Genomic DNA, 1,097,239 nt, shown 5'->3' with positions numbered 1-1,097,239 from the left:
CCATTATGTCACTGACTGTGGATTAAGGTCTCCAGAATCCTCAGGAAGATTTACCTAGAGTCAACACAGCACCCGAGGAGTACCTCTGTGAGCATTCACGTTGCTGGATGCTGCAACGCTCTTAGCAGTACCCTATGCACTCTATGCTGTGACAAAGTCTTCTCATCTCTTCGGAAGGGATCAGACCCTTGCCTCAGGGGATGAGTCCTGGCAGGAAATGCAGCCTGGAGCTCCGAGAAGATGCTGTTGCTGGTCCTCTCTCCATCCGACCACCCCCGTCTTCCTCTGGCAGCTCTGATGGGCTCAGGACTCTACTTCCCCCTCCCGCCCTCCTCCCCACCCATCCACTCCTTCCTCATCTTTCTGTGACTCAGGTGAGAATGGCTCTAACCTCAGGTTCAAGGGTGAATCGTAAATGGCCTGAGCCTGTCCTCCTGGCTGTGGTTGGTTTCAGAATGGGCTGTTGACCAAGTTTCCCCCAGTATTGTGAGAGGAGGTTTGTTCAGGAGATTCTTAGAAACATTCTTTAGGAAGTGACTCCCCAAGTCACCGCCTCTGGTGCTGCCTCGGGATGTGGGTGTGCAGTCCGGAACTGCTGCTGCTCTCCCGTGACCATGAGGGCCGAGCCTCAGGCAAAGGCAATAGTACACCAAAATGCGGCGAGAGTGGAAAGAGCCTGGGTCCTTGATGGGCCCAGAGCTGCTGAATGGTCAAACCCTAAAATTGGTTCCAATCTTACATTTCCTGTCCTCTAACACATCTGAGACTGTCTGAGGGTGTTCATTGTTTATCGTGTTGAGTGGCCAAAAACAACCTACACGATACATTAGCCAAGTTTGCTGTTGTTGTTCATAGCCAGTTAGATCAATAGTTGGCTCACCCATTGTTTGAATGCGGAGAGTCTCCTCTACAGGTTGCCCAAGAGCTGGGAGCATGGGTCTTCACCTCTTTGTACCTTGTTTTCTTCCCTATTTGCTATGATGAAACCAAAGGGCATGCAAGTGGCGATCACTATGCTTGGCATTGAGGAGAATGGAGCCCTGCTCCAGAGAGATTTCCAGAAGGTGGACTTGAAGTGAGAGCATCTCATACACTTCAAAGATGTTGTGCGCTGTGTCTGTTTTACTTTTATATCTAGTAGCTAAGACCCCCAGAGTCCTCAGTAAGTTTTGCCTTGTGGGAAAAGACATGGGTATCAGTTTGGAGAGGTAAGAAGCTGAGGATTAAAAACAACAGTCAGAATTTTAATCATAGGTCCATCACTAACTTACTATGTGACTTGATGCAAGGCCCCTTTTAAGTCTCAATTTCCCCTTGGTGAGATTGGGAGTAGGTTACTAAGTCCTCTTGCCCACGAGACTAAACAAATCCAAATGATGAAGCTTGGAGCAGAGAAAGGTTTATCACAGGGGCAAAGCATTTTTAAGAGTCTCATGCTCTACCGACTGAGCTAGCCGGGCTCACGCAAAGCATTTTTAAAAGCCAGGTGGTGGCAGGTGGTGGTGGGAGGGTAGCAGGGTGTGTGATCAACTTGTACCCAGTTCTCTGATTGGCTGATGGTGAGTTAACAGGGCGGGGTCACAGGGTTAACTTTATCAACTTTTAGGCTTCAGGAGGCTTGGAGTTCTGTGCTCAGGGTCATCAAGTAGTTAATATCTTCCATTTGGTGGTGGGGGCGGGGGGAGGGGGGGAGCAGGTTTCACATCTGCAAAACAACTCAGGAAATTTGCATCAAATACTATTATCTATTCAATAGGTTCTTCCCCAGGGGCTCAGTGGTAAAGAATCCACTGGCCAATGAAGGAAAGCCAGGTTTGATCCCTGGGCCGGGGAAGACCCCCTGCAGAAGGAAATGGCAACCCACACCAGTTTTCATGCCTGGGAAATCCCCTGGACAGAGGAGCCTGGCAGGCTACAGTCCATGGGGTCACAAAAGAGTTGGACACGACTTAGTGACTAAACAACAACAATAATACAACAGGTACTTCAGAAAGGAGCTAAAGCAGAGGATACAAGGAAAGCCTAGTCCTGGGAAAGTCCCATAGGGTCCTGCTCTGTTACAAGAGGATGAAATCCCTGATGTAGAGTATTCATGAATAATACAGTGCTATTTCAAGTGGAATGACATTTCAGCCAATTGGTATCTTCAGTCTGTTGGAAGGTTTCACTGTGGTCGTTAATAGAAACAGGTGATCACCAGAAAGCACGTAGATACTAGGAATTCACGTGTGGAGTCGAGAGGGCAGGGCTCCTTCAAAGTTGTGTGTCTGTGTGTTAGTTGCTCATTTTCAACCCCATGGACTGAGGCTCACCAGGATCCCCTGTCCACGGGATTCTCCAGGCAAGGATACTGAAGCGGGTTGCCATTCCCTTCTCTAGGGGATCTTTTCAACCCAGGGATCAAACCTGGGTCTCCCACATTGCAGGCAGATTCTTTACCATTTGAGCCACCAGGGAAATTTCAGGCTATCCTGGAGTTCATATCCATACCAGTCTCCTATCTTTCTTATCTATATTGAATGAAATCTACTTCTAAATGCAGAGTAAATTCCTGTGGGCCCTGCAATTAGTTTCATTGGGCTGCATTTATTTACCCAGAAAGTAAAGCAGACTGAAGTTTTGAAAAGACTTTCAATATAAAGTACAGAAATTTTTTAAAGTTTGAGCTTAACCCATCTTTAACTCGAATATCTCAATATCCCAAGCCTTCAAATCAGTGAATTTGTTATAGGACTTGGAGTCTAGATCACATAAGATGCATAATACAAATGTAATAGAGACAAGTGTAAAATCAAGTCCTGGTCCACCTGGGGCTTGGTTTATGCCATTTTGTAGCTACTTGAAATTGTTCCCTGTGTGTCAATCACTCCTTGTAGCTCCCACTGTAAAACTAAGCTCTTTCAGGGACTGGAACATAAGTTATTCAATTTTTATGCCATGCCTCTCCTGTCCAGCACTCAGAAAATATTAGATGTGCCAAAAAATCAACTATACTCCAATAAATTTTTTAAAAAATTTATCAGTGGTTGATTGGAGACTCATGAGACATATTCTAGACTTCTGGTTCACCTTGGATCTTTTCAATTTCTTGGAACCCTGACCCCTCACTTTATCATCCTTCTGAAAATGGAGTGATAACAGAGTCTAGGTCAGAAATGCCTGTCTGTGTTTGTTAAAATATGCTTTCAATATACATCTGAAAAATGGATCCTTCTAATACAGTCTGTATAGCAATACTCTGTCTGAAAAGATTAAAAGTTGTCTAATGCATATTGAATTGCATGGTTGTGATTAGATAGTGATTTAGCCATTTTCTCAAGTTGGCAACAAAATTCTGCCTTGACTTGGTGTTATGTTTAGAAATATATTAGAAGCTTTGCCATGAAGACAATACTGGATACTATAGCCATCAATTACCTGGCTTAATATGAGTTAAACATATACTTTTTTCTGAGTATATGTTCATTGATAAAATTTAGAAAATACAGATAAACAAAATAAAAGAAGCTAGAAGAACACCTATAACCCCTCCACCCAGAGACAACCACCTTTAGTTTATATGTAATTATCTTCCTAGACTTTTTCTAGTGAGATTGAAACATAAATATGAATAACATTTCTAACAAAAAGAGAGCTGCTATTGACAGCTGAAACTAATGTACTTTCTTGTCTCTAGGATAAACAATTATGGGTACAACATATTTTCCTGTTTCTGTGCCAAACCATACTGGAACTAGGCAAAAATAAACTGCTATTTGCTCCAGAAACTACTGGCTTACTTATCAAGATCAACAGTTTGCTCAACAATGTGTGCTTCAAGAACTTACTGTGCCCATCAATCCAAAGCTGTTATAAATCATTCAATCCCCACCAGCTCTCTACCTGGTAAGACCCATCTTGTAATCAATCACTCAGCTCTGACTTAAAGCACTTAAATTTCCTTCTCTAGCTTCCCCTTCCTGCTATATTACCAAGACTCTGTGTTCATCTTTATTGAAATAAATCTAATAAACTTAGCTTTTCCTACTCAACAAGTTTTTCCAGTGTTTGTTTTGGCTTGCTTTTTAGCATATATCAATAACCTCAGATATGCAGATGACACCACCCTTATGGCAGAAAGTGAAGAGGAACTAAAAAGCCTCTTGATGAAAGTGAAAGAGGAGAGTGAAAAAGTTGGCTTAAAGCTCAACATTCAGAAAACTAAGATCATGGCATCTGGTCCCATCACTTCATGGGAAATAGACGGGGAAACAGTGGAAACAGTGTCAGACTTTATTTTTTTGGGCTCCAAAATCACTGCAGATGGTGATTGCAGCCATGAAATTAAAAGATGCTTACTCTTTGGAAGGAAAGTTATGACCAACCTAGACAGCATATTAAAAAGCAGAGACATTACTTTGCCAACAAAGGTCTGTCTAGTCAAGGCTATGGTTTTTCCAGTGGTCATGCATGGATGTGAGAGTTGGACTGTGAAGAAAGCTGAGCGCCGAAAAATTGATGCTTTTGAACTGTGGTGTTGGAGAAGACTCTTGAGAGTCCCTTGGACTGCAAGGAGATCAACCAGTCCATCCTAAAGGAGATCAGTCCTGGGTGTTCATTGGAAGGACGGATGCTGAAGCTGAAACTCCAATACTTTGGCCACCTCATGCAAAGAGTTGACTTGTTGGAAAAGACCCTGATGCTGGGAGGGACTGAGGGCAGGAGGAGAAGGGGACGACAGAGGATGAGATGGCTGGATGGCATCACCGACTCAATGGACGTGAGTTTGAGTAAACTCCGGGAATTGGTGATGGACAGGGAGGCCTGGCATGCTGCGATTCATGGGGTTGCAAAGAGTCGGACACAACTGAGTGACTGAACCGAACTGAACTGATGGACTATAGCCTACCAGGCTCCTCTGTCCAAGTGATTCTCCAGGCAACAATACTGGAGTGGGTTGCCATGCCTTCCTCTAGGGGATCTTTCCGACCCAGGGATTGAACCCACATCTCTTTCATCTGTTGCATTGGCAGGCGAGTTCTTTACCACTAACACTACCTGGAAAGGACTTTGCTTTTTTTTTTCCGGAGGGTGGGGATGGGGATTGTGATAATTGTCAGCTAATACTCTTTATACAGTTTCTTTCAGTGTTTTTCTTATATATCAAGAACATCTTTCTAAGCCCCTTTTCATCTACCGCATCATTCTTACGTATCATAATCCATTTAACCAGTTTCCTATTATTTGGTCTCTAAGGTATCACTGATTTTTTTACTCATACTCAATGCTATCATGAAGTCCCAAAAGGGGAGATTCTCTGTTAGCTCTATTTCTTTTTTCTTAAAATAGATTTCTGAAGGTGAAATTGCTAAATCAAAAGTTTCAGTTGCAGATCTTTTTTCTTTTTCAGTTGCAGATCTTAAGGCTTCTGATATATACTATTGGTAACCTTGCCTTCAGAGTGTTTCACCTTACTCTCTCATGGGAAGAATATGGGTGCTTCTAATTTTACACCGTTGCCAGTATTGAGTTGTAGCATTTTTCAATTTCTCAGTTTGAGAGGTGAAATATACCTGACGGCTGTTTATTCACTTGTTGAAGATCTCTCCTAAGTGCACAATTCCACTTTCTTTACTGACATTAGGTTTCCTCTCTTTCAGAGGGAAATGTTTTTATTTCCTCCTCTGCAATTCATCTGCTGTGTACCCCTGAGGCTGCCCCTTCATGAAATGAGTTGAGTTTAAGCTAGTTCTTGGGGAAGTTGTTGATCCCCTTGGGACTTCTTGGTATATTTTTAAAGTAGAAAGAAAAAAAGGGTGTGTCATTCCTCCTTTAAATAAAGCACACAAAAAATTTTTAAAAATCTTTACTTTAGGCCCCATAAGATTAAGCCTTATGTGTACACCCTGCCAGAATAGTCTTAAAGGTATTGGGAACATAACATGGAAAAGTGTGTGTGTATGTTGATGGTGGGTAAAGACAGGGTCCTCTCTTATAGCTTCAGAAACATTAATATTGGACATGTGAAGTGCTATTTTCTATTAGGAATATTCCACCAGAAATTCTCACTATTCATTGAACTTCAGAATAAGGTTGGGGCCATCCTTAAGGAAGATGAGTGTGGATAAAGTGAAGAGAGAAAAAGGCAAGTTGGCAGGTCCCCCACTGAGATTTATAAAAGTTTGATAGGAAAGTGGCAAGAGAGAACCTGAAATCCAAGTCTGTATTTCCATAATGCGTGCATGCTCTGTCACTAAGTCGTGTCCAGCTCTTTGCAACCCTGGTGGACTGTAGCCCACCAGGCTCCTCTGTCCATGGGATTTTCCAGTTAAGAGTACTGGAGTGAGTTGCCATTTTCTCCTCCAGGGGATCTTCATGATCCAGTGATTGAACTTGTGTCTCCTGCATTGGCAGGCAAATTCTTTACCACTGAGCCACCTAGAAACCCATATTTCTAGGGCAATGATCTCCAAAGTATTGTGACCTCTAAAATAAAACCCAAGAGGTAGACAAAGCTTTAGTCTTAAATCCTAGATTAGTTAATGGAGACTTTCCTTTCACTCCTCCCACATTCTCACGACTCCTTGAGCACAGCCCCTTACCACAGTGTCAGTGATTCTCAGAGGAATACACACACAAAAAAGAAAAAAAAGACCAAGATGACACTATCTGGCCCTTGATTTGTCAAGATGCCATATAACCTGAAAACACAAACTAGGAGAAAGATGAGAATGAAGAATGGGAACCATCATGAAACTCTAACTGAATCACTATATAAATAAAGACCAAAACAGGGCCAAGTTCAACATCTAAAAGAGACAAGGAGCCCAAAAGCTATCATGTGGTTATTTAATTCTAGAAAAGGGAACTATATGAGAGTGTTGAGGGGGGTAATGAAAGGAGTAGTTAAAATGTAAATTGCCCTCTAGAGACTATTTTAAAATGCTTTTTTGGAGTACCTTACAAGGAGCTCCAAAGTCAATAATAAAAGACCCTATAAAGGCATCAAGGCAGAAAGCCAACTAGATAATCAGTGAGACCAACTGACCCAGAGCTGCCCTGGGAGATGAAATGGAGAGAACATGGAGAGGCAGTTCTTTTTCTTTTTAAGACGGGAAAAGTGAAGAAAGACATGGGCATCCTCACTTCCTCTTTTAAAGATATTGTTATAAATAGAGATAATCATAAATAAGCCTAGTGGACTGAGGGCAACAGCTGGCAACAAGAGGCATCTTGATGGGGAGAGGGGGAGTCATTAGATACAATTTATGCTTAAAAATGAGAATAAGCTTCGCTAAGAGGAGCTGAACCCAGAGAATATTGAATTCTGAACTATTGTTAGTAGCTGCTTCTCTGAAATATAGACCCAAGGCTATTGTAGCCCCAAAGACCAGCCAAACGCTGGACTTCACCATGGAAGTCTTGGGTCCTTGGAACAGCCTTGGCCATGACACAACAAAGCCTTGCTTCTCCTGGTGCAAAACCAGGGTGTGGTTCCTCCTGTCTACAGTTCCCATTGCCAATATAATAATGGACTATTAATGATGGTAACAGCCACCATCTTGAAAAATGCCTACTCTTGGGTCCTCATGTGCTGTTTATTTCATCACTTACAGCATCACTGTAATGAGTTCAATTTTTCTTTTATGGATGGGGAATCTGTGGGCCAAAACAGTTAAGTCACTCATGTTCACAAGCCAGTAGGAGTTAGGATTTCAACCCAAAAGACTAATATCAAGTCTTAGAGGTGGGGAAAGAAAGTCGTGTCTGACTCTTTGTGACCCCAGAAACTGTAGCCTTCCAGGCTTCTCTGTCCATGGGATTTTCCAGGCAAGAACACTGGACTGGCTTGCCATTTCCTTCTCCAGGGGATATTCCCAACCCAGGGGTTGAACCCAGGTCTCCCACATTGCAGGTGGATTCTTTTACCAGCTGAGCCACAAGGGAAGATGGGGGAAGACAGAACAGAACAAAAAACAGTCATCCTTGATTTGAAAGGCAGGGATGTGACATGTTCAAACCCAAAGTAATGAAAATTGGTATGGATTGATCACCAAGTAGAAGTGATAGGTAACACAAAGTATGGGAAACCCTGAAGCAGTTAAAATTAAAACTACATGGTGTAACAATGTATCTTGGAAACTTTGATATAAGTACATAAAAAGCTATCTTAGTGCAGTGTTTTTGTATAAATATACTTTTATTTGTATTGTATACTAATATTGTAAAATATTAAATATTTTAATTAAAAAAATGCACATAGTAGAAGTCATGTACTTCAAAAGTCATTACAATGAAAAACAGACCACCTTGCTTCTTCAAATATTCTCACCCCCTTCCCAGAAGCCACTACGGTGACCAATTTCTTATATTTCTGCTTCCAGAAATTTTCCATGTGTATACACACATACTCACACACAACATAGAATATCAAGTTCTTTTTAATAAAAAATACAGGATACCTGGGAGGATGTGTGTATATCAAATTTATTTTACCTAAAATTGGAGCACAATGCTTTTTTATATCACATTTTTACTTTATATATCTTGGAGAGTTTTCCATATCAATAAATATTTCACATCTCTGGAATATCTGCATAATGTTTCATTATTTGAATGTAACTTAATTCACTTAACCAGTTTACATTTAATAGCCATTTAGGTCATTTCCAGCTTTTTGCTGTTGAAATTATCCTATAGTGAACTTCTTCGTGTGTATCTTTGAACATGTGTGAGAAATATTTGTAGGGTAATTCCTTGTAGTATAATTATCAGATGCTGGGGATGTGCATCTAATTAATTTATTTTAATTGTATTTCTTATTTTAAAGAGAAAACACATTTGCATGATTCAAAAATTAAAATACTGTAACAATAAATATTGAGAAGTTTTATCCCCTTCCCCTTCTCTATCATTATACTTCCTTCAACATCTGTGAGTAAAGACTTTATTAGTTTCTAGTGAATCCTTCCAGATTGTTTTTTATTCTGATGCAAAAATTCAAATATTATCATTTTTGTCTCCTTTTTTCTTACCCTGAATACATACTACATATATTGTTTGTATCTTATTTACTTAATATATCTTATAAATCTTTCTATGTAAATACATTGGTTTTTTTTTTTTTTTACAACTATGTATTACTTCATAGTGGAGATATTCCATCATTTTAACTATTTCCCATTTGATGGACACTGGAGTTATTTACAAATTTTTGCTTTTGCAAACAACACCGTAATGAATAAGCATGCATATATCCTACTTTGCCAAGTCACTTTAGTCGTGTCTGACTCTGCCACCCTATGGACCATAGCCTACGAGGCTTCTCTCCTGGGGTTCTCCAAGCAAGAATACTGGAGAGGTTTGCCATGCCTTTCTCTAGGGGATCTTCCTGACCCAGGGATTGAACCCACGTCTCTTAATGTTTCTTGTATCAGCAGGTGGTTTCTTTATCACTAGAGTCACCTGGGATATCCCAGGAACCCCATTTTATACCCATACAAATGGTTGTAGGAAGAAGCATATAGCATGCTATGTGGTGTGTTAGTCATGTCTGACTCTTTGCAACCTCATGGACTGTAGCCCGCCAGGCACCTCTGTCCATGATTCTCCAGGCAAGAATACTAGAGTGAGTAGCCATTCCCTTCTCCAGGGGATCTTCCCAACCCAGGAACTGAACCCAGGTCTCCTGCATTGCAGAGATTCTTTACGGTTTGAGCCATGGGAAGCCCATATAGCATGCTACTTTGATGTAAAAAAATAAAGGAAAATAGAATTGTGTATCTGCATTAGCTGGAAAATTTATAATAATTCCATGGAAGAATAAATAAAAAACTACTAATAATGTTCCTTGCTGGGAAGGATAAGAATTGACCAGAAAGGGAAAAGGTAGGAAGGAGATTTTTTTCTCTGTACAGCTTTTCATATGTTTTATTAATTGAATTATGTGACTATGCTACGGTGCTGCATACCAATTTTGAAAATTATGTCATCTGTGTCAAAATCTGTTTATGGCAGGTTCAGATGAGGTCACAGGGTTTATTTTTGAAAGCAGACCATTCACAGCATCTTTAGGCTCCTGAAGCAAGCTTATAGATAGCCATCATACTTCTCTTCCAGATTCATCCCTTATTGCTCAACCTGGCTTGTAGCATAGCCATCTGTATTGATTTCCATGTGCTTTCTCCTCCAGGTGGTTATTTCAATATTGCTAGCATTAGCCCCTTTTCCTAAAACCCTAGGAACATTACAAATGCCAGCTAAGAGAGCCTTCTACAGAATTCAGTGAAGAACTGTAATCGACAGGTAATACCCTTTATCACATGTAGACCAGATCCAAGGGCAGGTGAAGAGAGGATGCATGGCTGTGATGAATCCCTGGGCAACCTGGTTTACATGGTCCTGCCCCCTCAGCCCGTGTGTGACGTGCAACCGGGCACTACTTTGTACTTCACGCTCCATGGGTGCCCCTGGGGAGAATGCCACCTCCCTCAATCCTCTTCTCAGCATCCCTACTTTTGTAAGCACCCAGTATTCTCCCACCACAAGGATCGTCTGGAAATGTGGGGACCACACACTATAAACTGGCTCAGATGGTAAAGAATCCACCAGCAATGCAGGAGATGTGGGGTCGATCCCTGGGAAGATCCCCTGGAGAAGGGAATGGCTACCCACTCCAGAGTTCTTGCCTGGAGAATTCCACTGACAGAACAGCCTGGAGAGCTACTGTCCATGGGGTTGCCAAGAGTCAGACACTACTGAGTGATGACGTATGCATACACTATAAACTGGTGCTGCTTTGATAGTTTTTCTCCAACCATGCTGTCTCATCAACAAGTCATGCTACGATCTGCCCAAGGTATTGGGGGATTTCAATTCATTAAGCTTCACTGATCAATTTTCTCCCTCTTCCTAATCCTCCCCCACTTCTCAGAACACTTCCTGTGACAATTAGGTCCTCAGTAGCTTCCCTGCCCCTTAGACAGACAGCCCTCTTCTAAACTCGTATTACAATTCATTATGCCCTGAGTTTACTATACGTTATATTACATTATACCAGATTATCTCCTTTTAGAATTAAAGCCGAAAATAAAAAAGTCATTGCCGCTCTTAGAAGATGAATCCAAACTTGAAATGACAATAGATTCAATAAATCATATGAATACCAACTTTGCTTTTTCACAAATCCATGAGGTATGGGTTGAAGTATGCTCCCCCAAGAGACGTGCTGGAGTCCTAACCCAGTACCCATGAGTGTGACTTTGTTTGGAAACGGGGTCTTTGCAGATGTAATCAGGCTAAGGTGAGGTCATACTGGATTAAGATGGGCCCTAAGGCAAGGTGACCAGCAACCTTATAAGAAGATGAAAATGTGAACACAGACCAACATACTGGGAACACGGCCACGGAAAGACAGAGGCAGAAGCTGGAGAGATGCTGCCACAAGCCGAGGAACATCTGGAGCCGGAAGAGGCAAGAACGATTCTCTCCTACAAGCTCTGGAGGAGTAAGGTCCTGCCAAGGCTTTGATTTTGGACTTCTGGTCCCCAGAACTTTGAGGGAATAAACTTCTGTTGTTTGAAGTCACCCAGACTGTGGTACTTTATTACAGAAGCCCCAGAAAATGAAGAGATCATGTATTTGTTCATTTCTAAACACTTACTATGTGTGCCCCTTTCTGTTTCCACAAATTCCAGCCAAAACAGGATGCCACGTAAGCATCTCAAGCATCAGCTAAGAGCATTCTCAAGCATCACTCAAGCATCTTCTGAGAGGCTGTCTGCTGCATCAAAGATGGGATGTTTGCATCTGGTGCCCTGAAGTCTGAGACCAGGAGGCTTGTTCGCACCACCTCGCTGGAACCCACCTTATAAGCCGTGGAAGGTGTCTGCACTAAACGGGGCACTAGTAATGCCCCAGGAAGTCTCAGGAGGTCAGAGGTCTGGCTCCATGCAGTTATTTCACGCATCATGCCACATCCAAAGGGTTTCCCAACCTGTTGGTGCCCTGACTCCAGGCAATTTGGAAAACATGTCTTCCTTTGCTTCCCTCAAACTCCTCCCATGAGGATGCACCCCGCAGCTTTGTCCACCCCAAATACCTTTGAGCTCTGCAGTGACAAAGGGCAGAAAAAACCCATTTGAAATCCATTTGCCTGCAGAGCACCTGGAAGATTTATTTGGCAGGTTCTTCCTTAGATTTCCTTTCAGGGGATCACAGATTTAGCCCTTGTGGGGCCCTTGGCGAATCCTCAAAGACAAATCAAGATGTGCCATTCTCCTGCCCCATAATTATGTTATCCAATCACTCCCTGGGAGCTGCTGATAAAAGGAAATCTACTTAGTAGGTGCTTGACAGGTGGCTTTAAAAGGTTTAAATTGCCACCTGAAGCTTGGCTGATGAAAGGGGTCTGTGCAGGTGTGACTTGGGCAGAAGAGGACGGGACACAGTTATCAGGGTGGGGCCTCTCAGAGCACACCCAGCCATGGAGGGGATGGACAAGTGTCCTCACTGGGTTTGCCTTCGTTACTGACCTGGATGCTGAGGCTAAAGCCCGGGCGGCACCTGGGAGAGGCGCTGGGGACTCTGCTTCCTTTGGTCATGTGGTACCACCTCGAACCACAGATGAATCCATGTCAGGACTTCTCCTGATGAGACCCCAAAGAGCCCTTAACGATGGCTTTAGAATGTCAAAAGGCTCAGCTCACGAGGGACTTAATCTTTTGGATTCCAGCCAGCTGGTCCTCCTCCTAAGCAGCCATCTTCAGTAACGTTCTCCTACTTTCATTGTGTGGAAATCTGTAGACATTCTTGTGCTCTGTTGGTTTCTTTAGGTGAGGACTTTTTATCCCTCACAAACCTCATGTTTTTATTACGTTTTCAGAATTTCGAGGCTCTCTCATCCCTCTTGGGCTATCTCCACATTAGAATTTTCTTGACACAGCATCCTATTTGTTTTTCTCTGATCTCCTCTACTCTATCTTCCTAACGTCTGCTGCCAACTTCCAAGAATCCAGTGTTCCCTTGGTTTTCAGGGACTCTGGAGTGGGAGTGTGAAATGTGAAACCCAAATGACTCCATTTTAGGATAGCACTGCCATTTTTAGTAAAACCCCCTCCCAAGGAGAGAAACTCAACGAGCCAATCAGGGGAGGACAGGAAAGCCCCTCACCCCCCCCCCCCCTTACTCTAACCCACCAATCAGTAGCTAACAAGACATCCTTAGTTGAAGAATTAACCAATCCCCTTAAGCTTCCCTTCCCGCTTCCCCTGCTATACAGTGTAAAAAAGATTCGCTGCTTTCACTTGGGGCTCCTTCGCCGTTGTGTGAAGAGAGTCCCTGCTGGAGCTTGTAATAAAGTTCCTCACTGTTTTTGCATCGATCCGCGGCTCCTGTGGTGTTTGGTGGGATTCCGCGATCCGGGTACAACAGGAGAGACCCTTTCTCCCTGAGTTTTCATGAATTTCATTTTATCAGCCTTCCTTTGGTATGAAATTAGTTTCTGGGGATGTCTAGAGAGTGGCAGTTCCCCACCTTTTCATGTTTTCTTTGTCAAGTTTGTATCCCCAGTGGAATATCTTCCACACGTGTCCATTTTGGGGGGCTGAATACCCCCCAGCCTTTCAATCAGCTGTTTCTTGGAGAAAAATGATCTTCTGTTGACCTCCTGGGTATAACATGAGTGAAATATTTAGGGGAGGGTGATTATTCTTGGTAGTGGGCAGGGGTGGGGTGGGAAGTCTCTCAATAAATCTTTCAAGTGAATTGTCTTTTTTTCCCACCCTTGATGAAAATTTTGAGGGTTTTTTTTTTTAAAAACTTATTTCATGAGACACAGCATTTTTCGTGTACTTTTGACAGTTTATCACATATGAGCAGTTACAAGTCATTATTAAACTCTGGAGAGATGAAAGACTGAGTTTCACCAGTAATGGCCAATACGCCCTCTTTTCCAAAAATTGCCATGGTTGAGCCTTAAATCTCATTTCTCACCCATGAGGCCGTTTTGTCTTCCCTAGTTACTGGGCACTGGGATCCACGTGTACCAGAAAAGGGATCCAACTGTGACCGTCAAAAACCAGTATATCTCCGGGCTCAGTGACATAAATGACTAATATTCCATTGAGGACACAGCCTAGCTAAAGTGGCTAAATCCTGAGTAGCTTCATGACTATTGCATTCTCCTTTGCCAGACACTCAGTTTCTCTGCCTTCCTTGTGCTGGGGGCGGCCATGTGACTAAATTTACAACTAGAAGGAAGGCAATTCTTTGGGGGCTGCCTGGGAGAATTGTCTTCCATGAAAAACGGAATGCATTTTTTTCAAGAGCTTCTTTCTTCCAAGTTTTGCTAGGAATCTGGTGTCAGTGTGCAATGCTTGTCTAGATAATTTCAATTCTAGACCATCTGCTGCCTCTGTCTCACTTATCCCACTCTTGCCTTTATGTTGCAGTCAGTGACCTTAGAAAAAATACCTATGTGATCATATCACTTCTTTCTGTGAAAAAAAAAAAAAAAGTCTGGCTTCCATTGCCTGTTGGATATCTCCAAATGCCTGTATTAAAGGATAAGGCATATCACCTGTGAGAAATATGCCTGGTTCATGGATACCAACTACTGACATGAAGCAATAGCTTAAGGATGAGAAGCCAGCATGACGAGGAATAGCGAAGTGGAGGAACAGAAGGCGTCGACTTCTTATTACGAGAGATAATTAAGTCACCTCTTTCTATTGCTGTTGCTACTGCTGAGTTAGACCCTTCAGGGTCTGGTCCCAACCTCACTCATCAGTCTTCCTCCCGACGCATCTTGCCCTCTAGCCGCTACAAGCTGCTTACGCAGTCCCGCGCTGTTTTCTCTTTATTCATGCTCCTTTTCCTTTCCAGACTGCTCGCCTCTGCTTCTGGTGCAGACACTTAGATACTCACACCTCTCCTTCAAGATCTGTTTCCGATGGTTCCTGTATGGGAAGCCTTCAATGCCATGCACAATCTCCTTGGGGTACTTTTTTTCTACCTCAGTGGCCAGCCGTTTAACTGCATCTATTTGTTAACACCCAGTCTTCTCTGTAGGTCTTCCCAGTAGCTCAAATGGTAGATCCCCCGGAAAAGGGACAGGCTACCCACTCCAGTATTCTTGGGCGTCCCTGGTGGCTCAGATGGTCAAGAAACTGCCTGCAATGCGGGAGACCTGGCTCCAATCCCTGGGTTGGGAAGATCGCCTGGAGGAGGACATGGCAACCCACTCCAGAATTCTTGCCTGGAGAATCCCATGGACAGAGCAGCCTGGCAGGCTAGAGTCCACAAAGTCGCAAGAGAGTCGGATGCGACTTAGCGACTAAGCAACAACATAGCCGATTAACAATGTTGTGATAGTTTCAGGTTGTGATAGTTTCGGCAAAGGGACTCAGCCACACATATACAAGGATCCATTCTCCCTCAAACTCCCCTCCCATCCAGGCTACCGCATAACTTTGAGCAGAGTTCCCTGCGGTGTACAGTAGGTCCTGGTTGGTTACCCGTTTTAAATAAACAGCGGTCTGTACATGTCGATTCCAAACTCCCTATCTCTTCCCCCTATTCCTACCCGCTGGCAACCAGAAGTTTGTTCTATAAGTCTGTGAGTCTGTCTCTGCAGTGAACTAATATTACATTAGCCTAGGATATTCTAAGCTGTGTTAGGCATCTTTGAGAAAGGAATATAGTGACATTTCTCAATGCCCTGCTTCCCATTCCACCCCCTACTGTGGAAGCCTTTTCTCTTGAAGCTTCCCCTTGGACTCGGTTCTGTGGAGCACCCCATGGCTCACTCTGATCCACCACAGGCCCCTTACGCTGCAAGCAGGAATGCACTTCCTCGGGTCATAGCACCAAACCAGCAATGAGGCTGTCTGCCTCCCGGCTCTGTTCCTCCCTTCCACTTCATGGCTCCATCTTGATTTTCTCCACCACTTCTGGCCACACCACTAATTTAGCACTTTGCATGGTTGGTCGTGTATGCACTTATGTCTGGAACTAAATTATAACTTTCCAAAAAGGAGGGGCCATCTCCACACTCTTCTCATCTCCTCCCGATTGTGTGGAGAATCAAGCATGAGGCCCAGATGCTCTTACTGAAGAATGAATGGTGGGGAAAGGAGTGAGAGAGGTGAAAGTTTATCACAGTATTTTGAAAAGTGAGCATATGTTCCTCTGGGGACTAGGATAGATGCACTAGTATTCTTTTTTCTTTTTCTTTTAGCCACACGTAGAGGTTTGCAGGGTGTTAGTTCCCCAACCAGGGATTGAACCCGGGTCCTCTGCAGTGAAAGCAAGTCCTAACCACTAGACTGCCAGGAAATTCCTAATGCACCATTATTCTATGTACCACTGAAAAGGGAAGTGCTTTCTGTCGCTTCACCATATTACTTTACTGTTATAGATTGTAAGGAGTATCCTAATTTCAGGGATGTTAAAAACAAACCTGTATCTTAAAATTAACAAAAAAAGGACTTCCCAGATTTCACCTTCCAGTGCAGGGGATGTGCTTTCGTTCCCTGCTTGGGGAGCTAATATTCCACATGCCTCGTGGCTCAAAAAAGGCAAAACATAAAACAGAAATAATATTGTATCAAATTCAATAAAGACTTTAAAAATGGTCCACATCAAAAATTTTGTTTAAATTAATGAGCAATGACATTTCCTCAAGGCAAAACTCAGTTCTACAGATAACCTCACTCCACTGTAAACACATTTCAAAATTTCCTGAAGCCTCAGAGTGGGAGAGGAGTGGGCAGGGAGTGGGAGAAGGGAAGATCTGGAGTCACAAGGCTAAAGAAGGACGGTGGAGGGAATTCTGCCAGAGGCCAAGGTTGTGAGTGCCTTGAGGTTTCAAGGGTGGTGGCCATCACCATTGGGTGGGCTCCAGCTGAAACCCAACAGTCAGGGCACACAAATGGCATCAATTAATCTGAGATCGGTAATGACATGTTTGCTTTGGATGGAAGGGATGCTATTGTGGCTTCCATGCAGTGGTTGAGTTGCTGTGGACAGAGGGAGGGGAAATGTGTGTTTTATGAACAGCTGTGCCGTGGCCCTTGGATGCTAACCAAGAGGGTTGAAGTGAAGAAGTGAAGTGAAAGTCACTCAGTCGTGTCCCATCTTTGCAACCCCATGGATAGCCCATGGAATTCTCCAGGCCAGAATACTGGAGGGGGTAGCTATTCTCTTCTCCAGGGTCTCTTCTCAACCCAGGGATTGAACCTAGGTCTCCCGCATTCCAGGTAGATTCTTTACCAGCTGAGCCACAAGGGAAGCCCAAGAATACTGGAGTGGGTAGCCTATCCCTTCCTGCTCCAGTGGGTCTTCCTGACCCAGCAATCAAACCAGAGTCTCCTGCATTGCACTCGGATTCTTTAGTGGCCAAAAGGGTTACTGGGTGTTTTTTTTTGGTAGTTGGGAATCTCTGGGTTAAAAGTATTTTCTCAAAGAACCTCAAAAAACAAACAAGCAAAAAAGCCTACAAGTAGTAATCGCTCATTCTAAACCTGTGAATCGGAAGATAAGGCTGACATGCCAGTGGCCACAAGGTAATACCCTAGAGTTGATCTGAACATCTTCACTTTTTTTTTTTTTTTAATGGAAGTCTTCTTTCTCTGGCTGTATAAACACTGGGACCGGGAGAAGTCATTTCCCCATTGGCAGAACACTGTTCAAATTCACGAGTTTGACATTTCAAACCAGACCCATGCCCTCAGTGGTCAGATTGGTTTTCCTTTGGCCAAACACGACCTTCTGCACTTGGACGGGGCAGCCTGGGGTAGAAGGGCACTGACAGGGCTTCTTAAAAAGGGCACCAGAACAAGCTAGGAGAGAAAAGAACTCGTTCCAGAGGGGTATTCATGATTAAGTGCAAATGAATCTGAAACACATGGATCAAATTTCCCTGAAATTACACAGTTTTAAAAATTAAAGGGGGGAAAGGGAATGGTTTTCCCAGTAACCCCAAAACATCTGAAGAAGCAGCACACACACTCGGGCACAGAAGACAAACCCAGCGATGGTGTCTGAGGCCTCCTATAAATGCAGGCTCCGGCTGAACTCACACTTCCTTGGTGAGTGAGGCTCATCGGCTCAGAGGGAGACCCTGGGGCTGGGAGCCCGTCTGCCGCTGAAATGCCCTGCAGTTTTGAAGAGGCAGGCAGGGCAGCCTGGGCAAAAGCCCATTTTCTGTCGGTTAAGCCTCTCCATTAGTTACCTTTACCTTTATGAATGCTGCTAAGATTCGGGCTTTAACATACATAACTTTAAATCAGTAATATCCTTCATGGTCCCATGATTTGTTGACTCCATATGTAACCTCTTGGCCCGTTCAATTGGCTCCAACTCAAACCCTGTAGTTCCTTTACTTTCAGCTCTTTCTGTGTTGGGAAGGGGCATGGAACAGAGAAAGGAGCCGGCAGGAGAAAGGAGAAGGAGCTAGAGAAAGAAGGGCAAAACGGAATTCTTTCTACTGAAATTTCTCAATGTGGAACTCATTGTCTGTACTGGCTTTGAGGCAGAAGAAAAAAAAAAAGCTAAGAGTTTAAATATTTGGTGAAGTCTAGGTTTCTCCCTGTACCCGTCCCCACACCCCCCTGCCAGTCCCTCTTGTAAAATTAAAGCTGAAGCTAGCAGTTCACATCTCGCTCTTGAAATGTCATCAGCAACACTGCTATTATTCTGATGTTCTGGGCAACGCCCGTCGGTTCCCGGCTGCAGCTCAATTAAGCGGACTCCACTTCTCTCGGATCTAGCCTGACAGCTGCATTGAATTTGGGTTCTTGGGGTGATTTATCGGGCCTGTTGATGTACAGCCGCCTGATTTAGGAGTGCAAAAAGCCCTGGAATGCACCAAAAAGCAATATATGCATTAATAATAATAATAATAATAAAGATAAATGTCAGCCCCAAGTGACTCTGGTGGCCCTTGCCACTCCATTTAACATTTTAACGGTGGCATGTGGCCCCTGCGTGGCACTTGGTTCTGTCTGGTGCCTTCAAGGAGACTCAGGAAAGGTTATTTGTCAAATGCTGGGTCAGAGCTAGGAGGCGGGGTGGGTATTTTTAAAGCTCTAGGTCAGCCCAGCCCAGCTGCATTCCTGTCCCTGTCATTGAAGGAGCTGAACTTTGTCACATTATTAAGCTGTCAGCAACACCAGGGCGTTGTTTAGATTTCTGGTGGGAACTCCTCACACATGCTCCAGGGCTCCATGGGGATTTTATCAACACTATTGTAAAACATGCACAAATGAGCTGTGCTGGAATTGCCCTGGGAAGACCAGGCTCCCTTGGCCTCGTCAGGCAGCAGTACTAGAGCCAGGCTCTCCTGCCACCCACTGCACCCTCCCCGGTGCCCTCGGCAAACACTCACACATGGTGGGTCCCTCGATTCATCTGGGTCCTTCCTCCCTGAGGGCTGATGGCCGAGAGCCCTGCTGTGGCCTCGACCAGACTGGAGGCCGAGAAGCTCTGAGTTCAGATTCGTGCAGATGGCTGAATTCCACCATATTCATCCAATATGGCTGTGGTTCAAGTCCATGTTCAGCCTCCCCGTTTATCCCTCTTTCCCCACCATGGGTCAGGTCCCCCCCTCACCTCTGAGAGCCAAACGTTCCCATATAGTCCATCTTCCAGACTGGGAGCTGGGAAACCTCTGGATACAAACTAGGGAGGCTGAACGGTCAAGAATTATGGGGTGCACTCTCTCGGTAAGGAAGGGATGCATTCACAGGGGGCTGGAATCCAGAGCCGGGCTTCACATTTTAGCTTTCAGCCGTAAGACCCCAGGGAGGAGACTCAGGGCTGGGGGTTTCCAGCAGCCCTCAAATCACATCACTGCACGCAGCCCACACTTCATGTCTGCATGGAGCTGCCTCCAAAGGGTGCATCAGGGGGTGAGGAGAGGGGCATGGGAAAATCTGAGCAGTGATGGGGACCCCTGTGAGGATGCTCCAGGATCCCTGAGGTCTTTATAAAGCTAGGAAAAAGCATTGCCCCACCACAGTCAACCCCACTACTGGAAAAGAAGAGGGGAGGATAGCCCAGGACTCTTGCGATCCATTCATGTAGCAGACTAGTCTTGCGTGCATGCTCAGTGGGTCAGTCGTGTCCTACTCTTTGTGAGCCCATGGACTGTAGCCCACCAGGCTCCTCTGTCCATGGGATTCTCCAGACAAGAATACTGGAGTGGGTTGCCATGACTTCCTCCAGGGGACCTTCCTGACCCAGGGATTGAACTTGAGTCTCCTGCCTCTCCTGCACTGGCAGGCGAATTCTTTACCACTGAATCACCTGGGAAGTCCCCACGCTAGTCTCGAGCAGGGTGAAAAAACCCTGTTCCCCACTGCCTCTGTGACTTTGGGTCACCACCATCTATACAGTGGATATAGCAGCAGCAAGTGCCTTGTGGGCTGATGTGAGGACCAGATGAGATAATGCAAATCATAATGCTGATTGCTCTCCAGAACATAACAGGCAGCTCTGCCAGGCTGATTTTTCTAAAGAAAGCAGAACCCGCTCCCTGGTGTTCCTTGGTGAGTCTGTTTATTTCTGCTCTGACTTGCGGTTGCTGCAAATCCTGGGCCTGCCTATGTTGCTATCCGGCTGCGTGAACTTGGGAAGTGACCCTCTGGTCAGTAAGTTAGGTGCACTCATGACTCAGTCCTCCTGCGATTCTTTCTCAACTTACATGATCAAAACCAGAGCGAGGGAGCCAGAGCCACTGTTCAGAACCCCGGGGCCACATGGGGCTGAAACCGTGTAGGCAGTGACACTTGCACAACCAAGCACCTCACACCTAAGTGAAAACACATGGCCGCTTCCCCGCCTGTTTCCAGGGCACACACCACGTGGGTGGTCCTCACAAGGAAGTGGAAAAGATCGTGTACCTGCTCAGATGATGTTTTTTTTTCCCCCATATAAAAGGAGCCCTAGATTTTTCTCTTGACCGCCCACTGCTGGCAACGTGGTCCATCACCTGGCAAAGAGTTCCCCAGGGATGGGAAATTTCTCCTAACAAGGTCCCTTGTGACCACTGTGGGGAGCTGGTTAACAACCTCATTAGACTGGGTTTGACCAGGCTTTCAGACGGATGCTCTGGGCACATCAGAAGCCACAGGCCTCTCCCGAGACACGGAAGGCATTGCGATTTCCCCTCCTTCTGAGTCTGCGGTGGTGGATGTTGTTAATGACAATCACAGATGGTACCACATTCACTAACAAGCAAGGCCAGCAAAAGACAAATTGTCACCTGTGGACACCCCAGATGCTGGGATGGGTCATTGACACGTCACGATTCAGACTTAAGATATATTTATCTATATTTGGCTGCGCTGGGTCTCCCTCGCTGTGCGTGGTCTCCCTCTAGTTGTGGCGAGTAGGGGTTGCTCTCTAGTTGCAGTGCATGGGCTTCTCATTTGGTGGCTTCTCGTGTTGCGTAGCACATGCTCTAGAACAAGCGGGCTCAGGAGCCGTGGCTCATGGGCATAGTTGCCCCAGTGCATGTGGAATTCTCCTGGACCAGGGATCAAACCTGTGTCCCCTGCATTGGCAGGTGGATTCTTAACCACTGGACTACCAGGGAAGTCTCAGATCTAGGATTCAGATGGAGGGACACAGAGCTACTCCTGGTTCTGCCATCACATAACCCTCAGTAAGCTACTTCTCACCACGCCACCTCCTCAATCCAGAGTGGAAAGAATGAAGATGTACCTGCCCTCCTTAAAGGGCTCAGGAGATGAGGAATAACTAGAAGTGAGCTTTTAACAATACCCATCTCCAAGAGGATGTAATAAAACAATACACCTAAAGTTCTTAATACAGAGGTGGGCATGCTGTAGGAATTCAGTAATTATTGGCCATTGTTACCATCATTAATCTGTCTCCTTTCTAGATGTAGTTAGTGTTGGATGCTGAGCTGGATACCATGAAAATACTACTTCACTTCATCCTCATACCTGACCATGCCAGTATTCTTTTGCTTATTTTACAAGTGAGGAAGCTGAGGCTCAAGAAGATGCTTCCCTTCCCTGCCTCAGGGCTTCTAGATGGGGCAGGAACTCATACCTAGGCCCTCTAACTCCAAAGCTGGTGCTTTTTCATTTCTAACTAAATGAAATAACCTAACACTAACTGATATTTTCAAGGTCACAAGAGCAATTACATACTGCTGGCAGGTAATTGACACATAGACATTTTTGTGCCAAGGGTGCTCTTTGGGAAACTTTGTAAAATGTTTTGGAACCTATGGACCTGGGTTTCTCAAAGCCTGGAACTTCACCACTTCCAAAATCTGCATCAGAATCTCCTGGGTGCTTACTAAAAGTTATGATTCCTGGACCCCATTTCGGATTCCCTGAATAAGAATTTCCCTGAGGTAGGACAACATCTGCTATTTGAACAAACTGTCCAGGTGTTTTATGAACCATAGATTGGTACCTGCTGCCAGAGGGGTTGGCATTTCCTCCAGAGAAGGCTCACATGGACAAGCTCTAGGGCAGGGAGAAGGATTCACTAAGGACCCAGGCAGACCTCCATGAAGACAGGAGAACAGACAGGAAGCACAGGGTAAGAACCTCTTGGATCTATTTAATCACTGTCAGTCAGAGCTCTGTAGGAATGTAGAGGTTGAGAAATTTGTTCAATGATGTGAATTTTCTCAAAGGAGTCATGTTGGGGAAGGAGATAAAGTGGGAAGGAACAACTTTTCTGAGACTTGGCTTATACTCATCTCTCAGTCTTAGGCTTTGTTTTCAGTATTAATTCCACTGAAAATGTCACTGGGGAAGTCTGACAACTTGGAGGACAAACGGGCTAAAGACCCTTTATTTGTTTTCATTGATGTGTAATAGATTACCACAAAGTGTGGAGCTTAAAAAATCAAACATTTAGTATTTCATGGCTCCGGTGGGTTGGGAGGCTGGTCACAGCTCAGCTGGATCCTCTGCTTCAGAATTTCTCACAAGGCTGCAAGTAAGATGTCATCTGGGGCTGTGGTCTAATCTGAAGGTTTAACTGAGGAAGAATCTGCTTCCAAGCTTATGTCACTGTTGACAACATTTAGTTCCTTACAAGTTGATGGTTGAGGATCTTGGTTTCTTGTCAGCTGTTAGCGGAAGACTTACAAGAGTTTCTGATCAAATGAGGAACTTCCTTCAGCAAAGTCCACAAAGGGGTCTGCTACCAGGAAGTGACAATCTTTGTAATCTAATCATAGAAATATACTGAGATCATATAATCGAATCAACATTGCTGTATTCTGTTGACCTGAAGCAGTTCACTCAAGGGAAGGGGATTATGGAAGGCAGTGACTATCAAGACGTGAGGATCATTGGAACCACCATATTGAAAATTTCCTCTCTCAACCAAAGTGGGTGAAACCCACTGTAGAAAATCATGGATAACGCAAATCATGATGTGGGCAGGATTATATGAATCCCTATATATATCATCTCTCAAGTTACTTACTACATTAGCTAGTCACCTCATACTTATTCATGAAATATTATTGATGACAGTCTAGAGGTAGGTGTTTCCAGACAAACTTGATGTATAAAACAGGGGCCTTCCCCCAAGAGGACTTTAATCCAGGAGGAGAGATAAATTATTATAATACTTGTTGTTAAAATTCTTCTTGCTGAAATCCTCACTCTGAAGCCACTTCTGGGAGTGAGAACACAGGACCTTCTAAAGGTTCCTATTAAATGCAAATATATTATCCCCAGACAGAGAACACAAGTGATATATTTCAACGAGATTTGGCTGACAGTCACAGAACAGGTGGAAGCAGAAACACCAGCTCAGACATGGTGACAGACTGATGGGGGTCAGGCCTTGGGGGCTACAGAAGGGCCCCCTTCTTGACTGGGGAAGGGGCTGTGGTAGCAAACCCTGGAAAGGTATAGGCAAGCACTACCAAAGGGACATTCTTCACTGACAGTTCTGTTAGCAGTGGACTCCAGTCTCAGCCAACAAAAAGTTAGCAAAGAAAGATGCTTGGTAAAATGTAAAATCGTTTAACCAATACTCTCCACTTCCAAGTATTATTAATGTGAAAGGAAGGATAAAAATAGGGTCATTCATTGCTTTCATGCACCTAACATTTTATTTTATTTATTTTTGGCTGTGTGGAATCTTTGCTCCTGAGTGTGGAATTTCTCTAGTTTCGAGCGGGGGCTGCTCATCATTGTGGTGCGTGGGTTTCTCATTGCAGTGGCTTCTCTTACTGTGGAGCATGGGCTCTCAGGTGCTTCGGCTTCAGTAGTTGTGGCCTACAGGCTTAGTTGCTCTGAAGCATACGGGATCTTCCCAGACCAGGGATCAAACTCGTGTTCCCTGCATTGGCAGGTGGATTCTTAACCACTGGACCACCAGGGAAGTCCTACACCCAACATCATTGTATTGAATTCTTTCTCTGGGCAAAGCATGGGGCCTTGTCTCTGCTCCCATGCAACTTTTTCTGGCACCACAAGTTAGATAATTCCATGCTTCATGGTAATAGACAGGGAGAGTTACCCTATGGCTCCCATGGGAGTCCTGCCAAGCAGGATAAAATATGGCCTCAGCCCTCCTTTCATGAAGCTGTCCAGGAGAGAATGATGAGAGAAGCCAGCCTGACATTTATAAGGTGGGAGCCTCAAGTGAAAAGCGCGTCCTGGAAAGATAGCAGGAAGAGAGAGGTACAGAGGTTTGGAGACAGTGGTTGACAACAATGGCAAGAGGGCAGCTCTTTTGAGGGATTTTCACATGTGCACTCAACTCTAGTGGTGGGGGGAGATACTGGGATGAAGACGTGAATGAACTATCTATTGGAAGGAAGCCCAATGTCAGGCCAGACAGGGTATCATGCTCACTCCAGGCCAGAGTGTCAAGAGGGACAGGTCTCCAGCTAAGGCTGCTGAGGAGAGCCCACTGCTTTGTGATCTCCAAAAATCACTGTTGGAGGAAAAGAGGAGAATGTTTGCAATGCAAACACCTGACGCTTGTTCTATTATAAGTCTGAATTTGTTAACTTTACGAGATACATACCACACACCTAATCATGTTTCTGTTTTGCTTTTACTTTTAAGGACCTTTTTAAAAATTAAATGTGGACAATTTTTTTTAAAGTCCTTATTTAATTTGTTACAATATTGTTTCTGTTTCATGTTTTGGTTTTATGGCCCTGAGATATGTGGGATCTTAGCTTCCCAACCAGGGATCGAACTTACACCTCCTGCACTGGAAGGTGAAAGTTTAACCACTGGACTGTCAGGGTAGTCCCCAGTCATGTTTTAACCTTACCTATCCTGGTCCCATCACATCATGGGAAATAGATGGGGAGACAGTGGAAACAGTGTCAGACTATTTTTTTGAGCTCCAAAATCACTGCAGATGGTGATTGCAGCCATGAAATTAAAAGATGCTTACTCCTTGGAAGGAAAGTTATGACCAACCTAGACAGCATATTAAAAAGCAGAGACATTTCTTTGCCAACAAAGGTCTGTCTAGTCAAGGCTATGGTTTTTCCAGTGGTCATGCATGGATGTGAGAGTTGGACTGTGAAGAAAGCTGAGTGCCGAAAAATTGATGCTTTTGAACTGTGGTGTTGGAGAAGACTCTTGAGAGTCCCTTGGACTGCAAGGAGATCCAACCAGTCCATCCTAAAGGAGATCAGTCCTGGGTGTTCATTGGAAGGACTGATGCTGAAGCTGAAACTCCAATACTTTGGCCACCTCATGCGAAGAGCTGACTCATTGGAAAAGACCCTGATGCTGGGAGGGACTGAGGGCAGGAGGAGAAGGGGACGACAGAGGATGAGATGGCTGGATGACATCACTGACTCGATGGGCATGAATTTGAGTAAGCTCCGGGAGTTGGTGATGGACAGGGAGGCCTGGCGTGCTGTGATTCATGGGGTCGCAAAGAGTCGGATACGACTGAGCGACTGAACTGAACTGATCCTGGGCCCTCAAGTTCATGACAGCTCATGGAAACCCCTCATGTGAAGGAAGAGTGCTGGAACCAATGTCTCTGACCTAGTCTAGCCTTACGATGTTGGGGCCATTGTCCCAGTGTTCAAGGGATCTTGACATTCAGCTCATTCTGTGCAGCAGGCATAGGGGAGCTCCTCAAAGATGGACATTAGAAGCTCTGACTTCTAGAATGAACATCTAAGTCCAAGGGCTCTAAAGGGAAGAATTGGAAACTTCAACAGCTCTTAGAAACCTTGAGACTCTAATCATAAAACAAAACTAGGGGCCAAATGAGGTAAGAAGGTGTTTCTCTGTTAGCAACAGAATAACTTGTCTCTTTTAGAACACATCTTACCATCTTCCATAGATGCTGAGTGAGAAAAATGCATGGCATCTGGAGAGGACAGACCATCTAAATTGGTGGTGGATCTTTCCTGAGACTGGGCTCATGGCCTTCCTTTATATTTTAGTTTCTCTCCTGATTTTAATATTTGTGATCTTTATACTGTCAGAGGACAGAGAAGTACATAAAATCATCACAATCTACTATGTTGAGTTTATATAATATTATGATTTTCTTTCTTTTGCATTTCTAACATTTACTCCTTTCCTCCCAACTGTTTTTCTTCTAGCGCATGAGGACAATACATGAAGAATCTCCAGGGTAACACATATCAGAACAAAATTATAATTCAAAAAGATACACATACCATTATTTTTCATAGCAACATTATTCACAATAGCCAAGACATGGAAGCAACTTAAATATTCACTGACAGACAAATGGATAATGAAGATGTGATATGTGTGTGTGTGTGTGTGTGTGTGTGTGTGTGTGTGTGTCTATACTCAGTCGGTAAAGAATCTGCCTGCAATGCAGGAGACCTGGGTTTGAGTCCTGGCTCGGGAAGATCCCCTGGAGAAGGAAACAGCAACCCACTCCAGTATTCTTACCTGGGAATCCCACGGACAGAGGAGCCTGGAGGACTATAGTCCACAGGGTCGCAAGAGTCAAACGCGACTGAGTGACTGCAGACACACACACCACCACCAAACATATATATGCATATATTTACTTATATACACTTATACATGTATTTACTTAAACACACAGTGGAATCCTACTCAGCCATACAAAAGAATGAAATAATTTCATCTGGAGCAACATGAATGGACCTAGAGATGACCATACTAGATGAAGTTAAGTCAGACAGAGAAAGACAAATACCATATGATATCACTTATGTGTGGAATCTAAAATATGGTACAAATGAACTTATTTATGCAGCAGAAACAGAGTCACAGACATAGAGAACAGACTTGTGGTTACCCAGGGGGCAGAGAGGGTGGGAGAGGGATGGGCTGGGAGTTTGGGATTAGCAGGTGCAAACTATTATATAGAGGATGGATAAACAACAAGATCCCACTGTACGGTACAGGGAAGTATACTCTATCCTGTGATTAAAACATAATGGAAAGGAATATGAAAAAGAATATGTATATGTGTAATTCAATCACTGTGCTGTACAGTAGAAATTAACATAACATTGTAAATCAAATATACTTCAATAAAATAAATTTTAAAAAAAAGAATCACCAGGGTGGTAAGCTATGATATGTGAGTACTGGGAGGGAGAACAAGGAAGCGAAGATGGAGAGGGATTCTCACTCATATCAAGTCTCTCCTGCTCCCTTGAAGCGGACAAGCTGGAGACCCTGGGCTGGGTAGCTCTGCCCACCAGGCCTGGGCTAGAATGGGTTTACCTTCAAATGGTTGGGAAAAAAAGTACCCAAACAGTAATACTTTATGCCACATGAAAATCACAAGAGTTGCATCACGCTTCTGAAACTGATCTGGGAGCAGCCTTCAGCCCCTGGAGGGTGCTGGTCCTCCAGCGATGCGGGCAGGGTTGGTCCTACTTATGAGCTGGAGCAAATCTATCAGACTGCTGGAAAAGTTATTAGAAAATGAGGACTCTCTGAATTTTAACAGAAGGAGCCACTTGGAGGATCCTCTGCTACAATCCATTCTCAGAAGTCAAGAAAGAATAGGGAATGTGCTCAGGTCACAACAAAGAGCAATACTGGGATGCCAGGCCAGGTGTGTCTGGCTCCCAAGCCTGGATGCTCTCTCTGCTCAGCCACCCAGGAGAAGCTTGGACGCTGACCACAGATGGATTCGGCCATCAGACCTGCTTATCGTTAGGCCATTTGCATTGGCCGCTTTCTACTTGAGAACATAAATCTCTGTCCTTCCCTACAGTGGATAGGAAACACATATAATCTTATCTCCTTCTTTCTTATCCAAATTCTTGTTGTGTCTCTTCCCTGGTGTTTGCCCCCCCAACCCCCGCCCCATATATCCAGTCATTCTCTGGGCCCCAGTAGACAAGAAGAGGCTTGTCCAGTTGAATTGAACACCGTGGTAGCCAAGGATCTACCCACCTCTCTTTTGTAAATTCCCTGAGGCTAATCTTATAAGATCTTCCCTGGTGGCTCAGTGGTAAGGAATCCGCCTGCCAATGCAGGAGACGTAGGTTTGATCCCTGGATTGGGAAGACCCCTTGGAGAAGAAGGCAACAACCCACTCCAATATTCTTGGCCTGGCAAATCCCGTGGACAGAGAAGCCTGGCAGACTAGGGTCCATAGTGTCGCAAAGAGTCAGACACCATAACTAAACACTCCACACACACAACCTTAGTGCTATTTACACAGGAAATGAACAACGATTAACATGCGGAATCTCAGTCAAGGGATAAGTGAATATTTAAAAAGCAAAGAATACCTTTCAGCTCATAGAGCAGGGCTGTTCTGGAAATAATCTGGTTTCGATATGCCTGTCGTGTAACCCTTAAAAAATATAAGACCCTTGCAGAACCCCCTATCTTTAATTTCTTTTGTTGCAATTTTCCAATAAAATCTGGCCAGGGCCCAAGTTCTCAGAGGACTAATAAGGATAAGAATGTCCCTGATTTTCCTTCAAAATGAGAAATCATTTCAACGTGAGGAGTCCAGCCGCAACTGGCACAATCCCCCTGGGTCTCTGGATTTCAGGAAAATGGACCTGGGCCTCTTTCTCTCTGGTCATCCCAGCAACCTTCCAGACTTATAATTATTCAGTCAGCAGCCCAGAATTGTGGCCTACTTAGTTTTCTCTGAAAGCACTTAAGGACAGTTTAATGAAAGGAAGGAGCAGCAAAGAAGGAGGGGGGGGGATGCTTTTTTTAGGAACAGGACAAAATATCATGTTTTCTTCTCTCTCTGTCTTTTTTTCCCCCCCTTTTTGCAATATTTCTCCTCAGAGAAAATTATAGTCTTGAAAGCCAGCAATGTGCTCTGTATGTTTTGCTTATTACAGTGGTTAAAACGAGAACCATGGGTGATGGAGTATCATTATAACATTCTTGATACCCCTGATATATTTGTGCAAACATAGCTGTGGGAGAAGCCTGCCCAGGGATGAGCCCGTGTTGTCCAGAGAAGTCTTCCCTCCCCGCCTTTGTTCATTCACACAGCCTTCCGCCTGTCTCTGGAAGCCATCCTTTGTATTCATTTTTTCAGTTTCTGCCCCTTTGAACTCCCCTTTTCTCGACCTTACCTTCTTTCCCACCTCCCTTGAGGGACATCGCACTGTTTCAGTACCAAACAATTTGCAAAGGAAATGGTTCAAGTTAGAAATGGAGTGAAATGGAGGCTGCAATCACCAATGTAGGATTTCGGGTGGTTGGTTACCCCTTCATTTCCTTTAGGTTGTATCTGTATCTTTCTTGATTTTCTGTTTCTGTCAGTAGGATCCCAGCAGGATGCCCCCTCTCCCAGCCAGGGGCGGGGTCTAAAAGTCAAAACATAGAAAAATCAAATCATAATACTATTCAAAGGCAGTATTACAGAGCACTGTGTGTATGTGTGTGTGTGTGTGTGGAGTCACTCAGTCATATCTGACTCTTTGTGACCCTATGGACTATAGCTCACCAGGCTCCTCTGCCCATGGAATTTTCCAGACAAGAATACTGGAGTGGGTTGCCAGTTCCTTCTCCAGGGGATCTTTCTGACCCAGGAATTGAACCCAGGTCTCCTGTATTGGCAGGCAGATGGATTCTTTATCACTAGTGCTAACTGGGAAGCTGAACACTGAGACAAATGCTATTGGGGCAATGAGGAATAATACCCTCCTCTATTCCATTCCTTGTTCTAAAAGTATTTACAGTGCACAGAAATGAAAGATATGAACCCTTAATAAGGCCAGACAGGTCAAGGGCCATAAGCGTTCAGAATATGAGGGCCCTCTGAGGGCTGGAGGATTCCAGGAGGGCTCCATGGAAGAGCTGAGCCCTGAAGGATGGATGGGGAAAGTGGTGAGAAGTTAGGAGAACTTTGCAAACAGGAGAGGCTGTAAACTTTAAAGTCAGCCACTCATGGTTGTCCCGTGGGTCAATCCAACTTGGGAAGGCTGGTGGGGCGTTTCATAAGAACACTTTATAAATTACGTATGTTCTAGATGGACTAATGTGCTCACTTTGTTGGACTCTGGTGCTAATAATGCAAATTTTATGAGTTTCAGTCTCTTCTTAAAATCTAGTGTCAGCTTAGTTATTCAATTCTGGCTGTTTGGGACACAAGCACTTTGGGATTCTGACAAAAGTTATGGATTGTCTCCTTAGAAAAATTCACATAAACACCAAATGATGCTTGTAATTGTAGAGGTTTCCAGAAGCCTCTTTATAAAACCCAGGTTAAGATGCCTTGACTAAACCATCCCTGAGATAGAGACTGACTTTAATTTATCATGCTGGAAGCCCAATGAGAGGAGCTGGAAGCCCAGTGAGATTTTTTTTTTTGAACAGACTTTGAAGAAAAAAAAAAAGGAAAGAAAGATGATCCAAAATTTGGAAATAACACAAAAGACAACTGAGTTCCTTTTTGGAGTCATATCAGAACACTTCTCCACAAGCCTTTTTAAGAGTGAGCTGATTTTGTCCTGGGGATCAGGACTTATTATTTAATATTGACTTATTTAATATTAAGAGCCAGGCTTTTTAAAGTTAGATGTTAACTTATAGAAGATTGATAAATGACATATAATTTTTACCTGGTAAAGTTGTAAGTAAAGTCTAATAGAAAAGATAACTTCAGGGGATATGGTTTTATGGTCCTGTAGGACATTACCTAATTTTGTATTTAAAGTTTCTATCTTATTCCATCAATCTGTCTTTCATTGACTATATACTGCAGTCTCTTTCATTCTCTTGTAAACTAGTTTTAGCATCCTATAGTTTTCTTGATTAATGAGTTCAGTGAATCTATGAACTTACTCTATAGTTGTATGGGAATTCATAGTTTAATTTTTTGTAGACTATCTTCTCAATAACCTCAGATACGCGATGACACCACCCTTATGGCAGAAAGAGAAGAACTAAAAAGTCTCTTGATGAAAGTGAAAGAAGAGAGTGAAAAAGCTGGCTTAAAACTCAACATTCAAACAACAAAGATCATGGCATCTGGCCCCATCACTTCATGGCAAATAGATGGGGAAACAATGGAAAGAGTGACAGACTTTGTTTTCTTGGGCTCCAAAATCACTGCAGATGGTGACTGCAGCCATGAAGTTAAAAGACGCTTGCTCCTTGGAAGCAAAGCTATGATCAACCTAGACAGCATATTAAAAAGCAGAGATATTACTTTGCCAACAAAGGTCCATCTAGTCAAAGCTATGGTTTTCACAGTAGTCATGTATGGATGTGAGAGTTGGACTATAAAGAAAGCTGAATGCTGAAGAATTGATACTTTTGGACTGTGGTGTTGGAAAAGACGCTTGAGAGTCCCTTGGACAGCAAGGAGATCCAACCAATCAATCGTATAGGAGATCAGCTCTGAATACTCATTGGAAGGACTGATGATGAAGCTGAAACTCCAGTACTTTGGCCACCCAATGCGAATAACTGACTCATTTGAAAAGACCCTGATGCTGGGAGTGATTGAAGACGGGAGAAGAAGGGGATGACAGAGGATGAGATGGTTGGATGGCATCACCGACTCAATGGACATGAGTTGGAGCAAGCTCTGGGAGTTGGTGATGAACAGAGAAGCCTGGCGTGCTGCAGTCCATAGGGTTGCAAAGAGTCAGACACAACTGAGTGACTGAACTGAACTGAACTGATCTGCTACATTTCAGCTGTGGGCAGAGGCAATGTCAGAGGCATTTTAAGACCCAGAGAGCTGTAAGGTAGCACTTCTCAGACTCTATTGGACACATAAATCACCTGAGAACCTTTTAAGATGCAGATTCTGATTTGATGGTTCAGGAGTCGGGCACTTCTTACAAGCCTCCCAGCGATGCCTGCTATGCTGGTCCATGGACAATACATCAGTGAGGCTGTAGAGTGTAAGCAGTCTTCACTAATGACTAGCTGGATCTGTAAATCTGTGGCCAAACCTCCCCCAACCGCCCCCCCCCAACCGCTGCCTCTGCCCTGTGAAAGTCATAGCAGAACCAATCAAGACACAGTCCCAACTGCAAAGACCTGGGCCTGGTGGAGGGTTTCTGGAAACTTTGGGGGGATATCCAAGTGTTGTGTAGAGGGGAGTGGGTAGGAGGGTGGGGCCACCAAAAGGAAATGAAGTGATTCATGTTCAACTTCGATTGCATGAGCATTAAATGCAATCAGAGGGAAACCCAATCTCCCCACTGCAAAGGGCAACGTCCAACTTGGAGTACGGCTCTCCAAGCATTACAGCCTCCTCCCTCTCCTGACAGACCCACCCAGCCTTTTCCCCAAGGAGCCCCGAGGCAGTACTCAGGCTGTGTTTTCCGTGGCAGTTGAGCTCTTTGCACCTCCCTTGGGAAGAGGAGAGGTGGGTCCCTTTTGTTTTCAGTGGGCACATTCAGTTCGTTGGTGGCCTGCCTCCACTCTGCTACACACTCTTACATCATGGAGCACTCATATTTTTAATCCTGCACATTTCTTGGAAACGCAAGGATCTCAGAGACTCCAAGAAACACACAACTGGTTTAGTTCACTCTTACCCCAGGGCCTCTACCAAACCAAAGAAGGATCTGTTCCCAGAGAAAATGGAAAGCTTCATTTCTGGAGCTCAAAGACCTGCTTGTGGACTGCAGTGCACTGTGATGAGAAGGAGAGAGAGACAAGAGAGGAGGAGGAGGAGGAAGGGGAGAGAAGGAAGGAAGCCAGGGAGGAAAGGAGGGAGGGAATTGATCACAAACCTAGATTTATTCTTCTTTCCTAGAATGAAGGAAAGAGCTGTCCTTCATTCTGAGAGTATGTTTGCCCTATCTTTTTGCAGGTCATGTTAGATATTTTCACTGAGATGATACTCGTAGTAGATGACAGATTTGGGGTTGTTCTGTGTTTACTTTTGTTTTTTATGTCCATGTTCAGTAAAATTTAAATGTTGGCAATCCCATGTTAGTCCTCCAATTTGGGGGGAAATTACCCTGCTCTGCCAGGTTCTTTGGCCCACCAAAGAACCACTCAACTGGTGTTCTCACACTACAGATGGGAGACCCTTGGATAATTGAGTCCCTTCTTCCATCTTTCTGGAAAATCAGCCTTTGATTCCCGGGAGCTGGCAGCGTGGGAGTGGATACCCTTTTTCCAGACATGGGAGCCTTCTGTTCCTCATGTCACCTGTCTGCGCAGAGGGCAGAAACACTGGACAAAGCGGACCATGGATTATCTTCGACAGTGGTTTAACATGAAGTGTGGGGACTGGATATGAGTTGGAGTTTGAATACCTGGGAGTGAGTCTTGATTCCTCCACTTGAAAGCTGTGAACTTCTCCAAGTGGTGTAATAATTCTGAAGCTGAAAAAACTTTCAGAGTTGCCAAGAGAATAAAATCTGTAACATATATGAAGAGCTCTTTAAAACATAATAAAAAAGAGCTGTGAAAATATAATCTATTGTTACAAGACACCTCCCTTCTACCAAATTTCCCCATACAAATGAAACATTGTTGAGTTGATAGCTAAGATTTCTGGCTCCCTTGTGCCCACTTTTGGTGTGGGGACAATTAAATGATCTCAGAGACAAGCAGTCTGATTTTCAATTATTTATTAGATTTTTATTATCTAGGGTTTGTCGAGGCATCAAGAGCTATCTGGGTAATTCAAACATGTATCCAAGGTCAATAACCACTGTTTACAGAAACTGGGGAAGAGAAAAAAAGATAACCTAACCTAACTAAGGACTTGATGGAGATGAGTTTGAGTAAGCTCTGGGAGTATGTGATGGACAGGGAAGCCTGGTGTGCTGCAGTCCATAGGGTCGCAAAGAGTTGGACACGACTGAGCGACTGAAGTGAACTGAACCTAAGTTGCAGTGTATCAAATGCTCTGACATAACCATCTCATATAAGTCTAAAAAAGATGAATTTTACTGTTCCCAATCACACGTGAAATAGAGGTTCTAGTGACTAAATTTTTGCCCAAATTCACACTATCAGAGTGGCAAGGACAGGATGCTAATATATTTCAGGCTGACTCAGAAACTCTGCTCTTTACCCATCACTACCCCATGCTATCAGAAAGTCAACATTGAAGCCTAACTCACTCACCATGGGGGAATATTTTGGACAGGGTACCAACTTGGATAAATAATCCCAACTTGACCATTTATCAGGATTCCTTGGTGGCTCAGACACTAAAGAATCTGCCTGTAATGTGGGAGACCTGGGTTTGATCCCTGGGTCGGGACAATCACTTGGAGGAGAAAATGGCAACCCACTCCAGTATTCTTGCCCTGAAAATCCTATGGACAGAGGTGCCTGCCAAGTTACAGTCCATGGAGTCTCAAAGACTCAGACATGACTGAGTGACTAACACAACACTGATCATTTATCAAAAGTGTAACTGTGGACCCATTTCTTCTGATAGATCCTGTACCATTCAAATAAGAAAATAATATATTCTCAAATAATTTCCAGAAAGTGATTTCCAAAAAAGAAAAACAAAAAAACAAAATCAAAGTACTTTGCAATTGTAAAAGTTATCATCCTTAACTTTCTCTAATGAGCTAATTTTCCATTAGTCAAGACTTGCTGTTTTTGCCATAAATGAAATATAAATGAAATGTCATTCATTTTTCTTGGTGGGGCTGGTAAGCAGAACCACTCATATCTGAAGGGTTAAATAAAATATTTTATACTATTTACACTGAAAATTAGTTAACTCTCTGGGCTAATATTGGATATTATCCCATAAATGTATGTTATGTGTAGCATAGCCATCTGTTACTGATGCTAAACATCTAATTGGGGGAGTGGAAATATAATATAATAAGGAGAATGTATATATGAGGAAAACTGAAATCCAAAATGCTTTAAATTACAACATGATGTCTTCCACTTTATTTAATCAAGTCCTTTCTTATAACTCGGTTAAAATGAGAGGGAAGAGAAGAAAGCGGGAAAGTAATACTAAAATTTATTCCTAATTTTAACTCTGAAGTATACAATAATCATAGTGATTTGGTGAAATAGTTTGAAGTTTCTAAAGCAAGAAAAAAAAAAGAAGAAGAAAAATAGTTCTGTGTTTTTCCTTTAAAGAGCCTCCTCAAGAAGATAATTACAGAAACTTTACCTCAATCATTCTAATATTCTGATCAGGTAAATTTAGATGTTGGTAATGTTAACACAGGGGCTTCCCTCACTTGCACCGGGGTTTAGATCATAAAAAAAAAAATCTGCCTGCAATGCAGGAGACTGGGGTTCAATCCTTGGGTTGGGAAGATCCCCTGAAGGAGATCATGACAACCCACTCCAGTATTTTTGCCTGGAGAATTCCATGGACAGAGGAGCCTGGTGGGCTATAGTCCATGGGGTCGCACAGAGTCAGACACGACTGAGCAGCTAGCACACACCCACACAGTGTTAACACAGCTGCTGTGGAAATAGACATGGACCAACAGTGCTGGGTCTGGGTGATAAGGGTCAGTGCCAGAAGGTTCCTGGGGTCCTTTAAATCTCAACAAATAGACAAAACCAAATTTGACCACATATTTCAGTTGAATCTGGAGAGGCGACACAGGTTAGCCTTGAGAACTACAAGTCTGGTTCTATGAGTTAAGAGTATGTTTGACTTTAAAATGGCAGGAGGAAGCAGAAAATCAAATCTGTGTCCCTAAAATGTGCTTAATCTTGTCCCTCTAACAAGTCATCTCTCTTCTTTCCAATCCTTCCTGTCCTAGTCACCAGAAGATGGCGAACACCAATAAAGACATAGTAGCAGGGTAAGGCATACTCCCCGCTTTAAGGGTGCTGCCCTACTAAGGATCAGCAAACTGCTCCTTTTTTTTTTTTTTTTTTTTTAAATAAAGTTGTATTGGAACAAAACCATACTGGACTGCTTTTACGCTAGGAAGACAGAGTTAAGTTGTTGCCATTGAGATTGCATGGCCCACAAAGGGTAAAATGTTTACTACCCTTACAGAAAAGGTTAGACAACTCTTGTACTAAAAAGAGCACCAGCTACAGAACACCAAGATTGGTATTTCATCAATTCCCAAACTCTAGCTCTCAATCTTTCTGTAACCTTAGCACACCTTAGGGGAAAAAGCATATATCCATCAGTAATACCATTCTCTCCTCTACGGAGGAAAGATTTTCCATGCAGCTAGTGCCATTTAAGCTTCATGTCAGTCACTTGCACAAGACCTTGGGAGGGACCCTAGTGGTATGTTCATATGGCTAGATGTTTTTATAACATCTCTAAAAATAAGAGATAGAAGCTATTGTGTCTTTCCATTCCAGCTTTCCTTCTTTCTAATCTCCATATCTTGGGTAGTGATGGAAGGCAAGGGGGCATCTCATGGATCATATTAAGTAGAAGCTGAGACAGAGGATTGGGGATATACTTAGTTTTGTTTAATGAGAACGTGGATAGAGAGACAGACAGAGGCAACCTCATAGCCGCTCCTCTTTAGGTTAAGTGTTTGCCAGTCAGTCCTCCCAAGATAGGAATAACTCTCAGGATTCTTCCAACTGCCCACGGCATCAGCTCACTGTTGGTGTGACATAAAAGTGCCGCCTTAGCTATTCTAGCGCAGTACAGATGTGTCCTATGGCCCCCATCATTGAAGGTGTGTGGTTGTGGGGGAGAAAAAGTTTTGAAATGAGTGAAGCCAGAAGCTAGTCTATGGGAAATTCTACCCAGGCTTACAGTACATATATGAAAAAAACTTGATAGATTTTCCCCCCAAATATGAAAACAGTCTTAATATCAAATGACAATTTGATCAAATATCAAATAACAGTTACAAGTTGTGATGCTGCAAAAAAACTTTTCTGTCAATATTAAATTTTTTTTAACCAACCACACTAAAAAAGGTCAAAATATCTATTTCTCTTATAATAACCTATAATGGAAAGTAATTTGAAAATAGTATATGTATATATAACTGAATCACTTTGCTGCACACTTGAAATTTATGTGTGTGTGTGTGCCCAGTCGTGTTCCACTCTTTGGGACCTCATGGACTGTAACCCACCAGGCTTCCCTGTCCACTGAATTTTCCAGGCAGGAAAACTAGAGTGGGTTGCTATTTCCTTCTCCAGGGGATCTTCCTGATCCAGGGATCAAACCTGCATTTCTTGTGTCTCCTGCATTGGCAGGCAGATTCTTTACCACTGTGCCACCTGCGAAGCCTGTTGAAGCTTATACAATGTTGTAAATTATGCTTCAAAAGAAAGAAAATATCTCTTTCTGTAGGAAGTGATATTACAACAAAGCAATTATATAAAGAAATGATCAAAGAGTATGCAGCCAACACATATAGGAAAAATAGCATTAAAAAGTGCATCAAACAATTAATTAGCAAAAATACCATGTTGTCTTCTAGATTTTGTGATGTTTATGGTCTGCCTTTTAAAATTAGTAATTTATAATAAACTGTATATCCTTATAGGCCTCTAAATCAATTCCATTTTAGGCCCATAAATGCAAACTTACACACACTCGTGTGTAATTAAAACACAGATTTTCTTTCATTTCTCTTTTAATGCCAACCATTATAACACACTACATTAATGCCATGACCTAGTAATACATTATGACTCTCAGCTGAAAAATCTTTCCTCAAAAATCTATTACAAATGATCACTTCAAGTGAATCCATAACTGTTACATTATGGATGTCTCATGTCTCATCTCAAGCTGCCTTGCTACAACGGTCTAAGTGGGATGAAAGTGAAAGTTGCTCATTCGAGTCTGACTCTGCAATACATGGACTACGAAGTCCATGGATTTCTTTAGGCCAGAATACTGGAGTGGGGAGCCTTTCCCTTCACCAGGGGATCTTCCTAACCCAGGGATCAAACCCAGGTCTCTAGCATTGTGAGCAGATTCTTTACCAGCTGAGCCACAAGGGAAGCCCAAGAATACTGGAGTGGGCAGCCTATCCCTTCTCCAGGGGATCTTCCCAACCCAGGAATTGAACCAGGGTCTCCTGCATTGCAGGAAGATTCTTTACCAACTGAGCTATGGATGGAAGGACATGAATTGCAGAGCTTGCTTGACCCGGATCTGAATCCCGACATCACTTTTTTTGCCCTATGTGCTCCTGAACATAATACTGAATGTCCCTGAGATTCAGTTTTGTGTGCTTTTTTTTTAATCTGTCAAACAGGGAAATTGGTGCCAACTTCATAGGGTCCTCATGAAGGTGAAATGAAGGAACCAGTATTAAAGATGCAGCTCAAAACCCGGCCAACAGCAGGTCCTCCACTCAGCGGTTCCTTCCCTTCACCATCAACATCTCTCTGGAAGCCCCCAGTGGCTCCCGAGCAGAGAACACAGCTGGCAAAGAGACACACAGAGGAAAGCCTCTGTAATTAATGTCATATTCACTCAATTTCAGGTCTAGACAATATTTTTCTAAAACAATTGCTTCCAAGGACCAGTAATAAAAACAGAACAATGTCAGTCATCAGAACTCAGAAAGGGGAGGATAAATACTGCCTGACGGGTCCATTCTAACTTTGATCCGAAGTTTTGCATTCCTCTGGGAGACTTGTAGTAAATGATTTCCACACTTCTCCACGGCTGTTGGTCCTTGCTGCACACGGCACTGTGTCTCAGGAACAAAAGACAGGAATGCAGAGAGAAGACGGCTTTGAGACCCTTTTAAGGGATTCAGAAGGCTCAGCGACTGGGGTGGCAGATGCTAATTGTCCTCCAGAGATCACTGTCCTAAATATAGTGTAAGAGAGGTCCCCCCAAAACTATGAGTGTGTTAGTTGCTCAGTTGTATCTGACTCTTTGTGACTCCATGGACTGTAGACCACCAGGCTCCTCTGTCCACAGGATTTTCCAGCCAAGAATACTGGAGTGGATAGCCATTTCCTTCTCCAGGGGATCTTCCTGACCCAGGGATAGAATCTTTATCCCAGGCAGATTCTTTGCATCTAAGCCACCAGGGAAGCCATGGGTAACCCCAAATCTTTGACCTCGAGTATTTCCCCAACCGGCATGCCAGGGTCTGAAATCCTGTCTGCTATTTTGAAGAGCTGCCTGTTGCCCTGAAGAAGCAGAAAATGAGATGAAAGGGAACTGGAACTGTCCCTGGTATTGGACCTATTGAAGGGGGTCTCTACTCTTCCTTGGCCCACCCCTACGCTCACCCCATCCTCATTCTCCCTAGCTAGTTAGGTGCAGGGACTCTGGAAGGCTCTGACCAGAGTCCCCATGGTATCTAGACTCTGAGAAGGCGCCATTTTGGTGGAATTCTCTGCAACTGGGGCCTCTTGGAAATGGGCCCGGTTGTAGTCCAGGTGCTGGCAATTTAGATCTTCAGTCCAGAGACGTTTCTTCACATATCCCTTCGTGAAGAGAGAGACCAAGAGACTAGAAACAGAGAGAAAGGGAGAGGAGGACAAGAGGAAAAAGAGGAGATTCAGAGCGAGGAAACTGGAGACGGAGGCTGAGTGGCCTTTGTTATAGTCCAAGGGAATAAAGCCAAGGCTCTTCAGTAAATAGAATTCAGCAAAGCCAGCAGACATCCCCACGAACACAGGGCACAGACCACCCAGTGCTCAGAGCCCTTCACCAGATCCTGGGGTGTTGCTCTGGAAAAGTGTCTTGCTCTGCAAGTGCTCTAGGAGTCAATCCTGTCTACCCCTAGAGCGTAGACTCCCGTATTTGAATGAGGACAAGCCTTTGTGATTAAAGAGGAAAATCTGCATCTCTCCCCCTCCTCCCCCAACCCAGGTTCAGTAACTCCTCATTGCAAGAAGGAGCATGCTGAGTCACTTCAGTTGAGTCTGACTCTTTTCAGCCTTCTGGACTGTTGCCTGCCAGGCTCCTCTGTCCATGGGACTCTCCAGACAAGAATACTGGAGTGGGTTGCCATGCCCTCTTCCAAGAAGGAACAGCTCAGCCCAAACTACACATGGCCTGCACATGGCACATGGCTTGGCGCACCAAGCAGGCATCAGCAGCCCATTTTAAAGTTCACCTTCTGCCTTTAGAAATAGGTCTTCCTCCTGTAATGTCTCCAAACCAATAAAAAATCCCCTTTCTCTGATGAAAGTATTCCCCACCAAGTCAAAGGGGAGCCTGATTTAATTAAACCTTATGTCTGAGTGACTGATGATCTTCCTCAATCTTTCCTGGAGTATTTACAATATCAAAAAGCAATTTATGACAAGAAGAAGCAAAGAACCATGGTGATGAATCTCCCATTGGTAGGGTTGAAGGGGAGAGTGAAGAGAAGGGATGAAGTTCAGGAAGAGTGGAGTCTTTGTGGATGGATGAGCTGGTCTGCCAGGGTCCCCTAAGCCATAAGTCACAAGGGCAAGTGTTTGCTCTACCTAAGTTGAAAGCTGCTTCAGCATCCAGAAAGCCACACCTCTGCTCGGATGAGAAAGCAGATACATCTAACACAGCCAGGGAGTATGAACTAGAGGTTCTTCAAGTGAGATCCCCACACCAACAACGTGGGCATCACCTGGGATCCCATTAGAAATGCAAATTATCAGACCCCTCCCTAGACCTACCGAATCAAAAACTCAGGGGTGGGACCTAGGAATCTGTTTCTACAAGCCCTCCAGGGAAAGCTGATATTCCTCAAGGTTGAGAGCAATCTATTCAGTGTGATAAACCAGGAGGCTATGTCTTCCTCCAGCCAGTCTGAAGCCCTAAGTAACTCAGTGAACTTCTGGAAACCTCAGTTTCCTCAAATATAAAATAATATGATGGGTTTTATTAAGTGTCCTAGGGAAAAAAGCTACGACAAACCTAGATAGTATATTGAAAAGCAGTGACATCACTTTGTGTACAAAGGTCAAAGCTATGGTTTTTCCAGTAGTCAAGTATGGATATGAGAGTTGGAGCTTAAGGAAGGCTGAGCCCCAAAGAAGTGATGCTTTCAAACTGTGGTGCTGGAAAAGACTCTTGAGGAAAAGACTATATTGAAAAGCAGTGACATCACTTTGTGTACAAAGGTCAAAGCTATGGTTTTTCCAGTAGTCAAGTATGGATATGAGAGTTGGACCATAAGGAAGGCTGAGCCCCAAAGAAGTGATGCTTTCAAACTGTGGTGCTGGAAAAGACTCTTGAGGGTCTCTTGAGCTGCAAAGAGATCAAACCAATCAGTCCTAAAGGAAATCAACCCTGAATATTCATTGGAAGGACTGATGCTAACGTGTCAATACTTTGGCCACCTGAGGGGAGGAGCCTACTCATTGGAAAAGACTCTGATGCTGGGTAAGATTGATGGCAGGAGGAGAAAAGGGCGACAGAGGGTGAGATGGTGGGATGGCATCACCAGCTCAGGGGTCATGAGTTTGAGCAAAGTCTGGGAAATAGTGAAGGACAGGGAAGCCTGGCCTGTTGCAGTCGGTGAAGTCAGAGTAGGACATGACTTAGCGACTGAACAGCAGCAACAACGAGGGAAAACTGGTTTCATCAAATGCTCCATAAAAAAAAAAAGTATAGCCAGCTTATTCTGGGAAATCACACCTTAGACATCCATAATATGTATTAGTCTATTAAAGACTTCAAAAGCCCAACCATGAATAAAGAAGCTTGTTTACCTCCATGTTTGAGGACCATATTTGGGTATGGATTGAATGTGAAGCAGCAGATGCTAGGTAGCATTTTGGGCTTCCCTGATGATTCAGTGGTAAAGAATCTGCCTGCCAATGCAGAAGATGAAGGTTCGATCCCTGGGTTGGGAAGATCTCCTGGAGAAAGAAATGGCAACCCACTTCAGAATTCTTGCCAGGGAAATCCCAAGAACAGAGGAACATGATAGGCTGCAGTCCATGGGGTCACAAAAGAGTCAGACATGACTTATTGGCTAAACAAATCTCTTTCTTAGTCACGTCCATTAACATTGGGAATATGAGGGTTAGGTGATTGCCAGGGTCTTTTCCAAATACAGTATATTGTGGGTCTATATCATCCTGCTCCAGGGAGGCTGACTCTCTCTGGTCTGGCCCACGTCTGCTGCAGCACACATAAAATCAGCTCCAATAAGCAAAAGCTTGGCTTATACAGGACCTGGGCCATCTACAGCAGTTTATCTACATTATGATTTACGTGCATTCAGCAATTTTGTTAGTGTCATTTGCAATCTTACCCGTCTCTGCCACCTACTTGAAAAACCACATGATGGAGAGGGGCATTAAATAATTCTGAGGGCAAGAGGTGAGGCATGTGGGGAACAGCAGGAGAGGTGTGGAAGACATCCCAGGAGAATGGGAGGGGTGGTAAAGGGTGACTTCTTACAGAGAATAGCACAGCCCTAGGGAAAGATGAAGCTGACTGTCCCCAGCTATCTGCAAGACTGTAGCACTCCACAGTTCTCTTTTTTCCCACATTGTTTTATTTTAGGGCTTCCCAGGAGACCATAGTGGTAAAGAATCTGCCTGCCAATGCAGGAGATGTGGGTTTGATCCTCAGTTCTGGAAGATCTCCTGGAGTAGGAAGTGGCAACCCACTCCAGTGTTCTTGCTTTGGGTAATCCCATAGACAGAAGAGCCTGACGTGTCCCTGCCAGTCTCCTCTGTCCATGGGGTCACAAAGAGTCAGACACAACTGAGTGACTAAGCAGGCACACATATTTTACCTTTTTACTTTATATTGGAGTATTGCTAGTTAACAATGTTGTGATAGTTTTAGGTGGACAGCAAAGGGACTCAACCATACATATCACAGTTCTCATCTCTTAACACCCTATCCATCTCGAGGGTAGTGATGAGTTATGTGCATGGAATACCCTGCTCTCTGAAAGCAGGTGATGCCAAGAGTCATGATGATTACTAACCAATAATCATCAGAATGTTCTATAATTTACAGAGTATTTCTGTTTAGATTCTTCCTTAATCTTGGCAATAACAAAGTTGTGATGTAGGAATTACTTTTTATTCCCATTTTGCCAATAAGAAAACTGAGGCTCAGTTGGAATTTTTTCCCCCAAGGTCTAATACTCTGTAAGTGGGAGTAAGTGGATTAGATGCAGGGACTCTTCCACCGTCCCCAGTGACAGTGATCTCCAAGAGCATGTGACCTACCCTTCTAAGTCAATTTCCATTCACAAGTTCTCTCTGGTTTGTGCGGTCTTGAATTAACTTCATACCAGCCCTCTGAAGCCTTGACAATAGACAGTCCCTTCCCTGGAAGTGTAATGACTGAAAACATGATTCTAGGACTGATTGGTCAGGATCAAGCCTCAGTTCCTCACACTGGTTGTATGATTTTGTGAGACCAGCAGAGTAAGGTTTTTAGCACAGTGCCTGACACAGTAAGTGTTCTCTGAATGTTGGTTGCTCATCCATCATTGTGAGAAGACAAATCTTACCTGAGTTCAGGCACCAGGAAAGGTAGTAGTAAGCACTAGAGGGATGAAAATTCATGGACTATCTCAAGACCAAGGAAACCAGTAATGCAAAGAACAATAGATTTGGGACTGAAGACTTTGGCTGGAATCTTAACTTTGCCATTTCATTCCGAGTATCTTGATCAAAGAACTAAAATGTTCAATTTTCTATTCTGTTTGTTGGGGATTGTCATGCCTAGCTTTCTCTTTTCTTAATTAATTAAATTTAGCTGTGCTGTGTCTTAGTTGTGGCACACGGGATCTTTCCTCACAGCATGTAAGATCTAGTTCCCTCACCAGGGATCAAATCCAGGCCTCTTGCATTGGGAGTGCAGGGTCTTCGCCACTGGACCACCAGGGAAGTCCCATGTCATGCCTTGCTTTCTACACAAGGCTGTTGAAGGTCAGACAGAGCAGCCATGACCCTTCTAGCAGACACTCTTTGTTGCCTAACTAACAGCCACTCACCCAAACTTCTTGATAATAAAACCCCAACTCTGTTCAGGTTTTGCCTCTTCCCCACAGTCCTGCCCTTGAGGGGATGTGCTCTGATTGGTCTGAGCTCACAAAGGCAGCTCCATTCCTCCTGCCTGTGACTGGTGGAAGTCAGGACCTGTAACACAATGCCTGACTGGTTAGGGCATGTAACAGAATCCGGACCTCTGGGATGTGAGATCAGGTCCTCTGGGGACTTGGGGAAAAGATTGGCTTGATTTTACAAAGAGGCATAAGGAAAAACTAATATTTTCTATCCCTGGACATGGCGTGTTGGGATATGATATGGGTCCTACCCCTGAAAATACCTTGCTATCATAGGGGGATATGCTTGAACATGATGCTAACTCTTGTGGGATGGCAGAGCAGAGAGATGGGAAGCACGTGGCTTTCTGCTGGTGTCTCTGAACCACTTAATTAGCCGGTCCTAAGAGGTCTCATCTCTGAAATTCTTTAAGGGCAGTGGAGTCAGAGTGCTGGGCTGCTGGCACTGAGACAGCCTGAGCGTCTCCCAGGTTATAGATCACTATAAGATTCTGTTTTATGTATTGATGGAACTATTACTTGCACTGAATGCTCCAAACTCTCTGCATAAAGAGGAGAATAACAACAAATGACCCAGAAAAACCTCAGCGGGTCATAGCACTCAGGTAACAAAGTGTAGATCAGTGATGTAGAATAGAATCTTGGTACAAAATCAGCCTAAATGAGTTTCACAGCTTATTTCCCTATAAGGATGTTCAGGAATACACTCTGACATGTTTTTGTGCTCAACAAATGGGTGTCTTGGAACTTCCCGGTGGTTCAGTGGTTGGAGCTCACCACTTCCACTACCTAGGCCTTGGGTTCAATCCCTCAGGGCACTAAGATCCTGCAGGTCAAATAATAAAACTAAAATGAGCAAGTGGGTGTCCTAGACAAATCACATAAGATAAAGGAGCCAATCTGCTACTTTATAAACTTCACATGCCCTCTCCTTTGCCATCCAGATTTCCAATGCTGACAGTTACTGTGAATCAGGACATAGGCAAACCAACCGCATGAAATTGTCCAGAAGTCACAAGTTCATTGCTTCAGCTTTTTTAAAAAGTGAAATAGAGAGATGCTGGCTGCAGCAAGTGTTCCATTTTCTAAATAGAATGCTTTATTTGGCCAGACCAGCTATGACCTAATGACAGAGATTCAGTTGCATCTGAAAGGAACATAAATTAAGATATAAGTGGTAAAATTGCATATTCCTACTAAACTGAACCTATCACAGGATTTCTCTTCTTCTAATAACTGTTCATTTTCCCTGGGTTGACAGTAAGTGGTCAATATCTTCTGAATTATTTGAAATCCTGTGGAATTTTGTTTGTTTTAAATTTGGTATGGGAAGGCTGGAAACTTCCTGGTAAAGACCCAGGATAATGTCACAGGGACAATGTCTTGCTTGGATTTGTGACTCTGTGTAATGACAAAGCCCATGTTCATTCCCGGTGCATAGTAAGTGGTCAACAAATATATTTTTCAAGCCCAATACCCTGTTTATTCTAAGCAGGAGACTCTGAGCGTCCTCTCAAGGAGGCAGTTTAATATTCTACAAACAGGTCTGAGATGTAAATTGTCATAGAGTACTAGAATAAATGTTGTCTTTATTTGAAAACCTATGATTTTCCAAAAATATATGACAATGGTCATTGATGAACATGATGAACCACTGGGATTCTTAACCTCTGAGTACCTTAAGGGGGAGCATTATCATAAAGATGATGGAATTTAGAGTTCACAGAACTAGGATTCTGTGCCTGACTTCTCCATGTAGTAGCTGCATAACCACAGGCAAGAAACCCAACATCTGCATCATAGCTTCTTCTTTTTCCAAAACAAACAACTTTTTATTCAAGTAAGTATAGTTGATTTATAGCCTTGTATTAGTTTCAGGTTTGCAGCAAAATGATTCAGGTATATATATGTATATACATATGTATATTTCAAATTCTTTTCCATTATAGATTATTACAAGATATTGAATATAATTCCTTGTGTTATACAGTAGGACCTTGCAATCTCACACTCCTAATTTATTGCTTCTCCACCTTTCCCCTTTGGTTGCCAAAAATTTGTTTTCTATATTTGTGAGTGTTTCTGTTTTGTAAATAAGTTCATTTGTATCATTTTTTTAAGAGTCCCCATGTAGGCAATATCACATAATATTTGTCTTTCTCTGTCTGTATAATCATCTCTAGGTTCATCCATGTTGCTGCAAATGGCAGTATTTCATTCTTTTTTATGGCTGACATAGTCTACTGGGGCTTCCCTAGTGGCTCAGATGGTAAAGAATCTGCCTGCAATGCAGGAGACCTGAGTTTGATCCCTGGGTCAGGAAGATCCCCTGGAGAAGGGAATGACTACCCACTCCAGTATACTTGCCTGAAGAATTCCATGGACAGTGGAGCCTAGCAGGTTACAGTCCATGGGGTTGCAAAGAGTTGGATATGACTGAGCAACTAACAGTTTCACTTTCAATATTCCACTGGGGCTTCCCTGGTGGTTCAACAGTAGAGAATCCATCTGTAATGCAGCAAACATGGGTTGGGTCCCTAGGTCGGGAAGATCCACTGGAGAAGGAAATGGCAAACCGTGGACTTCATAGCTTCAACTTTTTAAAAAGTGATGGGGTGGGCTAGAGTCCAGGGGGTCACAAAAGAGGCAGACACAGCTTAGTGACTAAACAAAAACAATATTCCATTACATTTGTATATATATGTACATATGCAAATAGGTATACATATATATATATACATACCACAACTTTATCCATTCGTCAATGCACATTTAGATTGAACTTTGGGGTGTATGGATTTTTCCAAATCAGATTCTCATCTTGTCTAGACATATGCCCAGAGGTAGGACTGTAGGATCATATGGTAACTCTATTTTTCATTTTTTAAGGAACTTCCATACTGTTCTCCATAGTGGCTGCACCATAGTTTCTTTATTGGCCAAATGGATGATGAAAACAGTCTACCTTATTATGTGGTTTTGAGGATTAACTGAGCTAATGTGTGAAAATTACTCACAAGGTGTCTGGTGTATTTGTCTTTGTCAGAATCACGCAAAATATAACAAATCAATGAGTGAAGGAAGGAAGGCAAAATGAGCTATGTTGGTGATAACTTTCAAATCCAATCTATGATACCAAAGCCTACTTCTGTATGACCAATTCAAGATGACACATAACAAGAACTCAACTAACCAGATTCTTTGATTAATCAGTGTGCACGTTTATTACTGTGCTTTCCTTATAGTGTCTTCACTATTTGTTTGCAATTATCTGTATAGCTCTTTCGTCTTTTCAATGCCAATACGTAGCCCAGAGTTTGGCACACAGTAAGTACTTAATAAACATTTGTCAAATAAGTGAGTGACTGAATGAAGAATTTTCCCTGGGGTCAGAACTCTTTTCTATAAAATATTAAGTGATTGACAGGGAATCCATTGGTAGCTGCTAAGACAAGTCAAGATGAAGCCACAAGCGAGAGCCCTCTCTGAGGGCTAAAAACTACACGTCCCCACTGCTGGCCCTGCTGACAGATGAAAACCACATCATGTGGCAATTTACATTGTGTTCTCCTAACATGGAGAGATTCAAGACAGCCTGGCTTCTGCCATCTTAGGAACAATTCGGCCCCAACACACTGGCTACTGTTCTCTCTATTGAATTGCAGCTTCTTTTTTTCCCTGGGTATCGATAAACAGCTGCAGCGTCAAATTAGTACTGTTTACTGTCAAATTAAGATGGAAACCGATCCTTTCTGTTCTCTGTTTACAGTGCCTGTACGGCTTGTCCCAAACCTCCTGAGTAACTAAATACAAACGGACGGCTTCTGACGGTGGATGCTGTCCCAGATCAAACAGAAGGCAGATTTTGTTTGTCTTCTAAAATAAACTATCTTTTCAGGTTCATGGGCTCAGAATAACAGCTATCATATTTCGCCAGCTGTTTTTTATTCCTTTGCTAATTTTACAGCTTGGTCTTTTAGAAGGAGTGCTCTGTCTTTGTTCCATTCCTATGGGGCTGGTTCTGTGCCAGGGGAAGAGAATATTCATAGACGTTTAGGAAGCAGAGAGAGAAGAGTGTGTTTGTAATTTGGACGCATGGATAATACTGTTCTGAAAGCTCATCATGAAATAAACAGTGTTTATTGTCAAAATAAACTTAATACTGTAGCAGTCTCTAAACAATAGAGTTTTAAAAAATTCTAAGTCTTATTACTTAACATTTATATTCCTTCCAGGGCCTTTTCTCTTTGCGTATTTGATAAGCAAACCTTTTGTATGTTCTTCTAAGTTCTTTTCTGAAAGTGTTGAGCTCAATGGGTAGCATGGCACTTAGGAACCATCTGCAGTTTGACATCACTTTGATGGATTTCATCACTTTGGAGGGCCTGTTTCCAAACCAGCCAGTGTGCACTCCTCCTCACCCCTTCAATCTTCTTCGTCAGCCTATTATGAAGAAGAATCTTGCAAAGTTGCCTCACTGAAATTCTGATATGCTACTTCCGCTGCATTTTCTGAGAACCCTCACACCGAAGGGAATGGTATTGTGCCTGCATGAAGGTTGCTCAGGGAACCCAAGCTGCTTCCTGGACATGACAACTTCTTTATTTCATGCTTGTAAACCACAAACCAAGTTCTCAATCGTTTGATCTAGAATCTCACCCAAGAACCCTACCGTGTTGATTCCAATAATTTGCCAAATTCATCTACCATTCACATGTCACAGAGTTGTTTCACATATGCTATGTAATTTAATCTGCATGATGATTTTATAGGAAATATCTCCACTTTATTAAAAAAAAAATTGCACAGGTTAAATTCTAGAGCAAGAGTTGATCCTCCTGTTTGCATCTCTAGTTCAAACCCTCCCACCACCATGCCCTGCCTTCCCCTGCCTGGAATTCATAGCCTAAAACCTGGCTTTGAAGCCCTCTTTACTGTGACCTCACTCTTCCATTTCAAATTTCCACTATTCTTCCACCTGAAGCTCCAATCAACTTGGATTGCTCCCTGAGCCTAAACATGTCTGTATAATCCCGCTCCATGTTCATGCCATTCCTGTCCTCTTCACACAGCCAGGTTCCAGTCAAAAGATCTCAGTTTCCACCATCCTTCACACAAGCACATAGAGAACATACTCCCTCAGAGCTGTTGCAATGGTTGCTCAATCATGTGACAATGAATAGGAAGAGCATCTTGCTGGGAAGACCATGGGCTTCTTAGTGTTTAAAGTCAGTGAGCTGAAGACTCCAAGTGACAAAAATACTTCAAAGTTCCCCCTGGGGCCAGGGCAGGTCATCCAGGAAAATGTGGTTGCATCAGTGGGTTGCATCACTTTTCTTCTCTCACCATATTATACTTGGGGATGCGGATCCTTCTGCCATTTTTAGTGCATCAAATACAGGAGGAAACATCAAACTCATATAGTCTTTGGGAGAAATGCAGTCTTCTCCTGCTAGGAAACTGCAGAGGAAAAACTCCAGTTGGAATCCTTATTATTAATACAGTATGCACAGGTAGTCTCCCCGATCTGTGAGAAGCTGGAATTTTTTTCCAATCCACATTTTATTCCTTCAGTAGGAAAATATTAACCACGACTACTGAAAAATACTCAAGAGGACGAAAAGACGGATACGAAATAGTCTTGCACATCAAGGTTACTGTTTGGTGTGAAAAATAATCTCAAAGACCACAAATCAAGGCAGCAGAAGGACATACAGGTTTTATGAAGTGTACCAAAACAAGACACAGTCCAAGTTCAGAAGGGGAGCCATTCCTACTGGTTGTAGACACAGGCTGAAAATGGAAGCATGGGAAAGGGGAAGGAAGTAGGGATAAATGTGTGAAGACGGAAGTTGCCAGATGAGTTCAGAGGATGGCAAACGGAATCTAGGCGTTCAGATCATAGGGACCAATCACGGTGAGGCTGATGTCACCTGTGAGCACCAGGCTAATGAACGGGTATTCTTTGTTCGCTCCTGAGTGGGTGATAGCAAGCCCTTGAAGGTTTTTGGGCAGAGGCGTGACGTGGCAAACACAACGTTTAGAGAGGTTAATCTGATCACTCTGTGGGAAAGGGAACTGTACAGGTCACAGGCTTTAACTTCATCACAGTTGGAAATCCTGAATGTTCTGTGAAGCTCATTTTTTACTCTTCTACACTCATCACAAATTGTAAGGAAGCCCAAGATGGAGTCCCAACATATTTTTTAAAATGCTTTAATGAACAATATATCTGTATTAGCTCTAGTTATGAAAAACAATGACTATGGTCTGGTCACACAAGGTATTAAAAATTGGAAGAAACCTCAAGCTGAGGACCTTGATCTGGTACAGTATAAAGTTTGTCATCATTGTCATCGTTATCCATCATCATTTTCACCACTAACAATTATTGAGCACTCCACCAAGTATTTGCTATAGACTCCTTTATTCCTTGTCACACTATAAGCTAGAGGGAAGTGGCTGACTTTTACCCTTGATCATAACAACATTTTGATTCCAGATTCTGTTTGCTGTGTCCCTTGTCCAGGCCCAGAATAGAATTTTCAACCTACATCCTGGGAACCAGCTCAAGGCCCAAGCTGGTTATAATCTGGAAATCTTGTTTCTTTCAGTCTTTGGTCCTGATCAATATTCAGATCTGAGTTTCTTTCTTTTATTCTTCAAATATTTCTTGAGCATCTACTAGGTGCCCAACACTTTAGTGACCAAGACAGATGTGTTTCCTGCAAGTCGGGTGAGTTTTGCTCAGAATGAGTGAAGGTAGACACCTTCACACCCCTCTCATGATAACAAAGAAGCCTGGATATAAGACTTCCCCCAGAGGCTAATTATTCTGGGACCTGAGCGAACATCTACACCTCCCTGAGCCTCAGTTTCTCCACCTGGAGACTCTCAGATCTTCATCAGAGTCTGGTTTTCAGGGTTTAAAAAGTGAAGTTATGCTGCCATCAGATGACTTTCCATCTCCCCGTCTCAGCCTTTCTGCTCTCCAGGGCTGAACAGCCTGGCCACCAGTGGCTCAAACCTGTCCCATTGTAAGCCCTTCCCCAGTGAGGTTAATTGGAATCATTCTCACCGCCCCCGACTCTGCATCCCACAAGAGTCTGAGAGGCCCAGCCGGGCTCTTTGCTCAGTGTCACTCCTAATCCAAACTTGCTCATTTTGAACATGACATTGTGCCTCTGTTTACTTTACCTAATAAGCAAATCATTTCCCTCATAAAAAGCTCATTTTGGGGATGGAGTGGTGTTCATAAAAAGGCAATACTGGTCATTTTTCCTGACCTCTTCCATTAGCTAAATTACTTGCTGAGAGGTGATGTCATCCCCTGAGACACAGGCTAGACATACAGGGATAAACAAAGTCACTCTTCTCCTCCCACTGGAAGAGACCATGCCAGTGGAGTTATACTGAGTTCTTCAGAAAAGGGCACCCAGGAACTCAATACCGTTCTCATTACATAGACCCCACAAAGTCTCTTCGAGCGTAGGGCTCTGTTGACTTAGAACATGCTGTTAAATTGGAAACAGGATTAAGCAAGGCAGTTGAAAATCACAAGGCACTTGAACTGTCATTTATTTTCACCTTTCTCTCCTTCCAAATGAGCATGCAATTTCCTTTGTTCAATGGCATTTGGAATCTGCCAACCCAGAGGCATTTTGATTTTTCATATTCACTGTGGTTTCAGCCATCCATTAGAGGCCTATATTTTGCCTTTATGCCCACATAAAAAAATTCGTAATAGAACACAAAGTTGATGAGAAGACTGGAACTGTTTCACTGAGAGCCAAGAGGAGAAGTATAAAGTATTCAAAGAAGTTATTTAACACTTTTGGCCAACCATGATGTTCTCTGAGCCTCAGTCTCCTCCTTTAGAAAAGAGGAATTGGTAGCAGCAACCAGAAAGCAGAGGGATTTCAAGTAAAACATATGTTTATCCATTCAACAGTTAATAAGTGCCTACTTTGTTCTTTGGGGCTTCCTTGGTGGTTCATATGGTGAAGAACCCACCTGCAATGCAGGGGACCTGGGTTTGATCCCTGGGTTGGGAGGATCCCCCGGAGAAGGGAATAACTACCCACTCCAGTGTTCTTGCCTGGGAAATCCCATGGACAGAGAAGCCTGGTGGGCTACAGTTCACGAGGCTGCAAAGAGATACAACTGTGCAACTAACACACACACACACACACACACACACACACACACACTTTGTTCTATACCAGGATAACTTTTAACTCCCTCAGAAATATGAGAATGCAGACCAAACTACCAATCCTATTAAAAAAAAAAAAAAAAGATGCAAAAATCACTGCATTGCATAACCTTTTCCTCTTTATCTTCTTTTCTCCTCTCCTGGCCCAAACTTCAGTGTAGAGAAAAACTTCTTCCTTCAACGACCCCAACTTAACTCCCTTCTCCATAAATCTTTCCTTGAATCCAGGAAATCAGACCTGCAGAACATGTCTTGGAGAACAGACACCTATGAGAAAAAAAATGAGTGATTTTTGATTGATTTGGTTTCCAGTGAAAACTTGAAGGGTAACTTCATTCAATCCCACAAACATTTAGTAAGTGCCTGTTAGACACACTGCCATGCCATGTGCTAGCTCAGAATGAGCTGGGTTCTAGTTGGCATTCCATCACTAATTGATTCCTGACACTGGTCAATTTCAATGCCATTGCCTCTCTGGACGTCTTTCTCTATAAGAGGGGCTGGAAAAGATGGTCGTTAGTGACCTTTCCAGCACTAACATTTTATGATGCTGGTGAGTGCAGGGAAAGTAACCGAAAACTAGCTCTTGCAAAAATGGAACAGCTTTGCCATTCCTGTTCTTTTTTTAACCGCAGTTACTTAAATTATTTAGAACATATTTCCATGTTGAGGTCTAATTACAGAATTTCCTAATTTTTTTTTTTTTTTTTTTACTGTTGTTGCTGCTGCTTGAATCCAACTTGTTTTGTTCGTTGCCTCGGGTGGAAACTTTTAATGCTGGGTATATTTTTATGAGTGTCTTTAGAAGAGTGATTTAGATTCAGCCCTTCTGCCTTGATCCGGAGTTCCCTGAAATTTACAGGGAAAAAAAAAAAATATCTAGTCACTTCAAATCTAGGTCAAACCAAATTTTAATATCCAAAGAATTTAATCAGAAAGCTGGAGTCTACATTACTGTTTTAAGATACCAGATTTGGCAAGGATTCTATTTTGTTATGAAGGACACTACCCATCCCAAGGCTAATGCAGTACATATTAGCATACAAGACCTCAGGAAATCTCATTTTGTTTTAAATTTAACTCTATATATCCCAGCATTTGCTAGATAAGGGGATCTCTGCTTCAGATGTAGTCTCCTACATCATATCAGATTTATTTCCCTCATTTATGATGTTCCAAGAGTTAGTTAATTGATTCAACACATTCCAAAAGTAAACCTTGATAATATTTCATTAATTCAGACCTCACTAGTTTAGAATTTATGCACCTTGGAGGTGCAGATAGGCAAACCAAAGCCAGTTAGTGTAAATGACATTTAGGAAAATTTTAACATTCTTACAAAGGCACTGTTTTAAGTGCATTAAAAGAATGCTTGCATTAAAATAAAAAAGATGCTTATGGGAACTCTGCTCAATGTTATGTGTCAGCCTGGATGGGAGAGGGGTTTGGGGGAGAATGGATACATGTATATGTATGACTGAGTCCCTTCACTGTCCACCTGAAACTTATCACAACATTGTTAATTGGCTATACACCAATACAAAATGTTTTCTAGTATTAAAAAAATAAAAATTGAATTAAAAAAATTAAAAAGGTGCTACATACAAATGATCCTAAGTTAATCTCCAGAGCTAACACAGTAGCCCCTCTTTGCACAATACATTTTTAGCTGTTATTTGTAATACAGTTTAGAGTAGAAGTCATTTTTTAAAATCCATTCTGCAACTCTTGCTTTTTCCTTTTTGGTTTGGGTGTACTGGAGCCACAACTTAGTAGAAATTAATAACATAGTTGCTACAGAATATGCCATGTTGGAAAATGTGATGTGTTTGATCACAGTGTGAAATTTGCTTTCTATGACTCACCCCGGGGTAATGCTGAAAGCATTTGTGGTGGCAAGAATATTTGATTTGAGTTTGGGTAAACACAGAAGGAAAGCCTGTCATCAAAGAATTGACCCAATCACCTCGTGATGAGAAAGGGAGGCCCAGAGAAAGAAACCGTTTTGCCTGAGTTTCTTCAGTTTAGCAAGGAGTGGAGCAAGACATAGAAAGCATGACTCTTGACTTTGAGTTCAGGCTTTTTCACTACCCGTTCTTCATTTGACAAAAGGGGGGAACCTCACTGGTGCCAGCATGCTCTGCCATAAATGCTTTTATGCTGATCCAGCGCCTTCACACCAAAACAGCCACAGAACCCCTTGTTGGAGGTACACCGAGAGCCTGCCTACAAAATTGTTCAATTTCCCCCCTAAACCATTTACTTAGCCTCTAGGATTTGTTTTGTTCCAAGGCATCTGATTCAGTGGCCGCCCCCTAGAGACACATTGTTGTTTGGGTGGAGGTGGGGAGGGTAGAGGAGACAGATACTTATAAAGAGATCCTGCCACATTATCGAGCCTGACCCTTCTGCCTGTTTTCACCCCTTGCTTACTGGTAAACCAAGGGTAAGTGGGTATTTTAAGGAGAATGTTCTGACTGATCACCCAAGCAATGGGAACTCAAGTTGAGCAGAGAGCCACAGGCCACCGTAACCTGATTCTCAAAATGTTCACCACTGACCTTGGCAGCTGTTTGCTCTCTGGTTTGTGATTTTCAATAAGATCTCAAACAACCAAAAGGAAGAAGAGAAAAAAAAAAAAAAGAGCAAGCAAAAGGAGAAAAATCCCTAACCTTCCCAAACCAACCATTTATCACAGTCATTCACACAACGACCTCAAGGGAGGTCACCCGCTACTTAAGAACTGGCGACGGTGCTGTGGTGAGCACCGAAGGGCATTTTTGGCCTAACAGACCAATTAGCCAATGATCATATCCACTTCCTTGCTCCTTCCTGAATTTCTTAAACATGTGTTTCTTGGAATCCACCTCTATTGCCACATAGACCCAAGCGACAAATCATCAGCCCCCAAGAGCCAGCGCTCTGTAGCAAACCCACAGCACACGCCGCAGCTGCCAGAGGGCAGGAGGGAGTGATAAGCCAGACTACCAAATTTGGTTACAGGAAAAAAAAGGAAAGGAAAGGCCTGTTTGCCTTGGCTGAGCGGTATATTCCAAAGGCCAGTGGTGGCACTAACTTCTTTGCAAAATGTTCTGAAATCCGTTACCCCGAAGAAGAAGTTTGGTGAGAGGGAGGGTGTCATTAGGGGCAGGCTGGCCGGCTCCCAGGGAAGCAGTAGCTAGATGAAGCTCCCGCAGTCCACACACTGGTCCTCACCCTTGTAGCCGCAGCAGTTAGCGTTAGCCCGCACGGACCCGGAGACGAAAGATGAAATTTCTTACAGGCAGGTGTTTGATAACCAAACACACAGGAGGCTGATGCTCGTATGCATCTAGATGGATCTGGGCTAGTGTGCATCTGGCATTGCTATCTCCCCTCCCATCCCTGTCTGGAATGATCCTCCAGAGATGAGATATCTAAGTCTTCCACTTACAGTTTTAGACACGTGATGTTGGGAAGAACTTTCCAGATATTGGTTTCTGGCTCCACACCTTTATACTTGGCTTCTCCTCCACAGTCTCACCCTCCCAGGGTCAGGTGCTTTAGGACACAGTCAAAATGAGATGATTTTGATTTTGACCCTGTGCCTTTAGGCCAGGGTGGAGATCGAGGCCACCCACCAGGTAGTAGGATTACTCCTGCCGCTCCTACACCAGGAGGGTTTGCAATAACTTAATCGTGCATGAGTATGATGACAACGCATAACTAACATACCCCAAGAAACCTGAACTTATGTATCCCCACCTCAACTGCCCTTTATCCAGATCACCGAAGTGCCCACACCACTCCAATGTCACCTAACAGGAAGGGGGTATTGGAGGGAAGGTGCGGGAGAAAAGACAGAAGTCTTGACTACCTTAAAATAGCTTGTGTTTGCCAATTTTACAAAGACTTATGAGCACCAGGGCCTCTTGCATGCAAGCAGGGGAGGGAGGTCCTGAAACTTAAGCCTCATCAGCTTCACAGTAAATCCAGGCCTTAAATCTGGACATGCCAGACCTGTTGATAAAGCTCAGTTCACCCCTTCTCCCCCCAGATGGCTCACCTGATGTCTGGGCCGAGGAACTGATCTTCTAGGTCTGCAGCTAGTGCATGGGGTGGGGGGCATCCCAGATAATCCTTAAAATGAATCCATATGTGGCTGGATTTTTCAGATGAGTGGGGAGGAGGGTGAAGAACCAAGACCAGCAAACATCTATATTCATGGGTTGATTAGCATCGTGAGGGAAGGAGACCAGGGAGCAGGCTGGCTGGAGTGTGGGAAGCTGGGGCTGAGGGAGGGGGACAATGTGGAGTCTCTCTCTCTCACACACACACACTCACACTCATACCTGCCAGTCCAAATGTGCAGGGCCAAGGGCTGGGGGAGAGGGCTGCTGAAGGACTTGGCGGGTTATGGGCACTCTGATCATCACTTGCTCAAGCCCTGGGTGGACTGAGTGTGTGATGCAGAGTCAGGGAGCAGTGCTTCCCCATTCAAAGAGAACCCAGCAGGGCTCTAGTACCTTTAGCACCAGCCACTTCTGAGAAGATGGCCCCGAACGTGGACAGCGACACTACCGTGGGGTTGCAGGCAGCCAGGGGAGGTGGCTCCAGAGGCCAAGGCACAGTGGGCGCTTCATCAGGAGGACCTCAAGTGGGAGAGGAGGGAGCTGGAGGATGCCATGTTCTGATCACCCCTGGCACACGTGACATGTCCTCCCAGGATCCCCATAGCAATTGGGTGGGCTCTGCAGGCCCTGGTGAGCAGGTAGGGGCAAAACCACACTCAGATTGCATGGTTGTTCTTGAGGCCTGGCAAGATGGGAGTTCTGTGTCATGGACACTAGCATCTCAGCCTTTTTTTTATGAATTTTTTTTTAATGGATGGGCTATTTATTTATTTATTAAGATTTTTGGTGTGGACCATTTTTTAAAGTTTTTATTGAATTTGTTACAATATTGTTTCTGTTTTATGTTTTTGGCCATGAGGCGTGTGGGATGTTAGCTCCCTGACCAGGGATCAAACCTCCACCCCTCACAATGGAAGGCAAAGTCTTAACCACTGGACTGCCAGGGAGGTCCCTGTTCATTTATTTTTATTGTGTTTTTATTTATTTGGCCACACCGTGCAGCACGTGGGATCTTAGTTTCCTGCGTGACGATGCGTCAGGGCTCAGTCGTGTCTGACTCTTTGTGACCCCATGAACTGTAGCCTGCCAGGCTCTCTGTCCATGGGGTTATTTCAGGCAAGAATACTAGAGTGGGTTGCCATTTCCTCCTCCAGGGCATCTTCCCAAACCAGGGATTGAACTTGCAGTTCTTTAGCCTTCTGAATTGGCAAATAGATTCTTTATCATTGTGCCACCTGAGAAACCCCTTAGTTCTCAGACCAGGAATCAAACCCACACCCTTACATTGCAAGTGTGGAGTCTTAACCTCTGGACCACCAGGGAAGTCCCTCAGCCTACTTTTTATAAGAAACCATATCTAGGCAATACTATTGCTCTGATTTTGAAGGTTGAGGAACCATATGGCAACCTCAGGTCCATCAGTTAGGAGTGAGAGGGTCAGATGAGCATAAAATTCTGCTTGTGCATTTATTCCTTCATTCATTTCCTCTTTGTTGAGCTTCTACAAGCTGCCAGGCATGATATGAGGTAACATCTAGAATTCCAGCTGATAGACTGCTGAGGGCACTGGCCATCTCTGAGTTAAGGCAACTCCATCTCACGGGAGCTGGTGTGCAGACCAAGTTGGAGGCCACATTCCCTGAAGGTCAAGGTCGTGGACCCTGGAGCCAAATGACCCGGGTTTAAAGTCATAGCCACTCTTTACCAGCTGCGATGACTCAAGCCAGCTGCCTCATCTCCCTGAGCCTCTGCTGTTGTGGTCCCTACCTGTAAAATGGGAATAATAACTTTATTCGCCTCCAGGGTAATTTTGAGGATTAAAATGTAGAATCCACAGTAGAAGTGTCTGGCTTCGTGTCTGGTGGCGCAGGAAAAGCAAGGAGAGTGGACGTGCTTCAAGGTCTATTCGTAAGAGTGTGATTCTCTCCTTGTCCCCCACTGGGTCTTATTCTGTCTGAAGCATGGAGCTGTGAGCCAGACCGGCACCCATTAAGATGCAGGACAGAAAGCACAGGCTTCTGCAGGTAGGAGCAGAGGACAGGACTGGGGTCGTTCTCACCCCAGAGCATGCTGACAGCAGCTGGGGGACCCAGCAGCCCACTCCCCCTCATCAGAGAAAGGAGCTGACAAGTGCCACGAGGGAAGGGACCACTGCACACACAAGCACACGGATGACATCTTCTGAAGACTTTCAGAAGGTTTGGAAGGACCAAAGCTCCCCTCCTCCAGCGCCTCCCCAACCCTTCTGTCTCCTCGCTTCCCCAGACACAGCTTGCTCCTTCTTGCTGCCACATCATGCCTTCCACCCTCAGTGACAATGGAACTGCCCTCTGGCTCCGACTTCCTCAATCCTTCCATCCAAGATCCAGAGCACTCTCCTTTTCTTCCACTGGTCTCCCCTAGTCAAGCCAGTCATCATCCCAAATGACAATAGCAGTAAGGACAGTCCCATGCTGAGGCCCGCCAGCCAGACACTGTGAGTGCTGGCCTCAGCTGAGCACTCCCTCATTCTGTAAAAAATAAGGAGCCCCTCTGACAGGCCAGGGACCAACCAGGAGCAGGCACTTGGCAGTGCATGAGACAGACCCTGTCCTCCTTGGGCCCTGTGGGGCTAGCATCACAGGGATCCTGGGAATAAGTAGGCTGTCCTGCACACACAGGGGGCTTCCCAAGTGGGGCTAGTGGTAAAGAACTCGTCTACCAGTGCAGGAGGTGTAAGAGACACCAGTTCAATCTCTGAGTCAGGAAGATTCCCTGGAGGAGGCCATGGTAACCCACTCCAGTTTTCTTGCCTGGAGAATCTCATGGACAGAGGAGCCTGGCAGGCTACAGTCCATGGTGTCGCAAAGAGTTGGATACAACTGAAGTGACTTAGCATGCACACACACACACACACACACACACACACATCCTGGGATGATTGTCAAGGAACTCCTGTATTCAAGAACTGCTAGTTGCCAAGTTCTGCCTTTTAGAGTCAGTGAGCCTATAAAAACTTGCCGGTTGTGTGTAAGAGCACTTATTTGATATTAACATGGTAGATTTATTCTCTGTCACTCAGAAGCATGGAACTAAAACTGAAAGGGGGACATACAGGAGGCAGATAGTGGCTCAATAGAGGCTACGTAATAAGAAAAAAGAATTGCTGTGGTAGGTAATGAGCTCCCCGTCAGCAGAAGTGTTACAGCTCAGGCAGCTGCAAGCCAGATGGTCTATGCCCTGGGGACAAGGTGGGAAGAGACCAGCATTAAAGCCCCTTGCCCCTCGCCCCCAAGCCCTGTTAGTCAATCTCAACAGGTTTCTCCAGATTTGCCATTTCCAAGAAAGGCACTCAATCAGCAGGAGGCGGCAGATGAATCAGACCCGCCTCAGCCTCCCAAGAGTTTGTAGTGCAATCCTCAGATTTTCAAACATCATCTTCATAAAGTTTCTGGGAGGAATTTAATAAAAACAGCGAATGTTCATTCCTTTTGTCTCCTAAGAATAAGTCCCTTCTGACCTGCCCAGTCACTCTCTCTGTTCTCTGTCTGATTCCTGAGAACCCTATGGGGATCCAGGTTTATTTTGTAAAAAAACAAACAACCGAAACACATGTATCATATGTTCTATGTCGCTGCCTCCACAGAGGAAATTCTCTGTGTTACTGTAAATAATAATTTGCAGGTCAGTGAAGGTTGTTAAATGTCCCTGATGCTTTTGCTCACTTCCCTCTAGACTTTCGTAATTACTACCACTCTGAACACAGCTGGCAGAGAGGCCTATTTCTCTGTCCAGGAAATGACGGCCGTGTGGTCCCCTCTTAGCGCGGTGAAAGCCTTTATGTCTGTGGATTGGGCCTGTCCTGAACCCGCATCAGAGCCACTCACATCTCTGCATGAAAATAGCCATATGAGAACTCATGCATTGTGGCCGCAAAGAGCCAAAGATGCAGGTCATAATAGCTGGGTCCTAAAGCTGACCATGCCACTATGCGTGACTTCAGACCAGTCACGGAACCTCCTGGGCTTCTGTGTCTTCACCTGCAAAGCTGAGAACACAGTAATTACCCTGACCAATAAATATCATTGCTAGGAGAATTCATGCTTTTACCCAATATTTCATTCTAAATCCTTATATATCATCGCTAATGTCCGGGGGGCCAGGCACCTTTGTGGTCCCTGGGGAGAGGAAGATGCAATCATGAAAACTGCTATGCTTAGTCATTCAGTCATGTCCAACTCTTTGCGATCCCATAGACTGCAGCCCACCAGGCTCCTCTGTCCATAGGGATTCTCCAGGCAAGAATACTGGAGTGGATTGCCATGCCCTCCTCCAGGGGATCTTCCCAACCCAGGGATCAAACCCTGGTCTCCTACATTTCAAGCAGATTCTTTACCATCTGAGCCACCAGGGAAGCCCAAGAATACTGAAGCGGGTAGCCTATCTCTTCTCCAGGAGACCTTCCAGACCCAGGAATTCAAGTGGGGTCTCCTGCACTGCAGGCAGATGCTTTACTAGCTGAGCTACCAGGGAAGCCCTTAATCATGGAAAAGGTGAACCATAATCTCTCTTCTCCTGCAGCTCCACTGGGGAAAACATAGAAATAAGGGAATAAGCCAAACATACAGAATTTCTAGTGGTGCTAAGCGCTTTGACAAAAGGTAACGCAGAAGAGGGAGGTGGGAAGTGCCAGGCGGTGATCGGGAGGGAATCTCTAAGAGGCTGCAACTAGGACTGGGACCCAGAGGAGGTAAGGAAGTGAGCCCAGAGAACATTTGGGGGAAAAACATTACAGGTAGTGGAACAGCAGGTACAAAGGCCCTGGAGCAAGGGGTAAAGATGATGTTCAAAGATGGGGAGGCCAGCATGGCTGAAGCAGAGTGCCTGGGATGAGTGGTCACTCTGAGTTTCCAGGGAAGCGGGACCAGACAGGGCAGGGCCTTGGGAGACTTTTGACTTGGACTCTGAGCGAGATGGGAGTCACTGGAGGGCTGGGAACAGAGGAGCGACATAATCTGACTTAAGTTTGAAAAGAATCTCTCTGGCTGCTGTGTTTAGAAAAGAGAGTGCAATGAGAAAACATTTGCAAGTGTTTTCCAAAGCACAAAGCATGACAGGAAGGTGAAGTACAGGGGAACCTCAGCTGTCTATAGTTCTGGAGACCTGGTGTGGATGAGATATAACCACACAAAATCACTGTCACTTTCCCTTTTGAGAAGGGGAGAACATGCCTCTTCCTTTCAGTCTCGTTGGTCCTGCAATGACTTATCAAATAAGATGCAGTGGGATTGATGCCAGGTATTTTTTAAAGGACCAGCAATACAGAAGCAGGACGCAGGGCTCTACCTTCCAGGCCATTGTTCCATCATCAGCTTCTCTGACCATAATCCTCCACTGTGATCTGTAAGCCCCCAGTGAGGCCAGGGAGCCCCAGAAACACCTTCCTATGAGGGATGGTGACGTTCTAGGGGAAATGTTTTACTTGGCCCCACTACTCATCAGCCTTATGAGATTGCATGACTCGCTTAGGCTGTCCAAGCCTAGTTAATTCAGAATAAAAATTCCACTATCCAGGATCGCTATGAAAAATCAATGAGAATACATCCGTACCTAGTGTGGGAACTGGCATTCATTTAATTACCATCATTCCTCACAAATGTGGAAAACAAACATGGTTACCAAGAGGGAAAGAGGCAGGCAGGAACACACAGGGAGATGGGGATTGACGTACACACTTGGTGTGTGCTCGTCATTGGTCGTGTCCGACTCTTTGAGACCCCATGGACTGTAGCTGGCCAGGCTCTTCTGCCCACGGAGTTTTCCAGGCAAGAATACCGGAGTGGGTTGCCATTTCCTACTCCAGGGAATCTTCCTGATCCAGGGATCGAACCCGTGTCTCCTGCACTGGCCTGCAGATTCTTTACCACTGAGCCCCCTGGGAAGCCTCACTACTATGTATGAAAGAGATGACTAATGAGAACTCTCTCTACAGCACAGAGAACTCCACTCAGGACCCGGTAATGATCTCTATGGGGAACGAATCTAAAGAAGAGCGGATATATGTGTATGTATGACGATGTCATCTTGCTGTGCTGCAGAAACCAACACAAGAGTGTAAATAAACTGCACTCCAGTAGAAATTAACTTAAAAACTACCATCATCTCTTTGTCATGTCCTGTGTTAGGCTTAGCCCTAACACGGCGTGTGAGGCTTCCTAGATGGCTAGATTAAAGCTTTTCTTTCTTCTTGTGACTTTACCTACTTGATTGGACAATTCCATCTCTAGACCCTCCCATCTGGGAAAGGATCGCAGAAGGCAGGAGACTGTCCAGGAAAGGCGTCTGCTGAGATGTGTATACACAGTGGGAGGCATTAGGGAGAGAGCCCAGCCAGAACAGAATCCAGTTTTGCTGAGTCCTGTTTATAGGACCCTCTGCTGGGCAAGGGCTTCCCTGGGGATGGGGAAGAAGCCTGGTGTGCCAGAAAGTGGATGTTTAAAGAGGGGCTACAGCCTAGGAGCCAGCGATGAGATGTAAATGCCTCCCATCGCACACCTCCCCCATCAGTTCCCGAGGATGGTGAGGCCCCCAATACTTGTTTTGGAGAGAATTTTAGTCTGTGCTCAGAGGAAAGAGAGAGAGAAAGCCAGTAAATCAATAGCAGATTTTCCTTCCCATCAGTTGGTTTCAAGGTTTGAGCCAATGTCAACCAATCTAGAATTTCGAAGTTGTAAATAAAAAATTGAATGGTAAGATTTTTTATCTGAGTCGCCTCATGAAAGGCACTATTCAGAGTCCTGGTTTATCACACTCCTCACGTAGTCCGAGCTAAGCTATGGTGCCACACTGCACGCCGATCTAGGAAATGCCGTGTGAACGTTTTCACTTCTGTTCATCTTGGGCTGCCCGTGCTCAGATGTGGTCCTATTACTGGGTCTTCTTGTTTCCCTTCCATTAATTTCTTGCCCCCTGAACTAATCATACAGAAATGGTCAAAGCCAAAAAAGGACATTAACAGGACACAACCTCAATGTTCAGGATTAAATAGGCATTCAACTTACCCATCACTGTACCAGGTACTGTGGAAATTAACAACAACAGTAATAGCAGCGATGGCGGCTTACTTACTAAGCTGGCCACTCTTCCTATCTTATTTCTGATGCTTCTGAAAAAAGTGGATCAAGTGGGTGTCATTGCATGTTTTATGTGCTTGTCAATTGGAAATTGGCACTTGCCACTGGCGCATGCCACCTACCTCCATAAGGATTAAATCACGTGTTGTTGCAGCTGCTGATTTTCAACACCCCCTGAAAGGAGTTTAGGGCGGAGAGTAGAAACGAGGCACTCTCTGTGCTCTGGGAAAACCAGCAGAACAGGTCTTCACATAGTTAGATATTTTCAGGAACTGATTTTATGAGCCCAATTCTTGTATTTCCTCATATCTAGAAAAGCACTAAAATCCTTCATGGTGGCAACTGTTCCTTGTGGCTTTTGCCAAAAATATGTTTTTGATTGCATGCACTCTCCCTTCACCAAAATCATATCTATACTGACCTTGACTCTTACCTCTCTGGAGCAGTTTCGCAGAGCTATATGAAGTGCTATCTCCCAGGCTATAGTCCTTATTTTGCCCCATATAAAACTTAACTTGAAACTCTAAGATTTTGCATTTTTTCAGTTGGCATACTGACAAACTGAGACTTTGAGAACTTAGGTAAGTTGCTCAAGGTTGCCCAACTAGTGAGAATAAAGAAACCATATGATCAATTTCTTGCTCCCAAAGAGTTTTAAGAAAACCATCTTTTCATCAATCACCCAGAATTTTTCTCTCCTTCTAGTCATTTGCTGACATGCCTTCAGCAATAAATATGCATAAAGCACTTATGTGTATCTGTGAACACAGCACTGGCAAAAAAGAAAAAAAAATACAAGAAATGATTATTTTTTTCAATGTGGTAGAATATAATGGAAGGCCAGAGTAATAGGACAGTGTGGGCCAGAGACACCAAGGAACATTTTACAGAGAAAATGAGACTCAAGTTGAGTCTTAAACAGTGGGAAAAAAGTATTCAAAGGGCCTTCCTTGTCAGGGGAACTGAATGCGATAGGCAAAAGCACTGAGGCTTGGAAAGCATGACAGGATGAGGAAGCATCCTGGAAGGAAGTCTGAAGTGAAAGAATGACATGTTTCCCACTCCCTTCAAGGACTGAGCTGGGGGTGGGGAGGAGGGCGTTTGACTACAAATTGAGCTATAAAGGTTGCAAATGGTAATTCCCATGCGTCACATTTCTTATCCTCAGAAGGTTTGAGAGTCCTTTTAAAAGTCAAAGAAGAATGAAAAAAACAACCAACCAACCAACACTGATCATTGTTAATACTTGAATCACTAACTCTACTATGAGAGCTGCAGTCTACCAAACATGGGGTCACTGAGAAGTGTTTCTGGGGATTTCCCTGGTGGTCGAGGGGTTAAGACTCATGCTTCCACTGCAGGGTTCATGGGTTTGATCCCGGGTGGGGGAATTAAGATCCCACATGCCTGCAGGGCAACTAAGCCCAAAAGCCACAACTAGAGAGAGCCCATGAGCAAAAACACAGTCCAGCCAAAAAAAAAAAAGAAAAACTAATTACTCTAAAAGTCAAAAATTAAAAAAAAAGTGGAAAACAGACCTGATCCCTGCCCTCAAAAACTCTAAAGAAGGTTTTTTCTTGCATCATCAACAATCCTAGTAAAGAAGAGAAACCAGGGGCCCTGTGTTAATTTCCGCCTAAACCACCAAAGGTGACTTTAAGACCCTTCTCAATCCAAGACTTTTAGTAGCATCAGATAGAGTTTCAGTTCTGAGCCATCATCCATGGGGGCTCTATACACACAAAAAAATTGGCAAAGACCCATGGTCTGTGTGGAAATATGGCTGAGAGGAACTCACCACACATTTATGGCATGGAGAATAATTTTTGCTAAAAAAAAAAAAATTGTTTAGAATGAAACACAAGACAGAGTGGAACAAATTCCTCTAAAAATTTATTTTTAAAAATGTTTTTTTTTTGCTCAGTCACTTCTATTGAAAAGTCATTCAGCAGGATTTAAGTAGCGGACCCTACTCAAGATGATGTTTCACTTTAACAAGGGAAAGAATTTGAAGCTGAAAAGCCAACTGCTACTTCATTACTTGAATGGAAATCCCCTTGAATTCTATGAGCTACTCAATCCTAGGCTCCTAGGTTGAGTCACAAAAAGGTAACCAGTGGTCAGGAAGAAAGGCACTGAATGTGAAAATCATTTCCATTTGGCTTTAGCGCCTTTGAACATGTTATTGTAATGGTTCTGGTGGAGGTGGGGTGGGGGTGGAATTAAACATCACTCCTTCATTCAACAAATATGTATTGTGCTGCTACATGCCAGGTGTTTTTAAAAATGGATGTCAATTAGGGAAAGAAGTACTTCTCTGACATGTGTATCCTGCGTGTCCTTGTCCTTGGTGTGTGGGGGATCCAATTTACTTTATTAGAAAAATTGTTCCATGGGGTGCAGAAGACCTGAGTGCAAGATCCACTTCTGGGTCTAGTTGTGTGGACCTCAATCAGTTACTTAACATCTCTGGGACTTGATTTCTCCATCCTCAAAAATGAGGGAAGGTCATGTTACTGGTTCTCAATAATGGCTTTCACCTGGCGAGTTTCAAGGATATATCAATTCTTGTAATCCTATTCGAGACCAGCGGTCTCAGGATCTCTGGAGCTGGGGCTTGGGAGCAGGTTTTTCTTGGAAAGCTCTCCCTGCCTACCCACAGTGGTTCTTCTGGTTCTATCCTCTTTGCTAAAGACTAAAGACAAAATGCCAGAACGTGGGGTCCCCCTAAAAACAAGGTGGCAGCTCTGACTTCCTGACCACCACATTTCGTAATGAAGAGGTCAAGGCTTAACTTTTCTCCTTCCACTTCTGGTTTTCGCACATTTATGCTTTCCTTCCTCCTTTCCACCCCTATTACCACCTGTTTCCTGACTCTCTTTCTCCCCTGAGCCACTTGTTACGGCCTAGTGCCTGCTGTACTTTCCTTCTGCTGTTGGTAAACTGTACAGTAGTATCTGGGGCTTCCCAAGTGGCTCAGTGGTAAAGAATCTGCCTGCCAATACAGGGGATGTAAAAGACACAGTTTCAATCCCTGGGTCAGGAAGATCCTTTGGAGGAGGATATGGCAACCCACACCAGCATCCTTGCCTAAAAAAATCCCATGGACAGAGGAGCCTGGCGGACTATAGTCCATGGGGTCGCAAAGAGTCAGGCATGACTGAGCACCGTATGCACACACAGTAGTATTCATTTGAAGCTAAGAAAGAATTCATCTCAAGAGTTCTTGCTCTCAGGAAGGGTGACCTGTAACAGGAAAATGAAAGGTCCTCTAACCCTGAGAATACAATTATAGTTCTCAAGAAAATAGGACAGGACACTTCTAAGAGTCAGGAGCAAAGCTAAAATCAAACCCTGTAAAATAGTACCTTCCCTGATTATGCATAAGAGCATATGACTTTCAACCAGTGGAAAATTAGACACAACTGGACTTCCCTGGCAGTCTAGGGGTTAGAACTCTGCACTTACAATGCAGGAGGTGTGGGTTCAATCCCTGGTCAGGGAACTAAGAGCCTACATGCTGCTCAGTACAGTCAAAAAAATAAAATAAATTAAAAGAAAAGAAAATTAGATGGAATTTCTCCAGGATTTTACCCAAAAGGCTAAAAAAATTGAAAGTGAATTGAGAAGTCTTTGGGTAAAACATTTCAGCCCCATGCTCAGGCTTTCAAGCCCATGAAAGAGACTTCACTAGATATGTTTCAATTTGTGGGTGTTCCCCCTTTAAAAATGAAAGTACCATTAAATTAAAACATGTTTTTAAAGATATCTATACACTGAAAGCCCGAAGGGGCCCCTGTAAAGTGCAGTTGTTTTATGTGCTTGAAGACAAGCAATGGGTTGAACATAGAGGGTATTCAACAGGTGTTCCCTTCTTTTTATGAAAAAAGTAAAATTTATACTATTAAAGTTAACAAGGGACCTTTTTGCTCAATGCCTTTCTTTTGAACCCCAAACCAAAACCCTTTGGAGGGATGAGACGAGCACTCCTAATTCAATTTTTATCACTTCACAGAGGTTTTGGTACCAGGATGAATGAATGAATGAACAACTCCCTCAATAGAAACTTCTCCTGCAATTTTTCTCTTGTATAAACCATTCTCCTTTGCTTATTCTGCAAATGGCACTATTTGCCATCACAAGATTTAGACTGATTATTCCAAGATGAAGTGACAATGCCTAAACGCTGACCACACCACACCATCTGTACGGTGACCAAACGTCACCTTCACCGCCCTTCTCAAGTACCTCAGGAAGCTGTTGCCCACAGTGGTGGCGTGGCATCACTCAGACACTCAGAAAGAACTTTCTACTCCGGGTGTTCCATCTGGCCCCATGAAGCCGCCTTGAAGTTTCAGCGGAGAGGTTATTTATTCATTCATATCCCATGTAATAATCTATTATTAGCTTTGTATTTTGAAATACTTGTATGGTCATAGGAAGTTGCAAAAAAAATGTACAGATAGGGCCCCAGATACTCTTCACCAAATTTATCTAATTCACCAAACTAATATGCAGTTTGTCAGAATCACTTTTATCAGGCCTTTTTACATGAGGGAATGGGAAATAGAGTGACTGGCCTTCCTGGCTTGCCCAGTATGTGGGTGGAGGGGGGGTTTCCCAGAATATGGGGTCTTTAGATTTAAAACAAGGACAGCCCCAAGCCAACAGGGACAAATGAGTCACCCTAAAAATATCCATATTAATCTGCTAAGCAAGCAATGTTCGGGATCCCCATTGCTCTTTCTGTTCTTCTAGAACTGGTTTCCGTCACCCGCTCTGGGCTCTCCACTTCTCTGTGCCACTCCATTTCTCCTGTTTGCAGGCTCTCACCTCTCACTAACTGGGTCTGTTTCTCTTTCCTCTGCTTTAGAACTAACCCCTCACACTGTCCTGAGCCCCCCACTAGCTATCAAAATTTCCATTTTCTCGGCTCACACCGCTGATTTCCACAAGGTATTCAGAAAAAAGTTTTTCATTCCAGTGCAGTGAAAAAAGCCCTGGACTCAGAATCAAGAATCAAGGGTTCACATCCCACTCCTGCTGTTGGTTGAGTGACTTGATGTAAATGATTTTCCAACTCTGGACAGTTAGTCTGAAAACAGGGTAACTGGTCAAAAACAGACTTTCTCATCTACTGACACTATTGATTTCTGGCCCTGATTATTCTTTGTTGTTAAGGTCTATCCTGTGTCTCATATTAATAGGATGGTTAGAGGCATCCTTGGCATCTGCTCTCTAGATGTCAGGAGAAGCCCAAAGTTGTAACCAGACATGTTTTCAGACACTCCCTTGGGGAGTGAAATCACCCCAGGTTGAAGACTGCTCTAAAATATTTTCCAAGTCACTTTCAGTTCTCAAAGCACTTGCTATCATTGAGTGAGTGAGTGATAGTCAATCAATGGTGTCCAATTCTTTATGACCACATGGACTATAGCCCACCATTCTCCTCTGTCCATAGGATTTTCTAGGCAAGAATTACAGGAGTGGGTTGCCATGTCCTCCTCCAGGGAATCTTCCCAAACCAGGGATCGAACCTGGGTCTTCTGCATTGCGGATGGACTCTTTACCATCTGAGCCACTAGGGAAGCCCTTTCACTATCATTAATCCCCTGTAAATTAGAAGTGATTAATAGTTTTCACTTCACCTCCCTAGAATATTTGCATTTTCAAAGTATTACCTGTTTGGAAAAAAGTCTAGAAGCATCTTCACCAAAACATTAAAAACAGCTCTCTCTAGGCTGTGTTTGTAAAGGTTTAATTTTTTTTTCTTTTCTTCTTTTCCTTCTCTTCCTACCCCTATTCTTCCTCTTCATTTTTATTTTTTTTATTTTTTGGAGGGGTGGTTAATATCAACATAATCTTGTGTTATCTGAGTTATTTTTCAATTGGATGTTTTAAAATCCAGATGAAATCAGTAGGTTTTCAAGCCAACACTATGAGTGAAACAGGAGAGATTACAGGAAAAATAGGGCCTCACTAAGTCACCTCATTCTGAGTTCTCATACCTTTTCATTTAACTGTATTTACTTTGAAATTTTTATGATATATTATCTGAATCAGATTATTTTGGCAAGCAAACAAGATTTCTCAAAGTACTCCTCATACCAAAAGCATCCTTCCAGTTCAGGGTCCCTCAGCTAGAATGAACAAAACCTCATTAACTCTCCCCTCTCAGAAGCATGTGTGTGCGTGCTAAGTTGCTTCAATGGTGTCTGACTCTTTGTGAACCCAGGGACTGTAGCCCATCAGGCTCTTCTGTCATGGGATTCTCCAGGCAAGAATACTGGGGTGGGTTGCCATGCCCTCCTCCAGGGGATCTTCCTGACCCAGGGATCGAACCTGAGTCTTTTATGTCTCCTGCATTGGTAGGCAGGTTCTTTACCATTAGGGCCACCTGGAAAGCCCCTCTCAGGAGCACAGTCCACCCCAAACCCTCAACCTCTGATACTGGAACTGTCCGGCTGAGGGAGGGTTCTAAAAAAACAGACTTCCAAACCTCATGGATTATCCACTTCATACAAATGTGCTAAATATTTGATTGAATCATGTAAACTTACTGATAGCTGGCAGTTTCTGACGTCCAAAAACTGCAATCTTATATGCTGCTGCTGAGTTTCCCTTAATAATATTCAGGAAGTGTCAAATAGATGAATCTCGCTTATCAGAACCGGTCCTCCAGTCAAGTGTCTTGACATGCGAAGTGGGTAGAAAGGGTAGGTGGTAGAGTGAAAGCCTGGAAGGAGAAGACAGAGGAAGCTAGGCCTCTCATGAGTGATGGAGGACCCCTGGGGATGATGGTGGTCCCCCAACTGACCTGATCCACGATTTCACCAAGACAGGTTGAGAATCATGGTTCTGTCCTGTGCAGAGTGTAAGCTCCCTGGGGACAGAAACCATCTGCCAGTATGTGCATCTGTATGTCCCATTCTGTGCCTCTCACTCTGTTACACACGGCAAGGACCTGGTAATCACCACTGGATGGTCATGTGCATAGGAATATCCAAATCATATTGTGCTCCGAAATGATTCATTCAGGCCTTCACTCATGTAAGGGTTCCTCCAGCCACTGTATTTATTACCTAAACTTGCAAAGAAAAATGTTATTTCATGTGGTCTGATCAAAAATCTTGCCCCAGCTCTCAAGATATTTCTAGCCCATGCAAATTAGGCCTAAAAAAGAAGTGGTTTCCATGTTAGAATCCAAGTTCAGTGTGTTCCATCTGAATGGTTTCATCATTAAAGCAAGTGAACCCGGGGAACTCCCTTGAAGTTACATTTATGACCCCAGTCTCTCTGACAAATGACAGTACCCAGTTAAAGCAAAGGAAAAAGTCTACTTGGAAGAGAGAGAAAAAAAAAAATGTTTACTTCATTAATGATCAAATCTTCTCATGCTCACCAACTCATTTTTGGATTCTCAAAACCCAGGAGTTTTCCTGTGTCATCAAAAATACACAAAGGCTCCGAAAAGATTCCAATATGCAAAAGTCAGATTGAAGCAATGATGAGGAACTCATTCAAAATCTTTCCGATTATTTTTGAGGTGCTTTTTCCCCTCTAGAGCATTTATAGTTTATGAACAGAATTGACTAGGATCAGGCCTTCTGAGTCATAGAAAACCAACTAGATTTATTCCAAATGATTAGGGCTACTAGCTCTGACTTGAGGTCAGTAGAATAAATGAATCATTCATTCAGGGATGAATGTTCTCACATTTTTTATAAGAAGTTCAACAAAGTCCTCAAAATCTGACAAACTCCTATGTTTGGATCATTTTCCTGTTTTGCCTTGATATTTGCACAACTAACAGCTCCTTCCAACATGGCTTTGACTGGTGTGAACTGACTGCCAGAATTTGGACAGGACCATCCGTAGAAGGTCCAGCCACCTATCAGCAGCGTGTGACTGCCCCCCAAAACCCACTGACTCTCTTGGTTACCATGATGGAAAGACTGGCAATTTCAGATTAGTCCAGGTATTTCTTCCCAGGAGCACCTGACCCATCAAATCTTGCTTTCCTGACCTCTGATTTAGGAACGCAGGATTTCCAATGGAAAAGGAAACTACCAGAGGACAGAAGAAATTTCAGCACAGGGCAAAGGTCAACAGGAGTTGTGAACCCAGGGACTGTAGCCCATCAGGTTCCTCTGTTCATGGGATTCTCCAGGCAGGAATACTGGGGTGGGTTGCCATGCCCTCTTCCAGGGGATCTTCCTGACCCAGGGATCGAACCTGAGTCTCTTATGTCTCCTGCATCCCCCATTTCTGCTTCCTATGGTACACAGAGTCACTCACGCATCCATTACAGAGATGAATTAAACTGGAAATTGCTTCAGGGTCTAATTCTCTATAATTCTATGGCCACTTAGGAAAATAAGTGTTCCCCTCTTCTGCCCTTGCTCCTTCCCTTTCTCCCCCTCCTTCCTCAATCCATCTCTCTCTGTCTTTCTCCCTCTACCTCCCACCCCCTTCCCTCCTTCCTTCCTCCTTCCCTCTCTCCCTCTTTCTTCCTCTCCCCCTCTCTCTTTTTTCCATAGGGCTTCTAAGGCCTGGCAAATGCTTCCCGGCAGCCAAATAGAAGTCATTACCAGAAGCACCGCAGCTAAACAGAGGGAAATGTTTAGGTAAGCATTATAATGGGCATGGAAATAAAGAGACCACAATTCAAAGCATAAGTCATCGTAGATGAGAACGCACACGTCTGGGGCTTAGGTTTATGAGAAATGAACGGGATGAGGCTGGGCTGGCGAATCCCTGGGCTGGTGTTTTCTTAATGCCAGGAGTGATTTATTTTCTGGTAAACAGTTTTGCTCAAGTAGGGCATCCAATTACTACAAACCTTGTTTGGTATAAAAACTAACTGCATAGAAAAATATTGCCTTAGCAAGGTTTAACTGGTTGTTAATCCAAACATGTGGCAGAGCCCGAATTCCAGGGCTCAAAATATCCTCCCGATTCTTAGCAGCATCCGAACGTCCAGAGGAGGTCATAATCATCACTCTTAATGAGGCGTGACGCGGAGGTAGCCTATGGAAAGAGGACATTTCCATAAAAACCATGGTATGGAAACCGAGCCCGCCGGGGGAGGCAAGCGGTCCCTTAGGTAGAAGTTCTGCTCAGCTCTTTTGAAGTAAGAGGCTGGGCTGCTTCGGGAAGATGAAAAAAAGTTTCAAAAACCCTCCTTTCCACACAAATCTCGTCACATACAGCTCAGTTCCCGGGGATGTTTCATCACCTAAAGAAATATATTTAAAACAGACACGAGTAAAAGTATCCTTTTATAAGGAAAGCAAAGCTCTGAGCTTTTATTTTTTAAACAACAACAAAAAAATGTAATTGCCTCCTTCAAATTCTCTGGGTTTGCCTCTCAGCATCCATGAAACTTAATTGTCATACTTTAAATACTTTGTTTTTAAGTTAAAAAAAAAAATCTTGAAAGAACTCAAGAAAGGAAAATCAAAGAGAGAAAGAGAGAGAGGGATCTGGTCATCAAGAACATTTAGCTTCTATGTTAAAAAAAAAAAAAAGTTTTAAAAAGAGAAAGAAAGATAAGTTAATATCCAAATCTTCCCAGCTTCCCACATCTCATTTCCACGGGGTTTCCTGCTGCGCTAATAGCTTACAGTTGCCTCTGCGAGGTGTCCGGTGACCGTGTATTCTGAGCATGGCAAATACACCCCTCCGCCTGCACGTCCTGGAGGGTTTGTTTAAAATACTTTTCCTATTTCAAGGTGGCAGTTGGCAGTCAGAACGGTCCTAAATGACTCTGGAGCCATTCGAGTCGAAAGGATCGCGAAGTGTCGGCTTACTCGGCACACAGACCAGCAGCTTCGCCACGAGGCAGCAGGCTCTGGCTCCACGCACTGGGTTCGCTGCCACATGCAATACACTCAAGACAGCGGAGTCGGGGCGCCCCAGGGGGACTTGGCCCACAGAAGGCCCTCGGCTCAGCCATCCCGGGCAGATAACTAAACCAATCCACCACGCTGATGCACGCCGATCACATTCATTTAAGAATTCGAAAGATGGGGATTTCATAATCTCCCCTGGTTATTCGTTCCAATGTCTTACAACCCTTCAACCAGGACCTGCTCCTCCATCTCCAGCCCTAATCTCCCCTGATGCAATTCCAGCCCCTCCAGGTTTTTTTTTTTTTTTTTTTCCCTGTCTTCACTAGAAATGAAAAACAGCTGGACACCATCTTCTGCATAAAAACCCTCCATAAACTAGGAGACCATTACTAAATCAACCGGGTCTTTGTCTTCTCCAGGTTACGCGATGGATGCCACTGCCTTCAGAGTTTCCTCTTCATGCTGGTTTCTTATTATTTTCCTGACTTTCTGTGTCACTCAAATCATCAAGGCCCAGGCTAGACATTTTGTGAGAATTTGTCTCATTATAAACGCGTTCGTGTGTGCATGCATGTATAGGAGGAAAGTTAATTCACAGTGCCAATGAGTTAATTTTGCAAACTCTTCTGTTGTGAAAAATAGTAAAAAGAGTTTACATAACATACACGCACAATTTAAAAAACAAACACAGTCAGAACTCACACACCCAGCACAAGTTATTTCTTCTATTAACAGTGACCTTGTGTTGGATTTGCCTTATTTTAGAGAGGAGGCTGAGAGTTATTTCGCCATTGTTTGTATTTTAAGTTATATTTACATTGAAATAACACTTTGTTTTAAACCCAATGATGCTATTTTACCACCTTCACACACGTTTGTTATAGCGTCTTTCAAACCTGACAATATTCAGCTAAGGCTTCAGAAGCTTTATAAGATGGCCCATTCTAAAAAAAAAAAAAAAAAAAAAAAAAGCTGAATCCAAATTAAAAAAAATCTTTAAACTGGAATGTTTTCAATGAGCCAAGTTTACTAACAGTCTAATTCTCTATTATTGAAATACTCATGTCTGATCTAAAATACAATGTTTTCGTCAGTAAATGTCAGGAAACAGGCTATTTAATCATGTTTCTAGCAGATGATATTTGATTGTATTGTTTCCACCATCCTAGCAAACTGCTGAGAATCAGATGTGCCCAGCTTTTGACTGAGTTAGATATGCAAGCCCCTGTAGATGTAACATCGTGGCTTTTCTACTTCGTATCAGTCAAAGATGTTGCTTCATGAAACCAATTGAGATGAAGCAACATGAACAAACCACTATCATTTTGTATATTTAAGGGGAAAAAAATGTGTGAATCAGATCTTCCTTTATGGTCATCCTGAATCTCTGCTTGAGTCAAAAGCCAGAAGGCTTCCTGGACATTAAGCCACAATTCTCAGCTCAGCAGTTGTGAAACCAAGTGCGTGTTCTTGTTCTCCAGAGGTAGCTGTAATCCCCTCTCCCACCCATAGGTGGCCCCTCTTCTTTATTTTTTTATAGAAGTATAGTTGATTTACAATGTTGTGTTATTTATTGCAGTACAGCAAAGTGATACATTTATATATATATACACACACTCTTTTATGTTCTTTTCTATTATGGTTTATCATAGGATATAAATATAGTTCTCTGCTATACTGTAGGACTTTGCTGTTTATCCATTCTGCATATAAAAGCTTGCATCTGCTAACCCCAAACTCCCACTCCATCCCTTCCCCAAGGCCCTCCTCCTTGGCAACCACCAATCTGTTCTCTATGTGTGTGATTCTGTTTCTGTTTCATAGATAAGTTCACTGTGTCATATTTTAGATTCCACATATAGGTGATATCATATGGTGTTTGTCTTTTTCTGATTTACTTCCCTTAGTGTGATAATCTCTAGGTCCATCTATGTTGCTGCAAATGGCATTATTTTATTCTTTTTTTATGACTGAGTAATACTCCATTGTATATACGTACCACATCTTTTTTTGTATATTCATCTGTCAATGAACATTTAGGTTGCTTCCGTGTCTTGGCTACTGTAAATAGTGCTGCTATGAGCATTAGGGTACATCTATCTTTTTGAATTATAGTTTTTTCCAGATGGAAAAAGGAAACCCTTCTACACTGTTGGTGGGAATGCAAATTGGTTCAGTCACTGTGGAAAACAGTCTGGAGGCCTTTCAGAAAACTAAAAAATAGAACTACCTGCAATATATGTCCTGCAATCCACTGCTAGACATATATCTATCTCTTCTTAATCATGGAAGATACCTTGGTTTTTCCACCTTGGCTCTGCTTTTTTCAGAGTTCTCCATTGTGAACTTTTCCTGTCCTAGAAAAGGAGCAGAAGTCAAAGCTCTGTTCTCACCGCTTTCATATCGATTTTACCTCAAGCAGATCAAAGAAAGCATTTCTTGCTTTTTGTTATTTTTATTGTTGCTATTGGGTTTTTTTTTTTAATTGACCTCTGCTGCCCACTGATTCACTACAATGGTTTGGACTATATCATCTCACTTGTTTTGTGTTTACAGGTCCTCCTTTCATGACTAGATCAAGGTTTGTGACTTGGCAACAAACTTATTTTTGTTTCTTTCAAGATTCCGGATCCGTTTTGAACGCAGACCTCGGTTGGCTTCAGAGCACATTCCCACAAAGCTGTGTGGAGGCTGGTTTCCTGCATCCAGTCTCTTTATCCAACACCAACCTTCCCTTGGCTTCAGGTTAAATAGTTTTAAACCATCGCCACGCTCGCTGAGAATTTATAAAGACTGTTCGCTTCCATTTTTTTTTCCCGAGCTAATGCCCATGTTTTATTCTAATTCCCTTTGCTAAAGGTGAGAAACATGCAGGGTGTTTGATTTCTCTTTGGTAGCAACTTCACTGTGGACACCTCTTGCAAAGATTTTTCTCCACCTGTCAGAACCATGGCCAGGCTATTTCCCATCCTAACGGTTGCTCCAGGTTCCAGAACAAGGCTAGACCCACCTGGCAGATTCTGTGTGAGATCCAAGGTTGGGATGAGCCAGGATACCTGTCTTGGAAGAGAGAAACTTCACCATTAGGACCACCCACCTGATACCATCCTGGAGCTTTGGGCTGGTCTTTAAAGAGGGAAAGGGGGAAAAAGAGAAAAAATAACATAGCAAAATTGATCTCAGCACTACCCGTGGAGTCATTAATGTGGTTTCTTGCAAACTGCTCATAAAATTCATGGCAGCAGCTAATTGCCACCATGTTCTTCCTCATATACTCTCATATTAAATTTGAAAGAAAGAAAGAAAAGCCCTTTCAAAGCCATATTAATCCAGGCACGGCAGTGGAATGCGTGATCTAAAGCGAGGCTCTCTCATCGCCACAGCTATGTAGACTGGCTGGCAAGCGGTAGATTGCATGTCACTCACAATACAATGAACAATGCCTTTGCCAGCTGCTGGCTCTGCCTGGACCCGGCTCCCCTGAACCCCAACAGGCCCAGCCAGCATGGAGCGCCGTGTGAGCGCCCACACGTGAGCACTGGCACATGTGCCTGAGTGTGTGTATCAGCCTCCGAGCCGACTCAGTGGAATTCAAGCTAAACTTAGCATCTGTCTTTCTGCCTCCACCCCCCACACATGCTTGCTTGAAAGTTCTCAACAAAAGAGAGGTGGCCCGTGGCCAAGCTCGGGCTGCCGCTTTGCCCTCACAGAGAAGTTTCACTGCGTTTGCCATGCAATGTGCTAAGAAGACCAGCCTTGCCTCGAGGCACCTCTTGCAAGAATTCAAAGAACCGCAAACTCCCCAAGCCACTCGTGCTTTCTGAAATTCTCACTCGTAGAAGGCTCCTGTTGGAATTCATTATTCCAAGCTCTCCTGGGAACCGGGCTGCCCCTCAGCTGGTCTGCACAGGTGTGATGCTATCAGTTTTGATGGGTCGTGGCATCCCTTCTGATTGGGTGTGGCATCCATCCAGCTGGTTCTGGCACCTCTTCTGTTTGCTTGAGCCAGTGCTGAACTGATTTGTCCATATTTTAAGTGTATTAAATGCCATAAATCTAGCCAGGAAACCAATATGTTCAAACAATATATCACAATAGCTGGGTGAAAACTCACCAAAGACATGAGCAGTTCATCTGAAAATTTCCTGCTGCTGTGTGAAAATATGGCCGTCTCCCAGGTCTATCAGAGATGGCACTGCAGAATTGCTACAGATGAATTTCTTTTCCCAATCCTGCCTGAACAGTAAAGCTCAAAGAGGACTAATGTGGGTCTCCATGGTCAAGAAAGATCAATCCTGTAGCATCTTATGAATGACCCTTTGATCCCCGTCTTCTCCCAACCTCTCATCTGATAGGAACTGAACTCTTTTCATTACCATTCCAGACCCATTGTGGCCCCAAGTCAGCCCTAACCAAGCCAGTCAGCAAGCCAGAAGCCCCATTCCAATCAATGGGTATGTTTGGTACTAGTCAACAATTAGTCTTGGAAGCTGATAGAAATGAAGCAACTGTTCTGTGTCCTGTCCACAGGTCTCTAACCTTAGCCTCATCTTCACAGGCATCCTCTCCCTGTATCCCATTATTTCCATGGCGATGGATGCCCTGCTCTTCATCACATCCACTGATGTTGAATCTCCACACTAACATAATAATAGTGACACCCTCTGGCCTCTACAAGTAGCCCAAAGCCTCCTGCTTCTCTCCAGGTGGCTTCCCCAATCCTCTCATCCTTCAGCCACTTCCAAGAGGAAGAGTTCTGAAATCACGGAGTCTTGGAACAATTAGATCTCCACTCTGGGTAGTGAGCTCAGAGATGGGAAGAGATGACATGGGCCTGAACTTGGCCAGCGTTCTTTTTATTTTGAGTTCATAATTTTATGTGCATCCTCACTAAAGAAAGGATGAGAGTAGAACCGGACATAGACTCATGTATATAAAGGTGGAAGAGGCCACAGAGATACGACCCTGGTCTTGGATTAGAGGGAAAAAAAAATGAGTCCTTACAGTTCACATATGACCCACCCCAGGGCCTCAGGCAAGACATCAGGTAAGGATTCGGGGCCTAAGTATATGCCAGAAATAAAGGATGTGCCCTTTGTCCCTCTCCCTTAGGGATGTGTGGCAATAACAAGCAGCTGATCAGGTACTAGAGAGTCATAATTTTAGATTCATTTCAATACATATATGGTTTTATCCAGGCATCTTTCTCGAGGTTCGAAGCTTGTTTGCAAAACTCTCCGCTGCTGCCTGGGTCCTGCTTCTCACAAACAGAAGTCGCTGGATGGGATGTCTCGGGAAGTCCAGTGGTTAAGACTGCACTTTCCAGCGCAGGGAGCATCAGTTTCGTCCCCAGTCAGGGAGCTGAGATCCCACTTGCCTTGCAGCCAAAAAAGCAAAACATAAAGTGGAAGCAATATTGTAACAAGTTCAATGAAGACTTTTAAAAGTTTTTTTTAAATTTTTTAAAAAGGAGCTCCTTGATACACAAGGCAGCTACCTCCAGACAAAAAATATCACCCCTGCCCAAACACTCTTGCTGTTAAGTCCTACCCACAACATTGGCATCCTAGGATGTTTTCATTACCACACATGCAACCCAAGTTCAAGCATTGATTCTTTTTTTTTAAATTTATTTTTTTATTTAAGATTGTTTTGATGGGGACCATTTTTTTAAAGTCTTTATTGAATTTGTTACACTATTGCTTCTGTTTTATGTTTTTGTTTTTTTGGCCCCATGGAATGTGGAATCATAGCAGGGATCAAACTCACATCACCTGCATTAGGAGGCGATGTTTTAACCACTGGACCCTCAGAAGAAGTCCCCAGGCACTGATTCTGTGATGCAAATACAGCTCTCCTTCTTCAGGACCAGTCTTGAGTCCGTTGCACACTTTCTGACACACTCCCCTCTCCTGTAGTTCTATCTCAGAAGTTTCAGATCACCTTGCAGCTATAATAATAGAAGTGCCTGGTGCATGTCCGAAAGTTTAACTGTTGACTCTGAACACCGCTACCTATCTGTGACTGTGTCAGAAGAAAGTAGCAAAACATGAGAAAATTGTTACGCAAGTTTACTTCTCAGTGGATGAGAGTCCAAGCAATAGGGTTTCTGTTGAGAGACTTGATATCTTCCCGGACGATTTCAGACTCTCTGCTATTCAAAGAGAAGGATTCTCATACATAATATAACCCAACTGACCACAGATCTATAGGCTTTGGGTATTATCTTCTGTCTAATATTCATATAAAATAATTCGTCTTTATCTTCTATAACTGTGGGGAATCCAGTGCTTTCCCAGTATTTCTCAGAATTTTGATAAGATATTTGCAATCTTTAGAAGCTAGTTTCTACCCGCCAGCTCTAAACACTTGTTCCTGGTTCCCCCAATCATCTCTGATTTCAGCTAATGCTCCTCTCCCCCTCATCACTACCCCCAGGGGCAAATAAGCCTCCTTTTATTCCTCAAGACAAAACCAACACTTGCCGTGTGGAATAGACTTTGAAAGATTACAGCAGAGGACAGGAAACAACGTAAAATTTGATATCCAATACAAATGCTATTGTTTTTGTATTCAAAAGTTGGTTATTGTAGCCCTTCATGAGGGCTTAGATATCTACCATCCAAAATGGTGACTCCAGATCCTTCACAACCAGAGGAAAGTAGCAAATTGGGTTAACTTTCTGATCACCTTTCTTCCCCAAGCTGCTGCTTGCCATTACCTCTTTTCCCCAATGGTGAACACTTAGACTAATCCAAAGGACACAGAAATTTTCATAAAAATTATGGAAAGTCATTTTAGCCCTCTTTTTGACTCAAAGGCATCCATATAAAACATGATATGTAATCAAAAGCTCATTAAAATACTTTCTTTTTTAAAAAGCACAGCTCCCTGTTTAATACAAGGTCTGTCTTCCTCACACCCTCTGCATTGGAAGTTGAAGTCTCAATCACTGGACTGTCAGGGAAGTCTCATGAGTGCTTAAGGTTTTCTTAAATTTTTCCAGGTGGAGTTTAAAGGCGTCCTTGAGAGGAGACAAGAACTTACCTGCGAACCAGCATTTGGTCTGATGCATAAATGAAGAGAAGTTAAGATGGTCTCGTGGACTGTGTTCTCCCAGGCATCCCCACGTCTTAGTGGGATGAATCTTAAAACTGGAATTCAAAAAAAGAGGACATTTTTTGGAAAGGGAAGCTGTAAAGTCTTCCCCAGTGGCGCAGTTGGTAAAAAATCTGCATGCCAAAGCAGGAGACTCAAAAGATGTGGGTTTGATCCCTGGGTCGGGAAGATCCCCTGGAGTAGGAAATGACAACCCACTCCAGTATTCTTGCCAGGAAAACTCCATGGACAGAGGAGCCTGGTGAGCTGCAGTTCATGGGATCGCAAAGAGTCGGACATGACTGGGCGATTGAGTATGCATGCATGCTGAGTCACACAAGTCAAGGAGATAGACATCTATGTTAAAATTCCCAGACCTGCTGTGGAAAGATTTCTGGAAAGCATGTGAGTGAGGGGACGAGGACAGGGGAGAGGATGTGCTGTGGTCAGAGAAGACTGTGGTCGGTTAGAGGGCATTGACAGCGCTACCCAGAGCAGATATGGGAGATGCTGAGAGCAGGGTACCTGACTAATGCTAGAATGTGAAGGCGTTATTCCATGGCCTTCTGAGTCAGACCGGGAACTTGTCTCTCAAACATTGAAAAGATCTTAAAAAGGAGTGGAGAGCAGTTTTTCCTCTGGTGGAAAACTGAGATCTTTTGATTTCAAGTGCAAGGAAAGAGGGAAATGCCTCAAGTTCGGTGGAATGGTTTAATTTGGGGATTTTACTTCCTTTAGCTCATGGTACTGATTCCTACATCTCTTTTTAATAGCAGGGAACTTGATGTAACTTTCAAGAAAATTAAAAGTTGGTCTGGCTTGATGTCATTTTTGAGAACTTTAGTATCCATTTAAAGCCAAAGAATCACAAAAGAGACAGTACAATGTCCCAAGCTGGTTGCAAACGTGTGCCTTCTGACTAAGACTAATACAGATCTCAAGAAATCCCCTCTCTTAACTCAATACGACACAGCCTTCTTGTGGTTTCAGCTCCTTCCCTAAATAACATTCAGTTCAGTTCAGTTCAGTCGCTCAGTCGTGTCTGACTATTTGCGACCCCATGAATCGCAGCATGCCAGGCTTCCCTATCCATCACCAACTCCCGGAGCTTACTCAAATTCATGTCGATTGGGTCGGTGATGCCATCCAGCCATCTCATCCTCTGTCGTCCCCTTCTCCTCCTGCCCCCAATCCCTCCCAGCATCAGGGTCTTTTCCATTGAGTCAACTCTTCGCATGAGGTGGCCAAAGTACTGGAGTTTCAGCTTCAGCATCAGTCCTTCCAATGAACACCCAGGACTGATCTCCTTTAGGATGGACTGGTTGGATCTCCTTGCAGTCCAAGGGACTCTCAAGAGTTTTGTCCAACACCACAGTTCAAAAGCATCAAATAACATTAGAACCACTCAAGTCAGAGGGTGGAAGCAAGCTGTGTAAGAAGTGGGATATTAGCAGGAGGCATGGGGTCAGCTTGGAGATTCTTGGGCATCCTTGTGAGCCCTTGGTTGCTTGTTAAGCTATAGGAATTGGCTGTGCTGTAGCCTCCTGTCTTTCTGTATTGAGTGACAGGTCACCCGGCTTGCTTTCCTTTATCTATGAAGTAAGATCAGCCTCTTGGTGTTTCAGATCCTTGGTGTCATTCTCTTAGTCAAGTGTAGGATGGTTTAGAATTCACCTGAAAGTCAGGAAAAAAACCCAGGTAGCAAGCCAATTCCTGGAGCAGCTCTGGTGCCACACCCAGGATGCTGATGTGGAAAGTCCCAAGTAGCAGTTTATTCAATAGAAGTCAAAGGATATCTCTACCTGGCTTAAAAAAAAAAGATAATGCAATAGAAATAAATCAGTATTCTCATACAACTCAGAATTGTATTTAAGAAACAGGGACAAAAGATGAACAGTCAATTAAACATGAATATAATGTGAATATATGTACAGGTTTGGTTTACATAGAAAAAGAGTCTTAAGGAGGTCATAGTTCCGACAGGGTGACCAGCTGTTCTGGTTCTCCTGACAATGAAAGAGTTCCCAGTATATGGAGAGTTCAGTGCTAAAACTAAGGGAGTTCTAAATAAATCAGAACACTTGGTCACCTTGGTCTACAATGAGTGAGGTTAGTGATGATGCAAGGGTCAAAAGTGATTTCTTTTTTGTGGCCAGCATGGACTAACTACAGAATCAGAGAGCAGTCCAGGGGCCAATCTCAATGCTGCAGATTTGGAGGATGATACAATGAGAGCAGAGCACTCAGACTCCTGCTTTGCTTGTTCTCTCTGAAAAGAAGAAAAATCTTCAGGCCACAAAGAATAAAAGCAAGATTGGTGAAGGGTCCATCAATACTCAAGATGAATGTAGAGCTAATAAGAGTTCATCCAGCTGCTTGAAATGAAATCATGAGTACTAACTCAGGGACTTTGAACCTGAAAGAAACAGCCATAACAACTACCAAACCTCTATGGACAGTATTTAGAGTTCTCAAACATAAGTGTGCTTGATGTCCTCCTGGGAAGCTTGTTAAAGTTGCAGGATCCAGGGCCCCACCTTCAGATAGTCTTATTCGATGGGTCTCAAAAGTGGGGGTCTGCAGTCTCAATGAACACATCAAGTCATTCCCTTAAAAGTGGGCTTTTATGGTCTACTCTTTGAAAAACATTTTTTAAAAGAACATGGGTGAGCAACCAATTACTGAGCAAACAATTGGTCAACCCCAACAATTGGTGAATGAACAAGTTAGATTAGAGATTTAAATGAATGAACAGATTAGAGATTTAAAAAAAGAACAAATGCATACATGGATATCTATATGCCTGTGTATGCACATAGACATGTTTAAGTTTCAAGTCAGAAGTTTCCAAGATGGGTTTCACAATATGTAGTTTAATGAGCTATTTGCCAGATCCTGTCAGATGCAGGCGATGGCGATGCCTCTTGGGAGGACAATGCAGTTGGTGATCGCAGAAGCTATACTCGATCCTCTCATGTCCAGACTCTCTAGAGACCTCTGAGCTGAGCACTCTTTAGAAATATCTGTTTGGAGTCAATGCCTCCACCCAAAGGAATGAGCTTCAGGTTAAAAACTGAAGACACCCTGACCAGTCAAAGCTTAATATTTATCATTTGGGTGTATTTTTGCCATCAGTGGGCTAGACAGTTACAGGTATGCAAATTAGGCATCACTGAAGACGCCAGGGCTGGAACCTCTCCTCCACCCAGACAGCCTATATTCTAATAATGGCATTTCCTGCCTGTCTGGTCACTAATTCTCTGAGACGCAAACAAAGGAGAAATGAGAAAAAAAAAAAAAAAAGAAATAATCTGCCAGCTAGCTCTATGGAAAAATTCCTGCTACTAAGTGAAATAAGTTACACAGAGAAAGATAAATACTGTATGATATCACTTATATACAGAATCTAGAAAATACAACAAACTAAATTAGTGAATATAACAAAAAAGAAAGAGACTTATTGATATAGAGAACAAACTAGTAGTTACCTGTGGAAGAGGGAAGTGGAGAGGGATAAGATGGGGTGGGGGAATAAGAGGTACAAACTATTATATAAAATAAGCTACAAGGATATATTGTACAACACAGGGAACATAAGCGATAGTTTACAAAGCTATGAATGGAGTATAAAAATTAAATTAAAAATTGTGAGTCGCTATATTGTACACATGTAACATATGTAATATTGTGCATCAACTCTACATCAATTATAAAAAGAAATTTCCCCGCAAATTAAGATTTGTATCTCTTCTTAACTTTGGTTTCTGAAATAATAACTAATATGTGTATCCCAGGGTACACAGTGGTAAAGAATCTACTTGTCAGTGCAGGAGGCACAAGAGATGTGGGTTAAATCCCTGGGAGGGGAAGAACCCCTGGAGTAGGAAATGGCAACCTGCTCTAGTATTCTTGCCTGGAAAATTCAGTGGACGGAGCAGCCTGGCAGGCTACAGTCCATGGAGTCACAAAGAGTTCGACATGACTAAGTGAGCACATGTACACATACATACACACACACACACACACGTGCATCATGCTTTATTCCTTAACAAAGTCCTTTTGAATTAATATATTGTATGTGATATCATCTCTTGATCCTCCCATCAGCCCCTTGAGGTAGGTCAGACAGAGGGTTTAGTAACACCTGGGTCCTCCAGCTGAGAAGGGGCAGAGCTCCAATAATCAGAACTGAGACTCTACTCAGCCTCCTGATTGCAAATCTGAAACCACAGCTCTCTGAACCAGACAATCACCCCCTTAAATCCTTCAGGGAAAAAGGGAGGGGTGCAGATTACTTAATGAGCTAATTCTTCCATTGATGAAACGGCTCAGACAGTCATGGCTACTCTCAGGCTCACCATTACATTTGTGTTTGCTTTTCCTTAAAATTAACTTCATTATGTTCCTGAGTGGTGGATGCCAACACGTTTATCTGCAGGGAATTACAATTCTGGGCTGGAAGGAAGCTCCCTCTTGGATGCCTTGCAAGACCCATCAAAGAACCTGATGGAAATTGAGCCTGTCATTAATGAGACAGGGCAATTTGGCGCAGAGAAAACAATCTTCTAAAATGACTATGTCAGCAACCTCATTGGATTCCCCCCCTGAAACAGAGCAGGGACCAGTTCCCAGAGGGCAGAGGCCATGTGGTTACACATTTATATGCTCCCTGGTACTGAACAAGGTGCGATAGACTGAGTGGTTGCCCAGAGATGTCTATGAAATGGACTCTTCAGGATGGATATGTGATTTGTGAGCTAGAAAGAGGTGCAGAGAACAGAGCCAAAGAATAATAAATTAAGGTCTGAGGGTTTTCATCCCAGCTCCAGCCTGTAAGAGCATTTTATTCTTATTTCTCATGGGTAAAGTTCTTTAGTGAAGAATAGGACAAGTTAAGCATCTTGCTTTTTGATAATCGATATAAAACCTGCCAGAGGTGGGTAAGCAAGCAAAGCAATTAAATCAATTTAGCAACAGAAGGGAGGTAGTCCAAATTCAAAACTGAGCATCCTAGCTAGCAGTAAGAAAAAAAAAAAATAGATCACTTCCCTTTGTAAAACGATCCCCTGGCTAACACAAGATTGACTATGCTTAAGGGTTAAATGCATTATCAGCTAGCAAAAGACCTTCTGGAGAGAGAAAGGGGAAGCAAGAGAGGCCAATGCTTCAGAAGTAACTTATTTAATAAAAATCATCTCCCTCTCACATTTCTGACACCACCGACCAGTCACACCATCCTGCCTCGGGTCACCAGACATGACTCCGTGAAGTCAGAGGAAATTATTGAAATCCATCATGGCTGAGTTTTCTGAACTGGTTATTACTTGCTGCTTTTTATCTTCCAAACAGTTCCTAAATTTAATTGCTTCGTTGTAATGGATTAACCTCTGAGGTCCACAGTAGCATTTATATTGTGTTCAAAGGGAAAGTTGCAGGTTCTGAGCTCATTTGTGGAGTAGGTTTCATCAGACCAAAACGTCCCTGCTCAGTGCCGGGTGACTCTGACTGTTGCTTATCTGCAGAGGTCACACAGAAGTCCAGGCAAGGAGTAACCCCAAAAGACTTTTATTTGGCCTGGAGAAATCAATGTACATCCCCGAAGCTGATTTCAAGATGAAAGAGGAGTGGGCAATGACTATGGAGAGTGTCACTCTGCAAATAGATGTTAAAGTACTGGTTTTCAGGGAAGATTAAACACAGGTCTTACTCTCCTGCCTCATTTATTCTTCTGGACCATTCCCATCAGTAGGCAAACAAGCTCTATTATCTCCCATCTATAAAAAGGTGCCTCTCTTGGCCCCAGAATCTTTGCTATACTTTTACAACAAAATTCTTAACGGTATCACCTATCCTCCCCTCTCTTTCTGCTCAAACATCACTTATCAGTGACCAACAGTCTTCATGGAGTCAGATTCTATAGACACTTTTTTGGGTTCATCTTCGTCACTTTGGTAGTGGCATCTGATACAGCACACAGGTCTCTGAGTCTTAAAATATTGCTACCTCCTAGATCCTATGAAACCCACTCTCCCCTGCTTTCCTTCCACCTCTCTGGCCATTCCTTCCCCAAGTCCCTTCACTGGTTCCACTCACCCTACTAAATTCTCAACATCAGGTTATTTTTTTCTCCCTGAGCACTCTTCTCATTTCTATTCTTCTTTCCTAGAATTTCTCACCTGGGCCCTATGGCCCTAAATGCCATCTATACACTGATGACTCTAACATGTACATCTCTAGATTCTGACTTCTTTATTGAACTTCAGACTAACATATTCATAGTTTATCTGACCCACATTGAAATCCTTGCGCATTCACCATCTCAAGAAATGACTCCTACCCCTCTCTACTTCCAAATCACTGGCCTGGAATGTTGAATCTACCTCCAAAGTATATCTTACTGGTTTCTGATCCAGGGATTTGAGCAGATGTCATTATTCTGGGAGAACTCTTCTTGGGGTATCTGGAAGTCATGTTCAGTTTTCATATATGTGTTGGAATTGGAAAGGCAGAATCAAGAGAGGCAGATGTGGAGCAGATGTATCTGTCTTGACTTCACGGCCTGTGAGTACAAAGTCTGGGAGACAGGCTTGGAGAGATCGGAAAGTTGCAGTGGTCACTGTCCATGGCCCATCCTCCCTCCTTCCTTCATTCAATTGATTTTCCCCACAAATAGTCACACAACATCTCCTGTATGTGCCAGGCCCAGTCCTGGCAGCTGGAGACCTCAGATGGAGAGCCAAGGGGTCATAGCCTCTGCCCAGATGGCACTACAAGTGGAAGAAATAGACATTAACAAACACAGAAAAATGCCGTATTTCCTTGTCTTTATGATATTATCGGTTGTAAGAAAAGTCTTCATCATATGCATACATGGGCTGCAAGATGCAGCCCAGTGCCTTAAAATATTGGAAAGGTGGAGACATTTCTCGGAATGGAAGAGACATGGCACATAATTGTTTAATTGTGAGATGTGTTATGAAGAAAATGCACAAAGCACCATGGGAGAGGATCAAGGGGTGTAGGGAGGACTAATTTAGACTATAGGAGGCATGGGATCCTTCTTGAAGGAGTAATAGGCAAGGTATCTCCTTCCTTGAAATTCCCTTTGTCTCCCATGTGACTTTGGGAGCCATAGGCGGTAGTTAGTTTTGACCTGGGAACATCTCCATCATATCTTTTACAAATTTCTTTTTAAACAATGTAAGGACTTTTGAACAGATTCTCTTCTCATATATTTGAAGAGATAGAGCATCATTTGATGATAAAGTAAGTGTAAGTTCTGTGTCCCAAGTCCAGTCCTGCCATTAGTCTTCATCATGTTGGGCGGTTCCCTTCATAGGGATGGTCTAAGGAACAAGCGTGAGAGAGAAAAAAGACTACAAAATGTAAATGCCCACATACACAATCAATAATCCTAAGAACAACAACAATGACAACAACTCATGTCACACCAACCACATCCTTCTGGTGTTGGCGGGTGATGACCCCTCAAACCCATTTCTCACTCACATAATGATCAGGAAAAACCCCAAGTGTGACTCTGCCTAAGCTTTTTTCTCCATTCCCTTCAAACCCACATGGACTTTGAGGTAAATCTAATCCACATGTTTCTGATTCATTTACACTTAACTCATCAAAATGTTGTTTTCGAACAGCTATTTGATGGCCAAGAAGTCATTCTTAAAGCTCCTTTCTTAGAAATAGGATGTTGTGGTTTGCCAAGAGAAAAAAAGGCTGAGCCCCCAAAGGTTTAAATTTGACTTGAAACTAGAAATGGTAAAGTTTGGGCCAAATTTGGCCTGATGTTTTCTCATTATTCCTAAGAACCTTTCTCCCCTAGGTGATTTTTCAACTCTTGCTTTAGTGTTGGACAAAGGGAAAATGCGTGGATTAGGCAGGATTGCTGGTCCAGGATCGCCTTTGAGATGAATCTGAACTAGAAAATAGGATGCTTTCAGAAAGGATGTTTCTCTGTCGGCTCATTTTCCCTCTCTTGAAATTCCCGTTACCTCCATGGTTTACAGTAAGCCTCTTGTCAGCTAAATGGCAGATCCTTGACTCACCCTGGGATGCTCCCCTCTAGAGTCCAGCTACTCATGGTACTTGGAACCACTGCCTCTTTCTGCATTTCCCCCTCTCAATGAAAGCTCTGTGTCAAAGGTTTCAGTAAAACAAAAATCCTGGAGCATGAAGAATTTCATGGCCCTGCAAAGAAACAGAAGATACGTTAGATCAGATTTAGGCTGATAAACTTACCGACTCCCTTTAACTTAAGACTTTAATTGAAATGACCCTTGTAAGGAGGATGAAAAATAAATACTCATTCATGGTTTTGCTCTGGAATCCCATAAAATCTACACAAATACACTACTTCTGGTTTACTGTAGCTTCCCAAGACACCCTACCCAGATGGATTTGATTCCTGCCATTTGGAATTAAGACAAATCTTGGGAAGCCCTCACAAGCATAGAGACTCTGATCTTCCCCCATGTTTGTTTCTCTTTGGGCAGCTTCCAGACATGGGCCATTGGACACATGGTACACTAGCGAGATGAGTTTATGAATTCTCTCTGGTGAAGGAGCAAACTGTGTAGTCTGGCAGCAGTAACTAGGACACAATAAATGTCCAAATATATATATATATGTTGAATTGATGTCTATCAACAAAACTCAGTGGGCCCACAGACCTAAAGGAATAGGGAAGAAGAACCATATTCATACTTTATAAAGCAAAAGAAGGAATTGACAAAGCAAGAAGAAAATGAAATGAGGAGAAAGGCACATAGAAGGTACCTAGTGAAGTCATTTTGCAACTCCAACTATTATCTCTTCTCTTGACATCGTGTGTGTGTGTGTACTCAATCTGAGTGTGTGAACTCAGTCAGTCTCTTAGTCATGTCTGACTCTTTGTGACCCAATGGACTGTAGCCTGCCAGGCTCCTCTGTCCATGGGATCTTTCCAGGCAAGAATACTGGAGTGGGTTGCCATTTCCTTTTCTAGGGGATCTTCCCAATCCAGGAATCGAACCCGCATCTCTTTCATCTCCTTCATTGGCAGATGGATTCTTTACCACTGTGCCACCTGGGAAGAAGCCTGTGTGTATATAAAAGCTCAAAAATCCTTTGATCTTCATTTGGAGAAAGATGCCATTTTAAAAAAGAAATTAAAAGAGTTATTATATTAAACTTAAAAAATGTACACACACTTATATATGTACACACACACACACACACACACACACACACACACACACACACACAATGAAGTACTAATTAGCCCTAAAAAAGAAAACCCTGCCATTTGTGACAACATGAATGGAACTTGAGGGCATTATGTTCAGTAAAATGAGTGAGACAGGGAAAAACAAACATGGTCTGATGTTATTTATATGTGGGATCTAAAACAAACAAACTCCACCAAACTCATAGAAAAAGAGATCAGATTTGTCGTACCAGAGGTGGGAGGTAGCAGGTGGGGGAATCGGATGAAGGTGGTCAAAAGGTACACACCAGCAGTTATAAGATACGGAGTACCGGAGATGTGATGTACAATGCGATTACTACAGGAGTACCACTCTGTGGTGTCCTGGAAAGCTGCTGAGTGACTAGATCCTGGAAGTTCTCATCACAAGAAAAGCTTTCTTCCTTCTTTTTGTATCTACATGAGATGATAGATGTTAACTAAATTTATTGTGGTAATCATTTTGCAATATATGTAAGTCGAGACATTACACTGTACAGTTTAAGCTTATACAGTGCCATATGTTAATGGTATCTCAATAAAACTAAAATATAAATAAATGCCAACAGTTAGAAAATTTTAAATAGGCTTTTTTTAAAAAAAATTGAAGTATAGTTGATTTATAATGTTGTGTTAGTTTCGGGTATACAATGATTCAGTTTTATACATATATATTTTTTTCAGATTCTTTTCTTGTATCAGCTCAGTTCAGTTCAGTCTATCAGTCATGTCCGACTCTTTGTGATCCCATGCACTGCAGCCCACCATGCTTGCCTGTCTATCACCAATTCCGAGAGCTTGCTCAAACTCATGTCCATCAAGTCGGTGATGCCATCCAACAATCTCATCCTCTGTTGTCCCCTTTTCTTCCTGCCTTTAATCTTTCCCAGCTTCGGGGTCTTTTCCAATGAGTCAGTTCTTTGCATCAGGTGGCCAAATTATCGGAGCTTCAGCTTCAGCATCAGTCCTTTCAATAAATATTTAGGACCGATTTCTTTTAGGATGGACTGGTTTGATCTCCTTGCAGTCCAAGGGACTCTCAAGAGTCTTCTCCAACACCACAGTTCAAAAGCATCAATTCTTCAGTGCTTAGCCTTCTTTATGGTCCAACTCTCACAACCATACGTGACTACTGGAAAAACCATAGCTTTGACTAGATGGACCTTTGTCAGCAAAGTAGTATCTCTGCCTTTTAATATGCTGTCTAGGTTGGTCATAGCTTTCCTTCCAAGGAGCAAGAATCTCTTAATTTAATGGCTGCAGACACCATCTGCAGTGATTTTGGAGCCCAATAAAATAAAGTCTGTCACCATTTCAGTTGTTTCCCCATCTATTTGCCATGAGTGATGGGACCAGATGCCATGATCTTAGTTTTTTGAATGTTGAGTTTTAAGCCAGATTCTTCACTCTCCTCTTTCACTTTCATCAAGAGGCTCTTCAGTTCTCCTTTGCTTTCTGGCACAAGGGTGGTGTCATTTGCATATCTGAGGTTATTGATATTTCTCCCGGCAATCTTGATTCCAGCTTGTGTTTCATCCTGCCTGGCATTTTGCATGATGTACTCTGCATATAAGCTAAATAAGCAGGCTAACAATATACAGCCTTGATGTATTCCTTTTCCAATTTGGGACCAGTCTGTTGTTCCTTGTCTGGTTCTAACTGTTGCTTCTTGACCTGCATACAGATTTCTCAGGAGGCAGGTAAGGTGGTCTGGTATTCCCATCTCTTGAAGAATTTCCCACAGTTTGTTGTGATCCACACAGTCAAAGGCTCTGGCCTAGTCAATAAGGCAGAAATAGATGTTTTTCTGGAACTCTCTTGCTTTTTCTGTTATCCAATGGATGTTGGAAATTTGATCTCTGGTTCCTCTGCCTTTTCTAAATCCAGCTTGAACATCTGGAATTCCTCAATTCACATACTGTTGAAGCCTGGCTTGGAGAATTTTGAGCATTACTTTGCTAGCGTGGGAGATGAGTGCAATTTTGTGGTAGTTTGAACATTCTTTGGCATTGCCTTTCTTTGGGATTGGAATGAAAACTGATCTTTTCCAGTCCTATGGCCACTGCCGAGTTTTCCAGTTTTGCTGGCATATTGAGTGCATCATTTTAACATCATTGTCTTGAAATAGCTCAGCTGGAACTCCATCACCTGCACTAGCTTTGTTTATCGTGATGCTTCCTAAGGCCCACTTGACTTCAGACTTCAGGATGTCTGGCTCTAGGTGAGTGATCACACCATTGTGGTTATCTGGGTCATGAAGATCTGCTTTCTATAGTTATTCTGTGTATTCTTGCCACCTTTTCTTAATATCTTATGCTTCTGTAGGTCCATACCTTTTCTTGTATAGTTTTTACAAATATTGAATAGAGTTCCCTGTGTTATACAGTAGGTACTTGCTGGTTATCTGTTTTATAAATAGCAGTGTGTATATAAACATACATGTATTTTTGTGCAAGATAAGACTTTTTGTCTTTTACTGATATTGATAAGCAGAGATGGGGCAAAATAAACAAAGCTTAACTTAGTGATAAAAGTGTGAAATAAATATCAGTTCTTGAAATGGGACAAAAAGTTGAATAAAAATTTATCAATAAACTCTCATGAATTTTTATAAATTTGTGAATTCTTTATGGAATGTGACTAATATGATCAGAGCACATTCCTTATGAAATGTGGCTAATATAATCCCTTTTAAAAATATATGAATACACATTGTTGTATAGCAGAAACCTAGACAACCCTGTAAAGAAATTATCCTCTAATTAAAGATAAATTTTTAAAATATATGTGCATATATGTACATACAAAAATGTACTTATATACACATATATGCACACATTTACATACACACACACACAAGTCCACCGCCACTGAAGAAATACAATGATTTATACTATATATCTGTTTATATAACAATATTTACTTGTGCTAATGGTATTAAAGAAGGAACATGTAGTTGGACATTTAATTAGAGGCATGCATTCATGTCTGCTCACTGTTTGAATCATATATTTTGGATAGTAATGATCCAACTAGTCCATCCTAAAGAAAATCATCCCTGAATATTCATTCGATGGACTGATGCCAAAGCTGGAACTCCAATACTTTGGATACCCGATGGGAAGAACTGACTTAATTAAAAAAACCCTGATGCTGGGAAAAATTGAAGGTGGGAGGAGAAGGGAATGACAGAAAATGAGATGGTTGGATGACATCACTGACTCAATGGACATGAGTTTGAGTAAGCTCTGGGAGTTGGTGATGGACAGGGAAACCTGGCATGCTGCAGTCCATGGGGTTGCAAAGAGTTGGACACGACTGAACTGAACAGAATGATTCCATAGTTTAAATCACTTTATAGATTTATTTCTTAAAAGATACTCTTAAAATCACATTGACAAGTAGTCATACTCACGTTAAAAATTTCGTAAAAGAACTTTAAATAATGCATGTGCAATCTGACTATAAAAAGCATAGGGCCTAGAGCCTCTGTCCACATTTCCTATTCCTTCGGAATTAATTGCTCACAGCATGTAGCTCAGAGCTCAGTGCCTTAACAGGTAGTTGAAGAAAAGACTTGACTGTTAACCAATTTAAGTTAAGCCAAGTTAAGACTTTACCTGAGTTTCTTTCATGTACACTCACTCACACACACACACACACACACACACACACACACACACCACAGAGACACTCACATCTGTAGTTAAATTAAAGCCTCATTTATCTGACATTGTTAGTACATTTCCCAAATAAATAAAGCTCACCCATTGGAAGTTATATATTTTAATTGGGATCAAAAAACTCTGGAAGAAAATATGCACTACTCAAACATCTTAAACATGAAATTCTTAACATAATATAAACTGTAAACAATGAGTCACGATGGGTGTAATCATGAACATCAGTCATTCGCTGGGCCCTCAGACTCTGTTGAGGACCTTGTAGCAATCTTCATGTTATTTATTATTTTTAAACTGCGTTCTAAACAGCTGAGACAGGGAGACCGCTCCACCTTTTCAGTGCCATACATCTGGTGGCAGATTTTGCCTCCTGAATAAAACCTGAGCATTGATCTCTGAAGACAATAGATGTTCTGCTTGGGAAGGATTCGGGTGTGGGGTTGAATTTGAGATTGTATTAAAGTAAATCATTTGGTGACACTAGCCGTCTCTCCCATTTGATTCTTTCTTTGGTGGGGGGTGGCGGTGCAGCGCTATGCTGGGTCTTTGTCAAGGGCTTTCTCTAGTTGCAGAGAGTGGGGACTACTGTCTCGTTGTGGTGCGCCTGCTTCTCATTGCTGTGACTTCTCTTGTTGTGGAGCATGGGCTCTAGGGTGCTTGGGCTCAGAAGCTGTGGCTCCTGGGCTCTAGAGCACAGGTTCAATAGTTGCAGTGCACAGCCTTTGTTGCTCTGTGGCATGTGGGATCTTCCCGGACCGAGGATCGAACCAGTGACCCCTGCATTGGCAAGCGGACCTCTGGACCACCAGGGAAGACCCGCATTCAATTCTTAGGGAAATAAAAAAGCAGCTCTACCCAGGAGTGAAACACACTGAAAGTTAATAGCCCCAAACAGAAGTCCTCTTTATTTTGCTCTTCTGTGGGCTGTCCAGCCTGCTCCATGCAGGGTACCCCATATGGAAGCGCATGCCATGCCCAAGTAAGCAGAGTAAGAAGGTTGTTCTCTGATTTATGGGAGAGGACTGTTACGCAAACAGTCCTGTGCAAAAGCAGGGGAACCCTAAAACCGAAGATCATCCAATATGGAGGAAAAGTTGATTCCATAACAAGGAAGGATCAGGTGAATAAAGAGATCTATTGTTATTCACAGAGCAGAAGTGACTTTTTTTTAAAAAAGCCTACTTAGTATTTGCAGAGAATTTTAAGATGATGATGCATTCGGAAATGGAAAACAGAGTGCAGCAAAAAAGAAGCCTTCAAAGAACAAGAAGGAAGAAAGAACAACAAAGTTCTTGGAAATTTTAAAAAAATTTTTTCAAAATAAGGCAGTCATATGAATAACAGAGCAGGGGAGGTTAAAAACCAAGGTGGTTGCCTGGAGTTTGTAACTGGCAAACATTCCATAATATAGGGCAATACGACAGAGATGTAAAATGTGATAGGAAAATTAAGAGACATGAAAGAAAAATCGACTAAATCCACTCTATGTCCAGCAAGGGTCTTAGAAGGAGAGAACAGAGACAAGGGAAAAGAGAAACCAATCAAAGACAGGAGGGAGGGATAAATGCTCCCTGAGCAGAGGAATGATAAGAATCTCCAGATGGAAGGTGCCCTTAAAATCTGAGAAGAATGTCTAAAGAGATCCTACCTAAGGGTACGAGAGATTTGGGGATTTTGAAAAATAAAGAGAAAGGCTTAAAAGCTTGTGAGAGCAAAAGTAGCTTTTATAAGGGGATTTGAATCAGAGTGACATCAGGCTACATTTACAGTAGATGCTCTAAGTCAATAAAGCAGTACAAACACACAGTTTGGAGACAAGAGGGGACCCAGGAAATGACCCCGTGTATTATCAAGTAGTCTGGTGGCTGACACTTAGTTTCCCGCCTAACATTAGTGGTATCTTCTTTGCTGACAGAAATCCATTTTCTTAGGAGGGGGATATCAGCGTTGTTGTTGCTGCTGCCGTCCAGGTGTCCAGCTCTTTGCAGTCCTATGGACTGCAACATGCAAGGCCCCTCTGTCCTCCACTGTCTCCTGGAGTTTGCTCAAATTCATGTCCACTGAGTTGCTGATGCCATCCAACAATCTCATCCTCTGTCATCCCCTTCTCCTCTTGCCTTCAATCTTTCCCAGCCCCAGCATCAGGGTCTTTTCTAATGAGTCAGCTCTTCATACCAGGTGGCCAAAGTATTGGAGCTTCAGCTTCAGCATCAGTCCTTTCAATGAATATTCAAGGTTGATTTCCTTTAGGATTGACTGGTTTGATCTCTTTGCAGCCCAAGGGACTCTCAAGAGTCTTCTCCAACCCCACAGTTCAAAAGCATCAATTCTTTAGCACTCAGCCTTCTTTATGGTCCAACTCTCACATCCATACATGACTACTGGAAAAATCATAGGTTTGGCTAGACAGACATTTGTTGGCAAAGTGATGTCTCTGCTTTTTAGTATGCCGTCTAGGTTTGTCATGGCTTTCCTTCCAGGGAGCAAACATCTTTTAATGTCACAGCTGCGGTCATTATCTGCAGAGATTTTGGAGTCAATATTAATGTACCCAGACAAAATTATTTACATCACTAGACTCTCGTGATGCTAAGAATGAGCATAGGACCCAATTCTGACCAAGCAGTATAAGCAGAAGCTGAGAATTGGAACATCCTGGATGGATTTTTCCAGGGAAACAGAGTCAATAACCTGAGTTTTTGCCCATTTGTCCTTTTGCTCTTATCCCTGCCTGTTTCTCAGAATGTGAACTTGATGCTTGGAAGTTCACAACCATCTTATGACCAAAAGGATCACAGTCTACACAAAAAAGGGTAGAAGGAGCCTGGATCCTTCATGAAAAATAAAATCATAAAAGTATTAAGAGAAATGTGGAAAAATTTTTAAAATAGTTTTGGAGGAGAGAGGACCATTCTAAGTGCACAACAAGACGCAGAAGCCATAAAAAGAAAGATCAATATACTTGATAAATTAAAACTTTAAAATTACAGTATGGGGAAAAGAACCCCACCAAAATCAAATAATCAAAGAGAAACTGTGAAAATAACATAGCTGCAATTCATTGCAGAAAAGATTGTATCTTCAATATATAATGAAATCCCTATAAACTAGTACAGGGAAAAAGACTTGACTCAAAGAGAAAAATACACTAAAGATAAGAACAGTTCACAGATAAAATAACACTACGGCAGTTATATGAAAAGATGTTCAACTCATAAAGACTCATGTAAACTAAAACCATGGTGAAATACTATGTGTGTGCACTCAGTCATGCCTGACTCTTTGCGACCCATGGACTGTACCCCTCCAGGCTCCTCTGTCCATGGAATTCTCCAGACAAGAATACTGGAGTGGGCTGCCATTTCCATCTCCAGGGAATCTTCCCAACTGAGGGATCGAACCCAGGTCTCCTGCACTGCAAGCAGATGCTTTACGGTCTAAGCTACTAGGGAAGCTCCAAATTACCATGTAGATATAGATATACAGATATATAGATATACTTCTGTTCAAGCTCATATATTCATTAAATATTCTGGACAGAAAAGTAGGAAAATTTCCTCTGGAGGGAGGAAGTGGATGACTAAGAAACAATGATGGATGGAACACTTACTTTTCATTGTATACTTCCCTTTATAGATTTAACTTTAAAAAAAAAGTTACTTTTTAAAAATTCGTTAATTATTATTATTATTATTTTTTTTTTTTTTTGGCGGCTCTGGGTTTTCATGGCGGCTCACAGGCTTTCTCCAGTTCTATGAGCAGGGTCTGCTCTTCCTACTCTTCATTGTAGAGCGCCGGCTTCTCCTGGCAGTGGCTCCTCTTGTTGCTAAGCACCAGCTCTAGGCTCTCTGGCTCAGTAGCTGCTGTTCCCAAGCCTTAGAGCACAGGCTTAACAGTTGTGGTGCTTGGGCTGAGTTTATCTGCAATATGTGGGATCTTTCTGGATTAGGGATCAAACCCGTGTCCCCTCCATTGGCAGGCATATTCTTAACCACTGGACCATCAGGGAAGGCCTAAACACTGTATTTTGAGGTAATTATTGGTGGCTCAGCTGGTAAAGAATCCACCCGCAATGTGGGAGACCTGGGTTCAATCCCTGGGTCGGGAAGATCCTGAGGAGAAGAGAATGGCTACCCGCTCCAGTATTCTGGCCTGGAGAATTCCATGGACTGTATAGTCCGTGGGGTCGCAAAGACTGAGCGATTTTCACTTTCATAGGTTCATAGGCAGTTTTAAGAAATAATATGGAGATTCCTTATATCCTTTATCCAGGGTCCCCCAGAGGTAACAATTTGCAAAACTCTAGTACATTATCTGGAGAAGGCAACGGCACCCCACTCCAGTACTCTTGCCTGGAAAATCCCATGGATGGAGGAGCCTGGTAGGCTGCAGTCCATGAGGTCACTAAGAGTAGGACACGACTGAGTAACTTCACTTTCACTTTTCACTTTCATGCACTGGAGAAGGAAATGGCAACCCACTCCAGTGTTCTTGCCTGGAGAATCCCAGGGACGGGGGAGCCTGGCGGTCTATGGGGTCGCACAGAGTCAGACACGACTGAAGCGACTCAGCAGCAGCAGCAGCGGTACATTATCACAGCTGGGATATGGGTAGTGAAACAGCCAAGACACAGAACATTTTCATCACACAGGATCCCTCATGCTGCTGCCTGACAGCCACATCCACTTCTCTCTCACCCACAATCCCTCCTGGGCCCCTAGCAGCCACTCATGGACATTTCAACAATGTCACACAAACAGAATCACATATTACGCAACTAACCTTTTTGAATTGGCTTTTTGGCTGGCATAGTTATCTGGAGATTCATCCAGGTTAGTGCATGTTTATCAATAGTCTGTTGCTTCTTATGACTGAGTCATTTCCATGGTACTGTTCTTGTCTTGTCATTCTTAGGAGGCAAGCAGTCTTTCACCATTAAATACAATGTCAGCTGTAGCTGAGGTCCTTATTAAGTTGAGGAAGCTCCCTCTGTTTCCATTTCTCTGAGAGTTCTGTTTGTCTTCGTTTTGTTTAGACTGTGCACGCTCTTCGTTGCAGGGTTCATGCTCTCTAGCTGTGGCACACGGGCTTAGTTGCCTGGAGGCACGTGGGATCTCCCCAGACCAGGGATCGAACCTGTGTCCTCTGCATTGGCAGGTGAATTCCCAACCCCTGGACCACCAGGGAAGTCCTTCTGAGAGTTTTTATCATGCATGAGGGTTGAATTTTGTCAAGTACGCTTTCTGGATCAATGGATGTGATCATGTGAACACTTTTCTTCTTTAGCCTGTTAAATGTGGTGAATTACATTGATTTTGTTCTGTGTATGGAAACAGCTTTGTATCCCTGGGAGGTACCCATGACAAGGATTATTAATGCAAATCAATTGTGGTATCCTTGAGTCTCATCTAAGGTGTTCTTTCTCCGAGCTCCGCCACGCTTTCTCACCTGCTGGAGAGGTGGTCAAGGCTGGCTGCAGCGGACACCGATCCAGGCAAAGATCACCAGGCCATGGAGCTAGCAAGTCTCACAGGGCAGCCAGCACGCCAAAGAAGAGAGTATTGTGGGCGCATCAGACTGAATCGGGGAGGAATAAGGAAGAATGCCCACCACGCCAAGTCTGCCACCTGCAGAGCCCAGTGAGGTATCAGCCTTCAGCTGGCCAACAATTCCTACTTGTGAGCAATGTGGCTGATTAATTCTGATTAACTTTGCCCATAAACATGCAAAGCGTGAAGGGAGTATGCTTCCAGCTATCAGTGGGATGCTGTACTTATACTAAGACCCTCAGGTCAGCTTACTTTGTCTTGCTATTGTTCTAAGAATATATTCTGCATTTTTATTTGTGTGGAACAAATTGCCCTCAACAAATCCCAGGCTTTGTCACTTTCATCTAATGCTCAGTCATAAAAAATACCCACAGACCTTGAACATTGCTCATAGGCTACAGGAGCATCTGTGATAGATGAAATGTGGAGACGATTCCTTCAAAGTTGTGTAACGTTTAAGCTGCCTAGAGAAAACAGGCAAGATTTTGTGTGTGGAGGATTGCTCTCTGCTCCTCAGACCCCCCGGGGAAGCCAGAAAACACAGGCAAATCTCCATTTAGAAGCAGAGGCCGTGTATAAATCCACTTCTTTCATGTGAGTCATCTAGAGAGGAATTTATATGTCTAGTGAAAATGGAAAAAAATGGCCCAGCATTTTAGACTGAAAGGGCTCCCTTTTTGGTCTATTTTTTTCTTCCCTAGATCAGTGCTTTGCAAACATGTTTCATTACATCTCCCTCTAAGGTGTCTTGTAAGACATTTCTTTTCTAATTGTCCCCTTGCTCCCATGAAATGTGAATACCACAGATCTAGAGTATAATCTGTTTACTTTGATGGGTCAGATTGAGTCTGGGGGGACCAAAATCATCATAATATCTAATTCTCTCCCAACCAATTTTTCCCCCTAGGGAGCAATTTTGCTTTGTTAGGGACACATATTTAGATACAGGAGTATCTAGATTCTTCGCCAAAGTAGAAGAAAGGAATATCCTTTTTTTTTAATGGAAATTTCATTTATTTATTTTATTTTGGGCTGTGCTGAATCTTCCTTGCTGCACAAGGGCTTTCTCTAGTTGTGACAAGTGGGGGCTACTCTTCATTGTGGTGGGGCTTCTCACTGCAGTGGTTTCTTTTGTTGAGGAGCACAGGCTTTAGGCATGCAGGCTTCGGTAGTTGCAGCTTGTATGCTCACAAGCTGTGGCACATGGGCTTAATTGTCCCGTAGCATGGGGGATCTCCCCTGAGCAGGGATTGAACTCCTGTCTCCTGCATTGGCAGGCAGATGCTTTAACACTGAGCCACCAGGGAAACCTCCAGAAAGGAATATTCTTAAACCATTTTTAAAGTTGCTCCCATGTCCTGTCCTCGGAATTACAATGACAGTTATTCTCCTTTATCTGGATTCAAGTATACATACTTTAGTCCAGGATCAAGTAAAAGGATATTTATTATAATTAAGGAAGGGAAGTCAGTTTCGGGAAGTCCTAAAAGACTGAGAAAGTCACCATCAGGCAGCTATCTTCCCCTTCAGCACTAGATTCTAGGTAGAGACTCTCATCTGCTTTTGCCCAGGGCTCTGCCTCATGCAAAATCCAAATGCCTAAATCCTTCATCCACACAAATGTCCAATGTCCCTTCACTATTATGTTAAGGACAAGGGGTAATGGAGGGTGAGTTATATGGCACCATTTGTTGCAATATCTGATGGCCAGAGTGAGATGCAATGTTTCAGTGGCCCAGCTTAATTTAAAACATCATATAAAAACTAGCATTATGTCTTAGACTCAGAGTCCAACAGATTTTTGGTACATGAACCATGACATATTTATCAAGGGTGGTAACTGCAATGCAGTAATGAAGTTGGGTATCTGATTTACCCACATTAAAGGTTTCTTTGATTCATTTCTACTGGACTTGAACAACCATAACAATGATGTCAGGTAGCAGGAAATCTGAAGCTGTGTGGAAGCCTCTCCGTATGCCAGGGTAGCAGGGTTTGCCAGGGAAGACAGTTCCTGGGTTTGAGGGCCTTCTAACAATCTCTCCACAAACTGGTCCAATGAGGAGTCTCAACTCATTGGGAGATAAACCTGAAACCGTTTGCTTAGTTGGTTATCTGCTACCAGTTTGACTCTAGTAGCCTGCCAAACTATCAGACCTGTTGACCTGCCCTTTTCTCGGGATGCCTCACTGCTAACCATAGCTGAGATGGCAGCATGCCTTTCCCATCTCCTTTAATGATCAAAGAAATCTCTTTTCGTCTCTTGAGAGTCAGTGCTGTCAGTTTAAAATCTCCAATTCCATATTCAAGGGGAACATTTCTCTTTCCACCTTCTGGACTTCGGAGTAGGCTATGCTGGGAGCTCAACTGGCTTAGCCGGAGGGAGGGAAAGTGAGACGCAGTCTGCTTTTATACCCTTTCTCCTTCTTCTCTCCACTCTCATTTGGAGGTAGAGAGCAGAGGGTTAGAAGACATGTGTCTTCTTATGTGACCACTCACAGTGAGCTTTCAGACTTTCCCTGACTTCACCTTTGTTGGTCCTCACTGCTGACTTGGCTGTTTATCTATGAATTCAAAATGGTCAGGTTGGTGGTTCCAATAGCCTTGCTAACAAAGGGCTCAATTTAGAGATGCTCCGCTAGGCATAGGTGATCTCTTGGGAGACTAAACCACCTCTTTCACTTGTCCTCCAGCCAAAGGATTCACTTACCTGCCCTGATATTCCAGAGAAACTTCTACTTGCTGGACTTACTTTCATGGGACTATAGGAAAACTTATGAGTGGTCTTCTTGAGATCTCCATCCTTTGACTTCAGAAAGTTAAACCTCCTTGGGAAGGGAAAAGGAGGATGGTTTGAGGGGCTCACAGCACTCACTCAAGCAGGAAGTCTCATTCCACCCCCAGTTGCCCTCTTCTACTGGGAGGAGAGACGGATGGACAGCAGCAGGAGCCATGCCTCTTGGCAAGCCCAATGGGAGTGTCTGATCCATTAGTGATGTGAAAACAGGGTCTCACTCTCCCACTACATGGCTTCTTTCCACGTCTCTCAGGTTTTTTCCCTCCACAGTGATAGCTTGCAAACCTGGCTTTGGGTTGCTATGCTAACAGATTTGGCCACCTGACCTTAACTTTATTGCTCAGTTCCAGCTACCTCAATCTCTGAGTTCCAGTGCATAATTTCAAAAGAGGGAGTCTGGCTCTGCCTTGGACAGATGTTCACTACTTGTTCAACCTAATGTGAACAAAAGAACAGATAAAAACACATCTTCATAGTCCTACTCATTCATCAGGTCTAGGTTGGAATTACGATGTCATCACATCAACCAAACTGAGACATTCTGAAGAGTAAGAGATAGGTTGCCAACAACTCTCCACTGGCAATATATATAGGGACTGTACTGAGCAAACTAATAAATACACTCATCCTACCCAGAGGAAATTCCAAAGAAGGAATAGTGGGTAGACAGGTGTTCCAGGCACATTTCTGATATGGTGAGCCACAGAGTAGTCAACAATCTCCCTGAGGGAAGAAAGTGTGTCTTGTACATTTTATACATTGGAGTCTAACAAGGTATCTGTCAGATACAAGACACATAATGAATATCTGTGGCATAAATGAAAATTTAACAAGCTCCAATATCTTGGTGAAAAAAATATAGCTAATTTTAACACATGAACATGGAATATTTTTTCCTATAAGAGGGAAAATGTTCAGATTATTCTAAGATATACTTTTATAGTCTTGTTAATCAAGTTGCCCATATAATGATGGAGAATTTTGAAGCATGGGACATCGCCCTTCTTGGAATTTAGCCTAAAACATAACCTGCACCAAAGCAGCATCTTTTTTTTTTTTTCATTTATGACATTTGTGGTTCTCAAGTCTCTTTGGAATTTCAACCCTTATATTGGGTTATATTGGCAATCTCACTACAGGAATTTAGGCAGAAATGCAGTTTCCCTCCATCATGGTTGGACACTCCCAGTTTCAGAATAATAAAGCAAAGCAGGAAGATGGAATATGGCTGGTGTTGGTGGAGTGAAAGATATAGAAAAGAGAAGTAAGAGAGTAAAAAGCAAGAGAGATACCCATAGACTGGAGAGAACTGGAAACAAGTTCTGTACATCATCTCTGGTCAGTGCCAGGTAAGTGGTACCTCCCAGTGCCTCTGAAAACTCACCAACTCCCAGTTACCTTCCTTCTCAGGAACTCTCAGCTCCTCTCCCATGTAGAACTTCTTTAGGCATCTGCAGCCAATCCATACACCCATCTAAAGCCATCTCCAAGAACAACATCTTTGGAACCAGTAGAGGCACCCACACGAAGTTGGGCTGACCACCCTGCCCCTTCTGCACCCAAAAATCAGAGGGCACTTTCCTTACAGCTCTGTAAATATGGCCTTGGTCCTCTAGCTCTGTTTTAGAAGGCATCTCTGAGTCTGGAGACCCTAACAAAAATAATACCTATCAACTTTGTGAAAAGAAACTTGATTGCAGAGTAAGACTGTTATCTTATTGTTTTGTTTTAGATGAGTTTATATTTAATGATTTTAGATTTTTTCCAATTTTTGGCTGTGCCGCAAGGCAAGTGGGATCTTAGTTCCCCAACCAGGAATCAAACTCACACCTCTCTGCTTTGGAAGCCTGGGGTCTTAACCACTGGACTGCCAGGAAGTCCCTAAAAGGAAAAGACCCTGATACTGGGAAAGAATGAGGGCAGGAGGAGAAGGGGGCAACAGAGGATGAGATGGTTGGGTGGCATCACCGACTCAATGGACATGAGCTTGAGCAAACTCTGAGAGATGGTAGAGGACAGGGAAGACTGGCATGCTGCAGTTCATGAGGATGCAAACAGTTGGACCCAACTTAGCGACTGAAAAAGCGAAGTGTAGCGACCAAACAACAGAATAAGAAGTGACTTGTGTAACAAGAGAAAGGGAAGAGATAAAGGGAAAAAAATTACTCAAAAAAACTACTCCACCTCATCTCTCCTTTCATATTTTGACACTACAAATCTATTTAAATTATCATAGATACTGTATTTTGTAGATTCTTGTCCTTATAAATGTTCAAGTTGCTTTATCTTTTTTTCCTTCTAAAACTATATGCGTGCATGTGTGCTCAGTCATGTCTGACTCTTTGCGACTCCATGAAATGTAACCCACCAGGCTCCTCTGTCCATGGGGTTTTCCAGGCAAGAATACTGGTGTAGGTTGCCATTTCCTACTCCAGGGAATCTTCCTGACCCAGGGATCAAACTCGAATCTCCTGCATTGTCAGGTGGATGCTTTACCACTGTGCCACCTGGGAAGAACAGACTATATACTTTTAATTAAGCCATTAACTAAGTAATGTCCATTTCTTTGGGAGGAAAGCCCCCCGCCTTCACCCCCAGTCTTGTTCTGTGGGAGAAGCTCTAATGCCAGGCATTTCCCCTCTCTGGGTGGCTGAATCACAGACAAAAAGCCTCAGAGTATTTAACTTGGCTTTAGAGAGTCTCCTTGCAAGCTTGAACTTAATGAGGACAGGAAAATTATTACAGAGGTGTTCTTGATGGCGTCCAGAATGAAAGCACATTTGCTATTGGTCAGTGACAACACGGTATACCTCACTCTGTCGCTGCCAACTTCAGGCTCCTGGAATTTCCCCAAGGCCTGGTTGTCTCAAAAACCCAATAAACAGTCCAGGTTGTTTACTGGAGAGGGGCTCTGCCTCTCCCCCACCTCTCACCATTGCCCTGGGTGGCCTGACCACCCTTGCTTTCTGGTTGGAAAATGGCAAACTGAGGGCCACATTTATGTACTGCACTGAATTATCACTTGTAGGAAGGGAACAGAGAGAAAGTGAGCCTCAAGAAATCAGTTAATCTGGGAATGAGAATGTGAATGCATGTATAACATAAGGAAAATAGAAGGGTTACAGGTTTTCTTGCGTTTTTAAAATTTCAGAATGTTTTGTGATGGTTTATGAAGAAGGAAATGGCAACCCACTCCAGCGTTCTTGCCTGGAGAATCCCAGGGATCGGGGAGCCTGGTGGGCTGCCGTCTATGGGGTCACACAGAGTCGGACACGACTGAAGTGACTTAGCAGCAGCAGCATGCTCACTTGGTGTCACGTTTTAGATCACAGGTTGACCAACCCTGGCCTATGGGTTAGATCTGGCCAGTCATCTGTTTTGCTTTGCTTTTTATGGTCCACACATGTCTTCAGAGGTTTTCTTTTTTTTAATTTATTTTTTAATATTTTATTGGAGTATAGTTCATTTACAATGTTGTATAATTTTCTCCTCTATAGCAAAGTGAATCAGCCATACATATACATATATCCCACTCTCTTTTGGACCCTAGCCATCTGTTCTTATAAATAAAGTTTTATTGAAACACAGCCACACACACTTATTTACATTTTGCCTATGGCTGCTCTTATGCTGCAAGGCTGAGTTGAGTATGAAGAGACCGTATGTGTCCATATGTATCCACAAAGGCTAAAATATTTACTATCTGGCCTTTTACAGAAAAAATTTACAAACTCTTGATTTAGACCAATATGCAAGTACAGTCTCATTTTCCTAATTTAACAGGAGGACATTTATATATCAATGCAAATTAGAACCTAGGACCCTCCCTTGTAACTTATGCTCATGTCATTGATTTTCTGCAATGTGGATGTGGATGTGAAGCACCCTTTCTGTGTATGTGAAGAGAAGCATCTCCCCTCCATGCTCACCAGGTGTGAGACTTTGGGCCAGTCCTTTAAGTTCCTACATGCTTGTTTTCTCATCTGTGTGGGGGGATGGCAATTGGACCTTGTTCATAAGATTATAATGAAATTATGTGAAAGAATGTGAACATGAATGTGTTAGTTGCACAGTTGTGTCTGACTCTTTGCAACCCCATGGACTATAGCCCTCCAGGTTCCTCTGTCCATGGGATTTTCTAGGCAAGAATACTGGAGTGGGTTGCCATTCCCTTCTCCAGGGGATCTTTCTGACCCAGGAATTGAATCCAGGTCTCCTGCACTGTAGGCAGATTCTTTACCAAGTGAGCTACCAGGGAAGCCACTGTGAAGGAACACACCTTTTGTATTCATGTCCAGACAAGTCAAGGACACTGCCTGGCCATCATGTAGCCTCCATCCACATCAGCTCTTGAGTGGTCCCTTTTTATTACTGAGTTATCCCTGAACATCCAAAGTCCATGAGACACACATTTCTCAGAAAAGTGGAAACAAGAGAACATGGAAAAGAGGTAGTCACCCACTGGCAATTTTTTTAAACATTTTTTCTTAATGTGGACCATTTTTAAAGTCTTTATTGAATTTCCTACAATATTTCTTCTGTTTTGCATTTTGGTTCTTTGGCCCCAAGGCATGTGGGATCTTACATCCCTGATTCAGGGATAGAATTTATGTCCCCTACATTGGAAAGCAAAGTCTTAACCAATGGACTACCAGGGAAGTTCCCACCCATTGGCAATTTAGCTAGATCTAAGTTTATACCACTTACTTTTTTTTCTTAGAATCATTTACAACAATCCATGACTGGTTGTTCTAGGACACGGCCAACAGAATGGCTCCTATAAAATCCAAATGGACAGTGGACGAGAATGACAATAGTTCTTTGCACTGTTGAGTTTAGTCATTCAGTCCTGTCTGACTCTTTGAGACCCCATGGATTGCAGCACGCCAGGCCCCCTTGTCCATCACCAACTCCCAGAGTCTACTCAAACTCATCATTGAGTCAGTGATGCCATCCAACCACTTAATCCTCTGTTGTCCCCTTCTCCTCCCACCTTCAATCTTTCCCAGTATCAGGGTCTTTTCAAATGAGTCAGTTATTCGCATCAGGTGGCCAAAGTATTGGAGTTTCAGCTTCAGCATCAGTCCTTCCAATGAATATTCAGGACTGATTTCCTTTAGGTTTGACTGGTTGGATCTCCTTGCTGTCCAAGGGACTCTCAAGAGTCTTCTCCAACACCATAATTCAAAAGCATTAATACTTCTGCACTCAGCTTTCTTTATAGTCCAATTCTCACATCCATATACGACTACTGGAAAACTGAAATCACCCAATTCACTGTCTCCACAGAAACAGCTGCGGCAACTCTCTTTCATGATCTAGTGGGCTCCTGTTCCTCGGATAGACTCAGCCCTGGGCTCAGCACCCAGCTCTCTTCAAAGGGCTCTCTACGTGTACCCATCTATGTGCCACAGAGTCGGATGTACAGGGTCTGGGCTGACCTAGGCTTGCAAACAGGAAAGCTAATCAAGACATTGCCCAAAGGGAGTCCAAAGAGCGTGTAACTCATTTGCCCCAAGCCCCCAGCTCTGGTTGCCCCTCAACAGAATGGCTGAATCAATTAGCCTAATTAAATGAGGTGGAAAATTACTCCTGCAAATAAGTTGCCATGAAAGGCAAGTCTTAATTTGGCCTAAGGGAAAGCAAACAGTTCGCCCCTGTGTCTTGCCAGAGAGTCTATGAATGGGGAATAATTGGCAATTTATGTGTGTGTGTGTTTAAGGCCATGGTACAAATATGTTTTCGTTGACAAGCAGCTGAGGCTTTCCCTGGTATAAAGAGGGTTCTAATTAAAGGATAGTCTAATTGTGTATGTTGGCTGAAATGCTGCGTGTGTACCCTGGCTGCACACGTGGGGGCCTGGGACCCGACCCACTGTGGGGAACTGGGGCTGGGGCCAACACTGACCCCAGGAAGCAAGACCTTACATCAGCCCAATCAGCCTCTGCTTCCTTCTTGAGGGATTTTCCCAGCTCAGCAAATTATGCAGAGAGAGTCTGAGGCTTCTACTGCAAGTATCCTATAAAGATAAGCTATGAAGTTAGAAAGTAAAGTTAAAAAGGGTGCCTTCATCCCATGGAATCCCATTAAGAATGATGCTGGAGAAGTGTATTTCTGAGTGTAGGAAGGTGATTGAAATTATAAAGAAAAGGAAAAAAAAATCTGCATGATGGTCTATGTCAGTGTGTATGTAGCCACCTGGCTCTTCCATCCACAACCCAGCATCCAACCTCTGGGATCATCCTGGCACGGCCCCCTCACCTGCCCCCAACCCTCTGCAGGGAGAACTCTGAGACCCCTGCATGGCTGAGGGAGCTGTAGGTCCTTGGGACCCTCAGAAAGCGGTATCTACAAACACAGCCTAGCTCTCTCTTGCCCATGTTGGCCCCCTTGGGCACTGTAACTTAGATATTCTTTTCTGGGACAGAGGGAGGGGGGAGAAAAAGAAAGCAAAAAGTCTTTTTTGGACGTCTTTCTCAAAGATCTGTTCCCCAACAGAGATGAAGGCTTGAAAGAAAGAAGGGTATGGGGAAGAAAACTTCTGCTATACTCGGGTAACTGAAAAGTTAAAACATTAACATAATCACAGGACGAGATCTTCTCCCAGCACCCTCTTCCTAGGGGACTGGAAGGACCCAGAGAAGTGTGGTTCTGAGCCTGACAGGGAGGGAGGGACATGGGATTCTCAGTCAGCTCAGCTATTCCTTCTCATCCTTCCTCCACCCCTATTTTCCTGGTCCCTCACATACAATGTGACCCTTAAGCCCGTACTGTTTGCTAACTTTTCTTCCCGAGCCCAGCTCCTTTTCTGTGAGAGTTTCTAGACCAATAGCTGTATCTTACACTCTCCTTTCATCAAGCTGGGATGATAAAGGATTAGCTAATAACCCAGAATAGGGAAGCATCGATAGACCGAAGGCTCCCTTAGAACAGTGGGCTTGCAGTGGCGGAGAGACCCAACAATCTTGTAATTGACCTAGGAGTAGGGCTGCATGCCTTGCAGATACAAAGAAAACCAGTTGCAGTCTCTCTCTTGTGCCGTGACAGGGCTCAGGTTTTGAGATATTAAGTTTAAGAGGCAGTATAGCTTGGGGTTAAGAGCATCAGTTCTGCAAGTTCCCTCTAACTGCCCATTTTATGCTTGGTAGTGTGTATCCGTCAATCCCAATCTCCCAATTCATCCCAGCCCCTCCCTTGGCCCCTGCCATGTCTACATGTCATCTCTACATCTACTTCTGTATCTCTGTTCCTGACCTGCAAATAGATTAATCTGTACCAGTTTTCTAAATTCCAAATATATGCTTTAATATACGATATTTGTTTTCCCTCTTTCTCAGTTAAAGTTCTGAAAGGATGCATTAAAATATAACATTTAGCTATTGAAGATGCATCAGTGAGCATCAGAATGATGAACAACATCAAAAATGAGCGTCAGTTCTGAACCTAGGCAACAGGAAGGAGGGAGAAAGAATGAAAGGGAAAGTGCTAACTCCAGTTCCATACATGCCATGTGCTGTGTCTTTTAAAGACATTGTTTCACTTAAGCCTCTTCCCAAACCTGTGGAATTGACCACCTGAAGAAGGACATTTTAAAGAGAGCCCTCTCACTAAAGCTCAGAAGCTATGTCATTAAGTGTTCCATTGTTATCTGTAAACCCTCAGCCCGTCTGGGACCTTCACCCCTACCTCTGAGCATATTCCGTTCTCAAACTCCATTTCACTCCTAAGATGAGGCTCAGAGATGGACAGGAGGCAAGCAAGTGTCTTCCTTCTAAGTTACTTGATCATTTTTAAAAGCTTATCATTTGGGGATTTTCTTTGAGTGTGGTAAAATGTAGTGTGAATGTCAAAATCTCTACCTCGGCCATCAAGGTGAAAGTGAAAGTCGCTCAGTCATGTCCAACTCTTTGTGACCCCATAGACTATACAGTCCATGGAATTCTCCAGACCAGAATACTGGAGTGAGTAGCCTTTCCCTTCTCCAGGGGATCTTCCTGACCCAGGAATTGAACTGGGGTCTCCTGCACTTGCAGGAGGATTCTTTACCAACTGAGCTATCAGGGAAGGCTTTCGGCCATCAAAGTGCTGAGTCAATTAGCCATGTCATCCCCCATCATCCCTCTTATACAGATCAGGGCCCAGAGAGCTTCACTATCTGGCCCACTTTCTGAGCTACACAGTGTTGAGCCAGGGCTTCAAAGTAATATGTGTGGATTTGTTTGAGTGTGTGGCCTCCCACTCCACCACACTGCCTCGCATCCCCCCAGCCCAGAGGCCCCCCTTGCCCATCTCCACGCCCACAGCCTGGGCCAGAATGCAGATTTTCTTTCACGTCCAGAATCATGAACCAGCTTGAATCAGTCCCTTGACACCTCCTGCCTTAACTGTGAATGTCCTGGTAGCTTATTGTGTGACACTGGTTTAAAATATGTCTGTTCAAAAAATTAATCTTGTGAAATGAGAGAAAAAAATTCAAAAAAGATGCTATAAGAAAAAGCTTCCTTTTCTGACAGGTGACATTTTTCTCAAACTCCCATGGATTTAAAGTAGACCAGGGGCTTCCCTGGTGGCTCGGTGGTAAAGAATCCACTTGCTAATGCAGGAGACATGAGATTGATCCCTGATTTGGGAAGATCCCACATGTCACGGAGCAACTAAACCCGTGCACCAAAACTATTGAGCCTGTGCTCTAGAGCTGGGGATCCACAACTACTGAAGCCCATGCACCCTAGAGCCTGTGCTTCGCAACAAGAGAAGTCACTGCAATGGCAAGTCCATGCACTGCAACTAGAATAGCCCGTGCTTGCCGCAGCTAGAGAAAGTCCACCCAAAGCAATAAAGGCCCAGCACAGCCATAAATATTAATAAATAAGAAATAAAATTATAAAAAATAAAGTGGACCCAAGGCTGCTTCTTTTAGAATAACACAGGGATCAGTAAATGGATCCATGGTGCCAGTTTCTATTTTCCGCTTACTTTGAAAGTGTTTAAATAATGTGAGCATGGTCAGGTGTTTAGAGGTTGGAGAAGCTGTGGATCTTGTGGACAGCAAGATCTGGCAAGGAGTGTTTGCCAAGGGCCTGAACGGGACTTTGAGAGCATCCTTGGGCTGTCGTTTTCATGAGGGCTTTTTGGACTCAGATTCCTGCTAAAGTACTATTTCTTTCCCTTGCTGCTTGTTGATGAACTTTTCCTTTGAAACCTAAATGCATGAAGCAACAGATCCTTCCAACAAAACTCAAGAAGAGGGCCATAATGAACTAGAACTGACTCTCTTTTCAACTTCTTAGAAATGGGAAATGGGTGCAAGAATTTTTATCTTATTTTGTCAAAGGACATCAAGCTTCCACGATTAGTCATTTTCCCGTTTGATGCGCATGCAGGAAACTGAACGGAACAGGTAGATATCTCCTTGTTCTAGCCCTGAGGTTACTCAGAGACAAAATGATTTTAGTGCTTTGTCTACCCCTTCAAGTCTGATTGTCTCTCATTTCTCAGCGTCTGTCAAGAGATTTTTTTATTTGAAACATGTGTCCTAATTAGAAAATGAATGAGTTTCTTTGGAAAGAAATAATATTGGCCACCATTTACAAAGGTCTCATCTGTCCTAGATCAAGACCCAAGTAGCCAGGAAATCAACCCTGAATATTCATTGAAAGGACTGATGCTGAAGCTCTAATACTTTGGCCACCTGATGCAAACAGCAAACTCATTGGAAAAGACCCTGATGCTGGGAAAAATTGAAGGCAAAAGGAGAAGAGGGCGGCAGAGGATGAGACGGTTGGATGGCATCACCAATTCACTGGGCATGAACTTGGCTGAACTCTGGGAGGTGATGGGAGACAGGGAGTCCTGGATTGCTGCAATTCATGTGATCGCAGAGTCGTACATGACTGGGTGACTAAACAACAGCAATAAAGCCAGAAGTTTGGAGGAAATTGGGGGAAGTGGGCTGACTGAAGCCCCTTCTCTGAATTCAGAGCATCTTTGGGTCCACTGTGCTCTGACTGTGACACAGGATTATGGGCTTTGTCATCCAGAGACACATCTGCCCAAGAGTCTGGAGGAAGCTGAAATCCTCATCCACCCTGGTGATCAGCAAGACAGAGACAGGTAAAGACAAAAACCAGCCAAATAAAAACAGATACAAAAAAAAAAAAACAACAACCAGTTTTAAGCCAGAAAACAGCCCTGATCCTAAGTAAAGACAGCAAGGATTCCACACCCATGTCTACACCTTCCTCGCACTGCAGAATAAATCAAGCTCCCCAACAGCGTATTCATGCCCCATCCCCAGTGCCATCCCTGGAAAGCAACCCCCCAACAGTAGTCCCTCCCTGAGGCTCCCAAACAGGAACTCTCACTCCAGGAAACCAGTGGGGGCCCCAAGAAGCGAGGGTTTTTTCCACATAGCATTCTGCGGTCCTTTTAAACCTCTGTATCTCTGCTAGATCTGCAAGGCTCCATGGAGTTGGGTTGGAGCCAAGGTGGGATTAAGTGGAATTGTAGAAGTGTTCCGAATAAGCAGTTTCCTACTATTAGCAACTTCGCACCTACAGAGAAGGCTCAACTTCCCCCCACCCCCTTTCTTAGCCAAGAAGTATATGTAATAATTCTGTTGTGTGAGATAAATTGTGTGTGTGTGTGTGTATGTGTGTGTAGCAGGCCACATGTGTGTCTGAACCTCTCTACATAAGAACTGCATGGCCATATCCTCATGCTCCCTGCCCTGCAGAGTTGGCCAAGTCCCAAAGAAAATGTGCATTTTGGATGTCTGTGTAAGTTCTTTCAATGTGTGTGCGAGTGTGTGTATGTGTGTATAAACACAGATATATATATATATATATATATCCTTTCTCTCTTTATTGATTCTCTTCCCAAGATTTCATCAAATCTGATAACCATTCTTTTCCATTCTTATCTACACCAGCCTTTCTGGTTTGTCTGCTTCAAATACCACAAAACAAAGGTTAAATTTTTTAACAGCCTCCGTCATAGGACCTAGAGCTGCTGTTTGTGCTTTCTTGCCGCCCTTGACCTCGCTGGGCTATCTCCCACCAGAATCCCCTAGACACATGCCATCAACCAGGATACATGGCCAGGCATCTCAAGTGCTCCTTCTGGGTTGTGTTATAAATTTTGGCTGAGACATTGACACATGTCAACATGTTACTTTCAGTGACATGTTTGTCTTTTCTTTGTTAGCTTTGGTCCAAGGCCGTGAATCCATTTGGAGAAGCGACATTTCCAAGGCTAAGCAGAAGTCTTCTAATCTGTTTCATGGATTTGGGGGGTTCTCCATGCCTCCCCTCCTCCTTCCATAGGCCTCCCTCCCCTCTTATTTTTCTTAGAAATCCAAGTGAAAAGAATATTTGGTGATCAAAGGGAATTCAACTGGCAGGGTATGAGGGAAACAAACCAATGAGCTCCCGGTGACCTCTGCCTTTGGTTGGAACTTGATGAGATCCATCCTCGGTACCCACATTTGCTACCTCTGGGGGGATCACGGCCGTGTCTCCTGTTTTTCATCTGAGAGCTGCAGTTCTTTTTTTTTTTAATCTTTTCAATGACAACAGTGGTCTATGGTGAGGTTTTAACCCTGTTTTTTCAAGTCTCTTCTCTCCTTGGTCATTTTTCAAAAGATCTTTGATCTGTTTGAAGTCAGACTCTAGGGTACCTGCAACATTTCTTCCAGGAGTTTTGAGAGCTCCAAAGCCATCTCCCTTTGCCCAGGGGACCTGCTTCTCTGCTCACTTCCTTTTGCCCTTGAGAGAGTAATTTCCTTTGAGGGTGCTTTGATTAGCTGTTGTGGGTAAGGAGGAGTCAGAGCAGGCTGGCTCAAAGATATGGTATATGAAAAGTGGCCTAAAAGTGAAGATGTGTTACACATTCCTCAGGGCCAGCTGAAGGTGGCCAGCAGGAAGCTGGTTTACAGCAAAAGAAACACAGTTTTATTGCCTCTTTCTTTAAAGAAATGCTTCTTGGCCTTTGAACAAATAATATTCATATAAAGCTTGAACACACATCTTAATCATCAACCTTAAATCTAAATCAGTTCTGGCTGTCCCAGAAATCCATTCACAAAGGATAAAGATTTATCCCCATTAGAACAGCATAAAGAATTAGTCACAGACTCTTTAAAAAAAAAAAAAAAAAAAAGCTAAAGCAGGAGACAGCATGTGAGAAGGAAAGGGGCAATTAAACCAGAAGTCAGACAACTGGATTCTAACTCCAAGACTGCTTCTGTGTGACCGTGGGCAACTTATTTAATGACTTTAGGGTTTAATTTTCTCATCTGTAAAAAGGGAGGGGCATGGATTTAAACCTCTGCATTTCTATGGTTTTCAAATATATTCTGAGCAAGCAAACCATATTAGAATAAGCACATAGTCTCCTAAGGCAACTACTTTGAAGAAAAAATATATTTATTTGGATATACAAGTTCTGGTGTTTGTTAAAAAAAAAAAGATTTTCATTGCTTTATAGTCACACCTCGTATATTCCAGCTTCTGTTAGAAGTCTTTTATGACTCTGTCATTCATAAATTTGTCCAAACTCTTTTTTAATCCATTTACATTTCCTGTCTGTACTGCCTCTCAGGGTAATGAGTTCCATAACTTTATTACGTGCTAGGAGAGTATTATTTCCTTGTTTTCCCTAACTTACCTCAAGCTTCCAAGCTGCCTGCTTGCCCGAGTATTTCAGAATTAGGTGAAAAAGTTCATCCACAGTGTTTGCTTTATAAACTGGAGTAAAAATCATTTTGGGCTGCTTCATAAAGCAGCAGGCCACCCTATACCATTCCCCAAATCGTGATAATTACTTATACAGTCAATGTAGGTGCTGGTGCTGTAAGAAAGCCTTAGCTTCAAATGGCTGACAGTCAGGAGAGCCTGGAGGCCTAAAACTTGGGCTCCAGAGTCAGACAAACCTGATTCCAGCTCTGTTATTTGCCGTGTGGTCTCTCTGAACCCCATTTCCTCACCTGGAAAAGACAAAATAGTCCCTACAACAGAAGTGGTTGTAGAGCTGACTAATGTAATTTTTGGAATGTGCTCAACACAAAGCCAGGGACATTGTAAACATCTCCCCAAATCTAGTGGTTGGTTTGGTGATCATTAACGAATGCCATGACACTAGATAGACTTTAATGGGCCAGGTGTTCTAGAATCATGGCTCGTACCAAGAACAGGGCCTAAATAAGTGTTTGACAGAGAATAATCTAAGCTTCAGTGCATGAGATGATGAAAAACATGGGTGGGAAGTGATGTGCTGGACACGACCAAGTGGGTAGAGTTGGAAGGCAGATCTTTGGCAACAGATAAATAGGAGATGTGATCTCAGCTTGAACTAAAGTGGTATCTGATCACGGACAATCAACACTGACAAGGTGGCAAAGGATATTCCCCAAAGAAGGTGGGGAAAGCCAATAGGCTCTTTCCAAATCAATGGCCTGTGTGTCTCGCAGGACAGAAATTCTATTTCTAGGTCTTATTAACAGTCTGGATGACTGTAATTCAAAGCTATTTCTAAGTCTAGGTTCCCTTGTGCACAGAATGGAATCAGTCTAGTTCACTGACTTACAAACTCTGTTCCTTAGAACCTGTATTAAAGAAGAGAGATAGGAATGAGGATAGGATACTAGTCCTTGTCCCTAATTCAATCCAAGTAGCTCCCCTTCTAAGTTCCTAAATTGGCACATGAAGAAAAATTGCATAGGGCCAAAATCACTCTTTAAAAAACCCCTAATCACTTCAATGTATATTGTGATAAGTTCAAAGAAACCGAAACCAAGTGAAGAAAAGCAAAATCACCTCTTCTATCTCATGCTCACTCGGGTTTGCCATCGTTGAACCAAGAGGCAGGCAAGTTCTCTTTCTCTCTCTCACACACACACATCCATATGGTTAAATACATGTATGAACTAAAGCTATTACAATGGACTTCCCTATAAGATTTATAATTTGGTTTGTATAAAGGTTTGCTAAGCTATAAAGAAACATAACTGACACCACTAGATTAGATGCTGAAGTACCTTCCACTCTACAGAATGGGATTCCAACCAGAAGACTGTAAGCATTGGCTCCAGGATTCTTATTAGAGAGATTTGGAGAGAATCCATAAGAGGAAATTGGGACAATTTATTTGCACACCTAATCAGACAACCAACAGGTGTGGGAAGTGGATGGAATATAAGTCAAAATATGTAAGCATTTTTGCATGAGTTCTGGAAGCCTAACAGAAACAACAACAAAAAAAGAACACTTGGCATCCAGTGGACCTGTAACCCAACTGGGGCCTCTGCAAGAAACTGGTTACAGAAAAGGAATGCAGAAGACTCCATTGGTTATCCTCTGAAGACATGATTCCAATGTGTATTCAGGGCCAAAATGACCCATAAAATTCCAGGCACATCATCAGCATGATTGCTTTTTCAAAAATACATAAATACTTTATCCAACTCCTGAATAAAAACATGGTGCAACTCAATTAAGGTAATTCACATTGCTCTCATTCTTCCACCTCAGAAAGACATACTGAGCTGGGCAAGGCAACTCGGGAAACAAAGAGAGATAAAATAGAGCCAAAGAAGCAAGAGGAAGAGAGGGAGGGAGGGAAGGAGAAAACAGACTGAAGCATTTCAAAGAGGGGGTTTACAGTGATAAAAGATTCTTCAGTAGAGACTATTTGGAAGGGATGTTACCAATATCCACATACTACCAACAAAATTACAAAAAAGAAAACAAGGTGGCCATGGTCTTTACCTTCCCCTCCCCTGCCATTCACAGGGCCTTAGACAAAGGAGCATGGGGACTATCAAAAAGCATGCTCTATCCAGTAAAGCAATGTATATTTAAAGGATATCTCACACGTATAGTATTCACATTTATCCACAGGAAATGCTTGGAACTGGTTATTTCACCAGGAGAATTCAACAGATGTTATAAAGAATTCAAGAAAGCTTAGAAAAAAGATATAGCTAAATTTGAGAATTTGATTTAAGGAGAATGTAGCTCTTCATATATCTTTGGCCAAAGAACAGACCATTTTTTATAGAATGTGTTATGTCTTCAACCTGGAGCATGATTCTGGAGAATACTGCTCAAGTGTTTCCACATTGCCCCATTAGTTTTCTAGTCCCTAGAGGCAAGGACCCGCTCTTAAACTCCTTCATGTCCCTCTAAAGCTCCTGTCAAGCATGCTACCTTGTACAGAGTCAGCAGTCATTTATATTTGCTGAAACAGACTTAATTGCATTGACTCTTTGCAAGAGCTGATAAATATCATCTCTCTACAAGCCTTCTTGGTAATTTCAATGTTCCCTGGATCCATAAGATCAATCTCTAGTAATCATTACATTTCTTGTCATCTGGAAAATAATTTTTGTATGTTTTAAAAATTTCTTTGGAAGTTCCAACCTATTTGGTTTCCCAAGCATTTCATCTAATACTCCTTTTTATAAAAGTATGCAATTTGAAAAACATCAGAATAGATGCAGCCTTAGTCTATTGTGATGCTAGGAAACAGTCAGTGTCAATCAATTTCAAAACAAATCTCAGGGTTAGTGCATCCAAACACAATGGCATTCAATCAGCAGTTTTCTTCAGAGCATGACTATTAGTGCTGAGCCTGTGAAGGAAAAGGAATATCTGTGAGCTCTCAGGGTTTGTCATCATGTTCTTGGAGAAGCAATCAACCCAGATGCGGGGCTTCCCTGGTGGCTCAGGGGTAAAGAATCCATCTGCCAATGCAGGAGACATGGGTTTGATTCCTGGATCAGGAAGATTCACTGGAGAAGGAAATGGCAACCCACTCAAGTATTCTTGCCTAGAAACTCCCGTGGACAGAAGAGTCTATCAGGCCATGGGGTCGCAAAACAGTTGGACATGACTTAGTTATTGAAACAACAACAATCTGTATGTAAGAGATGCAAAGCCTAAGACCAGTCATATCATGAAAGCACCTGTGGCTTCAGGTGAATGATTTATCCCCCCAGGCCTCATTTTCATCGTCTGTAAAATGCAGAGGTTACTGACTCGGGTCATAACACCCAAATCCCAAAATTTGATCCTTTTTCGTTAAGGAAAACACTGTTTCCATAAAATGATATTTTGATCTCTATATTTGAGAATACAGATTCTCTAACTTACTTTAACTTAATTATAAATACATAATATGTTTGGAAGCCTAGAAAAGACTGTGTGTATGTGTGTGTGTGCACATGTGAGCACGGGTGCTTGTGTGTATGTGGTGAGGAAAGTGAGAAGGGTTGTATAAGGCAAGAGATTAGGAATAAACTCCTTGGGTTCTAGATGAAAACTAATTTTTCTCTGTGATGTGACCACAATTTATGTATTTCCATTTGTATATTTATCAAGGAGACAACCCTCCAAGAAGAAACATTTTTGCTGAGAATCTTCTTAAGGTCTATATTCTACTGCACTCTTGGATGAAAAACCCTTAGAGAGTAGAGACTTCAGGCCACAGTCCTGAAATGGTTAAAGCAGTGGAAAAGCAGAGTCCTGGTGAAAAGAATGGGTCTAGGAAAGCTGTGAAAAAAAAGTTGGCCATGGAGAAGGACTAGACATCTTGCTGGAGAAGTTAGAGAGGTGAGGCTCATTCTCGACAGCTGCAAACCCACAAGAAGACAGAAGCCTGCCCCAGAACATTCTACAATCATCCCAGAATTCCAGTTCTTTACCAGCACATAGAAGAGACATTGGTGAATGACGTGCTATGCACCACTTTACTAATGGGTCAAGATAAAGAAAATGACAGGAAAGGGCATGCTTTTCAAAGGTTCATGGATCAGCATGGCTAGTGATTAGCTCCTGACAAACACTATGAAGAGTGTTTGTAAATAAATAAAACAGAAATAAAAGCTCTTGTTGTTCAAAACCTACATGAAATAGAGACTGCCACAGACATCTTGGACTGCTTTCAGCAATGTTATCTACAAGATTTCTCCATTCATATAAACAACAGGCCTGAGCTGTGACTGTGTCCTAACAAGAATGGATGGTGAAAGGTCTGGTGTACTTGCAGCCAACTTGTAAGAACTGGAGACACGCTTTGCTCTGTGTTGACAAGGGATATAACAAAATAGAATATAAGGACTCTACCTATAAGAACACAGCAATCCAGTGGGTGAGGTAAATGATGCGTGTGCCCAAAGTTAAAAAACTATCCAAGAGACACCCTCAGACAACATAAGAAAGAGCAAATGACTAGTACAGACAGAATGTGTGATGAGCAAGAAGGATATGGATATAAGAAGGTCAGGAAAGTTTTCATGGAGAAGAGCTTTGAATTGTGGGCATGGAGGACACAGTGGAGACAAACAGACTTCCAAGAAACTGGAAAAGTAAATATAGCTAGGCACCAACACTGGGGAAGAATGAGCAGCTCAGGCACGATAACGTGGAGAACCTACTTGGTGACAATAACATATGACTCTACAACGACTGGGTTGATCAGTTGGCTAGATTAAGCAACTCTGACTTTATCCAGATTCCCTGCTGCTACTGCTGCTAAGTCACTTCAGTCGTGTCCAACTCTGTGCGACCCCATAGACGGCAGCCCACCAGGCTCCCCCGTCCCTGGGATTCTCCAGGCAAGAACACTGGAGGGGGTTGCCATTTCCTTCTCCAATGTATGAAAGTGAAAAATGAAAGTGAAGTCGCTCAGTTGTGTCTGACTCTTACCGACCCCATGGACTGCAGCCTACCAGGCTCCTCTGTCCATGGGATTTTTCCAGGCAAGAGTACTGGAGTGGGATGCCATTGCCTTCTAAGGGAGTCTAAAATTTTGATCATTGCTCCTTGCTCCATTGAGTCTCTGCTCCTTGTAACCATAGAAGCACTATTCAAAGTTGCTCACATCACATGTAGTTTTAACAAATTTTCTTCCTACGTTACAGGCACCCTTGCAAATTTGAAGAGGATCCTAGAACTGGAAGAAGTCTAAGAAGTTGCCAAATAAATATCTCATTAATGCAGACATTTTTTCCTACAAGACTCTCAAAAGCAATGTATTCCCCAGGCTGACAGAATACACTGAACATAGGAGGAACCCAGGAAAAATCGAGAAGTAAGCCAATGAATTCAATCACTTCTTAACCGTGGTCATTTGAATTTCACTTGCAGGATTGGGCAGCATTTATTTCTTAGAGAGTTCTTTCTCCCTTTGAGTTAAATTGTGTCCTCCTATTTCTACCACCCATGGGCTCTAGTTCTGTCATCCAAAGAAACATAAGAAGTTTACTCATTTTCCCATGCCCTTGCTCTTTTAATATTTGGAGACATTTGTTGAGTCTTAGCCTTTTCATCTTCGATTAAACATCTCCAGTTCCTCCCTAGAGCTCAAAGTAACCAACTTGCTAATGTAAATAATGCTAGATTCTCTTGTGTCTCTTTTAATTCATTGAGAAAGATGGGCTGCTGAGGGGGGTTGGGTTATAGATTCTAAGGGGTGGTGTCACCCAGAGGCTACATCAATGAGTGCTTGGACTTTTGCCATGCTACCCTGGGGTCTGTGTTCTGTCCTCACTATAGCTGAGACCCCTTGGCCATTTTTCCAGAAGACCTGACCCTTTCTCTTCCCCCCACTGTTGTTGTTGTTCAGTCACTCAGCCGTGTCCAGTTCTTTGCAACCCCATGAACTACAGCACGCCAGGCTTCCCTGTCCTTCACTACCTCCCAGAGTCGGCTCAGACTCATGTCCATTGAGCTGATGATGCCATCGAACCATCTCATCCTTTGTCACCCCCTTCTCCTCCTGCCCTCAATCTTTCCCAGCATCAGGGTCTTTTCCAATGAGTCAGCTCTTTGCATCAGGTGGCCAAAGTATTGGAGCTTCAGCATTAGTCCCTCCCATGAATATTCAGGGTTGATTTCCTTTAGGATTGACTAGTTTGATCTCCTTGCTGTCCAAGGGACTCTCAAGAGTCTTCTCTAGCACCATAGCTCGAAAGCATCAATTCTTTGGCACTTAGCTTTTTTTACAGTCCAACTCTCACATCTGTACATGACTTCCCCCTGCCCCCTGCTCCAAGCTCCCAAACTTCCCATGCTGTGGGGTCTCTGTGACCTGTCATCCTCCCACTGCTTCCATTTCCATCAAACGGCGTCTTTCCAGGAAGGAGCTTTCTCATGATCCCACTGGCAGCTTTTACGCTAGTCTGTCTACTCTAAATCACAGCCATTACCATTTAAGCCCACTTCCTCCAGCTTGGTCCCCAGCGCCTCAAGCAAGCAAAAGCAGCTGGTTCCTCATCCTCCATACCATAATCCTTCAAATCCTAGAAAGCCATCATTAAATCACAATTCTACCAATGTCACCACACCCCTAAGCTTCAGGGAATGCTACCTTCTCAAGCAGAGGATCACAGTTAACATTTCTAAAAAACAAAACAGAAAACACTCAAGTTGATCATACTTAATAAGCACAAATATAATTTCTAGAATTTGGGGGGTTTATATGCAGTAATAATTTTTTAGTTATATACAAATATATTCTATATTTATCTATATAAGTATTCTTTAGACACTTTAATGCCAAATGCCTTTGTATTGTGGATTTTGGTCAAAAGAATTTGATAAACGGTTTTTGTATATATTGACACACATATATAGTAAATATGATGTATATATGATGTATATGCACTACCATGTATAAAATACATAGCCAGTGGGAATAGGCTTCCCTTGTAGCTCAGCTGGTAAAGAATCGCCTGCAATGTGGAGTCCTGGATTCTATCCCTGGGTTGGGAACATCCCCTAGAGAAGGGAAAGGCTACCCACTCCAGTGTTCTGGCCTGAATTCTGGAGAATTCCTTGGACTGTATAGTCCATAGGGTCGCAAAGAGTCGGACACAGCTGAGCCACGTTCACAGTGGGAAAGTGTTGTCTAACACACAGAACTCAGCAGGGTGCCCTGTGATGACCTAGAGGGGTGGGATGGGGATCCGAGGGAGGCTCATGAGGGGTTATAGCTGATTCACACTGTTGTATGGCAGAAACGTACACAACATTGTAAAGCAATCATCCTCCAATTTAAAAAACATCCCATGATAATGGAAAAAATAATTTTAAAAGAATATGTGTACACTTATGACCAAATCACTTTGCCGCATGATAGGAATTAATAACACTGTAAATCAACTATACTTCAAAAAAAATAGATAAATAAGGAAAAAATGAATTTGATAAATGCAGTTTTCTACCAGCCCAAAGCTGTGGCTGGCCCCAGTGAAGGGTTATATAATAAAAAGATGGATTCTGAAGGTAGACACCACATCTATCTTACTCACCTTGGCGTCCTCACTCAGTATCTCCCTGAAGTAGGAGTCTAATATTAACGAATATTCACTAAATAAATGAAAACCACTCACCGGCTAGGTGACCTCTGGGACTCCATCCCTTCATTTATAAAATGAGTTTTCAGCACTTCCTGGTGAACTTTGAGTCCCCTCAAACCCTACCCAAAGTATCCATGACCATCTCTGGGTCCTGGAAAATATGTTTGCCATGACAAAGTTTGGTTCTTGTAACATCTTTCTTCCCCCAAATTCACACTGTGCAAATAACCACCTCTGGGTAGGAAGTGTAAGGATAAACTGGTGCTGAAAATGAGCTAAGCAAAAAAATTAAAAAATAAAGTAAATCCTGCCCAGTGGATGTCAGGCTGTGGTTTGTGCTAGATTAATGAAAGCCCCACATGGCATAATTGTGTTTACAGTGAGCTTATAGGAGTTTTCCCTCAAGGTAGGGTAAGGGGATCGGGTTAAACAAATTATTTAGCTTTTCCTGACCTGAACTGGCAACAACGATGGGAAGTAGGAGCTGAGGAATGGCCTTCCCAATCCTGCCCAGATTATGCTCACCTTGAGTTCCTCTGCGACCAAATGCTGGTATTCCATCATGGAAAGAGCTAAAGCCCCAAATCGTTTCCAGTAGGCAAACAGTACTCTATCCAGTTGTATAGAAGTGACTTTCAGCTATTAGACAGCAAGTGACTGGTATTACAGGAAGGAAAGGTCCCACTCTTTGGAAGGAAAAAGTGAAGCAAGAAAGCAAATCTGATTCACTAGAAATGAAATCCTAAATTAAGTCAGAAAGAGAAAAACAAATATCGTATATTAATGCATGTATGTGGAATCTGAAAAATCAGTATAGAAGGTCTTATTTACAAAGCAGAAATAGAGACAGATGTAGAGAACCAAAGTATGCATACCAATGGGTAAAGGGGAAGTGGGATAAATTGGGAGGTTGGGATTGACGTATATGCATTATTGATACTATGTATTAAATAGATAACAAATGAGAACCTACTGTATAGGTCAAGGAATGCTACTCAATGCTCTGTGGCCTAAATAGGAAGGAAACCCCAAAAGAGGGAGCATGTGCATAGTATAGCTGACTCACTTTGCTGTACTGTGGAAACTAACAATATTGTAAAGCAGCTATGTGTGTGCGTGCTAAGCGTGTCCCTTCAGTAGTGTCCAACTCTTTGCAACTCCGTGGACTGTAGCCCACCAGGCTCCTCTGTTCATGAGATTTCCCAGGCAAGAATACTGGAGTGGGTTGCCATGCCCTCCTCCAGGGGAGCTTCCCTGCCCAGGTATTGAACCCACGTTTCCTGAGGCTTCTACACTGCAGACGGGTTCTTTACTGCTGGCTTCCATGGTAGCTCAGCTGGTAAAGAATCCGCCTGCAATGTGGGAGTCCTGGGTTCCATCCCTGGGTTGGAAAGATCCCCTGGAGAAAGGAAATGCTACCCACTTCAGTATTCTGGCCTGGAGAATTCCATGGACTATAGTCTATGAGGTCGCAAAGAGTCAGCCATGACTGAGTGAGTTTCACTTTCACTTTCTTTACTGCTGAGCCACTGGGGAAGGCCAAAGCAGCCATACTCCCATAAAAAAACAAACTTAAAGTCCTGTTAATATTATTGCTGTGATCCAGCTTCATGAAGTTACAAGCAACCCACATCAACAGGAGAGTGACCTGCAGTTTTGATAAGAAAACACCAATCCTATCTGAGTCTGCACAACACCCAAAATCTAGTTTGGGTGAACACTTCTCTGAATGGATTCGAAGAATGATCTATTGCTGGGGCATGGTTGGCTTTGGTCTAAAAGCAAATTAATTTTAACTACAGCTTGGGGGATTTGAACATAATGTTGCTTAGTTTTATGGTGGTTTTTTTTTCCAGTCAATCCATAGCCATTGCCAGTTTCTCTTTAGTCTCTGAAGATATTTTTAGGTATGAGACTGTACTAACAGGATGTATGTAATTTATTGGCAGAACTTTTGCTGTCAACCCGTCAGTCATTTCTGATTCCAAATTACACGGCCCAGCCCAGGTCTGGGATGCATTCACATTAAGTGATTGGGGATCATTTATTTCAGAAATGATAGGTTGGAGAAAATGTGCTTTGCACATGAGAAATGAAATCCCACAGCACGTCAAGTTTCCTGTTTCCTTGAGATCCTTCTTTTTCCATTTAGTCTCTATTTTCACTTTTTCTTCCTTTCACTTAAATTTCTTGAGAGGATCCAAATGCAGATCAGGAAACACCTAGCCACCCACTTCCAGTCCTGGGGTTGCCTAAGACCACACTCCCAGGGGGAGAGGAAGGAAGGAATTACTATCACAACTGACACTTTGTATGGCCCTTGGGAGCCCAGGAAGCAAGGAGAAGGGTGTGATCACCCAGTTTGCAGGTTCAGCTGGATTAGGTGAGTTGGCCAAGAAAGGATCCCACCCACAAGGGGTGAAGATGCCGGAACATGACCATGAGTTCTCATGATGCCGAACTCTTTCCCCCCACTGTTTGTGTTTCCTCCCGGTTCCTTTTACGCAGCACGGTATCTGTATCAATGAGCCAAATCCTGTATCAGTCTGAGAAGCACAGCCTCTGTGAATGTCATGATGGACAGGATGCCTTCTGAGGGTAGGTTTTCCCATGGAGAAATTGGGTTACTAGGCTTCTATAAATCTTTTGCCTGCCATCAGCCAGGAAGGGAGGATACAGGTGAAGTGGGAAAGGTCAAATCCAACAGGAAGGGTGTGCCTTGAATTAAAATGATTTTCTTTAATAGAACTCCTCCATTTTGTCTATGCCTTACAATCAAGCATAAAAACCTAAAAAGAACAAGTCTGTCTTGCAATATTTTTTCACTTAACTGCTGTGAAAATCATTTCACATCAACAGATACACATGCAAATAATTTAAAATGGCTATGTATTATTCCATTGGGTGGCTAAAACATGCAATCTAACCAGCCTTATGCAATTTGACTTTTAAGTTTCAAGGCCTTACTTTTCCCCTTACTTTATTTTTCTTTCATCTTTTCCATATCTTAAATAGCAGTTTATTTCCATAAACTGAATTATCAAATAATTGTTAGCTTATTTTAATCAAGTAAATGCAGAGACCAAGTATAGTCTCCTTCTGAAAAGATCCAAGAAGTGGGTAACACTGAGTTTTACTAAAGGTAGCAAAACCACCACCCAACTTTAAAATATATAAAATGATCTTATCTATAACTTGTTCTGAAAGAGCTTGGTACATAATTTCCCCGTAAAAAACAGTAAGTGACATTCCCAGTAAAAACATCTTAGGAAAATTAAACTTAAATACTTGCTCATTAAATAATATAATTCTTTAAAATCTCTTTATTTTTATTTTATGTTGGAGTATAGTTGATTACTATAGTATATAGTATAGTATAGTATAGCTGGGCTTCCATCACAGCTCAGTCAGTAAAGAATCTGCCTGCAATGCAGGAGACCTGGGTTCAATTCCTGGGTCAGGAAGATCCCCTGGAGAAGGAAATGGCAACCCCACTCCAGTATTATTGCCTGGACAATCCCATGGACAGAGGAGCCTGGCAGGATACAGTCCTTGGGGTCACAAAAGAGTCGGATGCAACTTAGCGACTGAAGAGAGAGAGAGAGAGAGTTGATTAACACAGTTGTGTTAGTTTCAGGTGTATAGCAATTTTTAAAAAATTTTTTGGCTGTGTTGGGTCTTGGTTGCTGTACAGGCTCTTTTCTAGTTGAGGCGAGAGTGGGGCTACTCTCTAGGTGTGGTGCGTGGGTTTTCATTGCAGTGGCTTTTCTCGTTGAGGAGCACAGGCTGCTAAGGTGTGCAGGCTTCAGTAGTTGGGGCATGTGAGTTCAGTAGTTGTGGCTCACGGGCTCTAAAGCACAGGCTCAGTAGTTGGGGTGCACACGCTTAGTTGCTCTGCAGTATGTGGGATCCTCCTGGACCAGGGATAGAACCCATGTCCCCTCCATTGGCAGGCAGACTCTTCACCACTGAGGCCACAGGAACGCCCCAGGTTTACAGCAATTTGATTGAAATCATAAACTGGTTCTTGATTAGAAGATAGAACTTGTGTATTTTCTTGTGAAACTGAAAAAGTAAAAGACTTGAAATGATTCAAAATAGTGGGGCATTTTATATATTCATGGTGTTTATAATGTACTTGGACAAGGAACGGGCTTCAGAACTGGATGAAAGACAGCAGGTGTCACAGCCTCTGTCCCAACCAGTGTAAGGACAGAGCTGCATGGTGCTGGTCCATTCTGCTGGCTTTGGCAGAAGACTGCTCTTCTAAGAGCCAGATCTGAAAACTCAGATACTAGTTATCCCTAATGAGGATAATTGGATCCCTCTTTCTCAAATCATAGGCTTGAGAAATTCCTTACTAAAGTGTTCCCTAAAATTAATTTTTTTTTTAACTTTATTTTATAGCTAGAGCTCATGAAGCTCTGACTATTGAACTCAGGTAGGTGTGCTTTTCAGGGCATTGGGGGTAGCAGGGGCAGCCCATATTTCTCTCTCAGTTTATTTTTCCCCAATTGTTCCTCAGCCTTTGAATGGAATGGATTTTAAAGGCTTAGAGGGCTCCAGCAGCCACTTTAATTATTCCAGACAAATTGAATTTCCAGGTGTTAGAGTTATTTAGGAGGGAGAATGACAGGCAAAGGCCTGCGGTCTATGAGAAAAAACCAAGGGGTCTGTGGGGTGTCAACACAAGTCACTGCATGGCTCTGAGTCTGATGAAAAGTTTGGGCTACATGTTCTCATGTATCCCCCTAAATTCTTAGATTGCGTGACCCAGTTATCTCTGGGAGAATGTGAAGTTCTTTCCTAAAAGACTTAATCACTTTGTAATTTGGAAATTCTCATTATTGTTGGACATAATTTTTTGAAGGGAAAAAAAAAAAAAAAACAGTCATTCCCTTTTGGCTTCTTTTAACTGCTGTAGGGCAAGAAGTTAACTCTACTTATCCTTGGGTTTGGAAGCTCATAAAGAGAATGTTCTTAGCATGGGGGATCTGTGAACCGTCATAGCCTTGCTGTCATTTTAAGTAATTCAATGGAGTTTAATAGCAAGGGTTTAATTCAACACATTGAATGGAATCCACCAACCCAAGGCACCCTAGACTGAAGGTATTGCTGGAGACAATAGAAATTAATGAGTTTCCATCTTACTTCATTCAGATAACTAGCTGAGTTTATCTCCCTTGCCTGAGTTAGCCAATGTTCTCCTCCCTCTGGCTTCCTGATCACCTTGTACACCCCAGTGCCTTTGTGATGTGTGCACGTGGGCATATGGTAAAGCTCAGCTGACTGAAGATCCTGCAGGACTCTGGGCAAGGGAGTGAAGGTCAAACCACAGAGAGTTAGCCTAAAGCTCACTGCTAACATATAGCCCACTCTTTCCATAGCAAAAGAGCAATTTTAATGCAGAAAAATTAGATGGAGACTCTGTAATATCACTGGTATCATAAAAATTGGGAGAGAAGAAACTTCAAAGATGGGAGAGACCTGAGTGACTGAAATGGTTGTGTTCACATTAAAGGCAAGGGAAGCCCACTGGAGGACAAATCCCAGAGCCAAGGGAAAGGCAGATTGTTGGAATCTTCCCTCGCTACCTCCCCCCAGCCCAGGGACCAACTGGCTGGGCAATGAAGGTGGAAATATAGAGGTCATTGTTGTTGAGTTTGCAGCTGACCTTTCTTGCCTTGTTTTAACCTGATTTCACACTCATAACAATGTTCATTTCACACTATCGTAAAGTATTGAATAAGAACTTGGGAAATGAGCAGAGAGAGCTAATTTAGGGCTGATGTCCCATAGCTAGGTTGGTCCAAGACTTTAACTTTTAGGGGACATCCCTTGAGGAATTTTAAGAAATGGACATGAGGAAAGGAAAAAAAAAAAGATATCTCTAGACTCATGTTTTGTCTATGTCTTGAATGCATGCTAACTCACTTCACTCGTGTCTGACTCTTTGAGACCATATGGACTGTAGCCCTCCAGGTTTCTTTGTCTATGGGATTCTCCAGGCAATAATACTGGAGGGGGTTGACATGCCCTCTCCAGGGGATCTTCCCAACCCAGTGATCACACCTGCGTCTCTTACATTTCCGGCATTGGTAGGCGCGTTCTTTATCACTGAGCCACCTGGGAAGCCTGTCTACATCTTAAGACATATGAAAAGAGATACTGAAAGCTGTATCATGAGAACTCAATCCATGCAACTCAACTTGGGAAAATGTCATTCCGTGAGAACCTGCTATGTTTTGGAAATCTCCATATGTCACATGGCCCTAGAGAATAATTGTTTGTCATCCAGGTAGAACATTATTTCTACAGTCTCCTGCTGCAATCCAGTTTTGTGAAGAGTGTAGCTTCCATCTGAAGCTTAATCGCTTCTATGGATTTTTTTTTTTTAATAAATGCCAAAGAATATAAACTGGGAATACTGCCCACTAATATTTCATAAAATACATTTTATTTTACTGATAGGACTTTTTTAGTATTTAGTTACATAATGTTTAATTTATATTTTTATGCATATTTCAATAAATTTTCAATTTGGTTAATATCCTGTATGCTTTTTTTTCTTAGTGGTAGATATCCTTTACATATTTAATTTGGTTTTGCATATATAACTACATACTTTAGAACTTTAGGCACTGAGCTTGCAACGTTATAATGCAATAAAGTGACTCAGAACAGAAAATCAAAAAGAGAGGTTCTAGGGACTTTCCCGGTGGTCCAGTGATTAAGGCCACACCTTCCAATGCAGGGGGTATGGGTTCAATCCCTGGTCTGGGAGCTAAGATCACACATACCTCATTGCCAAAAAAACAAAAACATGAAATAGAAGTAGTATTGTAACAAATTCAATAAAAACTTTAAAAATGATCCCCATTAAAAAAAACTTTAAAAAAGAGAGAGGCTCTAAACTTTTTAATTGGGGAATATTGTTTTCGTTAAATGCCTGCAATATACGAGTAAAAGCATTTGAAAATTAAATTTAGCTTGAAGCTCCCTTGCAGCCTTGGCAAAAAGGGAAACATAGATTCTAATGAGACAAAGCCTTTCCCCAGTGCTGAAATATAATTGAAATATCATACAGAGCCCTCAAATTGAGACCTTGAAAATATAATGGATTTTCTCATCTTGAGTTTTATAGAAGACACAAAAATTGTTTTCAATATGGCCATACAATAAAATGTGAGAGTACATTACCCATCAAGATGGACAGGAAACTTGAACATGGGGACAAAATCCAGCACTTTTCATGGCATTGGCCTGGTTGATAGTAATAACCCTTAATAGTGAAGGTAAGATTTCCCCAGGGAAAAATGAAAGGTCCAAGAACAGACCATAAATAACTGTAGGAAGAAGCTCTCTACACTGACACAGAACATCTCTTACTCAAAAGGATAAGTATGACAATCCAGAGGTAACCTAAACTCATAAGTCATGTTCTAGAGTCACTCAATTCTCAATGTTTTTAAACTCATGCAGAAAAATCTTAAAATTATAATTCTTTTCAAATGAATTGGGGGAATTTAAGGTTATATTTTGTTAAATCAACACACCATATTATTTTGGTCAATTTCATCCACTAGTGAAAAAGCAAAGCAGTCAAACCACTGACTTTGAATGGTGTCAGTTCAGTTCAGTTCAGTTGCTCAGTCGTGTCTGACTCTTTGCGACCCCATGAATCACAGCACGCCAGGCCTCCCTATCCATCACAAACTCTCGGAGTTTACTCAGATTCATGCCCATCGAGTCGGTGATGCCATCCAGCCATCTCATCCTCTGTCGTCCCCTTCGCGTCCTGTCCCCAATCCCTCCCAGCATCAAGGTCTTTTCCAATGAGTCAACTCTTTGCATGAAGTGGCCAAAGTATTGGAGTTTCAGCTTCAGCATCAGTCCTTCCAATGAACACCCAGGACTGATCTCCTTTAGGATGGACTGGTTGGATCTCCTTGCAGTCCAAGGGACTCTCAAGAGTCTTCTCCAACACCACAGTTCAAAAGCATCAATTTTTCGGTGCTCAGCTTTCTTCACAGTCCAACTCTCACATCCATACATGACCACTGGAAAAACCATAGCCTTGACCAGATGGACCTTTGTTGGCAAAATAATGTCTCTGCTTTTTAATATGCTGTCTAGGTTGGTCATAACTTTCCTTCCAAGGAGTAAGCGTCTTTTAATTTCATGGCTGCAGTCACCATCTGCAGTGATTTTGGTGTAGATACCTCCAAAAAAGTAACCAATCAGAAAAAAAAAAAAAAAAGCCTTCTTTTGTATCTCTCTCCTGCATTGTACCAGAGCACCAGTTCCTAAGAATCTCAGATGTAGTAGAGAAATAATTACTAAAAAATTGAATTCTTGTCTACACAATGCCAGAACATCTAGTAAGTCTGGTTAAAAAAAAAAAAGTCAATCCAGATGTTTGGCACTGTACAGACAAAACATCCAGATGACTGGCTGAACTTGCGAATAAACTGTTGAAATGGGCCAGATGCTCTGGCTTCAGGGCCTAGGGATCCTTGGGGACACCAGCAGACACCAGCTAGTGTCCCCTCTGGACCTTCACCACCTGCGTGCCTTCCTTGGAAACTGAAGTGGGTGTGTAACGGCAGGGTTTCAATTAAAATGGTCAAAAACTGCCTTAGCAAAATCCAGCAAAAAGTACAAAAAAGAACGTAACGTGATATTTATCTGAAATCCATGTTTTGGGAAGTCACTGAGTCACAGCTATCTTGAGACATTGTGGCTGCATGTCTAAATATTCTCCCCTTACAGACTTTCTCTCTCAACCCAAGCTCTGGGCTACCCTTGCCCAACCCAGGGGGCAGCATTTTTTTTTTTTTTTTTTTTTTTTTACAGACAACAGTTAAAATCTACAGCAGTCTCTTTTCCCCCATCATTTTGTCCCTCCCTTGTTCTCTTCTTCATGGTTCCTGTTATATGTTTTCTTTCTTTACAGGAGTGTGCAAAGCAGGAATTGGAAACATCAGAATCAAGCCAGAGGTTCTTCTGGTACAGTCCAGCCATGGGTGGCCCTGGGGAAAAGGCTCCATACCAGAGCTGGCAAGGCGAGCAGAGGGATGGAGGTAGAAGGATGCTGAGGGTTGCTGCCTCCAGAAAGAAAAAGACCCACATGGCTGCCAGCCAGCCAGCCAGCGGAGGCTCCAGCAGCACGCAGGCAGCTATTAACTGACAGGGTGGGACAGAGCCACGGAAGCTGGAGTCCCCTCCAGCAAACTTGTCTAAAATGGTGCCTCGCAGGAAACTGAGGGCAGCAGAAAGGAAAGAGTCTCACCAACCACCATGTGATTACGGGGCTCCCAACTGTATTTAGAAAACAGCTTTGGCTTCCGTCAGATCAGAAAGTTCCGAGATGCATTTAATCCGTGATCTAATTTTTGTTTTCGGAAAGGGGATCTGTTTTGTTTCATTTTTAAAAAAAAAGAAAGAAATCATTAAAAGATTTCCCTTGGGTCCGTCTTTTCTGGAGTCTGGGAGTCTCCATTGCCTGGGAGACTTTTTGCCACTCTGCAAAGAAAAGTTGGGATTGCTTTCTTCTCCTCCTCCAGGGGGACTTATTCAAACGATCTCGCAACTGCCACTGGAGGAGGAGTTTCTGCGTCTCTCATCAGGATACAATTAATAGAACAAATGAAGTGATGTGGGAAAGAAAATAGAAAAAGGCAGCGCTCCCAGTGACCCTCGTGAGGCTGGCCCATACTCTCTGCTGGGCTGATGGAAGTCAGAACAGCAAATCTGAATGCTGAAAGAACAGCAGCAACCCTCCTACCACCACCCCAAGACCCACAGGACACACCCTGATTTCACTCGTATCAAAAGATGGTAGAGACAGATGGGACAATTTAAATACAAAAATAAAGAGTGTTATTTTCCTCTCTTTGGATTAAGAAAAAAAAAAAATCCCTTCTTCCATTTCTAACCACCCCCACCCTCTCCCCTCCCCTCACCCCCTCCTCTCTCAGGGATTGGCTTTATTTAAAAAACTATATTTCTGCCCAGGCATTCAAAAATGCTGAGTGCCTCAAGCAAAGTAGTAGAATAAGCATGTTTCTTACTGCTTCTTGGCAACTCTGCGGCCCAAGACCTGCTTCCAATTAGGGATCATGTGGCTTCAGTTTAGTATTATCATGAAAATGAAATTACCACTTTAGAAAAGTCAAGTTATTTTGGAAGTGAAAACTGTAGGTCAGAGCCCACCAAAATTCCAAAAAATTTGCTCAAGAAACATCTTGTCGAAGGGTCAAACTGGCCTGGCTGATAAACATCCTGGGGTTAGTGATAGGCGCCTCTTCTCCGGCAGCACCCCCATCACCCCACCCCGAGGCCTTAGGTCAAGTTCATTGTCCTTGGGAAAAAAAGCAGCCTGCTGATGGCGGATCCAAGCTTTCTCTGCTTGCAAAGCAACAATGCTGGCTTCTCGGATCCTCTGATGTACTTGAACCCATGGACCTCAACCAGTCACCTGACTGGGACATAGTTTACCTTAGCTGGCTTTTTCTCTACCGAGATTTCTATTTGCCACCCCCTCCCCCAGTCCTTCTCCCCAAACACAGGAGACTGTAAATTCCTGAGAGCAAGGGCCGTGTCTTTACTTTTTTGTAGCTTCATAAATTCTTAGAATAGGAAGAGACCAGGTCCAATCGCTTCAGTTTAAAGATAAGGCCTATTAACTAGTGTCTGGCGGACACCCCTGAGGACTGAGGGCCCTGGCCACACCCAGGTCAGTCCGGAGCCCACGGTGCGCCTGACGGCCAGGTGTTGTTGCTGCTCAGTTGCCCAGTCATGTCTGACTCTTTGCGACCCCATGGACCGCAGCACGCCAGGCCTCTCTGTCCCTCACCGTCTCCCAGAGTTTGCCCAAGTTCATCTCTATTGCACCAGTGATGCCATCCAGCCTTCTTATCCTTACGTCCAGGATACCCTTCAAAAGTGCTTCAGACGAGACCCAGGAAACCTTGTGTAGCTGCACAGCGGTTAAGACCCTTGATTCAGAAAGACTGAGTTCAAATACTGAGGCCATCACTCACTAGCTCTGGCCCCTAAGACAAATTGCTTTATCTGTTTTAGACTTCAGTTACTCACACACTCCAGTACTCTTGCCTGGAGAATTCCATGGACAGAGGAGCCTGGTGGCCTAGAGTTCATGGGGTCACAAAGAGTTGGACACGACTGAGCACATACACAATCACAACTATTCATGTGCAAAGTTGAGAAAATATAGTTTGCTGAGGATTAAAGAAGGTAATGTATGTATTTAGTCCATGTATCTATTGTTAAGATGCACTAAATAAATGGATATTGTTTTATTATCATTATTATTTGGCATATTTGATGGAACCCAAACAGAGGGTTTCTTTTATAAAAAGCTCCAGCATTTGTCATATGAAACATGGGTTTATTTGGAGGAAATGGTCTGTATCGGCTTTTTGGAACCATCTCTGTTATTATGAAATTCCAGGAACTGGAATAAAATAACAAGGGGGTGGGAGAGAGGGTGAGTGGATTGTTCACAAAGCAACTGAAACCAACCAGCCAGGAGGTCACTAATCAAATGAGCCCCTCTCTGTGCGTCAGGCACTGTGTCTGGCGCTGTGGGAAATTCAGGCCATGTTAAACTTGGGGTCTGTCTTCAAACGCTCAAAATCTACTTGGAGACCTAGAATTCGTGGGCATAAAACTAAAATTCCAGCTGTGGGTAGTCTGTCTCAAGGGGTCTGTTGATCACAAACACTACAGAAGTTCAGGAGAAATAGTGATGTCTTCCAGGTGGTACAGGCAGGGAAAATGTCACAGAGAAGGTGAAACTTAAAGTAGGCTTTGAAATGTTGCCATTTGCAGCAACTTGGATGGATTGGAAGGCATTATGCTAAGTGAAATAAGTCACACAGACTTGATGACATCACTTACATGTGGAATTTAAAAATACAACTGACTAGTGAATATAGCAAAAAAGAAACAGACTTATAGGTTTAGAGAACAAACTAGTGGTTACCAGTAGGGAAAGGAAGGGGGATGGGGTAAGTTAAGAGGTGGGGGGAGTGGCAGGTACAAGCTACTGGGTGTAAGATAGACTACAAGGATGTATTGTACAACACTGAGAATATAACCAATATTTTGCAGTAACTGTAAATAGAAAACAACCTTTAAAATTATAGAAAAATAAAAAATAAAATAAGATAAAGTAGGTTTTGAAAGACCAGGAAGACTCAGCTAGGTGGAAATGAGGGAAGACATGTTCCTTATCTTAAGGGAAGAGTCTGTATGAAGCCCCAGATGTTGGAATTTCATGCTGTTTGAAGGCAGTGAAATCAGTCTGGCTAAAGTTAAAGCTACACCTGTAGACTAAGGGAACATAAGATTAGAAGAGCCTCTTGAGCATGTACTTTGAAGAACTTTGAATACTTTGCTTATTATAGACACATGTGACTGTGCCGAGTGTGAGTCACCTTAGCATTGTACAGTGTACAACCTGAACAACTGTACTTAGCAGTCTGGCTAAATCTTTGGACTTCATCCTGCAGATAGCTGTGAGGCACTGAAGATTTTGGAATAAAATATCAGGCTCTGATTTCTAGATATGTTGTTGAGGACACTGCACTCAACTTGAAGAGTTTTAGAACGGGGCATCACCAATTCCATGAAATAACTGACCACCAATTATCAATTTGGGTGCGGAGAAGAAGAGAAGTCATGTGCTTCAAAATCCTGGGTCTTTGCAATTCACAGTCTCAGCATCTTTGGAGTTTAAAGAATCTTGTTCCAAGTGAACAATTTTCAGAGCTTACTAGGTGGAAGGAAATCAGAATAAAACATACTCCAACTATCCAAACTTAATTGTGGGCTCTTCTAAAATTCTCCTTACCTAATCCCAGAATGTCTGAAAGAGTTTAGAGAACAAGGGGCAGAATGAGGAGGAGGAGAGACAGCCATGGTACTAACTCAACCTCCTCAGAGGCAGGAAATGAAGGCGCAGGGGGAAGAAGGGACCAGGTCAAAAATCTTCCATTTTCCTTTTCATTGTCTTTGAGAACAATTGTTCTATGACCTACATCAAAAAGAGAGGCAAATCCAGGATAGTGCCAAGAAAAACTCCCCTGGACGTAGCACAACTTTGAGTCTAACATGAGGTGGAAGGCAAGGAGTGGGAGAGGATTGCAAAAGAAAACAGCCATGTGTGGGCCTCCTCCCAAACGCTGGCAATTGATGTGTGAGTTTCTGTACCACAGGCCACTTCGAATGCCTCCCAGCCCCGAATCTCTAGTCAATTGCTTGGGGCAGACAGCCCCGCAGTATCCTGAGGCTCCGAGAGCCCCCAAACTCTGGGTTCCCCACATCATAGCTCCTACTGACTGCCAGGGAAGACAGAAGCTCAAAGGAGAGCAGAAATTTTCTGCAAAGCGGGAAAGGTGTGAAGCAGATGCCGGGGATGAGGGTTGCCAAGGGGATGGGAACAGATGCCTTCAGCCATCAACACCTACTTGTAGATTCGAGTTTGAGCCATCATTTGCAAATGCCTGTGTAAAATAATCCATCTCCCATGACCTCAATGGAACATGACTTGGCTGGCAGGGCAGAGCCTCCTGAGGAGAAAAAGTAGCTTGCCCGGATCTTCACAGAAAGCTGAAAAGATCCCAAGATGGGCCCCACAGCTTTAAGGCAGGAGGGCTGGAGAGAGGTCAGGGACCCCATGGCCACACCAAAGGAGACTTATCAAAACCCTGTGCTTGACCACAGGAGGGAGGAGACATGGAGGGACAGCGCGGCTGGCTGGCTCTCCTGCACACTCTCTGGGGCCCCTAGGGAGCACTAGGGAGCACCCTCGGACACACCCAGAAGAGTCTCCCTCAGGGAGGGGGAGAGCAGCCCAGGCAAAGCTCAGCTGACCCCACAGCATCCCCTCCTGAGCTCTCCCACCCGGGGCAGACCCCTAATGGATGTGCCTGGGGGCCCCTGGAGGGCCGGGCATGAAACCAGAATGGAAAAGAAAATAACTTGGGGTTGCTGACAGGCAGCCCTGCATCTGCGGACTGCAAATGTTTGGGGGGAATGTGCGGGCACAAGCCATGTGGCCACCAGAGCCAGCTTCTGGCTGGCTGTCATCCTACCAGCACAGCCACCAGGATGGCAGGGAGGGTTAGTTGCATTTAGCCTTTTTCTGTCATTGTTGCAAATGCTGCTCGGACCATCTCAAGATCAGGGCCTCTCAGGGGACTGCAGGGCACCGCCGGGGCGTTCGGTGTGCTGTAAATTCAGGATAAGAGGATACGGACAAACTTCTTGCCTGTGGTCAGCACCACTCTCTGTGATGAACTGTACGTCCTTGAATTCCTGTCTCCTGCCACTTTCTCTCTGCTGTCTTTTTCACACACAGAAGATGTGTGTGTGTTGTTGTTGTTGTTCAGTCGTCCAGTCATGTCTGACTGTTTGCGACCCCATGGACTGCAGCACGCCAGGCCTCCCTGTCCCTCCCTGTCTCCTGGAGTTTGCCCAAGTTCATTGTTCATTGCATCGGTGATGCCATCCAGTCATCTCATCCTCTGAGGCCCTCTTCTCCTTCTGCCCTCAATCTTTCCCAGCACCAGGGACTTTTCCAATGAGTCGTCTGTTCGCATCAGATGACCAAAATACTGGAGCTTCAGCTTTAGCATCAGTCCTTCCAGTGAATATTCAGGGTTGATCTCCCTTAAGATTGACTGGCCATATGACCCAGCAATCCCACTGCTGGGCATACACACCGAGGAAACCAGAACTGAAAGAGACACGTGCACCCCAATGTTCACCGCAGCACTGTTTATAATAGCCAGGACATGGAAGCAACCTAGATGCCCATCAGCAGACGAATGGATAAGGAAGCTGTGGTACATATACACCATGGAATATTACTCAGCCATTAAAAAGAATTCATTTGAATCAGTTCTAATGAGATGGATAAAACTGGAGCCCATTATACAGAATGAAGTAAGCCAGAAAGATAAAGATCAATACAGTATACTAACTCATATATATGGAATTTAGAAAGATGGTAATGATAACTTTATATGCAAAACAGAAAAAGAGACACAGATGTACAGGATAGAATTTTGGACTCTGTGGGAGAAGGCGAGGGTGGGATGCTTCGAGAGAACAGCATCGAAACATGTATATTATCTAGGGTGAAACAGATCACCAGCCCAGGTGGGATGCATGAGACAAGTGCTCGGGCCTGGTGCACTGGGAAGACCCAGAGGAATTGGGTGGAGAGAGAGGTGGGAGGGGGGATCGGGATGGGGAATACATGTAAATCCATGGCTGATTTAAGTCAATGTATGACAAAAACCACTACAATACTGTAAAGTAATTAGCCTCCAACTAGTAAAAATAAATGGAAAAAAAATGTAAAAAAAAAAAAAATTAAAAAATTACTGTTATATTAAAAAAAAAGATTGACTGGCTTGATCATACATATATATGTATTTATGTGTACATATTCATGTATATATGTATGTGTGTAAATATAGAATAGGTCTCTAGTGGTTCAGATGGTAAATAATCTGCCTGCAATGCAGGAGACCCAGGTAAATATCATAAAATAGATTAAATATAACATAATGTAACACAATGCAATAGATCCTTGGGTATCAGCACAGAGGTCAAGATCCTTAGAGACAGACTTTCTGGCAGTGGCCAGTTTTATCAGCCCAGCACTCTGAAAATCAGCTCAGAGCAGATTCCACTCAAGATCTCTGGTCTACCACTGTTTTCAGTGGAGAAACCAGCTGCATTTCCCTGCAAGAGTTGCAAGGGTTCTCGCAGAGTAGACTCTTCTATTCAGTTCATGAAATCAGAAGCTTCCATGACAGTCACATCGACAAGTGTCCAAGGTTGGGCCAACAGTTGGCTGCACTGGAAGATGGGGAAGGGTCTCCTCTAAGCACTGCAGGCCTGTCCGCCTCTTTTCCTGACTCCCTCCTCACCTCACCTCTCCTGCTGGCCCACAGGGTTTGGAGAAGGAGCCAACACCCCACCTACACACTGTCCCGGCTCTACCCCTGTCTCTGGATAGATAGCAGCAGGCACACCCCTCACTCTGTTAAGTGGCTGATGCCTCATCCTTTTGGTCTTTTATATCACTGGATATGTAGAGATAAAATTCTGAGACAAGTGCTCCAATATCTCTGGGCATTCAAAACATCCACTGAGGCCATGAAATCTGAACTTGTGCATCTCCCAAGCTGTCACCAGCACCCAGAGTCACCCCCTACTCTTCCTGGAGCTACTTCATCTCTGGCTAAAGATGCCTGCATCAAATTCTCTTGAGGGGTCCTGCACTCATTCGTGCATCAGCAAATGTTTATTGAACACGCGCTACGTGCCAGCACCACCGGTTCTAGGCCCTGGGATAAGTGGTAAGAGAAACTGCCAAAGTCCCTGCCCTCATGGGTCTCACAGTCAGAGAGTGGAAAAAGGAAATAAATATGCCATGTGTGAATACAAAAGCCATGTGTAAAACAGAGAGCTAGTGGAAAACTGCTCTATAGCACAGGGAGCCCAACTTGGTGCTCTGTGAAGACCTAGAAGGGTGGATGGGGCTGGGTGGAAGGGAGGTCTATATATATAGCTATACATGACTGATTCACTTCATTGTATAGCAGAAACTAGCATGACATTGTAAAGCGACTATACCCCAAGGGAAAAAAAAAGAAAATAAATATTTCATAACATGGCAGGGAGTGGTAAGGTCTAGAGGTGAAAACAGACCTGCTTAAGAGGATTGAGAATGAACTGGTTCGAGGGATTGGGTAGCATAGCAGATGGTGAGGTGCCGTTCAGAGGAGCCTCTCTGAGGGGAGACACGTGGCAGGAATTGAAGTGCAAGCAGAGAGCGTGCAGGAGGACATTTTCCACCAGATACAAAACCCTGAATTCCCCATGGCCATGGAAGGTGGTGATAAAAATTAAAGTCCCTTCTGTTATGGCAGCACTTAATCACTTATCACACACGTGCTTTACACTAGCCACTTCATTTCCGTCTCACAACTCTCTGAGGTATAATTTGCACTGTAAAAATGCTGAAACAGAGTCTCAGAGAGGGAAAGGGACTTTCCCAAGGCCATTCAGAAAGAAACAGTGACATGGCAGGATTAGAACCCAGTTCTCCTAATTCCCGCTCAAATGCTCTTTGGGAGAATAGAACATGGTGGATGATCCTGCTGCTGCTGCTGCTAAGTCGCTTCAGTCGTGTCCGACTCTGTGCGACCCCATAGACGGAAGCTCACCAGGCTCCCCCTTCCTAGGGATTCTCCCGACAAGAACACTGGAGTGGGTTGCCATTTCCTTCTCCAATGCATGAAAGTGAAAAGTGAAAGTGAAGTTGCTCAGTCGTGTCTGACTCTTAGCGACCCCATGGACTGCAGCCTACCAGGCTCCTCCATCCACGGGATTTTCCAGGCAAGAGTACTGGAGAGGGGTGCCATTGCCTTCTCCAAGGATGATCCTACTATTAGGCATATTTTGCTTAAGTTTTTAGTCAGAGATACCAAGGGAACATTGCAAGCAAAGATGAGCACAATAAAGGACAGAAATGGTATGGACCTAACAGAAGCAGAAGATATTAAGAAGAGGTGGCAAGAATACACAGAAGAGCTATGCAAAAAAGATCTTCATGATCCAGATAACCACAACGGTGTGATCCCCCACCCAGAGCCAGACATCCTGAAATTCAAAGTCAAGTGCCTTAGGAAGTATCACTATGAAAAAAAAAAACTAGTGGAGGTGATGGAATTCCAGTCTATTTCAAATCCTAAAATATGCTGCCATTAAAGTGCTGCACTTAATATGCCAGCAATCTTGGAAAAATCAGCAGTGGCCACAGGACTGGAAAGGTCAGTTTTCATTCCAAACCCAAAGAAGGGCAATGCCAAAGAATGTTCAAACTACTACACAATTGTACCCATCTCACTCGCTAGCAAAGTAATGCTCAAAATTCTTCAAGCCAGGCTTCAACAGTATGTGAACCATGAACTTCCAGGTGTTCAAGCTGGATTTAGAAAGGCAGAGGAACCAGAGATCAAATTTCCAATATCCATTGGATCATTGAAAAAGCAAGAGGGTTCCAGAAAAACATCTACTTCTGCTTTATTAACTATGTCAAAGCCTTTGACTGTGTGGATCACAACAAACTGTGGGAAATTCTTCAAGAGACCACCTGACCTGCCTCTTGAGAAATCTGTATGCAGGTCAAGAAGCAACAGTTAGAACCAGACAAGGAACAACAGACTGGTTCCAAATTGGGAAAGGAGTATGTCAAGGCTGTATATTGTCAGCCTGCTTATTTAACTTATATGGAGAGTGCATCATGCAAAATGCCGGGCTGAATGAAGCACAAACTTGAATCAAGATTGCCGGGAGAAATATCAATAACCTCAGATATGCAGATGACACCACCCTTATGGTAGAAAGTGAAGAAGAACTAAAGAGCCCCTTGATTAAAGTGAAAGAGGAGAATGAAAAAGTTGGCTTAAAGCTCAGCATTCAAAAAACAAAGATCATGGCATCTGGTCCCATCACTTCATGGTAAATAGATGGGAAAACAATGGAAACAGCAAGAGACTTTATTTTGGGGAGCTCCAAAATCACTGCAGATGGTGATTGCAGCCATGAGGTTAAGAGACACTTGCTTCTTGGAAGGAAAGTTATGACCAAACTAGACAGCACATTAAAAAGCAGAGACATTACTTTGCCAACAAAGGTCTTTCTAGTCAAAGCTATGGTTTTTCCAGTAGTCATGTATGGATGTGAGAGCTGGACTATGAAGAAAGCTTAGCACCAATGAATTGATGCTTTTGAACTGTGGTGTTGGAGAAGACTCTTGAGAGTCCCATGGACTGCAAGGTGATCACACCAGTCCAATTTAAAGCAAATCAGTCCTGATATTCATTGGAAGGACTGATGCTGAAGCTCCAATACTTTGGCCACCTGATACGAATAACTGACTCATTGGAAAAGACCTTGAACCTGGGAAAGATTGAGGGCAGGAGAAGAAGGAGAGGACAGAGGATGAGATGGTTGGATGGCATCACTGACTCAATGGACATGAGTTCGAGCAAACTCCAGGAGTTCATGATGGACAGGGAAGCCTGATAAGCTGCAGTCCATGGGGTCAAAAAGAGTCAGACACGACTGAGCAACTGAACTGAACTGAAGTCTTGAGTCAGAGAGACTTACCTTCCCAGGTGGTCCAGTAGCTAAGTATCCACACTCCCAATGCAGGGGGCCAGAGTTCGATCCCTAGTCAGGGAACTAGATCCTGCATAATGCAACAAATATTGAAGATTTCACATACCTCAAGTAAGACCCAACAGAGCCAAATGAATAAATTAATGTATTTTTTTAAAAAGACTTCAGAGATACACACTCTAGACATATGCCCGGGTGTGTATGTGCAGCCTCAATTCCCTTCCACCTGGACCGAAAACAGAGACACATGGTTACAAACGGGCAAATGAGTCCCTGAATCACCACAGATATGTGACTCTTATTCCCTGGGGGGTCAGTGATTAAAAAAAAAAAATATCTGCCTGCCAATGCAAGAGATGCAGAAGACACCAGTTTGATACATGGGTCAAGGAAATTGGCAACCCACTCCAATATTCTTGCCTGGGAAATCCCATGGACAGAGGAGCCTGGTGGACTACAGTTCATAGGGTTGCAAAGAGCCAGATGCGACTTAGTGACTGAACAACAACATCCCACTCTTCAATGAATAAGAGCTGAATATATTCAATCAGAACCCGACAAAAAGAGGCTAAGAGCAGAGAGAGCACCCTATGTCTATTATATTTGCTGTAACTACTGCATACATGTTTGTGGACTTGCTCACCTCTGCATGTTAATAAATGGATGTCTTCTGGACTTTTGACTGTTGGGTCCCAGTTTTCCCCCTAGATAACAGATTCTAAAGTGGGAAGCTGCCAGTCCTACGTGACTTTGGATAAATCTTGTCCCTTCTCTGGCCTGTTTCCTCTTTTGTAAAATGAACATTTGAATTAAATGATCTCTAAGTTTCTTTCCCCTCCTGATATCGTACAATTCTATACAAATATGCATTTTTTAAAAATAATAAACACAAATAAGGTCCTAAGTAAGCTCTTTGGTGCTATGCTAATCATACCTGGCTAGAGACTTTCAACAATACCTTATCACCTCCTTGATTCATTTTCCCAACAAAGAGGCTCATCCAAAACTAAAAAATTCCTGAGCCTTGCTGAGAAGAGAGGTGCAGAGATTGTTCATTTTTTTCTCTAAATCAGTGTCAGTTCCTGACTAAAACACTGAGGCAGGGTTAAGCCTCTGGGGATGAGTATGAGGATGAAAAGGAACAGCAGGAAAGGGGCAGAAAACAAGAAAAGGAAAAGAAAGAGTAACAGGAGGTGAGGAAAGGAGGGAAAATAAAGGGTGGGTGGGGGGTGGGTAATGGAGGGTGGGGGCAGGGACAGGAAATGTCCTGGAAAGTATTTCCAGAGTTTTGTGATCTGTTTCTTGTATAAGGCATACGGGCTTCATTAATAAGAAAGTGTGTGTGTGTGTGTGTGTGTGTGTGTATGTGTGTGTGTGTGTCCTGAAACATGTATTAATCATGCTGGTGACGAGCAGATGAAATCAATGATTCCTGAAACTTCCTCTGAAATCAACTCGAGAGACCACGTACGTGATATTTCCTCAAACTGGCACCGGTTGAGTTATCCTTCATGGGCTGGGGTCCAGGACCCTTTCCTCGTAGGCTTATCCCTCACTCAGATGCAACCCCAAGCTCACTTCTCCGTCCCCAGCTCCATCACTGGTTTCCACTTCTCTCGTGGAAGGGGAAAATTTGTAATATATCCCTAGCCAGCTTCAGCCAGGGAGTTGGGGAGTTTTACTCCCGGACTTTCACACATTTTCTATATGCTTTGAGGCTTTTACTCCAGTTTTTCCTTTCTGTTTTTTTCTTTTAAAAAAAAAAAATTTACTTATGTATTTGTTTTTGGCTGCATCGGGTCTTAGTTGTGGCACATGGGCTCTTCACTGCGGCATGCAGTCTCAGCAGTTTCCATGCCAGGGCTCAGTTGCCCTGCAGTATGTGGGATCTAGTTCCCCAACCAAGGATCAAACCCACATCTCCTTGCATTGGAAGGTGGATTCTTAAGCACTGGACCAGCAGGGAAGTTCCTGGTTCTCTTTTTCACTGAGGTCTTTCCATTCATTTTACCTTCACCCACACCTAGAGCATCTTGTGTCTTATGGAAATAATCTTCAAACTGGGTGTGGACACTCCTATGAGATATTATGACTTTTGGGAGGAGGGGAGGATAGTGTACACTTGCAAGACCAATAAGAAAATAATGTTTCAGATCCTGAAAGTCTACAAATGCTCTTTAAGTCAGCACCTCCAGTCTGCCACGTCTGCTTTCACTTTTCCTTTCATGGGCACCGTTTTCCTGCTTGACAAAACATAGTGTATTTCTTGCCCATCCAGATCTTTCTTTGGGGTATGACTTGGTGAGCAAAATCCTTTGGGACACCAGATAAGAGACAATTCGATAATGCATTGTTCCAAAAGGAACTCCTTGACAGCAAAGCCTTGAGGACTTGACTAAGAATTATTAAAAGGGCAGAACCTTTTTTCTTCCTGGAAACCAATTAATGACATGACTCTGTGACTTTAACTGTGGAAATATCTACCCATCTACGAATTTGAAATCAATAGTTGCCATAGGAACATATCAAAAAGTGTATTTGAGTTGAAATTTTAAGTTAGATTTTTTTTTCTGACAAGAAACGAGACCAATCTGACGATTTATTTGAACATGAGAACCACCTTTGCCAAGGGGTTTTTATGTGAGTGGAAATTTTCACAAACTGAAGAAGTTCTAAGGCCATGACAAAATATATTTAAAGTACATATGCACTATGCCAGAAATGATAACATTTGCAACTTTTAAGCTTATGGTTAAAAGAATTTAGACGTTGTGATAGATTGCATTTTTATCTCCAATTTTTGCTGTCCCATTCATATAAAAGGAATATACTGATACTTGGGTCAGGCTTGGCCATATGACCTGTTTTGGCTCATGGAACGTGAGCAAAGGCATTGTATACCATTAGCTGCCCAGCAGGTTTAAAAGTCATCAAGTGGTTCTGCCAGAGCTCTTTTTTGCCTCTGCCACGAGAATGTCATGTTCCAAACAGCAGGTGCTTCTTGCTTCAGCCTGGATCCTGAAAAGAAGAAGACATATGGAACAGAGCCATAAACAACCTGCGGCCAATGTATCAGGTGAGCCAGAAATAAGACCTTGTTATGATAAGCCACTAAGATTTGGGTATGTTTGTCAAAGCAGCATAAGCTAATAAAATCTAAGTAGAGAGTAGCATATGATCCAGCAATTCCACTTCTGGGTAAATATCTGGAGAAAACTATAATTCAAACAGATACATGCACCCTTGTATTCATTGCAGCAATACTTACAGTAACCAACATACGGAAGAAATCTAAATGTCCATAGATAGCTGAATGGGTAAAGAAGATATGGTACACATATGCAATGGAATAATACTCAGCCAGAAAAGAAGAATGAAATAATGCATTTATAGCAACATGGGTGGGCCTAGAGATTATCATACTAAGTGAAGTTAGACAAAGACAAATATCACATGATACCACCCATATGTGGAATCTAAAAAAAAAAAGATACAAATGAACTTATTTACAAAATAGAAATGGACTCACAGACTCAAAGAACAGACTTGAGATTACCAAAGGGTAAAGATCAGGAGGAGAGATAAATGAGGAGGTTGAGATTAATGTATGCACACTCCTATATATGAAATGGAGCCTCCCCATGAGGCTCAGTGGTAAAGAATCTGCCTGCCAATGTAGGACATGCAGGTTCAGTCCCTGGGTCAGGAAGATCCCCTGGAGAAGGAAATGGCAACCCACTCCAGCATTCTTGCTTGGGAAATCCCATGGACAGAGGAGCCTAGAGGGTTACAGTCCATATGGTGGCAGAGTTGGACACAACTTAGCAACTGAACAGTAGCCACAATATATAAAATAGATAATCAACAAAGACCTACTGCATAGCACAGGAAATTCTAGTCAATACTCTGTAATAATCTATATGTGAAGATAATCTGAAAAAGAATAGATGTATGTGTGTGTTAATCGCTGTTACGTCCAGCTCTTTTTGAATCCATGGACTATAATCTGTCAGGCTTGTTTGTCCACGGGATTTCCCAGTCAAGAATACTAGAGTGGCTAACCATTCCCTTCTCCAGGGGATCTTGGTCTCCTGCTTTGCAGGTGGATTCCTTACCATCTAAGCCTCCTGAAAAGCCCTAGATATATGTATATGTATAGCTTAGTCACTTTGCTGTAAACTGAGACTAACACAACATTGTAAATCATATTATATGCTCAATTGTATACTCCAATTATAAAATTAAAAAACTTAAATAAAAATTTAAAAGAAAGCTGATTAAATATAAGCATCAACTCAAAAATGTCCAACAGGAATGGTAAATAACTTTTGAAAATTTATTTAGGGAGTATAAGAGCAAAAAGGTTGCCAAACTCCATTTTAGATGAATGATTGTTTCCCATTAAATAAGCCACCTTTTACACCTGGGCTTCCCTGATGGCTCAGTTGGTGAAAAAAACAACAACCTGCCTGCAAGGCAGGAGACCCCAGTTCTCTTCCTGAGTCAGGAAGATCCACTGGAGCAGGGCTAGGCTCCCCACTCCAGTATTCTTGGGTTTCGCTTGTGGCTCAGCTGGTAAAGAATCTGCCTGCAATGTGGGGGACCTGGGTTTGATCCCTGGGTTGGAAAGATCCCCCGGAAAAGGGAAAGGATACCCACCTCATTATTCTGGCCTGGAGAATTCCATGAACTGTATAGTCCAGGGGGTCACAAGGAGCTGGACTCGACTGAGCGACTTTCACTTTCACTTTACACCTAGATGAGCAACTCAAGGCAAAGAGAACCTTCCTGTGAAGAGCAGGGTGTGGTAAGGGAGTGGGGGCTCAAGGGACATAGAGAAGACCCATCTGTTAGAGAGAAGAGGAGGAGAATATAAAGAAATACAGGAAGAGAAGGATGAGAAGGTTGGTTGAAGTCAAATTTTTACCTCAAAAGCTTCAAGATCAATCAGTATTCTTTTGAGCTCATACGTTCTTTGCCTATCCACAATCATGTCACTCCCTATTCAACACCTTTTAATAATTTCCTGTTATCTTTGGGATAAAGTCAACAGTTTCTCATGAGATCTATAAGGCACTGCTCCATCTTGCCTCTGCCTAGCTCTCTGGCCTCAGCTCATATCCCCAAGATCCCCAGCATCCTGGATGCATTTCCTCAGAACACTCTGGTTCTTTACACTTCTAGGGTTGGCAGATGGAGGAGAATGGAGAAAAGCTCTAGGCAGGATTTCCCTGGACTCTCTTCACCTCAGTTTGGAATCCTTCTTTGTCCTGCGTGCTCATGGCCCCTGCGGCTTATAGCACTTATCATCGCTGTTATTACAGCCCTGGGTGAGTTGTTGAGTGTCTGCCGGTCTAGCTAGATTCCAGGAACCTAGTCTGTGTTGTCCACCACCACATCCCCAGGCTGTGTCATGCCTGGCACAGAGCTGACATGCAGTAAATATTGACTTGATGAGTGGGTTGGATCCATGGGTCCACCCTCAGCCGGAGGGTAACCCAACATAGATGACAGGAGCCAAAGCTTGAAAGTGACACTTCTAACACTCAGTGCTCACCCGCTCAGGACAGACTTGCCACCAGACACAAACACCCATCTCCAGCCAGCAGCAAGTAAAAATACCTCCACTGCCATCCCTCGAAAGACGAAAAGAAGAAAGGTAAAGGGGATCCAGCCTGGTTCGCCTTTCCTGCACACCATATCTCCATGACTACATCATGCTTTTATTGGCAAGTGCTCACCGCAAACTTACGGGTTGTTTTTTTTTAAATCATCCCTCAATAGATAAGAAATCAAGAGATTTTGATACGCCTGGGGTCACATGGCAAGCTGAGAGTGGAACTAAAGGTTTAAACTCAAAACCATGAGATAGTCGACATATTCATTGCTGTAACAGGCATGATTCACATGTGAGCTCTTTGGTTTCATCTGGTGATTTCATTCCAATTGTATGTAGACTGAGCAAAACCCCAGTCTGGCAGAGGACTTAATATTCAGAATGTAGGAGGATTTAGAATTTGCTGGGGTTGATGCCAAATACTGGACTGAGGACAGACAGTGAGTTAAGAGGAAATGAATGCCTGAGAAGTGTGGCCTTTTTCAGAGAGGTTAAGGGGGAAGGGAGAGAGTTGATAAGGACTCAGGTTGGGATGCTGCAGGCCCTAGGAGGTACCTGAGCAGGAGTGAGTCAATGCCCAATATTTTTAGAAACACAGAAGTGTGGTTTAATCATGGGGCCACTAGTCTGGCTCTGCATCCTGTCTCTTCCTTTCTTAGCAACCGAAGAAAGGTGACTTAGTCTAGTTAACTAGTACCTATCTTATGAGATTGTAATACAAATTAAAAGGGAAACTCTGATTTATAAAGCCAGAGTGCAAAGTATAGTCTATGGGCCAAACTGAGCCCTCTCTTTTTTAAAATTTTTTATTGAAGGATAATTGCTTTACAATATTATACTGGTTTCTGCCACACATCGACATGAATCAGCCACAGGTATACACATATTCCCTCCTACCTGAACGCCCCCTCCACACCTCCAGGCTGTCACAGAGCACTGGATTCAGCTCCCTGGGTCACACAGCAAATTCCCACTGTCTATTTTACATATGGTAATGCACAGGTTTCCATACCACTCTCTCAATTTGCCCCACCCTCTTCCTCCCACACTGTGTCCAAATCCCTTCTCTATGCCTGCATCTCCATTGCTACCCTGCTAATAGATTCATCAGTATCATCTTTGTAGATTCCATATACATGCATTAATATACAATATTTGTTTTTCTCTTTCTGACTTACTTCACTCTGTATGATAGCCTCTAGATTCATCCACCTCATCAGGTCTGACTCAAAAGCATTTTTCATAGCTAAGTAATATTCCACTGTATACATGTACCACAATATCTGTATCCATTCATCTGTCAATGGACCTCTAAGTTGCTATTATGTCCTAGCTATTGTGAAAAGTGCTGCAAAGAACATTGGGGTCCATGTGTCTCTTTCAGTTATGTTTTTTTCAGGGCACACACCCAGTAGTGGGATTATTGTGTCATATGGTATTTCTATCCTTAGTTTTTTAAGGAATCTCCATACTATTCTCCATAGTGATTGTATCAATTTACATTCCCACCAACCCAGCCTCTGTTTTTGTAAATAAAGTTTTATTGAAACACAGTTATACTCATTTGATTACATATTGTCTGTGGCTGTTTTCATACTGCGGTGGCAGAGGTAGATAAACACAGCAGAGAGCATATGGCCTACAAAGCTGAAAATACTTGCTGCAGGGGTCCTTTCTAGAAAGCGTTACTGATTCTTTTAAAAAGATTACTTATTTATTGGTTGCACTCGGTCTTCCTTGCTGCACGCTGGCTTTCTCTAGTTGTGGAGAATGGGGGTTACTCTCTAGTTGAGATGCATGGGCTTCTCATCATGGTGGCTTCTCTCGTTGCAGAGCACGGGCTCTAAGCCCACCGGCTTCACTAGTTGTAGCATGTGGACTCAGGAGTTGCAGCTCTCGGGCTCTGGAGAGGCTCAGTAGCTGTGGGGCACAGGCTTTAGTTGCTCTGTGGCACGTGAGATCTTCCCGGACCACGGATAGAACCCACGTTCCTGGCACTGGCAGGGGGATTCTTATCCACTGTGCCGCCAGGGAAATCCCTGTTCCTTGATGTAAAGCATCTGTCTATTACATGCTTAGTGTAATAATTTAGTTCTGACTGTATACACATTTAAATATATTTAATACACAGTATGGCACAAAGTAAATGCTTCATAATTACTAATTCTTATTATGGAATCCCCTTCTGTCAGATGAAGGCCCAGAGAGGGTGATTTTTCCCAGGGCTGCTGAGTGGGTTGTATTAAAGAAACACGGTTCAAGAAAGAGGATCAAGTGCCAAACAGGGCAATCAGGAAACCTGTTCCCCAGGGGAATGCGTACCCAGGACACAGGAAGTTCAGTTCAAGAAGTTTGCATGTCAAATCCAGTGTCTTATGAATTGGGCTGGATATAAAACGAAAATTGACTATAATCAAGAAGGAAGAGCTTAGAGGAGTAACTTTCCTCACATGTGTTCCCTCATTAAGAAAATCCAGGGAGAGAGGGCTGGACAGAAAAGTTTTCATGAAGGTTGCCTTTTACTCCCAAGTGATGGTTGTGACAATTACCCAAAAGCGATGAGATCGGCTAGAAAATCTTCATCTTAACTAAGGCTGGGGACTGGCTGGTCACTGCAGTCTATGATTTCCATTTCAAACAAGTAGATTGAAAAACTTCTCATTTAATTGTGTGCTGTAACTCATCAAACACAATCAAGACAGTAAATAATGAAAACAGACCCTGTCAGGTCAATGATGCCTTTGTACAATCAAATAACTGTTTGGGTGCACTTGAGGGAAGACAGTTATTGTATATCAGAAACTCTTGAGCAAGCATACATTACTTTTTTTGGCAGTTACTTTTTTTTTTTGGTTGCACCATGAGACATGCAGGATCTTAGTTCTCTGACCAGTTATTGAATCTGTGCCCCCTGCAATGGAAGTGCAGAGTCTTAACCACTGGATAACCAGCGAAATCCCAAGCATGCAGCTTTAGCATGAAGTAGCAAAGCTGGAGAGAAAAATAATCTTGTTACTGAGGTTTATATTGCTTTATTTATTTATTGCATACTCAGTGGAATCTAACACAGGAATGGCAAATACTGGTCCTGTAAATACTGATCCTGCGTGCTTCTGTTCCTCTATCCATGGCAGACATTACTAATTGATCTTGGCACAGTTTCCCCACTGAGCTCAGACTGCTTCAGAATTCTCTTCAGTGCATGCAAGATGAAATAAAATTGCCATCCCTAGATGCATGGCACATGGTAGATGATTATTAAATTTCTCATGAATGATGAATAAATAAATGAATGGATGACTAGGTGGGTGATTCAATAATGGATCTTTCTAAGTGCTGTAAACTGCTTTGTTTGTTCATATCATTGATTATAAGAGAAACCAGTAAGGGAGTGGTTAGAGCAGATTAGGGAATTTTACTGGAGGAAGACAACTCCAGCGTATCCTTGGAGCCTTGAACTAATGGTAATGACTACATCTCTAAAGAAGTGAGCACGGGGTACTTCCCTGGCAGTCCAGTAGTTAAAAATTTGGCTTCCAATGCAGGGAATGCAGGTTCAATCCCTGGTCAGGAAACAGATTCTACATGCTATGGGGCAACTAAGCCTGAGCGCCACAACCACTGAGTCTGTGTGCTCCGGAGCTTGTGCACCACAACTAGAGAGAAGCCGCACCCCACAGTGAAAGATCCCACGAGCTGCAGCTGAGACCTGACTCAGCCAAATAAACAGATTTTTTTTTTTAAAAAAAAGCAAAAACAAAAACTGAACATGGGAAGGAATGGCTCTCGAATCAGCTTGTTTCAATCATTCAGAAGTGTGGCTCACTACAGGGCAGCCTCACTCATTTGTTCGTTCAATAAATCTTAGTATCCTCAGTCATGACCCCAGCAGGACACAGATAATGGTGAGAACAGATAAACTCAAAAGGAGTCATTTTCTGAGTTTAATGAAGAGACTATTACAAGGGAGAGTACAGGGCCCCGGGACGAGAAGGAGGGAGGTATTACCATCCCTGGGCTGCCAGGGGTTGTGGCTGCAGCCCAGGGACTCAGCCAGCTCCAGGCTCACGCTCTCTGTTGCCTTGACTGGCTGGATCCAGTGTCAGCCAGGGTTGTCCAGAGAAACAGAACCAATCGGGTATATACAGACACGTATGAGCTTGACAATGGGCATTGGCTCATGTGGTTTTGGAGGATGAGACGTCCCACTGTCTGCAGTCTACTGGCTGTAGAACTGGGAAAGCCAGTGGGGTAAGAGACTCAGGGACCACTGGTGTAAATCCTGGAATCCAAAGGCCCGAGAACCAAGACCTCTGATATCTGAAGACAGGAAGAGATGGACATACCAGCTCAAGAAGGGAGAAAGAGAATTCACTCTTCCTTGACCTTTTTGTTACATTTGGGCCCCCAACGAGTTGAATGATGCCAACCCGCATTATCGATCTATCAAAATAAAATGCTAATGTCTTCTAGAAACACCCTCAGAACCACTCCTCCAGAAATAATACCTTACCAGCTATCTGGGGATCCCTTGACCCAGTCAAGTTTGTCCATAAACGTAACCATCACAGAGCCTATGGACGCAGTTGGTAGGAGACAGCCCTGGGGCCCAGAGTGGGGTGAGGAAGGGTACAGAGGAAAGGTGCAGTGTCTGGAGCGGCAAACAAAGACACCCAGAGTGAAACCGGGTGGCAGTGTTGCTGAGACCTTTTTTTGGCTGCAGAGGACTCAACAGAGGATGAGGCGGACAAGGTCCTGACTCCCAGGAAGCTGACATTCCAATGATGGGAAAAGAAGTACAAAGCTAGTAAATATGTGAAAATAAGATGATTTCATATATTTTAGAAAACCCAAAGTTGGTGGTATTTTACCAATATTGTTTCATCTACTTTTACTTAAATTAGAAGATGAGCCATCACCAGAAGACGATACAAATGCCAAAAGAGAGCTTTCTGTCCATTCTCAAAGAAGAAATGAAGCACAATTTTCCTATCTTGTCTTTTAATCACCAGCTTGTTACCAAAATCATTCTCTCTTTGATAATTTCAGAAAACTGATTTTTGGCTTTGAAATGAGTGACTTGTTTAATCCTGGTTTCTGCAGTCTTGGTAAATCAGGGAGAAAGATATGTCCAGTAGGCAACACAAGAATGTTTTATTTGCTTAAGAAAAAAAAATAGAGATTTTTTGTTTTTGTTTTTCTGAGTTGCATGAATTGAGTCTTGACCAAACTTTGGTGTTTCACATCCACTCATCTCGAGAAAGTCTTTATTTCCAGTCTGTTATGGATTCTATCCAAAGAGAACTATGACACTTCTCTTTACCAGTAATGTCTTACAGCATAATACTCTACAGGAGCTTTCTTAAAGATTCTAAAACGAGATAGGTTTGGCCAATGGTTTTGATACTTTTGTGGGGGATCTAAGTGAGGGGCTGGCAAGTGAGAAAGGGAAGAGTTTCTTTTTTTATTTGAGTGTGTGTTTGTGTTTTGTTTTTTTTTTTAAAACCAAGATACCAAGTCCCAAGCCCCAAATTGACAAGCCATGCCCAAAGTTACGAAAGTGGAGAAGGGTTGGCTGAACTTCCCCAAAAACCTTACAATGAGTTCACAATCTGATGGGTTCACAATATTAAATGAAATCTTCAGCAATCACAAATCTTACAATGCATTCCGGAACAATGAAAAAAGAGAGAAAGGGAAATAAAGACCCCTCCCCTCCCCAAACCAACTGAGCCAGTATTTAAAGCCTTTTTAATTTAACAGAACTTATTTTTTTACGGTATCCAGGATATGTTGCTGGCTTTTCAAGCTGTCACATGATCTCCCATCCAGATGTGCGGGTGTATATCTGAGATGGGACCAGCCAAAAGCTTCAGTGCCTCATTCGGGCTTGAAGCTCCGTCCTGTGACTCAGCCTCATCCTCTTGGCTCCAGAAGCCCCGCGTTAACCTGTGGTGGAACAGCAGTCACCCAGGAGGGGCCAAAGTTAACCGAAACATTCTCATGAATCTGGAAAAGCAGAGAGGCAGCGGGAGGGGCTGCAGGGGAAAGAGCGCCAACTCAGAAGTTTATTGGTCAGCTCCACATAGCCCTGAAAGTGAAACCTCCAAGTGTGTGGTGGTCTGGAAACTTCCTTTTTTTTTTTCACCTACTGGGAACAGCTTTTACCCGAGCACAAGCCTGCCTGGAGCTTTCCCCAGGAAATTAGCAAATGCCTCTGTTTGGAACGTCAGGTGGCAGGAACCCACAGCAAGGCCAGCAGTGCCTTAAGAACCACAGAGAACAGGGCTTCTCCTTCAGAGAAATTTCTGGAAGCCTAGGCCTTCACCACAGAGGGGCAGGGATGGGCAGCCAGGGGGCAGCCGCCTGCCTGGTGAGTCTCTGCCAGTGACCTTTGGGGGGACTAACCCATCAGGCTGCTCGGCGAGCTGCTGGCAATCAGGTCAGTTGGTTAAGCCTCGGTTTCTTCCTGCATGAAGTGGGGTTATTAATAGAACCCGCCTTGAAGGGTATTTTCAGGATTTGATGGAATCACTGTGAAAGCATTTAGCACAGTGCCCGTCACATATGAGGGTTCTGATTCATTCTTGAGTCCAAAAATGCTAGCAGGCCATTGGTGCTAGAGGCTTGGGAACATCTGTGAATCCAACAAAGAATTCTGGCCACTGTGAGGACCTTACTTCCGGGGGATCAGCAGAAACAACATCATAAGTAAACAAATTTATGCCTGCAAAGTAGGCAGCACATGTTATGGCAAAGGGAACAGAAAGCCTGGAAAAGGGGACTGGATATGAAGGGCAGGCCCCATGGAGAAGGTGATTTTAAAGTTCATTCAGTAGGGGCTTCCCTGGTGGTCCAGTGGTTAAGATTTTGCCTTCCCATGCAGAAGGTGTGGGTTTAACCCCTGGTCAGGAAGCTAAGATCCCACATACCTTGAGGCCAAAAACCCAAAACATAAAACAGAAGCAATATTGTAACAAATTCAATGAAGACTTTAAAAATGGCCCACATTAAAAAAAAAAAAAAAAACTTAAAAAATAGAATAAAATTCATTCAATAAAAAAATGTGATTTACAATCTTATCTAAATTCATAAAGGACATCTATCAACCCCTTAATTCACAAAGGACATCTATCAATTCCACAGAATTCCTAGTCCTAGACTTTGAGAACAAGGGACTTCCTCTGAATGAATGTGAGCATGTGGAGAGCGTAGGAATGTCTCAGCTGTTTTTGTTGTTGTTTAGTCATTAAGTTGTGTCCGAGTTTTTTGAGACCCCATGAACTGTAGCCCACCAGGCTCCTCTGTCCTTGGGTTTTCTCAGGCAAGAATACTAGAGTGGGTTACCATTCCCTCCTCCAGGGGATCTTCCCCACCCAGGGACTGAACCTGAGTCTGCTGTATTGGGAGGCGGATTTTTAACCGCTAAGCCACCTTGGGAAGCCTGGGAGTGCCTCAGAGACCCCCTCCCTTTAAGACCCAGCCCCCCAGTCTGCTGGGCTCATCACCCCGGACTCGACCAGGAGTTGCTCCAGGAGTTGGTGGAGTATGCCCGTGTGTTTCTCCCTTTTGTAAAATAGAGGTTAAGACAGATAGAGCCCAGGGTCCCCTTTAGGATTCTCCACTAAAGGGGCATGAAAGGTAGGAGAGCTGGAGATTTATTAAGGGCAGTCTTTATATTCTTTTTTGCCTTAACTCACAGGCTCTCGGTCCCACAGCACAGTTGCTAGAAGGGAATTCTATGTCAGCCCCTCCCCCGACCCATACAGTTTTCAGGACCTTTTTCCCTCTTCCGTGGAATGTCAATCCTCCGAAAGCCTTGTACTCTACTGGGTTTGACTTCAGCCCGAGTGGTGAGAGGAAAGATTTATTTCCACGACTTTCTGTGCTGAGTGTTTCACAGAAGATGTATTGTTCCGAGCGAGATTTTCACCGGGACAGTGAAAGGCAAGAAACCTCCCCTCCTCACCCCTCTAGAAATAATGTCACATTTCTTCAAAATCATGGACTCTGAAAAAAAAAAGCAAACTATAATCATTTCAGTTGGGTATAGGCAGAGATCTATATTGTATGTTTAAATATATGTGCCTGTCTGACATAATACACACATACACGTGTTAAATCATGTAATCTGAGGGTCAGGAGGGTATGTCTAGCAGAAGCCCTTCTCTCAATGTATGTGTTCTGAATGATGCCTGCTTGAGTATAATACAGCCAAGGAGACATAGTCTGCTGCAGTTCTGCAGATGGCACCCACCAAAGGCAGGATCTTAATTTATAGCCTGGATTATGACAATTTCAAAACACTTTCATTTAATGGAACCTGAGTTTAAAGGCAAAGAAGTTAATACAAGGGTTCATTGGGGTTTTTTTTTAAATATTTTTATTTCTTTATTTACTTGGCTGCACTGGGTCTTAGTTGTGGTATACGAGATCTTTAGTTGTGACACGTGAACTCTTAGTTGCAGCCTGTGGGGTCTAGTTCCCCAACCAGGGATGGAATCCTGGTCCCCTGCACTGGGAATATGGGGTCTTCACCACTGTTGTTTGGTCGTTAAGTCATGTCCGACTCTCTGCGACCCCATGGACTGTAGCCCACCAGGCTCCTCTGTCCATGGGATTTCCCAGGCAAGAATACTGGTCCATTAGCCACAGGACCACACTTACTGAGCTTTAGTGGTGGTTTTCTTTTTTTTTCTTTTTTTCATTTATTTTTATTAGTTGGAGGCTAATTACTTTACAATATTGTAGTGGTTTTTGTCATACATTGACATGAATCAGCCATGGAGTTACATGTATTCCCCATCCCGATCCCCCCTCCCACCTCCCTCTCCACCCGATTCCTCTGGGTCTTCCCAGTGCACCAGGCCCGAGCACTTGTCTCATGCATCCCACCTGGGCTGGTGATCTGTTTCACCCTAGATAATATACATGCTGTTCTCTCGAAACATCCCACCCTTGCCCTCCCCCACAGAGTCCAAAAGTCTGTTCTGTACATCTGTGTCTCTTTTTCTGTTTTGCATATAGGGTTATCATTACCATCTTTCTAAATTCCATATATATGTGTTAGTATGCTGTAATGTTTTTTATCTTTCTGGCTTACTTCACTCTGTATAATGGGCTCCAGTTTCATCCATCTCATTAGAACTGATTCAAATGAATTCTTTTTAAAGGCTGAGTAATATTCCATGGTGTATATGTACCACAGCTTCCTTATCCATTCGTCTGCTGATGGGCATCTAGGTTGCTTCCATGTCCTGGCTATTATAAACAGTGCCGCGATGAACATTGGGGTGCATGTGTCTCTTTCAGATCTGGTTTCCTCAGTGTGTATGCCCAGAAGTGGGAGTGCTGGGTCATATGGCAGTTCTATTTCCAGTTTTTTAAGGAATCTCCACATTGTTCTCCATAGTGGCTGTACTAGTTTGCATTCCCACCAGCAGTGTAAGAGGGTTCCCTTTTCTCCACACCCTCTCCAGCATTTATTGCTTGTAGACTTTTGGATAGCAGCCATCCTGACTGGTGTGTAATGGTACCTCATTGTGGTTTTGATTTGCATTTCTCTGATAATGAGTGATGTTGAGCATCTTTTCATGTGTTTGTTAGCCATCTGTATGTCTTCTTTGGAGAAATGTCTGTTTAGTTCTTTGGCCCATTTTTTGATTGGGTCATTTATTTTTCTGGAATTGAGCTTCAGGAGTTGCTTGTATATTTTTGAGATTAATCCTTTGTCTGTTGCTTCATTTGCTATTATTTTCTCCCAATCTGAGGGCTGTCTTTTCACCTTGCTTATAGTTTCCTTTGTTGTGCAAAAGCTTTTAAGCTTCATTAGGTCCCATTTGTTTATTTTTGCTTTTATTTCCAATATTCTAGGAGGTGGATCATAGAGGATCCTGCTGTGATTCATGTTGGAGATAGTGGTGGTTTTCATCTCTGGGTACACACTAGAATCACCTGGACCCTGGTATTTCTAATCCATACCTGTAGAGAATCTGTTTACAGCCAATTTCAGGGTTCACCATGCTAGGTTCATCTTTTGCAACAGAATGAAATGTTCTGCCTGTAACAATGAAAACTGGCAAGAAGGCTCATATGTAATTTTCCCCCAATAATGTTTAAAATATAAATCACTCCCCTCTCCACCTTATAGTCATACTCCGATATTTTTCATTGGCCTTTGCAGAAGGCCTTTGGATTCCTCTTGTTGCAGTTGTGGGTTATAGTTGAGAGAATTGTGCTTTAGGAATCTAGAAACACCGTTGTCCCCTCCTTTGACATCAACTAGCTGTGTGGTTTCAGGTGAGGCCTTTCTGGCCTCAGCTTGCTCCTCAATAAAATGGGCAAATTGTCCTAGGAGATCTTGAAAATCTCTTCCTTTAGAAAGAAGGCATGGAAATTATGAAAGGAGTCAGAAAGACGGGAGTTTGAATCCAGTTCAGTCTCTTCCTAGACGTTGTCTCTGTTTCAGAACAGCCATTGCTAAACATGCCCTGGGAAAATGAATTGAGATGGCAGGCATGAAGCACTTTTGCAAAAGACACAAATATTCGTTTCCATTCCATCTGGTTCCCTTCCTCCCCTCGGGCCCCTTCCTGAGTTGACAGAAGACTCAAGTAAAGTACAAAAAGGGGTTCAGAAACCCACCTGAATGATGGAGGAATTTCTACTTGGCACTATTTATTTATTTATTTTTTTGGTCTAGTAAATTACTCTTTTCTTTCCAGGTAGCCCAAAAGAGACAGGGCATTTCTCTTTCTGGCAGCGGTCCTTCAATGTTCCATGTGCTTCCTGGAGTAGGTGACCCCCTTGGGGACATCAATGGTGGGCATTTGGGGCTATGGGAGAGACATTTTGGAGGCAAGCCCTGGATGGATACCTCCGAATCACATTCCACAGTCACCCACTGGTTATTTCAGTGTTAGACGAGCCCGACTAGTCTCAGCAACTGCATGAGGGTCAGGCCCTCTGAGTAGCATCTTTGGGTAAATCCGATGTTTCAGTCTTTTCATGAGAGGGAAGAGACTGTTGATTCAAAGAGGACAGAAAAGAAGGCACGCGTTTTCTTGCAGTCTCTGAAAGCATTATTCCTTCCAATAGCCCAGGTAGACTGGGAATTTGCTCAGTTATCTATGCGACTTTCAGGGCTTTCTACCCTGAAAAGAATCATCTTTTTGATGAGTCCAGCATGTCAAACCCTGTGGTAGATAAAGCAAGCGTAATGCCTTACCATGTTTAGCTATTATAACTATAGAATTTAAGCCTGGTGTGTCGATGGTTTTGTGAGCCTGGCAATTAGAAAAACATCTACCTCGGACTTGTTCCCTGAATGAATATGATCGGGGGTGTGCGGGTGGGTGGGAGAGGAGAAAGATGAACTGGAGCTGTGTGAAATTTGACAGTTTCAGTTCCCAGGGCTCTGAGTTCACTTCTTTCAGTTTCAGTTCATGCAGGTTTCCCTCCTTTGGAGAGAAATTTTGACTTTCAGGTTGAAAGAAGTTAAACAGAGCCTAAACCACACTATTTGACGTACTTTCAGGTTGAGTCAAGAAGGAGAAAGAGGTGGAAAGGTCGCCCCAGCCTCATTCCAATTTCTCCTACAAAAACTTTCCCCTGGTTCACCTCCAGAGTTCCGTGATTCCTGGTCAGCCTTCCGTCTAGCTGATTCAAGTGAATTGGCAACCCAAATTCCCATTTATTTAGCTTCTCCTGGAGCCCCACTCCCCAAGTCCAAGCCCACTCTGGGGGAGCAGAGCCAGTCACTGAGGGAGGGGCAAGACCTAGCGTGAAAGACCCCCCTGTCCCCAAATGTCACTCTGTTGACCTTTCTGAAATCCCACTTGGGGCCTGGGATGCTGATCAGTGGAGAATCTGTGTTGGAATGCCACCTCCGCAACCTATTATCTGTATGATCTTGGGGTGTTGTTAATCACCAAACTCTTGATGCAAACGTTAATGATTTTGAAAAATTCCTAACATTTGTCTGACTACCTCAAAATCACGTTGTCACTCCAAGTGTGGATCAGTTTGTCGATGTATTTAGTACAGGACTCCTCCATCTGTGATTGGCCCATTCCCCTCAAAGTGCTAAGTGGTTTGGGGAGAAGTTAGTAATGAAGCAGTTAAGAAAAGTTTAGGAGAATGGAAAACTTGTTAGACACTTGAGAGGGACAAAGACGGGCTGCATAGGAAGCAGCCGGAACTCTGAACACAGGAAGTCCAGGAGAGAGAAGGAGGTTTATGAAGTGGAGCTGGTGGGCACTGAAGCCAACCCCACTTGCTCCACAATTTGGTCACAGAGAGGAGTTGTTGTTGTTCAGTCATTAAGTCGTGTCCAGCTCTTTGCAACTCCATGAACTATAGCACTGCAGGTTTCCTTGTCCTTCACTATCTCCCTATTTACTCAAACTCATGTCCATTCAGTCAGTGATGCCATCCAACCATCTCATCCTCTGTCACCCCCTTCTCCTCTTGTCCTCAATCTTTCCCAGCATCAGGGTCTTTTCTAATGAGAGGAGTTACCCTCACACCAATGTGCTAAGCTCCCCAAAAACCAAGTGGCCCGTCACTGGAGGCTGTGAGTACAGGAGACTGTTGCAAGGTTACCCTGGGTCTGACTGAGGCCATCTTCCTTTCCAAATGACATCCTGTCCCCTCTGAGGTCTCTGCTGAGGAAACGGGTCACAGGGTAGCCAATACTCCTGCCCCATGTTCCGTAGTATTTCCAAATGGAAGGAAGGAGGGAGGGAGGGAGACAGAGAGCAAAAAAGAAAGAGATTTTCCTCCATGTAGGGGGAGCCGCTGCTTCCAAGGTGACTCTGATTTCCAGAAATTAATTACTGTGCATCCTGACAAAATTCCTGCAGCACGTGGAACCACTTTAGATAGGGATCACTTATTGGAATGAGAAGGAAAGATCAGGTCCGGAGTAAGAGGAGGAACTCTAATGAATACAGACAGGCCACAGACAGCAAGAATGTGATTTGCTAGAAGTTTCAAGTGACCAGAAGGTCTGTATTACATGGTTAGAGGAAAAACCTTAAGGAGATCCAATAAGGGGATGGGTTTCTCTCTAGAAGAAAAGCAGCTCAAAGGTTCCAGGTCTGACCTGGGTTTTAGTATTGTATCAAGTTGATCTTTGGCAATAGAAGTCACAGGACCTGATTCCTGTGACTTATAGTATTCAGGATTTCGTGGGCACAAGTCAGACTCCTGCAATGCCAACCCGAGGGCCAACAGCCATAGCATAGACACCCGCTATGGGCAGGGGGATTCCACTATCCTGTGCAGTGGTTTGCTGCACCGTGACTCAGAGAGGCAATGATTTGGGGTGATGGAGGTACTTTTAATGAAAATCCTTGAAGTATGAATCCAAAACTCTTAGCTTGAACCCAAAGGCATTCTGTTACCCAAGCAAAGATGGCTAAATAGCCTTTTCCCCAAATCCAAAAACTCTTTGTAGCAATGATTACTGACTGTCCCCCAATACATATTCTGTCTGTCTGTAGTCCTTTGATGCAAGATTTTTTGTGGGGCACCCAACTAAAGACTACATTTCCCAGCCTTCTTTGCAGTTATATGATTTCATAATTCAGTCCTGGCCAAGGAGGTTAAAGCAATGTGTGTAACTTGCAGGGGATCTCTTTAAAAGCAAATTATGCCCTTTGTCCCCACCCCTCTCACCAGTCTTTTTCCTTCCCACTGGCTGGAATGTGGCTATCATAGCTAGAGCCCCAGCAGCAAACTAGGACGATGACATATTCTAGAGAAGCCACGCATGACGGAGGATACAGATTAAAGATGCCTGAATCCCTGTGGCCACAGAGTCCAAGAGTGTTCTGAACCACTTGCCTCCAAACTTACTGAATGTAAAAGCATGAATAAATTTCTATTTGGTTTGCAAGGTTTCTCACTCTTAAACTTCTTCCTAAATGATACATTCCCTTAACAGTCTGCACGCTTGCTTGCTTGCTTTCCTCTTCCTTTATTCCAAACTTAGACCTCTTCCAGTTCCAATCATTGAGTTAACAAAAATTAAAATAATCATAGCTGGCATTTATGGAGTACTTGTTATATGCCATGCACTGTTCTAAATTCTTTATAGGAATTGATTTGTTTGTCACTACAACCTATGAAGCTTTTTTTTTTTTTTTTCTCCTATTTAAAGATGCTTACCATAAGAATGTTTGCAATGACAAAAAAAGAAAGTAAAGCTTAGGATAGGGGACTGATTGAGTGGACATGTGTGAGTGGGTATATGTGTGTTATGCAGCTCTATATATTGAAATGGACAATCTCCTAGGTGTGTTGTTAAGTGAAAAAAAGCAAACTATTAAAGTATGATTTTACCAATCAGGAAACTGGCATAGAGTACTTTGGGAACTTGTTCAATGGTGCGTTTCTTATAGTTTGATGTGCTCTGTTGCTCAGTCATGTCCAAGTCTTTGCGACCCCATGGACTGTGGCCTGCCAGGCGGCTCTGTCTATGGAATTTTCCAGACAAGAATACTGGAGTGGGTTGCCATTTGCTCCTCCAGGGGATCTTCCAGACCTAGGGATTGAACCTGCATCTCTTGTGTCTCCTGCATTGCCAGGCGGGTTATTTACCACTGAGCCAGAATAGCCTTGTAACTTGATACTTGAATTCAAAACTCTCTGACTTCAACTCTGGAAAGTGAGAGAGAGGGAAATTGTTGGCCCAGGTTTTCAACTGCCAGCTGAGGTTCATAGTGGTGGGGAATTTATCCACTGAGCAGAACGCTGGATCAGATGATTTCCAAGATGCATTGTAGATCTAAAATTTCCATAACTGCATGACTAGGAGACATTGTAAGATCCTTAGGCAACCAATGAAGATTCACTGATGTGTATCACAGCTCTTCCTCAGAGAAAGAGAATGAACCGGAAACTTTCAACCCCTTTGTTCCAAAATGATTCCGGATTCATCAGAAACTCAATCAGAATTTGTATTCCCCCAAGTTTCTGGTGAATCAAGCCTCTTCTCCATCTGGTCATGATTCATTCAGTCAAGAGCAACCTACCTAAATCCTTTCCACATTCAAGTCACTATGTTCCCTGATCAGAGAGCCTTAATAAAATAAAATAAAAACATTGTTCATCCCCTAAGCCTATGAACTCTCAGCATAAAAGAATCATATAAAAGTCTTCGGCTTGAGTTCAGAAGATCTTGGCTTACGTCCTAGACCTTGAGAAAGCCACTTTTCTTCTTTGAGTGTCAATTACCTCATATTTGAGTTGGGATTGACTAGACTTGGATGGAAGCATTGGCATTCAGATTAAGTAGGGTAACACACCATAGATCAACACGCCCTCACACCACGTGCTGTGCTTCGTCACTCAGTTGTGTCCGACTCTTTGTGACCCCATGGACTGCAGTCCGCCAGGCTCCTCTATCCATGGGATTACCCAGGCAAGAATACTGGAGTGGGTTGCCATGGCCTCCTCCAGGGGATCTTCCCAACTCAAGACTTGAACCCAGGTCTCCTGCATTGCAAGCAGATTCTTTACCATCTGAGCCACCTGGAAGCCCATATAATTCTTAACTGCTCTTTAGAATCTCCATAATCCTCTCTCACACATTTTTGGTATCCTTCATTCCTTATTACCATCCAGCAGGACGTGTCACATGAGTAATGTCACCGCACTTTACAGAAGAGGAAACTGAGACCCAGAAACATGAATTAACCTGACCAGGTTCAAAGTTGTTCCAAAAAAAGTCAGCCCTTGGGGAAGACACCTTGAAGCTGAAATCCTGACCGTGCCATCTCCAGATGGTAAAACAGCAGACAGTGATTTTACCTGGAACCAGACTCCCGAAGTGTGAATCCGAGATCTGCCACCACATCCTGTGCAACTCTAAAAAAGTGACTTAACCTTTCTGTGCCTCAGCTTCATCATCTGTAAGATGGAGATGGAATAAGGTTAGAAGGTAAGGAAGGTTTCAAGATTCTCAACAATATTTGCTCAAGTACGGAAGTTTCACTTTGAAGTCTTTCCACTGTCTTTCTAAAGCACAGAACCGATCCTGTGCTTGGTTTGAAGGAGCTTTCAAGTCTCTTTTTCCTTCAGTTCGTGAGGTTCTGGTGTTCACACCTGTTGCAATGGCCCAAAACCTTAAAGGAAAAGGATATCATAAGAGGCACATTGATTTCTCAGCTAGGGGTCAGAACTCTAGGCTGTGAACTTCACCCCATGCAGAGCATTTCCACCTCTGAACAGGGAAGGGGAGACTTTGCTGAACACCAGAAGAGAAGCAGGAAGGAGGGATCAAATCCTAACCATCCAGGCTCAACTCTCACCATGTAAACATGCTCTGGCTGCACACAGACACCCACAGCCACACTGGTGTATACATTTACACTGGGACCAAGCTGATGAATTGGCTCAATTCACTACCACTCTTGTTTAATTTGGAGGCTTGAGCGTCCAACTGCCAAGTGAAATGGCTGTCTTAGAAAGCGCCTGTGTATTTTAAAGGAACATTGCATGCATTTTAACCAGAGATTTCCGCTGTGTGTTTATTTCCAATAGTAGAAGTGCCAAAGGGTGCTAAGTTTGCTGCCTCTCATCTGTGGTTGTTGGGACAAGATGACTGGCCTGCCTGAGGACGCTGAATGATGGGCTACAAGGAGTGAATTGGAAATCAGAGGGGTTCCTCTGTGCCCCCATTGTCTAGCAACCAGGGAGAGGAAGGGACTACTTGTATTCCGAAAGCCAGGGTGCTTGCTGATGCTATGTTTTATCCAAGCCATCCATGCAAGGTTTGGATATAGCTTTGAAGTTAGAATTCTTTCACATGCATTCTGTATGTCACCAAGGAGCAGAAAGGCTACTGGTCTGAGATACCAGGGCATCTCAGGTGATATGTACAGCCTGACACTAGCAAGAGCCATCGCTTAACTTACCTGATGACACGTCCCAGCTGTGTGGTCCTGGGACCACAGTTCACTTCACCTCTCTCTGCATCTCTTTCCTCACATCTCTGCTTGTGGGGCTGTTAGAATTAAATGTCAGTGCACATAAAGACCTTAGTGCCTAACCCATAGCGAACACTCAACAGGTATTAGTGACAATGATGCTAAGGATGGTAATGATAATAAGGATGGAGGTGACGATGGTGGTGGTGATGATGGTGATGACAACAAGGAGGCTTCTTTCTCCTTTTCGGTAAAATAACAATCATAATAGATTCCATAACAGACCTCATAATAGACTTGAGGTCTGTCGTGAGCCAGGAAGTCACCCTCATGGGCATTTGTATATACTGTATTCAGTCTTTGATGGCCCAGTATGCTCTAGTTGGGAAATGGAGACTCGGGCTGGCTAAGTAGCTGGCCTGAGGTCACAGCCCTAATAAAAGGCAGAGACTCTGGATCTGTGGATACCTTCCAACCATATGGCACCCACCTCTGCTGCATCTCTGGGCAGTTTAGCCCTCTAAAATGTTTTCCAGAGAAGGTGATACATAACATGAATAAATGAATGTACACGCAGATCTTTGGAAAGCTGAATTCTTGGCTGTTTCCCCTTCCTCTCTGCATTTTGTGTCACTTCTATCCTGACTTTTCCACCACCTCCTAACAACTTCTGTTTCCAAGTTTTCTGTCCACAACACCTCTTATAAAGAAACTGTATATTTTTTTAATTGGAGGATGATTGTTTTACAATATTGTGGTGGTCTCTGCTCTACACCAACTGGAATCAGTCATCATTATATATACATACACATACATATCCGCTCCCTCTTGAGCCTCCCTCCCCCACATCCCACCCCTCTATGTTACACACCCGTCCCTGTGTTTACAGGAGCTGCCTGTGTTATCTATGGGCTCCCTCTGTTACACACCACCTTCCCACTGGTTATCTATTTCACATATGATAGTGTCTATTTGTCAATGCCGCTTTCTCAATTTGTCCTACCCTCTTCTTCCTCCAGAGACATAACTTTGCCAACAAAGGTCTGTCTAGTCAAGGCTATGGCTTTTCCAGTGGTCATGTATGGATGTGAGAGTTGGACTATGAAGAAAACTGAGTGCCAAAGAATTGATGCTTTTGATCTGTGGTATTGGAGAAGACTCTTGAGCGTCCTTTGGACTGCAAGGAGGTCCAACCAGTCCATCCTCAAGGAGATCAGTCCTGAGTATTCATTAGAAGGACTGATGTTGAAGCTGAAACTCCAATACTTTGGTCACCTGATGCAAAGAACTGACTCATCTGAAAAGACCCTGATGCTGGGAAAGATTGCAGGCGGGAGGAGAAGGGGACGACGGAGGATGAGATGACTGGATGGCATCACCGACTCAATGGACATGAGTTTGGGTAATTTCTGGGAGTTGGTGATGGACAGGGAGGCCTGGCTTACTGCAGTCCATGGGGTCGCAAATAGTCAGACACGACTGAGCTACTGAACTGAACTGAACTCTTTCCTCCACTGTGTCCACCAGTCCATTCTCTAGGTCTGAATCTCTTTTTCTTCTAATGTTCTGTGAAACGGAATAGTCTTTCCTGAGCCCCAGACTATTACAGTGTTCTTTTGGAAACCCTGGGTTAAGCAGACTATGTATTGATTGGAGACCACAAGTTGCCTAGCTTATTTCTGTGGACCTGCAGGGACTGAGCACCTGACCTGTGCCAAAAAACCCATCCTGCATGTAGGAAAGAAGCCCCCACCCCCACAGACCTGCATTCTGGAGGATGATACACACAGCCCCCAGACCCAAGAGAAATCATTGTATCTTCTGTGTTAAACCAAAGTTGCATTCTTCACAGGAAAAGCCACGCATTTCAAAGCATGCATGCTTTCAGCCCAGTCTGGAGTCAAGAATTTCAGAATCCAAGTCCTGTTTGGAGGCAAGGTGTTAGGGCCACTCAGATTCAAGTCTTGGTGCTATTTTCTTCATCTGTGACCTCAAGCAAGCATGAGGCCCTCTGATCTTCAGGTTAGTCCTTTGTAACAAAGATGACACCCAACTCCTCCATAAGCATGCCTTGCTTTTGCCCAATAAATTTAACCATCACATCAGCATTTCCTTTCATTGTGCCAAGCCCAGACCTTCAGGCCGCTGGAAGCATCAGCTTCCTGGATCTCTCTGGAACACAGTGAACTGGTAGCCACCACTGCATACTGACCAGTCAGTGGTTCCAGCTCCTTGTACTGATCAGGACCGAGAATTCCAAGAGAGGAACACTGCCAGCAGCAGACAGGCTGGCTGAGCTGGGATGAGGCATAGCCGAGGGCATGAGAGGAAACTGGTCCATCCCAGACAAGACGGCACGTGCCTCCAGGCCCTCTCGGCTACCCACAGTTGCCCTCTAGTTTGTCGATGGAAATAAATAAGTGAAAGCCTTTTCAAGTGCAGTGGAGTTTATGTGAGGTTTCTCTCAGTAAATATCCTGAACCTAGGTCCTAGTTTTGACCTTTTGGTATAGTTTCTCCGAATAAAACTTTGGCCCTCCAATATCATTGAAAGGACTGTGTATGGTTGGGCTGTTTCCTCACTCAGCCCTGCTCCCAGATGGAGCATGTTAACCTAGCCTTTGAGTGCACACGCACCGAATTCAAGTCCCACTTTTTCATTCATGCATGTGCGACTTTGGGAAAGTTACTTGATTTAACAGATAGACAAACAACCATGGTCCAGACGCACGAACATGCTAATGTCACACAAGTAGCTGGTGAGTGTCTTGAGAAAGGAGATCACTGGGTCTTGTTCACCACCATGTCCCCTGCCCCATCACCTGGCACGTTGTTACTCTGCCTGTCTCACCTGGAAGAGACGGCCTGCTGAGAAAATCTGAACCCACTGGTACATCTGGAAAAGGACTGAGTAGCATTGTGCCAACCTTGTTGTGGTGAGACAGACCCCAAGGTTCCACTGGGGTGTGACAGCTCCCCAGGCCACCTGGAATCTTGGGAAACACATGGGTTTTGTAGTGAAAGAGTCATGAGTTCTGATCCTGCCTCTGCCCTTCTGATTATGGCACCTGGAGAAAGCCTCTCAACTTCCCAAGCCTCAGTTTGCTAACCTGAAAAATGGGACTGTGGGTATCCGTCTCAACTGGGTTGATGAAAGGACTAGTGTCAAGATGTTTGTGACTCACTGAGACCTGAGCCTGGCTATGTTCTGAGTTGCATTCTCCACCAACCTCAGGATCAACCCCTCACTCCATGCCTATGAACCTTCATACAACCTACGCATTGCCGTAATTTAATTGTATATTCAGAAATTGATTTTTAAAAAATTGTTGTCATACCACACACCACAAGAAGCAAAGTTCAACAAAACCTTAGCCAATAAGGATGCAAACTGAAAAAAGATCCAGACCTGTCCATAGCAGGGATCAGGGTTTGGTCGGCATTAAATTGTCATGCTCTCATTAGGGGGCAAGTGTCTTTAAGGTTGAAAATCTTCAACTCAGGGGTCTCCTCAGGGTCCCTCTGGCTACAAGATTCTAAGTCTGACTTGGGGAAGGCTGGGAGAAGCAGAAGAGAGAATCTTATCCTCCAAAAGCCTGATGAGACCAGGGAATGCGGAATGACTGTCACAGGACTTGTCTTTCTTGTCCTCCTTGGAATGGGGTATAGGACTGGGGGAGCTGTAGCACGTTTAGAAGCGGAATGCTTTCTGTGAGCCCTTTTATTACAAAGGACAAATACCAGAGTCCAAAGAACTCTGTATTCCAGCACTCTCCAGAATCTTCCTGGAAGTTCTCAAGTTATTAGCCAAGTAGTCTCTCAACACTTAGAGGAAGGGGAAAAAAAAAGACATCTTTTGCTTCCAGGGTGAGTGCTGGCAGTCACCTCACTCATCTTCCAGATCTACCTTCCATCTCCCCTGCCACTTGGGCCAAGCACACAGAGGATTCTGGGTAACTTCTGTATCCTTCACATCAAGTTTTAGCTTTCTGGAGAGCCAGAGGCCGCTCATCACCACATGCACTGGCTGGACTGCACAGGGGCATCCTAGTCTCTGTTAGGGGAGAACGCAATGGCACCCCACTCCAGTACTCTTGCCTGGAAAATCCCATGGATGGAGGAGCCTGGTGGGCTGCAGTCCATGGGGTCACTAAGAGTCAGACACAACTAAGTGACTTCACTTTCACTTTTCACTTTCATGCACTGAAGAAGGAACTGGCAACCCACCCCAGTATTCTTGCCTGGAGAATCCCAGGGACGGAGGAGCCTGGTGGGCTGCCATCTATGGGGTCGCTAAGAGTCGGACACAACTCAAGCGACTTAGCAGCAGCAGCAGTCTGTTAGGATACGAAAATTGGAGAGATTGGAAAGTAGCTGGACCCCAGCCCTCCCTTTCCCTGCCTAGAGTATCCATCTTCTGTCACATCTGCTTGACCTGATGGACTGCAGACCCATTTTTGCAAAGGTAGGTTAAGGCCAGAGCCAAGAAAGCTGCAGAAAGAAGCAAATTGCTTGCGGATCTCCAACTGGGCTACCAGTTCACTCTGGTCCTAGAAATGACTAGACCCTGATTGGGCATCCATGGTGATCAGCTGGCCTCTGATGAAAATAGGGCCCAGGGAAATCTGAGCATCCACACCTTTGGAGCTGTGTTGATACTGGGTACACCTGTCTTATTTCACATAGGTGCCTTGAGAGAATGCAGGAGGGAATGGAGAGGAGGTGCCCCAGGCCAGTCTGGGGAGGAGCCAGGAAAATCTGTAAATGTATACAAGATGCCATGTTTACAAGGTTGAGTATGGATAGCCAGGTAGGTCATGCCCTTGAGCCATGGATGCATCCTCCCCTTACCTGCAACCCGAGCCAGCTGTCTTCATGATGCCTGTGTGTAGACAACAAAAAAGCCAGATGAGAGTGTGGATGGCTCTTGGAAAGCCGTCCCCACAGCCACAGAAGGACCCAACCAGCACTGGGGGCAGAGATAGGCTAGCATCATCTTTAAATGTAGACAGGACCACTCTTCTCAGCATCTCCGTCACCATGGGTACCGAACACCTTCTTCGCTCACTCAAGTGGTAGCAGGGATGGTTCATGATTGTCCAGGGCTGGAGAAACCGTGTTAGTAGGAGTTCTGATCCCAGACCTGAAAGCAACCTAAGGAGTTCCATGATCAGAAGGCCCTCCTCCCCAAAGCCTCTTCCTGCTCTGGTCCTGTGCTCCAGACATGGCAGCCCTACAGCAGTTTCTGTGACAGGACTGATTTGGCAGAAGAGCCTCCTGCCTCCGGTCTAGGCAGAACCCAAGTTTCCACTCCACATGTCATTGCACTGACCACCTGGAGGAAGTGGATGCTCTCAGAATCAGTTGGCTAAGGTTGGATGATGTAGGTGGAGAAAGAGCTTTCCGTTTCAAATCCGGTTGAATTATGTTTCCATACCATTTCTGCAACAACTATTTTTACACTTACAATGCAACATGGACAAAGATTCGTGTTGACGAATCGTGTTGACAAATAAGAATCTCATAGAAGACAATACAGTGACCCCTCCCCTACATAGTATCTACTGAAAGGACCCCCTGAGACCCCTCATCCCCAAAACCTCTCTCGAACTGGCTTGTCACCATCCAAGGAATTGCCATCGTTATGGTTTCATACCTTTGGGTTAAGATAGTGTCCCCTGTGAAAGTATAAAATTCCTGGGAGGATAACACATTGAGTATTGGTCTCCAGCATCTTAGAATCCATTCATCATGCTTTCATCACCCTCACCCCGACCTTCACAGAGGCCCCCTTTACTGGCTGCCCTGCTCTGTTCTCTCTTCCATCCCACTCATCTTCTCCTCTTCTGCCAGTGATTACTTAAAAAAAAAAAAATCAGTCTTGTCACTTTACTGCCTTAAAAAACCTCTGTGAACTCCCCTTCTCCTACAGAATCTAATTGAAACTTCTTAGAGTTCAGTCTCTCAGGTTTTAGCCCCTGTATGGAGATGGAGGGTCTCTATCACCCACACCCTGAGCATTTGTTTACCAAAGGAATCAGGCTCTTTTGAATCTCTTTCTTCTGTGGTGTTCCACTGGTCTTTTCTCCTCCCTTCCTCCTGAATTGAGATGCTCCTGAAATTGTATCCTGGTTGGACTGAGTTTCCCATGATTATGTATGAATCTATTGAATATAATGTAGAAAATAGGTTATAGTCTTTCATGTATATGTATATATATATATTTATATATGAATACAATAGATATAATAACATTTCTTTGACTGTGAACTCTTTGTGGATCAGAACTTTGTTTTATTCATCTATGTGCCCCATATCCTAGCCCCAATAGACAGCCAGCCTTTAAACAATATGTGTTCTCTTCCACCGCTGACAATCAGCTAGGAGATTTTGACATGGGGAAAGAAGTCATGGGACAGAGGCAGGTAAAAGCAGTACATACTTTGGGCTTCCCAAGTGGTGCTAGTGTTAACAACCCACATACGCAAGAGACAGGGGAGACGCAGATTCAATCCCTGGGAAGATCTCCTGAAGGAAGGCATGGCAACCCACTCCAGTATTCTTGCCTGGAGAATCCCATGGACCGAGCAGCCTGGTGGGCTAGAGCCCATAGGGTCTCAGAGAGTTGGACACGACTGAAGTGGCCTAGAATGCACACGTGCATTTTGGTCTGAAGACACGAAGCTGTCACATGGAGACCGGATGAAGGAAAAGAACCATGAAAGGTAAGAACCCAGGACATTCATCACAACGGCAACAACAAAATAAGTCTTTCCAAAATGAAGACCTGGTCTCCAGGTCAGCCCAAGCTTAGCAAAGAGTGCAAGCGGCTTAACCGTGTCTAGAACCTCTCTGCCAGCGTCGATGTCATTTCATCTGGATTCCCATGTTTACATTTCCAAATACATGTGGGTTATTTTCCTGTCCTTGGTTTCTAATTTAACAGCACTGTAGTCAGAAAACATGTCCTGTGTGTTCCTGAGTTTTTGAAACATAGTAACCTTTATTGCCTGATACATGGCCAATTGCTGTAAACATTTAAACAGGAAAGACTGCGTAAGCCCCAACCGGGGGGTGCAGGGCTCCTTGGATGTCCAACGAGTCAAGCTTGTCCAGCGAGCTGTCCAAACCCTCAACAGCTGTGCTAACTCACGGTCACCTGGGTCCTGAGGCCATTGTGTGCGACATGTGTCGCTGCGATGGTGAGGGTCACAGCCTCTGCTCCTCCTCACTCTATGTAATGTGTCCGCTCTCACTTGCTTTACAGCTGTCAGATCCAGGGAAGAAAGGGTTTGCAAACTACAAAGCTTCCCATGCAGGTTAACGATTCGGGTCAAGCATTTTCCGATAGCTCTCATCATCTTGAGAAGACTAAAAGTCTTTTTAAAATTTTTAAATTTTATTTATGTGTATTTTGGTTGTGCCGAGTCTTCGTGTGCACTCAGGCTTTCTCGGGTTGCGGCGAGCGGGGGCTACTCCCTAGTTTTGGTGCTGGGCTGCGCTTAGTCGCTCAGTCGTGTCCAAGTTTCTTCTACCCCGTGGACTGTGGCCCACCAGGCTCCTCTGTCCATGGGGATTTTCCCAGGCAAGAATACTGGAGTGGGTTGCCATGCCCTCCTCCAGGGGATCTTCCCAAGCCAGGGATCGAACCCAGGTCTCCCACGTTGCAGGCAGGTTCTTCACCATCTGAGCTTCAGTGCTAGGGCTTCTCATTTCAGTGGCTTCTCAACTGGTTGTGGAGCACAGGCTTCAGAGCATGCGAGCTTCAGTTGTGGTGCAGGGGCTCAGTTATTCCACAGCATGTGGGATCTTCCTAAACCAGAGATTGAATTCATGTACTCTGCATTGGCAGGCAGATTCTTAACCACTGGACCACCAGGGAAGTCCAAATAAAAGCCTTTTAGTTTTATAGGGCTTCGTCCCACCTTTCTCAGCATCCCTTCCATGGCTGAACACCAACTGTATGTGGGCTCTGTTCATTTCATCCCCGGTTTTCCCCTCCAATGCCTGTGAGGATGTGTCATTAGTCGCAGAGGGAAGAGCCATGCTCAGATCCCAAGTTAATAAAGCAGTGGAGCCTGGAGCAGAGCCCAGGTTGGCCTACCTCCAAAACCCAGGCTTTTATTATGTTTTGTTTCATTGCTTAAATTGTTTTTCTAATGATGAAATATTTCATATGTATATATAATCAAATACATAGCACTATATAGAAAATATGGAGAATAATCCCCACCACACAGCCATAAACACAGTACATTCTGGGTGCTTTCAAATTCACCTGTGAGTCCACTCCTTTCTCATCCCCTCCACCCTTTCCTCTGGGGTACCTACTCTCCTCTCTTTTCTTCACCTTGCTTTTTCCTTGATAGTTTTACTATGTATATATATAAATATACATATATATGTATATCTATATAGATAGATTAGATATTGATATGTGTAATGACATTTTATTGAGTTGTACATAATTCTGAACTTCATTTAAATGGGTTTATACTACACATATTCTTCTACAACTTAAGAGATCCATCTTTATTAATATGACTAAAGGGATATATTCATTTTCCCTGCTGTATCATATTCCATTGTATGAAAAGGAAGTCACTCAGTCGTGTTTGACTCTTTATGGACCCCATGGTCTACATGGTCCATGGAATTCTCCAGGTCAGAATACTGGAGTGGGTGGCCATTCCCCTTCTCCAAGGGATCGTCCCAACCCAGGTTTGGAACCCAGGTTTCCTGCATTGCAGGTGGATTCTTTACCAGCTGAGTCACCAAGGAAACCCTTCCATTTTATGAATATATATATATATATATTTATTTATTTACTTATTCTACTGCTGATGGATGTATGAGTGAGTGAGTGAGTGAAGTCCCTCAGTCGTGTCCAACTCTTTGCAACCCTGGGGACTGTAGCCCACTAGGCTCCTCCGTCCATGGGATTCTTCAGGCAAGAATACTGGAGTGAGTTGCCGTTTCCTTCTCCAATGGATGGATGTATAGTTTCTTCTAACTTCTTGCTAAACAATGGTGCTGTGAATATAACTATTTCTTGATGTACATGTGCAAAAGTTTCTCTAGAGTATAAATATTAGGCCTAAGCCTTGGCTTGGGCTGCCATTAAAAAAAAAAAAAAAATTGCCATAGACTGGATGGCTTAAACAGAAAAAAATTATTTCTCAAAGTTCTGGATGCTAAAAGTCTAAAATAAGGTGCCAGCGTAGTCATTATCTGGTGAGAACTCTCTCCCTGACTTGCAGACAGCCACTTTCTCACTGCATCTTCACATGGCAGAGAGAGACAGCAAGTGCTGTCATGAGGGCACTAACCCCATTATGAAGACCCCACCATCATGGTCTCATCTAGCTCTCACTATGTCTCAAAGCTCCATCTTCAAATACCTCCCATTGAGGATTAGGGATTCAATATGTGAATTGGGGAGGGGAGCACAATTCAGTTCAGAGCAGAGTGAAATTGCTGGGTCATAGATTACACCTATCTTCAGCCTTACTAGATATTACCAAATCATTTTCTGAAGAAGTCAGTTCAACCTCCATGCTCCTGGCCGGATTCCTAACTCGGCCAGTGGCCTCCTTCAATATGCCTCTCATGGCACGCGTGCTAAGTCTCTTTCAGTCGTGTCCGACTCCTTGCGACCCTGTGGACCATAGTCCACCAGGTTCCTCTGTCCATGAGATTCCCCAGCCAAGAATGCTGAAGTGGGTTGCCATGTCCTCCTCATGCCTCCTATTAACATTCTTCAATCAAATCTAAAGTGTTCTCTCTCCAAGAGTGTAAGAGTCTTTTGTGGCATGACCTGTTTCTCTTCCTTGCTGCCTTGTTTGGCTACCCTGCCTTGTTCATCTCCTCCCTACCATCCCTTCTCCCCGCCTTCCCTCTGATGACACAGTCTGGCTGGCTGACAGACACCCACACCCTACCTGCGTTCCAAGAGTCTGTTGTGCTTCCAGGGGCAGAGCACAAAAGAATATTTGTCTCTCAAAGGCACACGGAGAGATGGTACCACAACCTCCCTACGGTTAACCACCGTGAGGGATCCAAGCAGTGATAGAATCACTGGGCACTGAAAATCTTCAAGGCAGAAGGAGTGCGAGCAATTGTCATCTCCTTCTCCTTTAACACAGGAGGAAATGAAGAACGTGCTTTGCTCAAGTCCCCCAAGTCAGTGAGGGGCCGCTGGGCTGGAACCCTAAGACCTGAAGTTGCCATCCTGGCAGTTTGTAGGGACAAGGGTGACATTACTCTACCTCTGAGCCTTAGATACAAACAGTGAATCTCATTAAAGAAAAAAATTAAGTTGTCCGAAATAAGCCACCTATTTGGAAAAGGTATTGTCGAGGGCTAATTTTATGTCCAACCAAAGATGACAATTATCAGTACATCATAGCAAAAAATTTTTTTAAATAGTGTAGAACAGTAAATACCTTGTTCATACTTTCATTCATTCAAAAAGTATTTATTGAACAGCTACTATGTGCCATAGTCTAGGCACTATATCAGAGGGGAGGGGGGAAACACAGGTGAAAATCCTTGCCTTCTTTGAGCTTACTTTCTAGAGGATGGTAACAGGCAATAACAAATCAAACAACACAAAAAACCAACAAACACATAGAAATAACAGCTTGTGACCACTATGAAGAACAAAGCCAGATAAAAGAGACAGAAAATAACTAGCCAGAAGGAGACGCTGTTTGTAATGAGGCCTATGGAGGGTCAGTTCAGTTCAGAAGGAAATGAAGCCAGAAAGATGGCGGGAGCAGATCCCTTCCGTTTAAGTCTATTCAGTTTCCCATTGCTGCTATAACAACACAAACTTCGTGGCTTCAACCATTTCAAACGTTTCATCTTGCAGTCCTGGAGGACAACAGCCAGACATGGGTCTCACTGGGCAGAAATCAAAGTGTCAGCGAGGCTGGGCTCTTTCCTGGGGGTGGCAGGGGAGAAGCCCTTGCCTCCCCCTTTTCTAGCTTCCAGAGGCTGCGTCATTCCCTGGCTCATGAACCCTTCTTCACCTTCAAAGCCAGCTGCCGGGGTTCAGGTCCTCCTCACCTGAAATTCCTCTGAGCAACCTTCCAGGCCCACACCGCCACCTCTCTGACCTCAGCCCAGCAGGGGGACTCGTGGGATTAGAGTTGAACCCACTGGGGTCGCCAGGGTGCCTTCCCTGTGAAGACCCATCCTCTTGTTCACATCTACAGGGTCCCTTTCACGGAGTGAGGTCGCACACATAAGGCCATGGATGTTTGGGGGTCATCAGTCTGCCAACCACCAAAATCACTGGAGGATTCTGGTAGAAGAGTGGCCTGATTTCTGAATGGCTGCTTGGCCATGAACAGACCACAGAAGGCAGAGGCAAGGGAGGGGGACTAGTGAGGCAGCTGGAGCCAAGTACCCAAGAAGGGGGACAGGAAGGGAGACATGGATCAGAGCCATGGAGGTGGCCTTTTTATCCTGAGTATATTTTACATTTAGAGCCAATAGGATTGTCTGACTGACTGGATGTGGAGGCAAGCAGGTAGAGAAGTGGTGTGATTCCAAGGATTTTGGAGAAATCCATTCTCTTCCAAGAATGGACTTGCTCGTTGGAGGAGAAGATGTGGCGAGAAACAAGAGGTGGGGAGGGATGAGACTGGGTAATACTTTCACCCACGAAACTTAAGCTACTGCATCGACTTTGGCCCGCAGCTTTCAGGATCTTATATTTCAATGGGAAAATCAAGACACACAAGATATCACAACTGATTACTTCTGATATATCAGAACTTACTCCAACAAGTGAACACTAACCCCAAAGCTGTCATCTTGGGAAGCCATGCACATTTATTCCAAGGCTGCTGCCAAAACGTCCTTGGAATTCCTGTCTAGGAGCTGGATTGACTTCTGAGCTGTACAGAGAACTTCAGCCTTGCTTTTCTCCCTCAGAAGTTCAGTTTGAATGTTTACTTTATTCACCGGACCTGACTCGACCTCCAAAGAATTACAATCATTTTCCTAAGATGACAACTGGCCTCCAGGGAGGACAGTCACCTCTCCAGTTGTGACTTTGTCACTGGAAAAGTCAGCCACCATCTCCAGGAAGGAAAAATTTCCTTCTGCACACAAATATCCCTTCCAGTGGAGGTGAGCATCACCTCCCTTTAAGAGCTCCAGTTACGATACCATTAACATAGAGCAGAGGTCTTATAGCCCAGTCTTCATCTGGATGTATAGATTTGGGTGTAATATGGTCTAATACTGTGCCATTTGTTGATAGTGGGTCGTCCATGTATTTCACAAGAAGCGTTTTTCTCTGGTTTCAGTACCAGGCATATTTATGTTTCTCTTAAGCTACTAGACTGTTCAGATTGTATGGTCCTAGTGAAGACGTTACTGGTCATATTTCTTCCTTCATTCCACAGACTAGAAAATCTGCCTATGTTCTCTTCATTTCATATGTGTCAGAAGTAATCAGTTGTGATATCTTGTGTGTCTTGATTTTCCCGTTGAAATATAAGATCCTGAAAGCTGAGGGCCAGAGCCGATGCATTAGCTCAAGTTCCGTGGGTGGAAGTTTTACCCATTCTCATCCCTCCCCATCCCTTGTTTCTCTCCACATCTTCTCCTCCAACGAGCAACTCCATTCTCAGAGTTGTGGGTTTTTATCTTGCTCCTTCGTCTGCAACATAAAGCAGAAACTAACATAACACTGTAAACTGTACGCCAATAAAAATGTTTTTCAAAATCTTCCTAGGAAAGAAAGTATGAAAGAAGAAATTGAAAACAGAAGAAATGAATGCATAAAGTAACAATAAACAAAAAGTTGATAATATGTTATTAAATCTAAATAAGAATAAACTTTAAAAAAAAAAAAAAAGAAAATCTTCTGGATCAGGTTTGCTCAGTTGTAAAATACAGGTGCTCATTGTATCTTCTTAGGCTCGTTTTGAGGAGGAAATCAGACATTTCATATAAAGCACCTCACACGATGCCTAAGAAACTCTTGAGAAAGTGTGTTAACCTCGATCCATGTGCAGGATCATGTTTACCAGACCACTGCTCACCTTATTTTTTTCCTCCGAAAGAACTTACTCCTTTTAGGCTCCAAGAGATTGCGTTGCTTGGTTTTGATTCTTGTCTGGTTTTCCTACAATTCGCCTTGAGTCACTGGCTGTCCAATAGGTTGTGGGGATCAGGTGGGTGAGCCATGGTCTTCTCCTACATCTCCCACCCCTCGCCTCTCTCCTCTGACTGCCAGGCCATCCCAGAGACAGGCAACAGTCCTGCCACACCAACATCCTATAAGTGATCAGTCTAGCCTGCTGCCTTCATGAGTGACATAATACAGAGGTGAACCGGACCTCTGCCACACTTGCAGAGAAGAATGAAGAGTTTACAGGCTCCAGAAGAGAAACTTGGTCTTTGCTGATCCCTGGATGCCCAGGGAGAGAGCTGAGAGCTCAGTAAAACTTTGGGACCCCATCCCTTTCATTTAAATCAACCCCCAAGTTTTCCATGAACCGGAGGAATAATTACATGCCAATGCCAGGCAGACATTTCTTCTCTCAAAGGGAATTTTAGGGGCATTTTAACAGGGGCTTCAGGAGTTCGTGTGTGGCTCCTGCTTCAGATCTGATACCCTAGTGACCTAGCTGTTTGGAATCTTAGCCCAATGGAGGAGACAGTTTTGACCAGAATATCTTTCATGAGCACCCCAAAAAGACAGTGAATGATGGCCCATTTTCTCTGTTTGTCCATGAGATAGAGTGCCCCTAAGAGCAAAATGGGGCTTCCCAGGTAGCTCAGTGGTAAAGGGTCTGCCTGCCAATGCAGGAGGCCTGGGTGCGATCCGTGGGTCAGGAAGATCCCTGGAGAAGGAAATGGCAACCCACTCCAGTATTCTTGCCTGGGAAATCCCACGGACAGAGGAACCTGGTGGGCTACAGTCCATGGGGTTGCAAAAGAGTCAGACATGATTTAGTGAGTAAACAACAACAAGGGCGCATAAGGCCCGCTCTGCCCTCCTACCCTCTTTCTCCTCCTTCCTGATGCCACCACACCCTTACAGAGGAGTCATCACCCATGGCCAACTGAACACCATCTCCTGGGAAATAAAATCTGAAAAGTTAAGGAGGGAAAAATAGAGGGATATGATTATTTTAATCCTATTCCAGATGCTCAAGTACCCTCCTCAAACAAAACCCAAATTAAATGAGACCAATGAGACCACTGTCCTCATTAGATGAGAAAGTGGATTTTAAAACCCCCTGCTCTGTTCCTGGCACCTAATGGGCCCTTTATCACTGTCAGGTTAACTATTTTTACCCCACCGTTCATGTTTGCCCACCAACCCCACGAAGTCCAGACCCCAAAAGGCCGTGTGCTGAGGCTTTGAACTGGCTGCAAAGGTCCCCCCTCCTCCAGGACCTTCTCCGGCCCAATTATAACGTCCCAGTCTCACTACAGCTGCTCATGGACCAGCCATGTCCATCTTTCTTTCTGAGGCTCTGGGCCGTTGTAGAAACTTCCAACTGCTTGATTTGACAAATGACTCTCTGAGTGGAAAGGGGTTTTACATTTAATACATATCATAAGAGACATCAGAGCTATGCTCAGGAGATCAAATAGTTTCTTCAGCTAAGAATGTAAGAATGATTCCCATTAATATCTTTCCAACAAAAGCCCTGAGCTCCCCACCCCCGCTCCTCTATGATCTCAGTTTATTAATGTGGCCGCCCCCTCCCCCGGTTAAGCTGCCCGCACCGCAGACTCTCATTCCAGTCTGATGTATACCCTCCATAGAACACACCTCTTTGGCAAGCATTTAATGTTTAAAAAAAGAAGAAAAGAGTCCTTCATCATCTTCAATCGTAAAATCAAACGACTGAACACCATCTCCTGGGAAATAAAATCTGAAAAGTTAAGAAGGGGGAAAAGAGAGGGCTATGATTATTTTAATCCTTTTCCAGATGCTCAAGTAGGATCCCCAAACAAAACCCAAATTAAACGTGAGCCTTATTCAAAGGGATGATAAGCGTGCAAGTGTCTAAGACAAGGTTTGGCAAATAGTAGGTGCTTGGTTAATGTTTATCTAAAAATAAACAGGAACGTCCATGCACACAGCCCCGTGGACTGCACTCTGTCACGCCCCAGCCTGAACAGACGAGATGGGTGACCGTTACTACAGTCCCCACCCAGACCAGGGTGCCATGATTTTTCAAAGCACCTTCATGCTTCATAGCTGCTTTGATTAATGCACCGTTTCAAAGCTTTCCCCTGGTCTCCAGAGAAGAGGGGCCTCTTCCAGGTCCCTGAAAGACAGGATTAATGCAGACGCCGCATACTGACACATACCAACACTGGGAAAATCTGGTTCTCCCAAGAATTTGGAAGCATCTCAAGATTTGGGGATCTCTGTCAGCAACACAGAAATTGCTGAGATCAGACCACTGATTCCTTATCAAAACTAGGCTGGATAAAAACCTCTTTAGCTCCAACAACAAAATGGGCCAGAAGGATACTGACACTGTAGGATGGACATCTTGGCCCCTTTGGTCAAAAGGGCCAGTATACCAGTCAGAAAAGTTCTCTTTTTTACTTAACCACTGAAATCAATGCCCAGGTCCTGTCATTCCCTGGGCCTCAGTTTATTACATTTATAAAATGGGAACAAAGAGATTGGCTCCATCTCCTGGCTGGCATTCTTGGGAGAATAAAATGACACAGGGTAAGGAAAGAATTTTCAAGAATGGAAACTTCTATGTACAAATCGGCAGCCACCAGTGAAAGGCTGATGATATGGGTACCAAAGAGAGCTGAAGAGGGAGCTCCTTGCCAACATGGCATCAGGTGACAGGAGCGAGGATGCTTAGATCATCACAGGTTGTGTTCTTTGTTAGAGGGCTCTGTTGTATCATCCAGGTTCAGGTCTTTGGCTGTCCTGGGTGTGAATCCCAGAGCTGTCATCCACCAGCTAAATAACCTCATAATCTCAGCTGGTCCCTTTCGCCTCCTTCCATACAGAGCAGACTAATGTCTTTTCCCTCGTAGAAAACAGCTAGGATGTTCTGTAGGGATGCAAAGGGAACATGGAGGAGCAGAGACCAGCATGCAGAAGTGCTGCCCAGATGTGAGCCCAACCTGCAAGCTTATCCTTCAAAGAAACCATTTGACTCTCAGAGACCCTCAGATGGGAGGAGGAGCTTCCTTAGAATTGCTTGTGTAAATTTGTCTCAAGTTCTGCCTCATTGCTCTGGGTTTCCTCCCACCAGCCTCTCTGTGGCACTTCCACGAGCCTTGGAGGGTCGCATGCTGAGAAGCAAATGGCCCTTCACCTTACACTCTGTCTCCTGCTGGTGGAGGCGGTGCCCAGAGGGGAGGGAGGCAGCCTGATGGGGTCGCTGGGGGCAGCTCTAAACCAATGACTTCAGCATCTCCCAGAAGCCCCCAAGCAGTGCCCTAAGCAGAAGGGAGCTTCCCAGGTGGCGCAGTGGTAAAGAATCCACCTGCCAATGCAGGAGATGCACCAGACTTAGGTTCTATCCCTGCGTCAAGAGGATCCCCTGGAGTAGGAAATGGCAACCCACTCCAGTATTCTTACCTGGAAAGTCCTAGGGACAGAAGAGCCTGGCGGGCTGCAATCCATGGGGTCGCAGAGTCAGACATGACTGAGCGACTGAGCACACAGCAGAAGGCGGAAGCAGGTGGAATCCTCTCGCCTGGCTTTCCCATATGCGTTTCACCACCCTCCCCCAGCAAGGCCAGGTCTGCACAAGCGGTGCTGCCCCAGTTCACCCCGGGCCCAGGTCCTCATGTCCAAGCCTCCTTAGCCTCAGAACTCTGGGACCCAGTGGGATGCAGAGAGCATCCCTTCGAGGTTCTGATCTGGGTCCCTGAGCCCCCTAAATGTGCTGACAGGCAATAATGGGGATGCTAGAGATTCCGTAACTATTTTTCAAAGCTGTTCATAACACATAACAAGGGCCCCATGTGAGACTAGACAGGTTAATTATGCCTCTGTCTCTTTTGGATGGAATTGTATCCATTCAATGTGATCACTCTGGTTAGCTCATGCTGACAAAAGTTTTAATCAATAGTATATAATTTTTAAATGTAACAATGACTACTTGATGAATGCTGTTTGTAGCATTATCTCTTATTTTTTCTAAACAGGAAATCCATGGGGGGTAAAAAATAATGAAAAGCCTCCTTAGTGGCAAAGGGACAAAAACCACCAACCTGCCCCATTTCACAGATGAGGATATAAAAACGCGGGAGTCAGATCTCTCCCAAACCTGAGCAGCTTCTCTGGGGTAGAAGCAAGATTACAAATTACAACCCCAGGAGGTTTGCTTCCAGTGCTGTTTATACAATCTGCTCTGCCCCCTGGGTCCCGTGCCTTTTAGACAGCCTTGATAATTACCAGTTGACGCCAAACAAGGAAAGTGTATCTTGTTGGCCAAGTGATGGACACATGTCAACAGACCCTTCTAAAACTGTATTGACCATTAGGTAAGATACATGTGGATATTTAATTTCTAATTAAAATTGCAATTAAACTTCAGTTTTTTCTTTCATATTCATCACATGTCAATTGATAAGTAGTCACGTGTGGCCATTGGCTACCATATTGGACCATGTGGATATAAACCATTTATTGAGTTGGCCAAAAAGTTCTTATGGGTTTTCCATAAGATCTTATGGGGAAATTCAAACGAACATTTTGGCCAACCCAATGTATCATTACAGGAAGTTTTACTGGGCAGCACTGGTCTAGGAGTGACTCTGACAGAGAAGAGTCCAGAAACCTGTGGCTGGGAAGGGCTTCGAGCTGCTTCGCACATCAGGTCTGTGGGTCATCAAGGACCTGGACACTTGGCGAGAGAAACAGCATAAGGGACCACCTCCCTCCTAGACTGGTCCTGGGTTTCTATGCCCAGAACCGCTCTCGAGATGCAACCACCCTGAATATTTACAGGCCACTTTGCCACAGGCGAGGGAGCACTGAAGTGGGTGTCCAACAGGGGGTTTCAACCCCAGGGCTGCCTTTTGCCAGCCGTGTGTCTTCAGCAAATTAACTCCTCTTCTCTAGTCCTCAGCCCCCGACCAGGGAAAGGACTCTGTCTTCTGAAGTCTGAAAATTTCATGCTGCCCTATCCTCCATTTGTTCATCAATCTTGGGACTGTGTCTCATCTTTCTTGGGTGTGTGTCCTGGCAAACATCAGGATAGATATTAACATAGAGAAAAACGTCTGTGAAGATGCTACAAGATTAGAGGGACTTTAGGCTACTGTTTTCCAGGCAAGAATCCAGTAGAGGGCGCTGTTGCCTAGAGGCGATTTTCTGACAGGTTTTTGCCTTAAGAGTGTCACAGCGGGTGCCCAAGCTCGCTAGGCAGGAAATGGGTCTTTTTCGTCCTTGCGGGACCCCAAATGTCTCCAGAAACCCTGACTCAATGAGTCACCTCCAGAAGACCCAGGAAAGCCCCTCGTGCCCTTTCTGTGCCTTTAGCCCTGATGAATTTTTCCTTTTCCAAATTATAAAATCGAAGCTATTTTCTCAGGTGCCTTTTTCTTAGCTGCTGTCAAAAGTTGGAACCTGGCAAGATCAACGACTTCTTGCCAGCTCAGAATTCACCCCTGTTCCAGGTGGGTTTTCCCCCAGCTCTGCCCTCCTGCTCTTTTCTCGGAGCAAACTTGCAAAGTCCACCACGGTTGTATGAGACCCTGGCTGTATGCCTCTTTCCATACAGAGCACTTTTAAGAAAATAAAAGTACATCCCTCTCCCCCCATTCACTTTTTCCTAATTGCCTCATTTTTCCTTCCCACGTTGACCATGGGACTCACTCCCTCTCCCTAGATGAACGTTGATTGGCAGCCTTGATCCACAATCTCTCACCATCTTCTGAGAATAAGACTCACGCAGCCTCAGCACCACAACTAAGAGACAAAAGGTTCATCGGAATTTCCAGCTCCTCAGATTTCTCCCTTCAGTTCTTCAGAGGTAAAGATGAGCGCAAAAGATGTCGAGAAGGCTGTGCATGCCCACGGCGAGGGTTTTGGGAGACAGAAGGGCACACAGCCTTTGCAACTTCACCATGAGACTTCTACAGAAGGGCTCTTTTCCTGTAACTAGCCCATTTAAGGCTTAAGGTTCAAGAGGGTCCCTGGATCTAGTCTCACTAGCATCACTGGGCCCCAGACTTTCCAGGGATGGGAGGAAAGGGGGGGGGGGGGGATGCAGAGGATGGTGACAGTCTGGCCCTTCTGTTGAAAGCAGAGGCACCTGTCCTGGTGAGTTGAAGCTGGGTATGCAGCCCGGTTGCTCTCTTAAAGTGATGGATGAGAACATGTGTTGTAGGTGTAGGGAGATTTCATTCCCTGAGACTGGTTTCCAAGCTGAATAGACAAAGGAGCAAGAAATGGGGGAAATTCTCAAGCAGAATAATTCTCATCCGTATTTTATGATCTATCTGAGTGAGAACTCTCCAAATATTTCCTAAAGCTCTGATCTGTCTGGAGAAGGCAGTCATAGTATAGACAGGTAAATGCCCTGTGTTCATTAGGAGAGCCTGTGGGTCTAAAAGGAAGAAAGAGTCAGGCTTTGGGGCTGGATGTTGGTTCAAATCCCAGCCTCATGAGCTTCTGCTTGGATAACTGTTCAAATTTTTTTATTTTTTTGTTTTATTTTGGACCATGCTGGGTCTTTGTTGCTGTATTCGGGCTTTCTCTAGCTACGGCAAGTGGGCTCCTCGTTGAGGTGGCTTCTCTGGCTGTGGAGCACGGACGGGCTCTAGAGGGTGCGGACTTCAGTAGTTGTGGCATGTGGGATCTTCCTTGACCAGGGATCTCATTGGCAAGTGGATCCTTCACCACTGGACCACCAGAGAAGCTCCTTGGATAACTTCAGACAAGCCATTTAGACCCTGTGAGTCTTCATTTTCTCAATTTTTATAGATTATTGCCAGTAATCAATGAAATAGTCTGTGTGAAGGCACTCACACAGCCTGGCATGTAGTGAGCACTCACATGTTAGCTATGGTCTTATTTGGCAAGTGAAATAACGCCACAATGCCCTTCTAAGTTAAGTAGAGACGAATGAGAAAATTATCTCTTCCTGAAAGCTACACGAATGTCTTCAGGGTTAACAATCGTGTTAAGACTGACCCCCAGAGAAAGTCACAGAGGCATTTGATACCAGATCCCTAAAATTTGCTGCTTTCCCTGGTGGCTCAGATAGTAAAGCATCTGCCTACAATGTGGGAGACCCCGGGTTCAATCCCTGGGTCGGGAAGATCTCCTGGAGAAGGAAATGGCAAACCCACTCTAGTATTCTTGCCTGGAAAATCCCATGGACAGAGGAGCCTGGTAGGCTACAGTCCATGCGGTCACGAAGAGTCTGACACGTCTGAGTGACTTCTCTTTCACTTTCACTTTCTCTAAAATTTGCTTTCCGTTCTCTCCGATAGCACTTGTGAGTCTGGAGTTCTGTCACTGAAGTCACGTGGTCATTATAAATGGTACAGGAGTCACCAAAAAACCATATATTTCTCAGATCCAGTGAAACCCTGTGAAAAGACCATGCCCTGACCCCTAAATTAAAATCAGAAACAGAGAGATTGAGCCCATCATCATTCCAGCCCTGACTATAATAAAATGACCCTGTGGACTATTTTGGGCTTCCCCGGTGGCTCAGCAGTAAAGAATCTGCTTGCAATGCAGGAGCCGTGGGAGATGTGGGTTTGATCCCTGGGTTGGGAGGATCCCCTGGAGGAGGCTGTGGCAACCCACTCCAGTATCCTTGCCTAGAGAATCCCAGAACAGAGGAGCCTGCTGTGCAGAATCTGACATGCCTGAAGTGACTGAGCATGCATGCATGGAATATTTTGTACCCCACTTAAAGCATCATAGTAGAGTGTGTGGGGTGTGTGGGGGGTATGTGTGGGGCATGTGCCAACAGCCCCCAGGGTGGGAAAGCCTTGCCTCGATTGTGTTAAACAGCATGGGTGTGGTTCCCATTCTTGTTCCTCAGTCAAGGTCGAGTCGATGTTCCTGAAGCAACTCAGTGGAAGTGCAATTCCTGAGGTCCTAACCCCAACCCGAGTCTAAATCCTGCATGTGAGAGTTACATCATCGTGGGATAAAAACCTTGAGCTTATACAAATAGTTAAAAGGGAAGAAAGAAAGAGCCTGGTTTCCAAGTTTGAAGACCTCAAGATTTTCTAAAAAGAAATTAGCTATGACACATGTGCCCAGTGATCAATAACATGTTGCCACCCACAACTGAAAAGTGGGCTGGTTTATTCATTCATCTCACAAACTTTTATTGAGCACAGTGGCATGCCCTGTGCCAGACCCTGGAGAGTCAAGAGTGAACTGGGCACAAACTCAGTCTTCAAAGATCTCACAAGGGTGCATGAGAAACTGACCATGCCTGGTGGCAAGTGCCGGGTAGGGTAAACACAAGGCACTGTGGAGCCCACAAGAGGGGGAGACTGTTAGTTGTATGTAACTCTGCCTTGAGCCAGGAGATCAAGGTCCTGAGATGGGAGAGCCGGCATGCACACAAGTCCTCCTGGGGGTGCGGAGGAGGAGACTTTGAGGCCAAAAAACTCCACAGGGATGAGATGCTAAAGCTCTGAGGTCGGAGCCTCTGATGGTCATGGCAACCTGTATGAGGGTACATGTCCATTTGCTCAGTCACTTCACTCGTATCTGTCTCTTTGCAACCTCATGAACTATAGCCCACCAGGTTCCTCTGTCCATGGAATTTCCCAGGTAAGAATTCTGGAGAGGGTTGCCATGCCTTCCCTCCAGGGAATCTTCCCCACCAGTGACTGAACCAAGTCTCCTGCATCTCCTGCATTGCAGATAGATCCTTTGCCACTGAACCATCGCGGAAGCCCAGATGGGGGTGGAGGAGCCTAATTCTCTAGCCCACATTCCTCCCACGGTTTCTCTGAATGATAGTTGCACTCAGATTGGAAATACACAGAGTCGTGGCACAATTACTGAACTTAAAAGAACACAACATATGTGCTTATTCGGGAAGCAGGAGAGATTTGCAGGTACCCTTGACAATTGACGACCCTAACCCTCAAACACTGAGTGACTGCCATGTGTGAGGTTTCAAAGCTCTCTAATGAAGCATGCGTGTCTCAGAGATCTTTGATAATAGTATCTGACCTCCCTCCCCGAAGATCAGGAAACATTTTTTCACTTGGCCCCTTGTCACATTGTAAGTCAATTGACTATTACTCAGCTTGCATTGTGAGACGGAACGTGTAAACCGCTACACTACAGAAACAGCTTCAGCATGCATCATGAATAAAGTTTAATATTATTCATTTAATATAACTTAAAAAAAAAAAACCTCATAGAGTGTTAGAATGAATGAAACGCCCCAGACCCTACACTTAAGCCCTCTCTCTAAGTCAGCAGCTCCGAGTGTGAACGCTGAGTGTGAGCTGGTTGATCCAGTTTATGTACAGACCCAAAGCCAGCTCGGCCCCACACTTAGGTAGGATTTCAGAGGCGCCAAGAAACCTACTCTTGGTGGCAGAATTCCAATAAGTTATTCATATTTTGAGTGAGGGTAGTGAGAGTTTGGGGCTTTGTTTGTTTGTTTTTCCTTTTTTTTTTTTTTTCAAGCAATGGAAACCTTCCTCCACATGAAATCCTGCAGAGTGCCCCGTGTAAAATCATAATAGCAGATTCTTCAATAGTATTTATTATGTGCCAGATTTTTAACTCATTTAGTCCAACGGCAACTCCATAAGACAGATACAGTGTACTGATACTGTTCAGTTTTCCCCAAATGACAAAACTGAGGTTAAATGACCTGCCGGACATTACGCAGCTGGTCGGTAGTAGAGCTGGGGTTCAAATCGGGGTGGTCTGACTCCAGAGCCCACCCATTACAGACCCCCACTGGGTGGCCCCAAAGTAGAACGCAAATACTATCAGAGCCCACGTGGTGGATTTCCAGGGTTTCCAGGCTCCATGGGGTGATCCTCGGGTACATTCATGGAAGGATTCCATGAAACACAACTCTTAAAATCATTGGATTGAGGTGTTATCTACCAAGGGTCACTTTAAGATCACACCTCCTTGGAAGAAGTGAGGTATTAGTGCATTATAATGAATCAGTTTTTAAAACCTGGTTCTAAGTCCAGGGAGATCCCAGCCTCAGGACAGGCATCTGGTGAGGACAGAGCTGGGTTGAGGGGGGCCGGACTCCAGAGTCTGAGTAGTAGTTGGGACTCCTGGTGGAGAAATCAAGTCTCCAAGACCACACCCTCCCTGCCTGGCAGGCGAGCCGGAGATCAGGCCAAGAGCAAGGTGCCTGTGAGGGCCTTTGGAAAGGGCCTTAGGGTGGGCAGTCTTCTGGTCGCTGAGTACAAAATAGGGGGTACCTCCTGGCCGAAGCATGGCGTGACTAGAGTTGTGGGGAGTGGGTGAGAAGAACTGTCTGACGTGAGTGTCAGGACTCCCCGTAAGGTGACACTCAAGAGTTTTCAGTTTCTATCCTGATAAAGAATTTTGCGATTTTCAAAATTGCAGAACAAATAGCAGCGTGACTCATACTTCACAATTTGCTTGGCAAATTTACTGTACTATCACAATTCTGACCATCACGTGTTCTTCAGTGGGGGTGGGATGTCAAAACAGAGTATTTGGCAGAAGAGGTATGTGATCATGGAGGGACACCCATAAACTCCCCTCACGTCTCATGTTCAAGATCAGAGCCAGAGATTTATGTGGGTTATGGGACTCAGTGGACCTAGGGATACAAGTCTCGACATAGCTACCGTGTGTGTGTTTGGTCTGCTTTTTAATCAGCTGTGAGCCACATTTCATCCTCTGTAACTTCACCAGAAGAATTACTTGGGACTCATCATTAAAAGGATTAAAAATTGGAATGGAATTGAAATTTGAATGTTTAAATGATAAGAGCTTGAGTAGAAATTTTCAAGATAATCTAATTTAAGAGGAGATGATATGCACAATTAAATCTTGACACTTTAGAGGCACAATTAAAATACCAAGTGAAACTGAAAAACCGGAGTTCTGCCCTTTGGTTTTTAACTGAGGAATCAAGTCAGAAAGTCTATGGTCTCTTGTGGAAAAAATAGACATGGTAGACCACGGGAAGAAGTAGACAAGTTTTGTCACCGTTAGATGACACCTAGCATCTTGTCAGCAATAGAAGAGATAATCGCTTATTTGTTGAATGAATGAATGATAAATACATATATGCAAACACCCATATATGCAGTCTGTACAAGTTGAAGCTCCAGTACTTTGGCCACCTGATGAGAACAGCTGACTCATTGGAAAAGACACTGATGCTGGGAAAGAATGAAGGCAGAAGGAAAAGAGGGTGAGAGAGGATGAGATGATTGGATGGCATCACTGATTCAATGGACATGACCTTGGGCAAACTCTGGGAGATGGTGAGGGACAGGGAAGCCTTGTGTGCTGCCTTTCATGGGGACTCATGCAAAGAGTCAGACATGACTTAGCGACTGAAAAAACAGCAGCACAAGTTGAAATACAATCTCACCGTACTTTGGGACCATTTTCCTCTAAGATTGTGCTGGTATTTGTTCCTTTTAAAATGAGTTCTTCATCTCAGAAACAAGTTTATACAGAAAGAGAAACTACTTCCTATGTGTTTGCTCACCGCCTTTCACTCAGATCTCATTGACATTGTCCGTATTTTCAATTCTCAGAGCACCAGTGAGCTGTTCAGGCCCAAGGTAAAGGTCATGGTCTCCAATATCTCACACCATCACGTTTTTTCACTCTCTCTCTCGGGGGCCTTTGTGGAATAGAAACTACTCTATTAACTGAGAGACTAGTTCTCATTAGATGATTCATTCAAATAGTCTGAAACTAGTATTTGGTGAATTGCCCACCTCTACAGACACTGGGACAGACCCTTAAGCGTTATTTCATTTAATCCTCTCAAGTGTAGTTTTGCCCATTTTAGGAGGTGAGGAATTGTGGGCGGAGAGATTTATCCCAGCCACCAAGATAGGAAGAGGCAGAATTAGGATTCTAAGTCAGGCTGAGTCTAGCGCCCCTGATAGTTACATCAAGGGCTAACAGCATTAGCTCCAGTGGAGGAGGGTGGGAACAAACACCCTAACACGGGCTAGAGCCAAATGAGAGAGCCTTTAGGCCAGCGGGTGGAGCTGATATTTGGGGAGACCTTCCTGTTGCACCTCAGTTCTCACTGTGTAGCAAGCTGACCAGTCGGATGCTACAGGGGCCTCCCCACCAGCCAGGGGCCCAGTCTGGTCCCCAATCTGGGCCTCCCTCGGCGCTCAGCCAGAGTGATTAAATGGCAATCCAATGGGGTCACTGTCTCATACAAGGCCCTTTAGCACCACCTGTTGCACTCAGAATAAAGATCCCAACCCTCACCTGCCAGAAGGTCCCCCCGACCGGCCCCACCTACCTCTTCCAGCTCATCCCCTCCTACTGGCCAAACTCTCTGCTCTCCAGGCCCCAGGCATTCACTTCTTCCTTCCTGCCACAGGGCCTTTGCAAGGCCATCTGCCTCCTTCATGGCCCCATCCCACCTTGCTTTCTACCAGGCCACCTTCTTCCCACTTTTCCTGTCTCAGTGTAAATGTCCCTTGCTCAGAGAAGTCACTCTTTTTTTTTTTTTTTAAACAAATACTCATCCCTTTATTGGCTTGTTTTTTTTTTTTTTTAAGTTTTCCTTATAAGTTTTTTTTGCCATTTTATTTTTTTAATTGAAGGATATTTGCTTTACAGAATTTTGTGGTTTTCTGTCAAACATCAACAAGAATTAGCCATAGGTGCACCCATGTCCCCTCCATCTTGAACCTCCCTTTCATCTCCCTCCCCATCCCACCCCTCTAGATTGTCACAGAACCCCTGTTTGAGTTCCCTATGTCGTATAGCAAATTCCCATTGGCTATCTATTTTACATATGGTATTGTAAATTTCCACCTTGCTCTGTCCATACATCTCAGCCTCTCCCTTCCCACCTCCCACCGTGTCCTTAGGTCTGTTTTCTATGTCTGTTTCTCCACTGCTGCCCTGAAAATAAATTCATCAGTACCATCTTTCACATATGTGTGTCAGTATATGATATTTATATTTCTCTTTCTGACTTCTTGATGAACAGGTTATGCCCCCTGCAATGCATCCCAGGGTACGGGGCCCTGATCTTTTATTTAACTTATCACCAAAAGACTGCCACGATTATGTGCATGACTGTGTGTTGAACGTCATCCTATATCCCTCCCGGAGGGAAATCTGACTTCAATGACACTCATGAGTCAGGGACCCATCCGTCTTGCTCATTACTGTATCTCCAGAGTCTGCTTCAGCACTTGACATATAAGAGATGCTCAAAACATGCCTTTCCCCCCTAGAAGGCAGATCATCACAAAACTAGATACTTGCTCATCTAGTTTCATGCCCAGGGCCCAGGAATCCCGTCACACTTACAATCTGATTTCCTTGAGTTGAGGAGCCAGAGGAGCCGGCATGTAGCACCCGTGTCATAGGAGACCCTTCACCACCTGGTGATCCTGTCTCCCCACCGCGTTTTAATAAGCCTAACAGCAACAGCCGCGAACATTTATTAAGTGCTATGTTCTCACCAGTGTGTTAAGAGATTTTCATTCAACCTAAGTCCACACAGCATGATCCCATTTCACTTACGTTGGATCCTGCCCTGGCTATGTTCGCCTCCCGAGGCTCCATCCCACTTACAGTAAAAGCCCCCATCGGAGGCCTGGCCCGCGAGGCCCAGAGGCTTGGCTTCTCTCTGACCCCATCCCTGGGACTCTCTGCCCCTCTCACTCCGCTCCAGCCACACCGATCTCCTTACAGATCCTCTAACACTTCCGCAGGGAAGCCCCCAGGGCCAGTGTACCTGCTCTTCCCTCTGCAGGGACCCCACTTGCCCTCAGAGAGCCACGGCTCTAGCATCTGCTTTAAACATCGCCTGCTCTCTGAGCCTCCCCTGACATCCTATAATGTTAGATGTTCTGTCGTTATTGTTTAGTCACTGTGTCCGACTCTTGCCACGCCATGGACTGCAGCCCACCAGGCTCGTCTGTCCATGGGATTTCCCAGGCAAGAATACTGGAGTGGGCTGTCACTTCCTCCTCCAGGGCACCTTCCTGATCCAGGGATCGAACCCGAGTTTCCTGCATTGGGAGGCGGATTCTTAACCACTGAGCCACTTGGTAAGTCCCAGATGTTCTGTTAGCGGCCATGGATCTGTTTTTTATTGCCTCTCTCACCCCCTTGGAATGGAAGCACCATGGGGTGAGGGTGATTTGCCTGTTTCTTTCCTGGCTGTGCCCTGCTGCCTGGCACAGACCGGGAGCTCAGCACAAAACAACTCCACCGATGAAGCCTCTCCTTCCTCCTGATGCTCATCCCGAGACTCATCAGGAGGAAAGGAGGGTCTTTATTCTGAGTGCAACAGGTGGTGCTAAAGGGCTTTCCTGGAGACAGTGACCTCCTCAGACTGCCATTTAATCACTCTGGCTGAGCGTGGAGAGGGGCCTGGATTGGGGACCAGACTGCTACACAGTGAGAATTGAGATGCAACAGGAGGGTCTCCCCAAATATCAGCTCCACCCAAAACACCTGTCATCCCAACACTTTCCTCGCCACTTGGGCCTGATGAGGCTACCCCTGCCACTGCACCCACTGGGGGAAGAAAAGAGACCAGAAAACCCAGCCTCCAGACATTCAGGTGCACCACAGCCCCCAAAGCGTGATCTGAGACAAGCGCCCTGTTTCAACTTCCCATTTCTTCAGTGGAGCCAGAAGAAGCGTTTCCTTCCCCATCAGTTCGCGCGTTTGTTGGTTGTTTCAGCCGAAACCCATCACTTGCTCTGATGGTGGAGGCCGCACCCTTGGTGAGGGGAAACCCAGGGTTAACAAGCTGGGAGGCATCCCAGCGGCCTTGTGAGCTTCTTTCTGTTGCACTGCTTTCCTGCTCATTTATTTTTCTAATCTCAAATATAGATTTGTGTTAGCTCTCAAAATATGGAGCCTTTAAGAAAAGCAGCCTTTTCAAAAAGTGCTTGGGGCTAGAACTGAGAGCACTTCTTTCATACCTCGCGGGCCCAACCTCCAAGGGTGAAAGGGCTGCAGCTTGGTCCCAAATAGGAAAACACAACATTTTTTTTAACCAGACAAGCGCTGTGTTTCCACACATAGGACAGGTTTTGAGTCCAGGGGTAGCAGTGAACTTGATCATTTTTCATCTGGGATGCCACAACTCTGATTTCTTTCCCCAGCCCAGGATGGTTCAGCATTGCTATTACTTGCTCCAAATGTTTTGTTCATGTTTGAGGCCACGGAGTTATCGCACAATAAATACCCCAAACCTTCTTGTGCCCCGTTTCCTACCCCCATTCCTGCCACTAGCTTCACAGCTCTGTCGTTTTCAAAGTTGTCCCCTGTACTTAGGACAACCTGTTTCTCCTGCTCCATCAAACCTCCCTGTTTCAGATCCCTCCCTCTTGAGTGAAACCTTCTACGTGGTCTCACAACGAAGGTCCCTCCCTCTCGCCACCCCACCCTGAGAATCTGGAGAGGAAGGAGTAATAGCAGAACTGAAATAAAATGTCAGTTTCAGTTAACCTGAGCCAGGCACACTTTCACCAGATGTTTCAGATCTTGCCTCCTGGGGCAGATGAGGATCAATAAAAAAAAATAAAAACTTGTAAAAAAAAAAAAAAGAAGCAAAGGCTGAGGACCTTTTGTCCCCAAGACTACAGCCTAGACCGTCAGAGTCAGTACCTGCTTTGCAACGGACAGGGTATGGACTTATCTACATGTTTCGATTACAGGAATGATCAGGGCATCATGCGCCCATTAATTCTTCAACGTCATCCTTCAGTTACGTAGCAAATAATGATGGGGAGGTTTAGTTGTTTGATTGCTGAAGGTTTTACAATCTAACTTTAAGCATGTCCTAAACTGCAGATCTTTTCACAACATATTATATCTGACAGAACATACTTGAATTTAATAAACTTTATCTCCTTCGTTTGACCCTCCATGGTATTTTGCAGTGCAGTTAAAGAGCACTGGACTAGGGCTAAGGAGAACTGGAGAAGAATCCTGTCTCTCCTGCTTAACAGTGGGAAAGTCACATGACCTCTCCCAGCCTCAGTCTCACATATCTGTAAAATGGGTGCGATACCAACACTCCTGCCAACACCACAGGAGTTGCTGTATCTTATTAATCTCAATGTCCTTGGCCCTCAATACAATGCCTGATGTATAACAACCTTTCCAAAAACACACATGACACCAAAAAGATTGTAGTTATTAATACACTGAGAAAGTAATAACAGAAGACTTTTTGGTTGAATCAAGCATGACAGACACAAAAGCTTCATCTCTACTTAACAAAATTCTGTGCACCCTTTACGACCTAATTCAAATGCAATTTTACCCACGCCTCAACCTTAAGATAGAAAAGAGTCAAGGAGGTCAGGTAGCATCAGGGCACCTGGCCATACGTAAGAGGTACTGCTCCCTGGACAGAGTCCTGGAGAGCTGCCATGGGGAGGGAGCCAGTGCAGGTTATAGAGTCTGGACACCCCAGTCCTGCCTGGGAGGAGGGGCAGGCCAAGGTCCCAGAGCTAAGCAGGACTCTGAGCTACGAGGGCAGAGATGGAGCAGATGGGACATCTGAGAACAAAGTGTGTGTGGGTGGGGGGAGGTTTGTGGAGCCAGCAGAGACGGTGGCATGTTCTCTGAATCAGGCTGCATGGAGGCCATCCCGCCCTTTCTCAAGGGGCACTTTGCACTTCCTGGGGCGCTGCCCACACCGCCTGTCTTTGTGTTTCTTCAAATGTGCACATCCCTCATCCCTCCCCTAAAATCAACTCTTTGAAGGCAAGTCCAGACCTTACTCATCTTTGTACCCCTTTCCCAGCCTACACCCAAAGCCTAGCCCAATGTCTTGCCTCGAGCCACTCTAATAAATATTTGTTTGATGGATTATGAAAACATGACACTCCTTGGTTTCCAATAGGATCAAATAAAACATGGTCCGAGATACTATTGAACTGTATAAACTAGTTCACTCATCTAGTTTTATCATCTGAGTTTTGCACTTTCTTCCTTATCCTTTAGTGTTTTCCAGCACACACTGTACTTAACCAAGATCACTCACTGCTTACCAAGCTCTATGTGTCATACCAAAGTAATGTAAGCACAGCTACAATTTGTCAAGCCTTGTGGCAAAACTGATGGGCGTCGGCCAGAAACATTGGGCACCCCTTGCAGAGTGCAACAGGCTCAGAGAGCCTGCTAAGCTGGGACTGTATTTCTCAGCTCTCCCTACACCCAACTGAGGTAGTAGTTCTCATCAATGTCATGTGATCAAAGTGGGTGCCTCTCACCTCTAAGGGTATTGAAAAACAAATAGGGTTTTTCCACTCTCTTCTTCACCAAGCAGAGGACTCGAAGGTTCCAGAAGATGGGGGAGTTACAGGATGGAAGCCTGGATCCCCGAGTCACCACGTGGAGGAACACCTCCTGCTTTCCCTGTGGAGTCTATTACCAGAAATAAACTTTAATTATATGAAACCACTGGAATTTGGCGCTGAACTGTTCCAACAGCTAGGGTTACCGTAATTTTTTCGCTAAATGTTTGTAATAGCCTTGCATGGTAGGTACACTCACCGACTCTTTTTGTATTTTCCAACTGAGTACACTAAGACACAGCGGAGTTTTGTTACTTAGATACGGTGTCCAAGCTAATAAGTGCTAGAGCTGGAATTTAACTTAGATTTGCCTGTTTCCAAATGCTGTGTTTTCCCTCTCTGCCTTGTCCTGTCTCCCATCCATCAATGAGCTTGGACTCTGACATCATTTTGAAATTAAGGGTTTCTGACCTACTCTCTTAAAAAGCAGTTTAGATGCATGCCTCCCCTTTCCTTCACAGAACTATCACCTGGAAGAGTTATGGATGCCAAACCCTGGAGTGTTCTACAAGGAACTTAATTTCTTTCTCACCTGCCTTGACACTTTTTTTTTTAACCACCAGAATTAAATTATTTCTCTAAGGAAATATTTAAACTTAATACTGCTTGGCTTCTGTGTTTTCTACCAGTTGGGAAGGGTGAGAAGAGAATTCATTTGGGGTTTTGAGTGGGGAAAGAAAATGGGGGAAAAAAAGAGAAACTGTATGGATTCGTCAAGTTCAGCCTGGCCTTTGCTGCCTTCAGTAAGCTCTCAAAAGCTTTGTACTGGTTCTCAAGCACTTTGTTGGTAAAATGTTTGCCACCCACGATTTTGCCTGTGTTAGTTCTGTTTCTTTTTCACCTTCTGATTGAGGCATAATAAAGTTCAAATGACTTATCCAGCATCACATGTAGCAAGTGACAGAACTGAAAAGCAAACTATATCAGCGTGGAAATGAATAAGAAAAGAAAGATCAGTGCAAATTCATCTCCAAGAAGGAGCTTTTAAAATGACAGGGGTTTCTTTCTTTCTTTCTCATCCTTTACATATAAAAGGACAGTAACCCAATTTCAGTCAGTTCAGTTCAGCTCAGTCACTCAGTCGTGTCCGACTCTGCGACCCCATGAATCGCAGCATGCCAGGCCTTCCTGTCCATCACCAACTCCCAGAGTTTACTCAAACTCATGTCCATCGAGTCGGTGATGCCATCCAGCCATCTCATCCTCTGTCGTCCCCTTCTCCTTCTGCCCCCAATCCCTCCCAGCATCAGGGTCTTTTCCAATGAGTCAGCTCTTCACATGAGGTGACCAAAGTATTGGAGTTTCAGCTTCAGCATCCGTCCTTCCAATGAACACCCAGGACTGATCTCCTTTAGGATGGACTGGTTGGATCTCCTTGCTGTCCAAGGGACTCTCAAGAGTCTTCTCCAAGACCACAGTTCAAAAGCATCAATTTTTCGGTGCTCAGCTTTCTTCACAGTCCAACTCTCACATCCATACATGACCACTGGAAAAACCATAGCCTTGACCAGAAGGACCTTTGTTGGCAAAGTAATGTCTCTGCTTTTTAATATGCTGTCTAGGTTGGTCATAACTTTCCTTCCAAGGAGTAAGCGTCTTTTAATTTCATGGCTGCAGTCACCATCTGCAGTGATTTTGGAACCCCCAAAAATAAAGTCTGACACTGTTTCCACTGTCTCCCCATCTATTTCCCATGAGGTGATGGGACCAGATGCCATGATCTTAGTTTTCTGAATGTTAAGCTTTAAGCCAACTTTTTCACTCTCCTCTTTCACTTTCATCAAGAGGCTTTTTAGTTCTTCTTCACTCTCTGCCATAAGGGTGGTGTCATCTGCATATCTGAGGTTATTGATATTTCTTCCGGCAATCTTGATTCCAGCTTGTGCTTCTTCCAGCCCAGCATTTCTCATGATGTACTCTGCATATCAGTTAAATAAGCAGGGTGACAATATACAGCCTTGACGTACTCCTTTTCCTATTTGGAACCAGTCTGTTGTTCCATGTCCAGTTCTAACTGTTGCTTCCTGACCTGCATACAGGTTTCTCAAGAGACAGGTCAGGTGGTCTGGTATTCCCATCTCTTTCAGAATTTTCCATAGTTTATTGTGATCCACACAGTCGAAGGCTTTGGCGTAGTCAATAAAGCAGAAATAGATGTTTTTTTAGAACTCTTTTGCTTTTTCAATGATCCAGCGGATATTGGCAATTTGATCTCTGGTTCCTCCGCCTTTTCTAAAACCAGCTTGAACATCTGAAAGTTCTCCGTTCACGTATCGCTGAAGCCTGGCTTGGAGAATTTTGAGTACTACTTTACTACCCTAACCCTAACCCAACTTAGAAAGTGGGGGGGAAAGCGTAGGCAATTCAGGTTCAAATAACTGAAACTAGCTCTTTTAGCTACTTTCTGACAATCACCTTTCTAAAATGTACATACTGGTCATCCTCTTAAAGTATATTAACTATTCCTTGTGACTCCAGATAAACATCAGTTTTTAAACTGGATTGTGAACAGAGGGTGCCTTCAGAGAATGCTGAAGAAAGCAAGGCTTTTGGTCTCTACACTCAATGTCCTCAAAGTGGTGTGTGTCACAGGTTCCATACAGCCCTTGAGGACAGGGATGTTAGTCCTTTTTGTTCAATCAGGTTGTTCAAGGACCTAGACTAGTCCTGACACATAGTAGTTGCTCAATGGACATGTGTTTAATGATTGAGTAAACAGATGAGTGTTTTACTTTCTAGTGATTTCATCTCCTCCTTCCATATCAGGTCATGTGTTGACATCATTCCCTTGACCCTTAATTTGCTATTCCTAATCTACTGTGAGTTGGGAAACTAAAATAGATAGATAGAAGACATCGAGATAGAACTTTTAGAACTTTGTGCAATGATTGAAATTCCTCTGTGTGCTATCAACTTACCACTACTGAGTCACTGAAATATGGCTAGTTCAGCTAAGGAAATGAATTTTACTCATTTTATTTAATTCTAATTAGTTTCCATTAAATTTAAATAACCATGTGTGGCTAGTGGCTACTGGCCTGGACAACACAGGTCTTGAACAAGATGCTAAATAAGAGTCAATAAGGACTTGTCTGAAAGTCAGGGTATGAATATTTTGAAAATTCAGCAGTTTGTTTTTTTTTTAATTTACTTCTGCCCTGATATGAGTGAATAATGAAGCCAATTTAAAGGCACTCCAGAAAACCCAGGCGCTGAAGGGGAGCTGGACAATGATTTGACTCAAGGTGGACAGTTCAGTTTTCATAATAACCAATGGAGGGCAAAGGTGGCTGAAGGTGAGAAGCAGGGAAGCTTGGTCAGGAGTATGTCCAAGTCCAGAAGAGTCTGAAGAGAAGAGATGCTTTTTTCAGGGATTCCCTCCATCCTGGTCACTCAGGGCCGAGAGCAGGGCAGGCAGAACCACTCGAGACACCCAGGACCACCTCAGAGTCTCCTTGGGTACAACGCACACACGTGGCACCAGCCTGGCTGATGATAGCATGCTGATGAGGGTCCTAGGGCTTTTTTTAATCCTCACTGCTGCTGCTGCTGCTAAGTCGCTTCAGTCGTGTCCAACTCTGTGCGACCCCATAGATGGCAGCCCACCAGGTTCCACCATCCCTGGGATTCTCCAGGCAAGAACACTGGAGTGAGTTGCCATTTCCTTCTCCATTTTAATCCCCACACTTGCTCACAATTTTTTCCAACGCAAGGCTTCAAACAACCAGAATAGGCATCAATGATCTTCTCTATTCGTATCTTAAGAGGTGAGGATCGTTCTAATGTCACGGGAAGCTTCAGGATCTATTATCTGAGTAGATACTGGGTCTTCCAGGGTGTCTGTGTCTTGTGGGGGGACTTGCTGGCTGTCTGAGTAGGATAGGGGTGGCTCAGCTGGCTGGAGGGAGTCCATCCATCCTTTGCATCTTTGTCCAAGGTATTCCCTGAAGCTCCAACAACCTCAAGCAAGTTAGACCTCAAGAATCCTACACTAAATTCAAGGTCTCTTGTGCACAGAAATGGCATCTGTCCATCGCTCTGCAGGGAGAGAGAGCCACGGTTCTGGACGCTGACACACACATACCTCTTTCCCGGCCAAGGATATTGTTGCTCATCTGCGATCTGCAGGTGCTTGCCACCGGCTAGCACAGCTATGAGCTCCTAGTGAAAGCGACGGCTCTGATCTCAACCACCCACACTGAGGCACCTGGTCCTATTTCAGCACCAAATCTATGCAATTCTTTAGTTTTTGAAATAAAGATATGCATAGATAAATATTCCTGTGTCTATTTAACAGAATATAAAAGCAATAACTGGGACTTCCCTGGTGGTTAAGAATCCACCTGCCGATACAGGGGACATGGGTTTGATCCCTGATTGTAGAAGATCCCACATGCCGTGGGGCAACTAGATCTGTATACCACAACCACAAAAGTGCATGCGCCTAGAGCCCGTGCTCCACAAAGAGAGAAGTCACCACAGTGAGGAGCCTGGGCATTGCAAGGAAGACCCAGTGCAGCCATAAATAAATATTTTAAATAAATACATAAAATTCAGTAACTGATCATTAAAGAAAATGTTAAAAAAAAATGCGTAAGCAAAAACACCCAAAGCCAATCTCAGGTACCATTTGGTTGTTTTTTGCCTGTCACTTCTCTTTGCATTAAGAGTTTCCCCTCTTGACCTAGTTATAAAAATGTTATAATCAGAGTCTTGGCTTTTTGCTCCATCGCAAGCTTTTCCCTTGTAATCATACAGATTTAGCAAACATCATTTGTAATGTCCACAGAGTGTTGCGTTAAAGGAACTATTAAACTATCATATCTGCTTTCTCATTCCCCTCTTGAAATACAATTTTTCCCAGTACTGCCCATTTCTAAATTATGGTAGGAAATGGCTCTGTGTGCAAAGGCTTGCCCCTGACACATGCCACTTTTGGTGAAACACTCCTCAGGATGGACTCATAGAAGAGGAATTTCTGAGGCTAGGGTCAGGAACAGGGAGCCAAGGTCCAGAGTGGGCCAGAGCCAAGCTTATGAACCAATAATCTTGACCTTCTTGGTGTTCCAGCTCCCAAACATAAGACCTACTGCTACAGGATTACCTGGGCTTTGCCAGGGCATTATCAGCAACCTGGGATTAACAAATCGCTAGGTGATTTCTTGCTAATCACTGCTTGTGATCAATAGGAGCTCCATGCCGGGAACACATTTTGAAGAATGTCTTCCTGAGTTTTCTGTTTACCTGTTCCTACTAAAACATGTGGCTCAGTGGTAAAGAATCTGTCTGCCAAGGCAGGAGAGGAGGGCTTGATCCCGGGGTCGGGAAGATCCCCTGGAGAAGGAAATGGCAACCCACTCCAGTATTCTTGCCTGGGAAATCCCATGAAAGAGGAGTCTGGCAGTCTACAGTCTACGGGGTTGCAATAGTCGGACACGACTTAGCAACTACACAGCAACAGATTAAAGCTACAGACGACAGGGACATCCCTGGAAGTCCAGTAGTTAAGACTCCACAACTCCACTGTGGTGAGGAGGGGAGGAGTGTTCCACCCCTAGTTAGGAAACTCAGAGCCCACATGCTTCATGGCATGGCAAAAAAAATACAAAAAAATTGCAGACAACAGACCTATTCTTAACCCTGGCCTCTTGCTAGGGGGGAAGAAAAAAACCTCATGATAGCAATCAGTTCATTTTCTAGCTCCTTTTCTGAAATATTCACTTAAAATTTTTTAATCATCCCACATAAAGATATGGAAACTGAAGTTCCACCGATTAAAAGCCATGCCTTTACCTTTCAAGATCTTTGAAACTTAGCCCTTTCTCAGGCAGACTTTTTTTTTTTAATAGGAGTATAGTTGCTTTACAGTGTTGTGTTAGTGTCTGCTGTCTAGCAAAGTGGATCAGCTATGTGTATACATATATCCCCTCTTTTTTGGATTTCCTTCCCAATTAGGTCACCACAGAATATGGAGGTCCCCGTGCTACACAGTGGGTCCTCATTAGATAACTCATTCAGACTTTTATCCATCTATTCAGTATTTCCCTTGCTGAGTCTATCTCCAATTTCCACTGCCAGGATTCTGGAGTCTTTGTACTGGAAGACAAAGACAGGGTCTCATCCGTTTTCATCATGACCCTAGAAGAGGTAGCTATAATTTTCATCATAGAACATTCCACCTCCACCAAAGGAAAAGTAATTGGGAGTCACTGATGGGATCACCCAAGAGGTGCACAGAACACTCAAAACTCTCCCACCTCCCTGAACCCAGGCCTGCTCCCTTGGTGTTCCTTTGATTAGGAACAATGACTTCACACAGATCAAAGCTGAGAAGTAAAGACAGAGTCAGAAGCTGAGTCAAAAAGCAGAGGCCATATTTGTTTTTCTCTTTCTGACTTTTCACTCTGTATAACAGGCTCTAGGCTCAACCACCTCACTAGAACTGACTCAAATATAGTTTATTAATGCATATATATGGAATCTAGAAAAATGATATTGATGAACCTATTTTCAGGGAAGGAATGGAGCTGCAGATGTAGAGAATGGACTTGTGGACACAATGGGGGAGGGAGAGTGAATGAACGGAGAAAGCAGCATCAATGTGGATACACTATTGCAGGTATAAGGTGGAAAGCTGGTGACTAGTTCCTGCGTAGCACAGGGAGCCCAGTCCGGAGCTCTGCAATGACCTGGAGGGGGTGGGATGAAGGGAGAGAAGAGAAATTCCAGGGGGAGGGGAGGGAGACTCTGGAGGAAGGAGATGTATGTGTAATTATGGTCTATTTGCAGAAGCCAACACAAGATTGTAAAACTTTTAAAAATAAAGTTAAATATATATATATTTAGCAGAGGCCAATTTTGGAGTGTGCAGAACTTCAGGCCAAGGTGGGTGTGATCGCAGGGGCTGCCACCCAATGGGGTTGGAAAGAAGCGTCCTGCCTCCTGTGTCCTGGCCCCGTGTTAAAACCACTCTCTCAGAGAAAGGGCTGGAAAGGTGTCTGGGTATTAATTTGTCTGTTGTGAGAGGTTTTAGTGCTGCTATAAATCACTCCAGATCACAAACAGAGGTATCCCTGAGCTGCCTGAACTTGGTGAGACCTAAAAAGAAGACAGTTCTACCCACGTTGGGAAGGGGTGGAGGGAGCCAGACTGCAGGCCAGTGTTAATCAGCTGATGTGGTTAAGAGACAGTGGTTCTGGTCCCACAGAATCTCCCCACAAAAGTGAACCTGGTGGGTGTCATGTTCTAATAGTCAAGAGATTTTTAAGGAAGATTTCTCGAAAATAAGATGTGCTGAGACTCAGAAGCTGTGACTCAAGGTTAAAGGGACGGGGTCAGGGAAGGGCCATATGCAGTTGTCTGGGAGAGGCTTCCTTTTAATATTAGACAAGCAGTCAGCCGGATTCAGATAGAGAAGTTGAGAGGCTGGCCCATGAGGTGGGGACCTGGCTGGGTCATGATGTCATTTTAAAAGAAAGTTTGCTAGAGTTTGAAGTCACCTCACCAAGTCTGCAGTGACTCTCAAGCCGATGCATGGCCTGGTACAAAGAACCTACCCCAAGGTCCAATCTCTAGCATTCATAGACGAAGAGGACAGAGGCCAGGGCAGAACAGTGGAAGCAAGCACTTGTGAAAAAGTGTATTTTCTAACTTTTTTCATTAAAATACCCTTCCTTTTTAGAGTGGGTAAGAAAGGCTGGAAATCCCAGACCCATTCGCCAAAGGTCTTTGGGTAGATGCAGGAGTCTGTGATGTTAAGAGGCCCCCCGTCCCATCATGCGATTCCAGTATTGGTGGGTAAAGGACCGGTTATAACCAAGACGTCCCCAGAGCCCCAAGCATGGCTCCATTCAGGGGCCCCAAACGTAACACTTGCAGTGTTGAGTAACTCTCAGATAAGCTCTGTGCTCCTGGGGTGAAAAGGCCATGAATTCTTGGCCCTTCTTTTGGAATGAATCACAGAAGGAAGACTCTGCACTTATTCTCTGGGTGTACAAGCCAGTGACTCAATTCTGGCAGCAGCATTCTTGTAAGATGGTCTTTGGGGACCCCATAAGCCAAAGAGATAGTCAAATACACTGACTCAGCTAGCCGACTGGGGCCACACCACCCCCTCAGAGTGACTTTTATTGATCACGTGATCATCCCCCAAGTGTTTATTCTCCCTTTCTCATTCCACCAGAACTGCAACCAAGCAATAGAGCATAAGCAAGAAAGAAACATTTGCTGTTTTAAACCATTGAGCTGTCGGGGCTGCTTCTTACTGTGGCAAAAAGCTGCTTGACAGACATAGCTCTGCACCTTGATAGACACAAGAATGTGGGATATTCTTTCACCCAACATACTTCTTTAAATGCCTAGTCTGTGCAAGGTAGTGTTCAAGGATAAATGTACAAACTTTACAAATATAGCATCAGGCCATCTGTTACCATTCGGCATTATCCCCTTCTGCTACAGAAACAAATCATGTCACTCTTCCACTCAGAGCCCTTCACTGGTTCTCCAGCCTATTTATTTATCTATTTTTATTTTATTTTTTTGACTGAGTGGCATGCAGGATCTTGGTTCCATGACCAGGGATTGAACCTGTGCCCCCTGCAGTAGAAGCATGGCATCCTAATCACTGGACCGCCAGGGAAGAACCCTCCAGCCAATTTAAAATTAAAACCCAAGTCCTTTATGATGGCCTGGAGGGTCCCCCAGGGTCTGGCTCTTGTCTCCTCTGTAACCTCATTTGCTACCACTGTTATCACCTGTTCCTGCTGCCTCCCTGGTTTTCTTGCTATTCCCAAAATATGCCAAATGTGCTCCTGCCTCAGGGCCTTTGCACTTGCTGTTCTTTCTTCCTTGACCTAAAGCTCATTCCCTCCCCTCCTTTCAGTTTTTGCTCAAATATCACCTCCTCCTAGAAGCCTGCCTTGACCTCTAGTTTGAATTGAACCTTCTTCCTTTGCTCTCTCATCCCCCTTCCCTGCTACAACTCTCTCCATTGCATATACCACCATCTAAGTAGTTCTCAAAGTGTGGTGCACCAACCCTGAAGCTCTCCAAGACTCATTCAAACTATTTTCATAACACAAAAATGCTATTTGCCCTTTTGTGTGTGCTGACATTTGCACCAATGGTACAAAGGCAGTGTTAAGTAAAACTGCCGGCACCTTGGCATGAATCGGATCAGGCACATCAAACTACTGCAGGTTACTGTGTCTCTTGCTGCCACACTCACAATAGAGAAGGTGCTAGTTTCACATAAGAATGTCCCTGAGAAATGAGTGTAGACTATTCATTTTATTCAATCTTGACCCTTGAGCACATGTCTTTCTAATATTCTTTTTTAAAAATATTTATTTGGCTGTGCCAGGTTTTGGTTTGGACACATGGGATCTTTAGTTGCGGGGTGCAAACTCTTAGTTACAGCATGTAGGATCTAGTTCCCTGAGAGAGGGAACCCAGGTCCCCTGAATTGTGAGTGCAGAGTCTTACTCACTGGCTCACCAGGGAAGTCCATCTAATGTTCTGAGGAATATGCACCAAGCTCTTCTATCACCTACCGAGAAGGTGTAATTTTTGTACTTGTGTGATAGTTTGAGTTGTAGGCTGAATTGACTGCTTCCTTCATGGACTATGTTTTACTTAAAAGAATGACTGGCAAATTATGATCATTCCAACTTGGGTATTTGGCAGATATTTTCTTTTCTTCTTCTTCTTTTTTTTTTTTTTGGCAGATATTTTCTAGAAAATAACTGATGGTATTTCCTGCCAAAGATAAAATACTGGCTTTCAAGCAAAAATTTATATTTTTGGAAGACTTGGATCTGTTATTTTCCTAAACTTTAAGATTTTTCTGATGAGATTGGAGATGACATGAATAAATGTGATTTTGGTATTGGTTCATGAAAAGCATGAACTTTTGAAACAATCTGCATAACATGGCAAATCAGTTCTTTTCAAATGACCAATTCATAAGGCATGGGTAAAAGACCCATTGAAAGTGCAAGGTAGACCAATGGATTTTAAGGAAATAGAATGTTGACATGGTTTCAGATTCGACATTGCAACCAACCTTTAAGAAAAGACTCCTTGTTGAGTTCTGATGTAGTATAAGAGAAGAATATACACAATTAAAAGGCTATTCAAATATTCCTATAGGAATTTCTAACTACCGACCGTGTGAGGTCAGATTTTCTCCAACCACTTCAGCCAAAACAATATATTGGCACAGGCTGAGTGCGGAAACAAATGAGAATTCAGCTGTCTCCCACTTCAGTCAGAAAAATAAAGAGTTCTGCCAAAATATCAAACATGCCACTCTTTCTCTAAATTTTCATTTTGGAAAAAATAGCAATTTTTCACTGGATATACGTTATTTATACTACAATGTCATGAGCATATTGTTGCTTTTAAATGTTCATATATGAATATTTTTAATTCCTCAGTTTTGATTTCTAGGGTTGTAAACTTCAATAGTGATGACCTATATAGAAAAAAAGCTCTGAGTTCCTCAGTCATTTTTAAGAATAGAGCGAGTTTCTGAAACCAAAGTTTGAGAACAGCTACTATATATAACATGGGTTATTTTTTGTCTTCCTCTTTTAGAATGCAAACTACATGAAGGCAGGGGCTGTTTTCTGTCGTGTTCACTGTCCCAGAGGTTAGAAAAGTGCCCAGTGTTAACAGGCACTCAGTAAAGATCTGTTAAATGAACAAACAACATCCAACCATACCCTCGCTTCTCTGAAGATCTCTGCGGCACAATCCACAAGGCTGAGCTAAGGCCTGATACCCTTGCATCTGCTGTAAAATATTTTCCAACTTCCTGCCATCTTCTACCCAAACCACCCTTGCCCCGCTATACCATTCTGAACTCCTACTCCACTGACCCATCTCACTCATCGTGACCCCAAGGCCACCCCTCGCCTGGTCTGCGTGTACCCACTTGTCTTTCCACCAGCCTGCAAGACCCCAGTCTCATGTCATGATCCCCTATCTCTTCCACAGCTTGAAGCCCAGAGCCTAGCACTGAAGAAACACCTTTGAAGTGAATAAATGCCTTTTTAAGTGAACAAATGATATGCAGGATGAACATCCTTTCACACCAATAAGCTTATGCATATAAATACGCAGAAGAGTGTTTCTAGCATCCAATCAAAACCTTTCTCCAGTACAGCCTGGATCCCACACATTTAGCTCTACCCTTACCGAAGGTTTGCTGGCTGATCCTCACTGGCACTTGCATCAGAGCTAGTCTCCCAGCCTCTGCCTTGTGGCCACAGGTCCAGGCATTGATCCCTTGCAGGAGTCCTTGCCTTAGTGGTAACAGTAGCATTTCTTGAGCATCTACTATGTGTCAGTCATAGATATATTTAATCTCTCCAGACCTTCCCACAAAATAACAAAGAAGAACCCAAAGAAACCAAGTGCTATGTCTAATGAATTTGTTGTGTCTCCATCCCCTAGCACAGTGCCTGAATGTGCTCAACCAGTATTTAGAGAATATGTGGATTAATGATTGAGTCTCATCCCATTTTACAGATGAGCAAACTGAGCCTCCTCAAGGCAGCCCGTCCATCATGTGATTCTCCCTCCACATATTCAGGGCGCCAGTGGTATACACCTTCGTTTGGCCCCCAAGCCTCTCTCCCCACTAGACACTCAGTTTTCAACCACAGACCCTCCCAGCCTTGGCTCGTCTCACTGTTCATTCAGGAACAAATCTCTGGGTGGCAGTCACCTGAGACAAGGCACCTTGGGCTTCCCAACCCTGCCATCCTTGGCACAACAAGCAGGCGTGCTTTCAAAGTGTGCTAAACCCCTTGCATGAAGCTTGTTGATCTCAGCTGGTGGGTCCAGAGCAGCGACTCAGAGCACGAGTTCCAGCTCACAATGCAGACAGCAGCAAGCAGGAAGCTGTCCCACTTGCAATGAGCATGAAGTGAAGAGCCCTTCTTTCAGTCCTCCTCAGCTTCCGCTGCGGGGGGAGGAAAAGTGAAGCAGGCGGTCAGGGAAAGGCAGACTGACCTGTACACTCAGAATGCTCCCAGTCTCCCCACCTGCGGCTACTGTTTTTGCTGGAAGGCCATAGACGCGTGACCTGGCCAAGCGTAGGTTGGCTCATGCTTTTCTTTCTGAGGGCTTCTAAGAGCTGCACTTAACCAGAGGAAATAGAGCCAGGAAGGCCAAGGTCGGCCTCCCTCCCCAGCGCCCAGACCCCTCCAGGGGCTGGCCATAAGCATCCTTTGCTCGGTTATTGCCACCAGCAGTACAGGGAGCAAGTGGGCCCTTGTGTATATGAGCTGACTGTGCATCAAAGAAGAAGGACCGGGGACCCAGATGGGATTGGAAGGCCTGGGCCTGGGTGTCCCCAAGGCCTCTGGTGCTCATTGTGGTCAAGGAACAGTACCTACTTAGCGATCGATTGGAGAAGAGACACAAGAGGGCCAGGCCGTTCTCCTGCAACCGCCTCAGAAAACGAAGTGGCTGGGCTGCGGTCACCCCTCCCCCAAATTTTTTTTCTTGCTTTGCAACTTTAAAAGTGATACATTTTAAAAGGAGAAAATTTGACTTATACATAAAAGCCTTAAGATGAAAATTGAAATCTTCTGTAAACCCACTCACAAACCCTTCCTGGGGTATATTCCTTTCTGGACACATATCTTAATTTTTGTAACATTGCGATCCCATAATGGGCTTCCCTGACAGCTCAGTTGGTAAAGAATCTGCCTGCAATGCAGGAGACCCCAGTTCGATTCCTGGGTCTCATTCATTTGATCTCATAACGCTCACACTGTTCTGTAAACAGTTTTCCACCAGGCCCTGCAGGGTGAATGCTTTCTTTATCACGGTCAATAAGAAGGTGCTATTTTAAAAGCATACAGAGTAGCATGCTACCACATACTATTATACAGTATATTATATGGCTACATAGTATACTGTATACTATTTATCATCATCTGGAATTTATTGAGGCATTCGTTGTTTTTTTACCTCTGCCCTTTTATTATTGAACTTTATCACTTTTCTAAACAATGTGCTGAAGATCTTAAATTGGGCGTTTCAATGATTGCCTTAGGACTTTGACTAGAAATGGAATTATTGGGTCAAAAGGTACACACACCTTTATGTTTTTTTAACAGATGCATTAAACTATAAGGCTTCCCTGGTGGCTCAGAAAATAAAGCATCTGCCTACAATTTGGGAGACCTGGGTTCGATCCCTGGGTTGAGAAGATCCCTTGGAGAGGGAAATGGCAACCCACTCCAGTACTCTCACCTGGAAAATCCCATGAATGGAGGAGCCTGGTAGGCTACAGTCCATGGGGTCGCAAAGAGTCGGACAGAACTGAGCGCCTTCACTTTCACTTTTAAGGTGTAACTAACATACGATAAGTTACATATATCTAAAGTGCACAGTTTTGTGATTTTTGACATGGCTTCACACCCATGAAACCACCGCCATAATCAAGGTAATGAATGTGTCCATCATCCCCGGGAGTCTCTCTGAGTCCCTTTATCATCTCTTCCCTCTCCACTCGCCCGCTCCCTGGTACCACTGTCCTGCTTTCTGTCACTGCAGACTGGTTAGCATTAACTAGCATTTTATGTCCATGGATCAGACAGTATGGACTCTTTTCCCTATGGCTTTTTAAATTAGCATAATTACTTTGCAATTCATTCACATTATTGCACATATCTATAGCTCCTTCCTTTTTATTGCTAAGTAGTATTCCACACATATTTTTAACATTCTTGATACATACTACCAAAGGCTTGTGGGGGAGGGTTTCTCAACTCCCTCCATCGTAACAGCAAAGTGATTCAGAGCAGTAGTCATGTATGGATGAGACGTGGTTTACCAAGAAGGCTGAGTGCCAAAGAATTGATGCTTTCGAACTGTGGTGTTGGAGAAGATTCTCAAGAGTCCCTTGGACAGCAAGGGGATCAAATCAGTCAATCCTAAAGGAAATACAACTCTGAATATTCATTGGAAGAACTGATGCTGAAGCTGGAGTTCCAATACTTTGGCTACCTGATGCGAAGAGCTGACTCATTGGAAAAGACCCTGATGCTGGGAAAGATTGAAGGCGGGAGGAGAAGGGGATGACAGAGGACAAGACGGTTGGATGGCATCACCGACTCAGTGGACATGAGTTTGAGTAAACTCTGGAAGACAGTCAAGGATAGGGAAGCCTGGTGTGCTGAAGTCTATGGGTTCACAAAGAGCTGGACATGACTGAGCGGCTGAATAACAACCGCTGAAAAGCTAGGATTGAAATGCTGCTTGTCCCAAGAACACCATTCTGTCTCCTGAATTGCTTGGCCTCTAACACAAATTACCAGGAACAAACAAAAATGACCAAGAATAACTGCAAGAGAAGAAGGGCGGGGGTGGGCAGCAGAGAGTCCTTGGGGTCCTGATGGTTAGTTCACACCTCAGCCCTCCAAGCCCAGAAGGGACCCATTTCCTGGATGCTGCATTGCTGGCAGGAACCTGCAGTAACTCGGCTTCTGATCGCTAGCAGTCATGAGCAATCCCTGAGCAGGGTGCGGGGACCATACGGCCCATGCTAACAAGTGTGTGTGGGGTACCTCCGCTCTTCTCATAACCATGTACTAACAGTGTATTGATACAGGCAAATGTAACTATAAAACAGCAAAAAAAAGCCAGAAAACAAACAAACAAACCGAATTTGCTTTGCTACTAGACTGTAAAACCACCGTGGGGTAGAATTTGTGGCTGACTCATCTTTCTCCACAGCCTCTCACTCTGGTAAATTCTCAGTATACTTTCTCAAATGCTGTTGACGATGTGCTCTTTGAAATAGCTCAGTCCCTGCCCAGCACCATGAGAGAGAAATCAGGTGACCGCAGGGCAGACCATTTAGGGGCTAGGGGCTGGGGGCTGTGGGTTGCTACGATCAGGAAGGCTATGTCCTTCAGAGAACAGCGAATGTATGAGTAGCAGTGATATAGTTCATTTCATGGATCACACACTAATGTGCTCATAACAAAATCAGGAGGAACACCCATGACAACTGCAGTTTTCATTTCCATAACTGATCCCATGGTGGTAGCTGGTATTTATAATTCCCTTCTCCCACTACCTACTCTGTATTCTCTTTGCCATCAGCAAGAACCTCTTCTGGTTGTGGTTCTTTACCTGGTGGGACGACCCAAACCTTCTTTCCCGAAAGGTCTGAGTCATTAGTAGTCCTGCCTGGGTTGGGTGTTGTAGTTTTCCACTGACCTTAACCACAGGGCATGGAGATATTAAGATATGCCCTAAGGAGCTCCTGTATTTCAGACACACTCTTTCTTACCTCTGCTATGGAGGAGCAGTGCTGTTTCCCCTTGGGAGTCAGGTTCAGTCACCCCAGTTAATGCTGTAACTCCCTTCTGTATCTGTTGATTCAGAGGAAAGAGGAGGCCAGAGCGGCTGGTGGCCACCTTAACTTCTGGCTTAATAGAATCATTACTGCATTTGCCAGTGGAAGCCTTCCTCCCTCTGGAGCTAAGACCTCCAAGCCAGCAGAATATAAAGTCACAGGAACAGGAAGAAAACTCTATGATGGATGCTGATGCTGGGAAAGATTGAGGGCAAAAGGAGAAGGGGATGGCAGAGGATGAGATGGTTAGATAACATCACTGACTCAATGGACATGAGTTTAAGCAAACTCTGGGAGATAGTGAAGGACGGGGAAGCCTGGTGTGCTGCAGTCCATGGGGTCCCAAAGATCCGGACATGATTGAGCAACTGAACAACACCAGGATTGCAGCCTTCTTGCTATTCCCCTCCTACCAGCTCCTCTGCTTCCTTCAACACAGAGCCACGTGTCTTCTCTTTGAACCCACTCCCGAGTTCCCCAGGTGGAGTCAGCCACTCCTTCTGTCCCCCTTGTTTTCTGTTTTATTCAAATGACTTGTCTATTCATTCAGTGAGTTTATTGGGAGCCTCCTGTGTGCCCAGCACCCTGACCCTTCGCCATATGGAATCCAGAGTCTAGCGAAGCCAGAAGACACTGGAAGCAACTTACCCATCCATATGTCAGGAGCAATGATGGAGATGTACAAGGGGTACCGCAGGCCGCTGAGGGAGAGCACCTGTCAGGAGGTGGATGGGGAAGTAACAACGGCTTTCTGGAGGAGCTGGGCCCTAAAATAAGCCTTGAAGAATGAATATAGGAGTCATCCTCTTCATCAACTCATAACAGCAACTATCCAGGGTGACAAATGAAGCAGGGGGCAAGGAGCAAAGGCAGAGAAGTGGTGGGATGGGAGGTGGGTGCAGAAGGACGGGTCAAAACCTCCACCCACCAGGAGGGCCAGAGGCCAGTACAAAGGGCTGAACAGTCAGTCTGGAGGTCAGGAGCATCTCAGTTCAGTTCATTTCAGTTCAGTCACTCAGTTGTGTCTGACTGCTTGCGACCACGTGGACTACAACACGCCAGGCCATCCTGTCGATCACCAAATCCCAGAGTTTACTCAAACTCATGTCCGTTGAGTCGGCGATGCCATCCAACCATCTCATCCTCTGTCGTCGCCTTCTCCTCTCTCCTTCAGTCTTTCCCAGCATCAGTGTCTTTTCAAATGAGACAGTTCTTCACTGGAGCATCTACTAAGAGACAAAGCTGGAGAGACGGGTACCAGTCAGGGCACCAAGGACTTTGTACTCCATGGAAAGTGGGTCAAAGGGAGCCACTTGAAAGTTTGTCTAAGTGACTTAGTAAGATGTATATTTTAGGCAAATCACTCAAGAAACAGTGTGGGAGAGTGCTGAGGAAGGATGAGACCAGACCAAACAGACTGACTCAGAGGAAATTCCAACAATCAACAAAAAAGGTATGAAGAACCTAAACTAGGAGACTCTTGGCTGGGATGCAGAAGTAGAGATGAGCATGACAAATGTTTTGAAGGTCAAATTCATGAGACTCAGGGATTGATTGTAGCGTGGGGGCAAAGAGGAGGGAGAGTTGACAGTGACTGTCAGGTTCCCAAAGTAGCTCGAGTGTGTATGGTCTGTCACCATCAACCAGGACAAACTTGTCTTACTCACCTTTCCATCCTCAGAGGCCAGTAGAATGTCTGAGATATAGCCAGTGCATAAAAGTATTTCTGAATGAATGCATCAGTCAAGAGTAGGGCCAGAGTCTTACCTCCATGTCCAACTCCAAGGGGACATCTACACAGAGTGCAAAGTGATCAGTGCCCTGGCATTGGGCAGCTGGAGACCCTTGGCTTGGGGATGGTCCCCTGTCACAATAGCCTGAGTGTCACAGGGGAAAGCACTAAATAAGGACTTGACTACAGCAAAGAATGGAAGAAGCCAAATAGCCATAAATGGGGGTAACTTAGATCCTTGTCACTTTCAAGCTACTGACAGTTTATCAGGTCAATGGCAAAAGAATTTCAGGAGCTAGAGAGAGAGAAGTTTCTGGAGACTTTAGTCAGCAAAAGGAACTGAATATGAATAAGATCCATGTTTACAAAGTCATGCAGAGGATACCTAAGCAAGGTGGTTCTAGCCTCTTCTCAGTATAAAGACGTTATTGAAAGTGTAAGATGCTCAGTCATGTCTGACTCTTCGCAACCCTATGGACTGTAGCCTGCTAGGCTCCTCTGTCCATGGAATTCTGCAGGCAAGAAAACTGGAGTGGGTTGCCATTCCCTTTTCCAGGGGATCTTCCCAATCCAGGGATCAAACCCAGGTCTCTTGCGTTGCAGGCAGATTCTTTACTGTCTGAACCACCAGGGTTATTAGAAACTCTAGTTTAGGGAAGCTCTAGTCCCTGTAAAGGAAGCACATAGAATTGTTGAGTGGAGGAAAGATAAAAGACCGCAATAGATTATTAAAAGTGTGCAACTGATGATGGCTGATAGACTTACCAGAAATTATTGGGTTTTGTGGCACATCCCTTGTACAGGATGGGAAGATGAGTGCTTTTATCCTCCATCTCCTTCCTTTTTGTCTTGGTTGAGGACTGCTGTATGGGCTTTATGGATCCCCACTGGGAAACTTCCTAGCTGAGTGTCCTTGAACAAGCTTTCCATCTCTCATTCTTCAGATTCCTTCCAGTAGAACAGTCACCGTAATATCAACCTTGGAAGACTTAGGGTTGAATAAGATCCTGCACAGAGTATGTGCTCAATAAATGTTAAGAGTTTATCCTTAGAGACAGAACCCCATCTTTAACTCAGAACAGATCAACCTTTCTGAACTTCCCACCAAAAAGGCATGACCAGGTTTTGAGAGAATTCAATGAGATAATGGAGTATTTTGTACCCTAGGAAGAATTTTCTAAAGAAAAAAATGATTGTTGTGTAGGGAGGAGGAAGGAAAATCAGGCCCTCGATCCACCTGCAGATAGTGAGGATTTTCATGCAGAGCGAGCAACCTTACGTCTTTCATTCAAGACCTGTGATTCAGATCAGGGACCTGCATAGCAGACTGCTCGAGGGCTGGGCTCAGAATCCCCACTCCAGGACCACCCAGAAGTCCGAGCAGCCACAGGGTGCCTGCAGCTTGTTGACTTAAGAATATGAGCCATTGGAATGTACTACACCTGTCTGAACCGGCTACCTAGGCTTTTAGTCCTTCAAGGTGTTTAATTTAATCTGCAGAACTCCATAGAGTGGGACCATCATTCCCTCTGAGGTTACTGCTTGCTTTTATAACATCAGACTTGGAAGTTATAAAATTTTCAGAATGTGGAGAAAATACCAAGGGCCTAACCTTGGTTTGACCACCTACCAACTCTGTGGTCCTGAGCTGATCATTTCACTTCTCTAAGCCTCAGTTTCCTAGCCTATAAAACGAGGCTTCTAATCCCTACTTATCTCAAAAGGTTAGGAGGATCAAGAAAATACTTTGTGCAGTATAAGCAATTATATAAAATAAATATATGAAATGTTTCTGGTCATTTCTGCTATATTAGTTAGGTCAGGCAACACCATGCTCCAAGAATACAACTAAGAGTCATTTCTTATTTAGAGGTAAATGTGGATTGGGTGGCTCTTGAGGGTAATGCTCCTCCATGCAGTGATTCAGGGATCCAGACTGCCTGCATCTTGAGATGCCAACACTTCAACATCCGGCTTCCTGGATTACGGAAGAGGAAGAGACGGATGGTGACTTAGCCAGGATGTTGTTGCAGGCCATGCTTGGGGTGGTTGTACATCACTTCTGCCCACATCCTATTGTCAGAAACCAAGCATATGGCCCTAACCTAACTGGACACAAGAGTCAGAAATTTAGGGGAGTCCATGAACCAATGGGCAAATACCACTATCTCAGCTACATCTGCACTAATGACATGTTTAGGAAATTTCACATGTTTAGGAAAACGCAGGACAAAGTACAAAACCCTTAGAATCAGGCCAGCTGGATCCAAATCCAGGCTTTGTTGCTCGCTAGCTGTATGAACTAGTTTGCTTAACTTTGCAGAACCTCAGTTTCTTCATCAGCAAAATGATTTAGCCATATGTGTGTGTGTGTGTGTGTGTGTGTGTATGTAGTATATATTATTATATTATATATATTCTTTTTCAGATTCTTTTCCACTATAGGTTATTACAAGACATCAAATATAGTTCCCTGTGCTATAGAGTAGGTCCAGGTTGTAATATACTTTTAGAGTGTATCTTGACTCATTTTTTCCTAAGCATTCTTCAAACAAAGACAAAGTGAGTACTACTGAGAATTATAAATTCAACACTTTGCAATAACACCTAATGGAAAATAAGCTGATATACATGTAGGTGTATGTGTATATATATGTAGGTGTATGTGTATATACATGTAGGTGTATGTGTGTATACATGTAGGTGTATGTATATATATGTAGGTGTATGTGTGTATACATGTATAACTGAATCATTTTGCTTTACCCCTGAAGCTAATACAATGTTGTAAATCGACTCTGCTTCAGTTTTGTTAATAAAAAGAATTGCAGTAAGCTACAAGTTGAAGAGAAGCCTGAGAAACAGGAGCATAAAATAACTTAGAAGTCTTATTTTTCCTCATGTAATTAGAAATCCACAACGAGGGCTTTCTCAGCACAGATCCTCTGGCCACACTCTCAGAGTCCCAGGCCCTTGCTATCTTCCCCCTCAGCCACCCGTAGCTTATGCTGTCTCTTCAGCATCACGTCCTCACTCCAGGCTGGAAGAATGAGTAGGCTAAAGGGTGTCCCCACCCTCACCCCCCTTCAAGAAGCACCACTCACTTGCTTCTCATTGGCCAAAGCAGTGTCACATGACAACTCCTATCTGCAGGGGAAGCTGGTAAATGTAGGTTTTTAGCCCATGGGTTCTGACAGTAAGGAAGAAGGGAGGAAGGGATACTGGGTGGACACCTAGCAGTGTAGACCAGATGATATATGTACCAGCTGATTCACAAAAGGGTTAAAGGAGGAATAAAAAGTGTTAAGAGGTAACTCCCCACATCAATCATCTTCATCCACAGTAATTCAGTTGTTACTGACCAGGGTCCTTGGACTCCTTAATCAATAGAAATTGATAAGAGGACAGATGAGAAATTCATGCATGGCTTTACTGGGGCTTGTGGTTTGTGCTACAACATGAAAGGGAAAACAAGCAGCAAGTGCTCTTGCTTGCTCCGCGAGGGCAGGGGAGATGATCTCTCACTCCCCTTGATCAGCGGGTTGGGCCTGAGAGGTGGCTTAGGTGGTCTGCCCACCCCCTTGGTGGTGCTGGGTTTAGGGATCACACACAGTACCCTGCTTTTGTTTCTAGCACCTCAGAAGTGGCAGCTGTATTTGGGCCTTTTTGTATCTTACTGTTCATAATTTGCCTCAATTGTGCATGCATGCATTTATTTTTGGTCCTTTATTTGTATTCTGTTGCTTGAGGAGATGTTTATCTAAGTTCAAGTACTGCAGTAAAGAGTCCCAGGACCCAGTCTTTGCCATCACTAAACCTCAGCGACACGGAAAAGTCAATATCTAGGGTCAGCCAGAGGTCAGCTATGAGGCTCTGCTAATCTAGGCTGGGCTAACATGTCTGGGAGTTGACTGGCCCTCAGCTACTCTAGACTGGCCTCATCTGGAACAACTGGAATGACCTAGCTCTGTTCCCTGATGTCTCTTCCTTCAACAGGCTAGCTTGAGTATGTTGCCATGGCAATGAGAGGCACAAGAGAACAAGAGAAAACATGCATGACTTCTTGGGATCTAGATTCAGAATCAATGCACGTCACTTCCACTTGATCCTATTGGCCAAAACAGGCTCCTGGCTGAGCCCAGATGCAGCCTTGGAGGTCAAGGCAAAGTTACGTGGCAAAGGCATGGATACAGGAGGGATGAAGAATTAGGACCATTTTTACAATCCTTCCCATCCACCTCCATGGACATGGGCCCTCAGACCTAGGGTCTAAAAGCAGAACTAAATGGCTAAAAATTGTTCTCTAGTCAATAGGGTCCGTCACATTCACACTCACTCTTAGGTCTGCTGATAGAGGAATACATCTGAGCAGCACAATCATGTTATTCCTTACAGTCTATTTGAGGAGTTAAATGTCTTTCCCAAAAGCAGAGAGAGAATGTCAGAACTTGCAAAAGGCGGAAGAGCCAGGCATCACGGGCATCAGGGTGAGGAGCAGGGATACAGATCCTCTAGCGGCAGAAATATCCCTTCACCTGAACTTGACTCTTTGCCTAAACTTGGAACTGGTGGAAAACTAAGCCTGTTTCAAAGCCGCCTTTCTGCACAGAGCTGCTATTGTGCAGTGGGTGGTACAGACTCAGCTAACCCTACAAAATCCATTTCCCTAGACACATCCTGCAAGGTTTCTGCGGCCACCGGTGCTAAAACACCAACATGGAGCTCATTCGTCAAAGAGTGCTGTCATTCGGCCCCATTCCTCCTAGGGGCACATGCTGGAGGAGAGAATTTCTCTTCTGGGGCCTTGGGCTTGTCAGCTCACGGCCTTGTAAGGAGAGAGGAAAACATGGGGGAAATGAAACTGTCTGAAGGAAACAGTCAACTTGTATAGAAAGGTTGCTTTCAGACCGTGGAGAACGTGACAAGGACTGTCTTTCCCCTCAGGGAGAAAGACGAGAATGTAGTCCGCCTAAGGCTTGCACTAGGATGAAGTGAACTAGGTTGCAGAAGGACTGAGTTCTACTTGAGATGAGTGAGTACTCCTCTCGGGGTCTCAGTTTCCCCAAACAAGCAGATGAAAACAGGGTGGGACGGAAGTCCCTTTCAGCCCTTATAGTCTGTGTTTGGGGGGGAACCTGGAGGCCATCACTCAAGGGATGTGTATGGTCCCATGCACATGTCATCCCCAGCGGGGAGAGGACGGCAGGCTCGTTGGACATTGGCAGGACAGGAACAGAGTAGGTGACCTCAGCACAGGAGAGTAGACCAGTAACAATAAGACCTTAGGAGGGCAGAAGGATGTGCGTGGTGTGTCCCCCAACTGGGGCCATCAAACTGGGGGGCAGGAAGGTACCATGAGAGCGTGTTCTGCCGAAGGGAGTTTTGGAAAACAAACCTTGCTTTAGAACTCAGAGGAACTGTGATGGGATTCTCTCTGCGTGTGTGTGGGCAGCCTTCATAGCAGACAGCTTTCGCTCCTAGATCCAAAAGGGTGACCACGTCCCACAGGGAGAGTCAGATGGCATTTCTGAACCTGACGTGCAGTTCTAAGAAGAGAATGGATTATTACATCTAGCAGCGCAATGTAGGGGCTTGGAGCCCTTGAATGAATTAGATCTAAACACCCAGTCACTAACCAAACATGACCTGATCACCCACTGTGTGCCAGTGACTTGGAGGGCGTCTTGCTCCCTTTCTGCCTTCAGGCCATGGGTGACAAACGCCATCACCTCTCAGCTACGGGTGGAGACCCCGGCCGGGGAGACACCACGGAACTGCAGATCAGTCTTGACCGGAAACACAACAGGACGGCCTCTGTTCCCCCAGCCGCCCTTCTAGACTGAATTTCCTGCTCTGAAATGCTGTCCGCAGGCAGCCCAAGAAGCAAAAAAAAAAAAAAAAAAAAAAAGAGGCCTTTTAAAATTAAGGTTCTAAGATACGGAGCTGGTGGGAGGAGGGGATGAAAAGAAGGATCTTGGAAGGACTCCAGCTATTTTATTCCAAGTTTTTCATTCCAGTTTGGAGATCTGGGACACATTGATTCACAACTTTATAGTTCTTATTCAGCCTTGATTTATGGGTTGACCAATCTGGGCCTAATCAGTTGGAGAAGGATTGGTTTTTTTTGGTCCAATAATGTTATATTTATGAGCCCATGAATTGCGCTGGGGCTGCAGCCCTGCCTGGAGTCAATAGAACAGAACTTCTAAGATCTCAGAGAGGGGAGTTCACAGACCATTTTCTGCTCCCAGATCAAGCTTAAAGCTCCCCTGTACATTAAAGGCTTCTGGTGTCATCTTATATTTAAACTCCAAACTGCCTGCCTGTAAATCTTTAACGACTGTGAGCGGCTCCGACAGTTGGGAACGTTCCTGGTTCTGACTGCCTGTCACTTTCCCCCTCCCACCCTCTTTCTTTCTCTGACTGTGGAAGTTACTAGCCCGAGGCTGGAGCTGCAGACACGGCTGGTTGCTGGCTGGAGATCTCACAGCTGCAGAGAGAGGCCAGGGCAGGATTTGAATGTGCGCACAGAGACGCCCGGCCAAGGCCACGAAAAGTTCATCAGGTTATCGTGGGCTTCCGGTTCGACTTGTGGTTATTCTGGTTCAGTGACTATAAAGAAATGAGCAACCTGGAGAGACAGGAACTCGTGGAGTAGTCTGCCTGCCGTGGTGAAGAGGAAATAGACTCACAGAGCATGCATCTCTGCTTCCCTTTGATGGGAAAGAAATTTTCCTTGCCACTCTCTGGGCAGTTTTCTGTTCCCGGCCCCCAGCTCCGGGTCATCCCGAGCCTGGTCATTCTCAACCTGTCTCCAGGCAGCAGCCCCATGGTGGGTACCAACAGTCAATGTCTTGCCAGCCTTGACCCCCTATTTCCCTGTGGGAAGTCTTCCAGACAAGGGGGTCACCCCCTGGTTTACCCTCAGAAGAGAAAATCTAGCAACAGCAAGACACCACTCAGCAAAGATACAAACCTCTGGGGGTGAAGGGAGAAGCTGCAAATTCTAAACTTCAGAGTCCAAGCCCTGTAAAGATGACCAGATCGATCTATAAAGAGAATTTTTAACATCCTGGGAAGATCGTTTACCATCCCTGGATGAACAGTCAAATGGATTGTCCAGACCAGCAATCAGCAGACTTTTTTTTATTTTTCTGCAGTCAGAGAGTAAATATTCTTGGCTTTGCAGGCCACATGCAGTCTCTGTCATCTATTCGTCTTTTGTCAGGATTTGAATGTAGATGTAAAATATAAAAATCACTCTCAGTTCGCAAGCTAAACAAGAACAAAGTTACAAGCCAGGATAGCCTAATCCCTGGTTTAAAAAACTGAAAAACATCCTTTTCACCTTAAGATTTTGATGCCTCTTCTGTGTGTATACATATGTGTGCTGAGCGTACCCCCTCTGTGCTGGAGGAGGCGGACCAGCGGCTCATATAGCCATGGAAAGATTCACTCCAGGGAGCCAGGAAGAGTGCCAGCTGGGAGAACATAGGGCGCGGGGGACGTCTGCCTGGCACCCCCGAGCAAGCCACTCCACATTTCCGATCCTTCCTACACCATCTGCAAAGCGACAGGGGTCAGGTCGGATGTCATCCCATCTCCTTCCTGGATGCGCTATTCCATTTGGCCATCTCAAACATTTTTAGAAACCAAGTGGGAGGCAAGAGAAAGGACTGGATAAAATTTTGCTGTATCTGTTCACGCCAGCATAAAGCACAACGAAGTCTGAGGTGACTTGGGGTGATCACCCGCCCCCTCCCCAAGTCGGAACATCTCACTTTGGGAGCGGAACCGCCCAGCCCCCCGCAGTAGCCCTGCTCGGGGAGACCCTGAAGGAATGCTGAGCCCTGAGCGCCAGCCTTCCCTGCCATGCTCACCACGGAAACAAGCCATGCGGCCCGCACACCGCGCCAAGAATCCGGGCAGCTGAAGGAGCCATGCCATTGTGGGCAGACACCGAGGCTCCCAGAAAACAAGCAAAGGCGAGGCCTGGAAGCTGCAGCGGAGGCAGGTCGTCATGACCTTCCCTCCCGGGCCAGCACCAGACTGGCCAGCCGACAGGTCTTCATCTCCATCCAGGCAGCCCCGGGCAACCCTCAGGTGGCAGGAGGTGGTGCCCACTGCTGCCAAGCTGGACGCCTGGGGACTGCTCCCTCCATCAACATTTCTGAGCATCAACTCCTTGCCTGAATGCTGCCAGGCACCGAGGGGACCAGGAAGAGACGGCCAGGCTGGAGAGTCAGTGCCCTCCGGACAGCGTGTGGGCAAGAGACATAGCCCTTGGTTCATTTTGGAGGAAGGTGCTGAGCTGGGAGCCTTGGGTGATGCCCTGGTGGCCCCTCATCAGAGGCTTTGCATATTCGTTTTATGGAAATGGTTTGAGCTGCCAGGTACTTGGCCAGCCTCATGCATGAAAGCTAAGGTTAGAGTCAGTCTGCTTGTCATTTGCGGCGGTCCTTAGGCGGATTCCTTACCAACTGAGCTACCAGGGAAGCCCTACCTTGCAGGAGGCTTAGCAAATGCCCCTGGAACACGGGATTCTAGTGCAGGTGCCATGAGACCTGCAGAAATCCTCCCGTTTTCTGGTTCTCCAAGCAGAGTTGGTTGTTGGAAGCCAGGTAGCCCAAGGGGGTAAGGTGTGAGGAAAACAGAATACAATTATGGCTAAGTCTCCCTGTACATGTGATGTGGCTAATGACGCTGACCTCAAAGGACCCGAAGGTTACTAGTATTTCAGAACCATGGAGGGGGCACAGCCCTCCCGGACTCACCTCCTCGGCTCCTTCCTGGACCTTGTCTCATCCTCCAGTCTCTCCTCTGCCTCGCCGTGGCCCGTGCACACAACATCATTGGTGCTATAACTGGGGCGGGGGTGGGGGGTGGTAGTGGTGGGGAGTCCCCCTTTTTTTCTGGTTTATTATTCCAGTTTTCCAGCATTTTGTGATATTTTTCAAGGACCTGTTACTTCCAGAGAGCAATACTGTTTCCATCCTGGGGGAGAATCATCAGCTAAAGGCTATTCATTGGTCCTGGATCTTTGGCCTACTTCTGAAAAGGGGCAGTCTAGTATAAGAAGCAACAGTGTGGGGGCACGGCCAGGGCCTTGGAGACAGACAGATCCAGGCCCTGTCTGTTACCAGCTGTGAGACCATGAGCAAGTCACATACCTCCTTGTGCCCCAATTTCCTCATCAATGAAATGGACATGATAGACCCTAGCTCCCAACTTGCTTACAAATGCTGTGAGACATAAATGCAGTCCTGCCATAGCAGGACCAGACACCTGCTAGGAGCCCAATCGATGATCATGTGGACGTCTTGTAGATAAAGGAAGATGGCCCAGGGCTGACTTCCTGCTCTAGAATGGCAATGAACACTGGCTAACTTATGATTATCCAGAGCCTAACAGCCCACCAGGGCTTCCCCGGTGGCTCAGCAGAAAAGAATCTGCCTGCAAAGCGGAAAACTCAGGTTCTGTCCCTGGGTTGGGAAGATCCCCTGGAGGAGGGCGTGGAAACCCACTCCAGTATTTTTGCCTGGGAAATCCCATGGACAGAGGAGCCTGAAGGGCTACAGTACAAGGGGTCGCAGAGAGTCAGACACGACTGAGCGAATAAGCACTCGAGTCCCTGCTGAGACTGTCACCTGCTTGTTTGTTGTCAGCCACGTTCCTGCTCTTCTTTGCTCTGTCCTGGGTCCTAAGGGCTGAGGCCCCACAAACTGCAGCTCCCCGACTTCCTCCAAAGGGCTTCCCTCTAGGTTCCCAGAAGAGGAGGCGCTGGCAGGGAAGGTGGGAGGCAGGGAGAAGCAACTCTCTCCCTTCCTCCCTGTGGTTCTTGTTCGGAGGGGAGGAGGGTGACAGCTGAGGCTGACCATGGCAGGGGCCGCAGCCTGGCAGGGTGGCTCCTGGGTTCCTGCTGAAGCAGCTCAGCTCTGCAGCCAGATCCATGGCATCACACTGGTTCAGGATCCTGGGTCCCCTTGGCATCTCCTGCCCAAAGCTGGTAGCACTCACTTGCCTGCAATCACTCCTCTTTGGGGGCCTACCTTCCCCTCCACCCTCCTCCAGCCTTCCAACACCTTTGCTCCTGGTTCCTGAATAAGTCCCCTTTGCGTGCAGAACCCAGACAGTTTCCATCTCCTGATCACACCCGGACTCATGCACCATTTGAGTAACCATTCAAGATTCACACCTTCAGGGTGGTGACACACCTCTGTCTGCTCCCCCATCTGCTGACTTTAAAATTCAAACTTCAGAAGGTGGACTTGTTTCTGTTCCCCTCTTTTTCCAGGATCCTGGATGGAACCACCCCAAGGCCCTGTGTTCCACCGACCATCCATTCACTTCCCCTTTTGGAATCTTGGTGAAGCTACTTGTTTAGTTGCTAAGTTGTGTCCAACTCTTTCAGCCCCACAGACTGTAGACCACCAGGCTCCTCTGTACACAGGATTTGTTCAGGCAAGAATACTGGAGAGAGTTGCCACTTCCTTCTCCAGGGGATCTTCCAGCCCCAGGGATCAAATCTGCATCTCCTGCACTGGCAGCAACAACCTAAAACAAGAAGTAGGAGATCTTGACCCCACGATCACACCTCTAGGAATTGACATGAACAACACAGTCACAGAAGAGCCAACACGTGTATCACAGACACGGTCACTATAGGACTGCTTATGGCCATGAGAATCTCGAAGCTCAAATAGAAGATGGACTAAGTAAATCTTGCTTCATATATAATGTCTATTTTTTTAAATAGAGAGATTTTCACCATCTATTATCAAGTTAACAAACAAAACAGCAGACTATTGAGCAGCAGACATACTATGATCTGCAGAATTGGACACACATGGACGTGTTTCTATTGAAACACAGATGTTTCATATGGTAGTTGCCAGAAGACTGACAACAGTTATCTCTTGGGGGTGGAATTTGGGGTGAGTTTTATATTCTTCTTTGTTCTCCTCTGTGTTGTCTGAATTGTTACAATTGATGGGTCCCTTTTACAACACGCCTTTTTTGTTGTTTAAAAGCCAGCATTCTGGGAAGACAGCAGTGAACAAAACAGACAACAAATTTCTTCTCTGCTGACATTCTAAGGACAATAAATAAAGGGAGACCTAGAGTGGGTGGGGTGGAAATTGGTGTGAATCGAGAAAGGAGGGAAAGAAATGCATCTGCAGATCAGAGGCTTAGGGTTAGGAGGAGATTACAATTTTTAAAAGGATAATGATGTTTGAGCAAAAACCTGATAGAGGTGACGGAGCAAGCCATGTGATATATCTGGTCCAGGCTGAAGAAATAGGCAGTGCAAAGGCCCTGAGGTAGAGATGTGCCCGGTGCATGGGAGAAGCAGCAAGGAGGCCTGGGTGACCTCAGTGGAAGAGCATCATAAGAGATGAGATCAGGCAGGTAACAGGAGATCAGATTATGTAAAACTTTGGCTCTTTCTCTGAGATGAAAGCCACTGAGAGTCTTGTGCAGAGGAATAACCTGGTCAGAAATATTTTTAAAAGACCATTCTGGCTGCTCTGTAAGAATAGGGAGGGAGAAGGGAACCTATTTAGGAGGCAATTGCAGTAACTCAGGTGAGAAAGGACAGTGTGGTTGTACTGGGTAGTAGCAGTAGAGGTGGTAAGAAGTGGCTGGATAATGGAGCTCTCTAGAAGGTAGAACCAAGGTGATGAGGTCTTGGATTGGATGTAGGCATGAGAGATAGGGAAGAACCGAGGATTACTTCAAAGTTAAAGAGTCCTTAGACCCCTGCTCCACCCAGTGGAGAATCCCTTCTGCTGATGCATCACCAGTTCCCCATCTGGTCTCTGCTTGAATGCCTCCAGGAACAGGGCCCTCACTACCTCACATAGATGAGCCTGGTAACTACTGGCAGATCCTTCCTCAGCTTAAACCTGCTATCCTCTGCTATAGGTTTTATGCTTGCCTTCAGCTTGCCACCTTGAACCATCATATGCTTGTCTCAGGCTGTCCCCACCTGAACAACACCCTACACCTGGGGAAAAGCAGGTATCAGGCCAAGTTCGTGCTCTCCAGAGGGGAAGTTCTGATCTAGAATCTACCAAACTAGATTTCCTTTTTTCTGCTCAGCTCCTTCAAACTGATATTTTGTTTGAACTCAATTCCATTCCCCTCCCCATGCCTCTGCCCCCAGAAACTATCAAATTTCCCTGGTTATATCTTATGCATTTCCCTGCTTATATCTTATGCAAGATAAAGGCCATCCTGCTCTTCTATCCCTCTTCAGCCCCATTTCCCAAAACCCTACAGCTCTTACTCTGGGGAACTCAGGGCTCTTAGGACTCTTTCAGTTTCTAAGGCCCCACGCACCCAGGGTGGGAGCTCAGACTTCTCTAGTGTGCCCCGATGGAATCAGTTTTAAGTCAGCTCCTTCCTCTGATCACCTCAATCATACATGTGGGGATTCTGATCAAATGATTCAGTCATTATACCTAAATTTATCTAAATTTAGGATTTATGTGTCAGCTCCTCTTCATTTTGGAAAGACTTATTTTGTTGCTGTTTCTAATCTCATGCAAAAGAATTCAGTTAAAATGAAAAGCCTGTTCATATGAGTAAAGACCAGAAGGTGATGCTCCCAGGTGTGATGCTGGCATTCCAGTTGAGCTGTTTCTTCAGCTAAAGAGCAGAACAAAGACTGGTCCCTTTGAGTCAGGAATTCTCTTCCTGAGAAAATGAAGAGGGAGAAGGGGTCATTCCCTGAGAGTCAGAGGGTAGCTCAGGCCTCAGTGTGTGAGCCTCACTCTACCCACCTTCCTGACACAAGACCCAGGAGAGAGGAAGTAACGATGCCCACTGGCCAAAAAAAAAGATATTTGGACAGCACTTTGAGGACTACAAAGCCGCCATCACGTCTGTGTCTGATTCTAATTGGTGATGATGTCATCATCACCATTTGACACAGATCTGGAGACTGAGAGTTGGAAGGATTAAATAACTCTACCAACATCAAACCTCAAGAAGCCTGGCCTCCTCTGACCATCATGCTCACCCTCCCTGCTGATTCTATAGCCCCTGCAAGTTGTTTCCACACCGGAACTGATAATCCCTCTCTGTGCAGGATGGTGGACTGGAAGCCCCTGAAGGGCAGGGCCCTTATTCTATTCATCTTTGGGTGCCCCAGGGCACCGGCATTGTAGACACCCAATAAATGCTTGTTGAATCGATTTAACCTCCACTGAAACTTTTTTAGAACTGGGTGGTTAGACCTAATACACGCTTGCTTTCAAATAGAGAAGTCCCCCAAAGAGCTGCTTTGAAAGTTTAGAGGAATCCAGGTCCCTGCGGGGACAAAGACAAACAGCAGTTTCTGGGGACCAGTGGTGATGGAACCAGCAGGAACCCCAGAGTAGACACCCCCCTACTCACAACTACTCAAAGTGTGACTTCCAGCATGTAGCACCAGCATCCCTAGGCGCTGATTAGAAATGCTGAGTCTCAGGCCCCACCTCGGAGCTACCAAAGCAGAACCTGCATTGTAAGCTCTCCACACACATGTCTGAGAGGCTCTGGGGGTGCCAGAAACTGCAGACACCAGGCAGCTCACCAGTTGTGAGCCCTATGGACGGGCTCGGGACGGAGTTTTGCTCTGTGCAGTGTGGTTTCCAATGCCTGGTTTGTTTCTGGGAAAAGAGCAGTCAATTTGCTTCTGGCAGATGAGCGCACTTCATTAAAATTCTAATCCAAGCAGGAAGGCGAGAAGAACCCTCCTTCTTATGGGAAGTCAGATCTTGGAGGGCACAGGTTCCTCCAGACTGCTGAAATTCCAGCCAGGTCTCCACCAGGGCACACCGGCAAAGTCTGGAGAGATGTTTGTTCGTCACAACTAGGGCAGGTGGTGTTACGGGCATCTAGAAGGAGAGGCCAAGGATGCTGGCTTCCTCCCTGATAGCCAGTTTCTGCTCCAATCACAAAGCAAAGGGGTGGATTCACCAAATGCAGGGAGGTCTGGGAGTTTTAGAAAAGAATCATGAGAACCTTTGAAAGCTTGTTCTTCACAAGTGCGAGAAAAGTTGAAATAAGCCCCAAGGAGTAAAGGAGCACTGGTACAGGTAACTGAGAACAGAAAGAGCAGGGAAAGGAAGAAATGTGGCGCAGAAAAGCCAACACCCAGAAAGTACATACAAAAATCTTGTTTATTACACAAAATACTTTCTTATTCATAAGAAAGACTTAAATACCCCCCTTCTCCAAATACATCAGATTTTTCTCACTTCTCTGTTTTCCAAACCTCTCAAAATGTGGTTATTGTGAGAAAAAAGTAAACTTATTTTTCCCAAAATAATTTTTTTTTAAATGTGAAAAAATCACCAGAGATCAGATACAGCATCAGCAACTCAAGAGAACATTGGATCTGCCCTTGAACTACTGCTTATGTAATGTGCTATACACTTGCCTTTCTTCCACAATTCTCAGAAGTCACCAATGAGGGTGGGAAGGGATGGTTCGTTGAGCCTTTCCCAGGGTCCCACCACCGTCTTAGGGCACTTGTCCTGCCAGGAGCTCAAAGCCTTTACCAAACCAAGAGAAGGACATTTGAAGGGCCAGAAGAGCTCCGAGGAACTGGGTGGGCATGAGAGAGCTGAGAAAGCCTCTCAAGGCGGAGAGTGTGAGAAGCACCATCATTTTAGGTTGACATGCCAGGGGAGGTCCATGCCTTCCGGTAGGCAGGTTGAGCAGAGTAATCCTGTCCTCCGCTGGGTTTGCTGGGCCCAAAGGTGACGCAGGCAGCGATGCCTGGGGCATTCAGGATCCCTTTACTGCGCGCGGCTCGGATGCACAGCCGCGGGGCGGGCCCATCACTTGGCATCTGGGGCATCCGGCGGGGTCGGCGGCTGCGGCCCCAGGGACGAGGCCAATTTGGTGAGGGCCCTCGCGATGACGTCCAGGTGACCATTCATTGTCCTCAGCTCCACCAGGATGTCCCCAACATTGGCTTCCAAACTGGCGGAGGCGGCAGGCCGGGCGCAGGGCTGCGGGGAAGCGCGCAGGTCCTCAGCGGCCTCCTCCCTGCCCGCTGCGCCAGGGCGCGGGGCGCGCGGCCCCGGCCGATCGCGCTCATCCCCGCGGGCGCCTGGAGGGGTGGCGGAGGGGCCGCTGGGCAGCCAGTCCAGGAGGCGCGAGACTGCCTCCGGGGACGAGGCAACCACCGAGTGGAGGCCGGCGCGCCTAGGGACGCCCGAGCCCGAGGCCGGGGGTGCGGGCGCAGCGGGCAGCGAAGGCAGCAGTTGTGGCAGCGCAGGGGGCCCCGGGGAGAACGCAGAGGGTTCGCAGGACGACGAAGGGGACGGCAGCGCGGCAGTGGAGGGGCCTGGCTCCTCGGAGGAGAGGAACAGGGTGGTCGAAGATTGGGAATCCAAGGTGCTAGGCTCTGAATCTGGCAAGGAAGAAACGAGAAAGGGTCACTGGGGCTTTTATTGACTGTCAGCTGTATGCCCAACTCCATGCTAGGGATAAAAGAGCTGAGTGAGAAGGTAGAAATGTATTTCCTAACCCCCAGGCCTAGGATGGAGTAAGGAAGAGTGGGTTTCGGGAACACAGGAAGCTGGAAGCAGGGGAGACCATGGAGTCCAGCAAGCAAAGCATCTTGCTGAGTAAGGCTCCCCGCCCATCCCAGGTCTAGACCTTGCACTGCTGAGAAGTCAGGAGGGGGCTCCAGGCAGGGGTGGGAGTGAGCAGTCTTGCCAAAGATGATAGGTCAAGGCTGTAAAAGGAGGGCCCCCCTCCTCACTCTCCTCAGAGGATGTGTGGTAAGCAGAGGGCTTGGTCCACGGTCCCAACACAGCCAAGCTCTCAAGCGAGGACTGAAAGAGTTTGGGGCCAGGAGCTAGATCTTACTGCTGGTTCCGCTCTGCCAGAAAATGCCATGGAACCATGGGCCTGGCCCATTGCCCTGGAGAACTTGGTTTTATTTCCTCATTTGTACAGGGAAGGTGGGCCCAGTGACTCCCCCCCACTCCCAGGTCCCTACCAGGACTGATCGACTTGCCTTCAAAAGTCTTCAGCTCGAAGCACAGGTCTCAGAGGGCTGCACGCAAAGATTCTACAAGCCTTTTATTGCTAGTTCTCCCCTAATCCCCTGAATTCCCAGGTAGAAAGTGGGTGGTAGCTCTTTGTGACTGGGTATGGTAACAAGGTTTACCAACCTCAGATCAAAGGACCCACCTCCATGCCAACAACCTTAACTCAGCTGCTTCGGCCACCCCTTTCCTGCCTTTGGGTAGATGGCTAGTGATCACCCTGGAAACAGTTCTGAGTTTTACTGGAGCCAAGTCTCTGAGGTCTTGCTCCCCAGTTTCAGCTGGAGTGTCTGCTCTTGGCTCTCCTCCTTGGCAGCTCTGGTACCCACCTTTCTGCCCTGTCCTTGAGGGGAACCCCTTGAGGGGGTTCCAAGGCTTTCCAAGGCAGACCTCGCTTTGATTACCTCAGCCTGTTATCTTGGGGGGAGGGCGAGGAGTGATATGATGACAGAGCCAGTGAGTAAACACATTCCCCGTTGCCTGTGAACATGTGTGCTCTCGCCGCCCGTCATGGGTGAGCTGTTGCTTCATGTGGGATCTGGGTCTGGCAGAGACTCAGAGCAGCGCTAATCATCTGGTGAGAGCTTATTCCCTCATTCTGACATCAGCGCCCAACCACGTCCTTGCAGGACTCATAGACCCCAGATGGTCTGAGGTCCAGTCTGTGTGGTTGGGAATCTGGTCAGATGGGAGCAGAGAAGCAATGGCTCCTTGGGGACCACAGGTGAGGAGAGACACCCATGTACCTGCAAATTCCTCTGCTGGAAGCTGCATGGGTACTCTCTGCTCTTGGCCATCACAGAACTGCCTCTCGTCCTCTGAAACTTAATTTCCCCCAGTTTCTGTGATGATCTTCTTTTGTAAACCAAGAATCAAGACACTTCTGCACATGTTACCTCCTGTGAGTTGAAAATGATCAAAGCGAAACCCTACAAACTCTTGGCTCTGCATTTACTTGCAAAAGATGTTAATAAGCTTCATACATCCAACTCTTATAGCGGGCAGGAGGCCTTTATATTTAATCAAATAGAAGTCTCACATATAAAATGAGATAGAAGCAAGCACACTGAATGCTCTAGCACCGTGTTTCCTGAATTGTCATGTGCGGACCACTCTGCTGGGACATTGTTAAAGGGCAGTTTGTGATTTGGCAGGTCAGGTGTGGGACCTGAGACTCTGCATGTCTAGCTAGCTCCCAGGAGACGTGGGTGCTGCTGGTCTGGGGACCCCACCTTGCACAGCAAAGGTGTAGACCAAATATACAAAGTTGGCAATAAAGCTTAGGGTTCACAATCATAGAAATTAGAGTCATCAGGGGTACAGGAGAAACCTGGAAGCCTTATATGATCATGAAGGTAGTAATAATGCTGATGACCTGGCATTCAGGGGCTATCTGATAGCCAGATATCTGATCTGGCTATCAGGGGAATAAGAGAGGTGGCCCCTCCTGTTGTTCAGTTCAGTCGCTCAGTCATGTCTCACTCTTTGCAACCCCATGGACTGCAGCACGCCAGGGTTTCCTGTCCATTGCCAGCTCATGGAGCTTGCTCAAACTCATGTCCGTTGAGTCAGTGATACCATGCAACCATTCCCTTCTCCTCCTTCCTTCAATCTTTCCCAGCATCAGGGTCTTTTCCAATGAGTCAGCCCTTCACATCAGGTGGCCAAAGTATTGGAGTTTCAGCTTTAGCATCAGTCCTTCCAATGAATTTTCAAGACTGATTTCCTTCAGGATTGACTGGTTTGATCTCCCTGCAGACTCTCAAGAATCTTCAAAAGCATCAATTCTTCAGTACTAGGCTTTCTTTATAGTCCAACTCTCACATTTCATACATGACTACTGGAAAAACCATAGCTTTGACTAGACGGACCTTTGTTGGCAAAGTAATGTCTCTGCTTTTTAATATGCTGTCTAGGTCAGTCATAGCTTTTCTTTTAAGGAGCAAGCATCTTTTAATCTCATGGCTGCAATCACTATGCAGTGATTTTGGCGCCAAAAAAATATAAAGTCTCTCACTGTCTCCATTGTTTCCCCATCTATTTGCCATGAAGTGATGGGACCAGATGCCATGATCTTTGTTTTTTGAATGTTGAGTTTTAAGCCAATTTTTTCACTCTCCTCTTTCACTTTCATCAAGAGGCTCTTTATTTCTTTGCTTTCTGCCATAAAGTTGGTGTCATCTGCACATCTGAGGTTACTGATTTTCTCCCGGCAATCTTGATTCCAGCTTGTGCTTCACCTAGCCCAGCATTTCGCATGATGTACTCTGCATATAAGTTAAATAAGCAGGGTGACAATATACAGCTTTGACATACTCCTTTCCCGATTTGGAATCAGTCTGTTGTTCCATGTCCAGTTCTAACTGTTTTCCTGACCTGCATACAGATTTCTCAGGAGGCAGGTAAGGTGGCCTGGTATTCCCATCTCTTTAAGAATTTTCCATAGTTTGTTGTGATCCACACAGTCAAAGGCTTTGGCATAGTCAATAAAGCAGAAATAGATGTTTTTCTGGAACTCTCTTGCTTTTCAATGATCCAGTGGATGTTGGCAATTTGATCTCTGGTTCCTCTGCCTTTTCTAAATCCAGCTTGAACATCTGGAAGTTCATGGTTCAAGTACTGTTGAAGCCTCGCTTGGAGAATTTTGAGCATTATTTTGCTAGTGTGTGAGATGAGGACAACTGTGCGGTAGTTTGAGCATTCTTTGGCATTGCCTTTCTTTGGGATTGGAATGATAACTGATCTTTTCCAGTCCTGTGGCCACTACTGAGTTTTCCAAATTTGCTGGCATATTGAGTGCAGCACTTTCACAGCATCATCTTTCAGGATTTGACATAGGTCAACTGGAATTCCATCACCTCCACTAGCTTTGTGCGTAGTGATGCTTCCTAAGGCCCACTTGACTTCACATTCCAGGATGTCTGGCTCTAGGTGAGCAGTCACACCATCGTGGTTGTCTGGGTCATGAAGATCTTTTTTGTATAGTTCTTCTGTGTATTCTTGCCACCTCTTCTTAATATCTTCTGCTTCTGTTAGGTCCATACCATTTCTGTCCTTTATTGTGTCCATCTTTGCATGAAATGTTCCTTTGGTATCTATCTCTCATTTTCTTGAAGAGATCTCTTAAAGAGAGTCTTTCCCATTCTATTGTTTTCCTCTGTTTCTTTGCATTGATCACTGAGGAAGGAAGAGCAACTGTCTCCTGCTGTTAGTTTGATGGTTTTCTGGCAAAACTTTGAACCAGTGAGCACTGGCTTAGGGAGGGAACCATGAAGTTTGCTTAAGGAAGAAAGCCCCTCACCATTGTTTCAGCTAAAACTTCAAAGATTTCTGCAATGACCACGCATGGACATGCCTTCTCTCGTCACTGCCCTTTAGCAGAAAGGGACTGCTTCCTCCTAAGCCTGTAAGTCAAGGTCTTCTGAGTACTTTCTGTTCAATCTTATGCTGAGTCAGACTGAATCATTTCTTGGCTGGTAACTATGTACCTTGAAAAGGGACCTTTTTTTTATCTTTTTTACACCCACTTGGCATCTCCTGTCTCAACCACTTAGACCCACCAGCCTAGGGCATAGGCTTTCCCTGGAGGAAGCCTACAGATGAGGTAAACTGTTCAGCTGGCCACTGGAACCCATGATTCATTGGCAAATAAACCCTTCTGATCGTCCCCTAAAGCACGTTTCTCTTGCTGCCTTCCCCTTCTCAGTAAGTGACCTTCTCTTAGTTTGGCCAAACACCCAGGACCATCTGTCTCTTTCCCCTACTCCCCACACCCAATCTGCTGGTAGTGATTGTAGGCTCTGCCTTCAAACCGTATTTAGCATCTGATCAATTCTCCCTGGCTCCAGGCAGTGGCCCAACCATTGGTGGCTGAGCTGAGACCAGAAACCAGGGCTCCTGAGTTCCAGGCCAGTGTTTCCTCCACCACACACTCCAAAGCTTGGAAAAGTAAAAGTCGCTCAGTCACATACTACTCTTTGCAACCCCATGGACCCGCCAGGCTCCTCTGTCCATGAAATTCTCCAGGCAAGAATACTGGGAATACTGGGAATGGCCTGGGTAGCCATTCCCTTCTCCAGGGGACCTTCCCAACCCAGGGATCAAACCCCGGTCTCCTGCATTGCAGGCAGATTCTTTACCATCTGAGCCACCAGGGAAGCCCCAACCCCAAATCTTACTCAATTCAAATGCATCATTTAGAATTCTCCCCTGGCTCTACTGTGTACCCCTGGCCCTCCTGGCCATTTCCCATCATTTTCCCAGGAAAATTTTTTGGTACTTGAGTCCTAGCCTCTTTTTTTTAATGTAAGATAATAGCTATATTTATTCAATAAATATGCCATTCAACAGATATTTAGTAAGCACCTACAATATTCTGAGCAGAATGCTCCATGATGTACAAAGCCAGATCTGAACCCTGATGTCATTGTGAGGGCAGAAAATAATCACATAATTGCATAAACAAACACATAATTGTAACAGTTATACAATCTATGTGCTATAAGCATCTGAAATAAGAGACAGAGTTTGACCCAATTGAGGAGGATTCCCTGAGGAAATGCTGTTGGAATGGGGTTCTGAAGGATGAGTAGTTAAGTAGGAAGAGGGGAAAATGTTGATGAATGATCAAGGGCCTGAGGCAGAAGGGAGTGTACGTGGGACTCCCAAGGAAAGCCAGTGTGCTGGGAGTGTTTAGAGCCAGGGGAAGGAAGTGTGAAGTGGGATAGATGAAGCTCAGAAGGACAATAGGGGTCAGGAGACATAGTATATGATAAGCACTGCCAGTGTTGTTCAATATCCATTCTCTTCTTCCTTCTTTTCAGCTGGTCATGGTCATTTAGAATAAAAATTATATTTTCTAGCCTCTCTTCCAACTAACTCTAGCCATGTCACTGGGCAGAAAAAATGTCAGTAGAAGTGCTATGTACAATTCTTTGTTCCTGTGCCTAGGTTTTGGTTGCAATGGCTGGTGCTCAAGCAGCCCCTTGGACCATGAGGTAGGGAGCACATGCTAAGGATGAAAGAGCAGAAGACTGAATCCTAGATAATTTAGAGGAACTGCTATGTAAATCCAGGTTAGTTCAACTGTAGCTTTTTTTTATGAGAAAATAAAATCTCATCTATTCAAATTCTGTTAAATTGGGTTTTCTGTCACTGACAGCCAGACCAAATCCTGATAAACATAGCCTTGTCGAACTTGTTGAGGGGTTTTGTCGTTATCTTATGAGGAATGGAAAACCTTGGGAAAGTGTTAAACGTGTATGTATGTGAGACAGAGAGAAAGAAAGAGAGATGATCAGTTTTGTATTTTGAAAAGTCCAGCCGGCTATGTTAGGCAAGAAGTAGACAGAATAGAAGTTGGGGACACAAGTCAGGAGGTTGCAGTTGCAGGTGAGAAATTAGAAAATGACAGTGGTTTTTGCTAGCTATGCAGAGAAGTAGACAGATTCAAGAGGCAGCTGAGACCCAGAAACCTTAGGATTTACTATCGCCAGGGATGCAGGAGGTGGTGAAAAGGGCATCAGGGAAATGGGTGCCCTCCTGGCTGGTGCCTCAGGGTTAGGTCCCCGAATTCTGACTCTTGAAGGCAACTTTCCCTTTCTTGTTCTCTGGAATCTGGGTGGCCCCTTCCCAATCCATACCCAGCCCTGCAGCATAGCTCAGCTCTGACACACCTCAGTAGAGGCAGCCCATGGGAACATTTTCTCAGGAGCCTAGAGGGAGGAGAAACAGGGTAGCCTTGGGCGGGGAACCAGAGAAGCAGAAGTCTGTGGGAAGAGGATGAAACCTGTCTGGAGGAGAAGCAACATCTCTCAGCACTGCAGCCGGGCCCTGGCCTTTGATGGTTCAGACTTGGCTGGGCCGCCGCCTGCTGCTTTCAGAAACCCCAGCACACAAAAGGGAGGGTGAGTGTCTGATGAACTCAACCCAATAATATTCACTCCTTTTATTTTCCAGAAACGTCATGAGGCCCACAGGGCAATCTTCTGGTTTTAAGACCTGGTGAGTCACGCCTACAAATACCTCTGACTCAGTGTGATCTCAAGTTCTCACCAGGCATCTCCCGGGAACGTGCTCAGCAAGAGAGCTGGAGCGGGGCAGCTGGGCAGGGGAGAGCAGGGTTGGTGTTTCTGGAGGGGGTGAGACGATCGTGGGATTGCTGACTTGACACTGACCGTGCTCCCAGTGAGAGCTGGCATTGACAGAGTGCTCGCTGTCTTCAAGCCACGTGCTGAGTTCTCTCTCCTAGTCTCCGTGGACTATTATGAGTTGGATTCTGCTCTTTATCCCATTTGACTGTGGAGGAAACTGAGGCTCTACTACATTCAGTACCCTGCTCAGGGTCATCATGTGTGGAGGAGGCCACGTGCTTTATGGGGTTTGCAAGGATGAGACGAGGGCCGAGGAGAGCCTCCATCTGTGCAAGGTTGGCCACACTCTGGGCTGATGATTTGCCACCTTGAATGCTTATTAAAATCACTCGGGGAACTTTGTAAACACTATCGATGCCTCAGCCAATTTAGTCATGATCTGTGGGGATGGTGCTCAGCCATCCTAGATTTTAAAAGTGTGTTAGTCACTGAGTTGTGTCCGACTCTTTGTGATCCCACTGACTTTAGGCCGCCAGGCTCCTCTGTCCATGGAATTCTCCAGGCCAGAATACTGGAGAGGTTTGCCATTCCCTTCTCCAGGGGATCTTCCCAACCCAGGGATCAAACCTAGGTCTCCTGCATTGCAGGCAGATTCTTTACCATCTGAGCCACCAGGGAAGACTTATTAACTTTTATTTATTATTTATTTTTATTTACTTTTAATTGGAAGGTAATTGCTTTACAATACCATGCTCATTTCTGCCATACGTCATCATGAATCAGCCATAGGTACACATGTGTCCCCTCCTCTTTGACCCTCTCTCCCACCCCCCGCCCTATCCCATGCCTCTAGGTCATCAGAGAACACAGGTTTGAGCTCCCTGCACCATACAGCAAATCCCACTGGCTATCTGTTTTGCATATGGTAATATGTATATTTCAACGTTCCTGTTTCATTCATCCCTCCCTCACCCCCTCACACTGTGTCCACAAGTCTGTTCTCTATGCCTGCTGTCTCCATTTTTATAGTCTTTATTCAATTTGTTACAATATCGCTTCTGTTGGGATCTCAGCACCCCAACCAGGGATGGAACCAGCACCTCCTGCCTTGGAAGGCAAAGTCTTAACCACTGGACCACCAGAGAACTCCCCAAAAGGACCCCTTCTATAATATAACACTAATACACAGCTAGGGTTAGTCAACAAAAGCAATTCTTACACAATTTCCTATTGAACCCTGACAGTGACCCTCTTGCCATTTGCAAACGGAGAAATTGACGTTCATAGAATTTGAGTAGTTTTACCAAGCCCACAGCTGCCAAGACTTGATCTGTATCTGTCTGACTCCCACACCATTTGTGTCGATTCCATTCTCACTCATATCAGGGCCTTCTCCACTTTGAAAGTATGTGAAATTTGTTTATGTAGATTTCTTTTTTAAATTTGCATATTTTGTGTTCATTTGGAAATACTGTTTAGGCCAGCTTTTGGAGCACAGCAGTATAGTCTAGAGCTGCTGAGCAGAACAGGCTGGCCTAGAGGCCTCTGAAGCCATGGCATAGCTTCATCCAATCTCTACTACTGCCAGTGGGCCAGGACCTTTGAAGAGATGCCCAGTAGCCCTGACCAGGATGTACTCGCAAACTCTCCCAGGAGAACAGTGCCTACCCACTGGGGTGCTGGGCCCCTGAGGGGCCACCTTCTGAGGATCAGGAGGCCCAGCCCAGGGGAGATCTGTGGTTTCTGTTTCCAGCAACACGAGTGACTTCCCAAGGGTGACACGGGAGAAGTCATCACCCTTTACTTCCGTGTGAATCATCCAGCCTCCAATTTCCTAATGGCAGAAGGCTAGGCTAATGAGAAGAGGTGTTCATCATCAGTCGACTTAGTTAAAAAGTAGTTGGGAAGGCAGAAGGGCAGACAGAGACTGATTCGACCAGCCAAAAGGTGCTCCTGGCCAAAGACTACCTTTAAAGAGAGGGAGAAAAGAAGTGACAGAGGTGTCTGTCTGCCCACGTTCACGACAGCATTATTCACTACGGCCAAAATGCAGAAGCACCCCACGTGTCCATGGATGGATGGGTAAGCCAAACATGATCTCTGCACAGTGGAGTACTCATGCTCACTCTTAGTCACTAAGTCGTATCTGACTCTGCAACCCCATGGACTGTAGTCCGCCATCCATGGGATTCCCTAGGCAAGAATACTGAAGTGGGTTGCCGTTTCCTTCTCCAGGGGATCTGGCTGACCCAGGGATCAAACCTACATCTCCTGCATTGCAGGCAGATTCTTAACCAATAAGCCACCTAGGCAGCATAATGGACCATTTTACTCAATCTTAAAAAAGAAGGAAATTTTGATACATGCTCGTGGGTAAACCTTGAGACATTATGCTGAGTGAAATAAGCCATTAACAAAAGCTGATACAGAAAATATTAGATGATTTCTGTTGGCTGAGGTTCCTGGGATAGTCAAATTCGTAGAGGCAGAGAGGAGGAGGGTGTTGTCCCAGGGTGAGAGGAGAGGGGAGTGGGCAGTTAGTATTTAATGGGTGCGAACTTTCAGCTTGGGAGGATGAGAATGTTCCAGAGATGCATAATGATGACGGTTATCTAACAGTGGGAAGGTACTTAATGCCATGGAACTGTGCACTTTAACATGGGTACCATGGTAAATGTACTCTCTATATATTTTACGACTAATAAAAAAAAAGAAAAGCAGGGGATGACACCCTAATTCACAATTTTATCCACACGCTTGTTGGATGGATGACCTTTCTGGGACTGTTTTTAAAAGCGTAATGAGAAAGACTGATAAATTATTGTTGAGAACATTACAGATCAGATGTAGGTTCAATACCCGCAAAAGTCCCCTAAGGATGAAGACCCTTTCCACAGACCTGGACATAAACATTGGTGCATCACAGACCACTCCATTTTCAATCACCATGGTGAAAAGTTCTAAAACAGCTTTGCTGAGACCATTGACATAGGTTCTAGGAAAGTAAAGTCTGGAGTCTAGCACATTTAGATCCACTTTTAGACTCATTGTGCTTTTATAAACAAAGTTATATCAACCCCTCCAAGCACTTCACAGCCAAGCTGCTGGCTCCTCGGGGCCCCCATTTCTCACTAGTACCACTGGCCACCAAAAAAAGGTGAGAATTGTTTCAGTTCAAGAGCCTCAAGGTTCTCAGCCAGGCTACTAGCCACCCCACTCCTTCCTTGTTCACTCTGCTGCAATAATTCCTGGAAGGTCTCAGACACGTTCCAACCTCAGGGCCTTTGCACTTGCTGTCCTGCCTGGCACGCTCCCCCTTCAAACATCCACATGGCTCATTCCATTACCACCTCCAGTCTTCACTTAAAGTCACCTTCTCCAGAGATCTTCTCTGGACCCCCCAGTTGAAAGGACTATCCCCATCCCCCCACACTTGGAGGAGGGCATGACAACCCACTCCAGTATTCTTGCCAGTATTCAGCATTAAAAGAATCCCGCGGACAGAGGATCCTGGCGGGCTATGGTCTGTAGGGTCGCAAAGAGTTGGACACAACTAAAGTGAGTTAGCATGCACGCATGCACCTTCTGTCCACAAGATGCTCTCACTGTCCCACTCATAGCCGGGGAGTCATTCCACGTGGAGGGAGTCAAATTAAGACGAGGCTTGGGGATTGTGGCCTGAAAGACAATTTAAAGTAGCAGAAGCATAGGGTGCCCAGGGTTGGGAGATTTGCAGGAAATGACTTTACAAGGTAACAAGGAAGGAGGGGCTTGTCTGAGGGCTAAGGAATTTGAATTTGAGCAAAGGGAAGCCACTGAAGGATTTTAAGTAGGAGAGTGATTGATTTGATTTGCATTTTTAAAAGATTACTCTGGCAGCCAGCCTTGTGGAGGCTGAACAGAGGGGGTGAAGCGGGAGGTAGGAAGATCAAATGTAAAAGGAACCTCTAGGCCACTCAAGGAGCTAAAATGATATTAGAGAAGAAAGAGACACAAGCATGAAGCCCAGCCAACCAGTGTTAGAAGCAAAAAAAAAAAAAATTTTTTTTTTCTAGGAATGGATTAAATTTCCACAAAAAGAGACCTTCCTGCCACCCTTTATGGACAATACTATGAAAGCTGGCTCCTGTATGGTTCAAGTTGGCCACCCTGGATCTTTCATGCATCGCCATTCAATAAAAGCAGGCGTGGGTTTTATGGGATTGTTTGTTAAGCCTTGAGCCAGGCTTTTCTACTCACCCAGACAGGACTCCTCTGCCAACTTCTAAATTGGCTGTTCTTTACATATAGGGTGTGAGGGATATCTCTATGTGTCTTTACGAGCACACCCATTTGGAAGGAGACATGTGACTATATATAATGTCTTTATGTGATTTTGGGGAAGAGCTGTTTGTACAACCTGTATATTCCTTGGCATGCCCGTGTTTGTACGATAGAGGAAGGGAGAGACAGAAGGCAAAAGCTATTCCCACACCATAACCAACTTTGGCTCCCAAAGAAAAATTCAAAATAGATTATGTTCCCTAGCAATGAATTTCCAAATCCACCCGCTTAATCCTTCCTCCTGGAAGGGCACTCACCTTTGAACTTTATTTTTCTGTAAACTATCATTTTAATAAATAACAATAACACGGGCCCAGACCAGACCCTGCTGCAGCTCAGGCTCCCTGCCGGCTCCCCTTCTCTCCCCAGCAACAAGAGAGCTCACCAAAGGGGCCATCTCGCTTGTTAAAAAAGAAAAGAAAAGAAAAAGCGGGCTGCTTGATGAACTTGATGGAAAGAGCCAGGCTGTAAAAGACGGCATTTTGGCTTTAACAAGGCCCGCAGCCCGGAGCACGGCCAGCTGGGTAGTCTGAACCAACCCAAGAATATTAGAACCCGGGGTCACCCGGAGCTGGGACGCCACCAGGAATGCAGGGAGGAGAGACGGTCTGGCGGGGGGGCTGGGGATCACTGGGGCCCTGTGCTGCCAGCTCCTTGATGAGAGTCAACAGGCGGAGGGAGAAGCCAGGACAACTGGGCGGGTGCGGCGCTGTGCCCCTAGCAAGGGCCCTCTTCACGTGGCCGGGCTCCGGGACCCCTTCACGTGGCCGGGCTCCGGGCCACGGGCTGGGCTCCGGGACCCCTGAGGTCGGGCAGGTGGCCACATGCGTCCACTCACCCGCTCAGCAGGGACAGCACTTCAGGGAGGAAACCTCCTTGCCTTGTTACGATGCCCCCTCGGCAAACTGTGGACCCACAGGGAGTGAGGAAGCATGGAGCATCCCACCCACAGGGCGGGTAGGGGAGGGAGGGTCCCATTTCCCCAGGCCTGAAGCAGCAAGGTTCTGGACAGGGGTGTCCCTGGGTCAGTAGCCGAGCAGAAGAAAAGGCTCAGCACCCTCCAGGACCTTCATTGTCCTCTGGACCAAAATGGCGGTGCCCAGCTCTGGACACACTCAGTAAACATCTATTACACAAATTACTCCGTTTTGCTCAGGATTCCAAGCAGCCTTGGGAGCAGAGCCTCAGTCTTAACATCTGATGCCTCTGGTGACTGTTGCCCACCCCTCGAACACAGACCCAAATAATACCAAGAAACTGGCCATATGAGTTCCCGCAGCATGTTTAATACCTAGTCCTTGGAGAATTCCTCAGAGATTGGACACCCCCCCCCCCCCAAGCCATGCCGCTGTGTGTCTCCTTGGGAAAGCTTTTCTAATTTGGGTCTGAGTTTTCCCTTTTCTTCATCCCATGCCATCCCTCCTAATGATAACCCTTTGTGCCAGGTTCAATTACACACAAAGCTCAAATGAGCAGCCCCAACTCTAAACTTGGCCCTGTCCATTGGAGGGGGTTGGGGGGGAGGGTGGATCTTGGGCATCTTGCTCTGCCCAGAAAGAAAGATGCTGTTCCCGAAGGGGAAATAAAGCCAAGGATGGGCGGAGGGAGAGGGAGAGCAGAGGAGGGAATCTTCTGCAAAAATAAAAGGTCGCGAATGAAGAAACAGACCAGCGCCGGCTGCCCCAGGGCACTGGGGCTGGAGGCTGATGCTCTGTCTTCAGCCAGGCCTGTTAGGACCCTGCCCTGCCCCTGGGCATGCAGAATCAACAGGAGTGCTTTGATTTTTTCCCCTTTTTAAAAAAAACGGCCTCCAGCCTGACCCTACCTACGCTCACTGCAGGGTTAGCATAGGGTGAGATGAGACCATTCGCCGGGAATTTCCTGACTTCTGTGAATTTTTTTCAAGATCTGGCCATGAGTCAATGTGAAGCACTGTGACACATGGTGTGACTTGCAGGGGCCCCCTTCCCTTCTGGAGCACCCTGAAAAGCACCTCTTGGCTGAGTAACTGAGGACGACAGCCTGTAAGCCTCCCCTGGCCCGCCCCCCACTTTCCTTCCCCATTGTCGCCAAATTAGAGGAGATAAGAAACTCAGTTTCATCAGGATATTCATATTCTCGAGATGGACAGAAAGATCAGTGTTGATGCGGTTGCCTTCCTTTGCAGAATTAAGCTCTCTTGTATGATGTCTGTTGGTCTTGATGTTTGAGGGTTTGGCGGGGGGAATGGCGGGAGGAGGGGTGGGGATGAGAAGAGGCGTGGAGGAGAGAGATTTCTTAGATTTACAATGTTCCTGACAAGATCCTAGAACAGCCCCTGCAAGGTCCAGGTGAGCCAGACTAGGTAGGCAGGTAGATTTATGGGTTCAATTTTACTGATGTTAACAAGCAATCTGAGATAGCCAAACAGAGCAGATTAATTACCATTTCGTGTGTGACTTATGACTGCCAGGACTAGAGATCGCTTGCCAGTGAAGACCAGCCACAACCAGTCTCTGCTAGTGATGGTTTATAATTCCCTCCAGAGTCTGGGGGTGGGGAGGGGGGAACTCTTGGATCGATGACATCTTTCACAAGATCCTGGAAATTAAAATGAAGGGAATACTGCTCAGCCATTAAAAAGAATGAAATTTTGCCATCTGCAGTGACATGGAGGGAGTTGGAGAGGATCAGCTGAATGAAATGAGTCAGCCAGAGAAAGACAAATGCCCTGTGATAGCACTTATATGTGGGATCTAAGCTGTCATACAGATGAGTATATATGCAAAACAGACTCACAGATACAAAGAACAAATTAGTGCTTATCCAAAGGGAGAGAGAAGGGAAAGGGACAAAACAGGGGTGTGGGATCAAGAGATGCAAACTAATATGTATGAAAAAAATAAACAGTAAGCATATATTGTCTGTCACAAGGAATTGCAGCTATTATAACAAGTTTTAATGGAGTGTAATCTATAAAAATAGTGAGTGACTAGGACTTCCCTGGTGACCCAGCGGTAAAGAATCTGCCTGCCAATGCCGGGGGCATAGGTTCAATCCCTTGTCCAGAAGATTCCACATGCCCCTGGGCAACGAAGCCCATGCACCACGACCACTGAGCCTGCCCTCCAAAGCCCTGTGTTCTTCAGCAAGAGAAGCTGCCTCAATGAGAGGCCTGCGCACCACTGCTAGGGAGTAGCTCAACAGCAGGGACTACAGAAAGCCCATGCACAGCAACGAAGATGAATCGCAGTCAAAGATACATAAATAATAAATAAGTGAAGTTCTAAATAGACACTGAATGACTATGCTGTACACTTGAAACTCATGTAATAATGTAAATCAACTATGCTTTAAATAATCAATACACACGGAATGTTTAAACGTGACTACTAAACTGTATGTGGAGCCTGGCCTCACTCGGGGTTCCTGGGAAGGGGTGTAGAAGCATTTTGCAAACTGTCATACATTATGCAAACAACAAGGAATCGGCGTCCTTATAGTGTGTTAACACCCTGCCATGGAGCCACAGAAGACGGAGCCTTTATAAATAGAGCAGAGAATTTCCAAACATCCTAGTGAGTTGAGAGTCCCTTGGACTGCAAGGAGATTGAACCAGTCCATCCTAAAGGAAATCAGTCCTGAGTATTCATTGGAAGGACTGATGCTGAAGCTGAAACTCCAATACTTTGGCCACCTGATGTGAAGAGCCGACTCATTGGAAAAGACCCTGATGCTGGGAAAGACTGAGGGCAGGAGGAGAAGGGGATGACAGAGGATGAGATGGTTGGATGGCATCACTGACTTGATGGACATGAGTTTGAGCAAACTCTGGGAGTTAGCGATGGACAGGGAAGCCTGGCGTGCTGTAGTCCACGGGATTGCAGACACTCAGACACAACTGAGTGGCTGAACTGAGTGAGCTGCAAGGCCAATGTTTTTATGCTGCCCTTTCAAGGGCAGACACTAAGGGAGTCACCTAGACACTGAGGAAAATTAAGCACCTCGTGCCCTGAAGTCACCCCCACCTCACCTATGTAGTCCCTTCCCCACCTTAGACCTCCCCCCAGCCGGGAGGACCAGAGCATTTTCAGTTGTAAAACGTCGAACTTGGGAAGGAAAATTCCAGTCTGAAGCAAAGTTCTCAGAGCTCCTACACCTTCTGCCATTCTGAGGCAAACATAAGATGAATATTTTCTGGGGCTCTTTCAACCAAGGTGAAGAAGGTAATTTTCCTCTTCCCCTCACCCCATCTCCCTTTCTTCTCCTTCCCCTAAATCCCTTCCCTTCTCTTCCCATCTTCTCACCACCATCCAAAGAGACAACTCTTCAGTTTTCTTCTTATTCTGGGAAAAAACTGTTTTTCTGAATTGCTGCCCTTTCGCTGACTTGTGAAGGCAAAACAAGAGAATTAAATGAGGCTGTTGGGTAAGAAGGAATTGAATCTTAGTGAACTATGATTTCTAAATTTTAAAAAATGTTATTATAGATTGTAGATTTTATTTTATAGATTTATTTTACATTCTTTTTTAATATTCTTTCCCATGATGGTTTATCACAGGATATTGAATATAGTTCCCTGTGCTATACAGTAGGACCTTGTTATTTATCCATTCTAAAATGTAATATGTAGATTTACTTTAAATTATTTTTATTATAACTATACACACACACACACACACACACACACACACACACACACACACATATATATTTTAAACTAATAGAAGCTTTCCTTTCTTGGCCATCTACCATCTGTTTTGCAGTCTTCTTGCTGAGATGCAACCCTGGGGTGGGCACTGGCGGGAGTTAGGATTTCTCTGAGCCTGAGCTGGTCTCTCTTACTGGCAGGCCCTGGAAACATTTTCTTTCAAACTCACCCCCCGGCATCCTGGGCCACGCTGTGGTTCCCCCATATACAAAATGAGCACCTCCCAAGGGCAGGCAATGAGGCTGAATTGTTGCAAATGTGTCCAGTGTTTTAAGGTCCTGGGATTAAAGAATTTACAGGAGAGAAGAAAACACAGTTCCAGAGTGGGATCCTGCTCCTGGTCATGAGTTCTGTCCTGGTCTCCTCTTCCGCTTGCAGGTAAAGAGTCTGCCTGCAAGGCAGGAGACCGGGGTTCGATCCCTGGGTTGGGCAGATCCCTTGGAGAAGGAAATGGCAACCCACTCCAGTATTCTTGCCTGGAAAACTCCATGGACAGTGGAGCCCAGTGGACTACAGTCATGGGGTCTCAAAGAGTCGGACATGACTGAGCAACTAACACTTTCACTTTCCTCTTCCCCACCCCCTCCATCCCTGTGTCTTACATGACTTAGAACAAGGGCTGTGAGCTAAGAGGGCTTCAGAAATCCTCTAAGTCATTTCTTGGCCCGCTCTTCTTTATCTTTTAATAAATTCTATTCATAATTCTACTCCTGCTTTTTTTTTCTTCTTCAAACAGCCAAAACCTTCTCCCTCCTCATGTGGATTATCAGATGAGGAGCCAGCTGGTTGGACCCAGGTCCCCTCTCAACCTATTTCCTCTTCATCTCTGATCCCTGCCTCTCCTCAGCCTGTGCTCCTCACCGCACCCCTTGTTTTGAACATGTCGTACATTTTGATAACTTAAATCAAACTTGACTTCGAACCCAGGTTGGTAAATTTGCTTCTGCCTCCAGGACAGGCACTCTCTGATGTGAGCCTGGAGCTTCCTCCGGGCTCTGGGCCACTGGGCAGGGGCAGAGCAGGGCTCTGCTGTCCCCAAGGAGGCACTTCCCCGCTCGGGGCTTTCTGACATCAGTGTCCCGTGTGGAATGTGGGAAAACACCCAGGCAGCTGCCGGGGCAGCCGTGAGACAGCGGCCAAGAACGCCCCCGGCCCTGGCCTGGCCTCTGGGCACGCCCGCATGTGTCACCTCCTCCTCTGGACACACACAAATGTCCCCGCTCGGGGCCACCGACATGGCCTCTGTCCATCCCCCCTGTCCGTCCTGAGGCCTCGGAGGTTGTGGGCACAAGACAGTCCCAAAGTGACAGAAAGCAGCCAGAGTCACGTTTCCTCTGAACTCTGCCTTCAGCGTGAGGCTCACTGGACAAATGATGGCAGCTCGCAGCCTCATGCCAGGGGAGGGGGCATCTCCAGAGATGGCACGGCTGACCCTCTGCAGGCCCGCAGGACCCCAGACGGGCTGCCTCCCCACACTGCCTGAGCTTGGGGACAGGACACCGCAAGGCACTGTCCTCCTGCCCCTGGGCCCCCTCTGGCATCCCCTCCTGCCTTTCTCTCCCACACCTGCCTCAAATTCTCCCCTCCCAGAGTCCATACTCCTCTCCCGGAGAGTGAGTTACCCTAGGGTGTGTGTGTGTGCGTGTGTGTGTGTATGTGTATGTGTGTGTGTGTTTGTGTGTATGTGTGTGTATGTGTGTGTGCATATGTGTATGTGTGTGTGTGTGTGTGTCTCTGTGTGTGGGTGTGTACGTGTGTGTCTGTGTGTATGTGTGTGTGGGTGTGTATGTGTGTGTCTGTGTGTATGTGTGTGTGTGTTGCCTCCTCAACAAGAGAAGAGTAGGTTGGGACTTCCCTGGTGGTCTGATGGTCAAGACTTCACTTTCCAATGCAAGAGGGGTGTGGGTTCAATCCCTGGTCGGGAAGCTAAGATCCCACATGCCTCATGGCCAAAAGACCAGAACATAGACAACAGAAGCAATATTGTAACAAATTCAATAAAGACTTTAAAAATGGTCCACATCAAAAAAAACAAAACACTTAAGGACAAAAAAAGGACAAGAGTAGGGGCCATGTTGTCTACAGTCACAGAGCACCCCCACCCCTCACCCCCTGTCAACAGTGTTTCATTCATCCCTGAAGAAATAAAAACCAAATCAGAAAAACGTCATATGTGAAATCTCCTCTTCCAATCCCATATGCTTTGGGAAGAAACTTATTTACTTGTGTCTTCCTTATCTATATTTTACTCTCTTTCATTGTGCTTTACTTCGCATTTCCCAGAGGCTATTAAATGAAGTACCATGAAACTTCAGTGGAGAAATACTAAAACATTCGGAGCTGAACAAAGTACAACAAGACTTCTTGGCACCTTCGTAATCACCATGAGAGGGATGCAGAATTTGCGGTCTTCCAAATTTGCTTAACCTTGAAACCCCCTCTTTGGAAGGCTATTTCAAGGAACTGACATCTCTTCAGTCAATGCTTCAGTAGACGTCAGCACTTCTCATGAATGATGTACAGCACCCAGCAAGGATGGTGCCTAGGCCAAGGCTCATTAAAGACCAACACCTCTGCCTTCCTCAGGCCAGAAGACTAGAAATGCCTCATCTTCCAGAACTCTCAACTGACTCAGGAGGAAGAAGCCCTTTGGCCAAGGAGGGATTCCCTTCTGGTCTTTGCCAGGGTGTGTTTCGCCCTGGGATAGTGAGGGGATACCGAAAGCTATTCTTTCCACCATGGGCCCTTGTGAAAAGCCAGACCCCTCAGCTGCCTATCCCCAGCAGTACCAGCATCAGGGCAAGAAAAGCACTCCAAAACCCAGAAAAGTCCAGACCCAGCACTGGGGCTGGGACGACTCTTTTAACTACAGCTCTCACCCTCCCGCTGACCGCCTTCTTGGACCGGGTCTAACTTCTTTGGAGCCCCTCATGAGTCAGCTCTCACCTCCTGGTGCTATGGGGGTCGGAGGTCACTGTAGTGTCGGTGTGACAGGCTCTGGGACCTGTGCCCTTGTCCTGGATGTCTGACAACCACTCTACGACCTGGACATACATCCATAAGCCAGTGTTGCTTTCTTCAAGTCAGAGGGAAGAGAGGGGTGGTCTGCTAGCTTCTTGGGAATGCTGGTGATGTTGGAGAGTGGGTGGGGGTTGGAGGGCTGTCAGGGCCAAGCCAACAGACGGGGCCAGGGCATTTGGAGAAGCCAGGCCAGTTCCCACAGGTCACCGACATGGAAGCTTTACAAACAGAGCTCACTTGCAAAGGATCTGTGTGGCCACTGCCATCCGGGGCAGTATCACTGCTGACAGTGCTTCTGCCCATCACTTCCTCCTCATTTCCCCCCACGCTGTCCCTGCAAAGAAGGGTGGGAATCGGGTGGGAATCAAGTAGATGATATGCCCTGGGCAACGTCCAGGGTTTCTAAGAACCACACCAAGCATCTGCCAGCCAGCTCCTGTTTCTTCCTCTTCCTCTCCCTGGCCTGAGTACCTGCTGGGGCGGTGAAGAAGCACCATTCAGGGGACACCCACGCTCTGTGCTTTGGTGTGTTCGCTGTGAAGCTTGGAATCTCCATGTGTCCATCTGTGACATGAGCACAGTGGTTCCTTCCTGGCTTGTCTCATGGGGGTGGGGAGGGGGGTGGTGTTCTCAGATTCACAGCAGAGAGAGAACTAAAAACGAGTCTCCCTTCCATTTCCCCAAAGATTTCCATTCCTGTTCTTCAGCCTCTCTCCCCCATGAAGATCAAATCCAGACTCCCTCTCTGCCAACACCTGAGGCCACAGGAGACCAAAGGTCCCACCTCATTCAATTCCAATCACAGAATTACAGGGTGAGAGCCCCTGAGCTAGCCTTACCTGGGCTGCAAATTGTATCCCAGAAAAGACAGCCCCCACCCCCTTACCACTCATCTGCTCTAACTAGACCTGAGAGTCCCTTCTCCTCTGCAAAGCTCTTTCCTGGGAAGAACTCAGAGACTGTGGCAGAGCAAGTATGACTTTAATACTGACAAGAATGAATGCAAGCGACCCTACCTCCATCTTCCCAGCTGGTCCATTTGGGGCAAGAGGGTAGGACCACAGGCAGGAGGAGAGAGCAAAAGGGGTTCATTTCTGCCCCCTCCCTACTTCCCCCAGCCAGGCGCCAGGTCAGTGCTTCCAGTTAGGGACACTCTAAAACTGGTTCCCAGCATAAGTCAACTGGAAGACACCCAGGATGATGAGAAGGTGCCTTGGCCCAGACAGAAGAGCCCTCCTGGGCAGCCGGAAGCGCTCAGGATAAGCCCTTTCCCGTTTCTGTGCTGCGGCTCCTTTATCCTCCTGATTGTAACTAACAAAGCCTCCATCATTTCCATCTCAGACTGCGGGATCTGTAGATGGGAGTCCCAGCCCTTTACACACCCTCTCTGTCTGCAGGGGCCTGATGGAGGTCATTGTTCTCACTTCAGGTTTCCCTGAAGTCCCAGCAAAACCACCAGAGCTCAGAGCTCCGGGGCAGGACAGGGAAGAGGCCAGAGGAACCCCAAGCTGTAACGTGGGAGGGTGAGGACCCACTAAGCCAAGATGAGAGAGGAGGGGAGACAGAGGAAAGGAAAAAGAAGAAGGGAGGAACATTTCACCACAAAACCTTTCCCAACGGAGCGACGTGACTAGGGAGGAAGGCCGCAAAAGGGCACGCAGACGAGTAAATATAAATACGGTTATTTTCGGGCTGGGGGAGGGGAGAATGGATGCCGGTGGTCTCTCCGGCTTCTTCCTGGTGGGTCGGGCGCTCGTCCCAGGGAGGAGCCTGGGCGCTCTCAGCCCTGGCGCGGTGGCCCGACGGGGCGGCCAGCGCGGAACCGCAGGACCAGGGCGGCCCCGGGCGGAGGCTCGGCCGCACCTCGGGAGGGTCAGGCGGAGGTGTGAGCCGCACTTTGCCATGTGGCCGCGCTGAAGGGCGAGTTCTCAAAGCCCCCATTCATGGACCCGACGCGCAGGGGCGGCGAACAGGAAAAAAATTGTTTCCCCCCGTCGGCCTCGAAAGGTGGGTTCCTGTTTATTAATCGAGGACCACATCAAGAATGCTGGGTTACAAATGTTCCTTCTCAGGAGCGCAGTAGCTGGTGGCTGGAGGTAAAAAACTGAAAATTCCATCCGGTGGACAAAAAGCTGCCGCTGTGGGTGTGCACACCACACACACACACACACACACACACACACACACCGTGGTTAGTTTCACAAGGAAAATTCTACAAAAGGAAAAGGATGGGGAGGCAGCAAGATAGTATCTTGCTGAGGGTGAAATGCTCTCCCTAGAGCTGGAAACAGCCCTCCTGCTGGAAGCTCTCTGGTGGTGGGCTCAGCAGCAGCCCTTGCACCCCCTTTCTTCCTGCTAGCCAACCCCCCCCCCCACACACACACACACTCACACACACACACTTCTTCCTTCTGAGCTGGTAGTAGTCAGAAACGCTCAAGGGGATTTTTTTTTCAAGATCATTAGCAATTAGTTCCCTGTAGAAATCGGGGAAAATCGAAAGGAGGCCCTTGGAAGAGGTTCAGAGAAATTCATTCACCAGGCAAGGCTGGGCCAGACCAGGAGGGTCCCCCCCATGCCACCCCCGCCATTCAGAGGCGGGGCGGCACTTCCCACCTACAGCAGGCACCGTGGAGAAGGAATTAAAGGAGCAAACTGCAGATAAGATGGAGACTCCGGTTCTCCTTTGAAGCTTAATTAAAGCAAAATGATCAGGCCTTACACTGGGCTGGCTGCAGACTTCCCAAATTGCAGCAATAATCGCTAACAGGGAGCCATGCTATTCCAGAGTCCAGGGATGAAGTGGAAGCTGATTCAGGCTTCCAGTGCGGTAGAGGAAAATCTGAACTGTGATAATTAAATACAAATCACGCCAGGGGCCATAAAAAAAAAAAAAAATCCTTGCCTTCTCCAGATAAGGGGGAAAGGGAGCAGCAGAAGAAATGGAGGAAATGGATTCAGGGCCATCTACATTTCATTTCTTTCTCTGGCAGATCCTAACGGATTTCTAGGTGAAGGGAATCAAAAAGGCCTGTCACCAAGTCACAAAGCCGTCGCAAACACATGCACCCCATCCAGCTCCCAGACCACCGGCACTCTTTATAATTTCTTGACACTACAAATACTTGGCAGTGCTTCTTGAGTGCCCCAATGAGATCAACCTGGGGCTTCATCTGCAGTTCTGAGGTGCTCTCCAAGAGTTTGTTAGAGCCCAGCCCAAAACAACCACCACTCATCTGATCCTAATATGGTAGGAAAATGCATCCTCCTTCCCATGCCTGCCCACCACCCTCTAAGTGAAGGGAAGGTCTCAACTTGGTGTGCGTGGCTGTTGCTTTTGTTGTTGACTTGGCCTCTCTTGTTTTCCATTCACACGGCAGCCTGGTGGCCTAAGTCAGAAGACTGAGACTCAGACCTTCCCTTCCAGCCCTTTGGCCGCAGGCCCTCCACCCTCCTGCCTGAAGAAGAAGACCAAGGTCAAGGCCAAGTCCAGGTTGAGAAGCCATAGGGGTGAGCAGTCACAGGGGAGTCAAGGGTCAGAGGGGTCCACTGGAAGGGGACAAGGTAGGGTGAGCAGAGAAGGGAAGAGAAACAGGAAGCAGCTGCCTTGGCAATGCCTCCAGGAGCCCAGGGATGCCAGGCAGGTAGATGCCATCAGCCATGAGGCCGCTGTTTGCTTCTGCCCACAGAGTAAGATTTCACCCCATGTTAAGACGTTGACATGGGACTTCTCTGGCAGTCCAGTGGTTAAAGACTTCACCTTCCAATGCAGATTGGTCAGGGAGCTGGGCTCCAACATGACTGGAGGCCAAAAAACCAAAAGGTACAATGGAAGTAATATTATAACAAACTCAATAAAGACTTTAAAAATGGTCCACATCAAAAAAAAAAAAAAAAACTTTACAAAAATAAAAGACATTGACATATGGACATCTTTCTCTTTGAAGTTAGAAGTTCTTACAGCTTACAATGTGGGTTTCACTCAATGCCATTTTGGTCTTAATTAGAGCTGCTGCTGCTGCTAAGTCGCTTCAGTCGTGTCTGATTCCGTGCAACCCCATAGACGGCAGCCCACCAGGCTCCTCTATCCCTGGGATTCTCCAGGCAAGAATACTGGAGCGGGTTGCCATTTCCTTCTCCCTTAGTTAGAGAAAGTGGTATAATTTTCCCTCTTCACAGGTGAGAAGACAGAGGTACAGAGAGGTACAGGATCAGGAGAAATCCAGGCAGGATTCCTCAGGCTTATAAGGAAGGACCCTGAAGATCTTTCAGGAGGTTTGGAGGAATCTGTACTTGCTTGCTAAACACCTGTGTCCAAAAGATTCATTCCATCCTTAGCCCCCTCCCAGAGCCAGGCCTGTGGACAGAGTAGGCTCCATCAGACCCCAGCCTCCAACTGCCCCTCTCCAGGAAAGACAGTTGGACCCCCTGGGTCCCCGAGAGTGGAAACATGAAAGTCTGCCTTGCCCCTCATCACATGGAGACCTCCCCAAAAGTCTCAGGCAAGCCCCATGGCAACACAGAACGCAGTGTTTTTCCCCAGTCACATAAACAAAGTGACTGCCTTTTAGTGATTGCCTTATAGATGACATCCTCAACCCTGCTTCTTTCCTCCTGCCTGGGAGATGGCTGAGATATAACTTACTAAACGGGCCCCACTTTGTGTTCACCTACAATCCAGAATAGCCCTTGTTTTCCCTGGTTCCTCCCTGCCCATCATTCAGTCTGAGCCTAGATCTTATAATAAGCCTCTCCCCAGCCCTTCCTCCTGAGATGCCCATGGCTTTTCAGGGCCTGTTCCCTTCACTGCAGCAAGTTAGTGAACTTGGCTTTATGTGGTGACGTGCATTCTTGGTGGTTCTTAATCTGTTGAAAAGAGCAACGTGGGGGGAAGTAGCTGAGGCTAAGCCTTCCGTCTAACCACAGCCTCTGCAAACCCAGCTTCCTCAGGGATGATACTGATGCTGAGATATCTGCTTGTTATCAACACCTGGTTCTCCAGAGAGAGAGGATACAGGCCTGAACCGTGGGGTAAAGGGCTCCATTTCTTCTTCTCTTCTCTCCTGGAGGCCACATCTCCAGTCTGCATCTAGGATTCCGAGAGGGGAAATGAGCAGAGGGACACCTTGAGATCTGAAATGTATGTGTTGATTTTGTCATTTTTTCTGATTCAAAAAAAATAAACAGTTAAAAAAACTCAAACTCTAGAAAAATATAAGAAACTAAAACTAACTTGAAATCCACTAGTCTGTTAATCACCACTAAGATTTGGGTAACCCAACTCTTTATATTTCTGTCTGTGAACATCCATATGCCTTCTGTATAACTGGAAGAGCATGCATACTGGTGTTCTTTTATAATGCACACCTTTTTCTCTTTCATGGTCTTTTTTCTTATCTCCAATCTCTGCCTCTTCAACACTTCCCCTGCAGGGCACCAGTGCAGCCTAATATTCCCACCCTGATCTCCACTCACCTTTCTCCACACAGCAGTGAAAGAGAAAGTCGTGTCCAACTCTTTGCGACCCCATGGACTATACAGTCCATGGAATTCTCCAGGTCAGAATACTGGAGTGGGTAGCTGTACCCTTCTCCAGGGAATCTTCCCAACCCAGGGATCAAACTCAGGTCTCCTGCCTTGCAGGCGGATTTTTTTACTAGCTGAGCCACAAGGGAAGCCCAAGAGTAAAGGGTAATAAAAGCCCTCACTCCTAATAAAAGTCTAGATTTTGACAATGGACATTGGACAAAGAGACAAAGACAGATACATGCATGCAATTAAGTAATCTCTGATTAGAAGTCAGAAGACGGGGACTTTCCTGTGGTCCAGCAGTTAAGACTCAGCACTTCCAGTGCAGAGGATGCTAGTTCAATGACTGGTCTGGGAACTAGGGTCCAGCATGCCATACCACGCAGCCAAAACAAAATAAAATAAAAATAAGACAAAAGCTGCTATTGAAATGTTCCTATGAATAAACTTTAAACAAAATCCTTGAGTAAAAAAAATTATCTAAAAAATAAAAAGTCAGAAGACTTCTATCTTGTGGATGTGGTGCTATCTATAATTTTAAAGATTGTTGCTGGGCTATAACTGAGTTCTGCTCAAAATATACTGACTGGTAGGACAAACAGAACAACCCAGACATCCTCCTCCTCTTCCTCCCAAAATGAAGTTGGATAGGGTGGGACGTGGGGGGGTGGGTGGGTAGTGTCCATGTGAATTTCATCACACCCCAAGGCCCCTTTAGATGGTACTCCCAGTCTGTTCTCTGTGTGTAGCAGTGTTCTGGCCCGGCTGGTACCCTACCAATCAGAATTCCCCTCTGCGCCTACAGAGCACCTTCTTGCTCTCTGTCACTTCTAATTATCTAACATCATTCACCGTCTGGTATAACATTCTCAAGACACCAGCTATGATCAATGGCTGCTTCCTAATGCACTGCTTTCCACGGCATGTGATAAAGACAGATGTCATTTTACTCTACTTTTTGAAAATCCAAGTAAACACTAAGGGTGAACTTAATGGTAGTTATTTGTTGAAGAAGCAACATATTGCACAAGGAAGGGATATCCTAAGTGAGGCTACAAAAATGTGTGATTCACATCCAACATTTCAGGAGCATGTTTGTTGCCTTAAAGGAGGGTGCACTTCTGCATGCCTGTCTGTAAGTGTGTGTGTCTGCATCCATAAGCCTGGACCTCTGGTTTCTGGCCTTTTAAATCAGGACCAGGTTGCCTGCCACATACTTCTCTTCTGCCTGTCACTTACCAGAAGCGGCCCCTTGCAGGCTGGAACTCTGCTGTGAAAACAGGTGCAGCTGACTTCATCCAAAAGATTAAAAAAAAAAAAAAAGACTCCAAAACAAAAACTTTCCACTCAGAGCAGGCAAGCTTTGCTTTTTTTCAAATAAGTGTTACTTAACAGAAGGTCTTGTAGAGCTCGTAAAACCCTGGAACATCTGGTAAACAGTGTCAGTTTTACACGTCCTCCAACACAGGGTACATGACTCCTGTTTCCACTGGCGTAACTCAAGGACGCTGGTGCGTCTCCGGGCATCCTGCCCATCCTGATTTTCATGGGATGATTCCCAAGCCAGCAGATCTGTCTCTCCTTCCACCAGGCCAGCAACAGACAACAGAAAACCTCAGAACAACCCAGACCCAAGAGGCGAGAGAGATGGCGGGGAAGCCGCCAAGGACATCATCCCTGCCGTGACAGGCACACGTGGCATGCTGGGAGATCGGGGAGGGGACACAGATCAGGAAGCTGCAAGTGACGGGCACGATGACTGCCCTGGGTGCCTTTCAAATACCATGAGAATCTGTGTCTTTAACATTTAGTCATTTATCCCAGTTGTTAAACAGCCCACCTTTGGCCTGAGTTGGATGCCAGGGGTTGAGGGTTACTCAAAAACATTGAAAATCAATATTTCCAAAGTTGTCTGGAAATGAGGTCACAGCCCCATCAGCAGATGCTATTTGTTATACCTGTTTTTATATCCTGGCAAGAATGAACCCCAAAGGCTCCACCATGAGACTCTGACTTTGCTATCAGAAGACGGCTTCTTGCATCCCTGCTGGACTGTGTTCCCACCATGTGACTGTCCACCCTAGGGACATCTAAACTGTGAGTTCCCAAGCAAACATCTCAGAAAACACACCCTTGCTTTTCTGCAAACCCTCACACTCTTGCATCTCTCTTCAGAATATATCTAGGGCTCAGGATTGTCCTAAAACCTGGACACAGGGCAGTGCAAGCACCCAGGAATGAGCTGAGGCCCCCTGGCCGTAGGAGGGCTAACTGTGTGTACTTGGGCAAGTGCCCCGCTTAAGCCTCAATATCTTCATCAGACAAATTGCTCTGTTCCTCACAGACTTGATGGCAGACTCACACAACTTAAGACACACAAGTGTGGTCTGTAAGACATTCCACCAGTGTTACTTCCAGTTATACCTACGCAATTGCTGACCTCGTTGTCTTTTCTATAGTCTTCCCTAAAGAAAACCCCAGTTCTGGCTAATGAATTAACAGAAAGTCTGCTGAAAGATTTCTGGGAAAGAAATTTTGCTGCTGATGAAATACACTGATGTTAAACAAAAGAGCTCTCTGGTATACTCCCTTCCCTGTGCTTCCTGACTTTGAACACAGAGCTGCAGCAGCCATCCTGTCATCATGAGGCCATAAGCCCAAGAATCAAAACTCCATTATGCTGAAGATGGGAGAAGGCGTGAAAAGGACCTGGATCCTTGATGACATCACAGAACCAACACCAACAAATCCCTCTTTGGGACTTCTTGTTATGTGAATAACAAGAATAAGCCCTACTTATACAAGTCACTGTTGGGTTTCTGTTCCTTGCAGCTGAATGCCTTCTAACAGATCTAGTCCCTCTGTTAGTCGTTTTCATAGGACCTCATATTTTCCTCTGAAGAGCTTATCACAGTTATGATCACTTAATAAAGTATTTCTTAAGTTTAGAAGTTTAGTTACATTCATAACTTGAACTGAATTTATTTCTGAATACTTCAATATATCTAGTTAAATTACTGAAATCAATTATTTAATTCTTAGTATAATTATCTACATATATATTTTTTTATAATTATCTATGGGGGCTTCCCAGGTGGCTCAGTGGTAAAGAATCCGCCCACCCATGCAGGAGCCACAGGAGACGTAGGTTCAATCCCTGGGTTGGGAAGATCCCTTGGAGGAGGAAATGGCAACCCACTCCAATATTCTTGCCTGGAGAATCCCCATGGACAGAGGAGCCTGGTGGGCTACAGTCCATGGGGTCGCAGAGTCGGCTTCGACTGAGCACATAATTGTCCATCCAGTGTCTCAGTTCCCACCTAGACTTAAGTCCTGTGAAAGCAGGAACTACCTTTGCCTGTTCATTGCCAAGTCCTCAGCTACTGGTTCAGGGTCCAGCATATAGAAGTTGCTCAGTAAATATTGGTTGGTTAAGTAAATAGCTCTGGTTCTGAATGGACACTGGTCACTTCGCTTCTTAATCCCAGTAGCACTAATGTGGCGTTTGCTCTAATTAGTGTTTAGGTTCTGGCAACATGAAGGGGCCTCTCCACCATTTTATTCCAACACTCACTAGAGTCAGATTTTTATGCCAGTTGAACCACGTCCCTTGTGGAGATAATACACAACACTGACCCCTCAGAGGACCCTCAATAAAGACTTGTTGAACAGAATTTGCAGCCTCCCAGAGTCGTTTTCAATAAGATAAATGCATTCTGCATTCCAAAGGCTGTTTGAATCCTTTCTTCAGAAGTTTGAGATTCACCCTCAGCTTTGAGAGCAGGAAAACACCTCAGTAACTAATACCCACCCATACACTTTCCTGATTTTGCTTCAAGAAGAAGGAAGAACATTTTTCTCGGTGAGAAATCTTCCCATTCTTGCTGCTCCCTGGGCTGTGTTACCACTTCTAGCCTCAGCTGGAACTAGCAACCCCAAAGCTGCCCCAGAAAAGGAGAAGGAAAAAGAATTAAATCACACCACCCACCAGGGATCGGGAGTTTACAAAATAGTTTCCCAGTGGTTGGCTGCGAACACAGTGTGGAGGGTGGTCTCTGCCTCCATTGCTGGTCCCCGCGTCCTCCCCATGCGCCAGGGGTGTATATTACCTTTCTCTCTGTTAAATGCCAACACACAAACTCCTGGAAAGGGTCCATCAGCAGTTCCAAGACAGGATCTCCCACATAAAGCAAGAGGATCCTGAGTTTCAGCTTCCTGTCTCGATTCACAATGTACCTTCCAAATGGAGAGAGAGAGAGAGAGAGAGCGAGAGACTGGTTCCCGCGGGGCCATAAAGCATCACATCAAGAACCAGGATTCCAGACCCGGGAACTCTGCCACTTCCTGGTTATATAATCCTGGCATCTTATCCAAATCTCCATAAAACTCACTCTCTGCCTTGCTCAAACTGGGAAGTAAACGAGACAACCCATGTGAAAGCGCAAGCTTGTCACAAAGTTAAGCCTTGAAAAAACTTCAGATATTTTTATCCAGGCTCAACCAGAGACACTATTACCAACTAAGCTTATGCATCAAGAGTTGTTAAATGGCCTTCGAGACCTTTCTTCCTGATTGGCCAGTTCCCCCAGCCCTCTCTGGTCCTGCCTGTGTTGTCTCTGAGTCCATCCGTCTCCTAGTCTCACTCTCTAAAGGGGCTCATCCCGCCTGAAAGATGCCTCCTACAACTTTTGTGGAGCCCGGGACCTGACTCGGTGACTGCCTTAGTCACCCTGAAGTGACTCTGCCGGGCAAGTCATCTTCCCTCAGCTTGTTTGCATCCTCTGAACTTCAGGGAAAATAACTGCTCCTTTGCAGGACTGTTATAAGGTAGGAAAATTAAATAATATTTGTTAAGTGCCAGGCATGTAATGGGCACTTAAGTTTGTTTTGGTTAACTCAAGCACATGCTAGGTTGAATCTCAAATAATAAATATTAATGATATGCATAATAACAATAGTATTGAATGTATAATATTACTGAATATTATTTACTATTATTGAATAGTGATATTGTGAATAATATCAATATCATTATTGAATAATATCACTGAATTACTGGAGAAGGAAATGGCAAACCACTCCAGTATCCTTGCCTGGAAAATCCCATGGACAGAGGAGCCTGGTGGGCTGTAGTCCATGGGATCACAGAGAGTTGGGCATGACTGAGCAATTAACACTAACATGAATTATTAGCTTTGAATAATAACAATGGTGATGTTATTTACTACAAATACTAGCAATATTAAGGGCTTTTATTGCTAGTGCTTATAATTTATTGCTAATATTCATAATAAATAATATCACCATCATCATTATTATTATTCAAGCTAATAATTTAGTAATATCATTCAATAATAATATTGATATTATTCATAATAACATCAATATTCAATGATGGTAAATAATATTCAGTAATATGTCCAATGCTATTATTATTATGCATGACATTAGTATTATTATTTGAGATTCAACATGTCTAAGTTAACCAAAACAAACAAACACATACACAAACAAACCAGAAGTAAGGGCAAAAAATGTTTTCTTTTCTTAAAGCCGAGATGCAACTTGGCAGTCAGCTGGGGTCTGGAAAGGGAGCCTGCCAGCCACCCAGCGCGCTGCCGCTTGCTTCCCGGGAACACAGAACATCCTGCTTTAAAGCCGAAGCCCCACTGGGCAGGGTCCAGAGACGCCTGGCACATAACTGGCACCACCACACAGACACAGAAGAACGTGTGGTTGCAGGCGTGTACAGATCTGGATGAAAAATCAAGTCCCCGACGGACCCCACCAAACATATATTTTAGATGAGTTTTCTTTCTCTCTCCGTCCCTCCGTGTGTGTGTCCCTCTCTCTGGCAATATTCTGGACTCCTGAAAATAGAGGTTTATTATGGAAATGCTGACAGACCCTTAAATAGAGCACTGTATTTGCAACACTGTAATTATGCCTCCATTGAAAAGTTCCAAAGAAAATATGATTTCCTTGTGCAAATAAATCATGCATGACTCTAAAGGCCCAGATTTAAATCACCTGAACCATAAAGAACCATCGTCTTCCATATATAAAGGGATTACAAATAATAAGGACTTTACAAAAAAAAAAAAAAACACTAGGCCTGTACCAGGGAAACTTAGACACACTTATACAATCTTCATAAAATTGGACCCACATCTGACTAGCATCCGACGGCATAAATAGGCACTAGATTAGCCTTACAACAGTGTTGATTTGATTGACCTAGAAATTGCCCCTGAATAAATAAAAGATCTGTATCTTCTCCCATCCACGCCCTACACAGGACTCTCATTTCTCTCTCTTTCTCCTCCCCTCCTCCTCCTCTTATTCTGACCACACCTTCCGACCTCCACCGCTACCCCAGCCCCACCACTAACATTTGCTCTGAGACATTCCTCGGTTCAGCAGAAGATCTAGGGTCAGACCCTGCAGTTAACTGCCTCAAGGTGATGCAGTCACTCAGGTGTGGCTGGTGGCTGCAGACAGGCTCACTCCCCCTGGAAAGTGCATTTCTCCATTCTCTCGACACACATCTCACTGAAGACAGGAGGCCCCCGATCCTTGAGAACAGCACCTTGACAAGCACCATGCGCCTGACATGCAACGTGGCTCTGCAGCCTGGGCAAAATTTGCTCCAGATTTCACAGTCATCCCACCAAGCCCTGGAAAGGGGGTCCTTCTGTGCCTCTGCAGCAGCTCCCAGCAGTAATCAGAGAAGCCCAATACTATACTGTAGCATGGGCTTTTTTGTTCCAGCCAGATTGTGGTTTGCTAATTTTCAAACAGTTATTGATACTTCCAAATGGCAGTCACTAAATGACAGGTTTCATTTAGATGATTATCAAAAATGAAACTCACAGAATTTGAGGCCATCATTCGTTTTCTTGATAGCAAAAGAAAACCTGTGTTCTAATTCTACAGACCTCATGTGCTTACCCGCACTTATTTATACCTATGAAAACCAAAACTGTTCTGTGGCATTAGTTTTTTCAACAGCATAACCATATCCAGATATTTTTCACAGATGTAATTTTCATAGTTGGGAGTGAGTTCACTCCTATGAGGCCTTTCATATTACAAATGATTCAATTAAGTTCCTTCTGATTTTCTTATCAAATTTATTTTATTACCTTCTAATTCTTTGCAATTGGGTAACAGAATATTGTTACCTAAAACTACACATAACCCAGGTTGACTCAATAGTAAAGAACTTGCCTGACAAGCAGGAGATGTGAGTTCGATCTCTGGGTTGGGAAGATCCCCTGGAGAAGGAAATGGCAACCCACTACAGTATTCTTGCCTGGAGAATTCCACTGACAGAGGCAGTCTACATGGCAGGCTACAGTCCATGGGGTCACAAAAGAGTCAGACACGACTGAGCAACTAAACAACAACAAAACCCCCTACAAACTCACAGCCCCTGTGACCCAGGCCTGGTAAGGGCTATATTAAAAGCAAGTCAATAGAAAACAAATATACTTGAAAGCAGTTTTAAGTGTCCTTTTGTTCTTTTTAGAAAACACCAAATTAGGGGTGGGGAAGAAACATGTTTAATATAATAAATCAACTTGAAGACCCTTGTATGGACTGAATTGTGTTCCTCCTAAAAATCCTATGTTGAAGCCATAACCCCCAAAGTGACTGTATTTAGGGAATGGGGCCTTTAAAGAGGTAATTAAGGTTAAATGAGATCATGAGGGTGGGCCCTAATCCAACATGACTGGTGTCTTTAAAAGAAGAGGAGGAGAAACCAGGGGTGCGCAGACAGAGAAAAGGCCATGTGAGGACACTGCAAGGAGACGGCCATCTGCAAGCCAAGGAGAAAGACCTCAGGAGGAACCAGCCCTGCCAACACCTTGATCTTGGATGTCCAGCCCTCAGAACTGTGAGAAAATAAATTTTGGTCTTTCGAGCCTCCCAGTCTGTGGTGTTTTGTTATGGCAACCGTAGCAAACAAATATCAGCCTCTTTAGATGTCGTTCACACTTGTTCTCTCGCATCAGAGCTCCCTCCACAAAAAATCCACTTACTCCCCCTCTCTCTTACAGCCCCCAAACTTCCCCGAATGCCCATTTCACACCTGCTTTCGTTTCTCTCTTCCTGCTACCCTCTGTGGTTCAGCTCTTTATTACATATATCAGATGGGCCACCCTGGCCATCTTAGCCTTTGCCCATCTTATCCTGTCTAGAATCAGAGATTCCAGCAAATTAAAAGCTTTTCTCAGAGAGAGGGAGAGAGGCTATGAGGATTATCACAACCTGCTGCCCTGGTTACAGACTTTAAGATGATAACATAGGGAAAAAAATTAAAAAGCTGATAACATAGAAGCAACTGGGATAAGAAAGAAAACAGTGAAAGTCAAAAAGATAGAAATGCAAATGCTGCAGTAGCATTGCCTACATGATGTTAAAAGTTTAGTAGAAAGGACCAATTATTTCTCATCGTTAAAAACAAAACAAAACAAAAAAGAAGAATCTGAGTGTTTGACTAATAGGTTTGCCATCCTGACAATCTTGACTAAAAACTTTAACATCCTAGCCACCTGGTGAGAAGGCAGACTGCTTGAAAGGGTATGTTCGAGTCTTGTAAGTCTTACAAGACTCTTCTCCAGGCGCAGGTGTAAGAAAAGCAAGCCTCGTCTGGCCATTCCAAACAGAAGAGAAATGAGGGTGAGAGAGGGGAACCAAAAGTGCTCAATGGATTAAGGACCATTTAAAAAATACCAACAGAAAGTCTGATTTTTTGTTTGTTTGTTTGTTTCAGAATGGGCTTGTTTACAACTGGCTACCAAAATATTTAGAAATGTCATGGGAGAGAAAATGTCACCATCGACTCCAACAAATTCTACTGTTAGTCAGCAGAGCGATTGCAAATCTGGATTCAGGCATCTGGGTGCAATTATGACAGCATTTACAACACACCCTTCACCTTCAAAGCCCTTTCACCAGCATTAACTTAGGAACCCTCCCAACACCCTGGGAGGGGAGGTGTGATTATATCTATCTTGGAGAGAGGGGATAAGGTAGCCTGGAGAAGGCTCCCCCGGGCCTGACGGAGAGGCATCCCGTATGTCCAATTCCTTGGCAGACGCTGGTCCTCTAGGGCTCCCTGGTCTCCAAGGACTTTCCAGACTTCCTCTGGTGTAGGAGCCACCCAGAGAGGAGGCCACTGACTTACAGCTGCCGGTCCCCAAGAACAGACATAGTTCCTCTCCCTCAGGGTGAGGAAAGCTCATTTCTGCATCCAGAGAACTCAGCTCCAACCATTAGTTTTCAGTCTTCTTGCAACACATGCTGCCTTGGTCCACTGTCAACTCAGCTAAGCTATAACTGGGATTCCCAGAACTCCCTTTCCCACTATGGTTCCATATGAAGGTTGGCCACCAGAGAACTTAGGGTGGGATTGGAGGGCTGCAAGGCAAGCAGCTTCTATCACAATAGGAGGGCGGTGTCAAGCGCCAAGCGCTTCTGTGGCCCGCACCTGTTGCCGCTGGTACACTAGCCCTTCTGGTTGGAGGAGAGCTTGCAGGATTGCCTCCTTCCGCTGCTGTGAGTCCCGGGCCGGGCATGTATATAATGTCATGGAGACAGATACCAGTTGGCTATAAGGCATCCATACGGTTAACGTAAGGGGTGATGACTGATGCACTCAGGTTCGAGGAGGTTCTCCCCCATTTCACATCCAAGCTTTTCTTTCCAATTGCTGACATGGACCAGCAGTGATGTCAGGCCGCCATCAGACACAGAGGTAAGAGCCTTCCATCCATTTCTTCACCAGCTACAGAGAGGTAAGCAATCATCTTTATAGATAATCTCTTATTGACCATATCACCCATAGTGATTTCGCTTCCTTGATCAAACCCTAACTGACACAGCACATTTGACTACATATACAGTCACAGAACCTCCAAACCAAGTGAGCCCCCACAGAATGCCTCCAAGGTATGTACAACGGTGTCCACCTTCAGGATGGAACTCCAGTTTCCCCCATTTCTCTCTCATAGGTCCGCTTGGCCTCCATCCCTGTGAATGAGGACTCAGAAGACCTGTGAATAGGAATTCTAGCCCCAAAGTACATCCCCACTCCTCTCTTCTCCCAAGGACTCACTCCCATCCCACTGGTGTGGGCAACGTGGTGACCCCAGTTGTGCTCTTAGAAGGAGAGTGTTTATTTAATGAGGAGCTGCCTAAAAGGAGCTCCATCCATGCACATTTCAGCAAAAAGGGTGAGGCTAATTTGGGAGTGCAGTGGCTTCACTACACAGTCTACATATTTTCCAAGAAAGGCCAAATAGGGAAGAAAGAGAGAAAGGGTTCAGTACAGCCCTCCCAAGGGGCCACCATTTCTCTAAGATGAGTACAGCCATGTTCCCTCAAAGCCACACAACAAGGAGCACTGGGGGCATCTATGGACGAATGAGGGTTTCTTTGGTGGCTCAGGTGGTAAAGAATCCTCCTGCAATGCAGGAGACCCAGGTTCGATCCCTGGGTGGGGAAGATCCCCTGGAGAAGGAAATGGGTACCCATTCCAGTATTCTTGCCAGGAAAATCCCGTGGACAGAGGACCCTGGCTGGCCACAGACTATGGGGTCACAAAGAGTTGGACATGACTTAGCGACTAAACCACATGGATGAATGAATGTTGGTCATTTGTCTATTTATCCTCAAATCCAGTCCCTACCATTTCCCTGTTCTCTGTATTCAAAGAAGGTGACCCCAGGAAACTACCAAAGCTCCCTTGCCCGCTGCTTGCTACCTTCTTGGTTTGGCCGAAGGGAAGCACAGGCAAGAAAGAGATTGGAGGGTGGACAGGTGGACAGTGGACATTCCCACTCCACCCTATACTTCTGGCTCAGTCTTCCCTATTTGGCATAACAGCTAAACTTCCCCTGAAACCAGATTCCAACAGGTAATCCAGGCTCTGGAGCTCAGGTGACACCTCCACACCCCCAGCCCTAGAAAGAAACAGTGAGCTGTAATTGCTGATCTTAGTGTTGTCTTGCCTTTCAGGGTTGCTCTTGCAATTCTTCTAAAAACTTTGTCACTAATTTCCCATATTAAATTTCTTCTATGAAATGCTCTGCATGAATTTGGTTTTTGCTCGAGAGACCCTGGCTGATACAGATGCTTTCAACCTGGGGATCAGAATTTGCCAAAAACTGACTGCCTTCTAAGATTTCTAAGTGCTCTGAACTAGTATTGGTTTTTAAAATTACTTATAGTCAACGACACGCCAAGTGTTGTAGAAGAGGAAAATTGACAGATAACTCTGCACCCAGCCTTTGTGGGTAGAGATATATAGAATTGATTCAAGTCTTCTGAGAAACCCAACAAGAGACCTGTGCTAGAGGAATTTCTCAAGTGATAGCAGTGGGTTTCCACACTGTCTTACCCAAAGTATTCACAGCTTTCATATAATCACCAGCATATGATATGACCTGCCTAGGCTCCAGAGAGGTGTAATGGGCAATAATGTTACTGACCTCAAGAAACTTCCAGTCTAGTAGCTGAATCTGATCATGTGCGTATTTATTCTAGCCACTAACATTAAAACTGCCCTTAACATTAAAACAAAGGGAATTCAACTGGCCCCACTGGACTGAGTCTGTGGTTCTAGCTTAGAATGACCAGTTCTAATCACACCAGCCAGATAAATTCATCATAGACTTAAACCTTTGAAGTCATTTGGGTAGAGGTGCTCATAAAGAAAAGGCTGGGCTATTCAAGTTCAACCTCATGGCAATGCCCATCAGTAAAGCCATTCCTACAGGAAAGGCACCAACATGCACCCTCAGTAAGGAAACAATATGCTTCCTCTCAAAGTTCAGAGTCCAGTCTCTTCCAGGATTGGACATTCCAGCCTCTCCTTTCACTGTCCTGTGTGCTCTGACTACGTATCAGTCTTACTGACTAAACCTTCAAGGCTTGCCTTGTCTTACATGTTCAAAAGAGCTTATCTTCCCTCTTTCTCCTTCCCCAAGCCAGACACTCACCCTACCACTCTTCTAGTCCCTTCAGATCACGGCTCCACCTCTTCCTTCTTAATCAGCTGTGTGTCTTCAGCGTCTGGTAGTTTCTGACACATGGAAGTCCTTTCATGAGTCTCTGCTTGTTGAACAAATGACTGAATGGGTACATGGATGATTGGTTTGGAGTGGGAAGCCATCACAGATGGATTTCCCAGGAGTTGACTGCAAAACACTGGTCTAGAAAGTCTTCTTTAAATATCCACCCTTGATCATCATTAGAGTTGAATGCCAGAAATAAGACTTACAAGGAGCAATGCTAAAACCCCATCCCTGGGCGTAGAGCAGGACCAGGGTGTACAGAAGTGACCAGACGTGCAAACCTGTGACCAGACTGCAAAACTAGTTTCATCCTGAGATTCAGCCAATTCTAAAAAAAATCAAGATTTCTAAGGAAAAGTTTGAAGTGTTCATTTCCCAGAGTTCCCCCACAAAGCTGGCTCAGTGTGGATCCAATATTTTAACATCTTCTCCTGGCATTTTCAGTGATAGAAAACATGGATCACAACAGACTACAGGTAGATGGCTCCTTCGTTTTCCTTTGCCAAAATGACCTGCAAACCCAACATCCCCAGACAAAGCCCCCTCTCTGCAGAGGATGAGTTAGAGACTATAGGGAGGTGTCTGTTAGTAGCTTCAAGACTCTCCCTTTCCCCAGACTTTGAACTTTGGTCTCTAGATTGTTAAAGATAGAAGGTAGACTCCCCAGGGGCCCAGACTTGTGCCCAGCCTACTAGAAATATTCAGGAAGCCAGAGATGACTCAGCACCTACTTCAGACTCAAGATGACTTTTCTACCAGCCACTGCTATTGTTTTGAGGTACCCAACCATCTGGGTTCCTGATCTTGCTTGCCTTGACCTCCAAGACTTGTTTGTCCTGTCCTGCCATGACAGATCCACTAGCTGGGCCTCAGGATTGACCTTGGAGGGCAGCAAGTTCACACTTTTTGGCCTGCAGACCCCTAGTCTTCTTGGGGGGTGGGGGGCAGGATAATTGCCTTACAGTGTTGTGGTGGTCTCTGCCATACATCAACATGAGTCAGTCATAATTATATATCCCCTTCCTCTTGAGCCCCTGTCCTCCCCTAGACCCCTGGTCTTGATTCCTGATCCATTTCTGCATGTCCAGTCCTGACAGAAGCCACCCACACCCCAAACTGCTAGTACCGCTGCCTCAGGAGACAAACCAAATAAAATATAAATCAATAAAAGCCCTGGATGAAGATTAGATGGCAGACCTGCCGTGACCTGGATGCCATGCAGAATTAACACAGAATGGCTCGTGCCATAAGTTGAGATCAGAGCCCCCAAACTAGCCATCTCTAAACACTCCCCACTTGGCTGAGACAAGGTGGCAGAGGCCAGCCCCCTCTCTCCCTTCTAGGCAGGAAGTCTTACATGGCTCTTGCATTCCATCCCAAAGACAAAAGAGGGGGTGGATTTCTCTGAACCCTCGCCAGGTCGCATGGAGGTGGGTGTTGGGTCTTTTGAAACCGTCAGAATGAGTATGCTTCTGATTATGGAGTTCCCAAGACTCTGAGCCAGCTTTTTTTTTTAAAGCACATACATTTTCCTTCTGGATCAGAGCCACGTTGCTTTGGCTATGTTAATCCCCCCAGTAGTCACAGGGCTTCCCAGGGCATCCAGGGAGTTGCTCATTTTAGGGAAATCTGTTAGATTGAACTCTGTTCAAGAATGTGCTCAGTATGCTTCAACCCAGAAGCAAAGTGAATTTTGCCTGGAGAGTTAAAAGCACTCGAGTTATCGGGGCCGGGAAGGGATGATAGTATGTGAACCTCGGGGGTCAGTTAGCTCAGTCCAGCAGCATTCTGACCCATGGTCTCAGAGATGAACTAGCAACTGGAAGGTTATCAGAACAACCCAGTGAATGATAGGGTGAGTTAGGACCGATGTGGGATGGGCAACTGTGAAGTGGGCCTTATTCTACCGTGTTCCAAGACCTTCCTTCCTCTCCCACTGGGTTCTCTGGGCCCACTCTGAGAAGCCCAGGAATTCTCAATGCAATGGCTTTGCTAATCGAGAAATATGTCTCCCTTTCCAAACTTTTACCTCTTATTTTCCCCACTCATCAAAACTCACCTGTCCTGGGTCCCTACATTGATTATAGGGTGTGATCATTCATCTCTGTTAATGCATTTTCCAGGGTAACCCTTAAAAATAACTGAAGCAGGACACTTACTGTATGATGGGAATTTAAAAACACCAGTTGTTTGCTTCCTTCATCCCAAGAACTCTCCACTTTATTCAAGACCATGTAGAGGTTCACCATGATGTTCAACTATGATGGTTATGAATAAGCAAATCAGAGAGTCCGTATGCTATATGGAGCCAACAACGCCACTGAGAATCGGGGACTTCTGTCTATCTTGCGGCTCTGCCATTAAAGAGTTATGAGATCCTAGGCACTCACTTCACCTCTCTCTTTATGTACAAGAACTCCAGGAAGGTTAAGAGAATAATGGCAATTTGGTGGTTCAATAAACTCAGGCAGCCCCGAGGACTGCCTGTAGGGGGCGCTCTCTAAATACTGGATGAACAAATGTGCTGGGCCACAGACTAGACATTTATGTACACTTGGGTGCTCATGAGATTCTTTCCCAATATTGGGTTTTCTTTAGTGGAGGAAGGGAGAGGGAGAAAATAAGAAAAAGGAAGAGAGACATGGAGAAAATGAGCCAAAACATAAAACAGGCCATCAGGAAGAGAGAAAGAAAGCAGAAAGGGAGAGCAAAGGTTAGCCACGCTGAGGAGGAAATGACCCTCCTTTACAACTTCACTCAACCCTGCTTCCCTTTCTGGTAACCAGTTCAGATGCACCACAGGGCACGCAGCCCAGGAGTTAAGCTGAAAGAATGTTCTGAATCTGAACGAGACTCTATGTCTCGTTTTTAGAAAAGGTATGACCAAGTATTCCTTGATTACTTTCAAGGAAGAGATTCTGGGAATATTATGTTGCACTCTTTTAAAAAATCAGATTTTATAAAATGTGAACACTGGGAAATTTTAGACATTAACGGGTTTTACTTAATAAGTAATTGCTGAATATATAAAATTTAATAAACTTAATAAAAATATACTACTGATATACATAAGGCTCAAATTTGCCAGCAGCCTATTTTTGTTACTGAAAAATCTGTCCTGCTGGCTGAGGTTGGAGGAGACCACATAAAGCAGTTGGAAATTCAGCAAGGAAATGGGGAGCTCAGTCTTATACCTGTAAGGAACTTGGTTCTGCCAACCCCCAAATGACCTTGGAAGTAGATTCTTCCCCCAGAGCCTACAGAGTCCCCAGACTTCTGTGAGTTAACAAACCATGGATTAATAAATGGGTGTTGCTTTAAGGTCAACAAAAAAATCTATCCTCCATCTGTGACACGATGAGTGAAGTATATATGTAATATAACCAAAAAAAATGAATTGTATATATATGAAGTCCATAAGTTATCTCCACATGACACAGACAATATTAACTATTAAAATATTGGTTGTTGCTCTCAGTTACGTCCAACTCTTTGTGAATCCATGGACTGTAGCCCACCAGGCTCCTCTGTCAGTGGAATTTTCCAGGCAAGAATACTGGAGTGGTTTGCCATTTCCTCCTCCAGGGGATCCTCCTGACCCAGGGATCAAACCTGAGTCTCCTGCATCTCCTGCATTGGCAGGCAGATTCTTCACCACTTGCACCACCTGGGAAGCCCTATTAAAATATTGTGTGTGTGTTGAGTCCCTAAGTCATGACCAACACTTTTGTGACCCCATGGACTATAGCCTGCCAGGCTCTGCTGTCTGTGTTGAAGCATATTAAAAGGAAAGAAAGAGATAAAGAGAGAGAGAGAGTATTTAGCCTTTCTATGCCTTCATCTTCTCCTCTATAAAAGGAGATCAACATTAGTAGCCACCTCCATGGGCTGTTTGGAGGACTAAGAGTAGTAATGCCTGTTAATCTCTGCCCTGTTAATGCATGTTTAGCCTTTCTCACTCAAGACTCACTATTTGTAGGTTCTGTTAGTATTTGGGAGGAATGTGATGTCCGCACTCCAGACAGGCATCTAGAGGAGGAAGTATTTCTTAAATAGGTGGATAAAGGCAGTAAGATTTGCAAGGCCTCTTGAGTTGAAGCCTGTGAAATGGGAAAATGAGCTGTACAAGGTGAGCTCCTTTAAGGACATGCATGAGGCCAATTTATAAAGCCCAGGTAATCCACAGGTGCCACATTACCTGGTGCCCTGAGTGCATCCCAGGTTAAAGGTCAGGTCAGACTGCTCAGAGCGTGAGATACACCCCAGCATGGAGACGTGATCCCACAGCTGCATTCAGAAATGTGATAGATCTTGACCACTGAGTTATTTTTAGCTGAGAATGAACAGAGAGACTATAAAGCTCTTCACAAATTAAAAGGTTATCCAGAGATCAGGTTGGCTGGGGCCTGGGGGTACCACACTGTTTGGAGGAAGTGAAGATGGAATCCTGGGGGTGTCTTCTTCTCAAAGTACGACTTGGGATTTTTTCACTGAGGATAATGATGTGGATTCACAGTTAGGACAGCAGAGTGAGCTCCCAGGGTTTGAGTGTAGGACCCTCCCTGGTGGTACAGTGACTAAGACCCTGAGCTTCCAATGCAAGGGTCATGGGTTTGATCCCTGGTCGGGGAACTAAGATCCTACATGCCATTCAGTAGGGCCAAAAATATACCCCCCCAAAAAAAATTGAATGTAAAAGAAAATGTATCTAACAGCATGGTTAAGACATATATAAGCCATAGAGTTCTTTTCTGAATAAGTAACTAAATAAAATCCAAAGTCCTCACAATGGCTTCTACATGGCCCACCCCTTTTCTGACTCGCTAGTGGTCATGAAATCAATGTAATAGACTGAGACAAAAATTTTTATGCAATTAGTGAGAAAAGAATGGAAAATACCAGAGTATTTCATGAAACACATATTTCCATTTTGTGATGGTGTTTGTACTGTCATGAGATAAAAATAAAATTTTCACTCTGGGTCATGGTTAAAAGAGTTGAAAATTACTGATTTAAAGGAATCTATTATAGTCCTGACTTGGGATGATTGAGGCCTGAATTGAAGTAGAAGCTATAAGAGAAAGAATAACAAAACAACAATAACTATTACTATTATCTTACTCTCCCAATAACCCTGTGGGGTTGGATTTATTGTGTTATCCTGATTTTTCAGAGACTTGAATAGTAGATCTTAAGTCACACAGCAAATGAAGTAGAAGAGCCTGATTCTAACACAGTTTATGTTCCTGGTTTCTCTGTCTACTGCAGATCCTACAGTCCTATGATTAGGCTACCTGCCTCTTCAAGAAGGGGTCTGAGGGAGAAAGCTAAGGGAATGCAGCATCATTACTGAGTCCCAAGTGGCTGAGAGAATCCTTGTACAACTGTCCAGAATGGATACATCAGCAGAGAGGACTGGTTTGGGAGGAGGGTGGGAATGACCTGAATTTAATGTGCCTTGGATGGAGGGACATCCGAGTGCTTCATTTCCAAGTCAAAAGAGAACTTCAAGCCTTTGGTAAAGATCGCTGGGATTTGGGTTTACTCATCTTCCAGTCAGAGCCAGCACCTGTCCCCTCCATGCAAGGGAGCACCTCCTATACCCTAGAAGAGCTGTCTGGCCCTTGTGAATTTTCCTCATGGCCTCATCATGGTGCCGGGATCCTATTGGCATCTTCAGATTCTGAGGAACCATCAGCCCTTCACTGTGTGCACACCTCCTCACCCCCTCCAAATCGTAGGCCTCCACTCAAAGGTCATAGAACACGCTCAAGTCACATCCTGTTCTGCAGCTTCAGTCTCTGAGGGCCTGTCAAAGCTCCTCTAACTCCACGCCCCCAACAGACTACGAAGCATTCATCAAACCTCTCCCGTGCCTCTGTGGTCAGCCCTTCTGCAGAGCTCGCCCGGTCTCTCTCGCGGCAATGTGAGCCTGTTGCTTTCAGAAGATGTGGGCACCAGACAGGTTGTAGCCTTCTGGAAAAAACCATGACCCAGGGCAACCATACATTCAGTATCTAAACTGAACATTACCCTCATGTAATGTTTTTGCTTTTTACCCAAAGCAAAAATTAAGCCTCTTATATCAAATGGGGATTGACCACATATAACACATTTAAAAATTTTTTTCACAAATATAGATGTGAGGCAAACTCAGGTGGTAAATGACTCTTCTCTTTCCTCAGTCCAGGTGGACCTCAAAGGTGAGGCACAGAATTAATGATCTCTAGTCAGAAAAATAAACAACAACAACAGCAAAATATACAAATGGCTAAGCTGTTCGCTTAGGGCAATCCTGAACATACATGATTAGGATGTCTGATCAGTTGAATAACAGTCCTCCTAGAGAAATCCATATTGCAGTTCCCAGGACCTGGGAATGTTACCTTATATGGCAAAAATGACTTCACAGATGTTAAAGATTCTTGAGATGAAGAGATTATCTTGAGTTATTCAAGTGGGTTTCAAACATAATCACAAGTGTCCTTATAAACAGAGAAGCTGAGAGAGATTTAACACACAGAGAAGAGAAGGCAGTGTGACCACAGAGCAGGTTGGAGGGATGTGGTTAAAGCCAAGGAATGTTGGCAGTCACCAGCAGCTGAAGAGGCAAGAAGCAGGTTCTCCCCTCAAGCCTCCAGGGAGAGTATTGCCCTGATCACACCTTAATTTCAACACAGCAATATTTTCCCCCTTTTGGCCATGCTGCATGGCATGTGGGATCTTAGTTCCCCGACCAGGGTTTGAACCAGTGCCCCCGGCACTGTTAGGATGGGGTCTTAACCACTAGAACAGCAGGGAAGCCCCTAGTCCAGCAATATTGATCACATACTCCTGGCCTCCAGAGCTGTGACAGAATGCCCTTCTGTTGTTTAAGCCACTAAGTCTGTGATAATTCCTTACAGTAGCCAGAGGAAACGAACACAGCCTGGAACACGAGATACGCAAAATGCAGGAAGTAGCATGTAACAGACACTCCATAAATGTCTGTTTCTTATTTGCAAATTTTCCTCCATCCCTTCCTTCCTTCCTGTGCTTCCTATGTTCTTATCCTCCTTTCAAAAATATATATCCAGGGACTTCCATGGTGGTCCCATGGCTAATATTCCATGCTCCCAATGCAGGGGGCCCGGGTGTGATCCCTGGTCAGGGAACTAGATCCTATGTGCTGCAACTAAGAGTTCGCACAGCGTAACTAAGATCCTGAATGATGCAACAAAGATCAAAGGTCTTGCGTGCCGCAACTAAGACCCGACACAGCCAAACAAATGCTTTAAAAATAAATAAATAAATCATATATCCAGTCTGTCAGACATAGAAAAAGGAGCACAGGCTTTGGAAATGTAGCTCAAATTCCACCACTATTCATTACCTGAACTTTTGCTAGTCATGAACCTTCCTCAGTTTTCACATCTGCAAAATGGGAATAACACCACTTAGTATGTAGGATTCTTGTGAAAAACAAAGGCAATAATACATATTCATCTTTACACAGTTTGTTTGCATCATGTACCCATTTATCTTGCACTTTCAAATGTCCACATTTGAGGGGAAAAGGAAATGAGAGAAAGATAGATAGTAATAGCAGAAAATAACTATTTAAATCATAGTCATTAAGCCTGGTGTTTTTCTTCATAGTCATTTGTTGCAAAGAGCATATGAGATGAAAGATATGAATCTACTCTTCCTTCTATGGCATCCAGCCTCAGGTGCTTCTGTTGAGTGCAGGTTCTGAGTACAAACCCAACTTTTTAAAATTATTTGTTTGTTTATTTGGCTGCGCTGGGTATTCACTGTGGCATGCAGGACCTGACCATCTAGTTCCCTGACCAGGGATCCAGCCCGGGCCCCCTACATTAGGAGCGAGGAGTCTTAGTCACTAGACCACCAGGGAAATCCCACAAACCCAACATTTAAAGATACATTTTGTTAGAGAACATGGTCCCTAAACACAGGTGTACTTCTTCATCTGATGCCTAACCCCAAAACAGCAACATGATCCAACCAAGAGGGAAAATCACTGGGATGCCGGCCACTCTCCAAAGTGGTGCCTTTCTATGGGAATTTTTTTTTTCTATGGGATTTAAGACATTATTATTAAGCATGCACGGTGTACGCTTTATAGCTACATCAGAATGTGCACCCAGGAAAGAAATGCTTCCGTTGTACTGACTACTCATTATCCTCCTACACAGGTATGCACTTGGCTGGCCAGTCTGCTCCTTCCATCCTCCCATTAAACCAAGCCTCACTGAACTCCCAGAGGCACCAAAGGCTACTGGCTTACTGGTCTCCTGGCCATACCGTAGTTCTGGAACAATTATCCTGCTTGTCTCTTATCTCCATGACATCATTTCAATGCAAAGCTGCAAAGAGGCATAAAGAGTCCCCAGAGTTGGGGAAATGTAGCAAGCGCCGAAAGTCATGAGACTATTCGAATACCAAGTTACTGCTCCTGGCCATAAGCAATTTCCTCAAAGAAGTCATACATATTTATAGCACACTTGTCTTCCTAGAGCAGCTCCCACTTCAAAAGTGATTGTCTTTTAATTACAGCAGAACTCATTGCTAAACAACCATGTCTGCATCCGAGACCTTCGGGGAGGTTATAAAACAGATAAGCAGCTCTATTGGAGTCATAACAGAGCAAAAACCTAGTCACACCACTGCAAACGAAAACCCAAAATTTACCCTACCAACCTTAAAATGGGAGTCTCTCAGGGGAAAAAAAAAAAAAAAAAGTCTCTGGCTTCTTTAAATATCTCCCTGTATTTAATTTCACTGAAAACCACGCTTTTGGCCCCACGGTGCCAGCAACCTTCTCATTACCTCCAGCAATTTACATTGCATCTTTTTTGAACTCTGAATTCCCGGACAGAGTGTGGTGCAGCAAATTAGTGAATCATAAAAATTAGAGCTGGAAAAGGCCTCTGGGGTCATAGGGTTATCCTCTGCCAATTCTAGACGGTTCTCTGTGGTTTATTCCTGAGTGCTTTGTTCAAACTGGTTTGAAGTCAACAGTGCATCCCACAGGGAGCGGGGAAAAGAACAACATGTCTGCTGCCTCTCCGTTCCCCCAGCCAGCCCAACCCAGGAGAGGAAGACTAGGGCCGCCGGGAGAGGCGGGATGAATCATGGGATGTGATGGCTGGAAGCAACTTCAGAGGACATCGAGTCCAACAGCTGATTTCACAAATAAGGAAGATACGGTTCAGGGAGTTTAATGCACAAGCCATGAGGATTACATGAGATCCATGATGAGGACAGCCCTTCAGAGGTACTCGACAAATGTTGGTCCCATTGCCTTCATCAGCTCATCTTGTACCTTGTATTTGAGCTATTTTAATGCCACCCCACTCCAGTACTCTTGCCTGGAGAATCCCATGGACGGAGGAGCCTGGTGGACAGCAGTCCATGGGGTCACTAGGAGTCGGACACGACTGATCGACTTCACTTTCACTTTCACTTTTCACTTTCATGCATTGGAGAAGGAAATGGCAACCCACTCCAGTGTTCTTGCCTAGAGAATCCCAGGGACGGGGGAGCCTGGTGGGCTGCCATCTATGGGGTCGCACAGAGTCGGACACGACTGAAGTGACTTAGCAGCATGCATTAGGAAGCTTCACAGGTGGCGCTAGTAGATAAAGAATCCTCCTGCCAATGAAGAAGATGCAAGAGACACTGGTTCAATCTCTGGGTCAGGAAGATCCCCTGGAGTAGGGGACAGCAACCCACTCCAGTATTCTTGCCTGGGAAATTCCATGGACAAAGGAGCCTGGCTACAGTCCATGGGGCTACGAAGAGTCAGGCATGGCTGAACATGTGCAAGTGCGCACACACATATAAACACACATGCTAGATGGTGGCTTGTGAACTTTATGTGGATGGAGCCTCTATTTTATTTATTTTTATATCACCCACAGTGCCTAAATCAGAGCCTTGCTCAGAAAGGATAGCTTAGTGAGTGCTGGTCATGTTACATTAAGTTACTAAGAAATCGTCTTTCTTTCTTATATCGATCTCAATATCTTGCATCCAAGTGTGTCCCTACCCCCATCTTCTAGACCTAGGAAAAATGGTGTACATCACAGGATCAAACTTTCTACAGACAATACTTTAAATGGACTGGGCTGTCATGGGAGGTGTGTCAGGCAAAGATCGAAACCAGGTAGAGCCATAACAAGGGGACTCAGGCACCCAATTTAGGTTGACAGTATTGACCTCTGGGGTCCCATCCCACCTTCAAGCTTTTATGATATAAAAGAAGTTTATTTCCAAATGCACATAAGGTTTCAACTAGTTGAATCCCTTAAAAGTCAAAGCCCTCTCAAGACAGATCCCCCTAGCCTCTCCCTTTATAAATCAAAGACATCAAAATATGGCTCCAACCGTGGGTGTATGGGGAAAGGGTTGTCCCCAAAGTTTTCCCCCAAATGCACCCCTTGATCTAGGTAAAAGACTTCAAAAGTGATCCTCTAATACACTTTTTAAAACCTCATTTAACATAGTCAAAAGTGGAGTTAGTTCTGTGAGTTGGTCTGGCAGAAAGATGAAGTCACATCAAATCCATATTCATTAATCGACATCCCATATGTCATCTGTGAGGATGAATGGGGGCTTTCGTGTGGGAGGAAGGATACTTCAACGCAAACACTCTGGGACTCACAGAGACCTGTCTGCAGTCTTCCTGTTTCGCCTCCTTTTAATTGATTCATCTCAAACGCTGGGAATCCAGGGAGACTCATCTAGTCCAGCTGAAACCCTCTCATGTTTAACATGCCTCTCCCCACTCATAGCACTCTTAGGCCGAAATAGGTCTTTGAAGACACTGAAACATTCTTATGTGTTGTTTTTAAAATTAACTTAGTTAAAACTTGGAATGTCATTGTAGAAAAGTTAGAAAATGTAGGTAAACAAAAGAAAACCTCTTGGAGAGAATGGCTATGAATTATCTAGTACGTAGGCTGTCAAGCCTTCTTTCTCTGTCTCCATCCTTTAAAGCAGCAGTCCCCTACCTTTTTGATACCAGGAATGGTCCCATGGAAGACATTTTTTCCATGGACCAAGTTGGGGATGGTCTCAGGATGACTCAAGAGCATTATGTACTATTATTAGTACATCAGCTCTACCTCAGGTCATCAAGCATTAGACCCTCGAGGTTGGGGACCACTGCTCTAGAGCAAAGGGAATGAGGGTAGTACTTAGAGAATAACTTTATTATCAAGGCTCCACTGAGCATAAACTGAAACTTCTAGGTCAACCTCATTCTTGGACACTTGGAAAAGCCAACATTAGGAGTATGTGGAAAAAAAAGTTACAGAAATGATACAGGCTGTTTCAAACCAAACATCCTCTCCCTCTTGGAAATCATTCAGATTTCCATTCATTATCAACAGAGCAACCTCACTTACTGAACATGTAAAATGTGCCCAGTACCCTTCATCTCATTGAACGGACATGTTCTAGAGCCTTCCCAGGGACATGATGGTAAAGTTTTAAAAACCAGCAAATCTTGGGGTAGAGCCCTGACTTGTAGAGTTGCCATTTTCTGTGGTGTAAATACTCCTATCAGTTTCAAGTTATGACTCAGAGTTGGAAAGAGAAGCACAGCATCATGCAGTGGTTCTGCTACTGAGATGTCAGAGTCATAAGAGGCGATGGCAAAGTAGAGTCATGTAATTAGGAAGTGGTGAGTAGTGTGTATCGTATATTTATTACTTGTGTTTTTAATATACTCTAGTCAATGGAAAGTTTATATATCTTAATTTTCATTAATGGCTGTGTTTTGCAAGCTGGCTTGCAAAATCCCTGAAAAGCAATAGCCTAGTTCTCATGAGCCCACACACTAAAAAGCCTTCCGCACCAACTCTTCCCTGCTTTACTTACACTGTAAGTAAAATGTGATCCATGAACTTTTGTTTGATACGGATTTAGGTTTTCTTTTTCTATTTTCCAACCTCAGGATATTCTAATCCTCCTTTGATTTTTGCCTTCCGGCAACAGGATAGGCAATGGAAGCTGGATTCCAGAGAGAAGAGCTTTTCTATGGAATAAAGATTTGAAGAAAGGGAGTGAAGGCAAGTTCAGAAGCCTTGCTGTCCAACACTGTAGCCACTGGCCATATGTGGCCACTGAGATTTGAAATGTGCTGCATAGTTGAAATTGAGAGGCTCTATAGTTATAAAATACACACCAGATTTGGAAGATTTAGTTCAAAAAAATATAAAATATCCCGTTGATGATTTCATATTTTGTATGTTTTCATGTTTTGTATCTGTCAAGTTAAATTATGTTAAAAAAATTGATTTGCCTGTTTCTTTTCACTTTTTAAAAGACATCTACTAGAAAATGTCAAGTGATATCTACAACTTGTGTTATCTTTCTATTGGACATCACTGCTACAGGGAGTTACCAGGAATCAAAGATAACTTCTGTTGACAGTTATTTTGAGTTTTTTAGCCCTAAGGTCACAAACTGGAAGCACGGTCTCTGAAACCTACTGGCTTGGTGAGAAAGCTGATTCCTAAAGCATCTTTCAGGAACTCAGATTGACCTGGACTTATTTAGTGCCAACCTTGAGTCAGTGTGAACAAGAGCCAGCAGTGTGAACAGCGGCACCTTCACACCATCTGACTTCCTTACCGCCCTACTGTCTCCAAGCCCAGCCACATTCAACTGGATCTAATGAGAAAACTCTGAATGCCTGCAGTCAAGTTATATCCCCAAGCAGTTATCACCGATCACGTGCTAGCCCTGAGCAGGGGCTATAACAGAGTGGGGCTCAGGAGTACAAAAGACATAGCATGTGTGCATGTGTGGTCAGTCGCTTCAGTCATGTCCGACTCTGCGGCCCTACGGACTGTAGCCTGCCAGGCTCCTCTGTCCGTGGGATTCTCCAGGCAAGAATGCTGGAGGCAAGAATACTGTGCCATCCTCCAAGGGATATTCCCCACCCAGGGATCAAACCTGCATCCATGTCCTGCAACTTCTGCATTGCAGGCTGATTCTTTACCCCTGAGTCACCCAGGAAGCCCCAAAAGATGTGGACCCACAGGTATATGGCCAATTGATTTCTGACATAGGTGCAAAGACATTTCAGGAGAGAAAGGAAATTCTCTTCAATAAATGTTGCTGAAATACCTAGATACTCATATGTCAAAACAATGAAACTTGGGACTTCCCTGGTGGTCCACTGGTTAAAAATCACCTTGCAATGCAGGGAACACAGGTTCCATCCCTGGTCAGGTAACTAAGATCCCCCATGCCATGGGGCAATTAAGCCCGTGCGCCAAAACCCAAAAAAGCTCTTGTGCCACAATGAAAAATCCCGCATGATGCAACAAAGATGCCTCGTGCTGCAATTAAGACAGGATGCAGCCAAATATATAAATAAATGTTTAAAAAAAAAAATACAGTATTTTTTTTAAAAGAACCTTGATCCATATTTCACATTCCATAAAAAAATTAACTCAAAATTGATCCTAGCCCTAAAACTTAAAGCTATAAAACTTTTGAAGTAAATATAGGGGAAAATATTTATAACCTTGAGTTAGGCAAGGTTAACCATCGCTGCAGTTAATTCTCTGCTAAGAATCCTAACAAGTAGACCAGACTGATTCCTTTTAGGATCTGTATCCATAGACTCCCAGCACAGGGCCAGCTCCCAGAAGCCTTCCCATCTGTTTCTAGCATCTTCTCCTAGCAGTCTCATCTGTATTTCCTCTTGCTACCTGGTCTGAGTGCCCTGTGGGGAGCTTTGTTCTCAGCTATTCCCACCCACCAAGGAATTAGTGCCAGAAAAATGTTTGTGTTGTTTCTCTCAATGGGACCTGCATTTTTATAGATCAGTGGAGCAAAAAGGCTTCATTTCTATGAGGGGACATTTCAGACTCTCCTGAGACCTGAGGGATCTTTCCATCACCCGGGCAATCACCCTGAGTTCCTTCTCACCTTCTGCAATCACAAGTCAGGAGACCTTTACTCTTCAGTTTTGGGAGCTGCTGGTAGAAGGAAGCTGACCTAATCCCTCGTTTCCTTTCAAATTGAACACCCAGCAAAGAGCAGGAGGCAGGAAAGGCCTGGAGCATTTGATGCCTGTTGGGAACCCAGCAAAGTTCTACCAGAGATAGAGAGTTGCAGGCAGAGAAATGGGGCACAAAACTAGCATCCTATTAAGACAGGCTGAGACCTGGGACCTGGACTCTTTGCGGCAGTGCCTGCAAAACAAAGAAATTCTAAGGGACTAAAAATAACTGAGCATGCGCAGTTGGGCAGATTCTGGACAATGAGATATCAAATAACAAAAAGAACTGCTACTTCTGAAGGGCCAGGAGTAGGGTGTTGGGAGCAAAAGCAGAGTGCCCCCTGTACACAACACCCCCCCAAGGTGTGGGCAAACTGCCTAAGTCACTCTTTCAGCCCAACGACCCTTGGATACCCTCACCCCATAGAAGGAACCAGCTCTTCCCCTCTCCCTGGGGAACAAGCAAGGAAACCTGTTACTTGTTTTCGCTCCCTCCTGCTGAGGCAGGAGCCCCAGTAAAGCCTTACCTGAATTTCTTGTCTGACCTCTAGTCCATTTGTACTGGTTGGGGAAGGCCAAGAACCCTGATCAGGGTCACAATGAAGGACACCTCCCAGTGAGACCGTGTCTACCAAAGAATGGCTTGGACTCTTCTGGAATGGAATCCTTCCCTCCAGGTAATCACGATGGACCAGGTTAGCTCCCAATGGGGCTAGAGGATGAGCCGGGACCCTGACTGGGAGCCCCTAGGTTTTGAGATGGCCCATTCAGCCCTCTGGAGTCTGACCCACCCCAGGGCCGGCTGACCCCCAGGTCAGAACCCCGTCAGAGACACAGAACAACAATGTTGTTTCTGAAGTTTTTTTAACTGCTCTTTAATTCTGTGGACAACTTAACACACAGGATGAGGAAATCTCAGCTGGAAGAACAGTAGCCGTATTCTAGCCTGACTACCTCGCTGACACATAAATCTCAGCTCCATCATCCCTGTCTGCTCTTCGCCTGAATGCTCCCAGTGACAGAGTTCTATTTTAAAACAAGCCCTAATTGTTAGAAAGTTCTTCCTTATATGTGCAGCTGTGAAGAAGAATGAGGAAGTTCTCTTTGTACTGATGTGGAAAAATCTCCAAGATATACTATCAAGTGAAAGGAAAGAAAAAAACATAAAAAAACCTAGTGTTGAACAATGTGTACCATATACTAACTTTGGAATTTTTTTAATGAGATAAACAAAAATTATATTCATATATGCTTATATGTGCATCAAGAAACTCTGAAAGAATATATAAGAAACTTAAAAAATAAAGGCGACTTGGGACTTCCCTGGTGGTTCAGTGGCTGAGACTCCGTGGTCCCAATGCAGGGAGCTCAGATTCAATCCCTGGTCAGGGAACTAGATCCCACATGCTATAACGAGAGTTCGTTCACATGCCGAAACGAAAAGATCTCACATGCCACAACTAAGACCTGATAAAGCCAAATAAATAAATAAATTTTTTTTTAATGTTTAAGTTCCTTAAGGCGGAATAGGGGAAAATGAAGTCAAGGATAATGAAAGCTAACACGTGTGTGCAATTTACTTACTGAAAGCCAAGAGCTACTCTTAAGTCCTTTACATGTACGAACCCCTTTAATCATCACTACAATCCTGCATCATTATTCCTATTTTTCAGATGAGGATACCAAGGCTCAGAGACGTTAAGTAACTTCCCTAAGGCCACACAGCTAGTCAGCAGCAGGGATGGGATGCAAATCCAGGCAGCCTGGCTTCAGAGTCTCTGCTCTAAGAACTGCCAAACTGTCCCTTCCAGAGTATAAGGGTGACAAGGAGATTTTCCCTGTGCTTGTGTTTGTTTTTAGACTTTTTATTAACTTGGTTGGTCGGTTGATTGGTTAATGAGTTGGCTAGTTACTTTTTTAACCACATGAATATATTACATTGCGCTAAATAAAATTTTCTCTGGTTGCTGTGAGGGAGCAATATTACAAGTAGTGGGTGGGGGAAAGTTTGAAAAGAAAGGAAAAAAAAAGAAAAATGAAACAAAAGTTCTCCCATAAGCTGAGAAAAAACAACAACAACTACTATCCTGAAGTTTTTTTTTGTCCTTGGTTGGTTCTCTGGGCAACTACCAGGTCCTGCTGAAAATGAGAATGTTGGCTGTTCAGTCAAGTCCAACTCTTTGCGACCCCATGGACTATAGACCACAAGGTTCTTCTGTCCCCAGGGATTCTCTAAGCAAGAATACTGGAGTGGATTGCCATTCCCTTCTCCAGGGGATCTTCCTGACCCAGAACGGATTGAACCCAGGTCTCCTGCATTGCAGGCAGATTCTTTACCATTTGAGTCACTAGGTCCTGCTAAATGGATCCTTTTCCAGGGACGGAAAAGGACATTCTTGATTTTCTGCTGTTTCCTAAATGCCCCGGGCTTTCGTATCCCCTCACCATGTAGGTTCATCTTCCTCCAAATACACTCCAGGATGTCACTGTCCTCTTAAGAATGAGGCCCCAAACAGAACCCAGGTCTCCAGCACTGGTCCGGCCAGTATGACTTTCAAGCTGTTGTTCTGAGAACTACATTTCTACTAAGGCGACCAGTGTTTACACTTGCTATTCAGGAATCCTAATCTCTCCCCTTGCTATTAACTAAGATGTCCAACATCCATTCCCACCTGCTTCTGCTTGTTCAGCTCTCCTGTCTTACTTCCTGGCATAGTAGTTTTGAACCCGTGTCCAGGATGTTAAATCTCTTCCCGTTAAATTTTCCCTTGTTAGTCTGTTTGACCCATTGGTCCAGCCTGCCTCAGTTGACTCCTGGCTCAGTTTCCCAAAACAGTCAAGATCCTTCCCAGTCAAGAGATTTCCATTTGGTAGATAAGGACACTGACACCCAGCGAGGAGACCTGCCAAAGAGCGCCAAAGTGATTCGTGCCGGTGGGGATGAATGAATCGAGGGCCTTGACCTCCAATCAGTGGCCTCTCCAGGAGGGTCGCAGCCGGGTGCCTGCTGAAGACTCCAACCGGCGGGCATAGTGACACCCTCTGCCTCCCCGTGTGCAGCTCTAGCGCCTCCCACAGGCACCGGGAGAAAGTGCACCTAGGTACTCCCACGGCTGAGAGTTGCAGTTAGGATGCGCAGGCAGGCATGTGCGTGGCACATGTTCAAAGTTGGCTGGTGATTATAGCGGCTTAAAACATCATGTTCTAGATTAGCTGCTTGGGGTTTTCTGAAGCTTGTGCCGAAATCAGAGATGCCGTGGGGATGACATCTTCCTTATCTGTGAAGTGATGTGATGCGGAGCTATTCAACAAGCAATCCCTAGAGACCACAGACCAAGGAACCGGTCCAGGAATTCCAGTCTCGCCTGCCCGCCCGTCCGCCGGCCAGATGTGCAGGTTGAAGTGTGTTTCGAAGCTCCGGCTGCCTTCGCTCCAAGAGATGGGATCAGACAGCTATTTCGAGGATGAGTCCAGAGAAAAAGGAAGGAGTGCCTTCCTAATCCTTGTGCTGGTAGCATGTCCGACTTGGCAAAGTGGGTGGAAAAAGTAAACACAGGGAAATCCCCCAGGATAAATGAATCCATGGTCATGAAGAACCCCAGAAAATTGGGTAGGGGAAACAGAGAAACCTCGGTGGGACAGATCCAAGTGCTCCAGGATGATCGTCCATGGGAAAATTCAGGAAAGCACAGGTGGCAATGAGTGAAAATGCCTTGGAGATGAGGTGACCCCAGTCAGATTCAGACGCCAGCCCTCTGCAGAGGTCATTGTGGGTTTGTTTGGGGTCTGAGACACACCTCTGTGTCTAGAATCAGAAGCCTTCAGCAACTTCAGTTTGCCTGGATCGGGTGGAACTTCCTAATGAAAGCTTACTAACTTAGACCCCAAGAATGTGGTCTCCCATTCTGATCCTGCCTTACCGGAGGGGCTTTTGAACATCATATAACAAATGATCGCCTCCCTTTCTCCCCTTCAGTGGTGACTCTTGGAAAGGTAAGAAGAAGAGAGATGATTAATAATCCCCACTCTGCCTGTCTAACTGATGTCTTATAAATACAGAGACAATAGCATTAGGAAATTCTTCTGTATTACCTCAAGAATGACAGAGAATAAATACAAGACTTTGTTACTGCTATTATGCTGAAACTCATAAAACTGCCTATTGGGATATGTTTTCTGAAATCCTGAAACACAATTTTTTCTCAACTATGTAACCGTCTTCACCTTATCAAAACACTTAACAGAAAGTCCCCAGGACTCCATCATGGGAAATTAAATCTCTGGAAAAGTAGAAAGACCTCGAAAATATGCCCTTCTGACCCCAAACAAGGAGCAGGTTAGAGCGAGAAGCTATCTGAAGTATGTTCTGTTGTGAACTGGGTGCAGCTGGCATCTCTTAACGGATAAAACTGGTTCCAAGAATGAGTCATCCTGATTATACCCTTGGGACATCATTCATAAATATCATCTGTCCCCAGAGACTTCCAAAACACAGGAGTCATGGCAAAACACACACACATATATACATGTAAGCAAGGTTTCTAACAATCGGGTCATTGTTCAGTGCAGAGAAACCAGGCACACCCTTTATCTAAGATAAAAAGAAAATGCAAAAGCAACCAAATGAAATCTATCTCGCCCAACCTGAAAAACGGCAGTTGGATTAGAACACTGTCTATGATCCATTTTTAGTGAGTCTCCTATCTGGGAACATTTCAGCTAGCAGAAGACTTTTTCAAGCCAGCTACCCTCCAACCACCATCAAATGAAGAAGTGTTCCCTGCCACCTGTACCCAGGTTCCCTTCCGTGACTATCCTCCCCAGATTGGTCCCATCCTTGCTTAAGGAGCCCAACATCTGATTAACTAAACTTTGTTCTTTCCTATAAAATATGTTCTAAAAAATAGCTCTCTTTTTTTCATTGGGAGTAAAACTTCAGTAATGTTCATTTCAGGCTTTTGGGCATCTGAAGCTCCAATACTGTGGCCACCTGATGTGAACAGCTGACTCCTTGGAAAGGACCCTGATGCTAGAAAAGATTGAAGGCAAAAGGAGAAGGGCCAGCAGAGGATGAGATGGTTAGATGGTATCATCGACTCAGTGAAGATGAATTTGAGCAAACTCCGGGAAACGGTGGAAGACAGAGGAGACTGGCATGCTGCAGTCCATGCAATTGCAAAGAGTCAGACATGACTTAGCAACTGAACAACAATAGCAACAAGCTCTTGGAACCAGGGTGAGGGGAGGCGAAGGGGATGTGTACACTATCCTCTCCAGCTCCTCAAGGAAGAGCCTGCGGTTCATCATGGAGAGAGATACCTCCCACCACCCCTTTCCAGCCTGAACAGAACAGAAAGTCTGGAGAGGACTAGACATACACAATGGCCACTTGGCCCCACTGCAGCATCTTAACCCAGCACGAAGCTCCCCAAGGATGCTCTTCGACAGAAGGACTTAAGAAGAGTCAGCAGGCCACACTGCCTAAGGCAAGGCACAGAATGTATTCATCCTTGCTGAGCCTGCAGCCCTGGAATAGAGGTTGGGAGGTTTCAGACGGTCTCTACCCTCTTGGAGTCCTCGTAGCACCCAGGAGGCTTCTAGGTGCTCCCCTTGGAGAGACATACTTAGAACTTGGTCCTCACGGCCCCTTCCACTACTCCGCTCTCCAGCGCATTTAGGAGTTAGGAACTAACTGGAGTCCAGCCCCTCAAGTGCAAACCCAAGTGTGGCCATGACTTCTATAATCACACCCTCCTAGAGCACCAGTTTTAAAATAGAAATGAAGCCTCTCCCCATGCCTACCTTTTAGAGGGCATTAGACCACCAGCCTCCCACTGGACACATATCTTAGAATTCACCCACCCAGGAGTTGTCACCCAAGTGGAAAGAATTCTAGCATTGATTCTGCATGTTCAAAAACTCATGCAAAGAGAGAGACAGAGAGAAGGAGAGTCTCACAGGCCACTTGGGCTGAAAGACATCCCCTTAGAATAAGCCAGGTCAAACCACTAGCTTTTTATTTTTTTTTAATTTCTTAAATGGTTAGATCTATTAATTTTTTATTTATTTGGAGTCAATTTTGGTAATTTATTTTACTAGGAAATTATCCATTTATATTTTCCCTCTAGAAACAGTTATGGAATAATGGAGTAAGAACTTCTGAAAGTCAACTCCTCCATAAAAGCAACAAGAACACTGTCAAAAATGTTAAAATCATTTTTTTTCATAATTTGTAACAATCCAAGGAACATTATGACTTTTAAAATCAACTTTTCCATTTCTGCAAGAAAGGCAGTTGGAATTTTAAAAGAGACTGCATTGAATCTGCAGATCAATTTAGGAAATATTATAGACTTAACAATATTAAGTTTTCCAATCCACAAACACAGAATATCTTTCCATTTATTTGAGTCTTCTTTAATTTCCTTCAACGCTGTTTTATAGTTTTCAGTAGATAAGTCTTACATTTCCGTGTTTAAATTTATTCTTAAGTACTTTCTTCTTTTTGATTCTATTGTAAATGGAAATATCTTCTTGGATTATTCATGGGTAGTGTTTTAGAAATATAATTAATTCTTCTATATTGATATTTTTCCTGCAACCATGTTAGACTAGTTTATTAGCTCTAAAAGATTTTCTGTGGATTCCTTAGAACTTTCTATATTTGAGAGCATGTCATCTGCAAATACAGTTACATTTCTTCCTTTCCAACTTGGTGGCCTTTTCTTTCTTTTTCTTGCCTAATTGTCCTGGCTAGAACTGCCAGTATAACACTGAACAGAAGTGATGAGAACAGACATCCTTGTCTTGTTCCTGACTTTAGGGGTAAAGTTTCCAGTCTTTCACCAATAAGATTTATTTCAGCTCTGGGTTTTCCATAGATCCTCTTTATCACTAGTGGGAAGGTAAAATGGTGAAGCTGCTTTGAAACACTCTGACAGTTCCTAAAAAATTTAAACACAGAATGACAATATAACCCAACAACTCTCCTCTTAGGTATACACCCCAAATAATGGAAAACTCATGTCTAGACAAAAACCTGTACGTGGATGTTCATAGAAGGGTTATTCATAGTAGCCAAAAACTGGAAATATCCCAATGTCCATTAAGTGATGATAGATAAAGAAAATGTGGTATATCCATACAATGTATTACTCATTCATAAAAAGGAGTAAGATAAAGATACAAACTACAACATGGATGAATCTTTAAAATATGCAAAGTGAAAAAAGGCAAACACAAAAGATCACATAGCATATGATTCTATTTATATGAAACATCCAAAATAGGCAGTCCATAGAGATATAAATTACATTAGTGTTTGCATGGGAATGGGGGAAGGGAATAATACAGAGTGACTAGTAATGGATATGGAGTTTCTTTCTGAGTGATGAAATGTTCTGAAATTAGTGGTAAGAGTTGCAAAACTCTCACAGTTATACTGAAAACCACTGAACTGTATACCTTAAAAGGGCACATTTTATGGAATGTGACATGTATCTCAATAAAGCTGTTATTTAACCAAATTTTCTTCCTAAGCACATTAGCTGCGTCATATAAGTTTTGATGGTGTTTTTGTTTTCATTCAGTTAAAAATATTTTCTAATTTCCCATGTGATTTCTCATTTGACCCATGGGTTATTGAGACATGTGTCATTTAATTTTCAAATATTTGGAGGTTATCCACATGTACTTCTGTTGCTAATTTCTAATGTAATTCCACTGTGTTCAGAAAAATACTTTGTATCATTTAAAGCTTTTAAATTTATTAACAGTTTGCTTTATGACCTGGCATAAAACCTGTCCTGGAGAATGTTCATGCATGCTTGAAAAGAATGTACTCTGCTGATGTTGGGTAGAATGTTCCATAGATCAAAACAAGTTGGTTGGTAGTGTTATTCAAGTCTTGTATCATTTCCAATTTTCTGTCTAGTTACCTATCAATTATTGACAGTGGGGCATTAAAGCTCCCAAATATCTTTGTTGAATTATCTATTTATCCCTTCAATTTCATCAGTTTTTACTTCATATATTTGGGACTCTGTTCTTAGGTGTGCATAAGTTTGTAACTTTTATATCTTCCTGGTAAATTGACCAGCTATCATTATAAGATACCCTCCATGTGCCTAACAACATTTTTTTTGTCTTAGAGTCTATTTAGTTTGACAGTGTAGCTCTCTTACATTTACTTTTTATATAGTGTATCTTTTACATCCTTTTATTTTCAACCTATCTGCGTTTTTTAATCTAAAGTGCATCTCTTTGTAGATAGCACATATTTGGACTTTTTATTGAAAACTGCCTTTTGATTGGAGTGGTTTAACCCATTTACCTTTAACGCAGTTACTGAAATGCCTGGATTTGTGTCTGTCATGTTCTTGTTTTTGATGTTTCATGATCTTTTTAATTTATCTCTTCCTCCTTTACTACCTTCTTTTGTGTCAAATAGATATTTTCTAGTATGCTATTTTAAGTCCTTTGCTGGATTTTTAAATTATTCTCTGGTTAGTCTAGAGATTATAGTTTATATCTTAATTTATCACAATCCACTTTGGATTAACACTAACTTAATTCCAGTACAATATTGAGTTTACTTCAATATAACTCTGTTACATACATGACCCTCCTTTTTGCTATTTTTGACATATATATTGTCTTTCTGTAAGCCCCAAAATATAGTTTTAGAAATTTTGTTTTATGTAATCATATTTTAAATCTGATATGAGAAGAAATGAGAAAAATATGTAATGTAGTCTTTTATATTTACCTATGTAATTACCTTTTCCAGTGGTCTTTATTTCTTCATGTGAATTCAAGTTACTCTTTGATGTCATTTCTTATAAGGTAGCTCTGCTAGCAATGAACTTTTCCGTTTGCCTGGAAAGATATTTCATCACTGTCACTTTTGAAGGACAGTTTTGTTGGATGATAATACTCTTGATTGATTTTCTTCTTTCAGTTCTTTGACTAAGACATCCATTGCTTTCTTTCAATATTTCTAATGAAAAGTCAACTTTAATCATATTTTTTTCCTCGGTATGCATTGCATTGTTTTCTGTTACTGCTTTTAAGTTTCTCTTTGACTCTGTCTTTCAATAGTTGTACTATGATCTATCTAGATGGTCACTATGGTCTTGGTAGTTCAAGAAACTTCTTCTACTTTGATCATGCATGATGCAGAAACAAATTGTTTTTATTATGTACAACCCATCATCCAAGTGCCAAGCAATGTCCTACTGTATTTCAGATTTAATCCTCATTGCAATGCTGAGAGAGGGGGAAGCCTAGTCATGCCCATGGTGCAGAGGTGGAATCTGAGGCTTAGAAACATCTCAGTCTTTAAGTGGTAGAGATGTGATTCAAGCACTGACTTTAGGCTCTATGCCTCAGTGTTGAACACAGTTCAGTGTTCTTCAACTGGGATGTCATCTGAACATCCTGGGGTGTCAGCTGAAATACAGTGAGTGACATGAGAGGAACCCTGGGAAAATTGATAACAATAATGCAAGATTTAGGAACAGAAAACTTAAACATTGGGGATTATATGGTCTAGAAAGGAGCAGAAACAACAATATATAAAGTGATATCCATGTTTGCTGGTAAGCACTAGATTATTATTATCACTGAAGGGAAAAAAGCAAAACTGAACAATAGAAAACACATCTGTTTCATCAGGAAAATCTTGTTCCTTTCAAGGATTCATGAGATGTCAAAATGTGTTGCCCAAAAGGTTGTGTGATCTCATTCTGCAGTAAGTCATTGCTTTTCAAGTCTCCTCAGTATACAGCTTAGGTGAATGCAAGGGTGACTTCCCAAGACTCTTTGAGCCCTGCCTACACTGCTCTAGTTAGAATGACAGGCTCCCCATCCATGCCCACCAGAGTCTGAGCTCCATATGCTGCTCACTTCTAGAGCCTCTACATCTCCCTCTGGTTCATGTAACTAATTAAAGCAAGACTTTTGCATGAAACACCCCTCCAGGCAGGGCCAAACCTCACTTGAAAAAAACAGGCCACCCTATGAGTTCTAATGTAGAGACATATAAAAGCCCCACTTGTTCTAGCTAATCCCCCTGACCAACTGCCGTGAAAATCCTCCCCATTTGACTCAACACTTTGAGGTAAGGACTATGCATCACCTTGGGCACATCTGTTTGAGTAGATGGGTACCTCTAACTGGTTAACCATCTCTTGGGAAGAACAATGATTCTGAGATAATAACAGCTTAGGTCAGGAGAAATTCAGTTTGTGGACAGGAAGGTAGATAGAGAGGTTGAGATTTTGCCTTGCTGGAGAAATGAGTCAAAGGGGGCTGAGAAAGGAAAAACCAATGAGAGATAAGAGCTAGGTGACATTCAGAAAACACAAGTGCAGACCTGAGACATACTTGTCCTTCACAATTGTCCTTCAGCCCAGCTTTGACTCAGATCATGCAACATCTATTCAAGGCCAAGAGTCTGAAGCAAAGACCTAAATGCTGGGCAACTTTGATTGTACCTCTCCCAGCCAGCTGGAATCATAAGCATATGTTTTTACATTCACTTTTCTATGAACTTCACTTTGCTAGAGATTTCATTAAAACCCACTTCCAGTGTTGATATGTGCAACATGAAATCCTCCAGATGAATTGGGTCTGTAGATGGTGACAACACTCTCGCCACACTCCATGGATCAAATTGCTCTGTATCCACTTGACTTGGCCGGAATGTAAAGGCAAATGCTGAGCAAATGCTATGAAATCAATAGCTACGGAGTGTTGGTTTCTTGTTTTTTTTTCCCCCTAGGCAGACCCCAGAGGAGACTGACACACAGATTAGACAAATCACTTTTCATAATCCTAAGGACTGCAGCATGACGTATCCAAAGTATTAATCAAAGACTGGGACCAAGTAAAATGTGAATTAAATTTCTTAATGGAGAGAGACGTAAACTTTCTATCCTCAGATCTCTGGCTGTGGACATCTCTAAGGCAATGAAAAATTCAGCTACCCAGTTTATAATATTCTGAGAGATATATCACCAAAGTGACACAACTTATTGTGGTTACACTTTCTGTTTAGAGAACTTGCTTTCCGACATGGTTGAAAGGAGCTCGGGGGCTGCTGGCAGAGTTTGAGGGTAGGCCCTGGAACCTAAGGTCTTATATATTTGGGGTCATTTAAAGATTTCTTTCCACCAGTGTCTGGGGGCCTGTCCTGGGGTCTCAAACAGACTCCAGGGCCTTAATAGTTTTTATTTAGTCCATGGAATTGCAAAGAGGTGAAATCTTTTGCTTTCTAAGCCAGCAAAGCCAAGATGAGCCTAAAAGAAATTAGACTGAAACCAAATGAGATGTAATACTAAAATTGAAAATAAACCTGCACTATGGCCTTTTTCAAAGGTCAAACTCACACCATCTAAAGTCCCTGTTATGACTCTGGTTAAATTAGGGATAAACAGCAAGGGAAAAAAAAAAAAAAGTCAGTCAGTGAGTTTGTGATGCAAATAAGTTTTTTCTCACCCCTCACAGAGATCTATTTTGGGACAGTAGGGAAGGTGGTCATGCAAAGTCTCTCCAGGACCTCTGTCTCAGAAGCAGTGGACATGGCCAGACAGGGATTCCTTTTCATCTGGCACTCTCTGGCTCCTTGAGGATGGATGGGGCTACGAACACACATGGAATTTTTATTGGATGCAGTGTTTGTGCATAGACAAATTTTTCCTAAGGGCTTAAAAGCCTTTTATGGGCATTATCTGACTTATCCTCCCCAATCTCCTGGTAGATGGAGGGAAGGGAGAGGAAGCCAGAAGTACAGGGTGGCACACCAATCAGAAACCCACAAAGCCTGCTTTAAGAGGTATCAGTGAACTTCCCTGGTGGTCCAGTGGTTAAGAATCTGCCTGCCAACGAAGGGGACACGAGTTCGATCCCTGGTCCAACAAGATCCCACGTGCCACCGGGCACCTAAGCCCATGCACTGCAACTACTGAAGCCCATGTGCCTAGACCCTGTGCTCCGCAACAAAAAACCACCACAGTCAGGGGCCCACGCACTGCAACTAGAGAGTAGCCTCCACTTGCCACAACTAGAGAAAGCCCACATGCAGCAACAAAGACCCAGCAGAGCCAAAAAGGAAAGAAAAATGCTCTAGCATTAAAAAGAAGAAGTATCAGTGACTTGCCCAAGAGAAAGCAAGCTGGTAGAAAAAGGAATCGGAGGCAGTCACTTTCCCAAGGAGACAGGGGTTGAAGGATTGCATCACACACACACACACACACACACACACACACACAGACACACACACACACACTCTGGGCCTCCCTGGAACTCAAGATTACAGTGTACACTTTGCAGGATTTTGATGAAGATTCAAGGAAATGACCAAAGCATTAAAAAAAAAATCCATAATAAAGGGCAATTCCCTCCTAAACCCTTCCCTCGCCCTTCTCACTGCCATATCCATCTAGAAATGGGCCTCAGAAGAGGGCAGAACGTACAAAGCAGTCAGATTGGCAGCAGAAGGAGTGAAGCTTCTAATAACCCCTCAAACAAACTGATTATAGATCCTGTATATTCTGGGCTAAGACACTGTCCAAGCAGCAGCCCCCAACCTTTTTGACACCAGGGACTGGTTTCGTGGAACACGGTTTTTCCACGGACAGGAGGGGTCAATGGTTTGGGGATGATTCAAGGGCATTACATTTATTGTGCCCTTTATTTTTAATCTTTTATGCTACCGCTGATCTGATAGGAGGTACCGGTCTATGGCCTGGAGGTTAGGGACCTCTGCTAAAGTACAGCCTCAAATGGACTTTGTATTATGTCAGGCTAAGAGTGCACCGAGTCACTGGCTGAACCTTCGCCTTCTTCTACAGTGTCCAACAGCTCCGCTTTGCCCGTGATGGCCTGGATGCAGATTTCACCCCCTCCCTCCCTCTCCCTGACTTGGAGACCCAGGGATTTTATCAGCATGCGTGCAGTAAATCTTGAAGGTCTATCCCCACTTGAACGCAGCGTGCTATAGCACACCGGGTTACAAGATGCATAATTAGAACTCATTCGGCTGACAGATTGATGGGGGTGCAGTGGAGGCCAGATAGCAGTAAATTAAGCAGCAAAACACTGCAGACTCTGGAGCAACGTCAACACCAAATTGCATGACTTTTGTAAGGCCTCTTCAAAGTGTATCTGTTTTAGGAGGGGTTTTCTTTTCAAGGTACCTCAGCATAAATACTTTTATGGGGAGTTTTTCCTTCTGGAATTCACCACTCCACTGACCCAACTACTTCAGAATCACCTCCTTAATACACACAGTATATCATCATGGCCTATCATGGGATGAACAGTCACATGTATACGTGACAACATTGACTTCTTAGTAGGACTCAGAAATACTCTACCTGACGAGCTAAAAAAAAAAAATCCGAACAAATCATGATTTTTGTACATAAGTTCTGATTACCTGATTCTCTGAAAGTCAAATTGGCTAAGAAGACAGTTAAATTTCAAAGTGTTCTGAGGGATGAAATAAACAAACCTGAGTGCTACAGGTGTCCTCATTCTATATAGGACAGCTCACCAAGATCTCAGATCAGACCAATTCATGTCTAAGTTTACACAGCCGGATCTTCTCCCCCAGGCCTCCTAATCTTTTTCACTTGTTTCCGTCTCCGCTTAGATGTCTGCAGTGTTGAGAGCATTTTTCTGATCCCGGCTCCTTTCTGTCTATTAATAAGTTGTCCTCTTTGTCTGTGTTTCCAAGCTTTCTCTAAATCAGGGATCAGCAAATGATTTGTGTGTGCACCCACAAAAGAAATTTTTAAGACTCCTCTTTTCAGATGACATCTACATTTCATCGTCATACACATAGATAGTCATACAGGATATAGGCTTCCCAGGTGGCACAGAGGTAAGGAATCCGCCTGGCAGAGCAGGAGATGCAAGAGAAGAGGGTTTGATCCTTGGGGTTGGGAAGATCCCCTGGAGGAGGAACTGGGAACCCACTCCAGTATCCTTGCTTGGAAAATTCCATGGACTGAGGAGCCTGGTAGTCTGCAGTCCCTGGGGCTGCAAACAGTTGGACACACACACACACACACACACACACACACACCATCGGTCAATGGGTGTTCTTTACTGGTACTTCAGCTCTGTTTCATCAAACCCTTACTGCAACAGGTTCAAGTGATCTCATTTATGGAAAAGGTTTGCTTTCAAAAATGCCTTCTCAAATTGTCCCTTTATATAGAGACCCAGAGGCTATTTAGACCCTTGGGTGATGCTCTGGAGTGAGACTGGGGTTAGTGAGAGAATGTTTTTTTCTTCAACACAGTCTTCTCTTTATTGATTCTTTGTTACTATTGATAACAATGTTCAAGGCTATTGAAACAGCAAAAATATGCATAATAAGGTATTTGACATTTTTAATACAGCCCTACCCAGAACCCAAAAGAATATGGACTGTCCCATACAAGAATTTTTTGTTGTAAAAGTATGAGAAGTGCAATCATAAAGGGATAATGTTCTCAGGCTGGTGAGTTTTAGAAAAGATGGAAGTGAAGAAACTCAAAACCCATGCCTTTAAAGCCATGTGCATTTGCATAGCCCCTGGAGAATCCAGGTACCTCCTGAAGGATGCATACTACAGAGTGAAGATGCTGTTCTTGAACAAGCCCACCAGACAGGGATCATTCTGAGACCAGCAGTGAGAAATACCTGATGTACCACCACCTGCCTCTGTTCCTCCAGTGGTCGTGAGCAAGACCAAGAGCAAGAGCAAGACTCTTCACTCACTTACCAGTTCATGCAGCAAACACCTTCTCTGTATGAGCCACAGTGCTCTGTAGGGACCTTTGGCATTGTATCTCAGGGATCCTCTTGAATGACCATTGTCAACCAAATCCGGAGACTCCCATCAACCCTCATTTGTGATAACTTCAGATTGTAATTAAACCAGGGGGAATGCTGAGAGCCACTGGTTACTTGGGAAGAAAAACCTGCCTTCGGTATTTCCAGACACTGGAGCCATCTAGAATTCCAGATCCCAAATAAAAATAAAATAAAAGGGGTGGGAGGGGTGCCTGAGGGAAGAAGTCATATCCTAAACTCATTGTTAAATTGCTGGGAAGTGTGAGTGATGAAAATGGCCAGAAAATACGATCCTTTGGTGGGTTGGGATCTCACTCATGTTTAATTGGGTCTCCTGTGAGACATTTAAATCTATGGGCAGCTATCAAGGGTGAGAAGTCTGCTCCAGTGGCCCCCAAATGATTTCACCTTCACTTTCATTTTAGTGGTGGAGGAAAGCCAGGACATTTGCTAAAATATTTGAACTGTGGGTGTGTGTTTTAAGGCCTGTCTGTGTGTGGCAGTCGCCACGGAGGAAATTCAGAGTTCCATGATTGCTTTCAGCATGTCGCTTACCAAAAACCAGGGCAGCCACCGTGGAGGTCCAGGCACCTTGTACATGCCCTGGATTTCTCAGTTTCCCAAAACAGGATTTTTTTTTTTTTAAGTATGGCTTAGAAATGACTATATTCCAAAATTTCAAGTATTTCCAAACCTCCTTCAGGCTGAAATCTAGGTGCTTCCAAATAAACAAAAATAGTTTACAAAGCACTCCTTAGGGACTTCCCTGGTGGTCCAGTGGTTAAGAATCTGCCTGTCAATGCAGAGGACACAGGTTTGATCCCTGTTCTGGGAAGATCCCACATGCCTTGGGGCAACTACTGAAGCCAGCACTCCAGAGTCCTCGAGCCACAACAAGAGAAGCCCCCACAGCAAGAAGCCTGGGCACCGCAACAAAGAGTAGCCCCTGCTCACTTCAACTAGAGAAAGCCTGTGCGCAGCAATAAAGACCCAGTGCAGCCAAAAAGTACTTAGTTAATTTTTATAAAGCACTCCCTAGTCTCTTCACCCCAAACATTCAAAATAAACAGGTAAGTAAAATGTTGTTTTGTTTTGTTTTTCAGTTCCACCTCATCATTACCAATTTGGGCACTAGAGACAGGTAGGAAAAACAGTGCATCTGGAGGCAGGAGACTGAAGGGTTTAATCTCAGGTCTGTGGAGAGACCAAGGAGACTCTAGAAGGAGGCGGTGAATCTCCACGCCACACTCCCTTGCAAAGTGATCTTGGGGAAGTTACTTAACTACCCTCTGCCTCAGTCTCCTTATCTGTAGAGTGAGGAGCCTCTGAGTGGGTTGGCGAGGATTCAAGGAGATAGGGTATGGGGACTGCTTAGCCTGGTGCAGGCATATACCGCGGGCTCAGTCCTGTCTGCCGCTACTGCCGGTGGCATTGGGCAAGTTGCTGAGTTTTCTTCTGCCAATGTGGGGAGGAAGAAAAGCACATTTTATGGCTTTACCACAATAAAGTTTTACTGCAAGGTAAATGGATCGAAAAGCAGTTTCTCCCTCCATTAAATTGCAAATGTCTTGAGGTCTAGGTCAGAATCTTGCTTTTGAATTCTACTCCAAGCTCCCCAGCACCCCTTCATTGCCCATCAGTACCTTATACAGGGTGGGCATCCATCTATACACTTTCACGGACTTGAAGTGCCTCTAAGCTTACCTTTGTGATAAGCAAAGGAGTGAGGCGGTTTTTGTGGGGGTGTTCAAGTGCGTCTGGGAGAGCCTTTGTGAGCGAGAGTAGGTGTGATTTATTAGTGATTTAGAGAGGAGGTGGGGGAGGGGCAGTTGCTCACTGGTATGAGCATTTCTGTAATTACTGAGCCTGTTTTCACTGACCTACTCACTAAATTCACAGTTGCATAAATCTCCGGGCCAGTAGATAGAGATGCTGTTATTAAAATTCTAAAATAATAATAATAATAAGAGGCACATTTTAGCTCTCAAATGAATCAGATTTTGACACTGATCTTCCAAAGATAAGTTTGTGTGGGGAGAAGAGATGAATTACGCGTTTTCCATCTTTGCCCTTCCTTGCTTTGGTTTATCTAAAACTATCACCTAGAAGAGATAGCTTTTTCACTTCAAAACACAACAAAAATCAACCCCTGCTTCTCCACAGCACCCCCACACACCCACCTCCCTCTGAATTACACCAAGCGCAGATGAAGCCCTCTGCGACAAGCCTGGGTTTCTAAGACTTTACCTCAGAAACCCGAAGTTAAAAACACGTCTCCGCAGTGGCTGTCCATGTCTATTTCTTTTTATTTTGAAATAAAAGAAAGATAAAACAAAACCAAAACACCCCGTGTTTTACCTGGCATGCGTTTTGTGATGACTCACTTCAAGAACATTCGAGGGGAGAAAATAAACCCACTTCAATTTTACCTCTAGGAAATTCCCTTTTCATGGGAATGAAAATCCCGGCTCCCACGCGCTCAGATTCTGGGGACTTGGGGAGGTGGCTCCGTCTTCCTGCCCTGGAGCTCCGAGCCCTAGGGCAAGGCAGTGCTTTCTCCCTAACCAGATCATATTTTTCGATCTGAACGGTTTTACGATGGGGGCTTAAGCAACTTCCTACAGTCCCGTGGTTGCTCTTAATTTCTTCGACTTCGAGTGAAACCCCTCCGGGGAAGCCGTAAAGAAAATAAAAGAAAGAAAGGAGGAAGAAACTGTTTCTCTCCTCTTTCCTCCCTAAACCCTCCTCATAAACATCCTACCCTGTGTCGCAAAATGTATGGCGCGCGTTAAGCCTTGGCAGTATTTTGACACGATGCGTGGTCCCTCTCTCCCCCTCTATTCCTTTGAGGTTCATCTTGCAGCCCAGGGCTCTGTTCCTCTGCCAACTTGGTGGGAGTGTTTAGTGACTGGAAGGCTGTGGCCTGCTCTCCCCAGAACTTCACACTTCATTTTTCCATATCCCTGGGAGCAGCAGCAAATATTTCACCAGCCTGGTTTGCCGGCTACCGCCATAAATCAGACTTAGGCCTCAAAAAAATATCCAGGCCTGTCAAGGCATTAAGCTTTTATTTTCTGACTCCATCCAGTGGTAAATGAGAGCCTGTATTTTCCTTTAAAACTGTAAAGGGATTTTTAAGGATTGTCGCTGGATGGTTACCAGCTCCGAAAGATACAATACGGAGTGTAACTGGTTAGGAGAGATTTGAAAAAGTCTTAAGTATGAAAAATGGCTTTTCTGAAAGGTTTTTCAATGAAATGAGAAACGGGGCTTAAATTTCATAAAGATTTTTTTTTCCTTTTTTTTTTTTTTCCAGAAAGACCTGAACTATTCATGAGAAAAGCATTAGGAAGAGTTGTGTTCTTGGAGAAATGTGAGTTATATTGGCGAGGAGTGCCTGTCTCCCTCGCCCCGTTCTCCCTCTCTTCCTCTGTGTACACAGATACTTGGGTTGCTTCATTAGGTCAGTTCCTGCCATAATGACAGATGATATGACAGCAAGAACAAACAGACTGGACAGTTTTATGTGCTGTGTATTAATTACTTCATCATTGAGGCCGGCAAACCAAGTCCTCTTGGAAAACCCCCGGCTTAAAATTTTAAACAAGTTTGCAAGGTGCAGCCCTTGCTTCTGAGGTCACTTCTTCGTATCTCCCCCGTTGAGGAACCCAGTCTCACACTCCTGATGCCAAGAGCTTCCTTGCAGTAGGAAGAGCGATGGAATTAAATCTGCAGGTATTTGCACCAAAACACCACGTCCAGGAAATCTGGGGAAAGGTGCAAGGAACCAGGCTGAAATCAGATAGTTGGGGCGGAAAAACAACCCCATGTAGATTCTGTGATGGGTCACGTTTCGTGGAGGTACATGTCGAATGTCAGTGAAATAGGGTGAAATGAGAATAAAAGTAATATGTCCTCGGTTTCATCTAGGTCATTGCATAGACTTGCCATCAGGGCTGGCAAGGAGGTGTGAAAAGACAGAGGAGAAACTACTAAGGAAACAGGAAGTCTCTAGTTATGAAGATTTCAACACTGCATTGAAAACAGCATGAGACTGATCAGGAAGGTAACAGGCCATGTAGACCATGCGATCTGATTTTTGAATCAGGAAGCTGGGCACGAGGTGGATGGGACTGATAAGAATGTCATGGATCCCAGAGGAGGAAATGACAGGTGTGTAGCAGAGTGTCACAGTGGGGAAGACATACCCTGGTCTGACTTTGCATGAACCCCACAGCCCATCCACCCTGCTTGTGCAGTGACTGATGGACACAGCTCCCATCCGACCCGAAGTCGTTAGTTGCATTACATTTTGGGTGTTGGACTTCTTTGGTAAAGAATCCACCTGCCAGTGCAGAAGACATGGGTTCAATCCCTGGTCCGGGAGGATCTCATGTGCCACAGAGCAGCTAAACCCATGCACCACAACTACTGCACCTGTGCTCCAGGGCTCCAGAGCCACAACTACTGAAGCCCGTATGTCCCAGAGCCCACGCTCCGCAACAAGAGAAGCCACCGCAATGAGAAGCCTGAGCACCGCAACTAGAGAGTTAGCCCCCTACTCGTCGCAACTAGAAGCAAAGCCTGTGCAGCAACGAGATCCCAGCACAGCCAAAAAAATAAATAATGAACCAATGCTGCTGCTGCTAAGTCGCTTCGTTGTCTGACTCTGTGCGACCCCAGAGACGGCAGCCCACCAGGCTCCCCCATCCCTGGGATTCTCCAGGCAAGAACACTGGAGTGGGTTGCCATTTCCTTCTCCAATGCATGAAAGTGAAAAGTGAAAGTGAAGTCGCTCAGTCGTGCCAACTCTTAGCGACCCCTTGGACTGCAGCCTACCAGGCTCCTCCTGGGATTTTTCCAGGCAAGAGTACTAGAGTAGGGTGCCATTGCCTTCTCCAAAATAAACCAATAAAAATTTTAAGAAATTATTGGGTGTTCCAAGGTGGGACATTATTTTCCTGGATGCTTTGTATACTTGAGAGAGTACAGAAGAATCTGAAAGCAGAATTTCTGGTCTAAAGCACTTTGAGCCATAGTTCAAAGCTCGGTGCCATCCCCACATGGACCCACTTCTAACATTCCTTCCAGCTGATCCGGCTCCATGTCTTCAAACCCTTTAGCAATACCCGGAGCCCAGCTTCCGGGGGCTGAAGCCTCTGCAGCCACATCCCTCCCCTCCCGCTCCCACTCAGTGGTCTGTGACCACCTTCTGTTAGTTCTTTCCATTTGCTGGGCTCTCACTTGCCTCTGGTCCTTCCCCCTCTGAAAACTGCGGAAAGCATATGAAACTCGGACTTTCATGTCCGTAAATCAAGTTGTATGGGGACACAGCCGCGTTCATCTGCTCACAGACCGTCTATGGCGGCTTTCATGGTAGAACAGCACAGTTGGGTCGTTGTGACAGAGATCGTGTGACCTGCAAATATTTACATCTGGCTCTTTCCAGAACAAGCTCGCTGCCCTCTGCACCACTTCCCTTGTCAACCACGTACACCCACGCGGGGACTGGCCGGCCCCTTCCTCTTCCTCCAGAGCTGCCTGCAGACTAGCCCTCAGGCTGGTGCTTCCCTTCTCGAAAGAGCCTTGCAGAATGAATGTGTCACATGTTGAATTCATTTCTAAATGCTTTTTCACTCAAACTACAAAATGGCAAAACTACTACATGAAAAAATTTAAAAGTCATCCAACGGTCATTAAAAAATAAACCAAATAAAAAACCCCTACTAAACAACAAGGTCCTACTGTTTACCACAGAGAATTGAACTCAGTATCCTACGATAAACCATAATGGAAAAGAATATTTTTTAAATGTATGTATATATGTATAACTGAATCACTCTGCTATACAGCAGAAATTTACATGTTGTAAATTGACTATACTTCAATAATAAATAAATAAAAGGGAAAGATTTTAGTTAAAATTTAAAAATACCCTACTTGAAAACTGGAATCACATAACCAAAATGTCCATATTGGTTATCCACAAAGGGTGATATTTTGGATTAATTTAACACAGTTTGACTTATCTGCATTTTCTAAATTTTTATAATATACATCTCCTAAATTTTCTCTATAATATACATGTTCTAAGTTTTCTAGAACATATACTCTATAATGCTTAAATGTTAATTCTAATTGGACTTTTATAAAAATATATATCGAGCATCTTTTATATGCAAGGCACTTAATTAAGTGCTATGGCAATAATCCATGCCCTCAAGAAAACCTAAAACCTGGTAGTTTACAAAAAAGGACATGCATAATGATGGTGACAGTATGTCAGCTTTGCCTGCTTTGTTTGACTCTTCAAGAGAGCAACAATCATTTGCCCAGGAAACTGGTTTGTTATGAGATGACATATATGTGTCTATCACCCTCTATTTTATCTAGCCCCCCTGCCAGGGGCATCCACTTATTTACCAGAAGTCCTTGAGTATGTCTCTGTCCTCTTTAAAAATGGAATGTATATGTTTTCATTTGCATTAAAGATATTCTGGTATAATATCATTCTTTAACTTTTACTTTCTTTGAAAGAGTTATTAAAATCCCCAAAAGGTTTTGGACAATCTTCTGTTAGCTTCATTCCTGAATTTATTGTGGGTTAGCTGGTCCCATGAATAGGGTCTCATTTCACATATTCTTTTCTAGTTGGTTATTGCCAGTGGGTCATGAATCTTGAACTGGCCACCTTGCTGGAGAAGGGAAAAGTCAGTAAAATGCGAAAGAGCCTCTGACAGATCACTGGACCACAAACTATGGAGCTGAGTCTGCACCTGAGGTCTAAGAGCCTGGGGTGGGATGGGGTGGGGCAAGGGAGTCATCTGTATCTTTGTCACCCATCAGGGTGTCTCATGCTTTTCATAACTGAGACCCCTGGAGGCCTGCTACGTGCATCTGGTGTTTCCTGACACCACATCACCGCCACCCTGACTTTATCCAGCCTCACCATCTATACACACCCACCGAACAACCCATCCCCTGCAGAGTTTTACCAAGGCTCTAAGCCCATCCTTTCTGCTATAAATCTGTGGGTAGGAGGAAGCAGCACTGGGACTTCCCTGGTGGTCCAGTGACTAAGACTCCACCTTGCAGTGCAGGGGACCTGGGCTCCATCCCTGGTTGGGGAACTAAGATCCCAGGTGCTACGGAGCACCTAAGCCAATGGACCGCAGCTGAAGACCCCATGCGCTGCAACCAAGACGGGTTGCAGCCTAAACAAATAAATAAAATAAATATTTAAAAAAAGAAGAAAAAAAAAGCAGCACTGACATCTTTCTCTTTACACCCTTCAGCTACCCTAGTAGGTCAAATGGCCTCCAGAATCCAGCACATCCTATTGGGTGGAGCTTATTATTCTAGGGAACTCCCACTGGTTCAATAACATCTGGAGGACTCTGGAATGATCTGAGTAACCCCTGAGATTTCAGGTCTTGGCTGGTTCCTCTTACCACCACCACCACCTGGGCTGAATCGTTTCATCGGTGTCATAACGACCTAGTTCGCCCAGGGCTTTGCTGAAAACAAGCGCCATTTTGGCAGAAGTCAAAAGAAACCAGCAAACAGATCCTCTTTGTCCACATTCATGAAATGTGGGGATGAAGCTTTTGAAAAACTTGCCAAAGGGCTCTAGATAATCAAACCATCCTTAGCTAATGTTTATGCAGGAATAAGCTATGCTACTTCTCACTAGGGCCAGGCCCAACTTTCCCCAGTAATTTGCTCTAAGTAGTTAGTCATCCCAGTTCTTTCAGAAACTAGACGTGGCCCTCAATCACCTGGCTCTCAGCAAATACCAATACTGAGGCCCCACCCCAGAGAAACTACATCAGAATTTCCCCCTTTGCTGTGTCAACGGTATCATGCTGGGTCTCTGAGCCCAAGCAGGACCTGTCTGTCTGTCTGGAGAGGGGGAGGAGTGGGGTGGAGAGCCTGTCCTCTGACCCCACCTCTCTCTAACCACATCTAAGCTAAAAACCACAAAATCAAGTAAACAGGCAAATGAGGGCTGATGCCGTGATTGGAAGGAAGGGGGCGTGGTGGGGTGGGGAGGATGGATGAGGAAGGGAGGCCATGTTTGATTGACAGAGTCTTCCTCAAGGGCAGAATGGATCTTCCATGGAGGAAATGATCTTGGAGGGTCAGGGGGAAGGACCGTGCCACCAGTGCCCAGGCTGAGGAGAGGACTGAGCCTCAGCTGAGTCCAGGCCAGCCCTAGGAGTTCCTGCCTGCCCTCCCCGCAGACCCAGGCTGCCCCCGGCTCCTCTGTGTGGCCCCTTATACACACACACGCACACACACACACACATTCACTTCGCCACCGCCTGAGCTTCACGGGTGTTCCATCTGCCTCTGGCTGTCATGTAAGGGAATTCATTTCCTAAAATGCCACAGCCTCGGCCGGCTGGCCTTTTAGGGAATAGCCAGGAGAGTTGCCCAACTGACTCAGGAGGCTGTGTCTCCACCAACCAGAGGTGCCAAAGACTCATTCTGGGGGCCCCTGGGGTGGGACGATTTGCTCACCAGAGGTGTTTCCAAGCAGAAAGAGATCAGCTATCCCAGGCCTCCATGGACACTTTCACCAAAGTTACACCAACAGGAAGAACTCTGCTTCCATCTCCGTTTTCCTGCCCAACAGACCTCTCTTTCCCAGCCAAGGTAGTCTTTGCTTCATCTCCGTAATAATAAATGCTTTCAATCACAATGCTAGCTAGTACGCAGGGCAACATGCTGCGTGCTTTCTGGGTGCACTCTTCTGCAACATTCCCTGCCGAGATGAAGAAACCGGGGCCCAGGGAAATCAGGCAGCTTGCCTCACATCGCATGGCCAGTAACTGGCAGAGGACAATCGGAACTCAGGCCTGTCTGAAACCAAAGCCAGAGAAACCATCACATCACACTGAAAATTTTGTAGGCCAGGGACCCAAGTCATCAGTAAAGTCAGAGCTGGTGCTCAAAGAGCCCAACCATCTTCCACAAAATTCACCAGAATTCAGAGCCACTTGGTGGCTCCAGAGAGAAACAGTATAAGCTAGAGTTGGAACCACCCACAGGCTTTGGAGTCAAACACTCATTTGACCATTCAAACCTCAACTTCCTCATCTGTAAACTAGGACAACAGTACCTACTTCATAGGGTTGTTGCAGAAATAAAATAATATAGCTCAGGGGAAATGTTTACTACAGGGTCAAGCGCAGAGTAAGAGCTCCATAATGTAGTCATTCTATTGTCAATGGTATTATTATTAGAAATATAATAGGCACCAAACATTTTCTCACTCATTCAGTGAATATTTATAGAGGGTCCTACATTAGTCACTGAGATATAGCATTAAAAAAAAAAAAAACCTCATTCTCTCCCCAGTTGGAAAGTCCACTCTGCAAAGCAAGTCACCATGGGAAGGCTGCCTGCAAGTTGTGGATCATCAGAGAATGACGGCAGGTGTATTCAAGTTGTGACAGCTTGAAGTGGCCCCTTCCCTACAAGCATCTTTGAAGCCAGGGTTCAGGATTGCCTGTCACATGGGGAATTGGGGAGAGAAAGAATTAAGCTTTACAGAGCACTTCCTGGGTGTCAGGCACAAGGCTGTTTGCTTTCACGCAGGGCATTGTCTCCCTATAACTCAGGATGCAGGAAATGCTTGTAGGCAGGACCTGAAATGCTCTGGGTGTCATGAAGTCAGAGCATTAAATAACATTGACTCACCGTGCCAGAGAAGAAATAACACCCTGGTGACCAATCACTTTGATTCCCACTGTGTCTGCAGCCCTAACTAGCTGTGTGCTTTGAGCAAGTGATTTATTCTGTCTCAGCCTGAGTGCCTTTAGCTGGACAAGGGATGGAAATAATAGGACTAGCTGTCTCATAGGATGGTGAAATACATGTAAAAAGAGGCTGAACAAAAACAAATACATATTAAAGCATAGATGTGGAATCTAAAAAAATGGCACAGATGACCTGCAAAGCAGAAATAGAGACACAGATGTGGAGAACAAATGTGTGGATACCAAGTGGGGAAGGAGGGATGGGATGAATTTGGACTGGAATTGACATATACACACTGCATGTGTGAATGCTAAATCGCTTCAGTCATGTCAGACTCTCTTGCAACTCTGGACTGTAGCCCCCCCAGATCCTCTGTCCCTGGGATTCTCCAGGCAAGAACACTGGTGTGAGTTGCCAAGCCACCTACCAGGGGAGCTTTCTGACCCAGGGATAGAACGCACGTCTCTCCTGCATTGGCAGACGTGTTCTTCACCACTAGCCCCAGCCTGGGAAGCCCTATGTATACACTACTATGTATAAAATAGGTAACTAACAAGAACCTACTGTATAGCACAGGGAACTCTACCCAGCACTCTGCGGGGAGCTAAATGGGAAGGAAATCCAAAACAGAGGAGATAGAATATGTATATGTGTGGCTGATTCACTTTGCAGAAACTAACGCAGTAACGTGAAGCAACTATACCCCAATTATATTTTTTAAATCTACAAACAAAATAAAAGGGAGGAGAGGACCAAAAGGGAGGGGGAGGGCTCAACAGACTTGATCCATTTCTGTTGTCTTCTGTCAATCTTTTTTAATGGACCAAGTAGAGTGTCTCAGTTGGCTGTGCTGCTAAGTTAATCTAACCTCTAACAAAAAGAGGGCAAACCTCAGGTTCAGTGTTCCACAGACAATAGTACCTAGCAAGGACTTAACAACCTCACGTGTTTTTGTTTTTTTTTTTCCATTGCGGTGTATGTTATATGAAAGAAAGATTAACTTCTAATTCTGTTGAGTGATACTGGTTTTTCATTTTTGCTAGTCACAGAAAGCTTCCTTTTAAAATAAACATCTTTTAATTAAAAAAGAAATCAACTTGAAATGTTGTGAAGTAATTAGCCTCCAACTAGTAAAAATAAATGAAAAAAAAAAGAAATCAACTTAAATGCAAATATTGAGGAAATAAAAGGACAGGTGTGTGCTAAGTCACTTAAGTCATGTCTGACTCTTTGTGATCCTATGGAACTGTAGTCTGCCAGGCTCCTCTGTCCATGAGATTCTCTAGGCAAGAACACTAGAGTGGGTTGCCAGGCCCTCCTCCAGGAGATCTTCCCAACCCAGGGATTGAACTCACGTCTCTTGAGTATCCTGCATTGGCAGGTGGGTTTTTGACCACTAGCTCGACCTGGGAAGCCCCAAAAGACAGATAGTAAGTAGATATGACCAACATCTTGACTGTGACATTTGAATGATGGAAGTTTGGGAAACAAGGATAGAGAAGCACCCATCTCACAACTTCCAATCTCCAGTTAGAGATGAGAGCCCAAAAGCTTAAGAGCCAGCGAGCCAAGCTGAAGCTTGAAGGGTGTTGGGGGGTGGGGGGTGCGGGGGGGTGGTATTCTGCCTCCCTTGGGCACCTACATGTGCTCCCCAGTATGCGCTACCAATAGACATATGTCTTTGCTTTACAGATATCCATTTTCAGACCCCAGAGAGACCATTGCCTATCAGTCATCCCCTTCTTCTAAGAGGTCATGTACCATGGCTGTGGTTTCTTTCCCTGGAGTTGCCTCCTACGCTGAGGGATACAACCTTGTTCTCTTGGCAGGATCAAGCTGGTTTTCAGATCTTAGAAGCACAACTACAAGTCGACTCTAGGTGTGGCCTACTTCTGCACGTGGCTCACCCCACTCCCAGGCTACCGGGTTCAACTATTAATGCTTCCTTCCTTAGATGGCAATGGTGGCGGTGGCTAGAGCTGCTCCGATCCTACAGATGAGCATCTCATAAAACAGGAGCGACCAAAGCCACATGAAGGATTGGGTCTACTGTGGCTTTTATTTCTGTTTCTCACTTTAGAGAAAGGGGGCCACTGGGTAAACATCACCCGGTAAACAGTGTTCTTTGGCAAAGCTGTGATGGTGGGTCTTAGAAGCCAGTGAACTAGGGAGTCCAGGGGATGTGGGTTGAAACAGATGAGAATCATAGTATTTGAGATGTCGGCGTTCCCCCAAACCACAGTTCCATGACTCTGCTTCACACACAAGGGGAGTGAGGCTGAGAGGTTACTGGACCTGCCCAAGGTCACATGCCTCCCAGTCAGAAAACTGCCATGTTTCCCTGCGGGCTTCTGAACCCAGTTTGACCCTGGGCCTCATTAAAAATTCTTGCCATGTCTTCTTTCTTCAATGGATAATTTAAAATAGAAATAATAATAAATATAACACCTCGTTGTATATGTGTAGCACCTTTCTTCCAATAAATGGTGTTCTTTCAGCTTGCCCACCCGTGCTGCAGGGAGCGGAAGTGCTTCCACTGTGGACTCTGACACTGGTTATTGACTGAACCTCGCCTCCAGCCCACACACACAAAGGTACAGCTCACAGGACAAGGCTCAAATCCTACAGGAAGATATGTGATTCACTACTTCAGGGTGATGTTTAAAAAAAAAGCGCTCACACATCATATACATGAGAATTATATTTAGAAAGCTAATGTTGTTACAGCTTTTAAAATTACTCATTTTTCTTCTAATTCTTTGATTCTCCAAGGAATGACAGGCCCTTTCGTGTTTTTAGTAGTAGTTATTGTTGTACTAGCAGTAAAATAGCAGCGACTACCATCATTTGTTAAATGTAATAAATATAAGAGTGATTATCATCATTTATTAAACTTCAACAGTGGAGGCATTTATATCCAGTATCTTATTTAATCCTCACAAAAATCTTAATGATACAGGTATTATGCCACTTTTTGAGTGAAACAAACTAAAGCTCAGAGCAGTAATCTGCCCAACACAAAAAAAGTAAATTCTTCTATTTTTTTTTTTTTTTAATTTGGCTGCACCAGATCTTAGTTTCAGCATGCATGCTCTTTTACCAGTAACCTACAGGATCTTTAGTGGTGGCATATGAACTCTTAGTTGGGGCATGAGGGATCTAGTTCCCCAACCAGGGATCGAACCCAGGCCACCAGCATTGGGAGTGTGGAGTTTTAGTCACTGGACCACCAGGGAAGTCCCAATTCTTCTATTTTGACAGTAAGGCCAACCAGATTTTTCAGAGAATTCCTAAGAGTACTAGGTAAAATATAAATTCTTTATTTTTAGTGCATGACAGATTTGGCTAGAAAGTGAAATAATTCTTTGTGTCCCAGAAATGACCAGAAAGCCAAAATCCAACAGCGTCAATGAGTGCTGGAGTCAGCATTTCCCACACTTCAGAAACCAACTCTGAAGCCCAGGCAGAGTGAAAGATCAGAACAGAGACCAAAAATATTGCAGGGAACGCTCTCAGTGAGTGAACCAGAGAAACCCAGATCCCACAGAACAGGAAGGTGGAGATCGTGACCTCTTGGCCTCGTCTCCGAGTGGAGCAGAAAAAGAAAAAGATCCCCCTTCCCTATTTCTAATCACAGGCCTGGACTTTCATGAATTTGGGGCCTGAATATACACAACCATTGTGGCTGGAAGAAAACTGTGAAATGTTAGTTTAAACTGGGTCTAACTTGGTGATATCCTCAGGCACCTGCCAGCAGCAAATTCCAGTTTTCACTGGAAGAAAAATGCTCTTAAATGGGGCCTCAGTGAATCCTTACACATCAAGTTACAAGGAGAAGGAACTTTTTCTCTTAAAAAGTCCCCAAACACACCAGGAAATAAGCCACACTAAGTGAGAGTCGGCTGGAGAAAGAAAATCTACAATCAGATCTTCAGAGACCACAGATACTGGGACTAATCAAACATAGACTATAAAATTAGTATGATGAACAGGTTCGGAAACACATAGAGACATTGACATAGCAAAGGAAAAAAGAGACTATCATAACTGGCCAGATTTGATAAAAGATCAGATAGAAATTCTAGAAATGAAAAGTGTGATCAATAAAATATGGGAAATATGAAAGTGTGAGAATACTCTATAGGAAACAATAAAGACAATGAAGAAAAGCAATATTGAAAGAGATAATGCCTGAGAATGCTCCAGATCTAATGGAAAGGTGCCAGTGCATGGATTAAGAAAGCCCAGAGAATCCCGAGCAGGATAAATAAAAAGAAATCCATTCCTGGACATATCGCAGTGAACCTACGCAACAGTGAAAACAAACAGAAGATTTTAAAGCAATCAGAGAGAAAAAGCTGATAATCTGGGAAAGAATGACATGTTGACAGCTGAATTCTCAAGAACAGCAGGGAAAATTAAATGCAATAATATCAACCAACTAGTATCCAGTAATCACCAATTTAGAATTCTGAACAAGGAAAGCTATTTTCCCAAAGCCTGCAGGAGGGGCAAAATTTTTTCAAAGTATCACAAACTGAAAGAATTTACCAGAATACTCTCATTGTAGAAACTTCTAAAGGACATACATTTTAGAAAGAAGGAAAATGATCCTAGAATTCAGGTCTAAAATGCAAATAGTTTAGTGAGCAAAGAAAAGGGTTGAAATGTGGCCAAACCTAAATAAATATTGATGGCATAAAAGAGCAATAATGCATAATTTAAGGGTTTTTTTTTTTAAACTAAAAGAGAATTAAAATCCTGGACAACTGCATGTAACATTTGGAAGACAGCAATTAGAATTCAAGAGTTCTTTGCTTATTTTATCTTTTGGAAAGAGCTTAAATATATTAATTTTCAACTTTATTATGTTAAATATACATATTGAAATGTCTAGGGTAACCTAGACATTCTTTAACCTAGCATAAAAGAACTGGAAATGATTCTGGGGGTGAATGAAACCAATCAATTCAAAACAAGGAAGCAAAGGAGGGAAAAGAAAAAGGAATACAGAAAAAGCAGGATAAATATTACCAGAAAGTGCAACATAAGATGGTAGAAATGAATACTGAGACTTCAGTTATTGCAAATGATTTAAATGGATTAGACTCTCTAGAGAAGTGAAGTCGCTCAGCCATGTCTGACTCTTTGTGACCCCATGGACTGTAGCCTACCAGGATCCTCAGTCCATGGGATTTTCCAGGCAAGAATACTGGAGTGGGTTGCCATTAGATTCTCTAGTTGAAAGACAAAGACTGTTAGATTAGAGACTGACATGGAGGAAGAAGTTGGTCCAAGTTGAGGAAGGGTAGAAATAAGATTGAGAAGGTGATGCACACAGCACCATGCCACAGTCATGTAAAAGCTTAGCATGTGACCTTGATTCAACAGGGCTTGCTAGTGTGAAGCAAGGGGCAGGAGACTGCTGTTTTCATTATAAAATTTCTTCTATTATTATTTAAATAATTTTTGTTTTTATATGCATGAATTATATTGATAAATATTTTAAAGTTAAAAAAGACTAAAAGAAAGAATCTCAAAAGATCCACCCTTTGGTTTGATGATAGATGGAAAGATAGATGATAATAGATGTGAGGTATTTTCCTTGATACACCTGAATATTATTTGAATTTGGGACAGTGTTATTTTTGTGATTTAAAAAAACTCAAAAATAGGCAATGGGACACTGTAGAATTTTGAGTCAGGGGCACTTGAGAATGAGATATTATTATTCAAGAAGCAGATTGCAAGATGGATTGAGAGGTCAGAAGACAAAACCTAGAATCAGAGAAACAAATGGCAACAACTAAAATGATTGTCTGGATCAGTGAGATAAATGTGGGATGGAAGGGAAGGAAAAACCTGAAAGGAAAGAAATGATGGTATTCATTGACTCTTCTTGTTTCTGCAGGTCAGGGGTAGTCAGAGTAATTGAGTTCCTGAAGATTAAGGAAGAGGCAAAAATTACTTAATCAATGATAATGACAATGCTTGTTCTAGTCTGCCCTTGCAGGAGTCACTACTACCCTAAGCCAGCCCCAGAGACTCTCTATTTGGACATTCTGGAGTGTTCACAACAATCCCCAGTTATATTGTAACCCCCTGCTTGGTATCTTTCCTGGAAATAATTTGGCATAGCAGAGGACCAAACGCTACTGTAGCCTTCACCCCCTCCAAAATACAAGCCAATTTGATTATAACGGTGAAAAAAAATCCTCATTTGCTATTCTTCTAAAACCTCCCCTACTCCCAGTCCACAGCCCTGGAGGATCTGGAAGGATCTTGGAATTTCAGATAAATTATCAAAAAGGAGAGGGCAGTACCTCAACCATGCCACGGGTCCTGGCATAGGACGGACAGGTCCATGCTCTGTGCCCTAAGCCAGGTTCTTCCTGGAGCCACCTTATCCAGTGATTGGATAGGAGACTCTAAGTGCCCGAAGGCAGGGAGCCAATTACCCGAAAGCACCTTTATCGTGATTTTTGGTGCCTCCAGAACAGTATCCAAACTGGCCATTTCCCAGACCCTCTAAACTTCACTTGTGTGAGCTGAGCAAGCCACTGACCCCCTGTGAGCCCTGGTTTCCCCATCTGTAAATGGGCATGGCAGTAACAGATGTCTAAAGGTTTGTTATGAGGGTTAAATGGGTCAGTGACATAGAAATCATAGAAGGCTTGGCCAAAGTACTAACTTAATACTTATTTTTTTAATTATGTTTTTAAAGAGTCCTATTACATTTTTAAATATATTTTTTAATTATTGTCAATTGAAAGATAATTGCTTTACAATGTGCTGTTGGTTTCTGCATGTACAACAGTGTGAATCAGTCAGAAATATACATATAGTCTTTCCCTTTTGAGCCTCCCTCCCACCCCCCATCCCATTCCCCTGGGCCATCACAGAGCTCCGGGCTGAGCTCCCTGGGCTATGCAGGTTCCCACTAGCTATCTGTTTTACACATGGCTATATATATATGTCAAAGCTACTCTCTCAATTTGTCCCACCCTCTCCTTCCCTCACTATGTTCACAAATCTGTTCTTTACATCTGTGTCTCTATTTCTGTCCTGCAAATAGGTTTATCTATACCATTTTTCTACATTCCATATATATGCATTAACATACAATATTTTTCTCTTTCAGACTTATTTCACTCTGTTTAACAGGGAGAGCCTTTCTATTTCTGAAGACGTGCCAGTAGAAATATAAAGGCAAGAAGAGACAGGAAAAATAGCGAAAGGATAAAATCAATAGAACTGAATAACAGAAATACAACAGATGGAGTCTTCATGAATTCAGAAAACACACGCCTCGGTTATTATGGAGAGTGTGTTATCAGTGATCAAAATAAAGATGTCAGGAGGGGAAGTCTTGTCTCTGCAATGAGATCGTAGGATGTTTGAGACAGGAAACTATGCTTCTTCATCATGGTATTGAGCACAGTTTGAAGATTCTTTTAGTTCTAAAAAACTCAAAGTATCTGTTGAGTAAATAAAGAATAAGGGAGTGAATGAATGAGAAGAAAAAGGTTGTAGAGGGAGGGAAGGAAAGAGAACAAACTGTAACCCACCAAGAGCCCTCTCCTAAGGCTGAGATAGCAGCTGTCTCATGCCCAGAAGAGTGCTGCCATGTTATCTATTCCAAAACAAGATGGAATTCAGAACCTTGTGGTCATTTGGACCTGATTTTTTAATTAATTAATTAATTTGGCTGCACAAAGTCTTAGTTATCGCATACAGGATCTTCAGTTGCAGCATGGGGGATCTAGTTCCCTAACCAGAGATTAAACCCAGGCCCGCTGCATTGGGAGCATGGAGTCTTAGCCACTGGACCACCAGGGAAGTCCCCCATTTGGACATTATTATGCAGAATCTTTTCCAAGAAGCTGGCACTGGCCCTGAGCATCATTCCCTCCTCCCTCATGGCATCTCCAGAGGTCTGAGCCCTAAGAAATGACCCAAGGGCGTAGCCCAAGAAGCATGGTCATCATTGGCCTTGCTGGTCACAAGTACAGAGGCAGGGGCTAACCTGAAGCTTAGTGCTAACCCGCCATGCTGCTCCAGACCTGGCTCCCACCACAAAACCAGTCTCTCCCAGAGGTATCAGCCGCCGCCCATCCTGGCTCTCATCACTGGTAAGTAACGTGGTTTCAGACCACCTTGTGCATGGAGTCAGGACACGGAAGCAGATATTTCTTTTCCGTGCAGATGGCTTGTTCTTCTGATAAACTACAGTCTGATTTTATTAATACCAATGCTGGAGTGTGTTTTCTCATGATTAAGCATCTTTTCCTCCCGCCTCGTTAGACTTTTGCTATAAATAGGAGCTTCTTTGTTCTGTCTCCTCTGGGCAATAATTGGAAACATAAAGTTGGGGGGAGCGGAGACACCCTCGTGTCTTTCCGAATCTCTTGATTGTTTCTCCACAAGCAGGCAGTCGTGCAAACAAACGGGCTGCTTTGTTTGTGTTTTCTCCGAAGTCACAATTTCTTCCACTAAATGTTTACACATTCCAGCATCTTGAGGACTTGAGGACCAAGATTGATGGCATTTTAATATTTGTTTGAACATGTGCACTTAATGTGTTTGGTTAATTAGGGTAATTAGTTGTCTTTTCATTCCAAGGCCGTTGTTGAAATTATATTGGGGCTGTTATTTCTTTTAATGAATTAACTGAAGAATTTTTATTTTGAAAATGAATCAGGACTGGCAGACATGAAGTTCAGCTCTGCAACAGAGGAGGAAGGGACAAGGATGCTGGGGGTCTGGGGGGTCTTTGGGGGAGAGTTCCCAGGCTCACTTAGGCCATCTAGGCTCCCATCTGTCGTGAATTACAATTCCCAGGGTGGTATGACTTTGCACCCAAGCCAGGACACTTTTGAGAATGAATTGGGGCCCCATTACTGATTTCAACAGGACCACAGCCCTTAACAGTCCCGGGGAAACCAGGACTATGGTCACCCTACCCCACATATGCATAGCTCTTTACACAGGACTTTCACTGTTTGATCTCATCTGCTCTCACTGGGAGGGAGGGATTGTTCCCATTTAACAGATGAAACAACTGAGGCTGCAAAGCTAAACCACTTGCCCCCAGCAGTGTAAGAAACCACACTCAACTGAGCTCTTCCTCAGAGCGGTATCCATATCCTTTATCCACCACTTTGACCCACATTCCTTTTGGTCAGTCAGGAATGGCCACCATGTGGGTGGGGTGAGTGGTAGCATGTGAACGTGTGTGGCAGAACTGGAAGATGGATGGGAAGGTGGTGGAAAGAAGAGCCGCATTAAGGAGCTGGCAGGAGGCTCCGGCCAGGAAGACTGGCGGACAGCAGGCTGGGTTTCTGAAAGAGGCTGACTTTCTCCAGGAGCCTCAGAGATGAGTGCTCTGGGGTTCCAGCCCCGCATCCCCCGCCTCGGACATGGATGCGGCTCAGACGAACTCCAGGGTTCCTGTGTGGCCAAGGGAGCTCTAAAGCAATGGCTATTGTGTAAGAATTTTGCAGGAAATAATATTTGGCCAACTCCTGGCCAAGAAGGCTAGCCACATGCAGCTGTGGGCTGTCGCGGTGACTCTGAATGTCACCCTGCTCGGTGACTCATCAGACAGGCAGCGCTGCTCCTGTCGTGTCTACGTGTTTCTCTCCACCTCCCGCCTCTCCTGCTGCCCTCATCCTTCCCGCGTGGCAAAGGCAAACATCCTCTGCACAGCTTAACTAATTCCCTCTGATATCAGCATTTCTATCTTTACAATTTGGCGTCCCTGTAAAGTTTCTCTTTGTACATTTCCCCATTCCTGTATTCCCATCATTCAGGTATCATCACTCAATAACCATTCGACAGCAGTAATGCTTTTCATATGGAAAGAATTGTTTTTTTATTGATGGCAAATGTTGTGATGAACTTTCATGCCCACTTGGAGCCAGAGGAGCTTTTTATTGGGTGAACCGCACTAAGATGTGATTCCAAGAAATGTCTTTGGAGTGTGGACTGAGATGTACTTTTGGGAACGAGTCTTGTGGCTGGGAATGGGGGAGGGAGGGCAGCCTTTTCCTTTATTAAACTCTCATCAATCACATTGTATAATAACAACATTATTAATAACCCCATAGTTGCATTGCACTTGGTATTTTTTCAAGCACTTCCTTGGAATATTATTACTTCCATGTTATAAGTTAAGCAACATTGTAACAGGATTGACTGGTCCGGTGAGCAAGGAGTTAGCTGATAAGCAGGCCCCCTTCCCATGAGAAAGATACTTTTTAGCAGGTGTGAAAATTCATCTTTGGGCACCTCTGAAGATCAGAAGTCCCTTCCAAGTTAAACTCTTCCCAAGATCCCCTTTGCCCGGTCAAAATATAAGATGACGGCCATCACGCCCAGGCATAGCGCTCATCTCAAGGCTTCCTTTGATGCAGTGTAGCATCCTGACACCTAACCCAGATGCAGTGGGAAACCAAGGCTTATTTAGCAACATATGACAATGGCATATGGTGTGGTCAACAGAATATGAATGTCATGTACTGGTCCCAAACCAGCGCCATTCTCCATTGAGACTAACAAGAGAATTGTAAGCACTAGATGATGGTGGTGGAGATACTGGTGTATTCCATCCACACTAACCAGTTGTCCGATTTGAACGCCAACCCACCACTGCACTCTTCAAAAGCCATCCTTAGCACTCGCCTTGGTTAAATAAGGGAAGGAGGGGACTCTATAGGAACTTGGAAGCCATCTGGGGCTACCATTATCACCACTTTATTAATAAGGAAGCTACTGATAAAGCCTAAATATTGAGGAGGAACTTGCCATAGTTAGCAGGGCAAGCCAGGGCAGAGAGGTACCAAGGACCCTAGTGGAGAATGTGGCTCTTCACTCAGCCTCCCACATAGAACCAGAGACTCTCCTAACTCACCCTGCCTGACTTTTCTTCTCCTTTCTTAGCCCATTGGTTCCCCATTATTACTGGTCTGCAGCTGGTACTCAGGGACTCACTAGTTTATCAGAGTTAAGAGGAGGGTATCCTTCTACACATCTGGTTTCCCCATGCCCCACCTCCCATCCTGCACGATGCCCACATCTTTCATCATAAGACAGCAAAACTCCCTGATCAGCAGATTGTACTGGAAGCACTTGGAGGTGGTGTGAAGCAGCAAGATGCTGTAACTCAACGGGGTTCATGGTTAGCATCCAGCTGCCACGCCTGGAGAGGTGCCCTTGGGGATCTGTCCTAAGAGCCGGTCCCAGACAGGATAGATCACTCAGGAATGCTCTGAGAGGAAAGGTGCTTTTGTTTCTAGCACCTGCTTCCATTATTCATGGGCGTCCCTCAGCAGGTCCTCAGCCTCCTTGCTTATCTTGCTGAATGGCTCATGATGGAACATCCGGACTCCATGGAGCTCAGATCTTGTGTCCTTTCAGATCTAGCCCTCCCTGGCTCTTGTTTCAAGGGATGTTTTCCTGACTACCCTCTTGGCTTTCCCTAGTTCTTCGTCTGCTCTTTCTGTTTTGCTTGGCTTATGAGACATCATTTTTCATTCTAAGCCAACAAGCTGCTCCTACAGCAAGTCTATTTCAGTCTCAGAGCATTGAGGAGGGGGCTCAAATCATGGTTAGCTTCTCTAGACTCTAAGGTTGCTGGAAATTCCATCCAGTGCCTCCTAGCTGGTCCATCTAGTATCCTAGTGCATACCTGTGCCATATGTAGGGCTCTTCATTCACATTTTGCTTGGAAAACAAAGCGATTTATGGGGACTTTTCCTCCTCAATTTCCTCTCAGAAACTAACCATCTAATGCTGCTACTACCACCATCGAGTTAAGGGGGAAACCAAGGCCACCAGCCAGAGCACTGGTGACCAGTAAGGCCCTGACTTCACGCCTGTTAACGGTCTCTCTGCCCAGTTCCATCTCATCGTCGGTCCTCATAGTATCTGTCAGGCCTTCCTCAATCCACCTTTTCCAGTCTTTTTCCTCTTGGGTTCCTGGTTGAGGATAACTTAGGGGCTGCTTCCTCAGATACCCATGGCTGTTGCTCTTTACATCAAGGTTATCAAGAATGAAGCACCTCTTCTGGGTCAGACACTGGGCTAGACACGTTGTATACCTTGTATGCATTATCTCATGAAATCTGTACCATGATCTTACACAGGACATGTGGGAACTGAACTCAAAGAGGGTAACCATTACCCGGAGTCCAGGCAAGATTTAAACCATAGCTTCCTGGGACCTCCCTGGTTGTCCAGTGATTAAGAATCTCCCTGCCAATGGTTTGATCCCTGGTCTGGGAACTAAGATCCCACTTGCCTCCGGACAAAAAAGTCCAGGTGCCTCAACTACTGAGCCCGTGCCTTGCTGCTGCTGCTGCTAAGTCACTTCAGTCACGTCCGACTCTGTGCGACCCCGTCCCTGGGATTCTCCAGGCAAGAACACTGGAGTGGGTTGCCATTTCCTTCTCCAACGCATAAAAGTGAAAAGTGAAAGTGAAGTCGCTCAGTCATGTCCGACTCTTCGCGACCCCATGGGCTGTAGCCTACCAGGCTCTTCCGTCCATGGGATTTTCCAGGCAAGAGGACTGAAGTGGGGTGCCATTGCTTTAGGCCCCAGTAAAGTAAATGCTCTGCAACAAAAGAAGCTATCACAAGGAGAAGCCCAGGGGCGACCACTCGAGAGTAGTCCCCGCTCGCCCCAACTAGAGAAAGCCCGCGTGCAGCAATGAAGACAGCTCAATTTGTGTAAGAGGCCCTTCACCAGGAAGGAGAACCTTGACCATCAGCCAGCTTTTCTCCTTAACCTTCATATTTAGCTAATTCCCATCATATTGCTGAAGGTGGCAACCAGGACTCTCCTTTCAGGAACACAGACCTAGTGACTCTGTATAATGGCGACCTGCACACACATTCCAGTGAGCAGATACCACGTGGGGTGGGGTCACCAAACCTGAAATAGTGAGCCCTCCAACTTTAGCAATGTAGCCCCAAGGCACAAGCCATTCCCAGGTGTGGCTTAGAAGCTGCATCTGTGGTTTCTGTGTGTGCTCAAACATGATAAGTCCAGGACTTCCAGAGATCCCTAAAGAAGTTCCCCAGGTATTTTTGCAGAAGATAGAAAGAAAAAGTGCCCTGAGCCAATTCTCACCAGCCCCTGAGAACCAGCTGTGCCCATCACTTCTCGGTTCTGGCTATAGAGACATCACACTGGTGTTTGAACTTGGCCAAAGAGGAAGTATTTACACCACAGAAATTGGCAAACTACACATGAGGGCTTTTGCTTTTGCTCTGGGCAAGAGAGTGATGAAACTTTTACCAACTTTTGGAAGGACAGGTAGAATAATGAGAAACAATGGAGTAGCCAGTTTACCCCTGGCAGGCTTTGAGGGGCTCCCACAAACCCCCACCTGCTCAAGACTCATTTGCCAGGTTGTCCCTCCACCAACAAGGGCTATACTTCCAGCCTGGGTCACTTCTCAGGACCAGACCACAGAGGCAAGGGCTCTCCTGGAAGTCCTGGTCACTGTGCCTACCTAGGATTCCACTTGTAGTCCAGGCTTTACCCCCAGCCCTCCCCTCAAATACAGCGGCCAGCACCCCTTTTACCCCAGGAGGAAACTGCCACTTGGAAGCAAAGGCATAGCTGGCAAGGACCCAAGAGGACCACAGGTCCATGCCAAGGAGGACAGAGACTAAATCTGAAGCTTTCTTACTCTCCAGATTCCTGGTTGTGGGAAGGAGCTACAGGAACACTTGGGAAAAAGAAGAAATGACTTTGCAGAGGCAGGAAGCCGGGTTAAAACTACAGACTCTAAAGTTCCTGCATTTAGGCATTTCCCTTTTTACCCTCCAAGTTCTAGGAAAGAACTATCTTTCTTTTTTTTTAATGACTGGGGTGATATTTATTTTTTAATTTAGTTTTTGGCCACACTGCACGGCATGCGGGATGCTAGTTCCCAGACCAGGGATTGAACCTATGACCCCTGAAGTGGAATCGCTGAGCAATGGGCCACCAGAGAAGTCCCAAGAACTGCTCTAATTTGAGAACATCCAGGCAAGTGTGCCGTGGACCCTCCTCCTTCCTGAGAAGAACCCCAAGTGCCCCCATACGTGGCTCCACATTTTAGGTGAAGCCTCTGAAGGAAAGGGCGGCAGAAGGGAGTCAGGAAGGAGGATGGGAGAGAAGAAACAGAGGATAGAAGTAAAGTCAGAAGCAGAGGAGGAACGTCAGAGACAGCACTTTTGCCTTAGAAACCAGCACAAGGAAAGAGGAGAGGGTGGGGCCTGGAGAGGATGAGGATGCAGGCCAATGTCACCATCTTACTTGTTCCTTCCACAAGGACTTTCTCAGCACAAATCCATTGTGTAGCCAGCAGCTGCATGACCCATCCTACAATACTACTCTCAATAGGTCAAAATTTTCAATGACTTCTTGTGACCCCAAATCACTAGCTTTGCACCTAAATTCTCCCTTATCTGGTCCCAATCTGCCTTCTCAAACCCATCTCCCACTGAGCTGTTTATAGAGGATTATTCTAAATTATAATCTTCCTTGCTTGCTCCTTGGAAGAAAAGCTATGACCAATCTAAACAGCATATTAAAAAGCAGAAACATTACTTTGCTGATAAATGTCCATCTGGTCAAAGTTATGGTTTTTCCAGTGGTCATGTATGAATGTGAGAGTTGGACTGTAAAGAATACTGAGCACTGAAGAATTGATGCTTTTGAACTGTGGTGTTGGAGAAGACTCTTGAGAGTCCCTTGGACTGCAAGGAGATCCAACCAGTCCATCCTAAAGGAGATCAGTCCTGGGTGTTCATTGGAAGGACTGATGCTGAAGCTGAAACTCCAATACTTTGGCCACCTGATGCAAAGAACTGACTTCTTAGAAAAGACCCTGATGCTGGGAAAGATTGAAGGCTGGAAGAGAAGGGAACGACAGATGAGATGGTTGGATGGCATCACTAACTCAATGGACATTTTGAGTTTGAGCAAACTCCAGGAATTGGTGATGGAAAGGGAAGCCTGGCACACAGTTCATGGGGTCCCAAACAGTCAGACATGACTGAGTGACTGAACTGAACTGAGCTGAACTGATTCTAAATGAGAAGAGACAAGAGGCATGGACACTAATGCAAAATGTGATCCTTGATTGAATCCTAGAGTTTTTCTTAAGTAATTGTAAAGAATATCATTGGGACAATTTTAGAAATTTAATAGCTCACTATTTGTAATATAGTAATATACTTAAATAATATTTTTAATATTTAAATAATCATATATCATATGATACAATAGGTCAAAGTCTCATGGGTATGATCATTGTATTTTGGAATACATGATGAAATGCTTAGGTTTGAAGTATCATGATATCTGCAACTTGACTTTAAAATGACGGAAAGAAAAACAGAGGGAGTAAATATGGTGAAATATGAATTGATGAACAAACTAAGTGAGGAGTATTTATTGTAAAGTTCTCTCAACGTTTCTAAAGATTGGAAAATGTTCAAAATTAAAAGTTGGTTTAAAAAGAAAATAACAAAGCCTAAAGTAGCTCGTGGCCTCTACCCACTATCACCGCCAGCTTCTCCAGTCCAAAGTCCATCACAGCATACGACTGGTGATCCATGAACTGGTCCTGGCTCCATCTCTTCTATCTCGCAGCTGTCTCACTAGTCTCCAGGCTCAAAAGCCCTCTCACTGTTTCTAGAGCCAAGCGTGGGTATTATAACTAGAGAAACAGACAATATATGTATTATCTGATAAAGATCGACTTGTGTGAGTGCAAGAAGAAAAACAAAGCATATGCCTGCCTCAGGGCCTTTGCAGTTACGGCTCCTGTTGCTTGAAACAGTTTCCCCTGGGGTTAGGGCTTAGTCACTCACTTTCTTCAGGATTCTATTCAAGAATGACTTCTTCAGAAAGATCATTCCTGGCAATCCTATGTGAAACAAAATCCTCACCTATGTCATTATTCTCTTTCCCCTTTCTTTGTTTTTTGTTTATACAAAACACTTAGCACAACTTGACGTTATGCTATTTATTTTATTATTCATTTACTGTTTATCTGCCTTTGTCATTATCTGCAGTGTCTAACAGCAGATGACACATATTTTAAACTATATAGAGAAACAAGTGGATAACTGAATTGTTTATATATTAATTTGACACATAACTATGCCTGACTGGGCTTCCCAGGTGGCTCTCGTGGTAAGGAACTTGTCTGCCAATGCAGGAAATGTAAGAAATGGGGGTTAGATCCTTGGGTCAGGAAGATCCCCTCGAGGAGGGCAGGGCAAGCCACTCCAGTATTTCTGCCTGGAGAATCCCATGGACCAAGGAGCCTGGCGGGCTACAGTCCATAGCATCACAGAGAGTCAGAAATGACTGAAGCAACTTAGCACAAACACATCCTGACTGCCTATTGCTGTTTACTTTGTCCAAGTATCTTCTATCACACTTAGTTCTGGAAAGTTACCTTTCTGTTAATTGATTCTTTTTTTGTTTGTTTCCCATTTGTCTCAGGGATAGTCAGAGCTTCCCAGGTGACTCAGCGGTAAAGAATCTGCCTGCAATGCAGGAGACACAGATTTGATCCCTGGGTGTAGAAGATCTCCTGGAGAAGGAAATGGCAACCCATTCCAGTCTTCTTGCCTGGGAAATTCCATGGACAGGAGAGCCTGGTGGGCTACCGTCCATAAGGTCACAAAAGAGTTGGACACAACTTCTCGATTACACAACAACAGTTTTTCATGAGCTTCAGTCTTTTAACTATAAAATAGAAACCAGAAAGCCTACTTCATAGGCATAAATTGGATTCATAGAGTATATGAAACAGATGAATGATACACAGTGTCTAACATAGTGCCCAACAGAAAGCAGGCTGTGAGCTTTCCAATTGTCCCTTCACTCCAGGTACCGAAGAAGATGGGGGGCAGCATATCAGGTGTCTTGTCCTGGGCCACACGGCTACTGGGCTGCCTGGCCATGAGTGGGGGACCCCCCCTAGCTGCATCCACCTCAAGGTCACCCGGCTGGCACACACCCAACCTCCCTCCCTCCCTCCATTCAGATCTCCTGAATGCCCAGACCTCACCCAGCACTTTGCTCTGAAGATCTCTGAGGGCTTCAAAGACTCCTCTTCAGATTCAATACAAAGGATGTTCCCTCTGGGTATGTACACAGGTGGGGGCAAGGCTAGAGGGTAGGGCCCAACCACCCCTCAAAGTGAAGCCACAACTCCCTCTGCTCTGCTTTTAAGGAGATTTTCCTGCACTGCTATTTCCTTTGGGGCTTCCCTGGTGGCTCAGAGGGTAAAGCATCTGCCTGCAATGTGGGAGACCCCGGTTCAATTCCTGGGTTGGGAAGATCCCCTGGAGAAGGAAATGGCAACCCACTCCAGTACCCTTGCCGGGAAAATCCCATGGACAGAGGAGCCTGTTAGGCTATAGTCCATGGGGTCACAAAGAGTTGGATATGACTGAGCGAATTCACTTTCACTTTCACTATTTCCTCTGCTGTCGGTGGGAAAAAATGCAAAGTCCAGTTCATCCCCACATAGGCTCTGGGGTGAGGGCTTGGGGGTCCACTGGAATGGTCTTACTCTCTAAAAAGCAAGAGGTGGTGGCCCTGCTTCTCATGGGTGGAGAATGAAAATGTCCAGTCAACTGCTTAAAAGCCATACTTTCCCCCAAGATTACCCAAGGAGGTCCCATTTTTAATTATTCTGTCTCTGTAATCTTTTAAAATGCCCCAGAGAGCAAGTGTCCAAGTTTCATCTCTTTAAGACTGCTTTTCTTCCCTGAAACAGCACCAAAATCCTTTGTTAGCCGGTGAGGTCTCATTATTCAGAAAGCAGGATCACCGTTTGTCCATGATGGTTTAAACACCCTGGGTACCAGGTCTCCGATGCACCTCCCTTGAGAGACAGGGTCCCCTCTCCTGGAATCTGGGTGGACTTGTGACTGCGTGGACCAATGGATACAGTGAAAGTGACACCATGTGATTCTGAGGCCCCAGCATTAAAGGCCATGCAGCTCCCCTACCCCAGGTTGACTGGACACTTGTTCTCAGGGCCCAACCAAGTACAAGAGAAGTCCAACGACCCTGAGGCCCCCACACCCGGAGGGGGTCCTGGCTCAGACAACCCTTCATCCAGCCCAATCTAGGCAGCCAACAAGTGAATGAAGACACCCCCAGTCTTTCACATCTTCCCAGCTGAGGCCACTTGTGTACCATGGAGACAAGCCTGTTCTAATTTCTGATCCATGGAATCTGTGAGCGAATGTAATTAAATATCAACCTCCTGTGCCACCATATTTTTGGGTGATTTATTGTTCAGTAACAGATGATGAAGCCCAAGTACCATGTCTCATAAAACCCAGGAGTCTGGAAAACTGAATTATACAGACTGAATGCCCTAACTCTTAAGGACGGGGTGGGGAAGGGGGAGGTGGCTATGCAACAAGTCCACTAGGACTTGTTGATGGAAGAAGAGACAAAATTGGACCCACATAAGAGCTGTCTGGAGTAGAATTAGTGGGAGAGGAGAGATAGAAGGAGACATCTTCTTTTTTACTTTATTGTAATTCTGGACTGATCTTTCAAATAATTTTTTTAAATAAAAAGAAACTGATAGAGAAACAAAGACTAACTACTGTGATTTCAATGGATGGTTTATTCAAAGATTTTTGTGTTGCCTGGAAAGAAAGTGAAAGTGTAAGTCGTTCAGTCGTGTCCTACTTTTTGCAACCCCATGGACTATACACAGTTCATGGAATTCTCCAGGCCAGAGTACTGGAGTGGGTAGCCTATCCCTTCTCCAGAGGATCTGCCCGACCCAGGAATCAAACTGGGGTCTCCTGCATTGCAGGTGGATTTTTTACCAACTGAACTATCAGAGAAGCCCTGTTGCATGGAACTCTGCTTAATGTTACGTGCCAGCCTGGATGGGAGGAGAGTTTGGGGGAGAATGGATACATGTGTATGTGGGGCTGAGTCCCTTCAGTGTTCACCTGAAACTATCACAACATTGTTAATTGACTAGACCCTAATCCAAAATGGTTTTGATATTTTAAAATTTTTTAATTAAAATAAAATAAAACTAAATTAAAAGATTTTCGTGTTGAAATTTGCCAGTGTTGGACGTGTTAGTTTCAATGTTTCTCCAGCATTTTCTCTTCTGGTTACCCCCAATGTTCTTTGGGGTCCTATGGGGCAAGCTACCAAGAATAAAGGCCAAGGTGGCCACTTTCAGTTGCAGTGTGCTATTGCAACTCAAATACTGCATGTCTTTAGAAGGACTCAGGTGTCAAGGAAGAGCCTTGGGCTGAGAGAAAAGGTCTGTCTAGTCAAGGCTATGGTTTTTCCAGTGGTCATGTATGGATGTGAGAGTTGGACTATAAAGAAAGCTGAATGCCAAAGAATAGATGCTTTTGAACTGCAGTTTTGAAGACTCTTGAGAGTCCCTTGGACTGCAAGGAGATCCAACCAGTCCATCCCAAAGGAGATCAGTCCTGGGTGTTCATTGGAAGGACTGATGTTGAAGCTGAAACTCCAATACTTTGGCCACCTGATGCAAAGTCCTGACTCATTTGAAAAGACCCTGATGCTGGGAAAGATTGAGAGCAGGAGGAGAAAGGGATGACAGAGAATGAGATGGTTGGGTTGCATCATCAACTCAATGAACATGAGTTTGAGTAAACTCTGGGAGTTGGTGATGGACAGGGAGGCCTGGCATGCTGCAGTCCATGGGGTCGCAGAGTCGGACACGACTGAGTGACTGAACTAAACTGAATGTGATGTGTGCATGTGTGCTGAGTCGGTTCAGTCATATCCAACTCTTTGCGACCCCGTAGATCACAGCCCACCAGGCTCCTCTGTTCATGGGATTCTCCAGGCAAGAATATTGGACCAGGTTGCCATTTCTTCCTCCAGGGGATCTTCCCAACCTAGGGATCCAACCCACATCACCTGTGTCTTCTGCACTGCCTGTGGATTCTTTACCTCTGAGCCACTGGATAAGCCCTAGTGTGATCCTCAAACTTGGGCAAGTCATGTTAACAAGTCCAGGCCTTAGTCTGGTCGTTCGCAAATTGGACTCAGTGATCCAAGTTCCCTTTTCTTACACTTTGGAGAGAAAGAAGTTAATATTTATTTTTTCTATGTTAATATTTAATACTTATGCTAGGCCCTCTATTTAGGTTATTTTATTTACTCTTCCAAAAAAAAGTTCCTAAGAACCAGTGTCCCCATTTTGCCTATCAGGAAACCAAGGCCCAGTGGGATGAAGGTTTCAGTCACTGGGAGGTGGAGGGATGGAATTCTAGAATCAACAGGGCCGCCCCCAGGGGACGCTCCCTCCCTTTCTGCCCCCACAGTGGTTCCCACACCTAGTGCCCAGAGGCTTCAAGAGTCTACTTCTTCAGTCGGTTCTAATCCTCCATAGTTAACAGGGAAGGTTCTAACTACATTCCTTTGTACTGTCATCAGCTACTTAAAGTGGCAAAAAACAATAGCCTCTTTCTCTGCTCTCCTGGAAGGGTGGCTCTTGGACCCTTGCTGAGTCTCTGAGTGACAACCAGGGCAGACTTTCCAGCCTAACTGCCCCCAAGGCGCTCTGGGCAAGTCTAGAGGGATCCTGCCACCCAGCTCTTCCCCACAGAACTGTTAAGTGGTGTGAGCTTCTACTTTCCCTGTAAAGAGAGTCCCCCAACCCTAGTATATTTGGCATATATTTGATCCATTACAGGACTCAGAAAAGCATATCATGATCCTTTTGACAAAATATTAGGGACTCCTCTTGATAAACACACCTGTTCTCTATGGCCAGAATGCCCCTTATCCAGATGCCTCACACCTGAGATCTCTTCTCCCACACCTGTCACTGATGTCTGAATCCCGAAACAATCACCAAATGCTGACCAAGTCCCACTGCAGTGGACCTTAAGAGGGGTCATTGAGAACTGTGATATATAAGGATGTGGCTACAGAGGGGTTAAGCTCATAGGCTTTGCCTCTCTTCCCGTGAAGAGTTGTGGGGTCTACTTCCCCTCCGCTTGACCCGAGGCTGACCCCCCTGATTGCCTTTGACCAACAAAACACAGTGGGAGTGACCTTGCCCATCTCCTCTTCAAGATGGACCTTAGGAGAGATGCCAAGCTTCCACTTTTGTGCCTCTTAGAAGCCCTGACTGTGGAAGAATTCTGACTACCCTGGAATCACCATGCCCTGAGGAAGCTCAAGCTAGCCCTGCAAAACTGCCGGGCTGAGCCCTGCCAGCATTCTTGACCCACAGAATCATGAGCAATACAATAGCTATTATTCTAAACCACTAAATTGTGATGCTGTTGGTTAAGCAGAAACATAGATAACCAAGAGAATGTAAGAGGATTAGAGCACCGAACTCATGGGGTTCAGACGACATATGGTGTCACTGAGCAATTGAGTCAGAATGGCTAGGAAGTCTGCACAGAAGGAGACCTGAAGGTTTGTAAGAGGAGATGGAGTTGGATGCATGCAAGGACAGGGTGTCGGGGAGGAAATTCTATAAGATCCAGCTACTCCACAGGCCTCTGGGAAAATGCCCTGAACACCCACCAGACTCCTCTTTTATTTTCACTTCAGCCACCTGACTGCAGAGAGCAAACCGTTAACCCTGGGGCATCAACCTGAATTTGACCCAAAGTAGCCCATTATAAGTAGAAGATTTCTCCAGAGTCCTGTTTTATCTCTCCAACTCCTATGAATTTCATACTGCATTCCATACTTTATTCATCTGTACCTTAACATAAAAAAATGTTTGAAATTTCTTAGCAGTTAAGTTACCTCAACCAGTTCAAGGAAAATAGATACTCCAGGAAAAGGGGTCACAATGAGACAGGAGACTGTGTAGACCCAAAACACACATACACCCCGAGGGGGGTGGGCATCAGGCTCACTCTCCCTCTGTGGCCAAAGACTTTGGGATTTTTCCTTTTAAGATCTAGTCACACATTCTTAGCAGCCATATCTAGCCTCTGGCATCCCCCCATACTGTCTCATTCCCAGCTTGAAGCTCCCCCTAGGTTCACAAGGGGCCCAGCTCAGGAGAGAACCCACCGACCCCCTCCCGATGTGGATTAAAAATTAAAGTCACCTGACGCTTGAGTTCTTCTATCTCTGATCCACGCTCCAGGTCAGCCACCAGTAGAGTGTTTGGAAAGCAACCTGAGGTGATTCTCAGCATTTCCAACACACTCAAATGCTCCCACAAACCTCTTTTTCTTAGAGAATTATACACACACACACACACACGTACGTCTACAGCCTGTGTAGATACGTTGACACTTGGAAGCAATAGAGAGGAAAGCTTTTATTATTGTTTGCCATTTGAAAATGATTATCCAGCAGGATGATGTGTATTGAAGGAGACAAGCCGCAGTTAGCATCCTGGGGAGCACTCCCTCCCTAACCTGGGTGAGCCTGCTCCACCTCCCGGCTTCTCCACTGGGGACTGCCTGGTGCCAGACTTGGATGCCGACCAACACAAATTAAAGGAATAAACGGCCTCCTAGACGGGACGCGGGATGCGGGAGAGTGAGAATGCTGAGAATTTTAAAGGGTTCATCACCTCAGTAGGAGACAAAAAATAAGCCTCAGAAGGAGCAGCTACCCCAGCAGATGGTCACCTTCTCCAGTTCAGAACGTCTCTGGTTGCGGGTTACCCAGTGATTACAGAAGCGATCTCTCCTGCGCCCACACCCCTCCTCCCCGCCGTCCCCCTGCCCTGCCCTGCCCTGCCCAGGGCCTCCAGTCCTCCCTACAGCAAATCCTCTCTCCTCTTGGGTCCTTTCTGGAAATACAGTTGAGCCGTGTTTAAAATCATGAAGCCCTAAGACAGCGCTCTGTGCGAGAACACAGCTAACCAACTTGTATTCAAAACTGGATCCAGAGGTGGCCAGCGTTTAGTGGTATCTGTTTGGGGTGATGGGAATGCAGCGGTCATACAATGTGGAGCGTGGACTAAATGCCCCTGAACGGTTCACTTTAAAATGGTAAAAAAAAAAAAAAAAATGGTTCATTCGGGGCCTTCCCTGGTGGCCCAGTGGTTAAGAATCCATCTGCCAGTGCAGAAGACATGGGTTCGATCCCTGGTCCGGGAAGATCCCACATGCCAAAGGGCCACTAAGCCTCCGCACCACAACTACTGAACTTCCCATGCCACAGCTAGAGAGTCGTGCACCACAGTGAAAGGTCCTGTATGACACATTTGCACACTGCAACCGAGACCCAAGACGGCCAGATAAATACATATTTGTTAGAGAAAGTTTCGTTTTATGCCATGCGAATTTCACCCCAAGTTGAAAAAAAAAAAAAGATCTCACAAGAAAAAGTAAATCCTTCTAGAATTCTATTAATCAACCCATATTCGGCATTATACGATTGTTCCTAGTGCCTTGCAGGACAGGACTTCAGAGCTCCTAGGACAGAGAGAAAGCAAAATCAGTGAGCTGCCCAGTAGGCTAAAATTAACCAACCCTCCATGATCTGGATTTGGCAAATGGCTAAACTTCTCTCCTGTTCCTCCTTTGTGAACTCAAACATGTCTTATGAGCCTCTTGAGAGGAGCCCATAAAAGCAATGATAGACTCAGGCCAAATCTTGGGGGGCGGGCTGTATGTTTGACCTCCTAACAACTTCATTTCTTTCTCAGCCCCCAGCCAGCCCTTTCCAAGAAGCCCCCACATCAGGCAATGCAAAATTTTTCTTTATATATGATTTTAATCTTCAACAGTCCTGACTGGTTCAAAATAAAGAGAAGGGAAGATACTGGGAGTGTGTCCCCTACAAATTTTAAAAAGGAAAATGAAAGCAGTCTTGTATTCCAACAAGTCCTTGTGATACTCAGAAAAGAATCCTTTTGGTCAAAGAATATTTTTATTTCATGTGTCTATATAAATAGGCTTTTTTTTTTTTTAATAGAAAGCACATCACTAGGGTCTAAAACAAACGTGGTTTTGATTGAACCAGACTTACATTTATATCTGAAGCTCGTTGGCTAACAATAGAACTGGTTTTCCCATTTGCCAACATCAATGTTGACCTGTTTTCACCTACATTTTATAGACGTCAGAAAGAGAAACTGTGCGCTAGTCAGGGGCGTACCCTGGCCTTTCTCAGCCACACTCACTTGCATTTTTTGCAGCTCCTTTAAATTCCCCTTGTCACAAAAACTAACAATAAGGTCAAGTATTTCAGAAAGAAATATTGAATTATTATCCAACTTTGTCAAACAGCCAAGAGCCTACGAAAGCTAACCACGAACTGCAGAAGGGCGGATTAACCTCAGGCCTCCCAGCCCTGCCTCCATTGCTCGGGGAAGGATTTTTGGCACCAGGGGGCACCGGGAGGGTTGGGGGGAATGGGAGCTGGACGGCTCACAATCACGTCCCAGCGTCCGTCCCTAGGGAGTGTCTTGTTGCTCTCGTTTGCTGCTGCAAAGAGCCAGCTTTGATTTTTCTTGGAGAAGGTTCCAGGCACCCTAACATCTCAGTCATGCCAACACCACGAGGCTGCCCAGCTCTCCTGATCCCCTGGCCGTATCCCTGTCCATCAAGGCTAATTTCTATGACAACATAAACTTCACTGTGTCGCCAATAAACTCAAACCCAATGGAACTTGATGCAGCCAGGACGGAGAATGACAGACGGGCAAGATGTCAGGGCTGGAAATAGAACTCGTTCCACCAGCCCGTGGTTTGGGAGGGGTACAGAAGGATTTATGTGTGTGTGCATGTGTTTTATTTGCTCTAATAAGTCTAATAAAGTTCCATTAATCAATAAACTGCCTCTTGCAGAGACAGGAATAAAGTGCAAGGCCCTCTGACGTGAGCTTCAGGTAGAACCAGGACTCTCTCCCTCATTTGCACTCCAGCCCACAGTGTCTAAGAACACGGGTCCCCTATCACCTCAAGGCATCTGAGCAGGGTTCTGGGGCAAGAGGGAGAAAGAAAGAAGAATGAGGGTTGGCTTTCAACGGGGCAAGGCAGAGATTAGCCTGTAGGAAGGCAGCAGCTCTAGGAGGAGATGTCAAAAAACCATCCCAAGCAACTTTCCTGCCCTTTGAGCTAGGTATGTGACTTTGGAAGTGAGGTTTCAGTGGTTCCAAAAAAAACCTTTCTTGAAATGCAAATACAACTGACTCCTCAAAGGTGAGGGTCGGGACATCTTCATCTCATAAAAGAAAGGGAACACAGTGCAGGAGTAAATGGTGTGGGCTCACAGAGAGACTCAGGGCCCATGGGGGTCTTTCTGGGGCATGGCAGGCCTCCAAAGGAGGGGTCTGGAGGGGTGGGTAGAGAAGATCCCAAAGTCCTGCTTTAAAGTTTTACATAGGGTCAGTCATGAGCATAACTCGCGTGACATTCTTTGAACAGGTCTAACCAAGAGCATAAATGTGTCCCAGCCATTTATACTTGTCACTCTGCTGAACGCTGAAGGGTCTCAGGTGTCAGATTATCCCTCACTTTCTCATCGAGACTCCCGTCCAGGACTTTCCTGGCAGTCTAGTGGTTAAGACGCTGCACTTCCAATGCAGGGGGCCCAGGTTCAATCACTGGTTGGGGAACTAAGATTCTGCATGCCCTGGCATGGCCCAAAAAGTAAAAGACTTCAATCCACTTGGTAGCAGAGGTTGAACAATCAATTTTATCTGAGCAATCAGGTAAAATATATCCATACTTTGTCCTAAAAATTTGATATTTTGTTCTGTCATCCCTCGACATTTCTTATAGTGGTGTTTCTTTTGTTAGACATTAAGATTGCACATTTTTATCTTCATGTTGTGTATTTTGATAACATGGGTCTTTAATTATTCTGATATTGAACATGGTTTCTGAAGTGAGACTCATACCACACAGAGATTCTGAGACTGCTCACCCAACTCCCTCACCCTAAAGCCTCTGGGAAGTCCTCTTTCCTGTCCTATTTACGGATATGTGATCTGGAACACTACAGAATGCCACAAGCCTGGGATGGCCGTATCACCCTCTTTTTCCTTCTTGAGAGCTGTATGCGGGGGCCTGCCTGCTCCCGGGTACCACACTGCAAGGTGGACAAGGTGGACGTGGGGCCGACACTCAAGCTCGGCGGCAGACCCAGAACAGCAAGGAATTAATTACTCATTCTTCCAGATCTAGCTCAAGTGTCATCTTCCTGTCGCTCCCAGGGGCTGCTGCCCGTATGGGTTCCTCTACCTTTGGTTCCCTACCATTGAGAAGGGGGCGACAGAGGAGGAGATGGCATCACCGACTTAATGGACATGAGTTTGAGCAAACTCTGGGAGACAGTGAAGCATAGGGAAGCTTAGTGAGTGACAGTCACTTGGTCATGTCCGACTCTTTGCAACCCCATGGACTATACAGTCCATGGAATTCTCCAGGCCAGAATACTGGAGTGGCGAGACTTTCCCTTCTCCAGCAGATATTCCCGACTCAGAAATTGAACCAGGGTCTCCTGTGTTGCAGGCAGCTTCTTTACCAACTGAGATATCAGGGAAGCCCAATAGGGCTTGGCGTGTTGCAATTCATGGGTTGCAAAGGTCTGGACACAACTTAGCAACCAAACAACAACCCTTGGTTCACATCTCTGCTGTGGCACTGCTGGGCCATATTGTCACTTACAGGTTTACTTTCCTGTCTCTCTGAGTAGATGGTGAGTCTTTTGAGGGCACAGAGTATGTCTCATTCACTGTCATTTCCATCATTTCTAGTGAGTGTTCAATCAGTGTTTATTGAATGAATGGCCCCTCCCTCCAGGCCAGATGAGAGTCGAGGGTTGTGAAGCAAAACAATGACAACTGTTCTCTTAAGCAAGGGATAGGCGAAGCTACAGATTTTTCTTCTTCTTAGCCCTCCACTTCCTTCTGCCCTGTAAATGGCTTTGCACTTGTGTCTCACAATCACGAGACATAATAAGGCAGTGTCTATCATTAAACAAGCATTAGATGATTAATCACATTCTAAGTTCTAAATCACATTCTAAATTAATTACATTCTAAATTAATCACATTCTAAATCACACTACACCTAGTACCTGTGTCTCCCATCCTTGCACCACTAGCATGGTTTTCTCTTTACATCTTTAAAATTGAAGGTATGTGTTGGTTGTAATGTAACTCAGATAGTAAGCAGATGAAAGGTAATGAGATGAAAAATCTGTCTTTTTTTCAAGATTAACTGTCATGTACCATTTCTTTAGATAGCTAGGATATCATGTGAATGAAATCCAGAGTGTGGCTTCATCTCTATAGTCAGAGAATGAAACAGCAAATAGAAAGACCTTGGATCACAACAAGGTCATGACATCTACCTCTAGTTCTGAGGACAAGGGGACCTCTTGTCCACTAAGGGACAATCAGTTTGAAGGATGTTGCCAACAGACAGATCATATTTGTTCAGGAAAGAATGACATTTATTCTCTTACACCAAATTTCTCAGTAGGTCAGACCTGGTATCTTTACCTACGATTTTAATGAAATCATGTATAATGGGTCTTCTTCAATAAGGTTAGCTGGAAAAGATCCTGATGCTGGGAAAGATTGAAGGCAGAAGGAGAAGAGGGTGGCAGAGAATGAGATGGTCAGATAGGATCACGGACTCAATGGACATGAATCTGAGCAATCTCTAGGGGATAGTGAAGGACAGGGGAGAGTGGCGTGCTGCAGTCCATGGGGTCACAAAGAGTTGGACTACTTAGCAACTGACAACAGCTGGAATATGGTATGGAATTCGTATGTTGGAAATTAATTCATATGTGTATAAGAAATTCTTAACAGAATCAGTTTAAGTTAATAACAAATGGAAATAGGTTCATAAAAAGTAGAAAAGTAAACGAATGCTTAATAAAAGGATAACGCATAAGATGCTACTCTAATAAAGGAAGGAAATGCCCCTTCCAGGGAATGAGCTTTAGAATAGCTTGGAAATAGATTCCAACCCTTGACGTCCCCTCATCTGTCTACAGTGTGATCCTGCAAAAGTGATTTGACCTCTCTGTGATTTCATTTCCTAATCCTCTACAAAAGGGTCACTTTGGCCAATTCTGTGAGGAACAGTGGAATTTGTTATCTCTCTGAATACTAGGCAGACTCTAGCCGCCTCTCAAAACTCCCCACAATTTCTCCATTCTAAAAGCCACTCCAAATCTATAGGTAAGAGTTCCTGCATGGAACCTTAGCAGACCATCTGGAAGGTAATATATCACTGCCTACACTTCAGGAGAAGGTCAAGAGAGGTTAAGTGGCTTGTTCAAGGTCACACATTTGGTTAGTAGGGATCTGGAACTCAGATCTTTTTTGCCACTTACTGCTTTCCCCTTTCTTTTGTTTTTATTATTATTATTTATTTATTTGGCTGTGCTGCAGGGCACATGGGATTTTAGTTCCCTGACCAGGGATTGAACCGGTGCCCCTTGCAGCGGAAGCGCAGAATCCAGACCACTGGACCACCAGGGAAGTCCCTCCACTTCCCCCTTTCAATACATCGCTCAGCCCCTTCATGCAGCTGCATGACTGTGACAATAGGAAAGAGAAAATGGAAGAGCAGATTTTCCCCTTTGATTATAGGAAAATCATCCACTTTTTCAACACCAACCCTCCCACATATTATGGTAGAAATGAAAGGCTTGTGTGACTAAATATAGATGTCGAGTATCTTACAAATACTGAAGTATTTTAGGAAGTGGGAAATGAAATTGGCTGTAAGCAGAAATCAAAACTATCTAAATTCTCTCTAGAAACTAATCGTTAACTTTTTAATCTCTGTTTTCGGCAACCTGAAACATTCATGAATTTGCTTACATAGAGAATGGCATGACAAACATCTCTTATTGGGATGGATGAACTGAACAGAGATGCTTGCCAACATGCTTTTTAATGGTGATGAGGCTTCCACTATATAGCTCTGCTTATAGTAGGTGTTCAATAAATATTTCCAGAAAGAAAAAAGAAAATAAGGCAGAGAGAATGAGAGGGAAACAGGTCATTCTATTCTCTGGGATTTCGGGAAAATGGGATATTAATTCCGGATAAAATAGATGTAAGGAAATAGTCTGTAAAATGCTTTAAAACAGTTGGAGAGAAACCTACTTATTCAGTTAAAGAGATTTAGATGATTTAGGGCAGAAAACTGACATCCCATTCCCAGGCTCCCCCAGGCCCCTGTACAAGTACATAAAGCCATGTACATATCAGGTGTCCCAACTCAGACCTGGGTCCCCCAAGATCAGCTCTGCCTCTTAGTGATGCCAGTTTAGAAATGGGGGACCCGGGTGCCGCCCCTTCGTCAGGTGGTGAGAAGGACCCCAGAGCCACTCTCGGAAAGGTAAGAGTTGAAGTTGACAGGAATTTCTTGGTCTGGGCCTTTCTCTTGTTAAATGAGGGCAATGCTGCCAAATTAGGTTCATTAATACCTTTTTTAGCAGCAACATTAGCATGAAACTCAACACACCTAAATGGAAGACCTTGGAAGAGATTCCAGATTGAGGGTTGAGGTTGGTGCAGAGTCAACATTTCTGTTTTGAATGTGCCCGTGCATTTTAAATGTATCCTTTATGCCATGTGATGTCTCTGAGTTCCTTCAGGGAAGAGGCCGTGATAAGCCAATTGCCAAAGTTAGCCATGATGTTCATTAAAAAGTAGTCTATAAAATAAGTTTAAAAAGATTACTTTGAAAGAGAAATATTTTTTAAATGTTAAAAGAATATTTTTAAAAAAGTGTTCCACTTGGGGCTCCAGCTGTATTGGGAGTCAAACTATCTGGAATCTTTATAGACACATTTAAAGAGAATCAATTTAGTCATTAGGCGTAACAACAGTGCTTGTGCATGCTCAGTCGCTTCAGTCACGTCTGACTCTTTGCAACCCTGTGGACTGTAGCCCACCAGGCTTCTCTGTCCGTGGGATTATCCAGGCAAAAATACTGGAGTGGATTGCCATGTCCTACTCCAGGGGATCTTCCCAACCCAGGGACCAAATCCTCATCTCTTGCACTGCAGGTGGATTCTTTACCCACTGAGCCATAAAGAATCTGCCTGCCAGTACAGGTGACATAAAAGATGTAATTTCAATCCCTGGGTCAGGAAGATCCCCTGGAGTAGGAAAAGGCAACCCACTTCAGTATTCTTACATGTAAAATTCCATGGACAGAAGATCCTGGTGGGCTACAGTCCATGGGGTCACAAAGAGTAACTATAATAGAACCCATCTATTTTATATTTATTATGCTACAGACACTTTGCTAGCCTTCCTCATATCTCAAGTCATTTACTTTCTCCACTGATGATAAAGGAGAGTGTGTCTAAAGTTTTAGCTTAGGGACATAGTCTTTAGAATCATACAGATCTAGGCTTGAGTCTTAATGGCTGTGTAACTTGGGCAAGTCTAAACCTGTTTCCTCATCAGTAAATGGAGATAAAAAACAGTACTACCTTCTTCCTAGGTTGCTGGGAAGATTGAGATAGTCTCATGAAACATTCAGCCAAGTGCCAAGGGCATAGTCAAGTGTGCAATGAAAATTAAATGTTGTAAGTATTCTTATTTGATCAGGTTATCAGTACCAAATATGACTTTTCCCCAAGAGGAAATTAAAACAATGGCCTTTAGGGCCATCCAAGCGGGGAAAGAGGTAAATTATCTTTTGTCATTGCTTTCTCCCTGGAATGGTCATACTAGTGAGGTCTGGGCCTAACAAACTTCAAAGACAACTATGGAGGAAGAAAACAGTGAGAAAATAGTAGCTAGGGTGTCCTGTCCGCATTGCAGGGGAGGGAGCAGCAATCAGGAAAAGGAAGTACCAGGGCTTAGGAGGATGATGGAGAGAAAGAAGAAAAGCCATAAAGAGGACTTCGTTGGTGTTGTTTAGTGGCTCCGTCAAGTCTGACTCTTTGCCACTCCATGGACTGTAGTCTGCCAGGCTCCTCTGTCCACGGAATTCCCCAGGCAAGGATACTGGAGTGGGTAGCCATTCCCTTCTCCAGGGGATCTTCCCGACCCAGGGATCAAACCTGTATCTCCTGCATTGGCAGGCAGATTCTTTACCACTGGGCCACCAGGGAAGCCCCAGGACGACTCTGGGGACCTGATCACCACCTGCTCCTAACACCCACTCCTTCTCTCACTCCTGCAGACTTAGGGCACAAAGCCCCAAGCAGAGGCGGTCAGAGAGCTCCGGGCACCCTTGCTCTCCGGGAAGAACTCCTGGGTGGCGTGAGCCGCGTGTGCAGCCAGGTCAGTGTCTGCTGCGGTCAGCCCAGCCCCGCAGAGCCCCACAGCGGCTCTGGCAGCTCCCTGGGAAAGAAGAAAGCAGCATCTTCCATGCATGGCAGACCCTAAAACAAAATAAGAACTGCAAGATTTGATGGACTCTGACAGGGGGAAGAAGAGAGCGAAAAAGATGGAACAAAGATGCCATTTTAAAATCACTGGCTCAGGTTCAGGATTTCACTATTTTCTATGGCAAGGAGCAAGTAAAAAAAAAAAAATCCTGTTGAGTTTTTTTTTTTTTTTTTTTTTTTTACAGTCAGTGAAAGCTGGAGGGCATGGGGCTTCCGATTTTTCCCTCTTGGGGGACCTGGGAGCCGGTGCTCTGGAGAACTCAGGAAAGGGCAGGATGGCCAGAAGGCAGCAAGGCCCCCAGCAAGCAGCGCGAGTGGAGGAGGCATGGGGGCAGAAGGACACTCTGTGTTTTCAACTCAGATCCTGTGATCTTTCTGCCAAACAGGGGTTTACAAAGCGAAAACCTCCAGAGCATTCTCATACTTTCTGGCTTATTTGCCTGGTGTTCATCTTAACAGGAATCAGCTGCTTGCCTTCTCACTTCTCCAGCATGTTGCCGGGGAGAATTTAGCATCTGGTCTGGCTATTATTAAAAACAAGAACATCCTGCTCCCTTGGGAGAACAGCACCACTGGCAAGAAACGGACAGAGATATTTGCATTCAGAATTCCAGAGCTGGTTTCGGTTCAATATCTGCTCTCCCCGCTCCCTGCCCCCATCCCAGGCTTTCATTTTGAAATTTCCCCATGCATCTGTCATTCGCATCGTGGTCTCCTCTTGCTGAAACAGAAAGAGCGTAATTTTTCCTTTCACTGGGAGGCAAGAATTGCTGGAGTTGTTCAAATACTGCCAGGCTCCTTCAGTGTGATAAAGTTGAACTACCAGAGGAAAATTTTTTTTTTTTTTTTACAACTGCGGAAATGAAAAAGTAAACAAGACTGGGACTGCATGGGTATTCAGACTCCAGCTTTTTTGTTGTTGTTTTCATCTTTTGCTTTTTTTTTTTTTTTTAAGCATTGGGCTAGAAGCCTGAAGGAACCATATAATATGAAAAACCCTGAGAGGTTTTATTAGCCAATAAAAAAAAAAAAACAACTGAGTTCCTATTAACCACTTAACTCCTTGCTAAAGTTCCGCCTTGCATCCCTCCTGGATCCTTCCCTCCGTTGGATGCTTGAGAAGAGTGAAAGTCAGCCCAGAAGTCTCTCCTCCACAGTTTGAGTTCCCAGTGTGCCCCAGAAGTTGTGGTAGGGAATTACACTCAGTAATAATCTCTGCCTTTCTCATCTGTAAAACCACTAATAAGATCTTGATAAGGAGTTGGATTTTCTACACCCTCATAGTAGCCACACCCAGAAAGACTCTCTGGGCACACGACTAAAAAGGGGAAAGGTCACTGTGATTTTCAAGATTTCAATATTAAATGACTGTGAGGGAAAAAGAGGATCGGGCTAAGACATTACTGGGGTCTGTCACAAGTCCCACAAAAGGTTCCTCTCGTTTTAGGGCAGGAGAACAGAGAGAAACTCACAGAGAAACAGAAAGTGAAACTGGCCAGAGTTGCTGCGCTGTCAGAGATGGAAGCAGTTATTTAAAAAAAAACAAATCAATAAATGACCTAATTTAAGAAGGAAAGGATGTCCAAGGAGATTTAAATCATAAAGCCATTGTATTAAGGCTCTCACGATTATACACATCACATGGTTTTGTGTGTTGGCCTTTTACTATTTTTAAATTTGCACTTTTACACCAAAGCATCATCTGATTGTGTTTTGGGAATTCCTGGTACCCTCATCTCTCAAAACCCTGCACCGGCTCTGCCACTGTATGCTATATCTCCTAAGTCCACGGATCCTACTCCATCTTCCTTCCATCCCTGCACTGGTTTACTTCTGGGACTTTGGGTTCTCGGAGAGAAATGCCGCAAGGCAGTAGGAGAACAGGGCCACACAAGACCTGGCTGCAATTCTGTGTTCTGATCTCTTCTGTGTGGTGAAGACAAAACTAGTTCTTGAGGGGCTTATGTGGAAGTTCTTTAGCTTGTTCCTGGCCCACCCCGGCCCCCATTTTTTCCAGCATTTTGCTAGATGGTCTTGGTTTCTCCATAAGGATGATATCTCTGCGGGGGTGTGGGCAGGGGTGGTATTCCTCGCTTCCTATTGGCTGTGGAGTGACACAGAACCAGGGAAAAAAGCATGTGAGCTACCTTTGTGATGCTAAGACATAGAATAGGTTTTTCAGAAAACCCCACTGAGTGGTCATACATCATCGCAACAAGATCATAAAAAAACATTAAAGTTAAGTTTTAGTAAACATTTAGTGGGTTTCTAGAAATTCGATCCTTCTGCTTTCCAACTGGTTAAGCTTGTCTGTCAGGACAGCAGGGCCGGTTGAATCACGGAACGCTCGTGAATAAAAATGCTTTACAAAAATGAATAATAGCCCTTAGTCGTCCGCATCACTGTGCTCCTGACATCTCAGGGAGGTGGCCGGTGTCCCCGGTCCCTTCTAAATAACCTATTTGAGGAAGAATAATTGCTTGTGGGAGGAAGGTGTGCTTTTTTGCAGAATTTGCAGGAGTAAAAACATCTGAGGCAAATAAATGCTGTGTCAAGGGGCATCTGTGTGTGTCCGGAGCCTCATCTTTCCCTGAGAGGTTGCTCTGGCACCTCTTCCCATCCCTTTCCCCTTCTCCCTCCCTTCAGGCGTGCATGTACGCATCATACACACACCCAACGCACACACATACAACACACACCCAACACACACACACACACACACACACACACACACACACACACACACCGCTTAGTGTATTACCCTTTACTCTGCAGTGGATCCTAGACTAAATTTTGATGAATTAGTTTTTTTTTAGTTTCATTTTCAAAGCCTCGAAATTGAATAGCTACTGCTATGAAGCCCTGGGGGAGCTACAAAAAAAGGCTGGTAAGGAGCAAGGAAATGCCCTTGCCTTTGCTCAGAGCTCTTAATTAAATAAGGACCTATCCATGTATTGGTTACTACCTGGCCTTTCTTAAGCATCTTCTCCAGGCCCGAGGAGAGAGCCCAGGAAGGAAGAGCAGAGGTGGTGGAGAAGGGATGGAAGTGGCCAGGTAACCCAGGGTGAGGGAGAAACCAGCTGCCTTGCCACCCTACATCCTCTGCACCAACAGCCGGACAGCTCAGGTGGTGCAGACCCTCCCACGAAGGCAAACTTTCCAGGCCCTTTCAGCCAACTTGAGGAGCTAATGCAGGAGTCTGCCTGGGGTCTCACAGGGAAGCTGGCCTGCGCTCACTGAAACAGAGGTGGTCAGTTGACTTCCCCCAGAAAAACTTAGAGACTACAAAATAGCAATCTTATCACAAACCACCCCACAACCAGAAAAAAAAAAAAAAAAAAACCTTGTTTCCCAGAACAAGGCTCTAAACTAGCTTTAAATGATTGCGACGGACAATGAAACTGGATCACACCCCCGTTAACCTGATCAGGTAGGTAGGGGTGTTTGCTGACATCAGATCAGCCGGTACCTCCATTTCTACACAGGCTCTTGGCTGCGTCAGTGCAATTAACCACCCGCTTCCAGAGGGGTTGAAAAATCAGCTCGTGAAGATCTGCAGGCCCTGCCCTCCCAGTGAACGAGGAACGCTTCCTCTACCTCCTTCCTGGCCTTTCCAGACTGTTCTCAAATCCCATAAATATAAACATGTGGCTCTTCAACCGCATCTGTAGATAATAACTTCAGGGGGCTTCCTGTTTACATGGCAATACCCATTTCCCAGCCAAATAAACTCTGCGACAGAGAGCTGAGGTGTTTATGGGGCCGGTCTCGGCCGGGATTGAGTTAACAGGAAACACCCACTCTCCAAGAAATGTCTGATGATTCAATATTCGGGGGGCAGGGGGCACAAAGGGTCAGAAACACTGGAGAAATTGCTTTCTTCTTCTGCCGGTCGTTTCCAGTGAGAAACAGAGAGCCCTGATGATCGCAGCCAAGCCGGCCAGTCCTAGCAAAGCCCCACAGCTGTGCTGATCGAGGGCTACATGGCCCATGAGGCGGGGAGGAGGGAGGCAGTGCAGAAGGGAGCACCAGGAGCCACCCTCCTGACACATGCAGACCTCAGAGTGCCATCAGGTGAGGCAATGAGAGAGGGTGATGGGCATGCCTCCCTGGGAAGTCCCTAGGTATCCTGCCTGACTCTCCTGTTTGAATGAGCAATGTCTTCTCACACTGGTTCTGTACAGAATGCCTAAGTTGGAGCCTTTGGCCCAATGGTTCTCATCGGGGCGATTTTGCACCCCTCTATCCCACCCCGCCCCGCCCAAGGAACATCTGACAACGTCTGGAGACATTTTTCACCATCAGGACTGGGTAGCTACTCGTGGCATATGGCCAGTAGAAGCCAGGGATGCTGCTAAACATTCTTCATTGCACAGAACAGCTCCCCGCACACATGCCAAAGAATTATCCAGCCTGAAATGTCAATAGCACCAAAGTCTAGCCCAGCACCTTTCCATAAACCAAGAAGCTGAGACCCCCCGAGGAGGACAGTTTTGAACCCTAAACCCCGCTGCCACTGGACAAGGCTGGAAAGGCCAAGAGAGCCACCGTGCCCACCTCCCGTGCAATGCCTTTTAAAGTCACACAGATGTTTAACTTACAAGGATAAACAAATATGCATCCTCAAAGAGTTGCAAACAAGTTCCCCGGCCTAAGTTCACCCCAAGTGCTTTTAGGATGTCTCCTAAGCTTAGAAATGAGTGGTCGCTAAGCTCTTTTAGAAAACAGAGCCAAAGAGGTAAGAATGAGCAGATCTGAAAGGCAGCCTCTAATTCATAGCGTGACGTGGGCCCCCAGCCAGTGGTCGTGCTCGTAGGTACTGAGGTTTCCCTGTCCCTCCCTAGAAGTGTGATAAGCCAAGACATACAGACAGCACAGGCCAGAAAGAAAGCAACCACACTAACCCAGGCCCTCGACCTTCTTGCAGAGGAGGGACTTACCAAACATAAACAGTGGCTCAGAATAAGTCTCCAAACTAGTTAAGCTCACTACTAGCAGAATTTTTCTGAGGTTAGAGCTCCCCAGGCCAAGGTCCGTTTTTACTCATCCTCATCTTTGGTTGACTTTCTTTTTAGGAACCCCAAAGAGATGTGAGGAGGAAAACAGATTGCCCCCTATGGCTGGGCAGCTCTTGTGATTAGTCAAGGGTTCACTGCTGGCCCTATATATGTGCCTGGAGATGAGAAACATGGAACCATTGAGGCTGCTGTCTTTCCACCCTGACTGGTCCCCCAGTTGGAATAAGGGGTTTTACCCAAGAGTGGGGTGAGCACTCCTTCCTTCAGACAACAGGCTGATAAGGAAGTGAGCGCACTCCTAGATTCTTCGCCCACCCATCTCTGTGTCAATCGCTCAGTCGTGTCTGACTCTGTGACTTTATGGACTATAGCTTGCCAGGCTCCTCTATCCATGGGATTCTTCAGGCAAGAATACTGGAGTGGGTAGCCATTCCCTTCTCCAGGGGATCTTCCCGACCCAGGGGTCGAACCCAGGTCCAAAGCAGAATCCAGCGCTTACCAAGACGCTTTTCCTCTCACCAATAATATAGGATCTCTGCTCTCATCCAGCCCTGGCAAGTCCTATGACCAATAAGTGCCCAGGTGTAGACAGGAGCAGGCATCAGACAAGAGAAGAAGCCGCGGATGAGAAAAAACCCAGTGTACACACATAACAAAACCAAAAAAGCCATTTTATTGAAAATTAAATTCAAACTTCAAATTAATATTACAATCATGAGAAAAATGCCAAATAATTCAATTTACAGTTGCAACATACAATACAAACAGTCCCTTTGAAGTTAAGAGTAAACTCATCCACAATCATGACCTGTGGCACAAAGCAGAATTTGTACAATATGTGCACGAAAGCAAGTCTTGGGCAACAGCGATTGGAAAAAAAATAAAAATTGAAAGCTTGTATTTACACAAAATGCTACAAATATTTTTGTTCCACAGAAATCTAAGAATGGTAAAGCATATCCAAAAAAAATGGAATTTTATTCAGAATACCTAAGAAATGACTGTAAGTTATGGTTTTGGCTGATAATATTTCAAAGTACTGCATGAAAAGGCAAACAGTTATTTGTAAACATGAAGTAAACAAACATCTAAAAACTTCTCACATAGAAAACACGTTTCAAAGGCATTATCTTTTTTAAGAACAACAAATTCAAGGTTTCAAAATGTCATCTTTTATTTATTTATTATGGTTCTTTTGAATGTCATAGGTATAATTATTGTTTTTGCTAATGCTTTGTGTTTTCATGTATTCCCCTAGACTCTGAGTCAGTCGCTTTCCTGGGAATGGAGGGAACTCTTTCAGCCAGCACACCCATCTCCTCCCCTCTGAATCCACAATGAATGGGGCCTAATGATGTGCAGTTCTCTGCTCACTTTTAAAAGGTCCTGGTGGGGGTAAGACGGCCTGAAGAGTGAACCAGAGCTGTTGAATCTTTGCGTTCTAAGCTGGATGTCATTTCACAAAAAAATCTAAAAATCTTTGGTATCTATTCTGGAACTCTGACACAGGTTAAAACAGGTTTTTCATGTTGTTTTGTTCTTTAAAAAAGTGGCCGTACTGGTGACGTTGTAAACCATGTCATTTTAACCTGAAGAAAGTACAGTGCTGGCTAGTTCATGGTTCCATAGTAGCAGAAAGGCTTTGTTTTAATCTTGAAATCACAAATCATGCACGTGACTCAGTGCAAATTAAGGACTTGCTTTTTTTTTTTTTTAAAAAAAAAGCAAAATTTAACCCCCAGGCTGAAAAAGGGCCAAATTTAATCTAAGAAATGTAAATTGCCCCATTGAAATGGTTAGAGTGAGGAGAGAAGGAAGAAGTGCTTGAATTTTTCCCAAGAAAAAAAACTTTTAAAGTGTTTCTGGGTTGCTGCCTGCAGCCACTATTACTAACATTTCAACACAAAAGCGTCCCTCAAGTCACTTAGTCTGTGTACTGTAAACTTAAAAAAGCCCTTTTAACATTAAACAAGAATGTATAGATATAGTACCTTTTTTATTAAATAGGGTATAGCTGGCACTGGAGATAACATTTTTTATGTCAATTAATTAAGATCGAAATGTGTAACCAGACACTGGCTTTTTTAAGTGCTGCTGAAACAAACACACATATTTTACACTTAAAAATAAATGGACGGTGGTGTGCTTCAAGCTACCACACACAAACAATAAATAGTATCCATTACTACTTCCATCTTTAGGAATAGAAAAGTGGCTTATTTATCTAGGCATACTTGGTATACAACCTTTAGAAGGCAAAGTGTCTTGGTTTGGTTTGGTTTGGTTTGGTGTTCCCCTTGATTTTTCTTAGGGGGAGTCAGGGTGAATTCCCAGGTGAGAAGCACAGGTCCAATGCCCCTTGCGCTATCCTGAGATGCTTGGTGGGTCTATGAAGTGGGCTGGAGGATGACCAGGAAGCAAGGGGCTTCTGGGGGCTGGAGGCAAATCTCTATCACGTTCTGCCTAGGGCGGGGACTGGGGGGGCACAGACTTTGAATGAAAGAGCCCTGACCTGTGGGGGAGGCGGGTGGGGATCTGCCTGGTGGTGTCATGACACGGTCCTGGCTTGGATTAAGGACCAGGAGAGCTCAGAGTGCATCCGACAGGAGGGCTTCAGCTCAGGTTCACACACAGTAGTAGACACCAGATTCCACCTAGCCTTGCCTTCCCGACACCCTCCACGGTGAGAAATACAACCAGTATCAGAGGCTGTGTGTTCTCAGATCAGCTGCCTGTTGGAACTTGCCTGCTCCTTCAGATGACCCTGCTCCCAGAAGACAATGACTTAATTCTGCTTCTTTAAATGCAAATTCTGTGGAGAGCTGCCAGTGGGGCCCAGGCTAAGGCAGATTTGGGTTCCCCTGACTTACTTACTGTCTGGGTAAGGCGAGTTGGGTAAGGCTCCCTGGCACAGTTCTATTCTCCTGTACCTTGAGTATCGTGACTGATCCTTCAGCTACGTGTGTGGCTTTAAGCTGACTGCATCTTCAGCGTGAAGCCTGGCAATTTTGAGTTTTGCTTTAACTATGAAACCACAGAACGCCATTCTGCAGTTCAAGGATTCACTTGTGCTTGTCTTTTAACATGACGAGAGTCATCACTATTTCAAAGAAATTAGGAAACCACATCACTCCAGCATTTTATGCTGATAAAGGGCAACATAAGTGATAAAGGACTCAGGGTTGCTTTTTAAATCTCTAATTATTGCTATTTTTTTTAAAAGGCAAAGCTGTGTTAGAGGCAATCAAAGATCTGAAAAGAACGAAACATATCAATTCCTTCATACATCGCAAAAACAAGCTACATCTAAAATATTTGGAGATGGAAGTATTTTTAAAAAATCACATTGTGCCTGGATGAACTGAAATTGCTTAGCAATATTTCAGATATGGCTCTAGCCCACTGAAGAAATTTGTTATTTAATAAAGAGCACTTTTAGAGACCGAAGTCAACATATCAATACACTAAGAAATGTTTCAAGGGTCCAAATGTCATTAAATAATTATAAATATATCTTTAAAGTTATATGACCATTCACGTTAGCAAGTTACCTCAGATTTTACACATATTCATAATTTAAAAAAAAAAAGAAGACAAATAACACACAGCCAAACGCAAACACTATCTCTACTGTTATGGCTATAATAAGGTATTGCCATTTTCAGTTTTGCATAAAAGGAGAAGGAGTGGGTTGGAGGGGGCAGGTGGTTCGGTATCGGATTTCCTTTTGGTTCAATGGGAAAAGGAAAAAAGAAGTATGAAAAAGTAAAATAAAATAATCTATCCTGATCAGTATTTTTTTTGAAGTCACTTTCTTAAAGTAGGAAAAAATAATAATAATAAAAACAACTGAACCAAACAGTTCAAATGAGTACTTGCAGAAAGTATGAAAGCAAAAGTTTGGAACAGTTGCTCTGAGTGGATGGCAAGGGAGTGGAAGCATTCCTTTCTGCCTCTCTTCCCTTCGCGGGCACCCGGACCGGCTTTGTAAGCGGTCTGCCCAGGGCACAGGTCCACATGTTGCGACGCCGTGAACCGTGAGGACGTGTGGTTTCAAAACACAGGGAGGAAGCGGCTTTGCTCTTCCTCCCAGACTTGGAGTCCACCTCTCTGAACTGGCATCTGAACAGATGATTGAGGATAAGAGACCCAACAACAACAGCAAACAAAAAAATACCTTTTTTTTTTCCCCTTTGTTTGTTTGCAAAGGTACATGTTTAAATAGAAAACGATCTGAAACCTGGTTAGGGCTGTCTTTCTCTTGGGCCTGTTGCTTTACAAGATTTACCCTCTTAGGGTTGCAAGATCGTGACAGAGTGACTGAATGCAAAAAAAAACAAAAAGAAGAAAAGAAAGTTTTCTAAAAAAAAACAGGCACTTTGTAGATAGCGAGTTGATATACATATATATGCACTCTCTATATATGTATATGTCGATACACTGGGGATGTGGCTCCCCACCGAGACCGCTGGGGCCACTGCTGAGGAAGTTTCAATAGGGTCGCCAGACAGATTCATCCATTCTGCCACTAGAATTCAAAACGGTGGGGGAACTGCTGTGGCTTCCGTCGGCGTCAACGCCATCGTTCTGGGTGGGCAGGTTTGGGTTTAATAGCGTGCTGCCATTCGAGGTGGTGGTGCACGGCGGTAGCATTCTGGAAGGAGACCGATCTCCCCCGGGCACCATGGGGAACTGATAGGATCCTGACGAGGTGCCATAGTAGAGATATGGCGTGCTGCTGGTCTGGAAGGGTCCGCTCTGGCTTTGGGAGGAGCCGGGGTAGGGTGGTGGCAGGTAGGTGTGGTAGTGGGTGGTGGCGGACATACCGAGGGACATGCCTGAGGTGACTGGCGGGGTGTAAGTAAAGGTGGCTGGATAGTGCATTCGTGGGTTGGAGAAGCGGCTCTCAGTGAGGGATGAAATGCTTGGGAACTGCCTGGGGTCTGAAAAAGGGCCCAGTTCTGAAGCACCTAAAAATTACAACAGAAGATGGGGGGGAAACATCTGTAAATATCAGTTAAAATCATGAAAGAATTTTTTTCTTTTACAAGGAAAAAAAAAAAAAAAGAAAGAAAACTTTAGCTTTTCCCCAATGGAACAGCAAGCCACAAACAGACTTTCAAATGCACCAGTCACTACACAGTCTTTTGGGTTTTTTTTTTTTCTTTTTTCATTTTACAGTCTTTTAGCCTCAAGTTCTTCACACACATCCCACCCCCCACCGCCCCAGAGAATCCCAAAGGGCTTTAAAAAACCCAAATGTGTGCTAGGTTGTGCATATAAACCCCATACTCCACGAGACAGATTTCACTCACCAGACTTTAAGACTGAATCCTCATTGATTTTTTTTTTCTCCTCCCTTTCTGTTTCTTGGGGCACCTCAGACATTTGGAAGTGACCTTCATACTAAGTCTGACACATTTCTTTTTCTCACCCAATATAAAGAAATTCCAAAATGACCTGTTTTGGTATTGATACTCTTGTAGGGCCCTTTCATCAATGAAGGAATATCAAAAAGATACCCTAACATGGGCCTATCACTTGCACTTGTAAAATAATGTAAAATCATTATCTTAGTAATCAATTTATGTATTTTTTTTTCTCATCTTAGTAACTGATTTCAAAAAGAAAATCAAACTAGAGTTCAATGTTTTCTGGAACTAGCTTATGTATCTGGGGTCATATAGGGAGAGTCTGACCCTTAGAAATTCTGCTGAGGGTCATAAGCTAGTAGGATTCAAAGTGGGCACTTAGTAATCACTGCACTTCAAGTCTTGATGGGAGAAGCAAGACCCCATTAAGGCCACGTGCCAACAGCAGCTTTGGGGAAAAGCTCCCTGGAAAAGGAGAAAGAACAGGAGGGCATCTCACCATCCACCTACCGGGCCCATATACCACATCCTACAGAATTAGCTGCAGGCCAGTTTGAACTGGGAGCCTGAAGCAAAGACAGTTTTCCCCTAAAACATGAGGTCCTTTAACTTCTAAAACTAACAGGATGCCTCCTTAATGGGTATTTCTGGCGCTCAACTTATGAAACCATAGTTAGAAACCACTTCATGTGGAAAGTAGTTTTCAGAAATGCCAAAAACTTATAGCTGTGATCTTTAAAGACTGGGTTATGATTTTCTAACACTGACAGAATTGTGACAAGCCCTTCGATAATACCAGTGTTCTTAAAGATTTTGTTCACACCTGAACTCTTCCCGTCCTTTGGATCTCATATATTTGCTTTTCCTACCACTTTTATCTATAAGGGAAAACACTCGGTATTCTTTTTTTTTTTTTTTTTTTTTAATTTTTGGCCACACCATGAGCGGCATGTGGGATCTTAGTTCCCCCATCAGGGATCGAACCTGTGTCCCCTGCACTAGAAGGCAGAGTGGACCACTTTAACCACTGGACCACTGGTGAAGTCTCACTCGGTAATTCTTGAAGGCCTTAGTGAGCAGGTACTTCTTCAGCTTCCTTTTTATTTAGCCCCTGTTCTCGGATCCTAAAGAATCATCCCAATCCTCTTCTTTCAAGGTGCTGATCGAGAGTTGTTCATTTCTGTTAAAATGCACACTGCCTTGTGTTCTTTGTAAAACGCTTGGGTTAAGCGCCTTGGTGGGCATCGATAACTAGAAGTGACTGCTTCAAAGCAATATGTCGTTAACAAAAGTGTTTCTCACTCATCGGGCAGTCTCAGTCAGACAACCCCACCCAGCCCAACCCAGCAATTGTGAAAAGTCTCACCTGCCTGGCTCTTCTTACTGAGAGTGGAAGGCCAGAGGCAGAAGTCAGAGGTGGCAGTGTCATCATCTGTAAAATGAGGGGATGAGCTCTAAGTTCCCTTCTGGTTCTACCATTCTATTACCGTGAATCCCAAGACAGCAGGAGAAGCTACTGCCTTGGGGGAGGTGGGGGGAGGCTGGGAAGTTCCCACCCCTCACAGTAAACCTTCCCGGAATCCACAGGCCCCATAAGCAGAGGGGGAAAAGCTGGTGAGCAGCTAGCTTCTAATACCGGAAGCAAACACTTTCAAGATGACAAACCAAAACTCGCACAGTCTGGGCAGTTGCTCTCTGCTTTTGATAAATTCTTCCATCCTCCACTGGCCTCTCCCTAACCCCTCCCAAGCACGAAATGCTGACAACTTCAAGTGTGAAAAGGTGCAAGGAGGGACGCGGACAGAATTGCCCACGGGAGTGCAGATGTGATCTGCCATCTCCCTGCCCCGGGCTCCTGTAGTGCCTGACACGATACAGGCCCGGCATGGAGACCACAGATGTTCTCGGCCAGCCCCATTTTCATCGCAGGGCATCTAGGTGAACTTGAGTCGGCAGAGTTAATAGGTGTAGGCAGGCCACTTCTGTACGCATTAGGTTCAACACTCAGCTCGTGTGAGAGAAACCAGAATAACGTGAGCAATTTCAAAAGGAAAGAAGTCACACTTAAAATAGCAGCGTTTGCTCCACAGAAGCACAGAGCTCACACAGATAGGCTCATCAATGTAAAAAATGCTTCTCGTATTTATACTTAAAATATCCTGTCCTTATAATTAAAATTCCATGTGGTTTCCCTTATTTTAATGCAGAAGCCCTATTAAAACCCTTTATATGGGACCCTGCCAGTAAACTCCAATGTGGCTTTGAATTTATCTCTCCACCCCCTACCCCCAACTTCTTGATTTTACCTGATATATTTGGCTGATGTTTTTATTATCCATCACATGCCAGGATCACTGTACCTTTTGGGTTTAGAGATGCCAGCTAATGCAAATTGACATTCATTTTTCAATTAATGAGCTCTGGTTGTGGTTTATAGAAAACAATCCAACAGATTTCCGCTAGGTTTATAGAATTTTCACCAATGGCTTCTAGTCACTTAAGACTGTCAGGTCTTGAGGATTTAACTCCTTCTGAGCAAAGAGAGCTGATGTGAACTTTAAAGGGATTATACAGCCATTTTTATAACTTACAAAAAAGATGATTCTCTAAAATTTGCTTAGTCGTTTTGTGTCACACTGCAATGTGTTCTGCTGGAAGAAATTTTAACGACTTGTTATAGTTTCACGTGAGATCGCTTATATAATAATCAATCAGTGGTGGGGAGATTGAAAAAATCCTCAACTTAAAAAGAAAGAACTTAAACTCCTTCCTAATTTTCAATTATTTTTTATACTAATTATTACAGAAGCAAACGATATAACTAAATTTTCTTTCTATACTTCTAATCTCTTTTCTGTACAAGAACTCAGTTTTTCTTTCAGACCATCTTCTCAGGTTGTTTTGATCTTTGTGTCCTAAACTATTCATACCCACATCACCAACCACAATACATACAACTACAAACCATCTACAGACCTAGATAGTATATCAACTAAAGAAAATGTAATATCTATTTATTAAAAGGATGAGGATGAACGCCTGGAGAGTTCTCTTACCCCAATCTAATTTTAGAAATGTAAAGCCAAAGCTCAGTAACTGGCCCAGTGATCTGCCTTGTAGCCTGAGAGCTCCCCAGAGCTGGTTTAAAACTCCAGATCACAACCTACAGATTAAATAAAGCCAGTACTGCCAGGAGTTACTTGAAGCCCAAGATAAACACGGTACATCTTCCCGATAGGCTGGTTTTACTCAGTCTGGAGACAAGCGGATGCTGTACAGTAAACACGAATATGATATGGACTAGCATGCAACACTTGGGTGAATTTTCAGGCAAACGAAAAAATGATTTCAACAAAATTTTCCATTTGTAAAGCTTCAGAACACTTAGATGAATTTTTAGACAAAACTGATTTCAACAAAATTTTGCACTTGGAAGGCTTTAGACTATGCCCCCAGGTTCTCTAAGGTACCCATTTATCCTCCTCTGCTGGTTTGGAGTATTCTGGTGACAAAAATCCAAACCCCTCTTTCACTGTCTAGATAATCCTAATCTAACCCACTGACAAATAGGGAAGCTAAACAGAAAAGGGGAACCATTAACTCTACAAAATCACCCAGCTCCAGAGAGGCTGAACCATGGTTAAAAAAGACCTCTCAGACTTCTAAACTCTCTTCAATCTTAGTCACCCTTAAGGAATTTGGTTGACACAATCACAGATATATATATATATATATATATATCTGCTGCCTTAAAAGTTCTATATGCTGAAATAAATTTGCTTAAAAATATTTAAGCAGGTCCTTCTGGTGACCATGTGTTGCCCCCAAAGAGAGTTACTGTCTTTGGGAGACTATTTAAAAACTCTTTCAGCACTTACTGACTTAATTTACTAAACAGTGAGCAATTAATTCAGTTATTCATGGCGTAACCTGAGTGAGACCAAGGTCAAGGGCTTGATTCCCTTAGGACCTGCTGGTTCCCTACAGATGCATTTCATTCCAGAATGACCCTTTGCACCCACTGCCAAAGTCAGGGAGCTGCAGATTTCTGTCCTTATCAGAAAGAGAGCTGCAAGAAACTTGCTCATTGAAACAGCAGCAGCGGCAGCAGTTTTTCACAATCTAATATACCTGGAGAATAATATACTGATAAAATGCCCATGAAGCTCCAATAAAAATCAAAGTTAAAAGTAAAAATTTCTTGGGAATTCCCTGGTGGTGCAGTGGTTAAGAATCCATCGGTCAGGGAACTAAGATCCCTCATGCTCTGGGACAACTAAACCCTCATGCTAGACCAGAGAAAGCCCACGCACCCCAACGAAGCCAGTGCAGCCAAAAGGAAAGAAAAGGAAGCACTGATTATTCTTCAGTGAATGCAAAGTCTAATCATTGTGAAAACCATTTTTTAAAAAGTAAAAATTTCTTGCCCCTCCCCTCCAAAGTCTATGGGGAAAAAGGAAATAGCCTCCTTTTACCCAACCAGGTCTCTTGGGTCTTCTGAGCAAGTGGAAAGTGAGGTGGGGAAGGAGTGAAACCAAGATAAGGGAGAATAAAAGAGAAACTCTGATCTCTGGTTCCTGTGGCCTGCAAGCCTCCACTCAGCACCTTCCACATGCTGCTGTCTAATGCTAGTTATCTCTACTTGTGCTGGACTCCTAACTAGAGGGAGCTACAGCAGCAGTGATCTGTCTAATACTCATTCATCTTCCCCTTTTGGGTTTAATAACAACCATGCTTGATGTTTCTTGACCTTTCCCTAGTACTTTCACATGCATTTTCTCATTCAGTAGACACTCAAACCATTATGGCTTGGTTGGTTGAAGATGGGCCAAGACATCGCTAAAAAGAATGGAGATAAGAGCTTGAAAAGAATATTTGACTGGGGTACTTGCCATTCAGGGCTGCCAGCTAGGAAACATCACACCCAGGGACCATCTCTGCTCAGGAGTGGAATTTACACATCCCAACCATGGAGGGCAGGTCGGGACACAGGAAAGGACCAGGGACCTTGAGTCCAGGTGGAACACAGGTTGGCAAATGCAGACTTCTCTATCCTTTTTTAATGCAAGGGCAAAAATATACAGTATGAAAAGCCATCAGACTTCTCGGCAATAAGGTATTAATTTCAAAGCTTCATGAAAGCTTTTTAAATGGTAGGAGTTATCACTTCACCAAATCTCAAATAACATCCAGGTACTTTTGATTAAGGGCTTCCCTGATGGCTTAGTGGTAAAGTATCCACCTGCCAATGAAGGAGACGAGAGGGTTTGATCCCTGGGTTGGGAAGGTCCCCTGGTAGAAGGAAATGGCAACCCACTCCAGTATTTTTTACTTGGGAAAACCCAGGGACAGAGGAGCCTGGTGGGCTACAGTTCACGGGGTCACAAAGAGTTGGACATGATTTAGCAACTAAACAATAACACTTTGCATTAACCGCCTTGCAGCATCCTCTCTACTGGAATAAGAAGCAGTGCCTCTCTCCTCTAAACATCTTCCCCTTCTACATTTTGGCTGCTGCCTTCCCAACTGCTCTATTATATAATTTCCTATTTCACTCGTGTTCTAATAGCATTTATTTTCCATATCACTCTTTTGGGCCCTCAGCCACTGCTTTACTGAATTATTAGCTGTTTCTTAGCCTGTGCTCTCCAACTACAAAGTAAACTTTGGATGGTAAGAATTATGATTTATTTTCCTCTCATATCCCTCAGAACAGTCTACAGGGTAAGAGCTTAAATTTTTTTAATGTAAGCATATGAATGGACGAATAAATCAACGAACAAGTCAAATCGGCTAGGGATTCAAGAACTCTGCACAATAGCTGGTATATTTTTGATGCATTAAGAAAATAGATATTATAATAAGCATTAAGCAATGGTGGCATCAGACCTAAATGTAACTCAAATACAATTCCAAACTTATGAAATCTCATAAAACTCTCTTTAAAGGGTATTCAAAGCTCTCCCCAAATATCACTATATCACTTGACTTCACGTTTCAGACAGAGACCCACCAATGGTAGTTGCCACTGGTGAACAGATGCCACCGTGCTGTTTCCAGTATCCTGAGAGCCCGTATCTATGGTAAGTCTGCACTGGGGAGTCAGAGGGAGAAGAGAGAAAGGAGAAAGAGGGCCAGGCTACAAATGCACAGTGAATGAGTGCACTCCTGTCCCTGCGACCCCAGGGTAACTGCTGCCACTAAGGTTGTGTCATTTATTTGGAGTGAGTAGTAGTAAAGCTCAAATCCTGTTTGAATTTCTAGACAGTAGGTAGAGCCAGTATGTCAGCGTCACCCAGAACTGAGGATGGCTTTTATAAGATGAAGAAGCAGCAGCCTGGAGACAGGTGGATCTTCATGACCCTGAGATGAAAAATGCAGTTCTCCTGTCCCAGGCCCGCATGAACATCTCCCCCCTGGCTGCCCTGACAGTGCATGCCAGCGGGAAAATGCAGAGCGTCAGCCTTGAGTTTCCTTAGATCTGAGTTCTCTGAAAACACACACAGAACGGGAAAATCTTCCACCTTTTCAGGCCACACAGATGCAAGGCCTTGAAAAACCAGAGGGTATCATCCCGACCCAGCACAGGTCACGGCTACCCTTCACCAGGTGTGACCGGACAGCTCTGCAAAGTGGACATAAAAGATAACGTGAAAACTATTGGCATCGTCAGGGTTTCCTGTTCTACCCTTCCAAGGTCACGTCTCACTGCTGCTCAGGAGGAACCTTCCTGTTTGTGGTAGGACGTTTACTCAGGACCCTCACTGCAGCTCTGCGCATGCTCAGACTTACAGCTACCTCCCTGCTGCCTGCCAGACCCCGGTACTGTAAGCAGGGCCTTCAAGGCTCACCACCACACAAGGATTTCAGGTATACAAATCCTTATCATCTTTTCTTTACCCTATACATCCAGGACATTTACATATGTAAATTTTACCACTGTGTGGTAAAAGTATTGTCACTGGTTTTAGAGAAGTATTTTCATTTTCCAACTAAGGTATTTTAAAGAAGTACTTAGAATATTTAGTGTTTAGAGTATTTAGAAGTATTTAGTATTTAGAGAGGTGTTTTCACTTTCCAACTAAAGGGAGAGCAAATGAAGAAGAACCATGTATCCTCCTTTGAGATCCTCCCTATTTCCACAGTATGGTGCTGAGAAAAGATGGGTACTTCCAAAAAATCTGCTAAATGAATGAACTACTAGCATAGTCCCAAGCAGATAACATGACAGAAGCAGAAATGCTGTATAAACTTATCTAAAAATCAACTTTCATCTCTACCCAGAAGATTACTTTGCATTTTCCACACTGAGACTTTAAGAGATTTTACATCGACTTTCTTACTTTCCCTGAATTTATTCCTTCACACTAAAATGATCAAGTATTGATCACTCAATTAATTTTACTTTTAATTTCACCAAATCAGTCAGAAAACTATACCCTACGTGGAAGAAATGTGATGGGTCAGGATGATGGGAAAGAAAGTAGAAAAATGAGAATCTGAAATCGATTTTTTGAAGATAATAAAAGGTCAGACCAGCAAGCTCCATAGTTGTGCAAAAGAGAGGAAAAGTGCCTCGACTATCCAGTATAAATATTTATTTTCCGTGTTGTAATGAATTGTACTTTTCCACTGCACGCTCACAAATTCTGAGACCAGCTGATCCCAAGGCTAAGAAAGTATGCTACGTTGAAGGAAAGAAAGAGGGGGGAGAAAAAAAAAGTACAACCTGGCAATTTTCAGAAACTTCAACCATCCCTTTAACCCACCCAAATTTTGAGGATATTGTTGGAATAATACATTTCCTCTTGGTGAGGGGGAGGAGGGAGGCGGTTAGATGCGCGGTGTGTGTGTTCGTGCGTGCACAGGGAGGGAGGGTAAGAGGAGGAAGAAACCAAAGGATGGGGTGGTAGGGGGAGAGAAACGGAGTTTTAAAAAAAAAACACGAGAGGGCTCTTCTCGTTAGGCCTTGATGAAGAACTTTTTAAAGGCTAGGAAGGGTGGATAGTCTTTGAAACCAGATCCGCGGCAGGAAGGAGGCCAGCACCCAGGACACCGTGTCTTTCAGAAGGGGCCACCCACGGTGCCGCGGCGGTCATATGATTGCTCTGTCACATCCTGAAGCCATTTCCAGCCCATGCACACGTCTGTGCTCCCATTTAGAGAGGATGGGATATATTGGGAACACACATATGGAAACACTTTCAGAGAATCAGTTTCCATGAAATTCATAATGAGCCAAGTGGCTTCAGATGTGGTTGCGTTCCTCCGATTAGCCAGAAAAAAAAGAAGGGGAAAAAAGGAGGAAAAAAGGGACAAATCTACCCTTTCAGACCTTATTTCAGTTTCAGAGAAATTAAAAACCGCTAATGACTTATGGCTACCAAAACATAGAGCCACAATTAAGAGAGGAGGGACTAGGAAAAAGAGGGAAGGAGGTTGGAAAGCAATAGCCTTTCCCTCCTAAAAATAACAGCTTCGGTATCAGTAATCTTATCTTCGATCAGGGGGCGGCTTTCCTGTGACGGTATCTGCCTAGGCTGATATAATTAATTTTCTGACATCCTGGCAACGTGGAGTGCACATGCGCACGTGTGGGGTGGGGCCATGTGGACTGGCAGAGGTTAGGAAGACCCACTCTCATTTGATAACATATGTGGCCAATTAAGATTATTTTTAAAATTGCAACTAAATGATAAATTGTTCCTAAGTTAATCTTTCCAAAAAGCCTGAATTTAGAAGGGACAGGCTGGTATTTTCCTGTGGCCTGTGCTAATGGTAACTCAGGACTATATTAAAAGCAGAAATTTATTAACTGGCTGAGATGTTATATATTAGACACCCAAGCCTAGCTGATAAGAGGGCATAAAATAAAGAAGGGAACACATGGAGGAGTTTTTTTCTTTTTTTAGGACATATTACTGATATTAGTAAATTAAGACATTATTTTTATATTAAAACCAAAGTAGGCATATCATGGAGGAAGATTCACATGAGCCATGAAAATGCTCTCCAGGCAGAAGCTGGGTGGTTTGGGGTTATGTCAGCAGATGGAGGAGCAGAGTGTGGGGGAGGAGCTCCAGAGTTCCCTCTGCCCTTTGAGGTGCTTCAATGGGAGAATCTTTCAAACATGATATGTTGTTTAGGAATGCCGTGAGGATGGGCTGGGGACCAGCATGGACTGGTGCTTAACAGCCCAGTCTTTGCTCCAACCATAGGGATCCTCCAGGTGTTTCTGTAGTCCCAGCATCTCGTGGTGCCACAGATTTTACTAATGGGCAAGAGATTTGAGGATCCCAGCTGCAGAGCATCCATGAAAGACGTCTATTCACATTAGAGCATTAAATCCTCAACCCAGCCCTGGAAGGGAGACCGTGTCACTGACCCCACATTATGGATAACAGACTGAAGCTCAAAGATTTCCTCAAGGTTACAGACCAGTAAATGGAGGCCCAGAACCTGGCCCCACACCTGGGGGGCTCCGCTGCCACTGTCCCTTCCACTGTTCAGAGATTCAGTGTCTTTTTTAAAAAAAACTTTTTATTTTGTGTTGGAGCAGAGCCAATTAACAATGCTGTGATAGTCTCAAGTGGACAGCAAAGGGACTCGGCCATACATATACATGTATCCATTCTCCCCCAAATTCCCCTCCCATCTAGGCTGACACATAACGCTGAGCAGACTTCTCTGTGCTACACAGTAGGACCTTGTTGGTTATTCATTTTAAACACAGCAGTGTGCAGAGATTCAGTGTCATTTTTATAAGAGTTCTAACACTGGCGGCCATGCCTACCTGTAGGGCAATGATGGAAAGGGTTCTGATCAACTACCAGTCCTGAGGGTGGAGGCAGAGATGGGATGTGGAACTGGGAGACTGGTTCCTCATCCCTATCTTAAGGACTCCACTCGGACTCTGAATTCCCACATGGTCTTTACCGCTGATGTTCTGAGTGGTCGTAAGCAGGTCACACTTTATATTCCTCAGGTTCTCTCCCTGGATAAGACTCTTGTAAATGAGAACTGGCAAAAGTACATAGCAAATGGTAAACATCTCCATCTCACGAGGGGACCCTTCGTACGGTATTATTTGAATTAGAAGAGCCAGAGAAGAAGGAAAATGTAAAAACTGGGGTCCAAGCTAGGAAAAACGTGAGCTGAGAATCAGAATCCTGGAAACTCCCGATTAAACTCCACACACCCAGCGCCAGACCCAACCAAACTCTTCTGTAAAAATAAACATGCCTCTTGCAGTGGGAAAAGGAGGCTAGGAGAGCAAATAATCACCATAGCGACCACATTCCACTATCCCCTAAAATGCCCAGACTGTGTTTTCAGATCCGGGCTCGATTCTCCTCTTCTTAAAGTCAGAATAGATCTGCCCGTCTAAATCCGGCATCAGCGCAGCCTGACTCTCCCTGTGACTGACTCGAGCGCTGACCCAGGAAATCTCCAGGCAGCAGCCACCTCAGAGGGAGCATCCTTTAAAACATGACAAGCTCGGGGCATAGTTTTTCTTCAAACAGAATTCCCTTCAAAGGGCTTAGCGCCCTGGTGTGGTCCAACAGCCCCGAAGCCATCTTGAACCTTAACGCCTGTGACTCAAACCACCCGACGCCCCAGGACCTGGAACGCGAACCAGATGACGAAAGTGTCCTGGTTCAGTCTCTCAGTCAGCTCCACCGGCTGTCCCAGGCCTCACACGACCCACGTGAATCTGGGATCAAAGCCACAGGCTTCGGCCTCAAGCTGTGTCCTGCCGGGACCCAGCCTTACCCGCGCCCCCGCTCCCTCTCCACTCAGATGCACCCGCGGACCTGCCCCTCCGCCCAGGCCCTGGGAAGGGCTCCCGTCCACGGAAGACCCTGTAAGAGGCTTCCTGGCTAGGACCAGAAGGTCGCCCGAGAATCAAGAGCCACTTCTGTGTGTGTTGTATCTGCTGCCCAGATGGCTCATCTGGGTTCCTGAAGCCTTGTCTCCTCCAACTTTCCGGCTCCTCAGGCTTTCCTGGTTGGTGACTGCCTACGCGTTCTGTGCCTTCACGTCCCGCTCTTTCCTCAGGCTTGTGTACATGTCTACATCTCTCCATTAGGCACACAGCAAGCAGCTGACGGAGTAACAGTCCTGTCCCAACCTACCTGTCCAGTCTCGTCTCTCTGTCCTTCTTCGGGAACCCTACACTCCAGTCAGACTGGACCCCTGTCCGTGTTCTGTCCTGTCCACCCTCTTCTATCTTCCCTCTATCAGGCGCTGGTTTTACATTCTTCTCTCAGCCCTCAGTGTCCCCACGCTCAGTCAGTCAGTTCAGTCGCTCAGTCGTCTCCGACTCTTTGCGACTGCATGCATGAATCACAGCACGCCAGGCCTCCCTGTCCATCACCAACTCCCAGAGTTTACTCAAACTCATGTCCATCGAGTCAGTGATGCCATCCAACCATCTCATCCTCTGTCATCCTCTTCTCCTCCTGCCCTCAATCTTTCCCAGCATCAGGGTCTTTTCAAATGAGTCAGCTCTTCGCATCAGGTGGCCAAAGTATTGGAGTTTCAGCTTCAACGTCAGTTCCATCTCAATTCCTCAAGATTCTAAGCAGCCTGCAAAATCTATCTCACAATCCCCCTCGGCGTCCAAGAGTCTTCTTCTCGTGTCCTTGCTTTAGCCCAGAGTGACCCCTCCCTCCTTGGCACCCGCCCCCCCGCTCGGTTCTTCATCTGTCTGTCTCTTCCAGGCAGGCATGCACGTGCAGAGGACCTACAGTCACCTCACCACTCTACCAGCCTGTAAATTCCTTGAGAATGACAACTCTGTCCTGCCTATCTGCGAGTATCTGCAAATGCACTGTAGCCCCTCTCAGACTGACATTTGCAAAGTTTTTAAATGCGTTGTGTGTGAGGAAAAAGAGCTGGTGATGCCAGGTTCGTCCTAAGTCCTCGTCTCTAACTGTAGTTTGCCTGTGCCTTCTGATTTCTGCCAGTCCATCTTCAGCTACCTGCTTTTCCTGACCTACTACGCCTATGGTTTACCTGCACCTAAGGGGCTGAGGTCAGTTCTAGATTCACAACTCTGCTCTGCCCACCAGTTTTGGGTGCATATGTCATTCTAACCTGTCCCGTGGACTTGCTTCCTTATCCTAAGAGCTAGTCTGTCTTTTTCAGTCCCAAGGCAACTTTCCCGTCTCAAAAGTAGTAACTGTATTTAAAAAGCAGGCCTCAAATGTATACACTGCTTTTCAGGTTATCACTGTTTTTACATACATCTGCTTTAAGCCCAACTGATAAGGAAACTTAGCAAGCAAAAAAGGCAGTGACTCATGGATGCAGCCAGTTAGTGGCAGAGCTAGAGTGAAACTGTCAGTTTTCCTAATTTGTGTCCCTTTTCCCCACTAGACTTGTCTCACTAGCATCTACTACTTTTTATCCTAAGAGAAGTCCTGACAGGCAGGAAGATGGTGTCTCTTTAACAACAGGGATCGTTTCGGTTGAAATTTTTTTAAGAAGTGATGACCGACATGCCTTCCCACATGGGAGGAACCAATACCAGGAGCCAAACTACTACCTTTTATTTAACTGAAAACCTGACTCACTTTGAAAAGAACTTCTTCTTTGTTGCTAGAATTTAGCCTAAAACCATGTACAAGAGTCTTCCTACTGTCTTGATACAATGCTCCTTATGTAACTTCCGAGTCCACACACAGTGTTGGAGTAACTTGTTCCCCCGACAGTCTGAGTTTTCCCACTCAAGCCCTGCACACGGAATTAACTCAAAACTTCTGCAAGAGAAATGTCCCTTTCAGAGTTTGATTTGGCATCCATTTCAAAGAACTGTTTGTATATTTTAGAATATGGAGAATTTTCCTTTGATTGAAACCTCTCTTTTCACAATAGACAAGAGATGATTTCTCTTCTGAGTGATTTAAACAAAAACAAACACATCTTAGTTACATAGAACCTTGTTCTCAAAGTGGGTTTTTTGACACAAATCAAAACTTACAGATTGTCAAGCATTTGGCAAACGCCTTCAAACAGCCAAAGCCAAATAGTGAAATTTTCCTTGTTGTAGGAGATAAACAAATACTAGAGCAAATCGAAAAAAAAAGAAAAAAAAAAGGACCTCCTTTCACTCTCTACTCTGCTCGATAACATCACCCTCTCAACACACACACACACCCCTGCAGAGGGGTTTCATCCTCAATGTTTACTCCTGGTGCTATAGTAATAAACTTGCCACAAATGGACAATTTCAACATCTGTTTGTGGCTGCTCCCAGACTCCTTGTATTTCTTTAGGACATGAAGCCCGCTGTCTCCCAAGTGTAAACAGACACACCTAATTATGTATTAAGGTGTCTGAGAGGAGCTACTTGTTTTGATGACCAAAAAAAAAGAGAGGGCCTGGTCAGCTCAGTATCCTTGAGAGAAACACACAAAAACACAACAAATAGTCCAACGGTAGCTCCTCCAACAGTGGAATTTCTCTGCCTGCCCAAAACCTGAGCCCTATTTTCCCCAGCCTGGGAATACTGTCCACCGGGTCCCCTCTGGATGTGGTCCAAAACAACTGATAACTGGTTGAGAGAGACGGTGCTGTCACAGATGAGGGGCTAAGTCTACTGAGTCTCTTCATAAGGATTTAATTTGAGGGTGAAAAAAGGAAAGGGGCAAAGGAGATAATTCATGGATATCTTTTTCAGATCAAAATGGCCAGGTACAGCAATAACAACAACAGAAAAAAGGGTCAGTGGCCTATTAGAAATGTAGCAGGAGGGACTTCCCAGCTGGTCTTGTGGTTAAGAATCCATCTTCCAATGAAGGGGGTGCAGGTTTGATCCCTGCTTGGTGAATTAAGATCCCACATGCCAAAGGGTAAACTGAACTTCACAACTGGAGAGCCCACACACTGCAGCAAGGACACAGTACAGCCAAAAAAGAAAAACATAGAAGGAGAATAGGATTCTAGAGCCTTGGACTAGCACTTGGGCTGAGGTTCTGGTGACATCACTGCCCCTAATGGGCAGGGTGATGGTGGTGGAGCCCCTTCTCCCCCCGACCCCACACTTTCATCGTAAAATGACAGGATTTGACTCAACTGTCTCTGCTGTTTTCCAGCTTTAAAATTTTGATTCAGCTACACATTACAAAACCTTGAGAATTCCAAAAGTACCTTAAAAAATTTTATTAGAAATACTGTTCTAAAGAAAGGTGAAAAAGAGTATTACTGTTTTTTTAATGAGGTATGTCTACTGTGTGAAAAATACCCGGATTCCCTCTAGATACAAAGTACTGATTAGAAAATGTAGTTAAAAAAAAGTATAATTGTTGACAATAGTTTGCAAGAAAGCCAAAAGAAAACGCTTTTTTTAGAGTTTTTCGCCATTAAATTAGCAGGAAAGGGGTTTAAAATTCGCTTTAGGCTCATACATTCAATGAGAGATATGATGTAAGCTATTTCTTTTTCTTCTTTGCTCTAGACGCTCAGAGAATTGTTTTGACCTGACCTATCTGAAATTAAAATAACAATATTTAAATCCATCTTTCCAGCTCTTACAGGGTAGGATATATTGTTATGCATAATTTAAGGAGCATAAGTTTCTTTGCCCCACATATAAAAATATATACTTTCAAGTTTTAAAATTTCATTAATATATGCATTTTTAATCTCTAGAATAAAATGTAGATTTACAAAAGTCAGAAGGTAGATTATTTCCACTGTTGCTTCTGGTAGGAATCTGGTAAATTTTACCTTATTTTGGGTTATCTAATCTGTTTCAAGCATGGACATTGCCTACTTAGTAAGGAGGACTGGCGTTATGTTCCCTGAAAATATACTGAATATGATAAAAAATTAAAAAAAAAAAAAAAAAAAACCCTGAGGATGACACTCAACAGGCTTTTGTAGCAAAATCTGGCTTTGACATAGAGACTCCTATGACCATGCATGGTGGGGAAGGCACACTTGGAGCCCAAAGACTCGGGGTTGAGGCTTCATCTCCCCCTTTTTCCCCATGTGACCTAGAGATCAAGTATGTGAATGCCCCTGAACCCCCAGTTCCTGCAAAACAGGGACTACAATAACATCTGTGCCCTGGTGAGCTGCTGTGAGGTTACATGAGGATGTCTGTGAAAGTCTTTTCTATAGATTTAAAACATGGTCTAAATATTATCATTATCAATACTGAGGTTTTTTGTATACCCTTATTTTTACTGTCACCTTTGGACATAGTTGCTACAACCCTTCCCATTTGCCTCTGCACCTAATTTGTTGTAACATGGTGTTCTTTAACTGTAGGCTTTATTTATTTATTTTAAACATTTATTTATGCGACTGTGCCAGGCCTTAGTTGCGGCACGAGGGATCTCCGATCTTCCTTGCAGCATGCAGGACCTTATAGTTGCACTGTGTGAACTCTTAGTTGTGGCGTGTGACAGGGACTGAACTCAGGCCCCCTGCATTGGGAGCGCAGTCTCAGCCACTGGACCACTAGGGAGGTTCTGATCCATAGGCTTTCATTTCTGCCATTGGAAAAGCCACTGTTATTGATGATGCGCGCATCCTGGGTCTTTTCAGTTTCCCCTTGTTCCTCCAGTCGCTGAATGAGAGCGGCAGAAGATTTCAAGCTTCCCCATCACAAGGACGATTCCTTCTTCCTGGTGGTATCTTCCCATTCCATACGTTCTGGGTGCCTGCGTTTCCTGGTCTCAGGGTCTCCATGTCTCCTGGTCAACCCAGCCTGCAAGCCACCATCCCCTGAGCCAGACGAGCTGCTGGGGCCTCCTCATCCTCAGTCTGCACTAGGCCACGGTACTTACTTGTCATACCCAGAGTGACGCCGCCGAAATCCACAGTCCCAACCCGCAGGCTGTATTTGTACAAATCTCTTTGTTCTTCCCGTTTCCCTCAGTGCTAACCTGCCTATTTGTTCTGTTTGTTAGAGCTTGCTTGCCATATTTTTCAGTATCTGAAGTTTTACCTTCGTGTAAATGGCTACAATTTGCCTTCTGCACAACCTTACTTGGTCCTTGCCTTTTCAACTTTCACAAACTTTCAGATTTTTTTCCCAACTTCTAACTAGAAGTTCTGTTATTTGCAATTTGAAATGTTATGTTTATTAAAAAGAAGACCCTTGGATGGGGTTTGCTTTGGTAAAATTCTTTTTTTTTCTTCTCTTTTAGACACCAGGGGAGATGGCACACAGCAGGGCAATGCCAGGTGGCCACCTGTAGGGACCCAGAGCAGAAGCTGTGGCTTCAAGCTCACATTTTATATACCAGTTGAAAGGATCTGAGTTGGGGCTGAAATATAACCACATCACCAAGTTTCTAGTGCCAATCAATGTCCCTAAATAGAGATCTAGTTATATATCTCCTTATCCACTTTTGTAGTGATTCTTTTAAATTAATTTATTGATTTATTTATTTTTGGCTGTGCTGGATCTTCACTGCTGCATGTAGGCTTTCTCCAGTTGCGGCACGTGGGGGCTACTGTCGTGTTACAGAGCATAGACTCTAGGAGCACGGGCTTAACTGCCCTGGGGCATGTGGGACCTTTCCAGACAGGGATTGAACCCATGTCCCCTGCATTGGCAGATGGAGTCTCCAACCATTGGACCAGCAGGGAAGCCCCAGTGGTTTTCAACATAATACTGCAGAGTTGTAGCTAAAAAGAACAGGGCCAAAGCCTTGAAACTGGAAGGAACCACGAGTCTGGTCAAGACCACCCCTCATCTAATGAGGAAGTAGGCCTCACCATCAGTATTCAGACCTCCTGGCTCCTGGGGCAAAAACCGCCCTCACTGTAAACCATATTGTCTCTTAAGTTTTATTCTTTTTAAAAAGTGACTATTTTTTTTCCCCAGTGGCCTGGTATTTGGTGTTTCTCCCTCTGGTTTTGCATCTTCCTTACACTGAGTCTTTTGGCTTCCATTCTCCCTGGGCCATGTCTAGACAAAGCCAGAGAGGAAGGTAAGAACTAGCTTCCAAAGTTAACAGAAGAGCCCACCTGTTATCCGGAATTCCAGTCCATCATGTTTTTAGAGCCCCTGGAATAATTCTAGGCATCCCATCCTATGCAATGCTGATGCCCTTTGAATCATACCGTATTTTGAGTTCTTTAAGCTTCCAAAACTCCATATAAATCCATCAAAGAAATTTTAAGTAATTGGGTCACTGAGAAATATGCTCCCCAGACTCTGATTTTACTGCACTCCTTTCCTTTAAAACAAGCTGACAAGGGACTTTCCTGGAGGTCCCATGGTTTGGACTGTGCGCTTTTAATGCAGGGGGCGCAGGTTTAATCCCTGGTCAGCGAACTAACATTCCACATGTCTTGCAATGGTGTAGCCAAATAAATAAATAAATAAAATTAAAATAAGTTCTCTTAGAAAATAATTTTTAAAATAATAATAATAAAAAGCTAACAAATGGTGGTTATGGTTTCAGGATGCCTCCCTCTGTCCTTTGGCATGGCAGGAGGAAGAGGTCACTGGTATCCACAGAGAGTAAGATTTTTGTGACTTCAAACAGGAAATGTAAGAAGGGCTCTTATCTTTTAAGATCTGGAAGCTAATTTCTAGAACCACAAATGGAAGGTTTGGGGGCAGAGGGAGAGAAGACTCTCTCTTTAAGGTCCGGTTAGAGGGTATCTGAGAAGGGAGTGATCACTGACTACAATGGCAATACAAATGTCTCAGCTATTTGAAGATTCCTCCTTTAATGTTAGTTTGTGCTTATGAGATTCTGCTTAGAACAAGTCCCTCACCTCTTATCAACTCAAGTTATTCCCAATTTAAGCCATGTCTTTATTTCTCAGTCCTCTGGGAAGCAGTTGTGTGGGGTTGTTGATGCCATTCCCAGGGAGGACAAATGCTGGTGTCTCACCCAGCTTTCCTTGTCTCAGATGCAGGAGCTGGGCTTGCAAGCCTGATGTAATGAGCCCCCAGCCCCTTGCTCAGGGGTCTCCTCCCTTCAGTGCTGTTGCCACACGCTTTCTGTGTGAGCATCTAATAGCCCCAGTATAGCATTTCATTCCATCTTTAAAAGCCGTATATAGCAGTGGATAGGGCTTCTCAGGTGGTACTAGTGGTAAAGAACCTGCCTGCCAATGCAGGAAGACTCAAAAGACTGGATTTCAATCCCTGGGTCGAGAAGATCCCCTGGAGGAGGGCACGGTAACCCACTCTAGTATTCTTGCCTGGAGAATTCCATGGACACAGCCTGGAGAATCCCATAGACAGAGGAGCCTGGCTAACTACATTCCATAGGGTCGCAAAGAGTCAGACATGACTGAAGTGACTTAGCAGTAGATAAAGGCAATGAAAGATATAAAAACATACTACCTACATTTTAAGAGGACAAAATACAATGCTGGTCAGTCCCCCCAATTAATCTCATCATTGCACTTCATTGCACCGCAATCAGAGTTTGCACCGTGCCAAGGAAAGGGAGCCACTGGAAATAATCAGATTAATGTGTCAATGAAAACAACCAAACCAAACATTTCAGCTCTCAGAGTGGATTGCTGGCCTGAATTTTCCAGGTGGGTGGTTCTGTATTCACCTAATAAATTAAGCAATTCCTGAATGACCGATTCACTTCAGGGTATAGGAACAGTGTATAAACATTAAAGTTTTAGAGGATGCAATATTCTTCCTTTCAAAGTAAATGAATGTGGGGGAGGAGTATGATTAAAACATTTTGATGATACAGGCAGATACCACACCCCAATCCACAGTCTCTCCATCCCCACCCTTTCAGGTTGAGCACAAGCCACCATCTTGTTGCCAGAGCAACTGCCCCAGCCTCCCGGCAACGCTCTTGCTCTGTCCCTCATCCTCCTACACAATTCTCCCCCAAAAGGCCAGCGTGACCTTTGGAAGACAGAAACACATTTATATTCTGACCCTGCTTAAAATCTATTGGTGGCTCATCACTGCAGGTTCCTGCAAATCCAAAGTTCTAATCCTGACCAATGAGACCCCGCATGACCCGAAGCCCATCTCTCTGACGCATCTTATCTTCTACACCTGCAGCCACTGGGCTCTCTGCTCCCCAGTGAGGGCACCAGCGCTGGCCTTCCCCACTGCCTGGGGGGATCACACAGGGCTACGCCTCCCAGCTATTTGGGTCTCAGCTTAAATGTCTCTTTCTCGTCAGGTCACCCTACTTTACTTTTCTCACAGCACATGTCCATAGATAATATTTTCTTATTTTCAACTGCCTACCCTTCCCTAGTAATAGCTAACATGTATTGTGTGCCAGGCATTATTCTAAGGGCTTTACATATATTAGCTACCTTTTAGTCCTCATAACAATCTTTTGAGGTTGGTGGTATTATTATTATTATTATTAGCCCATTTTACAGATGGGAAAAATTGTGGCACCGACAAGCTAAGTAATAACCCCAAGATCACACAGGTAGTGAGTGAAGAGGCCTGGCTCCAAAAACTGAATGTTTAATCACCACATCATATACCAGTAGAAAAAGCTTTCTGAGCTTTTCTCTTATTCATCACCATATTAATAAAGTTTTTATCATGTGGACATAAAAAACTGTGATAGAAATATTTCACTAAACAGAATTTTGTTATAATTCTAGTGATAAATATAAATGTCTAAATAAATCATAAATATATAATCTCCAAATATATCTAATTTCCTCAATATAGAAAGAAGGTCTGGTCCTCTGATTCCATGTATTCTCTTATTAACAGAATTCACTTGCTTTTTTGTTTTAATAACCTTTAGCTTACAAGATTCTCATTTCTCCAATGAGATAAAGTGCACTTCATTATAACCATCCTCAAGTAAAGAGGTGTAGCACAGATACACTGCATAAAGCCATGCAAGGATTTGTAAAATGTCAATGAAATAAAGTTCCTTAATTTTAAATGGAACCTAGGGCTTCAAAATCTGTCTGCAGACCCTGACACACATGCACATATATGAGGCTTCAGCATGTACAGAAGCTCAGCTGTGGGTAAGGTCTGAATGTACTGTGGCATTAGTTAACCTGATCTCATGTTGCTTCTCATCAGAATCAACTGAAGTACAAGACAAAGCTTTCCTTGACATCTGCAGCAGTTATTTCTATAAATTTAGTTCATAAATCAAATATTATCCAAGCCTTTATTCTTATTATGGGTGGCAGTATCCAGTTTTCTGATGTGCTTTCAGGCCTTATTTTAGTATCACAGACATTAAAAGCTTTATGAATATCTAGCCCAACTAATTCACTTCACACCTGAGGAAACTAAGACCCATGGAAATTAAGTAACTTGCTTAAGAACTCAGAGGTGCATCCAAGATTAAACACCAGGTTCCTCAATTCCCAGCCAAGTGCTGTTTCCAACACACTTCCAAAGATGCTCTGAGAGGTTAATCACTATGCCATATGTCTGGGCCTTTCCAGAAATGTTTTTCTGATAAGCCAAGTCAATTCAACATAATTTTATTGAACAACTGCTACTTCTATCACCGTTGGGTTCTACTCTCTTTGGAGGTGCATGTCCCAAATTTAAATGTTTCAATCATTTGCTACATTAAATAGGTTATTTGAGTACCCTTCAAAGAGAAACCAATCCAACTATATCAATAAACACAATAAATGTCAGTAGTTTAAAGGCATCAGTTAAGACAGAGATGGTTAGAGTGGATCAAAAAACAAGACCCAATTGGGCATTATCTACAAGAAACTCACTTTAAATATAAAGACACGCAGAGATTATGTGAACAATGAGAAGTCTCATTCGTTGCTGGTGGGAATGCAAAATGTACAGCCACTCTGGGAGACAATTTGGTGGTTTCTTTCAAAACCAAGCATACTTTTACTATGCCGTCCAGTATTTGGACTCCTTGGCATTTACCCAAAGAAGCTGAAAACTTATGTTCACACAAAACCCACATGCAAATGTTTATAGATTGCAAGGTACTCACAATACCCATGAAGTGGTATAATGTTATTAAAAGTAGAGCTGGAGCAGTCACAAATGTATATTGCAAACTCTAGGGCAATGACCAAAAAAAAAAAGGTTAAAAAAGAAGTAGAACTGATATGCTAAGAAAGGAGAGAAGAGGGAATCAAATAAAACACTCAAAACCACAAAAGGCGGAAAAAGAGTGGAAGGAAAAATCGAATAAAGAATGAGACTAATACAAAGAAAAGAGTAACAAATATGGTAGATGTTAATCCATCAGTTAATAATCAGTAGTCACTTTAAATGTCAACAGTCTAAATGCACCAATTAAAAGGGATTGTCAGAGTGGATCAAAAACCAAGACCTAGTTAATGCTTCAAAGGTAGGGTACCCTTGGCAACCTATTAACTTCTAAGGTTAGAAAAAAATGGAACTTGTTCTGTTAACCACCCAGGAGGTCAAACTCTCCTTTTTAGAATCTTTAAGGTCAATTCTCCAGCATACCTTTAGGTAATACTGAGAATCACTGTTTTCCCAAGGTGTAGTATGGGAGCTGACAAGTTTGTTATTTTTAATGATGAGTACTACAACAGTATTACCAGACTTTTTTGTTTTCTCCAAGCTTGGTTTTATTTCCTTTGTAGTTGTTATTTAGAAAGGGTTCTTTTTAATTACATGTGGATGTGACCACATCAGTGGGTTTATTATTGATTTATCATGAATCACTGCTCTCCTTGGCATAGGGTGGAGTGTTTATAACCATCCTCATATTTGTTATCATTATCCCATTAATGATAGCATTATTATTAATGACAACAGGGAGCTGGAATGGTGACCGTTTGCATTGGAGAGAGCTGTAGCCAATGTTTGGATACAGAAACACTGGGCTTCTCCCAGGCCACCATGCTTGGCTGGTTCTAAGTTGATCGCTGAAGGTCAAAGTCTCTCTAGAAAAGATATGACACCTTCCTGCTGAAGAAATCCTTTGAGATATTCAGGGACAATGTCACTTGAGCAGACTTTTAATTTACATGATTTTCATAGACTAGACATTCCTGAATTTCTTGAGAGCCACATCAAAAAAAAAAAAAATTTAGACATTTTAGTCAAATGGGATCCTAGATTTGCTTCAGACCAACTCACTTATATTCTGACCTAGTTTAATAATATATGCCTTCCAGTTTGCTTTCTGAAAACGAACTGTTCAAAACAAAATACTACCCCAAAATGACTTTGAACAACTCAGACTAAAGTGCTATCATCTGCATTTTATCATATAAAATTTAAATGATAAAAAAGCTTTTTACCCATTTAGTTACCTCTTTAAATATATCTAAGTTCCCCTTACAACTGTTTCTATGTATTAACAAATCTAAAAACTAACTTAATATTATCACACAATTTCTCTTTCCCTTTTTCTACAAACAGTGATCAATTAATATTTCCTGAAAAGTCAAAGGGCTTCCCTGCTAGCTCAGCTGATAAAGAATCCGCCTGCAATGCAGGAGACCCTGGTTCGATTTCAGGGTTGGGAAGATCCCCTGAAGAAGGGATAGGCTACCCACTCCAGTATTCATGGGCTTCCCTGGTGGCTCAGATGGTGAGGAATTCAGCCAAGATGTGGGAGACCTGGGTTCGATCCCTGGGTTGGGAAGATTCCCTGGAGGAGGGCATGACACCCACTCCAGTATTCTTGCCTGGAGAATCCTCACAGACAGAGGAGTCTGGCAGGCTACTGTCCATGGGGTCGCAAAGAATCAGACACAACTGCGTGAGTTAAGCACAGCACAGAGAAAGCAATGCTCAATAAAGTAACAAAATAATACGAAAACATGGGGGTTTCAATGGTCCTATTTTTCCTGAAAAAATTAAGTAGTGGCCTTGCTGATATGTAGTAATACCCCAGGTAACAGACCAGTCAAGGATATTTACATGTATATTCATTCTAAATGTAGGGAACAGATGACGAGATGCATATGTGCATATATATGTTACAGCACATAGCTAACTGTGTTCCTTCACTTTAAAAGAAGATAGTGGAAAATTCTATAATATAATCATGTGCGAGGACCATATCTGTGTATACGGAATATGAAATTAGGGTAAATGACAATTGTCCTTAGTCTCCTATATAAGCCCACTACTAGATCTATTAGCCAATTCCTAACTATGGGCTTCCCTGGTGGCCCAGTGGTAAAGACTCTGCCAGCCAACCCAGGAGACCTGGGTTTGGTCTCTGGGTCAGGAAGATTCCCCTGGAGAAGGAAATGGCAACCCACTCCAATGTTCTTGCCTGAGAAATCTCATGGATAGAGGAGCCTGGCCAGGTTACAGTCCATGGAGTCGCAAAGGACATGACTTAACAACTAAACAACAACTATGGTCAGCATAATCAACCCTGAGGCATGCAGCCTGGACTATTGGGTCGACCTCTCTTCTGCAGGCAAGAACTTCCCATGAGCACCTACATGTACAGCAGAGAGAGAGTAACAGAGACAGAAAAGGATAAGAAGGCCAGTTCCTTGGCCTGAGGGGAGCCTTCAATCTAGTTGAAGTCTTGGAGAGATGGCAAAGGATTAGGAGGCGAGGCCCTTGGCCTAGGGGAGCTTTCAATCTAGCTGGGAAAAGACAAGCTCTTGTATATTCTTGTCTTATCTTAAGAAACATTAAGAAACCACACATGTCAACAAGTGTAATCTTTTTTTCAGCTGAAAATGTAATTGTCAAAGCAATTCAGAATAAAAATATCATCTGAGCAGAATGGAACTGCTTTTTAATTTCCTCAAAGAGAAGACTTTAAGTTTATGCAGGGGTCAAAAGAGATCCCCATTCACTAAAATCCTGAGCATTTTTTGCATATTCTGGCATCCATGTGGGCTGGTATCATCATGTAACCATGTCATATTCCCATCCTGTCTTCTGAATGAGACTGAAGTCTTCCTGAAGCCAGAGACAATGTCTTTTTATTCACTGCCTGCCTAAGCACATTTTAAGTCATATACCAAGTATTGGTTGAACTGACTTGAAATGGCTGAAATGAACTGAGGAAAGACACCTCAAGCAGGAAAGAAAGCAAGAGGCTACTACTAATTTACTGGATGAAATTAATAAAAATTCAAAGTTCTTGACAGGCAGAAGCTATTACCTGAATTAAATAACATAAAACCTAACAGGAATAAGTGGGCTTCTCTGGTGACTCAGACGGTAAAGAATCTATCTGCGTGCAATGCAGGAGACCTGGGTTCAATCCCTGGGTCAGGAAGATCCCCTGGAGGAGGGAATGGCAACCAACTCCAGTATTCTTGCCTGGAAATGGACATGAGGAGCCTGCTGAGCTACAGATCATGGGGCTGCAAAGAGTCAGAAATGACTGGGCGATTAACACACACAACAGGAATAACCATAAATTTCCACACTTGGATCTAAAAAAAAAAAAAACTTGCAAAAGTGAAAAATGAAAGAAATGCAGCTTGATAGAAAGTGGCACATGTAAGAAAACAGTGTAACATGGTCACCAAAGAACCAAGGTCACTTTAGCCAGCACCAACAGGGGCTGAGAATGAAAGTTTGGTTCCGGATGCCAGGCCTCAAGAGGGCCACCAAGAAAGTATGGTTTGTCCAGAGACCACCGACCAGGACAGTGAGGCCTTATGTCACAAAATCTCATCATACAACAAGCATTTAAAAAGGGGAGAAGAAGAGGGGAGAACAGGAAAAATTCAGAAGATAAGACTTTATGAGAACTGATAGTTTGTCTAAACCAGATCTGTTGCTTTGTTTTTGAGGAAGACTTTTGCTTCAGTTTATGGCTTAGTTAATATAATTTCTATCATTTTCTCAGAAAAGACTTTGACACTTTATTACATGACAGCTATAATTAATGTCAGACTCTAAATTAGAAATCAAAAACTCTATTTGATCATTTGGTTTCAAGCTGGACCTAAAGTATGTTTTGGCATGATTACTAACTGTTAGCAGCAAGTTCTGGAAACAGATGCAGTCTTGATATGTGTTCTAAATGTGAAACACATTGCAGAGAGACTTGGAGATAAAAATATACACTGCTCATGCACACTCTTACTGTGCTATTTCCTGTCCTTATCAGTCATAAAAGTCTCTCTTGTTTTGCCCTTTGTTGTCCCAGGTGAATAAAAACTTTTTTTCTTCTTTTTCCTTTTCCCCTTTCTTCTTCTATTTTTCTCCCACATGCCCATCTTCCTTTTTTGTTTGTTTGTTTTTTTCTTTTTAAATTTGACCAAGCCATGTAACATGTGCGATCTGAGATCTTTGACCAGGGATCAAATCCTCAGCCCCTGCATTGAAAGGCAAAGTCTTAACCACCGGACCGCCAGGGAAGTTCCCTATCTTCTTTTTTTTTTTTTTCCTGTCATCTTTTCCACTAATGTTTGTTCCATTAAACATTTACTGAGCACCTACTATATGCCATAACTGTGCTAGGTTATAAGAATACTCAAGAACATGTAAGGCACAGGCTTGTCCTTGAAGAAGCCTATCTCCTATGAAAGGGGGAAAGCATGTAATCTAATTATTATTAAAGGAAGATACATACACATCAGAAGTGTGTCCAGTACAAAGATGAGAAATGGATGAAAGAGTGATTCGCTTGGAGGAAAGTGGATGGTTGTAAAGAAGATGCCTAAGAAGGATCAGTCTGGCCCTGTCTGGCCAGTGCAGAAAAGTGGGCTGGCCTGAAACCGGAACAGCACAGCACACTTGAAGAACACCGAGCATTCGTGTGACATAAACAGCATCCTTTACCTAGAAGAGTTGCGTATTTGGGGAGGCAGCTAAGTAGCCACATAAATGGATTGTTATTTTTAGCTGGGCCAGTTCAGTACCTGAGTCAACAGGAACAACCACCTAAATAGTAAACGTTCCTATGAGCAAAACCATTCCTATGAGAAGAAAGTTTTCATTCAAAAATGAGCCAAAGATAAGGAAAGTCATAATCTGGGCCATTTGGTGACAGTGGCTGAGACAGAGGAAGTGTTCCCCCAGGCAGGAATGCATGAAATGCTTTCTGAAAAGAAACATCACTAAGTCAGCTTCTTCAAGGACAAGCCTGTGTCTTACATGTTCTTGAGTATTCTTACAACCTAGCACAGTTATGGCAAGTAGTAGGTGCTCAGTAAGTGTTTAATGGAACAAATATTAGTGGAAAAGGAAATGGTGTGGTAGTATTCATAGGTGCAGGGAGAATGGCCTGGATGTTTTTAAAAATTTAATAACATCCTTACAATGGAATATCATTCGGTGGTAAAAAATATGAGCTATCTAGCTCATACAGAGGAATCTTAAATGCATAACCCTCAGTGAAATAATCCAGTCTGAAAAGGCTACATGCTGTAATGCCAATTATATGATATTCTGGAAAAGCAAAAATATACAGACATTGAGCTCCCCTGGTGGTTTAGTGGTTAAGAATCCACCTTGCAATGTAGGGGATGCTATTTGATCCCTGGTCCAGGAAGATTCCACATGCAGAGGGGCAACTAAGCCCATGAGCCACATCTACTAAGCCTGCATGCAGCAGCTACTGAAACCTGTGGGCCCTAGAGTTCATGCTTCACAACAAGAAAAGCCACCGCAGTGAGAAGCCTGTGCGCGGCAATTAGAGAGCAGCCCCCACTCTCCACAACCAGAGAAAGCCAGCAGGCAGCAAGAAAGACCCAGAGCAGACAAAAATAAAATAAATTTGAAAAATATATACTGACAGGAAAAAGATTAGTGGCTGCCAGGGGTTAAGAGGGCAGGTGGGGAGGGATCAGGAGATTTTTCAGGGCAATGAAACTATTCTGTGTGACTCTGTAATGGTGGATACACGGCGCTAAGCATTTGGCAAAACCCACAGGCGGATACAACACGCAGAGTGAACCCTACTGTAAACTATGGACTTTAGTTAGTAATAATGTACAAATACTGGTTCACCAACTGTTAACAAATGTACCAAACAAAAGAAAAATGTTAATGACAAGAAAAAACGGCTGGTGCAGATGGTGTGGGGGAGGGATATAGTAACTCTGTACCTTATGGTCAACTTTTTGGAAATCTAAAACCCCACTCTAAAAAATAAGCATTAGTTTAAAAACAAATATATATGATAGTATGTTTCTACTCTTTTGAAGGGAATGACATAACTTAGTTCTTCCACTAGCATTTATCAGGTCAGACAAGCTTTCTTTACCAAAAAGTCCTAAGAACAACAAATCCCTGGACAGACATGATCCCTGAAGAATCTCTGAGACAAGCAGTTGGACAGTTTTGAGTAATTCACTTACACGAGACCATGGAGGTGTAATAAATTAACTGACATATCTGAGAAAGATGCAAAGACTCTTTAGTGACAACGAAACCAAAACTCAGGTTTCCTCAAGTTCAATTGCCTCCACCCTCACATGGATCCCGGTGAACCACAGAAGCCACGGCGTCATTCGAAAATTAACTTTAATACTTTTGCTGAAGTTAGGTTCAAGTACCCAAACTTCTATGAAAAGAAAGGGATTACAGCAAATCTTTCACTAAAATGTGTAACCACGTTTTTGCCATCCCTGCCGAAGCATGATCACTTTCATTACTGAGTCTTTTCTCCATGTGTGGGTGGCTATACGTGCTATCAAAAATAAATCCTCAACGAAAACAACTGACAAGAACCATGTATACGTTCACAGTTGAACCTTGTACCCAGGTTTCATCCTGTGCTTTGGTAGCTCAGTCTAGCTACAAATAACAGTAACTAGTCACACAACCAAGTTTTGTCAACTTTGTGAGCTGGGCTAACTATCCCTAATCGATCTCGTAGATGGAAATCATTGGAAATCAATGGAAATCATTCTTGTATCCTCAGCATCAGTAACTCAAAAATTATGCTCGGCTGAGATCCAGGGATGCCCTTGAAACTGGGCCTACAGCAATAAGATAAAAATATCCTCTGCTTGTGTCAGAAAATATCCTATTTCTAAAGAAAGCAAGATGAGTTTTAACTCACAGAAAGCAAAAATAACCCAACCAATCAGTCAATATTACAGGGAAGAATACTGAATATTCACTTGGTAACACAGGGCTTGCCTTTGTTTAGGGTCCATTAAATTTAATAACTTCCCCCTCTGTGGCTTTAAACAGAGAACTTCTTCAAAATAAGAGTGGCTCCTATTAAACTTAATTACTTGCCCGTGGCTGAGATGGCAGAGGTGTGTCTACCAAACAGGTAGGTCTTAATAAAGGAATAGTTCTGTAGTAAAAAGTAGATGGTCTAGTGTTTTATTATAGTTGCTTTACCTTTCTGATTTAATTGCTGGAGTTTTCCTTTTAACCTCTCTGAAGGCGTCACTCCCTCCTGTGAGTTAAGAGTGGCCCTGCTAAAATTAATCTCCACATATACTTGGCACATTACTGAAGCTGCTGTTTCAAACCCTCAAACAAGAGGAACTGACGGAAACTCAACTATAGAAGGGATATTTAAAAATGAACTACATCAAACATTGCTGGCTTTGAAATGACATGAAACAATCCTGCCGATAGACCTTAAGTGATCAAATGGAGTTTTTCCTCTGCAATTTCTAGATTTTGTGGAAGTAATAAAATAATCTTTAGGAACTTTATTTATCAGACTAACCCCTATTCTGCTGACTTTTGGAAATATCACAGTTTAGCAACTAAGACTCATAAAAATGGAGACATCTTAGTGGTCCTGTACAGTTGATTAAGTGGCGTTTGTTGATATTTAAATATTTTGAAAGAATAAATTCAAGACTGCTTGCTTAAACAGAAAAAAAAATCTTCAAAAAGATTATAGTTCTTAATGCTGTCTTATGTAAAAATAACCCTACAATTGTAGAGAAAAAGCATCTGTATAACCTGTATTGGTCTCTCCCAGGGTACCCAAGGCAGACAACATATATGATCCTGTATATCTAATTCATGTATCTTACATCTCTAAGAAACCTCCTAAAAGGATCACAGAGGTCCACAGGTACAATGACCAAGACCACAGAACAAAATGCCAAAGAGCAGCACAGACTTAGGTTAATCTACGATACTTCAGGGCTTCCCTGGTGGCTCAGCGGTGAAGAACCTGCCTGCAATGCAGGAGATGCACGTTCAATCCCTGCACTGGGATGATCCCCCGGAGGAGGGCATGGCAACCCACTCCAGTATTCTTGACTAGAGAATCCCATGGACTGAGGAGCCTGGCCAGCTACATCCATAGGGTCACAAAGAGTTGTGACTTTCAAGATACGACTGAAGGGACTCAGCATGCATGCCCACAAGATACTTCTAGGGTCTATGTACCCTAGACTGGTTGGAACCAGGAAGTTGATGATACTGACTCCCCATTACCTCACCTCCAACCAATAAGAACATCCATGAGCTGATCATGCCCTGTTCCTTGCATACTATAAGATTCCTCACTACCCACCCCAGGGCAGGTCACACAGTCTCGAGGGCATTAGCCCATTGTGGCCCCCTTTGCCTGGCAAATAAAGGTATTCTTTTCTGTTTCACCCACCCACCCAAATAAGGTACTTAACTTATATGGGTGAGATGGGAGGAGTTATTTGCAGTGAATAAACTTATGTACAGTCTCTGTTAGAAGGCTAACAATAGCTCATACTCTGACTCATAAGTCAAAGAATAAGATTCAATAAATAGCTAGACATCTTTTCGTAAGAGTATAATTACATAAAATACATTCTGAAAGTCAGTAATTATTTGTCTACATGCTATTTTTTTAACAAGCTCCAGAAAAGTAATTATAATCTTTGTGTTAAGCCTCACAAGTGCTTTGAACATCAAAAATGCCATGAGTGATAACAATATTACGATGATGAAGCCATGTAATGGTCTGGTTTGTTGTCAAGTCTTCCTGTCTTCCCACACACCTTGCTCTTTAATAGAATCAGTGAGAAACAACTTTGGCTACCTCTGTAGGATGAATATTCTTTTACAATCATGTAAGATGAAATGAGATAATACATAAAATCACTGGGTGTTCAGGGGTGCTATTTAAATCCCAACTATTATGTGATAAAGCCATATTTATTATTGTAAGTATGGTGGGGAGAGGAACCAATCCCTCAAGGGCTTCCTCTGCACTAGATCCCTCTAGACTGGATTCTGTTCGATTTTTTTTTTCTTTTTTTTTTTTTTTTCTGTTTGATTTTTATAATTCAGCTGGATATGAACTAAACTCAGTACAATAAGGTTGACCCTATCAGTCAGTTATAGGGCTTCCCTGGTAGCTCAGCTGGTAAAGAACTTACCTGCAATGTGGGAGACCTGGGTTCAATCCCTAGGTTGGGAAGATCCCCTAGAGGAGGAAACGGCTATGCACTCTAGTATTCTGGCTTGGAGAATTCCATGGACTGTTACATGGGGTTGCTACTTAAGTCCCAATTATTATGTGATAAGGTCATATTTATCATTGTAAGTATGGTGGGGAGAGGAACCAACCCTCAAGGGCTTTCTTGGCATTAGATCTCTCTAGACTGGTTTCTGCCTGATTTTAATAATTCAGCTGGATATAATCTAAACTCAATACAATACGGTCGACCCTATTAGTCAGTTACATGACAACACTTTATTGTTCAGCCATAAACTTATAACTGCTGCTATTGTTCTTCTTATAATACCGAAGGCTACTCAAGGTTAAAGAAATATTTCCTGAATCTTGGAACTGCCCCCTGTAAACTTTGAGATGTGTGGTTTTGTATCTTTCTTTGCAGTAAAGTAGGGATTGCAAGTAATATATCTTTATCATCTTATTTTATTTACTCCATGCTTCCAAAAAGGATCTGGAGGAAACTACAGAATATATAATTTGAGCAAACTCTGGGAGATAGTGGAGGAGAGAGGAGCCTGGAGTGATGCAAGCCACGGAATCACAAAGAGTCAGACATGACTTAGCGACCAAACACCACCACCACCACCAACAGGACATGTATTCAGGCTTCCCTGGTGGCTCAGTGGTAAAGAATACACCTGTCAATGCAGGAGAAGTGGGTTCAATCCCTGGGCTGGGAAGATACCCTGGAGAAGGAAATGGCAACCCACTCCAGTATTCTTGACTGGGAAACTCCATGGACAGAAGAGCCCGGTGGGCTACAGTCCTACGGGTCACAAAAGAATTGGCTACAACTTAGTGACTAAACAACAACAACAGGGTATATATGGTAGAGTATCACTGTCATTATTGTAAGTCATTAAGTTTGAGCATTTGCAGCCACACTTGATAAATGACTCAGAGGAAAGAACAACAAAAAAGGAAGTTGTAAAACTGTATTCTCTGAAGGTCTTTAAATAGATTAAATTGCGGTATTTCTTTGCAATGGTCTTCTCGGATAAAATGGAATTTCCTTAGGAATATTCCTTTCTGAAAGATATTTCTGGGACTTTTACGCTTATGATCCCTTGGAAAAGAACATTAGCATGCCTAATTACATGTAAGTGTAATTTAACATTTTCTATCTTCTGACATCATAAGTGAATAGTTATTTTCTCTTAGTGCTTTACTGACCTTTTGTGAATGCCTCCCAATTTCTTCAAGCTCTATAAAAATTCATAGTTAGTCTATGGGATAATAATAGTAGTGACAAATATTTATTGAGTACTCTATGTATTAGGCACTGTGTTAAGTGCTTTGTGAATGTCATATAGTATTAACTTGTTTAAATATTTCATGAATTTTTTTTTGTTTTACATATACTCTGTGACCATCCATTTCATAAAGCAACTAACTCCTTTAAAAGTTTAGATTTTTATCAACTGATTCACTTAAGCCAGGGCTTGCCTGCAAATTATATATAGACATACAATTTTTACAAAACACTTTTAGCTCCTTAATATCAGCTACAATCTGTGTGTGACACACATATTGTGCGTCAGGCCTGCCCAAACACTTTACACCTGTGCATCTCATTTAATCCTCATAGTAACCCTAAGAGCTAAATATTATATCCCCGTCTTACAAATAATAAAAGTTTCCAAGAAGTGAGAAACTTGCCTGATATGAGTTGGAATTCAAACCTGGGCCTGGACCTCCACCCTTACTGTGTAAGTGATGAATTGTATTCTTTCTCACCCAAGCTCATATGAGAATGTTTTGATTAGGGAGATGAGAACTGATTGCTCTACACTAAAAGAAAACAGAAACTATTCTGGAAAGCATCTCAAAAAGGGAACACAGAACTGCTTGGAGATGGTAACAGAGGTTAATACTTTAGCTCTCCGTGTTACAGAGACATAGCATCCTGGAACTTAGGGACACCTTTCAATATTGAGGGGGATAATAACAAGACAGAAAGTATGCAGTGTGGTACCTGAGAATCTATGAGACAGAGTCCTATCCGAGGAGTGTCCTAGGACCAGTCCCAAGGAAACTGGAGATGGGGCTCCCTCCTGAAGACGTGGTCCTGTAATCCACCAGGCAGTGCTCTGAGGCGGGGATGCAGCCCCACACCCAAGAGCAAGGTCAGAGGAAGCAGGGCTCCTCTGGCTCCCTGACAGTTGACATCTAGTTCTTTCTTCCTGATTCACTACATGCTGACAAGAGGGATTTTCTGTTCTCTTTGCTCTCCTGTTTACACAGAACCTCCCACCCTGGCACCATGTTACTTTGCCAGGAACAACTCATAGAGATGTTTGGGGTGGGAGGAAGAAACTGGACTAAACTCGGGTTTAAACCAGTTTCAAGCAGAAGCCCGTTCCTACCTTTGGCCTCAGATTAATACACAGCTGTTTAATAAACCAGTTTCTGCCTCCTCCGTGAAATGAGAAAAGCTGTGTCATATTCGTTCATGGAAATGTTTTCAGTAGATATCATTAAACTGCCTCCAAATAACCTGGCTGCTCCATATTACACATGCTAAATGATAAAATGCCATTTAGGCAGCTTTTTTTTTTTTTTCAGTGTTACTGTCAACGGTTTTCCCATTGAATTCATATACGGATATATCTCAGAAAGAAAATGCTGGAGATAAATGTCTCTAAAGCTGCCATCTCTCCCTGGGGTTTTTTTTTCCTCCAGGTAAAGGCCAGAGGACAAACAGCTTCAGCCACAGAGGGTTGGACAGACAGAAGCCCCAGAGAACCCTGAACAGAGGCAAGTTTGCACAAATCTGTCCTGGCAAAGTGTCACTTGGCCCCATGGAAGACAAAAACAGACTCATTCTAAAATACATACGGGAGGACCAGAACTAACTCAACACCATCCAACACTGTCCCTGTGACCCTGCATCAGCCCTGGTTACCCAGAGGGTAACCCCTCATCCTTTCCCCTGTCCTTACTTGACATTTGCCTAAAGGAGGGAGTTGTTCCAGTAAAGGGAAGTGATCACTACAATTCTATACTCTGCAGATTCCCCAATAAATACCATGTGATTCATGACAATAATAACAGCAGTCGGAATGAAAAGGGGTCACGTGGTTTTCCCAAGACTCTGGAGGTTCCCGTCCCCCCCACCCCTGCTTTCCCTACTCACCCCTACGGGAGTCCGTCTGTGGCAGAAAAGGTGAAGGCCTTAGGACCCGAGAGCCCCTTCCTGCCATTCGCTTGAGAAACAAAGCCTTCCCTCCTCCCAAGTTGAAAGAAATAAAGGAGTCTGAGCTAATCGCAACCTGCAAGCCTGCGGGCGGCCCATCAGCTTGCCAGTGGTGCACCCCGGCGGAGCGAGTACCGGCTTCGAGCTTTGCAGAAGAGGAGAGAGGGAGAGAAAACAGAGACAGAAACACAAAGAGAAAGAAAGAAAGGCATTAACCTGGCCAGGAGTCACACAGGTGCACGGAGCCCGAACGCTGAGAGCAGTGTCGGACACATAGAGGGTCCGACCGCGTGTTCTTCTGGCGGAGGGGCTGGGGGGCGGGGCGGGCTGCTTCTGAACTGATGGGGGCAGGGCTGCGGTCCGGATGCAGGGGTATATACAGATTTTTTTTTTTTTTTTTTTTTCTTATTCACAGGACTCAGGGTTGACCGAGAGCCTTTAACTTTCCTCCACTTGTCAATCTGACCTCTTCGTGGATGCTCTCTGGTTCCCAGGGACAAACGCTCCATGAGAGGGGGGAGGTGCGGCCAGGATGTTGATCACACACACCCCCACCATGAGTCACAGAATTTCGTGGTGCCTTGGGAAGAGAGGATGGTGAGCCCCGGGGGGGCTGCCACGTTGCGAGCAACAGCAGTGAGCTGTGTGATTCATGGCGCTGCCTGGGTCTTGAGTTGGCTGCTCAGAGGCCACAACACGTGGCCTTTTAAGCCTCTTGCAGCCTCACTGTCCTTGGAGTGACTCGTGTCTGTCTGACGGGGATTTGAAGTGTGCAGTTTCTCTGTCTCTCTCAACTGGCTACCTGGAACTCCTAGGCGTTTAAGAGCCTCTAGAAACGGAGGGCTGTGCCTTCAGGCTGTAGTCTGGCTTTCAGGCAGATGTTAGGAACAGAAAGGAACGCAAGCAGAGGAAAGCTGGGCAGGCGGGCACAAGACCCTCAGGAGAAGGCCCCAGTTGGGAGACAATGCCAACTGAAGGGGATGCAATTCAGCAGGACTGAACCTTGGGGTCACTGAGTGTCATCTTAGCAAAGGATGCCATGTCTGGTGGAGATTCAGGCTCTTGACCTCAATTTAAGTTCAAGCCCTTGCTAGCCCCATAATTCAGAAGACCTGGTTTGCAGCTGTGGGACCCCTGTCCACAAGCCTCTGACGGAGAGTTTACTGTGAGCATAGCTGAGACAGCTGGGCCCACCCTGCAGCCCCAGGCCCACCCCTGCACCAGACTGGGCTTTGAGATCAAGTGTGGTCTTTACCTGAAATGCGCCTGGGCACGTCGGTGATGGCGGGCAGCCCGGTGCCCCGCGTGGAGGACAGCGGGGTGGTGGAGTGGATGGACGGAGGAGTCATCTGGCTCAGGTACGAGGGGTAGGACTGGTCATAGGACCAGGGCGGGGAGGACTGCGCCTGCCTGGGGTCTGGGAAAAAGAAGAAAATCCTTAGCACACCAGCCGCTCTGGCCTACACACACAACCCCAAACTTAGAAAAGATAAAGCAGTAAAAAAAAAAAATCAGACTATACAAGGACGACGAATTTCCCACAACCCCACCCTTGCAGGCCCCGTAGAGCACACAGCTTTCTAGACTCCGAGTCTCTATGAAAGTAACAAAATGCATCATGAGTAAGGACTATTTGTCTCCCTCACACATAAATATTTCTGTTTGGAAAGACTAACAGTCATTTAGAAAACAATCTGCTTTGGGTATCTTCACAAAGTTGAACTCTATTTTCTTTATTTTCTGTGTGTTTTTTTAAATTTATTACTCCAATGAACATGTATTACTTATTTCTTTTTTAAAAATAAATGTTTGGAACAATTTACTCGATTAAAGAGCAGGGAGATGGTGCCTTTTGCTGCTGCGCATCCAGTCAGTATTCTTCAGACATGCTTTCTGGTTCTAAAAATGCATGATTATGTGATTTTAGCACAGTTTTACATCCTAGGCAGGTCAATGGGGATGAGGAGTTTGGGGCAGAGATGAGAACAGAGGGGACAGCATGTAAGTACAACAGGAAAGAAAGGAGCCAGTTATGTTGGGCTTCCCAGGTGGCTCAGTGGTCACAGGTTTGATCCCTGGGTCAGGAGGATCCCCTGAAATGGCAACCCACTCCAGTATTCTTGCCTGGAGAATCCCCATGGACGGAGGAGCCTGGAGGGCTACAGTCCATAGCATCTCAAAGACTGAGCAAGTGAGCATGCACAGTTATGTTATTCTGATGCTAAAGCTACCCTGGAAAATAGCCTTTAAGAAAAAAACAAAACTTCAAAACCAACCAAGAACAGAAAAGCTTTATCACCATCTAGTTTCGATGTAAAGCACATGAGTTTCTGACAGGAAGAAAAAGACCCAAAACACAACAGGGAAATGTCTTTAATCCTATTGGAATCTGTTTAAACGATGTCACATGTTTGGAATGTGGCCTGGAGTTACCTACAGTCACTACAATAATAAAAATAATGGGCAACCAACTGGTTAGAGTGAACCGCTGAGGATTAGTAATCTCTTTCAATGTATCTCTAACAGAGTTTCTTGGAGATACACACAGAATCATAAGCTAATTTCTCTTAACTTTCTTTTTTTTTTGGCGAAGTTCACTTTTTCCTAATTTTAAAAAATTCCAATACACGAGGCTGTTCTCAAAACAGCTTTGTTTATCAGAATAGACACGGATTTTGGAACATGTCAAATTAGGTTCAAGTTCTGAGACTTATATTTCTAAGCTGTGTGATCTTGGGTTAATCACTCAGTGACTCTGAACCTCAGTTTCCTCATCTGTATAAGGGGATGGGAAGTAATAATATCTGAATCACAGAGATGTGGGAACTGCATGAGAAAATTATGCAGAGAGGACTAGCGCAGGAGATTCTCAGCGATATTAATTCTGGTCTTTTAAAAAAACTTTTGGTGACACAGGAATTGTTTCATGATTAAAACACACCTGAATTAGAGCTAATCCATTTAGAATAGGTGTAATTTTTAAATTATTCCCATATCACCTATCAGCCTCTGAAAATGAAAAGCTCGATTTTTGAAAACGATAAATATATTTAAGTCAATTCAGGTTTATCTCTACAAAGAAAAAGTGGGTAACAAGATGTGGGTTTTTTTCCTAAGATCATTCTTTCTTTAAAGCCAGTTTTTCTGTACAAAGCCATTTAGTTTCAGCTATTTCTTGTTTATTTGTTCAATTCAGAAACAATTTATTTAAAGACTATCTAAATGGGACATACTTTTCTTGACTCAAAATAATTAAATACATCTGGATATTTATCGAATGTTTACTGTATCAACAGATATATAGAAAAATTCATCCAATTCTGTTTTAAGGAACATTTACCTGAGTTTGCAATTTGAATAAAAGTATAGTATTGTAAATGGTTCACAGAGGCGTTTCCTTCAAAAATTGGATGGATATTTAATCATTCAAGTAATGAAATTTTGTGCTTTAAAATGTTCAAGGCTGAGATTGTAATAGATCGGCAACATTTCAAACCTGATCTTTGTTATGTATCTGATACAGATATACTTCCTTGCTTTAACCATTAATGTCATTCACTATTCAGATAAATGGTAAATGATTTTCAGATGGAAAAAGATACATTCCTTACAACATCAGAAAGCAATCTCACAAAGACAAGGCCTTCCCTCAAGCACCATTTTTAATAGATACAAAGGACAAGAACCACACAGCAAAATAAGCAGGGCACACGGGACTCAAATAATCTAACATCACCAGATGACTTTCTGAGCAAGCAGTTTCATCTGTATCTCCACTCCCATACTTTAGCACGTTACCAGTAGTACAGGGCTCTCTGCCTAAAAGTGGGGGGAAATACAAAGAAATCTAAAGAATGACTAAAATCACTGATGTTTAGACATGTCACAAAGGAATCAGGGGACTTAGCTTGAATGGAAGATACCGCTTTGCATTTCTCCTTAAGCTGAGAGGCAGCTCAGTACAACAGGAAACAAGGGGCCTTTCTGATGAGAGGATCTGAGTTGGAGTCCCAGCTCTGCTATGTGTGAGCTGGATACCTTGGCTGTACTAGCAAACTCTCTGAACCTCAGTTTCCTCATCTAGAAAATGAGGCAGCACAGCATGGTGAAATGAACATAGCCAAGAGTTCACGTGTGCCAGCTATACAGCCAATTTGGGCTTGAATCACAGCTCCCCACTTTGTTGAGCAAGTCATTTAGACTCTGAGGGCCTCAGTGGCTCGCCTGCAAAATGGGAACCAGGATGCTTATTAGGGCTCTGTGAACATTTACACGAACTAGGCCTTATCTAGTATGTTGTCTGCCACTCTTGGCACATACAAAGTATACAATAAATAGAAATGATCATTGCTGTCTGTAAAATGAGTATAATTATAACTACTATCATTTTTGTTTACAGAATTAAATGAAATAACACAAGAAAAGCCTTTTGATAACTCTAAAGTACTATATGAAAATGATCATTATTCTCTGTGGCAGTTCACGTCACATGGCCAAGGCCCTGCTGTGTGACATGGGGTGTGTTTCTTTTTTTTTTTTTTTTTTGGGGGGGGTGTGTTTCTTAATGTGGCTGAGTTTTAATTTCCTCATCTGTAAAATGGGTATGATAATACAGTCTCAGAGAGCATCATAAGGATTAAATAACATAGAGCGAATGGCTAATCACTATTCAAAAAAATTAAAAATCTGACTCTAGAGGCCAAAAAAATCAAAACATAAAACAGAAGAAATACTGTTACAAATTCAATAAAGACTATAAAAATGGTCCACATCAAAAAATCTTAAAAAAAAAAAATCTGACTCTAAACTATCCATCATGGCTGGATTGTCTACTGTTAGTCTTAAAAGATGTTCCAGATCAGACTCATCACAATTCAACATAATGCCTGACACATAGTAGGTGCTCAAGAAACAAACACTGCACAAACCTCCCGGGGTGGCTGGAGTGAATAATGGGATTTTATAAAGAAGTAGTAACTAGTCTTTCTCTAACTTCCCCTTAGGCTATAAAAGAACTTGTCTCAAATGAGGTTGGAGCTTTGATATAAACTTCCTGACTGCTGGAATACACACTTGAACTATCAAAGGCTCACTATCCTTTGAGTAGAAGGCCTTTCTGAAGATTCCCAGTGTTAGCAAAAAGAACTTCTCACTATCCCTAAACAAGCAAGAAGATCTCTCTTTGCTTTCTGTCTCTCAGAGAACAGGCTACAGGCTGTAGGCTGACCAATCTCTCTTTCAAGGTCACCATCCTAAGATGGTGATAATGATTCTATGATAAAGACCTACTTAAGGAGAATAGGACATGGCTTGGCAACTGAACAACAACAAGGAAAGTTACTGAAGAAAAACAAAACGCAAGAACCGCCATATGGGGCTTACTAGATCTAGTCTAAGGAATTTTGAAAAGGAACTGCAATCTTAAAAAAAAAAAAAAGGATTGGTCTCCAAATACCCATCTTTCTCTAATACCCTGTGAATGAGGCCTCATCAACCCCAGCTCCCCCATTTCTGGCCTGTGGTATCTTGGACAAATTATATAACCTATCTGACTTCAAGATTTCTAATGTGTATAATGGGGATAAATAATAAGACCTCCCTCCTAAACTTGTTTTAAAGATTAAATGAGGTCATGTAGGAAAGAGCTTAGCACACGGAAAGAACCCAGTAAATGTTCACCACTATTAAAGCATCTCCTTTACTGAGCCTTCGTTCTGTATTTATGTTTCCAGCCCGTAACCTCTTATTCTAGCAAAAGGACATTTTTAGAAAGCTTCCTGCAGTTCTGAAGTCTGCTGTCTGGAGACTATATCTGGTCGCTTCGATAGCCTTTACAATCATTTAACCTGAGTCACGTTCTTTCTTCGTCCTAGCCTCTCCCAGACCAAGAAATTCTAATCTGTTTAGTGTCTTTTCTAATACTGTGTGTGTCAACTTTTTTCAAACTGTTAGTGGGGCGGGGGGGGGGGGGGGGGGAAATGGCTATAAAAGATCTTGACTTCCTAAATGCCCAACCACTGAGAAAATGTAATCTTATAAATATATGATCACAGCATATTTGCTTTGTTGTGGACAATTATTAAGGCTGACAATAGAGAAAAGTCACCCTAACCTGATCTCACCAATGATTTCTGAACTCAACTTCCTGAAGAAACCTGAGACTTCTGAGATTGACTCTGAACTTGGATGACTCAGAGCAGGTGACAGATGTTTTTAGGCATCAATCCTAAGGTTACTAATAGGGAAAAGTGAGTGTAGGACCTAGGTCTGAGACAAACCTACTAATTAACCATTAACGAACAAGAAATGATCTTCATCTACCTTGGGCCCCACAGGGATAGTATAACACATTCCTTCCCTCTGCTCCATCCAGAGTTACACTAAGTCTTATCAAGTCTACAGGCACATGGAAGGAAGTACCTTGCCCTTCCAATCCAACACAAATAAGAATATCCTTGATGTGGGGGTCTCAGAGGCTCAAGGTACCAATCACTGTCTTGTTATCACATCCTGGGTGATCTGAAATTACCTATGAGCACCCATGAATTTTCAGAAAATAACAACTCTATTTCATAGACATTTTCAAAAGACATGAAAACTGATGTTACACTTTAGTTTTAGGGTGCTTTAAGAACAGTAATTCAGTACTTTTCTATGACAATCTGCAGAAACAGCCTCAATATTATTTTATTACTCTATTCTGAACATTGAAAGCATTGACAGAAGTTTTTATATAGATATGATCATTGAAAAACAAGACCTTGGGTGCTGGTTTTTTTTATGGGCACATACTCTTTCATGCTTGAGAAACCTGAATGTGAAATAACACATGAGCATTTTAATAGGATTCCACCCCTATTTTTTCCCAAGCTTCTCTCCTATCACCTAAAAGGTGTGTGTGGGTGGGGTGGGGGTTACTTAAAGAGAGATCATAATCAAGTTTGACCTGTAACATAAACTTTGAGAGAGAAAATCAGGTCTTCCTTATACAATGGGCAGCCATGCTCACAGCAGGATGTGACTAATCACAATGAGTAAATGGCAGAGAAGACCTAGGGGTGAGCTCCTGGAGGCGCTGGGGATGACCGAGGAGAAGAGAGCCCCCAGTCTAACGGGGACGCACACTCGCAACTACCACCTGGCTTCTGAGGTCAGGCTTATTGGACACCTCAGATCTACAGCTGCAAACTTTCAGAAGAAATTGTGGTCTCCTCTGTGTCAGCAGACCAAGTCTAGCTACGAAGAGTGCCGGGTAAATAAAAAGGAGCCAGTCACGTCACTTAACAAAAGGAATCCCTTCAGCTTCTAGTTGAAGCAACGTCTATTGGATGAACTTTTAAAAAGACACCAGAAAGGCAGAAATTATTGGGTATAAGACAGGCTCAAGGATGTTTTGTACCACAGGGGGAATACAGCCAATATTCTGTCATAACTGTAAACAGAAAGTAACCTTTTAAAATTGTATAAAATTTTTTTTAAAAAAAGATGGGACTCCCCGAGTGGTCCAGTGGTTAAGACTCTGCTTCCATTTCATGGAGCACAGGTTCAATCCCTGGTTTGGGAACTAAGACCCCACATGCCTCGAAGCACAGCCAAAAGTAGTTAAATAAAGAGTGAAGATATAAAAAATAAAACAAGTAAATAAATAAAAAGACACCAAAATCCAGGGACCTGCATACACTTTGCACTTTCTCTCCCAACACTTTGCACTTTCTCTCCCAACTCAGTAAGCTGAGCACAAGGTTCTTATTTAGCTCTCCCTTTCTCACCTCCAAGTAACAATGGTCATAACTGCCACCCTTAACAGGGCTTTCAGGATGGGGCGGGGAGAGAAGTTTTTACATGGTATTCTGGTGAGTCAGCAAACTATCCATTTTTCTTATCACGAACAGCTTCTGTACACCTACACAGCAGTGAGACGGTCTAAGGAATAGATTAAAAAAAAAAAAAAAAAAACCCAAAGACATTTCTTGCTCTGCAAAAGCTTACACAAGCAGGTGGGGAGAGTAAGACTAACAGATATAAAACGACAAGTAATTCAAAAACTGTCAAAGCATGCACCTGTGTTTTTTAAAAAGCTCTAAAGATAGACATGAACCATGTTGCAGTGATATCAGTGTGGATCTTATAAGATCTCCTTCTAGGGCGGTGCTCCTTTGGCTTAGGCTACCTGGAGATTGGGCATATCTGCCTTACATCCTACAGACCTCAGAACATAAAAGTACTGAAGGAAACATCCCCAGGAGATGCTCAGAAATTGATGCTACCTGGGGGAGAAGTGGTTCATGCATCTCACGTGGTCTTTGTATCAGGCAGAAATGGAGACAGGCATTTATTTAAACCGTGGGTGTGAGAAAAGCAAGATCTCTCCTTTGAGTTAGACCATAGTTTCTGAAATTTAATAATGGGTGTGGGGAAAATGAAGCAGGGTCATGCATTTCCTGAAATGATTTGTAAAGAGTCATGGGATCTAAGAGTACCCAGACTTTTCAAATGACTGAGACACTACATTTCAGGTCTACACACTTGAACTCTGAACACTTAGGGTCATAATAAGAGAGGAAGGGGGAGGCAGATGGTTAGAAGAAAAAAAAAAAAAAAAAGGCACTGTAGGTCAACTAAAAAAGCACCAGAGGAAAAACAAGTAACTCTAGGAGAACAGGCAGAAGTCTTTTCTTAATGAATAAGATAAAGTGGGGCGAGGAGAGTGGGCAGAGAGCTTTAGAAAAGCCCAAGGAGGAAATTCCCTGGGGATCTAGTGATTGTGGCTCTGTGCTCCCACTGCAAGGGATGTGAATTCCATCTCTGGTTGAGGAACTAAGATCCTGCATGCTGCTGAGCCAAAAAATAAAACAAATTTAGAAAAAGAAAAAAAAAAAAGCCCGGGGAAAGGTACATATGGAAACTCAGGAGTTGCTGTTAACAGGTCCCCTTTGGTAAACACTCTGGTTAGATACCTACAGGTGTGAAAGGAGGACTGCTTCCTAAGAACTGCTCGCAACAGGGCGCACCTTGGATGCGGTGTTCAGCTTCACGCAGAGACGGGAGGAAACTAGTCAATGGGGCCAAGCCCAAACCAGCACACAAGTGGCTCCTTCCTGTTTGTGCTGCCAGAGGGCTGCTAGGTGACGTGGCAGGACAGTGGCCAGCGGTTCCTGCCCAAGCCATGTGCCCCCAGGGAGCACCTGCTATACTCGGGGAGCATCACATTCGAAGAGCATCATATCCACCCCTTCTCCTCTACCCACTTCCCCCTCAACAGCACTCAACTCAGGCTGGAAAAACCCCAAATATTTCTTCAGAAAACTGGGGTATTTAACATGAACTGCATAGACAGTTCTCCTGAAGATTTTGCCTCTCCGTTGCAACCAGGGTCAAAGTCAATAGCAAACGGAGGGAGGCAGATTTACAATTTCCTATCCTAGACTATTTCTGTCATATTACTATCATTCATAATACAAACATATGCATTCATTCATATTCATTCATTCACACATCCATTCATTCCCATTTCCTAACATTTATACTAAATGCTAAGTTCTATGTCTTCTCTAATAACCCTGCTAATAACCAAGTGGACATTTAGAATGTGCTTTCCCACTCACTTCTGGTTCTCTTGACCAAGGAGAAACATGGTCCGAAAACAGGCTTCTTGGGATGCAAGAGGAAGCCTGGATGGGGGGACTCTGGCACTAACTGTGCAATCAAACACCAATGATTCACCTTCTCTGCGTGTCGCTGTTGTCAGGAGTAACATGAGAATGGATGGCCTCTAAGATGTTTTCTGAAGATAAAATGCTATGATTCTAACCACCTGAAAAATTGGGTACCCTATGACACTCAGTCCTTTCTGGAGATGGTAGCTGCACCAGAAATTATTGAAGCCCAGCTGAACTGATCTGGGGTGGCTGTGAGAGGCAGGCTGACACTCAGGGTGCTTCTCTTTGCACAGCTTGTGACCCATGTCAGCAAAGAAGACCTCAAAAGCAGGATTCTGACCTCCCTCCGTGTCCCCAGTTGGGGTTCTCTCCAACTGACCAAGGTGGCCAGAATCACTTGGCAGAAGACCAACCCAACCGATTCACAGAGCTTAAGACTGAAATTTGAAACTCTACTCAATGCTCTGATGGTGACCTAAATGGGAAGGATATCCAAAAAAAGAGGAGATATATGTATAGCTGATTCACTTTGCTGTAAGGTAGAAACTAACACAACATTGTAAAACCACTACAAACCAATTAAAAAAAAAGGCTGAAATTTGACCAAAAAAGCAGCAATCTGTTTGGTAAAACCAGATACCACACAGGGTACGCCAGGCACAAGGAGTCAATGGGAGGAGAGGGACTCTGTGAATCTCCAGGAAGCTTAGGAGACAACAGTGGAAGAGAAAATGAGAAATGATTCAGTTTAAGACATCACAACCTCTAACAAAACATTAAAAGAAAAACCAGAAGGAAGCTAAGACAAGGTAAAAAGAAGTGTCTTTTCAGTGTCACCAATTTGGGGCTGGAAGGAGCTCATCACTGTCCTACAGAAAATGAGGGAATTTCCTTACTTAAAAGAAAAACCTAATAGAAGACACAAGAAGGTATACCATATGTCATAGCTAACTTGGTCTCAGCCACAGCATATCTAGGGCCTCAGTGTAAAGGCAATAGAGGAAAGGGAACTAGTCACAAATAGGTAGGACCAGAACCTGAGAAATAATAGGGATGTGGTGTTGGCCAGGGGAAGTGGCCTTAGTTTAAATCACAATATTGAAGTGAATGCAGTAAATTCAAGTTCAGTTCAGGCTATTAATGTCCAGGGGGTGAGCTTATAGCAGTTGGGGTGTCACAGAAGGTCCCCAGGCATGGTGAGTCCTTTTGTCAGATAGATGATGCTATTATCTGTGGTTCTAAGAACTGTCTCCCATCACTCACTCATTCATTCATTCAGAAAATATTTATTGAGTGCCTACTCTGGTACTCTGCTAGGTTCTAGAGACATGGTGAATAAAGAGTCTGCGTGCCCTCAACAGAGTTTACAATTTGGTGGGAGAGACTGACATTAATCAACTAATCATATAACTGTGATAAAGTGCTAAAAAGGAGATGTCCTTGGCATTGTAAGAATGCCAAGTTACATACATTGTAAGACTCCAGCCATGCCTGGGGGCCAGGAAAGGCTTCTCTAATGATGCAATGATTAAGCCAAGAACTGAATGGCAAGCAGAAGTCCAGAGGATACTCAGGTGGGGTTAAAAGGGCTGCAGGCTAAGCAAACAGCATACACTGAGTTCCGGAGACAGAGGTAGTACAGTTTCTTTTTTGAAGAGGTGAGAAAGCCAGCACAAAAGGTTCAAAACAGTGTGAGAAGAGGGTGGAAAACAGGCAGGAAGGACCCAGGCTATGTAGAACCTGTTGGACCACGCAAGAGGTGTTGGTTGGTCTTTATACTAAGAGCAGTGGAAGGTCACGGGGGTGTTTTTAAGTCCAGGGTGACATCATCAGATACGCATCTTTTTAAATCTCCCTCTAACAACAGCACGATAGAAACAGGGCAGAAGTCCCCAGCGCAGGGCTGGACACACAGGGAAGGGCGTGTAGGGAAAACAGCAGCTGAAATGGGGGCCAGGGTGGAGTTCAGGAGCTGCACCTAGGGAACCAGGAAGCGGCCAGAGGCACACAGCTGCCTCTGCACATGGCCCGACCAGGGGGATGAGCCCCTGAGGGGCCTGGGCTGGAGCAGGTTGGCTCTGGGTGGGCGAGGTGAGCCCCAGGTCAAGGGCCTGGGGCCTGCAGCTGCGATCTGGGCAGGCTCCACCTCATACCTTCTGGTTCAGGGGTAAAGCCTTGGCCTCTGTACCTGTAACAAGTTCCCCAGGAGATGCTAACAGATGCCAGAGTTGGAGAACAATGGGCATGATTTTTACTGATGACAGTTAGAAAGGAAAATTACCCAACACTACTTGATTTAATCTTCCCTATCAAGAAGAACAATCTCCAAATAGAACGAGCAGAACAAACATGCTTAAGAGGAAATGAAGGTCCAAGACAGGTGAGGAGATAAGAGAGAGCAACCTACTGCTTTAAATGAATTCAAGTGTCTGCTCCAGGATCAACTATGCCCCACAATATTGCAAAAATGTATGGAGACTGGCAGATAAAGGGCTTCTATGAGACAGAGCAGGGTCTGCAAAGTTCTTTATATTAAGGAAAACATGTCTTCCTGGAACTCTTTTCACTCCTAATCTTAGGTTCACTACCTGGGATTCCTTGTCCATATGACAGTTATTAAAAATATTTGAAGATAATGCCTTTAAAGTTTACTACATAATCATACTTTTACATTATTTCACCCCATCTACCTTTTCTGGAAATGGCATTGCTATTGGTAAAATCTAAATTGCAACTAGCATTTTGGGATCATTGCTTGCAGCCCACTAAAAACACTGGAGTCACTTTCAACAGCCTGTGTACAATCAACGCTTCACACTTGATCCCCAAAGTGAGTATCAGAAAGTGGGATGGGTTCACTAAAAGCTTGTTTCCCAGGATAACTTGAGCAATAGGTTAAGGGAAAAGTCCTCTGTTTGCTGTGCATCTTGACCTCAGCAAGGTACATACCTTACCTCTAATGGGATGTACAGGTACTTAAAAGGCCCACCAGAAAGTGATCATTGACATGGGTCATGGTCAGCTTTGAAAGAGGAACACAGTAGTATATTCGAGGGCTTGACAATCCTAGTTACATTCAGCATTTTTAGCAAAGTCTTGAAGGATGAAAAGCAACTTTCCTAAACTTCAAGATGAGATGAAATTGGGAGGAAGAGTCAACATAGTGGATGAAGAGTCAGAGCTATAAATTAACTCTACGAGATGGAAAGAGGAGGTAAAAGTGACACAATGAAACTGGCAAAGAACAAAAGTGCAGTGCTGCAGTTGGTCAACTCCCAGACAGACCGGAGGAAGGCTGCCTTGAAAGCAGCAAGCCTTTTTCATGGCCTGCAAACCACAGTGTGATGGGGTGACAAAAAGCCAACACAGTCCTGGGATGTATTAACAGAGCACACGTGAACGCCTACCCCCAGATAAGACAGCGCTAGAGGGTTGTGTTTTCTCGAGGTGGGATCAGCCCGGAACCCTGGAGGAGACAGAGCAAGCTGTGGGACCTCCATCTGTCACAGGATGGGGACAGCCAAGAGCTCCCACCTACCCTCAGCCTCTCCGTGGGACATCTACTTTCCACCTGAACTGAAGCTTGGTTTTCTCCCCATCCTTCCTCCTAACCTTCCCCTGGGCCGCTGCTCTTTCTCCAAGGCCACAAGATGAGCCAAATCCTCTTCAGAAATTCTTCTGTCTTTACCCTAACCTGCCAGCCTCCAGAACATTCCCAGACATTGGCAAGTGGCTTCACATCTTTCTTGTTTCCCTGACTTGCACTAAGTCCTACAGAGTTCCACGAGAAATTGCCATTCCCACTGACCATCCACCATGGCAGAGCCCACTTCTATTGACAAACTGCAACCTCTGCAGGAGACAATCACATAATTTGCTGACTGGCTCTTCCTCGCACCTCTGTCTTTACTTGGGTTCTCAGCGATGCTCAAAGTCATTTTCCTTTCCCCACCCACTCACCTTGCTGACAGCCCCAAAGGTGTACGCTTCTCCTAACCTTTTCCCTATATCCTCTCCACCTAAAACGACCTTGTCAGACTTCACCTTCCCAGGACACTGACTTATAATTTCAGCCCTGAGAGTTCCAGAACCTCTTGATACCTCATTTTCTTTTATGTGTGAAAGAGGGTTCACAATACTGACTCTGCTGTGAAATCTGTCCTTTAAAGACTGTTACAGCCAACTGTTTTCAAACAGCTAAAAAAGCAAGTCCTTATCAAAATAAACAAAGCCCTGGAAAGAATCTGATGGTCTTTACTGGGAATGGTGCCATAATATTTTATTCCTGGACTACTTCTGCATATATTAAAATAAAAAAGAATGGAATGAAAATACTTTTCAAACTGATAACATCTGTAATATGATGTTGTTGCTATTAATATTACATAGTACAATATACTCTGACTCTGTTTGAAGCCCTGGGTACCCATCCAAAATTCAACATCAAAATATACTGTCAGAGCATCCCCTATATCCAACTATATACCCTACTTGCCCCTCTCCTGGGTTAGTCCAGGAGGTTTAATATGGCATTATTAGGCTCCTGTTCTGATCATTCTGCCCAGAGTCCATTGCAAAAAGGAAAAAGGGGAAAGAAAGATCCCTAGGCAACGAGTAACAGGGGAAGACACAAATACATGTATGTACACATATAGACATATATGTAAAGCTCAAGCTAAAAAGAGAAAGATGATGCTTTGGGAACAAAGGAGAAAAAGAAACCCAGACTTCCTCTGGGCACAGTCCTGAAATCAGGCTAGAGATGGAACAGTCTTAGGGAAGGAGAGAGTGAGGTGTTATCAAAGAGATGGATTCTCCTTATTGCAACCAGATATTAACTGAGCATTATGTATTCCAGACAGGAGGAAATTACAATGACAAGATTCTGGAACTCAAAAACTTGATTTTTCTTGGAACATCACCCTTCTCATCTTTTTGTAAAAGCATAGTAAAGCCAGAGCATCTTCATTTAAAAAGGGAATTTCAACCAACAGAAATCCAGAGACCTTTAAGCAGCTCATCTATGGATGATGTCAACAGCTGTGGGGACAACATGGCACATTGATGGCCAGCCCCTCACAGGATCATACTGAGCCTTATCCTTCAAAAGCCAGCACAAGCCGGACCTGAACTCCACTTTTCCTTATTAGGAAAAGAGATCTGAAGTCGTGTTCACTCACAGGACTGATGCTTCTTCATGACGATTGTAACGGGCGACCTCCTCTAAAGAGCTTTCCTGTTCACACATGTGCGTGGTCGCAGCAAGTTTTCCTGGCTATTCTGCCCACAAGATCTCAAAGGAAGGAGGCAGGACAAGACTCCGCAGTAACCTCAGAAATGAAAACTCAGCACCACCCAAGTGAAAGAACGGTACCTCCAACCACCTGTCTCGAGGGTGGTGATTTCAGTTCCTTAAGACAAAAGATGCCTCTAGGTGAGTAGGACCACAGCGGTCGACAAGCAGGAGAGACCTCAGTGGACTCCCGCTCCCCACAGCCTACAGTCCTTCTCACCCGCAGTCGTGCTTCCTGCTCGGTCAGTCACTATGCCCCTCGTGGGTTCATCCTCCTCACACCTAGGGCCACAGCCACTGCAGCCCCACCCACTCCACCTCCACCTCCCTTCACGCTAGAGAATCGCGGGGGCACCGGGCACTCGGATAGGACGCTGTGCTCCCCTGTGTCTACGAGGCTTTGCTGATAAATGTTTCGTGCGAGCCCAGCAGACTCAGGGCTGAGACAGCCAAACATCAGCACCGGCGAACCCCAGCTGGCGGGGATTCTCCTTCATCGTTTTATTAAAATGATTTATTTTACTTCAACTTTTACTGGAGTATAGTTGCTTTGCAGCGTTGTGTCAGTTCCTTCTGTACAAAGTCAATCAGCGCTACATAGACACGTAGCCCCTCTTTTTTTGGATTTCCTTCCCCCCACCCCAGGTCACCACAGAGCAGGGAGGAGAACCCCCTTTGCCCCACAGTAGGTTCTCATGAGTCTTCTATTTTACACGTAGTACTGGTGGCGTATACATGTCAATGCCAATCTCCCAATCCATCCCACCCCCACCTTTCCGCCTTGGTATCCGTGCATTTGCTCTCTTCATCTGTGTCTCTATTTCTGGGATCCTCTTAATGCTTAAAGGAGCATGTTTGCCAAGGAGGGGAACACAGAATCAGACTGAAGTTGGACAGAAACGACTTCACTTCAGTCAAGGTAACCATCAATAAGACCACATCATTCTACATGAGGCCTGCCACGTCGGTTTTTCCAAGATACCCCTAAAAGGTTACTTTGAGTATAGGTTCATATATAACTGTCCATTAATGATCAAAAACAATTATGCTGCCTTTTAAAGCATAATTCAGATACTCCTAATGCATCATTTTTATGAACGTTTTTGTCCCTAAGGGTCCTAAAAAATATCTGAGGGAGAAAGAAAAAGACATTGGTCCCTTAGGACATGTGTCAGACTGTCAGCAACCTGCCCAACTCAATGGCCGTGAGGCTGGTTGCCCACTAAGAGTCTGGAACCCAAAGTCAACTAAACTAGCCCAGGAGCCTAGAGCAACACATTTCTTGAAGAGTCCTCTTCTTCTACCTGCAAAAAATCATGCTTTTCACAACTGCTTTACGGCTTCAGTAAGAACTTTGTGTAAAACTAGTCTGTAAATGGTAAAGAGCTGCACAAATGAAAGTCTGAAATGGGAGCAAACAGGGACAGGAGAGAAGTTCACTTCAGCCTCCCAGAGATGCTGGAGGTTGAGTGCATAGGACCCTCCAGCCATGTGGATCTTGCCCTAACTCCTGTATTAACGACTCACTAGAGTGTAGGTGGGACTGAGCAAGTTATTCAGCCTCTCAGACCCTCAGTTTTCACATCACCACCTATCTCATAGACCCGTTGTGAGAAATGCCTGCTACACCATATATAGTAGTCACAGCAGGACTGTCAGTATGCAGCAGCTAGTAGCAATCCACTCAAATAGGTACTAGAAAAAAGATTTGAGCCAGAATAGTAACAGGTCACCCTTCCTGAAGAAGAAGTCAAACACCTGCTCATTCATTCTTCACCAAACCTCAAGTCGCCAAGCAGCGGGCACCACCAAAGACAGCAGGGACACAGAGATCAGTAAAACATGGCCCTGGACTTGGAAAGTTCAGCCTGATGGAGGAGATGGACATGTACACAGAGAATTGTCACCATGTCCAGCAGTGGTGTGGAGCGCTGGACTTGACTTGGGTAGGCTGGAAGAGGCCTGACAGAGGTGCCAGAATTTGATCTGAGTTCTGAAGAAAGAGGAGAAGTGCAACCAGTCTTAATTCCCTCCCAGGCTCCTGCTGCCATTTCCTGAATGATGACCCTGCTCCTGCCCCTGCGCCCTCAGGACCCATGCTTCACAGAGCAGCCAAAGTGAGTTCTTAAACGCATGTGAATAAAACAGATGACTAATGAGAGCCTACGGTAACACAGGGAACTCTGACCAGTGTTCTGTGGTGATCTCAATGGGAAGGGAATCCAAAAAAGAAGAGACACGTGTATACATTATAGCTGATTCACTGTGCCGTACCGTAGAAACCAACACAACATTTTGTAAAGTAATCATACGCCAATAATTTTTTTTTTAATGTGAATCAGATAATGTCATTTGCCTGCTTCACATCTTTCAATAATACCCTTCTGTGCTCAGAATAGAACCCACTTTCCTGAACAGGGCCTGGAAGACTCTCCGTTATCCAGCCACTGCCCACTCCCCTTATTCACTCCATTCCACCTGCCGGGACCTTCCTGTCCCCTGAACACACCACACTTGCAGCTCCCTGGGAGTTTTGGCCTGAGTTCCCCCTTGGCCAGAAACTCCGTCCTCAAAGCTCTCCAAAGAGTCCTTTCCCAACTTTCCAATCAAAATTAGCTTCTGCCCTGCTCTCTCTCTCTCATCCTCCTTTCATTTTCTCCTTTCATGTTACTATTATCTGAAATTATTTTGCATGAATGCTTGACCTAATTGCTGACTATATATCACCAAAACGCAAGCCCCTGGCAAAGAGACACTAGACTATCTTGTTCCCTTACATCCCTGCCTGGCAAACAGAAAGCACTCAATAACTACTTTTTGGAGGAATGAAGAACAGCGTAGCAGAATGCCCACCCCAAAGGTTAGACGGATTTCCCAGTCCACCAGGGGCTGAGTCGGCTTTTTATTCCCTCTAGATGCAGCTCACCCATCCAGAGAGTATTTTGGGTTTAAAAACAGTGCTTATGGGGACTTCCCTGGTGGTCCAGTGGTTAGGACTCGGCGCTTTCACTGCTGAGGGCCTGGGTTTGATCCCTGGTCAGGGAACTAAGATCCCACAAGCTGCATGGCGTGGCAGAAATAAATAAATAAATAATAGTGCTTATCATGAGCAATATCTCCTGACATAGTTATCACCACTGTTATTACCACATTCTGAATCAAAAGTGGATATTTTTGACAGACTAGGTGTTTCCTAGCACCCAGAGACAGGCAACAGATGTCTGAAACATTAAAAAAAAAAAAAAGAGGTACAGAGGAAGCAACTTCCTCAGGAAACTATGGGGAGGCCCTGGGCCCTCAGGCAGAACGACAGCCATTTAAGACCTCGACAGTGACAGGTCAGACGAGCGCTGCAAAGAAGCCAGCCCACTGGGTGCCTAGGACCCTGAGCCCCAGGAACTGCAAGACACAGTAACATGAAACATGGAAGGCTTAGGGCTTCCTCAATTTATAATTCCTAACTTCATGTCGCTCTTCTGGGAGTTCAGCTTGCCTTTTATGCTCGCAAGTGGGAGCGCATAGTGACTATACAACCATGATCACTATTAAGAAAATAGATTCTTCTTAAAGGAATCTAGCAAGACACAAGCTCCGAAGACCATTTTAAAGGCATCAGTCATTAGCAAAATATAATTAGTAAACATTTAAGGATCAAATTGGGCTTCCCTGATGGCTTAGTGGTAAAAAGGCTACCTGCAATGCAGGAGACACAGGTTCGATCCCAGGGTTGGGAAAATCCCCTAGAGAAGGAAATGGAAACCCAATGCAGTATGCTTTTCTGGAAAGTCCCATGGACAAAAGAGCCTGGTGGGCTACAGTCAATGGGGTCACGAGAGTCAGACATGACTTAGCAACTAAACCACTACCAAGGATCAGAATACAAAAATCACACATTTAAAGAACCCAGGGATTGCCAAATCATAGAACATATATTTTTCTTATATATATCATATTAGCCATCATAGTCCTTCCAAATCATGTATAAACACATTTATATATGTGTACATATGGTTCTACACACATGGAATCTAAAGATTCCTATAAAGACAAAAGGACAGCTATTATGACCCTTAATCACTAATATAAAATCCACCACTTAAACAAACTACTGCATATAAAAAACAAGCTATGAGGCTATATTGTACAGCACAGTGCATACAGCCAATATTTTATAATAACTATAAACAGAGTATAATCTATAAAATTTTTAAATCACCATGTTATACATCTGAAACTAATATAATACTGTAAATCAACTATACATCAATAAAAAATTAAGAAGTCCACTACTTTAAATGCATCAGTACCTAGAGTCACAAGCTTCAAATTCACAAGTTAGTGTGAATTTCACCCTGGCATTTTTATCAAGGACCCATGTCTAGTGAACACACTGACCTGACTCCTACATTTCAACATTTGGAGATTTATTTAAATCTAACACATGACTCTTCTTCACAGAGTTCTAAGGATCTTCCCTAACACAGGTATCTGTTTCTCTTCAGTGCTTATATATTTTATAGTTCTATATTATATTAAACATATATACTCAGGCATACCCAAATTTTCAGACTAATACAGACCCACAGAAACATAAGTAAATATCCAAGAAGATATATATCTAATATGGGCAGGAGAGAAGGAGAGGCAGGTCATTTTGTTTATAAACAATTATGCTTACAAACCATTAAGGACACTCAAAACCTAACTGCTACAGACAAAAACTAACCCTTTGAAATGATCCAGGTTTATCATACATTGTATTTTGAATCGTTTTCCCTCCCATCTGGTCCCTCTGCCAACAATAGTAACTAGGTGATCTATGAGTTCCTTGCTGCTCTCCATACTGCGATGGCAAATTAAAGATGTACAATGATTAGCACACTTTATTATCACCAAGACATAAAAGCAATCAGACTAGTCCTACAGTAAGATCTGCCCAAGCCAGATAGGATGAAAAAAAAAAAGAGTTGGGAGTCTTAATGCACCAAATGTGAATGATTAGTCTGTAATGCGATGCTGATGTTCATTTTTAAGAAGAAAAGTAAAGCAAGAAGCACACTGGAATGCATGAAGAGAAATGTCGCATGAAGAACGGGAGCTCAACAGGCATGGGCGGGGGTGGGGGTGGGATTCCGTCTGCCCAAGGAGCCGCTCCTTGGTCTTGCCTTGTAACCACCAATCAAGACTTCCTGTTAGCCCTGGGCAGTTTTCAAGCACACTTAATGAAATAGTTATACATGTAAGAAACTTAAGCCCAAATCTGAGCCAGTAACACTAATTTTCTAAATAGTGAGGGTGTGATGTTATCCCCCACACCACCTGGACACAATATAGAGAAACTTACAACACACATTCTCCCAGAGAGCATGGTATAACTATCCCACCTCTGCTCAGACTGACATCACTACGGAGGACAGCATCCGTAGAGACCTCCCCCAAGCTTTATCCCCAAGTTAGTGAATATTGGTATTTGCTTTTTATTAAAAAGAAAAACAAAAACAAAAAAAAGGAGAAGAAGGTCAGTATCTTCAAGTGTCGATCTCTTTCATCGTAAGCCATTTCCCAGCTCCAGGAGATGTGAAGTGAACGCGTCTCATCTGGAAGCCCCTCACCCCCAGCCTGCCGGAGTCTGCGCAAGTGAGACCTAGGAGTCTGTCTTACCTGTAATCTGACTCTGTCCTTGTGGATTAAAAGGACTTGGTGCAGAGTTCAGGGAGGGCCGTGGGTTCTGAGGCGGGACACCTACTCTCATACTGGGATGAGGAATGCGCCCTAAATCACTGAGGCGATCAGAGAACAAACTAGGTTTAGAGTCATCAAGCTTCTGTCTGTGCCCTGGAAATAGCAAATCATAAAATAAAAGCATATTAATTAGCTGAACAATTGACCATGCTAAATAGATACGTGAACATACATACTGGGGGGAGGGAGGGGTAAGCCAAGGAATTTGCAACACTGATTTTTATAATGAAGCATCTGTATAATGTCTTCCATTTCAAAGGGCTTTGTAAACATCATTCCGTGGTGAGTGTCCCTGGCTTGGTTCTGAATGGAGAGCTGAGGGGTCCAGAGGGGTGACTCGGGGCCAAGAGTCAATGGTGAGGTCTGGACACCAGAGCCCAAAAGGGACTCTCTGGGCGCCCCCTCTGGCCTCTTGGTGAGGCTGGGAAGGGTGACCATGTCCAGAACTGTGTTTGCTCATTTCAAGAAGGAGGAAACATCCCGTGAAAGTTGAGTCTATGCATGGAACACATACTGGGCCATACTTGGGGCAGAGACAGAGACAAACACATTTGTCAAAGGGACATTTCCGTGGTGACCATAAGTGACTTTTCCTCTTTTATGTTACAACTGTACCTTATGGCGACTCCTTTCTGAAAAATGAAAATTCAAACTGAGAACCCCTTTAAGAGGGAAACAGAAAAACAGGCAGGGAAACTCAAATTCTCAAGAGGAATGTGGCTATTTTGTGATATGCCAAAGCCTGAAAGTGTATAATAAACTATGCTTAATCAGAGAGAATGCTTTTTTATTTTAAATCGAGTACTGTGGTTCTGTAAGAGAAACTGAAAAATACCCTTTGGGTTACCATGGGAATGTGAGAATCCATTATTTTAAAAAAACAACAACAAAAAAAACCTCACTTTGTCTCTCTTCTAGTTTATTCGAGTGTAAAATCTAAGGAAATTCTAGATATTAAAGAACTATGAAAATTGAAATATAACCAAGATACTAAGACTTTTAAAAAATCATCCAATCATTCTTAGTAAAGAATATAGTATTGCCTTGGTGCAGATATTAACAGAAAAACATCTGAATCTTGATGCAACATTAGTTTACTGTAAATCTGTAGAGTGGAACTGTGGTGAACAAGTAACATTATGCCTACTGGCTAAACAGAAATACATTTCATATTCTGCACCAGTGAAGCCCTAGTATATTGCCCCAAGTTTAGTAAAATGTTAAGCAACTGAAGCTAATTCAAAGAAGAGCCATTTAAGATGATGATTAGAATAAGAATTTGCAGGAAAAAATTAAGGACATCAGGAGTACTATCCATAATAGAATAAACCTTGAAGGTGGATTCTTAAGAGCCTTTAAGAATGGGAAGGTCAATTCTACAAGTAGCAAGAACACCTCCTCACCCACTTAGTACAGGACAAGAGAGATATATCAGGACAGGGTTAAGCCCAGCATTAGAATTTCCCAACTATAAGCTGTCCTCCTAAGACAAATTCCTTATTTTATTTGCCCCCAAATGTATTTTCCTGTCTCCTTTTTCATTGCCTACCCAGCCCAAAGAAAACAGACAGGAAGCCAAGGCTTGGTAATAGGAGTGTAGCTGCCTCCACAGCCAAACATGTTCCAACTAAGGTCCATTAACTGAAATGCACCCACCACCCTATTTCCTGCCAGTGTTAAGTCTGGGGCGTGCTACAACCGAGGGGCCAAGACTAGGAGAAAAATGATCAGCACAAACTAGGAAAGCTCATTGTTTACTGATGGCTGTTTTCCCCACCATTTATGATATTTTAATCCAGATTACAAATAGATTGTAGAAATCTAAAGGACCTTTGTCTGTGTTAGTCACTCAGTCACGTCTGAGTCTTTGCAACCCCACAGACGGTAGCCTGCCAGAAATCCTCTGTCCATGGGATTTCCCAGGCAAGAATACTGGAGTAGGTTGCCATTTCCTTCTCCAGGGAATCTTCCTGGCCCAGAGATCGAACCTGGGTCTCCTGCATTGCAGGCGGATTCATTACTGGGTGAGCCAAAGGACCTTCAGAGACTATCCCAAACAGCTCCCAGGCCCCAGAAAATAAGGTGCTCACAGATGAAGTCACCGAGACGTACAGAGATAAAACAACTAGCCTGTGGATCTCAGCTATTGACCACCTCAGCATGGATCAGGATGCAGTTCAGGTCCTAGCAGACTAAGTTTTCTACACATTGCGTGGCACCATCCATGCTGGATCCTAGCATCTCCCTTCCTCTCTCAGCGGCTACAAAGGACTAAAAAAATTCAGATCACCAGAATGAAGGACCCGAGGACTAAGCCCTGCAAGGCATCAGGCTGGTTTTCAAGACAAGCAGAAGCAGCAGCAAGGATTCAATTACAAAGTTAATAGCTCATCCATTACCCTAAACAAACTTCCATCAATACACTTTGCTGTATCTTACAAGGTTCACGATTTGAGAATTACATAGTACTCATGACACTTAGATCCATGGATTCTGTTGTTCATACACATACCCAAAAAAAAGTATTGGTGTGGTGTTGATACAGCTGTAAACATTAACAAGAAAGCTTATGGAATTGTCTCTGGAAGTTATTTTTTTAATAGGCCATATTTTGGGAATGGCAGATTCCCTGAGGGTTGAAGGGAGGGCTCCATGATCTCACATGGTTCCTCTATATAGTGGGGCTTTATGGGGGCCACAGTCACAAGAAAATTTAATGAGCTTTGCCTCTGCTTTCTACAGTCCTTTCATTAGGTTTTCATGGAGACCATATGCAGGGGCTTTCCCAGTAGCTCAGATGGTAAATAACCTGCCTGCCAATGTAGGAGAGGCCAAAGACAAGGGTTCAATCCCTGGGTCAGGAAGATCCCCTGGAGAAGGAAATGGCAACTTGTTCCAGTGTTCTTGCCTGGAGAATTCCATGGACAGAGGAGCCTGGAGGGTTACAGTCTACATGGTTGCACAGTCAGACACAACTGAGCGTGCATGCCATGCATGTAGACCGTATGAGATGTGAACTCAGTACACAGGTATGTGAGGACACATTTATTTCCTTTGGTGCCTCAGGGCAGTGATAGGAGGTCATAAGCAAGAATAAAGGACTTTGAGGAGCACAAGTGTGTGTGAGAAATTTAAGAGCAGGTGCAATCTGAAAAGCCTCAATGATCTTTTGGAAACAATCCTCAAAGATGAGCTACCAAGTATCTGCAGACACCCTATAGTAATTCAGGGAACATCTATCTGCAGTTGCATCTGTACAGAAAACCCTGCATTTTTCCTTCTAGAATGTCTGCCCCCTCACAGCCACCACCACGACCACAACAGAATCCTTGTAGGAGAATGAAGAGCAGAAACCAGTTCTTCATCTTTCAACCATGACAAGTACCTGCTACCACTAAACCACATCAGGGTGACATTTGAATGAGAGGCTGAAAGAAGAGGTACTTAAATCCTCAGCACCCAAGATACCCCTTCAGAAATCGAGGACTTGGAGGACAAAGGGCACACTGACTTAAATCAAGGACAGACACTCTGCCATGGTACTGAGAGAACCAAATGTCATCTGAAGGGCCAAAGGAAGGCTTCCCTGGTGGTCCAGTGGTTAAGACTCTGCATTTACACTGCAGCGGGTGTGAGTTGGATTCCTGGTTGGAGAACAAAGATCCCACATGCCACGTGGTATGGCCAAAAAGTAATAAAAATTATTTTAAAAATATAAAGGACCAAAGAATGGATCTTCCAAGCAGGAGGAAGCTATGAAGAATGGATAACTGCTGTCTTGTATCTGTTGCTATTGCTGCTGCTGGTGGCTCAGTGGTAAAGAATCCACCTGCAATATAGGAGACTTGGGTCTGATCCCTGGGTCAGGAAGATCCCCTTGAGAAGGAAATGGCAATCCAGTCTAGTATTCTTGCCTGGAAAATTCAATGGACAGGGGAGCACGGCAGGCTATAGTCCACGGGGTCACAAAGAGTCACACACAACTGAGTGACTGACAACAATAGCAACAACAGCAAGCTTTGAAAAATATGGATGTCCATCAGCTCAATTACATCCAGGGCTCTGGAAAAGGGTCCTGGGAAAGTCATTCTTTAAAAGCTCACCACATAGTCCATCGTGTAGCTGATGTAGAGAGCCACAGCCCCACAAGCTCAAGACCACCAACTCATGCCAATACCTTCTCCCATTGCTGGGGTGAACTTTGACCTCTACCCTGAGATCCAGGTTTGTGCATCCCTCTGTCTACTTGACTCTCCCCTGAAGCATTTCAAAGGTATCTTAAATGCAGTGTATTTAAGACACAAATCTTGATTCTTTTCTCCAAGAAATCCTTCCTCCCCAAGAGCCCCCATCTCAGTAAATGGCACCAGCCACTCCGTCCCTTAAGCCAAAAACCTTGACACCTTCCCTGACTTCCCCTTCCCCTTCACTCCCCGCACTCAGTCCATTATCGAGCCCTGCCATTCCCATCTTGAGAGTCTACTTTGAATCTATTCAGTTCTCTCATTTCCACCAGCACAGCCCAGGCTCAGGATTCCGTCAGGTCTCTCTGGGCATCTGCCATTGTCTCCCTCCAGAGTCCCATCCCAGGACCGCTCCATTTTCTGCTTAAAGAAATCACACATCTGAAATGCTCTCCCTTGATTCTCTACACAGCCCACTCTTTCTCATCTCTTAGACCTCCAGGAGAACACCACCTCCTAGGAGGAGTGCCTGCCTACCAGACCCAGAGTAGGCTTCCTCCCGCTTGAGGACAATTCCCTTGATGGCTGTCATCACAATCTGTAATCATCTCAAGCACTGATTCATCTCAAGACTGAGCCTCATGAAGACAAGTGCTCTGGCTTGTTTACAACTATATTCTCACAATCCAGTTTAGTCCCCATCATATAGGAGGTGCTCAATAAATGTTTATACAGTGAATGAATGGTCTCCTTTTTCAGATAAATGTCTTGGTCTGGAGAACATTTTCTGGCTCAGGATAGTATATTACAGCACTATCTTCCTCCCCGGCCCCTCAAAAAAAAGTCTTCCTTTTTTATTTGAAAATCTTGTGAATCCAGTGGGCTAGGTTCCTTTTTTAGAGACCAGCCTTTATTGGTGCTTCCTAAGAAATTTTCCTGAAGAACATTCATTTAAGTGGAAGCTTCCTTGCTTTCTGAAAATGTCCCATTTGCTCTCACTATAATTCTATTTGTTTTTATTGGTGCATAATTGCTTTACAATGTTGTGTTAGTTCCTGCTGTACAATGAAGTCAATCAGCTGTGTGTGTGTGTGTGTGTGTGTGTGTGTGTGTGTGTGTGTGTGTGTGTGTGTGTATCACCTCTCTCTTGGATCTCCATCCCATTCCCCACATCCCACCCCTCTAGGTCATCACAGAGCATCAAGCTGAACTCTCTGTGCTAAATAGCAGCATCCCAGTAGCTATCTATTTTACACATGATAGTGTAGATGTGTCAATACTACTCTCTGTTTGTCTCACCCTCCTCTCCCCCACCCCACGCCCCGTTATGCCCACACGTCACTATAATTCTTAAGCATTGCTGCAAGTCATTTAGAATCACAGAGCTGAAAAGGGCAAGAGAAATATTTAGACTCAATTTTACAGCAATGTACTTCTTTAATGGATGAGGACTGAGTCCCTGAGAGGGGAGATGACCTACCCAAAGTCACATAGTTAGTGTCAGGATGAGAACTCAGGTCTTCTGACCACTGGAGCAGGGCTCTTTCCCCTCTCATGGTTAACCAGCTTATTTTAGATTAAAATGGCACATCATCGACTCAAGGGAAATCAAGGTCAAAAGTGAATATCAAATGGGGAAAAAAAAGGAGTTTTCAGAACAAATTTCTTTCAAAAAGTTTAGTGTGTTTGGCTGAATATGACTTTTGTTGCAACAAACGCAGGGGCACAAGAAGAAAGCGTGATGGAAAGGTCACGGCATTCACACATCTCTAGAGCAGAGATGCATGAAGAACGTTAAGTCATCAACCAATAGTCTAATGGTCCCATTCTTCCCCGCCTGGCTCTTTCAGTCCAAGGGCGGCTCACCCCCAGCAAAAGCTGGTAATGTTGCCATTAGAATTTCTGCTTTAAAAATCATGCATCTTAAACTGGTCCATGAAAACTCTGAAACTATGGAATGTGAACTCTGAGAGCGAACATGCCACTCTGATGTGACCCATTTTGCCCATTTTTATAAAAGTTGATTGAGCCCAGTCAGAACCTCACGCTCTCTGCGCTGTATCCACAGCGTGATGCACTGCCTCGGCTACAGACTCTCTTGGAGGATGCCCAAGTACACTGACGAAAGACTACACCTTTCACAGGGGCGTGCCACGTCACAGCCCGTCCATCCTCACGTGGCCCTGCGGGCTTCATTTTGCTGGTCACTGGGGCGTGATGCCTGACAGCTCCTCTCTTTACAGAAGTATTTGAAGTCGGTTTTAAGTACTCCTTGCTTGGGACTTCCCTGGTGGCCCAGTGGCTGAGACTCTGTGCTCCCAATTCAGGGGGTCCGGGTTCAATCCCTGGTCAGGGAACTAGATCCCACATGCCACAGTTGAAGAACCAGCATGCTGCAATGAAAATGGAAATCACACGTGCCACAACTGAGATCTGGCACAGCCAAATAAATTCTCTTTTTAAATAAAAGCACTCACTTCTTTTATTAGGTATCTGTCTACTTGCATCCTGGGTATCAGCAAGATACAATTTTTAAATAAATGTTAACAGGCAGATCTGCACTAGAGCATCAGTCAGGAACCAGTGCACATCCATATCCAGGTCAGTTAGTCCAGCAAGTGTGTCCTGATCGTCTACCATGCAAGTCTCACCGGGCATAGTAAGAGGAGGGGGGAGTAAACGTGTAAGACAATGTCCTCGCCCTCAAGCAGCACATGGTCTAGTAGGGAAGAAAGAGGAACAATTATGTATAACTGCAAAGAACTGTGAGGCAATCACTGAAACACTACAGTTTGGGGATCAATTGAAGACATGTAAGTATGGACCATTTCAAAATATTAAGCAAGAGGAGCTTTTGGTAATTAAGTAAGAATATGCCCTTGCCTTTTAGAACAAATAATTATAGGTTAAATGTTTTGATGTTTGGTGTTTCCTCTAAAATATTTAAGTAAAATAACAAATATGGCAAATATAACAAAAAATAGCAAATATGGCAAAATGCTATTCATTATAAAACAAGGTGACAGGTATCTGGGGTTTTATGAAATATAATTTCTTTTAATTGTATGTCTGAAATTTTTCATGATAAAAAATAACAAAATGCCATTGGAAGAGCAGTGGAGCCACTGGTGTTAGCTAAAAGGAAAGTGGAAACCCTCACCGATGAGATCATTATGTCCTCAAAGGTGGAGGAGGATTTCCATACGCAGAGAAAGGAGAAAAGCTAGCTGGAGGACAAACGATAAAAACTGTCTGAACAGTTACTATATATTATATATTACATATAATAAATGTTATATGTAATATATACATATAATATAAATATAATATATATATATATAATAACTGAACCTGATAATAACTGTCCTGTGATCAAGATGGTGCTGAACATATATGTGACATTAACCTAAACAGAGGCAAACCACCTTCAAATCACTTGACATCTCTCGGTTGACAGCTATACATCCTTTTCAACGATGCAATATATATTTATATATGTTAATCTGTCCTTGTAAACAGATTATTCTACCCCCTGACCAATAAAGTGACACTTTAGAATCTGTGAGCCTCCCCAGCCGTGCACTAGGCTTCCCTGGAGGAGAGCAGGGTCTGCGCGAGATGTGAGCTAATTTTGCTGCCAACAAATAAGTGACAGGATGAGATCTGGTCCAATATCCCAGGGCTCAAGCCACAGGATAGAACCATCTAAGAATGTTGAGACAATGACTTAAGAGAGTAAAAAGGAAGATGGGAGAGGACTTGCAGAGGGGAGACAACTACCATTTTTCAGAGTTAATAGGTTATATGCAATAGGGATGCTATTCCACAGCAGTTCTGAGGAGGGGGGGACAAAAATGATGCCTTCAATCCTAATCTCTCTACCCTGAAAGTGATACATGATGGAGTGTTTGCAGAGAGGGGTTAGGGGACAGGTTGACTAAATTTACTAATTTTTTTAACTTTTAACTTTTTATGTTGTATTGAGGTATAGCCAATTAACAATGTTGTGATAGTTTCGGGGGGACAGCAAAGCTACTCGGTCATACATATGCATGTATCCATTCTCTCCCAAACTCCCCTCCCATCCAGGCTGCCATATAACACTGAGCAGAGCTCCAGGGGCTATACAGTAGGTCCTTGTTGGTCATTCATTTTAAATACAGCAGTGTGTATATGACCATCCCAAACTCCTTAACAATCTCCCTTCTGCAACCATAAGTTCCTTCTCCAAGTCTGTGAGTCTCTTTCTGTTTTGTAAGTTCATTGGTATCATTTCGTTTTAGATTCCACATACAAGGAATGTCATATGGTATTTCTCCTGTGTCTGACTTACTTCACTCAGTATGACAATCTCTAGGTCCAGCCATGTTGCTGCAAATCAGGTGAACTAATTCTAAAGTCACAATTCAATTCCAAATGAAATTACCTGGAATTTTACCTCAAAGGATAAGCCTTACTCTATCAGAGAGAGTTTGGTTTTGATGGTTTTCCACAAAAGCACCGTAACAGAGACGATGAGACAGACTCCAGTCAGTTCTTAGGGAAGCCACGCCAAGTTTGGATCCAAACACTTTACTGAGGCTCTAGATTAAAAACCTTGAATTACTGCATTCCTACATACATGTGAAAATGAAAATACTATTGAGAAAAGTGAAACTCTTCTCTGTTTACATTCAGATGACTACATTTCACTGGTGGTTTGTGAAAGTCTAAAAATCGAAGACCTGTAGCTGTGTCACGCTTGTAATGTTTAGACAAGCTCTTTGCCTCACCCTCACACACCTTCCCACCCCTCTGCCCACGCCACTGCAAACAGTCCCAACCAACTTCGGCTCAAATTTCCCTGTTTCCATGACTATCACCAGTCAAGCCCATGCCTATCGTATCTGCAGGTCAAGTCCATCTAAAGGGACGTGCCCCTGGGTTTCGTTTCCACTAGGACCACGCCTAACCTCTCACTTGTGGCTAAGACACCAGGGCAGCAGGCTGGCATATCTGTAAGAGCAATGACTGGTAGTTGCCATTCCCTTCTCCAGGGGATCTTCTCAACCTAGGGGTCGAACCTGGATCTCCTGCACTGGCAGGAGGATTCTCTACCATCTGAGCCACCAGGAAAGACCACGTATGACCACAGAAAGGGTTTAATGGAACTCTCTGAGCCGACTAAAAATGAAGAGATCGTTTTCATAACTCCTAAAGTCCTTTTAGTGCCTGAATCATAACAGTGACATTACCCACCTGCTCCAACCCTTTCCATTGTCTTTAAGTGTCTACTGAATCAAGCAGAGCCCCTGAGCCTAGCAAACAAGAACCTGGAGAAGATGGTCTCAAGGTACCTTATCAAGCTCTCTTCCAATGATTCTACCTGTACTGCTCCCAACCTAAGCTCTGTTCACCCTGGAGTTCCCACAGTTCTTCAGAGTCCCCGTGCCTTTGCCCAAGCTTCCTCCTCCACTCAGAATCGCCTCTCCTCAGCATCTACATTGGCCAAATTCCTTCCCAGCCTCAACCTGGTCATCACACTGTTCTGGTCTTTTCTGTCTCGAGGGCTTTGGTGAGTCTTCTGGTTTCTATCACGGCAAACTGAAATCAGCTACAACTGCTTTTTGTCCACTGCATGTGGTTATGCTTAAGTGTCATAGGCATTCAGTACGCATTAACTGCCTGGTGCCTCAGACAGTAAAGAATCTGCCTGCAGTGCAGGAGACCCAGGTTCGATCTCTGGGTTGGGAAGATCCCCTGGAGAAGGAAATGGCAACCCACTCTGGTATTCCTGCCTGGAGCATTCCATGGACAGAGGAGTCTGGTGGGCTACAGCCCATGGGGTTGCAAAAGAGTCAGACACAACTGAGTGACTAACACTTTCACTCTTCCATGAATTTATCTAAAATTTAAAACCCTAATATCTTAGGTTTTCCTGGACTTGACTATGAACCTGAAGATGAGTATCATGTCTTACATCTAGCACTCTAGCACAGAACTTAGAGTCTAGGTACAGAGAAGACACACAACAGATACTTGTTGAATTCACAAATGGGAACACTGATGTATTTAGAATTCTCTCTCCTTTTGTTCAGTAAAAGTCAGAGAGGAGAGGGGAAAAAAGGCTGGTTATTGGGAAACATTTCCCACAGTTAAATTGATGAGTCTCTAATCTTTGCTGGGAAAGGCTGCTGAGTCATCTTTTTTCCTAAGACTATGCTGTCTGGTTCAGGTCAAAAACTATTTTGGGACTAGAATAATGAAACAGACTAAGCAACTGTTCGTGTTTAAGGCCTGGAGCTCCTCTGAGCCGCTGGAAATGAGCAACTGTGCCATGTGATGGTGCACGGGGCCCCAGAGTGCACACAGGATGGCCCGTGAGACAAGACAGCCCTAGACTACTGTTAGTGTTTGGCTTCAGACAGAGGACCACAGATCATAAACAAATCCCCTTCCAGGAGATTCTTCTCCGATGGCATTTCAAAAATGAACTAACAGAGCTTCCCTCTGAGGGCCCTTCTTAATCTATAAACCAATTTCTAAAGGGAAAAAAAAAAAAATCATAATCACCACCACATAGCTTCAAGGGCCTGCTTTCAAGCTCTTGAACATAGTCAGGCATGTAGAATTCAGAGTTCATCAGGAAAGAAGAGAAGAAGAACAATTTCACCCAAGAGAGGTCTGAAGCCTTCCAAGTCTCTTGGGTAAAAACATAATTATGGGAAGAAAAACATAATCTACTCAAGAGACATAATTACATAGTTAAGCCATAGACTACATAGAAATATTCTAGGAACTCCAGTTCATAGAAAAAAATGTTAAAAGCTGAATTTGCTTTATTTTAATAATAAGAGGCGCCAGTTTAGATCAGTGAGTAAAAAGTTCACTCTCCCAAACTCGCATTGAGTCATTTTTTTAAATATAATTAGATGCATGAGAGAGATCATTGAAGGACAGCCTCTTTCAAAATTGAAGGCTTCTAAAGGTTAAAGAATTCAAAATCTTTCGATAAACACACAAATGAAAGAATTGTGACATATTAATTTGTGTGGATTTACTTGCAAGTTCCTTTATAACTTTTAGATTTGAGGCAAATTCCCATGATCAAAGAATAAAGTATCTGGAAGAAAGGCCAGTCACCCACCAGGGAAGAACCTCTAAACAACATATGCTCAGCGTACAACCCTTTTTCTTGAAATAAAGGAGTCAAATAAGTTGAAATACCTAAAGAAAGAGAAATCTGTGGGAGGGAAGGAGAAAAAAGAACTTTAAAAATGTAAAGAAAGACCAGATGAAAGCAAAATGGAAATATACAAGAGGGGATATAATATTTTTGCGGGCGGGGGAGACAGAACTCTACAGGGAGCCTGGCTGACTTCAGCACAGCCCTCTGCTCTGTCCTAAGATGTCTCCGGTCTACTCCACCTCTTCACTTGTCAGTTCTTTGGCACTTTCTTTCCACTTCCAGCCCTGCTATCCTTGACTTTGTCTGCCTGTTGCTTCCAAGGAACGATCTCCATTTTTACTCCCATTCAAAGTCAGATGATGTGAATTTGAATTTTTCAGAGCTGGCAGAGAATGTGGGTTTCACCAGATCACATTTTTATTTTAGAAAAGGAATTGAGGGACTTTCCTGGTGGTACAGGGGTGAGGACTTTAGGCTTCCACCACAGGGGGCACCAGTTCAATCCCTGGTCAGGGAACTAAGATCCCACAAGTTGAAAGGTACAGCTCGGGGTGGGGGGAAGAGAGAGAAGAGAAAAGAGAAGGAACTGATGCCTAGAAAACCCCAGTGACTTGTCTGAAGTCACGGAAGCAGGTAGTGACCCTGACCTGCCTTGGTCCTCTTTTTGATACACCAGGCTGCCACACAAGGAAAGAAGGAAAAAAAAAAAAGAAAAGAAAAGCCAAGGAAAAGAGACCTAGAGAGAACCAAAGAAGAAAAAGCAGTGAGAACCATAATTCAGATATTTTATTACATTATACCCTGTCTTACTGACTCAGTTTTATCACAACATATCTTGTTCTACTAATTACAACCCAATGTCCACAAACTGTCCTTGGGCCATCAGGATCTGCAACTCTCCCTTCAGTTTCTGGGAAATGAACAAAAGATCTCTTTCTCTATGTCTACACGTTACTCCCCAAACTGTAAAACTCGAGTGTGTTAGTTCTGAAAACATTTCCTTTGCCTTCTTTGACTATAATATATTCTCATACACCACAGTTTTGTGTTACTGGCCTTTATAGAGACCCCACTGAGAGATGTAAAGATTTTTTTTTTTTAACGGTAACGTTTCAGGCAATGGAAATGGCAGTTTCCATAGCTGAACAAAAAGCATCACTGTTTAATTGCCAATAATCCAGCTAAACATGGATGGCATTATTCTTCAAAGGGTCTAGTGACAACTAGCGTACAGACTGTCACGCAATTCCTGGATCCTGGCTGAGTTTCCTTTGCATGCAATCTTCCCTGTTTCTCTTTCATTATTACAATTTTGGGGCATGTGTTGTGTGACTGTGTATGTGTTTCAAGCAAAGAAAAAAAAAAAAGCACTACATAGAAGCAATTAAAAAGTGCAAAGGGCTCCTCTCTTGACATTTGCTGCTACAGCCGAGGAACATCATTTTCAATTTTCCCATTTCTGTAACAGGAAGAAAATGTTAAAAAGTAATAACCCAAGGAAAAAGTCAGCCAGCTCCTGCAGCCTGGTCTTGCTGTGCTGAATGGCAGTGAAGATCATAGAAGAAGAAAAAAGAAAAAGACAAAGCATGAAAAAAAAAAAAAAAAAGAGGGGAGGGGGGTAGAATTTCTTGCTTAAACTGGACTTAGTCCAGCTGGCAAGAAGAGGTGGTTTTCTTAACGCTTGCGAAACCTGATTAGTTTTTTAAAGGAATGAAGAAGAAGGAGATGTAAACACAGCCATTAAGACAGATTTAAGGTACTTAGTTTTAATCTGGTCTAAGGCTTCTCCAATTGTCTGCCGCTCTGCAATTCTCTGCTCCCTAGACATGAATACAGGGTATGTCAGTGTTCGGAGCGGCCAATGCTGTCAGCTAAGCTCTGTGGTTACCCTCTCAGGTCAGGCGTGGAAGGAACAGCGGCTTAAGCAATAATGGATGGATGCCTGTTACGTGCTGTGTCTGTCAGAAGTCTGTTTTACTACATTAAAGGACTATTGTGTTTATATCTACACAACAGGTCTTAAACAGATTGTTTAAACATGATTAAACAGGAGATGTCTTTGAAATAACCCCCCTAATAAAAGTCAGATGGATAAGGAACTAAAAAATGCCATCAACAACATTAAAAAATAACAACCTCATTTCTCTCTAAACTGCAAGGGTAACATGATATAAACTCCAAAATAAAACAGTTTACAAGTTAAACTCAGAAGAATTCCCTCGTGGATCAGCAGCCTTTTCCAATGGAATAGCGTTGATCCACCCATCCATCCACCCTTCCTAAATGCTGTTGCACAACGTACTACAGTCTTGATAGACAGATAATTGCTTTGTTCAGTCGTGTGTAATGAAGGGAGTCTATTGTGTTAATCTCGGTATTCTTATTTTCTGCAAACTTGGAATAAAGAGCTGAAAACTCTACCTCTTCATTCCAAAACAACCAGCGTTTACTTGCTTTCAGATCTGCTAAAGTGTTCTTACATTCCACTCTGTCACAAAAGGTGCCAAGTATTTTGAGTAGGATCAAGTTATTGTTATATAAAAAGGAATCTAAAGTAGTGTTAAATGGAGTTAGAAGATAGCAAGTTTTACCTTTTTTTTCAAGGCACAACAGACTACAAAAGTGCATGCTTTTCAAATCCAAGGAAGTGGGTCGGTTTCCATTTTTCAGAATTCATCATCAGCACTCTCAGTGAAAGACTATGATGGAGGCACCAGTTCAATATATTTTTAAATATTTAAAAAAATACCTTCAGGTGATTAAAATCAAACATTTTTTTCCCCCAAAAGCAAATGTAAAGTTTTAAGGATTTTTGTTTGCTGGCTTCATGCTGAATTATCTAGTCAGTAAGGACATAGGAAGATTTTTCTTTGGTCTGCATAAAATGTATAAAGTATTGGCATGTCCATACACGCATGTATGTGGTTATAAACTTATATTATCTCTATTATATGCATACATATATGTGAACAGAGAGCGACAGCCCAGTGAAGGGACAGAGTCACTACCAATGTCAGTTCCATGTCTCTTTCCAGAGAAGTAGGATGCTGTCCTCTTGAGGCTCAACCTGCTATATGCTCTGCTTATACTAGGATACCATGGCTCTTCTGATTACTGAACACATCATTGGCCTAATTAGATGCCTTGGTTTTATTTCATTATGGCACATGCTCAAGAATTCCAGGCAGCTCACTGGAAAAGAAGGAATACATTCTAGAAAGTAGAGTAAAACCAATGAAAGAACATCATCATTTGATTCTTTCTCTTCTGGGTCCTACTGCTTTCAGGGCCCTTAATGGTCACAGAAATGATATCCTTTCTGTGCCCAGAGAAGGCTCTTCCTAAGAGTCCACTGGCCTAATGGCTAAACAAGTCCAAGAGATTCAGTAAAGCTCTGTCCAGTGTTACTGAGGATTGCCCAACGCGTATTAAGAAAGATAACTCGTGACTATTCGTCAGGAGATTTGGATTCTACGCTAAGAGTAACTTGTGAACTTTTCGGGTACAGAATTTTCTCATCTGTAAGATAACAGACAACCTAACTTCTAATTCTAAGAATCAGTGATGCAATGGATGCCTTACCTGTCACCATGGGTTACATACACACACAATCAGTGAATGTAATATAATGGAATGGTGAAAAGATCAAGCTGCTGTCTGACTAAAAAGCAGAATCCCGTATCTAAATCTGGGCCAGACTTGACAAGGAGCAGAACATGGGGAGTGTGTTCCTGGCTTTGCCACGAACTCGGCTGCGGAGCTATAGGCAAATAATTTATCATTTCTATGACTCAATTTCCTCCTATGAGTCAACTTTCTCATCTATCAAATGAGGATCAAAGTATCTGCATCATAGTGATGTCATCAGGATGAAATGTAATAAAGTTGAAAATGTCCTACACAGGGAAACCACGGTGAAACCACAATGAAATACAGGTATTCATTCTTCAACTAAAATTCCTTAAGCACTTACTATGTACCATGAACTGTGCTAAGTCAGGGGCTCAGCGTACATTTGGGGAGGTGTCAGATAAACAAATAATGACAACAATCTGACAAATGGCATAACTGAGGTCTCAATCAGCAAGGGGGAGTTGAAAAATAAATGCTTAACTTTTCTGTATAGCCTGGTGCTTTCAGACAACCTAGAGGGGTGGGATAGGGTTGGCGAGAGGAAGGGATATAGGTATCCTTTCAAGAGGAAAGGGATATAGGTATACTTATAGCTGATGCATGTTGTTGCAGAGCAGAAACTAAGAGAACATTGTAAAGTAATTATACCCTAATTTTTAAGAAAGACAACAAATAAAAACAAATGCTTAACTTTCAAGAGCAGACAGGAAGGGCTTGCAGAGGAGACGGCACTTGAGTATAAACTTAAAGGATGAGTAGAATTCAGTCAAGCAATTGAAGATGAAAAAGACATTCCAAACAGAAGGAACAGCAGGTGCAAATACACAGAGGTTAAAAAAGTATAGAGTGAAGCAACTTACCAGAGCTGGGGTTCAGCCACAAGGGTATGGGAGGGAGGCGATGGGGGCAGGTCAGATGCTGAATAGCCTTGTCCACCATGTCACAACATCAGAACTTCATCTTGCAAATAACAGGGGACCACTGAGATATTTTAGGCAAGGGTGTGCCACGGGCTGATTTATAGTTGCAGAGGACCACTTTACTTACAGGGGAAAACAGAACTAAACAGCAGTGCAGTTTGAGGCATGAAACCAGTTAGGGAATTATTTTTATATTATAGACCAGAAGATAAACACGGATGAGTGTCAATTATAGCAGGAAAGCATTTCAGACACAGAACAGAGAAACAGACAACATAGCAGAACAAGAAGATGTAAGAGGTGAGGAGGAGAGGCTCAGCCTCTGGCTTCTGGTTTGGTCCAACAGGTGAACTGTGGAGAACCTGAAACTGGAAAACCCGAGGGGATTCCTCTTTGGGTGGAGGAGTTTGGTTAAAGTGGAGGTGGGGGAATCCCGAATATTTTGGAAGACATCCCCTGAAGCACCCAGGGGACATACTCAGGTGGAGATACCCAGGAAGCAAACTAGAAATATGAGTCTGAGATTTCAAAGAGGATGGAGGTGCATTTTCAGGGGTCACAGGAACCTGAAGCCACCCGTGTAAGTGACAGGGTCACCCGGGGAATGCGTATAGAGAATGAGTAGAGTAGATTCCATCTAAAATGGAATCTGAGAAGTCCAAACATTTAAGGGGTCAGCACGCAAGAGGAGCAGGTAAAGAGGTGGAGTTAGAGGAGGAGGAGGAGGGGGTCAGTGGTACCATGGAAACCAAAGTGGAGACAGCCCTCCTCCTGGACAGACACAAGCCAGGAGCCGCCCCCTTGCAGCTACTTCAGGGGCCCAAGGAAGCCTGGCAGGAAAGCAACCTCTCCTCCTGCTCCAGGGCCAAAGGCACAAAGTTAATTCAGCCACTATGGTAAAAGAAAGAGAACTCTCTTCCATGTCCTCTATACGCACTCCCCAGGTGACGTCATCCACACCTACGGCTCCAAGTGCATCTCTAACCTCTCCTGAACCTGAGGTTCACACTTCCAGATGCCTCCAGGGCATCTTTTCAATAAGAATACCTTCACCAGCAACGGCGAGTGTGCACAGTGTCTTCTGAGTGCAATCTTGGTCACACTTCTCTAAAATGGAAAATTTTAATACTCCTTTTTTAAAAGGAATACTTTCAAACCTCTCTGCTGCACGGCAGTCAGCCACCTCTGGGTCAAGTCACAAGCCAATCTGCGACTTTGTACCTGTCACGGGCACAGGTCAGAAAGTAACCAAAATGTGGTCCAGTCTAAATATCACACTGGGAACATCTACACCAGCATCCCAGAGGAGTGAGAACAAGACAAAACAGGAAGCAACAGCAAAAATCTCTAAAACTAACCATCTTTCCCAGCATGACTTTGGAGGAAAAGCCTTCCCAAATCCCATGGAGCAGTATATCTGACCACTTCTTAGCCTACCATTGGCACTCCAATAAGCTTAAGAGAAATACAGGAACAAAATCAAATAAACCCAGTCCTTCTTCTGCACCTTCCCCCTTTCTGCAGTCTCACTCCCAGTGTCAATCAGAACGTAACCAACCCTGAAGAATGTATATGGGGATGGAAGGAAAGAATCCATCTGTTATGGATGGAGACATGGCAGGGGTCCAGTACAAACAGTAGGAGTGACAGCATTTAGAGAGCTGCAAACTTAACTAATAAACAAATATCAAAGGACCTGGAAAAGAAAGTCTGAGCCACCAAGTTGGCCTGAAGATCTTGAGACCTTTTTCTTTTCCCTACATGGACACTGAACTCCAGAGGTTGCTAAATTCTAGAGCAGTTTATCATGTCCCTTGAGAAAACATGATGGTCACCTCTATGATTCCGCAATGGGCTTTTTTTCTGTTAATTTGAAAGGAGGCCTCAGACTGGTTGATAGTTTTAAGTACCAGTTCACAGCACAAATTTTCATTCCTTAATACTAATCTGAAAAAACAAACTTCACTGTGTATTTTGAAAGGTAATTCAATTACCTGATCTACTTTGTCCCATTGAATTACCTTCAACTGAGTATCTACAAGGGGCAAAGCGCTATTTGAACTTAGCCCTAGTGTCAAGGATTAATAAAGAGGAATGTAGAAGGGAATTAAAACTGAAAAATACCACCCCAGCCAAAGTACCAGGCCGTAACTTCCCTCAATAGGTCTGCAAAGAGTCACGACAGAGAGATATCTGCTTTTGGATTGGGGGGTGGGGGTGGTTTAGCAGGGGGGGAGTTACTAATCAATTATAAAAATAGAAGAGATTTAGTGTTAAGTCTTCTGAAAGTCACTATCTATCTACCTAGAATTGAATATTCAAGAATTTCTGCCAGTAAGTTTAACTACTGATAGTCAAGATCCAGCTCTCAGGCTTCTCTGGTGATCCACTGATAAAGAGTCTGCCTGCCAATGCAGGGGACATGGGTTTGATCCCTGGTCTGGGACGATCCCACATGTCGTGAGGCAGCTAAGCCCGTGTGCCAACCTACTGAAGCCCATGCGCCTAATGCCCCAGTTCAGCAGCAAGAGAAGTCGCCACAATGAGAAGCCCACACACAGCAAAAGAGACCCAGCACAGCCACAGATAAATAAATTTATAATAGTTAAAAAAAAAAAATCCAGCTCACAGGCCTTCACATGCATAAAACCTTCCCTCCACCCCCCAAGCTGAAGCTGTTCCTGAACTTCCCTTCACGTTAGCTGCCACCTTCTCATGCTTATCTTATGCCACTTTCTCATTTCCTACCATTTTCTATCACACAGGCACAGTCATTTAACACCCGTGCTTTTTCCCCTTATCAGATTGAGCTGCCTTCTGGGCAATCTATATGACTAAGTCATCTGTGCATTCCCACAGGCCTTTTTAAAGTACATACAGGTGGCTAGGACTTCCAAAACCATGCTTGAACAATAGCCAGGACATGGAAGCAACCTAAATGTCCATCAGCGGAGGAATGGATAAAGAAGAGGTACATATATACAATGGAATGTAACTCAGCCATAAAAAGGAATGAAATAGTGTCATTTGCAGTGTGGATAGAACTAGAGACCATCAAAGAAAGTGAAGTAAGTCAGAAAGAGAAAAACCAATATCATATATCATTATATGTGGAATCTAGAAAAATAGTACAGGTGAACTTATCTGCAAATCAGAAATAGAGACACAGATGTAGCAAACAAACATATGGATATCAAGAGGGGAAGGAGGGGATGAACTAGGAGATCAGGACCTACATACATACACTAACAATATCATATATAAAACAGACAACTAATGAGACCCCAGTGTATAGCCCAGGGAACTCCACTTGGTGCTCGACGGTGACCTAAATGGAAAGAAATCTAAAAAAGAGGGGATACATGTACAACTGATTCCCTTTCCAGTATAGCAGACACTAACACAACATTACAAAGCAACTATACACCAATAAAAAGTACCCAATAAGTGTCTGTTGAATAAATAAATGGGCCAGCGCCTGAGAGAATCTTTATGCGAACAACCATTCTCTCTAGTAAAAAACAGTCCTCATAACAAAAACACCCAAGGCAATAGGAAAGCCTTATAAACTCACATATCTTCCCTTCTTTTTCTGGATAAGAAATGAAAATTTGGACTTAATCTCTATGAAGCGCTCTCTGGGAGTCTGACACTTAAGGAGACTTTCAAACTTCTTAGTATTTCCAAGAGCCAGATAAAGCTCTACAGACTCTCATCCTATTTCATACTTACTAACAAAAACGAACAAATATCAACTTTTCTTCCTCTTATAGCAAACACTAGACAGGAAGCCTGCCCTCCTCAAAAAAGATAAAAATGCACAATGATTCATCACAATGTACACATTGCATTGTGTCCTTAAATACTGAAATACACATATATGGATAATATAAAAGTATTACGAGTATCATTTAATATATTTACCAACCTAGTTCTCCACCTAAATATTCCCTTAACCATTATGCAAACCATACTCTGATTCACTTTACCTTTCCTTCCAAGACAGTGATCTCCAGGGCATATCAGTAATGTGGCAAGTAGTTCAGAGGAAAATGTTACAGCCACTGATGCTAGACAAGGGGGAAGAAAATAGCAAAGCAACTGAATCTGCATTAAAGGCTTGGGCAGACAGAATGAAATTATCCTGATCTTAAGAGGTGCTTTCAGGGGACTTCTCCAGCGATCCAGTGGTTAAGACTCTGCACTTCCACCAGGTTCCATCCCTGCTCAGGGAATTAAGATCCCACATGCAGCAGCAAAGTGAAAGTGTTAGTCGCTCAGTCATGTCCGACTCTTTGCGACCCCATGGACTGTAGCCCATCAGCCTCCTCTGTCTACGGAATTCTCCAGGCAAGAATACTGGAGTGGTTCGCCATTCCCTTCTCCAGGGGATCTTCATAGTGCAGGCAAAAAAATAAAATCAACATTAAAAAAAAATATAGATGCGCTTTTGGGGTTGACAAATCACACGTTTCACTAGATTAAGAGCGATTTTTCCTTTTTATAAGAACAAAATCCTTTGGCCCAGATAATAATTCAAAGAATCTATACCTGAGATGTCTGGACCCGCTGCAGCTCGGGGGGCCTCGTCCCAAGACCTTATACCTGCTGACCACGGTGGCATTTGTGAAAAAGGCAAGAGAACTTCTGACTTTTTCACAACTGAGCCGGAGGCGGAAAACTTGACATTGGTTCTCAGACATATGTGACTCCTTTCAAGAACTCCTGACTCAAAATTTCAGAGGGAAGTGGCCCTGTAATAACATCTCTTCTGAGAATAGTGCCATATGGTTTTAACAGAGGTTTATTTCCTGAACCCAAAGAGGGCTGCTGATTCTCAATCCAAGGAAAATAATTATGCAGACAATTTCACTCTATTACTCTCAGTGAAACCCGTTCTGTGTGGTCCACACATGCCTGCTGACACCTTCAAAGAGACATTAAGCCATTTTTATGTACCGTACCCTTAATGGGTAGAATGCAAGGGAAATTTCCCTGAAGATTAGCACCTGTCGCCATGCATAAGGCTCCCCCACTTTGACTCTCATGTGTTAATACCCTGAGCAGGTCAGGAAAGAGGCAGGAGATGAACAGAGCTTGCAAGTAACAGCTAATTATCAGTCAGATAGGAGGGCAAATACAGACACACAGAGACACTGAGAACTTGAAATACTGCATCTCCCAAAGTCAACAGCAGTACTTCTGGGAAATTACTTCAGACACAACTGGCAGGTTGGGGGTGGGGGGTGCGGGTGCTGGCGGAGGGCTGGCAGAGGGCAGTTGTTGCGGGGAGGTGGGGAGGAAGGGGGAACCACTCTCTTAAGCAAATGTTCACAGCATTCAACTGCTAACCTTAAAAATAAAATCAAAATAACACAAAAATAAAATCCTTCCGGGGCCAAAGACAAACAACACAAATGCTGTAAAAATAAAGATTTCAACCAAAGAACACAACCATTAAAATATAGCGATCTCAAAGGAGACCACCCTTTAAGCCTAAGAATATTCCCCTAAGAACAGAATATGTCAGGTTGCCCCTGAATCTGAATTTTATTATAGTGGTTGGCTAGGAAATGAACTCATTTCTCCCTTTCAGGCAGTTAAAGATCACTGAGTTTGAACAGGAACCCAGGAAAACTACTTTTCATTTTGCCAGCATTCTTGGCGCTTTGTAGAAAGAGCCTCTTTCCCCTACATTAGCGCTTTTTGCCTACCAATACCTACCACCTCTCTTTGAATCAGCTGAGAAACAACCAAAAAAAAAGAGTAAAATTTCTGGAGATGTCCACAGGAATATTACAAAATTGAACCAGAGAGAGACAGAGAGCCGTGTATGGCAAGCAGTGTCCAGACCCAGAGAGCAGGAACCAGATAGAAGCGGTACAGTATTCAGCACCAGGCAGGCCAGGACTGTTTTCTTTAGACAGCCTCTAAGTCGTGCCAAGAAACAGACGGATGCTGCTGAAAGAATATCTTCCACAGCTGGGCATCTGGGTTCTGTGACAGACAGCCCTGCTCCTGTGTGTGGTCTGTAGAATATATCGAAAGCTTGGGAGGGAGTTCTTGGCACAACGGGAGAAAAACCTAAGGCTGTTCTTTTTTGTGGGGAGACGAAATGAAATTCCAACATCATACACACCGGAGTGAAACGCTGCCTCTCTTGCCTACACCCCAGACCTAGATTTTGTTTCTCATTTTTGACCCTGTGTCTGCTGTCTACTGATGGATTGGGCAGACAAATCTCTCCACTCACTTTCATTTCCAGAAAGACTTTTACATCTCTTTGCGCCAACCAACACTAAGGCATTTTTTGTTTCGAACAATCCAAGGGAATGTTAAACAAACTGGAAATCTTGAAATTCCTTAAAAACAGAAACAACAGGAAACAGCCTCACCATGCCTGAAAACTATGTTGCCAAACCGGTTTTGGTTGAGTCTTCTTAAATTAAAATATATATATATATATATATATATATATATATATATATATCTTACTTTCCTTGATCAGATTTATTTCCTTAACTCTCTCTGCCTGTCTCTCTCTCTCTCTCTCTGAGTCGCTCAGTCATGTCTGGCCCCATGGACTGGAGCCCACCAGGCTCCTTTGTCCATAGGATTTCCCAGGCAAGAATAGTGGAGTGGGTTTCCATTTCCCATTTCCTTCTACAGGGAATTTCCCGGACCAGGTGATCAAATCCGAGTCTCCTGGACTGCAAGGAGATCCAACCAGTCAATCCTAAAGGAAATCAGTCCTGAATATTCATTGGAAGGACTGATGCTGAAGCTGAAACTCCAATACTTTGGCTACCTGATGCGAAAAACAGACTCATTGGAAAAGACCCTGATGCTGGGAAAGATTGAAGGTGGGAGGAAAAGGGGACGACAGAGGATGAGAAGGTTGGATGGCATCAACGACACGATGGACGTGAGTTTGAGTAGGCTCCGGGAGTTGGTGACAGACAGGGAAGCCTGGTGTGCTGCAGTCCATGGGATGGCAAAGAGTCGGACATGACTGAGTGACTGAACTGAGCTGACCCAAGTTTTACTTTGACAGTATACTGGCTGAAACAATAAAGCAAGAACAGAGCCTAATAAATAGAGCCAGCCTCTACTGTGTATCTTTCAGAGTAAAAGGCCAGAGCTCAATAGAGAAAAAGAAGGCAAGCCTGGAAAATTAACCATTGACAGAGAGTAGCAGCCAGCTTCCAATCTCAATGGAATACGACACAACCTTCTTGCCTAGTCCACTCAATTAGCTTTGAAGATGCCTCTGCCAGGTATATAGGTATTGCTTGCGTTCCGGAGAGGGGGAAAAAAATGCACATTACACAAACCTTGCTTAATAGGAATCTTAAAATAGAATAATACTCTGATTTATATCCATAAACATCACCCAGACAGTAGCAATTTTGTACAAAAGCCACACATACTCTTTATAGTCAGGAATTCCTCTAGTCTGGATCTGCTTTTTGATGTAACAAATCTGGTGAAGCCAATGCCTAGGAATCACTCTATCCCAATTTAAAAACTGAGACACTTTCACTAAAAGAGAATGGGAGGGTATGTGGATTTCCCTGGTGGTACAGCATTTAAGAATCCACCTTCCAATACAGGGCACACAGGTTCAATCCCTGGTCAGGGAACTAAGATCCCACATGCCGTGGGTTTACACCACAACTAGAGAGACGCCCATGCACACAATGAAGACCCAGCACAACCAAAAAATGAAAAAAGAATGGGAAGGCACAGTATTCTCCCACCCCCACTCCCGACAGTCCAGTGTCCCCCTTTCCTAAGACAGCTCCTGGGTTGCTTTTCTATTTTCCTCAGGTTCTAACTGGCAGAACTGAAGAACTATACCATTTTAATTCCCACAATACCATTATTATGTAAGTTTTTGTTAGATCTCTATTTTGGGGACTTGAATCCACAAAACGTACAAAAATTTCCCTGGGTGGTAGAGGTAGAAAGTTAAAATAAATCCGTTTCATTTCTATGGAAACTTTTGCCCTCCCAAAAGCCATGGTACCTGCCAGAGTCCTGAGCTAACAAATGTAAAAACGACAGAGAGTTTGGGGCATGCTTTCAGAGAGGTGTGTTAGGAAAAGGAACAGGCCTGGAAGTGACACATTTTTAATGCCCTAACTCCATGTTACAGAAGACACAGTGTCTGAGCGCCAATGGAAGCACCTAGTGACCAAGAGATGTATTCCAGGTACCAAAGAAAGACAATCTGATCAAAGGACCATCGTGGACTCAGAAAGAGATCACAATGCTTTTTCTGAGTATCAGTGTCCACAGCGATCTTGTCCCCCAAATCTGAAGAACTCTGATCAGTGTCACTCTTCTGACATGTATTATATACTTTTCTTTGTAATCTCCCCTAGCAAGTATTTCTCAACTTTCCATCTCTACATGAGGTCCCTGAAGACACAGCTAATCTTTATTCTCCATTTTATCTCCCAAACCGACAAGAAGAGGTGCTGTTTCATTGACTGGTTTGGACAAAGTCGAAGCTTTTGCTATCAAGATTTTTCTATCATATGCTCAAATGCATATGAGTCAAGAGATGGAAAGAAAAGAATGAAAATTGATCATGTCGTTTGGCCATATCACTTTCTTGGATCACTTTACATGGCCTTTACATTCAAAGACAAATACTTTCTACTTCAAAAAAATATGTAAACAAAGAGCTGTTCATTTTTTCATCATCCTCCACAGTAACAATGCCTTTGTGGATGAGCACCTATGGCTGGACTCATAATTTTACACATGAAAACACAGCCATCAAAACTACAATTTGCCAGAGTGCTGTAGTTGGATTGACAGAAAAAAGTAATATCTACTTTTCCAGTGGCAACGGTGGTGTGCAGTAGCTTAAATGTGTTTTTCATTGTCGAAGGGGTCTGATTTCTTTCATACGGATATTGTTAGGGGGCCAAGGATTGGTGATGGAGTTAAGATGACAGAAAATGCAGCCGTGGCAGGAGAGACTGCACAAATGCTTCATGCGCCTCTAGTTAGAGATGAAAGGTGGGTGGGGAGTGAGCCCTGGGCTTTCCAAGCTCATGTCCTTGGAGACAGATGCTCAAAAACGGAGTATGAAGAGAAAAAGCTGAAGGCATTCAGTTCTTGGAAATCTTGCTTACTCTTTAGAGCGTATGTGTTAGAAGTCGATCTTGAGGGAATTACCCATAGTGGTTTTGAGGTTTCTGAGTAAAGAGGGAAAACGAGGGAAATTGCACGGGCATCCTGATTGACTTCAAAAGTTGATTTTATCTGCGCATTTCAGAACTGAATGAAAAAGAGGCACTTTATCCACATTTTCTCTACAATGTTTGAACGCTGGTTTAATTCTGCTCCAAACTCTTGCTCTGGATAGAAAATGGTCTTATCTTTAACAATAATCCCAACAAACACACACCATAAATTATCACAAAAATTTATACAGATCAAACCTATAGACCCATAGACTTGTATGCTTTTCTGACATTAATTTGTACTGTGGGAAATTTATGGCCTAAAGGTAAAATGGAAAAATCACTTAAAAAGTAAGTTTTAAATACTAGAATCAGAACCAATCTCTCATTTTTTCTCTTACAAATATTCTTTACAAACTATCCATTCATTTACCCAATAAACATTAGTTGGGTATGTACTATGTAGAGGGCACTTTGCTACAAACACTGAAGAAAATAACCTCCCATAATATATGGTCTATATCTTCAAGGATCTTACAAGCTGGTAGGTAAGATAACACCTAGACATAAGTGTGTGCTTAGTCACTCAGTCATCTCCAACTCTTTGCAACCCCATGGACTGTAGTCTGCCAGGCTCCTCTGTCCATGGGGATTCTCCAGGCAAGAATACTGGAATGGGTAGCCTATCCTCCTCCAGGGGATCTTCCCAACCCAGGAATCAAACTGGGTTCTCCTGCATTGCAGGCAGATTCTTTACCAACTGAGCAACCAGGGAAGCCCTAGACATAACCCAAAGCAATATATTTTAAAAACGGCAAAGTGTTGCAGTCAGAGTATTACAAGATTTTAAATGCCAGACATTCCTCCTAAAGGAAAGCTTAATGGAGTAGGTTTCATTTGAGCTAGAAAGGTGGGTGAGGTTTCAAAAGATGGAAATGGAAGATGCATACTGAAAGCAAAAGGCACAGCATGAAAAGAAATGTGTAACTACCAAAGGACAAGGCCCATTCAGGGAGCAGTAAGAACAGTTTGGCTATAGCGGTGCTTCTCAACACAAGGAGCGCCAGCCCCGGGGGGAGCTTGGTTTTGACTGTCACATCATGGAAGATGCACTACTGGACTTCAGATGTCAGTAGTCCCGCAATGCATGGAACAGCCCTACACAATGCAGTTTTTCCACATCCCTCAGGCCTTTTGGAAAATCCATTAGGCATTCAAGTAGGTGAAAAAATCTGGTTATAGTTACCTGACCCCACAACCTAACTCTACTTAAACATAAAGATTTTTTTTTTCCTGAAGTTTTAACACACTGGATTTTCTAGGAATAAAGCTACCCAGAAGTCAAGGGAAGAGAATATACTTTGGTTAGGAACTTTACCAAGAGCTGTACATTTTAGAAAATCTTTAACAGCAATGTCATTCTGGGTGTATGAGTCTCAACACACAATCTGGATCAATCTTAATTTGCAGCTGCCACACGTGAGATGATTCTATACAACATTCGAGCAGCTGGTTAGTTCATTAGTTTTCTAGCCTACTCTTTCCCAAGTATTTAGATACTAAAATATATAAATATAATTTTTTTTTAATTAAGTTCCTTGATTTTTCCCTTTCCTTTATACTTCAATCCTAACATTGTATTAATCTTTTGGAAATGACTATCTAGATAGATATAGAAAAATTATGATTTCTTTTCAGAATAGTAAAGGGAGACTATTAGAGTTTTGTTATTAAAAAAAAAAAAGGGGTGCTGGCTCTAACACATCTGAGAACTACTGGACTAGAAAGTGTGTAAGAAAGTGAAGGGAGACGTAAAGATGAGACAGGGCCAAGATTAGACACATAAAGATAAGATGATCATGGTTTTGAGAAACCTGTAAGTGACAGGGTAACAACTAGAACCCCACAAGGGTGACACAGTGGAAAGCCATCGTGGTGAGATGATCAAAGTCTCTGGGTGAAGAGAACTTTAAGAGGAAAGAGACTGATGGCGACAAGAACAGTTAGTGACCCTGGCGTGTCACTCCCTTTCCTATGTCAACACAAGGAAGGGATGGTTTTTATAAAAGGATTTTGCGGCATTCGTTTCAGGGATAAAAAGATGGGGAAATTGAAGATGATTAGGAAGAAAGATCGGAGAAGGCAATGGCACCCCACTCCAGTCCTCTTGCCTGGAAAATCCCATGGATGAAGGAGCCTCGTGGGCTGCAGTCCATGGGGTCGCTAAGAGTCGGACACGACTGAGCGACTTCACTTTCACTTTTCACTTTCACGCACTGGAGAAGGAAATGGCAACCCACCCCAGTGTTCTTGCCTGGAGAATCCCAGGGACGGGGGAGTCTGGTGGGCTGCCATCTATGGGGTCGCACAGAGTCGGACACGACTGAAGCGACTTAGCAGCAGCAGCAGCAGTAAGAAAGACAAAGATTTGGAGAGGAGGACTTCCTTGATGATCCAGAGGTTGAGACTCTGCCTTCCAATGCAGAGTACGTGGGTTCGATCCCTGGTCGGGAAGCTAGGATCCCACACGCCTCAAGGCCAATAAAAGCCCGGAACATAAACAACAGAAGCAATATTGTGGCAGGTTCAATAAAGACTTGAAAAATGAGAGAGAGATTTAGGGGCTGATCACAAAATCAACATGATTGCTTAGATGAGAGGGCAAGGAAACAGAGAGAGGAAAGCCGAGTTCAGGGCGCTGGGTGACGTCCACTTGTGGGAGGAGGTGGGAGTTTAAAAGATAAAGCGCCAGAGGAAGAGGAGCAGTCAGACAGGCGGGAGGAAGCCTGAGTAGGATCCAGCAGAAGCCAAGGACTGGGACAGAGGATGTAATCGAGAGGGTCAGTGCCTGGAGAGGTCAAGGTTGGAGATCAGGAGGAGGCTGCCAGAGGGAGGCTCGGGTCCTCCCAGCAGCTGAGCGGAGGCCGGCCTGCAAGCGGCCAGGGGTGAGTGCGCGTGAGGAAGCAGAGGTTACAAGTCTAAGAGACTCTTTCAAGAAGTTGGGTGGCTAGAGAGAAGAGAAAGAATGTATTAGCTCAAAGAAGGAGGAAAAAAAAGGGATGTCTTAGGAAGGTAAATCTGACCTGATAAACAAAAAATATGGCAGGGACTGGTTTTCAGTTTCTTTATCTGTTAAATAAATGAAGTGAGCCCCAGGGGCCTTAGGTAAGACTTTAAGATTCTCTGATGAGCTGCTGGGACAAATCACACTGGGTAGGAAATGAAGCCTCAAAACAAAAGTCTTGTTTTGTGGAAACAGGATTTACCTCTCTCTGAAATTGAAAGACAGAAAAACAAATGTCCACTCGTAGGAGGCTCCTTCTACAGACGACAAAGCACTGTAATACTTGAAGGGCTCCCACACCCACCCGTGTCGTGTCCAACTCTTTGCGACCCCGTGGTCTGTAGCCCACCAGGCTCCTCTGTTCATGGGATCCTCCAGGCAAGAATACTGGAGTGGGTTGACATGTCCTTCTCCAGGGGCTCTTCCTGACCCAGGGATCAGACCCAGGTCTCCTGCATTGCAGGCAGATTCTTCACCATCTGAGTCACAAGGGAAGCCCATGAAGAGGTGCCCAAAGTCAGACTGGCCACCTTCTCAAGAGACCTGACAGCCCACTGCACAACGACATCCCAGCCGGGCAGGAGCTCAGGCCGGGACGTCAGAGCTGGATTCCAGTCCTGGCTTTGCAACCCACTGGGTTTGAGGACTTGGTCCTGTTCCTTAGCTCTTCCAAGCCCTTTCCTCTTCTTTCACATTGACAAGTGTTAGTTATCTATGCAAATTTTTGGCCATACCCTGCAGCCTGTGGGATCTTAGTTCCCCTACCGGGGATCCAACCCACACCCCCTGCATTGGAAGTGCAGAGTCTTAACCACTGGACCACCAGGGAAGCCCCACATTTAAATTGAGATCACACCAACATTCAGTCATAGAACTGTCACGTTATATAACATAAGGTATTATTATTGGCATTCTTAATATCTCAGGATTAGTGTTCCTGCTGTAGTTTAAGAGGTATGAAATGGAGGCATGGAAAGATGCAGTGGCTTTCCTAAGCTGCCGCAGATGCAGAATGGAGCACAAATTTCAAAGCTACCAACACAGTGACCACACCGGCAAGTTCAAGTTCCTTCTTAATTGACTGAACAGTCTGCACCAGCTCAGATCAACAAAGTATTGATAATGATCCACAAGGTAAGTGCGGTATCAAAGTTAGAGTCCTTGAAGAATAAGACTCTTGTGACCAGCGTTATTTATTCTCTTGCTAAATGCATCGCATGAAACCCCTAAATGTGCTCAGTCACTTCAGTCTTGTCTGATTCTTTGCGACCCTATGGATTGTAGCCCACCAGGCTCCTCTGTTCATAGATTCTCCAGATAAGAATACTGGAGTATGTTGCCATGCTCTCCTCCAGGGGATCTTCCTGACCCAGGGATTGAACCTGGGTCTCCTGTGGCTTCTGCATTGGCAGGTGGATTCTTTACTAGTTGAGCCAGCTGGGAAGCCCCTTAAATCCCTAAAAGACACATAATTAACCATGAAGACAGGAATATTTCAAAAGAATGGATTAAGAAGATGTAGTGTTTTGGGGCTTTCAAGTTCCCAGTGCAGGGGGCCCAGGTTCGACCCCCTGTCAAGGAATCCCACATGCTGCAACTAAGACCTGGCACAGCTAAATAAATTAATAATAATAATAAATAATAACAAGTAACATTTCCATTCCACCGCCTCTTCTGATCTCGGAAGCCTGACCCACCTTACCCACCAGGCCAGAACAGGGTTCAGGAAGAGAAGGACGTCCAGGATCTGGTGTCCAGAGGAGCCTAGCTGGCTGGGCACTGGGCCCATTTGAAAGTGTTCCGCATGACCAGGGGACACCTCCAGTGTCTCTGGGGACTCACTGTCCCCACTGTGCTTTTCTCAGGACTAAGACCCCGCCTAGAATCACTATAGAAACTTGGAGCTTTCAGAGTACCTGTGGAATGCCTACAAGGAGTGGCCTGGCCAAGGCTTATAAACATGTCACAACACAGGTGACCTTAGTTCAAAAACAGGCCCCAAAGACACTGGCTAAACTTGTCTTGGGTAAAGACAAAAGAAACAGTGTCACACATAAACTCTTTAGAGTTTATAAACCTCTTATATGTGCAAAAGGGAGCAGATCTTGCACACGAAGCATCAACGAAGCCCCCCTCAGACTCCCCTCGTGTCTGAAAGCGGTGGTGCAGCCAAGTTACAGACAAACGTCCCAGACACGTAAGAGGCTGACGGGGTCTCCGTGTGCAACGAGAGGCTGTGATTCACGTCCTGCAGAAGCCATGTCCAGACAAAACACTGTACATCCGACTGAGACACAGTCAGCTGCCTCAAGTTATCAAAATGACAATGTCTGCTGTCACTAAGGATATGATCAAATTCATTCGGGTGAAATGAGCAAACTGAACCAAGAGGCTGTATCTATCTGTTCAACCCTCTACAGGTTCTGAGGGAGGAGATCCCTCTACTTTCGGTAAGAATAAGTGCTGGATAATGCGGTGACACTGGTCTCAGCTGGTTCTTCCAGCTCTGTAAAGAGCAAAGGAAAGGACACAAAGATCTGGTTTGAGGCAGCTCATGCCAACCAGGGGCCACTTGGAGACACAGCCTGGGGAGGCTGACACTGATCAAAATGAAACAAAAGATTTGCATTTCATTTCATATTATTCTCAGGTCATCATCCAAGTACACTGAAGGGAAAAAATAAATGCTTATATGTGGGGTGTTTTCTTGGGTTTAGCAATCACTTCACAGTTCATTTACTCCTTCTAAACATTAGAATTAACTACCACCTGCCAGGTACTGAGCCAGGCACCTATACATTAGGATAAAAAGACCCAGTCCCTGATAAACAACCTATAGATGTTCATTTGGGAGCTCAACTATCTCTGTTGTTGAGAACATTTTTCTAATTTTTAACACAATTCACCATGAGTCCAATTTGTTGTCCAGTGAGTCTTATCCCATAAGTTAATAAAGATAAAAACATTCCTATTAATTAATTAATTTCCTGGGTAAAATAAAGATTTGGATGCAAATATTTCACTGTATTCGTCTGGCTGAAGAAGAATAACAAACTGAGCTACCTCTTCTTGCCAGGGAATAACTAAACTAAAAGAAAAAAAAGAACAAAAGTAAGAGGAGAAAAAAACTAGTGTTTTAAGAAAAGCACTGGGACTTCCCTGGAGATCCAGTGGTTAGGATTATGCACTTCCACTACAAGGGGCACAGGTTCGATCCCTGGTTGGGGAACTACGATTCTGCATGACATAAGGTGCAGCAAAAAAGAAACAAAAGGTACTTAAATAAATGTGAGCATCACTGTAACAATCTCTTTGCTTTACTACTATGACAAATGCCGAGGGAATCCACCAGTTTTAACTCTACTGGCAAGACAAAAGGAAAAAAAAAAATACCCAATATGCTAAATGAAAGAAAGACTAATGTGTGAAAGATTTTTTTTTTTCTCCCCAGCTAGAAAAGAAATATCTCCATCCTTTTGGAATAATATGGGAACGTAAAATGACTTCATGTCAGCCTGTTTAACATATAACCCACCTTATAGTGTTTTTCACTGACTTAGTCAATTCACTCAATCTTTAATATGCCTGAAGATGGTACAAATGCTTCCTTGTACAGACTTTTCCTCTTGCTTCTGGGTCAGAAGATTTTACTTCTGTTGGAGAGCAAGGGCGTGTGTTCTCTTTCCAGTAGAAGGTATCACCCTGTATTCTGTTTCCTGTGCTCATAAAACCAGACAGGAAGACAGAGAAGTGACCCAGGAACTAAACCATTTGGTGAAGACCCCTCCCCTTTTATTTTTTTTCCATTTATTTTTATTAGTTGGACGCTAATTACTTTACAAGGCCCCTCCCCTTTTAAAAGCCACTGATCAATACTTGATAGAAAGAGAAACTGGCTGTGACACGCTCCTGTTTTGGCTCAGATCCACAGTGACCGCAGTTCTGAGAAGCTCGCTGTTTCAATGCATCCTTCACACAGTTCCAGATGGGGCTGACCTCAGCCTCGGGTTCTGGCCACTCAGTACAAGTCTGGGCTCAAGCAAGTAACTTGGTTCTTTCTGACATGAGCACAGAGAGACGATATTAGACTATGGCTCATAAAGTGGGCTCATGGGTGATGCCTTCTGGACATCAATGTCAAAATTAACCTGTAGCTGATGCCTGCTCACTTGCGTTCAAATTATTTTGCTCTCAAAGGGAAATGTTTACTCTTGTACACATTTGGTTTCAACCTCTGAAACCATTGCTTGATGTTAATCTGAACCACTGAACGTGTGCTTTAGAACCCAAACCCAAGTCCCTCGTTTTAATGACATCAATTAAAAGGATACTGTCTATAAAATTCTACTGTGAATAGTTGCGTATTGTCACCAAACAAGCCATTAAAACCAGCGCCCTAGTCCTGATGAATTACTTAAAACTATAGCTCACAAATTAGAGAGTGTTCATTATCTCATGCTTAAAGTCAGTTTTTAGCCAATTCAAGAGTTCTCTCATTCATGTGTCTGTCCATTCTCACCTAATTCTCCAGGACCAGTTATGTGGTCTTCTACACCACTGTTACGTGGTCATCTGAGAGGTTCCCCGGTGCCAAGGAGGAGCAATGAGTGACAGCGACCAGGCCCCCTGCCTTCCTGTTCCCTTGGTAAGGATCAAACCAGCACTTCCCACAGATTAGAAATAGAAAACAGCTTACTTCACTGATATAAATAACTCTGCAGTGCCCTTCACTGAGTCCTAAAACCTTTCATGTACTAAAACCAATTTCCTTAAGACAGATTGTCAGGAATGGAACCCTTTTTCCCCTTTATTTTGAATCCGTGTGTCTCTGTATGTTTTATGCATCTTAATTAATATCTTCTATTTATGTTTACTTGCATGAATGTCACACGAATGGTGGAGTGGGGGTTCAATTTAATAGTATTCTAGTTTGACAAGCCAACTCAGATCATGCATTCTAACCACAGCTGCCATGGGAACATTTTTAAGACTCGTAATTAATGTCTACTGACAAATCAGGTTTAAAAAAAAAAAACTGCAGCAAGAGATTAATGTGGCTAATTCATTTAACAGATCCTACAGACTGATGGAGCAAACTATATGACAGGCACAGAAGAATACACAGGATCCTGGTAAGATATAATCCCTCACAAAACACAAAGATGAAAAGAAAAGGAAACTTAAGCCCAGTGCTCTCAGAGTTTGGCTTCCTCCCACACACTTCCTGCCATCAAGGGTATGCAGTCCATGCTCAGAACGTGGCTTGGAAGAGGGCCCAGAGGAGGGCCGAGAACAACAACAGTACATAGTAGGTGCTCAGGAAATACCTGTCAACTGTATGGAGACACCTTCGTTCTGCACTGTCCTTCTCCACAGTGCTCACACTGACTTGAAAGGCACAGAAACTCCCAAACAAGAAGTTTCAATCAACCCTGACTCTCATCACACTTGGGTTGTAGAAGGACTTTTCCAGCTGGCCTCCTTGGCCCCCTATGTTCCTCACCTCCTGTTTCCTCCTTGCCTTTGCTTCCTCCTGCCTCTCCCACCAAACTAAAACATCCCGCTTGCTTCCCGATGTTGGAGCTCTTCCATAGACAGGCAAAACTTACTGCCATCCCTGCATGTAGAAATATCAAGCTTTCCCCTTCCAACTCTCCTGCTGGCAAACCCCCAGAGCCACCCTCCTGCTGCCCCTCCAGCTCAGACTCTTCTGGAGCCCGCCCAGCCCTGCATCCCTCACCCAAGTCTCCCCATCCGGCTGGGTGTTGCTCTCCTCCTGTCCACTCATGCTCTGCTCCACTCTGGCCCTTCTGCTGGCTCCCCCTTCACACGGCACGGTCCCTCCTCCCCGGTGCCTTCGATGAAGGTCTTCAACTCACCCAGTCATGCACACCCACTGTCTTCAGGACTCAGCTTCCTCCAAGTCATTTCAACTTTCTTTAGGATTTCTACCACACACTAAGGATGCTAAGACTCTCACATTTATGTGGCAGTTTACAGTAACAAACTTATTAGACATGATTCCCTATGATCACCATTAGAGGTGGGTTTCATCATCCCGATTTTTCCATTGATGATGCCAAGGCCCCAAGAGACAGAGTTTGTCAAGGACACTTCCCCCTGAAAGAGGGGCCCTGGAGCTCCAGGCCTGTAATGAAGTCCTAAAAGTCCTGCCGATTGTGCCACCTCCCCCTCGGGGTCCTCCCCGCTTCCGTTATTCCCCTTACGGAGAACACTTTCAAAGGCTGTGAACCTTTTAGGATTTCCCTAGAGCTTCCGGGGTTAAGAATCTGCCTGCCAACGCAGGGGACCGGGGTTCAATCCCCGGACAGGGAAGATTCCACATGCTGTGGGGCCGTTGAGCTCATGCGCCACAACGACCGAACCCACGTGCTAGAGCCCATGCTCCGCAGCAGGAGAAGCCCCCACCAGCCGCAACTAGAGACAGCCTGCATTGCAGAAGCCAAGACCCAGCACAGCCAAAAAATAAACACATAAAGTCTTTTCAGAGAGGCTGTGAACTTTTAAAATTCCTTCTCCCTACCTCCTGTCCTCTGTTTCCTCTTAAACTTTATCAGACCATCTTGTGAACCTGTCCTTCCACAGACATTTCTTTTGCCAAGATCACCGATGGCTTCCGTATGGCCAAACCTAATCAACAGTATCCGACACGGTCAGTGACGTTATTCCGGAACTGAGTCCCCAGCTTCCTGGACACCACACTCCTCGGGGCTCCACCTACTTGCTGACGGCACCCCCTCAGTTTCATTCATTGGTCCCTTCTCCCAGTTCCAATTTTCAACTGTTGGGAACCACCCCAGGGCTATGTCCTTGGCCCTCTTCCCTTCTCTATCTAAAAATATTTATTTCAGTCTCACAGCTCCAAATAGCACTCCAGAGCCACTCTGTTGCCTGAACTCCAGATCCACAGTCTACACCCAGATGATCTGGGCCTTCCAGCACCAGCCTCTGCCCACAACTCCCTCTTTGGCCTCATGGCCTGATACTTCCCCCTTCTCCCTGCTACAGCCACACTGGCCGTCTTGCCCCTCCGTAAACATGCCAAGGAGGGGCTTCTCTGGTGATCCAGTGGCTAAGACTTCACACTCCCAAGGCAGGGGTCCCAGTTTGATCTCTGGTCAGGGAACCTGATCTCAGATGCCTCAACTGAGAGAGTGCATGCCGCAACTGAACCTAGCCCTAACTCAACTAAAGATCCCACATGCCACAACAAAGACTGAAGATCCCACGTGTCGCAACTAAGACCTGGTACAGCCAAATAAATAAATAAAATTATATTAAAAAAAAATGAAAAACCAACATGCCGATGAGCTTCTTGATGTTTTTGCTCTTCGTATTTCACTGCCTGGATCCCTCCCCAAATGTATAACTTAATTCAGGTCTCTGTTCAAATGCTACCCATTAGCAAGGCCTGACTGACTTGCATAAAAGAGGACCCACCTCCCGTGGGTGATCTCTATCCCCTGACCCTGCCTCCTTTTCCTTTAAAGTGATTATCACCACCCTGCATATTTGCATACTATATATGTATATGTACATATGTACATGTTTGCTTACTATTGCCTTCCTCCAACAGGAAGCAAACTCCATGAGGGAAAGAAATTTGTCTCTTTTGTTAAAGGCTATCTCCCTAATCAGGCTTCCCAGGTGGCGCAGTGTAAAAAAATCTGCCTGCCAATGCAGGAGACGCAAGAGACATAGGTTTGACCCCTGGGTCGGGAAGATCCATCCCATGGAGTAGCAAATGGCAACCCACTCCAGTAATCTTGCCTGGAGAATTCCATGGAGAGAGGAGCCTGGAGGGCTACAGTCCATGGGGTTGCAAAGAGTTGGACATGACTGAGCACACACACACACATTCCCCCTAACATCTAGAAGAAATTTCTGGCATAAAGCAGGACTTAATAAATACTTGTTGAAGAAATGAACATACGATAACATCACATAAGTGAATAAGTATAGACCATCCAGTCATTTAGTAATTACAAATGTTATCATCTGAACCATATTTCAATTCCTTAAAGGCAGAACTTTCTGCCTTACATTTCAATGTGTATGTCATTGGTATAGTTGTGGGCACACAGTAGGTGCTCAGTAAAGACTGTGGCTGTCTGACTGATTTGAGCAATGCAGAGAAAAGCAGGACCAGAATTTCAAGGATATTCAGCAAGTCATTCTTTTTAGGTAATTCTGTGTGTGCAGATTTTTATGAAGAAAAGGAACTGACAGACCCCTGCCCTGTGGGAATATAGTGCTATGATATTGAAAATGAAAAACCATAATGTATGTGGAATTTAAAAAAAAAGAATGTAAATAACTATAAATAGGTCAGACCCTTATGGCAAGCACCCAAGCTGAAAGAAATTCAACTAAAAGATAGGAGAACAGCAGTTAAGGTTAAAGAGGAAATGTGGGATTTTAACTAAAGAAATCTAGAAAGAAATATGAACTGAAGAATGATCCATAGAAAAGAGGGAGGGGAATTAACCCAGAGAGAAGGAAGTAAGTAGCAGTTCAAAGCTACAGGTGCTGGCACTTCCCTGGTGCTCCACTGGCTAAGACTCCACACTTCCAGCACAATGAAGATGAAGGATCCTACATGCCGTAACTAAGACCCGGAGCCACCAAATAAAACAACAAACATTAGCCAAAAAAAAGCTACAGGTACCTGTCAGGGTTCAGAACCAAAGCACGCAGCCCCACATCCCTGTGGACAAGAGGAAGGAATACGAGGTTTTGCATCAGTGGCACCACTGACTTCAGACTCAGAATCACTCACAAGAGAGCAGCAGCTCTGGAATTTCAAGGCTTTGCGAGGTTAGGTCATGTTTCCAGATCTTTCCTCAAACTAGCCACGCTGTCCTGCCACAGATCACTGCCCATCAGTTTTATCTACAAAAGGAATATGTGACACCTGGCAGGTTCATTAAGCTAACCACTAGAAGATTCTGCTAGCAGTCTGTTAGTCACACACTTTTAATGGAATTTTTTTATATCAGAGAGGAAAAATAACAAGAAATTATTTTTGTTGACTTAATTTACATGGCAAGAAGGACTGGAAACTGAAGAAGGGCGTACTGTATTTGCCATTGAACACATAGTTGGCACTGAACAAAGGTATAATTTGTGGAGGTTATCATAGCTGGTTCCTTAGTAACTCAGTATTTCTTTGTGGTTTTTCAACATTACAAAAGTGAGGTAAGAATTCTCTGTGTTATAGTTTCATCAAGAATTTAAGATACTTCACATCTTTAAGATACACTGCCTCTGAATTAGCACTAGATTGTTTTTACTGTTTGTTGTGGGGAGGGGGGTTGTTTTCTTGTTTCTTGTTTGTTTTTTGACTGTACTGCCCAGCATGTGGAATCTTACTTCCTTGACCAGGTCTAGAATCTGCAACTCATGCCTTGGAAGCATGGAAACTCAACTACTAGACCACCAGTGGGAAGTCTCTGGATTGTTTGTAATTTCCTATCCCAGAAGACATCATTGCCTCTGTCATTTGATCAGAGCATCTTTATTTGTCCTAGTCCAGGCCTATAAGCTTCCTTGTCTTATTAATAGGGGAGACACACTTTAGAATGACCTCTTCAAACTTTCCCAGAGCTCTGGACCACAAAGACTGACTGAGCCTATTATTTTTTTCCCTCCATCACAGGCCCTCCTCAGCCAAGGCATCATCACCCTGGCTTATTTCTTCTGCTTGGTTCTGTGGGACAGACTCCCAACTTACATAAGAAATCAGACACTAGACAGGCTGGTTTTCTTTTTGCAAGCTCTGAATAAAAAATAATAATAATTCAAATGACAATTCCAGGTAGATAAAGTAGCTTAACACAAAACCTCTTCGAAGGATGCTTCCTCCTTTCTCAGATATCCTTATGAACCGAGGATGTGTTAGATTTCAGAGATTTCTAAGAAGTTTGAATCTACGTGGTATCATTTTCACACTTCTAGAACTTCAGAAATAGGAAAAGCCACTGCCTGATACTGGACCTTCCTTCCACTTGCCCTTCACCAGACACCCTCACTCCCAAGGAGATGGGCCAGGAGAGAACCAGTAACTATACTACCTGCTGTCTGAGCTCTCCCTGTAGGCTTTTTCTATAATGTGTGAGCTGCTATGCTGACGAGATCGTCTCTTTCCCTACATTTGTTTCCCTCCATTAATTGGTTTAAATTGGCTTTTTTACTTGTATTTGATTCCTACTTACTTTGGGGGGAAAAGGCTCATAAAAAATAGCTAGTTTTTCCAGTTAGAGTAACCTAAAGTTAGTTTGATTGTGATAATGTTTTCTGCACTTTTCTTTCAATTCTCAGCAGGAAACTTTTCTTGAATTTGGTTTGAGTCAGACTAAGCTGTTTTTAAACATTAAATGTTCGACTGAGATGTGTGACCCTGGGCAAGTCCCTTAATGTCTCAAGGCTTCTTCCTCACCTGCAAAATGACATTTTCTCAGCCTACTTCACAGGGTTATTATGAAATCAGAAGTTAACGTGTGTGTATGTGTGCACTCAGTTGCTCAATCGTGTCTGACAATTTGTGACCCTATGGACAGACTGCAGCCCACCAGGTTCCTCTGCCCATGGGATTTTTCCAGCATGAATACTGGAGTGGGCTGCCATTTCCTTTTCCAGGGAATCTCCCCGACTCAGGGATCGAACCAGCATCCCGTGAGTCGGTCGCCTGCATTGCAAGTGGATTCTTTACCACTGAGCCACCTGGGAAGCCCCTAAGTTAACATACACTTTAGAAACAACAGAAATATAGCAAATGAGATCCTAAGCCAAGGCACACAGAACCACTGAGAAGGAGGACATATGGAGATGGAGCCTCCAAGACGTTTGAAAAGAGACTCAAGAGACCCTCAAAGCATGATTATGGCACCCAGCATAGCACAGCCTTGGTCATGTAGCATACAGGGCATCACATGAGCACCTATTAAACAAAATAAAGATGAAAGGAAAAAGAGACAAGAAGAAAAGCAAGGAAGAGAAAGTACAATTAATGCAAGCTATGTTCTGAGACAGGCAACTATATTTGGAGATTAAATCATCCCATGAGCTATAAAATTTTTAAAGGAACCAGAAATTTTACGCTAGGAAATTTTACGCTAATTTTACAAGCTAATTTTCACAACGTTTATCTTTACTGAACAGAAGATTTACCATTCTGATATTAAAAATCCAAGTGCAGCCCAATTCCTTCTAATAAGTAAAAAAATAAAATCAGCTTAGAGGATATGAGCAAACTTTTATAAAATAAAACATGTGAACAACTATGCATATACAAAAACACGCACTTAGGAAAATATTAAAAGTAAATACATCACAATATAAACTGGAGTCATCTTTGGTATTGAATTTCAAGTGACTTTTACTTTCTTCTTTATACTGTTTGCGTTTTCTGAAATTTACAACAAACGTGCTTATATAGTAATTAAATTAAAACCAATATTACTGTGAGTGGATAAATAAGCTGTGGTATGTCCAGACTGTGGTATTTGGTGTTGCAAGAAATGAGCTATCAAGCCATGAAAAGACAGGGAGGAATCTTAAATGAATATTACCAAGAAAAAGAGGCCAATCTGAAAAGGCTACAAACTGTATGGTTTCAACTATATGACATTATGAAAAAGATAAAGCTGTGGAGACAGTGAACAGATCAGAGATTCCAGGGATTGAGGTGAGGAAGGGAGGGATGCCCAGGCAGAGTGCAGATTTTTAGGGCAGTAAAACTACTCAGGATGAAATTATAATGGTAGACATATGTCATACATTTGCAAAAATCTACAGAATGTACAACACTGGGTGAACTCTAAAGTAAAGTAAGGACTTCGGGTGATAACAACATATTAATCAACATAGGTTCATCAATTGTAACAAGTTCCACTCTGGTGGAGGGGTTGCAGTGCATGTGTGGGAGCAGGGGGTATACAGGAAATCTCTGTACCTTCCTCTCAATTTTGCTCTGAACCTAAAACTGCTCTAAAAAATTAAATCTTAAAAATAAATGTTATTTCAGTTCAGGGTTTTTGAGTATAAGCTACTCATTCTCCTTGCTTGGCCCTGCAATAAACCCTCCTCTGCTCAAAAAAAAAAAAAAAAAAAAAATGTATTTAAAATTTAAAAATGGGACATCCCTGGTGCTCCAGGGGCTAAGACTCTGCTTCCAATGCAGGGAGCCCAGATTCGATCCCTGGTTGGGGAACTAGATTCCACACGCCGCTGCTAAGACCCAACACAGTCAAATAAATAAACATTTCCATAAAATGTAAGAAGAAACAGTGGGCAGCACTAAACATCATATTCCCACAACATTCCCATATGTTTTCATCAAATCAACATACTTTCCACAAAATCTAAACTACCAAAAAATAGAAGTATTAATACTACTCTACCATGGCAAAGCATTTATCCATGGTGCCATTCACAACTAATAGGAAAAGACAAGTCTGATATAGTACATGAGAATATTCATCTCCTGTGACTATTAATAATTCCAATTTCTCTAAGAAGAAAAGATGGTGACGCAAAGCTCCACAAGGCTCAGAGGAGTCCCAGGTTGTATGGCGTTGGTCACAAGAGACTCGTCGCACCCTAGTCCTACATACTTCACCATGAACTAAGGACAACTCAAACAACTACAACAAATATGTGAGTCTAGTTTTGTCTTAACCTCTGATAGAAATTTCTATAAAGTTTCCCTTCCAAATTACTCACAGTTAGTCAAAGCCTTTATTATCAAGCAGCAGAAATGGGAACTTCCTTGGCAGCCCTGTGGTTAGGACTCTGTGTTTTCTCTGCTGGGGCCCAGGTTCAATCCCTCCCTGGGGAGCCAAGACTCCACAAGCCTCACCATGCAACCAAAAAAAAAAAAAAAGCAGCAGTAAAAGTATGGACCTGACGTCAGAAAGCAGAGTTGACTTTCTTAGTATGAAGGATGTGGGTCAGTTAATGCAACCCCCATGAGGCCTCAGTTTCCTCATTTGTAAAAGAGAAGTTAATAGACATAAGGCATCCAGCACAGAGGCTCATTAACTAATGAACACTAATTTTTGTCCTCCCCAGCCCTCCCCCAAGGACACGCACATAATTTAAATTAGATGAGTTTTATTACACTCCATTCAGCTTTGGTGGCTCAATGGGTAAACTATCTGCCTGCAATGCAGGAGACTTGGGTTCAATCCCTGGAGATCCCCTGGAGAAGAAAATGGCAACCCACTCCAGTATTCTTGCCTGAAGAATTCCATGGACGGAGAAGCCTGGAAGGCCCCATGTCTCACATGACTTAGCGACTGAACAACAAAAATCATTCAGCTTTGGAAACATTTCTTCAAATCAAATGTACTTGGAAGGCTATTGTGTAAGGCAGAGCCATGCTTCTCTGTTCCAATCAGATGAAGTGATGTAGAGCAAGGGAGCAGAAAGGTTTTGGGCAGGAAGCAGGTCTGGTGATGGATGAAGAAGGGAAGAGAAGGGAACAACGGGATAAACTGAGACAAAGTCAAAGATGGAGGGACTGAATTCTCAAGGAGGACCCTGAAAGCTGTAAGAAAATGCACACGTGGCCAGAGAGGGGACAGCTGACAACAAAGTACAAGTAAATCACAAACTTCTAAGTCACTAAAATAAAAGTTGGGACCCTGCTCATCTTCCCTGCAAATAACTGCTTTACCTCCTGATGTGTTCAAAAAATACTGTGACTACCCTTGGCTCGATTCCCGATCTTGCTGTGGCTCTTTCAAGTTAGGTTCTCAGTTATTCCATCAGCACCCCAGCATTCAGAGGCTCTGACACAAAGCAGTCTGGCTATTAATATCTGCCCAATTAATGTAGAAATAAAGGATATATGTATGTATAAATATATGCTGACTTTTCTTCCTAAGGTTAACATTTAAACTACCAAAGTGATCGTCACCAAAAGGGTCTAAGTATCAATATTAGAATTTCACTGCATTGCTAGAGGTACCTCGTTAAGTATGTGGAGGTCTTGGGACTTCAGATTCTACTGTACAAATAATAATATTTTAAAAAGCAGTTCTTTTCTATAATCTACAAACCATGAGTCATCCAATAGTCTGACTCAATGTAGAGGAGACTAGGGTGACTACACAAGGTGAAAACTACCAAAATCCATTCCCAGAACTGGTCAGACAGTATCAGGGATAGAACTAGAAATAGTGCTTGCCTCTAGTTTGCCTTCAGAAACTCTTTGTAGTAGCAAAACAGTTGGCTTCCAATATATTTTGGTGCAATTTATTACCTTTTCAAAAAGAATGAAAGGAGATGTATATAAATGAGCCAGAAATGCCACCGGAATATTCCTTCAAACTCCAGGCTCTCCCCCATCCCCCATAAAAGTTTTTATTTACCAATGTATTTGGCTCATCCTGTTGAGTGCCTAGCCGAGAGGCACACAGCAAAAGTGGTAACAACCAGAGGCATCTATCTAGATCATCAGATTTCCTTCCTCTGGTCAGTGTGTGCCACAAATCTCATGCTGCAAAAGCAACATCTCATCTTTCAGAGTCAGATTTCTTCCAATTCCGTTGCAAATTTCTATTCTATTTCAGTCCCCCCAACAAAAGAGAATGCAGAAGTGGTGAGTCCCCACCACATTAGAGCTTCTCCTGAGCTGTCGCTGATGGTAGAAGATGGACCCGCAGCAAAAAAAAAAAAAAAAAAAACGGATGGCTGGTGCAGCTACATCGCGTCCTATTCTAGTACTAACTTCTGTTCGCACGCCAGCACTGGGCCAGTATGTGGCAGACCCACTACAGTCAAACCGAATCCCCAGGAAATCTCCAAGACCGACTGGACGAGAGCAGAGAGGAAAGGCACATGTCCTATTTGGGTTTTTCCAGCTACTCGGCTCCACCCAGGAACTATGGCCTCAGAGCTCACAGTACATACAGTCAACGCAGCATAGAGTAAAAGGGGACCCCGGGACTTCTCTGGCAGTCCTTTGGTTAAGACTCTGTGCTTCCATTACAGGGGGCACAGGTTCAATCACATCTGGGTACTAAGATCCCACACGCAGCAAGCGGGGCGGGGTGCCTAAAACATACTCTGTAAATCATAAAACCAGTATATATCCTGCATTTTGGTCCATCTATGCTTTCCTAATTATAGAATCCTAAAACTCTTGTATCCTGGGTCCTAGCAAATTCCCTTGCTATGTCCGATCTGTGCCAGCAAATTAGAGTTCTAAAAATACCCAAGGAGACACCCATGTGGGACCCCCACCCCCACCCCCACCCCGAGAAGTGAGCAAAGCACCAGACCTTCCACAGACACTCTATCCGAATCATCCACTTTTGCCCCCTTACCATCTTAGGACTGTTACAGAAACCTTTGTCCTTCTTGGTTATGTTTTAGATGATCATGGCAGTGTGTCCAACTTTCTACGAAGCGCTGACCACTGAAAGCTCTCACTCTTGTCTCTATCACAGCTTTCCTAAAGGAAGGGGAGGCTGGTTCACAAGTGTTAGGTCAAGTCCTCAGGGAAGAAAGGAACTCACGAAAGGACAGATAACCATATAGCTTCTGTGGACATACCAATGGGTCTTCTGCTGCTTCAGCTAAACCAACACAATCAGTTTCACAGCTTCATCCCTGGGGAAATATAGTCAGCCCCAGTTCACAGTATTTCAAAAGTATCCCAGAAAATAAAGAACAAATGCCCTTTCACTGCCCACATATGTATAATGAAGAGACTTTTCCCCTAACAAAGAAGGACTCAGAAGAGCACTCTTTTTCACAATAGGAGTAAACCAAACCTCTTGTCACTTGCTTTTCCTTCCCACTATCCATCTCTTGGCTTTGAGAGCAGAAAAGAAGGGCCACTGACCCCCTTTAGGTCTCCTTTTCCTATGGAAAAGATAGCTGTAGGTTTTAAGAACCCTTAGAATAGGGTTTTGAAAATAAATGATCAGGGCGTGAGGGACACCCAAATGTAGAAATCACAAAAATAACTCAATCAAGTCCCAAAGTGCCAAAGCCACTAAGAAAATATCACGGACAAGGAAGAAAAGAGGCCAGTAAAAGGAAATGGGTTGTGACTTCTGACCCAACCACGGGCTGTGGGTGGCTCTCCAATGGGCAGCAATGCCTTGGAAAGGTCAAGTGTAGTGGTTCAAGGGTCTAAAAGTACTTAATGAACCAAGGAGCGCAAGTTATTTTGGGAGGAAAGAAAAATATGTTTTCTGAGTATTTTTCCTTCCCTCTAGCTTAGCACCACGCCCACCTAACCTTCCCAGTTGCGTCACCTGTCTCAAAGTCTGTTTCTCTGGTCTCTTTGATTATTTCTTTTCCTTTAGAGAAAATTACATCCACTTAGCTCAAAACAAAGACCCCATCTGAGAACACTGTGTGTGTGTGTTTTGCCGTTGCATCAGTGCTTGAAGCCAACCATCTGCAGGTGGGCTAATTTATTATTACAAAAGTTGCTCAGACAGGTATTTAATCAGTGAAAGAGTGGATTCAGAAATAAATTTTAAAATGAAAACCCTGACACTTGGCTTGCTTGAGAAAGCTTAACCCAGGAAGCGGGACTCTTGGCTTCCCTGCAGCCCCAAGCTCCACCATGGAAAGCAACAGCGTACACTGTCAGCCCTTCTCAGATTCGCTCTGCTCGACTTCTCCCCTGCTCTGCCAGCTTTTAAATGCATGAAGGTTTCTGTTTTCAGAAATAAATCCTGCCTATTTCCCCTCTCCTTCCTTCTCCGCACCGATAAATTCCTTGAGGGTGATTTTTGGATTGCGTCTCTTGAGCTACAGGTTATATGAACTTCGGGGTCACCTGGAAATGTTTTTAACTTCTCCCAGTAGGGAGGGAACAGAGGAAAATGAGTCGACTTTCTAGAACTTTACCTTCTGAATCTGGCATATACAAGTCAAATAAACCTGAGTTTTTCTAAGGATAAAACGATCTCACCCTCACGTGGCCCCAAATTCTTAATCATGCATCTCTTGTGATTATCAAGAACAATTTTTTTTTTGCCATGTGGCAGATCTGTTCCTCTTTTTCGTCATATTTTTCTCAATTAAAGATTCTAATGGCCATTGAAGCAAGACAAATTACCCTCATCATTTATGTCTACAAACCTCTGTGACTCTGAGCTTCAGAATTATAATGGGAAACAGAAATCATGACTTGGACTTTAAAAGCAGAAAGGTGGCACTTTGTTGCACTTGATAAACACACAGAGAATCACGAAAAGGGAAGCAATTTGAAGAAGCCCTCCAGTCAAAATCCTCAGCCTTCAGCGACCTGTCCTATTTAACAATTCTTAGAGTCCAGAAGTTCTTCTTTAAATCTAACCTAAATCTATTATGCTTCAGTGAAAACCTACACTGTCTCTATGCCAGAAACAAAACAGCTGGTCACCATACACAGCTTAATAACTCCTCATAATTTCGAAGTCTGTTATTAAGTCATTTTTTAGTCTCCTCTTCTTGAAGCTAAATAATCCTAAGTCTTTCAACTTATCCTTATAGGTTCAATTTTACAATCCTTTAATCATCATCAATGCTTTTCGCTAAACATTCTTAAGTTTTCCATGTTGCTCTTATGTTTTGAAACACAGCTCACCTTTGGAATTGCTTCTCGCCGTCTCCAAAAGCCCAGGACTTTTGTGCATTACATACATCCCACAGGATGTACTCGAATAGGAAACCTACTGCTTTGTTTGGGTTCTTTTTGGTGCAAACCTGCTCCTACAGATCCTTCTTTAAAGAAAACATGTTCTTTGGGAACCAGTGTTTACTCCCACTCTTTCTTCCTCACCAGAGCTCTTCACGGCCTTTCTCAACCCACTTTCCCCAAACAATCCTGTTACACAATGAGTATCTACCTAATCGGATACGCTTATTTAAACCAAGTTGTTAACCGAAAAATGGCTTATAATATGCTATGCTTTACTGATAACATCTATGAAGGTCCTGTCCTCAAAGTCTTAACTCAGAAAAGAATCTCCGGCACCCTTCGCCTTGAAGCCTCTTCTCCACTCTTCCTAGAGCTGGCTTTGTTTCACCCTCACGTATCTGCTCTGAGGCTGTGTCCTTTCCAGAACACTTGAGAATAGGCTCCCGATCCTTCTTTATTACTAGATCAGTTCCCTTTACAGAACTGTCACAACTTGCAGTTAGATGCAATTACAGATAAAAGTTCATTTGCCCATTTCTTGTCTGTCTGGCCCATAGACTGGGGGCTCCTCAAATTTGGGGTCACGTCTGCTCTGCTTTGTATGCCTGGAACCTGGCTAATGGTACACATTTGATTTTTGAAGGAATCAATGTCTCCACTGCTGGAAATATTTACATTTTAAAATATATCTGGGGGGAGGGGGATTGCATGATGGTAGCCAAAAGGGGACTTCCAGGGGACTTCCCTGTCAGTCCAATGGTTAAGACTCTATGCTTCCAATGCAGGGGATGTGAGTTCGATCCCTGGTCAGGGAACTAAGATCATGTAGGGTGCAGCCAAATAAAAAATGTAAATTAAATAAGATAGCCTATTCCCAAGCTCTCGTTAAAAAATTGGGGAAAAAAATGTTTTACAAAGGTAGAGACATCCAGTTATCAGATAAATACATACTAAGGATGTAGCATACAACATGAGTGATATAATTAACATCGTTACATGTGATCTATGAAAGGAGTTGAGAGAGTAAAGCCTAAGAGATTTCATCACGAGGAAAAATGTTTTTCTATTTCTTGAATTTTTAATTGGAAAAAACCCTAATGCTGGGAAAGACTGAAGGCAGAAGGAGAAGGGGACGACAGAGGATGAGATGATTGGACGGCATCGCCGACTCAATGGACATGAGTTTGAGCAAGCTCCGGGAGATGGTGAAGGACAGGGAGGCCTTGCGTGTTGCAGTCCAGGGGGTCGCAAAGAGTCGGACTGGACTGAGGAACTGAACAATAGCAACAAGAGATAATGGATGTTGACTAAACTTATTGCAGCAATCATTTCATGACTTAGGTAAGTCAAACCATCATGCTGTATACCTTATAGGCATTCAGTGCTAGGTGACCATTATATCTCAATAAAACTGGAAGGACAATCTCTAATTGTCATTTAAAAGGCTCTGTCAGCTGTTACAAATGGGGGAAGTATTTGAGGGGTGGTAAATGTAGTGGTGAGACAGCATGGTGGGAGGAAGGTGTCCTTCTCATGTCCATCTAGTCAATCATTCAGGCAAAACCAGGACCACAGACCCCCCCAACAGAGAGAAAGCTGCTGCCTCTTCCAAGACATTAAAAAACTGGAAACTGTGGTCAGTCCCACCATCTTGCTTCTGCTCCTTAAAGTAATTAATCTCATTTCCAGTAATTCTCTCTCCTTTCAGCGTCAACACACTCACACCTCTTGTAGCATTCCATCATCTTTCTGGTGCTATGTCTGCATGGCTGATCCCTTCACAGAAGCACTAGCATTTAATTTCTATGAAATTTAATGAATGATGAATACTATTTATTAATATTCAGGCTATCATTGGCAGTGGAAATCTTTGGAGATGGGATTATGGACATTTTTAAAATTTTCTTCTTTAGATTAATTTTCATTCTCTAACTTTTCCTCCAAGGCCTCGTCTGTATTTTCTAGTTGAGTGATTTTTTTTTAAGGTTGTGTGTTTGTGTGTTAGTCACTAAGTTGTTTCTGACTCTTTGTAATCCCATAGACTGTAATCCACCAGGCTCCTCTGTCCGTGGAATTCTCCAGGTAAGAATACTGGAGTAGGTAGCTATTCCTTTCTCCAGGGGAGCTTCCTGACCCAGGGATAGAACCCAGGTCTCCTGCATTGCAGGCAGATTCTTTACCATCTGATCCACCAGGGAAGGCCTTTTTTTTTTTTTTTTTTCTTAAGGTTAATGAGCTTTATTTTGGTGGTATTCAAAATGAGATTCTTCTGAGGGTTAACCTACAAAGTTTGTGTTCATCTCACAGAATTTGATGTTTTCAGCTCTGGTGAACTTTCATCTTAATGAATTCAAGATTCATTTCACAAACATACATATTGACTACAAACACACACACACAGATTTACATATATATACCTTCCGTGTATGAGGCTATACCTTGGGACTTTTTTACTATATAGCAAGGCTGCCACATCACCAGGCTTGCCTCTCAGGTAACACTACTTCAGAACATCAATCAAGAATATCCTGGGCACGATACCAGGAGCTCCACAACTTTAATGACAAAGCATCAGGGAGTCTGAGCAGTGAATAACCGAACAGGAAGAGACCTGGGCTCCTTGCCCACCTCCATAAATCATCTGCTGACTTGTAGACCGACATGCAGCAAATGAGTTTTCAAGTGCCCATGCCTCAGTTTACCCACCTGTAAAAGGCATAATGTATTCCTCAAAGGGATATAAGGAGAACCAGTGAGGTAATGTCTAAGCCTTTGGAACTCCTTGGCAGAAAGGCGCTATATAATTACTATTTGGTATTTAAGTTGCCCTTCATGTGTGCCAAGTAGTTTATGATCATTCCTTGCAAGTTACTCCCAGCTACTCTGAAGTTGTCTTCATGTCTATTTCCACTGAAAGGATGAAGAAACTGAACTGCAGAGAAGTGTAGGGATTTGCCTAGGGTCACTAAGATGGCATTGAGATCTCAGAAGAGGACTTTTCAAGTCCTCCCACTCCCTCAACCATAACTGAATCCACATTGTCAACACAAACTATACCTACAGATGAATTCCCCATTATGCTGCTCTGAAACAGCCCTCATGGAGCAAAAAACACTGTAACTTGTTTTTGTAGAATAAAGTGAATGGTGAGGAGATGAAACAGAAACCAAAGCTCTAGAATTAGTAACCTAGACTTCACAATCACTCTTTTTTTTTTAACACATCTATATTTCTCTTCACTTCCGGTATAACAGTGTTTCAGTACCTTCATAATCTCTCTAAAGGGCTCATATTTTTCTATGAATAATTTTCAGGGCCAACCCTAAGAAGGCATAGAGTCCAGGTTAAATCACCCTGAGTTTTGCCTAGCAAAATACATGCTAGCATTGTCACACAAGTTGTAGCTCATGAGAATTAACGTCAAGAAGGTAAGGGACGAGAAGATGCATGTCACACAGGGTACATATAGAGCGCGAGGGTTCGTGGAAAGGCGGAAAGTACCAGCTTGCTTGAGTGTCAGCTGACCTCCTCCCCACCAGCCACTTCGATGAGAGTTGCACAGAGCCAACACTGGAGGCCCCCCGTCCACTTTGCCTACAGAGAGTTCTACCCAAGAGTGTGAACCCAGCTCTCTTAAACCATGCTCCTCTAGTCCTCACATCTGTTTTCTCCCCTGCTTCATTTAATGACTGATTTACCATCTTTTGGTAAATGAAGCATCTTTTGGTTCTGAATCCTGTACTCTCACTAAAATGACATAAAACGTGTGGATACAACATCTAAGAAGTGCTGTTCTGGTTGTTCAATGAGCAGCAGCCAGATAACCTCAGAGTCAAGTGCAATGACAGAGCTTGTTACCATAAACTTGGATAGAAAGTTACAAAGCACCATAGGGCCTGGCCATGAGGAAAAAGTGAAGTTGGAAGTTGGGTTTCCTCTCCCTAAATACCCCTTCCTTTATCTTTTCCGCTTCTGTCTGTGGGAACATTTTTTTCCACCACCCCTCCACTCACTGGCCCTGGACTTTTCAGAGCATCCCCCTTACCCTCATCCATCATCCATGGAAGTCCCGGATTCCATTCCCTTAAGTGCTATTCCACTAGTTTGATCACGACCACCTCAAAGTCTCAGTCCAAAGAATGGCCGGGAGTGTGGCTCCCCAGCTCCCCCGAGCATCTCCACTGGGTGCCTCTCACACCACACCACACTGGCAGCCAGTGGCCGCAACTGCTGACATTTTCAGGAACAAACACTGCGTCTACCCTGAGCAGGTTCCCACTGAAAGAACTACTGAAGAACATACATCAAGAAAACTAAATCCAGAAGGAAGGACCCATGTGTAGGAAGGAATGGTGAGCAAATAAACTGATAAACATACAGGCAAATATGAAATAAACAGGTTAAATATTGGTGATGACTAATTCAGGAAGCACAAAACAAAGATAAAAATATCAGACAACAGCATGAGGAGAGACGGAATCAAACTTACGGTTACCGAACGGGAAAGGGACGAGTCTGGGGTTAACTTGTGCACACTACTACATATAAAATAGATTAAACAGAAAGGACCTACTGTATAGCAGAGGGAACTATACTCAATGTCTTGCAATAATGTATAATGGAAAAGAATCTGAAAAAGAATATATATATATATAAAATGCAATACATATATTAGACATATAATATAGTTTTATATATATTATATATTATGACATATTTCTATATAGATGTGTAATAGATATAGATCTATAGATATATAATAGGTATAGATATATATAATATAGATCTATGTATAACAGATATATATATATATAGATCAATATCTATTCTTTTTCAGATTCTTTTCCATTATAGGTTATTGAAAGACACTGAATATAGTTCCCTGTGCTATACAGTCAGTCCTTGCTGTTTAGTCTATTTTATATACAGTAGTGTGCATAAGCTAATCCCAAACTCCTAATTTATCCCTTCCTCTTCCCCTTCCCCTTTAGTAACCATAAACTTGATTCTCTCTCTCCCCTAGTGGCTCAGATGGTAAAGAATCTGCTTGCACTGCAGGAGATCTGGGTTCAGTCCCTGGGTCGGGAAGATCCCCTGGAGAAGGGAATGGCAACCCACTCCAGTATTCTTGCCTGGAGAATCCCATGGACAGAGAAGCCTGGCAGGCTATAGTCCTAATACTTCACTTCACTGATTCACTTTGCGGTACAGCAGAAACTGACAAAGCAACAATACTCCAATAAAAATTATCTTTTTAGATGGTAACGATAACCCTATATGCAAAACAGAAAAAGAGACACAGAAATACAGAACAGACTTTTGAACTCTGTGGGAGAATGTGAGGGTGGGATATTTCAAAAGAACAGCATGTATACTATCTATGGTGAAACAGATCACCAGCCCAGGTGGGATGCATGAGACAAGTGCTCCGGCCTGGTGCACTGGGAAGACCCAGAGGAATTGAGTGGAGAGGGAGGTGGGAGCGGGGATCGGGATGGGGAATACGTGTAAATCCATGGCTGATTCATATCAATGTATGACAAAACCCACTGAAATGTTGTGAAGTAATTAGCCTCCAACTAATAAAAAAAAAAAAATTTTTTTAAAAATTATCTTTTTAAAAAAAAAGTATAGTAAGGTTCTTCTATTATCTGAGGTGGACAGAGATTATAATGAATTTCACTGAGACAAATATACACATTAAAATAGTAATAATGATAATTAAAAGAACAGAAATTGAATGATAATTTGCTAACCAGAAGAGGAAAAAGTCAGCACATATCTAGAACAAAACTAGATGAGAACTACTCTATAAAAGGGAAATATTTGCAAAGGGGGTAAATATGGAAATATAAAAACCAAAACTTCACACCATGAGCTTATAGAATCCTACATCAGACCTGACATCAGGAATCCACCCTGCTATGGCTGACCTGCAGCAAAACTGCAACACTTAACCTTGGCCATGACTGCCTTCAAGGCCAGCAAAGGCCCGGCCTGCTCACCTGATTCTGTGTTTACGTTTAGTACAAGGACTTCGTTGATCATTCTCCCTTCATCTTCCCAAGCCTCCTCCCAATAAAGGATTTCAGATGACTTATTTTTATCTTAATATGAGTTTAAATCTGAGTTACCTTTCTTAGAGGAGTCTGGATATAAGCCATAATCCTGAATTTTAATGAAGTACTTTCGTCTGCAAGCAGAGTCCCACCACCAGCGCACAGCAGCAGAGAAATTTTGAGAGGAACAGAGAACTCTTCCTTTGCTATTAATACTTAAGCACCACATCCCAAATACAGCCTTCTGCATATGACCTTGAATTAATACTGTCAATTTATGTATTTTTTATGCACTGCCTTAATTTCCAAGAGTTTCTCAATAAGTGAGCAATTATTTTCCACGCTTGCCTAAATAAAAACTTCAGAGATTTTATATGAAGACCAAAGACAGGTCTATGACAAGACTATGATGTTAGCTGACATCATAAAGGTATCCTATAACATACTAGGTAGGGACAAGTATGAATATGAAGAGCAACATAATGAATCTTTTTTCTCTGTTATTCTCAAGTATTTCCTATTTTCCTCTGGTCCAGCCCTTCCTGAAGCAAATGCTATAGTACAAGCAAAATAGAAGTAGTTCGGTGATCTACTGGAAATTCTTTCTCTGGGGAAGGAAAATTTATTCTTTATAAAATAAAGCCAAAAAAATATTTTTTTTCTCTCTCTCAAGTCCCTAGAACTGTTTTAAGAATGAATGACTTCTGACTTCCAGTGAGATATAAGCCAGTGACACACCTGGATCCAGTCGGTGTGTTTTGAGAGCACATATAGCTTGAAATCCTGCCATGCTGCTTGCTATATTTAGTGAGAAGTAAATATATCAATGGGAACTGTGTCTATGGACAGGGACCTCTACCTGGGAAAGCCACACTGCTTGTGAACACAAGTCGCATACAGTAAGAAAGCACATTCAGAACCGAGAAAGAAGCCAGGGGAGAGTGCAAAGGAGGGACATGCGCGTGTTTTAACGGCTGCGATAATTTGCCATGAAAGGATGTGAAGGCCCGGCTCCTTGCTGCAGCATGCCATGTGCTGCTGAATTCAATTACTGCCATGCTGTCTGCGAGCGAAGGAATGTGTAAACAGGCCATATAGCCTTGCATCAGTTCCACAGAATATTGCACAACACAAAATGCCTCTCGATGTGTCATTTCCTTCTTGGCCATCTTCCCAGCTCCTGACAGTCAGTCAACAGAAAAAAAAAAAAGTACTGCAAGAGATTTAAAACTGCTCCTCTCAAGAGTACATTCTACCAACCACCAGACTTAACTTCCACCAGCGCTTTGACTCCCTCACCATCCTCTTTAAGGAAAAGGGGAAAGGGAACCGTTTTTTTAAACTGTGATTATTCTCTTAAGTCAAAGGTGGTCAATGATGGTTTGGATCTTAGTGACCAAAGGATGCATATTTATGACCATCAAACTGCTGCTTGTGGTTGCTGCCTTGTAAATATCAAAATGTGGCATGGACCCCTGACTGCCACTCCTTGGGCACCTCAGAGACAGGGAAGAACCACAGGAAGTCTGCAAGCCAAGAAGTGGAGGGCATTTTTGCAGTAACATGGGGCTTGGAGGGCATTATGCTACGTGAAGTCAGTCAGACACAGAAAAACAGAGACTATGTGATATCATTTATATGTGGAATCTAAAAAATACAACAGACTAGTGAATAAAACAAAAAAGCAGCAGACTCACAGATATATAAAACAAACTCGTGGTGACCAGTGGAAAGAAGGAAGGGGGGACGGGCCATGCAGGAGTAAGGGAGGAATAAAAGGGGCTATTATGGGATAATAAAAAGCCATGTGTAGGGACTTCCCTGGTGGTTCAGTGGTTAAGACTTCACCTTCCAACGCAGGGGGTGTGGGTTCAATCCCTGGTTGGGGAGCTAAGATCCTATATGCCTGGTGGCCAAAATATCAAAGCATAAAACAGAAGTAATAGTGTAACAAATGCAACAAAGACTTTAAAAGGTGGTCCACATTAAAAAAAAAAATCTTTAAAAAATATCACACATGTGAAACGTTTAAAAATTGTAAAGCCCTATAGAATTTAGAGAATCTTTCATTTGATAAAAAAAAACTGTTTTCCCATTAAAAAAAAAAGTTAAGGGTTGTTTTTTTTTTTTTTTTTTTTTTTTTTACTAACACTTCCAACCAGAGAGTAAAATTCAGGCCTGTGGCATCAGGGGTGTGGTACGAGGCTTATCAAGCATTTCTCAAATTGTCTTCACAGATAGCAAGAATTTGAACACACAAACTGTGTCCAGACAAATCAAACAGCTTTAAAACAATTTTGCTGTCCCTTCATCCAACACACTTTACATGTTTCCCATCCTTTTTCACATCTGACCAAGCTCTATGTCAGCATCCACCACTGATAAATAAGCAAAGATCATGGGCCAGGCTCCATTAAAAGTCTAGTCCTACACCCAACCAGGGTGAAGAGCAGTGGAGGATAAAAGCCAGCTGCCCTGACACCATCTGCAATGAGGAATAGAGAATGTCAAGACCACGATTCTTGCCACCCTTTCTGGGGCTGAAGAACTGGATGGAGGGACTGGCCTGGCGGTCCGGTGGTTAAGACTTGACCTTCCAACGCAGGGGGTATGCTTCTGACCCCTGGTCAGGGAAGTAAGACCCCACATGCTGCATGGTGTGGACAAAAGTTTTAAACTGAACATTCACTGGAAGGACTGATGCTGAAGCTGAAACTCCAGTACTTCATTCACCTGACGTGAACAGCAGACTTTTTGGAAAAGACCCTGATGCTGGAAAACATTGACAGAAGAAGGAGAAGGGGGCAACAGAGGATGAGATAGTTGGATGGCATCACTGACTCAACGGACATGAGTTTGAACAAAATCTAGAAGATGGTGAAGGATAAGAAAGCCTGGCATGCTGCAGTCCACAGGGTCGCAAAGAGTCGGACACCACTGAGTGACTAAAGAACAGTGAACAACAACAATATTTTAAACAGGAACAAAAATAGTCTTTATGGAAATATTCAATATTCATTAAAAAAAATTTTTTTTGAAGAACTGGGTGGAACAGCATGGGAGAAAAATGAGATGCTTCAGGGCCCGGATCACTGTTTTATTTAAGTCTGTCTTAACTGTTCAGCTTATAAAGTAAAACCTCTGCAATCAGAAGTGCACAGAATGTAGAATAATAAAATGTTCTCCAAAGAATTAAAAATGTGCAATGAACTGGGCACAGGTGACAAGAAGCAAGCAGGAAAAGAAAACAGTTTGGCTGCAGGACGCAAGCCTGACAAGCTGGTGAAGCCGAGTGCTGAGACAGCCCTGAAACACACATGGTACCCTGCATACCCAGAAAGGTTCTCCATCACCGAAGCGCTAGCCCAACTGAAGTCACAAAAGGAGTTGAGCAGAGCAGGGCTGCAGCCATGCTCTCCAAGCCTGCAGGAAAGGAGCCAGGTCATGGGGCTTTCCCCTTCTCACACCAGCTCAGGACTGGTAGGTGGCCAGCACTGACCAAAAGTGTCCCAGTAGCAAAGATACAGATGATGGCTTTGGTCTCTCCTGGAGAGTAACTTCCCTGGGGCACAGCACCCAGAAGCTCTTAGAAGCCCATTCATGTGCATTAGGTAACAGATTTGCAGGTGTACTGGCAAGGGAGAATTTGCAAAGCTGAGTGATAGAGAGTATAAAACCACCAGGCTTGTTCATTTGAGGATCCATAAGATACTTTGGCTACAGATTTACCCAGCTGCCAAGCAAGGCAAATAACCTCTTTATGTTCAAATATCTAATATTCTTCTCCCATAAGAGGACTGATCTGGCCTGACTTGCTATTGACCTGCTGATACCAAGCACCACAAGGTATCACCCACCCTATATTCATCCGGTAATTATCAAACTGGTCTAATTCAGAGTGAAGCTACTAGCAGTGGAACTTGGGGTCACCTTGCAGAACTTTAGATGTCTTCCAGAATAAAAAGTCAGAAGACCTTTCAGGAAATGGTACCTCAAAAAATTATTTCTCCTCTGGCAGCAATGACATTTCTGATATAAGCACTTATGGAGAAGTAGGTGACATTGGTGGTCCAGTGAACCACCATCCCCATCATTCATCTTTGTAAGATTTTTCCCCTCAAGGTCAGGCTGCACCTGTACCTTGTTTTAACCAATAGAATATGTAAGAAGTGACTCTACTCCAATTCTGAGCCTTCAGAAGCCTTACAAAGGCCTGAAAGTTCCCACTTTTGCACCCAAGGGAACCCTGAGCTGCCACATAGGAAGTCAGACTCCGCTAGAAAAGGCCACTTGGAGAGGGTGAGGCTCTGGAACTATAGGAGAGAGAGAGAGAGACCCAGCTGTTGCCTCCTTCCTGCTGAGCCCAACCTTCCAGTCACCCCATGAAGGCATCAGGCAAGGGACTGAGACCATCATGCATGTTCCAGCATCAGCTGCCATCTTACTGCAAGGAAGACCATAGAAAACCCATCCAGATGAACCCCAGTCAACCCACAGAGTCGTGAGAAATAATAAACTGGTGGCTGTTTTCTTTCTCTCTCTTTTTTTTTTTTTTTTGGTCTTTATTTATTTATTTAATTTTATTCTATACCAGGAAGCTTTGGGGATCTTAGTTCCTTGACCAGGGATCAAACCTGGGTTTCCTGCAGCAGAGGCACGGAGTGCTAACCACTGAACCACCAGGGAATTCCCTGGTTGCTATTTTAAGCCACTGTGTTTGGGGATGGTTTGTTATTTAGCAATAGATAACTGACAGAGCAGCAAAAGAATAAAAAGACTTCTGACTGTGTAAGGTGATTTACTTTTTCCATCCTCTGCACAGCCAATAATACCCTTCCATCAGTCTTCCTCCTTAACTCAGAACCACAACAGTACAATATGACACCGCTGAGCAAGATTTCAACTTCCTGGAGAAGTTCTTTCAACAGGACTGCAGTTGGAACCGACTGCATACGTGAAACAAAAGATCCTAATAGAAACTGATGTTTGAAAGAGTTAGGCATCCAAATGCATTACTGTAGCTGCTGCTGCTCCACTGACTTCTGCTGGCAACATACGGCAGTACCTCTTCAGAGCTAACTTGCCAACAGAAGGTCAACATGCCTTGCCTAAACACAAGGCTGACAAATTTGGGATCTTAAGTATGATGTCATGTCTTAAACTGATAAGCTGGCAGAGAAAATAAATGACATTTCGTAAAGATGTGTACCATTCTCATGTTTATGCTACTTAAGATGAAGGTTCTAATAAGTCATCGGCTGTGTTCCTTTAAAGTGAAGTTTTATAACTGAGATGAATCACAACTGCAAAAGATCAAAGTTAAAAAACATCAATGATGCCATGGGGTACTTTTTAATCTTGTAATGAGTGATGATCATGTGCTCTTATGAAGTTCGTCCAACTGCCAGTGCCAGATGTGTATATTAAGAGAAGGAGTTGTTTGTGATGTGACAGTACCCGTTCAGCTGCCAGAGACAGAAAACATACAAGGATGAACCCTTTCTGATTTTTTGAGTGAAAAGCACGCCTTGACAGATGGGCTGATAAGTGAGGCCTCCGAGGACGGCATCAGTGCCCTAGCATCCTCTCTTGGACTTTGCTGTGAACAAACTGTTTATCATCAGTTCTGCCCAGCTGTCCCCAGGCAGCATGAATACCTGCTCCAGCACAATTTATAATACTTATTAGTGTCATTTACTAATGAGCAGAAATTAGTAAAGCCATCTGCAAGAAAAGAAAAAAATATTACCCGAGAGAACAGAAGCTAGATGGTATCTATTTCCTGGAAGTGTACTCTAAGCAGAAACTACAGCAAACTTCTGACGCTGAAACTGATGTAATAATAGCTCATGCTTACTGAGCACTTACTACCCGACAGTCCCTGGGCTGTGCATTTTAGATACATGACCTCACTTAACATCTTTGCAGCAACGGATGAGGAAGATACTACTATTAGTCTTCTCACTATATTATTAATTATTTTTCTCATTTTAACAGAGGAGGAAACTGAGGCCAAGAGAACTTAGGTCACTTGCCTACCACCACACAACTGGTGAACGGTGGTGTCCTGGGCTTTCAATCCAGACAGCCTGATGCAAAAGCCCACACCCTTAATCACTGTCCTGTTGCTGAGTAAAGACCTAACCAGTTAACCCGGAACCTGTCCTTGTTCAAACAGCTCATCTGCCGGAAGTAGCCTTTTCCACTTATACTGTGATCTTCTGAAGAAGGAGTGAAATTCCATTAACAGGAATCAAGACAGTAAAATACTCATTCCCTTCAAACTTTTGCAGTAATAAACAGACGTACACTCTTTCAATGACAACCATTACTTACAGAATTAAAATTTTGTGGGAGACGATTCTAAAACAATTGCATTCACTGTCTTTTTTTTTTTTTTCCTCCCTTCAGGAAAGGCTTTTCCTAAAGCTCTTCTCTGTTAACGGTTGAGACAATAAGGCACTTTGAAGAAGTCTAGAACAGCAGTCGGCAAACCACAACTTGTATGCCAAATCTGACCCCCTCCCCATCTCTTTTTGTAAATAAAGCTTTATTGATATGCAGCCACTACCATTTGTTTATGTATTGGTGAAGGCTGCTTTTGAGCTACACTGGTAGAGTTGAGTCCCTGTGGCAGATATCATAGGACCCAGAGAGTTGAAATCATTTCCCATCTGGCATGTTACAAAAAAAAGTCTGCCAACCCATGTTCTAGAGGATTCTTCATTTAACATTATACACACACCTATCAATTAAAAGCCTTCAACTCACAGTTGAAGGAAATTGAAAATCCTGGGCATTTTCCACACCTGGGAGTCTCAAAACTAAAGAACAATACTGAGAAGAGGGTTTTACTTACAAACATTCAATGTTCAGACGGCCAAGAGCAGAGCAGAAGGAAATAACCCCGTGCTGAGAATACAGGTTGTAGGATTAAAATGTTACTGATACCAGACACAGCCAGACACTGAGTTTGGCCAGTCACCTTGTGATGTCAGAGAAACGACATCGCACTTGCACAGATATTTTTGGTTTGTGAGCAGATCTAGAGCAGTGGTCCACCACTCGATTTCTATACCTGCTTCTCCCCAGCACCTTCAGCGGCATCAAAAGCCTAAACTCAGGTCACATGCATACTGTCTGCTCTATCCCTAACTCTCACTGCTTTCAGAGCACTTCTCTGTCTTCACAGGGACTGGGCCTAGCAACTGTTAATTCTGCCAACGGCCTCCTGGGAATGAGGTGATACTACCCTTGCTTGAAAGAGAAGTGACTCTCCCAAAGCTATTCTACCTCCTTCTTCTGTCACGACTTTCAGAATGAGGCAGCACCCGCCTTCCCCGGCTTCCTCTCCCAACCATCATGTCTGAGCATCAACGTGTGAGCATCTGGAGATATACACAGAGACAGAGACACATACACACACACACAATGATGGTTTTTCCAAGAACTGAGAAAAGCAGCTGAGATCAGCAGGAAACATCTTTACGAGATAAGTATTAGTCGTGTTAAATGTGAAAAGACTACCATCCTGCCTGGTGCATTATTAAGAGAGATGCCCCTGCCTTTTCAGGAACTCGGGGGGCTAATCAGATAAAATGCTAGATGTCTTCCCTCTTAAGCCATCGTTCCAGATGGACAGCGGTCCAGAAAAGTCAGGCAAAAATCCGAAATCAGGCCAGAGAGCCCTATGCTGATCCATTCACCTGCACTGCATGATCACTGGCCCTGAGCACCAGAGACGGGGCAGCCAGAGACTTGTGTGTGGCGACCGCCTAACAGGACACTCTTAACCTCAGCGGACAGAGCCAGCGCTCCCAACGTTGGGAAACCTAGAAGAACGCCACACACATGAAAGGAGGAGAAAAGAAAAACCTCAAAGACCGACTTTTCAGGCAGGAAACCTCTCTAGTTTGGGCGAGCAGTCAGCCTTCGTGAGAAGAGACAGTGGCGAGAGGAGCGGAAGGTAACACGTCTTCCCATCGCTCAAGGACAAAGCGGCCCCAGGGGCAGAGGGGAGACAAAACTTCACCAGCCCTTTGCTCTCAATTTTAGGGGCAGAAGAGCTACGCCATTGTCTTGGCAGGTGTATCATTATATAACAAAGATTTCTGCCAGCTGTCCCTCCACCACAAGCCAAATTAAACTCTCAAAACACAATGGCTACATCTCCAATGGATTCACTCATCAAAGGCAGAGTTTTGTATGATGTTTCCATTGGCACGGAATTTTTAAGGTTGTATATATTAAATAATCTTTAATCCTTAAACATATTTAAATTAGGCTCTGGTAAGTATGTTCAAATCAGTTTTAGGGGCGGAGGAGGGAGTAAACCTGTTTTAATTTAGATGTAAGAGGAAAATGCATATTAGCCCAAATGGATGATGGGCACGGCCTTCAAATGATGCTGGTTCAACCTTCCAGATGGCCCAGGAGACAAATAAACCAAGGCAGATTTAAATCTGGCTTGACTCTATCTGCTAAAGAAACTATCTATGGCAATTACTAGAACATGAGCAAACAACAGTGTTGTAACAATCAAGCAAGTTATCATTTGCAAATAAATTCTTTGTAATTAAGCAGTGTGCTCTCTATAAAGGGAATTGAGTGGGCGAGTTAAAAAGTTAAAACACATTCTTAGACCATGGGAAACACACACAAAAGCTTTTTGACTAAGCTCAGGATTTTTCAGTTTATTGTTTTCTTCCTCAGCTCTCGTGGGTCTGTTCTGCCTCATCTATTGTGTCCAGTGGATGAGCAGAATCTTTTAGCAAAAAAACTTAGAGTAACGGAAATTCACAAAGTTATGTTGGGCTTAGCAATTTTGAGGCAAAGGTGAAAAGTGTAATTTGATTTTCCACTAACTGTGAAGATCTAATTGCCCCTCGTAAAAATATATGCAGATAGCAAACTTGGCAAAGAAACTCTTCACGTGAAAGTAGCACTAACTTATCTTGGAAAAATTCCTCACAGGGTCTCCACAAACTCTATTCCCATTTCCAAAAGGAAGGCAAGCACTTACTTCTGGGTTCCCGGGGTCCATCCACTGTGACTTTAATAGCTCTGTGATAGGTGGCTACTTGGGGAGGATTTGTGAAGACAGTTATGGTCAAGGTGAAACTCTTGCCTGCAGATAGAAAAAGGAAAATCCACAGTGAATATAAAAAGACAGTATTGATGGTAAAATGGCAGTACTAATGTCTTCATGGGGTCGCAAAGAGTTGGACACGACTGAGCGATTGAACTGAACTGAATGTCTACATTGCATTTAAGCATCTTTGAAGAAGTAACCAAACATGAACAAGGGTCAAGACTCCTTATTCTAATGAGAAACCCTCTGATGGCCATTTTAGACAGTCACTAAGCTCATGAACACAAAAATCCTCATCTTCATGGCAGTCTTGTACAAGGAGGCTCCAATTTCAAAAAAGAGTTGCTCAGTAGCAAGAGCTCTAATAGAAACAAAAACTCTGGACCACTTGAAGAGGGTTCTCTTTGCTTTCAGTTTTTCTACAACATCAGGAACACATCCAAGCAGACAATTTTAGAAGTCTTTATTTAGGATTAGGTCATGACCCCGTGAGAGAACAATACTAAATCACTGTTGATTATGCTATTGACTTCACATGGCTTTAGCATTTCATTTGCTTAACTGCACTACAATGAGAAGATGAAAGAGTAAGATTCTTATGGGAATCATTTTAACAGGAGCCAGTGTCTCCCGTCCTGGCCTTAATGTGCCTGTGGTATGATGATTTCATCATTACTGGAACAAAGTTTCTCTCCTCCCTGCCCACCCCTTCCCTAACATACCTCCTCCTCTAAGAGCAATCTTGAAATGACTCCCTGACAGTAACTTATTTTTGGCTAAATGTACATGACATCTCCCAATGTAAATATGAACACTTGCTTTCAGCAGAGAGTGTGCTTCACTGAAAAAGTACATTTGATGTTTCAAATTAATGAGCTAAAAAGAGGTGATGAAGGCGGGGGTGGGTTGGGGGGGTGGAAGGGGGAAGGGTGGCAAAAATGATGGGGAGAAGTTTGGGTGCAGATCTGGCTGTTTGCTTTCTCCAGAAGATACCAGACTGCTACCCAGACTCACTGACAGTTGTAATCAGTTAGATTTGCGACGGTTAGTCATGTCAGATAGTCAAAACTGCAAACTGTTACAAGACAGGAAAAGGTGGGCGTGAAGCAGTGACTCAATAAAACATTCAGCAATCTCAGGCCAGAGAATTCATTTAGCCTGCTCCTGGGACAGAGCTTTGAAAAGCTCCTTTCCTTTTGCTTTTTTTTTTTTTTTTTTTGGTCAAAGACTGTTTTTCCCTTTACTGAAAGCAGAGGGTATGAAATCAAAACACAAATCTTAAACAATATGTAGCAACACAGAGTTTAATGCAATCTTTTCAAAGCTTAATATGGAACAGGTTGTAGAGTAGGCTTAATGTAGAACAGGTCTTTGGCTGTCAAGTCTAGTGAATGGGTTTTCTTTTCAACCCAGACCATGTAAGTTCCTAAAATGTGTTTAAGACACATATCATTTGTTACTAGGCATATATAGTTTTAAGTCTCTTTGGCTACCCTGTGGCCAAGAAGGTGGGGTGGGGGAAAGAAAGAGAGAAAGGCAGGGGGAGGGAAATGTGAAGAAAATGAATATTGATTAGAAACCTATGAAGTACCAGTCACTTCATACACGTTATCTCATTTAATCCTACCCACTCAGGTTTATCACCCTCATTTCACAAATAAGGAAACCGAAGCTCAGAGAATCTTACTAATTTAACCACACAACTAATAAGTGGAAAAAAATCAGGATCTGAAACCAAGTCTTCCAGACCCTAAAATTAATGCTCTTCTTTTCGACTTTGTTAGAGAACATTTTTAGACACTAATAGGTAATTTATTGCTACATGTGTCCCAAACAGCTCTATCAGACCAAGAAACAAATAGAAATCTACTAATGAAGTATGTCAGCCAGAATGATGAAATCATCTATCTTTAAAGTGTCACTGATATTCTGTATTTCATCCATGATATATTGAATGTTACATGGATTTAAGAAATTTAATTATCTGGTTAGGGAACAGAGGATTTATTATAAATGTTAAGAGTAACCAGAAGAATAAGGCAGCCAGGAGTCTGAACTACTCACAGAAAACTGAAAGTCTACAGAAATGGAGATTAGAAAGTTGAATTAGAAAGCCACTAGATCCAGATCAGGACCTTAAAACAGTGGGATTAATCCTTTGTCTGTTGCTTCATTTGCTATTATTTTCTCCCAATCTGAGGGCTGTCTTTTCACCTTACTTATAGTTTCCTTTGTAGTGCAAAAGCTTTTAAGTTTCATTAGGTCCCATTTGTTTAGTTTTGCTTTTATTTCCAATATTCTGGGAGGTGGGTCATAGAGGATCTTGCTTTGATTTATGTCGGAGAGTGTTTTGCCTATGTTCTCCTCTAGGAGTTTTATAGTTTCTGGACATGTATATGGAATTTAGAAAGGTGATAACGATAACCCTATATGCAGAACAGAAAAAGAGACACAGAAACACAGAACAGACTTTTGAACTTTGTGGGAGAATGTGAGGGTGGGATATTTGAAAAGAACAGCATGTATACTATCTATGGTGAAACAGATCACCAGCCCAGGTGGGATGCACGAGACAAGTGCTCGGGCCTGGTGCACTGGGAAGACCCAGAGGAATCGGGTGGAGAGGGAGGTGGGAGGGGGGATCGGGATTGGAAATACATGTAAATAAAAAAAAAATAATAAAATAAAATAAAATAAAAAAAAAAAAAAGAAAGAAAAACAAACAAACAAAAAAAAAACAGTGGGAAGATCTGGAGGAGTGAACGGGTTGAACTCCTAGAATGAAACTCAATTTGCATTAAACCATTTAAAAAAAAAAAAAAAAAAAGATCCATTCTGGGTTGGATCAATGGCTTATGAGCCAGGACTGTGTTTCTAACAGTGCTTCAAGAGTGGTGCTTAGAAGACAGTTGTCATCCATGGCACGAATCTTCATAAATCAAGGATGTACACATCTCAATTGTCCTTAATGATTCTTAACAACCACAAGAGACAGTGCCCATGAATCTACCTAAACCATTTCTGAGAATATTGCCATTTGAGACTTTCACAATGTACTCTGGATATTAAAATGCATTGATGCTTCTCCACAATTCATAGAAACACCTCACATAGAACAAAAGAAGGTGAAATATAAAATTCACCATCCAATATTCACAACAGAACCGATTTTCTATAAAGACTTATTTTAAAGAGTTGGGTCTGAGAGAAAGGAAACCGATATGAAAGTGTGACTGAAGTCTTCTAAAATCAAATCCTAAGAATCAAGATGTACTTTAACAACTAAAACAAAAGCCAAGGAGGTTCCTCCCACTTCTTACTGCCCCTTCAGAAGCAATATGAACCTAATGGTTCCAGAAACTATCACCCAACTAGGTCATTTGCTCTTGTCCCTATAAACAGTGATACATTTCTGAAGTCAAATGTTTATATGAGTATTCGTGACTTACTCCCTTAAATTAAAAAAATTGTTCCAAATCCCATTGTTTAATACTCTCCATAAGTGATAAAAAATGCAGGCTCTTACTTAGGGAGCTAGCACTCATTAGACAACTAATTGTAGCATCCTTAGCTTCATCTAGGAACTAGTTCTGCAATATGTCCTCAAGTCATATATTTTCTGAGATACACATAGGACCTGTCATTGAAAGACAGTTCCAACCTAGCCCGAGGGGCTGTCAGAAATAGTGGGGAAAGTTAAGACTATAAGCACAGATTGTATCCGGAATTGACAAAGTACCATGCTTTGCACACTACAGGTGTTTAGAAGTGCTTGTAAATTAAAAGCAACTCGCTTCATGTCAAAAGTGAGGAAGCACACCAAGAAAACTTAAAGACCAAAGTCACTTTCAATACTTTGCTTGAAATACAAAGGAGAAAAAGAGAAAAGACAACTGAAAAATGTAAGCCACTCTCCGCTGAATCCAAGTTTCACCAATGCTCTACTCGTATTCCAAAGCACTTCCAAAAGCTGTGGTCCTCGGATAACCCAGAATGCCAGAGTAAGTAGCAAGGTGACTGCTTTATAAATTGAAAACTGTTTTTTTAATTCCTGAGAGTGTATCTTTCGACCCATGAAAAAATGTAGCATTTGAGGAACTGGCTGTTTTTTCATTTTTTAATGCTACTGAAAATAGAAAATGTAAATAGCTGGGCAGCAAATACAATGGCAGCCTCTTGTTGCCCCAGACTTAAAAATTTGAGAGAAATATAGAAGTGTGAAAATCAAAGAGGAAGCTGGAAAGGGGCTGTCAGAAAGCAGGTCAGGTATACGGGCAGGTTAAAGGGTTTCCTGCCACTGAAGGACTGACCCATTTCTTTTTCAAAAGGGTAGTATCTCATCAGTATTCTCTGTCCTTTTTCCCTCTTCATTTCAGCTTGATATTACTGTTTCCTTTCATATAATATTAACACCCTGATTTAAAAATCTATTATTAGTGATACATCAATTTCTCTGTCTCTCTCCACTCGCTCCCCCCCACCCCCAATCTAAGTCTCGAAGACAAGTCTGGACCAATTTCTCCATCCTGCCTCTGGCAGCAGACTGTGGCATTTCAGATCCTCCACCAAGTCCCGGCTGCTTCAAAGGAAAAATCCTACTTTCTTCAGTTAAGATCATAAGAAATATAGGGGGAGGGGGTCAGCTCTGTTTGGACATAATTACACTTCATCAAAAGAAGCTTTCTTCATCTTCCATGCGTGAAAAGTCTGCAAGCAGTTAAGTCTGTCTTTTTTTTTTTTTAAATATAAAAATTGCTATTTGGGAAACCAGCCAAAACTCAGAAAGCCAATATAGTAAAACAGTGCACACCCTTTGTTTCTCTTTGAAGTTTCTTAAATAAATATGTTGAGGGTTTACAAAGTACACTATCACTTTGCCATAGTTTCTTCTCAAACTGATCAGAGAAAAGTTATGCAGCATCTATATCATACAAAAGCAAGATAAATGAAAACTTGAGTTTGTATCTGTAAAATGATGTATAGCGCCTGGTCTTCTAAATACTAAAATTCAACAAAGTAATATTACATTAGAAGAAAGATGCCCTTCAGAAGATACAAGTAAATCATCATGTTCAAATTTCTCTTGATTCTCACTAGAAAAAAAGAAATTTGAATTGTACAGTGGGCCTACATAGTAACAGAGGGGAAAAATGAATACACACACATACACACTTTACACCTAATCAGTCAAGAGTGAGATAAGATGTATCTTTTTTTTCCTTTTAATGAAAGTGAACTAAACCTGATGCAGAGATAATAACCCCTTGAGTTTTGATTCTACCAGAAGCTCTCATTTTATTTCAAACCTTCAGTGACAGTATCTCATTAGCATGCATCATTTTTTTTTTTTAAGTTAAAAAGTACAACTTCTTGGCCCTGTTCCTAGAAAGTAAACTAAAACTACTCACCGGAAACAGTCTTGCATGAATTTCCCTTATCAAGTTTTTACAATGGTAATAATTTGACATCTGATCCAAACTAAAGGGCAATTATTGGAAATGGTTTAAAAATTGATGCTTCTCATTTCCTAACACAAACCTAGGTTGAAGTCATTCCACAGGTCTTTATAATTTATTTATAATTTATTTCACTCCAGTCCTAAAGTGGTCTATTTTCCCTCTTCTCATCAAAATACTTAAAATGGAAATGTCAGATTCAATCAATCAGTAAATGAACATAATACTTCTAATGAATGATGATTAAAAGTCTTGCCACAGAATAAGTAAATAAAAGCCGAAATCTGGTTTTCTTTGAGACTTTTTTAAAAAAATATTAACCGCATTTATGAAACAGCTACGAAAACCCTAAAAGGGATTATTTTCCCTTTTATGATCTTTTTAAGGATTCCTAATATTCGAATGGGGGGTATGGATGGTGGAAACTCTTAAATAATGTGGAAATATTTAGAGTCCCGATCATTCATCTGTCTAGGCAATTCCACATAGTCATTCTAACATAAGTAATACATTATTCACTTATTCAAATGAAAAGCCTTCTATAAAAGCCTATGATTTTTAAATAAGTTCCTATAGGAGTAAATTAAATCCCACAGAGGTAACATATGTGACAAGTGAAGAGCATTATGCTAGCTGTCCTTGCTACAACTCAGAGCAAAATTGATATTACCAGGAAATTGATCCAATGCACTCCCTTTCCTTTGCCCTTTGCCACTGAATGTACGCAGTTATTTGGCTCCTCATAACTCAGAACTTGAACCTCCAACTGTTCTTCCTTCCACCTCATATGCTCACACCCAGTGAAATTAGGAACTGGGCCTTCTGAAAACATTGTTTGAATTTTCAATATCATAAAACAAATGAAAAAGGCCTGAGTACTCACTAAAACACTCAACCTCATCTGGACATATTTAAAGAAAACTTTCAGTAATTCTATTCAGTAGAAGGTGCTGACTTGTATACAGACTTAGCGTACATTTCATCAGAGGATCCTAACGTGTTTATTCCACTATCCATGTGAAAAATCAGAGACCTACCTCTTCCACTCCGGCCGACAAATCTCAGATCGTTGAATCTTGCTACTTGGTTTTTCATAACAGCAGAGGCATTTCGGAGCTCAGCAGAATAATTTTCATCGTTACCCGCCATGACAGTAACCACAGTCCCATCTGGTACTTCTCCGAGGGCTACCACCTACATAAAACAGGAAAGATAGCAGCAATAATGGCATATCAGAAAAGCTGAAGAACTGAGAATATAGTCTCATCGTAAAGGATGCATTGTACCAGGACTTAGGGCTCCAGACCAGGAATGGCAGACAGGAACGAGGCATCTGCATACGGGTTCGGATGCCACTTCAAACAGACCAACGTTTCAGGGCCCACCCATTTCAAAGGCATGCAAAAGTTTCCTTCATTTGTTGTTGGACTCTTCACAGAATACATGTACATTTTTATTAAATCCCCATGTTAAGTTGTCCATAGGAATTATGCCACAGAAGGAAAGCTGATGCTCCATGTGCAGACGGCATCGTACATATTAAGGCACCGCCTGTCTGCAGCCTGGAGCACCCTGAGGTGTGGTCTCAGCCAGATCATAAGCCCCCCCCCCCACCCTGCCCCGCCCCGCAAAAAAAGGAAGTGTGGTCAGCTCTATGGGAGAAGATATTTAGGGGGAACCTTACAGTTTCTGACTACAGAGAAACCTAAATATGGTGTCGTATCCAGAACTACACTTCATATCCTTACTCTGAGCTGGATATTCAGCATTCAATCACACTGCAAATCATGACAGAATGCCCACTCTGCAGTGGGACCCAGTGGAATATACAAAGCCATCATGAGCTTAAAGTCTAGGTACAGGAATAGAGACATGTAACAGGCTGAAAATGATCACTGACACGAGTAGTACAGACAGAAAATGCACCTTTAGCCAAACTTCTGTCTCATCCTATCTGCCATCTTGGAATGACATACTTGCCTCCTTAATCTTCAGCAGTTAACCTGCAGCCAGCTAACTAGGGAAAGTCAGGATCCAGAATAATCAGTCTTTGAGGCTAATAAACATTTTCACTGCTACCAGGGAACACACTTTTAACCGGGGTCAGCTAACTTGCAAATAGGTGCCTCTGATTAACATGGAGCCCGGAAGGGACTGTCGGTGCAGAGTCTTTGCCGTCATACATAAAACACACTATTCTTAAACCTATTACCAAGGGCCTGTCTCTTAATAATATCCTTTCTCGCAGCTAACTTCCAGGATCCTATAATATTCAGATGATTTCCATCTCTTACTCATTCGGCTTCCAGATGCCCTTGCGGTGACTAAGCCATGGCTCCAACTGCAGTAACCCCACCACCCTCCAATGACAATACTCATGTGTGCTTGCCTGTCTGGCAAATATTACCCTCATCCTTCTGTTCCTCCCTCTTTTGTCAAGATGTCCATAAAGCACACCAAAGCATTTAATTCCGTGCTCCCAATACAATTTGTACATAACTCTCATTAAAGCAGATTTCTTACAGCATGATGAAACAGACACAATCACTATAGTTTAGAGCTGCCTTTCCCCCACCGAGGAAGCCAGCTCCAACACCCCTCCACTCTGCCCTTGGCTCCAGCCAGGGAAGCAACGCAACAAACAAAAGCAAAAAAAAAAATGTCAATGTTTTTTTCACCTTTACTGTTCTTTTAGGCTGTTTCTCAGTTCTATGCCTCCTTTAGTACTCTGCTATTCGGTTTAAAATCTTAAAGCTGTCCTCAAATTATAGAACCCACTTCTACAGCATCCCATTGTACTCAAGTAATCCTCATTTCAATGTACTTATAGGAATGACCATCTTACTCCCTTTGATATGCTAGCCCAAAGCTAAGAGACTCTCTCTAGGGGCCCAGATTATATGAGACAAGAAATTACAACAGGCAAGGGCCTTCATCTGCCTTGTTCACCACTCTATGCTCAGCTCCCAAAACTGTGCCTGGCACAGAGTAAGTGTTTGATAAATATTTTTGAAGTGAATAAATGAAAGAGCTCCATAAAGAGCATCACATCCCACTGCCAACAGTCTGTGAGAGAACCAGTTAAAATTTGAGTCAGCACTCCCAGCTAGAGGCAATATGCCCTTGCTCCAAACTAGTTTTCTGACAACTTTTTCCATCCCAGAGGAGAGGGAATCATGCCCACTGTCCTTTACCCGGAATATATGGTTACTCTATTCAATCTGAGAAGTCTCCCAGGTCAAGGGTAAATCCCATGAGAACATGACTTCCTTCTTGCATACTTGATCTAGTGCCTCAAGCGGCTACTGAACACAGGTAATGCTGTACCCCTGATGGGGGCAATGTACTCATCAACTTTTCAAAGTCACAAGGCCAAAAATGTGCACATCTGAAAAATACTGAAATAACTGACTGTGTTTGCCAGTATTCATTTGAATGCTTGACATTTTTTACACTCAGCATATTGTGTTTTAACACCTGCTGTGTGGCTTTCTATGTCAAAGTAAATATGGAACCAGTAAATGTATTAATGAAGGCAGAAAAGTTGGGACTCTTTAGAAGAGAATTAATGCACTAAAAATCAAGAGGTCCCCCTCTTTCCCCCCCACCTCTGTTACCCTTCTGCCATGATTGCAAGTAACTTCATCTCCTGAAACTACAGTTTTCCAATATAAATTGGAGATAATTTTTTAAAGTCTGTAAAATGTAGAAGATATACCATAAGTATAGAGTATAATTATAATGATGTGCTTTTAGTAAGATGAGCAGGCTAACTTCTGTTCCAAGTCGGCTGTGTGCTAAACACAGGCTTTTCCTTATAAGCATCCTTAAAGGGTTCAATTCAATATGTAATTCTTTACTTCATGTCCTGAGATGTTTTTTGGTGTTGTTGAGAGATATAGGACAGCTGATGGGTTTCACTCCAGGCTGGCGAAATTTCCGGAAAAAAAGTGAAGAAATCTGCCCCAATATAAAGATTTTTTAGAGCTCTGGGACATTATTATTTTACTGCATGTTTTTAATATAATGGATTTTTTTTTTAGTTAGAAGAAAAGGAAAATTAATTCAATATGGGAAAATATGAAAGAAAAGATCCCTAAGAGTGAAATACATAAATCCATTTTTCTTTGCTTAAGCAGTATAATAATGGCCATATTAAATAATGGTATGTTTTATGTATCACATTTAATAACAAAACAAATAGGTCATCACAAATTGTGTGAATCTTCTATGAGGCTTACAACTTGGCCTGGAAAAAAAATGCTAACTAACAAGATATAGTGATAACTTTTCCTGTTTTGGCTGAATTCTATTTTAGTAGCTAAATATATTGGTTTTTTGTTTTTTTTTTTTCTGCTATTCACTCTACCAAATCAGATTGACTAATGTTTTTTTGAGGGAAAAAAAAGGGAGATACAGAGAAATGACTTTATATCAATCAGAAGTGTAATTATATGTTTGAGGGTTTAAAAAAAAAAGAAGTAGATCTCTGAAGCTAAAAAGTTTCCCTTGGAGATTCTCAACTGTGTTTATCTAAAAGAAAACCAAAAGAATCAAGAAATTTTTACACATTTCATCTGCACCAACAAAGCAATGGAAAACATTTTAAGGGGTAGAGAGCAATCAAAAATCACCTTTTAACTAGTTAGTTTAGCACTCAAAATTTTGTTTCCACACCACCCAATACAAAAGTTCTGTTCTGCAGAGAATAATTTGTGATGAAACTTTAACAGTTAATTTTCTAGGTGCTTTTAAAACATAAAATCTACCAATTCAAGAAACTTCATGGGGAAGAGGGAAGTAATTTTGTGTCCTGACATTTCAGAAGAGAAAGAAGTTCCTTTATTTAGCGCACCTCACCGATAACTAGCATTTAAATCACATGATACAGAGCTTGTGAAAAATAAAGTAAAAGGATATTTAACTCTAAAAACGCTATTGAAAATTTTTATGAGGTTTCCTCTGACTAAATCTGTGAGCTACTCTGAAAGAGGAGCAATGGAGAAGTAACTCAGGCCCTTAAAATTGTTTTTGTGGTCTTATTATATGGAAATTTAAATTGCTTATGACATTTCCATAGACAGAAGTCAAGTCTTCGCTAATCAATTACTCCTAAAGACCAATATCACTTGGACACATTGTACTTGCAGCAAAATTGAAATATAATTATTTTTCAAGATAGAATCTGACCAAATCTATCTTTGGAATAAAAAGAAAGGTAAGGGAGTAATTGCAAAAAGGAAAAGTTTTATTCCTATGGCAAATATTTAAAGACAACTTTAAATAAATGATCACAAAGTTTCACAAATATTAGTTACTTTTAGACTCTAACCTAGAATTCAGAAAAACCTGACTGAACCATAGAGAAAAGAGTAAATACAATATAAAATAGCATTTCTTAATTTTTATACTATATGTCAAAGAGAAATTTGATGGGAATTATTTCAGTTTAAGCCAGAAATTCACGAGCCATGTATCAAGCTGATTTAGAGCATCAAACAACGGATATTCTGGAATTCTAAAAAGATAAAAACAGCAATGCCAAAAGGATGAAAATAATGAATGACATTTTATCATGCCTGTTTTCAAATAGAAGTTTTTTTAATTTATTTCTTTTTCATCTAAAACTATTTGTTTCCATTACCTTACCAGTAAGTTTTATATATACTCAATCCTAAAATTTTTAATTTTAAATAATTTTTCTTGCATCTAAAGGTGTAACACAGAAATAAGCCTGTCTTCAAACAACTTGAAATCTATTATGATGTACACAGTTTTGCAGAGCAACTCAGAGTAGGTTTAGCAAAGTTTTAACAAGCTTAAAAACCTGTTTTCTTTGTTTAGGTATAATTACATTGAAAAGACACAAACATAAAATCTGATCACTAATTATGTCAGGAAAATACAACTCATTATGTCAAATAGGTATTAGCTACATACTTGCTTATGAAGAGAAGAATGGCCAATGATGTCGAAAAAATTATTTTCAAATAGAAATTGCTCCATCATTTTGAAACCCTACTTGTGACAAATACTGAAAGGTATTATTAAACATGCAGAATTAACTATGAGCAATAGATCATATATCGAAAAATGTATTTTCTTTCTTTAACACTGCCAGAAAAACATATGATCCTGGTAAATATACAGACCAGTGTTCACTAACTTAAAGCAGTGCAATAGTCTTACACTACTTTTAACTTTAAAATACCACATCTGGACTTAAAATTTCTGCATAGTGTTTCAGCTTGAAGCTATTTAAAGCAACTGAGTTAGGAACCCTGAACACCAAGCTTCAGGATAAAAATGCTGACAGACGTCTAACTTACAAGGGTGCTACTGGCTACAGGGCTAACATGTTCTCCCCACTATTTCTACCTGACCATTAACTAATACAATGAATTTGCATATCGCTTTCTCATCACTGCAACTACCCAAGACAGAAAGGGCCTGGGATCCTCTAATAGTATGCCTTAACTATTTTAAGCTTTCAGTGACATACACCTGAGAAAAACGTTAAAAATATTTATTTCCATTTCCTTGACACCTGGGAGGACTGGACATTTCAAAACTGCAGAACTTTGTTAAAAATATAACGCTAATAAACAACTTGGTGTAGTTTAAAGCATACAAGTTGTTTTTGCACTTTTACATGTCAGCGTATAAATGAATTAAGTACTCTCGTATAATTCCAAAACAAGATCAGATGAACAACGCTAGTACATGACATGACTTAATGCAATACACTACCAATATCATTTTGAAGCACTGCTTTAAGTTAACATATCAAAACACAGTCTACTGAATTCATTTCTGATCTTCTACTTTGTGGAGCTCAGTGTCACCGGCATAAAATATGGGCTCAATAAATATTATATTGATTTGAATACCAGACTTCTCAACAATTAAGTTCTATATTAAATATATTTACCTGTCTGCTATCTACCCAACAACACTATAATTTACTTTGTACATAGCTCTGAATATGATAGCCAAATTGCTGTCACCACTTTTAAAACTGAGACTTCTTCATATTACTTCTTTGCAGATGTATTTGATTATGTTGCAAGAGTCTAGATAGTCTACCGCTCACAGACTTTTATCTCGAAAGTAAGGTAAAAAGAGGTTGATTTTACTAACATTCAGATGAAAACAAACAAACAAAATATACTGTCAAAATCTGGATGTTCCGAGTATCTACACATCTTTTTTCAGTAGAGACAAAACTTCTATACAGAGTGGATGTCAGCTGTAAGCCACTATTTGAATTTTGTTAAACACAAGTTTAGGGAGGTGGGAAAACATGAAAGTCAAGTTTTAGGTTAATTCAACTTATCCTTCAGTTAATACAACTTAAAACATTCAATTTAATACGGCCATGTGTTATCTATGGTTTTGTTTACTGGTTAAAAGTAAAATTACTCTATAATTAAAAATAAGTATGATGAATAATAGAGAAAGCAATTTATTTTCAAAATAATTTTAAAAGGGTGGTAGTGAGAAAACCTAAAGATAGCCAAAACATCTGAGAACAGCTCAAACTAAATTGCATTCTATCTTTATGCCAAAAAGAGCCTTTCCAGTCAAAGTACTAATGCTCAGAATCAATTCAGCACCATAAATGCAAGAGTAGAGTTCAAGACATTTATACCCTAAAACCATGATTAGCAAAACTAACGGAATGCAGAATATCAAACATCTAGAGCCTTAATTTTTTCATATCCTGACTTCTGGCATTTTACATATATAATATCTACTTATTTTTATTATTTGGTGTTTTCGCCCAGGGCTTTTTGTTTGTGTTTTGAGGGGATCTGGGGGGTGGGGGGGGAGGGAGAGGTGGGTGGAAACAAATTTCCACTCTCACATAAGGCTAATTAGAAAATTCTGGACCCTTGGACGATGAATTGTAAAAGATATCTCTCACGTGAAAATCCACATTTCTACGATTCACCTATATTCTGAGCTTTCCATATTTCAAGGAAGGAACGCTTAACCTACAAAATGGGTGGTTTATAAAAGGAGAAATGGGACGGTTAAAACACACACACACGTTTCTCGAGCCAACTGCAAAATGAAACTTGACCCAGAATGCAACATCCCCTTTCCATAATAATTCATTCTGATTCCTGCTCTGATAGAAGACCTAGCGAGATAACCAGCTCTAATTGACCTGGACTCCTCTTTCGTTCCACCCCACCCACACACGGAATCTGAACTGGTGCGTGGAGCAGGGGGGTGGTCAACAGCAGGGAACTGCCAGTGGCCCGTGGGAGTTTGGCCCCAGGGTCCACAAGGGAGGAACTGGCGGGATTCCTCCCTCCCCGCTCCACCCCACCCCAAGGCCTGGTTTACCCTGCTCTCCACAATCCCAGAACCCATGGGACCCAGGCCCACCTTCGCGGGTTCAGAGGCTAGACTGGACCGGAAGCATCTTTCTGCGAGCCCTCTCCTCCGCGTCTGGCTCACCACCCCCTCCATCCCAAGCGCCTAATCCCTCGAGGAGGCAGGGCCCGGGTACCCAGTCTCTCCAGCGACCCGGGGCGCTCCCGGCCCTGGGGGCTCTGCGAGGGGGCGAGGGCTGCCGGGGACGGGGCGGGGGGGGGGGGGACCCCAACTGCATCACAGAGAGGCTCCGGACCCTCAAACCCTCAACCTGCCGAGCCGCTGCCCGCGACTCGGGGCTGCTGACATCCGCCCTCCGACTAACGGGCCAGGCGGACCGAGGAGGCCGCCGCGGGACGCGCGGGGGGTGCTCTCCAGCCTGGGAGTCACTGCCTCGGCGCCCAGGTCGCTGACCCGAGCCTCCCACGACCTTTCAGAAGCCCGAGGGAACCTTTGGGGTCTGAGTCCTTAAAAGAAAGAATAAGGCGAATCTCACAGTGTCACCTCAGTTTTCCAGGCGGGCGAGCCGAAGGCATTTCGCAGGTTTCCATTCAGCCTCGCGGCGCGGCGAGCCCCCGCCCCCTCCACTGGCCCGCGCCGCCTCGCACTCGAGGGTCTGGCTCCCGGGTCTCCCGGGCTCCCCCGCCTCCGGGCGCGCGGCTACCCCGGCGGCCCCGCCTTCCTCCTTAGCGGGAACCGGCGCGGGTCTGCAGGCTGAGAGGACGCCCCCATCCCGTCTTCCCATCACTCGCTCCTCGAGTCCCTAAGTTTGCCCGGACCCTCTCGGACACCCGTAATGCGGCCCACGCGCCGCCGCCAGCAACCGGCACCCGGCGCCCCGCCCCGGGCGCGAACGCCCGGCGCCGGCACCCCACTAACACCGGCCCCCGAGCGCGGGAAGGGCCGGGACAGCCAAGGCGCAAGCCGGTCAGAGAAGGGGGCGCCGAGACCCGCGGAGGGTGTTCGGGTGGGAGGGGAGGAGAGGGTAGGAGCTCGCGGAATCCCGAGGAGGGGCGGCGCGGCGGCCCGCGGTGCAGGCTCGGCCGGGATGCCGGGGACCAGGGCGCGGGAGTCTCAGGGGAGAACGCCGGGTATCCTCGCCCCGGAGGAGTGGGGGGCGGGGTGGAGCTCGTCCCGGCGGCGGCGCCGAGAGTGGGCACCGGGGGATTCCTGGGGGAGGGGAGATCGGCTCAGAGGAGTGGGTCGGGACGTTGGCCGGGAGGCTCGAGGGGTGGTGAACGGATAGAGGGGGACACGGGCCGCGGTGGTGGCTGCGGGCACAAGTGGGAGTGGGAAGGATCTGTGCGGGATCACTAACGCGGCGAGCCCAGCTGGGGGATCCCGAGGAAAGGGCCAGACGGGGAGGGGGGGGGAGTCCCTCAGGTCGGAGCCACCGAGGTAGGAGCCTTGGAGGCCTCCCGGGTCGGGCCCCGGACCCCCGCGGGCTCGGAGACGCCTGCGGGCAGGTCCCGCGGCGCCGAGCCGGGGGCGGGCGGGGCGGGGGGCGGCCGCAGTTTCTTACCTTGAAGGCCACTGGCAGGGTCTTGTTGCAGCGCCAGTGCGAGGGCAGCACGGAGCACAGGAAGTTGGGGCTGTCGGTGCGGACGAGTTCGGCCGGGTGGTCAGCGATGATCTCCACCATGGTGCGGTTGTCGTGCGGCGGCCGCAACCGGGGCACCGCGGCCGCCGCCGCCGCCGCCGCCGCCGCCGCCGCCGCGGCCGCCTCCTGCTGCTGCTGCTGCTGCTGCTGCTGCTGCTGCTGCTGCTGCTGCTGCTGCGCGGCCACCACCGGGCTCACGTCGCTCATCTTGCCGGGCTGCAGGCTGCTGGAGGGGGGGCTGAAGCGCCGGCTGGTGCTCGGATCTACGGGAATACGCATCACAACAGCCACAAGTTAGCGAAGTGGCCGGGGGAGGGGGAGGAGGGTGGAAATGAGGGGCGAGGAGGAGGAAACTGGGGGGGTGGAGGCGAGACGGGGGAAAAGGGGCTGGAGGTGATGGGGCTGAGGAGGTGAGAAATCAAGTTCGATGAAGCCGACTGCCGGGCGGAGTCTGACGGGAGCCAGCGGCGGCGTTGCAGAGCAATCGGCTTGGCGGGTGGGGAGACCCGAGAGGCGCAGGTCTTGACGGAGCCTTTGGAACACCCGGGTGGCAGCTGCGAACGGGCACCGGGACGTGTCTGGCCCGGGCAGGCGGGAGGCTTCAGTCTGCAGCAACTTGGAGTCGGGTCCCCTGGGGCACCGCGTCCTGGGTGCGCGGGCGCCCCCTCCCAGTTCCAGTCCGGCGGTGGAGCCCAGTGGGTTCAGCAGTCCAGCCCCGAGGCCAGGATCGCCGCGCGCTGCCCGCCACCGCCGCTCCGCTCCGCGCCGCGCGCAGCTACCCAGCTGCAGGCGTCCGCGCCGCCGCCCGCCCGCCCGCGCCGCTGCCGCCGCCGCCGCCTCCTCCGCGGCGGCCGCCGCTCCCCCCGCGCCGGCTGCGCACTCAGATTCCTCCCGCGGCGGCTGCCAGCCCGGCTCCCCGGTCCGGCTCCTTCCTTTCCCTTCTCCTCTTCTCGCCCTCTCACCGCCACCTCCTCGCATCCACTCCCTCCTGCTCTTTGCAAAGCTCCCCTGACCCTCGCGCTTCGAGGTGCCAGGAGGTAAGTCGCGGGCAGCGGATCTCGGGGCAACGGATCTCGAGGCTGCGAATCGCAGCCGCTGCCGCCGCCCGCCGGCCGCGAGAAGGAGCCCCCGGGACGCCGCGCGCAGCTTCGGAAGCCGAGAGAGGCGGCCCCGGGCTAGCGGGATCTCGCCGGGTCGCGTCTTCTTGCTTCTCGCCCTCTCCTCCCAGGACAAGGAACCCCCTTCTTGGTCCAGGGAGATTGAAGCTGAGAGGCCAGAGAGCCGCTGGCTGATCTGACTGTCGTTATTTTTCGCTTTAACTTCAGGAGAGGAGGAAGGAAAATTCTTGAGCGTCTGTGCTGACTTCTCAGCACTCTTCACCCTTCCCCCACCCTACCCCCCCCCACCCCCCACCTCTGCCGGAGCGGCTCCCGAGGGAAAAAAAAGATTTTTGCAGGGTTTGGGTGTGTTTCTTTTTCTTTTTTTCCACTTAAGTGACACAAAAATTTGGGATGGAGGGGACACTTGTCAAAATAGTTTTAGAAACTCAAGTGGGTGTTGGACACTTTTTTCTTCTATATTCAAACTAGTCGTTCCTAGAGAACAAGAATGAGTTTTTTTTTAAGGACTGGAAAACTGTCAGCTTGATGATTAAAATAAGTTGCAAAAACCCTTGCTGGGGGAAAACCCCAGCAGTTTTCCATGAATGTCAAACTTTTATTGTCTATTCTGCATCTAAAACTAGGTCTAAGGTCTTCACTTTCTCCCCCACCAGTCCCGGGGGAAAAAAATTAAAAGTACAAAATAAAATATTCAAAATGTTTCAATGGCTATTTATTTATGTATTTATTTCCCAATGTGGGTTTAAAAAGCGACTTTGGATCCCCCAAAAAGTTGTGGTCGAGAGGATGAAGGAGCGCAGAAAAAAAGCAGCAGTTTTACCTAAAATGTGGTTTTTGGAGGCTGGGATTTCTAATGATTAGGTTTTTGTGGTTTATATAGACACGACTCTGGCTAAGGCGATCATTACGCTGATGAGAGTCAGAAGCACGTGGGTGTCTCCGACCAGCCTCAAACTCTGAGCCTTCAAAACAAATAAAACAATGTGCGGCGCCCGCAGAAGCCGGGAAATCCGCTTGAGGCTATTGCACCCCTAAGAAGGGGGCACCGGGCTGTTTCCCCTCCTCGAACTGTACTACTAAGTTCCTGGCTGTCAATCTCCTTTAAACCTCGCAAAGCTTGAAAACGTGTCTGTAAGAAGAATCATCCGTTGCCAACGTTTCAAAGATGCCTAACAGGGTAACTGACACTACACAGTAATAAGCGACGTTATAAAAGAAATGAAAAGTTATAGTGCCTCCTCTTCGGAGTATTCAGGAAGATAGTTGAGTCATCACTCATCCCCACCCCCCACCCCCGTCTTATTTAAACCAATTCACATACCAGTTAATCGGCGTTTTTATTGCTCTACGCAAACGCCTCTCTCACCCTGGTAGCGACCTGCCACGACCCCTCCCTCCTGGTTTTTAAAGCATCGCTTCCAAGCGCTCAGCCGGCGTTGGGGGGTCTGCTCCTTTGAAAGGGCCTGGAAGAGAGAGCGTGAGGGCCGCGGCAGAGGGGACCCGGTGCCTGTCCAGGACTCTGAGCCTATTTCAAGAGCAGGATGAACTTGGAGGGCTGTGGTTGCCTGGCTTGGGGACCACTAAAGAGATGCCCTCTAAAAAGATGCTCCTTCGACTAAGGGCTTCCAACAGTGGGAGCGGAGGAGGGGGCGGGGATGGCTAGGCTAGGCGAGCTCCGTCTCGGGGGTAAGGATGGGGTTCAAGGGACACTGCTCCGTCTTTCCTCTTTGGGGCTTATTTTTACCTTCCCTTTCCCCATCGACAACTCCACGCCTTCCACGTCCGACTTCTCCTTCCCCAATTTTCTCTTCGCGTTCCCGCCTCTCCTCCCCAAACCCCGGCAGATTCGAGCCTAGCCACCGCGCCCCTGCGTGACTCATTCTGCATCACCTGCTAGGACACCCCCCTGCCCAACCTACTCCTCGACCCCAGACTACTGGCTCTGAGCCCGGGCGCCAGCGGGAGGTGAGAACCCACTTATCACTACGGACTCGATGCGCAGCGAGGAACGGTGCTGTCTCCGGCGCGTGCGATTTTTAATTATCTTTTCGGTCACAGGGGAGAGCTCTAACCCTGGGCACTGCCGCGCCACTGGCGCGCACGGGGGTCGGGTCTTCCCCAGCCGCACGCGGCGGACCAGCAAAGGGAAGCCAGGCTTACCCTTCAAAAAGACAGAAGAGAGACCAGATTGCTTGCATTAATTTTCTACCTTATTCCCCCCACCCCTGCCTCCACTTAGTCACATGCACTGGGGCACACACGCTCACACATCCCCACGCCGATACAGAAATACACATACACAACTCATACACAGGACTTTTCTTTTTCTTTCTTTTTTTTTTTTTTTTTTTTTGCCTTTTAGCGGGACAGTTTTATTTCGGGTACGTTGTACCTCAGTCTATCAAAGATCTCTGATTTGGTTTGTTGCCTTTTTTAATGTGTAGGGGCTGCAAAGGAAGAGAGAAGTTACCGGAAGCTGATTATTTCTGTGGTCAAGGGAGATAAAATTTCACTATTAATACCACAGTCGGTGTTATGCTGTCTTCTCTGGGGTTGTCCTTCTCCCTGAAAATCCGCAGAACCGGCGGCTACCAGAAAATGTGGTGACGCTAAGTAACAGTCAGTATTTCGAATATGGGCGACCAGACGGGTTCTTTTTTGAATAAGAACCTCTAGGGCAGTTGAACTTAAGTAATCATTTTGGGGGCTTTTCCTCTTTCTTCATTGCTGTTTTGTTTTACTTAGTGGATAGCAAAATATGCAGGCCTCAGTGTTTGGGTGCTTTGACTGGGGATTTTAAGGGTGATTTAATCAATGTTGAATTATTTATTTTAATTAATCATATCCAGTAATTCAGCTTTATAGCCTGTCCTTGGACATCCTCCCTTCTTTTCACATTTCAGTGGAGCTAATATAAGCAACTCTTGGAAGTTACTAGTCTTGGATCCCTTAAAATATCCTACAGTTATTTATAATGTGGAAATGAAATTTTCCACTGAATACCCTAACAACGTTTCAGGTATCTGGCACAGCAGATTTTCAGTCTCCTTTCAAAAATATCCTCTTGCTGAACATTCACACTTTCAACTGGAGCTGACTGAGCCTGGAACTGATGATGTCTTGGCTCAGAGAGTTATTCTTAAAGGAAGAAAACATTTTTACAGACCCCTAAACTGAACCTCTCCTGGTAATAGTAGGCACAGAGGGAAACTGTGAAATTTTACATGTGTGTATTTTGTGCTGTAGTTTGCATGAGCTCACTCTTGGGTTTAATTTTTTTTTTTTTCTACCTCAAAATGTTCAGAAGAAATCACCCACTAGATTCCTCTTCAGAAATATGCCTCTCTTCTGTTCTACGTTATGGCATTTAAAAACACACACACATTTTTCTGAACATGTAGCTATTCCAGAAAATACAGGCATAATTTTCCCCTCCATCTCCTTTAACATTTAATGTAACTGTTTAGTAACAACACCTGGAAATCCTGACTTTCCAGACAAAGAAAATGAGATGTGAAACAGTCAAGTTATTTATCTAGTGAAAGAACTGAGTTCTCAAAACCGAGACCAGAAGCCGTGCTTCTTTCATTCAGGTTTTCTCTTCTAATTGCTAAATCATTTTATATATACTTTTTCTTGATGAAAAGTGAAAAAGTCACTGTAAAATTGTCAACTAGTTTTCAGTGGGTCAGCTGATGAAGTGGGACAACCTTTCAGACATGCAGTGAAAAATCATGACATATTGATGATCGCTGAAGTTTTGAATGGTTGGATGGGAAAACCTTGTAAACAAAACCATCTTTACAGATTTTTCCTTTGGACTTAGTGAAACTCACTCAGCTCTTGCAGAAATAGCACTGCCAGTAGGCCAGGAATTGTCACATTACAGTCCATAGGCCAAATCTGGCCCAATGCCTATTTTTGTATGATCCACAAATTAAGGATGGTTTTTGAATTTTCAGATAGAAAACAATTGGGAGAAGAATAATACTCATGACATATGAATCTGATATAAATTCAAATTTCAGTGTCCACAGTTTTATTCATACAATTGTGTAGTTATGGAAAGGACTACGTGGCCTGCAAAGCCTAAAATATTTAATATATGTTTCGTTTTTTTTTTTTTAACAGAGAAAGTTTGCCAATCCCTGCCCTGAGAAGGATACAGCAGCAGGATACAGCAGGATATAGCAGCTCTAAAAAGTAGCTTACTCTTTTCTGTATAAAATGTTAGTTAGACTAATATTTTTCACTTAATCATTTTGGATGTGCCAAAACAGAATGAGGAGTTAATAATTTTTCCCTAGCTGTTTAAGCACCCTCGTCTAGCACACCTCTATATGTCAGCATCCTTCATAGTGGGAGTACATTAACTGCATAGATGAGCAAGGGGTAAAGAAATTTACATGTCATCTGAACATGAAAAAAAAATACATAAGGCTTGCATAGGTTTATTCCATCTGTTTTATAGACGATTACACAAGAAACGTAAATGAGCTTACCAAGAATTTTCTGGTATACAAAATTTTCACAGGGCCTGCGATGCAGGAAACCCTGGTTCAGTTCCTGGGTTGGAAAGTTCCCCTGGAGAAGGGATAAGCTACCCACACCAGTATTCTTGGGTTTCCCTGGTGGCTCAGATGATAAAGAATCCGCCTGCAATGTGGGAGACCTGGGTTCAATCCCTGGGTTGGGAAGATCCCCTGGAGGAGGGCATGGCAACCCACTCCAGTATCCTTGCCTAGAAAATCCCATGGACAGAGGAGCCTGGTGGGCTACAGTCCATGGGGTCGCAAAGAGTCAGACACGACTAAGCATAGCACATTTATACTTTTAAGACAGTTAGCTTCATAACTTACGTGATCCCAAAGCTTTCTGACTTTTTAAATTTTTATTTTTATACAGTTCAATACTATGTGATTTGTTGTAAACTCACTCAGTTTTTCCCTTTCTCAATGAACCTATAAAAATTTGCATGGCTGTAACAAGAGATGAAGTGTTTTGTAGTTGGGGGGCTTAGCATAGTAAACTTTTCCTTGTTGCTCCAGTTAGCATTCCCATGGGCCATTTTCAGGCATTTATAAGAGATTGCAGCATTGTCATAAAAAGGCTGACGCTTGCCATGTGATCTTCCACATTTATGGAGCACCTGCCTAATTGTATGCCAGGAGCAACACAGACTAGAGTGGTACATGTTATGTTTGACAAAAAGATCAGCTTCCTAAATGACACCCTCTCTACCTGAGGTGACAACATAATTTGTAAGAAGAATCTCATTTATTACCTAGAAGTCAGAGAAATAAAACTTATTTTCTTAAATCAGCCCTTTGGTATTTTGATGTTGGTGATTGTCCTTTGTCAGTGGCAGTGATCTCCAAGAAGTAGTGGAAAATTATATGTAAAACCTTATAAAAGTCTGTGATGAAGCATTTAAAAACACCCTAAAAAATGGTTTCCCATAGTAATCTATTTCTTTATTGATGTGCTTGCATTTTACCTTCTGGACACCAAAAGTAATAGAGTTGCTATCCAACTCTAATCCTACTGCCTACAATTCTGAAGTTTCACTCTAGACTTCGGGATGGTAGCCTGAACTATTTGTCCCCTCTCTCCAACTTTCCATCAGGGTAAGAAATATAAATCGTAACAGTCTTAGTCCATATAACAAAGTACAAAATCAGCCTTTGCACAGTCTGAGAAATTTGAATTCCCAACAAGAGAGGCAAGAAAAATAGAAGAGGAAAAAGGAACAGAATAGAAATAATCCAACTTGGTTCTCTTAGCTGCAGTCCTAGGGGATGCCAGTTCTGGGTCACCATCCTAATTATTTTTTTCCTCTTTATTTCATACCCAGAAACTCTTTCTCCAGTGTTTTCCCCCAGGATTTCCTGAACTAGATTTTCTCAGAAAAAGCACTTTCTTTTTCCCATCTGCTGCTAAGTCACTTCAGTCGTATCCGACCCTGTGAGACCCTATAGACAGCAGCCCACTAGGCTCCCCCCCTGGAATTCTCAAGGCAAGAACACTGCAGTGGGTTGCCATTTCCTTCTCCAATGTGTGAAAGTGAAAAGTGAAAGTGAAGTCGCTCAGTCGTGTCTGACTCCTAGCGACCAATGGACTGCAGCCTACCAGGCTCCTCCGTCCATGGGATTTTCCAGGCAAGAGTACTGGAGTGGGGTGCCATTGCCTTCTCCCTTTTCCCATCTAGCCATGGTCAATATTCGATGATTCTTTCTTTTGTTTCATTTCACACGATTCCCCTAAATTATCCTGTTGTCGTTGTCGTGGTGTGTGTGTGTGTGTGTGTGTGTGTGTGTTAGTTGCTCAGTCATGTCCAACTCTTTGAGATCCCGTGGACTGTAGCCCACCAGGCTTCTCTGTCCTTGGAATTCTCCATGGCAAGAATGCTGGAGTGGGTTGCCATTTCCTTCCTCAGGGGATCTTCCCGACCCAGGGATTGAACCCAGGTCTCCTGCATTGCAGGCGGATGCCTTACCGACAGTGCCACCAAGGAAGCTGTTGGATGAGATCTGTTCATCACACTCCTATAAGTCACAATTTTTCTCTAGATCATTTTCCTTCCCTGAGGGTGCCAATAATCAACATATTGCCTCTCAGGTTCAAATTCAACTTTTTTACCTGCTCTGTGAAACTGGATCTGGGCCCTTTAAATATTTCCTACCTGCTGGCATCAACATTTTGTCAGTAGGGGGTGCTGGAGAAACGTTACAGAGGGAAATGGTTTTGCTTCCTGATTCTCTCATGCTCAGAGAGAATCAACAGAGCAGGTTGCCCCAACCCTGCAAGTATAGCTTCTTCAGCTCACAGCTCCAGCGATACACACTTCCCCAGGGCTTAGCGGCTCTAGCAAAGTTGATTTCTCCAGTGCCAGGCCCCTGTTGTCACAGTCAGCTGTCAGCAGCACCCAGCATTTTCTCCCAGCATCCTCCACCTTTGTTTTGTAATGGCATGCCTCTGGCAAGACACCTACTTGGAAACAGCTTTCCCTAGCGCCCTAGAGGGCAGATTTCTAGCAAGTTCCACCACTGCATCTTCTGTGCCCTGCAATGAGTCAAGGCTGTGCTCTCCCAATGAGATCTGTATCTCAGCCCCGGGGAAGGTGGGGAGGGGCGACTCTTTCTAGGTTACGCTATTTCAGTCCTGAGGTTAGTGGATGTTCTTCTTCCTATAGTCTTAAGAATTCTCTTGACTTCTTCCTAGCCAATGTTTTCTGACTCCAATCCATTGTTATAGTCAATAGTTCCTTATAGTAAACTTTCCTTGTTCAACTTACTATGTGAACATAATTTAAAAGAACTTATTGCAAAATACAAAATAATTGAATTTCTTAAAAAGTGCTTTGTGGTCTCACTTTCCTCAGTTTTTCCAGATGGATAGAGTAGGGGTTACATTTTCTGTCCTCCAAAATGTACTTGTTTACAGTGGTTTCCATTTTGGGTCCCTCCATTTGGGTCATTATAAGATGAGCATTTCCAACATTACATTACATCTATTTAATTTATCTCTACCTAAGAGGTATGATGCTGGGAGGGATTGGGGGCAGGAGGAGAAGGGGACGACAGAGGCTGAGTTGGCTGGATGGCATCACCAACTCGATGGGCATGAGTTTGAGTAAATTCTAGGAGTTGGTGATGGACAGGGAGGCCTGGCGTGCTGCGATTCATGGGGTCACAAAGAGTTGGACATGACTGAGCGACTGAACTGAACTGAACTGAAGAGGTATGATAAATCTACATTTAGAAGACATTAGGAATTCCCTGGTGATCTGAGGGTTAGGATTTGGCTTTTTCACTGCTAGGGCCACGTTCAATCCCTGGTTGGGGAACTAAGATCCTGCAAGCTGCGCAGAGAGGGAAAAAAAAAAAGGCATATATTTTTAAGAGATGACAAAAAAAAGATGATGTATATTTTTAAGAGAAGGTATGGAGTGGACAGAGAGTGTAGGTTAAATGGGTCAATATTTTCTCCCCAGAGTCCTCTTGATGTCTCTCATTAAATCCCATAGTCCACAATGTGGTACACACATATATAGCGGAATATTACACAGCCATTAAAAAGAATGGAATTGTGCCATTTACAGAGATGTAGATGGACCTAGGGGCTTCCCAGGTGGTACCAGTGGTAAAGAACCCACCTACCAATGCAAGAGACATAAGAGATGCGCGTTCGATCCCTAGCCAAGGAAGATCCCCTGGAAGAGGGCATGGCAACCCACTCTAGCATTCTTGCCTGGAGACTCCCATGGACAAAGGAGCCTGGTGGGCTATAGCCCATAGGGTCACAAAGAATCGACATAACTGAAGTAACTTAGCACACACACAGATAGACCTAGAGACTTCCTGTCATACAGAGTGAAGTCAGAAAGAGAAAGTAAATATCCTATATGAACACATGTAGGTGTAATCTAGAAGAATGGTATGGATAAACTTATTTGCAAAGCAGAAATTGAGCAACTGGCATAGGGAACAAGAGTATGGATATCAAAGGAGTAAGCAGGGGATGAGATGGACTGGGGAATTGGGATTGGCATATATACACTATTATGAATGAAAGAGATAACTAATGGGAACCAACTGTATGGCACAGGAACTCTAGTCAGTGCTCTGTGGTGACTAAATGGGAAGGAAATCCAAGGAGGAGGGGATATATGCGCATGTGTGACTGACTCACTTTACTGTACAGCAGAAATTAATATGACAATGTAAAGCAACTACACTCAAATAAAAACTCAAGTGAAAAAATATACATAAATAAAATCACATGCAAAAATTCCAGAGCTGCCCCACGCCTAGATCTGATAAAAAGCTGGCATCAGGGAAGGCGGACAGGTATCTTGCAAGATGTGGAGAGCAAAATGCTACCAAACCCAAGAAGGCCAGGGCGCCAGATTAGACAATGCTGACTTATTGTACTTGAAGTCAGAGACTAGTCAATGCTATCTTTCTACAACAAAATAAATAACAAACACTGGATGAAACAAATAAATAGACATGGTATTGCCAATTTTCTCCCAGCTTGTATTACGCTACATGCATCTTGAAACTCCATGAAAAGAAACTAGAACATACTATTTCCCAAATTTACTTAATTATTGCTTCTGAGAAGATTTAAAGGTCTTTGATGTATTTTTAGAAAATCCAGTGTTAAGTCAAAGTGGAAAAAAATTGTTGCAACGTTAAAGGGACCATCCGGTCTAGAAGGGAATATTGTAACATAGTAGGGAAATAAAGTTGGCTAAACTACTTACAGCTAGGTCACAAAGGGCCATGGGACCATGATCCCTACCTTTGTACCAATATACAGGAAGGAGAATATTTAAGCTGCTTCTAGAGGCCTTGCTGCTGGTCCTCATCCTACTATTCTAGCCCATTCACCCTTCTTGGACCAAACAGAAGAGTTAAATGGAAATTTCTCTGAGCAGGGCCAGTAGGAGGGTGAGATAGAAGAGCCTACAAAACAGGGTCCAATCCTGTTTTATTTTATTTTTTGGCCATGCTTATGGCATGTGGGATCTTAGTTCCCCACCCAGGGATTCAACATGTGCCCCCTACAGTGTGACCATGGACTCTTAACCACCGGACCTCCAGGGTAGTCCCCCATCCTGTCCTTATTTAAAGTTTTCATACTTTGCTTATCATGGATCTTTTGGTGTTAAATTTGATTTTTAAGAATATTGCATGAAAACATTATCGTGAATAACGGGTTTCTTGGAATGCCCTCAGATTTTGTATTCAAGACCAGGGCCTCAATTTCCTTCATCCTAATCCTAGCCCAGCTCTGTTGGATATGGAACTTACAGAGCTATTCCTGACCTCCCTGCTTTGTCACCATCTTTCCTTTTTTAAAATCTATTCCTAAAGGCGAATACAAATTGCAGTAATTCCACACTCTCCCAGAAAAGAACACATATTATAACGTTCAGTACCTAACTGAGGTTTCAATAGCAGATACAACAGAAGAGTTTGACCTTCAGTGATATAATAATATGTAAGGGTAACTCTGTGTATACCCGGTTATCACTCTGTGGCAACAAAAATACAAATCATCTGCTTTTTATTATGCAATTTTAAAAAAGGCAAAAATATGCCTACTTTGAGGTTTAACTCTGTTTTTAGAAGAACTATCTTCAATTCTACTTAAATATGTTGCAAACACAATACACTTAGAGCCTGTTATTTTTCATTTCTGTAAGTATTGTGTTGGTGTTAAATTCATTAGATTCTTTTAATAAATGAATTCCATTATCAAATCTTTACAAGAATTGTATTAAAGACATTTCCTACTAGTGCCAACGGGGTGGAAATAAACTTTCAGCAAAGTGGTGGCAGAGGGTGGGGAGTTAAGACATTAAAAAAAATAATAAAAGCTTACTTGGCTACTGTTCTTTCCTCTCTCAATACAGTTATTTTTCTGTTAATTTACATCTTTGCCTACAGAATATATTTATTTCTATTAACCAAGTAAAATCTCTAACTTTTCTGTAGTTTTTTATGACCAGGTTTGAGGCTTAACCATGACTTGTTGACTCGTAAGCATTCTGAAATAGCGATTTTCCACATGCCTTAAAACTTTCTACTTGACTGTTCCTAGCAAATCTTAATTAAGATTTTGACTTCTGCATTTAGGTCAAATTTATATGAACCTGGCTAATCAACAAATCTAAAAATCCTATTGGGTGACACTATTCTCATTATTGTCAAATAAAAAAGAAACTGATGAACTGTTTCAGATATTTATCTGATTTACTTAGCTTAAACCTTATTCTTCTCTAAGATTGCTGAAAATGTGGGTTGCATCTAGTAGTTTCACTGAACATAGTCTTCGTTCTGTTTTTAACTTCTTCACAGCAGTTTATCCTTATTAAAGGGCATTATTATTATAGTGCACCCATAACTGTAAACTGGGAAATGACTTGAGGTATTACAGTTTATTACGTATTGTCATTCAAGATTTAATCATGGCTTCTCTACTACTGATAGTATTATTCACACACAAAAAATTACCTTTTTCAAAAGTATCTATGATAAAACTTGAACTGTGAAAAAATATTAATAAGGAAAGAATCACAAGAAGTATGATACATAAGAACCATAACTCATCCTAAAGTCAGCCTTGAAATTTGAAAGTTTTTCAGTTTTCAACTTTGTTTTACAAACTTTTATAGACTCAGTCATAGAGTTTCCCTCTCATCAGAGATCCAGCAAAAACATTTCTATTCAGAGCTAAAGTTTCTATAGAATATTTCCAACTGTCAGTGTTAAAAATTTTTTAAACTGGAAGAAAAATAGTTGAAAAGTTGCTTTGCATTTGTCACTGAGAAAGGGGGATGGCTTATATCTAGATAAATTAAAGTCTAAACAGTCCATCAGTGATTTTTATTACACATGTATGAAAAGAAAAAAAGATTTGTTTTAATTCATTCACTTCTCCTTGAAATCATTGTATTATGTGAGAATCTATGTGGGCTTGATCATTTTAATACAAGTTGCTCAACTTTCTTTTCTTCTTGGTCAGAGAGCATGAAATTTGGAGCCACTGAAAGAAAAAAAACTTTCAGAAAGTTTATATTGGAGTGGAGATTTGGTCTCTTCCCTCTGAACTCCCTTCCAGGGGCAGAGCAACAGGACCACATATATTTCTTCTCAGTGCATTTTAGAAGAGAGGGTAGCAGTGCAAAATGGGAAGTGTACTTGGCACATCTTTTTAGCTAACTCCCCATAAAACCTGTAACAAGGGCTCCAGACCAACATGTCATATGACCTCACAGAAAATTCCATTTGAAGATTCATTCTATAAACTGTCAAGGTCAGTATGTCCAATACACCTAGCTCATTGTTCCAAGCAGAAAGGGAAACAAGGGACAACATTTATGCTGCCAAAGCCCACTGTATACATCCTTATATTTCCCCCATCTTTATTAATATTCCCACTCCACACAGGATTGTGAATTCCATAATGATAGGGACTATGTTTGGCTCACAGATAATCTGAAACCACACACTGAAGAAATCCAGGGAATTCCATTCCTACTGTAGTCCATGTATAACAATGTGAATAATGTTCCCTGGAGTGATACAACATTCTCGCATACAATGTGAATAATGTTCCCTGGAGTGATACAACATTCTCGCATACGGCAGCAAGTATAAAGCCTGGCTTATATTAGTAGTATGTGACCAGTATACATGAGTTGACTGAATGAATGAACATTCCCCATTAGGCAGAAACGTGGGTATCAAGATAAGCTAGTCTTCTCCATCATTTTCCACTTCTATACTTTTGCCTAATTCTGTTAATTCTACTTTCTAAATATGATTCATATCTACTTTCTTCTCTCTTTCCATCTCCATAACCAGTGCCTTAGTTCAAGCCTCTATCACCTTGAATCTCAACTGCAAGAGATTTCTAGCTTCCTGGTGCCATTCATACTCACCTCAATCCCAAATCATCCTCTATGTTCCTATTAGTGGACTCTCTCTCTCTCTCTTTTTTAATGTTTTTAATTAATTTTGATTAGAGTATAGTTGCTTTACAGTGATGTGTTAGTCTCTACTGTATAGCAAAATGAACCGACCATACATATACAGATATTCCCTTCCTTTAGGACCTCCCTCCCAAAGAGGTCTCTTTTTATAACACAATTTCAACCATGTCATTTCCTGGCTTGAAACCCTTCAGTGGTTCTATATCAGCTATTGTATGGGACAAGGGATAAAACACTTTACCATCTGGCCACAGCACAGGGGTTAAAAGGTGAAACCCGAATTTGAAAATAAACACATCTTATGAAAAATCCCATTCCATACGTCTCCTACTCTCCTTTGCCGTTGAGGGCAAGGCTTGGCTTTGTTCAGCCCCAGCATTTAGCATAATGTCCAGAATACAAAAAGTGCCTATAAATATTTGCTTACATGAGTCAGTGAATAAACTTATTTGAAATTCTATTTAGACCTGAGTTTTCTGTCCTTTTAAATAGGAACTTTTTTATAGATAAAAATAATAAATAAAATAGGAACATTTGGACCAAACATATTGACACCAAAGGGGGAAGGTGGGGGTGGGATGAATTGGGAGACTGGGACTGACACATACATACTTCTGTGTGTAAAATAGGTAACTAACAAGAACCTACTGTATAGCACAGGGAACTCTAGTCAGTGCTCTGTGGGGACCTAAATGGAAAGGAAATCCAAAAAAGAGGGGATATGTATATACACATAGCTGATTCACTGTGCTGTACATAGAAGCTAACACACCGTTGTGAAGCAACTACACTCCGATAAAAATTAATTTAATGACGTAAAATAAAATAGGAACGTTTTGTGTTTTTAAATCCTATGGTTATGTCTGAAATGATCAAATACTGATTAGGATGTGGAGCAGCTCATTCTGACACTTCATTGAGAACATAAATTTCAGGGAAAGACTTGGGAATCACAGTTTGGCATTGTCTATTAAAGCTGAAACTGTGCATATGTTCCATAACTTTGCAACTCCACACCTAAATGTCTACCATAGCTAGAAAACACATAGAAACAATGATATGTTGCATGTCATTCTGGAGTAAAGAAATGAAAGGCTTGTGCTCAGAGGTAAGGAAGCAGAGGTTCCGCCACCTCAGCCTGCCCTGTGTCCTGAGTGCTTGGTGATCAATACTTTCTGCTTTAGCGGTGGTCTTCAAACTAGCAGTGCAATGCTGTTTGCTGTCATATTTAAAAATACTCATCCTGCTTCAGAAAATAAGAGAAACAAATGAAGATAAATGAAACAATATAGAAGTTAGTCATCTGTAAGACATGTTGCAAAGACATGTTTCTTTATGTAAGATATAAAGAAAACAGAGCATATGTGTGCTTAACATCCACTGGAAGGGACAGAATGACCAACAGCATCAGATATTCATAACACACTAAATAAATATGAGGCACTCAGTATTCCCAAAATCTTAAACAGACATCCCATTGATGACATCCATTCTGGCCCATGTGTCCTCTGCCAGTAAACTCAGCAGCTGCCCATCAATCTAATTGGTAAGTTACAACAATGGCCAGGAGTACCATAAGCAAGTGGGTACTTCCTTCTTGCAGAACCTGCTTGCACAGACCTCAACTCTGACTGGTAATCACATGGTTGGGAGAATGTTACAGCATTAGAAAAAGAGATGGAATACACAAGCTTTGTATAATTTCAAACAGTGCACCCTACCCTAAAGTGTAACAATCTACACCGTCTCTATCCTCTTGCTTCTCCTTCTGATTTCATTTAATTCAGTCAATTGCATGATTCGAGAATCTTATTGTGGTCTGTAAGCCTTTAGTTTGGGCTTTCCTGGTGGCTCAGGAGGTAAAAAATCCACAAGATGTTTAGGAGACCTGGGTTGGGAAGATTCCCTGGAGGAGGGCATGGCACTCCACTTCAGTATTCTTGCCTGGAGAATCTCCATGAACAGAGGAGCCTGGCGGGCTACGGTCCATGGGGTCACAAAGAGTCGGACATGACCGACTGACTAAGCACAGCACAAGCCTTTAGTTCAGTGACAAATAGTTTCCCTTGTTGTTCTTAGAGGCTACCGTTGCATCAAGGTAATCTCCCATATAATGTTGTGTTACGTGTACCCCTACAGGCAATGAGAACTTTCCAAGAACATAAATTGTCTTAAGAATTAATTTCAATATCCTCAAAGTCATATATTGTTGTTGTTCAGTTGCTAAGTCGCACCCAACTCTTTTCAACCCCATGGACTGCATGCAGCATGCCGGTTTTCCCTGTCCTTCACTGTCTCCCAGAGTTTGCTCAGATTTGTGTTCATTGAGTCGGTGATGCTAACTGACTATCTCATCCTCTGTTGCCCTCTTCTCCTTTTACCTTCAGTCTTTCCCAGCATTTGGGTCTTTTCCAATGAGTCAGCTCCTCATATCAGGTGGCCAAAGTATTGGAGCTTCAGCTTCAGCATCAGTCCTTTCAATGAATATTCAGGGTTGATTTCCTGTAGGAATGACTGGTTTGATCTTGCAGTCCAAGGGACTTTCTGGAAATCTCGAGCACCACAATTCAAAGGCATCAGTTCTTCAGTGCTCAGCCTTCTTTATGGTACAACTCTAACATCCATACATGACTACTGGAAAAACGATAGTTTGACCATACTGACCTTTGCTGGCAAAGTGATGTTTGCTTTTTAATACACTATCTAGGTTTGTCATAGCTTTCCTTCTGAGGAGTAAGCGTCTTTTAATTTCATGACTGCAGTCACCATCTGCATTGATTTTGGAGCCCCAAAAAATAAAGTCTGTCACTGCTTCCAATTTTTCCCCTTCTGTTTGCCATGAAGTGGCGGGACCCAGCGCTATGATCTTAGTTTTTTGAATGTTGACTTTCAAGGCATCTTTTTCACTCTCCTCTTTCACCCACATCGAGAGGCTCTTTAGTTCCTCTTTGTGCTGTGCTATGCTTAGTTGCTCAGTCTTGTTTGATTTTTTGCAACGCTATGGACTTTAGCCCACCAGGCTCCTCTGTCCATGGGGATTCTCCAGGTAAGAATAGTGGAATGGGTTGCCATGCCCTCCTCCAGGGGATCTTCCCAACCCAGGGACCGAACCCAGGTCTCCCACATTGCAGGCAGATTCTTTACCATCGGAGCTACCAGGGAAGTCCTTAGTTCCTCTTTACTTTCTGCCATTAGAGTGGTATCATCTGTATATCTGAGGTTGTTGATATTTCTCCCAGCAATCTTGATCCCAGCTTGTGATTTATCCAGCCCAGAATTTTGCCTGATGTACTCAGCATATAAGTTCAATAAACAAGGTGACAGTATACAGACTTGTCATACTCTTTTCCCAATTTTGAACCAGTCCGTTGTTCCATGTCCGGTTCTAACTGTTGCTTCTTGACCTGCATACAGGTTTCTCGGGAGGTAGGTGAGGTGGTCTGGTATTCCCATCTCTTTAAGAATTTTTCACAGTTTGTTGTGATCCACACAGTCAAAAGCTTTAGCGTAGTCAATTAAGCAGAAGTAGATGTTTTTCTGGAATTCCCTTACATTCTCTATGATCCAACAGATATTGGCAATTTGATCTCTGGTTCCTCTGCCTTTTCTAAACCCAGCTTTTACATTTTTGGTTTAAATACTGCTGAAGCCTACCTTGAAGAATTTTAAGCATAACTTTACTAGTATGTGAAATGAGTGCAATTGTATTATCAGTTCAGTCACTCAGTCCTGTCCGACCCTCTGCAACTCCATGAGCTGCAGCATGCCAGGCTTCTCTGTCCATCACCAACCCCCAGAGCTTGCTCAGACTCATGTCCATCAAGTTGATGACACCATTCAGCATCTCATCCTCTTGTCCCCTTCTCCTCCTTCCTTCAATCTTTCCTAGCAAAGAAATTGTATGATAGTTCTCACATTCTTTGGCTCTGCCCTTCTTTGTGATTGGAATGAAAACTGACTTTTATCACTCCTGTGGTCACTGCTGTTTTCCAAATTTGCTGACATATTGAGTGCATTCCTTTAACAGCATCATCTTTTAGGATTTTAAATATGTATTTCTTCCTGAAAGCAATCCACCTGGGAACTTCCTTGTGCTTCCCATTTTCTCTCTATATATTTCCTTTTTCCTACCTCACAAAAGAAAAGACACCTCCTGGCCATCTTCCCTTCCTATTGTGTTTTGCTCTGGGCATATTAAAAATCTCCTGGCTTCCATCCAGCACTTTCATTAATCAAGACACAAAAAGCAACACTTCATTTGACTTAGAAATGCATTCCATTAGTCACCAAGTCATTGCTTAATTTTCAATCCCATGGACTATAGCCCACCAGGCTCCTCTGTCCAAGGGATTTCCCAGGCAAGAATATTGGAGTGGGTTGCCATTTTCTTCTCCAGGGGACTTTCCTGACCCAGGGATTAAACCTGCATCTCCTGCATTTCCAGGTGGATTATTTATCACTGAGCTACCAGGGAAGCCACGTTCAATAATTATTTGTAAAAGAGTATAATATATTTATGTTGTTTTCATCAATTGTATACTAAGAGAATACTAATAGTGTAATAACTCAAACCAGAAGTATTTTAACAATTAAAAATGTATGGGTCTAGTTCAGTTCAGTTCAGTCGCTCAATCGTGTCCAACTCTTTGTGACCCCATGGACTGCAGCACGCCAGGCCTCCCTGTCCATCACCAACTCCTGGAGTTTGCTCAAACTCATGTCCATTGAGTCAGTGATGCCATCCAACCATCTCATCATCTGTCGTCCCCTTCTCCTCCCACCTTCAACCTTTCCTAGCATCAGGGTCTTTTCAAATGAGTCAGTTCTTCACATCAGGTGGCCAAAGTATTGGAGTTTCAGCTTCAACATCAGTCCTTCCACTGAATATTCAGGACTGATTTCCTTTAGGATGGACTGGTTGGATCTCCTTGCAGTCCAAGGGATGCTCAAGAATCTTCTCCAACACCACAGTTCAAAAGCATCAATTCTCTGGCGCTCAGCTTTCTTCACAGTCTAACTCTCACATCCATACATGACCACTGGAAAAGCCATAGCCTTGACTAGATGGACTTTTATTGCCAAAGTAATGTCTCTGCTTTTTAATATGCTGTCTAGGCTGGTCATAACTTTTCTTCCAAGGAGTAAGAGTCTTAATTTCATGGCTGCAGTCACCATCTGCTGTGATTTTGGAGCCCCAAAAAATAAAGTCTGTCTCTGTTTCCATTGTTTCCCCATCTATTTGCCATGAAGTGAAGGGACTGGATGCCATGATCTTAGTTTTCTGAATGTTAAGCTTTAAGCCAACTTTTTCACTCTCCTCTTTCAGTTTCATCAAGAGGCTGTTTAGTTCTTCTTCACTTTCTTCCATAAGGGTGGTGTCATCTGCATATCTGAGGTTATTGATATTTCTCCCAGCAATCTTGATTCCAGCTTGCGCTTCATCCAGCCCCAAGTTTCTCATGATGTACTCTGCATATAAGTTAAATAAGCAGGGTGACAATATACAGCCTTGACGTACTCCTTTCCCTATTTGGAACCAGTCTGTTGTTCCATGTCCAGTTCTAACTGTTGCTTCTTGACCTGCATACAGATTTCTTAAGAAGAAGGTCAGGTTGTCTGGTATTCCCATCTCTTTCAGAATTTTCCACAGTTTGTGGAGATCCTAAGAAGCTAACAATTTCTAATTTATGTACCTATTAATTATCAACCTGTTTTTGCTGCTGAAAATAGTCCAGCATGACTGGCTGAATACTTTAAAGCATAAAATATATTACATTAAGACTTTTTCTGTACAAGATGTGTAATAGAAGTGGGATGAAAGGAAACAATGTAAAACTTTTGACTGACAAGGATCATTTTCATATATTTTTACATAATCATCTCAGATCACTATGACATTTATCTTGCACTGAATACATTTATTTTGCACTGAATCTGAAAGAATGATGTATAGGTTTTCTTCTCAAAGTAAAAAAATTACAATGCACTGGAAATAGCATCTTTGACAGCTACTTAAGCCTATAATAGAAAATGTTACATGTTTTATCAAAGTCCAGTGAAGAAAACAGAAACATTCCCAGTTATTTCTTTTAACAGAGGTGATTTAATAAAGGTATTTACAGGCTATGGAAGAGCTGAGAAGTCAACAGGGAATATGAAGCAGTTCAGAGGTTAGCAACAGCAGGAGTTCCTTCTAACCCAAAACTATAGCAACAGCAAGAGTAGGTTTTGTTAACAGAATGCAGGGTCACCTAGCAGTTAGAAGCATGGAGGGACCGCGTTAAGGATGTGGGACCACAAAGGGAAGAGTTGTTTAGTGTACGATGAAGTCACAGGGGCAATGCAGCAAAGGCTAGAGGTGCTACCTGAGGCTGAATGAGAAGGAGAGAAATTTTTGGCTTCCTCCCTTCCTATTTGTCCTCTGCATGCCTGTGTGCATGCTCAGTTGCATCCAACTCTTTGGGATTTCCCAGACAAGAATATGGGAGTGGGTTGCCATTTTCTTCTCCAGGGGATCTTCCTAACCTAGGGATCAAACTCTCATTTCTTGCATCTCCTGCATTGGCAGGTGGATTCTTTACTAGTAGTGATTGTGGGAAGCTCTCTAATCCCACTAGTGCCTCCAAGTGGCTGACCCTACTGGGAACCAGGTGGTTAGAGTGGTTAGAGAGCCCGGGAAAAGTAATTCCCTGAAATACACAGCAGAACATGGAAAGGAAAGACAAACCAGTGCCCAGCACAGGTGTGAACCTAAAACTGAGTAAGCAATATGTAGAAAAATGAGGTTAGATCACTATCTCACACTGTATACAAAAAGTAACTCAAAATTGGTCAAAGGTTTGTGTGTCAAAGCTAAAACCATAAACTTCTTAGAAGAAACTTCAGGTATCAGTATTTGTAACTGTGGATTTCAGTGGTTTGTTAGATATGACATCCAAAAGACAAGCAACCAAAGAAAAACCAGTGCAGTTGAACTTGATCAAAATTTAAAACTTGTGCACTTTGAAGAACACTATTAAGAAATGAAAAGATTAAAAAAAAAAGAAAATGAAAAGGTAACTAACAAAGTGAGAGCAAATATTTCTGAATCATATATCCGATAAGAGTCTAGAATCTAGGATATACAAAGAACTCATAACTCCACAACAAAGCAACAGAAAAGGCAAAACAACCCAATTTAAAAATAGGCAATGTATATTGAGAGACATTTCTCCAAAGAAGAAATGCAAATGGCCAATTAGCACATGAAAAGAGGCTCAACATCATTAGTCATTAGGAAATACAAATCCAGGCCACAATGAGATACTGCTTCACATCCAGTAGGATGACTTTAATAAAAAAGATGAACGATAACAACTTTTGGGGAAGATGTGGAGAGATTAGAAAATTGATGATGGGAATGTAAAACAGTGTAGCCACTGTGGAAAACAGCTTGGTAGTTTCTTTAAAGGTTAAACATAAAAGTGCCATAAAACACAGCAATTATACCCAAGAGAAAAGAAAGCATACATTCACACAGAAATTGTACACATATCCATAGTGGCATTATTTATAATAGTCAAGATGTGGAAAGTACTTAAATGTCTACTGACTGCTGAATAAATACATAAATGTGGTATATCCATTCAATGGAATATTAGTCAGTTATAAAAAGAAATGAAACAATGATCCATACTCAAGCATGGAAGAGCGTTGAAAACATAATGCTAAGTGAAAGAAGCTAGGCACAAAACACCACATATCGTAGGCTTTTGTTTATAGGAAATGTTCAGAATTCAGAAAGTATGTTAGAGTTTGCCAGGGGCTGGAGGGAGGGAGTAAAGGAATGACTGTCAATGAGTATGGTATTTCTTTATGGAGGGATGAAAATATTCTAGAATTGGATAGTGGTGATCATGACACAACCTTGTGAATATACTAAAAAGCTATTGAATTGTACGCTTCAAATGGTGAATTTTATGTAATGGAAATTCTATCTCAGTTTTTAATTAAATTTAAGTTTTTAAAAAATGAATGAGTACTTTCTTGGTTGTCCAGTGGTTAAGACTCTACCTTCTAATGCAGGGGGCATGAGTTCAATCCCTGGCTGGGGAAGTAAGATCCCTCATGTCATGCAGGGCAGCAAAAAAAAAAAAAAAAAAAAAAACCTTTGGGACTAGAAATATACTGGGGGAAAGGAGCTATAGTACTTCAGTTTGTAAATTATTCCTGAAAGAAACCTGTGTTCATGTGCTCTAGGAGAATAAATGAATATTCATAGCAGCACTGGGAACATGAACAGTAAAAGGATAAACATATAATAGAATATTTATGCTGTAGAACTATCTACAGTGAAAATTAACAGACAACAACTACACACAATATGGGGCTTCCCAGGTGGTGCAGTGGTGAAGAATCCATCTGCCAATGCAGGAGATGCAAGAGATGCAAGTCTGATCCCTGGGTTGGGAAGGGAGGAGGGAATAACAACCCACTCCAGTATTCTTGCATGAAAAAGTCTATGCACAAAGGAGTCTGAAGGGCTACACTCCACGGGGTTGCAAAGAGTCACGTGTGACTGAGCACAAAAAGGACATATCACAGATGAAACTCAGTAAACCAACATTGAACGAAAACAACAAATTGCTTGAGTATAAAGACCGAGGAGAATAATCATAGCCATGCTCTTCATAATAAACGGAACGAAAACTACTCAACCAACACCAACAGTAGAATGGATAAATTATTTTTACTGACACAGTGAAATACTATGAGCAATGAGAATGAATTAAGTTTAATCTATATGTAACAAATAGGATTAATCTCATAAAAATATTGAATGGGAAAAGAAGTGACAGCGTACATATTATATGCTTCTCTTTATAAAAAACTCAAAACCAGGCAAAACTAATCTGCAAGATTAGAAATTAGGATACTGGTTACCCCAGGCAGAAAGGATGGTAGTGTCTATAGGCCTTCTGGGATGCTGATAACACTCTGTTTCTCTATCTCAGTGAAGGTCAAATGGATATAATAACTTGCAGAAATTCTACAATCTGCACACACATGATGTGCACACTTTTCTGTATGTATATTATGTATCAAAATTAAGTTCAAAAAGAAAGCAGCAATCATCCACTAAAGAATTAAGTATGATACCATTTACATGAAATTCAATAACATACAAAATTAAATAATATATTGGAGAAACTAATATTTGGCAAAATTATAATCAAGGAAACAATAAATCCCAAATTCAAGCTTGTGGTTATCTCCGAAGTGGGTCAGCGACCAGATCAGGGATTCATGGTTATCAGTAATAGTTTATTTCATATGCAGGGTGGTAGGTACACAACTCTTCAGTGTATTGCTATTCTGTATATGTCATAATATTTTATAAAATCCTCTTTATACTACTTAATAATAATAAAAGTTATTTTAAAAAACTATGGTTCTGAATGCCAAAGTCTATAACTTAAAGCATGTATACTTCCCAGTTGTTGGGTTGGGCTGCAGACTGGTTTGGAAAATTTGTCATTTTTCCTATCTTTAAATACTATTAGTTATTCTATTAGTTGATTCAGTACATTAGAAAAGGAAAGGTTTTAGTCAAATCCTGTGTGAACCAGTTAATGCAGAAAAATCACCTTATTAGTTTCCAAGTTTACAATTCAAAAGAACTGTATTCCCAAATTTTATTTGCAAAAGGCTTCTGGGGAGTTGGGAACACTTATAAAACATAAAACAATATTATAAATATTGGTCAAATTCTCATCTGGCCCAGGAAAGCTTATTTAACCTGCAGTATAATGAAATATAATACTGAGTCTTATATTCTTCCATTGATTCTGTGGTAAATGAGGCTTAACTTTTGTCTGAGAAGTCAGGATGCTAGAACATAACCAGCTACTGATCCTTCTCCTATAAGTATCTAGAGAGCAAGATTTTCATCCCATGTCAGGTTCCCTTATCGAGGCAGTAAGTGCAGAAGATTTCACTGAGGCAGCAAGGAGTATGTCCTACTCTGTACCGCAGAGGCATTGTGGGAAATGATGCTGCATAAATAGAGCATGGTTATGTTGTAGACTTCCTGGAAAGCTTCACAGAGCAGCTGAGAATTTATGAGACAGGTCGTTAGATGACCTAATAAAAATTAAGCTATCAACTACTGAATACTTACCACGTACCATGATTTTTTACCAAGTAGTGCACATGCAGAACTTGTACACTCCTTACAACAACTTTATGACATATGTAGATAATTCGACATCCTTATTTTTCAGATGAAGGAAACTGAGAGGCAGGGTAGCGTCAGATGATTGAGAGGCAGAGTGACAGTTCACCTGATGTCACAAGTAAGTGTCAAGCCAGATGCAAATCCAAGCCATCGATTTGTAGCATCTGCCAATTTCTACAGTGTAAATAGTTCCATCACAATTGGCCTTAAGCTTCAAACATGATGTTACCAAACATGATGTTACTGGGCTGGAAAGGGATCTGCACAACTGACTCTAGCAAAATGAAATGATGCAAGCCAACTCTAGTGCAAAGTTGAACAATGATTTATCAGTGCTTATTGTCTACAAGAAGTACTGTGCTAAAGCAAAACAATTGTTATGGTTCCAATTCTTGCCTTTCTGGTAGCGATAGGATGAGTGGAGAGACAATATTTACAGTAGTGAAATGCTGAATAAAATTTATAAATGCAACTTTATAAAAGAAATGACAGTTCACATTTAATCATCAAATGAATAGTATAGATTAGAGGTGGAAAAAATAGCAGTGGACTCTATGGACCAGTAAGATTTTATGGAGAGTTAATATTAAATCATTACAGAATTTGTGTGGATGAAGAGGAAAGCATTCTAAAGAGGGGTGTGGACATGAACAAAAAGTGCTATTAAGTGAATTAATGTTTTTTGAAATTAGCTTAGTCCGCTAAATCAGACTATAAAAGGAAATTGTAGAACCTCTCAATGAAAATTTTTTTAGTGACAGGATTAGCTTCAACATTGATCCACCAAGAGGCAGGGGGATGAACTGGATGACCTTTTGAAATCTTTTCCAAGTTTGGTAGTTCTTATTAGTTATAACTCTCTAGCCTTCCCGATCTTAAAATACATTAATGAAGGAAGCATTGAAATCTAATCTTTCAAAATGCTATGTTCTGGTTCTGGAATGCAGAGAATCTTCCTCTGGCTAAAATATGAATTGCACATCCTTTTTTTTTTAAGCAGTGAGTAATCAATCAAGTTGGTCTGTTATGTTGATTGTCTAGCATGTTGTTGACAGATATCCTAAGAACTGGAAATTCTGTTCCATTACATGGATATTTTAAAGAATGAATTAATAAATGTCAATTGATAGCAACACTATCAAAAAGAATGGATGACCTCTTACAGAGCGAGAAGCAAAAAATATTCAGCATGCAAGCTGTTTTTCTAAACAGGTAGAAGGAGAAACACCACAGAAATGTGCAGAGGAAGCTGACAGTCAGAGATTGAGGATGTAGATATCTCAGAGTCGGAGACAATCTGAAGAAGGTGAATCCTTTGCACTTGTATTTCTTTATGCTCAGAGCACTTTTCTCCAGGATATCTACATGGATCACTCTCTCATCCTTTGTTATTTTTTGGCCACACTGGGAAGCTTGTGGAATCTTAGCTCCTGGACCAGGGATTGAACCCACACCCTCAGCAGTGAAGGATAGGACACCTAACCCCTGGACCGCCAGGGAATTCCCTCTTTCATCCTTTCAGATGTCATTTCTCCAAGAGGCTTCCCCAGAACTGTATATATTAAGAGCAATTCTTCCCCCACCCCACACCTCACCAACTGGGTCCCTTACATCCCTTCTCCTGTGTTATTTTTATCCATTTCTCTCTTGACAGTCCTTTGGACAGCAAGGAGATCAAACCAGGCAATCTTAAGGGAGATCAACCCTGAATATTCCCTGGAAGGACTAATGCTGAAGCTGAAGCTCCAGTATTTTGGTCATCTGATGCAAACAGATGACTCATTAGAAAAATTCCTGATGCTGGGAAAGATTGAGGGCAGAAGGAGAAGAGGCCATCAGAGGAAGAGATGGCTGGGCAGATGCAATGAACATGAGATGCAATGAACATGAACTTGGGCAAGCTTCGGGAGATGGTGAGGGACAGGGTGGCCTGGTGTGCTGCAGTCTGTGGGTCACAAAGAATAAGACACGACTGGGCAACCCAACAACAACAACTACTAGTTCAGCATTTGGTATACCTGTTTATTTCCTTATAATCCATCTTCCCTCTTTCCCCAACTCAAATGTATAAATTAGAACATCAGCTCCATGAGAGTGTCTGTCTGTTTTGTTTGCAGCTGAATCTACAGCATCTGTTACAGTGCCTGACCCACAGCAGGCACCCAATAAATACTCGTTTGAACACAAGTATTCAAATATGGATGATCAAACGTGGCAGAGATGTCCTGGTTCCTTGAATAGACTACATCTCTAACACTGATCAGCTAGATGCAATACCTCTATTGATTATAAGGAAAATCAAAATTAAGAAGTACGGAAGAAGACAGCTTGAGCCCACTGCCAGTCACTGAAGAAAAACAAAGAAGCTCTTCAATCCTATTTTTGTGTTAATGACACAGGTAGTGCAATGAACTTAGATCCATACTATAAATTTATCATGATTATATCCTTTTATTTTATAATCCTAAGAAGAAAAATGTCCTGTCAGTTCGTGGGCCACTTTTCAAAATCTCATAGGTCCACCAAAATGTTTTACAGACATTGTGGTAAAGGTCCTTTAAAAAAAAAAAAAATCTACATTTATGCCTTTCCAAAAAAGACTCTTGGGGGGCTTTCTCAGTGGTGCTAGTGATAAAGAACCTGCCTGCCAATGCTAGAGACAGAAGAGACACGGGTTCGATCTCTGGGTCGGGAAGATCCCCTGGAGGAAGGCATGGCAACCCACTCCAGTATTCTTGCCTGGAGAATCCCACAGACAGAGGAGCCTGGCAGGCTACAGTCCATAAGGTTACAAAGAGTCGGACACAACTGAAGTGACTTAGCAAAAAAGACTCCTAAATCGATATTTAAGTATTGATTTTTATATGCCAGATTTTTAAAACATGCTGTATATAACCGATTACTGTCTTTTAACATTTTTTAAGAAGGTTTATAATTCCTAAAATATTCGCTGAGAAATATATAAAATGTTAGTATGTATTAACTAACTTAGGTGAAGTTATTTCAGGGCCCTTTAACCTCTTTTGCATTCTTCCTTTTAAATGTTGGTTTCAAATGACTGTCTCTGGAAGACATCCTGGTATTGACTGGTCTTTCATAATTCAGCTTGTGATACATGATTCTGGCAACTCCAAGATCAGTAAAGGCAACCTGCAAAAGTTGCTGGTTGCTGAGGGAACAATTATTGTAAAATTCCCATTTGTATACAGATCGGCTAAGGAAGTCGCCAAGTTAAAAGAGGATAAGGGATGCTTAAATTGTTTTCACTTTAACCAATACCTTATTATTTCTCATAGTGTTTCAAAATGTTAAATTGGATATTTTTTGATGCTCCAGAAGTAACTACTAGAAACCAAGGCACTAGGACCTAAAGCTGAAGAAAAAGGGAAGTTGGGTATCCACACTAGCACTGTTTGGACTGATAAGGATGCATGACATTTGTTTGTGCCAAGTGGGCACTGTGGACAGGAACGGTGCTAGAACCGTGCGGACAGTAGCTCATTGAAGATAGCTGTCACTAGTCTTGAAAAGGGAGAAGGAAAGCCCCAGAAGAGGTTGACCTGCCACAGGAGGAACATATATTGGTTTTTGAATTCCTGTTATTCATTAGCCAGAAAGGCAGGGACCCCCAACAGTCAGTCACATAAACAGGTTCTGCCCTCTTTTCATTATCCAGTTGTTCAATTACTGGTTCTAGTTTTTAAAAGCCCACATTATCCAATTTAATTCTTAGGGTAATTCTGTGAGGTAGGCATCAAAAAAAAAAAAAAAAATACCTCTTTTTCAGATTAGAAAACTTGGAAATGGACTCAGAGAAGTTATACAGTGAGTCTAGGTCACACAGTTAGTGAGAGAATCAGGGCTTAAACCAACATTTTTAGGCTAATTTAATGTGTGTCCTTATTTAATGTTTTCAGAATCTCTTTTGGATAAGGGATTGTTAAATGCGTTCAAGAGTATATAAACATAGGGACTTCCCTGGAGGTCCAGTGGTTAGACTTTGCCTTCCAATGCAGGGGCTGTAGTTCGATCCCTGGTTGGGGAGCTAAGATTAAGATCCTGCATGCCTCCTAGCCGAAACACCAAACATAAAACAGAAGCAATATTGTAACAAATTCAATAAAGACTTTAAAAATGGTCCACATCAAAAAAAATTACACAGTGCTTTATATATACACATATTGTTGTTTTTTCCTTTGTTCAGTTCTTCTGTCATATCCTGCTCTTTGCGACTCCGTGGACTGTAGCCTGCCAGGCTGCTCTGTCTGTGGAATTCTCCAGGCAAGAATAGTGGAGTGAGGACTGTTCCTTTCTCCAGGGGATCTTCATGACTCACAGATCAAACCTGGGTCTCCTGCATTGTAGGCAGCTGCTTTACCATCTAAACCATCAGAGGAGCCCACGTATATATATATATATATATATATACGGAGAGAGAATGTAAGTATATATAAGATGGTTCTTACTCTTAAAGATTTCTTAAGGAGGTCACTGTTGAGGAGAAGATCTTAAGCAGTTTGGGTGAAAAGACAGTAAGGGTACGAACAGTAAGAGATAATTCAACAAAGAAGGCTAAACTGCTCTCCATTAGAAATAAACAGAAATTTTGGCAGGGTTTCCCTACTGAAGAGATAGTCCAGAATCAAAGAGAGAGAGTAGGATGAATAGCTGAATGACTTGGCAGAGAGACTTAAGGGATTTTGTTTTGCCCAAAATTTGATTATGAAAAAAAATTTTTTTTAAATAGCAAAGTTGAAAGATATTTATAGCAAACACCCATTTAATTTCCCACTTATGTTCTATATTAATATTTTATTACATGTGTTTTATCATACATCTGTGCTTCTATCATCCTTCTATCTCTCCAGCAGTTCATCTTTCTTAAAAAAAAAAAAAATTTCCAAGTAAATTGCAGACAGTACAGCTGCAGGCATTTTCAAAACAGGGGTGTATTGTATTCAATTTTAAGTTATCTGTGTTGTAACACTGCAATTCCTGATGTCTCCTTACCTTCAGTAAAGCTCACTCTACACAAAGACGCCTTGTAAGAATGGTGTTTTTAGATAACAGAAGTCCAAAAAGGTGGCTGACTTCCAAAGGTAAAGAGACGTAGAAACTGAGATAAAATAATATACGGGACAAAGAAGAGTCAAGTTTGGTGGAATCAGGAAGTCAGAACTAGATGTGAGCGCGAGACTGTCAACTTCCAGGACCGGGAAGGCGTTTTGGGGAGAGCATCGGTTTTATACACAGTGCAGATAGGGATCAGAGTTGCGTTAAGGTTAGAGATTAACTATAAATGCACATAAAGGATTTTATTGGGGTGATGAAATGTTCTAAAACTGAATTATGGTGGTAGTTGCACAACATGGTAAACTTACTTAAAACCATTGAATTATACAATAAAAATAAGTGTATTTTATGATACACAAATTATGCTTCGATAAGATTTATTTTAAAATCCTAATCAAAATAAAATAAAACAAAGCAAAAAACAAATTTTTAAAAACATTAAGAAAAATCCTAGACAAATATGTAACTGGTAATCTCAGTTTTTTTAATTTCTTTATTTTTAAATTTATTCATTAAATTTTATTTATTAATATGGACTCTATTTTTGTTTTATATAATATTTAAACAAAGGTATTCAATAACATATAATAATTACATATATTATTAAAGTTTATATTATCATATATGTAATTATGGAATATATTAGAATATGGGAGTTTCCTGTACTAAAGCTTTGTAATTACCCATCACTTGATCATATCTACTCAGCTTTAAACTCTATCTTAATTTTAAAGCAATTATTGAATTAAGAAGTAGTTTCATAAAGCAAATAATCTTTTTATAATTAATATAGTGGTTAAAAATTTCTTGGGTTAAATAGTGCATGACTCTTTAAATGTTTACTTTACAGGCTATAGCATAACTGTCTCCTTTCTCATTGAATTTTGTGACATTTCTTTCTTGTCCAGAGGTTTTCTCATATAGTCTTCCTTTATTCTCCAGCAAGTCTATGATTTAGGAAGAGTGAGTATTACCCTCATTTGAGGGTAATAGTTGAGTAAATAGAGCTCAAGTGGATTGGGTGACTCAGCACCCAGGTTAAAAATGATATCCGAGCATAAAATAGTGTGTCTTTCTACCACTGGATACTAGAGTGGCTTCAACTGGTAGAAATTAGGGGTCTAATGTCATAGGTTGGACTTCCCGGGTGATTCTGTGGTAAAGAATCCACCTGCCAACGCAGGAGAGACGGGTTCCATCCCTGGGTGGGGAAGATCCTCTGGAGAAGAAAATGGCAACCCACTCCAGTATTCTTGCCTGGGAAATCCATGGACAGATGGGCCTGGCTGGTTACAGTCTTTGGGGGTTGCAAAAGAGTCGGACATGACTTAGTGACTAAGCAACATCAATTCATAGATTATTTCTATATATGAAATTGGAGTAGGCTTCCAGTCTCCAGTCTGACACAAAAAGAGCTTGGAAGTTGTCACTCCCATCCTCATAACAATCGAAAAAAGCTGAACATAATTGAAAATCGGCAATTCTTCATGGATCCATCAGAGAACTGAGGTTTCAGGGCAAACCACTGCCCCAAACACTGGAGAGACAGATGGTTTAGCTTACCCTCAAGATTAAATGTTTTACCAAAGCCTAATTGACCTGAGGGAAAATGAAAGTGAAAGTCACTCAGTCATGTCTGACTCTTTGCGACCCCATGGACTGTAGTCCATGGAATTCTCCAGGCAAGAATACTAGAGTAGGAAGCCTTCCCCTTTCCAGGGGATCTTACCAACCCGGGGATCGAACCCCAGTCTCCCGCATTGTGGGTGGATTCTTTACCAGCTGAGTCACCAGGGAAACCCTGAGGGAAAGGGAATACTTAATCCCAGCCTCCTCTAGCTGTGTGTCTGAAGGAAGGGAAATACCCAATTCCAGATCCCTCTAGCCTTTCTAAGCTACTTAGTAGGGTGCTGGAGAAGACTCTTGAGAGTCCCTTGGACTGCAAGGGGATCAAACCAGTCAATCCTAAAGGAAATCAACCCTGAATATTCATTGCAAGGGCTGATGCTAATGTTGAAGCTCCAATACTTTGGCCACCTGATGCAAAGAGCTGACTCACTGAAAAAGACCCTGATGCTGGGAAAGACTGAAGGCAAGAGGAGAAGGGAACGACAGAGAATACGATGGCTGGGTGGCATCGCTGACTCAAAGAATAGAAGCTTAAGCAAACTCTATAGATGGTGAAGGACAGGGAAGCCTCACGTGCTGCAGTCCATGGGGTTGCAAAGAGTCAGACACGACTGAGTGACTGAACAGCAACAAAGTTGGGGGTGGGTGAAGATGAGTTCTCTGGAAGGTCACAGCCTAGGATCACAGGCTCACTGAAAACCTGAAATGTAATCATATGCTATAGGACTTCCTAGGTGGCTCAAGTGGTAAAGAAGCCGCTTGCCAACGCAGGAGACATGGGTTCAATTTCTGAATCAGGAAGATCTCCTGGAGGAGGAAATGGCAATCCACTCCAGGAGTCTTGCCCAGAGAATCCCATGGACAGAAGGAGTTGGACATGACTGAGCGTGCATAAACATACAGTCAGGCAATTACAACTCAAAGAACTGCAAGCCTCAGACCCTGCTAAAGAAGGCATCTCTTGGGGATCCAAAAATAAAGAACCTAGAGGAATTTTAGCCTCTGACACTATGGTTGCAGCACCAGTGAACACAGCCTAACTCCTAGCTAAACAGAAAACTTCATACACTGAATGCCCTCACTTACTTTTACTCAATACATCATGTCTGGCTTTCAGCAGAAATTCCAAGAAGCACTAAAAGGCTAAAAATTCAATCTGAAGAAATAAAACAAGGATCAGAACCAGACAAAGATATGGCATCTGGATATGACGAAGATATTTTTGGTATTATTAGACTGGTAATTTGAAATAACTGTGATTAATACACTAAGGGTTATAATGGAAAAAAGTGGACTACAATGTAAGCTCCAATAGTTAATGTAAACCGGAAAATGGAACTGCTAAGAAAGGATAAAAAAGAATTGCTAGAAATAAAAAAAAATTAAAAACACTGCAATCAAAATGAAAACCGCCCTAATGGGCTCATCAGCAGAAAAGACAAAGAAAGATTTCAGTAAGCTTGAAAATACATCACTAGAAACTGGCAAAACTGAAAAAGAGAAAAAAAGAATGAAAAAATTAAGAATATCCAAGAAGTGTGGGACAATGAGAAAAGGTGTAACATAATTGTGATGCGAGTACCAGAAAAAGGATGAAGGAGAGAGACTAAAGAAATGCTTGAATAATGGCTGAGCATTTCCAAAATTAATGACAGACACCAACCACAGACTAACCACAGCAATCTCAGAGGACACCATGCAGAAGAAATAGCATCCCCATCTCCCCATCAAATCTACACCTAGGCATATGGTAATCCCACTGCAATTAATCGAAGGGAGATTGGAGCATGGATCCAAAGTGTAAAGGATTTTTGTTTTGTTTTGTTTTTTCTAATTAATACAACAACTTGGTTTCCTTTCTCTTTCTTCCGACTTTCCCTCCACTGACCTAAAATCTTTCCTGTCTGGGGAATACGGTAGAATCGTCATAGGGGGCTGTACAGCCAAATTATTTCCCCCTTTAATAAGGAAATTATATTTAAATATAAATAACAAAAAATAAAATGCTGTATTAGCTTTATCTCTCCAAATGAACTGCAGATTTCTTGAAGGCAGGGATTGTGGTGGTGGTTTAGTCGCTAAGTCGTGTTGGACTCTTGTGACCCCATGGACTGTAGCCTGCTAGGCTCCCATGTCCGTGGGATTCTCCAGGCAAGAATATTGGAGCGGGTTGTCATTTTCTTCTCCAGGGGATCTTCCTGACCCAGGGATCGAACCCAGGTCTCCTGCATTGCAGGCAGATTCTTTACCAACTGAGCTATAGGGGAAGCCCAATAACGTAATTCTCAATCCCTTAAGTGTATGTGGGCCTCCATGGTGGCTCAGAGGGTAAAGAATCTACTTGTGGTGTGGGAGACCAGGGTTCAATCCCTGAATCCCTGAGTTCAATCTCCATTATTCTTTGGAGAATTCCATGGACAGAAGAGCCTGGTAGGCTACAGTCCATGGGGTGGCAAAGAGTCAGACACGACTGAGCGACTTTCACTAGAGTGTGTAGTGCTGTTTATCCTGTTGAAGCAAATGACTTGCTTGCTGTTTTAACTGATTGGACTTACCTGTAAAAGCTTAACTATTAACTACACTGAGACCTGCAGGTTAGGACTGGAAGCTGGTGAAGACAAAAGCCTCTAATCAAGTGGATTAAACAGTTTTAAAGCATTCTTTATAAAGAATGGTACTGGTACTCGCATCACAAAAAGTAAAACTCATTGGTCCCATAGTATGCTCGACCTTTATGAAACCTGAAATGATTTGTTTACAAGTCCATTTCTCCTGTTAGGGGTTAAGTTCCTCTAGGACAGGAATCACACCTTTCTTCCTCTTTTAAATGTGAGAGATACTTAAATCATATTGGGCAAATAAAAAGCTGAGAGATACCTGATCTGAGAAAACAGAGTCTAAAGCCATTCTCTAGTAATAAAGCTATGCATTTAGAAGGAGTGCTTAAATATTATATTAATATTTCAGAGGAATTTTGAAGGAGTTATTCCCAGAGAAGAGATAATGCCTGCATCCTTTGCCCCACAAACCCAATCTTCTTAGGGAGCCTGGATTCCACTCAGTCCCCTTCATCTACTGAATGGTTATCTCTGTTTCTATCAGCTCCTTCTTTCTTTTTTCCTAATATAATGTCCTTTTCTTGAGGGGGAGACCCAACAAAAAAAGAACCCAAACTCTTTCCACTTGCACCATAACCATTTCTGTCTTCCATCTTGTTTCCTTCCTTTCTTTAATGACGGAACTTCTCAAATGTGCGATTGTTGAATACATTCACATTTCAATCCCACTGCACCATCAAGACTAGTTACGTGAAGGTTAAAGAACTTCTGAGTGAACTCAGAACTCATTTCTCAGTTAGTGACTGAATAACATCCACTTTAAGTTCCTTGGGCTTTAAAATATTTTCATAAAGCAACTGATCCTTTTATGAAGTGAATAAGCACATGCTAATTTATCTGTTTCCTGAGGTTGTTCAGAAGGAAGGCAGGGTTCCAGGTTGGGGTGCTGCCAAGGAGGGCTGTCTGAGCCTCTCACAGTAGAGTTGTGGTGTTTGGGGTTTGGTCCCGACCCTTACCAGGTAACATTATCCCTGTTTCCAAGCTGACTCACCCTGACTCAAATAAGACTCAGTATTAAAACTGAAATGCTGAGTTATCAATTGGTAGTGAGGAAATATAACTGTTAGTTGGAATGAACCATACTATCAGCTTGATCCTATCAGCTGAAGCTGAAGCTCCAATACTTTAGCCACCTGATGGGAAGAGCCAACTCATTGGAAAAGACCCTTATGATGGGAAAGATAAAAGGCAGGAGGAGAAGGGGACAACAGAGATTGAGATGGTTGGGTGACATCACCAACTCAGTGGACATGAGTTTTTGAGCAGTGATGGTGAAGGACAGTGAAGCCTGGTATGCTCCAGTCCACAGGGTCGTAAAAGAGTTGAACACAACTGAGCGACTGAACAACAACAATCAGCTTGATCATAATATCATTCGGAACCATATCCAAAGATTGCTGGTCACAACAGAATCAGGATAAGAGTTAGCTATCTAATTTGTTTCCTTGAATGATGTTAGGACTCTGATAGCCTGACTCATCTCTCTTTGCCCATTCACCTCCACCATATAAAAAGATGCTATGCCAATATCTAATTCTAATTCTGCTTTTTCTGTGATTTGTAACTTGCTAACCTATTTTCAGATCTGGTATTTTAGTCAGGTTACAGTTAAGGCTTGTGCTGGTCTATATCCCTTCTGTGATCCGCTACTTGTTTATTGTACAAACTAACTTTCAGAGATTAGTCTTATCAGTACTTACAGAAACATCTCACTGTCATCTGCTCTGTGCACCTATAGACTGTATATATGGATTTCCACATATGATGTCCTATTTCTTTTTAAAATGTTTTATTTATGTATGTATTTATTTATGTATGTATTTATTTTTGGCTGTGCTAGGTCTTCATTGCTGAGAGGGCTTTTCTCTAGCTCTGGTGAGTGGGTTTCTCATTGCAGTGGCTTTTCTTGTTGCTGAGCACTGGCTCTAGGGTGAGTGAGCTCAGTAGTTTCAGCTCCCAAGCTCTAGAGCACAGTCTCAATAGTTGTGGTGCATGGATTTAGTTGCCCCATGACACATGGTATCTTCCCGACCCAGGAATCAAACCTGTGTCTCCTGCAATGAGATGCAGATTCTTTACCACTGAGCCCCCAGGGAAGCCTCATATTTCTTAAAGCAAGGCACATCTGGATAAATCAGCCTGATCACCCACCTACCTACTTGGCTATAAAATAAGTTTTTAAGATTCTTTCAGATTGTGACTGTTGGCTTTCCCATTGTTTAAAATAGTCGAAAGAACATCTCCCCAGATTCCGAAAGTAGTTCTAAGTTAGGTTCCAAGTATTTGAGTAAAGGCAACACTGTTGAAGCAATGGTAGTAGAAATGGACTGTATTTTTGGTATGTAGTATAAAAATTATAGTCATGAACATGTGTCCAATTATAGACAAACTACTGAATGAGGTATGACTGGCTAACTTCAAGTTTTATTAATATTCCTTTACTATTTGTTCACTTATTTTGTAACCTATTAGCACTTCTTTTTGCAAAATAATCAGTTACAAGGGCCAAAAGTTTAAGAAAAATTTATGGAATAACTTAAAATTGAGAAATTCAATTTGTATGCTTTCTCCCCATCTACTGTTAATTAGAATGGGATGATTATTGCAGGAGCATAATTGAGAACTGCTACTATACAGTGAGTTACTGAATACTTTTGAGTAAATAATAATTTTATTTCTAACATAAAAGTAGAAATTGAATAGAGAAGCAAAAATGTTTAATAGAATTCTCTTGGTAAAATTTGAAAGAAAATATTCTCTTGGTTCAGATTTTTTAATCATGTATGACATCCATTTCCAGAAAGAAACCAGCAGGGTTTTTAAATCTTGAAGGATATTGTTCTGAATAAATATATTATGCTATGATATGAAAAATGTAACTAAAAAATGACTAGAATATGGTTGAGTAGCCTAGTTTTTGCTTTATCATTTGCTTTCTAGTTGGGGGAAGTCACAAGTTCTGTAGAAGTTAATTTCAAATATTAGGGAACCTGAAAATTGGGGTCATTGGGTATGAACTGTCTCAAGTTCTTGTTCTTTTCTTCCAGTTAATCCTTTTCTATTTTAAGGTTCATCCCACTTCCTGGACTTTTGATCAAAAACTTCCCGTTTAGGAGTAGAGCTTGCAGTGGGGACTCAGGCTGTGGAGGTTAGAATGCACGGGACAGAGGCTTGGGGAATGAGGCGGCATGGATGGACACATGAGTGATACTTTGCTGTCAAAGAGGCAGGTTTAAGGAGAATAACGAGATTTTCGACAAAGTAATGAAAATTAAGAGCTGCCCCTAATAGGCACTCATATACAAGCCATTCACTGGGATCCTCCAAGGCTATCAACTCTTATATCTGAGAACTGCACCCCAATGCCAGCTCTAACTTAATCCCACAGGAGTCCCCAACTACTTATACTATGATATGAAAAATGTAACTAAAAAATTACTAGAATATGGTTGAGTAGCCTAGTTTTTGCTTTATCATTATCACGTTTGCTGCAGTGCTTCCACTGTAGCAAAATTACAATTACACAGCAGTGCCGAAAGAGAAAATCACCATAGAAATGGAAATTCAACTTAAGAACTGACACTTTAGCCCAATTCATGGACTACAAAACCAAAGGGACAGAAATTATTTCCAGGTTCCCTCAGTGCTGAAAAGGAGAGCATGAAACAAGCCCTGAGCCTTTGGAGTGGGAGCACTGACTCCAAGACCCTAGACTACCAGAGAACTAACCCTTCAGTTCAGTTCAGTTCAGTTCAGTCGCTCAGTCGTGTCCAACTCTTTGCGACCCCATGAATCACAGCACGCCAGGCCTCTCTGTCCATCACCAGCTCCCGAAGTTTATTCAAACTAATGCCCATCGAGTCGGTGATGCCATCCAGCCGTCTCATCCTCTGTTGTCCCCTTCTCGTCCTGCCCCCAATCCCTCCCAGCATCAGGGTCTTTTCCAATGAGTCAACTCTTCGCGTGAGGTGGCCAAAGTACTGGAGTTTCGGCTTCAGCATCAGTCCTTCCAATGAACACCCAGGATTGATCTCTTTTAGGATGGACTAGTTGGATCTCCTTGCAGTCCAAGGGACTCTCAAGAGTCTTCTCCAAGACCACAGTTCAAAAGCATCAATTCTTCGGTGCTCAGCTTTCTTCACAGTCCAACTCTCACATCCATACATGACCACTGGAAAAACCATAGCCTTGACCAGATGGACCTTTGTTGGCAAAGTAATGTCTCTGCTTTTTAATATGCTATCTAGGTTGGTCATAACTTTCCTTCCAAGGAGTACGCATCTTTTAATTTCATGGCTGCAGTCACCATCTGCAGTGATTTTGGAGCCCCCCAAAAATGAAGTCTGACACTGTTTCCACTGTCTCCCCATCTATTTCCCATGAGGTGATGGGACCAGATGCCATGATCTTAGTTTTCTGAATGTTGAGCTTTAAGCCAACTTTTTCACTCTCCTCTTTCACTTTCATCAAGAGGCTTTTTAGTTCCTCTTCACTCTCTGCCATAAGGGTGGTGTCACCTGCATATCTGAGGTTATTGATATTTCTTCCGGCAATCTTGATTCCAGCTTGTGCTTCTTCCAGCCCAGCATTTCTCATGATGTACTCTGCATATAAGTTAAATAAGAAAGGTGACAATATACAGCCTTGACGTACTCCTTTTCCTATTTGCAACCAGTCTGTTGTTCCATGCCCAGTTCTAACTGTTGCTTCTTGACCTGCATACAGGTTTCTCAAGGGGCAGGTCGGTGGTCTGGTATTCCCATCTCTTTCAGAATTTTCCACAGTTTATTGATATCCACACAGTCAAAGGCTTTGGCATAGTCAATAAAGCAGAAATAGATGTTTTTCTGGAACTCTCTTGCTTTTTCTATGATCCAGCGGATATTGGCAACTTGATCTCTGGTTCCTCTGCTTTTCTAAAACCAGCTTCAACATCTGGAAGTTTGCGGTTCACGTATTGCTGAAGCCTGGCTTGGAGAATTTTGAGCATTACTTTACTAGCGTGTGAGATGAGTGCAATTGTGCAGTAGTTTGAGCATTCTTTCAGATTGCCTTTCTTAGGGATTGGAATGAAAACTGACCTTTTCCAGTCCTGTGGCCATTGCTGAGTTTTCCAAATTTGCTGTCATATTGAGTGCAGCACTTTCACAGCATCATCTTTCAGGATTTGAAATAGCTCAATTGGAATTCCATCACATCCACTGGCTTTGTTCATAGCGATGCTTTCTAAGGCCCACTTGACTTCACATTCCAGGATGTCTGGCTCTAGGTGAGTGATCACACCATTGTGATTATCTGGGTAGTGAAGATCTTTTTTGTACAGTTCTTCTGTGTATTCTTGCCACCTCTTCTTAATATCTTCTGCTTCTGTTAGGTCCATACCATTTCTGTTCTTTATCGAACCCATCTTTGCCTGAAAATTTCCCTTGATATCTCTAATTTTCTTGAAGAGATCTCTAGTCTTTCCCATTCTTTTGTTTTCCTCTATTTCTTTGCATTGATTGCTGAGGAAGGCTTTCTTATCTCTCTTTGCTATTCTTTGGAAATCTGCATTCAAATGGAAATATCTTTCCTTTTCTCCTTTGCCTTTTGCTTCTCTTCTTTTCACAGCTATTTGTAAGGCCTCCTCAGACAACCATTTTGCCTTATTGCATTTCTTTTCCATGGGGATGGTCTTGATCCCTGTCTCCTGTACAATGTCACGAACCTCCGTCCATAGTTCATCAGGCTCTCTGTCTATCAGATCTAGTCTCTTAAATCTATTTCTCACTTCCACAGTATAGTCATAAGGGATTTGATTTAGGTCATACCTGAATGGTCCAGGGGTTTTCCCTACTCTCTTCAATTTAAGTCTGAATTTGGCAATAAGGAGTTCATGATCTGAGCCACAGTCAGCTCCTGGTCTTGTTTTTGCTGACTGTATAGAGCTTCTCCATCTTTGGCTGCAAAGAATATAATCAATCTGATTTTGGTGTCGACCATCTGGTGATGTCCATGTGTAGAGTCTTCTCTTGTGTTGTTGGAAGAGGGTGTTTGCTATGACCAGTGCGTTCTCTTGGCAAAACTCTATTAGCTTTTGCCCTGCTTCATTCTGTACTCCAAGGCCAAATTTGCCTGTTACTCCAGGTGTTTCTTGACTTCCTACTTTTGCATTCCAGTCCCCTATAATGAAAAGGACATCTTTTTTGGGTGTTAGTTCTAAAAGGTCTTGTAGGTCTTCATAAAACCGTTCAACTTCAGCTTCTTCAGCGTTGCTGGTTGGGGCATAGGCTTGGAACTAACCCTAGGGAGTATCACATAGTGAGAACTCACACAAAGGAAACCACTGGAATACAAGACTGGCCACACCCAATCACCGGTAGCACCCTGTGCAGGATGCCTCATCTAAACAACAAACAAAACAAAAATACAAACCCAATCATAAGCAGACAATCCTGTCCAGACAATCCCCTCACTCAGCCTTGCAAATCAGAGGAAAAATAAACAAAAGCAAAACCAACTCAGCACAAATCTCACCCTATACAAAGCTTACACAAACCACTGGACTAACCTTAGGAGGGAAGAAACCAGAAGGAAGAAAGAATTCAACCTTGAAGCCTGGGAAAAGGAGATCTCAAACACAATAAGTTTAAAAAAAAAAAAAAAAAGAAAAGGCAGAGAAATACTATGCAAATGAAGGAACAAACTAGAAATACAGAAGTCCAAATAAATGAAGAGGAAACAGGCAAACTACCTGAAAAAGAATTCAGAATAATGATACTAAAGATGATCAAAAACCTTGAAAACAAAGGGAGAAAATGCAAGAATAAATTAACAAAGACCTAGAAGAATTACAGAATAAACATACACAGACAACACAATTACTGAAATTAAAAATACTCTAGAAGGAATCAATAGCAGAATATCTGAAGCAGAAGAACAAATCAGTGAGCTGGATGATAAAATAGTGGAAATAACTTCTGAAGAGCAGTATAAAGTAAAAAGAATGCAAAGAACTGAGGATGGTCTCAGAGACCTCTGGGACAATATCAAATGCTCCAACATTCAAATTATAGGGGTCCCAGAAGAAGAAGAGAAAAAGAAATGGTATGGGAAAATTTTTGAAGAGATTACAGTTGAAAATTTCCCCAACATGGAAAAGGAAATAGTCAATCAAGTCCAAGAGACACAAAGAGTCCCATACATGATAAACCCAAGGAGATATATGCCAAGACACATACTAATCAAACTAACAAAGACTAAACACAAAGAAAGAATATTAAAGGCAGCAAGGAAAAAACAACAAATAACATACAAGTGAAACCCTATGCCTTTAACAGGTGATCTTTCAGCAGAAAATCTGCAGGTCAGAAGGGAATGGCAGGATATATTCAAAGTACTGAAAGGGAAAAATCTACAACAAAGATTACTGTACCCAGCAAGGATCTCATTTAAAATTGATGGAGAAGTAAAAAGCTTTTCGGACAAGCAAAATTAAGAGAATTCAGTACCACCAAACAAGCTGTACGACAAATGTTAAAGGGACTTACATAGTCAAGAAATACAAGAGAAGAAAAAGATCTACAAAATGAACCCCAAACAATTAAGAAAATGGCAATAAGAACATATGTATCAATAGTCACTTTAAATGTAAACAGATTAAATGCTCCAACCAAAAGACACAGATTGGCTTGAATGGATAAAAAAAGAAGACCCATATATATGCTGTCTACAAGAAATCCACTTCAGACCTAAAGACACATATAGACTGAAAGTGAGAGGATGGAAAAATATATTCCATGCAAGGGGGAAGCAAAAGAAAGCTGAAGTAGCAATCCTCATATTAGACAAAGTAAACCTTAAAATAAAGAAGATTACAAGGGATAAGGAAGGACACTACATAATGATCAAGGGATCAATTCAAGAGGAAGACATAACAATTGTAAATATCTATGTACCCAATACAGGAGCACCTCAAAACATAAGACAAAATTAACAGACATTAAAGGTGAAATTGACAGTAACACAATAATAGTGGGAGACTTTAACACCCCATTCACATCAATGGACAGATCATCAGAACAGAAAATTAGTAAGGAAACACAAGTCTTAAATGATACATTAGATGAGATGGATCTCATTGATATCTTCAGGACATTCCATCCAAATGCAGAAGAATACACCTTCTTCTCAAGTGCACATGGAACATTTTCTAGGCTAGACCACATCTTGGGTCACAAATTAAATCTCAGTAAATTTAAGAAAATTGAATTTATATCTCCAGCCACAATGCTATTAAACTAGATATCAATTACAAGAAAAAAAAAAAAACTGTAAAAATCACAAACACATAGAGATTAAACAATATGTCTCTAAATAACCAACAGGTTATTGAAGAAATCAAATGGGAAATCAAAACATTTCTAGAAACAAGTGACAATGAAAACACAACAACTCAGAACCTATGGGATGCAGCAAAAGCAGTTCTAAGAGGGAAGTTTATAGCAGTACAATCCTACCTCAAGAAACAAGAAAATCATCAAATAGACAACCTAACTTTACACCTAAAACAACTGGGAAAAGAAGAACAAAACCCCAAAATTAGAGGAAGGAAAGAAATCATAAAGATCTGAGCAGAAATAAATGAAAAAGAAATGAAAGAAACAATAGTAAAAATGAATAAAACTAAAAGCTGGTTCTTTGAGAAGACAAACAAAATTGACAAACTTTCAGCCAGACTCATCAAGAAAAAAAGAGAGAAGAATCAAATCAACAAAATTAGAAATGAAAAATGAGATGTTACAACAGACAATCCAGAAATACAAAGGAGTATAAGAGACTACTATGAACAACTATATGCCAATAAAGTGGATAACCTGGAAGAAATGGACAGATTCTTAGAAAAGTTCAATCTTCAAAGACTGAACCAGGAAGAAACAGAAATTATGAACAACCCAATTACAAGCACTGAAATTGAAGCTATAATAAAAAAAATCTCTCAAAAGCCCAGGACCAGATGGCTTCACAGAAGAATTCTATCAAGCATTCAGAGATGAGCTAATGCCTATCCTTCTAAAACTTTTTCAAAAAATTGCAGAGGAAAGAACACTTCCAAACTCATTCTATGAGGCCACCCTTACCCTGATACCAAACTCAGACAAAGACAACACAAAAAAAGAAAACTACAGGCCAATATCACTGATGAATATAGATGCAAAAATCCTCAACAAAATTTTAGCAAACAGAATTCAGCAACACATCAAAAAGCTCATATACTGTGATCAAGTCAGGTTTATTCCAGGAATGCAAGGATTCTTCAATATATGCAAATCAATCAATGTGATACACCATATTTACAAATGGAAAGATAAAAACCATATGATAATCTCAATAGATGCAGAAAAAGCCTTTGACAAAATTCAGCACCCATTTATGATTAAAACTCTCCAAAAAATGGGCATAGAAGGAACCTACCTCGATGTAGTAAAGGCCATATATGATAAGCCTACAGCAAAGATTATTCTCAATGATGAAACACTGAAAGCATTCCCCTTAAGATCAGGAACAAGACAAGGGTTTCACCATTCACCACTATTATTCAAAGTAGTTCTGAAAGTCCTGGCTACAACAATCAGAGAAGAAAAACAAATAAAAGGAATCCAGATTGGAAAAGAAGAAGTAAAGTTCTCACTGTCTGCAGATGACATGATACTGTATATAGAAAACCCTAGAGATAGTATCAGAAAATTACTAGAGCTAATCAATAAATTTAGCAAAGTTGCAGGATACAAAATCAATATACAGAAATCACTTGCATTTCTATATACTAACAATGAAAAATCAGAAAGAGAAATTAAGGAATCAATCCCATTCGCCAAATCAACAAAAAGAATAAAATATTTTAGAATAAACTTACCTAAGGAGACAAAAGAACTGTACACAGAAAATTACAAGATACTAATGAAAGAAATCAAAGATGACATAAACAGACAGAGAGATATTCCATGTTCCTGGATAGTAAGAATCAATATTGTCAAAATGACTATCCTACCAAATGCAATCTATAGATTCAATGCGATCCCTATCACTACCAATGGCATTTTCACAGAACTAGGACAAAAAATTTCACAATTTATATGGAAACACAAAAGACTCCAAATAGCCAAAGCGGTCTTGAGAAAGAAGAATGGCTCAAGGAATCAACCTTCCTGACTTCAGATTATACTACAAAGCTACAGTCATCAAGATAGTATTGCACTGGCACAAACACAGAAATATAGACCAATGGAACAAGATAAAAAGCCCAGAAATAAACCCACTCTTATGGGTACCTTATTTTTGACAAAGGAGTCAAGAGTATTCAAAGGGGCAAAGACAGTCTCTTCAATAAATGGTGCTGGGAAAACTGGACAGCTTCATGTAAAAGAATGAAATTAGAATACTTCCTAACACCATACACAAAGATAAACTCAAAATGTATTAAAGACCTAAATGTAAGACCAGAAACTATAAAACTCTTAGAGGAAAACATAGGCAGAACACCCGATGACATTAATTAAAGCAAGATCCCCTATGACCCACCTCCTAGAGTAAGGAAAATAAAAACAAAAGTAAACAAGTGGGACCTGATTAAACTTAAAAGCCTTTGCACAGCAAAGGAAACTCTAAGCAAGGTGAAAAGACAGTTCCCAGAATGGGAGAAAATAACAGCAAATGAAACAACTGACAGAGGATTAATTTCCTAAATATACAAGCAGCTCATAAAACGCAATATCAGAAAAACAAACAACCCAATCAAAAAGTGGGGAAAGCCCTAAATTGACATTCCCCCAAAAACGATGTACAGATGGCTACCAAATACATGAAAAGATGCTCAACATCGCTCATTATTAGAGAAATGCAAATCAAAACTACAATGAGATAGCACCTCACACTGGTCAGAATGGCCATCATCAAAAAGTCTACAAACAATAAATGCTGGAGAGGGTGTGGAGAAAAGGGAATGCTCTTGCACTGTTGGTGGCAATGTAAATTGATACAGCCACAATGGAAGACAGTATGGAGATTCCTTAAAAAACTAGGAATAAAACCCCACATGACCCAGCAATCCCACTCCTATGCATATACCCTGAGGAAACCAAAACTGAAAAAGACACATGCATCCAGTTATTCACTGCAGCACTATTTTATAAGAGCTAGAACATGGAAGCAACCTAGATATCCATTGGCAGATGAATGGATAAGGAAGTTGTACTTCATATACACAATGGAATATTACTCAGCCATAAAAAGGAACACATCTGAGTCAGTTCTAAGGAGATGGATGAACCTAGAACCTATTATACAGAGTGATGTAAGTCAGAAAGAGAAAGATAAATATCATATTCTAACACATATATAGGGAATCTAGAAAAATGGTACTGAAGAATTTATTTACAGGGCAGCAATGGAGAAACAGACGTGGAGAATAGACTTATGGACATGAGGAGAGGGGAGGAGAGGGTGAGATGTATGGAAAGAGTAACATGGAAACTGACATCACCATATGTAAAATAGATAGCCAATGGGAATTTGCTGTATGGCTCAGGAAACAGGGGCTCTGTATCAACCTAGAGGAGTGAGAAAGGGAGGAAGATGGGAGGGAGGTTCAAAGGGGAGGGGGTATATGTATACCTATATGTCTGATTCATGTTGAGGTTTGACAGAAAAGAACAAAATTCTGTAAAGCAATTATCCTTCAATAAAAATATAAATTAAAAAAACTTCCTGTTTAGAATTTATGGTTGCTGGGGGGAAGGGGCCATTAATGGAGTTTGGGATGGACATGTACACACTGCTATCTTTAAAATGTATAACAAATACCTATTGTATAGCACATGGAACTCTGCTGAATGTGGCAACCTGGATGGGAGGGGAGTTTGGGAGAGAATGGATACATGTATATGCATGGCTAAATCCCTTAGCTGTTCACCTGAAACTATCACAACATTGTTAATCGGCTACGCTGATGCTGCTGCTACGTCACATCAGTCGTGTCTGACTCTGTGCGACCCCATAGACAGCAGCCCACCAGGCTCCCCCGTCCCTGGGGTTCTCCAGGCAAGAACACTGGAGTGGGTTGCCATTTCCTTCTCCAGTGCGTGAAAGTGAAAAGTGAAAGTGAAGTCGCTCAGTTGTGTCCAACTCTTCGAGACCCCATGGGCTGCAGCCCACCAGGCTCCTCCGTCCATGGGATTTTCCAGGCAAGGGTACTGGAGTGCCCCAGTACAAAATAAAAAGTTCAAAAAAAAAAAAAAAAAAAAGAAAGAAAGAAAAACACCTTCCTGTTTAGAGGAGAGTGTCGGGGAGAATGGATACATGTATATGTATGGCTGAGTCCCCTTGTTGTGCACCTGAACTATCACAACATTGGTAATTGACTATACTCCATATAAAATTAAAAAAAAAAAAAAAAAAAACGCACTTTCCCATTGCTTCCAGGTTCTACTATCATCTTTGTCTCAGATATTTTTGCCATTGTCCCTCCTCTACATCAGGTGCTCAACTTCCAAAGTTTGTGAGCAAACTCAAGGACTTGAACTTAAAAAAATCTATTCTGTGACCTTGAATATTTCTCTAGATACTCTCTTCCTTCTTCACTATCCAAGCTTTTGGAAAGAATAACACAGTTGAATTCTCAACTTCCTTATCTACTCTTCCTTTTTCAAGTCACCACAATCAAATTTCTAATCCCATCAGAGACTTCCCATATATACTACTAGGGGCTTCCCAGGTGGCACTAGTGGTAAAGAATCTGCCTGCCAATGTAGGAGACCCAGGAGACTAAGGATTTGATCCTTGGGTCAGGAAGGTGCCTTGGAAGAGGAAATGGCAACCTGCTCCTGTAGTCTTGCCTAGAGCTACTGAGCCTGGAGGGTTACAGTCCATGGGGTCGCAAAGAGTCGGACATGACTGAGCGCCAGCACAAATTATGAATCCTACCACTGTATTGGCATTGCTTTGCCAGACATCGTTTTGAAAGGGCTAAATCCAACTGACTCATTTTAGTACCGTTCATCTCTCTTTGAAACTCCCAGCTCTCCTGGTTTCCATGACAACACTGCTTCCTTAGTGTACTTCAGGAGTTCTTCCTCTCCCTGTCCTACTGAATGTGAGTGTCTAGAATCCAGTCTTTGTTCTATGTGTACTCTTTTGGGCATTTCATTGTCTCTCTTGGCTTCAGTTGTGTCCACAGATCCTTTAGGAGAACGTTTTCAGGCCAAAGCTGGGGACAGGACTAAATTCCACATCTAAGTGACATGTGTGGAATGCTACATAATGTGTGCTACTGTTTCCCAATCGGCATCTACCCTCCTGAACTCCAGACTTTATTCTGGCTTCTATCTCCACCATTCTGTCTGAAGTGTCCAGTTGGCTACTGCTTTATAGCTACCTGCAATTTTGTATGGTCACCTTAAACTTAACGTGACTTATTTGCCTCTCGGTAACTTGAGAAAACTTGGAATCATCCTATTTCTCGTGGCTTACCTCCATCCTGATATCTTATCAGTTAGTTATATATTGGTCCTCTATATTCTACTTCCTTAGTATTTCTTCCATCTGTCATGTTCTATCATTTCCTAGTCCACTGACGTAGCTCTAACCCATATCATCTCTTTCTTGAATTAACTTCTTCCAATTTTTCACCCTTCCAGTATTTCTTGCACATCACTGCCAACCTCCTAACAGGCAAATTTAATAATGTCATTAAAATACATATTTCCAAGTTTCTTCATTTTTTATCAGATAGAGTCCAAATTCCATAAAACAATGCCCAAGACTTTCTCTGATTTGTCCCCTCCCAAGTTTCTGGCTCCCATTTATACACACCGTGATCCCAGTGTGTTGGACAGCTTGCAATTCCCTCTAACACATTGGCTTTGCTTATGTTACTCCCTTTCCCTAATTTACCCTTTTTCATTTTGTTCAACTATTATTCACTTTTCAAGACTCGGTTTTTTGAGTCATCCATCTTCTTAATAGTAATAATAGTTGTAATGAAAAACAAGACATATTAAGTGCTTATTATGTGCCAGACACCTTATGTATATTTTCAGGCAATCATCACAATAAAACTCTGAAGTTTATATCATTCTTGATACAAATTATTATACTAATAAGTGGCTTGTGTGTGCTCAGTTGCTTTAGCCATGGACTGTAGCCCGTCAGACTCCTCTGTCCATGGGATTCTCCAGACATGAATACTGAAGTGGGTTGCCATGCCCTCCTCCAAGCGATCTTCCCAACCCAGGGACTGAACTCAGGTCTCCCGCAGGCAGATTCTTTACAGCTGAGCCACTGGGAAAGTTTAGTGTTAGGATTAGGGTGGCATAGAAGCCCATATTTTTGGGGTTAATGAGTTTGTTTTAAGTATACTCTGGAAAGAGAATATAGCTTCTGCTGTGTCCATGAAAGACTAAAACTAAAAGTAAAGTAACTTGGTTAAATTTTTTGATATAAACCCCTGGTCACTGGGCTTCCTTGGCAGCTCAGATGGTAGAATATGCCTGCAAAGCAGGAGACCTGGGTTCTATCCCTGGGTCAGGAAGAGCCCCTGTAGAAGGAAATGGCCACACACTCCAGTATTCTTCCTTGGAGAATTCCATGGACAGAGGTGCCTGGTGGGCTAGTGTCCACAGGGTTGCAGAAAGTCAGACACAGCTGAGCAGCCAACACTTTCACTTTTCACTCCTGGTCACTAGCAATTGATCTGAGCATTCTTTAGTCAATACAGGTTTGCATCCAGCTTCAGAGTGTGAACTAGGAACAGCAGGTTGCATTAGCTATACTGTGGTTTATTTCACTCATTGTACAGAGTAATTTTCTGCTCACTTTCCACATTTCATAGAAAAATAAATGTATATGCATAATAGAAAATGGAGACAGCTACTCAATTGCCTGAATTAGATCCAGTTTAACATCTAAATATCTCAATGAAAATAACTTGTGGAACTGAATGTTTCTGTATATTGGTCTCAACTGAATTCTCCACTTTATTTTCAGGTATTGATAGACCCCCTCTCCTCAGCCCCTGAAAAACAATTATTGTTTTCTTTTATTTCGGCCATGCCATGTGCTTGCAGGATCTTGGTTCTCTGACCAGGGATCGAACCTATGACCCCTGTAGTGGAAGCACAGAGTCCTAACCACTGGACTGCCAGGGAATTCTTCCTCACATCTTCTTAAAGCAAAAATAAAATATTCCTTGACATATATTAGACAGGTCTAGATGGGCTTCTACTATGTGAGCAGGACTAGAAATTCAATTATTATTAAAAGATGTACAAACTTTCCTTCACTTTCATAAGAACTTAGGATAGCAAAACATGCTAAAGATAATACAAACTCTGTACTTCATTACTTATTTATGCCTAAAATTGGATTCTTGATCTCGTACATACACTCAAGATACTCTCTCCCCAGTCCTTTCCATCTCAGTTAACGGCAAAGTCATTTTTCCAGTGTCTCAGAACACTTCAGAGTCATTCATTGGTTCCTCTATGACCTCACATTATGTTATTATTCTTTCTGGGTCACTCTTCTTCAGTTAAAGTGGCCTTCTGGACATTCCTGCAACTTACCAACCCTGTTCCCACTTCAGGGCCTTCGCGTGCGTTGTTCTCATGGTGTGGAATGCTCTTTCTTTAAACATCTACAGGTACTGCCTTCACTTTCTTCAAGTCATTATTCAAATAACACTTCCCCAGTGAGCCCTACCCTGCTAGTCCAATATAAAAATCACAATTCTCTTATTCCTTCTGTGCTTTATCTCATTCCATAATCTCTTCTCTGTTGTATAATTTTCCACCTCTAACACTAATGGCCTTTTAATATACTATATAATTTGAGTATTCATTTCACTTACTGTCCAACTCCTTCTAGAATGTGAGTTTGATGATGGCACCGTTTTGTTTTATCCACTGCTATATCTGTTGCTCCTAGAATAGTGCCAGACACACTATAGGCCCATCATAAATAATTGCTGAATAAATGAGCACCTATTACTAACTCTCAACAAATATACCCTATTTTCAAAGGTAGAAATGTAAAAGTTGTTTGTTTCCAATACAAGAGGTATTATATATTAGATTCTATGGGAATGGAGCAACTTAAGTTTCCATAAGTTTAGAGAGGTCAGGGGCCCGATGAAACCCTGATATTCTCTGATTCTCTTCCCATTGGAGTCTTGAAAACAGGATCATTTTCTAGCAGCCAAGCACTAATTTTAAAAGATCCTGGAATGTTAAACCTGCAGTGAGTTTCCTAAGAGGATGGATCATGATTAGAGTTCTACAAGCTGCTTTTAGTATTTCTTCTCTCATCACTTTGCTGCTCTTCCTACTTTGAAATATATGAATATAATTGGAAGGTTTGAGAAGCCAGTTTGATTACACTATGAATAATTATGTGCTGTACCTCCTTCAGTGTATCAATATATTTGATTAATATATACATTTCCCTGTTGGTCTTTTAAAATGCACATAGTTGAACATCCAAGTTGGCCTAAAGCAAGAGTCTGACAAAGCTAGTTAATTTTTGGAAGCATAAATATGAAGGCTAAAATTATTCTGCACACCTTTAAGATCCATCTTTTGGTCATTTCTATTTAAAAGAAGCACAGAATTTTAGGGCTACAAGATTGTATTTTACTTGGCTTGATTGCCTTATTTTACACTTATGAAAACTGATCCCCCAAGATACAAAATGACTTCCCCAGGTACCACGGAACTCAATAACTGTTTTGGTCGGAACTTCTTGTAAGATTAAAACAAGGTAACTCTGAGATTGCCACTGAAAACCTGTTCTTGGTATAAGGAAATTAATTGACTATAGCAACAATTACAATGTGGAATTCTAAACAATATGCAGTCTTACCCAGTTTATTTCCATGGTAACTACATAAACACTAGAAAAGCAAATTAAGCAAAGGATAAAATAATTGATAAAATGATAAAGAAAAAGGCTCCACAAGCATCCTAATAAATAATTAAGAGTCATGGGTCACAAAAGAGTTAAGAATTTGCAGGTCACCTGAAGTGAACTATTTTACGGCATTCACAGGAGGAGAAGAAGTCACTTTCTCACAGAGATGGTTCCATAGTATGCATGGCCTCTGCTATTATTTGGAGGATTAGGGCTTCTTTTCTTACCAAACTAATATAGCCATCTTTTAAGGTGCCAAGAGGTATTTCTGCTTAGATATATACCTTTTCTGTTTGCATTAGTGAGTCTATATTAAGGTTAATATGCCAGAGGAATGTAAAAATCTACGGTAGCAATGCTCTTTTTTCCTTTAATGGCTTTGTTCAACGGATGACGACTTTTTTGTGGTGTGATGAATTCAGTTTAGTCTCCTGGTGCGTTTTCTCCACATGTTTGGAAATCACGTATTTTTCTGAAAGCTGGTAGTCATCAACATCTTATTATCGGCACTGATGTCATTGTTTTAGCTTTGTTACAATGAAGATACTTTAGTAGTATTGATAACTGAGGATCTTTGATATTAATTGAATGGAAAGTATTTTTGACCCTTTGTGGACAGGAATGCTCTCAAACTACAAACAAAATTATAGCTAAGTCGAATTTTTAAAATAGATTTTAACAGATTCCAGGAGGTAGGAACATTAAGATAATTCATGTGACTTCAAAGGTAAGATCTTTGTGAATAGCACGTCACAACTTCCCAAGAGTGAAATTTTGAGCTCCCTCTACCAGAACCTTGTTTAACTGTTTCTTTTCTCCATGACACCTTTCTTATTGTGTGTGATTATATGTAGGTCAGATTCCACTGGCTTGAGAGTAAAGTCTGGATACTGTTCTGAAAACTAGATTAAATCTGGTCCCCATGTGATGCAGGTAAAACTCCCATGAAAATATCAGTATGGCAACACTGATTGAAGATAATTTTAATTGAAATTATCTCCTTTGGGTTGTATTTCTGTAGATCTAATATTAGTATTTCTCTTAATTTTCTATTTTCTTGCTAAGGTACTTGAAAGGGTTTTCCAACGATTTTATAAACCAGTCTTTCTTTTTAAGAAATTATGACAATTTTCTGTTACTTTCCCTTAAAGTCTACACTTTGTCCACCAATGAACTGAGCCTTGATATACACATTACGGTGAGCTTTTACATCCTAAACATATTTATTCTTTTGAAACTTTAATTATTTGGCAAGTATTTAAGTGTTGGGGAGGTTGAAGAGACCTAAACACGAAATTAACAGAGGAATCAACTACAATCCACAGAGGAAATAATCAAATAAGTTGCTATTTTAAACAATGCAAGCAAATAGGAGGAAGGGAGGGATTATTTCAGAACACAAATATTCACCCGCAAGAAAATAACCGAAGTAGTAACGCTTAAAAAACTGGGAGGGTAGTAGTTAAATCTGAAAAATAAGGAAAGCAACTCAAGTTACTCTTATGACTGTATTATTTAAAGAAGTCTGTCTGTATCAATCCTGAGAGGACAGGATGCACAGCTCAAAAGTGGGAGTCAAGATTTAAAAATGAGAAGCAGGCTAAAATTCTAAGGAAAAATAAATATAGGATCATGCATCAAGAAGCCTTGAAATAGCAAAAAGGTTTCAATCAAAACGTAGTCGTTAAACGTTAAAATGAGGAGGGGGGTAAAAGTCGCTGCGGGTTATCATCTTCCACTGCCTGTAGGGGAAGGATGGAGTGGTGATAGGCGGGAGCCGGCGCAAGACCGGATGTTTCACTGTCCCAGAAAGGGTCCCCTGTCCTCATATCGGCATCGCCAGCGGTCCTCTGGGGAAGCAAGCCTTTCTGATCTTTCCATTTCCCTGTACCATCCTAAAAGCACAGTCCCGCTGGGACCCCCGTTCATCCCAATTCTGAAGGAAACCGTTAGAGAGGCCAATCTCTGCCCTGAAGTTGAAAACAAACTTCCTCCGTCCCTCGAAAACGCCAGCCCTCTCAGCTCATTCTTAAGGAGTCCAAGCTTGGCGCTGAACACCCTCCAGTTCTCAGTTCATCCCCACCCCTCTCCCAGCTGCCCTCGTCCTAAAGAGGCAGCCGCGTGGCTCGGGGTCGCCCGCCCGCCGGCCAGGCGATCAAAGCACCACGGCCTTCGGTAAAGAGGCAGCAGGCGCGCGCCGCGAAGCCCCGCCCCCAGGGAGTGTGGCGGAAGTGGCTGGCTGGGAAAAGGAGACCGCGCGCCACCTGGCCGAGCGCGCATGCGCCAGCGCCCGCGCCGAGAGTGGTGGGGGCGATCGTAGCCCTCCCTCCTCCACCTCCGCCACCCCCGCCCCACAGTGAGAACCGGGCTCACGCCATCTTACCCACCCCCCCAAACCACGTCCCCTCCGAACCACCCTTTCCCTTTCGACACTTTCAGCCCCCCACCCCGCCCTTTTCCAAGCGTGTCCCGGGCCGCCGCCGCAGAAACCGCACCATCTCTAACCCCACATTCTCCACGCGGGACGCGCAGCCGTGTCTACAAGTGTTCTTAGAGCAGAGGTTGTAGGGGGCATCGGGGGCGGGACGGGGGAGGACGGCGTGAGGGCTGGGGTCGCGAGGGGCGCCGAGCCCACAAGTCTGGGCCCCGCCCCGGCCCCTGTCCCCGGGGGGGCGGCCGCGGGGGTCCCCGGGCGTTCGCGCCGGAGGCCGAGGGGAGAGCCGAAGCAGCGTCTCCAGAGCCGCCGGCCCCGCGAGGCGCCCGGGTTCCCCCGCGGAGTGTGGAGTTGGCCTTGACTCCTCCCCGTTGGCGGGTGGGCGTGGGGCCAGGGGAGTTGGGCGGGCGAGTGAGAGCGGGTACCGCTGGGTGTGTTAAGAAGCACCTTCCGCCTGTCATCTAGGCCGTGCTTAAGGGGAAAGAATTCTTAAAGAAGGAAATTGTTGCTTTATGGGCTAGGTGGAAGAAGAGTTAGGTAGTGTTAGAAGAAGTATAGCATCCTGGAAAAGGAAAAGATTGACTCCCTCCTCTCTGGGGTGAGCCCACATCTGTGATCCCTGGGGAAATTATTTAGCGTGTTTTTGGCTGGGTGTTTTGGTCTGTCAAATGGGGGTAGTAGTAGCCTAGCTCAGAAATGTGAGGATTAGATGAGATAATACAGGTTAAATGCTAATTGCAAGCTCCAAGCACTGATCAGTTGCCTGTTAATTACCTGTCATTTTTATCTCCCTGTTTTAAGGAATTCGGAATGACTGTGACCTGGCTTTCTAAGTGAAAAAAATGAAACTGGCCTCGATTTATAGGGGGCAGTGGAATGTAATATGTGACACTCAGAGGCCTTCCTGAAAATGTGTTATTTATGTGCACGTGGATAAATGAGCTTAACTCCATGAGGTTATGACTTTAAGCTACCAATATTTCCTTGTAAAGAAATGATGATGGATTTATCTGGGAGAAGAGGATCTAGAGTCTTAGTGTATATGAGGGATAGAACTTTGGAAATAGAATTTAATTCGTCTATGAAGATTAACTTGAAGACCAAATTGAGTACGGAACTCGTGGAATTTCTGGTGGATGTTTAAGAGAGGATGGATTTGACTGATATGAATAAATTTCCTGATAGTTACTATTTTGCAAAAATAAAGTGCACTTTACTGTGCTATTACACGTTTCTTGTCTCTGGGAACATTTAAGAAAAGACCTAGAGCAGCCCTGTCCAGTGGAACTTGCTGTCGTTAGGGAAATATTCTGTGATCTCTGCTGTCCTAATACGGTACCCACTAGACACAAGTGGCTCTTAGGCACTTGAAGTATGGCTAGTGCACTTAGAAATTTAATTTTTAATTTTATTTAAATTAATTGATGTCGGGAAGATCCCCTTGAGAAGGAAATAGCAACCCACTGCTGTTTTCTTCTCTGGAAAATCCCATGGACGGAGGAGTCTGGAAGGCTGCAGTCCATGAGGTTGCAAAAGAATCCAACAGGACCTAGCGACTAGGCAAACAAAATTAATTGAAATATAAATAGCGGCTTGTGGCTAATGGCTGCCTTGTTGGACAGCATAGGTCTAGAGTCTAGGCCTTGAGACCTTTTCCAGTTCTTGATTTGGTTGAATTTTAAGTCAGAGAAGCCAGTTCTTAGAACATTTGATGCCTTAGGGAATCATAATTATATTCAAATAATACCTTTCATTCAAATACTGTAGTTCAAAGCTTGGGTCTGTTAATACTTATTTACAGCTTGCAAATTAAAGCAAAGCATTCTTTTGACTCCTAGGTTGTACAGCTAATGCCAGATTCATCTGGAGAGTCATCATAATACGAAGTGGAGTTTCCTTTAACCATTACTGTACTGTATTGTGACTGGGTGTCCACTATCTTTTATCACTTTAGTTAGTTTTCAGTGAAAACCTTTCAACTCTTCTATTCCTAAAGTTTTTTCAGTTTGAAAAATGGTGTTTTTCGTTAACTTTTTGTATGAGAAATAATTTGATAAATTATAATAGTAAACTTTGAGCATTGGGCCATTGCAGTAGTTTTGTGGTTATTGGTATTCAAAACTCTAGAAGAGATAAGTCTGAAATTTGGCAGTATTTTGCAAGGATGCTTTCTTTGAAATAGAGTTCCACCCCCCCCCCGCCCCAAGCAAATGTTTATAAAGTAAACTTTTGAAGAAAACCCTAAAAAAAAAAACCCACTTTATTTATAGATAACACACCCTTAACTCTGGCCTGGTGTCTGTAGAGTGGTACCCTTGGTCTCAAGGCTGATGATAATCCTTGGATCTGGAACAAAAACTTGAAGCTCATAAATAAAGCATATACAGAGAATACCCCATAGCATACAAATCAAATGGATTGCTCTTATGTAGGGTGACTTTATACCCTGCTCTTTTGAAGACAGTCATGGTTTAGAGCCTGTTTGTCTCAGCATAATTATTAATAAGGATCCTTTCATTTTAAAAAATGTTCCAGTTGGGTCCACATAATAATATGGTCACCCTCCTTTTAAGCTTGTTGAAATTTGGAGTATATAATTTTAGGAGGAGTAAATAAATGTACTGTGGTCTCAGAAATGTACTCACTTTAAAGTAGTGACAGATATTGCTTATGTGCATAAATAACACATGAGCTGTCTGGAATAAGGCCAGCAAGTGACCTGTGCGCCTAAGCCACTGATAATTAAAAATTTCTACTTTTCTTAGTATAATTGGATAGCAACCTTGGGTACTTTGATTGTTGGTTTTCTCTAAAAAAATGTTTTGTTGTAGAGTCTGCAAAGAAAGTTGGACCATGCCAGTCAAATCAGAACGTTGAGTCTTCTTGTTGAAAATAATACCTGTTTTACTTTATGGTGAAATTGAGCAATGAAATTAGTTAGAAATCGGCTTACCATGTTAAAGACTGGTTTCACTTAAATAGTAAAGAATAACAATTCAATCTAATGCATTATTGTGTTAATTGAATTTATACTGTAGTGGATTAAAATACTTTATTGAGAGTCAAACATATTTGGTTTGATTCCTCACTGCTGAGGGTTAAATGCAGTAACCCAGGTGATGTGTTGGGTGCAGTGCTGGGTGCAGCAAAGCACATAAGTAAGTACTCAGTAAGTATTAGCTGCTCTAGCCTTAAATTTATCGAGTAATGGATCTGGAGATGCATGGTGGATAAGTACATTTTGGATTAGTTTTAACTAATTCCAAAATCCAAGTGTACACATTTTCTGCCCTGTGATTTCAGTTGAGGTGTTTAACTTTTCTGAGTCTTAATTTCCTCATCAGTAAAATAGGATTAGTACCTAACCTTAACCTGCCTCCTCAGGATTACTGGAGGCTTCAGATGAGAACTTCTTAAATTGTTGTCTTGTTTTTCAGATGTTAATTTAACTGGTTTAGTCTCAATTGGTCTACCTCCTACCTCCAGTAAAAACTGACTTTAAATCTGCAAAAACTGTTTGCATGTATTTTGATTTGTGAATCAGCACATACGTAAGATCATTCTCTTTTACAAATAATACCGTAAGTCCCAGCAATGGTGCTTAATTGATCTGTTTCCAGTATATTCCCTGCACAAAACAACTCCATACTAATTGCTACGGGGAAAACCAACGTTTTCATGGGCACTTGATGTTTTCCAAACTAATCCTCTATCTTATTTATCCAGAGATGTCATTCCCACTTAATAGGTGGTACTGATGAGTCTTTACATTCTGGAATGGATATGTAAGATTCTTTGTTTACACTACTGCCTCTAATAATGCCTGACTAATAGTGGATATTGAAGTTTAAGTTTATGAATATGAAAATAACATTCTGTCTGGCATATAGTATGTATTAGTTGCTGAAAAACTTGTGTTCCTTGAATTTTCACAGGGCAGTAAATACGTGAACTTTAAAAATTATAAAATATACAAATATACATTACTTAATCTTAAAGTATACTTTTGCTATTTCAAATGCTATAGAGGTTTTTTGACTGAATCCTTTATATTTCACTTTTTTTTCATATTAATTTGTTTCTGAATCTTTCAAAGACTACTCCTAAGCATAGTATTCTTTCTCTGAGGATATACATGTTTAATAGTAGTACTTTGGGATATGTTTTCAAGAAACTGTACTTTTGCTTGGGTTCATCATCATCGTCATCATCGTGATGAACTGAGTATTTCTGGGTACCAGGCACTGTCCTCAGTGCTTTGTGGATGTTACTTGATGTCACCTATGAGAGGAGTATTTTTAATCTCCTTTTTAAAGTTGAGGGAACTGAGGCAGGGAGGTGATGTGACTTGCCCAAGGTCACCTGGTAAGTGTTAGAGCCTGTATTTGAACTCCAGAGCCCAGCTCTTTACCTGCTAAACCGTGAGTCGGCATAGACAGATACTTCACGACAAAGTTCACTATGACAAACACATTGTGGAGGACTTGTGAGTTAATTATAACCAACTTTTATTTGTGTGTTCCTTGTGGGATAGTAGAAAGAACTCTGGACCAGAAGTCAGGGGACCTCAGTTTTAATCCCAGCTGTATCACTAAATAGTGATGTGTCCTTGGGCAGTTCAAGAAACCCCTCTGGACTTCAGTATCCTCACCTGAAAAATGAGGGATTTGGATGAAATTAGTGATTTTCAAACTGTAGTTCTGAACTTCAGATGTCTTTGGTCCCCCCTCCCGACAGTCCATGGCATTGCCAAGAGTCGGACTCGAATGAACAACTAATACTTTCACTTTTTTTTTTTTCACCCACCAGCGTGCATAGTTATACTTTGCCCGTTACAGTTGTTTGTCTGTTTGCCTAAGATTTTCTTTTAAGCAAAGAATTCCTGAACTTAATTTTTGAAGTTATCAGTCTCTAAGAAAACTTAATGACAAGTCCCCTGGTACTACTACTCAGTACTTCATATTTTAGTGTGTTAAAACTAAGGCACTAAGGTGGAAGATGGGTGAATTTTTTTATGTATGTAGGTGGACTGGATATTTTGGGTTATCTAAGATCAGAGCGTTTTTTTTTGTGTGTGTTAGATTTGTGACCTTCACCCAGTGTTTTTACTCTTAGCTTCTTTGTTAGTTGGGGGGAAGTACATGCCTAATAGGATGGTTTTGAGCAAATGTGAGCTAATGCAGATGAAAGAGCCTTTATAAATTTTGAAATGCTTATGCAAACTCATCTCTTTTTCACATGCCTCCAGAAAATGTCCCCCTCCTTTTTCTGTTTAGTCACATTAAGTGTGTTTTTAACCACATGATATTTTATTGAATTGTTTGTACTTAATATGGACTTCTCTTAAGATTTAATATTTTTAAAATGTGACTGGAAGAGAATCTTGATGTTTAAGAGATCTCCTTTTTTGACATCCTTGTCAAATATACTTACTTCTTACTATTAGAAGTATAATTGATTCCAAATTTTTGCACATATCTGTAAAGTTAACCATTGTCACTCACTTGTATATTATTTTATGTAGAAACAAGTGTTTTCAGTATTGGAAAAATGAGCTTGCCATTTTGTCAGGGTTTGGATATCATGTATTTTAGGATGATCTGACAGGCAGATTGGCTGTGCACTGTAAGAAACATTTTTGCAAAGAATAAAAATTTTTTTGAAACTCTAAGAGTTAATACTTAAGAAACTCAGTATTTCTTAAGGAGAGTACTGTATATGAAAACACATGGAAAAAAAAAGAAAGCACATGGAGTAGAAACCTACATTACTATGAAACTAAAGAAAAAATGTAATAATAGAATTTCACGTGTCTCTGACCAGTGTGTCACAACTTCTTGTTAGTAGGTTAAAAAAAGAAATTGCTCATGTAGCTAACTGAGATATGTAAGCTAGTTTATAATCTATCTAGAGGGAATTTTTGTACTTTACAAGTGTTTTGATATTTTCAGTTCAAGTGTATTTTTTGAGTGCTCATATGTTGTAGCCACTGTCTTCTTTACAACCCTCCTCTGAGATAAATTATTCTTGACATATCGAGAAACTAAACGAGAGATTAGTTGACTCTTATTACCAAGTTCTAGTATGTATTAACTTGAATTGGGGTGTATATAAATATATTGGAATTACTATTGTATTGTCCCCAACTAGACACAGAAGTTTTAAAATTTTGCACATTTTGATTTGTTTTTTTATTTTTTATATTCTCAGTGATTGACCATTTGGTATTATTTTTCACAGCAGGAGGAAATTGAGATCATGATATAACTTGAGCTTTTTTTTTTAAGCAATAAAGCTGAAATGTAGTGTGTAATAGTGTTGGTTTAACCATAATCTCTTCCTATCTTTGGAGTTCTATGAAAATGAAAATGTTCTGGTTATAACAGAACATTATTACTTTATATTATTTGGGATTATTACTTTATATTATGTGGGATGCTCAGATTATGAATGGTTGAAATTGAGACTCTTAGATGCTCAGAATCAGTACAGAGGTCTGCTGAATAAATTTTTCTCAAGAGTGAAACAGTTAAAAAATTCTGCTATCTTTTAATAAATGGTTAGACTGATGGGTTTCACAATCCAGATTTTGACATTGTTTTGAGGGTGTTTTAACTAGTAATAAAGTTTTCAACTCAGGTATTTTAAACTAAAGATGTTTTGTGGCATTTCTTCTTTGGTCATTTAGTCACTAAAAATATGAGCTATAAATAGAAACCAAGTAACAGGTTCATTACATTTTTGCTTAATTCACATTTGTGATGTACAACTTTACTACGTTAAAAATTTTTTTTTGTCATGATATTTCTAAGGGGTATATTCTTAAATTCCATTATTTTTATTAAAAGATACCAGTTTTTCTACTCTGGAACAGAATTTTACAGATGTGATGTAATATTGGCTATTGGCTTAATGATCAAGTTTAAATATAAGTATTAATCAGTGATGAACTTATTCCTTGAGTTCACATTTAAACTGTGGCATGTTGAAATAATCTAGGTCTCCATCTGCACATCTGAATTCATTTTGTAAAATATGGCAAACAGCTGCATTTCAATTGAAAGCTAAAACAACTGTAGGACATTAACCCATTGAGAAGATTACAGTAGGTTTTCAGTTCCATGTTAACTATATTTATTAGAGAAAATTGACTTGAGTGCTTCTGCTTTTAACCGACATTTATTTTTTTTAATGTCTGAGAGATAGGAAATAAAGCATTGGAATGATAGGACTTTGATGTGTAAAAAAGTTAATGTCTAAAGAAGTTAATTATCCCCATCATCAAACAAAATGTGGGCACAGGAAATAATTTTAAAGATTCTAATGCACTATCAGCTCATCATGTCAAGAAAAATATTATCCACCTGTTTGACTTAAGAATTAAATAGCTTGACTGTAAAAGGATGATCATGGTTATAATAAATTGAATTGGGACCTTTTCCCTCTTACTAATAAATACTCTTGATATGAAACATTTGCAGTAGGGGCACAATCTAAGAAAGCTGGAGTTTTGCTATGAAGTTACTTTCTGAAATGTCTTCTCTTCAGAGAGTGTTAAAGCAAGGTGACTGGATTTGCAAAATGAAAAGGGGGGATTACTCTGGCAGTATCTCAGGAGAGTCCCACAGAATGGCATGCCTTCAGATCTGACATGAGTCAGCCTAAATCATAACTGCTTTTGGAGACTGGGGTTAACACGTAATCTTTAAGTTTAACATCTCCAGGATGTCCTATCTCTTGTCAATTTCTCTTGGGACAAGTGAATTATTTTCTAAGTTCAATGGGGTAGCCAAGTTCCTTTTTTAATCACTGTGTCCTGATTCTGTAGGACTGTTCCTGGAAGTACTTGCTTTCCTGTCTTATTTTTCCCCAATCTTGGACTGATGATAGAATTTTTTTTTTTTTTAAACTGAGTTCCAAATGGTGTTTCCTCTTTCCCTCTAATATTTGTAGAAAAAAAGTACTTATTTCCCCCACCCCCACCCCCCACCCAAAAGTCTTCATGAACAAACGGGACAAATTTAGGCTTAAAAAGATCGATGGTCTTTCACAGCATTAGCTTCTTTATTTTAGAATTTTGGTTTTCAGGCTAAGTTTGAGTGAAACCTTTTTCTTTCTGTTTCACTGCTCTTACATTCTCTGTTGAATGATCTTTGCCTGGCCTTAGGCCCCTCAGATTAGACCGGGGCTTATGTTGGCAGAGAGTTAGTCCTGCTACAGAATGATATTGGGATGTTCCAGATCTAGCTACCCAGCTAGAATGCTGCTTGCCTTAGGTCTGTGTCATTTTGCCTTCTCAGAAGCTTTATATGTGGCCCATCTCAGACAGTAGTTTGTAGTAGTTAATTTTTTGAACTTTCACTCATGAAAGTGAAAGTGAAGGTCGCTCAGTCACATCCGACTCTTTGTGACCCTATGGACTATACAGTCCATGGAATTCTCTAGGCCAGAATGGTGGAGTGGGTAGCCGTCCCCTTCTCTGCGGCATCTCCCCAGCCCAGAGATCGAACCCAGGTCTCCTGAATTACAGGCAGATTCTTTACCTTCGAGTCACCGGGGAAGCCCGCTCTCTCACTCATGGGGCTCTGCCTTTCGGTCTCAGCCTTCAGTGAGTGAGTGCTTAAGGTTTCTGGTGTCAGTTTTAGTCTCCGTTGCCCCTCAAAGTGGTCAGGTTAGCGGATGTGTTAAGAATACATTTGACAGCAGTGTGGAGAGTGAACTGAGATGCAAGAAAGAAGCTAGAAATAGAACTCAACAAGAAAGGGAGGAGGTAGAAACATAAAGTAGAATTTATTTTACTTCTTAGCAAATTTTAGGGTGCAGGAGAAGGAATCAAGGATGATGACTTGAGATTTTGAGCCAGGCAGACTAGTAGCAGCACTGATGTCAGTGTGAAAGCAGAACTTATTTTATAAGGAAACTGATGAATATTTGTTGAATTATATTGAGGTCTTCTAGAGAAAAGTTTCAAGTTTCTTAACCTTTGTGATGGTGAAGTAAAGATAATCTAAATTTGTCATAAAAGTTCTTAGCACATCAAGAAAGGGAGAATTCTTGAGTTCTGTTTATAATAGTTAACATTGTATACTGACTGCTTAGAACTGTTCTGGATGCTTTGTTCATGTTAGTTCATTTAATCCTTACAACAACCCTGATAATTGTAATCCTTACAATTGTAAGGATTATTGTAATAGTGTAATTGTACAATTGTAATATTGTAATCCTTACAATTATCATTACCATTTTACAGATGAGGTAACTGAGGTATAAAGAAATTAAGGAACTTGCCCCAAGTGCTAGTAAAGTAGTGGAACTAGGCTTCTAACCTTTGCGGTCTGATTCTTGACTCCTCATTATTTTTGTTATATTTCTCAGTACTGCTTAATTTTATTATATATTTTATATTTGTTAATTCCTCTTTAACTCTGCAAACTGTTTTTTAAAGAAAGTCATAGTATTGAAAAATTTATATAAACATAAAGTAGTAACATTTGTTGAGAACTTCCTGTGTCCTTGAGATAAAAGCCAAGCCTTTTATCTACTTTTATTACCTAAATGTTTTTTTCACTAATTCTTATTTATGGGACTGCCACATACAGTAAATAAAATGGTGTATATTAGGATTGGCATCTAGTTTTCCCATTATGCATCAGTTTAATTTTATTGGGAAAAGAAATCACATTTTAAATTGGTGAATATTATTTTAACCATAAGACTGTAACATACCACAATGCTAACTTCTGATCTACTGATTGGCTTTATTTCTGTTATTCGTAGTTTTGGCTGTGGTTCAAATGGGAATTAGGTCATGTTTTGGTTTTGTAATTTTGTATCTTACAGCTGTGCAACTTTTTCTTTAAATGAAATGCTACTTGAAACCCCAATATATAAAATAGAAAAATCGGAGTTCTTGTGTTCAGGATGACCAAGGGGAGCTCACTGAAACTGGGAGCTTACTGAAATATTGCCAGGGAATCTTAGGGCTCCCTGGAATACATTTTGAAAACCACTGAGCTCTATTAAAATACCTTAATGAGTATATTTCTCCCAATACTTACTGTAAAATATTTAATGAAAAGTTTATCACACAAGCACTTTTTTGATATATTTGACTAAGCAGTTTTCTACCTTGCTATTTGATTTTAATGAAGAACAAGTATGGATAAATCAGATTTTTACATAAGACAAATCAGAATTTTAAAAATTTTTGTGGTTTTTTGAAGTAATTTATAATTGTTTCCATTTTCTATGCATTTACTTATAGCTAAAATACATTTTGTAAGCAGAGTTCTCTTTTTTATTTAGATGAATAATACTGCAGCCAGCCCAATGTCTGCTGCCACTTGTAGCAGTGGAAGAAGTGCAGGGAAGTCTATAAGCTTCACAGCAGAATTGCAGAGTATGATGTGAGTATGGCTGTATGTCTCACTACTCTTTTAAGTTTGTTCATGTTGACAAGAGACAGCGGAAATAACAAGGTTGTAAAACTTAACTTGAAAATTTGTACTTAAGTACAAAATGAAATAGTCTGATAACATTTTAAATAGCCATGTATAGAAGGGGCATATTGGTTAAAAATGCAACAGTGATACTGTATTCTGAAAGTATTGGTTCATCTTCATAAAAGAATGAATACTCATGTAGACATTTGTGCCCTAATTACTATCTACCCAGGTCTGTATTATGGATTGTTTATTGTATTTTAGATTTAGAAAATTTGGACATTTTTTCATATTCTTGGATATTTGGAAATATTTTCACAGAGTTCTCGAGTTTTTCTCAAATATCAGTCATAATAATTCCATGAACCTCCCTTGGTTTTCAGTTTTGATAATATTTCTGTATTTCAGAACCTGAGAAAAAACTTAGGACATTTAAAAAACACATTTATTTCATTTTTCAGAAACTGCATATTCATTAAGATTTCTTTCCTAAGGCTCTTTTCAGCTTGATTTCTGGCTTCTTTCATTGAGACTGCATAACTTGATCGATGAGAGGTAGCAGATTTATTAGAAATGTCTGCTGGCACATATTAGTTTTTCTTTATTATTGGTTCAGGAGACAATTTTCTGCATATGGGGGACAGCACGTTAGAGCTCTTCTTTTCCTGTGGCTACATTATTCATGACATAACCAGCAATTTTAAAAGAATGTTTCTGTTGAAGTTTTAAATGGGTGTATATTGATAGTCTTCATAGTGGATTAACTCCCCTGTGTGATGATTATCGTTCAGAGGAAAAATGAGTTTGAGCATGTATCTGATAGTTGCTTGGTAAACATACTTTAAACAGCATTGAAAACATTCAAGTCACAGGTTCTCAAACATTGGTCCTGGGATCCCTTTAAACTCTCAGTTATTGAAGACCTTAAGCAGTGTTTCTTTATGTGAATTGTTTCTATTATTATTCATTGCTTAGAGTTTAAAACTAATAAAAATGATTCATGTGAAAAATAATAAGCCTATGATATGTTAACATAAGTAATATATACCCTATAAAATAATTACTTTCTAAAACCAAAAATTGGTAACACATTTTGTGAGGTAAGATGAGACTAAATTAAATGTGTTAATTTAGGAGTTGTATGAGATTAGGCTGTCTTTTAAATTATGGAAACTTTTAAGGGTTTATGCTTGTATACACTTTGTGTATTTAAAGATTTTAGCTATAGTATAGTAGCTTTATGCTAAAATTTTATGTTGTACTGTTAATTATGTTTAAAAACTACTAAACATGTTTTGGAATGTTTATAATAAAGCAAAGAAATTCATCTTCCTGTAGAGCCAGTTCATTAATTTACTTTGTAATTTTAAAAACTTTTAATTTTGAAAATTTCAAACTCATAAAATCATTGGAATAGTATAGTGAACTCCATACATCCATCTTCAGACTAACAGTAATTGTGTTTTGCCAGTCTTCTTTAACCTTTCTCCCTACTCCTCACTTTTTTAAAATGAAATTATTTTATAGCAACTCCAAGCTATCATATTTCAAATTTGGTATTATTTATTAAAACATTATATTTATTATTAAATGAGAAAACATGCTTAATAGCTGAGGTCAGCAAGCTATAGTCATAGACTGGCTGCTTGTTTTCAAAAATGAGATTTTACTGGACCACAGTCACAGGCATTGTTTATCTATTATCTATGGCTGCTTTCATGCTTCATGGCAGAGTTGAGTGACGGAGACCATATAGCCTGTAAAGCTGAACATATTTACTATGTGGTCCTTTACAGAAAGTTTGACGACCCCTGATCTATGAAAACAGCTTTCTGTAAGAAGAAAGCTGTATTTCCTTTTGTCATTTATGCTTAAAAGAGGTTCTACTTAGTGCATTGGATAGACTGTAGGCCACTTAAGAAAACTGAGAAAAAAAGAAAATAAAAGCTAAATTCAGCACTTTCTTATTAAATACTTTTGCAAACATCTTCCCAACTAATGTGCTTAAGCTGGATTCAGAATGTAAAAGTTATTGTTGGCCACAGCTTTGGAAGAAATGTACATTTTCCTTCTATTTCAGACCTCATAGAGAGGCTACTCCTAATAGTTACATTCATCATTTGTAGTCTGAAGTTATTTTTTTCTTCTTATGAATTGCTTCATAGAATAGGAAAATGGGGCCAAGATTAGGGGAATCTTTTTTTAATTTACCAATATTTTCTGATGGCATAATGTTTTCAGGCTTTTGATTATATAAAATTAGAATCTATATGCATTTGATCCTTGCTTATGTGATTTTAAATGAGAAAGTGTAGCCTTAAGTGTCTGTGTTTATTTCATGTTGTAGGAGTTTCATTCTATGAATCTTTACTTTTTTTCCTCTGTGTTTTCACAGTTCTTCTAAGCCCTTGTGTGTTGTGTTGCTTCTTTTAATCCTCTCCAGCTACTGTCTTCCCCAGCCATTCACCACTAAAGACGTGTTTTTTCTTGACTCCATGACCTCTAAATAAGTAACAATATTGTAGTGTCATTTCCAGGGAATGGCTTCACTGAAAGGTGTCTGGTTGTCAGGCACAAATGGAATTGTCAGGATCTGCTATTAAATAGAGAGCTGGCAGCTGGTCTGTCTTCCTATTAGAGGCTTGATAGGACTGACCATATTTTAGGTTTGGGTGAGAAATACTATATGAGTGTAGTATTCACTAGGACATGCTTCAACAGATTTTAAACTAAAGGACTGGCAGTCAAACAGTTCCTGGGGGGTTGGGAATGACAGCAGCTTTACCTTACCTATGCTTGTAACTTAACACTTTTGCTCTATGCTCCTTATCACAGCTTTTTGAATAATATGTGCTAGGAAGGGTCCAGAGGCTTTTCATTTTAAAGTTATTGAGCTCAAGTAGCCAGTAAATTAGAAAGTAAAATCTTTTCAACCCACATTGCAGGAATTTTGAACGATTTATTAAATAATTTAAATTAATTTAAACACACTTCAAGGAATCTTCACTGAGCTTTCTCTTCCTTATTTTACTCCCTTATAAATTTCTTTGCCTGGTTATATTGTACTCTTGCAGGTTTATAGGCCTGGTGATAATGTCAGATTTCACTGCTTGGTAGCATTTAGTAATTCTCATGTGACCAAATTAAAGAAAAAAAAAGGATTTTGTTTGCATGCTAACTTATATTTTCTAAGAACTCTTCCAAGTGAAATTTCATCCTTATCTAAAATCCACAGGGTGAAAAAAGTGTTTTCTAAATCAGAGTTTTCTTTATAAACAATGAAATTCACTCTTTTAGTTGTACTATTATGCAAGTTTTGCATTTTTTAAAAAAGCAACATTGTTGAGCCCTTGTATGGCAAGACCTGAAGCCTTCAAGATAGTCTAGAGGTAGAGGTGAATGAATGTCATGTGACAGGATGTGAAAAATTCCATGGTAATACGAAGTGGGGAGTGATGATCTGAGTGTAGTCTTCCTGACTTTAGGTCTGTACTCTTGACTGCTTTCTGGAACATCCATTAAGTATTCTGTTAGCAGCTCAAACTTAGTGTGTCCAAAAATGAACGAGTAATTTTCTCAGTAAGATTTGCTGCTTCTTTTGGGAATTTTGGGATAAATAGCAATAACCATATATACATTGCTACACTAGAGTAAGGGCACAGTTGTGTATGTGAAATGGTATCATTTGGCTATTATATAACATTAAGAAATTAGTTGTGGAAGAATGTGTTCCTAATTCTATCCATACCTTAATCTGACTATCAAGGGATCTAACATAAATATATGAATTAATAATTGATAGTTATTAAATGGCCACAGGGTTCCTTCAAACACTGAGTTTCCCTGGTGTATTTAAATTTTTCAGGAGGCTGTAGCAAAGAAATTCTTAACTGTGATAAGTGGTAACATTAATATATTAATATTATGGTTTCAGAGATGCTTTAATAAGGCCAATGATAATATCAAGTGCTGTTGTGTGTACCAGGCATTCTCCTGAGCACTTCCACATACCATTTCATTTACCTCTCACACAACCCTTTGAGGATAGTGTTATTACCTTTTATAGATGAGGAAACTTGAGACACATGTGTTTGTAACGCCAAAAATTGCCATTGCAGCAACAGGAAGTCTACCTCCAGAGTCCATGCTCTTAACAAATTATGCTAAACTACATTTCAACTAATAAAACTTATTTTGATTTACAAAATTTAGTTTACAAATGAACTTTTACCAACTTATGTGTGACCAGTGTGGTATAAGGAAGTAATAATGGGAAAGGCGAGTAATTGGTTAATTACTGTTGTGATGAGATCTAATTTTTATAATAAATATTGGATTAATTTGTACTTGCATATTATCATAGCATTTGTTTCAATTTCTTATGTCTAACTACCAGATCTTTTTAAGCAAGGCCATATCAGAACCAATAAAAAGTATAATTTTTCATAGAAACTTAATACTTATGTACTCCTTATTGGATGCTTATATGTGTGATATTTCATAATCTTGAATATAAACATGGCCACACTGTTGAATAGTTAAATATTTGTCCTACTTTTGTATTTTGTCACTATTAAATGATTTATTTTAATTCTTGATATTTAAATTTCATTTAAATATGCATATAAACTTATCTTTGTACTTTCTGTGAAATTCATCAGTCTGGAATGCTTTAAGATACACACTGGTTTATAAATACAAGAATAATGAACATTTTCAAATTGTAATATAGAATTGGTCATAATCTTTCCTGAAAGTTAGAAAACATGTAAAAGTTGATTGAGAACATAAAAGCACTGTGAAGCTGAAGGTTGTTTATACCTTTTTTCCTTTTATAAATGAAATAAGGTAATGTTTAAATTGTTTGATCCAACTGAAGTACTTGCACTGAAAAAGCATATCATTTTATAAATGTGACAAAATACAGTTTTGAATTTGTATTTAAATATCTCTATCAATTATTTCATGGAAAGAAGATAGCTAGGCCTTTTATTTTAAGATACATAATTACTAGAGGGAAAACATTCTGTTCAGTCTTAGAAATGAATTCTTGAAATTCAGGGAGATAAGAGTCATTTAATAATTCTGTGATGAAAATCCTTGGACTGTGGGGAAGAATTCATGGATTTGTCATTCTGAAGTTATAGTACTGGGTAAGTGCAAGTTACTAATGCTGGTCAGTGGGAACACCTGTTCTGAACTAATTTGATGGCAGCACCAGGGCCTAACTGATAGATGGTTATTTACTGACTTCACTTATCTTTCGTGCTAATATTCATACATTCTACTGTGCTCTTGAGTGCTTCCCTAGACCCTGTTGAAGGTGTTATGTAGTATATGGCTTTTGTGTAGTAGTAGCTTTCTAAAATCTGAAAACTTCTGAAATAACTTCTTTCAGATAGGCATTGTATACTTGTATCTACCTTATACGGTTTATATGAAAATTAAGTGAGGTACTGAGTCAGAGCACATGAAAAACACTGGCCCATGTTTATTGTTCCTGGCACATGATAATCAATGTCCTGTTAGTACTTATCATCATTGTACTGAAAAGAATGATTATAATCATCAACCTGTTGATTTAGGAAGTTTATAAAAATGTTTTAGGTGTAGGGAGAAAAGTTTGCATTTTTATGGAGAAAATTTTTATAATTAGAAAAAATTAATTTGTCTATATTGTAGCATGCTGTCCAGTAGAACTTTCTGTAGTGATGGAAATTTCTGTTTCTGTACTCTCCAGTATGATAGCACTAACCACAGGTACCTTTTGAGTACATTAACTGAGCTAGGCAACTGAGCAACTGAATTTTGCTCTTTGTTTTAATTAGTTTAAATTTAAATAATTACACGTAATAAATGGCTTCCATTTTGGACAACACGGAAGAAATACGGAAAGTAAATACATGAAATACTTTTCTGGTATGCTTATATTTTTGTTGAAATTGGAAAAATACATGTTACATGATTTTGTTTTGTATTTACTCTTAACGCTGTCATCCATTCACTTTTTACTCCTTCTCCCTTTTTTGGGTTGTCATTGTCTTACAGTTTTTCAGTGATTTGGGGATGTTAATTTTTGGTTACTTTGACAGGTCAGATTTCATGGGAGGTTTAATATTACTTTCGTGTTCTATTTTATAGGCAGCCTGGATAATACTGAATATTAAAAATGTTCTGTGAATTTACTTAATATATTTATATTTAGTCTTTCTGAAAATCCTGTGATTATTGCTCTGGGTATATTATATTGCACTTACTTATCATGCCAGTTGTGTAACTGAATGTGTGTGTAACAGCATTGTGAGTTTTGGGTGCTTGTTTTCATGTAGCTGGATTTGCAAAACTTTTGGTAGCTATATAAAGTTTAGCAGTATGTTGCATAGCATTCTGTCAGTTCATTATTTTTATTTTAAATATGCTGAGATTTTGAAAACTTATTTTTAAGTGTATGAAGGTCAAAATTAATTTTTGAAAAAGATGCTCAATAAAAATGGATTCATAAATGCTGAAAATATATTAGAAAGTGGTTACTAATTTTGGGTAGGAAACTAAAATTTTTAACCTATGATTATATGTTTCCTCCTTACAAGAAATTCTGTTGATACAGAATGTAAACAACTCATTATATGGATATCTATTTTGTTTTTAATCCTCTGTTATTGGACCATTTGGTTATTTCCAGTTTTTACACTGCTATTGAGAATGATGTAATGAAAGCTTAATATCTTATATAAAAGTCTTAGAAGAAGATTTTTTCTGAGTCTAAAAGCTTTTTAGATAGTAATTTCTTAATTTATCCTCCAGGGAAACTGGACTTTTTACATGTCTACCAACAGTTATGAGAGTACCCCATCTCTCTGACATTTCAGCAGTAAAAACATTGTGCTTTTCTTTAGCTATTTTACATAATAACTTTTCTTTGACTACTGAGTTTGGAATTATTTTGGCCATTTGTATGTCTTCATTTGTGGGTGTATGTTCACATTCTGAGCACAGTTTTACTGAGTTCTCATTTTTCCTCCCATTGTTTATTATTATGGGCTTTTAATATATTAGAGACATAAAGCCTTTATTGATCATAATATAGAAGTCTCCCCACAGCCCCCCATGCCCTTCATCTTTTGGTTTCCATAAGGTTTATTTCTTTTTAACATGTTTGTTTTCACTTTCAATGTAGTTAAATCTGCCTTTATTTTATTACTTCACTTTGACAGAAAGTCTTACCCGCAACTTTTGTACAAATCATCATGTACTTTTCATATTTCAGGCTTTTATTTTCTACAGTTTAATATTTAATCCATTATTTTGTCATATAGTGTCAGGGAGGGTTCTGAGTTAAAACAGTTTTTACTTTAAGTTTGCTTGCCAATGGTCTCACCACCACAAATATATAAACCTCCCTTTTCTCTCAGAATTGAAATGCTACCTTTATCAGATAATGAATTATTATTTTTGAGTTTTCTGCTTTGTCTATTGAATTGTCTATTCTTTTGCCAGTACTACATTACTTTAGTTATTATAGCTTCTTAATATGTTTTAATATTTGGTATTACAGTTCAGGGTCACCTGCATAACTTCTCTTTTTAAAATATTTCTTGTCTCTTTTCCTATTTTTATTCTTCCAGATGAATTTTAAGGGATCATTTTATCAAGTTCCAAAGCAAATTCTAAGTGCAAATTTTAAGCAGTTTCTTTTTTCTTTTCTTTTTATGCTTTCTGCTGTATACTCAAATTTCAGACATTGGTCTGTGTGATTTATTTTAAAGTCAATTAATGAAATAATTTTAATTTTAGAAATTTTATTTGAAACAACGCTGGATAGAAACTGACTAACAAGTGACTTGGCTAACTATTGTGTGATTAGAGATGCTGAAGAACTCAGTTTTCTTTAGTGTTTGTTTTCCTTGCTTGAATGTAGAATTGTGCTGTGCCTGCAGTGTATAAAAATCAGCCAGACTATCGCCTCAATTTTCAATTAAACAGTTATTGTCTTATTTTTGAGTGAAGAGCATGATTGGAAACAAAAGACTAGCTTAATTTTTTAATAAAGACTAGCTTACGACTGTATCCTATTAGAATTAAAAATCAGGACATCTATGCCATATATATATTATAGAGAATAAATATATTTAATATATTTATTTTATAAATACATGAGGTAATCTAAGTGATAAAATGGATTTTATTTTGACTATTTTAATGAAAATATTTCTATAGTAAGGTTATTATAGCACGTTTATAACTATATACAGATGGATTACCAGATACAATTTGAACTTTTTTTTTAAACTAAAATTTCATTATAAATATCAGGTGTTGCAGTCCACTTGTACCATTGTGATGCCCTAGGATACCATTGAAGCATAAAGTGTAGTTTGCTCCTGTGATCAGTAGTCCTACTTTGCTCTGCTGTTTCAATTTATAATTTTGGGGGTTGAGTTTGACATTTTCTCTCTCGTTGGCATCAGCTAATTTTGCTGCTGTTGTGCTGTAGTCTGGCAGGGTTTCACCTTGCCACCCCGCCCGCCTCCCCACCCCCCCACTTGAATGCTGCTTCTGGCTACTATGGACTAGAAATTAAATTTATCAGATTTGTGTCTAAAATAAGTCACACTCTAGGAAAGCCTGATACATGTTCTCTTCTGAGAAAAGTCACTTGATCTTTGGTGTGTAAACTTAATTATCAATTTTCAGAGTTGGTATACTTATTACTTTCGGTTTTTGGTTGTATTTTAGTAGCTGAAATTGTTCAGGTAGCAGGTCAGAGTTTATTTGCAAATCCTTTGTTTGGGACCAAATCTCTTTTCATAATGAAACAATGTTAAGAACGTTAGATTGCTGGGTTAGTTCAATACGCGTAATTTTTTTAACCCATAAAAGTAGTGTAAAGTCATATTTTCAGCTATGCATAATTATCATTCATACCATTTTGAAGAAGCAGGCAGGGCCAGTGACTGGGGTTGGCATGGAAGGGAGGGAGGTGGGGAAGCTTGAGAGTGGTAAGGGTTTGTAGTGCAGCAGTGGAGCTAGGGAGAGAAAGCGCATCAGGAACACGCTTAGTGTGGCCCAAGTTGTCAGGGGCTCTGCAGAGCTCGTTTGGTTGTTGTTCAGTTGCTGTGTTGTGACCGACTCTCTGTGATCCCACGGACTGCAGTACGCCAGGCTTCCCTGTCCACTATTTCCCCGAGTTTGCTCAAGCTCATGTCCATTGACTCATAGGAAGGCTCTAACAGCAAGGCTGTATACTTTTCTGTGGTGGTGCTCTACTGCTGGGTGTGGGACTGGAAAAGAAAGGTGATTGGGTTGATTTAGGAATTTGAAAGGCGGGTAAAACAGAAGAATACTGAAATTCAGGGTGTTAGAGGTTCTAATTACTGAGCCTAGGCTAGTGGGGAGGGATGGAATAGAAAGGAATGAAGTCGATTAATTTGTTGAACAATGGGAGAAGGGTTTGGAGAGTTCAGTGAAATATAAAAGTCAGTAAAGTATAAGATTAATTGAGAGAACTGGAGGAATAGGAAATATAATAAAATGGAAAATATCAGCTTGGAGAGCTTATCCCCCAGGAAGACATCACTGGCCTGTCCAATCTTGTTAATTTCTTTCTGTGTGCTGTGTCACCTTGTATTAATAGTATACTCTTTAAAGAAGTCCATACTTTAGTGTATTCCAGGGATCTGTTTACTTGTCTCTTTTCCCACTGTAAGCTTCATGAATCCAGAGCTTGTTTTAACTTTTCTATTTTACAGTACCTGGTACATTTAGGTACCTAATAGGTGCTGAATTTAATAGAATGAATAGGAAATTGTGTTCAGGGTGGGATAGTATAATTTAGGAGGACAATCTCCGTGGGACTTGGAGATTATAACTTGCTAAATTTATATTTTTGTCTCCCTCATCCCTTGTCTGTTTTGCTTTTTAGTAACTTTAGAGCTGAAGTTATATCATTCCCTTTATTCTCTTCCTACATTAACTTGAGTTTCTTCTTCATCTTCGTTGCATGAAAAATATATATATTTTTTTGGTCTAGCATTCTATATTTTGAGTGTCTGATTTGCTTGAGACCTCTGCTGCTTCCTTAGAAAATTGTGGCTATGTGTCACATCTGGTTGGATTAAGGAAGGATGATGTTGTGGAGTCATATAAATTTGAGTAAGTGCCACGAGTTCTATTTCTTATATCACTGAGAATTTTATTTGTAAAACTCAAATAAACGTATACATCTCTCAAGATTTCTTTTGTGAATTGAACCAGATTGTATAAATCATTTGCAGAGAAGATAGATAGGTGTTCAGTGCAGATCTCCATATAAAATGTCTATACTTTGTAAATTAGTTTGACTTTGTAGGTTTATAGATAGAATTGTACCTCAGCATATTTTTGTAGAATCGCTTATCTGCCTTTATTCGAGAAGAAAGGAATCTAGCTAGTATCCATTACTTAGACTGAATGGAAGATCCGAGAGTCTTTTTTTATTTACTCCTGAAGAAACTGAAGAACAGTGAGGTGAGGTGATTTGCCCTAGACTGTGTAGTAAGTTAGTTTAGTGTTCAAGGGCTATATACCTGGTCTTCTGAATATCAGTCCAGTTTACTTTCCCAGAGCCTGTCTGCTATAAATTAGTGTGAAGTTGACTATTCTTCATTTGTTCTTCATTTTTTAAACCACCAGCACTGACTCAGTTCTTTGTTTTACTGGTTTATTTGAGATGACACTACAATATTGGACCCACTTTAAAGTGAGGAGTGAGGCATATACTTGAAGTGTTTATATTGATTTAGAGCATAACTTCATGTGCTTTATTCCTATGATCATCTGTTATAAACTGCTCTGAAAGTATAAAGACTTCATTCATTTAGACACTACTGAGATGTCTGAATTTCCTGATTAGAACCTGACATTCAGTTGACAAAGAATTATCCTTAAAATTTTTTGTTGCTTTCATGTTTCTTAAGTATCCTTTAAAAGACACAGTGACCTAATTATAACCACATTTCAGCAGCCAGACATGATTTTTTACAAATTATTCTTTGGTTTGAAGTTAGTTTTTTTTCCTTCTTTCAACTCCCAACATTTAGTCTAAAGAGGTGCCTGCCTTTCAGTGTAAGCAGTATGAGAACTGTTCCTCATTGTCTTTTATAAGGTAAGTAGCCTGAGCCAGACTGTAAACCAGTCCCTTGCTTTCTTCATTGAGATAGTTTTCTTGTGATACTGGCAAAATTAAATGATGTGCACAGTAATGTACATTCTGGTGCAAACTCTTGGTCTCAGCGTGGACTCCTAATAAGCAGTTCTGTCACTTATAGGAAGAACTCATTTGATATAAAGGATTATTGAATGCTAATGCTTTTCATTTATTCATTTAGCAAATTTCTTTTGAGTGTCTACTATTTGATAGGCAGTCTTCTAGGGGCTGAGGATATATCAGTGAATAAAGCAACAGCAGTAACCCCCACCTCCACCCCTCACCCCCGATCTCTTGGAGTTAACGTTCCAGTTCTGTTAGAAATACCATTGTTATTTCTTTTTTTTCTCAGAAGTTCTGTTGTGTTTCTAATAAAATTGTATTTTTTCAGTTTACAGTCTTATGTACTTGAACCTGTGGCTTAATTCTGTGTATGTTTATGTATACTGGTAATACTACTATGAAAAAATTCTTAACGTTTAATCAACTTAACTTTTTATTTGATTCTCTGAGCTTGTTAGGAAGAGAACTGTATTATCCACAAACAAGGGTCTGAGATGGGCTTCCCTGCTGGCTCAGTGGTAAAGAATCTGCCTGCAGCGCAGGAGATGCAGGAGACACGGGTTCTGTCCTTGGGTTGGGAAGATCCCTTGAAGAGGAAACGGCAGCCGTCACTAGTACTCTTACCTGGGAAATCGCATGGACAGAGGAGCCTGGTAGGCTTCAGTCCATGGGGTCACAAAAGAGTTGGACGCGACTGAGCAACTGAGCATGCATACACGGGTTTAAGTCAGAACTTCCACAACATCAATAATTAAGAATGAGGATAATGGATCTTTTTATTCCTGATTTTCATGGAAATGTTTTTCTTGTTCATTGGTAAGCATAATGTTGACTTTTGATTTAAAATGGTTTAAATCACTTTGAGGAAGTAGTTTTATATTTCTGGATTTAAAAAAGAAAATGAAAGGGCGTTGAGTTTTATCAGGTGCCAGAGAGGTTATTTTTGAATGGTTGTACACCTTTTTCACATTTGACCTACTAATATGTTAGTAAGTTTTCTATCATTAAACCATGTTTGCAATCTTGTTATGGAAATTTATTATCATTTATTAATTATATCTCTAAAATAAAGATTAATCTAGAACCCACTTGAATCTTTGACTTCATTGTGTCTATCTTTACATATAGAAGTAGTACTGTAGACTAATAATCACATTTTTTGCTTAGCTCATTGTCTCTCCTGTGACTTACAAAACCTTTGACAACAGTGTTTGTCTTTTTTGTCACCTTCTGACTTTATTTGAAATTAGTGGTTCTGAAGGAAGAATCTTTTTAGGAGGAGGTGCAGAGGGAGTTACTTTCTAATAAAAGAGAACAGGTACGTCATGAATTGACTATGCAACTTGTGTGGATAGAACAGTGTGTTAAGCAATCATTCTTTGATTACCCGTCTTGTGTTTCTGACACATGTCCTGTTTCTCAGATTTTAGAGATTATACTCCAATATTAGAATTTTAATAATGAACTATAAAGCCTGGCAAATTAAACTGATGAAAATCAGTGAAACAGTTTATTGCTTACAAAGACTAGATCTTCTAATGTGATGACTCTCAAACTTCAGTGTGCATTGGAATCACCTCAAAGCCTTGCTTAACTATAAGACTACTGGACTTCACTTCTAGGCTTCTGATTTCAGTGAATCTAGAGTGAGCCCAATAATTTGCCTTTCTGGTAAATTCTGAGGCAATGCTGGTATGGATGGTCTAGAAACCACACTTTGAGAGCCAGCACACTACCTCTAAGTGCTCCCTGACTTACAGTGAAGAGTTGATTTAATCACAGTTCTAGCAGGTGAGGACTAAAAGAAAACTCTGTGGGTAAACTAAAAGCCAACAAAGAAACTTAGCACTTTTCTTAACCCTTATTTTTAGTAGACTGAATAATGGAAGATCAAAGGATAAAATGTAGAGGGTTACTGTGATTCTGTCATTGTGATTAAGTGTGTAGAGATAGACTGAAACCCTGATGATGGGATGTTCTTTTCTTTCCTACCTGTAGTTGCTGAAGTACTACACTCAAATGTAGATCCCCCATCCATATTACAATCAGTATTTGTAATCAAGATCCCACTGATTATATAGAGACAATTTTATGATATCAGTGGGAAGATTACAAATTTAAACATCTTTATTCATAAGTTAGTTTATAATTTACTAAATATATATGGTATGCTATGCATGGTGGATTCACTTGCATAAATAAGTAATTACAAATTTTGATGATTATTAAAGAAAAGGCACAGGTCACTCTGAAATTGTGAAATGTGGGAACTTAATTCAGGGAAAGCCTCTCTAAGGAAGTTCATATAAGCTGCACCCTGAGGGACTGGCAGGAGTTTGGGCTCCACAAAGATTCTAGAAAGAGGAAATATCACTATCATCACTAAATCACTTAATAGGTAGTATGCACTCATATTTTTCATATATTATTTCATTTACTAGCCCTGTTAGTTGGATAATATTTTTCCCAACTTTCAGATGAAGAAACTGAGGATCAAAGAAGTTAAATAAGTTTGCCACAGTTTCCCAATTATTAAGTAGTGGAGCTGGGATTTCATTAAGTCTTTCTGATTCTACAGCCAGACTCTTAACTACCATGTTACATTAGGGAGATTTGAGTATATTTTCTAAATTACAAGATTACATGAGCTACTTTCCTATTTTATTTTTTCTCATTTTGCACAGGGCCCTGCTCTTTCTATAAATTAGACTAGAGTAGGACATTTACAGACGCATATGTTCAGATATACATATGTGTAGGTATTTATATTCTATTACTTTAGCTTACTCTCATTGTAAAGATAACACTTTTGAGAGATTTTGAAATCTTTAGAAGAAAAAAGGAAATAATCTCATCATTCAGAGATAACCATTTTGACAATTTTGTTATGTTTGATTATTTCAGTGTTTAGGCATTTGTTATTAAAAAAAAATTGTAATCATACTTTGTATACAAAATTACTTACTGATAAATAGACCTACAGTGTTCAAGTGAGATCTACCTCTGTTTTTGGAATGCTAGTAATTTTATAATAGTTTCATTTCATAATATATTGACGTTAGACTTCATGTAAGTAGTGAGAAGGAAGAGGTTTTACATATTTTATGAAGTCAGATTAAAAGCATTCTGTTAGAGTCATCTTTGGGAGTCAAATTTGGTAAATCATTCTTGACCTTGTTGCTCTGATGGAGTGAAGTTTTTATAAGAGAAACTTATTTATAATCTAATTGCTGATCTTTTTTTTCAATTTTAAGGAACAAGATGAAATCTTGACTTATAGTTTATCCTTAAGACTATTTTGTACTAATAGTGTTCCTATTTTTTTTACACTATTACTTTTCATTTATTGATTTTCATACATTTGCATGAAATTTCTTGGGTGTGTTTTGTGAATACGGAAAAATCATTTAGATTTCAGCTGTCTATTTAAACGACAATCCCACAGGCTTGTGTTTCTTTTTGTTTGACTTTTTTTTGGTCTCTAGCTTGTATATACCCCTTGGATTTTGTGGAAAGACCCCCAAGGATGCCAGAAGAGTTTAAAAATATGTGAACTTAAGCCTTGCCACATTTTATGTTTATTAACCAATTTAAAAAAATATTAAAGGTCAGATTTTGTTTTATCGAACTTAACATCTTGTGTTTAGTGATATATGCCTATTCCTTTTGGGTTCATTACATGTCATTGTGATTTGTGTTGAGGTATTTCTTTTGTGTGCATCTACCTCCAAAAGATTTTAAATACAATTGCAGAACCTTACGTTTGTAACTTGAGAAAAGAGGAAACACATTTTAAAAAGAAAATCGAAATGTCATTCCATAACAGTCATACATAAATCAGTGAGATAAAATTCATTAAAAAACATGATAATTGTTCACTATAGTTTAATGTAGTATAACTCTTTATTTCTAAGCTCTTCGATGTAAATTGAGTTTAGGTATTAGCTAGATACTGTATTACCTGCACATGAGCCTTAAAAATCTTAGCTTCTTTCCTTGATAGCAAATATTTATTGAAAAGTCTAGATTTAAATATATAAAATACTGCTTTTTTTCTTTTCTAGACTTCAAAGTTATTTGTGAGGTATTTTCCTTTTTAATATAGTATTTATATATATTTTATGCAGTATTTATATAGTATTTTATATAGTATTTTTCTATTTAGTATTTTATATAGTATTTTTTCTGTTCTTATTATCAAATCCTTTTCCAAGTCTTTTTATGTTTTCTTTAGACAACTTTTCATTTATTCACCTATTCCACTTACTCATTAATTCATTCATTAAGTCATCCACTTATTCATGAATTCACTCAATAAATGATTATTTAATTCCTATTATATAATAGACATTTGGGTACATGATATGGAAGGAAAGTATGGGGAGGAAAAAGACTGGGAATTTTTCTGTACAGATATATGTGTTCAGTAGGAAGTATGACTTTTATGTGTCTTATCTCTTGTGGTCATCAGATGAGCTAGGTTTTACCATTTCCATTTTACAGAAGAGATTCAGGGTTTGCAAAGAGAACAGAGCTCTGATTTGATCTCAGGACTATCTGATCTTACATAGTGTTGCCTTCCTACATGGGGGATGGTGAATAAATTGAGTATACTCCTGGTCTTCACAGAGGCTATGGTTTGGTGTGCTGTGGTCTCTGGGCTTTGTGAAGATGTCTGCAGAGTGCGAGGTTTAGCTATCTTCTCAGCCTTTCTCCCTTGCAACCAGAAAAGCACCTTTAAGAAGCCCATTTTCCTTACTAGGCCTTCTCATAGCATCTTATGTGAAAAATGGACTTTACAGCTGAAAAAAAAAAAGCTTCAGGGTCAGTGGTCTAGAAGAATTGTATGTTTACATGTATGTGTAAGTAGAGAAACAGTTTCATAGACAGAAACAGATAATGATAGGAGATGAATATGTGAAAAATGACAGCTATGCTAGAGTTTGGGAATACAGAGGTAGGTCAAGGGGATTTTCAATTTGGAGTTTGTTAAAATAATGTCATTTGTGCTCTGTCTTCAAGGATGGCTAATGTTTGGCATTGTGGAAATCTGGAGAGAGGGTGGCAATGAGGATAGTAGAGAACACTATGAGGAAGGAAAAGAGCATGATGGAAATAGCATTGGAATAGTATAATTGAGTGGTAATGGCAGTGGATTGAAGAATAGGACGTGATTTTAAGTGATAATGCAGAGGCTAGATTGTTAGGTATTGAGGGCTGATGGAATTAGTGCATTAGATACCAAAGATAATTCAGGGTTTTTGTTCTGCAGGAATTAGAAACGGATGGTGCCAGCTGGCAAGTTTGAGTGTTGAATTTTATCATGTGTATCTTAGCTGATCCCAAAACAATTAGAGGAGTTTGTCATAATTGTTTATAATAGAATAGGATAGAAGAAACGAGAATCAAGATTAAACCTAAACGGAGAAGAGATGCAAAATTAGTACCGGTGGTAAAAATGCAGTGAGATATATATAATCAAGTCCCTCTCTGTTTGCTGAGTTGGGGCAAAAGTTTTACTGTTAAGCTGCCTAGAAAATAGGAAAGCATAACGTTAGTGTACTATACCGTCTCAAAAGAAACTAGATTCACAGTCCATGATATAACACATAGCAGTTATTTGGAGTTTAATGTTTATTGGTATTGAGACCTGAGAGAATTTTCTTCCTTGGAGACCTGTGGGGACACTTACTTTATCATGTAGTCGACAATATTCTTAACTGGATACTGGCAATAAATATAATATTGAGTATCCAGTTGATTCTTCATAACATCTTTGATGTCCAGCTAAGGAAAACAGCACTATTAAGTAAAAGCATATTTATTTATTTTTAAAGAGGCTAATGGAAAGTCTGATCTCAAGATTACTTCTTTCAAATTGTGCTTTCTGGAACTGTAGGTGTTTCATCATGGACCTCCAGGTTCCTTTCCCTTATTCCCACTTTAGTCAGAGTAGCTCTGCCTTTATTTGTCTCATAGATTGGGTTTGCATTTTAAAACCTGATGTTGGAACAGAGAGGTCCATAGCTTAAAAAATTTGAAACTACTGACTTACAGCAGTGATAACTAAAGTAGTGTTCAGGGAAAAATTATTAAGAGACTTCCATTTATATATTTTTTCATGTCTTAAGTTTTCTCTTTTTGTGACTAATTTATAAGGTAAATAATAGGTTATATGTGTATAATTTATAAACAAATGTACAATGGTAGTCATTTCATGTATATTTTATTGATGGGTTATATTGTAAAAGAGAGGAGACCCACTGAGCTAGGGGAATGTATAGACAGAGTAACTTTGAGATAATTTTTAATGAATGTTATATCACAAAATTTAGTCTTCAAAACTGCTTGGTTTGCTGAAAGTTTTAAAGTTTAATTCTTTGGTAAAAAATAAAACAAAACAAAAAAACTGGCCAACCTGGATATAACCTCTCTGTTATATCTCCTGTATCCTCTATTAAGCCCCCTCTAATACATCCTCTATTGCCATTTAAAGGCACAAGCATATATATATATATATATATTTTTTTTTTGCATATTCAGGTTTGACTTTATCTTTTTTTAATAGTACTAAATTATAGTGATTTCATAAGATATTCTTGAGTTTTTTTTTAGCTTTGATATATTTATTTTCATTTAAATCTCAAAACATCCATGGAGGGCGGGGCAGGTAAGATGGATTTTTCCTCTTATTTCGCAGATGGGGAAACTAAGGCATGAGGAGGTGGTTAGTTTTCTTAAAGCCATGCAGGAGAGTAGAATGCTCTAGAATTAAGTTCTTCCATCTGCTTGTCTTTTTTCATTACTTTTTCTACTTAATCATTGCCCTCTGTTAGTGCCTTCTTAAAACATACATCTAGGGCTGCAGAAGGAAAAACTCAAAAGATAGGTGTCAGGATTCAGCAGAAATGAGCATAGTTAGCTGAAAGTTAGGACGAAGAAATTGAATTTTAAATGGAAGGATAAACCTTCAGGCATGGAATGGTGAAAAAGCTTGCACAGATTCCTATTGTTTATTAGTGGCTCCCTAAAGACCAGAATTGAGAAGGATTGTGGTTATGCAGGGTCTCAGTGGGAAAAAATGCCTTCTACCATGTCTGCTGTGAATAGCCTTCTGCTAGCCAGGAAGTACTGTTAAAAATAATCTTCTCTCCAGAATGTAATAAATATGGCAGACACAGAATTTGGAAAAGCCATAGAGAGTTTGGAAAAGCCATATACAGTTCAGTATGATAAGTGATGAAACTGAAACTTTGAAAAACTGTTTTGTTTAATATCATTATGACTATATAAATAGATTTTACATTTGCAGCTTAGTCCTTTAAAAATCCTATCGCACTAGAAAAATTGGGGGTGAGGTTGGAAGCTTAAGAAAAAAACAGGAAAACTGAATCCTGTAAAAAAATCAAAAGGAAAAATTTATTAAGACTGTGTCCTCTGACTGTAATTAATCTTTCACTATGAATTTCTGATATCCTGGCTGACTGTCATGCTTTGTATTTTTTTTTTTTCCATGCTTTGTATTTTTAAGTTTGTTTCCTTTGTGGGGCTACCTATTAGATATTCAGGTGTGCTGAGGAAGTAGATTCTGGTCATGAGGAACATTTTAATATACTGCCCTCTTATTAGCATTGATCTGTTTGATTTTGATTTAGTTAGGTTCAGTGGAGATGTTCTGAGACTCATAAGAATGAAACCTGCTTTAGAGAATAGTATATGGCAACTGCTAAACTACCCTGCTTACAAACAGTCCCTTACACTTCAAATTTAAAATTTCTCAACTTGCACTTGTTTTATTGTCTCCCTTGTCTAGCTCATCACATTCTTCATTTCTTAAATGAGCTTCCTTTCTCCATTCACCCGGTATATTCCTCTTGTTGTCTTTAAGGCCAATTCACCTTTTGTATGCAGGTTTCTTTTCTCTCTTTCCAGCCAAGAGTAAAAGGCTGAATCTTATACAACTTCCTTACCTGAAAAGTTGACATGCTTTTGTCTGTTCTTAATTTTTAATGGATTTTAAATGTGTGGTAAGCATATCTCTTTGTGGGCTCTATCACTGTTGGTGTGCCCAGCCTAAGTATTAACCACTTTAGGTAGTTTATGTACACATATGGACCTTCCACTGGAAGCTTGAAATCTGAACCAGTGCACATCCACATGGTGGACATGAATGAAAAGAGAATTCAGATAGGAGAACGAAAAGAAATAAACAGTACCTGAATGGGTAGCTAAGGGCATGTCCTTTCTAAGGGTGGAGAGTAAGAATAAGTATATAGGTAAGGGGAAATTGAGTCTGAGTCACTGAGGGAGTTCTCAACTGTATAAGAAATAAAAGAGTTGAAAATTCTCTTCAGAGCAGCCTAAGAAATCCTTCAGAGAGGATGAATTTCTAGGAACTCTGTAATAGTCTACCTCCTGTTAGTGTACTACTGAACCTAGGAGATGCTCCAAACCTTGTAGATGTACTTTTTCTTTGTCATGTCTACTTCCCACTGCCTTTTATTTCTCTAAATTGAGGAACCTGAATTGCTATCTCATCTGACAATTATTCACATATTCAGTTGTCTTCTGTATTGCCTGTTTCATCCAGCTGATTGGAAATGGAAAAAAAGACATGACTGGGCACCTGCAATTTTAAAATACTTAACAGTAAATATTAGTATAAAAATATCAAAGAGAGTAATTAGTTTTCAAAATGAGAGTCTGAAGCCCTGTCAGTTTGAGGCCTCTGAGCTTTTATAATGGGTTCTTAAAGACCTGCTTGAGGAGCTGCCTAGCAGATGAGTACTCGAAGGTACTCGAAGCCAGCGCTTGCCCTGAGCAGCCGTCATGCCTCATGAGCTCTGCGCAGTCAGGGCTGCTGGGGAGCCATCTCAGGGACACAGGCCAGACAGTGTTTTTAACCTTTAGTGAGGAACTGAGAAGTTTGTGGGGATACTTCTTGTACAACATGGGTAAATTCAACCTGGTATCTAGTTAATACAGTTGTGCAGCTTAATAATTTATACAGTGTAATTATTGAGTTATTAAACAATTTGAATTTGTTGCATTCCTAAAGACCTTGTTTTACAAGAGAGAGTTATGTACCACGGATCCACTTTCATGTTCAGGCAAGGTGGATTAATTGAGGGGTGAACGTGAGAGTTATCTTTAGGTTTGAAAAGTTATGTTTACAAGTGGAAATGATTAGTCTTTCTGTCAGTTTCTTGCACGTCTCTCAGAATTAGTAATTAGGAGTGAACAAGGAGTTGCTCTTCGCTCGGCATCAGACAAACTGTGGAACAGAAATGGAGTGGACAACTTCAGGGAGCTGGTAACACCTTCATTGAATGTTATTTTGAATGGGGCTTGTCACATTCTGTGTTTTCCGGGGATCTTGTGAAAATACAGGTTCTGATTCAGAAGATGGAGGCCTGAGGTTCTGCATATTTATATATGCTGATGCTGCTGATCTGTGGACCACACTCTTGAGTAGTCAAATTTATTTATTAAAAAATTTAAAAAAATTTTTAAGTGGGGGAAAATTGCTTTACATAAATGTTGTGTTGGTTTCTGCCATACAGCAACACAAATCAGCCATAATTATACATTTGTCACCTCCCTCTTGAGTCTCCCTTCCCTCCCCTCAGCCCACCCCTTTGGACTGAGTAGTCAGGTTTAGACTTTGAAGAGGATTTAAGAATTGGAAAGTTGATTATGTGTAATAACTGCAGTGATTTTTTTTTTTTTTTTCTGATTGGCTGTAGGTACTTTCCATGTGTTGTCTTACTTTTCACAGAAAACGTTCAAGGTAGGTGGTAATATTTTTAGGATGAAGAGATTGAGGCACAGGGAGCTTAAGTAGCTTGCTTTTGTAATCGGTGTGACTGGGATTTAAACTTAAAAGATATCAGAACCTTTGCTAAATCTGTCATGTTTCCATGAGATTCTGTTGTTTTTGTAAAACTGATTTTTGCACATAAAAAAGAATTTTAAATTGTGGGAATGTACTTCATTTCTTACAGCTTGAGTATGGGATTAAAAAAAAAACCAACCCAGCATTGTTCCCAGTAGTGAATTTGTTCTGTGGGTTCAGGAAAATAAGCTTTTTAAACATTAAAGCATACTGTCAACTAAAGTTTAAAAATGATAATATTTATTCATTTTTTAGTGGAAAAATATTGGCAAGTATAAAAAACAAAGTTTTTCATAATTCTGTTATCTAAACATAGTTTTGAGTTCCTCTGATACACTTGCACACCCATATATAATTTTTTAAAAATTGGAATTGTGTTGTGTTGTGTACACCTATTTTTTTCCTACTAACTGCAACTTTAATAATGACATAGTGACACTCTAATTTACCCTTTGCCATTTTTTCTCTTAATCACTGACAAGTTCACCACTCTCTCTTCAGCTACAGTCAAATTGTCCTTATTCTTCACCCCTCCCAATAATTGCTGCCAAATTCTGCTGGTTTCTTTGTGTTATCTCTTTAACTTGCCTGTGTTTTTCACATCCAGGCTCGATTTCTTTCTACTAGTTAATAATGACTAAATCACCATGTAATTCTTCAATTCATTCTCTTCTGCTTCCTTGGTTGACTATTTTGACTGCACATAAAACCTTTTGTCTTTTCTTACATCTTTTTATTGACTTTGATGAAATCAGTGTGAATACTTGTGCAGTTTAAAGTCAATAAAGTTACCTGACCCTGTTAGCTTTTGTTTCTAACTAAAAACAAATTTTTTTTAACTTCTTGGCACCATTGCGAGATAGGGTACCAGTTTGCATGTTTCCTTTTTAATGTAGTATCTATGATTTTATACTTGCATGTGTTTATTTAATTTTGCTAAGTGATTTGTGTCTTATTTAGGCTTTCTGAAGTTGTTGGTTTGCAGAACATTGGAGAAGTCTCTTGATGTTTGTAGATGCTCAAACAGCTTTCTATTCTTAGTTTGTTATTCTCAAAAATGTCTCATCTACCTGTCATCACCTTTGGCTTCTGGTCAATGCATCTTTTCTCAGTGGAGCCATATAGATTGAGAAATGTAGTCTCACAGCTTTATTCCTACCCTCTTGCCAGAAAAAAAAACCAGCTAGAGCTCTCTTGTGGCTTCGCTAAGATTTTTTTGTCTTAAATAATAATGGAGAAATGGTTGTGGACGTAATTGGGATGAACAGTGCATGTCAAAAGATTTACTTCCTAGAATCATGTACATAATCTCTTTGGTAGGTAAAGAAAAATGTACCCTATGAGTGGATGTTTGGAAGCATCAAAGATTCAAGTAAGAGATCAAGGAAGAGTTTAAGAAATTACAGTTAGACATTAAGACTTAGAAATTAAAGTTACCTTGGTCACTTAGCCTAAGTGTGGCCATATAGGCCTTTTTAGGTAGGACAGTGAGGTCTGGTAAAGGGAATGTTGTGGATAGTTACAGGAACTAGGATTTGACTCCAGATCTGACCAGGCGCCCAAGCCTGTGATTAAAATGATTATTGTTTAAATCTTATAAAGAAGAAAGATTGTAAATTCCTTATGTTCAATTTAACAGCTTAATTTTTAACTCCTAAAATGGTATGTTCATATCATGTGAAGTGTATACTGTGTGGTATGGACATTAAATAAGATTATTGATTCTAATGATAGGTTAAGAATTCTTTATTGCCTTGGAATTTTCATCTTCTGATTAAACCTGATCTAACCTTATCACTTGGTATCCTCCTCAGTTTTACTTGTTCTTAATCTTTCTGATCCTCATTGATCAGTATTACTAAAAGTTACACTTTGGGAGACTTCAGAGATGCAAAGATTCTCTCTTTGTATTTTGTCAATTTAATAAAACTTCATGTTACCGAGAAGTAACACCTTTACAGATGAAACTGGGGATTATGAATTGACTCCATTAAGGTTGTGAATGACACTTAATAACACCTTACTTAAGGTGGTAATTAAGAGTGAGAAGCTTGGGTTTGAAACCCAGCTCTTCAATAGTGTGTCCTTGGGCGGATTTTATTACCTCATTTTCTGTTTCCTCATCTGTAAATAATTATAATACCCATCTTATATAAGAGAGTTGAGAGAATTAAAGGAAATAATGTTTATAAAGGGTCTAGCATAGTGCCCTGCACAATAATCATTCAAGAACGAAAAGCTAACATAAAAACAAAATAGAGTTTCAATTAAAAATCAGGAAGGTATGTTGGGCACATACATTTTCTTAAAATATGTTACTGTGAACTTAAATGAATTTAAAGTTTAAAATATTAGATTTTCACAATAGATTGAAATTATATACTTAGAATATTTATTTATACCTAGAATAAAAAAATATTAATTTGGGGGGCTGAATTCATCTCATTGAATTGTCTGTGCCTCTGACTTCATTTTCCTTTTTGATGTTACTTGGACACATTAGTGTTGACTAACATCTCTACTTGAAGGAAAGGGAGGAAAGTAACAAACTGAAATTTGAATGTTATCTGATTTGTGAAATAAACTTTACAAATGTTTATAGGGGAGATAATTTGGAAATTTATATACGTACCACTTGTCTTAATAACTTATTTGTGTCTTAAACTTATTCTAAGTTGACTGTTGACTCCCAAACTTGGCTAATTTACCTGGAAGCTTGGCTTAAAAAAATTTCCCAAGACCCTCTCTTCCGCTCTCCCCTTCCCAAGACCTGTTCCTGAAGTGATTCCGTTGATCAGTCAGATCTGGGTGTCACTGGCCTGCAACAGCTCAAGTGTAGCACTATGAATTCCGTAATGGAACATACTTAGCCTTTTTTTTTTTTAAATTAAGCAATAAGGCAGTTTACTTTGAAAGGTTTTTATGTCAAATACAAGTCTCCTTTGAAGAAAATCTGTGCCATCTCAGAACTGTAACTACTCATTATAATATGATCACTAAAAAAGTATTTACATTTAAGTTGGAGTGGTTCCTTTTTTCTTTTTTTAGAAACATGTAAATCAGATAAAGATAGAATCTTATTTATAATTTTATTACTCTTATATTACCAAATTTCTGTTTATGACACCTTGCTTAGAACATATCTCATGAAATGGTTTGCGCTCGTGTGGCTCCAGAGCAGCCCTGCGCTTAGAGTGAGGCAAGCACTGTGCCCAGGGCGCCGTGTTTGAGGAAGCACTCATTCCAGGGCTGTGCGTTAGGATCTCCTAAAATTCTGAACCCCGGGCGCCTGCCTGCTTGCCTCACTCTCTTTCAGCCCTGCTCCAGAGAAGTAGACTGCATATAAATTATTTTAATTTTAGTTTAGCATAATCTTATGCATGCTTGAATGTTTCATAAAAATAATCACAATGAAAGTAGTGTAGCCAAACCCAAATTTGTATTATCCACAAAGAATCTGTTCACTGTTGGAAAAAGATAACATTATGATTTTATTCTTGCATGTTCAGTGATTGTCAGAGTTTCAGAAATTCCAGTTCAGTTGAATCTTGTCTCAAACTGAACTGTGCTTGTTTTATCTACTGGCAGCTATTTGAAACCATTAGTTCTCTATCATAAGTTTCTTAATTTGATAAGGAGTATATTCAACTCTTACACTTATGGATGATCATTGAAGTAATAAGTAGTAACTTCAGTTTTACTGTAGTTCTGTTAATAATTTTAGAATTCTTTGAGAATTTGCCTATGATTTTTCTTTTTCTTTTTTTTTCTTTTTTGAGTGCTACATCTGGAAATGCTCAAAAGTTGTTTGCCTTTTTAAGAGAACAGTTTGCAGTGAAAGTATAACTCCTTTAGAGGTGAGGTTCAAGTTAACGAATGATGAACCATAATGTGAGGAAGCATAATATTGTGAATTATTATTTGGCAAACATAACTAATGCAGGCATTAGCTGCTGAAGCCATTAATAAAATACTACTTGCAGAAAGCTAGAGAGATAGGCAACACAGAACTTTCTCTGTAAACTCTCAGAATGTAAACTAGAGTACAACCTAGCTTATTCAATAAGGACTAAATTCTTTAAGTTTGATATGTTTGTAGGTTCCATGATTAATGTGAAACTCGAGTATAAAAGGTGTATTTAGAATCTGTTAAAATTTGTAGATGTGACATCATTGTCGTCAGGCATTTTATTTCTTAAAGTTAGAATTTATTTAAATGCACTCTTTTTTTCCAAAATAAATTTTTATTTCTACTTACAGGGGTGCCAAAGTAAGTTTTCCTAAATAAAATTATGTAATATTTAGGTCTGTTGATAGTGTTTAAAGTAAACAAAAATAAACCCATAACAACCAAGGGTGGAGGAGTATCTAGATTTGTTTTTAGCTTTCTTTTTCTTGGTTTCTCAGAAGTGTATCATATTATAAATACATTCAAAATGTTTTTCTCTGAGGATATGTAGCATTCCTATAAAGGTTAAATCAATAAAAATGATTTGGACACATTCCTAAGCATGGCTAGAACAGGTAGCCCGTTGTTTTAGGTACCCTTGAGTTTCTGGAGCAGATCATTATGGCGTAGCAAAAGAACTTACTAAAAGTTGCTTTCTATGTGTAGATGCATCAGCTTAAAAAAAGCAAGATTTTCTGACCTTCTAGAAATGAATATTTTTAGAGTAGCCCTGTGAATATTGATTTAATGATATGTTTTAAACTCCAAGTTCGAAGCGTTTTTTTTTTTTTTCCCCTCTTCTCCGAATGCTGAAGATACACCATAATTGATAAGGAAGAGGTACGTACAGGAAAAATGCAATGGGAGAGCCTTTCCAGCCAGTTTAGAATAAATGGTAGTCTTATGAGTAAAGAAAGATTCGCACATTATAATTGCAAAATTAGGAACGAGATGTGATTCTTTTTAGTCTTGCCAGTTTAGAAGAAAATTCCGTAGTCACTGGGATGTTATCTGTTCATGTGAGCAGTTCAGAAGGCAAGCTTACATTTGAGCATTTACTTTAAAAAGCGTATGTGCTTCTCCTTTGCTCACTGTTGACTTCTTAGTGTGGTATTGTTGCTAGGGTTTTATTTTATGCGTTTGCTTCCTGCTTTCTTGTTCATTTCATGTTTGAGTGTGTAAGTTTTAAGTTCATATGTAAGTTTTCAGATCATACTTTTTTCACAGCTCCTTTTCAAAAACTACCTGTCAGCTTATAATAATACAGTAATTTTTCTAAAAGTTTCCTTTAAAACAGCATTCAGGATATTGGATGTTTTCTGATCATGTGTTTGGCAGAATAAAGTTTAAATCAAAGTGGAGAATTTGAGTTACATATATTAATGTAGTTTCATTATTCAAAATTTCTAATCTTGTACATGTAACATATATTTACTTTGTGCATAACTGCTTTATTGAAAATACTGTTATTTGTTGGAACACATGATTTCATTTCGTAGCTAAGAAAATACTTTGAATGTGTCAGTAAAAATTTTTTTATGTATATAAACTTATATAGAATGGTTAGCCACTTAATACTGAAGTAATTTAGCAATTTAAGCCAAATATTTTGCTCTCTTAAAGATAGTTATTGTATCTCTTGATATATTTGGATTTATCATATTAAAAATAAGAATATTTATGAAAATAAAATAAGCTAATAATCACATGACTCAATTTTATCTCTAGATACTTGTGTATGGTAACTTTTTAAAAATCTCCCTAGGTGTTTTCCTTGGTCCTATTGGTACACTAAAATATTCTGCAATCCGCTCGCACATATTATAAGGGAAATATATTGTTACATCTTTATTGTTAAATTAAGAGTGATGATCTTCTGACAACACTGATTATCTCTATCTAGGTTAGTTAATAGCATTTTAAACATAAGGTGGATACTTGTGGTAAAAAGTTTTAAAAAGGTTATATGTTTTCCTCCTAAAATAGAGAACATATTATGTGTGTTTAGTTTTAACAACTGAGGGAATGTAAAGAATTCTGTGTGAACACTGGAGTTTTAAGAATACGAGAAAGAGGAGTTTCTACTATGGAGAGTAGGTTGGATTAGTGATCAAAGGTTTGGATTACATTGACTTTCATGTTTATATTGCTTTACAGATGTTCTGTAGTGTACTGTCTTTGTCAGTATATCTGTTTTATGGATTCCCTTCTTAAATCTTTTTATTTTTGTGTTGAACTCTCTAAGAGCAGTACCAATTTTTTCTGCATTTTGTCAAAAGCTGAATTACCTGAAAAGCTTTACAAATTTCGTGAGAAGTAAAATTAATCTTGCTAGATTACCTTTTGTAACTAGCTATCTTGCCTGATTTTGGATGCTACTGCCTTAATGGAGATTTCTCGTAGACATCTTCTTATGATGTCTTATTATTTTTTAATTGGGTGTTAAGGTCCTTATAAGAAGTGCTTGTATAGTTTTACATTTATATGTTTTATGGAAATCACAGTGATTGGTAATAATGTAGATTCTTAGCATAAAGAACTTTTCTTTCTGTGCTAGTAATCTGATAGAAATTTATAAAATAAAGTGAGAAATCACTTTTCAAAAAATAGGGTTTCTTTGAGGTTTATTTGCAAAAAATCTTTACAATAAAATTTTTATTGATTAAAAGGAACATGCACCCTGTAACTTTTGGATACCCTTGTGTCTAATTCTGGGATCAGATTACGCTAATACAGTAAAACCAGTGGGATAAAAAATATTAATTGTAAAATACAGCCCTTTTTTATTTTTCAGTTTCTTAGTGAGTGAATTCACTTTATTTAGAGCCATTTAAGTAGTTTTTAATCATTTGGTAGAAGTGATGATACCTTTTCACTTGAAGATTATCTTGGAAATTTGAAGTTTAAATTGGGAACTTCAGTAGAAAAGTTAGACATAAAATTAATTATAATTATTACTTTCAAAATAACCAAATTAATATAGTGCCAAATTGTTTACCTCAATTATATTGTCAGTGAGTAAATATGTAGAAAATATACCTGTTTAGTACCAGACCAGAATTGTTCTTTGATATAATGTATATAAATGGGTATTTGTTAACAGATTAATTGCATTTCATACTTTCCCTTGTGAAATATAATAATTTGTTTAACTAATACCAGTTTTTAATGTAAATTTATAACTGGAAAATAACATACTTGTGTTTCACAAGTGTGTTTTAATCTTGTATTGCCTAATAGATGGCCTAATTTCTATTGTTGGTTTTACAGATTAACATTTCTCTGTGAGTGTACATGCAAAAAGTAATTGATTATCTTTCCAAATGAACTTCAAACCATACCTCAACTAACTATAATTATTTTCTTCCTGGTTTACAGTTATTATCCCAAGTTTCTCTAGTCACTTATGTATATGCATGCCTATGCTCAGGCAAATTCATATACTACATAATAAAATTTTCATAATTGAAAGAAATTGAAGTTGTATATATGTGGCAAATACATACCTCTATATAAAAATATGTCCATATCAATGGAAAGTTCTGTGGAATACTGCAACATCATTATTAGAATTTTTCTGAAGAAAGAGTGGATATACATTTTTTAAACCTTACTGTTATTGTAATTTGGCTTGTATTTTTCCTTTATTTCCTCTTTTTAGCTTGTGCTTTTACCAAACCATACAATGGATTTAGTTGCTAGATATTTGACTACAAGGCATATCTAACAATAAGGAGTGTATAGACAAAGTTTGGCACACTTGTGGGTCATATAATTTTCACAAACCTGTAAATGTGTATTGAAATTTTGAGTTTTTAACTTTTAAGTCTTTTACATAGATATATTTTTATAGGTGAGGGTATAATAATTTCAGTAGATAGCACTGATAATAAAAATTGAAAAGTAAAGTAAAATTATTTGGTTTTGTGATAAAAGTTATTGGTCTTGCACAGGCTATTTAGATGTACCTTGTTAGGACTGTCACTTCTCTAATGTAACTCTTACGTATAATTTCTTAAGGGATGGTAATAGAAGTCATGCAGATAACAGACTTTAAACTAATGGCCACCATAATCTTAAGTACACGTCTGGGAATAATGCAGCTTGTTAACTTTTCTGACATCACTACATCTAATTTTAAAGTATCTTAAATATCATTAAAATTGCATTCACTTAATGTATGTGTATATAGTGCAGAAATCCTTGTTTTGTGGGCAGTTGATTGGAAAATTGAAAATCACTTAGAGCTAAAGTCACACGTGGTATGATTTTTAGTCCTGAATTGCGTGTTGGATGTTGGACTTATGAGTAGTAACAAGAACATGGAGTCTTTATAGGAGATGTATAAATAATGAAGTTTTTTCACTGCATGTATTAAATGCTTGTGTAGAACTCAGTTCTATAGCACCTTTTATTTTTGAGTTATCTTAGATATCCTGATGAATGATGAGGTTTTTATTTATGTAAGACAGCATATTTATGAAAAAATACACCTTAGAGTTAACATCCTGTTCAACAACAACAGTAAACACCCGAAATGATTGATATAGTGTTGCTTACATTCAGCACTGTACCAAAGTTGAATCCTACGTCTTTAGTAAATAATATAAAGGAGAGAAATTCCGAAGAATTCAACATAAGATGAAGATTTTCGTATACAATGTAATAAAAGAGCATTTAATCTCAGTTGCTATATAGATCTTTAAAAATTATGTGGGAATGTATGTGTGCTTGCTGTTAAATGGACAAGAGCTTGTGGTCAGCTGTGGTTAAAATTGTAAGGAGGCTGCCTTTGAATAAGGTATAGAATTTCCCCATTATTTTTTGAATTGTAACACATTAAACAGAATACATATTGACTGAATTCCATAAACTTTGAAATGGCAGTAGATTGTATCAAGGTGTATATTTTCATTATGTGAAACTTCCTTCTCTGAAAATTTGTTTTAAAACTAAGTGTTTCATATTTCTTGAAGCATTTCCATGTACTTTAGACAACTTAAAGTATTTTGCTCGTTAGAAAATACTTGAGTATGGAGTTCATTATTATCCTTATTATGGGAGACTAATGACAGGCTTCTTTTTTTTTTGGATAAAAATTTGTATTCAGTGGAGTTCACTGGTGTAGGAGATAAAGATAGTGCATTTTGGTTACCTCATAGGAAGACTGTGTAAATAAGCATTGATTTTGTTAGCACCCATTTACTAATAAATTTTGCATGGCAAATAGCTAGGAAAAATAGTTATGCTTTAATCATATTATAGTTTTTTGTTCATGGGAAGGATTTTTTTCATATTGAAGGTATTTGCCTGTTTGACCATATGTATATTATTTTTACAGAGACACAGTGTAGAGGTAGACTGTTCCAGTGAAACTTAATGTAAAATTATCTCTAAAGACTTTCCTTAGGTAATTAATTGCATTTGCAATCTTAATTCTTTTGAGGAGCTTCGTATGACCTCACTGTTGTCTTAGAGTTGTCCCATTTAAGTTTCTTGGAACAAAGGTTAGAACAGCATGGAAGGTTGGTATTTGTATGCTTTGGAGAGGAGTTTGAGATGTTACCCTGTTTTGCCATTAGTTTTCAAGTATGCATGGTTGCATCATTAATCATAGGAAATGCAAAAATAAATAATCCAGTCCCATTGGATTTTTTTATATGAATACTTACCTTTTCCCTTTTTTGTATATACAGTTGAGGTATTTAGGTAACCCCTAACCTTTTGCTTCAACAAAGAAGTACAGTATAAAAATATTACCACAGTTTTCATGTGAGCAGCTCTTGAGAAGGGAAAAAAAGCCCTCTAGATGAATATTTGTTGGGGGAAAAAAAGTTGTGATACAGAATGTCTTAACTCAGCCCCAATACAGTACTTGAGGACCACCAGTGTATAAAATTGAAAGCACATGAGTTTTGAAGCACTAGAAAAGGGTTGTAATTGATTAGCGCTGCTTGAAAGTATTGAAGTACAGTGAGTTTTGATTTGTGAATGGTTCTATTCAATAAAGATTAATTCTGTGTGTTTGATAAAATCTTACTGCCTTCAATGAGTTAGTTTTTTCCCCCCTCTGCAGTTTATTTAACCATCAAATATTTCAGTGTTCTTTTAACAAACTGGAACATTTCTATCTTACTGAATTTAGCATTAGCATGACTGATTTAAATAAGTCAAACTATCAGTGATTAGCTTGAAGGGTGTAATTGAATAGATTAATTTTTTCTTCTTTTAAAATGACTAGGATATATCATAATATAACCATGTGTATTTCATGCTTTCTTGTGATTTAAAGACTATCAGGAGGTTTACATAGACTAACAAAAATTTTTTTCTGTGATTTCTTTTAAATCTTTTACATTCTAAAATATAATGTTTAAACGTGAAATCTTTACCACTTTTCATGTAAAATTATGGTTATTTACTCTTATGTAAAATAATTCATCATAAGTACCTTTGGAAATTGCATCAGTCTTGTTAGTATGTTCTTTTTAAATCATCTCCCTGAATTTTGGAGTTTAGCGCTCTTATTTTAGAAGCAAGTTGTGATACTTTGTTCTATTCAATCTTGAAACCATAAAGTCACTATCATTGATATGAACCACAAGTATTGTTTTGGAAGTCAGTGTTCACACATCACGTTCTGTCGGGCACTATGATCAGTTGCGAAGTTTTATGTAGAAATTGTCTGTCAGCTGATATATTTTCATAAGTAAGTTTTTAATGGTAAGATTACTCCATGAGTTACATCTATTTATTTTAACAGACTTCATTTATGATAAATAATGAACAGATTTTGAGTAGCGCAGATTGAAAATTCATACACACACACGCACACTCTCACACACTCATGCATACACTCACTCATACTCTTTTCCCTCATTATTTTGAGGTGAAGCAGTTGGTCAGCTTTGTCCCTCACCTAGGAAGAGCCTGAACTTTTAAAAGTATTTTACAAAATTGGAGTACATACTTTTGACATTTCATTAGGTTATTTTGGTGATCAATTATGTAAAAAATTAAAGCCTAACGTGAGGTTTCAGACTTCAGATAGATTCCGGAAGGGGGAAATGTTTGTAGTGTGATGATACCCTGTACCTCTTGTCCACCACCCACCTGTAATTAGTCCGGTGAAGTGGGTTCATTTTATGTTCTCTATCCAGGCTCTCCAATACTGTTTGGGTGCGGGAAGGGGTAAATTCCACTTTGCAGAAGAGGAATACTTAAGTTATGATGTATAAGCATGTATGATGTGTGATAGAAGATTATCTAATTCACTGTTCTCCCTTGTTTCTAACTTGATCAAGTTTTGGTAAATTTTACTGCAGAAATAGTTATGAAAGATGTTACAGAAATGTAAGACTCCCTGACATGATAGAATAAAGACCATTTTAACATATTTTTTGTGACTATAGTAATAACTTTAAATCTAATGCTGAAATAGTGCTTGAAATTTGTGTTCCTGATCTGGTTTGAAAAGTCATTATATTTTTAAAACAGAGTAATATTGTGAAGAGTAACTTAATTTCTTGAGGTGCCTGTTTCAAGTTATCCCTCCATATAACAATCGTTTTAAGCATTTTTTCCCCTCTTCTTGAGTAGGAACAGCAAAAGTTTCCACATAGAAACTATAATTATAAGAGTTGTTAATGCAGTCTAGTTGTGTATATGTTCTGCTTCCTTAATGCAGAAGTTTTTACAGTAACGCTTATTACCTTCCATTACATTAAAAAAATAATCTGTGATTATTGTATTGGATGTGCTATAACTGAGGGGGTCCACTTAGACTTGTTGAGGAGTCACGGCAGCAGTTTTACATTTTTTGGTAAAATACATAGTACATTTCCTCACCCTTTCAAGAGAAACCATTTTTCTCCTTCAGGTTTAATTATTTCTCTTTGACCGAAACTAAGACTGATCCTCTGGTAGCCAGTTAAAATGTGTGAAGTAGGAGGAGTAAAGGAAACTCCAATCGTTAGTTGTAAGTTATAAAGCAAAGTTAATACAGGTATACACAGCAAAAGGATTTATTTTAAGGGATAAAAGAAAATTTTATAAACTTGTCTTATAGAACATGTTGGACATCATAAAGACAATCTTGTAAGTGTTTAGCTATTTTACTATAATACCATCTTAGCTGATGAATGTTAAAGTAGTTTACTTTTTGTATCAACACTAACTGGAAATTAAATATTAATACCATATTATGCCTGTTTTATTTAAAGTCCAGGATGACTTAATTGGTCTGGCTCTTTTAAATCATGCAGAGTATCCTTACAGAATTTTCCTTTTTATGAGACTAACCGATAACTCACTTGGTAGGTTCAAGAATATGATTAAAAGAATCCTAGACGTTTCGATGTTTGCTGTGTGTTTATAACAAGTTCTACATGTGGATAATAGTGTATAGATGTAAATGAAAATTATATAGAAAGTTATGATTGCATGTAAGTTTTTGAAGACGTCTGTGAGCTTTTTAATATCTTGGATTCCTGGGCAACTATAAAGAGTTTTTAAAAATGGCTGTTACATACTTATCATAATTTTTTTCAGTTGAATATATGCTTCAGTTCTGTAAAATTGTTTAGAAACAAGCTTGTGCAGATAGCTTATGATGCAGTTTAAAATTATAAATAGATATCTTTTAGTTGAGCTGGTTAAAATGTTAGTCATACTGCAGGTTTCTTTCTCTGTTTTGCATGCTGGAGTATAATGTCAAGATACTTCTGTGGTCTGTTATTTTGTAAAATTGCTTCCTTTTTAAAGTTTGCTCAAATATTGGGAGCTGCCGGAATGAATATTTTTCACAATACTTTGACTAATTTAGTGTCTAATTTTATTTCAGTGAGGGTTAATGAGAATATTAAACTTTGCTTTACTGTTTCAGCTACCTCATTTCTATAACCCTAGAAAACATTTAGACTAATGTGAGATAATTTAATTTTTTTCTATTTCAAGTCATTAGCCCGAGAAGTAGATAAGTTACAGATGCCAGAAGCACATTTGTACTGCAATTTCATTTTTCAGCTTTCAGTGCAACAAAACAGCATCATTATGACCTTTCATATAATGTTAGCCGGCGAAGCTAGCAAGTTTATCCGAGCAACATACCTTTCTGTTTAACAGGTTCATCTCTGATAGGATTTTAAAATATGATAACACTTACCCCAAAAGAAGTTTTGCTGACATGGTGTCACTGTGCTGAAGAGGCTGTTTGATGCCATAGTCCCTCCTTTTTTTTCAGATAGAACTTGTACCCTCTGTTGTAAATTCTGCTTGCAGCCTTAAACTGAAAACACAAACCATACCCAAACCTTGTTTTAGTTTTACAGTATGCCTGCAGTACATAGACTTGATATTTATTTTTTTTCTGTCAAGAAATTATGTAGCTGGTAGCATGGGAAAAGCAAGGAAACAAAACAAAAAAGAGAATGAGCAAATATTGGAAGGACCTACTATTACTGCATAGACTGTGGTTTAGAGAGCACTCACTGACTCTGTTGGTCTCGGTGGCTGGTAGGGACCTGCGGAGATTAACCATTTAAAAACCAGAGACTTCTTGCTGTCCTCCTGGAGAAAGTTTGCACCGCACTTGTGGTTCTGTGGTTGTTTGTGAGGCGAATGAAGCATTCACACAATCCAAAAAAGCAAAAGCTTTCAAACTCCTTTTTTTTGCAAGCACTATTACTGGAGAGACAGAATCATGTGGTTTGTGACCTCACAGTACTCACAGTCAAGTGGGACTGCCTACCACTGTGGCTTCCCCCCCTTGCTCATGCTCTCTCTTTCTTTCTCTCTCTCCCTCTGACAAAAGGCTTGTGGTAAGGCCCTTCCTGGCATCCAGAAGGATATAGCTTTTTAATTTTTGTGACTCATGAGGATTTGGATAGAATACAAATGCTGAAGGAGCCCAAACTCCTGTAAGGTTAAGCGTCTGTGGAGCAGAGCTCTGCAGTTGGGGGCTTTCTTTTCTATCCCCCCCCCCTATATTTTTGGTGCCTCCTTCTTTTATTTGGTTCATTATTGTGTCTGTGGAGAAGTGAGCAAAATTGGCTCAAGAGGCGGTGTGTGAAATCCTGAACAACAGTGATGATTTACAATAATTTACATCTTTGGACTGTATCACATTCTGGGGTCTGCTTCATATTTGCTGGGTGATTGGAGTCCTTCTGTTTTTCTTTTTCTTGTCTTCTTAAACTCGTGAATCTGTAACTCATTGTAAAAAAGTTTACCTTTTTAAAGGTCTGGTTGCAAACTGCTTGCTGGGCTTGACTGTAATTGGCTGTCATGAAAGTGTTAGTCTGGGAATTCCTTTACAAATATTAAATCATGTCTGTCTAGTTTATGTATGATCAATATTAGATGCCGGCTCCTACAATAAAGATGAAATATAATTAATACATTTTGTATTACATTTACCTTTATCTCATGGCTAGTTTGAGTATCTTATAAAAATGAATAGCAAGAATTATAGCATAGTTTATTGGATGGATCTTACTTTTCTTTATGCTTATAATAATTTTTTATTTTTCAAGGAAATATACTCATTTTGTATAATCCTTTAAATAGTTTCTTTGGATATTAGCTTTAACAGAGCCTTTGATAGCAAATCTTATACAAATATAAAGTAAAATTCTTATGTTGTAACTTAGATTGTTAAATGTTATTGATTTTTCTGAGCTCAGAACGGAGTGGGTTAACAGAAGCTGTATTTTTTGTTTATAATAGAAGCTTTGAAATAAATTACAAAATGCTGTGTGTAGTAAGGAATAATGCTCACAGAGTATGTGAGTCGTCTCGATTTGCTAATTCTGATTCAGAAGAAAATTGGAAACATCTTTGGGAAACTATCTCCTTTTTTGCCCCTTTGGACATGTATGTATAGAACTCATTTTCTTATTAGGATGATTATATATCATAGGCAGAGAATTTCATATTTATGAATAGAGCTTCCTGTTTTCATCAGTTGAGAGCGATGGGGTATTTTTCAACAAAAATTATCAAGCTGAACACACCAATTTTCTAGGCATTTTTTGGCCATTTATCCACGCCACTCTGAATTTGCATGTTAGACTTCTTCCTGGTGTGATAGTAACCAGGAGTGGCATGAAGTAAATGACTGGGAGGGTGGGCGGAGACAGTGAATTACACAACATTATTCAGGGTGTATAATGGGGTAGGGCTGGGAAATACTAAGGAAGATATTAGAGCCAAAATGCCCCTTCGTGTGGTCATTCTAGCATACTTCAATATCTGCTTTTGGTTTATATTCGGTAAAGATAAATGTACTAATGTGTTCGTAAGTTTCTTAGAAAAAAATAATTCCACCAAAATACGCTGGGAGGACATGAAAATGACTTTAATCCTTTATTATTCAAGTGTCTAGAACTTTTCCATAATAAACTTTCAGTGATCAAAGAAATACATTTTAATGTTTTATTCAAAATACAGGTTTATCATGCCTCATCATGTATGTAAACAGATTTTACATTGAAAACTAAAAGATTTCATTTAACATGCTGTTATTCGTACAAAAAGAAAAGTCATTCATTGATTCTCTTTCTTAAATAAGGCGTGCAGTGGGATCCATAGCTCTAATTAATATCTAAAGTAAGTTAAAGGAGAGCTTTGTCCAATAATTTGTGGAGTTTTCAAGCTTAATTCCATATGCTCATACAATAGCGCAGAATTAGGCAATTAAAAAAAATGTAGCAGTCTGATAAGTAAATGCTTTTTTCTTTTCAGATTGAGTTTTCCAGTTAGGATTCTGTTACATCTTGTAACCCCAACTTTTTGCTAAATGTTTTCTCCCTTAAAATATTTTTTTTTTAAATTAAGTGTACTTTTACCCTCTAAATTAACTGTGTGTGTGTTTGAATAATTTCTAACATCTATGTGTCTCTTAACTGCTTGTTGTCTTTTGCAGGTAACCCTTCTGCACATAATTTTTAGGTCAGAATAAAGCATTCTTACTGCTTAATAGCTTAGTAGATATTGTTGACTATGACCTTTCTGCTCTGGGTGAGGCCCATCTCATTCTGACTGGAGAACACTGTGAGGTCATGAGCTTTAAAGTTTGTGTATTCATTATCTGCACACACAAAAACACATCCGTATATTTTTTTCTTTTTCTAAATTGAAAATCTGTCTTCTTTGGAGTAAATATTACTTTGGGGTAAAAATTTAAAAACAATAGTGATAACGGGTACACATTTGATAATTGACAGTTTGTTTCATTAGAAATAGCTTACCACATATGATGATGAGAGACTGACTCAGCAAAGTCATTGCAGATAAAGCTCTTGATTATGCTTCACATCAGAAATGAAAACCACAGGGTTTTTTTTGTTGTTGTCTGTTTTTTAAAGACCCTCAAAACTTCATTTCTTCGGGGGATATATGAGTATTACGTTGAAGTAAGTAATGAATTTAAGTCTGCTGTATAAATTATGTATTGTAATGCCATGGAAATGAAATATAGCTTTGAACTTGAAAACAGTTTCACAAAAGTAATTTTGCTTCCCCATTACCTTATGTTTAATAAGTTTGTCAACATTGGTTGAACTTTTTATATTGTATATTGTTAGATGATATAACACTGTAATGTTTTAAATACTACATATAGCTTCATTGTTACCTTTTGAATAATTTTTAAAATTTTCTGAATTAATGATCCTATTATAATACAGTCATTTTATCACTATCAGTCTTGTTCCCATTTCTATGGTTTTTTTTAATTGTTTTAAATGTCTATTTGTTGCTGTTCTATTTTTCTTTTAGTTGAGAACAGTAGAAGCAAAATAGGTTTGATGTAGGAGTGGTATAAATTGTAGAAATCCTATTTTGGCTTAAAATGTTCTCATTGATTATGAGGTTTCAACAGGGAATTTTCTTAATTTATTGTTTCAGTGTGGTATGTGGCAATTTTTTTGACAGTTTTTTTGGATTTAATGTATAGCTGTTGAGATATATATGGAATTTACTGGATCTTATATTGATGCTTTGAAAAATGTTTATATTAGTAAAATACATATAATTTTATTAATATTTTAAATTATGATGATTATGAGAGATTCAATTCTACTTTCTTATTTTAATGGGATATATATCCATGTTAACTGCACACACATGTGCTGTTGTATGTATGTACAAGGTATTATTTTGTGGTACTTTAAAACATTTATGTGGTGTGTGTATATATATGTATTGTATAAAATGTGATATTTTTTGTAATGGGAGTACTCTTTGTTTTCCTCTGCAGTGTCTTTTAGTTTTATGAAAACCCAAAACACTGCCATATCCATGATTGTTTGAACAACTTCATTTGGTTGGTATAAGCAGCTTTCTGGCTGACCGTGAGATGATGTGGAAATTGGATGCCTAAAGAGAAAGTAGTTAACTTCTGTCTCCCTCTCTCTCCCCTTTTCTTTCCCTTTCCACTCCTCCCACTTTCTTCCCTTTCTCCTCTAGGCTTTTCTGGTTTCTCTTTCCCTGTTTTGACATTTCTATGAAATCTCAAAGTAGATTCTTAAGGTCCTTGTAGGCGATATTGACATTAATCTTCACTAATGAATACGTAGGAGGTCTGCAGCTTCTAACATTCAAGGCGAATTATCGTTATAGCTTGATATAGTACACCTCATTTGTTAGGTGGTATTGGCATCTGATTGCAGAGATTTTCTTTCTTTTAACAATTTTAAGTCCTTCCTCTGTGTTAATTTACTTTAACATTATTTCACACAAATTTAGGACTTTAATTGTGAGGATTACTTTTTTCTCCCTTGGACAGTTTTTCAAAGTACATAGTGATCCATACTTGTTTAATGTTACTGTATAAATAATTCATGTTTCTTATAATTATTAAAACAATTCATCTTCTATTGCTGTCACTTTTCCAAGGAGAAAAAAAGGCGAGAACTTGCAGAAAATATGGGAAACATGCTCATATGACAGCTGAGGATGTGGCTAGGGTAAAGCAGGAAACTCCTACCCACAATGCAATGTTACATATACTACCACTTAATAAAATTTATATCAAACATGCTACTGACAAAACCAAAGAAAAATAATATCCCTGCGATACTAGTTAACGTACTAAATATATCTAGGGAAAAGTGAAACTAATCTTTTGGAACCTTTGTACTTAGAGAATATAGTGAATGAAACTGGGACATCATAGCACATTGGAGCCTTTGTGCTATGGGTCTTGCTTGTAGGTGAAACTCTCCTATAAGGAGAACTTTTTGGATATTCACTTTCCTGGAAAAGACACAAAAGGGCACGCTTTCTTTTTTGATTGAATCATTGCAGTATTTTACAGGGTTCTAGAATGTTGTCATCTAGTAAGAAAAATAAGTTAAATTATGAGATGTTCATCATATTTATTTAAACTCTTTACCCATCCAGGTATATTTCTTTGCATCTTAAGTTGGTTTTTATTGCCAGATTTGACATGGGGTTTGAAGTGTTCATTGGAGGCAATTTTCTTTCCAAAGTAATTGTTTTTCTTGCTTTTTAGTTATTGTAACCTACCTATAGCTTACCTGGCCAGTCTATATGCTTTACTAAAGGGAGGTTAGTCTGAGGCAGAAAAACTGATTGTATAATGTCATTGAAAAAGATACAAAGATATCTTTTATAAAAGAAAAGCAGGTTTTAATATCCCTAGAGTTTCTGTTTCAAGTCTTAATTTCCTGTGCTCTTAACTGTCAGACTTTAGTAATCTGGATGAATTTAGTACATTAGTAATTTAGATGAATTTTGAGATTTTATAAGGGAGATTTTCAAATATTTAAGGGAAGATGAGAGAGTTTTCAAATTGGTAAATAATGTATAGAAACTGTTTGAGATCAAGAACAGAAGAGACTATGAAGAACAGAAGAGACCAATGTTAGTTTTGAAAGATTCTTTCTTAGTACTCCCAGTTATGTAAATGGCTACTGTTTCAGACCGGCCACGGTATTTGTCATCTCACCATTTAAACATTAGTATATTGTCTGTCTGTCTGTATCTCTGTTAAGGATGATTTGCTTAATTGTTTGAAGTGTTTTCTCCTGTAGAGACTGCTTATCAATACCAGCTGTAGCGCTGTGGCTTTTCTCCATGGACTCATGGTGGTCTTTGGAACCACGTTCTTCAGCTTTGACAGGTGAGACAGAGGCTCTCCAGTGCCACTGCATTCGGATGAATCTAGCTGTGGTTGGAGAAAGTGCATCTTGCCAAAGTATATGGGTGAGACCACACACAGCCTTTAAAATAGTTATTGTAGGCTTATTTTTAGGGATACATGTCTTGACAGTTCTTTTATTTGTATGCCAATTTCATCGCTGTGTATAGATTTTTCATTGGTTTCTGTAAAAAGGGAGTTGCAGATTTAGGTCTCTATTTGTTAAGTCTTGTGTATAATTTACACTGGAAAATACTTTGAATTCAGCCATAATTAACAATACAGAGAATATATTGAAAATGAATCACTAGAATACTGATCTTTTTGTTTTTATAAATTTGACGGTATTCCCTTTGGAAATCTCAATTTCCCAGTCTGTTTAGTAGTCAAAAATTGCTTCAATTTGTACTTTAAGATTAAATAAATTATGAAAGAATTTGAAAATATTTATAAACTTTACTTGTATTCATAATAAGAAAAAACTTGTGGTTTGTGTTATTCAGAAGTACATATTTTTATAAATTGGTATAATAAAGCAATATTGGTATAATAAAGCATTGTTCAAAATATAAGTTCTGCACTTAAATAAAAGCTTGAAAACTTCGAAACAAATTGCCAAAGAAGTCAGTTTCTTAGTGCATAGGCATAATATGCAAACTATTCAGTCTTTTTATGGGATGATTAAAGCTTTATTTAACTTGGTGAACTCGAAAAATTCACCATATGTTTTTTAAAAAAGCATGTTTTGTCTTCTAAAACTGGCTTTTTCAGTGACCAGTAAAGGGCACGTTTTAGACTTTTATAAAATATTGCTTCTTTTTATAAGATGATACAGTATTTGGGTAGTTAGTTATTCATGATTCCTATTATTCGTGATAGCAGTATTAAAGTGTAATTTCTTAAGTCCTGGCATGTCTTGGTCATAAGACTTCTCACTTGATCAGTGGATGGTGGCTAGGTATATATTTATAAAAAATATAATCAGCTATGATAAGATTGTGGTTTCATTCTAAATATTTTCATAGTGAAAACAGAATCTACTGAGATAATTGGAAATTCAATTTCCTTCCCATCATTATCCCAGTACCTTTCCATTTCTAATGGTTCTGGCAGGGAAGGTCTGGGGAAGTTGTGTTCCTACAGCTTTTCTAGAGAACAAGTTTTTGGAAAGACGAGAGAAGATAGTATACCCAAAAAGACTATTTAAAGAAAAATTTGGTCCTTGTCACTCAGAAACTGATCGTGTATGTGAACCTTGATTGGAGGCTAGATTTTTAAAAAAGCTTCAAAAATCATTTTTAGGGTATTTGAGGAAACTGGAATATGACTTGATATTGATGATACCATGGAATGTTAGTTAAGCATGATAATATCATTGCGCATTCAAAGGAAAATATCCTTACTCTTAAAAAGGTACGTGATGAGTTATTTTCATGATGAGTTATTTTCATGAAGTCAGTACTATACTTAATCAAATTCATACAGAAAACAGATGTGGCAAAATGTTAACAATTGGTGAGTCCAGGTGAAGGACTTTTTTTTTTTTTTTACTGTTTATTATAGGCTTCCCTGATGGCTCAGTGGGTGAAAAATCTGCCTGCCAATGCAAGAGACTCAAATTTGCTCCCTGGTTTGGGAAGAGCCTCTGGAGGAGAAAATGCCAACCCACTCCAGTAGTCTTGCCTGAAAAATCCCATGGACAAAGGAGCCTGGTGGGCTACAGTCCAAAGAGTTGCAAAGAGTCAGACACAACTGAGCACAAATTTACTGTTTTTCATCTTAAACAATAACTTCTGAAAGGTGAAACATTTTATAGAAAAAGTGTATGGGGATTTGATTTCAAATTGAAATCAGATAAATGGGGAAAATTCATTTATTTGTATAATAAGTTTTTTTTTAAGTGAATATGGATAGCCTGGGGTATACATAGCAGTTTTAGGTTTTAGGTTATAGTTTTGTTTTTACGTTGGAATTCTGTTCATATTAAAACAAATAATTTTCACAAATTTATATGTGGCAAATGTCAATTGGAAATGGTAAATTATTTTTGAATATCATTTCAGTTCAGTAGCTTAGTCGTGTCTAACTCTTTGCGGTCCCATGGACTACACCGCACCAGACTTCCCTGTCCATCACCAATCCTGGAGCTTACTCAGACTCAATGTCCATTGAGTCGGTGATGCCATCCAACCATCTCATCCTCTTGTCATCCCCTTTTCCTCCCACCTTCAATCTTTCTCAGCATCAGGGTCTTTTCCAATGAGTCAGTTCTTCGCATCAGGTGGCCAGAGTGTTGGAGTTTCAGCTTCAGCATCAGTCCTTCCAGTGAATATTCAGGACTGATTTCCTTTAGGATGGACTGGTTGGATCTCCTTGCTGTCCAAGGGACTCTCAAGAGTCTTCTCCAATACCACAGTTCAAAAGCATCAATTCTTCAGCTCTCAGCTTTCTTTATAGTCCAACTCTCACATCCATACATGACTATTGGAAAAATCATAGCTTTGATTAGATGGACTTTTGTTGATAATGTCTCTGCTTTTTAATATGAGGTCTAGATTTGTCTTCCCCAGTGGCTCAGAGGTTAAAGTGTCTGCCTTCAATGCAGGAGACCCGGGTTTGATCCCTGGGTTGGGAAGATCCCCTGGAGAAGGAAATGGTAACCCACTCCAGTATTCTTGCCTGGAGAATCCCATGGACAGAGGAGCCTGGTAGGCTACAGTCCACGGGGTCGCAAAGTGTCAGACACGACTGAGCGACTTCACTTTCACTTTCAGGTTTGTCATAGCTTTTCTTCCACAGAGCAAGTATCTTTTAATTTCATGGCTGCAGTCACCATCTGCAGTGATTTTGGAGCCCCCCAAAATAAAGTCTTTCTCTCTTTCCATTATTTCCCCATCTATTTGCCATGAAGTGATGGGACTGGATGCCATGATCTTAGTTTTTTGAATGTTGAGTTTTAAGCCAACTTTATCACTCTTCTGTTTCACCTTCATCAAGAGGCTCTTTAGTTTTTCTTCGCTTTCTGCCATAAGGGTGGTGTCATCTGCATATTTGAGGTTATTGATATTTCTCCCGGCAATCTTGATTCCAGTTTGTGCTTCATCTAGCCTAGCATTTTGCATGAGGTACTCTTCAGATAAGTTAAATTTGAAAACAGCCATCTAAAAAATTACACATTTGTATTACAGTAACTCAAGTCTAGACCAATAAGCTAGAGGTTTTTGAGGCTCAAAATAAACATGTTGTTACTACATCATTGTTTACTATTTGGATGCTTCTAAAATATGTAAAAATGCCTTTAAAAGTAATGATAAGATTCCTGTGACTTTTATCCACAGATTTGTTTTCTTTTCAGATTGTTCTGGATTTAATGCCCAAGCATAAAATATTTAAAAAATCTTGTTAGAGATTATGAACTATTTTCTTTTTTTCATTTATATTTGAATTTAGATCTGAGTAAAGGAATAATAATTTTTGATATTACTTAATCTCTAAAACTTTCATTTTACCCGTCACTGTACATAATATTCAAAGTAAACTAGTTTTCTGAGGATTCATCTACATTAGCTAGACTGACTATTGGGTGATGATGATGATTACAACAAATGAGCAGGAAAAGGACCCATTATTTCTTTTCATTGGTAAAGACCAGTTCAACCCATATTTTGATCTGAACTTGATAGTGTATAAAATTAATAGTGTATTAATACTTTAAAATAAATGAGGTGTTAATACTTAGTATATAAATACTTAAAATATGTGTTAATACCTTAAAATAAATGAGGTATATATAAAATGAGTTTTTTGGGGTTTTTTTAGTATTTATTTTTGTTTATTTATTTGGATGCCCCATGTCTTAGTTGTGGCATGTGGGATCTAGTTCCCTGACGAGGGATCAAACCTTGCCGCCTTGCATTGGGAGCGTGGAGTCTTAGCCACTGGACCACCAGGGAAGTCCCAAAATGATATAGTTTTAAGCAAAAGTTTACAGTTCATATTCTGAAACACCTTATTTTATCCACGATTATTTTAAGCAATTCCAGTTATTACATACCTAACTAAGGATCAGACAGTTGAAAAAATTAGTGCTATATAAATCTCATAAAATTTTATTGTAAAGGAGCAGTCTCCCTCTCTTTTTTCTCCCCTGTAAGCTCTTGGTCTTTGCCTATTTATCCTCATTTATTATTAAGTTCTAACATGATTGTTTTTATACTACTCCCCTTTCCCCAATATTTTAATTATAAGACAGACACATAAATCATGATAAGTCATGAGACTAACCTGTCTGGGAAGTAAGCAGACGCCTCAAAAAGCATCCTCCAAGGTCATTTAAATGGATTCAAACTCCCCTGTCTACCTTAATAGTTTTTAAAAGGTATCACTGTTTTGAAAGTAGTTTAACAAACAGGAGGAACAGTTTATTAACCTTACTTTGTTTTAAAAGTTAAGGAAATATTTAATATTAGGGAAGATTTTTATCCAAAATTAATTCATAACAGTTTTGGCATTTAAAGTTATAATGTTCATTAATAGGAAGATTAACTTTTGAGGAATAAAACCTGGCCTAAAATTTAATGGTTATGTACATATTTATTTATTATGTTTTGCTTTCTCTTTGTACCATTTTAAATATCCGGAGTTCTTGTCCTTTTAGCTATCAACTAATATTTTTTAAAAAATTAGGACTTCTGAAGGTTGCATGTTTCTGGAAGAGCATAGAGATTATTCTATGTAATTGGTATATATGACAGCATTGATCTGTAGTTATTTACTGCATGAAATCTTTATAAAGCTTAACAGTGGAAATGTGAGAAAGAACCACTTAAAAACTTGATAGGTTTTATTTTTTAGAGCCATTTTTATTTTTATAGAAATTTGAGCAGAAAGTACAGAGTTCCTAATATGCTTCCATCAGCCTTCAGTTTTCCTTGCTAATATTAACATCTTGCAGTGGGGCCTTGTGTTTGTTACAATTGATGAACCAGTATTGATATGTTATCTCCTAAAGTCAGTAGTTTATATTAGGCATCATTCTTCATGTTGTGCAGTTCTGAGGCTTGATCAAATGCCTCATGTTATATACCCATTATTATAGTATGATACAGAATATTTTTTCTAGAAATTGCCACAAAATTTTGGTTAAATATGCATATCAAAATTTAACATCTTAACTATTTTAGGAACTGGTGTTTTACTCTTTTTCAGTGCTTTTTCAGAATGTCATAAAGTTGGAATCATACAAAATTAAGCCTTTTCAGGCTGAATTCTTCCACTTAGCAGTGTTCATTTAGCTTCTTCTATGTCTTTTTTTGTGACTTGAAAGCTGATTTCCTTTTACTTCTGAAAAATATTTCATTGTATGGATATACTGCAGTTTGTTTATCAATTTATGTATTGAAGGAAATGTTGGTTTCTTCCAGTTTCTGGCAGTTATGAATAAAGCTACTATAAATATGAGTGCTGGTTTTTTTGTGGATGTAAGTTTTCAAATCATTTGAGTAAACACTTAGGAATGCGATTTCTAGATTGTTTGCTAGGTCATGCTTAACTTTGTAAGAAACTGACAGACTGTCATCCAAAGCGGCTGCATCGTTTTGTGTTCACAGCAGTAAAGAATCGCTTCCATTGCTCCCTGCTCGTCAGATTTGCTGTTCTCAGGGTTTTAGATTTTAGCTATTCTGCTAGGTGTGTAGTGATACCTCATCATTGTTTTAATTTGTAGTTCCTTAATGGCAAATGGTGTTGAGCAACTTTTCATGTGCTTGTTTGCCATTTATATCTCTTAGGGAGGTATCTGTTCAGATCTTTCCCCCATTTTAAATTAAAATCTTTTAAATTGACTTTTAAGAGTTCTTTGTATATACCACATTTTGTTTATACATTCATTTGTTGATGGACACTTGAATTATTTCTACCTTTAGGTCATTATGAATAATGCTGTAATTGAACATTGATATACCTTCATGTTCTTTCCTTGGCTTATTGCATTAGCTGGAACTTCTCATATGAAGCTGAATAGGAGTGATGAAAGGTAATATCCTTGCCTTGTTACTGATCTTAGGGAGGAAAGCATCTAGTTTCTCACCATCAAGTATGACATTAACTATGGAGTATTTTGCATATATTTGTTATCAAGTTGAAGAATTTTAATTTGCTGAGAATTTTTATCATGAATAGGTGTTGGATTTTGTCAAATTTTATCTATTGATAGGAGCATATGGCCTTTAGTCTTTTGGTATGATGGATTAGATATGCTGATTCTCAAATAATTCCCATTTGGTTGTGGTGAATACTTCTTTTTATACATTATTGAATTTTATGGAGTTTTTTTTTTTCATTTATGTTCATGGAAGATGTTATTATGTATTTTTCCTTACTTATAATGTCTTTGTCTGGTAATAGAGAATGGTGACCTCATAGAATGAGTTAGGCAGTATTCCCTCTGGATCAGATTGTAGAGAATTGCAGATAATTTCTTCCTTAAATTTGCTGGAATTCACCAGTGCAACCATCTGGGCCTGGCTTTTTCTGTTTTGGAAGATTATTAATTATTCATTCAATTTTTGAAATAGACATTGTCCTATTCAGATGATCTGTTTGTCATTGTGTAAGTTTTGGTAGCCTATGTCTTTCAAGGAATTGATAGTAGTCTAAGATGAGAGTTCTTTGCAAGTGACTGAGGGCATGCTTTTATATTAAAAAAAAATTTAAGGAAGAGGATAAGGCAACAAAAAGCCACCACTGTAGAAGAAATGAAGAATGCTTTTTCTGATTTGTTTTTGTTGTTCAGTTGTGAAGTTGTGTCTGACTCTTTGCATCCCTGTTGACTGTAGCATGCCAGGCTCCGCAGTCCTTCACTAACTCCTGGAGTTTGCTCAGATTCATGTCCATTGAGTTGGTGATACTGCCTAACCATCTCGTCCTCTACCACTCGCTTCTCCTTTTGCCTTCAGTCTTTCCCAGCATCAGGGTCTTTCCAGTGAATCAGCTCTTTGCATTAGGTAGTCCAAGTATTGGAAATTCGACTTCAACATCAGTCCTTCAGTGAACATCCAGGGTTGATTTCCTTTAGTATTGACTGGTTTGATCTCCTTGCGGTCCAAGGGCCTCTCAAAAGTCTTCTCCAGCACCATAGTTCAAAAGCATCAGTTCTTTAGCTCTCAGCCTTCTCTATGGTCCAACTCTCATATCTGTACCTGACTACTGAAAAAACCATAGTGTTGAGTATATGGACCTTTGTTGGCAAAGTGATGTCTCTGCTTTTTTTAATATGCTGTCTAGTTTTGTCATAGCTTTCATTCCAGGGAGCAAGCATCTTAATTTCATAGCTGCAGTCACTGTCTGCACTGATTTTGGAGCCCAAGAAAAGAAAATCTGTCATTGCTTCCACTTTTTCCCCTTCTATTTGCCATGAAGTGATGGAACTGGATGCCATGATCTTAGTTTTTTGAATGTTGTGTTTTAAGCCAGTGTTTTCACTCGTCTTTTACCCATATCAAGAGGCAGTTTAGTTCCTCTTCACTTTCTGCCATTAGAGTGGTATCATCTGCATGTCTGAGGTTGTTGATATTTCCCTTGGCAGTCTTCATTCCAGCTTGTGATTCATCCAGCCCAGCATTTTGCATGATGTACTCTGAAGTTAAGTTAAATAAACAAGGTGACAGTATACAGCGTTGTTGTAGTTCGTTCCCAATTTTGAACCAGTCATTTGTTTCATGTCCAGTTCTTAAGTGTTGCTTCTTGACCTGCATACAGGTTTCCCCAAAGACCGGTCAGGTGGTCTGGTGTTGTGATCTACACGGTCTTAGGTTTTAGCAGAAGTAGATGTTTTAGTAGAAGTAGATTCTCTTGCTTTCCACATGATCCAGTGAATCTTGTTCTTTTCCTTTCTTTTCTTTGATTGTGGCCAGCCTTGTGGTTGTGAACCACACTGTTCTTTAAAATTGAACTAACACTCATTCTAAGATTGTAAGGATCATTTAAATAACTTGGCAGATAAAATATTTGGCATATTACAGAGTATTATACATTTACCTTTACTTTTTATGTTGTGATGTGCAGTTCAAACTGAAATTGGATTTAAACCATAGGTATGTTTCTTAGTTTTTACAAGACATGTATAGAAAGGGAATCATAAAACTAGATTATGATCAACCATTGGGCAAACTAATTGAAGCCTACAGTATTAAGTTTTTGGTTATTCCTTTTTACTTTTAAAATATATTATTCTTGATAACAGTTTCTGTATAAGATGGCTGAGAATCTATTTCATTTTCAATGCCTGTTTGTTGGCAGAAGGGCTGCTTTCACTAAAATTTGCCATTGGTAGGCTTTGTTGTACATCGTGTTTATATTAATTTAGAAAATGGCAAAATGTTGCATAATATGAAGAACATAGGCACTCGTAATTCTTTTTCCTAGAGATAAAATTTTAAATCAGCCTTTTTTTTTTTTTGCATGTATTTGAGGCATACATATGTATATGTATGTGATGTTTTAATTTAATTTTTAAGTTAACATTGTGGTATGTTTTCTAAATATATTAGAAATCTCTAATACCATTTTAGTTGCTCTATAGTGTTCCTTCTTGTAGGTGGTATAGCATTTTCATATGGTTGAACTGTTATTTCTCTAGTTTGTATATTTAATACCTTTTTTTTTGTATTTGGGTCTTCAATTATTTTAAGGTTTCTTTAATTTCAGGGGTTACCTCTTTTAGAACCTATTACTGCTTTTGTTTTTAAATAGTCATCAGTTTAATATCATTGCATTATATAATTCAATGAAGCATCTTTACTTATTTTGATGCTTTTTAAACTGGAAACTTCTGTGATTTTGTGGCTTTTGACCAGGGATAATCAAAAGTCATAAGATTAAAATGAACCATATTTTATTTTATTTTATTTTATTTTTGAACCATATTTTAGAAACATCATTTTTAAGTTTGGGTAAGTAACTTTAAAAATATAATTTAATGTGGATGTAGTTATGAGATCAAGGTTAAGTTAGAAGGACATTTAAATATAGAACTGGAGATTTAAAAAAAAATTGATAAATTCTGGCATTTTGATAGGGAGCTTTGAGAAATAAATTGGTTTAGTTTGCAATACATAAGATTTTCAAAATTTATCATTTAGTTCATAAAATAATGAGTATGCTGCTAATCTCCAATCATGTATTTTTCTCGTTTGAGCAGACCAAGTAGCTGTGTATGTTTTACAATGTATTGTTTTGGACTTCTGAGTTATGTGTCATTAAAATTAGATAACATTTTAATAAATATTCTTTACACATGTTAGGCATATCTTGTAAGATTTGTTTCTGGTTTTTGTAAACGATTTGGTATTTTACAGATAAATCAAGTGTGTGGAAACTTCCGCACAGATGTGTGGAAATTAACTGTGAAACATCTTTAATTCTCCTCTTCAATCCATTTTTCCTTCATTTAAGTAACTAAAATTAAATAAGAAAGAATTTTAGTTTTTCCTGATTATGACACTCACACATGTACTTTGTTGAAGTGTAGAAAACAAAATTTTTCATTGGCACCATCATTCTTCCAGTCATTCAGTTTGCTATTTTGTTCTTTGACTGCTTCGTTTTTTTAATTCTTATCACTTGTTTCTCTGTATCCTTTCTTTTCCTTCCATTTTTCCAACTTGGTTTAGACTCAGAACTTCCCTACTTTTGTCTTATGAATTATGACTTCATTCCTCTGTCTCCAAATTTATGCACTCTAGTACTTAAAATTTTTTCTTTTATTACTACAGACCTCTTATATACTTATATATAGTTAGGTTACATGCTTGTTCTAAGTAACAGCACTAAACATTATATCCTGAAGTTGTTTCTCACTGTCTGTGCTTCTTTTTATTCCGTTGGCTTCTTTGTCTCCACTTTCTCAAGTCCTGGTCATCCTCCAAGTTTTCACAAACCCTACCTTTCTGTAAAACTGGTTAGTGAACTTCAGAGTGAGAACCGCATGAGGCTATAGAAAGCTAACCGCTCTGGACTTTGTCAAAACTATGTTCTAGCCCCAGCTCTGCTGATGATCAACTCTGTGATTCAACCTCTGAAATTTTCTGCTTCTTCATCTCTACAGTGGGCATAATCATTTTATGAATAGTGTGAAAATTAAATTAGATCATATTTGTAAAGTGCCTAATACAAGGAACCGGTTAAGTAAATTATGCTGAGTCACTCATTCAGTATGTACGGGATGTCTGGATGTGCTGGGTCTTCTCTAGGTGATGAACTACACAGGGGAGTAGATGTTGAAATTTTAAAATTATACATACCATTAATAATTTAAGGGAGAAGGGTTATGAAGGTGATAGAAAGTAAGACTGTCTTTTATATTTTCAGTAATAAAAGCAAAATTTCCTGTGCTTGAATAGCAAAAAGGCCTTTTCCTGCTGCAGCTAAAGAGACTCTATATAGAATGTTTATGAACGTATCTTTAGATTTTTTAAAACCAGGGTAGCTTTAGGATTGTGTGATTTAGGTTGATAAACCTCAACCTCACTGTTTTCATCTATAAGATAGGGTTAAGAGTGAAAGTGAAGTCTTTCAGTCGTGTCCAACTCTTTGTGACCCTGTGGACTGTAGCCCACCAGGCTCCTTTGTCCATGGGATTCTCCAGGCAAGAATACTGGAGTGGGTTGCCATTTCCTTCTCCAGGGGATCTTCCCCACCAAGGATTGAACCCAGGTCTCCCTCATTGCAGGCAGACACTTTAACCTCTGATCCACCAGGGAAGCCCTTCCTCTCAATTCAGTTCAGTTGCTCAGTGGTGTCTGATTCTTTGCGACCCCATGGACTGCGGCATGCCAGGCTTCCCTGTCCATCACCAGCTCCCGGAGCTTGCTCAAACTCATGTCCATCGAGTTGGTGATGCCATCCAACCATCTCATCCTCTGTTGTCCCCTTCTCCTCCTGCCCCCAATCTTTCCCAGCATCAGGGTCTTTCCAGTGAGTTGGTTCTTCTCCAAAGTATTGGAGCTTCAGCTTCAGCATGTCCTTCCAACGAATAATCAGGACTGATTTCTTCTAGGATTGACTGGTCTGATGATCTTGCAGTCCAAGGGGTAGTTCCTCTTGGACTCTCAAGGTAGTTCTTCTAGCCTTGGACTTTTGTTAAGAATGTGATTAGATAATGTATGTAAGCCAGTTAGCACAGGGCTGCTGTGCTATTGTAGGTCCTCAGTAGTAACACCACCAGAGATAAAGAAATGGAAGGAAGTACGTGAATGCTAAGTGACTTGTCCACAGTCTTGCAGTTAGGAGTTGGGAATGGCAGCAAAAGAAGCTGCCATTGCCACCTACCTCTCTCACTGCCTTCTGTGAGTTTGTGGTTTCTGGTATCACCAAAGTTTTATCCATGTTGTTTTTACTGCAGATGTTTGTTACATGGAAGAATAGGCAAGGGGAGAGAATCATAGTGAATTTTCCTTGGCAGTTGAGAGGAATTTGCCTATCAGTGATACTTGCTGATCGTCAAGAATCTAGAGAGTCTGGTGAAATACTGTATGTACAGAATTACTATTAGATTGCTGAAAGGTCATAAGATTGATAATCTAATTGTGGTTTAGATTGACTTCTAAGAGAACAAGTAATATTTTGAGAACTCTTTGTTCTACTTGGTGATACCATTGATATAAGGAAAGCTGTATTATCTTTTAATTCTGAAGGGTATCATTTACATTTTTTTTTCTTATCACTTAATAACTGTGACTTTGGATAAACCACATAACCTCTGAGTTGCTATCCAAAATAATTAAAAGTGATGATAATGCATCTGGAAAGATTATTGTAAGGCTAAAATGAGATAAAGTTTAATACCCCCTAACATAATGTTTATGTTTAGCTCGTAGTAGATGTGGCATTCATGCATTATATCATTGCTTTGTCAGCTGTGAAGCTTCTCTTTTTATCTCCCATTTTGCAAATGAGGAAGCAGAAGCCCAGAATTGACCCAGTTCATACAGCCAATAGGTAGTGTGTCTAAGATTGGAACCCAGATCCATCTACCTTCTTTGCTAACTAGAATTCTGTATAGAAGAGTTATGTTTTAGGTGGAGTTTAGACCAGAAAGCGTTTCTGATATCTCTTCTAGATTTTATTTTCTGAAGGCCAGTCTTTGTAGTTTCTCTCTTTTGCTTGCAGTGTAGAGGTTGAATAAGACTTTCTGGGCAAGTCTGTGGGACTAAATGCTGGGTACTTCACTTTCCTGACCTTCGAGTTCCTCATTTGCCAACTGGTAGTAGCATGGCATCTTTCTCAGTGGGATTTTGTGACATCATACTGGGGGGGGATGCTTTAGTATGTAGAGTAAGCCCTCAGTGTTAGCCACTGTTACGATTCAGTGTTAGAATCAGTAGTATGCAGAGAGTTGGAATTGGATAGACTTGAAGTCTGGTATAATTCTTCATACTTTTCAGCTTTGAGTGAATTAAGTTTTTGGAAACTTAGTTTTTTCCTTATCCTTATCTTTGAAAAGAGGTAAGACCTACCGCAGTATTTTTGTTGATGTTTATTGGATAATTTTATTTAAAACAGCACCCAAGAGAATACATGCAAAATTAATGTGAGCCTTTTCTCTCGTTCTACTTCCTACTCCTGCCTTTTTGTGGACTCTTCAGTTTCCTGTCCTTCTCTAGAAGGGGTTCTTTTGGTTCTAGGATGTTGCAGTTCAGGACTGCCTACACTGCTGCAGATGTAGTATAGCCTGTGCCTGGGGACAGTCTGTCTCACTCCCTCTGGGCCAGTTACAGGTCATATTAGCTCAGTCATTGTCTTCTTTTTGTCTGCAATTGAAAACAAGAGTCCTTCTTACTTTCCAAATAATTTTAAAATTGAGATAGAATTTGTCCAAAGAAAGACAATTGTATTTTAATATTTAAATAAGAAATTGTTACTGTTAAAAATTCATACTTCAGTATTGGTACTGGTGTTAACAACTGACTTGTATAGTTTTTCTTTAAAATTTTTCAGCAAGCGTATTTCGTTGTTATTTCCCCCTCAGCAGTCAGACTCACCACACATAATACAATTTGGGTATTACTGATGGGTATTTCCTCATAGTTACCTCTTTTTTTGGAACTAAAGATAAGGTAATTATATGCATAAGGTAAGTATGCATAAATATTTTCTAAGATGTCTATGTTAGTATATTATCTGACTTCTCAATAAAATTATTGTTATATCTTTTGGATATAATACCACTAATGATTAGATGGGCTTCCTGGGTAGTGCTAGTGGTAAAGAACCCACCTGCCAATGTAAGAGACGTAAGAGACGTGGTTTGATCCCTGGTCGGGAAGATCCCCTGGAGGGGAGGGCATGGCAACCCACTCCAGTATTCTTGCCTGGAGAATCACACGGACAGAGGAGCCTGGCGGGCTACAGTCCATGGGGTCGCAGGGAATCGGACACGACTGAAGCGACTTAGCATGCACACAATGATTAGGTGGTATTTCATAGATTACTTTCTCAAAATGTACATAGTCATCATAAGAGCAAAATATTACATTTGGTGAGATCCTCCATGTTTTCCACCTCAGGCTAAGTGACTCAAGTCCCATTGTGTATGTAATTCCCAGAGCCAGGACCAGATCTCAGATTTTAGTTTATATTTTCATGAAAGCTGTATTATTCATTCATATCCTTGATTGTTCCAAAAAGAACTTAAAATGACTTTTAAAAGTGGAAACAGCCTTGCAAGATAGAATACATTAAGAATGAGCAATAAAATGAGGCAAAAAGAATATAAAGTAGGAAAAGAGGATGGGGTTTGGGAGTTAGGTTTGTATGTGAAATGCATACAAAACATAGAAGTTTAGCTCTTGTTAGTTTGAACCATCAGTAAACCTGAGAACCTCTCACATAGGACTAGGAAACTGAGCACCAATAGGTATTGTTACTTTTAGATCTCAGTGATGATTCCTAAAAGGTATACAGGTTTCAGGCCTTGGTTGCTGGTTAAGTCGTGACTTGCACCTTGAGGTTAAAGTGGAATAGATTTGACATCATATCATGAAGGTTGAGGAGCAGAGGTTAGATGTGCCAGATAAGGGAGGTGAGCTTAGGAATGACCTGATGGCAGCACAGGGGTTTTCTTTAGAAAATAGTATTACATAAATTCTGGTAGAAAACGAGTACTTGAGGCCCCACAATTTTGTATAATAAATGTGTGACCATTGTAATATTAACCTGGAAACTTCTTAAGGCAGATGTAACAGTCTTTCTCAGCCGTAAAAAGATGAAGTTATAGGAAAGCTTTGTGCAGCATATCTAGCTCTGAATAGTGTATTATTCTAATGTACAAAATTAATGCTTGTTAATTTTAAAAAGTTACAAGAGACACAAGCAATAACTAATTACTTGTGGCAAATTTGCCACAGGTAATAGGATAAATCAGTTTAAGTTGGGAAGATGTAGTTTAATTTTGGAAATAAGAAAAATTTGACTTAAGTTTCCTTAATGTTCACAGGGAGCCCAGATCCCGTGCTCTGTGACAACCTAGAGTGGTGGGATGGGGTGGGAAGTCAAAGGGAGGGGACATAATGTATATCTATGGCTGATTCTTGTTGATGTGTGGCAGAAACCAGCACAATAATGTAAAGTAATTATCCTCCAATTAAAAACTTAAAAATTGAAAAAAAATAGTGACAAATGCTAACTCTCTCCCCCTCCCCGTCCATTGTGACTAGTATGTCATAACTTTGTTGTTTCTGATGAACGAAACATTCATCTCTGTTATGCATTGGTCATTTAACCAAAAAATAATATAAGAAAATAAACATTCTCAGCACAGCAAAAGTTTTTATTAATGTTCATAAACTTAAAAATTGTAGCAAACCTCTCTTTCTTTCTCTCTCTCTCTATATATATACATAATTTTTGCCATGTTAAGCATTTTAAAGTGTATAGTGCAGTGGTCTTAAGTACATTTGAATTGTTGTCTAACCGTTGCTGTCATCCATCTCCAGAACTTTTTCATCTTTTCAAATTGAAATTCAGTACCTGTTAAACAGTAACTTCTCGTTCCTCCCTCCATCAGCAACCACTGTCTGTTTTCTCTATGAGTCTGACTGTTCTCGGTTCTTCATATAAGTGTAATCATACAGTATTTACCCTTTTGTGACTGCCTTATTCCCTTAGTGTAGTGTCCTCAAGATTCATTCATGTTGTAATGTGTTTCACAGTTGTTTTTTTAAAGGCTGAATTCCATTATATGTGTATACTATATTTTGTTTGTCCATTCATCCTTCCTGTGAATTAGGAAATGTGTTCTTTTTGGGCAAATTAATTAGAAAGAGTCCCAGTCTGGGCTAAAAACGCTGACTGTACAGACTGACAAGAAGATGACATCTTTGTATTAAAAAGCAAAAAACCACCACCACTCTCTTCTTCTGGTGTTCTTTGCCTTGCACAAGGATACACCCCTAGTGGCTCAGCCTGTACCTACTCTCTTAGCCAGGTGCTTTTGTGCAGGGTATAAATCCTCTAACCATGCTTTATAGTCCTGCTTGTTTCTGTATTTCATATCTTTAAAACCATGTGCCTTATGTTCTGTTGCTTAATTTTTTTTTCATTCATTCATTGTACTGATTACAGTATGTGGTAGTAATTGTGCTCAGTAATGGAGATATAGAATGGATAAATCACATTAAAGTGTATTAGGTAGTATTGATACATGGGTGAGCAAAGCATAATAAGGATGACAGAGATGGGGTACTTGACTTAGCTTCATGGGTAACAGTTGGGCTGGATGCGATACTTAAACTGAATTTTAAAAGAGTAATTATTATAACTAACACTTCAAGTGTTTCTTGCATGGCTCCATACTCGTTAAGGCTTTATATGCATTAACTCATTTACGTCTCAACCCTATGTGAAAGCTATCATTATCAATATTTACCTATAAACAAACCATGACACAGAGAGATGAGGACTTTGCCAGAATGATACAGGCTTTAGTTCAGTTTGTGATAAAGATTCAAACTCAGGTAGTTGGCCCCCAAGTCTGTGTGCTGTTAAACATTGCGCTGGATTGTGTCTCAGGACTCTTGGAGTCCCAGGGTTGAGATAAGAGAGAGAGTTGTGACCCACGTGGTGGTCACTGTGGGGTCTTTCAGGGAGATAAGTTTGGGAACTCCAGAGAGATGCGCTGTCTAGATGGAATTCATATGCAGTTGTAGAGGCTTGACAGGGCACAGCCACTAAGGGAGCTGCAGGATCTACACCGGGGGCTTGATCGACACATGTGAAAGGTTGGTGGGCGATGAGACTGAGAGGTAGATAGTTTTAGGTCCTGAAAGACTTCATGCACTGCGCTTACATTACCCTGGGATCTTCTGCTGGTTTAAGGATGGTAATCTTTGCGTTTGTTCCCTTGGTCTACATTTAAGTCAGAGTTTCTCCCCACACCTACCTTCATTTGCATCTCTCTGAATGGACGGAGTAGAGGCAGAGTGGGCAAGTGGTAGAAGATGAGATTACAGACCTATTAGGGGCTCCATCAGGTCGGGCTTTTGAATAATTGAGAAATCGAATTCCACAGAATTTTAATCAGTGACAGTTGTACTCGGGATCTGAATGTTTTAAATTTCAAGAATTATTTTAATAGTTTTTCCAGAAAGATTATTCAAATCTTCATCTGTTTTACTTACGAAATAAGCTAGTTATCAAAAATTTTTATCTGTCCAATTATTTTTCTGTTGCTTAAAGGTCAAAATAAGCACTTTCTGTGTTTACTGTCTTATTCATGAATGACTTATAGTCCTCCTCAGTATGTTTGCTTGTTGTCCAAGAATGCCACAGTCAAGTGTTTTTTAACGGATTGTTCTGTCATTCGTTATAATCATCTTTATTGAACAAGTCACAGACTTATCATTGTCCTCTTCTCAATATAATTCTTGCTCATGAGTTGTAGTGCTTTGAAGAAATCACTCAGTTCTTTTGAAATGACATTTAAAATGAAATCAACTTCTAGTTGTTAGAAAAAGTAACAGCTGTGACTTTGTAAGCTACTCTTAGTGGCTTTGGAAGCTAGTTGGTTAGCTAGTTGTCATTATGAGGTCATTTTCCAAAAAAAGATGAAGTCATTTGCCATCTTGTTTTAGTCATACTGGGCTTTTTCTTTGACCAAATATTTTCAAATTACACATTCCCACCCACTTATTTTCATAGTTGATAATACCTTCATGAAATAAAATAATGATGGAACTTTTAAAGGGCAACAGTTCATACTTAATCTGGTCAGTATTTGATTTGTGTTTTATATCATAGTTAGAAAAAGACCTCTGTAGACTTGAAATATTATTAATTTATATATACTAATAAGAGAGCAGTATCGTGTGCAGTATTGTGTACATAAATCTCAGCACACAGAATTTGAATTCTACCAAGAACTCTGTATTCCCAAGTCCCTGTAAGGTGATAAGCTAATCAGATCCCTGTAATCTTTTATCTGCTTGAATTCCTACTGCACCACTGTATATCACTTTAAATTCTCTTCTGGTGTCTGCCCCTCCAGATCTACTTGTGATGAAAATTAATAGGTAGTAGAGGTAAGAAGCAACTCTCTCAGTCATTCCCATCTAGTTTTTACTGGTGCCTAAATTGTTTCTTCTTCAGGGTTGCAGCTCATAAACTATGTTTATTTTTTAAATATTTAGTATATTTGAAAAAAATTTAAAAATATTTATTTATTTATTTGACTCTGCCAGGTCTTAGTTGGGGTGCGTAGGATCTAGTTCCCTGACCTTGAACTTGGGCCCTTGCATTGGCAGAGTGGAATCTTAGCCCTTGGACCACCAGGGAAGTCTCTGTACATTTATTTTAGCCTCATCATTCCAGACAGATAAGAAGGGCTAATTCTAGATACTGGGTGACTGATCCAATTGTCCTTTTCTTGTGAAGGAAAAGTAATTAGTATAGTGTTGTTATGCAGTAATATAAAAAGAGTTACATATAATGTAGGAAGGTATTTCTAGTAGTGAAAACTCTATGGTGTATTAGATTTATCTTTATGTGATAATAATCTGAAAATAAAATCATGGGATAAATGGAGAGTCCCAAACTAGATTCAGTTGCTTTTAAAAATTTACCATAAGAACCATAAGATGAGAATAAACAATTATTAAATAATGTCACATTGGATTACAAGTTTAATATAAAGATAAGAAAAATTGATGGAAAATGGAAAAGCTTTTTATCTTTAGAGGTATTATAATTAAAGTATAATTTCCTGACAACCAAAGTATTAATGTTAAAGTAGTAAATACTGTTGACTTTAATTATTAAAGTGGCATAGTCTGAGGAACTAGTCTTACCTCTATATTAATGTTTTCTTAAATGTGCCCTGAGTAAAGCTTCCCTTCAAGTGCTTCTTGAAGAAAAGTTGTTCAAGTTAAAGAAGTCGGAGGAAGGTGGTATTTTTGGTGCTTGCCACTGTGTGTACTCTGTTAAAGGCTCTGAGCAGTCCTGCAGTAAAGAGACTTTTAATTCTGGGTTTCCCAACCTTAGTTATCTTTTGTTTTCTCTATACCTACTAATGTGTTCTACATTTGTGTACCCTGAAACACGTTTTAGTAAATGCTGCTGCTGCTGCTGCTAAGTCACTTCAGTCGTGTCCGACTCTGTGCGACCCCATAGACGGCAGCCCACCAGGCTCCCCCGTCCCTGGGATTCTCCAGGCAAGAACACGAGTGGGTTGCCATTTCCTTCTCCAGTGTGTGAAAGTGACAAGTGAAAATGAAGTCGCTCAGTCGTGTCTGACTCTTAGCGACCCCATGAACAGCAGCCTACCAGGCTCCTCCATCCGTGGGATTTTCCAGGCAAGAGTACTGGAGTGGGGTGCCATTGCCTTCTCCTCTCATTCTTTATCTTTTCCTCAGGTATATTGATGGCAGTAGGACATACCCAGGCTTTACTTATTTGGGTCCTTAGATGAATGACTTCAGTTCAGTTCAGTTATTCATTATAACCTTCAGTTATAATGTTCCCATTTCTCTGTCAAAAAGGCCTGCATGACACTGCCCTTTTGAAGATTTGGAAAAAAGTTGTATTTCCTGACTGTTGTGCTTCATTTTATTAGGTAAAACAATGGGAGCCAGTATGCTTTTCTCTTAACTTTAACTGACATGACATTCAAAACGAAGATCTGTGTTCAGTTAATAAACCCAGACTAGGTTATCAGAAATAATTTTCCTTCTGAAACTATCACAACTATTTTCTTAGTTATCTAGCTTTTTAGTTTTGTTGAATAGTTTTGGGTTTTATCTCTTTCTAATAGTTAACTTTAAATACTTTTTTGAAAGTAGGTGAACTGCACATTTCTATAATGGCTCATTGCTAGAATGAGAGAAAAATTCTTATGTCAGTTGTTTTCTGTAAGAATATGTGGTGGTTATGTTTGAGAAATTGTATTTCAAATGGTCTCCAGTTTGCCTTAATCATTCATTTAAAAATACTCTTTTGCACTGGATGAGCGTTTTTTCCTTTACCAGGTTAGGCAGGTTTACAGACCATGTGTTTACTTGGATGCTAAGCAATGGAAAAACACATCATTTACTGTTAAAGTTTTTTTGAATTTTCATAATTTGGATGATTTACAGTTATTAATTACAGTGCTGCTTGCAAACCTCTGATTTTTTTTTTTCAGTTTTTATTGGAGTTGTGTGTGTGTGTTAGTTGTTCAGTTGTGTCATACTGTTTGCGACCTCTTGGACTGTACCCACCAGGCTCCTCTGTCCTTGGGATTCTCTAGGCAAGAATACTGGCGTGGGCTGCCATTCTCTTCTCCAGGGCATCTTGCCCACCCAGGGCTTGAACCAGAGTCTTGCACATTGCAGGCAGGTTCTTTATCATCTGGGCTACTAGGGAAGCCCTTATTGGAGTCTTATTGGGTTTCTGAATTTGTCACAGTAGCAGGATTATGACTTCGTCCAATTATGAGAGATAGAGAAAGGAAAAGTCCATTTTTTTCCAGTGGTATGTTTAATGATTTTATTCCTGTTTAGTTACAATTTTTGAAATCAAGGTATTTGATTCTATGGAAAGAGAATAATTTTATATTGATGTTTCACTTGGCACCAAAGAGTATAAGGAGTCTACCTATAAATCGTTTTGCTATTGCACAAACATGCCAAAACTCAGTGACAGCAATTATTTATTATTGCCTATGTTTGGGTCTTTTGACTGGACTTAGGCAGCTCTGCTTCTGACTGTAGATGTGTGGGTGGGGGGTGTAGGCTATAGTCCCCTTCACTTTCCTCTTTATTTTATGAGGTACCTCAGGAATGTCCTTATTTTGGTGATGGCAGAGTCTCAAGAGGGCCTTTTAAGGCCTTGGTTTATAACTGGCACATTTTGTCACTTCTACCCATTTATCAACTGACAAAGAAAAGTTCACATGGCCGATTTAAAGTCAAGAGGCAGAGAAGTACACTCCACCCACAGTCAGGCCATGGTGTGTTGTGGATGGAAACCTGGAACCTGTTATATAAACTACCACAGTTTGAGAGTTTAAGGGAGATAAATTAATTAGACTCTTAAGTGATTTGAATATTAACTAAATTCCCCTAGTCAACATCCCTTAATATCTGTTTTTTAATTTATATTTTTAAATTGAATAAATATCAATTAACTACCCTGACACACTCAAATCTATGTTGGGATTGTTTTAAAGCTCAAAATAAAAGTGTAAAAATTACATTTACATGCATGTGTAAAAACATGCATATGTGTATTAATATTTATATATGAATATGATAGAGAACTAAAAGAAATTTTTTTTTCATTCTAGACCTGTTTTATAAATTAGAATCTGAGATATGTGTGACATAGCCTTTTCATTAATACTATTGTATTAAATTTATTAACAGTTTTGGTAAAGAGGATTTCCATGATGGCTATCTCTGTTACGTTTGAAAATATATTTATATCTTACGCTTTTAAATTAGTGCACATAGCTGAGTATAGTGTCTGGATATTTTCACTATGTGAGAAGACTGAAAAGAATTTAAATTATTATGTAAAGAAAAGTAATTAGAAATGTGATTTTTCTCATTTAAATTTTACGAATCTTCAAATTGTTCACATGCACCTGTTTTAATGTTTTCATCAGTGCTAGAGATGTTTTTAAGATTTCACACACAGTGGATATGATCTTTATTCATTCTTGATTGAGGTACAGCATAATTTAATGTAATAATTAGAAATTTTTACTGTGTTGTAAGTACCTACTCTTTGTGATATTTACATAAGTACTTTCACATTTTTTTAGCATTAATTTTTTTTCTTTTACAGTAGCATTTAGCATTTCTAATTTTAAAGTAATACTCCCAGAAATAATGACTAAACTTGTATTGAATTTCTTTGTTGCTTCTTTCTTTATTTTTTAAATCGTAATTTTGTTAGGTGGCTTTTGTAAGCTTCCAGAACTAGTGTTGAGTGAGGTTGATTCAGGCTACTGTATGATTCCCAAATTACACTTCTTGATTCTAAATAAAATATCTTGGTAGAGTGCCCTGCAGCAGGAGATCCTTTGTTAGGATTCTAAGATGAGACAACTCTGTTTTTCTAAATTTTGTGAAGAAAAGAAGTTTGATTTATATTTGGACAAAAGACATACATAAGTTCATTTTTGATCACCTCGAGAAGGTAGATTTTAACTTATTTCTGTCTTCTTCACATACACATTGTTTTTTTCCTTTGGTGTAGTCTTGTTTTTAACTACTTTCAAGGTATTAATTGATCAAACATAATATTCCTGCATGTATAATATATTCAAAATGTCCACTAAAAAAAATGGTTATAATTTTCATTGGATTGCTGCAAGGACCACACAAATTTTATGTGTTTTTTCATGGCCATGTGACATCATTTGTACTTTTTCTGAAAAATTATTTCCAAAGACAGGAGATAGAAACCGTAATTTGGTGCGCTTTCTATATTTAACGGTTTTTAAAAATTACTTGACTTTAACCTTAATGCACTTAAAGGTATTATCAGTATTGCTCAATGTCTTTTCTTGCTTACTTGAAAGTTATGATTCCTAACAAGACGTATATCCTTATATCTGCCTTCTCTACCAAAATATTTTATTTAGAATCAAAAAGGAAGTTCAGTACAAGTTTTGTCATTATTCCTGGGAGTATTACTTTAAAATAAGAAAGAATAAATAGATACTTACAACAAGAGAAGTAGATGAACAGAGTGAAGTTTGTTCAAAACAAAACAAAGAGAAGTTTGTGTTAGAGGAACAAAAATGAAAACTCAGTTTCAAACTCTTGAGATAAAGCAAAAGCAGTGCTCAGAGAGAAATTCACAGCTGTAAATATATTATAAAGGAAGAAAGATCTCAAATCAATAACCAATATCACAACAATAGATTACAGGTAAAACAGCTCCAAGAAACAGACATATTATAAGGGGCAACACTGAAAGTGAACGTGAAAGTCACTGAGTCGTGTCTTACGCTTTGCAACGCCATGGTGTCTGACTCTTTGCAACGCCATGGACTATATATTCCATGGAATTCTCTAGGCCAGAATACTGGAGTGGCTAGCCTTTCCCTTCTCCAGGGGATCTTCCCAACCCAGGGATCAAACCCAGGTCTCCCACATTGCAGGTGGATTCTTTACAAGCTGAGCCACAAGGAAAGCCCAAATTCAAGATGAGACAAAATCATGAACATTAGAATAATTTGAAGTCTCTGGCACCTACTAATAAAGCAAGCAAAGTCACCTCTTATATTAAGGATGTATTGGTATTTATTTCAGTAACTGTTACCAAATATGACATGCCTTGCTGTCAAGAAAAAATTACAAGGCATGCCAAAGGCAAAAACACAGAGAAAAAAAAGCAATCATCAGAAACAAATTTGTATATGACATAGATATTGGAATTATCAAACAGGACATTTAAATAATTTAAACTAACTATGACAAACATGTTAAGGACTCTAATGGAAAAAGTAGACGACTTGTAAGAACAGATAGGTAACACAGGCAGACCTGTAAATTCTAAGAATCAAATGAAATGGTAAAGAAACTGAAGTTCACTTTTGTAAAGGAAATGAAAAATCCTGTGATGGACTCATGTGTAGATGCAAAAGAGACAAAAAAGGAATCACTGAACTTGAAGGTTGGTCTATAGAATTTCCCTAAACTGATATGCAAGGAGGGGGGAAAAAAAGCATGAAAACAAAAACAGAACAGTACATCCAAGAAATGTGACATAATATCAAGAGGCAGAACACAGACCTTATTGAAACTCTGGAAGGTGGAGAGAGAACAGAGAAATATTTCAAGTAATAGTAGCCAGAATGTTCCAAAACTAGTGACAGATCCAGGAAGCCCAGAGTATATCTAGAAGAATAAAATACACACACATACATACCTCTTGGTACATCACACCGAAACAACACAAAAATCAGTATGTAAAATAAAAAACAAAGGGAAAATCTTGAAAAAAGCAAGAAGAAAAAAATATATCTATAGAGGTACAAGGGTAGGAATGAACAGGGTTCTTACCAGAAGTCATGCAAGCAAGAGAAAGAAGTGAAATATTTTAAGTGTTGAAAGGAAAAACCCACCAATGTAGAATTCTATATCCAGAAAAATTATCCTTCAGAAGTAAAAAGGGAATACTATAGACTTTTTCAGACAAAGGAAAACTAAGCAATTTCATCACCAGCAGACCTATTCTGCAAGAAATATTCTCCAGAAAATTTAAAAAGAAAGAAAGAGAAAGGGGAATGGGGTGGGAATTTAGAAAATACAAAAACCAGTTTAAAAGAAAATATTTTTAAGTGAGAGAAGACCTGATTTGCTTATATCAAAATGATAAATGAAAATAGAATGAACTTATCTATTAAAAGAAAAATTGATTTGAATTGAAATTTCCCCTATGATGTGTTTGACTGAGAAGACAATTGCTATAATTAAAAGTTTTCCTTGACATACATACAGTTATTTCAAGATGTCCTTGAGAATTTTTATTCTTTTGATTAATGTTGTATTCTGTAAGTGAATTGAATACATACAAAAGAGCACACAACAGACATCTTACATTATCATTTTATTGTAAGTTATAAATTTGACCAATTGGCTATTGAGGAGCGTGTTGATTAGTTTTGACCTGTTTATGTCTTTTCCAGGCTTCCATCTCTTACTGATTTTCATGGTTTCTAATTTTACTTCATTGTGGTGTGTGAGATGTTACCTGTTTAAAATTCATTGACTTTTTGTGTTGTTTCTAGCATTTTGTCTGTTTTGGAGAATGTTCTGTTAGTCTTGAGAAGAAGAAAGTGCATTCTGTTGTTGGTTGGATTGGTCTATAGGTGTCTGTCGGTCCGGTTGGTTTATAATGTTGTTAAAAGTCTTATTGTTTCTTCTTTCTACTTCTGTCTTACTATTGTAAGAGGACTTTTCTTAGCCATTTTTTAAATTGAAATATAGTTAGTTTGCATTGTTGTGTTAGCTTCACGTATACAACAAAGTGATTCAGTTATGTATCTATATTCTTTTTCAGACTCTTTTTCATTATAGGTTTTTGTAAGACATTAATTAAACATAGTTCCCTGTATTATGCAATAGGTCCTTGTTGTTTATCTGTTTTATACACAGTAGTGTGTACGTGGAGAAAGTAAAAATGTCTTGGTAACATTACAAGTTTGTAGCAGGTAGACTGAATTTTCTTCCAGTTGAAATTTAGGCATTTCCAGGTTCCTGGTTTAGACTTACTAATGTCTTCATAATTTTATAATAATGAAATTTTAGTTATAAAATATAATGCTAATATAGTGGGAAGGTTTTCCAGTAAAAGGCCCAGTGCAGTGATTTTGAAGACACTATTTAGTTCCACTTACTACTCTTCTTATGTCATTTATTGAGAAGATACTTCCTTTTTTCTTCCTAAGTATTAGCTTGATTTTCTTGAGAAAGTTAGCAAATGAAAGAAAAAAGTTGACTGGTGAACTTTCCGCCATTTTCCTTCACCACAACAGTTTAAAAATGTGCATGAAACACTTTAAATAAAAGCTGTATTATCTGGTAATGCAGGTGATGTAGTGGTGGACAATCTGATTTGTTTAGATGAGGAATTTATTGAAAGGAATTGGATCAGGACTGAACAGACTGGGTCAGGTCTTTCCCACCAATTCTCATCTTAGTGACTTCCAATGTAGCTCAGTTAAGCCTTTCACATATTTCTTACTGGAAAATCAGATGTCAGATTGTGATATTTTATTTGGCTATTTAGTCAGCTTGGTAAGAAATTCTTCTGTTGTTCAGATGATCTTTTGTATAGGTAATTCATGTAAGGATTTTTCAGGGGTTTTCTGTTCTTCATAAATTAGTGAAGATTCTGTGAACATCTTTGTGCCACTGCTCCCCAAGAAGTTGGCAAAAGCTATTAGATGTTCTTATGCAGTTAGTGTTAATTCATTGTTTTATTGGTTCAATTAAAATGTAGAATAAAAGGCAAATAATCTATATTACTAAAGACCTAAATATAACAATAAAAATTAATACAAATTTGACTTATCATTCAATATACTTGTAGACTTTACAGTGATACATTGCCGTTCAGTCAACAGTGCTGCTAGAATGCTGTCACTTAGCTTGACTTTTTCCTAAATGGGCCAAGCCTTTTTTTTTCTTTTTTAAGGCACATTGATTTCTGATAGGAATAAATTGAACGTGCAGTGACCATGGTGGCTTTGGCCATGATTTTTAGGTAAACCACAACTAATTCATAAAGTGCTGTGGACCCTTTAATACCTACCAAAAGTGGGCAGGATGTCAATTTGGAAGATTCCATCTAAAACATATTCCTTTACTTGGCTCTTGAAAAACCCTCCCGCAGTACCCTGCATAGAATGTAGTTTATTTACTGAGAAGAAGGAATGGCTGAGTCAACTCACAGGAGATAAATCTGTGGTAGGTGTTACAGGCTGATTTTTAAGCCACACACCATCTCCCTCTTTTAGTTTATTTTACTTGCTAATATGTAAATTTTATTAACGAAGCTAGGAGAGCTCATTCAGAGATATTTTAGACTTCTTTTCAGTGAAGGAAAACAGTGCTTTTGTTAGGAATGACAAATTAGTTTTGTCACTGAGCTTTTAGGAGGGGGTTAATTGTTCATATAATCTCTATTAAGATTCTTGATATAATCTCTATTAAGACTGGGGAAAAGTAACTATCCAATGTTAATTTATAGTTTTAAGAGATAATTTACAGTGTTATCTTCCATTTGATTAGCCAATAGAGTTGAACCTGTTATTTCCAGTATCAGTTTTGAGCATCAATATTAAGCTGTCTTCCCTGGAAGTATCGGTGTGTAAAGCAGCATCCAGCTAAGACCCAGACCAGGCCTCAGAGTTACTAGTTTTTACATGGCTTGATTAAAAAAGAGGAGGCTCCTATGCACTGAAATTTTCTCTTTTCAAATGGGCACATTTCCCAGCATAAATATGATACTTCTGTACTAATCAGGATGGAGTCTTATCCTGCAATGGGACTTACATTTTGGGCTTTTCACCACATCATTGCTGTTTTCTATGTGGTCAAAAATAGATATAGAGTAAACCAACCCCAAAAGTCAATTACAGGGTTTTATAGTGATGTACTGTGAAAAATCTGGTCGTGTTTTTCATTATACAGAATGTTCTTTCCAAAGACATAAACAGAAAAAGCACATATGTTTGATTTTAAAAATAACTCTGCTTAGCTCTTTAAAATGCTGGGGACATTTTGGATACTTTTAAATGATCAGCATTATAATTAAATGATAAACCTTCTATCTAAAGGCAGCCGTGGCTTGTAATTATTTATTCAACTTCTCCCCCAACTTTAAATGTTTTTTTTTGTTTTTGGTGAGGGATCAACATAAATACTTTGAAAGTATTTCTAATATATATTTGTATGATCTGGTAAACTCATCTTATTTTCTAATCTCTTCCCAAGAAGCAAATGCTAATACATATTATATCATTTTTGGAACATACATGCTAATTTATAAGTAATATATTATAAAAAGTATGGAAAATGAAAACCATTTGTCCATTAGGAATTAGTGCGATATTTAAAATGATTTATGAAATCTATTTGCTAATATAGTTGCTAAAGTAATATAAAATAGTACTTAAAATTATTTGAAGTTAAACTTTACATTCTTAAGGAAAGCTTATTTGAGCCTCCCAGAACCTTAAAATGAATGAAAACTTTTTTTTATGATGGCATTTTATTGGAAGAGAGACTTAGAAGCCTTATAATTTAAAATGTTACATTTTATTAATGATTATTTGCCATTTTCCAGCTTTAAACTGTAGTTAATTTACATTTTGGCTGTTTGAAAATGTACAAATAAATGTTTCATATTTAATCCTTTGGTTCTATAGTTAAGATTTAATTTTCCAGATTTCAGCCTAATGCAAATCTTGGTTTCTTTGCTTTCTTTGTCATCGAAGTCTTTTACTCAGTGACTGACATGATTATCCATCCACTCACTCCTACAGATAACACTGGCAAAGTAGTAACTAAGTGGTAACTGTTTAAACCTGGTTATTCACTCTTTTCTGAGGTGATATAAGTAAGAAAACCAGAACTTTTGTTTCTTTCCATATATACTTGTAGCAGATATTTTTGATTTGATTGATTAAGGGCCATTCTTTCTTTTTTTCATTTATTTTTATTAGTTGGAGGCTAATTACTTTACATTATTGTAGTGGTTTTGCCATACATTGACATGAATCAGCCATGGTTTTACATGTGTTCCCCATCCTGATCCCCCCTCCCACCTCCATCCCCATCCCATCCCTCTGGGTCATCCCAGTGCACCAGCCCTGAGCACTTGTCTCATGCACCCAACCTGGACTGACGATCTGTTTCACACTTGATAATATACATGTTTCGATGCTGTTCTCTCGAAACATCCCACCCTCGCCTTCTCCCATAGAGTCCAAAAGCTGAAGTCATCTTATTGATAAAACACCTTCTGTGATCTTACTAGAGGCTTCCCTGGTAACTCAGCTGGTAAAGAATCCGCCTGTAATGCAGGAGACCCCAGTTTGATTCCTGTGTCGGGAAGACCCCTTGGAGAAGGGATAGACTACTCATTCCAGTGTTCTTAGGCTTCCCAGGTGGCTTAGACAGTAAAGCATCCATCTGCAATGCGGGAGACCTGGGTTTGGTCCCTGGGTTAGGAAGATCCCCTGGAGGAGGGTATGGCAACCCACTCCAGTATTCTTGCCTGGAGAATCCCCGTGAACGGTGGAGCCTGGCGGCTATGGGGTGGCAGAGAGTCGGCCCCACTGAGTGACTAGGCACACAGTGGTCTTACTTGCTCTGTCTCACTGCCTGTTAGCTGTCAGCTTCTCTTTATACTTAGAGACTTGCTGCCTTTGGCCTTCATGTATGCTGACATCTATCTGCATGTCTAATTTGAGTTTGTATGTAATCACTGAATTAAAAATTCTTTGCTTATAGCTTGGGCTGTGTTTTAAATTTTAATGTCATTTGTACTGCTGAGCACAAGACTGTGCTTGCTAATAGTTTGTGGTTAATCATTTATTAATAAGAGAGAGAAGGAAGTGATTTAGGTTTTCTTGAAATAATCTTAATTGATGCTTTATTTTTGTAGAGTAATGTACTTTATTTTGAATGCTTTCTCATACTTTTTAATTAAAAATAAGCAGTTTCAGTTGCAAACAGAACAATGTATTGATCTATTAAAACTTAGCAGTAAATCTGTAACAAAAACTGTGTATAGCAACTTATACACACTAAATCATGATTCTTTTTTAGGATGTATCTGTTTGTAGTCTTGATTTTATGGTTAATGTGCAATTTCAGTAACAGCAATAAAATTGACTTATTTTTTGATGCTCATTTCCTCTTCTTCTGTCTTGTGCTTGTCAGCGCTTCATGACTGAAGCCTCTCTTTGTAGATTTACTACAACCTGGGTTTCTATAGATTCTGCTTGAAGTAGAAAATTGTTTAGAATGCTATTAGCTACCTGCTTCAGTCCTTTACCTCAGGACTGTATAGAGAGGGAGTCATTATTGGTTCCTGATTATAAAAGTAGTACATATCCATTTATAGAGAAAAGGCATATCTAAAATATTTTTTTTAAGTACAAAATACTAATGAGCTCAGCATTTTAAAATAATTTTTTATTGCTTGGTGTATATTGCTCAAATATTGATATAGGTATAGATACAAATGTGTGTGTGTGTGCATGTATGTGTATCTTATGTGCGGGTATGTATGTGTGTGTAATACATACATAAAGAGAGGGAGAGAGACAGAGATTCTGGCACTTGATTCAAACAGAATAGTTTCTTTGTGAATTATTTGTTATTTCTTACTCATTTTAAAGAGATAGATATGTTTATATTTCCTTAGCGAGTTATAAGAATTCTGTGTATAAGGGAAGGTCTTTAACTCTCTCCATTTTGTATTTCAACGCTTTTTTAGTTTCTTATTTGAAATAATGTTTGCACGTTTATAGTATGATTTTCATTCAGAAGTTTTAAAATCTATATGTCACATATAACATTCTTATTCGTGTTTTCTGACTTTGGTTCCTAATTGGTGAATACCCTCGATAGCATTAGTATTCAGTCACCTCATAGCTGATAGGAGTATCTCATTGAAGATTGAAGATGGTGGCCTCACATGTTGCATTTTTGGTCTCCTTTAATGCTTATTAGACCTTGAACCCAGTTCTCCCAGGAATAATCTATAAGATTTAGAATATTTTCTTTCCTGGCTTATTTTCTTATGTTCTGATACATTATCCCTGATTTTGTTCTCTTGTTCATAATCCCAGCGCTACTTACTCACTAGTATCCGTCTTGTTACTTACCACTAAGCGTGACTGACATAAAATAGGATGGTAGGAAATACTTTTGAATGGATAAATAAATGTCATGAACTGGTTTAAGAGTCACATCTTTTGGTTTCCCTTTTCTGAGAGGAACACCCCCCCACAACTTTGGTGCCAATTTGTACCTTAGAATTTTTAATCCTTCCCAGTTTACATGTTTTAAGTTTTACTCTGCCATTTCCAGGTATGAAATTCCTCTGGAGAAAACTCTGAGCACCAGAGCAGTGTTTATCATATAGTAGGAAATGGGTAAATACTGAACTCAACTGGTAATTGAGTGAAAAGATAGCATAGAAACAACCAGCAGTACCATTTTCCTTGCATCTTTGTTATTTCATTATTTTGGTAGACGTATTATGGGTTTCACAGCAATATAAACATATATTCAGGTGCAAGTATAAAATTTCATTTAAACATTGTGTACAAATTGGCTTCAGATCAGAAGAACATCAGCTGTAGAATTAAATCAGAAGCTTCCTCTCCCTAACTGTGATCTTGGGCAAATTTCTTAGCCTGTCTCCGTATAATTTCCTGTCTAAAATGGAACTAATGGCTGTTGATGAGGATTGAGAGAGATGACTGTCGTACAGTATTTGGCACACAGGTGAGAACAGGTAAATATTTATATGTTGTAACCAATCTCCTTTTAATTTGGAACCTAGAGTTAAATTTAGGCATGTCCCTTTATCATTCAGTCATTTAGTGGTTTTTTCTTTTTTTTCTTCTCTCATTTCCACTCCCTATTCCTCTCCCCTATACAATGTTTATTTAAATATAATTTATTGAAATAGATTGTTTGAGATAATGGTCTGATTATCTTCTCTTTTAGATTATCTTTATTATCTTGAAGCCCTGTCTTTTATACTTAAGAAAAGTTAATATCTAAACCTTTGGAAGCCATATAGCATAGTGTAAGAAACACTATAGTTTATCATCATGGTCATTCATTCAATTAACCTGACTTTTGTCAGTGGTATTATGAAGCCTTCTGGCTTCACATACCTGTGTGAGGTATGTAGAAGTACTTTGATCTTCTTAAAGAAATAATCATAAAGTTTTATGAATATCAGATGGTGATATTTTATGAAGCATATCCTTTTCTATTATACTTGAGAAGTTCATCTTTTCTATCAAATCTATCCATTTAAATTTCCCAATTTCAGGGTAGCCTCTATTATAAAGAGGATTTTGGGGGACTTGAAAATTCTGTCACTGGCTTGATGTTCTGATGGAAACTGACAGGCATAAGTTTCTCCATAATGAACTGTACATGGGGATTACGCGCAACAAAGTTTTAATCTTACTCTGTCTTTCAGCTGGCATTGAGCACTTTTCTTGGCAGCTTTCCTTTGTAGTCATTTAGAATACACTTAAAGAAGAGACTAATTTCAGCATTAGTTTTAGAAAACCATGATTTAGATGTTAATTGTTGTTGAAAGATAAACATGAATTCTAAAGCCAAGTGAGAATGAAATGCATGCATTTCGGATCATTTATGTATACTTTTCAAACCTTTTGACATAGGTTTTGAGTTGCAAACCATTCTGTCTTAAAATCCTATAGCCTTTCTCCTACTATTTTCTAGCTATTGTTGCCACTAACAAGTCTCATGTCATTCAGCCCTGGGAGCCTTTGTATCTGACCATTTTTTCCTCTTATTCTTGACACTTCTAGTATCTTTTCTTTAACTTTTGTGTTCCAACATTTTATGATAATGCTGATATAGTATGGATCTTTTTTCATCCGCTTAGCTGGGTTCTCTTTCAGTTCTTAGAAATTTTCTTGAATTATTGTTTTGATAATTTCTCTCTCTCCCTCCCTGCTTAGTATTCTGTCTCTGTTTCCCTTTTTAGTTCCTTCCTTCTCTCCACCTGTTCCTTCAACTTTCAGGCTTTATTCCCCTCTTTCTTGAATCGCTGTTATTCAACTGTTGGGTCTCTTGAACTGGTCCTTCAGTTTTCTTACTTTTTTCTATCCCATTTACCTTTTTGGTCTACTTTCTAGGAGTTTATCTTTAACTTCATCTTCTAAACTTTTTATTCAGTTAAAAAGTTTGGGTCATAATTTTAATTTCTAAGGGTACTTTTTGATTCCCTGAATGTTTCTTTTACTTATTAAAAAAAAAAGCCCTCCTTTTCCTCTTAATGGGTGTGACATTGTGTCTCCACAAAAATGTTTATGATTATGTAAAACATTCTTTTAGAGCCTTTATTTTCTCTGCTTCATTTGCTTTCCTTTTTATCCTCTTTGTTCTGGTTACCTTCTTTTATGCTAGAGGCTTTTCTTATTTTTGTGTTTTGAGCATTACTTATATATCCTGAATACCAGTCCTTCACAAGTCTTTTGCCTAATACGTGATTTGAAAATATTTTCTCCAAGTCTGAGTTTGTCTTTCTTGTCTTCTACAGTAGCTTCTACAGAACAGAGTTTTTAATTTCAATTAAGTCCAGTTTTTATCAATTTTTCCTGTTATGTATTATGCCTTTGATTTTGTATACAGGCACTCTTTGCTTGTCTGAAGATTGCAAGCATTTTTAACTGTTTTGTTCTAACAATTTGATAGAACACTTGTTATATGTTTAAGTGTATTCTGAATTAATTTTATATGAGTTGTGAAGTATGAGGTAAGGTTTACATATTTTCTGCCTGTGGCTATTTATTTGTTCTAACACTGTTGACTAGTCTGTCATTTTTTAAGTTGGATTGCCTTTACACCTTTGTAAGTATTACCAATTGACCACCGTAGCTGTGTGGGTCTATTTCTAGACTTCTTTTCTGTTTGATTGATATTTGAGTTATCCTTTCTCCATTACTGTACCATCTTGATTACTGTAGATTTATAATAAGTTCAAAAACCTCTTAAGATGAATTCTCCACTTTTATTTATTTATTTATTTTTTTTACAATTTTTTTTTTGGCTATTCTAGTTTCCTTACCCTTCTCTATGAAATTTAAAAGTGGCTTATCTATTTCTATCTTTCTGTAAAAATTCCTGCCGCGATTTTGATTGAGTTTGCCTTAAATCTGTGGATCAATCTGGGGATAATTGTTACCTATGGTGAGTCTTCCAACCCTAACTGATACTTATATGTGAAATCAGAGTAGCGTTCCTGAGATGAATCATAATTTATTGCAATGTTTTCTTGGTTATTACACCAAAAGTAACAAAAGAAAAAATAGGCAAGTTGGGCTTCATCAAAATTAAAAACTTTTGTATACCAAGGCATACTATCAATATAATGAAAAGGCAACCCACAGAGTAGAAGAGAAGATTTACAACTCACATATATGCTAAGAAGTAAATATGCAGAAGTAGATACCAAGAATTCCTATTAATAAAACTCAAAAACATAAAACAACTCAAAAACATAAAACATCAAAACTGGGCAAAAACCTTGAATAGACATTTCTCCCAAAGAGGAATACAGATGGCCAGTAAGAGTATGAAGAAATGCGCCACATCACAGATCATCAGAGAAATGCAAATCAAAACCACAGTGAGATACCATTTGACATCCACTCGGATAGCCATTAACAGAAAAAGAAAGAAAAGAGAGAGAAGCAGCCATGGCAGGGATGTGAGGAAACTAATGCCTGTGCATTGCTAGTAGAAATGTAAAATGGGACAGTTGTGGAAAACAGTGTGGCAGTTCCTCGAAAGCTAAAAATATATTACTGTTTCTGAGAAGTTATTTTTTTCCCCTAATAATATTTAAATGAGTATCTATAGACTTTTTTTCCTCAGAAGTGATGCTTTTTGAGCCTTGCAGGTTTCAGTAGAGAATTTATTCTGGATTTTGGCTCATAGAGTGAAAATACATATAGAGGATGTGATGTAGTTTGTCCTTTACCAATAATGTAAACTTTTCAGGTATTACAAGTATTCATAAGTATTTATAAGGAGAAATTTTTGGTTTTTAGCCATTTAGTTGGTCTCTGTTATGGCTTTTTTCTAGGACCTTTTCACCCCTTTCTCACTTTATAATTTAAGATAATTTGTTTCCTTTGTATAAATTTGAAAAAAATTCCCAAGGGAGATATTTTTCCCATTGAGGAGATTAAGGCAGAATTTTGCAAGATGTCTGGTTTATTTGGCTGTTATAGTTAATTAAGAAGGCCTTTGAATTATACTGAACTGCTTTTAAGGGTTTTAAAAACATGCAGCTATTCAGTTTTATACAAATCTGTTGTACCCTAGAGAAGCTTCCAGTCAGTGGAGATCTCCTTAGAAAACTTGTCATTTAAGTGAAGAATATTATAAATTGGATAGTAAGGTAGTAACTTGATACCCAGTTATAATTTGTTTACACTTTTAAAATCTTCAAGTATAATAATATTACATTGTTTCACTGTAGAGATAGTGATTAAGCTAGGTAAATAAGGAAAACAAAATATATAGTATTTCTACCAGAGATTAAGAAAGTCTCAGTAATTGTTAAATTTGAAAATAAGTATTCAGTTCCATGAAAAATAAGAAACTTGGAGCCTTATACCTGCTTTTATTCAACAACTTTGGTATAGTTTACCAAAGGATTGAAGAATTTTAAATAATGAACAGTACATCACCATTTACTCAATAATGTATTTTATCCAAGAGTTAAAAATACATAGGAACATTTTAAAGGAAAATGTTTAGAGTTTTTGTAGCTTTTTACAAATTTATGAAGAGAATACTTGTTATAACTTCATAGCTGTTTTAGAATTTGATTCAGATACAATGACTATCTTTCAAGGAGTGCCAGACCATTTTTTTGAACAGTAAGACATATTTGAGATTGTGTCTTTTTTTTTTTTTTTAAAGTGATGTCCCTGAGTACAAAATAAAGGGCAGCTATTTTGAAAGTAACTTATAATTTCAGCCATACTGTTCTAAAAGATTTACTGGAAAGTAACATATTTCTTTCTGGGGTAATTGTTGGAAGAATGTAAGCTTAGAGTCAGTCGGAAATTTGAATGGAGGTTTAGCCAGTTAGTAGCTGTGTATTTTTGTAAAAGAGGTGTTTGACTTCAGTTTTTTCATAATGAAAATGTGGCTGATGATGTCATCAGTATTGGAGGCTGTTGAAGAAGATAGATGACCTAATAAGTCTGAAGTTTTTAGAACACCATCTGTATCTGGAGGGACTTCCTCGTAAGTGCTCAGGTATGTGTCAAATATTGTTTTGTTGTAGCCAAATGTGTGACTTCTGTATATATTCCTCATTCTGTGTATTACCTGCTCAGGAGGCAATGTCACCTCTCAGTGAAACCCTCACCTCAATCAGAAAACTGCTTTCTCAGTGTAAGTGGATTTATAGTTCTCCTAGGAGAAATTATGATTTTAAAGGTTTGTAGCCCCTGCTGTGATACATAACAGAGTCTCAAGAAGTTTATTAAACAAGTAGTTACTTCAGTGAAAATAGTTACTGCAATAATAATAAGTAAAAATTAAAATCAGTAATATCTTTAAAAGCTTACTCTTTTTAAAATTCTTAACTTTTATATAACAAAAGGCTACAATTTTGATTTTACATATTTTTTAAAATGTTAGTATTCATCCTAGCACATTTTAGAGTGCTTATTAATTCATTGACTCAAGTAAAATGCTTTTGTGTAGAATTATTTATTTTCACAGTGTCAGAAGCTTCAATAATCCTGTTGATAAACTGATTGTAAAGAATTTATTTTTGGAAGATGTATTAGGGTTCTATAGAGAATTGGAACCAATAGGCCATGTATGTGTAGGAGGAGATTTATTATAAGGAATTGGTTCATGTATTGATGGAGGCTGGCAAGTAAGGTTGGAAGCTGCTGGACAACTGGGAACAGCTGATGTTTCAGTTGCAAGGCTCTCTGGAAGGGAGAGGGTAGGCCCCAGTCAAAGGCCATCAGATGGGAGAGGTTTTTGTTATTTGCAGAAGGGTCGGCCTTTTGTTCTGTTGGACCATCACCTGATTGCAGGAGCCCACCCACATTATGAAGGACATTCAGCTTTTTACAGTCTACAAATTTAAATGTTAATCTCATTTGACAATATCCTCACAGAAACACCCAGAATAATGTTCAATTTAATATCTGGGCACCCCCTGGCACCCTCAAATGGACATACAAAATTAACCGTCATAGAAGGTAAGCAGAAAATAATAAAAGCAAGTTATTGACTTACTGATTTTACTTGAGGAGCAGCTGAAGATGATTCAGTTGTAGAGGTCACTCCTTCACATATTCTGTTGCCATGGCATCATTGTTACTGTGTTTTTTCAAATTGTGTTTCAAATTGTCAGAGGCTTAAGATGTACTTAAAGTGTAGATATTTTGTTTTGCTTTAGTTTTTCTTCCTCATCCATCTTATTTGATTAAAAATGAGTGAGAAAAGGTTTTTTATTTTTTTGGAATATATTCCTTCCACCCACCAAATTTCCACTATCCCATCTGAAAACATTAGCTGTACTACCCTACCTAAAGTGATCTGATACTTCAGTGTGTTTTTTAGAAATTAGTCTTGGCAGACAAAATGGTAAATTAAGAAATAGTTACATTGAGCTATTTGGTAATGTAACCAGTTACCTATGTTTTTGTCTTTTTATTTCTTACCTTCATGTATTATTCATAGCATAAATCTGCCAGGTGGCTCTGGGTATCTTATCTTGCTAAAAGACTAATTGTGATCTGGGAATGCAACAGGTGGCTGGTCCATCTTTCCCTTACCCTAGTATATAAGTTTTAAATCTGAAAGACAAAATGAAAACTGAAAGCAAAATATAACTTTTTTCTTGGAATCAGTCTAAAACTAGCAGAAAAATGTAGTAATTGAAATTACACAAATTTTATTTACTTTTTAATGAGAAGTATCTTGTTTCCTGATAATCATTTGTATGTTTTTAAGGCTGAGATCTAAACTTGAGTTAAATAGCTTAAACATAGTTCTCAGGGGACTAGCACATGAACTTCATAGGATTAAAGAAAACATGAACTTAATTAACATCTTATAAATAATTAAGAGGAAGGAGAATTTTTTTTTTCGGATATATAATACAAATAATTTCTTGTAACTATTTTCATTCTAAGAATTCTTCTGTTTTGAAGACATCATTGTAGTCTCCTTCAATCATTGAATTGCCTTTTAAATGTAACTTGAGTATGAACCAGTTTTTAAAATGTAAGAATTTTGGCTTCTTGGATACAGTGTGCATAACTGTCCTTGGGTTGCTCTACCTTTAATAGGTATTTTTCTTTCACTGTTTCCTTTTCATTTAATCAAATAGGCTTATGATAGTGTAGGTGGAAAGTATTTTCAGTATTTTTTAATTTCATAAACTAAAAATCATTAAAGAGATCAACATAATACAATTTGAAAATGTATTAAGGGTCTTTTACCAGCACATTCAATCATCATGCAGGCTAAACTTTTTCTTATTTTTCCCTGTATTTGAGTAAACAAGTCATATACATATATATGTGTGTGTGTGTATATATATAAAACTAGGACTCTACATAAAGTCATAGTGTACACTCAATGATGTCAGAAAGCTAAAATAATTTCACTGCCTTAAAACAAATGATTTTTGCAACAGAATTTGTAGCTTTAATATACTCAACTCAAAAGAACTACGTATTTCCTGGATTTGATATATCTGTTGTGAAATTATAGCAATAGTATGTAGGCTTATTGAGAGAATAAAGTTAGCTACTACAAGTAAAGTGTGTGGGTCTTGGTGGAGTACCTGCCCGCTTTCCCCCCACCCCCCACCCCACCGTAATGAATTTAGGCTCCCTCCAATGGTGCCAAACACTTCAAAGTGGTTACCTGTTAATGTAAAACAGGAAGTTTTTTGGTTGTATAGTTTAGTTTCGCTAATAAACCACCATGGCTGTGTGGAAAGAGGGGGAGGGAAGGCTGTATGTCTGTGTGTCTTTTGGGGACGTATCTGGCATGTGCGTATAGTCAGGTTTTCATGCATATTTAAAAGTATGATGATGATAAAGTATACTGAAACCATGTTGCAGTCTCCATGAAGAAGTGGAATTGTACTATGCATTCTTAATAAACAACCTGAGACAAACTTTCAAGATTGGTAATTATCAGGGTTAAAAAATAAATACTAGCTAAGTACCTGTTAAGTGATGAGGAAGAGGAAGATAGAGGGGAAACAATAGTGGTAAATTCCAACCAGCTCATCTCTCACCATATTTGAAATGCCTACAAAAATGTTTAAGTTTTAATTTTAATAAATGGTGGAACAGCAGTGACCACAGTTGGGGTCAGTTTGGACAGTCTGACTCAATAGCTGTTAGTGTAGTTAGGTGTTGAACCCCAGCCTTGAAAATTAAGGCACATAAGAAATTGCATACCATGTAGATGAAATAAGGTAGCTCTTTTTACCTAAATGTTCTTTTGACCTTGTAGTAAAGGACATAAACATCCCTTTACATAGTGTAGATTATTAAAAATTGTTTAAAAATGAACCAAACAGTTGGAAAGTTGTATATGTTCAAAAAGATACGTAATTATGAATAACTTTTTGCTCTTTCCTCATTCAAAATTTATTACAATGTGTATGATAGACATTATAGTAAGCAAATTTTGTTGCTTTTATTCATATTCTGTAAAATCTGGTAGAGCTTTAATTGACTGTTGTAGCCCTGTTTGTCCCTTTGTGGAAATGACAATAACATATAGAGATTTAATTTGCTTGAGATTAATTGTGCCAAGATGCTATGTAGTGTGGTGTCAGTGCTTTTTTCTTTTTTTAATAGTAAATTTTGTATGTGGGTGGTGGCAGAACCACACAGGGAGAAACTTTTTTTTTTTTTTACCATGTCATAGTTTGTGCTACTCAAACCATGAAGTGGTGTAGATCCTTTAATAATCCTATTGAGAGAATTTCATGCTGTTTAGGGGGAGTGCTTACATATGGGTAACAACAACATTTTTAATTAGGCTATACAGTGGGAAGGGGAAAGCTTCAGAAATAGTGTATGGTAAGAATGCTGTTGATTAATTTTAAGATGACATATTTATATTTTATGTGATTATATTATGTTTCAATCCTATAATGAATTCTGACTGAAAAGATACTACCTTTGATTCTTTGTGCAGTTTGGTTCAAGAATTTTGTTTTTGGTAGATTATTAGTTATATCTCCTAAACTTAGTATGTATATAGTATATATTTTTCAACTCAGATATTCAGGCTTATTTTATGATTTTCAATGTAACTTAATCTTGATAAATATGTAATATTCATAAAATTGTAACTTTTAATTTAGCTTCACTAAAGTTATAGTAAATGTTTTTGGCTAAGAGATTTAAATAAACTTGGAATTTTGAGCTTCATAGTAAGTTCTTAAATAGAATGCTAAATTTGATTTTATTAATATTTTTGTGCAGTATGTATAGTAAATACATTCTTAAAGTTAAGCTTAAAATATTTGCTACTTTGTGACTTACCATATAATCTAGCAATTATGCCAGAAACATTGCTAGATCATATGGTAACTGCATATTTAGTTTTTTAAAGAAATTGCTAAGCTGTTTTCCAGAGTATCTGTACTATTTTTCCGTAAATTGTTGTTCCATCACTCAGCCGTGTCCGACTCTTTGTGACCCCATGCACTATAGCACGCCAGGCTTCCCTGTCCTTCGCTGTCTTCTGGAGTTTGCTCAAACTTGTGTCCATTGAGTTGGTAATGCCATCCAACCATCTCATCCTCTCTTACCCCCTTCTCTTGCCCTCAATCTTTCCCAGCATCAGAGTCTTTCCAGTGAGTTGGCTCTTCTTATCAGGTGGCCAAAATATTGGAGATTCAGCTTCAGTGTCAGTCCTTCCAATGAATATTCAGGGTTGTTTTCCTTTAGGATTGACTGGTTTGATCTCCCTTACTGTCCAAGGGACTCTCAAGAGTCTTCTCCAACACCACAGTTCAAAAACATCATCAGTGCTCAGCCTTCTTTATGGTTCAACTTTCACATTCATACATGACTACTGGGAAAACCATAGCTTTGACTAGATGGACCTTTGTTGGCAAAGTGATCTCTCTCCTTTTTAATACCCTGTCTAGGTTTGTCATATCTTTTCTTCCAAGGAGCAAGCATCTTTCAGTTTCATGGCTGCAGCCACCATCCATCAACAATATGTGAGTGACACATTGTGATATATCTGTATCCTTGCTGGCCTTTGGTATTGACATTGCTTTTTATTTTAGAGATTCTAATATACATTCAGTGATGATCTTGGGGTTTCATTTGTGTTTTCCTAATGGTTAATGTGTTGAACATCTTTTCGTGGGTTGATTTGCCATCTGTATAACCTTTTCTATGAGGTGATATCCTTTGCTGTTTTCTAATTGGATTATTTGTGGTTTTACTCTTGAGCTTTGAGAGTTCTTTTCAGATGTACATACTAGTTCTTTTGTCAGATATATGGTTCACAAATATTTTTCTCCCCCCCCTTTTTATTTTTTTGTTGCTTGTCTTTTTATCCTGTTAGTAGTCTTTTATAAAGCAAAAGATTTAGTTTTTATGATGTCCAGTTTATAATATTTCCTTTTGTGAATCATGTTTTTGATATCAAGTCTGCCCTGCATCCCAAAGATTTTCTCCTATTTTTTTTTTTTTTCCTTAAATTTTGATGTTTTCTGTTTAGTATTATGATTCGGTTTGAGTTAACTTTTGTTTAAGGCATGAGGTTGAGGTATATTTTTTTTGGCTGCTGTGTCCAAATGCTGTCTCAGCAGTTGTTAAAGTGGTTAAAATAGCTGTAATTTATCTGTGATATGATTTGTATTTGTAAATCAGTAGTCCATATTTGTTTGTGTCTATATCTGTGTTCCCTGTTTCAATCCAGTCCATTGTTCTGTGTTTCTCTGTGTACCAGTATCATAGTGTCTTAATTATTGTAGCTAAAAATAGTCCTTAATATCATGTAGAATGAGTCTTCATACAATTTGTTTCTTCTTTTTAAAGATTGTTTTATCTGCTTCAGTGCTACACTATAAAATAAGATTGCTCAAAATGTTTTTTGAGACTCTTGTTTTTCGATGTGCGAACTTCTATAGGACTGTTATGTCTTCCTTACGAATTGATCCTTTTATCATTATGTAGTATCTTCCTTTGCCTCTTGCCATTTTCTTTCCTCTAAAATCTAGTTTATCTGAAATTAATATGGTTGCTCCTCCTTTTTATTGACTAATGTTTACTTGGTATGTCTTTTTTCAAGCTTCTGCTTTCAAAGAATTACTTTCATGTTTTCAGACACTGTGCTATTTTGGTGAATTGTTACCATTTCCATTTAAGTTAATTATTAATGTATGATAGTTTTTCTTCTTAGTTTTGTTTGTTTTCTTTTTCCTTATTTCTCTGTTTTCTTTTCTGACTTTCCTATATGTACTGGAACGTTTCTGAGGATTCCATCTTGGTTTTTTAATAGTGTTTTGGGTGTATTTGAGTGTTCTGAGTGTATTTTGTATAACTTTTATGATTTTCACAGCAGTTGCTCAGAGTATTATACATGAGCTGTCTTAAGTTACTATTACCAACATTTTTTTTTACTTCAAGTGACATGTAGAAGACTTATTTCTATTTGGGCCCCTTTACCTTTCTCCTTATTAAATTTAGTATCCGATGGTGGTAAAGATTTTGTTGTAAATCAAATATGATTTATAAAACTTGGGGGAGTGGTGGCCTACTGTATGTACCCGTAGTTTTGCTTTTTCTGTTTTTTCCTTACTTGCACTCTAATGTTCCTTCTTTTTCATTTCTTTTATTTTTGACAGACTTTCTTTACTCAGTTATCAAGGACAGAGTCCTTCATTTATTGTTTTTAAATATGAGATTATGTTTTTAAAGTAAATTTAGTATATACTAAAGACATTATATGCTTTAGTGGTATGAGAAATATTAAAACATTTTCTTAGACAAATGAGATATTTTGTATTTGATGACAATGAACAAAAATATTTTCGGATTGTAGGAAAGTGCCAGAAGAGCACATCTGATTACACAGTCCTAGCTTTGAAATAATGATGGCAGGAATGAGTAATAGCTATTTTCCATACATTTTTTAACTTTAAGGGAAGATCAAAGTGTTGTAATCAGACTGCAAATTAGTATGTTCATCTGTGCTGATCTCAACTAATAGATCTTATTAATAATAAACACAGTTTATACTTAATCTATAATGTTTCTCCACCAATTGTTTTATAAGTGAAAGAGTAATATTTTCCAGTTGAGATGTCAAAAAATAGTGTGATTTTTCAAGGTCTTTCTTGTTTTGGAGTTTCTTAAATTAGCTGGCGCTGTGTTTCTTTGATAATATATCTATGTAAGGTGATGGCTATTAACTTTGTAAAAAGTTAACTGTGAATTTTGGTACTTGGTAGTAAGTTATGAGTATATAAATTGTTGATATTCATGTCATGAAAGCATTTGACTTCCATGCAGTTTTATAAACAGATAGAACTATTAATGTTCTCACAAATGTGTTTTTTCTGAATTTTCACAAATGTCTGGAGTGGGATAGCATTCTCTGTTTCAGAGTATCTTAATGATCAAAATCTCTGTATTTTTAATATTTGAAATTAATAAATTCATGTCTAGACAAAAGTTTCTTTATTTCTTTCAGTTAATGCTGATTTCCTTTCATTAGTTTTTTTTTAATCATTAATTTTCTGATTGCCGTCTATCATCATTCTCCCATTTGGCATAATTTATACTTTTCTTCATTTTTATATCATTTTTCCTGTTACTTTCGCTCCTCTGTAACTACAGGGGTTGGGAATGTGTGTGGTCAGATATTTAAATTTTTTTCATAAGGTGTTGTAGAAAACCCGCTTCTTTCTTCTGAGCTGTTATGTACTTGGGTGGTCACTGAATCGTTTGATACTGTAGCTGTGAGCTATGCTTGCTCATTTATACATTGCTTTATTGTTTAAAATCTCTTCCTGGAGTTAATTGCTTTCAGTCTATTGACTTTTTTTTTTTTTTTTTAAGTTTCACAGTCTCAAAAGTCTTTTGAATGTTGTTGTATTGACATAGTTATTCACATCATTGATGGGATTTTTATCTTTGGTAAATTTTGTAAATTTAATGAATTTTAGAAACTTCGAAATAAATCCTGTCTAGTACCAATCAGTGTTCTCCATAGTATATTAATTTGTATGAGAATTTAAGAGATCTTTAGGTTAAAATGATAGTGATCTTGTAATAAAGACAAGTTTTATTTTAATTCTCAATTTGGAGTAATTTTTGTATGACTTAAAATCTTCCTAGTGATCCAGGAAGATTATTTGCTAAAAGAATTCTGGATGTTTTTTTCTTTTACTCTTTTCTGTACACATATATTCAGTATAATTTCAAAATTATCTTTATAATCTGAAAGATAAATAAACCTAATTTTGGAAACAAAAGCATAACCTTTTAAAATCATGTGTTGGTTGTGGACATCTTTGCTTGTCATTACTTAAAACTCTCCTTTGTTATTTTTATGTCTACATAGTTCTGTTATTTATTCTTGGCAGTCTCTTGGACATTTGGATTGTTTCCAGCTTTTAAATATTTAGCTAACACTTAGTAGGCTTCTTTGTTCCTAATAATTTGTTCAACTTATTATCATAGGATATATACCTGAAAGTGAAACCACTGTTTCTACAATATTGATCATTTAAAGTTGTGGTTAATGCTGCCAAAGTGGTTTATGAATGTATCGATTTATATTCATTAAAATAGTGGCTATGAAAACTTGTTTCTGCAACAGCTTTACCAGCACTAGTGTTTATCTGTTTTATTATCACCAATGTAGAATGATTGTGTGTTTAATTTACAAATTTTTTAGTGAACTTAAACATTTTTTCAAAGGTTTTGGCTATTTATGTTCTCTCTTCTGTGAATTCCAAACAGTTCATTATTCTTTCAAGGCACTGATCTTTTTCATAGTAAATTTAAATGACTTTTTGTATGTTATAGACAGTAACCCATTTTGTAATATATGTTTGTTCTAGTCTTCATCTAGCACTTTGCTTTAGATTCAGTTGGACACCAGAATGCTTGTGTTGAGGGCTCCTATTGTTTGAAAAAAGAATAATCTATAGACACGTTGTGTGGTGAGATTCTCAAGCTAATTGAAACATGAGAGGACTGAATCCAGCTGAGCATATTCTGACTGTATATAATTGAATTACATGGCAAACAGAATTGTTTCTCTTTCTGACTCTTCTGTTTTACAATATTGAGGAGAATGGCATTTGTATGGCTAAATGGGTTTGTATGTGTATGAATTTTTTAAAATTTTTCCTTCAATTTTTTTATTGTGACAATGCACATAGCATAAAATTTCATCATAATCATCTTTAAGTGTATAATTCAGTGTTGTTAAATACATTCATAATCTTGCTCAACTGTCACCACCATACATCTTTATAACTCTGTTCATCTTGTAAAACTGAAACCCATTAAACAATAATTTCCAATCCTCTCCCTCCCCCAGTTCAGGGTAGCCACCGTTCTATTTGCATCTCTATGATTCTGACTCCTTTATGTACTTGATATAAGTGAAGTGATAACAGTATGTGTCTTTTTGTGACTGACTTATTTAACTTAGCTTAATGGCCTCAGAGGTCATCTGTGTTGTAGCATGTGTCAGGATTTTCCTTTTTAATGCTGAATGTTATTCTGTCGTTCTAGATGGGTAGTTGAGTGGCTTCCATGGTTTACCTATTACAAATGACTCATCTGTGAATATGAGTGTACAGATATCTCTTTGAGACTCTGCTTTCAATCATTTTGGATATATACCCAGAAGTGGAATTACTGGGTCATATGATAATTCTATCTCAAATTTTTTAAGGAGCTGCCACACTATTTTCCATAGCACTGCACACAGGAAGCGTTAGAATTTGTGAAAGGCAGCTAGAACCTTTAGAAGGAAAGCAGACCTGTTGTCACTTTGATTTTATCCCATTGAAACCCATTTTAAACTTCTGATCTCTAGAGCTGTTAAGATACCACGTTTGTATTATTTTAAGCCTCCCCGTTTATTTCAGCAGCAGTAGGAGAATAATAAAGCCATTAACCAATATCAGCAGCCACCTACCTCTGGACTTCTCATTACACAAAACAGACCAAACAAAACCTGTATGTGTGCAAGTCTCCCTTTTACACAGCCACATACAGTTCTAGCAGATAAGAGAAATTTCCCCACTCAGCGCCTCTCTAGAACTTTTGATATCAGGTCAAGATTATCTGTAGACAGTTCTATTGAACTCAGCTATAAAATTGTCTACAGCCTTTGTGTGTGTGTTAGTATGTTTGTGTTATAGAAGAGTAAAGGTTTGGTTTGATTTTATTTTTTAACTGCAGCTTGAGTGTCTTGAACAGCCGTGGGTCTGTTTTCCTATTTGTTTTTTATTCATTTTTTAAAATTACAGTTTTCTAGGAAACTGTCCAGTTTGTCTTGTTTTTAGATACATCTTACTAAAGGTATTTATGGTATTTTCTCTCTGGTATTTATGTTGCCCTTTTCATTGCTAATATTGTATCTTCCTTTTTCTTGATCAACCTTATGTAAACTTTTTTAAATTAGGTTTTTTAAATTGTTATAAATTTATTAAAAACTTAAAAATTTTTTAAATTTGGATTTCATTTGTAGGTCAGAGCTTCCCAAACAGTTTGCCCCATCACCCTGGAGCATGTGAATGAATAATAGTAATGCCAGGGTACTGATTATTCCAACTGTTAATGAAATACACAGAAAAGCCATAAAGATAGGGAAGCACTGTTATAGGTAATAAAAAGTATTGAAGGATTTTTATTTAGAGAAATGGAAATGCTCAAGATCTGAGTTTCCAGAATAATTGCTTTGGCAGCTCCATATGGGTTTTGAGGCAGGGAAACCAGTTATGAGACTATATCCAAAAAGCCCAGGTGAGACATGCCAAGGGCTTGTATTGAGTTGGCATCAGTTGGATTGAAGAAAAATGCAAAAATTTGAAATATACTGAAGAAGAAGAATTCATGGGACTGGTGAGTGGCTGTGAACTCAGAAGTTTATAATGAGTTTTAGGCTTGGGAGGTGGTGATGCTATCAGTCTTAACGGGTAATGTAAAAGTCATTGCCCGTTTACAGGGTAAGTTGGTGTCTTCTGTTTGAGGCAAGCGAAATTTAATATGTGTTAGGACTTCCAAAATTGACAGTCTGGTAGTCAGTCAAAATATGGATCAAGGATATTTAGGGACTGAAGATAAATGTTTCAGAATCATCAGTTTATGGATAGCAGTTGAAGCCATGGCCATGGTTGGTTTTCTCAATGAGAATATGTAGAGGGAAAAAAGAAAACTGAAAGAAGTCTCCAAAGGCCCACCAATGTTTAAGGATCATTTGGGGAAAGAGAAGTCAGTAAAGTAATCAAAATGAAATAGAGAGTAGAAAATAATACCAGAAGAGAGGTCCCAAAACCCCAGCAAGAAAGATTTTCTGAGTGGAAGTTGTCAGTAGTATCAAATAAAATAAAAGGTGATAAATAACTTTGTGTTTGGGAGAAAAAAAAAGGTTACTTGTGGCTTTGGAGAGAATACTTTCAATGGAGTGATGGGAGTATCAGCCAGAATGGACTAAGGTATATGATTCTAACAGAAATATCTGTGGGTTCCAGGACAAGAGTTCAAATTGTAGCCCACTTTCCTCCATTCTCCCTGCCAGACCTGGAGGACCTTGCTTGCATGGATACAGGTACTTCAGCTGACATGTTCGTATTCTGCCTACCCCTGTATCTCCTCTTGGCTGTCCCTCAGATTTAATGGTGCTTCAAGGAGCGGTATGGAGAGTTTTCAGGAAGGTGGATCTGGGGAGGACATTTGTATAGGTTCTGAATCTGGACTTTGGACATTGATCAGGGTGTTTGAGGTTCCTGGTATCTGGAGCATATTCTAGAAAGGGGGATGAAGGCTTGGGTCAAGCAAGTCCTCTTGGCTCCCATAGACTTAGCCAGAAGAGGGCCAGAGCAGATTCTTTAAAACATATGGTTCAGGATAGGTCCCTAGTTGTGTAGGTTCAAAGGGTGATATTAGAAGAATTGGTTAGAACTTTGAGATAACAAGTGGATGCTTTCTGGGTCCAAACATCTTGTCCTTTGCCTAGCTGCTAATTTCCCTGGTCCCATTATTAATCTTGTTATTGTCAGTATTGGCAACCATTTTATAAACTCAGTTTCAAGACTTGTCCTCTTTGATCAGCATTCTGTTCTGTTTCTAACATGTTTGTCTTTACAGTGCACCTCTTTACTATCCCAACTTAACAAACCCATTGATCTTTATACTTTTTTATTCTCTTATGCTTCTTGAATTCTTATCTTCCTCCTTTACCTACCTCTGGTCTCCTCTCCATCATTATAATCATCGCAATGCAAGTACCTGCAACTCTTGAGCCTTTTTTTGCTCATTCTCCTTTCTCCTTCCTCAGTTGTTCTGCTCCTCTCTCCCTCCTTCCTTCACGTAACTTCACCGTTCTGCCTACTCTGTGTTTAGGCTGGCTCTACATAGGCACAAGTCAGTGTGTCTGAAGGAAATACTTGATACTAGCATTTCTGATTTATATCATGACCACTAATTTCAACTTGTACTTTGCAAACTGTGCATTCCCTATTCTATTTCTTAAAAATATCCCTCTTATACATTCTCCTTTCTGTCTATAAACATTCAGCACCTTTTCTTTTAGCATTACTCTCAGTTGCTAACTTTTGCTCTCTGTTTCAATGAGAGGATAAAGCTATTTACTGGAAAATTTAAATAAGTTCCCAGCACCAAATATACATCTTCATCTCTGTCTATGCCCACTTCCTGACTGTTACTATGGATGAACTATCTGTGCTCCTATCTAAGGCCAGTCCCCTGCACATATGCATTTGATTCTATTTTCTCTCACCTCCTCAAAGACATTACACCAAAATTTGTGTTTTTTATTTTACTAATCAATAGCATTTGGAGTTGCATAAATTCCCTCTACTCTTAAACAGTAAACAACAGCAGCAACCACAACATACTGATCCTACATCGTTCTTAACATTCCCATTGCTCTGCTCCCTTTTAGCAGAACTTTTCCAAGGAGTTGTCTGTTCTCACGGTCTCCAGTTACCTTCTCTTTCTCTTGAAGCCACATCATTCAAATTTTTGCTTTTATCTCTCCACCCAAACTGCGCTTCTGAGGGTCATCGGTGACCTCTGCTTTGCTAAATCTAGAGTGGTCAGTTTTTAGTGCTGACCTTCGTTGACCTATAACATTTTGACGTAGTTGATCACTTTTCTTGTTGAAAGACATTATTTTTCTTTTACCTGTTTAGTCACTTCTGGTCATCTCTCAGTTGTTGGTTGCTTCTCATCTCCTGGTCCCCTGAACGATGATGAGGTATATACCCTTCCCTTCCTTATTTCTCACCTTACTTTTCTTATTCATCACTATCTGACACTGTAAATATTTAACTTTTTTCATTTATTCATTCATATTAGTTTACCCTACTGAAGTATTTTCTTCATGAAGGTGAATAGTTAGTTCTGTTCCCTGCTCTATCCCCAGCACGTGTTAGGAGTGAAGTAAATCTTTGTTAAATGAATGTTACCACTCCGCACAGGTAGGAAGATAGTAGCTAAAAATCACTATAATGGAGAATCAGGCTTTTTTGTTTTTTTCTTTCCTAGTAAATGGTGTGACCTATCTTAAAACTCCTGCAGTCCGAGTCTAGAGCCCAGTCATAATTATGCACTCTGAGGTCTCCTGTGAAGATAGTTGGGATAGAGCCAGACTAGAGGAAAAAGGGATGAGCCAAGCTGCTAGTGGTCTAGTTTCTGGCCTACCCTTAACTTGGCTGTGTGACCTTGACCAAATGGCTTACTTTTTGAGTTTCATTTCCTCATCTGTAAAATGCAGACTGTAGGCTCTATGTTGTGTAATTCTTTCATAACCTTAGTAATTTTTCATTGTGTAATTGTGAAATTTTATGCCAAGGTTTAATGTACCTAAGAAGTACAAAGAATGCATCCAATATAAAGATTGCTCCTATAGTTTACATTAGTCAAACTAAGAACATGAAGTTCTACTTCATTGTGTTGAATGCACCTTGATCACTTAGGCCATGCAGCTTTGGAGCTCTGGTTTAGATAGGCAGATGGGAGAGTTGTCATGCATCCTGCTTGAGTGATAACGATGGACTTTTGAGAAAACCGAGCAAAGAAATAGGAAGTCTAGTAGGTTAAATAGGTGGTTTGGACGGGTAAGGAGGATTTTAAAATCAGGGAGGGGAATTTTCTGTTACGGATATAATGAAAGTACTATGTGGAAGAGAGTCCAACATGGGTGTTTTTGAGGAAGAGGAGATTGGAGTTAAGTAAACTGCATAAGAGGGCTTCCCAGCTGACTGAGCAGGTAAAGAACCTTCCTGCCAATGAACAAGACATAAGAGACGTGCGTTCAGTCCCTGAGTCAGGAAGGTCCCTTGGAAGAGAAGTGACAACCCACTGCAGCATTCTTCCCTGGAGCATTCTGTGGACAGAGGAGCCTGGCGGGCTACAGTCCGTGGGGTCACAAAGAGTCGGACATGACTGAGCAGTTGAGCATAACCTGCGTAAGGTGTTGCCGTAGTAATTCCAGGAACACAAAGGATCTAGGTCTGTTTTAGTCTGGCAGCAGTGGTAATGGCGGAGAAGGGGTAGATGAGAGGAGGGAAGAATCCCAGGATCTGATGATTGATTGGATATGAAGGAATCAAGGAAGCAGAGAATTAAGATGATCTGAGGTTTTAACCAGGGTTACCAGGGCACTTTCTATCAGGATATTACGATGTTAGGAGCAGTAGCTGGAGGAGGACTCCAATATGAATGGATGGAGTATACAGGTTAAGATTCAGAAGTTATTTAGGGCAGAGGATTTCAAGCTTTTCTATTTTTTCCCCAAAGAAAGTGTTACATAAAGACACAATATATAAAAACACATGAAAGTGAATCTGATTTGGTGGGAGCCACGGCAGAAGTTGATGATAGATGACACCAGTATCTTGCTGGCTGGTCCTTCTCCTGTTCTTTGAGGCATCTTGTTGAATCTGAGGTCCCTAATGAGTAGAGTCAGAAACCATTGAAGTAAGTCATCTGTAAATGTTCTTCTAGATTGAATATTTGGTGACCTGAGAGCTGTTATATCCTCTGAATCTTCTGGTTGGCAACATCTTGCTGTGTCTCTTTGACTTAGCATTTAGCAAATCTTTATTGTTTCCCACTTTTGTGTCATCCCTGGGGAATTGTAGAATACTAATGAGTCCCTTCACAATGAAACCTCGCAGTTTATTATAGCAAGCCACCACTTCAAAGATAATAAAAAGCCATCAAATAACTCTTAAGTGTAATCCATAGAGTGTTGTGACAGAGAAGTACCAGTTAATCTGAGCTTGTAAGAATACCTCACTTTGTCGAGGGACTCAGGTGAGGGATGATCAGGGAGGACTTCTTTGTGAATGTTACAGTGGGGCTTGTTGGAGATAAAGAGACAAGAGAGCAGGTTTTGTCTGAGGAGGTGAGAGGAGTCCTTCCTGGGAGGGCAGAGGCTCCTGTAAGGCTGGAGAGGAACAAGGCCAACCTGAAAATACAGATAAGCACCAAATCAGTGTTTGACATGTTGAAGGTTGTACAGGCTTCATTCTGAGAGTGCTGGTAATCCGCTGAAAGGTTTTTTAGTGAGGGGTGGGTACAATGACCTGATTTAGTTTGAAACAGACCAACCTGGCAGAGAATTGGTTTCTAGTGAGGGTGAGGTGGACACGGATGGGGACCAGGAGATGTAGGGAGACCACCTGGGAGACCAGAGAAGTAGTTCAGGTGAGCGATGCTATGCCTGAGCCATGGGGGCTGGTACCGGGGAACTAGTGATGAACACCGGTTTAAGATCTATTTGGGAGGTAGAGTTAACAGGAATTGGTAATAGTTCAGCTACAGATTGTAAGAGAGGACATGTCGTTGATGACACCTTAGATTTTGATCTGAATAGTCAGATAAATGTTAATGTCATTTATTAATTTCATGGCCTGTGCGTCCTTTTTCACTTGTGTTTCGTGTTTCTTTCACATGTAATCTTTCTTTTCCTTCTGTCCCCTCCATACCTTTGTTCATCATTGTCTCCTCCATGCCTTTATGACCTTCTGTACCTGGTGGCTCAGACAGAGGATCTGCCTGCACTGTGGGAGACCTGCGTTCAATTCCCCGGTTGGGAAGACCCCCTGAAGAAGGAAATGGCTGCCCACTCCAGTATTCTTGCCTGGAGAATTCCATGGACAGAGGAGCCTAGAGGGCTAAAGTTCATAGGGTGGCAAAGAGTCAGACATGACTGAGCAACTAATACTTTAACTTTCTACACACTTAAAATGACTGTTTCTCCTGGGTTTTAATTCAAATTGAAACCTTCCTCTACACCATGGTGCAAAACTTCCATCTTGGAGTCTACCCTCCTTGATGATGTTATCAGTATTTGTGTATTCTCTATCATACTGTCTTAAATTTGATGTTGCTTTGTAATTTTCTCTGTTATTATATGTACGTACATACGTTTGTAGGGTGTCCCCAGTTTGCGTTGTAATTTCCTTCTGCTTTATGAATGTTTGCATCTGAAAATCAGAGTAAAAAGTACAAATAGCCCTCTGCTATAACAGTTCATTCTTCAGTACATTACATATAATTTTATCTGGTTTATAAATGTATTTATATTGTTGAGAACCATTAGTTTCCTTGTCTATGTAAGTACTCTAAATTGAATAGAAAGATATTTCAAGATAGGAGTTTTGTTGAGAGGAGAGGTGATAGCATACAAGACTTTATGAAGTTAGCTGTTAAGAAAGGCTTATGGACAAAGGTATTTAGGGAGTCTTCCTAAACTGGTCATTTGACTGCTTTTTGGAAAAGATAATTGTTTAAAACCAATCTGAGTAAGTTTCCATTAATGTTGTAAAAACTTTTGAATTTATTATTAGATAAATAGCAATCTTAAATTTTTGTTATTGTAGATTTTTGCTTTTTAAAATGTTTCATCAAGAAGTGCATAAGGCCTTCACTATTTTCCTTTCTTCTCTTTATCCTTTCTCTCATAATAATTACTTTGATTTTAATACACCCTCAATCTGAAACTTCTTTGAACTCATTTCTTAATTATCTGAAATATGATAATTTTATAGACATTCCAGTGAGAGTATCATTGTTAATTGAAAGATGCCTAGGCCATGTTTTAATACTGTATATTTATTTTTAATTTATAATTATTGAGTAGGTCAAAAAAAAGGAAAAATTTGAAAACTGATAGAATTCATTTTTACATCTTCTTTGCAAACTTTGTCTCTATTTGAGAAAGTATAGTCAAAGTGAAATTTAAAGTGAATTCACATTGATCTTAAAATATATAACGTATCCCATTTTAGGCAGTTCTATGAAGGTCAGTTAAAATCAAGTGGAGTTTCAGAAACATTGGAAATAACTGATGTAAAAGGTTGATTAGGTATGCATATGATACTATTTTTTAACATGTTAACATAATTTGAAAATTTGAACTCTATTTTATGAGCTTAACTAGTTGTAAATTAAAGTAAAACAAAATAAAACTACAATATTTTAAAAACTAAGCATAAGGCAGTTTGGTAAAGTTTAAGAACATGAATGTTTTAGTTGGAACAGATGTGAAAGACATATTATTTTAAAGGAAAATGAGGTCCACAGCTATCTGTTTGGAAATGTCTTTCAATTACAGTGGCGTCCGTGAATGTTGGATTTGAATGAAGATTTGGCTAGAACTTTTCTATATCCTATTCTGTATTTCTTTTTGAATAAGAAATAGCATGTGTGAAATACATTTACTATAATCCATTCCATACTGTGTAATAAAAATTCTGTGAGGAATGATTATGCATGGTATGAAATTAGCCTGACTATATGTTCTTTTCACTTTTAGCTAGCTAGTATTTTAAAGTTTATATAAATGTTATAGAGTGTGTTGATACATTAATTTATTTTTCAAAATGGGAATATGGAGTAACTAACTCTCATTATAGATAATCACATTCCATTGGTGGTGTAACTTCCTATATTTAGCCAAACACGAAACATTGTTCACTGCAAAGAAAAATAAATGCCTTACCTCAAGAGCCTAAGCAATTAGAAGTGAATTCTTGCTGAATAAGATGTTCAAGGAAATTGCTGAACAAGAATATTTGTATTTAACAATTCTTGTTTTAAATTCTAGAATGGCCTTCAGTTTTTTAAAATGCAGGATAACTGAGTTGAAAAGGGTAACTTTTAGTTCACATTAAAACTAAACTGAAGGACTTCCCTGGTAGTCAGTGGTTAAAAGTCTGTGCTTCCAGTGTGGGGGTCATGGGTTCGATCCCTGTTCGGGGAATTAAGATCCCACATGCTACACAGTGGGGCCAATAAATAAATAAATAAATAGATAAAATAAAATTTAAAAAATAAAGTGTATGCTTACTGTATTATCTGTTACTATTCATTTAAATTTACATATTAGAATTTCAGTAAGCAAAATGCAATTTAATATATATTTAATAATTTTATTTAAATTGCTAATCAGAAAATATTTTTATCCTTGATTTTAATAAGTTTATTAAAATTATATTTAAATCCTTATATTCTGTTAAGGAAGTTAGTGTATATGTGCTTGTGTGTATATGGGCATAAATGATTGTTTAGATAGGACTATTCAAATTTTAGAATAGGTAAACATTTGATTTTATTCCTTTGAATATAGAAAATAAATAATGTATAGAATATCCATTTGTTATAAGAACTGTATAATAATTTTATATCAGACTTAAGCTGTGTATGTATGCTCATATAATAATCTATTAAATATTGGCGTCAGGCATTAAGTCAATGAATATCACATTTTTCTTCCAACTTTAAAAAGTCAAATTTTCCTGTGATGCTTACTTATTAAAATAGACCTCAAGAGCATGGACTTAGAATCCAGTAGTCTGTCAATTAATAACTGTGTGATTCACCTAGAAGTGAGTAACTTACTTTTCATCACCTATAAAATGAAGCGGTATTCTGAGCATTAACTAAGTGCAAAAATATAAAGTGTTTAACATCTGTACCTTGCATATAATAAGTGCTATCAACAAAAATGTGAGATTGTTATATTAGCTGCATTTGAATATGTGATTTTGGAATCTTGAAAATTTGTAAATTTTAAAAATTGTGAGTCAAAATTAGATCTGCTTCAGCTATTTTACTGGACATTTTGATTGTGGATGTTTTTCAGTAATGTATTAATTTATACTTGTTTTCATTTAACACTAGGTGGTTTAGCTATCACTTAATATTGGTAACTTTAATTTCTAAGAAGGCAATAAATATACATGACAATTATATGGACAGTATTTTGTATAATAATCTAATTAGAGAACAAATTTCTAGATGATTATTAATGATGACCTATGGCATTTGATTAAACATGGCACTATGTTCACATATTAGAGTTTCATTAATATTTGCTGAGTTAAATAGAAACTGTTGCATAAATGTGTTATATGAATATATAGATGTATTATTGCTGATTACTTTTTAAAACTATAAGTATTCATTTCCTCTCATCAATTTATTTTAATCTCTTATCTGTCACACAGAGTAATTAATATTTATTACAGTCTATGATTTGATAGAAAGGTATGCAACATTTTATTGTCTTCCCTCACAGATATCTCTATGAATTGAAGCTAGATTATGGTGTTTTAAGATGTAAACTGACTGACTTTGCTTGGGACAGAAAAATTTTTGTCAGTTAAGCCACAGACTCACATAAATAAGGCTCTGGTCTTAAAGAAACATTTTTTTTTTTTAATGTTTAACTGATCTTTGAGAAATCTTGAGTTCAAAGTCATGCATTGCAAAAGAGGAAAACATTTCTGAATTATGAATGCTTTTTGTACTGTAGACAGATAAAAGATATTTCTTCTAGAATTAAAGATAGAAAAAACACCCATAGCGAAACAGAAAATGTGTTATAGGTTTAACAGTGGTTTCAAGTAATGTGAAAAATTATGCTACTGTGAAACTACTGAGGAATCATCATCTGACTATTGAATTACCTACGAATGTCAATCTTCAATATTTGGTGGGGTTTGTTGCCTGACCATAATGTAGGAAAAATAGTCTATTGGATTACCAAGTATTTTTGGTATATACTTTATTCCAAAACAAGTGACTTTTTTCACTTTAAGAAGCCCAGGAAATGTTTTTCATGTGGTTAAAGAGTACATGTGCAAATAATGTTTTTTTTCATAAAATTATTTAAAGTGCTGCTGAATTGTGAAGATTCATGCTTTAATTGGTAATTCCTCAGATATCAGAGTAGGTTTCAGGTTACATTATTTGTACACGCTTTAAGTTTGTATAATAGTGTGATAAAATTGTTTAAAATTAAGTTGAAGTTTTTTTTTTTTTCTGACAAGGAAAAATAGACTTAACTCTGTATTAGAGGTATTCATTAATTGTATATGTACTCTAATCCAATATAACAACATTTAAAATATTTTAAAAAATAAATGCATCTTATTATCCTTAGGTTAATAAATTTTGAAATATAAAATTATTTGTATTTCTGATTTTTAGGAGATTCCATCCCTTAATATCCCACGACAGCAGCCTTAATAAGCCCTTAATATTTCTTTTCTTATGATTTTAATGTTATAAAATACCACAAATATTTGTAAAGAAAGTAACAGTACAGAAAATAAACTGTTGTAATCAGCTTGTCTGTTGTGATTCTCTTGGATTATTCTGTTATTTAATTCCATATTATTTAGAGCTTAGAATAAAAGACATGATAAGAAATTAATGTGTCTACTCAAAAAAGAATAGGTGAACTGTTGCAATAACTGAAACATTAGTGTTCCAAATGTTATAATTTCTGATAGTATGATTTCACTCAGAGTAACTCAAGGACTGTATCTATAGAATTTAAAAAGTTATGGCTCTTTATGTAATCAAAAAACGTTCATGCAGGCTATTGTAATTAACATAAGATCAAACAAATTTACCTCAAAATCTAAGTTATTTCACAACTTAAGAATGAAAGTTTTTTTTCAGTATATCAGTATTATTACAGATGACAAATTGATTCATTGTATGTGGTTACTCCCAAGTTCTAAAATTTGATTTGTTTCAGAAATGAAATTTTCAGCAAATTATTGTAATGTAAAGACTCCTTTTTTCTCTCTGATGTCTTTTGCTAAATTTTGTAAAAATGTTTTTTAATAAAAAGCTGTTATATTAGGAGACCTTGTAGTTTTAATTTACAATGTTTATATGTTCCAGAAGCTGCTACCGTTTGATTCTTCTTTCCATTTCAGAACCTGTGGCTGTAGCAACTGAGGTGGACATTCGTTCTGTTATTCTTTTTTTCTACTTTTGGTGAATAAAAAATGACAATCAGTTTTTTAAAAATTTTGTAAAAGTGATCCTATTTCAAATCAGAAAATTGCATCACTAGAATATATATTCCTATTTTGAAAAGCTATTTTTAAAAATAATATTTTCTTTGTAGCTTTCATATTGATTTGACCATCTCTTAATTTAGGAAAATATGATTAAGTATCATCTTAAAGTAATAATGGGCAATTCAAAGTCACTAACCTTTCAGATAATACCTTATTCAGCAGAAAAGATATTAGATAAGTTGAGAACTTTGAAATGTTTTTAGATGATACCTAGAAATGTAATGATGCAGTATTATAAAGTTCATAGTATTTAAATAGCATTCAAAGTAAGAAATTAAGTCTGAATGCTTTTTTAAGTTCACAGTTTCAGTAGGTGCTGATTGCAGATGAGAAAAATATAGAAAGTTTCTTAATTTATGATGTAATTTGCGTTTAGATTTGGTTAGCAGTTAGGTTCACTTCCCAGTGTGTAAATTTAAAAGAAAAGCAATTGTCTCGCAAAAATCAGATGCATTTTACAAGATAGGGGGGAAGAGCAATGTTTATATAACACATTGGGATTTAAAAATTCAAAGCATAATAGTTTTATAGTCTTGACTTTCTTTTTTTTTTTTTTTCAGTAAACTAAGAAATATAACCAGTTTCTTTTTCTGCAAATATCACAGAGCTTTTGTCTCTCTCGTTCAGTTTGTAGTTTTGTTACAGTGCCTATTTTAATCTAAGTGTTTCCTTTTTTTTTTTTGCTTTATAAAACATATAAAAGAGATATGAAAGTTTCCATCCAACTGAATAAGCATATATTCAGTGACTCAAAATATTTCATAGGTAAGTATTAGATAAATAAAAATGCATATAAAGAGGGACCACCATGAAAAAGAAGAGCCATTTAAAAAATTCCTTGGCAGTTTTTTTTTTCTTTCAATTAAAAAGAAAGTGTAGAGTAATTGGTCATCAACTTTTGAATTGCTCTTTTAAAAATATCTCATTAAAAGGAAAAGTTATCTGAAATGACTAAGTGCCATTTTCTCCTCTACTTAGTCATTTGTTCACTCAGTACTAATTCAGCTTTTTAAAAATTTTATCGAAAGATTAACACATGGTCTTTCACTCTTCCTAGACCTGGTATTTAAAAACCAGTTTCAGTATGTAGCAGCAGGAATTTTAATACTGTGATGAGAAATAGAGTAGTGAAGAATTTGTCCTAATGACAAAACTCTTTTCTCCATTGTTGAGCTTCACAGTAAATGTTATTTATTTCAACCTTTGGTACAAGAATGCTTTTCTTTTCTTTCTCTGTCTCAGAAGCTTGAGGATATGTTCTATTAGATAAACCTTATCAGGGAAGAGGCACTGAATCCATGTTGTTCTTTTTTTACATATTTTCTGAAACAGACTTTTTTCTCTTGTGATTTATAGTATCACAGTAAATCAGCCTTGTCTATGTTTCCCTGAATCACTTTCATATTTTCATCTTTTAGCAGTAGTTCTCACAATATTTTTATGGAACCAAATGCCTATTAATTGTAACACACACATAATCTTTCGAGAAGTTATAAAAATACAATTCTTGTACTAATGATATCCAGAAAGCATAATATTCTGAAAAAAGAAATTCCCTTTAGTCAATTTAAAATTAAACACTCTAATGCAAAAGGATATCTAAGGTGAAAGATGTTTGTGTAATGCTAAACATAACCAAAGAAACTGTGGTTTTAGCAAAGGTACTATTGCTCTATTTTATCAAGTGCCAGAAGTTGCATAATGAAAGTCTTTCAGTTAGTGAAAATATAAGTAAAAAAACATAAAAATACCACCCAGCTGGTAGAGATCTTCCTAATTTTTACCTGATTGTATTTCTGAAGAAATATGGCAGGGCTGTCATAAATTTTCAACATGAACTGCATTTTTGTTGCCAATTTCCATATCCTTTAAAAAGTGCTGAAGCGTGCATTTGCTATTTATGTTTGCAGTAGACTGAGTACACTTTTACTATTTGTGGTTTTAGAAATTGGAAACAACCAAACAGTGGTGCTATGGTCTAAAAAAATAAATTTTAAACAGCTGCGGGGACAGTATTTTTAGAATGGTAGGAGTCCTTCTAAAGCAATATTGCCGTCCCCTATCCCCTTTAAAGATGGAATAGGGTCACATATATATAGTCAGGTTTCCATTGTATTTTATCTAAGATGGATTAAACTAAATTAAAACTATGCTTTCATTATATGTGAAATGTACTTTTAGCATTCTAATGTACTTTTAGCATTCTAAAGTCAACTCTCCTTGTTAACCAGCACATGTTTGTGAAGAATATACACTCAAACAGGGGCTCTGTATCAACCAGAGGGCTGGGCTGGGGAGGGAGATGGGACGGAGTTTCAAAAGGGAGGGGATATACGTATACCTATGGCTGATTCATGTTGAGGTTTGACAGAAAACAGCAAAATTCTGTAAAGCAAGTATCCTTAAATAAAAAATAATAATAAAAAAAGAATATACCAGGCCAATCACGTTTTGGACTTGAATCCTCACAAAGACCCTTCTGTAGATAAGACTTATCGTTATCCTACAAATAGAGAAACTGAGGCTCAAAGAGACAATAAATAGCTTTCCTAGAATCACAAAGTTTGTAAGTGATAGGCCTGAGCTTCAAGCTGTTTAACTCCAGGCCCACTAACCAAGTGCTTTTCAACCTTGTGTTTTGTCCAGATCCCATTGAAAGGGGGAAGGAAATCCTCCCCAACCCCACTATTAATGTGAAGCATTGTTATGCTATCATTCCTGAAATAAGTACAACCATAAACATACAGATAGCAACTTCTTACTGTGTTTACATCTTACGTAATGATACGTTTTAAACACATAGAGAGATTAAAACTAAATCCATAATACCAATAACAGTCAAATTAATGGCTTAATTGAATGTGACAGATTTCCCACTCTTGGATAAGCCCCCTTCCTCAGTGTGACTGCGGTGGTGTAAGAGTTGGTTACACTTTCCAGTCGTTCGCAGTGTTTTTTGCACGTCACACCACAAGTGAAAATATTAGTATTCACAGGGCCGTGGAATGTAAAAGCACAGGGTTGGTCCTGACAGGTGACGACAGGCGGTGGGGAGCCTGAGTACCCCTGGCCCCAGCCAGCCATTCCACGGGCTGAGGGGATTGAAATCTGTGCACTTAGACCCAGTTGCATAGGAGATACAAAGGACATGGTTGGAAAGCTCTGATCATTACTGTCTTTTCCCTTGTGATAACTCAATTTCCTGTGACTTTTCTCTATTCCAGTTATGATGAAGTCTGTCTAGAGTTGTATCTTGACCCCATTTGACCATTATTTGCGTATTGAGTTAGCATCATCCCACATTCCCTTTTCCAACTTCCCATTATCACACTACAGTTAAACAGGTTTTGGCTGCCACTTCATTATTTTTTATTGACACAAAAATTTAATCATGCAGGAAAATTACTGGAAACTTGCAAGTTTCCAAGAATTAGGTCCATAGTCTTCCGTTAAAGACACTATTCAGCTATTTACAGGTCTTTTCACAGTAGTTTAAACATTTTAATGTATATCTTTTGTGACTTGATACCATGGACACATAAATTTCCTAAATGAGTAGTCAGCCTCTTTTGGAGTAAAAATTATGAAGCAGTGTGAAATTAGATGAATACTACTCAGGATAAGATTGGGTTTAAATGGGGTTGATTTAAGTCACTGTAATAAAAGCATTGCTGCAGATTCAGCTTAATTTTCTATTGCAGTTCATTAGTTTTGTTGCATACAACCATGTTATATTTTTGCTAGAACCAAATATATATTTATAGTAGCTTTGATGTCAGTTTGGAGAACTGATTTTGATTGTGTATATATGTGTATATTTAACAAAAATATTTTGCTGCATGTACCTATAAAGGCATTAGAAAGTAAACCATTTTTATTGTAACAATTACATATTTGAAAATTTTGCTCTGTTCTTTTTGGTGGTAAATAGTTATCACCAATGCAATAAGCACTTGGATGACAAAACCTTGTTAACCCAAGTTAATATAATGCTATAATTAGAACATTGATTTCTCCTTTTATCAGAAGATCAAGAGAATTAAATTGACTCATTTAAGTTGAATAAGAGTTCAAATGTCTGTCTGCAGAAGTTACTGGAAGGACCCTGGGGAAAAGTTTATAAAAAATCTAAATAGAAATGATTTAGAGAATGGGAGTGCTGGACTAAGAGACAAGTGAACTTATTACTGTGCCGTAGCTTTTCCTGTGAATTGATGTTACCCTTTTGAATGTAGCCTTGTCTGTGACATCTGTTTACTTAGTAAATTAAGTGAAGATGAGGTGACTGCAGTAAAAAGTGTCAGAGACATATAGCAGGTGTAAAATTATTTGATGACATTAATTAAGACACTAGGTATTTTATTTTATTGTTTTACTTTCATGACCTGAGTTGTTTTGATCCTTGGATGCTAGAATGATATCCTTTCTTATTCTGCTGGAGTAGATGACAAAAATATTTAAAAATTAGTCTTATTGTAAAATTTGTGATTCATTAAAAGTAACAATTTCATAAAATTTGAAAAGAAATAACTTTTTCTTACTTGAAATGCTTGCTTTTATTTTATTGTGTTACTTAAAAATTTTTAGTCTTTATTTTTTAAGAACAGTTTTAGGTTTAGAGAAAAATTAAGCTGAAAGTATAGAGGGTTGCCATATACTCCTCCACCATCACTGCTTCCCTGACCCCCATTTCAATTAAAATTGAATAGGCAGTATTTTTATAATCTATAATTTTATTTATTTTATTTTTGACTGTGCTGGATCTCTGTTGCTGCACAGTCTTTTTCTAGTTGAAGCGAGTGGGGTCTTCTCTTCCTTGTAACGTGTGGGCTTCTCATTGCAGTGGCTTCCCTGTTGCAGGGCACGGGCTCTCGGGCACGTGGGCTCAGTAGCTGTGGCTCCCAGGCTCTAGAGCACAGGCTCAGTAGTTGTGGCATATGGGCTCAGTTGCTCCATAGCAAGAGGGATTTTCTGGATCAGAGACTGAACCCATGTCTCCTGCCTTGGCAGGTGGAGTCTTTATCACTGAGCCACCAGGGAAGCCCGGATAGATAGTGAAAAGTGAAAGTGAAGTCGCTCAGTCGTGTCCGACTCTCTGTGACCCCATGGACTGTAGCCTACCACACTTCTCCACCCATAGGATTTTCCAGGAAAGAATACTGGAGTGGGTTGCCATTTCCTTCTCCAGAGGATCTTCCCAACCCAGGGATCGAACCCGGGTCTCCTGCATGGTAGGCAGATCCTTTACCCTCTGAGTCACCTGGGAAGCCCTAGATAGTACTGATACACAATTATAAACGAAAGTCCTTAACTTATATTAGCATAGATAATGACAGCTATCTACCATTATGGAGTAGTTTCACCGCCCTAAAAGTTTTCTGTGTTCTACCTGTTCATCCCTTCACTTCCCCTGAACCTCTGGCACCCACTGACCTTTTCACTGTTTCCATAGTTTTACCTTTTTCCAGAATATCATGTAGTTGGAATTGTATAGTATGTAGACTTTCTGGTTTGGCTTCTTCACTTAGTGTTATGCACTGAAGATTCTTCCATGTCTTTTGTGGCTCCATTGCTTGTTCTTTTTATTGTTGAATAATGTTTCATTCTTTGGATGTACCACAATTTGTTTATCCAGTCACTTAGTGAAGAACACTTTAGTTACCTTGATGTTTTGGTAGTTATGAATAAAGCTTCTCTAAGCATGTGTGTGTGGGTTTTGTATGGATGTAAGTATTCAACTCACTGGTTAAATACTAAGAAACATATTGCTAAAACATGTGGTGGAAGTATGCTTACTTTTGTGAGGCGCTGTCAAATTGACTTCTGCAGTGGCTCTGTCACATTGCGTTTTCACCCACAGTGACTGAAAATTCTCATTGTTCCTCATCCTTAATGGCATTTGGTGTTTGACAGCACTCATATGTTGGAACTTTGTTCATTCTAATAGGTGTATAGTGGTATCTCATTCTAATTTGCATTTCCCTGGTAACATATGCTTGTTTGATATCTGAATGTCTTCTTTGTTGAGTTCTCTGTTTAGATCTTTTTGCTCATTTTAAGTTGCTCATTTGTTTTCTTAGTGTTAGGAATTAAGAATTCTTTGTATTTTGTGTTTACCAGTCCTTTATCACATATGTATCTTTCAAAGATTTTCTGACAGAGTGGGGCTTGTCTCTTCAGTGCCATGGGGACTCACTCAGAGTCCCCGTATTTTTAAAATCTCTATCTCTGAATTATCTTCTCTTAACTTATTAAGAATGACCCAAGAAAGTCTGCTACTTAACTAGGAAGTATATTTTCACAAAGTTTAGCACAAAGAATTGGCCTGTTTACAGAGTTTACGTATGTCAAAACATTCTTAAAGTTTGAAAACGAAAGTCATTGGTTGTGTCTTACTTTGGGAAGCTCTGCATTGAACCTACCAATTTCTGTGGGCCAGTTAGAATTCTTCCTTCTTAGTTTGCACTTTTGATAGCATTTCTCAAACTATATTCCATGAAACTTGAATATTTTTCAATATTTATGTAGATTTTTTCTACATACTAAGTTTTTGTTCCTTAGTCATGTATTTGGGAAATACACTTCACACATTATCTTAGTACTTGATTAGCAATGCATATTAAATCTTTAAAAGCAAGTTTTTATAGTAAAGAAATATATTTTATTTGTTTACTTCAGTGATTCCCGCAGTTTTCCGTGATGGAGCCTTTCTGGGGGAACATTTGCTTCAGCTTTCAAAATGCTATTGTGCAGAAGAGTAGTGAGGAAAATGATGCCCTTAAGTAGCATGCACTGGAAAATTCTTTTGGCCTAGTGCCAAAAGGAAGATAAAAAGTTAAAATGTGTGATTTTTAGTATGAGAATAAAGGAATTTTAGAATTCTGTTATTATTGTCCATGTTTAGTTGTGTTACATATAGCTTTTAATATCAAGGAACATAGTATTTAATGGCTTTCCAATCAAAATAAAATCATTTTGCTATTCTTGTTTAAAAAAAGAGTCTGAAGCTTAAAGGTTTTGATTTGTCTCACAGATAAATTCTCCTTGAAAGAGTATTGTTTTCTTTGGTGGTGAGGACTTCCTCTTTGATTTTATAAGTTTTGTCCAGTGAAAATGTCTTTGGGTGGTCTTTTAGCCTGGGGGATTGATACAAAAATATTAATTTACCTTTTCTGATAAGTAGTTAACTGCAGTTCTCTCGTTTAAACCCCATCTTATGGTTTCCTCTATAGATCTGTGGAAATGAGCAGAATTGGCACATGAGCTTTTCTGAGGGTTGCTTTGAAAAACAGGAACCATGTTTCTCTGAAATCTTGGACTGATGAGAACTTTAACATGTTTCATTAGCTGAACTAAAATGAACCTGAAATATAACCACATTAAAATTTATATTTTTTACTTTGGAGACTGATATTTCAAAGGTTTTGTTTCTGATTGAAGACTCTGAGCCTGTAATGCCAAGTTATGATTTATGAACATGGTGAGGAAAAAATAAAACATCTTTCTTTTGGTTTTTAATCATCTCTTAGCGTGTTTTATCCTTTTGAAACTTAAAGATTAAATTTATATCTAATGTTCTTTGCATTTCTTCATATGCATATTCTCTTTATTTGAATATTTTGCCTTTACTGCATAAATTTTTATAGTACATACATTGTGTTTATTTTCATGTTGTAGTAGCTAGTTGAGGATGGTTTGAAAATGATTGTTTTTTTTAATTTATTTTAATTGGAGGCTAATTACTTTACAGTATTGTAGTGGTTTTGCCATACATTGACGTGAATCAGCCATGGGTGATTCCCATGGGGGCTTCCCCATCCTGAACCCCCGTCCCACCTCCCTCCCCATCCCATCCCTCTGGGTCTTCCCAGTGGACCAGCCCTGAGCACCCTGTCTCATGCATCAAACCTGGATTGGCGATCTGGTTCACACTTGATAATATACATGTTTCAATGCTATTCTCTGAAATCATCCCACCCTCACCTTCTTCCACAGAATCCAAAAGACTGTTCTTTACATCTGTGTCTCTTTTGCTGTCTTGCCTATAGGGTTATCATTACCATCTTTCTAAATTTCACATATATGTGTTAGTATTCTGTATTGGTGTTTTTCTTTCTGACTTACTTCACTCTGTATAGTAGGCTCCAGTTTCATCCACCTCATTAGAACTGATTGAAATGTATTCTTTTTAGTGGCTGAGTAATATTCCACTGTGTATATGTACCACAGCTTCCTTATCCATTCGTCTGCTGATGGGCATCTAGGTTGCTTCCATGTCCTGGCTATTATAAACAGTGCTGCGATGAACATTGGGGTGCACGTGTCTCTTTCAATTCTGGTTTCCTCGTGTGTATGCCCAGCAGTGGGATTGCTGGGTCATATGGCAGTTCTATTTCCAGTTTTTTAAGGAATCTCCACAGTGTTCTCCATAGTAGCTGTACTAGTTTGCATTCCCACCAACAGTGTAAGAGGGTTCCCTTTTCTCCCCACCCTCTCCAGCATTTATTGTTTGTAGACTTTTGGATAGCAGCCATTCTGACCGGTGTAAGATGGTACCTCATTGTGGTTTTGATTTGCATTTCTCTGATAATGAGTGATGTTGAGCATCTTTTCATGTGTTTGTTTCATGTCTTCTTTGGAGAAATGTCTGTTTAGTTCTTTGGCCCACTTTTTGATTGGGTCTTTTATTTTTCTGGAATTGAGCTGCAGGAGTTGCTTGTATATTTTTGAGATTAATTCTTTGTCAGTTGCTTCGTTCGCTATTATTTTCTCCCATTCTGAAGGCTGTCTTTTCACCTTGCTTATATTTTCCTTCATTGTGCAAAAGCTTTTAAGTTTAATTAGGTCCCATTTGTTTATTTTTGCTTTTATTTCCATTACTCTGGGAGGTGGGTCATAGAGGATCCTGCTGTGATTTACGTCAGAGAGTGTTTTGCCTATGTTTTCCTCTAGGAGTTTTATAGTTTTCGTCTTATGTTTAGATCTTTAATCCATTTTGAGTTTACTTTTGGTTGGTTTTTAAAAATTGTTTCTTAAAGAAAGGAGGAAATGGAGAGAACCATTTATTTCAACCTTTTACCAAATGAGTATTAGAACTAGGTAAAAACCTTAAGTCAGTGTTAAGAGCTTAGTCATGTCTGACTCTTTGCAACTCCATGGACTACAGCCCACCAGGCTCCTCTGTCCGTGGAATTCTCCAGGCAAGAAGTTCTCCAGGGAGTGCGTTGCCATTCCTTTCTTCAGGGATCTTCCTGACCCAGGTATCGAACCTGGGTCTTCTACGTTGCAGGAGGATTCTTTACCATCTGAGCCGCCAAAGCCTTAAGTGACACAGTAAATTATCTAAAGGACTTTATTTTTCTTCTCAGTGTTTTTAACATACAAATTGCTTTTGCTTAATATAATTTATTTTGTTTGGGAAATAAGACAAATGACCTTTGACCTTTCTTTAAAAGTTCCTTCTAAGAAAGTGCCAACGTAATTAGCCGCTTAGAGGATTTATTATACAGTGAATTTTTTTCCCCCCACCCATAAAACAGAATAAAAAGACTGCTGCAAGATGAATTCAAATTTCTTGGAAGAATGAGTAACATGGTTTAATAGTGGTAAACTCTGAAGTATATGCTGTGCCACAGTGGAAAGAGATATGAACGACTACAAGAAAATTGGTTTTTAGATCCTAAAATATGTCTAGCATACTTTCCACCAAAGACATTTGTACTTACTGCTTCTTTCTCCTGGAATTTTCCTAGGCGATCCTTTCCAATGTTTGATATTTTACTCAGTTTTCTCCCTAGTATTTCCCCTTCTGAAATTACTACCCTAACCACCATCTTATTTAATATAATACTCATCACTTTTTAGTCTCTCTTTCTTTTTTTTTTTTTTTTGACTTCCCAGGAAGATTTTCACTTTATTTCCTTTAAAAAAATTAATTATTTATTTTAGTTGGAGGATAATTACTTTGCAGTATTGTGATGATTTTTGCCATACATCGACATGAATCAGCCACGAGTGCACATGTGTCCCCCTTCCTGAACCCCCCTCCCACCTTCCTCCCCATCCCATCCCTCTGGGTTGTCCCAGAGCACCGGCTTTGAGTGCCCTGCTTAATGCATCAAACTTGCACTGGTCATCTATTTTACGTGTGGTACTGTACATGTTTCAGTGCTATTCTCTTAAATCATCCCACCCTCACCTTCTCCCACAGAGTCCAAAAGTCTTTTCTTTACATCTATGTCTCTTTTGCTGTCTTGCATGTAAGATCGTTGCTACCATCTTTCTAAATTCCATATATATGCATTAATATACAGTATTGGTGTTTGTCTTTCTGACTTACTTCACTCTGTATAATAGGCTCCAGTTTCATCCACCTCATTAGAACTGACTCACATGTATTCCTTTTTATAGCTGAGTAATATTCCATTGTGTAATATGTGCCACAACTTCCTTATCCATTGGTCTGCCTGTGGACATCTAGATTGCTTCCATGTCCTGTTTATTGTAATCAGTGCTGCAGTGAACATTGGGGTACATATGTCTCTTTCAGTTCTGGTTTCCTCAGTGTGTATGCCCATAACTATTTTATTGTGCTTCATTGCACTTATTTCTGCCTGTCATTATCTTAATACATTTGTTTGTTCTTCACTTGTTTTCTTATATCTGTTAGAACGAAAGCGAAGAGTACAGGCCCAGTGTTTTGTTCTTTGCTTCGTCTCTAAATCTTTTTTATATCTACCATAGGTTTTTGCTTACAGATTAAAGACTTAAAACATAAGACCTAAGCCATAAAACTCCTAAAGAAAACATAGTTTATAAGCTCCTTGACATCATTCTTGGCAGTCTGCTAAAAAGAACTCAGCAGAGAAAATGTTCCAGAGTGTTTAATAGAACTGAGACACTAAGAATACTTTATAGGAAGTACTTTAAGACATTGGTTCAACCATTTAAAAGATGTATCTTTTAAAGAATTTGTTTCATACAAAAAAATTTTCCATTGGCTGCTAGGAGTCATGAGCCTTGGTTTCTGATTTCTAATTGATTTGTGATTGTGACTGGGCAGATTGTCTAACCTGTTTGAGATGTGCATTTCACATTTGACTAGAATAAAGAACACTAATTTTTTTCAACCCCAGAATTACAGGATTCTGTAAAATATATATCCTTGATTCTAAGATATCGGTTTAACTTGCTAAAGGTAAAATGCCTCTTAAATCTATTTAAAATTATATTCTTATTTCACGTATGTAACTTTTATTAATCAATGGTTTCTATAATCAACAATGCCTCTATTTTAGGAGAAATATGAGTTATCTTTTTTAATGATGTGTGTTTAAAAGTAACATTTAACAATCTCAGAGTAAAATTTAGTTGTGGAGTTCCACATTTTGCATGCACATGTATTTTCTGTGATGTTTATAAATGTCTCTGCCTAGAAAACATGTAGTAATACAAATAAGACAGTTTTTTTAAAAATGAATCAACTATTAACAAAATATATACTTGAAACATGTATTTTATGGAACAATATTGCTCTTGAATTATGACTAAGAAATTGATGTGGTAGAAAAAAAACTAGAAATAGCCTTGTTTGTAAACTTGGAATCTAATTTTGGCTTTGCCACCAACTTTGGTCAAGTTGCTTCTTTTCTGTTAATTTTTTTGATTAGAATTAAATTATCTGCCCTCTAATTTTAAGACCCAAATGTAATAAAGCTCTTCATAGATTATATGTTTTCAAGACCTTTGAAAATTTTGAAGACTTATGCAAATGCATGATTTGACCCTGTTTGTAGCTCTAAAATGTTCTTCCATTTTTCCCTCCCCCCCTTTTTAGTGAAAAAAGAAAAAAAAAGAATAAGAATACTCCCCTACCCAAAATAACACTGCATATCCCATTTTATAAATATCTTCTACTGAAGCTAATGAGAAAAATGATGGAGCATTATATGTTAAGATCTTATTATGGCTTTAAAACTTATATTGGAGTTTTAAAATTAAACTTTTAATTTTGAGATAATAGATTCACATTCAGTTTTAAGAAATAATACAGAGAGATCCTTGGCACCCTCTACCCATTCTTCCCAGTGGTAAATCTTACAAAATTATAGTTCAACATATTAATACTAGCAAAATCAAGGTCCAGAACCAAGGTTTACCACAAAGACCCCTCTAGTTATCCTTTCAGAGGCATACCCACTGTCTCAGCTCCCACCCTTCATCTGCTCTATGCCCAGCAACTAGTCTTTTCCATTTCTACAGTTTTGTCAGCTCAAAAATTGTATATAAACAGAAACATACAATATGAGATCTTTCGGGATTTTTTTCCCCCACCATAATTTCCTGGAGCAGTTGAAGTTGCATCTGTCAGTATTTGTCCATTTTTATTACAGAATAGTATTTCATTGCACCAGTTAATTTAATCACTCGTCTATTGAAAAACGTCTGGATTGTTTTCAGTTTGGGACTGTCATATAAAACTGCTAAAAACATTTCTGTACAGATTTTTTGTGTATGAACACAAGTTTTTATTGCTCTGAGGTAAATGCCTAAGAATACAGTTGCTGAGTCATAATAATTGATTGATTAGTTTTACCAGGTACTGCCAAGTCGTTTGCCAGAGTGGCTGTACCACTCTTCACTCCAGTCAGTAATGTATGAGTGATCCAGATGCTGATGACCAAGATTTAGTTTCTTTGCAGCTTTTCCTACAGTGAGTGCTGCCATTGTTTTGTTCGTTTTAGGCATTATAATAGGTGTGTAATGGTATCTCTTTATAACTTTCATCTGCATTTCACTAATGACTCATGATGCAGAACATTTTTCTTCTTCTTGTTTTCCACATACTTCCACTTTGTTGAATGATTGCTCATGTGTTTCTCCATTTTATTATTAGATTATTTATTGTTTAATGTTGAATTTTTAAGAGTTCTTCATAGATAGTCATCCTTTATTAGGTATGCACTTCACAAATATTTTTCTCACAGTTCTGTGACTTGTTTTTTCATCTTCTTACCAGAGCCTTTTGCAGAGAAAGTTTTAAATTTTGAATGAAGTCCAGTTTATGAAACTTTCCTTGTATGAATTGTGCTTTTGGTATGATGTTTAAGAACTCTTTGACTAGTCCTTTATTCTGAAGATTTACTCCTATATTTATTTTTCTAAAAGTTTTAGGTTTTAGATTAAGGCCCATGGCCCCTTTTGAGTTTTGTGTAGGATATGAGGTTTAGTTTGAACTAACTTTCTTTCTTTCTTTTTTTTTTTTTTTGGCCAATGGATTCTCTAATGTTCCTGCACCATTTGTTGAAAAGGCTCTTTGTCTATTCTCCATTGGATTGTATTTGTAACATTTTCAAAAATTAGTTGTTCAAAAAAAAAAGAATATTTTTGTGTGTTTACTCCTAGGTTTAGATTCTGTTCCATTGCCCAGCACATGTATTTCTTTGACAATTCCATACTGCTTTGCTTCATGTGGTAGGCATGAAGAGCAGAGAGAGTGATTTTTTTCCACTCTATTAGTTTTTTAGATTGTTTATTCTAGGACATGTTCCTTTCTATATAAATTTTAGAATTAGCTTGTATTGTATGCGTACAAGTAACACTGTTGGGATTTTGATGGCAGTTGCATTGAACTTAAAGATTAATTTGAGAATTGCCATCTTTACTGTATTGTGTCTTTTCACACATGAAAATGATGTATTTCTCCATTTCATTTAAGTATTCTTTCTTTCTTCAGCATTTTCTAATTTTCTGCATATAGATCTCATTCTTGTTAACCTTATAGATAAATAGTCCTTTTCTTTGTGTGATTATATATAATGTTTTAATTTTGGTTTCCACATGTTCCTTTTTGGCAAATAGAAATTTAATATTTGTGTGTTAGTTTTGTATCCTTTGCTGAAATAACTTAGAACAGTTGTAAGAGTTTATCAGCAAATCCACTGGTGTTTTCTATGTAAAGGATCATTTCCAATTAAAGATACTTTTATTTATTTATTGCTTATTTGTATTCCTTTTAGCTCTTTTTACTGTCTTATTGCGGTGGCTAAAACTTTCAATGCTATGTTGAATCAGAGTGATAAGAGCAGACATTCTTGCCTTGTTCCTCATTTTAGGAGGAAAGCATTTCATGAAAATTTTTAGTATGAAGTGATATTGGATTATGTCAGATGCTTCGTCTGCATCAATTTACATGATCTTATAATTTCTCTTCTTTAGTCCTTTGATATGGTGAATTGTTTGTTGTTTAGTCGCTAAGCTGTGTCTGACTCTTTTGCGACCCCATGGACAGTAACCCTCCAGGCTCCTCTGTCTGCGGGATTTCCCAGGCAAGAAAACTGGAGTGGGTTGGCGTTTCCTTCTCTAGAGGATCTTCCCAACCCAGGGACTGACCCACATCTTCTGCATTGGCATGCGGATTCTTTACTCCTGAGCCACCAGGGAAGTCCATGGTGGGTTACATTGATTGATTTACAAATACTGAACCAGCTTTGTGTACCTGGAATAGATTGCAGTGGTCATTGTGTAAAATTCATTTTATACATTGTTGGACTTGATTTGTTAATCTTTTGTTGAGAACTTTTATATTTAAATTTGTGAGAAATACTGGTCTATAGTTCCCCCTCCCTTTTTAATAACTGTGTTTTGGTTGTGCTTTTTGTTTCGGTATCAGAGTAATAGTTCTAAAATAAATGTGCACATTTTTCCTCCATTTTAATTTTCTGGAACAGATTATATAAAATCTATGTGAATTCTGCTGTAAATGTTTGATAAAATTCTTCTGTGAAACCATCTGGGCTTAAAGATGTTCTCTGTCATGTTAACTGTAGCATTGAGTTCATCCAATAAGTTTATTTTTTATCATTTTTTTCAGTTCTATACTTTCTATTCCATTGTTTTCAAAATCTTATTAATTTGTGTTAACAAAACTTTTAATTGCTTGTTGAAGCATGTGTTGCAGCTGCTTTAAAATCCTTGTGGGACAGTTTTAACATCTGATTCATCTTGGCTTTGACATTTGTTGTTGTTTTTCCCATTCCTGTTGTGCTTTCCTGGTTCTTGGTATGGCAGTGATTTCTAAAATTATATCCTGGTTTTATATTATGAGACTCTTGAGCCTGTTTAATTATTATTATTATTTTTAAATCAGCTAGGCTTCCTGTTGAAGTGGATGAGGGTTGGATGTTTGTGTATGTTCACATGACCCCTAGGATTCCCCCGACTCCATACTCCAGGACGCCTATAGCAAAAGTAGAAGCCATTGGTAGGTTGGATATTCACCACCTCCTCCTGGAGATTTGAGTTACAGTGTCAGTTTCCTGCTGAGCGTGCCTCCACCAGGGCAGAGACGGAGGGAGCAGACTGTGAATTCACAGTGGCGCTGGGGCTCTGTTTCCCCCGGGTACTGCCCATACCAGGCAAGTGGGGAATAAGAGTGTTGACTAGCCCCGCTCGGCGCTGTGGAGTGAGGATGGAGACTCAGCTCCCCACTGGGCCTCGTGACCCTGGGGGCAGGGGGAAAGTGGACCAGGGGCGAGTCTCCCCTTGTGCAGTCTTGGTCCATCTCATCGATTGTGTGGGGTGAGGCTCCGCTTTTTCTTGGACTGCACTAATCTTGGTGACTAGCTCTGCTCAGACTGCCTTCTTAATACATCCCATTGCTGCTGGGGAGGGGAGGAGGCTCAGCTTTTTGCTCCTCCTTGCAGATGTTCCTTCCTTGGGGGCATTCTAGGGACCAAGGAGAAGGAACAACACTGACCATTTGCCAGAAGGGAGGTTGCCGCACCCCTGGTTCTCCCTGGGGGACGATGAAGGTCCGCCTGCCTATCCAGCTGTCTGACTGACCGCTGGTGGGTGACGGGGGTGACTGCTTCTGTGTGAGAAGGGTAGCCTGGGTGGGGTGTGGAACTTCCACTTCTCATTTGGTCTCCTGGAAGGGGAAAATGGTTTCTCCGTTGGTGGTTGGAGGGTGATTGATTCTTCTGTTAGTCCACCCTTTTCTTGGTCCTTGGCTGGGTGTTGGGTGGAGGAGAGGCCTTTTCCTGGAGGTCCCACAGGCTCTCTCCTGTGTACCCTGCCTGTGACACAGTGGGGGCAGTAGAAGGCCCAAGGCGCACACGGCCATGTGTTTCCTCCAGAGGCGAGGTCTCTAGGCAGCCTTCTTTCTACCTTTTGGACACTTCCTGTGCTGCTTTGTTGTGTGACATCTCTGGTTTTTTAGTTGTGAGAGGAAAGACTTGGGAGGTATGGAGCTTCCCTTCATGACAGAACCAAAGTCCCTTGAGATACTGCTTTTGTTAACACGGCAGCACTTAAAATTTACTGTTATTATAGTGGAGTAGTATCTCATGAAAATATTTTCCGTTAAGAATGTCACCAATTTCTGCATTGGATTGTGATTCATTTACTAGCATTTTTTCCCCTGGAATCACTGAATTATTTTCTCATCAGACAAGGAGTGTCTCTAATCCTTTTGATTTGTGGTAAAACACATATAACATGATAATTTGCCATTTTAAAGTGTACAGTTTGATGGCATTAGCTATATTCACTATATTATGCAACCATCACCACTAACTATTTCCCAAACTATTTTTTGTTAATTAATAGACTTAAAAAAAAAACAAAAAACGACTGTTTGGTTTATAGAAAAATGAGTGGAAAGTATGCGAAGATCTCAGGTATGCCCCCCTCTTCCTCACCCGCTTTTCCTCTGTTATTAGCATCTTGTGTTGGTGTGCCCCGTCTGTTACAACTAATGACGCTACATATACATGCTGTAAGTTTTCACAAATGTTTGATAACATGTGTCCACCTTTACCGTGTCATACAGAATAGTTTCACTGTCCTTAGTATGCCCTGGGCACTACCTAGTCATTCTTCCTTCTTTCCTGCCCCACAGTTCCTAGTAACCACTCATCTTTTTACTGTACCTAATTCAGCATCCTATACATACATATTTTTAAAGTTAGTTTTTCAAAACGTTTGGAGAATATAATTCAGTTTTAGAACATTAGGAAGATGAAATAGAATGTCAAAGCCATTTTTATAAATGTTTATTTTAAATAGAGCCTGTTACTACAAACTATTCATGTGTTCTTCTTTTAGAGTGTTTTGCAAAGGTGCTGTTTTGTTTGATAGCTTATAAAAGTGAAAACCCATTTAAGCAGTTTACAGTATGCACCATCATGGCAGTTGATGTTCATGTTGGGTCAGTTTTCCACTTACTCACCTCACTTTTTATGCCCAGCATTTTTTAAATTGCATCATGGTCTCTATCTTCTTAGGGTTAGAGCATGTATTACAGTTTAGCAAGAAAGGGGTCAAACTTTTTGAGGTAACGTACTTAAAATACCCTTATGATCTTAAAGAGCAACCAACCTTAAGATAGTCTGCTATCACCGGATAGTTTTGCCTGTGATGGCATAGGATAAGAGATTAAAACTGTGGAATCTTGACTGTCTGATACTTGAGCCAGGAAGGTCTGATACAGATGTTCTATTTTCTAGTAAATTGTTAAGGTATGGGAAGTGCAAAGATAAAAAGGCAGAAGGCAATAGGGTGATTAGAAAAATAAAGTAGATAGTTACAGTGCAGCGTGACGGAGCCTGTGATAGAAATCCAGAGTAGGACATCAGGGATCCCTTCCCCTACAGAAGAGACAACTAAGCTGAATTTTGCTCTTGGCGTCATTAAAGGTGTGTTATTGTCTCTGAAGCATGTATCTGTAGGACTTTTGAAATATATTTGTGGTCCTTTCTGCCTTGGATGCTGACAGTAATTCTCCCCAAACTACTAAGATTCTAAGCCCCCACTGAGAAAGCACGGTTTACAGTTGGTTTAGAACCATTAAGAAGAAATCATACCCTACAGGGGAAAGGTATTTGTGATGGTGACGTTGAGTGAAAAATAGCTTGTCTTGTGGTGATATGAGTTTAGGTCTGGAATTAGGTAGAACTGATCTAATTGAACCTGGATCCTGCAGTTATGTGACTGTGAATAAAGTGGATAACCTTTGTAAAACAGGGACACTACTGTTTATAGATTAAATGAGGTTATGCTTACAAAGCTCTTAGCATAGTGCTTGGCATATACTGAGTACTGTGGGGTGGTTAGCTGTTTTTACTAATAAATGAGCCTTACCTAACTATGTTTGTAATTATCAAAATATAATATTAGTACATGTTACATTGGTGCTAAATTTGTGCTCAAAATAGCTGGGAAGATGTTTTATTTAAGTTCATGTAGACTTATAATATTTCCAGTAGCAACTGTAAATTTAGACATGTGAAGAAATGAGAATTAAGAGGAGTCCTATTTTGGTAAATAGATATTAAACAGTGTTTTTCTAAGAAAACCACGAAGAGTTTACCCCTGGAGTTCTTGAGTGTGCAGCATCTGGATGTTTAACACGTGATTGTTTATGTGTGCACTCTCCAACAGCTGGAAATCTGTATGCTTCGTGTATGTTTTTATTTCATCCCGTCTTTGGATCAGAAAGTTTTTGATAAAGAAAATTGTCTCATTAATAATTTTAGATAGCTTCTTTTATCAGAGTTAAAGGATTCCCAGTACAATTGCTCAACAACTAAAATTTTTAAAATATCTTCAGAATTAAAAAAAAAATATATTGAGTTCATTATTAATCATAAGAAAGTTGTGAACCCTTGACTTAAAGCAGTTTAAAATCTGAGATGAAGAAGAGTGATACAGATATATACAGGGTAACTTAGGAATAATATTTTATACATAATAAAAATAATAAAATAAATGACCATATTCTGTTGGAATCCCATCCCATCACTTTAAAAAAAAAGCAAGTGGCATTTTTGTGAATACCTTACAAGGAAGGGATAATTTCAAAGGGTTGTCTACACTTCATAAGAGCAACGTGTTGGTCTTACCTTAGATTGTGATCTTTTATCAGTCTTGAACTGCCTCACTGTTCGAGTTGGGGGCACTGGTTTGAAAGGTCCTCTTCAGTTTTAAGCCGTAAAAATGCCATGGTGGTTTGGGGTTTTGATTAAAAATAGAGTGTGCTGATTTCTCTGTAGGCGTGCTTGCCATATTTGTTTACATTTACTCAATATTAGTATTGCTTTTATTTCTAGCAAATATTTCTTAAGTGTATTTTTGTCTTGTTTGTGTTATAAAACAGAAAGAGCAAAACTGAAGGTGTAAGTTCATGCACGTTTTATAACATGTTAAGTAAGGTATTTGTTTTTGCTAATAGCATCGAGAAGTTACCTTTTGTTTGTTTTGTTTTCTTTGCCTCTGAACTTCTGATAGAGTCCTGAGATTAATTAAAATCTGTTGCGATTTTGATTGCCTTAAAGCTGATGCTTAACACTAATATAGGTACAAAAACTGAATATTTTTTAAAATTTTAAATAGAGATTATACATATGAACAGTTCTTCTGGAGATCACTGTACTCAGGGTTCATAGTGCAATCAGATGTGATAGGAGTGGGCTTATTTGGATATATTGAGATTTGAAGAAAACCTGTAAGAACTTGCTATTGATAATCTTCATTGAACAGAAACTTTTAAAGATTCACTCTGAAATAAAAATTAAAAACCACCAGCAGCTAACATGTATGTAATAGCTTACTATTTGTAGAGCCTTGATGTACAGGATGGGCTTCTCTGGTGGCTCAGGGGTAAAGAATCTGCCTGCCAGTGCAGGAGACGTGAGTTCAGTCTCTGGATTGGGAAGATACCCTGGAGGAAGAAATGGCAACCCACTCCAGTATTCTTGTGTGGGAAATCCCATGGACAGAGGAGCCTGGTGGGCTGTAGTCCATGTGGTTGCAGAGAGTCGGACACAACTGAGCAACTAAACAGCAGTGGTGAAATGCAGAGTGTCCTCTTGATCCTACCATCAGTTTGATGCTGGAGTGTTATTATCTTAATTGACTTGCCCATGATCGTAACACCTAGTAAGTGATAACCAACAAGATGTTAGCCTCCAAGTTCCATGTTGTTCTCTACATTCCCTAAGAACATGTCTTTATTGTAAAAATTATTCGTAATGAATATTGAGCTCATGATATCTTAGAATTATTTTGTATGATCTTCCATTGCATTTTGGGAAAAAAAATTAACAAAAGGTTCCTCATCTTTCTTATGTTACTAGTTGGAAGTGACAACTGTAGAGATGCTGGGGAAGTGTGAGGCCCTATGGAAATATAACTAATTGTAGGATCCACCTTAAGTAAAAGAAGATTATTTTCACATTCTGGACAGAAAACCAAGTGAGAATTTCATAGTCAGCATTTTAAAGGAAAAGAAAACTTAACCAAACCAAATCACCAGTTTTCCGTGTAGTGATACTGTACTAAAATGCCTTTTAAAGGCAGTGATGGTATACTAATAAACTTTTTAAAGATTATGACAAACTGTGCAGATTTACTTTAATTTCCAGAAAAAATAGTTCAGAATTTCCTTGAACTCCTTTCACCTACGAGAGATCTGTGGACTTAGTCAATGAACATGAACATTTCATTTGGGTGGAGATGCCAAAAAGGGTTTTTGAAGGAGAGAGGGGAAATGCTCTACATACGGAGACTGAGGGAAATTTCATAGGCTATGATTTTTTTCTGTATAGTCCATGGATTTCTCCAGGCCAGAATACTGGAGTGGGTAGCTGTTCCCTTCTCCAGGGAATCTTGCAACCCAGGGAATCACACCCAGGTCTCCCGCATTGCAGGGGATTCTTTACCAGCTGAGCCACTAGGGAAGCCCAAGAATACTGGAGTGGGTAGCCTGTCCCTTCTCCAGAGGATCTTCCCAACCCAGGAATCGAACTGGGGTCTCCTGCATTGAAGGTGGATTCTTTACCAGCTAAGCTACAGGGAAGCCCCCTGATTCTAGTAGGAAAAATGTAAGGAAATGCGGGTCCTGCCGAAAGTCGTTCACTGCCGTTCCATACGGCTCACACTTGGGCCCAGTGTCGGACTGCTCTTACAGAATCGTTCAAAAACGACTGTTTTCTTTTTCCACCAACCCATCTTTTGGAGCAAATATGTTACTGCCACTATGCCCTATGAAAGGGTAAATTTCTTCCCTAAACGTCTACCAAGAGTTGTTTTCTAAATCATAGCCTCTCCTTAATCACAGTGAGGCAACTGGTGATACTTCCTGTGTTGAAAGATAGGAGTGGGAAGTTTCAAAGCATACCAGGGGTCAGTTTCCTGTTCCCACCTTCTGGGACTGTGCCCTAGGGATCTATTTTGAGTTGCCAGACTCAAAGTAAATAATTCTATTTAGCATCTACTTTATACATTGGCTTGAAATTTAACTTTGTAAATTAAAATAAGTTCCACTGTAGGGCATTTATTCTTCTTTAAATGATTTTTGTCAGTTTTCATATACTTGACCACAGTTCCTGAAATACTAGGATGAGTCTTATTTTCTGTGAAAGAAGCAAAGAGATTTAAAATATATTATTGTTCTGGCTAGAAAATATTAAAACCCTGTTTCACGGAATGAATCTGTTAGAGGGTAGAAAGAACCATAGGTCGCTGACTGGGGAGCCACAACAGAATAATCTGAAGGACTTTTCCACAGATTTCTCCAGGTCATTTGATTGAGCAGTTTTGAGGTGATTCCTGTACGTGGCACATTTTTATAAAGCTTCTGTGGAGATGATTGTGATTAACACTTATAGTAAAGAACTACTTCATTTTATTGTTTTAAGCAAGGCCCAGACAAGTGAACCAGTTTGCCCAGAGACTGTTGATAGCAGAGCCCAGAATGGATTCTGGTCTCCTGCCTCAGGCCCCATGGTTTTTTTTTTTTTTTTTCCTACTTTATCATAGTTACTTCCCAGTTTGGATGTTTACACTAATACTGGAAAATCCTCTTTTCTTCTCACTTGTTTCAAACTTGTGAGATTGTGGTCATGTGAAATGCTTAGATTTTTGCGCCAGTATCAAAAACTTTTAAGTAATGTCAAGATAGAGACTGAAGATAATAACATTTTTTTAAACCTCTAAACAATTATAAGCACTTGATAGGTGCCTATTAAATGACTAGTGATTCACTTAATTAATTATAAATGCTTAGTATTTTGGATAATGTAACATCTAGTTACACTCTAAACGTAATATGTAACACCTTTGGTTCTAGCCAGTGTTCAAGAATATTTATTGAATAAAAATCAGTCTTCAGGGAGTTTTCTTACAATATTAGCTATGAATATCCTTTTCCACATAATTTCTGCATAATTTAGAATAATTTTATAATTTAGAATGATTTTTGTCTTCTCAGAATAATTGTTTTGTTTTGCTTTTTGTGCATGGTTGTTTCATATAATAAGATCACATTTGAGTAGTTAAAAGGGTAGTGGACTTAATGTTAGATGACATCACTATCTTAGGCTTAGTTTTTCTCTGTCTGTAAATGAATGAATTAGGCTAGATTTCAGGTCTAAAATTATGTAACTGTATTCTGTTGGCTGTTTCTCTATATCTGTATAAAGACATATCCTATTGTCTCTGTTTCTCCGGAGACCCCTGACTAATTTGATCCCTGTCTTTCTTTGTCGTAAGAAGTGTAATGTAAATGATGGTAATGCTAAGCACTTACAAGTGGTGAAACGGGAGATAAGGGGCCAGAGAGTGATGAGAAGTGCTGTTTCAAATAGAGGAGTCGGAGAAAACCTTTTTGAATAGATGGCACTAGAGCAGAATTTTGAGAAGAGTAAGAGAGTGAGACATAAGGATATCCTAGGGGCAGAGGGAAGTGTATCTTTATAACAACTTCATTCATAATTTGTCAGAACTGGAAACAGTTCAGTGTTCATCAACTGGTAAATGAATAAACAAAGTACCTGTATACAGTGGAATCTGTATACAGATTAGCAACCAATTATGGATAACCACAACATGAATATATCTCAAAGACATTATGCTCCATGAAAAAATTTAGCCATAGAAGAATACTTTGTGATTTTGTTATTATGACATTCTAGAAAAGGCAAAACTTTAGGAATAGAGAACAGATCGCGGTCAGCAGAGATGGGGGCAAGAATTTTCTATAAAAGGCACAAAAAGCTTGTGGGAATGATGGAAATGTTTTCTGTCTTGATTGTGGTGGCATTTACACATCAGTATTCAGTTGTCAGAACTCAATCTGTACATTTAAAAAGGTGAATTTTACTGCATGGAAATTATACTTCACTAAATCTGGCTTTAAAAAATTCCTTGTAAATTACATAATGAGTAAACCTGAGGCCCACTGAAGGTATGCCACTTCTGTTTTATGACTTTCTGTTGTCATGGGAGATAGAAGTGCCTCTGTTCCAGTTTGAGAAGCATGGGGCTAAGAAAATTCTCACAGATGGTTAATCATGCTGTTAATACTTATGATAGCAAATTTATGAACAATTTCAGCTCTACTGAAGTACTTCTTAGCATAAGTTGTAGAAAGTCCTAGAAAGCAATAGTTTCTTGAGGAACACAGGGAAACAATGCTCTAATCACAAACTAATACCAAAAGATACTGTTAACACTATGATCAGGGATACAGTTTGATATGATGGGAGAAGGGAGCTTTAATTGTGTCAAGACCTGAGTCAGGCTGTTGCTGTTTCATCAAAAAAGTTCAGTAAACATTTTTCTCAGTGTTTTCACCATCTTCTAAATTTTCCTTATTCCAGCCAGAAAGGAAAAAAATCAGCCAAAATCACCAGTCTCTTCCTTCCTAGGATTTTAAATTCTGTGCCAAGATCCCTAAAGTAATAAATGTTGAGTCTGACCAAAAGATTCAAATGATTAAGACTTTAGAAATATAAAGCAGCTAATTTAGCACATGAGCACAGGCAGAAAAGATTAGTAAAACAAAATTCATCAAGCTCTCCCCTCCTCCCCTCCCCACTGCTTTTCTGGCCACACCATCAAAACTGACCCTTAGAAAGTTTCTTAACAGATTTTAGCAGCTTTACAGGGAAGACAAGTGCTTAGTTATCACTTAGCAAGCCCACTGAGAGCAGTGGGGCCGGATGTAAAGGTCCAAGGGGGAACTCCAAGAGCATCCCACTGTGGTACCCCTGAAACACAGACTTTTCGTGGTCATCACTTCCTTCTCTCTCCCTCCCTGCTATAGCATGAGGTTAAAGGTGGAAAGGAAAGTGTGTCTTTGACTACGTTTCAGTTCAGTTCACTCACTCAGTCCTGTCTGACTCTTTGCAACCCCGTGGACTAGCACGCCAGGCCTCCCTGTCCATCACCAACTCCTGGAGTTTACTTAAACTCATGTCCATTGAGTCAGTGATGCCATCCAACCGTCTCATCCTCTGTCATCCTTTTCTCCTCCTGCCCTCAATCTTTCCCAGCATCAGGGTCTTTTCCAGTAAGTCAGTTCTTTGCATCAGGTGGCCAAAATATCAGGGTTTCAGCTTCAACATCAGACCTTCCAATAAATATTCAGAACTGATTTCCTTTAGGGTGGACTGGTTGGATCTCCTTGCAGTCCAAGGGATTCTCAAGAATCTTCTCCAACACCACAGTTTAGAAGCATCAATTCTTCGGCACTCAGCTTTCTTTATAGTCCAACTCTCACATCCATACATGACTACTGGAAAAACCATAGCCTTGACTAGACAGACCTTTGTTGGCAAAGTAATGTCTCTGCCTTTTAATATGCTGTCTAGGTTGGTCATAGCTTTCAGAGTGCCTACAGTTCCTATTCATTCAAAGCTTTTAACCCATTTGAAGAATCTTGCCCAGGAGCAGTCTTAGGTGACAGGGTTGTATCTTCTCAGAGATCTTAGTGTACTCTTGATGATTCAAATTTAAGGCTGTTTTTTAACAGCTTTGGTTATCCTGTTGGTTAAATAACCTAGGAATGGCATTGCTTGGTCAAGCAATGTGTGTTTAACTGTATAAAAAAATCTGCCAGTGTAGTTTCCAAAGGAAGGGGTCATATAATTTCACTTCCCCACCAACAGGGCACAAGAGTTCTACTTATTTCACATTCTTGCCAGTGGTTGGTATTATGGCTTTTGAATTTTAGCTATGCTAGTGGATATGTAATGGCATATAATCATGGTATTCATTTGCATTTCCCTAATGAGTACTGATAATGTGCATCATTTTGTGTGCTTACTGGCCATTTGAATAACTTTTTTTGTGAAGTGTCTGTTCACATTCTTTGGTCAGTTTTTATTGGTTTTATTTGTGTGTGTGTTTGGGGAGGAGGTGGTCTTTTTATTGTTGAATTGTAAGATTTCTTTACATATTCCAGATACAAGTTTTCTTTCTTTATCATGTATGTGTTTTACAACTGTTTTCCCTCAGTATCAGACTTACTTCTTCTCTCTCATTCCACTTCTGTGTATGTGAGACCATATGATAGTATCCCACTGCTCTAGGGTTCTCTGTTCTCTTTTTTTGTTGTTGTCCCCGCCCCCCCCCCCCCCCCCCCCCGCCCTTTGTCTTCCAGCTTGGCTAATTTCTATTCACCTTTTCAAGTTTATTGATTCTTGCCTTAGCTCTTCTTCTTGTCCTTACTACTGATGAACCCAACTAAGGAATTAATCTGTAATATTCTATTTTTTAGCTCTCCAGCCTGACTTTTTTTTTTGTAGGTTCCATCTCTCTATTGCAATTCCCCATCTGTTCATGCATTTGTGCTCTTTTCCACTGGAACGTTTAACATATTGCTCACAGGTATTTTAAAGTTTCTCTGTAGTATTTCTCACATCTGGATCATCTCTGATCCTGGGTTTGTTGTCTGCTTTATTGTTTGACAGTTAGTTATTGTGTAATTGCTTTATTGTGTGTTTCATAATTGTGATTGAGTACTATATACTGCTTGTAGAAGAACAGTAGTATTTTGCTAAATAGGTGTTTGCTCCTAGAAATGGGCACACCTCTTCTACTGTTACGAATGGGTGGTTGAGTCAATCAGCCGTTGAGCAGAGTTTGAGTTTCATTGTGGCTCTGCCACCTTTGGGCTTCCGTATTGGATCAGCAGTAGAGAATCTGCCTGCAGTTCAGGAGACATAAGAGTTGTGGGTTCGATCCCTGGGTCAGGAAGATCCCCTGGAGGAGGAAATGGCAACCCATTCCAGTACTCTTGAAGAGAAAAATCCCATGGACAGAAGAACCTGATGGGCTGCAGTCCATGGGGTCGCAAAAGAGTCAAACACAACTTAGCGACTAAACAACAAAAAAGGCTTACAGACCATAGTATGATTCTCAGATCACACAATTGATTGAATGAATTGAAATAGAGAAGCAGAGAAGAGGCGGACATAACTGAGCATGCCACCTGTAGGTCCCCAGCCTTTGATTTCCTCCACTGGGAGCTGGTGCTCCCTTGTGCTTATGGTGGGGCCGGTGGTGCTGGTGGGTTTTTCTTTCAGCACAGAGATGCCTGCATCACATCTCTCCTGTCTCTCCTTTTCTCCCTGCAGTAGAATGCCTTTTCTTGTTACTGGATGTGGGGCTTGTGGTGGTTACAGGATGGAAGTTTCTCAGTTCTTCTTGTGCAAGCTTAATCTTAGCTGGCCCTGTGCACATAGAACTGGGGATGTTGCCTTCTCTGTGCACTGGCTCACCCACCCTCCTGTGGAATCAAGCTTTGCATTGTATCTGTGGGGTGCTGGTTAGCAGACTTAACACTGAAGTCCGGGCCCAAGAGGGTTTTCTGCTTCTCCCTAGTAGCGTGAGTTTTTGTTTGGTTTAAGATAATGGTCTGAAGAGGTGGATGGGATTTTTCTATGTGTACCACTGAGGCCCATGTGTGTGCACGTGTGTATGCCAAGTTGCTTTAGTCCTGTCCAACTGTGACTTTAGGAACTATAGCCTGCCAAGCTCCTCTGTCCATGGGGATTCTTCAGGAGAATGCCCTCCTCCAGGAGAGCTTCCACACCTAGGGATCGAACCTGTGTCTCTTTAGGTCTCCTCATTGGCAGGCAGGTTCTTTACCACTAGCGCCACCTGAGAAGCCCACTGAAGCCCATACTCACCCTTTAGAATTGATGACGATTTTACCTGTTTTCTTTTTCCTGATTTGCATGGGGGCAGCCTCTTCCCCCAGTGCGCCGCAGTGCTGAGACAGCGTGCATCCTGGCTCTCCTGAGAGGCTCCGGTTACTCTTTGGAATTTGTTTACTTGGCGCCTTGCAACCTCAGTTCTCTAATGGGCTCAAGAAAAGTTATGATTTTATAGGTTATCTGGAGATTTCTCATTCTTCAGTTTGGAATAACATTCTCATGTGGTTCTCTGCATCCTAAAGCAGAAGCAGAATTCCAAAATAAATTTTATATATTGGGGTGAATTTTTATGAGAAAATATGAATCTCCAGAGAAATAATCTGTTGATGGCAAGCTGTTTTGTGGCATACTCCTCCAACTGCCCGGCATGCATGTTCTTCTCCTCTGACGTTGGGCGGGGGGAGCTTCTGTGGAAAGTTTGAGAAGCAGTGAATCATAGGCCAAGCAAACAACAGAGGCAGAAAAATTCACCTTAGAGAATTCTTGAGTCATCAGTGACGTAGACACTTTTAGGTTGCCACTCGTTTCCAAACCCCTTCCATGCCTACCTCTATAGAGAAGTGGCTGGAAAAGGTTAAGTGCAGTTGATTCTTGTTATTGGCAAAAGGTAGGTTCTATAAATTTGTCAGAAACCTTCAGCTGTTGCTCCTAGGGACATATACACGTGCACACACACCCCTCACACAGACTGTAATCTTAAGTCCTAAAAACAGCTCATCTTAGTAGAGTCGAATTTCTTTATTTTATAAAAAGAAAATGAGGCTCCGAGTGTTAACTCACTTCCCTGAGGCTCCCCACTGACAGGTCCCAAAGTTACGATTCACACCCTCCCCAGCTCGCCCTGCTTTCCTCTGCCCCGCTCCATGCCCATCCTCTGGTCACCTCTGTGCACGAGCTGAAAGAGAAGACACAGGTTCACCTTGTTAGACCTCAGCCGGGTTTCATGTATCGGCAACTCAGATTTTTCTGCACATGTCCGTGAATGATTGTGAAAACACAGCAAGTATTGATTTTGGAATTATAAACAGGTTTCAGTGAGTAGATGAATTCACAAATACAGAATGCGTGAAATATGAGGATCAACTGTGTTGACTTTTCCAATTACCCTAATAGTCAGAGGCGGGTAGGTGACTGAGTTCTAGCTAATAAGTAGTAAGTGAAAGTCTCCTGTAGGGCTTTTGCTGTATTCGATAAAGGTGGCACAGTGTCTGGTGCCGCATCCCTCTTTTTCTTCTGAGGTGAGTGTTGCCCTGAGTTGCAGAGCGTGGCAGTAGTCCTCTGATAACTTGGTGGCAAGCATGCGGCTGAAGGGCAAAGCTATAGGGTGATCCCCGGTGAGCAGCTGATCCCATCCTCACAGCAGGGAGATAGCCCTGGTGTGTGAGCTCCTAGAAAAGCACCACCCTGCTTCGTTGCCGGGTCTCCTGAGGTGGGTGGAGTTAACGCAGAATTTATAATGTGGTTACGAACCAGGGTTCTTTTTCTGTGGCCCAAGAGTCATGTTTCTCAAGCCAGGCCTGGGTAATGCTTCCTTCTTGACTCCACAACTTATCAGTTAAACATGACCCTATTTCAGAGGCAGGAAAATTTGTGGACTGGTTAAAGGATTTTGTTTGTAGAAAGTGTTTCTCTTCAAGATCTAGAATAGAATCTTTAGTTATCTCGATTTTTCCTTGTGTAACAAAAGCATTGTCTCTCCTACGAATTATACCTCCTTTGTGTATGTGAGTAGTTTTACTGTCTTCATTTTTTTTTCTTTTGTAGTTACTTGAATTTCTTATTCTACTCTTCTCATTTAAACATACAAATTTTACAGAATTTTATTTTTGTTTCAATTCAGTATTCATTTCAGGCAGTTAGGAAACTCACCATAATTCACTTACATATAAAAAATGTTTTTACCAGCTAAAACAATATTTTTAGTTTCAGATTTTGCTAGGCTTGCAGAATCTATGTGTGTTGTGCTCATTCATTTTTATGGAAAATCTTTATATCTCTAGACTGTAGACATAGTACTTATATTTTTGGTCATCTAATTTTAGACCAATTTTCAAGAAAACATTTGGTCATGCATTTAAAATGTTTTCTCTTCTGCGCCAAAGCTCTACTGTTGTGCTGTTCCTTCAAGTACTTGCCACAGACCTATCTTTCTGTTAAAGACCCTTTTAACATTCCAGAAAGTTTTAATTCCCTTGTTTGGAGACCTACCTCTAAAATACTAACAATTTTTCAAAATAAGCAATCAGTGAGTTTGTATCTTAATTGACAAGATCATAAAGGACACATCTCAGCCTGCCAGATGGTTGTTTAAGAGAAACACATTACGTGTCTTCATTGACGACCTCTGTTTTAACTATTTAAGAAGTAACCTGCCATTACTGGTTACTAATAACAACTACCTGATAATTGCTGTTAGGGTCCCTACATTTCAAATATTTTCCAATTCTATTCCATTTCTCTGATAACTAGAACCTAAATGAATCATTTGGATTCAGATTTCTTTTGTTATTTATAAACTATAGCTAATTTTAGGGATGCTGGACCATCTTCTTGTACTTTTGTGTGCCTATATGTATTTTAAACTGTCGCTTCTGTTTCTGCTTTCAAGGAACAGGCTTAGGGCAATCATTGTTTTTAAAAAAATTCTTGGCCTTTCTGAACCAAACTGAAATGTATGAATATTTCCATCTTACATTTCTGAAGCAAGCTTAGAATAAAATTGTTTAAGAACAAGACCAGCACAAACAAAAAACATTCAGAAGAAGCTAACCGGTCAATCCTAAAGGAAATCAACCCTGAATATTCACTGAAAGGACTGATGTTGAAGCTGAAGCTCAAAAACTTTGGCAACCTGATGCAAAGAGCCAACTGATTAGAAAAGACCCTGATGCTGGGAAAGATCAAAGGCAAAAGAAGAAGGTGACAGAGGATGAGATGGTTGGATGGCATCACTGACTCAATGCACATGAGTTTGAGCAAACTCTGGGAGATAGTGAAGGACAGGGAAGCCTGGCTTGCTGCAGTCCGTGGGGTCACAGAGTCAGACACGACTGAAAGACTGACCAACAACAACTAAATATGGATCTCAGTGTTATTAGCAAAACGAGGAGAAGAATTAAAATCCTTTCATTTAAAAATTGTAAATTTCTGGTAGAGTTATGAGGAAACTAATTATTTGTGGTCTGTTTAAACAAACAGAGAATTGCTGACTGATTGGAAGGTATGGGAATTGTGGGTTTATGGGAGAATCTTATATGGGTCTCAGTAGTCTCCATGACACCTAACTCTGAAGAAGGTTTGATGTTTAGACATTGGGCGAGGCTATAGATGACAGTAGATCCAGTGATGGTGACCATCTCTCTGTAGATCCTTTCCGTGGGATGACAGTTTTGATCTGCAGATATCTGAAAGATCTCATTGATTGTGGAGCTTCAGGTACTCTACTGGCAGCCCGTTAAGTATTTGGATTGTGACTTCATAAGAAGTACTCTGAGCCAGTACATTCAAACAGTCCCAGTAATCTTTCACCACAAGGAAAGGCGGCTTCATCAGGTTCAGTACTGCCATGCATCGTGGGAAAATGGGCCTGTCACACGGCCAGCAAGCTTGAGCAAATCTGGCATACTGTCGTATTGGATGGCATACTGACCTTGAATGGTAGAGGCTAGGCCACCTGCCAAAAGACTGGAGCACTGCACAGCTTGGTCATACCCTTCTGTGGGGATGGGAGGGTAGGGATGTGGAAGCTAGACTTCAGCACAGTTGCATAGAGTTTTTTATGTACTCCATTATGGGTTGTGAAATGTGGCATTAGAGATGGACCCCAGGTCAAGTAGAGAGCCGCACTACTTACCGCTTGGCTTTGACCCCCCTTGCGCGCTCTTATTTCTTTGAGATTGAAGCCATTGTCCCCAGTGACCGGCAGGGTCTGCCTCCAGGTGGCTGGCGGTGGTGGGCTGTGTTGTCTTCACACTGTCTGCGCGGCGTTGGTGCCAGGAGCTCTTCAGTGTGTTTGTATCGTGATGTGACCGTCATACATGACTCAGTACGGCGGGATGCAGGCCTACTTCTGGACGCCACTGCTGTACGCTGCAGCTCCAGTAACCATACAAGGAAGTGACGGTTAACCACTGAATGTGTCACACCAACCCAAACAAAGGGCACCTCCACTTCATCCTTCCCTCAGCTAGGTTCTTAAACTGCCTGTGGCCACTTCAAAGTCACTAACAAGAGGGAACTGTGATGGAGGGTAGTTAATACGGAAGGTGACAACCTTCTTAACTGACTGTAATGAAAATGCTTTACTTATGTTGATTTTTAAATGAAGTCATGTAACCATGTATCTTAGATTTCACCAGGCCCATGGAAAGAGTCAATACAAATGAGGTGACATGAAGCTTAATTTCATTAATTTCATGGTAAAACTTGTGTTTGTTTTTGTTAAGTGTGTGTGTCAGATAAACTTGAACATTATTGCAAGATCAAGAAGATGCAATGCAGATAGACAGAACACAGTGATTTTATTGATACAGTATTGTAAGAGCTGTTTTTTCACTGTGTGTACACACACACACACACAGTTGGGGCTTCCCTTGTAGCTCAGTTGGTAAAGAATCTGCCTGTAATGCAGGAGACATGGGTTTGATTCCTGGGTCGGGAAGATTCTCTGGAGAAGGAGATGGCAGCTCACTCCAGTATTCTTGCCTGGAGAATCCCATGGACAGAGGAGCGTGTCATGTTATAGTTCATGGGGTCATAAGAGTCGGACATGACTTAGTGTCTAAACCACCACCATATATAGTTTGCTGAATAAGCTATGTTAAGAGCTCTGACTTCATTATTTAATTTAAATCAAGTGTTTATTTTATATCTAGTCTTTACTCAGCCTTATGTTGGGTTTCTGTAGGGATTACAAATATAGTTCTTGTCTTTGGGAAATGTATAATTGTTTTTGGAGTAATAGACTCACATGAAATAATTTAAGAGCAATTTTCAACATTATGATAACTACACCTAATAACTGTGTGTGTTGTATTGTTGTATGTGAGAATTACATTGTCCTCACAACAGCGCTCACAACTTGGAGCTACCCTGAAAGAAGTTGTTGTTTACAGCTGCAGAAATGGAATCAACAAGTAAATCTTGGAGCTCCATCAGGATCCCTATTATTTGCCTTTTTGTCTCTTTTTCTTAGTTAAAAAAAAAAATTCCCCCTTTTTGTAAATATGAAATACTTCTTATACTACTTTGTTTCATAAACTGTAATTGTACTGTGTTCATTTCCTAGGCTGGTAACAAAACCAGAAACTGGGTGGCTTAAAAGAAGATTAATTTATTGTCTCATAGTTCTGGAGGCTTGAAGTCTTAAATCAGGGTGTCAGCAGGCTTTTTTTTTTTTTTTTTCCCTGCAAGCTCTGGGAGGGAGAATCTGTCCCATGCTTCTCTTATAGCTTCTGGTGATGCTGACAGTCACTGGAAAAATGTCTCTTTAGGTCTTTTACCCCTGTTTATCATAGCCAAGGCATGGAAACAGTGCAAGTCCAACAACAGACAATTGATTTAAGAAGATATGAGATATACACACACACAGAATGGATTCTTATTCAGCCATAAAGAAGAATGAAATATTGCCATTTGCAGCAACATGGATTGACCTAGAAAATACCATACTAAGTGAGACAGAAATACAGATGTTATATCACTTATATATATCACTAAAAAAAAATACAAATGAACCTACATACAAAACAGAAATATACTCAGAGATACAGAAAACAAACTTGTTACTACCAAAGAAGAAGAGGGAAACAAAAAAAAAAAACAGAGGAAGAGGGGACTGAGCTAAATTCGGAGTATGGGATTAAAAGACTGCTATACATAAAATAGATAAACAACAAGGATTTACTGTATAGCACAGGGAAATATATTCAACATTTTATAATAATATAAAATGGAAAACAATCTGAGAAAATAGATATATAACCGAATCACGTTGCTGTACAGCTGCACCTAACACAGTATTATAAATCAACTGTGCTTCATTTTTAAAGGGAAGAATCAGTAATGGAAGTTTTAATGGTATCATGACTTAGATAATTTTTTAGAAATAATTTTGCATAACAGTTACAGAACCACTTTAGATACATAAATGTGTACACTGTATAATCAAAAAAGGATATTTGAAGATTTGTTATTAAATAATCCATTTTATTTCATTTGATAACAAAGACTGTAGAGGTTAAGAAATGAACGTAGATCAGAGTTTGGGAAGTGTGACAGCGTTACAGATTGAAATTATAAAATAAATATATTAAGTGATTTTCAAAAGTTATAGTTTTAGAAAGCTATGTTTTAGAATGCTGATCATAATCTAGAACAGTGATTATCATGATTGACTAAAATTAGATTTACCTAAAAAGCTTTTTGAAAGTATTGATGCCTGAACTCTGCCCAGACCAACTGAATCAGAATGTCCTAGGGGTGGAGTTCTGGCATTTGTATGTTTTCTGGATCTTTAGGTGATTCTGATGTGCAGTAAGGTTTGAGAATGACTCATCCAGAATGAGAGAATTTCACTTGAAAGTTAAATGTTCAATCATATATTTGTTTTTGGAAACTGATTTTAATTATTGCATTTTAACATAGTATGACATTTTAAAACATAAAAATTGACATTCCTTTTTCTGAGTTAAGGCTTCCAAGGCTTCCCTGGCAGCTCAGATGGTGAATCTGCCTGCAATGCAGGAGACCCAGGTGTGATCTCTGGGATAGAAAGATCCCTGAAGAAGGAAATGGCAAACTATACCAGTATTCTTGCCTGGAGAATCCCATGGACAGGGGAGCCTGGTGGGCTACGGTCCATTGGGTTGCAAAGAGTTGGACACAACTGAGCGACTTACACACTTTGAATTATATTAATTGTAAAGCCTTTTAAATTATTATGACATTACTAAAACTTCTTTCTAAAAACAATGGTATCTATTAATGTAATAGAAGTTAATAATAATCCTTTGAAGTTGAAAGAAGGAAAAATGAAATTGTCATCGTTATTTTTTGAAAATATTTTATTTAATTATTTGGCTCTGCAGACTCTTTAATTGCAGCATGCAGGATCTAGTTCCCTTACCAGGAATAGAACCTAGGCCCCCAGGATTTGGTAACTCAGATGGTAAAGTATCAGCCTGAAATGTAGGAAACCAGGATTTGATCTGTGGATCAGGAAGATCCCCTGGAGAGGGGAATAGCAACCCACTTTAGTACTCTTGCCTGGAAAATTCTATGGACAGAAGAACCTGGCGGTCTACAGTCTGTGAGGTCACAAAGAGTCAGACACGACTGAGTGACTAACACACACACACACACACACACACACACAGAGGATCTAGTTCCCTGAGTTGGGGTCGAACCTGGGCCCCGTGCATTACACACACACACACACACACACACACACACACACACACACACACACGATCTAGTTCCCTGAGTTAGGGTCAAACCTGGGCCCCGTGCATTACACACACACACAGAGGATCTAGTTTCCTGAGTTAGGGTCGAACCTGGGCCCCGTGCATTACACACACACACACACACACACACACACAGGATCTAGTTCCCTGAGTTAGGGTCGAACCTGGGCCCCATGCATTACACACACACACACACACACGATCTAGTTCCCTGAGTTAGGGTCAAACCTGGGCCCCGTGCATTACACACACACACACACATGATCTAGTTCCCTGAGTTAGGGTCTAACCTGGGCCCCGTGCATCACACACACACACACACACACACACAGGATCTAGTTTCCTGAGTTAGGGTCGAACCTGGGCCCCGTGCGTTACACACACACACACACACACAGGATCTAGTTCCCTGAGTTAGGGTCGAACCTGGGCCCCGTGCGTTACACACACACACACACACACACACACACACACACACACAGGATATGGTTCCCTGAGTTAGGGTCGAACCTGGGCCCCGTGCATTACACACACACACACACACACACACGATCTAGTTCCCTAAGTTAGGGTCGAACCTGGGCCCCGTGCATTACACACACACACACACACACACACACACACACACATGATCTAGTTCCCTGAGTTAGGGTCGAACCTGGGGCCCGTGCATTAGGAGTGCTATCTTACCCACTGGACCACTAAGGAAGTCCCTGTCATTATTTTTAAGAGAAAAAAAAATTCTTACTTTCACCAGCTAATTGCATTTTCATTGAAAATGATTAGAAATTAAATTCCATTTACTTATGAGTATTCTCTGATCAAAATAGCAGAGACCAGGATATATGATGATGGCTCTTAAATTCTTTGTACTTGTATCTCAACTTGTACGTATTTTCGAATCATGTTTTCTTTTCATAGTATTGTTGAAATTAGGGTATTACAAAGTCACAGTAGAGAATTCTCTGGAAGTCCACGGGTTAGGACTCAGTGCTTTCACTGCCATGGGCCCAGCTTCCCTCCTTGATCAGGAAACTAAAATGTTGCAAATAATGTGGAGTAGCTAAAAAAGAAAGCCACAGAATTACTTACACTTTTTAATCAAGAAAGTTATATATTATTCTTTCAAGTTAGTTATTCCAAAAATCTTTCTCATCAAAAGTCAAAAAATTCATTATTCTATTATATATATTAGAGAAGTGCTGGATACTTTTTTATGTTATGTATTTTATTTTCTCACACTTGTTTCTGATCCTATCATGGACTTGGAGCATTACAAAAAACTTGCTGCTTGTCATGCTCATAAAATTGTTAATATTTTATTTGGATTGGTGAATGAGTACTGCAAAACTGCATTGATTTAAACATTTTTAGAAACAGAGATCCCAGAAACTTTTGAACTCGTGCTTTCTCATGCGAGAAGCCTAACAGAAAAGGGGGGAAAAAATGGAGATAGTGTTTTGAAATGTATGTCTGTCGTTGAGCCTGTGCCTTTAAATGTGGTAATAAATGTTATCCAAAGAAGTGTTTGCATCGAGCCTTTTGACCATTCTTGAACTCAGGAAGGATGCAACAGTTTTGTTAGTTAAAAAACTCTATACAAATGTTGAGGATGTCTGCGTGACATTAGGGGATTGAAATCATTTTGTCATCCTGTGATAAGAACAAGGCCAGGTGGCTCTATTCTGTGGCTTAGGATGTGGGTTTATTCGGCTGAGCTAGGCTGGAGCATTGAGGGAAACAAGTTACATATGCAAAAGGAGCTGGTTTTTTTATGGTCCATGTAGCTTGGTAGTATAATTATTGGCCATGAGATCTGTTCTCTTGACCATTTTGTGACAAGCTATGTTCTGTTTTGCTTTTTTGGCTAGAGTGTAGCTGGGTCATGCTGAGGAATTATGAAAATTTTGTTTACTCTCAGAAGTATTGTTTGGTTTTATTTTTATTATGTTTCAGTGTGAGATGAATTATTTGCTATAATGAATATTTTAAAAGTGAAAATTGGCCACTTCAGAGTAGAATGGCCTCTGATGGGTATTGAAGGCAATTTTTCCTGATGCTCTTCAGCAGAATGCCTCATATTAGCCTCTAGCTAACTTCATTGCCCTAATGCGTGGTTGACCCTGGGATCTTAGTCTTGTTCATTAGTCTTTCTTTTATTTTGTTTCATTCATTGAAAAACAACATTCTCAAGCACTTGTTTGTAACACAAAATCTCCTTACTCTTTATGAGAAATTAATGTCCTCTCCTCATCTTTGAACCTCCTTTTCCTTATCTACCTGTCAAGCAGCACTTTGACTAGAAGAGGTGTTTTGTCCTGTGGAGTTTCCTAGATATACTCATAGTAAATTAGGATGGATATTGAATCCTAGGGGAATAAACAGTCAAGATTTCAAAGTCCCTCTGCGTTCTCAACTCATCCTTTTCCCTCCATCCCCATGCCTGAAATGCATCTGTTTAAGTTTTACATACTGGGCTTTCATGTGTGATTCCAGTTAAGGACAGGATTCCAGCTGCTTAAAAAGGAAGAATCATTGAGCTAGATAATCTTTATCATCTTTTCTTTTCCTTTCTTTTTCATAATTTCCTCATAATAAAGAGTCTGTTATTCCAAGATGATTCTTAATATGAAGATGAAATCAAATTGAATTTTCTAGAAATTTCAATAATGTGATGGATATACTCTTCTATATCATGTCAACAACAAGTAGATGAATTATATAAAGGATTTTCAAATTTACAAGTCATTGTCTGAGTACATTTTGTATGCTGAAGGATGATTCATGGAAATACATGGTTAGACAGGGTGGGGTTATAGAAAAATCCCCGTCTCATGTTAGTAAGGAAAAAACTAAATCTAATGGAGTGAGTGAATTTTTGAAACTGTTGTAATTATGAAAGTATGGACTTGGCAACTCAAACAATATAGTACTTTGTAAATGTTTATCAATAAATTTTGACCTGTCTTTATTGTAATACAGATCTGCACAGTCATTTTCCATTTAATAGTGAATAATATATATATATAGCTCCTATGAAGGTTTAATCACCAGTTTCTCTATATTCTGTTACTTAGTATGCTTTATTAAAGTTGTTTAATGAACGTGAGAAATATAGTGTGATGTCTGTCTCTTGGTCCCTGTTAAGTGACCAGTTCTGACTAGTTGTTTTGTCTCTATTAATGTCATAATTAAGAGCTAATGCTTTCAATAAATTTTACTGTATACCTTCCCTGCCACTGGGGCTACAGCTGTGAGCATGATGAAGTTTCTGTCTTCATGAAGCTTATCTTCTAGTCATAGAGGTAGACAGCAAATAAGTATATATATGATATATCTGATAGTGCTGAGTCCTAGGAAGAATAATGAAGCAGGCCAAAGGGATACAAAATGATAGAAGTAACTACTTTCAGTATAGTGGCCAAGAAAGACCAATTTGAAAAGTGATATTTGAACAGAGATCTGAATGAAGTTATGCCAATATTTGGGGAAGGAGCAACTCCCATCTGAGGGAATAGTGACTATAAAAGCCTTTAGGTAGGAACATGTTTTGATTGTTCAAGGAACAGTAAGATGACTGTTTGGTAAGAGAGAAGGAATAAAGTGGATAAGAGCCAAGAAACCAGACCTTGTGGACCATGGCCAGGAGTAGTGATTTTATTTAAATATATATATAATTATTATTATTTAATTGGAGGACTTTAATTAGGGGAGGAATGTGTTTGTTCTTAAAAGGCACACTCTAACTGTGGAGGAGAGCTTCCCTGGTGGCTGAGATGGTAGAGAATCTGCCTGCAATGAGGGGGACCTGGGTTTGATCCCTGGGTTGGGAAGGTTCCCTGGAAGAAGGCATGGCAGCCCACTCCAGTATTCTTGCCTGAAGAATCCCCATGGACAGAGGAGCCTGGCAGGTTACAGTCCATGGGATCATGAAGAATCAGACATGACTGAGTGACTAAGCACACGCAACTGTGAAGGAAAGACATGAGATGGGACAAAGGTGTAAGCAGAAAAGCCAGATAGGAGGCTAGTGTAGGAGCCACGGCCGGAGATGACGGTAGCTTGGACTAGGGCAGTAGCATTTGGAGATGTGAGAAGTGATCAATTTCTAGAAATGTTTTCAAGGTATCTGGCAATCTTTACTAACATATCAGATGTGGACCATAAGAAAAAAGTCAGAATTGATTCTAAGGCCTTTGGATTGAAGAATTGGATGAATGAATGTGTATAGTCACAGCAGTTCATGTAAGAGAATTGGACGTTTAAGATGTTCACAGAGCACGTCATGTGCTAACAGTTTGGGGTGAGTATATAAATAAAGGTGGGTGACCCCTGTAACTTAAGAGCATTGACTTTGATATGAGCAAACTTAGATGCCACTGAGTTTCTGATATAATGCAGAGTTCTGCTATAATGCAGCATATTCGTTGCTAAAAAGAACCATCGTGCTATGCAAAATCACACACAGAAAACCATAGGATTTATAAGAAAATGAGATTATAGCACAATACTCAGAGACTTGTCAGTGATACAGTAAAAAAGTTATAAATATTAAAAGATTAATAAATAAATATTGCAATACATTTGACACTTAATATTGCAAAATATGTTACTCCTTTGTGGAAGCGGTTGCAGGATTGTAAGTTCCTGTGAGTAATGGAAGGAAGCTGACTACAATCTAAAGGTGACATCAGATGTGAGTGGATGTGATTCACATCGCACATGGTGGGCTGGTAGGTGGTACAGAGATGTTTGCGGTGTGTGCTTTTGGTGTATTGCAGCCTGGCTCTGTGCCATGGGGTGAAAGACAATGGGGTGCAGTTTTCTGTAGTTACTGTATGTTTCTTCTGAATGAACTTGCTTGTAAGCAAATACGAAATGTAGTTATGCCCACATTGTTCCTTGCTATTTCAGTTGCATTGAAACACATTTACATTCTCAAAATAAGGGCTAAATCAGAACAAACTGTATGGTCTAGTGATCTTCGACTCATTGCATAACCTCTCAGAGCCTTGATTTCCTCTGGGGCTTCCCAGGTGCCACTAGTGGTAAAGAATCCAACTGCCAATGCAGGAGATATGAGACCCGAGTTTGATCCCTGGGTTGGGAAGATCCCCCAGAGGAGGGCATGGCAATCCACTCCAGTACTCTTGCCTGGAGAATCCCATGGATAGACGAGCCTGGTGGGCTATAGTCCATGGGGTCGCAAAGAGTTGGACGCAACTGAAGCAGCTTAGCACGACATAGGTATAATAGTGTTGAACTTTTACAGGGTTTAGGAGAGGATTAAGTTAATGTATACATCTAAGTTTAGAATATGATATATGTTTGTTAAAAATGAAGCACTTTCCTATAAATTGCCCTGTATGAGGAAACTGAAAATATACAAATTCATGTTTTTGTGATTTTTATTTCTCTAATTATGTATAGCCATAGGAGTATAGATTTAGCTGTTTATAGGTGAATCAAGGGCAGTGGTAAAGGACCCGCCTGCCAATGCAGGAGATGCAAGAGATGTTGGTTCAATCTCTGGGTCCAGAAGATCTCCTGTCCATGGGGATTCTCCAGGCAAGAATACTGGAGTGGGTTGCCATGCCCTCCTCCAGGGAATCTTCCCAACCCAGGGATCAAACCCAGGTCTCCCTCATTGTAGGCAGATTATTGCTTAATTTTCTCTATAATGATAAATTTCTTCATTAAAATAGCCTATCTTTCTGTTAGCTAACTGACATTATTTATTTCATCTTCTTTTGTCCTTTACTTCCATGGTCTTGGTTGAGCCTTAATCTTTCATCTGTAGTGTTATCGTAATGGAATTGGATTCTTTTGTCTTCTGCCTCTTGCCCTGTCCCTGGTACTGAGATGTACTTCTTCCTACATTGCCCCAATTCATCCATCGTCCATATAGCTGACAAAGCAACAAAATGATCAGACCACTGCCTTGCTCAGAATTCACCTTCAAGCCATCTCCCCCTGTGAACCATGTACTGCAGAAATCCTGGACAATCTAGTTCTTGGCCTGTTTTGTTGGAGGTTCTGGAGTTTATGTGTCTGTTCCATTCCCATCCAATCTTATGTATATCCCTCATACAGCAATTAAATTGTATAATTATTTTCCAATTTATGGCCTCATAGAAGTCTAACTAAGCCTTTTGTTTTCAGAGATTTTGATTTTTTGTTATCTCTTGGATCTAGCACATACTAGATGTTTGATAAGTATTAGGGATAAAATGAAGGAAAGAGGTAACAAACATGTAGCCAAATGTAAATTAGGATTTTAAAACTTGAACACCTGGGTTCCTTGTCAGTAAGTAACTCACTTCAGCGTTTATCTTTCATTGTCTAACTTAACTTCTGATTCCTTTATTTTCTACAACCAGGGCAAAGTCTTTTAAATATTCTAGCAGTATAATGTAGTGGTTCAGTTCAGTTCAGTTACTCAGTCGTGTCCGACTCTTTACGACTGCATGCATCACAGCACGCCAGGCCTCCCTGTCCATCACCAACTCCCGGAGTCCACCCAAACCCATGTCCATTGAGTCAGTGATGCCATCCAACCATCTCATCCTCTGTCATCCCCTTCTCCTCCTGCCTTCAATCTTTCCCAGCATCAGGGTCTTTTCAAATGAGTCAGCTCTTCACATCAGGTAACTTTCTTATAGCTGGATAATACTCCTTTGTGATATATATACTATATCTTTATTCATTCAACCATTGAAAGACAGTTTGTTTTCATATCTTGGCTATTGTGAATAATAAAGAGTAAACACGGGAGTACAGATATCTCTTCAAGATCCTGTTTTCATTTCCTTTGGATATATATCCAAACATGAGATTAATGGATCATATGCTGGTTCTGTTTTTGATTTTGGAGGAATCTTTATACTATATTCCACAGTGGCGGCACCAATTTACATTCTCACCAATAGTGTACTAGGATTCTTTTTTCTCTATACTTTTGCCAACACTTTTTATATCTTGTCTGCTTGATGATGCCATTCTAACAGATGTGAGGTGATATCTCATTATGGCTTTGATTTGCATTCTTTGATCATTACTAATATTAAGCATCTTGGTGTGTACCTGTTGGCTGTGTGTCTTCTCTGGGACCAAATGTTTATTAAGTTTCTTTGTTCTTTATAAAAATCATCATGGTTTTTTTTTTTTTTAAATTGTACACATTCTTTATATCGGTATATCTGGATATTAACCCCTTATGTGATAAATGATTTGTAACTATTTTCTTTCATTCTGTAGGTTTCCTTTTCACTTTTTTACTTTTATTATTTCTTATAAGGCAGATTTGGTAGCAACACATTTTCTCAGTTTTTGTTTATCTGGAGATTTATCTATGAAAAATGGTTTTACTGGCTATAGAAATCTTGATTGATGATTTTTTTTTCTTTTAGAACGTTAAACATGGCATTCCATTGCTTCTCGGCATCATGTTTTGTTTGTTTTTAATGAGAAATCAGCTCCTAATATCATATGGAACTAGTCATTTCTCTTTTGGTACTTTTAAGATTTTCTCTGTCTTTGACATAAAATGTATAGCTATGAATCTCTGGGTTTATCCTGTGTGGAGTTTGTTGAGATTGGTTGTATTGGTTAATGTTTTTCATCAAATTTGGTTTTCAGCCATTATTTCTTTAAATATTTTTGTTTTCTTTTTCTCTAACAACTTCTGATACTCTTTTTAATACTTAAAGTAGTATACTTTATGTTCTCAGGTTTTGTTAATTTTTTTATCAATCATTGTTTCCTTTGTTTTTCAGAATGGGTAATTTCTGTAGGTCTAGTTCAAAGTCACTGATTTTTTTCTTTTAAATGCTCAGATCTGCTGTTGAATCCTTCCAGTGTATTCTTCGTTTCAGTTATTGTACTCATCAGCACCAGAATTTCCATTGTTTATTAAGTAATATTTTCTTTAAATCATTGTTGTCATACTTTCCTTTATTTCTTTAAACATGGTAACAGTGCTTAGTTCTATACATGTATTTAAAATAGGTGCTTTGAAATCTTTATCTCGTAAGCCCAACATTTAGAGGTAGCGTCAGTTGATTTTTTTTTTTTTCCCTGAGTCAGTAGGTTATACTTCCTTGTTTCTTTGTGTGCCTTATAATTTCTTTTTGTTGAGTTCTGGACATTTTAGATAATATTTCATAGCAGTTTTAGAACCTGGGTTTTCTCCTGAGATTTGTTGTTCTCTTTGCTTGTGTATTTGGTAATTATTTAGACTGAATCTCCACCCAAACTGTGTGGCCACTGATCTCTCTGTTTAACTTTTTTTTTCCTCCAACTCTCTTTATTTTTAAGCCTGGCTTCCTAAACGTTTTCCTCCGTTTCTACTTAGCTGCTTCTTCACTCAGCTCCTGGTCAGAAATTGTACTCAAATAGTTTGAGCTAGTAAGGCTTCCCCTGTCTAGTTTTGGATCTTTGTGCAGTTTGGAGGGTATGTTCAGTGTTCGTGCTGTTTTTAAGTTTCTCCTGGCTTTGGTATTCTGCGGAGTTCTTTTGTCTCCTCTGTGTCTTGCCTCAGGTTCTGTTTACTGAAGGTGTGTGAGTGGCTTACCCCTTCCCACTCTCTGCTCTGCATATATCGACCTCATCAGTGCAGGATACTTGTTGCTCTCATCAAGCTGTCTCACCTCCCAGACCTACCTATTAAATTCCTGGCTTGCCTGCCAGTCTGTTGATTGATTACCTGAAAAACAACAATACTTCAGACTAGGGGAGAGTGGCCTTCATGTGCCACTAAGATCACCATTTACACTAACAATGTTGTAGATCAAGTGAGATCCTCTTCAATAGCAGCAGCTGAATTTCCAGTTACTTACCTTGTTTTGCCCTAGTTGAACTACTGCATATACAGAGCTGAGAGCTTGTCAGAAGCCTCAGGAAGATCACCTTGTGCTTTTCTTATGCTTTTCTTACTCATTAGTGCAGTGATTTTTATGAACAGCCACATCTCAATCTGTTGTAAGCTTGTGGCTTTTTCTGAATACTGAAATGGTTGTTTTGACACTTATGTTAAGCTGTATAGTTTGGGGGAGATGGCAGAAGACTTGTTGCTCTCATATCATGCAGGAGTGAATCCCCATTAGCATTTTAACTAGGTATGTGGTGCGGTTCATTTTCAGACTTAAAATGATTCAAATATGATAGATAATCAGAAATTCAGGTTTGTGTGGCTTTCCTCTCCTGCTCTCCAAATATTCTATATTGGAAGGAAAATTTCCACTAGGGAAGGGAAAGACTATTAATTTACATTTCAAAACACTTTTTGAAGTTAGGACTGCAGGAGACTATCTGGGTTGAGGATCTGAGCAAGTTATATGGAAGTTATATTAGTAAGAAAAAAAGGAATTTATTTCAAATCATTTGTTCCTCAAGTTTAGAACTTCTGCACTGCCTCCTCAACTTAGGCGAGTCTTGCAGCCTGAGCAGTGAAGTAGAATGGGGCTGAAAGTAAGCAGATGAAGATTATAACCACTAACTGTGTGTGTGTGTTCACTGTTAGGAGACTGCACCCCCTCACCCTTCTATTATTCATGAGCCTTTTGCTTCTAAGTCTTACTTTTCTTTTTGTAAAGAGATGATAACAGTCATAACATTTTTTCCCCAAATTTTCTTAGGACTGAATTACAGTGTTTCTATTGCTATAGTTTTATTAATTTCTCAACTGATATGTCTCTAGGCAGTGTTGAATAATTTTGAAAAGCAAAGAAAATTCCCGTAAGAAAGGAATTGTTTCCTAAATTTACTTGTATGAATTCAGATGCATTATTTAAATTCCATCCTAAAGTTTATTTTTGTGAATTCAGGTAAGTCACTCTGCATTGTTGTTCACTCGCCCTGTCATGCCCGACTCTTAGCAACTCCATGGATTGCAGCATACCAGGCCTCCCTGTCCCTCACCATCTCCTAGAGCTTGCCCAAGTTCATATCCATTGCATCAGTACTGCCATCCAACCATCTCATCCCCTGATGCCCTCTTCTCCTTCTGCCCTCAATCTTTCCCAGCATCAGGGACTTTTGCAATGAGTTGGCTGTTTGCATCAGGTATCAGGGTATTCCAAAGCATAGGGTGCCAGTACATTTGGATTTGTTTTCTTTTTCCCCCATGAACAGTCACCAATGACAAATGAAATGCTAATCTGATAAGTCTTTTGTAGAATTACAGCAATTTTCAACCAACACTTTTTTCCAGATAATATAATATATAAAGTCCATTGGTCTCAGGAAAGGTCCAGTGGTCAAAGAGAAATGTAAGAAAGAAAGAAGGAAAAAAGAGAGTTCTTTTTCTGTCCTGCTCTGTTCTGTCACTTATTTCCTTCGTTGGACTTTGGAGTAGGCAATCAGGCATTAGGGTAAACATTTGAAGTAGATGAGCTCCATGGCTTTTTTTCTGCTTTTGTTCCTGTTTAGTATGGAGACAGACGTGGAGCCATTTGAAGTCATCTTTTGAAGCAATTTTGAATGGGAAAATAGAATTGAAAAAGGCCTTACTATTATCTGACAGTCTGTTTGTATATCAAAGTTAATGAGAGGTTTGCAAACAGTCTGAAGAGGCAAAACTTCCTACCTCTCAGTTTGGGCTGCTTCCATAGAATACAGAGATCCAATTTTAGAGGAGATTTGGAATTGCCAGTACCTAGGACTGGAAAATAAATCCAACATTGTTCCAACCAGCCTGAAATGTCTGGTCACTGTAATTACGATGAAATAATACTTAACTAAAGCTGTAATTTACTTGTTCTTCTCTGTTTCACATTGCTTCTTGGGAATTATATTTATTCTGTATGCTTAGCTAAATTACAATTGTTAAAAAGTAATGAGTTAAGAATGGTATTTGATTTTGTTCTTTGCCCATAGTTTTACCTTGACATTTAGATCTTCCAACAATCTGAAAATATTTTTATAAGTGATGTATGGTTACGAGCTAACTCCTTTTTTCTCCCAAGTTGCTAGTTTATTAGTACCACTAATTGAATTATCCATTCTTTCCTCATTGATTTGAGAATACATGTATTATTCTTATATATACATGGTGATATTATTGCATTCCATTTCCTTTCATTTATTTATTCATTCATTCACTGAGCAAATAGGTCTTGAGTACCTACTGTGTATCAGGTGATATGTTGCAAAGTAGGATACCTTTGCAGTTGAGACAGGCATTCAATAAATGTAAAGTTGCCAGTGTTACAAGTGCGGCAAAGGAGAGAGATGATTAATGCCATGAAAGATTACTACAAAACTTTTATCTATTTATGAATGTTACACTGTTTTAAGTATACTGTATTTTGATATAAGATAGTCCCTTCCTCATTAATCTATTTCAAATTCTCTTAGGGTGGTTTTATGCATTTTACTTCCTTTTGAAATTATATTGAATTTATGCATTAGCTTTGTGAAAATCAACATCTTTATAATAAATAGCCTTTATATCTGAAAGTATATGTTTTGCATTCCTCCTATTTTCCTGTATATATATCTTTAATTTGTTACTATGGTAAAATCCATATAACATAAAGTTTGCCATTTTAGCCATTTTTAAGTATGCAGTTCAGTGATATTAAATACATTCACATTATTGTGTAACCATCACCACCATCTACCCACATGACTCTCTTCATTTTGTAAAACTGTAACTCTGTACCCACAGAGTGACAGCTCCATTCTCCCCTCCCCCGACCCTGCTACCTACCATTATACTTTCTGTGTTTATGATGATTTTGACTACTGAGTTGTTCATAAAAATATTTGTAGTATTTGTCATTTTTACTTCTGGCTTATTTCATTAGCATAATGTCCTTAAAGTTAATTCATGTTAGCATACTATAGAATTTCCCTGCTTTTTTTAAAAGTTGAATAACATTCCATTTTACGTACATACCATATTTCACTTATCCATTCATTTGTAGATGGACAGTTGGTTTGTTTCCATATTTCAGCTATTGTGGATGATGCTTTTATGAACATAGGCATACAAATATATATTTGAGACCCTGCTTTCAGTTCTTTTGGGATTATACCCAGAAGTGGAATTACTCAATTATGTAATAATTCTGTTTTTAATTTTTTGAGGAACACGATACAGTTTTCCATAGTGGCTCTACCATTTTACATATCTGCCAATGGTGTACATTGTTTTAAGTCTTATGTTTAAGTTCTTGATCCATTTTTAAGTTAATTTTTTTGTATATGGTTTAAGGATGTGCCTTTATGCCTTACCATATGAATATCCAGCTTTTCCAGTATCATTTGTTGAAAGACTACTCTTTCCCCATAGAGTGGTCTTGATACCTTTATTGAATTTACTGTATATGTGAGGATTTATTTCTGGATTGTCTAGTCTATTCCATTGGTCTAATGTGTTTTTTCCTATGCCAGTTCTACACTGCTTTGATTACTGTAGCTTTGCAATAAGTTTTGAAATCAGGAGTCCTCCCCTTTTATTCTTTTTCAAGATTATTTTGGCTGTTTAGGGCCTCTGAAGAGTCCATACAATTTTTAGAATGGATTTTTCTATTTCTACATAAAAACATTAGAATTTTGTAGGGATTGTATTTAAAGTAGGTCATTTTAGGTGTTATTGACATTTTAATAATACAGTAAGTAATGAGTTCCATTCCAAGAGGGTGTTCGTAAGTCCAATTTGTTCCTAATTCCGACAAAGTTAGTCTAGGTACCAAACTAACATGATTGTCTATATAGTACTATACTGTAATGAGTTTATAATACTTTTCATACAATAATGCCTAAAAACAAAAAAATAAACATTTAAATCTTACAGTACAGCACCTTGGAAAGCACAGCAGTATGGTACAACCGCTGGCAGACAGGCACTGGTGTCGGCGAACAGGCAAGGAGAGTTACTGACGGGGTTTCCATTGTGCAGGTCTTTAATTTGCTTGCTTAAGATAATTCCTAAGCATTTTATTCTTTTTGAGACTGTTATAAATGGAAATGATTTTATAATTTCCTTTTCAGATTATTTTTCTTTATGTATAGAAATGCCCTTGTGGCTCAGATGGTAAAGAATCTGCCTATAATTTAGGAGACCAAGGTTTGATCCCTGAGTCAGGAAGATCCCCCCTGAGAAGTAAATGACTACCCGCTCCAGGATTCTCACCTGAAGAATTCAGTGGAGAGAGGAGCCTGGCGGGCTACACTCACTGGGGTCACAAAGAGTCAGACATGACCAAGCAGCCAACACACACACATGCACACACATACACACACACGGAAATGCACCTGATTTTTGTCTTGTTACTTCACACACACACACACACACGGAAATGCACCTGATTTTTGTACACTGACTTTGTGTCTTCATTGAATTCATTTATTAGTTCTAACAGGTTCTTTTTGAAATCTTTAGTGTTTTCTACATATAAACTCATACCATTTATAAAAAGATACAGTTTTATTTCTTCCTTTCCAATTAGGATGCCTTTCTTGTCTTTTTCTTGCATAGGAGCTCTTACTAGAACTTCTAGTACTACGTTGAATAGAAAGGTGAAAGTGACATCCTTGCCTTATTCTTGGTCTTTGATTAAATGCTTTCAGTCTTTCACCATTGAGTAGATGCTTGTTGTGTGTTTTTTCACATTGGATTTTATTATGTTGAGTGTTTTTATCCTATTAGTGAATTTTGTCAAGTACTTTTTTTCTTTTTGCGTAAGTTGAGATTGTCATGTGTTTTTATTTTTCCCTTCATACTGTTGATATAGCATGTTACGTTGATTGATTTTTCTTTGTTGAACTTTATTGTATTCCGGCAATAAATCCCACTTGGTCATGATGTATATAATTCTTTATATGCTGCTGAAATCTATTTGCTTCTATTTTGGGGAGGAAGATCTTTGCAAACAATGTTCATATGGGATATTGGTCTGTAGTTTCCTTTTTTTGTAGTGTCTTTATCAGGGTAATGCTGGCCTCATAAAACAAGTTAAAAGTGTTTCTTTTTCTTTATGGAAAAGTTGTGATAAGGTTTAGTGTTAGTTCTTTATATGTTTAGTATAACTCATCAGGACTTTTCTTTGTTGGGAGATTTTTGATTAATTTTTCAATATCCTTACTAGTTACAGGTCTATTCACATTTTCTTTTCATCATGATTTACCCTTCATAGGTTTTATGTTTTTAGGAAGTGTTTCATTTCATTTACGTTATCCAATTTATTGGCATACTATTCTTAGTACCTTCTTATAATCCTTGTTATTTCTTTGGAATTTGTAGCAGTGTCTCCACTTTTCTTTCTGATTTTAGTAATTTCAGTCTTCTCTCTCTCTCTTCTGAGTCTGTCTACTTTCAAGGCTTTCAGTTTTCTTGATTTTCTTTTTTTTTTTTTTTTTTTTAAGAATCAACTTTTGGTTTCATTGACTTTGTAAAAAATGTTATTCTGTTTTTGGGTATGCCGAGTCTTCATTGCTGCAGGGCTTTTTTTGGTTATGGGGGCGGATCCTATTCTCTAGTTGCGGCGCGTGGACTCCTCACTGCAGCGGCTCCTCTTGTGGAGTGGGGGCTATAGGGCACGTGGGACTCAGTAGTTGTGGCACGCAGGCTTAGCTGCTCCACAGCTTGTGAGGTCTTCCAGGGCCAGGGATCAAACCCGCGTCTCCTGCGTTGGCAAATGGAGCCACCAGGGAACCCACCTTGTTACCTTTGCTTTTGTATTCTCTGTTTTATTATTTTCTGCTTTAAATTTTATTATTTCCCTCTTTCTGCTGGTTTGAGGTTTAGTTTGTCCTTTTTCTAGTTACTGAAGTTGTAAAGGGAGGCTATTGATTTGAGATCTTTCTTGCTTTTAGTATAGGCATTTATAGCTATAAATTTGCCTTTTAGCATTGTTTTTGATGCCTACTCCATTAGCCTGATACCCAAACCAACATATGTTAAGAAAACTAGAAATCACTCTCTCTCCTGAACGTGAGATGCAAAGATTATTAGGTAAATGTCAGCAGATCTAATCCAGCAATATACATGTAAAGACTATAAAGAATTTATCCCAACAATGCATATTTGTTGCAACATTAAGAAAATATATTGATATATTTCTCTATATTAATACTACATGTGGTAAAAACCATAATCATTTTAATAGATATAAAAAAAAGATACTATAAATGGAAATATGCTTAAATTGATAAAGATTATCTATGAAAACTGCATGTATCATAGTTCATATATTAGAACATTTTCCGTGTAAGATCAAGAACACAAGGCATGATGTTTTTCTCTTGCTACTTCTATTTGATGTAATACTGAGTGTCTTAGTGCAGGAAGGCAACTGAAGATAAAAGAAATATTCTAATTGAGAAGAAAGTAAAATTGTTTTTATTCACAAATTATATAATCTTATATATAGAAAATCCTAAAGAATGATTGTAATAATAGTTTAAAGACTACTGGAAACTAAGAAAAGACTGTATTAAGATCACAGGGTGTACAGTTAAGAAATGAAAATTTATATATTTTTATAATCTAGCAGTATAGAATCAGTAAATGAAATTTCTTGTTTATAGTAGCCAAGATGTGGAAGCAATCTGAATGACCATTGATAGATGAATGGATAAAGACATACATACAGTTATATTAGTATTCAGTCTTAAAAATAAAGGAAATCCTTCCATTTGCAACAATATGGTTGAACCTGGAGGACATTATGCTATGTGAAATAATCCAGGCACAGAAAGACAAATACTACATTATACTACTTATATGAAGAATCTAAAACAGTTGGACTCATAGACCTAGAAAGTTGAAAGTGATTGCCAGGGACTGGCAGGAGAGAAAAACATGGAGGTATTATCAAATAGTACAAAATTTCTATTATAAAAATAATTTTTAGAGATCTACTATATAACATAGTGCCTATAGTTAATAATACTGCACTGTATGCTTAAAATTTTTCTAAAAGGATAGATCTTATTTTATGTGTTCTTGTCATCAAAAAAAGTAAGAAAAAGACAGGAGGAAACTTTGAGAGATGATGTGTATGTTTATGGCATAGATTGTGGGAATGGTTTCCCTGACATGAATATATACTTATCTCTAGTTCATCGAGTTGAATGAATTAAATATGTATAGATTTTTTAATATAAGTCATATCTCAGTAAAGTGGTTTTAAAAGCAAAGTTCAAAATGTAGCCCATTTATAATAGCATTAAGATCATACAATAGGAATAAATTCAAAATATGACAGATCTATACAGTTACAATTACAAAATATTTCTGAGCAAAAAAAAGACAAAGTAATGAAGACTTACACCCCTTCAATTTATTGTCAGTTCAGTTCAGTTCAGTCACTCAGTCATGTCTGACTCTTTGCGACCCCATGAACCGCAGCATACCAGGCCTTCCTGTCCATCACCAACTCCTGGAGATTACCCAAACCCATGTCTATCGAGTCGATGATGCCATCCAGCCATCTCATCCTCTGCTGTCCCCTTCTCCTCCTGCCCTCAATCTTTCCCAGCATCAGGGTCTTTTCCAATGAGTCAGTTCTTCATATCAGGTGGCCAAAGTATTGGAGTTTCAGCTTCAACATCAGTCCTTCCAATGAACACCCAGGACTGATCTCCTTTAGGAGGGACTGGTTGGATCTCCTTGCAGTCCAAGGGACTCTCAAGAGTCTTCTCCAACACCGCAGTTCAAAATCATCAATTCTTCGGTGCTCAGCTTTCTTTATAGTCCAACTCTCACATCCATACATGACTACTGGAAAAACCATAGCCTTGACTAGACAGACCTTTGTTGGCAAAGTAATGTCTCTGCCTTTTAATATGCTCTCTAGGTTGGTCATAACTTTCCTTCCAAGGAGTAAGCGTCTTTAATTTCATGGCTGTAGTCACCATCTGCAGTGATTTATTGTCGCTTCTCCCCAGATGGATTTATAGTTGAATGTTATCTCAATCAAAATCACAGCTTTGTTACAAATAGAAATTGACATGACCAGGTAAAGGCCTGCGCGTGGCTCCCGCTGCCTCCCGTCTCTCCCCTGGCCCCTCAGGCTAATTCGCCAAAGTGACCACCACAAAGGGAAAGAGAAGGGGCACCTGCTAGGTGTTCTCTAAGCCTTTTAGAAAACATGGAGTTGTTCCTTTGGCCACATACATGCGAATCTACAAAAAGGGTGATATTGTAGATATCAAGAGAATGGGTACTGTTCAAAAAGGAATGCCCCACAAATGTTACCATGGCAAAACTGGGAGAGTTTGCAGTGTTACCCAGCATGCTGTTGGCATCATTGTAAACAAACAAGTTAAGGGCAAGATTCTTGCCAAGAGAATTAATGTGCATATCGAGCATATTAAGCACTCTAAGAGCCGAGATAGTTTCCTAAAACGTGTGAAGGAAAATGATCAGAAATAGAAGGAAGCCAAAGAGAAAGGGACTTGGGTTCAGCTGAAGCGCCAGCCTGCTCCACCTAGAGAAGCACAATTTTGTGAGGACCAATTGAAAGGAACCTGAACTATTGGAACCCATTCCCTATGAATTCGTGGTCTGAAGGGTGTAAAAATAAAGACCTGGACTGTACAAATGTTTCTCTTAATTGGCTAGAGGTGTTGTGTCCAAATTCAGTAGGTGATGTCTTTTCAAATTTAGTGTTTTTTCTTCCTTAAAGATGTAAGATTGGCTAGAGGTGTTGTGTCCAAATTCAGTAGGTGATGTCTTTTCAAATTTAGTGTTTTTTCTTCCTTAAAGATGTAAGATAGTTTGTTGTTCAGTATGCTCCATTTTTTAATAAATTGGCAGATATTATTAAAAAAAAAAAAAAGAAATTGACATGACTACTCTAAAATTTCTATGTCCGCAGAAAATAGCCAGGATAGATTTTGAAAACAATAATGTTGGTGGCTTGGCATTCTCTAATTCTAGACTCACTAAAAAGTGAGATGCTAGAGTAATCCAGACAGTGTGTAGTGGCAGAAAGATAATATGTCTCTCAGTGGTGCAGAATGGAGAGCCCAGCAGTAGTGGCACATAGACGGCCAGTTGACTTTCTCCAAAGATTCCAGGGTAGTTCAACCATGAAAGGACACCTTTTTAACAAATTGTGCCGGATCTGTTGAAACACATTCTGAAGAAAATGAATAGGTGGGCCGCTGACTGAGAGGAGGTGAAGACTTGCAGTTCTTCTGACAAAGGAATTGTATTCAGAGCATCTCATCATCACACTTCAATTAAAAAAATTTAGCAAACCAATAAAAAATTGGCAAAAGACTTGGCTTTGTACAAAGGAAGGCATGCCAATTATCACATGAAAACTACTGAACACCATTAATCTTCAGGAAAATGTAAATTAAAACTGTAACGGGGTACCACTACGTACACCTTGTAGCAGCTCAGGATTCTTGAGATTCTTATCGCCCTGGTTCTCTGTGTACTTGCTGTGGTTTCTCTTTTGCTCTAGTTCTCCTCTTCAGTGTCCTCTTCTCTGTCTTGCAGTTTTTTGCTTACTTGGATTGAATTGCTTTCACTCTTGTCTTCCTTACTTTGCCTATTCTACTTCCTGTTGACTTTACAACTTTCCAAGAAAATAAATATAATCAGGTAGTACTTTATTATGTATGGCAAAGCTGATATGTGTGTCCACCTTATTATCTGCTGGCTTGTCAATAGATATCTGCCTTGAAGGTTAAGCATTCGTCCCAATTAGGTACAACCTGAGTACTCTTAGGATTATCAGGGTAAGTTCCTGTTTCATTCATTCATTGTTTTCTGCCCTATCACTTGTGACAACAGGATGTTCAATAAATATTTGTTGAATAAATGAGCTGCCTCTGAGAATGAAATTGAATGTGGTGGCTGCTTCCCTTCTAAGGAGGCATAGTATGTCATGTTCAGAATACGATTCTGCCAAAATGATAGTTTCAAGGAACTGTGCAACTTCTTTTCTTTTTGAAGATCTAGAATAGCCTAATACTTAACACTGACCCTGGAACCTGAGTCATAACAGGCGGTTTTACTGTGTTTGTGACTTTGAGCAAATCACTTAATTGCTTAGTCAGGTTACCTATAAATGGAGATAACAGTATTAACCTCATAGCACAGTATTGTTGTAGGGATCAAATAACTTAATGATGTCAGGTGCGTAGGAAGAGTGCACTTAGTATCATACTAAGGTGCGCTTAGTATGATTGCAGGGTTCATCGTTATTATTATTGATTTGGAGGGAAAAGCATTACTAAAATCCGGTACAGAATGGAAGTCAGAATCTTTAGAGCCCACAACTTCTTTTATTTAATTTTTTTCAGGCAAGCCTTTTCTTTCTCCTCTCTGCTTTTTAAGAGACAAAATTAAATTACAGAAGTATTTAAACACTAGAAATCACTGTAGAATTTTACAGAAACATTTTTAATTCAGTAGAGAAAAGACATACAGTAAAACTTTGCTCCATGTCTATTTCATCTTGATTTCCCTTTGTGACGACTACTGTGCATTTTTTATGCAGGCCCTTCCCTTACAGGACAGGCATGCTCAGTGCCCTTAACCCTCACATTTCTGATGCTGTCATTCATATCTTTTTTTGGGAACCTTTAATTATCAATCCCAGAACATCCTATAAATCTTCATTAGGAAATTCCTTCTGAACTTTTGCTGAAAAGTAGTTACTGTGCACTGTATGTGTAGCAGCTGTTTGCCTAAGTTTAAAAAAAAAGTTGACCATTTTAATTTGCTTTAAAAATATCCACTGGCACTGGTTCTCATTACAGATGTGTGGTTGTAACATTTCATTTTTAAAATGTGTATCCATCTTTTTTCAGTTCTAAAGGAGTCCAAAGAAACCATCTAAAACCTTAAAAATAACCACTAAACCTACAGTGTTTTTGGTTTTTAAAAATTCTCAAGGGAGGACATTTTTTATCTTGGACTTAAGCTTCATACAGGGTGGCCCATTTAAAAGAGGCCCTGTACACAGCCACATTATTAAATAGGAACTGTTTTAAATGGGCCACCCTGTAAATCAGGATTTTTTTTCCAATGGATATTTACTTCTTTGCACACTTGTGAATTTAGTTCAAGTTTTCAGTTACTATGCTTGATAAGCATTCCAGAAATTTAAATTTGGTCTCCTAAATGACATTGAATTGCATAAATCTGACTTCAGAGACATTAAGAAAGTTTGTAAGATCATATTTGGGAGATCATGTTTGGATCTCTTTGAAAATTTGGCCAACATTCTGGGCAAATCTGCTTTTTCCAACATTTTTTTAAATGGATGAGATACAAATAAACTGGAAATGGAAACTTTATCATAAATAATAATACAGCTTTGGACTACCTTTTACCGGAAATCTTTAAAAACAGGAAAGATAACCTTTTTTTTGGAATAGATTAGGGTCAATAGTTCTTAATGTTTTTCACCCCAAATTTCTAAACATGCTTCATTCTTTTTACTTACCAGACAGTGAATCTGTGCTAGAAATGAGATAGAAATTGTACCTTATTTGAACCATCATGTGTCTGATTCAGGTTTTGTTCAAACTTGCCCCCCAAAATGTGTAGGGCATAGTGTAAGAATTTAAATGAAGGCCCATGTACCACGTGTCATCATAAATATACCTAAAATCACAAATCAGAACAGGAAGAGAAGCGAGAAAATGAATCCTTGGCACTTTTTGAAAATAGTACGTTGTAATGCCAGAATCTTTTGCATTCATGCTGTCTAAGAAGATTTGAGAACTTTAGCGTTTCTACCAATTAATCCCCCTGACTCCCCAGAGCAGTGTGCATTTCCCATATCAGTAGTAACACAGCCCACAAACTCTCCTGGCATTCTGTTGCAGTAGTCTTTTGTTTTCAGAAATGTGGAGAAGTTTTCCCCTCAGGGCTGAATGGTGTTATTCAGGAGAGTGGATGATTTGGGTTATGTGCCTGTGATGAGTATCAATGTAGTTGTGTTTGTGACGTTGAATCTCAGGATAGAGTTCTCCCTGACCACATCTTAAGATAATCCTTTGAACTCAAGTATAAGTTTTACTGATGGATTATAGAAACCCTCACTTCTACTTTAAATAGAAACAGAATCTGTGTCTCCAAATTTGTATCCCTCTACTAATTTACCACCACTAGGGTCTTTCTATATATTTTCCCAACTCTAATATTTGCCCTGAGAAGTTTTTCTTATCTTACTACATTACAGGTCATTATAATCTTGGGACCATGGTTAATGGCTTGGAGAGAACCTACCACATTGTTTTAATTCTACACATTATAGAAAATAGTACATTGGGAAAACAGATTAGAAAAGATTCCTCATAAAGTGTTGGTATAAATGGGAAACCTGAGGAGGAAAAACAGAATGAGGAGTTTTAACAGCTAAATCTGGCCTAGATCCATCAACTTTCTCTTTAACATTCCTCATAAACTCACATTTTCAGTGATGTTGTGTTAAAACATAGGGTGAAGATGAGAAGTGGTATCTTATAATTTGAGTTCTTGTTAATACTCTTAAAATATTCTACATTGTGTAAGCCAAAGTTAAATGATTAATGTATACTCTTAAATAACAAAAAGGCAGTCTGACAACTCTGTGGTATCCTTGATGTTGCTGACCGACTTTATTTTTACTGAGTGGCCTTGATCCAAGACAATACCCTGATTATTATTATTTTTTTCCTAAAGAAATATGGTGGTGCTCACGTTTAAAGCAGTAACAGACCATTTAATGAAAATGTTATAGCATAACTTCTGCAAGAAAGAGCTCCTGGGCAAGGTAGCTATGATTTTATTTGCTTGAGGAAAAGGTTTCTTTTATTCATTAATGTGAAGCCCCATCTTGAAAAAGAGAAATATTGACTTGGATCCAAATGAATTTCCTGGTGCTTATGTTACCCCCATTTGACAAGAAGGTGGTATTAGCGGTCATTTCTTGAATTACTCAGGAACACACCATACCTAATGAGAAATATGCCATTTGGGCATTGAGGACACCAAGGCCGTTAATTGCAGCAGCTGAATTACTCAGCTGCTTCATTCAGGAAGCTTTCACCTGACATCTGGAGGCAGCAAGATAAATAAGTATGACTCTGATTTTCTGTCTGCTTGTTAGCTGTCCACCTTAGCTGAAGAACATCTGGTTTGAGGTATTGAGGAAAAAAACAAAATAAGGAATGCCTCGTTTGGTATCTGTATCATGCAAAGAAAGTCCATTTAATTTTTTTTTAACTTTTTATTTTGTTTGGGGTGTAGCTGACTAACAGTGTTGTGATAGTTTCAAGTGAACAGTGCAGGGGTTCAGCCATACATGTACATATATCCATTCTCCCCCAAACCCCCTTCCTGTTGAGGCTGTACCATAACATTGAGCAGAGTTCCACGTGCTGTATAGTAGAAAGTCGATTTAGTTTTAACATGACAGTTTTAATGCAGCATTTATTTTATTTCAGACTTAATATTTTATTTGTTCATTAAGTGATGATGTGTTTTAAATACTGTAATGATAGTCTTAAAAAATGAAAAATGTCCTTAATGCTCTGTTATGTTTGTATTTTGGTTTTGTAGAGCTTCTATAATAAGTATCAGAAACTGGGTGGCTGAAAAGCACAGAAACTCATTGTTCCACAGTTCTGGAGGCTAAAACTCCAAAATTAAGGTGTCGAAGAGACCGTGCTCTCTCTCTGGAGGTTCTCAGGGAGGATCTTTCCTTGTCCCTTGTAGCTGCTGTTGTTTGCCGGCAGTCCTTGACATGCCTTAGGATGTAGACATAGTAATCCTGTCACAGTGCTATCTTTTCCCTGTGTCTTCACATGGTCTTCCCTCCGTGAATCTGTCTCTGTCCAGATTTCTCCCTTTTGTAAGGATGCTGAACTAGGGCCTACCTAGTAAACTTATTTTAACTTCCTTACCTCTGTAAAAACCCTATTTCCAAGAAAGATCGTATCCTGAGGTGCTGGGATTGAGGACCTACACGTATCTTTATAATTTTTTAATTTTCTTTTTTTCCACATATCTTTTTTGATAACCGTTTGTTTTTTTGTCATTTAAAATGTGAATGTATAATATTTAAAAAATTGGTAAGCTCTAAATACAGCTTGAATAGTATTGTGCTTAATTGCTTGTTGTTTTCTGCATGTTTTGAGTAAACAGTGATTTTTTTCCCCAGAGAGTCGAACAGCTTTCTTGCACATGTAAACTAGGTTGGAGCTGCAGTGAATGAATTCTCACCATCCTTAGATCAGCTCAAGTCCTAGCTCAAGTTCTTCTTACTCAAAGGAGTATTTCTTGATTGTTCAATTGTGTTCCTTTCTCCTCTCTCAACAGCAGTAACAAATATAGTCAGTACCTACTGGAGTCACTCTAAAATCATGTATTATTAATATCTGGTGTTGGCGCTTGATTATACAAGAGTTGGCAGACTAAGCCTGAGGGCCGCATGCTGGCAGCTGCTCGTTTTTGTATATCATGTATACCTAAGAATGCTGTTTACATTCTTAAACCGTTGGGAAAAAGTCTGAAGAATAATAGTATCTTGTGCCATGTTAACAATTATGTGAGATGCAAATTTTAACGACCGTTCAGTTTGAGTGGAGTACAGCCGTGCTCCTTCCTTCATCCATGGATTGTCAGTGGCTGCTTTGGCGCTTCAGTGGCAGTTGTGTAATTGCAGCAGGGACCTCAATAGAAAATGTTCACTGGTCCTTTATTTACCAATACTTTATTCTCAATAGTTTATTAGTCTACTTCACATATGAAAGAAAAAGTAGATAATGTAATTTTATGTTTGACTAAAAGGGGCAGTTGTACTTGTATATTTTTATATTCATATGCCAGTTGCTATATATATTTTTAGAGTTCGTAAGGACTCGGTGTTATTCACATTTATTTCTCTGCTTTTAGTGGGAGAATGATTATAGTTCATTGACTATTGTTAAGCAATTAAATTTATATGTAAATGAAGATGTATCTGTGTGTATGTGTGTTGAACAACTGAGTAGCATACCTAGAATATTTAGCTGATATAAATAAATTTACCCCAGGTCTTCCAACATATTAATGATACAGCTGAAAGAAGAGCACGTATAGACTCTTAAATTTCCCCCTTTCATCTTCAGTATGCAATCCAAAATGAAAGAATTTAATGAGGTTCTCATGATTATTATTCTATTGACCGGATCTGGGAGTTTAGTATTCAATGTGATTTAAACTTAGAAGGTACACATGAAGTGCTCCTCCTCCTCTAAATTTGAAAAATACCTTCTTCTAATAGGACTCTTCTGCAACATTATACCCATTTTGTTTCTTTTTAACAAACATTAAAACTCTTTTATGAGGATAAGAGCAACTGTCTCCTCTATCTTTGCTGTTTTAATTATCTGTGTGGTGATTTAGCCGTAGGACATTGGGAGGAAGTTTAGTTGCCAGAATAAAATTGATGGTTTTTTAGTGCCCTTTCAAAATTTTTTGTTTTGTTTTCTTAGCAAATAGATTAAAAAGAGACATTTTAAATATCAGTATTTTATACATTTAAATACATACAATATTTTTATAAATATAAATATTATTTTTACTTCAGAAGTGCTGCCAAATTGTTCTTAAATTAAGTGTTTTAGAGAGAAAATGTGTAAGACCTTTAACTGTAAAGTGTATGTCAGTTTAAGAAAATTGAGGTAGTTATACTAAATTGAACCATGGTTTTTTCTGTTATGTGTTATTTCTGTAACATTTACTAAAAGTGCTACAGACAACCTTGTTCGTTTCCTATTTCCTCACCAATTCCCATCTTTCACCCCAATCTGGAACAGATTGTTGTAGGCTATTGCATTTTAACAGCATAATAAAGATGTGAAATATAGTGAATATACCTATATGAAAATGTAGTAAGAGTAAACAGATTAATTTGGCATTTTCCTTTTAAAGTTTTGTATATACAGAAAATAGTGTTTTCGTACTTTGGCACTCTTTCGTTTTTCAAAAATGAAATCTCTTTCATCTTTAAAAAATGAAATCTCTTTCATCTATAAAAAATGAAATCTCTCTTTTTCACTTAACTTTTTCTACTTAGGGTTTTAAGAACAGACCCCTAAGTAGAAACAAGCTCCCTGAATTTAATGAATAATTGAATAGTACAGTATGAAGAATTTAATTTGAAATGTTTAGTATTATTTTGAGTCACCCACCTGTAATATGTATTTTGTCAATCACCTAACCATAATTTCTTAGCTTTTATCCTTTGAATGTGGAGGGGCGCTTCCTGAAGCTGAGAGAACTCAGATTGTGTCATCTAATATTCTGATTCCTTGCTGCTACTGAGGGAGACAGATGTTACACTTGTTTCAATCTTGGGAACCTCTGGGCTTCAGGGCATAGGGCATCACCTGTGTGCTCAGTCACCCAGTCTTGTCTGACCTCTGTGCGACTTTATGGACTGTAGCTCACCATGTTCCTCTGTCTGTGGGATTCTCCAGGCAAGAATACTGGAATGGGTTGCCATTTCCTACTCCAGGGGATCTTCTTGACCCAGGGATAAAGCTGAGTCTCCTGTGTCTTCTGCATTACAGGTGGATTCTGTATCGCTCGAGCAGGGAGACCCTCGAGCATAACACTTTCCCTTTTTCCCTCTCAGAGTTTCCTAAGGATTCTGTCTGTAAAGGCTAAGCAGAGATTTGCCAGGGGTTTGAGATATGACATTTGTGTATGACAAAAGAAGCTCAGATTCTTTTGTGGGAACCTGGAGTTATTTGGGGAAGCCAAGTTCTTATGGTTTGAGGTTTTTTGGGATATTATTCTGTTTGTCAAACTCTCTGTGTTTGTCATATGAGTGGTATAACAGACTGGTTCCAAATCGGGAAAGGAGTGCGTCGAGGCTGTATATTACCCTGCTGGTAATAACTTACATGCAGAGTACATCGTGTGAAATGCCGGGTTGGATGAAGCACAAGCTGGAATCAAGATTGCTGGGAGAAATATCAATAACATCAGATATGCAGATGACACAACCCTTATGGCAGAAAGCGAAGAAGAACTGAAGAGCCTCTTGATGAAAGTGAAACAGGAGAGTGAAAAAGTTGGTTTAAAACTCAACATTCAGAAAACTAAGATCATGGCCACCGGTCCCATCACTACATGGCAAATAGATGGGGAAACAATGGAGACAGTGACAGACTTTATTCTCTTGGGCTCCAAAATCACTGCAGATGGTGACTGCAGCCATGAAATTAAAAGACACTTGCTTCTTGGAAGAAAAACTATGACCAACCTAGACAGCATATCAAAAAGCAGAGACATTACTTTGCCAACAAAGGTCCTTCTGGTCAAGGCTATGGTTTTTCCAGTGGTCATGTATGGATGTGAGAGTTGGACTGTGAAGAAAGCTGAGCACCGAAAAATTGATGCTTTTGAACTGTGGTGTTGGAGAAGACTCTTGAGAGTCTCATGGACTGCAAGGAGATCCAACCGGTCCATCCTAAAGGAAATCAGTCCTGAATATTCTTTGGAAGGACCAATGCTGAAGCTGAAACTCCCAATACTTTGGCCACCTGATGTGAAGAACTGACTCATTGGAAAAGACCCTGATGTTGGGAAAGACTAAAGGCAGGAGAAGGGGATGACAGAGAATGAGATGGTTGGATGGCATCACCGACTCTGTGGACATGAGTTTGAGTAAGCTCTGGGAGTTGGTGACCGACAGGGAAGCCTGGTATGCTGTGGTCAGTGGGGTCGCAAAGAGTCGGACACGACTGAGCATCTGAACTGAATATCTTTAAGCTGCAAGGAAAATTTCACTGAGTATAATAATAATTATATACCTAATTAATCATTCTGTTCTAAATATCACTTTTATTCTCTGTGTAATTTTGTTATGACGAATCTAGTATGATGAAATTAATCTTAGTCTTGCTGTTTTAGTATTTCTGCATTAAATTGTAATTTTCATCAGGTTTTAGCCTTGGGAAAATTTTGTGTTAATTGGTATGATGACTTCTGAACTTTTTTCCAGAACTCTAGTGATTGATGTGTTCGTGATTTATGCATAAAGGTGGCCATAGATTTTCTTAGTTATGCAGTCACAATATTTAAAGTAATATCTTGTGATGTAAAAGATGAATTTCATGTCATAAACAATTTGGATAGAGAGAAAGCCATTAGTTTGCATTTGACTTGGAAGTTTGTTTGTATGTTTGTTTTTAATCTTCCTGTAGATTTCTTTTTCTGGATCTTGATATAAAAAGTATTTGATGTTCCAGTTTTCCATTTTTCTTTTAATCCTGTAAACTGACTATTGTTATAGCCATGTATTTGTTTATTTTTCTGCATGTTCCACACTTAATTGTCACAAAAGTCATTCATAATTTATCTACATGTCATCCAGCAACCTACTGCAAGCACCCTAATTGGATATATGCTTACATCATATAAAATCATTTATTTTATTTTTATTGCTATAGAAGCCTTAAATAGATGACATATGAGGTCCCTTCAGTTCCTGTGAAAGACAGTGTTATGGTCCGTGGGTTGATTTTTTAAAGTTTGCAGTTAGACTGGTAAGAATTGGAATCTTATTTCTGCCATATATCAAATGTATGACCTTGGATAACCTAGTTAAATTCTTCAAGCATAGAAATGGAAATAATAGTACCTACCCCATGGGCGATTTTGACATTTAAGTCAGGTCAGTAGTGTCTGAAGTGAAAGTTGCTCAGTCGTGTCTTGACTCTTTGTGACCCCATGGACTATAGCCTGCCAGACTCCTCTGTCCATGGAATTCTCCATGCAAGAATATTGGAGTGGGTAGCCCTTCCCTTCTCCAGGGGAATCGTCCCAACCGAGGGATCGAACCCAGGCCTTCCACATTGCAGGCGGATTCTTTACCACTGAGCCACCAGAGAAGCCCGAAACAAGACTACTGGAGTAGGTTGCCATTTCCTTCTCCAGGGCATCCTCTCAACCCGGAGATCTAACCCTAGTCTCCTGCATTGCAGGTGGATTCTTGACCACTGAGCCACCAGGAAAGCCCTTAATAGTGTCTAACAAATAGTAAATCCTCAGTGTGTATTATAAATATCTTTCACTGTTCTTTTCCTCATTGCTATTATTATGGTAACTATAAATCTTATGTCCTTTTAGATGCATTGATTTTTTTTTCTTTTTTATATCTGCTGCTGTGAGAAAATTATATTATCTAACACTTTCTTGAATAATTTTTACCTATTTCCCAAAGCATACCAACTATAATGCAATTTTGAATGTTTTTTCTTTGTGATATTTTATTCAGTGAACATTATTGAGTTTCCAGTATATGCTCTTTCATTTCATAATGATGAGAAAGATCAAGTCTCCATTATCTTGCCATTACCACTAATATAATGTTCTTATGCTATAAATATGCATGTATAAATACAAAGAGTATAATTAGTTGTTCTTTGGATAGGTGTTAGAGATAATTTCAAATAAGGGGAAACATTTGCTCAAGACCTTAAAAGATACAGCGGTATTAAACAGGTGATAAAAAGTGGTGGCACATTGAGGGAGTACAGTCAAGCCTTCCAGGTAGAGACAAGGTGTGGAAGAAGTAGTATGTGGGTTTACAGAGAAAATGAAAAATGGGGGCCCCTTTCCTTTGGCATCTTTGCAGTTCTGCCTACTGCATCTACATGTGAAAACATTAAGATTTCAAACATATACCCTTTGATTCTCTGCCCTGGTATCTTCTACTACATATGTAAAACTACCCCATGCTGTTGGCCAGACTACTACAGTTATTGGCTCTTTCCTGCCAACACCATATTCACAAGTCACATGAATTGTAGTTATTTCATGTCATCTAGGAGGCAGCTACCTATGTGCCTTCCAGTTTTGGTCTGCTCTACCAGTGAAGAAGAACTAAAGAGCCTCTTGATGAAAGTGAAAGAGAAGAGTGAAAAAGTTGGCTTAAAACTCAGCATTCAGAAAACTGAGATCATGGCATCTGGTCCTATCACTTTGTGGCAATAGATGGGGAAACAATGGAAACAGAGACAGACTTTATTCTCTTGGGCTACAAAATCACTGCAGATGGTGACTACAGCCATGAAATTAAAAGATGCTTGCTCCTTGGAAGAAAAGTTATGACCAACCTAGACAACATATCAAAAACCAGAGCTGTTATTTTGCCAACAAAGGTCTTTCAGTCAAAGCTTTGTTTTTTCCCAGTGGTCATGTATGGATGTGAGAATTGGACTATAAAGAAAGCTGAGTGCCAAAGAATTGATGCTTTTGAACTGTGGTGTTAGAGAAGACTCTTGAGAGTCCCTTGGAGGCAAGGAGATCCAGCCGGTCCATCCTAAAGGAGATCATTCCTGAATATTCATTGGAAGGACTAATGCTCAAGCTGAAACTCCAATACTTTGGCCACCTCATGTGAAGAACTGACTCATTTGAAAAGACCCTGATGCTGGGAATGATTGAAGGCAGGAGGAGAAGGGGACAACAGAGGATGAGATGGTTGGATGGTATCACCAATGCTATGGACGTGAGTTTGAGTAATCTTCGGGAGTTGGTGATGGACAGGGAAGCCTGACGTGCTGCAGTCCATGGGGACACAAAGAGGCGGGCATGACTGAGTGACTGAACTCAACTGAACTGACCAGTGTTGAGTGTGGAGAATAGAAAAAAAGATTCTTGGGAACCTGAGATTCCAGTGTAATCAGATGGGAGGTAAACCCCATCTCAAGAGGTGTCCTTCTTCATCACCTCTGTGCTTTTCCATAAGAAACTTTTCCTCTTCAACACAATAGTCCTTTAGATTATTTCTTTCTCCTTCTTACCCTCTCTTCCCTCCTGTTTCCTTCCCTCCTCTTACTCTGCCTTTCCCCCCCATATTTTTCCAAACAAGTATTTCATGTCCACATGCATCTGGCATTTTGTTAGGTACTGAGAATACAGATTTAAATAAGACTTATTCTCCTCTAAAGTCTAGAGGAGAAAGGTAAGTGAGTCACTATGAACGTGTGATGTAATGTGTGTTATAATAAGTGCTGTGGCAACATTTAGGAGGGTGGACCTGTTATTTACTGCCACAGTAGTGCTGCGTGACAAAAATCCATAGAACGTCAGTAGTAAAACCTCAGCACACATGTTTACATGTCTGGGACCGTAGATTATGCAGCTCCCCCAGTCTTGACTGCCATCTGATTGATCTCAGGTGCCTCTACTGGGAGGCCTGGACTGACTCAGCTCTGCTCCCCGTGTCTTTAGTCTGCCAGCATGCTAACTGACCTGGGCACATGTTCATGGCGCTGGCTGAGAGCAAGAGCACAACTTGAAATGTTTAATGCTTCTTAACCTCTGGTGGCTAACATCCTATCGGCCAAAGCATACAACGTGATTGAGTTCAGAGTTATAGTATAAAAGTACTTGAAGTTTCTTAGCAATGGTAATGGATATAGTGTGTGGTAAAGATAGGGCTATCAATGCAGTATACCACAGAGGAGCATCTAAATTACATGGGGATTAGGGAGAACTTTCCAAGGATGGTACCCCTTGAACTACATTTGGGAATAATTATTTTAATGAAAGAAGAATCAGAGGCCAGAGAAAACATCACTTAAAGGCCAGAAGATGTGAAGCTCATTGTATGGTCAGCTCTCTTCAGATAGTTTTGATATGTCACATGGGAACAAAGAATGCATGGCTGGAAGTAAGGCCAGAACAAAAGGCAGAGTCAGATTTCAAATGTTTTTATATACAAAGCAAAGAAATTGGAAAGTTGTAGGATTCTGTGATGGTTCTAACCCTAGGTGTTAAGTTGTATTTTATTGATATTGTTATTGTATGTGTATATGTTAGTCGCTCAGTTGTGTCTGACTTTTTGCAACCCCATGACTATAACCTGCTGGGCACCTCTGTCCATAGAATTCTCCAGGCAAGAGTACTGGAGTGGATTGCCATAACCTCCTCCAGGGGATCTTTCCAACCCAGGGACTGAGCCCAGGTCTCCTGCATTGCAGGCAGATTCTTTACCTTCTGAGCCATCCGAGAAGCCTTACTATTTTTATTTGCTTCTATGGAACTACTCCTTGTGAAGATACTTAATAATATATTGGCTGGTAGTTGGTACATGATGTATGTTTTCATTAATATTTTTAACACATTTAGAAGACTGCGCATTATTTGTTGTAAGCTACTAGAAATATGGACTGAGATTTTCTTTTTTTTTTTTTTTTTTCTTTTTTTTTTTTTTTTTATTATTATTGTTTTTTTTTTTCCCAGTGGGTTTTGTCATACATTGATATGAATCAGCCATGGATTTACATGTATTCCCAATCCCGATCCCCCCTCCCACCTCCCTCTCCACCCGATTCCTCTGGGTCTTCCCAGTGCACCAGGCCAGAGCACTTGTCTCGTGCATCCCACCTGGGCTGGTGATCTGTTTCACCATAGATAGTATACATGCTGTTCTTTTGAAATATCCCACCCTCACATTCTCCCACAAAGTTCAAAAGTCTGTTCTGTATTTCTGTGTCTCTTTTTCTGTTCTGCATATAGGGTTATCGTTATCACCTTTCTAAATTCCATATACATGTGTCAGTATGCTGTAATGTTCTTTATCTTTCTGGCTTACTTCACTCTGTATAAGGGGCTCCAGCTTCACCCATCTCATTAGGACTGGTTCAAATGAATTCTTTTTAATGGCTGAGTAATATTCCATGGTGTATATGTACCACAGCTTCCTTATCCATTCATCTGCTGATGGGCATCTAGGTTGCTTCCATGTCCTGGCTATTATAAACAGTGCTGCGATGAACATTGGGGTGCACGTGTCTCTTTTTCATAATGTTATTTATTTAAAGAATAACAACTTTCACTGATAATGTGTGTAAATATCTATAAAAGGGTCTTATTTATACATGCTAAAATTTTAAAGTGAAGCCAAAAGATCATTTATTATATCCTATATATTTATTCTCACTAGAATTGTTATATATAATTGTCCTAACATTTTTCTCTCTCACTTTTTCATCCATATTCTTGAAAATAGACTTAAAATTTTTTTCTTCCAGGCATACTAAGTTTCATTTTGATTTGATGAAAATTGTGGAAAGTAGAGATAAACTTTTTCTTAATTTTGTCAGAACAAAAGTGATTGATCATTGGCCAGTTTACATATTCAAGAAAGACAATTGTCTTGTACACTTCCTGATTGAAACTGAAGCCCTTTGTGAGGGAGCAAATGGAATGTATTATGCACTGCAACTGGAATATATTATGTATTTTCCTGTTGGCAGTCATGAATATTTGCACAATTAATTTCTGAGTTGCTTAATTGGTAATATAACAATTTTGTACTGTTTTCCGTATTTTTTAATTTACAGATTTATTTAGTCAATATTATAGTATATGAGACTGAAGCTCTTGTTTGGGGCAATAAATTAAATCCTGGAAATAAAAGTACATTAGGAGTGAGATTATTTACAACAGTGGTATTAATTATTACCAGGTGGTTTTTCTAGAATGCTATTTAAGGAAGTGTAATTAAGTTATAATTTTGGCACAAGTTTGCTTCATTTAAAAATATGAAGGGGGAAGGGAGATTTCTAGTCATTACACCCTTGTGAATTTGACATCAATCTCAATAAAAATTCTGGGATCTGTAATGAGTGGGAACCTACATGAATTAACAATTCATACTGGAGTAAAAATAATTTCCCTTCCTGGTAGAGTAATGCCATGGCAGTAGAGTACAAAATTTCAAGAAGATGTTCTTATGGATAAGATGGAGAATTACAGTCCAGACAAAGGCAGCTTGATAGTTGGTTCAACTCTTGCTGGCTCACAAGGCGTTCTTTAGTGAATCTTTTGTCTCAAGGATCTCTCTTAGAGTTCAGGACCTAATATTTGGCTTATGACTTGTTAAACACTTAACTTAGAGGTTTTCATTCCTTTTGTTTATTTAAAGATTTTGGAACCTTTTCAGTCAAATGGAATCATCTTGGACAGGACCTCTGTGTATCAGTCGCATAAATGCCTAATTGCTCTGATTCAAGTGAGGATTGGAAGTGCTGGTAATTGGGAAAAGTCTTTCCAAGGATATGCCCCTTAAGTAGAGACCTAAATGATAAGAAATAGGGAATCCTTAACCTTGAAGAACAGTAGAGGGGGGTGCGAGGTTTCTTTGGGTAGATTAGTGATTGCCTGGGGCCAGGGATGGGAGTGGGGATTAACTGTAATCGGGCAGGAGGCATCTTTTGGGAATGATGGAAATGTTCTAAGACTGAATTATGGTGATGGTAGTACAACACTCCAGATTTACTAAAAATCATTGAATCATACACTTTGTATGTGAATTTTATTATATAAAAATAATATCTCAATTAAACTATTAAAAAAAATTCTACTTACCTAAAAAAATTTTTAAGTAAACTTTTGTCATATTTTTGAAAAGCCTGTTATGTAAAAGATAGATTGGCTATTTTATCTAGTTCTTGATTGCAAAACTAAGCCCAGTGTATGGACGTGAGCAAATAGAGCCTCACTTACTGTATGAAATGTCCCTCCAAGATGGGGAGGGACCAGCATAGTGATATGGGGTTGTTGCATCTTTAAGAGGTTTAAATGGCATAATTCATGTCAGACACAGGTAAAGCACTCGGGAGATGTTTACTGTTCAAAGAAAAATAGATTCAAGTACATATGTGTATAGTGTATAATGTGCCTTTGTGTGCATTTGTATAACCATGTGTGAGAAAGCAAATGTGCTAACGTGTTAACAGTGATAATACTAGCTGAAGGATTTTTAGGTGTCCATTAGGTGTTCATTTCAATTTTGCTGTTGACTTGAAATCTTTCCAAATAAAAAATGGGAGAAAAGAGAGCATAAGGGGTTAGGCTTAAATGGTCATGAAAGCAGTCTTTCTCAACACTGTGTGGTAGTGTTATGAGACCATTGTTCAAATTCAGTATCTGAAACAGAGAAAACTAGATTTATTTTTATGACCACAGAGGAGAGGTATATATGCTGGTCCAGCACAGTCTCGCAGCAGGGAAGATGGCTGACCTTAGATAGAGTTTTGGGGACGCGTGGAGTTCAGGGATCAGTGTTGTTCTGGAGGCTGACGTCATCTGTAGAAGAGGTTGCTCAGATGAGACTGATATGCGTTGGTTGGCACATTAGAGGCAAGTTGAGTCTATTCCTAATTGACTTTCAGAAGTGAGGATCTGCCACTGTTAGGTGATCTGATGAGTTTTTTAATCTGATTCTGGTGGCTCCTTACCATAGCTACAGAGAAATCCTTACCTTGTGGTAACTTTAAAAATTCTCAGCTGGTGTAAATCTCAGTGCCTGACGTTGTTGTTGTTCAGTTGCTAAGCCATGTCCTAATCTTTGTGACCTCATGGACTGTAGCACACCAGGCTCCACTGTCGTCCACGGAGTTGGTGATTCTGTCTAACCGCCTCATCCTCTGCTGGCCTGTTCTCCTTTTGCTGGATCTCTCCCAGCATCAGTGTCTTCTAATCAGTCGGCTCTTCGCCTTAGGTGACCAAAATATTGGAGCTTCAGCAACAATCCTTCCAATGAATATTCAGGGTTGATTTCCTTTAGGATTGACTGGTTTGAAATCCTTGCAGCCCAAGGGACTCTCAGGAGCCTTCTCCAGCACCACAGTTGTGAACCACACAGTGCTTAACGTAGAGAACCGCAATGAGCATCTATCAAATAAGGGATTAAATCAAGCAAACCAACTACTTGTTACTATGAGCACCATCACTTCCTTGTTCAAAACTGAGCAGCCTTGAAGTCCTAGCACCTTAGCCTGCAGCATATTTGGATCCCATCACTAAAGTTCTGAAGTCATATTAGACTCTTTCTGCTTATGTCAGTGTTGCCTAAATTGATTTTCAATGCTTTATTACTAAATGGGCTTAGAAAAATGATTACATACATGGTAAATACATTAAAAGCCAAAAGTTTCTTTCCTCCAGAACTCTTCAGAGTGTCTAAAATAGGAACATGCATTGCAAATCCAGAGGAGAGTAAAATACAAGTTATTTCCTAAATTTATTTAACTACAGATTACTATTTTTCTGGGCGACATCAATTTGGTAGATGCTGGAAATAGTATGCCACATTTTGCTAGTTATTTTAATATCTGTATAGTGCAAAATTCTCTTATCTTCAAGTGACCATCTTAGAGCATGTAATTCTCAAGTTTACTATGGCTAATGCCATAGGCAAAATCTCTTTAACTTTCTTGAGTCTCTGATACCCAGTCCATGAAATATGCTTGAAAATTTGGGTGAAATTTGTTATTATGCTGTGTCTATATCCAATCTTATAGAAAGTTAATTTTTACTGTTAAATTTCAGCAATAATAAGATAGTTAAATCCTTGTGTGATTTAATGTTTCAAGAGCCTAAGGGACTAAAAATAACTTGCTTGAAGTGATTACGTCTCTCTCTAACAGCTTCAAAAAATTAGTTTTATAAAGTAATTGAACTAAATTTCCTTTATATTATTTTTGTTAATCATAATCTTTGGTAAATGAGAATTGAAGGTTAAGTTGTGTAATTTGTTACAGTTTTTATACATTTAACATGGTATTGCAGAAAAAGAATTTTGGACGAAATAACCTGCAAGTGGATTTGTGACCCTGAGATGGTTATTTAACCTCTCTGACCTTTATGTTCCCTCTCTTTAAAAAAGATGGACTCAATCTTTTAGGTCCTTCCCTGACCTAACATGCAGAGATTGGTATATTTCTCATTCATTCTCTTTTTTGTCCTCAAATAAGAAGTGCTTATAATCTGTCGCTTTATGCTGTTGTGCATTAGAGTTTGAATACAGGGCTATTTGCTTCTTCGGAATGCAGGATGTGTGAGAGAAATTGTTCTGTGAATTGTTAGAAGAAATTCATATAGATATGAGGCCATTTTCATAAACTTCCTCAGAGGCATAATTCTGTCTCATGCTCTGATAACTCTAGAGGAGCTTTCCTAGGTGAGTGTTTGGTTTTTACCTAGTTTTCTGATTTTTTTCTCTTTCCTATTTCTTAAAAGCCATTTCTTTCACATGTCAAAAACTGATAAATGTCCATTTTGATATTTACTGTCTCCCTTCTGGTGTCCCACATGTCCCATTTCCTCATTCTGCTCTATGCTTTCTTTTTTCCTTTGTCATCTTTTTATCATGTAAGCCATTTGCTTAGTCATTTATCATGTATATTGTTTGTTGTTATCCTTTCCTCATTGGAATGCAAACTCTACTCATTTTTTTTAACCTGTTTTGTTTATCGATGTATCCTAAGCAAGTAGAACAGTGCCTGTCGCATTCAAGGCACTCAGTAAGTACTTGTTGATTGGGTATTAATACCTACAGTAATGAATACTTGTAGGTTATTTAAATGTTTTTCAAAGTTTTAGCCTGTATTATCTTTTATCTTACTTTAAACAAATGTATGTATTTGTATATCTTTTTCCCCCATCAGTATTGTAAATTTCACATCATAACAATAATTTCATAATCTTTGCTTTTATTATTTCTTAAGAGGTTGTTGTTTAGTTGCTAAGTTGTGTCTGACCCTTCGCAATGTCTGGGACTGTAGCCCACCAGGCTCCTCTGTCCATGGAATTTCCCAGGCAAGAATACTGGAATGGGTTGCCATTTCCCTCTCCAGGGGATCTTCTCAACCTAGAGATCAAACCCATGTCTCCTACATTAGCTCTTTACCACTGAGCTAAAAGAGAAGCCCATTTATCTTAAGATATTTATACTTACTTCATGGAAGGTTATAAAATCCTAAAAATAATTCTCAAAGTTCATTTTAGTTACATGTGAATATTTACTAAAGTAAAGGACAAGAGCATGGATACTGAAAATCAAGCAAGCAATGAAAATAAAAGATCATATCTAGAAAAACTGCTGTCTTAGTTCTTTGATTATTTTAATTTACTTGTCACTTTGGCTTTCTCCGAGCCATTGCTAATTGAATTTATTTCTTCTGTTGGAAACCAGGTAGATAAAATCATAGAGTTGTAAAGGGTAGTGGTATTAAAAATGGAAGAGTAAGGAGAATTTGCATGTGTTTATGACTGTCTGATTGCCTTAAATGACTGCTCATGGGCAAACTTCTGTACTTTTTTTTCCCCCGTTTGGACAGAGGGTAAATCAGTCTCAACAAATATTGGGTAAGAATGACATAAACAGTATGATGTCTGTGTTTGCATGTGCTGTCTAGTGCCAGGTTAGCTGACTGGAGTGTATGCTCGGGCTCTAGCCTGCTATTCACTCTAATTCCAGTTAGGAGAAATTCCTGGGTATTATAGTAATACCTAGCCTATAAAAGTATAATCAAATAAGTGGTTTGACGAGAAAAAGGAAACTTTCTTTTGGGGACAGAAAGTCACCCAGGGCCTTCTAATACCAAGCAGTAGTCACAGTGGTCCATTCCAAAGTAATGTCGATTACCTGAGGTAGAAAACGTTCAGAAAACCAGAAGTAATTAAAAAAAAAAAAAAAAAAAAGGCAGCTAGCTCCCAAGACCACAGCAATTACTTAACCACAGTATCCAGAATAATTTAACCACATTAGAGTTTGTAGCCAGTGGTAAGTACTGAAAGCAACTCAGCATCCAAAAAGACGCACACAAGGCAGTGAAGAAATGTCTCTTTGTCCTTTTAAGTTTGGTTCCTGGGTCTGAATGAGCAGATCTGCCTGTGGGCCTGCTGTTCTTCTGGACTGCTCTAGCAGGCTCTCTGTCACAGATTGTCACTAAACTCACCTCCTTGGCTTCTTTTTCAGACTCTCCTCCCAACCCCCAGCTTTACTGAAGTATAATTGACAAAATTGTAAGCTAGAGTGTCCAGTGTAATGCCTTGACAGACATACAAATTGGAAAAGGATCTCTTTAATCGAAGAATCTCTTTGATTAGAACTTACTCAATCCTGTTCTTAATCAGGGCTTGAAAATTTGAAAACAAGTAGTTTAGACTCAAAAGCTGACCCTGTCAAATATACTACAAAAGAATAATATAAAACTCTGTGATACTTTCCCCCAGTATAGGCATTCCTTTGTTTTGTTTTTATTCTCTTTTAAGGGGGCAGTGGAATGCTTCTTGGAAATTATTTCCACTTATAGGACAGGGATAAACTGTAGTTTTATTGCTCTTCCTCCAATTGTTTTTATTTATTTCATTCTGTTACCCATTACATTTTTTTTCTTTTTTCTTAATTTCATGATTGTTGCCCAGTTTACTTAGTTTAGTAAGATTTAATTTTCTTACAAGAGTTATAAAAGTGATTTTCTTAAAATACAATTTTCTTGCAATTCTTGAAAATAGAAGTTCGGGGGATTTAAGGATTATAGCTGCTTTCATAGTCCAAGGTAAATATCTGAAAACGCATCTTAAAAATCATTGAATCCAGTCCCCTCCTTTCATTGTTGAGGAACCGAGGTCCCCAGAAATGTTACTTGCCTGAGGTTATAGTACTTCTTAGCCACAGAGTAGGAACCAGAACCAGGTCATCTAACTTTCAGTCTAATTTCTTTTCATCATAACTGATTGCCTCGTCTTTGTAGCTGATGACCAGGATGTAGTGGGACTTTTAGCTGCATTATTGTAATCTTCCTAATTGGGTACTGGCCATATGAATTGTATCTGTTTTTTCTCGGCTCACATCTCTGGCCCCTCATTCAGCTGGGTGCTGTTTCTTCTTTGAGTGGAGGCAGTGACTACAGTGACATTCATCTGGGTCTCTACTCCTCCCCCACTGACTACCATGAACTTAGTCTTCAACTCCACAACATGGAAAAACTTAATCTCCAAATGAAGGGGTAAATTCCCCACTTGCTTTTTTTGGGACTCTAGAACTAAAATAATAGGATAATTGTTTGAAAGTAAATAGTATACAGACTTTATGTATTATTCATTCATTGCCTTAAAAAATAAAATTTTCTGGCTTTTAGTATTAATTAAGCTGATTTATTTGGTAGAAAATAATTTGCAAAATCCCTGTCTCAGGCAAACTGGAAGTGTTAGTAAAGCTAATAATTTATATATATATATATATTTTAACTTTTCAGTTTGTATTGAGGTATAGCCGATTAACAGTGTCATGGTAGTTTCAAGTGAACAGCAAAGGGACTCAACCATACATGTACATGGATCCAGTCTCCCCCAAACTCCGCTCCTGTCCAGGCTGCCACATAACATTGAGGCAGGGTCTCTGTGCTATGCAGTAGGTCCGTGTTGGTTATCCATTTTAAATATAGCAGTGTGTACTGTCCATCCTGTTCTTCCAAACTGTCTCTTACCCTTATACTTTGTGTCAGCAACCATAAGTTCATTCTCTATTTATATCTGTTTTTAATCAGAGCAAAAAAAATTTTTCTCATTTCAATAAATAAAATAATTGTTGTTGTTTAGTTGCTAAGCTGTTACTGACTCTTTTGCAACCCCATGGACTGTAGTCTGCCGGGCTCCTCTGCAGGTGGGATTTGCCAGGCAAGAATACTGGAGTGCATTGCCATTTTCTTCTCCAGGGGATCTTCCTGACCCAGGAATAGAACCCATGTCTCTTGTGTCTCCTGCATTGGCAGGCGGATTCTTTACCACTGAGCCACAAGAGAAGCCCAAATAAAATGATACTTAACTTAAAAAATATTGTTTGATCCACTTTTACCTCTTTGAAATTTCTCTTCTGTGTTTGTTTTATGCTGTGTCATTGTACTAATATTACATGTATATTTATATGACTTAAAAAGAGATAAATATACACATTGTATATGCTTGCTGAAAAAGTTTGTTTTTCTTACAGTTACAGCTGTTAAAAGAATTTGGTGTTAATGCTCCACATCGTACATCATTAATAAATTAATTACAACTTAAAACAATAATGAAACACCACCAGATAGCTATTAGCATGACAGAAATCCAAAACACCAAATACCAGAGAGGATCTGGAGCAATAAGAACTCTTATTCATTGCTGATGGGAATGCAAAATGGTACAGACACTTTGGAAGACAGCTTGACAGTTTCTTACAAAACTAAACAGGCTCTGATCATATGGTCCAGTAAACACACTCTTTGTTATTTACCCAAAGACTTTGAAAACTTATACCGACACAAAACTTGAATGAATGTTTATAGCAGTTTTATTCAGAATTGCTAAAACTTGGAAGCTACTAAGAAGTCCTTTAGTAGATAAGTGTATAAACAAATTATGCTATATCCAAACAATGAAATATTATTTAGTAATAAAACAAGAGTTTTCAGGCCATGAAGACACGAAGGAATGTTAAATGCATAATGCTACGTGAAATAAGCCAATCTCAGGGGACACATACTCTTGTGTTTGCAACTATATGACATTTTGGAAAAGACAAAGCTACAGAGACAGTGAAAAGATCAGGTATTGCCCTGGATTACAGAAGACAAAGGGATGAGTAGGCCGACCTCAGTGGCTTTGTAGTGAAACCATTTGTATGATAGTGTAATAGTTGATACATTTCGTTATACATCTGTCTAAACTAATAGAGAATCTCACGCAGAGTTACCCCTAGGGTAAGCTATAGACTCCAGTTAATAACATCTTATCAGTCAGTACTGATGCACTAATACAAAATGTGAATAATAGGGGAAACTGGATGCGGGGAGAGAGAAAACTCTCTGTAGTTTCCACTTGTTTTTCTTTAGCTGATATAATTATTTTATAAAACAGAATTTGGAGTTGATTTGTTTTCAGTGGTTGGTAATATGTGAATGTTTAGGAGAATGGGTCTGTAGATAGATACATCATCAGATATATACATTTACATAGGATCTGGAAGTTAGCCCAAGATTATGATAAATAATAATGTATTAGAAATTTCAGAGACATTGAAAGTGTATCACCATACTTGGGAAACGTGTTGGCGTAAGTTACTAATCAAAGATGTCAAATAGGGGTTCAACATAGAGTAAGATAGGAAATATCTGGCATCTTCCTTCCTTTTTTAAAAAACACATTATTTTTTTTAAACTGAGGTTAGAAACTACTGAAATAAGGTTTTGTTGTGTTTTTGGAAACGCATGGTGACTGGAGTAATATTAGGTGTATATTTTTAAAACTTTGTTTTCTGTATTTTGGAAATGTTTCTGTAACTAGTCCTTACTCTATTTTACTCGGCACTGTCTAATAATAGTTTTTTTTTTTTTACTTTAATAGATGTCTATATAAAGAATATCTCCCATTTTAGACCGTGTTAGGATTACACATGACAAACAAAAGTACTGAAAGGCTTAGTGATAAGTTCTGCAGACTTTTTGGAAAGGTGTCCCATGGTTTTGTTCAGCATATGCCCTCCTCTGTCTAAGTGTACAGAATAAGAAGTATAACTTCACCTCATGGATAGTCATGCTTCTTTCATACTTTCATTATGCACTGGGAATTGCAGAAATCTGCTGCCCAAGTCTAGCTGCCCACTGAGACACTGTATTCTGGGATTGAATAAAAACCAGACCTGTTTGGGTGAGAAGACAAGCCACTGTCTTGCTCGTCGTGACCATAGTTATCAAAGTTACATGAAAACTAAAATAGAAACTTGTGTGTTAGAGCAGTGAAGCTACTGTAGAAGACCAAGAGAGAGACAACTTTTTCAGGAAAGTTTCCTGAAAGACCTTTAGTGAAAGCTGCATCAGCAATACTGGTGGTGTTTAGGCATCTAGGCAGTATGTGAAGAAATTGAGCATCAGACCCTTTTGCTTGGGAATAGTCCCAGGACAAGTCAGTCGAGGCATCAGTGAGCAGTACGATAGGTCTTTAATGGGCTACTGAAAATAAAAAGATTTGTGTAAGTTTACCAGTTACTTGGATTTTGTCTTTAAGTGATTGAAAAATATTATATGTACTGCAGAGCAAAAAGAGGTGACTATGGCTAGGTACAATGGCTTTCATTTCTGTCTTACAAAAACCATTAAGACAATATCTAGCTTTCTATATGTGGGGAAAAGAAATTGCCAGAAGTAATATGAGAAAACATGTAAATTAAAGCTGGAGAACTAACAGCCCTGAAAATTAAAATAGTATATTCATCAAAGTCGCATCCCTAGTTATATCTTTAGCTGATTTTAGATACTTCACATGTTTATACTAATGACGATTGTTTTTAGAAGAAAAGTTTATAAAACCATGAAATAAAACTTGGTAATTATTTGTACATTTTAATAATATAAAAAGTAGTTTAAAAATATTTTTTTTACTAGAGATGTGAATTGAATTCGTTGTTTTATCTTTGAGTTAATTATTTCCTTTTGATAGTTCAGTTCAGTTGCTCAGTCATATCTGGCTCTTTGCAACTCCATGATGCAGCATGCCAGGCTTACCTGTCCATCACCAACTCTTGGAGTTTACCCAAACTCCTGTCCATCAAGTCCATCCAGCCATCTCATCCTCTGTTGTCCCCTTCTCCTCCTGCCTTCAATCTTTCCCAGCATCAGGGTTTTTCCAGTGAGTCAGTCCTTCGCATCAGGTGGCCAAAGTATTGGAGTTTCAGCTTCAGCATCAGTCCTTCCAGTGAATATTCAGGACCGATTCTCCTTGCAGTCCAAGGGACTCTCAAGAGTCTTCTCCAACACCACAGTTCAAAAGCATCAATTCTTCGGTGCTCAGCTTTCTTTATAGTCCAACTCTCACATCCATACATGACCACTGGAAAAACTATAGCCTTGACTAGATGGACCTTTGTTGGCAAAATAATGTCTCTGCTTTTTAATAAGGTTGGGCATAGCTTTCTTGAAAGGAGCAAGCGTCTTTTAATTTCATGGCTGCAGTCATCATCTGCAGTGATTCTGGAGCCCAAGAGAATAAAGTCTGTCACTGTTTTCATTGTTTCCCCATCTGTTTGCCATGAGTGATGGAACAGGATGCCATGATCTTAGTTTTCTGAATATTGAGTTTTAAGCCAACTTTTTCACTCTCCTCTTTCACTTTTATCAAGAGGCTCTTTAGTTCTTCTTCGCTTTCTGCCATAAGGGTTGTGTCATCTGCATATCTGAGGTTATTGATATTTCTCCCTGCAAACTTGATTCCAGCTTGTGCTTCATCCAGCCTGGCATTTCTCATGATGTAGTCTGCATGTAAGTTAAATAAGCAGGGAGACAATATACACCCTTGACGTACTCCTTTCCCAATTTGGAACCAATCTGTTGTTCCATGTCTGATTCTAACTGTTGCTTATTGACCTGCATACAGATTTCTCAGGAGGCAGGTAAGGTGGTCTGGTATTCCCATCTCTTTAAGAACTTTCCACTGTATTCTGTGATCCACACAGTCAGAAGTTTTGGCATAGTCAATAAAGCAGAAGTAGATGTTTTGATAACTGTACTTTGGTGTGAGATTTCAATTAACTTAAAATAACCAATGGGAAACTTTGTTTAGGCAGTCCAAAGAATTAAATATTGAATATGTCAGTGAACATAACAGAAGATTTTTGCCTTTGTGGAGTTTATCCTCTGATGGGGGCTTTTTATGCTCTTTCTCTTCCATTGCTTTGTTTGTCCTTTTACCAGTAGCACGCTATCTTTAATTACTCTGGCTTTATAGTAAGTCTTGTAGGATATCTCCTCCCACTTTATACTTCAAAAGTGTCTTGGGACTTCCCTGGTGGTCCAGTGGTTAAGACTTCACTTTCCAGTGGAGGGGTTGTCGGTTTGATCCCTGGTTGGGGAGCTAAGATTGCACATGCCTCGTGGCCAAAAAAACAAAAAACATAAAACAAGCAATATTTTAATAAACTCAATAAAGACTTAAAAATAGTCCACATAAAATAGATATATATATATCTTGACTGTTCTTGGCTCTTGACTCTCTCACAGAAAGTTTAGAGTCAATTTATATATATTTTAATTGCATTTTGTACTTTTGTGTGCTGTTTACCTCAGCTTTATTAAGATATGATTGATATATTATATAGGTTTGAGTCTATGTTGATTTGATACACTTGTTTATTACAAAATGATTACCACCATAGCTTTAGGTCACACCTCCATCACATCATACAATTACCACTTCAATTTTGTGGTAAGAATATTTAAGACTTACTCTCTTTTAACTTTTAAGCATGTAATATAATAATGGGTCACATGTTGTATGTTACATTCCAACAACTTATTCATCTTATAACTGGAAGTTTATACTCTTTAAGGATCATTTCCCTATCTCCCTCCCTCCCAACACTCCATTATTTGTTTCAGTGAGTTCATTCTGCCTTTGTGTTAATGATGCTATTTAGATGCTCTTATAATCGAAAAACTTGCTGGCTTGCATTAATTGAAATAATTTGTCTCCCCGTTATTTTGAGTTTTCTTTGTAGATACTCAGATTATATGAGTAAAAACAATTTAGTTTTTTCTTTGCAGTGCTCATATAAATTTTTTCTTGCCTTGTGTTGTAATTGTAATCTTAGTATTACATAGACTAAAAGTAGGGATAGTGGGAATCCTTATGTTGGTCTAAATTTCAGAAGGTTTGAATGCTTCTGAGTATGTTATTTCCTATCTGGTTTTTGGTAGATTCTTTTCATCGGATTGAGAAAATTCTGTTTATTCCTCATTTGTTAAAATCTTTATCATAAAGAATTGCTTAGTGATTTTCCCACATTTACTGAGATGACCATTTAGATTTTCTGTTTTCAGATTTTATGTAGTTAATTGTATTAATAAATTTATGGTTTACTCTTGTTTTCCTGACAACCAAAAGAAGTCTGCTCAACAAAGTAATCCTTCAGAATTGAAGGAGAGATGAAGAATTTCCAGGGAAGTAAAAGTTGAAGGAGTTCATGTCCACTAGACTAGCCTATAAGAAGAAAGCAACTTCATTGATACTAAATGAAAGGATACTAGTTAGTAGTAGTAAAATATATAAAAGTACAAGTTCTACTGGTTAAATTCAGAATACACAAATGTTTTAATGGTGGGTAAATCAGTTATACATCTAGTATGAAGGTTATAAGGCCAAAGTAGTAGAAATAATAACTACAATAATTTGTTAATGATACACAAAGTAAAAAAATATACTGTGAAATAAAAAACATAAAACGTGATGAAAGTGTGAAAGTGTTAGTCACTAAGTTGTGTCCCACTCTTTGCGACCCCATGGACTGTAGCCTGCCACGCTCCTCTGTCCATGAAATTCTCCAGGCAAGAATACTGGAGTGGGTAGCTATTCCCTTCTCCAGGGGATCTTCCCAACCTAGGGATCTAATGAACCCGAGTCTCCTACATTGCAGGCAGATTCTTTACCATCTAAGCCACTGGGGAAGCCCCAGAATGTGATGAGGGGAGGGTAAAACTACAGTATGAAAACCTGAGAAGCAGTAGAACTGATGGTGTCCCAAAATGTGTTCAAAGGCAGTCAGAGACCAATGTCTCAGCTTGAAGGCAGACAGAGAAGTTGAATTCTTCGTTACTCCTCTCTCGTTGTATTCAGGCCTTCAGCAGATCAGATGATGCCTACCCGCATTGGAGAAGCTATCTGCCTTACTCACTTTACTGACTCATAGGTTAGTTAACCTCATGCATAAATAACTTCAAATACATATCAAACTAATGTTAACCAAATATCTGGGCACTTAATGGTCCAGTTAAGCTGAAACGTAAAATTAACCATCACCCAGATCAACTTGGCACTGATATCTCCTTAAAATATATTTAGTCTCCAAATAAAGATAATAGCAGGGTCACAATTCTGCCTAACATGATATAGTTATCCAGCACACAGTTGTAATTGCACTAAGCCCTTTCCTAGAAGATGAGGTTAAGTCCATGAGAGACATTTATACTTCTTCTTAATATTCCTAGCTTAAATACTATGATATAAATACTGTAAGTCCAATGCATTTTATATTACATGATGAGGGATAAGAGTGGGAAGGAAACAAGATATTTCCCTAACAACCACACAAAGAAGTATTTACACACACCAAAAAGTATTCTTAACAAAATGACCATTACAATGCCCTTTATGTAACTGGTTAGATGATTGTAGCTTGCATTAATGACTACCTTCTCCCACTTTCTATTCCGTATTCCCCTGCCTTTAGCAAGCACATCAGCTGGTTGTGGTTCTTTAACTGGTAGAGAGACCCAAACCGTCATTCTTGAAGGATCTGAGGTATTAGTAGTCCTTCCAGTATTGGGTTGTAGTTTTCCATTGACATTAATCACAGGGCATGGAAATTCTATGAGACATCCTGAATGATCTCCTGTATTCCAGACATACTCTTTCTTACCTCTACTGTGGAGTACCAGTCGAGTTTCCACTGGGGAGTCAGTATCGCTCACCCCTGCCAACCCAGTAACTCCTTCTTTGCCTGTTGATTCAGAAGCGTGTGGAACCCGGGGTGACTCAGCTGTAGTCTTAAGTTTCACTCAATGGAATAATTGTTGTGTCGATGGAATAAATGTGAAAGTATTCCTCCCTCTGGAATTAAGACTTCTAGGCTAGCAAATCATAAGACCATGGGAACAGGAAGCAACAATTTTGTTAGTGGGTCTTTTAGAAGTAGTGAGTGGTGCCTGTCTCTTTCCATCCCTTAATTCCTAGACCTGTGAATTCTGTGCGTGGGAGAAACCGCACCATATATTGGATGTTGATTCATAGGCTGTATAGTCTTCTGGAAAACCTTACCCCTGCTCTACAAGGTATTACCACCTTACTGGCCCCGTCGCTCAGCCTTCAAAAGGTCATTTCATCATTCCGTCAGACCAGGTGTTTCATAATGGTGGGAAACATGTTAAGAGAGTGTGTGTGTGTGTGTGTGTGTGTGCGCGCACGCGCGCGCGCGCCCACTCAGACATGTCCGACTCTTAAAGACCCCATGGACTGTAACTCCCCAGGCTCCTCTGTCCATGGAATTTTGCAGGCAAGAATACTGGGATAGGTTGCCATTTCCTACTCCAGGGGATCTTCCCGACTCAGGTATTGATCCTGCATCTCTTGCATCGGCAGGCAGATTCTTTACCAGCTGGACCACTCGAGAAGCTCTTATGTTAAGAATAGTGAGTTCCATTTAACCTGCAATATCCTCCTGTGTACTTTGAATCATCTCTAGATTACTTATAATACCTAGTACAAAGTAGGTGTCATGGAAGTAATTATAAATACAGTGTAAATGATATGTGAATATCATTGTATTTGCCAATACATGGCAAAATCAAACTTTGCTATTTGGAACCTTCTGGAATTTTTTTGTTTTTAATTCAAGTATTTTTGATTCAGGGTTAGTTAATCTGAGGATGTAGAACGTGAAGATATGAAAGGCCAACTGTGTTGGTTATTTGAGTATGGTAACATAATTTTCTGATTACCAACATAATGAATTGGTTGTTAAAATTTTGCATTTTGAAATAGTAAATGCCCTCAAAGATGCCCACACAAATCAAGAAATAACATTGATGACACTGTTTTTTCTCTGGAAGTTTCAGTTTACGTAGGAAAGATGCAGTTCTTTGTCATAGAAAATTGTATACCTACTCTGTCATTTGAGAGAACAATTTGTACTTTATTAAGCAGAGTGTTGTAATTGATATTTTTCAGTTTTACAGTTCTTAATGTTGGCATATTGATTTTCTTTGTAGGTTTTCTTTAGGTGATGCTCGGAGGCCTCTTCATGAAACGGCAGTTTTGGTAGAAGATGTGGTGCACACTCAGTTAGTTAATCTGGTAAGGGCATATCATCCTATTTGGTAGCGCTGCTCTGTGTTCTGCTTATACTGGCATTGAAACCCAACAGTTTTTTAAATTTCTTTTTTAAAAAACATTTCAAATTCTTTCTTGTCATCTCTATTGAGATATAATTTTCATGTAACAAAATTTCACCAGTACATGATTCTAAGAGTTTTGTCAACTGAGTATTGTTATGTGACTAGCAGTGCAGTCATTATATAGAAATATTTCCATCATCTAAAAACATTCCTTTGTACCCCTCACTCTTTTCTCCCACTCCTGATAACGCTGGTCTGTTTCTCAATCATTATATCAGTGTACTTTTTTTAGAACTTAAAAATGATCTTTTGCTCTGTATTTGAGATGTATGAAGAATTGCACAAATAGTACATGTAATTCTCAGGTAGCAGTCAGCTTCCTCTGTTAACAACTTGCATAACTGTACTACAGTCACCAAAACCAGGAATAACATTGGTATCATACTGTAATAAAATTACCAACCTTATTTGAGTTTTGTCAGTTTTCCCCTTAATGTCACTTTTCTGTTCCAGGATCGAGTCCAGGGTAACTCACTGCAGTGATCTGCCAGGTCTTTGTGGTCTACTGTCTGTGATCGGTCTTTTCTGAGTATTTCATGACGTATATATTTTTGAAAATTGCGAAACAGTCATTTTATAGAGTGCTCTTCTTTGTCAGTTGGTCTGATACTTTCTTATGGTTAGAATGTGACTGTGCCGTTTTGGTGGTAATCAGAGAAGTGATGGACTTCTCTGCGTATCATGTCAATGGATTCATGTTGTTGATGTTTTTACAATTTTAACCTTGATAACTTGGATAAGGTGTTATGTGCTGAGTTTTTCTGCTATGATGAGGTTACTTTTTTTTTTCCTATTTTTGTTAATAAGTGTCTTGTGGGAGATATTTTATGACTATGCAAATACTCTTTCTCTGAAAAAAATTGCTTATTTAACATTCACCAGTGGGTATATGCTTTTCTTTTCCTTCTTTCCTTTTATCTTTTTAAGTTGCAATTATTCTGAAAGGAATAGCTATCCTTTATCACCATTACTTAATAAATGTTTAATGTACATATGTATAGACTAATGTATATTTAAGTTTTGCTCTTATAATCATTATGTAATAATATTTTTATTTATTTTTATTGCTTAGTTTGTTCCAGCATTGGCCATTAGAAATGATTTCGCCTCCTCTCCTCATTTTCCCATCAAGTCTTTGGTCCTGTATCTCCTCAATGTTAGGCATGTCAGTCCTTTGCTTGGGGCATATGTTGCAGGTATATTCTTCTGCTGTGCAGTTTTCTTTTGACTTTGTTTTTATGACAAGAAACATAAAACATGTTTCTGGGGGCATGCAAGTATTTTTATTTTAATGTAGTCAAATGCATCAATATCTTATTTCCTTTGTATTTTGAATTATAGTTAGTAACATTTTTCTTATGCTGATTTTTAAAGAGAAATTCATCCATACTGTCTTCTAGTACCTGTGTGTTCATTTTTAACATTTAGTTTCCTAACCATCATCATTTATTAGAAAGTACCTACTTTCATGATTTGAAATGCCTCTGTCTTTATTAAATTAGCATGTATATTGGGATCTATTTCTGATTTTATGTTCTGTGTGTTGAAGTGTTAGTTGCTCAGTCATGCCCCACTCTTTGTGACCCCATGGACTGCAGCCAATCAGGCGCCTCTGTCTATGGGATTCTCCAGGCAAGAATACTGGAGTGGGTTGCTATTTCCTTTTCCAGGGTATCTTCCCTACCCAGGAATCGAACCCAGATCTCCTGCATTGCAGGCAGATTCTTTACCAACTGAGCTATACCAGTGGTTTATTTGTCTATGCATGTGCTAACATAACATTTTTAATTGTAGAAGTTTTATGGTATATCTTAAAGATTCTCATGACTATATACCCTTTTTAATGTTATCTCATTATGTTCCTGATTATTCTTATATGTTTATTTTTCCATATGAACTTTAGTTTTAAAATTTCTAGCTCTGTAAAATAGCTTTTTGGTATTTTTATCAAGATTGTGTGAACTTTTAAATCAAGTTAAAGAGAATTGTATATTAATGTTGAATCATTCTAAGGAAAGGCAATGCCTACGTTTTGCCAAGACTATTTTTGTGTCTTTCATGAGTGTTTTGATATTTTTCTTCTATAGGCTTCATGTATTTCTTAGTAGATATATTCCTAAGTATTTAATCTTATTTGCTATTGGAAATAGGCTTTATCTGTAATTACATAATGACTGAAAGCATCTAGAATTTACCGAAATACATAAAAATCTGTCTCAGGAAGCTGAGCAAACTCCAAAAAAGGATAAGCCCAAAGAAATGTATGTTCAAACTGCTGACTATGAGAGACATAGTAAAAATCTTAAAAGCACCCAGATTTATTACTATAGGGGACCAATGATTTGAAGGACCACAGAATTTTCATGAAAATACAAAGACTAGGCGGCAGTAGCAGAACAGATTTAAAGTACTGGATTCCATTTTCTCCACATCCTCACCAGCACTTGTTATTTCATCTTTTTCATAATAGCCCTACCCAGGTATTGACATAAAACAGACACATAGATCAATGGAAAAGAATTAGAGTCCTGAAATATCCCACATGTACAGAGTCAATTAATGTACAAGGAAAGTAAACAAAATTAGAGTTTTTGTTTGTTTTCTTTGGGGCTTCTCAGGTGGCTCAGGGGTAAAGAATCTGCCTGCAGTACAGGAGTCATGCAGCAGCCTCGAGTTTGAGCCCTGGGTCAGGAAGATCCCCTGGAGAAGGAAATGGCAACCCACTCCAGTATTCTTGCCTGGAGAATCCCATGGGCAGAGAAGCCTGGAGGGCTGCAAAAGAGTTGGGCATGACTTAGTGATGAAAACAAACTAACAAAAAGCCAAAATTGGAGAGCTGCATGCAAAAGAATGAAATTGGGTACTCTTTTACACTATACACAAAAGTTAATTCAAAATGGATTAAAGAGTCAAATGGAAGACCTGAAACCATGAAATGCCTAGAAGAAAACATAGACCAATGCCTTGACATAGGTCTTGGTGATGATCTTTTTAATCTGACAACCAAAACAAAAGCAGAAATAAAACCAAGTGAAACTATATCAAACTAAAAAGCTTGTGCACAGGAAAGGAAACCCTCAATAAAATGAAAAGATAACCTACTGAATGAGAGAAAATGTTTGCAAATCATATATCTGATAAGGGACTAATATTCAAAATATATAAAGAACTTATGCAACTCAGCAGCAAAAAATAAACAATCCGATTAATAAAATGGGAGGAAATCTAAATATTTTTCCAAAGAAGACATGAAAGTGGCCAACATGTCCCTGAAAAGCTGCTTACCATTATTAACCATCAGGGCAATGCAAATCTAAACCAATGACATACCACCTTATACCTGTTGGACTGGCTTCTGTCAGAAAGACTGTGAACAGCAAATGTTGGTCAGGAGGTGGAGAAGGGAGGCCTTGTGCGTTGTTAGTGGGACTGGAAATGGGTGCAGCCACTGTGGAAAACAATATGGAGGGTACTCAGAAAATTTAAAACAGAAATACCATACCATCTAGCAATTCTAGTTCTGGTTATTTATCCAAAGAAATGAAAACACTAACTCAAAAAGACATATGCACATCCAAGTTTATTTGTAGTACCCAGGATATGGAAACAAGGTATGTATTCATAGGTGGATGAATGGGTAAAGAAATTGTGGTGTAGCTACACAATGGAATATTATTGAGCCAGAAAAAATAATGAAATCTTGCCATTTGCCGTACTATGAATAGACCTCATGGGTGTTATGCTAAGTGGAATAAGGCAGACATAGAAAGACAAGTACCACAAGAGCTCTCTTTTAACTGGAATCTAAAATAAAAATAAATCAAGCTCATAGATACAGAGAAACAGATTGGTGGCTGCCAGTGTCAGGGAGTGGAACGGAATGAACGGTTTTGGTTTTTGTTTTAGTTTAAATAAACTGTTGTTTTTTATTTTAAAAATAAACTAATTTTTAAAACATTATCATAACTGATAATTGTAGTATTCACACAGATATAAGTTTGCACAACTCTAGAGTTCTTCATGCTTTTGTATATACGCGTCTCTATAAAAAACATACTTCAAATCTTTCATAGGAGTCAACATCTATTTGTTAAACTTAACTGAGGAAAGTAAGCATCAGGATAGAGGTAATAAACTCTTGAGCTATACAAAGATATAGCATAGACTCTTTTAAAATTTCACTTGCAGTATATTAAGATACAAATTTAGTTGCCAACATTTTTAAATTAGATCACTTTTTTGCAAAAACAGGATTTCTGGCTTCTCTTGAAACATTAGAATTGGAATGTTTGACAACATAGGTATGAATTTTGAAATGGAAATCTGAGCTTGGGAGCCACTTCTACCTGTAGTCTTTTCACAGACTGGTTTTTAACCAGTAAAAACCAGAAAATACTTAACCAGAAAAGTATTCAGCACTGATGGAGTTATACAGCATATTCTTGCTGTATTTCCATCTCCAATTTCAGTTTTTCAAAAAACTCATACTTTTTCATTTTGGAAGAAAATGATGTTTTTTAAAGGAATTTTTCTGGAAAAACTGTGAGAACAGTATTATGTCCATCTCTGATTTTCATACACAAAAATAATAAAGAAGTTTTTTATGTTATATGCTTTTTTTCTCCCATGACTTAGTGCTGTTAATGCAAGAGTGATCTGTGAAATGCTTTGATAGTGTACTATCAAAGGTAATACATAATATAGAAGAAACCAGAAGGAATTTGTTCTCCTTTCCTGAACGCCCTTACTTAATACCTTAATCTGAAACTTTCAGTTCAGTTCAGTTGCTTAGTTGTGTCTGACTTTTTGTGTCCCCATGGACTGCAGCACACCAGGCTTTCCTGTCCATCACCAACTCCTGGAGCCTACTTAAACTCATGTCCATTGAGTTGGTGATGCCATCCAACCATCTCATCCTCTGTCGTCCCCTTCTTCCCCTGCCTTCCATCTTTCCCAGCATCAGGGTCTTTTCCAATGAGTCGGTTCTGCGAAACAGGTGGCCAAAGTATTGGAGTTTCAGCTTCAGCATCAGTCCTTCCAATGAATATTCAGGACTGATTTCCTTTAGGATAGACTGGTTGGATCTCCTTGCAGTCCAAGGGATTCTCAACACCACAGTTAAAAAGCATCAGTTCTTTGGTGCTCAGCTTTCTTTATAGTCCAACTCTCACATCCATACATGACTACTGGGAACATCACAGCTTTGACTAGATGGACCTTTGTTGACAAGATAATGTGTCTGCTTTTTAATATGCTGTCTAGGTTGGTCATAACTTTTCTTCCAGCGAGCAAGCGGCTTTTAATTTCTGGCTGCAGTCACCGTCTGCAGTGATTCTGGAGCCCCCCAAAATAAAGTCTCTCACCATTTCTATTGTTTCCCCATCTATTTGCCATGTAGTGATGGGACTAGATACCATGATCTTACTTTTCTGAATGTTGAGTTTTAAGCCAACTTTTTCACTCTGCTCTTTCACTTTCATCAAGAGCCTCTTTAGTTCTTCTTTGCTTTCTGCCATAAGGGTGGTGTCATCTTCATATCTGAGGTTATTGATATTTCTCCCAGCAATCTTGATTCCAGTTTGTGCTTCATCCAGCCCAGCATTTCACATGATGTAGTCTGCATGTAAGTTAAATAAGCAGGGTGACAATATACACCCTTGACATACTGCTTTCCCGATTTGGAACCAGTCTGTTGTTCTATGTCTAGTTCTAACTGTTACTTGTTGACCTGTATACCGATTTCTCAGGAGGCAGGTCAGGTGGTCTGGTATTCTCATCTCTTTATGAATTTTCCACAGTTTGTTGTCATCCACATAGTGAAGGGCTTTGGCGTAGTCAATAAAGCAGATGTTGATGTTTTTCTGGAACTCTCTTGCTTTTTTAGTGATCCTGTGGATGTTGGCAGTTTGGTTCTTCTGCCTTTCTAAATCCAGCTGAACATCTGCAAGTTCACGGTTCACATACTGTTGAAGCCTGGGTTGGAGAATTTTGAACATTACTTTGCTAGTGTGTGCAATTGTGCAGTAGTTTGAGCATTATTTGGCATTGCCTTTCTTTGGGATTGGAATGAAGCTGACCTTTTCCAGTCCTGTGGCCACTGCTGTGTTTTCTAGATTTGCTGGCATATTGAGTGCAGCACTTTCACAGCATCATCTTTCAAGATTTGAAATAGCTCAACTGGAATTCCATCACCTCCACTAGCTTTGCTCATAGTAATGCTTCCTAAGGCCCGCTTGACATCACATTCCAGGATGTCTGGCTCTAGGTGAGTGATCACACCATCATGATTATCTGGGTCGTGAAGATCTTTTTTGTACAGTTCTTCTGTGTATTCTTGCCATCTCTTCTTAATATCTTCTGCTTTTGTTAGATTCATACCATTTCTATTCTTTATTGTGCTCATCTTTGCATGAAATGTCCCCTTGGTATCTCTAATTTTCTTGAAGAGATTTCTATTCTTTCCCATTCTTTTGTTTTCCTCTGTTTCTTTGCATTGCTCACTGAGGAAGGCTTTCTTATCTCTCCTTGCTATTCTTTGGACCTCTGCATTCAAATGGGTATATCTTTCCTTTTCTCCTTTGCCTTTAACGTCTCTTCTTTTCTCAGCTATTTGTAAGGCCTCATCAGACAACCGTTTTGCCTTTTTCCATATTTTTCTTGGGGATGGTCTTGATCACCCTCCGTCATGAACCTCTGTCCATAGTTCTTCAGGCACTCTATGAGATCTAATCCCCTGAATTTATTTGTCACTTCCATTGTATAATCGTAAGGGATTTGATTTAGGTCATACCTGAAACTTAAAGGGAAAGAAAATCCAAAACATATAGTTTAAAATCTGTATAAAACTTCTGACTGTAATCGAGAGCATGTTAGATTATTAAAGCCACAGGATTTTTCTCTGTTAATTTTTTTTGGAGTATAGAATGGCACAGTTGTAAAGTACCTGCCTCCCAATGCAGGAGATTCAAGAGGATGTGGGTTTGATCCCTGGGTCTGGAAGATCCCTTGGAGTAGGAAATAGCAACCCCCTCCAGTATTCTTGTCTGGAAAATCACATTGACAGAGGAGCCTGGCAGGCTGCAGTCCATGGGTCTCAAAGAGTCAGGCACGACTGCTCCCGTGTGCGCACACACACACAGACACACACACACACACACACACAGTTACTTTACAGTGTTTTGTTAGTTTCTTGCTGTGCAGCAAAGTGAATCAGTCATACGTGTCCATATATCCACTCTTTGTTAGATTTCCTCCTGGTTTAGGTCACCACAGAGAGTAGAGTTCCCTGTGCTGTAGTAGTTTTTCTATCAGTTATATCTTTTATACGTGTATGCTTAGTCACTCAGTGGTGTTAGCAATTTTATTATTACTTTCTGTAAGTTAGTAATAGTAAATGATTACTATTATAATGGATTATGATAAGATAACAGGGCTGTTTAATATCATGGTTTAGATTAGAAATGGATTGAACAATTCATTGAAATGTTCTTCCAGGTTTTCCAGAAAGATGCAGACATTTTCATATCCTAATCTTCCATCTTCTCCCACTCCACAGGGTGAGCTACACTTATGCTTGAAGTAGGTGGAGATTTATGCCAATTTGAAACTGTGTGACAGACTTGCCCTTATGATTGCTGTCAATAATAACATCTTTTCAAGTTCCCAAACTGTCATGATGTCTGATGACTACATAGCTTCTTTCATTTTTTTTTAGTTCATTCAAAGTTAAATATCAGGGGACCCTTTTCATTTTATGCATAGAGTATAACTATCTACCATTCCACTTCAAAATCACATTGGATTTCCACTATGTATTCTACCAGGCAACTAGTAAGCTCTTTAGTCTGTTGTACTGTGTTTTCACATCAGAACCAGTTTCTCAGGGTTATTCTGAAGGTCTTTAGTTATGAAAACTAATAGCAAATTTGTGTGTGTCCAAAGTGATTGCTTACATCTCCCATCTGTATTAGCATTCACTGAGTCGTGTCTTCCCCACTCCGCTTACTTGTACTGCTTTTTCATTGGACAGTTTATCTTCCTGGTGGATAAATACAGGGCACTTGTTCCGTTCTCATCACCACTTCTGTGGGACTGTCACTTAGGTCACCTCAGCCATGGTTTATGAGTATGTTTTAAAATAGTAATAAGAGTTTCCTGTGCAGAACTTCAATTGTTAGGGTTATCAAAATAGGACAAACTAATATAATTTGTGATTGCATAAAATAAAGGAAGTAGAGGTACCATGGGGACCTAATGAATCACAAAGTGGAAACACTCTTCTCGCTGACTAAACATTCAGACTTTGTGCTAAGTCAGAGCATGGAGATGTAGCTCAGCAAACTGGAACACCATCTGTGTTTACATGGATGGGACAGAGAAGTTCACAAATACCCTCTGGGAAAAAAATTCTTGGCTTGTTTGTCTGTTTCTACTGTTGAGGAAATGAAGTACCACTTATTTAGCATAAATGTTCTGAAAGCACACCTCCTTTGTGGGATGCACACAACATGTGCACACATATACACAGAGTGGCTCAAAATATAGAACATAGTATGTCATGAAAAAGTGATTGGCTTCCTTCTTTTTTTCTTTCTAAAGAATGTACTGTGGAAAGTTTAATAATTGTTTTGAACAGTACTTGTTTCTGATTGATTGTTCTTAATGTTTTCTATTTAATTATATTTTCTCTCATGTGTTACTACCTCATGCCTTAAGATATAGTATTATATTTCCTCTTTTTTAAAAAAATAACATCTGTATTGCAGTTGACAGATATTTAGTTTTTAATCTGCTACACAAAATGGGCATATTCTCAGTGGACTGCCTATTTAGTTATATCTTTCCATCAGTTCCCCTGGGTAGTTTGCCACAGTATAACCTTGAGGACCACCAACAAGGAAAGAATTTCTCTACTCTCAACATATCTTTTATTTTTATATCTTTTATATCTTTATTTTTCCTGCTGTAGTATACTCATTCTACTTGTTGTTGTTGTTCAGTTGCTCGATTGTGTCCTATTCTTTGCAACCACACGGACTACAGCACACCCGGCTTCCCTGTCCTTCACCATCTCCTGGAGATTGCTCAGATTCATGTCCATTGAGTCGGTGATGCCATCCAACTATCTCATCCTCTGTTGTCCCCTTCTCCTCCTGCCCTCAATCTTTCCCAGCATCAAGGTCTTTTCCAATGAGTCGGCTCTTCTCATCAGGTGACCAAAGTATTGGAATTTCAGCTTCAGTCCTTTCAATAATAAATAATTCAATAATAGTTTGATAATCAGGGTCAATTTCCTTTAGGATTGACTGGTTTGATTTCCTTCCTGTCCAAGAGACTCTCAAGAGTCTTCTCTGACACCTCCGTTTGAAAACATAAAGTCTTCAGCGCTTAGCCTTCTTTACTGTCCAACTCTCACATCCATACATGACTACTGGAAAAACGATACCTTTGAATATATGGACATTTGCTGGCAAAGTGATGTCTCTGCTTTTTAATACACTGTCTATATTTGTCATAGCTTTTCTTCCAAGGAGCAAGCATCTTTTAATTTCATGGCTGCAGTCGCCATCTGTAGTGATTTTTGGCGCCCAAGAAAATAAAGTCTGTCACTGTTTCCATTGTTTCCTCATCTGTTTGCTGTGAAGTGATGGGACTAGGTGCCATGATCTTAGTTTTCTGACTGTTGAGTTTTAAGCCAACTTTTTCACTCTCCTCTTTCACCTTTATCAAGAGGCTCTTTAGTTCCTCTTGGCTTTCTGCCATTAGGGTGGTGTCATCTGCATGTCTGAGGTTGTTGATATTTCTCCCCATAATCTTGATTCCAGCTTGTGATTCATCTAGCCCAGCATTTTGCATGATGTACTCTGCATATACAGTAAATAAGCAGCGTCACCATATGCAGCCATGACGTATTCATTCTACTACTAGAATGTTATTCTGCCAATAGTCAATTTTTGAATTCAAGGTAAGAGAATCTCAGAGTATACACTGTTTACAGTTCCAGTAAGTTTAAGGCAGCGTTTCATATTACATGGTTTTCTTAGCAGAGTTATAAAACAGCACCTCGCCTCCTTTCCATGAGTGTCAAGGCTTTTCCTTTAGTAGCTTCATTTATTTCCTGCTGGTCAGCTAGAATCCTGTTATCTAACTCAGACTAAGCTCTACTAGCTACTTGGCTCCTGTGCCAAGTTTGGATTTCTGACCTGTGCTTAAAGTTTCACTTCTGGCTGAAATTCCTATTAAATGCCTAGTGCATAGTTTCCAAGAATTTCAGATTTACCAAAGACAGGCAGTCCCTTCATAAAATATCCTCTCTCCAGATTGATTTGCATCACTGAATTAAAATAGGTACAGATTTGTGCCAACTAGAAATTGTGTGACTGACTTGATATTTTATGCTATCAATAATATGCTTTTGATAGTATCCATTTTGAGTGCATTAAAAAAAAAAAACACCATGTTTTTGATTACTGTATAGCCACTTTGAATTCCCTGTTTACTCACAGTTAAATATCATAAAGGTCTTTTTGTTTTATACATAGAATATAATTATCTAGCATTCCATTTAAATGTCATACTAGACTTTCACTATATAAATTTATCAGCCAATTAGTAAACCATGTAGTCTGTTGAAATTTGTTTCAATATATGAATTGGTTTTCAGAGTTATTCTAATAATCTTTAATTACATAAATTAGATGAGAATAAGCTTTGCCTGAATGAAGAGGGACTGACTGGCCTCCCATGGGATGAGCAGACAGTGAGCTCTCCTTCTCTGTTTCTACTTGTAATGCCTTTTACTTTGGCAAACATCTCCCCACTGCTCTATTCTCAGCCATCAGATTTTGTGTTCTCTTCTGTATCTGAACCAAGAAATTGTCTTCAGACTCCTACCCTACACTCCAGTATCTTTCCCAAGGTCTTTGAAAGTCTTTTATTTATTTGTAACCCTAGATCTTTTAATGGAGTTGCTATTTCTCTTGATAAATGGAAAATTATCCAGAGAAAAAGGAAATAAAAATCAGTTAACATATACTGTGTGCCAACAGATACCCTAAAAAAATTTTTATATATTATTTTGTTGTAGATATATAGTCTGTTTTCCAGGGTTAAAAAAAAATCACATTATTATTTCAGTATAGCTTTTTAACTTAGTTTAACACAATTTAACTCTGCCTTATATGAGTTTGAGTAAACTCTGGGAATTGGTGATGGACAGGGAGGCCTGGTGTGCTGCGATTCATGGGGTCGCAAAGAGTTGGACACAACTGAGCAACTCAACTGCACTATGTGTTATGTAGATATAATATACACCTTTATTTCTCAGATCCCAGTATTACATATTAGTCTACACTTAAAAATATATAATAGTTCATTTTTTATCAATGTATGACAAAAAAAATAATAATAATAAAAAAATATATAAAAACAAAACAAAAAAAAATAAAATAAATAAAATGTTTTTATCCCTTCAGATACTCACATTCATCCTCATTTTTATTAGGGATATTATTTTACTGATTGTGATAGGGAGCAGTTTGTTTATGCTGATAGTTTCAAATGTTTCTAGTCATTTTTATGTCTCTTGATGAATTTATAAATCACATTCTCTTTCTTAAGAATGCACTGACCATCTTTAGATACTTCTCTAGAGTAAGTTGAAATTCTAAGTCACAGAGATAATGTGAAACTCAAAAGATGTTATTTATGTTTGAATATTGATACAAAATTGATTTTAAATTTTTTAAAAGAGTGAAAAGAGAAATAAGGTCTTCCAAATAAACGTTTCAATTAGAAAAGGCTTAAGAAAACATATTAAGAATGTGAGACTAATTGAGACTAATTTTGAAAATTTAATGTTTTATTATCAGTAGAATCTTACTGACTTTGCACTTCTAATCCAGCTAAAAATCTGAGAGTGGGGAACAGAAGGGCAGTAGACTTCACTAAAATCATCCTCATTCTTAGTGGTTTTAATCGTAAAGTTTATAGATTTTTCTTTTTTCCAATAGAGTAGATGCAGCAGAAAGGTGAGGATCAAGGCAAGTAGTTACCAAGACAGGTGCCGATAAGCAGCAGCAAGAGGTCGTGAAAGTGTTGGAGCTAAGAGAAAATGATTGCTTTAAAAACAAAATTATAGGAATCTAATTGGTCTTAGAATACAGTTTATAAATTATGTTCCAGAAAGTATGTATTGAAATACCTAACATCTCCTAATAAAGTTCGTTGGTTGCAGAGACAACCACTCTTAAATATAACAAGCGTGATGATTAATACTCAAAATGAAGGCTTGAAACAAGTAGAAAAAGTTGATACATTCAGAATACTCTTTAGAAAGTAAAGATAGCATGTGATACGCTTAGAAAGATGTCTCTCAATAATAAAAGTTTATTTTTTTTAAATCTGGAAATTTAGTTATATATAATATAGCATATATTTCTTAAAAGCTCAAAAACCTTTCCCCCCCAAAACTTTGTATAAGAATCCGTTGATTTAGCAATTCCTTAATGAAATTTTTCAAATATATTTTCTTTTTAAAGTTTCAATCTATGCACACACTGACAGAATGACATCTCTTAAAATCAACATTTTACTTAATATTTACGGTAAACCTGGAGAGTTAAAAAATATCTTCATTTTGTAGGCATGGAAACTGAAGAACAGAAAGATTAAGCAACTTGACAAAAGTCACATAGGTTATAAAGTAGGAAATGTGAAATTCAAATGATTTCTTCTTCAGAGAGTTTGGGGAGGATGGAAAATTCTGATTCTTTTATGGATACTTAGTGGTTGAATTTACTGTGTATCTCTAAGGTCCCTTCTAATTTTGAGTATTCTGTGATTCTCTGCAGTGAAGAGTATTGTTCCCAGAATAGATTCATATTCCGCAGAACATTCACAGAGAATAGTGAACAAAAAGAAATGGTTAGTAGAGGGGAGTCCCAAGATAAAAAAGCAGAATCTTCTTTTCTTGTGGAAAATAAAACTTCAGTATCAAGTCTCTGTTAAAGATATCCCATATTTTAAATCTGTAAAGAGAAAAAGTAACATTCTTCTATGTGAGAAATGGTCATTATAACCAGTAAAAAATTCTCAGCATGATGAATAATTTTATAACGTTAAAGTGGCATCATTTGATAGATCTCTGGACAAAGATAATTAAATGTTAAGAAAGAAGAAACCCACTGGAAAAAATAATAATAATAATAAAAATTAAAAAAAAATAATAAAAAAATTAAATGGAAAAAAAAAAAAAGAAAGAAGAGATTAAAATATACTCAAAAAAGATATTTAAAATGTGAACTTTTCTGGGAATTTACCATTTGCTGCTTGTTGATCATTGGCTTTAAGAAATTAAGTTCTAGATGTCATCAGGAGTAGTATTCCAATTTTTAAATGTCAGATAAATTGCCCAGAACTCAAATTTAGCCATTGGTTTATATGAAATCTCCTTGATCAAGCTATGTGGATTTCTAATTGGAATATAAATGTTTCTTAAATGTGTACTGGAGAAAGGAATGAAAAAGAAGGTTGGGACTAGATATTCAAGGTCATTAAATTTCAAACTGAGAAATTTTTAAGTAATTCTCTTGGTAGCTGGGGGCATTGAAGATTTTAGAAAGCAGCATAGTTAGGAAAGTGAATAGAATAACCAGGCTGTTTTATATAGGACAGTGAAGGACTCAAGATGCCACTTCCAGAAAGGTTTGTTTGAAGAATGCTGAAATATTAATATTTAGGCAGGAATGTTACCACCTCTGAGTTGGATGGTGACAGGTTTCTGTACTATATTTGCTGTCTGTAAACAGTAATCTATTTTGTCTATAAATTAAATCCCATATCTGTAAGAATAAACAAATTCAAAACAAAATACCAATCAAATCTGTTACGACAGACATCGGTGTTTATCTAAATAAAAAATTAATAGAAGTATGATTTCTTAGTACATTCAGATGTACCAATTTGACATATTCTCACTTACTAATCACTGTTCTAAGTGCGACTCTCCTGCAAAACCCACAAGAATTTTTGAACCTTCAGTTGGGAAATGCTGGTGGACTGGAAAGCTTTTGGAGACATATCCCTGGGTTTGAATTCTGGCTTCATAACTTGCTAGTTATGCAACCTTGAGCATTATTAGTCTTTCTGAAACTTGGTTTACTCATCTGTAGGAATGTGCCTACTTCATAGGCATTATATAAGATGATGTATATAAGTGATTTAGCACTCGATACTGTTGATGAAAACATGACTTCATTAATGCCAGCCATAAATTTAATCATAATTCTATACAATTGGAATAACACAGTGTTGAAGGCAGAGACACTAAAGAGCCAAAAGAGAGCTTGTATGTATTTCTGGGGCCACATTCCTGACTTTGAATATCACACTACATACAGTTCTGTCTTGATTTCTCCTACCTCTCACTTCTGGTATGCTTAGATATCTTAAAATTCTCAGGTATTAGTTTTGATAATTTGTTATATGTGGATTTCCCTGTTCCTTCCTTGTGTATTCCCATCTAACATTATATCCCTGAGAATAAATTGTTAGATACAAAGTGGTCTAAATTGCCTTTGTTTGAATCCTGGGGCATAGAAGACTTCCAGAAACTTCATGCTTTCTCATCTTATGACTGCAACTCGAAATCGTAACTTAACTAGAAGTGAAAACAGGAGCACAGTGTTGACTGAAAGCATTTATTTTTCTCCATCAAATCCTTGAATGCTTTCCTAAATGATTTTTAAAGTCCCAACATTTTGTATTTTATTGTGACTACTATGTTTAGTTTTTTCCCTTTCCTACAAATGAATAACTTGCAGAATATTGTATGAAAAAGTTACCCAACATGCCTGAAAAACACATGGAAAGATTTACAAAGTAGGTAGTAACATGGAGCTGGAGAGATAGAACAGAGAAATGCATAAATGAGTCAGTGAGAGAGGGTTTAGAGGACAGAAACCAAAGTCCACGCCCCCAAAATGAGCACTGTGCTAATTTATTATATAATTATTACTGGGCCAGAATCAGTTATTTACTCTGACTATACCTTTTAAAATATGAGGCACTATATTTATTATTATTATTGCTAATAATGATCTTTCAAAACAGGTTTTACTCTGAAGAGAAAGCTTTTTACCAAATATAAAGCTTTTTATCTGAAATATTGTTAGAGTTAATAGATGCAATTTTTATTATCAGTATTAGCATTTATGGGCTTCCTGGGAGCCACAGTGGTAAATGCAGGAGATGTCGGTTCAATCCCTCGGTGGGAAAGATCCTCTGGAGAAGGAAATGGCAACCCTCTCCAGTATTCTTGCCAGGAAAACCCACGCACGGAGGAGCCTGACAGGCTACAGTCCATGGGGTCTCAAAAGAGGAGGGCATGACTGTGTGACTAAACAGCAACAAATTAGCCTTCAGAGTTAAGTTATAAACTCTAGGTGCCAAGATTAGGGAAGAATCAGACATCCCTCCCGTGTTCTATTTTCTGTGAATCAAACCTTATGCATTTTACCTTCTAAAACCTTGGCATTTATGTAGGAGATTTCAGAGAAAAAGTTAAAATTCAATATTTTTAAATTAATCATCCAGCTTTATTATTTTTAAAAATGGTTTTTCCACCAACTGAAATCATGCAACATAATACTTCTAGGCTTATACCTGTATTTAACACCATTTTTCAAAATTTGTATCCTTAAAAGTAAAATTACTTGCTGTTCTTTGTTGTAACTGAAGTTACAAAAAGACTTGTAACTTCTAATAATCAGCTTAATCTGATATTAAACTCTTGATAGTTTTGGAACAAGAATTTTTGTTTGAAAGAAAGATTGGCTTGTTAAATGAATTATGCAATTATAAGTAAATGTGGTCACAGCTGTTTTTGATTTCTTTGTTATACACCTGATTGGAAACAAGTTTTTTAAAATATTTTTCCATTTCTTACACTGACACCTAGTGTTCACTCTTCCTGATATCTTAAATATCAAAATGTAGTTATTAATAGCTCTGAAACTGTTTAATTATTAATAGCTCTGGAACTAGAATTACAAAAAACATGTTTTTAAGCAGTGCACCTGTTCACAAATCAATAACTCCTATTTCCAACACCAGTGAGATAGTTTTTCCTAGATATATATATGACTCAATTGCTGAGGCTGTTTTGACCACAGCAAAACTCAATGAAGGACAGAGTTTTAAAGGTGAGAGGAACTTAGGTGGATTTTAAAACCGAGATTCTTAAGACCCCCTTGCTTTGTTAGGTACACAGTTCCATCAGGTCCAAGGGGATAATTTTGTTTATGTGAGTTTGGTTCCTAGGCAATAGAGGTAACAAATCACATTTAGTTATGTAAGCATTGAAGATTTGATATTACTCATTGGACAGGAATGAAGCAAGATTGAGTTGTTTCTTTTTTTTTTATTGAGGTATATTTGGCGTACATTATATTAGTTTCACGTGTACAACATAATAGCAGCAAAATGATCACTACAGTTAAGTCCAGTTAACATTTGTCATCATACGTAGTTAAAAAAAATCTTTTTTTCTATTTCTCATGATGAGAACTTTTAAGATCTTCTCTATTAGCAACTTTCAAGCTTGCAATACAGTATTATTAACTATAGTTACCACGCTGTACAGTCTCTAATTTTTGGAATGGGTGACCTTGTGATATTATATGTTTACTATTTTTATGAATTCCTAAGGATGATTTAAGTACTCTAGTATTTCTGGTGATAAAGTTTAAAGATCTAGAAGATTAGTATCAAATTATCTGCAGTTAAGTAAACATTTATATATAAGTTGGGGAAAATTTATTTATGTAGTAAGCAATTGTTAAACCAGAAATCCAGGTGGTCAGTGCACATAGTGAAATTTATTCATTTTGTTTTTTATATATTTCATGAATGTAGGGTTGGTTAACTTGAAAATTTTAAATAAGTTTGAACATTTAATTTGCTTAAGTATTTACAGAGTCAGTGACAAAGAGTAAATTTCAAGTCATTCCTAATTTGCTACAGACTTCAGAGTGTTTGAATAACAAAATGTATCTTTCAGTGAACTGTGATTTTTCTCATAAGTAAAAATCAAACATTTTAAACATAGGAGGTAATCATAATTGAATTAAATTTATTGTTAATAATTATGTTCTTAGGTAACCTAAGAACTTTGAAAGGGGAACTCTGTCTCATAAGCTATTTTTTGTATATAGCACAACAATTTTTATTATATAATTAATATTCATAACTTAAATTTAATTATCATCTGCTATTTGATAGACCCTATTTTTGATGCAGGAGAAAAGTATTTAATGAGGTCTTCGTATTGTTTTGGTTAACAGAAAGATAAGACTAGAGAAATACAGAAAAAAATTAGAAAAAAATTTTTATTACCATTTCTGAATTTTTTATAATTTCCAGTATATTTGTCACATTATTTTAGGGGTTGAATTTCAGTACATTTCTCAAGTTGTGTTTTCAGGATTATCAAGTTCAGCTCCAGATCAACCAAGTCCTTGGAAAAGTGGTGCCCAGTCCCTTTAATTGTACTCTAACGCATGTGACATGAAAGAACTTTGTCAGATAAAACAAAAATGAGTAAGGAAGAAGGTAACCGTTGAGGAGTACATGGTTTTCCTTTGATTTAAATGGGTTGAAATTTTTAATTCAGAATATTAGCATACATTAATATTGAATGAAAACTGGAGTGGTAGTAAATTATGTCCATAAATATGGTGATTCATTGTGTAGAGATATTTCAGAATGTTTAATAAAATATTTCAGTTTTTCTCTTTTAAATCAGGACAGTAAAGTTTCAAATTACATTTTTTCCCAGAAGCTTAAAGACAGTGCATGTTGTGCTTTTCTACTTTGTAAGTTCGTCGGCACCCCTTTTATTCAAATCACTTGCTTCATGCAGAAGCCCAAATAAAATTAAAGAAAGGCATCACACTTACATGTAACTGAGTGAAAGTTCACCTGGCTTTTTTCCCTTTCTGTTCCAGGTGCAAAAATTGGCTGAAATGGCTTGGACAGGCAGTTATGTTAGAATAGTTTCTGGTTTAATGTTTTATCAGGCCCAAGAGTAAAATATTCTACAACTACTGCAATTTTATATTGCTACTCCTAAGGTAGAACTCTGTTAAAAATAGTGTATAATTATGTGGATTTTGATATAAGTAAAATCCAGTCTCCTCAATTATGCTGTGTATAACAAGGTAGAGTTAGACTGGATGGAATTGTAGGCTTCACAGGGGTTCCATCATTCACTGATTCATCAAAGGTTTACTGATGAAACTTGGGAAAGCGCTGTCTCAGGCCTTGGGGATATAATGGCACACAAAGCCTCTGCCCTCATAGAGCTTGTATTTTGGTATTCAAGAAAGATAATGCATGAATAAACAATATAAAATAATAAATAAATGAATAAATAATAAACATAATTTATTTGGTGTTCAAGAAAGATAAATGAATAAATAATGTCAATAAATGAATAGATAATGTTAACTGCTATAAAGAAAATCATGACGGATAAGGAAAGGGAGATGTAAAGTTAGGTTACTTTGAGGGAGGTGAAATTTGAACAAAAAAGTAAGTAATGTTAAATAAAGTACCATATAGCAGTTTAGGGGAAGATCATTCCAGACAGAGTGAACAGGAGGTATAAAGTTCCTAAGACTGGAATGTGCTTCAAAAGCAGAAATCTCAGGGTGTTTGGAGTGGAGGGAGTGGGGTCAAATGCTAGATGAGGAGATGTAAAATGTAGGCAAGGGCATGATTTTGTAGGCATTGTGTTTCTCTGTGTCACTTTCACTTTCCAACTTTGTATAGGACAGAAGCTTTTAAAAGGTTTGATTTACTTTGATAAATCTTGCTAAGGAGTTGCGTGTTGTTCAAAGTCTAATAGGAAACTCCTGAAGTTTATAAATAGGGAATGATTTGTGCTCTCAGTTACAGGTATTTTATTTATCTTCTAGAATTTGACTTTGAAACTAAGCACATGGGTTTCAAAAGTATTTTTGTCCAGGGGAAGTAAATTCACTGATTCTTTCATTTCATCATTCCAGCAGTTTCTAAATTTGAAGTACAGTATTTTCAACCATGGGTACATTGTTGTACAATGGATCCCCAGAACCCCCTTGATGATTTAAGGTTTTTAAAAGATCACTCTAGCTGGCTATAGGAGTTTCAGACTGGAAGCAGGGAGACTAACTAGTTAAGAAGCTTCTCATGTGGTTTGTGGTAGCTCGCACTGGTGGTGAGAAGTGATCCAGTCTGGCTTTATTTTGAAGGTATCATCAGCAGGACTTGCTCACAGACTGGATTATTAGATGTGAAGATAAGGAAGAAATCAAAGTGACGTCTAGAATGTTTGTCTGAGCAGCTAGATGAATAGTGGTTTGGGGCCAAAATTCAGCATTTATATGTTAAATTCACTGATTGTGTTAAAGTTAAGTAGCTGTTGTTCAGTTGCTCAGTTGTGTCCAACTCTTTGTGACTGCAGCATGCCAGGCTCCCCTTTCCTTCACCGTCTCTCAGAGCTTGCTCAAACTCATGTCTGTTAAGTCTATGATGCCATCCAACCATCTCATCCTCTGTTGTTCCCTCCTCTTTCTGCCTTCAATCTTTTCCAGCATCAGAGTCTTCTAATGAGTCAGTTCTTCACATCTGGTGGCCGGAGTATTGGAATTTCAGCTTCAGTCCTTCCAGTGAATAATCAGGGTTGATTTCCTTTAGGATTGACTAGTTTGATCTCCTTGCCATCCAAGGGACTCTCAAGAGTCTTCTCCAACACCACAATTCAAAAGCATCAGGTCTCCGTGCTCAGCATTCTTTATGATCCTGCTCTCACATCCATACATGACTACTGGAAAAAACATAGCTTTGACTCTATGAACCTTTGTATAGTAGGGTAGTTGACAGTTAAGTGGAGGAGTCCAGTAGGCAGTTTAATAGAGGACTTGAATTCATGAGAGAGATTGGCACTAAAGACAAAAATTTTGGAGTCATTGGCATATAAATGGTATTTAAAGTCATAAGATAGTATGAGATCTCTTAGGAAGAGGAGAGAAAAGACAGAGAGATGACTGGAGAGTAGCCGTGGGAGGTATCCCAACCTTCACACGTTAAAGCCATAAAAACTGAGCCAGGTGGTCCATACATACAAGCTGTAGGGTATCCTAGTAGCCAAATGAGGAAGACTTTTCAGATCCTGCTGAGAAGCTGACTAAAGTGATGACTAAGTCTAAATCTAAGTGCATGCATCTGCTTAGTCATGCGTCTGTCTGACTCTTTGCGACCTAAAGGACTGTAGCCCTCAAGTCTTCTCTATTCATGGGATTTTCCCATCGCAAATAACTGGAGTGGGTTGCCATTTCCTTCTCCTGGGAATGTTCCTGACTCAGGGATTGAACCCAAGTGTCTTGTGTCTCCTGCACTGCAAGCCGATTCTTTACTCCTTGAGCCAACTGAAAAGTTGATTACTGCATTAGATAAGATGTGACAAGAATAGGTCCAATTCAATGGTGGGAGAAAAAAGTCTTTTTCAAATTAATTACCCAGAGACTTGCAGATGAGAAAGTGAAGGCAGATGTGATAGTCAAGCTAGAGAGGATTTTTGCTGTAAAATGTGAATTCCTCCTGACTTGCTCAGGAAGACCTAGTTGGTGCCCATTACCCAGCATAATTGTTATCACCATTCTATTTACAGTTAAAGACTGAGAGAGGGTGTGGTATCAAGGGAGGAGTTTGTTGAACCTGACCAGGAGGTGACTGTGGCTCAGATCATGAACTCCTTATTGACAAATTCAGACTTAAATTGCAGAAAGTACGGAAAACCACTAGACCATTCAGGTATGACGTAAATCAAATCCCTTATGATTATACAGTGGAAGTGAAATAGATTTAAGGGACTAGATCTGATAGAGTGCCTGATGAACTTTGGACGGAGGTTCATGACATTGTACAGGAGACAGGGATCAAGACCATCCCCATGGAAAAGAAATGCAAAAAAGCAAAATGGTTGTCTGAGGAGGCCTTACAAATAGCTGTGAAAAGAAGAGAAGCAAAAAGCGAAGGAGAAAAGGAAAGATGTTCCCATTTGAATGCAGAGTTCCAAAAAAATAGCAAGGAGAGATAAGAAAGCCTTCCTCAGCGATCAATGCAAAGAAATGGAGGAAAACAACAGGATGGGAAAGAATAGAAATCTCTTCAAGAAAATTAGAGATACCAAAGGAACATTTCATGCAAAGATGGGTTCAATAAAGGACAGAAATGGTATGGACTCAACAGAAGCAGAAGATATTAAGAAGAGGTGGCAAGAATACACAGAAGAACTGTACAAAAAAGATCTCCACGACCCAGATAATCATGATGGTGTGATCACTCACCTAGAGCCAGACATCCTGGAATGCGAAGTCAAGTGGGCCTTAGGAAGCATCACTACGAACAAAGCTAGTGGATGTGATGGAATTCCAGTTGAGCTATTTCAAATCCTGAAAGATGATGCTGTGAAAGTGCTGCACTCAGTATGTCAGCAAATTTGGAAAACTCAGCAGTGGCCACATGACTGGAAAGGGTCAGTTTTCATTCCAATCCCAAAGAAAGGCAATGCCAAAGAATGCTCAAACTACCGCACAGTTGCACTCATTTCATACACTAGTGAAGTAATGCTCAAAATTCTCCAAGCCAGGCTTCAGCAATACGTGAACCGTGAACTTCCAGATGTTCAAGCTGGTTTTAGAAAAGGCAGAGGAACCAGAGATCAAATTGCCAACATCTGCTGGATCATCGAAAAAGCAAGAGAGTTCCAGAAAAACATCTATTTCTGCTTTATTGACTATGCCAAAGCCTTTGAATGTGTGGATCACAATAAACTGTGGAAAATTCTGAAAGAGATGGGAATACCAGACCACCTGACCTTCCTCTTGAAAAACCTATATGCCAATTAGGACGCACTGGTTAGAACTGGACATGGAACAACAGACTGGTTCCAAATAGGAAAAGGAGTATGTCAAGGCTGTATATTGTCACCCTGCTTATTTAACTTATATGCAGAGTACATCATGAGAAACGCTGGGCTGGATGAAGCACAAGCTGGAATCAAGATTGCCAGGAGAAATATCAATAACCTCAAATATGCAGATGACAGCACCCTTATGGCAGAAAGTGAAGAGGAACTAAAAAGCGTTTTGATGAAAGTGGAAGAGGAGAGTAAAAAATGGGCTTAAAACTCAGCATTCAGAAAACTAAGATCATGTCATCTGGTTCCATCACTTCATGGGAAATAGATGGGGAAACAGTGAAAACAGTGTCAGTCTTTATTTTCTGGGCTCCAAAATCACTGCAGATTGTGATTGCAGCCATGAAATTAAAAGACGCTTACTCCTTGGAAGAAAAGTTATGACCAACCTAGACAGCATATTAAAAAGAGACATTACTTTGCCAACAAATGTCTGTCTAGTCAAGGCTATGGTTTTTCCAGTGGTCATGTATGGATGTGAGAGTTGAACTGTGAAGAAAGCTGAGCACTGAAAAATTGATGCTTTTGAACTATGGTGTTGGAGAAGACTCTTGAGAGTCCCTTGGACTGCAAGGAGATCAAACCAATCCATCCTAAAGGAGATCAGTCCTGGGTGTTCACTGGAAGGACTGACGCTGAAGCTGAAACTCCAGTACTTTGGCCACCTGATGCGAAGAGTTGACTGATTGGAAAAGACCCTGATGCTGGGAGGGATTGGGGGCAGGAGGAGAAGGGGATGACAGAGGATGAGATGGCTGGATGGCACACCATCCAGTGGACATGAGTTTGAGTGGACTCTGGGAGTTGGTGATGGACCGGGAGGCCTGGCGTGCTTTGGTTCATGGGGTCGCAAAGAGTCGGACACGACTGAACGACTGAACTGAAGTGTTATTCTAATGGATCTAATAATATAAATGAAATCTTATAGTGTATATTCTTCTGAATCTAGCTGCTTTTGCTCATCATGTGAGATTCATCACAATTGTTATGATGAATTGTTATTTATTCTCGTGCTCAATGGCATTCCGTTGAATAAATTTTTAAAAATTTATTTATTTTTAATGGTAGGATGATTGCTTTACATTCCTGTGTTGGTTTCTGCCATACATCAGTATGAGTCAGCCATAGGTATACATATGTCCCTTCTCTCTTGTACCTCCCTCCCCCCCACCCCATCCCACCCTTCTAGATTGTCACAGAGCATTGGTTTGAGCTCTGCGTCATACGGCAGATTCCCACCGGCTATCTATTTTACATATCATGATGGATGACATCACCAACTCAATGGAGATGAATTTGAGCAAGCTCCAGGAGTTGGTGATGAACAGGGAAGCCTGGCATGCTGCAGTCCATGGGGTCGCAAAGAGCTGGACATGACTGAGCAACTGAACTGAATGCATATGTTTCCATTCTACTCTTCCCATTCATTCCACCCTCCTCTTTGTCCACGAGTCCATTCTCTAGGTCTGCGTCTCCATTGCTGCCCTGCAAATAGGTTCATCAGTGCCATCTTTCTAGATTCCATATATATGGGTTAACATACAGTATTTGTTTTTCTCTTTCTGACTTACTTCACTTTGTATAATAGGCTCTAGGTTCATCCACCTCATTAGAACCAACTCAAATGCACTCCTTTTTATAGCAGAGGAATATCCCATTGTGTTATGTACCACAACTTCTTTATCCATTCATCTGTTGTTGGACATCTAGGTTGCTTCCATGTCCTAGCTTTTGTAAATAGTGCTGCATCCATTGTACAAATTCAGCACAATTAACTTAATCAGTTTTAATTTTAGTAAATATTTGGGTTAATCCAATTAGAGCTATTATTGATATTATTTTTGTACAGGTATTTTGATAAACATATTTTTGTTGGATATACTTAGGATAAGAATTTTAATATAGTATGATTTACTTTTCTAATACTCAGTGTAAGTTATGTTAGCATACTACAAAGTGATTTAATTTTTATTTCATTTTATAATTTAGACTTTCTCATAAAGCAAAGTAATACCTTATTTTAAGTCTTTTCCTTTGCTCAACTGTATAGAGTTCATCAGAATGTCTTATATTGAACTTTACGGGTACAGTGAGGGCTAAAACCTTTGAAAAGTTCCATATAGGATGCCTTCTGCCTTATTAGAAAGGTTATATATAGTCCAGCAGTGGATATGATAAATTATGAAATGAATATACTACTAATGAAGATATAATATATGAGATGTTATAGTTGTTCAATGAGGGAAAAATTAATTCTTCCTCTAAGAATCAGAAAAGGCCTTATGAAGGAAATAATTTTTGTGCTGGCTTAGGAATTAGTGATATCTGATCTCATAGAGACTGGAAATAATTTTGGAGTTAGATAGTGGAAGTTATAGATAGGAGAATAGTTCAAGAAAAATGAGCATTTCATTTTGAGGAGAATAATAGCACCCTTGAAGCAAAAGGAAATGAAATTAAAAAATCTAAGCTATGAGATCACATTTAAAAGAAATTGAGAGTCTCTTCAAGTTTTGACCTTATTTTTCATGCTGTTTTCAGATAATAGCCTAATATCAGTACATCAAATAGTTTGGGGCCAAGGGACTCTTGCTGGGGCCTCTGGTAGGAAACAGGGCATTTAGACTGCCAGGGCTTGACTGTAAGTTAGCTGGTTGTAGGACATGGCATGGGTGCCTGGCATATGCAATGGGGAGCAGACCTTTTGTTCTGGACCGATTGTGAGTAATAAAACATTAATGTTCCTCAATAGGCTGCAGCTTAATCATTTTGACAGGAAAGAAGAGCTAATAACTAACAGTGTTTATGTAATTTTGTAAAGGTTTTGCCATGTATGCTGAATGTAACCTTATTGTACTCTTATAAAAGTACAACAGCATTCTGATGCTGAAGTCAAAGAGTCTTTGACTTTGCTGGCCAGCATTAGTTGGGAAGAGCCTATTTTTATCACAGAAAACATCAGAATCTCTGCCCACGTTGTTTTTTTTTTTCCCTTCTTACAGCGTATTCTTTATGATATCAGACACAGTAACAGGAAGAACATCTCCATCTGGTAACCATTACCTGTAGCTTGTATGTATCTTCTGGAAGTTAACTTTTAATGTTAAACAAAGGAAGCTGATCAAAACCAGCTGTAAAACCTTTGCATAGTTCATATTTTATACAGTCAGCATTAGGTTACCATTCACACAACTGCATATCTGAAGTTGAAAAAAAATAATAAGGTAAATCTTTTCCTTTTATTAAAATAAATGTAATCCTGATTTTATAGTTAACACAACTTTAATTGTTTTCCTGTTTGGCAGGGAAATTTAATGCAGTTGGTATCATTATGTATGTATTTTATACACCTTGGAGAAATAATGGCTCATTTATTGACTGTATGTGCCGCAATTAATATATTTTGGGTGTAGTCAAAATAAAAACAGTAGGTTGATATATAATTTTCTAATATAAAATTATGGGGTTAGTAGATGTAGAAACTTGCCAGCTAAACATATAACAGGCCATTAAATGTATTATGGGGACTAATTCTATAGATAATGAAAATTACTCTAGTAATACCCTCTCTGACACATGGCATTTATTATAATTCTAGATACATGCAAGCACAGTAACTTTAGATCATTATTATTTATGATAAAAAATGATTCAGAGAACTTTAAATCAAGATGACTTTTTCCTTTAATTAAATTCTGAAGAACTAAGAAATTTAGAAATATCAAAACATTCTGGACCATATTTTGCCTACTTTTGGTATGTCGTGTATGTTTAGTAATATTTTCTTCTGCCTGGAACTTGCAGTTGTTTTATACATAGATATTTAGAAATCACAAAGAAGCACATGAGTTTGTCATAGCACATAATTTTGAAATATCTGTTACAACAGCATTGAGGACTTTTGCTATCATGAAATGGAATTTCCTATCAAGAAAATGCAGCAGATAATGAAATGACTCAAGCATAGAAGTCTAGGTGGGAGACAGTAAGCATTTCTCTACCAAAGAGGAATTTTGAAATTCAGTGGTTCTTTTGCAAGTGATTAGCACTGTTTTGTTGAAAGTGTTCTAGTCTGTGGAAACCTAAGTATTGCTCACAAACACCATTTAGGCAGAGAAGCCAAGGTCAATTCTGACCATCCAAGTATACCACCATTTCAATTGTGACCAAGATTTGACAATCTGTTGTACAGGTTCTTTTCTCAGACCTTGGTTAATGATCTAGCTTTAAAAAAGTGTTTGAAAATATATAAGCAAACATTAATAATTATTAAAATACTGTATTTGTAGTTTTCATTTGTGCAGATAGGAGTTTATTTTTAAAAGATATGGGATATCTTGTATGCAGAAAAAGCACTGAACAATGTTGTCATCAGAGAACTGACAAGTTACCATTCCTTAGGAGGGAAATTTACAGAGTGTTTTACTTTAAACGTAGTATTTGTATTGGAACATTTAAGTCAGATTAAGATATGTTCATGTTGAACACAAAAACAAGTGATGTGGCATCTGCTAGGAACTCAGTGTATGTTTGTTGATTAAATTACTCATTGTGCAAAGAAGACTTAGTTAAATTCAGTCTTTCTCTTAGACTATATATATATATATGTATGTAGAGAGATAGTGTATATAAGTGCATATATGTATGTGATATGTTAATATACATATTTGTGCATATAAAATTAGCACAAGGCAATGCACATTTTAGTTGCTCAGTTCAGGGAACTTAGGCAATTCTACATTACCATGTAACTGTCACCCCAAACTAGGACTAACATTTGCATTCCTTAAGGAAATTCTCATTTCCAGTCACAACCAGCCTGCTGCCCCCAGGCAATTTCTGTCACCACAGATTAACTTGTGTTTTCTTAAATTTCATGTAAATGGAATTATATAGAATGTACTCTTGTATCTAGCTTTTGGGGGGTTTGTTAGTCTTTTTATTTTATATGTTCTAGTGGATATGTTGGAAAAGGCAATGGCATCCCACTCCAGTACTTTTGCCTGGAAAATCCCATGGACGGAGGAGCCTGGTAGGCTGCAGTCCATGGAGTCGCTAAGGGTCAGACACGACTGAGTGACGTCGCTTTCACTTTTCACTTTCATGCATTGGAGAAGGAAATGGCAACCCACTTCAGTGTTCTTGCCTGGAGAATCCCAGGGACAGGGGAGCCTGGTGGGCTTCCATCTATGGGGTCGCACAGAGTCGGACACAACTGAAGCGACTTAGCAGCAGCAGCAGCAGTGAATGTGTAATGTTATCTCACTGTGATTTTTATTTATAATTCCTTAATGATGAATGATATTCAGCATCTTTTAATATGTTTATTGGTCATTCATGTGTCTCACTTTGTGACATATCTGTTCAGTTTTCTGCCTGTTTTTATTGGATTATTTGTACTTCTCATGCTTTGTGTGATGAATCTTTGTGTATCCCACGGTCATAAAAATTCTCTCTCAGGTTTTTCTTCTGATATTTTTATGGTTATTGATTTTATGCTTAAATCTGTTATGTACATTGAATTGATTTTTATTTGTGGAATAAGGTAAATATTGGAGCTTGCTTTTCTCATCCACATTTGTTGCCCGTATTTCAGCAACATTTTGGGTACTGGATAAAAGACCATATGATTTTTAAATTATTTTGTGTAATTCATCAACATGCCTTTTCTGTTAGCTCCTTTGAATTTAATTGCACTTTGTCCACTAGTGAATTCATTAAACTGTACCTGCCCGTAACATTTCAGCAAGTTGGTGTCATCATGCATCCTACTTTTCTGTTCTCTTCCATCTGTTGTACTCTTAGACCAGTTACTCCTCTTTGTCAATATGGACTGACTTCTGGTGAATTTGTATCTAACTGTATCTATCTTAAAGTTCTCCTCAGAATCTCAGTTCATCTATTTTTCCTGTTCTTCTCAAAATTAAGTGTAAAGACACAAACCCCACAAACTGTAAGATCTTAGGTATTTTCTAAAATTATTTAGCTGAGTTGTTATAACATGATGCCCCTGATGTATTTTAGGTGTGGCAGTATAATGTGATGATTGAAGCCCAATAGCTTTTCTTTTATAAGATTTCTTAGAGTTCTGTGTTCATTTTTCAAAACATTTTGATGACTCTCATAAGTAAAGTTAGGAAAACATTGATTTCTAGTTTTTCAAATAATTGTTTTGAGTAGTCTATTTTCACCCTGGACTTATCCAATTTATAACCTAATTATAATTAATTTGATCTTCAGATTAAGGGTGATTTTTATCCTTATTGTTCTTCTCTATAGTTTCCAAATGTTCCATTGTAACCGTGTATTGCTTTTATATATAACTTGGAAACAAAAAGTAGCCATTAATAACATCCAAGAGTAGACTATGTCCTCTAAACTTTTGGCAGTGCCTAATTAATGAATAGGACATATGTAGATATCAGGATAATTTGGTTAATTAATTTTTCAAATTAATATAAATAGAAGATGGAGAAAATTGAGCTTCTAGAATGCGTTGAGTTCATGTGTTTAATTACATTGTTTGGGCTCCGGAGATCTGTATATTTAAATAATGCTGCTTGTGGACTCCCCATACATCTTCTATGTAGATAATGAAGAGTGTCTGCTGAGGTGTCAGCCAGAATGTTGTTTACGAGGGACAAAAACAGACATGGGGGCAAAGTAGTTTTTTTCAAACTTGCATTGGGAAAAATAAACAGTTGAGAGCATCAACAAATTTTAAAGATGACAGAGTGATAAATGATACCATTGTTTTCTGAACTCCGAGATTATTTTGTTTAACCTTGAACTTTCTGATGTGTGAATGTATAGTGACACAGCTGTCCTTGTCTGAATCCTTCTGGTAAGATGGCGAGGGGATCTGAGTTTGAAGAGCGCTTGTCCCTGTCTGAGATTAAAACCCAGGAGCTGATTGTGGAGCAGCCTTGATAACAGAGGAACATGAGTCCAGATGACTCTGCATCAAAAATAGATTGAGAGGAGTCAAAGTTCTAAGTCTGTGCTTCTTAAACTATTTGGAGTAAAAGTCTGGTTTTTATTTTTATTGTTGGTATTTTTTACCTTTCCCACATTTATAAAATATACTAAAAAAATCATAGTGATGTCAAAATATTATAAAAGTTTCTAAACACTCATTTTCTCTTCTTATTTTGCTGAATACTGACAGCAGTTTGTGGTCTGGTGCTGATCAGGGCCCGAATTTTGAGTAGTACCGATAAGAAAGCATTGTATCAGTATTGGCAGTATGTATTTTTTCTTAATGCTTAAATAATGGTGATCTTACTTGCAGTGTTAGATGTTTGGTATATATTGCTTAATTTGGTATATATTGCTTAATATTTAGTATATATTGCTTAATCGAACAAAGATGCCTGATGCCTAGACCTACAGAAGAAATTCAGAGGCTATTGGTATTCCCTGAATTAAACCTGGATTTATTTGGTGCTTGATAGCCAGCTCTATAAAAAGAGGTAATCTCTTTTACCTCTCTTACCCTTTCTGGCTGATGGCTAAGAAGATAGCATTGGCTCCATGCCTAGGAAGGACTGATGAGTTTGCAGGTTAACAGTCTTTAATGGATATGATGGGGCAAAGCAAAAACAGGCAAATAATAAGTTATTTGGTTAGGTAGCTTCCTCACTTGTGACATATGCAGCTTTTTCTAAATGTTTCTGAACAATAATTTTAAAATGTAGATTAGAGCTTCTTGATGTTGACCTCCAGAATCCTCAGTTCACTGTCCTACAGAGTAAAGAAAAATGTGGGTTTTCCAGATATCTTCTAACCAGGGCTTCATTATTCCTGTCATTCAATAAAACTTGAAACTCTTACCAAATAAGAACCCGCCTAAAATAAAGATAGATATCTTTCTATTACTTTATCCACTTTTCTTCATTTCATTTTCTAGAAGAGTGGGCAGAAATAAAATACTGAGAACTTCTTTTTCATTCATGAGTTTATCATTCTTTATCATATTTAAGTATAGTGAACATACTAATTATGTTAAGAATAAATGGCAAGAGAAGACATAGGAATAGGAAACTTGTTGTGCGGCTCAGACGTTTGCTGCTTATACATCTGCTTCATTTCCTGTGATTTCATTGGTGGTTTTGAACTTACGGGCGTCCTGCTGTCCACTGGTTGTGACAGTTGCTTCCATGTCATCACTCCAATTTGTAAAAAGAAATTGCTTCCATTTTGAGATGAAAGGACTTCGTTTTCCCAGCTGTTGTCCATGCATGCAACCCCTTCAGCAGAAACTTATGTCTCTGAACACTGAATTAGAATAGATTGATCCTGTAGTTTACAGATTGGCTTTGGGGTGGTCTGAAAAGATTGGAAACCTACTTTTTGATCTGGAAGCTCTATAAATTCTCATAAATTTCAACTTGTTTTAACTCCTGTCTGAATAGTGACTGTTCCTAGGATAACATGAGTTTGTTGGATAAGCAGTGATCTTTTTCCTCTTAAATTTCCAGATTACATGAAATAAATAGTGATATGCTATTAAATTCATAGCCAAGGAAAACAAGCAGATTTTTCTTCTATACATTTGATAACCTAAAGACCTGTTAGAGGTCCTTTCTTGGAAACTGTTAGTACCAGCAGAACATGGTGTATTGATACATGGCATTGATCTGATGGCTCTTTGACATGTGACTACTTTGTTGAATAACTTTGCTGAAGGAAACTGAACAAGTTCCCTCTCCCAGCAGTTAACAAATACTGCTGCCAGTAGCTACTGGTAGTCTCCTCTCCAGGCATGATTAAGCAGGAGGAATGGAGTTACTGTGTTGTTCCTTTGTGTCAGAGTAGAGCTTCCCTGATGGCTCAGTGGTAAAGAATCAGCCTGCCAATGCAGAAGAGCCAGGTTCTGTCCCTGGGTCAAGAAGATCCCCTGGAGAAGGAAATGGCAACCCAATCCAGTATTCTTGCCTGGGAAATCCTGTGGACAGCAGAACCTGGCGGGCTGCAGTCCGTGGGGTCACAAAGAGTCAGACAGGAAGGACTTAGTGACTAAACAACGAAAACAAAGTTACCTAAAACCTTTAGAGGAGAAGGTGGCTCAGTATTACCATTCAGATATTGTTCAAAAAATAAAACCAATTCGGTGACTTTTTTAAGGGTTCTCTACAAAATATAATTTTGTTAAACTGTGGATTTTTTTGTGGTTTCCTCCCACTCTACTCGTATATCTCAGATTCTTTTGGTAAAATGCTGAAGCAGTTACTCTTAAAAAAAAAAAAAAAAATTAACAGGAACTTTCTAGGAAATACAGAGGCGACTTGGAGTATACTGTTTCCTTCCAATAGTTTACATATACTTATATGAATCATACTTACATTTTCTCCCTCCCAAGCTTCCTAAACCAAGCCAGATATGCTGTGCCAATTTACAAGGGTCTATAAATCTAAGTAGTATTAGGACCACAGATCCATCCTTCTTTCTCACTCCCTTCCTACAACTGTAAAATTAGTCCATGTGGTGATACCTGGATTTAATTCTAGCTCCCCTTCTAACGCATGCTGTTAATATATAAACACACCGTTTAACATGTCACTCCACCCACCCTCTCCCCCTGCTCAGAATGTTATACTATTGTTTAACACTTTCTGCTTTAGTATGTGTAATACCTTTGTTTGTACTGCTATTGTGGATATTCACAATTTGCTGCCATGTTTTACTATCTCTGTAATGTTTTTGATGACAGGATCCGTAATTCTCTTTATCTCCCCAGTTTCTAATTCAGTGTTTTATATTCATATATTGTGTGTTTATTGACCTCTGCTGTGCTCCCAGCACTGCAAAGTACATAGAGGAATCACAGACAAAAGCTGTAAAGTTCGCTCCTAAGAAGCCTGCACTATTTTGGTTCTCCCTTTTAATGTTTGTTGGCTGTAATGTTGGTTAGTATCTCATAACACTGAGATATTTGTCTAAGAATGATTATTTTATAATATTTACATCATGCTCTAGTTTATGCTTTTAAAAAGTTGCTTTTATTACAGTATACTAATTGTATTAATTTTTGCGGTATGGTGTGTGTTACTTAATATTGTAAGTACTTTGTAAATTACCTTGTAAGATACATGGTTCAACTTTTTTAAAAAGTGCTGCAGTGACCTTGAGTTTGTCATGGGCTGGACTGAATGATTAGGTTAAATGATCCATCTTTGCCCTGTCAGACTTCAGGGCAATATACACGGGTACAGTGTATATTCACATGAAAATTTGCATACTTTGTATTTGGAAGTAGATTGATTCTGAGTACTGTTTAAATTGTTTTAACAAAATTTAGATATGCAGGAGCACTTTCATTTTAACAGTGTGTAGATGTTCATACAACATAATATCACCCAGTTGAATCCCCTTTAGTTAGAATTTGAATCCTTGCCAAAAAAGCACCTCCGGTATAAAAAGCTTACTGTACCACAATTGATTTTGGAATGTTAACTCAGAATTTAACAACTCAGAATAGTGAATAATAGCATGGCTAGAATTCTTTTAAATGTGAATATTATTTAAAATATTGGTCTAATAATTTGTATACTCATATATATTGGATTTTTAAACTGCTCTACACATACAACATTGCAAAAACTTAATAAAAATTATGGATCTACATTGTAATAAATTCTAGTTTTAAAAGTATCACTAATTTCTAATTTCTGAATAGAATGTGTTCCAGTTCAGTCTTCTACAACTTGTGCTAAATGTTGGAGGAAGACAAAGCAGAGACAGCCCAGCACAGATCCTGCCTTCCTGATGCCTCTTGCCTCCTTTCTGTGAAACATCATAGCAATTAATGTAAATACAATAGCAGAATTCCAGGTACTTAGAGACTCAGCAAAGGGAGAGAGCAGATGTTCTTAAAAGATCAAAAGCATCTTTATAATGTGTAAGAAATCAGGGGTGAGTTTTGCATAACATTTCAAGTGAAAAGATGGATAAGTGAAGAGGGCAGACGCTCAAGGCCAAGAGAAACAAATAGGTGTGAATATGTGCATTTGAACAACTTTACAAATTAGTAAGCACTGAATAATGAGTTTGGCTGGAGCTAAGAACAGTGAGGGGAAAAAGAGTAAAGAAACTGGAGAGTAGCTGGAGTCATGCTCTAGACTTCTCCATGTTTCTCAATGACAGTTATCCCCTTCTTTTAGCCCGAAGGGTTTGGACTTTAGGATTAAATAAAAGAAATGTATATATGTGTGTGAGGTTTCAAAGATCTCAGCAGGTGCTTCTAACATGGCCTTTCAGATGTATGTACTCCCTAAGGTCGAACACTGTATAGGCTCTAAATGCTTGATGGCAGGCACTACTCTTGTTACCATCTATGTTACGATGTGTCTGAGTCGGCTCTCTACTCTTAGACACTTACGAGCACTTCACATATGCATCTGAAACCAAATTCCTTAGCTTATCCTTCAGATTCCTCTTTGCCTACAGATGTTTAATTTCTCATGTGAGGATACTGCCTCTTACCAAGTTAATAAAACTACAAACCATAAAGTCATCCTTGACTTATTTTCTCTGCTTCTCTTTCCCCGTTCCCCTCCCTCCTACTCCCCACTTTCTCTGCCTGCACCTCACTCACTAACTCACTCACACACACTTAGGTCTTGTGCCTTGCTTAGACTTTCTTCTGCCTAGAGCATTCTTTTCCTTCTTCATACTTTTCTCCCACCCCTCCTTTTCTGATCTCTCTTGCACATCAAAACATGACCTTCCTAAAGATGAGGACCACATTTTAATCGCCTTTGCATTCCCAGCCTCTGGTGTAGTGTCCAGTACACTGGAGATCTTCTCAGGAGCGTGAGGTAAGTATAGTCAGTCTATGGATCTGTTTCTCCTGACAGTAGGACTAAGGTAATGTCTGTTAGTAATAATGGGGCATTTTCTAAGAGCTGTATTTATGTAGAGGTTTTTGTTTTGCTATTGCTTTAAACTTGGTTAAATAAGAGTGTCTGCGTCAGCGGTGTTTAATTATATTGACGGTCATCATCTCCTGAGAAATGCAGTCTGTACAGAATTCTACCGTTTGGATGACTGAATTTTTGCAGAGCCACTGAAGGATATTCATGCCATAATTTGAGAATTATATTCAGCATGTTTCTAGACAACCTTTCAGGGAAACTTGGTATGAACATCTGTCTGTTTAACAATCTTTCTTAGCTCTTAACACCTCTGAGAAACAAAATCTTTTAAAGTACTAATTTAAATTTCTGAATGAATATTTGAATATAACAATTGTTATATTTGAATATAACAAAGCAAAACATAACAACCTTATTTTAAGTACACTTTTTTAAACTCAGAATTCCACAATGACATAATTCTCCCACCCTATTAATTATCCCATTTCAGAAAATGTGTTTTAAATCTTCTCTCACTGACTCACCTCAAAAACCCTTTTTTTTCACCTCCTTATTATGACTAAAATATTACTCCATAAAATATACGTAGGTTCTTCCCTCTGATACATTAAAAGATCTGGTTCATTTTCCTTCTGTCCATCATACTCCTCTTATAATTCTTGGTCGTTTCAGTAGTTATATACATGATCCTTCCAATACCCTGTCTTTCACTTTCATTTCCTCTCCTCGGATGATGCAGTCCTCCAGCCTGCTTCAGCCACAATTCCCAAGATCGTACCTGTGACCTTGTCAACAATAAATGAAACCCCTCTACAATTTCACTTTAAACTCTTCTACTCTCCAGTCAACACCTGCCTTTATCCCTGACCTGTTTTTAGATTTCATGGTAATCATTTCCTTGCATGTGTGTTAATTCCCCTTTGTGTTCTACCTAAGACATTTTCCTTTTCTTCAAACAATTCAGACAATCCAATGAAAAATGGGCCAGAAAACTCATGAAGAAACTTCATGAAAGAACACTTGTATTTGTGAAGGACCAGTAAGCACATGCAAAGATACTCAACATCGTTAGTCATTAGGGAAATGCAAATTAAAAATAAAATGTGATACTGATATATCTCTATTGTATGTGTGTCCTCAATCACTCAGTTGTAACTCTTTGTGACCCCCATGGACTGTAGCCTGCTGGGCTCCTCTGTCCATGGGATTTTCCAGGCAAGAATACTGAAGTGGGTTGCCATTTTGTCCTCCAGGGGATCTTTCCAACCCAGGGATGGAACCTGTGTCTCCTGCATTGGCAGGCAGATTCTTTACCACTGAGCCACCTGGGAAGCCTGTATAGCACATGCATATGCACATATTCATAGACAGATATATATATGTGTGTGTATGTATATACATACACATGCATACATGTGTATGTATATTTTATAAATAATATAGATGTCTTCACAAAGATAGTATTCTTATATACCTTTGGCCCCTGTTTTTGTTGTTTTTTGATATTTAGCAGTATATCCTAAAAATGACTCTGTTAGGTATATTTAATATAATTCATTTATTGTATAGTAAGTTCTGTTTTTCCAGAATGATGATAGTTCCACTGTTAAAGCAGAAATTTAAAAAGCTAAGTAAGAACTGCATTTATGTGTATGTATTCTATACAGATATACATGTTCACACATATTAGAAGTTCACTGCCTTATTAATTACAACTGTATAACTACATCCCATAAACAAGGTAGTTTGGGGTTATGACAGTATTTTAGAAGAATTTAGAGGTCTTTAATACTTTGATGTTTTTGGCGTACAAGGACAGTGTGTTCCCCTAAGGGGGAAAAAAATTGAGTTCCTGAATTACTGAAGAGGAAGCAGTTTCATTTCTTGTAACACTGGTTCTCAAAGTGTGGTCCCCACAGACCGCTGATGGGCTCCTTGGAGTCTCTGGGTGGTCTTCCAGCTGGTTTCTTCTGAGGCTTGTAATATGACAGTGTCTCTAGTCTGTTTTATGGCCTGCATTAATAATTTACTTAATGACATTTCTAAAGTATGTTCTCAGATGCCATTCTTCCCATGAGTAATGATGAGGTTTCTTTTCAGTGGCAAGTGAGTATAGGTAGGGTTGGTGGTCCATGCATTTTTTCCTCTCATGAAATAATCCGCAGAGTAAAACTGAGAATGGCTACCTTAGAGATAGCAAACTGCATGATTATTAAAGCTTTGAGGAACCCTTCACTGGCCATTTGAAACACTAGAATAATTTTTTTAAGTGAAATGCCAATTTGCATGCTTTATAAGAACTCTTCATCTGGTTAGAGGGTGGTGCCTCTGTTTTCGTACTGGAAGAAATCACATTTGAGAACCTAAGCTAATACTTTCAGTGGACAGCATAGGGTAATCTGGCCTACAACCCAGCAGCAGGCCTGGATTTATTACTGATGCCATCACCTAGTAACTGGGAGACTTTAATCAAGTTATTTTCCAACTCTGAAATTACTTGTAAAATGTTGAAGTATTTATTATACCATGTTGAAATAATTCTAGAATAATGCTCATTCATTCATTCAATAATACACATTCGTTCATTCAGCAAAAATATTTTGAAGGTATATTCTAATATTAGATGGTAGAGATACATACGTAAGAGGATAAGGTGGATAATGCCATTTCTTAAAGTCCTTTTTAACACAAAATGTTGAATATAGGGTAATTCTTTAATAAAAATAGTTACATGTATATAACTTAGTACTAGTAGTTTCTTAAGCATTAAAGGCTAGTTTTCCCTAATAATACCGTACATAGAGTGCATTCCCTATTCTAGGCAGATAGTAAGCAGTCTTAAACCATGTCCTAGGTGCTTACCACCATAAGGGTGACTTAGACTAAATGAATTTTTAAGTAAATTTGACTTTTTAAAAGTCTTTTAATAGTGAAAAGACAATGTTTTCTCTTTGCATTTTATGTTCTCTGAAATTTCCATTTCATAAACAACTTTCTGATTTGAAAAGTTGGCCATTTTTAATTTATTAATTTTAAAGTATTATAAAGAAGTGCATCTGAGTTAAACTTTGAACTTACAGACTTGTAAATTAATGAAGTATTGCAAATCTAAGAAAACCTTATCTGTTTTTGAGGACATATATCTTTGTAGATTAAGGAAGTAGATATCCAGAAACCTGAGTTTAGCTTTACATAAGGGTATCACTTTTCCTTAAAATTGTTTTTAATATCAACATTTGCTAGTACTTTGCATAAATGTTTACTTTGGGTATACAAGGGGTTAGTTAAAAGGAAAATTACTGAAGATGGTATGCACATTGGTTTATAGTTTTATAATGTTTTACATTATGTGGTAGAATCATTGTATCTTTAAAAGTTCTGTTGTTTAGTCATTGATATACTCCACATATTACTTCATCCCCATCAGTAGCACTTCATATTTTGCCAGTTTTATCCTTGAATAAACTTATGGATGAAATACCAGGGGGTTCTGTTGAGTCTTCCTGCAAAACACCCATCTGCTGCTTCCTCCCAGTGCCAGCAGTCAGCCCCCACCCTCCCTCAGAGGACTGCCTGGAGCCAGGGCTTCCCGGCTCCACCTCTGCCCCCTGCCACCCCTTCTCACAGCAGCAAGAGTTCTTCAGATGCAGGCAGACCTGGCAGCTGTTCTTTTTAGGACAGTCTCATTTGAGCCAGTTATCCAGGTGCAATTATCCATAATGCCCTCATGGTCACAAAAGGTCCCAATTTGGATAAATCAATGTGGTTGATTGATAAATCAATCAACTCAGCATAAAGTTCTTGAGTGGTGTCTGTTACACTTAGAATAAATTCACACATCTTATAACGGCCAGCATGAGTTGACTGCTGCCCTTTCATGTCCTCATTTGTTCATTTTTATTCTTCTTTAACTCACTGTCATCATGCCTCAGTTTCTCATTCAAGCCAAGTTCTTTGCTGTCGAAGGATCTTTGCACATGTTCTTCCATCTGCCTGTATGCTACTCTTTACCACTCTCTCACCAGTGAGTGCTCTGTGAATGACTAGATTCCTATCATCCTTGAGGTCTCAGTTCACAGCTTGAATGTCTAAAATGTTTGAGAGGCATTCCTTGACACTCCATGTAAAATAGGTGTCTCCCGTGTCAACAATCCAGTTTTTCTTTATATGATTCATTATGACTTATAAATCTTTAACTTATAAATCTTATAGATTTATTCATTCCTGGTCCTAATGGAAGTTCCTTGAAGACAGAGACCATGGCTATTTTTTTCAACATGGCAACCTAGTTCCTAGCACAGAGTATAATGTATAGGAGGCACTCAATAAATATTTGTTGAGAGAATGAATGAGTGAAGACAGATTGAAGGCCAGAGCTTGCTTTAGTCTTGCTTCTGTAAGACATGACGTGAAATAGCTACCTGTTCTCTGTTGAGATTTCTTGGCTAAAATTGACTCGGCTAAAATTTCTTGGCTAAAATTAACTCACTTTTGAAATGGAAGAAATAAATTACACATCAAGAGATTGACATCCAACTTTTTGACCACACATTCAAAGGAAGGGAAAATCTCTCAAGAGAGGCGGGCTAATTAATTTCAGTGTAACAAATCCAAAGCTGTTGGCTCATTGTGGGTTTGTATTCTGGATTCCTTCTCACTGTCAATATATTTAGTTAATATGCATCTTAAAGTTGTGATTCTCCATAATTCAGCAGAATTATTGATTGTATCAGGAGAATATAGGAGAAATACAACATTTAGTGTGTTGCTCAAGAGTATCTGTTTGAAAAAGTTTTTTGTGTTAGGTACTTATAGTCTGTGTAAGAGTAAAAGTGTTAGAAGATAGGATTTTACAGGTACACACTTTGCAAGTAAAGATCAAAACCTCCAAATGCTATTTTAATAAAACAGTTTGTAAGATCACATCAAAACTTGTGACTAGCTAATATAACTAATCATGTGTTTTTCCAACTATTCTGTATCTGCATTTCTATATATGAAGCACATATGTAAACTCTTAAGTTTTTGTTAGGTTTTGAGTGCTACTTTTATTTTGTTTTACTTTATAGAATAGCATTGTTTTTCTAACACAGTATCATTTTTATATTTCCTCCATAATACTTTAGACCAGGGGCCAGCAAACTATGACACATGGATGAAATTGGCCCTTTGCCTGTTTTTGTAAATGGTATTTCCATGGAAGACAGACATGCTCATTCATAGAACATGTAGCTAGATGTGTGCTAAGTTGGGTAAAGTTGGGTAGATGCAACAGAGTGGCCTTCAAAGCTGAAAATATTTACTATTTGACACTTTACACAAAGAGCTTGTTGACCTCTGCTGCAGATCATATGAAGGCAGTGATCCTGTCTGATCTTGCATCTCTGCTTATATGCCTGGTGCCCTGCTGAAGTCTGACCAAGTCCAAAATCCTGCTGCATGTTAAAAAAAACTGAATGCCTTTATTCTTATTTCTATAGCCATTGTAATAAATTTGGTATGTCTTGTAAATTTTACTCAAGCACAACAAAGGTAAATCCTACTTGTCTAATAAAATTTTCCTAGCTGTGCATGTCAGACTGTTTTTTTGTTTTTTTTTTTTTTTTAAGTAAACTGATAGAAACATTTCAGAGCAAAACCTAAGTTCTTTAGTGCTACAGGATACTTATAAATCAATCCTAGCAAACAGTTTTTTAAATTTCTTCCTTCAATTTTTGCATGGCTGTTTTATTGTTGATTTTTGTTGAAAGCCTTTCACACCTTAGGAAAGTAGATGTGAAATATTTAGGCAAGGCCTATCCATATATTAAAACACTTTTCTTCCCAGAGGAAGTATAGTAATTTATTCTTTTAGGAGTGTTGTGACTTAAATGCATCTTTTTCTTCCTGTTTCTTGATCCAATGTAATTAAATAATAGATTTTATTTCATAACTTTTCAGAAGGAATAAAAGGGAAATTATGTTCAGCAGACTTGTTTATTTTTTTCTGTGCCCTTCAAAAGTTTAAATGGGATCCTTTCTCTGTGCTAGAGGAAAGTGAAATAGCCCTTTCAAATCAATGTTCTTGGAAAATGAATGTTAATTAAAATACACTTTAAAGAACAGAAACATAATTTTTTGTGGAAATATCTAATGGTTAAATCTAAGTTAAATGCTACACTGAAAATAATGCTGATTTTTAATAACACTTAAAAATGTTAAAAATAACATTTAAAAAATTACAGTGAGGTGTAATTTAGTTGTCAACTTAATCCTTATCAAGTAAGTTTCAGCATTTATAACGGAGAAATAGATATTTAAAACTTTTAAAGATCATGCCTCCTCTTCAAATTATATTTTTATCTTATATGCTACATTCACTTATTTAAGTTATATATGTATATTATAACTTATATAATATACTTACATATACTTAGGTTATATATGTATAAATATATAGAAACTTTAGCATATACAAGGTTTGTGCCTATTGTTGCTTTTTTTAAAATAAAAAATGGGTCTATATTATACATTGCTGCATCTTGTTTCTCTTGCTAAAAGTTACTTCATAGCAATTCCTCTCTCCTCCAGTTACCCAGTTTAACTTGCTAATCTTTTTCATTCCAATCCCCTGACTGATAAACGCATATTCAAGTAAATATCAATGATCCCATATGGGTCATCCCCAGAGATGCTGCAAGCACGCATATGTTAGCTGAGACTCAGCCAGGTAAGTTCTGAAACTTGAACTTTTCTCCGAGTCGTGATTTAGAGACTAGGAGGCAATTTGATTTGCCTTTAGGCTGGAAATTAATCATTGCTAATATCTGACAGAACTGGTTGTGATATTTTCTTTAGATTTCTTTCTTATATTTTACATAATCTGTAGCAATGTCTTGAGACTCTTTCCAGATGAGTAACCTCAGTGTAGTGTGTGGCTTCCTTGTGCAGCATTCGCCAAGGTGTTAGCTGGACGTGCTTTTCAACACAGGGTACGAGTTATGGTACTTATCACCCAGCTCTTTGATTTTCAACATTAACTTGTTTAACTTATTTTAAATCAAAATTGTGTAACATCTGCTGTTATTTGTTATGCATCTTTACTGAAAAAATAAGCCTGATCTGTAAATCCATGAGTTTAGGAACCATGGTTTGATGTTTTTTCTTGTTTGCTTGCTTGCTTTACTTCTACTTAGCCTAATATCCACTTCCAAGCCCAGTGGTTGTCATATACTAGGTGCTTAATGGCTTCCCTGACAGCTCAGTTGGTAAAGAATCCACCTGCAATGCAGGAGACCCCGATTCAGTTCCTGGGTCAAGAAGTACACTGGAGAAGGGATAGACTACCCACTCCAGTGTTCTTGGGCTTCCCCTGTGGCTCAACTGGTAAAGAATCTGCCTGCAATGTGGGAGACCTGGGTTCGATCCCTGGGTTGGGAAGATCCCTTGGAGGAGGGAAAGGCTACCCACTCCAGTATTCGGGCCTGGAGAATTCCGTGGACTGAATAGTCCATGGGGTTGCAAAGAGTCAGACACAACTGAATGACTTTCACTTTCAGGTGCTCAGTAAATACATCTTGAACAAACCAGGGCCTACTATTCAATTAACTCATAGGTTTTTAACCTCCATGCGTATTTCATTTTAACCTCATTCTGTGTGACTACAGTTTGAAGAGTTGCCCTTCCGTGACTTGTCTTTTAGTAATATTATGGCCCTGTGAATCCACAGAAGGAAATAAAAGACTAGTATTTGGGGGCCTGGTAATTGTTTTAGGCATTATCTTTTTTATGTTTACTTTGTCTTCCTTACTCGTTCCTTTTAACATCCCTACAAGAGAACTGGTATTATTCCTGGGTTTGTTTGTTTTGGTTAGCGCCCCAGTGGTGGTTAGTTATTGGCCACATTGACTTGGAGCTCACCTTAGGATCAGCGGTCTTCAGCCTTCTAGTCCCTGTTCCATGCCCAGTTTCCATGCACCAGTCATGCACCTTTTTCTTTCACGTGACTTTTGCCAAATTGCTTCACTGCTCTTTCAGTTGTTTCTAATGTGTTTTAATAGGGAGTTTACCTTTTAATGGAACGTTTCCTTCCACTTCTGGAAGGAAAGCCTTTTTTTTGTGAAGAGATCTTTACAAGGTAGGATGATAAGGAGTAAGCCGGCTGAAGTCCTACAAGGTCCCTAGGAAGCACAGTGGGAAGGGAGTGGTTAGGTCTTTGCTTGAGTTAGAGGGACCTCCGAGGTGGGGCACCTACCTTGCATTTTTGAAGGACAAGAGGATTCTGTCTTCTCTATGCTATCTGCTTTCTCAGGATGTGATGGTGTGAGTATTGTTGAAGTTTGTACCATTTTATGTCTGATATGAATGAGTCCTTTGAGAATATCTTGGTTTGGGTTTTTACCACAAATCTGAAACATTTTCTCTGCCTGTTGAATTAACAGTGAAAGTTTTTCTTTTCTTGTATAGACTGCTATTCCACCTTATTCATCCCCATGCCGTATCTTACGCTGGTAGAGTGCTTAATTGGTCTCTAAGCATGTGCCTGTGTGCTAAGTTGTTTCAGTTGTGTCCGACTCTTTGTGACTCTATGGACTGACCATAGTCCACCAGGCTTCTCTGTCCATGGGATTCTCCATTGCAGAATACCGGAGTGGGCTGCCATGCGCTCCTCCAGGGGATCTTCCCAAGTCACCACCTGGGAAGCCCTCTCTAAGCATGTGCTCCACATCTTTTCATCTAATCTTCACAGTGGTCTGGGAGTGTAACAAGATCTGTAGTGTATCACCTTCTCGAGCCCTTTTTAGTAACTTTTTAAATTCTTGAGTGGAATACAGGACTGACATCTGAGCCTAGGAAATTTGACTTTTCATTTAGTTTGCATATCCTACAGCTAATTTGATAAATACTATATACAGCCTTGATTGGTTTTCCTATGCAAGCAATGTTTGGATACAAAATTTGAATAAGGGCTACTTTCTCTGACAGACCAAGGGGGAAGCATATACAAATTACTTCTGCTCATCACATGATAAAAGCATTGCACACTGGAAATGGATAGAGAGGAGTCTCTTCTACACATTAGTAATTGCATTGCTTTAATCCCATTTTGCAACTGGCTTTGGCTTTCAAATGTATCTGTATTTCACTGTATTTTCAAATGTATTGAGTAGGATGCTGGAATAATTATATCACCTGCTGATTTGTGTACCATGGCAAACATTATGATAAAAGAAGTCATTAATGCTAAATAATAGTCCAGCCTCCTGCTTCCTGCCAGACTCAGTTAATTGGATGGGTTGTCCTTTCCACTGGTATAACTAAGAGGATTTTTCTTTGAAAACCGACTCCCATGTGCCTCTCACCAAGTTGTACTATTTCTCCTTGTGATTCTTCTTTTTTATTTCTTCTCTCATTGATGCAAGTGCTTAATTATGAAGCCAAAGGTACAGTATGCCTAGTGTTAAATATTAAAATGAGAAAGGAAAAGCCAGAGGCTCTTTGGAGCTCATTTGTTGTTCACATCTGTTCAGTTCCCACTTGAAGAACTTGAGAATCAGAATGATCAGCTATTCCGTTCAAAACTATAGCTTCAGAAGCTATGCACACTGACACATACAGTGTGTTTCATGGTGAGTTGATTCAAGAGAATTTATTAGAGAAACTATTAGTTCTCTATCAAAAGAAGTCCATATAGTTTTCCGCTTGAATTCTAGGTAAAATTACTTTCTTAAACCTTGTAAAGAAGTGGTTCTAGTGACATATACCCATATATATATGAGAGTGTAAATACATACAAATATAAATCTATGTGTATATATAAATTATATGTATATAAGTACATGTGTAGATTACTTATATACATATAATTTATCCACACAAATATTTACATCCTAAATTTGTTTATGGTAAAATAAGTCATAAGTGCTAAGTTATAGTCCAGTGGTAGCCTGAAAGTTACAAATTTTCTTATGATGACACCGAAATTTAATTTTCCCTTCTAAATAAGTGGAGATAGCCGTTACTCAGGACTTACTATATAGTGCACATTATTATCTCCCTTAAACATCAAACCATAGGCATTTTAAAATTTCTTATGAGAGGAAAAAACTAAAGGTGGCTTTGGAAACTTCTTTAAAGTAATGATTTTCTGAAGCTTCTTAATTAAACTACCTGTGGAGTCAGTGCGAATAGTGCCTTGTGTGGAGATAACTGCTGAGTTAGTGAGACTTTAGAATGGAGGCAGTAATCTGAATTACAGTAATCTTCAGGATACCCCGAACTAACAGAGAAAACCAAACTCTAACTGAATTTCTTAGCAGACCTTTGCCCTCCTTGTGCATTGCTCAAGTTCTAAGACCCAGTGTGAAAAGCTGCAGTTCTGAAATTCTCAAGCTGGCACTTTTTCCATATATTTTCTGAACAAAAAGACAAAATGATAAAATTGCTTTTGTGAAAACAATGGTGATAGCAATAGAGATAAAATTAGAAATCAGTTTTTCTCATTCCTCATGATTATTCTTTAGCATTATTCTTTCCATTTGGTAGTTTTTCCAGTCATTACATTGGTCTGTGTGTGGTCTGGTATAATTCAGTGCTTTTAATACCCTGATCTAAACATGAAGATTTAGGGCAAGACCTATGTTTATTCCTAAACATTCTAGGGTGAAATGAAACCAAGTCATCATGTGAAAAATTAGGTAGTGTTCTGCAGAAAAGTAATTAACTAAATCTTATATCTGTTATTATTTTGTCCTTTGGAGAAATAAGTATGACTATAGTTCTTTCGGTAGATGCCTTTTTCAGAAGTGTGGACAGAGGGAATACAAACGGAGGCACTAAGAGGCAGGAAATAAGCAGAGGGAAAAGTAAGACATTATGAAATGTAGACCAGGAAAGTATACATTTTATAGGCTGCCAAAAAGTTTCATGCTTCTGGAATTTTAAGAAATGCAAAGGAACCATACATATTTGTACCAGTACCATTTTTTAGTTATCAAGTAACCGAAAGATAGCTGTATATAATACTGAACAGGTTCAAGATCTGCTGCCATATTTGCACAATTTTAATCATATTTTAGTTTAAGTAGAGGGTATTTTAGTTTTCATAGTTAAATAGTAAATAGTTGTTTTAAATAAAATTAACTGTAGTTAGTTAATAGTATAATATTTAACTATAATCTAGTATAGTATTTAAAGTATAGTATAGTATAATTTTTCATCATATATTTAAAGTATAGTCTAGTTTGTTAGTTTAATTTCAACTTTAAAAACTTTTCAAAATATCTTTTTGACTTCAAAATTTGATGTGTTTAAACTTGAAATTTACTTACTTACAAATAACTTACATGCGAAATAGTTTAAAAGAAAACTTTCAAATGGTTGTTGTTCTACCACTTTCACATTTAAATAAGAATAAACGAAGAATTAGTTTCTTGTCAGGATTGCTGTTCTTATTGGACATTTTTTTAAGCTTTCCAAGCTTATATTGATTGTCATTGGTCATTCTTTGAAATCTATATATAAATAAAAATGAATTCTTTGAAACATGAGATACTGATAACTATAGCCTTATCATATTTTTTAAACACTTGATTGTGTTTGACTCACTCATCTAACAAGAAGAGTTAAAATGAAATTCTAAAAAATTTGGCACATCTTTTAGTCAATTTATGCACTTGTTTATGTTTCAAATGTCTAAAACAGTGGAAGACTAGTTACCAAAGCAGAATAAGATCATATGACAGGAACAGATTAAGTCAAATATCTTACATTTATAATAGTCTAAATGTTGACTGCATTTAGTTACAAATTCATTTCCTTTCTAACACTTGCTGAGTTCTCAGTCCTTAAGCTGTGTCTCCATGAAGCAACTAACTTGAATGTTTTGATCCAAACCTTTTTTGGCAGCCATTTATTTGCCAGCAATGAAAATGTTTTCAAAGGCAAATAAATGTTTTTTGTGGGTAGATTTTCTATGCAATGTAAGACTATTTAGTGATCATACCTTCCTGTGTTCTGAATAAGAAATTAATCTTGGAGAGAAAGATGAATGGCTTGATGTTGAGCATTTATTATTTAGTACCAGTTTTATGTACCTGGACATCTCTCTTAGGTTTGTTGTGAGGGTTAAATGAGATGATATATAGAAGTCAGGAAGCATGGGATAGTACATTTAGTAAATGTCAGCATATAAAGGGAACATCAGCTTCCATTTAAACATGGGTGAGACATTGCTTGTCTCCAAACCTTCTCAAAACCCCACTGAATGCCAGCAAAATAATTTTTAAAAGCATACATCTATCAAGATCAAGAAATTGGAATATTAAATAGCAGATGAGATATGTCAAGTAATTATGGACTCTTAAAAGTGGATAGAAATGCTAAAAGTTTAACAGATTTGAAGAAGATGAAACCTTGGAACATGGGGGGAGAAATCAGGATTCGGGAAACCTCTGAAAACACAAGACATCATCGGTAGAAAGTCGTGGAGCAGTTTTATTCCCATGCCCTGTCACAGCCACACAGGCAGTCAACTGCCCCTTTCCCATTCTGACAAAACAGTGTAGGTTCACCTCCAGAGAGACTGAATAGAAAGAACTCAGAGACCCCACACACAAAGACCACCAGCATTCAATTAATAGATATTCTGGAGAGAATCCAGAAAACAAGGAAATTTTCAGAGTAATCTAAGAAAATTTCCCAGACTTAGAGGACAAGAATATATGAGTTAAAATATCCCTGTGTCCAGGAAAATATGTGAAGAAAGAGCCTCATCAAGGCATACAGCATGAAATTGTAAATTCTGGTACAAAGAGAAAAATAGTAAAAGTTTCTCAGGAAGGGGGCTGGTGGGGGAATCGCAGAAGAGTTTCAGAATCAAACAAACAAACTGAATTTCTCAGCAGTAACATTTTAAGTTTGAAGATGATGGGACAATGTCTTTAAATTTCTGAGGAAAAATTATTTTAAATCTCAAATCCTATACCTGGGTAGATGATAAATTGAATCTCAGGGTGGCATAAATGAATTTTTGGACATAAAGAATCTTTAAAACTTTTTTTTTCCACACATCTTTTCTTAGGAAGCTATGAGAGGTATTTTTTCAGCTGTATCCCACCACTGGAGGAAGACTGTAAATACTACAAATTGAATTCATTTTAGTTAGCTGCCTGTTTAAAAAAGTTGTCAGTATTCTTTAGAGAAACGTAACAGAATCCAGAGTCCTTTCAATGTATCATTACAAAAAAAAAGTTATCATTATTCTTTTGAGGAACATTACAGAATCCAGAGTCCTTACAATGTATCATTTACAATATCTCAGATAAAATCACAGAGTATCCTTAAAATACAAAGCAACAGGGAAACATGATCCATAGCCAAGAGTAAAGACAACATGGTGACTGACTATGAGATGACCCAGATGTTGAAATAGCAGACAGGGATTTTATAAAGCAGCTATTATGAATATGCTTAAAAACAAAAAAGAGAAACTTCCAGAGAATGTGCTCTACCGAAGAAAAGTAAATTAAGTAAGAACAAAAGAGATCAAGAGAACAAAAATCCAGAATGTAACTGTTGAAGAGAATCTGGCAGATTCCGGATGAGTCTCTGAGGAAAAACAAAAACAATGAAATTGTATCCCATAAATAATCAAAAATTTCTTATAACTTGAGTATAGTATTATACTAGGATTCTCCAGAAAAAAACAGAACCAGTAGGTTACATGTATATATGTGTGTATGTGTGTCCGTACATAGATTTATTATAAGGAATTGGCTGACACGACTGTGGAGGCTAAGAATCCCAAGTTCCATTGTTGGCAAGCCAGAGACCCAGGAGAGGCAGACTGCAGTTCAAGTCCAAAAGCCTGAGAAACAGGAGATATTTTAATCCAAGTCAAAAGGCTAGAAAAGATCTTAAGTCCCAGTTTAAGGCAGTTAAGCAGAAGGAGATCCCTCTTCAACTGATTGGTTGAGGTTCACTAACATTAGCAGGGGCTGGTGGAGGGGAGTGGCAATCTGCTTTCTTCAGCCTAGGAATTCAGATATTAATCTCATCCAGAAATATCCTCACAGTCACAGTCAGACTATTTGAACAATTGTCTGGACACATTGTAGCCCAGTCAGGTTGACACATAAAATGAACTGTCACAAGTGCACAAAAACATAAAGACAAAACAGAACTTACTGGAGAATAAATGTAGAAAAATATGACAGAAAAACAAATTTAATAAGAAGAAGTATAGGGAATATCTGTGAGTTGATCTTTATAAACCACACTGAAGTCAGATAACAGTGGATTATCATAGATCCTGGAACAAGAGTTGTGGGTATTATATTTGAGGAAGATCATGTTAACACTTAAGTCTAAGATACATCACTGTTTGGAGACATTGAAGTTTAGAAAGCAGTAAGCAAAAACTCCAGGGTTTTCCTGGTGGCTCAACGGTAAAGAATTTGCCTGCAATGCAGGAGACAAGGGACGGGAAGATCCCCCGGAGAAGGAAATGGCAATGCACTTGTCTTCTTGCTTGGAAAATCCTATGGACAGAGGAGCCTGTAAGGCTACATTCCATGGGGTCGCAAAGAGTTGAACATGACTTGATAACTAAACAACAAAGCAAAAACCTCAGAGACCTAGGTTCAGATGAATACTGTGGAAGTAGACAGGAAATTCAAGACCCCAAGCCAGTTAAAACAATAAAATCAATGGAAGTTGGTGAAAATAAAATAGAGTGAGAAAGAATTTTCCAGTGTTAGCATCATTGATGGCAATGAGAAATTGAGAAGAGATTTATTTGCGGGATCAAAGATGAGGCATTTACGATGTCATGTAAAGTTTAAAGTTTATGCTCAGCCTGTAAATAACAGTTAAGTTTATATTATTTTTAGTTTACGCTAAAGAACAGAAATAATATTTATCAGGGAAAAAATCAATGCTTTAAATGAGTTGCTATTGCAGAATAATATCTTTTAGCAACATATTTTACTGAGTTACAAATAAATCTCTATAAGGTTCCTGTCACCATCCCTTTATCTATATAGTTAAAGTTTATTCTGTATACTCATTCAACTAGTTATTGGTCTTAAAATATTCCTCTGCTCTGTCAGTTCTTGTATATTTTATAATGCAATTAAATGTATGCTGCTGCTGCTGCTGTTAAGTCACTTCAGTCGTGTCTGACTCTGTGCGACCCCATAGATGGAAGCCCACCAGGCTCCCCCGTCCCTGGGATTCTCCAGGCAAGAACACTGGAGTGGGTTGCCATTTCCTTCTCCAATGCATGTGAAAGGGAAAAGTGAAAGGGAAATCGCTTAGTCGTATCTGACTCTTAGCGACCCCATGGACTGCAGCCCACCAGGCTCCTCTGTCCACAGGATTTTCCAGGCAAGAGTACTGGAGTGGGGTGCCATTGCCTTCTTCGCAAATGTATGCTACTTTCATTGTAATAAAAAATCATAAAATGGACTATTGTGTCATTTTCAATACTGCCAGAAATATTTGACTTGCCACAGTGAATGATGAAGTACAACTTCCATTTATTTTCAAGGAAAAAAATTAAGGGATTCTTACCATACTGAATCAGCATTGTTTTTTGGACACTGAAGGTATTAGAAATATTTTGTGATTTGGTTTCCTGTTTCTAGTATTGTTTTCATACTAAATGCACTTAATCCCTGATTTCAGTGTCCGGCGGAACTGAACCAGCCTCCTGCTGACTTGCTTTTTAAGCTTGTGTTGCTGAAGAGAAGCTTTACTCTTTCTCGTAAAATTTCTTGAAGTTAGCCAGTGGGCAGTACACACTTTAGTGCAAACACTGTCATTAGTTAACAAGCTTGCTCTCCTTAGTCGGTAGAGAAAAGGAGGTAAGACTGTGGCCAAGGTTATTTTGGAGCATGGGACAGGTCGGGGTCAGATGGGCTTGTTGCAGTAACACAGTGATAACTTTCAGCCGGAGGACTCACTTCATGAGGTTCAAGGCTTCTTGTAGAGTACCAGCAGAGCCAGTGCTAGTGAGGGTACTAGGTTAGGTGACCAGCAGAGCCAGTGCTAGTGAGGGTACTAGGTTAGGTGACCAGCAGAGCCAGTGCTAGTGAGGGTACTAGTTCAGGTGACCAGCAGAGCCAATGCTAGTGAGGGTACTAGGTTAGGTGACCAGCAGAGCCAGTGCTAGTGAGGTTACTAGGTTAGGTGACCAGCAGAGCCAGTGCTAGTGAGGGTACTAGCTCAGGTGACCAGCAGAGCCAGTGCTAATGAGGGTACTAGTTCAGGTGACCAGCAGAGCCAGTGCTAGTGAGGGTACTAGTTTAGGTGACCAACAGAGCCAGTGCTAGTGAGGGTACTAGTTCAGGTGACCAGCAGAGCCAGTGCTAGTGAGGATACTAGGTTAGGTGACCACCAGAGCCAGTGCTAGTGAGGATACTAGTTCAGGTGACCAGCAGAGCCAGTGCTAGTGAGGATACTAGGTTAGGTGACCAGCAGAGCCAGTGCTAGTGAGGGTACTAGGTTAGGTGACCAGCAGAGCCAGTGCTAGTGAGGGTACTAGGTTAGGTGACCAGCAGTGCCTGTGCTAGTGAGGGTACAGGTTAGGTGAGGGAAATAAGCAAATAAGGTAAACAAAAACTAAAGATAAAGTTTTCCTGCTAATTATGACAACATAACCAAGACATAAATTCCAGATCCCATGATGGTTGTGTACTGGTTTTAAAAGGGTGTTTAAAATGGCTGACTCTTCTAAGTCTTTGTTTTCCATTTTCTTTATTTTCCCTAGTTTGAGTGCATTTGTAAACTAACATTTTGGAGAGTGTTATAAATACAGATTATTTATATGTAGGGTAGATAAACAGTTGATTTATTGGGAAGACTACTTAGGGATGTGTACTTATCCTGATCTTTCCTTAGCGTGAGAAAAAATTGCTTATATCTGTGTAGTATTTTCAAGTTTTCAAATCAATACCATCCTTCGTCTGAGAAAATAAAACTGTTACCTGATAGTGTGGCCTTCCAGTTCTCTGTATGTGTCCAGACAAATGGATACTGAGTCTATATTCTGCTCCACATTGATTGTGTATGTTTTATGCTGTGACAGAAATGTTTTTGTTTGAAAAAAAAAACACATGCACATGTATTTCGCTGACATTCTTCCAATTTTTAGAAAAATATGTTCACATTTTTCCTACTGAAAACTTAGTTTCTTTCTGGGCAGATATATCATCTTTTTAAAAACCTTTCCCCCAAGATTTCTTTTTAAATGGTTCACAGTTAAATTTAAATTTCTATATTTAGGTAGAATTATGTTTATATACCAACCACCAGTGTCCAGGAAATTCAGCGGTAAGGCTGACACATAGGGAGTTTATAGTCTGTTTCATAGTCTGTGTATTTAGACGAGGTTTGAAGCTTACTTAGCAAAATTGCTTGAACATCCAGAATTTCTTTAGTACAAACGCACTATTTGATTTCTTTGTAATTGTTAAGATAACAATGTGTCACTTTTTAAAGATTAGTTCTTAGGAATATGTGTTAGATTTATTCCTTTCAAAGAAAGATGCATTCAGGAACAGCTTTTGTATGTAAATATTTTTATAATATTGGATAGAGTTGGTTTGCTGCAATCACCATTGATCAAATTTGGAAGAAGTTACAGGCACATTTTTGTACTGTTTTCTCCAGCATCTTTATTTTTTTCAGCTGGATGTATTTTATATTCCTTCTAACTAATCAAAATAAGAAACTGGTTTTGCCTGTGCCAAAAAAATAGAACTATCATTTTTCACATTCTTTTATTTTCCAGGTCATTTTCAAGTAAGATTGTATTTCTGGGACTTCTGAATTCCAGAAAACTCTCAACTTTGTAGATAGAAGGGCCCAGATGAACATTTCAGGGGGAATCTAACTTTTCATGCAGTATGTTTTGTGTTGTGCATTCCAGATACAGTTAACTTTTTGTGTGTATGTGATTAGTGTGGAAAGAAATTAATGCAGTCCAGTATTATGATTTATGGACTGAATCCTTTGCCCACTGAAGACTTGCCAAAACTAAAACTATTTTTTTTTCCTTTGGATATTAGAAACAGCTACTGTTTTTGTTGATCTTTTAAAGTTCTGAATGGGCCTATTTCAAATCATACCAGCATGGGAGCTCAGATTAATAATATAGTTATTCAACTAGTGATACTGACTAAAACCATTGCTCACATGGATATGAGGATAAAATTTCATAAAATTATTTTCAGGTGCATTAATGCATTTCTGGAAGCTGCACTTGATTTTTCTTTTGCATGAAAGAAATCAAGGATTTCTGTTTATTGTATCAGTTACAGGTGGGCGTATAAGTTAATTGCATTTTTTTATATCTTTAAACATAAGACATTTTGCTTTTTAAAGCAGTAATGTGATTGCTGGGTGATCCCCAAAGATTTTTAACTCTTAGTATATTTATCTCTCTTGAGCCATCATGACTGTAGTATATTTAATTTAGATGATTGAGAAAAATTTCCTTTGTTGTTAGTTACAGCAAGCTGCTGAAGTTTCTCAGCTTCGGGGAGCAAGAGTAATTTCTGCTGAAGATCTTCTGTTTTTGATGCGCAAGGATAAGGTAATGTAAAATAATTTCACTGTATTGAAATGCCATACTTTGTGTTTAATTACACTTATATAAGGAAGCTACCCTTGTTATATGACTTTCATATTGGAATCATAAGTGTTGAACTCATGTTTGGGTCCTCACAGTTTGCACAACAAAATGGTTTACTACAACAGAATTGATTTTTTTTTTTAAATTTTTACACGGACAATGGCACTTATGTAAAACTGCTGACAATTAATTCTCACTTATCCTTACATATCTATTTAGACATTTTCATTGCTACATAAAATTCACTAAATCTTGACTGGGTGCTTTGTTCTGGTAACTGGGATATAACTAAATGGCATATTTATTTTCCTAATTTTATACAGGATTGTAGACATTCATAGAGTAGTTTTTCACTTGAAATACAAAGTTTTTTCTGTGACACTGGTTAATAGGAAAAGGCAAATCTATCAAGATGAATATTGCAATAGCATAAAATATATACTGTATTACTTAGGTTTTTTTATTTGCTAGAGATCTATCTTTGAACTCTAATATTAAGCTATTTAAGCATATAATTTTGTCATAACTATCTTCCATGAGTAGCTAGTTGAAAACATTTTGTGACTTTCTGCATGTCTTTAGTACAGTTTTCATCTAAAAGGTTGTTACCTGTGGAAGAACAAGCTGAGTAACCACAGCATGTTATGGTAGTTGCTGACCCAGATGAGCACCCACTGCTTAGTTCCTCATGGTCCATCTTTCATTTCTCCATTGTTTTCCCCTGGTCTTTTAATTATACTCACCCATTTTTCTTCCACCATTTTTGTATGTTTGTGGCTCAGGTTTTTATCAGAAGGCATCCCATCTGATCTTCAGGATATCCTGTGAACATACCTTTCTGATACCCATTACTTTGTATTCATAAAAACCTTTCCTTCTGATTGATTGAAGGTTGGCTAAACTTGGATGAAGGATTTTCTCTTTTTTATGCAGTGGGATATACAAACTGTACCTCCACCAGTCTACCATGAAATTTTATGAATTTTTAGTTCATTGACTCTTATGTGGTATGAGGACTATAAAGAGAAAAGAAATGTCTTTACTATCAAGAAACTATAATCTGGTTTAAGAAATCTGTATCACTGAGTTGAAGAAGCATTTTGAGACTCACAGTATTTTAAGATTGTGTGATTAGATGGAGAGTCTGTAGAATGTGGTAGAGTGGAGGTTTTCTGCCTAGGCTGAAATTCATGCAATTATATTAGAATGGAACTAACCAGGGTGCAGGCATAGTAATCAAGGCAAACCATGATGAGTATGATGGCTCTGGAAGTGAATAGGAAGGAAGGTTTTAGCGAGATAGTGAAGAGTAAGGCTATTCAGGAGCTAGTGACCTCACTAGGAAGATGAAGCAGAAGTAGGCGCCATGCAGCAAGTGGTGCTGAGAGGAAGGAGCCTGAACGTGCCCTTGGAGAAGCAGGGACCGTGAGCCAAGTTCTTTATGAAGACAGCTAGGTAACAGTGCAGTTAGCATCAGCCCTTTGCCGAATTCCTCCAGTCGGTTTTTCTTTTTCATCAACAGAGGTAAACAGGCCAGCACAAAAAGTAGTCCAGGTCGACACTTTTTCCTGCCTCTTGGAGGAGTCAATGTTTTAAATCCTATGGACCCTTCAGGAACATACACCGATTGTCAAAGTCCTTCTACTGGCCAGAAGGACTCTTAATCAGAATCTTTTAAGCAACCAGGAACATAGCTGTAATATGATAGTTGCCAGTGTTCTCATCTTTCTCCTCAAAATAATAATTTTATTTATATGCTGACATGTTCCAAACAGAATTTAAAGTAGTTTACACAACTGTAATATAAGACAAAATCAAATCTAAAGTACTGAATGGAATCAGAGCAAAGAGAAAGGAGGGATAGCAAAGATCTGGATCCAGGTATATGTTTTTTCTCTTAATAATTCCGGTTTATATTCAAGTAGAAGTTGTTGACTGCCCACTGTATTTTACATACTGCACTAGACTGCTTCGCTCATTTTCTGATTTACTTCTCACAGTATTCCACTAAGGTAAGTACTTTACTTACCTTATAAACAAGGAGACCTGAGGTTCAAAGGTTATGCGTTCCTTCTGGCCCTGCTAGGCTCTAATTGTGAAACTATCTTGAACCTCAGTTTCCCTATATATAAAAAAAGATGAAAAAAATAAAAATAAAAAAAGATGATTGTTTGTCTGTATCTCAGGGCTATCAAAAATATCAAATAAAATGCATGTAAAAGAGCTTTGTAAAATATGTTTCAGCTGTCATTAGGAATCTTAAACCTGAAGACCAGAAACCAGTAATCATCTACTCTTAAGTGTAAGCATACAACTGGCAACCAGTTCTGTGTTCCTGCCTGGAAAATCCCATGGATAGAGGAGCCTGGCAGGCTACAGTCCATGGGGTCGCAAATAGTCAGACACAACTGAACATGCACACACATCAGTTACTTTTAAAGTTAAGCAGTATTGTAGTCTTCTAATAAACCTAAAAAAGCCTCAACTATCATTCATTAGCTTTGAGTTTCATAAAAAACATGTTTCTCAGATTACAGGATGTTTTCCAGAAATATAAAATATAAACCAACTCTTCTAAATAAAAGATTCTCAGGGAATTAAAAAAAATAAAAAAGGAAAGTGCTTGACTTCTTAAAACAGTTGTTGCAAACTTTTATATAGGTGTTTATAAATCATTTCAAAAAATGAAATTTGGTCTTGAAGGTATACAGAATTCCGCAAAGACAGTATTGTCAGCTTAGTGTGGAGAGTGTGATATTTATCGCAATCTTGGAAGGAATTAACAACAACAACAACAACAACAAAAACAGAAAAAACAAAATTAATTGTGATTCTGCAGTATCTGAATACTTTCAAATCAAATGTGCTTTTAAAAATGCTTGTGTTGTAGTTTTTATATTTAATTTGATGACTAAATTTTGTATTCATAGTATTATGCTAAGAATTGCTGTATTTTTCCAGTGGTCCTGGGGTAAAAGTTTATTATATTTAGTTATCGCTGTTCTTATTGCTGTTGTTTATTCACTAAGTTGTGTCTGACTCTTTGCAACCCCATTGACTGCAGCACACCATGCTCCCCTGACCTTTTCTTTACAGCATCGGATTTTACTTTCGCCCCCAGACACATCCACAGCAGAGCATCATTTCCACTTTGACCCAGCTGCTTCATTCTTTCTGGAACTATTAGTAATTGCCCTTTGCTCTTCCCCAGTAGCATATTGGATACCTTCCGACCTGGGAGGCTCATCTCCCAGTGTCGTATCTTTTTACCTTTTCATACTGTTCATGGGGTTCTCTTGGCAAGAATACTGGAATGGGTTGCTCTTCCCTCCTCCAGTGGACCACGTTTTGTCAGAACTCTCCACTATGACCTCTATATCTTGTACGGCTCTACATGGCATGGCTTCATTGAGTTACACAAGCCCCTTCACCATGACAAGGCTGTGATTCATAAAGGGGATTTAGTTATCATAGTAGTTTTTAATCATTAAAATGAATGTATGTGTAAGGTTTCTTATTTACTTATTTCATATTTTTAATAGAAAAAACTTAGAAGACTGCTAAAATACATGTTTTTCCGAGACTACAAATCAAAGATTGTCAAAGGCATTGACGAGGATGATCTTCTGGAAGGTAACTTAAAGCACTAAACTAAAACTTATGTGACACCTGTATGCCAATGACACATTTATATAGTGTCAACGTAGATAACTCCTATCAGAGTTCAATATTTGTCCTTCTGTTAAATATGTAGTTTAGCAACTGTCCAAATATTTATATAGTTGGTACTTAAATCTTGTGATTTTCCAAGTGTGTGACTTCAGAGTAATCTGTTATTTTAATTCTTATTTTAATAAAATAACCTGCTTTACATCAGAATATCATGAAACTGAGAAAATTGTGCCAATTTAAAACATAATTGATTTTAGCAAACATAATGTTTCTGTTGTGAATGTAGGGAGCCTGAACGATTATATCTTTGAAATTGACACGTATGGTTTTTTGTTAATTTATTATAGAAAGTATCTGATATATTTTATAATGTAAAGTCACATCATTTTACTGTATTATTTCTGTGCTATTTGAAATCTAACAAAAAATCTGACACAAAGTGGGAATTTTTCCTAAGCTGATTTTCCAACTTAAATCCCTGTTTTAGGATATTTAGAAAAAATATCTATGTTGCAAAAATCAAATACTGATAAGCTGAAAACACATAATTACTAAATAATACTTACTAATCAAAATAAATGTTTGTGTTTTTAGAAATAACATATCTACTTTGTATTGAATATAGTCACTGTATAGTGATATCCTTTGCTAGTGACAAAGTAGCTAAACAAACTCTACTGTATTAGGGACAATTCCAGAAAAATTGCCCAGAACCAACTAAAGAGTTAACTGACTTTGAAAGAGAACCAGTTACTTTCATTAATCCTCAACAGATCCGCAAGAGTAATAGCTGTGTCAAAAAAAAATACTGATCAAACATTTAATCAGTATTGTCTATTTCATATTCCTACAGTTCTCATACAGTTTAACTCCTGCAAAATAGTTCTCCAAATAAATTTAAATGCTTTCATTTATGGAGAGCATAAAAAACACAGACTTGGAGCAAACAGACCTAAATTCCTATTAATCCCAGTTCTCTGCTTTCTTTCTAAAAGCATCATTGAGGGTCACTTTTCTCATTTGAAAGCCAGAAATTATATTACTGGCCATTACAGTTCAACATGACGTATGAAAGGCACCTGATACACTCCTGCCACTGAATCAGTGATGGCTGTTAATATGATGCGTTGAACACCAAGAAGCTCAGACTAGTATTCCGTTTTACTCACACTGTCATATGTCAGTTTGATGCCCTCTCCTCCTTTATTTACTTCAAACTTCTCCACTTTATCATTTAAATTATCTAATTTTGTGTGCCTTATATAAACTTCTAAAATACAGTTGACCCCTGAGCAACATGGAGGTTAGGGGTGCCAGCTGTCTGTATAGTTAAATTTGCCAAAAACTTTACAATTGGCCCTCACATACACTGTTCTGTGTCCCCATATTCTCCAACCACATAGAGTCATGTAGTATGCATTTAGTGAAAAAAAAAAATCCATGTTTAAGTGGATACACATGTTTCAAACTAGTGTTCTTCAAGGGTGCAGTGTAGTTGATACAATTTTTAAAATAAAATACTCAGGTAAAATACATTTACTATTGAAGTGGGTCTTCCAGAATGGCCATGTGAGGACTGTGGTAGACTCTTTGCACAGAGAAACACATTTAACTCATGAGCATTAAGAAAAATAATAGTTTAAAATCTCTAGAAACTGTTCTTGAGGTCAGACAGCAAATGGAGAAACATATTCAGAAAGTCTACTAAGTCTCATTAAGAACAGTGAGAATCTGTTGCATTTGAGCCACAATGTAACTCCCATCATGTCTCTCCTCCCTTCCTACCCTGGTGCCCCAGCTCAAAATGATAGAAGCTTTACTCTGGGTAAATGTGTCCAAGAACACTGAGCATCTGCTTCCCTACCCCCTAATCTAGGGTGACAGTGTCACCCCAGGAAGGGCAGGAGGTCAGCATCTCTCATCTTCTTCAACTCTGTGTTACAGAACTTCTATGCTAGGCAAGCACAGCAAAAGGACCGTGACTGTCACTCCTCCTCTAGTAATAGGGGAGCTCTCAGGCTGCCCTATCTTGACTTGCTCACGGGGAGTAAAGCTTCACACGAGAAGAGACAAGCCTTGAAGACAGGAGTCTGCCATCTCTAACGAGGTTCCCCCTCTTAGATCCAGGACAGGCTTTCTTGGAGTACTGATTGCCCTTCCCACCTCCAGCTCTAGTACAGAAGTGCAAAGATTGAGCCAGTAAGAGAGAGCCTTAATAGCAGAGAGCTCTACCGTTCTTCCTGCAGGGACTGACTCTTTGGAAAAGAGCATTTGGAAGTTCCTGACTAAGAGTGTTTTAAAACAATGGAGATCTTCTGGTAGTGAGCCATTAAGAGGAAGCTGGTCACTCTAATACAAATAACAACACAGAAAACAGTGCACCAGCTTCAAGTTTAACAAAAGAAAGCAGTAGCTAAGAAGAGCAGTAGCTAAGAAGACCCCCTCCTGGTGTCAGAGCGAAACTTACAGGCTGGTCAACCTTGACTGCAGAGTGACCCAAATTATTGAGACCAGTCCGTGGAGCAATTTGTGCCCAACAGTATTGTTGAAACAGCAGAACTCTCAGCCAGCAGCTAGTGGAAGCTGACAGCTGTGTGTGATACAAATAGAGTCAGACCAGCCAGAAACTTAATGCAGAGAAAAGTGACAGGAAAAGAGAACGTGGCTAAAAACCACAGTCACTCCTGGTGGTGGAGTAGGCTCTTCGCATGCTCAAGGCTGTGCATGTGTTGTCTGAAGAGCAACATCGAAGGCTGCACACTGAGAGGGAAAGAGACTTACTTGAACTAGTCCAGCCAAGTCACTGAACAAACAAAACAAAACAAACAAGCGAATGATGACAGCAAGCCACAGGAAGAAAAGGGAATTATTATCTAGAGCTGCTCTAGTGTATTTCCTAAAATACCCATTTTCATCAACAACAACAACAAAATACTAGACATGCAAAGAAACAGATATATATGATCCATAAAAAGGACAAGAATAAGCAGATAAGACAAAATGCCTTTGAGGAGGTCCAGATGTTGGACTTCACAGATGAAAACTTTAAATAGCTATTATAAATGCATTCAATATTTTGGAGTATAAAAAACTCCAATACTTTGGCCACCTGATGTGAAGAACTGACTTATTAGAAAAGACTCTGATGCTAGGAAAGACTGAAGGCAAGAGGGGAAGGGGAAATCAAAGGATGAGATGGTTGGTTGGCATCACCAACTCAGTGGACATGAGTTTGAGTAAGCTCCAGGAGTTGGTGATGAACAGGGGAGCCTGGCATGCTGCAGTCCATGGGGTCACAAAGAGTCAGACATGACTGAGCGACTGAACTGAACTGATAAATACATTAAAAAAATGTAAGGAAACCATATGTAAATATACAAAAGAAAGGTATGGTTACAGTGTCTCACAAAACAGAGAATACCAATTAAGAAATAGAAATTATATTAATAGAAACAAGTAGAAATTAAATCCACATGCATACACATACACACACACACCCCCACACCCACCCACACACCCACACCCACCCACCCACACACACACCTACACACACACACACACACACACACACACACACACACACACACACACACACCCCAGAGGGTATCTGTAAAGGTAATTATGTAGGTAAATATAAAAGAAAATATAACTGTGTTAGCAATTGTATTAATATATATAATTGTACTGTTGAGTCTATAGCATACAGATATGTAGTATATTTGATAGTAGCAACATAAATGAGGTGGGTGATAACGAAGTTGTATTGGAGCAGGGAATGACAGTTTTCTTCTCACTCTAAGATGTTAGGGTTGCCTTAAATTGGTATATGAGTATGTAATTTGTCACATTAAAAAATAATCCAGTTCTTGCTCACTAATTCACACTGATACTTTTGTGTATTAAACTGTACTAATTGCATATTGCATTTTACATTCCTTCCTGACTTTTTGCAATAACTTTCTCAGAGTTTTGTTTTGCTTTTAAGTAAGTATGATAGTTTTATCTCTTATGAGAAAAAGAGTAAAATCTCATCCCATAGATTTTACATGTATTGTCATAGTAAAGTACCTAGTATTTTCTTCTTTTAATTTCAAGTTGCAATCCTAATGCCTTTTATTTATGTCTTTGTTTTTATTTATTTTCTCAATTGGCTTGCCATAGCAGGATTCTTTTTCCAAATCTGATAGCCCTTCTTTTTTTTTTTGTAAGAAATTTTAATCAATCCATAAATACTTAACTGTAGTAATTGATTATTTGGTTTTATTCTCTCAATCTTATTCATGACATAAGTGGGTGATTCAATTCTGTATGACTTTATGCTTTTGTTTTGGATACAAAGGTTCTCCTTTTGAAGATTATTTTGAGAGAATTCCACTTTTGAATTTTATGTACAGTATTCCATACTTAAAATGGTTAGGACTGATGTAAACCTGTTTAAGAATATTTTGTTTTTCCTTCCTTTATCTTCATGAAGACAAATTGAGTGGCAGCAATAATACAAACAAAAGACAAAAAATCGCTCAAGACTTTCTCAACTCTATTGACCAAACAGGAGAACTCTTGGCAATGTTTGAAGATGATGAAATTGATGAAGTTAAACAAGAAAGAATGGAGGTATAGTACATGTTTCCCTTGTTAGAGTAATGGAAGAACCATTGCAGTGTGTATAATATTGGATTATTCTGTTCTTGTGTTCTTTAAATGTTTGTCTGAATTGTCCAAATCAGTGGTTTCATGTCTGAAGCAGCATTGTGCAGTGAAGTAGTCCTGGGAAGGACGTCAAACTCTGCCTTCATAGCTGACTTTGGGAAACAGCTTCAGTCCCCTGTTCCTTTGTTTCCTCCTTTGAATATGAGTAGATTTCCCTAAGCTTCCTTCTGGATTTTACTTTTACTGATATTATTTTCTTTCATAAAAGCTAGTTTATAATTAAATAATTTACTTAGTTTTTGTACCAAACCGTCCAGTTATCTTTGTGGGCGAAACTAATTCTTACTGCTTTTGTGTTGACATATGGTATGAAGAGCTATATTTTTCAGCCTGTAGTTGGAGGCTATGATTGGCCTCACCAGCTAAGGTAGTATCCAGGGCAATTGCATGCTTTATATTGGTGTAAAACAATGTCAGTGACAAGTGCTTATATTCCCTGGGCATGTTTTAACAATGGATAAGAAAAATTGTATGCCTTCTATTTACCCTAGCTATTTATTCATAAAATTGTTTCCTTAAATATTATACTTTGGAAAAACAAAAGTAGTGACTGATTTCAGTTGAGTGCCTTTCAAAATATAAGGCATTATTCTTATAATACTTTTACATGTTTTTTTTTTTAAAAAAAACAACAAACCTCCATGTTCCCCCTTCTCTTTAAACTGGGCAAGAGGTAATTCCAGAGTTCTGAGAGATTGTGCTAAGTGCTGACTTTATCATAGTCTCTATGCATGCTAAAAATGTAATTATTTCATGTTAAATTTTGGAGGAAGTCCAGTAGACATCCATGCTTTATAAAATTTAACAGCCTTCTTTCAAGAATTAGTATGCTTAGATCATGAGCTGTGATCTAAAGGCAGTGTTCTTCTTAGGTATCAATTACCTTAGAAATGTGTGGTTATCTTGGTTTGAGGCAACTGCAAATGATTTTAGCTCAACTTTGCCTTGGGCCAAAAACATGCTCAGTTGTCCAAAGCAGATGATAAACATGTATTTCTGATGTCATTATGGCCTAAACAGGATATGATTGTTTAGTGGCATGGTTTTACTTACGATGCATTACGCAGAGAGCAAATATTGTTTATGCTTTATTTTTTAAACATTTTTACATTATACAAATGGGCATTAAGAAAAATTTATTAAGGAAGGACTCTACAGAAAACATTAGTGAAACTGAACAAGTAGCTCTTTCAATTTTGACAGGAAAATCTCTTGTCAACCAAGCCTATTGCCCAGAAGGGCATTCCACAATCAAGGAGAAGAAGAGAAAGGGAGCGTGTTGTAACAGTAAGCTCATAATAGCAGGCTACTGTGGGCCTGGAAGACTGATGAGTCAGTAAGGTACAAGTTCAAATGAATCAAATATTTGGAAACTTAGGGCAGAAATAGCTTGGGAGCGCATACGGTTTAAATTTCTCTTCCTATAGTTATATTATGTATTGCATAGTGGTGACCAGGATAATAAAGTATCAGTAGTTGATAGAAACAGTTGCAGTGAAAGTCAGCTTCATTTGTACAAGAAAAGTTAAGATTGCCAGCTTCTCCAAACCTTGAATCATAACTAAAATCTCTAACCAAAATAACAAAGAGTAGTTTGAGATTCTGTCCATCCAAATAACAGAACTTAAACTGGATAAAAAATGCTGAACTTGTAGACAAAACTGTAGACAGTAGAAAGTGGAACCGTTAAGAGCATAGTCCTTGCCTGCTTCTAATTTGACAGGTTATAGTTTCAAGCGTAAACCACAACTGTGGCAGTCCATATGAAACCACTTTGGACTCACAGACTGCAATCCCTGGCTTTTAAAGTGCAGTAGAATAATCAGTCCTGGCATCACTCCGTGATTTAATTTTCCTCTAAGCATCACTTACAGTTGTAGAAACTTTGTTTACTACCTTCTCCCCTTGAATGTATGAAAATGGTATAGACCTACCAACAAAGCTTATTATTGTTTTTTTTTTCTTTTTTGTTTCATTTAAATGTAATTTAGAAGAGAAAAAGAAATTTATAGACATAAAAACTCTCTCGGGACCCTAGCTTTTTCTCAAAACATTGAGGAAGCATATGAAAACCTGAGTTCTTTCCTGTTGTTTTCAGCTGATTTGTGTGTGTGCCTGGCTTTGTGTTTTACTCATAATTTGCTTCGTTAAGTATTATATGATTTGAAATATTAAAAAGTCTGAATTTTTGTGTACATTGTTTATATCTGCTTGCTAGTCCATCATCATGTTAAGTTACCTAGCTCTCACTCCATTTATCTTTCCCCATCACCAACACTTCAGTGTGTGAATAGTAGAGCTCTATGATCATGACCTGGGAAGATCCCTTGTAAATCATCAAGTGTAGATTAAATGATGTTCAGAATTGCTTTAGTATATTTGAGAGACTGGGAAAGAGAAGCAGAGAAATAATAAGCATAATAAATAGAAATACAACTCCCCTCCAAGCACCTTTCCGACCCCCTGTACCCACCCCCAGAAAGACCCAGGTGTGTTTGACTGTTGATCCTGTTTCTTACATCCCAGTCTTTTGAGATCTAATCAACTAAATGTGACTATCAACCAAGGACAAGAAAGGGTCACTAAAGCCTGCAGATAGCTTTGTATTTTCTTAACAAAGGACCTGTCGTCACTCACAGAAGAGCCTCACAAAAGAGCCTCACCTAAGACCCTGCTGCTCTACTCATTAACCAAGTAAAATATCCTATCTAATGAGCTGCTAGGGTTTGTGAAAGAGGTATAAATAAGAAACACTAAAAAGAAAATTGAATGAATTCCACTTTCTGACTAATCCTCAAACAGATAAAATAAACAGGGGACCAAAGTTCAGAGCTCACCAAAGGGCAGACTAAACAGCTTAGGGAGCTGAAAATCCCCAGTGATTGTTTATTGTTTGTTTTTAAATCAGAGGCCTAGTCTTGAAATCTAGAAAGAAAGTAGAATGGGATTTATAAAATTTAAGCACTGGGAAGACCCAGACAGATGGGATGGAGAGGGAGGTGGGAGGGGGGATCGGGATGGGGAACACATGTAAATCCATGGCTGATTCATGTCAATGTATGGCAAAAACCACTACAATATTGTAAAGTAATTAGCCTCCAACTAATAAAAACAAATGGAAAAAAAAAATTGTTTAAAATTGACTAAAAGTTGAATAAGACCTCATGTGCCATCTGAATTGTACTGATAGGATGACCATGCTCTGATTGGCTTAGCCTAAGTCATATGCTCCATCTCCAAAGAGGGGGCAGTTAACCTCTGTAAAAACATGAGTTCCTGCAGCTTTAAGAAGAAGGAGTAGGTGCTGAAAAGGCAGACACAAAAGTCCTTAAGGATAAAGGACCTCTCATTATGTTTAAGAATTGGCAGAGGAGGTACATCATAATCTTGACTCTCTGCTCAGATCTCTGGGATTTTTCTCCCTTAGAGACAGCCTGTTAAAATGAGTGGAAATCATTTTGTTTGGATTTAGGCAAACCATCCATCCATCCATCCTCCACTCTTTAATTCATTCAGCATTTGTCTGAGCTTCTTTTGTAAATCAGTCACTGTACTAGGTCCTGAAGTTACAACTATAAAAAAGACAAAATATGGTTTCTGCCCTCACAGGCCTTCAGTAATTGGCAAATCAAAAGCTAGCTGAGTACACTGGTAAGGGGAACACAGGCTCAATAAATGGTTGCCATTTTTATGACTACTACTACATTTGGCCTTGAATTTTGAACCTTCTTAGTAGATTATTGGTTGTGTGATGGAGACATGTATATTCTATTTCACTTGCTATTTTATTTGAAATTTTGTTTATTCTGAAGCAAAGTACATGTCTTCTTCAAGAAATATTTTGTGATTAACTTCAGAGTGGTTTATAGAACTAGCCTCAGTGTGGTTTGTTGAAGAGGACACAAAACAGAATACTAGAACTAGGGTCCATTTTAAAACATAAAGTAGTGTGATAGTCAGGATTCGTTTCTGAAAGAGATTCATCAAGAGAACACATCACTGTGTCTTCTTTATTCTCTTCAAGGTAACTTTTGTTCAGATAATTTAAAAGTACTCTGTGAAATTGTTCTTTGGGGAAAACTAATAGATATACCCCCAAAATCTTTGGTAATTCTAGCTGCACAGAGCAGAATTAATGTAACTTAGTGTATGTTTTTCTGGCCTAGAAACTGCAGACCAGGGAGTGTTACATGACTTTAGGAGAACCCAAAGGTTGGTATGATATATAACTCTGAAACTGCTTTCCAGCTCTGTCAAACTACTTTTTATCCCCACCTTCTGATTATTGGGCTTCCCTCGTGGCTCAGACAGTAAAGAATATGCCTGCAGTGCAGGACCTGGGCTTGATCCCTGGGTCGGGAAGATCCCCTGGAGAAGGAAACAGCAACCCACTCCAGTATCCTTGCCTGGAGAATCCCATGGACAGAGGAGCCTAGTGGCTCTAGTCCATGGGGGTCACAAAGAGTCGGACACGACTGAGGGACTAACACTGATTATGGAATGGTAGAGACCTGTGTATTCATTGCCGTAAAACATCTGGAGAAGACATTTTTCAATCAATGACATGAAGAGTAAGTTACAAATCTTATAACAATAGAACATTCCCTAACTCTTATCCATGTCCTTATCATCCTGTAGGTTAACACATCAGATCTGACAGATGTTCCTCAAGGAATTCTTTCAGGCTTTTCTTATCCGTGTCAACTGTGAGCTCCTAACCATGTGAGCTGAGGGTAAAGTCAGACTTCTGTTTTGCCCAGAGTGCACCACATACCAGGTGTGAAATCAGAAGTGGTTGGGTGAAGGTAGCAATGTTTTGATCATTCTATCACATTTAAGATGCTTAATCTCTTGGGTTATGCTTTGCTGTAGAAAAATTTTAGAGCAAGATCAGTCAAATGACAACTACCATCTCTATGACGGAAGATTTCGTATCACATTCCAAGTATCATCTTCCACCCTCAGAGTCGTTGAGGATTTTTTACTATTTATTGTCTGGGTGAAATTGAAAAAATTCTTCTCCCTGCCCTTTCCCTAGTCTATTAAGGAGCAAAATACATGGTGACAACATTGAAGCAATATTCATAGCAGTCGTATTTCCTTTAATCCAAATCAGGAGTTACAGTCCGGCGTCCATTAGTACCTTTTGTTTTGGAGACAGCGTATGTATTTTAAATCTGGCTTGGTAGTAAAATACAGAAACAGTGATTGCCATCCACTTCCACCTTCCTCACCAGAAGTTTCAGCTTCAGTAAAGCAGAGCATCATCTGTCGGGGGGGAAGATGCACACCAGTGATGCAAACAGGCCATGATATCTCCCCGGCTCTGCTGCCCCACATTGTTCAGTCTTGTCTTGTTAAGTGGATTTTCCTCTAACACATCTGATGATACTGTCCAATTAAGTTTTTAATAGAATCAATCAATATTTTCTTTCTCAAATAATTTCACCTTACCCTTCTGAAAATGAAATCCTTCACTTTTAAAAGATACATTTCAAGGGTTTCCTTAGAGATCAGTCCGCTAGCTTGTTTATAAAACACCTTGGCAGAGAAGAGTTTTAAAATATCATTGAGTTTAAGAACACCACAGGACTTACCACTAATTTACATTTAATGTTTATAGTTCTCAAATTGTGGCTGTTGTAATAACCAAAATATTTTTGTCCTGAATATTTTGTAGATTATGTTTCCCTATTCTTTCTCCTTCACTCGAATTCCCCACAGTAGGTGGGCAGATTGTTGTTACGTAGCCTGGCTTTTATTTATCTTTACTGGTTGAATCTCAGCAAGTCAGCCCTTCTAAATATGAAAATAAATGTATTCTGTGGAAAGAGTTTTGTCTTTTCAATGCCATCATTTATTGAGTGGAATTAGCCAATCATTGATTGTGTGGTTAGGTAATTTCCTTCTGTTCCTTTATTTGCATCCGTGCTTAGGAGCTGCCTTAAGATCACTTCTTATTGTTGCCACCACCTTATGGTAAATCATGCAAATCAAGCTGTTTAATGCAATTAGACTTATCCTTAGATCATTGTATTCCTCATTTAGAAATAGGAATTTTGGAGTAAGCTGTAAATATTTAGTGATCAATGTAATCTGTTGCATGTGGATGGCTGTTGGGAACTCTCCTTCTTATTAAGGATTGGTCCAAAGGGCAGATCATATCCTGCCAGGCTTCTGCTGTTCCTGACTCTCCATTTTCTGTAGAAGAGTCTTAACTCCCTAGCACGTTATTCATGCATCTTTATAATCTGGCCCCAACAAACTTTTTCGTCTTCATCTCCCACCATTCCTTCTCCCCCTCCTTACCCATATTACTTCCCCAAACACACATGTATACACACACACTGCCATCACCACCCCACACTCTTTAAGGAACCCCTTGAACTTGCAGTTCCCTAAATAGGCATTCATCTTTTCTTCCCTTCCGTTAATCTTTCTCCATCTGGCCGCATCTCAGTTCTGATATTTTAGTATGTGCAAGATTATAACTAGCTGTTTTTTGCTTAGTTTGACTTACTAAATAAGGTCCTTGAGAGCATGGACGTACTGTACTTTCATATTGTCTGTACTCAGCACAGTACCTTGAACATTATAAACTTTCATTAACTGTTTGTCCAGAAAAGGGGAATTAATAGGTGATATACACAAATATCATTAATCTATCCTTTGGACAACCTGAATTTTTTTTCTCTTCTGCTGAAAGAATGCAGTGCCCAAGTATATAAAATTAGTCTCTTCTCATTCACATAGGATTACAAAAAAAGCTATATACCTTTATGAAGTTTTTGTACCAAGAATTCTTCAACACACCTTTTAAGATGCTTTCCAGTTGCAAATAGTTTTCATTGTTTGAATAACTTCCTGTTTAGAGTAGTGGCTTTTCCACAGTTCTAGCTATAGAAGTTCTCCTAACCACACTGGTTCAATACTTACCTGCAGTGTCCAGACATGTCTACAGGCTGATACTGAGCATCAGTTCTAATTGTAATGAACAGATTGTTTTTCTTTTTTTTTCCCCCCATTTATTTTTTTTATTAGTTGGAGGCTAATTACTTTACAATATTGTAGTGGTTTTTGTCATACATTGACATGAATCAGCCATGGATTTACATGTATTCCCCATCCCGATCCCCCCCTTCCCACCTCCCTCTCCACCCGATCCCTCTGGGTCTTCCCAGTGCACCAGGCCCGAGCACTTGTCTCATGCATCCAGCCTGGGCTGGTGATCTGTTTCACCCTAGGTAATATACATGTTTCGATGCTGTTCTCTCAAAGCATCCCGTCCTCGCCTTCTCCCACAGATTGTTTTTCAAATGGACCAATACCATCTGTGACCACTGGTTCATTCCCTCTAGTTGTCAGTTCAGAACATTTGGCAATAAATCTTATACATGTCTCCTTGTGTATTTGCTATTATAAGATTTTACAATTTAGCATCTTCAAATAATAACATATGCTTGTTCACTTCTCTGATCCATTAAATATTTCTCTGGACAGTTCTGTTAGTTATTGGCTGATTTCTACTTAGAAAATAGTTTGAATTTGTAGATGGCTTTTAAGCTACTGTTGAATTTCTTGTGGCATAGAAATCTTGCATCTCCGTCTTTGCTCTACCACATCTTGTTGATAGAGCCTTCATCAGGTCCAGGTCTGGGTCTCTTGTTCCAGTGAACACCTAAGTTTGTTACAACTTTGCCTGTCTTTACTGTCAGTCCTTCTGAACCAGTGAGTTTGGGTATAACCGTCTTTAGCAGTATATTAATGTTTTTTCCCTTAATTTCTTTTTTTTTTTTTTGATATTCACTTTTTCTTTTTTTTTATTATTTTTTTATTATTATTATTATTTTTTTTTTCCAGTGGGTTTTGTCATACATTGATATGAATCAGCCATGGATTTACATGTATTCCCAATCCCGATCCCCCCTCCCACCTCCCTCTCCACCCGATTCCTCTGGGTCTTCCCAGTGCACCAGGCCGGAGCACTTGTCTCGTGCATCCCACCTGGGCTGGTGATCTTTCAATTGATGACATTACCCTTATTTACATAGAACATGCACTTTTATCTTTTTTTATTCTTCCTCATTTTTTTGCTTCCTCACCTGTTTTCATTCTTTTTTATTTGTAATTTCAGAGTTAACTTGTATGTGATTCTTTCAGTAGTTATTTTTAAATTCTGAGGAATCATAAGTCTGTACGTCTCAGTTTATGACCCTTAAAACTGAAGTAGTATTTTTAAATTTTATTTGTGTGTGTGTGTGTGCGCCAGCTCCTGTACTAGATCGTGGGGACATGGTATTCACAATACAGTTGTTTCCTTGACAAAACTTGTAATATACCAGAGAAATAGGTATAGTAGTAATAACTACAGAATCCCGTGTAGACCTAATACACACCAAACACTGCTCTAAACCTTGACACAGACATCAGCTCATGTCTACCCTTGGGGTCAGTTCTGTTATTATCCTCTGTTTGCAAATGAGGACCCTAAAGCACTTGCTGAAGATCACAGTTAAAAGGCAAAAATGCTAGGAAGGAAAACTCATGGGTGCAGGCACTATTCTGGAAAAGGAAAAGAGCAGAAAAGTGTTATATTTCTTCCAACTTCGAAAAATTGATCTGGAAGCAATTCCTTGAGATGTATATGGTTACTAGCCTCCTGAGCTTCAAGGCAAAGAAGGTTATTTGCTTTACTTTTGCTTTTCTTTGGCTATTTCAGGTAATGGCTGAAAAAAATCACACATTTTAAAAGATAAAAGATTTATCATATTTGTTTTACAAATGTGAACCTTTGTTATCTTAAATCCACCATTTTCAAAATCATAGTTGATATGAGAGATCACTGTTTCTTCTTTCAAAACGTTTAAAAATACTTGTAGGGCCAAGGACACTTGGTTATTTACATATTGATGTGAATCACATTGCTTACCTCTTAATCATCTGCTGAAAGGGACTTTCTTTAAAGACTTCTGGTCAGCAAGGGGTAAAGGTAAAGTAGTTTGAATTTTAGAGAAATTTAAGGGTAGAGAACATTAAGTGATTGCTATGTTCTGTGTCTTTGGGAAAGAGAAGATTCAAGAGAGATATTCTAGAAAGTTGAAATTTCAGAAATCAAATAAGATGTCAACTTTGTGTTTTTATAATTTTGCATAATTCTGGACAAGGACCAAATTCTCTTAATTAATTATGCCTCTTCTGATCCTTCTGTAAACTGGATACAGTCCAGATACATATGAGTTAAAAGAGGTTTATGTAGGATTACTTAAGAACCTACCCACCATTTAAAACAATATTTCAATGAGAAGGTGCAGCCTGAATTCAGAACACACTTTTAGGATATAAGTTGGAGGATTTTGTATTTTAGTTTTAAAAGTTAAGTTTTACATGTTCACAAATTTTCAGTACAATAGAACTGCTTATCATCTCTAGAAACTGTTTTATCCAGCTTGTTTTCTCTGGTAACAAAACTACTGGTATTAGAGGCCAGTAAAAAATTTTGGCACCTCCACCTGATTTGTTTATGAGGTTATTTAGGATTATCATATTCCCTACTGAGTAAAAGACTTCATGATTGCATTTAAGACTTTACATAATTTATGTCCAAGCTATGGCAATGTTCTGATGGTAAATTAAAGATGTCTATTAATTTACTGTGCTATTAAATAAAAGAAGTGTTGGTTACATATAGGAAAGAGATCAGTTTTTTTCAGGATGATGGTACAAAGTTATTCTGGGAGTTACATGTCAATGAGAGTTGCCACTTTTCTTTCTGTGATTGGTATACAGAGTGTATAGACATTCATGGATTCACTTAGAGGCAAGCAATGACAAGCTAAATTTATAAATTCATTTTTAACCCATTTGATATGTTGTTTAGAAAAATGTTGAGCTCTGCATACAGACAGATTTATCGTGAGAGGATCTGTATCTTCTAAGCAACCTAATAACGGAAATACAGCTGGGCCTCAGGAACTGCAGAGCAGACACCAACGAAATCAGCATTTTCTTCAGTTTCTGGTCTCCTGTTTCTCTCTCTGCATAGGCTTCATTTTTCTTTTCATGTTGACTGACATATTTTACTGCCTGGGTAACGCTCTGTCAGTAGGTGCTCCCAAGTTAGCTTCTTCACCTGGAGAGAGGCAGACCCAACCCTCTGGGATAAAAATCTCAAACCTCAGTACATGGCCTCCGATTGACCTGGTTTGTTTTGGGTGTCCAGGCAGGGACCTGGCCACATGGCTGGAAGTCAGGGCCACACGGTAACCACTCTGCTGTGGAGGCGTGTAGGGCAACCTTGCCGCAATGGAGGCAGCCAGTGCCGTGGATGCTCACCGCCCCCAGGCAGCCCTCCATTCATCCGCTCATCATTACTAGCCTGCACACACATCCACGGGATCCAACTTTGAGATGCTCAGTGTCTTCCTTCAAAAATGATTATATAATCTTAATCTAAATCTAATCTCCTTTTAAAAGCTACAAGGGATACTCTCCAGTTATCTTAGACTTAAAAGAAAATGGCTAATAAGAGTAAATATAAAAACCCCACTAAAGTTCCCAGAACAACAAAGAAAGTAAAATATTCTTCAGTGAAGCCTTTTCTCTTAAAAATATCCTCACTTAAAACTGTAAAACATTTCAACAAAAACATTTCTTCAAATATGTTATTTTAAATACTATATTACTTAAGCAAATATTTAAATACTATATTAGTTTCTCTGAATACTTGACTTGAATTTAATTCCACCTGTCTGCCAAATGTTGAAACTCCAAAACCATTTTCATTGGCCAGGTTAAATGTTTATTTTGTTTTCCCACATAATATGCTCTTTAATCTGTCACAGACATACCAAATCTAACTTCTTTTTAATAGGGAGTTGGTAGGGATTTTATTCTTTCTTCAGTTCATGGTAAAGGATATGCTTCTCTTAAGAAATATGCAAAGGTGTATTCACATTCCCTATCTACAGAAGGTATCTACTCCTTTGTTAGTGTTGGGAAGTAGACATTAACTTTCTTAAAGGAAGTTTAAAACATGTCCATTGCATTTGCCTACATTTTTGAAGCCTCGCTGTTATTTCCTTATAATCAAATTATCAATGACCTTTCTCATAGAGTGTCCACTTTAATCTCACAAGTGACGCTGTGTAGACTAGTACAGGGAGAAAGGATCACGCTACACTAATTTATTTGGCCACAGGGTTTCCCTTTATGCTCATCTATGTTTATGTGATCAAACATCCATTTTAAAATATTGTTCTTATTTTCAAAGAACATGTGATATCTTTGAATATTATAGTCTTTTAGACATACTTTTCTTAAAAGAACTAATAGCTTTCACCATGTACTTATTTTTTTAAAAATTTACTAGTCATATGAATTGCATATGAATTCCACATGAATTGCATAGTGGTTTGTACTTTTTGCAAATTTCATGAGTACACCTTAGGTGTCTTGTATTAGATCTAGTTCACTACAGTGAGGAGCATCTTGAGGGGAAGGTACTTGAAGCCATAGTGGTAGTGATCTTCCTAACCTTTAACTTCCCAGAAAAAATGTACCTTGAATTCTTTTTCTTTTCTCCATCTATAATGAAAGTACAGATCGTTATGAATGCCACAGTCTCTCTTCAACTACCCGTATCACAAGACCTCCTGGTTTCCTACGTCCATTGCCCTTCTGTGTGAGTTAAGGGAGGCATAACAGAAGTTGATGCAGTAAATAGCTGTATCAGTGCTGCAGGAGAAGTGATTCACACATGCTTTCCATTTTGAAATACCTGGCTATTTCCCAGGAGTTAAGAACCTGATGGCTTCTTCCAGTGATATTTCTTCTATATAAGAATCACTGCAAATACACTGAAGCTACTTTCTAGTATGGACTTGCACAGGTCGTCTGATCTCTTAAATCTTAGAATCTATGACTCTGAAGTATTTCTAAGGATTTCAGGTCTTCACTAAGGTACAGGATGCACACAGAATCACAGAACATCAGCACAGTAGAGAGGCAGAACCCAGTCACGGTGAGACGAGGCAGCTTAACCTGGAGATTCCCATCTTGTGTTCGAGACAAAACAAGACCTGAAATACAGGTCTTCTGATTCATGGGTCAGCATTCTCTTCACTGGTCACTCTTAATATTTTTCTGATGGAATAGAATGTATCTCAGGATCATATAAGAATATATATCAGAGCTTTAGATTATGATTAAAACTCAGCTGTTACCACTCAAAATTATTGATTTAGAATATACAGAGATTGGATTGGAATTGTATTAACCCTATAATATACCCTGGCCATTCCTTTCCAAATACACCTCCTCGAATGTCGTCTTATTTGCTTTCTGTTTGTGTCTTTATCATCAAAATAAAACAGTGCGTAAATGGAGAACTTCCTAAAAAGTATACACTATTTTTTTTTCAATTTTAAGTTTTTCATTAAGATACCAAGCAGTATTTTTCAGTTACCATGGTCCATGTCTTCATTAAAATCCATCCTACATTTGCTTATATCTATCTCTCAAGATACTCTTTATTACTTTCAAGTTGCGTTGTTCTCAAGGTCACTTCAGCCCTCTGCATCCCACCCCCAAGTCTGCCTCAGTTGTCTTTTCTCTCATTGATGACGTTTGAGACGGATGGCTCATCACTGGCTGTAGCTAAGATTCCAGTAAATTGTTAGAACAGGACAGATAAAAAAGCAATGTCCTTATCTTGCCAGTCAACATTTATGTAAAATGTGTAGATTAAAAATGGTAAGTACTGAAGAAGCACCCATTGTAGTGAATCGTTTGCCAAGCCCCTTGTTAAGTCATTCAACTTCATTTGAGTTGTTTGATGTTGTCTGACAAGTGCAAATAGATAAGTGCAAGTAAATCTGTTTCTTTTTAGACTGGAGTATCTCAGTCTTTTTGGAGTTAGGGCAATGTTATTAGTTATTTGTTTGACTCTGTGTTGTCCTCTCCTTATCCTCAAAAGCACTCCCTGAAGTTAAAAAAATATAACTTGCATTAAAAAAAATGTTGGTGAGTGTTGTGATGAGAGAGAATACTGACTCTTAAGCTCATTCGTGGCCACTATGACTGCTAAAAATCAGGTTTAGAAATCAATATAATAGATCACATAAATGTGTAATACCTTTATACACCAGCACGATGGAGACAGCTGCTCACCATGCCATATCCCTGCTCTCTGTCCTCCTTTATGGACCTGATTTGTAGCTGTTGGCATCCAGAGTACCACACCCCTCTTCTTACTTTGCAGCTAAGTTGGATCGTACCATTGGGCTGTGGCCAGTGAGATGTAAACATAAATTTCTTTCTTTTTTTTTATTTTGTGTCCATCATTTTTCTTTTTTTTTTTAATTTATTTATTTATTTATTTTACTTTACAATGTTGTATTGGTTTTGCCATACATTCTATTTGGACTTCTCTTGGTTTTCTTATCTTCCTATGTTTGATTACTTGATCCAGATGTGATTATCTGGAGCTTCAGGGATTATTCTGTATCATGAAGATAAAGCTAAAGCCTACATAATTTTATACATCAATTATATCTCAGTGAAGCAGGGATGAGGTGGCGGGAAATGAATGTGCAAATGACTGAATGCATAAATACATAAATAACTTTTAAAGCGTGAAAAAATAAAAAGCTACAGCATGAAAATATCAGAGCCAATGTTGGAAGTAACTGGGGCTCTCACAGCCTCAGCAAGCAGTTACGTTAAGCCTGAATTACTTGTCTCCAGAATTCACTTATATGAGGAAAAGTAAATTTCTGTCTTGCTTAAACATATATAATTTGTAATTGTATTATATTCAGCCAAAAACACTTAGCTAGTGGTACCTGTGAATGAGACTTTAAAATTGAGACTATACTTCTAGAAAGTGATTAAATCTGTTTTTCGTATTGAAGGAATATTCTGTCATGTGCCCTGTGATTTTCAAAGAATTGTCATAGCCATGCGATGAGTGTTAATACTTTAGTACTATAAGTGTTTCAGCATAAGTCTCATATTAATTAAAAGTTTTGTTTATCAAAACTTATCAACATCAAAAGGTTGAAGAAGTCATTCAGCATTTAGTACTATGTTTCCTGCTGCTTAAATTCCAGAGGAAAATACCGGAAAGGATTTGATTTTAGATTTTTTGTTTGTTAATCAAAATATCTTAAGAAATTAAAATACTTAAGAAATTAAAATACTGTGCTATAGAAAATAAGTACCATCTGGGCTGTGTGTTCTTCTGTGTCCTCTAAAGAACATTATGCAAAAGAGGGTATGCAAAGGCATGCTTCATTTAACTATACTTACAGGATACCTGATGTGGTACAATAGGAGTATTACTTACAAATTGGTATTGTTTTTTAGTCACTCAGTCGTGTCTGTTTTGCAGCCTCATTGTAGCCCGCCAGGCTTCTCTGTCCATGGGATTTCCCAGGCAAGGATCCTGGAGTGGGTTGCCACATCCTTCTCCAGAGCATCTTCCCAACCCAGGGATCGAACCCGCATCTCTTGCATTGACAGACAGTTTTTTTTACCACTGAGCCACCAGAGAAGCCCCCATAAAAAATTGTATATAAATTTATAAACAACAAGGTCCTACAGTACAGCATAGGGAACTATATTCAATATCCTGTGACACAGTATAATGGACAAGAATGTGAAAAAGAATGTGTATGTATATATACATATTTTTAAACTGAGTCACTTTGCTGTACAGAAGACATCAAATGTAAATTGGCCATATACTTCAATAAAATTAAAAGAAAAAAATTGTACATAAATTAGATTGTTTATTTCATCATATTATAAATGTGCCAAGAAAGCAACAATATAAACAACTCTAGAGGATTACTTTTTTCCTATGAACAGCCTTAATATATTATTTTGTTAAGGTCATATTTTCATCATGGATTATCATCATGCATTTCAACATTGTGTGTTGTTGGTTGTGTTATTTTTTTAATTCACCTCTAACATTTGGGCAATCTGGTTATGAAACTTGTTGCCCTAGTAACCGTCAGGGTTATTGGACTTTTCTGACCAGCTAATTAAATTCTGCTCCCCGCACTTCACCTTCACCCTGAGCTTTCTTGTTGCTTCTTACTCTTTGGAAGAGGGTTGACCTTCCAAGACAGATGAGAACATGCTTAGGTCACTAGAGTGTGTTTCCCACTTAAACCTACAAACTAAACACACACACACACACAATATATATATATATATATATATATATATATATATTCTCAAAGTGCTTATCAATGTGTTTGTTTCCTTGGCATCATTTTCCAAGTCAATGATGTCAGTCATCACCAACGAGTTAAAAGCCTTTATCACAGAATGACAAGGTTTTAAAAATCTTTTACCAAGGTGTTTGCTGTGTGCCTGTCTTCCTTCTGAGGTTCTTTTCATACTGCATGGTATTATGACCAGAGCATCAGCTTTGAGGTCAGATAGACCTTGGTACTCAAGTCATGGTTCCATGCCTTATCTTGTCCTAGGTATCTTTGTTAGTATCCTAGACAAGTTGCTTAATGTTTCTGACTCTCAGATTCCTTAATTGAAGCCACATCTTAGAACTATAGAGAAGGATTTGTGAAAACACCTGTAACGTACCTAGTTCGGTGCTCAGCACATGTGTGTTTAAAAAACAGTATCTGTCTTTGACAGAATCTTCTTTATAAAGATGTACAATAAGGCTAAATTCCTGCACATATGCATACAAATGGAATATAGTTTAGATACAGTCTTCCTTTCATAGTGACCAGAGACAGAACCAGTCAAAGAGTTTACAGCATACATGAAAGATCAAATTATTGGGCTCTTTTCTGACAGTGACTGCTCTCTCCCAGTAGAATGACTCTAAAAATGTAACATGTCTCTTCAGAAGGGACTACATGAGATAATTCCATGACATTTGTCCACTTATATCTTGTTAAATGTCTTGCTCACATTAGAATGCTTTTCTAAGTCTTCTCAAAACTATACATAGCTCAAGTTTGAGTAGCACTAATGTCCAGTTGAGTTCTTTGGGCAATGTTACTTGGGTAAAATTTACTTGGAGAATTCTATCTATATTTGGACAGAAAATGTTTGAGGGACAGGTTCTGTTCTAGCAATCAGTATCATAGTGGAAAATGTCCTGGTTTTGAAGAAGGAGTCTTAACTCCCTAGCAGTATGCCTTACCTTAAGGAAAAGCCACAACATTCTCATCCAAGTAGTGAACACACCTTAACCCCACTTGGCTTCTGAGGTCAGAAGGGACAAGGAGTCTTTGGGCTGGTGAGGCTGGGGGAAAAGTACACAGGAACTTTCTGTCCTGTTTTCAAAAGTTTTCTGTAAATTAAAATGATTTCAAAATACGAAGTTAGTCGGTTTTTTCTTTTTTTTTTTTTTGAAGCCACAGAGGTTCATGACATCAGTGTCTTCATCGGTCAAATGGAGATGGTAATAATAGCTGACCTTCTGACCCCAGACAGTTGTCAAGAGAATCAGCAAGTAAAGCAATACACATAAAACTCAAAACGCTGCTCCTCTGTGCTGGGTCTTCCTTGCTTGACATCACCGTTTTACCACCTCTGGTCTTCTGTTCTCCTTGCTGCCAAGGTTGTCTTCGCTTCTTAAAGTCTTTGTGGTTACTTCACGTAAGGCAAAGCACTGCCGAACACCACCAGTTACCAAAGCAATTCTCCTTTCTTCCTCCTTTGTAATCTGTTCCACACCCTCTGTGGCATGCCTTCTTTAAGCCTTCTTTCTGAAAAACCCAGCCTAATGGCCACTGACATTTAATCAAATAACAGTTATGATACATTTACTCATGAGTAAAGGCTGATTAAAATTTGGGCACCGACATCTGAGGATGGGAATTTCATCATCAAATATCTTAATAGAAACCATTTTGTTAAATAACCATAATTACAGGTTTTACATTTATGATTCTAGGGGATTTTGCTGTTCTGCATTCTTTGAAGCCCAAGAGGCTATCATAGTTTTCAGGCTGCTTGAAATACTAATTTAAGTACATCCAAGGCTTCTTCAGAAGATAAGGCCCTAGGGGACTCTATCTTTCCAAGATTTTGAACCTGAAGTTATTTTAAAGGTGATTTCTGTTTTTGTTTAATTTTTTTTAATTAGGTAAGAGTTTTTAAGGTAAAAGTAAAAATAGACATGAATTTTTTAATGTGTAGATATTTCTGCTTTTTCCTGTTAATAATTTAAGAATTTTTCATTTATTATGTTTGAAACCAAAGAAGTTGGGATAGCCAAGATTGCTCTTGTATTCTCATCAGAGTCATATTTGGTCAAGTCTGTTTCTGGGTTTTTTCAGTGATTAAATCTTGGCATAGTCAGGAAATCCTTTTCTTCTTTTTGTTTGGGGTTAACTCATGCTTGCAGCTACATCAGTCTTTGTGGCAGATTTCTGTTGATGAACTTGCTCATTTCTGACTCACGAAAACAGCTCAGCCAATTATGAGAAAAGAAACGTCAGCTTGAAAATGGTTAAGAGCATTCTCTTTAGGGAAATAAACAATTTAATTTGGTTTGTCTTGTTTCTAATCTTAACTCAGATGGCATCCAGTTGTAAAAGCCTATTTTTTCTTCTATCACATAGTCCCTTGAGAATTTTTCCTAGACTGATGACTGTTTCTTCACTGGTGCCTAATAGACTTCATTATTCATCTTTTCATAGTTTCTTGTTTTGAATTTTTTTAAAGCATGTGTGATTCAAGTTTATTGTTATATATGGTTTTTTACACCCCTATTTATCTCAGTTTTTTACAGCACTGTTTTCCTTCAGATGAAAATTACTAAATGAAAATTTTAACCACTTTACTAGAATACCTTCTTAGCTAGAGTACTTAAGGTTTACTATATGAAGTGCCAATTTTTTAATTATTTTATAAACTAAGAGATTGAAAGCATCAGGATAAATTATAGGAAGCAGAGACTGTGAACTGGTTATTCTGATCCACCACTGAGACAGTTATCTCTGCTACTTCTCAACGTCTCTGGCAGCTCTAGTGTAGCTTTGCAATAGGGAGTAGTGATGAGGAGCAAGGGTAGGTCCTGGTGTATTCGTTCAGAAGGATTGAAAGGATCAGCATTTGTTCTGGTCCTTGCTTTAGGAGCTCTGTGTTGTCTGTGCTCCACAAATAAGCCAGAACGCTAGTGGTAAAGGACCGCCTGCTAATCCGGGAGACACAGGAGACTCCGGTTTGATTTCTGGGTCCAAAAGATCCCCTGGAGGAGGACATGGCAACCCACTTCAGCATTCTTGCCTGGAGAATCCCATGAACAGAGGAGCTTGCTGGGCTACTGTCCACAGGGTCACAAAGAGTCGGACACAAATGAAGCGTCTTAGCATGCAATACCTCGCAGTGATGTCAGAACTAAAGAGGAGTTAGATAGAAACGACACATGATTACATTTTTAAAAGGTCACTGGCTGATGTGTGGGCGTGAGTTCTTCCTTTAGTATCTTGGTCATCCTGTGAGTCTCAGGCGTGATGTGGCCCCTGTTTTGAAACCATAGGGTAGAGGCACAGTGCTTGTTCCCTTGAAGGGCAGGCAGCATAGGATAGCACAGTGCTTTTCAAGTTCTGCCCTGCGGCTTTTGGTGTTTGATTGAAAAATACCCTGTAGAGGAGAAGGAAACTTGAAGACTCTTAAGACTCCTTCCCTCCCCTCTGTCACCTCTGCTTCAGCAGTTTCATTACTGAGGCTTCAGAGTAAAAATACTGTCTTGACAGGAATAGAATATTAAAAGGCAAAAATGTCAAAATTCCAAAAGAAATGAAAAAAGAGGTGAAAAGGATTTAAGAGAACGTGATAGGCATAGAAGATAGAAATTCCTACAGATGTATACTGAAACCCCCCAGAGGAGAACCAAATTAATGGGACAGAGCAAATACTAAAAGCCTATAATCCAATTATCGGTATATATAAAAGAGACAACTAATGAGAATCTGCTATATAGCTCAGGAAACTCTGCTCGGCGCTCTGTGGTAACCTAAATGGGAACGAAATCCAAAAATGAGGGAATTTATGCATAACTGATGCACTTTGCCGCACGGCTGTAACTGTTAGCAAAAACTGTTGTGTTAGCAAACCAACACAACTTTGTAATGCAGCCATACGCCAATAAAAAAATTTTTAAAGTAGGGAAAAAACCAGCATAGACTGGAATAAGACAGACCTGGCTTCAGAATGTACATGCCTCTTACCTGCTTAGCAAACTTAGACAAGTTACCTAATGTATCTGATCATAGATGCTTCATTTTAAAAACAGGAAGCATATCTGCCCATTGAGATTATTGGAAAAATTAAAAGAGATAATGAAAAGACCAAGTGTGACACCCACACACACATAATAGTGAGTCAACCAGTGTCAGTCCCCTTCCCCTTAGACTAGTGGTTCTCAGCTGGTGTGATTTTGCTCCCAGCGGGACACTTGGCAATGTTTGGTTTTTAGTTTTCACAGCCCACAAAGTGGTGGGCAGATGGTATCAGCATCTAGTGGGTAGAGGTCAAGGATGCTGCTAAACATCCTTCAGGGCACAGAACAGACTCATAACAAAGAATTACTCAGCTCAAAATGTCAGTACTACCAAGACTGAGAAACCTTGCCTTAGAAGTATTAACTTTTCTCTGTAAAGACTGTAGAAAGGAACTTCCCTGGCAGTCCAGTGGTTAAGACTCCACATCTTCACTGCAAGGGGCTCAGGTTCCATTCCTGGTTTGGGGAACTAAGATCCCACATGCTTCATGGCACAGCCAAAAGTTAAAAAAAAAAACAACAACTATAATAGAATATAGAAAAAATACATATGGGTTTGTTCCACCAATATTTATGTGTCAAGCTATGTAGAGGCTGTGGGAATTTTGTACTGAGTTAAGCAGACATCATCTCTGCCATCAGGTACCTTACATTCTAGTTGGGAACAAATAGACAATAAAATAAGAGAATAATATTACTGCGGGAGATGGTAGTAAGAGCCATGAAGAAGCATGAAGCATGGTAATAGACAGACAGTGACCTGGGGGAGCTGCTATTTTGTATTAAGTGGCCATAAACAGTTTGTCTGTATAAAGTGACTTTGGAACAGAGACCTGAAGGAAGTGAGGGAGCAGGCTGGACAATGATGTGGGGTTAAGACCTTCTGGACAGAGTGTAGTAAGTGCAAAGGCCCTGGTGTGGGAGTGTTATTTGACATTTTCAAGAAACTTCAGGATAGGCCAGAGTAACTGGAGTGAGGAGAGTGATAAGAGGTGAGGTCAAAGAGTAATAGGGAGCCAGATTATATAGGGGCTTATGGGCCATGCTGAGGATTTTGGTTTTTATTTTGTGTATGATGAGAAGCTGTTGTTTTAAATTTTACTTTATATTGGGAAGAATAGCTGCATGGAAGTTCTGATCATAAATAGCATGATCTGATTTTCAGTTTTTGAAAGATCACTCTGGCTAGTGTGCAGTCAAAAGACTCAGGGTTGGGGATAGGAGCAGAGGAAGAGTGGAAGCAGGAAGACCTACAAGGAGATTATTCCAATAGTCCAAGGGAGAGATGAGGACGATGGCTTGGACCAGAGTAGTAGCAGTGAAAGTGGAAGGTGATGAAAAGTCATTCCAGGTATATTTTAAAGGCCAAACTCCTGGAACTTACTTAGAGGGAATGAAGTAAGCTAAAATTTTTTTTCTCATATTAAAAAAGTCTTCCATTGAAAATACTCAGATGTATCACATAGTAACAACAGGGAAATTCCAAGGAAGGCTCTCTTGCTCTGAACAGAGTTCCGTATATCCTTGACAAGGATGTGAGGCCTGTGCTGCAATGACAGTCTCCCTGCTTCACAGGATTTTATTTTTTAAAATATGTAAGTGAAGCTGGCCTGAGTTCAGTACTCAGGCTGTTGGACTGAACAAGAATGTTGGACTGCTCAAGAATTTGATCTAACTCAAGGTTAAAGAAAAAGCATGAAGTAAATTTTGTGCAATAGTTGGAAAAAATATACATATTTTCCAGTTGTGAATTTTTACCCTAAACAACCAACATATTTCACTATGTCCTCATGTATTTGCTAGACTCTAAAAAGTCATGTTGACTCATCTGGATATTACATAAACCTATGAGAACTTTTAGGAGAATTATTCAGAATACCTAAAGAGCTTACATATATTAGTCTAATATGCTCACTTTTGGGTATATAGCCAAATAGAAACCACGACAAAGGTTATAGAACTCTCAATCAGGAAAATAAAGAAGAGGTCAGTCTTCTATCACTTTAAAGAGCTAGTTTGGGCTGAAGTTCACATAGCTTTTTATATTATTTGCCAACTTAGTTATTACAAAGCCTGTTTACAATTTCAGGGAAACATCAGTGAACATTAGTACTAATACTACATGAGGGTCTACAACTAAACATGGGATTAGGTTGTTTGGCACTAAGTTAATGGGAAAAAATGATACAGTTGTTGCCCAGCAGAAACTAACACAACATTGTAAAGCAATTATATTCCATTGTTTTTTAATAAGTGATACTTTTCCTAGCACACATTTTATCCCAAGACAGGAAATGTTTTATTGGGAATAATTTTCTCCACTACTAGCTAATAAATTCAGATTTTAAAATGTGAAGCAGGCATTACCCCAATTTAAAATGTAGTATTTTGATTTTGATAACAACTATATTTTCCTTATATAATCATTCATGCTCATTCTTCATAGTTTAAAATACAGAGAAAAGAAAAACCTCCTATATTAACAGTAATATATTTAGACCCAGAGTACAGACCAAAAAATCCAATATTTTGAAACAACTCTATTATGAACTAATATCACAAATATCCTTCTGAGTATTTCTCAATCACTGATGCTTTATACTTACTGAGAATTACTGACTTATTTTTAGCACAAAAATTCTTTTTAAATTCCTTGAATTTTCTCCTAGAGTCTACAGCTATTTCTTCAGGAAACATCATATGACTAGTATAATACATTCTTAATACCTTGGGCATATAAAATTGGTGGATTATAAAAATCACTCTGGGGGAAGAAATCAATACCAAAGGAAACCTTTATTTTTAGGCTAGGAAGTATATTGTATCTTTACTCAGTTATTCTTGGGCTTCCCTTGTGGCTCAGCTGGTAAAGAATCCGCCTGCAATGTGGAAGACCTGGGTTCGATCTGTGGGTTGGGAAGATACCTGGAGAAGGGAAGGGCTACCCAATCCAGTATTCTGGCCTGGAGAATTCCATGGACTATACAGTCCATGGGGTCACAAAGAGTTGGACACGATTGAGTGACTTTGACTTTCACTTTACTAGTTAGATAATTCAGAGAAAATTCTGGGTGAGGCTTAAATGAACTTTTGATTTCAAGGTTATGCCAACCAGGATTCTGAACTGGCTCCCTTAACATCACAGTGACGTTCTCCTTTCTCTCCCTCCTTCACTTTCTCTGAGAACATATATCCCAACTAATGCTGTCTCTGTGTGACTTTCTGCCTCTTGAGTCACTGCTTTGATAATTTTTTAGCACATGGACATTTATTTAATGACCTTCTGTAAGTCAAGATTTCACTACTTCCCGAAATCTTTTTTTTTTCTGATTGTAATTCAGTTAAGAAAAAAATTTTTAATTACTGAAATGTGTATCTGAAAAAGTAAAAGTTACCTCTAATGTTGCTCCAAGAGATGAATACTATTATAAGTATAATGTATGTACTTCCAGATGTTTGCAAACATGTATGTATGTTGTGTGCAGACACTTACGTATTTCAGCGTAAATGGGATCAAGACACACAGCATTCTAATTCTCAACTTGCTTTTTTCAGTTAATAATACATTCTTGCAGCTATAATCTCTGAGGGGAGACAGAAGCAGCACACATAGAGAAGTGCATGGACCATAATACCAGCCAGAAGAGCATGTACGATTTAGAAGAGAGGAATCGATGTGACCTGAGATCTTGAGGGAACACTTGCTAAAGGAGGTGATAGATCTTGTTGGCAAACTTGGTAGAGGAAGATGCTGAAAGGAAAGGAGCTAAGTTGCCTTGGAGATGGGAGAGGGGATGTCCAGCACAGTCATGAGGCAGGGGCAGGGAATAGCTGAACATGACAGATGTGATGAAGGGTGACCTCTGTGCCTAGGTCTTTTCTCTTTGTTTTTATTTAATTGTACCCAGGTGGGTTGGGAGAGTTAAAATATTTGGAAGGCAGAACCCTGTTGTGGTCCTCCAGGCCCAAACTGATGAGCATTGCAGTGGGCAGTTAAAAGCAGAGGACTCCACCAGATGTTTTGCGGGAAACATGCTTAACTCTTGGGAAGGGAATCCAGTAAATTACAAACTGACCCAGCAAGCAGAGCCAGCACTCACCTGGGCACCAGGTTGCCTTTGCAGTGATCCAGATAAAGCCCCATAACCTTTATGGACCTCAGCTTTCTTATTTACAGTGAGTTGGGGATGTATGTGGTTTCTGAGATTCTTCAGGATGCCATGGTGTTTATTGATCTTTGAGTATCCTTCTGCTGTGGACCACAGCAAACATGAACACCGTCAACATTCCACAGTTCATGTGTTGTCATGTTGCTGGATGCTGCTGCAATTGCTCTGTATGTAGTTTTCAAGTTTCGGCAACTAATTCCTGTTTAACATAAGGTATTTGGTAGGTTACTGTTGGCATTTAGCGTTTTTCACCCAGAAAGGACTTTGCAGTTCACCTGTAAGACTTCTAAGTGTCATCAAAATAAGATTTTTTTTTTAATTCAAGGTAGAAGTGAAAGCAGATAAGCTTTTCTCTTGGTTTAAATGTTATGTTCTGTGATTCTGTGTTGCTGAAGAAAGTCATGTGTCTTGAGAAGCCGCCAAGAGGTATGCCAGTGCATAGCTTCTGTAACCTTTACGTATGCTTCAGTGAAAGCATGAGAGAATTTAAATGAAACTGCATGCTACAGAAGGAATCCAGCCTCATACCTCAAACTGAAACATGCAGGGGCAAATGGTGATTGTCATTGCTGTCATTGAAAGTGTGTTTCAAAGATGCAAGCAATTTCACGTCAACCCAAGTAAAAACTTTTCACTGAAACTTGGCATTAACAAATATATACTGAGAGTCTGTTGTGTTCAGATACTGAACAAATTATACTACATACTACATTGTAGGGATATTTGCTCCCCTGTTTTCATTCAAGTAGGACCCAGAAAGTAAATTCACCTGCCTTGCACTTCTGCCCTCTGTTTTACAATAACCAGAAAGACCAGTAAGCTTGATAATGAGGAAAATGACTGTTAGCATGACTATTCTCTTTTACCTTTTTAAAAAGTGATTTCATTTAGATTTTAAAACATTGTTGGGCATTTGAAGATTTTAGAAGTAATTCTTTCAAGGTAATAATCCTTTCAAATGTATGCCTCTACTTGGTAATGCTTTGCTATGTTGTAGTTCTAGTAAGGTTCAATTTCAGAAAAGCCTCTGAGTATGAAGCATATTGTTATGAATGTTCGGGAGCATTGCTGATTGCTAGAGAAAGGGAGGAGTGGGTAGAAGAGCCAGATTAAGCGGAAGACAAACTGGACTTGTAGATAAAAAATGCAGACTTGACCTGACATTCATATGAGAGTCTTGAGATCAGGAGAACGTGTGTCATTTGAGGATGTTCAGGATGAAAAAACGCTGTGATTAGTCTGCTATGATTATTTAGTGATAACACCTCAGAGTAGGTCATTCCGGACCCACCCAAGACTTACCTCTCACTTTGCCTCTTTATTAACATTATGCTTTAATTTGTTTTAATTGTCCACATCCCAGTGTGCTCAGCTGTAAAATGGAGCTATGAAAACTGTTTATCCTATTTTTGTGGCATCTTTGTCTGGTTTTGGAATTAGGGTGATGGTGGCCTCATAGAATGAGTTTGGAAGTTTACCTTCTTCTGCAATTTTCTGGAAGAGTTTGAGTAAGATAGGTGTTAGCTCTTCTCTAAATTTTTGGTAGAATTCAGCTGTGAAGCCATCTGGTCCTGGGCTTTTGTTTGCTGGAAGATTTCTGATTATAGTTTCGATTTCCTTGCTTGTGATGGCTCTGTTAAGATCTTCTATTTCTTCCTGGTTCAATTTTGGAAAGTTATACTTTTCTAAGAATTTGTCCATTTCTTCCAAGTTGTCCATTTTATTGGCATAGAGCTGCTGGTAGTAGTCTCTTATGATCCTTTGTATTTCAGTGTTGTCTGTTGTGATCTCTCCATTTTCATTTCTAATTTTGTTAATTTGGTTCTTCTCTCTTTGTTTCTTAATGAGTCTTGCTAATGGTTTGTCAATTTTGTTTATTTTTTCAAAAAACCAGCTTTTAGCTTTGTTGATTTTTGCTGTGGTCTCTTTAGTTTCTTTTGCATTTATTTCTGCCCTAATTTTTAAGATTTCTTTCCTTCTACTAACCCTGGGGTTCTTCATTTCTTCCTTCTCTAATTGCTTTAGGTGTAGAGTTAGGTTATTTATTTGACTTTTTTCTTGTTTCTTTATCCTAAAGGTTATTCTGCTGCTCTGTGTAAAGAGCAGGCATTGGTTTTTTTTTTTTTTTTTTGATCATGTTACTTATTAGCCTTATGATTTTTCCCCTGTTGCATCTTTTTCCAGAGATTTCTTAAAGTTCCAGGAATAGAAAAGGGATTGCCAATGTGCACTTTAGTGTGGATTAGAGAGAGTGCTCTGAAGAGAAGCAGAAAGGAAAGTACAATTAAGATAACTCAGAAAACAAGAGCCAGCCTTAGTTCATTGTTGGCCAACATATTGTTTTTTATGGGTCTTTGGCTTCAAAAAAAATTGCCTACTCTTTCTGAAATTTGTACAGTTGGATCACAGATATTACAGTTCCTGATTTTAGATCAGCCAGCAAGGATTTATATGCGTTTCTTTTGCCTCAGTTCACCCGTCCATCGGCCCAGTTGTTCAGCCAGCCAGCAAATGTTTACTGAGGCCCAGGTGAGTCCAAGCTAAGCAGTGGCCAACACTGAGATCAAAGAAGCAACGAATACGTAGTCCATGAAGGTTAGGTATCTTCTGATTTTCCCAGTTTTTAAGGTGATAGTGTCAGATTAGGAGATAGTATAATCAGATGCTAAATCATTTGGATGCTTTCATGAGGTCAGATTTGTCCCCGTTTTTTGGTTATTTGAAACAATTCCTTGAGAAGTGAGACAAAGAAAAAATTAGCATGAGGGGCGAATCGAAATCATCTTCATCCTCAGCTCCCAGTAAACGTCTCTAATTTCCTGTTGATCACTCTTGACCATGCTGTGAAAAGCATGAATGCCGGTGTCCCGTCACATGTATTCCGAGGATGTTAGTAGGAGTGCTTCCCAACCCCTTCCATGTTGTGAGGCACGTAGAAAGTGATGACATTTTTATGCTGCACCAACGTAAGTGCAGATTTCCTTGGTGGCTCCACGGTAAAGAAGCTGCCTATAATGCAGATGTGCGTTCCCTCCCTGGGTTGGGAAGATCCCTTGGAGAAGGAAGCAGCCAATCCCTCCAGGATTTTTGCCTGGAGAATCCCACGGTCAGAGGAGCCTGGCGGGCTACCGTCCATGGGGTCACAAAGAGTCGGACACAGCCAAGTGACTATGGTGGTGGTTTAGCCGGTCAGGGCCTGATAATTTCATTTTTTTAAGAACAGTTTGGGCATGTTAGTGACAGTGACACCATGATACATTTTAATAAGATAATGTACGGAGGATCCCAAAGAAAAATATTGGATTAAACACTACTATAGGTTTGAGGCAACTCTTTATAATAAAAAAAAAATAGGCTTCTTCAAGGAATTGAGAGTCCTGGACTTTAATTCTCACTTGATCACCTTTGGCAAATCATTTCTTTCTGAACCCCAATTTCCATATCTTTGAAATGAGAGAACTTTCTTAACCTTTTGGCTAAGATCAAGTATAAAATGAGGGCGATTGAACAAGATGAATTTTAAGCTGCTCTCTAGCTCTGATAGGCCATGATTTTGTACTGCCTGTAAATCTTTGCTGTTGAGTCAACTGCTTCGCTTTGAGTGTTTGCTGTATGCTAAGCACTTGGTGAGTAATTTCTGTACATGGTCTAGTAGCTTCATGGGCTCCCAATCAAAAGTTTCTGCATTGATGCTAAAGGAATTGTTAATAAAATACACCAACTGTCTAAACTGTCTAGGCCTGCCTGTATGCAGGTGACAGGTCTTGAATGTTCAACTTCTGGAAGAAAAGTTAATATTAAAAATCTCGTTAGGAGCTTTTTATGTAGTTGTCTGAGTCCTTTCTGTCTAGTGTATGTTTAGTGGGTAAGGCTGTCTAACTGGAGGGTAACAGAGGAGACCCGGAGAACACATGAATAATCAAGGACTGGGGGCATTATGGTAGTTTGCCCACAAGGTAGCCCAATTATGGTAGCATTTGTTTATTCCACAAGGGATTTATTCTCATTTACCACATGTCAGATATTTTCTGGGAGCTATAAATTCAAACCTCAGAGGTTCCTGCTATAGGCAGACACAGACAAACAGTCAGATGTACATACCGACTTGCATACATAATATATACATACATTAAAGATACCAGTCTCAGAGGGAGGGTTTTTTGTAATAAACACATTAGTAACTAATTTGAAATGTTCAAAGCACATAAATTATCTTTTCCTTGCTTCCCATTTTCCATTAGTGAATGTTTATTGAGTCATGTGTCAGATATATTAAAAAGGACAAAACTAAATCGTGTCAAAAAAGTACTTCTGAGTACATAAAAATTCAGTAATATGCCCTTCAGGAAACATGTTTCAGATTCATGCTCACCAGGATACATGTACACATATATGCACAGGTGTGAGTGTAATGTTTACTTGTAAGTGTCCGAAAAGAATACTTGAACCTAGAGGATAAATAGAGAAACCTGGGTTTGTGTCAGCACATATATGTGTTCGTGAGTATGTGTCAAGGTGATTAGGAAGGAAAGACGAGAAGGAAGGGAAAAAATAATCGGTGGTCTTAGAAGGAACCACAGTAGTCAGTAAATTTTGCCTTAACACCCTCCCTCCACACACCATCTTTGCTCTATGGCGCTGCAGCTAGTGAACCATTTTTCATCCCATTAACTGAGAGATCGTTGGGTTTAAGTTGTCCACCCACCCAAATGTAACAAAATGCAAAAAAGAATAATTTCAGTTCCTAAAAAATATAAAAATATCCACAGACATTAGAAGTGGTACTTAATGTACTCTACCAATTGTGATAAAGAAAACTTGCTAAAAGTCCTTCCAAAGCAGAAAAAAATTTTTTTTAAATCTCAGGGAATTTTTTTCCTTTACTGGCCAGAAACTCATTCCAAGAAGTACCAGCCTGTCTCATTTCAAAATGCTTCCTTTGCCAAGGAAGCGGAAGCGGTCATATTCTTTCCCACCAAACTATGGATGAATTATAATTAGCCTACCTCTGGTGGGATAGTGAAGCAGCAAACATCTGCTATACTGAACCCAAGAACCCACGAATGAAACTATACCAAACTGTGAATCATACCTGGACACAGATTAAAGGATTTGCATTGTGTTTACCTTTTTCTTGATTTTCTTTGCAATTTAAAATATGGATTTTTTAGCTCTGGCTCCATGTTCTATGGGGAAATATATGGGTTCCATTTGTTGACTCCTATGTTAATGTTGAAAAATCCCAGCTTTAAGGCAGATGGGCAGTAAAAGTTAATAACATTTTCTGTTTAATTTGTTATCACCTCACAGTTTTCTTTTTCTTTGAGAGGGTGGTACAGTTAAAGAAAATTCAGAAGTACACAGTCTAAGTCAGGTCCTTTAGTTTTTTTTTTCTTCCAGTATAGTAAAAGTAACAGAGGACTGGAAAATGGTTTTTTAAACTTTATTTATAAAACAAGCAAGCTTCAAAACTACTGTTACTTATCAAAATTTTGTGTATCATGGTGTTTAAGGTGGCACTAAAGTATTCACCTAAAGTAAGGAAAGGAAATAGAATTTATGCTCTTGAGTTTTAGCTGTGAAAACATATAATAGTCCACTTGATTTAAATTTGTGTGTATGTCTTTTTATTTTCATCTATCAGAGAGCAGAAAGACAAACTCGAGTTATGGATTCAGCTCAATATGCAGAATTCTGTGAAAGTCGACACTTAAGTTTCTGTAAGTAAGCATTTGACTTGGCTTCATTATATGTTTAAGAGATTATGTGTTACAGATACACTGAAGTACAGCACAATCTCTGTTCCTTAGAAATTGGTGAATTTAATACATATATGCATAGTTATAACTGTTATGAAACAGCCTCTGCATTGTAGGGGAACCCATAAAAGGTTTTAACCCACTCTGTTGTTTTGCAGTTATAAGTATTAAGAGGTTTTAAAGGGTGCTGGTAATACACTGAGAGCCATGTTAATTACTCACATTACTTTTAGTCCATTCTTCTTAATATTCCCATTTAAATTTCTTTTTCGGTTTCTTAGTCATGTTTGCACTAGTATTGCTGATTGCGCTTGACCCGTAGTGGGCTGTGGAAGTACAGTCATGACATTTAAAAGCCCCTAATGTTAATAAATATGAACTTGCCCTTCATGCGTGCATACTTGTATTACCACAATAGACTATGTCAACAGTCTCTTCTATCTTTGTCTATAACCTCCCGCTGTGGTGTGTGTTCCCTGTTAGCCAAGTTCATTAGTCCACACCTTGTACCTATGGTAAAATTAGTGCCATCCCACCCCTGCACACAGCTTAAGAGTACATAAGGGCTTGTGATAAACAGGGGGCTGGATTGTGTAGGAAAAACATCCTTATAGCAACAGTTCAGTGATGACTAAGACTTTCAGGGTGAAGGTCAAAGAGTAAGTGTGATGAAAAGTCCAGTTAAAAATATGACAAAGTAGCACATGACCCTTGTCTGAGAAATCATAGACACAATGGTGTCTTTAAACGACAAGCTATTATGTGGTCACAATAACAGCGTATTCAATTCGGAAAAAGAAAATGAGAGCTTCATTTATAGATCATAAAGTGCAAATAAATGACACATTTCAAACAGCACCCCATGTAAATGTCAGCAAAATATAGGAAAACATGTTTGGGAAGGTTTTTTTTTTCTCCTGACTAAATATACTTTGCAGTCTGACTAACAATTTGGCATCATACATCTGTGAAGCATTAAGTAAATGACACTTCAGATCATGGCAATTTCAGCAAATGAGAGGTTTTTGTATTGTAAATTTTAGGTTTAAAAATGGCATTCAAGTCTTTTATAAGTATAAATCTCCATTTTATAAAGTAACATTCAGTGCTATTGAACTATTTTTTTGAGTCATTCTTAATTTACTTAAAGAAACAAGTGCTATTTCACACTAAAACATGTAGTGTCCTAATACCTCTTTTGTTTAAAAAATCTGATTTTTCATAACTGAGTTTTTTGGTTCATAACTTAATAATAAACTGCAGTAGGTAAAAAATTAATATTTTCCATTTCTATAGTATAAAGAGTATAGTATAAAGAGTATCTTATGCTTAATTTTTTTTCTTTAAAGAAGAGGGATTTGGGCATTGAAAAATATTTCTTCATATAGTGCCCATAGTACTTCATCATGAAACCTTAGTGGGAGAATCTGTTTTCTGTGCCAGAGTACTGTCTTTGGGAATGCTCAGTCCAAGGGGGTCAACAGTTCCAGATCTAGACTCTTCATGCCTTTGCTGATACATGACCAAGGTACAGGAATTGTGATCCAGCCATTTGTGTCTTTTTAAATATTTAATCATAGTACTCACTAACTGAGACTACTGGTGCATTTTAAAATGACCTGTCTATAACTTATAAAGGCTGAGGGTAAGCTTTAGAATTAAGACACTGATCCCATTCACCAGTATTTTGTTTTTATATTTATATAAGTCAGATTATCATTTCCCTTTAAAAGTCTTTTAAAATCTGATATTAATTCAAAAAGCTCTAATTTAGTTATAATTTGATAAACCTATTTCCAGTCCTTTCAACCCCATTGTTTCATGTGTGGTTTTTGTGAACAGATACCTAAATTTTCTTTTTAATCAATCTGAGAGTCTCTTTGTATTTTGATTGATGAGTTTAATTTATATGTATTTAATTACTTATACATTGGGGTTTATATATGCTATCTTATTTTGTGTTTTTAATTTGCTGTGCTTTTTTGTTTGGTTTTCCTCCTTTTATTTGGATTGATGGGCTTTTCTTGATTCCATTTTTCACAAACCAGTTCGTATATTACTTATTCTATTGCTATTATTTTAGTTGCTATCCTTAATTTTTCTAAAGCACATTCCTGGCCTAAAATTTCTTTAAGTTGGTAAGTACAGGCATACCTTGTTTTATTGATCTTTGCTTTATTGTGCTTCATAGAGAGTGTGTTGTTTTAACAAGTTGAATGTTTGTGGCAGCCCTGCCCTGTGTCAAGCAAGTCTATTGGTGCCATTTTTCAAACAAGATTATTTTTGATTAAGCTATGTACATTTTTTTAGACATAGTTATTTTACACTTAATAGACTATAGTATAGTTTAAACGTAGCTTTTTATATGCACTGGAAAACCAAAAATTTCATGTAATGTCCCTTATTGCAATGTATGATTTATTGTGGTGATCTGGAATCAAACCCACAGTATCTCCAAGGTATACTTGTATCTGAACTTTCCATCTCAGCCTAATTTTGTTTTCCCCAAGCCTCTGAAAGTACTTTAAAGCACTTCTTTTTGTCTTAAAAAACTGGCTTTATTTTGTCCTCATATTTAACTAATAGTTTAGTTAAGTAGGAAATTGTAGACTAATAGTTATTGGTTAAAACATGATTCCATTGTCTTTTTGCCTCTGTTGTTGGTTAGAAATCTGATGTCTACTTGTTTTATGGTTTCCCTGTGGGAGAAAAGGAAAGAAAGAAGATGTAGCTGCCAGGCCCTGCAGTACATGGGGAAATTAACAGGCTGGCAAGCAGCAGCTGATCACTCTCTCTCTCTTTAGTCACTCAGTCATGTCCGGCTCTTGCGACCCTGTAGACTGTGGCCTGCCAGGCTCCTCTTTCCATGGGATTCTCCAGGCAAGAATACTGCAGTGGGTTGCCATTTCCTTCTCCAGGGGATCTTCCTGACCCAGGAATCGAACCCAGGTCTCCTGCATTGCAGGCAGATTCTTTACCAACTGAACTATGACATCATCCCTATTTATAGCTGATCAATAAATAGGTATAAAAGGAAAGAAGGAAGGAACCCCTACTATAAAAGTTTCCAGGGAAGGGACTTCCCTGGCAGTCTAGTGGTTAAGACTTCACCTTCCAATGCAGAGGGTGTGGGTTTGATCCCTGGTCAGGGAGCTGAGATCCCTCATGCCTCATAGCCAAAAAAACAAAGCATAAAACAAAAGCAGTATTGTAACAAATTCACTAAAGAGTTTAAAAATGATCCACATCAAAAAAAAAAAAAAGAAAAAAATCTTAGGGAAAGAAAAAATTCCAGAGAAAACCATGCCCTCTTAGGAAGGCTATTTTTGATTCACCCAAATAACAGTGATTTTGCAGAGAGAGAAGTTGCAGAAGGCTTTCTTCAGAGTACAGTGAGCATCACAGAGGGCCATGAGGGAAGGGTCAGGACTGGAAAGGCTGGTGAAAAGGGATATGGCAGAAATAATGAAATCACATGGAGGGGTGAGAGGTGAGAATGGAATGAATTTTTCCCCAATCACTGACGAGAAAGACAATTTATGAGAATTAACTAACCTTACATTTCCATATGAAATTATTATGTAAAGTTTATTTCCAACACAGGCTAAAAACCACGGAGTATCAGAAAGAGGATGATCCTAGGAACTTTTGACCTTTGGTCAAGATTCTGAATAAATTGATAAATTTATTGATAATTAATATTACTATTATTGATCATCATTATTCTGAATAAGTTGATAAATTTCTAGGATTACCCTTAATCCTGATACAGTGAGAAGAGGGGTGAAGGAAAAGGAACTCATTGAATCTGACTGGAGGTATCTGTGCCTCGTGTGTTGGACCCACTTTTACCCTGGAAGGATCCATCTCTGAAACAGTCCTTCCCACGTGTCAGGGACAGAATTATCTAAGAATCTTCACCTGTTGCAGGAATAGGAGTAACTCAAGTGGTTTTGGAGAAGGAAATGGCACCCCACTCCAGTATTCTTGCCTGGAAAATCCCATGGACAGAGGAGCCTGGTGTGCTATGCAGTCCATGGGTTTGCAAGAGTCAGATACAACTTAGTGACTGAACCACCAAGTAGTCTTATGGGACGTCTGTGCATCTTTTTTGATGTATGGAGAAGTTTGGATCCTGTCCTTTTATTAAAAAACTAGCTATCATTTGTTCATTCATTCACTCACTCATTTCTTCTAGAAATATTTATGGTGAGTGCACTAATGCCAGGCACTATTCTGGGTGCTAGGATACCACAACACACCCAGGGTCCTCACCTCTGCCTTCTCAGTGCAGAAGAGCTAACGAGGAAGCTGCCCATTCTGTTGTGTAGGTGGACAGATCTGACCAAGAGCTCTCCTTTCCCTCACGTTTAAAATCAAGTGTTTAGAGCAAAGTCACGAAATACCTGTTTCCCTGTTCAGTTCAGTTCAGTCACTCAGTCATATCTGACTCTTTGAGACCCCCCCTAGCACGCTAGGCCTCCCTGTCCATCACCAACTCCCGGAGTTGACTCAAACTCATGTCCATTGAGTCAGTGATGCCATCCAACCATCCCATCCTCTGTCATCCCCTTCTCCTCCCACCTTCAATCTTTCCCAGCATCAGGGTCTTTTCCTTCACCATCATCCATCAGAGGGCAGACAGACTGAAAACTGCAATCACAGAAAACTAACCAATCTAATCACATGGACCACAGCCTTATCTAACTCAATGAAACTTTGAGCCATGCTGTGTAGGGCCACCCAAGACAGACAGGTCATGGTGGAGAGTTCTGACAAAATGTGGTCCACTGGAGAAGGGACCAGCAAGCCACTTCAGTATTCTTGCCTTGAGAATGCTATGAACAGTATGAAAAGGCAAAAAGATAGGACACCGAAAGATAAACTCCCCAGGTCGGTAGGTGCCCAGTATGCTCCTGGAGATCAGTGGAGAAATAACTCCAGAAAGAATGAAGAGATGGAACCAAAGCAAAACAACACCCAGCTGTGGATGTGACTGGTGACAGAAGCAAAGTCTGATGCTGTAAAGAGCAATACTGCACAGGAACCTGGAATGTTAGGTCCATGAATCAAGGCAGATTGGAAGTGGTCAAACAGGAGATGGCAAGAGTGGACGATGACATTTTAGGAATCTGCGTGCTGAAATGGACTGGAAAGGGTGAATTTAACTCAAATGACCATTATATCTACTACTGTGGGCAAGAATCCCTTAGAAGAAATGGAGTAGCCCTCATAGTCAACAAAAGAGTCTGAAATGCAGTACTTGGATGCAATCTCAAAAAGGAAAGAATGATCTCTGTTCATTTCTAAGGCAAACCATTCAATACCACAGTAATCCAAGTCTATGCCCCAACCAGTTTCCATGTTATTGTCTGTCAAAGGGAGAAATGAATAAGGTACATTTTATTGATCTTGCCAAATTGCTGCCTGTTAACTTCAGAAGTATTCCACAGATGTGAACCAAGTGTTTGTGAGCTATTGCAGCTTCCTAGTTAGATGGAATGTTACATGTCAGAGAGCCCTGGGAAGATTGGTTCCTTTAGGGAGATAGCTTTAAGGGGGATCACCGTTAACTTGGCCACAGCTGACAGCTTTGGATACATGCTTCAATAGCAGAACTTAATGTCTCCTGTGATTTATTTCACAGAAAACTCTCTGTATGTGGAATCCAGGAGGACTGTATCTATCAGGATCAAAACATCATGCTTGGAGTTACCATTACGTGTTTCACAGACTTGTGGGACCAGATTAATCAAAAGAATAACCAGTGGATTTTTTTTAAGATGATTACATTATAGATGTGATAAAATCTTCACTGTCAATCTTTTCCTCTAGATTACTAGTTAAGTTAGTAATATCTAATGAAGGCCCTATGTCACATTAGACTGCTTAGCACTATGGTGGTTTCAAGATACCCAACAGAAGATTCCTTGTGTTTTCTGTACTGTTAGGTATGCAGAGAGACGAGATGTGTGGTGTCGACCCACAAAACTTGTAATGTGGCTTGTGAAATGACGAGCAGACACAGAAGGATCTCTGATAAGTGTTCAGTAAATGATTGGAATGGGGAACGTGTGTCTGTGGCCCTGGGCAGGATTCATATGAATGAAGCCAAGTGATAGAAGAGTATCCCATGCAGGGGTCAATACAAAGAGGGTTAACTCAAGCCCAGGTGACATTTTAATTAGGGAATAATATAAAGGCAGGTTGGAATCACTCTGGGTGGTTTTGAGAATCACGCTTAAGAATTTGGACACGATTTTCATCAGGAAAATGTAACCACAGACTTAGATCAGGCCAGATATCAGTTTGTTCCGTTTAATTCTAAATTCACAAATTTGAGCCTACTCAAGAAAAAGACCTATTTTGAAAGGTAGTAAAAATACATTTCTGTGTGTTCCTTTTTTCTTCACAGGTTCTTTCTTGCAGGATTTTCTTTCCATAAGAATAAAGTTACATCAAGCAAGTGATTCTTCTCACTCTTGTTAGAACAGAATCTATGGTCAGTGATAACCTATTTTAACACACTGTAAGAAGTACTGAGCATTCAGTGGTTTAGCGTACTTTTAGGCAGCAGAGATATGAAAGATGCAAATGTGGAAAGGCATTCTTGGGACTAGAATATATCTAGACACTAATAAGATTTCAAAAAATTTTCATTTTATGCACATTGTTTTCAATAGATATATTTTTCACTTTGTGATGGTAATATGCAGTATTAAAACACTTTAAAAACTAAATATTCTCTACTTTTTTTTTTAATGACTAGCCAAAAAAGGGTCCAAATTTCGAGACTGGTTGGACTGCGGTAGTATGGAGATAAAGCCCAATGTTGTTGCTATGGAAATTTTAGCATATTTAGCGTATGAAACGGTGGCACAGGTAAGAGCTTGAATCTATTGTATCAAGCTGTATGTAGCTGCTTTCCCCTTATTCCTGTCCATGATCAATTCTTCTTCCGCCTGCTGCTCTACCAGGACTAACAGCCACGAGTTCTCTTCTATGATAATCTCAGTATTTGCTGAAATTTAGGTCAATTAGTTTCTTTGCATCCTCAGCTCCAGTGGGTGTTAGGCAAAAGTGACTGTTTCTTGCAACTTTAGCCAAACCAGAAACCATCCTTGCATAGTTTTCCTCAACATTGAATTCCAAGTACACATCTCTCTTGCTTAGAGATTATTTTTGAACTTTGAAAAATACCTCTCTAGAAATGTTCAATTCACTGAGTGCTTACCAAAACCTGAGTCTGGAATCACTGTCCTCCAGTAGTTTCACAAAGCCTCGTTCTCAGACTGCAAGCATCAGCTTCCCCTTGGTTCTTGTCTGAAATGTAAATTTCTCAGCTACATCCTAGAGCAGCCCTACCGAATTTATTATTGACTCTCAGAGCTTGGAACCCAGAAATCTGTATTTTAAAATGTTTCCCTGGAGATTATAAACTTTGAGAACCACTCTACTAGGAGGTCAGAATATATCCTTTATGTTCATGGGTAGGTCCACTTACCAGCCATGAAAGCATACATTTATGTCCACAATACAGATTTTTTTCGGCAGACTATCTTACTAATAACATTTGGGATATAATTGCTTGTATGTAGTTTTACCGTTTTAGTCACCTTGGTGATTATTTCCAGCTCTGTGACTTTCTTATTCTGATCTTCTAGTTAGTGGATCTGGCTCTTCTTGTGAGGCAGGACCTGGTAACCAAGGCAGGAGACCCCTTCAGCCATGCCATTTCTGCCACCTTCATTCAGTACCACAACTCTGCTGAGGTAAGTATTTAAAAATCTGGCTTTGACATGTCTGTGGATTTTTTTTTCCCCTCATGTCTGGTATTTACATTAGTAGTTCTAAGAAAAAGATTATGTAGGAATATGTAGCCTTCAGTCACAGAATCTTAATACATTCAACATTCAAACAAATGCCTACTATGTTTCAGGCCCTAACAGTCCACTTAATGCAGTGATTTTATCACCTTCTCCTAGCCTTATTTAGCATTCCTGGCCCTTCAGTGAAAGAGTACCTCTCATTTCCAAGGGAGATGAACACTTGGTTTAGTTAACTAAATAACATGGAGAAAAGTTATGTATGTAATTTTTGCTTCTAAGATGAAAGGATTATTTTATTCACATAATAATAATTCCTGGCATTGTTGATAGTTGGACTTTCCAGTTATGGCTCCATCTCTCAACATGATTTAAAGAAATAGGGCTCCGTGTATCCTTTGTGGTTTGATTGATCCAATCATGTAAAAATCACATCCTTTCTACATTCAGTTTTTGTTGCTGGGATCCCCACCTGTGGGGACTGTGAAGTCTTCTTGCCAACTTTAAGGCTTTGTATAATAAGTGTCTATCATTTCTGGCATAAAAAATAATTGCTGTAAACAGCGTGTGCCTAAAAACCAGAAATGTAACATCTAGTTAATGAATTTGCAAATAATCTGACTTTTTTATTTTTCACACTAACATACACATCAGTTTCATATAATTCAACCTAATGACCATAAAGAGGGCAGCAAGGAGGTTTGGTTAACATTCACATGTATAATGTGAAGTGACCCTCAGATCAAGTTAGGTGAAACCTATAACCTGAAAATGGCTACTAAGCCCCTTTGAGAATCTGAAGAAAACCATAAATCCTTTCTCAATAAATACATTTGCGCATTTTGTATACAACGTCAGGGCATTCAAAGACTCTCTGAAACCATTCCATGAATATAAAGGATCTGTGAACCCATTGGACTCCAAATTTAAGTGTCTCTGCTCTAAGATACTTATGAGATATATAAAGATATATGCTTGTATCTTATTACAAGCCAAAAGTATGACATCTTTTTTATGCCCCTTGTGGAACCAGATTGGCTTAGAACTAAAGTATGAATTAAAATGTTTATGCCCATTAAAAATCCATTTTTTTTCTTGAAAAAGACTATACATCATTATCAGTGAACATGCTTTAAAAGTCCCTAAAGCACACCCAGTTGATTAAACAGTATCTGTTTTCTTTATGTTACAAACCCAAATTATGATGTCAAAGAACACCCTTTAAACTGTCTTTGGTACACGTTCACTTTATGAATATGTGTATAAGTATGCTTTTCATTAACATCAGACAAATTTGTTGTAGCATTTCTAATTAAAGAAATTTACAGTGAACATAACAAGCCTAGTTTTCCCTTAACATTCGAGGGATTGCTTACGTGGCTAGGAAAACTGTATATCCCCCCAACTTTCTTGATTCTCCAGGGTGGCCAGGCTACCCTGGGCAGTGCTCAGCAACCACAGCTGCTGCTCCCAGCTACCCAGCAGTAAAGAAAGATGGTTTGTATGTGTTGAACTTCCTGGGCTCTCTGGGAGGTGGGAGCAGGAGTGTCAGAAAGCTTCCTGGCTAAATACGTTCATACAAGCCTCCAGCATTTCCCTGGCCTGTCAGACACCCCTCGTCCAATGTGACTGGTGGTCAAAATGAACATTCGGAGGGACTGGAAGTCTTTCTGCCCTTTATTACCTGATTCAACACACAAAAATGACCACTCTAGGCCAGGAATCCTATTTATCAGCATTGCAGGTCAGCAAGCACAGTTGAGGGCCTGCTTTAGGGACTTTACCACGATAGGTATCACTGGAGGCTCTGGAGACTAATATGATCTGTAGTCAGGGAGATAGAACATTCTGCAAAACAAACAAAGCAGTAAATGAACAAACAGACAATTCAAGATTTTATGTACTGATTTCCAAATGAGTGTCATAGACAGAAAGTTCAGAGATAAAAGCAACTCCCTAATTATAGTGAAAGAAGACTTCAGAAAGGAAGTTGAGTGTTGAAGAAAAGATAAGACTTTGATGAGATGGTAAAAGTGTGGAAAATACTGTAGGCTTTGGAGGCAGTGTAAGTGGAGTTGTACTGGGGGGGGAAAAAACCTGATTAAAATATTCAAGCCAAGGACTCATTGAGAAGGAAAGTAAGAAAATGAAGGCCTTAGATGCCTAGGGAAGGAAGAATTGAAAGTTTCTTGGCTAAAAAGTGATGAGTTCAAAAGGGTATTTTAAGAAGATCCAAATGGAGGTGCTATGTACAGTCAATTGGATTGGAAATACAAAGCATGGAATTAATCACATGCATTCTATTTTAATAATTGTCAATTCTCTAACACTAACCGTATAAAGAACTGAGCTAGTTAAGCTTAAGGTTCTCAGATTATCAAGGTTAATATTAATTTGAGTTAATTTTCCAGATTTTTTTTCAAACATATGGTTTATATTCTGGAAGTAATGATCTCTAGAAATTACCTTGTTTTTCCTAAGAGCAACTCATGCCACATTAGCTTTATTCCTTCTTGTTTGATGTTTCTAGGCAAGCAGATCAAAGAAATACTCTTAAAAACAGTATCTGAATTTCAGCAAAATGTTTTACAAAGTTTAGCATAATTTTTAAAATACATACAAAGAACTGTAGGTCAGTAGATACCATGGTTATTACAGTTGATAGGATCGGGAAAATATAGATTTATAATACCATATATGAAAAAGACTTATTTGCCTATAAGTTTCTTATAATGATAAATAATAAATATTGTGATGGTACTGAAAAGGAAACATCACAGTATTTTTTGTTTTGTTTCAGTGTCTAGGCACCATCCTAGAGGATGGACATTGACAAAGTGGAGTCTATCTAAAGGAGAGTAATAGGGGTGGGAGGAAGACCCTGAAAGCATGTCTCATAGTAGGTGGTAGAAAGAACTTGAGGTGTTTGACCTGTAGAAGAGAAGAGGCTGTGAGATAGACAGTCTTCAAATATTTGAAGGACCCCCAACAAGGGAGAGAGAACAGACTTGCAGGCGTAGTCAAAGAAAGCAGGTAGATATGAGGGATATTCTGAAGGAAGGAAGAAACAAGGTGTTGGAAGAGCTAGAGATAAATCTACAGTGACCCTAAAGCGCTGAGTTTGAGTTACTTGGCCTTGAAACGAAGGCTGGTCACCATGATACAGAGAATGTCTGAAAGGCATCCTGTTTGGAAAGTTTAGAACTTCCTTTTGAGTACTTTTGAAATACTGACAAAACTTCTCAGTAAAAATATCTGTATCTGACTGAATGAGCAGAAATTTTGAAAGCTGTATCTGAGGAATCCTAATTTTTATCTGAATGATCAGACAGATTAGAAATTAATATATTTAGATCCTTAGGGGCAGGATGATGGCATCGTTTCTGTGGACTGGATAATAATAAATTGGGTTTTTATATTTGTAACTTTCAAATATTATTGAATTCATGAGCTAACTAAATAAAATGTTAGTAGAAGTTCTGGTTGCCTGATTTCAGAGCCACATCTCTTTGAACAGGGGTCTTGCATGAAGCCCTATCCAGACTCTCCTGAGAACACACCCCCTCCCACACCAACAGCTCCGTCTGCAGGCTCACAGCACTCGGGGAAGGCCACATCGGGATCCCTAGGGAATGGGAGTGCTGGACAAGACTCAGCTAAGACCAAACAGAGGAAAAGAAAAAAGGTTAATGATATTTTTCTATTTCTTTTTCTTTCTTTTTTCTTTTTGGTGCAAAGAAGAAAGATCCTTGGGGCTTCCTTGGTAGCTCAGCTGATAAAGAATCAGCCTGCAATGTAGGAGATCCTGGTTCAATTCCTAGACTGAGAAGATCCCCTAGAGAAGGGATAGACTACCCACTCCAGTATTCTGGAGCTTCCCTAATGGTTCAGATGGTAAAGAATCTACCTGCAATGTGGGTGACCTGGGTTTGATCCCTGGGTCAGGAGGATCCCTGGAGGAGGGCATGGCAATCCACTCCATTATTCTTGCCTAGAGAATCCCCATGGACAGAGGAGCCTGGTGGGCTACAGTCCACGGGGTCACAAAGAGACGGACGTGATTGAGTTGCTAAGCGCAGCACAGTACAGGGAGATCTTACTGAGTTCACAGGTATGGAAAATGTGTTCTGTTTTTCTCATTAATTAGATTTTTAGAAGCAGCCAATTTACAGCCAGATATTAATGTTTTCTAATATTTTATTATAAAAATTTTCAAGCATATAAAAAAGTTAAAAGAATTGTAGAGTGAATACCATATATCTATCATCTGATTCTGCAACTAAAATTTTACCATACATTTACTATATGTACATCTGATTATTCTTTTATCCATCCACCAGTTCTTTTTTTTTTTTTTTTTTGATACATTAAAAGGTAAGCTGCTGGCATCAGTATAATTCATGCCAAAACACATAATTTTGTATAATGTATACATTATACCTTTTTTTAAATGGTAAAGTTTATATACAGTGTACCACTCAGTTCTTAAGTATACCATTTGCTGAATTTTGACAGATATATAAATTCATTGTTTTCTGATACCCACTCAAGATAAAAAAAAGAACATTACAATCAGTTCAGAAAGTTCTTTCACACCTCTTCAGGCAATCCCATCACCATCCCCAGAAAAGCAAACACTGTTCTGACTTTTTAGTTTTCTCTCTTCTGGAGCATCATACAAAGAGAATATAATGCGTATACTCTCTTGTGTGAAATTTCTTTCACTCAGGGTATTTTTAAAGCTTATGTTTTTAAGTACAAATGTAATTTATTCTTCTTTATTGATGAGTGAGTTGCTTGTATATCAGTTTACTCATTTTCATTTTGGTAGTTAGGCTATTTCCAGTTTTGGGGGTATTATGAATAAACCTGTTACGAGCATTATTGTACAAATCTTTATAGACAAATGCTTTCATTTTTCGTAGGTAAATGAAATTGCTAGCTAGAAATGAAATTACTGGATCATAGAGTAGCTATGTGTTCAGTTTTTAAAGAAACTATAAGAACTTTTCCCCAAATGATTATATCATTTTATCCAAAGCTACAGTAATCACAACAGTATGCTACTGGCCCAAGAAAGAGAAATAGAGATCACCGGGACAAGACGGAAAGCCCAGAGATAAACCCACGTGCCTGTACTTAACCAATCTATGACAAAGGAGGCAAAAATATGTAATAAAATGGAGAAAAGACAGTCTCTTCAATAAGCAATGTTGGGAAAACTGGATAACTCCGTGTAAAAGCATGAAATTAGAATGCTCTCTAACGCTATACACAAAAACTCAAAATGGATTAGAGACCTAAATGTAAGACCAGATATATAAAATTCTTAGGGGGAAATACTAGGTAGAACACTGTCTGGTATAAACAAGATCTATTTTGATCTACCTCATAGGGTAATGAAAGTAAAAATAAACAAATGGGACCCACTTAAACATAAAAGCTTTTGCACAGCAAAGGAAACCATGAACAAAATGAAAAGACAGCCCACAGAATGGGAGAAAATATTAGCATCCACTGTTTTTAATCACATGTCAGAAGATTTTGTAGCTTTTTTGGTGTGTTTGTAATGTGCCGTTTTTCTCTGGATGTTTTCAAAATCATATCTTTATTTTTGATTTTCAGCAGTTTGACCATGATATCCATAGATATGGTTTTCTTTTGCATTATTTCTGTTTAGAATTCTCTGAGCCTCTTGAAAATTGAATACTTTTAAATTGAGGGGGGAATTATCAGCAATTATTTCTTAAGATATTTTGCCTGCCTCGTGTTCTCTCTTCTCCACTTCTGAGATTCCAGGTATATTTTTTGTCAGTTACTTTGATATTGTTCAACGTGTACCTGAAGCTCTGTTTAATTTCCTTTTCAATCTTTTCTCTCTGTTCTTCAGGTTGAATAACTTCTGTTGATCTTCCCTTATGTTCCAAACTCTATCTAATTTCAGTTCAATCTTAACACTCATCCATTAATGTCTGATATTTGGTTTTACAGTTTTATAATTTCCTTTTGATTTTGTTTTATAGTTTATTGTTATTTTTTTATTATTTATTACAACTTCTTTTATTTCATAATAGCTGTTTTAAAATTCTCGTATGATAAATTAAATATCTGGATTGTTTTGAACTCCATTGAGTATAAGTCACACTTTCTTCTAGTAATTTTAAATTATACCCTGGAAATTGTGAGTTATATATTGTACGGATTTCAGGTTCTATAATATTCCTATGAGAAGAGTTGGTGTTGGTGGTGTGTTCATATGTATGTTAAGCAGACTGTTTACTCTTCTAGATGGATTGTTTTGAACTCCATTGAGTATAAGTCACACTTTCTTCTAGTAATTTTAAACTATACCCTGGAAATTGTGAGTAATATATTGTAGGGATTTCAGGTTCTGTAATATTTCTATGAGAAGAGTTGGTGTTGGTGGTGTGTTCATATGTATGTTAAGCAGACTGTTTACTCTTCTAGATGGAACTCTATGAACTCCAAATTCAAACTCCTCTTCAGCAGCTAGACGCTCTCTTGCTTTAGTTTTACCTTGGTTTCTTGGATTCAGTCCCACAAAGGAAGAGCTTAGAAATTTGTCAAAGATTTGGATAAAATTTATACACTGAATATTTGTCTTCCTTTCTTTGATTCTGTCCTTTTTTGGGATTTTATTTTTCTCTTTATACCTACTGTGGTTGCCCTGAACTTTGATCTATAGTTCTTCATGCCTCTAAGGTCTCCTGACCCTATACTGACTAGGGCCTACCCTTAGGCTTAAACAGAAAACCAACCCATAGCCATTCCGTTCTCCTGTATATAGTCCTCGCCCTTTCAGTTTTTGTCCAGGTTAGATCACTCTGTTGCTTTCAGGTACTTGTTTTTTATAATTTGTCCAAAATTTATACTTTTCTCTACAAGTTGGTTGGCACAATAGGAACTATTTGCCACTACTAGTAGTGGAACTGTGGCAAGATATAATCTTATAATTGATGGTAAGCAGATTTAAATTTCATCCTCATATCTGGATTCCCCCTTTTATTTTCAGAATGACAGGTCTCAGTGCTTATTTATTATGGGAAACTCTGAACTATAAGAAACTTCTGTATTATAAAGTAGTTCTAAAGAATTTCGGCTATAGTGCTCTCCAACTCATTCAGTAACTAAAACTAGAGTAGTAAAATATTACTTAAGGACCTCTTCAGTGGATTTGCTTTACAAACTATGTAGAAATTTATAATTAACCTGGTAATTATGCATACGTAAAATAATTTTTTTTTAAATTTACTTATCCACATCTTCTACATTCAAGAAAGTGAAAGTGTTAGTTGCTCGGTTGTACCATCCCCATGGAAAAGAAATGCAAAAAGGCAAAATGGCTGTCTGAGGAGGTCTTACAAATAGCTGTGAAAAGAAGAGAAGCAAAAAGCAAAGGAGAAAAGGAAAGATATTGCCATCTGAATGCAGAGTTCCAAAGAATAGCAAGGAGGGATAAGAAAGCCTTCCTCACAATCAATGCAAAGAATTAGAGGAAAACAACAGAATGGGAAAGAATAGAGATCTCTTCAACAAAATTAGAGATACCAAGGGAATATTTTGTGCAAAGATGGGTTCAATAAAGGACAGAAATGGTATGGACCTAACAGAAGCAGAAGATATTAAGAAGAGGTGGCAAGAATACACAGAAGAACTGTACAAAAAAGATCTTCACGACCCAGATAATCATGATGGTGTGATCACTCACCTAGAGCCAGACATCCTGGAATGTGAAGTCAAGTGGGCCTTAGGAAGCATCACTACGAACAAAGCTAGTGAAGCTGATGGAATTCCAGTTGAGCTATTTCAAATCCTGAAAGATGATGCAGTGAAAGTGCTGCACTCAATATGTCAGCAAATTTGGAAAACTCAGCAGCGGCCACAGGACTGGAAAGGGTCAGTTTTCATTCCAATCCCAAAGAAAGGCAATGCCAAAGAATGCTCAAACTACCTCACAATTGCACTCATCTCACACGCTAGTAAAGTAATGCTCAAAATTCTCCAAGCCAGGCTTCAGCAATACGTGAACCGTGAATTTCCAGATGTTCAAGCTGGTTTTAGAAAAGGCAGAGGAACCAGAGATCAAATTGCCAACATCCGCTGGATCATCGAAAAAGCAAAAGAGTTCCAGAAAAACATCTATTTCTGCTTTATTGACTATGCCAAAGCCTTTAACTGTGTGGATCACAATAAACTGTGGAAAATTCTGAAAGAGATGGGAATACCAGACCACCTGACCTTCCTCTTGAAAAACCTATATGCCAATTAGGACGCACTGGTTAGAACTGGACATGGAACAACAGACTGGTTCCAAATAGGAAAAGGAGTATGTCAAGGCTGTATATTGTCACCCTGCTTATTTAACTTATATGCAGAGTACATCATGAGAAACGCTGGGCTGGATGAAGCACAAGCTGGAATCAAGATTGCCAGGAGAAATATCAATAACCTCAAATATGCAGATGACAGCACCCTTACGGCAGAAAGTGAAGAGGAACTAAAAAGCCCCTTGATGAAAGTGAAAGAGGAGTGTGAAAAAGTTGGTTTAAAACTCAACATTCAGAAAACTAAGATCATGGCATCTGGTCCCATCACTTCATGGGAAATAGATGGGGAAACAGTGTCAGACTTTATTTTGGGGGGCTCCAAAATCACTGCAGATGGTGACTGCAGCCATGAAATTAAAAGGTGCTTACTCCTTAGAAGGAAAGTTATGACCAACCTAGATAGCATGTTAAAAAGCAGAGACATTACTTTGCCAACAAAAGTCCGTCTAGTCAAGGCTATGGTTTTTCTAGTGGTCATATACGGATGTGAGAGTTGGACTGTGAAGAAAGCTGAGTACCGAAGAATTGATGCTTTTGAACTGTGGTGTTGGAGAAGACTCTTGAGAGTCCCTTGGACTGCAAGGAGATCCAGCCAGTCCATCCTAAAGGAGATCATTCCTGGGTGTTCATTGGAAGGACTGATGCTGAAGCTGAAACTCCAGTACTTTGGCCACCTCATCTGAAGAGTTGACTGATTGGAAAAGACCCTGATGCTGGGAGGGATTGGGGGCAAGAGGAGAAGGGGACGACAGAGGAGGAGATGACTGGATGGCATCACCGACTCGATGGACATGAATTTGAGTAAACTCTGGGAGTTGGTGATGGACAGGGAGGCCTGGCGTGCTGCGATTCATGGGGTTGCAAAGAGTTGGACACACCTAGCGACTGAACTGAACTGATCCAACTCTTTGCAACCCCATGGACTATAGCCCACCAGGCTTCTCTGTCCATGGAATTCTCCAGGCAAGAATACTGGAGCGGGTTACCATTTCCTACTCCATGTTCAAGCTCTTGCTATATTTTGATTTTTTTACTCACTGGAAACCTCAGCTGTGATGGTACTAAAAGCCAAGGAACTTGATATATAATCATATCTTAATACTGTCATTTTAATCTTGGGAGTGTCCCTTATCTTCACTCTATCACCTATAATGTGGAGAGTTGGGAAAGTTTAGAATAGATAATATCTTGTGTTTTTTCCAAATTTTATAATATATGAATCTTTGAATTTGGTGATTCTTTGTTGTCTTCTTTTCAAATACCTTTTCTAGTTAATTTCTTTAGTTTAAAAAAAAATCACTTCCTACTTACATAGAATGACAGATTACACAACATTTCAGTTAAATTTTGGAATGAGAAAATTAACTGTTTTTAACTGTATTATACTATAGCCTTTGGCCAAGTGGTCCAACTTCATCTGAAGGGAAATCCTCTGTAAACTCAAAGAACTGAGAGAGCTCTGTGTACAAGAGTGAGGAGAAAAAAGGCACTTGCCTGCCCACTCTGATCATACATCAATCCATGTGGTCAGTGAGGGACAGAAGTCGGTATTAACACTACTAACCCTTCACTTGCTCTCACCGGAGATACATATTACTACTCCTTTGTTACACCTCTTTAGAGTCTAATGTATCAAGTTTATCAGAAGATGTAGTCCTGAAATTTAGATTACCTGGCAAGGGGAAAGCTGAGAAAGGATTAAAAAAAAAGTTGTTTCTTCCCAACAGCTTTTATGTTGGGAAGAAAAGAGTCAGATAAGAGATCCTGGGGCAACAGAAGTTTCAGTGTAACTTCTTGTACCACAGTTGAGAGTTGAAACTGTTGAAGAATTTTATTCAGTTCAAGCCAGCAAGGACAGAAGAGGGACAATGCTCAGATTCAGGAAATATGGAGAACTCCGTGTGATACTTCAGCTTCCAGTGTTGAGCAGCAGCTTCTGAATAAAAAGACATAACTAAAAACGAAATGGAAGAATCCAAGAATGGAATATGAATACAGCCGGGGAAAGGGTACCTGACATATGAAGAAGAACTTTACCAAGCACCTTGTTCTTGACTTTAGGAAATTAGGAGTTTAGTCCCCACAGAAATTCTGACAAATACACTATAGACAACAACACTCAGTATTTTGTCAAACATGTGGGTTTCATTTTTGAAAATTTAAAGAATATTCCAAGATGTGGGCTCAAGCAGAATGAGAAAGCTAAATTGGTATATAAATCTAACAGTCTTCATATGTATTTATAACATAATATTTTTATTGGTGTAGCAAATACATAAATTTAATGCTAATCCTTCTGTAACAGTTTTGAAGACTGTTACAAAATTTATGAAGTCACTGCTGAAGTAAAAATTCTAAACTTGATATGAATTTTGAACTTAAACAGATTACTAGTACTTTGGTGAGGAAAGGGATGTTTACAGAAATGTGAAGGTATTTTTTGAGGTGAAAACAATACTGCAGACACAACATTTGCGTTTTAAAGATTTCCTTGCAAAGAACTCAATGGGCAAATCAGGAGGGTGAAGAAGTGCATGTGGTAACTTATGCTGGTGTTTGCAGTGGCTTAGTTGTAGCAGATAAACCAGAAACTGGCAAAATAGAAATTTTAATGACATTTTTCACAAAATTGAATATTCTTATTTTTATATGAGGTAACCTCATCATTTTAGCAATGATAACGTGATTCAAACAGGATGGCTTACTTGCTGCCATCTTACAAATAGTGGCCATGGTGGTTTCTAACATACACTTCCTTCTTCAGTGTTCTGAAGTCAGTTGGATCACCATGCCAGAAGTTCTGAGAGGTTTTGACCAACAAATTCTATACCAAAATCGAACTTATTTGGGAAAGTAAAGGAACAGTACCCTCTTCAATGGCCATGTAGCAAAGAAATAAATCCACTTTTCAGGGAGAAAGCTTTCACAGAGGAAAGCTCTGGAAGAACCCCTTACCCCCTTAGTCTGCAGGATATTGCCCTCTTAATGACCCCATTTTGTATGGGGTTGGCCAAAATGTCCCTTCTGGCTTCTCTATAAGATCCTGATCAAACTTTTTGGACAGCCCAACTCACAAAAGAGTCTTTAGCCTCACCAGCTACTTGATAATTGCATTTATTCTAATATACTCCAACTGAAACAAAGTACTTGGGATAAGAATCAGGAAAGCATTTTTTCTTTTTAAAGAAAAACTATGTGTGCACTTTTATATGAGTGCCAAAGTGAGGGGTTAAGATAATTTAATCCTTGTTATTGTGGGCACAGCAGTTATGTTATTTAGGGTATTGTTGGAATGAAATTGAGAAAGATACTCTAGAGTATATTCCTATTTGGCTTATTTCAAATCTTGTTAAAAATAATAAAAAATAATCAAGCTCTCGTTTTATATTTTAGTCTTATTTCAGGTTCAGCTTGAATAATTAGCAGATGCTGTTTGTCAGAATGTTTTAATTACTTTCCTAGTTCATAATAAAAAAAAACACGCAAAGGGCACAAGAAATATATTTAAAGGGCACAGAAGGATATGCAGTGAAAAATATTTCCTCTAACCCGTATGCTCCAGACACCCATCTGTACTCCTCGAGAAAGAAATTCTGCACTGTTACTAATTTTGGGGGTGTCTTTGCAGATATCACCTATGCTTAAATGAGCATATACTGTTCAACCTTTAAAAAAACAAATAGCTGATAGCATGGTTATCCAGTTGTACACCTGGCATTTTCTCAAACAGTGTGTCTTATAGATAGCTCCGTAGGAATCTGTATGGAGCTGCCTCCTTCATTATGGTGGGTGCTGTGGTTTCTGCTGCACTGAATGAATATCATAATTGAGCTCATGGGTCTCTCCTTGGTGAACATTTGCTTCATTAATTCAGATAGTGCAGCAGTGACTATCTATCTAGCTATCTGTATTTTGCCTGTATAATATATATCTGCAGGATAAATCCTTAGAAATCATGAAATTGTTGGATCAAGCATGGTTTTCATTTTGATAAGATTTGCCAGATCACTCTCAATAGAGGTCATGCTAGATATACCTCTATAAGGAATTCTGAGAATGGTACTTCTACAGTGAGAATGATAGTAATACATGGGCTACTATTTCTTCCTCTTGATTTTTTAATGTTGATGACTTGGCATCTGGTACCTACTGCACTTTTAAGTAAATTAGCTTATCATTTCAAGAACATGGATGTGCTGTTTTTAATTTAAATAATAACCTACTGCTGTTGATAGCTAACATATGTCAGGCATTGTTCTAAGAGGTTTAAACATATTAACTCATTTAATTTTCACAGCAACCCTATAGAGCAGTTAAAATTATTACTCTGTTTACAGATAAGGAAACTAAAATTCAGGTATCTTACATGACTTGACAGAACTGGTAACTGAGATGGCTGGGATCTAGACCAAGGTATTTGAGAAGCCAAAGCCTACAACTAAATCACAAACATATAATACTACTATTTCATTTTTTAAAAATCATGTTACATACATTTCTTGAGTTGAGATCCATACTCTTATTGCAAATAATCTTTTTCATTCTTGTGTCTTTTTGTACTTTCAAACCTGTCTTTTACAGATGAGACAGAGTAAAGTAATAGTTTCTGTTTTATTTTGTTTTTGCACAAAGGACACTTAGAAAACTAGGAACCAAGTTGAAATGATCTTCTAAGACTATCCCCTGTATTATAAATAAATATATAGCAATTTTAGATTTTTTATTTTAAAATTGATGACCCTCAGGTTATTTCAGAAATACATCCAACAAGCTCCCAAGAAACATTTATAGTAATAAATGTTTAAATGTTTTTTTAAAAAAATAGCTTCCTGTAGTTCTTTCAGCAAGCTCACATGACACTTTTCAACCGCTCACAACTGGCTCTGTTGTCCTGTACCTTGACATGCAGGCCTGGGTGAAATATTGGGGGCATAAAAATTGCATTTGGTTGGTCTGCTTGGAAGGGGTCATGTAAAAGTCATCTTTGATTTGCTAATGGAATTTTTTTTTGTTAGATGTAGTATATGGCAGCAGTGATGTACATCCTAAGGGAAAAACCGTCCATTTTATAAAAGTTTATTTTCATATTTTATACACTGTAGTTGTGTTGTGTGTTTTTGATTTAGTAACAATTTATGTGTTTTTCTGTCGCAGAGCACTGCGGCCTGTGGTGTTGAGGCTCACAGCGATGCCATCCAGCCCAGCCACATCAGAGAGGCCGTCCGACGCTATGGCCACAAGATTGGCCCCCTTTCCCCATTCACAGTACGTAATAACAGAGTTATAAAAAGTTATATTTATAATCTGAAAGAATTTTGATTTTCAAGTGGTCAAATGAAGCAGCAATGGAATTGTTGAAAGCAATTTGTGGTGGCTGTAATTTTGTTGTATAAAAGTGGCATAATTCTCTTGGGAAATAAGAGTTAGTCATTTTTGTCTCTTTTTGGAAGAAGAGTTTTTTTCTCTACAAAATATTATTTTCTTTCAATTACAAATTATGCTTTTTTTTTCCTTGGGGCTTATATTTTCTATTTTTCAAAGCTTAGGTTTATAAAACTTTTTTTGTCAAATTATATGTATCCAAATATTGCTAGAAGCACTTTATATTTTAAAATTGGTTAGATTGGCAATACCACTTCTATCAGATGTTCTGCTCCTAAACATACTTTGAGTTGGAAGAAGAAGAAATGATTTCTCTACTGGCTTTGAAGTAGGCTGAAAGGCAGACAGTCTTCCACATCTTCAAATGGTTTTAAAGCTTATAATCAAGGTTTGTTTTTTTTTTTAATGGAGAATTAAAGACTTTATATTTCAACAGCCTAAAGAAAGAGTGTGTGTATGTGTGTTAATTAAATGCTCATCTTGTGGCCCTTTTAAGAAAAATCTTTATTCATGTTAATATAACTTTCTCCAAGTCCTTCTCTGTTTGTAAGGGATTGGTTTGATTTTCAGAAAGTTAGGTTTGATTTATGACTAAAGCACAGTAGAATTAACCATTTGTTTCATCTTTTTGTATTCACATCTGCTTTAACATACTAAAGCAGAATATGTATGTGTAACATTATACATATGTATGTACATAACATATATGTTTTTTCCTGAGTGGATTTTGCTATTATCTGTTGATAGAAGTCATAATTTCTTCTACATTATCTCATCATCTTTTTTCTTGTGTTTCAGTTAAAGAGAATGCTTTCTTAGCCTTCTTTGTTTTCTTTGGTTATTGTTAATCATATGCATTATCAATATGACCGCAAGAATGTGTCAGAGTTTCTTTGTCTCTAGAAGCTTTCTATAATGGTGACAATTATTTTCACTTCTGGTTAATGTATTAAATTTGTCATATATATGATTTATCATATTTATATTAATCATATGTTACTGGTTAAGCAGTATATCCTTTTGAATGAGTGCTTTTAGGTTATTACAATTGAAAGAACGAAGTCTGTATCTCTTGTTTTTTTTCCTGCGTGACAAGTGAGACTATTTTAAGTGATTAGCCAAAAGGGAGATGAGATTTAGAGAAATATGAATTGATTGGAAGAATTTAAAAACCAACTGAAATTGAAAGAACCAATTTATAACAAAGAATTAAAATTTTCAGATCCATAGATAAGAGCCAAATAATGACTAATAGTCTGAGGCAATGGAATAGAGAGAGAAGAAAAAGGCAGAGTTGATAATAATCTAGAACTAATTAAAGGGTAGCAAAGAGAGACAGGGGTTTTGAGAAATAACCTAAAATGGTTACTAAAAGTAATGGGTAAAATTACATAAAGGAAAATGTATCTACCATAAGGGGAAATCTCCTAATCATAAGGTCTGTGATGTTTCTTCAAACGGAAGTGGTGGTGGTGGTAAGGTCCTTAATTCTTCAGGTTTTTTGTTTTTAAAAACATTGGTCAGATCACTTGAGAACCATCTTGGCTGATGACACTGTGTGTCTGTGTATACATATATATTCATTCCTCCATGTCTAACCTGATCGTCATGTATTGTTGCTTTTATAATCCAAGATTGTAGTATATGGCAGGAAATGTATTGAAATACTCAGAATACACATACACACACATACACACACACACTCAGATATAGTTTAAGCTGGTTTTTGTCTAATAAACATATAACCAATATGGTTTTTTAAACTAATAATGCAATTTAAAAATGCTTAGTGTAAATAGATCTGGAAAACAGAACAAAGGAGCCAGGATCTTGAAGGCCCGCTTAACCACTGCCAGAGGAGATGAACAGCATCAACAGCAGATGGGAAAGAAGGCCACCATAGGTGGACATTGAGTTTTCTTCACACCTCAGACCTTGAATGGTCTACTCCATTACCTGGAACTATAATAATTTGCCCAGCCTACAAGGCTGTATATGCCCACTCCATTGTCTAGCATGAGTAGTAGGATCAGGCAGTATTATGTATTACAATACATAAATCTGCCTTTTAAAGTTAAAAATTCTCTTTAAAGTAGAATAGATTTGCAGACTACATATGCTAACAGTGTGAACACTGGTCCTGGTTCCCTCGTCCCTGCAACTGTTAAGAGGAGATGCTCCTGATGCTGGGAGGATGCTGATGCTGAGTTCCCTGATGCCCACTCCCTGAGTGGTGGGCATCACTCCCTAGTGATGCTGCACTAGGGACACTTTGCTTCCTGGGCTTTGGGCTGTGACTCCTAAAAGGAGAGGAGGCATGTGAGCTGTGTCTCTAGCAACCTTAGACTGGACCTAAATTATGCAGAAAGGCTGAACTAACTTACCTCCAGTATGAAATTTCCTTTGTAAACTAAAATCGCCATGAACAGCTAGTTTATATTTATGAAACATAGAGATTCTGTCTTTGCAGCATGTCATTCTGAACATAAAGTGCTTGTCTAATGTGTATATAAATGAGATATCTCATTTAGAGTACCCATAACTTGACTTTAGGAATTAGTTTTGGGAATTAGCTAAAACTGTGAGACAAATTTGGAGAATTAAAATGACAACCAGTAGGTTACTTGGAAACTGAATTCCAACGTCAACCAGTAAGCCAAAAAAATTTTGCTTTTGATGTGGCATCATTCTGTCTTCTACTGTATGACTTCTGAAATGATTTTGTACAAATTTACACCATGATAGATTTCAGGAATGCAGTTCATTATATGAAGAATTGAAAGTGAATTCTTCCCCTTGGGAATAATTAGTTGAAATGGCAGAAGAGGGGTGATTAAAGCCGTGTAAGGTGGAGGGTAGAAAGGAGTACGAACAGTGTTTTGCACTGGGTAGCTGCCGCATTGGAGAGGGAGGGGACAGAGTGACAGAGACAGCAACTTCCTGCCATTCATACCAGGGCTGTGGAGACACCTATAAACCTCCAGTCCCCACTCAGCCAGTTACAACTATATTGCCTTTGGCATGTTGGTTTTACTCGGTGACTTCTTTCTTTTCAGTGTTTTCATTTATTCTCAACCCTTTGCAGAAGATCAGAAGAGAGTATCATACCTAGAAGTTAAAAGATTAACTGAGATTAAGCTGAGGTTAATTTAAGTTAGATTTTTTTTTTTCCCCGCAGCTTTTACCATGGCTGTACGTATTCCTGATCTTCTGTGGTGGTGACTTATCTTCTCTATATCTATCTTAAATGCTAAAGAACATTTAAAAGGACTAGTTTACCTTTTATTATTGATTTTTCCTAAATAATTCTGAAAATCACTTCCAAGCCTGCGATTTGTAGTCATTACAGTACTTAGCAAACTGGGGTATCCTGAGACATTTTGATGTTTGTCATCTTATCCTTTTACTCATTGTAGTTGGCATTATGTGAAGTTATATTGCATGGTGATTGACTCTAGAGCCAAATGGCCAAGATTAAGATCCCAAGTCTCCACCTACTAGCAAAGTAGCCTTAAGGGAGTTCCTTAACCTCTCTCTGGCTCAGTTCCCTCATCTATAAAATGGGCATAATAATAGAACATACTTTGTGATGGAATCTAAGGAGCACTGTGAACTTGACAAGCGGTGAGCTCTCAATGTGTTGTATTAATAATAGTGGAAGGAATAGTAGCGGAAGTAGCAGTAGTAGCTGCAGTATATTTTCAAAAAAATATCAGGTAAAAATACAAATTGAGTAAAGTAGAAACCATTCCCCCCCGCCACCACACACACAGATACACAGACACAGAAGCCTCACTTTGTGATCGTAGAAGAAACTAAAATTTGAATTATAATGTGACTTCTTTACAGACTTATAGTTTACACCATTAAGATGTAAAAGCTACTTAAAGATTATTGTTCCTGAGAATAAATTAATGTTCATTTTCACTTTTTGAGTTAATTGTGGTTGAAGAACATTAATGGATTTTTTTTTTTTTTTTTTACCACCACTGTCATATTAAAAAATAAGGTCTCAGCAACTGTGTGTCCATAGTTTCCACTTGATTTTTGCTTGCTAGTTAGGTTTTACTTACTAGCTCCTGTGAAACAGAAATCTACGGAACAAATGGCACAACCTCAGATTTGTAAAGCTTCATCAAATTCAGTTTATATGAATTTATATATTTGCATAAGTTATTGAAAAAAGGTTTTCAGAGGCTGATGTATATATCAAAGTTGGTATAATTTTTAAGCATAAATTATTACTAGTCTCTTTTTTCTCACTTTTTAAAATTTCCTCAGTTTACCAATTATGAAAATAATGCTAGCATGTTAGAAAATTAAAATATAGAAAAGTAAAGGATAAAATAAAACTTATATTAAGAAACTTTTAGGGCCTTAAAAAAAACAGTATAGCAAAAGCTTTAAATGAGTTTTTCTATCAGACAATTAATTGGTACTTAATTGTTTTAATTGAATTTAATTGTGTAACAGAAGAGTATTTCCTTGCAGCCTAAAGATTCAAATGCTTTTGGTAATGGTTTTAAAAAAGAAAAAAAAAATTCTTAGAATATTCTTGTTCAGGTCAAAGGAAAAGAAAGCATTTAAAAATTTTGTGAATGAATTTTACAATTAGAGCATTTTGTTTTTTCTCTTGAAGAAAATACCCATAAAGAATAACTCAGTGGACTGTGTTATCTGTCACGAAAAGGATGGTCAGACATGTGTTTTCTCTAGATCCTGCCTGTGTACAAGCAGTGGGTGGTGCCCTTGGTTACCGCCTCTGAAGCGCAGCCCCAGCCCTCAGTGAGAAGTGCTGGAAATGGCTGACAGAAAACCGGGTCTGTAATTTTGAAAGCCAGAGAAAGCAAACTATGTACACCAAGGGGATGACATAATCCCATGTGTAATGCCTAAATATATTAGTTTCTCCTGAATGATATTCACAGAGGAAAACCATCTCACCCTCCTGAACTTACACGTTACCAGGTGGCTCTCCATTGAAGCAGAATAGTAAAACTAAAATTTCTCATTTAAGCTTGGTCATTTATCTGACTGGTACCTAAGTGTGTCCCTAGAAGTGAGCGGCTTCAAAACCCACTCAGCTGTCTTAAATTGTGAGACATCTGGCTGAGCATTTTAAAACTGGCTAAGACTTGAGAAGGGCTCCCCAGGTGGCTCAGTGGTAAAGAACCTGCCAGCCAGTGCAGGAGATGGGGTTCAGTCCCTGGATTGGGAAGATCCTCTGAGAAGTAATTGGCAAACCCGCTTCAGTGTTCTTGCCTGAGACATCCCATGGACAGAGGAGCCTGGCGGGCTATAGTCCATGGAGTCGCAAAAGAGTCAGAGGTGACTTAGTGACTGAACAGCAACAAAGACTTGAGAAAGTCATTTAATTCAGTCTCAGAGAAGCTTTGCCTTGAACCCAGTGGCACCTTGTAAGTGAGTGACCCGGCTGGCTCTGGAATCCAGCCTCTCGAATCTTAGCTGACTACTCTTCCCTTGTGGCCATTTACTTTGATGTGTTATGTCTATTAGGGATGCTGGAGATGCTCTCATATCATTGGTTCTTCAGAAATATTCACAATAGACAAATAAGAGTCAAAAATAAGAAATTTCCTTTGAGAATTCCTCATGTTAAACTTTTAAAAACAGAAGTGGCATAGCAGATTGCTTTGACTATTTTGATCTAGAATTTCACATTCGTGAATAATTCTTATGTCTTGAGCACATAAAATTTGTCTGCATCTTATGTGTTCAACCTGGAAAATAAAATGTTATAAAATTAATTTTTAAATGTAAATACCAAGTAGAAATTGTGGATGAATTCATAAATATTTTTTAAGAATATTTTTTAACTGGAAGTAAAAATTTCTCAGTATATTTTTTGGAAGTACTAAATCTATCATTTAGGTTGGAGCCAAGTACCTTTTCATAGGTATGGGCCACTGGTTCTCAGAAAAAAATATTGATGTGTGGCATATTTATTATCATATGGGGCTTCCCAGGTGGCACTAGTGGTAAATAAAGAATCTGCCTGCCAATGCAAGGAGCCACAGGAGACTCAGGTTCGATCCCTGAGTTGGAAAGATCCCCTGGAGGAGGAAATGGCAACCCACTCCAGTCTTCTTGCCTGGAAAATTCCATGGACAGAGGAGCCTGGAGGGCTACAGTCCATGGGATCACAAAGAGTTGGATGTGACAGCATCTGAGCACACACAAACATATTTATCATATAAGAATAACCTAAAATTGAGCATTATTTAGAAAAGGGGTAAAATTTTTAATTTAGTTTTTAATTTTAAAATAAGGTGGGGCAGAAATGTTAATTACAAGATTTATTATGTCAAATTATGTGAAATAATGGTTTCTTTAGGTCATAAGCAGTTGAATATTAGAAATCTAATGATTCAATTAACACAGTATTTACTTGAGGATTACTTAGGGAGAGAATGTTTGAAATGTAGTAGTAAAAATACTAGAAGACTTCTTGAGAGATAGTCATTAGAATCAGAAAAGTATTAGTTGATTAATAACATACAATATTTGTATAGAAACTTTTCATTTGCATTGTGTTATTCTTACAACACAACAAGATGAGTGTTGTTTTCCCCACTTTATAGGTACGAAAATTGATAGTTAGAGAAAAATCAGGTAACCAACTTAAAATTACATCATGGACAAGAGCTAAATAGAAATACTCTGTGGCTCACAGGGACCACAGGCTTCAATGAATCCTCACTAATATTCCTCATTAACTCCCTCTTTGCAGATTGGCCTCTATTCTTAACTATTTAAGTGGTCTTATTATGAAAATGTGAAATAGCATTTCCTAAACTACATTGCATAGAAGACAAGTGTTCCAAGAGGAATTGAAAGATGCTCCATAAGAGAAGGGTTTCTCTATCAAATATTCTAGAAATCTGATTGTTATATGTAGAAGATCCACCCTGAAAATCTCATTCAATAGGAGTAGAGAAGATGTTTCAAAATCAAAGTTATGTTGTAACATTATATTCATCACAGTTATCTACTTTATTTCCACATTTTATTTTATTTACAGTAAGCATTAAGAAATTTCAGTTCACAAATATAACAGTTTTAATAATGGTCAACACAAGCCTGTAATAGTCTTGCCTCAAAAGAGTAATACTAAAAAATTTTTGCTCAAAAATGGTTTCACTAACAGTATCTAATAAGTGCTGACATTTTAAAACTGATTACGTTTAAAGGGAATCAATATATGGATTTCTTATTCAAGCATAACTCTTCACGGTTTTCTGGAAATATTTTTAAGGTGTCTTAAAACTTTATAAGCTATTGAAAGTGAAAATGAAAGTCACTCAGTCGTGTCTGACTCTTTGCGACCCCATGCTGTGCAATCCATGGAATTCTCTAGGCCAGAATACTGAAGTGGGTCATCTTTCCCTTCTCCAGGGGTTCAAAGTTTCAGGGTCGGATTTGTTTGGTTTTGCTTGTTGAAGCCAGATTTGGTGAATTCATTACCAACACTTTTTCTGCTGTTGTAAGCACAGCGTCTTATTCTATATTGCTAAGTAGAGTTGGCATAATCATGTTATATGTTTACTTAATGTTTCTTAATCATCAGACAGAATTCAGGGAGAAGGGACAAGAGATCTTATGTCATCTGAGCTTTCTTCAGTAACACCTTACATTGGGACAGCCCATGAATTTGTCTACAAAGAGTTACCCAGTTCCATTTTGAAATACTCTGGTGTTATTAACAGCTGGTTTGCCTCTTCAGTAAATAGGAACATTTTGCTTTTTTTCTGCCTTAATATCAGCAGTAAGAACCTCACACTTAGTTCAGTGTGGGCTGTATACACCCAAAGGTGACATACTGACTTGCACAGTTTCACATCGAGTTTTTATTTGGACTGCTTTAAATATGAAAACAAACAAAAACCTGAAAGACCAGAATTCCAAGCCATAACTTCCTAAACAGCAAAACATTTACAAGAAGTTTACAAGAACCTTTATTTTGAGTAGCACAAAAAATTGTAAATGGGCATTGACATCAAACATCTAAGAGGCCCCTAGAAATCCTGCAGAGAATCCTAGAATTTTCAGGGGAATAATTTGAAAAAGAGACAGTGTTCTCTAGTGGGGGTCGTGGATTTGAAGTAGTTTAAGAAGTTAACTTATCTCTATTCATTGTAAAAGGCAGTCTGTATGGTGGAGAAGAGAGGAAGAATTTGAACATGAGTGCAAGGAAGGAGCAGTAATTGACAACTAAGAGAAACTTTTTGAGCAGAATATTCTAAAAGGACCACATCTTGAGATTTGAATGTGTTATTGTAGTTCCTAGGTTTTTGCGATCTTCTGAGAGAATAGAGAGAGAGTAGAAAAATATTTTGAGTGACTCCCGACAGGAAATTATTTTTTCTTTTAAAAATTCACAGGATTCTTTCAACTCATAAATTCATGAAAGCAGCAAAAATATTAGTTGGGAGGAACTAAACTAAGCTGAGACATTTCTGAGCTTAAAAAGTATGGCCTAAAAATGGCAAGAAGTTTTCCTTTTAAGTCTATAAATAAGATTGTAAACATTGAATTAGACATAAACTCAGTATATTAAATTGCCAAGGTTCACCTAGCAAAAATACCATTTAAATTTTTCAGTTAATATTTTATATCTAAAGTAGATGAATATTAGAGAAAAACACGTTAGTTTTATTGTGATAGATTCTTTATTAACCATTGCCAGAAACATCTAACAGTCATAGCGCATTTGGTTTAAGTAAAACATTCGTGTACTGTTTTATTGATAGTGTGGCAAAAATTCCCTCCAGACAACCATGATGAGAGCCTGTTGAAGTGGAGATGATTTACTTTTTGATGATTTCTTAAATAGGGTTACATACTTTAGTCACCCAAATACAATCACTGAACTGTCACTTAATTTACTGATGTCGTTGCAGAGTTAATTCCTACAACATAATAAGTGGATTGTTTTTAGTGGAAAATTTACACCTTCCAAAAATGAAACTGATACCTGGGTCTTATTGTGCCCAACATATATTTAAGACTGTATGCAAGGTAGGGGAAAAAATGCAGGAAAAAAATAATTATGCCTTGTTTTCCTGACTGGTGTTTTAATTATGATTTGATTTAAACCAAATCCCCCAGGCGGTGTATGCACAGATCAAATATTCCACTCCCACACACCGCCTCTGCATGACCCCAAGCTGTGAGAAGAGAAAATTCATAGCCCATATGTCAGTCAGATGTTAATTCTTGCCCTGGCACCTGGAGAGGCTCTCCCACCTGACTGGAGTGCGTTTGCAGTTCTGGGCGTATACCCAAGACATGGAGCAAGCTCTCCAGATCTGGAAGTATTTTGGCTGATGAGTTGGCAGAGGTCACGAGGGCAGAGCCCAGGGTCAGGTTCTGAATTTGCCCAGGTGCATTCAAGGTGACAGTTGGGCAACTGTGCCCCTGCTGGAAAGACCAGGGAAGGAGTAGCTGAGTTCCCTCTCTGGCTTCAGAAGTTCACAGCCCCGACCTGCAGGTCCCTGTCAATTCCAATTCAAACACTTGTGCAGATTTTATAGTTTCCAGGAGAGAAGTTAAGAACTATTTTTCTGGCCCTGATTTAATTCTGCATTCCTGATCTAACCTGAAACCCCCATTCCCATATGCTGGACTAATTAGGTTAAGAGCCTAATAAGTAAATAAGTTGTAGTTGACAAGCATTCCTCCCTGAAGCAAGCACTGGTGTTTAACGAAAAGAGAGGGGGTGTGGAGAAGAGGAGAAAACAGAAGAGACAGGAGGGGAGGCAGAAGCACTCCGAGCTCCCCACTGTGCTTTTCTCTGAGGCCACTGTCTGAAGACGACAGTGTTAGGAGTTGATTCTCATGTGAGTGAATGAACCCCACTTCCGGTTTTGGTGACAGCAGCATCTTGCACCCACGCAACCAGTTCACAAGTGGTTAAAGGCAAAATGAATAAGGAGGCAAGACAGGACTGCACTGCTCCAAGTCAGTCTGTCATCGGCCACTGCTGGAAAAACCACTCGAAGTCCATGCCTTCCTGATAGCGTGAGTACCCTTCACATGCCGAGGATAGCACTCGCTTTCTTAGTTTGGTTTAGATAGTAGCAGTTCATCTGATAGAATCCTTATTGGTACGATTGAACCAGACATGATTTAGAAGTGGAAGTGCTTCTGCTTAACATCCCCACATGGCCTGAGATCCTTATAGATCTGGTATCTCCATTTAATAGTTCAGTAAAAGTTGCTAAACGTGTATTAAAAATCTGTTGAAAGGGGGATATACTCTATGGACGTGAGTCCACTATACTGCATGTTCCAGTATAGTGAAGGAGATGCTCAGATGCGCGTGTAAGCCATGCCCTGTGGTTGGTGTTTTGGGGGTGGGGGAGGAGGAACACGCAGAAGAGGCCGCTGTCTGCCTGAGGAAGTCAGGGAAGCTTCATTGAGTCACTAACATTTGAACTGAGTTTATGAGATGGAGGTAAAGGAAATGAGTGAGAACTGTGAAAAGATAGCTCAGGCAGAAAGAAGAGCAGAAATAAAATGAGGGAAAATAAAATGTAGGAAGGTAGAATGGCTATTTGAACCAGGGTAAGGAACTGGGTCTGGAGTACGCTGAGAGCAGGTGAAGTGTCGAAGGTCAGCTGATGACAGTTTGAGAGGGATTTTGAATCCCAGGCCAGTTTATATGGACTTCATCAGTCAGGCCAGCGGTTATCTAATCATGCTCTACAGAAACCCCAGATTATTTTACAGGTCTTCTGCAGAATAATAAAGCATTTTCCCTAAATAGTACAGATAAGCTTTTATCTGTCATATATATTGAGTTTTCAGGAAGATTTTGTTTGGAAAATTTGTTTGTAAACAACAGATATGGTCAGCAGGGAGCAATTTTAGAGTTTTTAAGCAAGGTATTCATACGAACAAACGTGAACTCTTAAAAAAAAAAAAAAAAAAGTAACCCAGCTGATGGGATGGAGGAGGGAGGGACTGGAGTTAGGAGATGTAATTGGCAAAGAGACTGATCAAGTGGCCACCACAGTATTACAGGCCAGAAAACAGAACAGCCTCTGCCATGGCAGTGACACCAACAGCAGAGAAGACAGGGCTCTATTCAAGAGGTATTTGCCATAAAGAACAAGTAGAACAAGATCCTGAATGAAAGAAGAATAATAGATGACCAATTTGTGATTTAGGTCAATGCATAAAGCAGATAATTAGAAATAGTCTCAAGAATAAACTCTCTACCCAGATGCTTACAGAGAATTTGCATTAGTTTAAAGATTCAACAAGAAAACTAATTTCAAGGGGTTTTTCTTGGGGGAAGGAGGGAGAGCTCAATGCATGGCTCACCTGAACCTTTAAAAAAAAAAAAAAAACAGGCATTCCAACTTTCTGTTTGAACTTCTGGGAATGTTTAGATATATAACCAGAAAGTCCCATGTATTATTATGCTGTTTGGGTGAACAAATTGACTTTCTAAGCCATTAATGAATTTGGTCATGCATTCCTGAAAGATGACTATAATCTGGCCAGATTTTGGAAGTGTTTTCATCGTTTAAGCCGTGCCCCCAATAGCTTTGTGCTGGTACAAATAACCAGAGCATCGTTTTTCTAAACTTTGATTAGTGGCTTTCATCTCTGTGTGAACCTGTTATCTCCATCACCTCCCCCAAAATAAAGTCTCAGGGAAGTAATGGGAGCAACGCTGACTCAGACAGCAAATTTTGGAGGATGATGGAATGATGTACTGTTAGCCTTTTTACCTTGTTTTAACAGAAATCCAGTCTCAGCAATGATAGCGATGCTTCTAAGTGGAGACGTGCTATGCTCAGTTCATCCTCACCCTACACTCCCTGCTCACCGACACAACCATCTGTAAGAAGCTCAATCTCAGACTTTCTGCCCTTCCCGCTACGAGTCCCTCCTTCAGCTTTATGAAAGAAAACATTTCTTTCTGTGAAAGGTTTTTGTACACCCGCATCTGGAAGTGTTTATTTCAGTGGCATGTAAGCTATCTGTGGATTTAGTTAGCACCAGACCCCCTTTTGTATACTCCTGCCTTAAAAATGTTATAAATGATCTTATTGAATTGGTGCCAGGGTTCACGTGGTTTGGCTGATTGCTGCATATATCCTTTACCTGCCAGTCACCTTTGATTTATGTTCCTTCTGCTAAGCTTTTACTTTCCAAAAGTGGTGCCACTGAACTGTCCTCTAAATCATCTTATTGGTTAAATTACGCCAAGACGAGCTGATATGTTTTGGGTTGCCTACAGACAGATGAATTTATATCTTTTTGCCCTTACCCACTTCTAGTAAAGCCACTTAGAGAGGAGAATTGGATGTGTTATGTCATCAATCTCTTTATTCCAGATGAATACCATCTGAAATACTGTGCCAAGACCAAAGTGACAAAGAGGTGTTCTTCAGCATTCCCTTCTGCCCAGAAACCTTCTTCTACACAAAAGCCTGTGCCTTGAACTGAACCTGATGTGGGGACTTCTCATGGCTCAGAAAAGGGGAAATAAAGTCTCTCAAACAATAAGTAAGCTTCATCAGAAAGATCGAGACTTTGTAGGCTCTACAAAGCTTTACTAACTTGTGAGTTTTATGGTGTTTCCTGGAGAAAAGCAGGTGGCTTGGCAGTTATTTTAGATATTGGCTATTTGTGGTAATGGTTTTGAGGGGTTTCATATTTCTAAAGAGAGATCCTAAAAAGCTAGTTCTTAAGAGAGTTTGACAAAGTGATGCATCATTTTAAACTAATTTTCTAGGAGTTCACTGGTCACTGAATATGCCGTTTAACTTGATCTTGCAGGTTACCAGCTCTCTCCATGGGGGTAATCTTAATACTTTAGAGGGTAATCTTAATCACTTAATACTTAATATTTAATAACTGGGAAGGTTAGTATGTTGACAGAGTAAAGCAATACTGATAGAATTTTAAAATAGCTTTTAGCTATGCAAATATCTAACTTAAAAAAGCTTTGCAAAGTATGACTTTGTTCTGTTCTATATGGTGATAGGGGAGTATTTTTAAATTTCACGATTATACTTGTAATGGCATGGAAGCATTTCAAATGCTTGGCTTACATGGCTCTCAGTGTCATAGGTCACACACTGTTGGAAGCAAAGGCTCGAGCTTCTAGGCACCTTTACTTGTGGTCCCAGCAAGCCTGGCGATGTTTATTCCAGAACACTCAGGAGGCTTCATTTATCCTCCTGAGGGTTTATGTGGCACTCCCTGTCCTGCTGAGGCAAAGGACACCTCAGGAGCTCACCAGTCCGTCACACTGGCGCAGCCTAGTCAGTCCTCCTGATGTGCTTTTCAGAGATGTGGGGGCTGCATGGGAAATCAGCGCCAGGTATGTGAGCACAGTATTTGCATTAAAATGTCACTTTTATTCAAAATGTATATGTGTGTCTATGTAGTCTTTTAGACAGGTAGAATTTATATGTGTATTTGCGTGTATACACATAAGTAGCCTCATTTTAAAAGATTGTCTTCTAAGGGTTTTAAATGTATAATACCATTTCATCATTCCAACAGCCTAAAAGATAGTAGGATTATGACTCTCCTAAATAAATAAACATTAAAAGATAATCTTAAATGAACCAAAAATTTCACTGACACTATTTCATGTAAGTCACCATTTGACATTCTACTGTCTTTGATGGTTGGAGTCAAATGACTGGCCTGAACCCCAGTTTAATCAGTTATGAAAATAACTGATTTTTTTAGCAAATATTTAATAGTAACCCTTGAAAGTTCCTAGCACTATGCCTAAAATAGAGAACATGCTCCCCAAAAGCAAACACGGTTTTTTCTTTTAAAATCATTGTCATCCTCGTAAAACACAGAAATAGAAATGCCCTTCTGAAAAGTGCAAAGGAGATCCAGTCTGACATGTGACTGTGGGGGCAGAGACCCAGACCCACTGATTCTCTTTCTTTGTAGCCTTCAGAGAATTCTCTGGTGTTTTCATGTCTATATTCACGTGTACAAAGTGGGTAATAATGTGTTCTTTATACTTTCAGAGTATCTTGAGCTCCATGACTGCTGGACTCCTTTCCTGCCCCACATTTCTGCCCCCGTGTGGGCAAACAGACCCATGTTGAGGACCATTTTACTTCCGGTGGTGGTGGCATTACTGACCACATATGGGAAGTGAGGCTTAAATGCAAAAAGGGTATGGTAAAAAGATGAAAAGCTACAGAAATTGTGGGTTGCAAAAAGTGACTGCCAAAAGCTTTTCCAGGAATGAGAGCTTAGAGAAGTTGGAAGCTTTAGATTGAAAGAATGAAAGATATAGTACATCACAAACTGGCTTTAATTACAAGTTTCCAACTTGAGGATCAAGAAAGGACCTTTATCTAGAAAGGTTCCTATTCCTGCTTTCACTGATTCCTAAACTTCAGCTAGCAGTCGCTGACCTCTCTTAAAATATGTCTTGTACCCATGTGAAAATTTAATTTCAAGTATCTGGGTGAAAGGGTTCATAATTCAACAAAATCATTTGGTGATAAGTTGTAGTCCTGGTCCATTCTCTCAGTCCATCTTAGTAGGACCTTCTTTCCTTTAGTTTTTCAAGATAAATGAGAATTTATACTGTTTTTCTAAAACCTCCTAAGAATTTAACTGTGAAATCAGTATTCCCAGGTTATTTCAGCATCCAATCCTTACACTCTTTTCTTCCAACCTAAACTGAGAATTTTTCTCTCTTTCTCCTTGGTGGAAAGAAAAATACTATAATATTATATGAACAAACTCTCTGAGGCCCTTTCTAATTTTGTTAGCAGTGTTTCTCACACTTGCTTGGAAGAATTTTGTCACTGTCTTCACTTTAATCTCAAGACAGCTTCCCTGTATGCCCATACCTCTTTTAGGGGTCAAGGTCTAGAGAAGGAAACCTTTTCACACTTGGATAGATCTAGGCCCAGGGAGCTCCTAGTGATTCAGGACATGGTAGGAAGAGTCAAATCCCTCCTCTTCCTTATTTCTTTGACTCTCTCTGAACTGTTTTCTCCTTCAGAGACAAGTTTTGAACCTTGACTCACTTTCCCTAAGATATTTTGTATTTCCTGGTCTGCCTACCCCCAGATAGATCAAGGGACTGTGTTTTAATCATTTTATATCTCCCTTAGTGAATTACAATGGTCTTTGCTTATTTGGAGCTCATCAAAAGATGGATGAATAATTGACAGATGAGCGAAATGATGGTCTGAAGAGAGAACAACCTTCCAATGGACAAAGTCCAATCTTAATCTCCCTGGTCAGGTTTAGGCCCCCTGAACTTCGTATAGCCTGTAAATATGGATACTCCACTACTTTTGATTAAACAGTTTATAGATCACTGAGCCATAAAAATGATATGGTTGCTTCATTATTAGTATCCAGCATTAATCATTGATTCCCCTGGAACCTCAGGCAAAAGTCATGTCCAGGTTACCTCATGAGCAGTATCTATTTTAAACTGAATATTTTCAGTGGGTAGTTATATATACCAAATGTTTCAAAGAATCCTTGGGCATTGAGAAAGTGTGAAGCTGAGCTCCTCGCATCATGCTGGAGCCATAGTGGGAGCTGACTCTGAATCTTTTGTTGTAGCGCACAGACTGTGTACACGTGGTGTGTGGGTTCAGTGGTTGCAGCACATGATCTTAGTTGCTCGGTGGCATGTGGCATTTTAGTTCCCCAATCTGGGATCAAACCTGCATACCCTGCATTGAAAAGCAGATTTTTAACCACTGGACCACCAGGGAAGTCCTGACAAGTTTCTCGTTTTTGGGGGGGGGGGGGAGGGGTTGTTTTGTTTTGTTTTGTTTAAATCCAAGAAAGCATTGTCTAATTATTGGGCTCTGGAGTTGGCCTTGTTATAGAAAATCCTTCTTCATGGGTGAAGTCAGATTTTACTGGTATGGCTATTTTATGAGCGATTAAACTGATAACATTTAAGGCAGGCTACAGTTGATAGTCAATAGATAGGTTTTTTAATGACAGCAATTATAAATATGAAACTATCCCCTGATAGAGGTGACTCTGAATCATCACTATCCATTCAGGAAGCTTTTGACTGAAAAATTACAGGCACCAGAAATAACCACTTAGAAAACAAGATTTGAAGAACCCAAAATAGCCGAATTATTTGGATATTAAGACACAGCTATTACTGAGATGATTATGAATTCCCAGAGACACAGCTTAACTTTTCTGATAAAAGTTCCTTTGTTAGTGGTATGCTGCTGTACAGTTGCAGACACATTTTTATGATACATTTTTATGCATGGCCATCAATTAGGAAAAGAGTCTAGACATCTTGTTTTCAAATTTGGAAGGACTGTTTTCTCATTGGATAATGGCTTCACATTGCTGTCATGAAATATGTCAGGTTCCCACACAGACTGTAGTTGTCTGCATTCTTAGTGGGGAACCTTTCTCTCGTCCCATCAAGAAATTCATTCCCAGCAGGTAGTATTTTGTGCTATAAGGCTAAATAAAATCACTGGTCACCTGCAGTATAAAGACGCAGCTTCATATTTCCTCACTGGAGGAGAAGTCGCCTTTCTTTTTATACCAAAGAAAAGCAGACACCCACAGGGATGCTGCAATTCTGCTTTGAAAGAAATAGAAGAATTCTCAGGATTGGACTTCCTTGGTGGCTCAGTGGTAAAGAATCTGCCTGCCAGTCGAGCCAATCAACAGGTTTGATCCGTGGGTTGAAAAGATCCCCTAGAGGAGGAAATGGCAACCCACTGAAGTATTCTTGCCTGGGAAATCCTGTGGACAGAGGAGCCTGGCCGGCTACAGATCATGGGGTTGCAAAGAATCAGATAAGACTTAGCAACTAAACAACAAAAGGATAGTAACAAAGGAAAAATCGCACAAAGGAATATGTCCTGATATACTGCTGTCAGCTAAAAGGATGGTGGTTCCTCTCCAGAGGCAGATGGAGATAAGACTTGGGAAGGAAGATGGAAGAAATTGCCTCTCCCATGTGTAATTAGGACCCACTTCTCTGCAACCTCTGTCTTTTTCCTGAGGGGTGTGTCTGGTTTGCGTCTTCCCTGGGCAGGGAAATCAATTCCCCTGATGAACAAGGAAGAATAAAGATCAGGAGTAATTCTCACATTTTATTCAGAAGAAATCATTTTCCAGTTAATTAAGCAGCTGTAGTTTTGAATTCCTGGTATGTGGTTAGTGCCATGTTAGACACAGGAGGATAGAGGAAGGGAAAAATGAGCATCTACTGAATGCCGGCACCTCTCACAGGAGCGGGCCCGCTGAGAGCCTGTCTTTATTTGCACCTCTGTCAACTCCCAGCACCAAGGCCTGAGACTAGAAAGAGAGCTTGAAGTTCAGCTGTGGGGAGGGCAACAGTAGCTCTCTCTTTTGATAAATGTTAACTTTACCCCATTGATTGCAAGTGCTTTTGGAATTCAGAGGGAGCTGTATGGCTGGACTAATCAAGAGTTTCCCTCCGTGATTGCTGTGCCTCTCGGTGCTCTCCTAGGCCTGGTGGGACCCTCAACCCCACGTTGTGTGCAGAACCTCCTATCACAAACACTGCTCAGGCCCCCTTCACCGCCACGCCCTGAACCAAAAGGCAGGCCCTAATGGATGAGTAAACAGACGTACGTGGTCTATGCAGACAATGGACTGTTGTTCAGCCCCTGAAGGAATGAAGTGCTGATCCTTGCTACCACATGAATGAACCTTGGAAACATGCTAAGTGAAATAAACCAGACACAAAAGGACAGATATTGCATGGCTTCACTTTTGTGAAATAGCTAAAAAAGACAAATTCATAGAGATAGAAAGTGGATTTGAAGTTTCCAGGGGTGGAGGAGAGGGAGAATTATTGTTTAATGGGTACAGACCTTTTGTTTGGAGTGATGAAAACTTTGGGGAAATAGTGGTGATAGTTGTTTAGTTTTGTAAACATAATACCACTGAATTATGCACTTAAAATGGTTACAGTGGAGAATATTTTGCTACATATATATATTTCTTTTTCACTGTCCTCACCCCAAAAAAAGCAGCTGCTGCCAAACGACATGAAGGTCTATGGATTGTGCTGTAGCCAGAGTGTTAGGTGGGTGTTATATTAAGTTTGAGTAAGGAGGATTTGAGCTGCATAAGTTTTTAAGTAAGAGAAAAGGCGGATTAGCTCATCAAATCCTTCTTCTCTTCATGTTCTAATTCAAGATTCGGTATATACTCATAAATTGACACAGTGTCCACAGTGGTTGCATGTGCTGGCTGAAAGAGAGTATGACTGGGGCTTCCCTGGTAGCTCATGGTGAAGAGTTCGCCTGCCAACACAGGAGGCATTGGTTTGATCCCTGGTCTGGGAAGACCCACATGCCATGGCACAACTAAGCCCTTGCACTGCCACTCTTGAGCCTGTGCTCTAGAGCCTAGAAGCTGCAGCTACTGAAGCCCAGTGCCCTAGAGCCTGTACTCCACGACAAGAAAAGCCACTGCAGTGAGAAGCCCACACACTGCCATTAGAGAGTAGCCCCCTCTCACCGCAACTAGAGAAAAGCCCGGGAAGACCCAGCACAGCCAAAAAAATCAACTTAAAAAACAGTATGACTCATATTATTCTTAAATTTGTTGGTGTATATGTATTATAGATCCAGATAATAAATGCATGAAATATAATAGTCTTTCTGTATATTAGCAACTAATTAGATGGGCATTAAATATTCAAATTGCAAATATATTTATTTTAATAAAATATATAATATGATTCTGTTAAATTTTCAAAAAACTAAAATAGAAATTTTAATTTTATTTAAATACTTTTAAAACATATCAAGGGCAAGCCGATCATAATGGTATTAACACAGCTGGTAAAGGAAAAGATATTCAGGCTAGAATTTTGGGAAAATGCCAGTGGTGTTTTTTTGTGCTTTGTACAATGCAAAGTCTTTCAAATTTGTTACTAGAAGTTGTGGTCACAACTCTGCCAATAGCAGTGACATTCTTTGGAACAATTTGAAGGTTACTTACGATATTTTCTGGATATACCCAAAGAAAGAACATCTTGATGAAATAGATGTCAAATTTGACCTTGCAATCACTGTCAAACCCATGGTGGGAATACTAAGAACAGTTGATGTGATTTGATACAATTTTGAGAAGATACAAGATGAACCGTAAAGAGACCAACACAAGTTTCTCAGATCAAGAATAAACCAAGATCTTTGGAAGAAAATAAAATCAATTTTAAATTGCGCTGTCCACAAGTTACTTGGTATGAACTCTTGGCTACTGTGAATAACGCTAGCCAAAGCTTATCAAAAAGTTATATCTCAATTTGGCTAATTCACTTATTTAAAAAAGTTATTTTTTTATTTTAAGAGAAAATTGTTTTCTAAATCAAAAGCAAATTTGAACAAAGGAATGAAAATACTTGCCTAATTATGAAGGAGAATTTTCACAAATCATCTTAAAACTGATTTCTATAGAAAATATTTTCTGTTTATTATAGATCAGGGTTGTTATTACAAGAAAATCATTTCAGTGAATCTCTTATTTGTTTTGTTGTTATTTCTAGAAAAGTTACGTAAATTCTATGGGGTGAGGAAGGGGATAAGCATTGTCTGAAAAAGCTTCTCACTTAATTTTAACTTGGGGAACAGTGTTTATTCATCTGACATATAAACTACATGAAGTAAGCAGTTGTCTCCAGCAGGACATATAGTGGAGAAACTTTGGAAGAAGCTACCAGGTTGGGAAGCAGGGAGAGAGGCACGTAAAAATTAGAAATTGATGTGAAAGCTTGGGAAAGAGGAGAGGTGAGACTTCATTGAGGTCAGGGTCTAGGAGAAAAGAGCCAGGAGGGAGAAGGAGAGGAAGAGAGGTTCAGCAGACAGGGGAGAGGTGAGCGTGGCCACAGGCGCTCAGAAGCCAATGAGGAAGCGGGCCCAACTGCAGAAAGGACCCGGGTTCACAGTGGAGGGAGGTGTAGGCTTTGGCCCGGAACCGCAGTAGCAGTTTTCTTCTTCCTCTGTAACCCTTTTAAGACCTCTAGCATGTGTCGCCCAGGTGCACTCTAAAAGGGTTCTGCCAGGTTACTCTACCACCGGCAATTCGTGAGAGTTAGATTTGGCTGTGTTCATGCCAGTGTTATTAAGTTTTAAACATCATTAAAAGTTTAATAATTTGATGGTCTGCCAACATTTCTAAAATGTGGCATGGCACTAAAACGAAAACCATCCCTGTTTGTAAAATTGGTATAGGGGGAAGAACCCTTGCCCCCAGCCGTGACGACAAGTCCGTGAGCCCCTCTCCATCCGTATTGTGAGTCATAATACAGGACCTTCTGAGTCCCAGAGCGGTTAAGGAGAATAAAGGAGATGATAAAAGTGAACATTTGTAATTGTAAGCTAGATAAATGTAAATTTTAAGATAATTGGTCTATACCATATTAACTCACATGGCAAGACATAACCTGAGTACCTACTTCATAAGACTGTGTGAGGCTTAAATAAAGCTATATCACTTCTAACCCCCAGTTTTTAAAATCGAAATTTGAAGTAGGGGATGGACTAAATAACCAATCCTACTTCAAATTTTGATTTTAAAAACTGGGGGTTAGAAGTGATATATCTGGGGTATATGTATAGAAGTGATATAACTGGAGTTAGAAGTGAAATATCTAAGGATAGCCAGGAAAATTCTCAAAAAAAAAAAAATTGGGGTTGCTGTTGTTGTTGTTGTTGTGTCCCTCAGTCATGACCAACTCTTTGCGACCCCACACTCATGGACTAGAGCCCTGCCAGGCTCCTCTGTCCATGGCATTTCCCATGCAAGAATACCAGATTGTGTTGCCATTTCCTTCTCCAGGGATCTTATTGACCCAGGGATCAAACCTGCATCTCCTGTATTGCAGTTGGATTCTTTTACCTTTGAATCACCAGAGAAGCCCCTTATAATTGGGACAAGGAGTATTAATTAGGTAGGCCAAATATTAAAACATAATACAAAGCTTTAGTAACTCACAGTTCAATGTTGGTATATAAATAGATTGAGAAACCTCAAAAGAACAAAAATATACCCAAATATGGATGGTGAATTTAACATACGATAAAAACAGAAAAATAATCTCCAAAATTATGTTTGTAACCAAAGCAAAACAACCACCAAAAACACCTAATATATAAAGCAACAAGAAGGTATATTCTGTTATTATTTAAAAGGAGTAATCGAGGAAAGTATCTGTCGCTATCTATACATGTTTGTCTATGCGTGTGCTTGTATGTAATAGGCTTCCCTGGTGGCTCAGATGGTAAAGAATCTGCCTGCAGTGCCAGAGACCTGGGTTTGATCCCTGGGTCAGGAAGATCCCCTGGAGAAGGAAATGGCAACCCATTCTGGAGAATTCCATGGACAGAGGAGCCTGACAGGCTACACAGTCCATGGGGTCGGAAAGAATCAGACACAAGTGAGTGACTAACACTGGACTGGACTGGATGCTTCTATATGCAAAGAATCATCTGGAAGGTGACCGTAGTTGTTGACGAGTTCAGTGATGAGAGGGAGGCATACTAGTTAATGTTAACGTTTGCCATCGTTTGAAGTTTTAAACCAATTTCAAGTATTACCTATTTTAAAATATTTTAGAGAAAATAGGAGCTCAGAGTAAAAGCCAGGCCAGTGGGAACTTTTACAAATAAAGTATCTTGATGATTTTTTAAAGTTTCACTCAGGTATTTTAGTGCACTGGTATCTAATGTATCAGGAGTTGTATAAATCTTCTTTTTTGCAATGCAGTTCTTTGCCTAGTCCCAGGCACAGAACTGGCTTGTAGTGAAGAGTTTCTGGGGTGTGAAGGTAGCTTTCCTTGACTATCAAATGGGTCTAATTTAAGAAGCAGGATGGCCAAGTTGGCAGTCCTCTTAAATACTTTCCCCAATAGTACCAAGGTGAAATATCAAACTTTTGGCAGCCAGGCGAGTTCCATGAATTCATGTGTAGCATTTCTTTACTGTCTAGAATTGAGATCCACTGCCCAGTGCTTAGTTTTAAATTATCTTTCAGAAATTCTTGCGACATTTCTGCACTGGTTGAAATGAAGCCCTTTGAACACATGAGGAGTTGTTTAAATGTCTTGCTATGGGAAGTCACTGCTGAATGCATTTTGGCAGAGTTTTGTTTCTTGCTGCTCTTTCCAAGTCTCTTCTTTTTGGTCCTTCCTCACTGCCCACAGTCAGAATCACTATGTCAGAGTTTATCTTCATAAAAGTTAGAAACTAAGCAATTTTTCTCTTTTTTAAAAACTTAACATTGGAGAAAGCACAGTAAACATATATTACCAGTAATTGTATCAAATTGGGGATTTTGCAAGCCCACGAAGTCAGCATCTCAGAAAATGGAGACAGCCGTATCGTGTATATGATCATCTTGAAAAATACCACCTCCCCAAATAATAATGCCTGTTACAACCAAGTATAAATCAGAATGTAATGATGTAACTGCTGACCTTTTGGCCAACTGCAATTGTTAATAGTAGTCAGGTCTGTAATAACTGATGGAATGATGGTGGTTTATGGATGATAAGAAAATCACAGTAAGCCATTGCTTGCTCTCAAGGTTGGCAACAGCACTCACTATCTATGTGTCATATCTCTGATGTCTGTAACAACCCCAGAACTTAGTGTCTTAAAACAACAGTTATCATTTGATGTCGCATAATTACTGTGGGCCAGGAATTTGGGAGCAGTAAGGGTTGAGCCTGCCTTTTGTGATTTCCCGTGAGATTACAGTCAGCTGTCAGCCAGGTGCTCACTGAAGCCAGATGGTTCCTTCTAAGGTGGCTCACTTATTACGTGGCTGTCATGGTTAGTGCTGCCCATTGCCCGGAGATCTCAGTTCTCTGTGAGAGTACGTGTCCTCATTGCATGGCAACTGGCTTATTCCAGACCTGGAAACCCAAGAGAGCATGGAGAAAATCACAGGGGCCTTCTGCACCCTACCTCAGGGTCATGCTGTTAGCTTTACCAATCCTGATTCAGTGTGGAAGGAGCCATGCAAGGGCAGGAACACCAAGGGGCCAGAACTACCAGGGACTGTCTTGGAAGCTGGCTACACAGCAGCCCATGCAGGATACAGTCTTTGGGAAAAGAGCAATTTGGGCTGAGTTAAAAACAAACAACAACAACAAAAAAAACATGACACCATGTCAGAAGCTTCATCTCATCCCCAGAAGTATGAGCACTGAAGATTAGGCCACATTACCTCCAGTAGCTATGATATTAAAGGAGGGCATTTCTCTTGAGTAAAGCACCACAGCCAAGAATTGCTGAACGAGTTCCGTTACCCCTCCACTAAATCCTAAGTGAACATTTTTATCACAGTGGATTTCTGTATGATGACTAATGAACTGTAGGGTAATCCAGCCATTGTTTTTAAAAATCCATTTTGACAAATAAAGCCGATGTGCTGCTGAAGGAGTTGGGGTTAGCCCCCCTCCAAGTCCTGAAGGACCTGTGTGTGCCTCCTCCACAGAGAGGAGGTTCCTGTTCTCCACGTCCAGCCCGAACCCCGCACCACATCATCGGCCTCGCCTTCAGTTTCTCCTCTTTAGTAGGACCTTGGGTTGAGTCAACACAACTGGGATTTGGAGTCTTGACTCCAGAAAGTCTGTGTTTTTTCAGCCTCAGGCTCAGCCATTCTCTGATTTTAAAACTAGTAACATTTCAACTTCTACATTCAAAGGCACATTTAGCAGTAAATGAGAGAATGTGCCTAAGAGACTTTGGCACAGTGACCTAACAAGAATCAGAATGCAATTAATGAGATGGTAATCAGAGTCATCCTAATCGTGCTGTCATTATCACTGTCGTACATCTGACCTTGACCTGTGCAGCTGTACTCCATGCTGACTTTGAGGTATGCTGAGTTTTCTAACCTGTTTTTTAAAAAGCAGAAAACAACTCATTCTGACTTTTCTACCCTAGAAAAATGATATACATGTATGTGAAAGAATACATGAAAATTACTTAGAAAATGGAGAGAGGTGCTTTTACTTATTTTTTTTCTTTTTAAAAAAAATTATTTATTTATTTTACTTTACAGCATTGTATTGGTTTTGCCATACATTGATTTGAATCTGCCATGAGTGTACACGTGTTCCCCATCCTGAACCCTCCTCCCACCTCCCTGCCCATCCCATTCCTCTGGGTCATCCCAGTGCGAGAGAGGTGCTTTTACAAGGCCACTAGAATAAGATCCAGAAGCGGCTCAATGGCTTCAGTTAACAAGCTCTTTTGGGAACCTCAGAGGCCTCATATTTACAGTTAGAGTTTAAGGCTTTTTGTTGTTTAGTCGCTCAGTCATGTCTGACTCTTTGTGACCCCATGGACTGCAGCACGCCAGGCTTCCCTGTCCTTCACTATCTCCTAGAGTTTGCTCAGACTCATGTCCATTGAGTCAGTGATGCCATGCAACCATCTCATCCTCTCTCGCCCCCTTTTCCTTTTAAGGCTAGATGATCTTAAAGATCTCTTTCATCCATCATCATCTTAGTGATTTTGTATTTGATCTCACAGTCACCCTATGGAATAAGAGTTCTCTTTGGGCAGTTTACTTCCATGACTCAGCTTCCTCATGTAGAAAATGTGACTAGTAATAGTACCTTCTCATGGACTTGTTAGGGATTAAGTGAGTTAAAATGTGTAAAAACCCTTACAGCATTGCCTGGAGTGCAGTCAGAACTCCATAAGTCTTAGCAATGGTGATGATGATGTTTATAATGATGATTTTGCAGATGAGGAAGCTGTGATTCATCAAAGGTCATCATTTTTTTTATTCTGAGATCACACAGTAGGAGAGCTGGAACTTGAATTCAGGTCTTCTACTAAACCACATTGTTTGTGCATATATCTTTCAGACCTTGTTATCTATTTTTTAAATATAGAATTGATTCTCACAGCATCTAAACAGTGCTGCGAAGACTGTCTTACAGAAAAAAGCGAGGAATGAGAAAGATGGGGTGGCATTTGTCCCTAGGATTTTGAGTCTGTGGGACATACAGCAATACCTCCTTCAAAACTAAGTCCCACCAAGGCGTCACCACCTAGGAGGGTGGAAGAGAATCCTACTTAATTCCCAGGAACTCTTTGAGCTGCCTCACTTCTGCTGACACTGCCTGTGAGGTAATCACTCACTTTACCCTACCTCAGTTACATCTTCTCATTTCTCACTTATCTGGATAAGAGGCATGAATTCTATTGTATATTGTACAGGCTGTTAAAGCAGCAAGTAATGGTTTGGTTTTAAAAAAGATTCTTTGGGGACTTCCCTGGTGGTCCAGTGGTTAAGACAGTGCTTCTAATGCAGAGGCCATAGGTTCGATCCCTGGTCAGGGAACTAAGATCCCACATGCCTCACAGCCCAAAGGTTACAGTAGAGTCTTTGTTCTCCAGTCTTTTCCACTAAGTGTTGTTCTGCTTTGGGTGAATGCTCGAAAAGCAAGATCTCATTGTCTCCTATGCAGTTACTGTGTTAGGAATACACCACAGCCCCAGACAATGCCAGCATCATCTTAGCCACGTTAAAAAGACAGGGGAAACTAGAAGCAATTTGACTAGTTTGATTATTATTCCTGTTTTGTTTTCAAGTATAACCAAGGTGTTATTTCTCAAAGACTGTGTCTTTCAAAACAAAATGTCCTTGAGTAGCTCTCCAATTTTAAACAATGCTATCTTTACTCAAAATATTTTTGAAATTACTCTCTGGTAATTATCTTCAGAGCTTGCAGCACTTTCTTTTGAAAAGATTCAGTGGTGACAAATCAAGTTATTTCACAAACACACCATGTAGTTGTAGACATAAATATAAAAAGAAAAATTATGGAATGGATTGTTTTGTGGCCCAATTCAGTAGCTGAAGCTAAGTTGATGCAGAAAATTTAAAAATTGTTAAAAAAATTTTAAATATCAACTGGTAATAATAGGTTATTACCATTTCTGGACGTCATTGGCATATTTCCATTGTATCCACATCATTAAGAGTATTTATCTTCACATACTCTCGTTTACCTAGTGGAAAGTTAAATAAAATGTTCTATAATAACTTTTTTAACAAAATAATGTTCAATTATTATATTGTTCAATTTTATATTTTATATTATTTTTAAATGTTATAAAAATGTATTATTTTATTGCCCTATAAAACACACAGGCTTATTAACCTGGTTTTCTTGGCCTGTTTATGAGAATGTTTTATCAAAATGGATATTTTAAATGTTATAAAGATGTAATACTGTGCTAAATTAGACTATAAATGATTAATTTGGAAAACAAATACATTTTTATTATTTTTCTAGAATGTCTTTATGTGTTATAATAGGCAACTATTAGGAAGTAAGATGCCTTCCCATGTACACCCATGCTGTCTTTGGGCACACAGGCCTCTCCTACAGATGAATAATTGAGTCACCATTTGTCTCAATTTAAATGTTGGTTTTGTGTGTGTACTTTTCTTTTGTGTTTGTTGTTGTTCTGTTGCTAAGTTGTGTCCGGCTATTTGCTATACCCTGTCAAATGCAGCACGCCCTGCTCGCCTGTCCTTCAGTATCTCCCAGAGTTTGCTCAAATTCATCCCCGTTGACTTGGTGGTGCTGTCTAACCATCTCATCCTCTGTCACCCCCTTCTCCTCCTGCCCTCAATCTTTCCCAGCATCAGAGTCTTTTCTGGTGAATTGGCTCTTTGCATCAGGTGACCAAAGTATTGGAGCTTCAGCTTCAGCATCAATCCTTCAATGAATATTCAGGGTTGATTTCCTTTAGGATTGACTGGTTTGATCTCCTTGCAGTCCAAGGGACTCTCAAAAGTCTTCTCCAGCACCACAACTCGAAAGCATCAATTCTTTGGTGCTCAGCCTTCTTTATGGTCCAACTCTCACATCTATATGTGACTACTGGAAAACCATACACATTTTGTATTTGTTCAGAAGACTTCTCTCTAGAAGTCTGTATGAGTAAATTTATATGGACTGCTGTAGGTATATTGTGTTAGCTGCTCAGTTGTGTCTGACCCTTTGCGACCCCATGGACTGTAGCCTGCCAGGCTCCTCAGTCCATGGAATTATCCGAGCAAGAATACTGAGGTAGGTTGCCATTCCCTTCTCAGGGGATCTTCCCAACCCCAGGATCAAACCCGGGTCTCCTTCACTGCAGGCAGATTCGTTACCATCTGAGCCAGCAGGGAATTTGTAATAAATATAAGAGTAGAGAGAAAAGTTCGAAGTCAGAAAAAATGGGGCTAAATTCTTGAAGTAGATTTCAGTAGGAGAAAAGAAGTTAGATTTTTGGCTGCTAACGGTTGGCTCAAGGGGGTTGATTTACTGAAGCTGTGTCTTGTGGCGAAAAGAGCAGGAGTCAAGAGTCTTGGGCTTAAAGTCTTTGGCTGTGCCACTAATCTCCCTGAAGGATCTCAGACAAATCACTTGACCTCTGTGAGCTTCTGTTCCCTCATCTGTATGAGTGTTTTGATGACATGACTGCTAAAACCTCTTCCAGCTCTAACATTCCATCATTCTAGTTCTGAATGAACTGATTCAGATCTTCTTCTCCCTCTGTGTTAACTGCATGCAGACTTCTTAAACATCCACAGATGTTTAACTTCCAGGCTCTGTATTAGTCAGGTCAGTCTGCCGTTACAGAATACCATAGACTGAGTGGCTTAAATAACAGATGTTTCTTTTCTGACAGTTCTGGAGTCCAAGATCCAAGTGCTGGCCAGCTTGGCCCCTGGTGAGAGCTCTCTTTCTGGCTTGGAAGTAGCCACTCGCTGGTTATAACCTCACATGGTCTTTCCCACTCCCCTCCTCTTATAAAGCCACCCATCCTAGGGGTTAGGACCCCACCCTTATGACCTCATTTAGCCTTAATCACTTCCTAAAAGTGATGCCTGCATTGGGCATTAGGGCTTCAACACAGGATTTCTCGGAGGGAAACACAATTTAATCCATAGCAGTTCCTCTGTCTAGAACCTCTCTTCATTTCAAGTGGTCTGTACTCACTATCCTCCTTTTTAGGTTATAAAGAAAACAATGTTAAATTTTACAAGCTTCCAAAATTAGAGAAATAATAAATGTACTCTCAACAAATATGTATAAGAAATAGAAGAGGAAATGACTTCTTGATGAGCCTTTTCCCCTGTATTTTATTGTGGAAACTGTAACATAAAACACACAGGCTTACAGAAAAACTGATAAAATTTTATGGTGAGCATCCATATACCCACCACCTGTATTCACAATTAATATTTTTACTCTTCTTATTTTCTTACAGATCTGTCCACTCTCCATTCATCAACCACCTGTTTTTTATTTGTTTGAAGCTTTTCAAACTAAATTCCAAACACCAGTACCTAAGCATTCATCTTATTTACTAATGTTTAATTTTTTTCTTTTAGATCATCATTTTAAATCATGCTATGTTCTGTGTATGTTAAATTGAAAGAGTTATGTTGTGGGAAAAGGGACATTGCTCCATTAGTAGAGGCTAGTTTTAACATATACTAGTTTGTGAAAGCATCATTATTTAAATCACTAAAAAGAGCTGAGAAATAAGAGAATGAAAAATGCCACAATTCTTTTTTAGAAAGTAAATTTGGCAGAAGATTAGGAAAAAATCAGGTTATAGGCATTTGAGTACTTTTATATACATATGTGGACTTCGAAATAATTTGCTTTCTACCTTTGCTTTGATTTGTAAATGTGAGGGTAGGGAAATGGAAAAAGATGTTTCTCTTCTGTACTCTTATCCCTAGAAATTCTTTCTCAACCAAGAGAGAGAATCTCAAGTGTCTCCTAACATGTGGTTGTCACCTTGTAAAGAAGGATAAAGGAGGATGTGAATGATTGAATATGAATGAATGACTATCATTAGCATCAGAAAGTCCTTTCTAGAGACTCTTTAACTGGTGGCTATGAGATAATGATTATCCTCTGATGGATCATGCACTGCCCTCCCTAAAAGTGTGAGTAAAGGGTCCAGGCAGATTTGTAAAGGGCCTGTTCATTCATATGTGACCGTGCTCAGTAGCTTCAGTGATACCTGACTCTTTGCAACCCTATGGACTGTAGCCCACCACCTTCCTCTGTCCATCAGATTCTTCAGGCAAGAATACTGGAGTGGGTTGCCATGCCCTTCTCCAGGGATCTTCCCAACCCAGGGATCAAACCTGCATCTCCTGTGGCTCCTGCATTGCAAGCGGATTCTTTACCCTCTGAGACATCTGGGGAAGCCCTGCTCATTCATAGGCATCCATAATTGGCTTAGTTTTTTTTTTTTTTTTGCTTTTATTTACAGTAATAATATAACACAACTATATAATACAGCTATATGTTATACGTATATTTGTAGTTTTTGTAGTTATATATCCACAGGCCTCTTTTGCTAGTCCCTGAATTACTTGTAGATTCCTCAGAGCAATTGCAATTTAAAATCTGTCTGAATCTGCTGGAGTCTTAGTTGCTCTTAGTGGCTCATATCTCAGCTCTTTGTTCACCACTCAGAGCTCGCCACTGTCTTAGTGAGTCATCCCAGCATTTAGCAGCATCCAGGATGATTTTTCTCCAAAGTCACTTGAAGTGAACTCCCAAGGCCTGGAAGGAATTGTTTGTACAGGAGACAGCTGGTAGAGGACTTTTTTGGAATTGCCACAGTTCTTGGGGTGTGATATGCTATTCCAGGCAGACACTCTTGGAGTTGGGGTGGGGTGGCGGATGGTGAGGAAGGCAAACCAACATATTCTCAGTGTGGATAATTGTTTACTTTTGATGTTTGGACAAGAGCTGGCACAGCTGGAGAGGGTCTGCCGTTTTAAGCACTGTTCTTGCCATCCGCAAGGACAAGAAGTCTCCTGAAGACTCCCATCCTACTGCTGATGGAAATGGGTAGTAGAAACATCGGTGAGAATTGGCCCTTTTATTCAAAGCAAACCAGAGTGACACACAGGAGCCCAAATCAGCAGTGGGTCTACCACGTGGGGTGGTATAGATAGATACCAAGGAAGCCATCATCACAGAAGCCCAGCCGGGAAGCCAAAGAACAAGGGTCAAGCATTGCAGCAATTGGTCCGCAGTTGAGGACCTCAGACGAAAAGCAGATTAGGGATCTATGACTGGATGACAAGGACTCTGTCCTATTGGGAGGTTGGGGCACAGGAAGCTGTGGCTGGGGTGCAAGAACTAAGGAGCTAAGAAGGAACTAAGGAGCTCGCTAAGAAGGGGAGACGGGCAGGAGTCAGTAGGTGTGGCAGCACCCGTGGGCAGAAGTGGTGGCTGAGAGGATGCCACCAGTGAAGTCCCAGTGGGATGGTGGAGCAGAGCGGGCAGCCCAGCAGCTGCCCAGGGGCTGCCCAGGGTCAGTGGAGTGGCGGAGTTCAGAGGTGAGCAGAGAAAGTCACCTACTCACAGGTGATTCCCTTGTCATCCTGCAAGACGGAAGCATCATGAAGCGTGGACTCCTCTGGGCAGGCAGGTGGTGACGTCATCCTTAAAAGGCTGAAATGGATGGTTCCATGCTTAAGAGTTTTGTCTTTAAAACGTGTAATTATTGGGGGCAAGAAAAACCTGTTTTGAACTTGGTTTTTAAATTTTACTTTACATTTTCTTGGGGTTTAGTTCTGTTTGCTTCCAGCATGGTCCAAATACCTACTTCAAAGCAAACGTTCTAATAAGAACTTGTTAAAAGGAAGGGAAACCAGCTCCTGTGGCTTCTTGTCCACCAGCTATGGAGGCACTCACAGAACCACGTTTGTGAGTTGAGTGTAAATGAATCCGAAACCTACAAATTAGATTTCCCTTGAAATACACATGGGTTTAAAACCTTAACGGGAAAAGAACTTGGCAAATCAAACCTGACCATATTCAGTAAAACCTCACTAATTTGCGCTAATGACCAGGAGACCCATTGAGAATTACTGATATTTTGTGTGTTAGCATAGGAACAAGTACCAAAACAGGGGTGCAGGGATGAGGGGGTCTGGAGGAAGAGTAGATGGGGGGAAATCAAAGTACCAGTATCAAACAAACACACTTTCTGGTACAATGAAGAATGTACTTGAACGGTTACTGGAATGAAACTCAATAGCTTAATGAGGGCCTGGCCGTGGTGCGCCTGCCCGCTGCGGAGGCCTCCATATCATCCAGCCTGCCCAAGCCAGCAGCTAATATGCACTTAGGTTAAGAGGCCTTTGCTTTCTTGAAAGTTGGGGGGTTGTGGTTTTTGCAAGACTGTGAACCAATGAGATTCCACCATGTGTCACACACGTGTGTGACACAGCCTTGCACAGGCAAGCTGAGACTGTAGATCAGCATTGGGGTGGGATTGCTTATTACTTCTTTTGAAAAAAAAAGAAAAAAACAGTTCTTGTGAGAAGAGACAGCAAGGGAGGTTAGAATTCTGACTAGCTGGATCTTCTTGTAGTGGAAGAGGTTTAATTTTTTCTGAACTGAAGATGGGCCATTTAGTAGATATTTATCTTGTTGTGTATTTTACTAAAAATAAAAGTTGCATCTTCCTTTATAAGAAACAAGCTAAAAGGTTCTTTGAAGATTAATCATCTGTGACCTGAATTTCAGTAGTTATAGTGACTTTTAATTCATTTGGGAAATAGAATCTTCAGGTTGCTACTAACTAATGACTGTGGTTAAAGGACCACGATAATGCTTCCTTTGACTGTCCTCTCCATAATATCTAAGAATATCTAGGTGTTTGGATATTCTTTGTAACTGAGGAATTTCTCTTGACTGAACGTGTTATTCCTCTGACTCAAGAGCAGCCCCAGGTAATGATTTGTGCCTATACTGATTTTAATCAGTCCTTCCTACTTGCCTGACTGGGAGCTAATGTTTTACCAACTGAGGAATAATTTAGAACTTCCACTCAAGCAACCCCTGAAGGCTGTGGGGAATAATAAGTACATGAGGCCAGAGCACTTTTAGAACATGAGTCGAGCAAATGGTTTCAAGTCTTCTGGTGCTTCCTCTGGACCATAAATGGAGTTGTCACCTCAGCTGGTGCAGAAAAAGACTGAACTTCCTGTGATTCACACTAAAACCTTCTGCTTTCATCATTGTTAATCTTTTCTTTCTTCCTAACTGCCCATTTCAACAATAGAACATGATTCATGCAGACTTTTTGTGCCACCTCCCCTTAAATCAGGCTTCCCTGGTAGCTCAGCTGGTAAAGAATCCACCTACATTGCAGGAGACTCTGGCTCAATTCCTGGGTCGGGAAGTCCCCTGGAGAAGATATAGGCTATCCACTCCAGTATTCTTGGGCTTCCCTGGTGGCTCAGATGGTAAAGAATCCCCTTGCAATGTGGGAGACTTGGGTTCGATCCCTGGGTTGGGAAGATCCCCTTGAGGAGGGCATGGCAACCCACTCCAGTATTCTTGCCTGAAGAATCCCCATGGACAGAGGAGCCTGGTGGGCTGCAGTCCATGGGGTCGCAAAGAGTCTGAGATAACTGAGCGACTAAGCACACCCCAGCACCCCTTAAATCAGGGGTGAGGAAGTGAGGACATATGAGAGGTTTATGTGTCATTAACATCCTCAGTGGGAACTATACCAAACTGACAACTCTTCCCAAGCCCCCAGGTGCCCTCATGACTCTCAGGTGGGTGATCTGTTTTGCTTTAAAAGGAAAAAAGAAAGAGATCTAAGACCAAGTACACTTTGTAACCAAGTAAGTTTTGTTTTTAATTAATGATTTTTTCCAGTGTTTTTTTTTTTTTTTTTCCTTTGAGGAAAGTTTTTAAAACACTTTTTGTTAGTAAATAGAGTGCTGTTCTCTCTGGCTAAACCTTCCTACTGCTTCTTATCAATACCAGTCATATCCTTGTGGAGACTCAGTTCTTCATTAGCTTGGATAGGTTTTTAAACAAGAGAATAAGCTGTGTATCATCAAGGCCTTTTTCAGAATTTTTGAAATTAAAATTTTTGATCAAGTTCAAGTTATTTTGTTTCTTCTTCCAATTTTAACAAATGTACAAAAGAAAAAGACCTTGCTCATGAGGTGTTTACAGCCCAGTTTAAAGAGACAGAGTAGAACTATATAATTTCATTATAATGTTTAATTGCTCTGATAATCTCTCATAAGACCAAATGGGAGCAAGTTTGGTCCCATTTCAGAAAAGCCTTCATAGAGGAAGATTTGCCTGAGCTGAGATTTGAAGGGTAAGAGGAGTTCAGTCAAGCAGAGGGAAGAGATGCAGAAGGAACATGAGCAAAAATAGAGATCCAAGGAGGTGTGAAACAGCACTGCATGGTCAGAAAATGACCAGCAACTTGAAAACATTAACACATGAAGCATATGGTGGGAATGACTGGAGATGGAGGCGAAGAGCGGAGGTGGGGACTGAGGCAGGGAGAAATGCTGTGTTTGGGAACTTGGACTTAATCCTTGATGGGATATAGTTGCAGGATTTTTAAGCTGGGGAGTGACCAGCAACAGAGTTAGAAGGAATATTATAGTATTCTGCTTTTTGGTACTTTTGAAATTTTACCACGTAACTTGTTCTTCAAACAAAATCTTCTGTATTAACTTAATATCAAGAGCAGATCAAAGCAGAACTGCCTGGTTGAGGTTGGGATGGAAAACTCAGAACTTCCTTGCTTGGCCTCCCCAACTCTCTTCCCCTGGCTTCTTGTCAACTCCTGGGACACTGTCATAGAATCTCCATTTCTGAATACACTTAAATAAAAAAAACAACCTTTTCAGTCTGTGGACTGGAAAACTGGGACTCAGGAAGTAAGAGTATCTAAAATAATTCATGGAAAAGCCCAGAACAGAACCAGGTCTCTTGATTCCAAATTTAGCCATCAGTGGAGAGAGTTGAGTATAACATACATTCATTGGAGAAAAACTATCTCATGCAACAGAAACTCCTCAGGTGCAATATATGAGACAAAGAAAATGTCCAAGGTGGAGTCAATTTTCTACATTTAGTACATGCTAAATTAATTTTTATGCAAGTTTTTTTTTTTTAACATTTTAGATTCTTTTAAAACTGGATCCAGTTTGTACACTTCCCTTTGCCTTTTCATGCTGAAAGAGTACCAAGTTACCCCTCAACTTGAACATGTAGGAATTAGATACAGGGAGTTTTCTGTTAAGGCCCCTTGTTACTGGAATCCCTTCTCATTAAGTCTTGATAGTGCCTGGGTTTACTGACCTTGTCTAAATAGTATATCATGGCTGAAGCCTGTCCTAATGGCAAAAGCAGTGGAATAGGAGTCGGGAGACCTGGTTCTACTCCCAGTCCAGCCATTAACTGGCTGGATAACATTTGGAAAAGTCACTCAAGCTCAACTGTACAATGAGAAGATTGAACTAAATTACCTCAAAGGCCCATTCCAGCTCCTACAGTCTGTGATTCTAATTACAACACATGTGTTTTATCTTTGAGAGTGCTGACATTTTATAGACTGCTATGAGCTCTCATTTTTGGTGGTCCTAAAGACTCAAGATAGTTGGGTACAGGACGAGACTGATTGTGACTTTCTTGAAAAAGAAGTGGGCATTTTTACTCATCTAGGCAAAGGCTATATGCTAATGAAGTGGGTTAAATTATTTGCAGCTATATTCCCAATTTGGGAATTGGAATGGCTTCACTGAAATTCTGATAATGCATTCCCCATGACCTTGTGAATGGATAGCTCAGCCTTGGACAGCCCACTTAGCAGATAGGAGGATGTTTACGAAGAGCTCTGCTTATCTCTGTGAAAATCGTGATATAGAAACTCTTTCCAGGCTCAGAATTGTAGAAGTCTTTCAGAGTTCCCCTTCTGTATCTGATCCCCCAGTCTCATTTTCCTACACAAACCCTTCCTCTGCTGGCTATTTAAAGCCCTTCACATCAAGCCTTACTACTTTAAGGAGAAGTGTGATATAACAAACAATGACATTATTATATTGTAAGGACAAGAAATAGGGGGTGAGTTATAAAGCAGAACATTTTTATTTACACAGCAGTGTTTTAATAACCAGTAAAATTTTGGAAGAGAACTAGAAAAATAGTTAAAAGATAAATGGACTTATGTTTCAATGTTATGATTTTTCACATACACTAAAGTTCATTTTTACTTAAAAAAAAAAAAAAAAATCCCTGAATTTCGGACAGAACCCTGGGAGAGTTGTTGGCATCCTTTGGTCAACACATTTGTCAGGGTATTTTTTTTTTTCAATGTCCTTCTATGGTTCTATTAAGCAATAACCTCATTAGCAACACATTCTGAGTGGTATAGTGTGATAGCTTTACTACAAAGGGGTTCTGTATTTCAGTTGCCAGGATATAACACTCTTATGACAGGGGAGAAAAAGAAAACTTGCTGTGAAGGGGAAGCTTAGACGTTATTTACTCTAAATATTGGAGCTTTCCATCTGAAAGTTTACAGAGGCTGAAGAATTGTTGAATTTGGAGATTTTGAAATAAAAATCTCCAGCAAACTCTAAAAATGTTTCTCGCCTGAAAACAGGTCCTATTCCCTCCTGTGAGCATTTGCCTTACGGAGTCTGGGATTAGCCTATAAGTTATTTTCATCACAAATACCTTTCACTGAGACACAGTATCACGCTTTTCTAGAGTGACACAAATAAAACATTCTGATTCAGGGCTGGGCCACTGGAGAACAGACTGTCAGTTGTGTTGAGTTACACACAACTCAAAAAAAGAGGTCGACTTTTTTCTCTTTTTTTTAACCTCTTTCTATCAAGTCTATTTTTTTAGGCCACTTCAGGTTAGAGCAGTGCAGGCCTAATCCAAATTAACCCTGGCTATATTCCAAAAGTGCTGGAAACTAGCAAATTTAAATCATTTTCAACTCCAGATTCTATTTTTTCTTCTTTTACCTTTGGCTTTATGTCATCATATATGACCTAAAACTAGGGAAAAACATGTTACTGATCTTACCTCTTTGGGGGCCCTTGACTGTGTCTACATAGGCAGAATGTGTTAACGACCAATGTCATTGTTCACAGAGGGTTATATACAGCAAAGAGATCATTACATCTCGAACAACCATAGAAACAAGGCTTTGTTGGCACAGTTAAAAAGAATCCTATGCGTAAATGCTTTCTGTGGTCCCTGTCCATATACCTGTCACTCTTGAGCATGACAGTATGGAGGGGTGTGGTGTTTTTCCCAGTTGTGGGTAAATGGGATGGGGCATGTGGATGAAGACTGACCTGTAGCTGAACTCCATGTATGAGGTTGAACCATACGATACTGCCGTATTTTAAGTCAAAACCAATTGAATGTCAACAGTTTCATATGGTTCAACCTAATAATTATTTTGATCTGTTATCAGCAGTTACCTTTCAATTCAGCTTTTTTCCCTGGCATGTTAGCTAAATACACCTAAATTGACAAGGTGTTTCCAAACAAAGCAGCTCAGAAAGATGCAGAGGTTTCTCTGTTTCTTCATCCATAAGTTGGGGATGGTCATGGTGCCTGCCTTGTAGGATCACTGTAAACATTAAATGTAAAGGACTTAGTAGAATAGTGCCTGGCATATGATAAGCACTCAGTAAATGAAGACAGTATAAAGCATTGTCATCTTTATCAGCCTCTTACTCATTTGTTCAACAAATATTTATTGGTATCTGACTACATGGGTGGCTGAGTGTCTGTTGCTGGAACCAAATTTCTGAAAAGGCTGTCTGTATTCCCTCCCCTAATGAGCTTACAGGAATGTCTGTGGCTATTCTTATGGAGTGTGGTTAATGGTACTGTAGGGTCATCAGGGACTGGAGACCCACAGAGGTAAAGCTGGTCTCTATCTTAATGGTCAGAGAAGCTTCCTGGAGGAAGTAACCATCCAAGCTGAAACCCAAAGGACTAGTGGAAGTTAGTCAAGGGAAACCAGAAGGATCATCATCAGCATGATTATCAAGCATCGAGGCCTGAGGAAGAGAGTGGCCTGTGTTCTGAGACCTGCCAGTAGTTAAATGTGGCCCAAGCAGGGAACGGAAAGCGAAGTCACTGATTCTCTCCCTTGCTGGATCCATCACCCCATCCATAGCATGTTTCATCTGTTGCCACCACAGCAGAAACACATTTGATTTCTACCCATCTTATAGGACCTTATTGCCAGTTGCCAGTTTGGCTAGTTTGAGAGTTCTTATCAGGGAATTCTCACTATAATGCTTTCGTCCAGTACAGAAGTGGCTTCATGTGTAAAGGTGTTTTTATACATCAAAGGTCCTAGGTAGGAAAAATGAACTAAAGAAAACTGACCTGTGGAATAAAGAAAAGAACTTAGAAAATCTGTTCAGAATGCCACATAATAATAGCTATGGCATTGTGATGGTAGAAGCTGGATGACCTATTTATCTGAATAAATCAACAAGCATATATAAAAAAAAAAAAAAGCAAAGGCAGTTAACATTGAGCTGAACACGGACTTTTTTTTTTTTTTTTTTTGAACATGGATTTTAAAAACATGGACATCAACCCGACTGATCTGGATACTTTTTTTCCTCTAGGACAGAGTAAACCAGTGAATGCAAAAGATTTCTGTAGGCAGGTCCCTTCCAGCAAGGCTGTACCCCCAAACAGAACCTCCCTTTCCTTCAGCAAACCCATCTGTGTTCAGAGAATATGTTTTTCTTTCTGCTTGTGTCCTCTTACTGAGCTCAAACTTGCATGTGCCTTATGGTACTTTATGTTTGATACTGATATTATAAGTGATGTCTTTTCTATTGTATTTTCAGAATATCTGTTTTTAAAAGATTATAAAGGTAAATAGTGTGAAAGAAGCAAACCAGACAAGAAAAATGAAAAAGATCATTTGCCAACCAATATCCCATTGAGAACCTGAATATTTAAGAAAGGGATATATTTGTTTCAGTCTGAAAAGACTGCTTACTGTTCAGCCTAAATGTTTTGGGATAGTTTATGATATAGAAAATTGAAATGTTTCAGGTTAGTTTATGATATAGAAAATGGATTGAATTGAAATGTATATCTTTCTCCTATATAATAACATACCTAATTCTATACTCATAAATGCTATAGTCTCCAAGATTTCTTTATTACAGATTTTATTCTCATTTATGAGTTCCATGTTAAACTGTTAAATCAACAGAATCATCACCTTAGCCTTGAATTAGCATAGCACATCATTAGGGAAAGCAGTGCTATGCATTTAATTGCTGTTTTTAAAAGTTATGTCATGTTGTCATGCCCTGCATTTGTGTTCATATGTTACTGTGTTTAATTTACAAGGAGTTTGTTTAATTTACAACAAGCTTCTGGGCTGCTTCCTGTTGTTCACTAGCTCCCTCGAAGCACAGCTATTTGGTAATAACTGTGGCTCTTGCTCAGTGAATATTTGAAATACAGTGAAACTAAAGTGATATAGGATAAGAGGACACATGTTAGGGAATTGGAAAAATAGAAATAACAGGGCAGCATGAAATGTCAAACCACATTTTAGGGCACTTTTACTCTATTTCCATAAATGCATGCGGGAATTATGTTGCAAATACTTGAAACTGTTTGTTTTCATTTTTGGCCTGATTTTCTAGCATTGAAGAAACCATGTCTAATGATCTTGAGTGTTCCTAAAGAAAAAGAAATTATATTTTACATAATGGTTTGCATGTGTGAGCTCCCTCCGGCAGCAGCACTATAATTAGGGTGTCGTCTCTATGAGGAGAGAACTCCCTGTCTTAAAGATGCAACGGCCACATCTGACTGCCGGAGCTGAGCGCAGAACATCATGATTTCGTTAAAAGATAAACACCAGCTCTTTCACTTATTCATTCCTTCTCCTTCCTGGTGCTTTGGCCCAAGCCGAGCAAGCCAAGGACAGCTGAGTGCAAACCATTTTCTTCCTTCCTCGTTCAGCAAACCATGGAGAAAGATCTTGGCTTCTTGACATGAATAACTTTGCTTCAAGTCGACTTGGAACTATTTGGGCAGCTTTTCAAAAACGAAAAAGGTACAATAAAAGAGGACTGAACTTCCTGTTTTACTCTTAAAGTAGCAGATTCAGCAAAGTCTGAATCTCTTCTGGGAATGACCATATTCCTCCCCAGGGACCCACGAACTGTAGAATATTATTTCCTCACACAACTTTCACTGAAACTATTAAAAAGACAGTCAGCTCGAGTAGGCCAAGTGACAGACAGTAGGAAGCTCTTCATTCTTTATTAAGTATAATGGTCATGTAAATTACTGCCTTTTAGACAATCAGAAATGTCCCTGATCAGAGGAAGGGCAGTGGGTAGGGACCTAAAGGCTGTCCTTAAACCAAAATGGGGGAGGGAATGTGAACACTTATATAAGGGGTGTATATGATGTATGAAAATATTTGACATCTATCTACCTTATGTACATATGCTCAAAAATCATACACACACCATCTCTGTCATAGTGGCCTTTGGTGTATATTAATTTTTGATTCCCTGCAATAGTTGAGAAACTGGAACTGACGAAGAGTCAAATACAACACATTTCAAGTCAGTACCTATGGCTGCACAGTAGGAGTAGCGGAAAGATATGAAGAAACCATTCTATGACTAAAAGTGACAGTTTCATTAGGAGAGCAAAATAAGGAGGGAAAAAAAAAAAGCCTTCTGATTCTGTTTTGCATTAGTTTGCATTCATTTCTGAGTGCCCCAGAGACAGGATGTCTGCTGCCCCTTATCTGTTACAGTGTGGGCCATCAAGCCCAGGAGATGAAAAACTACCATCTCGATAGAAAGAAGCATCTGCCAGTCAGAAATGGCCAGCCCGAGAAATGGGGCTCCAGCCCACCCAGCTCCCTCCTCCACGGTAGAGAGATCCAGGCCAAAGCAGGCAGGGTTCAGCATGCAGTGTCCTCTGACCCTCTCAACAAAGTCCAGCATGTTTATGTGCAACTCCACGTGATGGAAGGAGCTTCAGTGTTGAAATCACAAAGCCTGAGTTTCTCCTTCAGGCCTGAGTGTGCTTTGATAACCCAAGAACTGCAGGTTGTGGAGCTGAATGGAAAAGAATGAACTCTGTGGTTGTTTTCATTCTAACACGTTCCTCATCAAGAACACATTTTGTGCTTCCTCTTGTTCATTTTTTATCTTTCAGATAAGGAAATACTGTTTTTATCTTGGGGGGCAGGAGCTGTTCTTGGAACTTCAGGGAGACAGCTAATTCTGTTTCATAAGCTAGACCTTCAGGTGTTTAAAGAGAGCTATCCTGTTCCCAGATTCTGTTAGAAAAGTCTCTAAAAGATAAAAGAATTCTCTAACTCGTAAATGTTTTTTATCTTTTCCATAAATAATATTTTTTAAATCACTCTTTAGGTATATTTTCAGTGCCTACACTTGCAGTTTTTGGTCCTATAGGACCAGAGGTAGGGACAGGGTGCAGAGAGAGGCTGGCAGTTGGAGCCAGGTCTACAGAGGTATAAAGAGAAGAAAGGAAGACCCTGGCTAGGGGAGGTAGCAGATGGGGAAGGGGGAAGACCCTCTGCAGGAGAAGCTGTTCAATGATGTCAGCCCCACTCCACAGTCCCACCATGTAGTAACCAGGTTCAACCGAGAAACCGAATGACTCGTGGTATCTACTGTTTGGTGTTGGTTCTTCCTGACCCACTAACTGGAATCAGTCAAGTCAGTGAGTGACAGTCACTCACTGACTCTCACCTCCTCCAAGTAGATGTTAAAGGATCACTGACTGCTGTGAAGAGAGTGTCCCCTAGACCAGAAGCAAGCAAGCAAGGGAGACAAGTTCAGTGGTTACTCTAAGAGTCCACAGAGTTGTTGGTACAGTGTATTTTGCTTTGGGAAAGTTGATTTCAACCAGTTCTTTTTTGGCCTGTTATTGCCATCTCTGCATTCATTTTTATTCGCCTGCTTGGGGCCACCTCTGTTTTGACTTTTGTTTTGAGTTGACCGAAAAGTTCATTCGGATTTTTCCATAACATCTTACAGAAAAAGCAAGTGAACCTTTTGGCCAACCCAATAGTTTGCCCTACATGCATATCCCAGCTGCAAGCTTGGTGTAACTGTTCACTGGTTGCAATGACCGGACACCATGCCAGTGATGTCTGAGTCGTGTTCACTCTTCTATCTCTAGATAGAAGGTTAGGGATGGAGTCAGCACTCAGCATGTGTTCATTACATGCATGCATTCAGTGAATACATGTTTCTGTGATGATTTTAGAGCTCCCCAAGGTGTCAGTGATTCAAGGCCAGGATGACATCCAGTTTGAGAATTTGGACTCCGGAGTGGCCGCCTAGGTTCACATCATGGCTCCCCTGCTCAGTGGATAAGTGACCTCGGGCGCATTATATAGCCTTCCTGATAGCACCCACCCCACAGGATTATTGTCAGAATCAAGTGTGTTCATATGAGTAAGATACTCAGAACAGTGCCTGGCATAGAGGAAACATAGTATACTACCCTTTATAATTATCATAAAGAAACAAAAGCATATTTCTCTCGTCTCCAGAAGAGCAAGGCAACCACTATGTAAAATACTTTCTACAGCCACTGGGACGTTACTTAGAAATGGTTAGGATATCAACTTAAAGCTTTCTGTTCAGGATAATTTTGAACCAGGTAGTGGAATGGAACCTCGCAAAGATAAAGGGTGAAATCCCATTGTTGGGCAGAGCAATAGTGCTCAGCATCCGTTCCCTCTGCCTCCTAAAGGTCAGCTCATGAAGGAAAATTCTAGGAGTCAGCATTTACTTTATGCAAATTAATTGTGAGTTTTGTGGGTGAACAAGACTATTTGTGTGCTAATCATCCTTTTGTTTAATAAAATACTAAAAGGTAAAAAATATATATATAGGGAATTTATCATAGCTGCTTTTCTGTGAAAATAATCTGTTCTCCAAACTAGAAGAATGGGTAAGCATAACTTTGAAAATGTCTTTTTTGTCTTCTGATGTTCATAAATACTATTTCCTGTGGAAGGGGAGTATAGAGAGAGGAAGCCGAGACATGGGAGACGAGAGGGTTCCTTCTCCATTCAGTTTTTTCCAAAGGATTCAATCCTTCAATAGCCTTACAATCAAAAGTTAAGTTAAAAATGCAAAATTGAAGCCTTGCTAAAACTCGACCTCTAAAGCCATTTTAAGATGGCTGCCATGTTATAGACTCACAGCTCCACGGTGTAGCTTTCCAGAAGGTTAATGAAGCTGACCAAGGTCTGAGCGTGTCACAGTGATGCATTGTGTGTAGTTAGGGGGAAAATAGAAAAGTGGAACTAGTCGACAGGTAAAAGAAATCAAAATGGAAAGAGTGACTGTAGTGGGGAGTTTGTCTGGTGTCGCCAATAATTACTTTTCCTCAGGTGCCCATTTTCCTCTTCTGGCTTAACTACTTTTAAATAGCTGATTCTGAGTCTCTTCCTTCCTCACTTAAATACTATAAAAACTAGAAGCAAAGGTCTTTTGAGTTTCCCAAGGCTGGAAAATAGAAGATATGGTATCATTACCACGGATTGGTCTTCAAATGTCCAACAGTGATGGATTTTCCATTTCCTTTGGCATCCAGATTCATAGGAAATGTCTGTGCACCCCTCTTCTTTAAACAAGGAGTCAGTCTGCATCCCTTCGGCAGGTTAAGTTCCTGGAAAAGACCTGAAGAGTCAAAATGGTGTGAGTCAGTATTAAACTTTCCCATAGAAAGTGTTCAGTAGGAGTTTATGTTCTTGACCAAGGGCTTGATGCCCAGCTTTTTATAGAAATAACTCCAGACACCAAGATTTCATCAACTGAATTAATTAGAGAAGGGGCTATAGTGTTTCATAACTTAAGACTTCTATGTATTTTTACTATAAGGGCATAGTAAACCATATGGAATCTTTTAAAAAAATTATTTCTATCACATTTTTATTTTAAGGACCTAGAAGGCGACAATATGTCTACCTTAGGATGGAAATTTAAAAGACTCTTTAGAGAATATTTTGACAAGTTTCCTCAATGAGATGTTGAGCCCACTCAGCATTGGCTCCTTAATAAAGAAATCACACTTTTCTCACTGATAATTCAATTATAGCCAGCACAGGTTTTTAGAGAATGAGTGTTTTGGTAGAACAGCTTGAGGTTGGATTCATTTCCCCATAATTGCCTTATGTCTTTCTGTGCTGCCCGCCATAACTGGGGTAGATGCTAACACAGGCCTACTCACTGCCCTGAGTCATATCTGTGTCCTTTCAAGACTTCCTGTTTCCCGGTGAAAAAGAATCTCATGTGTCCCTACATTCTACTCATCCCAGCCAGTTTGGGAGACTCTCTTTAATCCTTATATACTGATGTTGCTTTATCCTACTCTTGTATTTATGTAAATTTTTTATGCAGATTCTTAAAAAATATTAATATCTAAAAAGTCCCATGGAAAGGTGTCATTCAAAATGATTGGAAGCATTCCAGCAAGGAAAGCTGACAGCTCTTCCTTGTTACAGTCTCTGCCCATGGAGCAACCCTCATGACCTTGATGCTGGTATCTACTAGAATGCTATCCCAGGATCTGTGTTCAGGGTTTGTGTGCGTCATCTGCCAGTGGTCAGACCCCTCCTTAAATCTTGAGCTCCCGGAAAAGAGAAGACTTACTCTACGGGAGTGGTTCCTGCACTAGCAAATCTGGAACATAATCTGAATCTGTACCTCTAGATGAGTCAGTAGCTTATTAGGAATATATATGTGACTATGCAAGAAGTGACTGAAAGCCATAAGTGGTGACTCCATGGTGCCTGTATGTGTTCTGTATACACACAAATACAGATGCGTTTAGATAAATGGATGGATAGTATATAAAACCAGTAACAAAAAAGCCCAGCTTCTTGACTGACAAAGAAGATAATTTTTAAAAAAAGAAAGAGCATTCAGCATTTCAGTCATAAATTTCCAAGACTCATTTCTATTTGAAAATGTTTTTTTTTGTCTTGCTAACCACAGAGAGCAGTTGGAGCAACTGGGTCATTTTCTTTCGATTGCTTCTCCGGCACTGGCCCTTGGAGACAGATGTGATGATCTAATAGGTCCTTTCCATCCCTAATATCTATAATTTTGGCTACTCTGTGGCAGCTTCTTATTGCTTTAAATAAGCCGTCTTAATTCAAAAAACATACATCTGGATTGGACCTGCCTAATATATGTCAAGAAGTATGTGTCTCTCCAAAGCCCCACCAGGAACTCTGAAAGACTTTAAAAAAAAAAAAAAAAACATTGAAAAGAAGCAAGAAAAATGAGCAAGGAGAAGTGGGGAGACTATGAGTCAAACAATTTTCTGTTTATTTTGTTTTTATTTTTTCAGTAATGAGATCAATCCTTAGGCCCCTTTAAATCACTTTCTGCTTTGTTAATATTCAATCTGAACATTCATACACCTTGCATGCTAAGTTACTTTAGTCATGTCCATGGTCACTTTGCGACCACATGGACTGTAACCCATCAGGCTACTCTGTCTGTGGGATTCTTCAGGCAAGAATACAGAAATGGGTTTCCATGCCCACCTCCAGGGGATCTTCCTGACCCAAGGATCAAACACGAGTCTCTTAGGACTCCTGCTTTGGCAGGCATGTTCTTTACCATTAGCACCACTTGGCCTGGGAAGCTCATACATCTTAGTTTAATATTTTTCAAAATTGTTGACTCAGTTTCTTAGAAGTTGCCCCATCATTACTAGCATTTTGATGTTCACGTCATCTCTGGCCAGTTCTTAGCCTCATATCCACTTTGCACCTTCTCAGTGGAAATGTCTGAAGAGGAAGTGGCATCTGGGCATGCCTCTAGATGTCAGTCAGTGGTGGTCCTCTGGCCGGGTGTGTTGGGGGCATTATTACAAATACATACTATCTTCTCCCCAGTTAAATACATCACCAACACTGTGAAATAGCTTTTGTAAATATATGAGCATGCAGCCTCTGTGGTTGTACTTTACATCATATATCTGGTTTACCTGCCGTAATAGCTCTCTCTGACTCTTCCTACACAATGATTTTCATTTAATATGTAGCTTTTTATAAGCTGCCGTCAGTTAATATTTTCTCCTGCATACATTTAGTTACTTCCTGAGATTATTCTTCCAGACAGGAAGAATAGAGAACCGTGTTTGTATGTCTTATTGTCCATTAGTCTGCCTCTGTCTTCCTCCAAGACTAATTCAGCCTGAATGCTGAATTACTTTTTCTGACCCTGTCTCCAGATCTTTAGGGTTATAGGCAGATCAAACCAAGATGAAAACTGGGATTCATTCGGAGTGCTTATCTGCAGAGCAGATAAGCTCTATAGAAAGGTGTCTATAGAAAGGTGATATACCTTGCTACAAGTAAGTAGGGTTTGGTATTTTGTTTATTCACTCAACAGATATTTGTTGACCACATATTCTATACTATATACTATATATATTATATATATATACTATATTCTGGGCATCTCATTAAATTACATTAGACTGATTCCATATATGGCACCCAGTGCTTCAGCTGTACTTAGCTTCTGATGTCACATTTGAGTTTAAATGAGTCAGAGGATAACAGGAAAGCTGTCTCTGACTCACCTCTGTTCTTCAAAGGAAGGCCGAGTGGAGTGAAAGCAGAAGTCGTGCCGGGTGGGGAGTTAAATGTGCTGGCTTCTAGTCCTGCCTGTGTCTGTGTCCTAGTCCTTCCTGAGCTCTGAGGCTTAGACAAGTCATTTAACCTCCCTCTACCAGTTATCTCATCTAAAATGGGCATAATAATCCCGCCCGCTATCCAAAATTGTGGGGAGGTGCACATGAGCAAATGCTTCTAGAAAGACCTTGTCAGTCATAAACCACTGTGCAAAGATGCACATAAAACACACTGGTGCCAGTTCAAACTACATGATGAGCGTCAATCAAGGGAAATGTCTCTAAGAGCAAGCAGTTTGGACTGCTTTAATATATAATGGAAAAGCTTCTCTTACAAGCTAACTGACAGAAAAACCCTGGTGAGAAAAAGCCAGTTGCAGATATTCACACAACAGTGTACACAGAAGGAAAGGCAAGGAAAGTTGTCGCTCAGTCGTGTTCGACTTTTTGCGATCCCATGGACTGTAGCCCACCAGGTCCTCTGTCCATGAGGATTCTCCAGGTAAGAGTAGTGGAGTGGGTTGCCATTCCCTTCTCCAGAGGATCTTCCCAACCCAGGGATTGAACCCAGGTCTCCTGCATTGCAGGCAGATTCTTTACCAACTGAATTACTAGGGAAGCCCCAGTGTATACAGAATATTACTGTAATGTTTTAATATTTTTGTTGAATCTCAAGGGATGCAGGCAGCAGGGAATTAAAACTCAGAATGATCCTGAAAGACATAAGAGGGTTTGATTTTTTTTCCCCCTACTGTATCAGTGGTTCTCCATTCGGATTCAATGTTGGAATTGATGCCGCAGCCTCACTTCTAGAAATCTGTTATGTAGGGGTGCCATCTGGGCCATAAGATTTTATAAGATTCCCAGGTGGTTCTAAGGCACCGTCAGCTGCTAGTGAGAAAAATCACTGTGCTAGAGAGATTAAAATAGATCACCAAAAGTCTAGTTATAAATGTGGAATTTATGGACCCAAAGAGATAACTGTCAACGGTAGAAGAGTCAATGTGTCTAATGAAAATGGGTGGGACCGATAGACCTCTAACCATCATTTTATAGGAGATTAGCTGACATCTCACCAGGTGGAAAATCAGAGCAGGAGAAGAAAAAGCAGAGGGGGTGACAAAACTCTTCTCAGATTAAGTTTCCATTTGAAAAGTGAGTTTTCAACCAGTAATATCATAGCTATCGAGTGAGTCAAGTGGCAATAGGTATACATAAACATGAGCATTAAGTGTTATTTTCACAATTCTTGTTCCCTCTAGTAAATATTTATCTAACGGCTAATCTGAGTTGTTTGAACTAATCATGGCCGGTTTCCCTTTAATGTGCAGACACTATGATTCTGACCAGACTTGTAGTCTCAGGTCATTTACAGAAATGCCAAAAAAAAAAATCTTTCCGCAAGAAAGACAGTGGCATTTTATGCTTAGCAAAATAACTGTATCAGCATTTGGAAAAGTATATAGTAGTTAGCACAGTCCCAAAATAAAATGCAAGTAGCAAAGTATTTGCCTCTCATTGTGCCCAGGGTCCAGTTCCCAGAGCATTGTCCTGATTTATGCCCAGAGGTTCAGTCTGATCCTTAACATCAGTTACCAGGAAAAAGTCACATTTATGTGTTTTGAAGTTCTGTTTTTAAACACAGAAAAAGCCAAGAAAGTCAAAGAAACTGTAATGCTAAAATCTCCATTCCTGGTATGTAAAGTTATTGTTCTTTACTCTTTAAAAAATATTCTCGATTGGGGAAAGACAAAAATAATCAGAAAAGCCAGGCTTCCCGTGTTCTCTGCAAAGACCTTTCTCATTTCCCAGCAGTATATATATATGCTTCTCTCCATCTTCCTACCTCCTTCCCCCAGTTTTCTTGGATTCTAAAAGCTCTCTTTGTTTCTTTTGCTGTCTGCTCCACATGGTTTACTGTTGGGCTCTAAAGTTCCTCACCAGTGTCTATACTATTGAGCATCTTGTCACTGTCATCTGTGGTTCACTTGTTGGAATATTTAAGTCTGCCTCTTGAGATCAGTGAACCCAGCTGCTGTATTTTTATTAATAACTAGCCTTTTGCATTAAGTTGAGGAAAAGTTCATGATTGTCACGTCAAAAATTATCGTGCAGAAAGGAGCAAAGTTGGAGAGCAGATTGGTGAAAAGCACCAAGAGTCAGAGATGGTCCAGAACAATTTTTCAAAACCTGGTGTTTCATGCACTTTGTATCAAAGGACAGTTATCCAGAATTAGATTTCAGGCATTCCACCAAGCGATACCGTTTCAGGGCGTTTTGCTGGCTGTTAATAATTTCCAGTGATAGAAGGTGAATGGATGGCTTCAATCTGCTACATTTGTGTCCCTGGACAGGCTGTTTTATGCCTCATCTGTTTTCCTCCCATGTGGTCCCTCAGCCAGTACCTGATACATAGTAGGCGTTCAGTTAATGTTTGCCAAATTGAATTGACTTTATGAATATGTAAACATTTAACTTTGGTTTTAATAATTGTAGCCACATATTTTTTTCTGTTCAACTACACCCTTCTAATGAAAACATAGAATGTTGCCATGTCAAAAACTTGAAAACTTACCAAGTGTCATCTTTCATTTCCTAACACTGTTCAAGTTCAAATATTCTTCTTGCCTGTGATGTAGAAATCCTGACCATCCCCAGAAAAGCATATTTATTTGGGTTTTTTTTCTTTGTTTATTTTACTGAAGTATAATTTACATACAATAAAATTCATTATTTAAAAGTATATAGTTTGATGTGTTTTGACAAAAAGTATATAGTTTGATGTATATGACTATTTATATAGTCATGTAACCATCACGAGATATAGTGAATTTCCATTGCTTCAGGAAAACAAAAGTCTTAATCAATCTTCTCCCCTCCCATCCCCAGCCCTGTCAACTACTGGTGTGTTTTCTGACCCTATAGTTTTGCCTTTAGAATGTCATATAAATGTGGAATCCTACATTTGTACCAGTTTGAGTGTGACTTCTTTCATTTGTCACAATGCATTTGAAACCCATCTGTGTTGTCTGTGAATCCATAATCATTTTTTATCTATGTTAATAGACGTTTTGGGTTATTTCCAATTTGGGGCAATTATAAACAAAGTTTACATTAAAATATATAAGCATACACTGTAAGTCTTTATGTGGGCATGTTCTCATTTCTCTTGTTTTGAAGTTCAAAACTTGTCTATAAGTTCAAGGTGTCAGTTTTTGTCTTTGTGTATAAGTGTGTTAGCTAAGAAATATTGGCTTATCATAAGGTCACAGAGATTTTTTTTCCTTTGTTTTTCTGGAAGTTTTATAGTTTCTAATGCTTAAGTCTGTGATTCATTCCTGGTTAGTACACTTGACCCTTGAACAATAGGATTTTGAACTGTGTGGGTCTATTTATATGCAGTTTTTTTCAATAGTATACAGTTGGTCCTTCTGTATTTTTCATATCTGAGGAGTCAACATACCAAAGATCTAAATGCATGTAAATCCATGGCTGATTCATGTCAACGTATGACAAGACCCACTGCGGTATTGTAAAGTGATCAGCCTCCAACTAATAAAAATAAATGAAAAATAAATAAATAAATAAATAAATTTCCATATGAGGTTGGTTGAATCTGCCGATGGATACTGAGGTTCAGCTACAGGACTTGAGCATTGTCGAATTTGGGCATACTTAGGGGTTCCTGGTAAATCTCCCACCTATATCAAGGGATGACTGTTTGTATTTGGTATAATATAAGGATCAAGGGTTTGGGGTGGGGGGTGTTGCATATGAATGTTCAGTTGTTTGAGCTTTGAAAAGATTATCCTTTCCTTCACTGAGTTATCTTGGCACTTTGATGAAAATAAATGCACCACATACATGTGACTCTATCTGACACTCTCGTATCTGTTCCACCTACATCTTTGTATGTGTGCTATTACCACACTGATCTAACTAATTTAGCTTTCTACTTGTTTTGAGATCAGGTAGTACATGTCCTCCAATTTCTTACTTTTTCAAGATTTTTTGGCTGTTTAAAGTCCTTTGCTTTTTCATTTCGAATCAGCTTGTCACTTTCTACAGAAAAGCCTGGTAGAGTTCAGAAGCAAATTATACTGAATCTGTAGATCCCTTTATAGAGAGTATCTTAACAAATTGCCTTGTGATCCATGAACATGGTATAGCTCTTCATTTATTTAGTGTTTTGTTTTTTAATTTTTCTTGTCAGTATTTGGTAATTTTCATTGTACAGGTCTTGCATGTATTTCATTAGAATTTTCCCTGTGTATATCATGTTTTTTCACTGTTTTTGATTTCAATTTCTACTTGTTCATAGCTAAAACACATAAAATTGATTTTTATATTGACCTTATATTCTGAAATCCTGCTAAAATCAGTAGTTCTAGTATCTTTTCTTTTTTTTAGGTTCTTTGCTGTTCTCCGCATAGACAGTTGTGTTGTTTGTAAACAGAGGCAGCTTTATTGAAGCATTTCCAGTTTGTATGCCTCTTATTTCACTGGTATTGATTGTGAATAGGAATGTTGAGAGTAGGTATCTTGCTTTGTTTTTGATCTTATGAGAAATGTGTTCAAATTTGCACAATTAAAATTGATGTTAGCTGTGGATTTTTCTTTGATGTTAGCTGTAAGATGTTCTTTATCAGATTAAGAAACACTATTGTTTTTATTCTGTCTATTACTGTTTATGTGTATATGCCTTCTTGGAATTTCTAAGGCTTTTTTATGTATATCATTAGGATGCTAACTTACAGTAATTTCTGCCACCAAGTATTTTGTTAGCATGCCAAAGTATAACTGTCCCGAAACCAGACTTTTCTTTGTTAATATTTCTAAAGTTTCTAGCAATATTGGGTACTTTCTTATCTAATTTTCTTATCTAATCTTGTCATCTTGGTGGCCACAATGTGCTCAGGTAACAATATCCTTCCACAAAAAGCATGTTTCTTTTCAAAAGTCAGTGAATTGGGGTCTTTTTCATTGAATTTTGTCTCTCTCATCACACCAAAAGCAAGTGACATCATTGTACATTTAATATGATTCATTCTGATGTGAGCATTTATTCATAGTCACTACCATAATGACCTTTGTTGTTGCTGTGTGGTAATGTGAGACATGGTCCCCTCGTATCTTACAGGAAACTGAATAAGCAGGCCTGTCTGTGACCACACAGTAATCAAATCTCCTTGACCATCAAACTGCTCTTATATGGCTAGCATTTTTAACATTAAAAATTTTTTCTAATCTTTATGTATGCATATATATAGTTTTTAAATAGGTATATGAAAGCATGAGAAGCTTTTGATTGATTTACAGCTGGTGATCTTTCTCTCTCACTCTCTTTCCAGTCATTTCCTTATATTGGAATAGTTCCTGTTGGGCAGCACTAAGCAGCCTCATGATCTCATGTGCTCACAGGTTTCTTATTAAACTGATACCAGTTACCCATTTTCCTAGAGGAAGCAGAACTTTCACATTTATTACTTAACCCAAGCTACTTTAGACAGGACTTTTTAACGGAGATGTTTTAGCATTCTCAACAGTTGCTGAAGCCCCCAGTGTCTCTTGTTGAGTTTGTATTAGTTGCTACGGATCAGTAAGTGCTCTGAGACCTCAAAGTTAAAGTGGCAGGTCATGCATAATGTGTTATGTACTTTGAGTTCCTCATAAAATGAGGTTTGTATGCTGCTGAATGTAAGTCAGAGTTTCAGATAAGTGCCCCAGATGTACTCCAACTCTTCCTCCCGATGACTTCACCGTGGAAATGAGATCAGTTTTCCCTCTTGGTATGTAAATGTTCCTGTGCCACATGGAACTGGCTGGTTTAAGGGACTTTGTGAGGAAAATGCATCACCAAAATCTGACCTTCTCTGAAGAAAGAGATGTTAATGGATTGAATTGTATTGAGAGACTGTTTTTTTTAATTGGAAATTCATTGGGAGATGGTGTCTTTTTTATTTGCAAATGTGTTATTAAAGAGCTCACAGTCAGCCCTTACATGAGCGTTAGAACAGACTCCAGAAAACAGGGTTTGTTTTTTTTTTTTGTAAACTATAAATCTGTCACTCACCTGGGACTAAGCTGGGCTGTGACCATCCTTCTAGAGAAGGTCACGTTTGATAGTTTATGTGTGCATGTGTGCGCATGCATGTGCTACACACATAGGCATACATGTATACGTCTTAAGTGACTCTTTCCCGCTCCCTCCCCCTGACCCAAAGCAAGATCCTGGTGACTAGAACTGTGACTGGATCAGAGCCTTCAGGTCCTCAGAGCCTACTGGGTACCTTCCACTCAGGACATGCACAGAAAATGCTGGAAAGAAGATAAGATATTCTCAGTGTTGCCTCTGTCTTACAGGGGTTTCCCTTCTAAATACGATTTCAGTTCTGCCCGACCCCTCACTGCTGCTGCAATCCATAAGCTGTCCAACTTTGGTGTCTGCATGGCTTCCCTCCTTTACTTCATTCAGGCCTCTGAATGTCACCGGATCAAAGATATGGTGACGTTGCTCCCACGCCATTGCTGTCTGTCCCCCCACCCTACCTTATTTGTTCTCATAGTACTTAACATGACTGTCATTACGTTTATGTATGTATTTACTTATTGACTGTCTTACCTACAAGAAAGTCAGAGTTACTGTCTTCATGATGAGCCCCCAGCACATAGAACAGCAACTACTTGAGCCATCATAGGCCCTCAGTAAATACTTGTGAGCTAATGAATAAACAGATAGAAGCTGGGGGGCATTTTTTACATTTGTTTTTAATTGGAGGATATTGCGTTACAGTGTGCATTGGTTTCTGCTGCATAACAACGTTTATCATAAGTATGCACATGCCCCCTATATGTATGTAAGTATACATATAGCCCCTCCTTCTTGAGTCTCCCTCCCAGCCCTCTTGGTCATCACAGAGCACTGAGAGCTGAGCTCCCTGAGCTACACAGCTTCCCACTGGCTCTCTGTTTTACGTGTGGTAGTAAATACATATCAACGCCACTCTCAGTTCATCCTCCCCTCTTTGGGGGAGGGAGTGGGGGAGGCATTTTCAAACCTGTGAACCTGCCTTCCCCAAGAGCCTTATAGTTAGAATGGCACATCCCCAGACCCACAGACACGTAAGCTCTGTCTATAGAAAGGATAACTGACACGTCTTAATGTGTTTTCAACTGTTGTAGGTACTGCTGTGGTAAATGACGTTCATCTAAACCCATCACTGCAGGATTTTGATCAGTACCTATTTTCTCAGTCAGGGGCTACCAGAAATATAATTTCCATATGTGTTTTAAATTTTTTCAAATATCTCCCCATACACAAATTTTTTCACCATAATATATGTTTTTAGTATTCCCTTACACATTATAAAGATGAGAATTACTGATCCTAGGCTTCAGTAGGCCAAAAATAAAGTAACTTGATCTCAGTTATTAGGTTAGCCTTGAAGCAAAGGACTGTGGTGTGATGGCCATTATCAGGAACTTCACTTTAAAAATATCTCAACTTTTTCCTTTGAGGGCCAGTACCTTAATATTCTCTCGTCTTATACTTTTATGCAGTGTTTGAGGTGAAAATGCCACTGTCTTGAAAAATATCACTTGAGGTTCTTTCTGCCCTAGATCTATCATTTAGGAAAGCCTTGCTTGAGAGTATAGTTTGTTGCAAGCGACTACAGCACTCCCACTCCATACCTGCTGTGAAAACCGGAGGGAAAAATTCTGTCCCGGTAGAAGCAGAGCTCCTCTCATTTGACCCACTCAGGCCAGAAAAGTAGTGAGGGTTTTTCCACAAAAGCAGCTGTTCCTACTAACTAGACTGACAGGTTTTTAACGATTTCAGCAATGACTTTAGTTTCCAGGCCGTTTGGTTAAAACCATACAGATCGATAAAAGTAAATAGTTAGTGTAAGAGTTGCCTTAGTTTTTTAAGACTGCTGTTAACAAAGTACCACTAACTGGGTGGCTTGAAACAAGAGACATGTGTCTTCTCCCACTTCTCCAGGCTAGAAGTCTGGAATCAAGGGTCAGCAGGGCAGGTTCCTTCAGAAGGGCGAGTCTGTTCCCGGTGTCTCCTAGCTTTGTGTGATGACCAGTAATCCTTGGTGTTCTTTGGTTTGTAGATGTCTCCAGTCTCCGCTTCTGTCTTCACATGGTATCCTCCCTTTATTTAAGAAAATTTACTCTGCCTTTTTTTTAAATTAATCACAAATATATTATAAAATATATGTGAGAAATAAAAATTATCAATCTGTAAAATAATTAGTGTGAAATAAATTAATTCATAAGTGTCCATCAGTATTGGTTTTCTTTACATGACGACTACCCAAGTTTACATGGGATTTACTTACTTACCAAATATTTATTGAGCTTCTAAATATGAGACATTATGGGATCTACAGTAATAATGACCAAAACACAGTTTGAAAGGTAGGAGTTATTCATATAATGAATTAAATTAGCATTCTCAAATAGAAATATGTATAATTAGAGAATTATAATCCAAGTGCTTCTAGAGTTGAAAATACGCATTTCAATGAACATACATTTGTTAAAAGTTAAAATTCTCCAAGCATATGATTTCATGTTGTTTTAGCTATAACTTTTTCTTAGGGATGGTCTCCTGTACAATGTCACAAACCTCCGTCCATAGTTCTTCAGGCACTGTATAAGATCTGATCCCTTGAATCTGTCTCTCACTTCCACTGTATAAGCATAAGGGATTTGATTTAGGTCATACCTGAATGGTCTACTGGTTTTCCCTACTTTGTTCAATTTTAGTCTGAATTTGGCAGTAAGGAGTTCATGATCTGAGCCACAGTCAGCTCCTGGTCTTGTTTTCCTGACTGTATAGAGCTTCTCCATTTATCAGTCTGATTTCGGTATTGACCATCTTGTGATGTCCATGTGTAGAGTCTTCTCTTGTGTTGTTGGAAGAGGGTGTCTGCTATGACCAGTGCATTCTCTTGGCAAAATTCTGTTAGCCTTTGCCCTGCCCCATTCTGTACTCCAAGGCCAAATTTGCCTCTTACTCCAGGTGTTTCTTGACTTCCTACTTTTGCATTCCAGTCCCCTATAATGAAAAGGACATCTTTTTTGTGTGTTAGTTCTAGAAGGTCTTGTAGGTCTTCATAGAACTGTTGAACTTCAGCTTCTTCAGCGTTACTGGTCAGGGCGTAGACTCCGATTACCATGATATTGAATGGTTTGCCTTGGAAATGAACAGAGATCATTCTGTCATTTTTGAGGTTGCATCCAAGTACTGCATTTTGGACTCTTGTTGACTATGATGGCTACTCTATTTCTTCTAAGGAATTCTTGCCCACAGTAGTAGATATAATGGTCATCTGAGTTAAATTCACCATTCCAGTCCATTTTAGTTCGCTGATTTCTAAAATGTCAACGTTCACTCTTGCCATCTCCTGTTTGACCACTTCCAATTTGCCTTGATTCATGGACCTAACATTCCAGGTTCCTGTGCAGTATTGCTGTTTCCAGCATTGGACTTTGCTTTTATCACCAGTCACACCCACAACTGGGTGTTGTTTTTGCTTTGGCTCCGTCTCTTCATTCTTTCTGGAGTTCTTTCTCCACTGATCTCCAGGAGCATACTGGGCACCTACCGACCTGGGGAGTTCCTCTTTCAGTGTCCTATTTTTACTTTGCAACAATTAGGTCCATCTAGTCAAAGCTATGGCTTTTCCAGTAGTCATGTGATTATGAGAGTTGGACCATAAAGAAAACTGAGCACCAAAGAATTGATGCTTTTCAACTGTGGTATTAGAGAAGACTCTTGAGAGTCCCTTGGACTGCAAGGAGATCCTACCAGTCCATCCTAAAGGAAATCAGTCCTGAATATTCACTGGAAGGACTGATGCTGAAGCTGAAACTCCAATACTTTGGCCACCTGATGCAAAGAACTGAATCATTTGAAAAGACCCTAATGCTGGGAAAGATTGAAGGTGGGAGGAGAAGAATATGACAGAGGATGAGACGGTTGGATGGCATCACTGACTCAATGGACATGCTGCTACTGCTGCTGCTAAGTCGCTTCAGCCATGTCCAACTCTGTGCGACCCCATAGACGGCAGCCCATCAGGCTCCTCTGTCCCTGGGATTCTCCAGGCAAGAACACTGGAGGGGGTTGCCATTTCCTTCTCCAATGCATGCATGCATGCTAAGTCGTTTCAGTTGTGTCCGACTCTGTGCCACCCTATGGACAGCAGCCCACCAGGCTCCTCTGTCCACAGGATTCTTTAGGCAAGAATACTGGAGTGGGTTGCCATTGAGATTGAGTAAACTCCGGGAGTTGGTAATGGACAGGGAGGCCTGGCGTGCTGCAGTTCATGGGGTTGCAGAGTCGGACATGACTGAGCGACTGAACTGAACTGAACTGACAGCTATAACTGGAATAATAATACATGTTGAATATAAATGCAAACACCCTTACCCTTACATAAGGCTTCACATTTTACCAAACACTTTCATATATATTACCATAGCCAAAATTTCCAAGTCTCTCTTCTCCAAAGTTAGATTACAACATTATGTTTTAAGGTATTACAACCTTGCTTGACTTTTTTTTTCATTTTAAGTTTGACTCTTTATTATAACCATATAATTATGTTTATATGAAGAATTGGAAAGAAGGCATAGTCTCCACATGTTCATTTCGGCCTGTGTGGCTAAATGGCTTATAACAGTCAGTGCGTGAAAATGGCCTAGATTGAATAAATTAGCAAAATCACAAAAGGAAACCACTGTAGGAAATAGTTTTACACATGTAATTGCTGAAATCCTCTAGCGAATGTGTCAGTCTGTACTAACTAAATAAATTTGTTTATAGACATGTTCTGTATTAGCTTCCACTCTTTCACAGCCCTTTGCCAAGCAAAATCCCACTAGAAGTAGGATGTTCACACCCGAGTAGGAGTTTCTTGGATAAATATTTTTACTATATGGAGACCAAAACCACTTCTACAAATTTCAGACTTTGATTGAAATACTATATTTCTTTAGCTTTTTTTCCCTCCCATCTTTTCTCCTGGCAGCTATTCATGCATTAGCTTACCTCCCCTCACCTCCCACGGCTATGGGGAACAAGAAGAGGCCAGCCGCACACACTGGGGGCCAGTGGACCCTGGGAATGGTGGGGCCTGCCCACTCGGTCGCGGATACCACCACATGGACTAGACGGAGAGACAAAAACTCACGTGCAAAAGGGCTTTCCCTTCCTTCTCCTAAATCCTGGTTGAAATGATTCATTGAATTAATTTCAATGTAAAGATTATGTATCCCGAGGCTTTACTTTATAGAATGCCTGCTTACATTCCATTGGAGTGCTCAACGAATAGAATACATAAAGGTAGAATTCATTCAGCCTTTCCTAAAGAAATCATGGTTAAGAGTTCTTGAAATAATGACAGCCATAGTCTTTTGGAAGGATGTCTCTGATCTCAACTTTCGCCAACAAGAATCTCAACTAATGTCTTCATTCCCTGGTCCAGGATTGGTGCTAAATTTTTCACAGGCCTTCTGAAGGCCTGTTTTTAATTTGTCTGGTGACTAGTAAAACAAATATGTTTTATTAATAAATAACTAATAAAACAAATAAGACAAAATGTTTTCTGATAAAGTATTTTTATGGTAATAACTGTTTAAAGTGAAATTAAGAACATTTTTTTAATGTGCTAAACCTAAACCTTCTCAGTATTTTTAACAATATGACCAGTAAACAGCAGAGTCGAACAACGGTGGAATAGGACTCATCTGGGCCAGCGCAGTATTCTAGTTACTGTGACCCAAATAGCCTGCCAGGCTACTCCATCCTTGGAATTTTCCAGGCAAGAACACTGGAGTGGGTTGCCATCTTCTCCTCCAGGGGATATTCCTGACCCAGGAATCGAACATGCATCTCTCCTGCATTGGCAGGCAGGTTCTTTACCACTAGTGCCACCTGGGAATCCCCAAATAGCTTACCTTTTAGGGTTTATTAGAATAACGCCAAATAACATGAGCACTGTCACTGCTGTAGAAATTATATATCTGACTTGGAATGATTCCATACCTCAGGAGATTTAATCATTTAATATGCTAGCTCTCTTCAAATTAATCTTTCACACTAGAGAACACACTTTGGTTATTTATGATACTTGAAGGTAATTTTTTTTTAATGGCTGAGGTAGACTGTAAATGTCTGTGGCAAATTCCACTAACACAACTCCATTATAGAAATATGGTAATTAATATGTACAAAAGTATGTTCATAGTGCCTCACACACTTAAGTAGGGAAGGAGACACAAAGGCGTGGAGAAGGCGTGCCTGTCATTGTCAAGTCAGTACACAGCAGTTCAAGTTTTTTTTATATTTTTTGATATATAGTTGATTTACAGTGTTTTCAAGTGTACAACAAGGTGATTCAGTTATATTCTTTTTCAGATGCTTTTCCACTATAGGTTAAGGTATTTGAATATATTTCCCTGTGCTATACAGTGGATCCTTACTGTTGACCTTATATATAGTGCTGTATCCACCACTCTCTAATTCCTAGTTGAACCCGCCCCACTTTCTCCTTTGGTAACTGTGTTTGTTTCCTATGCCTGTGAGTCCATTTCTGCTTTGTAAATAAGTTCATTTGTATCATTTCTTTAGATTGTACATAGAAGTGATATATGATATTTGTCTTTGGTTTATTTCACATACTATGATAATCTCTAGGTTCATCCATATTGCTGCAAATGGCATTATTTCATTCTTTTTATGCCTGAGTAGTATTCCATTGTGTGTGTATACACACACACACACGTCTTTTTTATCTGTTCATCTGTTGCTGGACATTTAGGTTGCTTCCTTGTCTTGTTTGCTGTGAATAACGCTGCTGTGAACATTGGGGTGCGTGTATCTTTTCCAGTTAGAGTTTTCATCTTTTCCGGATGTATGCCCTGGAGTGGGATTGCTAGATCACATAGAGTTTTCCTCTTTTCCGGATGTATGCCCTGGAGTAGGACTGCTAGATCACATAGAGTTTTCCTCTTTTCCGGATGTATGCCCTGGAGTAGGACTGCTAGATCACATAGAGTTTTCCTCTTTTCCGGATGTATGCCCTGGAGTAGGACTGCTAGATCACATAGAGTTTTCCTCTTTTCTGGATGTATGCCCTGGAGTAGGATTGCTAGATCACATGGTAACTGTTTTTAGTTTTTAAGGAACCCCCATGCTGTTCTCCATAGTGACTGCACCGATTTACTTACTCCTCCACTGTTCTTTCTTTCTTTATACCCAAGTTTCTGAACTGTATCTAGAAACTTCCTCTTAACATTTTCCTATAAGCAAGGAACTACTAGAAAGTAATCCCATCAGATTTTGTTTGTGTGAGAAGATCTTTATTTCTCCTTTATTTATCTTCTTGGTGTTCCCTGAGCTCCCCGGGTCTATGGTCTGATGTCTAACATTAATTTGGGAAAAATCTAGGTCATCATTTAAAAAAATATTTCTTCTTTTCTTTTTTTTCTTCTTCTAATATTCCTGCTGTGCATATGTTATACCATTTGTAGCTGTCTCATAGTTTTTTAATATTTTATTCTGTGTTTTCTGGTTTTTTTCACTCTTTGCTTTCTCAGTTTTGGAGGTTTCTAGTATACTGTCCTCAAATTCAGAGCTTATTTACTCAGTCTTATTCAGTCTCCTAATAAACCCATCAGAGGCATTCTTCATTTCTGTTACAATGGAGTTTTTATATCTAGCATTTCTTTTTTACTTTTTCTTAAAATTTCCATTATTGCTTGCATTGCCCTTCTGTTCTTAAGTGGTGTCTACCTTATCCATTAGAGCCTTTAGCATCCTAATCGTTGTTGGTGTTGTTGTTCAGTTGCTAAGAGTCACGTCCAACTCTTTGCAACCCCATGGACTGCAGCACACTAGGCTTCCCTGTCCTTCACTGTCTCCTGAAGTCTGCTCAAATTTATGCCCATTGAGTCAGTGATGCCATCCAACCGTCTCATTCATAGTTGTTATAAATTCCCAGTCTGTTAATTCCAACATGCCAGTCATAAATGGGTCTGGTTCTGATGCTTGCCGTGTTCTTCAAACTGTTTTTTTGCCTTTTATTATACCTTGTAATTTTGTCTTAGTAGCCAGACATGATGTACTGGGTTAAAGGAACTGCTGTGAAAATAGGCCTTTATTATTGTGATGGTAAACTGTGGACGAAGGGGGACATTCCCTACAACTGTGAGGTCGTAGTCTTATAGTGAGCCTGTGCCTCTCGACTCTGAACTTCACGAATGCTTTTCGGTGTCCCAAGACACCCACCAAACTGTTAGACAGAATGACTGCGGGGGACTGAAGTTGGGTATTTCCCTTTGCCCAGGTCAGTTAGACTCTTAAAAAACTTCTGATTAAATTATTTCTCTTGTACTTAGACCTTATTAAGAAGAACATAATGCTTTGGTGTATTTCAAAATGTTTTTACCCCTCTCCCTGCCGGAAGCATGAAGCGGTTTTTCTGTGATCATCACTGTGAGAACCTAGTTGAGCTCCAGGAGCTAAAACTCACAGAAGTGTGGTTCCCTTCCCCATCCCCCAGCCGCCCCCCAACCCCATCCCCACCCCCGCGGGGTCTGAGTCCCCCTGGAGTTTTAGCTCCCAGGTTTGTCCAGGCTGAGCTTCCAGCAGTTTGTCAGTTACAGTTCAGTTTCCCCTACCCCAGCACTGGTTCCCCACAGAGGTTTTTGCTTGTAGATCTCTGCTCCATTAAGTTGTGACTCTTTGTCTGTTTTAAGGGCAGGCAAAGAGTCTGTGTGTCTGCTTGCCCTGTGACTTCACTTCTCCTTTGGATCTAAGAGTTCTTCATTTTTCACTTTGTTCAACTTTCACTTGAATAAACAAGGACAGGGTGGCAACTTCCAGACTTCTTCCATGCTGGATCAGAAACCGGAAGTCGTCCAATCCTTCCAGTTTGATGTAGAGTTTATATCAGGCTCTAAAGCAGTGATTCAAGAGAATTGGTTGAACCTTTATATAACATGAGCATTTCTTACCTGAATTTTGATAAACCCTTCAGTGGTAAGTGGTGTGGGTTGGTGTCTTGGATCTAATATATATTGTGACAAGCATAGCCTATAGACTGGCATTTGGAAATAAGTCAGGCTCTCTCTCCTCTGGGTCTTCACCTAGAACATTTTTCTGTCCTGCTGCCCTTTCACCACTCATCCCCAGCTTGTCCTTCAAGAAACATTGTTGATCACCACCCACCTGTACTGTCCTCTTTTATGGTCCCCATTATACTATTCTCATTTTGTAATTCCCATTACCTTTGTCATTTTTCATTCAATATGTCTGCCCCATTAGACTGTTCAACGTGAAGAGCAGGAGCCACTTCTATGATCACTGCTGTATACACTGCATCTTGCAATCTATGTTATTAAACGAATGAATGACAATAGGTTCCTACAAAAATATACCTTCTCAGGTGGCCACCACAGTGATTTGCACTGTTAATGACTGTGTCCTGATAGTTCTATGTTGTAGTTTTATTATTCATTCTCTTCTAAAAATTCTTGAGAACTTTAATTATAATTGTTTACTGTTCTAAATCAGTGTCTTGACCATTGGTAAACAGCTGTTGCTATTCATGTACTTATTCCTCATGTTGTATTTTTTGACATAGCAAAGGCCACTGAGGCAGTCTTTTCTTTTAATTTTTATTATATCGTTGTTGACAAGTTTGAAAATGGAAAATACAATTGAGTAACATTGTCACCCAGCCAAGACTGTTAAAACATTATTTTATACTACTGTAAGCTTTGTAGTAATAGAATGTTGGAACTTAAAATGTTTAGATGCAACAAAACAATTCAACAGTGTTGTTTTAGATGACTTGGATTCTATTTTTCTGGCACACAACGCAGTTGGCTCCATTGATGCAAAAGGTTTTACTCCTGGCAGATAACAGTAATGAGAAGCCCAGAAATGTTCCCAGTGGGAACTGAGAACTAACATCAGAGTAATTCTGTGCAGCATTGCTTATGACTGAATTATCAAGGTCAGTAATTTATTTTTCCTACTAATTGCTGCTGACGATTATCTGGTGAAATGATAAGCATTTAGTCTAAACCTAATTTTTTTGGAGCTGACAATATCTCAGCCCCTGCTATTATGGTGAATACATGTTAGCATTTCTCATTGTTCAGAGAAAACTAAGCTATTTGCAAATCAAATGCATTCATTCATTAGGTGATTGTCTATTGAGAACCTACATATATGTTGTGCATTGAATTGTACCCTGGACATACAGAAACAAATAAAATAGCAACTTCCTGCCTTCTGGAGAGCTTTGAATCAAACAAGAAAAACAAGAATTAACTGTTGTTATACTGAGCACCTCTCTCCCCCACCCTGCCTGCCATGGGGATTTTGATGACTAACTTCTGCCAATTTGGCAATGTTTATACATAACATCAGAGAAGGCAATGGCACCCCACTCCAGTACTCTTGCCTGGAAAATCCCTTGGACGGAGGAGCCTGGTAGGCTGCAGTCCATGGGGTCGCTACAAGTCGGACCCAACTGAGCGACTTCCCTTTCACTTTTCACTTTCATACATTGGAGAAGGAAATGGCAACCCACTCCAGTGTTCTTGCCTGGAGAATCCCAGGGACGGGGGAGCCTGGTGGGCTTCTGTCTATGGGGTCGCACAGAGTTGGACACGACTGAGACGACTTAGCAGCAGCAGCAGTATACATAACATGTGTCTACAGCTTGGAATAGTTTGGAAATTTGTTTTAATTGTTTATAATTTAGGTGGAAGGAAAAAAAAAGCTTAATATTATTGCCATTAAATTATTACTAACATAAATGTATTCAAGCGCATACAATATCATGGAAAGAATAGTTTAAGCATAGAAATGGTGCACTTCTATTTAGACTCTTATAAAGTTGCTAAAAATAACATTCACAAAGCTTTTCTCTAAAATACAGTGCTGTTTGCATCAACCATGTAATTACTTTGCTCAATGACAGCAAAGAAATTAACACATCTCTCATATAATTTGATTGAGATGACTTGGGCAATTAGAAATGGTAATTTTTAATAATTAATTTTAATTGAGAGATGTTTATATCCAGAATGCTGAAATAACTTTTAAGAAGAATATGATACAGACTTAGAGAAAAACATGCATAAAATGACACGTTCCATAAGATTTATAGGCTCACAGTTACTTGGAATAGAATGGAAGTTAATGCTATGTCTTTTTCCCATTGTGCCAGCCAGAGAAGACCTCTTATTTAGAGGGCAGGGCTCCCTCCACTGTCTTAAATCAAGGCTCTGCTGTCTGACAAACTGCCCTCCATGATTTTCACAGGATATTTATAACATGGGGAAGTACTCAAAAAAGGAAAATGTTTAATGAAGAGCTTTGCATATTACAGTGCTATACATCATATGGTTCAATTTAGATTCTCTGAAATTTATCAGAGTTAGAATGAAATTATCAAAAGGGAGAAAGTCACATGGCATTGGTACAAACAAGATGTGCCTATTTGTATTTATGTTTGCTAATGAAATTCAGCCATGATCCCCACTTTGATTTTAAGAGTCTCAGACCACCATTCAGTTTTATTCATTGTAATTAAATCTCTTACCCACACGCAGGGCAGCAAGAAAAGGGGGCATATTTTATCTTTTAAAGAGCTATTACACAGCTTTGATATGAAGCTCCAGGGGTTCAACGATTTATAGTATTAAAGCAAACCAAGATGCCTTGCAGGGCAGAGTCACCTCCTTCAGCAAATGAAGAAGCTGGGAGGGAGCTTGGACTCTGAATCCAGTAACCCCACAGAGGGCAGGGCTGAATTGGGGCTGATGGGGGCCATGGAATCTGAAACAACTTGGTGTAGCCTCCAGTGTTGCTGCCAGAAGAGAGATAGAAAAAGGGAGATAAAAGCACGGTTGGTTTTGACAGTAACTTGGGAGTGAGGTGGGCTAATGTAGCTATCTTGTGAAACAGCATTTTTATACCTGAAATTCAGAGACGAAAATACCTTCCCATCCCCCACTCAACTGAATATTCCAATAAATGGAACACTTAGATTAACTTCATTAGTAAAGACTAGGGAAAGCCTGTGGGCTTCCCCAGTGGCTGAGTGATAAAGAATCTACCTGTAATGCAAGAGCCACAGGAGATGCAGATTCGATCCCTGGGTGGGGAAGAGCCCCTGGAGGAGGAAATGGCAACCCACTCCAGTATCCTTGCCTGGAGAATCCCATGGACAGAGGAGCCTGGTGGACTACAGTTCATAGAATCACAGAAAGTCGGATACGACTTGAAGCAACTTAGCATGCATGTGGGGAAAGTCTGTTGCTTTCAGTTCACCCCACTGCCTCCCCCACCACATCCTCCAGCCAAGCCAAGCCAGTAGAACCTCTGCCCTTGGTACCCTCTGCATCCCCATGGAGCAGAAGAGAGCTCTTGAGAAACCACCAGGCCCTTGGTAACCAGGGCGGCTCCTGTGGCCCGCAAATCATCCAAAATGCAGAGTCTACCCTACATTTAGTTAATTGGGAGTTAACAGTAGTTTGGGAAAGGGTGAATGTAGGCTCCAAATCTTTTTATTGTCCTTTCTCTCCTGGATTTAGCCCAAATTGGCCAACTCCAAACCAACCCAGGCAGGCCACATTGTATGAAAGTGAAAGTGAAGTCGCTCAGTTGTGTCCGACTCTTTGCAACCCCATGGGACTGTAGCCTACCAGGCTCCTCAGTCCATGGAATTTTCCAGGCAAGAGTACTGGAGTGGGTTGCCATTCCCTTCTCCAGGGGGTCTTCCCAACCCAGGGATTGAACCCAGGTCTCCCACATTGCAGGCAGACGCTTTACCGTCTGAGCCACCAGGGCTTGACCCTAAACCAGACGCTGAGCACAGACTTATTAGAAAGACTTGAGCGCAAATAAATGGTGCGTCATTCCCGTAAAGGCTCTAAAGGTGCGTGCTTTTGCCACAGAACCTTTCAGTCAGGTTGATCTTAATTATTTTGAGAGTTCATGTATTTATCAAAACTATTATTGGGGGCACTTGGGGATATTAAGTGATTTTCCAAAGGAGAGCTAATCAGATAGCCGAAGAGGCAGGCATAGAACTAAAAGCTCATCATGGCGTGTCTTGTTCTAACTACTTGGCTGTCCTGTTTTGGACAATGGAGTCCTTCCCTCCCTCCATCCCCTTCACTTTTGTTCTGCTCCCAAGGATTCTTTATCTGGAAAAACAATTATTCCCCCGATATCTGTTTTCCCCATTAAGGTCAGAGAAGCTGAACATGCAGCTTTGGGCAGAATGAGAACCATCCTAGGTTCTCTCCCACATGACCACAGAGCTGTGTGTCTCTCTCTGGGCAGTAGTCTTTTCATCTGTTAGATTAGGAATTGGACTAGAGGAGTTCTCAAAGATACTTTCCGATTCCAAAGTTTTATTGTTCCTTGATTTTAGATGTAAGCAAAAGATTTGTTCAACGTGGTTTAGTAGGCTTACTTTCCAAATCCCTCTGCCATTATGGAATTAAACGTGGTGTGGCGGGCTGCAGGGCTGCGCTCCCTCATAGCAACATCCCAGCTTCTGGGAAGGAGAAGAACAGTGACTGGTCTGCACGTGGCCCACAATCAGAAGTGAGCGAGCAGCAGGTAGCCCGTCTGCTATCTTCATAAGAGGCACGTCTGAAAACCTCAGTTTTTTTTTTATTTTGTATTGCGGTATAATAGATTAACAAACAAGGTTGTGATAGTTTCAGGTGAACAATGAAGGGACTCAGCCATAAGCACACTTGATCCATCCTCCCCCAAACCCCCCTCCCGTCCAGGCCGCCACAAAACACTGAGCGGAGTTCCCTGTGTTCTACAGTAGGTCCACGTTGGTTATCCATTTTAAATGTAGCAGGTAAAGACCTTAGTTTCTATTACTTCTGTATTAAATGCTAAGATTAGGATTCCCATTATGAAATACTGTTTAATGTGTAATCGTGACAGACTGAGAGAGTTCTCTATTTGTTGACAAAACCGCTTTGGAGTCCTATTCATGGTGTACCTACCCCACCGTCGTTCTCAGCCCTCGTTGTGCATCCAGGTCCCGGGGATTGCTTTCTTTTTCTTTTTCACAATGTACTTATTTACTTGGTTGCCTCGGGCCTTAGTTGCGGCACGTGGGATCTTTTGTTGTGGGGTACAGGCTCCGTCGTTGCGGCCTGTGGCCTTAGTTGTACCAGGGCATGTGGGATCTTTGTTCCTCGACCAGGGGTTGAACCCACGTTCCCCTGCATCGCCAAGTGGATTCTTAACCACTGGACCACCAGGAAAGTCCCTGGATTGCTTTTAAACCATTCCAAACCCAAGCTCCACTCAGACCAATAGACTTTAAAGAAGTGAAGCCAGAGTATCTGTTATTTTTGTAAAGCTCCCCCAAGTTATTTGGAAGCACAGTGTTTTTATTATTATTATTATATATTAACCTTTAAATTAGTCTGGAAAATAAGCACTAGTTGAGAGTGCCTCCAAAACTGAAGATGATTTAGATTCAGGTCCCATCTCTGCACTCCAAGGATTGTGCCAAGCTAATCTAGCTTAAATCTTTGAAGTACAGTTTTAATTTAAGTGACCTTTAGCAAGACTTGAGTTTGTTAGGACTAGGAGAATAGATATGTCTACAGTAATCTAGATGGAATAAATTAAGCTAGATTGGGGGGGGGCGTTGTTTTCTTTTATTTAGTGTAAGACAATGGTATAATGAAAAGAATACAGCTCTTGGTTTTGAATCCTAAATTTACTGACCACTCACTAGACATATCACTTTAAAAAGGAGAATAGGTAACAACAACCCTTTATGCAAAACAGAAAAAGAGACACAGAAGTACAGAACAGACTTTTGAACTCTGTGGGAGAAGGTGAGGGTGGGATGTTGCGAAAGAACAGCATGTATATTATCTATGGTGAAACAGGTCACCAGCCCAGGTGGGATGCATGAGACAAGTGCTCGGGCCTGGTGCACTGGGAAGACCCAGAGGAATCGGGTGGAGAGGGAGGTGGGAGGGGGGATCGGGATGGGGAATACGTGTAAATCTATTGCTGATTCATGTCAATGTATGACAAAACCCACTGAAAAAATAAATAAATAAATTTAAAAAAAAAATAAAAAGGAGAATAATAAGACCTTTCTTTTTCATCGTTGTGGTAATGCTAAATTAGATATGGACATGAAAGTATTGAATACTTCATAAGCCAATTTTAAAAAGTATAGTAATTTTTTTAATATTTGCCCCCTCCCCCGCTTTAAGAACTATACAAATCTCATGCCTTTTATTTGAAGTTAAATATTGTGATTAAAAGTAGAAGAGCAAACAAAAAAACTGCCTTATTTTTTTTCCCCACTCTTGAGAATGACCTCTCAACGCCTTTTACTTGTGGTGGTTAAACCAGTAACGTTCAGTTGGAAGCTTTGCTGACTGCAGGAGCTGTCTTACTTATCTTCGAGTCCTTTGTACCACAAGCACAAAGTGGATAACACAGAGTTGGAACTCAATAAAGAGTTGCTAAAATCAAATTCTGCAAATTTATAAGAATTCAGATAATAGAACAAAAATCTTCTGTCTTAGACCTTTGAAAAATGAAGTATTTAAGAGTGAATTTGAGACCTGCTCTAATGAGATTTCCCCCCCCCCATTTTTTTCCAGCTTTATTGAGGGATAATTGAAACATATAAGGTTATATAACATATAAGGCTAGGTTTATTTAAAATCTTCCTTTTGTCTTAATGTAGCCATTTTTCACTATAAACTTGTCTCTTAGAACTGCTTCTGCTGCATCCCATAAGTTTTGGTATATTGTAGGGCTTTTTTTGTTGTTTGTCTTGAAATTTTTGTATTTCCCTTTTGACTTTTTTGTTGACCCATTGCTTATCCATGTGGGTGGGTTTTTTTTAATTTCTACATATTTGTGAATTTTCTAGCTTTCCTCCTATCATTGATTTCTAGTTTCATTGTGTTTGGGAAATATGCTTCATAGCATTTCAGTGTTTTTAGGTTTGTTAAACCTTGTTTTGTGACTTAACATATGAGAGTTGACTATATTGTTTTGCTTAAATGATATCCCCTAATTTATACAGACTTTTATCACCCTTTTTTCATTCTTATTTCTTTTCTCCTCTTGATAATAAAAAAAAAAAAACTCTCTTCAAGTTGGCACATTCTTTTATTCTGTTTGATTGAGTCTGTTTTTGAAGCTCTCTCTTGCATTTTTCAGCTCCAAAATTTTTGTCTCACTCTTTTTTATGATTTCTTTATTGAACTTCTCATTCTGTTCGTGCATTGTTTTCTTGAGTTCACTGAGTTGAACTCAGACTACTCAGTCTGTTAGCTTTCTGACAGACAACTTAAATCTTACTATGCTTTCTCAAGATGATCATTTTGAATTCTTTTTCAAGTAACTCACAGATACCTATTTCTTTGGCCTTAGTCACAGGAAAATTACTGAGTTCCTTTGGTGGTGTTGTGTTTCCTTGCGTTTTCCTGTTTCTAGTAGCTTTGCATTGATACTCGCACATTTGAGGGAGCAGTCATCTCTTTCCTCCTTTTCAGACTGACTCTGGTAGAGAAGGATTTTCACCTGAAAGTGTCCTTGAGATCTCTGGCTGGATGGAGTTCAGCAGCTCTGATTCTGGGGAAAGCACAGTGGCATAGTCTCTAGGCAGCTCCATCAGCAGCTGAGGTCAACTTTGGCAAAGACTGTAGAGATCTGCAGTGGCCCAGACCACAGAGGTCCTGCCAGTGGCAGTGGAATCTACAGCTGTTGGGGTCTTCAATGGCAAAGGCTGCTGGGGGTCTTCCTTTTGTGCCTGTGGAAGGAATTTCTAGCCCAAGGGGTCCTTTTTGGTGCCAGATTTAGCACACTGGCAGTCGGTGGCAGTGGCGCCGGGGTTTGGAATCAGGCACATGGGGAAGTACCTTGGTCCTGGTGCACCAGTGCACGCGCAGTGATGCTGACCCCAGTGCCTGAGGTGTAGGCATGTGCACATCTTGCATGCAGCCAGGGTCTGAGTCCTCGGGACTCACCACAGTGATTCGTGGCCCCAGGATGGGGGGATACAGTAGTGGCACATACTGTGGGGTGCCAGGGTGCAGCAGCCGCACACCCTGGGGATGGGGGGTCAGAGTCCTGCCCCCGGCTCCAGGGCACAGGGTACAGAGCTGAGCAGCTTAGCCTCAGCAATGCCGGGTCAAAGCCGTGACTCAGGACCCAAAGGGTAGAACGCAGAGCTGTATCAGTGTAGCCCAATGATGGCAAGCAATGCCATGACTTAGGCCCCAGGAGTGGAACAGAAAGCAGCATGTGGGCCCCACTGATAGCTGCAGAACCCTGGAGGCAGGGTACAGAGAGCAGCAGCAGCTTCACCCCCATCAGCGGTGAGATGCTAGGGCATCGTGATGCCAGAGAGTGAGGCACAGGGGCGCAGGTCTCACTGCAGAGACGGCTCCAGCCCCAATGAGAAAATGCAGCAGTGGGGACTCCATGCAGCTCGATGACTGGGTTCTTTGTTGGTAAAGACGGTGGGGCTGCTCGGTAGCAAACGCTGCAAACGTCCACAACACTGGGGAGGGGAGGTTTGCAGGGAATCTCCTGCTTTCCTTTTCCTCTGAGGTGATATCCCTCCAAGGTGGGGTCCCTCTTTGCACTGAGCTACTCTGGACTGGGATGGGTGGATAATGCAAATAAAATGCTTCCTACACTTTTCTGTATGGTCATAATTTTTTGTTGTAATTCAGAGCTATTTTTTTTACTGTTTGTAGTTGTTTTGTTGGGGAAACAAGCTTTGGGACCTCCTAGTTTGCCATCTTGCTGATGTTAGTCCCCACAATGAAATTCTTATTTTATTTTACTTTAAAAAGCAGAATAAATCAGGAAGTGTAGTAGTGAGAATAAAGTGGAGGTCTGAACTGAAGGGGATACTTTATCTGTAATTAAAGTCTTACTAATTAGGCTCCTGGCACAAACAACACATATACACACAATCATATTCAACTTGGAACTGCAGGATATGCTTTGTAGCGTATTTATCTTCTTTTTGCTTAAGATATTTATTAACCTTTTCCTTTTTAATGTTAATTTGTATTCCTTAAAATGTGCAATTATGATGAACCATAAAAGCAGAAATAAACCAGTTTGGGATTTAAATGTTTTCCCTAGTTTGTTCATTGCCCATGCGCAGGCTTTTTAAATTCCTATTTTAAAGGTACACACTTATGAGTTAATATCCCATCAATGCCCAGTGCAGCAGGTAGAATCTGTGTCTGCTTATCCAGGTAGATTGAGCTTCCAGTAACAGGTCATAATTTGGAGCTGAATAAATAAAAAAGAGTGTCAAAAATGGGGAACTAACTTGATACTCAATTTTAGGAAAAAAGGCCTAAGAACTACAATTGGTCCTTAAAAAACATAAAAATACATATAATACATATATGTGGAAGTGTTAGTCGCTCAGTCGTGTCCAACTCTCTGTGTCCCCATGGACTTTAGCCTGCCAGGCTCCTGTCTGTGGAATTCTCCAGGCAAGAATACTGGAGGGGGTTGCCATTCCCTTCTGCAGGGGATCTTCCTGACTGAGGGATTGAACCTGGGGTCTCCTGCATTGCAGGCAGATTCTTTACCATCTGAGCCACCAGGGAAGCCACATACACACACACATACATACATACATACATATACACACACACACGTATATGTATGCATATATTCTTTGCTGGTACTTTGAGAGATACTAAAATATCTGAACTTTTCAATACATTTACATGGAAGCAAACAATTGTTTGCTTCTCCATGTAGTTGAGACCAGAGCTCTATTAAATCAGAAATGAAGCTTAAGTGGTATATAGCAAGTCAGAGCTGGTTTAAGGAGAGGGAGTCTGTGTTATTAATTAATTTATACTTTTCAGTAGTTGAGGAGGTCCTGGCTTTTTCTGGTCAAGGTCTGGGTTTTACTAAGAGTGTTGTAAATCGTTCACAATATCTAACAATAGAGAGTGAGTGTGACGCTGAGTGTTTCATGAGAACGTGGCCTCTGGAAGGCCCTCACACCAAGCAGTGTTTAAATTTAGTTTCAGCATTCGCAGCACAAATAGAGAGAAATTCACAGTTGACACAAAGATGAGTTGTCTCCATCCATCTTCCTTTCAAGTTGCTTACTCTGGAAGGGATGCCAAATCTGGGACGTTCCCATAATTGCCCTACACAGACAGACAACATACATCCTTTATACATCAAAAGGAAAAAGCAATGACTCAGGGTGGAGGACCCTAGGGGATTGGTTTGCTGAAATTGCTCTTTACTAATTACACATGCTTGTTTGTTCCTTCTTTATTTTAGAATTAGAATAGGAAGAACTTATTCCAGAAATCCGGGTCAGCTCTAAACTTTGGTTTTCTTATTAAACTTGAGGGCCTCTGTTATTCAGTGAGCCTGTCATCTTTTAGTTGTTTGCAAACAGTATTGATCAACTCACCTATGAAGGTGAAAAGAGAGCTTTTCAACACCGGGGTGAACCATTTCATATCACCCACCCTGGAAAGATTAAACTTGGTAATTTCTCAGGTGGGCTCAGCCAAAACTTTTGGTCTTCTCCTGAGCCAAGATTACTTTTTCAAGCAAGGCTCACCTCAACCATTTATGTTGAAGAGGAATCCAACTTTACTCCCAGGTCTGTTTATCTCCATGTAAACCACCCCTGGGCTTTAAATATTATGTTATGTTAAAGGTTGTCACAGTGGTTGTAAAACGTGAAATATCAAGGCTAAGAAGCAGAAAGTATCACTTTGGTGTGAGCCTCTCGAAGGCGGCCGTGGTGGAAGGGGCTATTTCAGGGCCTGAGGCTCTCCTGCCTGTGGTTGTGGGAAGACACCCTATCCGTTCCTGCAAGTTATTTGTGGTTCTCCAAGGAGCTCATTTTCCACTGTTCTCCCATGCATGGTCTTAGGAGTTCGAGTTGGAATTTTCTAGCCTTTGTTCGCACGTGTGCTTCAGTCCAAAAGTGCCCTATGACGCAGAAAGTCCAGTGGTAAGATGGAGCTCACAGAGAGAGCCCCAAAGAAGGGCTCTATCGGATCTGCCCGTTTTCTCATCCTTGATACGCCGATCCAGAGTGAACTATGTAACAGCCCACTAATGAAATTTCAACCAGGGCTCCCAAGCCTGACAACCATAGTAAATCCTGTGTAAGCAGGAGATTTGGAGGGAAGGTTTTGAAGCTAATTGAATTTTATGATTAAGAGAAAGTTATTCGGAAAACCATTTTGTTTCACCTCATGTTGGTAGAAGTCTTTCTCAAAAACTTGGTCTTTACCTTTCTTTTTTTCTGTATAATTAAAAGTAATCATTTTTTAGAATTAAACTCTTCTGCACATTCCTAACATTATCTTAATCATAAAAGCTTATTCTGTATTTCCTGTAAGATGGCTGTTGAAGGTAAATTTATTGGACTGAAAGTTTATATACTCCAGAACAGCCCCAGAATTATTAGCTTAAAAGAACAAAAAATTCATGATGTTATGAGGATTTGTCTTTTTCCCATTTTTCTGAAAATAAATTATAGAAAAATTCCATCTAATTGAGGGTTACAAATTCTCTGAAGGTGGCTGGTCCAAGTTTAACTAATGAAAACTATGGTGGTGAAAAGGAATTTTATTCCTAAATCCTGAATTTCAATTCTACTTCACTCTGTGTCTCATTGTGAGAGGCCCTGTGTGGCCCAATTCTTCCAATTCTGAAATGAAGAATATATCTCTTGGGATGAAATGTTACTTTCTTTATCGAGTATATCACATTATTATGCCATGTTACTTTCTTTACTGGAGTATATTACATTATTACAATTAGTATTTATTTTCCCATTTTTCTTTTATGGGTGTATTTTTATCCCATCATGAATATATATATATATATATATATATATATGCATAATAAAATTATGTAAGATTCAAGTTTTCTGTAATGCCTATAATGTACAGAACTCCTTAGAGAGCACCGTATTGGGCAAGGGGGCCTCTATTACTATCTGTTCCCATAGCTTTTTACTGAGACTATAAATTAGGCCTGGGAAGGATATAATGAGACAGTAATTTATAGACTATTAAGATACTTAGTTAGAAGTGATTCTTGGGCATGTCCAATAGAGAACACATGTTTCTAAAGGACAAACAGATTCAACACAACATGTCTTTGGCCTAACCAAGCCCAATCAATTAACAAAATGGGATGTCTTATTTTACATTTCTCCCACTCCCCTGAAATAGAGTCACTAACCACTTGTTAACCACACTGACTTTTTAACAGCGATTGCTAATGCTTGGCCACCAGTAACGTTCAGATGAAGCACCCAACTAGATTGTAGCCAGCAAAGTCCCAAAACAGGAAGAAAGTGCTTCTTGCTCTTTTGCCTTCTTTCCTGGTTTGACTTGATGTGATAATTCACTGCAGATTTCTTTTTCTTTGACAGAGTGCCTACCGCAGGAATGGGATGGCTTTTCTGGCCTGCTGATGTGACTGTGACTGTGACAACAGGAAAGGCAATGTTATATTAAGGTGATTTCTGTTCCCCTCCTTGGGCAAAATAAAATACAAGTTTACCTTCTCCACAGCCTTGGGAGTGGGCTGGTTTGTTGTGACTATCAACTGACTGACTCCAGCCCTTCTCCAGCCCCCTCAACACTTAGTCTTGTTTACTGGATGGGCCATTTAGCCAATTAATGGCAGGATGTTCAGGGTGGTGTGTAGGTGGACAAGAATGCAATTTTGCAATTTGAATTTGGAATAGAGCTGCTCTCAGCTCACATAACTTAAAAGCAGTGTCTTTTTTTTTTTTTTCTCAGTGTTTAGTCTGTGTTTTATTTGATGCATTTTGTAATCCAGGTTTGGGACAAAGGAAATAGAATTAAAAGGACAGTCACATTTCCCCTTGCACTGTCCCACCAACTCTACTTTCTGACATTTGGTGACTAGATTTTCATGTATTTTACAAATACATGTCCACCTTATGAACTCACACTAATCAAAGACCTGATAGGCCCGATGAACTGTCTGTTCCTATCTTTTCTTCCCTTCACCCCACATATTGTACATGTGTCATTCTTATGGTGTCTTCCCAACTTTCCAAGTATCTGCCTGTGGTGTGTTTTTTCAGTCATAGGACTCTTCCCGTCTTCATTTCTCTCCTTCCCCTGTCCCTCGGATCCCCAGGCCCACCCCTCACACACACCATACCCATTTAGAAGCCAAGCAGTTAGAATCAATGGAAGGGCAGCTGAGTGATCGGTTTTCTTGCTCCAGGGTGCTAGCACCTAGACTGAATGTGGGCTGGGCACCTCCCTGCTCTAGCAGCCGAGCTCCCCTTCTGACATCTATACTTTCTCCAACAAATGAGGAACTGTCACTCTTGGAAACAAACTCGAATATAGCAGTAATATACAGATCTTCATTCAACTTGAATTGCAAAAAAGGAAGTTATCTCTTTCATACTTGATGAGTTTTGCATAATTTTACTTTTACTGTGATTTCTACACACACTGAGACAGCTTTGTCAAGAATTAATAAAAAAAAGAAATGAGAAGTGTGAAAGATTTTCCTGCTGTGACCAGATCACAGCGAGGCTCAGCTAATGGGATTGTGCCACAATATTCACATTTGTGGACTATCATTTACCTGTTCTGTGTTAGTCCTTCTGGAAAAAATCTTCATGTCAAGAACAACAACAACAAAAAAGATGCAGATATATAATATCAAAAAATTGCCAAAGGGTTTTGATGTTCCATCTGTGATTGGTGAAATGTATGATTAAACTTTTCTTTTTATCATCATTCTTATTTTTCTTGGCGTCCCTAATCACAGAAAATTATAAGCTTGCAGTAAACATCCTAACTTTTTTAAATGACAGCATTTATTGTATTTGGTTTCTATGCCAGGCTTATAGATGTATAAAATCTTCAGGAGCTGATTTTTCACATCAAAATTCCTCCTCTCCCACATTATATATTTTAAAGTATGCACAAGGCAGAAAATATAAGGTTTAGGTTTTTTCCCCTTCATTTTATTCTACCTGATCTCCTTATAGTCCCAGAGAAGGAAGACTCAACGTACATTTCTCTCAGAAATATGACAGGTCTATGTTTTTGTTGGTCTGGCGTATGTTTGTCTATCTTGAACAGTCTGACAGGTAATTATTTATAAAATCTGGTTTTGCCCAGTAAGTCCATATAATAACCTTTCACTTTTCATCATAAGCCAATGAGCTGAATTTAGAATAAAACAAGGTCATTTATGTCTGTCCTGAACCAGCCTAGATGTCCCCATAATTGCTCAATATTAATATTTGTAATTCTTTTTTTTTCTTGTCTACACTTAGGTTCTTTTTCTGACTCTTTCCACAATGCTAAATTTGAAGTGAAATAAAATTTCCTTAAGCAGTGAGTATAGGGGGAAAAAAGATTTATAAAAGGAAAGTTTCAGAAATTGTGACTTAAATAAATTGTTATTTCAAGATTAAAATATTATGTGGAATCATAAAATGTCAGTGTAGAAGATGGTCTTGAAGATCATTGACTACATCCACTCATTTTACAGATGGAAAATGATAGCCTGGAGTGGGAAACTGACTTTCCCAAGGTCACTCATCAGTGGCTGTGACAGACCAGAGACCAGTCTTATACTCTGCCATTCTGGATTTGCCTTAGATGTTACCAAGACATGTCAGGGTTTTATGGCATGTTTATCTTAGACAGTAACCTAAACTTATTTTGTGAAAGTGTTGGTCACTCAGCCATGTCTGACTCTGCAACCCCATAAACTGTAGCCCACCAGGCTCCTCTGTCCATGGAATTTCCCAGGCAAGAATACTGGAGTGGGTTGCCATTTCCTTCACCGGGGGATCTTCCTAACTCAGGAATTGAACTTGTGATCTCCTGTCTTTTGCATCTCGGGCAGATTCTGAGTCATTGGAGAAGCCCCCAAACTCTTATTTTTTAAATTATTCTAATTATGGACATATTCTAAAGCACAAGTGTTAGATTAACATCTTCAGATGGGCTGTGATATTAATTAACTAATGTGTTATATGTCAGTTGTACATCAATTTTTAAAAGGAAGTCAGGCACATGAAAAGATGCTCAGCATTGCTAATTATTGGAGAAATATAAATCAGAACTACAATGAGGTATCACCTCACACTGGTCAGAATGGCCATCATCAAAATGTCTACAAACAATAAATGCTGGAGAGCATGTGGAGAAAAAAGAACCTTCGTACACTGTTGGTGGGAATGTAAATTAGTACAGCCACTAGGGAGAACACTCTGCAGGTTCCTTAAAAAACTAAAAATAGAGCTACCGTATGACCCATCAATCTGACTCTGGGGCCTATATCTGAAGAAAACCCTACTTCAAAAAGGTATGTGCACCCTAGTGTTCATTGCAGCACTGTTTACAATAACCAGGACATGGAAGCAATCTCAATGTCCATCGACAGATGAATGGATAAAGAAGATATGGTGCGTATATACAATGGAGTATTAGCCATAAAAAAAGAACAAAATGATGCATTTGCAGCAACATTGGATGGACCCAGGGATTATCACGTGTGCTGCCTTAGTTGCTCAGTTGTGTCCCGCTAGGCTCCTCTGTCCGTGGGGATCCTCCAGGAAGGAATACTGAAGTGAGTTGCCATGCCCTACTCCAGGCGATCGTCCCAACCCAGGGATCAAACCCAGGACTCGCGCGTTGCAGGATACTAAGTGAAATAAGTCACTTAGTAGACAAATGTCATGTGATATCATTTGCATGTGGAAGTAAAAAATCATACAAACGAATGTGTTTGCAAAACAGAAACAGACTCTCAGAAAACAAACTTACGGTTACCAAAAGGGAAAGATGGGGGGTAGTGGATAAATTAAGAGGTTGGGATTAACATATACACACTACATTATACAAAATAAATATAATCAGCAAGAACCTACTGTATAGCACAGGAAACTCTACTCAATACTCTCTAATGATCTATGTGGGAAAAGAATCTGAAAAAGAATAGATATATGTGTATGTATAACTGATTAACTTTGCTATATACCTGAAATTAACACAATGTTGTGAATTAACTATACTCCAACATAAAATGAAAAGTTAAAAAGTCAGACTCAATTGTAAATCAAATGGGAATATACAAAATGGTTTCTATTTTTGTAGCCCTGTGTTTAGAAGATGGAATTTGAAAATAAATAAATAAATCAGGTAAGTGAATAAATAACTTCTCTTATGGAAATTGATGCTGCCTTACAAACATGAGGATAAAAGAAATAGAAATATTTCTTCCTTCGATCCCTTAGAAAACTAGGAATAAAACTACCATATAACTCAGCAATCTTATTACTAGGCATATACCCCAAGGAAACCAAAATTGAAAAAGACATATGTACCCCAGTGTTCACTGTAGCACTATTTATAATAGCTGAGACATGGAAGCACCCTAGATGTCCATCGACAGCTGAATGGATAAAGAAACTGGTACATATACACAATGGAATATTACTCAGCCACGAAAATAAACGTATTTGAGTCAGTTCTAATGAGGTGGATGAACCTAGAGCCTGTTATACAAGTGAAGTGAGTCAGAAAGAGAAAAGCATATTGTATAGTAACACATACATATGGAATCTAGAAAGACCCATCGATGAACCTATTTGCAGGGCAGCAATTAGGGACTTCCCTGTGGCTCAGAGGGTAGAGTCTGCCTGCAATGCGGGAGAGCCGGGTTCGATCCCTGGGTTGGGAAGATCCCCTGGAGAAGGAAATGGCAACCCACTCTAGTATTCTTGCCTGGAAAATCTCATGGACGGAGGAGTCTGGCAGGCTATAGTCCATGGGGTCACAAAAAGTCGGGCACGACCGAGCGACTTCACTTCACTTCAGGGGAATGTAAACATAGAAAAGAGACTTACGGACCTGGGGGAGGGTGCAGGGAGGAAGGATGGAGGGACACATGGAGAGAGTAAGGTGGGGACATATACACTGCTGTGTAACCTAGATAGCCAATGAGAATTTGCTGTAAAATTCAGGAAACTCAAACCAGGGCTCTATAACAACCTGGAAGAGTGGGATTGGGTGGCAGGTGGAAGGGAAGTTCAAGAGGGAGGAGACACATGTATACCTATGACTGATTTGTGTTGATATATGTTAGGAACCAACACAGTATTATGCAGCAGTTATCCCACAATTAAAAATAAATTTTTTAAAAAAATAAATATTTCTCCCTTCACCTGAATTTGGAAATGCAATTTTCTAAACATGCCATTTTGAGGATATGTCATTAACCTGCTGTCTGCACGTATTGCAATAGTTGAGATTCAAAAATAATGTTCCAGTTTTAGAGGCAAGAGTTGTTATTTAAAAACCATCAGAAGCATAACTATTTTTAATGGTCTATATAATTTCTGTATTTGGGACGAATTCCTCATTTGTTACTCTGTGTTGTTTGTTCCTATAAAATAATTAACAATCCACTTTTAATGCTTTTACCATGTAGAGGACAGATAAACATAACTGGTAATTCTTGGTCTGAGAGTAAACAAGTTTACGTGTCTAGAAATTATAAAATTTAATTTTATGAAAAAAAATTTATATAGTTCCCAAATCAGGCATTTCTTTCCAGTTCATATAACCCCTTATGTAAAACTGAGTCACTACAGAGAAAATATTCCCTCATCTGCCCTCCTGGAATTTAGATAGAACCTTCCCAAGTTGCATTTAAAATTCTACCATCAACCATGTATACATCTTGTAAAATATTTTACAGTTTCCTGTATGCTCTGGCTGAACATTTCATAGTGCATAAACACTTCTGCAAATAATATAAGGGCATCAAGTTGAATATGTCATAGCAGTGGTGGGCACACTGAGCTGATTCTTCATCAATTTATTTTCTTATTTTTATCTTCTTGTTTGAAAGACAAGATGAAACTTTCTGTGCTCTTATTGTATAGTTGGGGGTGGGGGCGGGGAACAAGGGCAGACCAGGGGACTCTAGCAGTTTAGTGGAGTCGTGTTCATTAAAGGAAAGGCTTTCTGCAGAGGGCGTCAAGCCAAGCTTAAACAACAAATCTCTGCCTGCAAGAATTGGATGTAAATGTGATGGTTAAATAAGGGCCAGATGGCTTTAAAAGCTCAAATATTAAAAAGTCATATCTCTTAAAGTAAGTTTCTAGTGTCATGACTAGGATAGTAATACCATAGCACTTAAGAAAAAAAAAGAAAGAGACTTACATTTTTTTTCTGGAAGAAAATATCAAATATTCAGGCTGTCATAAGTCATGAGAATTTTGGCAATTGAAGCGTATTTTAAAACAATCAATTCCTACAAAGTCATGAGAAACCCAGATACAATATTTCATTGTTGGAAACCACTGTAACTCTGTATAGGGTATTATATTCATGTTCTCTTTTCTGCTCATCACCACCCAATCTTCACTATTCCTTTTTTTTTTCCCAAAGAGTATAAAACTAGAAAAAGATACAGGAAAAATCAAGAAGCAAGATATTTACTTTTAATAGCTGTTTAACAGTTTACTTGCTATCAAAAATGATTTATTGTATCAGCATTTTAATAATGTTTCACATAATAATCATAGTTTCACATAATAATCATAGGACACCATGTGCCACCCTGTATCCTAAGGGCTTTGTGTGATTATCTGATTAAATCCCCACAACCCCACTATGAGAGATGCATTGTCATTCTCTGTGTTGCCTGTAGATGGTAGAAAGCAAATTTAAGAACAGAAGGTTCAAACTTTCCTGGTGGTCCCATGGTTAAGAGCCTGCCTGCCAATGCAGGAGACACAGATTTGAACCCTGGTCCGGGAAGATTCCACATGCTATGTCACAACTACTGAGCCCACGCTCTGCAACATGAGAAGCTCCCACACACAACTAGAGAAGGCTCACACGCAGCAACAAAGACCCAGTGCAACCAAAAATAAATAATTTTTAAAAAAAGGATGGTTCAGTGCCTTATGCAGAAGTGCCCAAGATGGAGCTAGCATAAGTACCCAACACTTTGACCCCAAAGCTCATGATCTAAACCAGTGTTCGGCCACATGTATTGTACTAAAGATTTCTGATAACAGAATCGCTGCCCTGAGCCTAGAAGTATTTCTCAGCACCAAAAAGCTTGATTACAAGAAAATTTTATTTTAACTTAACTTTCCTTCCCTGAGGCCAAGTATTATGTATATAATAGAATATCATATAATGTATAACAGACTATAATTACATAGAATGATGCCAAGTCCTCTGTAATGTCTTGAACCTTAAGATAAATACATAGGATCAATGCATATACTAAGAATCCCTGTACAAATTATGAGGAAAACTTCCCCAAGATCCATGTGTACAAAGCCTCTCCTTTGTGGAACCAGATTTCTCTAGAAGGCTCTCATTATACAGGCTACTATTTTATGCTTTCATACAAGCTATTTCATGTTATAAAACAACCCCCATCTTGTTTACGTGTGTTTTCAGTGGCCGATATAGAAGTACATGCAGCAGTCCTTTGTAACTTTATACAAATGCCCCTTTTAGGTATTTGCCTGTTAATTGTGATACAGTCTTTTGTTTGTCCCAGCCCAGGATGTGTAATTGTGTGCTTGGGATAGTGGTGGACAGAGATAAGGAAGGAAGTGGGAAAAAAGTTGCTGAACACAATTTGCATTAGAAATGATGGTTTTCCTCTCTCATTAGCAGCTTCTTTAATTCAGCCCTAGGTCTGTTCTGCCTCTGAACAAGTCACTTTCAAATGTATATTTGTTAAGATGTCAACTAGCAGTGCAGCGGCCTGTGGTACTAGGTACCTGCAGCTTTCTGTTCCGAAGACGCTGATTTACTTCTTCCAGCCACTTTCCTTGGGAGAGGTTAGTTCACCTGCCGGTACATAGGCCTCTTCCCATCACTCCTTCCAGACTGTATGTACAATCCGTTGAGCACCCCTTAAGCAGCAGTGACTCCTGCAGGTTGGCTGGCCACGCTTCCATAGGTTTGGCCTGGAAAGAGACAGCCCAGATGGTGCTAGAAGTTGGGACTTCCGTGGCAGCCTAAGCAACATCAGCATGGTGTCAGCTTTCCACTGTCCTGGGACTTCCCTGGTGGTCCAGTGGTTAAGATCCATGCTCCCAATTCAGGGGACTCAGGTTCGATCCCTGGTCAGGGACCTGGATCCCATGTGCCACAGTTAAGACCTGGCACTGTGAAAGAAACAAGGCTTCCCATGGTCCTAATCCCACAGGAAGATACCAAATCTAGGGCCCAGATGACAGAAAATAAAAGTAGTGGGTCCCCGAGTCATGGAATGCCAACTCTGATTAAACCACCAAGCCGTTTTCCAGCTTTTGTCCATACCCAAAAGGAGGTCGAGAAGGAAAATCTCATGTGTCTCCAGAACCAGGGAGGCAGATGATTCCTTGTGGCAGCCCCTCCCTAGACTGGCTATCTTGTCATGTCCCTGGGATGATCGCCAAGTGAGGTAGAACCTTGCCAAGTGGCCCATGTGGAAGCATGAAAGGTCTTAGGGTGCCTTCCCCTGAAACCTGCAGAGTCCTGTGTCTGTGAACCATAAGGAAAATCCATCTGCCTCTTCCTGGGTTTTCAAGGTGGCCTCCTTCCCCAGCTCTTCCCGTAAAGCTTCCTGCCTGCCTCAGGACACAGCGCCTTCTGCGTCTTCTGAGCTTTTCATGCTCCTGTTGGTCTCTCTAGTTTCCGTTTCCTGTCCCGAATCATCTCTGCATGTGTTTTGTATCCTGCCCCAGATTAAGAATTTCTTGAGGGCAAGTCTTATATCTATACCTCTTTGTAATCACCACATGCACATATTAGGTATTCAGTAAACATCTATTGGTTGGTTGACAGAAAACAAAATAGGCATTTAAACATAATTTTTTTTCTTTTTTTGGTTAAGTCTATGTTTAATCTTTTATGGATACTTGTTTGCCTTTGGCTTCAAATCTCAAGAACTATAGATGATCCCAGCCTTTTTCGTAATGACAGTAATACAGTATCTCAAGAGAAATCACTTCAAAGTAGGCCATGAGTCAGGTTTCTTGTGGCTTTTAGGATCTGACTACAGGCTTCCCAAGTGGCTCAGTGGTAAAGAATCTGCCAGCCAGTGCAGAACATGGAAGAGATGTGGGTTCAATCCCTGAGTCGGAAAGATCCTCTGGAGAAGGAAATGGCAACCCACTCCAGTATTCTTGCCTGGAAAAATCCTGGTGGGCTATGTATGGTCCATGATGTTGCAAAGGGTTGCACACGCCTGATCGACTGAGCACACAGTCTGACTACAGTCTGATCTGAAGGGGTTAATGACTTCAGAGAGGGAGGGAACCTTAGTCATACTTATATACTACTGAAGACCTCAGAACCTTCGTGTCCTGCTTGAGTCTAGACTTACAGACTCACTTGCCATTTTTGTTTGTAGCACTATCCTTAAAAATCTCCTGGGTTTCCCACTGGTTTACTGCAAAGACAGTGAGCCGTTTTAGGATGAGGTTTCCCTAAGGTAACATGTCCACTGAACTTAAAGTAAATACGGAGATCTATTTAGATTGGAAATAATGAGATTTTGTGAACTGGAAGCAACAGTTTTTCACCCAACAGAAGCTTGCAGTTAGAATGTCTGCTTTCTTTATCTCCATTCATTCATTGATTCAAAAACAAATTTTAGCACCTATGAAATCCAAAGCAATCAACATGGAATTGACAGTTCCCAAACAGTGAGGCAAGGATCTGGGAGAAACCAAGGAATTCCAAAAGGGATTTAAGGGAGCAAGAGACACTTAGATTAAATTATCTATAGACTAAATATGTTACATGTTTTGCCAACATAGGTATCACTCTACTTGAGACATTTACATACATGCCACTGTGATCTATAAAATACAAATTCATTTAAAATTGACACTGGGACTTCCCTGCTGGTCCAGTGGCTAAGACTCCATATCCCTAATGCTGGGGTTCTGGGTTCAATCTCTGGTCAGGGAATTGGATCCCATGGGCTGCCACTGAGGAAACATAGATAAGATTCCCGAGTGCTGCAACAAAGACCCGGTGTAGACAAGTAAATACATGTTTTAAAAGTTTTTCAAGTGACGCTGAAATCCTGTTAGCTTTTTGACATTACATGTCTTTTTTTCACTCAAGACGTAGCAAAAGTACATGTTACAGAATGCCTAGGTCAGGGAGTTTGTTCCTGTTAAAAAGTGATTCTCAAGCTCAAAAAAAAGAAAACATAACTGTTGCTTTCTGTGCATTTACAGTAATTGTCATTGTCTCCACAGCCCTTCAGTGGTAAGTTGTGCTTCTGAAGGTTTTAAACTTACTTAGCTTGGATTTGAGGGTATTTTTTTTTTCTTTTGACATAAAGTATCACCTGAACTTTTTTCACATGTCTTATTTTGGGGAAAATTTATGATCTTTTTAACGTTAGGAAGTTTTGCTTTTCCTGACATTTTATTGCTTTGCATATTTGAAACATTTCAATCCCAGACAATAAATATTATGTGATTATTATTTTCATATGAATAGGCTATTTCCTCCTGTTTTTTTCTAACCCACTTTCCCAGCTAATACTCCAAAATTTATTAATATTAAACTGTGCCACTCAGCTTTCTCAGAATCACATATAATGAAAATTGAAAGAGGGGCAGGTTTGAGACAGGAGGGGTAAGTAATAGTTCAGAGTAAATTGAAGTGTGTGGTTTTCTTTCAGTTGAATTTCTAATGTTTCTTGTTCAGTTGAAATGAAGATTATATTTACCCCATGAATCATTTTTATAAACTGTCATAACCAGTTATCACATTAAGTGGTATCTTTTTATATCATTATTGTGGAAACTAAATGGGTCTCAATAAAGTGGATGGGTGTTAGCTGAGTACCCAGTGAGAACTCAGTGTTAATAACACTCGCCTGTAAAAGCTGTCCTCTTGGCTCCCTCCCCTACCTCAAGCACTGCTTTCTCAGTAAGGCCTTTTCTAACCCCCACCTCTTTTAAATACTGAAGCCCCAGCCCTCTGTCTTACACACCATATCCCGCTTCCTTGCTTTCTTTTTTCACTAATACTTCCATGCCATTTGATAGACTTATTGTTTTGCTTATTATCTTCTCCCTCTAGAGTGTAAACTAAGATTCAGGATTATGGCCGGCAGCACTTAGAGCAGGGGCCTGACACTAGTGCATGTTCCATCACTATTTTCCAACATGCATGAATGATTGATCAGTCCTTAATTCTGCAGATTCTTGCAACAATACGCCCGTGTCATTGTCCTCTGGCTTGTCTCACTTCTGTCCTGGCTTGTTCTCTGACTCCATGCCTCAACCGTTTGCCTTCCCTTGACTTTGTTAGTTGCTCCCTATCTTTGCCAGCATTTGGTGTGATCTATCATGTTGTTTTGTTTTGTTTCCATTTTAGCCATCCTAATAAGCAAGGAGTGGTAACTCACTGGGGTTTTACTTTGCTTTTCTCTGATGACTGATGATACTAAGCATTTACATGTATTCATTTACCAACTGTATCTTTTCCTTGTTGAAGTGTTCGTTCAAACCTTTTGTCCACTTTTTTTTTTAATTGGTTGTTTGTTTCCTTATTACAACATTAGAGTTCTTCATATAGTCTAGATATGGAGATGTGGTTTTCACATGTTTTCTCTGGGTCTTGACTTTTCTTAAAAGTGTCTTTGGAAGATTTGAAGTTTTTAATTTTGAAGAAGCTTGATTTATCAGTTTTTATCCTTTTATGGAGCATACTTTTTTGTGTCTTATCTAAGAAATCTTGATCTAACCCAAGCTCACAAAGGTTTTCTCTGATGTTTTCTTCTCGGTATTTTAAATTTCAGCTTTTACTTTTAGGTATCTGATTCATTTTGATTTATTTTTGTGTATGGTACAAAGTAAGGTTTAAGATTTTTCTCCCTGCACATGGATATCTGATTTTTCCAACATCATTTGTTTGAAGACTATTCTTTCTTCATTGAATTACCTTGACACCTTTGTCTGAAACCAATTGTCCATATATGTGTGGGTCCATTTGAATTCTGTTTTGTTCCTTTAATCTATATGCTTATCCTTAAACAGTACCTCACTGTCTTGATTACTAAGTCATGTAATCAGATCTTATGAATCCTTCAGCTTTCTAATCCTAGGTCTTCTAATCAATGAATATGGAATAGCTTCTCATTTACTTAGGTCTTTTCTAACTTCTCTCATCAATGTTTTATAGTTTTTCAGAATGTAAATCCAGTACTTACTTTATTAGATTGATCCATAGATATTTCGAGTATGATGCTATAAGAAAGAATAAATTTTTTTTCTTAGTTTCTGGTTCATTATTAATGTATAGAAATAAAATCAATTTTTTATGTGAACCTTTTATCCTATAACCTTATTGATCTCACTTATTAACTATAATAGTTGGGGGAGGGGGGTTGTTTTGTTTTCTGTTTGTGTATTATTTGGAATTTTCTACATAGATGATTATGTTATTTACAAATAAGGACAGCTTTATTTCTTTCTAATCTGTATGTGTGTGTTGCACGCTAAGTCACTTCAGTTGTGCCCAACTCTTTTTGACCCCATGGACTATAGCCCACCAGGCTCCTCTGTCCGTAGAATTCTCCAGGCAAGAATACTGGAGTGAGTTGTCACGCCCTCCTCCAGGGGATCTTCCCAACCCAGGGATTGAGTTTTTGTCTCTTATGTCTCCTGCATTGGTAGGTGGGTTCTTTACCATTAGCACCACCTGGGAAGCCCTCTAATCAGTACACTTTTTATTTTTTCCCCTTGCCTTATTGCAGTGACTAGGATCTTCAGTATACTGTTGAATAGGCATGGTGAGAACAGACATCCTTACCTTTTTCCTGAATTTATGGGAAGAACCTTCAGTCTTTAACCATTAAATTAGCCCTAAGATTTTCTTTGCTCTTTATCATATTGAGTGAAGTTCTTTCTGTTCTTAGTTTCCTGAGTGTTTTTATAATGAATGGATGTTAAATTTTATCAACTGGACTTTCTGCATACTTGGAGATAATACAGGGGTGGGGAGGGTGGTGATACATTGCACTGATTTTTTTTATTTAATTATAATTGACATACAACATTATATTAGTTTCAAGTGTACAACATAGTGATTTGATGTGTATTTACATTGCAAAATTATCACTGGGGTGCATGTATTTTTTTGAATTAGTGTTTTTGTTTTCTCAGTTTATCTTTCTTGCAGTTTGTAGAACTTCTTGAATTTGTGGCTTGCCAAATGGTCTTCCAGTCAGGTTTTTCCAGCTTATATTCCCATTAACAATGCTAGAAAGTCAGTTTCCTTGTGCATGCACCAGCACTAGATATCATTACCCTTTATAATCTTTTCTGATTTGAAGAAGGGGAAGTCTGACTGCTGCATTTATTTGCATTTTTAATACCACTGAGGTTGAACATTTTGAATGTGTTTATTGGCCATGCCTTTTCATACAGTTTAAGAAAGAGGAGAGTGAAAAAGTTGACTTAAAACTCAACATTCAAAAAACTAAGATCATGGCATCCAGTCCCATCACTTTATGGTGAACGATGAGGAAACAATGGAAACAGTGACAGACTTTATTTTCTTGGGCTCCATGATCACTGCAGATGGTGACTGCAGCCATGAAATTAAAAGATGCTTTCTCCTTGGAAGAAAAGCTATGACCAACCTAAACAGCATATTAAAAAGCAGAGACACTACTTTGCTGACAAAGGTCCATATAGTCAAAGCTATGGTTTTTCCAGTAGTCATGTATGGATGTGAGAGTTGGACTATAAAGAAAGCTGAGCGCCAAAGAATTGATGTTTTTGAACTGTGGTGTTGGACAAGACTCTTGAGAGTCCCTTGGACTGCAAGAGATCCAACCAATCCTTCCTAAAGGAAATAAGTCCTGAATATTCATTGGAAGGACTGATGCTGAAGCTGAAGCTCCAATACTTTGGCCACCTGATGCAAAGAATTGACTCATTGGAAAAGACCCTGATGCTGGGAAAGATTGAAGGCAGGAGAAGAAGGGGATGACGGAAGATGAGATGGTTGGGTGGCAAGATCCGGGAGTTGGTGATAGACAGGGAAGCTTGGCATGCTGCATTTCATGGGGTCGCAAAGAGTCGGACACAATTGAGCGACTGAAGTGGCCATGCATCTATGTTCTTTTTTGAATTGCCTGACCTTGTACTTTACCCATTCTTCTCTTAGGCTATTCCTGGTTTGCATGTTGACGTGTGTCCGAAAACTGGATTATTAAAAGTTTAGTTGACCTCAAACAACCCTACTGGACTTTTAAATATTATGAATTACTCTCACCCAAAATAATCTATCTTAATTTCCATTCGTTTATTCTCTATTTCCCTGAGTCACATCACCTTTTCCAATTCTTTGTTTTCTCAACTTCACAATATTAGGACTGCAGACTCACCTCATTTTTCAGTTGAGGCTTTTGACACCAAAAGAAGGAAGGGTCTTGTACTTTCTGAAGGTGGGTGGGAATGCCTACTCAGTTTGAATCCACAGGACCACTGTTTTGTATTCTAGTCAAAAGGACACCAACAATACATTTAGCCCGTTGACCACAGGATTGTGTCCTGTGTCTGACACTGAGAAATTAAGTCTGTCCATAATTTTTTCCTCATGAATAACTCAGATCCTGAAATCCCCCTGCCCCTACTTGGCTGTTTGACATTTTATAAATTACTTTAACTTTGGGGCCTTGGATTCCCTATCTATTAAGTGGGAGCACTGAACTTCTACTAAGTGATTCTGAGATAGACTTTTTACTCCTGAAGTCTGTCATTTAAAGAAGGCATTAGAGAGAATGGATTAGGGGAAACCAGCATGGAAGTCAACCTTTAAGAAATTTATTTCCACCTACAATTCTATTTTTGAAGGGAGCCTAATCAAAGCTTTTTAAAAATAAGTTTTTAATTATAGGTTTGAAACTTTGTGTTATTTGTAAGACCTTTTTAGAAGCATGAAAATAGTATTTCTCTCTGTACCAACTTTGTGCTTTCCCATTCGGTAAACACTGATTTTATTTCACTCTGTGCCTGTAGAAGTAAACCAAGACAGCTCAGTACTTCCTGTTTACCTCCTGGTCCTACATATTGTAGATGGCGAGAGACCTGCTCTCAAAATAAGCTTCCTTGGTTTAATTCTGCATTTTCTGGTTAGGCAACTGGCCTGTCAATACTTGAACAATGAAACAATTTGGCTGTGAAGTCCTGTTCTGACAGTCCCCCTTCAAATTGTCAGTGGAAAGTCACTTAACATAATGGTAGGGATCATATATTAATAATAGTAGGATTTATATTTAAATAAGGGCATCACACAGGCCCTTTCATTTGAGAATATGAAAGCATTTCCAACTCTTCAACTTGGAATGTGTGACATGGGCAAACACAAAGATAGTAAATAACCCTATTTCCTCTGGAGATTCTCAGTGCTCCAAATATCTATTTTTTAAGAAGGAAAATTGAGTGTTATGTGTATTGAGTGACTAAAGTGTAAGCTTAGAAATATTTTATGTTCCCATCATAGTTTATTCTGCTTAGCATAAATCATCAGAGCCAACTATAACTTACCATTTACGAGAGCTTTTTCAGTTGTATTACACTTTTCAGTTGTATTACACTCATGTCAGACACACCTTCGTACAAGTCCCTCCAAGGTCAATAGTTTAGAAATTCTGCCTCTTCCATCCCCTTCTCCACTCAACACTTATGGAAATATATGCTAATTGGAATAGAATCAGCCTCCCCAGCTAACAGGGTTAGACCACTCCTAAGGCAAGATTGATGAGATAGAAGTTTAGGAAAAAATAACATTTTTCAAGCACTAAGAGTGTAGATGCCAAGTAAAAGCCAGCAACTCTCCTGGATCAGTCAAATCCCACGCTTTGCCCTCCCTTGACTTCCCTCAAAGGAGTTAGAGAGGATATGCTGTCCGCCCAACTCTCTGGCCCTCCACTTTCCCCGAGGCCCCAGCTCAGGGGTCACCACTGCGGACAACAGGACCACAGGACCTCAAGGCGCAGAACGGGACTGTCCGCACTGTTTGCTGAGAGGACGCCACGCAACGCTGATGAGGCACGAGCATGCACAGGTAGCTACCTGTGTTCACAGTCAGCCTTTGTTGGTGTCAGATTTATGTCTACAAAAGAGAACATTTAGAGACCGCGGGTATTTAAAGTCACAGATATTGTCAAGAAGTTAAATTTGTGAAATAGTCTACATAGTTGATTTGTGATTCAACCGTGAGTTAACAAACGTCTAGGGCTATTAGAAGCTTGCTTCGTTCGCTTCAGTCCTGTATGACTCTTTGCGACCCCATGGACTGTAACCCGCCAGACTCCTCTGTCCACGCGATTCTCCAGGCAAGAATACTGGAGTGGGTTGCCATGCCCTCCTCCAGGGGATCTTCCTGCCCCAGGGATCAAACCCGCAGTCTCTCATGTCTCCCGCGTTTGCAGGTGGGTTCTTTACCACTGGCGCCACCTGGGAAGTCCCAAGAGAACAGTATTTGCTCAGAGGGAGAAAAGCCTAAAGATTTTATCAGTTTGCTACTGTAATTGGCATCCCGGGTGACAGGTCTGTAATATGGAGATGAGGGGCTAATTTCCTTTTAGAATTCCAACTTTAAGATCCTAAGGCAGCCTTTATCTCTGGATACTTGGTTTTTTATAGGCATCCTAAATTCTTTGAGACTGAAGAATAAATTTTACACATTTCACACATGGTGTTCTTTCATGTCTGGTACCCAGATCTTAGTTTCTAAGCATTCTCCATTGATATTCAGGCTTTTAGGAGAAACAGCTGATTCCAGGAGTGAGGCAGGGAAAGATGCCTTGAAAAATTAGCCTGAAACATCTTAACTTACCAGAAAACAAAGAATTGCTCAAAGAACCAGATTGACATGTCAAAAATGAGAACTTCCAAGAGGCTACCACTGGTTGAATCTGGGAAAATCTGATTATAGTAATGGGTTATCACCCATAGAATAAAAGAAATAGTTTTGAGTCCATACAACATAAATAAATAAATAGAGGAGAAAGTGAAAGCTCTTTTTTTGCCATCGCTCGCCAACTAATAAGTAGAGGTGGAATCATGACATTAAAAGATGGTCACTGGGGGAGATAGATTGATAAGGAGTAGAAATTTACATAGTCTCAAGTTGTTGTTCAGTCGCTCATGTCCATTGAGTTGGTGATGCCATCCAACCATCTCATTCCCTGTCGTCCCCTTCTCCTCATGCCTTCGATCTTTCCCAGCATCAGGGTCTTTTCCAGTGAGTCAGCTCTTCGCATCAGGTGGCCAAAGTATTGAAGCTTTAGCTTCAGCATCAGTTCTTCCAATGAATATTCAGGGTTGATTTCCTTTAGGATTGACTGATTTGATGTCCTTGTGGTCCAAGGGACTCAAAAGAGTCTTCTCCAACACCACAGTTTGAAAGCATCAATTCTTCAGCGCTCAGCTTTCTTTTATGGTCCAACTCTTTTTACATGACCACTGGAAAAACCATAGCTTTGACTATATGGACCTTTGTCAGCAAAGTAATGTCTCAGGTTATTTTCCCACAAATTCCTTATTAGTTACAAAGGAAAACTAGTAACAACAACAAAATCTGATGTTCTTTCAATGGTTTGTTGTAAATATTGTTAATTAAATTTTTCATTGTTGTGATTCACAAATAGTTAAGCACTTCGTTGTCAGGAGTTTTGTCTTTCTCGAGGTCATGCCATTCAATAAGAAATGCAGACAGAAATTCACTTTATAACTGTTCAAAGACTGCCTTCAATGATGACAAAGCTTTTGGCAAGATATACTTTGGGTAAACACCTAATCAAGCTCTTTTTGTTGAGACCTAATGAAACTGTTCTCCCTTCCAAAAGTCAGATCAGGCTAACCCTGCAGCCCAGCAGAGACATAGAGAAGCAGAACCACCCCCACCAAACTCTTGGATAAGAAAGGGAACCCGAGAGCTACAGCACTGGCTGGGCTGAGTGGTGGCAGTTCCAGGTCGGCCCCTGAACTGCATCTGGCCCCTTCCCTAGTGAGGATTCTGCCCTTCTTTACTTCCCCTTTTGCCATCTACATGAGGCCAGAAACCCTGCTTTCAGTGACTATGATGGTTAGGTGTTTGCGACAGGCAGGGTGCTGGTGTCCAGAGAGGGCAGGCGGGGTGAGCAGAACCCCTAGATGCTGCTGGCTCAGCTGGGCTCCTGGCCACCTAGTTCTGTGATGGACTGCACCAGCATTCCAGGGAGACAGGACAGGCACCTCAAAGACTACATTCAGACATTAAAACACACACCCACAAAATAGCCATCCCAGACCTCTAATCTTACTTTATAAACCAAACTATAATTACATTACAGCAATTACTTGAATATTACATTTTTATTACTGTTATGTCATTATGTCTACTAGGAAAAAATATGCCTACTTTAACCAATAAAATTCTTAATGACTCATTTAAGCTACACAAAACCCCTGACTTAAACATTTTGGTCAAAATAATTTCTAGAGCCTGGGGGATGAAGAGGGTTAATCTCCATCTCTATGGTTACCCCAAAAGCAAGAAAACTTTCACTGATGGATGGACTCCTGGAGATTAAAAAGTTCTAGCCAAGGCTGGTCAGAAAATTACCATAGTGCATGCATGCATGCTAAGTCACTTCAGTCATGTCTGACTCTGCAACCCTATGGACTCTAGCCCACCAGGCTCCTCTGTCCATGGGACTCTCCAGGCAAGAATACTAAAGTGGGTTGCCATGCCCTTCTCCATTTTACATGTATATTTACCCCTAAATACTCTATGCACTGAACAAATACTTTCCTACAAGAAAATCAAGCAGCTAACAGGTTCCAATTCCCTTAGGGAAACCAAGCCTAAGGTTTGTCTTTTGCTTCATTTTCTGAAAAATCCTTTTCACAAGTATATGTCCTCTGTATTACTCTGTAAACTTCAGTTCCTAATTCTAAAGTTATGTACATCTGCTGGACATATACACTGTTAAACATTCTTGACTGCCTACAAATGTGAAAAGTATTACCAAGTCTATTTTTAACATTGTTTTGGCAAGGCTGTTGCTGCGGTGGGGGTGGGGGGGGGGTGGGAAATCCTATAGAATCTTAATGAGAAAACTGAATGATTCTTTGAAATGTGGCTGTGATTCCCTAACTTACTAAGTGGTGATGTCACTGGTGCTGAGAAGCAAGAAACAAGTAGACGGGCTTGTTCACCAGCACACTCTGGAGATGCACCGAAGGGAAATGAAACTCGTCTGAGATGCGGTTTGTGCCGAACTGTGCCTCTCGCCGCCACTCCAAGGGTCACAGGGTCCCCCACCCAGGACACATCTCACACACTCAGCTTGTCATCCCCGTGAGCGTGTGTCATGGAAGGGTATGCTCTTGGCATGCAGTTCTTGTAGAACTTGATCGGCCCACTGGCCTTTCCTCTGTTCATTACCCACATTTGTCTTAGGAAATAACCACCTTGTTCAGTTGTTGGCAGAAGACAGGGGGTTCCTGCAGCTCACTTGCATCCCCTCGGTCACTTACTTAGTGAGTGACAAGAAGTTCAGAGAAGTTTGTCAGAACAAGAGAATGTGCTCAGGCCTCCTTGTCGCCCAGTTTGAATCCTGGGCCACACTCTGGGGCAGAGGACACCATGGCACATCAGGTGGTGCGCTGGTCAGGTCTTCAGTGAGTTTATAATATTACACGAATAATAAAATATTAGTGCATGAGAGGTGGCCTCTGAAAGGAAAGCCAATGTTTCTTTGACATTTCTAAAAACATTATTGTAACAGGTGAATTCTTTCTGTGGAATCTGTTAAACTAACATGCAGTAAATAGAATGGTTCCAAGTCAAAATCCCATTCTTGATTTATAGATTTACCAAATTAACCTTCCAAACTCACATCCTTCTTGCAAAGACAAACAACAAAACCCTTCCATAGTCACATTTCCCACCTCCGGCTACACATTCCAATCCCAGACCTGTCTCGGGCACCTGGAAGGTTTCCCCTCTTCTTCTCATGTCGTCTCGTCGTCTCAGGGTTGTCGGGGTGTTTTCTCAGGCCTGTGACCCCCATCCAATGTTTACAGGACCAGCTGGTGACCTCACACACCCCTCAGCCGTGCTGCAAACCATTTCAACACAACCACCAGCCTCAGAGTTTTAATGAAAATTTGCCCTGGAGCTCCTGGGTCTGGAGCAGCTTGGGGGCAGCTGAATACCTGCTAAAGTGTTGCTTCCTCTACCCCACCCATGCCCCCCAGAAGGGCTGTAAAAGGTTAGAGTTCTGAGAGGTGGGAAGAGGCTGTTGCACACAAGTTCCAGGGCCCACAGAGGACAGCCTCCTTCCTCCTCCTCCCTGCCACATGTTTGTTCTGAAGCCTCCTTCTCTAAGCACTGTGTGTGAATGTGTATGTAAGACCAGCAATCACGCAGCAAGCGGGGCCAGGTCTAGGGTGAAGAGAAGAGTCTTATTAGGCAGGAGGTTAGCTGAGAGCAATGAGAGGCAGCCCCTTCAGCTAAAGGTCCCAAGGCTGCCTAATCCCAACAAGCAACTTACCAGCCCCTCCCTTGACACCCCTCCCCATCAGTACTCCAAAATAGTCAGGGAGTGGGAAAAATTCCCACCGCTGACTGTTGGGACTTTCCCTAGTCTAGCACATGCACATCTACCATCGTGTGCTAAAGTAACTTTTGATGCCCATTGGACTCATTCAGTTCAGTTCAGTTGCTCAGTCGTGTCCAACTCTTTGTGACCCCGTGGACTGCAGCACACCAGGTCTCCCTGTCCATCACCAACTCCCGGAGTTTACTCAAACTCATGTGCACTGAGTCAGTGATACAGTCCAACCATCTCATCTTCTGTCGTCCCCTTCTCCTCCTGCCTTCTATCCTTCCTAGCATCAGGATCTTTTCCAATGAGTCAGTTCTTTGCATCAGGTGGCCAAAGTACTGGGACTTCAGCTTCAGCATCAGTCCCTCCAATGAATATTCAGGACTGATCTCTTTTAGGATGGACTGGTTGGATCTCTTGCAGTCCAAGGGACTCAAGAGTCTTCTCCAACACCACAGTTCAAAAGCATCAATTCTTTGGCACTCAGCTTTAGTATAGTCCAACTCTCACATCCATACATGACTACTAAAAAAACCATAGCTTTGACTAGACAAACCTTTATTGGCAAAGTAATGTCTCTGCTTTTTAATATGCTGTCTAGGTTAGTCATAACTTTTCTTTCAAGGAGCAAGCGTCTTTTAATCTCATGGCTGTAGTCACCATCTGCAGTAATTTGGAGCCCAAGAAAATAACATCTCTCACTGTTTCCTTTGTTTCTCCATCTATTTGCCATGAAGTGATGGGACCAGATGCCATGATCTTAGGTTTTTTGAATGTTGAGTTTTAAGCCAGCTTTTTCACTCTCCTCTTTCACTTTCATCAGAAGGCTCTTTAGTTCTTCACTTTGTGCAATAAGTGTGGTGTCATCTCCATATCTGAGATTATTGATATTTCTCCCAGCAATCTTGATTCCAGCTTGTGCTTCATCCAACCTGGCATTTCGATAAACTCTGCATAAAAGTTAAATAAGCAGGGTGACAATATACAGCCTTGACATACTCCTTTCCCAATTTGGAACCAGTCTGTTTTTCCATGTCCAGTTCTAACTGTTGCTTCTTGACCTGCATACAGGTTTCTCAGGAGGCAGGTAAGGTGGTCTGGTATTCCCATCTTTTTAAGAATTTTCTACAATTCGTTGTGATCCATACAGTCAAAGGCTTTAGTGTAGTCAATGAAGCAGAAGTAGATGTTTTTTCTGGAACTCTCTTGCTTTTTCTGTGATCCAGTGGATATTGGCATTTTGATCTCTGGTTCCTCTGCCTTTTCTAAATCCAGCTTGAACATCTGAAGGTTCTTGGTTCACATACTGTTGAAGCCTCACTTGGAGAATTTTGAGCATTACTTTACTAGCGTGTGAGATGAGTGCAATTGTGCAGTAGTTTGAGCATTCTTTGGCATTGCCTTTCTTTGGGGTTGGAGTGAAAACTGACCTTTTCTAGTCCTGTGGCCACTGCTGAGTTTTCCAGATTTGCTGACATATTGAGTGCAGCACTTTCACAGCATCATCTTTTAGGATTTGAAATAGCTCAGCTGGAATTCCATCACCTCCACTAGCTTTGTGCGTAGTGATGCTTCCTAAGGCCTACTTGACTTTGCACTCCAGGAAGTCTGGCTCTAGGTGAGTGTTCACACCATTGTGGTTATCTGGGTCATGAAGATCTTTTTCGTATAATTCTTCTGTATATTCTTGCCATCTCTTCTTAATTAGACTCATTAACTGCACATAAAGATTCCATGAATACCTATATCTAATTATGATAGACTGAATTATGGGAAGGACGTGCACAGTATCTTGTTATATAACCTGCAGCTGAGAATCTAGATCGTCAGTCAACAATTACAGATTATGCAAATGACCTTGCCTTAAAAACTGTACCACAGCCCTCCGGGGCCATTGCCTCCCTTGATGTGGCCCACCTCTCTCTTGAGGTGTTCTCTCTCTTCTTTCTTCCCTTATCATTAATAAACTTTCTTGCAATGGGTAAGACCTTACTTTGCGTCCCGACCAAGAATCAAGGCCCACAGGAGGAGGGGTCTGCACACTCTCCTCTGCTAATAGTCTGAAGCATCTTCAGTTGCCCTGCACTCTGGCCGTCCCCTCATACATACATACATACATCCACTGCCCTCAGCCCAGCTGTCTGAAGCAGTGAAGAGATGGCCTCTGGCAGACCAAGGCTGATTCAGAAATGTCCCTTTTAGGACATCCTGGCAGTCCTGTAGTTAAGATTTCACCTTCCAATGCAGGAGGTGCGGGTTCAATCACTGATCAGGGAACTAAGATTCCGCGTGCCTCCTGGCCTGAGGACCAAAACATGAAACAGGAGCAATATTATAACAAGTTCAATAAAGATTTAAAAATGTGTTTTAATAATAATAATAAAGAAGAAGCAATGTTCCCTTTACACTTCTTTTGCCAGAAAAAAAAGCAGATCTTCGGTAGCAGAACTTGATCTTTCAGGAGTCTCTACAAATTGCTGTGTCTTCTGCTTTTACCAGCTAAGCAAAGCGGTCTCCCCTTAAAAAGAAGAAAATACTGCTTCCAGATTTGCTCAAGACTGAATAATGACCCTTGGCAAGTCAGAAAGGAAGAATCCTTAGCAGCCTCCTCCCTGCTCCCAGATTTTCTGATCGGTCAGAAATGGTGCGGACAGGGTGAAGCGGTGCAAACTGCTTGTTTATTTGGCATTTCCTCAGGGGGTTATAAAAAACAAACAACAAAAACACACACACAAAAGCCTGACACTCGATAAATAAACCACTGATGGTAATCCAAGACGAAGCACTCCTGCAAGCTTCTGAGCCCGTCTGTTTGTTGCCATTCTGCAATTAGCCGAGGATGCCCGGGGATTGTGCTAACACAGCACGGAGCCCGGTGCCAAACACCTTCTCAGGTTTTTTCCCCTCTGCGTTTTGCTAATCCCTGGATGAAACATAATCACAGAGCAGTGTTCAAGGCTGGACACAACAGGGAGGAACTCTGCATTGGCTCCCACCCAGTGGAAATAACATGCCATTGGACTAGACAAGGCCGGAGGTAGGATGGTAAACAAATAGACTCCCTCCAGCCTCCCTAGCAACGGCTTGCTGCCCTCTGCAGAAGCCCCAAACTTCCCCAAGCTGTTCACTCCGCTCCCAGGTTTCATCACCTGAGATACGTTTATGTAAGAGAGAAATGCACAGGGAGGTCAACTGAGCAAAACTCTCAATCAGGAAAAAGATGGAAAGAGAGGCAAGTCATTTATTCTCCTCTAGGGCAAAACTTCCTTGCCCTCCCTTGCTCCTTGGAAGAAAAGCTATGACAAACCTAGACAGCATATTAAAAAGCAGAGGCATTACTTTGCCGACAAAGGTCCATCTGGTCAAAGCTGTGGTTTTTCCAGTAGTCAGGTATAGATGTAAGAAGACTGAGTAATGAAGAATGATGCTTTTGAACTGTGGTGTTGGAGAAGACCCTTGAGAGTCCCTTGGACTGGAAGATCAAACCAGTCAATCCTAAAGAAAATCAGTCCTGAATATTCTTTGGAAGGACTGATGCTGAAGCTGAAGCTCCAAAACTTTGGCCCCTGATGTGAAGAGCTGACTCATTGGAAAAGACCCTGATGCCGGGACAGATTGAAGGCAGGAGGAGAAGGAGACAACCGAGGATGAGATAGTTGGATGGCATCACCGACTCAATGGCCATGAGTTTGAGCGAGCTCTGGGAGTTGGTGATGGACAGGGAAGCCTGGTCTGCTGCACTCTGTGGGGTTATAAAGAGTTGGACACAGCTGAGCAACTGAACAACAAGGGAAAAACTAAAGTTATGCAAGTATTTGTATGTAATGAATAGATGATTATACATAGTAATTAAACCCCAGTCACTTGCACTCATCATTCCTTTTCTCTCAAACCAGAGGAAAACATTTCTCCTTATTGTGGTTGCAGGTTCAGATTTCTCAAGTAGAAGTTCCAGGCACCACCTGACTCTTGTCATCTTGTGTTCTGATGACAGTGGGAAAGAGGGAATCAGAATGGGACAGAATTTTCTCCAGTGAAGAGAGAAGGCTGTCTAAAAGAACTCATCTATTATACATAATGTTATCTAAGATATCAACCCACACAAATACGTGTATTTGTATCTTGATCTTTACAATAAGCCTCTGAGATTGATAGTTACTTTACAGATGAAAGTCGGGGTGCGGTGGCGGGGGGAGGTTTCAGACCACACAGATCGAACCATGGAATGAGTTGGAGATCCCCATGGGATTCAGACAGAAAAGGGACTCCGAGGAGTCATATAGGCAAAGCTAGAGGTTAAAAACAATAACAACAGCAAATCCCTCTACTGTCAGATGACTAAAAAGCAAATAAATAATAGAACCTGGCCACAGCACCCAGCCTTCTCCAAGGGAGCTTAGAAAGTGTTCAGCCGTGATCTTGCATCTGGTTATAGTTGCATTGGGTTGTAGGTTTGCCTAAGGGCACTATCATAAATTTGTGCTGAAGCTGAACCTGTAGCAAGTCTCCCCTGTCGAGCTGGTCCGGCTCTCATGAAATCAGATGTGATGGAACCAGGAGGAGGAGCGTCAGTCTCTCACCTGGTCCAAGGATGGGGAAGTAAAGTAGCAGCCTTTGTTACCGCACCTCCCAGAGTGTGTCCATGTAGCTTTTCGTGGACTCTCTCTAGGCTTCTCCTCTCCTCTGAAGCTGTGAATCCTCTCTGGCCTTCAGGCCATGAAGCCGAATATAACCACTGGCCCCAGACAAGCTCCTGTGGCTGTTACCACTATCTGCAAGCACGGCCGTCACTCCATCTTCCTGCAGGTCATCCAAACCCCTCTGAAACACTCTTTCTCTTCTATTCCTCGAGCCCTCAATGCACCAAGTACCATGCCACACAGCCCAGGAAGGATGCAGTTTCTGCAGTGTTTGCTCAGTCAAGTAAAATGAAGATGACCTCCACGCAGACTGACTACTTTGTGACCCTCTCAGCCCTACAACCTAACGGAGTCGGCTGAGTGCCCCTGGACGTGGACGCAAGGTGAAGCAGTGAGAGCCTCCCTCCAGGCTTCACATTCTGGCTCTGATCCTGGTCGACTCTGCACTTGGGCACATCTCATTACCTCTTGGAGCCTCAGTTTCCTCATCTGTCAGTGGAGGTGATAATTCCTACCTCACAGGATTTACGGTGGTGCCACTGTGACCCCACCTCCAGCTCTCACCATTGTCTCTCTAACTCTCTGGTTTATTCTGAAGATGCTTTTCTTCCCACTGCAGTAAGTCATCACCAAAAACCAAATGTTCTGTTCCACTCCCTGTTTCTTGTTTGTTTTTTTGTTTTCATTTGATGATTTCCACCAGAAAAGTATTCTGCCTTTCTCCCGGGTGAGTGTATCCCTCACCAACTTCTTTGAAAACCTTTGGCAGAGGGGAGCATACTTCTACTAAATGCTGGCAGGGAAGAGAAGGGAGGGAGGGACAATACACCCCTTCTACCTGGAGAGCCTTTCCCATTTCCCAGATGCAGTGCTTCCTCACCTGTAGCCTTAGCTCAGCCCCCAGCAGCCCTGGGAGGTGGTCAGAGCCAAGACCCTCGGCCCATCTTACAAATGAGGAAGCCAGGGTGCACAGAGATTGCATGGCTCACCCAGGGCGCACAGTCGATCCATGAAGCCAGACCTCTAAAGCAGGTCTCCAACTCCACATCAGTGCCCCTTCCACCGCAAGGAACTTCTGGGAGAATTTCTCTTTCTGGTTGCAAATCCAAGAGGGATGGTTTCTGACTTTGGCCCAGGATATGCGAGTGGGGCAGAAAGCCTGCCTTGCCTCCCATAATCATTTGCAAGGCTCTTGCAACCACTTCCTTTTCCAGAAACACAAAGAGTTAGGGCCTCTGTTTCTGTATTCATCAGTGGAATTCATCCCCATCTGGAATCACTGCAAGTCCAAGCCCAGCCCAGCCCCACTAAAGTCTCCACTTGTTACTTCATGTGAAGGCTTGCATGAGTGATTACCCAGGTTGAGCCTTAGTTTCCTCATCTTTTAATGAACTGGGAATACGAATACCTACTCCTGTGAGTCCCTGGCAGTCCAGTGGTTAAGACCCCGAGCTTCCACTGCAAGAGTTTGATCCCTGATTAGGAAACTAAGGTCACATTTGGCATGTGGCAAGAAGAATTTAAAAATTAAAAAGTACCCACTTCTCATTGTTGGGATGATGTACTCTCATATGTGAACAATTACTACACTGTAGGCATCTTATGATGGTGCATTATGTGCCAGGAATTATTCTAGGTACTGGATAATAAGCAGTGAACAGACAGAAGACCTTCCTCTTGTGGAGCTTACCTGCTAAAGGGGGAATATCAATAATAACCTAAATAACAATGAAGTAGATAAGTCCCCAAGAGTAATAGTGGCTGTGGGGATATATGATTGAACATATAAATGAATACTTAAAAGTACTCAAACTGAAAGAAATAAACTTAATTGTATGGTGAAACAGTCATGCAGAGAAAAGAATTACTTCAGGTCATTTTTTAAATACAGTATTCTGATTACAAATCCCTTGTAAGATATATGCACAGGACAATAAGAACTATAAAGAAATCTTAATGTTTATTTAGCAGGCTTTTTATAAGTTGAAAGTTACATTGGAAAATTAATGAGTTCTTAATTCTTTTTTTCTCTTAAGAAATAGCATATTTCCTAGCTCTAACCATTGAAAGGGTTTCCCTGGTGGCTCAGATGGTAAAGAATCCACCTGCAATGCAGGAGACCTGGATTTGATTCCTGGGTTGGGAAGATCCCCTGGAGGAGGACATGGCAACCCACTCCAGTATTCTTGTCTGGAGAATCCCATGGACAGAGGAGCCTGGCGGGCTACAGTCCATGGGGTCGAAAAGAGTTGGACATGACTGAGCGACTAACCACAGCTATTGAAAAGGATTAGAAGCTGATAACCCAGTAGCAATAAGTTCCTACTTTTGTGGTCTCTATATCTGATTTAGAGACCCACAATAGGGGAGCCAAAAATTCATGGCAAAATGGCTAATTCCAGGTCTAAGGCAAGAAATATACAAGATGAGCTTTGAATATCTTGCACAAGAAAGCAAGGAAACCACCAAAGACTAATTTTAATGTGTCTATTCAATAGAATACAGAACATAAGAGAGTCTGCTTGAAAGGGTGTCTGTTGGTCTAAGGATAATATGAACATCAAAAAGATCAAATACATCAAATATAAAGGTTGATGGGGAACTTTATGATGGAAGAGTCAGGCTGGCACCACCTCAACCCACCCTAGTCAATCTTAGCATCCCTAAAGGTGGAGCAGCTGCACATGGTGGGTTTCACAATGTGATATGCCCCTGTGAAGTATCACCAGGCAAATTAGAATCTGATTCTGAGTCTGTAGCTCTAATTACCAGTGTACAGGAGATTCAGGAGACAGAGGAAAAAATTAGGGAGAGTAATCAGCCACATCGAAAATGTGGGCTTCAGGTCAAATAACTTGGTTTCCCCACCAAATAGATGGCATTAAAAAGGTAGGGAGGGAAACAACCTAAGTGTCCTTTGGTGAATGAATGAATAAAGAAACTGCAGTATGGAGAGAGAAAGTAATATTATTTAAAAAAAAAAATACAAAACCTTGCCATTTGCAGCATTATGGATGGACCTCATGGGCATTATGTTAAGTGAAATAAGCATAATAATAAATCAGAGAAGACAAGTAAGATTAGTAAGAAAAATACTGTATGATCTCTTATATCTGTATGGAATCCTTAAAAATAAGCTTATAGAGGGACTTCCCTTGTGGTCCAGTGGTTAAGACTCTGAGCTTTCATTGCAGGGGGCACAAGTTCAATTCCTGGTTGAAGAACTAAGTTCCCACATGCCATGCAGTGTGGCCAAAATGAAAAAAGCTTATAGACATCAAAGGTACAAATTTGTGGTTGCCAGAGGTGGGGAGTGGGGCTGGGAGAAAGAGGTGAGCTGTTTTTGTTTATACTTTTGTTTAGTTTAAATAAATTGAATGAAAAAAAAAAAGAAAGAAAATGAAGAGATGAATAAAATATCCATGGACTGGAGAACAACTTCGAGAGGTATAGCATATGAATAATTGGAGTATAAGAAGGAGAACAAAGCAAGAACAGAACAGAAATATTTTTTAAGTAACAATGGCCAAAATTTTTGAAAAATCAGTGGCAACACAAAACCACAGATCCAGGAAGCTCAGAGAATCCAATTTAAGGTTAATACCAAAATTTCTACACCTGGGTATGTTATATGTGTATTATTAGTCAGGATTGTCCATAGAAACAAAATTAATGGGATATACATGTAGAAATATAAGAGGAGATTTATAATACTATGAGAATTGGCTCACGTGATTATGGGTGGAGTCTCATCAGTAATTATAAAAATTAAAAGGTGGGGTGGTGATAGACAGTGTGGGTTTTAAAGAATGGGGGAAAAAAAAAACTTGGGAGATATGAAAACCAAGTGCAATGTGCAGCTCTTAGTTGGATTTGAGCAAATCAACTATAACAAATTGGGGAGCTTTGAATATGGACTGGCTGTTACTGATACTAAAGAATTAATTTTAAACTTTTAAAATGTGATGATGTCACAGAGATATACTTTAAGAGTTAGAGATGGACATTAAATTATTTAGGATGAACTTAAATGATGTCCCTATTTGCCAGGTAGAATAATAGTCCCCCAAAACATTTAGATTCTAATCCCTTTACATGGCAAAGGAGATTTTGCAGGGACAACTAAGTGAAGAATCCTTAGAAGAATAGGCTGAGTGGGTCCAGTCTAATCACATAAGTGATGGAGGAAGAAGGCCAGAACTGGAGAATGTGCACAGCTTCTAGAAGCCAGAAAAGGCAAGGAATCAGATTTTCCCTGAAAGCCTCCAGAAAGAAATGCAGCCCTGCCAACATCTATAACATAATCAATTAATTTGTCTTAAGCCCTAAGCTTTTGGTCATTTGTTGCAACAGTAAATGAAAACAAATGTGTGTAAGATCTGTTTTAAAATGTTTTAGGGGAAAAAAAAAAGATGGTGAAGAATAGATGAAAGATTAGAAAAATAACTGTTGAAGTTGATAGATACTCTGAGATTCATTATACTCTTCTATTTCTGCATTTGAAAATTTCCACAATAAAAGGGTTTTTAAAAATGAATGAAGGGTGAGGAGTGGGTGAGGGGAGGAAGAGTTCCAAGGACAGGGTGGTTTACTGGTACACCATGAGATCGGAGGTCTCTGACCAGAGATCACCAAGAGTGTCATGTTACGTGGACTAGAGAAGTGCTCCCCGTCACCAGGGCGGTACTGAACGCTCTCTGTATGAACCAAACCAGGAGTAAAGGACTCTCTCTAGAAAAAAATAAATAAATCACTCATTGACTGAACGTTTCTCAAGCATCTACTGTGGTACTGACCCCTAGATGCAGCTCTTGTGTTCTTTTTCTTTTTAATATTTATATTTATTTGTTTGGCTGTGCTGGTTCTTAGTGGCGGCACTCAGGATCTTAGATCTTTATTTGCAGTGTGTGGGCTCTTAGTTGTGGCATGTGGGGCCTAGTTCCCTGACCAGGGATCAAACCCGGACCACCTGCATTAGGAGTGAGGAGTCTTTGCCACTGAACCAACATGGAAGCCCCAGTCCTTGTATTCTTTGCAAAAGAAACAGAAATAGCAGAAAGATGGCAGAATTCAAGCCCTGCTCACTGACATCACACATTCCTTTGGCGGTGGAGGTCACAGTGAGGTCTGACTTGTCTCCTAGAGAATAACTTGTATCCATCCAGCACTGGCCACACCCCACCCCAAGAAAAGTATTTGTGTGGTCACCAGCCTGGCTGGCACCCATTCCAGCCAGCTGAGCCACCTGGACCCTTCACACCACCTCAAGTGGGGGAATAAAAGTAAACATTCACTCAAACTGGCTGAAGGAAAGGGGGCAGTTTGGAGATAAGGAGTCAGGGCAATAACCAGCACAGACCTTACGAGGGACGCCGCTGGGACCAAGTTAACCAGGAAAACACAGCAAGTTCTTGCTGCCAGTCCTGCCTCCCAGCGCCCTCTCGCTTGTGTGGTGTGATAACATGCTGGGCAAGTTGCTGTCCTTGGATTGGATTCTATTCAGTCCGTGGCATCCATTGCCTCAGAAAGTACTGGGGCTGTTCATCTAAAAGGAAGGGAAACAGACAGAAATCATCAACGCGCGTTTTGAGAAAAGAGATTTCTGACATTAACAACAAAACATTGGTGCTAAAAGGCGGGGTTTTTGATTGGTGAGAGTCAAGCTCTTGTGGGAGCAAAAGAGTCCTCTGGGCTCTGAAAACCAGATTTTGGAAACACAAGAGGCAAAATCCTGAAGAGCTCTCATGCCATAAGCCTAGATGGATGGCCTAGATGATTAGGAGAGGAAGAGACCACCAGATCCCAGAGATCAGCTGGTCCACAGGCTGGGAAATGGATGGAACAAACAAGGGGAGGTTGGCAGGGTCCAGAGAGGATGAAGGTGAGCTCATTACCTAGGGGTGGCCATACCAGCTCCCGAGATGCCTGGGTCTCCATCGCCTGCCCGGAAGCCCAGTGGGGAGTCTCATTCAAGTCAAGTATCTCCATGGGTAGCAGCTTTCCAGCTCCAAGTCACTGCTCAGCCCCATCCTGCATGGATCTAATGGTGCCGGACATGCAGGAGTTCCCCAAACAGAAGTGACACGCAGAAGGTAGAGTGTTGGACTCAAGGCCCCTGGTTCCTCCCTTTACATGGGACTGAATGACCCAGGAGCTTTCCCTAAGTGAAGACAATGGTGAAACACACCCCTCTTACACTTAGACAAAAGCAGCCACTCCAGACCCAAAAGCACGATGGATCCATCACCTTGAGTCACTGCATTGAGTCCTCAGGCCTGGGGTGGACAATCCAACTGGCTCAGCTTTGGTCAAGAGCCTACCTACTCCTGTGGTTAGAGGACTAGAGTCACGTGGTCTGAATTTGATGTTTCTCACTCCCATGGGTTTTTATACTTTTGCAACCCACGTATAGATCTATAAACAGGACGTAGATTCATGCTGTATGTTTTTAAACTTGATATAAACAGCGTAACACTGCACACGTCCTGCATCTTGCTGTTATGGGCTTGAGATTGAACCGTGATGATAAATGCCGGGCTGGTTCAAACACTATAACTACTCAGACACATGATTTATTTATCTCTTTGTTGATGGACATTTAAGCTCTTTTTTCTTTTTTTTTTACTGTTATAAATAATGTTGCAATAAGCATTCAGGGGACACAATTTTTCCATCCCCCTATCCATGGTTGCTTTTTTCCCAATGCCTTGCTATCCCTATCAGTGCTACAATATCTCCTGAACACATGGCCCAGTTTCTCCCAGGACTTCTCCAGGGAGGAATCGCTGGACTCTGGGATAGGCAAGGCTTCAAGTCTGCTAGCTTTTGCCAATTCACTCTCCAAAAGTGGTTGTACCAATTTACACTCCCACCCTGCTCAGTAATCTTTCCATTATGCCAAGCTGCTGCCTTATTCTGCTTTCAATTCTTTCTAATTTATGAAAGGAAAATATAAAAGAGGTGCTATTACCTTATTTAAAAAAATCCAGCTTCCTTTCCCTGAAGAAAGGAGAGGAGGAGAGATGGGGATCTGCTGGTTGGATGAGGGCCTGGCACGCATTCATCAACTTTATAGTAGCGCCGGCCTGGAATTCAGGTCTCTTGAGAGGGGGAGAGCCAGGCCACTGGAAACAAGAGACACTTTCACCACGGCCTCCTCCAGGAACGCAGATAGAATTTACTCTAAGGTACAAAAACGTTTGCACTTACAGCCTCCCTGGTTCCAATCAGGACATGAAGGGAAAGTGCCAAGACACCAGAGAATAAGCCAGTTCTCATAAACTTTCCAGCCAAACGGCAGACTCTGGAAGGGAGAACCGAGCCTGGTAATGAACTTGAGCACTCAGCTCAGGGCGTCTTGGGGCTCTTTTGAACAGTGACTGGCAGCGCCCTCAGCTCTGGGGAGGGTCCTCACTTCTCTCCCCGACTGAGCCACCCTGATGCCCCGCCAGCCTTCCCGATCCAAACTCTGTGTCCTCTACCCCTCTCCCCACAACGGAGACCCCTGGGCTCCTCCAAATGCTGCTCATCCTCCCTCTGCTCAGCCTCCGTGTTCATCTCTGTCATGGTGCTTAGAGCTTCATTGGCTGCCTTGATCCAGACTTGTGGGTGGATCTATCGTCCCCAAAGCCTGTCATCCCCTGAAGGCAGGGATTGCATCTTCCTCACCCTGGTACGCTGCCCAATGAGCACCCACTGGTTTGCTCTGGGAGGAAAAAAGAAATAGACAAAAACACCAAACTGTTAAGGGGCTCTCTTCCTGCTCCTCCATTTATTCTTATTCTGTGCTGTTGCGGTAGTCGCTCCATGTGAATATCTGCTACAGTTTTTGTAGCAAAAAAAAAAAAAAGAATCGAGTTACCCTACTAGGCTGTGCATTGCTGGAGAGCAGGGGCCCTGTGGTGGACAAGTGTCCAGTGGGAACCGAATGGGACTTAGTTGGTGTGCATTGAACTGGGTGGCATGGATATGTCAGTTTCAGATTCAACTCCATTCCCTATATCTAGTTAGCCACAGGTGCCTCTTTATTGAGCTTCCCTGGTGATCCAGGTGGTAAAGAATCTGCCTGCAATGCAGGAGACCCAGGTCAATCCCTGGGTTGAGAAGATCCCCTGGAGAAGGGAATGGCGGTGCAAAGAGAATGGAAGACCGAGCTCGTTAGAGTTTGGGGCAGAAGGAGCGACACGCCAGCCCTGCTGAAGTCCTGAAAGAGACGGAAGACGGAGCGCCTGAGGCGGGGAAGGGAGAGACCCGTTTTAATTGGAAAACTCTTTTAATTTTCCCTTTCTTCTTCTTCTTGTTTTTAAGTTCCAGTCTTGGATCCTAGAAATTACAGGCTCCTTCAGCATCGCCTCTGTGGTTGGAAAAAATGCTCATTTCACTTTTAAAACAAACAATGGAAAGTTCCTTTCAAAGGAAAAATCTTATTAGCCCAAGTCCAAGGAAATCTGTGAGAGTTTCACTCAGATGTGTGGGGCTGGTCCACAGGGCAGGGGCGGCCCCCCAGGAGGCAGCCCCAGGGAGGGTCTGTCTGACCTCTCCACCCCCCGAGGGCTCCCTTCTCGGAAGAAGCACCCACCCAATCCCTCCCTGCCAGGGCCAGGCGTGCAGAAGACCCCACAGCGAACACATGCAGGAGGAAACCACTCAGACATGAAAGGGCGGAGAATATCCTTTACCCAAATAAAAAAACCAGACGAAGATGCAGAGGGAAGCGAATCCCATCAGACAAAGCCACAAATTAAGATCACAGGAGACCCGGCTTGGGAGTCGGGCTCTGTCTTTAAAACATCTTCCAGGAAGCTGCCCCTGGGGCTGCCCTGTCATCCTGCCTGTCCCTCTGCTCATGCTGGACCCCTGGTGGCCCTACAGTGGGCATCTTGGCATGAGCTGAGTCATCAGTGATGTTGGGAAATTGGAGGGGGCCTGAGCGGGCAGGGGTGGGGATGAGATGGGTCAGTTGCGGGTCAGTGATGCCAAAGGCAGACCATGAGAGGGGAAGATGCGGGTCTGCACAGAATGCTAGGTGGCACCAGACAAGACGACGGGGGCCTGAGCCTGGGACTTGAGCTTCCTCTCCACCCTGGACAAGCCCTCCCCACCCACAGCCAAGGCTGCTGGCTGTCCGCAGAGACCGTGTGGCCTCATGCTTGGATTCACAGTTCTAAAGCTGACTCTGCTCAAGCTGCTCAATCCTTGCCCCATCCCAGCCTTGCACCCGGGCCAGCAGTCAGCTGTGGGGCAGGTCCCAGGATCAGCCTGTCTCCACAAAGATGCCATTATTGTGTAGTGGAAAGAGTGTGGAGGCATTCTGTTGCTACCTGGAAGCTCACCAGTCTTGTTTGGGAGGGAAAAACAAGACATCTGCAGATACTGTAGAGATTAAACAGATAGGAGGCTATCAGGAAGCAAATGTATGTCCAAACTTAAAAATTCAGATGAAATAGATGAAAGTGACTTAGAGATTAAGAATCTGGGTAAACCTCTAACTATTAAAGAAATTGAATCACTAGTTTAATTTTCAAAAAGAAAATGTCAGTCCAGAAGGCTTTATGGTGAATTCAATACGTCATTTAAAGAATCAGTCCTCTCCAGTATAAACCAAGAAATAGAGTAAGAGAAATTTATTCCTTCTGCTCCAATTTTTTGAGGAGACTAGGAAGGTGAACTTTTTATGAAGCATTAGGGAAAATTCAAAAATTCTTAATGAGAAAGCAACAGCTCTTTGCAAACTAGGAGTAGAATTCTTAAGTCTGACAATATCTACAAAGAAGCTGCAGAAGTCCCAGGTGCCCTTTGAGATCCCAGAAGCCCTCCCATTAAGACCAGAAAAACAAACACATGTAAGGATATCCAAGAAATCAGTCCTGAATATTCATTGGAAGGACTGATGCTGAAGCTGAAACTTCAATACTTTGGTCACCTGATGCGAAGAACTGCTCACTGGAATAGACCATGATACTGGGAAAGATTGAAGGCAGGAAGAGAAGGGGATGACAGAGGATGAGATGGTTGGATGGCATCACCAACTCGATGGACATGAGTTGAGCAAGCTCCGGGAGTTGGTGATGGACAGGGATGTCTGGCATGCTGCAGTCCATGGGGTCGCAAAGAGTTGTACACAACGGAGCGGCTGAACTGAACTGATCCAACACATTGGCGTGAGTACCTATTGGAAATGAATGAAAATGTGAGTCAGAGAGAAGGTGGACATGGAATAAAATACAATGAGAAGGTCTTGCTCAGGCTGGTGAAGATGGTGCGCTGTGAACCAGAGCTCGTGATTACCTCTGTCCCACTCCTGAAGTCTAACAAGCAAAACAGGACCAACAAAGACTGCCAAATTACCTCAGTGAGAATCCCCTGAACGTGACATTCAAGGCTGTTTCATTCTTCTTCTTAGTATCCATGATGATTTCACAAAATGTCCCAAAAATCCCATCACAGAGTGAACATATCTTGATGAGCACCAATTTGTACTTATTAGGTAAATTGGATTTCGTCAAAGCAAAACATGAGACAAGGATTCTATGCAGATGTGTTTTCTTGAGGGAATGAATAATGCAGGCTAGGACAGGGGAAGAAGCTCAGCAAAAAAGATGGGTTCAGCTGAAGTCCAGCCTCACTCTGATCCCACGAAGAGCTCTGGAGTATGAGTGACACAAAAAGGTTATTTATGCCTCTTAGAGGCAAAGAAATGATCTTTCTGTATCACAGTATCAGTCACGGGTACTATGAGTCTCACTAGGGGCCGGTGTAACAAACATTCCAGGCATTTCCAGGCAAAGTGCCTCCTAACAGGGTGGGCATCTTTGAGACTGGTGACCACAACCTTCCCTTTGCCCTCCCCCCAAATCCACATCCCCTCCCAAGATTCCTACACATCTCATGCCCAAGAAAGCATCAGGATAAAGTCTAGAATCTCATCATCTAAATGAGGGCCAACTACAAATGAGACTCCTAAATGTAGTTCCCTAGGTAAGCTCCTTGAACACAATACCCTTCTATTTTAAGATCTCCACACCGGATAGGCAAGTCATTCCCCCCAACATACAATGTTGGAACCTGATAGGAATAACTACAGGCATTCCTGTTCAAAAGTGGGGAAAAGAGAAATACCAAGGAGTCACTGGCCCATAGCAATTCTGAAATCCAGTGGAGTAATTTTTGAAAATTTCTTGAGGGACTTCTAGTGGTTGAGACCCCGAGTTTCTAATACAGATGATGATGGTTCTATTCCTGGTCGTGCACAGCATGGCCAAAAAAAAAAATTAATAAAGAAATTTTCCTGATAAGAATTAAGTCCAAGTTCTGCCAGGAAATGATTCTCCACAGTTCTTACTGTCTGGGCTCTTAGTTCTACTCCCTGGAGCTCTCGGCTTTGTCCTCTGAGTCATCCTTTATCTTTTTTTTTCATTCCTGCCAGTAGAACTTTAGAGGTCCAAACCTCTATTTATTTTGTACTGTCTCTGTCCATTTCAGTCCAACCTGAAGATATTTTTGTGAATGTAATTATCCTTTAAAATTTGTGGCTTTCCTATGAATGATCTTGGGATATTCTCCATAGACAAAAGCCAAACACACAAATCCCTTTGCGATAAGCTCTTCTCTAGCTTCTTCTATTGTAATAACTAAGTTTGCATGTAAGCTTCTTAGAAGCTTATTGTTAGATGAAGAGGATCTGTGAGACAGATCCTTAAACATTTTAGAACACCTCTGGTCTAGCTGAATGGTACTCTAAGGCACTCTCATCAATTTTTCTGAAGTTTTCCCAAAGGATTTTACAGCCACATTCACGGCTTTATTTTTTGACCATGGTTTTCTGGCATACTTTGCTGTTTGTTAGTCGCTCAGTCTTGTCCGGCTCTTTGTGACTCGGTGGACTGTACCCACAGGTTCCTCCATCCATGAAATTCTCCAGGCAAGAATACTGGAGCAGGTTGCCATTCCCTTCTCCATGCGATCTTCCCAACCCTGAGATCGAACCCAGGTCTCCCGTAGTGCAGGAAGATTCTTTACTGCCTGAGACACCAGGAAGTCCAATTTGCTCTTTAGTTGAAAGATATTTCTTACTTTTATAATCATTTGGATGCTGAAGTTTTTGTTGTTGTTGTTTTGGCCACACCACACAGTCTGTGGGAGCTCAGCTCCCAGACCAGGGATTGCACCCGGGCCCTCAGCAGTGAAAGTGCGGGGTCCTAACCACAGGACCTCCAGGGAATTCCCTGCTGGAGTTTCTTGGAAACTTCTAAATCAGCAAATCTTAGTTCCTTTTGGTTTAGTTCATCTTTCCTCTGGTGCATCTGCTTTCTTGTGTATTTTAGTACAAACAAGAAGAATCAGGGAAACTTTGATCACTTCAGCTGGAAATGGTTAGCTCACCCAGCTCATCAGGTGCATCTTCTATTACCAAATAACTACAGGTGACACTGTTGCTAAACTTTCTGTCACTACGTATCAGGGATTCTCCTTTATCAGGTTTCTAATAACATGCTCATTTCCCATTAAGCTCTCACCAGGAGCCTCCCCAACATCCAGACTGTTCCAAGCACTTCAAGCTGTTGTTTACACGCTCATCAATGTCCTTCTAGCTTCTCTTCACTTCCTGGTTCCAAACTCATGCCCAGGTTTGTATGTATTTGTTATGGCAGCTCCCCTCTTCCAGGGACCCCAAGTCAGTATTAGTTACTGATTTCCATGAGTCCAACACTTATTATCACACAGTTTCTGGGGTCAGGAATTCAGGAGGCGCTTAGCTGAGAGTTTCTGGCTCAGTGCCTCACATGTAGTTTTTGTCAGGATATTAGCAGAAGTTGAAGTCATTAGAAGGAGTGCCTGGGATGGCAGGACCTGTTTCCAAGATGACTCACCCACGTGGGTATTGGCAGGCAGTCTGCCTTCCTCACCTCTTGGCCCTCGCCTCAGCCTTCTTAAATGTCATCTTGACATGGCAGCCAGCTTTCCCCAGAGCAAGTGACACAAGAGAAGCTTCCTTTACACTTTAACGGGGGTCATTCTGGTGGTTGTGTGGGGAGCCAAGGGCAGAAATGGGGGACTTATTAGGAAGCTGATAAAATGATGCGAGCAAGAGATGATGTTGGCTTGGACCAGAAAGGAAGTGGTGGACATGGTGGAGGATGCTCAGATCCTGGCTACCGTTGATAAGGGGACTGATAAGAAGTACCGATATGTTGGATAAGGAATCTGAGAGAAGGGTCTAGAAGATGTATACAGAGCGAGCTTCTAAGCTATTTTTTAAACTATTTATTTATTTATTTGGCTGTGTCAGGTCTCAGCTGCGGCAGGCAGGATCTTGGTTGCGGCAGGCAGGATCTTGGTTGCATCTTGCATGCTCTTTTGTCGCAGCGCATGAGCTCAGTAGCCACATCATTCAGGCTCTCTAGTTATGGCGTGCGGGCTTAGTTGCTCCACAGCATATGGGATCTTAGTTCCCTGTCTAGGGATAAAACCTGAGGCCCCTAGCATTGCAAGCTGAATTCTTAACCAGTGGACTACCAGGGAAGTCCAGATCAATAAGGTTTTGATCCAGGCAAACTGGAGGAACGAAATTACCACTGATCAAGATGGCCAGCCTGCATAGAGTTTGAGAATCTTTACTATCCACGTTTTACAAGTGAGCAAAGTGAGATTTTGAGAGTTTGAGTCACTTGCTGAAAAGCTCCCAGATAGCAAGTGATGTAGCTCTTTCTCAACTACTGTACACTATTGTCTGCTGAGCCAGGAATATTACTAGATGGAATCAGTTGTCAGAATCCTTCACTAAGAGCAGCTGGCAGATGCCCACATTGCTTCTGGGTAGCTGGCTCAGCCGTGGGGCAGGGACAGAGCAGGAGAGTCCCCCCTCCATTAACTCACTGCCTGTGTCCCTGCTATCCTGGGACCCATCCAGGGCGTGGTGATGAATGTGAGCCAGACGGACATGGAAGCTTCCAGAGAGGCACTGAACGCCACAGAGAGAAGGTCAAGGGAGACCTGTCCCCCTTGTGCCACCAGGCTGCGTCCTTTCCAGCCGAAGGATGTTAGCACCATTTTAGGAATCTGCCACCAGGGCCAGCTCTGCCCTAGGAGACACTGAGCGTGGAGCCTGGATCATTCGGCGGGGGCCCTGGGACAGTAATTTCTGCAGCTGCCCACAGCGGGCCTGCCAGAGGAGGTGGAGCCCAGCAGTTTCTACTCTAACTCAGTTTCCATCCTCACCTCCTAAGCCACAATCCAGTTCCTGAGGAGGAGGAGGAAAATTCCGAGTGGCCTCCCTAGGGAGGAAGGGACCTCATTTTCAAACATTCTCTGTTCACTGTCTTTGCTCAAGAATCTCTTACAGTTTCGAGAGCAAAACATGTTTTCCATTTTCTTTCTTTTCTTTCTCCTTCCCTACAGCAGAGTATGCAATGGATGCTTTATGTACCTGGTGACAATTTGTGGATAAGCCCCAAGAGAAACAGTGAATTTGCTTCGTCCTATATTAAAGAAAAAAAAATTCAAAGGGGCCGAGCAAAGAACATTTCAGTGGTTCCACCTGGGGCCTAATTAGGCAGAGTTTTCTGGGGGCATCTAGAGTGTGGGGACCTTGGATTCTCCTGTTGACCCGGGAAGGTGTCTGGAGTCACCACTTTATCATGTCAAGTAGGAAACACAGGGACTCAGAGGGAAACCCCCCCAACCCAGTGGAGACCACAGGTCTATGGGATCGAGTCCCACCTCACTGGGAGTGGGATACACCCAGTTAAACCAAATCATTGGGCTTATTTTGAAATATAAATCCAGTGTGGGTTAGAATGTTGTAAGATAACTGTTCCTGAAGGAGCAGGAAAATAAATTGTTACAGTGCCAGTAGGAGCTACCAGGGAAGCCTGAGAATACTGGAGTGAGTAGCCTATCCCTTCTCCAGGGGGTCTTCCCGATCCAGGCATCGAACCAGGGTCTCCCGCATTGCAGGCTTATTCTTTACCAGCTGAGCTACCAGGGAACCCTAGCAGTTTGGCAGTTTATTTCAAAAGCCTTTGAGCAGGGGTGCTGTAAAGAAATTGCCCTGGATGTGCACAGGGCTTTGGGTAAAGGTGTGTTTCCAGCAGCTTCATTTATATGAGAAAACAGTTAGAAACAGTGACAGGAAACTGCTTAGTAAATCATGCATCCAAATGCTAACATTAAAACTTACTGATCCAGGAAAATAGGTATCTTGTGTTGTCAAATGAGAATGCAAGATGCGATTAAAGGAGACACATCAGAGAAAGATCATATATGGGTCACAGAGCTGTATCTATATCTGACCAAAAACAGCCTATCAGAATGACTAAGGGCTCAAAGTCCATATTCACATAACCTGGGCAGCCTAACTTTTTCTCTCAAAGACTCAGTTTCCCCACCAATGAAATGGGGATAAAAGGTTCTTCCTCACACCCAAGGTCAGAGGGCTTCAGGCCACGCACCCCTGGCTGAAGTTCTGGCCAGCTCTAGGTCGGGAGGTCACGTCCCCTCGGTTCCTGTTGTGACTGCGTGGTTCCGGGCCCCTCCACGCAGCACTAATTCTGGCCGTGCTGGAGCCCCCGTGGGCAGCACCAGGCCTGTCCCCACACAGATGGTGAGTGACCACCTCAACCGGAAGTTTCCCGCCTTCATCCCACTAGGCTCACCTATCCATCTTCTCCCCCGTTCCCTGATGCAGGCCACACTTGAGCCTCACTGCCTTCAGGAAGTCCCCTGGGGTTGCCTGAGTGGGGCCCCAGTCTCTTCCCCCACTGAGCACCACCCCGCCCCTACCCCAGCACGCTCATCTACCCCTCAGCCTTCATCCCGAGCAATGGACCTGGCGGCAGGCTTCCTGCACAGGTCGCCTGATTCCACGGGGCCTCAGGCATGAGAAGCAGAACCTGCAACGCGTCGCGCTCACTGCGGTCACTCAGCGAGGGACAGCTCTTCTACAGGATGAGCGAGCAGGCTGTGACCGGAGGCCTGAGGGGCACCGCGTGAGGGACATGCATGGACTCTTGGAGGCTCGCGGGTTCTCTGCCCCATTCCTGGCTCTCAGCTGTGCATAGTCCCGGGGGTTCCCAGCTCGTTGCGTGACTTAACCGTTTTGTGCAGCTTTTCTGTTCCCCTTGGGAAAGTGTGTTTCACCTCCAAGACCACAAGCCCTGAATTTGAGTAAAACTCTCCAGGACTTTCCAGGTTTAAAAAAAAAAACAAAACAAAAACCTGCTTTGTGAAAGAATTTCCCACCTTGGTGAGTCAGTTGAGGAAGCGGCATTGGCCAAGACCACCTGTATTTCACATCTGAATAAGGAACCGGCGTGTGTCTTGGAAGGGCTCACCCAGGAGACCACAGGCGTGCAAACCACCACGCAAGCCACAGACCAAGGAGGTAGGGGACCAGTCCAGTGTGGGGAGGGGGCAGTCACAGACAGTTTCCAGGTCAGGGCCTGGTGACAGAAGGAACATAGTCTTGAACTAAGAGAGTGAGCAGTGGGGTCCACTTGGAGGCCAGGTCCCAGGCTGGGTTTCACCATGTCCAAAATTCCCCAGAAGTGTTTCATTCCCCTGGGTTCCTGTCCCTCTGTTTTATTTATTTATTTTTGATGTGTAACATTTTTAAAAGTCTTTATTGAATCTGTCATATTATTGCTTCTGTTTTAGGTTTTGGCTTTTGGGATTCTAACTCCCTGATCAGGGATCAAACCTGCACCCCCTGTGTTAGAAGGTGAAGTCTTAACCACTGCACCAACAGAAATCCCCCTCTCCCTCTTTGACATGAACATACTCTAGGTGGGGAATTGCTCAGCCACCCTTGCTTACCTGAACTAAGAGGTTACCAACTGAAACAACTCAGCTGAAACATGGCCAAAGAGTATGAACAGCAAATTCACAGAAAGAGAATATAAAGGGCCGCTACCTATATAAAGAAAGCTGAGTGCTGAAGAATTGATGCTTTCGAACTGTGGTGCTGGAGAAGACTCTTAAGAGTCCCTTGGACAGCAAGGATATCCAACCAGTCAATCCTAAAGGAAATCAACCCTGAATATGCATTGCAAGGACTGATGCTGAAGCTGAAGCTCCAATACTTTGGCCTCCTGATACACAGAGCCGATTTATTAGAAAAGCCCCTGATGCTGGGAAAGATTGAGGACAAGAGGAGAAGGCGATGACAGAGGATGAGATGGTTGGATGGCATCATTGACTCAATGGACATGAATTTGAGCAAACTTTGGGAGATGGTGAAGGACAAGGAAACCTGTCCTTCAAGCCTGTCCTACAACCCCATGCAGTTATGGGGTTGTAGAGTTGGACAGGACTGAGTGACTGAAACAGTAACTACAACATGTATAAAGAAGTGGTCAGTCTCTCTCATTGTAAGAGAAATGTCCATTGAGATACCATTTCTCACCTGTCAGGTTGGCAAAGATGCAAATGTTTGACAGCACACCTTGAGGGCAGCCAGTTATTAAGTTATTCAGCTCCAAACTCCCCTTCTCTCTTCAACTTTGTTGACACAGGGCTTAGCCAGCTGCTCCCTCTCAGACTCTGCCATTAGGGGTACTAGAAGAAGCCTGCAAGATTTAAAGAGGGAGGAGAAACTTTGTTGTTGTTCAGTCACTAAGTCATGGCCAACTCTTTGCAGTCCCATGGACTGCGGCATGCCAGGCTTCCCTGTCCTTCACTATCACCCAGTTTGCTCAAACTCATGTCCGCTGAATCAATGATGCCATCCAACCATCTCATCCTCTGTGGTCCCCTTCTCCTTCTGCCCCTCATTGCTTCCTGCTTGTTTATTATTCTTGATATGACTGCCCTGGCTGTTGACTGACAAAGCTGGTGAAAGCACAAGATGGTACAATGCCTATGTAGAGCAATTTAAAAATATCTAACTAAATTACAATACAATGACCATTTGGCCCGGTAGTCAATCCCTCTAATTCTAGCCTCGTTTGAAACAGCAAAGAATGTCCATTTATAGAGGACTGGCTAAGTAATATGCATACAATGGCTACTCTACAGAAGTAAAAAAGAATGAGGAAAAACTTAGATTGGTAAGTTAAAAAAAAAGCAAAGTGCATAATGATGGGTGCAGTGTTCTGCTTTTATGCGGCAAACAGGTTAAGATTCAAAAACATATTCATGTTTGCTTACAGTTGCCTATAGAAACCCTGAGAAGATACACAAGAAACTGGGAAGAGGGACTTCCCTGGTCATCCCTTGGTTAAGACTTCTCCTTCCAGTGCTGGGGGTTCAGGTTCAATCCCTTGTCAAGTTGCTAAGATCCCACATGCCTCAGGGCCAAAAAACCAAAACATAAAACAGGAACAATACTGTTTCATAAAATTTTTAAATGGCCCACATCAAAAATATCCTTAAAAAAAGAAAGTAGCAAGAGCCGTTACCCAGATGGTTGGAGTTGGAGGTGTTGAAAGACAAATTTCTGTACATCTTCTGACCAGAGGTTGGACGCAGTTTCGTTGTGAATTATTTTTTCAAAGATGTTAGTGTGGAAATAGAGATAGAGGTGGTGTCCCTCTCCAGAGCAGTTTGTTTGCCATCTGATATTAATAATATTAAGATAAAGTCTCCCAGCAGGGCAAAGATTAGGCAGGTGTGTTATTCTCAGCCCAGAATCAGAGATTGGGGTTCCTCAACTGTGAGCATCCAGCTAGGAGGTGTGGAGGACCAGTGTGAGCAGCAGGCTCACTGCCTCCTTCACCCAATTGTCACAGGTCTTCTGCTATTGAAAAGTGGCAGGGTTAGGCCTTCCCTGGCAATCCAGTGGTTGAGACTCCTCACTTCCAAGGCAGGGAGTGCAGGTTCGATCCCTGGTCAGGGAACTAGGATCCCACTAGGATCCCACTTGGCAGGGTGACCAAGTAAATTAGTGAATAAATAAATAAATTTGGTTTGTCTTTAAAAAAAAAAGTGGCAGGGTTACTTGTTAGCTCACAAGTAGAGTAAAATCTGAGACCCTCCACAGTTCTCAATGGGGAAGAAAGGAATGTGATATATGAGGATGGAGTAGGATGAGACTTCTTATGGCATATCTTTTCATATTATTCTTTTTTTAATAGATGAATTGTATTTATTTTGTTTATGTTTGGCTGTGCTGGTCTTTATTGCTGTCCACAGGCTTCTCATTCGCGGTAGCGTCTCTTGTTGCGGAGCATGGGCTCTAGGGCGCACACACTCAGTAATTGTGGCTCTTGGGCTTAGTTGCCTTATGGCATATGAAATCTTCCTGGACCAGGAGTTGAACCCGTGTCCTCTGCATTGCCAGGCAGATTCTTAACCACTGGACCACCAGGCAAGTACAATATTACTCTGTTTTGAACCACATGACTATGTTATCTGCTCAGTCGTTAAGTAACATTCAATTTGAAATTTAAAATATTACTCTTGTATGAATCACAAAACTTTAGACTTCTGGGCCTGTCCCTTGAGAAGGCATCAGTTATGACCGTGGACTCCCACAGAGGAGGAGATCAAGGTCAAGTGTCACATGGTGACACCCCGCTAATTCCTGGTGGATCCTGAAAGAATCCAGACTTCCTGATCTTCCACCCAGTGTCCTTTCCAGCACCCAGCCTGGATTGGGAAGACCATTAGATGTAAGTGAGAAAAGGTTGTGAAAAACAGAGAGAGATGCAGACCATGGTTTAGACTTCACAATTTGGCTGAGATCTGGTCCCACCTGAAGGCTTCCCCGGTGACTCAGACAGTGTAAAGAATCTGCCTGCAATGCAGGAGACCCGGGTTTGATTTCTGGTTCTAGAAGATCCCCTGGAAAAGGGATCTTGCCTGGACAGAGGAGGCTGGCAGGCTATATAGTCCATGGGGTCACATAGAGTGGGACCTCACTGAGATGACTAACACTTTCACTTTCTTTCAGTCTCACCTGAAATTATCCTACCAGCCTCTCAAAAATCCCTCAACATTTTGTTCTTACTCTAACATCCACCGCAGAACATACTGTTATAGTGAATGGCCTTGAACTGTGTTCAGAAGCAAACAAAACATTTAAAAATTGCATGCTGACATGCTTGTCCAACCTAAGACTTTCCCATCCTATCAGAAGCAACTACAGAGAGAAGAGAGATTCAAGGCTTCCTGGAATTGCCCCGGGGAGGACGTGTGAGGCCCGTGTCTGCAGTGAGGTCCCTGAGGCCGGGTGTCCCGCCACCCCCTCCACGTTTGTCTGGGCCAGGTGGGAAACAGGTCGCCTGTGAATGCTTGAGGCCATGCGCAGCACACATTTCCTCGATAATATCAGGCTTCATAATACCTGAGAAAGACCACACCATTTTCCCTGTTGCTGTGGAGTTTGATAGAGGGTGGAAAAAGGATACAGAATAGGCCCTGGGAAGATGCCTCTTCAATCAGACCAGCTCCAGCTCCTTCTGATTCCATCTGTCCATCATCCATCCTCTAACCAGTCCCCATCCTCCAGGATCTTTGAGTCTGGATGGAAGGGTGACGTGCAGAGATCAGCAGAATACAGTCTGAAAAGTGCACAAGCGTGCTAATGTCTAATGCAGATATGTCTCAGGTGGGAGGATAATGGAAAATGTTTGTCTTCTGCCCTGTTTCCTTTACCAAATGGTGAGCCCCTGAAAGTGTGTGTACTGCACGACCGAAAGGCAGTGGACTGTGTTGTATTAATCTCTGTGTCCTCGGGACTCAGGATGGCACACAGTAAGTCAACACTTGTTCAATAAAGCAGTACATGTACGTGTTAGCATTAGTCAAAATGGATTAGATCATGCCATGGTAACCAATAAAACCAAAATCTCAGTGGCTTAGAACAAACCCAGGAATCCCCTGGTGGTCCAGTGTTTAGGACCCCATGCCTTCACTGCCAAGGGCCCTGGTTTAGATTCCTGGTCAGGGAACGAAAATCCCACAAGCTGTACTCCACAACTGTTCCTTGCTCATAAAACAATGGGCCGGAAGCTCTCAGCTGTCACCACACTGGACTCGGGCTGATGGAGCAGCCATCATCTGGACCAGCTCCTGCCATCACGACCTAGGACGAGCTGGAGAACGATGCGCATGCGCTGCTCACCTCCTCACCTCCGTTCGAATCACTGACCACAGCAAGCCATGAGGCTGCGCTACCAGGGAAAACAGCCCCAGGTGCTCAGAAGGAGGTCGGGAAATACTTGTCATGGGATAGTCTGACTTCTCACAGCGTGTTTGACTCACCCTCCTCATCGTGTGAGAAATCCCCTCCTCCCTGGGGAGATAGACAGGTCCCCTACGGGTGTCTGGTGGAGGCCCATGGCTCTGGGTGATACACGGGAGCTCCTCGCCAGGGCTCTGAGTGGCTTTTCCTGATAACCTGATGAGTTGTCTGCCCCGCATCCCTGAGGTGCCCGCAGGCCTGGGGCACAAAGGCGCTACAACCATGATGGGAGCAAAAGGAGACCCGAGCGGATGCTAGGGCCCCAGCCTGAGGGCACCCATCCTCTGACGGATCGTGTCCCCTTTAGGTCCCGAGTTCACTCTCTGGAGAAGCTCCCGTTGCTCTCTGAGAGCTCTGGATCCACTCTCTGGAAGATTCTTTGCCTCTCATTATTTTCTTCATCCGGGTCAGGAGTGAGCTTCAGAGACTCTGTCCCCTGGGGGGCTGAGCGACTTTCCCCAGCTCCTGCTGTCATGGTGGCGGTCACCACAGCAGAGGGGACGCTTGGGCATGGAAATCACACGGCTTGGCTGTTAATGCTTCCACCCTGAAGTGACAGGTGCCTCTTGAGTTCACTCAGCATCACCCGGCCAAGTCTGGCTCTGCGGGGCCGGGACATGTAACCCTCCCAGGTGCCTGGAAGGAGAACTGGGAATCCCAGCCAGTGCGCTGAGTGATTTTTATCGGGTTCCAGAGAACTGGCCTGGGGTTCATTTAGAGAAGGGCAGCTCTGAGCAAGAAGAGTGAGAGAAGAGGACAGGAAGCCTGGGGCCCGGTCCCTCCAGACATGACGCTGAGTGGGGTGAGGACTAGGGAGGGCAGATGGGCGCCTGCATTACACCGCACCCCCACCCCCAGTGCCCCCGAGAGTCTAATATGAAAACTTCTGCAGAGGGGGCTGCGGTGTGTTCAGAAAATAAAAGGAAGGACATCTCCTCCACAGGGGAGGGGGGACCAGGTTCTCCCAGCCAGGAACTCATGGAGGATCCAATCACCTCTTAGGTGATGGATGATGCCTGCAAGCCCGAGAGTCAGGAAGCTATAAGTGCTCAGAAATGTCCCTCACCTCTTGAGGGTGATGTCACCACATCTCCCAGTATGTCCCCCTCACCCTTCCTGTGGCTCTGGAAACCAGAGGGGCCCTGGGAGCTCCTGGGTGGCCATCGTGATGGGCCTACTGCCTGTGAACCACTGGAAATGAATATGTAAAGACGCTCAATTACAGACTGTTCTTAAAGCAATCACACACTGTCTGAAGAGACACAGCTTATTGGCTCTGGGGACAGAAAGGAGCCTGACACAGGCCTTTGGCCAGAGGACAGCCTAGTGCTGCCTTTGGTGCAACAATAAAGAACAAGGTGGAATGAACGCATAAATTGGTCACACGTAAACAACGTGTCTAAAGTACTTAAAAGCTATCTCTTCTCTTAAATGCGTTAAACAGCTCCCCTCCAGCTTTTTTCCCCCTTATATCTGTCTGCTGTCAGTGAAACAGGCAAGCCCCAGCCTGGCCCCCTGGCCCGCTCTTGCCCCTTCCCTGCCGCCCGTGGCTTCTCACTAGCCGTGATGTTACTCTGCTAACAAGCATCATCCTCTCTGGGCTGGCTTCTGCACCTTGTCGAGAACTGTCTTATACCGTGGATTATTCCTCTAATCAGCAATAAAACACATGTGACTGAGGTTCCTGGTTTTGATTCTGATAACTTTAAAGCACTGTGTCCATGTGAAGGAAACCCTTCCAGTCAGGGGAGAGGCAGAGAGTGAGTAAACACCATTTGCAGGTAGAGTGTTGAGGGAGAAGGCCGGAGTCCCCTGAGGTGACATTTTTGCAGCTTAAGAGCCTTCTCTAAGCCCTGGGTTCAGAGAGCCATGCCCTCACAGATCCTAGGAAAAACCTTTTTGTGACAACATTAAATTGCAGCCACCCCAGGTAGCGCTGGTGGTAAAGAACCCACCTGCCAATGCAGGAGACACAAGAGATGCAGATTCAATCCCTGGGCAGGGAAGATCCCTTGGAGGAGGAAATGGCAGCCCACTCTAGTGTTCTTGCCCGGAGAATCCCGTGGATAGAGGACCTGGTGGGCCCCAGTCCTTGGGGTCGCAAAGAGTCAGACATGACTGAAGCAATTTAGCACACACTCCATCTGGTCTGTAGACAGTAATCCAAGTCTATGCCCCAACCAGTAATGCTAAGAAGTTAAAGTTGAATGGTTCTGTGGAGACCTACAAGACCTTCTAGAACTAACACACAAAAAAGATGTCCTTTTCATTATAGGGGACTGGAATGCAAAAGTATGAAGTCAAGAAATACCTGGAGTAACAGGCAAATTTGGCCTTGGAGTACAGAATGAAGCAGGGCAGAGGCTAATAGAGTTTTGCCAAAAGAACACACTGGTCATAGCAAATACCCTCTTCCAATAACACAAGAGAAGTCTCTACATGTGGACATCACCAGATGGTCAATACCGAAATCAGATTGATTATATTCTTTGCAGCCAAAAATGGAGAAGTTCTAAACAGTCGGCAAAAACAAGACCAGGAGCTGACTATGGCTCAGATCATGAACTCCTTATTACCAAATTCAGACATATATTGAAGAAAGTATGGAAAACCACTAGACCATTCAGGTCTAAATCAAATCCCTTACGATTATACAGTGGAAGGGAGAAATAAATTCAAGGGATTAGATCTAATAGAGTGCCTGAAGAACTATGGATGGAAGTTCCTGACATTGTACAGGAGGCAGGGATCAAGACCATCCCCAAGGAAAAGAAATGCAAAAAGGCAAAATGGTTGTCTGAGGAGGCCTTACAAATAGCTGTGAATAGAAGAGAAGCAAAAGGCAAAGGAGAAAAGGAAAGATATACCCATTTGAATGCAGAGGTCCAAAGAATAGCAAGGAGAGATAAGCAAGCCTTCCTCAGTGATCAGTGCAAAGAAATAGCAGAAAATAATAGAGTGGGAAAGACTAGAGATCTCTTCAAGAAAATTAGGGATACCAAGGGAACATTTCATGCAAAGATGGGCACAATAAAGGACAGAAATGGTATGGACCTAATGGAAGCAGAAGATATTAAGAGGTGGCAAGAATACACAGAAGAACTATACAAAAAAAGATCTTCACGACCCAGATAATCATGATGGTGTGATCACTCACCTAGAGCCAGACATCCTGGAATGTGAAGTCAAGTGGGCCTTAGGAAGCATCACTACGAACAAAGCTAGTGGAGGTGATGGAATTCCAGCTGAGCTATTTCAAATCCTAAAAGATGATGCTGTGAAAGTGCTGCACTCAATATGTCAGCAAATCTGGAAAACTCAGCAGTGGCCACAGGACTGGAAAAGGTCAGTTTTCACTCCAACCCCAAAGAAAGGCAATGCCAAACAATGCTGAAACTACTGCACAATTGCACTCATCTCACACGCTAGTAAAGTAATGCTCAAAATTCTCCAAACCAGGCTTCAACAGTACGTGAACCGTGAACTTTCAGATGTTCAAGCTGGCTTTAGAAAAGGCAGAGGAACCAGAGATCAAATTGCTGACATTCATTGGATCATCGAAAAAGCAAGAGAGTTCCAGAAAAACATCTACTTCTGCTTTATTGACTATGCCAAAGCCTTTGAATGTGTGGACCCCAACAAACTGGAAAACTCTTAAAGAGATGGGAATACCAGACCACCTGACCTGCCTCTTGAGAAATCTGTATTCAGGTCAGGAAGCAACAGTTAGAACTGGACATGAAACAACAGATTGGTTCCAAATAGGGAAAGGAGTACGTCAAGGCTATATATTGTCACCCTGCTTATTTAACTTATATGCAGTGTATGGCATGAGAAACACTGGGCTGGATGAAGCACATGCTGGAATCAAGATTGCCAGGAGAAATGTCAATAACCTCAGATATGCAGATGATACCACCCTTGTGGCAGAAAGTGAAGAACTAAAGAGCCTCTTGATGAAAGTGAAAGAGGAAAGTGAAAAAGTTGGCTTAAAACTCAACATTCAAAAAACTAAGATCATGGCATATGGTCCCATCACTTCATGGCAAATAGATGGGGAAACAGTGGAAACCATGAGAGACTTTATTTTTGGGGGCTCCAAAATCACTGTAGATGGTGACTATAGCCATGAAATTAAAAGATGCTTGCTCCTTGGAAGAAAAGTTATGACCAACATAGACAGCATATTAAAAAGCAGAGACATTACTTTGCCAATAAAGGTCTGTCTAGTCAAAGCTATGGTTTTTCCAGTAGTCATGTATGGATGTGAGAGTTGGACTATAAAGAAAGCTGAGCGCCGTAGAATTGATGCTTTTGAACTGTGGTATTGGAGAAGATTCTTGAGAGTCCCTTGGACTGCAAGGAGATCCAACCAGTCCATCCTAAAGGAAATCAGTCCTGAATATTCATTGGAAGGACTGATGCTGAAGCTGAAGCTCCAATACTTTGGCCACCTGATGCAAAGAAGTGACTCACTGGAAAAGACCCTGATGCTAGGAAAGATAGAAGATGGGAGGAGAAGGGGATGACAGAGGATGAGATGGTTGGATGGCATCACCAACTCAATGGACATGAATTTGAGTAAACTCCAGGAGTTGGTGATGGACAGGGAAGCCTGGTGTGCTCCAGTCCATGGGGTCGCAAAGAGTCGGACACGACTGAGCAACTGAACTGAACTGAACTGAACATTCTGGTCTGAGCCATTTGAAGCGACTTATGCAAGGGGAAGCTGCTGGGACATTCACATGTGCTGTGCTTATTCCTCCTGGTGGCAGGTAGGCAGCTGCTCTGTTCCTGCCCCTCTGGAGAGGGTGACCATGTAAGCTGGGGGTGTAGGTTGTTTGGGAACAATCCATCTTCTGGGCCTTTGCCTTCTAGAAGCTGGAGAAACTTAACGGGATCAGGCAGTGGGAGGGGGGCCCATACAGGGAGCCTGTGGATTTCGTCTAGGCAGCAGGACCTGCAGCCTGCCACCCCCGCCCCATGGAGGTGACAGAACCTCCCAGAGAGACAGTCACCCAGCACATCTAGGTGATGGAGATGGACAGAGGGTGACCCACCATCCCAGTTTGCCCAGAACTGAAGGGATTGGCTGGACAAAGGGCTTTCACAGCTTAAACTGGGGAATTCTTGGGTCAACCAGGACAAGTTAGTCACCCTGCGTGGGGCAGACGTCCCAGCTGACCCTGATGTGAGAGCCTCCTATTCTGAGCCACAGCCAAGAGGAGCTACAGAGGACCCTGCCCCACTTTCTGCTCTATAAACTCCCTGATCCTTGTGTCAGCTCAATAGAAACCCACCCCCTATCCAAGTCACCGTGGGGACTAGGGGTCGGACTCAATTTGGTTTACAGCAAATCAAATGGGGTTTGATGGTCTTTCTATGCCAAGAGCTGTCTGCTGTCTTTTTCTGTCTCTATGTCAAGCCTTCCTCCCCTCTGTCCTGTCTGCACATTAGACCAAATGAGACCTCCTAGAGGCTCAGGGCCACTGGGGAGGGGTGGGCTTGAGCACCTGGCTTCCCTCTTACCCCTGAGCCTGGACCCAGGATATTTGTGTCCAAGAGGGGCCGCCCTTTCTACCCCATCCTCCAGGGCAAGGGGAAGCCCCCTGCCCCCCGCAGCAGCTGGAGTGGGGGATTCAGCTTGCTCTCAGAAGCTGGCTGCTCAGCCCATCCGAGAGGCCCTGTCTGACAAACACTCGGACAGGAGGGAATTCCTTGGCGGCTCTTGCTTGCTCAGATAACCAGCAGGTCCTGGAGTGTGCCAGCCCTCAGCAGGAATGAGCAGAAATCACTTCCATTTGTTTTCTGAGACTCGGCATGACACTCACCAGCCGCAGTGGGGGAACTGAGCTGTCAGGAGGTATTAATGCATCAGCCAGAATCCCCAGCTCTGGGGAAGCTGCCCACACGGCTGTCTGTCCCTCACAGAAGTTGCCAGAACCCAACTGTCCAGCCAAGGCCAGGCAAAGGAGACAACGAAAGGACTCGACCCCCAGAGTTCCAGCTGGAACAATGGCTGTGCAGTTAAATACAAATTCCCATGCTGTTGCTCAGTTGCTAAGTCAAGTCTGACTCTTTGCGACCCTATGGACTGCAGCACACCAGGCTTCCCTATCCTTCACTATTTCCCAGTTTGCTCAGACTCATGTCCACTGTGTCAATGATGTCATCCAACCATCTCATCCGCTATTCAGTTCAATTGCTCAGTCGTGTCTGACTGTTTGCGACCCCATGGACTGCAGCACGCCAGGCTTCCCTATCCATCACCAACTCCTGGAGCTTGCTCAAACTCATGTCCATTGAGCTGGTGATTCCACCCAATCATCTCATCCTCTGTTGTCCCCTTCTCCTCCTACATTCAATCTTTCCCAGTATCAGGGTCTTTTCCAATGAGTCGGCTTTTTGCATTAGGTGGCCAAAGTATTGGAGCTTCAGCTTGAGCATCAATCCTTCCAATGAATATTCAGGGTTGATTTCCTTTAGGACTGACCAACTGCCCATGAATCCCCCCAAGATTTGCAAGGTGGCATAACCCTGGTGTCCCCCAGGGCCACCGGCCCCTTATGATGCAGACCTGGTAGGCTTGTCTGGTGCCACCCCACCACCCCCTCCATCCCAAGCCTTTGGGAATTCTTGAAGATTCATGTTTATTCTGCCTCCTCTGATTCTGATTCTGGGCTTCCACTGCAATATCTTCCTCTCTGCATTTTGTTGCTCTTCCCAGGATGTCACCCCAGCACTGACCCAGAAGTGGGAAGACCCTTTCCCCTGAACCCCAAGTCTCTGCATACAATCAGGCATGGAAATTGGGTGTAAAGATTTTTCTAAAGACTCCGGGGCAATAGAAAGAAGCATGCATCTCACTCCAAGCTGCAGAGAAAATAAACAGTGGAATTTAAAGTGCTTAAGAAGTCCCTGGAATCTGTCCTCCCCTTCAGCTCAGGTCCTCATGGCTGCAGCCCTCTCTCACTGATGCCCATCACCACCTCCTGGTCCTTTGTTATATAGACTGGGATGTTCTCTAGTCTTCCTCTTCCTTCAGCCTCCCCTGGAGAGCCCCACCCTTAATGTCCCATCTTTGCATCTTCCCAAACTAAGATTGTTCCTTTCCTAAGTGAAACTGATGAAGGTCATGGTGAAATGGTTCTTTTCTTCCTCTGAAAGTACCATTCTAATGTTTTTTTTTTACTAATTTTTAAAATATTGATTTCTTTATTTAGCTGCACCAAGTCTTAGTTGCAGCATGTGAGATCTAGGGATTGAACCCAGGGATTGAACCCAGTCCCCCTGCATTGGGAGCATGGAGTCTGAGCCACTCGACCACGAGGGAAGTCCCTGAAAATACAAGTCTTTAGAGAGGAGAACATTCGGGCTGGCTAAGACAGTCTAAGCAACTTAGTCAAGGTCACACATCAGACAAGAAACAGAGCTGGGGTCCCATGGGGATCCGTCTTCACACTAAGTTATGTTTCCTCCTGGGCTGACCCCAGACTTGGCTGAGGCTTTGTTCTGGAGGAACGAAGGGCGGCAGGAGGAATAGGTGGTTCCTAGAAGTGGTCCTCATGATCCAAGGAACCTGGGAGGGAACAGGCAATCCTGAGATCTAGAGAGCTGACGGTAGGTGTCTGGGCCAAGGCCACCCGGCCCGGTCCTGGGGTGAGGGGCTGGCACAGAAGGCCAGGCATGGCCCCCAAGCAACAGGATTCAGGATGGAGGAGTCAGGAGGGAGGAAAGCAAGCAGGCCTGGGAGGGTTGGGAGGGAGACCTTAGCTCTCCATAAGCTTCTCATCTCAGGGATCCTTCATCTGCCTGCAAGGAGGCGGGGATCAATGAAAAAAAAAAAAAAGAAATCGGAAGCACTTGTGTATCTCAGGTGAAAAGTGCTACAGTCAGAGGACCAGTCCCAGCCGGACTATTCGCCTCTGCAGGTCACCGTTGCTTTGTCTGGGAGATTTCTATGTGGGTGTGAAGTTGACGGTTTAAAGGGAAAACACAGCCGTTTCATGGAGCTATTATGGGATTTTCTCCATAGGAGCAGACAACCTCTGCATACCCTGAAATGTTTTGACAGCTCGGGCAAATCCTCAGGGAAACCCGAGGCCTGAGCGTGCCAAGGTGATGCTTATCGCTGGCTACCCGGTCCCCAGCCTGGTCCCGGGAGCTCCTCCACGCTGGTTCCCTGCCAGCCCTGCCGCCACCCTGCCCCCGGGGACCAGCACACACTGCCCGGGTATGAATCAAGCTTGTCCTCCAGTTCAGATGCAGGAAAATGGGATGATGAATTCATTGCCATCACCATGCTGCCCATAAGTCACAGCTCCAAAGGCCTTTTTTATTTTTTCTTTCGGAGTTTCCAATGACAAAGATTTCATTATCCGAAGCAATAATTTTTAACCAGAGCAACGCAAGTTTTCACCCTATGGGCCTGAATTAGGCCCATATGTGAGAGGGAAGCCCGAGAGTCAGTGTCTGGAGGGCAGAGTGGGAGTGGGGGGTGGGGGGGTGGCTAGGCCTTCTGGTTCTCACCCCTCCCCCATTCTCTTCCTTTTTCTCTCCTCCCCTCCCAGCCCGTGCCCTGCATCCTCCGTGTTTCTCCCCCAGGCAGTAACCCCTGTTCCAGTGACAGCCTTAAGCCTGGGCTGACCTCCTCTGTCCCCTCTGCCTGCCTGCTCTCCCCTCCCCAAGTGCAAACTCCTTCCCCCAACAAGGGAAGCTGAAGAGAGACTGAGCTGCATGTCTTAACCTTTCTCCCCACAAGATGAATCCTCTGCATTATTTTCAAGTGGAGCCAAAGGACTTTTTCCTTCTAAATGGAAAACCAATTTCAAAACCACTGCATGAGAGAGGATATCCAAGAGGCTGGCTGTTTCTAGTGCTCTGGTGTGCCACCTTCTGTCAGGGCCCACCTGCCTCCTTGTTCATCTTCACGTGGAGGCCGTGTTTTTCCAAATCCAAACTCTGATGTCATAGGAAGCATAACTAAGAATCTAAAGAGGGAAATATGGGAACCTTCCACCGCAGCGCTCAGCCCTCTGCTCTCAGCCTTCCTGGAAAACAGTACTTTCTATTTATTTATTTGGTTGCACTGGGCATTGGGTCTTAGTTGCAGCATTTGGAATCTTTTGTTGCAGCACATAGACCTTCTAGCTGTGGCGTGTGGGCTTAATTGCTCCTTGGCACTTGGGATCTTAGTTCCCTGACCAGGGATCAAACCCGAGTCCCCTGCATTGCAAGGTGGATTCTCAACCACTGGACCACCAGAGAAGTTCCCAAAACAGTACTTTTCTTTGAGGGTTTCATTTGGAAAGACTGAGAGCCCTGCCAAGAAGGACTCCCCTGGGATTGGAGAAGGGTGTCCCGGGCACATCCCCTGCCCCATGGAGCCTCCCTGCTCCATCTCTCTTGCCATCATGGCCCTGCAGAGAGATGTTTCCCTCCTAAAGATGTGGCATGCACCAGTTCAGGGACAGGTCCAGGTCATATCACCCATTTGACAAGCCCAACCTGAAACCCTGTCAGATGAGTGAGCCACAAACTGCAGGTCTGCATTTAAACACCAACTATTATTTCCTGGATACCAGCCAAGTGCAAAAGATATAATAAATGCAAAAGATGCAGTTGATGTTCTCAAGGAGCAAATGCAAAGCATGTCTGATCCTGGAGTTTTCAAATCAGATGACCGACCTCCATTCCCATCTGGGTAGAGTAAATACCAAGGAGGAGGCCCAGTCTGAAAGGCAGTCTTCCCAGAGGAAATAGTTCTTTGTAAAACAAGAAAAGGGCCTGTCAGGGAGGAGGGGGAGCCACCGGGGACATAGTAACAACCCTTAAAAGTTCAGGAGAGTGACAAGGGGAGGGGCAGTGTGTCCTCCTGAAAGAGGTGGGTGATATTAGGGAGTCAGGGGACCCAACCGTTGAGCTTGGAAGCTCAAGCTGAATGTCTAGCCTCAAATAGCCCCCCTGTGAGCCACAAAGAATGTGCCTGAGGCCTTCTCTGTTCCTCTAGTTCTCAGCCACCAATATCACATGTGCTAACTCCTCCCTCAAAACACAGTGATGGACTTCTCTGGTGGTCCAGCGGTTAAGACTCTGCACTCCCAATGCAGGGGGAATGGGTTCCATCCCAAGTCAAGGAACTAAAGTCCCACATGCTGACCACCGGCACAGCAAAAACCAACAACAAACCCAAAACAGAGCAAGGTGACAGTGGGCCCAGGGGCTGGCCAGCCTCCATGCCCTCACTGGCTAAGAACAGCCCTGTGCCCCTTCCACTGGCCCCATTACAGGCCCATCCCCAACTCCTTCCCTGACACCCTCCGCAGCCACCTCCTGTCATGAATCTAGAGTTCTGGGTGAGCAGCTGGAGGTATGAATGACGACATATGTATACACCAGGGTGCAGCAAGATTTGGAGGCAGTGGGAGAAGTTTTCTGATTAAAAATTTCTTAAGGTGAAATTCACATAACATAAAACGAACCATTTTACAGGGTACAATTCAGTGGCATTTAACGCATTCACACTATCCTGCGTCGACTACTTCTATCTGTTGTTCCAGAACCACATTTCCATCACCCTGAAAGGAAACCCTGCAGCCTTTAAGCAGTCATCCCCTGTCCTCACCCCCCAGCCCCCAGCAGTCACTGGTCTGCTTTCTGTCTCTGTGGACTTAACGTATTCTGGACATTTCATATAAATGTAGTCCTACCATACGTGGGCTTTAGTGTCTGGCTTCTTTCACTGAGCGTAATGTTTTTGAGGTTCATCCATGTGGTAGCACATGTCAGTACTTCATCCCTTCGTATGGCTGATTCATATTTCACGGTATTGATACCAGATTTTGTTTATCCATTGTCTGTAGATACCATATTTTGTTTATCCATTGTCTATTGGACATTTTCCCCCCACCTTTGGCTGCTGTGAATTATGCTGCTTGCCTGTACAAGTGTTTGTTTGAGTCTCTGCTTTCAATTCTTATATACCTAGGAGTGGAATTGTTGGGTCACATAGTAATTATTTTTTTAATAAGAAAATTACTTCTTTATTTTTTTTGTTTGTGCTGGGTCTTTGTTGCTGCACAGATTTTCTGTAGTTGTGGTGCTTGGAGGCTACTCTTTGCTGTGGTGCATGGGCTTCTCATTGCGGTAGCTTATCTTGTGGAGCACAGGCTCTAGGCACAGGGGCTTCAGTAGTTGCAGCTCACAGGCTTTTGTTACCCATGGCGTGTGGAATCTTCTCAGACCAGGGATAGAACCCGTGTCCCCTGCATTGGCAGGCGGATTCTAATCCACCGTACTGCCAGGGAAGTCCAACAAGAATTCTATGCTTAACTCTTTTTTTTTTTTGGCTGTGCCACGCAGCATATAAAATCTTAGTTCTCCCACCAGGGATTGAACCTGTGCCCCCTGCTTTGGAAGTGCAGCGTCTTAACCACTGGGCCACCAAGGGAGTCACTGTGTTTAACTTTCTGAAGGAGTACTGAAATGTTTTCCACAGGGTCTGCGTCATTTACGTTCCCACCAAGGAAAGGTTCTGAGAATCCTCAGATGGACAGTAGAGGAGGATTCCTCTGGGGGTTTTGCTTGATGTGGGGAAGACTGAGAGGGGGCTCCAGCCTGGTGTTCCCAGAGCCCCCAAGTCCCTGACTTCAGTGCCCAGAACGGTGTGAGCTCAGAGGCCCCCCAGAGTCCAAGGTGAGACAGAAGCCTCCTTGACGGACGGGTTCAGGGAGGTATGTGGGCCCAGTGTCTGCAGAGAGGTCCCAGAAGCCAGGGGGTCCCTCTGCCCTCTCCAGGTGGGAGCATGGTATAGGACGGCGGTCACGATAGAAGTTCTGGGACCCAGAGTTTTGAGACATGACGGGCCCACAGTGGACATCCCCCAGGGTTTCTCCTTGGGGCAGCGATCTGGGGAGCCAGATGCCTCTGCAGATCCCATTACTGGAGACTGGGCTGCAACACGAAATGATGAAAGTGTAAAACATGAGGGAACAGGCTGTAAATCATTTATTGGCAGCCTGCTTTCCTACCAGCCACGCCCGATCCGAGGGCGAGGCTACAGCCACTGAGGGTTTTCTAGCAGCCTGGACCAGACTTTCCCCATCAGGAGCCAAGATCCCAACCTGAGAACTGAAACCTTGTGTGTGGAAAACACCTCGGGGCCCGACTCATCCCACCCACCTGCCGGGAGCATCTCCTGGCAGGGAGCCCGCCAGCCCACAGCATTGAGAAAACCCTGCCCTTCCACACCTGCACGTGTGACGTGATGACGCTGGGCTCCACGGCCTCCCAGGCCCCCCAGCCTGTGTGTCTTGGATTCCCAGGATTTCCCACAATCTTGGCTCTCCTCACTTGGTCCCAGGAGGGAAATTGGAAAACAGAAGAGAAGTGGCTGATGGGTTCAGGGAGGACATGTGGGCCCAGGGTCTGCAGTGAGGTCCCAGAAGCCAGGGGGTCCCTCTGCCCCCTTCATGTCTGGCTGGGCCAGGCGGGGAAAAGGCCACCTGTAAATGCGTAAGTCTGCACACAACACACATTTCCTCAAATGTGTGCTGAAGGGATGCCTCCCTGGAAGACATACTCTGGTTAAAAATCTCCTAGGAGGACTTCCCCTGGTGTCTCAGTGGTAAAGAATCCACCTGCCAATGCAGGAGACACGAGTTTCAATCTCTGGTCCAGAATGATCCCACATGCCCTGGAGCAACTCAATTGCTGTTCAAGTGCAACTTGAAATGCAGCTGCAACTCAAGTGCCCAGGAGCCTCAACTGCTGAGCCCATGAACCACAACTACTGAAGCCCGGGCTCCCTAGAGCCCGTGCTCCACAATAAGAGAAGCTACCGCAGCTGGAGAGTAGCCCTCACTGTTCGCAACCAGAGGAAACTGGGGTGCAGGAACGAAGATCCAGCGCAGCCGAAAATAAGCAAATTTTTAAAAATCAGCTAATGAGGAGAGGAAATGATGGGCTGACTGCTTTCAGAAAGAACTCCCCTCCCCCTCTACCCAACCCAGGATGGCTTTACATGGTTTGCTTCAAGTGGGATTGATGTCCACACTCACGCAGCGACCTGTGTGTCCTCTGAAGCAGAGATTAATGTGTATAGCGTTGCTTCAGCTAGGTGCACTTTCTTAGTCCTGCTTGGAGCTGTCCCCTTCCACCCAGCTTGGCTTGGCCACCAAAGCAGCTCTGAACTGGAGTACCCCACTGGGGGACAGGAAGAGGCTGAGGTGGGAACTGGGGCCGAGAAGCCCTTGGAACATATCTGAGCTCAGTAATGAGGCATTCCAGAACCCATGGACCCTCCAACAAGCCCTTCTCAGCTCTGAGCCTCAATTGCATCCTGTCTACAATGACATGAGCCTTCGTGATCTCTGAGTCGCTCACAGATCAAACCCAGGTCTCCAGCATTGCAGGCAGATTCTTTACCTCTGAAAGGAACAAAGAAAAGCTCAGCAAGGCTAGGAGACCAATCACCTGAGACACGATAAAGGGAGTGCAAACCCTGCTCACACCCTAGTCTTGTCAGAGACCCCACCCTTGACCCATGTTATGAAAACCCTCATCAAGTTCTCTGGGGATGAGACACACAGTTTTGGGGGCAGAAGCCTGGTGTGTCTCCCTTTGTTTGGCAAAGCGATAACGCTATCGTTTTCTGTGTGTGCTGCGCTAAGTCGCTCAGTCATGTCCGACTCTTTGTGACCCCGTGGACTGTAGCCCACCGGGCTCCTCTGTCCATGGAATTCTCCAGGCAAGAATACTGGAGTGGATTGCCATTCCCTTCTCCAGGGGAACTTCCTGACCTAGGGATCAAACCTGTGTCTCTTATGTCTCCTGCATTAGCAGGGTTCTTTACCACTAATGCCACCTGGGAAGCCCTTTTCTGCTTCACCCAACACTCTGTCTCCAGGACTTGATTTGGCGCCGGTGTACAGAGAGGCTGAGCTTTCAGGAGCACTACCACCAGCAGCCTGGGCAGGTCCTCCCACGCTCTGTGTTCCTTGGGAAGCTAGAGGATCGTGCAGAGGTTAAGAGCATGCACCTGGCTCACCGATGGCTTGGCTTCAGGCTCCAGCTCTGCCACACACCAGCTCTGTGAACTTGCCCAGGCACCTGCCCAGGCTTACTGAGCCTCAAGTCCACCATCTGAATTCTCTTGAGGGTTAGCACTCAGAATAGCACTGGTCAGAAATAAGCACCAGGCAAGCATGTGCTAATATTATTGATGATGAATCCTCACAGAAAGAACTTTTTCCAACTTACTAAAATAATATCTGTGTTGTGAGTACTCAACTGTGTCTAACTCTTTGCAACCCAGTGGACTGTAACCCACCAGGCTCCTCTGTCCATGGGATTTTCCCAGGCAAGAATACTGAAGTGGGTTGCCATCTCCTCCTCCAGGGGATCTTCCCAACCCAGGGATCAAATCTGTGTCTTCTGCTTTACCACTGAGCCACCTGGGAAGCAACAAAAAATAATACTTACCAGACATAAAAAAGAAACAAATGAACCTCGCAAAATCTGAGAAAGAGAAAAAGAAAAACCTCACTCCCTACAGTCCCAACATCCAAAGAGAAGCCTGTTAACTGCCTGGCGAGGACACTGATATACCACACATGTCCATTCTTCTCTGCCCCCAAAATCGTCTCAAGCTATTCATACTGTTCACAGCCTATCCAATCAAACCGTGACAAAAATGTTGGTCATATGCATTCTACCATTTTATCTTACTGGCTACATGTGTTTCATTGTTTGGAGGATCCCTTATCATGACACATTTATAGGATTTGGAACTTTTCATGCATAGTCTATGCATGAATGCTATTCTATGCATGCTATTCTGCGGTGATAAATATCCTCATTGTGTCGCTGATTATGTCCTCTGAATAAACTCCTAGAAGCGGACATGCCAGGTGTAGAAGGCAGGCCCAGTGTTAGGGTTGTTTGGTTCAGATATTGCTTCCCAGTTGGCTCAGTGGTAAAGAATCCTCCTGCCAATGCAGGAAACACAGGTTCGATCCCTGAGTCAGGAAGACCCCGTGGAGAAGGGAATGGCAACCCATTCCAGTATTCTTACCTGGAAAATTCCATGGACAGAGGAACCTGGCGGGCTACAGTCCATGGGGCTGCAAAGAGTTGGAGAAGACTAAGTGACTAAGCGCGTGCACACACAGAGGTTCAGATGTTCCTGGACTGGCCTGGATAGAATAAGTGTCCCTAGAAGGCGCAGGAGCAGAGGGACAAATATATGCCCTCCCATGTCTTCATGGGCCACAGGGATGGCCTTATCCTTCCTGGACAGCAACGGCGTTGGCCTTGAGAGCCTGGATACCCTCTGCATGTATCCTCTGGGTGTGGCCTCCCCTTTTTCCCCCAGGAAGTAAGCAAGGCCAAAGCCCCCTCCAAACCCCAGGAGCCTTCTGCCTGCCGGTGACTGGTGATGTGCCCCACCCGACCCTCCGGCAGCCCTCTCTATACACCAGGCTCTACACCCAAATCCACACTCCCAGCTTTGATGCCCATCTCCCGCCTGGACCTTTACCTCTGCCTGGCCATCCCACAGAGGGCTGCAACGTCTTGGGCCTAACCTGATAACCTGACCTCCTTGTCTTCCCCTTGGGCTGCTCCTGCTGGCTGTACGAACTGAGGCCCAGGCTTTGGAGTCTGGTAGCCTGGATTTGACCCCTGGCTCTGCCATTTTCCAGCCAGGTGATGGTGGGAAAGTGACTTGCAGGGTTGCTCAGCTGCTGAATAGGGGTGGTCATCCTGGCCTCTCAGGGATGTGAGGATTCAGGGAAGTGACTTCAGATCCTGACACAGAGTCAATGCTTAATACATGGCAATGGGAGCAAGGTTTATTATTATTTTTGTCTTTACTACACATGGCTGGAATTGGAAACCTCCTGGTCACTCATCCTCTTCCTAGGGTCTCTGGTCCTCCGCACACCTGGGAAGTAAACCTCAGGAAGAGCCCTGCTGCCCTGCTCCGTGCATGTGTTTTCAGAGTGCTACCTGCTCACACACACATACAAACACCAGATGCCTGGAAAGCTGCTTGAGGCAGGAGTATGCTGTTCCCCGGGCCTAATAAGCCGTGTGACTGGGAGATCACCTCCTCCGCCTCCTCTCTCTGGAACCTCCTTCCCCATTGTAAAGTTATCTCCCAGGGCTGTGGCTACAGCTGGGAAACGCTGTGATTCCCCATCCCCTCACTGGCTCCCAGCCCCAGGGAACACGGGAACCTGGTCCCATCACTCAGGCAGGCAGATTCTGAGCAGGAGTGGATGAGATGACAGCTGCGGAGATAATTCCTCCTTTTATCTCTTAAACCATCAACCTTCCCCGAGATTTCTGGACTACTGTCCCTTGGCTGGCTCAGAAATTTATTAGCTCTACCAATATTTTCTTTCGTAGTTCTGTAAAGCAAGCTCAAACTCGGCGAGCACTGCCTATGCAAAGACCTTAAACCACATGTTTATTTTCCTAAGCTATAAAAAGTTTATAGCGGGAGCTGGACTTCTTGTTCGACACCAGGCTCAGAATCGCTACTGCATTCCACAGGAAGACAGAGGGCTCTGTGTCAGCCCGGGGGCGGCAGGAAGGGGTGGAGGAAGGCTGTCCAGCCTCCGTGGAAAGCACACAGCTCGTGGGACAGGACGAGGGATTTGCAAACTGGGGGGGGTGGAGGGGGCAGTGGGGAGGAAGGATGGGGGAGGACGGAGAGTGGACCAGCGTGCAGCAAGCTGACATGGTCAGAATGCAGAAGGTGTGCTTTCTCCCAGGGTCTTCCTCCTGTCCAAGCAGCTTTGGGGTCACTGAGTCAGCAGAACATGGGGCTAAGCCTTGGCAGAAGCCCCCCCTTTTGACACAGTCCCTTTATCCTAGAATATGGAGCTGGAGATGCTTGACTCTGGATTAAACTACCAAGAGTTGACACCTTTGCTTAGTTGCTCTCTCGCTGGCACTGACCTCAGCCCATCTGTTCCCTCAGCTCCACCCAGCCCAGTGCTGCTTGAGAATCAGACTTCAGTGTCCTTTAGAACTTGGTTACCAGGAGCTGTGCTGAGCCATGGGGTTTTTGTCTACCAGCTTGGATTTCTGGGATCATTGTTATGAACTGAGCCTTGGAGAACTAAGTATTTCCACTTGGCAAGCAGGTTTGGGTTCTCCCACTGGTGCCTGGAGATTCCAGTGGACATCTGAAGCAGCTCCTGGACCCGAGTAGCCCTAACACCTTCTGCTGAGACCCTGTAGACTTTTGGAGTTTGGGTCTTTGGTCCTTCTGGGGCATCTCAGGATCTGCTTCATCCTGGCCGCATCACAGGAGGAAGGAAACAGAAGTGATGGGAAGGCTCCCACTCCTCACTCCTGCCGCCCGAATTTGAGCACAGGGTGGAGGCGGGGGCAGGACCAGGTGACCAAGTTCTCTTCCAACCCTGCAATCCAGCAATTCTTAGGAAAAGAAGGAAATTGCCATTTTCTCAGAGCAGGGCTTCTCAGTCTTCTCAGATGCAATGCTTCTTCTCTATTACGAACATTTCATAATGTTCCTTTACTGCCCCGAAAGGAAGGGAAAAGGTAATTGTATCTATACACAAAATTGCAAAAGGTCAACATCTCAACTCTAAAAGAAAGAAAGAAAGAAATTTATGACAAATTAACGTGTGTTGCCACATGTGAATGCCCAGGCAAGGCTATTCTGGAAGCCCAGATGAAACACAGCAACACTCGTGACTGGTCCCTTGAACCCCCACCACACTGAGCCAACTATACCACTGATGCACGGATATGTGAGTGGGTTGTCCTGGGGTTCAAAAACTACCAGCTGCGTTTCTATCGGGGACAAATTTTAATTAATCCTAAACATTGTTGAAGTACAATCTTAGGTACTAGTCACATTCCTGAAAAACATTCAGTGTACTCTGAAACCATGCAAAGATAATTTCTTGGGTTCTGGTATAAGATGAGAAAAGCAGGCTTTTCACCTCCAGGAAAGACTGTCCTCTCAGAAACACGGAAACCCTTTATGAGCATGGGCTGGTGCAGAAGGAATACAGAAGGGTCCCAAACACTCACTTTCTACAAGTTCAAGTCATCCAACATACAAGAGGAAAAGACTGTCCAAGCTGGACACTTGACTGTTGTGCAGGCCAAGGACCAATTCATTCTACGGGACAGTCTCAGGAACGGCAGGAGTCAGGCATTCTTTGGCCACCACCTGCTAAGTGCAAGTCATGACCCACTGGCTGGCGGTACCACCCTGTTCAAAATGGCCAAAGTAGGACAACCCTGGTGATCTAGTGGTAAAGAATCCACCTGCCATCGCAGAGGACATGCGTTTGATCCCAGGAGCGCCCCCTGGTCCAGGAAGATCCCACATGCCATGGAGCAACTAAACCTGTGCACCAGTGCCACAAGTGTGGAAGCTTGCACGCCCTAGAGCCTGTGCTCTGAAATAAGAGAAACCTCTGAAATGAGAAGCCTGAGCACCACAACTAGAGAGTAGCCCCCCCTCGCCACAACTCGAGAAAGCCTACACATAGCAATGAAGACCCAGTGTAGTCAAAAATTAATTTTAAAAGATTTCTTTTTAAAAAAAGCAATGAGTCTTTGAGGTTGGCTGCACTAACCTGTATTCTCTGTATTAAAAAAAAAAAAAAAAAAAGAATAGCTGAAGTGAAGTCTCTTGTTTGCCCTTGACTTTGGGAGGCAAAGAGGTAGGGATTCTGGGCATCACAAGATTAAGGACCCATGGGACTTGCCGGGACATCACTATCATTTTCTGAAACAGACAGTCCCTGCCCCCACTTTTGTCTCTCAGATGGTCCTCCACCTCTACCCCAGCCTCAATACCCCAACATCTCATGTCTCCTGTATATTTAGACCCATTTATAAACCAGGCCGATCCCAGGAGTGGCCTTCTTTTGTATGGGATGCTTTCAGAAGAAATTGGACACCCTGGTTTTTGGACTATACAATCCTTGAAAGTGTAATAGACAGCATAGTGACTATAGTTAATAGTACTATATTGTGTATTTGAAAGTTGTTAAGAGATCAGATCTTAAAATTTCTTACTCACAAGGAAAACAGTTTTGCATGTATTAATATGTGTTTGATGGATGTTGACTAGACTTACTGTGGTGATCATTTCAAATGATCCATACAAATATGGAATTATCATATTATGCACCTGAAACTAATCTACTGTTGTGTCAATTATACCTCAATTAAAAAAAAAATGCTAAACTTAAGTTTGAAGTGAGAAAAGGAAAAAATGTTTTTTTCTTCTTATCCAAACTGGGGGCCCCTTGAAATCTTAACTGCAGGTTAAGAAGACCTGTGCTGGAGACACATCCCTGTTGGAGAGAATCCTAGAAGCTTGACCGGTTGAAGCTAAAGGAAAAGGTCTAACATATGTGAGTCCACCTTCCAATCATGCTGATGATGTGGCAGGTAAATGTCCTCCCCGTTACCCTGAGTCCGTCTTTGGTCATTGGATGAACTCAAGCCAGGATGGAAGACATGGACCAGAATTTATAGGGTTCACACACTCCACCCTCTGCTGTCCCTTGCTGCCCATCCTACTTCTATGAGTTTTGACCTCCAAGTGCTCCAGAGAACATCACCTCCCGGGTCACATGGTCATTTCCGGGAATCCCTCACTGTGGAGGAGGTAAAGGGTTGCTTTTCTGAAGGACAGACCACAGATACCTCTCCACCTTGAGAAATGAGGCCAAGACCAGGAAGGGCCTTTCAAAGCTTCAGAAGTCAACCGCTCGGTCCTTCCAACCACATCTTGAAGCATTTTTCTTATCAAGAAGGATCTGCATGCAAATTTCAGGTCCTGCCTTTGCAAGGAGTGTTGGAACTGTGGCATGAAAGGAAATCCAGAGAGACAGGGTAATGGGTGTGGATGACTGCTAATGGGACCCTCAAGTCCCTGGGCTGTCAGCCCTGTCTCCCTTAAGCACATTGGAGTTCAAGTTTAGCAAGGTGGAAGTGTGTTCTGATTTGCTGATTTGGGTTGGGGGTGGGGAGGTTGGGAGAAAGTAAAGAAGAGGAAAAGCCTAAATCACTCACCTTTTGGAGTCTTTGTTTTTTAAAAAAAAAAAAAAATTAATAATTTAAACAGTCAGGTATTCAGTGAGGGCAATTTTCAAACACTAGGCTATGGGACAGTATAAACAGTTTTCCTCAGATAGTAAAAATTATTTCTTTGTGTTCTGTTCCACACTGTATTTGGGAAGAAAGAGTGACATTGCTCGTGGACAGGAGGATATTTCTTTACAACTTGCTACTGTTCTGTTTTTTTTTTTCCCCAATAGATTTTTTCCTCCTCAAGATGAAATATCTCAAGATGGAAAATTAACCTGAAAATTGTCATAGGAATACACCTGGAATAGCTGACTTCACAGTTTGGGAGTCAAAATATAACCCCCCCAGGAGTGTCTCCAAGGCAGTGCTTGAGACCGGGGCGTGTTAAGTCTGTCTCAAGCCCATCCCTCTCTCACCCCCCTTCCCTGTATGTCAAGGAAACTGCAGTATGTCAGTCCGGCGGCTCCCATAGCCACATCCTATCTATGTAGGGATTGAGAAGCTCCCTGTGACTGTGGCCACTGCCTCAGTGAAGGAAGCACTGTGGCTGTTAATGAGGGTCCTGAGCCGGTTCACAGCCTCTCCCCTGGTTTTACTTCCGGAGGCTACACACTCCCGTGTCCCTGGATTATAGCCTGGGGTTTAAGTCCATCCTGACTAATTGTCTACAACTTGACTTCTCTGCCTAGAGGGACTGAGGTTTCCTTCTGGTTTCTCCCAGCAAGCCCCTGAATTCCCATGCAAATTTTCTCACATCGTCCTGGTACATTTTAAGTCATAGGCAAGCTGCCAGGGCAATCAGCCTGCTACAGATGGTTTGTCCGTTATCTTTTGCTACATAACAAGCCACCCCATGCTTTAGTGGCTAAAAACAAGAAGCACTGATTTGCTTATGACTCTACAGTCTAGAAGCTGCGCTGAGGCTGAATAAAGCATGAAAGCCTCATTTGGGTGCGGGACCCTTCAGGCACCGTAGCTGGAACAGCCCCCAGGCTGATGGAACCTTTCTCTCTGGAGGGCAGTCTGACTTGCATGGGTGGTTCAGAGTTTCAGGACAGCAGAAGCTGCCAGGCTGCTTGAAGCCTCAGCTCAGAAGTCCCAGAATGTCACTTCCACAAGGTCAGCCCAGATTCAAGGGAGAAGGAATAGACCTTCCCTCTCACCATCCACAGGCTTCCCTGGTGGCTCAGCGGTAAAGAATCCTCCTGCAAGTGCGGGAGATTCAGGAGATGTGGGTTCGATCCCTGGGTCGGGAAGATCCCCTGGAGGAGAGCATGGCAAACCACTCCAGTCTTCTTGCCTGGAGGATCCCATGGACAGAGGAGCCCAGTGGGCTACAGCCCGTAGGGTTGCAAAGCGTCGGACAGGACTGAAGGGACTGACCACACACGTTCACCACCCATCCATATGGAAAGAGTCGTTATTGATTGTATTTGTAGACAATCTACCCCAATCAACATAAATCTTTTTTAAAAAAGAAATACAGAGGGAAAAGAAATCTAATATCCAAATATTTGCACGTTTTAGCTTTAATATCCTCGAACTAATGAGCTTCAGGACCACTTCTGATGATTATAAGTCTTATAAGACCCCACATGCACCCCAGGACCAGATTCATTCATAACTCAGACAGACACATAGACATACTTTGTAATCATTTTTCAACTGAAAATTTCAAAGCTCTTGTAAAACAACTACATATTAAAATATTGGTGTTAGTGTTTTCTTGTGCAATTTAACAGTTTTTTGAAAAAGAATAAGTCTTACCCCTGGACAACATTCTGGAAATGACAATTGCAACCCAAACTGGCAGGATCACGATGGTACGAGAGGAGGCTTTGAGGGCTGCTCCCAGGGGTGTGTGAGGGTGGCACACAGGAGCAGTAGTGAGGAGAGGACCTGAAGGGCAAGGCTCCCCACCCCAGTATTCCGGCCTGGAGAATTCCATGGACTGTATAGTCCATGGGATCGCAAAGAGTCAAACATAACTGAGCAGCATATGTATATATGTATGTATAAGTAGTTAAAAGAAACCTGATTTTTGTCAGTAGATAATTCAGCCTGATCCAAGGCAGGAGGGGCCAGAGACCCTCCAACACCTTCCAAATAAGGACCACAGCGAGGTGGAAAATGCCAGCCGGAAGAGTATGTGGCAAATGGATTTCTGGCCAATCGGTCTGTTATTGGCAGAGCATGGATAGTTTACAGTGTCACTTATTTCATATGGTAGCTTGAAATCCATCTCATAAGCTGATAGCTCAGGCTGTAAGTTCATGGTATTTTTCTTTACCCACAAGCACTAATGGCAGCCCACTCCAGTATTCTTGCCTGGAGAATCCCGTGGACAGAGGAGCCTGGCGGGCTACAGTCTGTGGGTTTGCAAAGAGTCGGATGTGACTGAGCGAGGAACACTCCACCGTTTATCGGGACACACAGAGGCGGCCTCAGGCAATTGGGAGTCTTCTGGGTGTTGTGACCACAGGGAACACCTGAAGGAACACAGCCCAAGAGACAAGGCGGCCAGTGGGGACCGACTTGACCCAGTTAAGAACACACCCACCGGAGTCAGAGGGAAGCCACGGTTCTGAAAGAGCGTGAGCTTGCCATCTGTGACTCTGGTTTGCCACCAGTGAAATACCCACTGACTCACTTCTGGATCTAAGAAGATAGAAGGTTAAAGGCAAACAGAAGATGTATCACTAACAAAACCGGGAGGCGGCAGAATGAGGGGGAGACTTCGATGGTCCCATAGGAGAGGGGACCACCGCCCTGCAGGGCGTGGGCTGTGTCTGTGAGGATGACTCCCAGAAACACTTAGGAGGGGGTCCTTCCTGACAAACAGGTGAGAGCCAGTAGGACTGGGTTCTTACCTTTCGTTGGCCTTCCTCCCTCTGTGCTTATAGCCTGGGGACATGGGAATCCCTGGAGAGAAGAATCAGCCCTAGGAACATGAACCACAGCACGTTCATTTACTAATTGTTGTTCTACTGGAGACCTAAATCTCCAGTTTTTGAGATAACCCAAAAAGAAAGTTTGAAAACTCTCTCTTGAGTGATCGTCATGGACTTACCAAGGAGCTAAAGGATCCTATGAAGACCAGCACCCACCCTCCTGAAGACAAGGAAGTGGTGGACGAGGGAGCAGGCCAGAGGAATTCCGCAGGTATGCCTCATGCCTTCATGTGCTGCAGGATGACTTAGAAAATCACTTAACCTCTCTGGTTCAAAGTAGTTGGGAAAACATGTCTAGAAGCAATTTTTTTAGTGGATGATGCCAACATTTCCTATCAAGTCAGCAGTTTTCACATAGTGTGAGGCTGGAAGTTCAAATACATCTATGGACATGAAAGTAGAGCAAACATCTGCTGATCTTTCAGGTTAAGACCTGGTTCTGCTGCAGGTTCTTCCAGACGCCTGTGGGTTTGGGAGTAAAGCTTTTATGCTGCATATATATATAAAAGGCAAAACCAAAAGTGTCTCTGCCATGGTCCTTCCATGGCCATGGACACGTGATTCTGAGGCCTCTAAGGCTGTCGTGTTTCGAGATGCAAAGGAGCCATGATTTTCAAGGAACTTTCTGATGCAAAGCCAGCAGGCTCTGCAGACACACTGACCTCTCTCTCTAGAGCATCACTTTGCCTTCCTCTTGGGCACACTCCGGTGAGCAGCAGAGAAAGAGGATCAAAAATCCCACGTTCAGGCTTTAAGCCGAGCCAAACTGTGCACCCCGAATCAGCCCAAGCTGCTCCCTTCAGCTGAAAGCCAAACCAAACCCAAAAGCTAGTTTGCAGAGTTTGCCACTAACCAAACCAAAGATTTTCCAGCAGCCCAGCAAATCTACTCTGAAAAAAAGAAAATAATTGGACCTGTCTACATTTTTAAAAATGAAAATAAAAAACCTGAACTGGAACAAAAACAAAGCCTAAAAAGTGCTCTCCAAATCAGACGGTTATTTTGCTTGGTTCAGGTATCTGGTAAGCATAAGGTCAGACAGAGTCTGTGTTAAACTAGAGAATTCAGCCAGAGAAAGCCTATTTCTTAGAATAGGAGCTGTCTTTCAGGGGGTTAGGTGACTTCTCATAATTTTATTCATTCAGTCCTGCTAACATCTATGAGACAAGTTCCACTTTTGTCCCCATCTTACGGAAGAGGAAACTAGGACACAAGGATGTGACAGATGAAGTCACCCTTGACTGGTTGAGCTGCTGGAGCTGGATCTGACAGCTCGGCGCGCCTCCTTCGGTGACCGGGGTGGATGGGGAAGCTGCATAAGTCGGACAGGCAAGAGGCTTCTCAGCAGAAACATTGGCACTGAGGAAGCTTTCATCATATGTGGAATATGAAATGATATTTTTATTACCCACTCATTGATGTGGGCTTTTAAATGAGGCAGCTCAGGAAATAGCAGCTTATAATTTTGTAGCACATGTTTAAACAGATTTGGCACCTTGGAAGACCCCTCAGCTCCCGTGAGCAAGGCCCAGGCCCCGCTCCGGAGCTCCTGGAAACGTCGAGGGTGCTGCCTTCCTCTGCTCATCGCCCTCCCCCGTGCATCTCTGGCCCTCATTGCCTCCCCACACCTGCTTCTCTGTAAGGAGGCTTAAGGAGGCTTGGTTTTATTAAGGGCTCCTGCTCAGTCGCGTCCGGTTCTTTGAGACCCCATGGACTGTAGCCCACCAGGTGCCTCTGTCCATGGGATTTTTCAGGCAAGAATATGAATAGGTTGCCATTTCTTCCTCCAGGGGATCTTCCCAACCCAGGGATCGAACCCTTGTCCCCTGCATTGGCAGGTGGATTCTTTACTGCTGAGCGATCAGGAAAGCCCAAGGAGGCCTAGTGTTTGTTTTGGGCAATGCTCTTGAGAACTTCCCTGGCTCTGTCCAGCAGTCTCTGGGTCCTTTCTGGGCCCATGGAGCCCCTCCCAGGGGGCAGTTCAGGAGAGGTGCCTAAACCTTTGGCCAGGTGGAGCCTCCAATAATACCCATCCCTTAGGAAATCAAAGCATGTGCCAGACTCTCTCAACTCCAAGGTCACACACACCCCTGGGTGGTTAATAACAAGTATACTTTATTGACCTTGAAGAAGGAGAGAGGATTCCTTGGAGAGGTAGGTGGTTAAGGGTGAGCAGAATCATTCCTGTGTGTGAGATCAAGACCTCCAGAAACACCTGGGTGAGGAGGGTAAGGTCCTCCACTCATGCTAACAGGGGCTTGGAACCTTCGAACATTGGACATTAATGTTGGCAGGTCTGTATTGGTGAGTATGGGCTAAAGTGTTGTAATAATTAGACCCAAACCATGCTTCACTGGCGGCTCAGGTGGCAAAGAATCTTCCTGCAGTGCAGGAGACCTGGGTTCAATCCTGGAGAAGTGAATGGCTACCCACTCCAGTATTCTTGCACAGAGAATTCTATGGACAGAACAGCCTGGCAGGCCACAGTCCATAGGGTCACAAAGAGTCAGACATGACTGAGTGACTAACACATACTGTCTCAGGGCTTCCCCAGTGGCTAAGAAGAAGAATATGCCTGCAACATGGGAGGCCCAAGTTCTATCCCTGGGTCAGGAAAATTCCCTGGAGAAAGAAATGGCAACCCACTCTAGTATTCTTGCCTGGAGAACTTCACGGACAGAGGAGCCTGGTGGGCTGTAGTCCATGGGGTCACAAAGAGTCAGACATGACTCATTGACTAACACTTCTTTCACACATACTGTCTCAACACAATACAAACCTTTTTTTTTAAATGAAAATTCTTTCTCCTTAAATTTGACTCATCATTGCTTTATTTATTTATTTATTGGCCACTTGGCATGTAGGATATTGCTGAGATTGAACCATACCCTCTGCTATGGAAGCTCAAAGTCTTAACTGCTGGACCACCAGGCAAATACCCAGGCTGATTTCTTGATCACATAAATACAACTCTTCAGAAAGGCAGTGTGATTCTCTTCCAGGTCCTTCAGGGGCCCAGGCTCCTTCTGTCTCATGGAAGGAGAAAACTATGGTGGATCATACATGGGAGACTTTATGATCAGGCCTGGAAGTGCGAAGCCTCTCTTTCTTTGAATTGCATGGGCTAAAACTCAACCACATGACACATCTTCCCTGTGAGGCAAGCTGGGAAATGGGTCTAGTTGTGTCTGGGAAAGAGAGAAAGGACTTTGCTGAGCAGCTACAGCTTGCTGAGACCTCCTGCAACCATTTGGAAATTACCTTATAAAGAATCCAGGGAAAACAAAAGGAGATCAAAAGAGAAAGAGGCTTAAAAATCATTACTGACCACAGTGAACTAAACAAATGTGAAGTTGCAGGTTAAAATAACTAGCCCAATCTAAAGAATCCATCTAATCTATCCTGAGAAATTAGTCCTAAATCTTTCGTGCAATATTTGTTAATCACTATGTAATGGTGTGTGATAATTGACTATGAGAGACAAATTCGCAATCATGGGGAAAGATAAACTGAATCCATCCCTTTAATCATGATATTCTTGGTGACAGTAACATTTTTTACGGTAAACAAAAAAAAAAAATTAGGACAGAAAGTTGTATGTACAGTGTAATGGCTGCTGTGTAATACTATGGGAAAAAAAAAAAAAACAAACACCTGCACAGAGAAAAGGTGAGAATAAATGCATCAAAATGATAACAATGGTTGTCTTTGGTTTTTGTGTGTTTATTTATTTGCGGCATGCAGGATCTTCAGTTGCAGCATGTAGAATCTAATTCCCCAATCAGAGACTGAACGCAGGCCCTCTGCATTCAGAGTGCAGCATCTTAGCCCCTGGACCACGAGGGAAGTCCCATGAGTTTGGATAAGGGCTTTAGGAGATTTGTTCCCCAAAGATCTTAGTTTTCTGTAGTGTTTAAAAGTGTCCAAGAGAGCGTGTATTGTTTTGTAACGGGGAGCGGTTATAGAGGAATCAAGTGCCCTGGTGGCCCCCTGCTCCTTGTCTGTCCTAGGTCAGGCTCCAGCCTGCCTTTCTCCCCTTCATGCTCCAGAGGGTTGATCCAGATTGGACAACACGGTCCTGTTCCCCTGGGTGCAGTGGAGTGTACACGCTCCCCAATTCACTTACCAGTGACCAGCCTGTGTCCCAGGACCTGATCACCCACTATTAGGAAAGAGCAGAGAAGCCCTCACTCACAAGGCCACCATGGCAGGGGTTCCTGGACTAGCAGGGTCCAGAGTTACAGTTGTTTCCATTGTGAGTGCTTGTTCACCAGCCCCAGTTCTGCGCTCATCAGCCCCTCTTCAGCAGTGCAGTCTTCACCAGGGACAGCAGTTAATGTATGTGTCATGAGATGATGTTGTGTGTTCATGCATGTGGGTGTGCATGCAAACACATCCTTGGGCTAAGAAGTATCAAAGACTAAAGAGAAATTAAGATCAGCAGCCAGAAAACTTTCCTATTTTCTACTCTCATCAGTGGTTGACTTCCATCAAGGTCTTGGGGCTTTGGATCATTATTATTTGCTATGAACAAATAGGAGAAATCCTTTAAGCTGAGACTCAAAGGAAGTAGGAAGAACCAGTGACATGTGTCTGAGAGGGCTTCGGAGGGAAGGAGAGGGATGTAGCTGGGTCCCAGGGAAGCCAGGGTAAAGCACAGAGGGGAACTCTTCCCAGCAGAAGCTGGGTCATACGAGGTTTAACCGTCACAGTGAGAAGTTTGGATTTAATTCTAACTACAATGGGAAGCCACGAAGTGATTTTGTGCAGATAAATGCATAAAATGCATCATGATCTGAATTATGTTTTGAGAAGAGAAGCAGCCCCTGGGGCAGCTGTGTGGAGGGTGGATGGGCAGAAAGGCAGGCAGAACAGGGGTGGAGATGGTGGAGGCCATTTTGGAGGGGATCGAGGTTGTCCAGGCAGAAGATGCTGGTGACCTGGAGGATTCAAGAACACTGGGGGTCTGGGAGTTATACTTGTGGGGCTTCCTTGATAGACTGGATCTGAGGAATGAGCATGAGGGAACAATCAAGGAGGAATCTGCGGGACTTCCTTGGAAGTTCAGTGGTTAAGAATCCACCTTCCAATGCAGGGGAGGTAGGTTCAATCCCTGGTTGGGGAACTGAGATCTCACATGTCAAGGGGCAACTAAGCTCTTGGACTGCAACTACTGAGCCCAAGCACTGGAACAAAGACCTAGTGCAGCCAAAAAAAAAAAAAGAAAGAAAGAAACAAAATAAAGTATATGAGAGAATGTGCATAGGTTATAAAAAAAAAAAGGAAAACTCTTAGATAAAAAGGCAAGACAGTAGCAGAAAACAGAGTCCCAGTTTAGATGTGTTAGGTGTGAACTAATCAGTTAATGAACACTTTTGACATTCTAGGAAGGACCACAGTTAGGCCTGTGAAGGAGTGTCTAAAATTTTCAACAGAATGTTAACTTCAGAACAGGTTCTGAGAGATCCTCCAAGCACTTTTCATTCTGCCATCCTTTTCAAAACATCACATCCCAAACTTGAAAGCAGGCTTCTTCTCTGATGAAGAAAGAAAACTGCATGGTGGCGGTAGTCACAGACTCAGGTGGGTTTGGGAGAGACTCACCCTGAATATTCATTGAAAGGACTGATGCTGAAGCTGAAGCACCAATACTTTGGCCACCTGATGCAAAGAGCTGACTCACTGGAAAGACCTGGATGCTGGGAAAGATTGAGGGCAGGAGGAGAAAGGTATGACAGAGGATGAGATGATTGGATGGCATTGCCGATTCAATGGACATGAGTTTGAGCAAACTCTGGGAGATGGTGAAGGACAGGGAAGCCTGGCATGCTGCAGTCCATGGGGTCGCAGAGTTGGATACGACTGAGTGACTGGACAACACCCTGGAGGACTGGAGACCCAAGAGGGCAATAGCTTCTCTTGAGGATGTGGGACCAGCACGGCCCCGCTTGTAGGAAGGGCGAAGGCTGGCCCAGGGACCACTGCTGGGCCGAGTCATTGTCTCCAACTCCACTACCAGTTTTGAGCCCAACAAAACCCCAAATGCATTTGGGCCCCTTCCTTCTGCATGGAAGTCCATACATATTTCAGGGAAATCTGTAACCGATTTGTGAGCAGTCTGCCTGCCCTGGAGCAACTTTGTCACAAAATATAGTATTTTCGCATTCTTGTTGAAACCACTGATGTGTCCGCCCCCGCCCCCGCCCCCCAGCACACTCCCAATCCCACCAATCACGGCCTATTTCCACACATGTAACGGCTGCAGATCGGATGCCAAACTCAGCAACTGGCTATCTCCAAAATGATTTCCATCTCCCGTGGGGCCATGTGCTGCAGGGGCATTGTTAGGAGAAGGTATACTGTAAATTTGAACAGCTTATTTTCAGAAGCCATGTCTTAGAAATTTGATAGCAGCTCTGGTCCTTGATAACCATGTTCCTCGGAGGTCTGCATGCACAGCCTCTGTAGGCCCTAGGTTGGAGGCTCCCGGATGAGCCAGTCGCATCCCTCATGTGGCTCAAGCCCCTTTCCTTGTATCTGGGCTCATGGAAACCCCAAACACTACCCCTCCCCACCCCTTCCCTCTGGGTTGAAATTCTATGTATTTCAGATAAATGTTATCCATCTGTTTCTGATTCATTGACCCCAACTCATCATGCTATTTGTTTTGCAAGAGATATTCAACAACTAAGAAGTCATTTTCAAATTCTTCCTAGGCAAAGAAGAGAGTCTGATCTTGTCAAAACCTCTGAATCCCTAAAACAGAGTCAGTCAGGAGAGGAGCCGAGACGGTGAGAACAGGGGCTAAGACCCTGACTGTGTGCCTAACCCCTCAGTTCTTGCTAAGTCCCAGTCATGGAGCAATCAGGAGGGGACCGGCTCCTGCGGGGTTCCGGGCTGCATTCCTGGAAGGCAGGGCCAGGAGTGCAGAGGGAGACAGCACACGTCCCAAGTGACCACCCAGGAGTTACGTGCTAAAGGCAGCAGAGGTGCAGGGGTGGCAGCCAGGGTGAGGGGCTCCCAGAAGGTGGGATGCTACCAGCTGAGGGTGATTCATGGAGACGCCCAGCCCCGATCCCACAGGACCAAAGGTAATATGGGATGGTTCCTCGAATTATGATAAATACCTTGCCTTATTTCAGAAAGGGTTGGCGACTGCTCATAATAACCAGTCCAGAGACCACCATAGAGGTGGTGCACTACTTACTCACTTCAACTTCCTTCTTCCTTGGAACCCTAAGGGTAGGTGTTTTTAATCCCCATTTTACAGATGTGAAAACCGAGGGTCCAGTAGGTAAGATTGCTTTTTGAGCACTAAAAATGAAGGGCAAAATTCTCCCAAGTCAAGAGAGGATCTTTGCCCAACCAGGCCCCTCCTCAGTGGCCATACCTCGTGGGCCCCCAGAGCATGGTGAAGAGCAAGGGAGAGAGGCGACCCCAAGAGGGAGCAGGCACACTGCCCCTCGGAGGGACGGAGGCAGAAGCCCCGCCACTCTGAAGGGCACCGGCTCCGTGGCTTGTCATTTCCATGATGTTAACCGGGTTTTTGTGGCCATCTGCCCCTCCCACCAACGGCCCCGACCTTCTGCTGCCCCTCTGCCTCTGGCTGCGGTCACCGCCAAGGGGACAAGGGTCCGGCAGCCGTCACCACCAGCGTGTCTGCCAGGCTGGGGCTGAGACTCGGGGAAACACCAAAGCAGGCAGAAGCGGGCACCATCTGGGAACAATTAGAGGCTGACTTTTATCCTGAGGCCTCTATAAACCATCCATCAGGGAGGCCAGGAGGAAAAAAAAAAACACACAACCTTCTTTCCCTTTTTATTTATTTATTCTCTGTTTTGTTTATAGTGACAGTGGTCAGTTTCCCTGAAAGGAAATCACTAAAAATTACAGGGTGTTTGGTTGGACTTTTTAAAAATTAATTTCCTCTATTTTTGCATGAATTTGATTTGTTCTCGCTCCCTCCCCCTAACTCACGCTTAGTGAAAAATCTCTTTTGATTTGTTCTTAATGTGGAAAATGTTGGCAGTTCCACATGGCTATTGGAAAAGGTCCGAGCAGCACAAACCAGGTGGAGCTTTCGGCTGGCTTCCCAGGGCAGGGAGATGGTCTCCCCGAGATCTTCGCCCCAGCTCAGCCGTTAGGTCCTCCTGGTTCAGCCCATTGCCCAGCGGGTCTGCTGTGTTTCTCCTGCTCTCACAGCTCCCTCCTTTCTCTTTCTAGTTAAATTGTCTTTCCATAAGAGTTTCCCCTGTTAAAGATCCACTTTTGCAAGGTGTCCCCAAACTGGAAATTCACTCTTCTAAGTTTAGCTCAAGATGCTGCTTCCTGAGCTGAGATGGCTTCTATGGACCCAAAGTGAAAGGTCTTCAGGATTCAAAACAGGTCTGCCCCTTACTCAATCACAAAAACAAATCTCCTAGACATTGGGCATCAAAGGATGCAGTGGCCTCCAAGGCGAGTGCCAGGACTGGGGCAGACGTTCCTGAGGGAAGTTCAGAAAAGCCTGGTTCCGGACCCAGTTCTGTCATTTCCTGACTGAGTGACCTTGGACAGGTCACTTTACCTCCCAAAGCTTCAGTTTCCTTAAGGATGGCCATCATTATCTTTGTTAATACTGTACCTGCTGTGTGTGGATGTCGTCCTGTGCCAACTCAGCACTAAGCTCTTTACTCACTTCACCTTCCTTCTTCCTAGTAACAACCCTAAGCGTAGGTGTTTTTAATCTCCATTTTACAGACGTAAAAGCTGAGGGTCTAAGAGGTTAGATTGCTTTTTGAGCATTAAAATTTGAGACTCAAACTTAGATGGCCTGATTCTAAAGCAAAGGCTCATGATCACCACTGTTTTCTTCTGCCCAATAATAAGAGCAAATAGTTCTTGGGCATGACTCCTTTCTACACGTCTTCTGTGGGCTAAGTCCATTAGTCCTCACTAAGCCTTTTGAAACAGACCACCAGGAGGGGGTGGGGGCCAGGCCCTGAATGTGTGTGGCGAGGCCAGAGTGCACGCACCCACCACAACGCTAATGGTCATGGATGGAAACCGTGTCACTCGGATGGTCATTTAAGAAAACAAGGATGGTCAAGCCTGAGCAGCAGCCAGGAGTCCATTTCCGCAGGCACCAAAGACCCCTGTCAAAGGCTCTGCTGCAGAGGACAGTTTAATCCAGGTACTCACATGACCCTGGTTCTCAACTCTCACATGGAAGCTCCTTCCTTGGTCCCCACACCTCACCGACACTATGGTGCCATGCATACAATGCATACCATGACCCCCACCATCCAGCATTGCCCCAGCCCGGGTCAAGGAGGGGGGATCTTGTTTTAGGTCCCAGGTTTTACTAGGGTGTCTGTATTATGTCCCTGAAATGGACCAGAGTTCCAAGCAAGCTAGATAAAAATAAATTACCACCCAGAACACCAAAGACAATGAAAACATAACAAAAGCAACTAGAAAGGAAATACCTTTAAAGAAATGACAGACTGATGGTAGACTTCCTTAAGCAACAATAAAGGCTCAAAAACATGCAACAATATCCTAAACCTGTTGATGAGAAATAATTCCACCTAAAACTCTATGTACAGGAAAACTAGCATTCAAGAAGGTAAAATAGAGATTTTTCCAATAATACAGAGATTAGGAGAATTTATAACTCAGAGACCCTCACTCAAAGATCTAAGAACAGAAATAGTTTTAGAATCTGTTAGAGACTCCAGGTGCAGAGCATCACACCCAATTCATAGCACCTGTCATTGGCACATATGCAAGGTCTAGCCCTTGGTCCACTGACTTCTCATTGCTTGCCCCCAACTCACTCTCCCCAGGGGCAACTCTCTCACGTGTTTCATGTGCATCCATGCATTTGTATGCACACTTCTAAATGCACAATACTGTATTTAAGCATGCAAATATTTACTTATATAAATAATATGGTCCAAGAACCTCATTCTGTTTCCCAGTGTTCACCCCCACTAAACAACATGTTGTTAAGACATAGTCACATCATACTGTGCTTATCTGCTATGCAGTACTTCATGGCATGTGTCCATCCATTTTTCTTGTCTGCACCAAGGTTACCTCCACCTCCTACTTCCATGACAATCTGAGGTGAACATTCTCGTATATATTCCCTTATGGACTTGGAGGATGAGTTCACTGGGGACCCAGGCAGGAGTGGGACTGCTGAGACATGGGGCGTAAACACACTTCATGGGCTAAGTGTTGCTGGTTGTTTTCCAGCATGAGTATACCTATCCACACTTCCACCAGGAGTCCACAAATTTCCTATTTCTCCAGATCCATACAACTTTGGCATCAATTAGCTCTTCAGTTTTGACATCCCAGGGCGTGAAACGTGATACACTATTATTTATTCAATTTGAGTGTCTCTAATTTCTGATGTTTGAGCATTCCCTATCCACCATGTTTCGTTAGTCATTTGGGTCTCCCTTTTCTGTAAACTGCTCATTCATGTCTTTTGTCTATTTTTTTTCTATTTGGGTTTCCTTTGTAATACATATTGATGCTGGGTCAGGTAAGTCTGTCTATTTTGTTCATCTTTTGTTGACATAATTATCTGTGGATGTCTCTGTCTCCAAGAAAATTTTGGAATACATATGTTGAGTTTTTAAAAGATACAACAGATTTTTATGTATTATGATCATATTGAATTAATAGATCATTTGGAAGAGATATTTCAACCTTATAATATTATGCCATCGCAACCAAGCGTATGGAGTAATTTTCCCAGTTATTTAGATTTTCTTTGGTATCTCTTAAAAGAACTTTAACTTTCTTCCATGGCATATTTTTTAAATTAAGTCCTGGATACTTCAATTTTTCTGTTAGTAACAATCATATTTAATCTTCTCTTATATTTTAGTTGTCTATTAGCATAAAATGCTATTTAGTTTTTGTTTTTTGTAAGTTAAACTTTTATCTAGCAACTTTGTGAACCATCCTTATCAGTTTTGCTTGCTGAGTTTTATTTTTATTTTTTCTCATGTAAGGATAGCTATTTCTTCACTGCTAATCTTTATACCTTTTCTTACTGTTGACTTGCTCCATTGTGGATATTTTTTGGGTGGGTGGGGGTACTTGCAGTTTTTTCCCATACTTTGCTAAGTCCTAGCAACCATAGTGGGATCCCTGTTTTGTTCCAGTATTAAAGGGGATCGCTAAAGTTTCTTCATTAAATATGATGTTTACTATAGCTATTTGATGTATGTGATGTTTATCAGGTTGAGGGAGTACCCATCTCTTTCTAGTTTATAAGAGGTTATCTTCATTTTTCAGGCTGCTGTAATGAAAGAGCAAAGACTGGGTGGCTTATGAAAAACAAGTATATTTCTCACAGTTCTGAAGGCTGGAAATTCAACAATAGAATGCCAGCACCACCAGGTTCTGGTTAAGACCTTCTTCCGGACTGAAGATGGCTGACTTCTCGCCTTGTCCTCAAGCAGTGGAAAGGGCACGTGGTCTCCACCAAGTCCTCTACTTGCCCTGGTTTTCCAGCCCCCTCGGACCTGCTGAGTCCTCTCGGGTCCCCAGACAGCGGGGGAGGATGGAGAGAGCAAAGCAGGAAGCTGTCCTTTCCTTTCCTGAGAAAGCAATGCTTTTCCCTGGAGGAGGGAAGCCCTCCCAGGCCACTGCCTGCTGCAGTCTGCAGTATATCCCCAGGCTGATAGGGAAGAGAGGCAAACGGCTTCCTCTGAGAGGCCGTGGACTTTAAACAGGAGGTAAGCACGTTATCCTGCACATCGACACTGCTCTACAGAAAAGACAGGCCCGGAAGTCACAGGTCTAACTTTCATTGGAATATACACGAGACCTTCATTTCAGGGAATTCCCTGGCAGTTGAAAGGTTAGGACTCCGTGCTTTCACTGCCTTGGGCCTGAGTTCAATCCCTAGTTGGGGAACTAAGATCCTAGAAGCCACAGGGTGTGGCCAAATAATAATAATAATAAATTTGAAAAGTTAATTAATCAAAAAAAAATAATGAGACCTTCATCGTCTCTTGGTGGAAAATAATATATTTTTCTCCTGAATTTCTCTGATACTCCCAGTGGCCCCTGCTTTCCTAGGACTGGGCTCCTTGACCCTGTGGAGATCACCTCTCAGAAAAGATGGGAAGGGCTTTGGAAGCTGGAGGGGGTCACAGCAGGAAACCCAACTCCCAGTTCGTCCTCTCCAGGAAAAGAATCTGCAGTCAATCTCAGCAAAAGCAGCCACATAGAGTGACAGTTGTAATAGGTCCGCCAATCACCGTCAAGGGGCCACTAAGTGTCAAGATCTCATATAAGTAACTGACCGACCTGAGAGGCAAACCTATGATGCCCTTTTTATAGATGGTGCAAGCACAGCTCTGCAAGGTTAAATAACTCGCCCCAGGTCGTACTGTTTGCTGTACGCGGAAGCACCTGGACGTAAACCAGCCTGTGTCACTACCTTTCTGAAGCTTTTAAGTGACCTGAGAGAAGTGTGCAGACATCTCAGAAGAGAGAGCACCAGAAAGGAAGTCCTCCAAGCTGGAGACTCCTCCCACTTCTGCCCCCTAACTGGCTGTGGGCCTCTCTGAACCACTGTTTCTTCATCTGTCCAATAAGCAGGCTGAGTAGATGACTTTTAAAAGCCCTTCCAACTATGCTTTTAGGGCCAAAAAAACATCACACGCTATTTCACACTAAATTCCAGCAAATTCCTCACTCCCAGAACCAAGCGGCTCAGATGGAAGAGCCTCCAATTAACAGCTTTGTGGGTCTGGGGTGTGGACCAACGACCTCTCGAGCAAACAAACCAAAAAAACCATCCCACAGGCAAAGACCACCAACGCGCTCTCCAAACCTGGATTCTGAGTGGCTGGCCCTGATGGAAATCTGCAATTAGCTGTTTTAATCCCTAAAATAGCTTTGCTACTGTTGTACATAGTCACGTAAGAAAAGGAAAAACTGGGGGCCGCCCTAGTCAAGCCAGGGGGGAGTTGGAGGCTCAGGGCTCCGAGCTCCAACCTTCTCCTTGAGTTGTGTGTGGTTGCAGATAGTGCTCTGATTTCCAGCGAGCTGACAGCTGGGATGAACGGCTGCTCAACCCGATTAGATATGCCTCGGCCACAGACTCTGGGGCCACAGACAACTGCTCATTTGAAATGCATGCCACTGGCACCCGACGGAAAGAATAAAGGCTGGCCTCAAACAGACAACACATTCTTGGATGCAAACCTTATGGTTTCAACACAGCTAAAAAGGTTTATAACTGCCTGGGGTTCCTTTTCACTGAATATTCTTTGTTGAAGAGTGTTTAGAACAACTTGTAACTTTAGTGCTTTCCTGTAATTGTAGCTTGTCATTTAGGACCTGGTGGTATGTGAGGAACCCAGGAGGTGGGGGGAGAGCCAAGAGCTACTCAGTTCCCGCATTTGGTCCTCTCTCTGTGTCCCTTCGGGCCTTGCGGGGAGCTCCCGACCGTCCGATCAGGACCCTGGTGGAGCCGAGTGACCCTGCTGTCTTCCTGCTCTTGTCTGGACTGTGCGGCATCTATTCTAATGCCAACGGGAGTCACTGCCCAGAGGGGGACCTCCGCCCTGATGCGCTGGCCCCCAGCATGAGCCTCTGGAAGCATCTCTAGGAGCCATTGCAGCCTTCAGGGTAGCCCCAGGGATGATGGCAGGGGTCAGAGGGACTTTCCATTTAAGCGTGAGCAGAAGGTATTTTGGCCTGAGCATACACTACTGGCCTGGAATTGAGGACTACATCTCTTTTGAACTCTCCCTGGGAGGACTAGCTTTTCCCTCTGCCTGTCTCTCCCGGAAGCACTGTGGCCCTGTGTAAAGTGGAGGCACACGTCACACCCACAGGAGCAGCAGGGAATCCATTCTTCACAAACCGCATGTCGGAGCCAAGGACACACACTGAGCCATATCGATCATCCTTCTACGCTGTGAAATATTTTTTCAAGGACTGGAGACTACTCGAATACTAACTATAAACCATGAATCCTAAATCTTTCTGTTTGCTTTTCTGCAGACCATAGACTTTAAAAAAAAAATTTATATTTATTTATTTTTGGCCATGCTGGGTCTTGGTTTCTGCTCAAGGGCTTTCTCTAGCTGCAGCGAGCGGAGGTTACTCTCTGTTTGCGGAGCTCAGGCTTCTCACTACTGTGGCTTCAGCGGTTGTGCAGCACAGGCTCTGGGACACATGGGCTTCAGCTGTTGTGGCTTGCAGTCTCTAGAGCGTGGGCTTCAGTAGCTGCGGCACTTGGGCATAGTTGCTCTGAGGCATGTGGTATATCCTCCTGGACCAGGGATCGAACTCATGTCCCTTGCATTGGCAAGTGGATTCCGAACCAGTGAACCACAAGGGAAGCCCTGCAAACATGGACTTTTGTAAAAGTCTTTTATCAGGGCCTCCCTTCCTCCCCTCTTACCATAGTGACTTGGATCTCTCTCTACCTTGCGTGCGAATCCTTCTCAGTTGAGCCTCTGTTTCCTCATCACTTAATTGGAATAATATGAGGAGCTCCTTGCAGGATAGCTGTGTGTGCAGACCAGGAGACAGAGGACCTGGCTTACACGACAGGCTAAGTGACCCTGAACTATCGTTATTTTTTTAGTATTTATTTTTTAATTAATTTATTTGGCTGCACCAGGTCTTAGTTGTCACATGCAGGGTTTTTTCTTTAAAGCTGCCACATGTGGGATCTAGTTCCCTGCCCAGGGATCGAACCCAAGCTCCCTGCATTGGGAACAGAGTCTTAGCCACTGGACCACCAGGGAAGTCCCTGAACTATCATTCCTATCATCAGTAATCCATCCTCAACATGATCATCAACTTTGACTTTGCTTGAACCTCGCTTTCTGAATTTAAGCTCTCCCCATGGAGGCAATATTCTGCCCAGTCCTGTCATTGTTCTGGTACTTGCCTTATTCCCTTTATTAGAGTCATAACTTTATTGCAGGAACTGGGTCTAATTCATCTGCGCATTTCACGCCAAGCCTCTCACACGGTGGGCTAGTTGCATGTCAGCACCTTGGCCAAAACCCTCCAAGGTGCTCCAGAGCCGTCAGGGTCCAGGCTCCTATCTTGATGTCTGAGGGTCTTCACCCTCAGACACCCTCAGACACCCTCAGACACCAATGGTGTCTTGAATTCCCACCCCGCTCACACATTCGCTCCCCTTCCCACCTCAACCGCTTGAACTTATTATTCATGCCTCCAAGCTCAGCTTAAATCACACATTCTGGGGACAACAGTCAGATGGGCTTCCTTCTGTCTCTCATCTCAGATAAAATTTTACTCTAGTCAAGGGCTCAGCAAATTGCTTCTGTAAAAGGCCAGATAATAAATATCTTTGTGTCACAACTACATGCATGCATGCGAAGTCACTTCAGTCATGTCCGACTCTGTGAGATCCTATGGACTGTAGCCGCCAGGCTCCTCTGTCCATGGGATTCTCCAGACAAGAATATTGGACTGGGTTAGCATGCCCTCTACGTAACTTTGCAAAAAGAATATATGCATAAATGGTCATGGCTGTGTTTCAGTAGAAACTTATAAAAATGGGTGGCAGGTCAGATTTCGATTTCAGGCTGAAGTTTGTTAGTCTCTGCCCTAGGTTTTTATGGTGTTTATCACAGGCTGCCTTTAAATTATGTGCATTTGAGGTCATATATCCTCCCAAATTCTAGAATAAAAATCTCCTGAGGGCAAGAATAGTATTCTTCTGTTGCCATCACTTAAAACAGGCACGTAGAAATTACTTATCAGATATTTGAAAATAGGCAAGAGAGACCCCCGCAGAATCTTCTCAGTGCAAAGGTGTAGAGAGATTAGAACAGGGTATTTGGGGCTGAATTGTGTCCCCCAAGTTCATGTGTTAAAGCCTTAACCCCCAGTGCCTCAGAATGTGACTGTATTTGAAGATGGGACCTTTAAAGAAGAAATTAAGTTCAAATGAGGCTGTCGGGGTTGGCCCTAGTCCAATCTAACTGGTGTCATTATAAGAAGAGGGAGTTTGGACACACAAAGAAACTCCAGGGATGAACATACACAGAAAGAGGACCATGTGTAGACACAGGAAGAAGGCAACCATCTGCAAGCCAAGGAGAGAGGCCTCAGGAGAAACCAGACCTGCCAACACCTTGATCTTGGACTTCCGGCTTCCAGAATTGTGAGAAAAATAAATAAATTTTTTTTGCTTAAGCCACCCAGTCTGTGGTATTTTGTTATGGCAGCCCTAGCAAACGACACAAAGTCCAATTAGAAAAACAGAGAGGGAAAATCCCCAGTAAATGTTAATGATTTCAAATATTTTGCCTGTTATTTCTCAACATTATAGCTTTCTGAGGACATTAGGGTTTTATTCTGTTGGGAGGTGAGAATAGGGGCAAGAATGGATTCCGTTTTCAAGTCCTGGGTTTCAAGTTTGTAGCTCCAGGCTTGCATTTCTAATACTGTCAAACCCTGATGATTCTGATGAGCGTTGTCCATGCCCGTTTCCCCACAGTCTTCCAGAAATATTTCTTGCTTGTCCACTCAAACTTAATCACTGAAATACCTGCCATTTCTCATGGACTTTTGAAGGGTTGTTTGCTTTGTAGAGTTTTAGGAAAGCATTTGATTTTTCTCCCCTTGTAAAAACTCTAGTTGGAAGAAATCATTTTATTTTCCCCTCTAGTTTTATTTTGTTTAGCTAAAGCCATTAGAAAGAGCTTCAGTTTTACATTTTTCTTGTCTGCTTGCAAAGTGTGTTGCCATGGTGGTTGAATTTCAATGGTTTGGATTGTTTTGAATGACTCCTGTGTTTTTGTTCCCAGTTCCTCAAATACTGGTTGCTATCTTAGGTAACCCGGTGAATGAGTTAATTAGTAATAGGCATTTTCACCAAGTATAGGTTTAAAAGTATATTTTGAAGTTGCGAATCTGATGTTCCCGTAGATATAAGACAATTTGTGTACCAAGAGACCCAGAGGCCAATATTTCCTCTCTGGAGCAACTGACTTTGAGACCTCCCAAAAGTCAAGTCTTTGGGGCCCATCCTTTGCTGGGTCAATATAGGTCAATAAACAAAACCACTTGGAAGGTTGTACTGCCCTGGAAAATGGTTTCATAGGAAGTTTCCACTTACATAATGTTGAAGCGGTCATGCAGATTTCTGGACATCATTACATTTTCTTTTTTTTTAAATATATTTTTATTAGTTGGAGGCTAACTACTTTACATTTTCTTGACAGTCTTCTGGAGCTAGGTTCTATTTTTGTTGTCATCATCCCCATTCTACAGATAAAGAAACTAAGGCTCAAAGAGGTTGTCAAAAGCTGTCTTAGATGTCAGTTCTCTTTTGTGACTGTGCCTTGTCAATCAAAGCTTGCCAGTGGGGGGCTAGGACCTGGTTTCTTTCACTCCTTGATGTTCCCTCTTGATACCTTGTAATATTAGAAATAGCATTGGGCGTTTCAATTCTCACTAGTACTTGCAATTTACCAAAATCCTCGGCTGAGGGATTTCAGGGATCTGTGACAAAAAGGCAGTATGGAAGAAATGGTTTTGACCTCAAATTTTCCTAAAGGCATTCCTAAAATCACACTACAATGGTGGCAGTTAATCCTGTCCACCCAACTCACCCCATAAACCTGTTCCTTTGTCAGACAAACATGCCCTGAGGTGCACTCCCTTCCCTAATAAAACTGTCTGAGATGGATGAGGAGGGAGGGTCCCCGGGGGAGGCTCTCCTCCCACAGTGGAGGTGCTCTCCCTGGCCAAAGCAGGAGGCTGTCTCCTGAATCGGGTGCGCAGGAAACAGCAGTTGAAATTGATCCCTAAGAGGAAAGTAAGTTCTGAACGATGAGGCTCAAGCCTGGAAGAGGTATGAACTCCTGCCCACCAGGAGATTTTTTCCCCGCTTTTCACCAGTTTTAGGGTATCTGGAGTTCAGTTTTGCTGAAGAAACCAAGCCTTTATGCACACACATCAGATTAAGAGAACAGCCTCTGACTTCTTGCCGTGGAAAGAGACTTCTGCCTTAAGCATTCATTCCGAATTGGCACTGTTCCCTTATCAACTTGGAAAGCTGCCCCAGCCTGACAAGGTCCCTCAACTGACAGCGTCCCGGGGCCCTGGCCCGGATTCCAGCTCCCGCCCCCAGTGGCCTTCACACCTGCGGCTCCCTGATTTAATGAGGGCTGTCGGGGATTATCAAGTCATGAACTCGCTTGCATCCGCCAGACTCTCATGAATGAGGCATTTTGTTCAGCTACCTCTCGTTTCATGTTTCTTGGAGCCAAGGCAAAGGGAAAAGGCAGTAAGTGAGCAGCTATTTTGGGCCAAGGTTCTAATATTTGAATATTGCATGATGAAATAGTGGGTCTATCAAGACTGGTTTTTTTTTTTTTTTGGTAACTTTCTTTTCTCTCTTCCTTCCACCTCGCTCCCCACCTTGGCCAGGCCTTCTCAGCCCTGCGATGCCCTTGCCGGGTGGGTTGGTATATCTCTGCAGCCAGTGTGTCCCAGCTCAGTAACTGAAATGGAGAACGTCTGCCCGGCAAATCCCGCAATGAATGGTCACCGGAAGTGGACCTGCGAAAGTGGGGCCATGGGCCAACATCTGAGCTCCCTCAGCCAGGCGGATTTCAAGTCCGAGCCAGGTGGATTTTGAGTCCGACCCACTCCGAATCCTTCTTGATCCAAGTTAATTTTCTGTGGGAAATCCGATGGGGAAAGGCTTTGTAATTTAAGGGTGTTTTGAGACTTAAACAAACAACACTGGTCAATAGCAGAAGGAGAAGATGGTGGTTTGGATATTCAGTGGTTTTTGGTTGATAATATTTTGATCATGAAGAGTTAGAGAAATTTTCTACATGAGGTCCTCCTCCCAGGAGAAGGCTGAGAACACAGCAGGGCCAGCTTTTGGCTTCAGACAGGATTATCCTTATTACAGTAATAATTGCCATTATTAACAATTATAGGAAATTATTCTTCACCTATTTTCTAGCCATTAGCACTCAGCTGCCGTTGGAGAAAAGATTACAATGTTGATTCTCATTATCCTTCAACACCTCCTTGCTGCCGGCCCCAAAGTGCCTTGAGTGGGAGTTTATAACTCATAGGATTCTTTCACAGGCAGAAGGAAAATCCTATCTTGGTTTCAAACGTTTCTCCAGTTTTAACATTATTTTTCCATCTACACCGAGGAAGTAGTTCTTTCTTAAAATACACCAGCCTCCGGAACCTCTGAGAGGGTCTGTAGACTGAAAGACACACGAAGATGGAAAACAAAAGGTGATATGCTTGGCGGTTCACAGGTGAGAGGTCAAGGGGGGCAAGGAACCGTTGTCCAGTTGGCGATTACTAACACAGGATTGGAGCAAGAAAGTGGCTCTTTGTGGCTACTGAACTGTCTCCACCACAAACCATGGGAACACTCAACCTAGAGGTCCTTTGAAAGCTGAAAACATCAATCCTGGACTGGGGTCCTCTTCCGACCGGCAGAGGTTGTTGGCTACGACGTGTGTCATATCACGTCTGATGCTAGATTGCCCCGAGGGAGCTGCCCACCCCCGCTCCTCCCACTCTCCATCCAGCAGACGCCTTGGCTCTCGGCTCCACAGCGGGGGTCGTGCGTCCGGGGGAAGGATGAGTGTGGCCGTGCACAGCTGCACGTTGTGGCTGAGGTTTCTTGTGATTGCTGTGGATGGAGTGGCGTTGACTGTGGTGTCCTGTAACCAAGATTAGTCGGCAATTCCGGAAATCTGAGAATAAAAATAGCTGCAGAGTCGCCAACCCCCACGGGTGCCACCTTGGGAGAGAGGAATGGGGGCTGGAAAGTGCTGAGTGTCGTGATCTCTGCTTCCGTCCGGTGGTGGGAGGTTCTCAGAATAAGAAGCTCTGGCCCTTGGATTTCCCCCAAAGGGTTTCTCCGTGCTTCGCGGCCTGCTGAGTCAGTGGAGTAGGGTTCAGCTGAACTTTCAAGGAGGGATGTTGGGTTTTGAGAGAGGGGGCGTGTGGAGCGGCCATGTGTGGCTGAGCAGGGCGCGGTGCGGGGGGTGCTGGATGGTAACCACTGAGGGCGCCCACTGGTCCTGTCGCCCTCCCGTGGCTCCAATATCCTGTCATGGAGGATTCATGGCCACACAGCAACCTTCCGAAGTAGATCCCTCAGACCCAAAGCCTCTTCCTGCTCTGTCGGTCTTGGCCTCTTGCCAACTCTGCCTCCAGACGTGGACATCTGTTGACTAACATCCTCACCCAGTTTCTTCTCTTTCTGTCCTCCAGGAAATCTGGTTAAATGCCAAGTTCGTGGTCCAGTTCCCATACTTTCGGTACAATCCAATATGCTCTCCATTTGATCCTTCTTTTCAAAAATATTTATTTATTTATTTGACTGCACCAGGTCTTAGTTGTGGCATGCAGGATCCCCTTTCTTCGCTGCAACACACAGGATCTTTAGTTGCAGCATGTGAAATCTAATTCCCTGATCAGGGATTGAACTCAGCCCCCTTGCTTTGGGAACACAGCGTCTCGGTCACTGGACCTCAAGGAAGTCCCTCCAATTGATCTTAACCCTGAATCCCTCTGTACCATATTCTCCACATTTTTCTGGGAAATGTTCATTGCAAAACAGTGCTCTGGACTCCCTGAGAAATGGAAAACAGAAGCTTTTTACTCATGGCCCACAGAAAAGCTGCACTAACTTGGACTGAGGGGACCATATGTTTGAACTAAACAGGGATCTACATTCTAGAATACTCCTAGGAGAGGGAAGTCCTATTATTTGAAGCTCATGGAATAATTTCTACTAAGCTTACTAAAGTTGAGGTAGTATCAGCCCTTTGATCTCCCGCTTTGATATCCAACTTGATGGGAATAATTCTAATTGCTAAGTTAATCTTTCAAATTAAAGGGATTTTTTTTGAAGGGAGTGTGTTCTAAAATAGTTGAATGATGCTTAAGTTTTCTCTGACCTTGCCAAACCCAATTCATCCCTCTCATCACTGTACTCATGAACAGCTTGATTTTTTTCATTAAAAAAATTTTTTTAAATATACTGTTTGTGTGTGTGTGTATATGTATGAACACTTAGATGCTTGTGTCTGGGCTGGACTGTGAGCTCCTTTTGAAAGGGAAAGATTCATTCGGTTTTGTATCTCCAATGCACTTATGAAATGTTTATTGAATTGGAAAGGATTACATGGATTAAAGGTTCTTTGGGGAAATCCCGTTTACATTATTAATTTTCTTGGCAAGTTCTGTCTAGATAGCAATAAGATACAGTTCCTTGCCAGCCTCTGTCCAAATTTAAAATTCCACCTTAGTGAAGCTCCATCATCTTTCTGTGAGTCTGTGGCTTGATGTCACCAATCATGTCTTTATTTCTTCTCCAAGAGTTCCTGGGAGGACTCCAGCCTGCATGCTGGCTCCATTGCCTGGAGCGTGAGGTCCATAGGCCCAGAGTCAAGCATTTGGCCTCCTGGGTCACCTCAAACTCATAAGCCCCGTCCTGTGCACTTGACCCAAGTCGGCCATGCACACTTGTTCTCAGAGGGCAGAGTGAAGTTGGAACGGCCCACCTGGTTCCCATGGAGGGGAATGGTGTTTTGTGTGCTTTGGCACCAGACCCAACTGGTACAAATTCTGGCTCCAGCACTTTCTAAAGGTGTGGCCTTGGTCAGCTCAGTTATTCTCACTGAGACTCAGTCTCCTTTTCTGTAATGCCTTACTGAGCACTGAAGAATTGATGCTTTTGAACTGTGGTGTTGGAGAAGGCTTTTGAGAGTCTCTTGGACTGTAAGGAGATCCAACCAGTCCATCCTAAAAGAGATCAGTCCTGAGTGTACATTGAAAGGACTGATGTTGAAGCTGAAACTCCAATACTTTGGCCACCTGATGCAAAGAACTGACTCTGATGCTGGGAAAGATGGAAGGCAGGAGGAGAAGGGGACGACAGAGGATGACATAGTTGGATGACATCACCGACTCAATGGACATGAGTTTGAGTAAATGCTGGGAGTTGGTGATGGACAGGGAGGCCTGGCATGCTGCAGTCCATGGGGTCACAAAGAGTCAGACACGACTGAGCAACTGAACTGAACTGAACTGAACTGAATGCCTTACCTGTAAGAATGCTGAAATAACTGTGAATAAGGATGCAAAGTGGCTACTGCAATGCTCGGTTGCTACGCATGGAGGGACATCTTTTAAAGATGTATCACATCATCTTTACCAAAGTCAACTTTGAGTTTCAGAGTCAGAGGTCAAGGAGATGCTAAAGAAGCCAGAGGCCGTATCTGGTTGTCAAGAGGGAAGAAGTCAGGGAAAAATAGCAGTAGTATAAAGTGTGAATTGAGTGCTCACTCTGAACCAAGCACTATGCTATGCATTTTATGTGGAACATTCTATTTAATTCTCACAACTCCCTTTTTTTCAGCTTTATTGAGGTATAATAAAATTGTGAGATATTTAAAGTGTACATTGAGATGACTTGATATATATATACATTGTGAAAAAATTCCTCCCATCTAGTTAATTAACACATTCATCACTGTTTTTCTTTTTTTGAATTTAGGGGTTGAGAACATTTAAGTTCTACTATCTAAGCAAATTTCAATTATATAATCAGCGTTATCAACTACAGCCACCATGTTACACATTATTCATCATACAGCTGAAAATTTGTCCCCTTTTATCAGCCTCTCCCTATTTCCTTCACCCCCATTCCCTGGCGATCACTTCTACTCTCTGATTCTGTGAATTTGACTTAAAAAAAAATTCCAGGAACTTCCCTGGTCGCCCAGTGGTTAAGACTTGGCCATCCAATGCAGGGGGCATGGGTTTCATCCCCAGTCAGGGAGCAAAGATCCCACAGACCTCTCAGCTAAAAAACCAAAACATAAAACAGAAGAAATATAGTAATAAATTCAATAAAGACTTTAAATCTGGTCCACATCAAAAAGTAAAGTAAAAAATTCCACATGTAAGTGATCCCTTGCAGTATTTGTCCTTCTCTGTCTGACGTTTCATTTAGCATGATGCCCTCAAGGTCCATCCACGTTGCTGTAAATGTTAGTACTCACAACTCCCATTTTACAGATTAGAAAACTGAAGCTCAGTAACATGTCCAAGTTCACCCAGCCAGATAAGTCAGGTCAACCCCAGATAAAAGGCGGACACTGCTCCCTGGGCTGCAGAAGTTCTCATAGCCTCAGCGGGACTCTTGAGATGACCCTTTGTGCGAGTTCCATAGCCGGGGTCCACCTCGGGGCAGGCACACATATAAAAGGAAAAACAAGCAAACAGGGATGGTGAGAGGTGACTGGAATCACCCTTCCCACGAGGAGAAAGAGGCCTACAGAGGTGGAAGGAAAGCTTTGTCGCTTCCTGTGACTGGTTAGGGCAGATCTGGGACCAACCCAGCCCTTCCACCTGGGGATCAGCCAAGCGGGAGGGACCCAGCCCGCTTCCCCGGATCCACAGCACCCTCTTCCTGACTCACGCCTGACAAGCTCGTGGGGCGGGGGCTGGAGGAGGAAAACTGACAAAACCAGTGATAGAAAAAAAAAAAACCAGATTGGAACATTTATTCGTTCAGGACCAACTCTAAACCGCACCTCCGCCTGCCAAGGCTTAATCGTCATCCCATGGCAGAGTCCCTTCTTAGTCACTGTCTGCCCCTCCAGAGGGACTTGTAAGACAATTACAAGAATTCAGCGATAATCTCTGCCTATTTGCATCTTTCCGTTTTTATTTCCCGGGTTTTCCAGCATTTGCTCTCGTTAAACATCCAACCCCAAAGCCAGCCGAAAAGGCTTGTCAGCATGTTCTGTTACTGTCTCCTTCTGCCTGATTCTATTACCCGGGTGGAAGTCCCAGGGTTTTGTGTCAGCTTCAGAAAGATCAAGAGGGAAAAGTTAGGCCCTTGGAAGGGAACAACCAGGAGGACCTGCGAGAGAACTGGGCTACTAGCTCCATGGTCTTGTATGTTGGAGATGGAACATTGAAGCCAAGAAGGGGCTGCCTGGTGGGTAGAGGGGACCTGCACCCCAGGGGGCATTACCCAATGGTGCTGTCCGCTGAGGTCTGGGGAAAAGCCAAGTCTGCTGTGAGAGTCACCATTCAGAACAGCTGGGCCATTGTCACACTTAGAGAACGGAAGTTAGAACACAGCTTCCATAGGGCAGCCTCTTAGATCCTCTACCTCAGCCCCCTCTAGCTAGCGCTTACAGTGCCACGCATACACAACACACATGTGCCAATTCACACGCACACACAATGTACACAAACACACATGCCCCCCACACTCTGTCTCTGCAGAGAGAATGCTGGAAATTCTTCCAGAGGGGAGCTCTGGGACGACAAGGACTTAAAGATACTGCTTCTTGGAAAGGCTGTCCCGACCCTTCTGAGGTTAGAACTTGGTTGGGACTGAGGGGAGTAGTCAGAGCTATGGGTTATGGAAGAATCATGAGGACGGACCCCCCCCCCCCCAGGGTGTTTCTCTTCCTTCTCCCTGAAGACCACCTGCTCTTCTGCTGGTGTTTCACCAGCTTGGTCCTTCCTACACATCTCTGGAAAGATTGAATCCTGGGAGAGAGGGGTCTAATTTATCCTCTTGGGAAGTAGTAGTAGTAGTAGTGAAAGTCACTCAGTTGTGTCCGACTCTTGCGACCCCATGGACTGTAGCCCACCAGGTTCCTCTGTCCATGGGCTTCTCCAGGCAAGAATACTGGAGTGGGTTGCCATTTCCTTCTCCAGGGGATTTTCCCGATCCAGGAATCGAACCTGTGTCTCCTGCATTGCAGACAGGATGGAGGCTATGTAAGCTGCTGGAACCAGGAGCCTAATTGGACTGAAGGCTATTTGTCTCATGACAACCTGGAGGTGAAGGGTCCAGGCCAGCAGGTAAGCTCTGCTCCACACAGTCACTTGGCTCCCAGGTTCCTTCTGTCTTATTGCTTTGCTCTGCCATCCTCTGGAGAGTTGTCTTCATCCAGGTGGTCAGAGCTCTTACTCACAGGGAACAAGGCAACTTATTGTCATAGTAGAAGTGGGGGGACAATTTATTTTCATGTAAGCAAGGGACGCAGAAGTTACACACCTCAGTTCTGCTCATGTTCTACCAGAGAATTTAGTTACGTGGCCACACCTAGCTGCAAGGGAGGCTGAGCAACATGGTGTCTAACAAGATGAAGGTCTACTGCAGAGGTTAAGGTTTTGTATGAACATGTGCATATGGGCTCTTCATTGACAGCACTAGACAATGAGAGTTCATTCTTCCAAGGATGACTCTGAGACACTCCTAGTGTGCGTGCGTGTGAAGTCACTTCAGTCGTGTCTGACTGACTCTTTGTGACCCTATGGACCACAGCCCGCCAGTCAGGCTTCTCTGTCCATTGGATTCTCCAGGGAAGAATACTGCAGTGGGTTGCCATGCCCTCCTCCAGGGGATCTTTCTGAACCCTTGTCTCTGGCATCTAACTGCATTGATAGGCAGTTTCTTTATCACTAGTACCACCTGCCATCCTTATCTATCTATCTGTCCATCATCAATCAGTCATCTGTCTACCTATCATCAGTCAATCATCACTCACCTATTTATCTATCAATCATCTACCTATCACCTATCAATCAAATATCTATCTACCTATCATCTATCAATCCATCTATCCTCTCTTTTGTCTATCAATCAATTATCTATCTGTCTTTTATCTATCTATCAACATCATCATCTTCACTGAGGATATAGTGGAAAGCTTGGTAGGAAGATAGACTAGGGATTAAAACATCAAACAAACTGACCATTTGTTCATTCATTCAGCAAACATTTGTGGAGCTCCTACTACAAGCCAGGTGCTGTGCTGGGCACTGAGATATACAGACATGAAAAGCATGTTTATGACTCTGAGTAAAGTTGTCTGTGGTTTCTAAACTTGCCAATTCACCCAAACTCTCAGAGAGACAGGTGAACTTGTTTTTAAACATACCTCAAATGATGCTTCTTAGCCATCTCTGTTTAATTGAAGGGTACCCTAAGATTGAAGCTAATTAAAAACAATTACCATTTGCAACTACTTATCTTCTTAATCGCCTGCAACAACAACAGTTGGGAATTAAATTGAGTGCTGATGTCAATGCGATTATAACCGTCAGCTGTAATCCTGAATTTTCAATTCTCAAGTCCATCAAAACGGCACCCCTGTGCTCATTTATGGGCTGTATAATACACCAATGTTATAAAATTGAACTTTAAAAGTGCCATTTCTGGTTATTTCATTTTCTTTTGACAAAACTATTGAAAAAAGTTAGACCAGTGGAATCAAGCTTCTTGATTCTTCCAGTGCAGAGGCTCGCTAGCCCCCTGATTTTCTATGATGCCTTATAGGGTTGGGATGTGATGTGGGACCACTTACAGGCAAAACAGCATAAAACACCAGGGAGAGGTCGGAAAGATGGGTAACTTGGTGGTTTGTCAAGAGCCCCAATTGAGAACAGCGAGTGGGTGAATTAGGTTTCCCTCCCTGCCTTTCGGGTGCAGCAATGCACTGCGTAGGAGTCAGAAGTCTGACCGGGCTTGGAAAACCCCTGGGTCAGAGACCTCCATCTCCTCCAGCTGCCAGACTGTGTGTTGAAGGAAAATGATTTTCCTCTCAAAAATGTGCTTTCAACCCCCACAGCTGCCTTGCATGTGGGCTGTAGCAAGGGCCTGGGCCACCCCCGACCTGCCAGGCACCCCCAGGGTGACCGTCAAGAGAGTCTGGCCTAAAGCAGCCAAGGAGCACAACACCAATGGATGGTCTAGAGTTGAAGTGGGTTTGCTGGGTTTCAATGTTATCCACCTTCAAATCCCGGAGGGATGTGATGACTGCCGGGCACAGCTTCTGGGCTCCAAGAGCAGCAGAGGAGGCGCCCAGGGTCACTCGGTGAGTTAGTAGTTTTGTCGACATCCTGTTTCCTGTCCTCTCCAATGTGACAGTCATCTCAGTCAGCACAAAGGTGCCCATGGTTTAATAAGGAGCAATCACCCACCGCCAAAGCTCTGTGGCATTTTAGTCCTATGCATTCGGTGCCCTGTCCCCTGCCGACAATCTTACCGAGCAGACAGAACAGGGATGAGCACTAGGCTTCAGAGGAGTTGGGTGAACACTGAGGGCATAAAACCCTGAGCACCAGCACCCTTGCAACCCATGCACTATCTGTGATTAGAACCAGATCGTCTGGCCCCATTCAGCAGGCTCCCTGCTCCACTGCTTGGCAGGCTACCACCTCCCTGGGTCCTGACTGGCTCATTGGCAAGCAAGAGAGAGAAGAAAAAGAAAAAAACAGTGACAGTGTCTAAAGACATCTCCAACCCCAAGGGCCACAGTCAAGGTGCAGCGAGATCCCCCTGCACGAGGCACATAGGTTCCTTTGTCCCAGCGCATCACCAGGCAGCATCTGGGGTCTCACCCATCTCTGTGGGATGCTCCCTGTGGGGTAGATGCTGTAGCACTTGTAGACACACAACAAGGCCCATACTTTTGAGGAAGAAAAAGAGAACTGAAGAAGAAAGAGTAGCTGCTAGTTGTGTTAAGAATCCCACAGGTATCATCTCTCTTGATTCTCCCAACTGCATCCTGAGGTATGTGTGATGGTCCCCCTTTTATGAAATCCGAGGCTCAAGGAAGTTAGGCAGTGCTGAGAGTCATATAACTTGTAAGCAGTCAAACTGGAATCTGGACCTAGATCAGTTGGAATTCATGAATTTTCAAGGCTTAGTCCTCCTGGGTCTAGTATGCAGTAGGTGCTCAATAAGTGTGCTGAGTCTGGTACACAGTAGGTGCTCAATGAGCATGCTGAGTAATTGAATGGGTGGAGTGAGAGCGGCCCAGGCCTAGGAGGGAGATGTGAATCGGGAGATGTGAATCGGTGGTTCCTGGTGCAGGATGGAGGCTGTGGTCCTTATTATAAGGAAAAGGATACTGTGGTCCTGGGGAAGACGGGGGAGGGTGAGACAGCAAAGCCGCCACCACAACCAGTGGGCAGGTTTCTGGAACAGGGGACTCAGCTGGAGAAGGTGGCTGTTTTCCTCTACTCCCGTCCTCCACACCCACCGAGCCAGGCAGCCACGTTCGTGTGCGTGGTTGTCACCCAGGAATGGAGGTGGTGCCTTGTCCCCCCGACCACTTCCCTCCCCTGAGAGAGGAGTCACGCATGCCCAGCAGCCACCCTGGGAAGCTCACTGCCCTACTGCCCAGGTCTGCCTTTCTTTCCAGAGGTGATGTAAGAATTAGCAACCTGAGGAAAGGAGCCCTGGCCCACCTCCGAGGTGGTTTGATGCCAGGGCCGGGCGCCGACAGCAGTCTTGGCCAAGATGCATCTCCAAACCACGGGCCTGGGCCGCCCTGCCTGAACTGCCTCCGAGCCCCCTCGGGGGGCGGCTGCGGCCTGACACTGCGGTTCCTGAAGAGCCGACAGATTCTTCGTGCTCAGGAGTCACGGGAGCATTACGACCGTCAGCCCCCTCCTATTACCCCCTCCAGCTGCCCGGGCCCCCGGAGAATCCCTTCCCAGTATGTGAGGATGTCATCATCACAGCCACATTAAAACAATTTGTAAGCGACATTCTCAAAACGGGAGCGTGACTGATGTGTGTGTGGGGTGGGGGAGCGGGGAGGAGGGAGACTCTAAGTCATAAATACATGGAATACATCTCTCCAGCCTCCCGGGGTAGGAGAAAGAGTTGAAGCAATGTGCGAACTCTTATTAGGGTCCTGTCCTCTTGGTCCTGGCTGTGATGAGCTTTACATTTCTCAAGATCCCCTGTTCCCAATGCTCCAGCATAAAGGGCATCCCTGCGGGGCCCAGGAGCGGCCATCAGGAAAGGAACAGCTGGAGACCAGCCTCGCAGGCACAGCACAGCCAGCGTGCCTGCACACCCAGGCACACTCCCTCCCTGCCCTAGCGCCCCCTCCTCTGCCCACGCCTCCCGCTCTGGATGTGCGTCAGAAGCTTCCATGTGTCAGGAGCCCCCGTCACTCAGACACCTCATCAGACCTGGCAGATCTGGTGGAGCCTATGCTACAGACAAGCCTCCGGTGTACACTGTCCCCTGGGGAGGCCAAGGTGGGCCCATGTCCCTCCAGGTCGCACTCTGGGATTGTGGTGTGTTCCCCGTGAGCTGGTGGGGCTCGGAGCCAACCCAACAAGCAGCTGGAGCGAGGCTCCTGTCTGACAGAGCAGGTGGCATCCCCATGGTGGGTGACAGCTCTCCCAGACTTGGAGCACGGGTCTCCCGGGAGGAGCAAGGTGGTGAGGCAGAGTATCACCGATTTTGAGGTGTTTTCATTCCTGGAGACCTAGGGAGTAGGTTCTCTTTAGGGCCATCTCTCTGCCATCCCAGGATGCCGGCTGCCCCTACAGCCATGCACACTCTTAGGACACGCTCAGTCGTGTCCCATTCTTTGTGACCTTATGGACAATACAGTCCATGGAATTTTCCAGGCCAGAATACTGGAGTGGGTAGCTCTTCCCTTCTCCAGGGGATCTTCCCGGGTCTCCCACACTGCAGGCAGATTCTTTACCAGCTGAGCCACTAGGGAAGCCCAAGAATACTGAAGTGGGTAGCCTATCCCTTCTCCAACGGATCTTCCCGACCCAGGATTCGAACCAGGGTCTCCTGCGTTGCAGGCAGATTCTTTACCAACTGAGCCACCAGGGAAACCCATTCCTAGAGACCTAGGGAGTAAATTCTCTCCAGGGCCCTCTCTCTGCCATCCCAGGAGGCCTGCTGCCCCTATAGCCATGTACGGTGCCCTGGGCTTGAAGTCCAGGGTCTCCATTTCCAGTGAAGTTGGTGAGTCCATTTCTACCCCTTGTGACCTATGCCTGGAAGAAAACATAGATCCTGTTCCCTTGACTGTTTCCTAACTTTTATGAAAAACTGTGGTTATGAGTCAACACCAGACAATGACTAAACGAAACTGGAATATTGCTTTGTAAAAATATATGTAAAGTATGGATTGTATTATTTAATTTACACTTCCCTGGTGGTTCAGACGGTAACGAATTCATCTGCAATGTGGGAGACTGCATTCAACCCCTGGGTTGGGAAGATCCCCTGAAGGAAGACATAGCAACCCACTCCAGCATTCTTGTCTGGAGAATCCCCATGGATAGAGGAGCCTGGTGGGCTACAGTCCATGGGGTCACAAAGAGTCAGACACGACAGGGACTAAGCACGTTCACTCCCGTACTTAACTTGGCTTCTACCATCTATCATTTACTATTATATTAGGAAAACCCTCTACTATGGGATGGTATGGTTATGGTAGATGCCTGGATGCTATTAAAAATATACAACCAGTCATTATATATTATAACTGTAGTGCTGACTGTTATGCATTTTACATCTCTATTACTGGAAGAATCATATGAAATCATTCATTGGAATGTCATATTTAATTAATTGGCCTCATCTTTTTAGTTTTGCTCACCAACAACCCAAATATTATTTGGTCATGCTTCAGGATTCGATCAATTGAAAGAACATAAACATTCATTAAATTTTTCACTTTTTGTTGTCAAACAAGAGATATTTTTCTTCCTTTTAAAAACAGTCTAACTGTTTTACTTAAAAAAAATCTAACACAGGTAACAAATGTTGGTGAGGATGTGGAGAAAAGGGAATCCTTGTACACTGTTGACGAGAATGTACATTGGTCCAGCCATTTGGAAAACAGTATGGAGGCCTCTCAAAGAGCTAAAAACAAAACTACCATATGACCCTGCAATTCCACTTTTCGGTATGTATCTGAGAAGAACAAAAACACTAATTCAAAAAAAGATACCTGCACCCCAACGTTCGTAACAGTAATATTTGCAATTGCCAAGATAGGTAAACAACCTAAGTGTCCATAAACAGATAAATAAATAAAGAAGGTGCGGTATACATATACAATGGAACACTACTCAGACATAAAAAAAGAAGAAAATTTTGCCATTTGAAGCAACATGGATGGATTCTGAGGGCATTTTGCTAAGTGAAATAAGTCAGACAAAGACAAACACTATGATATTACTTATTTGTGGATTCTAAAAAAATAGAATCAACTAGTGAAGATAACTGAAAAGAAGCAGAGAACAACTTAGTAATTACCATTGTGGGGGAGATAAAGGGTGGGAGAGTGGGAGGTACTAAGTGTGGGGTGTAAGACAGGCTCAAGAATGTAATGTATAACATGGGGAGTATGGCCAATATTTGTAAGAACTATAAAGGTAAAGTAACCTTTCAAGTGGTATAAAAAGTAAAAATTTTAATTGTTGTTCAGCCGCTCTGTCATTTCCGACTCTGCAACCCTATGGACTGCAGCAGGCCAGGCTTCCTTGTCCATCACCAACTCCTGGAGCTTGCTCAAACTCATGTCCATTGAGTCAGTGATGCCATCCAACCATCTCATCCTCTCTCACCCACTTCTCCTCCTGCCTTCTATCTTTCCCATCATCAGGGTCTTTTCCAATGAGTCAGCTCTTCATATCAGGTGGCCAAAGTATTGCAGCTTCAGTATCAGTCCTTCCAATGAAAAAATAAATAATTTTTAAAAATTTAATAGCTCTTATTTCTCCTTTGGAATAGATACTTTTTTTGTTGTTGCTTCAAATGGATACAAATCAGTTAGGGTCTCAGTAGGAAACAGATGGCACATGCAAACTGGGTGACTGGGGGAGAGTTTAATGAAGCAACTCTTAGAAGGGGGGCCAGGAAGAAAAAGTGCAGCACCCAAGAGCTGGTCACAGTGGGGAGATATCCCAGCCCAGGCCAGAGGAGGAGTGAGCAGAAACCATCTCAGTAGAGAACTGGGTAGGAGGAGCAGCTGCCGACCCTTAGTTAGACTCCCCCCTCCATCACCTACCCCTTCCGCCCCACAGGCCGGGAGGGAACTAGCTATGATCACTTGGACCTCAGACCCTCCTTTCTCAGACCTCTTATTGATTCTCCAACTTGCCAAACCCCAGGGGCAGGCTGAGTACCTGGAAGCAGGGTGAGCCCATCGGGTCAGCTTTGCCAAAACAGCAGAGCAGAGAAGGAAGAAGGATCCCTGGGGACAAACAAGAGAGTCACCCACTTCATGACATCTTCTGCTTTTCTTCCCTAGTTTCTGTATATACTGTCCCCAGATTAACCATCACAGAAGCTTTTTTTTCTTACAAAGCTCAAAAAAGAACTGGTATGGGAATTCCCTCACAGCGCAGTGGTTAGGACTCTGGGCTTCCACAGTAGGCGGCAGGGGTTCAATCCCTGGTTGGTGAACTAAGATCCTGCAAGCCGTGTGGCGAGGCCAAATGTTGACTTTTTTGTTAGGGTATCACTTATTAAATCTGAATCTCTAAAAAATTACTTTCAAAATGTTTGACTATCGCTCTCCATAATTTCTCTTTAAAAAAATCCAAATCTTGACACAATTTTCAACTTGCTTTTGTAGCTGTTACCCCATAGGAGGCCCTTGAGGTCTCCTCCAGTTTTTATTTTCTAAATTCTAAGTTCTTTGAATGTATTCTTCAATCCCTAACCATATTTTATTTGAAGAATAAAAGTTTATGATGGAAAGATTTAAAGTGCTTTATTTTACATCTTCCACTGCATCTTTCAAACACAGTGACTTACCAACTTAAATCAGACTGGAAATTCTCCTAAAATCTTGGTTGAAATATCACATACTTTCCATAGCATTATACTGGTACTCTGTACGAAATCCAATGAGATTTTCATTTAACTATTGTTTAGTGAAAAATTTTTCTTCTCAAACACTGATGATAAGTTTAGATATATTACTTCAAACATCACTATTTTCAGTTCCATAAGATAGACAAAAATCTATTAAATTAATTTCAAAGTCTTAAATTTCACATATAAGTAAATTTTTAACAGTACTTCAGTGTGAAAGAGCGAAAGCTTTGTCAACCATGATTGACATTTTATTGCTTTGATGTATAAGTTTTCCAGAAAGCAATCACACACGTTAGTAGGCAAATGTTTTATAACAAGGAGGACCATAAACTAGACTATAATAATATGACCATATCGAAAATACTATTTCTGAAGTCTATTAGATATTTTACATTCTGAAAATACTGGGTATATTTTAAATAACCAGTTGATATTGCTACCAACCCTAATTAATGGTAATTCTTAATTTTTTATTTCTTTATTGACAGTCATTGATAAACTTTTTTCCCACAAATTTTGATGATTTCAAAAGCTTTTTTATATAAAATTGACCCCTGGTAATCTCTTACTTTCTTCCTCCCTGATTATCTCAAACTTTCTTTGTTGGGATCTTGAACTTGAATGGAAGAGAATTGCCATTCTGATTATATATTTAAGTGTTTAGCACTTTCAGTTTTTAATGGTGCAACTTCTGAGCACTGTTTACATCCCCCATTTCCACCACTAGCAAAATAAGCTAGTCACATTTTTGTTGAGATAAGTTGTAAATTGTTTCCCACTCTAGCAATATAAGTTATCTGGTTGATTTTGTAAAATATTTCAACAGTATCCATAAGACATTGTGTTTGGGTTTGTTGCATGGGGTTGGGAGATGTTCCAGGTTACAGCTGATGATTAATATCCTATCTTCTTTGTTTTCCTACAGTCAGAAGATTCACATGTATGATGTTTTTCAAAGGAACATTAAAAAACTTATCTCAGCTTTGATGTGTTTTCATTCTGAGTCTTCAGGGTTTGTTTGCTTTTAAGCGAGCACATATCAGCAGAACCAGCAAGACAGTAAGACTGATTCAAAGAAAACTGGAGTGAACAAACTATTTATACCAACTAATTTAGAAACATAACTTCTTAATAACCCACAGAGCAAAAACATTGTAACCTTTGGAGTTTTCTTTTCTACAAGCCAGAAACAGTTATATCTCCTCTGAACCAAATTCATTTACACTGCTATTGGACAAAAATCATTTGTGTCAATCTTAATTTTATACAGGTTAAGGCTTGTCTTTATGGGTCTGTGAAACATTCTAAATCAACAGCAAGTAGTCTTTTTCCTATTGTGTTGCTCTATTTCCTTTTTAAAAATTATTTATTTGTTTATTATTTATTTTGGTTGTGCTGGGTCTTTGTTGCTGAGTGTAGGCTTCCTCTGGTTGCGATGCACAGGCTTCTCATTGTGGTGGCTTCTCTTGTTGTGGAGCATGGGCTGTAGGGTGTGTGCGCTCAATAGCCGTGGTGCCCAGGCTAAGTTGCCCCTTGGCATGTGAAGTCTTCCAGGACCAGGGATCAAACCTATGTCCCCTGCGTTGGCAGGCAGACTCTCAACCACTGAACCACCAGGGAAACCCTCTACTTCTTTTTCCAGTAAGAAACCTTAGCTGTGATTATAACCTGCTATTAGTGAGTTCTAACAAGCCAGAAAACTTAAAGATAGTCTTGAGAACTTAGCTCTTTTGAAAAATAAGAAAGTCTTGTAGTTTACTCTGTTTAAAAACAATCAAAAGTGTGTGTGGGGGGGGGGGGAGGCAAAAAAGCACTGAGTATACAAAGTCATCCTAAAATATGAAATCTTTGCTCTCTAGGGAAAGAAAATTTTATACCAAGTGTTAAAAGCAGACTGGATACTCCAAGACCAATTTGTCACCATGGTAGAAAGAAAACAAAATTCTGACTTTTGCATTAATATTATATTTGCAGTAAATGCATAACAGGTTTCTGTTTCTTTAAAAAATCTTATGAATAAGCTCATAAAACTTAGCCAGTACTGGCAAAATTTTACATTTTACTTTTCATTGCCTATTTTGATACCTATTACTTGTAGGTATTATAATTCAAGGCAAATAAAATTCTCTTTTCACAAAGGTTCTACTAATTCCTCCATTCATAGAGGTTTTCTCCTTTCACCATCTTCTATTATGTCTGGAACCATCAAACTCTGTATTTTAGGGCAAAATTACTTTTTTTCCCTTAATAAGCAGAATCACCAACTGCAAAAGCATACATACTTCTCTGTCATTATTATTCCTATATTAATCACCCATATAAGTAGGCCAGTTCTTTTTTGTAAGACCTGAAAGAGTAGCTTTTGGGGGCACGGTGGGGGCGGATTTGGTTTGTTGTTGTTGTTTTATCTATCTGTGTAGACTTCTGCCCCTGTTTTATATATAACAGATTATTCTGATTGTTAGGTAGACCTTGGTCTTGGAGCGAAGAAAGAGACAAGTTCTATTTTAGAGTTCAGTTTGTTTGATTAAGAGATTCTAGATAAATCCCATACATGCTGTAATGCTGGAAAGTTTGTCTAAGAAGGCCACATCCTGTGGATGCAAACCTGCCTGGACATGCCTTGGTTGAAGCAGCTTGAGAGGGCTTATTCGGATGAGAAGCCAAGAAGCCTCTGGAAGGAATTCTCTGTTAAGTTCTATCTCAACACGCCTGAAGCAACAAGGCCCAGTCTGACAGTGATTCCCGAAGAGATGAAGTAGCTGGGCACCTCTTACGGTGTTAGTGAGGACTGAGCTTAGCTAAAAGTAACAGAAATCATGAGTCAACGGTGACTAACATAAACTAAGGAGAATTTTATTTTCCTCTCAAAACAAGAAGTCCAGAAAAAAAAATTTCCTAGTATTAGTTCAGGGGTTAAGGATTCCAAGGCTGAAGTCTCAGGAATTTCTTTGGCCTTTCCCCTGCTGGTCACAACATTATATTGAACCTCCAGCCACTAAGTCCAAATTATAACCAGAAAGTAGAAAATAGGAATAAAGATCAAAGAAAGAGAGGCAAAACTGGTATCAGAAAAGCAAAATGTTTCCTCCAAATCTCCAGTAGACTTTTGCTGTGGTTTATCAGTCCAAACGGGCTTCCCAGGTAGTTCAGTGGGAAAGAATTCGCCTGCCAATGCAGGAGATGAGGGTTCGATCCGATCCTTGGGTCAGGAAGATCCCCTGGGGAGAATAATGGCTACTCACTTCAGTATTCTTGTCTGGGAAATCCCATTGACAGATGAGCCTGGCTGCAGTCCAAGGGGTCGCAAAAGAGTCGGACACGACTTAGCGACTAAACAAGAACAACAATTGGTCAGAATGACATTCGGACGTGTCTGCCCTGCTAAAATCAGGACTCTATTCATAGAGAAGGTGTGAAGGATGTTGAATACGTGTATCTGTCAGAAAACCAGAATCCAATTTATGTAGTTCAAGCAGAAAGAGGGATTTGATGCAGGGACACAGGGAGCTGAGTGCGTACAGGACAGTTGAAAAGATGAGCAGGGAAGGGAAGGCTGGCGCTGGCTCTGGATCCACTGCCAGCTTTTAGGACATCAGAAATTTACTACCACAGGAAACCACTACTAATTCTAGAGCTCTGGCTACTAGAACTACCCATAGCATGCAGGCAGGTGATTCACAGGGGAAAAACCAGAGGTGGCTGCAAAACCCCACGTCTGCCCAAACCAATGTGACTGCCCACCACGGCCGGAGGAAACATGTGGTCAGTGTCTCCCCTCTCTCTTCCAGGTCTCAGATGAGTGTGTCATTGTGGAATATAAATGGGATGCCTGCTGACAGTGGATTCTGGGAAATGTAGTTCACAGGCTTCCAGCCCTGCCTTCCAGAGGAGATGTGTGCGTGAGTGGTGCTGAATACCAACAGTTCATTTAGCACTGTAGGCAATAGGACAGTTTCCCACTCTCATGCAGAGTGAGGTGTCCGACTCCGTGTGAGTGTGGAAGGGCTGAAAAATCCCCCCAGGTGCTCTTACTCCTGGGTCACTTTTGAGTGTCACTTCTGCAAGTTCACTGATAGCTCAGTTGGTAAAGAATCGGCCTGCAATACAGGAGATTCCGGTTTGATTCCTGGGTCAGGAAGATCCACTGGAGAAGGGATAGGCTACCCACTCCAGTATTCTTGGGCTTCCCTCGTGACTCAGCTGGTGAAGAATCTGCCTGCAATGTGAGAGACCTGGATTCGATTCCTGGGTTGGGAAGAGCCCCTGGAGAAAGGAACAGCTACCACTCCAGTATTCTGGCCTGAAGAATTCCATGGGCTTTTTAGTCCATGGGGTTGCGAAGAGTCAGACACAACTGAGCAACTTTCACTTCACTTCATTTCTGCAAGGGAAGTGAGACACAAATGTATATGCTTGGTGCAAAGACAATGGGTTACGTCCAGAGGAGCAGGGAAATTCTGAAAACAATTAGAATGTGTGTAACTCAGATCGCCCTCTCTTTTTCATGCTCCTTTACACAAAGCCTTCCAACACAGCCCTCTTACACAAGTTACCTGCACCCCAGACCAGAGTTCTGCAGAAAGGAGTTTGGGAGAGAAAAAGGATGGTGTCAGTGGGTCAAGACTGGTCACCTTGGGGCTGTCAAGGGGGTTACGGATGCTTGCTCACTTTAGTCCATCAACACTCAGAACAGAGACAGGACTGGGACAGAGGGTAGCAGTCTGGGAACTCTTGGCTAATGTCACGAGAAGAGCCGTGAGTGAAGAAGACAGAGTCAGAGTCACCTCAGTCTCCACCTGAAGCAGCAGCCTTGGAGCCAGAGACCCACATGGCTAAGACACAAGATGTCACTGAGGGACTTCCCTGGTGGTCCAGGGGCTAAGATACCACCATCCTGATGCAGGGGGCCAGAGTTCAATCCCTGGTCACAGATCTAGATCTCACATGCTGCGACTAAGAGTCTGAATGCCGCTACTAACGACCCCATGGCACAATGACAATCAAAGATTCCGCATGCTGCAACTAAGACCCAGCACAGCCAAATAAGTAAATTAAAAAAAAAAAAAAAAAAAAGATGTCACAGAATGGCCAGGATGACTGTGATAGAGGAGCTGGGGGAGAGACCTGGAAGAAGTTTGTCACGGTTCTGAGCTACAGAAATATTGCTTTATTATCATTACTGGAGCCTTACTGGCCCCTCCCCAAAGATAAGAATCAAACCTTCACCAGCCAAGTACCTGATCGTATGAAGCTCATTACACACACAGCAACGAGTGGCTCCAGGCAGAAAACGAGATCCTGTGAACAGGAGGGATGAAAGTGGCAAGGGGTGAGTTCTGCCTCTCTCCTCCCGGTGCGGCCTGCGAGCAGCCAAGCCCCACCGTTGCTTTCTATGTTTTGAAAATACAAACATATTTAAAGAAGATTTGAGACATACTTGGTTGGTGGTTGCAGGGATTTCCGCAGAAGGGCTCCAAGGAGCCAAAAGCATCACGGGCCCTGTCCTTTCCCCCAGAACGCTGGAATGGTCGTTACATGAGCTGCAGTTGACCTCAGTGGCTGGGGAGGTTTGCAGAACTTAAGTAGCTCTTTTTAGGTAATATGGAGTAAGTAAGACCAGTGGCTCCGGAGCCAAACCCTAAAGTGGATGTGAACTCGTCAGAGGAGCCAAAGCGGAGGTTTTTAGAACAAGGGTGATGTCACAACTGACTGGAGTTCACCTCAGCTGCTTGGCCCTCTGGTCACAAGTCAGTCATGGCTGGAGTCCAGCCTTGGCTCTGCAGGCCAGAGGGCGGGAGGGAGCGACGAGAAGGCGGAGGGGCAGGAAGTGACACACAGGAACCTGGATAGAGCTTGGGCCTGGCCTCTTGGCTCCCATCCCTAGAGCCGCTGCTGATGGCCTTCGAGGGGTGACAGCTGTCCGCTGGAGAGGCGAGCCCAGAGGCCCAGTGGATCTGAAGGCTGTGGGTGGCGGGGGGAGTCGCTGACTTCCGGCCGAGGACCTCTGCCAGTCATCTCCCCGGGATGGACAGAGCAGGCGGTAGCCTCCAAGGATGCTGCCAGGGAGCTTGAGAGGAAAGGGCCGACCTCGCCTGAGGGCTCCCCTTCTCCTCCTGGGGAACTAGAAGGTGCCCCGCCTGACTCTGCCCGGGAAGATGTAGGACCCCCAGTGAATCCAGGTCTGCTGGCCCAGCCTGCCTCTCTGGAGTCAAGATAGCAGCTGACACACAGTTGAGTTGCAGCGTAGGAAATCAAAGGAGAGGGGCCCCTTCCACACTGGGTGGCTGCGGGTATGTGGGTGGGGTGCGGGTGGGCCCCAGCTGAAGGAAGGACCCACTGCCAGTGCCTTTCAGGAGGCCTCTCAGCTGGTGGCATTTGGATTCTGCTGCAGAAAATGTAGACTGCTCCAGGCTTGACCTTCAGCAAACCACAGGGTGACCCAGCGACCACAGCGCTGGGAGCAGAGCACAGGGACAAGTTGGATCAGAGAATGAGCATGGACTTGAAAGAGCAGCCTGCCTGGGGGACAGGCAGTGGGGCATAAATCCTGGCTGGGGGATGCCCAGGAGCTCCTGGGTCACAGGGGGGCAGAGCCCACGCTGGGGAATGAATGAGGGGCCCCCGGCTGGATGTGGGGCTGCAAGCGCAGGGAGGGGGTGGGACAGGTTCCCGGAAAACTCACTGCTTGTGTGAAAGGAAATAATCACTCTCTGACAGCTGGATGCACCCCAGGTCTCTCCATTCAGCAAAAATTAAGCACCTACTGTGTGCAGAGCCTGGTCTTGATGTTGGGGAAGCAAGCATGAGCAAAACAAAGTCCAAGACCAACGTGGCTTCATGTGGGGGCGAGGAGACAGGGCCACAGGCAGAGCCTCGGAGCAGCCTTATGCCTGCTAGATGCCAGCCCTGGGTGCTCTCATTTAACTGAGCTGGGTTTGGTGTCCTCATTCGGGGAAGATAAACTTGAAGCTCAGGGAAAGAGAGAGATTAGGATAAAATGCTCAAGGCATTGAAAGATCTGGGAAGCCAAGGCTGGGCCTGAGTTTAATAACTCTGTCCCCAGCATCCTCACTTTGGATGTGCTGTGATTAGTCACTCAGTCGTGTCTGACTCTTTGCGACCCCATGGACTGTAGCCTGCCAGTCACCTCCGTCCGTGGGGATTCTCCAGGCAAGAATATTGGAGGGGGTTGCCATGCCCTCCTCCAGGGGATCTTCCCAATCCAGGGACCGAACCCAGGTCTCCCGCATTGCAGGCAGATTCTTCACCATCTGAGCCACCAGGGAAGCCCTCACTTTGGGTAGGGAGATAAAAATAGCCAGGTTCACACCACCCCTCTTCTGCCCTTTCACCTCCTTTCTAGAACTCACTGTCACATCTTTACAGTAATTGACTAAGCCTTTAGGTCTTGTCACCAAGTGCCCAGCCTCATTTAACCCTTTTTTAGGAGCTACAAATAATAATAATGATAATAATAATAGTTATATTGAGATGTACTCTCTGACCTTGAGAAGCTTACATTGGCAAGTCTGATTGCACATCTGTGAGTTAACCTGAGACTGCTTACAGAGCAACCAACCTCACAGGTAGAAAGTGAAAGCCTCTCTGCTAAAGGACACCAAATAATAGAGCACCAAGGTAGAGCTGAGGCAATCAGGGAAGGCTTCCTGGAGGAGGTGGATTTTAAAGGGGCATTTTAACAGATACAGTATACCCAACTGTTAAATAAGCAAGAAGCCTGCATTCTGAGAAGGCTTGAATCATAAACTGGTCACAAAAGTAGTAAGAATTTGGAGAGCAGGGAAGCAGGACGTTGGCCCCTAAGACCTTCACTCTTAATGTTACACGTGTGAATGTGCTTTGTTATGTAGCAAAAGGAACTTTGCAGATGTAATTAAGGTCAGAGAAATGAGTCTGGATTATCAGAGTGACCCATTCTAGTCACAAGTCCTCAAAAGCAGAGAACTTTCTCTGACTGGAGTCAGAGAAATGTGGCAGAAGAGGAAGGCAGAGATTCGAAGCATGAAAAGAACTTGGCCCACTTTTGTCACTTGTAGGTGGAGGGGATGATGATGGGAAAGGTGTGGCTTTAAGAAGCTGAGAAAGTTTCCCAGCTGGCATCCAGCAAGGAACTGGACTCTGCCAGCAACCTAAATGATCCTGGAAGTGAACCGCCCCCAGGGTCTACATAGAGCCTAGATCAACGGACACCTTGACTTTGGCCTTGAGGCCCTCGGACGAGCCATGTCGTGTTGGACCTCTGACCTAGGGGACTGGAGGTAACCACTGGTGTTGCTTCAAGCCACAGGGTTGATGGTGTTTGGTCCCAGCAGCACCGGGATCCGATACATTCCCCCAGCTGGCTTGCAGGACCCTGATGGCAGCCAATGCCCTGGTTAGTTCTTTAACTGTATAGAAAAAAATACACTACCTGCTCTCCATTCTACACTTCTATAGCCTGGGAACCATAAACTAATTCCTGCTAATCTGCAAATGGCAGTGACCCAGTTGTCTTTGGGCCGAGGCTTTGGAGCGGATTGAGCAGGAGACTTGCAGGCGTTCTCAGGAGTCAGGGTGGTGGGGCAAGCCAAGCCATCCACGCTGACCCCCTGTCCCAACCTCGCCTCTGCTTACAGATCTCACGTCTGCATCACTGCTGAGAGATCCAGTCACCAGAAATCGCCTACAGGCTGAGTGAGACACCCTTTCCGCTGACTCAGTCAGGTCTTATGGGATTTGAACCCCAGGCTCCAGAGTGTCTAGGACTTGGACAGGAGACCGCAAATCCAGTATCCTCACTGGATCCAGCCAGCATCAACCTTCCAGTAAATGCCCCCTTATGCTAAGTGGTGACTGCCTTTGTGTCCGAAAGTTGTCTCATCAAAGCTTCTACTCACCTCCTCTCTTCCTCCTCCTCCTCCAGGGAGACCACCAACTTGAAAGACAAGAGATTTCCATGGCCCTCTGGCTCTCCACCTGGCCTCTACTGGCACATACGGACAGCCACTCCACTTGTCATCCAAGCCACCAATGGAAACGCTCAGCAGGACAGAGCTGGGGGCAACTTTGCCAGAACGCTTGGTCCCAACATTCTAGAGTGTGGTTCTCCTCCAGAACGTGCCCTCTGGGTTGACACCCATCCAGTCACTGCATCCCCATGAAGACAGTGGTTCAAACAGTCACCCTCCCACCCAACTGTACAAGCACGTGGATAGAGTTCTCAGTCTCGTCCTGAAACACAATCTCTTCTCCTACTGATGTGCTCATCCTGGAACTCAGCCAAGGAAGACAGTGGATGGACTGACATACTTGCTCCCAGAGGGTCAGCCTCCTTCCAGGAAGCACTTGGGGACAGAGAGTGCGGTGCAGTGGTTAGGGCCCAGACCCTGCTACTGGGCCCCCTCAGAGTGAGTTGGGCTGTGTGTTTTAATCACTCACCAGGCAAGCTGTTTAACCTCTCTCTGCCCCACTAAACCTCACCTGCAGAGTTGAAGTAACCATGGTACCCATTTCATAGGGTGGTCATGAGGCTTAACGGAGCTTGGAAAACCCAAGTATTAGCTATTCTTTTTACTACTTGCTTCTCTAGATATGGGACTTCCCTGGGGGCTCAAATGGTAGTCTGCCTACAATGTAGGCGATATGGGTTCATTCCCTGGGTTGGGAAGATCCCCTGGAGGAGGTCATGGCTATCCACTCCAGGATTCTTGCCTGAAGAATCCCATAGACAGAGGAGCCTGGCAGGCTACAGCCCATGGGGGTCACAAAGAGTCTGACACGACTGAGTGACTAACCCTTTCACTTTCATTTCACTTTCTCTAGGTATAGGCAAAGCCCTCCCTTAATAATCCATTCTAGAAACTTGGTCACAGGGTCTCTTTGAAAAACATATGTATTTATTTCACTGTGCTGGGTGTTAGTTGCAGCATGCGGGCTGTTCATTGCATAGTGCAGGATCCCACGTTGTGGCACAGGGGCTCTCGGAGCTGTGGTGTATTGGCTTCAGTAGTTGTGACACACCAGCTTAGTTGTCCTCCAACATACGGGATCTTGGTTCCCTGACCAGGGATTGAACCTACGTCCCCAGCATTGGAAGGTGGATTCTTAACCCCTGGTCCACCAGGGAAGTCCCTAGCTGCAGGGTCTTGAGTTTGCAGTTGATATTTTCTTTGGCTACATATTCCAAAAGCATCCCTTATTCTTACTGGGTGGCTATTTATTATACTAAAGACTGTACTGCTCATTTAAAACATCAAAAGGCACCTTTCCTCAAGGCTGGGAACGGGGACAGGGACACATCTGGCCAGCAGGTGGAAATTTACAGACCTTGGGTAGAGAGGCTGTTCGGTTTACAACGTGCTAGGATACAAGCCCTGCTCCCTCCACTCACCCATTCTCTCCAGCACGCTACACAGCACACACTTGGTGCTCCATCATGTTTTCTGAATGACTGAGTAAGTGAATGAGCAAACAAATGAATTGATAAATAATACACAATAAAAGGCAAGTACTTTGGACTCTCATTGAAAGCCTATATCTTACTGTCATTCTTTCCTAGAGATCGAACTTGTTGGTAAAGCGTGGCTCTGACAGTTGGAGTTTTCCTTTCCCCGGAGTTGCCGGAGTGCAGGCCATTTTAGAAATATCATCCATTGGGTTATCTAGCACCCAGTAGCCCCCCTCTACCCAGCCCAGCTCTTAAGCTTAAGTCTGCATCTCCACAGCCGAGCTTTAGAAAAAGAGGTGCTCAGAGGTCCGGTCTTTGTCCAGGAGAAGGTGGCCTGTCTGCCGGGTTCTGAGAAGTTGTCCTCTGTCAAAGCTTGTGGTGGAGAAGCAGAGCAGTTGATCTGTGTGTGACCTTTGTCCTCGGAGGTGCCGGCTCCACCGCAGGTCATTTCTGCGGAGCAGAACTACATTTGGAGGCCAGGAGACACGAGTGACTAATGGCCCCAGAGGAAAGGATGGAAAGGAGATTTGCATACAGGTAGGGTGCGCCTCTGCGGGCTGGATTAAGGCCCTTTAGGAGTCTAATAACAGGCTTTCCAACAGGTAAACTCCTGAGGCTGGTTCAATCCTCCCAGACTTCTGGTGCCTGGGGTTGACTCATCTTTCCATCACCCTGGGCAGGATTCCATAAAGGCACTTTGGGGAATTCAGATGCTGGCTTTGCTGTCACCTGTGGGTGAGGATTGCTGCTCAGTTGGAGGCTCTCAGCACGGATCGTGACAGAGGCATGATCCTGGCCTCACTGAGATCATAGCGTATTTCTGAGCAGGGCTGTTGGGTTGGGGTTCTGCCCCCGAGCTTCCTTCCATACTCCTCTCGGCCTGCTCACCCATTAAATCTCAGGTCTCTCAGCTGCGTATTAAAGAGCAGAGACGTTACGTTGCTGACAAAGGTCCATATAGTCAAAGCTGTGGTTTTTCTAGTAGTCAAGTATGGAGGTCAGAGTTGAATCATAAAGAAGGTAGAACACCTAGGAATTGATGCTTTTGAGCTATAGTGATGGAGAAGACTCTTGAGAGTCCCCTGGACTGCAAGGAGATCAAAACAGTCAATCCTAAAGGAAATCAGTCCTGAATATTCATTGGAAGGACTGCTGCTGAAGCTAAAGCTACAATACTTTGGCACCTGATGCGAAGAGCTAACTCATTAGAAAAGACCCTGATGCTGGGAAAGATTGACGGCAGAAGGAGAAGGGGACGACAGAGGACAGGATGCTTGGATGGCATCACCAACTCAATGGACATGAGTTTGAGCAGGCTCCAGGAGATGGTGAAGGACAGGGATGCCTGGTGTGCTGCAGTCCATGGGTTGCAGAGTTGGACACGGCTGAGTGACTGAACAACAACTTTCAGCTTCGTGGGAATACAAGGATGTGCATAAAGACCTTCACAGATCTTATTAGGAAGTCTGGCAAACATGAGCTTCCTCCCAGGCTTCTCCTCTCAGAAAAACTCCTCACCATTCTCCACTGAGTCCTCCCTGTCCCCTCCCAACCTAGCACTTGTCAACTTTTGAATGTGTCCCTCCTTTCTGTTTTTCCTGCCATCCTAATTTAAGCCATGACCATGTCTCTCCCATAAAAGCCTCACGGATGATTCTGTCTCTGCACTTTTGATAATGCATTCTCTCCATGTCAATCAGTGTTTTTTGTTTTTTTTTTTTTTTAATGCAGATCTGACCGTGTGGCTCCCCTTTAAAAAAATCCTCCAGTGGTTTCTCCTTGCTTCAGGAATAAAAAACTCAGGCTTTGAGTTTTTAACCCAGTTTTTTTAACCCAATCAATAAGGTCCTGCATGGTTTGGCCCTCCCTCCAAGTCCTCCTTTGATAAAAATCTCATCGTATTCCTTACTTTTTCATTGCTGCCTGAATCTGAGTTTTCAGTTATATAATGATGGACGATTTGAACAGAGAGTGTAGAGCACTTTGTGTGGCCGCACAGGTTGTGCACAGCACAATTCTGGGAGTGGGGGCTCACTTACAAACATTGAGATGTGACCGGACACTCAGAATGGTACAGTGCACAGCTTACACAACCGTACACGGCAGCTCATGGCATTTCCAGCTCCTGGCAGAGTACCTGTCACTGGTAAGTGCTCAGTAAATCTTGGTTGAATGAATACATGTTGATGCAACTCCAATGAACTGAGAAGATAGTATGAGCATTTTATAAATCTCAGTGAACTCCGGATTTAATAAAAAAAAAAAAGATCCTAGAATATTAGAGATGTAATGAAGAGAGACCCTTCAAATACAAATATTTTGTTTGCATTCGTTCATAATTAAAAATAACTTATCTGTAATCTTTTATTCCATGACATAGTCATAGGTTAATTGTATGCTTTACTGTACTCAGTCTTCACAACAAACCCATGCAGGAACTGGAACCAGGGTTGTCCAAACCCAAAGCCCGTCTCACTACTGAAGCATGACATCCATGTCAGGCTCAAGACTGCTCCTTTATTTCTTCCCAGAACCTCACTTGGTACTTCGGAAGCAAGCATGGTTTTCAAAGTCTCATGCCTGCCAGTTCTAAGCGTGTCCCATGGAATAACCTCTCTCTGGATGTCCTGAGGTAGCAGATGAGGGGATCAGCTCTGTCTCCATGGTCCCTGACTCACCGGATGCCAGAAGGACTGGAAAGGTTCAGGAGGTTCCCTGAGGCTTTTCGTATTGGCCTCTGGCTTCCATGGTAGCTCAGCTGGTAAAGAATTCGCCTGCAATGCCGGAGACCCCGATTCAATTCCTGGGTCAGGAAGATCCGCTGGAGAAGGGATAGGGTACCCACTCCAGTATTCTTGGGCTTCACCATTGGTTCAGCTGGTAAAGAATCCACCTGCAATGCGGGAGACCTGGGTTCGATCTCTGGGTTGGGAAGATCCCCTGGTGGAGGGCATGGCAACCCACTCCAGTTATTATTGCCTGGAGAATCCCCATGGGGTCACAAAGAGTCGGACAGAACTGAGTGACTTTCTCTTTCACTGGCTCAAATGCAACTCAAAGGGCTTCTTCCTTCCAGTATGGGGCAGTAGTAGGGTGGGCAGGGGACAGAGACAGTTCCTGAGCTCAGGAGCTTAAAACATCTGTGTTATTACTACCACCTACAGATGCCCGTGGTGTCCAGACATCATACAGATTTGCATATATTACTTCTCTGGAAGGTAGGTAGAATTATGCCCATTTCACAGCTGAAAAAACTAAGGCTCATTGTGGTTAAGTGACTTATTAAATCTTTCTTAACCTGAGAGTAGTTGACCAAATGTTTCAAGTTTCAGGGATTTGAACTTCAAATCAGGTCTGTCAGGACCTAAAACCCATGTTCCCTGGATCAGATTATATCTAAGATCAGCTCCCTGGGGAGGTGGACAATGTGATGGTCTTCCAGCCTTCTCCCACATGAGGCAACCCTGTTAGGGGAAGTATTCCCTCTCCCACATCCATAAACCAAGCAGCACAGTCTCATCCTCCTTACCACAGTGATTTGTTCAGGGGTGGGAAGGAACCTAGGCCTTAGCCAATGAGAACCTAACTTTCTCCTGGCCACAGTGACTGGCTCAGTTTGGCCCAATTAGAGTGAAGTATAGGACTCATGTGGAATATCTAGGGGTGAGGTGGGGCAGGAGAGCTCTATTTATTGCTCTCCATGGTGTGGTGTGTGGATGTGAAGCCTGGGACCGTTGCAGCTATTTTGCCACCATCTAGAAAATCATACTTCAGTGAAATCAAGTCATCCAAAAGGGCCAAGCCAAGAGGATCACAGAGAAATGGAAATATAATCCTAACCAAACCACTCCTGAGGGCTGTCCAATTCAGGACTTCCACTCCTTAATGTACTATTTCCTTACTCTTCAGGTCATTTTTTGGATGACCTTGCTGGCTCAGATGATAAAGAGTCTGCCTGCAACACAGGAAACCTGGGTTCGATTCCTGGGTTGGGAAGATTCCCTGGAGAAGGGAATGGCAACCCACTCCAGTACTCTTGCCTGGAGAATCCCATGGACAGAGGAGCCTGGAGGGCTACAGTCTATGGGGTCACAAAGAGTCAGACATGACTGAGTGACTTTCACAGGTCATTTTTGAGCTGGGTTTTCTAAAAATTGCAGTAGAAATGATCATAGCCAGAATCTTCAAGAAGTTGGCTTTAGTGTATTGCTTCTAACAGAAGATTACAGATGAAGGGGAGAAGTAGCCCAGTGGAGGGCCCAAGGTGCAGGGAAGCCAAGGGAGCTGGTGTGAGCAGTGAAGGATGAGGGAGGTGAAGGATGAGGAGGCTGGGGGGTGAAGGGCCCAAGGAGTAAGGGAGTCATCAGAAGACAAGGGGATGTGATGGGGATGAGAGTGTTTGGAAGGGAGGGATAAGAGGGTAGAGCTAAAGAGACTCAGAAAGTGAGGGGTGAGAGAGTAAGGGAGTGAGGGAGGTAAAGCCCACGAAAGAGGTGAGGGGGCAAGGGAGTGATGAGGCTCACTGGGGGAAGTGGCCTCCCAAGGGCCACCCCAGGGCAGTCAGCTGCCGGAAGTGCCACTCTGACTGTCGGCCAACCCACCTGCTGGGCAGGGGCTCTGGGGGAAGAAACCAGGAGTGAGAACACACCGCCTATTGACGTAAATCTTTGCTTTCCATATTTTCAGTTCCATGTCGCTTAATCAGAGGAAGCAAGCCCTGGGTTTTCAAGATCCTTGTTCCAGAAACATGAGAATTCACCTGCTTCAAGGAGAAGGCAAGTTTTGGAAGGAAAATGCTAACGCACCTCTAGCCTCAGTCGTTTTTTCCAGAGAGCAAAGGAGAGGGCTTGGGCAAGACTCCAGAGGAGGAAAGTGGCCCCATGTGGTCCCTGGTTGTGAAAATCTGGAATTATCAATGCAAAGGAGAACTCAGGGGCCAGCATGATTACAGAAGGCTCTCCGTAACAAACAGAAAAGTTACATAACTGTCCTGGGAATAATGAGCCCTCCCAGGGTCTTTAAAATAGGTGTCAGGACATCCCTGGCGGTCCGGTGGTTAGGACTCCTTGTTTCCACTGCAGGGGGCGCAGGTTTGATCCCTGGTTGGGGAATTAAGATCCTACATGCCACTCAGCATCACCAAAAAATAAATAGGTCTCAATTCACAGGAATCTTGTCCCCTTTTAACAAAATTAATCACTGATTAGAAAATAAGACATACTTGCACATACCCAATGACTTCCCCTGGAGAATGGCCTCAGTTAGCCTCTTCTCCAGTCCCTCCCTCAGCTCCTTGGCCTCTAACCTCCTTGGCCTCTAAAAGTTGTGCAGCCAGGACTCCTTAAATGCTCCCAGACTGGCATACTGGACCTCTTCTCTTTAAAAGACACACATGCCTTCATTCCTCTACCAATCCACCAGTCCTTCAAAACTACCCTGTAAGTTTTAGGCCGTGGCATGGTGGGCAAATTAAAAATCTTGTCCACATCTGGCTGTGTGGCCTGTTTCTTAACCTCTCTGAGCTTCAGTTTGTTCTCTAAGTGGGAGTAATTATGTCACAAGGCAATTGTCATATCAAATAAAAATGTACAGCAAAACACAAGCTTCCCACACGGTGCCAGTGGTAAAGAATCCACCTGCCAATGCAATAAATGCTGAATAAATGGTTTGGAGAAAAATCTGTGCCATGAACAGGAGGATGGATTGATCTGAGGGCTTAGTTGGTTTTGGTTGCAGACAACAGAGTCCACTTTAGCTGATTTGCATGAAAAAGGATTTATTAGTGTGAATATATGAATATGTATGGGCTTCCCAGGTGGCTCAAGTGCATAAAGCATCTGCCTGCAATGCAAGAGATGCAGGAGACACAGGTTCAATCCCTGGGTCAGGAAGATTACCTGGAGGAGGGCATGGGAACCCACTCCAGTATTCTTGCCTGGAGAATCCCATGGACAGAGGAGCCTGGTGGGCTACGGATTTGGACACGACTGACTGAGCACGCACAGCACATGAATGTGTATAACTGATTTACTTTGCATTGCATTTGAAACTAACACAACATTGTAAATCAACTATACCTCAAGAAGAAATTTTTTAATTAAAAAAGTTTTTTTAGAAAAAGCATGTATCAGAGAATATTGGAGAGTTTATAAAATGTGTTGGAAGGCCAGGGAACCAGAGGTAACATAAAATGTAACAACCAGATGTAACATAAATAGGTCTGTGGTCCCCTCAGCCTATCCCCAGGAACCATGCAGACTGAGGCAACACCCATCCACGCCACAGGACAATTTCTATAGAAACTCCACACCTGTGATGTTAGGGACTACTCAGGATGGTTGCAGAAAAAAAAAAAACAAATGCCTCCTCCAGGGAATCCGATGTCCCCACATCCAGCAGCAACCTCACCTTGCTCACTGCTGTCTTCCACGCCTTCTATGTGACCTACCACTTGGCATACCTCGGCCATCATCAGAAACTCTGGCTATAACAGGTCAGACCCTAGGATACAGGAAGGCAGGGAAGCAGATGTTTAGTGAGCCAGCCTGCAGGGCTGGCATCCAAGTCTGGAGAAAACATGTCAGGCTGCAGGACCTGTGTGGTCCCCAGCACTGGTCTCTAGCCAGTAGCTACAGCATCAGTGTCTGCCATGCTTGTTGATCTGCTCTGAAGACCTCCCAGAAGCCGGCTCAACTTGCTCCCTTGGCCTGGGCTTCTACCTCTCCTCCTGTAGGAACCGTCTACTCCAGGTGGCCCAGCTGACTAGCTTCTGCTTCCTGAGATGCTGTGGGGCATAGGGGGACGGTGGGTGCTGTGCATGCAGGCACACTAAGCCTTGATTTCAAGTCCTGATTCTATTATTTATTTGCAAGTTTTGTAACTAAGACATATGATTTCCTCTGGGCTTTAAAGTCCTCATATATCATAGAGTGATCATCATAACACCTGCCCTGATTGTGAGACTGCAAAGAAAGAATAGGTGGAAAAAGCACTTGGTAAATTGCTGAGGGCTTGCATCGTCACTCAGAGCTTCTCTGCCCTTCAAGGCTCAGCTCAACGCTGGCCTCACCCTCCAACCCCGCTGCTGGGATTGCACTTCTTTGGAATGGCTCCCGGAGTCTGCTCAGCATTCTTGGAAATGTCCTCCAAAGATTGCTAGTTCTCATTATTTGAGGCTTGATCTGATATTTAGAAGCAATTGAAAGCCATTTGAGGCCCATCCCGGGGAATTAGGTGAGTAATCAAACAGGGTAATAGAATTTTTCGGTCAATAACGAGGTAGGGTGGAGTGGTTTATTTTTTTTCCCCGTGGCCCACACAAATGGACTCTGAAGGCCATTCCAAAAGCGATGCCACACGGTACTTGAGCAATGGCAGCCTCCCTGGAACAGGAGGGAGCTTTCCAGTGGAATGTCTTTGGAGTCCTAGTCTGTTTGCTAAAAAAACACAGTCATTATTTTATAATCACAACTTGCATAAACATCAGCTTTTCTGTCCTGGCTCTGCAACTGGCATATGTAAACAGTGCTCCCTCAATTTATTTTGAGCAAATGACTATACTCAACAGGCAAGAATCTAGAAAAACAGAATAGATGTATGTAGAATTGCAGTGTTGTAATTAGATCAAACTTACAGCGTGGGGAATCTGATACATATTTAATCATTTACATAGTTGTTGCAAGGCAACTTGGTAATAAGGCATAAATGTTCTTTGTAAATGTTGGACACAGCAACACAAAGGGTTTTGGAGATCTGCTGGAATAGGGAGAGTGGGAGAGAGAAGGGGAGGGTTTTTGCCCCCCACGTCTTCTCCCCCAACATCCTCCCCAGCAGGTCTGATCCTGGCAAAAAGGCTGCCTAGCCTTGAGCTAAGATTGAAACTGAGCAGGTTTCTGTGGGGGTCTCTTCTACGTCACCCAAAACTCCGAGATTTAGTTTGGTACCAGTGTATAGAGGCCCGATTTCAGCTCCAAGATGTGCTCCTTGGGCCAAGTCTGTGGGCTGGGTCCCTGAGGACAGTGGGCTCTGGATGCTACCAGTTCTATCTTCTGAAGAACAATGAGTCAGAGCTTGGGAAGATGCCTCTGAGCTCCCAGGAAGCAGGCGGCTCCTGCCCTGCAGGCTGACGAGGCCAGGTTTGAACCAGGCAGGTGACCTTGCTTGGGCTCCTCATCAACCTCCACGTGGCTCACAGGCCTCCGTGACGCAATTTCAGGGTCCGTGGGGCATAAAATCTGGGGACTTCCCTGGTGGTTAAGACTCCGAGTTTCTAAAGCAGGGGGTATGGGTTCGATCCCTGGTCAGGGAACTAAGATCACGCATGCCATAGGGTGTGGTCAAAAAATCTAAAGGACCTCAAACTCATTACCAAATTGTATTAAAAAAAAAAGATGTAAATCTGGGAGCTTGGTGGGTGTTCCATAAAATAAGTCTGTGGTCCCCTCACCCTCCTATCCCCAGAGGAGCTAAGAGGCTGCAGAAGCCGATCAGCAAGATCAGGGCCCCTGGGCAGGAGGCAGGCCCAGGATGTCATCAGCAGGAATGATGCAGGGCTTTGGGGAGGCTCTACTAAGGAGTCCTCGATGGAGCTGTTCAGGTGTGAGACCTGCCTCTTCCCCTTGGGTTATCAGAGTCATTCCTGACGCCAGCCGTAAGGGAAGAGGTGTTTCTGTGGAGGCAGAGGAAAGAAGAGGCTCCCTCGAGGAATAATTATGGAACATGGACTATTTCTGGGGCTTCCCTGGTGGCTCAGCGGTAAAGAATCTGTGCAATGCAAGAGATGCAATAATGCCAGTTCGATCCCTGCGTCAGGAAGATCCCCTGGAGAAAGAAATGACAACCCACTCCAGTATTCTTGCCTGGAAAATCCCATGGACAGAGGAGCCTGGTGAGCTACAGTCCATGGGGACTATTTCTGAAGTGCCCAGTGGCTGAGTGATGCCTGGGGGCAGGGGGCAGTCTTGGTAGCTGGGAGAAGAGGTCCAGAGAGTGGGCTTGGATGGAAGTGTCTTTAAGATACAGGAGAGAGACATTTCCTGCACTTTCTAGAAGCTAAGGGATTGTTCTTTAACCCTCTGGCGGAGTAGGGCCAGTCCTGCTCCCGCCCCCCTCCACGGGGTGCCCTTGGTTTGGGGAGCTGCTGGAAGGCAGAAGGTTGGAAGGCTGCGAGCTGTTTGAAGGTTGTGAGCATCTGGGCTCCAGCGAGACCCTCCCCGGTGAGGTGTGGGTTTGGCCTGGGAGAAGCCGGCTGCACATCCCTGTAACTTGGCTGGATTTTATTCAAGGTGGGCGGTCTGGTCCTGGGGCCGGGAGGAGGGAGGAGAAGGGGGCTTGAGCCGTGTCGCTTATTAATGGGAAGGAGACTTTCTCAGGAGACAGAGAAAGAGGAAAAGGGAAACAGCAGCGGGTCTGAAGAGTCGGAAAAGCCAGAGAAAATGAGACGGTCGGCTCCCCAGCGTCCCCGACGCTCCCTTCTGCAGCATTTTACAGGCCTAAAGACGACCGTGACTCATTCATTAATTTGAAGAGAAAACAAGAGAAGAAAACAACAGAATGGTCCAGACACGAGCATTCTTTTAATGCCTTCCATTCCCCAAACACACATTTTAAACCAGATTCCTTTGGCTTCCCAGAATGTCTTAATTTTATGCTTTCATGAGTCATTAGAGGGAAGAATTCTGAACCCTATGGAAAGGGCAGCAGTCAACAGTTAGTGATTTTTAAGGACTGAGGCTTGGAGGAGGCTTGCACGCACGAGATCTAGCTGGGGTCCTATCCTGCAGGCAGGGGCCTGAGACATGTCCCCACCCTCGCCTTTACCCCCTCCTCCTTTATCTCCCTCTCCCTTTCCTTTCTTCCCCTCTGCACCCTTCCCTCCCTCCCAGGACTTTCCTTGCCACCCTCTCTTGCCACTTCTCTCCCCTGGTTGTCCCTTAAGGGACAGGTCGCCTTGGGTCACCAGACACAGCCCCTTCCCTTGTCCTGCAGAGCTCTGGTTCCCCAAACCCCAGCCACGCCAGGAAGAACCGTCTGCCCAGGCTCCTTTGCAATGCAGAGCAGACTTACCTGGCTTTATGCACGGCTTAACCAATTATTTTAAAAAGAAACAGCCAACTTGGAACACTATGTGAAGGGACTTTTCTTTCTGCTTTTGCTTTTTCCTTTTTCTTTTTAAACCGGCATCTTCTCTTACCGTCCCTAGCCCCCCTCCTGGGTCTCTCCTCCCCCAAATGCTTGCTTTGGCTTGGGGGAGAGGTTTTCGATATCTGACACCTCTCAAAAGTGTAGTTTGGCAAAGGAGAATTGAAATCCACTCCAGTCAGCCAGGCCTGCACTGGGGGCTGCATGAAAACACCTGGGTACCTCCTCACGCCCGACAAAAACCAGGCCTCCTGTCTACAAACACAGCACCCCGGTCTTTCCACCATTCCGGCCTGCTCCGTGCTCAGCTGAGGGCCTGCTCTCTGGAAACTGAAATGCGCTGAAAACTCTGGAACTAAAAGCAGGTGGTAGAAGCCAGCAGGAGGAGGCCTGGGCAGATTTGGGGGGTGGGGTCGTCTTGCCAGAGTTCAGGTTGGGGGACTTTTGAGCCTGGGCCTCTGGATTCGTTCCCTCCTCTCCCCCACCATCCCCCACCACCTCCAGCCTACCCCCAGACCCTGCCATGACCATCCTCAAAGCCTGACAGATGTTCAAACTGATCTAAGACATTCCTGGAAATGACCGGGGAAACTGTCAAGGTGTCTTTAGCAGGAGAAGCCCGACCGCTGGGAGGACTGTTAAAGCTGCCCTGCCTCCCTCTCTCTGGGAACCAAAACTATTTTCCAAAGCCTAGATGTGGGCTGGTGTCAATTGCCCCATATAAAACAGCAAACAGCCCGTCTAAAGAAAACAGTTTTTAAGGTGCGGCAGAATATATCATAATGGAGAGAACTCTGGACAGGCAAGCCGCAGTGGGGCAGATGGAGACACGTGCTGGAGGTGTGAACTGTTACACCCATAGGATGGTTCACACATCATAGCGCTGGGTGGAAGGGGAACACCCATTCATACACACACACACACAGACCTACACACACACACAGACTTACACGCACACACATGCAACCACACACACATGCAATCACACACACACACATACATGCAAACATGCCCCTGACATGGTAACAAAAGAATTTTGCTTCATGCAATCTCTACTTTTATTGTACATATGTTGTTTAGTCACTAAGTTGTGTCCAACTCTTTTTGCGACCCCATGGACTGTAGCCCACCAGGCTCCCCTGTCCATGGGATTTCTCAGGCAAGAATACTGGAGTGGGTTGCCGTTTCCTTCTCCAGAGGATCTTCCCAGCCCAGGGACTGAGCCCACGTCTCCTGCACTGGCAGTCAGATTCATTACCACTGAGCTACCAGCGAAGCCCATACATCATGTACCTCATATTTAAAATCTTTTTACTCTGGGCGTAAATGATTAGGAAAAAACAAAAGAAAGTGTATTCCGGTTTCTCACTTAAATTGTGTTCTCAGAACAGAGTTATGTTGCCCAGAACCGTTTTCAATCACCCCAACCATGTTTCGAGGGCAGCGTGGGTCCTGCAGAGGGCCTGGCACTGGGGCCCAGGAGCCTGGGTTCTGTCTCAGCTTCCCCACTGGCCAGCTGGGTGGCCTGAGTGAGCCAGTTCTCTCTGGACCTCAGTTTCCTGCTCTACTGTAAAGTGAAATTCTTAAGCTCTTGCGACATTGGTTGATTGTTTAAAACCATAAAATGCAAACTTCAGCTGCTTTGCACTTGCCACTTTTGTCCCCATGCCCTTCCAGTCCAGCCCACTGCCTTTGCTTACAAAGCTTGAAGCCAGTCCACTGGGGACAGCTCATGAGCATTTCTCTGGGGAGGTCCATCTAGTGGCTCTGGGAGGGGGCAGGCAGCCTTGGTGGGGTGGGGGCTTGCAGTCCATGTGAGGGCCACGCTGGGCCAAGTGGCAGAGCCCCTCCATCCCCTGGGTCACTGGGCAGGCACTGACAACCCCCCCTCCACCCTCCATAGCAACAGTCTCAGAACCAAACTGTTCATCTGGACAGCTTCAAGGCCGGATTGTCTAGTCTGTACCTGGGACTTCTTCTTTATCTAACTCAAATATCTCCATATACAGGGCTGGGGGGAAAAAAGCTGTGAGCTCAGCTCAGTCCCTCTCTGGCTAAGCACTTAACTTTTCTTTGGCCCCAGACGCATGTTCCAAATGCGAGGGTTTACATATAGACATATCTATTTGCAGATAATTTGTCTGAGCCCTTATTATCCTGTAATTGGGTTAAATACTGCTGTGTAGGCAGCAGCATACCAAAGCCATTGCCGAATCCTTGCACGGCTTCAGGCCTGCCCCCTCCTCCCCCTTCCCTTCTGCAGGCCTATTGGAAGGGAAAGGTAGGAACATAAATTAAGGCAAGGAGAGCATAGTTCTTTCTTGGAGTGAGCTATTTAAAGAACAAGCCAGATGGTGCAAAGAGACATTTTCCCCTTGCTTTTTACATTTTCAAAGATTGTGTGTGTGTGCTTGTATGTGTGTGTGTGTGAGAGAGAGAGAGGCTGAAACATACCATTCTTCTCTGCCCACAGCACTGCCATGCTTTCCAATAAGAGTCCCTTGGGTGGTGGGTTTGATGGAGGCAGATTTTGCCGGGGAAACCCCTTCTGTGACAGCAGGACCCAGGTCTGTGCTTTCCAAGAAGGCCACCCACCCTGGCCTTTTCTCCCAAAGGATTTTCTGCTTTCCATGAGTCTCTAGGTCAGAGACAGGCCTTCTAAGGGGTCAGCTCACTGCCCGGTGATGCCCCCACACCTGCCCCAGGAATGACAGGCTTCTGACGGAGACAGGAGCTCTGTCCCCTATACTCCCGGCGGCTGGAATCTAGCTTCTACCGTCCCCACCTGGAAACACCAGCTTCCTGAGTTACCAGGTTCTCCTTTCACAATGCCCTTGGAAATTTTGCTTTATGGAAATCTTTCTAAAACATACTGTGTGTTTCTGCCTTACTTCCTGCACACTGATTGTGTTGAGCACAATTTAACTCGAAGGATAAAATGAAGGATGGCCTGGTGGCCTGGGGCAGACTTAGGGCTGGGAGTCAGAGCTGGGTTCAGATCCAGCTCCTTTACTATCTCCAGTCTTGACAGTTCCAGGAGTCTGCCTCTCCACAGAGGAAGGTTCTGACCTCCGGGGGTGTGGGGAGGATGAAAAGAGATAATCCTGTCATCCCCTCTCCCTCCACTGGGTCCCCACCCGCTGTGAGCACACTCTCCCTTGCTGGCCTGGGTCACCGCCAACCGCTAAGTCAACCTCTGCCTTGTTCCTCTCCTCTCCCTGATGCTTTCGGCCAAAATAACCTTTCCAAAATGTAAATCACCCTCCGTCTCTCCCCTGCATCAAGTCTTCACAGCTCCCTCTTGCTCTGAGGACCAGTTTTGAATGCTTCATGTGCTGCAAACAGCATCCTAGCTCAGCTCCCCTCCCCCTTGACCCTTCCCTCCAGGACACACTCCCAGCAGGTCAGAGCGGCCAGGTCCTTTTGTCTCTCTTCTACTTTGCTTGTTGCTGTTCTTCAGTTGCTCAGTTGTGTCTGACTCTGTGTGACCCCAGGGACTGCAGCACGCCAGGCTTCCCTGTCCTTCACCATCTCCCAGAGCTTGCTCAAACTCATGTCCATCAAGTTGTTGATGCCATCCAACCATCTCGTCCTCTGTCGTCCCCTTCTCCTCCTGCCTTCAGTCTTTCCCAGCATCAGGGTCTTTTCCAATGAGTCAGCTCTTCGCATCAGGTGTATTGGCTACTCCTCTTCAACCTCCTCCAGGAAGCTTTCTAAGATTGCATTCGGTTCACCTGCTTTGGGGCCTTCCTCATTAAGGAAATTCATCGTGATCTACTAGAATTCTGCCTGTGTGCCCAATGGAGCCTTTTAAGGGCCAAGGCTATTCTTTCCCTCTGCTCCTCAGCACTCAGAGCAGTGAAGACCAGTTAGCCCTCCATCCTGTAAGCTCCATCTCCCTTGCTTTCTTACTCTTTCAACTTAAAAAAACGCCCTCGGTTCTGAGGATGGGTGGTTGCAATTACAACCCCGGGGCTACATGAGTAAGGCTATTTATCTCCACCCTCAATATGCTCAGACCATTGGGGTTTTAAAACAGTCCTGTTTGTTCTTCTGCTGTTAATTCTCACCTCTCGCTGTTGTTGACTGTCTTACTTCATGTCCAATTATTGGGCGAGGGCCTCTCCCATCTTAAAAACTAAATTGTAGAGCCCTGAGCTGTTTTGCTCACAATGCAGGAGTCTTGTCATCCCCTTTTGTCTCCATGGCTTTGTCTTCAAGTGTTGGTGTGGCAGGAAGCTTGCTTTTGGACAAGTGGTGGGGGACGCTGGGTGGGGTGTGTGCGAAATACCTGGTGTAGATCTGGGGACCGATGAACAGAGTGCCTACTCCAGAAACCGGAGCTTCCAGGTTGTTTTAAGGGCTAATTTGATGAAGAATAACTTAAATTCCTGGAACCTGCTTTGAAATGTCAAATTTCTTAGTGTCAGATTCAAAACCGCAAAGGACAGATGTTTTGCTTAAGCTGGAGGATGACTTGGCCTCTTGGGAGAAGGATGCACTGGGAAGTCAAATGGGGCCACCAGGAGAGCCCAAGCCCTCCATCAATGCATCTCCTGTGACCAGAGGGTTCCTGCAGTGGTTTCCATAAGCAGACCCCCTGTGTGAGGCAGGACGGTCAACAGCACAGGGACCCAGCCGAATGTGGGCAGAGGGTTCTACCACTGAGGTACCACTAAGGACCATGTCTCTGTTGGGGGGGTGGGGACCGGGGCACAGGATTCACCTTGACAAGATGTGGGGAGATTGAATCAAGTTGTAGGACATTCAGAGTTCAGAAGGATATATTGAACTACATCACAAGGTACAAGGAGCACATTCAGAGCAGGGGTCTGAAACCTCCAGAGACTGGTTTCCTCAACCAAAAAATCACAAGAAAAAAAGAGAGAGAAAGGTGGAACCCCCAGGTCAGAGTTTTCTCAATGTCAATGCTCTCGACATTGGGTCCGAATAATTCTTTGCCGTGGGGGCCGTCTTGAGCATTGTAGGATGTGAGCGGCATCCCTGGCCTCCATCCACTAGGGGCCAGGAGCATCCCCCCAACCCCAACTAGTGACAACAACCTACAGTGTCTCCAGACATGGCCAAGTGCCCCTTGGGTGCAAAGTCTCCCTTCAGTTCAGTTCAGTCACTCAGTTGTGTCCGACTCTGCAACCTCATGGACTGCATGGGGTCAGGCTTCCCTGTCCATCACCAACTCCCGGAGTCTACTCAAACTCATGTCCATTGAGTCAGTGATACTATCCAACTATCTCATCCTCTGTTGTCGGCTTCTCCTCCCTCCTTTACTCTTTCCCAGCATCAGGGTCTTCTCAAATGACTCAGTTCTTCACATCACATGGCCAAAGTATTGGAGTTTCAGCTTCAGGATCAGTCCTTCCAATGAATATTCAGTACTGATTTTCTTTACAATGGACTGCTTGGATCTCCTTGCAGTCCAAGGGACTCTCAAGAGTCTTCTCCAACACCACAGTTCAAAAACATCAATTCTTCAGTGCTCAGCTTTCTTTATAGTCCAACTCTCACATTCACATGACTACTGGAAAAACCAAAACTTTCACTAGATGGACCTTTGTTGGCAAAGTAATGTCTCTGCTTTTTAATATACTGTCTAGGATGGTCATAACTTTTCTTCCAAGGAGCAAGAATCTTTTAATTTCATGGCTATAGTCACCATCTACAGTGATTTTGGAGCCCCCAAAAATAAAGTCTCTCATGGTTTCCACTGTTTCCCCATCTATTTGCCATGAAGTGAAGGGACCATATGCCATGATCTTAGTTTCTGAATGTTGAGTTTTAAGCCAACTTTTTCACTCTCCTCTTTGACTTTCATCAAGAGACTCTTTAGTCCTTCTTCACTTTCTGCCATAAGTCTGGTGTCATCTGCATATCTGAGGTTATTGATATTTCTCCCGGCAATCTTGATTCCAGCTTGTGCTTCATCCAGTCCAGTATTTCTCATGGTGTACTCTGCATATAAGTTAAATAAGCAGGGTGACAATATATGGCCTTGACATACTCCTTTCCCGATTTGGAACAAGTCTGTTTTTCCATGTCCAGTTCTAACTGTTGCTTCTTGACCTGCATACAGATTTCTCAAGAGGCAGGTCAGGTGGTCTGGTATTCCCATCTCTTTAAGAATTTTCCACAGTTTGTTGTGGAAGCTTCCCTTAGCTAAGAACTATTGCTATGAAGTAAAAGAGGCTTAAAAAACATGAGGACCAGTCACAATATATGGACCTTATTTGGATACTGAGTCAAGCAAGTAAATATTCAACTGTTTAATAATAAAGAGGTAACATTCATGAGACAGTACAGAACTATATATTTGAGGTTATTAAGGAATTATTTTTAATTTTTACATGTAATGGCATTACAAGTGTCTTTATTTTATTTTTTTACGAGGATCTTTAATATCCCTCTTCTTTTATCAATGCTTATTGAAGGCAATGGCACCCCACTCCAGTACTCTTGCCTGGAAAATCCCATGGACAGAGGAGCCTGGTAGGCTGCAGTCCATGGGGTCGCTAAGGGTCGGACACAACTGAGTGACTTCACTTTCACTTTTCACTTTTATGCATTGGAGAAGGAAATGGCAACCCACTCCAGTGTTCTTGCCTGGAGAATCCCAGGGATGGGGTCACACAGAGTCAGACATGACTGAAGTGACTTAGCAGCAGCAGCAGCAGCATTGAAACACATTAATTAAATGCTGAGTGTCCAGGCCTTGCTTCAAAATAATCCAGAGCAGGGGATAGAGACAAAGATGAAATAGGATTGGTCATAAGTTAAAGATCATTGATCTCTCTCTTTTTTTTTTAATAAGTCCTTTTTTTTTTTTTTTTTTTGGCCTCACCTCACAGCATACAGAGGGCTTCCCTGGTAGTTCACTGGGAAAGAATCTGCCTGCCAATGCAGAAGACCCTGATTCGATCCCTTGATCAGGAAGATCCCCAGGAGAAGGAAATGGTGACACACTCCAGTATTCTTGCCTGCAAAATCCCATGGACAAAGGAGCCTGGCAGGCTACAGTTCATGGGGTCGAAAAGAGTCAGACAGGACTGCGTGGCTGAGCACACACGCACATGGCATGCAGAACTTCCCTGAGCAGGAATCGAACCCACATCCCCTGCAGTGGGAACACAGAATCTTAGTGGACCACCAGGGAAGCCAAAGATCACTGACATCTGATAGAGTCACAGAGTTCATCACACTCTTCTCTATACTCTGTGTGTGTTTGAAACTTTGCCCATAAAAATAGGTAAAAGAAAGAAAAACAGTAAAAGAAGGCAAATTGTAGCTGGGATTCTGAAGCTGAAGATTTTTTTTTTTTTTTTTTTTTGGGCCTCAAAGAACTATTGTCACTTTCTCCCCAGCTTTTCTAAATCTGCCCTTGAATCAGATCCCTCTGGGACCCTGCGTTCGTGCGCTTACCACTGTAAAAGGCATCAAGTTATGTGAAGAGACATCACACTCAGCTGAGCCCTTGCTCCATGAGACTTTTAACAGTCAATGGTGTCTGCATGGCACATCTCATCCCAGCAGTTCTTTCCATAGTGAATCCAATCAGTGCAGGGTAGGCACTCCACAAATGGTTTCTGCACGTGGGCATCCATGAATGAATAAATTCATGAAAGGGCAAAGTTCAAGGCAGTCTGCTGGGCTGTGGGAAAAATGTGATAATAAATAAGTCACGATCCACGCTCTTGAGAAGTTCACTGTCCACTGGGGCAGGAGATGTTCAGATAATCATTGTGAAAAAAATTCAGAAGAAAGTCAAGGCTAAGTAGACTCAAGGCGAGGTGACAGGGCATGGCCAAATCTGAGGAACGAAGGGAGCAAAGTCCCAGCTGATACCTTAGGGACTGATCTCAGCAGAGGCAGCACAAATTCATATGACATCTAGCTGCCTTTTTCAAGTCTTTGGGTTTTGAAGTCATAAAAGCCGCCACACTCCAGCAGATTCACTGGGGGGTGCTTGGCTGGCTGCAAAGGGGAAAATCTGTTTACATTAAAAAAGAAAAAAAAAATCAGTTCGACTACTGCAAGAAAACCGAAAATCAGAAAAAGCTGTCGATGGCTTAATATCCTCTTTAGCGGCTTCAGAAGATCTGAGTCATGCCTTTTCCTAATATGTCTTCCCGTGTCAAAATCCACCACCTCAAAGCGAAGCGGAAGACGGTCTTAGGGAGACCGCGCTCAAGACAGCCGCATGTGAACGGTGCCAACGTGTTAGCTCATCGCCCAGAGCGCAAAGTCCTTTTAGGAAATTGATTTTCCTTGGATAAAGTCACTTCCCCTCTCTTCACCTCCGTCTCTTCCACTGTAAGATGAAGCAGTTGGATGAGATCAAGCATGCCAAATTTGTGGCATACTTTCTACTCCCTACCACTCTGCCCGCAGCAGACATTGCTAATTGATCCAAGCATCCTTCCCCACTGGGACACAGCCTCACCAGGGGTACTCAACAGAGGGTCCCAGGCCCCCATAAACCATCAGACTAAATGGCCTCAGAACTCCTTACCATCTCTGGCCTTCCCGGAATGCTGAATTTAAAAGCCTCGATCAGCCATGTGTATACCTATGGGTGATGCATGTTGATGTACGGCAGAAACCAACACAATATTGTAAAGCAATTATCCTTCAATTAAAAACAAATAAATGTAAAGAACGTATCACTGGAGAAACCCCCAAGCACATCATTACTTTGTGCTGTTGTTATGAACAACCAAAAAGTCTATCGAGGGACTTCCCTGGTGGTCCAGTGGCTAAGATTCCACGCTCCCAACACAGAAGGCCCAGGTTCAATCCCTGGTCAGGGAACTAGATCCCACATGCCACAAATAAGAGTTTTCCTGCTATATCTAAAGATCCTGAATGTTGCAACTAAGACCCAGTATAGCCAAAATAAAAAATTAATTTTTTAAAGAAAGTTTAACTGAGGCCCTGTGGCTTGCTGAGGGTTGTGATGGGAGCTGAGGTACCAGCAGAAGACGTGGCCCACTCACCCCTCCTCCTACAACTTAAGGGGCTTATGGTTTGGGGAGGGAGAAAGGAAATACAGAGGGAAGACAAACCACAGTGCAACTCCAAGGGCCAGGGGAGTGACCAGGGATAGCCAGGCTGCAGAAGGTGGAGGTGACATGGAGGGAGGGGGCAGTCGGAACAGGTTTCCCAGGAAACGGAGACAAGTTGTACCTCGAAGGATGAGCAGAGTAGACAAAACAGTGAGAAGAGCCAAGGTCACCCAGAAATCGGGCCCCCGCTCTGGGCTCTCCGTCTGCTCCCTGGAGAGATAAGATGTAATGTCTGCAGGGATGGTAGGCAGTGAGGTCATCCTATAGCATCCATAATGGGAAAGGAAATTAGTCTTGGGAAATCTACACCCAAAGTCATCTTCTCTCCCCACAAAGGGAATAATACCTGGAAGAAACTTTCTGGTCCGGGGGCATCTAATCCACTTCCCCACACAGACTGTGCTTAGCACAGAGGATGGACGTGAAAGAGCTGGGGGTCCCTGATCCCAACTGCATAGACATGGGAGGCGAGGGATCTGAATGCCTGCAGGCTAGGATTCTTTCACCTGAATCTTTTGTTTGTTTTCAAAGTGGCTGCCCCAAACCTTCATTCCAGAATTACAGTTGGCCCAGGCAGAACCTGCAAATGAAAAGCCTGCCTTAGCTGTGCAGTAACGGAATGGCCTATATAACAGGAAGAGGCACAATTCAATGTCCTATATATGTAAAGTATATATACATGTATACATAAATGTATGTATTTTGATGTGCTATTGATTTCTAAAGTGGGGTAATTTGAGAATGTGCCTTAGCCATACTGTAAGGGGATGTATTGGAGATCACCTTCTGTGTCTCCCTGGGTCTGGCTAAGGCCAAATGGACAACAGACTCACAGCATGTCTTCTCTCCAAGGACTGTGAGCCTGGGGCAGACCCAGATTCACAGCACACTGCCTCTAGCAGCCCCCAGACTGCTATTTATCCAATCAGTCAGCGCTCCTCCCCTCTGTACGCCCAGCTCTCTGTCCCTTAGCCTGACATAGATTACGGAGGACAGGAAGGGCAGGCGGGCCTGAAGATCTGCCCTTGTGGACAAAGGAAGCAGTGTCTATTCCGGGTCCAGAAGGGCTGGGAGGGCGGTGACTGTAGCCGGGAAACTGGTCTGGGCTCTTCTAACTCCACCACCCTTTCCCCATAAAGGTCCCCAGTTTATTGAGAGAGAGGATGCTCAGAGGTGCTTTGCTTCTATTCTGCATTCTCTCACTGTACCTCAGATCATACTGTGTCCAAGCCATGGAAACCTCAGAGACCAGTTAGTCCAACCCCCTCTACCAACACATCCCCACCTCCTCTGTTTTGATGCTTTTCAACTGCCACTGTCTGAGAAATCCACTCAACATGCCTTTGGACTTGAATGTCAATTAAAAATACACAGCTTGGGAGAATTCCCTGGTGGTCCAGTGGTTAGGACTCCATGCTTCCACTGCAGGGGGGCATGGGTTTGATCCCTGATCCGGGAACTAAGATTCCCATATGCTGTGCATTGCAGCCAAGAAAAAAAAACATAGCTTGGAAGCTGGAAAGTACCCAAATGTTCATCAGCAGTTGAATGAATAAATCCTGATGTAGCTACATGATGGAATACTACACAGCCATGAAGATGGAAAAATCTTCCACCCCCACGCATCAGTACAAAAACTGGCAGGCGTAGTCCAGGACACAGAAGTCAAGAGGATGGTTCTCCCTGAGGAGTAGGGCTGGGAGGTAGAATGAAGGGCTCCTAGGGGCTGAATGTATTCTGTTTCTTGATTTAGGTGGTCGTTACTTGGGTGTGCTCTATTTATGAAAATTTGTCAAGTTGTACAGTTAAAATCCATGGCTGTATGCATGTTATACTTTGGCCACCTGATGCAAAGAGTTGACTCATTGGAAAAGACCCTGATGCTGGGAGGGATTGGGGGCAGGAGGAGAAGGGGACGACAGAGGATGAGATGGCTGGATGGCATCACCGACTCAATGGACATGAGTTTGAGTAAACTCTGGGAGTTGGTGATGGACAGGGAGGCCTGGCCTGTGATTCATGGGGTTGCAAAGAGTCGGACATGACTGAGCGACTGAACTGAACTGATCTTACATAAAAAGTTGCACAACATATGATTCCATTTGTAGGAAACATATGGCACAGGTAAGTCTGGAGACAGAAAGTAGACCAGAAGCTGTCAGGGACTGGGGCAGAGGTTGGGGAGTGACTGTTTAATGGGTAAGAGGTTTCCTTTTGGGGTAATCAAAATGTCTTGGAACTAGACAGAAGTGATGGTTGTACAATATTTTGAATGCGTGAAATGCCACTGAATTGCTCATTTTAAAGTGGTTAGTGATTAATTTTATTCTATGGGGATATAGTGGTAATGAATTGGCCTGCCAGTGCAGGAGACACAAAAGACATGGGTTCGATCCCTGGGTTGGCAAGATCCCCCAGCGTAAGAAATGGCAATTCAGTCGAGTATTCTTTCCTGGAAAACTCCATGGACAGAGAAACTTGGCAGGCTACAGTCCATGGGGTCACAAAGAGTCGACATGACTGAGTGACTGACACACACCTGTGAATTTTAGTTCAAATAAACAATGTCTATCTAGGAAGGGCCACACACTAAAAGCCATGTTTGTTTGCTGTTTATGTTTGCTGTTATTCCTGTAGCTTGGTGGTTTCCCTATCTCTCCCAGCTCTTGCTGTGGTCACAGATGGCTGAGTTCAAGGGGTCTGTGATCTGAGCTCTAAATAATGAGAGGTTCCAGGGCAATGCCTGGTCATTACAGTGAGCAGGCTCACAAGACGCCAGAAGCCCATCACACTTTCAAGGGGTCTTGGGTAACGGAGCCTGGGCTTGCAGGGGGCCAAGCTTCATCCACTGCCATGTCAACCCCACTCCAGAGCCAAGGACTTCCCAAGGACTTCCGCTGCATCCTTGCCCCTGTCCTGAGCAGAGCTGGGTCTGGTGGATTCCCTTCAGCCACACATGCAAACTCGCATCTGCAGCAGTGAGCCCTGGCTTGAGAGCGGTGGCTGCTCACACTGTTATCCCTTTCTCAGCAATAATGTTTAGGTTCAGGAAAGAGTTCCAAGATATATATAATTCCTCATACTGAGTAAGGGCTCCAGGCCTGACTGCTGCTGCCCCAGCTACCGCTGTATCCAGGAATGTTAATACACCAGCCGCTGGCCCCGTGCTATGGATGGGTGTCTCTCAATGTCCTCATTATGTGCTCCGTATTTCAGGTCATGTAATTCAGCTGTAAAAATTTGCCCCTGGCTGCACCTGGCATAGGAGTGGCACAGAGGGGTGTGTTTATTTTTTTAAGGTGCTGTTAAAAATAAATTTAATAAGAGAAAGAGAGTGGAAGAGAGCGAGCAAGGGACGGAGACTGTGTGTAGTTTGAATGAGGGAGGAAAAGACATGTGCAGAAGGTTTGAGATCCTGGTGCTTTGGGCGTGTGAGTGTGTGTGTGTGCATGTGAGTCTGTGTGTGTGTGTGTGTGCGTGCGCGTGTGCGCATGCGTGCGCGGGTGTTTCTCCTGAGTAACTCAAAGCCAGCTTTGTTTATTAAACCGAGATTTTCCAGATCGTTAGGTTGTGATGTGGCTTAGTTTATACTGTGCAATATCCCATCTTAAATACACAAGGTACATAAGTGAAAACCGGTGGAGTGACTTCAATTAGTAAGAGTATGGGCAGCAATTAACTTTAAATGAACATTTTCATGAGTTTTTCTCCTTCCCTTTCCTTCTCTTGGCTGTGTAATTAACGAGTCTCTGAACGAGCTCAGTCTCTCTTTGAGACTAGAAGACTTTGGTTCTGGAAGCCACAGCATGAAGATGGAGAGGAACATAAGGGTCTCCAGACTGGGACACTTAGGTGGCAGGGGGCCTGTCCTTCTGGGCATGCCATGGGTGGAAGAGAGTCATCACCCCTGCCCCCAACTTCTAGGAAGTTAAGATGCACCTGGGGCGATCTTATCAGCTAAACCAAACCCCAGAACATGTAGGCTGACAGACGAGTTCTGTCCCATTTCTGGCCAGGAGAAGTTGTTTGGGAAACATCACCTTGACTATTGGGTTTTCTAGACTATTTTCAGTGATTTATGAGAAAAACTGGGATGTCTGAAATTAACAAGTCCTGGAAGGGCTGAAGGCCAGTAATGGGGTGACGGGGAAAGGAAGGGGGAATATGGATAGACCAAGCTGTCCTTTCTCCACTAGGGCTACGTTGCTGTGTTCTGGGGGCTATTATGTCCCTTGGACCCAAGATGTCCATGTTTGCACCCAAACGTGGTACCACACGGAAGTCAAGAATCAAGGCTCCAGGGAGAGTAGGAGAATGGAGGGGGAGGTGGATAGAAAGGCCTCGCTTCAGAGGGGTAGCCCCCTCTCCTGACCTCCCTGGACTGCGAGGAGAGGCTTGGGGTCTAAGGAGGACCTCTCGGATGTAACCACACGCATCCGTCTGCAGGTGTCTACCCAGGGCACCACAGAGGGTCACCCAGAGCTGAAGGACTGGGAATGGGATGTCTTAGGTAAACCGTAGGACCGCTCCGCACCACGCACCGTCCGTGTCCCGCCCCCCTCAGCTGCCTTGGGGACCCTGTGGCCACAGCTCCTGCCGGGTCACTCTGCCTGGGACGGCAGGAGAGTGGCATCGGGGGCTTCATGCTGAGACAGCGCACGCTCACGTCGTCCCTCACCGAAGTGTCAGCCTACCGGAGCCAGGACACCTCTCTTTGGCCGTCGGTCACCTTAATCCTCTCCATCTGAGTTTGCGGTCGCTGCTGTTTCCCCTCAAAGCGAGCCCGTCCTGAAGCTCCTCGTTCGGCCTTACTTGGGCGCCACCTGGTGTCCAAGAGCCTCACTGCCGGTGGGTCCTGGCCGAGTGGAAAGAACAGGAGGTTTTAGCTTTTTGCTTTTGTCTTTGTTTTTCCTGCTCTTCTTTTAGGTTCTGTGGTGAGAGGTGGAGTCGGCCTGGATTACAGCGGCGGAACAGGCACAGCCTGTTCACAGGACATTCCTGCCCCAGCGGACACTCTGTGCCCTGGGCTGGTACTCACAGGCCAGAGGGAACTTCCAGAGTCCCCCTGTGTGTACTAAGCCAATTCAGTCTTGCCCGACTCTTTGCGACCCCGCGGACTGTAGCCCACCAGGCTCCTCTGTCCGTGGGATTCTCCAGGCGAGAATACTGGAGTGGGTTGCCATGCCCTCCTCCGGGGACCTTCCTGACCCAGGGATCAAACCCAAGTCCCTTATGCCTCCTGCATTGGCAGGCGGGTTCTTTACAATTAGGGCCACTGAGAAGCGGAGAGACTCCCCCCTAGTCAGTGCTTTCTTTGTTTTTAAGAAACATATATTTCTGTACGGAGAGAGAGAGAGAGAGAGAAAGGAAATCTGGGGCTAAGGGATCAACAGGAGCCAGACTGTATTTCCCTCTCATCTCAGCCACTTACTAGCTGTGTGATCATGAGTAAGTTGGTCTCACCTCTCTGAACCTCACTTTCTTTCTTGGAAAAAAGGGAGAACTATACCCACTTAAAAGGGGCCATGAGATTTAAAATCAAAGTCCTGCCAGGTTCTTGACCACTGAGGGTGCTCAATAAATGTCATTTCCTCCTTTCCTCAGTGGACGTAGGGAGATAGACAATGATTACATAGGTAATAAAGTTTAGGACACAATGAAAGTAGTAGTTGTTTTTTTTCTTGGTGTGTGTGGGGTGATGGGCAGAGCTATGGTGGGGGTGGGGGTAGAGGGCAGTCCTCATTCTTACTTTCCTCCAAGATTCTCAGCCTTTGCAGGTCTGGGAAGAGGAGTCTGAACTGTGTGTAGTGACTCTGAACACATCTCTGTTGGAGAGATTAAAGGCATACTTCACTCCCAACTTTACACCAACTGGCTAATAAATAATAAGGTAAGTCGTTGTGGACTAAGCCTTGTTTGAAAAGTTTTCCAGACGCCAGTGTGCCCAGCTCAAATGAGTTTTGCCCCATAACGCTCATCCCCATTTACTGAGCCCCTTTATAGGAGAGGCATAGCCAGGAATTTGACCGGGCATCACCTCCTGTACCCTTGTAACAACCATCCCAGGTCAGAATTACTGCCCCCATTACATAGATGAGTAAATTGGGGTTCAGGGTGGTCAGGTCACTTGCCTAAGATCACATATCTAGGAAGCGATGAGGTCCACACAGCTCTAGATCCAGTTTGTCCCCTTCCTGCTTCTCCCAACATCCCTCGAGCCCAGGGATCTTCTCCTGGAGCCCGGCCGGCCTCTGAACCAACCAGCAGCGGCTTTCTGCCCCAGCCCCAGCCCTGGGCATAAATCACGTCTCGGTTCCTGCCCATGGCTCATTGGTTGGGCTCCCAGCTGTCTTCCGCCTAGTTCCAGGCGTGTGGCTATATTAAGATTGTGAACTGTAACATTAACACTTAAAAAAAAAAAAATCCCAAAGAGAAAGGCAGAAAGAAAGAAATACCCCTAAAGAGTCTAATGTCAGGTCCAGCCAAGTGTCATAAATCAATGTCGGTAAATTTATAAACAGTTCATAAATGTAAGTGCTTTTTACAGGGCTGTTTGTTATTGTGTCGGGGCTGGGATGGGGCGGGGCAGTCCATCCATCTGTCTTCCAGTCGGGAGCCGCTCAGATGGTTCCAGCACCTCCAGCTGCAGAAGGAATAGGAACCGGACCAGTGCGGCCAGGTGATGGGAAACTTGCAGGTGGGTGAGGGGAGCCCTGAACTTGAAATGAGGTTTTGAGGACATTTACAGCAACAACATCACAACGATGACTTTTCCTCCAGGTTTTTCTTTTGATTTTTCTAAGTATACTGTTCTTAGAAATTCTGGTGTGTTCTTAGCCTAGACGCCCAGCCAAAAGGAAATATTCCAAAGCAGAGAATCAAATTCTTCACACAGAGTTCCCACCCATGGGACACCGCACCACCACCTCACCTTCACTCAGCCCATCCCAGGACCCAAAACCCAGACACTGGGTTTAAAGACAGGCTTGGCCAGGACATAGCCTCTGCCACTGCAGGAGAGGCTCTGGCTAGAAATTTCTGGATTTATAAATAAAAGGGAGGTATGGTGAACGCTGCCTTCTCCTGTCCTGTCACCTGGTTGAAAAGCAGCAGGTCTTGAGTCCCAGGAGCTCACAGAGCAGGTCTTGAAAAGAGCTTCTCGGCTTCTCTAGGAAACCTTGATTTCTCTAGGAAATCAAGACTAGGAAACACACAGTATCCCCTCCACTGCTTATTTTTCTCCCCTCCTTGACTTGACCATATGCCACTTCCTTATCAGCCCCAAACTGAGACTCTACACACATAAGCTCTTGCCCACAGGTCCTTGGAGTAGAGGACAGGGAATGGGGTTGCCTCACTCTTCTTTCCAAAAGCTCCAGTTTCTGCAGTGCCAGGCTGGCCCAGCCCAAACACCATGTGGAACACCTACCTCAACCCCTGATGGTGCAGTAGCCTGTCGGCAAGGGTGGAATGAGTGAGGGTGTTGAACTCTACCCTTGGCCACCTACGTCCAAGCCCCGGTCCTCTGAGCTAAGTCACTCACTGACAATCAGTTCAGAACAGCTGTGAAGATCTGAAGGATCAACTCAGGCTAAGCCAACTATGACATCACTGTTATATTCTGCAAACTCAAGATCCTGGAGTCTTTCTGGATCTTGAAGGCAAGTGATCATGAAAATAGGTGCGTACATCCAGTGTCTTCTAGCAACTTCTCCCAGAGCAATTCTGAAACACTACATGTCTCAACGTAAGCGATGGTATTTGTGACACAAAGCAGCTCTTTTTATAGAGAAACCTTATTAAAATAATGCATTTGCGGAACTTCCCTGGTGGTCCAGTGGTTAAGAATCTGCCTCCCAATGCAGGTTACACAGGTTTGATACCTGCTCCGGGAAGAAACCACACACCTCGGAGCAACTAAGGCTGTGAGCTGCAACTACTGAAGCCCAAGTGCTCTTTTAAAGCCCTTGCCCCACAGCAAGAGAAACCACCTCAGTGAGACACCCGTGCACCACAACTAGAGAGTACCGCCCGCTCACTGCAAACAAAGACCCAGCATAGTCAAAAATGGAATAAGTAAATAATTTTTTTTTAATGTGGCGTGTGCATGTGTGTTCAGTCATGTCTGACTCTTTACGACCCCATGGACTATAGCTCGCCAGGCCTCTCTGTCCAGGGGATTCTCCAGGCAAGAATACTGGAGTGAGTTGCCATGCCCTCCTCCAGGGATCTTCCTGATCCAGGGACAGAATCCACATCTTCTGTGTCTCCTTCAGACAGGCAGATTCCTTACCACTGCACCACCTGGGAAGTCATTGGCCCATAAAAATTGTTCCACTATAACCTTATCCCTTGATTTCCAGAAGGCTGGTTACTGCACACTCTTCAAGAGACCACTGGGTCTGGCAGAACCACCTCATATGGCCAGAACCACCTTGTATGGCCAGAACTGCCCGTGAAAACCCTGTTAACCGGTTGCACCTTTTCCAGGCAAGCGCTAAACAGGGATTTCATTTATTTGAAAAGTAGGTATTAAATATGTCAGATGTAGGAAGTGAAATGTAATGGGCCCAATTCCACACTCGGTTCCATATGCGTAAATCCCATTGATGGAGAACAGAGTGTGGCTGGGGCGGCAGGGACAAGGTCCCTGGTCTGCGGGAGGAAATTGCGCTCTTGATGGATCTTAGCTGACATTCTAATGGACATGGAGTCAAGGCTGTTAAAACTGGAAGGGGCCCTGAAGTTTCTGGTTGGGTTGCTCAGGTTTTTTTTAAGGCTTTAGGAGTTGTCACATTCCTGCTTTATTCCTCGGTTTTATTTTCTAACTCTCGGTAAACATTTGCCATTACTCCTCGGTTTTGTTCCAGTTCAGCTGTGCTTGAGTGGAGTTTTCCAAGAGGGTGGCCGGGTGCTTGGCCAAGGAACGAGCAAACATTTCATAGCCTAAGTTTAGGAAGCAGCCTGAAGGCCTCCTAGCCACTGACACTACAAGCAAAGTCTTGCTACTTAACGTGTGGTCCCTGGACCAGCAGCATCAGCCTCCCCTGGGAACTTGTTAGACATGCAGGGTCTCGGGCCCCACCCCAGACCTTCGAAGTCTAAGTCTGCATTTTAACCTGATGCCAAGTGATTCATGGGCACATTACAGAGTGAGAAGCCCTGGATTAGCAAAAAGACAGTGGGCATGACCCTTTCTTTGACACGAATTTATCACCAGGCATTATCTTAAGCACTGCAAGAATCCAGTTCAGATGTTTGTGATAACTCTGCAGTGGTAACTCACCAGCCCACTGTTTCTCTTCCATGCCTGTGCCTTAGAATCACTGAGGGAACTTTTTGAAAATGAGGAGGTGCAGACCCAACCCAAGAGATGGTAATTCTACTAACGGTTGGGAAGGGGCTTGGATCTTTGTTATTTACTTTGAGTTCCAGGTGACTTTACCCTGGAGCCAGGACTGGGAGGCCCTGCAGTAAAATATCACCTTGAATAGTGAGATTTCTTTTGGAAGCGGAGTGATGTAAGTTCCTAATTCTCCCACCATGCATAGCATGCTGGACCCCGTAGATGGATCCAGGAATGGATGCCATGAGTGCTGTCCAAGAGTTTGCGGTTCAGTTGAGGATAAAGTGAGATGCATAGCAAGAGGTGCGTGGTTTTGAGAAGTGCCCTGGTTCTGTGAGGACTGTTGAGTGGGTGAGTCCACCGCAGGAAATGATAGAAGCAGAGAGAGCTGGAGTGCTGGATATGAGAGGATATGCATTCACATGGCATGTTAGAGCTGCGAGGAACCTTGGGAATTGTCTGGTTTTTTCACAGAATGCCATAGAGCAGGGTTTTTCAACCTCAGCAACATCAACATTTGGGGCCAGATAATCCCGGACCAAAATAACAATGTGGAGATGGTCCTGTGCGTTACAGGATGTTCATCAGCATCCCTCCACGTGCCAGTATCATCCACACCCAAAATGTCTCCAGACTTTGGCAGGTGGGCCCTGGGGGCACAATTGCCCCTGGATGAAAACCACTGGCAGAGAGCAGTTAGGGAAGATGGTGGTAAGTCTGGACATGTACTCAGAAGGTGCACAGAAAAGGAAGTAAGTTATGACTTCTAAAAAGTAAGTTGTCAACAATGTGGATGTTAGTCCCAATAACAAGATGTGTGTGTGTGTGTGTGTGTGTGTCCAAGGACTGGGTGAAAACAGTGGAAGTTGTGTCTCCTCTCCAAGTGCTTAAAGCATGGGTACTGGTACTCAGTTACCTGGGCTCCAATCCCAGTTCTGCCACCTATTACCTACCCTGACCAACGTCCTTAATCTCCAGGACAGGTGCCGCAGCTTTTCCATCTTTAAAAATGGGACTTGCAGTGCCTACCTCAAAGGATTGTTTTAAAGACTAAATGCAGTCACTAAAGCACACGGTGATGCAGTTCCCAGGTTTGAGCCATGGCTTACAGCATCAGCTCTGAGGATGTAACTGGAAGGCTGGATAATGAAGAGGGAGACTTTCGGGTTCTGTTTTGTAAACTTCTGCCTGTTTGAATCCTGTCTAATGAGATTGTGTTTCTATAATTGTGTAAGAGAGCAAACATACACACAAAAGAAAGAAATGCTCTTGTTTAGTCCACCTCGTCTTTTTAAATAAACTTTTTATTTTGGAATTATTTTAGACTTGCTGGGGAAAAAAAAAAGGTTGCCAAATAGCACAGAGTGTTCCCTCCCGCTTCTCACTCAGCGTCGGATTATCATCTTACATTTCCATGGTGCAATTGTCAAAACTGAGAAACACTGGTGTATCCCTATTAACCAAACTCCAGACTCCACTTGGATTTCACCAGATATTTCACACATGTCCTTTTTCTGTTCCAGGATCCCATCCAAGACAGCACAGTGGGTTTAGTCATCCCGTCTCCTTCGGCTCCTCTGGGCTGTGCGGGTTGCTCTGTCTTGTCTTTATGTTTCATGACCTTCACACTTCTGAAGAGTGGTGGGAGGCCTTTCATAGCAGGCCCCCTAATTTGGGTCTGTCTGATGTTTTCTCATGACTAGACGGGGGCTCTGGGTGTGGGAGAAAACCACAGAGGTGAGGTGGCCTCCTCGAGCCATCACCCCAGGGCCACATGCTGCCACCGTGACCTCCACTGGTGAGGCTGACCTCACCTCGGCCACTGTGGTGTCTGCTACATTCTTCCACCATAAAGTGGCCCCCTCCCCCTCCTCACTGACGCTCTGGGCCATCCACACTCCAAGAGGGGAGAGATTAAGCTCCTCCCCCAGGAGGAGGGAACGTCTAGGTTGTATTTGGAGTTTTTCTGTAGGAAGATTTGTCTCTTCACCCCATCTATTTACTTACTCAGTCATTTATTTATACAAGTATGGACTCATGGAGATTTATTTTAGACTTGGGTTTGTAATCTAATACAGTGGTATTTATTTTGTTGTTCAAATACCCACTTCACTTTCAACAGTGGAGAAGCCCTGAATTGGGTTGGGGGTTGGGGTGGGGGTGCTGATTTGTAGATCAAGGGGCGCCAACAGGGAGATGGATCATGAGTCACAGACGCAGAGCAGGGTCTTTGGTGTGGATCAGCCCCCGTGAAGGCCATGGTCGCTGGGAAAGCAGAAAGAATAGACGCTGTGTGGCTGATGGCAAAGCCCCTGCCAGCATGACTGGGGCGGTGGAAAGCTTCAAGGGTGAGGGACGTAGGCAAGGGTCCCGACTGTGCAGTGTCAGGGCACGTCCCATCTGTAAAATCCTGGGGAAACCAAGGCCACGGAGAGATTGAGAAAGACACTGTGGAAACCTGAGACTTTCTCAGGGATCAAAGAACAAAGTCTGTCAGAGCTGTAAGCTGTGTGTTCTCTGGGGGAGGGGGACGCAGGCCGGCCGGACTCCCCAGAGTGGGAGTGGGGTATACAACGTGGTGTGCAGACATGGAATCACAGGCTCTGACGTTCGAGGGAGTGTAGCAACCTTGCTGCCATTAGTCAAGCTTGAACTGGAAGCCCCATTGGACCCCACTGTCTTGACTCCAAGGTTGAGTTCCAGCTCCCGACACATCAAGAGTCCGCAGGGTTGTGGGAGGCCCTCTTTCTTCCCTTCGCTACTTCTCTGTGCCGGGGCCCTTTGCTCTCTCTCCCAGGGTCCCCCTTCTTCCATTTTTGGCCTCCCATGTGGGGTCTCAGACCCTCTCTGGTCATTCTGGCCCCACTGGTCCGAGGACAGGACAAGGAGGGGGGCAGAACTTGGATCCTGTGAACTGACCCCCCAGTGGAGCTTGGCCTTCCAGAGCCAAACTGGCCTCTCCCAGTGCAGCCCTGGGGGACCTCAGGTTCTGGGGCTCCTCCCTGCCTGGAGCCCCATCTCCCAGGGCCCCTGCCCCAGCCTCCTGCGTGCATTTCTCCAGGAGGGAGAGAGGGTCAACTATCCTCTCCCAAATTCTTGTTAGGCATCCTGTAGGAAGACTAAGAGATGATGGTTTTCACAAACGCAGACACAGAAAGAGCAGCTCTACAGCGTCTTCTTGGCTGGTGGGCCTGGACTAGAGGGGGCCCATCTGCTGGGTCAGAGGAAGCCACCCATGTACAAAAATCCCCATTCTTAACTGGAGCCATTCAGCGTACCCTTTGGGGGTAGGGGGAGAAGCCTTGGGATTTTAATATTAATCAGAAGGAGAAATGGGCTCCAGATGGAGCGTGGAGATTCCAGCCTGGTCCCACTCCCAGGTCTGAGCAGGTGAGGGGCCAGGCTAGGGATGGAGGGAGTCTTGGCCAAGGCCCTCCTGAAGTATCTTTTCAGCTTACTGGAAGCCATGGGCTTCTTCGAGACTTCTTCCCATGGGGTCTGGCTGGTCAAGGCAAGTATAAGTCACCCTGGAGGGAGAGGTGAGTCAAAGAGGACGGCTTCCAGGAGGAGAGAGGCAGACCGACCACAGGCAGGCCCCCTGGGCAGCTTCCCACTCCCACGCACCATGGGAGAGCCTTCCTGGAAGACAGAATGCTCTGGCCAGGAAATTTTTTTTATTTTATTTTAATTAAAAAAAAAAAAAAAACCATACATGGGTCCCAGGACCATCAAAGAGCAAGAGGAGAAGGGATGAGAACGCCTTCGACGAGGCTGGGATGAGATTACACTGTCCACCGAAGGGCTCCCAGAAACCCCACCGAGGAAGTGCCATGGAAATGGGAAGACATGCCGGAGCCCAGGAGGGGGCTTAGCTGGACAAGTATGGTGGTCCCCTCTCCTGACCAGAGTCTCCAGAAGGGACCCCAGCCTGGCCAGCCCCAGCTGGCGAGACTCCCGCTGCCCAGCAGACTTATTTCGAGAAAGAGCAGGTTTCTGTGAAGGCGGGGAGGCTGCTGGCCGTCGTCTCTGGCAGAAGCACAGGAAACACTCGTGGCTGATTCTGCTTCCAACAGGAGATGCTGCTGGGGCTGCCCAGGACACGGGAGACGCAGCCTCTGCCCTCGAGAAGCTCACGGTCTTCCTGAAGAGACAAGTCTGGTCTAGGAAGGAGCCTGGGAGTCCAAGTGTGGGCTGAAGCCTCAGCAGGACCCTGTATGGGGTGAGCACCTACATAGACCATGTCATGACTATCCCCCTCGTATAACAGATTAAGAAACAGACCAAAGGACTTCTCTGGTGGTCCAGTGGTTAAGACTTCCCCTTCCAGTGTAGGGGGTACAGGTTCGATCCCTGGTCGGGGAGGTAAGATTCCGCATGCTTGATGGCCAAAAAACCAAAACGTAAAATGGAAGCAATGTTATGACAAATTCAATAAAGATTTTTTAAATGGTCCACATCAAAAAAAAAAATCTTAAAGATGCAAAGGACGTGTCAAGAGAAGAAATGGAGGCCTTGGAGATTGGTGGGACATCGGGGATAACAAGAAGATTAAGACAACCCCATGAATAACTCTCTAGATGAACCGCAGAGGCCCAACTTGCCATGGACATGAATCTGGTTGTGATGTGACCAATTCCTTCCGCAAAGCAAGCCATCATCATCCCTTGGGAACACCCCCTGGGAGTCCTTCAGGACCAGGGTAGGTGTCCTGGCATTCCCAATCACCTCTGCTTTTCAGGCCGTCATTGCCCTAGGACACTGCAGTCAGTGTCTGGGTGGGAAACTTGATTACCTGGGAAGACTGCAGTCTCACTGCTGCCATTCCTCCAGAAATTGCCCCGAGGCCAGATCTGCGATTGAGCCCATAGCTTCAGCCCACATCTCCTTCCTTCTCTCCTGTCCCAGAGAGGAGAACCAGATCCTGTTCAGGACCTGCAGCTTCTTCCCAGATTCTCATCCAACTTCTTCTGATTCTAGGAAGCCTGGCTCAGAAGACCCTAGGTGATTTCCACAGCTCTCAGACTCAGCCCAGAGAAAAGAATGACCCTCAGGTTTCTTCCAGTGACTTTGAAATAAGAACATGCTGGAAACCCCAGAGGGAGTGGTAGGCTTGGGCAGAAATGTCCCGAAAATACCCCTGTTGTTGCACTCATCTTGGACCCCACAAAGACCCTAGAGAGGCACACCTGGTACAGTCTATAACTGTGTGATCCAAGGAACCCGTTTCCCATATGCCTGCCCAGCTCCATCTTTTTCTCTTTCAGTCTTAATTTTTTGCCTCTGGCCTTGGTGGAAGTTTGGGTAGAACTCTCCAACCATAGTAACCATATCAATGATTATGGCTACCACATCAAACACAGGCCTGTTTGAACCAGCTCCTGGGCTAAGTGCTTTGCAGGTATTATTTCTAATCCTTATAAGAAGCATGCAAAGTAGGTGTCAGAAGCATTTTACAGATGTGGAAATTGAGGCCAAGGGAAGCTAAATAACTTGTTCAAGCTCACACAGTTCTTAGGTGGTTGACCCAGAATTCTTAATTTTTTTCACTAGATCATTCTGTCAACCTCAGCCAAATCCTACAGTACAGACATTCCAGCTCAGACCCTCCCAACCTGTTTCACGTGATGGTACATGTAGGAAGTGCAACATTGGCATGGTGCAGGGAGGTAAATAGATGAGCCCACCCCCAGGTGGGCTCTGGGGGCTCTGGCAGCCCCACACCGGTCTCAGCAGCAAGGTCGAGAGGACCAAGAACTTGTACTCTGTGACCCATTCCCAGGACCCCTTGTTGGAAATTCTGTGCTAAATTACCAATTCATCAGTAGTTTCTGAATTTGGCTAGTCACTAGAATCATCTGGGGAGTTTTAAAAACTGCCTGTGCCCAGGCCACCCATACTCTCTGGGAGTGGGGCTTGGCTTAGGTATTTTTGAGAAGGCCCTGGTTTCCTGCTCTTCTTGCTGATGACTCAGCCACACACCCCATGGCCACTCCCTGGCCATCCCCCACCCTTGTCCAGTCTCATGTCCCAATCCCCATCATGAACGCATGCACACACACCGCATGCCCTACAAGAGCAAAGATCATGTCTGTTTTGTTTACCACTGAACCCCCTGACTAGCACAATGTCTGGCATGTAGAGGGTACACAATGGATTTTTTTTAAATGAATAAATGTTGAAGATACCGGAAAGATTTCAGACAAAACTCTTTCATGTGTCTAATCGAATGGCAGCTTTTTACAGAGCACAGTAATTCATGTCATAGAGGGCTTAGATTAGTTCAATTAACTTTTCTTTCTTTACTTTTGGAATTTGAAACATTGGTTTGTACTTAAACACAGAAGTCTCCTCTCTCACCACAATTCTTATCATGTCAGTATCTAAATGTGCTACCCATATTAATTGATTTGCAGATATTGAATCATCCTTGCATCCTTGAGACAAATCCTGGTTTGTGGAATGCTTCCTAGAAAAGGTAGGATTTAAACTGAGACCACTGCTTCTAGCAACAAGGTAGACCAGGTGTTCAGGTTAGCCCTCCTGCTCAGAACACAGGCAGGGGAAATTTTTTTCTTGTTTTTTTTTTTTTTTTAACTATTTTCAAAATTTCCATGAGTTAGCAAGAAAGTATGGAATACTCTGGCTTAAAAAAATAAATAAATGAAGGCAGAACTCAGAAGGTGAGATGGGGACTGGAGCCAACATTTGCCTTGAAGGAATTTTCTGGACCTAGTGAACTTGAAAGTTGATGTTTGGAGCCTTATGAGGTTTGGTGGGCAGGAGACCAAACCTAGGTCTGTCCAAGGTAGACAGTCTAGTAGGAGACTTCTCGTAGAATTAGAACAGCCAAGGACCATACATTCAGTGTAAAGAAGGACTGGAAAAAAATCCAACCTCCTCCCCAGATTTGGGGAGCAGGAAATACCTGTAAGGAAAATTGCTTATCTTGAAGTTTGGTATTGGAGCAAAGGAGGAAATATCTCTCCTGAGAACTACAAGCCAGACATCTTGTGTAACCTGAATTTACTCCACATAACTGTTGTTGTTTAATAGTTAAGTTGTGTCCAGCTCTTTGCGACCCACCAGGCTCCTCTGTTCATGGGATTCTCCAGGCAAGAATACTGGAGTGGATTGTCATTTTCTTTTCCAGGGGATCTTCCCAAACCAGGGATCAAACCCATGTCTTCTGAATTGGCAGGCAGATTCCTTACCTCTGAGCCACCAGACTAAGTCACTCCACATGGATAATCTAAGGTAAAAAACAAAACAAAACAGGCAGAATGTTTAAAGTGATCCCAGACTAGACAACTTAGGAAGAAGCAAACAGAAATCTTATCTGAAGCTGTTCACCTTTTCCCGAGGCGGCCAAGGATTTCCAGCAGTTTCTACAGAAGATGAGAAGCTTGCAACTAAAATTCAGCCCCAATATGAGGAAAGAAGTTACCAAGATGGAGAGCCAGCAGCGACAGACAGCGGAATCAGCCTGCAAACACTTCTGGCTTGAGAATTATCAAACGGAATAGAACTGATTTTCAATAAATGGCAGAGAACCTTTAAAATATAAGTTCAGGGTCCTTAGATATGTAAAAGAATAAAAGAGAACTTCTAGAAAATAAAAGTCTAGAAATGAAATAAAATAGAAACCAAAAACTCAGTGGAGACAATGAAACAGCAGACCTGCACACAAAGAGAGACTTCGTGACCTGGAATATCACGTGAACTGGAGAAATTATCCAGAAGGCAACCCTAGGAGACAAAGAGGTGAAAAGTGTAAAAGAAATTAAAAGCCATAGACGATAGATGTGTCTAATCAGAGTCTCAGATGTGTCTAATCAGAGTCTCAAAAGGTAGGGAAAGAGGAAATGGGGCAGGGGCATAATAGCTACAAATGTACCACAATTTAGGACTGACACCAAGCCACAGATTCAGGATGTGAGCTGAGCTGCAAAAATAAAAAGTGAGGAATCTGGATGCTCAGAGAAGAGGCATGTGAAAAGCAGCAGGACCTCAGAGTGTGCTGATGGGGCAGGCACCCTGAGCACTAGTCTCCTGGGACTGAAAGGAGGCTCAGAGCCTTGGGGAGGATTTGAAGCCCAAAACCTCTTCATTCCTCCAATGGAGAATCAATGGGAGACATGCCTGCTCCCAGATGACATAGCAAAAACAGCAGGGCAGCTCTATTTTGTTCTTTGGGGACAATATACTTTTGAGAAAGGGAGAGAAGAGAGAGTTTTGATCCTGATCCGTTGTATAGAGTGGGGGATTGAAGCATAGAGAACAGATTCTGAAAACAGAGTTTTACAAAAGTGGCAGCCCCGGAACTGGAGCTCTTTCTGTCTATTTCGGGGCAGGCACCTCTTGGGTAACTCGCCCAGCCATTCATACTCACTATGTGTTTGGCATATCAAGTGCAGTGATGGATGGAGCCACTGGCATCCTTTCCAGCCCTGATGAGACTTTCAAAATTAAAAGCAAAGTCAAGACCACTCTGGAGCCCAGGTCTGGATGCCTTCCCTTTAGACAAAGTCCTAATTACCCATGACTGCCTATACCTGATGACTTGGACCAGCCATTTGGGATGCAGTGTTGACATCTATGTGAGTGACGTGCACATGAGTACATCTGGACCTAACAGCTATCCCTGGGACCTGCAAATGTGTCTGACACATATGGTTCTGTGTGTAGCGTGGTGGAACAGCAGACAGAAACTCAGCCATGCGGAATTGCATGGGTGTGTCTGGTTCTTCCCCCTCCATCTTTACCTTCTCCATTCCAAGATGATTTTGTTTCTGTTGGTAGCAGTTACGTTTTCCAGTTCATCTGAACTCTAATTCCAAGTCTATGACTATCACAAGTTACTTAATACCTTTAAGCATCAGTTTTCTCCACTGTACAAGGGACTCTGTATTATGTACTGGAATTAAACCAGACTACATATGTTTTGGAGGCGGAAATAGCAACCCACTCCAGCATGCTTCCATGGGAAATCCCATGGACAGAGGAGCCTTGTGGGCTACAGTCCGTGGAGTCACAAAGAGTTGGACACAATTGAGTGATTAAACAACGACAACAAACATTTATGTTTCAGTCATTTATCGGGCTTATTTCCCATATTATGATTAAGTTAAGCAGCCAAAAGATTCTATTCTCCTATGATTATAGTGTGTGTTAGTCACTCAGTCATGTCTGACTCTTTGTGACCCCATGGACTATAACTTGCCAGGCGCCTATGTTCATGGAATTCTCCAGGCAAGAATACTGGAATGGATTGCCACTCCCTTCTCCAAAGGATCTTCCCAACCCAAGGAGTAGAACCCATGTCTCCTGCATTACAGGCAGATTCTTTACTATCTGAGCCCAGACAGAGTTAATTTTGGGTTCAAGTTTGGAAGGAAGACTTAGAAAATTGTCATTTAATTTCAAAATGTGCTAACAGGATGTCTAAAGAAAGAATAAAAATGCCTAAGGGGAAAAATTAGGTAAATCAGAGTTTAGCTTTCTTTAGGTTCATATTTGACAGTGATTCTCAGCTGGGACAGCCTAACCATTTCTGGATTTCAGAAGACATTCTTCCTGTTTTGCCACATTCTGCATTTTTTTTTTTTTTAACTCCGCCATGCTAAATTTGGCTCAGGGGTTGAGAGGAGAGCTGATGGCACAAAGAGGTAATGTTTGCATGTGTACATATTAGAGGATCAACAGTGTGGGCAGACAGAGGGCTGAACCTGGAACCTGTCTGAATCTGAGGGAGGGGACTCCAATGCCATAGCCATAAACTGCTGACAATTCAAAAAGTGTGTCAGAGACCAACTAATGTTGGGAAATTCCAGTCTACACATTTCAAGCGCAGGCACAGTGGGTGGTCCAAAGGGATCCAGCAAGAACATGACAGTAGGAAAAGAAGGAAAGGAAAAATTAGATTCAATCAAAGGGAAAAAAAATTCCAAATGGTGAGTTCGTTCTATTTGGCTGCAGCATAACCCCTCCAGGGAACATGGTGGAACTTGAGTCATTGAAACCTTGGCTGGGAAAAGTCATGGAGGATGTACTATAGACAGAGCTGCAGTTTGGATTAGTCTGGTGGTGGGAGCAAGAGACCCAGGAGGTGATTTGCATCGGCATTGCTCTGATTCAGCAGACATGCCCCCTGCTGACAGAGTCTGCTGAGGGGCTGACTCCGGCCAGGGTGATGGGCTGAGCCTGGCCGCATGTGAATGGCTGTGTGTGTGTAAAGGGAGATGTTTTCCAAGTCATCATGGCCTCGTTTCCTCAGACTTACTAGGATGTTTGGATAGTTAGCACGTTCCCTCTCATAATAAATTTCACATTTCTTGCAGAGAGTTTATTTTACAGGAAAAAAAAAAAAAAAAAGAAGCAGGGGAAAGGATATTCCATCTGAGTTTGCAGGAAATAATCTTGTTAATTAGAAAGCCTCCACACATTTCGGATTTTCCAATAGTGCTTAAATTCACTGCTGTCATATGTATGTGTGTTTTTTAGAAAAGCATGCCGCTATTAATTATTTATTTTTCCTAGAAAGTACTGGTGGAGGTGTGATTTCTGCGAAATTAGGCTATTTTGGGTCATCCACGTGATCAATACAGAATGGCGTGTTCTGTGGGGTTGGATTCATCAAGTGCTTTGCAGCCAGGAAGCATCACTATAAAAGTGGTAAAAACCAAGATCTTATATGCAAGATCACCCATACCTAGCACAAACCTGGGTCAACAGATGGTAGTCAGGGACTTCCCTGGTGATCCAATACTTCCATTGCGAAGGGTACAGGTTTGATCCCTGGTCAGGGAACGAAGATCCCACATGCCGTGGAGAAAGGCCAAAAAAATGGTTTTAAATAAATAAAATAAAGAATAAAATAGTGTTTATTTTTAAAAATTTTTATTGGAGTATAGTTGCTTTACACGACTATGTTAGTTTCTCCTTACAGCAGAGTGAATCAGCTGTACATATACATACATCCCCTCTTGTTTGCATTTTCTTACCATTTAGGTCACCGCAGAGCATTAAATAGAGTGCCCTGTGCTATTCAGTAGGTTCTCATTGTGTGTGCATGAGTGCTAAGTTGTGTTCAACTCTTTCTGACCGTGTGGACCACAACCTGTCAGCCTCCTCTGTCCATGGAATTCTACAGGCACGAATACTGGAGTGGGTTGCCATGCCCTCCTCCAGGTATCTATTTTATACATAGCATCAAAAAAACAAGGACAGTGGTCAACAATTACATATTGATGGATTGATTTGGTAAGTTATCCAAAGTAATACCTCCTCCAGGGTCTCTGCAAGGAGCAATGATGATTAGCTTTTTCAAAACCAGTTTGCTTTTCATTTCAGAAACACACAGGAATCCAAGATACGGGCAGAGGGGGTGGGGTAGAATCTAGATTATACATTAAGAAACCTGAATTTGAATGCTTGCCTTCTCTAACTCATCAAAGGACTTAAGCAATAGACCATCAGCCCACCCAGCCTTGGTTTCTGAGTCTATGAGATTTGGGGAGCTAGTAATAGCTCCAGTGCTTCTTGCAGTTCCCCAAACCTTGCAAACCCTTCCCCTGCCTGGTACCAGCCAGAGCCATGCTACCCAGTGGTTATCCTGTCTGCAGTTGCCCAGGAGTCAGTGATGGGTGCCTCTGCTGCTATTTCAAGAAAAGACACAATATTTACAAGAATATCCTCATAAAGTAGTAAGTGGGTTACCCAAGGGGGTTGCCAACACAGCAGAGCAAAGATAAATCAAAAATAAAATTACAAAAAGAATTGGGACCCCTAGTTCTGGCTCTAATTCTGTTTTTGAACTGACTTGCTTTAGAATCTTGGACAAGCCGTTCAATGAGGGTCTAGACCACATGTTACACAAATATAAAAAGGCATGATCACGGTTATCACTCGCAGTGATTCATTAAGTGAATGTTTGTCTACTGGTTTGTTCATTCGTTTTCGTGTTTGTTTAGCTATCCTTGGGTATCTTCCTCTCCAAAGGATCTATAGTAGCTTAAAAATGAGGTAACCCTCTAAAGAAAACCCTCCAAATCAGACCCCCTTATCTGGCTCTCTCTATATATTTTAAAATATTGTTTAACATAGCTTTTTTTTTTTTAACCCCCAGCCACACCATAGGGCATGTGGGATCTCAGCTCCCTGACCTGAAGGAAACTAGCTTCCTACCCCCTACCTACAAAGCATGGAGTCTTAACCACTGGACTACCAGAGAGGTCCCTCTCTCAATATTTTAATGCTGGGCATTAGGAAGGCAGTGATCCACTGGCTGCCCTGTTCCAGTCCTGGTCCTGCTCACTGGCCCATTAGCCATGTAACTTGGCAAAATCATTTCACTCTCTGGAAGTTGGAGTCTACAGTGATTCTAAAACATATCCTCACATTCTTTACTCCCTTCCTATTAAGAGACGATGCCTCATTCCCCTCCCTATGAATCCAGCCAGCTCTGTAATTCACTCCTGACTCGCTGAGGTACAGTGTGTGGTGAAAGTGACACTGGGTGACTCCAAGGTTAGGACTGGTGCGCGTGTGGACCCATCAAGTACAACACAAGGGACCAGCATCAAGAGATGTTTTTCTAGCTTCTCCCTTGATGTGAAGTGAAGTGAAGTCACTCAGTTGTGTCCAAATCTTTGCAACCCCGTGGACTGTAGCCTACCAGGCTCCTCCATCCATGGGATTTTCCAGGCAAGAATACTGGAGTGGGTTTCCATTTCCCTCTCCAGGGCATCTTCCTGACCCCGGGATTGAACCCAGTTCTCCTTGGTTGTAGGCAGACGCTTTTACTGTCTCAGCCACCAGGGAAGTCTCCTTGATAACATGGATTTGTAATGCTGGATCTATCCTACATGTAAGGATAGTGTATAGAGATGTGTCCCCAAATATGGGCAGAGTGTGAATCAGGAGAAGATGGAAGAGAGATAGCCCTTTTGAGGGAGGCTGTGCATTCTCAGCCACTCAGTCGTGTCCAGCTCTTTACGACCCCATGGACTGTAGCCTGCCAGGCTCCTCTGTCCATGGAATTTTCCGGGCAAGAACACTGGAGCGGGGTGCCATTTCCTCCTCCCGGAGATCTTCCCGACTCAGGGATCAAACCCGAGTCTCCTGCGTCTCCCGCATTGGCAGGCGGGTTCTTTACCACTAGTGCCCCCTGGGAGGGCAGGACCAGGCCAGGAAGAAAGTGGGGACAGGACGCCTCCTGAGCTTGTGGGAAGAGACAGACCGAGTGGCTGAGGGCACCGCCGAGGGGAGTGGGGCTGACAAGCCACGAGCCCCACATCTCGAGATGCCTGTCGCCTGGCTGTCTGCACCCCTTCCTTCTGGCTCGCCCCAGTCCTGCACGATCGTTTGGAAGCCGCGGGTTTTTCCCAGAGCTGGCGTTTGGCGGTTGGCAAGGAGCACCCGCCTTCTCTCAACAGCCCTCCGTCTTCTTGTCTTCCCCTTTCCAACCGGGTGAATACATTTCTCTTCTACTGCGTGTGCCAACATACCTCGAATTTGCTGGCAGCAGGCACTTCTCATGTGTTGGTTTTGGAACCTTTTTAGCAGTTTGTCCTATTTCTCTTCCATCTGGGCTAGAGACATGCCAACCAGGATTTCTCTGGATTTTTTTCCTTTACCCTGGGCTGCAACCCAAGGCAGTGAGCATCCAGGACTCCCTGGGTCCCAGGGTCCATCCCCGCCTGGTACCTACCTCCCCTCCCCAGCTCTCACCAGGCACCATGGCCATCAGTCCCCCAGGCATAGTCCCAACTTGTAGTGACCCCTTGAACTTCGTGCCTGGAGGCCAGGTTATTGCAAAGGGACATTTGAGCTTCCACTGGAAATTGGTAATATATATTCTTGGCAGCAGCGAGGACAGGCTGTGAAAATTCTTTTAGCCTTGGACTTCTTTTAAGGAGTAGAGTTTGGTTTTAGCGTACTCCCAGGCAGTGAAATGGGAAAACTAGGCTAAAGATGGAGATGTATGAGGGTGGCAGGTGGAACCCAGAGCCCCATGTCTGGAGAACATCAGTGCCCGCCGCCTGACAGGGGCTCAGTGATCGTCTGCCGGATGAGATTTAGCAGGAAGCCACACACGGTGATATTTCAACTTCACTTTATTAGATCGATTGTCCCACTGGGTCAACCTCGTAACCTAATCACTAAACTTTCAGGTCTGTATCTCCCCTCCCAGCTCCCTTCTGCAACAACTGGAAAGCCTGGCCTCAACCACCCCATCCCCCCCATACTGGGCTCCTGCCCAACTTCTTCCCAGGTCCCCTGGCCTCTCCAGTCCACTCTGCAGACCACAACTACTGCTTATCTTCCTAAAAACAGACCTGCTAGATGTGGGATCCTGGATGGGACCCTGGAACACAAAAAGAGCATTGGGGACTTCCCTGGTGGTGCAGTAGGTAAGAATCTGCCTGCCAACGCAGGGGACACGAGTTCGATCCCAGGTCTGGAAAGATCCCACGTGCCTCGGAGCAGCTAGCTTGGTGTACCACAACTACTGAGTCTGAGCTCTAGAGCCTGCAAACTGCAGCTACTGAAGCCCAGGTGCCTAGAACCCGTGCTCTGCAACAAGAGAAGCCACTGCAGTGAGAAGCCCACACGTCGCAAGAAAGAGTAGCTTCTGCTTGCTGCAACTCGAGAAAGCTTGTGCAGCAATAAAGACTCAGCACAAAAAATTTTTTAAAAAAATTTTAAAGATGGCCATCAGTAGAGAAACTGGGAAAATCCGAATAGAGTCTGAAGCATAATTAACAATAATATATCTATGTGACTCTCATAGTGTTGACAAACCCATGTAAGTCCTTAATAATAGGGGGATCTGGGTAAACTGAAACCTCTGTACTATTTTTGGAACTTTTCTCTGAATCTAAAATTATTCTTATAACAAATAGTTATGCCAAAATGAAGCAAATTCAACCATATCACTCTCCTACTTAAAACTAGGGTAGCCAATGAACTTATCTATGAAACAGAAAAAGACTCATAGACAAAGAGATCAGACGTTCAGTTCCCAAGGGGGAGGTGGGATGGAAAGGGATGGGCTGGGAGCTCCAATCCTAGAATTCTACTGCATAGAAATACTCACATATGCCTCAAGATGTATACACAAGGATATTCTGTTATAGAGAAATATTGGGAATAATCTGCATGTCCATCAATAAGGAAAATAGCAATGTAAATTGAAATAAATTCATGGAATGGAAATACAGGGCAGGCGTTAAAACAATGAGGTATATTGCCAGGTATATACAACAGGAAGAGATCTTCAACATATAATCTACATCAGGGGTCAGTAAACTGAGTCTCATAAACCAAATCCAGCCCCTGTCTGCAACTGTACTGCCTGCAAACTAAGAATGGTTTTTACATTTTTAAATGGTTGACATACAATCAAAAGAAGAGCAATATTTTGTGATACATGAAAATCATATGAAATTCAAACTTCAGTGTCCATAAAGTTTTATGGGAACACAGTCACACCTGTTCACTTACATATTGTCTACAGCTGACTTCTTGAAATGCAGTGGCAAAGTTGAGTACAGGTGTCAGAGATCATCTGGTTCACAAAGCAAAAGACATTTATTATCTGGCCTTTTACAGAAAAAAATAATTCGCTGACCATAACCTAATTCATAAAAGGAAAGTCATATATATATGCATAATTCCTTTCATAAAATAGACTCATAAAATTTATATATAATACATATATTTCAGCATGTAATTTAATAGAGAAAGGTATGGAAGAATATATCCCAAATGGTTAATAATGGTTTCCTATGAGACAGGAGCAGGATTAGAGAAGCAAAGTGGATAAAGGGAGATTATGTATTTTATTGCTTTATATTTATATGTGCATTTATATTATTTTCATTTTTATACTGAATATATGTATGAATAAATTGATCTCCAGGTAATTCTTATTATTTGCAGTAGTTATGTTCTACAAAATCAATGAAAACACTGAAACACAGAACACTGAGCCATTGCTTTTGGGGGAAATATGGGGTCAGGTTTCTGGTCATAATATTTTCATCAACCAATCAATCCATAACCTTGTTTTATGTGTGTTTCTGTATAAAGACACCTTACTTAACATATTTTGTTGATTCATTAACACTGAACTCACAGCCAACAGCTCTGTAACTCAGACCTGAATGAAAGTCACCAAACACATATTTTTTTTCTTCTTTCAGAAAGGCATATCGCAGCCTTCTTTGACTTAGGAACACTAGGCAGATTTTTCAGCACTACGCTTGGGAGCCATTTTAAACAACAAAATCACCAACCACCCCCCCAAAAAAAAAATGCAAAAATGTTAAATGGATGAGGATCCTTGTTAACAGTATGAAACAACATCACCTAATTTGACCTCAGCTGGGGACGTGTCCGTGGGTGACTCAAATCTTTTTGCCCCTCTGCCCATGTCCTCAAACGGCTCCAAAAGTACTACGTCTATTAACTTGTGGGTTACAAATAAATTTTAATGAGTAGGCAAATTCACATAATGGAACTGGTGAATAAATAAAATCAGATATGTGTGTATATATATATACACACACATATGTATTTCATACTGTTCGTGGGGTTCTCGCGGCAAGAATACTGGAGTGGTTTGCCATTTCCTCCTCCAGTGAACCACATTTTGTCAGAACTCTCCATGAATGTCATGGCTCATAGCTTCATTGAGTTACACAAGCCCCTTTGCCACAACAAGACTACAATCCACGAAGGGGATCACATTGGACTCATTGGAAAAACTCTGACGCTGAGAAAGATTGAAGGCAAAGGACGAAGAGGACTGCAGAGGATGAGATGGTTAGATGGCATCACTGACTCAATAGACATAAATTTGAGCAAATTCTGGGAGATAGTGGAGGACAGAGGAGTCAGGCGTGCTGCAGTCGATGGGGTCACAGAGTCGACACAACTTAGTGACTGAAAAACAACAACATGTGTATTGTTTTCGAAGTTGAACAAAAAACTTGTTTGCTGTTTGCCTTTGACCACAGAGTTGCCCTCAAAGTCTATTTCTTGGGCAGCAAGCAGAGGGTCCCTGGCCATGCCTTTGATGGGTAGAGATGCTCATTTTCACGTAAGAGAGCCCAGCTTTCACCAGGACCCCCACAGAGCAGAGACAGCACAAGGCAGTAGACATGCTAAGGCTTCCTCATGGCTGTTTGCCACATTGCAGGGGTGACTTCTTGGACATCTGTGACCACCTGTGTCCTGGGCATACATGGTCAGGCCAGCCAGAGGTACTAACTTACACGTATACATCTATGGTCTAGTGGGGAGTTGATCTCTGGCTCGTCTTCCCACGGCCCTTCCAGAGTCCCGAGAGGAGAACTGTGGCCTGGTGTTGCCCCCACTCCCACACAGGTTATGGAAGAGCTGAAGGGGACGGGGAGGTCAGAACCGGTCAGCAGGGGCAAGTCCAGCGGAGCTAAGGGACTAAGACAGGAAGAAGAGGCACACCCAGGCCCAGGTGACATGACCTGAAGACCTCGAAGGGCTCCTCAGACCATCAGGGCACAGGAGGTGAGGTGTGGCCCTCAGACTCTGCTTGGACATCACCCCCACCCCAAGCCAGGGCTCCTACAAAGCGCTGTCGCCACCTTGTGGAGAGCAGTGGGGCTCGGCGTCCTCGGACTTTCCAGGCCCCTCTCAGGTACTGTCTCTTCCCCTAGGGTTTCAGCGACCCTTCCCCACCCCCAGAGTGCGCCTGGACCAGACTCCAGGGGACGGGCCACGTGGCCGGAGGAGACTCCTCTGTGGGCCCCGTCCCTCTCTGCCGAGCTGCCGGTTGTCCTGGCATCACAGCCCCCCCCGGATTCCTTCCGGTTTCTACAGTCACTGTTTTGTACCACGGGGGCCAGGAAGCTCTAAGAGCTCCTCGAAAGCCCTCAGCCCCGGGCTGGAGCTGCCGAAAGACTATACCCTGAATGGGCCTGGGGCGTAAGAGCCTTACCGCTCTTCCTTTTGAGAATTCCCATGGTCAGTGTCTCCTTGTAGGTAGAGAGGAACACGTGTCCTTTGTGTCTGCCCTCCACGTCCACAGTGGAGTGCAATCTCTCCGTGTGCGGTGGCCAGGGGGGCAGAGCAGGTAAGACCTGGGAGAGGGTGTGTGTGTGCGCACACGCGTGTGCATGCCTGTTCCCTTATGACAAGAGACCAGACCTGGAGGAAGAGGAAAGGTGCAGAGGAGCCGGCCTGCTGGCATCTAGGGAAACAAAAGCACTGGCTTTCTCCCACGAGAGTGGAGGCTGTGCCTGGCAGAGCAACAAGTTCCACTTCCAGGGGTGGCCCTCAGGACAGGAAGCTTGCAGCTTTGTGACTATTATTTCAGCTCGGGGTGAGCCTTGCCTGTGACAATAATAGCAGAGTGTCCTACTGCAGGGTGGGAACACCCTGTGTCTTCCCAGGCCCCCCAGCCGACACTGGGCCTCACGCTCTAAAACATCCCTCCTCCATCCCTCTGTCTGACACCTGTGCTGCTCTGTCCTGGGACGCAGCCAGCAGGCTCCAGCCCCGTCCCATCCATAGCATCTCGGGCTCACATCCAGGCTTCATCATTGTGGCTGGCCCTGAGCAGTGCCCCCCTGGAACTCTTGGGAAGAGGCAGGTCCTCCCTGTGAGTCTAAGGCCTCCGTGCTTTAGATCCAGGAGGCTGAGCTTCCAGTGTGGTAGTTGGGATAGTGATTGACAACTCTGAGAAGCCTGATTTTCATACATTTCGAAGGGAGTGTTGCTGAGACCATCTGGGTTGCGGTGGGATGGGGAGATGGTACCATGGGATTGGAGTGATCACCATCCCTCTGAGGGGGGGGAAACGAGCCTCGGTCAGAGTCGTCTCACAGGTCCCTAGGAAGACTGGAATTAATCCATGAAATTTTGTACCCTTTGCAAAGGATGATAAATCAGTTTTACTGTGTCCATTTTACAGAACAGAAAACTGAAGTATGAGGTAATTCATCCATGAAGTTCATACACATATACTTTACACTTTAGTGTATCTTATCTATATAACACGCATTATTTACATCTATTTCACATTTTTATTTCCTGTCTTCTTTCTTTTTTTCAAACAGAATTTGAAAAGAGTTTATTTGGAATTTCTTTCTTTTTTTTTTTTTTTAGGCCACTTTGTGCCATATTCGGGATCTTAGTTTCCTGACCAAGGATCAGACTCAGGACCTCTGCAGTGGAAGCGTGGAGTCTTAACCACTGGACTGCCAGGGAAGTCCCGCCATCATCTTTCTTGATCCTGACAGCTCTGTGAGACAGAAGGCCAGGCCAGACCCGGTCTCTGTTAGAACAAGTCTTTATGCCTCTCTGCTTGGGAACACTGTTCATCGCTTAACTGCTTTCATTATCAACTCACGGTTTCCCCTGCCTTCCCGTATAGAGTCCAATTAAGCCTCCCCCATCCCTACCCCTCATGTAGTGCCTGAGTCTCAGGGGAATCTGATTCCAGCAGTCAGGGTTAATAAAGACTAAAGTCTCTTTTCTGGTATTGGGCCCAGAACCCCAGGCCAATTAACCCAAGATGTCACCCTACTAACTGCTATTAGTCCAGGGTGTGACTTAAATTGACCACAAACGGAAGGAAAAAGGTTTCCTGTCTTTTTCTCTGGATGTGACCAAGGAAGCAAGTGCCAGAGCTGCTGCCAGCAGCCACCTTGCAGCCATGAAGTGAATTAGCCTAAAGAAAAGAATTACAAGAGGGCAGAGCAGGAAGCATTACAGGAGTTAGTGCCCTGATAAAACTCAACCTGGAGCCCTGGCTCTGGGCTACCTGTTAGATCCTACAGGAAACTCTGTACTGTTCCTTGTATCCCAAAGCACCTTAACGGGCAGGTCTGGACGGACACGCACGTTCTCCCACTTCTACTGTAAGATTTCTCCCTGCCTTCTTCTGGCTCCTGTCAGAGCCAAGTCAGCACACATTGAAAGGGCCAGGGCAGACTAAATGTGTCTTCTGGACACCACAGATGTCTTTGCGGTATCTTAAGACTTTAAGAACTGTGCAGGGAGCTGCGGCCTAGCTCAGCCCTGCTTCCCATTAGGATAAACACATCCTTCAGCAGAGCGACCCATGCCCGGCTCCAGAAATAGCCTGCCCACCAGAGAAAATGCACTTTATTTGACAGGCTTCCACCGCCATATCATTATCATATAATCTCTTTTTATCCACCCCTTTCCCCTGCCTGGAACTCAAATTGCATCTTTAAAATGTCTAAATAGCAGTTTGGTCCTCTTCAGCGATGCTATAGTTGATACTGAGCTCAGAAAATCAATGTCAAATGCCCAACTTCAGAGAAGTTTGGGTGAGGGGTGGGAGGGAAGTTTTACATCCAGTTCGTTTTCTGTGAAGAAATAAGGGTTGAAAATACTGGACAATGGACTAAGTTTCAATATACGAAGGTCCAGGTTTGGACTTCAAATCATCGACGTTAACCCCACAGACCTCACCCGAGCACCTGTGTGTGACTTTCCACCATTTCTGGGCGGGGACTCCTATTTTTGGCTTCCTTCTTCCAGGCTGGCACAGCCCTACATGGGTGCCTAGGTCCCAGGGGCTCCAGGGGAAATCAGACAAAATGCAAAAGGCAGTCCCAAGAACAAACAGTGCTGGCATCTAAAAATGCCAGCCACGAAGGGACAGTGTCAGAACTGTCCCCATGGGGGCTGCTCAGGGCAGTCGCAGCATCAGATTGGAGCAGAGGAAGCTCTCCAGAGCATGAGAGAGTCTGCGTGGGGGTGTGAAGGGCTAAGAACATCTGTGTTGGAGGTGGGCGAACTCCACTGACCCAGGGCTGGCTCTGAGCAATGCTGAGGAGTGGGCGGAAGTCTGTCTCCGAGGCAGCCCACCCCCTCAGGTGCCCTGCCAGATGGAGCTTTCACAAGCCTCTTGTCCTACTGTTCACCTACTCCAGATCCTTCCTGGACCTGAGTCACAGACTCCATCAGCTCCCAGTGCTGGGTGGAAGGCCAGGGAGGCAGCCAGGGTCTAGGAGAGAGGATTCCTAAAAGGGAATTAAGCCTTCCTTCTGCCAAATCCATTTCCTCCAGCAGCAGCCTGGAGGACTTGGTGGAAGAAGAGAATGTGGTGCCTCTCCCCCCTTAAGCACTCACTCTCTCTCCTACTCTGCCCTTCTAAGAATTCATAGCATGGAAGTCATTGGCCCGATTTACAGATGGGAACACTGAGGCTGAGAGAGGCCAAGGACCTTTCCCAGGATTGCACTGCCAGAAAAATGGCCAATGGGATTCAAGTCTGGGTTTAAACCCCTTGAAGCCTAGATTGTTGTGCTACCTACCCTGCTTGCCTGCTTACTGCCTCTTAAACTGACCTGGGGAAGCAAATAATAGTTCCTCTCATTGGAGCCCGCCGTATGCCAGATGGGGCAGGGGCTGGTCATTGCAGACCGAAAAACCAGCCCTTTTCTCTTCCTGTTAATGGCTCCCAGTCAATGCTGGGCAGCCCTGGCCATCCTGGGACAAAGGGCAATGGAACTTCCTGGAAGTTCTCAGGATTCCCCACTCTCCCAACATACATGCATACACACATACACATGCCTACACACGCAGACACACACAGATATTCACACACAGAGACATACATGCACAACAATCCGTTTCTCTGGAGCCCAAAACAAATGAACTTATATCATCATATTTTCTTCCCAATTTCTGGGATATCCAAAAAAGGACCACTGTCCCTACCCTTTGGGTTGAGGAAAATTTCAGTCATCCAAATGAAGTTAACAGGGACTTCCCTGGTGGTCCACTGGTTAAGAATCCACCTTGCAACGGGAGGTGTGGGTTTGATTTCTGGTCAGGGAACTAAGATCCCACATGCCCTGGGGCAACTATGCCCGCACTCTGCAACTACTGAGGCTGTGCCCTGCAACTAGAGCATCCAAGTGCCGCAATACTGCATACTGCACCTGCATACTGCAGCTAAGACCTGATGCAGCCAAATAAATAAGTAATAGTAAAATGAAGTAACAGAGAACAGAGCAGATCTGTCTCTCACAAAGAAGTTTCTGGCAGAGGCAGCTCTCCTGGGGGCACACGTGTGCCCCGTGCGGCGGCCACTCCAGCACGTGTTGTGGGTGAGGTGTGTTCTGCTTGATTGTGATCCCTTCTGAGGCTCCCCGTACCTGGGCGTGTGTGCCGAAAGAACCAGAAGCACTAGAGCCCCTTGTCCAGTCAGAATCAGACAGCAGAAAATCTGCATTTCGTTGAGGATTTTGTGAAACTAATCACACAGAAGACCAAGTTCACAGTGCAACTATGTGCCCATGACTTAGTGCCCGAGTGTGGGATGTCTTATAGAGCTGTGACCCCTAAGCCAAGGCTTCTTGAAGAACAGGTCTCCTCTCATTAGAATGATTTTACTTTGGAAGGTGTTTTCCCAGCCCTTTCCAGGAAAAGGAGACAGGGGACAGGGGGAGGGTGGTGGACGTGGGGACTTGCAGGGTGAAGGAGAGGGACAGGGAGGCCGGCTTAGATCTGTCTTAAAGATGTCTTTGTTTTTAATTATCCGTGTCCTGGGCTGCGGTGCAATCAACCTCTCCTCAGAGTTTCGACTCAGATCAAATGCCGTGTGCTGCAGGCTGACTCTCCACCTCCCAGACAGCGGCCTTTCCCCATTGGAAGGTTATTTACTTTTTGCCAACCACCTTTCATGCTGCTAAATGATTCTCCATGCTCAGTGAAGAAAACAGCCCAGAGGGATTTTATTTTATCCCTGAGTGCCCGCCTGTCCTCCCACCTCATCCCAGGGAGCATTTTAGGCTCGACAGTCTGCACCTCCCTTCCTGAGGCAGCTCCATGTCCATGGCCTGGCCAGGGAAAGGCCCCCAGGGTACACCAGCCTCCCGGCTGCCTCTGGGCCTGCACGACTCCACTTTCAGAAGACAGGGAGAGAACAGACTGCTTCTAGAAGCTTGCTGAGAAGGAGCTCAGTCCAACACGCTTCCCTTCCAACTTCCACACCCCCCTCCTCCCCAGGATATCCAGTAGGTGGGCAGGGCACCCCTCCTGGACTTGAAAATGCAAATTTAGCCTGAGTGGGCTGATGCCAGCGCCCCCCTAGCTCTCCACCCAGGTCCAAAATAAATTCACACCTCCTCATTTCTGTCCTATTAATCAGTCGGTCTGGGGAAAAAACAAGCCAGCCGAGCTCGGCCAGTTGGACGGAGTCACAGAATACATGTTTTCAGATATTTTTAAATTAATTATATTTCCTGCTCATATTTTAAATTTTGCTTCCATTACCAGAGTGCAACTGTGCTGGATCTCTTGTAAGGAAAACTGCAAATTCTATAGTTAGACTTCTCCCCCCCACCCCCCTGAGATGCTGCACTGCGCGACCTCCTAGGCTTTGACCCTGTAGGGGGAGGGCAGACCCCAGCCCCTTCCTCCTTCAGGTTCTGACTTTCAGATCTCGTCCCCTATCCCGCGTTGGACCTTGACTCTCACTTCCTGGCCCAGTTTGGGTGGTGACTAGGGAGCCCTGAGAGCACCACCCTTTCCCCGGCCTCGGGGGCTGAGGTGCCCCATGTCAACCTTGGGCCCACCGCCCTGCTCTCCCCACCTTGCTCCTTCTCTTTGCAGGCCTTGCCCTTGAATCTGCCTCCTCCTTCTGCTCCTGAGACTCTTTGAAAAAAACCACACGAATAGAGTCACAGACACAGAGAAGGACATGTGGACACATGAGGGGGAGGGGACGGTGGGATGTATTGGAAGATTAGCATTGATAATATACATTACCATATGTAAAGTAGATAGCTAGTAGGGAACTGCTGTATCACACAGGGGGTTCAGCTCTGGGCTCTGTGATGACCTAGAGGGGTGTGATGGGAGGGTGGGAGGGAGGCTCAAACAGAGAGTATATGTGTATACATATAGCTGGGTCACTATGAGGTACAGCAGAACCTAACACAACATTGTAAAGCAATTATACCCCAATTAAAAAATATGAAAAAAGAGAAAAGCCTAAACAGACAATGGAAAAATTTTTTTGAAAATACGTACTTTTTTAATATATGAATATAAACAATAAGGGAAAGAACAACTACCTTCAAAAGTATCTTTTCTGTAAACTAGTCTCTTTCAATTTTTGTGTATAGAAAATACTTAACATAGTATATAAGCATAGTAAGTCACAATATGATATGAAGAAATGACTCGTATTCTGACTTTGGGTTTTTTTAAAATCTTGTTGGTTGTCTTTTTTAAATCTAGCAGTGTATAAATGTCAATCACGAACTCCCAATCTATCCCTCCCCACCACTTCTTCCCGCAGGAAGCATAAATTAATTCTCTAAGTCTGTGAATCTGTTTTTGTGTTGTAAACAAGTTCATTTGTATCACTTTTTCCTTTTCTATTTCCCAAATAAGCAGTATCATATGATTTTTGTCTTTCTCTGTCTGACTTACTTCACTTAGTATGATAATCTCCAGATCCATCCATGTTACTGCAAGTGGCATTATTTCATTCTTTTTAATGGCTGAGGAATAGTCCATTGTATAGATGTACCACATCTTTATCCATTCATCCATTGGTGGACATTTAGGTTGCTTCCATGTCTTGGCTGTTGTAAGTAATGCTGCAGTGAACATTGGGATTAAAGACCTGAATGTAAAATTAGAGATGTTACTAAGAAACTTTAAAATGCTGTCTACAGACAGAGACAAAATAATAGCAAACACTTACTGGAGTTTACTGAGCTCTGGGCATTCTCCTAAGGGCTTTACCTGGATTAATTCATTTACCACCCAGAACCCTGTGAGGTAGATGTTACTGCTGTCCTATGTGAGGGCATGGCACAAAGAGGCATGCCAAGGCACAAAGAGGCTGAAACTTGCTTTCGGTCCTTGAGGTTACCTGGCCAGGGTGCAGAAGGGCTGGGCTTTGGACACAGGCAGATCCTAATAACTGCATTCTTGTACCTCTCTATGGAAAAAATTTCTCTAAAGGGAAAAAGGCAGATTTTAGCATTTTTACTAGTACAGTAATATTCCATTGGTCAATTATTTGATCATCTCAACCATACAGACCTCAATCAAGAACTGAAAACGTAAAAGTAAAGGGGACCTCCGAGAGACTGAAGAATGTGTCACAGAAATCAAACCCAAAGTTCCTGAGGAAAGCCCCACAGGCCTTCCCAAAAGATAGCAAATCCAATTAATTCTTACTTTACCGGTAATTCTAACCGGCCTGGTGGGCGTTTGCCCAGCCACCCCCATTAGAAACAGCAAATTAGAAAGAAGGTCAAATCAGCCTTAAAGGGAGGCATGTTAAACCACAGCATTGTGCCCCGTCAATTGGCTATGTGCTGTGCTGTGCTTAGGCGCTCGATCATGTCCGACTCTCTGTGACCCCATGGACTGTAGCCCACCAGGCTCCTCTGTCCAGGGGGATTCTCCAGGCAAGAATACTGGAGTGGGTTGCCATGCCCTCTTCCCACTGGCTATATTTATAGCCGATATAGATGATATTCCCTGGAGAAAGCAATGGCAAAACTCAAAGCAGTGAAAAAATAGAAAGTGGGAATATACCAAAATGCATTTTTCTTTGGATGCCATGGGTGTTTGTTTTTTTTTTTAATTTCTACTTTTAAAATTTTTTTTCTTCTTTCAAATTATCTGTAATGTGTGTGTACTCTAATACTGAAATAACTCCTAATAAACTTCAAAAAGGAGAAATAAGGAAAGAGGAAGGAAGAAAGTCAAGGGAGGTTGGGGGTAGGAGGACAGGGCGAAGGCCACCCCAATCAGGTGCAAGCCCTGCCACCAGTGATAAACCAGAGGAAGAGAAACTATTTAATTCTCATCCAAGAAACTAGAATGCCTGACAATCTAAGCACCACTTCCTGGAAGGGCAATTGCTTGCCATAAATCAATCACTTTGAAAATATCAATGATATTAATCAACTGGTGATTAATAGAATAATAACTGTTATTAACTAAGCTCTTTCCAGGCAAGCATTTACTTAAAAAGTCATTGGACCTCAGAAGGGCCATGAGCGGGAGCTCTGCCTTTCCTCAATTTACCCTTGAAAGCCTGAGGTGTGACAGTTAATATGCATTAGGGTGAAGGTTTGATTCTGTTCACAATATCCAGCTAAGAAGATCTCGAGGCAAGAAACCAAAAGTAGATAGATTCTGCTTTAAAACATCGAAATTGAGTGAGAGCCTTTTACTCATTCAAGGGTGAGTTTCAAGTGTGAGAAACACTTGACTAGCACACGTTGTGGTGCTAGGTAGGGAATACCTGGGGACTTCAAGTGAAGCTCTCCAGAACTCCTCCGGCCCCCGCACCCAGCAGGATCACAGCAGGACACAGAGGGCTCCACCATTTCCTGCTGGAAAGGGGTCCTGCCTTCTAGTACCTTGAAGGGGTACATTCCCTTCTGTTTATGCACATGTGCTAAGTCGCTAGAGTCATGTCCGACTCTTTGCGACCCTATGGACTGTGGCCCTCCAGGCTCCTCTGTCCACGGGATTCTCCAGGCAAGAATACTGGAGTAGGTTGCCATGCCTTCCTCCAGGGGATCTTCCCAACCCAGGGATCTAACCCACATCTCTTATGCCATCACCTGCATTGGTAGGCAGGTTCTTTACCACTAGAGCCAGCTGGGAAGCCCAGGCATAACACGGGGGCTTTCTGCAAAGGAAGCTTTCAATTCAAGGTCCGCTGAAAGGAAAGAAGGAGCAAAAATGGAGGGAGAAGAGAGGACAGTTCTGTGACCCAGAAGCCTGCCTGCAACTCAATTACACAACCCCAGTTACTGAAGGGACCTTGGGTAATGATATCCAAGGCCTCTATTAAAACAGAAATAGGATCCAGGAAGCCTGCTTGAGCCATTAAATCAGTTTTCTAATGAGCATCATGTTCAGGAGTGGGACATGGGAGAGATCAATTTTAGTGAAAGAATAACTGAGTGTGCCTGGGGAAGGGAGACTTTGAGTCTTTTCCTTAGAGTCATAGTTAATTTAAAATAAAATCCTTTTCATAGCATCGTAATGTTTTAACTCTGAAAGGTACCTTAGCCATCATCTGGTTAATTTTACACATAAGGAAATTGAGTCCCAGAGGAGGGAATTGACCTATCCAGGGTCCCATTGTAAATCTGTGGCCAAGCCCGAAGCAGAAATCATTGTCTTAACTTTTTGCTGCCCCAAACTCATTTTGACAGTGGGAACCTAACACTATAGTTTCTCTTTAAAACTGGCTTGCTGCTGCTGTGTTCGTCTCCAAATTCCCTATTGAGTGGGTTCCCTGGCCACTTCCTCCTGCCCTTTCCCTCTGAGATGGCTTGAGATATGGATCTTGCCAATGACTACCCTGTAAAACCCAGACCAGAATGGGCCTCCGGGAACCCAGCATGTCAGAATGATCTCTGACCCTGAGAAGTTCCAGCTCTGGGCCACTCGTGGGATGTGGATAAAGAAGAGAGGAAATCAGGGTAGGAAGAAAACTCTCTCTGGGTAGAGAGAAATGGAAGGTGCTTGTCAGCTACTGGGATTAGTGCCCTTCCCAGGTCCAAGCCATCTAAGGGCATCTGAGACCTTTGATTACGATGGGGACAGAAAGCTGAGCTCTCTGCTCCTCCGTGGCATTGACCCTGGGGAGAGGAGGGGCTGGTGAGACACTCCCTCCTAATAGAGGTGAAGCCTGAAGACAGAAGGAACTTCAATGTCCTGTGTGTTTTGTGCAAGAAGACGACCCATGCTTTCAGTTATGGAGGTGATATTGAGTTAGAAGACTATATGAAAAGAACCAACATGAATTGTATCTGGCTTCCCATCAGACAGACTCTGCCAACTCGTTACACCAAGGTGAAAGCAAACAGCACATGTGCCCTCGTGTGAACTGTCAGAGCGTGTACCTTGGGAAAGCCAACATATCATTTGAGGTCAACCTCTTATTCTTCTTTCACTTTCCAATGCAATATCCTTCCCATGACTGAACACACTTGTTTATTTTACACACCCCCATGCTGGAAACGATTTCTGTGCTCTGAACTCTCACATAAGTATAGCTGCACTTCTCCCCAAAGGGTGAATCGTTTCTACTTCTTATTATGGTTCTAGATGCCCATGAGCAACTTGGGGAAAGATCTCCTGCCTGCCCTTTCCCTGTCTCCCCTCCCACAGAACCCAGCATGTAACAACCACACAGCAAATGTTTACTAAATGAACAAAGATATTTCTAAGGTTGCTGCCTCTCGAGTGAGGGTTCTTAGCCTCCACAGATGAGCTGAAGAGGAGCCATAAACCCTCTGAAATCATCTTTACATTCATGCAGTCTGTGCATATATGCTGTTTGGCCAAGAGAGTCCACAGCTTCAATCAGCTTCTCAGAGGGATCCAGTTTCCAAGAACCATAGTTCCAAGGTTGCTATGTTGTTGTTGCTCAGTTGTGTCCAATTCTTTGCAACCCCATGGACTGCAGCATGCCAGTCTTCCCTGACCTTCATTGTCTCCTAGGGTTTGCTCAAACTCACATCCATTGATTTGATGTTGCCACCTAACCATCTGATTCTCTATCACCACCTTCTCCTGCCTTCAATCTTTCCCAGCATCGGGGTCTTTGCAGTGAGTCAACTCTTCACATCAGGTGGCCAAATTATTGGAGCTTCAGCTTCAGCATCAGTCCTTTCAATGAATACTCAAAGTTGATTTCCTTTAAGATTGACTGGTTTGATCTCCTTGCTGTTCAAGGGACTCTCCAGAGTCTTTGCTAGCACCACAGTTGCCATGAGAACAGACCAAAAGACATGGTGTTTATTAGACAGCCTGTAATCCCACCTGGGGAGTGTCTCGTGTTGAGCTCCGAAAGTCAGCAGACAGGTCATAGTTCCACACCTTTCTCCCTCTCTCCACACCTCACTCACAAGTAAAAAACGTTAATAACTGTCACAATTTTTCAAGGATCTTTTGGGTGCCAGGCTCTGTTTTTGTGTTTGCTCCATTACAAATGAAGAAACCAAAGCTCAAAAAGGAAGAGGTCACTGGGGCTTTGGGCTGGTAATGGCAAAGCCGCATTCTGAACTCAGACCTTACTCCTCTGAGCTGGGTCAAAGGACACACGCAAATGGGACTCCAAGTAGTGCTCCTGTGATGGCAAGGGTACCTCAGAATGTGGCCTTATTTGGAAACAGGCTTCCCATGAACATGATCAGTTAAGATGGGCTTGTACTAGGCTAAGATGAACCTCTAATTGAATATGACTAGTGTCTTTATGAAAAGGGGGAAATGTGGACACAGACAAGGAGGACACATGTGAAGATGAAGGCAGCACTCTGCAAGCCAAGAAACACCAGTGATCACCAGAAAACCACCAGGAGCGAGGGGAGAGGCAGGGGACAGATGGTGCCACCCAGCCCTCGGAAGTAGCCCACCTTGCAGACACCTTGATCCACTCCAGCCTCAGGACTGGGAGACAATACATTTCTGTTGTTAAAGCACCCCCCCCCACCACCCACTTTGTGGTGCTTTGTGATGGCAACCGTAGGAAACTCATACCCCCTCGGTCTTCAAAAAGCAGAGTAAAGAAGGCAACCCTGGTGGTCCAGGGGCTAAGACTCCATGCTCCAAATGCAGGGGGCCCGGGTTCAATCCCTGGTCAGGAAACTAGATCCCACATGCTGCAACTCCACTAAGAGTTCACATGCCACAACTACACATCCCACTGCAGCGAAAACCAAAGATTACACACGTGCTGCACCTAAGACCTGGAGCAGCCAAATAAATAAATTAAAAGCTGATTAAAGGTGTGTAAAGTACATGTGAACTGAACCCTAGACCTGCCCATATGCCAAATTCTAACCTATAAGTCCCTTACCTCCCACAAAATGGAGACAAACAGGTCAGTCAGTACTGGCATGGCAGGACTGAGGGAAGGCTTTTTTGAACGGATTGCATTTTGGCTTGGTTTCCAACAAACTTGTGTTAGATTGTGTAAACTTCTTCTTCATTCAAACCACTGTTCTCCAGAGCTTGGCACTGCTTATGTACTTGTTTACTTTCAATGATTTAACTAACCAAATCAGAAAACCAAGGTTCTGGAAATCTGGTTGAAGCACACCTTCTCCAAGTGTCTAGTTTTACAACAGGACCACTCTCCAGCCTTAACTGGGACCCCGATGGGCTGGACCCTGGGCAAGCTTCACTGAGGGAAAAGAAACAGGCTTGAGGACAGCTCCCGCCCACAGGGGTCTGCCGCCTGGCCAAGGAGGCAAGGCTGAGTGACACACTCAGTGACAGACACTACAAGCGTGACTGTGTGGGACACACAGTACAAGGTCTGAGTCATGACAAACGGGCAAGAATTCGAGAGAAGTCACAGCAATGGCCAAATGAAAGATGCAACAGCCAGGGGACCAGTTTGGAAAAGGGAGCAAGAAGTTTAGGCACGTCAAAAAGATGAGGACAGATAAAATGCTCAATAGCTTGAAATTCAACCTTTGCCCAACATAAGGGGAACTTGAAACTCAAGTTTCCAGATCACAGCTAAATTTAGAGCCAGAGTTTTAAGTGGGTTTGAAACCTGGCCAAATTGCCTATCTTTCAGGTTCTCTTGATATATTTGAAGCCACAAACGTGGTATTTCTAAACAGAGGAACTTAAAGAGAGTCAGCTGGGGTGGGTCCCTTAATTATCTTTGGTGCCTCCAAGCCCTAAAGGAGCAAGTCATTGTAGGGGAAAGACCAGGCCTATTGTGCTTCAGATGGGTTATCCATCTTAAGTCACTCCCTGGATTGGGGGTTGTGCATGCCTGCCTACATGCTCAGTCGCTTCAGTCATGTCCAACTCTTTCCGACCCTGCAGACTGTACGTGCCAGGCTCCTCTGTCCATGGGATTTCCCAGGAGTAATCCCAAGAACATTGGAGTGGGTTACCATTCCCTCCTCCTGGGGATCTTCCTGACCCAGAAATCAAACCTGCATCTCTTGCATAGCAGGCAGATTCTTTACCTCTGACTCACTTGGGAAGCCAGGTCGGGGGTTACCAAGCACTTACCATGTGCCTAACGGGGCTTAACAGCCATCAACTGGGAAGCTTTGCTCTCTCACAAGCTTCCCAATCACCCCAACAGGTAACCCACATATCACTCAAGAGGACCCAATGACTTCATTCAAACCTCCCTTCTAGAAAACTGTGAGATGGTATTGATATCAGAAGGGCTGATGGGAGCACCTTGCAAAGAGGAAAGATAAAGGCCACAGAGCAAAGAATCCAGGACAACAGAACACCTGTATTTTTCTGATCAGTTGTTGGCTGTGGGGGCAGAGGTGGGCTTCCACGACCCCCACCCCTGAGAAGTAGGAGTCCCAACTTTCAAACAGGAGGGCCTCTTTTTAACATAGAAGTTGTTGATAGTGGTCATGTTTTTCCCATCTGTGGTAGAGAAAATTCCTCCCAATGAAAAATTACTGAAAATTCAATAACATTTTTCAAGTGATTTGTGTCTGGCTGCTTCCAAAGGACCCACATCTGTCATGTCCTTCTGTGCAGTGTCAATATTTCTCTAAGTCTAGATCAAGACATTGGCTTGCCTACTGTGTGGACTTACTGAGTGAACTCACTGGCGTGGCTTTGTAGCTTTGTCAATTTGAAGTTTGGTTGAAAGAATGAAAGTTTCTGCCCTAAATCTGGCCACACATCCAGCTTGTTTCAGAATTTAAATGTTGGTGCCTCGGTGTTCAAAACAAGAGAATCACTTTACAATGGGAAGCCCAGCAGAAAGCTCAGAAATGCTCAAGTGGGACAGAATGGGTGCACTATCTCTTTACAGAAATTTTTTAAAAGTCGTTATTTTCATTCCCAAAAGCCAGAAAAGAAATTGTTTCTATCAGGCACGAGTGAAGAGCTTAACAATTAAATTTTAGAATTTAAAAAAATGTTAAAAACCACTTGGGACTTCCCCGGTGGTCCAGTGATTCCATTGTAGGGGGTAGAGGTTCTATCCCTTGGTCATGGAACTAAGATCCCACATGCCCTACAGAGCTGAAAAAACAAACAATAAAAAAACCCCAGAACTATTGCTCATGTTTGTCTGTTGGGAAGCAGCAGAAGTTAAACATTCAGATTTGGGGATAGACCTTAGTTTGAATACCAGCGCTGCATCTTATTAGCACTCTGACCTCAACAATTCCTTAAATTCTCTGAGCTTTGTTGCTGTTCCGTCACTCAGTTGTGTCCTACTCTTTGCGGCTCCATGGACTGCAGCACGCCAGGCTTCCCTGTCTTTCACCATCTCCTGGAGTCTGCTCAGACTCATGTCCATTGAGTCGATGCTGCCATCCAACTATCTCTGAGCTTTGGCTCTCTCCAACTGAGAAGTATTCATTCTATATCAGTGCATAAGGAATGGCCACAAACAGTGTCCTCCAACAGACACTCCTTATCTCACAGTCTCTGTAGTTCAGGATCCAGGCAGGGTCCTCTGCTCAGGGAGTCTCAAGACTGAAATCAAGGTGTTGGCCAGTCTGAGTTCTCCTCGGGAGGTTCTGAGGAAGAATGTTCTTCCAAGCTCATTCAGGAGTTGGCAGACCCAGCGCCCAGCAGCTATGTGCTGAGGTCCCTGAGAAGGCCTGACTGCTCTTGGCTCCTGGAAGTTGCCATCAGCTTCCTGCCAATGTCGCCTCCCCCACTGGCCCTTCTCAACATGGCAGCTCACTGCTTCAAAGCCAACAGGAGAGACTCTCTCCCTGTCAAAGTCTTATATAACCTGGCATGTCATGGCATCAGCAAGCCCATCCCTTTTGCCTTATTATGTAACCTAATCACAGGACTAACATTCTGTCGTGTTCACAGTTCTGCCCACAGTTAAGAAGAGGGAGGGACTTCCCTGGTGGGCCAGTGGCTAAGACTCTGCACCCCCAGTGCTGGGAGCCTCAGTTCGATCCCTGATCAGGGAACAAGATTCCACATTCAACATTGAAGATCCCTAATGCTGCATCTAAGACCCAGCACAGTCAAATAAATAAAAGAAGAGGGATGTAGGATGTGTACACAAGGAGGCAGATCTCTGGGGCCATCTTAGAAGTCTATCTGCTGTGGGATTAAATAAGACACTTCATGTCAAGTGTTTATCTCTGCACCTGGCATGCAGAAAGCTTCTACAAGTGGTTGCCATAGTCACCACCATCAATATGCACAGTAGGCAAAATAATGACCCCCGCCCCCAAAGACATCCTTGGGACCTATGAACGTGTTATGCCACATGGTAGAAACAAGTGAAGGTTTCAGAGAGAATCAAGGTTGATAATCAGTTAACCTTAAAATTGGAAGATTTTCCTGGATTAGCTCCTTATGTGATCACAAGGGTCCTTCAAGGTGGAAGAGAGAGACAGAAGGGTCATAACCAGAGAAATGGCAGCGTGAAATGACTTGGCCCAATGTCGCTGGCTTTAAAGATGGAAGAAGAGGACCACGAGCCAAGGAATACGGGCAGCAAGATACGTGGCCAAAATTGGAAGGGGCAAGTAATAGATTTTCCCCTGGAGCCTCTAGGATGCAGTCTTGCTGTCTGTCACCTTCATCTTAGCCCAGTGAGACCTAGGTCATATTTCAGACCTCCAGACCCGTAGAAGCATAGATTTGTGTTGTCACATGTTCTAGTAATTTGTTACAGCATCCATAGAAAACCAATACTATACTATGGTTTTTACTGGGGCTAAAGGAAAGATTAAAATGATAGCTTTTTGTATTTAAAATGGATTAACCTATCTAATTAGATGCAGGAACAGGAATCAGCTAGAAAATATTAAATGCAGTCTCTGCCCGGCAATTAGAGAAACTGTACCCATTCCGTACACTGGAAGCAGAGACTCTGGCTTGGCCACTATCAACTTTTCCTGGCTGGTCAAAACTGCCCACTCTTCCTGCCACGGTGTGGGAGTTTCAGCAAAATAGGCAAAAGTCAGAATCTTTGCCACTCCCTTTATGTTCATTTATCACAAATCAGTATCAGCTAAGACCTAATGTCTGTCGGTATATCACATAAACATCTATAATTCTGGCCTTGAGGCTAGCAGGGTTGAAGAGCAAAGTAGACTATTATTATTTTTCATTTTCTATATCTTGTGCTCAATAACACAGTGTGTTGAATGGTCCTGGAGTGGAGGATTCTCTACTTAAATATATAGAACCCTGGGTTCTAACAGTTTGTGGTTATAAATTCTTTGAGAATCTGATAGAAGCTATGGACTTTATCCTAGGAAAATAGAATGAAACAATTACATTCAAAATTACACAGACTGTTTCAGAGTATATGTGAACCTCCCCAACATCCATTCATTGCTCTGTCCAAGAACCCCCAGTTTAGAACTCTTCATTGTTGCATGTCTACATATAGTTTCTTAAACTTTTCAGTAGGGCTCCAATCTAACTCAGACATAGTCCCTTTAACCTATCTCTGAGACAAATGTCATCATCCTTAAATACAGAAATGCACTGATTTGTGACAAGAGATAGTTTAATTTTCACAAAACCCGAATATCCCAGATTGTTATGAAAAAAAACGCTTAAAGAAAATTAGTCATTTAACTTGTATGATCATATCAGAGTATTATAGATTTAATAAAATCATTGTTCCTCTAAAAAAAAAAATTAAAAAATAAAATGGATTAACCAACAAGGACCTACTGCATAGCATAAGGAACATTGCTCAATATTATGCGGCAGCATGGATGGGAGGGGAGTTTGAGGGGTAATGGATACATGTATTTGTATGGCTGAGTCCCTTCACTGCCCTCCTGAAACTATTAAAACTCTTTTAATCAGCTATAATCCAATACAAAATAAAAAGTTTTTTTAAATGATAGCTTTCAGGGTACATGTTGATTCACTGACAATTTATAAAAGCTGGCTGGGAAACTGAAGTGGAGAATCTAAAGTGGGGTAGGTGGCAGCCTCCCTGGATCCTCCCTGCTTGGCTTGCATTTATGTGGTATGAGGCACATGGAATGTGAAGACAAGCAGAGTGCTTTCAAAGGAGACTGATGTGTCCTAAGATAACAGTGGAGAAACTAGGGCTGAAAAGATAGTAGTGTGGTGGGGATTGGGGTTGTTGGGAAATACTTGATGGACTGTCTTTTGGAAGAGAACTTAGAAACGTGTACATTCCCAAGGGGAGATCTACTGGATGGAAGCTCCCAAAACTCATCACTCAGCTCAGTCTGAGTAATAGTTTACTGGAAGTCAATGATCAGTGATAACAGAGACCAAAACTAACAGTGGCTGAAACAAGAGAGAAGTGTCTGTCTGTTATGGTGAATGCTTTCTGGAGGCGAGTGGTCCAGGACTGGTTTGAAGGCTCCATGACATCATGGATCCAGGTTTCTTGATGCACTGCCTCCCCAAGGTTGAGGCTCTTGACCCTGTGGTCCAAGATGGAGAAGCAAATCCACATTAACAGCTGCAGGAAGGGGGAAGGGCACAGCCTTTCAGTTCACATCCCAGAAGCTGAACACATCACCTTCACTCTCATCCCGGAGTCAACAACATAGTCTTTGGCCTCTTCTGGCTACAAAAGAAACTGGGAAATTCATCTTTAATCTGGGTGGCCATGCAACCTGCTGAGAAACTGGAGGTTTTATGATCGTGGGAGAGGAGGGAAGAGGGAACCAGCTGGCTCTGCATAAGGATGACAGGGTGGTTTGGGGGGCAGAGATTATCCTCCCTGTGCTGGCCCCTCACTGGTTTGGCATTCCAGTAGCATCCTAATTCCTTTTTGGGAAATGAACTTTTCTCCCATGGAGCTATGCAAAGGGACTATTAACCATGGTGCTTCCCTGCCATAGACAAGAGCTCCATCAATCACTCTACCCCGGCCCTGAACCTGAACTGCCTGGTGCCTGCCCTCTTTCACACTAGTTCTCAAACCTTTCCTAGTCTGTCTAAAAATATCCTTTCTGCTTTGATCAGTTAGAGGGGGTTTCTGTTACTTGCCACCTTTCTGTTACTTGTATCCTCACAGATACACTTGTCCTGAATCTTGTAGCAGAAGTTCGCAACATCTTGGCAGACCTGAGAGCAATCCTGTGGGCGGGCAGTACACTTTTTCCTATTTCATCTGAGAGTCAGAAAGCAAAATACCCCCTAAATTAAATGATTTATGCAAGGATTTATATTGCCATCACTAAGACACTTGGAGATAAACAGTCCAGAATTGGCTCAAGATGCATTAGTGCCACTAAAAAGAGGATGGTGAACTTTTTCTGAAAAAATCAGACCATAAATAGCTTAGGCTTTGCCAGTCACACAGACTCTGGCACCGTTATTCCATCCTGCATTGTAATGTGAAAGCCACAGATAATACATAAAGGAATGGGCATGGCTGTGTTTTAATGAAGCTTTATTGACAAAAACAGATGGCAGGCCAGGTTTGACCTACGGTTCCTACTTGTCCAACTCTGCTGGTAAGGGTCCAAATCCTCTCTCCTCCTGCTCTGCTTTAGCATATGGCTTTTGTCATCATGGTTGTCACATCATCTCCTTTTAAAGAATCTTGCTAGATCCCACCCACTGACTTCCACCTACATGTCACATGACCATCTCCGTCAATCAATTAAAAAATTGAAACATAGTGGTCTTTAGAGGGATACTTTGCCACCCTGAATAAACCAGGGTCCATTATGGAAGGAAGAAAGAGAGGGAGGGAGGGTGAGGACTGGGAAGGAGAGAAGGGGAAAGGGGAGAAAAGGTGGATAAAGAGCAGGCAATGAGCAGTGATTACCGCACATCCTGTTCACTTGGGTGTCTCCACAGTGCTGGGCACACAGCGAGGAAGAGGAGGAGGAAGATGGTGCTGGGCTAACCCATTCCCATTCCTTTGTCTGTTTAGCCCTGCAGCATAGGTGTCGTTATCCTTCTATGGACCTGGAAGTTAAGTGTCCTGTCCAAGGTCACAGTTAGGAGGTAGCAGAGCCAGCATGTAATTTTGCCTCTGCCTGGCTTTCAGCCATGCTCAAAGCCAACAGGACATGTTTATGGAAAGACCGAGGCTGAACCAGACGACCTTGACGTTGACGGCCCCTCCACCCTGATAGGCTGTGATAGCTACCATTGCTTAAGCAAACTGAAATGGAACCTCTCTGCGGTTTCCACCTCATGCCCAGGACTGGGCTCCAACTACTGTCCTTTCCAATTTCTCTCTCCCCAGTTATCCTGAGCATATTTTCTGAAACAAAAATCAGGACACATTCATCTGGCCCTGGCCTGACATGTGGCCTCCCAACACAGCAGACTGTTTGAAATTGAGACTTCTTGGAAATTCTGGGATGAGGAATGGCTGCCCCAGGGTCCCTCTGAATCGAGGATGAAGGCTTTGCACAGCCAAGACACAAGGACTGGAGCCACCACCTGTGACTCTCATGTTCTTTAGGAAAGATGGAGGAAGAATGTGGACATTTTGGAAATAATGAAACCCGTAGGTATTCCACCTCAGAGCAGAGATCAGGCAATCAGAAATTGGCTGGAAATTTTGGGTCTTTGGATTATGAGATTCTGCTTCACTGAGGCAAAGATTCTCAGAGAATCGGAAGGTAAGAGCCCTCATAATGATCATGTGGATTCTCCCTAGAGAGCCAGGCAGGAAACCACAGAAGTGAGTTCAAAGAGAAGCTAGAGGGACTTCCCTGATGGCTAAGACTCTGTGCTCCCAATGCAGGGGGCCTGGGTTTGATCCTTGATCAGAGAACTAGATCCCTAAAGAATCTGTGTGACGCAACAAAGATTGAAGATCCCATGTGCTACATCTAAGACCTGGCACAGCCAAATAAATAAATAAAAATACACTAAAAACAAACAAAGAATCAAAAAAAAAAAACAGGAGCTAGCAAGGATGGCCTGGCTGGTTAGCTGTCACTCAACTTAAGGACCTTTAGAGTAGGAGTGAGGAGGGAGCCGTGATCACTTGCATTTTCTACCAACCTCCTCCCCTTTAGAGACAAACTTCTGCTCCATTTTCTGCCTCTGTGTGTCTCCGAGCACCTCCATGCTGCCCCCAGGTAGCCCAACCCCCTCCTAGAAGGTACCTGGATCTAACAACCCCTCCCAAGAGCCGCCTCCTCACCACACAGAGGTACCATCATACCCTCACCTCTAGTGACACAGTGTCAGTAGAGATTGCGTGACATCTCACTGTAGCCCAGAGGAGGGGCTGGAGATTCAGGCCTAGAAAACCCCCACCGCCACTCACAGGCCCACTAGCCTCCCTAACCCCCTCTGAATGCAGACCCAGAGGTAAATGGGAAGACTGTGTAAGCAGGGCAGGTACACGAGGTAGTATTGGGAAGCTGGTGCAAAGACCAGCAGGGTCGCCACAGCCTTCTGGGCTTGAACTGAGCAAAGTGAGGACAGGTCGGGCCATGTCTCTCCCCGAGGTCTCCTCTGACCACACGCCAGCCTCGTAGCACTTGCAGATGCCCCAAAGGGCTGAGATGCCTCCGAGTTTCTGCTCACACTGCTCTCTGACATGGAACATCATTTGCCACCACGCCCCACCAGAAAACATGACCATGGAGGAAAAGAAAGCCATATTGCATGACCCAAAAAGTGCTGTTTTTCATCTGTAAATTGAGAGAGAGGATGGTCACCTTCACGAGTTGCCAGGAGGATTTGATGAGAAGATGTATTGAGAGTGCCTATAACCACACCAGCCACATCAGAGCCAAGGAGTGGGAACATGGAGAAGTTGAAGAGTCCTGGGCCTCTGGACCATCACATAGAGAAAGGGACAGCTATGGGGGAGAAGACAGGGACTCCACGGCAAACTGTGTCCATGTCCCACGTTGCACAGTTCTTTTCTAGCCTTGATATAAACTCTACCTTTGGACAGAAGCAAAGCATGGGTTCTGGAGCCTGCCTGCTTGAGTTCAAATGGCAGGATTTCCTTCCTTTTTTATGGCTGAGTAGTATTCCACTGTCAGGCTGCCCGGGTGGTGTAGTGGTAAAGAATTCACCTGTCAATGCAGTTGATGAAAGAGATGTGGGTTCAATTCCTGGACCAAGAATCTCGCCTGGAATAGGAAATGGCAACTTACTCCAGTATTCTTTTCTAGAAAGTTCCATGGACAGGGGAGCCTGGCAGGCTACAGTCCATGGGATCTCAAAGAGTCAGACACAACTGAGCATCTGAGCATGAAGTATTCCATTGTAGATAGACCAATAGATAGATAGATGATAGAGATAGATAGATATCACATCAGCCAATGATATGATCAATAACTGTGTTTATAGTCATAATATATAAACAGCTAATATAATTCAATATAAATTTAAAAGGCACAGGAATCACCTTAATGTCTCCCCAGCCATGGTTGAGAACCACTGGGTCAGACCACGAAGGTCTTTCAAGGACTCGTGTTAGGGGTTAAATATGGCTCTATTCAACCCACAGTTAATGGAAAACTGCTCTGTTGCACGAAGTTGTGTGGTGATGTGTGAAGATGCGCAGGGCAGGCTCCCAGAGGAGAGTGAACAGCTGTAACAAGACGATGACCTCTCAGCGTCTCCCAAACCCAAGACCCAGGACACTGTGATGCACAACTGTAGGGGGTACCCTTCACAACACAGATGCTAGAGATGTCTCCAGAGGGTGCTACCAACATGGAATAGATCCTTAGGAAGCCCTGCAGCCAGGCCACCTGGAGGTCCTCTGGGAATCTGAGTAACTAATGAAGGCAGAATGCCGGTTCCCTCTTTGGACACACATGGATCCCAGTAAGCCACTCCCCACCCACAGTCCAGCTTTATCTCAGTTCACTCATTCCAGTAACACGAGCTCACTAGATTATGAGCTCCCAGCAGCATGTTCATACTACAGATGAACATACAATATATGGTCCAAGCCAGGGAGCCTCTGAGGTTAAAAGGAGGAGCTAAGAAGAATGACATCAGGACTCCCCTGGTGGTCCAGCAGTTAAAAATTCACCTGCCAATGCAGGAGACATGGGTTCAATCCCTGGTCAGGGAAAATTCCACATGCCTTGGGGCAATTAAGCCCGTACACCATAATCACTGAAGTCCACTCGCTAGAGTCCATGCTGCACAACAAGAGAAGCCACTGAAATGAGAAGCCCTCACATTGCAACTAGAGAAAGCCTGTGTGCAGCAAGGAAGACCCTGCACAGCCAAAGAAATTAATTAATCAATCAATTTTAAAAAAAATAATTAGATCAGATTCTGTTACATGTTTTTCTCCTTTTCCCATTTATTTCCTATATTAGTTATCTACTGCTATGTGACCAGTTTTCCCAAAACACAGAAACTTAAAACAGAAAGGAAAAAAAGTAAAATTACATCAGAACTACAGGTATATGTCAGGACCACTGCAAACAATAGGAAGTGTGCTCCCCTGCTCCACCCATCTACAACTACTATTCCTCCTATATCTCCCTCAGGGCTGGCACAGAACTTTTCACAGGAGAAATGCTGAGAATATTTAAATATTCTTCCCTTGATGGATTTACTTCGCTCTTAGCAGCTGAAAAAGTACACACTTTGTTTTGAGAAGTGAAAGTCTCTCAGTCGTGTCCAACTCTTTGCGACCCAGGCCAGAACACTGGAGTGGGTAGCTGTTCCCTTCTCCAGGGGATCTTCCCAACCCAGGAATTGAACCCAGGTCTCCCTCATTGCAGGCAGATTCTTTACCAGCTGAGCCACCACAGAAGCCCTGGTTTTGAGAGGGTCCTGTCACCAAAGAAGCAGGAGCCAGCTCAGGCTCTCTGTGTTGAATTAATTTCCCTGGTGTGTGTTAGTCATTCAGTCATGTCCGACTCTTTGCAACCCCATGGACTGTAGCCCTCCAAGTTCCTCTGTCCATGGAATTCTCCAGGTAAGAATATTGGAGTGGGTTGCCATTCCCTTCTCCAGGGGATCTTCCCGACCCAAGGATCGAACCCGGGTCTCCTGCACTGCAAGCAGATTCTTGACCACCTAAGCAACCAGGGAAGCCCCATTTCCCTGGTAGAGCAAAAGCAGGTTGCAGATTCACTGACTTGAAAAAGTGGAAATGTTAGTCACTCAGTCGTGATTGACTTTTTGCGACCCCATAGACTGTAGACCACCAGGTTCTGCCCACTTGAGAACACACCCAAGTGGCAATCATCCTACTTTTGCCCCTACCCCTCAGGGATGGTCAAGGGGCAAAGTCATCACCCCTCCCTCTGACATGGAGCCTTGAGAAAGGATTAAGTCCTGATGTTAAGGTTGAATTTGGGGGAGATGGAAGGGGGATTTTCACTTCCCTGGTAGAACATAGTAGAACAATAGGAGAGCTTTGGCAGAGTCATCAAGGATCAGCTCCATGAACTTTTGGACCAGTGCATGGCCCTGAATCCAATCAGCCGACCAACACAGTGAAGCTGGTGAAATCGGGACTTACTGCCTCTTTGTAATTCTCAGGCAGTATCAGTTCAGTCGCTTGGTCATGTCCGACTATTTGTGACCCCATGAACCGCAGCACGCCAGACCTCCCTGTCCATCACCAACTCCCGAGGTCCACCAAAACCCGTGTCCATTGAGTCGGTGATGCCACCCAAACATCTCATCCTATGTCGTCCCCTTCTCCTCCAAAAGTGTACTGTAATTCTCAAAACACTTTTGCTAGTTACCAGGTCCCCAAGCTGCTCCTCTCAGTAGAAACTTCCTCCACTGGCCGCGGGGATTTTCCTCTGCTCGCCTGCATATCAAAAGGCTCCTGTCCTGTCTTACTTGCCCTCCCCCTCCAAAATTATAAAAGCCTGCTCAGAGGTTGCTTCCTCCTCGTGATAAAACAGCTGTTCCTTTTCGACAGGAGCCTTCTTCTTTCTTCTTCTTTTTTCTTTTTTTGGTTGTTGTTTGTCATGTTTTTATTTTTCTATAGTAGTGTGTACATGTCCATCCCCAACTCCCTATCACTTCCCCCATTTTTCCCCTTCTCCCCCCACCCCCGTAACCATAAGTTCGTTCCCTAATCGACAAGAACCTTCTTGACCTGAAGGCATGTCTCCTAGGAGGAGAATTTCTGTTTCAGGCCAAGGCGTAGCTGGACATCTCCGAGCTCTTTAAAATCACATCCTATGTAAGTGGACACTTCTCGCCTGACCCACAAAAGCAGAGAGGACCAAGGCCAAACCCATCAGTAGCTGGAAAGTGGTGCTCTGGGGCGACAGGCCGCGTTCTCTGGTTTTGTTTGTGACTCACTCACAGCCCAAGCTCTTGAAAATAAACCTGCTGCCATCCCTGTGGCTCATGTCTGTGTGCCTGGGCCTGACACAGAGCCCATCTGAAATGACAGACACTCGAACAGAGCAACGTGAGAGGACCGGCCCCAGTCGGGGATCCGGAGGGTTTCCTGGAGGTCAAGGGATGGGAGCACAGGCCTGCGGGCAGGTATCGTGTTCCCTGGCAAGTCTAGAAGAGAAGCGGGGAGAGGCAAACAGCCCAAATGGCCAAATGACTCCGAAAGCTGGAGGGTTGAAAGGCAAGGAAGAGAGCTCGCTTGTCTTTTTTCCCTGGCTCTCTTCACAGCTGTTTTTATTTTGCCAAATGTACTGGAATTAAAATACTGATTAGAATTAGAGTCTCAGTTTGAGGCTTCAAACAGGACTCTCTCTCTCTAATTAGGGGCCTGAGTCTCATCAGCTGCTCAGCAAGGCACACATGGTTCCCACTTGTGGGGACTGCTGCGTCCCTCACCCATTGCAAATATGTCCAGGGACTCGGCTTCTCTGCCCTAAGTTGATACTTCCAGAATCAGGCAAAAACTGTCTCCTGCAACCACCACCCCAAGAGCCCAATTCCCATTGAAGGTCACCCCATCTCCCCAGCAAAAGATACCCTCAGCCTATCGTTCAGCACCTCCTCATCCCTGCTTCAGTGGGGGCCTCCCTGGACACTGCTCCTCCCTCAGACCATTTAGGGAGAAGGAATATTTGTTGAGTATCTGGACATCCCAGGTATTCCACTCGGCACCTAACAATCACCATCACATTTCCTCTCTCTGATCCAAACGCAAAAACAGAAGTATCTCTCTGATCACATAAATGTCCTCGTCAGAGTAAAAATCTGAACTAATCTCAACAGCTCCAAAGCCCAGGCCCATCTTAAGTCCCTCCACTCAAAACATAATTGTCAGCCTTTCTAAACCTTTGGTGTCTAGCTCTCTGATAGCTTAAGAGCCAGTGAGTGCTCAATTGTTCATAGTTTCTGACAGTTTCAATGCCTGCCCCTTTCTTCCTAGCTTAGTCCGAGACAGCTGACTTTCAGTTCTGGATATCCAGATGGTGTCTCTCTCCCCACCTCCACCCCATCTCTGGTCTCTTTATCTGTTGCTGACAGACCCTCCCCTCTCCCCCCAAATCCCAACGCAGCACCATATGAGGGAGAAGCCAGTGAGCTTTGGTAGAGAGGGAGATGAATGGAGACCAAGCCTGGCCCTTGGCTATTGCTGTCATGTTGAACAGATCAAACCTACCAAGGATTTGGAGATGTTTCCATCTCCCAAAGGCCTTCCCTCTGTAAACATGTGTCTTATCTCTGGGTTATAGGCCCTTTGCGCCCTCGGAGTTGTTGCAAACAGTTTGTGAATCCATATGTCAGGTAATGTTGGTATGTCACATAAATGGGTATAAATAGAGAATATAACATACAATTTCTCAAATGTCTATAGATTAATAAAGGAGAAATTCATTTAAAAGTACTTTTCAAGCATAGCTACTATCATATAGGTATCTATGAAATGTTTTGAGCTTAAAAGAAACCTTCCTACTTAAAAAAGATTGTGTGTGTGTGTGTGTGTTAGTTGCTCAGTCATGTCCGACTCTTTGCAACCCCACAGGCTGTAGCCCACCAGGCCCCTCTGTCCATAAAGTTTTCCAGGCAAGAAACTAGAGTTGCCATTCCCTTCTCCAGGGGATCTTCCTAACCCGGGGATCGAAGCTGGATCTCCTGCATTGCATGCAGAGTCTTTACCGTTTGAGCCACCAGAGAAACCCATAAAAAAAGGTTAGGTGTTGTGGATTAAAATATTACAAAAGCTCCATCCCAACTTCGGCATCCTCAGTTTCTAGATCTTCAGCTTATTCAACAGAGGTGCTGCAGCGGTATCCATGAACATGGTAGACAAAAACCTCTGCCTTCCTGGAGCGTATATTCTGGTAGGAGGAGAGAGAAAATAATAAACAGGCAAAGGGTATTATATGTTAAGTGCATAAAAATAAAATAGGGCAGGATACGGGGAACTGAAAGTTTCCAGTGACTGGACGAAGCTTTGAACACGGCGGTCACGTGGACCTCATTGCGATGTGGCTTTGAGCACGGGATTGATTGATTACGGGCTTTCCAGCAACATTGCCAAGCCAAAGATTTCACTTTGGGTGGGCATTTTCAGATTTTGAAAGAGTGATGGGGAGACATTAAGGAGCCTGGGAGGGGGTGCTTTTTAGAACCCCACAAAGATTTTTCATAGACCACCACATAGGCACGGACTGTCCTCAGTTCAATTCATCATGGAAACATGAAGAAACTGAATGACTTTGGTCCTTCCGTTACCTAAAAAGAAATGAGAGTTCCTTTCTAAATGTCCTCGTGGGAGAGAGTACAGGCCCCAACCTTGTCCCTGGTGGTTTCTTTAGGCCAAGAGGCCAGACCCTTCACCATGATGCCAGCTACACACAGGAAGGCTGCCCCCCGGCCACACTCTTCTTCCAGAGCTACCTCCCTGCCCTGACACCTCCACTCTCAGCATCCTCAGTCTCTCTCTGTTGCCTTGACCTTACGTGGCCTGGCGCCTCTTTCTAGGTTCCTATGACTCCAACAGCAGGGCCCCATCCTTTTTTGTTCCTGACTGGTCAAGCACAGATGCAAATGCTCCAACTCCAAAACGCAAAAGTGTCTTTTCAGGCCCCAGGCATTGTGAACCAGGAGTTTTCTGCACCTATTTCCCACTCCCAGGTCACCACCTTGTAGATTACAAGCCATGCTTTCTCTTTGGAAGGTTTTCTTTCAACAAGAAACGAAGTCCCAAGACTGATCCATGAGAGGAGAACAGGGGTACTGGCTGCTCATGTGACCCCCTCCCACGTGCTCCGTATGGCAGAAGTGATTCAAACTGAGCCTCAGCAATTTCCCAGTTACTTCCCCGGGACCAATCAAACTTCAGAACTACCAGTGCTCTTGGAGAAGGAAATGGCAACCCACTCCAGTATTCTTGCTTGGAGAATTCCATAGACAGAGGAACCTGGTGGGCTCTAGGCCATGGGGTAGCAAAGAGTCAGACATGACTGCATGACTAACATACACACACACACACACACCAATGCTCTGCCCACAAACACCAGAGATCTCGCCTTGTGCCCTTTGGGTCGGATAATTTGCCAAAAGCTCTACTTGTGGTCCTGGCCTCCGAGGATCAGGTGGGTTGTCTGGGCTCAGGGACACTGCTCAATGGCCTGGAATGGAACCCACATAGGGAGAGCTCTCAGATATCTCTCTCTGGGGAAGGGAGACAAGGCTTGGAGCACATGAGGGATACGGAGCTGGAGAAAGTCCTGGAAACAGCATCCTTTCATAGACTGGGTTCCAGTCCCGTCTCTAGCACATTTCAGTCCTGGTCTCGAATTTTTCAACATTTTTTTCTTTATTATAACAGCAGTTGTCTGCTGATCATAAAAATTCAGGACAGTGGTCACATATAAAGGGAGGTTCTGGGATGCTGGTAAATGTTCCATTTCTTGACCTGGTGGTAGCTGAAAGGAAGCTGACTTCATATCCATTCAGTAAACAGTACATATATGTTTTAAACCTTTTTTTATAAAGGTTAATTTTTAAATTTTATTTACATATTTATTTCTGGCTGCGCTGGGTCTTTACTGCTGCGCACGGGCTTTCTCTAGTTGTGGCGATGGGGGCTACTCTTCATGGCGGCACACAGGCTTCTCGTTGCAGTGGCTTCCTTTGTTGCAAAATATAGGCTCTAGGCTTGTGCTTCAATAGCTGAAGCTCATGGGCTTACCTGCCCCACTGCATGTGGGATCTTCCTGGACCAGGGACTGAACCTGTGCCCCTTGCACTGTTAGGTGGATTCTTAACCACCAGACCACCAGGGAAGTCCAATACACTTTTCTATATGTACGTTATCTACTGCATATAAGAAAAGATGTTGACATGAAGACACCACCCCAGTCCTGGAAGGGTTGGGGTGAACTTAGAGCCTCACAGGCATGTGCTCCTGACCAGATGTCCTTTCCTCTTCCCCCCACCTCCCCCCCTATCCTGCCCCCTCCTCCCACTCCTCCTCCCCCTCCTCACCCATCCTTTGCTGTTGCTGCCCTTCTAGTTTCTCTTCCTCCCCACCTTCCTGCAGACATCACCGGTAAGCCGCAGTCCCCCACGCCTGCCCTTTCTTTCTATCTTTGTCCGACATTGCTGACTTTCAGTTCTGGATACCCAGATGGTGTCTCTCTCCCCACCTCCATCACCCCCTCTCTTGTGTTTTTTTTTTTTTCTATCTGTTGCTGACAGACCCTCCTCTCTCCCCGCAAAACCCCAACCCAACACCACATGAGGGAGAAGCCAGTGAGCTTTGGCCCAGAGAAAGATGAATGGAGATCTAGCAAGGCCCTTAGCCATTGCTGTCATGATGAACAGATCAAACCTACTTGTGGATTTGAAAATGATTTCATCTCCTAAAGGCCTTCCCTCTGTAAATAGGACTAGAACTGAAAGAGGCAAAAGGATGACTCAAACAAATGAAACTCACAGCACAGTCTTGGAGAGGAAGATTCAGTATCAAAATGCAATGTCAATCTCTCCTCAATTACTGCTTTAATTTAATGCTTTCCAAAAAAATGCTGATGTGTATATTTTGAACCAATTATATGATTCTAAATTTCATGTGAAGAAATAAACAGGTGAACATAGCTGAAAAGAAGAGAAATGAGAAGGTTCTACTCTACCAGATGTTAAAACATAATCAGTGTTTCAAATGACTGAGGTACTGGTGCATAAATAGATAAACCAATAGAACAGAATAGAAAGATCACAAATGGGTCCAAATAACATAGAATTTGTTATGATAAAGGTGGTATTCCAAATCATTGGTGAAGAAGCTAGATTATTCAATAAATGGCATTGGAACATTTTGCTAGTAAGTTTGATAAAAGGCAACCTGGACTCCCTCAATTAGAAAATTTAAAAATTGATCCAAAACTTATAAGATAATACATCTATAAAACTGTGAGAAAAAGACATAAGAGAATTCTTTAAAAACCTGGGAGTTAGAGAAGGCCTTTCTAACTTTATTAGAATATCCATATTATGAAAAGAAAGTGTGATTTGATTATGTAAAAATCAAAGCTTCTGCATGGCAAAAATACAAAAACAGATTCTATGCAAGAAGAATGTTTTTAAGTCAGACTAGGAAGAAACTGAACTTCTGTAGTGGCTCAGTGGTAAAGAGTCCTCCTGCCAACGCAGGAGACGTGAGTTCCATCCCCAGTGGTACTGACAAACAGCTAGACTCTAATAAGTCAAGAGCTCCTTCAAATTATTAAGAAAAAGACAGACAACACAGTATAAAAATAAGTAAAGGATTGAAACAGAAAAAAAAAATTTCTTTGAAAAGCTACAAGTCTCTCTTAAGCATTTGAAAATACATTAAAACCTCACTCATGTTAAAAGAAATGTATTATAATCAACCCCATTTCACTTTTGTCCTATCAGGATGACCAAAGTCTGAAAGTTTGAACATCGTTCTGTTGGTAGAATTGTGCAGAAAATGGCACTCTCACATACAGCTGATGAAAATAAAATTTCTCATGATAAACCTCTAGAAAGGGCAATTTAGTATCTGTCAAAATACAAAATGTATATATCCTTTGATGCAGCAATTCTACTTTTGGGGATTTACCCTCCAAGTGTACTTGAATTCCTGCAAGATGACATATGTGGAAAATATTCATTGCATGATGATTTGTAACAGCAAAAGATTGGAAACAACCTAAATGTATATCAGTAGGAAACTAGCTGAACAAACCATGGCCTTCTTACAACATATACATCTATGGAAAAGAAAGACAGCAATCTTTATGCTCTTTGTTATTGAATGGGAAATACTTCCAAGATGTAAGAAGTAAAAAAAAAAAAGCAAGATGTGGCATAGCGTCACGGTATTCACAAGAAAAGCAAGGATAAATATAATGCGTATTTCAAGTATCCTGCAAGTTTCCAAAGTAAACTCTAAGTGGCAATAATGAACTAACAACAATGGTGACCTGTCAGATCGAAGGGTGGGGTCATGGGTGGAAGATGTCTTATTATTCTCTACCTTTAAATACTTCTTAATGTTTGAACCCTATTTTGCTGTTTTGTCCCTCAGTCATGTGCAACTCTTTGTGACCCCACAGACTGTAGCCCACCAGGCTTCTGTGTCCATGGGATTTCCCAGGCAAGAATACTGGAGTGGGTTGCCATTTCCTTCTCCAGGGGATCTTTCCAACTGGGGGATCGAACCAGCATCTTCCCATATCTCCTGCATTGCACAGGCAGATTCTTGACCACTGAGCCTTCAGTTTGAACCCTATGTATGTAATCTATTTAAAAAATAAATTTAAAACAGTACAGAAAGAGAAAAACAGAACCAGTACTTACGCGGCTTTGCTATAAAGGATGTGGCTGCAAACAGGCACACCCCAAAGAGGGCCCCCAAAGCAGGTTGAGCAATGACAGCCGGGTTAGAACTGGGAGCACCATCAGGGTAGTGCATTCATGGCACACTTCGTTCTGTCATGTTTCGTTTTGTGCAAAGTCTCAATAGTTTTGTTGCCACTCATCTTTCCATCCGGAGAACCAGGCATATGAGTTCCCAGAGACTCACTTTTAAGATCCTACCTCCCTGGTGCTTGGGGTCTTTCCCAAGGCTCACCCTTGCCTTCCAAAGGTCCCAAGTTGGCCATGAGGCTAAGGCTATGGAAGAAGCAGCCAAATTCTCCTTGAAACTCCCCTTTCTTTCCTTTATTCTACCTCACCATCAGCCTGTCCCCCGCTACCTAGATCTCTAAGAAGTGGATAACTTCTTCATTTCACTCTTATCACCCCCTCCATGTGTTCCCTTAACTTTCAACAGTCCCATCTGCTTATTTTCTATTACCTTGGGCAAAATCACTGCAGATGGTGATTGCAGCCATGAAATAAAAAGATGCTTACTCCTTGGAAGAAAAGTTATGACCAACCTAGACAGCATATTAAAAAGCAGAGACATTACTTTGTCAACAAAGGTCCGTCTAGTCAAGGCTGTGGTTTTTCCAGTGGTCAAGTATGGATGTGAGAGTTGGACTATAAAGAAAGCTGAGCGCCGAAGAATTGATGCTTTTGAACTGTGGTGTTGGAGAAGACTCTTGAGAGTTCCTTGGAATGCAAGGAGATCCAACCTAAGGGAGATCAGTCCATCCTAAAGGAGATCAGTCCTGGGTGTTCATTGGGAGGACTGGTGTTGAAGCTGAAACTCCAATACTTTGGCCACCTGATGCGAAGAGCTGACTCATTGGAAAAGATCCTGATGCTGGGAAAGATTGAGGGCAGGAGGAGAAGGGGACGACAGAGGATGAGATGGTTGAATGGCATCACCAACTCAATGGACATGGGTTTGGGTGGACTCCGGGAGTTGGTGATAGACAGGGAGGCCTGGCATGCTGCGGTTCATGGGGTCACAAAGAATCAGACACGACTGAGCGACTGAACTGAACTGAACGGGGCAGGTCTCTGCTACAGTTTGCTTATCTGTAAAATTGGAAGAATAGAAACTAAACTTCCTAGGGTTTTTCTGAAAAGCAAGTGATATTATGTAACTGAAAGGACTATCTTGATGTAAATTATTATATTCATCAAGGCAATAAATGCAAGCAGTCACACAGTAAACCTCCAAGTCTCAATGACTTAGCACAAAAAAGGCTTATTTCTCCCTCGGAAACATTCCAGTCCAGCTAGCCAGCCTTTGTCCATCTCACAGCCCACCTGGACTATGTGCTCTCCAGAGTTACTGTAGCCTTTGGAGAAACCTAAAGAAATCTCATCTTTGCCCTATTTGCCAACTCTCGGGATGTCAACTCATCAGCTGCTTTTCCTCCACCCACCTCCCACAAAGCAGCCAGGCAGCCTTGCTGGGGTGGGCAGGGAGGGGGCAGCAGTCCAGATTCCCACCTTAGCATAGGGCCAGGTGAGCCACTTAGCTTGCTCTATCTGGGATAAGGCACTGCGAAAGAAGACAGGCACGTGGACAGACAGGTGGCCCCAGGATCCAGGTCAGCAGGGACAACGTCGGGAAGACCAGAGTGAGACGCAGCCACTGGGTCTCTTTGACCTTTGCCCCTGACTTCCCCCGCTACCACTGAGCCCGGCTCCCAGGGTAACTGCACCAGATGCCCAGCTATCAGGGATACCTCAACACTTCGTGTGTGCGGAGGAGCGTGGGGTCTGAAAGGGGCTGTCACAAAACTTATTCTCTTTTCCACAAAACTCCCGTTGTAGGTGACCTCCTGCAGCCATTAGTGAGAACCCAGCCAGAGGATCCGGGAGAGGTTTAAGGACCTTGGAGGCTTTCTTTGGGGTGTCCTCCCCTTTCTCCGGGAAGGTCGCTTTCCCATTTGGAGGCCAACAAGGCAGTGAGGGTGAAAAACAGGAGGATAGCACTTCAGGGAGATGAAGCAGAGAAAACCAAAGCCAGTTCTCTTGCCCGCCCAGCTCCAGTCCTCACATCCTCTCCTTCCCAGAATAGCCCAGGGGAGGAGGAAAGAGAAGGGCCAAGAACGGCATCCTCCTGGGCTCCCTGCAGCTGCCGGCGGCCCCAGGATGGGCAGCTGCGAGGGCTGCTTCCCCTCCTGTGGGCACGTCCTCCCCACACTCCCAGGAGGGGGGTACCCCGACTCAGCCATGCAGGAGAGGGGCCCTTCCACATTCCAGGTGACCTTCTCCAACCTCCTGGGGCCTGAACCACCGGGCCCTCCTTAGGGGAGGGCTCCAGTCTCATCCCGTGTGAATGTGGGAGGGTGGCTTTGCCCCCAAGATCCAGAGACTGCTGGGAGGTGTCCTTTCCCAGGGTCACCTGTCCCGTGGCTGCTGTCCTCCTTCTGTGCCCCCACGTGAGCCCCGTGGCTCACCCTCCCTTCCTCAGGGTACCACGGATCCACACCCACTCTTGTGGCAGATGGCAGGGAGGAGATCAAGCCAGGAACCCACGCAAAGCCAGGGTGAGACCTCACTGCTCCGGAGGGCAGTGTGTGCCCAGCCAGCCACTCACACACACATACACACACACACACACACACACACACACACACACACACACACAGTCAGAACAAGCATGATCCCCCCCAACCCCCCAGGCCTGGTCCTCCCTTTAGTCAGAGCCCTGCCTCCATGGCCAAATCGTCTCTCCTTTCTAGGACACCCCCCACCACCACCCGCCAAAGACAGTTTCCAAATTACTGGTTTCTTTATCAGAAGTGATTTTCTGGCAGACATCACAAAGAGGCAGAACCGCGTGGCGGTCAGGACTCTGTAACAACCTAGAGGAGGTGGGATGGGGTGGGAGGTGAAAGGGAGGTTCATGAGAGAGGGGACATATGTGTACCTATGGCTGATTCGTGTTGATGTGTGGCAGAAACCAACACAATATTGAACAGCAATTATCCTCCAATTGAAAATAAATTTTAAAAAAGAATTGTGCGGTGCTGAGTAGCACGCAGAGCCTGGGTCACCCGCTGGGTTTCATATACCAGCCCTGCCTCTGACTGGCCACAGAACTCTGACATTTACAGACCTTTCTCAGCCTGCTTCCTCGTCTATAAAACCAGGACACTGCTATTACTTATCCCACAGGATAACCACCCTTTGAGGACTGGATGGTGTAACACACGTAAACCACTGCAATGGTCTGAATAGTGGCTCCCGAAAGATGTGCCTACATGCCAATCCGCAGAATCTGTGAACGTGGATTTGTATAGAAAAAGGGTCTTTGCAGATGAAATTAAGTTAAGGATCTCGAGACCATCCTGCATTATCAGAGTGGACTCTAAAGCCGATGACAAGCATCTTTAAGAGACACACAGTGGGGGGCCTTGGAAGACAGAGACAGAGGCTGGAGTGACACAGCCACAGCCAAGGAGGGCCTGGAGCCCCCAGAAGCTGGAGGAAGCCAGGAAGGACTCTCCCATTAGAGCTTTCGGGGGAGGAGAGTGCCCAACCAACACGAGTTCCGACTTCTGGTATCCAGAACTGTGAGAGAATAAATTCCTGTTGTTTCCAGCCACTCAGTCTGTGAAATTGAGCGTTTGTAGAAAACACCATAGATCACCAGTTTCCATGAAGATGGGTGACGTCCTGATTAGTTGACATCATCGGCACTGGGGTGTCTGGACCAAATAAGACAAAAGATTCGAAAGGGCTTTGTCGAATGGGGAGAACTCCGTGACTGAAAGCTACCATTTAAATTGCTAATTAACTCTTCCAGTTAACAGAAATATCAAGCATGGGTTTCTACTTTTTAGAAGAATTGGTATCCGTCACATTAAATCCATTTCGAGGGTGGAAAAAAAGTCACAAAATCCAGATTTGAAAACAATGCTCTGTGGGTGGGTCCGTGAGTAAGTGCTTAGGTCTCAGTTCATATCAGTGAAATGGGATATACATGTGGTTCTCTTACAGGCATTTTTAAAAATATTTACTTATATATCTATTTTGCTGCACAGGTCTTAGTTGTGGCATTCGAACTCTTAGTTGCAGCATGTGGATTCTAGTCCCCTGCCCAGGGATCGAACCCAGGCCCCCTGCTTTGGAAGAGCAGAGTCTTAACCACAGGACCACCAAGGAAGTCCTGAGCCTCAGTGTTCCTATCAATGAAATGGGATTTGCAGCTGCTTCTCTTACAGGCATTTTTAATGCTCTTAGGATCATTTTTTTTAGGGGTGGTGGTGCTGTAACTGCACTCCGAATAATCCCAGGAGAATAAGAGACAGAAACCTGAGCTGCCATTCCACATCAGTTACTTACCAGCACTGGGACTCAGCAAGTCTCTGTTTCCTCATCTATAAAATGGGAATTTAATCTCTCCTATTCACCTCCCAGAGCACTAGGTGGTTGGGAAGAAATGAGCCTAAGTCAGTAACAAAGACTCATTAAAAAAAAAAAAAGCAAAGGGCATCCATTGTAATGACATCACTCTTTCTATCTCTGCTGCCATGAGAGTGTCTGAGTGTCCAAGGATGAACTTGCTTCTTACAAAAGCTTTGAGATTCAGGTGTCCTCACCCCCAAGGTGAGTGGGAACTGGCTCTTGGAGCTGGAGGAGGGCACGAGGTGGAGCAGCAAGGTCTGCATGTGCCTTTGATTTCAAGCATGTGAGAGAAGATGATCCTTGCAAAGGCAGTGGCCTCACCAAAGGCTTAGGGGGCAGGATGCTGGGACCCGAGATGGAATTCAGCATTCTTGAAGTTCTGAAGTCTGACACTTTTTATGTTTTAAATCCTCTCCCTTATTTCCTGTTACTCTATTCTTCCTGACTGTAATCTTACCTATTAACTCGGGAGCAATGTGATTTAAAGGGAACACGGGGCTTCAAATATGTTCAAGTTGCTCAGTTTTAAATAGGCCACTCAATTCTCTCTCTTTTTAAAAATTTTTGTTTTGCAGCTCAGAAAAAAATCTGGTTTTTCTCCTTTCAACACTTTTTGATCAATGTGAGACTGACAGAGTTTTTTAAGGTAATCTTTTAAAAGACAGACTGAACAATACAGTTTAACCTTATTTTTCCAAAGCTGAGGTACAGACTAGCTTCTGTTTCCTGTGTCTAATGGTTACAGCCATCATTTAATGTTGCTTTGCAGACAGTAATTGTACCCAACACTTGACAAGGGCTTTCACCTTCATTACCTCTATTATTTTTCGCCACATCCTTCCCATTTTACAAATAAGGAAACTAAGGCTCTGAGCCCAGGGTCTCACAGCCAGGAGAGTCAAACTCTAACTTGCTGTTCAGAAGAAGCTCTCAGCTCACAGTTCTAAGGTGTGCCCTGGGGATCGTATTTCTAAGACTCTGGGTAGCAGCCAAACAGAGCTGGCTTGAGGAGGCTAGAGGTTGAGTTCCCAAGACAGAGGTAAGTTCCCTGGGCTGCAGAGATTGTGAAGGTAAAGGTGCAATCCGAAGGAAGTCAGCTGGGGGTTGCGTCCATGCTCCCAGTGCAGGGGGCCCAGGTTCGATTCCTGGTCAGGAACACTAGAACGCCCATGCTGCAACTTGGAGTTCACATGCCACAACCAAACATCCCACGTGCTGCAACAAAGATGGAATATCCTGTGTGTCACAACTAAGACCCGACACAGCCAAATAAATATTAAAAAAGAAGAAGAAGAAGAAGTCAGTTGAGGCCAGTGGAGCAGAGAACTGTACCCTCCAAGGGCTGATGGAGAAAGCATGGGTGTGCCCTGGTCCAGTGCTCCCATCTGGATCCCATGAGGTCACATGTGTAAGTTCAGGCTAGGGACAATTGGGGAGTATAAAAAAATGGGACTGTATCAACAAGGCATTTATTGAGCACTTACTGTATCAAGCACTGAGCCAAGTGCCATGGGAATACAAACAGCACATAAGACGGGTTTTCTGTCCTCAAGGGACTTGCAGTCAAGTTAGGGAGTCAAGACTAAAACGTGCGATGGCTAAAGAAATGATGTCTGTATTCCACTTCTAGCATAAAGTAGAAGTTGCATAGGAGTCTAGAGCAGAGGAACACCTCTGGGGACCAGAGGCCATTAAGACACATGGAGGATAGAATGAAGAGGGCTGGGACTTTTCTAGCGGCCCCTGTACTGGAAGACTCCATGCTTCCAATACACGGGGACATGGTTCCAGCTCTGGTCAGGGAACTAGGATCCCACATGCCTCCCAGTGCAACAACAACAAAAGAATGAAGAGGACTAACATTTCTAATCAGAGTTCCAGAAGGAAAGAAAAAAAAGATGGAGAAATTGTCTAAGAGATATAGGACTCCAGTGGAATATGAGGGCCCTTTCCTATTTAGTTTCTCTGGAGGAAGTTCTTTTCTGTATTTGGAGTTCAGGTAGGCACTGTGGTATATTCAGCTGGTAAATTCTCCTGAATGTTACATCCCCCCAGTGCAACCAAGGATGGGATGACAGGGGTAGGGCCATGCCAGAGGAGGCTGAGTTTATCATACATCTTTTTTTGTTTGTTTTATTGTTTATGTTATTACGGTAAGCCTACCCTGCAAATTGATCTATAATTCTAACACATTTCTCATTTACTTTT

General features: G+C 41.7%; 3 protein-coding genes, 1 long non-coding RNA gene, 1 other non-coding gene and 1 pseudogene across 11 annotated transcripts; 4 read left to right on the top strand and 2 right to left on the bottom strand.

Annotated features, from left to right (window-relative positions):
* Positions 1-226,575: 226,575 nt before the first annotated feature.
* On the bottom strand, positions 226,576-251,028 carry LOC133059240 (uncharacterized). Its single transcript, XM_061146245.1, has 2 exons — positions 250,913-251,028; positions 226,576-227,153 (listed from the first exon to the last, which is right to left on the bottom strand). Exons 1-2 carry the CDS (start codon positions 250,965-250,967, stop codon positions 226,576-226,578), a joined length of 633 nt encoding a protein of 210 aa, XP_061002228.1. The 5' UTR covers positions 250,968-251,028.
* Positions 251,029-339,195: 88,167 nt separating this feature from the next.
* Positions 339,196-572,190, bottom strand: RUNX2 (RUNX family transcription factor 2). Of its 4 annotated transcripts, none has more exons than XM_061146847.1 (9): positions 572,060-572,190; positions 571,734-571,856; positions 474,422-474,762; positions 465,552-465,708; positions 458,990-459,094; positions 397,988-398,161; positions 378,630-378,791; positions 345,282-345,347; positions 339,196-343,513 (listed from the first exon to the last, which is right to left on the bottom strand). In XM_061146847.1, exons 2-9 carry the CDS (start codon positions 571,789-571,791, stop codon positions 343,035-343,037), a joined length of 1,542 nt encoding a protein of 513 aa, XP_061002830.1. In that variant the 5' UTR covers positions 571,792-571,856; positions 572,060-572,190; the 3' UTR covers positions 339,196-343,034. The 4 variants fall into 4 exon arrangements, with proteins under 4 accessions (XP_061002830.1, XP_061002831.1, XP_061002832.1 ...); XM_061146848.1 differs by lacking the exon at positions 572,060-572,190 and adding an exon at positions 572,024-572,039; XM_061146849.1 differs by lacking the exon at positions 345,282-345,347.
* Positions 395,299-395,371, top strand: TRNAE-UUC (transfer RNA glutamic acid (anticodon UUC)). Its single transcript has one exon. It is a non-coding gene; the product is annotated as a tRNA-Glu (tRNA).
* SUPT3H (SPT3 homolog, SAGA and STAGA complex component) lies at positions 526,998-902,447 on the top strand. 4 transcript variants are annotated; one of them, XM_061146853.1, is made up of 12 exons: positions 526,998-527,163; positions 537,342-537,442; positions 716,164-716,248; positions 768,737-768,823; positions 772,405-772,495; positions 777,009-777,148; positions 806,331-806,406; positions 813,215-813,327; positions 814,110-814,217; positions 817,789-817,956; positions 827,774-827,884; positions 901,094-902,447. In XM_061146853.1, exons 2-12 carry the CDS (start codon positions 537,342-537,344, stop codon positions 901,133-901,135), a joined length of 1,122 nt encoding a protein of 373 aa, XP_061002836.1. In that variant the 5' UTR covers positions 526,998-527,163; the 3' UTR covers positions 901,136-902,447. The 4 variants fall into 4 exon arrangements, with proteins under 4 accessions (XP_061002836.1, XP_061002838.1, XP_061002837.1 ...); XM_061146854.1 differs by lacking the exons at positions 526,998-527,163; positions 537,342-537,442 and adding an exon at positions 574,965-574,983; XM_061146851.1 differs by lacking the exons at positions 526,998-527,163; positions 537,342-537,442 and adding an exon at positions 577,697-577,715.
* LOC133059973 (large ribosomal subunit protein eL21-like) lies at positions 685,643-686,135 on the top strand (annotated as a pseudogene).
* Positions 837,926-840,655, top strand: LOC133059059 (uncharacterized). The gene is made up of 3 exons (XR_009693479.1): positions 837,926-838,042; positions 839,777-839,875; positions 840,373-840,655. It is a non-coding gene; the product is annotated as an uncharacterized LOC133059059 (long non-coding RNA).
* Positions 902,448-1,097,239: the final 194,792 nt, after the last annotated feature.

The sequence above is a fragment of the Dama dama genome, chromosome 7, assembly GCF_033118175.1.
Source record: "Dama dama isolate Ldn47 chromosome 7, ASM3311817v1, whole genome shotgun sequence".
NCBI lineage: Eukaryota > Metazoa > Chordata > Mammalia > Artiodactyla > Cervidae > Dama > Dama dama.
This window is presented reverse-complemented; position numbering and strand designations above follow the sequence as displayed.

Excerpts from the sequence above, each read along its gene's own strand:
- LOC133059240 (XM_061146245.1), bottom strand. The coding sequence starts at position 250,967 with ATGGAGCCCTTTACCCCACGGTTCAGGCCTGTATCCTCTCTCTCTGGA. Across the intron at positions 227,154-250,912 it reads CTCTCTCTCTGGAGAACCAG|ATTCAGAGCCTAGCACCTTG; the intron begins GTGTTGATAACA and ends CTTCCTTGCCAG.
- SUPT3H (XM_061146853.1), top strand. The coding sequence starts at position 537,342 with ATGAATAATACTGCAGCCAGCCCAATGTCTGCTGCCACTTGTAGCAGT. Across the intron at positions 768,824-772,404 it reads TTTTGATGCGCAAGGATAAG|AAAAAACTTAGAAGACTGCT; the intron begins GTAATGTAAAAT and ends TATTTTTAATAG. Across the intron at positions 817,957-827,773 it reads AACAGAGGAAAAGAAAAAAG|AGCACTGCGGCCTGTGGTGT; the intron begins GTTAATGATATT and ends TTTCTGTCGCAG.
- RUNX2 (XM_061146847.1), bottom strand. The coding sequence starts at position 571,791 with ATGGCATCAAACAGCCTCTTCAGCACAGTGACACCATGTCAGCAAAAC. Across the intron at positions 459,095-465,551 it reads TGTCGGCCGGAGTGGAAGAG|GCAAGAGTTTCACCTTGACC; the intron begins GTAGGTCTCTGA and ends TTCTATCTGCAG. Across the intron at positions 398,162-458,989 it reads TGGACCCCGGGAACCCAGAA|GGCACAGACAGAAGCTTGAT; the intron begins GTAAGTGCTTGC and ends TGCTATTTCCAG.